General features: G+C 40.0%; 3 protein-coding genes, 2 long non-coding RNA genes, 1 other non-coding gene and 1 pseudogene across 17 annotated transcripts; 5 read left to right on the plus strand and 2 right to left on the minus strand.

Annotated features, from left to right (window-relative positions):
* The first annotated feature begins 12,356 nt into the window (after positions 1–12,356).
* Positions 12,357–13,982, plus strand: LOC129562814 (F-box only protein 27 pseudogene; annotated as a pseudogene).
* A 19,227-nt stretch (positions 13,983–33,209) lies between these two features.
* GTF2A1 (general transcription factor IIA subunit 1) lies at positions 33,210–76,572 on the plus strand. 2 transcript variants are annotated; one of them, XM_055436058.2, is made up of 9 exons: positions 33,210–33,701; positions 37,673–37,774; positions 47,359–47,563; positions 49,515–49,579; positions 56,860–56,935; positions 58,128–58,261; positions 60,702–61,022; positions 64,634–64,723; positions 72,361–76,572. In XM_055436058.2, the coding sequence occupies exons 1-9, from the start codon at positions 33,672–33,674 to the stop codon at positions 72,466–72,468; spliced, it is 1,131 nt and encodes a 376-aa protein (XP_055292033.1). In that variant the 5' UTR covers positions 33,210–33,671; the 3' UTR covers positions 72,469–76,572. The 2 variants fall into 2 exon arrangements, with proteins under 2 accessions (XP_055292033.1, XP_055292035.1); XM_055436060.2 differs by lacking the exon at positions 72,361–76,572 and having other exon boundaries at positions 62,018–64,723.
* LOC129563642 (small nucleolar RNA SNORA79) lies at positions 48,489–48,632 on the plus strand. Its single transcript, XR_008687385.1, has one exon. It is a non-coding gene; the product is annotated as a small nucleolar RNA SNORA79 (small nucleolar RNA).
* A 43,425-nt stretch (positions 76,573–119,997) lies between the features above and the next one.
* On the minus strand, positions 119,998–285,889 carry TSHR (thyroid stimulating hormone receptor). Of its 2 annotated transcripts, XM_055436181.2 has the most exons (10): positions 285,708–285,889; positions 191,324–191,395; positions 185,312–185,386; positions 175,049–175,123; positions 172,312–172,386; positions 170,868–170,945; positions 167,643–167,711; positions 153,565–153,642; positions 122,919–123,107; positions 119,998–121,647 (listed from the first exon to the last, which is right to left on the minus strand). In XM_055436181.2, the coding sequence occupies exons 1-10, from the start codon at positions 285,875–285,877 to the stop codon at positions 120,234–120,236; spliced, it is 2,295 nt and encodes a 764-aa protein (XP_055292156.1). In that variant the 5' UTR covers positions 285,878–285,889; the 3' UTR covers positions 119,998–120,233. The 2 variants fall into 2 exon arrangements, with proteins under 2 accessions (XP_055292156.1, XP_088696387.1); XM_088840261.1 differs by lacking the exons at positions 119,998–121,647; positions 122,919–123,107 and adding an exon at positions 153,347–153,416.
* Positions 285,890–313,151: 27,262 nt separating this feature from the next.
* CEP128 (centrosomal protein 128) lies at positions 313,152–800,163 on the plus strand. 8 transcript variants are annotated; one of them, XM_088839413.1, is made up of 27 exons: positions 330,986–331,045; positions 332,378–332,507; positions 332,769–332,890; positions 336,610–336,771; positions 338,440–338,526; positions 350,818–350,944; positions 352,430–352,548; positions 355,235–355,326; positions 358,997–359,069; positions 375,459–375,575; positions 415,031–415,117; positions 418,876–418,950; positions 420,943–421,075; positions 428,822–428,967; positions 468,630–468,980; positions 477,695–478,345; positions 486,278–486,442; positions 490,153–490,194; positions 504,125–504,301; positions 508,593–508,652; positions 523,378–523,570; positions 682,170–682,219; positions 717,509–717,532; positions 755,707–755,784; positions 759,901–760,014; positions 778,856–778,961; positions 785,059–785,207. In XM_088839413.1, exons 4-27 carry the CDS (start codon positions 336,625–336,627, stop codon positions 785,184–785,186), a joined length of 3,342 nt encoding a protein of 1,113 aa, XP_088695539.1. In that variant the 5' UTR covers positions 330,986–331,045; positions 332,378–332,507; positions 332,769–332,890; positions 336,610–336,624; the 3' UTR covers positions 785,187–785,207. The 8 variants fall into 8 exon arrangements, 7 of the variants coding, with proteins under 7 accessions (XP_088695540.1, XP_088695541.1, XP_088695539.1 ...); XM_055437325.2 differs by lacking the exon at positions 490,153–490,194; XM_088839414.1 differs by lacking the exons at positions 330,986–331,045; positions 332,378–332,507; positions 332,769–332,890; positions 490,153–490,194 and adding exons at positions 313,152–313,338; positions 799,637–800,163 and having other exon boundaries at positions 785,059–785,182.
* On the minus strand, positions 779,762–813,914 carry LOC129563525 (uncharacterized). Of its 3 annotated transcripts, XR_016038159.1 has the most exons (6): positions 813,710–813,914; positions 798,843–799,092; positions 795,187–795,352; positions 785,200–785,522; positions 784,513–784,595; positions 779,762–783,112 (listed from the first exon to the last, which is right to left on the minus strand). It is a non-coding gene; the product is annotated as an uncharacterized LOC129563525 (long non-coding RNA). The 3 variants fall into 3 exon arrangements; XR_008687352.2 differs by lacking the exons at positions 779,762–783,112; positions 784,513–784,595; positions 785,200–785,522 and adding exons at positions 787,677–791,198; positions 794,998–795,067; XR_016038160.1 differs by lacking the exons at positions 779,762–783,112; positions 784,513–784,595; positions 785,200–785,522 and adding an exon at positions 787,677–791,198.
* LOC129563526 (uncharacterized) lies at positions 809,868–878,261 on the plus strand. The gene is made up of 3 exons (XR_008687353.2): positions 809,868–809,994; positions 831,825–832,008; positions 878,181–878,261. It is a non-coding gene; the product is annotated as an uncharacterized LOC129563526 (long non-coding RNA).
* The last annotated feature ends 24,375 nt before the right edge of the window (positions 878,262–902,636 follow it).

Raw genomic sequence — 902,636 nt, forward strand, 5'->3', positions numbered from 1 at the left:
CTGCCTTTAATGCTCATATGCTGCCTTTTAACATTTTATATTTATTGGCTTTATCCTCCTCATTAAAAAGCAACAGCTATTATTGCTTTCTCAGTATATGGCCAAAGTGCACCGAAAGCAAAATGAGTCAGCAAATATAATCAACATGCAACTGAATATGACTAAAATTCATTCTGTATTTCAGTTAAGACTTTCTTGAAGTCAACTCCTCTTTCCATTTCTGAGCCTCTGCAGTCTGGGAAATCTACTGCTGCTTTTCTTTCTCTATGCACCTTGGAGGTTTACTGCTGTTAGAAATGCTACAAGAATGCTGAATTCTCCCAATTTGCTAGGCAGTACAAAACTTATCCCTCAATTTCCCTCTGTTAATAATACACATCTAATAAGGGGATGACAACTGCAATGAAAAAAGAAATGCTCAGTGTAAATGATACAAATATTTGGTGACCAGATTGAATGTTGGGGCAAAGGAGAATCAACAATTTAGACCTACGGAACCTGGGTATATTTATCCTGAAAGCCTTGCCAGTAGCCTATCAGAAACCTAATATTTAAAAAAAGAAAAAAAAAAAACTTGCTGTTTCTTTTGCTACCAAACTAACAAGTATATACTAATATATTTTCTCCTGAGACTTTAAAATGATGAACTTAAAGAGCACCCAAGACAAGGCAGGACAGACAGGAAGCTGCAAAGGTTTGGAGGAGAATGCAGCTGTTGGTTTGCAGCAAGCAAACAGAGAGCTGCACAGATGGTCTGGGCCACCACCCTGTGCTGAGCCTCAGGCCTGTGTCTGCTGGTGCAGGCGGAGGCTGAGTGCTGAAACTCAGGCTTCAGAGGTCGCACCTGGGGAGCGGACTTGGGTTAGCAGTATGGAGACAGCTGCAGCGACTGGAGCGTGGTGTAGGCCACAACCAGGGCTGTGTGTGAAAGCCTAGGCCCACAACAGACGTCCGGTTCGGGAAGGGGGAGTGGAAGGACGTGCACGCTTCTCCTCCTGCGAGAGCACCACAATTGCAACTAGCTGTTGAACAGCCATGGACAGGAGGCCGCTGGAAGCCACCAAGAAAAAGGTACCCCACGTCCAGAGACAACGAAGAAGACGCAGCGAGATGGTAGGAGGGACGCAATCACGATAAAATCAAATCCCATACCTGCTGGGTGGGTGACCCACAGACTGGAGAACAGTAATACAAAAAGAAGTTGTCACACTGTTGTGAGGGTTCTGAACCCCATGTCAGGATTCCCAACCTGGGGGATCCAACAAAGGGACTGGGAATCCCCAGGGAATTTGGCTTTGAGGGCCAGTGGGGTTTGATTATAGGTCTTCCAGAGGAATGGGGGAAACACAGACTCCAGTCTTGGAGGGCACGCACCGAGACCCAGAGGAGAGGGGCAGTGACCCCACAGGAGACTGAACCAAAGTCACCTGCTGCTGTTGGAGGGCCTCCTCTGGACGTGTGGGTTCTCAGAGGCTAACCGCAGGGACGGGGGACTGGAAGGCTCCCTTGGCGTAAACCCTCTTGGAGTTCACCATTAACCCTACCATAGAGCCTGTAGTCACAGACTTTACTTTCTTGGGCTCCAAAATCACTGCCATGAAATTAAAAGACGTTTGCTCCTTGGAAGGAAAGCTATGACCAACCTAGACAGCATGTTAAAAAGCAGAGACATTACTTTGCCAACAAAGGTCCGTCTAGTCAAGGCTATGGTTTTTCCCGTGGTCATGTATGGGTGTGAGAGTTGGACTGTAAAGAAGGCTGAGGGCTGAAGAATGGATGCTTTTGAACTGTGGTGTTGGAGAAGACTCTTGAGAGTCCCTTGGACTGCAAAGAGATCAAACCAGTCTATCCTAAAGGAAATCCGTTCTGAATATTCATTGGAAGGATTGATGCTGAAGCTGAAACTCCAATACTTTGGCCACCTGATGTGAAGAGCTGACTCATTAGAAAAGACCCGGATGCTGGGAAAGATTGAAGGCGGGAGGAGAAGGGGACAACTGAGGACGAGATGGTTGGATGGCATCACCAACTCAACGGACATGGGTCTGAGTAATCTCTGGGAAGTAGTGATGGACATGGAAGACTAGCATGCTGCAGTCCACATGGTCACAAAGAGTCAGATGCAACTGAGTGACTGAACAACAACAGCAAGAGCCCATAGACCCCAGGGATGTGTTACCTCTGGCTAAACAACTACCCGGGAGGGAGTGCGGCCCCACGCATCAGCAGATGATTGGATTAAAGCTTTACTGAGAAGGCCCTGCACACCAGAGCAAGACCCCATCAAGAAGCTTGCAATCTGCAGTCAGTGTGATCCCTATCAAATCACCAATGGCATTCTTCACAGAACTCAAATGAAAAATTTCACACTTCATATGGAAACACAGAAGACCCCGAATAGTGAAAGCAGTCCTGAGAAAGAAGAATGGAGCTGGAGGAATCAACCTTCCTTACTAAGCTACAGTCATCAAGACAGTATGGAACTGACACCAAAACAGAAATATAGATCAATGGAACAAGATAGAGAGCCCAGAAATAAACCACACACCTGTGGGTACCTTATTATCAACAAAGGAGGCAAGAATATACAGGGAGGCAAAGATAGCCTCTGCAATAAGTGCTGCTGGGAAAACTGGACAGCTGCATGTAAAAGAATGAAATTAGAATACTTTGGAACACCACACACAAAGATAAACTCAAATGGATTAAAGACCTAAATGTAAGACCAGAAACTATAAAACTCTTAAGGGAAAACACAGGCAGAACACTCAATGACATAAATCAAAGCAAGGTCCTCTATGACCCACCTCCTAGAGTAATGGAAAGAAAAACAAAAGTAAACAAGTGGGACCTAATTAAACTTAAGTCTTTTGCACAGCAAAGGAAACTATAAATGAGGTGAAAAGACAACCCTCAGAATGGGAGAAAATAATAGCAAATGAAAAAACTGACAAAGGATTAATTTCCAAAATATACAAACAGCTCATACAAGTTAATACCAGAAAAAGAACCCAATTAAAAAACGGGAAAAAGACCTAAACAGACATTTCTCCAAAGAAGACAGACAGATGGCTAATGAACACATGATAAGATGCTCAACCTCGCTCATTGTTCAGTTCAGTTCAGTTCAGTTCAGTCGCTCAGTCGTGTCTGACTCTCCACAACCCCATGAATCACAGCACGCCAGGCCTCCCTGTCCATCACCAACTCCCGGAGTTCACTCAAACTCATGTCCACAGAGTCGGTGATGCCATCCAGCCATCTCATTCTCGGTCGTCCCCTTCTCGCTCATTGTTAGAGAAATGTACATCAAAACTACAACGAGATATCACCTCATACCGATCAGAGTGGCCATCATCAAAAGGTCTACAAACAATAAATGCTGGAGAGGGTGTGGAGAAAAGGGAATGCTCTTGCACTGTCGGTGGGAATGTAAATTGATACAGCCACTATGGAAGGCAGTATGGAGATTCCTTAAAAACCTAGGAATAAAACCACCAACGACCCAGCAATCCCACTACTAAGGATGTACTCTGAGGAAACCAAAACAAAAAGACATATGTAGTTCAATGTTCACTGAAGCACTACTTACAATAGCTAGAACATGGCGACAACCCAGATGCCCATCAACAGATGAATGGATAAAGAAGCTGTGGTACAGATACACAATGGAATATTACTGTCTTAAAAAGGAATGCATTTGAGTCAGTTCTAACGACGTGGATGAACCTAGAGTCTATTACACAGAATGAAGTAAGCCAGAAAGAGAAAGATAAATATCATATACTAGCACCAGCATATATATCGGAGAAGGCAATGGCAACCCGCTCCAGTACTCTTGCCTGGAAAATCCCATGGACGGAGGAGCCTGGTGGGCTGCAGACCATGGGGTCTCGAAGAGTGGGACATGACTGAGCGACTTCACTTTCACTTTTCACTTTCATTCATTGGAGAAGGAAATGGCAACCCACTCCAGTGTTCTTGCCTGGAGAATCCCAGAGACGGGAGAGCCTGGTGGGCTGCTGTCTATGGGGTCACACAGAGTTGGACATGACTGAAGTGACTTAGCAGCAGCAGCATATATATGGAATCTTGAAAGATGGTACTGATGAATTTATTTACAGGGAAGCAGTGGAAAAACAGACATGGAGAACAGACTTACGGACACAGTGGTGGGGAAGAAGGAGAGGGTGAGATGTATGGAGAGAGTAACATGGAAACTTACATTACCACATGTAAAATAGGTAGCCAAGGGAACTCAAACGGGGGCTCTGTTAACAACCTAGAGGGTAGGATGGGGAAGGAGATGGGAGGGAGGTTCAAGACGGGACATATGTATACCTATGGCAGATTCATGTTGATAATCTGGCAGAAAACAACAAAATTCTATAAAGCGATTATCCTTCAATTAAAAATTAAATAATTAAAAAGAGCTTACACAAGCCTCTTAGCCTCATCCATCAGAGGGCAGACAGAAGAAGCAAGAAAAGGCACAGTCTCACAGCGGCTAAAACAAAAACCATATTACAGAAAGTTAATCGTCATGAAACAGCAGAAAGTTATATCCCAGATGAAGGGGCAAGATAAAAGCCCAGAGGAAAAAATATAAAATGAAGTGGAGATAGGCCCACCACAGAAGTGAAGTGCCTTTGGTAATAAGCATGGAAGGAAGGGACAGAGGTCTCCATAAAAGCCTCTTTTCCTGCACACTCTCAGAAGACTTGGCGCCACCTCTACAAGTTCGGGAAGAGCACCAGCTGACTGTCCACATGCAGCAGTGGGGCTGAAACCTGAGGTGTGCAGATTTATGCCTTCATGTCGGCTTTGGAAACTCAGTGCCTATCGGACGTGACTGAGCGACTTCACTTTCCCTTTTCACTTTCATGCATTGGAGAAGGAAACGGCAACCCACTCCAGTGTTCTTGCCTGGAGAATCCCAGGGACGGGGGAAGCCTGGTGGGCTGCCGTCTATGGGGTCGCACAGAGTCGGACATGACTGAAGTGACTTAGCAGCAGCGGCAGCGGCAGCATGATATATCTGAGTGGAAGATAGAATAATGGAAATCACCCAATCAGAACAGCAGACAGAAAACCAAATTAAAAAAAAAAGAAAAGAAAGCAACGTAAGAGACCCATAGAATAACACAAAGCTCGCCGGTCTATGCGTATTGACTGCAGTAGAGGACGAAAGAGAAAAAGGAGTCAAAAACAAACTGAAAAAACTGTGGCTGAAAACTTCCCGCACCTAAAGAAGGAAAGAGACACGCGGGTACAGGAAGCACAGAAGGTCCCAAACAAGATGAATCCAAAGAGACCTACACCAAGACACATTATAATCCAAATATTCTACCCGGCAAGATTATCAGTTAGAATATAAGTGATACAGACTTTTTCAGATCTGCAAAAACTAAAAGAATACAGCAACACTAAACCTTTCCTAAAAGAAATATTGAAAGATCTTTTATAAATATAAGAAAAGTAGTAATCTATTGGAAAGAAGAAAATTACAACTGAAAAGTAAATTACTTAAATAGACCAGTCTTCAGATTAAAAAAACAAACAAATCTTTGTGAAAGTGATAACCACAATGAATGGCAAAAGGACAAACACAAAGATATAAAAGAGGACGTGAAAATCATAAAAATGTGGGGGAAGAGATTAAGAAAATGCAATTCTTTTTTAGAAGGTGTCTTAGCCTATTTTACTAAATCTAAAGAAAGTACATATAGGAAAGGGTTAACATACTTGAAAACAGGGTAACCACAAATCAAAAACATACAGCAGAGTCAGAAAAGCCAAAAGAAGAGATCATAAGCATACTGCAAAAGAAAATCATCAAATCACAAAAGGAACAAGGAAGAAATACAAAATCAACTGGAAAATAAGGTCTAAAATGACAGTAAATACATATCTCTCATAATTACCTTTTGTGCCAATGAAATAAATGCTCCAATCAAAAGAGTGGCAGATTAGATAAAAAAAAAAACAAGATCCTACAATATGCTGCCAACAAGAGACTCACTTTAGGACAAAGGACACACGCCTATTAAAAGTGATGGGATGGAAAAATATATTTCATGCAAATGGAAATTACAAGAAAGCAGGGGTTGTAATATTCATATCAGACCAAACAGACTTTAAAACAAAGGCCATAAAGAAAGATAAAGAAGGACACTATATAATGATAAAAGGATCAATAAGAGGAAATTATACTTGTCAACAAACATGCACCCAATATAGGATCACCCAAATACATAAAAACTAACAGATAGAAAGGGAGAAATGATGAGAATACACTAGGAAAACATTTTTCAGACTTACGTACATCAATGGACAGATCTGAACAGAAAATCAATAAGGCAACAGAGATCCTAAATGATACCATAGCACAGTTAGATAATATTTTCAAGGCATTATATCCAAAAAACCCAGAAAACACATCCATTTCAAGTGCGCATGGAACAATGTCTGGAACTGACCACATACTAGGGAACAGAACGAGCCACGAAATGGCAACCCACTCCAGTGATCTTGCCTGGAGAATCCCATGGACGGGGTAGCCTGGTGGGCTGCCGTCTATGGGGTCACACAGAGTTGGACACAACTGAAGCGACTTAGCAACAAATTTTAGGGTACAAAAATTATTTCAAGCATCTTTTCTGACCACAATGGCATGAAACTAGAAATCACAGAAAAAGAAACAAGACAAAAATGATTACATGGAGACTAAACAACATGCTACTGAAAAAATCAATGGTCAGGACTTCCCTGGTGGTCCAATGGCTAAGACTCTGTGTTCCCAATGCAGGGGGCCCAGATTCATTCCCTGGTCAGGGAAATAGATCCCACATGCCAAAACTAAAGATACCATGTGGTGCAGCTAAGACCTGGCACAGGCAAATAAACACTTAAACAAAAGAAAACAGAAAAGATCAATGAAGTTAAAGGCTGGTTCTTTGAAAAGGTAAGCAAAGTTGACAGATCTTTAGCCAGTGATGGTGGTGATGGTTTAGTTGCTAAGTCATGTCCAACTCTTTTGACCGCATGAACTATAGCCCACCAGGCTCCTCTGTCCGTGGCATATCCCAGGCATGAATACTGGAGTGGGTAGCTGTTCCCTTCTCCAGGGGATCTTCCCAACCCAAGGATCAAACCCAAGTCTCCTTCATTGCAGGTGGATTCTTCACTGACTGAGCTACCAAGGAAGCCCCTTAGCCAGACTCATCAACAAAAAAAGGGAGTGGGCTCAAATCAACAAAGTCAGAAATCAAAAAGAAGTTACAACTGACACCACAAAAGTAAAAGTGAAAATGAAAGTCTCTCAGTTGTGTCTGACTCTTTGCGACTCCATGGACTGTAGTCAGTCAGACTCCTCTGTCCATGGACTTCTCCAGGCAAGAACACTGTAGTGGGTTAGCATTCTCTTCTCCAGGGCATTTTCCTCACCCAGGGATCAAACTCAGGTCTCCTGCATTGCAGGTAAATTCTTTACCATCAGAACCACCAGGGAAGCTCCTCACCACAGAAGTACAAAAGACCATAAAAGACTAGGAGCAAAGATTTGAAAATAATATGGACAACCTAGAATAAATGGAAACATTCTGAGAAATGTACACTCTCCCAAGACTTAAACAGGAAGAAAGAGAAACTATGAACAGACCAATTATGAGTAATCAACTGAATCAGTAATTTAAAAACTCCCAACAAACAAAAGCCTAGGACTAGCTGGCTTCACAGGTGAATTCTATCAAATATTTAGAAAAGAGTTAACACCTATCCTTCTGAAACTATTTCAAAATAACTGTAGAGGAAGGAAAACTTCCAAACTCTTTCTATGAGGCCATCATCACCCTGATACCAAAAAGGACCAGGATATCACAAATATAAAATTTACAGGCCAAAATCTCTGGTGAACATAGATGCAAAAATCCTCAACAAAATATTAGCAAATCAAATCCAACAATATATTAAAAGGATAATATATTAAGATCAAGTTGGATTTATTCCAGGAATGTAGGATTTTTCAATATCCACAAATCAATTGATGTGATACACTATATTGAGAAATTGAAGAATATAAACCATGTAATCAGCAGAGCAGTACAAATAAAGGTCTTGACAAAGTTTAACACCTATTTATGATAAAAACTCTCCAGAAAGTGGACACAGAGGGAACACACCTCAACATAATAAAGGCCATATGACAAATCCACCATTAACATCATGCTCAGTGGTGAAAAGCTGAAAGTGCTTCCTCTAAGATCTGGAACAAGACAAGGATGCCTACTCTTGCCACTTTTATTCAACATAGCATTGGAAGTCATAGCCATAGCAGTCAGACAAGAAAAGGAATTCAAATTGGAAAGGAAGAAGCAAAACTAACACTGTTTTGCAGATGACATGATTACTATACATAGAAAATCTTAAAGATGCCATCAGAAAACTACTAGAGCTCATCAATGAATTTGGTAAAATTTCTGAAAATTAATATATAGGAATCTGTTGCATTTCTATACACTAGCAGTGAACTACCAGAAAGAGAAATGAAGGAAACAATCCCATTTACCACCGCACTAAAAACAACTGAATACCTAGGTATAAATCTACTTAGGGAAGTAAAAGACTTGTAATCAGATAACTGTTAAGACACTGATGAAAGAAACTAAAGAAGACACACACAGATGGAAAGATATACCATGTTCTCGGACTGGAAGAATTAATATTGTTAGAATGACCATACTACCGAACACAATCTACAGATTCAATGCAATCCCTATCCAAATACCAACTGCATTTTTCACAGAACTAGAACAAACAATTCAAAAATGTGTATGGAAACACAAAAGACCTTGAATAGCCAAAACAATCCTGAGAAAGAACAGAGCTGGAGGAATCAGGCTCCCTGACTTCACATTATACTACAAAGCTGTAGTAATCAAAACAGTATGGTACTGGAACAAAAACAGACACATAGATCTATGGGAAAGAATAGATAGACTAGAAAAAAAAATACCCATGCACTTATGGTCAATTAATCTATGACAAAGAAGGCAAGACTACACAGAGGAGAAGAGACAGTCTCTCCAATAAGTGGTACTGGGAAAACTGGACAGCTACATGTAAAAGAGTGAAACTAGACTGTTTTTTAACACTATACACAAAAATAAAACAGATGAAAGACCTTAATATAAGACTGGATAATATGAAACTCTTAGGGGAAAACATAGGCAGAACACTGTTTGACATACATCACACCAGTATTTTTGTGGCTCTGTTTCCTAAAGCAAAGGAATTATAAGCAAAAATAAACAAATGGGACCTAATCAAACATAAAAGCTTTTGCACAGGAAAGGAAACCATTGACAGAATGGAAAGACAAGCTATTGCATGGTAGAAAAACTTGGAAAATGGTATGATTTGTAAGTGGTTAATATCCCAAATATATATACAGCTTATCCAGCTCATACAACTCAGCATCAATGAACAAACACCCTCCTCCCCAAACCCAAGCCACTCAATTAAAAAATCTGCAGAAGAAATGCATAGACATTTTTCCAAAAAGGACATGCATGTGGCCAACAGGCACAGGAAAAGATGCTCAAACCTGCTAATCATCAGGGAAATGAAAATCAAAGCCGCAGTGAGATGTCACCTCAGACCTGCCGGAATAGTTATCATCCGGGGGAGCCTGGTGGGCTTCCATCTATGGGATCACACAGAGTCAGACACGACTGAAGTGACTCAGCAGCAGCAGCAGTATACAAGTAACAAATGTTGGCAAGAATGTAGAGAAAAGGGAACTTTCGAACACCACTATTGGTGTGTTAATTTGTGTAGCCACTGTGGAAAACAGGTTTATTTAAAAACTAAAATTAGAAACACCATGTGACCCACCAATTCTATTCGTAGACATATTTTTGAAAAAAATGAAGCCACTCATTTGAAAAGATACACGCACCCCAATGTTCGTAGCAGTATTACTTACAATTGTCAAGATACGGAGGCAAATTAAGTGTCCATCAACAGACAGGTGAAGAAAATAAGGTGTGAAGTATAATGGAATACTACTCAGTCATAAAAACGAAGGAAATTTTGCCATTTGCAACCACAAATGGACCTGGAAAGTAATTTTGCAAAGTGAAATTAAGCCAGGAAAAGACAAATACTGTATGATATCACTTATGTGTGTAATCTAAAATATAAAACTACAACCAAATATAACCAAAAAGAGACTCACAGATCTGGAGAACTAACAGTGTCTATGGAGGGGCAACATAAGGGTAGGAGATTAAGAGATACAAACTATCATAGATAAAATAAGCTATAATGATATACTGTACAACACAGAGAATATAGCCAATATTTTATAATAACTATAAAGGGAATGTAACCTTTAAAATTTGTGAATCACTATATTGTACACCTTAACTTATATTATACATTAACTATAATTCAGTTAAAAAAAAGGACAAATACATATGGGTCACACTTATATGAGGTACTCAGTGTAGTCCAAATCAGAGACACAAAGTAGACTGGTGGTTGCCAGGAGCTGGGGTTAGAGGGGAATGGGGGATTGTTGTTTACTGCATGCAGAGTTTCACTTCTGCAAGATGAAGCATTCTAGAGATGGATGTTTGCTGACATAGCACAACAACATGAATGTATTTAATGCCACTGACTGGTGCACTCAAAAATGGCTAAGATGATACATTTTGTCATACATATTTTATAGTAAAAAACCACTAAAAAATCAATTAACACTATTACTCCCACCAAATACAATCCTATTTCTGTGTTCTAACAACAAAGTTTCTCAAAAAGTTGTCTATATTTGTTCTCATCCTTTTTTCGCTTTTTTACATTTTCATTTTTTCATCTTTCTTCTCAGATCATTCCAATTTATTTTCCATCTCCATTGTTACACCATAATGACTTTTTCCCAAAGTCTTTCAACTTGATAAAGTCAAGATTTTTTTTTTCATTATCTCACTTGCTTCTGAGCACCACTGGACAGCAAGAAGCACTCTCTGTGAAAGGTCTGCTTCCTTGGTGCCTCTATCCGCCCTTCATTCTTAGTCCCACTCTCCTACATCATTGTCTGCCCCTTCCCAGTCATCGTTTTTGGCTCTTTCTCCTAGATCTATTCCCTAAATATCATCATGCTTCCACTTTCTCCCTTTACACTCCACCCATGATCTCATACATTCCATGGCTATAAATAACTATATATGCTAAATGATTCACAAATCTTTATCTCCAGGTCAGTTTATTAAGCTCTAAACTAATATTCAGGCTTGTTATTATCTCCATCTGAATGTTCAACAGACATCTAAACCTAACCAAAGCATAACTTTTCTCATCCAAACATGTCTTTCCTTCAGTCTTCCCCAATCTTAGTCTAATAGGGCACCAATATTCTCTCATTTACTTAATAGAAACCTATGAAGTGTTTTTGATTGTTAATTTTTCTAAGCTTCATATTCTACCCAAAGCAAGCCTAGTTGTGTCTCTTTTCAAAACACATGATGAATCTAGCTCCACTCTTCTTACCTGAGTTTCTACAATTACCAAACATGTTTCATAACATTTTATTTATGTATCTCATCTATTATCTGTCTCACCAGCCTTATGAGCTTCATGAGTGAAGGGAATTTGGTCTGCTTTGCTCTGTATGTACCCTCCTGGCGCAGAACAGGACTTGATGCACCATAAATATTTGTTGAATGAATGAAAGAAAAGTCTAGTGGGAGTCAAAAATGTAATTATAAAACTTTCTAAAAAAGGAGAATATGTACACAATTTAGAAAAGATATTATTTCTGGACCTTTAGAATTAGGTACAGCTTAATCTTTCTCTTTGTACGAAAGAAAAATAAGTCCCAGAATAAAGAACACTGGGAAAATGTTTGTCTTAATTTTCCCTTTAAAATGTATGTTGAAACAAAATACACAAGTAATTATATCAAATATTATTACTTTTCTAATGATTTTTAAAAAGAGAAATAATGATAGGGAAAATGATGGAAGGAATTAAAAGGATTCAAGAGCTGATTTCTCCAGGAAGGAAGAAAGGATAAAGATCTGGGGAGACATTGAAGTGTGTGGTATGAAGAAAGGTACAGGAAAAGGTAGAGAACTTTTTTCTAGAGGAAAGAACACAGAAGTTGGTCCCAATTTTACAGGACAGCTTTGTGGGATTTTACAAAGTCAAAGAGGCAGCAGGGACAACCTGTGGACTGGCTTAACTTGTGACTACTGATGAATACTTAACAGGTGGAAATCCTAAGACTCATAAACTCCATTTCTAAGAATCCACCCTACAAAGATAGTAACAGAAGTACAAACAGGGGAATGCACAAGGATATTGTTGCAGGAGTGTTTAAAATGGGGGGGGGGGGAGGCAAGTTGAAGGCCCACTGGTGAGGAGCTCTGGCTGAGACGCAGGCAGCAGCAGCCGCGGGGCCTGGCGAGGAGAACATGGGCGCCTCAACCTCCTGGGGCCTGCTCGTCCGCGTCCCAGCTCCTCACCGCGAGCCACAGGAGGCTCCGGGCCCGAACCAACTGCCCATCGAGATGCTCCGGAAGGTGCTGAGCTACCTGCCCCCCAGCACGCTGCTCCGGCACTGCCGCCTGGTGTGCCGGCGCTGGCGAGGTGTGGTGGACGGCTGGGACCTGTGGCGGAGCATCCTGCCCTGGAAACACCCCGACCTGTGGCCCGTCATCCGCACCTGCCTGCCCCCTGCTGACGACCCCGGGCCCTGCATCCTGGGCCGCTTCTGCGAGCTCAGACCCATAGGACGCAAGCTCAACGCGAACCCCCCAGGCAAAGACCTCTGGAACTGTATGATGCTGAGTGGTAGCGATGGCTCGGAGGAAGAGGAAGACTTGGGGGTCAGGCTGAAGACTTCTGGGGAGACGAGCTACAGTCCTGCCTACAGGTGTTGGTACAAGGGAGACATTTTGGACCTGGAGGAGGAGGGTCTGTGGCGGGAACTCCTGGATAGTGGAAAGATTTGGATTTCTGTCTGTCGCCGCTGGACAGAACAACAAGGCAGTGACTGGATATATCAGCTAGTCGTCAAGCTTCTAGATGCCAATTATGCCATCTTGCATTATTTCTTCCATAAACGTTTTCCCGTCCGGCCGCGAACAGGCAGTTTCTCCTTTCGGATCATGCATGCATTCACCAACATCAAGAAGGGCGTCCGTTTTGTGTTGTTTGACCACAGTGTCGAGGGCTATGATTCGTGGCCTGAGCAGTGTGGAGTCTGCAGGCCCCAGTCCAGTGTCATCGTACGGATCCGTCCCTAGGCTGTCCCTGTAAGACAGCCTGACTGTACCTTCCAGGAGCTGGGACCATTGGCCAGACCACCTCAATAATCAAGAGCTCCTGGCATCCTGGGATCTCTCCTGGGTCCAATCAAGGGACCTACTGGGCCCTGTCTTTAAATTCTGTGAGAAACTATGAGAAGAACGTTCTTACATCGGGGTTACTGACTGAACGCAGCAGCCCCTGTTCTATGGAGCGGAGACACGGGTGAAAACAAAGAAATGGTGAGAGGGATCCTCACCCTCCCCCCCCAATGCCAGGCCCCTCTGGATCAGCCCCTGTGCCCTCTGCCCTTGTCTTCTGTTTATGCTGTAGAGGCTTCATTGATCACTTCCAAGAAACCCTCTTCTTATGTCTGAATCAGAAACTCATCCCTCTGGCTGAGTAAGTCCATTCTCTAACTTTCCATGATTTCAAGACTGTGACCAGGACTCAGAGCTGAAAGTTAAACTAGCTCAAGAAATTAGAGGCAGAAGGTTCTGCCCACCCTGTGAACAATGAATTTGGTCCCCAGAGCCCAACCCTATTCTGGATTCTATGGTGGATAGAATTATTTTGTTACTTTGAAATTCTTTTTGAATATGGAGATAATAAATCAGTACTGTATCTTCCAATCATAATTAATAAATATATTTGCCTAAAGTAAAAAAATAAAATAGGGGGGAAAAGAATCTAACTGTACTTTTCAAGAGCATATTCATACTATGAAATTCCATGCAGCCACTAAAAACACCTGAGTCAGCTTGAAATTTACTAGTCTAGAAAGAGATCTGTGATAGACTGGATCTATGAAAAAAAAGCAAGTTGTCTATAAAATTTAAAGCATGATTCCATTATTATATTTACCTATCTAGAGATATGTGCAGGGAAGACACAGGTGTGACTGAGAGATCTGAGCAGAGACAGGAACACAGGAATTCCATTTTTATTTTCTATAATTTTTATTTGATGGTTTTAGTAATTTAACATTCCTCATTTTGCTGCCTTCCCACTCTCAACAAAATATTTTTTAAATGTCATGATTGGCTAAGGTTAAAATTAAGAGGGCTAAATAGAGACTAAGAACAAATTGAGACTTTCAAAATGGTCTGTATTTGATAATCATTCAATCGCCTTTTTTAAAAGACAGGAACTCTGATTTGATTTTTGAAGCCATTATTGGGAGGATGAAACTACATCAAGGTCACTGAACAAGGGCTATGTTTACCATTCTGTAACTATTGCATTAAAAAGGAAAAATAAACACAAAGCAAGAAAGGGAGATTATGAGAAGAAAAGGGAGGAAGAAAGAAAAGTATAATATGTTAACAGAATTTAAGAGAAAAGGGCAGAGAGAAAGAAGGGATTTGGACTTGACTGTGTTGTCATTTGCTAAAATTAGCACGAATTAAGAAGGAAATTAAAAGACACTTACTCCTTGGAAGGAAAGTTATGACCAACCTAGACAGCATATTAAAAAGCAGAGACATTACTTTGTCAACAAAGCTCTGTCTAGGCAAGGCTATGGTTTTTCCAGTGGTCATGTATGGATGTGAGAGTTGGACTGTGAAGAAAGCTGAGCACTGAAGAACTGATGCTTTTGAACTGTGGTGTTGGAGAAGACTCTTGAGAGTCCCTTGGACTGCAAGGAGATCCAACCAGTCCATCCTAAAGGAGATCAGTCCTGGGTGTTCATTGGAAGGACTGATGTTGAAGCTGAGACTCCAATACTTTGGCCACCTGATGTGAAGAGCTGACTTATTTGAAAAGACCCTGATGCTGGGAAAGATTGAGGGCACGAAGAGAAGGGGATGACAGAGGATGAGATGGTTGGATGGCATCACCAACTCAACGGACATGAGCTTGGGTGAACTCTGGGAGCTGGTAATGGACAGGGAGGCCTGGCGTGCTGCAGTTCATGGCGTTGCAGAGTCGGACATGACTGAGCGACTGAGCTGAACTGAAGAAGGAAATATGTGATGATTTCTATCTTTTGAAAATAAAACCACAGTTAGTGATAAATGTCACTAAGCAGGCAACAAAATATATGAAAAGGAAATGAAAAACCACTCTAGGGACTGTGGTTTCCTAGTCTTGTATTCTATCCAGGCTCAGGTATATTTTGCCATCCTGTGGCCAAATAACAGTATTGATTTTTATCATATACTACAATATATCTGAAGCCTGAAAACTTATCATTTGAGATTTACTGAGGAATGATAATAGATTCTACACTTCACAAATGAGCAATTATAACTCTTGACTAGAGTCTCAGTTTTAAACTATCTGAGTCATTTTAGGAAATTGATGATTTTCAACAGAAGTAAAAACAGAGAAATCAGTTATTCAAATGATCTATCCTCAAGAACTAGTATCTAGAGTGTAGTATGTGTTTTATCTCAAACCTGGAATGACTTTCTTCTTTGATTCTAATTTTACAGATGGAAAAAACCCACATGTTCAAAAGATAGATACGGATTGGCAAACTCAGTTCAGAAGTATGTTCTGATTCCTAATTTTGTTCCACTCCACTGCTTAAAATGATCTAGACAAAGACAAAATAGAACCCATTTAATTTTCAGTGCTATCCATATTATCATCATCTCTAATCATTATGGAAGACTTTGTGCCAATCACTGAGCTAAAGGGCTTGGCATGTACTATCTTTTAGTTCTCCCACAATTCTCTAAAGTAGAGAATTATTAATTTCACTAACTGCCATTTTACAGATGAGGTGACTTGTCTATGCCTGGAACAAGAACAAGCATTTTAGTCTCTGTAATTACAAAGTTCATGCTCTTGAGTACTGCTATTCCATTATCCCTGTCAATATACATGGCCTCTTCTAATTTATTGTGCAATGACATTGGCACAGGCCCAATTTAATTATATTTTTCTGTCTACACAATGGGAGCTATGCTATTGGTTCATCAGGTAAAATATAATAGACTTCTCCTTCCCAATGTTCTACCACTAAAAAGTCACCCTCCATTCTCTTGTTTTATGAAAGCATTTAAATTATAATTGTAAAGTTAAGACAGAAATGTTTTGATTAGAAATATTTGCTAGAAAATGACCATTCTTGTCAAATTCAGTAACTGAGTAAATGCTATTTTGAATGGGAAATGGATGATTTTCAACTAATGTAGAAACAGAGAAATCAGTTACTTAAATGATTTAATAAATGCTTTTGATGATACTTTTTACAGAGGCAATTACATTTAATTGGGACAAAGTCTCCAATTTTGAATATGTCACAGAGTTTCTTCTCCCAAATGAAGTTTAACACATTATATAATTAACATATATCTGACAAGCTTAGGGACCAACACAGGGGCTTCCCTGGTGGCTCAGCAGTAACAAATCTGCCTGCTAACACAGGAGACACAGGTTAGATTCCTGGATCTGGAAGATCCCCTGGAGAGGGCAATTACAACCCACTCCAGTATTCTTGCTGGGAAATCCTATGGACAGAGGAGCCTGGCAGGCTATAGTCCATGGAGTTGCAAAAGAATCAGACACAACTAAACAGTAACAACGACAACAAGGACCAACATCGTTTAATTCAAATCCTTCACGTCTTTCTTGATTGATAACTTGTTATTTCTAAGACAGGTGGCAAGAGATTTGAACCTGGACCTCTAACGCTTCATGAGAAAACAGCAATATGTTGGCAAGACACTGCTTAACCCGAGTCTGTTTCCTATCCATAACAAAGGGATAATATTACTCGTCTCATTGGACTGTTACAAGTTTTAAAGGAGGTTGCGTGTGATTACATTTTTTAGACTAAATTCACTATTGCTTCTCAGCTTGGCAGGGAACACAAAATGGCAAATTCCTCATCTTTTTAAAACCTCCATTCTTTCCAGTTTAAACATCTTTTCCTTGTGCCTACTGGCTATCTTCTTACTTTGAAGAACCATCCTAATTTCATGTAGACCCTTGTTCTCAAGAAGGTACTAGAACTATGCCTCTTGATTTCCTCCAAAAAACCCCTTGCTAAATCAAATACCAGCCCTCAGTATTTACAAATTCCTTGCTTCCATTATGGTCTGAAATCTACAATCATCTTTCTGCCACCTCCCCTTTTATAATCTCTCCTACCATTACTATCAGAGGAAGGTGGGTTTTGCAGAACTGAAATTGGCCTATCTAGTTTCAGTAATAATTCTCTAAAATATAGTTTGTAGATTAACTAAGATTTAATTTACCTGCTATTGATGTATTTTATTAGAAAATTGTCTGTGTAGCTGTCTTTCATATCAGAAACCTCTATCAAGTTGAAGATATAGGAACAACAAAGTTCGTAGGTAAATCAAAGAAAGCCAGGCCATTAGAAGGATGAGCAAGCACCTTACTTTTCACCATTTCTAACTGTCCCAAATCACAGATGCTCAACTTGCAGCTGAGATCCAAGAATCAGAGAAACAGGAAACCTGTGTAATTAAAATGTTTAACATTATTTACCGGAGAAGGCAATGGCAAGCCACTCCAGTACTCTTGCCTAGAAAATCCCATGGATGGAGGAGCCTGGTAGGCTGCAGTCCGTGGGGTCGCTAAGGGTTGGACACGACTGAGCAACTTCACTTTCAGTTTTCACTTTCACACATTGGAGAAGGAAATGGCAACCCACTCCAGTGTTCTTGCCTGGAGAATCCCAGGGATGGGGGAGCCTGGTGGGCTGCCATCTAGGGGTCACACAGAGTCGGACACGACTGAAGTGACTTAGCAGCAGCAGCAGCAGCAGCAACATTATTTACAATACCAGGCCTTGCTGTATGGGTTAAGAACCATTTGACTGTAAATGATTCACTGGGCTTATTTTAAATTCTTTAGTGGAAATTTTTATTTAATAATTCCTTTAATTTCATCAAATATCCAGTAAGTGTTCAAATTTCCAGTTGTTTCACAAATCATCATCTTTTATAGTTTATAGTTCTGTGTATTGTGATTGACTGTTAAGTCTCTTAAATGTCTTAAGCCTGTAAATTCCACTTTCTGAAATTGTTTGTTGAAGAAAAGACATCATTTATCCCATACCTTCTCAGGGCCTGGATTTTAATGATTGCATTTTTGACACAAATAGTTTTAAATGTCCCTGCATCCTCTGTATTTTTTGTAAATTTTAGTTGGATATGGAAGCTTGATCACATTCAGGGTTTATATTTTGGGGTGGTAGGAGTGTGAGTAATACTACTTTACAGGTGGTAGTATGTTCTTCAAGAAGCACATAATATCTGGGATAAAAAGTTTTTAAAAACTTTTAAAAAAGAAGGACAGGGATCTCCCTGGTGGTCCACTGGCTAAGATTCTGCACTCCCAGTGCAGGGGCCTGGGTTGGATCCCTGGTCAGGGAACTAGATCCCACAGGCCACAATTAAGAGCCGGAGCCATCAAATAAATACTTAATATTTTTACAAAAAGAAGGACACAATGTCAGGATATTTCCCTTTTTATGATGCTGGCAGATGTCAGTGCTTAACATCTCTCTCTCTTAATTCATTAAAGTTTGGGAAACAGTGATATTCTATGATTCTTTATTCGCTTATTAGCTACTTCTTTAAAGAGAAACATCCTCTTATTTACTGTACTGGTTTCCTGAGGCTTTTGTAATAACCACGAACTTGGTGGCTTAAAAACAACAGAAATTTATTCTCATAGTTCTGGAGGCCAGAAATCCAAAACAAAAATGTTGGCAGGGACATACTTCCTCCAGAGACTCTAAGGGAGAAATCTGTTCTTTGTCTCTTCCAACTTCTGTTAGCTGTTGGCATTCCTTATTGCTGTACTGCTCCAATTTCTTCCACTGTGGTTAATTTCCTCTTCTTCTGTTTGTTCATTTCCCTGTCCCTTATAAAGACACTTGCCAATGAATTTAGGGTCTAACATGGTAATGATCTCATCACAAAATCTTTAATTTAATTATACCTGCAAAGACCCTTTTTCCAAATAAGGTAACATAAATAAGGATTAGAACATGGACATATCTTTTGGGAGGCTACCAGTCAAACCAGGACATCCACTATTTGATACTTGGTGTACAATTCACAGGAAAGGCTGGAAATGCTTGGCTGTTTTTATTCACCAATCTTCAAGATGAATTGTTTCCCTACCATTCTCCAATGGTGACCAATCAGAATTTTCATTTTTTTTGGCAGCATTATAAATGAACAAATATAAATATTTGATGGAGTTCAACTTGCTGCAAGAACTATCTTATTGATACAAGGAATTCCAGGGGTTGCTAGCCACAACCAGAAGCTGGGAAGAGGCAAGGAAAGATTCTAACCAGAGTGTCAAACAGGACATGCCCCTGCTGACACCTAGATTTTAGACTTAAATCTTCCAGAACTATGAGGCAATACATTTCTGTTGCTTTAAGTCACTCAGTTTGCGCTGTTTTGATACAACAGCTTAGAAAACTAATATACTTAAGTGCTAGCTGTATTAAAAGATATTCCAGATTCATTCTGTATTAAGTAGAGCAATACTAAAAGAACTTCCCAGGTGGCTCAATGCTAAAGAATCTGCCTCCCAATGCAGGAGACACAAGAGACATAGGTTTGGTCCCTGAGTCAGGAAGATCCCCTCGGGGAGGAAATGGCTACCCACTCCAGTATTCTTGCCTGGAAAATCCCATGAACAGAGGAGCCTGGCGGGCTAGTTCCATGGGATTGCAGAGTCCAACAAAACTGAGTACCCACACACGCACATGGCAATAGGGCAATTTCATTTGGTTAAAATTAGTATTTTTCTTGCCCCAGTCCTGGAGTCAGAACTATTTTCAAGCAGTTCTGATTCCTGTTAGTGGAAAATGCTACTGTAAGATTATAATCTAGAGCTAGAAGTTCTCATGTATACCGGGGTGATTACCAGTGAAGTGTCTAGGCTTTTTCAGAACTATGTATATAAGTTAAAATAGACTGAATTTGGGTTTTAGTTGCTTTTTTTAAAAAAAGACATTTCCTGCTCTTGACCTAGAATCAGCGTAAGATATTTCTCCAAGGAAAACTCGTCTTGAAGTATCATAATCTAGGTACAAGGTATACTCATTGCTACTGGCTTGGTGATTGTTTCTAGGCTTTTTCAGAGCCAGCGAGAAAAATTTAAGACAAAATACCTCATGATACCTCTATTTCAAATTCAGGACTGTAGAATTTTCACTCAGCCTCTTCTATCTTAAATCTAAATCTCTTATGTTGGGACTCCAGCTTCTCAAGGATGATTGGGATGGCATAATTCACTTCAGTTCAGTCACTCAGCCATGTCCAACTCTTTGCAACCCCATGGACTGCAGCACACCAGGCTTCCATGTCCATCATCTACTCCCAGAGCGTGCTCAAACTCATGTCCACAGAGTCGGTGATGCCATCCAACCATCTCATCCTCATTCTTCCCCTTCTCCTCCTGCCTTCGATCTGTCCCAGCATCAAGGTCTTTTCCAGTGAGTCCATTCTGTGCATCAGGTGGCCAAAGTATTGGAGTTTCAGCTTCAGCATCAGTCCTTCCAATGAATATTCAATGATTTCCTTTAGGATGGACTGGTTGGATCTCCTTGCAGTCCAAGGGACTCTCAAGAGTCTTCTCCAGCACCACAGTTCAAAAGCATCAGTTCTTCAGTGCTCAGCTTTCTTTATAGTCCAACTCTCACATCCATACATGACTAATTGAGAAACCATAGCCTTGACTAGACGGACCTTTGTTGGCAAAGTGTCTCTGTTTTTAATATTCTGTCTAGGTTGGTCATAGCTTTTCTTCTAAGGACCAAGTGTCTTAATTTTATGGCTGCAGTCACCATCTGCAGTGATTTTGGAGCCCCCCAAATAGTCTCTCACTGTTTCCACTGTTTCCCCATCTATTTGCCATGAAGTGATGGGACTGGATGCCATGTTCTTAGTTTTTTGAATGTTGAGTTTTAAGCCAACTTTTTCACTCTCCTCTTTAATTAGAACATTATATAAAATACTCATTTTCTTAATCTTACACATTAAAAAAAGTGTACATATACAACATTACTACCACCAATAAAACTACTAAGAAAAGTGAAAATAATCTTTTGATATGTTTGTCCTTGGAGAATATCCCACTGCAGATATACACTCTAACTACTGTGTTTTTTTGTTTTTTAGGAATTCTATAAGAGTTTATTTTACATTTAAAAAAAAATTTTTTTTTTTAATTTTAATTGGAGGCTATGGACAGGGAGGCCTGGTGTGCTGTGATTCATGGGGTCGCAAAGAGTCGGACACGACTGAGCAACTGAACTGAACTGAACTGAATGACTTTACAATATTGTATTGGTTTTGCCATACATTGACGTGAATCCACCCTGGGTGTATATGTGTTCCCCATCTTGAACCCCCCTCCCACCTCCTTCCCCATATCATCCCTCTGGGTCATCCCAGTGCACCAGCCCCAAGCATCCTGTATCATGCTTTGAACCTGGACTGGCGATTCATTTCACATATGATAATATACATGTTTCAATGCCATTCTCCCAAATCATCCCACCCTCGCCCTCTCCCACAGAGTCCAAAAGATTGTTCTATATATCTGTGTCTCTTTTAATGTCTTGTATACAGGGTTATCATTACCATCTTTCTAAATTCCATATATATGCATTAGTATACTGAATTGGTGTTTTTCTTTCTGGCTTACTTTGTATAATAGGCTCGAATTTCATCCACTTCATTAGAACTGATTTAAATGTATTCTTTTTAATGGCTGAGTAATACTCCATTGTGTATATGTACCACAGCTTTCTTATCCATTCATCTGCAGATGGACATCTAGCTTGCTTCCACGTCCTGGCTATTATAAACAGTGCTGAGACGAACATTGGGATACATGTGTCTCTTTCAATTCTGGTTTCCTCCGTGTGTATGCCCAGAAGTGGGCTTGCTGGGTCGTATGGCAGTTCTATTTCCATTTTTTTATGCAAACTAGTACAGCCACTATGGAGAACAGTGTGGAGATTCCTTAACTACTGTGTTTTTAAAGTCACTTGAAAAAGTTCTTCTCTGTGTGTTATGGAACATCCTGTTAATAATCTGCTTCATTTTATTTTCAATTTTGGGGTTTTACTCAAAAGTTAATTTTGTTTTATAAGTAAAGTATTTGTTTTCAGAGTCAAATCTAAATAATTCAGTATATTGGTATAAGCCAGCTTCTATTCCTGTCCTCTATACACTATTTTCTCATTGTCCTTATAGGTAACCTTATTTTTAAAAAATTATGGTTTATCTTTCCCTTTCTAATTTTTAATGTAAGCAAACATATATGTGCATATTTTATGGTTATTTCTTAAAAGGTAAAAGGTAGCATACAAAGAATACTTCCCTTTTTGCACTCAACACTATATCCCCAAGACCCTTCCACAGTGGTATATAGGGACACTCATTTCTTGTCATAGTGCCCAGTAATCTGCTGTTCATCCAACCAATCCCCTCACATGCACATGTGGGGTACTTCCATTCTCTCAGTTTACAGTCAGTCTTACAATGAATATTCCTGCATATACATCTTTCCATATTTTTGCCATATAGCTGTGGCTCAGAGTCCTAAAACTAGGACTGTAAATGGGCAAGTTCACAAATAACTTTGCTATATATAATTGGATACATGAGTAACTAAGCAACTTGATGGAGTCAACCAATAAATTATCATTCACCATAAGTTTTAACTCATGATAGCACATAATTATATTTTGTATTCACCACTTGAAATGCTAAAACTTTGCCAAAGTTTTTGTAGAAAAGCAATCATTGACCATTGGCATCATTATTAAAATCTAATGGTAGCATTTTACAACTGAGTTAGAGACATTCCACCTGTTTGGATGTCATTGATATAGCTTTTTTATACTTACCATAATTAATAAATTACTTAATAATTAATTAGTAATAATATAATACTAATAAATAATTAGTAATAATAATGAATTACTTGCCACCGAATACTTACTAAAGCACTTTCTAGTACCTTTGATCTTCTAAAACATTCATATGTGGTGGTCTTATCAATACAGAGAGGCTTAGTTACTGCAGAAGGTCATACAGTAATGGCAGTCAAGCCTGATTCCACAAAGACTCTGTACTCTGCTAAACGAATTTAATTCATGTTTGCTAAGCCACCACAGACTACTTTATAGTTTGGTACAGAAACTGCAAATTAGTTTATTGTGTTAAGGAACAGAATAGCAATTTCAAACTATAAGAGACAAGGGAGGAAGAGAACATGAATAGAAATGATTTGTGTGGTCAGCCAATTTTGTATTATACACTGGCTCAAAAATTACTGCATGTGAAAATCAACATTTTTTTTTTAAAGCCTAAAAATTGGGTGAAACATTCTCTGAAGAAACTCTACAGGCCAGAAGGGAGGGGCGTGATATAGCTGAAGTCCTGAAAGGGAAAAATCTGCAACCTAGACTACTCTATGACTCAAAATATTTAAAACAGAAGAATCTAGAATAGAGAGATAGTTTCTCAGACAAGCAAAAACAAAAAGAATTCAGCAGTACTAAGCCAACCCTGGGCTTCCCCAGTGGCACTAGTAGTAAAGAATCCATCTGCCAGTGCAGGAGATGCTAGAAACATGGGTTTGATCCCTCAGTTGGAAAGATCCCCTGGAGGAGGAAATGGCAACCTACTCCAGCTTTCTTCCCTGGAAAACTCCATGGACAGAGGAGCCTGGCAAGCTACAGTTCATAGGGTTGCAAAGAGTTGGACATGACTGAGCACATACACACACAAATGAACCCTAAAAGAAATAGTGAAAGGTCTTCTTTAAATAGAAAAGAAACAAGAATCTATTGGAAAGGGAACAGTCCAATAAAAAAGGCAAAAATATAAAAATTTTGGTAAAAGTTATTATAATTACAGTCAACAGAAAAGGGTTGTGTTAATCATTCAGCACAAGGCTAAGCATAAACATGTAAAATTAGACATCAAAATCACAAAATGTGGGGAAGGGGAGCATAAAAATCCAGGTCTTTTAGAATGTGTTTGAACTTATATGATCATCAAGCAAGCAGATATAGTTATGGGTCAATAGACTTGAACATCATGGTAACCACACATCAAAAACATGCAACAGATTCACACACACACACGCACAAAACAGAACTCAAGCATACTATAAAAGAAAATCACCAGGCTATCAACGAAGAACAAAAAGAAGAAATGAACAAAGAAGAACATAAACAACTGGAAAACAAGGTTTAAAATGGTTGTAAGCACATACTATCAATAATTACTTTAAATGTCAATGGACTAAATGCTCTTATCAAGAGACAGAGAGTGGCATATTGGATTAAACAAGAACCTACAATGTGCTGCCTACAAGAGACTCATTTTGAACCTACAATGTGCTGCCTACAAGAGACCCATTTCAGGGTGAAAAACACAAACAGACTGAAAATGTTGTGATGGAAAAAGATATTTCAAGCATATGGAAACAGAAAGTAAGGGTGGAATGGGTCTCAATACTCATATCAGCAAAAACTGACTTTAAAACAAAGGACATAAAGGAAAGCAGAGAAGGACATTCAGTTCAGTTCAGTTCAGTCACTCAGTCATGTCTGACTCTTTGCGACCCCATGGACGACAGCATGCCAGGCCTCCCTGTCCATCACCAACTCCCAGAGTTTACTCAAACTCATGTCCATTGAGTTGGTGATGCCATCCAACCATCTCTTCCTCTGTCGTCCCTTTCTCCACCCGCCCTCAATCTTTCCCAGCCTCAGGGTCTTTTCCAATGAGTCAGTTCTTTGCATCAGGTGGCCACAGTATTGGCATTTCAGCTTCAGCATTAGTCTTTCCAATGAATATGCAGGACTGACCTCCTTTAGGATGGACTGGTTGGATCTCCTTGCAGTCCAAGGGACTCTCAAGAGTCTTCTCCAACACCACAGTTCAAAAGCATCAATTATTTAGCACTCAGCTTTCTTCACAGTCCAACTCTCACATCCATACATAACCACTGGAAAAACCATAGCTTTAACTAGACGGACCTCCGTTGGGAAAGTAATGTCTCTGCTTTTTAATATGCTGTCTAGGTTGGTCATATCTTTTCTTCCAAGGATCAAGAGTCTTTTAATTTTATGGCTGCAGTCACCACCTGCAGTGATTTTGGAGCCCCAAAAGATAAAGTCTGTCCCTGTTTCCACTGTTTGCCCATCTATTTGCCATGAAGTGAAGGGACCAGATGCCATGATCTTAGTTTCCTGAATGCTGAGTTTTAAAGGACATTATATAATGACATATAATGATAAAGAGAGATCAATACAAGAAGAGGATATTATACTTGTTAACATATATGCACCCAATATAGCAACACCTAAATATATAAAACAAATACTAACAGACCTAAAGGGAGAAATGGATATGAATACAATAATAGTAGGAGTCTTTAATATGCCACTGACATACATCAATGGACAAATCATCCTGACAGAAAATCTATAAAGCAACAGTGTTCCTAAATGACATAACAGACCAGCTGGACTTCATTGATATCTATAGAACACTATTCCTCCAAAACCCAGAATACACATTCTTTTCAAGCACACATGGAACATTCTCTAAGACAGACCACATACTAGGTCACAAAACAAGCCTCAACAAATTCAAGAGGTTAGAAATTATTTCAAGCATCTTTTCTGACTACAATGTTATGATCCTAGAAATCAAACACATAAGGAAAAACAGGGAAAGAACAAATACATAGAGACTAAACAGCATGCTAGTAAAAAACAAATGAGTCAATGATGGGAGAAAATAAGAATTCATAAAATACCTCAAGACAAGAATAAAACCACAAGCTTACGAAAGCTATGGTACTCAACAAAAGCAGTACTAAGGGGGAGTTCATATCAATACAAGCCTTCCCCAAGAAACAAAAGTCTCAAATAAATAACTAAATCTACCACCTAAAAGAATTAGAAAAAGAAGAAACAAACATTAAAGTCAGCATAAGGAAGGAAATAACAAAGATCAGAGAGAAAATAAATAAAATAGAGATAGATCAATAAAAGATTGAAAAGGTCAATAAAATCTTTTTTTAAAAAAAAAGATTAAAAATATCAACAAAACCACTAGCCAGGATCACCAAGAAGAAAAGAGAGGGGACCCAAATAAACTAACAAACAAGTGAGAAATAACAACTGGTACCACATAATTTTTTTAAAAAAAGGATTACTATAAGCAGTTACATGCCAACAAGTTGGACAAATTTCTAGAAGTAGACATAAAGAAATGGACAAATTTCTAGAAGTGGACATAAAGAAGTGGACATAAAGAAATTGACATACAGCTTGCCAAAATTGAGTCAAGAGGAAACATAATTGAACAGAATGATCACTATGAGTGAAATAGAATGTGTAAAAAAACAAACAGCAAAACTCCCTATAAACAAAAACCCAGGACCAGACAACTTCAATGGCATATTTTACCAAACAGATAACTTATACTTATCATTCTCAAACTATTTCAAAAAACTGAGAAAGAGGGAACACTCTTAAAATTTACTCTATGAAGCCACTATCACCCTAATACCAAAACTAGACAAAGACATTACAATAAAAGAAAATTACACAATATCTTTGATGAATATAGATGCAATATTCCTCAACCAAATATTAGCAAATCTAAAATGCAACAATATATAAAAAGGGTCATACAGCATGATCAAGTTGGATTCATTCCATGGTTACCAGGATGCTTCAACATGTGCCGTTCAATCAATGTGATACTTCACATTAACAAAAGGAAAGACAAAAACCACATGATCATCTCAATAAACACAGAGAAAGCACCTGACAAAATTCAGCATCACTAATGATAAAAGCTTACCAAAGTGGGTAGAGACGTAACATATATCAACATAATAAGTTATTTATAACAAAAGTTATTTATGGTAAATCCACAGCCAACAGAATATTTAATGATGAAAACCTGGAAGCTTTCCTACTAAATTCAGGAACAAGACAAGGATGCCCATTCTCATTACTTCTATTCAACATAATATTGGAAGTCATAGCCACAGAAATCAGACAAAAAAAAAAGAAATAAAGGCATCCAAATTAGACTGGAAGAGATAAAACTGTCACTATTTGCAGAAGACAAGATACTTTATATAAAGAATCCTGAAACCTTCACACAAAAACTGTTAAAATAAGTGAATTCAACAAGGTAGCAGAATGCAAAATTAATAAACAGAAAGCATTTGTATTTCTTTATACTAACAATAAAATATAAGAAAACAATCCTGTTAAAAATTACATCAAAAAATATTTAGGAATACACTTAACCAAGGAGGTGGCTGTGTGTAAAAACTATAAGACACTGATAAAAGAAACTTAAGATGACTCAGAGAAATGAAAAGATAACCCATGTTATTACATTGAAAGAATACTGTTAAAATGACCATACTACCCAAAGCAATCTACAGATTTAACGCAATCACTATCAAAATACCCAAGATATTTTTCACAGAACTAGAACAAATAATCCTAAAATTTACATGGAATGACAAAAGACCAAGAACTGTCAAAACAATCCTGACAATACTATAAAGCTAGAGTATCAAAGCAGTATGGTACTCCTACAAAAAACAAACAATGGAACAGAAAAGACAGCCCAGAAATAAACCCACACAACTACAGTCAATTAATCTACAAAAGAGAATATGAAAGAACATAACATGGAGAAAAGATAATCTCTTCAACAAGTGGTGCTGGGCAAGCAGAACAGTGATATGTAAATCAATGAAACCATAACACTCCCTCATACCATATACAAAAATAAGCTCAAAATGGCTTAAAGACCTAAATATAAGACATGCCACCATAAAACTCATAGAAGAGAACACAGACAAAACATCCTCAAACATAAATAGTAACAATATCTTCTTAGATCAGTCTCCCAAGGCCAAACATATAACAGCCAAAATAAACAAATAAGACTTGATGAAACTGAAAAGCTTTTACACAGCAATGGAAACCAGAGACAAAGTGAAAAGACAACCTACAGAATGGGTGATAATATTTGTAAACAACACACTCAACAAGGAGCTAATATTCAAAATATACACACAGCTCATATAACCCAATATTGAAAAAATCCAGTCAAAAAAATGGGCAGAAGGCCTAGACATTTGTCCAAAGACATACAAATGGCCAACAGGCACATGAAAAGATGTTCAACATTGCTAATTATTAGACAGTCAGTTCAGTCGCTCAGTCATGTCCAACTCTTTGCAACCCCATGGACTGCAGCATGCCAGGCTTCCCTGTCCATCACCAACTCTCGGAGCTTGCTCAAATTCATGTCCATTGAGTCAGTGATGCCATCTAACCATCTTATCCTCTGTCATCCCCTTCTCTTCCTGTCTTCAATCTTTCCCAGCATCAGGGTCTTTTCCAATGAGTTAGTTCTTTGCATCAAATGACCAAAGAAAATACGAAATTATTAGAGAAATGCAAACCAAAATCACTGTGAGGTGTTATCTCACACAGGTCAAAATGTCTATCATCAAAAAGTCTACAAATAATAAATGCTGGAGAGGGTGTGGAGAAAGGGAACCCTCTTATACTGTTGGTAGGAATGTCAATTGGTGCAGTGACTATAAAAAACAGTATAGAGGATCCTGACAAAACTAAAAATAGACTACCATATGACCCAGCAATCCAACTCCTGGATATATACCTAGAAAAAATGAAAACTCTAATTTCAAAAGATACATGCACCCTAATGTTCATAGCAGCACTATTTACAAAGCCAAGACATGGAAACAACCCAAGTGCCCACCAACCAATGACTGCCTTCAGAAGATGTGGTATATATATTGGTGGTCTGTGTGTGTTCACGTGTGTGTATATATATCACTGAATACTAGTCAGTCATAAAAGAGAATGAAATATCACCATTTGCAGCAATATAGATGGATCTAGAGAATATTATACTTAGTAAAGTAAGTGAGACAAAGAAAAGGAAGTATTATATGATATCACTTACATGTGGGATCTCAAAAAAAATCCAAATGAACCTAACAAAACAAAAACAGATTCACAAATATAGAAATCAAACTAGGGCTACCAAGAGGGAAAGAGGGGGTGGAGGGAAATTAGCAGTATGGAATTAATAGATACAAACTACTACACATACAATAGATAAGCAACAAGGATTTACTGTATAGCACAGGGAACTATACTCAATATTACAATAACCTATGATAGAACAAAAACTGTAAAAAAATACATATATATATAACTGAATCACTTTGATGAATACCTGAAACTAATACAACATCATAAATCAACTATACCTCAAATAAAAATTAGGTGAAACTGGAATATACTTTTATTTGGTTGGACTGAAATATACCAGTGCTTTTCATACCTTGAATGAATGCTGTAACTATGCAGTATACTTTACAATAAGACTTTCATTAGGATTAGCAAGTTTGAGATATAAGATCTTTCCTCTCAACTTCTGTATCCCACAAGAGAAACCAACACTATTGAACATATATGAGCTGCATGATGCCTATATACACTACACCATTTGCTTTATTTATTCATTTATCATTATTTAAGAAGATATAGGCCAAAGAGAAATTATAAAATGATATTTTACTTTAAGCCAATGAGTAGTCTTCTTAGATTTTCTTCTTCCTTGGTATTGTTGCTTAATAGTCATTTGGACAGTAAAACATTTAAATGGTTGGACACACTAAAGTTTGGTGTCACTCTGTTCATGGTATATTAAAATTTAGGTATTGAGTTTTTTCTTTTCTTTCTTTCTTCGACAGCTACTCAGTGTTAGGCAGATATTAATATTAAAAGAAATAAATAACTTTTTATTCTCTAACATAAAATATTTTGAAGTTAAAAAAGATTCATTTAGAGGCAAGAGAGCACTACTAGGTTACCATCTAAGTATATGACTGCTATAAAGTATGAATTCACAAACTGAAAATCCAATATGTTTCATATATGGTATAAGGAGATGATAAAATTAGAAAAGTTATTTAAGTTTTCATGTATAAAGAAAAAGTTTAGATAAAAACAACTGAAATATGATGGTAACCCCAGTCTTAATGGGAGGTTTTCTGTTCATAAATTTTCAGTTTTGTGAAGTTGAGAGCTGTGACCTCCAAATTACTCAGACTACCATTTTCGTGCAAGATCAGAAAACGTCTTTTTCAGAATTAAACTTGCTGACATATACATATTGTGATTGAAGGCAATATTATAGCTAAATGAGTATTGGAAAACAATTAATTGGAATGGAATCCATGATGGTTTCTTAGATGCTAGTCACGAGGAGAGGAGCAGTGGTGACAGTAGGTGTGCCGTGCTCAGTTGCCTACCACTCTGTGCAAAGTCATGGACTACAGCCCACCAGGCTCCTCTGTCTGTGGAACTCTTCAGGAAAGAATGCTGGAGTGGGTTGCCATGACCTTCTCCAGGGGATCGTCCCAACCCAGGGACAAAACCGGCATCTCCTGCATTGGCAGGGGGATTCTTTACCACTGAGACACTTGGATAAATATGAATCAAGGTATTATTGTAATGTAGAGTATGTAAAAGGAGGTTGATGCAGAGCCTCCAGGGAATCTGAAGGTCTTAAATGGAGGCCTGGACTCAGTTTTCTGCCTTTTTAATCCAATCACTGTATTCTATTATTTTACAGGTCAGATCCAGTCAGAAAACAACTGTCATCAATTCCTTTAAGGAATAATTCTGTGGCAAATAAATCTCATAAATTCTTCCCCATGCCCTATCTGTAATGATCTTAATTTTAACTGCAGAGCATTTATCATTCAAGAACATGAAGCGATAAAGAAATGAGGTGATAAGTGAGGGATTCCACAGGCAAACAGCAGTGTTATATAAGGTACCAGCAAGTCTTCTTAAAATAGAAATGGAAAGTATTGGTTAGTATTAACTTTTCCGGCTAAAGGTCACCTGACATTTAAATGAACTACAAATGATGACAGAATCTTAATTTTATATAATGTATAAAGAACACTAAAGGCAATCAACCCTGAATATTCATCGGAAGGACTGACACTGAAGCTGAAGCTCCAACGCTTTGGCCACCTGATGTGAAGAGCCAATTCACTGTAAAAGCCCCTGATGCTGGGAGAGATGTAAGGCAGTAGAAGGGGATGACATCGCGGACTCAATGGACATGAGTTTGAGCAAGCTCCGGGAGATGAAAGATGTGCCGCAATCCATGGGGTTGCAAAGAGTCAGACACAGTTGAGCGGCTGAACAACATAAAGAACACTATCATTTTCTGTGATTTATTTTTTTCTTTTGATGCTCCGAAACAAGCAACTCTGCAGGGAACTGAGAAGCAAGTGTTGTTCCTTCAATATGGCCTTAGAGACTATATAACTTTGATATTTTGTTTTGCTTTGCCTTTTGAGGATAAACTTTCTCATTTGTCCAGACTACATTCCATGTCTCTGGAAATTCCCTATGGACAAAAAAAATTAGCTACTGTTAAGTTCTACCTTTTAAAACATAGAACATTCTCCGTTGTGTGAAATGCTGCTACAAAGGCGGGTGATTAGCTTCCGCAGAGTAGGTCAAATGTCTATTGAGCTGCACCCCAAGACAAGAACATTTTCTGCCCACTCTTTAGCAGCAACTGCTGCTGCTGCTGCTAAGTCACGTCAGTCGTGTCCGACTCTGTGTGACCCCATAGACGGAAGCCCACCAGGCTCCCGCGTCCCTGGGATTCTCCAGGCAAGAACACTGGAGTGGGTTGCCATTTCCTTCTCAGGCCCTATCAATTAGTGGGGGTCAGAGGCCCGGTATTTCAGATGTTAATATGCCCTGGCCACGTGGAGTCACTGAACTGGGGCAACATTTTTAAAAACCGGGGAGACTTCTGCAGTCATTATCCCGGTGATCCGTTTCGGCTTGGAGAGGGAGGGGGTGGCTTTTTCCACTGCCTTGAGAAGTCGTTAACAGTACGTGGGATAGTAGAGCCCGGACCTTTGGGAAACTTGAAACCCAGAGGCTTCTTGGATGTACCGGCGGAGACAACTCATCTGTCTTTGATTCTGGAATGTGTTAAGGGCGGGGCGGGGGGGGAGGCTGGTGGCAAATCAGCTTTCATCCCTTTTAGGAACTCGGTACAATTCTGAAAGCTAAAGACCCAGGCCAGGAGAGAGGTGCCCGCGCCTCAGAACGTGGTATCTGAGCTGAGCTCCTCTTCAGAGATGACTCCGCATTTGAACCTCTGCCCACGGTCCTGGCGCGCGCGGGCGGCGGGGTGGGGCACGTGACCGGCTCTCGTCCGCGGCCACGCCTAGCGGGGCGACCGCCACTGCCCCTTCCACGTCTTCGGGCCCCTCCGGCGCCGGACGGCGTATAGACGCCCCTCAGGAGGCGGTCCCCCCGCTAGCTCTGGACTCCAGGGTTACCAGCACTCACGCCTTTTCTCCGGCAACGGTCAGGGAGCCCTTATATCCCGAAGCCGGAGAAAGAAATGGCAACCCACTCCAGTATTCTTGCCCGGAAAATTCCCACAGACTGAGGCGCCTGGCGGGCTTACAGCCCACCTGGTCGCAAAGATGCGGACACGACTGAACCACCCCACTTCACTATCCCGAGGCAGTTGCCCGAGACTTCCGCCTGGGTGCCGACCACGTGATCACGCGAGACTTGGGGAGGCGGCGGGCCGACTTCACAACTTTCAGTCGGCCCCGCCCCCTCACGACGCCCTCCACAGGGCTCGACGACGCGGCCTGCGGCGGCCTCCGCCCCGGCGCGCCTGCGCACGCGGCTCTCGCGGTGTTCTCGCGCTCGGCCCCGCCCACCGCTGCCCCCGCCCTTTCCGCCCCTCCCTCCGCCCCTCCGCCCTGTCTCTCGGCAGCGGCGGCGGCGGCGGCGGCTCGCGCAGCTCGTTGGCTCGCTATATAAAGGGGAGAAGCGGGCGGACCGGACGGCTGGAGCTGCAGCCGGTGGCGGCGGCGGCGCGGGGAGCGGCGACCGGCGGTGGTTTCCCTCCTTGGCGCGGGGGTGGGGAGCGGGCAACGCCCCCGGGACCCCTGACGGGTCGTGGCCTTTTTTCTTTTTTTTTTTTAACAGGGCGATTCTCGAGTTTTTTTCGCTCCGGGAGGACTCCCCCTCCCGCCGTCCTCCCCTGCCTCCTCTCGCCGCTCCCCTCTCCTCCGTCAGGATCCGATTTTGTCTGAAAGATTTTCCCCTCAGTTTTGCGGTGGCTTGGGTCGCCCTCGAGTGTTCTTTTTTTTTTTTTCCTCTCTCTTTTTCGTTTTGTTTTCGTCTTGTTTCCTCGGGGTGGCCCCCCCCACTCTTGTTTGTGTTGTGTGTGGAAATGGCGAACTCGGCAAATACAAACACCGTGGTAAGGACGTGGTTCGGTGGCCGGCGGGGGCTTCGTTCAGGCGGCGAGCAACGGCCGGACCGGGCGGGGGCGGGGACGGCGGCGGCTCCCCGGCCTCGCCTCGCCTCCGCCGCCCGCGCGCGGCCGCCGCTTCCCGCCTCGGGCGGCGCGGGCCGGGGCGGCGGGGCGCGGGGCCGGCGGGGGGCGGGCGCCGCGGGGCGCGGCGGGGGCGCCGGCGGCGGGGCGGGCGGGGCGCCGGCCGGGCCTGGGGCCGCCGCGGGGCGGTGGGGCCGGGCGAGCGCGCGGTCCCGGCCCCGGGCCCCCCGGCCGCCAGGCGGGCAGGGCAGGAGGGCAGCCGCCGCTTCCCTGCCGCCGCCCTCGCCCGCCCGCCCCGAGCCGGCAGGAGAAGGGGCTCCCCGCGAGCCGCCTCGGAAAAAAAGACCGGCGTCTGGGGGAGCCGGGCGAATCCCCCTCCAGACCCACCGCGGTCCTCTGTTAACGCGGCGGAAGGCCAATGGCTGCTCTGGGGGTTACTCTGAGGTGTTCTGGCGGTTCTGCTTAGGGAGCCTTCACTGGGGCTATTTTATGTATTATTTAAAAAAAAAAAAAAAGACGAAGGTTGAAAAGCACTTCTCTCGGTTCCTTCCGAATCGGTAAAATGGCGAAGGGGAAGCAACCCCCCCCCCCCCAACGTCGTATATACCTCCTAGCAAAAGCACCAAAACAAAACAAAGCCTCCAGTGGTCCAAAGTGCCCCGCTTTCGCCTTGAAATCTGCTACTTCCCACCGTTGGTCCCTTTTTTTTTTTCTTTTTTCCTTACGTGCAATCACGTAGGTTTGCAAAAAGCAGTCACATAAATAACCTTGTCTGTCAGTCACCAACGCAGTGTGATCACGAGTCCACCTCCACTCTCTTTTATTTTTATTTTGACAATAAAACACGTTTCTGCCCGGTCCCAAACGCAGACCAGCCCCGCGGCAGCCCGGCCCCGTACCGTTGACGACTCGGGTCGATCCATCATGGCTGCGGCCGCTTACCCTGCTTTTCAGTCCCTGAGCCTTGTGGTCCTCCTCCCTTTGGCTGCCCTGTTTATATAGAGCCATTGCCGCTCTCTAATATAGACTCTGCCAGGATGGGAAGGTGCTTTTCAGGCCTACGTCACCGCCTCTCCATTTAAACACCAGATCCGGCTTTAAATAGTGAGAGCTGCTGAGAGCGGGGCTGGGAGGTGCGTGCTCCCGAGGCGAGAGGCAGGCGCGTGCAGAGCTCACTTATTTCTAGGTCTTTTTCTGTCTGCTGTAATTTCGTGCCCAGTCGGGGCGGCCTTGGCAGCCGCAAGTTTTTGTTTGGACGCAGCAGCTGGGATTTGCCGGTCTTTGTTAGGGGAGAATAGACTTGCCCTCTCTTCTTTTTATTTTTGTTTTTAAAAGCAATTTTAAGCTCAGATGTCTAATCGTTTCTGTATTTAAGAAGGTACATGCATTATTGTCAGTTTCTTTTTTTTTTTAAGCTTTATTAACTGTAGAGAGTTTGATTTTGGTAGTATTTTGTTCACCGAACGTTCAGGACATGTTAGAAATACAGCTTCTAATATTTCATCATGTTTTCCTTTAATAAATGTTTGAGACACACAGCTTTTCAAAGAAATAGAAAAGTGCCTAAACCTTCGACGTAGTGCCTTACGTCTACAGTACATTAATTGTTAGGGGAATTGTGAGTAATGTGAAGAGGCTTAGTGCAAACTGGATATAAAAAATTAAAGTTCTAAGTAGACTGTTTTTGCTGCATTGGATGTTTATATGGTATCCAGTGTAGAAATTAATCCAATTTATTTTCCAGTACTGTACTAGGAACTAACACTTTTGTAAGAAATTCTTTGTTACTTAATGACACTAATGGCCTTTAATTTACGAGTTTGGAATATCTGCTGTTTGAAAACCAGGACAAACCTCAATTACTGTGTATTCCATAAAAGGCAAAAACTGGTTCAAGTAAAGTTTAGCATTTTGAATAATAATTTGTAAATTGCTTTTTTCAAATGCTGCCTATGTACTCGCATACTCTGAGACAACAGTTTAGCTGTTGAACAATTTAAAATTATTCTATGTGTACTTAATGATGAATACACATTTCCCTTTAACTGTAGTGTATAGGAATCCATTAAGTGGTCAGGTTGAGGGTTAATTAAAGCAGAAAAACAGAATCTTAAAGCAGGATTGTTTCATTAACTAGGGAGTACCAGAAGAAAGCACATTGTACCAATAAATGTGCAGATACCCAAGCAGAATAGTTTTAGGGATGACTAATTTCAGAAACATTATAACAATTATTTTGCTGGAAAATTAATTTATGTCATCAATATGAGATTTATACTACCAATTTAAAATTACTCTGAATCTTTATAATGCCTTGAATCATTGGTTAAAAAACTTTACAAATGTATTTTTGTAATTTAGTACTTGAATCACTATAGATAAAGTAATGTCCATAGTCAGACTTTCCTTGTTTATAGAATCAGAGAGACATTTTAAGGAGATACTGTAAAGATGGCAGAAGTCACTCGAATAATTTTAGTTCACAGAAGCAGATTTGGCAAAATAAAAAGAAAGTGAATAAGTGGAACAGCAAAGGTGAGAACTCAACTATATTGTTTTTCTGTTACATTGAAAGGGAACAAATAGATTTTAATGGTTGAGGTAAGTTACATAGAGGAACACACTTGTATTTTTGTCTGGACAAGGACATATTAAGAGGTTTTCCCTGTGATAACACTATTGCTGATGGAGATGCTAATAAAACTTTTCTATTTGAGGTTTGCTTCTAAGAGCAAACCCTTGGTTTTATTGGGTAGCGGTAACTTTCACCTTAAGCAAGATATAAAGCGCAAATAATGACAAAGCATTAAAAGAAAAAGTCTGTTAATAGCTTTGTGTGATAATGGATAGAATTTATAACAAGGTAGTTCTGGTTTTACACTCTGACAGCAAACTTCCTTTTGTCCAACATGTTAAAAATAGGATATGGGTTGGGCAAATTGTTCTGTCTCTTACTTTTTGGTTTTTTAAAAATAGTTTATATACTTTTGAAGTGCTTTCACATCTATTCTCTTTTAATTTTTTGGCAACCTTCTAAACCGCCCCCCCCCCCCGCCGTAATGCCAACAATAATAGTTATAATAATAGGTTAAAAAATAAGTATCAAGGCTGCTCAGTATTCTCTTCCATAGCGTGATCTGGGCAGCTCTTTTGTTTTAGTCTCTCAGTCATGTCCTACTCTCTGCGACCCCATGAACCCACCAGGCTCCTCTCTCCATGGGATTTCCCAGACAAGAATACTGGAGTGGGTTGCCATTTCCTTCTCTGGGCCGTAGTAGGAGAGAAATCCTGGAAAAGAGATCATTGTGCCTTGTTCCTCTGAGACTGAGACCTGTTATTGTGGTTATAGGAAAAGCTTTATGGTATAATTTAAAGGTACAGACTGGGTAACAAAAGCTAAAATCAGGTGATTTTAAATTTGAATACTCATTAACTCTCAAATTACTGCCAGGCAAATAATCACAGGACATAAGACTCTCTAAAGTCTTAAGAGAGAGATGAGGTTAGGAGATATAATGGGTTAAACTAAGCAAGGGATAATAAGAACCAGACATAGCAACCTGTAATACTGTTTTGACTATAACAACATAGAAATTATAACTGAAAATTGTGTGGGCCTTCTATGTGTAATGATCTTCTGTGTTAAATATGAATTGTATTAAATAGTCATAAAACTTTTGTTAAAATATGCAGTCAAGTCATTCAATTTAACTAGGCAGATGATCTTTTTACAATGGCCATTCCTTTGAAGTTTCATCTTCTAAAATAAGTTTTAAAAAGTTAGAAAAATGACTGTTGTGTTAATTTGTTTTGAATTTGTGAAAGCATGTTACCTATTTTAATATGTGAAAAGCAGTCTTTTTCAACACTCTTAAAATTTTATTTTCCCTTTAAAGCCTAAATTATACAGATCTGTGATTGAAGATGTTATTAATGATGTGAGAGACATCTTTTTGGATGATGGAGTCGATGAACAAGTTCTGATGGAACTAAAAACTGTGAGTTTGCCTTTTTTTTTCTTTTTTAACACTCTTCATTCAGAAACTGTACTCCCATGATTTTTTCATATGATGACCATTTGATTTTGTTGCAGGAGGCGGTGTAGTTATGTGAAGGGTGCTAGTTTTGAATTCAGGTTCTACCATGAATTCTTCCTCTGACCTTAGGCAAACCACTTATAGTTCAGTTTCCATATATGTCAGATGAGAGTTCGTAGTACTTACCTTTTAGGTTTGTTTTGAGGGTTAAATGTAATAACTATCTGAAGTGTTTAGTTTAGCATAGTGCCTGGCAATCAGTTGAGTTCAGTTCAGTTGCTCAGTTGTCTCCAACTCTTTGCGACCCCATGAATCACAGCACGCCAGGCCTCCCTGTCCATCACCAACTCCCGGAGTTCACTCAAACTCATGTCCATCGAGTCGGTGATGCCATCCAACCATCTCACTCTCTGTCATTCCCTTCTCCTCCCGCCCCCAATCTTTCCCAGCATCAGAGTCTTTTCCAGTGAGTCAGCTCTTCGCATGAGGTGGCCAAAGTATTGGAGTTTCAGCTTTAGCATCAGTCCCTCCAGTGAACACCCAGGTGGCAATAGTATTAGTTAGTATTAGTGGGCAGTTTCATTTATGGTATAAGAACTGAACTGAACTTCATATCTACATTCCTGTAAGGTTTTCTTTTTTCTCCTTTTTTTTGTTGTCTCAATGTATGGATAGTCTAAAATGTGTATGTTGGAGAGATTGAGCAAGTGCTTGATGAATTTCACATTCTGGAGTCAGATTTTCTGTGTGTGCCAAGTATTTGGTTTATCGTATATCCTAGTTTGGGAACTCCTTTTCTGTCTCTTAGATTTATGTGTATTTAAGCAGAAAAATATAGATACTTTTATTTTATGTTTGTGTTTTCTTAGTGCTGTAATGACTCGTGAAATCCAGGAGTATTTTTACCTTACTGCTCAGAACCATGGTTCTCAAAGTATGGTCCATGAACTTTCCCACAGGCTCTTCCAAGGGGTCAATGAGGTGGAGCGATGTCCAGGTCTGAATAACCATAGTATGTCTCTCACATTTCCAGTAAAAGTTGTATTACATGAAAAAAGTGACTAGTTAAACTTGAAACTCAAATGAACAAGTGCTATTCCTTGAGATAACTGCTCCATATGCAGCAGAAGTGCATTATGCATGTTTCCTATTTTGATGCACTGACTGTTATTAAAAATATGCTTACTTTTAAGGTTGAGATAAGATCATTGTTGATATTAAGATATTCAATTGTTTGATATTCTATAGTGAGGTGCGTTAACATAGGCATATCTGCATACACTGAACTCACATTTTCAAATGACCAATGCATGATGTTGCAAAATCCCTTCAAATAAGAATATGAAAAGTTAATTAGTATGTGGTCTCACATAGTACATTGCAGCTAACCTTTAAGAAACCATTATGTAAAATACTTCTTCCTTTCCCAGCTACTTAGCTGTGGGAAGACAGATTTTCTTCCTATACGTCAATGAAAACAAAGTGAATGCAGAAGCAGATGAGACAATCTATTTTTCCTTTAAGGTGTTTCTCACTAAATTTTATTTGGAAGACATGGTTATTTTCATTGAAAGTATTTATGTTAACATAGTGGATACTTGTTACTTTTAAATAAGTAAAAGTTTTTTAAAAATCTTATTTAAAATTTTGTAAAAGCTCATTGAGGGACTTGCTTGGTGGTCCAGTGGCTAAGACTCCATGCTTTCAATGCAGGGGGCCGGGGTTTGATCCCTGGTTAGGGTATTAGGTCCCACATGCGGCAGCCAAGTGTTCGCATGTAGCAACTGAAGAGTGCACATTCAGCAGCAAGGACGGGGTATCTAGTGTGCAGCAACTAAGACCCAGTGGAGCCAAGGAAACAAATAATTTTTTTTAAAGCTCATTGAGGTCCTCATTAATTTGTGAAAATGATAAAGGAGCCTGAGACCAAGAAGTTTTAAAATTGCTGGATAGAGACTGGAAATTGAGCTCCTTTAGAGCTATGTATAAATAAGAAATCACAGTGAATGCTATGTAGCACTTGTTGTGGTCTTATTTATCCATTCAAAAGAGGTGTGGAGACTCCAGTTTAGCAACTTATGAATTTAAATAAAGCAAATCTCACGTATATTGTGATGAAATATATCTTAGGATATTGCAGCATCTGTAGGGTTTTCATTAAGAGTCTGCCCATGTGAGGAAGGGAAAATAACAGGTTTGAATGAGACGAGGAAACATTTATTTACCCTAGGAGAAATGTGATGGTTACTGCAAGTGAAGAGTAGGTATCTAAAAATATAAGTGAAGGAGTGCCAACTCTGAGATATGAGTTGGAAGAATAGCAATGGAAATTGCTCAGACATATAAAGTATCTCAGGGATATGAATAAGAAGAGTATAAACTTATTTTGATTCCTTAGTATTTTTTGGAATGAATATTTTACAAATTATGTTATAACCCTTAACGATGATTGTCGTAGTTCTGTGACCTTATGTAGAAGGTACAGAATTTTTAGGTGTAGAAAATTAGTCCCAAAGGCTTTAATTTACCCTTGGTCAAACTAGTGGTCAATCCAAGTTGTTATCTGCTCTAGCTTTTCACAGTCTGGGATTGATATTTCACTCCTGGTCCCAGTTAGAATCAAGGTGTTGTCTTCAAACAGAATGAACTGTCTTTGAGACCAAATAGTTCCACCTGTATTTTTAGTACATAGGATTTTATGTATATATGCACACATACTTGCAGATATGTGAACGTATATTATTAAAGTAATATATATATATATCTATGCTCTATAGGTTATGCACTGATTTTTTGTTTGTTTAATGCTTAGCTTTATATGACAAAAATTGCCTTATTTAATTTTGAATCCCCAGCCTCTGCCACAATGCTTGGTGTATGTGATTGGCATTCAGTAAATATTTAATTAAACAACTTAATAACAAATGTTGCTCCAGAATCTAACTGAAAAAAGTATTTTAATGTTTTTGTTGCTTTCTAAATGGGACACACTCTTCTATTCTGGGTTGTAGCTGAACTTAAATATAAAACTGTTAGACTGAAATGAGTTTGCTTTATTTTAATTCTCTGCACTAAATTTCTTCAGGATCTCATTAGAGTTTACAGAATGTGCCCTAGATTTAACAGTTTTGACAGCCAGCATTAACAAGTAAAATTTTCTGTGGTGATGCAAATGTTCTATAATCTTTGCTCTCCAGTATAGTAATCACTGGCCACATGTGACTGTTAAAGCACTTGAAATATGGTTAGTGGAACTGAAGAACTGAAGTTTATTTAATTACAATTAATTTCACTTTAAGTCATCACATATGGCTACTGTGTTGGATGGACCTCATAGGTTTGAATATTCTTGCTAATGAAAACTAACAGTGTTTCATATTCTATGGTTTATAAAGGACTTTGTCATTAGCTCTGTCCTCTTTCTCACACTTTTATGGTATTTGACAAACTTTTATCAAAAACTTTCATGCGGCTGTGAGGGATACAGTGGTGTATTAGATTGTAAGTTAAAATGAGTAATGAGAGTGCCTGTAATTTGAAGTTCAGCTAGATACTACAGGAAGGGACCTCCTACGTTAAAAAAATTCAACTTGATTCTTGAGGTTATTAACAGTATGGGTCTCCTTTAATGTATAAATTATAGGAGAGAGAAAAGACACATGAAATGTAGTGTTGACTTTCTTTCTTTTCTAGCTGAAGTGTAGTTGACCTGCAATACTATTAGTTCTGGTCTACAGCAGTGACTCAGGATTTCCATGCAGTTCAGAATGATCACTGCTTGATTTTCATGAAATCTGTATTTGACTGTAAATTGTGTTTTAGATTGGTGAATGACTGCAGGTGGGAATGACAGTCTAGAAATCTTCAAAGAAAATGAAAAAATTATCCTGATTTCTAAACTGTCAGACCCACCCCTGTCCAAGTACTGTGGGAGAGAGAAAACATGGACCCTTTTCTTAGCAGAACAAAGTGAGAAGAATTCCTCAGTTGGAAACAAATCTGAAGTAGTTAATCTTCCCCTCCATCTGTTTTCTCATCCTTGGCACTGCTGACATTTTGGACCTGTTAATTATTTGCTGTGGAAGGCTATTTATTGTTGGAATTTAGCAGCATAACTGATCTCTGCCCACTAGATGCCAGTAGCACTCCTTAGTTCTAACAACCAAAAGTATTTCCAGACATTGCCAGGTGTCCCCCAGGCATAAGGGGCAAAACCACCCTGATTGAGAACCACTATTCTAAATAATTCTCTAGTTCTATATAAATACCTGTTGAACAGTGATCTACTGTTCTACGTCTTTTGGCCTTGGGGAAAGCTCTGTTCCCCAACGTCATTTCTGCAGAGCCCTAAAATACATTTGTTTTATGTTTTGTCCAGAAGCTAGATGTTTCTGTGAGAGTAGGAGAATCCCTCAGAATTTCTAGCCCAGCATACTGCCAGGAAGCAGTAGCTCTGATCACATTTTATAGATCAAAAAATAAGACTCAGAGGGAATAAATAGCTGATCGTTTAGCCAGTGGTAGAGTCTTGAACCTAAGCCTTTTGTGTCCAGATAAGGAAGGCACCAAAGGTGTGACTAGACCTGCTCTGATAGCAGCAGCACAGTTTAAAGATTAGAAACTTGGACCAGGGCTGGACTCGGGTGAAGCAAATAAGGTCCTAGAGTCCAAAACTTAAATTTTATGTTTAAAGGACATTTGCTCTCAGGTTCCAGTCCATGTCTGGGAACACTGGAGTCAGAGTGCCTGGACTGTACTGTGGTTTTGCTTACTATTCGCTGGTGATCTTGGAAAAGATACCTAACTTCTTGTTCCTCAGGTTCTTTTTCTGTGAAAAGGGGATGATGATAATATCTATTTTAAAGAATTTTTGTGAAAAATGATTTGGTACACATAAAGTATTTAACAGGTGCACATTACGCTCAGTATTAGTCTACTAAATGTGATCCTTAAATGCATATCCAAATCATTTTGGGAACAGAAAATGAATTTTCTCTATGTCTAATTTCAGAGACCTGGCAGATTGCTGAAGAAGGACTGCCAGAAATAATAGCTATGCTGTTGGGGGAAAAAAGTACTATGAAAATGAGAAGAGAGTTCTTTATATTTTCTAAGCTAGCTGAATAAATAGCAAGCAATTCAATATTCTTGGTAGTCTTTAGGAGTATTAATATGATTATTGTTGCCACAAGAGTATTACATTATTTATAAAATATTTTGATAGATAAAATTATTTAAAAATGAAATTGGATAGAAACAGAAAACATTCAACTAATTTGAACTTTTTGTGATATTATAAGCTTAATGCTAAATATTTGTATGGTATTATTTTTCGCAGTACCCAAAACAGTATCTGATACTTAGTAAATATGTATTCTCAGTGACCTGGTACTCCAATATCCTCTTCCTTTGCTCCCCCCAAAAGCAGCTGAAATTGCGTACTTCTGTGTTTGCTTGTCATGACTAGTGGGCATCTTTGGCATATAATAAGCTAGAGGAATGTTGTTATTTCCTGTACACTTCCTGTGGTTCAGTTCAGATCAGTCGCTCAGTCGTGTCCGACTCTTTGCGACCCCATGAATCATAGCACGCCAGGCCTCCCTGTCCATCACCAACTCCCGGAGTTCACTCAAACTCATGTCCATCGAGTCGGTGATGCCATCCAGCCATCTCATTCTCTGTCGTCCCCTTCTCCCGCCCCCGATCCCTCCCAGCATCACAGTCTTTTCCAGTGAGTCACCTCTTCGCATGAGGTGACCAAAGTATTGGAGTTTCAGCTTCAGCATCAGTCCTTCCAATGAACACCCAGGATTGATCTCCTTTAGAATGGACTGGTTGGATCTCCTTGCAGTCCAAGGGACTCTCAAGAGTCTTCTCCAGCACCACAGTTCAAAAGCATCAATTCTTCGGTGCTCAGCTTTCTTCACAGTCCAACTCTCACATCCATACATGACCACGGGAAAAACCATAGCCTTGACTAGACGGACCTTGGTTGGCAAAGTAATGTCTCTGCTTTTTAATATGCTGTCTAGGTTGGTCATAACTTTCCTTCCAAGGAGTAAGCGTCTTTTAATTTCATGGCTGCAATAAAAATCCGCAGTAATTTTGGAGCCCAAAAAAATAAAGTCTGACACTGTTTCCACTGTTTCCCCATCTATTTTCCATGAAGTGATGGGACCAGATGCCATGATCTTTGTTTTCTGAATGTTGAGCTTCAAGCAAACTTTTTCACTCTCCTCTTTCACTTTCATCAAGAGGCTTTTGAGTTCCTCTTCACTTTCTGCTATAAGGGTGGTGTCATCTCCATATCTGAGGTTATTGATATTTCTCCCGGCAATCTTGATTCCAGCTTGTGCTTCTTCCAGCCCAGCGTTCCTCCTGATGTACTCTGCATATAAGTTAAATAAGCAGGGTGACAGTATACAACTTTGACGTACTCCTTTTCCTATTTGGAACCAGTCTGTTGTTCCATGTCCAGTTCTAACTGTTGCTTCCTGACCTGCAACAGGTTTCTCAAGAGGCAGGTCAGGTGGTCTGGGATTCCCATCTCTTTCAGAATTTTCCACAGTTTATTGTGATCCACACAGTCAAAGGCTTTGGCATAGTCAATGAAGCAGAAATAGATGTTTTTCTGGAACTCTCTTGCTTTCTCCATGATCCTGTGGTTCGGTTCAGTTCAGTCGCTCAGTTGTCCGACTCTTTGCGACCCCATGAATCACAGCACGCCAGGCCTCCCTGTCCATCACCAACTCCCGGAGTTCACTCAAACTCATGTCCATCAAGTCGGTGATGCCATCCAGCCATCTCATTCTCTGTCATCCCCTTCTCCTCCTGCCCCCAATCCTTCCCAGCATCAGAGTCTTTTCCAGTGAGTCAGCTCATTGCATGAGGTGGCCAAAGTATTGGAGTTTCAACTTTAGCATCAGTCCTTCCAATGTACATCCAGGATTGATCTCCTTTAGAATGGACTGGTTGGATCTCCTTGCAGTCCAAGGGACTCTCAAGAGTCTTCTCCAGCACCACAGTTCGAAAGCATCAATTCTTCAGCGATCAGCTTTCTTCACAGTCCAACTCTCACATCCATACATGACCACTGCTGTAAATAAAGTGTTATTCTGCCTAAAATGTCAGTCACATCTTTATTGAGAAACTACCTTAAAAAACAATAGTTTTTCATTATCTTCTTTGAAATTAATATTAAATTTATGTTAAGTTCTTAGTCATTTTGTTAGGTGAATAAGACATAGTCTTTGCCCTGAGGGAGTTCATAGTTTAATAGAGAAGGAAGATTTAGTGCAAAAAGTGTTATCAATAGAGATCTCTCTAAGGTATAGAAGTAGTGATTTTTTTTCCCAACTGTGACTTTGCCTTTGCATTCTTCAGGGAATTGTGTGCCAGTCATAAAGCAGTAGTTTACAAAGGTTTAGATATGAGATATGTATGCTATATTCAGGGAGCTGCAGGTAGTTTGAAAAATAAGAGTGCAAGTTATAGTAGTTGGAGAAGTTAACGTAATAACTGCTTGAAGAAGCAGCATCTTTAGAATGAGAAGGATTCTGTGGCGTGCTAGTTAAAAGGCAGAGTTTTGGACTTCTGCTTCAGAGAATCTCACTTGATAGTGGTACAGTCTAACATTTAAAAAGAAAAATTTGCATTTACCAAAAAAAAACCCCACTCTAAATTAATAATTAAAAATGCATTAATGGGTTGTAGTCTGCAGTTTTTAAAGTATTGGTTTATACTTTAAAGCAGCAGCTTTTCATTTAGTGTACATAATAACCTGGACAGGTTGGTTGAACAGATTCCTGGCTCTACCTTCAGACTTGCTGATTTGATGGGGGGCGAGTGTGGGGTGGGTGCGAGAGGTGGCGCTTAGAATTGGTATGTCTTAACAAGTTCCCAGGTGATACTGATGCTGTTGGCCTGGGACCACTGATTTATGGAGGATAAATTGGAAGGACAAGTTTGCACTAAAATGTTGGGTCTCTAAGGACAAGGATTTTTGTCATATTTGTTCACTCTGTTCTCAGTGCCACTAACAGTGTAGCATATGAGAGATACCCAGTAATTATGTGTAGAATGTATGATTTGAAGCAGGGAACTCAGCTTATCATTAACACTTTGCAGTAATACTGATGGGAGGAAAGGACTTGAACTGGGACCATAATAGTAGGGATAGATTGGAATAATGCTTTGGAAGGGAAATCAACAGTGATAATAGGGTGTCAAGGTAGATTCTGACTCACAGATCATTCACTTGGAAGGATAGATGAGAAGTGGTAAAGAGCACTTAGCACATAATGTGTATTCATTAATACTTGCCTTTATCATGGAAACTTCATTGAAGTGAGGGGTCAGGATTACAGTGGGGAGACCAATTGGAGGTGTTAAAACTGAAGCTTTAAATTTAGAAAATTATGGTAAAGACTTGTATCTTAAAACATTAGTTAATAATACTTTTTTTCAACCTTGATTTTGGCCTACAAGAAGCAAGGTTGTGTGTTAGAGCAGAAAAAAGAAGTGTCGACAGTTTGGGTGATAGACTTGTTTGGGAAGCTTACTATATAGCCTTACTGCATAATACATTTAGAGTGTATCTTATACACTGTATAGTGTATTTTATTCAATGTCTAAGCCTATTTTGTATTTTGAAGCTTCACATGAGTTAGACAATATCGGAAGAGCAGATCCTAGAGGAGAAAACAAAGTATCCATAGAGTCTTGTGTACAAAATGACAGGATTAAATTTGATGTGTATGTTTAAGGAATGGTTTGCAACTTTCTTCGGCAATTTTTTATAAGTGCTCTATAGATTGAACATTGAACCTTGTAGAGAGGAAATGTGTTTGAAAGAAGGATGAAATAGTTGTAAATAGTTTCTTTTTTGCTCACTTTTTTTTTCTTTTTCCTTCATCACAGAAACTGTCCTAGGGTAAGATGAGAAAATAGAAGTGGTTAAGCAAAAAAGGATTGTCAATCCTTGTCATAATGAAAGAGGGAAGGGAAATTCAAGAAGTGTGGAGGTTTGAGAATACCTTTGAAAGTGCATTAAGAATTCTTCCTTTCTGTAGGATTGGACAGATAGAAAAGTGGATTTTTCTAACTTGAGAACTGCCTTTAGTGTTTCTCATAGTTCAAGGAAAGATGGATTTGTGTTTTACATGTTATTTAAAAGTTAGGAAAGAAAGATTTCTATAAAATAGATAATGATTTGATATTAAAAAGGATGATTTTTGATTGCTGAAAAATTGTTTATATGAAACTGGTAAATAAGGAATTACTATACAAAGTTTGTTGAAGATATAGAAAGAATTCTTCAGTAGCAAAATGAGTAGCAAAAATAGCAAAAATGAGGTTTGATGCTTTAGAAATTGGTTTTCATAGTTGTATACACTTGGGTCAGAATTAGAGATTTGCAGGTTTTGTGGTTTTATCAGTTTTGAAAGTGGAAGAATTTTATAAACAGACTAATAAAGTATGTTTTATCCACATGTCCAGATCTTCCCTGACTCTTACTCAGAAATCTTTAATGTTCTTTGCCTCAGTTATGGGAGAATAAACTAATGCAGTCTAGGGCGGTAGATGGATTTCATTCAGAAGAGCAGCAGCTTTTATTGCAAGTTCAACAGCAACATCAGCCCCAGCAGCAGCAGCATCATCACCATCACCACCATCAGCAAGCTCAGCCTCAGCAGACAGTACCTCAGCAAGCGCAGGCCCAGCAGGTCCTCATTCCTGCGTCACAGCAAGGTGAGACTGGATAATCCTACGACAGCTTGGAAGTGAAAACTGTCATTTTCAAAGAAGAGAAATACTCTGCATGTCTCCTTTCTGTTGGCTGAGGGGTTGTATCTGTGTGTGTCTGTATATATGATGTGGGTCCTATTTGTGTAATAATGAAGAGTAATTCACTAACAGATGCCTAAAATGATATTTAGATAAGTATATTAATACTTTGAGAAGGCTACACAGTGGTGAATTTTCTAAAATAAGTCAGACCTATAAGTTTATTTATTAAGAGTTTCATTATTATAGTAGAATCATTATCTTTATGAAACTGATTTGTTCCTTCAAAGATATTTCACTTTAGTTTTTATTAATAAACACTGGAGGATTTTTGTTACACTATAGTTTGGCAGTATGAAATTCAAATTGCCATTTATGAGAATTTACTAGATTATATTTCCTTTAAGTTAAGAGTGGATATATGACATCTTATATGATTTTACGTGGTTTATAGACAAGAAAAAACAAGTCTTTATAGACTGTGTCCATAGTGTTTTTGTACTGTGCGAGTCATTTTAAAGATTTTGTTTCATTGAAGCCTCTTAAAGGCTTTGTGAAATAGCCCTTAAAAATCACAAGTGAGGAAAACCTGGGCCCTGAAAAGTCTTAGAAGCTTTATCCTCTACATGGAGTATTTTCTGTCATGACAAAACAGTTCAGTTGTAAAACTTTCTGGTCATTCAAGTTACGTAAATCAGAGAGGAGAATGAAGGTAAGATGACAGCTTCATTTTAAGGTAACTGTTTTATTCACTTGCCTCACCTGAGAGTTTGTATGAGACTGAAAACTGATATTGATGCATATTAGAAATGTTTATTTTACTGTTTGTATCAAATATTGATTTTATTCTATACCTTATACTAAGTAACTTTGTCCTTTTAATTTTTTTTGATGACCGTTCCTCCTATTGCCTTCAGGTCTGGCACTAGGATTTTAGGTCATCATAAATTAAAATTTGATTTTCTTCACTCAGAGAATATTAGGATAATGGAATTATCTGTTTATTCTCTGAAATTTGCGGAATCAAACACCCAGTTCCTTTTATATCAGCATAAGTGTTCAACACCTAGTTCCTTTTATATCAGCATAAGTGTTATTGCCATTATTTATGCGTTGCGTTATTTTTAAGCTGAAGAAAATAAGATTCTGGAAACTGTCCGATTGGGAGGAAAAGATTTTTAAAAGCTAAATTACAACTTTTTGAGTTCATTCTGAATGAGTTAATAACACATTCAGCAGTAATATATTAGTAATATGGTTAATGCTGAGTTGGCAAGACAGTATTAAATTTTCCAGTTTAAGAATGTACAGAGGGCTTCCCTTGTGGCTCAATGGTAAAAAATCCTCCTGCCAATGCGGGAGCCACGGGTTCAATCCCTGCTCCAGGAAGATCCACCACACGTGGCAGAGCACTGAAGCCCGTGCGCCATGACTGTTGAGCCTCTGCTTTAGAGCCTGGGAGCCGCAGATACTTAGGCCCGCACCCCCTAGAGCCCATGCTCCATAACAGGAAAAGCCACCACAATGAGAGCCTGTGTCCTGCCGCTAGAGAGCAACCTCTGCTCACCACAACTGGAGAAAAGTCTGCGAAGCAGCAAAGACCCAGCATAGCCAAAAATAAAGATATATTTCTGTGCATTTAAAAAAAAAAAAATTTATGTTTAGGTGTTAGGTATCTCATTGCTTTGTGTTTCCAAGGTCCCTTGTATTCTTAGGTATTTGTTAACTCAAATCTTCTAAATTGTGGTTTACAGTAGAAGGAGGGTATATCACGGCTGTTATTTACCATAGAAGTTTATAACATTCTGAGATAGAAAGTGTTTGGACAGCATGAAAAAAAATTTCAGTATGGTATTGCCTTCTTATGAAATAGCCTCATCATCCGTTGTCTTTATATGTGCTTATGTTTTTATAGCTGCAGCACCACAAGTTATTGTTCCTGATTCTAAGCTGATACAACATATGAATGCATCAAACATGGTAAGACTCGGAACACAGTTCTTTGTTTGGCTCTATTTATTCTAGTCCAGGTTGTGATTATGCTTGAGTGTGTCGTGTATTAACATCTTGAAGTTTTATTCAAGACTTGAGCAAATTACCTGTTTTGCTTGGTTTCCTAAGTATTAGATTTAACAGCAAATCTAAAGTTTAGCTTGATACTTAAAACAATTAAGGTTCATAAAATTACATAACTTTCTGTTGAAAATAACAAAAGGATGATGCTTTGTGGGAGCTATTTTTGAAAATAGGTTTAAGGCACCTACCAAACATTATGCCAAGTATAGTTATGTTTCAGAAGATCTATTAACTGAGATTAGAAATGCTAAGAATTATAAATTTTTTTAAATGAAAATAAACTGTTTGAACTTGTTCACGAGACTCAGAAGATTTCTTAAACTTTCTGGCAGGCTGCGGTTACAGGACATCAAGAGAAAAGGCTCAGCTTTGTCAACAATCTGTTAGATATCTGGGCCTAATTATATCAGAAGGGACTAGGGCCATAGGCCCTGAGAGAATTAAACCTATACTAAATCATCCCCTACCTATGACTTTAAGACAATCGAGAGGATTTTGGGGACTCACAGGCTACTATTGTATTTGGATTCCGGGTTATGGGGAACTTGCCTGGCCTTTTGGAGAAGGCACTGGCAATCCACTCCAGTACTCTTGCCTGGAAAATCCCATGGACGGAGGAGTCTACTAGGCTGCAGTCCATGGGGTTGCTAAGAGTCAGACACGACTGAGCGACTTCACTTTCCCTTTTCCCTTTCATGCATTGGAGAAAGAAATGGCAACCCACTCCAGTGTTCTTGCCTGGAGAATCCGAGGGACGGGGAAGCCTGGTGGGCTGCCGTCTATGGGATCGCACAGAGTCGGACACGACTGAAGCAACGCACTAGCAGTAGCAGCAGTATCTTTAAGATCAGACATTTACAAATTCTGCTCTGATTTAACCATAGCATCGCCTAGTAAGTTTTATTACAGTATATAAATTGCTATTTTAAAATACATTTTAACCACTTGAGTTTATTATACATAGACTTGATATTTCTAAGGGATAGCCACTGAACTTCATAAGTCCTCAAATTTTCACATTTCACTTAGCACATGAAGTGTATCCTATCGGATATAATATAGTATAACTATAAAACTGAAAGAAACATTAAAATTTGAATTACCATAGTTGTTCCAGCATTTTCTTGTAGATGGCTTTTCTTTTGTTTAAAATACACAGATTGTTAATGGTATCTCAGCTCTGGCACTCCATTTTTAAATTCAGCCAAATCTTTTTATTAGGTAAGAATCGTTATTTTAAATAAGATCTCTTAGTTTAGTGCTACCTATGAGATTTTCTTTTCTGATCCAATTTTTTTTTAAATAAAGAGACAAAAAATCAATTTCTATATTTTGTGAATGATGAGCAGTGAACCTGAAAACTGATTTGTGTTTTATAAGACTTACAGAAAGCAGCACTTACATACCAGACAAATGACTTCTATCTATTGATATATACCAGCCTTAACACATGAATAACTTTACAGAATTTTCCACTTCTGTATGCTAGAGACTGAAATTTTTAATTCACAAAAAATTGAGAATCTCTTGGGAAAGGTTGACGACAGAGAATGAGATGGCTGGATGGCATCACCGACTCTATGGACATGAGTTTGAGTGAACTCAGGAGTTGGTGATGGGCAGGGAGGCCTGGCGTGCTATGATTCATGGGGTCGCGTAGAGTCGGACACGACTGAGTGACTGAACTGAATGGTTGCCAGAGTCAGTTATTTTGGGTAAAAATCACAAAAGTCCACTGCTGTTGATTCTAACACATAGTTTTGTTATTTTTTAAAAAAATTTCAAGTTTCAGGCACCAAAATTTCTTTTTACTCTCCACCCTTAAAAATAAATCTCAGATTTTCCTGGTGGTCCAGTGGTTGGGAATTTGCCTGCCAGTACAGGGCACACGGGTTTGATCCCTGGTCCAGGATTTCCACATGCCACGGGGCAGTAGAGCCCACGAGCCACAACTGCTGAAGCCCACACACCCTAGAGCCTATGCTCTGCAGCAGGAGAAGCCACTGCAGTGAGAAGCCTGCACACTGCAACTAGATAGCCCCCACTCAGCAACTAGAGAAAGCCTGCATGCAGCAATGAAGAGCCAGTGCAGCCAAAAATAAAATTTTTTTTAAAAGTTCTAAACAAAAAAGTCTTACTGTAGGATCCATATTATAGTTGGTACTATTGAGGCTATTTCCTAGGGAGTGACTTGTATAACTATAAAACAGAAAGTTTGGCAGAATCACTTGTTGTAGGCCCATCAAATTTTGAAGAATCTTTAGTGTTATTGGAAAGAATTTTGAATTAAGATTGTCTTTAAAAGGACTCACAAAATTAATGGCCCATCTCTGATTAGTTATGTCTCCTTGATTCTAGAGAGCATGTGTAGTTAAACAGATCATAGGTCAGACTTCAATCAATAAAATGTGTTAACATTTATATATATTTCAGCATTTTACTTGTTTTCAGTTAGTGTTAGTTCCATGTGTTTCTCATGTTCTAAAATGTAATCAGTATAGGCTCTTACACATAAAAGTTTTTTGGATTTTTATGTTTTCATTACTATTCCTGATTCAAAGATATCCATTAAAAAGTTTGATTTTTAAAAAAAAATTCTAATAGCTCTTTGTGCATTGGAAACAAACATATTGAAGAGTTAGGGTATAATTTCATAAGATATGAAATACTGATAATGTATTTGGTAGAAGGCTATTTCAGGGAACTTACGAAACAGGACCTTATAATCAAACTCGTTTTGCAGGTTCTCTATGAAATTATTGCTCAAATGCATTATTCACGTTAGAGCCTTTTCACAAGATACAGAAGCGAACTTTCAGCAGACATACAAAAGATGGTTTGTGTGTGATGTATGTGTGTATGCTCAGTTGCTCAGTCATGTCTGGCTCTTTGTGACCCCATGGGCTATAGCCTGCCAGGCTCCTCTGTCCATGGAATGAATTCTCCATGCATAAAAATTATTGGAGTGGCTTCCTACTCCTGGGGATCTTCTCAACCCAGAAATTGAAGCCACATCTCTTGTGTCTCCTGCACTGGCAGGCAGATTCTTTAGCACTGCGCCACCTGAGAAGCCCATGTGTATGATACATCACAACAGATATTTATAGCAGCTTGAATGTGCAGGTGGTTATTGTGTCATGTATGCTATAAGGAAAATGGTAGGTCAGTTAGCTAGTAGAGTGAGATCTATTAATCTTATAAATTGTGAATTATAGGCACTCAACATTCCTAAATAAAATTTCTCAATACTGAGTGGTTTTTAGTATATTCCTTAAATTTAGATTTCCTTTCATTTGCTTATATAGACAAGATTTACTTAAATTTTTCATTTATTTAATAAACTGAAATGCAGAAGCTGCATTTTATAAAGAGAACCTGGCAAGCTGTGGCTGAATTTGGAGGATATAGTGGGAATTTCAGGCTTGAGACATAAAGATTACTTAGGGCTATGGACCTAACAGAAGCAGAAGATATTAAGAAGAGGTGGCAAGAATACACAGAAGAACTGTACAAAAAAGATCTTCACGACCAAGGTAGTCACAATAATGTAATCACTGACCTAGAGCCAGACATCTTGGAATGTGAAGTCAAATGGGCCTTAGAAAGCATCACTACGAACAAAGCTAGTGGAGGTGATGGAATTCCAGTTGAGCTATTTCAAGTCTTGAAAGATGATGCTGTGAAAGTGCTGCACTCAATATGCCAGCAGATTTGGAAAACGCAGCAGTGGCCACAGGACTGGAAGAGGTCAGTCTTCATTCCAATCCCAAAGAAAGGGAATGCCAAAGAATGCTCAAACTACCGCATAATTGCACTCATCTCACAGGCTAGTAAAGTCATGCTCAAAATTCTCCAAGCCAGGCTTCAGCAATATGTGAACCGTGAACTCCCAGATGTTCAAGCAGGTTTTAGAAAAGGCAGAGGCACCAGAGATCAAATTGCCAACATCCGCTGGATCATGGAGAAAGCAAGAGAGTTCCAGAAAAACATCTATTTCTGCTTCATTGACTATGCCAAAGCCTTTGACTGTGTGGATCACAATAAACTGTGGAACATTCTGAAAGAGATGGGAATACGAGACCAAATGACCTGCCTCTTGAGAAACCTGTATGCAGGTCAGGAAGCAACAGTCAGAACTGTACATGGAACAACAGGCTGGTTCCAAATAGGAAAAGGAGTGCGTCAAGGTTGTATATTGTCACCTTGCTTATTTAACTTATATGCAGAGAACATCATGAGGAATGCTGGGCTGGAAGAAGCACAAGCTGGAATCAAGATTGCCGGGAGAAATATCAATAACCTCAGATATGCAGATGACACTACCCTTATGGCAGAAAATGAAGAGGAACTCAAAAGCCTCTTGGTGAAAGAGGAGAGTGAAAAGGTTGGCTTGAAGCTCAACATTCAGAAAACAAAGATCATGGCATCTGGGCCCATCACTTCATGGGAAATAGATGGGGAAACAGTGGAAACAGTGTCAGACTTTATTTTTTTGGGCTCCAAAATCACTGCAGATGCTAATTGCAGCCATGAAATTAAAAGACGCTTGCTCCTTGGAAGGAAAGTTATGACCAACCTTGATAGTATATTAAAAAGCAGAGACATTACTTTGCCAACCAAGGTCCGTCTAGTCAAGGCAATGGTTTTTCCCATGGTCACGTATGGATGTGAGAGTTGGACTGTGAAGAAAGCTGATCGCCGAAGAATCGATGCTTTTGAACTGTGGTGTTGGAGAAGACTCTTGAGAGTCCCTTGGACTGCAAGGAGATCCAACCAGTCCATTCTAAAGGAGATCAATCCTGGGTGTTCATTGGAAAGACTGATGCTAAAGCTGAAACTGCAATACTTTGGCCACCTCATGCGACGAGTTGACTCACCAGAAAAGACTCTGATGCTGGAAAAGGTTGGGGGAGGGAGGAGAAGGGGACGATGGAGAATGAGATGGCTGGATGGCATCACCGACTCTGTGGACATGAGTTTGAGTGAGCTCCGGGAGTTGCTGATGGACAGGGAGGCCTGGCGTGCTGTGATTCATGGGGTCGCGGAGAGTTGGACACGACTGAGCGACTGAACTGAACTGAACTGAGGGCTGTCAAGTGGCAACAAGCATGTTTTCTTGAAAGGCTATTCCTGAGCCTAACTTGATAGTTGTATCATTAATCTACTTCAGTATAATTTTCCAAAATTTGTTGGCTTCTCAAAGATTAGCATCTCCAAAGCAGTTAATGTTTATTTCTTGAAGTGTGTTCAAATAAAAGTGTTAGTCACTCAGTCCTGTCTGACTCTTTGCAACCCCATGGACTGTAGCCCACCAGGCTTCTCTGTCCATGGGATTCTCCAGGCAAGAGTACTGGAGTGGGTGGTGAATCCCTTCCCCGGGGGATCTTCCCGAACCCTAGTCTCCTGCAATGCAGGCAGATTGGTAGGCTGTGAAAATTCTAAAGGAATTCTCCCTTGATTCCCTATCCTGTGTTGTCCCTGCACTGGCCCCCGGAGGGAGTGGAGGGTGGTGAGTACTCATATAAAAGTGTTTTTAAAAATGTATTCATTAGATTGTGTATATGAGCTTGGTACCTTAAAGAAGGTTGAAGCGTGCTGCATGCTAAGTCGCTTTGGTCATGTCTAACTCTTTGTGACCTCATGGACTGTATGTAGCCCACCAGGCTCCTTTATCCGTGGGATTCTCCAGGCAAGAATACTGGAGTGGATTTCCACGCCTGCCACCAGGGAATCTTCCCAACTCAGGGATCGAACCCCTGTCTCCTGTGGCTCGTGCATTGCAGGCGGATTCTTTACCACTGAGCCACCAGAAGCCCCCAAAAAGGTTGAAGGCGGGGAGGGGTGGAACTGCTGTTTTGTAGTTTTGCAGTTATAGTATAGTGAGATCCATGGAAATGGGCTTCCCAGGTTTCACTGGTGGTAAAGAACCTGCCTGCTAGTGCAGGAGAATTAAGAGACAAGGTTTCGATCTTTGGTTCTGGAAGAGGGCATGGCAACCCCTCCCAATATTCTTGCCTGGAGAATCCCCATGGACAGAGGAGCCTGGTGGGTTACAGCCTATAGAGTTGCAAAGAGTTGGACATGACTGTAGTGACAGCATGCATGCGTTTATATGGAAATACTTAGAGCTCAGGAATTTTTTTTTTTTTTTAACAAAAAGGAAAAACAGTGAAAGTATAATTCTTTTGGAGGAAAGGGGAGAAATATCTTGAAGCAGTAAATCAAGAATTTATCCTGGATTTAAAAACATTCAGAGTATGTAGTTCCATGTATATTTTTGTAGCTGAAAGTCATAAAGTAACTCCATTTTAAAATGCAGAAATTCAGTTTTGTGACTCAAGATTTTTAAGGTATTTTTTTATATTACTAAAACTGTTAGTAATACATGTTTCACCTTGATAATGCCAGTGTTGTCACCTTATGCCATAAGTATATCTTCATTTCAGAAATCTTAGTATTCTTAATTTATACCATAGTTAACAGCTCTCTATAAAAGGAAAATCTTTTATCAGAAGATTGCAATCCTTAGAGATGCCAGCTAAGAATTGCAATCTTCTGATAAAAGATTTTCTTTAGAGACTTGTTAATTATGGTATAAATTAAGAATATTAGGATTTCTGAAATGAACATATACTTTTGCCACTTGTATATTAATTGACAGTAAGGTATTGGGGATAAGGAAATAGAATAAAAAAGAAATAATGGAATGGATATTTTATTTATTGTACAGCATTTTTAAGTGTGGGTTATAGTTCCTTAGCATACATTCTCTAGGAGCAGTGAAAGTGAAGTCGCTCAGTCGTGTCTGACTCTTTGAGACCCCATGGACTGTAGCCCACCAGGCTCTTCCATCCATGGAATTTTCTAGGCAAGAGTACTGTAGTAGGTTGCCATTTCCTTCTCCAGGGGATCTTCCCGACCCGGGGATTGAACCCGGGTCTCCCGCACTGAGCCACCAGGGAATCTCTCTAGGAGCAGAGAACCTCCTACTTATATTATTCTGCATAATTGCTTGAAATAATTTGGTAAGATTTTTAGGCTCATTGGTCTTTATTGTACCATTTTATTAATTGGGAGGTAGTCTTAGGGCCAGAACTTTTCATTTTAGTATATTCTAAATGAAACTTTATGCCAGAGGTAAACTGAGGTGCTGTTATCCACATACATATTTTGATTGTTTTCAGAGTGCTGCTGCTACAGCTGCCACCTTGGCACTCCCTGCTGGTGTGACTCCTGTTCAACAGATTTTAACAAATTCAGGTAAATAGAAATAATTCAACTGTTACTTTCGTAACTAAGAATATGGTACCATCTAGCCTTATGGTACCATCTAGCCTTAGTTTTATCTTCATTGAAAGACAGAAAATTGTAATACTTCTTTTACCATTTGGCTTGTGTTAGTAAAATAAGATGATTTGAGGACTATAGCTTATTAAACCATAGTCACTGCTGAGGATGCAGTAAAGATGAAAATTGCACTTGAACTTTTGATCCATGAATGAAATCCTATTTCTTGAATAAAGTATGACTACCTAGAATGCTTATTTCACTTGGTCTTTTTTCAAAATGCATTTAACCTCCATTAAAATTAAAGTTTTATTTTAATTTAAAACCTGTCAAATTAAGCTTAATTCGTTTGAGCTAATTTGTGGCATTAAACTAAATCCTATAGTACCTTACTATAAAATAGCAAAATTTATTGCATTCTTAATAGTATCTCTCTAAAGGCTGGCAAAATTTACTTCTGATAATATTGTTTGAAGAATTTATTTACCTGGATTTTAAGAATTTTCTTTGTAATCCTAATTATGCAATTTCTTGTTATTTTGTTAATTTCTTAATTTTTGAAGAACAAACTTAGGAGCTTATCTTGCTGTATATTTCAATGAAATATAATTGCTTGCTACTTAATTCAAGATTGTGAGTTATCTAAAGCAATATTTTAGAGGGATTTTGCATAAGCCAATCATACAGTTAGTGTTATATGGCGTTGATAATTGGTTCAGCAAACTCTTACTTTATTTTCATGTTGAAGCTAAGTTAGTGCAATGCTTTGGTTCAAGATATTAATGCTTTATTATACTTTTGTTTCCTTAAAGCTTTAAAAATTAACAGCCCCTGAAATGTTTGGTCTTACTTGTTCTTTCATGACTTGTTAGCGAAGATAATTTATGCTTTTAATCAATTCATAACCTGTTGTTAAAACTTGTTGGAAAACAGCTTTATCAGGAAAATAAAGTATTTTAAGCAATGTATTTCAGCATATCTGGAAGTCAGAAAAGGTGAGGATTATTGTTTATTGTGTATAGATGACAGCCCTTAATAATATTGTTAATCTTCTTACTCAGTACTTTCTGACATTCACCATGGGCTGTCATTCACTATGAATTTGTTTTATTTTGAGGTGGTCACTACTGAAGTGGTAACTTGGAATGCATACTTTTTGCTTTAGGCCAGCTTCTACAAGTGGTCAGAGCAGCCAATGGTGCCCAATATATCTTTCAGCCTCAGCAGTCAGTGGTTCTGCAGCAACAGGTTATACCACAGATGCAGCCTGGTGGAGTACAAGCTCCTGTTATACAGCAGGTAAAAATCTTTTAAATTCTGACCACCTTGGAGTTCTTTTGTCTTCTGGGTGCTTCCCATTCCTTTTTCCACAGCTTTATCTATACATATTCTTAGACTCTTCTCCAGTACTACACAACCTGTCATTCTGAATTTCTCCTGTACACCTCACAGCTTAACTTAGATTCTGTATGTTTGACTAAATTGTTATCGCTACTAATGCTTTCTCCTCTCCCCCCACCCCCACCTTCCTTTTTATATGTGGCACCACTCTCCATCCAGCCTCCTCAGCTAGTTACTTAGCATTCATTCAACACACATTTCCTGGGTGGCTACGTATCAGGTTTTTGCAAGAGACTAAAGATTTAGGAGCTTAGAAGTGAATAAAGCAGGAACTCGTCTAGTTCCATGGCGGTTATGTATTATCTGGAAGGGGGTACATGGACTCCTCCCTTTTGCTTACCTCTCACTGACTCGATGGACGAGAGTCTGAGTGAACTCCTGGAGTTGGTGATGGACAGGGAGGCCTGGGGTGCTGTGATTCGTGGGGTTGCAAAGAGTCAGACACGACTGAGCGACTGAACTGAACTGAATATCTAAAGTACCATGAAGTTCTACCAATTCTTAATAGTTCTTTTTTTCAGACTTCAGTTTAAACATGTTTTTAATCCTTTAATATATTTGAAGCTAGTTTTGTTTTCCCATACTGCCTTTTCATTTTCTTAGTTCATGTTCTCATAATTTCTCACTTAAAATACTATGTTATCCTCTTGATTTCCCTTTCTCCAGTCTTATGCCCTCTTAAGTTGACTGCCACTCTGTTTATAGTCATTGTTCTAAAAATCTTTAAATCTTTTTTGCTTATTGGAAAACGTGTAAATTTCTCAGCATGGGTTGTAAGATCTTTTTTTTGTGATCTTGATTTTTTTTTTTAATCTTTCCATGTTTATTTTTTGCCATGCTTCCAGTTGTTACCTGCTTCAACTGCTATTTATATCAATGTTGACAAATACTTGCATCTACTTGTGTGCCAAGTGTTAAACACTTGTGTGAGGACAAAGATGAAAGAGAAGCAGTTATTTTCTTGAGGATCTTGTCTACTGTGAAAAAGAGGCAGAGACAAAAATACATGATGTTTATATGATAGTATGATGAGGGAAGTTAGGTCAGGGGAGTTGCATTAATCCAACCTGTTCACAGTTTTCCCAGTTTTGCTCTGCTGGTCCTTCTGGGTTTCCCTCCATGCCAATCTGTTTAGAATGCCACCTTTGGCCTTCCTTCTAGCAGTTCTCCCCACTCTCCCCCCGGCAAACAGAGAAAGCCTGGCTAATCTCCCAAAGCACAAATAGAAACTCTAGTTTACCTACTAGAGAAGGTTCCTTGACCAGGTCTTGTCCCCCATAGCTGAGTTCAGTACTCTTTCCTGTCCTCTCATGATGCTGTATCATGTGTCTCTTACATCTTCTGTCTTTTTGAGTTGTTATTGCTTTGTCTATTGCACTATTAATCTGTAAACTTCTGAAGAGAAGTACTATCTTGTTATTTTTGCTTTCCTTGAACCTAGTGACAAGGAGTTGCCATTTGGTACTTTTAATTTATAACTGGGTATGCTCTGCTTTTTACTTAGTAACTATAATTATAAATATGTCCATTATAATAGATATAATTAATGTTTATTAATATGTTCTTTTTGAGCTGTGATTTACTTCAGAACCCTAGAATGCAGAAGCTGGAAGGAACTTTAGAAGTCATTTGACCTGGTGGTTCACAACTTTGCTTATATGATTAGAATTATCTGGGAAGCTTTAAATAAAATGAATAGATATCATCTTATATCAGTTAAATCAGAATATTAGAAGTAGAGACTTAGGTATCAATATTTTTAAATTACAGATTGTTATAATTTGTAGCAGGGTTGAGAACCATTGACCTTAAACAATGAAGTGAGGTTAAATGACTTGCCTCTGCTGCATCTTTATCTGTGATCTTAGAACTGGAACCCAAGACTTCAGTTTCCAGATCAGTGTTCTTCATAGGGTGAAAGTGTAGCATAGTACTCAGAGCAGAACCAGAAAGCCTAGGTTCATGTTTTGTCTCCTAGTGACTTGATTGCAAGGTTTGCAAGTTGTTAAACCTCCATACCTCAAACAAATTAATAACATATAACTCTTGGCCTGGAATCTAAAATATACATAATAGCAAGTACTTGATAAATATAGCAATTGTAATTTTAAAAAATCTGTTTTTCATTAGAAATTTAAATGGTAAAATGAAAATTTAGTGGATCTGTACACTCACTAAACATTCCTCTTGTGCTTTGGTGGTTTTTGCTTGTATATGAGATAAGGCCATTTGAGGGTGATTCTTTCCCATTGGGGCCTATTTCTGTGTATCAAATGATGAATCCCTGCAATTTGATCCTCTAACTAGTTCCTAATGTGTAGTTTTTCTTTTGTCTTAGGTCTTGGCCCCTCTTCCTGGAGGGATTTCACCACAAACAGGTGTCATCATCCAGCCCCAGCAAATCTTATTTACAGGAAATAAGACTCAAGTTATACCTACAACAGTGGCAGCACCCACACCAGCACAAGCGCAGATAACTGCCACTGGCCAGCAGCAGCCGCAGGCCCAGCCTGCTCAGCAGCAGGCTCCGTTGGTGCTGCAAGTTGATGGAACAGGGGATACATCATCTGAAGAAGATGAAGATGAAGAAGAAGACTATGATGATGATGAGGAGGAAGACAAAGAGAAAGATGGAGCTGAAGATGGGCAAGTAGAAGAGGTAAGTTTTTAGTAAAGGCTTGAAATGAGGGCCTGCTCAGTTGTTTCTTCCTTCACTTGGTGCCAAATGGATGAATTCTGTGTTTTTAGAGGCTGTAAGGGTACTATACAGTGTAAGATTTTAAATAATGTTAAATTATTAATAAGATTTTTAGATTGTTCTGGATGTATTTATAAAATATTTCTGTCGCTGGTAACAAAAAGCAAACATACACCAAATTAGGTTTTACTTATGAATGTGATGACAGTGCAAGTAATTCTAATTCTTTGACTTAATACATTCATCATGATGTGGCTTAAGGGTAAGACATTGATAGAACCAGGTAGATGTGGTTCATCTTTTCCTTCAGTAATTTAAAACAGCATTTGGGAAGAGAAGACACTTCAGAGATAAAATGTTCCATATTCCATACCAGTTCTTTGGATAACCTCATCTGCCCTTATTGTCTGTCTGCAGTTTCACATACCATTCTTTCTTACTCATCTTTTGTTGTGTATTTCTAGAAGTATGTAAATATACCTTTGTTTTCCGCAGTGTTCCAGCTTAGGTACTTAGAGTCAAGATGGTGTTTGTCTTCACCAGTTTTCACTGTTACTGCCTCCTGCAGCCATCTAAGATGTGATCTTCTGTTCTGTCTTCTTTCTTTTAAATTATCTAAGTAATGTTTTTTAAAGAATACTATTTTATTAAATATTGAATAGATAAAACAAATAAAAAGTATTTTATGATGTAAACAACCCAGTGTCTGCATCTAGTTAAAAAAAAAAAATGCCCTTATCTAACATAAAGTCCACTGAGTGCCCCTCCCTAATCCCCGTCTTCTTCTTTCTACCATCAGAGTATCCTTGCTCATGAATTGTGTGTTTGTCACTACCTTGCCTTTATATTTTACCATAAGTATTTATATTCCTAAGGGGCATATTGTTTGGGTTTTCATGCCTGTTTAGAACTGGAATAATTGTGTATTCTTCTGCAAATTGATTTTTTTTCCCAAGATGGTATTCTTGAGGTTCGTCTAAGTTGTTACTGATTGCAGCCAGGAAATTAAAAGACGCTTACTCCTTGGAAGGAAAGTTATGACCAACCTAGACAGCATATTAAAAAGCAGAGACATTACTTTGCCAACCAAGGTCCGTCTAGTCAAGGCTATGGTTTTTCCCGTGGTCATGTATGGATGTGAGAGTTGGACTGTGAAGAAAACTGAGCGCCGAAGAATTGATGCTTTTGAACTGTGGTGCTGGAGAAGACTCTTGAGAGTCCCTTGGACTGCAAGGAGATCCAACCAGTCCATTCTAAAGGAGATCAATCCAGGGTGTTCATTGGAAGGACTGATGCTGAAGCTGAAACTCCAATACTTTGGCCACCTCATGCGTCGAGTTGACTCACTGGAAAAGAGTCTGATGCTAGGAAGGATTAGGGGTGGGAGGAGACGGGGACGACAGAGAATGAGATGGCTTGACAGCATCACCGACTTGATGGACATGAGTTTGAGTGAACTCCGGGAGTTGGTGATGGACAGGGAGGCCTGGTGTGCTGTGATTCATGGGATCGCGAAGAGTCAGACACGACTGAGCGACTGAACTGAACTGATACTTAATTTTACTGTTAAATGTTAAAAATTTATCCATTTTTGTGATACATTGGGCATTAGGGTTGTTTCCATTTGTTAACTGTTGCAATTATAAAATATTCTGGAATATGTCTTCTAGGGACGCATTCAGGTGTTATACCTAAAGATTGAATTGCTGAATCATAAGGCATGCATATCTTCAAGTTACAATAAAATGTCACAATGTTGTACTAATTACACTTCTGGCATTCAGTATATAATGGTGCATGGGTCTGTGTATGTCTTCACCAACACTTGACATTGTCAGGCTTCTTAATTTTTTTTGCCAGTTTGGTAGGCAGAAAATTTTTCACTTTGATTTTAATTTTTGTTTCCTTGATTAATGATGAGCAGCAAAAGGCTTCTGCTACAGCACTTTTTTTTTTTCAATTTTCTTTTTTGTTATAAACACCATAGCAAATTTTAAAAAGCTCTTTGAAAAGAGAAACATATCATAGTTCTTGATTTCCTGAGTGTACTTAACATCTACCCACTCCTTCCCTGTACACAGCAGGATGATCAAAACAAACAGGATTTTCAGGTGGGGGTGCTGGCAGCCATGGTCATCTTTATTTACTGGGTAGCCTCTTGACTCTTTCATATTTTCTTTGTAGGCAATCAAATCAAATGTGAAAAAATAGCAGTTTTTCTTGCCTAGTTGGCTAAGTTCTATAATATCGGTTAGAAATGGTGATAATGGTGATAATTGCACATACTAAGTACAAATTGTACACCTTAGAATGGTTAAAAATGGTGAAATATACCTCAGTAAATTCTTACATTTATGTTGGTGATAACTATTTTGAATTACAGAATGTATATTCATACATATACATGTGTGTAAGTAGGTACAGGCCTGGAGACTTAAATGTTTTTTTTTTAATTGGAGTATAGTTGCTTTACAGTGTTGTGTAAGTTTCTCCTGTACAACAAAGTGAATGAGCCATATATATACACATATCACCTCTTGTTGTGGATTTCCTTCCCATTTCATTTGCCGCAGATCATTGAGTCCTGTGCTGTATAGGGGTTGTCGTTAGTCATCTGTGTTATACGTGAGAGTGTCTAGATGCCAGTCCCAGTCTGCCCCGCGCTCCCTTCCCCTTTGGGTCCATTCGCTTGTGGTCTGTGTCTGTGTCTTTGTTTCTGCTTTGCAGCTAAGTTCATCTGTACCATGTTTCTAGATTTCATAGTTGATATACAGTATTTGTTTTGATTATTTTTCTTTCCATTTTTACTTTGCCCTAGCTTCTCTTTCTTCATTAATTAGAAATTAGAGTTGTGTGTTTTATTGTCTGTCACAACTGAGGTCGAGGTTAACTTGATTGGTCATTTTATGCTCTAGCTAGGTCTTGGCATTTAATTCTCTTCATTACTGAGATCAGGATCCCCCCCTTCTTTTAAAATGTGGCTGCCTTCGTTATGTTTTACGCCTCTACCAGTCGACATGCCAATTTATTTTCATAGTCCTAGTCTTCAATGTCAAGACTAGCTAGGCTGCCAACTATTTTTATATCCTTGTTTTTCTCTTCCAACTTCACCAGTGTTTTCTTTTTTACATAGCTGCTTCTGTGTAAATACCAGAAGCAGCTCTGGTATTTTGTAAATATTTTGTTATTATCTCATTAAATTATCTCATTATCTCATTAAATCTTCATGTTTTCCTAGTTCCACTTCTAGACAAATAGTTACTGGAAAGAGTTATCTTCTTGTGCTATTCTGAAAGAATAAAGGAAGTAAAGTAACATCTTTTCAGTCATATAAATTATATAGCTTAACTATTTTAATTACTATATTTAATTTCTTGCTGGAATTTCAGTGACATTGGCAGAATCTTAACACAGCCAATTAACAATATGTTCACAGTATATGTGGATCTGTCTGGCCCTTGGTTCTCAAAGAACTTCAAGGTCACTGTGTTTCTTCTCAGTGAATATTAGAAGGACCTTTTTTTAGTAATACATGAAATATAAATAAATGAACTCTTCTTTTTCGTTTTTAGGAACCCCTTAATAGTGAAGATGATGTGAGTGATGAGGAAGGACAGGAACTCTTTGATACAGAAAATGTTGTTGTGTGCCAGTATGATAAGGTAAGGATTTAATCAGTTCTTGACTGATTTACTGATGGAGAAGGAAGTGACAACCCACTCCAATATTCTTGCCTGGAGAATCCCATGGATGGAGGAGCCTGGTGGGCTACAGTCCATGGGGTCGCAAAGAGTCGGACAGGACTGAGCGACTTCACTTCACTTACTGTCTGATCCACCAGGGAAGCCAGTCTTCGGGTTACTAACATTTTTACTATTGTAATTTCTTCCTTAAACCATCCTGTCTGCTGTGTTCAAGCATTTGGTTAGCTGATTGGTGCCTCTTAGAAACTTTAGTATAAACTGTGTGAATGAAAGCAGTGTTATACTTTAGTAGATTATTTTAATGGAGTGAGAAGTTAATTTGTATAGCTTTATAGTTAGAAAATAAGTTATGAATGAAGTCACAAAAAGTATGTTGTTTTTCAATTTAGACTGTGTCTCCCAACTTGTTAACAAAGTAAAGCCACTTTATGGTTGTCTTTTAACATGAATATTAACTCAGTGAGATAACCCTGTTTTCCCTGTGACCTCAACTACCTCAAAACTTAAAAGGCTTTAATTGAGCCTTTCTATAACCTTTTCAACGAGGGTAATAAACAAGACTGGTAACTAACAAAAGATACGTTTTTACTGAAAATAATTTTTAATTATTTAACTTTGCTGTATGCAGTCCATGGGGTCGCAGAGTCATACACAATGTGGGGACTGAACAACAAAATTTTGGTAGTAATAAAAAAATTTTAAACTAGGTTCTATGAAAATTAGCTGATTTCTTAATTCTTAAAAAGGATGTTACTTCTCAAGTATTTTTGTTATAGTTTTGGCATTGTCGAGATTTTTTTGTTTATTGAAACATTTAATTCAGAATAAAATTTGTTTTCTGGCTATAACCATTAAATTTATAATAAATCCACAAAATATATTTCATTTGTATAATTTAATTTCAACAGAGATCTTTACCAGATGTTGAAAACTATGACAGACATAGTTGGGTTTTATTTATAAGCACTTCTCATTCACTAAACATATATTTATTAAGTGCCTAATTGTATCAAGTACTGGAAGTGAAAGTCGCTCAGTCGAGTCCGACTCTTTGCGGCCCCGTGGACTGTCCATGGAATTCTCCAGGCCAGAATACTGGAGTGGGTAGCCTTTCCTTTCTCCAGGGGATCTTCCCAACCCAGGGATCGATCTATACTCATATTATGCAAAATTTGTGCTCTTTATGCCCTCTTTTACAAATGATGAATGTCTTAATTTTGTGTTGCTTTTATAAAATGACTATTATAAGTAGCCATGTTTATTGCAAACAGATCTGTAGGAAAAATGTTTAAAAAGTGAATCTTAACATTTCCTAATGTAAAGGTAAAATTAAGCCAGTTAAATACCGGTGAAATTATAGAATTAGGTTAGCGAGGTCATTGATTGAGGGTATCAGGGCATCCACTTTTGTACCTTATGGCTACCAAGTTAAGCACTCATAATACCCTACACCAAGCACATGATAATACAAGTAATTTCTTCTTACATGCATATGGAGGAAGAATATTAAAGTTGAAACAACAGGAGATACCAGTAAATCTTCATTGTCAGGAAGACTCAAGGGAACCTGTTGGCAACCAAATTATCTAGAATGCAGTATCATGATAGCAGGGTGTCAGATACATAAGAAAGGACCTTTACCTTAGCTTGACTGAGGAATATGCTTCTAAGTATTTTCATATTATAAGAGACTAGTATTCTCCTTTGTACACTTAATATTTTTAACGTTAAAATTGGTTTGTTCCGCTCATGGAGACAGTATTTTAATGTTTTAAAATAAGAAATTTAAAAATAACTTTAAGTAGTGTGTTGTATGGTAAACAGTTTTAAAGTTTACAGAGATCTAATTTTTATCATCAAATGAGTTTTGGAGATTGGAGGGTTTATTCTTGATGTTTTAGCCAACAGTGAAAGAATGGTGGTGTTCTAAAATGGACTTGGGTGTAGTTTGAGGCAACTTGAACTTTAGGAGTTTATTTTTGAAGCCTAAATTTCAGCAGTGAGTCAGTTTTAGCAGCTAGGCTGGCTTACCGGAGAAGGCACTGGCAACCCACTCCAGTACTCTTGCCTGGAAAATCCCATGAATGGAGGAGTCTAGTAGGCTGCAGTCCATGGGGTCTCTAAGAGTCGGATACGACTGAGCGACTTCACTTTCCCTTTTCCCTTTCATGCATTGGAGAAGGAAATGGCAACCCACTCCAGTGTTCTTGCCTGGAGAATCCCAGGGATGGGGGAGCCTGGTGGGCTGCCGTCTATGGGATCGCACCGAGTTGGACACAACTGAAGTGACTTAGCAGCATACAAAGAATTGATTCTGTTGCCAGATGAGAGCTTTAAATCTAATAATGAGGCAGAGTTCTCACATAGTATGGATAGGTAAGGACTGATGGCATCAGGTGATGAGGCATCGGCCTTGTTTGTAGGTAGTGTTACTTAATATTTTTGTCATAAGGAAAGTTCAGAGGCCTTTTTCGTTGCACTCAGGATACTCCTTTATGCAGGACTTAATGTAAGGCCAGTAAATGAATTGTTTTTCAAGTTATATTTTGTGATTTTATTTGTCTATGGAATTCTTTTTTCCTGGCTACTCATTGCTTGTTTATTTAATTCCATATCTTTCAGCTTATAGTTACTTGTTTCATACTAGAAATAAATTTATATATCCATTTTTAGGATAATTAATACTTTATCTATAGGAAGTCAAAGAGACAAGGAGACAGAGATCTTTTTATTCAAAAAGTACTTAATAGTGTCTGTGATGTTCCAGGGCACTCACTGTTCTAGGAGCTTGAGATAAGCCAGTGAACAAAACGAAACAGTCCCTGCCATTTGGAAGCTTACTTGAGTTGAGGGAGACAAAGGCTAAAACATAACAAAATGATATTAACAGTTACCTTAATACAACACTGGGGCTAATTGCATGTAACTTAGAGGCAGCCCTCTGTATCTGTGGTTCGTCTATATATATGTTTAGTCATCCAACCACAGCCCACTTAATTCTGTAGTATTTGCTATTGAAAAATACCTGTGTATGAGTTGATCTGTGCATTTCCAAACCCATACCGTTAAAGGTTCAACTGTAATTAATGTGCTATGTTAGAAGCTGATAATTAGTGTGGGTGATTATAGAGTGGGAAAGGAAACAGGATCAAAGGCTTGATGAAAGTTAGCCTTGTCATTATTTGGTGGCATAACCTGCCTACTTTGTGTGAGAAGCAGCCAAGGAGGCCAGTGTAGCTGGGCTTGGGGGAGCAGTATAGCAGGAGATTAAGTCAGAGGTAAGTGGGGGCAGGTGGTGTGATATAGGACTCTGTGAGGACATGGGATCTCACTCTGAGTGAATGGAGAAGCTCTTGGAAGGTTTCAAATATACAAAAGTGGTATCACTTACATTTTAATCTTAAAAAAAAATTGCTTTGTTGAGAACAGAGTATAGAAGAACCAAAGGTTGAAATGAGATTAATAGAGGGACATCATAGTAATCAACATGAGTGAAAATGGTGATTAAGGCTAGGATGATAGCTTTGGAAGTGATGAGAAGCAGCTGGATCATAGATGTTTTGAAGGAAGAGTCAGCAGGGTTTCCTGACTCTTGTGTATGTGGTAGAAAATAAAAAAGGGAATCAAGAATGACTTCTGGACTTTGTTTGTTTGTTTGATGAGGAACTAGTCAGAAGAATGGAGAGACCATCAACTGAGATGGGAAAAGCTGCAGATGGAGCAAGTTTAGGAGAGGAGAGTGGCTGGTTTGGGACATTCTACCGAAGTTTGGGACAACCAGCCCAGATACAACAGTGTTAGTTTTGTATCTGTTAGACATTCAAATCATCCATCCTAAGGTATTAAGTGTAATAATCTAAATAGTTTAATTAGACCAGAGCTATAAGACCACTTGGGTAGCTCAGTGGTAAAGAATCCACCTGCCAGTGCAAGAGACACAGGAGATGTGGGTTCGGTTCCTGGGTTAGGAAGATCCCCTGGACAAGGAAATGCAACCCACTCCAGTACTCTTTCCTGGAAAATCCCATGAGCAAAGGAACCTGACAGGCTTCAGTCGAGGGGAAGTCACAAAAGAGTCAGCTATGACTTAGTGACCAAACAACAACAAAATAAGACCACTTAACATAAGAGGCCCTCTTCTGAATACTGTTTCACTTTATTGTACTCTATTTTGCTTTAATAAATGAGAAAAGATTGATATATGGTAAATTTATATATAGCTTAAGTTAGTAGTCTTAAGGGCTTGAGAGTGGTTTTCAAATATATGAAGTATTTATTGTTTTTTAGATTAACTTCCAAAAGGCATAACTAGGATCAATAAGTAGCAGTTTGGGGTAAGCAGGTTTTAGTAAGGGGTAAAGTATGAAAGACTTGCAAGGGGGCTGTCCCAGGAAGGGATAACTGAATTGGCAATTCTTCACCTTCCACTTTGAATCACACTCAGGCAGACACTAAACAGTGATTTGCTAAGAATACACATGGAGACTGTTTGCATGGGAATGGTAGACCATGATGGAGTTTTAGCAGTGGGATAAGAAAATGCCTGTACATAGTGAGAATTTCTGCATTATTACGGAAAACAGCCTGATAAATAGAAAGTGTCTTGGACTGGGGCAAAAGAATCATCTTTGTCCCTTAATTGTGAGTCATTGATAATCTCATTGAACTTCTCCAGGCTGTAATTTTCTCCTTTGAAAATGAAAGCCTGAAGTGGGAGTGATGCTTATGATTGAAAGGTAAGGGAGAGAGTGAAGACCTGGAAATCAGTTAAAAGTATTTTAATAAGTCGTATGACAAGAGGCTATTGATGTAGTAACTAGAAGATTATTGGTGGCCTTTTAGAAAACAGTTGCCAGGTGTCCTGAAGACAAGTAAAGTAGAATTAGAAATAAGATAATAATTAGAGAAATACTAGTATTAGTATGAATTCTAATACTGGGGGTGCCACAGTATTCAAAACGTCAGCAATGTGTCAGTTGTTCGTGTGTGTGAGGAAGGAGAGAGTACTGGTAAGCATGATTCCAGTAATGAGGAAAAAGTGTGGTCAGCAGACAGGGAGGATGAAGAAAAGCCTATGGTTAATTGTATAGATCTGAAAGGAGTTACAGAGAAAGGCCAAAACATAAAAAGTGTTTTAGAAGCATCAGGGAGAACAAAGGGTATTCCTGTTTTAAATATTTGCCTGTAAAGAATTGTATAGGAAATGACACGTATATGCAGACCTGGTAGAGATTAAAATAATTTGCAGAGAAACATTGTTAACAACTTTAATGAACCCAAATACTAAGAGCTATAAAATAAATGTTATTAATTATAGATTTTTGAAAAATTCACTTAATGGTTTTTTTGAGAGAGAGAGAGATTGTGTCAAAGTATTAAAATGCAATTTGACCACAGTTGTATGAAAATAGAAATCAGATGGAGATTAAACAATATGCTACTGAACTTGAAAATACCTTGAGACAAATGAAAATGGAAATACACCATACTAAACATGTGCAGCAAAAGCAGTTCTAGGAAGGAAATACATAGAAATGCCTACATCAGGAAATAAGGAAAAATCTCAAACAATCTAACTTTACACCTAAAGGAACAGGAAGAAGCCCGAAGTTAATGGAAGGCAAGAGATAACAAAGATCAGAGAGGGAATAAATGGAGACTAAAAAGATAATAGAAAAAAGGATCAATGAAACTGATTATTCGAAGAGAGAAACAAATTTGACAAACCTTTAGTGAGACTCAAAAAAAGAAAAGAGAGGATTCAAATAAAATCAAATGAAAGAGATGTTAACAACTGATAGTAGAAATACAAAGGATTGTATGAGACTACTGTGAATAATTATACTTCAACAAATTGGACCATATAGAAAATGTGGATAAATTCCTAAAAACATAAAACCTTCCAAGACTGAATCATAAAGAAATTAAAAATCTGAACATACTGATTACTAGTAAGGAGATTGAATCAATAATCAAAAACTTCCCAATAAACAAAAGTCTAGGACCAGATGGTTTCACTGGTACATTCTACCGAACGTTTAAGAAGAATTAATACCAATCCTTCTCAAACGGTTTGAAAAACTAGAAGACGATGAAACATTTTTAAACTCATTTTACAAGACCAACATTACCTTGATACCGATACCAAAACCAGACTAGGGTGCCACAAGAAAAGAAAATTATAGGCTGGTATCATCCTGCTGAGCATCGATGCAGAGGTGCTCAACAAAATATTAGCAAACTGAATTCAGCAATTTATTTAAAAAGATCATATACCATGGTCAAGTGGGATTTATTCCAGGGATGCAAGGAAGACTCACCATCTGCAAATCAGTGTGATATACCATTTTGACAACATGAAGGACAAAAATCATGGAATGGTATCAGTAGATGCCGAAAAAGCATGTAACAAAATGTAACATAAAAAATCTTGGAGAAGGCAATGGCAAGCCACTCCAGTACTCTTGCCTAGAAAATCCCATGGATGGAGGAGCCTGGTAGGCTGCAGTCCGTGGGGAAGGGTCAGACACGACTGAGCGACTTCACTTTCACTTTTCACTTTCACACATTGGAGAAGGAAATGACAGCCCACTCCAGTGTTCTTACCTGGAGAATCCCAGGGGCGGGGAAGCCTGGTAGGCTTCCGTCTGTGGGGTCACACAGAGTCGGACACGACTGAAGTGACTTAGCCGCAGCAGTAGCAGCAGCAACATATAAAAAATCTCAACAAAATTGTTGCAGAGGTAATGTACCCCAACTTAATAAAGGTCATATATAACAAACCCACAGGTAACATACTCTGAAAAGTGCAGAGCTTTTCTTTTAAGATTAGAAATGAAACAGTCATGTGCACTCTTACCATGTTTATTCAGCACGGTATGGAAAGTCCTAGTCAGAGCAGTTAGGCAAGAAAAGGAAATAAAACAAAAACAAATGAAGAAAGGAAGGAGTAAAACTCACTGTTTGCAGGTAATTTGATATTACAAAGAAAATGCTAAAGACTCCACCAGTGAACTGTCAGAACTATAAATGAATTCAGTACAGTTGCAGGATACAGAAATCTGTTGGGTTTCTATGCACTAATAATGAACTATCAGAGAGAGAAAATAAGAAAACTATCCCATTAACAACTGCAGCAGAAAGAAAATCTTAACAAAAAAACCTGAATTTATAGATACAGAGAACAGGTTGCCAGAGACAGGGTTTGGAGGTTAGGTGAAATGGTCGATGGTGGTCAAAGACAGAAACTTCAAGTTATAAGTATTCGCAGATAAAATGTATAGTACGATGACTGCAGTTGATGACACTGTGTATTTGAAAGTTAACAAAGAGCTTAAATGTTCTCATCACAGGAAAAAATTTGTAACTATGCATGGTGATGGATGTTAACAAGCTTACTGTGGAGATCGTTTTGCAGTATACACAGAGATCCAGTCATTACTTTGTACATCTGAAACTGCTATGTTACTTGTCAATTATATCTCAAAAAGGAAAACAGTTTGCAATTGTAGTAATATACGTGTTTGGTGTGTGAATGGATTTTGTTGTTTTTTGTTTCCTCTTTTTATTTTATCTCATGCATTTTTTACTTTTAGATACACAGAAGTAAAAACAAATGGAAATTTCATCTCAAGGATGGCATTATGAATCTTAATGGAAGAGATTATATATTTTCCAAAGCCATTGGAGATGCAGAATGGTGAAAAGAGTTGGTTCTTTTTCTTTTATAAATAAAACAAAAGAAACTTAAAAAAAAATTTAAAGTGGACCGTTTGAAACTTGGGACATATACCAACCAAAACTTAACTTCTGCATGTCAGAAAAGTGCAGTAGAAGCAGAGCTACTGGAACAAAGAGACCTTGACAACACAGACACTACTTCTAACTGGCAAGCCGTGGAGCTGTAGCACCTGGGGTTGTTGGGGTGGGCAGGGTGGGGATCTGTGTAAGAAAACCAGAACTGTCGATTTTAAATACAGGCACCTGCCACTGGTAATTAGCATGTAAAGCTTTGTTTATATTCCTTCCTCCAACTTGAGTTCAGCCAGAAGATACTTGTTGGAATGAACTGAAGAAACTTCCCTTTTGATAGATTGAACTGAAACTGCTTATTGTACGTGGTTATATTTGGTAAAAATTGCGTGTTGAGCTTTTTACAAAAGGGTAAGAATTATGGTGTTGAATTTTAATTCACTTGTATAAGGAAACAGTTTAGAACTCTTTTAGGTCTTAAATATTTTTACTTGCTGTTCTCCCTCAGTAATATATACCTCTTCCTTCCCTGCTTGATGAAACATCTATTTACAAGTTAAAGGAAGTGTATAATCAGTAATTACAGTTTGGAGACAAAATTTATCTAGGAATGGATGTTTATTTTAATTAGGTTTCAGACCCATTAGAAAGATTTGGGTCTTGTCTGAGTTGAGCAGAATTAAAATGACAACTTCAGTTTCCTAACAATTGTATTTGTTTCTTTTAGTCCCACACCTTAAAAAGAAACCCCACGTGGCTCCTCAGGAATGCAGCTTTGTTGCACAAAGGTACCATCTAGCTGGAATTATATACATATAAATAGATAGATAATTTTCCTGTTGGGCTGAAGTGTATGTTTATGTGTTTAGTCTTTAAACTAAACAAACATAGATAACATTCTGTGCATTGATTGATGCATTGAGCAGGTGGTGAGGACCTGGATTTTTATCAAACAATTTAGCAATTTTAAAAGTTTCTTGTGTTTACTAGTAAATAAATTTAAAACTCTTATTCTAATTGAACACATTTTTTAAAATGCAACTTTGTAACTTGAGGGAGAAATTTTGGTGTTAGCGGAGGGTGGGCCACTAAGTACATACTTACCTCTCTTTGGTGCAGTGGCCCTTCTAGGCCACTGATAATACAGACGTGTGCTCCAGTTTGCACATCGGGAAGATGGCATAGAAATTTGACTTGTATATTAAAAACAGTAGAGGTGTAATATGTACATGAAGAATGCATAGCTCGTATTCTGTAAGGGGCTCTAAAGAACAATGTGGCAGTGCTGTGTGTTCAGTGTGAACGAGTTGCTTGGGAAAACTGCAGGAACATGTGTCCTCACCTTTGTTCTTAACACCTAATTCTTTTCATGGTTTATTTTGACAAAATTCACATATGTTTAACTTGTATGTTGATTTTTTTTAAGTCTTCCACTTTTGTCTTCCTTTTATTTGCCTTTGTGTTTCCAGAAGTAACAGAGAAACACTTTAAAGTACATTGCAGAGGAAAAACTGTGAGCTGTTTTATATTGTTTTTTCTTTTTTTTAGCACAAATCTTTAAACTTCTTGAAAAGGCTGATTTTTTTTTTTTCTTTTGCCTACTTCCCACCCGAAATACCACCTTGGTCCCTTTAACTTATGTTCTGAACTTTGATATAAATGGTGGTTTCTAGCATGCTAGTAGTTAGATTTATTTCGATGCCATATCTGGTGATAACGGTTTTAATTTTTACTATATTAGTTTTTTGGAGGTTTATTTGTTTACCCCACTATGCTCAAAGCACATGCAGGTTTTTTGTTTTGCTTTGTTTTTGTTGAGCCTGGGAGGAGAGGGAAGGGAGTAAAATCACAGAAGTCCTGTTGTTCATTTGTCCTTTGGTATAGTTGCAAGTAGGTTTATATTTGCCTAATGAAGAAGTCAGTGACCTGAACTACCTATGAAAGTTTAGCATTGCTGCAGTGTTGATTGAAACCCTTTGGCTATCTAGTAGTTCTTACGCTACTGAACCTTGGATTACTATATGATACTCAGCTTATATTTTGGACTCTCTGTGTAGACAAAAACATTGTATTCATAATAGAATTGTATACTAGCCTGTTTTTATAACATTGAAACATGAACAACCACTGCTTTCAGTGTGACTTAGTAGGGTTGTTTTGAAGCAGGAAATAACCATTTATATTTGCACCTGTGTATACTGCATATCAATTATGACATACTTGGCAAGCGCTTTTCTTTTTCCTGTGAAAATTCTGAAAACTGGCCCATACAACACTGCATACCAAATTGTGCTCTTATATATCACTGCATTGTGTTCCTTTTTAGTCAAATAGCATGTTTTAGTTTTATTACAGTGGCTTGCTGTAAGAATGCCACTTGCTTATCTTTTATTGTACTTGAATTCTTAATCATGCTTTTAACATTTTATTTAACACCATTTCATTAGGTTCCATTAAAAATGTCATTCCTTTGAAAATGCAAGGATTCCCACTTTCAAAATTTTGAAGTAAAGATGACATTTATTCAAAGAAGGAAAATAGTTCAGGCTTGGTATTATGAAATAAGTGAAGGTTTCAGAAAAGGATTTGTTTAGATTTGCACAGATGATGATGGCACCTTTTATTAAAAAAACAATCAACAGTGCTAAGGAAAATTTACACAAAAGTACTAGGTTTAAGTGTAGAAATGTGTGCCTTTCTGTGTCCTCTTTTTGGTGGTCATTTGGATAATCAGACCATTTGAATGGCTGGGAGCACATTTAAATTCTATGGAGTGCCACATTTGGCTAAAACAACTCTAATGTGCAATTAGTTTCTAGACTAAAATGTCTGTTATATGAGGGGGATCTTTATATTGGGCTTTTATATTTTTTTAAATGTTCACATTTCTTTCTATTAATTAAATGCCATCATAGCACCACATTTATATTGTTGCCTATCTTAAAATCAAAGCCACCTTGATGATGTTCTTCTTGGCATGCATCAAGATTTGAGCAGTGTGTATAGCGATTAAAATGTATTCTTGAAGAGCATAGTCTAATAGACTCTGGTTTAGACTGCAAGAACATAAAAGTATAATAGCTTTTGTATAAAGATTTTCTTTTGCTATATGAAAATCAAGGATTTGGTTTGCTTTTTTTCTGGCTTTTATGGAGGAATAAAAAGTGTTATCTCCTTCTAAGAGTAATTTTTGATTATCTTATAGCAATAATGTCACCATTTCTTTTCAGAAATAAATATACCTTGTATAGGAAATCAGATATAATTTTCTTGGGAGCTCCCTTTATATCTTAGCTTTTTGTTCCTCTTAAGAAAATTCCTATATTTTCAGATTATTTCATCTTGAACTTTTTTGAGCTTTTGTGCAATGTAATATTTTATTGATCCATCTTTGTACATTTTCATTTTATTTCATACGTCTATCTCCCACCTATCTGTCTGAATCAGCTGTTTCAGGTTTTTAGTTCATTGGTTAAAAAATAGTTGCTTTATATATTTCCTCATGGGTTTATGTTAAATAGTTTTGCATTTTAATCTGTTATGCTATGGAAATTATTTTGAAGTTTGTATTCCCTTTTTAAGCCTGCCTTAGTCTATTTTTTGTCATTTTTTTTTATGGTTTAAGGAAGAATACACAGAACTTGATATTTTTATTTTGAGGAACAAGAAAAATTGTTTTTTCTTTAAAGAGAAGAACTACACTGAGTTATTAACTACTATTTCAAGTTAAGTTTCCTTAAATCATCCAGTATGCTTCAGGGCTACAATTTGGGGGGAGGGGCTAATTCTTTTTGCTGTTCTGAGCTACTATTGTCAACTGCTGTTGTACATACTGTTATGTGTAAGGGCGTAAATATATTTATTATGTTTGTAAAATTCATTCTGTACAATTGCAGATCAAGGTTGCTCTTCTGTGATATATGGGATATTATGTTTTAAAGACCATCTTGGAATACAATTAGAGAACTTAGTATTTTGATGTACTAAGACCTATTTTAAGTTTAATATTTTACCTTTGCAAAAACTTTAATTAAAGATGTTATTTAAAAAAGTAATGCTGCTTGCTTTGCTTACTAGTTTATAAAATTGTTATATAGATAACTGAATAAAACTATACAGTTGAGAGAGGAAAATGCTTTACATTGTTAATAAGTTCCATTATCAAAAAGAGATCATTAAATTCTATACCTTTAATTGGGGTGGGATGTCAGTCTCAATATTTAACTGTTACAAATTTTTAGTTCCTTTTAAAAAGAATAGTTGTAATTTCTAGGCACACAGGAATTTTAATTGGGCTAAAGTCATACCAACAAAGTGTAACTAAAAATTGATATAAATAACATATCGTATTGAGTATTTCTACTCCAAAGAATAGATTACTTAGGATAAAATTATTTGAGAACATACTTGTTTTTTAATTTCACTGTTTAGCTGTATATTTTTCTTTTTGTTCAGAGTTTTTAAATAGTTGCATAAAAGGATTATCAGATCATTAAGGCCTGTACTACATATTGAATATATTTTGTGTTATTTTAGAAAGTATTAAATAATTAGCAAGTATTTTTATTTATAGTTACTTCAAATGAATCATTAAGAAGAAGCCTGCTTTTTTGTAATTTTTTTTTTATCCTGTTACTACTTTATCCAGGAGACTTGCAAATTTTAACCATTAAAACAATCATAATAAAGATACTTTATTTGTTGCAGCAAATCTTGTATTTTTGCAGTTTAATTCAGGTTTCTACGTTGATGACCTTAACCTTTTTGGCCTCAGTTTCTCTATTGTTTTGAGAATTAAGTGAGATAATATACGAAAAGATCCTAAAGTGGTGCCTTTGTACCATAGTAAGCACTCAGATATCCCAGTTATTAACTTCATAATATCTGTGGAGCTGAAAAATATTTTTAGATGGTCAAGAATAGCAAAAGAGAATATGGTGTGAATTGAGAGTCAGTAAAATATTTGGATACAGCAAAACAAATTAAGCCTGGGAGGTTTAGTTAATGGAACCATGCTTCTGTCTGTAGCCGAAAGGGCTGAGAGGAGAAAAGTGAACGATGGGGTATGGAGAAGAATAATGAAACACACCGGGAAGTCTGTAAGCTTTTCTTTCCCTTCTTGAATTGTATGTCCAAAATAGGTTGGATTTTTCCCAAAGCTAAAACTGTAGTAATGTTATAACATTTTTAAAATGATGTAATTTTCCTAAATGGCAGTGGGTTAATGAAAGACATTGAAAGCATGATTACATCACTCTGACATGAACCTCTCTCCCAGTGCTTGTTGGCAATCCTGTTCATGGAGGCAAATAGCCTTTGTGTCATTGCTCCTACTTCCCAGCCAAAGAGGAAGATGCAGTGTAAGTAACTGCTTACTTCTGTTTCGTCTGAAATGTAAATTTTCTGAGGCTGAAAGGGAATCAAGCACGGAGCATGTATTAACATACTCATTCAACTTGGTGATCTCCCACAGGCGTGGAATTGTGATCAGTGTTATTGGATAAGCCACGGATGAATAAGGTCTTTGCTGTCTTTAAAAGCAGTGAAGTTGGATTGTCTGGGTTCTAATCTTAGTGTGGATTGGATTGACAGCAGTGAGTTTGGGCATATTACCAAACTAGACTACCTCATAGGTTTGTTGTGACATGATAATGACAGATGACATGATACATATGTTGCATTTATTAGTCTCTGATGCATGTGTATGTACCCATATGTCTTTGTAAGGCATAATGGTCACAGAAAAGATCTTAAACTGACCAGGTTACTTATGTTGAGTTCTCCTTACCTTCCTATTTAATAGAAAGAGGTTTAGCATCTGTGATGAGACTTGAGCAGATTAAAGTGAGAGATCCGAGAACTTAATATTAGCAATTATTGAGAGCACTGAACTTGCCAATGGAAATAGTTCTAGAAACTTGTAGTTGTGCTCCTCACATTGGAAATGAATTTTGTGTTCTTGAACCAAGAATGGCCTGGATCTTAGCTTCGAACTTCAGCTTTCTGAAGGTTGTTGGGTTGATACGATACCAGTTATCTCCTGATCACTTCTTGAAATAGCCTACTTTCTCAAACACAGCGTGACAGAAACAGAATTCATTCCAATTTCTATTTCCCCACTCCCAAATACACAGTGTGAATTAGTGACTACTGTTTTCCCAATCACTTTTTTTAAGCAATAAAAACAAAATGTATTGGAATGACTAAATTTGCAAAAACAGGCCCTTAAAAATAGCACATGTGCCTATATACTAGTTTTCTCGTGTTAGCCAAAATTATAAATTACCTCTCAGAGAAGTGCAAGTTACCAAATAATCAAGTTTTCATTCTCTTTACAGTGGACCAACAAATTATTAATTGGAAAATGATTCACCAGAAATGGCCTTGATCATTGTAGCTTTAAAGACTTCCACAGGTAACCTTGCTGTCAACTGTATCTTCTTGGCTGTCGGCTGCTTTAAATCAATCTGATCATTACTAGGTGTCTCTAGCCTTATTCCTTTTCCTCAGCACGTTTACTGGATTTGATGGCTATTTTTGTTGGTTTTTTTCCCCCCAGCCATCCCTGGGATTTGAAGCTCAATATCATCTAACCTAGTCTTAACCAGTACTAAGAAATCGCTCTACTGCCTACTAAGTTTTGCCCAAAACAAAATCCACAAGTTATTCCTTATTCCCTTTTTCTCTTTTCACTGGTACCAACTGTAAGTCCCCCCCTAAACCAGACTGACATCAACCGGTCTGACAAATGTTATACTTGCCCTTCCTACAGCGGGAGAACCTAGGGCAAGCTTTCCTTAATCGGATCTCAGCTGTGTCTGTCAGAGTCCCTGGCCTGCCTCTCAGGGTGTGGGCCCCTTCCTGTTCTTTTCTTACCCTGACTTGCAGATTTGTCTCACCAAAGCCCATTTCTTACCCCACATTCATGTACAGGTGAAACTCCACAGGGGGACCCACCTGGTCAGATGAGCATACAAGTTCAGCTCTTAGCTGAGGCATTTGCAGCTGATTTTTCTCTAGTCCTGCAACACTCTCCCTTCAGATCTTTATATTCTAATTGTCGAGAACATTCCCTGTTCTGTCTCAGCAGTAACGTCTCTTGACGTGTCCTCCTTCCTCATTCCAGATTTGTTCCAACTTACTCTTATTAAGACTGCTGATATTTTTAATATATAATGGACTCTTAAGAACGAGTAAGATACTCCATTGGGGAAAATGCGTATGTGTAGCGAGTCAGTTCATCAAAGAAGAAAAGCAAATGTCATTTAATTGACTCTCTTAATAATTGAAGGGTTACAAAATAAGACGATAAGAAGTCATTTTTCTACTTACCCAGTGACCAGAAAACAATACTGTGTCATAGTCAGGGTGTGGATAAATGGACCTTACGATGGATTGCTTGTGGGAATGCAGAATGGTACCCACTTTGTGGTGGACAGAAGGAAGAAACACGAGTGCTTCAAGTCAGGACAGGGGGATGGTAACCTACTCGTTAACAAAAGCTATCCAAGAAGCTCAAGTGTAGTGACCGTGGGGGAGGAAAGGTCTTTGTGGGAGGGATAAGAAGACCCGTATTTGGCATATTAACTTTGTGGTGCCTGTTAGACATCCAGGTTGAAGTACCAAGAAGGCAAGATAAGGAGACAGAGCCTGGAGCTCAGCAGGGGTGTCTGAGCTGAATAATACCTTTGGGATTTATTAGCATGTGAAGAGCATTTAAAGCCACAGAGATGATTCACCCAAGCAAGAATGTAAAAAGAGAGGGTCCAGGATGCAAGCAAGCTAAATATTGAGAGAAGAATTAGCCAACAGGGATGGCTTCATAATTTATAGACCCTAGTACAGAATGAGGAATGCAGGCCCAGTGTTCAAAACGTATTAAAAATCTTAAGGTAGTGACTGTGGAGCCCTTTGTGAGTGCACTTGTCACATACCCTTGAAGCTGTCCCTGGGAGTCAGGAAGGGAGAGGTTGGTATCTTGCAAGTCAAAGAGCACAGTATTTTAATAAAGGTTGGGTCTTGGTTAGCTCGGTGCCTTCAGATTGTGGTGCTGGAGAAGACTCCTAAGGATCCCTTGGACTGCAGGGACATCAAACCAGCCAATCCTAAAGGAAATCAGCCCTGAATATGTATTGGAAGGACTGGTGCTGAAGCTGAAGCTCCAATTTTTTGGCCACCTGATGCGAAGAACTGACTCATTGGAAAAGACCCTGATGCTGGGAGGTATTGAAAGTAAAAGAAGAGGGCAGCAGAGGATGAGATGGTTCGACAGCATCAGTGACGCAATGGATGTGAATCTGAGCTAACTCCAGTAGATAGTGGAGGACTAAAGACCTGGCATACTGCTGTCCAAAGGGTCACAGAGTCAGACACAACTTGGCGAACACAGCTTTTTGTTGTTCAACAACAAAGCTTAAGCCGTTCTTCCCTGGCTATGGTCATTGATTCCGGGGTTCAGAATTCTTGCTTGAAATGCTCAGACTCTCCCTTCAGAGTTGAATGAGGAGGCATTAGTTCAACAGCCATCCTGTGACCTTGAGAAGAACTAAGCTTAAGGTAAAGATGATATGGGGAGGCAGAGCGAAAGACAGAAATGATGTCTTTCATGACCTTAAAACTAACTAAGCCTTTTAGTTGATCATTCTGTTTACACCAACCATAAATACTGATTTTATATTTTCTGTTTACATTCTTTTCCTTTAATCCTCAACTTCCTGCCTTTTACCTGTATACAGTTTTCTGCATTTTACCTTGCTGATTCGCGGGCTTGCTTTAGGCCTGGGTTGTCAGACTGAGACTTGGGCTTCATGGTGGCTCAGATGGTAAAGAAACCATCTGCAGTGCGGGAGACCGGGGTTTGATCCCTGGGTCGGGAAGATCCCCTGGAGAAGGAAATGGCAACCCACTCCAGTATTCTTACCTGGGGAATCCCATGGACAGAGGAGCGTGGAGGGCTACAGTCCGTGGGGTCACAGAGTTGGACATGGCGGAGCGACTGACAGCTCACTTGTGAGACGCTTTCCCTGCAGACAGAGGAGCCTGTAAGCGTTGCTCCCACACAGTGGGAGCCAGTTGTACTACTCCCTCTGAGTATCAGATCCCTCATCTATAAAATAGAGTAAAACCATTGTTGTAATGGTTACCTTATACCCTTTTTGTAAGATGCAGTGTAATGTAAAGTGTAGAGTACATATTAGGTCTAATATTTTTTCTTTTTGGCTGTGCACTGTGGCTTGCAGAATCTTAGTTCTTTGACCAGGGATCAAACCCAGGCCCTGGAAGTGAAAGCACTGACTCCTAATAACCGCTGGACTGCTAGGGAATTCCCTGAAAAATATCTCATTAGCAAATTGGCCTGAAGTTTCTTTTGGTTGGATCTTAATACTCTACAGTTGAGGCCTTTAAAAACCCACAAAAGTAATGCAAACTAACCAACACTGTGCAACTAGTAAAAGGTATAGCCAGAAAGCCGCCTGATGCCTAGGTGGAATCCTTGAGGCAGGCAGTGATGGTCCATGGCAAGGTTTCCTTGAACTTACTTTAACAGTATGTAGTGGTGGCTTTTTAATGCACAGTTGCAGCACAGAATAGCAATTCTCTTCTTGCACCTGGTCTACTTTACATATTTGTACTAACTGGTTTTTTTTGGCAATACATCTCTGATCCCATGTAACAGCCTGTCAGCTCCTGTTGGTTTTAAGGACAGGTTCAAAGTGATATGTGAAAATACACCATTCAATTTGAAGTCAAGTGGGTACCCTCCTAGCCCATTGTATTTTCTCTGGTGTTTATCAGTGAGAAGGTGCTGAAAAGCCTTATTGCCTTTTCAAAATAAAAGTAAATTGTATTCTACAACAAGGCACATTGTGGCTGGGAAGGGGATACCTGGAGACCACCAGAGTGTCTCTGTGGGCTTAATCTTGTACCTTTGTGTGTGAAATTCTCCTGAGTGTAATTAGAGAAACAGAGTAGAGCTGGCTGTTTTGTTGTCAAGCTTGATTTACAGGCATAATTTCCATTCCTCGATACTTATTATGAGAGGTCTAAAATATGAAAAAAAACTCAAAATTGAAAATTTTACACATATCAAGCTTCCCATAGGATAAGGGAAACTTGAGGGGTTATCTGGGTCATTTTTGTTTTCTTAGGCGTAGACTTTGGAGGCCGTGTCGACTCATAAGATAGTCACAATCTAACAGTAGAGAGATATTTTTTGCCATGGGAATTTTTAGGTCTTAAGGCTGGGAGACAGCATCTCTAGTGGCCCTGAGATAACTGCTCCAAGGAGGTGAGAAGAGGAATCAGGTGCTATAGAAATCCGACAACAAAGTGCAGGTGGTCTAAACATCAAAAGATGGCTGTTAATTAAAACCAGCTATCTCAAGGAGTGTAGTGCTTGTCTATGTATGGGGAGATCCGAGAGTCTGCCCTCACTGAAGTCATTCCTTTCATAGGTATCCAGCTACCTGGGGTCAGTGTCCTGCTTAGTTTCATGTCCTGAGTTCCTCAGTGCTCACCGTAGGGAGTGGCAGTCACTTTATGACTGCCAGATGGCACATATTGTCTCCTTCCTGGTATTGTGCCCTCCAGACTCAGAAATTTCCTTTGAAGGGTTGGAATCACTGATGTCTGTGACATCCATACTACTGATACGGCAGGAAGTATTCCATTTCTCAGCCATCATATTGATCAGAATGTGGGTATTTATTAAAAGCCTCAAAAATATTATTCTGTGCGGTTCCTTAGGAGCTGAAGATAGACACTGGACTATACATTCCATTGGGCTTGTTCACTTGCTCAGTCTTGTCTGACTCTTTGTGACCCCATGGAAGGTAGCACACCAGGCTTCCCTGTCCATCACTAACTCCCAGAGCTTACTCAAACTCATGTCCAATGAGTCAGTGATGCTATCCAACCATCTCGTCCTCTGTCATCCCCTTCTCCTGCCTTCAGTCTTTCCCAGCATCAGGATCTTTTCTGATGAGTCAGTTCTTCGCATCACGTGACCAAAGTATTGGAGTTTCAGCTTCAGCATCAATCCTTCCAATGAATATTCAGGGTTGATTTCCTTCAAGATTGACTGGTTTGATCTCCTTGCTGTCCGAGGAACTCTCAAGAGTCTTCTCTAACACCACAGTTCAAAAACATGAATTCTTCTGCCCTCAGCCTTCTTTATGGTCCAACTCATAGCCACATGACTACTGGAAAAAAACATAGCTTTGACTAGCCAGATCTTTGTTGGCAAAGTAATGTCTTTTTGCTTTTTAGCATGCTGTCTAGATTGGTCATAGCTTTTCTAGTCTGCAGTGATTTTGGAGCCCCCCAAAAATAAAGTCTGTCACTGTTTCCATTTTTTTCCCCACCTGTTTGCCATTCAGTGATGGGACCAGATGCCATTATCTTCGTTTTTTGAATGTTGAACTTTAAGTCAGCTTTTTCATTCTCCTCTTTGACTTCCATCAAGATGCTCTTTAGTTCCTCTTCAGTTTCTGCCAAAAGGGTGATATCATCTGCATATCTGAGGTTATTGATATTTCTCCTGGAAATCGTGATTACAGTTTGTGCTTCATCCAGCCCAGCATTTCGTACAATGTACTCTACATACAAGCTAAATAAGCAAAATGATAACATGCATCCTTGACGTACTCCTTTCCCAATTTTGAATCATTTCATTGTTCATGTTCGGTTCTAACTGTTGCTTCTTGGCCTGCATACAGATTTCTCAGGAGGCAGGTAAGGTGGTCTGGTATTCCCATCTCTTGAAGAATTATCCACAGTTGTGATCCACACAGTCAAAGGTTTTCATGTTGTCAGTGAAGCAGAAGTAGATGTTTTTCTGGAATTCCCTTGCTTTTTCTATGATCCAGCAGCTGTTGGTAATTTGATCTCTGGTTCCTCTGCTTTTTCTAAATCCAGCTTGTACATCTGGAAGTTCTCAGTTCATGGACTGCTAAAGCGTATCTTGAAGGATTTTGAGCATTACATTGCTAGCATATGAAATGGACACAATTGTGCAGCAGTTTGAGCATTCTTTGGCATTGCCCATCTTTGGAATTGGAATGAAAACTGACATTTTCCAGTCCTGTAATCAGTGCTAAGTTTTCCAAATTTGCTGGCATATTGAGTGCAGCACTTTCACAGCATCATCTTTTAGGATTTGAAATAGCTCAGCTGGAATTCCATCAGCTTCACTAAGGCCCACTTGACTTTGCATTCCAGGATGTCTGGCTCTAAGTGAGTGATTACTCCACTGTGGTTATCTGGGTGATTAAGATCTTTTTTGTACAGTTCTTCTGTGTATTCTTGCCACTTCTTAATAGCATCTTCTTCTGTTGGGTTCATACCATTTCTGTCCTTTATTGAGCCCAGCTCTGCATGAAATGTTCCCTTGGTATCTAATTTTCTTGAAGAGATCTCTAGTCTTTCCCATTTTATTGTTTTCCTCTGTTTCTTTTCTTTGCATTGATCTCTGAAGAAAGCTTTCTTGTCTCTCCTTGCTATTTGAAACTCTGCATGCAGATGGGTTTATCTTTACTTTTCTCCTTTGCCTTTCACTGCTCTTCCCTCGGCTCTTTGTAAGGCCTCCTCAGACACCCATTTGGCCTTTTTGAATTTCTTTTCCTTGAGGGTGGTTTTGATCACTGCCTCCTCTACAGTGTCATGAGCCTCTATCCATAGTTCTTCAGGCACTCTATCAGATCTAATCCCTTGAATCTGGTTTCCCTTAATTAAGAATAATCTTGTGACATTCAGACTACCTTCCATTTGTTGCAATCTTCTATGTAACCTGACTCTTCCTCTTCACCTCCTCGGAACAGTTCCTTCAGGGTCACTTGAGATGCTGTCTTCAGGCCTTGACGTCCTAAAAATACCCACAAAATAAAACATAGCTCTCAACTTTTAGGTTGTGACTAGTTTTTAAGCTGACACATACAGTAGTTGATGCACACTGGGGTTGCTTCCACGTTTTAGTTATTGTCAGTGATGCTTATGTGAATATGAGTGTACAGACATCTCTTTGATATCATGCTTTGAATTATTTTGATTACATATCCAGAAGTGGAACTGTTCCATCATATGATAATTCTGTATTTAGTTTTTTGAGGAACTGCCACACTGTTTTCCACACTGCTTTTCCACTTTCTTATCAACAGTGCACAGAGTTCTAATTTCTCCACATTCTTACTAGTTTTTCTTAAAAAAAGTTATAGTAGTTATCCTAATGGGTGTGAAGTGGTATCTCCTAGTTTTGATTTGCATTTCTCCAGTGATTAGTGATGTAGAGCTTTGTGTGCTTATTGGCCAATTGTTTATCGTCTTTGGAGAAATGTCCAAGTCCTTTGCCCATTTCTGAGATGGGTGATTTGTGTTTTCTGTTGTCGTGTTAGGAGTTCTCTGTATATTTTAGATGTTAATCTCATATGATTTGCAAGTATTTTCTCTCTGTGCATTGATTGTTTTTTACTGTGGAACTTCTTTTTTGAATACAATTTATCTATTTTTAAAAATTCTATTGCCTATGCTTTTGGTGCCATATCCAAGAAATAATTGCCAAATCCAGTCTTGTGAAGATTTGCCCTTTTTTTCTTCTAAGAATTTTATAATTTTGGGCCTTAGATCTAGACATTTAACTCTTTTTAAGTTAAATTTTACGTGTGTTGAGTCCAGTTTCATTTTTCTGCATGTAGATATAAAGTTTCCTCAGCACCATTTGTTGAAAAGATTGTCCTTTCCCCGTTGTCCTCAAGATTGTCCATTCCCCATGAATGATCTTGGCACCCTTGTCAAAGTAGTTTGACTATATTTGTGAGGGTTTATTTCTGGAGTCTCATATTAGTCTAATAATCCAGACTCTCATATTCAGTTCAGTTCAGTCACTCAGTCGTGTCCGACTCTTTGCGACCCCATGAATCACAGCACGCCAGGCCTCCCTGTCCATCACCAGCTCCCGCAGTTCACTCAAACTCATGTCCACAGAGTCAGTGTTGCCATCCAGCAATTTCATTCTCTGTCGTCCCCTTCTCCTCCCGCCCCCAACCTTTCCCAGCATCAGTCTTTTCCAGTGAGTCAACTCGTCACCGGAGAAGGCAGTGGCAAGCCACTCCAGTACTCTTGCCTAGAAAATCCCATGGATGGAGGAGCCTGGTAGGCTGCAGTCCGTGGGGTCACTAAGGGTCGGACACGACTGAGCGACTTCACTTTCACTTTTCACTTTCCACTTTCACACATTGGAGAGGGAAATGGCAACCCACTCCAGTGTTCTTGCCTGGAGAGTCCCAGGGTCGGGGGAGCCTGGTGGGCTTCTGTCTATGGGGTCACGCAGAGTCAGACACGACTGAAGTGACTTTCAGCAGCAGCAGCAACTCGTCACATGAGGTGGCCAAAGTATTGGAGTTTCAGCTTTAGCATCAGTCCTTCTAATGAACACCCAGGATTGATCTCCTTTAGAATGGACTGGTTGGATCTCCTTGCAGTCCAAGAGACTCTCAAGAGTCTTCTCCAGCACCACAGTTCAAAAGCATCAATTCTTCGGCGCTCAGCTTTCTTCACAGTCCAACTCTCACATCCATGCATGACCACAGATATTAGACAAACATATTTAGGCTATATATTTGCTTTTATATTAATGCCACATTGTTTTAATTATAATAGCTTTGAGGTAAGATCATGGCATCCTGTCCCATCACTTCATGGGAAATAGATGGAAAAACAGTGGAAACTGTCAGACTTTATTTTGGGGGGCTCCAAAATCACTGCAGATACTGATTGCATCCATGAAATTAAAAGATGCTTACTCCTTGGAAGGAAAGTTATGACCAACCTTGATAGTATATTAAAAAGCAAAGACATTACTTTGCCAACAAAGGTCCGTGTCAAGGCTATGGTTTTTCCCGTGGTCATGTATGGATGTGAGAGTTGGACTGTGAAGAAAGCTGATCGCCAAAGAATTGATGCTTTTGAACTGTGGTGCTGGAGAAGACTCTTGAGAGTCCCTTGGACTGCAAGGAGATCCAACCAGTCCATTCTAAAGGAGATCAATCCTGGGTGTTTATTGAAAGGACTGATGTGAAAGCTGAAACTCCAATACTTTGGCCACCTCATGTGAAGAGTTGAGTCACTGGAAAAGACTCTGATGCTGGGAGGGATTGGGGGCAGGAGGAGAAGGGGACGACAGTGAATGAGATGGCTGGATGGCATCACCAACTCAATGGACATGAGTTTGAGTGAACTGTGGGAGTTCGTGATGGACAGGGAGGCCTGGCGTGCTGTGATTCATGGGGTCGCGGAGAGTCGGACATGACTGAGCGACTGAACTGAAGTTTTAAAATCAGAGAACTTTGAACCTTGAGAGTTTGAAACAAAGTTTCAGGAGCAGGCTGAGGTCCTGTATGTCTAGGTTCAGTGGTGTGACAGTGGCTATCTGGGGCAGGGGGTCCGGTAGTCGCCGCCTGCTTATACTGTTGCTGGGGCAGGGCTGTGGCTTTGCCTCTTTTGCTTGCTTACTCATTGAGCCTGGTTTTTCAGGCTTTGCACTGATTCAGCAAACTATTCTTCCAATCGATTCTTCTGCTTAAGTTAATCAGAACCTGTTTTTATTGTTCACAACCAAGAACCCTGATGGTATAGCTCATTTCATCTGGGAATGAGCCACAATGAGTTAGCAGGAAAAACTTTGTTGACCATGCCAAGCAGTGTCCTTTTCATGGTTCAGCAGCAAGGTTCATACTCAGTTATACACCTATGCAGTATTCAAATACTTCCACATTTATCCCTTAGTAAGCTGGGGTAAACAAGGTTTGATTCAGTAGAACTGTGGAAACAGGCATGTCTTAACCATCTTCCTAAGCTTAGTTGTCTGACTTCGTATTAACCCATCCCTCACATTAGGCATTCAGTATCCCATAACCTCTCCAGGCCAGAATACTGGAGTGGGTAGCCTTTCCTTTCTCCAGGGGCTCTTCCTAACTCAGGGATCAAACCCAGGTCTCTCTCGTTGCAGGCAGATTCTTTACCAACTGAGCCACAAGGGAAGCCCTCGCTGGATACATAAGACAGCAACGTATTTATATTATTATTAATGTTATTTAATGTTTAACAGGGCTTCCCAGATGGTTCAATGGTTTAAGAATCAGCGTGGCAATGCAGGAGACACAGAAGATGTGGGTTCAGTCTCGGTCAGGAAGATCCCCTGGAGAAGGAAGTGGCAACCCATTCCAGTCTTCTTGCCTGGGAAATGCTGTGAACAGAGGAACCTGGTGGGCTCCTGTCCATGGGGGTCAGAAAAAGTTGGAAATGACTGGGCAACTGAGCACAGAAACTTCTGCTCTTTTAATTCTCATAACAGCCCCAAGGATGGTTATTTTTGTGGAAGTCAAATAACTTGCCTAAGATTACATAGTGAAGTGGTAATCGTGAAGCTTAGGTCAAAATGGTAGCTAGGATGAGTTAAAGTCTCTCTGCTCAGTTTACAGGAAAAAATGGTTTTCACCTTAGCTGAACTTGTTGAGAAGAGGCTGTGGCCTTCCAGTAGCCTGGTCACCTGTTTTTGTTAAGAGGTAACATTCTGGGAACACTCTGAATTACCACTGTTTGCATTCATCACTCTAAAAGGACACTGAAGAGATAGGGAGAGAAATGAATGTACCATCTGGGACCACAGTGGCAAAGCCAGTCTGCAGAGTGGTTCTGTGCTCACTTGAGGATCAGCTAAGTGGTTAGTTGTGGCTTTTCCCCTCTACTAATAGGATCAGATCAAATGAGTTGAAAAGAGTATGGTTTCAGAAAAGAATTTTTTTTTTTTGGTTTACTGGAAGGGAGGATTGTCTTCACAGCTCACATTGCTTCTCTTCTGGAAGTTTACTCCTAAGTAAGCTCCCTAATGCAATCAGAGCAGTTCCTGCAGCTTTTGAGTGTTTCATTGCAGAGTGTAGCAGGTATATGGAAACCCAAAGGCTGATGCCCTGCGGTCATCAGAAAGCCCTCCTTTCAGTCTTTAACTGAAGTACCTGAGCATAGGTAGCTCTTCTTGCCTGCAGGTAAAGCTATATTGCATGAGGCCCTCTCAGACACATTTTGCAGCAATGACATCCTCAAGACAGGGAGCAGTCTATCCCAGGAGCAAGCAAGATTGTGGCAAACTGCAGAGAATTTAAACACGACAATAGCGCTGATTAAATTCAGTATGTTTTTATTATTACTGTCTGTGTAGGCAACCATAAGCAATGTAGATAATAAAAACTCCTTGCAAAAAATAATTTTTTAGTGTGTGTTCTCATTGACCTAAATATAATGTTATTTTTAAATAACCTAAATTATTTTTAAATATAGGTTTAAGAGTCTGATGCTAGGAGGGATTGGGGGTGGGAGGAGACGGGGACGACAGAGAGTGAGATGGCTGGATGGCATCACCGACTCGATCGACATGGGTTTGAGTGAACTCCGGGAGTTGGTGATGGACAGGGAGGCCTGGCGTGCTGTGATTCATGGGGTCGCAAAGAGTCGGACATGACTGAGTGACTGAACTGAACGGAATATATTATTGTGTTAAAAATATAGGTTAAAAAACATGTTAAATATAGGTGTTAAAAAATGAACCTATATTAAGTATAGGTTTACTATATTAAAACAACCTAGTGTTGTTTTAATAATATATGTGTTTTCTTCATTTGCATTACATATCTTTTTAGAAGCCATTTTTCTTCATTTCAGGTGAATGAAAGAAGACAGTTACAAAAATACAAACATTGTATGCTTCCACTGATAGGAGGTGTCTAAAGTCGTCTGATTCATAGTAACCAAAAGTAGAATGGTGGGTCCTAGAGGCTGGGGGAGGGGAAGTGAGGAGTTGCTTCACGGATAGAGAGTTTCATTTCTGCAAGACGAAAAAGTTCTGGAAATTATCTGCACAAAAAGATGAATATACTTAACTAGTAAACTATATGCTTAAAATTAATGTGGTAAATTTTGGTTAAAAACATATAAAATTTACCATATTCAGTTCAGTTCAGTTCAGTCGCTCAGTCGTGTCTGACTCTCCGCGACTGAGCGACTGAACTGAACTGAATATGGTAAATTTTATGTTTTTAACCAAAATTTTTAAAAGTTAACTTGGAAAACTTCCACTTAATACTGTCCTACCTGGACACTTGGAGCACAGTCGTACTTGTAAGGCTAAGCTCGGGAACTGAACTCTTGTGGTGGTATATATTTCTGCGTCTAAACAGTAGATCAGAAAGAAACATTTGGAACACAATAATTGTAAGCAGAGAAACAAAATTTAGGTTTTTAATTATGTCCTTTGCTGTGACCGTTGGAAATCTTTATTTATGCTTAAGTATCAAACAGTGGGGCTTCCCAGGTGACATAGTGGTAAAGAATCCACCTGACATTGCAGGAGACTCAGGAGACGGGGGTTCAATCCCTGGGTTGGGAAGACCCCCTGGAGAAGGAAATGGCAACCCACTGCAGTATCCTTGCCTGGAGAATCCCATGGACGGAGGAGCCTGGAAGGCTACAGTCCATGGGGCCACAGAGAGTCAGACTTGACTAAGCACACACATATGTATATATCAAATAGTGAAACAGTACAAACTCTGGTGTGCAACCAGTTTGTTTGGTTAATGCAGATTTTCATCTATAAATGGAATACACTCATATCATGACTGTTAGTGAAAATAATTGTGTCGTCTACGAGAGGAGGAGGTGTTAAAAAATGAAGCGTTCTGGGTGTCAGATATTCTAGGAACTGGGCATCAGGATGAGACCCCATTCTTTAATGATTCAGAAACAAACAGTTTAAATACAGAAATAAAGGCATGGTGGAACGAGCATGTGCCTCCAAGTTAGGTGGATCTGAATTTGAATTCAGTCTCCACCTTTCCTCAGGGGACTTTGGGTGAGGCATTTAAATCTTTAGTCTGTTCAGGGGGAAGAGCAGTACCTCCCATGGAAGGAGGGTTTGCCCTGAATAGAGGAGGAAATGAGGACAAAGCACTCAGCACAGGCCCCAGCACGGGGCAAGCACCACGAGGGCCATGCATTCCATTCTGGGGCTGCCGTTAACAACCCAGCACCAACCGGGCGGCTCAGAATAACAGAAGTTCACGCTCCAGTCTGGAAGTCAGAGATTCGAAGTCATGTGTCAGCAGGGCCGCGTTCCCTCTGAAGGCTCTAAGGGGAGAATCCTTCCTTGCTTTGTCAGCTTCTGGTGGCCCAGGTTTTTCTCGATAGATAGCTGTGTCACTTCGATTTCTGCCTCGTTTCCACATGGCCGTTTCCTCTGCGTGTCTCCTCTCCCTGCCTCACTCTGAAGACACTCATCTTTAGGGCCCACTTTGGCAATCCAGGATAATCTCATCTGAAGGTCCTTGACTTAGTTGTATCTGGAAAGATGCTTTTTTCAAATACAGTCACATTTAGGGAGCCACCATTTATCTTTTGGGGGCCACCATTCCACCTACTACAGTTAGCTATTAGTATTAATATTAAATGCTATACACACTTCAGTGTTCATTACAGCACTATTTACAATAGCCGGGACATGGAAGGAATCTAAATATCCATCAACAGAGGAACGAATAAAGAAGATGTGGTACATATATACAGTGGAATATTACTTAGCCATAAAAGGGAACAAAACTGGGTCATTTGTAGAGACATGGCTTCCCAGGGGGCACAGTTGGTGAAGAATCCACTTACCAATGTAGGCGATTCAGGAGATGGGGGTTCGATCCCTGAGTCAGAAAGATCCCCTGGAGGAGGAAATGGCAACTCACTTAAGTATTCTTGCCTGGAAAATTCCAAGGACAGAGGAGCCTGGTGGACTACAGTATATGGGGTCGCAAAGAGTCAGACACAAGTGAGCATGCACAGATGCACATAGAGATCTGAATGAACCTAGAGACTCATACAAAGTAAGTCAGAAAAAGAAAAACATACTGTATGTTAATGCACATATGTGGCATCTATAAAAATGGTATAGATCTTATTTGCAAAACAAATAGAAACATATGTAGAGAACAAAGATATGGACACCAAGGTGGGGTGAGTTGCAGGGGGAGGAATTGGAAGATTGGGATTGGCATATGTTTATACTGTTGCTCTACTCAGTGCTCTGTGCTGACCTAAATGGGAAGGAGTCCAAAAAAGAGGAGATGGATGTATACATGGGTTTCCCTGGTGGCTCAGCTGGTAAAGAATCCGCCTGCAATGCAGGAGACCTGGGTTCAATCCCTGGGTTGGGAAGATGCCCTGGAGAAGGGAAAGGCTACCCACTCCAGTATTCTGGTCTGGAGTCACAAAGAGTTGGACACAGCTGAGCGACTTTCATTTTCCCTTTTGTGTGTGTACATACAGCTGATTCACTGCGCTGTACGGCAGAAACTAACAACACTGTAATGCAGCTCTGCTCCAATAAAAATAGATAAATACTGAACATATATTGAGCTCTATACAGAGCATATCCAAGAAACAGCCCTCTTCTCCCCAGCCACGTGCCAGGGCAAATTTGGTTCTGTGTCTTCCCTTTTCACTGTGTAGTCCAGATAATGTAGCAGACTTTGGAAGCTTCTTCATTACAGTGTTTTCTTGCCTCTAGGTCTTGGCAACTGAAAGAAAGTTCATGAGTAGGAATGGGAGGAGGCCTTTGTTTCTGATGAACTCTTTTTTTCTTAATATCTATATTTTATTGAAATATAGTTGACTTACTATGTTTCAGGTGCATAGGAAGGTGATTCAGTTACACATATACACATATATTATTTTTGGAATTATTTTCCATCATAGATTATTATAAATATTGACTATAGTTCCCTATGCTATGCAGTAAAGCTTTGTTGCATATCTATTTTTTTTTAATTAGAAATCTAGCATTCTATTCATACTAAGTCAAACAAATAGAATCAAATGTCATACATTTTTTAGTTAGGCCAAAATTCATAAGTTTTCTAAAATATATGTTATACATATTATTTTTATATATGTATACAAAAGCTTTTCTACTACACTTGATAAAGGCTTGAGAACATAAAAAAAAAAAAAACAGAAACTGGAAAACATAAACTAAATGAAATGGGAGTGCTGAATATGAAATAGAAAAAGTGAAACTAGGTAAAAGTAAAAGATCATCATATAATCCGATTGTTTTCAAACAAGGCTGCTCGTTAGAAACATACCTGGAGCTCTGAAGAAAAAGAAAGCAATACCTGGGCCTATGTATTTTTCAAAAAATTGTAAGATAATTCTGATATGCATCTGGATTTTAAAAAGTGATTACAGGTTTTTTCTATTAAATGGTAGTTGGGGTGATACAGAATTTTATTGTTTCTTTGTTGACCAATCATGATACAACAGTATTGAGTGAGTAATAGTTACATAATCACAACAGAAATATCTTTTGTTTTTTGTCTGGCTATTGCTTTGTGAATACTGACAGACATCTCTGATGAACTCTTGACTGCAGCCCCCCACTTACGGCGACTGACAGGGATGGGTGAGAGCTGTGTGGAGGGAGATGCTGTTTTCATGCTGGAAGGCTTCAGGAAAAGGGACTGATCATAAATATGTTTATATGCCAGGTCATAAATATGTTTAAGGATGAGGAGAATTAGATTGAAAAGTCAAGTGGCCCGGTCAGGCACTGAGCATAGTGAGATGAGGGCCTTGCCTCTGTTGTCTGATATTTGCTGCCTTTTTGCCTAGGGTTTTCTGATGAGCTTTAAAGCCAGTGTGAACCGCTCAGGCTCTGACCTTGGCAGGAAAGGTACTGTTTTATAACCACCAGGCACAATCAACCCATTGATGTGACTGCTTTTGTCCTTTTATAGAGGAGTAGAATGGATAAGCCAGCTACTACTTTAGGCATAGGATCTTGGTTTGTCTCTCATCTGGGCTTTGGCCGGTAGGAAAAGGGTGTGGGGAAAACGGAGAGAGGGTCACCGCCATTCCCACTGCTATCGATGGCCAGACCTGAGGCAAAGGACGCCCTCAGGGCAGTTATGGGGTGGGAGGGAAAGTCACCCTCCACTGACCATAAATAAGCCTTGCTCTCTGTTGCTTACTGAGCGGTGAGAGGAAGGGAAAACTTGTGACCTCTCACTTAGCATGCAGCTTCTCTGAAGCAGGGGGGTAGACTTGTGGGGGCCATCTCTTGAGCTCAGGTTTTAAACAGCACTCCAGGACGATGGGGCCAAATGCCATGACTGTTGCTTTGTGGTTCTTCATTGTTTCATTTGTAAAAGAGGAGTGGAGGCCTTAGAAGTTACTGTGAAAGCACCAACTCATTGTCGGGACTCTTTCAGAATCACATGGTACAAAAACCTGGCTTAAGCAAAACCAGAAATGTAGTGACTCACGGAATTGGGATACCAGGCTTTTGAAGCAAGACTGGAAGTAGAAGCTTAACTAATATTATAAAGGCATTGTCTCTAACTTCCTCTCATGGTCCAGTTTATATTTCGTCTCATTTTGATCTACCCTTGACAGACTATGTCAAAGGAAAATGGTGGCCACCAGTTGCCCTGTATATAAACTCTTAAAGCTTGTGAGCTAAGAAAGAAGGGATACATTTCTTAACTTCATATTTTTTTAAATTTAGAGAACTGTACCAGTTGGCCTGGCTAGGACTGTATACCCAATCCTTGGAATAATCACTGTATCTGGAAGAATTCAGGTCCATAATTAACTCAAGTCGGTCACATGTCCACCTCTACCCAGGAGTGGTAGGGGACACACCATTATTGACAGTGACGACCACGCGGAGAGGAAAAAGGACTTCAAGCGAAAATAGAGGTAATTTCTGTCGGTCAGTCATTTACTCACTCGCTCAGTGTATCCAGTTACTGAGTGTGTACAGCATGACAGGCGCTGTTAACTGCCAAGGGTTTAACACGGAACACGACAGACCAAGTCCTTGCCTTCTGGGAGCTTACATTGTAATTGGGAAAGACATGATCAATAAGGAAACTTTAAAAATTAAATTAATGAATGAATGGGCAAGGTAATGTTGGAAAATAGTGCAACTGAGATCAACAAAAGATAAAATAGAGTGGCCAGGCGAATGGGTACTACTCCAGAAAATGTGGCTGGGGACGTCTTCTGGGAGGAAGTAATGTTTGAGCTTACCTGTGGAAAATTCCTCAAAGAGAGAGGAATAGCAGACCACCTTACCTGCCTCCTGTGAAATCTGTATGCAGGTCAAGAAGCAACAGTTAGAACCGGACATGGAACAGTGGACTGCTTCAGAGTTGGGAAAGGAGTATGTCAAGGCTGCGTACTGTCACACTGTTTCTGTAACTCCTGGTAAAGAAGTTATGGTAAAGAATCCACCTGCAGTGCAGGAGATCTGGGTTCGATTCCTGAGTTGGCAACCTACTTCGGTATTCTTGCCTGGATACAGTCCACGGGGTCGCAAAGAGTCAGACGCGACTGAGCAACTAAGCCCAGCACATGCAGGTACATGTGAGACGGCAGGCTGGGGGAAGCACAGCTGGAACCCGGAGTGCAGGGAGGAGTATCAGCGCCTCAGCCATGCAGACGGCACCGCCCTTATGGCAGAGAGCGGAACTAAAGAGCCTCCTAATGAAAGCGAAAGAGGAGAGTGGAAACCTGCGTGAAACTCAACACTGAAAAAACGAAGATCCTGTCATCTGGTCCCATCACTTCATGGCAAACGTAGAAACAATGGAAGCAGTGAGACACTTTATTCTCTTGGGCTTCAGAATCACCATGGATGGTGACTGCAGCCATGACATTTAAAAATGCTTGCTCTTTAAAAAATCAATGACAAACCTAGACCGTGTATTAAAAACTAGAGACATTACTTTGCCTACAAAAGTCTGTATAGTCGAAGCTATGATTTTTCCAGTAGTCAAGTACGGATGTGAGAGCTGGACAGTGAAAAAGGCTGAGTGCCAAAGAATTGATGCCTTTAAACTGTGGTGCTGGAGAAGACTCTTGAGAGTCCCTTGGATCTCAAGGAGATCAAACCAGTCCATCCTTAAGGATATCAGTCCTGAATGTTCACTGGAAGGACTGATGTTGAAGCTAAAACTCTAGTACTTTGGCCACTTGATGCAAAGAGCTGACTCATTGGAAAAGACCCTGATGCTGGCAAAGATTGAAGGCAGGAGAAGGGGACAACAGAGGACAGGGAGGCCTGGCGTGCTGCAGTCCACGGGGTTGCAGAGAGTCAAACACAACTGAGTGACTGAACTGAGTCAGCATTTGAGCTGAGACTTGAAGGTTGAAAAGGGAGTGGACCTTGCTAAACTTTGGGGTAAATGTGTTCTAAGAAGAAGAACTATTGATAATATTAACAACTCTAGTGTCCTTTGGGTGCGAAAGTGTTCTCTGTTTTGTTCATGTGTCTAAAACATTACCTGCCACATAATAGATGCTCAGTATGTTTTGAATGAGAGCAGTGAAGGAAGGCCAGTAGGGCTGGACTGTAACAAGTGTAAACAAGAAGGGGATTGATGGTCAGTGAGGTTGGAGAAAGTACAAAAGGGCTAATAAGTAGGGTCTCTAGGCCCTGGATTATATTCTGAGTGCAAAGAGAGTCTATTGGAGAGTTTAAAGCAGAAGATGATATGATTTATTTATTTTTAAAGATCAGTATTCCCAAGGGTTTGAGTGTACTCCGGGAGTTGGTGATGGACAGGGAGGCCTGGCGTGCTGTGATTCATGGGGTCGCGGAGAGTCGGACACGACTGAGCGACTGAACTGAACTGAACTGATTCCCAAAATAGGGAATGCTGCTGCTGCTAAGTCGCTTCAGTCGTGTCCGAATCTGTGCGATCCCATAGACGGCAGCCCTCCAGGCTCCTCTGTCCACATGATTCTCCAGACAAGCACACTGGAGTAGGTTGCCATTTCCTTCTCCGAGAGAGAGGTTCAGTTCAGTTCAGTCGCTCAGTTGTGTCCACCTCAAAGAGAGGGAATAATACAGAGCAGCCACAGTGCCTCCACCCTTAATACACTCCTGTCATCTGCACAGGCTTATCTACGTGTCGTCCTCCCTTCCAGTGGAGAACAGGCATTGCTCCCAGTAGAAGGAAGGAAACGTTACTATTTCACACAAGAAATGGACTGTCTTTAGTTCTTTAAGGGAGATAACAGCAGCAGGTGGCACAATTCGCACAACGGGAAGGAGGAGTCTTTATACTGGTCCCTTCTCACAGACTTTGAAGAGCAAGGCAGCTACTTCCGGGAATGTGATCCTATAAAGACGGATGTCAGCTTCTGCTGTGTTTGGGTTGGAGCTAGGAAAGAGGAAATAGATGACCCTTTTTTTTTTTTTTTTGACATTACATTCATTTGGAAATTTTTTTCAAGTTTTTAATAATTTTTTATAAACTTTTTATTTTGTATTGAGGTATAGTTGATTGGGCTTCCCAGGTGGTGCTAGTGGTGAAGAACCTGCCTACCACTGCAGGAAACCTGAGAGGTAGGTCCCTGGATGGGGAAGATCCCCTGGAGGCAGGCATGACAACCCACTCCAGTATTCTTGCCTGGAAAATCCCCATGGACAGAGGAGCCTGGCAGCCTGCAGTCCATGGGATCACAAAGAGTTGGATATGACTGAAGTGATGTAACATACATCCATAGCCAGTTGACGATGTTGTGATATAAATAGTTTCAAGTGAACAGTAAGGGGACTTAGCCATCCATATGCATGTAGCCATCCATATACATGGCTTCCCCAGTGGCTCAGCAGTAAAGAATCCACATGCAGTGCAGGAGCCATAAGAGACACAGGTTCGATCCCTGGGTCGGGAAGATCCCCTGGAGGAGAGCATGGCAACCTACTCCAGTATTCTTGCTTGGGGAATCTCAACGGACAGAGGGGCCTTGTGGGCTACAGTCCATAGGATCACAAAGAGTCAGACACGACTGAAGCGACTTAGTGTGCATACATGTATCCATTCTCCCCCAAATTCCCTCCCACCCAGGCTGCCACATAATACTGAGAAAAGTTTGATATGCTGTACAGTAAGGTGACCTTTTATTTTTGAAGCACCGTAATGACCTTAAAAAAGTAGGCTTCAGAAGGTTTGAGGTAAGGAGTGCAGAGAAGAATCGCTCTGTGTGAAAAATGCCAAGAGGTTGTGGAAACTTGGAGGCTGGCTGGGGAAGAAAGAAGTGAAGAGGGCTGGTCCTGCACCACGTGGGGGGTGGGGTTCCCAAGGTGGACAACATCAAGGGAAGAAATCACTTATTGACAGTTTTTCCAAGTTAATTACATTCTACTATTTCTGACAGCCATCAGCATGAACCCTAATTCCTAAATGCGATCTCACTTATGTATTTGAACAACTCATTATTTTTCAAATATATAGCTTGCTTCTTATTTTATGTGATTACTTGAGGATAAATGTTGCATTAATTTCATTGACGAAGTCTGTCGATACTTTGTTTCATAAATTTAACTTACCTATACCTATATAGCAATAACTCCTCAAGGCCACCTCCCTCATAGATGGTGATCACACTTGTGGAATAGTGTTGCTTTGGATTTGACAACAGTTGGACAGAGAAGTTCAGCATACAGAAAGAAAAAAAGAGGGGTGTGTCAAAGGGAGCTGCATCACTGGGTTTGGTTCCACCCAAGGAATACAGTCTAATTCTTATGGGAAGTTTAGAGAGAGACTGTCCTTTGAAAGTCTAGTGTTCATTATGCCAAGTGGAAGTTATTAGGCTGCAAGAAGCATTCTTATATTGTGTGATGTTCTCCTTAAAACGATTCCTGGCTCTTGACTGATCACAAGGTAACTTGGCCTCAGATTGACTGGATTCTAATGTCCCACCTATTCTGAGAAAGGAAGCTTGTCTTTACCTTTGGTGGGGAGGTGAGGTAAGGGGTACAATCCCCCATTCCCCAATTCAATCATCGTTATCAGATGTGACAAACAGTCCTAGAGAGTTTTAACTAAAACGAACGGATGCTCTTATGGGATGGAGTAAAGCCCCTTAATTTGGTGTTTTCTGATACTGTTGGGGCCATGTTAACATGGATGTGCCTTACTCGTGGCCTGTATTGCAGACCAAAGCAAAAAGGTAGAAAGAACCAAGTTTTAGGCTCACATGTTTTCCATCCAGAGCGAGGGTGCCGCCTTCTAATTTGTATAAAAGTTGAACATAGGCCTGTGATGGCCTTGACTGTGCTTCCGAGAATCAAGGGAGAGGTCATTTGTCTGTGACTACAGCCAATGTTCAAGTGGACCAGATTTTGTCTGAGGTCAACGCTTCCTGAGAGAGCTCCAAGAGGAAAAAACTCATGCAAATAGAGTTGGAGCTCTAAAGCAGAATTGCACAACTAATATGTCTTGTGTGTTGCACATATGCCTCATAGTTGAACTGCTTAACCCTTGGGGAAGCTGGCCGAGGCGAGGGCAGCCAGAGCCTCTGTCTTTGTCGCCTCTGGCCAAGAGCAGCCTCTTCCATTCAGACGGTGTCCTTGCAATATGATGATATTCTCAGTGCACCGTGATGAGGGTAAGTCTGGGGAGCACTGCTGCAAGGTCTCACTTGTCAGAGGACCTGGGTTTCACATCTTGAAGAAAATGCCTGATCTTCCTCATACTTGGTTATCTGGTTCCCAGAACCACAGACTAACATCAGAAAATAATGAAGTGGGGAAATGTCTGCTGAAGACCCTTCTGCTACAACTGGTTTCTAAGCCAGAAGTGCGGGAGGATCCTGCAGAATGGGCACAGGTTGATGCAAAGGATGAACTCTGGTATACTGGAGAGAATATGAGCTATTTAGCTCACAACTTCTATTTAAAACCGACAACCGCTCTTGCCTGTGTTAATATCATAAATTGCCCATGATAATCTGAGCTACGGATGGCATTGTCAAGTTGATTCTCTCCTTGAAATATCTCCCAGACCAGCCTCCTCCTCTGTGTTCTCCTTAACCATGCCACCCCCTTTCTTAAGAGGCACGGCCTCCACATTTGGTTGTGCAGTGCACAACACACTACTGTATGCTAAAAGCCTTGATATTCTCCACTGTCTACTGGATAGAGGTTAAATTTTACAGTCTGGCCTGCAAGGCCTTTCCATGGTCTGGCTTCAGTATGCTTGAATCAGTGAAGATGCTGGTGGGAAACAGACGGCCCACTAAAAGGGTTTAACTGAAGAGAATTTAATGATGACACTATTTACAGAGTGATGGGTGAGGCTGAGGGAACGCAACAGGGATGATGAAACTCTAACCCAGGAGTTAGGCACAGCAAAGCTGTTGCTACCCCTGGGCTGGACTGAATGGATAGGGAAAGCAGGGTTGGGTGATACTAGACCCTGGAGAGAACTTGGAGCCAAAGCAGAGAGACGGAGAAGTTGGGAGCTGAAATCACAGACCTACCACCACCAGAACAGTCAGGAGACAGGGAGGGAGCTGGAAAGCTGCATTCTGATCTGAAGCTGGTGCCCACCCTGCCCTCGTTGCCAAATCAACTGGAATCCAGAGGGCAGCACGGTGTGGGTGATGCCATCCCTGGGGTCAGCCTCTGCAGGGCAAAAAAGGTGGTTGGAGGACGCCTCTGGGAAAATAACCTGCACATTCCTTCCCTCCGCCAGTCCTCTAAGCCTAAGCGTTAGGCGTCCGGGTTCCTTTTCTTAATAGTACTGTGGTGGTTCACATCCCTGTGGTGGTTCACATCCCTGCGGTGGCTTGTTTAATCCTCAGTCTGGAATGCTCTCCTCATCCCCCTCCTGTATTTATACATTTGAAATCCGACCCATCCTTTAATCCCAGTTTACAAGTAACCTTCTTGAAGTCTTCTTCAAGACTTGTCTGATTGCTCTGGCAGGATCGTCTAGGCCAGGGATATGAGTGGCTTGCAAAGCCTAAAATATTTGCTCTCTGGCCCTGTGCAGAAAAAAGTTTGACCATGCTTGCTCTCAATCTTCTGCTATCCACTGTGGTAGCCATTAGCTGCACGCGGCTAATGAGAACTTGCATGTGGCTGCTGTAACAGAGGATGGAATTTTAGACTTTACTTAATTAAAAAGATTCTATTTATTATTTATGCATGCATTTCATTTTTGTCTGGGCTGGGTCTTCGTTGCTGTGCAGGCTTTTCTCTAGTTGTGGACAGTGGGGGCTACTCTCATTGTGGGGTATGGTCTTCTCATTGCGGTGGCTTTTCTGGTTGCAGAGTACAGGCTCTAGGGCATAGGGGATCTTCCCAGACCAGGGATCAAACCTGTGTCTCCTACATTGACAGATGGATTCTTTACTCTGAGCTACCAGAGAAGTTCTAATTAATTCAATTTTAAGTTATAAAACCAACATGAAATTCAGTTATGGGCAACTTTTAACTGTTTAGAACACTTTGGGTACGAAAATCTGTTTATTTTTAACCTGTAAATTTGATGAACGTTGAATATGTATCAAGTATTTCTGAAGAAAATTTAGTTGCAAGTTGCAGTGTGCCATAAGTCCACAGTGACTTTTGAAGACAGAGAAGAAAAAAGAATGTAAAATATCTTAATATTATTTTGACATGTCAAAATGAAAATAGTTCATATACATGGGGTTAAAGTGTATTATTAAATTTAATTTTACCTCTTTCTTTTATCTTTTTAAAGTGTGGTTACTGGAAAGTTTACAGTTACGTCATGTTTTGCATTATATTTCTACTGGACAGCATTTTTTTTACACTAACATCCAGAAACTCTTTGTAAATGTTTTTATTAGAGTGAATATATCTCTCTTCCTTTTTCATTGTAAATTTATTAAAGACTGAGACAGTTTGAAAAAAAATCTCTGATTTACATGTGTTGCATGTAATAAATATTCAATAAATACACAATGAATTGAGCCATTCAAACACTTCTTGGAAGTTGTGGCCAATTCTCTGGGTTTTTGAAAGGGCAATTTAGGCTGAATTTCAGTGATCTTCGGGAGTTTCAAGTTTGTAATCCCAAGTGCTTCCTTAGATTTATGCCTCAACAAATGACTTCTTGCAGAGGAAAAGATTTATAGTGGAATCTTTTTTTCCTCATACTCATTAGGAAAAATTTATATAAGGCCATCTCTAATTTTTTAACCACAACAGATGCCTAACTGTATCATAAAGCAGAAAATTGCTAAATAGTTACACTATACCAGAGATGTACTGTTATAATTAGAGTATGCATTTTAAGGACTCAGCATCATTTAAATATTTCATAGACATTAAGGATAATTCAGTTAAAATCTAACACATATTTATTGAGCATCTACAATGTGTTAGGGATTGTTCTAGGCTCCTGGGGTATTACCAGCAAATAGAAATCAACAGAATGTCTATTCTTTTGGAATTTATGTTACAGTATGTTTATTACAACATGATAAATAAGTCCAGCAGTTTGTTAGGAGGTGATGAGCACAATAGAAAAATAAAAAGAATAAAATAAGGGAGACTACTGTTGCAGCATGGAACAAGTTACAGTTTTAAGTAGGATTGTCAGGACAGGACTCTGAATAGGTGCCATTTGGGCAAAGGCTGGATGAATGGGAAGGATTTATCCATGGAGCTATCTGGAGTAGCTCCCCAAGTGGTGCTAGTGGTACAGAATCCACCTGCCAATGCAGGAGACACAGGTTCGATCCCTGGGTTGTGAAGATCCCCTGGAGAAGGAAATGGCAACCCACTCCAGTATTTTTGCCTGGAAAATCCCATGGACAGAGGAGCCTGGCAGGGGTCTCAAAGAGTCAGACATGACTGAGCATGCACACATCATGGGGGTGAGCATTCCAGACAGTGATGAGTCAGTGCCAAGAACCTGGTCAAGGAGCTCTTGGTGTGATCAAGAAATAGCAGGCAGGCAGAGCAGCTGGAATACAGTTAACAGTGAGGAGAGTTGGAAATGAAAGCAGTGAGGCAGTTGACTTTTAAGATTTTGGTCTGAGGCCTTGAAGGATTTGCAAGCAACTGATATGGGGAAGGCTGTAGGTGACATAGCTTTTGTGATAGAAAATGAGGGAGTTAGTTTTGGACACATTGACTTTGAGATGGCTGTTAGATGTCAAGTGGAGTTGGTAAGGAGGAAGATGGATATACACATACAAGTTTGGAGAAAGGTCTGGTCTGGAGATGTACTTTTGGGTATCGTATATAGTTAGCTTTCACAATCTTGTGACCTTATGAGATCACTTAGGGAACAACTGTTGCTAGACAAGGCAAAAGAACCTAGGACTGGATTCCAGGCTATCATGACATTATGAGGTTGATGCGTAAAGAGAGGACAGCAAAGGTCTTTGAGAAAGGGAAATTCATGAGGTAAGTGGAAAACCAGGATAATACGGTGTCCTAAAAGCAAAGGGGAGAAAAGGCATCAATAGGGAGGAAGGAGCAGCTGTATCAAGTACTGCACGTTACTGGTCAAGTGACACAGGGACTGAAAACAGGCCATTGGGTTTAGTATCATGGATTCATGAACGACCTTAATGTGATCAATTTCCATGGAGCTATGGGATTGAAGTTCAGTTCAGTTCAGTCGCTCAGTCGTTCCGACTCTCTACGACCCCATGAACCACAGCAGTTCAGGCCTCCCTATCCATCACCAGCTCCCGGAGTTCACCCAAACCCATGTCCATTGAGTTGGTGATGTCATCCAACCATCTCATCCTCTGTTGTCCCCTTCTCCTCCTGCCCTCAATCTTTCCCAGCATCCTGGTCTTTTCAAATAAATCAGCTGTTCGCATGAGGTGGTCAAAGTATTGGAGTTTCAGCTTCAACATCAGTCCTCCCAATGAACACCCAGGACTGACCTCCTTTAGGATGGACTGGTTGGATCTCCTTGCAGTCCAAGGGACTTGCAAGAGTCCTCTCCAACACCACAGTTCAGAAGCATCAATTCTTCAGTGCTCAGCTTTCTTTATAGTCAACTCTCACATCCACACATGACCACTGGAAAAACCATAGCCTTGACTAGACGGACGTTTTTTGACAATGTCTCTGCTTTTGAATATGTTGTCTAGGTTGGTCATAATTTTCCTTTCAAGGAATAACCATCTTTTAATTTCATGGCTACAATCACCATCTGCAGTGATTTTGGAGCCCAGACAAATAAAGTGAGTCACTATTTCCACTGTTTCCCCATCTATTTGCCATGAGGTGATGGGACCAGGTGCCATGATCTTTGTTTTCTGAATGTTGAGCTTTAAGCCAACTTTTCACTCTCCTCTTTCACTTTCATCAAGAGGCTTTTTAGTTCCTCTTCACTTTCTGCCATAAGGGTCGTGTCATCTGCATATCTGAGGTTATTGTTATTTCTCCCAGCAATCTTGATCCCAGCCTGTGCTTCCTCCAGCCCAGCGTTTCTCATGATGTACTCTGCATATAAGTTAAATAAGCAGGGTGACAATATATAGCCTTGACATACTCCTTTTCCTATTTGGAACTAGTCTATTGTTCCAAGTCCAGTTCTAACTATTGCTTCCTGACCTACATACACGTTTCTCAAGAAGCAGGTCAGGTGGTCTGGTATTCCCATCTCTTTCAGAATTTTCCACAGTTTATTGTGATCCACACAGTCAAAGGCTTTGGCATAGTCAATAAAGCAGAAATAGATGTTTTTCTGGAACTCTCTTGCTTTTTCAATGATCCATCAGATGTTGGCAATTTGATCTCTAGTTCCTCTGCCTTTGCTAAAACCAGCTTGAACATCTGGAAGTTCACGGTTCACGTATTGCTGAAGCCTCGGTTGGAGAATTTTAAGCATTACTCTACTAGCGTGTGAGATAAGTGCAATTGTGCAGTAGTTTGAGCGTTCTTTGGCACTGCCTTTCTTTCGGAATGGGATTGAAAACCTACTTAAAATCTGTTTAACAGAACGAGAGGGAAGGAATTTGCAACAGTGAGCAAAATCAACTCTTGTGACAAGAAGCAAAAGAAATAATGAGAGAGAAGCAGAGTTAAGAATAGATTTTTTAAAACATGGGACAAACAATGGCATATTTTCATTATGATGGGAAGAATCCAAAGTAACTTTATTGTTTTACAAGCAATAACCAAAAGAGGACAGTCTGTACTCCATTTACTAGAAAGTGGGCATTCTTGTCTATAATAATTATACAAGGTGTATAATAGGCAGAGACAACATAAAGTATTCTAATTTACTTAAAATAACTACCTGTAAAAAGTTTTTGATGTTAGATTGACAATTTTATTTGCCACTTTAGAATTCAGGAATTTGTTTCTTTTGTGATAAATTGTATGACTCAATTCTATTAAAGATACTGAGTTGATGCCTTAATTTTTCTCCGTTAAATTTCTCTGTAACAGAGGCATTTGATATCATTCCATTGACCTTAGAGCTATCATCATTAACCTTATTTACCTGTAAATTTATTACCCAAAGTCAATGATGATACTTCCTTTTAATAATATATCCATATGTTAAGGCTAATACAAATTTCTCCCCTTTGTCCTCTCCTTAAAAGGATGAATTCTTAGTTAATTCAGAGCACGCACAGTTAGAGAAAACATAAGTTGAGGAAACAAGTCAGGGATTGTCAGCTTCTCAGTTCCCATTTAACACTCAGCTGACAGCTGTCAGAGGATTTGCAACTGGATAGCCGAAGTCATGGAGACAATTATCAGGTTCTTTGAAGAGATTATTCGAAAACAGTTTCCATGTATTTCTGTGGAATTAAGCCAACGTTAGATAATCTATTGATTTTCCCATATGCTGGAGGCTATAGCTCAGACTTTGAACAAGTGAACAAATTAATCTTCTTGTATTTCAATTAATTATTGCTTAAATTAGGCATCTCAGTACTTTGTGTGAGACAAAGCTGAGGGTTGCCTCAGGCACGTGTGAGGTTAAGTTGACAGAACCTTAAAGCAAACAGATGGATGAGATGCTTCTTTAAAAAAAATTTTTTTTGAAGTCACTTTATTAATTATGTTGTTTGTTGTTGTTTAGTCACTAAGTCATGTCTGACTCTTTGTGACCCCATGGACCCGCTATGGAGCCCACCAGGCTCCTCTGTCCATGGGATTTCCCAGGCAAGAATAGTGGAATGGGTTTCTGTTTCCTTCTCCAGGGGGTCTTCCCAACCCAGGGTTCAAACCCGCGTGTACTGCATTGACAGGAGGATTCTTTACCACTGAGCTACCAGGGAAGCCCATTTATTAGTTATAACTACAGTGAATCTTTGCCATTGAATGACAACTTCGTACAGTGATTAGGAGGACATATCAGGAGACACACTGCTGTGGTTAGAATTTCAGTTTCGTTCTTACTCAGTGTAGGAAACATCTCCATTTCCAGTTTTCTTCTGTCTAAACCATTGATAGTATTCGTTTAGTGTTTATTAAGTATTTAGTATTTGATAGTATTATCAACCTCATGGATCTGTTGTGAGGTTTAAATGAATTAATTGCTTTTTCTTCTTTCATTTTTTTCTTTTTTCAGTCAGTCAGTTCAGTTGCTTAGTTGTGTCCAACTCTTTTCTGATGCCGTGGGCTACAGCACGCCAGGCTTCCCTGTCCATCACCAACTCCCGGAGCTTGCTCAAACTCATGTCCATTGTGTCGGTGATGCCATCCAACCATCTCATCCTCTGTCACCTCCTTCTCCGCCTGCCTTCAATCTTCCCCAGCATCAGGGTCTTTTCCAATGAGTAAGCACTTTGCATACGGTGGCCAAAGTATTGGAGCTTCAGCGTCAGTCCTTCCAATGAATATTCAACATTAATTTCCTTTAGGACTGATTGGTTGGATCTCCTTGCAGTCCAAGGGTCTCTCAAGAGTCTACTCCAACACCACGGTTCAAAGGCATCAATTCTTTGGCATTCAGCTTTCTTTATAGTCCAACTCTCACATCCATACATGACTACTGGAAAAACCATAGCTTTGACTAGATGGACCTTTGTTAGCAAAGTAATGTCTCTGCTTTTTAATATGCTGTCTAGGTTGGCCAAAGAATTGATGCTTTTGAACTGTGGTGTTGGAGAAGACTCTTGAGAGTCCCTTGGACTGCAAGGAGATACAGCCAGTCCATTCTAAGGGAGATCAATCCTGGGTGTTCATTGGAAGGACTGATGCTAAAGCTGAAACTCCAATACTTTGGCCACCTCATGCGACGAGTTGACTCACTGGAAAAGACTCTGATGCTAGGAGGGATTGGGGGTGGGAGGAGACGGGGACGACAGAGAATGAGATGGCTGGATGGCATCACCGACTCGATGGACATGAGTTTGGGTGAACTCCAGGGGTTGGTGATGGACAGGGAGGCCTGGCGTGCTGTGATTCATGGGGTCACTGAGCGACTGAATTGAACTGAACTGAGGTTGATCATAACTTTTCTTCCAAGGAGAAAGCGTCTTTTAATTTCAAGGCTGCAGTCAGCATCTGTAGTGATTTTGGAGCCCCCTAAAATAGTCAGTCACTGTTTCCACTGTTTCCCCATCTATTTCTTATGAAGTGATAGGACCAGATACCGTGATCTTCATCTTTTGAATGTTGAGCTTTAAGCCAACTTTTTCACTCTCCTCTTTCACTTTCATCAAGACACTCTTTTTTCTCTTCACTTTCTGCCATAAGGGTGGTGTCATCTGCATATCTGAGGTTATTGATATTTCTCCCAGCAGTCTAGATTCCAGCTTGTGCTTCATCCAGCCCAGCATTTCTCATGATGTACTCTGCATACAAGTTAAATAAGCAGAGTGACAATATACAGCCTTGACGTACTCTTTTCCCAATTTGGAACCAATCCATTTTTCCATGTCTGGTTCTAACTGTTGCTTCTTGACCTGCACACAGATTTCTCAGGAGGCAAGTAAGCTGATCTGGTATTCCCATCTCTTTTGGAATTTTCCACAGTTTGTTGTGATCAACACAGTCAAAGGCTTTAGTGTCAAGTGAAGCAGAAATAGATGTTTTGTCTGGAATTCTCTTGCTTTTTGTAAGATTCGGTGGATGTTGGCAGTTTGATCTATGGTTCCTCTGCCTTTTCTAAAACCAGCTTGAACATCAGGAAGTTCTCAGTTCATGTACTGTTGAAGCCTGGCTTGGAGAATTTTGAGCATTACTTTGCTAGTGTGTGAAGTGAGTACAATTGTGCAGTAGTTTGAGCATCCTTTGGCATTGCCTTTCTTTGGGATTGGAATGAAAACTGACCTTTTCCAGTCCTGTGGCCACTGCTGAGTTTTCCAAATTTGCTGTCATATTGAGTGCAGAATCCAGTCCCATCACTTCATGGCAAATAGATGGGGAAACAGTAGCTGACTATTTTTGGGGGCTCCATAATCACTGCAGATGGTGATTGCACCCATGAAAAAAGATGCTTACTCCTTGGAAGGAAAGTTATGACCAACCTAGATAGCATATTAAAAAGCAGAGACATTACTTTGTCAACAAAGGTCTGTCTAGTCAAGGCTATGGTTTTTCCAGTGGTCATGTATGGATGTGAGAGTTGACTATAAAGAAAGCTGAGCACCAAAGAATTGATGCTTTTGAACTGTGGTGTTGGAGAAGACTTGCGAGTCCCTTGGACTGCACGGAGATCCAACCAGTCCATCCTAAAGGAAATCAGTCCTGGTTGTTCATTAGAAGGACTGATGTTGAAGCTGAAACTCCAATCCTTTGGCCACCTAATGCAAAGAGCTGACCATTTGAGAAGACCCTGTTGCTGGGAAAGATTGAGGGCAGGAGGAGAAGGGGACAACAGAGGATGAGATGGTTGGATGGCATCACCAACTCAATGGACATGGGTATGGGTGAACTCCAGGAGTTGGTGATGGATAGGGAGGCCTGGCATGCTGCGGTTCATGGGGTCGCAAAGAATCGGACACGACTGAGCGACTGTACTGAACTGAGTGCAGCACTTTCACAGCATCATATTTTAGGATTTGAAATAGCTCAACTGGAATTCCATCACCTCCACCAGCTTTGTTTGTAGTGATGCTTCCTAAGGCCCACTTAACTTCACATTCCAGGATGTCTGGCTCTAGGTGAGTGATCACACCATCATGATTACCTGGATCGTGAAGATCTTTTTTGTACAGTTGTTTTGTGTATTCTTGCCACCTGTTCTTAATATCTTATGCTTCTATTAGGTCCATACCATTTCTGTCCTTTATTGTGCCCATTTTGCATGAAATGTTCCCTTGGTATCTCTAATTTTCTTGAAGAGATCTCTAGTCTTTCCCATTCTATTGTTTTCCTCTTTGTTTGCATTGATCAATGAGAAAGGCTTTCTTGTCTCTCCTTGTTATTCTTTGGAACTCTGCTTTCAGATGTATATATCTTTCCTTTTCTCCTTTTTTTTTTTTTTGCTTCTCTTCTTATCTCAGCTCTTTGTAAGACCTCCTCAGACAACCGTTTTGCCTTTTTGCATTTCTTTTCCTTGAGGATGGTTTTGATCACTGCCTCCTGTACAGTGTTACAAACCTCTGTCCATAGTTCTTCAGTCACTCTATCAGATCTAATCCCTTGAATCTGTCACTTCCACTATATTATCATAAGGGATTTGATTTTAGGTCATACTTGAATGGTCTAGTGATTTTCCCTACTTTCTTCGATTTAAGTCTGAATTTTGCAATAAGGAGCTCATGATCTGAGCCACAGTCAGCTCCTGGTCTTGTTTTTGCTGACTGTATATATCTTCTACATCTTTGGCTGCAAAGAATACAATCAATGTGATTTCGGTATTGACTGAAATCTATTGATGGTATCTGGTGATGTTCATGTGTAGAGTCATCTCTTGTTGGAAGAGGGTGTTCGCTGTGACCAGTGCGTTCTCTCAGTAAAACTCTGTTAGCCTTTGCCCTTCTTCATTTTGTACTCCAAGGCCAAATTTGCCTGTTACTCCAGGTATCTCTTGACTTCCTACTTTTTCATTCCAGTTCCCTATGATGATAAAGACATCTCTTTTTGCTGTTAGTTCTAGAAGTTCTTATAAGTCTTCATAGAACTGTTCAACCGTTCAACTTCATTGAACCTATCAACCTTTCAACTTCAGCTTCTTTGGCATTAGTGGTTGGGGCATAGATTTGGATTACTGTAGTATTGAATGGTTTGCCTTAGAAACAAACAGAGACCATTCTGTTGTTTTTGAGATTCCACCCAAGTACTGCATTTTGGACTCTTTTGTTGACTGACGGTTTTTTTTTTTCCTTTTTTAGCTTTTTTTAAAAAAATTATTGCGGTATCATTGATTTGCAGTGTTGTATTTCAGATGTACAGCAAAGTGAATCAGTTATGCATATACATAGATCCACTGTTTATTAGATTCTTCTCCCATATTGGCCATTACAGAATATTGAGTAGAGTTCCCTCCCTATACAGTGGGACCTTATTAGTTAGGGTCGGACACGACTGAGCTACTTCACTTTCACTTTTCACTTTCCACTTTCACACATTGGAGAAGGAAATGGCAACCCACTCCAGTGTTCTTGCCTGGAGAATCCCAGGGAAGGGGGAGCCTGGTGGGCTTCCGTCTATGGGGTCACACAGAGTCGGACACGACTGAAGGGACTTAGCAGCAGCAGCAGCAGTGTCTATATCAATGCCAGCCTTCCTGTTTATCCCTCCACCTCTTCCCCCTTGGTAACCACAAGTTTATTTTCTATATGTGTAACTCTACTTCTGTTTGCTAGTTCATTCATAACCTTTTTTAGATTCCACATATCAGTAATATCATATGATATTTTCTTTCCGTCTGATTTACTTCACTCAGTATGATAATCTCTAGGTCCATCCATGTGGCTGAAAATGGCATTATTTCCTTATTTATATGGCTGAGTAATATTCCACTGTATATATATGTACCACATCTTCTTTATCCTAAATGAATGACTTTTAATAGAGCAAACTTAAAACAGCACTTGGAACCTAGTAAGAGCCATAACAGAGTTACTATATACATATAAACATACTTATGTATGTGTTAGCTATTAACAAAGAAAGTATTTTTAAAGTTTAGGGTTTAAGAACTCATGTGTTTCCAAAGGGATTAGATGCTTCTGGACACTTCTTCCAACCATTGGTTTTGTTGTGGTTGTTATTGACTTAAAAAGTTAAAGAATCCTTCTGCAGAAATGGTGGACAGTACTAAGTAATTGCTTTAAGAGGCCATCATATGAAATTATTAGCCCCTTCATTTCCTTTTCTGCTGAGGAGATGATAAAAAGCACCAGTCACATATTTCTTTCTCCTTATATATAATCACCACCTTATTCCTGAACCACTGAACCTCTGCTACCACTGTATTCTGCACCTTATCACTCCCTCCATCAGCAGCCTATGGTGATGACTCTTGAAAAGTTTCTGAATATATTCTGGATTCAGCATCCAGACCCCTTTCCCCTTTTTTAATGGTGGAATAAGGACCATAGCAATGATATTTTCATGACCTGGAGAGGAACAGGAAAGAATGACAAGGTTGGAAAGAAGGTATTGAGACTAGGACAGGATGGAAGGGTTGGCGTAGGCTGAGGGTCTTCCACATGGAAGACAGAGCGTGGCTGCAGGTTGAGTGGGTACCACGGGCACCATTTAGGCTGGGTGAAAAAGCAGAAGGAAATGATTTGATTTCCTCCAACTGCTGCTCCCAGCAGTGGCTCAAGTGCACTAATTAAAATGACATAAGTAGCAGCTTGGATGTCTGGGAAGACATAAGTGCCAGAGGTGTGTGCTCACTTTTTCCTTTTCTCCAGAGCTGGCCCACAGTTGGTGAAAACAGGTATGATGTCAGGCATCTCCCCTTTCATCTGGACCGTGGCACCGACTGGTCGGGGTATCTCATTTCTCCAACATTTGCTGAAGCTATTAATACTTCCCTGGGTTCCTCTTCTGTCGGAATGCTTAACAAACACTTAGAAACGTTAGAGAAATACCTTAGAGTACATTGAACAAAATGGTTCAAATTTGTTATTAATGAAAAAAAAAATCCTAGGAGTCCCATATTCCCACAGATCCACAAATCATCTGCCAGTATCTTGTTTGACAATATCTAACTTTGTCCACCATCATTCCAGAAGTCTTTTCCACGTGGTGTCTGGGGAACTGATGTGGAATGTAGTAAAATTTAAACCTGGGATTTACTTAAAAAAATAAAAGTAGGGATGAAACTAGTCTTGTTTTTCTCAGCTTTTGCCTCATCTATTTAATATGGCCCTTGCTGAGATACTTGAAAAGCCTCCTAGAGAATCGAGGCTCTTTCTCAGTTTCTCAGGCTTTTTTGTGACTCTCTTTGGGGTCAGTCCTTACTTGGCAGGACCTTTGGTGAAAGAAACCCGAGTCACAGGAATCAATTGTAAATAGTCTTTTGTTAAAGTACCTGCTATATAGTGGGCAGACCTATAGTGCCATTTTGATTGCAAATTTCTCAATGACTAGAATCCTTTATTTATATCACATTACAGTGAATTATTAATACCTCATTGCATGATTTCCAAATGCCTGAACTATTTCTATAGTTCATTGTGACTCTTGCTCTGCTGCTCAGTCACTTCAGTCGTGTCCGACTCTGTGTGACCCCATAGACGGAAGCCCACCAGGCTTCCCCGTCCCTGGGACTCTCCAGGCAAGAACACTGGAGTGGGTTGCCATTTCCTTCTCCAATGTGTGAAAGTGAAAAGTGAAAGTGAAGTCGCTCAGTCGTGTCCGACCCCCAGCAACCCCATGGACTGCAGCCCACCAGGCTCCTCCAATCCATGGGATTTTCTAGGCAAGAGTACTGGAGTGGCTTGCCATTGCCTTCTCCAGTTGTGACTCTTAAACACCCCCAAAATGCGCTATAAGGAAATGAGACACAGTTAAACTTTTCATTGTATGCTGTCCAAGAAAAATGTCCATCACCTCCTAATCCCTTTCCATATGAAATACTTCAGTAAATGAAACAGATTATTCCCCAATAGTCTCAAATTCCCAAAACAGATTCCAAAATTTTACTGAATGGGTGATAAAATTGAAGTGGTTCACACAATCTTGGTTTCCTTACTTTATTCAAAGTTTGGCTTTTTACTTATAAATTCATAATACAGATAACAATTAGTTGTTTGATTTTCCTTATGCCACTTTCACAGCAATCCATCTTAAGGGAAACAAAAATTCTTATTTAATGTAAATAGGTTGTCCAGTAGAATAAATTCTCAAAGGCTTTCACTACTTTCTTAGTGATTAGCTTTCAGATATTGCTGCAGAGTAAGCACTTTAAAACTCATTGTTTTATTTTGTCAGATCCTAAAAAGCTAGATTTCATAGTGGTTAGGTTATTGTTCAAGTGACCTTCAATGTGATATCTGCCTCCCGCCATTATAACTCTACAGACATAATAACTTAACTACCTGATAAACTTGGCCATTTTGTACCTTTCTTTAAATGCCACATTTTAACTGTTAATTATCTTAAAGCATAATATTAGTATAATAATTTCCATTCTAATGTTTTAAAAAAGTAAGCATATGATAAAAAAGAATTAGCAGTACAGAGGAATACCAGTTGAAAAGTTTTCATCTACAATGTACTAGCTTGAGCTGCCGTAACAAAATACCACAAGTTGGATGGCTTAAACAACAGAAATTTATTTTCTCACAATTCTGGGGGCTGGAAATCCAAGACTGAAGCGTGAACAGATCCAGTTTCTGGTGTGGGCTCTCTTCCTGGCTTGTAAATGGCCACCTTCTTGCTGTATCACTGCATGACGTTTACTCTGTGCGTACGTGAGCATGAGAGAGTTGTGGTGTATCTTATTCTCATAAGGATACCAGGGGCCTTAGGGCCCCTATACTGAACTGAACCTCCATAAAGGCCCCATTCCAGATACACTCATGTTGAGGGTTAGGGCTTCAGCCTTAATTTGGGAGAACTCAATTCAGCTCCTAACAGTACTCAATTCCTAATCCCAACCCCTAAAGGAAACCACTTTCAGTCATTTTCTGATTTTAATTCTGCTGAAGGTTATTATTATATTTTTGTTATGCTTCAGTTCAGTTCAGTTCAGTCGCTCAGTCGTGTCTGACTCTTCGTGACCCCATGAATCACAGCACGCCAGGCCTCCCTGTCCATCACCAACTCCCGGAGTTCACTCAAACTCATGTCCATCGAGTTGGTGATGCCATCCATCCATCTCATTCTCTGTCATCCCTGTCTCCTCCCGCCCCCAGTCCCTCCCAGCATCAGAGTCTTTTCCAGTGAGTCAACTCGTCGCATGAGGTGGCCAAAGTATTGGAGTTTCAGTTTCAGCATCAGTCCTTCCAATGAACACCCAGGATTGATCTCCTCTAGAATGGACTGGTTGGATCTCTTTGCAGTCCAAGGGACTCTCAAGAGTCTTCTCCAGCACCATAGTTCAAAAGCATCAATTCATCGGCAATCAGCTTTCTCAGGTACCTGTTATTTGAACTACAGATATTTAGACAATATATCTTTTGTCTGCACATAAGGGAGGTTAGGAAATTAGTTGTTTTAGCATAATCTCCTAGCTCCCAGCCTTAAAATTTGGAGGCTTGTATTAATTTTAGGCTTTTTAATTGTTTGGCTTTATAACAAACTTCTATTTCTTATTCTGTTGATTGTGGGCGGTCTCTCATCCCTCCCCACTGTGTAACATAGGGATTAACTCCTTTATCATGTCCTTCTTTACCCTTCTCCCCTTCCTGACTTTTGTCAGTAATACCATTACTTTGACTTGTCAAGGTTTGTAATATTTATATTCTGTTGGGAAATATGAGTCATACAATTTGATTTTAAAATATTTATAGAATTATAGCACACAAATATTATCAACTGTAAAACCAAGAGTGTGTCAAGAGCCATTGAAAAGGAAATTACGTCATATCTGAAGTACTACTTCAAGTAAGTTTTCAGATGGGAGATATGGGTAATGTTAGAAAATGACTCTTCTGAAAATGTAAACATTTTCCAAAGATTTTATTCAACTTAAAATTTGATGACAGTATCAGCAAATTGTTAAAACTGGTCCAAATATGCACTTAAGAAGTTAAGTACCTAAATGGCAACCCACTCCAATATTCTTGCCTGGAAAATCCATGGGCAGATGAGCCTGGTGGGCTACAGTCCATGGGGTCACACGGAGTCAGGCATGACTGAGCAACTAATATTTTCTCTTTCACTTTCACCTAAAAGCAATTGCAGGTGTTATGATAAAACTGCTGGGTTAAATACAAAACTGGTCAACATCCAGTGGGTCCACAAATCATGCAGAAGTTGGTTGAATCTCTGTCATATCAAGATCATCTAGACAAGTTAACCTCTGTCCTTATCAAGTTGCAAATTGCCTTGACAAGGAAGTCAAGCCCAGCACTGCACTGAAAACACACCAAAAAAAAAAAAAAAAGGTTATCTTTTTGCTTAATTCCAAGTTTTGGATAATTTATCTGGCATAAGTAACCTTCCAAGTATTGCAATATAAACATGTCATTATTTTGCCCTTACACTTGGATGAAAATTTGACTGGGTATAGGATCCTGGATTTAATACACTTTTTCCCAAGGCATTGAAAACATTGCATCATGTCCTCTGGTATACAGTGTTGTTGCCTTGAATTAAAGGTCACTCTGATTGGAGAAGGAAATGGTAACCCACTCCAGTATTCTTGCCTGGAGAATTCCTGGGACAGAGGAGCCTGGTGGGCTGCCGTCTATGGGGTCAAACAGAGTCAGACACAACTGAAGCGACTTAGCAGCAGCAGCAGGTACTTGTCAATTCTTTATAATACCTGGCATTTTTTTTTCTCTTTCTTCATTCACTCTGCAACATTTTAGATCTCTGCTATACTTTTGGTGTTCTGATACTTTATATGGACTGTTCTACATGGGAGTCTTTTTCATCCATCCCCGTAGTACTAAGGAGACACTGTCACTCTGCTCAAGAAGTTTTCTTCTGTGGCTCTGGTTACTATTACATTTTCTGTGTTTTCTCTAAAACTGCTATTCTTATATTGGACTTTGAGGCTGGTCTTCTATATCTTTCAACTTTTATCAGATATTTCATATCTTTATTTATTTGTTGAACATTCTAGAGTTCTTCTACTTTAGCTCCTAGTCATTCTGTTAAAGCTCTTGCTTCGGCAATCCCATTTTAAATTTGCCAAAACTCCTTCTTGCTTTTGATTATTAAATGTATCTGATATTATTAATTAGAAATTTAAAAATAATACTGTGTTTCTGAGCAGACTCTTCTGGAGAAATGTTCTGTTTGTTCAATTTGGTCTTTTTTTGTGCTATTGATGTGCACTTCATTTTTCTCAAATGTCTGGTAATTATTGTGGTTCACTTTTTATTTTTGATTAAAGAATGAGGATGGTTCATGTCAGCAAATGATGTAGATCTCTCTCTGCCTTTCCCTGGCTGGGCACTGATATTGATGCCTTCACATCAGTGACCCGGCTTCACTTAACAGTGTGAGGGAGGAAGTGGGCAAGTGAGTTCAGTTCTCTGCTTCCTGCCCCCTGCCCCAGACCAGAAACTTAGCCCTGTCTACAGTGAGCATTCACTTTCTTTCCAGTCAGTTTCTTGATTTCAACCTGGGCGGAACCCTCAATGTGTCAGTTCTAACTAAATGGAATGAGAGGGGATGGGAGGGGCCAAGTGAGATGGACTTGCAATTAATGACAGAAGTCGCCTGTTAGTCCTGTGACTTCCAGACTCGGGGGTTTCTTGGGACTCTGCATGGAAGCCCATCCTTCCACTGCTCCAGCCTTATCCTGTGAATGAGTTTAGGCTGTGACCTTCTGTACCCTAAGTCATCCACCAACTCAAGGCCAGAAATTTTCCATTTTTCAGAAAGTCATCAAAGATGGGTGTGTTGTTGGTACCATTTCTCCTGTTCACAGTACAGTTTCGGTTTGATCTCATTTTATATTTTCTCACTATCATTTCAGTGAAATTTGGAAAAGGAAGGTTAAATAGATCCCAGGACTTGCTCACCACTTTGAGTTGGAACTTTAAATCTTTTGAAACAGTGCATTGCTACCAAGTTTTTCCTGTCTATTTAGGTATTTAGAATGAATGAGAATCACCCCTCTGTGTTATAATTTTTTCTTCAAAGACTTCAGACACGATTATTTTTCCCACACAGTTATTGTTTTTAATTCTAATGATTCCAGTTTTATCTTCTTGCCCTCACTTTTACTGTTTTGCCACTATCATGGTGCTGCCTTGTAACAGATTCTTCTAATCAGCTGCTTCTGATATGTAGCAGATTATCCATTGAGCAAGAGTCAAACTTTGAGAGAATTTTGAGAAACTCCTTTGAGCAACATGTACAGATCTTAGGGCGTGAATTTTGTGACATCTGTGTGACTGACCTGAGGCTATTTGTCTTCATGACTTGGTTCCACATTTAGATAGCTGAAATCTTTAGGTAGTTACCAGGTTAAATGAACTCTGACCAGCTCTTGTATTAATAGATGTATTATCTTCATTAAGGGCTACCCTGGTGACTTAGATGGTAAAGAATCTGCCTGCAATGTGGGAGACCCAGGTTTGATCCCTGGGTCAGAAAGATCCCCTGGAGAAGGGAATGGCAACCCACTGCAGTATTCTTGCCTGGAGAATCCCATGGACAGAGGAGCCTGGTGGGCCACAGTCCATAAGGTCCCAAAGAGTCAGACATGACTGAGTGTCTAACACACACCATCTTCATTACTAACTGAAAGTCGCTCGGTTGTGCCTGACTCTTTACGACCCCATGGATTGTAGCCTGCCAGGCTCCTCTGTCCATGGAATTCTCCAGACCAAAATACTGGAGTGGGTAGCCATTCCCCTCTTCAGGGGATCTTCCCAACCCCGGAATTGAACCCAGGTCTCCCACATTGCAGGCAGATTGTTTACCATCTGAGCCACAGAGCACTATATAAATTCCTAGTGTAAATACCAATCATTTTTTTCTCTTAGATATCATTGCCTGTGAATGAATCATAATTCATTTTACCATGAGTAAATTTTTTCACATAAAGACCATTTACAACCAAGATACAATGTTATACTTAAGTTATTCGTAGTCAATAATTTTTTGATATGGATTTATTAACCAATTTTTTCCTGTCTTTAGTTTTAGCTCACAGGTTATAAAAAGCAATACTTTAGGACTCAGCACATAAGAAAATTTACTTCATGTCACAAATGCAAACTTTAGCAACAAATCTGTAAGAAGTTACTTTTCTAGGAAAGTATTATTTCAGCTACTCAAGGTAAAACATTATTTATCAGAATGTGATGCTTCAAAATGTCACAGATGAAAAACACATGTCAAAGGCAACACATGCTGTGGTTTTAATCCATAGTGTGGTTCATGAGCACTGAGAAGCAAATGCTGTCTCTGCTTAGAATGAAATTAAGGGGCTGTCTTGACAGATAACCTGGAGAATACATCTGTGATAAAAATCCTGGCCATATTAAGTAAGGGAGCACTGTTGGGGAATATAGATTTTATGTCCAGTGGTCAACAAGACTGGAAAAACTGACAGTTTCAGAGAGAAGAAACCTCTCTTAATTGTTTTAGTGTTGAATCATATTTCTTTACTTAGCCAATCCTCAAAAACAAGTTAAATGTTTCAAGTGAATTTTCACAGTGAAGTAGTAACTAATCAGCATTTGCAAAAACCACCTTTTATTTTATTTATTTATATACTGTGTGTATCCGTCTGCTTTTGGCCTGATAATGGTAGCTGTGTAGGTCCATGAATTAGATAAGTGATTCAGAGCCAGCTTGATACATTGGTCATTCACTGGAATTTCTGGCTCAGATCATAACCAAAAAATGAAACAAAGAAAACATTTCCTGGGTCACATGTCTAGGCTCCAAAGAGAAGGAGATGGCAGCGCTGAAAGATGGGAAAAACAGATTCTGCTTCCTTATTGTTTTTCTCTCTCTTCCTCATGGCAACCTATGTTTTGAGGGGGAGGGTTATCCATGGAGTTTTAAAACTGGAAGAGGCCATCAAGCTCCTTCATTTATGCAGACTGCAGAGCCCAGTAACTTGGCCAAGGTCCAACAATAAACGGATGTCCAGCCTGCTTTATTAATAAGCAGGTGATCTAGAATGTCCAGCTTATAATTCCCACTTACCATTCAGAAATACTTTCTAGAGTGCATGTTTTTAATGCCAGAAGCCTGGCCAAGAAGAGCACTTCTTAGTTTGCTCAGCCACAACAGATGAAATCTTGGCAGTTTTCCCAGGCAACAGTTGGTTCCCATCAGGTAGATTCTTGTGAAGAGATGATTAAGTTTCAGAGTCAGAAAAAAAAACAAAGCCTTCCCCTGCCCTTCATGTGTCAAAATGGCTGTTCCTTGTATGATGTCCTTTTGGACATTTCAGTTTCGTGGAAATCAAACTCTCTTGGGTTGTATCAGTGAACGTGAAATTGAACTGAACCAACACAGAGTCAGTTTTATCTTGTGGTCACCAACCAGGTTAATAACATTTGCCATTTGCTCAATCTTTAGTATGAAATGCTATATAAAAGTGAGAAAGCGCAATGTCAACATGGCTCAGTTGATACGTATTAAGCATTTTACACAGTGTAATTGCTGCACTTAACATCCAGTCAGTCTTCCAGGAAGTATAGATTACTGTGATATCACCTGGAATTCAGACACGCCGGTTGCCTCTCTTCCTTCTTGGAGGCAATGATCAGGTTACTGATAGTCCCTTTCCAGACATGAACATTACCTACAGATTAGATCAGCCACGTGTTGTGTCGATGGTTGGAATGATGCTCAAAAAACCATCCTAAGACCTTGTACCACTTACAGAACTGTTTGCTTATACTCTTTGGAGGTTTGGTCCTGCTGCTTTGGGGTTAGCTGAGAGTTTTCAAGCAGTTCATAGTCATCCTGCACATTGGGGAGACTCTGCCTCACATCTGGGGGAACCTTTTGGACCCGAATACCGGTGCTGTTCTTTGGAGAAACTCTCTGACCCCGGTACGCCTGAGCCTGGCGTTTACAGATGCCAAACTTGCTGAGCAGGATAAACACATCCCTCTGGAAGGCTTTGGTGAAAATGGCGTAGAGGAACGGGTTGGCACAGGAGTTAAGCGGGTAGAAGAGGACCAGCAGGATCTTGGAATTGGTGACGGTGATGAGAGGCTTGTTCATCAGGGCTGACAGAGCGTAGAAAGAGATTGGCGCCATGCACATGAAGTCAGTGAAGATCAACACAGCCATCCTTTTGGCAATTCTGGTGTCTTTGTCCCCCGGGTTGTAGTGGGGATTTCGGACTGTGATGTAGATCTTCACATAACAGGCGCAGACAATGATAAAGGCAACAATGTTGAGTAATAGAACGAGGATGATGTAAGCCAGGGCAAGAGGAGTCTCAGTGTCCATGGGCAGGCAGATGCTGACCTTGGCATAGCTGCTGATTCCCACCAAAGGGAGCAGGGCGAGCAGGAAACAGCAAACCCAGCCCCCCAGCATGATGACATAGGCGTGCCGGAGGCGGATCTTGCGGTCCAGGTGCATGGCAAAGGTGATGGCGTACCAGCGCTCCAAGGTGATGACCGTCAGCGTGTACACAGACAGCTCGCTGGCAAAGACAGTGAAGAAGCCAGCCGTGTTGCAGCCAGGGCCTGTCTGCCAGTCGATGGCATGGTTGTAGTATTCGGACTGAGTGTAGAGGTCTACGGAGGCGATGAGCAGCAGATACAACCCCATGCAGAAGTCTGCGAAGGCCAGGTTGCACATGAGGAAGCGTGGCACGGTCAGCTTGTAGTGGCTCGTGAGGAGGATGACCAGGACGAAGACGTTGCCCAGGAGAGCCAGCAGACTCACAAACCACACCACGATTCTCAGGAACTTGTAGCCCATGATGTCCTCACAGGGGTTGAACTCATCCGACTTGGGGGTACACACCATGTCCTCACTCCCCCCGCACACGGTATAGTCGTAATGGCTGTCAAAGGCCTGCAGGGTCTCCTCCTGGGGGTTTTTGAGCTCTTGGCCAAAACCTATGATCTCATCTTCTTGGTCCTCAAAGAAGACGTAGTAATGAGAGTTGCTGTGGGTATCTTGGAACTTGGAGTTCTCCTTGTACCTGGCACTGCCATCACCCAGATCCTCCTCATATTCCTGGTAGAAGGGACCATTCAAAGCACTCGTGGATTTTCTCTGACGCAGGCCCTGAATACTGCTCTCATTACACATTAAAGACTGAAGGATTCTGCAAGGCAGTGGGTAGAAAGTCACCACTTGTTGGAAACCCACTAATGGTCCCCACCACACTTAGCAAAATATGCAAACTATGCAGTATGATACACAGGATTTGACAGGATTCGACATGCTCTGGTCAGGCCTGTCTCTCCTGCATCATTTCCTATTACTGCCCCTCCCCAAGTATGATCCACTGACATGCTGTCCTTATTTCTCTTTTGCAACCAGTTCAAGAACAGCAGTGATTTTAAAAAAAAAGAAATCATGGATACTAGAGCCAGTCTACCTAGGTTAGGACCTGATTCTACTATTTCCTGGTTATTTCACCTTGGGAAGGTCTGTGAGTATTGGTTTATTCGTGTATAGAATGGGAGACAGGGAGTATTTTATTTTGGGTTCTTATAGGAATAGATGACAGCGCCTGGAGTGTTGTTAGTGCCAGGTAGATGTGTGTGTGAGGGTGTGTGGGCTCAGTCGTGTCTAACTCTGCTGGTTGCTGTTGGTATTATTATTATTCCTACTCAGAGCTTCAGAATTCCACATTCCCTTTACCTGAAAAACTCCCAGCTGCCTCTACTCAGTATTCAGTTTTAAACTCAATTTGTCTTTCCTCAGAAGAGCCTTTCTTCCTCGTCTTTAATAAACTGTCTGACCCTTGTGTTCATTTCCCTCATAGCACTATCTGAGATCTTCTTACTTGTTTGCCTGTTTCTTTTCTGACTTCCATACTAGAATGTAAACAAAATGCAAGAAGGCTCTGGTCTGTTCTGTTCATTGCTGTGGGTAGGATAGTGCTGGGCACACAACAGGTGCTCAATAAATGTTAACCGAACAGATGAATAAAGGGACGCTATTGTGCAGGCAAGCTTACAGAAGTAAGCTTTAGTGTTTCACTAGCCCACCAGATTGGTCCCCCAGAGATTCTTTAGATGGCTTCAGCTGCTGAGCAGATTCATCTGTGGAGTGGTGGTTAAAATCTGCAGCGGACTGCCTGTTCTACCTTGTTTGGAGGTTCATGAGAAATCATTCCTGTCTGTCCTGCATCACTGCCTAAAATGCTGCCCTCCTCTGCTTTGATGCAGAGATACAAGCCTTATTTCTTATTTGCAAACGCTTTTGGTCTGCAGAGTCACTGTGTCCCATGGACTTCATGTTTCTTACGGACGCTTCCAAATTCTTCTCCACCTGTTGTGCAAACAACAAAACTTCTTCCTCAAACCCAGATATTAATTCAACTTCCACCAAAACCTTTTGTCACTTAAGCCAAACACTGCCACTTACCCTCTGATTTTCTTCTGGTTCTTAAAAGCACAGCAGTGGCTCGGATAAGAAAGGTCAGCCCGTGTGAGGTGAAGGAAACTCAAGGAAAGAGGAAGTTTCTTTAGAGCCCAAGTGTTTCTTGCTATCAGTTCCTTCAGGTGTTCAAGGCCTTTGGATGGCAGGGCAGTGACGCTGGTATAAGAGATGTCCCTGAGAGGGAGACAACAGTGATCCAAGGGTGAGCAGCCAGGACCTTTTAGAATTCAGACAGGCCTGAGATTCATGGGGAGATGACATGATGCCTTCTACTGAACATGCCCTCTGAGATATTACACTCAGTCACTGGTCTAAGGAGAGATAATATGCTTCTAAGTTGATATGCTGCAAGGGACTCCCCTTTTTTAAAAAAACTTTTACATTGGAGTATAAGTGCTTTACAATGCTGTATTAGTTTCTGCTTCATAACAAGGTGAATCAGCTATATGTATACATAAACATATATCCCCTCCTTCTTTAGCTTCCCTCCCACCACCCCATCCCCACCCCACCCCTCTAGGTCATCACAGAGCACCAAGCTGAGCTCCCTGTGCTGTATAGCAGCTTCCCGCAGCTATCTATTTTACACATGGTAGTGTATATCAGTTCAGTTCAGTTCAGTCGCTCAGTCGTGTCCAACTCTTTGTGACCCCATAGACTGCAGCACGCCAGGCCTCCCTGTCCATCACCAACTCCCGGAGCTTACTCAAACTCATGTCCATCGAGTCAGTGATGCCGTCCAACCATCTCATCCTCTGTCATCCCCTTCTCCTCCCGCCTTCAATCTTTCCCAGCATCAGAGTCTTTTCAATGAGTCAGTTCTCTGCATCAGGTGGCCAAAGTATTGAAGAGCTTCAGTCCTTTCAATGAATATTCAGGACTGATCTCCTTTAGGATGGACTGGTTGGATCTCCTTGCAGTCCAAGGGACTCTCAAGAGTCTTCTCCAACACCACAGTTCGAAAGCATCAACTCTTTGGTGTTCATCTTTCTGTATGGTCCAACTCTCACATCCATACAAGACTACTGGAAAACCCATAGCTTTGACTAGCCGGACCTCTGTTGGGAAAGAAATGTATATTTGTGTATATGTGTACATATATTTCTATGCTACTCCTGAGTTTGTTCCACACTCTCCTATCCCCGCTGTGTCCACAAGTCTGTTCTCTACATCCATGTCTTTATTCCTGGGACTCTCATTTTTATTGCTCAGTTGTGTCCGACTCTTTGTGACCCTACAAACTGTAGCCTGCCAGGCTCCTCTGTCCATGGGATTATCCAGGCAAGAATACTGGAGTGGGTTGCCATTCCCCTCTCCAAAGGATCTTCCCGACCTAGGGATCAAACCCGGGTCTCCTGCATTGCAGACAGATTCTTTACCATATGAGCTACAGGGAAGATCTACTGTTTATAGTAACAATCTGAAATGAGATTCAAGGTACTTCCAAAAACAATGGGGGAGATAGTGAAGCTGGGAAAGTGTAGACATTAGCATTAGTTACTAAGGTAGCATTAATTCATGGCTTTTGGACTTTTTCTGCCCTTTTCTCTGTTCAAGAGTCAAGCTTAGGTATCTTGCTCCATCATTTTTACTTGCACTGAATAATGGCTTGAATAAACCACAAATATTTAACCTAATACCTCTCTTATTTTATATTTTATCAATGTTCATTAAATATTCTTTTATTTTTTATACTTATATTTTAATATCTCATGTAATTAGCATGGAGTATTAAACTGATTAGCAAGTGAATTCCAATGTTTACAACTTCTTCCACCACATCACTGTAACTGAACTTTGCTGGGATTTACATTCTCAAGGTTCAAGGCTGCTAGAACTTTCTTTCTGTTGTTGTTCAGTTGCTAAGTTGTATCTGACTCTTTGTGACCCCATGGACTGTGGCACGCCAAGCTTCCTTGTCCTGTGTATCTCTAGGAGTTTACTCAAACTCATGTCCATTAAATTGGTGATGCTATTCAACCATCTTATCCTCTGTCACCCTCTTCTCCTCCTGCCTTCAGTCTTTCCCAGCATCAGGGTCTTTTCCAGTGAGTTGGCCCTTTGCATCAGGTGGCCAAAATATTGGTGCTTCAGCAACAGTCCTTCCAATAAATATTCAGGGTTGATTTCCTTTAGAAATGATTGGTTTGACCTCTTTCCAGTCCAAGGGACTCTCAAGAGTCTTCTGCAGCACTACAGTTTGAAAGCATAAATTCTTTGGCACTCAACCTTCTTTATGGTGCTATTTCTCTTCTCTTCCCGGGTAGCATATTGGACATCTTCCAACCTGGGGGACTCATCTTCTGATGTCATATCTTTTTTGCCTTTTCATACTGTTCATGGGGTTCTCGAGGCAAGAATACTGGAGTGGTTTGCCAGTCCCTCCTCAAGGAGGGACCACGTTTTGTCAGAACTCTCCACCATGATGTGTCTGTCTTGGGTGACCCTGCACGGCATGGCTCATTGTTTCATTGAGCTATCCAAGCCTCTTTGCCACCAGAAGGCTGTGATCCATGAAGAGGAGAACTACTTGAGTTTTATTAACATGAGGTTTGCGTGTTAACTCTATTCACTGTGGAACTGTGATTCTTGGGAAGGGTATCATGTTTACTGTTTTGTTTTATATTTAAGTTGAAATTTCCATATTTCTGGGACTTCCTTGATGGTCCAGTGGTTAAGAATCCACCGTGTAGTGCAGGGGTCGCGGGTTCGATCCCTTGTCAGGAAACTAAGATCCCACATGGAATGGGGACTAAGCCCTCACATTGCAGCTTCTGAGCCCATGCATTCCAGAGCCGTGCCCCACAACTAGAGAGTCTGCGGACCACAACAGAAGTTCCTCATGGTGCAGCGAACATCCCATGTGCCACCACCAAGACCCAACAAGCTAAACAAATATTTTTAAAAATTTAAAAATCCGTATTTTGGCATTTCCCAAACTTCCCTGGCGGGGGGGCAGTAGTTGCTCTCTGTTCTTGTTGCTTTATGGCCTCCGGGTGATTTTTAACATTAAGCCAAGTACCTTTGGAAAACAGGCATATATGAATAACTTCCTAGCTAGTGAGAGAGTTGAGGAGTGAAGCTCAACTTAAGGTAATGCAGTTGGACTGCTCTCCTGCCTGTCCTTTTGACTCATACCTTTCTCTTTTAACCGTGCTGTCTGTGTGGTGTGGCCACCTTTCTGCCTCGTTTTCTGGAAGCCACTCATGTGTCTCCTTTCTGTCAGTGAAACAAGAGAGCATCTCTTGGCTCCCTTTCTCTGCTTTGCTGCCTGTTGGATACACTGATTGTGAGTGTACATCTGAAGGTGTCTATCCTTCCAAGGAATGTGTCTGCATTTTAAAAGATATTTCTTGAGAAACCACTTTAATAACCACTCCAGTTACTGCATGACAAAAATACCCCTAAACTTAAGTGGTATCAAACCATTTTGTATTATAAACATGGCTTTTATGGCCAGGATTCAGAACAGGGCGTGGAGGGGAGGGTTTGTGTCTGGGGCTCAGCTGGGCAGCCTCAGTGGTTGGGGCGGCTCAGGGGCTGGGGGCTGGGGGCTCATTCAGGCTGCTTCCCTTGCATGTTCTGGTGTCAGGGCTGAGACGGCTCCACCCTGCAAGCATCTGAGATTGTGGATGTGGCGTCTCCCAGTGGTTTAAGCTTCTCACAAAACTGTGGCTTACTTATGAGAGGAATCATCTGGAGAGAGGGCATTCCAGGAGATCCGGTAGATGCACGGGCAGGAGATACTGAACCTTATGGGCCAGCCCAGGGGAGGCATCCTCCTCCATTATCTCACTCCTTCTCTGTGGGAAAAGCGTCCAAGAATTTGGTGCCTTATTTTAAAACTGCCATAGTTGTCTCCCTGTGAGCTTCCCTGGTGGCTCAGAGGGTAAAGAATCTGCCTGCAATGTGAGAGACCTGGATTCCATCCCTGGGTTGGGAAGATCCCCTGGAGAAGGGAATGGCAACCCACTCCAGTATTCTTGCCTGGAAAATCCCATGGACAGAGGATCCTGGAGGGCTACAATCCATGGGGGTGGCAAAGAGCTGGACACGACTGATTGATTAACACTTTCACTGAGTTGTTTCAGCAGTGAGGATATCAGTGGGGCAGGTATTTGCTGAAAAGAGACAACGTAACACTCTGCAAATTAGTCTGTGGTCCAGGCAGCAGACAAAGAAACGAGACATCCCTTTGTGTCCAGAGATCCATCCAGCTGGCTGAGTGTGGAGCCAGGACGTGGGTCTAGGGTTATTAGATGCAGTCTCCTGGGAGCTCCCCCTACCTCTTATATTCAGGTCTCTGGAGACTTTGAACATAGATCCAGGTGCAGTGGCCCCTCCAGGAGCTCATTAGGCATCTGGGAGTGAGGAACATATTCCCTGATTTGTCTGAGTGTCTGCAGTGAGCGTGTCCCAGGTAGTCTCGAGTTGGGTCCCAATGGGGCTGACCTGGGAGGGTGTTTTTGGGAAATGTGTATAAACTTTGTGATGAAACATCTGTAACATAATTAGTACTTGGCATATCGTAGGTGTTTGATGTTAACGCCTTCTTTGCCACAATCTGGAGTTTATTTAAGCTCAAGTCAGAAGCAAAGGGACCTAGCAAATACAGTTCCAGTCCAGATCTTGACTTATATATTCAACAACTCATTTGACATTTCCACTTGGGTTTTTCACAAGCATCTCCAACTGAACAGATCCATCTTGAACTTAGCTTAAACTACCCCATCCCCACACCAACCTGCTGCTCCTCTATTTAAACTGGCAGAAACCAGGGATCTGAACTCCGAAAGAGCTGGAATCCGTGTATCTGCATGTCTCATGGGAGCTCTCTAGTTCGAGCTAATAGAATCTCTTGCTCCTATAGTGGTCTTGTCAGTTACTTGCCTCCAATCCACTCTCCACGCAGCAGCCAGGACAGTCGTCACATATGAGTGAAGCAAGGTCACACTCCTGCTCAGAACCTTGCAGTGACTTCCTAACACACCGTGAGTCACATCTGCTCTTCCTCCCATGAGCACCCTGCAGATCCGCGGCCTTTCCCTCCTCTCCAACCTCTTCTCAAGGGCCAGAGCCATTTGCAGCCCAGACTGGATTCAGTTAATACTAGGATCAATCTGGAGCCATCTCCCTCCCCACGGGCGGGAGCCACTCGACGTCTCTCGAAGCATCCATTAAGCCCGCTGCTCCGAGAGTGCCCCGAGATGCTGCGCTCTCCTGATGCAGGCCACTCCACGCCTGCTCCTTCAGCCCTTCCAGAGTCAAGCAAGGGGAACCACTGCTGCCCCTCGCCCTTTGAGAAACAGTTTCAGCTCCCCTGCAGAGATCTAGAGATCTGCAGGGAGGAAGGGAGGAGCTCCTTACACTCCCCAGTGGACACAGCATCACCTCTCCTCTCAAGATGATGGAATGATTCTTCCCTTTAAGCCTACTGGCATTTCTTTGTTCCCTGCCTACCAACCACCATCTTCCAGGGCTTGTGTCCTTGTGGATTCTCTCTTGTGCTTGCTGAGTATTCATGCCACACACGTACGCTACCATGCCTGCAAAAAAGATAGCTACTGGGGACCTGCTGTAGAGCACAGGGAGCTCAGCTTGGTGCTCCGTGATGACCTGGAGGGGCGGGAGAGATTGAAGGCGGGAGGAGAAGGGGACGACAGAGGATGAGATGGCTGGATGGCATCACTGACTCGATGGACATGAGTTTGGGTAAATTCTTGGAATTGGTGATGGACAGGGAGGCCTGGAGTGCTGCAGTCCATGGGGTTGCAGAGAGTTGGACATGACTCAGCGACTGAACTGAACTGAGGAGAGGTGGGAAAGAGTCCAAGAGGAAGGGGATATATGTATATGAAAGTCTTTTTAGGCATTATATCCAATTTACAAATTATGATAGAAATAGTGAAAGATGTGGCTATGTAAAGTTATACACTATGTTCCATAAAATACTGCACAATATGGCAACAGACAATTTAAAAAGGAACATAAATGGAAAAACAAATTCATGCCATGAATATTTACAGTAAAATGCAGATGAGCTCGACCCCAAATCACACCTCAGGTCAGCTGTTTATATGTCTGCGGAGTCATGGTTCTTATCACTACCACGTTAGTTTAGGTCTGAATTACATTTCAGCTGAGTTTTGCAAAAACTTCCTGACTCATCTCCCAGAAAGTGTCTACTAACTCTGCCTTCAGACGTAGGAGAGGATGTTCTTTCTAAAACCTGAATCTCATCTGGTTGCTTTCCAGCTTGAAACCCATGGCCTACAGATTGGAGTTCAAGCTTCTCTGTCTCTGCCCTCTCTCCACTGGGAGTCTCTTCCTGAATCCACATGGCTTGGGGATCTTAGCTCCCCCAGTAGAGACTGAACCTGCACCCTTGGAAGTGAACAAGCAGAGTCCTGACCACTGGACAGCCAGATAATACCCTGGAGTATATTTTCAAGTAATTTCTTAGAAAAGTGATATATGTAAGATATTTTCTGGATCCTGTATGACTAAAAAAAATGACTTTTTTCCCCCACCCTTTTAACATTCAATTGATACTTTACCTGGCTATAAATTTTAGGTTGCAAAGCACTTTCCTTTAGAATTCTTAAGACTTTACTTTATTGAATTCCAGTACCCATTGTACCTTTTGGCTAAATACAATGCCATTCAGACTTTTATTCTTTGGTCATTGACTTGTTTTTACTCTCTAATAGCTTCTTTTCTCTCTCAGCTTTATTGAAGTATAATTGACATATAACATATTAAGTTTAAAGTGTACAACATGATTTGAGATATGTATACATTGTGAAATGATTATATGGCCTTGTCTGCCCTGGTGTGAGAGTTCATGAAAGTGTGCCTTGATACGGATATAGATATATTTTCATTTATTGTACTGGACCCTGGGGTGGAGGGGGTCCCTCACCTGTTTGACAGTATTTGGCATTGTTCCCAGGATAGCTTGTGCCTCTCATTTCCTTTGTTTCTTCCCTGGAATTCCTGACAAATGGAAAAGGGCTGTCCTGGAACCCCTAGACATTTTCTTATAATTTTCTCTTACTATTTTTATTGAATCTTCTGGTAGAATTCCTTGTCTATATATATCTTCTGTGTCTTCTCTTGAATTTTTAAAATTAATTAATTTATAAAGTTCATAGCTCTATTGGGGTAATAATTGACAAAAATAATATATATTTATGGTATACAAAGTGATGTTTTGATATATGTATACATTGTGAAATGAATACCACAATCGAGCTAATTAACATATCCATCACCTCACACAGGTGTAATTATTTGTGTGTGGTGAGAACACTTTGTGTCTACTCTCAGCAAATTTCAAATATGCAATATAGTATTATTAACTATAGTCACCATGCAGAGTATATCCTGTGAAATACTAGGCCGGATGAATCACAAGATAGAATCAAGACTGCAGGAGAAATGCCAACAATCTCAGATATGCAGATAATACTACTCTGATGGCAGAAAATGAAGAGGAACTAAAATGCCTCTTGATGAGAGTCAAGGAGGAGAGTGGAAAAAGCTGGCTTGAAACTCAACATTTCAAAAACTAAGATCATGGCATCTGGTCCCATCACTTCATGGGAAATAGAAGGGGGAAAAGTGAAAACTGAAAGATTTTTTTTTTTCCTTGGGCTTTAAAATCACTGTGGACGGTGACTGCAGCCTGGAAATTAAAAAGATGCTTGCTCCTTGGAAGGAAAGTTATTGACAAACCTAGACTATATTAAAAACCAGAGACATCACTTTGCCAACAAAGGTCCATATAGTCAAAGCTATGGTTTTTCTAGTAGTCATGTAGGGATGTGAGAGTTGGACCATAAAGAAGGCTGAGCACCAAAGAATTGATGCTTTCAAATTGTGGTGCTGGACAAGACTCTTGAGAGTCCCTTGGACTGCAAGGAGGTCAAACCAGTCAATCCTAAAAACAGTCAACCCTGAATATTCTTTGGAAGGACTGTTGCTGAAGCAGAAGCTCCAATCCTCTGGCCTCCTGATGTGAAGAACCAACTCATTAGAAAAGACCCTGATGCTGGGAAAGATTGAAGGCAAAAGGAGGCAGGGGTAGCAGAGGATGAGATGGTTGGATGGCATCTTGACTCAATGGACATGAGTTTGAGCAAACTCCAGGAGATAGTGGAGGACAGAGGATCCTTGCATGTTACAGTCCATTGAGTCAAAAAGAGTCAGACACAGTTTAGGGAGTGAACAACAAGACTGTACATTAGATTGTCAGAACGTAGACTATATAACGGAAACTTTGTACCTTTTGACCAACATTTTCTTATTTTCCTTATCCCCCAGCCCCTGGCAACCACCATTTTACTCTCTTACTATGAATTCAACTTTTTTCGATTCCACAGTAAGACAGATCATGTTACGGTATTTGTCTCTCTGTGCCTGGCTTTGAAGATTTTAATTTTAGCTTGACAAGAGCTGAGTCTCTGCTGGTTCTGTTTATTGTCATAGTTTTTGCATCCAGACTGGTGCTTAGAAGACAGGAGGCTCTGAATATATATTTGTCAAACACATTTATAAAGTGCTTTCTTGTCTTATCTTCCTTTTTTATAGCGTGTTTGAGGAAGCACACGCAGCAGTCAGGAGCAGGGGTTTTAAATTCAGACTATCTGGATTTGCGTTTCCGTTTCCCCACTGACTAAACTTACTATCAGCCACTTAATTTTTTTGTCCCTCAGCTTCCTTGTCTTCTTGAGCAGTGGCTCACAGTGTGCTGTCAACAAATAATAACTATTATTATCATTGTTGTTATAGGGATAAAACATCTTCTCAGATTAACCTCAGGGCACTGACTGTTGCTTTGTAAGATGTTCTTTTCTGTTCTCTGCGTGCCTTTTGTTGCTCCAGGCTCATCCCTGCCCTTGACCCGCTCCTGCACATACATTTGTCTACCTTGGTTTCCATCTTTGACATCAGCAGCATTCTTTGACGGGTGTTCCTTGTTGTCACATTCATGCTTAAGACTGAGGCACGGAAACTCTGGTCTCAGGAGCTTGTCTACGGTAGACTTTGCTTTAGGGCAGTTTTGTAGGGAGCTGGCCATTCTGCTGTTGAGCCCTAAAATGCCAACATGGAGGTCTTTTTTGTTTTAGAGTTTTTCAGCTTCTTCAGAAAAGGAACTTCAAATCTCCAGCTTAGCGAGGAGGTACTTGGCAGCTGGTATTTTGCATAGATAGGGTAGAGGGTTACCATTTCCAGATTGTTGTTCAGTCACTCAGTCATGTCTGACTCTTTGTGACCCCATGGACTGTAGCCGGCCAGGTAAATCTGTCCATGGAATTTTCCTGGCAAGAATACTGGAGTGGGTTGCTATTTCCTCCTCCAGGGCATCTTCCCCACCCAGGGATCGAACCAGTGTCTCCTGCATTGGCAGGCGGATTCTTTACCACTGAGCCACCTGGGAAGCCCTCATTTCCAGACAGAGACGTTCAATTAGCCCGTTTGTTTTTAGCCCTGTATGTCAGTCTTGCTACACCCATCACCTCTAGACGCCCCCGCACCCTCCAGAGGTGCTGCAGGGTGAGACGGCTGCCTCTGACTGCGGCTCCGGTGGGCCCTGCAAGCTCTGCCCTCCTCTCCTCTGCCTCCCCCAGCATTCTGTGGGTCTCTAGACCACCCACCTGTCCTCATCCGTCCTCTTTGTCCTTGTGGATTTCTGTATATTGAAAGTTTCTTTCCCACGTTTCTTAAGGGGATCTCAGGAGGGAGAAAAAATAAAAGCTTCAGTTCAGTGCATCATCTCTGACTTTTAATCACTCTTCCATTTCGCATGTAGAAATGAGCAGGAGGTGAGAACGAACACGTGTTGAGTGCTGAGCCACACTGGACAACCTCCACATCTGGAGTTGATGGGGAAAGAGCCTTAGTCTGCAGAAATCCTCAAACTTACCAAGGCAGGGATCATTTTATTTGAAGCTGTATCTCTTCCCATTTGCTACATTTTTATTTGACCACTTTGAACCCAGAATTTCCTAGTGGTGTGCCTTTTCTCAAATACCCCTCAGGGTACAGTTAAAATTTGTAAGTGTTGGTACTGGAGTGAGAAGGATATGGAGAATAGCTGTCAGCCGGCAAGGGACCTGAGTTCCTTCGCAAATGCAGCCATGCGGAGTGAAGTCTACAAGCTGGAGGGCCTCGCTCTCCCCTGTCTGGCACTTTCCACAAAGAGCTCATCAAGTGAGGGGCACTGAGCTTCAAGAGAATTTGTCTCTAGCCAGTATTTACTCACAAACAGCATGCAGCTGAGCCAAGCCTGGCAGACAGTTTGAAGTCTAATTGCCTAGGTCATGGGAACCTTCTCAAGTTAAGTGTCTAATGAAAGTAACAGGACCTGAGTTTGGAGGGAATGAATCCTGCAGGGTTATGTCCCGGGCAAGAATATCACCAAATTTTAATGATGCCAGGGAGGAAAAAAAGAGCCAAGTGATATTTGATGTCACAGCAAGAACAAATTGCTTCTCATTAGCAATTATGTGCTCTAGCATTGCCAAACATTGGAACAATGGCCATTTCTTTTTTTGGTGAGATGTTTTATCATGATCAAATAACACAGTTAACCTTTGATGAATTCAATAGCAAGTTAAATAAGCACTAATCGGCTCACCAGTGTTTCAGCAGCAATTACAAGTCTCTTTTATGTCTGCTTGTAATGAACATGGGCTTCTCTAAAGGTCAACATGTAGACACTGATTCATTATGAATGTATAGTCACATCTGTAAACTGGTAGATGGAAATGCATCTAAGGGCAGAAAGAAGGCTGACTGTTTAAAAAGCAGTTTAATTAATCAATTGATAAGAAGGGCTTAGAGTCTTTAAGTTCAAGATAGTTAACCTGTCATTATTTGTTTGAAAGAATTTTAAAATAGGATATGCATTTATTAAATAAGTATTGATTGATTGTTTTCTATGTCTCAGGTATACCAGTAAACTAAGCATGCATATATTACTGTACTTCTCGTGCTTACATTCTAGTGGGGCGAGAAGAACAATTTTTTTAAATAAAAGTAAAACACACAGTCTGTTAGCTGATGATGATCAATACCATGGGGAAAAGCAACATAGAGTAGGGGAAGGGAAGAGCCCGGAGGCAGATCACAGTTAGAGATAGGGGAGGGTGTCAGGGAAGGCCTCACTGAGGAGCTGGTTGAGCGAAGGTCTGAAGGAGCTCAGGGAGAAAGCCACACTTATATCTGGGAAAGAGTATTCCAGGAAGAGAGACCAGTCAGTGCAAAGGCCCTGCGGTGAGTGTGTACCTGGTTTGTTTAAACAAGCAGTGAGGCCAGTGTGGCTGGAGCTGAGACAGTGGGATGTGAGAGTGGGAAACATGCAAGAAGTCAGAGAAGTTATGGGGAACAGATCACATGTGCCTTGTAGACCATCCAGGGGAGTTTGTCTTCTCATCAGAGTGAGATCAAAAGCCTTCAGAGGGATGAGATAGTCTGACTTACCTTAAAAGGATCAAACTGATGACTGCTTTGAAAGTAAACCAAAGGGAGCAAAGGGTGGAAACATGCAGACCAACAATAGACAGGATGGTTCTTGGACCAGAGTGGTAGCTGTGGAGATGCTGAGAGTGGCTGGAGTCTGTATAGATTTAAAGGTAGAACCAGTGGGATTTTCTGATGGATTTGGATATGGAGTATGAGAGGAAGGTCAAGAATGATTCTATGCCTAATGGTCTGCAGCTGGAAGAATGGAAGTGCCCTTTCCTGAGATGAGGAAAGCTGCAGGTGAGGCAGGTTTGGAGGAGTGATCGGCATCTTGTTTTCACAGGTCAAGTTTGAGATGCCTGTTAGACATCAGGTGGCATGTGAAGTAGGCAGTGTGTTATAAGTCTGGGGTTTGGCGGAGCTGTCTGGACTGGTGATCTCTATTTAGGTATCACAGGCAGCATGCAAAGACAGGAGTGGGTGAGATCACCAAGGACATGGACAAAGAGACAGAAGGCCGAAGGTGGGGCCCGGGGCCTCTGACAACAGGAGACCGGGAGGAAGAGAAGGGCTAGAAAAAGAAACTCGGAAGGGGCAACCAGCGGCGTGGAGAGAAACCGAGGGAGGGTGGTGTCCTAGAAGCCAAAAGAACAAAGTATTATAAGGAAGATCAAGTCATCAACCGAGGCAAATGCTTCTGAGACATGAACTAAGAACTGGCCATTTGATTTAGCAACTGTGGAAGTCACTGGGGATCTTGAAAAGAGCAGTTTTGGTGGCATGGTGAAAACCTAACTGGAGTGAGCTTAACAGGCATTGGGGAGAGGATTTAGAATTCTAGCCTGCTCTTTTGCCACATCTTGCTACAAAAGGACACAGAATTAGACATAAACTTGAAAGACATTTTTAAATTATAAGTGTTTCAATATATAACCCTGAAAGATAAGTATCTTTTAAAAATTAAAAAAAAACCCTAAATATAATAATAACTCTTTAAAGTCACCAAATAATCGGTGTTCCAAAAGAGGCAAGGCAGCTGTCTCACTGGAGTCAGGATCCATATCGATTTAAGAATTTCAGCTGACTGATACGTCTCTCAGGTATCCTTTAATCCATAGGCTCAAGAAATATTGTTTATGATGGGAGAAACAATAGCATGTTTAAATGTTGATGGGAGACAATCCGGTAAAGAGGAGAATATAGATGCTATTGGACAGAAGGGCAAGGATTGCTGAAGCAATGCCCCTGGATTGCTGAGAGGGCATGGGGCCCGAGATTAAAAGGTGACTTAAAACTTCAGGACAGGAGATAGGACGTGGACATAGATTCGGGAAGATGGGTCGCTGTGGGACCGTGAGCAGTTCTCTTCTGGTTGATTTTATTCGAGATGAAATGGAAGTCAAGGTGATCACCTGGGCATGAGAATGAGCGAGAAGGACTAGAGAATGGAGGAAGGGGAGGAGGCCTGGTGTGCTTCTCTGGGAGGGAGGGAGAGTGACTCGGGAAACGGGGTGTTATTGCTGTATAGCACTTAGGGTCTGCTTGGGGTGAATGAGTTAAAGTGAAACTGCTTGCCAAGCTCACCTGCAAAAGTCCAGCCCATAGTAGGTGGGTAATTGGATTTAACCAAGGTAGAGTTTTTCTAGGCAAGGATGATAGAGAGAAGGTCACTGGCTATGAATACAAGCCAGTGCTTATAATGATAGATGATGGAGACTAATCTTCATAAGAAAGAAATGAAGATATGAGAGAGGTGAAAGACAGTGAGATATTAATAATGGACTTGAGAATTTCTTGCCATGGTGGTGGTTTAGTCACTAAGTCATGTCTGACTCTTGCGACCCCATGGACTGTAGCCCACCAGGCTTGTCTGTCCATGGGATTTTCCAGGCAAGAATATTGAAGTGGGTTGCCATTTCCTTCTCCAGGGGATCTTCCGGACCCAGGAATCAAGCCTGGGTCTCCTGCATTGTAGGCGGATTCTTTACTGACTGAGCTAAGACAGAAGCTGTTTCCTGCCATATCAATAAACAAAGGATGTCACGTGCATGCCTGTGATAAGTCACTTCAGTCATGTCCAATTCTTTGTGACCCCATGGACTGTAGCCCGCCAGGCTCCTCTGTCCAGGGGACTCTCCAGGAAAGAATAGGAAGTGGGATGTCACGCTCTCCTCCAGGGGCTCTTCCTGACCCAGGGGTCAAACCTACGTCTCTTACGTCTCCTGCACTGGCAGGTGGGTTCCTCACCACTGGTGCCACCAGGGAAGCCCAAAGGATGTCAGTCATCAGCAGTTGCAGCCACCACGAACGCTGAGCTGGTGGACCCTGAGGGAATGCAGAAAGGAAGAATGCCTGCCATCTAGCAGCCATCAGACTGCAGCCACTCCCCACAGTGAGCCCTGAGGAGACCTGGAATGTGAAAATACAGGACACTGGCCCCAGACAGCTGAGGCGCATGTCAAAGGAGTGATTTCAGTGAGCCCAGACTTGCATCTTTCCATACACAGAAAAGCACTAAATTCCTTAACTTGACATGTCTGATTGCCTTAATTATCAGTAATCTTTGGTGTCCCCAAAGTTGGTGTTCCTGACTACCTACCCTTTGTTGCAAAACCTCTATATATCCTAGTTCCTCCCCTCACCTCTACGGAGCAGTTTCTCACAGCTGTCTGGGGTGCTGTCTCCCAGCTTGCAGTCCTCATTTTGCCCCAAATAGAGCTTAACTTGAAACTCTCATGGTGTGAAAAACTGTTTTTCAGCAGACTGCAGCTCCGAATCAGACCAAAGGATTGCAGGAATGGCTGTGAGGAGGAGACGCATGGAAGGACAGCAGGATGTTTGAGAATGAGACCGTGAGGGTTTGGAATCTTTGGTAATGACAGGCCTGTGGCCACAGAAGGGAAGGCGAGAGGCAGAGTGGTAAACACGCTTACTGGAGGGACCGAGTGACTCACTCAGAGGCCAAGGCATGGGGAAGAAGGTCTGCATGGACAATCCGAGAGAAGGAGGATAGAGGAATCTGCATCAGGAGTTGAGCTCCTCAAGCAATGAGGAGATGGGATGACTCTGGGGTTCACCAGTAACAACAAAGATACCTGGCTGGGGAGGGCTGAGGGCATACGAATCAAGGTAGGGGTGGAGCTGGATGTAGTGTGGTACTTGGTCGCTGAAATTCTGGAGGAGGAGTAAAGGAAGGGTGAGGGGACAGGCTCTTGGCTAATATCTCCGTTATCTGGAAGACACTCTTAGGTTATAACCATAGGTCTGCATGTGCATTTTTGTGAAGCACTTATGTTTCTTGTGGACAAGGTTCATTATTTTGCAACATCTAGGGTTTTTAGATGTCCTGAGGCAACAACGTGTGATAAAAAGTAGAAGTGATGAATTAACCAATTTGTAAATACCTTTGTTATATTGATTTTTAAAAACAGGCAGCGTCTTGGACCTGGAGTTATTAAATCGTCTCTGAGAAATGTATGTCAGGACTTGTTCATTTAGGTTGGCAGCTGAGGGGCAGAAGGAGGTACAGAGGGAGGGCCGTCTGTGGATGTGTTCATATTTATATTCTGGTGATAACCACTGATGTATGTACATCTCCTGGCTGCACCGCAGGGACGCATGGTTAAATAATTGATTCAGCAGAAACACACCTCCTTCCTAATCCTTTGTGGTTTGATTGGGTAATGAATCCTCTTAGAAGCATTATACTTTGCGTGCTCTGTTGCTTTATGTCTCATTTTTAATTGAACATTAAAGGGATGTAGTATTTTAATCATAGTTATGCCAATATGTTTATCTAGAAGCCTGTTGCCATTTTTTGTCTTCAAAATTTTTGTCGCCAAGAAAGGCAAGATTACATTTTTTCCTTCCAGATTGAGTCAGTGTAACGTATTCTTGGTTATCAAAAGACTCATAGCTTTGAGACTTTGAAATGATAAATATTCATGATGCCTGAAACAGGATGATACATAACTGTACGATCTTAATCACATAAAACTGGATGCTCACTTGTGAAAATACAGAAATGAGACCTAGGAGGTCACGTCAAGTGGAAAACTGCTTGTGACTGAATGAGTTTGTTTTTTGCTTCTTGTGTTTTTTGGTTTCCTATGATGTACATGTTAACTGTTAAGAAATAAATGTTATCTTAAAAACCTTAAGAAAAAAAAAAAAGAATCAAGGTTGAAGATAGATTTTTAAGGAGGAGGAGAAATAATGGTCCAAAGCACAGTGAGGAAGGAGGGCATCTGTTCAATTTCATTTAAAATATGCATATATATATATTTGTTTGTTTGCTTGCTTTTGGCTGCATTGGCTCTTAGGGGAGGCACGTGGGATCTTTGCTGCATCACACGGGGTCTTTCCCAGCTAGTGTGCGGCCTTCAGGCAGGTTTCTCTCTAGCTGTGGTGCATGGGCTTGGTTGCTCCATGGCATGTGGGAATCTTAGTTCCCTGACCAGGAATTGAACCTGCGTCCCTTGTATGGGAAGGCAGATTCTTAACCACTGGACCACCAGGGAAGTCCCAACTTCATTTTATATAAACTGTTTATGTTTCTATAACATGAGTCAATAATTAGCGTATTTTAAAATTAGATATTCTACTCTAAGATCCTTCCAAGCTGCCATTGCCCACAAGTAAATGCCTTTCATTTTCCACATGTGGATTGACTTGCAACAAGAATAGTGCACTACTTCGCTGCTGATGCTGAAGTTCAGATTTGACCACCTGATGCGAAGAGCTAACTCATTGGAAGAGACCCTGATGCTGGGAAAGATTGAAGGCAGGAAGAGAAGGGGACGACAAAGGATGAGATGGTTGGATGGCATCACCAACTCAATGGACATGAGTTTGAGCAAGCTCCGGGAGTTGGTGATGGACAGGGAGGCCTGGTGGGCTGCAGTCCATGGGGTCACAAAGAGTCTGACATGGCTGAGCCACTGAACAACAGCAACCACAGCATTGTAATCAGTAAGGTTGGAGCTCCTCCACACAGAAACACAAGGAAACGACAGGAACTTACTGCCGGAAGTCAATGCTGAAGCACAAACATACCCGCCCCAGCAAAGTCCTCTCCCCTGTCCTCCAGCACCCCCAGCACAGTTACAAAAGGAGCATCACCATCAGCCTCCACACTACCTTGGAGAAATGGAAAGTCCACTTTCTTTCAGAGTGTTTATTTCTTTTAGACTCAGAAGCAGAACATAATTAACAAAATGGATTTTGGAGACTTGGCAGAGATAGTGTGTCAGAATGAAAACCCTTAACCACCTTATTTCCTTCCACCTGTTTCCCAAGAGTAAAAACCTCCAGATGAGTCAGAGATGTAGTATGTGTGCTTTGAGCTCAGCTGCTCAGTCGTCCAACTCTTTGTGACCCCATGGACTATAGCCCACCCGGCTCCTCTGTCCGTGGGATTTCCCAGGCAAGAATACTGGAGTGGGTTGCGACTGATTTTAGTACTCATCCCTGTTTACTTGGGAAGAATTGAGTGCCTCATTGTATATACCATAAACTGCTTCTTTATTTATATTTGTTGGTTATTTATTTTTAAATAACCCAGGTTGATTATATAATTATATAATATATAATAATTATATAATAATAATGATTATATAATAATCCCAGGTTGATTCACCCCTCCTATCAGTTGACCTGTTGTCAGCATTTTTTAGTTAATTATAAGATCATGAGTAAAATTTGCTACAAAACAGAGTACACATCATTTTTACTTCATCTGTGTGGCCCTATGCAATCTCATTTCTTTTCTTTCATCATACAATTGAGACTTGATATGGGTAAAATCACCAGAAATTATGAAAGGAGTGGTTTGGAGAGGTCAGAATCCTTTGGGACTGCTAATATAAAGAAAATAATTTAAATTTATTTTAAGATATTCAGCACTGAGACTAGTAGGCACTCACTGAAAAGTAGATTTATTTAAATGTAAAGTTGCAAAAAAATATTCTTCTACTTTTCATTCTGAAGATTCATCACTGTTGAAGGCTCTTGGCTAAAGAGCACTGATTAGTTAATAAAACTGTTCAGAATTTTTATGGTTTAGAAATATTTTTCTCATTTTCCCCCTATAACTTCAAGTGTTATTTACCTAGAATTCAGACTCAGCAAAAATTCTTTTATGTTCTACCAGTTTTGATCAAAGTGAAAAGCCCTTAAACAATTGAGCAAAACTGAGTTACAAGAAACAGTTAATGGATTTGTGAATTATTCTTTCTTAGCGATGCAATCATCCTAGTTTACTTTTTGGCTTGGCATAGATACAAGACTGAATCCCCTAATGTAAAATGAATGATCATTTGAGGACACTGCATTCAATAGTGGTTTCCATTGCTTTGAAGAACTTTATTTAAAGTAAACATTTTTTTTAATTTATACTTTTTTATTGAAGGATAATTGCTTTACAGAATTTTGTTGTTTTCTGTCAAACCTCTACTTGATAAAGTGAACGTCTTTTGAGGATAATAGTAGCTGGGCTTTTAGTCAATTGAAGAAACCCAAAGATATGTATCACTTTGAGGATCTTTGCAATAATTCCTTCATCCTTCTACCAGAGTCATCTCCCTAGTAGGGAAGTGCTCTGAAAACTTCTCAATAGTTGTAAAAAGTAACCTTATTATTAGAGATTTCTGTGACTAAAGTCTTAATCCCCTCTTCTCATATCAATGGCTATGATAGTAAGAGATTCTACTAATCAATAAATACAGATTTGAAGGGAATCAAGGATCCTGTTCAATGGGGTTCTCAAGGCAAGAATCCTAGAGTGGGCTGCCTCCTCCAGAGAACCACATTTTGTCAGACCTCTCCGCTATGACTGGTGTGTCTTGGGTGGCCCTGTACAGCATGGCTCATAGCTTCATTGAGTTATGCAAGCCCCTTCACCATGACAAGGCTGTGACCCATGAAGGGGACTTAATCCTAAAGGAAATCAACCCTGAATATTCATTGGAAGGACTAATGCTGAAGCTCCAGTACATCGGCATCTGATGTGAAGAGCTGACACCATGATGCTGGGAAAGGTTGAAGGCAGGAGGAGAAGGGACAGCAGAGGATGAGATGGTTGGATGGCATCACCGACTCAATGGACATGAGTTTGAGCAAACTCCAGGAGATGATGGAGGAGCCTGGTGTGCTTCAGTCCATGGAGTCGCAAAGAATTGGACATGACTTAGCAATTGAACAACAACAACAAAGTATCCTGAGTGGCTGACATAACTCCTTTGGTCCAAAGATTCCTAGGGCTGAAGGAGACCATCCTTTTGTTTTTACCAAGAAGCCAGCACGCACACAATTCTAGAAAGGTAACTGTCTACTCTTTCCCTTCAGATTCTCCTGTGACCTTCCCCGCAGCTCTCATAGACTGCACAGATTGACTGCAGGCCCTCTCCTTTGCTGGGCCCCTGGAGACGGGGCCCCTGGAGACGAGGCCCCTGGAGACTTAGGATGGCTTCGATTGCTTCCCCAACAACCTGATTCCCTTGCCATGAGTCTGGCTGGGTGCCCAAGCCAGGAATGGCAAGAAATCTGTTTGTCTTTGAAACTCATTTCCCAGCCCAGAGCAGAGCAGCCTAGCAGACAAACCTCTGGTCTTCCACACCTAGGAGGTTCCCTTCCTCTCCGAGAGAGCTGCTCCAGAAAGGAAGACAAGGAACACGAGGCTGATCCACGTGTGGATCACAATAAACTGTGGAAAATTCTTCAACAGATGGGAATACCAGACCACCTGACCTGCCTCTTGAGAAACCTGTATGCAGGTCAGGAAGCAACAGTTAGAACTGGACATGGAACAACAGACTGGTTCCCAATAGGAAAAGGAGTACTTCAAGGTTGTATATTGTCACTCTGCTTATTTAACTTCTATGCAGAGTACATCATGAGGAACGCTGGGCTGGAAGAAGCACACGCTGGAATCAAGATTGCCAGGAGAAATATCAATAACCTCAGATATGCAGATGACACCACCCTTATGGCAGAAAGTGAAGAGGAACTCAAAAGCCTCTTGATGAAAGTGAAAGAGGAGAGTGAAAAGGTTGGCTTGAAGCTCAACATTCAGAAAACGAAGATCATGGCATCTGGTCCCATCACTTCATGGGAAATAGATGGGGAAACAGTGGAAACAGGGTCAGACTTTATTTTTCTGGGCTCCAAAATCAATGCAGATGCTGATTGCAGCCATGAAATTAAAAGACGCTTACCCCTTGGAAGGAAAGTTATGACCAATGTAGATAGCATATTAAAAAGCAGAGACATTACTTTGCCAACCAAGGTCCGCCTAGTCAAGGCTATGGTTTTTCCCATGGTCATGCATGGATGTGAGAATTGGACTGTGAAGAAAGCTGATTGCCGAAGAATTGATGCTTTTGAACTGTGGTGCTGGAGAAGACTCTTGAGAGTCCCTTGGACTGCAAGGAGATCCAACCAGTCCATTCTAAAGGAGATCAATCCTGGGTGTTCATTGGAAGGACTGATGCTAAAGCTGAAACTCCAATACTTTGGCCACCTCATGCAATGAGTTGACTCACTAGAAAAGACTCTGATGCTGGGAGGGATTGGGGGAGGGGGGTGAAGGGGATGACAGAGAATGAGATGGCTGGATGGCATCACCGACTCGATGGACATGAGTTTGAGTGAACTCCGGGAGTTGGTAATGGACAGGGAGGCCTGGCGTGCTGTGATTCATGGGGTCGCAAAGAGTCGGACACAACTGAGCCACTGAACTGAACTGAAGGGAGGCTAGTGCCTGCCAAATAGCCAGGAGGTAGAGAGGAGAGGTCCCAGTATTGCTGGGACCCAGCTCCCCAGGGCTAATATGGTTGCGGCCAAGGAAACAAGGCACGGGGTGACTTGAAGAGGACCACAGAACTGTACTGGATTATGAAAACTGTGACTGATGTTTCCATGGTAACCCTTCAGTGGCTCACCCTTACCTGCTGAGTGAGGCCACATTCCCACAACATGATTTCAACACAGCACACTTTTCAGACACTGTCCTTTGGCCCAAATTGTGTTATTTGGTTGTCGTTGCTCTTCAAATATATCCAGTGTTTTCCTTAGACTTGCCTTTGTTCTTCATCTTATTATTTCTGTCCCCGTCTGTTGTCATTTTAGCTTTCATCTGAAGCCCATCTCTAACACCACTGCCTTTAAAAAGGCCTTTGCTGGTCATCTTAGCCAGAAATGGGGTCTCGATTCTCCAGATACTTCTTAGGATCCTTTTTACATTAAACTCACAGTTACTTATTCACATTTCCCCTGAATTTGATTGTGACCTCGTTCAGGGCAGACACTGTGTCTTTCTCTTATAATGTCCCTGGAGCTCAGTAGGTGCTCATTAAAATGCCTGCAGAATAAGTGAGTAAATGAACACCTCGTGTTAGATTAGCCGTCTCTCCTTAAAAAGAGAAACAGAAAGAGAGAATAAACTAGGAATGACAGGGGACTGGTAGTCTGGACTAAAAGTAATTTCATTCTGGTCAAAACTCTTCTCCACAACCACAACTCAATAATAGATTGAATGGCAACCCACTCATTTTTAAAAAATATTGAACAGGCCCTTAACAAAAGAAAATAAACAAATGGCTAACAAGCACATGAAAAGATGCTCAACATCATCAGGGAAACACAAATAAAACCACCATGAGATATTACTTTACACCCACGAGCATGGCTAGAATATAAAAGATTGATAAGACTGTAAATGGGCAAGGAAGAAGCTCGTACTTCACTGGTGGGACTAGAAAATGGGACAATCATTTGGAGAACAGTTTGACAGTATTTCTTGTAAAAGTTAAATATACACCTATCCTGTGACCTGACAGTCTCACTCCTAGTTTCTACACCAGAAAAATAAAAAATGTGTAATTATCTATGGAAGATGGAGCAGGAGAGAACTTTCTGGGAGATGAGAATGTTCTAAGTCTTGACTGAGATACGGTAATATAGTTTTGCCGAGACTCATCAAACTGTACTGTTTAAAAATGTGCATGTTATAGTGTCTGTGAATTATACCTCAATAAAAAAATAATTTGCCCAGGATCAACCTAAAAAGTCATGTATTCTACCTGCCTGTGGACTTTGGGCATGCTAGAAAGAACCCCGCCACAATTTTTCAGCCATCTAATACTATGACCTTGTGAAGAGCATTAGAGTCAAAAGAAATACATGAAAGGTTTATTTTTCTCTAAACTCAGATGGCACTGCTATGACTCTTAGATTTTCAAATAATTAATCTGATCTGCTAATAGCAAGAATAGTTTATTTTTAAAGTTTGTTTTTGTTGATACCCGTAATACAAGCTCAAGGATATGATCACAGAGATTCTGTCTTCTTAGGAGTTACTTATAATAGTAAGTGGGACAGTTATAATACAGTCATTATCAACAGTAAGTTAAATGCTTATTAGAGTGAGTTACATAATTTAGACCTCGGAGGACTCTGGTTATTTATTATGGAAGGCATTACATTTCAGTGTATTCTTTCCTTTGGGACTTTAAATACCAAGAGCTTCTCTTAAAGTATAAAAATGGAAAATAGATCATATATCGAGTAAAAAAATCAATGAGTAAAAAATGTTATGAAACTAAATTTAAAAGGCTTTTAAAAAATTGGTGAAGATTGGAGATAAGATCTCACTTTAGATGCTGCACCTGTTTTAAGTTAGTTTCTTTTTAAAGCAGTGACCTTGAAAAAGATGGTAAACTAACTGGAGACATTTGATCATTTTTGTCAACAGAGATGATTGTATTCATTCACAAATACCTTTATGAGGTATACACATTTCTAATTCTCTTCTCTTTAGATAGAGTTTAAGATTTTTCAGCTTGGGCTTTTATACCAAATCACAGCCAAAACATGCCTATTTGATATTCAGTTATAATTTATCAAATACTTGTTGAGTATTTGCTGTCTTTTTTGAAGTGGGGGGGCTTACAAAAATTATGAGACGCAGTCAGTTTCCTCTAGGATCTTCAAGTCTAGTTACGGGGGAAACTAATGAAGATTTTGAAAAAAATTTAAGACAAGAATTAAATTATGTTACAAGACCGTGCATGGTTAGTTAAGAGACGCCTTTTAAGACAGATGCTTGGAATCTGAGGAGTGAGGCTGAGCTCTCATTCATCTCTTAGGCTCCTCCTGTGGGCCTGTCAAATGCTGCCGTCTCCATTGGCCTCTCTTCTGACACCTTTGTTGCATTCTTTTAAAATTTAACCTAAGTATGCATTAAAATAATGCATGGACCTATTTTTATAAAGCAAATTACATTGGAAACTTACCACACACAGCAGACCTTTGGGCAGCTCTTGCCTGCCTTCTGCTTACTGATGTCCCAGAAGCAACCACTTTCAATTTTCAGTATTCTTTCCATAATTGAAAATATTTCTTGATTTATTGGGTTTTAATTCACCCACTGACTCCCTTTAGCTCTCTTGTTTCACCCACACATACACTCTCCTGACAGTTGCCTCTGCTTTCCTGAAATACTTTTAGGACATATTTGGTTATGGCCATTACAAGTATATATTTAGTATTATGGCCATTACTTGTCTATACTTAGTATTATGGCTATTACAAATCTGCACACTGTGATTTCATTTCTTGTGTAACGTTTTTTGTCTCTTCACAAGATGTCTGTTCCTGCTTTTTTAAAATTTTGTATATCTTGGTTTGAAGGCCCTCTTGCTGAGTGTTGTCACATGCTCTAAAGTTTTTTAAAATGTCTCTCAGCCCAGTTTTTCATGAAGTCGACCTGTCAGGTAATCTGTTAGTCCCTTTTTATTTGTAGGCCTTTCTCTTGGAGTGCTCCTCCACCGCTGATGTAGACAACCTGGTCTCAGAATTCCTAAGACTTCCCTTTTGGTCATCCTGGAATTCCATTTGCCTCTTCCCCGTGTGGACCACTAGATTCCTCGTTTTTCTCTTTGTTGGTCTGTGCTCCCAGAAGAGGGGATTGGGAAACCAAGTTGTTGAGACTTTGCACGTCTGAAAATGTCTTTATTTCACTTTCACCTTCGACAGATAGTTTGGAAATTACTACTTTTTCTCAAATTTTGAAGGCTATACTCTGTAGTTTTCTAACTTTCAATGTAATTGCTAAGATTGGATGGCATTCTGATTCTTCAGCCTTCAGAGGTAACAGGATTTTTCGCTCTATAAGCTTCTAGTATATTCTCTTTATCACAGCATTGTTTTGGTAAGCCTGGCTAAAAGTCTATCAATTTTGTTTATCTTTTCAAGAACCAGCTCTTAGTTTTGTTGATCTTTTCTATTTTTTTTTTTCTAGGTCTGTACTGCTGATTTAGATTTTATTGGTCCAGTTTTCACTTTATTCTTGTGCTGGGTGAAGTCATACAACAAAACTCAAGAAAGGAAAATAGTTGATTGGGTGTACTATTAAGTTAATTAGCTTAGTTTTTTTATTTTTTTATTATTTTTTTTATATAATTTTCTTTACAGTTAAAAGTATTTTTATTAAAAAAGCACAAATGCAAAGAAATGAACAGAGGAAAAATTATGCGTCGAACCTGGACTGGTCACTTATGATAATATACATGCTACAATTCCATTCTCCCCAATCATTCCACCTTCACCCTCTCCCACAGAGTCCCAAAGACTGTTCTAAATGCCTATGTCTCTTTTGCAGTCTCTTATACAGGGTTCAGGTTACCATTTTTCTAAATTCCATATATATGCGTTAATATACGGTATTGATGTTCTTCTTTCTGGCTTACTTCACTCTGTATAATAGGCTCCAATTTCATCCACCTCATTAAAACTGATTCAAATGCATTCTTTTTGATGGCTGAGAAATATTCCATTGTGTATATGTACCAAAGCTTTCTTCTCCATTCATCTGCAGATGGACATCTAGGTTGCTTCCATGTCCTGGCTATTATAAACAGTGCTGCAATGAACATTGGAGTACATGTGTCTCTTTCAATTCTGGTTTCCTCGGTGTGTATGCCCAGGAGTGCGATCGCTGGATCATATGGCAGTTCTATTTCCAGTTTTCTGAGGAATCTCCACACTGTTCTCCATAGTGGCTGTACCAGTCTGCATTCCCACCAACAGTGTAAGAGGGTTCCCTTCTCTCCACACCCTCTCCAGCATTTATTGCATGTAGACTTTTGGATAGCAGCCATTCTGACTGGTGTGAAATGGTGTCTCATTGTGGTTTTGATTTGCATTTCTCTGATTATGAGGGATGTTGAGCATTTTTTCATGTGTTTGTTAGCCATCTTTATGTCTTCTTTGGAGAAATGTCTGTTTAGTTCTTTGGCCCATTTTTTGATTGGGTCACTTAGTTTTCTGGAATTAAGCTGCAAGAGCTGCTTGTATAATTTGGAGATTAATCCTTTATCAGTTGCTTCATTTGCTATTATTTTCTCCCATTCTGAAGGCTGTCTTTTCACCTTGCTTAGAGTTTCCTTTGCTGTGCAGAAGCTTTTCTTTTCTATTTTTTAAGTCTCTTTTTTTTAAATTTATTTATTTTTTATTGGAGGCAAATTATTTTACAATATTATATTGGTTGGTTTTGCCATACATTGACATGAATCCGCCCCGGGTGTAAACGAGTTCCCCCTCCTGTACCCCCCTCCCACCTCCCTCCTCCCTTTATCCTCCCTCTGGGTCATCCCCGCATGCCAGCCCCAAGCATCCTGTAACATGCATCGACCCTGAACTGGTGATTCGTTTCACATATGACAACATACATGTTTCAATGCCATTCTCCCAAATCATCCCACCCTCACCCTCTCCCACAGAGTCCCAAAGACTGTTCTACACATCTGTGTCTCTTTTGCTGTCTCGTATACAGGGTTATCATTTTCATCTTTCTAAATTCCATATATATGCGTTAGTATACTGTATTGGTGTTTTTCTTTCTGACTTACTTCACTCTGTATAATAGGCTCCAGTTTCATCCACCTCATTAGAACTGATTCAAATGTATTCTTTTTAATGGCTCTATTTCATTTATTTCTGCTCTGATCTTTATGATTTCCTTCCTTCTACTAATTTTGGGTTTTGTTTACTCCTCTTTTTCTAGTCAGGTTAGGTTGTTTATTTGAGATTTTTCTTATTTCCTAAGGTAGGCCTATATCACTATAAACTTCCCTCTTAAAAAATGCTTTTGATGGGTCCCGTAGATTTTGGAACACTGTGTTTCAGTTTTCGTTTGTCTTGAGGTATCTTGATTTCCTCTTTGATTTCTTCAATGGCCCATTGCTTGCTTAGTAGCATATTGTTTAGCATCCACGTGTTTGTGTTTTTTCCAGTTTTTTCTTGTAGTTGATTTCTAGTTTCAAACCATTGTGGATAGAAAAGATGCTTGATATGATTTCAATCTTAAATGTATTGAGACTTCTTTTTTGGCTTAGGCTGTGATCTATTCTGGAGAGCATCCCATGTGCATTTGAAAAGAATGTGTGTTCTGCTGTATTGGGTTGAAAGGTATATGCCTATTAGTTCACTCTGCTGAAGCTATAACAGCCTTCTTGCTACTTTTCAAACAAGCCAGGTGTGTTTTCACCTGGGGGTCTTTGCACTTGTCTAGAATGATTTTCCCTCATATAGTCACATGACTCACTCCATTATGCCCTTCTGATCTTTTCCCAATTGTCATTTTAAAAAATTAAATAATTTTTAATTGAAGGATAATTGCTTTACAATATTGTGATGATTTCTCCCAAACATCAACATGAATCAGCCATAGGGTCACCCATGTCCCCTCCCTCTTGAACATCTCTCCCACCTCCCCGCCCATCCCACCCTCTAGGTTGTTACCGAACCCCGGTTCAAGTCCCTGAGTCATACAGCAAATTCCCACTGGCTGTCTACTGTACATATGGCCATGTATGTTTCCACGCTACTCTCTCCATACATCCCACACGCTTCTTCCTCCCCCAACTGGCCACGTCCATAGGTCTGTTCAGATGTCTGTGTCTCCATCACTGCTCTGCAAACAGGTTCATCAGCACCATCCTTCTAGATTCCATATATATGTGTTAGCATATGATATTTGTTTTTCTCTTTCTGCCAATTGTCACTTTCTTAAAGAGGCTTTTCCTGACATTACTTCAAAGTGGTGACCTCCTGGGTTGAAATTTGGTAATGAAGAATTCCTCGGCTTAGAAAGTTCTCAGTAAATGTTTACTGTACATTTTCAGAGGTTGCTTAGGAAAAGTTTCATCCAACTGATTGGAATGGGTAGGAATGAGAGGGAGAAGAGGGGAAATTCCAGACAGGTGAGCCGACTAAATGAGTTATGGCCTGAAACCTGAAATTTAGAAATTATTCATATTCTTATAATATTTGAGAGCAAATGATTTAAACAAAGGAGAAAATATGAAGAAGAAATTTCCAGGGCTAATCCTCATTGAAGTACTGGGGCAGCAAGCTCTAGTGAGAGAAATTGGGAGGGAGTTATCAGAGAGTTTAGGAAAGAGAAGAATAGTGATGTTGTCAAGAGTCAGGAAGAAGAGAAGGTAAATATATGAAGTGATTTAGATTTACTTTCTTAAGTTTCACTACTTTTAGCTAACCTGTTTTGACATATGAGAAAACTGAGACTTGGATTTCACCAGTAGTGATGGAGCCAGGAATCAGCTCCAGATCTGGCTCCTAATCTAGTTATGTTTTACAACCTTGCATGCTTATGTAACTTATATGCAGAGTATATCATGTGAAAAGCCGGGCTGGATGAAGCACAAGCTGGAATCAAGATTGCCAGGAGAAAATATCAATAAACTCAGATATTCAGATGACACAACCCTTGTGACAGAAAGTGAAGAACTAAAGAACCTCTTGATGAAAGGGAAAGAGGAGAGTGAAAAAGTTGGCTTAAAACTCAACATTGAAAAAACGAATATCATGGCATCCAGTCCCATCACTTCATGGCAAATAGATGGGGAAACAATGGAAATAGTGACTGACTTTATTTTCTTTTGCTCCAAAATCACTGCAGATGGTGACTGCAGCCATGAAATTAAAAGACGCTTGCTCCTTGGAAGAAAAGCTATGACCGACCTAGAAGCATAATAAAAAGCAGAGACATTACTTTGCCAATAAAGGTCTGTCTAGTCAATGCTATGGTTTTTCCCGTGGTCATGTATGGATGTGAGAGTTGGACCATAAGGAAAGCTGAGCACTGAAGAATTGATGCTTTTGAACTGTGCTGTTGGAAATGACTCTTGAGAGTCCTTTGGGCTGTAAGGAGATCAAACCAATCAATCCTAAAGGAAATCAGTCCTGAGTATTCATTGGAAGGATTGATGCTGAAGCTGAAACTCCAATACCACCTGATGCAAAGAACTGCCTCACTGGAAAAGATCTTGATGCTGGGAAATACTGAAGGCAGGAGGAGAAGAGGGGTGGCAGAGGATGAGATGATTAGACGGCATGAATCTGAGCAGACTCCCAGACATAGTAAAGGACAGGGGAGCCTGGCATGCTACAGTCCATGAAGTCATCAAGAGTCGGACTTGACTTAGCAACTGAACAACAACAACAATTTACCACTTTCAAAGAAGCAGAAATAGAGACTCTCCCATACAGGCAACCGGAGAAGGCAATGGCAAGCCACTCCAGTACTCTTGCCTAGAAAATCCCATGGATGGAGGAGCCTGGTAGGCTGCAGTCCGTGGGGTCGCTAAGGGTCGGACACGACTGAGTGACTTCACTTTCCCTTTTCACTTTCATGCATTGGAGAAGGAAATGGCAACCCACTCCAGTGTTCTTGCCTGGAGAGTCCCAGGGACGGGGGAGCCTGGTGGGCTTCCGTCTATAGGGTCACACAGGGTCGGACACGACTGAAGTGACTTAGCAGCAGGCAGCATACAGGCAACATACTCAATGATCTTTAAAGTGTGACTGCTATTTAAATGCTGTAGCATTTATGGAAGCGTGATTCAAGTATTTATTGTGGTGGTTTAGTCACTAAGTCATGTCTGATTCTTGCAACCCCATGGACCGTAGGCCACCAGGTCCATGGGGGAGTATTCCAGACGAGAATACTGGAGTGGGTTGCCGTTTCCTTCTCCAGGGGATCTTCCCGACCCAGGGATCAAACCCTGGTCTCTTATACTGCAGGCAGATTTTTTAGCATCTGAGCCACCCGTGAAGCCCAGTTCAGTTCAGTTCAGTCGCTCAGTCGTGTCCGACTCTTTGCAACCCCATGAATCACAGCACACCAGGCCTCCCTGTCCATCACCAACTCCCAGAGTTCACTCAAACTCATGTCCATCGAGTCAGTGATGCCATCCAGCCATCTCATTCTCTGTCAACCCTTTCTCCTTTTGCCCCCAATCCCTCCCAGCATCAGAGTCTTTTCCAGTGAGTCAACTCTTCGCATGAGGTGGCCAAAGTATTGGAGTTTCAGCTTTAGCATCAGTCCTTCCAATAAACACCCAGGACTGATCTCCTTTAGAATGGACTGGTTGGATCTCGTTGCAGTGAAGCCCAACCATACATTTAAAAGGATAGGATAAAGACGAGTAATACTTTTTAAAAATATTTCACCAAAAATGTCATTAAATATATTTTACTGATTTTGAAAATTGTTGTTTAACCCTTTCTGATATAGCTATTCAGGGTCTGCTTCTGGGTCAGTTTATTTTGGTTTTGGTTTATATTATTGTCAGTTGGAAGTTACCTCACAAAGACAGATGGTTCCAAATGGAATAGGGCAGGCTTGGCTGTACTTACTAAATTAAGATTCTCATCTCTCAATCCTATTCAGTAATCAAATATGTTTTTAATTGAAATTCATATTCTCAGATGTCAGTAAGTAGTTTCTGCAAACTAAATCTAAAGATGTTTCATTTTCATATATTATACATGTGGATTTTACCCATTGCAACTCAATTCAAAAGGTTTTAAAACATGTTAATATTTGATTTCTGATTTTTAAAAAGATTTTTATAAGTGATATTCACTATTTTCATCAGGAAAATTACATAACATGTAAATGTTTCCAAATACCTGTTTCTAAAGACTCTTTCCAAAGCACACATTTCTTTAGAAAAGCAACAAGTTTCCTCATTCATTGGTGAAATATCACCTTTTATCTCAAAGGAGCAGTTAAAGATATCTTTAAAAAATATTCTCAAGGTTAAAAAGAATCACAGTAAAGGTCAGTACAATTTTTTTTCACTTGTCTTTTTGTAAGAAGAAAAATGCATAATACTTTTAAGTACTTTGCCATGAGTTATCAGTGAACTCCAGTATGGTACAAGAGATTTTCAGGGTTACTCTGCCCTGTTATATGGAGGCTGTGTGTTAAGAAAATAAGGCCATAAACCCTTTTAACTGGGGTGCATTCAATCTTAAAGTGAAGTGAAATTGTTAAAAATGAAAGAGTGAGGGTATAAGTCTTCAAGACTGTGGACCACCCCCTGTTGCCTTGGGCTGCACCCATTCCCTCCTTGATGGAACCTCTTATTTATAGATGGAAACTTCTTGCCTCTGATGGATTGTCTTGTGCTTCTCTTGAGTGGCTGTGTTCCACTTTGGCAAGGATGGAACGAGTACTCGAGAATGAAATTCTAAACTAAGGCAAAACCAAGAGGATGAAGAAGGTGGCCCTGATAAAGAGGCTTTCGGGAGACAGAATCAACAGGACTTGATCATGATTAGATACAGACGTATCAGTATGAATTAGAGCAAACGCACACATATGATTTTTCTATGCTGCTTTACAAAAATGTTCACATCTCATCTTCTCTAGTAAGTTTTCCAGATATGAATCAAGCTATTTATATTCTTCTTTCTTACTGCCATGTGCTGTGCAATGCACAGTCATTTCTTGGCAAAGACTAAGTGTCTTCTGCCTATTTGTAGACCTTATGCCTGCAAACATCAGCTGCTCAAAAATGTCTTTTTTTTCCATAAGAGGGCCTTCATGAATGTCCACACCAAGGTGGCATCAGGCATCAGGATGGCACAGTGGAATGTGGAACCCTCTGAGTCTCAAACAACAAGGACTTTGTTCTGAACAGTAGCCTACACGGCTGGGCAGAAAAGCACTAGCAGAAACCTTTATCCAAGACAACAACATTCTCTCCCCATAAACATCATCAGCTAATCTTCTTAATGGCCCCCTCCCTCCCCTGTACCAAAAGGCAAATGTTCTTCCATATGTCTTACTCACAGCAAGGTTGGTCCACTATAAACTCCTGCAAATGCATCTTGGTCAATAACTGTCAGGTATTTATTCTTGTTCAGGTAACTAGAAAGAGAGGCATACACACAGAGAATGGATTAGGCGAGGTTAAGCAAATTCACATAAATACCAAAATAAAATGTGAGTGTGGTCTTCTTAGCTATTAACTGTTTTCTAGGAATTTAGACCATGGGGTCACAAAGAGCGACTGAGCACACACACACACACACACACACACACAGGGAGTTAGAAAATATCTTACCTTCTTCTGTCTTAAGCACTCAAAATATTCTAGGTTTCAATTGTGCAAGGTTTAGATGCATTCTTTGAAAGTGAACGCGCTTATGATCTAGTCTATATATTTTAAAGATTTTATATAAGTTGCCCAGTTCCCTATTTACCCGGCCAATGGTGACTGTGTTTTTTAATCCTCTTCAATACCAACTAAATTAATTTTTGTTTCTAAATACTGATCAAGATTTCCATTTACTTTTGCTGCCTGGGCTTATATCAGGTATGCAGTGAAGGTGGTGAGTGGTGATGGGGACTGGCAGAGATTCGGATCTTTTATTTGGGGAAAGGCTGCCAGATTGTGCAAGTAAAAATGCAGGATACTAAGACAAACACTGGATAATGTTTTAGTGTAAATTCTGTGTATGTGTGTGTGTCAGTTGCTCAGTATAAATAGTTCCCACGTAATTTTTGAAACATTCTTATACTGAAAGTTTTCATTGTTCATCTAAAATTCACATTTAATTGGCTGGTCTGCATTTTCTCTGACAATTCTGAGCGGGGGCAGGTTATACTGATAAGATTATAGACTATAGCTTCCATGGAAGGGGTTTGATGAACACTTTGATCTTTCCATTTTGAAAACACAATGGCATTTGAGTGGAAAATATTTTTGAAGCAATTTAAGTCATAAAGGGATTCTGAAAAACAAAATTACCTCTAAATGGATAAAAGCTTTCAAGTATTTTGAAATGCTTTTTTCTCCTAGCTGTTTTAGAAAACAAAGTTATCTGAAAAGAAACCAAGTATTATATATATAAATATATTTGTTAAATTTCTTTTTAGATAAATATATCTTTGTAGATATATGTATCTTCTTTCTATATATATCTTTATTTCCTTTTATATTTTATATATGTGTGTGTATATATAATCTCTTTATTATAAATGATCTCAATTTACACATGTTTAGAATAATTCACCATATAGACAAGTCAGTTTAGAGTCAGTGAGTAGTCACCTGTTGGTACAGCATGAATACAGTGGACACTCTTTGGAGATCTGTTTAGATATAGACAATGCTTCCATTTCTCTGCTTATGGTGCTTGCTCTTCATGATGCAAAATTCTCGAGGATGATGGTTAATAAGAATAGTATGACACTGGTATATATAAAAGGATAACCAGCAAGGACCTCCTGCATACCACAGGGAACTTTGCTCAATGTTATTTGGAAGCCTGGATGGGAGGGGAGTTTGGGGGAGAATAGGTACATGTATATGTATGGCTGAGTCCCTTTGCTGTCCACCTGAACCTATCACAACATTGTTAATCGACTATACTCCAACATAAAAAACAGTTAAAAAAAAGAACAGTGTGATACTAGATAAACTGCAAGGACCTCCTGTGTGATACAGGGAACTATACTTGGTACAGTTAGTTGTAATAACCTATAATGGGAAAGAATCCGAGAAACTATATCTATATATATCTCTAACTGAATCACAGTGCTGCACACCTGAAACCCACCCAACACTACCAATCAACTATACTTCAATTTAAAAAAAAGGAACAGTATGCCATGAACACTGTGGGTCAGAAGGATGCTTTCTCCAGAGCCCGCACAGAGGAACTTCCCCTCAGTGAACTGGCTGTTCCTCCCTTTCTCTGAATCTCGGAGGGAGACGGAGGGCAGGGAGGGTGGCTGTGTTTGTGGCTGCGCTGGGGGAGGCAGCCGCCGTCGCCGGTCAGAAGGCGGAAGCAGCAGCAGGGCTTCCATGCGCTCCGGCCCCGGCCCCTCCTGGCCCGGCCCCTCCTGGCCCATCGTCTGCTCCTCCAGCCCTTTGTCCAGGATGGAACCTGGAAGAAGAAGGGGCAGCCTCAGAGCCACAGAAGGGTCTCCACTGGGGCAGCTGGACGAAGAGTGTTACCACCACCACCAAAGTCTCCGTCTCCTGGATGGGGCATGAGGCGTTAACCAAATGACAACACTGCAGCTCCATACAGTGTTGTCGTTCAATCACTCGGTCGTGTCCGACTCTGCAACCCCGTGGACTGCAGCACCACAGGCCTCCCTGTCCTTCACCTTCTCCCAGAGTTCCTCAAACTTGTGTCCACTGAGTCGGTGATGCCATCCCACCATCTCATCCTCTGCTGTCCCCTTCTCCTCCTGCCTTCAATCTTTCCCAGCAGCAGGGTCCAATGAGTCAGCTCTTCGCATCAGGTGGCCAGAGTATTGGAGCTTCAGCTTCGGCATCAGTCCTTCCAATGAACACCCAGGACTGATCTCCTTTAGGACGGACTGGTTGGATCTCCTTGCAGTCCAAGGGACTCTCAAGAGTCTTCTCCAGCACCACAGTTCAAAAGCATCAGTTCTTCAGTGCTCAGCTTTCTATATAGTCCAGCTCTCACATCCATACATGACCACGGGAAAAACCATAGCCTTGACTAGACGGACCTTTGTTGGCCAAGTCATGTCTCTGCTTCTCAATACGTTTTGTGATCTTTTCCATCTTTTCTCAGATCGAGGTTCGGAACGAAGTTGACCTAAAGCAGCCGCCACCTGTTTCCCTCACTGCACTCTTTATTCCCTTCAGGGCTTTACTGCGGTCTGTGATTATCTTGCTGCTTTGTGTGCTCTCTCATTGTTTGTCTCCCCAGTCAGAATGTAAGCTCTCTGTCTTACTCACTGCTATATCACCAGTGCCAAGTTCAGTGCCTCTGTAACTATGTCCAGAATGAAGGTGTAAAGGATTGAATCAAAAAAGCAATGCGCTTTTCCTTCAAAATAATGAGGTAGGCCATGCTAAACTTTCACTGTAAGGAAAAAGTAATAGAGAATCAATCATCATATGGTGTGTTGGCAACAACTGACTCCTCAGATGGCAGTGCCAAGCAGCTTGTTTACAAATGCCACAGGGTGTGGTCCAGATGTGGCCTCTTCAGGCAATGGCTGGATAGCAAGCTTCCAGGGTACTGTTAAGTCTAAAAATGGAGGGAGGGGGTCAGTTAACCTCATATATGTACAAAGACTCAAGTAAGAGGTCACAGAAGTCAGACTGTGCCTTCTGGATGAATGGTTGTCATGTAAGTCTCACTCAAAGACTTCGTTTGAACAGTTGACTCTCCTTCAGTTCAACGTGTCTCCAGTTCACGGTCAGTGATAGCTAGAGCAGACAAAAGCCACCTTGGAGAAACAAGAACTGCAGAGAAGATCTTGAACAGCATGATTTTGTAAAAAGACAACTAACTCAGCACAAGTGCCACACTGACTCGCATCCCCTTTTGTACTCTTTGGACCACGCAATTTGCAGATCACATTCTGTTCCCAGACTGCTGAAAATCAAGTAAGGGTTGGTGAGTTCATCTCAGTTTTTTCCTCCTCATCTCTAACTGCCGCGAGTGAAAATCGGCTTGCTCTAATCAGTAGAAATTATTGTAAAACTAAATAATTGCTTGTCCAATTCTGCAGTGTTTTCATCGGATATTCAATACGCCCCCAAGGATCAGGAGGCTGGTTGATAAGTGCTACAGTTTACCAGAAATGCTGCAGAGGAGTTTAAACTGGGAAAGCCAGCCAGAGTCCAGGAGGGGAGCAGCCGGATGAAGAGAGGGTGCAGCCAACGTGAACGGAGATGAACTGAGTCTTGGGGGGAGGCTGCCTTCTCCAAAACCAAGAACTGTTTGTATACTTCCTCCCTTAGAAATAACAGGGTGCTTCAAGATGAAACCCCCACTCTGCCATTGGCAGCTTGGAGGCTATCTTCTTATCACAGATGATGATAATGCCACGAAGTGTTAGCCTTGGGTTCAGATGGCAGATTCTACCTTCCTTCTGAAGCAAAGTGGATGGGGTGGGGAAATATGTTTGCAGAAGCCTTAATACTCAAGAAGAGTGGACTTCCATCAGCCTCATGTATCATATAATGTTCATGGGGAATGTCAGTTTAAATTGAATCTTTGACCCTGACTTATCCTGATTCCTCTAGAATCCACAATCTGTAAGCCAGCTTGGGTAAATCAATCACAAATCTTGGTAGGGCTACATGGGAAACCCACTCCGGATGACGATTATTTCAGATGGAGGGTATATCTGTGTGATCATCTAAACTCTCTCTTCCACAGACAAGGTGAATGTAAAAGACTAAAAGGAGTAGAAAGTCTTGGAGTCTGAAGTGAAAAGAAAGGCTTCTTGAAAGGATTTCTAAATACTGGGAAGGGCTTATTTGAACAGGACTGGTATCTTCTTTAAAAATAAGATAGACACTGCACCATGTGTGTATTCCATGCCTTTTCACTCTTTGGAATATGTGTGCCTCTTGGAGAACTTCTTGGAAGAAATTAAGTTCCTCCTAGAAAAGGGTGGCTCAGAGGTTAAAGTGTCTGCCTCCAATGCGGGAGACCTGGGTTCGATCCCTGGGTCGGGAAGATCCCCTGGAGAAGGAAATGGTAACCCACTCCAGTATTCTTGCCTGGAGAATCCCATGGATGGAGAAGCCTGGTAGGCTACAGTCCATGGGGTCGCAAAGAGTTGGACACGACTGAGCAACGGAAGGGAACGGAACAGAAAAGATATATCAGATTTTTTCATATGGGAGTGGGGGGCGGTGTAGGGAAGGGGAGGGGAGTTAAGAAGCCCCGCCCTGATTTAAGTGCTGTGTATCTCAGTTATGGAAGAACAGTGTGGTCAGGGAAGTGAAGATGGTCAGGAGTGAGTTGCAGAGGACTAGCCCACTGATGAACTCAGTGCTACAGACGTGGCTCACATTAATCCCCACTGGACTCACACTGGGCACCTAGCAGCCATATAGTAAAAACAAGCCAAATAAATATATGAAGGTCCAGGTGCTGGGCGCCTCCTAGCTCGAGGCACCCTCTACATTATGTTAGGTGAGGACATGTCAGAGGGAGAAGTATGACATTGAACCAAGGCACGTTGTGGGTGCTGCTAAGCTTTGTTCTCTGGGGTGTTTTAGGCTACATCGCGGCTCCAAGGTAGAATTTCAGCCTGTATTTCCATAATCCCTGTAGGGTACCTGTTTATGTGAGACTCTCACGGGAATACTTCTGTGGGGAACCGTGTTTCCCTCTCACAGCATCAGTTACTTGGAAAATTGAAGATGACCCCTGCCCAGCCCTCAGTGCTCCATAAGAGTCCTTTCGGTGGCAGAAATCAGGACTATTGTTCTTCAGTCGCTAAGTTGGGTCTGACTCTTGGAGACCCCATGGGCTGCAGCATGCAGGCTCCTCTGTCCTCCACTATCTCCCGGAATTGACTCAAATTCACGTCCATTGAGTCGGTGATGCTCTCTAACACCTGTCTGTAAACAGTAACAGGTGAGAAAATGCTCAAGGTTTCAATAGGCAGAGGTAAGAGCCAGCCTTGGAGCATATCCTGCAAGCTGTTCAAATACTTACTTCATGAGAAATAATAGCCAGCCTAATCCTATAATCTTTACTCAGATCATCTTTTCCCAATGCTCCAAGCTGTGGGGCTTTGCTTATGATAATGTGTGATGCTAATTAGTACATGAATTGTGATGACTTCTCTGTCCATAATGACTGGTGTTTCAGTACACCCTTAGCCCATCAAAATGGTATTCTTTTCCTGCCCAAATGTTTACTGTCAGTTAGTAGCTTGTTGCTAGAATTTGACGATAGAAGCACTATAGAGAATGAAACATTCTGAGATAAGCAACACATCCTTCTGCCTGATGGTGTGGAAAAGAGGTTCCAAAGAATGGATGTGTGACTTAACTTGCAACTGAGAGCAGTTCAACTTCTGTTGAGCAAGGGATGCTGGTATTATTATTAATTTCACATCTGAGTGATGACAGTGTGCTTGGTTCCATATGAAATCACAGGACCATGCACTCTCGTGCACCAGCCATCATTTTCATGAACTTTTAACTAATTACCCAACTGCTGCTGAGGCATCAGTGCTTGTTCTCAATGTGGAATGTGTCCAACTTGGCTGCAATCATGTTCTTCAGTTACACTAAAAAAAATAGGTCTCGGTGAGGTCAAATCTGCTAATTTCAGCACATTGACATGAGGCAGATGATGGGAAATAATCACTGTTTTGGATGAGCAGTTGTTTAAATTAGAAGTTAAAATATTTTACATCAATACAGTCTTTGAACACTGGTAGGGTAATTATAGAATATTGATGTGTTTACGTTAGTTTTAAGGCACAATTCGCATTGAGGCTAGCAGCAACAGCTCCATGTTAAAATCACAAAGTCAGTACTATTTTGTTATTACTATGGAAACCTGACCTCTGTTTTCTCCATCTACAGCTCAGCCCTTATTTATCTTCTTCCAGCTCGAGGCCTCTTTATCATGATTACTATTTTGATTTTTACCTTGCATTATTAGGATACCTTTTACTGAAGAGAATAAAGCTAAGAAAAATTTAGTTTCTGTCAACCAGGAATCAAGAACTTAGGGTAGAATGAATAGATGGAACATTTATTTTTATAACAGGAACAGAGATTAAGTTTAGATTTCAAATACTGATTGGAAAAAAAAAATCTGTTTTATTTTATGATTGAATATGAACTTTCAAACCATAAAATATTTTTATCCAGATACTTATCTTTATCCCATGCTAGCCATTTAATCTTTACAAAGAATTGGGAGAAACAGACTACATATTTTGTGACACAATGGTCATCCTCACTGAATACTAGATCAGTTTGGTCACTCAGTCGTGTCTGACTCTTTGCGACTCCATGGACTGCAGCACGCCAGGCTTCCCTGTCCATCACCAATTCCTGGAGCTTACCCAAACTCATGTCCATTGAGGCAGTGATGCCATCCAACCATCTCATCCTCTGTCGTCCCCTTCTCTTCCCACCTTCAATCTTTCCCAGACACAGGGTCTTTTCCAGCGAGTCAGTTCTTCATATCAGGTGGCCAGAGTATTGGAGTTTCAGCTTCAACATCAGTCCTTCCGGTGAACACCCAGGACTGAGCGCCCTTAGGATGGACTTGTTTGATCTCCTTGCAGTCCAAGGGACTCTCAAGAGTCTTCTCCAGCACCACAATTCAAAAGCATCAATTCTTCAGCGTTCAGCTTTCTTTATAGTCCAACTCTCACATCCATACATGACTACTGGAAAAACCATAGCCTTGCCTAGACGGACCTTTGTTGGCAAAAGCATCTGTGCTTTTTAATATGCTGTCTAGGTTGCTCATAACATTCCTTTCAAGGAGTAAGCGTCTTTTAATTTCATGGCTGCATCTAGATCAGGAGTTCACAAACTATGACTATGTGGTCACATTCTACTTGCCACCGACTTTTATAAATAAAGTTTTATTGACACATGGCCATGCTCATTTGTTTATGAATTGCCTGTGGCTGCTTTCACGCTACAGAGGCAGAGTTGACCCACAATGACCAACCTATTTTTTTATCTGGCCCTTGCCAGAAATAGTTTGCTCATCTCAGCTCTAGACTTCTAAAAATCAAGGAAAAAATTATTTTCAGTTAAGAAATATTTCCCACATTTGTGAAATCCTCCCAAATCTTACATAAAAATGTCAAGAAAGTATGTGAAAATGATGCATTGATTCTTTCCTATGTTTGAAGGGATAGTAGTGACTAGAATAGACTGTAATTCAGGGAATCAGTGAATTAAAATCCACTGTCTTCAACAGAAAAACTCTCTCCTATCAGACAAGGCTCTCACAGAACCCACGATATGGTCTGAGAAGAAAGCTGGTAGGAAGGTAGAAACAATCTCCCTTCATAGCCTCTTCATAGATTTAACTTCAGAAGACCCCAGGATGATCTGAAACTTTACTGGCTCTTTATCCTCCATAGCCTGCCTCTTGAATAAACCTTGTTAAATTTACCTGCCTCCCAACAAGGCAGTCTATCAAAGATTTTTCTTGAGTGTTTTTGTTGTTCAGTCTCTCAGTCGTGTCTGACTCTTTGCAACCCCGTGGGCTGCAGCACACCAGGCTTCGCTGTCCTTCATTATCTCCCAGAGCTTGCTCAAACTCATGTTCACTGATGCCATCCAAACTTCCCATTCTCTGACTTCAGTAGCTTCCCCCCAAAAGTATTCTGTGAAATACCAGTCCAGAGAGAGGCTCCTGGAACCAAGACCTCCCTAGGAAGCTCTGCATACTGTATCCTCCTATTGTGTGCGTGTGTGGGCATGTGTGTGTGTGTAAAGTTGTGTCCAACTCTGCGACCCCCATGGGCCCGCCAGGCTTCTCTGTCCATGGAATTTTCCAGGCAAGAATACTGGAGCCGGTTGCCATTTCCTACTCCAGATCCTCCTACTGGGTACTAGTAATTCAGATTCTTCTATCAAAAGACCTAAGAAGTTCAGCTGTATACTTTGTTTAACTTTATAAGGTCATGAACAGCTTTTAAGAAGTAAACCTCATTAATTTATTAATTTATTATGGAAAGAGAGTTCAAGGAACATAGTTTGGGAAATGCACTCCTTTACCCCAACCCAATTTATTCTCTTACCACAAAAGCTGGGAAGAAATTGGGATAGAAATTATTGTTCCATTGTTAGTTTTTCCTTTTTTATTCAGTACGAAATGTATCTATACTTTTTTGATATTCTGCAGCTGACTCTACCGGATTACACCCAGATCCTCTTAGCACAGAAGTCTGCTGATTAAGGAAGATTCACTCTGGAAACCTCCTGAAGTGTCTGTGGAGTTCTCTAAACATGACCAAAAGGCCAATTATGAGCAGGCATGAGATGTTTTGAAGCAAAACGGTGAACATACATGGACTAATTTTGGTCCTGATTCTTTGAATTTAATAACTTTTGATCATGCCAGCCTCTTCATCAAGGTGTCCCTCACTCTAACCTCATCTGGAAGTTAGTTGAGTGGGTGACCTTGCTGAATTGGTAGACTCTCACTGACGAATGACACTGGTGCTTGGTGTAACTGTTCTGTGAAACTTCCACTGGTTGTATCTTAAGTCTTGAGTGACCTCCTTTCTCCAGCATGAGTCCACTCCTCTGCAAGATCTACAGATCTGCGAGATCTTCTAGTTTCTTTGTTTCACATCTTTAACAGACTGAGAAGGATACATATTATCCTGGGCTATGAAGCAAGTAGCAGCAGCTAGAGGAGTTGGGTGTCCAAGCCTTAGAGGTGGCTGGTAAGTCACCAACAGCGAATCCCAGCAGAGCACAGGGGAAGGAATCTTGAGCTAGGGGTTCCAGGTCCTGGCTTTGGCCTGGCCACTAGATAGCTCTCAGTTCGGTTCAGATCAGTTCAGTCGCTCAGTCGTGTCCGACTCTTTGTGACCCCATGAATCACAGCATACCAGGCCTCCCTGTCCATTACCAACTCCCAGAGTTCACCCAAACTCATGTCCATCGGTGATGCCATCCAGCCATCTCATCCTCTGTCGTCCCCTTCTCCTCCCACCCACAATCCTTCCCAGCATCAGAGTCTTTTCCAGTGAGTCAACTCGTCGCATGAGGTGGCCAAAGTACTGGAGTTTCAGCTTTAGCATCAGTCCTTCCAGTGAACACCCAGGATTGATCTCCTTTAGAATGGACTGGTTGGATCTCCTTGAAGTCCAAGGGACTCTCAAGAGTCTTCTCCAACACCACAGTTCAAATGCATCAATTTTTCGGCGCTCAGCTTTCTTCACAGTCCAACTCTCACATCCATACATGACCACGGGAAAAACCACAGCCTTGACTAGACGGACCTGCTGCCTAGGTTGGTCATAACTTTCCTCAGATGTAAAACGCCACATTAAGAAAAGCCATGTGCTTATCTATATTTTTGGTGCACTGGGTCTGCATTGCTGTGTGTGGGCTCTCTCTGGCTGCAGAGAGCGGGGTCTAGTCTCTCGCTGCAGTGTTTGGGCTTCTCATTGCGGTGGCTCCTCTTGTTGTGGAGCACAGGCTCTAGGGTGCTGGGGGCTCAGTAGTCACGGCACAGGGCTTAGTTACTCTGTGGAGGCGTTTAGGATCTTCCTGGATTGGGATTGAGCCTGAGTTCCCTGTCCTGGCAGGCAGATTCTTAACCACTGAACCACCAGAGAAGTCCAGCTATGGTTCTTGACCTTTACATAAAGCAAAGGTTGGATTCACCTGAGGAGACTTCTAAATTCCCATGCTCTGGCTACACTCAGACCAACTAAACCAGAATGTCTGGTGGTTAAATCTAGGTATCAGTGATTCCAAATCTCTTCAGGTGATTCAAATTGGTAGCCAGTACTGTGAACCTTGCTCTGCAGAACTTACAAGTCTGAATTTTATACCCAAATCTCTTGTCAGATACCTGAGAGTGATTGAGGGTGATATCGTCCAGTGACTAAACATGGCAGGATAAAGAAGCAAATGATTGAGAGCACAGATCCTCATATTGGGCATTAAAGTCATTTGCTTATGGAAAAACAAAAGTTTTCGAAATGAATTACTACACAGTCAAGGTTGGTTTCTGGTCCTTCTTCTCATCCAGAATTCTGGAAAAGTTATTTGGATTCAGGCAAATTTGGGTTCATCTGGACATGCTGGATAATTCAGAGCCGTGTGACTAGCTCTCATCTCACTGACTGAAAGGTTCCTCACTTTCCCTATCAAGCGTTTGCTAATGTGCTTCTCTGTTGCCTTAATGCTAACATTGTGATGATCCTGATGTCCCTAACGGTGTGACAGTCTTCTGAAATCTCTATACCCTAAGTATCTACAAGCTGACTTAATTATTTTGAGAAGTCCCAATTCCCCACTTCATTCATAGAAAATTTGAATTGGGAAGATTATTGCCCTAATGGTCATGGCTTTCTAGGAATAAAGAGGAAAAATATTTGGTTAAACTCATGCAATATTAAAATTGAATGTTAATAATTTTTTAATGTGATAACTACAGAAAATCATGCTTAGGTCTCCAAGCAAGGGTTGTTAGTGTTATTTTCAATCTGAAATGCGTATTTTGGATTAGGTACATTTCTCCGCAGTATACGCTGACCCTTGATATTCTGCCCTCAAGTTGAGGTCCCTGGAATGTGTGTTCGGTGTGGGCAGAGAGCACGTTGGTCTCGTTCATCTCGGTATCGCCAGTGAATAGCACAGTTCCAGGATCTTTGAGGGCTTTCCCTGGTGGCTCAGTAGTAAAGAATCTGCCTGCAGTGCAGGAGCCACAGGAGATGCGGGTTTGATCCCTGGGTTGGGAAGATGCCTTGGAAGAGGGCATGGCAACCCACTCCAGCACTTTTGCCTGGAGAATCCCAAGGGCAGAGGAGCCTTGCAAGCTACAGTCCATAGAGTCGCAAAGAGTCAGATATGACTGAAGCAACTTAACATACACACAGGATTGTAAAAGATGTTCACTAAATGTGTTGAAAAATAAATGAAGGACTGTGTGAGATGTGTACATAAAGTTAAGATAGAAGTAGGGTCTCTCCAATACTGTAAATAAGTTTGGTGTGTAAGTATTCACATTACTCCTTTGAGTCTTTTCAGACTTACCCTGTAATTATATTTTGGGGTGTTTTTTTGGCCACATCACAGAGCATGTGGGATCTTAGTTCTCCAACCAGGGATTGAACCCCCTTTGCCTGCAGTTGAAAGACAGAATCTTAACCACTGGACCACCGGGGAAGTCCTTGTAATTATATATTTAAACAAATGACTAACATCAACCTGAATGAGCCTACAACTAGACAGTCTAGAGAAAGGTACTCGGATCTTCACTTGATAAAAACTACTAAGAAATCCAAAAACCTGATAAAGAGTGAGAACTCAGGGAGTAACACCAAGGCATAATGACTTTGAAATTATTAGTATATATTGTACAGGTTATTTCTGCCACCCACTCAAGTGTGGTCAACGAACCAGCAGCATCATACCACCTGGAAGCTTATTAGAAATGCAGAACCCTGGAGCTCACCCCAGATCTACATACATCAGATTCTACATTTTAACAAGACCCTCCACCCCAATGCTCTATATGCTCAGTAAAGTTTGAGAAGCATCAAACAGCACAACAGATCTAGAAACATATCAGATTTTGCAGTGATCACTCTCCAGAATATAAAACAACAATGCATGAAATGTTTAAAGGGAGAAAAAAAAGGTGAAATTACAGAAATGAAGTGGCAAATTTTTTAGAAAGCAACAGAACGTCTGAAGTTGAAAAAAATACAATTGTTTAAAAATACTCAATAAACTGTTATAAAACAAATCAAAAACCTGGGAGCCTGCCTTGGGGTTCTCTCCTCTGCAGAGGTTTGCATTTGTTTCTGCCAGGAGTCCAGAGGTTCTACTAGCGTGGTCCCACTCCAGCTGTCATCCAGGTTCCCTGAATTAACCCAGGAATCTCGGGTTTGCCTCACTTCTCCGCCTTCTCACTGACTGAAGCCTCGTCTCCTGGCACCACAGATGCTGGCAGCTGTCCAAGGGAGCTGCACCCTCTCTATCTACCCACCACTTTGGCTTTAGCTACTGGTTCATTACTTTGTTTCATTTCCCTCTCTTTGGACCTATGGCATAAAATATAAAACTTTTAAATGTGTGATCTAGTTTCATAGTAGTAGGGCCCTACAAATTACTTGGCGCACCATACTGTAGAAAGCAGACTCTACCAAAGCTAATTGTCATTTACTAGCTATGGGGTTGGAGAAGGCGATGACACCCCACTCCAGTACTCTTGCCTGGAAAATCCCATGGATGGAGGAGCCTGGTAGGCTGCAGTCCATGGGGTTGCGAAGAGTTGGACACGACTGAAGTGACTTAGCAGCAGCGGCAGCAGCAGCTGCTAGGGGGTTAAATCACACACCAGTGTGGCTGAAGCAGTCTACCAGCTCTTAGACACAAAGCATGCCCTGGCACAGATGCCGGGGACCACAAAGACCTGATAGAAAAGTACAACAAAGACAGAAACCCGTGTCAATGACTATCCTTTTTGCTTACATCCTATTCCAGGCATAATTCATTTGCAGCAAAAGCAAAATCGGGATATGGCTTTTCAGCTCTTTCTGAATGAATCAAACATAAACTGACACCTTTCCTGAAAACATGTCAGAAAGAAACTAAACGAAAACCCTCATGGTCTGAATAGCTTTGGACTTAATTAAGACCCTCGTTCACTTCATGGACCTAGTGGGGAGTCCTGCCCTCAAGGCCACAGGTGCTGAGCTTTGCACCAAGGCTACAGAAGCGGAGCCCAGAACCACGGACACCTCTGAAACTGACTGAGCCCCTTTGTAACCTTGCCCAAAGCCCCCTGATCATCACGAACAAGCTCTCTGATTCCCAATTAGGCAAAGATGCCCACTCCAGCAGGCACCCCATAGAGCCCCAACCAATCACCTAATGCCAACCTTCCAGCAGGGATTTTCTTTGTCTTGAGGCTATAAAAACTGGCTACTAACGCACAAAAACTGTCAGCTTTCCCTCATCGGTCAGAGGTCAGCTTTCAGTGCCTGCTTTATCTCTGCTCTTCTTAATAAACTCACTCCCTTCCGAAATGCTCTGTCTGAAAATTCTTCTCCAACCTGTGCTAGGACTGCCTTGACACCTAGTCAATGAATATTTACACACACACACACACGCGCGCACTCCTACTAGGTAACTGGAGGTGACACTATGGTTCTCCATTTTATTAAAGATAAAAGCTTTGGGATTTAGCATTGGAGTCAATGTAAGTGTCCGCTAAAGCTGGCTTTTGCAGAGTTTCTTAACATCATCCCCACGTCTTGCTCTAACTAGCCCTGGGGTTGAGGAATGCTCTGGGGGAACCCATCTCTAGCAGAATTTGACCCATTGAATGGTCCTTTTGGGTGCTTCTGGAGGTGTAGGGGAAGGATAGTGGTTTTCATGGCAACCCTTGACTTACACAGCATCCAGCTTTGTCCCGTTGAAAGCATGTCCTTGGATTGAAGTAAAGCCATTGTTGTACAGTTTCCTATAATCAACAGAGAGAAAGGATCAGTGACCTATGAGAGTAGTGCTGGCCCTTGGGTCAGGCTTCATTTTTTCAGTGCCAGAAATGTGCATGAAGGTTCTCAGATCCCATCTACGAGCCCTACAAGAAAACTTTACCGTATATCTTTTTTGGGACATAGAATAGTATTTCCCACTTAGAGCCCTCATTCTCCAGACTTGGCTCCTATTTCTCAGAAGCAGATTGACTTTGATGAACAAAGACTTGCAATCATTAAAGATTTTTTAAAAAACATTCTACATATACTCAAAAAACAGTTTTAGGAGTTAACCCAATGTCAAAAATGGAGAAATAAGTGCTGTTTTTTAAGACGAGCACTTTAAAAGACATCATTCTTCTGAATGCATAGGTTTTATATTTTAAAATGTTATTTCACATTTGTATTCATATTTTTAATCCTCAGGGCCTACCACAGATTAAATGCTTAATTAAATGGTTGAGAACTGAATTAAACTGACCTTTAAAAACAAATCTAAGAAATAGATAGACCCTGGGCTTTGGGGAAATTTTAATGTTTTAACTTGTTGCTGTATTGCTGCAATTAATTAATTTATACAGTGATTCGGAGGGCTGGACCGAAGCGTTGTCGCCTGCATTTCCTAGTTAAGTTGAGAGGTGGAGGTGATCTACCAAAGCCACACTGATGCACAGCTGTCCAGAATCAGGATTTCTGAATTCAAAAGCAGTTCTTCCCACCCATCAAAGGGGCACAAAGCCATGGGAGGTCTGATCTGCACAGGGCTGCAGTGGGGGCTTCCTGGGAGCTATCGGCTGAAGATGAGAGAAAGCTGTCAGGACCACAGTCAGGCACAGCTAGTGGCAATTTAGGGGAGTCTGGAAACAACTGTAGTCTGCCTCCTGTGAACTCTGGAAACACTGCAAGAAGCACACGGGAGACTGCAAATTTAGAATGAGACCTGAGTCTTTCACTTCACAGTAGGTGATCCTGAGAACTTCTCAACCTCAATTATCCTCAGTTTTCCTTGTCTGTCAAAGTGTGATCAATTGATACCTCATCAAGAGGTTGCTGGGAGCACAGGGTAGCCAGACATTTAACACAGTGAGGTGTAGACGCTTACGAGAAGGCCATGTTAAAAGGTCTTCCGAGACCTGAGAACTTGGATTTACCTTAGGTGGTTGTGGAGAACTGAGAGGTTATCCTGTTTGTTGGTCTGTTTTGATTGAAACAGTTACACAGTGAGTTTAATTCCAGCTCGAGGGTGTCCTGGGTAAGGGCTGTAACATATGGGGTACTCAGCACCGAGCCAGGAAAGGAAAGTAATTTTTATGGGTAAGTTAATTTCTCCTGAACTAGAGTTCTTGAATGAAGATGTGAGAACTCCTAATTTTGGCATTTCTGTTTATCCAGAATTGGTTGAGAGACATAGACAATAAAAGTGTTCTTTGTTGGAGTTACATCTCAGAAGATTAAATAACAATCTTACGGGACACGTAGGTCTCAAAAAGGGAAATTAGTGAAGGAAGAAAAACACAGTAAAGAAAGAACCAAAGGGGCAAATTTTCAATGAAACTGTCCTACCAGGAAGATGGGTACAAATTTTGCTGTGGGACACATACCCTTTCGTGTTTACAGTTTTTTGAGTGTGAGCTTCAAAGAAGCAAGGACTTTTGCAGGAATGTAGAAATAGTCATCTGAAAAGACAGTGGCCCAGCCGTGGCATCCCCGCTTCTAGATTTCAGGAAAGTTGAGGTTTATCAAATGCCTATCAGGCCCCACACTGGGTGTGAGACAAAGGCCAGCCTCCGATGGAGAGGGCTGCTTGTGATATGAGAAAAGTGCCGAAAGGTGGAGGTAACCTTTTCTGGAAATAATCTGAGACTGGTGTTTACTTTTGCTGCATGGCCAACGGCACAGGGGGAGCTTTTACGGGACATGCACATGGCCTTGAGGTTTGGGGCTGAGCAGACTAAACACCAGTCTTTGATGTGCGGTCAAATGCAGTGGTGGCTCCGGGGCCTCTGGTTTCTTTAAGAAAGCTCTGCCCCTGTTTGGAGAAGGACAAACTGAAATGCTCCACTCTGGGCAGAGTTCCAGGGTTGAGATAGCCGCACAGGGTCAAGACTGCTGGCCCGAGACTGCTTCGAAACAGCCCTTCCACGAGTTGTGTGGAGCCTTGGATCAGTTTTGCTGGAGGATAATTCGATCAGGTTTGGACACATTGATGAAGAAGATGCAGTGTGACCCAAGAAAGGAAGCTGGATAACAATCCATGCCAAACACCCACCAGGCCTGAACATGAACAGTGGTACAGAGACCAGTCAGGTGGGGATCATTTGACAAGGCCCCAACTTTACTTTGTGGTTAATTTGACGAAAGAAGGGAATTCTTTATGGCCTGGGAAATTAACTTATCTTTTATACCTCTATTAGATCTCCTTCCTGAGAACATTTTGCAAATTTCCCCGAAAAAGTATTTCCTTTTGAACAACTCAAGAGCAGAACCCATTCAAACTCTGGAAAAAATGATGATATAGAGAAGGACTATGTTTTCTATCCAATATCCCATTGTAGGAGCTTAGTTAGTGATGACACAGCTGAAGTATGAGTGCAAAGCAGGAAAAGACCTATTAGGAGAACCATTTTCTAGCTTAGGGACCTTGGAAAAGTCACTTAAATTTGCTTTAACCCCAGATTCTTCCTCTGTTTAATGGAGATGATGGATGCAGGATATTGTATTATAAGGCCTGCAGGTCAAATCTGGCCCACTGCCTGCTTTTGTCAATAAAATGTCATTGGGACATAGCTGCTCTGTTCAGTAGTCTGTGTACTGTGGATGGCAGCTTTTGCCCTACAATGGCAGAGTTTAACAGTTGTCACCAAGGCCACATGGTCTGGAAAACCTGAATGGCCATTCACAGATAGAGTGTGCGGACCACTTCTGTAAGAGACTACCCGTTGTCTTGCTGCCTGACCCACTCTGTCGGTTGCACAGCACCGCACCATGAGGTGCCACTCTTATTTAACTCTGTGTAACCCTTGGCAGACCAAAGCGCAACATGCTGTATAGCAGTGTGGTTCTTGGGTGGTCTGTGGAAATGTGACAGTGACCCAGATAAAAATCCCAGAGTTGGCAGGAGTGAAGCTGGCCGTACTCACAGTGTCAAGGTTTCGTTGCATAGGCCCTGAAAAGCATTCGCACGGATGGAAGTTATGTAAGGGTTGTCTGTAATTTCACTGTAAGAGAGGAACAGAAACACTTGGTGGAAAAAAACACCTCTGGAGCTGGGCTCTTGCTGTATATATGCACCTAAATATATAACCTGACATGATTCCATTTTCTCTTATTTCTTTTTAGGTGGTGTTGACTCTTCTTAGCTGCTGGTGACTCAGGGGTCCGGTGAGGTGGTGAGAGCTGACCTAGGTGGACATGCACTCAGAACCCCACCTGTGCAGTGAGCTAGTGAGCTTTGCGTGTGGGCTGAGGTTCCTGAAAGTCCTTATGTGCAAAGGGAGGATCCACGTGACAAATACTTTATCCAGAGCAACTCGTTCCATCAGTGTGTGGAACCCCTGAAAAGGGTCGGAAGAATGGGATTGAAGGCTTTCATTTCATGATTATTATTAGAGTGTCCTTCACTTGAAAAATACTGCCAGGCAGATGCTCCTGGAGAACTTTTCTGTGTTCTGGTTGCTGGAAGATGGGTTATATTTTGAACAGAGCTCTTCTGCAGCAAAGGAGCATGGGCATTTTTTTTTCCCTAGCAAAATCCCAAGAGTTTGGATCCTATCATTTTATTGATATATTTTGCTGATTCCACAGTACAAACTCAACCTGTAACACTCTCTGCATATGTCCTTTCACGCCTGTACAACTAGGAAGACACTTGACTATGTCACGGGTTTTGGAAGAGAGCACTTGTCCCCAATCAGACGTCCCAGGAAGTGGTTGGAGACCACTCATGACCGCTCCTGGGACCCTCCTCAGACCAAATCCCTTAGGTTTTCTATTCCTCAGCTTCCTCGTTTGTATAGTGTAACAGCTCTAAATTCCTTTATGCCTTGTAAGGTGGTTGAGAGGAGCAAACATGATAACCCATGAGAAGGTGTTTGAAAAGCTATGTGAAGAATAAAGTATCCTCAGTATCATCAAAGCTCCTTCTGTTCAGTCACTCCCATCAGCAAACACTCATGACAGAGTTTCTCCCATTAGAAAAAAAAAAAAAAAAAAGACTCTTTTCTCCTTATTCCATGTGCTTCAACTACTGAGACATTTTTCTGCTTCTTTTTAATAGTAAAACCTCCTGAAAGAGCTCATTGTCTCTATTTCCCCCTTCTGAATCTCTCTTGCGCTCACTCCAAACAGACTTCTCCACCCAGAGAGTCCCACTTTTCAGAATCACAGTGGCCCGTATTACTAAACCCAACGGGCATTTCTCAGTCCTTGCCTGACTTCATTCCTCAGGGCAGTTGTCACAGATGATCACTGCTTCTTCCTCGAAACAACTGCTTCAGTTGGTTCCAACCAACATCTGTGGCTGCAGCCTAATTCTTGTTAGTGACAAGTAAAACATTGCCGAATATTGCCTGAGTGCACACTTACAGTATGAAGAATACATCAGTGGAATAGATTTTGGTCAGGTCGGGGAATACTCTAAGTCCAGTGTTGAAAATGCCACTACAGTACATGAAAAAGAAGAAAAGAAGAATAGGAACAAGGTGAGAAAATCAACACATAGGAAGCAGGATGATGTAACAGCTGAAAGGATGTGTCTGACGTCAGACGAGGATCCAATCCTAACTCCTTCGTCAGTTATCTGAGAGACCATGGCAAGTTCCAGCCCTTGGACGGGACGATGCTCCTCAAAGTACGAGGATTTACCCAGTCCACCAGTGTCAATACATCCCTTCTGTTTAGGAAGATCTGGGGATTGTTTGAGCCACGTGGGATTCCTAGAAATAGGAATTCAGGGTTCTTTTTGTGTTGTGTGTGTGTGTGTGTGTGATTTCCTTGTTTTAACTGGAGGCTATGATGCATGTTCGGGGGAAGGGAGGGTGGAATAAGGGGAGGATGCACCAGGAAGACAATCTAATTACCGACTCCAAGCCAGGCTCCCTTTTGCAAACTCTACATTATATCGTGTTGGTTATTTTACTGAGAATGATACTCCCATGGCAGCCTCTTGAGAATACCATGGCAGCAGTACCATAAAATATGTTCAGACAAAGAAGGAAATCAGTCAAAGACAATGTCTTCATTCTCCAAAGCTTGTATCATCAGGGCAAAACGTCAAGATAAAAATGTGCATAAAACAGTATGTATATAGAAGCTCAGGCTCCAGATGCCTCCCAGACTTAGTTGGTCTAACACTGTTGTAGTTATTAGAACACAGGTAGTAGAGTTATGCTTTGTTTGAGAGCCTTGGCATGCCATGCTAAGAACTCGTCACTACCAGTAAACCTTTATAGAAAGTCTTCCAGCAGAGAAAACTCTAGTCCCTCTGGTGCCCCTTCTAAGGTAAATTCTGACCTGATTCCTAAAGGGAAAGGCACATTATTTGAAGAGGAAGCAGGAGCCTGAGGTCTCAAAAAAGCAAATGGGAAGCTGCAAATAACCAAGGAGAGAAGTAACATCCATAAGGTATATCTGAAGAGCAGTAAATAAACTCATTCAATTGCAACAGTGGCTCATGTGGAAGAGCAGGGGACAACAGCCTGAGAGTTAAGTGGGGACCGTATTGGAAAGGGCTGGAAATGCCATCCTAGGGACTTGGACCAAGATCTCTTTATTCTTCAAAACCCCACATGAGTCCATCTCCTTTTTGATGTCTCCTCTAATTACCTGCACCACCAGATAAAGGTATGTACCTCTCAACTTTTCAATTCCATATATAAATCTTCCTTTAAAAAATGGTAAGCATCTTTGAAGGGAAGGACAATGTTCATTATCCAACATGTTCCCCACCAAGCCTTGCACAGACTAGGGAACTAATCAAAGAGTTCTAAAGGATCGAAGCTCAGAGTCCACACAGGAGCAGTTGCCTTGTGCTGTAAATATTTATTGGGCTTCCCTTGTGCCTCAGCAAATTTCTATTACTTCCCAGATACCCCGTCAACCGCATACCCCACCGATGTCCTCTTCTGTTCCCCTGGCATCACCCACCCCTACCTCTTCCACACTGAACTATTTCGTTCCCCAAATAAGCCATGCGGTTCCACACTTGTGTGTCTTTATCGTGCTATTCCCCCCACCTGTATTTCTCTTCTCCCCATCCTGGGTAACCTCTACTGATCTTTAAAGACTTATTTCATGATAACCACTACTCATCCTTGAAGACTTATTTCATGAAATATATTTGGATATATACTTTTATTTAAAGTCCCTAGATGGCAATGAACTAATATGTGAATAGTGATTATTTCTGGGTATTGGGATGAAGGTTAACTTCTTTTTTTTTATTCATAATGTTTTCGCATCCTAATCTTTTACAGCCCATGGAGCAGGAAAGGAGGCAAGAGGGCAGGGTGCCCAGAGGGCCTGAGCGTGCGCACACGCGTCTGCTGAGCACGCTTTGTTGCACGACAGACAGCAGGCAGTGACGCACGACAGAGGACGGAAATGTGTGGCCCCGCTCTCACTGAGACTGCAGTTAGCTCACAAGGTGTCACCCGAGCAGAAGGTGCTGTCCGTTTCTGTTTAGTGCCCCTCCCAACCCCTAAGAGATGAAGTGTCACCTTTTTTGGTTCGTTTTAGTGTAACAGCCACTGTAATATTGCAATATCTGTTTCCTAACAAACTTGACTGGTGGGCTCTCAGAGGGTACATTCATTTAAAGACCGTGCGTGCATGATGGCGTTTTCTCTCCCACATCTCCTGGGGCCAGACTCTGGCCCCAGCACTAGGTGCCGACTTTGAACAGGTTTTATTTGGCTGCACTTGGTCTTTGTTGCAGCGAGCGGGGTCTGCCCTCGAGCTGCAGTGTGCGGGCCTCTAGTCGTGGGGGCTTCTCTTGTTGTGGAGCCCAAGCTTAGTTGCCCTGTGACAGGCGGAATCTTCCCAGACCAGGGACTGAACCCACGTCCCCTGCATTGGCGGGTGGATTCTTAACCACTGGACCACCAGGGAAGCCCCTTGAATAGGTTTTAAAAGTGTGACTCACTTCACCTGACACCTTGCCTGAAGGGAAAAGGTGGGGAGTAAGTCACAGGATGTGGTGTGTCCCAGACCACCAACCACTCACAGCTAAAATGACCCAGATCCACATTATCCCAGGGATATTCCTACATTATAATTCTCTTTTTTTATAAAAGGGTAGGATGGGATAGGAGTTAATACTTACAGGAACTTTAGAAGGGGGAGCTCTTTTAGGGCGCCAGGGTCTATGTAAGTTAAACTTCTGGTATTTCGAATTTCTCTGTAAAAGTTACAAGAAACATAGTCACTATAATGTAGTCATTTCTGTTCTTATGAAAGATAAAACAGTCTTAATCAGGTTTAACAAAGGTTCATGAGAAGAATACATATTTCCTTGGTGCCCACGGACTTTTTCTGCCGGGAACCAGTCCCACCAACAGAAAGCTACTTTTTGCTTCTCTCAGGGACACAACGGCTGTTCAGCCCTCTTCCATCATTAACTTAGTTTCGCGCCATCTAAATTTTGGGGTGACCTTTCTCTTATTCACAGCCTTAGAGACCTTTTCTTCCTTTTAGGTTTAAAAATCTCTCCAGTAGTCTGTTGAGGGCAGATATCTTTACTACTGATAGTAACAAGTAACCTGGCCATGGGGAGTCGGGGATCGCGTGGATTATATAGTGGATAACAGCACGGGAATAAGATCGGTGGGGTTCCTCTGTCCATTGCTATTTCAGAGGCAGCAGAGGTAACGACTTCATAGTTCACTTGGGTTTATCTTCCTATTGTTGTTGTTTAATCAGTAAGTTGTGTCCAATTCTTTGCGACCCCATGGATTATGGCACGCCAGGCTCCTCTGCCCATGGGATTTTCCAGGCAAGAACACTGGAGTAGGTTGCCGTTTCCTTCTTCAGGAGAGCTCCCTGGCTGAGGGATCAAACCCGCATCTCCGGCATCAGCAGCCGATTCTTCACCACTGAGCCGCCAGGGAGGCCCTTATCTTCCCACGTCTGCTTAGTCGCTCAGGAGTGTCTGACCCTTTTGTGATCCTGTGGACTGGAGCCTGCCAGGCTCCTCCATCCATGGGATTTTCCAGGCAAGAACACTGGAGTGGGCTGCTGTTTCCTTCTCCGGGGGATCTTCACAATCCTGGGATCAAACCTGAGTCTCCTGTGTCTCCTGCATTGCAGGTGGATTCTTTACCCACTGAGCCATCGGAGAAGCTATTTTCCTATGTGGTTATTTAAAATGCTGCAGCACATGTGATAACATCATATAGGTCTATAACTTATCTACTTGGGCTTATATACATGCTATCGAAATGCACAGCTTGCATCAGTGAAATCAGTGACTCTTAGAAATAGGTTCTCGTTGGTATTAATAGAAGTAAATGTATTCAACATGTGTAAATTTCTTAAGAGTTTAAAGGCTCTCTCCAGGCTTACATGAAGAATATAAGAAAATTTAGTAAGGCCTGCAGTCTGACCCCTTCTGAATGGCACCTGAGGCTTGATTCCTAAAGGAATCTGCATCCAGTGGTTGCTGGTAACAACTGGAGGACTTAGAATCTGGCCTCTGGGATTTTTAAAAAATAGTTTTGTTGAAGGAAAACATCCATAATTTTATGCATTGCAATTTGATACAATTAAATGATTTTTAGTAAACTTATAGAATTGTGCATTCATCATCACAATCCAGTTTTAGAACATTTCTATCAATGATAAAAGTAATCATATGCACACTTGCAGTCAATTCCCACTCCCTGCCCTCTGCCTAGAAACCACTGATCTCCTCTCTGCTCTAAAGTTGCCTTACCTGGACATTTCATATAAACGGAATCATAAATACACAGGCTTCAGTGTCTGGTTTCTTTCATTTAGCATAGTGTCTGTGAGGCTCATCCGTGTTGTAGCATATATCAGTAGTTTTCACCTTTTTATTACCTTTTTATTTTATTACTGAATAATTGGATGGGCCTAAGGTCAAATCTTGGCCCTGCCACTTCTAGTTATGTGACCTTGGGTAAGTTCCTTGACCTCTCTGAGACATAATTTTCTCATTTGTAAAACAGGGACAATATTAGTGACTCTAGTGAGGATTAAATAATCCCTGTATGAGGTTTCATGTGTGTACAGTAAAGGCTCTATAGGTGTTAGTTTTATTGTTTTTCACCTGAGCGGAATGAAAGCTGGAGCAGACATTGGAGAGCTCAGGTTGGAGGTACTGCAATGTTTGTAAAAATTAAAACAAACAAGCAAAAAACCCCACAAGGTTTGACATTTGACAAAGTACAGCAAACATGAAACAGACTCTTGGAAAAGAGGGAGGGGCATTAACTCTGAGAACAGAAACCATTTCCCAGCTCAGTTTACTGTTTATTGTCAGTGTGACCTTACCCGTTTCTTTTCTTCATTAGCATCATTTTGTCCAGGAAAGTAACTTTATTGTCCATTGTGGGAACTTCTTGAAAGACCCATCAACACTTCAACAGTTTATATCCCAAGACTCTTAGACACCCTCACCTCGTCATCTTCCCTTTGTGTCTACTGATCCTAAATTATCATGTCATGATCTTTACCCAACCAAGACCCTGCAGGGAAAGGCCCACTTTAAACCAGACTCTTTACATTTTGTTCTGACTTGAAACTAAACGTCCTGTATCCCCGATACTCCCTCTGTGCTGGGTAAACTGGGACTGCGGGCTACTCCTCTGCATAGTCTCCTGGGTGTCCCCGCTGTGCCCCTCTAAGACCATCAGACTCTGCTGAGTCAAGGTGCTCTGCGTGGGGAGCAATAAACTCCTTGCCAGAGCTTTCCATTTGGGAGGAGGGGTTGAACTGCTGTCAGTCAAATGCAAACTAGTTAGAAGAGTCTGAAAAGTTTCCAAGTGTGGTTTGCAGTCTGGAAAACTACTCCTTGAGTGACTATTGTTGAACAAGGGAACTTAAGTGAGTATCCCAAAAGAATGTCACAATGAAAGAGTGTAGCCCAGCTGAATCCACTTTAGAAGCGGAGAGAGAATTAAGGGAAAATAAACACCGCTGTTGGCTACAGCTGATTAAATGAGGCTGTCAACCAACATGGCAGCTGCAAGAGAAGAAAGAGGTGGAGGGGGCACAAAAAAGGAGATGGGTTCCTCAGTAAGAGTGGAGAAAGGGCAGATGGACAGGAGAAAGCAAAAGGAAACACCAGGCAGGAGAAGCCACTTCCTGAGGTAGGTTAACACGTCCTCACAGATGAGTCTTTAAAAGTTTCTGCTAAGGGAAAGATAGACATGGTATGAAATAATTTATATGTGAAATCTAAAAATGCCAAACTTGGACAGGGGCCACGATTGGGCTGCAGGCGGGGACTGGGGAGACCCTGGCTGAAGCGTACAAGCTTCCAGCTATAACACTAGCAAACTCTGGGAATCCAGTGCACAGCAGGATGATTATAGCTAATAATACTGTGTTACATCATTGAAAGTTGCTACTGGAGATCTCAAATATTCTCAAAAACGAAATGGTCATTATGTAACAGGGTGGAAGTGTTTGTTCATGCTATGGTGGGAATCATTTTGCAATATGTGAGTGTATCAAATCAACACATTGTATATGTTAAAATTCCACAATGTTATACGTCAGTTATACCTCAGTAAAGGAAAAGGAGTATGTCAAGGTTGTATATTGTCACCCTGCTTATTTAGCTTCTATGCAGAGTACATCATGAGGAACGCTGGGCTGGAAGAAACACAAGTTGCAATCAAGATTGCCGGGAGAAATATCAATAACCTCATATATGCAGATGACACCACCCTTATGGCAGAAAGTGAAGAGGAACTCAAAAGCCTCTTGATGAAAATGAAAGAGGAGAGTGAAAAGGTTGGCCTGAAGCTCAACATTCAGAAAACGAAGATCATGGCATCTGGTCCCATCACTTCATGGCAAATAGGTGGGGAAACAGTGGAAACAGGGTCAGACTTTATTTTTTGGGCTCCAAAATCACTGCAGATGCTGATTGCAGCCAGGAAATTAAAAGACACTTACTCCTTGGAAGGAAAGTTATGACCAACCTAGATAGCATACTAAAAAGCAGAGACATTCCTTTGCCAACCAAGGTCCGCCTAGTCAAGGCTATGGTTTTTCCCGTGGTCATGTATGGATGTGAGAGTTGGACTGTGAAGAAAGCTGATCGCCGAAGAATTGATGCTCTTGAACTGTGGTGCTGGAGAAGACTCTTGAGAGTCCCTTGGACTGCAAGGAGATCCAACCAGTCCATTCTAAAGGAGATCAATCCTGGGTGTTCATTGGAAGGACTGATGCTAAAGCTGAAACTGCAATACTTTGGCCACCTCATGCGACGAGTTGACTCACTGGAGAAGAGTCTGATGCTGGGAGGGATTGTGGGCAGGAGGAGAAGGGGATGACAGTGAATGAGATGGCTGGATGGCATCACTGACTCGATGGACATGAGTTTGATTGAACTCCGGGAGTTGTGATGGACAGGGAGGCCTGGCGTGCTGTGATTCATGGGGTCGCAAAGAGTCGGACACGACTGAGTGACTGAACTGAACTGAACTGAAAGCTAGAAAAAATGAAACTTCAGATAAAGCAAGGAAGGGGTGTGGGGTGTGGATTGCCAGTTCAGTTCAGTTCAGTCGCTCAGTCGTGTCCGACTCTTTGCGATCCCATGAATCATAGCACGCCAGGCCTCCCTGTTCATCACCAACTCCCAGAGTTTAGTTAAATGAATACAGATGTCAGAAGTGAATGCAGCTGGTATAACCTTTTCAAAAAAAACAAGGGAGGTGCAGAGGTAAGTACCAGAAGCATGTGATAAGAGAAGAAGGATGAACCAAGAGTACGAATTTGAGTGAGTTCCAAGAATGCCTGTGAGGGTGAATTTGAATCTGCAGTTTTGGCCCAAGCATGCAGGAGGCTAGCTATGCTTCCAGGAAGCTGGGGAACCAAGAGGAAGGCAATCTACACGAAACTGCAGCACAGTGGGTTGGGATAGAACGGCCCTGCAGGGTGAGGGTGAAGGACAGCTGAAGATGTCAGTGCCTCTGGACCCACAGCCTGGATCCCTGCGTGACTGCGTGGAGGAGGGCCGCCCTGCCCCTGCTCACCCACCCAGTACTGTCTGTGAGCAAGAAATGCCCCAGTTACCGCAGGAGTTTACACAGTTTAAATTTTGTCTACTTCTTACAGTAATTAGCCTACCCAAACTCATACAATAAGCATGGATAAAACTGTTAAAATAGAGAGCACACACTTAATAGTGGTCATCTCTGGGAGGTGTTTACAGGCTAGGACTTTGTAACTTTCACTTTTTATCTTGTTCAATTGAAGAAAAAATAGAATAAAACTCATGCAAAAAAAGAGCCACCCCAAATTTTAAAAGAGCAAAACAAAACAATATATATTCCATATAAAAATTTATAATGTGCAGTGCCAAATAGTCTGCTTAAATCTTCAAGTATGCTCTTTTACAGAAAGGGGTAATTTAGCTGTGTCAGGGAAATGTTTGAGGATCTTGAAGCTTATTGATTGGAACAAGGGCCTACTGTAGAGCTCAGGGAACTCTGTTCAGTGTTATGTGGCAGCCTGGATGGGAGGGGCCTTTGGAGGAGAATGGATACATGTATATGTGTGGCTGAGTCCCTTTGCTTTTCACCTGAAACCATCACAACATTGTTAAGCAGCTATACTCCAATACAAAATAAAAAGTTAAGAAAAAGAAAAACCTAGTGTTGGAAGATTAAAAGGCAAAAAGACATTGGGTATACTTATTACTCAGAAAGTTTCTAGCACTGAGGGAATAGAAGAATCGACTTCAGTGAAGCAGGTAACATCATCCTTATTTTGCAGACAAAAATGATGGAGATGCTTAGAAAGATTAAGTGACTGATCTCCCGTCACACAGTTAGAGGCAACTCTGGGCCTTAAGATAGGAATTCTAACTCCAAACACAGCTCTTTCTTTTTCCTTTTTTTAAAAAAATGATGTTTATAGGAAATCATCAACCAGAACTTAAAAGAAATATAAATGCTCATTATGGATTAATTTTATTTCACTGGATTTCAAATAAAATGTACATTTAGATGAAAAATCTAACATTATGCTCAGTATGCAGTGTTTTCAGAAGATAGCAGATTAATAATCTAGTATTAGGTTCATTTAACCATATGTCTAGGGCTCCCCTGGTGACTCAGTGGTAAGGAATCTGCCTGTCAATGCAGGAGATGTGGGCTTGATCCCTGGGTCAGGAAGATCCCCTGGAGAAAGAAATGGCAACCCACTGCAGTATTCTTGCCTGGGAAATCCCCTGGACTGAGGCACCTGGTGGGCTACAGTCCATGGGGTTGCAAGAGTCAGAAACTACCACCAATCATATGTCTAGATTCTGGGTTTTTCTTCTTCTTCTGAGAAATATTTGTTAATTCTCACTAAGGGCCAAAATAGAGAAGTTGGCATTATGGTAGGTACTTAATACACAGTCCAAACCCAAAGAACAAGGGAAATCTGCAAGGTGAGAGAAGGGAGTTCTCAGGTTGGGGAGGGAGCAGCCAAAGAAGGGGGAAAGGAAGGTTTAAACCCTCCTATGAAGGAACTTTTTCCAACTACTGATATTCTTCCATCGTCATATCCCCGCTCCCCACCCTGATTATTCACTAGGCATTAGTTGCCAGCATTTGACTGTGATCATCAGCCTTAGAGATATTTGCCCACACCCTAAACATCTCCAATCCATGAATGAAAAACAGGCCAAGTGGGGAAAGAATTGAGGGCAACGATAAAGCTGAGTTGGCCTTTCACTTGCAGAGTTAGATGGGGCCAAGGGTAATAGGAAAGCTTCAGACTCTCACTCAGCATGGAGACTGAGTTAAAGTAACTTATGAGAAGCTGCCCCAGTCAGTAGAGCTGGACTTGGAAGAAATTCAAATACAGTGAGAGTCCCTTGGACTGCATGGAGATCCAACCAGTCCATCCTAAAGGAAATCAACCCTGAGTATTCATTGGAAGGACTGATGCTGAAGCTGAAGCTCCAATACTTTGGCCACCTGATGGGAGGAACTGACTAACTAGAAAAGACCCTGATGCTGAGAAAGATTGAAGGCAGGAGGAGAAGGGGACGACAGAGGATGAGATGGTTGGATGGCATCATTGACTCAACGGATATGAATTTGAACAAACTCCAGGAGATAGGGAAGGACAGGAAAGCCTGGTGTGCTGCAGTCCATGGGGTTGCAAAGAGTAGGGCACGACTTAGTGCTGAACAGTATGTAAGATTGTGTTGTTTAAAACAAGAAATTGAATGAGAATATTAGCCAAAAACCTAGTTCTTAGCCAGTCCCAGATCCTTATCAACTTTTACTTAAATTTGATATTCAGGGATTTTTTCTGTTTTCTCTTTGTAGTCTGCTTTTAAGTGGCAGTGGGTTTGGAAAAAAACTTGGAGGCAAGCCTCTCTGACTAAATTTGCTCTCTCTAGTTAGCAGAGTGTGACTGAGTGAAGTCACTCAGTTGTGTCTGACTCTTTGCGACCCCGTGGACTGTAGCCCACCAGGCTCCTCCGTCCATGGGATTCTCCAGGCAAGAATACTGGAGTGGGTTGCCATTTCCTTCTCCAGGTGATCTTCCCGACCCAGGGATTGAACCTAGGTCTCCTGCATTGCAGGCAGATGCTTTAATCTCTGAGCCACATCTATCAGGGCAAATTTGTCATGTGCTTTGAGAAGTACAGGGAAGTAGTAACTAATTAACTACTTTAAAAACAAGATGTGAATATATTGGCAAAGCCAGAATTTTGTTAAATACTTTAAATGCTGTACTGATTCGAAATGGGGACTAAGAATTAGGTAAATTAATTTTGATAAAATTATTTTGTGATAAGCATTTATTAATATTTCCCTAGGACTGCAAGGAGATCCAACCAGTCCATTCTAAAGGAGATCAATCCTGGGTGTTCATTGGAAGGACTGATGCTAAAGCTGAAACTCCAATACTTTGGCCACCTCATGCAACGAGTTGACTCAATGGAAAAGAGTCTAATGCTGGGAGGGATTGGGGGTGGGAGGAGACGGGGATGACAGAGAATAAGATGGCTGGATGGCATCACCGACTCGATGGACATGAGTTTGAGTGAACTCTGGGAGTTGGTGATGGACTGGGAGGACTGGCGTGCTGTGATTCATGGGGTCGCAAAGAGTTGGACACGACTGAGCGACTGAACTGAACTGAAGTGAGCCCTAAGATACCGCCTAAACCTCTGGTCATTTTCCCAACCCCTCAGCTGTTGTTTACAATTCAGAAAATACTTCAAGAGGAAAACGATCGAATGCTCTGTTGGGGATCTCCTTCTCTCCCCTTAAGTTCTTGCTCCCTTCATAACATTCAAATCCCTTTAAACAGATTTTGTTTTCTAGTTCCTCATTGTTTTCAGACTGATGGTTGATCTAATAATGTCTGCTAGCCTGACATAGCTGGAGACAACTTTCTGGGTCTCAATATTCTTTTTTTCCCCCTAGATTGCATGTTTATTTATATTTATTAGGCTATAGCTGCTTTACAATGTCATGTTCGTTTCTGCTATAGAAGACGGTGGATCAGCCCTGTGTACACATACATCCCCTCCCTCTTGGACTCTTTCCCACCCTCCCCATGCCAGCCCTCTAGGTCAACACAGGGCACGGAGCGGAGCTCCCTGGGAAGATCCCCACTGGCTATATTACGCAGACATACAGAGGAACCACGTTGAGCCTCAGTGTTCTTGAAGATAGTGCACTCTTGTGTGCAGGGAAAGAATATTTGAGGCAGATACTTACAATGTGAAAATTCTGGCCCTCTTCCTTAGTAACTGTGTGACCTAGGATAACATGTTTGTCTCCTCTGCATTTATGTTTTCCTTAAGTAACTGATATAAATGATACTCTCTACTTCACAGGGTGTTTCAAGGTTAAATAAAGTCCATAAATGTTCAGCATAATGTCTAGAACTTTATTTATAGATGATAAGTATTTTTGTTCTTCATCAAGAAAAAAGTTAATATTTCACAATACAGGGCTGCTTAAAAGAATATAAAGCGCTTGTTTATATACAACGTTTTACGGCTTGTAATGTACCACAGAAATAAAAACAGGGTGTGAAGTGCGTTGATGGATGTGTGGCAGTGTGCGCGCGCTCAGTCGCTCAGTCCTGTCCGACTCTTTTGCGACCCCGTGGACTGCAGCCCGCCAGGGTCCTTGTCCATGGAATTTTCCAGGCAAGAATACTGGAGTGGGTTGTCATTTCCTCCTCCAGGGGATCTTCCTGAGCCAGGGGTCCTGACTCAGGAGACCTGAGTCTCCTGCACTGGCACGTGGGTTCCTTACCACTGAACCACCTGGAAAGTCCTTTGTGCGGTAGGCGCTGTGCTCAATGCTTACGTGCATCATGTCATTCAATATTTATAATGAGCATATTAAGTTGGAACTCTTATTCCCATTATTTTACAAATGAGAAAACAGGTTAGAAAGGAGTACATGACTTTTCCACGGTTAGATAATGAGGTTGCTGAGTCCTGATCACCACGCCACCAGGGAGCATCAAGGTCAGATAATGACAGGCGAAGAAACCAGGGTTTTAACCACACTCTGACCACTCAAAACCTAGAGTTCTTCACTCCTGTTTCAATCTCACAAGGCTACATGTCTCTTTCCTAATTGAGGGGGGGAAATGTTAGTTTTTCAGAAACTTGCACAGAACCTGGAATCTAGTAGGTAGCCGGTAAATATTTAGACTTACTGATATCCATATCAACAAAATCTACGACACAGCAGTAATAGAAGTGACAATTCAAGAAGTGGACGTCTAATTTTGTCTTTAACTTCTGCCATGGAAGTGAAAAATAGGATGAATTAAGATAAACTGAGAGTGAGAACAACTTAAGAATTTAATCATTAGCGGAAATTCTGATCCATGTTCTAGAAATCAGCTCTTATTGCCATCTGGATCCCCAAAATTATCAACCAAAAAAGAGCTGTGGATGTACGCTGCTCCTCAGTTTAATGAAATCTTTTGTATATTTGCAAAGACTTAAATGGAGAGAAACACTTGAGAATCGGTAGTGGAATCTTTTGAGGTTTTACTTAACACCTGATGCAAAGAACTGCCTCGTTGGAAAAGACCCTGGTACTGGGAAAGACTGAGGGCAGGGAGTGAAGGGGGTGACAAAGGATGAGATGGTTAGATGTCATCACTGACTCAGTGGACATGAGTTTGAACAAACTGCGGGAGATAGTGAAGGACAGGGAAGCCTGGTGTGCTGCAGTCCATGGGGTTGCCAAGAGTCGGACACGACTTAGTGACTAATCAGCAATTTGGCTTTTCAGAGACAAATGCCTGATATGTAGAAATACAAAGTTCCTAACGAAAAAGATAAAAAGACAACAACAACAAAAAAAGTGACTGCAACCTGTATTTATGCTGCACTTTCCATTGTACTTACATGTGAGTCACTTTACTCAAATTGTAGAAGGAATGAGATTCCAGTTGCTGCAGAGTTGCATCTATTGACAAGTAGCTGAATGTCACAAAAATAAAAGACAAAGTACAAAGTTAGTAAGGTCGTGAACTACAAACATACCATTAATTCTGATGTAACTTCTTTGACAGGGGCATCCCAGGTCATGAAACATGTACAACCCTCATGATGTCTCCCTAATTATGTTAAAAGTAGTTACTACTATTTTTTTTAAGATCCTGTTTTATCTGAAAGTTTCCCAATTCATTGGTCTTACTCATATTTCAGGTTTCATTGAACCAATACTTCCTTTAGAAGCTTTCCCCAAATTTCCTGATTAGGTCAAATTTCTCATAGGATAGCCTCATGGCACCATGAACTTCTCCTTCCACTAATTATCACGGTGAAATTTTGCAAGTGCTTGGCTGATATTTGATTTATGTTGTCTCATTAGACAGCCAGTTCTCTGAAATGGAGAACTGAGTCTGGTGTCTGATGAGTGCCTTTCGTACAGCTTGTCTTGTAGTAGACTTCCAATAACTATGTAGTTACGTGAATGAATGAGTAAACAGGTGAACAGGCGAGTTACTCAGAAGAGCAGAAAGTGAGAGACGGCAGAACAGAATACACAAGTGAGTAAGAAGCATTTTCAACGGAGTACCTAACAGCATGAGAGTAGAGCTATAGCTCCAAAGGTGAAGAGAAAGCCGCCGTTCTCTATTGGAGCATTCCACGCAGCGGTGGCTGTATACTCTCTCAAGACCTTGCTTTTTTGTTTTGATGAGGCTGCAAACTCAAGGTTTGTTTTGAACATTGTAAATGAAAGGCAACACAAAGTTCTAAGTACTTAAAAAAAAAAAAGAAACATAAATACAACTCATGAAGAATACACAAGGGATGATGTTTCAAATAGTCTCCTTAAATTCCATTTTGTAATAAGAATGAGTAATGCAGTCAAATTCAAGGACTGCATGTTCCTAAGAGACATTTCTATGAAATCTGGGAAAATTAGTGATTAATAGATGGTGTCCACCTGTATGCGGAACCGAGCTTCTCAACCTCGGCCACACAACTGAACTATCTGGGAGGCTTTTGAAACACATCTTAAGACTCGGTCCAGAGTAATTAATTCAGTGTATATAAGGGATGGTCAAACACTTTTATATTTAAAAAGCTTCCCAGATGACTCTAAGGTGTGTGCATGCATGCTCAGTCGTGTATGAGTCTTTACGACACTATGGACTGTAGCCCAACAGACTCCTCTGTCCATGGGATTCTCCAGGCAAGAACACTGGGCGGGTGCTATGCCCTCCTCCAGTGGATCTTCCCGACCTAGGGATCAAACCCATGTCTCCTGTGTCTCCTGCATTGGCAGGCAGTTTCTTTACCACTGTGCCACCTGGGAAGCCCTTCTAAGGTGCAAGGCAAGGTTAAGAACCCCTGGCGATAGTTTGAGTTGAATCTGCCAGTAAAATGTTTTCATTAATGAAATGCTTATAAGAGGAGTGCTGACTGTTCCACCTGAGTTTTTTTATCACTGGTGTTGTGAATATTCTAAGTGTCCTGTGCTTTCCATTTCGAATTATCTACTCTCCAACCAGTAAACCTTTGATTTGTCGGACCTCCCAAGCCATTGCCACTTGTGGATAACATTACATGAATTATTTTGATCCAAATATTATATCTCTAACAGAGAGGAAGCCATTGAGGATGTTGAAAAGAATTTATTGTGTAGACATTATGGGGCTTTAAGTGGGGTGAAGCTGAGCAATCTGAGGGACAAGGTTAATTATGAAGCTTGCAAACTAGTTTTCCTCACTTTGCATCCTATCCATTGCTCCAGTATTTCTCCTGCATTTCTTAGTTTAGGAGGGGCAAAGCTTTCTTAAGGTTTTAGTCATTCAGCACATGTCATAATAAATGAAGTTCCAATTTCTCCAACTGAATGATACCTCCTTAGAGGGCTGCCATAGCTTGGTTGCAAAGACAACACATAGGAACGATTTATTCAGTGGGATAAAAGCAATGATTCCCTATTGCTTATCATATTTTTATAATCGGGAAAAATCAGATCCAACCTCTTCCTCAAATTTCTTCTTAGCATGTAAATTGTATGTAATCACTAGGGTAACCATATCATCTCTCATCCACAATAGGATATTTTTGTGAGTTAAAACATAATAATTATGTCAGAATAATAGGTGGGAAAGTGTACTGTCCCAGACAAACCTCCCTGCTGATCTCTCTTCTCCCCCAAGATGTGACGGCTCCCTGACTATTCTTTGTGCTGTGTGTGTAGTCGCTCAGTCGTATCTGACTCTTGTGACCCCATAGACCGTAGCCTGCCAGGCTCCTGTGTCCATGGGATTTTTTATGTATGTGTGTATGCTTTCGTTCAACAAATATATTGAACATTTACTTGATATGTTAGTAAATGGGCACTGACCAGTCAGACCTGCTCCTGAGCTTCCAGGAACTCACAGTACTGAGACATACAGACCGGTAAATGGGATTAACACGTGGAGTGATAAATTCTCTGATGGGATTCCAGGCACGCTTAATCCAGACTGGAAAATTTCAGCACCGACTCCCTGAAGGAATCTTCCTCAGGACCCTCAGATCTGCCTGGACATCCTGAACATCTCAGTTAACCTTCCTTCTTTTATTGTCCATCATTTTATTTAAACCTTCTCAAATTTCTAACCCTGCCCATTCTACCCTCAGTATTAGCAGATAATCTTTTTAAATAATTTGTAGAAAAGATCGAAACCTTGAGTTGAGAATTTCTGGAATTCCCCTCCAAGAAGCCTATTAATTTACCTGCCTCTGCCCTACCTTGTACAGCTACTGTCTTATTACTGCACCAAAGATGGCCATCTTCCTGCAGATCAGCCCCTCTATTTGGATGCCATTCCCTCCTGCCTCCTGAGGGATTGTTCTTTCTTCAGTTTTTTTAGCCTCTCTGATGCCTTTCCCTGGTCCATGTTACTTCTACCTGTTTATGACTCTCAAGTTTCAATCTTTCCCCAGTGCCCCTACATACCTGGGATTTCCAGCTCTAAGGTCCTTCATCTACTTTGATACCCAAATTAAATCCCCTGAATTAACATATTATTATGCTTTTGCTTCCTGAATTAATGTATTTATTTATTATGCTTTTGCTTCCTTGTCTATTTCTTCTCATTTGAATGTAAACTCCACAGGCGCACGGTTTGTTGTCCATTTGTTCCCTGAGGTATCCCAGTCACTTAGACCAGCAATTGATATATACCAGGGAATGAATAAATATTTCTTGAATGAACTGATGAAAACTGATATCCTGATGTCTACTAGATATAGCTGCTTGATGCCTCCACGGCACCTCCGATGCCCTGTGCCCTAAACTGAGTTCCTAACTTATCCCCTGCCCCTCCATAGCAGATGCACAGAAAACTACTCTGCCTTGGCAAACGTGCTCGTCAACCACACAGAAGCCCTCGTCAGAAACAGTGGTGAATCCTCCACCTCCCAGCCAACCAACTTTTGTTCTCTTCTCCCTTACTTTTCAAATCTGGCCACTTTTTTTTAAAATTACCACTCAAGCCATCCCCATTCAGTTTGCCACTCCTCTCCCTGGGCACCGAGTCAACCTCCTCACTAGCTTCCTGCCTCCAATTTGCTTCACTTCCACCCATTTTCCACAGACAGACAGGGCACATGTCTAAAACATCTGATCTGTCACTTCCCTGCATATAGTCATCCTGTGGCTTAGTCCTTAGGGGAGATTTCAAACTTCAAAAGATTCACAAAGCCCTGCCCTCACTTACCTCCCAGTTTTATTATTCTCTACTGTTCCCACTTTGAGACTAAGCTCCAGCTTCCACAAGCTTATTTTTAATTTCATTGACAGTCATTTTTTCTTCTGCTTTGACTTATCTTTCCCTCATCTGTTTTTGGTTTTTTCCCCCAGACAATATAGATTGCAAATTAGGCACCATTTCCTCCAGGAAGTCTACCCTGACCACACCCCCTCTCCAGGTAACAGACTTCTCACATGAGTTCCTAGGTCACCCTAGAACTGACTCCATCAAGGCACTTACTACTCTCTTAGGAAGGAAACTGGAGGTTCCATGAGTATTGTCAACTATTGTATGTGACACATCTAGCAAAGTGCCAGGCACAAAGTAGGGGTCAATAATTATTCACTGAATGAATGAACATAGCCAAGTAGAGACACTAAAGGCTTCCCTGGTGGCTCAGCTGGTAAAGAATCTGCCTGCAACGCAGGAGACCTTGGTTCAATTGCTGGGTTGGGAAAAGATCTGCAGGAGAAGGGATAGTCTACCCACTCCAATATTCTTGGGCTTCCCTTGTGGCTCGGACGGTAAAAAAATCCATCTGTCAATGTAGACGCACCAATTTTAACAACTGTGCCAGCCTGGTGGGGGAGGTTGATAATGTGGGAGAGTGCACATAGCAGGGGGCAGAGAGTAAACGCCAACTTTCGGTACCTTCCCCTCAGTTTCGGTGTAAACTTAAAACTGCTCTAGAGCTGAAACTCCAATACTTTGTCCACCTCATGAGACGAGTTGACTCCCTGGAAAAGAGTCTGATGCTAGGAGGGATTGGGGGTGGGAGGAGACGGGGACAACAGAGAATGAGATGGCTGGATGGCATCACCGACTCGATGGACATGTGTTTGAGTGAGCTCCGGGAGTTGGTGAGGGACAGGGAGGCTTGGCGTGCTGTGGTTCATGGGGTCACAAAGAGTCGGACACGACTGAGTGACTGAACTGAACTGAAAGTGTATTTAAACAAACAAAGAAAGAAATCTATAGTATAGCCTTGAACTGTAGGAACTGTCCTTTAAGAATTAGTTGTGTTAGGTAACAGTGAGGCCAAAGGCAAGAGAGTGTTCCTTCAAGGGGCAGAGGGCATAGAGGAATTAGGACAAAATAAACGAAGAACTGGAATGTAAGGATCTGAATGAAATAGGAAGCCAGGAAAGTAGACAGGGGGACTAGTCAGGGTAAGATGTTAAAAAGAGGGAGGGAACAACAGCAGGGAAACCAAAGAAGACAAGAATCTGGAGAAAAGGACGGGCTGGTAGGAAGAAACCCAAAACCGAACTGCAGCGATGCTCAGCTGGGATGGTTTCTCAGCGTCAGCACTGCCGATGTTTGGTCTTGATCATGCTTGGTTGTGTGTGGGGTGTCCTACACCTCATAGGATGCTGAGCAGATCCTTCAACTCAGCCCTTAGATACTGGTAGCACCCTTCTCTCCAGCTGTGACAACCAGAAACCTCCACTGCCCCTGAAATGACACACGAGACGATAAGTGGTCACGAACTGACTAATTTTAGCCAGAGACCACACAGGCTGCTCTGGTGGCACTGTTACTGGTGTGCCTGGATCATCTGTGCTGCTTGTCAGAATCAATGCATTAAAATAAAGACCTGGCTCATTTATACACAGATACACTCGTCAGTGCAACATGGAAACTCTTTTTCTCCTCACTCTTGAGTGCACAGCAGTTTGCTTTTCTGTGATTAGGAATTATTTTTAGTTCTTTTTTTAAAATGAGAAGTCTGAAATCACTGACTACAATTATGAGAAAATGTCAACATTTGTACTAGTGGTGAAAAGAGAATCAAGAATTGGTAATGAGGATAGATAGATTAGAGACAGATAGATATCTTTGTTTATGGGAGAGATTTCTGGCTAAGGTTTTGCCATGTATCAAAATATATTGACATACACTAAGAATTAGTAAATTCTTAACACCAAAGGTACTTAAATTTGCTTTAGGTTTAAAAAAATCATCTAGGGATTAGGGGGTGGAGATGCAGCAAAATCAAATAAACAGCTCGTACATAAACTTCATGTATACTGAAAATCTAGACATCATTGCCTTCTGTAAGTGCAATATTTAACAGGTGTGTTTCTTGATAGAACCCTGTTAGAAAACACATGTCACAATTGCAAATATCTTCTTATATTAGAAAAATGTGACTTACATCCTGGAAATATTGGGCAGATTTGAAAACGCACGACTGGGAATGGTTTTCAGATGAGTCTCTATAAACTTCCTGTAAAAAAAAAAAAAGTCACACGGAGTTCAAATCATTAGATTTTTCCAGTAACCCACCCTAATTATACAGAACATTATTAGAAGCACGACAGTCATTACAATATATATTTTATCATACATCAACAAAAATAATAATGAAAAGCAAACAATTTTCTCCCCAACAAAACAAGAATTAAGAGATTCAAATGCAGAAAATAAATCTTCAAACATTGCCTTCAAATTTGCAGTAAACTGGTATGCCTTGTATAACGTCATATTCAATCTGTTAACAGAAGGGCAACATAATATATTCATAAGTTTGTTAGGACTACTGAATTCTTTGCCAATAAAAATATCTTGAAATGCCACCAGAGTATTACTAAGAGTCCACTAAGAGGGTTCAGAATAGTGGTGTGATTACATTCTATCATTACCTTGATCTTATAATGCACTTGCTGCAATTTGGAAATAAATGACTAACAAGGATCATGGCATCTTAGTTGCATATGCAAACTACCGGTTGTGGCTTTCCTTCCTGTTTGATTTTTGATACTTTTCAGAAGATTGAGACTGTTTTTCTTATGCAATGAGACATCTTGATGCAGTCTAGTATGTCTCTCCACCTGGATCCTCCATTGTTTACTCCCTTTCTTTGTTATGGGGCTTCCCTGGTAGCCCGGCTGGTAAAGAATCTGCCTGCAATACAGGAAACCCCGGTTCAATTACTGGGTCAGGAAGATCTGCTGGAGAAGGGATAGGCTACCCACACCAGAATTCTTGGGTTTCCCTGGTGGCTCAGCTGGTAAAGAATCTGCCTGCAATGCAGGAGACCTGGGTTCAATCCCTGGGTTGGGAAGATCCCCTGGAGAAGGGAAAGGCTACCCACTCCAGTATTCTGGCCTGGAGAATTCCATGGACTGTATAGTCCAGTCCATGGGGTCACAAAGAGTCAGACTTTCACTTCACTTTTTCTTTGTTATAGCAACCACTTGAATAGAATTCTGTATGGAAAAATATTTACCTATTGTCCTAACAGTTTGCAAAAAGCCAGTGCACATGCTTATCATCTTCTTCATGGATTTGTTTTTGCCACTTGCATGTTGGTAATTATACATTGTTCATTTATTAGCTTTTTAAAAGTTATTAGGCTGAAATCATGTATTTTTCCTTCTAGGCTTCAGGGTGATTTCTCAATACTCAATTTCCTTGATCTCTGTACTCTTCAAACTACTAATTTTTGCAGTGATTAAAATGTATTTAGACATTCTGGTGTCTGGTTCTATCTGACTGGAGCCTGGAAGTTCCCTACCTTCTTCCTAACAATAAATAAAAAGCTGCTGCTAAGTCACTCCAGTCATGTCCAACTCTGTGTGACCCCATAGACGGCAGCCCACCAGACTCCCCCGTCCCTGGGACTCTCCAGGCAAGAACACTGGAGTGGGTTGCCATTTCCTTCTCCTAAATAAAAAGCTAGACAGGAAAATCAATAACTCTTCTTAGATCTGTGGGGGAAGGGAAGATAGGACAAACCACAGTCCCTAGGACTGCAGAGACAGACAGGAGCCCCCACTTCTCAGAGCAGAGACTTGTGAGCAAAAACTATAAGCGGGAGACCAGTGCCAGGGTACAGATTCAGGAAAACCTGAGCTGTGACTGACAAATTGCCAGAAGCGCAGTGCACACAACTCTGAGAGATGAAAACTCCGGGACAACCTAGTTATAGGTAGCCCTCCACCGTTTTGTGAGATTTACCTCCAGGAGTTCTGCCAAATATTAAGGAAAAAATCCTTTTGTGCTTCTGTCAGAGAAGGGGGAAAAGGAAGCATTTGGAAATTCAGTTGACCCTTGAACACTGTGGGGGATGGTTGGGGGCATCAACCCCCACATTTTAAAACAACCACGGATAACTTTATTGTTGGCCTTCAGGATGTGTGGTTCTGCACCCGCAGATTCAACCAACCACTGCTGGGTCATGTAGGATTGTCATATTTATTACAGAAGAAAACCCACGCATGAATGGACCCGGGCAGTTCAAAGCCATGCTGTTCAAGAGTCAACTGTTTATCAGAGCACTCTGTTCTTAACAAAGCCTGCCCTCAGGGGAAGCTAGTTATCTACAGCCTGTAGAAGGGAAGTACACAACTCGAGCTCACTCTGGCTTATTCTGTCCTATCAAGGGGGAGAGAAAATACTGAGAAATGGGAAAGTCATGGTCCAGAGGCACAGGCTTAGCAAAAGACCTAACCACAGGACTACAGAACGCATTCCCTCCCCTGATATCTCACCACCACCTTACTGACCTATTTATAGCTATTCTTCTTACCCAGTATGTTCTGTCTGTCTATCAGGAAGTAAATCTGTAACTTGCCTGATCAAATCCTCAGTAAGGCCAAATTAATTTCTAAAAGGACCTATTAACTTGGGGGCAGAGAGAGGTGATGTGAATAACAAAAGAGTAGAATGTCAGCCTTTTGCAACATTGGTGATTGAGCATCAAGTGCAATGTGCCTTCATATGAGTCCAGAAATTCAGGGCCTGCACCCCCTCACAGCTCTCCTAATTACACTCTCTTAATTGGACTGATTAAATCCAACTGGTCCAGATCCAAGATTCTAAAGTTTAAAAAAAAATGAGAATAACAAGTTATTGCAACTAAAATCTCCCAGTCAAATTAGGCCATGCCTAAGTGGTGCTGGAGAAGACTCTTGAGAGTCCCTTGGACTGCAAGGAGATCTAACCAGTCCATTCTAAAGGAGATCAATCCTGGGTGTTCATTGGAAGGACTGATGTTAAAGCTGAAACTGCAATACTTTGGCCACCTCATGCGACGAGTTGACTCACTGGAAAAGACTCTGATGCTGGGAAAGGTTGGGGCGGGAGGAGAAGGGGACGACAGAGAATGAGATGGCTGGATGGCATCACCGACTCGATGGACATGAGTTTGAGTGAACTCCGGGAGTTGGTGATGGACAGGGAGGCCTGGAGTGCTGTGATTCATGGGGTCGCAGAGAGTCGGACATGACTGAGCGACTGAACTGAACTGAACTGAAGGAAAACAAAAAGATAAGATACACACCTGTTGGGTATCACCTGAAGAGACCCAGTTTCTTGAGCTCAAAGACAATCCTACTCATAGAGCATGTCCTAAGGCATGGATCTTGAGGGCAAGCTTATCTAAGATTGTACGTTCTGCTTGTAGGTCATATGGACCTAATTTGTAACTTTCATTAGCAAAAATTCTGTCTCCAAAAGTAAAGAATCTGTATTCAATTTTAAAAAAATTTAATTTAGGAGAAGGAACAAGATGGCGGAGGAATAGGATGGCGAGACCACTCTCTCCCCGACAAATTCATCAAAAGAACATTTGAACGTGGAGTAAAGTCCACAAAACAACTTCTGAATGCTGGCAGAGGACGTCAGGCACCCAGAAAAGCAGCCCATTGTCTTCGAAAGGAGGTAGGAAAAAACATAAAAGATAAAAAGCGAGACAAAAGAAGTAAGGACGGAGCTCCGTCCTGGGAAGGGAGGCTTTAAAAAGAGAGAACTTTCCAAACACCAGGAAACACTCTCACTGGCGAATCTGTGGCGAGCCTTGGAAGCTCAGAGGGCCACATAACCCTCTTTTTTTTTAAGAAATTTTAAAAACCCACAGATTACCTGCCAAACGGTAACTCCCAGCGGAGAAGCAGCGCAGACGCCTGCATACGCCATTAGCAAGTGGGGGCTGGGCAGGGAAGAGCCGGCTGAACTGCTTAGAGAGAGGACTGGGCTTGAATGCCGCGAGAACAATTTGAGAGAACTGGGGAAAGCAAAGCAGACTGTGGGATAGCTTCCCCATGAAAAGGCAGAAAGCTCTAACCTACTACTCAGCCAGCCCCGCTCACAGAATAAAGGACTGAGCAGAGTGAGCCGGCTGCGGCTGGCCCATCCCCCATCCCCAGCCGAGACAGGCAGGGAGCGCAGCCAGAGCCGGAGCGGGCAACCGCGGCCCCAGAAAGGCATCTGATACAAACTGAAGACAGGCTTGTTGCTATTCAGGACTTCTTGGGCTCGGGCCGGTCGATATCCCCCTGAAAAGGTGCGCCGGTTGTACACCCAGAAAACTGAGTGGTGGGGACTGGGGAGGCGATAAGTCACAGAGACCGCGCTCGCCAAACACCTGGTCCCCTGAGCTGCTCGGACCGGGGAAGGCACAAAACGCAGGCCCAACCAAGTCTGCGCCTATGTGGAGTACCTGAGAACCTGAACTTGAGCCGCTCAGACCTGGGAAGTGCATACAACCCGGCGCCAGCCTCAGACAGTTCCCGGCAGAGCAACATAGAGCCTGTGCAGTATAGACTGGGACAGCATACGTGCTGTGAGCGGGGGCAAACCCAGTGTGGCCGAGACGCTGCGAGCACTCCCCACAGATGCCAGAAATATTCGACTGCAGTGTTCCTCCCTTCCCAGAACAGGACTGAACAACTGAGCCTTAAAAAGTGTCCACCCACCCCCTAGTATCAGGATGGAAATTAGACACTGAAGAGACCAGCAAACAGAAGCTAAAACAGAGGGAACCACCTTGGAAATGACAGATAGAGACGTCTAGAGGCTACTCCAAGAATAAGACCAAAAACCAGAGGCAAGAGGCTTAAGGCCAAATCCTGAGAACACCAGAGAACTCCTGACTCCAGGGAACATTAATCAATAGGAGCTCATCAAACGTCTCCATACCTACACTAAAACCAAGCACCACCCAAGGGTCAACAAGTTCCAGAGCAAGACATACCACGCAAATTCTCCAGTAACACAGGAAACTAGCCCTGAGCTTCAATATACAGGCTGCCCAAAGTCACTCCAAACCCACTGACATCTCATAACTCATTACTGGACACTTCATTGCACTCCAGAGAGAACAAATCCAGCTGCACCCACCAGAACACCGACACAAGCTTCCATAACCAGGGAACTTTGACAAGTCACCTGTCCAACCCCACACACAGAGAGGAAACTACATAATAAAGAGATCTCCACAAACGGCCAGAAGAGGGAAAGGCCACCCCAAGCAAAGCATTATAAGCAAGATGAAGAGGCAGAGAAATACCCAGCAAGTAAAGGAACAAGATAAATGCCCACCAACACAAACAAAAGAGGAAGATATAGGGAATCTACCTGATAAAGAATTTCGAATCTTGGTGGTGAAAATGATTCAAAATCTTGAAAGCAAAATGGAGTTACAGATAAATAACCTGGAGAAAAGGATTGAGAAGATGGAAGAAAGGTTTAAGAAGGACTTAGAGGAAACAAAAAAGAGTCAATATACAATGAATAATGCAATTGATGAGATCAGAAACACTCTGGAGGGAACAAACAGTAGAATAACAGAGGCAGAAGACAGGATAAGCGAGCTAGAAGATAGAATTGTAGAAATAAATGAAACAGAGAGGAAAAAAGAAAAACAAATTAAAAGAAATGAGAACAATATTAGAGACCTCTGGGACAATGTTAAACGCTCCAACATTCAAATCATAGGAGTCCCAGAAGAAGAAGACAAAAAGAAAGATCATGAAAGAATACTTGAGGAGATAATAGTTGAAAACTTCCCTAAAATAGGGAAAGAAATAATCACCCAAGTCCAAGAAACCCAGAGAGTCCCCAACAGGATAAACCCAAGGCGAAATACTCCAAGACACATATTAATCAAATTAACAAAGATCAAACACAAAGAACAAATATTAAAAGCAGCAAGGGAAAAAGAGCAAATAACACACAAGGGGATTCCCATAAGGATAACAGCCGATCTTTCAACAGAAACTCTTCAGGCCAGGAGGGAATGGCAAGACATACTTAAAGTGATGAAAGAAAATAACCTACAGCCCAGACTACTGTACCCAGCAAGGATCTCATTCAAATATGAAGGAGAAATCAAAAGCTTTACAGACAAGCAAAAGCTGAGAGAATTCAGCATCACCAAACCAGCTCTCCAACAAATGCTAAAGGATCTTTTCTAGACAGGAAACACAGAAAGGGTGTATAAACTCAAACCCAAGGCAATAAAGAAAATGGCTACGGGATCGTACTTATCAATAATTACCTTAAACGTAAATGGGTTGAATGCCCCAACCAAAAGACAAAGGCTGGCTGAATGGATACAAAAACAAGACCCCCATATATGCTGTCTGCAAGAGACCCACCTCAAAACGAGGGACACATACAGACTGAAAGTGAAGGGCTGGAAAAAGATATTCCATGCAAATAGAGACCAAAAGAAAGCAGGAGTAGCAATACTCATATCAGATAAAATAGACTTTAAAACAAAGGCTGTGAAAAGAGACAAAGAAGGAAACTACATAATGATCAAAGGATCAATCCAAGATGAAGACATAACAATTATAAATATTTATGCACCCAACATAGGAGCACCGCAATATGTAAAACAATTACTAAAAAGTATGAAAGGAGAAATTAACAATAATGCAATAATAGTGGGAGATTTTAATACCCCACTTACATCTATGGATAGATCAACTAAACAGAAAATTAACAAGGAAACACAAACTTTAAATGATACAATAGACCAGTTAGACCTAATAGATATCTATAGGACATTTCACCCCAAAACAATGAATTTCACCTTTTTCTCAAGTGCACACGCAACCTTTTCCAGGATAGATCACATCCTGAGCCATAAATCTAGCCTTGGTAAATTCAAAAAAGTTGAAATCACTCCATGCATCTTTTCTGACCACAATGCAGTAAGATTAGATCTCAATTACGGGAGAAAAACTATTAAAAATGCCAACATATGGAGGCTGAACAACACGCTGCTGAATAATGAACAAATCATAGAAGAAATCAAAAGAGAAATCAAAATATGCATAGAAATGAATGAAAATGAAAACACAACAACCCAAAACCTCTGGGACACTGGAAAAGCAGTGCTAAGGGGGAAGTTCATAGCAATACAGGTACACATCAAGAAACAAGAAAAAAGTCAACTAAATAACCTAACTCTACATCTAAAGCAACTAGAAAAGGAAGAAATGAAGAACCCCAGGGTCAGTAGAAGGAAAGAAATCGTAAAAATTAGGGCAGAGATAAATGCAAAAGAAACAAAAGAGACCATAGCAAAAATCAACAAAGCCAAAAGCTGGTTCTTTGAGAAGGTAAATAAAATTGACAAACAACTAGCCAGACTTATTAAGAAACAAAGGGAGAAGAACCAAATCAATAAAATTAGAAATGAAAATGGAGAGATCACAACTGACAACACAGAAATACAAAGGATTATTAGAGAATACTATCAGCAATTATATGGGAATAAAACGAATAACCTGGAAGAAATGGACAAATTCCTAGAAAAGTACAACTTTCCAAAACTGAACCAGGAAGAAATAGAAAATCTGAACAGACCCATCACAAGCACAGAACTAGAGGCTGTAATCAAGAATCTTCCAGCAAACAAAAGCCCAGGTCCAGATGGCTTCACAGCCGAATTCTACCAAAAATTTAGAGAAGAGCTAACACCTATTCTACTCAAACTCTTACAGAAAATTGCTGAGGAAGGGAAACTTCCAAACTCATTCTATGAGGCCACCATCACCCTAATCCCAAAACCTGGTAAAGACCCCACAAAAAAGAAAACTACAGGCCAATATCACTGATGAACATAGATGCAAAAATCCTTAACAAAATTCTAGCAATCAGAATCCAACAACATATTAAGAAGATCATACATCATGACCAAGTGGGCTTTATCCCAGGAATGCAAGGATTCTTCAATATCCGCAAATCAATCAACGTAATACACCACATTAACAAACTGAAAAATAAAAATCATATGATTATCTCAATAGATGCAGAGAAAGCCTTCGACAAAATTCAACATCCATTTATGATAAAAACCCTCCAGAAAGTGGGAATAGAAGGGACATACCTCAACATAATAAAAGCTATATATGACAAACCCACAGCAAACATTATCCTCAATGGTGAAAAACTGAAAGCATTTCCCCTAAAGTCAGGAACAAGACAAGGGTGCCCACTCTCACCACTACTCTTCAACATAGTTCTGGAAGTTTTGGCCACAGCAATCAGAGCAGAAAAAGACATAAAAGGAATCCAAATTGGAAAAGAAGAAGTAAAACTTTCACTGTTCGCTGATGACATGATCCTCTACACAGAAAACCCTAGAGACTCTACCAGAAAACTACTAGAGCTAATCAATGATTACAGTAATGTTGCAGGATATAAAATCAACACACAGAAATCCCTTGCATTCCTATACACTAATAATGAGAAAATAGAAAGAGAAATTAAGGAAATTATTCCATTCACTGTTGCAACGAAAAGAATTAAATACTTAGGAATATATCTACCTAAGGAAACAAAAGACTTCTACATAGAAAACTATAAAACACTACTGAAAGCAATCAAAGAGGACACTAATAGATGGAGAAATATACCATGTTCATGGATTGGAAGAATAAATATTGTAAAAATGAGTATACTACCTAAAGTAATTTATACATTCAATGCAATCCCTATCAAGCTACCAACGATATTTTTCACAGAACTCGAACAAATAATCTCACAATTTATATGGAAATACAAAAAACCTCGAATAGCCAAAGCAATCTTGAGGAATAAAAATGGAACTGGGGGAATTAACCTGCCGGACTTCAGGTTCTACTACAAAGCCACAGTCATCAAGACAGTATGGTACTGGCATAAAGACAGAAATATAGATCAATGGAACAAAATAGAAAGCCCAGAAATAAATCCACGCACCTATGGACACCTCATCTTTGACAAAGGAGGCAAGAATATAAAATGGAGAAAAGACAGTCTCTTTAACAAGTGGTGCTGGGAAAACTGGTCAGCCACTTGTAAAAGAATGAAACTAGAACACTTCCTAACACCATACACAAAAATAAATTCAAAATGGATTAGAGAGCTAAATGTAAAACCAGAAACTATAAAACTCCTAGAGGAGAACGTAGGCAAAACACTCTCTGACATAAATCACAGCAGGATCCTCCATGACCCACCTCCCAGAATATTGGAAATAAAAGCAAAAATAAACAAATGGGACCTAATTAAAATCAAAAGCTTTTGCACAGCAAAGGAAACTATAAGTAAGGTGAAAAGACAGCCTTCAGAATGGGAGAAAATAATAGCAAATGAAGCAACGGATAAAGGATTAATCTCCAAAATATACAAGCAGCTCCTGCAGCTCAATTCCAGAAAAATAAATGACCCAATCAAAAAATGGGCCAAAGAACTAAACAGACATTTCTCCAAAGAAGACATAAAGATGGCTAACAAACACATGAAAAAATGCTCAACATCCCTCATAATCAGAGAGATGCAAATCAAAACCACAATGAGATACCATTTCACACCAGTCAGAATGGCTGCTATCCAAAAGTCTACATGCAATAAATGCTGGAGAGGATGTGGAGAGAAAGGAACCCTCTTACACTGTTGGTGGGAATGCAAACTAGTACAGCCACTATGGAGAACAGTGTGGAGATTCCTCAAAAAACTGGAAATAGAACTGCCATATGATCCAACAATCGCACTCCTGGGCATACACACCGAGGAAACCAGAATTGAAAGAGACACATGTACTCCAATGTTCATTGCAGCACTGTTTATAATAGCCAGGACATGGAAGCAACCTAGATGTCCATCTGCAGACGAATGGATAAGAAAGCTTTGGTACATATACACAATGGAGTATTATTCAGCCATTAAAAAGAATACATTTGAATCAGTTCTAATGAGGTGGATGAAACTGGAGCCTATTATACAGAGTGAAGTAAGCCAGAAAGAAAAACACCAATACAGTATACTAACGCATATATATGGAATTTAGAAAGATGCAAATGATAACCCTGTATACGGGATAGCAAAAGAGACACAGATGTATAGAACAGTCTTTGGGACTTTATGGGAGAGGGTGAGGGTGGGATGATTTGGGAGAATGGCATTTAAACACGTATGTTGTCATATGTGAAACGAATCACTAGTTCAGGGTCAATGCATGTTATAGGATGCTCGGGGATGGCATGCGGGGATGATCCAGAGGGAGGATAAAGGGAGGAGGGAGGTGGGAGGGGGGTTCAGGAGGGGGAACTTATGTAAACCTGGGGAAAATTCATGTCAATGTATGGCAAAACCAACCAATATAATATTGTAAAATAATTTGCCTCCAATAAAAAATAAATTAATTACCAAAAAAAAAAATTTAATTTGAAAGCCCACCAGATGGACTTTGCGGGTGGTCCAGTAACTAACAGTCTATGCTCCCAATGCAGGGGACCTGGGTTTGATTCCTTGTCAGGGAACTAGATTCCACATGTGGCAATTAAGAGCTCATACATCGTATCTAAAGAATCTACATGTTGCAGCGAAGACTGAAGATCTCCTATGTGCCACAGCTAAGACTCTGCACAGGCAAATAAATATTGAAAAAGAAAATTAGAGTAACAATGGTTTCTAAGAAGTTTAACTTGGAACAGAAATAGCATTTAGATGCAGTTTAAAAGCCTTTGGATTAGAGGTTCAAATAAGGTTTATGTTCTTTCCCTATATATGAATTTCTGAAATCTGTAAAAAATGTTTCTGGGATTCTGTCTTTCTCATTCACACATGTAAACACACAAATACGTTAAGCCACAACTACTGAGTTCATTGCAGTTGATGGAGTTCGGAAAATACTATCCCAAAACATATTGTGTTGGCATATTGAATATTTTCAGCTGGGGGAATGTGAGAAGCAGGGTGTAGGAAGGATTTTGAGACCCCCTCTATTGCTTCCCCCTCTGAAGCAAGTCTTAAGACCCTCCTGTGAGAGGTGCCTTCACAATGCCCAGAGAGAAGCACAGTCTTACCGGGAAGACAGGAAGATGCTAGGGGATTTGAATGAACAGACCTTGCAGGATTCCCGCAGTTTACTAGTCTTAGCTCATACCCCTCCATTCTATCACATTTTCCCACCACTCTTCATCAAAGAGTGGAACGCTAGCCTATGATCACTCAGGTTTAATCACTTCTTCACGTCTCCATGTTTTCATAAAGCGCCCATGCCGTGTAAAACTCATTTTAAACACACCGCTATGCTTTCTCTTGTTACTCTGTCTTTGGTTACAAAGCCCTAGCTGAGAACCCAGAAGACTAGAAGGAAAATAATTGTTTTTCTTCACCTAAAGAGTAGAATGTGCTTTAAAAGACAAAATTTTTGAAGTGCTCACAAAACAAGATATTCTTCTTGGGCAAATTTCTCACCAAAGGAAGCCACCCATATGAATACAATTATAAGAATTACGTATCTCAGTGCAACTGTCTTACTAATGATAGAATATGCATGGTGAAAGTGAAAGTAGCTCAGTCGTGTCTGACTCTTTGAGACCCACAGACTATAGAATCCATGGAATTTTCTAGGCCAGAGTATTGGAATGGGTACCTTTCCCTTCTCCAGGGAATCTTCCCAATCCAGGGATTGAACCAGGTCTCCTGCATTGCAGGTGGATTCTTTACCTGCTGAGCCACAAGTCCCAAGCAATAAGTCTTCACCTACGATGAAAATGAACTATCTATTTTTGAATGAACTTAGTTAATAACATGATGATTATAATGCAGAAGACTGGTTTCAATAATGTTAAATGAATTAGCAGAATGGTAGCTGATCATATAAATTGTTGAATTCAATTTGCAGATTGTACATTTTACCTGGATATATTCATAATAATGTGTACATAATCTGGAAAAATAAACTCATTAATGAGTTTAAAATATATGTATATATATTTACTTTTGGTATAAATTGTCTTGGTCGCCACTCTAAAATTCACCACATGTCTCCTCTTTCTTCCCCAGCTTTTACAATGTTATTAGCCTGATTTGCACAAAATCATGTAGAAAGAATTTTCTCTCAAAGCATCTGTTTCTCTTCTAATAAAGAGCAAAAGATCATTGGCTAGGACATAACATCTAGCTAATTAAATACTGAAGATATCATATTTATTTACAGAGCCTTGTTGTCCATTTCCCCCCATAGTTTTACTATGAACCTCCTGGAGAATAAGTTATTGTATTGATAATATGTGGATGCCTTACTGACCTCTAGCTCACCCCAGATGTGTGAGCTTCAACCCTTAAGGAGGTTTGGTGGTGGTTTTATTAGGGAGTAATTTCGTAACTAGAGCTAACTGATACGTGTTTATCACCAACTTCCTTCTCTTTTTTGTCCCTTCACTTAGGGACTTACAGTTGGATGTCCTTCCCATTGTCTATATATTCAAAAGCAGAGCTTTATTCAAAGAATCTTGTGACACTGTGATATGACACCTTTAAAAGCAAATGGGAGATAAAAAAAGCAAATGATTATATTTGGCCAAAATATTTTACTTTCAGAATACATTTAAAATATTTTTGGAGAGAAAAATACATATCTAAGAATATATTCTTTAGACAAAAACATTAGAAAAGCTTCAAGGTGTTACACTATTGTCCAAAGGATTAGCATCAAAATAGTGTTTATTTTGTAAGAAAACACACCAGCTACTGAAGAGACTCTGCTTTTCTTTTTTTTGCTTTTGATGGTTCAAAATAAGAAGACAATGATTATTCTCTCTAAAATATAATGAAAAAACTCAGAAAGCTTACTTTATACAGATAATATCCATATTTACTATTAATGACTAAAGTGTCACATATAACTCATTGGGAGCTATAGTTTTGTACCCTAAATGGAGTATGTACATTTAACAGTTAAACAGGTTGGCTTTAGGATATGGAAATTACAAGAGAGAATAAATATTTAAGCTGATGATGTAATTTATTTTTCTAAGACGTATTTAACCAAGAATGATCAGTGAGAATGTGACTTGGTCAAATATTTCTTTTGTGCTTTACAAGATTTATATTTCTCAAATATCTGCATTTGGAAGCTGTAATGCAGAAATAGAAATGCATTTGAAATGCCACTGATTGACTTGCAGATTTTTTATTTTTTGCCGAATAGGATTCAGTTTTAAGAACTCTTGCAGTAGCAAGCGATGGAGGAGGGAAATCTGGTTAATGCTACTAAAGAGAGCAGATAGTTCTCTATGTTCCTACAAGAACAGTTTGTACAATTGGATTTTTCACAGCAAACTTAAATGATAGTAGGTTCATTTCACTGAAATGTTATCAACATGTAAATTCAATCAACATTCCAGCATCTTGTGGTTTACAAGGTTTCTGGACTCATACCTACAGAGTTTGTGTGTAGATGTGTACATGTGGGTGTGGGTTTTTAATAAATGCTTCACGTTTCTCACTACACCCCTTACTTGATAAAGAATGTGAAGTATGAGCAGATGAGCCAGATTGAATCTTCTGAGCTTGTGTGGTTCAGAAATACCAAACTTCCCACTTGTGTGTCACGTTTTTGGTCCCTTGGCAATCAGGCTGAAAACATTTTGTGACTGGGTACCAGGAGCTTGTTTGTTTAATATCATCATCTGCTTTTCTTTCTTGTTTTCCTTTTTTTTTTTTTTGCTATACCATGTGGCTTGTGGGATCTTAGTTCTCCAACACAGGGCTGAACCCCAGCCCTGGCAGTGAAAGTGAGGGTCCTAACCACTAGACTGCTAGGGAATTCCCTCATCATCTGCATTGCAAGGGCTCTTTTTAACTTCTTTTTAATTAAAAAATTTTTAGGAGAAAGAGTATCATTTATTCAGAATTACATTAACTATTTTTAACAGCTTTGTGGAGATGTAATTGATATATAGGGCTTCCCAGGTTGTGCTAATGGTAAAGAACCCTTATTCCAATGCAGGAGACATAAGAGATGTGGGTTCCACTCCTGGATTGAGAAGATCCCCTGGAGGAGGGCATGACAACCCACTCCAGTATTCTTGCCTGGAGAATCCCATGGACAAAGGAACCTGGCAGGCTATAGTCCATAGGGTCACAAAGAGTCAGACATGACTGTAGCAACTTAGCATGCATGCACTCACAACCGACACACAACAAAACTATATGTAGTTAAGGTATATAGTTTGGTGAGTTTAGACCTATGTACCCATATGGATTTCATGCACCCATGGAACCACAGCAATAAAGGTTACAGACATGTCTGTCACATTCATAAGTTTCCTGTGTCCCCCTTTTTTGATTGTTTTTTCTTTGTTGCATGTGTGTGTGTGTATGTGTGTGTGTGCATGGTAAGAACACTTAACATGTGATCAACCTGCTAAACAAATCTTTAGTTAACAACACATTATTGTTAACCATGGGCACTATGTCGTACAGTAGATCCTCTGAAAGCTCATTTTTATTAAAATATCTGTTACAATCAACTGATAATTTTTTGAGCTATGCCAAGTGTGACCATAAAAAGTACTGGAAAGTACAAAAAGCGAGAATTGGTGCAAATAATTCAGATACTTATATATTGTGAAGTTGTAGACTATAAACTGGACAATATCAAATATGACATTTATCATTTGCCCATTGTTTTTACTTTGCTGAGAAGAAATTCCCCTTGGTGAATGTGTTTTACCACTATGAAAAGCTTTTTTTTTTAACTCTGTGATGAGTTGTGAGAGAGTGCAGCAAGCGCAGGGATCAAAATCAGGGATGCAGACCCAGAAGGATGATGCAGTTGAGATTCCTTATATACATACTGTATTTTTCAGTATGAAAACTTTAATCTGTACCATGTTGTATTTTCTGGGTTTGGTGGTAGGTTTGGATTTTAGTCAGTGTTGATGTTTCATTATTTACAAGTGGTACAAAAATACCAGGGGATGCCTACAACACAAGGTGTGAAACTCTAACACCCAGATTCCAAAGGCACTTGTGAGCCGTCATTTTGTGATAGTTTCCATCAGGGCTTTGATTTTTGTGATCTGAGACTTAGAACCCAAACAATGGCCTGACAGATCTGGCTTATGGAAATTGTTCAGCTTACATCATCTGGGAGAGAGTTTTCTATTCATAATGATTGTTTTCCAGATTTAAAAATACATATTTAATTTGGTTTTATGTCATTACTTGGGATACTTTTGAACTGAAAAATTTTCAGAATTATAATTTATGTCTAGTAAGAAGCATAAATCTTAAATGTCTAGACACTTAAGGTATACCAGCAAGCCAATGAAAAAATTAATCAATAGTCTAAGATGAAATGAAAGATTGTATTCGAGCCAGTCTGAGGATTATAACCCAGGAGACAGGCTCTAAGAGAGCTTCGAGAACTGCTCTGCAGAGGTGAAGGGGGAGGCCAGACGTGAAGGGGGAGATTTTGGTGAAGAGTTACATGCAATCAAACACACACCTCAGTAGAAAGTTGCTATTGGTCAGAAAGAACAAACATCTTAATTAATAGCATAGTGCTTTTCTAAGTATGGGAAGATCCAAGAATCCAGGTTCATAAAAAATTTCTCCTAAAATAGCTAGCTATCTGAAGGTCTGTTCTGCCGGTTTTCCCAAAGCACAGAGTGCCTCATCCTGACCTTTGCTGTGAAATCCTTTCAAAGTGTACTGCAGGTCAGCGGCTGCTAATGACTTGATTCTTGTAGATCTGGATAGTGGACAACATTCTTTATGTTACAATTCCTTCCATTTTGGTTTTAATTTTAAAAGAAGATTTGGGAGGCATTTCATGACCAATTTTTCCCACAGTGCTAGGAATGCTTATCCCCAGGTCAGGTGAAGATTTGATTGATATGCCATTCAGGGTACTGTTACTGGATTAGGCCCTGTTAAGCCCAACATTCAGAAAACAAAGATCATGGCATCTGGTCCCATCACTTCATGGGAAATAGATGGAAAAACAGTGGAAACAGTGTCAGACTTTATTTTGGGGGGCTCCAAAATCACTGCGGATGCTGATTGCAGCCATGAAATTAAAAGATGCTTACTCCTTGGAAGGAAAGTTATGACCAACCTAGATAGCATATTAAAAAGCAGAGACATTACTTTGCCAACAAAGGTCGGTCTAGTCAAGGCTATGGTTTTTCCCATGGTCATGTATGGATGTGAGAGTTGGACTGTGAAGAAAGCTGATCACCAAAGAATTGATGCTTTTGAACTGTGGTGCTGGAGAAGACTCTTGAGAGTCCCTTGGACTACAAGGAGATCCAACCAGTCCATTCTAAAGGAGATCAATCCTGGGTGTTCACTGGAAGGACTGATGCTAAAGCTGAAACTCTAATACTTTGGCCACCTCATCAACAAATTGACTCACTGGAAAAAATCTGATGCTGGGAAGGATTGGGGGCGGGAGGAGAAGGGGACGACAGAGAATGAGATGGCTGGATGACATCAGCGACTCGATGGACATGAGTTTGAGTGAACTCCGGGAGTTGGTGATGGACAGGGAGGCCTGGCGTTCTGTGATTCATGGGGTCGCAGAGTCGGACATGACTGAGTGACTGAACTGAACTGAAATGAACTGAACAGTAGTCTCTGGACTACCTATCTCTGGACTACCTCGATATCTTACTGATCTAAAAAGTCAAAGAAAGTGTCAGTCACTCAGTCATGTCTGATTCTTTGAGACCCCATGGACTGCAGCCTATCAGGCTCCTCTGTCCATGAGATTTTCCAGGCAAGAGTACTGGAGGGAGTTGCCATTTCCTATTCCAGGGAAAAGAATACCCAGCAACTGAACCTGTATCTCCTCCCATCTATGGGATTTTCCAGGCAAGAATACTCGAGGGGGTTGCCATTTCCTTCCCCAGGGCAAAGGAAACCCAGGGATTGAACCTGAGTCTCTCACATTGTGGGCAGACTCTTTACTGTCTGAGCCACCAGGGAAGCCCAACTTACTGGTCTGAAGAGTCCAGGAAATTGTTCCCTCTGGTTCCTTCTTCCCATAGTTAGAGTTATATTATTACACAATTGATCTCATAGAATTATATATTTGATCAATCAGGTTTCAAGTTACCTAATCATCATTAACTTTATCTGAGTCTCAGTCACACATTTGGTAATGTAAGAAATAATAACCTTATAAAATTAGGCAGAATACAAGTAATATGACTAGTAACTTTAACAGGTCATCAGTTAAGTATTTAAGCTAAGAACTTCCCTTAGGTGTGACTCAGTATCACCCCGTGTCATACAACTAGTCTGTTTTATATCAGTCACTATCTTTAAGAGAAATGATCTGTTGGTGCTGTACATAAAGTTCACCAGAGATGCCTGCACATGTGGGCGAGGAGTGAGTCACTGCAATTCCTTTGAGGACTGCGAAAGGATTCTTATCTTCTAAGGAGTTACATGACTGGGGCCAGAAGGAGAAAATTTATTTTATGGTTGAGCAGTTATTTCTGCCACTGGGAGGTCTGGTTAACATATAATACAGACACACAGTGTACAAGAGAAGGGGAAGAGACTAGAGGGCAGAGAAAGATTTAATGTTAAACTTTTTTTGCCTTGCCTTAGAATATTAAATTGCATTTCATTAAGTATAGGCCAGTATACTTATACTATACATATATGTACATGTATACCCATGTGACCAGAACCTGGGTCAAAACATAGAATACCTCCATTATCATCCGAGAAACTTCTCCTGTGTCCCCTTCCAATCAGTAACCCCATCCCTCTCAGGAGATAACCACAGAATTGCTCTCTTTGTTGAGATGATACAAATAAACCTATTTATAAAACAGAAACAGACTCACAGACTTAGAGAACAAATTTATGGTTGCCAGGGTGGAAGAACAGGGGAAAGACATAGTTAGGGAGTTGGGGTCAATATGTTATTTAAAACGGATAACCAACAAGGATCTACTGTGGAGCACAGGGAACTCTGCTCCGTGTTATGTGGCAGCCTGGATGGGAGGGGAGTTTGGGGGGAAAGGGATTCATGTTATATATATGGCTAATCCTTTTGGTATCCACCTGAAACTATCACAGCATTGTTAATTGGCTATACTCCAAAATGAAATAAAAATTAAAAAAAAACAAAAAATTGCTCTCTTTGTTAACTTCATGTAAATGTAACCATACATTGCTGCTGTTGCTGCTGCTAAGTCGCTTCAGTCGTGTCTGACTCTGTGCAACCCCATAGACGGCAGCCCACCAGGCTCCCCAATCCCTGGGATTCTCCAGGCAAGAACACTGGAGTGGGTTGCCATTTCCTTTAGCCACCTTTTCTTCTGTCTGGCTTCTTTTGTTCAACACCATGTTTCTGAGATTCATCCATGTTGATGCACACATCATTCTTTTTTATTGCTAATTATGAATATGCACCATTTTTGGTTCATTCTCTGATTGACATTTTTCCAATTTTGGGCTTTTATGGCTAAAGCTTCTATGAATATCCATATGCAAACCTTTTATGAGCGTATACAATCACTGCTCTTAGCTGAATACCTAGGAATGGGATTTGTGAATCACAAGCAAATATATACTTAGTTATAACAAACACCACTGGTTTCGAAAGTGACTCCACGTCCTCACCAACACCTGGTATTACCTGTCTTTCAAATTTTAGCCAGACTGGTAGATGTGTATGTAACAATCTTGACTGATAATTTTAGTTGCTAATAGGTTTGGAGAAATGCAAGGTCATATAAGAATGTATATTTGTAAACCCGATGGTGAAGTTTAACTTTATCTGTCAGTTTGACAAGGTCATAGAGTGCCTAGATATTTGGTTAAACATTATTCTGGGTGTGTCTGTGAGGGTATTTCTGGATAAGGTAAACATTTGAATGAGTAGATTGAGTAAAGTAGGTTTCCCTCTCCAGTGTGGATGGACCTCATCCAATTCACTGAAGGCCTGAGTAGAAAAAAAAGACTGTATGAGAGAAAAGTCCCTCTCTGCTTGTCCATCTCCAGTGGCAGGGACGTTGGTCTTCCTCTGCCTTTGGATTCAAACTTAACTGGAACTTACACAGAGGCTCTCCTGATTCTCGGGTCTTTGCACTCAGACTGGTAGTATACCATCAGCTTTCCTGAATTTCCAGCTTTCCGGTTTCAGGTCTTAGACAGAACAGCCTCCATTACCATGTGAGCTGACTGTAAAAAACCCTCCTTTGTCTTTCCATGTCTCTCTCTCTCTGTGTATTCTCTTTCTCTGAAGGGTCCAGACTCACATAAGGACCTAAACTGAAAATGATACATATTTACATCGCTTTGGACTTCCCTGGTAGCTCAGCTGGGAAAGAATCTGCCTGCAATGCAGGAGACCCTGGTTTAATTCCTGGGTTGGGAAGTTCCCCTGGAAAAGATATAAGGCACCCACTTCACTATTCTTAGGCTTCCTTGGTAGCTCAGCTGGTAAAGAACCTGCCTGCAATGTAGGAGACCTGGGTTCGATCCCTGGGTTGGGAAGAGAAGAGCATGGCATCCCTAGAGAAGAGCACGGCAACTCACTCCAGTATTCTTGCCTGGAGAATCTCTGTGGACAGAGGAATCTGGCAGGCTACAATCCATGGGGTTGCAAAGAGTCAGACATAGCTGAGCGACTAAGCACAGTACTACATAGCTCAAGAGATGGGAATACCAGACCACCTGACCTGCCTCTTGAGAAACCTGTATGCAGGTCAGGAAGCAACAGTCAGAACTGTACATGGAACAACAGACTGGTTCCAAATAGGAAAAGGAGTACGTCAAGGCTGTATATTGTCACCTTGCTTATTTAACTTATATGCAGAGTACATCATGAGGAACGCTGGGCTGGAAGAAGCACAAACTGGACTCAACATTGCCAGGAGAAATATCAATAACCTCAGATATGCTGATGACACCACCCTTATGGCAGAAAGTGAAGAGGAACTCAAAGGCCTCTTGATGAAAGTGAAAGAGGAGAGTGAAAAGGTTGGTTTGAAGCTCAACATTCAGAAAACGAAGATCATGGCATCTGGTCCCATCACTTCTTGGGAAATAGATGGGGAAACAGTGGAAACTGTATCAGACTTAATTTTTTTGGGCTCCAAAATCACTGCGGATTTTTATTGCAACCATGAAATTAAAAGACGCTTACTCCTTGGAAGGAAAGTTATGACCAACCTTGATAGTATATTAAAAAGCAGAGACATTACTTTGCCAACCAAGGTCCGTCTAGTCAAGGCTATGGTTTTTCCCGTGGTCATGTATGGATGTGAGAGTTGGACTGTGAAGAAAGCTGATCGCAGAAGAATTGATGCTTCTGAACTGTGGTGCTGGAGAAGACTCTTGAGAGTCCCTTGGAATGCAAGGAGATCCAACCAGTCCATTCTAGAGGAGATCAATCCTGGGTGTTCATTGGAAGGACTTATGCTAAAGCTGAAACTCCAATACTTTGGCCATCTCATGCGACAAGTTGACTCACTGGAAAAGACTCTGATGCTGGGAGGGATTGGGGGTAGGAGGAGACGGGGACGACAGAGAATGAGGTGGTTGGATGGCATCACCGACTCGATGGACATGAGTCTGAGTGAACTCCAGGAGTTGGTGATGGATAGGGAGGCCTGGCGTGCTGTGGTTCATAGGGTCGCTAAGAGTTGGACACGACTGAGCGACTGAACTGAACTGAACTGACATGGCTCAAACTGTGCCAGGCACTATGAAAGTGCATTATACTTATTATTACATCATTGCAACAGCTCTTTGAGTTAAGTAGTAGTATTATCCCCATTTTATTTATGATAATCTGAGATACAAGAAAGTTAAATCAGTTGATAAAAGCCACACAACTGTTCCTTAGGAGAACAGGATTTTAATCACAGGCAAAAGGCATCAGGTTCTTTGTATACTCTACTGCTGTTCTGCAAAGTAGGAAATGTAGATGATTAATACCACTTCATAGGGTTGCCATGAAGATACTATTAGAAACACTCAGAACAACATTTGGCACATAGTGAACACTAGATTTGTCTTTTAAAAGACATGAAAACATACAAATGAGTTTGCCAATTTATTAATCAACGATGAGGAATACAACTGTCACATGGACCAGAATACTCATGACACCAAAGCCCATTTTTTCATGTGAGCAGACTACTATGGGGAACCAGGACAGATTCAGAAGATTTTTTGAAGAAAACATGAAATCAATCAAAACAAGGAGTTGAAATCATTTTCTTAATGCTCTCAGTAAGACAGCGTAACATCACCACTTCTTCCAAGGGACGGCCTTCTCTGTGGGATCACAGCATTTGGCGTTCACTGGCTTCAGTTTCCTTTGTCTGACTAGATAGGAAGTCCCACGGATCTCATCTGTGACTCCACTCTTCTCTGTATTTATGGCTGACCAATTCTCTGCCCGATGGATATTTCTTCAGCCAGATTGCAGGCGGTCATTCTATTTCCTTTAAGAGATTTTATATATCTCTGCTATGATCCACTATGTGTTACTTTCAAACTTTACTCCCTTTTGTTCCTAATTCACCAGGGAGCAGTACAGGGCAGCCTCAATATTATTGGGAATATTTTATCATAGATCCTTGGACTGTTGTTGACTTTGCGTGGTTGAATTACTTGGTATGCAAATAAAAGAAAAAAAAACCCACAATGAATCCCTTTAACACTCTTCCTTATCCCTCAGGGCACACTTAAGGCTTTGAGGAGCACTGCTTAAAACCTATATATTTGTCTAAACCTTGTTACTTTGTGGATGAATAATCCGAAGAAAGGTCGAGTGACTTACGTCCATAAAATAAAGGAATAGCAGTCCGGTTTCCTGCAAGCCTTCCATTATAAGGTACATACACACTTGTGGTAGTTCAGTCGCTAAATTATGTCCAACTGTTTGTGACCCCATGGATTGCAGCACACCAGGCTCCCCTATCCTTCACTCTGTGGTCTTCTGAAACTACATAACCATAGACTCTTTTGTTTGTTGTAAAGTTGTATCATACAGATGTTGAGTGCTTACCAGGTTCCAGGCACCACACATGGTGCAGGGAATGCAGTGATAAGCAACTCAGATGGAGGTCCTACCTTCTTGAAGCTAAGACTGGTGAGGGAGCTAGACATGAAAAGATCTATTTATTAATAATAAAGTTACTGTATTATTATCACTGTTAGTGTGATGAAGGAAGAGCCCAGATCTCTGCAAGTTATGTAAGAAGTCCTCTCTGAGGAGCTGATTAAAGCTGAAACCTGAAATCTGTAATTTGTAACAGAATCTGAAGGATTAAAAGAGTAAGTGAAGGAAGTAGGGTGATGGACTGGGAGTCAGGGAGTTCTGAATCTTAGCCAAAGAAGGATGATAATGTATCCACTTTTCTCACTGAATTATTAGGTGGAGAAATGAAAAGTGAATTATATATTGCACACTACTGAGTGAATGTCAGGAATTACAACGTATTAGGTCTTCTATAAAATGATGCCCGTAAATGTAGCTGGCCTTCAGTTTGTATTCCAGAGAAAAGCAGCTTGATGAATACCTCTCATCTGTCCAGTGTTCAAAAAGAAGATTTCCTTAAAAATGCCATTGCAGGCTTTAGCACAGGGTAACATTTTTTTTTTTATGGTTCAGTTCAGTTCAGTTCAGTTCAGTCACTCACTCGTGTCCGACTCTCCGCGACCCCATGAATCACAGCACGCCAGGCCTCCCTGTCCATCACCAACTCCCGGAGCTCACTCAAACTCATGTCCATCGAGTCGGTGATGCCATCCAGCCATCTCATTCTCTGTCATCCCCTTCTCCTCCCACCCCCAATCCCTCCCAGCATCAGACTCTTTTCCAGTGAGTCAACTCATCGCATGAGGTGGCCAAAGTATTGCAGTTTCAGCTTTAGCATAAGTCCTTCCAATGAACACCCAGGATTGATCTCCTCTAGAATGGACTGGTTGGATCTCCTTGCAGTCCAAGGGACTCTCAAGAGTCTTCTCCAGCACCACAGTTCAAAAGCATCAATTCTTCGGTGATCAGCTTTTTTCTGGTAACCACATGCAAACTGGCAGTTCATTAAGTTCACCATCTTTCAATAAAATTTCAAAGTAGCATCAGTGAATTTTATCCAGGGAGAAAAGACTATTGGCTTAAGAAAATTTTAAACCAGTCAGGACAATGAGTGAGACATCAAATATCAAAGAGATATGCATGTATTTATCATCTGTATATTCTATTCAGAAATGTAAATGCAAGGGTCAGATATTTTTGAAGAAGATGTGTGTATGTGTATGCATGTATTCATGTGTATGTGTTATGTTCATGTCGTTAAGGAGAAGAAAAATAATTTTGTTTGAAAAATGATCAAAAAATAAGTTCTTCCCATTCCTAATTTGAATTCCAGGTGTTATGATTTTTGAATGAGTTAATTCTCCTTTCTGTGCTGCTTGCATCTTAACTGTTATACATGGATTTCAAACTGCATTCTTCCTCCACACCACTTCAGCTGCTCTTCATTTATGTAGCTCCAAATTTCCATTTTGACATGTATTTTTTTCCTGCCTAAAGAATTTCCTTTAATGTGTTGCTCTTGTTGTTAGTACAGGTCTGCTAGCAATGATTTTGCTCAACTTTTATCAGGAAAAGTCTTTACTCTGACTTCAATATGGAAAGATATTTTCACTGGGCATAAAATGACAGGTTAACAGCTTCTTCTTTCTTTCAGTACATAAAGATTCATTCTGTTGCATTCCAACCTGTGTAATTTCTGACAGGAAGTCTATGTATTAATTTTTTTCCCTGGCTATTTTTAAGATACTCTCTTTTTCCTTGGTTTTTAGCAATTCAATTATGACGTGCTCCAGTGTAGCTTTCTTTATGTTAATTCTCCTGTTGCTTCATTAAAGATCCTTGGACTTGTAGGTAAAGAATTTTTATCAAATTTGGAAAACTTTGGGTCATTATTGCTTCAAATATATATTTTTTCTGTTCCCTCTTTCTCTCATCTTCTTTTGGAACTCCAACTACGTGTCTGTTCAATAAATTGATTTTGTTACACAGGTCATTGATGTACGCTTTTTTTAAAATATATATATATTTCCCCCACTCTGTACTTGATTTTGGATATTTCCTATTGCTAAGTCTACAAAGTCTTAACATTTTTCATTGTGTAGTCTTTAATGCTACCAAGTCCATCCTGTTGATTTCTCATTGTCTATATTTTTAACCATACAATTCCCTTGGGTCTTCTCTGTAGCTTCCATTTCTCTCCTCATTATGGTCATGTTTTCTTTTCTCCTCTTGAGGTCGTTTAGAAGACTTAAAACTGACATTTTCTCTCACTGCTGGTTAATTCCACTATCTCTGTCATTATGGGTCTGTTGGTATCAACTGATTTTTCTCTTTGTTATGGATCATATTTCCTGTCCCCGAAGGGGAAAAAAGATTTATTGATGTCCACTGTGATAGTAAAAATATGGCCACGAATTTTCCTCCCTTTGAATTTGGGGTGGCCTTGATTGCTTGACCAAAGAATGTGGTAGAAGTGGTGTTCCTGGGGCTTGAGATTGGATTAGAAGTCTTGCAGCTTCTGCCTGGTTGTCTTTGAATATTCTCCTAGAAGGATAATTCATGACTTGTCATGAAAGAACTGTTTACCCTGAAATGGTCATTCAGAGTGTAGGCACTCCAGTCCCAGCCCACCTGAGACCAGCATTCAGCCATCCTCATGAAGTAGCAGACGTGTGAAGGAAGACAACTTGGGGTCTCCAAACACACCCATTTGTCACGTGAATACCATTAAATAAACTCTGACGCTGCCATGAGAATGCCTCAGTTAAATCTTATCCCAATTTATGCTGTAATTTAGATATCCTGTAATGATTACTTGTTATTTTTGGCCATGCCTTATGGCATGTGGGATCCTAGTTTCCTGACCAGAGATAGAATCTGTGCCTGCCTACATTGGAAGCATGGACTCTTAAACACCAGACCACCAAGCAAGTTCCTATAATGGATGCTTTGAACATCTAAATTTTATGCAAAAATAGATAATCAAAATACCCAGTTATATATTGGGCTATGAACTTTATGCATATCATATATTGCTAATAGTAGCCACATTTTATCATAAACCTCAACAAGCTAAGATAAACATAACAGGACTGATTTAAGAAACACCTGTAAAATGACAGAAGTTAAGTTTCAAGTCCACAGTTCCCTTTCCATTTATTATTCCTGTCCTGGTTGCAAAATTATTTGAAAACTTGGGTAATAACAGAGTTTGAGTTCAGTTCAGTTCAGTTCAGTCACTCAGTCATGTCCGACTCTTTGCGACCCCATGAATCACAGCACGCCAGGCCTCCCTGTCCATCACCAACTCCCGGAGTTCACTCAAACTCATGTCCATCGAGTCGGTGATGCCATCCAGCCGTCTCATTCTCTGTCGTCCCCTTCTCCTCCTGCCCCCAATACTTCCCAGCATCAGACTCTTCTCCCGTGAGTCAACTCGTTGCATGAGGTGGCCAAAGTATTGGAGTTTCAGCTTTAGCATCAGTCCTTCCAATGAACACCCAGGATTGATCTCCTTTAGAATGGACTGGTTGGATCTCCTTGAAGTCCAAGGGACTCTCAAGAGTCTTCTCCAGCACCACAGTTCAGAAGCATCAATTCTTTGGAGATCAGCTTTCTTCACAGTCCAACTCTCACATCCATACATGACCACGGGAAAAACCATAGCCTTGACCAGACGGACCTTTCTTGGCAAAGTAATGTCTCTGCTTTTTAATATGCTATCTAGGTTGGTATAGTTTAATATACTATCTAACTTTCCTTCCAAGGAGTAAGCGTCTTTTAATTTCATGGTTGCAATAAAAATCCGCAGTGATTTTGGAGCCCCAAAAAATAAAGTCTGACACTATTTCCACTGTTTCCCCATCTATTTCCCATGAAGTGATGGGACCAGATGCCATGATCTTTGTTTTCTGAATGTTGAGCTTCAAGCCAACCTTTTCACTTTCCTTTTTCACTTTCATCAAGAGGTTTTTTAGTTCCTCTTCACTTTCTGCCATAAGGGTGGTGTCATCAGCATATCTGAGGTTATTGATATTTCTCCCGGCAATGTTGAGTCCAGTTTGTGCTTCTTCCAGCCCAGCGTTCCTCATGATGTACTCTGCATATAAGTTAAATAAACAGAGTGACAATATACAACCTTGACGTACTCCTTTTCCTATTTGGAACCAGTCTGTTGTTCCATGTACAGTTCTAACTATTGCTTCCTGACCTGCATACAGGTTTCTCAAGAGGCAGGTCAGGTGGTCTGGTATTCCTATCTCTTTCAGAATGTTCCACAGTTTATTGTGATCCACACAGTCAAAGGCTTTGGCATAGTCAATGAAGCAGAAATAGATGGTTTTCTGGAACTCTCTTGCTTTCTCCATGATCCAGCGGATGTTGGTATTTGATCTCTGGTGCCTCTGCCTTTTCTAAAACCCGCTTGAACATTTGGAAGTTCTCGGTTCACATACGCTAAAGCCTGGCTTGGAGAATTTTGAGCATGACTTTACTAGTGTGTGAGATGAGTGCAATTGTGTGGTAGTTTGAGCATTCTTTGGCATTGCCTTTCTTTGGGATTGGGATGAAGACTGACCTTTTCCAGTCCTGTGGCCACTCCTGAGTTTTCCAAATTTGCTGGCATATTGAGTGCAGCACTTTCACAGCATCATCTTTCAGGATTTGAAATAGCTCAACTGGAATTCCATCATCTCCACTAGCTTTGTTCGTAGTGATGCTTTCTAAGGCCCACTTGACTTCACATTCCAAGATGTCTGGCTCTAGGTCAGTGATCACGTTATCGTGACTATCTTGGTCGTGAAGATCTTTTTTGTACAGTTCTTCTGTGTATTCTTGCCAGCTCTTCTTAATATCTTCTCCTTCTGTTAGGTCCACATCATTACTGTCCTTTATCGAGCCCATCTTTGCATGAAATGTTCCCTTGGTATCTCTAATTTTCTTGAAGAGATCTCATGTCTTTCCTACAGAGTTTAATAATCTATAAAGAGGCAATCTGGAAATGATTCTTCTCCATACAGCATCACTGGGGTTTATTTTACCACTAGTGTTCCATCAAGACAATAAGGGAGAGATTTTAGCTGCCTTTTGACTGGGATGGTCAGTCCCAGCTCTGTTAACAGCTATCCCTGTGACTTTAGATAAGTTATAAACTCTCTGAGCCTCAGGTTTTTTTTCATGTATGGAGAATGGTATTTCTTCTTTGCTTTTTCCCACACCCTGAAAATGAGACACTTGAAGTAGATATTTTACATTCAGGAAATTACACTTCACATCTTTAGCTTCCCTGACTATTCAGAAAATGAAATGAGTTTGGATTTATGTTTTCATTGCAACAGTGATGATGACTCAAAAAACAAACTATAACATAAAAGAGATAGTGTTTAGCTGTTTTCTTTGAGAATACCTACTTGAAGAAAAGGAAGAGACTGTAATTGTCATTCTTTCTTTCATTAGCCTTAAAAGCATTTAAAATGCATTCAGTCTTTAGACATGTGTCTGGTTTTTCTGTAAGTTACATGAGGATCCTTTATGCATGCTAAACTGAATATTTCAAACTATTCAGACAAAATTTTTAAAAAACTATTATATAAATGGCTGCAATTTTCAACTGTCTTCCTATTCTTTGGATTACCTATAAAATTGTTCCCTGCTCCCTCACTTCAAACATGAGCAAAATACAAACCTAAAGAATAGAGTTATTTGTGACAGCAAACTTTTTGACAGGTAAATAGTTGCAATGTCCAAAGACAAAGGATTGGTTAAATAAATTACGGTACATGCACTAAATGAAATATTATTTTACCATTAAAATTTTCTAAATGCTGCATAAAAAGAACATGAGAATATGTTTAAAATGTAATACTAGGTCAAAAATAGCAGTTACCAAAGAGTACATGCATTATCAAACTGTTTTATAAAAATCACACACAAAAAAAACTTCTAAATATATATACAGCAAAATGTTAGAAGTTCTCAAGGACTGGGATTAGAGATATTTAAATTTTTCTTTTTGTAATCTGTACTTTCTAATTTTTATACAGAAAACATGTATTTCACTTCTAATGAAAGAAAAGTTATAAACTGTTTTTTATAAGTGTGGTTAGGTGGAGCAGGGTTGGATTGTTATTACTTATAACTATAAGCATGCTCTGTAGTTCTAGAAGAGTCATATTTTCATTAAAAGGTCAAAGGCATCACAAGTTGAGGGTTGCGGTTCTTTCAACCCAGTATAATAGCTGTAAGTTCCTTCATAGAGTAAAACTGCAATGACCAACACAACAGTCATAGTAACATTTGGCTCCTAAGCCCTTGAAATGGAGCTAGTATGAACTGACATGTGCTGTAGGTGTAAAATGCACACTGGATTTTGAAGACTTAATAAGAGTACAATATTTATAAAACTTATTTTGGTTACATGTTAAAATTACACATTTTGGATATATTAATGTAATCAAACACAGGCTTCCTAGGTGGTGCGGTGGTTAAGAATTCACCTGACAATACAAGAGACTCAAGAGACTCGGGTTCGATCCCTGGGTTGGGAAGATCTCCTGGAGAAGGAAATGGCAACCCACTCCAGTATGCTTGCCTGGAGAATCCCAACGACAGAGAAGCCTGATGGGCCATAGTCCATGGGGTCACAAAGAGTCAGACATGACTGAACATGCATTCACATACGACTGACATTAATTTCACCTATTTCTCTTTACTTAGTTAAATGTGAAAACTAGAAAATTTTAAATTATGTATGCAGTTTGCGTGATATTTCTCTTGGAGTAAGCTCAGCCTTAACATTCTATGTTTCTTTCTGAACCACAAAGGATCTTTTGGAAATTGATTTAAATACATAAGATATTAAAACATAATTGAAAGAGAATGAAATAAATGCAGATTTAAAAAATAACTTCTAAAATCTGAAACAAGATGCCCAATTGGTGTTCTATAGTAGCAAGATGTAAATAAATAAGAAACAAATGTAGACAGGATTGCCCTTAAATTTTATCTGTTTCTTCAAATTGAAGCTTAATGTTTTTCTTAAACATATACTGATTTTTATCATAACTCACATTACTGCTCAAGTAAAAATAAGTGGTTTTGGTAAACATGATTCATCAAAATATCAATGTAGTTACAGCCATGCCCACTTTGCTTCCTGTGGTTGTAATTCCTCCAAAGGTGTGACTGTAGAGGCTTACACAGGTGACTTGGGGCCAAGAGCAGACTGGCAGGGTGAAGGGAACCATGCTCTTCCACGTAAAGTGCTGCATATGTCATCAATAGGCCACCTTTCCATCTCCCCGTCCTTAGTTAGAAAAGTGTGGACAGATTTTCTAAAACTGAGGGCTTATGCAGGGCAAACCTGAATACTCAAATCTATGGAAGAAAAATCTAGGGATTTCCTGGTGGTTTTATTCATCATGGCCAACGAGCCAGAGCTTCCTGGTTCCCAAATACACTTCAGCTTTCACAGATGGGTCTAAAGTTTAATGATGCTATAACATGATACATGTACTCTTGCCTGGAAAATCCCATGGGTGGAGGAGCCTGGTAGGCTGTAGTCCATGGGGTCGCGAAGAGTCGGATACGACTGAGCGACTTCACTTTCACTTTTCACTTTCATGCATTGGAGAAGGAAATGGCAGCCCACTCCAGTGTTCTTGCCTGGAGAATCCCAGAGACGGCGGAGCCTGGTGGGCTGCTATCTGTGGGGTCACAGAGTCAGACACGACTGAAGTGACTTAGCAGCAGCAGCAGCAGCAGCAACATGATACAAAAAGGGCAGCAGAACATAATGTGTCCCCCTGAAAAATCTCCAGTGTGATAATGGAAAAATGTCATGACCAAAATGTCACATTTGCTCCATGTATAGTTTACACAGAAATCATCTCCTATGGACAATTCTCTTGATTAAAATAAAAAAGACTATAAAGATTACCTCCTGACAATTTCCTCAATCGAGACAACAGTAAAAATGAAACCACATGATTTTCTATTATGAATCAAATAGTCTAAGTGGATGGGAAGTACAAACGCACTGGTATCTGGGAGCTCATATTCAGATGGCTGCATTCAGAATGATTAAAAACACTTCAGTAAAGTCTTTTTTTGAGTGATACCTTCAGATATGGAAAAGCTGGTTTCACAAAACAGAAGATCACTGGAGAAAAGGATTCAACATTTATTATCTCCTGGCTGCTGCTGCTGCTAAGTCGCTTCAGTCGTGTCCGACTCTGTGCGACCCCATAGACGGCAGCCGACCAGGCTCCGCCATCCCTGGGATTCTCCTGGCATGATTTTTAAATAGTGCTTCTATGTGTTTTAATTCATTGAAAGAGAAAAGACTAATACCAAAATATTCATCCCATATGATAATTAAAGCAGAATTGACTTTCAATAAACTTCAGAGAAAGGATTTCAGACTTTAAAAAATATATATATTTTGATGTGATGACCTGGAGCTCAATCCTTGAGGTGAAAAATGAATTTAACCAAAAGCAGTGTAATTTGTAATCTTCTTTCTTGATTTTAAGTGAAGGATCAGTTTTCTGTGGTCTTAGCCAACAGACAAGGGAAAAAAAGTGAACTTAGCCTATTATGTGTAGACATCAGAGAGCAGGCAATTGAAAGTTCCCTGCGAAAGTAACTTTTTTGTCCCTGAAGGGCTCTTGAGGGTTTAAACAGGAACGTCAGTAAACTTGTTTTGCAGAATTTGCATCAGCCATTCTTAGCTGCCCTCTTTGCTGCAATCAATATGCTCCAATAATTATAGGTAATACGTTTCTAGAACCAATAAACACCATTCCTCAAACATCAGGGGCTGCTCTTCATGACAAAATAGGCTTTATACGGACTCTCAACCATGGGGTTGCAAAGTCGGACATGGCTAACTCTCACTGAACTCAACATAATTCCCAGCATATCCATCCCATACTGTAGTCCAAAGTTCAGTGTTAAGTAAGTACATAACATAAAATTATTTGGAGGATGGTTTTAGTGAATTATTTTTATAGTGCTGAGACTTGGAGATTCCAGGCAACGCTGGGCAGTCTCAGCAGACCATGTTACCGATAACTGGCAAGGATACAGAGTCCCTGGCATATTTTTTTAAAAGAAAGGCCAAGTTATTGTTTCACTTTGTTTTCTTTAGAAAAATGTCAATGTTTTGATCAGCTCATAGGCCATCAGATCAGGTAGGCTAACTTAGTACAGCTTCCAGGAATGGCCGTACTCATGTCTCCCACTTAGTACAGAAAGTTTGTATTTCCACTAAAGAAACAGAGAGACTTTGGATGTTTCCTCATTAACACATTTTAAAACCCCAAATCAAATCACATATATTTTTATTTATTTTCTTTCCATCATATAAACAATAGCTACTATTCATAGAGTTCTTCTATGTCCTAGGTTCTGTACTAATATGGTGACATGTATTTTCTCGTTTAATTTTTACAATGATATGGTAGGTGTACCATGGTGATATTTATCTCATAGATTAGGAAATTGAAAATTAGAGGGGTTAAGTAATATGTCCAAGGACCTTGCTGAAGGACTACAAGACTACACACTCACACACACACACACCTTAACCACTCTCCATATTACTTCTCTGAATATATTTCATATTTAATATCATCTATGACTGTTCATGACTATTACATGTCAGGAGGCTATAAACAGGCAACAAAGGGTGTGGTTTTAAATAGAACAGCCCCTTGTCTTCTTCCTTCTTCCATATCTCTCTCCTTTTCTTCTTTCTGCCACCTGGCCTGTCTTCCTGTGGTTTGAAATATATTTGAGAGCTATGTAGTATAACATAATCCTTAAAAGTTTGAGAAAGTTGAGTAAAATAAGGTGAAGAGGAAACAGGAACTAAAAAATTCCCCAAACATCCCTGTGGAAAAATGAGTCCTTTCTCAAAAATATGGAAATAAAGTTTTAAGGAGAAAAAGTGAGTGGGTTAAGTCTGGAGAAATTACAATGTGCCTTTGTTATGGTTTTTAATTCCTTTAAGCTTATTGGATAATTCAGACTTTCTATGTCTTCTGGTGTCGGTTTTGATAAGTTGCATTTTTTTCTAGAAACTTGTCCATTTTATCTAAATTCTAATATTTAGGAATATAAAGTTAATAATATCTTTAAGTTATGTGATAATTTTTTAAATATCTGTAAAAAAATTCTGTAAGCTTTGCAGTGATATATCCCTTTTCATTTCTGATTCTTTGTTCTTAGTAAGCTTCACCCAGGATTTATCAATATTTTCCACCTTTTTGAAGAATCAACTTTGGGTTTTTAAAAAGGTTTTCTATTAAAAGTTTTACAGTTGCTGTCTGATAACTGACTCAGTGTGTGAATCTCCTGTGCATCCATTTCCATTGCTGTTACTTCTCTTGATTTTTTTATTTTTTATTTCTCTTCATCTTTCCTTTTTATTTGGCCATTTACTTTTAATTGTGTCCAAATCAGATTGATTATATTCTTTGCAGCCAAAGATGGAGAAGCTCTATACAATTAGCAAAAACAAGACCAGGAGCTGACTGTGGCTCAGATCATGAACTCCTTATTGCCAAATTCAGACTGAAATTGAAGAAAGTAGGGAAAACCACTAGACCATTCAGATATGACCTAAATCAAATCACTTATGATTATACAGTGGAAGTAAGAAATAGATTTAAGGGACTAGATTTGATAGATAGAGTGCCTGATGAACTCTGGACAGAGGTTCATGACATTGTGCAGGAGACAGGGACCAAGACCATCCCCATGGAAAAGAAATGCAAAAAAGCAAAATGGCTGTCTGAGGAGGCCTTACAAATAGCTGTGAAAAAAAGAGAAGAGAAAAGCAAAGGAGAAAAGGAAAGATATAAGCATCTGAATGCAGAGTTCCAAAGAATAGCAAGGAGAGATAAGAAAGCATTCCTCAGCAATCAATGCAAAGAAATAGAGGAAAACAACAGACTAGGAAAGACAAGAGATTTTTTCAAGAAAATTAGATATCAAGGGACCATTTCATGCAAAGATGGGCTCGATAAAGGACAGAAATGGTATGGACCTAACAGAAGCAGAAGATATTAAGAAGAGGTGGCAAGAATACACAGAAGAACTGTACAAAAAAGATCTTCATGACCAAGATAATCAAAATGGCGTGATCAATCACCTGGAGCCAGACATCTTGGAATGTGAAGTCAAGTGGGCCTTAGAGAGCATCACTACCACCAAAGCTAGAGGAGGTGATGGAATGCCAGTGGAGCTATTTCAAATCCTGAAAGATGATGCTGTGAAAGTGCTGCACTCAATATGCCAGCAAATTTGGAAAACTCAGCAGTGGCCACAGGACTGGAAAAGGTCAGTCTTCATTCCAATCCCAAAGAAAGGCAATGCCAAAGAATGCTCAAACTACCGCACAATTGCACTCATCTCACACGCTAGCAAAGTCATGCTCAAAATTCTCCAAGCCAGGCTTCAGCAATATGTGAACCGTGAACTTCCAGATGTTCAAGCAGGTTTTAGAAAAGGCAGAGGAACCAGAGATCAAATTGCCAACATCCGCTGGATCATGGAGAAAGCAAGAGAGTTCCAGAAAAACATCTATTTCTGCTTCATTGACTATGCCAAAGCCTTTGACTGTGTGGATCACAATAAACTGTGGAACATTCTGAAAGAGATAGGAATCCCAGACCACCTGACCTGCCTCTTGAGAAACCTGTATGCAGGTCAGGAAGCAACAGTTAGAACTGAACATGGAACAACAGACTGGTTCCCAATAGGAAAAGGAGTACGTCAAGGCTGTATATTGTCACCTTGCTTATTTAACTTATATGCAGAGTACATCATGAGGAACGCTGGGCTGGAAGAAGCACAAGCTGGAATCAAGATTGCCGGGAGAAATATCAATAACCTCAGATATGCAGATGACACTACCCTTATGGCAGAAAGTGAAGAGGAACTCAAAGGCCTCCTGATGAAAGTGAAAGAGGAGAGTGAAAAGTTTGGCTTGAAGCTCAACATTCAGAAAACGAAGATCATGGCATCTGGTCCCATCACTTCATGGGAAATAGATGGGGAAACAGTGGAAACAGTGTCAGACTTTATTTTTTGGGGCTCCAAAATCACTGCAGATGCTGATTGCAGCCAGGAAGTTAAAAGACGCTTACTCCTTGGAAGGAAAGTTATGACCAACTTAGATAGCATATTAAAAAGCAGAGACATTACTTTGCCAACCAAGGTCTGTCTAGTCAAGGCTATGGTTTTTCCCGTGGTCATGTATGGATGTGAGAGTTGGACTGTGAAGAAAGCTGAGCACTGAAGAATTGATGCTTTTGAACTGTGGTGTTGGAGAAGACTCTTGAGAGTCCCTTGGACTGCAAGGAGATCCAACCAGTCCATTCTAAAGGAGATCAATCCTGGGTGTTCATTGGAAGGACTGATGCTAAAGCTGAAACTCCAATACTTTGGCCACCTCATGCGATGAGTTGACTCACTGGAAAAGAGTCTGATGCTGGGAGGGATTGGGGGCAGGAGGAGAAGGGGATGACAGAGAATGAGATGGCTGGATGGCATCACCGACTCGATGGACATGAGTCTGAGTGAACTCCGGGAGTTGGTGATGGACAGGGAGGCCTGGCGTGCTGTGATTCATGGGGTCGCAAAGAGTCAGACACGACTGAGCGACTGATCTGAAGATAGTGTATATGAAAATAATGTTGAAATAATTGAAGGCCTAGGATTATCTTCCTCGGGGGAGGATTAACATTTGCCTTTGGAAGGTGGTTGGGGCACTAGCAATCCTAGCTCACCTTAATCCAGTTATAGAGACTGAGATGCTTTGAAACTGCACTTTAGTCCCAAGTTCTTCCAGCTACTCTTCACATTAAGATGAAGCCCTCGGGAATCCCAACTCATGTGTGGAGCTTTGTCAGAGATCCTACTTGACAAAACTTGATTAGAAATTTTTTTTTTAAAACCATCTACCCCTATGGGGTGCCAAAATCTGTGCTCACCTTTATCCTTAATTAACTTCCAGAATCATCACCCACTCCCGGGATTCACCTCTCTAGGTTTCCTTTTCCTCTTGTTTCAATTCTTGATTACCTTGGTGGCTGTGAGATTTAAAAGAATTTTTTGTCCTGCTTTGTTAATATTTCTCAGCAGGAGTGATTTATATTATGTGTGTCTTGTTGTGAATATTCCCAGAACATTAGTAAAAACAGAAGTCTTTTATGATTTGTTTCTAATATTTTTACCATTGGTTTGTGATTTCTTAGTTCATTTTGTCAGTGTGTATATTTTTTCATAATGTGGAAGATTTAGGTCCAACTTTAGTTCAAGTAATTTTTGTCATTTTCTAACATATAACTTCATATATGTGATATATAATATAATAAGTTCTCTCTTTCTTTAACCAGTATCTATTAATGCCCCACTCTGAATGATTCTGTTTGTAGAATACTTTGTTTCTTTCACCTTCTTGCTTTTCTTTTCTGCTACACTTATTTTGTTTAGTTACATGGTTGGTCTTAGATCAGCCCTAAACGCCTACTTTGAAGACCAGGAAACCAGTGCACTTACAGGATCTCCATCCTCTTTTCTCTCTGGATCCTGGTTTTTGTTAGTTATATTATTTCTACAAAATAATAATATATTACATTGACAGTCTGTTCTATAATCATATAATTTCTCCAGGTTATTTTAACCTGAGTTCTACATATAAAGTGACTCTATGCTCACAGCTGGTTCCTTTATTATATGTAATTACATTCATATCTTGACTGACTTAAGTTTGATAATCATTTTTTTAAAACTCATGTAGTTTGTATTTTCCTCAGTTCTTAGTAGACTTGAAAAGTTACTGCATATATAAACAGTGAGATAAAGTACTTCATGCATCTCAGTATATAATTTGGGGGTTCACACTTTATTTCCCTGAGAACTTTTAAGACATGACTTTGTTCTTCCTAGCACTGAATATGGAAAGTTTGAAGCCACTTTAATTCTTTCGCTTTTTTAAAAAATATAATTTTATTTATTTCAGGGATCTAACCTGTGTATCGTGCATTGGCAGGCGATTCTTTGCCACTGAGCTAGCGGGGAAGCCCGATTCTTTTGCTTTTAAGATGAGATCTTTATGTTTCGTCTCTCTGGATATTCTTGTGTTATTGGGTTTTTTTTCCTTTGAAGTCCATTAACTGTACTAGATTTTCCATGGGTATTTGTAAATATTTATGTCCTCTGCTGGAATACTGTGTCCTTTAATTCTATAGATTCAGGTCTTCTTTTATTTCAGCAGGGTTTTTTTTTTTTTTTTTGACACATATTGGAATATTTTTGTGCTCCCTTTGATCTGTTCTTGTCTTTTAAAATATGTGTTGCACCTGTTGAATTCCCTTCTGTGTTCTTTAGCTACATGTTTCCCATCTACTGTAGTCGATTTTCTTTTCCAGTTCATTTTGCTTAGTTTTCTCAAGATGTCTTGAATGCATTTTTAACATTGGCAGCATTGCTGTTCCCATCAAGGCTTTTGTATTTATGAATGCTTTATTTTTCTTTCTCACTTTTGTCCCAAGATCTGCCAATTAATTTTTTAAACATTTTAATGTTGTCTTATTCTTTTTTCCTTGAGACTCTGTATCCCATTAAGTAGTATGAGCTCACAGATAATTCTTTAGTTACATGTTTTGTTTCCCCTCGGCAATAAAAATATCTCGATGGGTGCTCTTTTTATGATTTTTATTTGTTCTGTTCTTTTTCTTTGTTACTTGAATAGGTTTTTGTTTTCGGCATAAATCTTATGCTTTTGGATAAATCCTATCAAATTCTTTCTTGATAATGAAGGGTTTTTCTCTGAAGGGGGCACAATAATTTATGAGAATATGTGAAAGAACATGGAGGTGCTCTGGGGTGGCAGGAAGATTTTTCAGTTCACATCAAAATGAAAGTGACAGTGAAAGTCACACAGTTATGTCCGACTCTTTGCGACCCCGTGGACTGTAGTCTGCCAGGCTCCTCTGTCCATGGAATTCTCCAGCCCAGAATACTGGAGTGGGTAGCCATTCCCTTCTCCAGGGGATTGTCCCAATCAAGGAATGAAACTGGGGTTTCCTGTGTCGCAGGAGGATTCTTTACCAGCTGAGCTACCAGGGAAGCCCCAAGGTCTCCCATCTTTAGGGTCCCAAATAATACAAAAAGATGTGTGTGTGTGTATCACATATGTTAATGGGTTGATTTAGCCATAACCTCTCTTCACTCATCCATCCAACCACGCTGCAGATATTTGTTTTTTACCTTCCCTGTGTCAGGTACGGTGCTAGATTTGGGGAATACAGCAGTAAAACAGAACAAAATCCTGCCTCCATGGAGTTTCCGTTCTGTGGAGGATGGAGATTGAGAACCGACAGTGCTTATTGTTCAGTTTCTCACCTGGTCTGCCAAACAGAAAAACTTCTTGAAGAGTCAGCTTGTCTGCAAATGCCTCCATTAATCATAACATCCCCTGCCACTGCAGGGCGTCTGTGCAGTTTCCAGAACTCCTTGAGCCCACCCATCTTGTTTTATGCGTGTCCTGCTCATTGGTAATGACAGTCGTTCTCCTGCTTAGGAGAACGCTAACCGCTCAGGCTGTGACCCTTGGGAGCCCTCTCCCGTCAGTTCATCCCCTCCTTCTGGCCCAATTTTGCTGCACTTGACCAGCCGTTCCTCGTGTACATTATGGTTCAAGTGAATTCTGCTGTTGTGTGTGTGCTCAGTCATGTCTGACTCTTTGCAACCCCATGGACTGTAGCCCGCCAGGCTCCTCTGTGCATGGAAATTTCCCAGGCAAGAATATTGGAGTGGATTGCCATTTCCTACTCCAGTGGATCTTCCCAACCCAAGGACCGAGCCTGCCTCTCTTACGACGCCTGCACTGGCAGGTGGGTTCTTAGCCGCTGTGCCACCTGAGAATCTAATGGTCGCAATGCAGGTGTTTGTTGCTAATTTTCCTTACTGGTTTTAGCTGGCTCCCAGAGACTGGCATAGGATCTAGATGTCTTTACTGAAACAAAATATTCCAATTTTTCACTTTTAAAGTTAGGGAACCTGAGCCTAGAAAGACTTGGTAATTTGGTCAAGGTTTCACATATAGTTTCTAATAAAGAATCCAATCCAGAACTCAGGCATCTGAACTCCCAGTTCAATGTCCTTCCCATTGTAATTTATTTTATGTGAACGATAAGTATTAAGTTAAAAAAATCAACATTAGGGATTTATTCATAAAAACAGCTTTAGACTTGTCCAGACCTAACTTTCCACCTCTTCTCACATTAAAAAACAAGTACATATTTCTACTGATTTAGCTATTGTATTAGTCAGAGTTCTCCAGAGAAACAGACCCAACAGAGATTTATTATAAGGAATTGGCTTTCATGTGATTGTGGGACTGAAAGTCCCAAGATTTGCACTTGGCAGGCTGGAGACACAGGAGAGCTGATGGTGCAGTTCCAACATGAATCTGAAGGCCTGAGAACCAAGAAAGGCGATGCTACAATTTCCAGTCCAAAAGCCATTAGCTCGAGATCCGAGAAGAGCCATATTTCAGTTAAGAGACTGGAAAAGACCAGTAACCCAGCTCAGCAGTCTGGCAGTAGGAGTCTCCTCTAACCGCAAGAGGGTCAGTTTTTTGTTCTATTCAGGCCTTCAGCTTCAGTTGAAGGCACCCACATTTGAGGGGTTAAACTGCTTTACTCAGTATGCCTAGCCAAATGTTAGTGTCATCTAAAAACACCTAGAATAATGTTTGACTGAATACCTGGGCACCTCATGGCTCAGTTAACACATGAATTTAACCATCATGTCCATACTAATAACTGCAATTTTAAAGCCCAGTTCAGATCAGTGAATGACATACCAGCTATTGAGTCACTGAGATCTGAGGTGACTGAGATCAGTCACTGAGAACTGAGGTTGTAAACTTAGAACAGAGTCAAAGTAGGTGATAATGCAAAGTGCAGCCGAACACTCACGGATATTGTCATCTAGGAAACGTCTTTACTCACAGCTCATTTAGAAAGTGCCTGTTGTTGCCCACGTATTTTGAAGTTTCAGATTCTTATGGAATCTTCTTCAGGGAGTTCTACCTTTCCTGTTCTTCATACTACAGGGTCTAATCTCATGGGTATACCTGTCTGATTCTGTCTTTGCAAATACAAGCTGCTTTGCAAATACATCACTTGCGTCTACCTGGTACAGAAATCTGGTTTGGCTTTGTCATCTCTAGGTAGGTCTATGCCTACCTTCAACTCTTACCTTTATCTTCATGAAATGGTGATTTGAGATGGGTTTCTGAATCATAGACTTTCTTGGTGGCTCAGATGGTAAATCATCTGTCTACAATGCGGGAGACCTGGGTTCAATCCCTGGGTTGGGAAGATTCCCTGGAGAAGGAAATGGCAACCCACTCCAGTACTCTTGCCTAGAAAATCCCATGGACGGAGGAGCCTGGTGTCCATGGGGTCACAAAGAGTTGGAAATGACTGAGTGACTTCACTTTCCTTTTCTGAATCATTGCAATCATAGGAGTCCTAATTCAGTGGCTCTAATCCATAGGGCTATAGTTCAGTTCAGTTCAGTTGCTCAGTCGTGTCTGACTCTTTGCGACCCCATGAATCACAGCACGCCAGGCCTCCCTGTCCATCACCAACTCCAGGAGTTCACTCAAACTCATGTCCATCAGGTCGGTGATGCCATCCAGCCATCTCATTCTCTGTTGTCCCCATCTCCTCCTGCCCCCAATCCCTCCCAGCATCAGAGTCTTTTCCAGTGAGTCAACCTCATCATATTAAATAATAAGAAATTGTGCAAAAGAGTGTAAAATGAAAGAATTTGAATGCAAATATGAAATATGACCTTTGCTGAGTGTACATCCTGCCTTCTTTCTCTTTAGGAACTGATCGGTTCTGTGGTTTCTAGCCCATTGCTCTAGACTTCATATAAGTCATAGTCACAGTACACAGATACACGTGTGGCATGCAAACACACCCCCCACCACTCCCACCACACATTTCCCAATTTGTCTCACCACAGTGAACTGTTGCAGTGACAGCTCTCGTCTGTCTAGCCCGCCTTTCCTTGATCCTTGGTTTCTGGTGCTGGAAATACTTTCTCAGAAATACTTTCTACGTGGTCCAAGTGGGACTAATCCCACACTCTGCTCACCACCCACTAATCTCTGGGCAAAGACACAGTCTTCTTATTGGAATCATTAGCATAACAGCAGTGTAAGTATGGAGCTCCCAGTGTCCATTTTGCCACCATATTACAAGGCTGTCTGAGAATAAAATCTGTGCAGAGGTAAGAGAAGTTGGTAGTGTGAGCAGAATGAGAAAGTTTGGGTGATACAGTTTTTTTTCAGCTTTAAAATGAGGGTTTGGTCCACAGGAATGTCTATAGCTAGGTACACCGAAACTGTACCATATGCTAGACACTTTGTTAAACCCTTTCCATGCATGAATTTCATTTAATACTCATAACAACTCTTTGAGGCATATGCTTTTATCCTTATCTGACCCCCATAACAGAGAAAATTGAGTCCGACATAACCAATCCTGTGTAAGGTAGTTAGGATGAATTTTGTTCATCATTTGAAGTTTGCTTCTATCAGTGTCTCGCTTAACGAGGAGATAGCAAAAGGGGTTTGTCAAATAAATAGATAAATCAAGATCTCTCTGACCTCAGGACTGCCCTGTAACCAGTGGAAATAAATTGAAACGTTTGTTATAGAATGAAATCTTGGCATCTGTGACAACAGGAATGGACTAAGAGGGCATTAGCTAAGTGAAATAAGTCAGAGAAAGACAAATACCGTATGATTTCGCTTATACGTGAAACCCAGAAAATAAACGAGCAAATGTAGCACAACAGGAAGCAGACTCGTAGACGCAGAGAACAGTCTAGAGGTCACCAGAGGGAAGGGAGGTGGAGGGGGTGGTGAGCGGAATAAGTGAGGGAGATTCAGATGCAGAAACCGCCAGCAACAAATGAGTCACAGGATATAATACACAGTCTGCAGAATACGGTCAACAATACTGTAATCTTTGTATGGTGACAGATGGCAACTAGACTTATCATGGTGATCATTTTGTAATGTATAAAAATATCAAATTGCTATGCTGTACACCTGAATTTAGTACAGTACTGTAAATCAATTACACTTCAACTTAAAAAAAATGGAAAAAAAGTCAACCATGGTGCTCCCAAGACTGAGATGTGGACAGCTTAATAACATCTTGATTTGCATAAACAAAAATGAATGAATTGAAACACTCGTTTACTTGATTAACTACCTAAATTCCCTGAGGAGTGATCTACTCAGGTTTGTCTATGTTTCCAAGAAATTTGAAATGATTAAAGATATAAATGAATATACATTGCCCTCAGATTCAACATTTATCTTTCAGTAAAATATAAGGAAAACATCTATTTGTCCATCTGACTATCTAGTCTGAATTAATCTTGAGTTGTTTTGACATGAATATCAGAGATTTCCTTTTAATTCATCAGAGATCCCAAGGTACTGGTCCAGGACTTTTGGTCACACCATATGAAACCCACACAAAACAACTTATATTTCAACAATTATTTTTCACCCAAAGCCAGCAATTTCTTATATTTCAACCTAATAAAAAGATTGAAAAGCTGTGTATGTGTGTGTTCATCTATAGAATATATCAAGTTTTTTTGACCCTAAGTGTATTTTTACAAGATTTACATAGTTACGATTATTAGTTAAGGGTACTCAATTGAGTTATTATGCAGGCTTTCTCTGAAATATAATGACTACTTCTAAGCAATATATAAACTCTTGTGTTCTTTTAGTTAGCAAAAAGTTGACAGGAAGAAAAGCAGCTCTTCTGGGCAATCAATTTCATTTCAAAGAATAGATTTACTGCTTAAGAGGCTTTTAGAATAAACAGCCTGAATATTAAGATTTTCCCTGCTAGTGTTTCATATTTTAAACAGAACTTTAGCTTTGGTTTAAAGGTTTCGGTTCGATTTTTGGATTACAGGTAAGTTTTCTGTGTTTCACTATAACAATTGCGTTCACAGGCTAACTGAGCTTAACTATACCTCATTATGATCTGACTCCTAATATCATCTCTGTCCATCCATTCCACCGTCAAACCTGCCTTTCCTCCAATTTTCTCAACTCAATAAATATCCCCAGATGTTTAAGTCAAAAGCTTGGAAAATGCCTCTGGCAGACTGACAATGCTTTTGCACGTCTAAAATAAAATGCATAGTATTCTAAAGGAAATAAAATATACTGAAATACAATTACCAAAATATTAAAACAAATTTATGATTTTTAGCATGTAGGTTTATTAACATGTTAAATACAATATCTAAGAAGTCATGTGATAAACTATGTCTCCAGATATCTATAACAACAGAATATGAAAACCTCTGTGATTTCTATTAATGACAATGTTGCAAACACTCCTGACACAACTGTGGCCTGTACCTATAGTCATAATTGAAGGACATGATGAACTATAGTTAGATACCCATGAAAATTAAAATGTGATTTTTTTTTCCCCATCCAAGTTCATGGATCCCAGTAACGAAACGTGAAAAAAATACTTGAAGATATCTGGTGTCCCAAAGGGGAAAAACGCAGAGCAAGTGCCTTCCAGTACACGAAGGGAGAAGAGGAATTCCTCATGCAAGAGAAAGTCTGCAGGGTTTTGGTCCCGAGAGTAGAAACGTCACCTCACCATCTGTTACTCCCTTGGGTAGGGGGCAGGAAGAAATCGCTGCTGGGAACAGCTTAGGAGGCTCTGTCCGAAGCAAGAGGGCTCCTGGCTTCAGTAAAGGACCTCTGCGGTCCATTAACCATGGCTTGGACAGCAGCTATTTTAGGGGTATGGACTGGAGATTTGACGGATCTCCCAGAGTGTCTTCTATGGGTAGGTATTGGACCCCTTCATATTGTACATTCTCAGGTTATAAATGTGTGGAGAGAGAACCACAAAAGAGCAGGAGAAAGGATCAGAGTTCAATTTATTTTAAAGATAAAGAATTTCTGCACATCTAGGTTTTATACACACACACACATACACCATTCCCACTATACACATTTGACTCTCTTCTTAATCCCTAAAGCCAATCAACCTGCCCATCTCCTTGACTCTGAGCTGGACTATCTCTCCCATCACTGGGGCTCAGGCTACTGTATTTCTCGGCCCAGCATTCACTCTTGCCACCTCCAAAACATACTCCACCCTGCAACCAGGGGTGTTGGATTTTCTTTCCAAAACACCAATCTCAAAACGGAAAATGGCTTCCCTCTCCCTTAGAATAAAGTTAACCAAATCCTTAACCTTCTCTGGACAGGCCTGTCTACTCTCAGCCTCATCCTCCTTGACTTTTCCCCTTGCCTCTCTAGACCACAGGTGTGAATGAATTTGCTACACTCCTACGTTCAGGCCATTGCATACACCATTCTCTCCCTGGCCTCCCTCCATACCAACTCATATGTGTATGGCGCCCCCTAGGGCTTGCTCAGGGCACTACCTGTTCAGCCTTATACTGTAGCCCTGTTCCTTCTTCCCTTTCACGCCGCCCTAGAGGTACCTATACATCTATGTGTCTGTGTATGTATTATTGAAGTATAGCTACTCGCAACATTTCAGGTCATACAGTGATTCAATATTTTTACAGATTATATTCCATACACAGTTATTATAAACTATTGGCTATATTCCTTGTGTTGTATGGCACACTGTATCTTATTTATTTTATACCTCCCATGGAGTACTCTTGCCTGGAAAATCCCATGGATGGAGGAGCCTGGTAGGCTGCAGTCCGTGGGGTCGCTAAGGGTCGGACACGACTAAGCAACTTCACTTTCACTTTTAACACATTGGAGAAGGAAATGGCAACCCACTCCAGTGTTCTTGCCTGGAGAATCCCAGGGACGGCGGAGCCTGGTGGGCTGCCGTCTATGGGGTCACACAGAGTTGGACACAACTGAAGCGACTTAGCAGCAGCAGCCCTCAAACTGAAACTAGTTTCCTTCTCATGAAATATCTTGTTGTATCTCTAGAGTCCTGTGAGTGCGTGCTCAGTGGCTTCAGTTGTGTCTGACTCTTTGCGACCCCATGGACTGTAGCCCACCAGGCTTCTCTATCCATGGAATTTCCCAGGCGAAAATACTAGAGTGGGCTACCATTTCCTTTTCCAGGGGATCTTCCTGACCTAGGGACTGAACCCATGTTTCCTGCTTTGGCAGGTGGATTCTTTACCATTGAGCCATCTGGGAAGCCCCTAAGTCCTGATCTTTGGACAAATATAATCTGCTTTCATTACTAAGTTGCTTTCTAAGAGAAAGCTAAGGTAGGCCTTGTTCAATTTCTGAGTTGGTTAGATTCCAAAAGTTTGTTTGAAAGGCTGTCTTATGGGATTTTGAATGCATTTTTTCCTCCGGGTGGTCAATTTCTCAGGCCAGGTCCCCAAAGCCTGTTTCATTTGCTCAGGTGGTGGAAATGGGACCCAGCTGAGCTTTGTGTTTAGGAGCCATGAGGAGGCCATGGCCATCCCAGGAAAAAGAGTTTTCTCCCTCCACTCGGAGTGCAGGGCCATCACTAGATAAGATGTTAAATAAGCAGTTTGCACCCTCCTGCCTCTATCCCCCCTCCACCCCATGCTCTCCCACCTGTCTGTAGCCTGTCAACTCCTTCCCGCTCAGTACCCACACACAAACCTCACCCATTCATTGCATGGCTGCACTCAGAACCAGTTTAACCTAAAATCTGTGTCAAAATTACTCTTTCCTATTCTGTGTGTAGTTTCTCTCCCACCCTTGGAAAACCAAAGGTTGAATTAATTCATGCTACTGGATGACTGTTTAATTTATTCATCTAAAATTCTCAGTTACTGCAAATGGAATCTTACACAAGGTGAAGTGAAAATATTCTCATTACTGAAATACACAAGTTAAGCAGTATAATCATGACATTAAGTCATTAAGACATTGATGCTCTTGAACTGTGGTGCTGGAGAAGACTCTTGAGGGTCCCTTGGACTGCAAAGAGATCCAACCAGTCCATCCTGAAGGAGATCAGTCATGAATATTCATTGGCAGGACTGATGCTGAAGCTGAAACTCCAATACTTTGGCCACCTGATGTGAAGAACTGACTCACTAGAAAAGACCGTGATGCTGGGAAAGATTGAGGGCAGGAGGAGAAGGGGACGACAGAGGATGAGATGGTTGGATGGCATCACCGACTCAATGGACGTGAGTTTGAGTAAGCTCCAGGAGTTGGTGATGGACAGGGAGGCCTGGCGTGCTGCAGTCCATGGGGTTGCAAAGAGTTGAACACAACTGAGCAACTGAACTGAACTGACATTAGGTCATTTATTAAAGAACATTTACTAGGCAGCTTTCATGTACTAACCTCTGTACTAAATAGAGGAGACAAGTAAATGATCCTGAAAAATACATTGGTGAATGGCAAAGACAAATCAATAATTCAGTAGAGGGTATTAAGTGCTATTATAGAGCATTGCTGAGTTTCCCTGGTGGCTCAGACAGTAAAGGATCTGCCTGCAATGTGGGAGACCCAGGTTCGATCCCTGAGTCGAGAAGATCCCTGGCAAAGGGAATGGCTACCCACTCCCAGTATTATTCCTGGAGAATTCCATGGACAGAGGAGCCTAGTGGGCTATAGTCCATGGGGTTGCAAAGAGTCAGATACAATTGAGTGATTAAACTACTACAGAGCATTATGCAATATGGAATCTGAGGTGGTCAGTTTCCCCAGAGGAAGTGACACTTTGGACTAAGACATTAAAAACAAATAGAAATCTGCCCTCAAGATAAAGACATGCTAGACAGAGGGAACAGCCAAGTGCAAAGGCATGGAGCTAAGGGAAAGCATAGCCCATTTGAGGAAATGCAATCAGCTCACTATGGCTGGACTCTATACTTCAAGATGGAAAAAGGATGGATATGAAACTGGTCCTGGTCAGTCTGTCCCAGGGTTATCCACTTATTTTTCATTTTGCAATTCTTTCCTTTCTTACACAGGAGATTCTACAAAAATTCATGAAAGTTGGAAAATTTCCCAGTGACCCCAGGCAATTAAATAGGAGATCCTGACCTAAGGGTTATGGAAGCCTAAGCAGAGGTTATATTTTATATACGCTATCTGGAGGTTCTTTCTAACTTGCACTTTCTTACTTACTTTTGACTCCTTTGGCACAAAGGAGTTTGCGTGCCTTGAAATTACCGAGGATCTTTGTATGAGATGCATGGTCTCAGGCCCCATTCCCACTGTTCTGGTTTCACTGATGTGGAGTGTCAGGAACTTGGATTTTTAACAGGCTCACAGGTAATCTGGATGCAAGCTGTCCTGGGGGCCACACTTAGAGAAATACCACTCTGGAGTGTCAGGCACGGCTGACCTCGGGTGTAAAGGGGACAAGTTTCCGTCTGTGCTCTCCCTCCCCTCCTTACACCTTCCTGGAACCCTCAAGCTGCCCCCAGTTTACTCAGGGGTCCCTTGGGTCATTACCCAAATGCCAGCCCCTTTCCTCCACCATCCAAACTTAGCATCTATAGAGTTACCACATGTTAGCAGAACACTGGAGCTGGTGGAAACTTGTAACATGGATAAAAGTGAGGCACTGCTCCAGTTCAATTCCTTCCCTAGTTTATCTCTGAAACCCCCAAGAGCATTTGGCATTCCGTGGACTGTGAAAGCCTGTGTTCTGTTTGTTTCCTTCATCCCTTGCTGTTCCCGTCTCTTGTGCTATTAAGATGTAAGGAGTGACATCCACATGCTGGATTTCTAACACATATGACAGTGTATCTGTTGTTGCTCAGTCATTAAGTCCTGCCAGACTCTTTGCGACCCCATGGACCATAGCATGCCAGGCTTCCCTGTCCTCCGCTATCTCCTGGAGTTTGCTCAAGTTGGTGTCCACTGAGTCGGTGACAGTATCTAACCATCTCATCCTCTGTCATCCCCTTCTCCTCCTGCTTTCAATCTTTCCCAGCATCAGGGTCTTTTCCAACGAGTTGGCTCTTTGCATCAGGTTGGCCAGAGTATTGGAGCTTCAGCTCCAGCACTGTAACTGTCTGGATAAAACAAATTGAGATTTTTGCCGGTCTTGAATGCTGTCCAACAGAAATTTAATACAGAGTTTTAAATTGACGGTAATTACTTCTCCCCCGTCCTTTGTTCCCCTTTACCGCAAACCAGAATTTTCTATCATTTCCCTTTCAACTCATGCAGCTTCTTTGCCAGCTTCAGGTTTTCGAGCTGTTTTTCTAAAAGAGGCTTTCTAGATGAAGTGCAGAACTTTATGGCAAGAAAACTCGGTGCTTATTTAAAGTTTCTTAAACAAAGGGATTTAGGGCGTTTGCAAAGACCAATTTCAGTGCTTCAAAAAATAACATGTGACTTAGAGAGGTTTTAAGTTTATATTCAAACATTGATCTGATCCTTTGACTCAGAACCAGTCCTTTCTGTATTTATACCATATAAACAGACTCTAAAATCTCTGTCCTCTACACCCAGCTCTCCAGTCTATGGAACTGAAATCAAAATTAGGATCAGGTGAAGATTTATTTTTAAGGAACATCTGACCCAAAATAAAATTAAACTTAAAGCACAAATTCTGCTCTCCCTGACACTCTAGTTTCTCCCTGTCATTACAGTTGGCGAAAACTATCTGTGTGAAGAACCAGGCCCTTGGAAAGTACTTAGGAAATAGTTTTTTGAGATTGCATTCCAGTAACACGCCATGACTAATAGCTTCAGGAACGACGACCAGGTCTCCCAGTCATTTTGTGCCTTCCACTTGGTGTGGGAATTCTACGATGACACAGGCCATTAGCTTAGCTTGGCTGCCAACCCAGATTCTAGTTGATGGAACCGTAGCAATCAGAGCGTGTTAGCGTCTGGCAGCATTAGCGGTTTGGTGCCAAAGTCCAAGCAAACCTTTGGGGCTTACACAAACAAGTCCAGGAGGGTGCTCAGCATAAGAGGAAGGGGAGAAGGAGGAAGTGGCACTCTGGCTGGTTTTTCGTACATAGGATCTCATTTATCACCCTTTATGTCCCTTGGATGGGGCTTCCCCGGGGTTAACTCAGCGGTAAACAATCTGTCTGCAATGCAGGAGGTGCGGGTTCTATCCCTGGGTTGGGAAGATCCCCTGGAGAAGAAAATGACAACCCACTCCAGTACTCTTGTCTGGGAAATACCATAGACGGAGGAGCCAGGCAGGCTTCAGTCAACGGGGTCACAAAATGTCGGACACGACTTAGCAACTAAACAACATCATCAATATTCCCTAGATACAACTCCCTATGACTTAGCAACAAAACAACATCATCAATATCTCCTAGATACAACTCCCCACCATTCTGGACCCTGACACCCAACAGGAAGATAGCTGTTATATGGCATCACGTGAATCAGCCAGGATACCTCTAAAATCTTGGACTGGCTGTTCATAGTAAACCTGACCATTGTTTCTGGTCTTACCCTTAAACTCACGTCATCCAGTTTCCTCCTGGGGATACAAACAGTCCTGTATGGGCAGACCCTGAGGAGAACCATCCCTGACACTGTTTCCACTCCTCTTTAAGCCTGCGAGGCAATGAAAAACAGCCCCTTTTCACAAACAGGCTGGGGAACCTTGACATAGAACAGATCTCCAATTGGCTTTTGGACTGAAATAACTGAATCAACAAGATATTTTAGAAGTGTTTATTTATTGTGTTTCTCAAGTGAAGATGAATTTTATAGACCCATCTCTCCTGGGTATATCTGTTTTAGTCCTAAACTAAAGAGCAGTACACATTTTTTTCCACAAATCACTTTATAAGTGGGGAAAATCCCACAAATATCATGACCCAAAAGGTTAACACGTGAAAATCCTTTCATCAAGACCTAGGATTATACTCTATTCCCAAATCAAGCCAAGTAAATATAGATAATGCCAGACCACTAAACAATGATTTCTCGGACTCTAAAAGGACAGAGTAAATAGCCCTCCTTAAGCCATATGTGTGGTCTGGTATGAAGAGAGAGCTTTGCAGGATGGAATACAAGCTCACTTGCTGTGAAATCCAGGCCAGCCACTCTCCCAGGAAGTCAGTGCCCAGGGTCAATGAGAACTGATTAATAAAGCCCTTGACTCATAACAGTATCAGTTCAGTTCAGTTCAGTCGCTCAGTTGTGTCCGACTCTCCGCGACCCCATGAATCACAGCACGCCAGGCCTCCCTGTCCATCACCAACTCCCGGAGTACACTCAAACTCATGTCCACAGAGTTGGTGATGCCATCCAGCCATCTCATTCTCGGTCACCCCCTTCTCCTCCCGCCCCCAACCTTTCCTAGCATCAGAGTCTTTTCCAGTGAGTCAACTCGTCGCATGAGGTGGCCAAAGTATTGCAGTTTCAGCTTTAGCATCAGTCCTGTTATGTTAGCATAACAGTATAGTTAACAGTATAGTGGACTATAAAGAGTGGCTCTAAATTTTCATTAGCTTGAAAAGTCCTAGAGGACAGGGCATGTGTGTTCATGTATCACAATGGGACTTATCTAACAAATCCTATATACACATATGTTCATAAAAAAAAATCCATATAAATGTCTTTACACTCATGTACATCTGCTAAGATCCTCCTTCCAAGGACAACATAGAAGAAAATCATAATTTCAAGGGGATTTTTCAGAGTCATTGAAACAAACTTTTTTTCTATAAATTACTACATATGGCTAAAAGTTCTAATTATCATTTCATTTAGGCCATAAATACTGTACCATAATTGTAAAAATTAGATAAACTAACATAAATGCTGGTTCTCTGAAAAAATAAAATAGACAATTATCTGACAAAATTAATCAGGGAAAAGAAGAGAGATAGCACGATGCATAACTGTATTAGGAATGAAAAAGAGGCTGCAACTACAAATACTGTACAGGATTATTAAAATGACTTGAATATTATGAATAGCTTTATCCTCATAAATTTCTAAGATGAAACTGATAAGTCTCTAGAAAAAAAAATGAATGACCAAACACATGAATAGAAAAACATAAATAGACAATGATTAAATTCCATCTATTTATCTTGTTATTTATCTCTATCCCCACAAAGGTACCAGCCTGAATGGATTTACCAAACCTTCAAGAAACTGATACTCCCTTTCTTGTACAAATCATTCCAGAAAAAAAGGAAGAAGGAAAGGGAGAAAAAGAAGGACGGGAGTGAGGGAGGAAAAGAGAAGAAAAGTGGAAGACAGCAAGGGAGGGGGAGGGAGGGTGGACCACGTCATGATGTTCATATAATGGCAACAGTACAAGAAAGGAAAGGCCAAGCCAGTCATGCTTATCCCCTCTCCTGAGCTAATTGGCTGCTTACATTTGGGCCTTTGAGTCCTGAGAGAATGACAGCAAGCAATAAGGGAGATGATAAGTTTTCTAGTAGCTATGGCAGCGAGGGCTTAACTGGTGGCTCAGTCATTAAAGAATCTGCCTGCAATGCAGGAGACCTGAGTTCGATCCCTGGGTCAGGAAGATCCCCTGGAGAAGGAAATGCAACCCACTCTAGTATTCTTGCCTGGAGCATCCCATGGACAGAAGAGCCTGGTAGGCTACAGACCAGAGGGTCTCAAAGAGTCAGACATGACTGAAGCAACTTAGCACACATATATATATGACAGTGAGAGCACGGTGGAACCAGTACTCAGTTCCATGAGTCAGCAATGCCTGTAATAGTGTCCTTGGCAATGGATTTATCTGATTTCAGCTTAAGCGGGGTAAGTTCCTATTACCTCTAACCCTATATCTTGACTGAAATACCTTACAATGGGCATCTACTAAAAAATATAGCAAATATCATATGTAATGGTGAAACTTTAGAAGCATCCTCTTTAAAGTCAAGAAGATAGGATGCTAGTGTTAAACGTTGTAACAGAGTTCCTAATCAATGCATTAAGACTAGAAAAAATTAGGAACTAATAATAAGATGGAAGAAACAAAATGATCATATTTATATATTCTTCTATAAGGAAAATCAAGAGTTCAGAAGTTGGTGCAAATAAAATTAACATACAGTCATCAATAGTATTCTTAAACACCAGAAAAAAATCACTTAGAAAATATAATAACTAAAAGATCTCACAGAAAAATAAAAAGAAAACTATAAGATAGTTAAAAATGGAAGATATTCAAGACCTCAATGGAGAACATCACTAGATTTGATTGAAAAATTAGAGATATATTTGGGTACACCAAAATTTAAAGTTAACTCTATAACAAAGGATTGAAAAAATAAAATTAAATGACTAGGCTATAACTTCCTCAGTTCAGCTCAGTTCAGTCGCTCAGTCGTGTCCGACTCTCCGCGACCCCATGAATCACAGCACGCCAGGCCTCCCTGACTATCACCAACTCCTGGAGTTCACTCAAACTCATGTCTATCGAGTCGGTGATGCCATCCAGCCATCTCATTCTCTGTCGTCCCCTTCTCCTCCCGCCCCCAATCATTCCCAGCATCAGTCTTTTCCAGTGAGTCAACTCGTCGCATGAGGTGGTCAAAGTATTGAGATAACTTCCTAGTCAATACATATTTTAAGAATTAAATCAAAAGGCAAGTGATGGACTGGGAAAAGATATTTACTAACTTATGAAAGTGTTAGTCGCTTAGTCATGTCCGACTCTTTGTGACCTCATGGACTGTAGCCTTTGGTATACTAACTATATGTTCTGTTCTGTTCAGTCGCTCAGTCGTGTCCGACTCTCCGCGACCCCATGAATCACAGCACGCCAGGCCTCCCTGTCCATACCATAGTATTAATACCCAAGATATGTAAAGGAGTCCTTGAGGCAATAAAAAGACAAGACAATGAATAATTTATAGAAGAAAAAGTTGAGTAAGTATATAAAATGCTCTTCCTCAGTAGTCATCAGGGAAATGAAAATAAGAAGAATATTCATCAGATTGGTAAATATTTAATGTCTGAGGATGTAGTGAGGATATTTGGAAATAAGAATTTTCATGTATTACTCTTAGAAGTGAACTTTGCTACAATCATTACAAAAAGAAATTTGACAATATCTGATAATGCTGAAGTTTATTACATCTTGCAACTCAAACAATCCCCTTTCCTAGGCGCATACCCCAAAGCAACTGGCACAAGGCAACAACCCAAGGATGTTCATCGCAATAGTTTTCACAAGCGTCAACTTTTGAAAACAAAAGTCATCAATAAGGAGATGGATAAATAAGCTTTGATTAAGTGACATTATAAAATACTGCTGCTGCTGCTGCTAAGTCACTTCAGTCGTGTCCAACTCTGTGTGACCCCATAGATGGCAGCCCACCAGGCCTCCCCGTCCCTGGGATTCTCCAGGCAAGAATACTGGAGTGGGTTGCCATTTCCTTTCCAATATGTGAAAGTGGAAAGTGAAAGTGAAGTCACTCAGAGCCATTAAAATAAACTAGACCACATATACGAAGAGTAATTTCTCTTGAACATATATATGGAGTCAAGAAGGTAAACTAAAGAATGATACTCAGAATATGGTACCGTTAAATAAAACGCTAAAACACAAAACACAATCCTATGGCATTTATGGATATAGCATATGTGATAAAGCTACAATTGCTACCAATTTTCTTGAGGAAGGGTATTTGTCATAGTACACTGTGTATATTTATGCATTTTAAATGCTTCATAATAAATAACCCATTAATATGCAGAGTGTAGCCAGTATGTATATGAATAACAGTGGCCTATACAACAAATGATGCCATTGAAAAACATTTTGCCAACTTGATAACTCTGGACATTTCATTTAAAATTTTTTCCTATATTTGAGACAAGATCATTTGATTCCTCTTATAAAGAGATAGAAGTATGGTTACACCAACATTGTTTTTAAAAATCTGAAAATGTGGAAGCTATTAATTATAATCACTCCGCTAAACGAACATTGTAGAGCCTGCCTTTACAAATGTGGATATTTTGCCCATGCAATCATATTTAATGGGGCCTAAACTTGATTTTAATTAGTTGTAAACAAAAGATTATTTGTCATCTGAGAACTGTTTATGAGTAAAATACAATTCTATGTCACTTGGATATAATGCTCTTATTATCTGAAACAGATATGCTTATATAATCATTTAAAAAAGGAAATCTTAAAGAATAACTAAATAATGTCCTAATAGTTAAAGAGAAAAAATACCTATTATTCCTAGAATAATTAGAGCTTTCAAGAATCTATTAAAGTTTTAAGTTGATCCAGGAAATAGAAAATTGACATGAAAAATGAGCAATTCTTCATATTTTAAGAATAATTCATCTCATAAAAATTAAATACAGTTTCCATTTAACACTTATTTGCTTTATTTTATATATTCATGTTGGTTCAATTTCAATGCATGCATTCTATACTAGGATGAAAAGTGTAAACTACATAAAGTTTGTATTCAAGGTAAAATTTCTACTAAATTTTATACTTTAGTTATAGAAAATGGTACTGAATTTCTTGCTTGTCAGACTCAACTAATCAGCAATCAACATAATTCCTGAGTACTGATTACTGAAAACAGGGCTGCTGCTGCTGCTGCTGCTGCTGCTAAGTCACTTCAGTCGTGTCCGACTCTGTGTGACCCCATAGACGGAAGCCCACCAGGCTCCCCCATCCAAATCTCTGTCATAGGAAAGAAGAGACTCCCACAAGCTTTCAGAATTGAGTCTGAACATAGGAGTTAAGTGACCTGCCCAAGTCTGATCAATATTACTAGGGCCAATCTCCAAGGAAGTAAACTATTACATCACCTTACATTTGCAATGTTTTTTTTTTTTTTTTTGTAGTCACACAGTTTGCAGTGAATGCTAAGTAAGTGACAGTCATAGGTTTGAACCTAAGTGATCCTATATTCCTACCGTGTTCTGTGTATACAGACTTATTTTAAAATCAGAACACTTCTCATTGATTATGAGGGAAAAAAACTAAAGGTGATTTAGAAATCAAATAATCCAGCCCTGCTGGTTTACAGATAAAAAATATGAAAATCCATCGCTCCTTATTCCTGAAGTGCAGGCTGCACATAGTGGCTTCCCTCCAAAGAGCACAGCATTGAAGGGGAGAAAAAGAGTAAGTAACTTTATAGTGGGGGCTTCCCTGGTGGCTCAGAGGTTAAAGCGTCTGCCTCCAATGCGGGAGACCCAGGTTCGATCCCTGGGTCAGGAAGATCCCCTGAAGAAGGAAACGGTAACCCACTCCAGTATTCTTGCCTGGAGAATCCCATGGACGGAGAAGCCTGGTAGGCTACAGTCCACGGGGTCGCAAAGAGTCGGACACGACTGAGCGACGGAACGGAACTTTATAGTGGAGAAACATGAAAAAGGTTAATACCAGTAGCGATAGATCATACTGATACGATAACAGATGAATAGCATTTTGCCTCTGGGGTCTTCCTTCCAAACACCTGTAATTCCAGTCTAATCGTATGAAAAAAGTCAAATTCAAATTGAGGAAAATTCTTCAAAATACCTGACCACTACTCTTCAAAACTGTCAGGGTCATCAAAAACAAGAAAATGGAGAATGTCAGACTCAAGCGGAGCCTAGGGAGACACGATGACTGTTTTTGTCTGCTTGGCCTGCCATAGCAAAATACTATAGGCTGGGTGGCTGAAACAGACTGTTTCTCACAGTTTTGGAGACTGGGAAGCACAAGATCGTGGGGCTGAAGATTCAGTTCCCAGCCTGCAGAAGGCAGCTTTCTTGCTCTATCCAGAGTCAGGGCACTCTGTTCTCTCTCCCACTTACTATAAGGGCACTAATCCCACCACGGGGCCCCACCTAGTGTCCACAATTAAACCTAATTACCTTGCAAAGACCCCACCTCCAAACACTACCACATTGGGAGTTAAGGCTTCAATATAAGAATCTGGATATGATCCAGCAATCGCACTCCTGGGCATACACACCGAGGAAACCAGAATTGAAAGAGATACATGTACTCCAATGTTCATTGCAGCACTGTTTATAATAGCCAGGACATGGAAGCAACCCAGATGTCCATCTGCAGACGAATGGATAAGAAAGCTTTGGTACATATACACAATGGAGTATTATTCAGCCATTAAAAAGAATACATTTGAATCAGTTCTAATGAGGTGGATGAAACTGGAGCCTATTATACAGAGTGAAGTGAGCCAGAAAGAAAAACACCAATACAGTATACTAACGCATATATATGGAATTTAGAAAGATGCAAATGATAACCCTGTATACGAGACAGCAAAAGAGACACAGATGTATAGAACAGTCTCTGGGACTCTGTGGGAGAGGGCGAGGGTGGGATGATTTGGGAGAATGGCATTGAAACATGTATGTTGTCATATGTGAAACCAATCACCAGTTCAGGGTTGATGCACGTTATAGGATGCTCGGGGCTGGCGTGCGGGGATGACCCAGAGGCAGGATAAAGGGAGGAAGGAGGTGGGAGGGGGGTTCAGGAGGGGGAAAAAGAAAAAAAAAGAATTTGGAGGGGGGAGGGGAGACAAAATGCAGTCCATAATAATGACAAAACATCATGTGGTGCCTTTTTAAAATGTTTTTTAATGTGAGCCATTTTAAAAGTCTTTATTTAACTTGTTACAATATTGCTCCTGTTTTACCTTTTGTTTTTTTGGGCTAGAGGCATCTGGGATCTTGGCTCCCTGACCAGAGATTGAACCCATGCTCCCTGCATTGGAAGGCTAAGTCTTAACAACTGGACCACCAGGGAAGTCCCTAATATGGTGTCTCGAATGGCATCCTGGAATAGGAAAAAGTCATTAGGTAAAAATTAGGGAAATATGACTGAAGTATGAACTTCAGTTAATATTACTATATCAGTATTTATTGATTAAAATAAGGTGTTAATAAAATGGTGTTATGGACTGAGTTGTATCTCCCCAAGATTTATACTTTGAAGACCTCGCCCCCTGTACCTCAGAATGCATCTGTTTTAGGGGATAGGGTCTTGAAAGAGGTACTTCAGTTAAAATGAGGTCATTGGTGGTGGGCTCTAACCCAATCAACTGACGTCCTTATGGGAAGAGGGATTAGGACACAGACAACTCACAAATCAAGGGGCCACCAGGAGGGGGCTCAGAGAGAAGGAGGGAAGCAACAGAAGAACAGTGCTACCTCCACTTGGACCGTAGGCTTTTAGCCTTCAGGACTGTGGGGAAATGAATTTCTGTTGTTGAACCATCCAGTCTGTGGTCTTCAATTACTGCCAAACCAAGGCATAGAGGAAACTGGGTGGGGGTATATAGCAAACACCCGTATTAGCTTCACAATTTTCCTACTAAATCTAAAACTGCTCCACAGATAGCCATTTTGTTTTTAAAAAGTGAATCTCAGGGGACTTCCCTGGCAGTCCAGTGGTTGGGACTTTGCCTTCCAAAGCAGGGAGTATGGGTTTCATCCCTGGTCAAGGAGTTAAGATCCTGCATGCCACCTGGCCAGGAAGCCAAACGTAAAAGAGAAGCAATGTTATAAGAAATTCAATAAAGGCTTTAAAAATGGTCCATATGAAAAAAAAAAAACTTAAAAAAAGTGAACCCCAAAGAGGCTAAGCAAGGTAGAGCCTAAGTAAAAAACATGCTTCAGTGAAGCCTGGTTACACCTCATGCTGTGTGGGCAGGTTATTTTCCCTCCTTAAGCCTTTGCTCATTTGTAAAATGAAGGTGGTGGTATCTGCCCTACTTTTTTCCCAGTGTTATTATGACATCAGTTGAATTAATACATCCAAAAACAATTTAATCAAAGGACATGTTTTTAAGCGTTTCGCCCAAGTCCCGTAGCTATTATAGGCAGAGGTAGGTCTAATTATTTAGAACTCTTATTTGCTCTTAATCATCCAACCCTCTTCCCATCACTCCTACCTGATGCCAAATTTGAAAACTTCTGTAGCCCAGCAGTTTGCAGGGCACATTAGTAACATTATCTGTGGCAGTTATAATTTATTTTCCTAATTAGGGCTGCCATCTCAAAACTGCCAATGCTTGTCTTTAATGTTGCCCTGTGGGATGTGGCATGCAGATCAACACACCTTGAAAAGCAATTCTGTGAATAAATATTGATTGTAAGCCAGTATTTTTGTATATGCAGGAAAGCATGTTTTTCTATTAAGCATAATACTTTACAGGCTTCCCTGGTGGCTCAGTGGTAAAGAATCTGCCTGCCAATGCAGGAGATGCAGGTTCGATCCCTGGGTTGGAAATATCCCCTGGAGAAGGAAATGGCAACCCACTCCAGTATTCTTGCCTGAGAAATTCATGGACAGAGGTGCCTGGTGGGTTACACTCCATGGAGTCGCAAAGAGTTGGACACGAATTAGTGGCTGAACGACAACAATAATACTTTATAGCTGGTTTCTGAAGTGCAGTGTCCAAGACAATATTCTGGGGTACAGAAAAAAAAAATAGAACCTGTACTTATAATTGAAAAACTTCTGGATTTCTGTTTCTGTATGTTCATGTTATAATTCACATGGTGTGTTAATATAGTAGTATATGTCTATGAAACATGCACACAGACACATATATTTTAAAGTGCTGATTGAGACCATGTTCACAAAAATGTTTGGAGACCCCATCATTAGTAGGTAGGAATAACTGAAACACTGGGTAAGCGAATATAAACTAGATTCTTAGGATTTTTTTCCATCTTAATACAACAGCAGAGACAAGTAATACATGTTCATCTTTAAGGATGTTTTCAAACTATAGGCTTTGCACTTACTGAGTATGTGCATTGCACAAATTATTTAATCTCTCTCTGCCCTGGCTGCCTCATCTTTTAAATGGGAATGATAACATTCAGATGGTAAAGAATTTTCCTGTAATGCAGGAGACCCAGGTTCCATCCCTGGGTTGGGAAGATCCTTTGGAGAAGAGAATAGCTACCCACTCCAGTATTTTTGCCTGGAGAATTTCATGGACAGAGGAACCTGGCAGGCTACAGTCCTTGGAGTCACAAAGAGTTGGACACACTGAGCGACTTTCATTTCACAACAGTACAAACTCATGTTGCATCGGGTTAGCCAAAATGTTCATTCAGGTTTTGCCATACGCTGTTACAGGAAAAACCCAAATGAACTTTTTGGGCAACGAAATATCTCCACATAGGGGAGGGATGAGGAGAAAACCCTGGTTTCAATCAGGATGGCAGCTTGCTTAATCTAAAAGCCAAGGCATTGCAAAACCTGCAGACCACACTGTCAGCTTCAGCCTTCTCCTTGTTCTTCAATAAAACTTGAACCTGACTTCCAGAATCTCTGAGACAGAACACATCAGAAAAAATGAGGTGTAGCCTACTACTCCTGAGTGCTACGGAGTGCGCTGCTAGGCAGTGCGTGGGCTCTCACTGGGGCCACGCTCACCAGGAAACAGAGTAACTGGAGAGGCACATACAGTCAGCTCAGCACCCCGACTATGGAGCTGTCTTTTGTAAAGAAGTTATGGTTAAAAGCGTGAGGTCACCGGTCTACGTGATTGTTGATGGAAGTTCTGACTAAAGCAGTAGGTAGATTCTGGTGATGATGCTGAAAACGAATTGCTGGGATTTGGTGACTAGCCGAACGTGGAAAGTAAAGAGAGGTGCTGATTTGGAATTTCTGGCTAAAGCTACTAGTTGCAGTGCAATGTGGTCGAAACTGAGATTAGAAAGAAGAAGTGCAAATGTTGCGCGATTCTTCCCGGGTGAGGAGTAGGGATGGTGGTCAGGAGGTTGGTAAGGAGAGGGCGAGTTTTGGCCGAGATGAACTGAACTTGAGGTTACTGCAGGTCATCCAGGCGGGGATGTCTAGGAGACAACAGAAAAGCATCAAGTACCAGGAAGAGTTCAGGATTAACAATAAACCCGAGCAGTCATTATCACCCTGATGATAGCCGACACGTTAAATCTGACAAGACTTTCTTTTCTCCTATTTGGTTTATTCAAATTACATTCCTTTAGAAGGGTACTTAAATCACTTTCTTATGACTCTGTAAAAGAATGATTCATTTAGCCCATGAATAAAAGATAACATTTCAACATGTCTTTTAACTGTGGTTCATTGGCGATACAATGAAAGTAAATGGAACTAAAATAAACCAATCAATAGAGGTACATCTTATGATGAGACTTTGGAATTTTTATAAAATGCAATAATTCACTGAAGAACATTAAAAGAACAATGTAAAATAAGCAGGCAATTTTACAAGGCAGCAAGAAGTAACTAATTTACTGTGATTTTACCAAAGTGACTTTTGGTTAACTCTATTGTGTATTCATTATGTTCAGTTTGGTTCAGTTCAGTCGCTCAGTCGACTTTTTGCAACCCCATGAATCACAGCACGCCAGGCCTCCATGACCATCACCAACTCCCGGAGTCTACCCAAACCCATGTCCATCGAGTCAATGATTCCATCCAGCTATCTCATCCTCTGTCGTCCCCTTCTCCTCCTGCCCTCAATCCCTCCCAGCATCAGAGTCTTTTCCAGTGAGTCAACTCTTCGCATGAGGTGGTCAAAGTATTGGAGTTTCAGCTTTAGCATCAGTCCTTCCAATGAACACCCAGGATTGATCTCCTTTAGAATGGACTGGTTGGATCTCCTTGCAGTCCAAGGGACTCTCAAGAGTCTTCTCCAACACCACACTTCAAAAGCATCAATTCTTTGGTGATCAGCTTTCTTCACAGTCCAACTCTCACATCCATACATGACTGCTGGAAAAACCACAGCCTTGACTAGATGGACCTTTGTTGGCAAAGTAATGTCTCCTGCTTTTTAATATGCTATCTAGGTTGGTCATAACTTTGGGCTGGAAGAAGCTCAAGCTGGAATCAAGATTGCCGGGAGAAATATCAATAACCTCAGATATGCAGATGACACCACCGTTATGGCAGAAAGTGAAGAGGAACTCAAAAGCCTCTTGATGAAAGTGAAAGAGAAGAGTGAAAAGGTTGGCTTGAAGCTCAACATTCAGAAAACAAAGATCATGGCATCTGGTCCCATCACTTCATGGGAAATAGATGGGGAAACAGTGGAAACAGTGTCAGACTTTATTTTTTTGGGCTCCAAAATCACTGCAGATGGTGACTGCAGACATGAAATTAAAAGACGCTCATTATGTTACTGAACTGCATAATAATTTGTTTGCTTTAATATTGCTCAAAAGAAAATATCTTTCACATAAGCCATAATATGCTACAACCACATGAAGTGCATTTCCTTGCCAAAAAATTGAAGAAAAATTGACTAGTTGTCTATTGCACAGCTGCCAGCTTTTTCTGATTTAAGTGTTAGGGGTTATTTTATATTCATTTCTACAATTTTTATTTTAGTAAGAACACTAGTGACCTACCCTCTTGGATTTTCTAAGTATATAATACATTAAGTGTGCATCACGTTATTGTTGACTGTATTTGCAATGTTGTGCAGATTTCTAGAGCTTATTCATCTTGATTAATTGAAACTTTATGCCCCTTAATTAGTAACTGCTCATTTCCAACTCCCTCTAGCCCTGGCAATCACCACTCCACTCTTTGATTCTGTGAATTTGACTACTTAAAATGCCCTGAATAAATGGAGTCATGCAGAACCTTGAGAACATTAAGTTAAGTGACATAAGCAAGTCACAGAAAGACAAATAAACACTGGGTAAGATTTTCTAAGGAGCGTGGGTTGTCTGCAAGAAGAACAAAGGTCAGTATCCTGGTGAAGGTCAACCTTTCACAAGCAAGACTCAGGAGATGAGATGGGAGGAGGACCTATTCGTTACAGAAATATCATAATCTATGGAAATATCAACCAGGATAAAAATTCAGTTCAGTTCAGTTCATTTCAGTCGCTCAGTCGTGTCCGACTCTCCACAACCCCATGAATCACAGCACACCAGGCCTTCCTGTCCATCACCAACTCCCGGAGTTCACTCAAACTCATGTCCACAGAGTTGGTGATGCCATCCAGCCATCTCATTCTCTGTCATCCCCTTCTTCTCCCACCCCCAATCCTTCCCAGCATCAGAGTCTTTTCCAGTGAGTCAACTCGTCGCATGAGGTGGCCAAAGTATTGGAGTTTCAGCTTTAGCATCAGTCCTTCCAATGAACACCCAGGACTGATCTCCTTTAGGATGGACTGGTTGGATCTCCTTGCAGTCCAAGGGACTCTCAAGAGTCTTCTCCAGCACCACAGTTCAAAAGCATCAATTCTTCGGCGATTGGCTTTTTTCACAGTCCAACTCTCACATCCATACATCACCACGGGAAAAACCATAGCCTTGACTAGACAAACCTTTGTTGGCAAAGTAATGTCTCTGCTTTTTAATATACTATCAAGGTTGGTATTTTAGATTGTGACATTTCAAACTGGCAGTAAAGAGTGAGAAGGGAGCTTTAGGACAGCGGTAATCACGGAGCTGAGGAAAGGGGTAATGGACAGGATTTCAGCTGATTGAACCTAAGCGGGAATTGCAAATGGACAGTCTTCCCTTTAAGACAGAGTTTTTACAATGGGGAAATTAGATAATATTTGTAGCTAGTGGTGAAGGACAGAGCATGACAGTAACAGTAAATGTAAAGTGTTTACTATTTGCCAGGAATTATTCTAAGCACTTTACACAGATTAATTCATTCTATTTTCACCGCACTGTTATCTCCATTCTATAACCCAGGAAACTGAGGCACAGGACAGTCAGGTCGACTCATCCGGCCGGGTCCCACACAACTGGTGTCAGCGATGGGATTTAAATCCAGCCAGGGACACTACAGTCTGTGCTCTTAACTTCTACACTTTGCTGGAAAGGGGAAGGTGTAGGAAAATAGAGCCCTAATGAGTATGCCGTATGCAAATATGTGAGTGAATTAAGATTACAAATAACTCACTTCAGTTTGGGCCAAGTTCTGCTGTTGCTGCTAAGTTGCTTCAGTCGTGTCCGACTCTGTGCGACCCCAGAGACGGCAGCCACCAGGCTCCCCCGTCCCTGGGATTCTCCAGGCAAGAACACTGGAGTGGGCTGCCGTTTCCTTCTCCAATGCATGCATGTGTGCTAAGGTGCTTCAGCTGTGTCCGACTCAGTTCAGCTTCTATGAGTTACCAAAGAATTGTCCCTGTCCAGAGTGTCCAAATTTTGGACTCGTGGATAAAGAACTGTGCTCCCACAATAGCTGAGCATTTTAGGAAAGGAAGGGGAGAAGTGACTGTTGCATGGCTTGGAAAGGGCTGGGAACACCCGTTCCTTTGTGTCGAGACAGAGCAGAAAGGAAGACCAACAAAGCTAGGTCTCAGCTCTTCACGCCCAACTCCCACCAGCAGCTCTGTGCTGCTTCCTTATCCAAGGTCAGACAGATGCCACACAGGATCACCTTCTGCCCTTTAAGGTCGAGCGTGGCCTGTCCTAGCTTTTCCTGTATTTTATTTAATATTCTGCCTCTCCCTTCCAGGTGTTACTAAGAAAATGGAGAAAGACATTGAAAGGGCAGAGGATGCTACTAGACAGATTCCTTCTAGTTCCAATTTCCCTAGCAATATTCATTCATTCATTATTTTGTTATGCACTGGGGGTGGGGGGAGATGCTTTAGAAAACTATCAAAAACTTGGGAGAATGCTTAAGTGACAAGAGAAGCAAAAGTGAAAGACTTCATTGTGACAACCCCCGCCCCCAGGACGACAGAGAGAGAGACTGAAGATGAGTTATGAAGAGACTCTGAATCAGGCTCCCCAGGGGGCGCTAGTGGTAAAGAACCCACCTGCCAGTGCAGGGGATGCAAGAGACGTGGGTTTGATCCCTGGATTGGGAAGATACCCTGGAGCTGGAAATGACAATGCACTCCAGTATTCTTACCTGGAAAATTTCATGGTCAGAGGAGCCTGGTGGGCTACGGTGCATGGGATTGCAGAGAGCTGGATAAAACTGAGTACACACACACACACACACACACGAATCAGGCTGCCAGGGAAGGAAAGAATGGGAGTCTGAGTAGAACCAGTGAAGACTGAACAGGAAACCTGAACAGCAGGCTCTTTTTCCAGGTCTTTAGCATCCGCCACCTCCCAAGCCACCATCAGGCTCAGGTCCGAGGAGCCTCAGGTCTCTTTGTTCAGCTGACCGGGGCAGGGGCAATGCAACTGGAAACAAAAGGGAAAGCCTGAAAATGTTAGTGATCCAAGTTGTCACCTGGACATTTGACATTTTAATCCATACAAACATCATTGAGCACTCTGTCAGAAGCCAGAATATTTCTGGTGGTGCTTGAGGTAGGTAAGAAGCAAAACCCCCTGAGACTGCATTCTGGTTTACAGCTGATTTCTGGTATGGTATTACAATGTCTGGCATCTTAATGGTTAAAAAGCCTTCGGTAAGCTGGCCAGAAAATTTAATACATGTGTGAGATACATTCCAAACAACTGACTTTGGGAACACGATCCTATACATTGAGGACTGACCGTTTTTATACTCCCTTTGCCAAGGTTACTAAAATTAGTAGCATAACAGAAATTAAAAATAATATATTCTTGTGACTCATCAGCATGGCAACATCTTCAAACCCAAAGCTTAATTTTAGAGTCAGTATTATTTTTTGGGCATCTTCTAGAACCACAGAGGATGAGTTGGCAAACCGTCCCATCTGGCAGTATTAATGGAGAAATTCTGCTTCTATCTTTATAATTGAAGTAGCTCTGTGAAGTTTAATTATCAATATGAATGGGGGCACAGGTGGTATGTTGATCAAATCTGCTGACGTTGCAAAAGTGAGAGAAATAGCAAATGTGTTAGGTAAGAGTCACAAGGGCTTCCCAGGTGGTGCTAGTGGTAAAAAACCTGTCTGGCAATGCAGGAGATGTAAGACTTGGGTTCGATCCCTGGGTTAGGAAGATCCCCTGGAGGAGGGCATGGCAACCCACTCCAGTATTCTTGCCTGGAGAATCCCTATGGACAGAGGAGCCTGGGGTTGCAAAAAAGTTGGGCATGACTGAAGTGACTTAGCACGCACGCATGAAAGAGACACAAATACTTCGCTCCTCTTCCATCTTCGCAGTGTATTATCCAAAATGGTAGCAGTTTGGAGGATCATGTTGTGTAGAAAATGGAGAGAAAAAAATGTATAGCCTAGAAAAGATTTAGTAGGTGGGAGGAGGAAGGTCATTAAATATGAGAGATTATCTCCGATTTGATCTGTGAGACCCAAGTGAACACATCTAAGACCAATGGTGCAAGATTTTCTCCAGTGTAGGAAAACGTAACAGAATTCTTCAAAAACAAGGTAGTAAATTCTCTTTACCACATGTATTCAAGGGATGAAAGTCATGAATCAAGTACAGAAGATTCTTACATTGGGCAGAAGATTAAAGTGGATGATCTTCCAGTTCCTCTTTCCAATATTAAAACTCTATAAGTCCATGAAAATCATAATAACTAACTACTCCGTTTTTTCCCCAAGCAATACGATATCCTTAAAATTGGATGCCAGTGAGAAAATTCAAGTTGATGCTAAGACCCTAGTTGGTCATACAATTGTGCAATCAAGTTTTAAGTGTTCTTGATGGAGCCAGCCAACCTGGGACTGCCCATTTCCTTAGTCATGGAGATGTACTTTTGGAAACCAAAATCTGTAGCGGGCAAAAATCAGTCCAAGCCATGTGGCTTTCCAATAGGGTATGATTACAAAAGAAGCCAAAATTATTATAGCCCAGAAGGGGGAAAGTCAGCAGAATTCATTATCCTTATAAAACACATTCTTTGATCCTTCTTTCCACCATATTGCACGCACTGTTTCTTGGGCTATCTGTGGTCATTGAGGTCAAGATAATGTTGTATAGCTCTCATTTCCCTTATACTGGCTTTAGAGAGACTGAGTGCCAAGATTAGCCATCCCAGCTTCTTTTTAGAATAGTTACAATTTAAGAAATGCAAGTTTTTCATTGTTGGAAATCAATTTGAGTTCTTTAGAATATCATACTAGCTTCTTAATTTTTATAAGTAATAATTCAAGGCGTTGTAATATGCTCAGAATGTTGTAGTGGAAGTCTTGTTTTTCTCTTTTACAAACCGATTAATCTTGAAATTATTTGGTCAGTGTCAGCCACCTGTCTGGAATACAAATTCCATGGGAGTATGGACAACTTATCTGTCATGTTCGGTATCCCATTTCTAGTGCCTAGCATAGGGTTATCTATATAGCTATATAGCTCAAAAATATTGATGAATAAATCTAGCAAGGAAATGATCATCTGCTCCTTCCAATGCTACTCATATCTTTCACTTTACATCACAACATGCACACATGCACATATACACACACACAGCTTACTGTTTTGGAAAAGTTTCTGAAAAATATAAAAATAGCCTCCCTTTTTGTTTCATAAATTGCAGAAAGAAAGCAGTACTTTCTTGTCCCCTTGTCCCAGGTCAGAGCAAAGATTCTATATCCTCTTTTTAAACTACTTATTAATCTTTGTGACCATCTGTATCAAATGGGCACTGGGACAGTTCACAGTGGTATAAGCACAAATCACCTGGCTTTCAAGGTTCCCCTCTAAAGCACAACAAAACTGCTCCTAAGTCCCATCCAGAGGAGAGAGACCTGTGAATGGCTTCCCAAGTAGGTAACACTACTTCATGGGACAGTCAAGACAGGCAGCCTCATAAGAAAAACGTAAGTAAACATGAAAGATCACCTGCTTCTAAAATACCTTCAAATGGCTTTTCTGGCAATGTTGCTTTCGGAGAGGCAGGATGAAGGCAGCAGGATTTTATGACAGTTCAGTTCAGTTCAGTCTCTCAGTTGTGTTCAACTCTGCGACTCCATGGACTGCAGCACACCAGGACTCCCTGTCCATCACCAACTTCCGGAGTTCATTCAAACTCATGGCTATTAAGTCGGTGATGCCATCCAACCATCTCATCCTCTGTTGTCCCCTTCTCCTCCTGCCTTCAATGTTTCCCAGCATCAGGGTCTTTTCCAATGAGTCAGTTCTTCACATCACATGGCCAAAGTATTGGAGTTTGACCTTGATCGTAGCCTTGACCTTTGTTGGCAAAATAATGTCTCTGCTTTTTAATATGCTGTTTAGATTGGTCATAGCTTTTCTCCCAAGGAGCAAGCGTCTTTTAGTTTCATGACTGAAGTCAACATCTGCAGTGATTTTGGAGCCCCCACCCCCCAAAAAATTCTCTCACTGTTTCCATTGTTCCCCATCTATTTCCCATGAAGTGATGGGACCAGATGCCATGATCTTCGTTTTCTGAATGTTGAGCTTTAAGCCAATTTTTTCACTCTCCTCTTTCACTTTAATCAGGAGGCCTTTGAGTTCCTCTTCACTTTCTGCCATAAGGGTGTTGTCATCTGCATATCTGAGGTTATTGATATTTCTCCCAGCAATCTTGAATGTATGTACCACCTGGATTGTATGTACTATGTATTACCTGGGAATTGAGAGGCAGGGAGATGGGCAGTGTTAACCACTAGCCTTCCCTGTCTTAAAGAAACTAGACAATAGTTTAACCATGACAGTCTTAATGATAACATTATCTGGGTTTGTATATTGTCTATTTGTTTCATAAACACCTACATCTATTATTTCATTTGAATTTTGTAATAACACTGTTAGTTAACATAGGTATTAGTTATTGTTATGATTATTACCATCTATTTTTCATAGACAAAAACTACAGAGCTTAAGTGACCAGTTTAGAGTTAAGGTGCTAGTTATGGGCACAGCTCGGTCTCTCTGTCTCTGGGTGACAAAGGAGTGTGCTGGAGCAATCACTGGACTAAAGCCTGCTTAATCCCAACCCCATTTATTATCTATATGACCTCAGAAAAATCCTTTGCACTTTTGAAGCTTTGCTTTCCGTAAATATTTTTAAAATATAAGCTAGAGAGGTACAGAGGAATAGGGAGGAACAAATGGCTAAAGCGCTCTGTAAGGTATCCCTGTGAGATGGTATTACTCTTCTTGTTCCCAAAGGAAGTACAGAGCAAGGGGCTTCATTTTAAATCCCAGGGCCACTCCTTTCTAACTGTATGACCTTGCTTGAGTTCCTGAACCTCAATAAACCTCAGTTTCCTCATCTGTAAAGTGGGAACAATGAAACCTGACTCTTCACCCTCATGTCAGTCCTATGCATGTGTGTGCTAAGTCACTTTAGTCATACCCGACTCTCCGTGACTCTGCAGACTGTAGCCTGCCAGGCTCCTCTGTCCATAGGATTCTCCAGGCAAGAATACTGGAGTGGGTTGCCATGCACTTCTCCAGGGGATCTTCCTGACCCAGGGATTGAACTTATATTTCCTGCAGCTCCTGCACTGGCAGACGGATACTTTACTGCTGAGTCACTGGGAAAGCCCAATGGCCCTGTGAATCAGGGTTAAATGACATTAAGTGCAGGAGACAGAAGTGACTAAAAGAATGGTAATAGTATAATAATAATGATGACAGTGATGATGATGATGATGATAATAATGCCTGCTTTACAAATGAAGAAACTGAGACTCAGTAGTTTACTGGTTTCGGCTCAGAGTACCCACAGAGCAGAGCAGTGCGAGACTCAGTAAACCAGGGTTAAGGCCTGTGTTTGCACTGGGAGAAATAGAATTGGTAAGTGGACACTGGAGGAGAAGAAATTTTCTTTTTCTTTCTGAATCCCACCACCTCCACCCTCCTAGGTTCAGGGTCTATACCTCTAGGATTTGAGAAAACAGGAGCCACGGAGACCCAAGGAGAAACTGGCATGAGACTTCCCCTCCTCAACTGCTATGGGAATCCCCAGAAAAGTTAGGCAAGAGACAGGATTCCCAGGGGTGCCACTGCTTAAATCCCAGGTCTTCTCGATTACTAGAATGATACTTCTCCCTGAGGAGCAGACCTGAATCTGTGGGAGATTTCTGGCCCCTTCCGTTACTGGAAGGAAATTTCTGAGATGAAACCCGCTTGTCTCTTAGTGCTCCCTCTGTTGGTTGGCTGAAAGTTCACTGCGACAGAGCAATATGCTTCAGAAAATGTTGCGATAAACATGCTATAGTCACTTAGGCCAAAGGACACTGTTTCCCAAAATAAAGAACAATCATGGGAATATGCAGCATTGGATTGCATCATATTCAAAAGCAGTTCAAGTCTCCCAGGAAAGAGAGAGCACACTGGAGAAGCAAAGACCATCTAAGTATTCAAACAAGGCTGGGGGGTTATGTTGGGACTTAGGGATTTAACTGAAAGTTTGATAGAAAAGAGCAAGAACTCTTGATTTAGTTCCTGCTGATGCATTTATTTGAATTTCCATCTCAACAGAACACCACAGGGTTGCAATTCAGAAAAATTTATTTTATTTATAAGTGACTGCACCTGGTTTCATGACACAAGATAGGAAAACTGGATCAAAATCATGCAAGGTCAACAGAAAAGAACTTTTTGACTTAGGAAAATACACAGAAACTCCAAAAAATCATCTATCCTTCTTTAGAAAAACCAGAACTAGTTTCATCTACATGAGAAAAGGGAAAAGGAAAAGTTTAAGATTGATCAGTAGGTAATTCAGCCCAAGAAGCATCCCATACATCCAGGTATTGGAGACAGAAGCACGGTAAACTCCTTAACAGGTCCACTGGTTCTCTGCAAAGTGGGGGTCATGCTGAGCCACCATAGTGCAGAAAGGTGACACACTAGCTTTTCTTTTTCTCTTTCTCACACATATGCCTTGGCATCATTTGTGTTTTCAACCATGTATAATGTACAATGATTAATTCAGTACTTTAGCACAGAATTTATAAGTAAATGTGTATATTAGGAGGACACATTCCAAAATTTAGTTGTAAGAGTACATGAATTGCAGCTAGAGATTATGTCTGGATAATTTGCCCAATTCTAAACTTTACTGGGCAGAGCAGGCATGCACTCACAATAAATGTGATCTTTTCCCTTGGCATCAGCCTGAGAAAAGTATTTCGGCAATATGGATTGTATGCTCAGTACTCTGCTAGGCACAAAAGGGACTTCTAGCAATATAAGGTCTAAGCCACAGGGGTTCAGCCTGGGCCTTAATGCTTGTCTCTCGGTCTTCTCGAGGAGCCCATTCCATTGCTGGACAGCTGTTATCTTCAGGGAATTCTTTCTCACATGGTATCTAAGTCTGAAAGATGACAATTAAACTCAGAAGTAAATTTTTACAGTTCTAAGTTTTGCCTACAAGGGCAAACCTGGATAGCTTTGAAATATCTAAAAATAGCTCAAGTCTATCTTTATTTTTCTCTCCCACAGAGCCCTATTTGGGTTCTTTCAACTTTTAAAATATAGCCTAGGGTATGGTCTACCCTTTCAGATGGCAGTCACCTAATTTTCTCGTTTGTCAATTCCCTTTTAAAATGCATTTAGCACGACTTGTGCTAAACACAGGGAGGCTATCATTTCTCTTTGTTTGAATGCCCTATAGTATTCATACAATTAATACTAATATTTTTAGAAATTTCATCTGCCCCTTGGCTCTTTTTATAGTTAAAAACAGCTCCGGGAGGTTTTTACCATGAAGTCTGGGCTAGGACTAAGACCATCCTGTAACTATATAATTTATTACTTAGAGCTGATTATAGGGTTTATGTTTATCTTGATTATTCCATCCAGCACATTTTGATTTATGACATAGCCTACAGGATTATTTTTCAATCTTCTCATTCAGCAAATATTAAGTGCCCATTAAGTGCTAGTCCCTGTTTGGGGTTGTGGGGTCAAAAGAAGAATTAAGTCACAGTCTCCCTTCTTGAGTATTTCATGTTCCAGTCAGGAAACGACACATAAACTCTTTCATCAGGCAACATGTTAGGACCGATAACAGAAGTTTGGGTATTAACACGGCTTCTCTGGTGGCTCAGTGGTGAAGAATCCACCTGCTATGCGGGAGACACAGATTCAATCCCTGGGTTGGGAAGGTCCCCTGGAGTAGGAAATGGCACCCTACTCCAGGATTCTTGCCTGGGAAATCCCATGGACAGAGGAGCCTAGTGTGCTACTGTACATGGGGTTGCAAAAGAGATGGACATGATTTAGCGACTAAACAAGAATAAATACCAGAAGTGCATGTAAAGTACAATGAACATGCAAAGAAGGAAGAGATTTAAACACTTGCTAACATTTAATATTGATTAGCTTACATATCTTATTTAATTCTCAAATCAGTTCTGATGGATAATATGATTAGCAAATAATCCTCCATTTACAGAAGAACCAGAGGCTCAGAGCAATTAAATGACCCAGCAAATAAGAAGTATCTTCTCCCTTTATTTAGAAAGGCAGGACGAAATGGTCCCATTTTTCTGTTGAACACTTGTTTTCCAAGATCCCCCAGATAGTCCACGCAGAACCCTCAAACTGATGACTGCATCTCTTCAGCAGCCTCTGAACTTGTCGATGTGAATTAATTTAAAGCAACGTCTCTACCAGTATGTCAGTTGAACTTGGTCTGCAAAGCTCCTTTCAAACTTGGAAGTCTGTGAGCCTTCCTCCAGCTCCTGTTTGTCATCTGTTGTTAGTCTCCTCTGACCACTTGCTTATCCTCTAATTACTCCTCCTCTACTAGAAACATGGTTTGTAAACGTCTCTGTCGTGTTGAGTTTTATTTTCAGTCCCCAGACTTCTCTCCCTCCTCTTCTCCAGTATCCGACATTAAACTCTGGAAAGGGTGGTAGGGTTAATAATAAAAATGAAGCAAAATCCTTGGACCTGTCAGCATTAATTGCTTTCAAATTTTGGCCTGGCCTTACGAAATTTGTTTCTTTATTTCCCCTTTGAAAACAAACCTGGGTTATTGAACGTCTGGGCTGGAATTTCTGCTGAAGAAAAATATTCAGAGGCTCTTGAAGTGTGTCCAAGTTCTCAAGTCTTTTTTGTAAGTAGGTAAAACCACTCGTCTGAAGAAAAGAATTCTTTTCCCTGCTCAAGTGTTTTTATGTCATACGCACTGGCGAGCAAGATGCGAGTTAACGTATGAGGACAGAAAGGGACGGGTTAAAAGGGTGGACTCTTCTGTACTCAACTGAGCAATGTAACGGAAAGAGGAATTTATAGATCTTTCAATTTAGCATCATGACATTATAAGAGAAAATACTGATTTTTAAAAGCCACATGTGAATTTGCAAATGATTGATTTTCTCTCTCTCTTGATTGAGAGAGAAAAATTAGGACTTGCTCAATCTGTGTTTTAACCTTCTTATTCATGAATGTCACTATTGTATAAAAATTTTAGAAGTTTTTCCTGTTTCAGGTCTCTGTCTTAAAACTGCCACTAGTCTTGTCTTTTCAGCATCAATATAGAATCTAACACAGTAATGATCATAACAGGTTCAGGTCAGGAATATTTTATTGGATGCCTCTTATGTGCATCCTCTTCTTTTTTGGACTCAAATGAGAAGCCTTCTAATTGGACATGGAATCTGGCTTTCTAAGGAACCATTAAAGAAGCCAGATGCTGCACCTGTAACTGCAGGGGAGTGACTTTGATCAGTGGGAACCAAGAGGTAGGGGGAGTAGGTAAGGGCCTTCTCACAAGCTGCCCTAGACCCTGGGTTTCCCACAGGGCCTGTCCACAGACGATTAGCGCCTGCGCAGATGCACTGCCCTGCAGGGTTCTTCCTGGCTCATTGTGAGGAAGCCGTTCGGAATATCCCAGCAGCACATTGCTTCCCAGCCACCCTTGCCTTCCTTCTCTGATTTCTCACTCTCACATCCGCAAGTCACCTCTGCCTCAGAGATGATAAAGGATAAGACAGCTATTAGTTTAAAATATCAATGATATTTTCCAGGGAATCCAGGGCAAGATGGCTATTAGTTAAAAATATCAATTAACCAGAATGCTAAAGTTCATTTCAATTCAGGATAATTCTGTCACCCTGCGAGGCACTAGATTAGATATTACGAGGGAAGCACAGCTGAACAAAATCCAATTGCTGACCTTAGGCGCTAATCGTCTAGAAAGAAGATAAAATAATTGCATGGGCACCATAGCTATGAAGAGGAATTCGTGAGAGTTGCCTTCTAAGTCTGGCTCTATGGGTCACTGGTTCAAGAACAACATTTATTCTTTCTGGGCCTTGGTTGTCTTAGCTGTAAAATCCAGGGTTGCCTTAGGTAACCTCAAAAGTCTTTTTCCACATCTAAAATCCTATGACTTTATAAATGTGACAGGTGCACTTTCTGAATCCAAATGCTGTGGGAACCAAGGGCTTTAGAGATCTGGGAAACATTTGTGAAGAATGAGGCATTTGAGCTTGCGGGATTTGTTAGGATTTTGATAGGCACTTACAGGGCAAATGAGCGTTTCAGGCAGGAGGAGAGTCAAACGTGAAGGAACACAAAAGGAAAAGTATCACGTGCATACAGGAGAGGATGCCTACTTGACTTGGGCTGAAGCAAGGGGTAAATGAACACCTAAATCAAAGGCAGTGGTGACGTGGACAATGGACGATCTCAATGGTCAAGTTGAGTTTGGGCTCTATCCCGTATTCATTGACTCAACGCATCTACAGAACACTTGCCATGTGCCAGAGAGACAGCAAGGTGCTGAGAACACAGAAATAAGACAGAGTTCCTGGCCTTAAGAGGGTGATGATCAGCGGGCAGGAGGATGGGCAGCACTCGTGAAAGCAGTGTGTGAAGTTCTGTAGCATAAACCTGGACTGCAGGGCACGAAAGTGTGAAATGAGTCAGAAGTACAGGCACACTGAAGAGGCAGAAGAGTCAGTGATGATGGGAGACGGAAGACCGCGGCAGAGTGCAGGGTGCCTAGCTCTGTTGATAGGAAGAGCCGTTGGCTTTGGATGTTCAGCTTAAGGTCCTTCCAGACAACCAGGCAGAGACGTCGAAAAAGTAGGAAAAATTTTGGTTCTGTGACGAGGTTAAAATGTTGGAGCAAGAGACTGAACTGTGAGTGTGTTCTCTGAATAACTCATGGCTCTGGGAGGGGCTGTCAAGGAAGAAGATGGAAAAGATCAAGGAGAAGACCTTAAGGAATGCCCACGCTTGGGGGTCAGAAGAAGTAAGAGGTGTGAGTCCAGAAGACAGAGCTGGGACTTCCATGGTGGTCCAGTGGCTAAGTCCCTGTGCTCTCAATGCAGGGGAACTGGGTTCAGTCCTTGGTGGGGGAACTAAATGCCACATACTGAAATTAAGACTTCACAGGCCTGTTAAGACCTATTGCAGCCAAACGAATAAATAACAAATAGAATAAATCAATAAAAAAGAAGGCAAGAGTCAGACTATTAGGGACATTGGACAGCCAGCATAAAGGACGTCAAGGGAAGAAAGAATGTAAAAGATTCCCCAAGACTGGTGACCGCCTATGTCAAAGTCACTTGAAACATGTATTAAAATACGGACTTTTGTATATGGATGGAACTTCAAGAAACTGTTAACAGTGTTTGCCTTAGGGAATTTAAGATGAAGGATGGAGAATGATTCACAAGTTAGCATTTACCCATTAGTATTATTTAAATTTTTACCACAGGCATCTTTTACCCAACTGAACAAATATATTGAAACGCACATTTCCAACTTCTATCTCAGACCTACTAGGAAAGAATCTTCAGGAATGGCGCCCGGGAACCAAAATTTTTAATAAGCTCTCCTGGTAATTTTAATCATAGTCAAATTTGGAAATCCTTAAAGGAGCTTCCCAGGTGGCACTAGTGGTAAAGAACCCGCCTGCCAATGCAGATGTAAGAGATGCAGGTTCATTCCCTGGGTCAGGAAGATCCCCTGGAGGAGGGCACTGCATCCCACTCCAGTATTCCATAGGGTCACAAAGGGTTGGACACGACTGAAGTGACTTAGCACGCAAAGGAGATAGCTTGTAACAGAGCTTCCAGTCCTTAGAATAAATGCATTTTGGGTAAAAAGGAAAGGGAAGGACAATAAATTCAAGAGCCAGAAATCATCCAGAAAATAAAGGCTGAAAAGAAGGCCTGATATCCATAGGATAGAAAGTTTTGGTAGAAGAACGGGGCAGAAGTAACCCGGAAAGGGGCGAGGACTAAACAGGAGATGAACAGGCAGTGGCAATGAGGAACACGGGAGTGAAGGCAGGATGCTAGAACCTGAGGGGTAACTAAACCCAGTGAGAAATTTAACCTAATCAAGGCGCTGGCTTGTCAGTTCCTGGGAGACCAGAGAGGGCTTCCACAGCTGGGCATCTGGTGGAGAAGTCTCAGCTCACGGTGAGCTCTGGTGTCAGTGAAAAACTGGGATGCAAGGTTTTCTGTTTTTAATTTTTCCAAGTGTGGGATGCAGCCTAAAGCTTGAAGTAGAATTCAGTTCAGTGCAGTTCAGTCGCTCCATCGTGTCCGACTCTTTGCGACCCCATGGACTGCAGCACGCCAGACCTCCCTGTCTATCACCAACTTTCAGAGTTCACCCAAACCCATGACGATTGAGTCAGTGATGCCATCCAACCATCTCACCCTCTGTCGTCCCCTTCTCCTCCCACCTTCAATCTCTCCAAGCATCAGCGTCTTTTCAAATGAGTCAGCTGTTCACATCAGGTGGCCAAAGTATTGAAGTAGAATTCAAACATAATTAATAAAAGAGGACTGAACCAGAATTGAAGTACTCAGATAGAAATGATAAAGTAAAGGTGTCATGGGAACAGCAGAAGGTAAGAGAACTGGCCAGAAGTCACAAATGCTGGCATTTGTGAACAGGAAGCTGTCTCTTGGGGGGACCAGCATTGCTTTGGAAATGACACACAGGAAGCACTGAGATTGCTTTGCCGGGCTTTTTTCGGACTCTTCTCTATTATAGATGCAAAAGGCACTGAGCACAGTTCCCTGTGCTGCACAGTAGGTCCCTGTTGTCTGTTTTGTATACAGTAGTATGTATCTGTCGGTCCTCAAATCCCACTTTATCTCTCCCTCCCCTTTCCCCTCTGGGAACCGTATGTTTATTTTCTAAGTTTGTGAATCGATTCCTGTTTTATAAATAAGTTCATTTGTATGATTTTTTAGATTCCACACAGAGTGATGTCATGTGATATTTGTCCTTTTCTCTCTGACTTGTTTCACTTAGTATGATAACCTCTAGGTATATCCGTGTTGCTGTAAATGCATCGCCTGACATTTTTTTTAATTGGAGGCTAATTACTTTACAATATTGTGGTGGTTTTTGCTATACATTGACATGAATCAGCCACAGGTGTACGTGTGTCCCCATTGAACCCCCCTCCCACCTCCCTCCCCACCCTATCCCTCAGGGTCATCCCAGTGCACCATCCCTGAGCGCCCTGTCTCATGCATCCAACCAGGACTGGCGATCTGTTTCACATAGGGTAATATACATGTTTCAACGCAATTTTCTCAAATCATCCCACCCTCGCCTTTTCCCACAGAGTCCAAAAGTCTGGCTTTTAACAGAACTTACAGATGCAGGAATGGGAAGATAGTACTGGACAGAAGAATAGATAGAATCCTATCTCCAGAGTGTTCCAAGCACCAAGACAGAGGAGCCCTGAGCAAATTTAAATGCAGAGGAAAAAAAAAAAACGAGTAAAAAAAAGGTCTGCAGTGTCAGAATGACGGGAGAAAAACATTTGCACTTAGTCAAAAGGCCAAGAAGTAACTGTTAGGGGAAATAAAAGGCTGATAACGGAATTTGCAGAAAGACACTGAAAATTTTCAAGTATCTTTGGAAAAACCGTGTTTGACAATTACATTCTAGTTCCTATAATATGCTGCCCTCTGTGCAAGGTGCTCTGGCGTCATTAATCAAGAAAACATTCTCCAGCATCTCTGAGATTATATAGTCCAGTCTAAGAGATACAGACAAGACAATATACAAGTAAATGGTGTCACACAAGGAGGAAACATACAGTGCTGAATCAGGTCTATGTAATCTAGAATCGAGAAAAGTCTAGGAACTAATGCTTAATTTATATCATAAAGTTGATAGCAGAGGATCTATGTCTGTTTTCCTTAGGACACTGTGTCCATCACCCCATACAGTCCCTGAGATAATAAAATATCTGTAGAATGAATAATTTAGAAATTGAAAGATTGAGACTGCCTGGAAGTCTACATAATCCAAAAAGCCTTCCCACCATAACCACCTATAAAGTCTGGGTAATACATAACAACTCTTTCAACGAATAGATAAACTGCTCTGGGATCAAGACAGAATGGCAAACAGGACGGGAAGCCTCATGAGTGCTCCAGAAACAGGAGGTGACAATGGGGAAAGAATGGCCAGACTCAGCAAGCTGGGAGCTTGACTTTTAATGCTGACACTGTCATAAGAGCAGACCTTGGCACAAGTGAAGGGCACAGTTAGAATTAAGATGCTGCTATAATATTAATATTAGCAATGTAAGATGGCTATACACTTAGTAAAAAATGTGAGTCAGAAAAGATCTGCCCACTGGCCAGAGTTTGTCTATCTCCTGTACACATTCTATATTAAACATACTCCTGAGAACCTGGAATGCACCTACCCACAGATGTAGGTGTTTGAATTAGCATTCGAACGGTCGCCTGGTTGAGGCATCACCCAAGCAGTGAAAGTAACACAAAATATGGACCTGAGTGATGAAATCCCTGCCACTGCTGAGACAAACCAATGCAGAGCTCCTGATAAAATGTGTCTAGCTCACAGCCCAGGCTGCACAAGACTCTGTGACAGTGCTGCTGAAGGTCAGCTTATAATCCAAAATTTTAAAATAAGGTTACAATTCACCATGAAAGAGCTAGGAGACCGTACAATTAGCAAATTGAGATCCCAAGAATTTCAGAAAATGGAGCAATTTCATAGTGGCAATAAAATAAGTTTGTTTAAAATAATTCAAAACATAAAGGATGTAACCCAAACCACGAAAAGAGAAGAGCAACATTAAAAAGAACAGATGATTGCAATATAACAGACATGAAAAATATGTATAATAATACTGACTGGATTAAACAGGAAAGTAGTCAGCAGCAGAACAGTGAAATAGAAGACAAAGCTATGAAAAACAGACAAGATGTAGCACAAACAGATATCATATCAGGAAACATTAGACAGACGTTAAGACAGAAGAATGGAAGATGGATGATCCAACATACATCCAAGAGGGCTTACAGAAGAAAAGTAGAGAAAATGAGGAGCGACAATATTAAAGAGAGAATGACTGATAACTCTCATTTAAAATAGGATGAGTTCAAAACAGATAAATAAAAATTAAATAGCTACGCACATTCTAGTAAAACTGCTGACCTTCAAAGACAACGAGACCTTAAAAGCAAACAGAAGTCACAGATAAAAAAAACTGTGTAAAGAATGACAATAGACTGAGGGCAGATTTCTAATAATAACAATAGAAGGCAAAAGACAATAGAATTATATCTTGACCTCTAGGTAGGGAGGAAGGGAAAAGCCTAACGGTAGGGCTTTCACTGTTTCTGTTACATTTTATTTATTTAAAATAAAAAATATAAAGGAAAGAGCTGAAGCAAATAAGGTCAAATGTTAACTTCTGGTTAATCTGGACAATAATACACAGCTATCTGCATTGCTAAATTTTGTCCTTTTATATATACAAATTATAATCTTAAAAAGTAAAGGATGAGTAAGAGTTAATCAGAAGAAAAGCAGCAGTGGAGATAAAGAATGTTCCAGTCAGAGGAAATAGCCTGTGCAAAATGCACAGGAGCAGCAGAGTGCATGCACATGCTAAAATATAAAAATAATGAAAAGTGGTTGAAATAACAGAAGTGACTGAGATGGAGGGAAATTCTTAAGAGATCTTCCTGAAAAGAGAAGACAGCCAGATCTCACAGGTTTCAAAAACCATGTAAAGAGTCTGAAATTTCCCCTGAGAGCACTGGAAGGCAATAATGTATTTTAAACAGGGAATGGAGACCCACCACCCATAGTACATTTTAGATTTATCACTCTGACTGCTGTGTTTAATAAAGACAGAAGAATCTCCACTTATAATGTTCAGGTGGAAAACAATGGTGTGAATTTGCATGGCAATAACACAAATTAAATGGAGACAGATCCAAGAGATATTTATATTGGTAACGATTGTGGATTTGATATCAGGGATGTGTGAAAAGACAGTATCAAAGATATTATTATACTGAGTCTGTTTTGAGCATCTGGGTAAATGGTGATCCACTCACTGAAATAAACAGGCAGAGTGTTTTGGCTAAGAAAATAGTGAGGTCACTTTTGGAGATACTAAATATCAGGACTCGGTAGGACATCTAACAGGTATTTACATGATATAGATCTAATGCTCAGAAAATAGACCCAGCCCAAAGACCTGAAATTGCAATTCATTAGCTTACTCCTTGGAAGAAAGCTATAACAAACCTAGGCAGCATATTAAAATGCAGAGAAATCACTTTGCTGACAAAGTATAGTCAAAGCTATGGTTTTTCCAGTAGTCACGTAAGGATGTGAGAGCTAGACCATAAAGAAAGCTGAGCACTGAAGAATCGATGCTTTCAAACTGTGGTGTTGGAGAAGATTCTTGAGAGTCCCTTGGACTGCAAGGAGATCCAACCAGTCCATCCTAAAGGAAATCAGTCCTGAATATTCATTGGATAGACTGGTACTGAAGCTGAAGCTCCAGTAATTTGGCCACCTGATGTGAAGAGGTGACTCATTTGAAAAGACTCTGATGCTGGGAAAGATTGAAGGCAGGAGGAGAAGGGGACGGACGACAGAGGATGAGGTGATTGGATGGCATCACTGACTCAACGGACATGAATTTGAGCAAACTCCAGGAGATAGCAAAGGACAGGGAAGCCTGGCATGCTGCAGTTTATGGGGTCGCAAAGAGTCAGACACGAGTTAGCGACTGAACAAGCATCTCATTCGATATGCGAGTTGGAGTGGACCAGATAGGGGAAGTGAGGTCTGAGGAGAGAACTTAATAAATGACAGCATTTGAGTGATGAGTAGAAAAAGAGAGGCTTGCCAAGAAAGCCAAGGATGTACAAACAGAAACGATAAAAGAGAAAAATGAATGTGGCAGTCATGGAGACAGACCACTCCAATCACCTGGAAGATACAACTTCCGCTTTAGTTGTCAAGAGACAGTCAGCTGCCAGCCTCCAACCACAGCATGTGCAGGATTTGTCACAGAGGTTGAACCAGTACCGCTGGACTTTCCCTGGGAAGCCCAGAGCCAGTGGCTGAGCATGGCAGCGGCACTAGAACCTACCCTTTCCACTGAACATGCGACTCCTCCAACACGCAATGCTCACTCAAGAGCTCCTCGTGGGAATAAAATCATATGATCAATTGCCAGGAGCCCATCTTTGTCACTGGCCACCCCAGAACTAGCATAAATGGAACATTAACAGAGACTGCATCCCAATACCATAGACCCCCCACTTATCAAGGCTGATCTGGCTACTACAAACAGTGAAAGTCCAATTGGTTATTAAAAGAAATCAATGTGGCATTAGTACTTTATGGCACCACATGCCCACTTGGTGACAACTTAATCACATTGGGCCCTTTCTTCCTAGAAGGACCTGTGGTTCATTGTCGTAAGAGTGGACATTATTGGTCACTGTTCACCTTTCCTGCCTCGAGAGCCTCAGCCAGCACCACTATCTGAGACGTTTCAAAGTGTCTGATCCACAGGCATAGAATCTCATACCACAGAGCATCTGACCACGGGACCTGCTTCAACGAGAAGGAGACAGAGGGGGGATGAGCCCATGTCACAGGATCCACTGGCCATATCAAGCATCATATCATCTAGAAATAATTGATTTTACAGAACAATGGACTAGCTTTCCAAAGGCACAACTGAAGTGTCCACTGGTAGGCAATCCTCTGCCATGATGGAGTACCATCATGCAGGTTGCATATTAGGATACTGTGTCCCGTTAGGATACTGTGTCCCCCAACTGGTTCAACATCTCAGCGTCTGCCTTCATGGTGCAGCAGCAGCCCGACCTTCAGGGATGATCAGAGAGCCACTCTGAGGCACCAGGCAAGCAGAGGGCGAAGTGGAGGAATCCAAAGGCGATGTCATCACTGACAAATGCTACCAAACGTCCAGTCCAGGGAAGGCTCTAAAAATGTCCACTGAATTGCACAACCAAGGTTATAAGTGTCTTTGGCAAAGAAATTTTTCAGTTGAGTAATGGGGACAGAAGCCAGATTGCACTAAGCTAAAGAGTGGATGGTAAGTAAAACTATCAAGAGAGCAACCTGAGAAAACTCTATGACTGCTCTGCTGTGAAGGGAAGGTGACCGGGAAGTAAGAGTGGTAGATGGACAAAGATGTAAGAACTATAGAGGAATGTTCTTTAGGAGATAGAGACTCAAGTGTGTTTAGACAGCAGTGGAAAGAATCTGGGACAGTGAGAGGGAGGAAAAGTCTAGGGTGGAGAGACCAACAGGCAAAGGAAACAGGAGGAAAGATTCCTCTTGCATTGTTGGAAGAGTGGAGGGGGTAAGGATGGATGTGGATGCTGTGAAATTAAGTATTTAGTTGCTGTTGCTTTGTTTTTGTAGCCAAATTCCTCCAGCATCCCAGTATGATACATCTGTGTTCCCGAATATTTAATAAGCACAGTGGTGGTGGTGGTGGTTTAGTTGCTAAATCGTGTCCACCTCTTGAGACCCCGTGGGCTGTAGCCCTCCAGGCTCCTCTGTCCATTGGATTCTCCAGGTAAGAACACTGGAGTGGGTTGCCCTTCCTTCTCCATTTGATAAGCATAACCCTCCTGTATTCTTACTCCGTTGAAGAAGAAAGATCGCCCTCGAGAAATGAACAGCCCCCTGTAAACTGGAACAGTTACTTCCCTGGTCTTCCCACCAGTTCTTCAAGGTAGGACAGAGACATTCCTTGGCTTTCATTTCACAGATACAGTGAGACACAGAAAGATTAAGTGCCTTGCTGAAATGTTCTTGCCTCCCTGAAGGTCTCCTGACCTTTGATCTCCCTTTCTGTTGACCACCCAGACTATAGAGTCCTGTCACATAGTCATACAAGCATTTCCTTACGGCATGGACACTTCCATCTACTCTTCTCGAGGACTTTTAGCTGACACAGCTTTAACCACGATATTTCCCCCTCCTTACTTTGTTGCTATTGACATTGAAGATATTGGATACAATATACAAAGAAAGCAGAGTTCCTCCAAGTCCTTTTTTTTTTTTGGTCCTGAGATGCACACTTTTTATAAAATGCTGTTTCTAAAGAGTAAAAGGGGGACTTCCCTGGTGGTCCAGGGGTTAAGAATCCACCTTGCAGTGCAGGGGTACAGGTTCGATCCCTGATTGGGGAGCTAAGACCCTATATGTTGCAGACCAACTGAGCCTGTGGTCGTGTGCTGCAGCTGGGACTGGATGCAGCCAAATACATAAATATAACAAGAGTGTAAGCTGAACCAGAACTGCCATCGTCACACAGAACTGAATTGGACCAGAACCTTAATGGATTCTTCCATGCTTCGTAGAGCACATTTCAGAACTTCTGGCTTTGTTGTTTTAGATTCCAGGGATTGAGGATGGTTTTGAAATGGCAACTTGGTTATGCTACATAAGAAGGCCAGCCAAGCATTAAATAGGGGCATCTGGAGAGTCTGGAAATACTAACAGTTCCTTTTAGCCAAACTCTGACACAGAACAGATCAACCTTTGTTAGAGATTTACAAGCCGTACTGGGACAGAGACCCTCCCAGCGAGAATTGTGGTCACTTTACCCTCCTCACAGTAACTCCTAGGGGATGAACAGCTCTGGAAGAAGACAAGAAATCTTGTAAATCTGGAGCATGCCCCTTCTGCATAGTGCACACGTGATTTTGCTCTTCTTAATAAAGCTGCACAGCCCTCAAACTGAACAGCTGGTGGATGGTCCCTGCATGGAAGCTTGCCCTTCCCGAGTCAATATCATGCCCACATTGAGGGTTAAATCAGGCCAGATCTCACAGCGTCTCAGACCTACTACTGCTATGGTGAAAACAGATAACGTGTGATCCAGGCTTTACTCTGGTTTACCAGCTATTGCACACGCATGCCACCAGCGTGACCTCACGTGATCCTCACAGTCACTCCATGATGTGCATGGGGCTAGCACGCCTTGCTAGCTTGCGTGTGAGTGAGTGGAGCAAATAGTCTCCCTCACAGTGAGCTGGTGGAGAGCTAGGATTATTTATGTATTTATGCCTGTGCTGGGTCTTCGTCGCTGCCTGTGGGCTTTCTCTAGTTGCGGCAAGCGGGAGCTATTCCCTAGTTGCAGTGCACAGGCTTCAAATTGCAGAGGTTTCTCCTGTTGCAGAGCAAGGGATCTAGGCACGTGGGCTCAGCTGTCCTGGTGCACAGGCTTAGCTGCCCAGCAGCATGTGGGATCTTAGTTCCCAGACCAGGGATTGAACCCATGTCTGCCTGGCAGGCAGGCAGATTTCCAACCGCTGGACCACCGGGGGAATCCCTGGAGAGCTAGGACTTGCCCACACATCTTCTGCCTCCAAGTCCAGAGTGGGTTGGGAAGAAACAGCTGAGAAGTAAACTCTGGTAAACATAAGAGGAAGAATATTTGCTTCTCTCATATAACCTCTTTTATTCTCATCAAGTTTTCTTTCTTGGCATATTGTTTAAATGTTGAATGGAGGTAGAGAATATAAGAAACACCATTACAAATGGGGTATTGTTTGAGTTCTGCAGTTTCCCTATAACTCAGAAAAGTCCTTAGCATAAATCCTGGCTCTTAAAAGAGTGAGAGGCATTGCTATTAAGTCACCTCTTTGTACAAGTGTGGACTGAGATCACCATGAGATCCAGAAGGGACAGGAACATGCTGTTCCTCACCCAACAAGCTAGAAATAGTCTCACTCACGGGATGGGTATTCTTAAGACCTTTTGACATGGGAAAGTAGTTCTGAAGCTCTAAGTCTCTGAGAATAAGTATGAACGTTTTTGGTGCTCGGATCATTATATCTAAGGTGCAAGGCATTTGGACAAGAGTGGGGGTGCTCTTTAAACCGTTGTGTTAGTAATGAATGTGCCTGAAAAACCCTGAAAGGAAACAAAGCTTCACCTTTTACAACCTGCGTTCCCTCCCCCCGCCCCCACCACACCACTTGTCTGATCACCCATGTTCTTTCTGTCCCTACAACGCTGATGGAACACGCAAACATTATATTCAGTAAAAGAAGCCAGACACAGAGGTCACAAGTTGCATGATTCCATTTACATAATATACTTAGAAAAGGTAAATCCACCCAGAGACAGAGAGCAAATGCATGGTTGGCTGGGGCTATGGAAAGAGCAGGAATAGGGGTTGATCAGTACTGATCACCTTGAGAGATGATGAGAGTTTGGAACTAGTGGTGATGGCTGTAAACATTATGAATGCACTAAATACCGCTGAATGGTGCGCTGTATGAATTTCACATCAATGAAGGCAAGTGGGGGGAGAGGAGGGCATGGAAAAGGACCAGATGAAGGACATTAACTACAGAACAGTAGAGACAGCCTTGGATTTAGAGTTAGGAGACCTGCGTTTGAATATTCTTTTTCACTTATACGTGTTGTGACATAAAAGATAAGAGAGGTAACATTTCTTAAGCCTCCGATTCCTCATCTAAAGTGGAGTCAAACAACTACCTCACACGGCTACCGTGAGTCCTAAACCAGACACAGGATGTGAAAACACATAGTTTCGGGCTGGACGCGGAGCTGACACACAGAATATCAGGTAACACAAGAAAACAATGCAACAGTGATGGGCTTTTTAAGGCAGGACAGAAAACCCACTATACACATTATAGCTCAAACTGTTACGATATGTAACTTGGATTAATAAACCTTAGCAGATAAAAACCTTGACTATTTTCAGAAATCTTCTCTGAAGGACTAAATGTTTTTGAAACTTAAGTTTTCAGGCATCGAGGCATTAATTTAACCCTAAAAATGACTGTTATGGCCAATTCTTCACTCTAGTGCTGTGTTTGAATTATATCGAGTTACTCCATCTCATCACTTTAAGATGCATGTTAAAAAGAAAACTTTAATATTTCTGAAACCAGGAGTCCACTGATCAAAACAGAGGCTGGATCACCCTAAGGAAATTTCTACAGTGCCACCCTAGAGGTGATTCTCAACAACCAGCAGACAAGATGACTCCTATGGATGCCAACCAGTGCTGATACAACAGACATGAATGAAACGCCCATGGTGACAGGGATTAAAGCCAAAGAAGGGCTCCTTCTCATCAAAGCTAGTCAAGATACCACCTCTGTCAATGCCTGACCTGCCAACAGCAGAGCCTTATGCTGTACCATTAAGAAGGCAAATTTGCTCAGAAAACAGCCAGCCATTTGCTGGCAGATTGGTTACATTGGATTCTTTCCCTGCTGTAGAAAGAAGTGATTCATTTAAAAAAGAATCTTTACATTGGATTTGGGTCTGCCTTCCCTAACCTCAACGCCTTCACCAGGGTCACTATTCAAGGGCTTATAAAATTCTTCATCTACTGTTATGAAATCCTGCACAATACTGAACAAGCAACTGGTACAACACTGCAGCACAACATTCAACCAAGAGACACAATTCATGGCTGAGAAGGCACAGCAAAGAGCACACGACCGCCACCTACTAATTCCACTGCGTAACTCATCAGGCAGAAGCGGACTGCCTAATACAATGAGGGGCTGACCCATTAAAGGCTCAGCTAGGTGAGGTACAGGGAAACCTGGCGTGCTGCAGTCCACGGGGCTGCAAAGAGTCAGACACGACAGAGCAACTGAACAACAAGGTCGCGACTCGGAGGCTAAGTCCTGCGTGGTTGAGGATCTGACCTATGAAGAACACACACACACTGAACCAACAGCTGCTGTGTGCTACTATGCTCTTTAACGCTAGAATACCTGTGTCTGAAGAGCTCGGGCTGTTGGTAGGATTGGGTCTTCTCACCATCACCACAGTGACCTACTTCCGAAATTGGAACTTCTCAATTCCTGTGAGATTAGAAGTCCTCGTTCCTGGATGGACAGATTACTTCCATCAAGTAAAACACAGTGTTCCTGATGCTATAATAACCGCCTAGTCATTTGGGCTCCTCATCCCAGTGGATAAATAAGAAAATAAAGGATTTTCTCTACTGATGGGAATAATAGAACTGTGAGAAGGTAGGTGGCTGCTACACACTACAGGCAGATGCAGGGAGTATGTCTAGAACCCGGGACTTTCACTGGGACGTCTTGGTTCTTCTATGGCCAGTGATAACTGTGAATGAAAAAAGTGAATGCAGTTGATAAGGGCAAGGCAACTAAGGGTTTAGAACCTTTGAAGGCGCAAGTCTGGGTCTTTTCACCAGCCCTCCACCCCAGCCATCTCGCCCTTTCTCTCTAAGGGTGAGAGAAATCTAGAACTGGAGTTGCAGAGAGATGACAACTATCAACTATAAACTTGGGATCAACCGTAACAGAGGAGGCCTCCGCTCGTGTCAGAAACCCTCTTGCATTGTTTTTTTAAAGACTGCATCCTGAAGGGAGCTCAGTGACTGGCTGGACTTGTATCTCCCTCTCTCTCAGGAAAGGAGTAAGAGGATCTTATTTGAACAAAACTGAAGATCACGTATTTTAGTCTGGGAGCAGGATATGAAAGCTCTGAGTGGCGCAGAGTGAACTATGCTGGAGACCTCTTGTACCTCACTTGAGATCCTCTCAGCCTCTTTTTCTAGAGATGCTGCAGCCAAGAGTTCATGCAGAAGTCACCTAGCTTCCCCCAGGTGCACTGTGACAGCAGCGATCTCGGCTCTGTCTCACATTCCTCTGGCCTTCCACCCGGGGCTTTTCTGTTAATATAAAATCTGGAAATCCTTTATCATCCATGCACAGGAAACCCAGAAGCTTGGTCAGTTAAACACCCTGACCTACGGGGGATTGGTTTTTTTTCCTTGTAATCTGGAAGGGGTTTAAAAATCCTTACTAGCTTCCTATCATTCAGAAAACAAAACAAATAAATACTATATACATGTTTGTGTGTACAGGCTTCTCTGGTGGCTCAGCAGTAAAGAATCCACCTGCCAATGCAGGAAATACAGGCTCGATTCCTGGGTTGGGAGGATACCTTGGAGAGGGCTATGGATAAAGGAAAGGATAGCTTTTAAAAATCTTTTTTCTCTCTTTTTAACAATCTAACTCTCAAATTCAAGCAATCTGCTTCTTTTGAAAACTCTTAAGCAAATAATTTAGGCTTTCCAGGGGGCACCAGTGGTAAAGAACCCACCTGCTAATGCAGGAGACATAAGAGACACAAGTTCGATCCTTGGGTTGGGAAGATCCCCTGGAGGAGGACACGGCAACCCACTCCAGTACTCTTGCGTGGGAAATCCCATGGACAGAGAAGCCTGGTGGGCTACAGTCCATGGGGTCACAAAAGAGTCAGACACAACTTAGTGACTAAACAACAACAAAATGTGTGTATGTGTGTGTATGTAATAATGACAATACATAAGTACAACAATGATCTGCTGCTCTGTAATTGCTCTGATCTCATTTGCTACAACCCACTCTCCTTCAGCCACATTTTTCTCCTTGCTACTTCTTAAACATCCTATGCATGTTCTTCTCAAGTCCCCCCTGACTCTGGGTCTCTGCATGTATTCAGACTCTTTCCTCTGCTAGATATCAGCCTGGCTTAAGTTTATTTTTTTGGATCCTTCTGGTCTTTATCTAAATGTCACCTTCTCAATGGGGCCTTCTCTAACCATTTAAAATGTAACTTTCAGCATTCCTTCTCCCTCTTCCTTAATTTTTCTCCATTACACTAATCACCACCTGACATTCTATGTGTTTTCCTTATTTATTTATTAACTTGTTTATGATGACTACTTTTCCTGCTAGAATGTAAGATCAAGGGGGTCATTTATTTTATATCTTCAATGCCTAGAATGGTACTTGCATATAAAAAGTGATCGGTGGAAAAAGAAAGGAAGGAAGAATAACTAGAACGAAATGCCATTCATCCAGAAGTAAGATTTCTGGCTATCTCAAATCTCTGGAGCGTGGCCATGAAGCCAGAAACCACTCAAAGGATGTTGAGAGGGAAACCGAATGGTCGCCCGACCCACTGAGGACTTTGCCACGGGAAAGCCCCCAGTTACCCTCTTCCTTTAAAGTCTGTTCATCCTCACGTCCACCTCCTTTCCCCAGAGTCAGCCTTCTAGTTTTTCAGCTCACAAAAAGACTGAAATAACAAAATATAAGTAGCACCTGGCAATAAGAAGAAGCAATTTCGATCCCCTAACTGGAGTTGAGTAATCATGATAACACTCGGGTGTGGGTAAAATTAAGCTAATGCTTGCAAAATGTAAGCCAAGAGCTTCGTGTATCATATAAACACAGGGATTGTGTTTTTGAAATGAAAAATTGGGACACAGTGAGCTCTTCCCAGGTGCAAAATGGGTGTGGGGAGTTTGGTTAAGATGACGAGGAAATATTTGAATTTCTGGACTATTCTGATGGTAAAAAAATCTAGGGCATATTTACATGTCACTACATGTAAGGCAGTAACATTTATAAGATGCTTGAAAGATCACAAATGCCTGCTTGTAATTTTAAGAAGAGAATTGTTTTGAACATTTCTGGAACACCCTAAATGTCCTTAAAGATTCATGCAAAAATGAAGCAAAGTAAGAAGTGTCTGTCATCTAAATGAAACCTTTTAAAATCCACTGTGTAGCTCTGAACAAATGGGACCACTTTGCTCATACTTGAAATTCTCTTCAATGATTTTTTTAATTGCAGTAAAGAAAGGCCAAAGATGAAAGAAACACACTGACCAGCTTCAGGGAAAATGGAAACAGGGTCAGTGTGGAGGATTTAATGTCAGATATGAGGCCTGGACTCTTGTAAAATCTGGTTTTAAACTATTGAAGAATAACCACATTCAGTGAACTTCTAGCCTATTCAAAGGACAGGCTAAGTGTGAGGCATCAGAAAGTAACCATAATAATGTATTTTGGAGAAATATATCACCTCCAAAAGTCAGTAAGTTTTTAAAATATATATATTTCAGCATTCTTTGCAATGAAATATTTATAACAAAAAGAGTTATAGTTAGCACCAAATGTATACTTAGGGTCACACAAAAATCCCAAATTATGCCCAAACAGAATTTCTTTGGTAATTTGGCTATTTGTCTTATTTGAACTCAGCCTGTTGGAACAGATGAGAGATTGCTCTTGTGATTCCAATTTAAAATGTTTTATTGAGTAATTTACTTCAACCTGTGATTTAAGTTGAAAAGAAAACTATTTTTTGCACTGAGTTTACTTGTCAGTGCCTCCTATGAGACAATAACTGTTCTCAGCATTTTATACACATTGCAGGGGAAAAACTGTGCTTCAGTGGAAAATTATGCATTGATTCAGAGCACATTCTTCTAAGATTTTGAGTGTGATTCAACAAGAGCTATTTTACAACTCTGTAGGTTGTAGATAACTAACAACAGTGCAAAATAATTTTGTCTGTAGACACACAAATTCTGTCTGTTAGAGCTTTACTTGACTCCACAAAGAAAGTTAGTTTTGCCACCAAAAGTGGGAGAGGGGAACCGCCTCCCTCTTCTTCCCCCCAGTAGCTAGGACATTAGCAGGTAGCCTCTGCCAGACAATCAGATGCTCTCATATAGGATATCACTCTCTGGCTGGTGATTCAAAGAGGCAGGGACAATTGAGAAATGACTGATGGTGGCACACGGAGAGTGTAGTGGCTATACAGCAGGGGGCCCAGCACTACAGACATCCTGTAATTATGACTGTGGTCTTGTCCATGGAATGGTTCCCACCAGATGGTTGGCGGTGACTCCGACTTCCTGCGCGCCGTGTGCCTTGGCCTATTTTCAAAGCCTGATTCTACAATGATTCTGTAAATTATATGTAATTCTTTCAAAATATTTCTTTTCTCCTTAAGCTAGACAGAGTGGGTTTTCGGTTACTTACCAATGAAAACCTTGACTATACCCACACACAGAGAATAACAGAGAATAAATCACGGAGTCTAGAGGCATGGGGTGGCGCTGCCTTTATAAGACACAAAGTATTGATCCTTGCTTGGGTGCTGAAGCAGAGGGCTTTGCTTTACGTTGGGAACCAAATGTTATTCAGGTTATGACCACTAATTGGGACTAAAATAATTCTGTAATGTAGACTTAATCCACATGTCCCTGAGGGTAGAACAGGTGTGACTTGAAGATATTTGAGATTATTTTGGGTGGAGTGTCCACGTGGCATTAAATAATAGTGAATCACACAGGGAGAAAGTGATTCCCTTTTCCATTGTCTTTCAGTCCTCCTGATATCAAGAAGGACACCACGGTGGATTGGTATGTCCTTGATATTTCTTGAACACCTATTACTCTCCCTTTATAACAAAGAGAAAGCTGCCCAAGGCTCACAGCATTCACGGACAATAGTATTGAGCTAGAATAGAATTACATTTTGTTTTCGCAGTATTCAGTCTTCTGGTTACCTACTATTTGGAGCAAGCCATGAGAATTTCCAGTTATAGTCACAACATAAGCCTTCTAAACAGATTTCTTTTAGTTAAAGAGGTGAGTCAGCCTAAAAACATTGATTAAATCACATCACAGGTCGAGCACAGATAAGCCAACACACCCAAAGATGGTGAGTTACTGTCTTCCCTTTAGAAAACATCAGGATAGACCACTAATCAGAGCCACAGATCCAGAATGCAAATGACTTAAAAACTGAAGCAAAATTCAGAATTCAGAATCAACAGCTCCTCCAGAACCCTGACTGAAGGCCGACAAGTACATGATGGACAAACCGTTACGCCACTGAAGCGCTGGACTCTGGAGGGCAAAAGACAGAGGGGGTGGAGGCAGTGATTGTGCCCATCACAAAACGAAAAGCAGCTGGGTCAACAGGACAAGGCAAGGTAAAGCAGCATTTTCCTGAGGAAAAATCCACACAAACCCAGAACAGACATCTAACCCCATCCACCTCCTCACCCAGGGAAGGGATGGTCTCTGATACGTGGAGGGAGCAGATGGCAGCTCTCTGAGAGTGGTGGGTCAACCTTGCTCTCCTTGGTGTTAAGGTAACAAGATGCAATTATACATCGACGTTTAAACTCTGAATTTTATTCTGCTTGCTTCATTTAAGTTCCTTAAGTCAGTTGGAAGGAGCAAGTTTTTCCTAACCACCTGTACATCAAAGGTTCTAGAATGTTCCACCAGGGAGTAGGCATGTCAGCTGTCCTTCACTAGTCACCTAGTGAGAACCACCGTTATAAAGGGAGGGTGTCATGCCCATTGGGGCCGGGGTGAAGTGGAGGAAACGATTTAGAGCCGCTGCTTCGGTGACAACACAGACGGTATAGCTTCCGCCCAGACCACCCGGCAGGTGTGTGGATGGTGAGGAAAGAGGCCGTGTCTTTACCTTTCAGCACCATGCAAAGAAGCTAGAAGACAGCTTTAGGAAAAACTGCTCTTGCCACCAGGGTGATTTGCAACGCGGCTAAGCAGTGGTTAAACAGCATCTACGTTCGAAAAGGGGGTTACCACCAGATTGGGTTTTCAATGACAAGGATCTGGTCTGCTCCACCAGGGAAAGCCTTTTATGATAAAACTTGAACGTGGTCGTTCTTTTCCGCCCTCCCTCCCATCTCCGGTCTCTTCCTTTCCTTCTGCTTTCTTCCCTTGTTTCCTTTTCTGCCTAACTTCCGATTTCCTGAGTGACTGCGTATTTCTCAGGCCAGCAGTCCCCAAGGTTATGTGTGGCTTACTGGACATCTCAGACTTTCAGACTTCTTTCTGTAAACCCTCACGACCATACTGAGCAGAAAGAGCTGGCGGGGTGAGACCCACTTTCCACCGCCGACGGGGGCTGCAGGGCGTCGCTCTGTGGTGCCCCCCGCCCTGGCACCACCGCCTACCAGCTGCGTGACGCCGAGCCAACCGCTTCATCTCTCGTGCCTCAGTTTTCTCATCTATACAATGAGAGCAATAAAAGCACCTGCGCGATTGGATTTTGTGAGGCGTCAGCGGGTGAGCTGGAATAAAGGACTGGACTGAGAACTGCCCAAAAAGCACCGTTCTGTAATAAGCACGCTGTGCGTGTTGTTTTGCGTATTTGACTTCTCTCATAAGCCTGCCTTTCACAAAAGAGTTCTGCTGCCCCCCGAAGATGTAAACATCGCTTTGCTGCCTTTGCCCAGGGCTGCGGTCACCGTTTGCATTAGCATACCGTTTACCCCATCCTTTTCATCTATTTTCTCTTCTCCATCTCACGATAACGTCAATCTTCATAAGAGCTCCCCCCGGCCCTGTTCCCGCCGTCTTCCCGTCGTTTGGGAGGTCAGGCTCTCCCCACCACTGTCTGCACCCGGGGAGTCAGTGGATTCAGACGGACTGGTCTCATCGCAGACTATTCTTATCGCAACACAGGCATCAGAAAGAACCTGACGGAACCCTCCCTTCTACCCTGAAGGAAACATGCATCCTCCCACGTAAATTATCTCACCTGATTTCACAGTTAGCCACAGGAGGAGGAAGAGACGCGTCTTCCGACTCCGATTCCATTGCTCCTTCTCCCACATTACCTTTCTCCTCATCGTTCGGAGGAAATCGAACAGAATGACTCCCACGTCCCTTCCGTGGTCAGAGCCACCCTGCTCCCTTGAGAGAAATCTCTGAAGATGTGATGCCTCTGGTCTCCATCCCCCCCAACACATACACACACAGTGGACAATCTGAGACCAGCATATTTGTCTGTTCATTCATTCACCTAACAAGCTTGTTTTTTTTTTTTTTTTTGAGCATTAAAGTAGTTCTACAGTTGAATGGGGCTTCCCTGGTGTCTCAGTGGTCAAGAATCTGCTTGCCAAGCAGGAGATGGGGGTTTGATCCCTGGGTCAGAAAAATCCCCTGGAGAAGGAAATAGCAACCCACTCCAGTATTCTGGTCTGGGAAATCCCATGGAGAGAGGAGCCTGGTGGGCTATAGTCCATGGGGTCACAAAAGACTCAGACGTGACTTAGCGACTAAACAACAACAACAAGGGCTGAAAGACAGGGACGCTGGGTTAGACAAGTTCATGTTCTGCTAAGACAGGCACTCAAAGAGATAAGGAGTTACAGAAAACCTGATGTTGGGCGAGGCTGGAGTTCACGCACTAGATGCTGTCGGGAGGACAGAACTCACTGAGCCTAGAAGTCATGGGCCAGGAGAGGCTTCCCGAAGACAGTTAACCCCCAATCTGGACCTTGGAGTAGGAATCAGCGAGATGAGGGAAAGGGAAAAGTCGCTTTAGGCAGAGGGACTAGAATGTGGAAGGAAAGGCAAAAGCAGCTTGCGGGAGCAAAGAACTTGAGGGAAAGTTCCAGAAATTCTGCTCAGTAGCAGAAACTCTTTCCACACCTGAAGTGTGACAGACTGTGAGCCATGAGGTCTGAAAGACTGGACTAGGTCTCAAAGGATCTTGTAGGCTGTACAAAAGAACTTTATCACGGGAACCGCAAGGAGTCAATGCAAGGGTTCCATCAAAACATCAAGATGCTAAGAACAGCTTTTCTTCTGGGGTGGCAGCATGGGCAATGAAGCCATACTAGGAGGCTGAACAGAAGTACATACTTGTGCTGAAACGTTCATAAACTACTGCTAACTGCTGGAGGAAATTTTAAACACAACTTCGACATTGCTTTCCATTTGTCTACCTGTGCTTACTGATCTTAACTGGGTTTAACCAGATCCCCTGGAGAAGGAAACGGTAACCCACTCCAGTATTCTTGCCTGGAGAATCCCATTGATGGAGAAGCCTGGTAGGCTACAGTCCACGGGGTCGCATAGAGTCGGACACGACTGAGCAACGGAACAGAACAGAACAGGACAGAACCAGTTAAGTACATAGGAAAACAAAATTGTTTTTACTATTTTTTCTTACCATTCTGTTTCTGATCACCCAAAAAAGTCTTATTCCCTTCATTACAATCACCCTCTCAATTGTCCTTGATTTAAATGTGTGTTAAGGAACAATGGGCTTCCCTTGTGGCTCAGACAGTAAAGAATCTGCCTGCAATGCAGGAGATCCAGCTTTGATCCCTGGGTTGGGAAGATCCCTTGGAGAAGGGAATGGCAACCCACTCCAGTATTCTAGCCTGGAGAATTCCATGGTCAAAGAGCCTGAAGAGCCACAATCCATGGGGTCCTAAAGAGTCAGACATGACTGAGTGGTTAACACTTTTACACATAAAGCTTATTTAACATTAAGCTTCTAACGTGGTAACATTTAACATGCAGATAAAATATACTATTTGAAATTTCATCTCTTTTTCTCTCTACCGTGCTTATCCAAAAGGAGATTTCTGGATCGCTACATAAGTGAGTGTGGCTTCCCAGGTGGCTTAGTAGTAAAGAATCTGCCTGCTAATGCGGGAGACCTGGGTTCGATCCCTGGGTTGAGAGGATCCCCTGGAGAAGGAAATGGCAACCCACTCCAATATTCCTGCCTGAAAATTCCATGGACAGAGGAGCCTGGCGGGCTACAGTCCATGAGGTTGCAAAAGAGCTGGACACGACTTAGTGACTAAACAGCAACAAGAAGAAGTGGGTAGTTCATCATTGAGTAAGTAACGGCACATACTTCATACAAAGAATAAAGGGTATTCCATATGCGCAGGTGTTACGTCTGTAGATTCAACTAACCTGGATTGCATATACTCAAGGGTGGGGTAGAGGGCATTCCAGAAAGTTCCAAAAAGCATAACTTGAATATCCCCCACACTGGCAACTATTGACACAGCATTTACATTGTTTTTAACATTATTTACATATAACATTTAGACTGTATTAGGTTTTACAAGTCATCTAGAGGTGTTCTAAAGTTTACGGGAGGATGTGCAAATAGGTGATATGCAAATACTTCACTTGAATATCCTTGGATTTTAGTATACACAGGGGTCCTGGAGCCAATGGCCATGGATGCCAAAGGACGACTGTAGTTTAAAAAGAGCCCTGATTAAATTGCGTCAACTATTTGATGAATCAAGAAACCTACTAAGATAACTTCTCATCTAGAAAGACTATAAAAATTGAAACACTTTTTTTTTTTTTGCAATTTTTCATCACCTAAAATAAGATCAAAAAGATCAGTTCTTGAGTTGTCAGCAAGCTCGTTTACATTTTAAGTAAAATTGAGATCCTGGCTCAGGCAAAGTGCAGAAAAACAACTCTCTTAGAAAGGACAACTGTCACTTTTCATCTTGTGCTAAAGTTTTGTTAACTTTTTCTGCATTGTGAATAACTGTGGTACATCAATCCCATGTTTGGTGGATGGAGTGTTTACTCACTACACGCACAGACACACACCCCTCTGGCCAGTTCTCAAGCTCTTTTCATGTACGTCAGCCTCCTTCCCAGCTGCCTGGGACCCCCGGGTCCCCGCCCTCCCCAGGTACTCACAGGGTCTGCGTGCTGGGGGGTAAGCTAGGGATGCGCTGGATGTCCTTGCAGGTGACTCTGAAGTCGTCCTCCTGGCGGCATTCGCAGGGCGGAGACGGACACCTCTCCCCGCCGAGGCTGCTGGGCAGGACCAGAAGCAGCGCCAGCCGCAGGAGGGGCGTCGGCCGCATCGTCCCCGGGGCCCCAGGCTACCTCTGCGTGCTCCGGGATCGCCTCGCTCTCATCCCTCTGCGCCTTGGGCTCCTGCGGGCCGGGGGAGGGCGCGGGGCGGGCGGGAGGAGGGCTCGACGGGGCTGTGACTTCAGCACCACGCCGGAGGCTGGAGAGCGCACCGAAGAGGCTCTCGAGGGCTCCGTCGCCCTGGCAACCCTGCGCCCAAACCAGCTCCCCGGCTTCGCTCTCCGCGCCCCCAGCCTCGGCTGTTCCCCGCCCCCCGCTGCCCTCCAGCCTGCCGCCACGCGCTCCTCGCCTCGCCTTCCTCCAGAAGCCTGGTTTGGACTTCCCCGCCTTTGCTGGCCCCTGAGCCCCACGGGCCACCGCACTTTCCCGTGCGGGGCGCGGTGCCCAGGGAGCTGCCTCTCGGGATCCACGCGCACGCACCCTCTCTGAACGGGAAAGTTCCAGCCGAACGGACTGTCCTCCCGGGAGGACCCGGGGCCCGCAGAGCTTCAGCTCTCCCTGGCCCAGGGCGCCTCTGCCCGAGGGTCCGAGGCGGGCACGCGTGGCCGGCCAGCCCGCGGTGCGGCCCGGGCGCGCCGCTCGCGCCGGATCTTCGCGGGTCCCACCGGGCGCGCCGACACTCGCGCAGATCGCCGCGCGGGCGGGCCTGGCGGTCCCGGCTCTCGGCGCGGCGCGCGGCCCGGCAGGCGCTGGCCTCTGGCGCCACCTGGTGGGCAGACTCGGGGACGGCGGAAACAGTTCCGTTCAGTTCAGCCGCTCAGTCCCGTCCCAGGCCTCCCTGTCCATCACCAACTCCCAGAGCTTGCTAAAACTCATGTCCGTCGAGTCAGTGATGCCATCCAACCATCTCATCCTCTGTCGTCCCCTTCTCCTCCCGCCTTCAATCTTTCCCAGCATCAGGGTCTTCTCCAATGAGTCAGTCCTTCACATCAGGTGGCCAAAGTCCTGCAGTTTCGGCTTCAGCAGCAGTCTTTCCATTCAGGACTGATCTCCTTTAGAATGGACTGGTTGCATCTCCTTGCAGTCCAAGGGACTCTCAAGAGTCTTCTGCAGCACCACAGTTCAAAAGCATCAATTCTTCGGTGCTCAGCTTTCTTTAAGGTCCAACTCTCACATCCAGATATGGCCACTGGAAAAACCATAGCCTTGACTAGATGGACCTTGGTTGGAAAAGTAATGTCTCTGCTTTTTAATATGCTGTGTGGGTTGGTCATAGCTTTTCCTCCAAGGAGGAAGCGTCTCATCCCCTATCATCCCCCTCTCCTCCTGACTTTCCCAGCGTCAGGGTCTTTTCCAGTGAGTCACTTCTCATCAGGTGGCCAAAGTATGGCAGTTTCAGTTTCAGCATCGGTGTCTGTGGCTTAAACGGAACTCGGAAGCCAGTGCTGTGATGCTGGAGTTGAGTCCCACCTGATAAATTCTGGTCTGCCCAGGGGTATTATCGACCCCGTGGATCCTTCCAGAAGACAGGAAGAAAAAGAAGACTCAAGGGGAAAACTATTGTCTACTCATCATTCTTCACGCAGTAACCAACAAGATAATTCAAAATAGAAATCGGATTGTGCCCGTTTCTCTCTTAAAAACTTTCCTGTTGCTTACTAATTCTTTTTGAGGTAAAGGGAATATCATCTTACATATTACATGCTTCCACTTATATGAACTTCTGGGATGGGGGAAAAACTATGGTGAAGGAAATCAGAACTATGGTTAGGGGAGATTGGGAAAAGACAGGAGAGAACTTACTGGGCTTGTAGAAATTTTCTGTATCTTGACTGGACATAGGTGGATGCATGCATTTTCCAAAATTCACCAAACTGTGCAGTTTAACTACGTGCATTTCAATTTTTATAATGACTTTGTTCATATTTCACCCGAACTGGAAACCACCCAAATGTCCTTCCACTTCAGTTCAGTTCAGATCAGTTCAGTCGCTCAGTCGTGTCCGACTCTCCGCGACCCCATGAATCACAGCACACCAGGCCTCCCTGTCTACACCAACTCCCGGCGTTCACTCAAACTCATGTCCATCGAGTCGGCGATGCAATCCAGCCATCTCATTCTCGGTCGTCCCCTTCTCCTCCTGCCCCCAACCCCTCCCAGCATCCGAGTCTTTTCCAGTGAGTCAACTCGTCGCATGAGGTGGCCAAAGTACTGGAGTTTCAGCTTTAGCATCAGTCCTTCCAATGAACACCCAGGATTGATCTCCTTTAGAATGGACTGGTTGGATCTCCTTGCAGTCCAAGGGACTCTCAAGAGTCTTCTCCAGCACCACAGTTCAAAAGCATCAATTCTTCAGTGATCAGCTTTCTTCACAGTCCAACTCTCACATCCATACATGACTACGGGAAAAACCATAGCCTTGACTAGATGGACCTTTCTTGGCAAAGTAATGTCTCTGCTTTTTAATATGCTATCTAGGTTGGTCATAACTTTCCTTCCAAGGAGTAAGTGTCTTTTAATTTCATGGCTGCAATCAGCATCTGCAGTGATTTTGGAGCCCAAAAAAACAAAGTCTGACACTTCTTCCACTGTTTCCCCATCTATTTCCCATGAAGTGATGGGACCAGATGCCATGATCTTTGTTTTCTGAATGTTGAGCTTTAAGCCAACTTTTTCACTCTCCTCTTTCACTTTCATCAAGAGGCCTTTGAGTTCCTCTTCACTTTCTGCCATAAAGGTGGTGTCATCTGCATATCTGAGGTTATTGATATTTCTCCCGGCAATCTTGATTCCAGCTTGTGCTTCTTCCAGCCCAGCGTTCCTCATGATGTACTCTGCATATAAGTTAAACAAGCAGGGTGACAATATACAACCTTGACGTACTCCTTTTCCTATTTGGAACCAGTCTGTTGTTCCATGTCCAGTTCTGTTGCTTCCACAAGGTAATGTATAAACAAAGAGTGACATTAATACATCCATATGATGGAATATTTTTTCACAATCAAAAGAAAAAATAAAAAAAATTTTTCAAAGAAAATTAGATTTAAATTCTACAGACTGACCAATGAAGTCCTGCTTTGTGATTAGTTACTCAGTTGTCTCTAACTCTTTGTGACCCCATAGACTATAGCCCACCAATCTTCTCTGTCCATGAGGATTCTCCAGGCAAGAATACTGGAGTGGGTTGCCATGCCCTTCTCTAAAAGTCCTGCTATAGGTCCCAGTAAGATTTTGCTGTAAAGAACCATCAGTTCAGTTCAGTTGCTCAGTCATGTCTAACTCTTTGTGACCCCATGGACTGCAGCACGCCAGGCTTCGCTGTCCATCACCAACTCCCGGAGTTTACCCAAATTCATGTCCATCCAGTTGGTGATGCCATCCAAACATCTCATCCTCTGTTGTCTCCTTTTCCTCCTGCCCTGAGTCTTTCCCAGCGTCAGGGTCTTTTCTAGTAAGCCAGGTGACCAGAGTATTGGAGCTTCAGCTTCAGCATCAGTCCTTCCAATGAATATTCAGGACTGATTTCCTTTACGATTGACTGGTTTGATCTCTTGCAGTCCAAGGGACTCTCAAGAGTCTTTTCCAACACCACAGTTCAAAAGCATCAATTCTTCGGTGCTCAGCTTTCATTATGGTCTAACTCTCATATCCATACATGACTACTGGAGAAACCTTTGTTGGCAAAGTAATGTCTCTGCTTTATAATATGCTGCCTAGGTTGGTCGTAGCTTTTCTTCCAAGGAACAAGCATCTTTGAATTTCATGGCTGCAGTCACCACCATCTGCAGTGATTTTGGAGCCAAAAAACTAGTCTCTCACTGTTTCCATTGTTTCCCATCTATTTGCCTTGAAATGATGGGACTGGATGCTATGATCTTACTTTTCTGAATTTTGAGTTTTAAGCCAACATTTTCACTCTCGTCTTTGACTTTCATCAAGAGGCTCTTTAGTTCTTCTTTGTTTTCAGCTGTAAGGGTGGTGTTATCTGCATATCTGAGGTTAATGATATTTCCTCTGGCAATCTTGATTCCAGCTTGTGCTTCATCCAGCCCAGCATTTTGCATGATGTACTCTGCATGTAAGACTTCCCTGTAGTTCAAGCGGTAAAGAATCTGCCTGTGACACAGGAGACAAGGGTTCGATCCCTGGGTTGGGAAATTCCTCTGGAGAAGGGACTGGCAACCCACTCCAGTATTCTTGCCTGGAGAATTCCATGGACAGAGAAGTCTGGTGGGCTACAGTCTGTGGGTTGCAGAGAGGCAGATGCAAAGAGTTACTCAGAGTTGGACTAAACAACTAACACACACACACTGCATATAAGTAAATAAGCAGGGTGACAATATACAGCCTTGACGTACTCCTTTCCCTATTTGGAACCAGTCTGTTGTTCCATGTCCAGTTCTAACTGTTGCTTCCTGACCTGCATACAGGTTTCTCAAGAGGCAGGTCAGGTGGTCTGGGATTCCCGTCTCTTTCAGAATTTTCCACAGTTTGCTGTGATCCACACAGTCGAAGGCTTTGTCATAGTCAATAAAGTAGAAGTAGGTGCTTTTCTGGAACTCTCTTGCTTTTTCAGTGATCCAATAGATGTTGGCAATTTGATCTCTGTTTCCTCTGCCTTTACTAAATCCAACTTGTCCGTCACAAGCAATGCCTATGTTAGTAATCTGTTCCAGCATAATCAATAGCCCTAAAATATATTGGCTTAAAACAACATCTACTATCTCAGAATTTCTGTGGGGCAATTTGGGAGCAGCCTAACTGGATGCTCTGTTTTAGGGTCTAGTGTGAGGTTGCAAACAAAGTGACAGCAAGTGCTACAGTTATCTGATAACTTGGCTGCAAGATTGCTAAATTCACTTTTTAGTTTTAGAAGCTGTTTCATAGATTCCATCCGATTATCTACATAGATTAATTGTGTGGTCTGAGAATAGACAGTCTACTTTTGTCAAAGCTGGATTCTTCTCATTTCTTTTTCTTATCTGACTGCACAGGCTAAAAATTCCAGTACAATTTTTAGTGGAAAGAATAAGGGCAGATATCATCTTGTTCCTAATCACATGGTAGAGATCATTCTTTCATCATGAAATATAATGTCACTTATGCAGTTTCCATAGATGCTTTTTATCAAGTAGAGAAAGTGTCCTTCCATTTCTCCTTTTCTTAGAGATTTTTTCTAAATCAAGAATTGGTATTAGATTTTATCAAACGCTTTTTCTGCATCTGTTGAGATGAGTCAGCATTTTTCATTTTTTAGTTTGTTGATGTGGTGAATCATAGAGATTGATTTTTGAATGTTAAACTCATCTTGCATTCCAGGGAAGAACCCCACTTGATCTTGACATATCAAGTTTACTTATATTCTGATTAAATTTTCTAAAATTTGGTTGAGTTTTGCATAGATGTTAACCAGTGATAATGGTCTGTTATTTTCTTTCTTTATAATGTTTTTGTTTAGTTTTGGTATAAGGATAATTTTGCCATGATAGGATAAGTTAGAAAATATTCCCTCCTCTTCAAGTTTGTATGAGTTTGTGTAGAATCAATATTACTTCTTTCTTAATTATTTGAGAATTCATCAGTGAAGGTACTTGGAGATTGAGTTTCACTTGCTGGAATATTTTTAATCACAAATTAAATTTCTCAAACTAGATGTAGGGCTATTCAGATTATCTAATTCTTCCTGAAATAGCTTTAACATGGATTAGTAGCTTACGATGGATTTGCCCATCTAAATTTTTGAATTTATTGTCATAATGTGTTCAGAATATTCTCTTATCCTCTACATATTTGTATAATCTGGTCTAATGTCAGCACTCTCATACCTGATACTGGTATTTGTGTCTTTTCTCTTTCTTGACAATTATTTCTAGAGGTTTATCAATTTTATAAATATTCTCAAAGAGGTAAATTTTTGTTTCATGGGTTCTCTATTTTTTCTTTATATCCTATTCATTGATATATGCTCAAATCTTTATTAACTCTTTTCTTTTGCATCTATTAGGTTTAATTTGCTTTTCTTACTTTCTTAAGATGAAGGCTGGGGTCATTGATTTGAGACCTTTAAAAAACTCATATTTACCATTCTGTAGATTTTCTCTGTAAGTACTGCTGTAGAGACATCTCATAAGTTCTGATCTCTTGTAATTTTATTTTCATTCAGCTTAAAATATTTTGTTGTTGTGCTCAGTTGTATCCGACTCTTTGCAACCTCATGGACTGTAGACCACCAGGCACCTCTGTCCATGGGATTTCCCAGGCAAGAACACTGGAATGAGTTGCCATTTCCTTCTTCAGGGGATCTCCCTGACCCAATACTTCGTAATTTTTTGTTTGTTTCTTCTTTGATTTCTAAGTCATTTAGAAAGGTGTTATTTAGTTTCCAAATATTTAGGTATTTTCCACATATTGTTCTGTTTTTGATTTCTGAATTTATTCTATTGTAGAGCGATAACATAGGTTATTTGACTTGACAGCTTTTAAATTTAGTGAGACTCAGAGTAAGGTATATTTTGATAAATGTTCAGCGTGCATTTTGAAGAAAACATATATTCTGAATGGGTTCTACAAATGTCAATACGTCAAGTTGTTGACAGTATTGTTCAAGTCTATATTTTTGGTGATTTTCCTGTCTACTTGTTATGTCAATTATTGAGACATGGGTAGTAAAGAATTTTTAACTGCAATTAGGGATTTGTCTTTTTTTCTGTTGTATTTCTATTAGTTTTTGATTAATATATTTTGAAACCCTATTATTAAATATAGAAATGTTAGAATCTTTTATTTTCTAGGTGAATCAATGCCTTTATCATCATTAAATGCACTTTTTAATCCCTTGTGAATGCCTTTTCTCTTTACTTTTTTCTTGTTACGATAGAGCCAATCTAACTTTCTTTTGTTTAGTGTTACCATGTTATTCTTTTCCTATACTTTTACTTCAGCCTCTTTGCATCCTTATATTTAAAGCACATTTCTTATAAAGAGCAGAGTTGGGTTTTGCTTTCAGTCTTTGCCTTTTATTTGGATGGTACAGATAATTTCCCTGGAGGAGGAAATGGCAGCGCACTCCAGTATTCTTGCCTGCAGAATTCCTTGAACAAGGGAGACTGACGGGCTAGAATCCACGGGGTCCTGGAGAGTCGGGCATGACTGAGCGACTAGCACAACACAGAAGAGCAACAGGGAGCTCACACTGGGTGCTCTGTGCCTCCCTAGAGGGTGGGATGGGGTGGGGAGTGGGTCACTGGAGATCATTTCCATTCCCACGTGATTCTCCAGGCCAGAGTCCTGGAGCGGGTAGCCATTCCCTTCTCCAGGGGACCTTCCCAACCCAAGGATGAAACCCTGGAGAAGCCAATGATCCACTTCCCATCCCATAGATTATGTACCTCTGATATCATTATTGATATTAGGTTTAAGTTTGTAATCTTGTTTCTGGCTTTCTATTTGTCCCATCTGTTCTTTGATCCCTTTTTCCTTTTCTTTAACCTCTTTGGATTAATTCAGGAATTTTTAAAAATTAATTTATTTTTAATTGGACGATAATCGCCTTACAACATTGTGTTGGTTTCTGTTACATCAACATGAATCAGCCATAGGCATACATGTGTCCCCTCTCTCTTGAACCTCTTTCCCACTTCCCACCCCTTCCCACCCCTCCAGGTAGTCACACAGCACTGGGGTTGAGCTCCCTGCTGCTGTGCTGGTCTTACTTGCTCAGTCATGTCCAACTCTGCGACCCCATGGACTGTAGCCCACCAGACTCCTCTTTCCATGGAATTCTCCAGGCCGGAATACTGGAGTGGGTTGCCGTGCCCTCTTCCAGGGGATCTTCCCAACCCAGGGATTGAACCCAGGTCTCCCACATTTCAGGCAGATTCTTTACCATCTGAGCCACCAGGGAAGCCCAAGAATACTGGAGTGGGTAGCCTATCCCTTCTGCAGGGGATCTTCCCGACCCAGGAACTGAGCAGAGTCTCCTGCATTGCAGGCAAAATTTTTACCAGCTGATCCACTGGGAAAGCCTGCATCACAGAGCAAATTTCCACTGCCGACCTATTTTGCATATGGTAATGTGCATGTGTCAATGTTACTCTCTCTTTTTGTCCCACCCTCTACTTCCCCCATTGTGTAATTGAGGAGTTTTAATCATTGCATTTTATCTTCTTTGTTGATTTTTAGCTATAACTCTTTGCCTGGTTATTATAGTTGCTTTAGGGCTTAGAGTGTATATCTTTAAGTTATCAGAATCTACCTGTAAGTGATATTACACTACTTTAAATAGGGTTTCATAACCCTACAACAGTATTAGGGCTTCCCTGGTGGCTCAGCTGGTAAAGAATCAGCCTGCTATGCAGGATACCCAGGTCTGATTCCTGGGTCAGGAAGATCCTCAGGGGAAGGGAATGGCTACCCACTCCAGTATTCTTGTCAGGAGAACTCCATGGACAGAGGAGCCTGGCGGCCAGTCCATGAATTATGGCATTTGGTCCCATCACTTCATGGCAAATAGATGGGGAAACAGTGGAAACAGTGACAGACTTCATTTTCTTGGGTTCCAAAATCACTGCAGATGGTGACTGCAGACATGAAATTAAAAGATACTTGCTCCTTGGAAGAAAAGCTATGACAAACTTAGAAAGCATATTTATTTATTTTAAAACATTAAGCCTCTGTCAAAAATGTATTTCTAATTTTAGGGTACAGGATAGAAGGACAAGATGATACTTACAAGTAAAGAAAATTTACAAGAAAAAACTTGACAGAAGTTTTTCAATTAAAAGTATCATAACATTCAAACTTGACTTCAAACATAACAAAAGAAACAAAATTGCAAACAAAATAGACAGCATATTTAAAAGCAGAGATATTATTTTGCCGACGAAGGTCCATATAGTCAAAGCTATGGTTTTTCAGTAGTCGTGTATGGATGTGAGAGTTGGACTGTGAAGAAAGCTCAGTGCCAAAACATTGATGCTTTTGAACTGTGGTGTTGGAGAAGACTCTTGAGAGTTCCTTGGACTGCAAGGAGATCCAACCAGTCAATCCTAAGGAAATCAGTCCTGAATATTCATTGGAAAGACTGATGCTGAAGCTCCGATACTTTGGCACCTGATGCGAAGAGCTGACCCATTAGAAAAGCCCCTGAAGCTGGGAAAGATTGAAGGCAGGAGGAGCAGGGGATGACAGAGGGCGAGATGATTGGATAGCATCACCGACTCAACAGACATGAGTTTGAGCAAGCTCTGGGAGTTGGTGATGGCCAGGGAGGCCTGGCATGCTGCAGTCCATGGGGTTGCAAAGAGTCGGACACAAAAGAGTGACTGAACAACAACAACACCCACTTCAGAATTCTCCTCTCCTGGCCTTTGTGCTTCTGTTGTCATACATTTTACCTATGTGTAAGCTGTAAAGAATGAAGGGATGGAGCCAAAGCAAAACAAATACCCAGTTGTGGATGTGACTGGTGATAGAAGCAAGGTCTGATGCTGTAAAGAGCAATATTGCATGGGAACCTGGAATGTTAGGTCCATGAATCAAGGCAAATCGGAAGTGGTCAAACAGGAGATGGCAAGAGTGAACATAGACATTCTAGGAATCAGTGAACTAAAATGGACTGGAATGGGTGAATTTAACTCAGATGACCATTATATCTACTACTGTGGGCAGGAATCCCTTAGAAGAAATGGAGTAGCCATCACGGTCAACAAAAGAGTCTGAAATGCAGTACTTGGATGCAATCTTAAAAATGACAGAATGATGTCTGTTCGTTTCCAAGGCAAACCATTCAATACTACAGTAATCCAAGTCTATGCCCCAACGAATAATGCTGAAGAAGCCGAAGTTGAACAGTTCTATGAAGACCTACAAGACCTTTTAGAACTAACACCCAAAAAAGATGTCCTTTTCATTATAGGGGACTGGAATGCAAAAGTAGGAAGTCAAGAAACACCTGGAGTAACAGGTAAATTTGGCCTTGGAGCACGAAATGAAGCAGGGCAAAGGCTAGTAGAGTTTTGCCAAGAGAACGCACTGGTCATAGCAAACACCCTCTTCCAACAACACAAGAGAAGACTCTACACATGGACATCACCAGATGGTCAACACCAAAATCAGATTCATTATATTCTTTGCAGCCAAAGATGGAGAAGCTCTATACAGCTAGCAAAAACAAGACCAGGAGCTGACTGGCTCAGATCATGAACTCCTTATTGCCAAATTCAGACTTAAATTGAAGAAAGTAAGGAAAACCACTAGACCATTCGGATATGACCTAAATCAAATCCCTTATGATTATACAGTGGAAGTAAGAAATAGATTTAAGGGACGAGATCTGATAGATAGAGTGCCTGATGAACTCTGGACAGAAATTCCTGACATTGTACAGGAGACAGGGACCAAGACCATCCCCATGGAAAAGAAATGCAAAAAGGCAACATGGCTGTCTGGGGAGGCCTTACAAATAGCTGTGAAAAGAAGAGAAGCGAAAAGCAAAGGAGAAAAAGAAAGATATAAGCATCTGAATGCAGAGTTCCAAAGAATAGCAAGGAGAGATAAGAAACCCTTCCTCAGTGATCAATGCAAAGAAATAAAGGAAAACAACAGAATAGGAAAAACAAGAGATCTCTTCAAGAAAATTAGAGATTCCAAGGGACCATTTCATGCAAAGATGGGCTCGATAAAGGACAGAAATGGTATGGACCTAACAGAAGCAGAAGATATTAAGAAGAGGTGGCAAGAATACACAGAAGAACTGTACAAAAAAGATCTTCATGACCAAGATAATCACGATGGCGTGATCACTCACCTGGAACCAGACATCGTGGAATGTGAAGTCAAGTGGGCCTTAGAGAGCATCATTACAAACAAAGCTAGTGGAGGTGATGGAATTCCAGTTGAGCTATTTCAAATCCTGAAAGATGATGCTGTGAAAGTGCTGCATTCAATATGCCAGCAAATTTGGAAAACACAGCAATGGCCACAGGACTGTAAAAGGTCAGTCTTCATTCCAATCCCAAAGAAAGGCAATGCCAAAGAATGCTCAAACTACCGCACAATTGCACTCATCTCGCACCCTAGTAAAGTCATGCTCAAATTTCTCCAAGCCAGGCTTCAGCAATATGTGAACGGTGAACTTCCAGATGTTCAAGCAGGATTTAGAAAAGGCAGAGCGACCAGAGATCAAATTGGCAACATCCGCTGGATCATGGAGAAAGCAAGGAGTTCCAGAAAAACATCTATTTCTGCTTCATTGACTATGCCAAAGCCTTTGACTGTGTGGATCACAATAAACTGTGGAACATTCTGAAAGAGATGGGAATACCAGACCACCTGACCTGCCTCTTGAGAAACCTGTTTGCAGGTCAGGAAGCAACAGTTAGAACTGGACATGAACAACAGACTGGTTCCAAATAGGGAAAGGAGTACGTCAAGGTTGTATATTGTCACCCTGCTTGTTTAACTTATATGCAGAGTACATCATGAGGAACGCTGGGCTGGAAGAAGCACAAGCTGGAATCAAGATTGCTGGGAGAAATATCAATAACCTCAGCTATGCAGGTGACACCACCCTTATGGCAGAAAGTGAACAGGAACTCAAAGGCCTCTTGATGAAAGTGAAGGAGAAGAGTGAAAAGGTTGGCTTGAAGCTCAACATTCAGAAAACAAAGATCATGGCATCTGGTCCCATCACTTCATGGGAAATAGATGGGGAAACAGTGGAAGCAGTGTCAGACTTTGTTTTTTTGGGCTCCAAAATCACTGCAGATGCTGACTGTAGCCAGGAAATTAAAAGACGCTTACTCCTTGGAAGGAAAGTTATGACCAACCTAGATAGCATATTAAAAAGCAGAGACATTACTTTGCCAACAAAGGTCCATCTAGTCAAGGCTATGGTTTTTCCCGTGGTCATATATGGATGTGAGAGTTGGACTGTGAAGAAAGCTGAGCGCCGAAGAATTGATGCTTTTGAACTGTGGTGCTGGAGAAGACTCTTGAGAGTCCCTTGGACTGCAAGGAGATCCAACCAGTCCATTTTAAAGGAGATCAATCCTGGGTGTTCATTGGAAGGACTGATGCTAAAGCTGAAACTCCAATATTTTGGCCACGTCATGCGACGAGTTGACTCACTGGAAAAGACTCTGATGCTAGGAGGGATTGGGGGTGGGAGGAGACGGGGACGACAGAGAATGAGATGGCTGGATGGCATCACCAACATGAGTTTGAGTGAACTCCGGGAGTTGGTGATGGACAGGGAGGCCTGGCGTGCTGTGATTCATGGGCTCTCAAAGTGTCGGACACGACTGAGCGACTGAACTGAACTGAACTGAAAGCTGTAAACTCTATAATACATTGGTATTGTATTTGTTAACATAACCAATTATCTTTCAAAGAAATTTAAGTCATGAGAAAAGACTCATTTAGTTATCCTTTCTGGTCTTCTTCATCCCTAAGTGTATATAGATCCATATTTTCCACTGATATCACTTTGCTTTGGCTTGAAAGACTTTAACATTTATTACAGTGCAGATCTGCTGGTTATAAATTATTCCAGCTTTTGAGTGTGTGAGAAGTGCTAATATTGCTTTCATTTTTAACGGATATCATTTTTTGGTATTCAATTCAATTCAGTCACTCAGTCGTGTTCGACTCTTTGCAACCCCATGAATCACAGCACGCCAGGCCTCCCTGTCCATCACCAACACCCGGAGTTCACTCAAACTCACGTCCATCGAGTCGGTGATGCCATCCATCCATCTCAGTCCTTGTCATCCCCGTCTCCTCCCGCCCCCAATCCCTCCCAGCATCAGGGTCTTTTCCAGTGAGTCAACTCATCGCATGAGGTGGCCAAAGTATTGGAGTTTCAGTTTTAGCATCAGTCCTTCCAATGAACACCCAGGACTGATCTCCTCTAGAATGGACTGGTTGGATCTCCTTGCAGTCCAAGGGACTCTCAAGAGTCTTCTCCAACACCACAGTTCAAAAGCATCAATTCTTCGGCGCTCAGCTTTCTTCACAGTCCAACTCTCACATCCATACATGACCACGGGAAAAACCATAGCCTTGACTAGACGGACCTTAGTTACCAAAGTAATGTCTCTGCTTTTTAATATGCTATCTAGGTTGGTCATAACTTTCCTTCCAAGGAGTAAGCATCTTTTAATTTCATGGCTGCAATCAGCATACACAGTGATTTTGGAGCCCCCCAAAATAAAGTCTGACACTTCTTCCACTGTTTCCCCATCTATTTCCCATGAAGTGATGGGACCAGATGCCATGATCTTTGTTTTCTGAATGTTGAGCTTCAAGCCAACCTTTTCACTCTTCTCTTTCACTTTCATCATGAGGCCTTTGAGTTCCTCTTCACTCTCTTCAGTAAGGGTGGTGTCATCTGCATAGCCGAGGTTATTGATATTTCTCCCGGCAATCTTGATTCCAGCTTGTGCTTCTTCCAGCCCAGCGTTCCTCATGATGTACTCTGCATATAAGTTAAATAAGCAGGGTGACAATATACAACCTTGATGCACTCCTTTTCCTATTTGGAACCAGTCTGTTGTTCCATGTACACTTCTGACTGTTGCTTCCTGACCTGCATACAGGTTTCTCAAGAGGCAGGTCAGGTGGTCTGGGATTCCTATCTCTTTCAGAATGTTCCACAGTTTATTGTGATCCACACAGTCAAAGGCTTTGGCATAGTCAATGAAGCAGAAATAGATGTTTTTCTGGAACTCTCTTGCTTTCTCCATGATCCAGCGGATGTTAGCAATTTGATCTCTGGTGCCTCTGCCTTTTCTAAAACCTGCTTGAACATCTGGGAGTTCACGGTTCACATATTGCTGAAGCCTGGCTTGGAGAATTTTGAGCATGACTTTACTAGCGTGTGAGATGAGTGCAATTGTGCGGTAGTTTGAGCATTCTTTGGCATTGCCTTTCTTTGGGATTGGAATGAAGACTGACCTCTTCCAGTCCTGTGGCCACTGCTGAGTTTTCCAAATTTGCTGGCATATTGAGTGCAGCACTTTCACAGCATCATCTTTCAGGATTTGAAATAGCTCAACTGGAATTCCATCACGTGCCATCGCTTTGTTCGTAGTGATGCTTCCTAAGGACCACCTGACCTCACATTACAGGATGTCTGGCTCTAGGTGAGTGATTACACCATCATGATTATCTTGGTGATGAAGATCTTTTTAATACAGTTCTGCTGTGTATTCTTGCCACCTCTTCTTAATATCTTCTGCTTCTGTTAGGTCCATACCATTTCTGTCCTTTATCGAGCCCATCTTTGCATGAAATGTTCCCTTGATATCTCTAATTTTCTTGAAGAGATCTCTTGTTTTTCCTATTCTGTTGTTTTCCTCTATTTCTTTGCAGTGATCGCTGAGGAAGGCTTTCTTATCTCTCCTTGCTATTCTTTGGAACTCTGCATTCAGATGCTTATATCTTTCCTTTTCTCCTTTGCTTTTCGCTTCTCTTTTCACAGCTATTTGTAAGCCCTCCTCAGACAGCCATTTTGCCTTTTTGCATTTCTTTTCCAGGGGGATGGTCTTGGTCCCTGTCTCCTGTACAATGTTACGAACCTCCGTCCATAGTTCATCAGGCATTCTATCTATCAGGGCTAGTCCCTTAAATCTATTTCTTACTTCCACTGTATAATCATAAGGGATTTGATTTAGGTCATATCTGAATGGTCTAGTAGTTTGCCCTACTTTCTTCAATTTAAGTCTGAATTTGGCAATAAGGAGTTCATGATCTGAGCCAGTCAGCTCCTGGTCTTGTTTTTGCTAGCTGTATAGAGCTTCTCCATCTTTGGCTGCAAAGAATATAATGAATCTGATTTCGGTGTTGACCATCTGGTGATGTCCATGTGTAGAGTCTTCTCTTGTGTTGTTGGAAGAGGGTGTTTGCTATGACCAGTGCGTTCTCTTGGCAAAACTCTGTTAGCCTTTGCCCTGCTTCATTTCGTGCTCCAAGGCCAAATTTGTCTGTTACTCCAGGTGTTTCTTGACTTCCTACTTTTGCATTCCAGTCCCCTATAATGAAAAGGACATCTTTTTTGGGTGTTAGTTCTAAAAGGTCTTGTAGGTCTTCATAGAACAGAATGACAGTATTTTTTCATCTCAGTATTTAAGAAATATTGCTTTATTATTTTCTTGCTTGCAATATTTCCAAGGGTAAATTTTCTGTCACAATTTTCTTCTTTTGCAACATACTTTTTTTTTCCCATTAAGATGCTTTTTAGACTTTTGTTATCACTGGTTGAGAGTCATTTGATTATCATGTTCCTTGATGCATTTTTCTTATTTCTTTGCAGTATTTTTCAAGTCTTGGATTTGTGCATTTTATGTTTTTTTTAAATATGAAAAATTTCAGGCATTATTTCTTCATATACTTTCTCTATCCTCTTATCTCCATTTTTTTGGAGATTCCAATTATTACAGTTATATTAGGCTGAAGTGTGCCACAAAGCTAATTGATGCCTTTTAAATCAAAACTTTTTCTATTTTTTTATTTAGACAGTTTCTTTTGCTTCGTTTTCAAACTCAGTATTCTTTTAAAAATATTTATTTTTATTTCTGCATTTGTCTGTACAGGGTCTTAGTTATGGCATGAGAACTCTTAGTTGTGTCATGTGGGGCCTACTTCCCTGACCAGGGATTGAACCAGGGCCCCCTGCTTTGGGAACGTGGTGTCTTAGCCACTGGACCACCAGGGACATCTCAAATTGGTATTCTTTTTCTCTTTTTCTGAAAGAGTTTATCTGCCACTAATCTTGCCAGTGTAATTTTCATATCAGGTTAAGTTTTTGTATCTAGAAGTTTCGTTTTGGATTTAATGTATTTTTCCCCCTGTGTCTGTGTAACTTTCTGAACATCTCAAACACAGTAACTGCTTTGATGTCTGAATTAGTTTCCTGGGGCTGCTGAAACAAAAGCACCAAGAACTTGGAAGCTTAAAACAACCAGAATTAATTCACTCCCAGTTCCGGAGGCTTGAAGTCTAAAGTCAAGGTGTTGGCAGGGGTATTCCCTCTTTGAAGGCTCTTGGGGAGGATCCTTCATTGCCTTTTCCAGCTCGTGATGGCTGCCAGCAGTCCTTGGTATCTTGACTTTCATCACTCCAATTTCCCTGTCATCACAAGGTGTTCTCTCTGTGTGTTTCTGTGCCCAAATCTCTTTTCCTGTGAGGACAGCAGTCATTAGAATATGGTCCACACTAATCCACTCTAACCTCAATTTAACTGAAAAGATCCTTTTTCCATATAAAGTCACATTTCGCAGGTACCAGGTGTTTGAATTTCAAGATATGGAATTCAACCTACAGCAGTGTTTGACAATTCTAACATGTTTGTCAGTTCTGAATCAGTTTCAGTTCAGTTCAATTCAGTCGCCCAGTCGTGTCCGACTCTTTGCGACCCCATGAATCACAGCACAACAGGCCTCCCTGTCCATTACCAACTCCCGGAGTTCACTCAAACTCATGTCCATCAAGTCGGTGATGCCATCCAGCCATCTCATTCTCTGTCATCCCCGTCTCCTCCCACCCCCAATCCCTCTAGCATCAGACTCTTTTCCAGTGAGTCAACTCATCGCATGAGGTGGCCAAAATATTGGAGTTTCAGCTTTAGCATCAGTCCTTCCAATGAACACCCAGGATTGATCAGTTTAGTTTTCCTTTTTAAATGGGTTGCACTTTCTTTTTTTTATATATGCCTGATGACTTTATTTGGATGACTAGTGTACATTTTAACACTATTGGTGCTGAATTATTTGATTTCACATAAACTTGAGATTTGTCATCAGATATTATTTCCAGGTGGTGCTAGTGGTAAAGAACCCGCCTGCCAGTACATGAAACATAAGAGACACAGGTTTGATCCCTGGGTCAGGAAGATCCTCTGGAGGAGGAAATGGCAACCCACTCCAGTATTCTTGCTTGGAGAATCCTCATGGACAGAGGAGCCTGGAGGACTTTAATCAATAGTGTCTAAAAGAGTCAAACACAACACATGATTGAATTATTTGAAAACTTTGGTGTTTTTGGATCTTGCTTTCAAAGTTTGTTAAGTGGGACCAGAGTAGCATTTAATCTGGTGCTAATTTCTTCCCAGCCCTGTTGACAAGACTCTTCTGAGTATTTTCTACCTAATGCTCCATGGATTATGTGGTGTTTCAACCTGACAGGTGGGAATAGTCACTGTTCCTGGTCCTATGAGTGACAAGAACATTTCCCTGCAGACTAGTAAGGCACTTCTTTCTCAGGCCTCAGTTTCTTCACTTAAATGGGATGATTCATGCTCTGCTGAACACTCCATAGGATTCTCTGGAGTTTACCCTTTATGGAGCTCTCTTCACTCTGATTTGTTCTGCAAACTCCAGCTACATTGATCATCTCTGACCCTCAGCTCTGGTTTCCTCACTTCAGAGCATCCACTGGGTTATTTCTGAGTTCCTTCCGCTTGTACCATGGCCTGGAAGTGCTCCCAAGGCAGTGAGTTGTGACAATTAAAAGTATTACTTTGTTTCCTATTCCTCTGTCCTCCTTTGTCTGATGTGTACTGCCTTAAAAAGCTTTGTTTCATATGTTTTGCCTGTGTTTTTGTTTGATTCAGGTGTAAATCTGGTCTCTGCTACTCCTTTGCTGGGAATAGATATGGTATGCTGAAATCTGTAACACTTTGATGAAGATTTAGACAGCGTAAAATTGGCTTACTGGTGATTATAATATAGGTAAAATTTTGTAGGTCAGTTGGTTTCAATTTACTAAACTAGAACAAGCCTTCAATGAATGGCTATATTTTAATAGCTTGCTTGAAAAATTGCTATGACAATCAATAAAGCAATTTTCTTTCCTTAGCATAGCTTTTAAACTGGGGCAAATAAACACATAGGATGATACAATGAATCAGTTTAAATAAAGGGATGTGATTATACACACATCGATAAAACACACAAAAAAATTCTTTAAAATATAACAGATAAATGAAAATGGCTATGGTACATTATGTTTTTCCTTTTGTAGGAAAACCATTATCATGGTCCAAATATCAGACAGTGGTATTTAGCAATGAGTTCCTCTGTGTGTTTTGTCTTTTTTCAAAAGATGCCTATTAAAGTGGAACATAGGCTATATTATTTAGCACCCAAAAAAGTCGTAGAATTTTGGTTTTGTGCATTAATAGTTGTTCATTTTGATCTAAATACATAAATATCGTTGTTTTATATTTGTGATGTTCTTGACAAATAGCTATAATTAAGAAGTATGTGACTAGAAAGACTATTATGGGATCAATGGTGCATCCACACAATGAATGGTTGAAAACGATTTTTTGAGCAGTGGGCAGTACCACTATTGCAACATCTTATCTTTTATTTCAATTCTTATTAGATTTTCAGTTATCTTGAACACATGATGCATATAGAGTCAAAAATATTTATGTCATCTTATGCTGGTGTAAAGGGAGTGGTTTTCATCACTGTGTTGGTACAGAGAGCATTTTGAGTAGTTCCCTTCAGTCCTAACAAATCAGGATGTTAGAGATTTCTTTTTACCTTATGCATAGCGTTCCACTTTGGTGCTCCATCTTCCTTCGTATGACTTATAACTGTCTTCTTGCATTATAATGTCCTCTGGGCTTCCCTGATGGCTCAGAAGGTAAAGAATCCGCCTGCAGTGCAGGAGACCTGGATTTGATCCCTGGATTGGGAAGATCCCTTGGAGGAGGAAATGGCAACCCACTCCGGTATTCTCGCCTGGAGAATCCCCATGGACAGAGGAGCCTGGTGGGCTGTATATAGTCCATGTGGTCACAAAGAGTCAGACACGACTGAGCAACTTAGCACATTATAATGGAGCTTGACCATCTGTGATGGCTGGACAGAACCAAGTGAAGTATAGTGGTAAAGGCGGTCTATACTTGGGCTGGAAAATCACTAGGCAAGATGCAAGCTGTTTTTGAAGGGACATCCTCCCCTAACGTCAATGGGCAGGTCAGCTAAGTTCAGGCTGTGAACTGTACTTGCTTGAGTGCAGGCTGAGTGCTCTATGGACGTGGGTTTTCTTCCAACACCATCAGGTCAGCCCACCTTCAACCTCCCATTCTAGGGCTTTCTTCTGTTTCTTGTGACATTTCCAGTTAGGAATCACTTTTTTTCTGGAGGGCACTGCTCTTGTTCATGATATTTGCTTCCAGATTTTTTGCTTATACCACAACTCCTTTCTGAAAGCAGGGCTAGTAGTTTCATGGAGTGGGTTGCCATTTCCTCTTCCCAGGGGATCTTCCGGACCCACGGATCAAACCTGGGTCTCCTGCACTGCAGGCAGACTCTTTACCACCTGAGCTACCAGGGAAGCCCTCAGTTCAGTTCAGTTCAGTCACTCAGTCGTGTCTGACTCTTTGCAACCCCATGAATCACAGCACGCCAGGCCTCCCTGTCCATCACCAACTCCCGGAGTTCACTCAAACTCATGTCCATTGAGTTGGTGACGCCATCCAGCCATCTCATTCATTGTCGTCTCCTTCTCCTCCTGCCCCAATCCCTCCCAGCATCAGAGTCTTTTCCAGTGAGTCAACTCGTCGCATGAGGTGGCCAAAGTATTGGAGTTTCAGCTTTAGCATCAGTCCTTCCAATGAACACCCAGGATTGATCTCCTTTAGAACGGACTGGTTGGATCTCCTTGCAGTCCAAGGGACTCTCAAGAGTCTTCTCCAGCACTACAGTTCAAAAGCATCAATTCTTCGGCGCTCAGCTTTCTTCACAGTCCAACTCTCACATCCATACATGACCATGGGAAAAACCATAGCCTTGACTAGACGGACCTTGGTCGGCAAAGTAATGTCTCTGCTTTTTAATATGCTATCTAGTTTGGTCATAACTTTCCTTCCGAGGAGTAAGCATCTTTTAATTTCATGGCTGCAATCAGCATCTGCAGTGATTTTGGAGTCCAAAAAAATAAAGTCTGACACGGTTTCCACTGTTTCCCCATCTATTTCCCATGAAGTGATGGGACCAGGTGCCATAATCTTAGTTTTCTGAATGTTGAGCTTCAAGCCAACCTTTTCACTCTCCTCTTTCACTTTCATCAAGAGGTTTTTGAGTTCCTCTTCACTTTCTGCCATAAGGGTGGTGTCATCTGCATATCTGAGGTTATTGATATTTCTCCCAGCAATCTTGATTCCAGCTTGTGCTTCTTCCAGCCCAGCATTCCTCATGATGTATTCTGCATATAAGTTAAATAAGCAGGGTAGACAAAGTAACTAACAAGGTCCCAATGTTCATGGAACTGACATTTTAAGATATCTTACTATCTATCACCTAACCTGTATTGACTGCTTACTATGGGCTAGGCACTGGGCTAAATCCTTCACACACATTAATTGACTTTTATCCTCACAACAACCCTACACATTAGGTACTGTTCTTAGCATCAGGGTCAAACTGTAGATAGGTATTATGGCTAAGATTTTAACCTGAGTGATCTGGCTCTAGAATCTGTGCATTTTACCACCTTTAGCTGCCTCTAGCGGAGAAGGCAATGGCAAGCCACTCCAGTACTCTTGCCTAGAAAATCCCATGGATGGAGGAGCCTGGTAGGCTGCAGTCTGTGGGGTCACTAAGGGTCGGACACGACTGAGCGACTTCACTTTCACTTTCACACATTGGAGAAGGAAATGGCAACCCACTCCAGTGTTCTTGCCTGGAGAATCCCAGGGACGGGGGAGCCTGGTGGACTTCCGTCTTTGGGGTCACACAGAGTCGGACACGACTGAAGTGACTTAGCAGCAGCAGCAGCAGCAGCAGCAGCAGCAGCAGCAACAGCAGCTGCCTCTAGGGTATCCTGAATCAGGAATATAGGATATACAAGTGGGATTGGAACCAGGAACTTAGTTGTCGGGAAGCAAGGCTGTCTTTTCCTAGGCCTGTTTCCCTGAGACTGTGCAGTTTGTTCCTGCTTTATTCATTTGTTTCTCTCTTCCTCTGCACGTGAGATTTTTTCAGTCTCTCCTTGAAAATTGTTGAAGATGGTCACCTCACTATGACCACCTCAGCTTGTAGCTGTACATCAAGACTATTCAGGCAATGAATGAAATTCTTGTGTCCTAGTTTTATAGGATAAGGAGAATAAATTGGCCCAAATTATTTCAGGCATCTGCCCCTTGTTCAACCATCTTAGTCAGAGAGGTAGGGACTTTGTATAATACAAACAAGGTCTTTGGGGTCCCAGTGCTGTGGGTAGGATCATTCCCAGTAAGGGGGCACTGTGGGTGAACTAAGGGCTTCCCAGGTCTTACTTACTCCCAAGTCTGCCAATGCAGGAGACATAAGAGATTTGGGTTTGATTCCCAGGTCAGGAAGATCCCCGGAGGAGGGAATGGCAATTCACTCCAGTATTCTTGCTTGGAGAATTCCATGGACAGAAGAGCCTGGTGGGTATCAGTCATAGGGTAACAGAAATCAGACACGAGTGAAGTGACTTAGCATTGCATGTGGGTGGGGTATGTAAAAAATGAAAGGTTGCTGATGCAAGAATATTTAGGATGGACTGACTGGATCTTCTTGCAGTCCAAGGGACTCTCAGGAGTCTCCTCCAACACCACAGTTTAAAAGCATCAATTCTTCGGTGATCAGCTTTCCTCACAGTCCAACTCTCACATTCATACATGACTACTGGAAAAACCACAGCCTTGACTAGATGGACCTTTGTTGGCAAAGCAATGTCTCTGCTTTTAATATAGTGTCTAGGTTGGTCACAGCTTTTCTTTCAAGAAGCAAGTGTCTTTTAATTTCATGTCTGTAGTCACCATCTGCAGTGATTTTGGAGCCCCCCAAAATAAAGTCAGCCACTGTTTCCATTGTTTGCCCATCTATTTGCCATTAAATGATGGGAGGATATACCATGATCTTAGTTTTCTGAATGCTGAGTTTTAAGCCAACTTTTTCATTCTCCTCTTTCACTTTCGTCAAGAGGCTCTTTAGTTCTTCTTCACTTTCTGCCATAAGGGTGTTGTCATCTGCATATCTGAGGTTATTGATATTTCTCCCATCAATCTTGATTCCAGCTTGTGCTTCTTCCAGCCCAGTGTTCCTCATGATGTACTCTGCATATAAGTTAAATAAGCACGGTGACAATATACAGCCTTGACATACTCCTTTCCCTATTTGGAACAGTCTGTTGTTCCATGTCCAGTTCTAACTGTTGCTTCCTGACCTGCATATAGATTTCTCAAGAGGCAGGTCATGTGGTCTGCTATTCCCATCGCTTTAAGAATTTTCCAGAGTTTGTTTTGGTCCACACAGTCAAAGGCTTTGGCATAGTTAATAAAACAGAAATAAATGATTTTTTGGAACTCTCTTGCTTTTTCGATGATCCAGCGGATGTTGGCAATTTGATCTCAGGTTCCTCTGCCTTTTCTAAATCCAGTTTTAACATCCAGTTCATGGTTTGAGAAAAGAAAAGTTAGTCTTTTTTCTTTTTGAACCATTTTGAAGAAAAGCAGATTCCAAAGCAAATACATAGCTTCATTAACATAGCTTAAGAAAAATATTTCTGTAAGAAAAACACATTGGTTGGCTCAAGGCAGAACCAGGTGTTAACACAGAATTAAAAGAAGTCTCTTTTAATTTTGTGTAGAGAAGGGGAAAAAAAGTCTTCCACCTACAGTTTATTTCCTTCTGCTGCTTGAGAACCTCTGGCCTTCCTACCTGTTACCCTCTCAAAATTATCTGCCTAATTTTATCAAGATATTGGGTGGTGGGAGGGTCACTGATGCTAGTAATCCTGCAGAGGTACAGTTTTAGAGAAATGTGTTATGCACTGAATTGTGCTTTCTTCATTCCCTTGTCCCATATATTGAAGTGGTAACTAACCAGTCAATCCAAAAGGAAATCAGTCCTGAATAGTCATTGAAAGGACTGATGCTGAAGCTGAAACTCCAATACTTTGGCCACCTAATGCGAAGAACTGACTCATTGGAAAAAAAACCCTGATGCTGGGAAAGATTGAAGGAGAAGGGGACGACAGAGGATGAGATGGTTGAATGGCATCACCGACTCGATGGACATGAGTTTGAGTGAGCTCCGGGAGTTGGTGATGGACAGGGAAGCCTGGTGTGCTGCATTCTGAGGGGGTTGCAAAGAGTTGGACACGACTGAGCAACTGAACTGAACTGAACCTTCATTGTTATGATCTTTGAAGACAGGGCCTTTGAGGAGGTAATTAAGGTTTGTGTATGTTAATTGCTCATTAAACCACCCAGGGATGGTTTAATGAGGATATAAATGTGGGGCCCTAGTCCAATGTGACTGGTGTCTTTATAAGAAGAAAGGCTCCAGGTTACTAACTGCCTGCACAGTGAAAAGGCACGTGAGGACACAGAGAAGGAAATACCTACAGGCCAAGGAAAGAGGCTTCCGGAGGACCCGAACGTGCTGATGCCTTGGTCTTGGACTTGGAGCTGGGAGAAATCAATTTCTGCTGTTTCAGTTCATTCTGTGGTGTTTTATTATGGCAGTCCTAGCAAACCCAATACATCAGGTAACCTCTCTCTGCCTCTGTTAACACTGTGAAAGAAAACTATGTACTGCAGGTGATAATTCTTATGGGTTTTTCCAATTCTAGATTCAGGTGGTTCGACTTAACTGTGCTTTTGGGATTGGATAATGTGTGCCTGTCATATCAATTAAAAGCACTAAAGGTAATTTGGAAGTTACAAGGCACATTTTATGTAAAATCGCTTTTTTTTAATTAGCTTTATTTCATGTCTTTTGCTGAGAACGAGAAAGAGTCTATGATCTGACTTCAGTATATTTTTTCTGGATAGCATATAGCATACTGGTGTATTGAGAGCACACCATATGATAGAAAGTTGCGATAAATTTGACAATGTGTTTTAAAATTTCTTTGTCATAATGAACTCAATGCTGATTCTTTATCCATAAGTCTAAGTTATATCCTCTGAATTTGCTTTATTTTGTTAATATCACTTTAAAAATGGGGTCCCCAGAATTTGTCCCATTTTCTAAATATCATCGAGCCAGGGAAAAGAGGTTGTGGAAAAATAAATTTTTATTAATACATCTCAAGATTTCATTAGCTTTTTTGGTAGTCAATCTTCCTGCAGTTGATCAGACATCAGTTCATCAGGAAGTGTCTTTTTTGTCTCTATGCCAGCATCTGTTAGATCATCGAAAAACCAAGAGAGTTCCAGAAAAACATCTACTTCTGCTTTATTGACTATGCCAAAGCCTGATTATGTGGAAAACAACAAACTGTGGAAAATTCTTCAAGAGATGGACTGAGAAATCCATATGCAGGTCAAGAAACAACAGCTAGAACTAGACATGGAACAGCAGACTGGTTCCAAATCAGGAAAGGAGTAGGTCAAAGCTGTATATTGTCACCCTGCTTGTTTAACTTATATGCAGAGTACATCATGCGAAATGCTGGGCTGGATGAAGCACTAGCTGGAATCAAGATTGCCCGAATAAATATCAATAACCTCAGATATGCAGATGACACCACCCTTATGGCAGAAAGTGAAGAAGAATTAAAGAGCCTCTTGATGAAAGTGAAAGAGGAGAGTGAAATAGTTGGCTTAAAGCTCAACATTCAGAAAACTAACATCATGGCATCTGTTCCCATCACTTCATGGCAAATAAACAGGGAAACAGTGGCAACAGTGAGAGACTTTCATTTTTTGGGGCTCCAAAATCATTGCAGATGGTGACTGCAGCCATGAAATTAAAAGATGCTTGCTCCTTGGAAGATAAGTTATGACCAATCTAGACAGCATGTTAAAAAGCAGAGATATTACTTTGTCAGCAAAAGTCCATCTAGTCAAAGCAATGGTTTTTCAAGGTCAAGAAACAACAGCTAGAACTAGACATGGCACAGCAGACTGGTTCCAAAATGTTAGTTGAACTATAAAAAAAGTTGAGCGCTGAAGAACTGATGCGTTTGAACTGTGGTGTTGGAGGAGCCTTTTGAGAGTCCCTTGGACTGTAAGGAGATCCAACCAGTCCATCCTAAAGGACATCAATTGTGAATACTCATTGGAAGGACTGATGCTGAAGCTGACACTCCAATATTTTGGCCACCTGATGCCAAGAACTGACTCATTTGAAAAGACCCTGATGCAGGGAAAGATTAAAGGCGGGAAGAGAAGGGGACAAGAGAGGATGAGATGGTTGGATGGCATCACAGACTCAATGGACATGAGTAAACTCTGGGAGTTGGTGATGGACAGAGAGGCCTGGTGTGCTGCAGTCCATGGGTTCGCAAAGAGTCAGACATGACTGAGCAACTGAACTGAACTAATAGAAACCTATGTATTACCCTCACCTGGGTTTGTAATAATTTGTTTCATAATCTATTTCCCTCACTTCACTCTGAGCAACATGTGGGCAGAGATGATGTTGTTTATCCTTTTTTTTTTTTTTTTTTACTACATCTTCAGGGCCTCGTACAATGTCTGGTTCATAGAAAAATACAGCATGTATTTGCTGAGTTAAATGAATACATTTGTTTTGAAAAATTAAAATGTTAGCAAATAAATGAAGTTACTATTATGCTTCCAGATGCATTTGGAAAGCTTAAGGTTGTTCTGAATTACCTTAATTTCAGTATCAGGTGGAGCACATTCTTGAATACAACTTTGAGCAAATGCTTGAAGATGGATGCAAATATATAGTTAGAGCTTTAGAAGAATTATTTTATATCCAAACTGCATATAAAATAAACTTTACCTCTCAGTGTGGGCCAGAGAAAATATTTGAATAATTGTAATATATAGTATAATTTTGTGTGCTTGTGTGTACGCACACAAGCATGAGGTAGGGGGGAAAAGAGAGACAAAGGGAGAATGTGCAGTGAGGAAAAGCCGAGGAGAGAAAAATTTTAAAAGGTTAGGATCCTGTGTTTGAAGGGCTTAGAATCTAGTGAAAGTGACAGTCTTTCAGTAGTGTCCAAGTCTTTGCAACCCCAAGACTTTACAGTCCATGGAATTCTCTAGGCCAGAATACTGGCGTGGGTAGCCTTTCCCTTCTCCAGGGGATCTTCCCAACCCATGGATCGAATCCAGGTCTTCCATGTTGCAGGCAGATTCTTTACCAGCTGAGCCACCAGGGAAGCCCTAGTGTCTAGTGAAGGAGACCAACTGGGATGGGATTAAAGTACAGAATTATTAGAATAAGGAAACTGTGTAGTTTAGAAATGTGATTTAGCTCTACTGAAGGTAGGCAGGAAAACTTTCACAGATAAAATAAGATTTGATTTTTGCTTTGAGGAGGGAAGAATTAATGGTCTTCTTGAATAGCATTTCCTGGAGCAGGAAATGGCAACCCACTCCAATATTCTTGCCTGGAAAATCTCATGGATGGAGGAGCCTAGTAGGCTACAGTCCATAGGGTCGCAAAGAGTTGGACACGACTGAGCGACTTCACTTTCACTTTCATGCGTTGGAGCAGGAAACGGCAACCCACTCCAGAGTTCTTGCCTGGAGAATCCCAGGGACGGGGGAGCCTGGTGGGCTGCCGTCTGTGGGGTCGCACAGAGTCGACACGATTGAAGCGACTTAGCAGCGGCAGCAATAGCATCTCCAGAGTTCAATTGTTTGTTGAAGGTTTTATCATCACCTTTTCATGACTGAAACCGACATCTGCAGTGGAGTATGTCTCTCTCACGTTCCAGAACGACTGAGGAGATGACAGCCTGCACTGAAGGTAGCAGCAGCCGTGAGGGGACAGCCGCATACGCTTGGGGTCTGCCATTCGTGAACTGTGCGGCTTCAGTCGCGTCATTTACTTTCCAGGCCAAAGAATTTGATTAGACAATCTTCACTGTTCCCTTTCAGTTCTGAGAATTTGTGAGCCTTCAGAAACAGACACTGGGTCCTGGTGTAAAGTGGTTTTTCCCCTCTCACTGTTGGAAATTACACTTCCCTGTTCCCCATAGAGTGAAAGAAACATAGTTTGTGTATTACAACTACTTAGATTTTTGTTGTTGTTGTTGTTATTTTAAATGAATAATTTAGACTTTTCTGATTATGCTAGAGTGAGGGCAAAAGCAGCTCTCTTAATTCTTTATCTGGGGGTTGTCTCTTACAGCTGCTACTGGCACTTTAACAAAAAACAGAGCAAGAGGGCGCCGCCGAAGGACTCAGGTGCCCGCTAATCCGGCCTCTTCCGGGAAAGTCACCCGCAAGACCAGTCATAAGGCATCACGGGAAATGCAGTTTCTCCTAGAGTCGCTCTCTCCTAGTAACTCCTTGCTCTTGAGCATGAGATGGACTACAACTCCCAGAGGGCCAAGCGGGGGCAGCGGGGCCCTGTACCTTCGCCGCGGCTGGGCGGCTAGTTCAAGTTGCCATAGCTGCGAGTCTGTGGAGAGCGGAGTCGGTTGCGTCGCCGCGTCTGGTCAGTTACACCTACTGGGGTCGCCGGTGGCCGCGGGAGCCGGGTGGGGCCGCGGCAGTGACCCGGCGTTAAGGACCTGGGGTCCTCTTCTAGCCCAGGTAGCTCCCCTCAGCCGCCCCTCGCCCTTTCCGCACCACTTCCCTGTCTTGTCCTGACGTCTCGGGTCCCGCGTCCCCTGGGCCGGGGGTCGGGCCGCCGGAGCTGCCCGGAAGCCCTGGGCTGGCGCCGGGGCCGGGTCGCGTCTGTGGCGAAGCTGGGGTACGGCGTGCCCGGCACCCCCGCGCCGCGCTTCCCTCGGCGTGCGTGTCTGCAGTCGGGTCCTGGGCTCGTTATCCCGGGAGTTGGAACTTGGTGGTTCTCTTTTCGAGAGCACAGCGCGTCCCGTCGCCAGCGGCTGTGAAGCTTGAGCTGTCACGGAGGTCGGGCTCCTGGCGTGTGCGTGGCCTGGCCTGGGATGTAATTGGACGCTTCGGACCTGATTTGGAGTCACAAAAACTCGCCACCCTCGGGAGCGCTGTCTGTATAAGTGCCTTCTCTTCCTTTGCCAACATGGAAGTGGCCTCAGCGTCAGCTGTTAACAGTCCCTTCCAGAAGTTTATTTCCTGTCAACACCTGACATTGAATTCCAGCCGCTCCCTCAGCGGTTTCATGGAGCTCGGTCGCTTCTGCGGACGTTCTATAAAACCGCTTTGCAGCCCTATGCCAAGTATTATATCAAGTATCTAACCAGTTGCCTAGCCCCCAGGGAGGGCTCAGTGTTTGTTACTTTTTTTGATTATATAAAGCTGTGCCCATAGACACACAGTGTAAGCCACACATGCAAGTTTAAATTTTTTTAGTACCCATACTAAAGTAAAAAGGAGCTGGTGAAATTACTTTTAAGTAATTTTTTGACACATCCAAAATGTTTTCACTCTCAACATGAAGTCAGAATGAAACTGGAGATATTTCACATCTTAAAATAACTTAAAAAAATGGACTAAATGTTGTGTGTATTTTATGTGTGTAGCACTTTAGCCGGAGAAGGAAATGGCAACCCACTCCAGTGTTCTTGCCTGGAGAATCCCAGGGACGGGGGAGCCTGGTGGGCTGCCGTCTATGGGGTCGCACAGAGTCGGACACACTGGTGCAACTTAGCAGCAGCAGCAGCACTTTAGCCACTTTTGGCTAGTGACTGCTGTAGTAGACAGCATAGCTAGAAGGTTAACATTTTGGTTTGTGTGTGTCCATGACTCTCTAGAATGAAGGTTGCTGTTTTGTTGAAAGAGTTGACTATGCATCATGCCTACGTCCTGTCCCACTGCATGACCTCTGGGTCACTTTGGACTCTCTCTTGACTGTTTATTTTGACTAAGAGAATACTTTTTTTCCTCTTGGAGTGATTTATAGATGTATTCTGATCTGCTTTTTATGTGGACAGTTACCAATTTTCCAGAAATTTTCTGTGGATTCTTACAGACTGCTTGGAAAGGAGTCACAGAGAATTGAGAATATTTCTATCCACAGATTTTACAACCAAAGGCATTTTATTTTTACTTATTTATTTGCTGTACTAAGTGTTGGAAGAGCTGGGCAGTTTATAAAGTATTTCCTTTAGGAGTACTAGAATGTAGTTCATTTAATAGCTTAGAAATACGTTTGGTCCATTAAATTCAGAAGAAACATGTTAAATTCATTACCTGCCTTAGTTAATTTACCCACTAATAGACTTAGGGATAGTACCTTTGGCTAGACTTGGGCTACAGTTCACACTGCAGCATGATCTAGCCAGACTAAGGGATGGGTGGAAGTCCCCAGCGAGGAGTATGCTGTCTGGGCACTTGGATGTGAAGAACTCCTGTGACTTCAGTGGGGCGTTTGCATGATCCAAGAAGCAGTTTCTCTGTCCTCTGATTTGATGTGATTTATTCTCTGCCATGCACAAAAACTGTCCATAGGGTGAGCTTACTTTATCATTAATTGCTTAAAAAATGTTAAGGATATAGGTGTGTTTTACTCCTTGTTTCATTTATCTGTAGGTGGTTTGGGGAAAGTGTAGGGGCAACCAAAGATCCTCCATTTGACTAGGCCTCTTGCCCTGAACCTCATGAAGAAATGATAAGAGGCAGACATACGTGCCTAAGAAGAGCTCTGAGCTCAGAGGACAGCAGCCCGGAGTTTGGGGGGTATGCTTTGTAAGTATGCTTCCTCCCTCCTTGAGTTTTTGAGATGCCACATTTTTGTATATTTTAGTGGAAAGGAGTATGTCAACAAGTAGACCTTTATGGCAACCCATTCCAGTGTTCTTGCCTGGAGAATCCCAGGAATGGGGGAGCCTGGTGGGCTTCTGTCTGTGGGGTCACACAGAGTCGGACACGACTGAAGTGACTTAGCAGCAGCAGCAGCAGACCTTTAAGGGGCCGGAAACCCCTTTCTAACCTGCAATATCAGGATTAAATAGGATGGTTGTACATGCAGTATTACAAAAATTAAGGGGAACAGACTGGATACCTTAATGAAAGCGATAGCGATGCACCTGTTTCCATTAGACAGTATTTGAGAACCTTTTTTGTCTCAGGCACAATATTAGGCACATTTTACATGTTTTATAGGTTTATTTCTCTGGTGCTTTAGACGATAAAGAAACTGCCTATAATACAGGTGACCCGGGTTCGGTCGTGGGGTTGGGAAGATCCCCTGGAGAAGGGAAAGGCTACCTACTCCAGTATTCTGGCCTGGAGAATTCCATGGACAGAGGAGCCTGTGGGCTACAGTCCATGAAGCAGCAAAGAGTCAGACATGACTGAGCGACTGAGCATGCGTACACACATATGTATACAGTACATTTGTTATACCTCTCTTCATTTTATAAATGAGATTTAGATAGTCTATTAGATTTGCTTGGATTCTGGAGCCAAAAATATGGTCTTCATCCCCAGGGCCTCTGACTCCAGATCTCAGTTGTGCCCACTGGAGGCGGCCACACTGTGGTCTCTGATTGTCTCTAATAGAGTTTGATTTATAGTTAGTGTTTTTAGATTGTGTGTCATATAAGCAAAATTTGTTATTCATCTCTTTAAATGTTCAAGAGTTTCTAGTATCTTTCTTAGTTTTTTATCCCCAAGATTTAATGGTCTTTATGGTATTATTGAGGTAAGAGGTAATTGTATCTATGATTTTGATTGAATATAAATGTATGTATGCAACATTAATTGTCACTGATAGTCAGTAGGATAGTGTTAACTCAGGCTTTGCATCGTGGATTTAGAATTCTGGACACTTTAGCATTTTCATGTTGCCTTTTGATAGAGGGCACTTAAACATGTAGGGAAGACCCATTGGGGCCTTGTAAGAGCAAGCTATATTTGTGAAAGGTTCTTAGAATTAAAGAATATTAGAGCTGGAGTGGCCTGGTAGGATAATTTAGTCCCAAAGTCTTCAGCCACAGTCTTGACACATTTGGGAATAATATAAAAATAACCTGGAGTGGATTCACTGTTAACCATGTAATGATGTCACTGGGTTGATTCTAGTATGAAATGTTTCAATATATTCATACTATTCTAATAGTGTTTTTCTTTCTTGTAATAATGTATTATTATGTTAGCACAAGTTTTTCCTTATCTCTCTTAACTGCTACATAGTTTCCCAAATGGGTAGATACATTTATTGTATCCCTAATCAGTGGACTTGTGGTTTATTTTTTTTACTATTACAAGTAGTTCTGCAATGACGCTCTTTTACCTGATGGCTCAGTGGTATAGAATCTGCCTTCTAATAAAGGAGAGGTGGGTTCAATCCCTGGGTCGGAACAATCCCCTGGAGAAGAAAATGGCATCCCGCTCCAGTATTCTTGCCTGGGAAATCCTGTGACAGAGGAGCCTGTTGGGCTGCAGTCCGTGGGGTTCCCAAGAGTCGGGCATGACTTGGTGACGAACAACAACAAGTGAGACGCATACATGCATTTTGTGATGCACCTTGTGTCTTCCTAAGGTAGTAGTCATAGAAGTAGAATCTCTGCATCAAAAGCTGCGTACTATTTTTACTTCCCAGATTGTTCCCTAGAAAAACTGTCTTAGTTAGTATCTTACAGCAAAGTATGTCCTTGTGAACACTGGTGGTGAGAGCTTTTGTTCGTAGGTACAGAACAGATGAAATATTATTATTTTAATTAGTGAAATATAGTATCTTACACTTTTTTTAGAGCCATTTATGTTCTTTGAATTGTCTGTTTATCTTTTGTATCTTTTACTACTGAAATGTTCTTTTCTTCTTTTTTTGGTTTCCATATAATGCAAATAGTTTTCTAAGTTTTAACTTCCATTTTCTAATCTTGTTCTGGTGTCTTATTAATAATTATGAATGATCCTGAGTCTTATTAGGCCTTTATCGGATATTAACACCTCCTGAAATTTATAAAACTCTTATCTTAAAGTGAAAGTTTCTCAGTCATGTCTGACTCTATACAGTCCATGGAATTCTCTAGGCCAGAATACTGGAGCGGTTAGCCTTTCCTTTCTCCAGGGGATCTTCCCAACCCAGGGATTGAACCCAGGTCTCCTGCATTGCAGGCATATTCTTTACCAGCTGAGCCATGCATAGTGTTTGCCATGAGACAGGTGCTCATGAATGAATGAACTCATAGATATATGAATTAAAGCTAAACCTGAATTAGGCTTTTAATGAAGAGAGACTTGTGGAAGAAATGGACTATATTATTTAGAAAACATAAGATAATTTTATAGATTGTAGGAGGAAGAAAAGAGCTTGATCGTGGAAGAGTGAAGGTTTTAAAATGACAAAAATAGGTTGGCGTATTAACAGCAATTGATACATTAAAGCAATACTGAGAATGCACACTGATAGTAAAGAGTCCAGGTAACTTGGAGTGTGTACAACTTTATAGTACAGATAAATAATAATTGAGGAATGTATGTAGCTGCAAATTGCAATGAGAAAATGATTTGTATTAATTCAAGCAAACCTTGTAGTTTGATTCAGTTATAAGTTTTAACCACTGAAATGAATTTTAAATTATTATCCTTGTTTATGAGACATTGTCAAGTATTCACATTTGTACTACTTTGCAGTTCAGTCCGTATTGTTTGAGAACTCAGTTAATATAGCCCATGTACCACAAGAATTATTTCATCCAACAGTTATTTAATTAGAATCACCAATTGCAAAGTCCTGTACTTTGAAGTTTGTCTCTGGGTTAATCAGTGTAATAAGGGAAGTTTAACTGTCAATTCATTAAAATTGTTCCAGTCACATGCCAGGCACTATGTTAGATGTTGAAATACATCTGTAAGCAAAGTTAATGGAGTCTGTTATGAGATTTAGTCTAATAGGGAGACAGACAAGTAAACAGCCAGTTAGCTCCTCTGGGCTGTGAGGAGGTGGTCCAAGGTGGGGGCAGTGAAGAAAGGTTCTCCAGAGAAAGTCTCCTCTGAACTGAGACTTGAAGGACAAGTAAGAGTTAGTCAAAGGAAACGGAGTGAGAAGAATGTTCCAGGTGGTGAATACAGCAGAGGTTTGATGGTGAGATGAGCATAACATACTTGAGAATTTGAAAAAAAAGCTTTCTGTGGCATGAATAATTACATTTCATGGACATATTTAATAATTGTATTGCTGGCTGGAAATAGAAGGCTTCTCTGAGATTGTGTTTGACCTATACCTGGAGATTTGAGTGGAATTTAAACAAGTGGCCGTGGGTGACAGCAGACGGCATTTCAGTCAGGACTAATGATGCTAGTGAAGGTTGGAAGTGGTAGGAGAATGTGGTGTACGTCGTAGCTAAATGTCGGCCTTATGTTTTCTATGGTTCGTTTGTTAAGAGAAGGGTGTCTTGATGAGGGTCTTGAATTCCTGATTCAAGAACCTAGACTCAGTCATGTGGGCACTGGAGTGTCAGTGCAGGTTGAAACATGTGGAAAAAGACTCAGAGTTGTAGAAACCTTTACAGTGGCTGGTAATGAGATAAGAAAAGTCCTGCATTTTGGATGGCGCCTGTGGTAATGAGAAGGGAAACATGGTTAGGAATTTGGGCCTTGAAGAAAGGCTTGTGACTCGGCTCTGCCACTGGAAGCTGTGTCACCTTGGGAACCTCACTTAGCTTCTTTAAGCCTCTCAGGCATAGGTCATGAGGACAGTGATACTTACCTTGCAGGGTTATTGTCAGACAGCAATCTGTGATACTAAAGCATTAGCTAGTCAGCATTATTATTTCAACTTTTGTTTTTTGAAGGTTTTTGAAATTGAGATTCTTCACTGGCGTTTACACCCATACACTTGTGGTAGTTTACTCTTTAAGCATAATTGGTTTTATATGATATTGAGCTGTTTTTCATTATAGTTGGATTCCTTTCGAATCCTATATCTTTAAAAAATTTTATGTATACATATAAAAACATTACAAGAAAAAGTTTATGGTACACAGTTCATTCCAATCACCTTTTAAAAAATTTTAGAAGTTTTTTTTTTTATAGTATCTTGGAAAGAATATACAAATCATTCTTGTTACCTCCTTTAAAAATAAGAATAAAAAATAAACTCTTGAATAAGCATGTTTGTAAGTACAATGAAAGTGTATTTTAGTTAATTATTATAGAAGAGTTAAAGGGAGATCTAAAGATATAAAATAAAAGTAGAGTGGGGGAAGAAAGAAATAACGGAAATTGAGGAAGAGTGGAGGGTAAGAGAATACATTTTTTTTTTTTTTAAAGTTTAAGTCTTCAGGATATGGTTTCTGAAAAAAAGAAGAATTCCTGAAAGAGGTTGTAAAGATTCCTAGTAAGAGATAGGATTATTTAAAAGTCATCTGAAAAGAGCTGTAGAAAGTTGGACTTATAGCAGAACATAATTAATACTTTATTATCTTATGCTGTATTCATTATATAAACCTTTAGTTCTGAGTAAGTGGGTACGCTTGGAATAGTCTGGCCTTAAATGCTCTGGTTGTATGTATATGGTGGGAGAATTGTATTGTAAGAAATATGGTAAGGAAAGATACACATACACAGCCACAAACATTTCAGTGTGTTTGGAATTTAAATGGTGTTTTTGCATCTAAGGATGTAGTGGAAGAGGCAGTGGCTAAGAGACAAGATGTAGGTTCTAGATCTCTTAATGTAACTTTTTATGAAAGCAATTGTGGATAAGTATTTTACTCAAACTTTTTGTTCCTTTAGGAACAAAAGTAAAGGGTTGTAATTATACCAGCTTTATAGGCTTCAAATAGAGATCAAAAGAGAAAATGCTGGTGAAAATTCTTTGTAAGCTATAAAGCAGTATGCAAATTTAAGGTATAAATAGCAATAAGAAATATTTCCTTTCCTAAAAATTTGTAGTGTTGTTTTGTTCACTAGGAAAGTCAAGAGGAATTTCTGTTTCTGCTTTAAAAACTAGGAGGAAGAAAACAAACAAGCTTTATAATACACTTAAGAAATAGCATGTTTATTATGAAAAACTTAATGTTACATGAACAAATAAATAACCCCAAATGATATTTATGATTACTTTCTCAAAAATTGGTGGCCTGTCCTTTGTTATATCAATTGTTGATGCTTTTTTTGTGCACCCTAATATGAATCTATCCATTTTTGCTTCTCCCGTTGGATGACAGTCTGAAACCAACTTGTTTTCTCAAGGAGAGCAGGCTTGAGAGGAAGCCTCAGGAAATTAACCATCTTCTGAACCAAATCAAATGACTTATTAGTAAACTATCAGCCTTTGCATAATAAATAACTCCTGGCAGGCATACAGCAATGCGCTTTTATTTTGTACCTATCTTGGCTGGAAATGTTAGTCTGGGCTCAACTGACTGGTCTGCTGATCTAAGCTGGAAGTTATTGGGGCAGCCATGTATCCCACACCTTTCAGTGGGATCGTCTTTGTGTGTCCTGATGGTGACGCAAGAGTTATGAAGGGGAGCAGGTTCCAATGTGTAGTCCCATTTCAGGTATCTGTTTGTGTCCTGTCAGCTGAAATCCTATTGGCCAACTTAGGTCAAATAGCTGAGCCCAGAGGCAGGGAGGGTAATTCCACCCATAGTAGGAAGACTTACATCTTGGGGAGGTGAAGAGTTGGAGCCAGATTACACAAGCAGCACTTTGTTCTGCATTTAATTTCTTCTGTATACCAGAGTGGGAAAGCATCTTGAGTAGTCTGCCAAAAATCAAGTCCTCTTGCTCAAGGCTTACATCTCGTTCTAGTTTTGTAGTCTGTAGGCTAATATGGAAGCTGTGTTACCCGATTTCTCTTCTGGTCTGTGGAGGGGAGCATTGTCTCTCGAGCATTTAACCTTGATTGATTCTTTCACAGTAGAATTGTTCATTTTTAACTGGGGAATGAGGCCAATAAACTTCCTTTTCTTGGTTCTTTATCCAATGTAGGATTGCAAAGTCAGCTGCCAATTGGGTCCTATGCCCGGTGGGGATTGCAAGGGCAAACAGGAAGGTGCATGACCCACTCAGGGCAGCCACTCTTTACAGCTCTGTTGCCATGGGAACAGTCTTCCCAAGTGTTGGCAGATCTTTGGAGTTTTCAAGAGAAACTGGAAATTAGATTTTTTTGGTGAAGTCTCTTTGTTTTCAAATTAAGGTTTTAAGATAACACAATGAGGGCTCTGTTAAATATATATTGCTTCGTTGGATTTGGTCTGTAGTTCTCTACTTTTCACATCCTGATTTAAAGAGAATGGTGTTAGGAACTCAGGGATTCTAGCTCTGTCTTTGTCCAGGCTCACCTCATGTCCATTTTCTGACAGTTTGGGCCTTTATTAGGGGTTGTCTCCACACCCAGAGGGTTTCATTGTTGTCTACTTTGGGAATAGTGTAGTTTGTGTTTATTCTTTTTATCTGTTAGCAAATAGAATGCCATTCTGGGGCTTAACTCCAAGTAAGAAATCCATCTTCTGTTTGTTAGCGTCCATTTCTGTCTGTTACCTTTATTTTTACCCCCTTGGGTTTTTGTTGATTGTTTTTTATCGTGACATGTTTTACTTTTAATTTAATTTTGTAAACTGCCTTATTTATTTTAAAAGTGTGTGTAGGTGTATAAGTCTAAAATATCTGTGTCATTCTGCTGGTGAGACAGGGAAAGAGTTATTAAGTAGCTTTATTTTCTTTTTAAGCTGTGCTAATTTTTAACAACTGGCATACATATAATTAAGCAGCTATTAATTTTGTCTCCATGCCTGAGGAAACAGTAATTTTGTATGCCATGCAGGCTTTTCCAGAAATGCCCCTGCCACCTGCTTGATGGGTGCTGATCCCCGTGACTCTGCCCTCTTACTCCCGCAAGGGGAGCAAATGGAGCCTGGGGGCTGAGTCTGTGTGGTGTCATCCATGGGATAGAGGGGTGGGTGTGTGCCTGTGTGAGAGAGAGAGAAGGGAGGGGGAAGGCAGAGAGAGGAAGGAAGGAAATGGATGGCAGCAACGGGAGTCAGTGGAACATCCAAAAAAAGGAAATCTAGTATATTTGCAATATACATGTGTATATATGTATGTATATGTGTGTGCATGTGTTCATGCTTGATCATGTCCCACTCTGTGTGACCCCATGGCCTATAATCTGCCAGGCTCCTCTGTTCATGGGATTTTTCAGGTGAGAATACTGGAGCAGGTTGCCATTTCCTTCTCCAAAGGATCTTCCCGACCCAGGGATTGAACCTGAGTCTTCTGCCTTGATTGGCAGGTGGTTTCTTTACCACTGAGCCCCCTGGGAAGCCCATATATATGAATATATGTACATATATGCATAATATATATTTAATGTTAATTCTGTAGGTCAGAAAATAGCCATGTACCTCATCTCTGCCCAAGGGGACATTTAGGAATATCTGGAAACAGTTTTAAATCTATGCTCTGGTTGAAGGATGGGAGGGCTCTGAATATTTGTCTCTTCCCTAGTTCCTCTGAAACGATGTTTTTTAATGGAATCTCGCTTCTTTGTCTCATCCATCTGTCAAACTTTCATCCTTCTAGATGGGTGGAAAGATGCTGACCAGACTCCCCTGGTGTATTGTCATGGCACCTAGCTCATCGTATGTGGGCTTCTTACGGGTCTTTCTCTCCCATTGAGAACTGTCACTGAACCACCTTCCTCCTTCATTTCTAATGTGCTGACAGTTCAGTGGATGGCGAGTGCGTGAATCTGTTGTGTCTCTTCAGTTCTGTTCCTGCATTCTCTTTTGACTTAACTGAGAACTGACTACTGGACAGTAGACTTGGATCTCGCTCTTTATTTAATTTTTTTCTTTTTGTGAGGAGACTAACAGCCCTTGTTATGTTTAATTTTGTTCCCCAGCAAAGGATAATAAATTCAAGTAGTAACATCACAATAAAATATTTAATTGTTCAGGAGCAGTTCAAGATGCACTGGAATTAGCTCCCTCTTCTGTGTCTTCACTTAGATGGTAATAGATGCTATTGAGTAGCCTAGGCATCCTTAAGCTAAAGATTTGAAGTGAGAACTCAACCCCTCTGTCACCTGGGAAAAGGTCCCCACCACAGGGAGCTTGCCTTGGGTAGTGGGCAGGTGATGACTTGAGGTTTGGTATGAGATGACTCAATGGACATGAATTTGAGCAAACTCTGGGAGATAGTGAAGGACAGGGAAGCCTGGCTCCTGAAGTCCGTGGGGTTGCAGAGAGTCAGACGCTGGACGACAGTTCTTGATTCATTCTCAGTCCGTTGGGTCTCTGCTGAGTGCCAGCTATGTTATTAATAGAGTTCTGGGCCTTGGGGTGCCAACATTGAATAAGTAGAGTGAGTGCCTCCCCTCATGAAACTTACATGAGGGCTGGAATAAAATCCACGCTTCTCGTAGCCTGTGCCTCTCCATGAGCTGTCCCCAACCTGCTTCTCAGAGTTTGTCCCGTGACATCCTCCTTGTTCCCTGTGCTCCTGCGTTTTGCTGTTTCTCAAGCATAGCAAACTCCTTCCTACTTCATGTGCTAAGCATCTGTTCCTCCATCTGTCCAGAATTTGGTTCCCTCCTCATGTCTATGTGAAGTTTCTTCTCAACATTAAGCTCTCTGATTAAAAGAGCCCTGTCCTGACCACTTTTCTCTAAAAAAAACTCTCCCAAACCAAGTTATTCTTATTTTTAAATTTTTTAATTGTAATTTTATTGGCTTACAGTGTTGTGGTTAATTGCAGGTGTACAACAAAGTGATTTAGTTGTACATGTATTCATTCTTTTTTAGATTCTTTTCTCATGTGGGTTATCATAAAATATTGAGTTCTTTGTGCTGTCCAGTCGGTTAGGTATTTGTTGGTTATCCATGTTTTTTTTTTGGTTACAGCTCAGTTTTATTTGGTAAACAGAGGATAGTACAACCCCTGTTAAGCTGTGAGGGTGGGCCAATCCCAAAGGAGAAGCTGGTTGTCTATCTTATATGTTATGGTGAGCCAACCATACTTTATGGTGAGTGTGTGTGTGTGTGTGTGTGTGTGTGTGTTCATCCAAAACTCCAGACTTATCCTCCCCAACACATTTACCTGTTGGTAACCAACCATAAGTTTGTTTTTGATATCTGTAAGTCTGTTTCTGTTTTGTTTTTTTTGTATCTTTTAAAGAAATGAGATTCCACATGTGAATGATACCATATGATATTTGTCTTTCTCTGTCTGACTTTATTCAGTATGATGATTTCTAGGTCCCTCCACATTGCTGCAAATGGTGCTGTTTCATTCTTTTTTAAACGGCTGAGTAATATTTCATTGTGTATACGTACAACATCTTTATCCATTGCTCTGACAATGGACATTTAGGTTGCTTCCATGTCTTGGCTATTGTAAATAGTGCTGCAATGAACACTGGGGTGCATGTTCCCTTTTGGATTATGGTTTTCTCTGGATCTGTGCCCAGGAGTAGGATTATTGGATCATATGGTGGTTCTGTTTTCAGTTTCGTAAGGAATCTCCATGCTGTTGTCCACAGTGGTTGTACCAATTTACATTTTTATCAACAGTGCAGGAGGGTTTCTTTTTCTCCAGTATTGTTTGTAGACTTGTTGGTGATGGCCATTCTGGCTGGTATGAATTGATAACTTCATGATATTTTTGATTTGCATTTCTCAATTGAAGAAAGTAGGGAAAACCACTAGACCATTCAGATATGACCTAAATCACATCCCTTATGATTATACAGTGGAAGTGAGAAATAGATTTAAGGGACTAGATCTGATAGATAGAGTGCCTGATGAACTATGGACGGAGGTTCGTGACATTGTACAGGAGACAGGGACCAAGACCATCCCCATGGAAAAGAAATGCCAAAAAGCAAAATGGCTGTCTGGGGAGGCCTTACAAATAGCTGTGAAAAGAAGAGAAGCGAAAAGCAAAGGAGAAAAGGAAAGATATAAGCATCTGAATGCAGAGTTCCAAAGAATAGCAAGGAGAGATAAGAAAGCCTTCCTCAGCAATCAATGCAAAGAAATAGAGGGAAACAACAGAATAGGAAAAACAAGAGATCTCTTCAAGAAAATTAGAGATTCCAAGGGAACATTTCATGCAAAGATGGGCTCGATAAAGGACAGAAATGGTGTGGACCTAACAGATGCAGAAGATATTAAGAAGAGGTTGCAAGAAGACACAGAAGAACTGTACAAAAAAGATCTTCACGACCAAGATAGTCACGATAACGTGATCACTGACCAAGAGCCAGACATCTTGGAATGTGAAGTCAAGTGGGCCTTAGAAAGCATCACTATGAACAAAGCTAGTGGAGGTGATGGAATTCCAGTTGAGCTATTTCAAATCCTGAAAGATGATGCTGTGAAAGTGCTGCACTCAATATGCCAGCACAGATTTTCCAAAATTTGGAAAACTCAGCAGTGGCCACAGGACTGGAAAAGGTCAATCTTCATTCCAATCCCAAAGAAAGGCAATGCCAAAGAATGCTCAAACTACCGCACAATTGCACTTGTCTCACACTCTGGTAAAATCATGCTCAAAATTCTCCAAGCCAGGCTTCAGCAATACGTGAACTGTGAACTCCCAGATGTTCAGTCAGGTTTTAGAAAAGGCAGAGGAACCAGGGATCAAATTGGCAACATCCTCTGGATCATGGAGAAAGCAAGAGAGTTCCAGAAAAACATCTATTTCTGCTTCATTGACTGTGCCAAAGTCTTTGACTGTGTGGATCACAATAAACTGTGGAACATTCTGAAAGAGATGGGAATCCCAGACCACCTGAACTGCCTCTTGAGAAACCTATATGCAGGTCAGGAAGCAACAGTTAGAACGGGACATGGAACAACAGACTGGTTCCAAATAGGAAAAGGAGTGTGTCAAGGCTGTATATTGTCACCCTGCTTATTTAACTTTTATGCAGAGTACATCATGAAGAATGCTGGGCTGGAAGAAGCGCAAGCTGGAATCAAGATTGCTGGGAGAAATATCAATAACCTCAGATATGCAGATGACACCGCCCTTATGGCAGAACGTGAAGAGGAACTCAAAAGCCTCTTGATGAAAGTGAAAGAGGAGAGTGAAGAGGTTGGCTTGAAGCTCAACATTCAGAAAACGAAGATCATGGCATCTGGTCCCATCACTTCATGGGAAATAGATGGGGAAACAGTGGAAACAGTGTCAGACTTTATTTTTTGGGGCTCCAAAATCACTGCGGATGCTGATTGCAGCCATGAAATTAAAAGACGCTTACTCCTTGGAAGGAAAAATTATGACCAACCTAGATAGCATATTAAAAAGCAGAGACATTACTTTGCCAACAAAGGTCCGTCTCGTCAAGGCTATGGTTTTTCCTGTGGTTATGTATGGATGTGAGAGTTGGACTGTGAAGAAAGCCGATCGCCGAAGAATTGATGCTTTTGAACTGTGGTGTTGGAGAATACTCTTGAGAGTCCCTTGGACTGCAAGGAGATCCAACCAGTCCATTCTAAAGGAGATCAGTCCTGGGTGTTCATTGGAAGGACTGATGCTAAAGCTGAAACTCCAAAACTTTGGCCACCTCATGCGATGAGTTGATTCACTGGAAAAGACTCTGATTCTGGGAGGGATTGAGGGCAGGAGGAGAAGGGGACAACAGAGAATGAGATGGCTGGATGGCATCACCGACTAGATGGACGTGAGTTTGATGAACTCCGGGAGTTGGTGATGGACAGGGAGGCCTGGCGTGCTGTGATTCATGGGGTCACAAAGAGTCGGACATGACTGAGACTGAACTGAATGAATATCAATATTTGAGCATTTTCTCATATGCCTGTTGGCCATCTGTTTGTCTTCTTTGGAGAAATATCTATTTATATCTTTTGCCCGTTTGATTGAGTTGTTTGTTTTTCTGATGTTCAGCTCGTGAACTGTTTGTATAATTCGGAGATTAATCCCTTGTTGCTCCCTTCATTTGCAAATATTTTTTCCCATTCTGTGGGTTGTCTTTTATTTTGTTCATGGTTACCTTTGCTGTGCAGAAGCTCTTAAGTTTGATTAGGTCGCATTTGTTTATTTTTGTTTTTATTTTCATTACTCTAGAAGGTAACTCCCAAAAGGTAATGCTGAAAATAATATCAAAGAGTGTTCCGCTTTCCTGTAAGAGTTTTATAGTGTCTGGCCGTACATTTTGGTTTTTGATCCATTTTGAGTTTATTTTTGTGTAAGGTGTTAGAGAATGTTCTAATTTCATTCTTTTACACATAGCTGTCCAGTGTTTCCAGCACCACTTATTGAGGAGACTGTCTTTTCTCCATTGTATACTTTTGCATCCCTTGTCGTAGACTTATTGGCCCTGGGTGTATGAGTTTATCTCTGGGCTTTCTGTCCTGTTCATTGGTCTATATTTCTGTCTTTATACCCATACTACCCAATCTTGACGACTGTTCAGTTCATTTCAGTCGCTCAGTTGTGTCCGACTCTTTGCAATCCCATGAACCACACCACGCCAGGCCTCCCTGTCCATCACCAACTCCCGGAGTCCACCCAAACCCATGTCCATTGAGTCGGTAATGCCATCCAACCATCTCATCCTCTGTCGTCCCCTTCTACTCCTGCCCTCAATCTTTCCCAGCAACAGGGTCTTTTCCGATGAGTCAATTCTTTGCATGAGGTGGCCAAAGTATTGGAGCTTCAGCTTTAGCATCAGTCCTTCCAATGAACATCCAGGATTGATCTCCTTTAGGATGGACTGGTTGGATCTCCTTGCAGTCCAAGGGACTCTCAAGAGTCTTCTCCAACACCACAGTTCAAAAGCATCAATTCTTTGGTGATCAGCTTTCTTTATAATCCAACTCTCACATCCATACTTGACCACTGGAAAAACCATAGCCTTGACTAGACGGACCTTTGTTGGCAAAGTAATGTCTCTGGTTTTTAATATGCCATCTAGGTTGGTCATAACTTTCCTTCCAAGGAGTATGTGTTGTCGAATTTCATGGTTGCAATCACCATCTGCACTGATTTTGGAGCCCAGAATCCAATGATGACTGTAGCTTGTAGTATAGTCTGAAATCAAGAAGTCTGATTTCTCCAGCTTCATTTTTCTTTCTCAGTACTTTTTGGCTATTTGGAGTCTTTTGTGTCTCCATATAAATTAAAATTTTTTTTCGTTCTAGTTCTGTGAGAAATGTCATTGGAAATTTGAAAGCGATTGCACTGAATCTGTCAAAGCTATGGCTTTTCCAGTAGTCATGTATAGATGTGAGAGTTGGACTATAAAGAAAGCTGAGCGCTGAAGAATTGATGCTTTTGAAGTGTGGTGTTGGAGAAGGCTCTTGGAAGTCTGTTGGACAGCAAGGAGATCCAACCAGTCCATCCTAAGGGAAATCAGTCCTGAATATTCATTAGAAGAACTGATGCTAAAGCTGAAACTCCAGTACTTTGGCCACCTGATGCACAGAACTGACTCAGTTGAAAAGACCCTGATGCTGGAAAAGATTGAAGGTGGGAGGAGAAGGTGCCAACAGTGGATGAGATGGTTGGATGGCATCACCGACTCAATGGACATGAGTTTGAGTAAACTCTGGGAGTTGGTGGACAGAGAGACCTGGCATCCTGCAGTCCATGAGGTTGCAAAGAGTCGGACATGACTGAGCGATTGAACTGAACTGCATTGAATCTGTAGAATGCCTTGGGTAGTAAAGTGATTTTGGCAATATTGAGTCTTCTGACCCAGCTTTGATTTTATATGAATTTGCTAAAAGGGTTTGAGGAGATGATGTTACAGAGGAGGACTGATGTAAAGAAGATAGGTGCAGGTGATAATTATTTGTGCATGGTAGCCCCTGGTGGTGTGTTAACTTTTTCTCTTGAAGGATGCAGCAGTTGCTATTGAAGCAGTGAAAAATACATTAAAATTTTTGAACTTGGTTCGTGGCTCAGCTTAAAGTACATTCCCCAGCTGTCCCAACCACCTCTAAATATCAACGTCATTACGTTGAGGACAGCTGCCTTGGACAGGGACGGCTGAGGCTCTTGGAGGCCACAGAAGCAATCAACGTACTTAACATGCACCAGTCAGCCTTTGTGAAATATCACCCCTGATGCTGGGTGCTTATCTTTTATGGAACAGCTTGCAAATCCTAATTGTTTTAAACTGGCTCTGAGGAAAAGAGACTTGAGAATCAATAAATTACAGCTCTCATACATACAAATGTGCATCATTATAATGAAGACAGTCTGATGGCTCTTTAGGTCAAATAACAAAAGAGGTGGACTCGAGTTTGTAGACTCACTGCCAGTCCTTTTATTGCAGGGTTGAAATTACAGGGCTGAATGCAGTTTTCATTCTCTCACAATATTCAGGTTTGCATATGGGCGTTCGTTTTTGATAGATAGATCCTCAGTGGGAGCAAATTGATGAGGGGTCCATTACTTGCTCTGGTGGCCGTACGTCTTCTTTATAAGGTTCATTAAGGCAGAAGCAACAATATTTATGCCTTTAAATACTGATGTGTTGGGAACAGCCAAATAAACTATTCCGAGAATGGTACCATCTGTTTTCAGACCCAGAGCTTTCTCTATGACTCTGGAGACTTTTGCCCAAGGTCACCCGTCTTAGATCTCTCTAGAGTCTTGGGAGAAGCTTAGTATCTGGAAAGCAGACAGTGTGAATAGTCCTGCTTTCTCATCAGTGATAAATTGTACCCGGAGGTTTAAGCTGCAGAGAGTATCTGCTGCTTTTTGGTGGCTCAGATGGTAAAGAATCTGGCTGCAGTGCAGGAGACCTGGGTTCCATCCCTGGGTCGGGAAGATCCCCTGGAGAAGGAGATGGCATCCTGCTCCAGTATTCTGGCCAGGAAAATCCCAGGGACAGATGAGCCTGGCAGGCTACAGTCCATGGGGTTGCAGAGTTGGATACAACTGAACAACTTCACTTTCTTTCTTTCTCCAGTTAAAGGAAATGCCTGTCACACATTTAACCAGGATTTAGGTGATTCAGTTCCTTTAAATTGTTCTTTAATCATTCTTCAAAGTTAGCAATTCTTTCTTCTTTTGTCTACAAACATCATGCTGAGATTTCTTATGCTAATGCAAATTTCTAATCCACCTGAATTTTTTTTCTTTTAACTCTTTAAAAATAATGAAGATTTTTTTTTTTCTCGAGCATGCTAGGTGTTTAAATTCTTCTTTGGAATTCAAATTGCGGTAGTGATTATTATTCATGGACCACTTTAAATTTGTTTTATTTAAACGCATTTTCCAGGCATCAGTCTGTTCTTAATCTGCTGTCTCTGAAGGGGATCTTTACATATATATTTTTTCTTTTAAGCATTGATTTTCTTTCTGATTATTCAATCATTGTAGAAAATTCAGGAAGTATGGGAATGTTTAAAGAATAGAAATCGACTATAAACTTACCGTGGTAAGTATACTTTTATTTTCTTCTCCCTTTGTCCTCATCGTTTCCTGTACCTCTAAGTATGTATGTGTGCGTGTGTGTGAAATCACTTCAGTCATGTCCTGCTCTTTCGGGCCCTGTGGACCATAGCCTGCCAGGCTCACCTGTCTGACGGATTCTCCAGGCAAGAATGCTGGAGTGGGTTGCCAGGCCCTCCTCAAAGGGATCTTCCCCACCCAGCGATTGACCCTACTTCTCTTATGTCTCCTACATTGGCAGGTGGGTTCTTTACCACTTTCTCCACCTGGGAAACCCCTGAATATGTATACTGGCAATTTATATTCGTATACAGACATCAGGTAATGTTTATTACAAAATTGTGATTCATGCTTTTATCCCTTGTGTTGCTATTAAATATCTCCAGAAACAGGGTTTTAATGTCTGTGTACTGTTCCATTACATGAATGTACTGTATTTTAACTCTTATAATTTGAAATTTCAGTGCTTTATATTTTCCCTCTGTTATATAGTTGTGATATTTGTTCTCAGCAAATATTCTTATATATAAATTTCTGTATATATTCCAATGATTTTGTTAGAAACTTTGGAAGTATCGTTGGCAGGTCAAAGGTATAAACTGCTTTTGATACATATTGCCTGCTGACATCCAGACAATTTGTATCAACTTACACATATCCTTTAGGACAGCATAGGAGTGTTCCTTCCCCTACAACCTGGCTAAGATAGACATAATTAATTAAGGGAGAACAGTGGGCTATAAAAGCATCTCATTGACGATTTATATTTCCTAGGTTATTAGATAGAACAGTTTTGCATGGCCATGAATATATATATATTTTTAACGTGACTGCTCTCAGTATGCTTTTATCAACATGGACTGAGTCTAATGCTTTGGGTATGATTTCACTGGGGAGAAGATTTTCAGAGTCCTAAAAAAAATCTTATTTGCATTAATGCCACTGATACTAGGATAAACAATACTTTTTAAAAACTATTTAATTGTACAAAATATTAATGGTCAGTGAAGAGTGTAGCATTGGCATTTACTGTTTTGTGCTTCTCTGTCAGTTATCTTAAGGGGCTCTTGGAACTATCTTCATGGCCTTTGGTTGAATCCCTGGATTGGGAAGATCCCCTGGAGAAGGAAATGGCAACCCACTCCAGTATTCTTACCTGGGAAATCCCATGGACAGAGGAGCCTGGCAGGCTACAGTCCATGGGGTTGCAAAGAGTTGGGCCTGGCTGCGTGACTGACACTTTTTTCTGATAGTGGGGCAGCAGCCTTCTTCTCTCGAGGCCACTCCTTTCTCATTTGTTTCTCTCTTCCTCCATCAGCTCCGTGTCTGGGGAGTGGAAATGTTGACTGTTAGTAGACTGACATCTTTTGGTAAGGCTGGAACTCTGCCACTGTACCTGCTTTCTGCATTTTGACACTTAGGTTCAGCTGCTCTGTTAGCTGTGAGAGGTGTGTTTGACCTTTTGAATTGTTGGTAGTAGGTGTAGACAGTACTAAGTTTTTTTTTTTTTTAATCAACAATGTAATAGTAGTCGAATTTCTATTTTTTTATTATAGATTCTTTAATGTCTTTAGTGTTTTAAATTCAACACTTATGACATTTATGTAATTAAATTCTTTCATATGCTATAAAAGCGAATGTTTCATATGCTGTAATATGATATAAAAATCTTCACCTGTATCTCACGTTGAATCTTGATATTTCTACAGGAGTTCCATCAGATGCAGGAGTTTGTATGTCTTTTATTGCTCAACGTAATTGAAATTAAAAGCTGAGGACTTTGTGAACTAGTGAAATTCATGCTGAAAAGTGTGATTTTATCTTATTAAAAGTATGTAATCCTTAATAGGGGTAAGTGAGAGGTCGTGTGTGTGTGTGTGTGTGTGTGTGTGTGTTATGTGACAGTTACACATAGTTAAGCTAATGCTGTTTGTATGGTTTTGACAACGCTGTATGTGTGAGCAGCTAATGCTGCTATGATTTTCTCTTTTAGATTCAGATACCCTGTATCTTTACTTGTTAATATTTTTTCAACTAATTACAGTGTGTGTTCCATTAAGGAAGACTGCGAGGTACGTATGTACCTGTGGTAAAAGTGTAAGAGTGCGGTGTGGAGAGTTAAACTCATTCAGTGGTTAACCCAGGGATGGGGTGGGGTGGAGCGGTGGGAGTAGTCGGCTGAGGATAGGGTGGGCAGCTGCGTGCATGCATGTGCGACTGTCTGACTCTGCAGCCCCGGGGACAGGCTCCCCTGCCAGGCTCCTCTGTCCATGGAATTTTTCAAGAATACTGGAGTGGGTTGCCATTTCCTTCTCCAACGGATATTCCCAACACAGGGATCAAACCTGTGTCTCCTATATTGGCAGGAGGATTCTTTACTGCTGTGCCAATAGTAGGGCTTTATTTACAGTGTTCTAAATATTGGATTGGCCAAAAAGTTTGTTCAGGTTTTTCTGTACCAGCTAATGGAAAAACCCAAATAAATTTTTTGGCCAACCTAATATTTTATTTAAAATATTAGAAGCACACGTGTCAGAATGGGAAATAATAATATTAAGAATATATTCTTAAAAATAATAGGGAAACAGATGATAGAAGCAGAAGAATATAATAGAAAATAGAAATAGATAATGATAATATTCTGGTAGCAGATACATGCTTGCTTACTATCTTAGTCTCTGTACTATTTTATATTTTACACATTTTTCCAAAATTATTTAAAAACACATAAAATTTTCAGTTTTAACTCTTTGTAGTCAAGTTGATACTCCAGATAGCTCATTAGATGACTCTGATATGCCATTTATATTCATTGACATTGCGTGCATGCTAAGTTGCTTCATTTGTGTCTGACTCTATGCAACCCTATGGACTGTAGCCCACCAGGCTCTTCTGTCTCTGAGATTTCCCAGGCAAGAACACTGGAGTAGGTTGCTGTGCCCACCTCCTGTGGATCTTCCTAACCCGCTTCCGAACCCAGGAATTGAACCCGTGTCTCTTATGTCTACCTGCATTGACAGGCGGGTTCTTTACCACTAGCATCATCTGGGAAGCTCCCTCTCCCTTCATTGACATTATGGATAACTGATTATTATTAAAATTTTGATATTCAAAAAAAAAATCAGGTTGTCTCAAAGATGGTTATCTTGTTTCTTGTTCTCACCAACAGCCATTATGGTTAACGTCTGGTTTTTCAGTGTTACCTTTTTATTCTGCCTGGTGATATCTTAATTCCAGTTTAGTTTCCAGAATTATGATTGGTTAAAATGAAACTTACTCTTTCAGATACAGAATTCTGACAGGTCCAGGCATAATTATTATTTTCCATCATATAAGAGACGGAATAAGGACATAAAAGCCTTTTTACTCTGAGGCCAGAGGTTTGATTTGTTTTATTATATGCAGCATAGATATGTCACTGTTTTTTTTTTTCCCCTAAGTGACTAATAGAGATTTCATATTGCTACTTGCTTTCTACTCTCCCTCCCTTTGGTATTTTGATGCTTAAATGAAATGACAGGGCATTGAGGAGGCTGTGGACACATGTGAGCCATGGCCTGATGCTATCTTTAATGATCTTTGCTAACTGTTAGGACTATTCACAAGTAGTGTTTAGGAGACAGGAGAGGAGCAGAATGAAGAGAACAATGAAGGTGAGGAAGCCTGGCTGAGCCCTAGGTCTGCTTCCTGGGTCTGTTACTTACAGTCACTGTCTGGAGTTTGGCTTGTTACTTATTTCTGCCTTCAGCATCCTCTATAGGTTAACTGCCCATTTTAGTAAGTTATTATTGGAATTAAATTGGACTGTCTATGTGAGCATTTATAGAGTACCTGGCATTGTAGTAGGCTCTCAGAAAATGTTGAATTTTTTTTTTCCTCCTGTTTTCATTAAAGGAAAATGTTGGAAAGTCCTCTAACTTACAGCAAATGATTTTAGGTCAAGTGGCATAGATTTATGGGTGTGCGCACATGTGTGCATGGGTGTGCAGAGACACACAAGTGATTTCCTAAGTTTAAAGGTGAAGTTCTATTTAAGATTTCTTCTTAAGTTTATTCTTTTGGACTTAAACAAGTGTGATCCTGCAAAACTGTAGCCTTACAGTTGCATCAGCCTTTGTTTCTTGTTCATGTTTCCTGATGTCAGAGGGAGCTACATTGTCGGCATGTGCTTTTATACTTGTAGACAGGAGAAGGGAGGCGGGAACTGAGGAAAGAGTTGAGGAAGGAAGTTGAGAGGCCTGGGCAGAGGAGAGTCTGGAGTCTGGCAGCTCTTCTCCAGCACTGTCTCAGATGGGTTGAAGAAGCTGGATGTTATGTTGATTTCTTTTTTCTGATTCTACAAGGACAGACTGTATTTCACTTTGAAAAGCCTGAACTCACAGCAGGCTCCCTTGCTTATCTTTTTTATTTAGTTTAATATTTTAAAAACATGAATACTTTCATTAAATGCCCTAGAATCTATACATATTTAGCAAATTCCCTCTATCCCTTTGGCTTTAGATGTATGGTCATGTACTTTCCAGATTCATTCTGAATAAAGATCCAAAAATTTCACAATATTCTAGATTATTAAAGCGAGGTTTCCTCATACTGTTTTTAAAACGCCAGAAAACTGGCCATATAGATTTTAGGAAGATTGTAACAATTAATGTTAAAATAAAGATCATTAACTCTCTGTTAAGCAGAAAACAAAATTATTGGAATACTCAAACTTTCACTTTTGATAATTGAATTTTCTCTGAAGTTTCTTTGTTAAAAATATATTTCATTTTTTCAATTTCTATAAAAACTTTCTGAAATTTTGAGATTGTCCTTCATGAAATAATTTTCTTTTGCATTAGATTGAAAAATGAGGTAAGGATGGAAAGAAAGCATATTTAGAGATGTTTCTGCTTAGGAGATTATATTCAGGCTGCTTGGCCTTCTGTTTTGGTGGAGATGTTGAATATGTCATCTCACGTATTTGTTATCATGGAATTTGTACTTCTGTGATGGCATTTAATTCGATTGTATTTTAAATTAAGATGTATGAGAGTGTTTGCTGTATAATAAATGGAATTCTCTTAGTTTATTCTGTGTGTGTTGTATTTTTATTTAAAGATACACATGTTCTCATAGCTTAGCAGAGTGGAAGTCAGATGAATATTGAGACCTGCAGGTCCTACCTTGGAGAATAGCTGCATTTTTTTTTCTTTCATTGTAGAGATATCAATCTGTATGTCTCATATACCTTAGAGTGTTGTTGGTAGGGTTGTATGAAATACTGTATGCTTTGAAAATTTAGGAGCATTGCACAAAACTAAGTGTTTATTATTATTTGGAGTTATAAATGTCTGAGGAATTGCTCATAAAGTAGAAAAGACAAAGGAGAGAGAGTTGCACGTGGAAATGACTTGACTTGTATTTACAAGCTCTGTGTTAGAAATTATGATATGGCAGAAGACTAATGTAGTAAATACTTAAGATCAAAAAGCAAATAAAAGTTAAATTAACTTCTTATTTCTCTGCTCTTTACCATTTGATTGACCTTGAGCTGGATTTATTTTTAAGGATTTTTGTACATCAATGGCAGAATCCTCCAGCGATTCAGACCACTTCCGCTCTTGTGACCGATTGAGTCGATGGGCTGCCAGTTCAGTACACAGGGGAGTTCGACATCGTCCTACTGTGGGTGTCACTGAGAAGGTCAACACAATAACCAGTACTTTACAGGTTAGTTTAGCAGTGGTAGCATGTGGTAGGTTTTAACTCAGTTAAGCTAAGAAATGGTTTAAGTCAGTGTATTAGTTTTTTATGACAGAGTAACAAATTACCATAAAACTATTGTCTAAAAAACCTAGAAATTTATTTTCTTACAGTTCTGAAGGTCAGAATCTGACATTGGTCTCATTGGGCTAAAAGCAGGATATCAGGAGGTCCGCATTCCTTTCTGGAGGTCCTAGGGAAATACTGTTCCTTTTCTAGACGCTGCCGAAATTCCTGGTCCTATGGCCCCTCCCTTCCTCTTCACAGCCATAGCAGTGGGTTGGACCCTTCTTGCATCATGCTACCATGCCTACTCTTGCTTCCCTCTGTGGCTCCTTGTGAGTACTTTGGGTCCACCCCATAATCCAGAATAATCTCCCCATCTCAAGGTCCTTGATTTAGTTACATCTGCAAAATCCCTTTTGCCATATAAGGGAACATATACACAGGTTTGAGAGATTAGGACCTAGACATTTTTGGGGCCATTATTCTGCCTGACAGTAAAGATACTTGAGATATCTGATAGGTTGCGGAAATGTCTTGGGATAAGATAGTATTTCCAAATACTTAAAATACTGTGGGAATGAAGGCAGTAGGAATTACCATAGTTTAGCTTCTTGTGGAGGTGTCTTTAGAGAAGTTGTTCCTATTTTGAGTATGTAAATTATTCATGGATGAATGATATTGAGATACCATTTTTATTTAGAGGTTAGTTTTTGACAGTGTTTGGAAATTTGAGTGGGCATTTTATATGCCCTTTCTAGAAAGGGTTTTGATAATGAGGTGGGGGAAGGATATCATGTTGGGAAAAAAGAAAACTGAAATAGAATAATTTTTTTTCCTACCCTTTAATCTGTTACTTCTGTTTTGCCTGAATAACCATGGATTTTGGCTTTCAATTAGTTTGAGTTATTATGCTTAGATAAAAAGAGGCTAATTTCTGGTGGAGAAACCATAATATGCTTTAAAACTCAGAAACCTATTTCTTTTGAAACTTATTTAAATTAACATGATATTGGATTTTTGTAGTGCAGATTCTTGTACTTTTCCACTAATGAAACATATTAATAAGTATATATTTTGAAAGAAATGCCTTCATTCACCTTTCAGGTGAAACCTAGAAAATTTCGTGGAAACCATTTTTATTGTAATTAGAAACAAATTTGTTTATAGCTAAAAGTTAAAGGCTACTTTATTTTCTCTTAATCGAGTTCTAAGGTAAAAAATTGAAATAACATTGATCCTAGTGATTTGCTTGTCTTGAACACAATCTACTACATTTTTCTCAGGATTTCTCTTCTATAAAGAGGGGGTGAAGTGTAAATTGTTGACGTGCACAAATTGATGATGAGGATTCTTATCCAGTTTATGGTTTTGTTTCCAGCTTGTTGTGGAGCCTTGGATAAGGACTGAAACCATTTGCTTCAAATTTCACACGAGTAAATTGCAGATAGGCTTGAGTTTCTTTATCAGTGTTAATAAGATTTATTTGATATTTATGAAGTATATTGATGGTCAACTTAATTACTGTATCAGTTGTACCTTTTGCAAACAGTTGACCTAGTTCTTTGATATACTGCTAAGATTGGGGAAAACATCATTTGGAGCAATTAATAAAACCCACTTCTTTTTTAGGACACCAGTCGGAACCTGCGACAAGTCGACCAGATGCTTGGACATTATCGAGAGTATAGTAATGGACAGGCGGGGGCTATAGAACATGTAAGAATGTTTACAAATGTTTGCATTTTCTCTTACCAACCTTTTTGGAAGTTTAGTTGTTGAATATGGATATGAGATAAAGGAGATGACCATCATGGATAGCTTTAGCTTTTTGACTGGTTTATTATTTTGTAGTTTAAATTGAGGTTAGCTTGTCAGATAGATTGCCAACTAGTGTGTATAGATTAGGTTCTGTTGTGTTTGCAAGCTTTATTTATTAATTTTTTTTGGCTGTGCCACATGACATGTAGGATTTGTTCCCTGATGAGGATCAAACCACTGCAGTGGAAGCATGGAGTCTTAACCACTGGACTACCAGGGAAGTCTGAATTTGAAAGCTTTAAATCAGAGGGGGAAGAATTAAGGATGTGAATTAAACTGAAACTTACTAAATTTGGACCATGGATATGCCTCATGGGAATTAAGAATTTTAAGGATGGTTTAATTTAGTAAGACATGCTCATTATTTAAATAAATACTAAAACCCCATAGCCCTTTTTAGTGCTACTCCAAAGAGGTAACTGTTTGCTGTTAAGCAAACTGTTAAGCTTTTTATATATCTTTCCAAACATTTTCAATGCATGCATAAGCATACATGTAATTGCTTTGAAAACCGGCATCCTGTTATTTAACTTTTGTATAACAAGTATTATATAACTTTAATTCATTTAATGTATATCATTTTTCATATGACACAGTAGCTCTTCCTCATTCTTTTGAACAGTTATAATATTCCATAGTATGGATGTATTTAGGTTATTGTTTGTTATTATAAACCGTGCAGCTGTTACCGTTACTGTACACATTTGTTGTGTATAATCATGTATGATTCTTGGAAGTATAGAATTCCTGGGTTAAAGGACATGTGCAATTAAAAATTCTCCAGACATTTCAAAATTCCCTTTCAAGTGTATGCGAATTTATACACATGGGGATTTAATATAATTCCCGTGGGGATGGAAGCTGGAAAGATACCCCAGAATTCTGGGATAAAATGAATATTTTTATTTGTTTGTTTGATTTGGGCCATGCCATGTGGCTTGTGGGATTTTAATTCCCGGACGAGAAATTGAACCTGGTCCCCAGGCAGTGAGAGTGTGAAGTCTTAAACACTGGGCCACCAGAGAATTCCCTAAAATGAATATTTTTTATTAATATTTTGCTAATTCCATCTCTTATTTCCTTCTTTTGGAATTTGCTAACTCATCTTCTACAGATTCTTGGGAAACCAATTACATTTATTCCTTCATGTTTCTAATTATGAGTAGATACTCTAAGACGACAGGTATTACATATGTACTGTAAAATTGATTATTTTATATATATCTGCGCTGTACTGAGTTGCCACTTAAGTCTCAAGCTTACTTGATGATTTATTTTCTTTTTACAAAGCAGAAATGTAGTCATCTCATTTGCTTGTAATTGGAGGCTAATTGCTTGAGTGCAGGGAACATATTTTCTCTCGTAAGGTTTTTTTTACTACTTTTATTTAGAAAATAAACTTGGACTTTTTTGCATCTACCAGGTTTTTATGATTTATGATGTATTTGCAGATGGAGCCATAGACTTTATATATTTGAGTAGCTCATGTTTTTGATTTAATTACCTTATTAATAATGGTAGTTGATTTTTTGCTCCATAATTTATTAGTTAAAAATTAAAAACATTAACTAGTGGCAGAGAACTAACCTACTTTGAAAGGGAGAATATTAGATGAATTTCCCTTGGATTGAGTTATTGGGAAATAAAACTATGTATTAGAGAAACTTCTGCATGGGTAAGCTTTTAAAACACAGAATGCAGTCTACTAGAATTGGGAGGCCTAGAATTGAATAACGCTGAGTTCTGGGGGAATGGTTTTATACATGAGAAATAAACTCAACAGGTATTTCATTTCCATCTGAATTATCCATACGTAAAATGTAGGGCCACTCATATTTAAAATAGGACATAGGAGAACAAGATTCTTTTACCGTGCACATGTGGCAAGTTGCTTTGGTCATGTCTGACTCTGCAACGCTATGGACTGTAGCCCGCCAGGCTCCTCTGTCCATGGGATTCTCCAGGGATACTGAAGTGGGTTGCCATTTCCTCCTCTAGGAGATCTTCCAGATCCAGAGATCGAACCCATGTCTCTTATTGGCAGGCAGGTTCTTTACCACTAGTACCACCTGGGAAGCCCTCCTTTTATTTTAGGCCATTCTTTGATGGTCTAAATTCTCCTCCTTAGTTTCTCCAAATTCTTGTTCTGTTAAAGTAGTTGGTTCTCAATGATTACCCACTCACCCTCAGCATACCAGAGGGGGGATGTCTCTCATTGCTTTATATTACACTCCCTCCATGGAGCAATGATTTCCACTCTACCACCTGTAAGTTACCTGGGGGCACACCTGCCTTAAACTATGGGAAGATGTGCATCTCGGAGTATTTCTCACAAGTCAGTCTGATGGGCTTCTCAGTATAGATTGCTTTCTTAGCATTAAAATATTTACTGTCATGAAACATAGCAGTAAAATGAGCATAACCTAAAAATGAGTGTATGTAACATGCTAACTATCAGGTGATTCATCTGAATCTTTCTATTTTTATTCTTTAAGTCTTGTAAGTACGTGATAATGTTATCCTCTATTTTTAAAATTTTAATCATTGTCTGTTCTGTTTAGGAAGGGACTCTGGAAGTTGATTTTTGTTTTTTGTTTCTTTTTGAGCCTGTGCTCCAGCTCATGCAAGTTCTCTTGCTGTGGGACCTAGTTTTTTTTCAACATTGTGTAGCAGATTAATTGATTTTGAAATTATTATTTTATTGAGGTATAGTTAATTTATAATATTGTATTAGTTTCTGGTATACAGCAGAGTGACTCAGTTATACACACATATTTATTAATATTCTTTTCCATTATGGTTTATTCTAGGATATAAGATATCGAATATAATTCCCTGTGCTAAACAGTAGGACCCTGCTTATCTATTTTATGTAGACTATTTTGTATCTGCTAATCTCTAATTTATCCCCCACCTACCCCCTTTCCCCTTTGGTAACCATAGTTTGTTTTCTATATCTATGAGTCTGTTTCTATTTTGTAAATAATTTTGCTTGTGTCATATTTTATTTTTACATGTAAGTGATATCATATTTGTCTTCCTCGTTCTGACTGACTTCGTTTAGTATGATAATCTCTGTATCCGTCCATATTGCTGCAAACGGACTCACTTCATTGTTACTGGCTGAGTAGTGTTCCATTGTGTATATGTATGTACCATATCTTTATCCATTCGTCTGTTGACATTTAGATTGCTTCCATGTCTTGTCTATTGAAAGTAGTGCAGCTATGAACTTTGGGGTATACGCATTTTTTTGAATTAGAGTTTTTTCCAGATATATGCCCAGGGGTGGATTGCTGGATCTTATAGCAATTTTTACTTTTTCAAGGAACATCCATACCCCTTTCTATAGTGCTGCACCAATTTACATTCCATCCGACAGTGTAGTTCCTTTTTCTCCACACCCTCAATAACATTTACTATTTGTAGGCTTTTGATGGTGGCCATTCTAACTAGTGTGAGGTGATAGCTCATTGTAATTTTGATGGTGTGATCACTGACCTAGAGCCAGACATCTTGGAATGTGAAGTCAAGTGGGCCTTAGAAAGCATCACTACAAACAAAGCAAGTGGAGGTGATGGAATTCCAGTTGAGCTATTTCAAATCCTGAAAGATGATGCTGTGAAAGTGCTGCACTCAATATGCCAGCAAATTTGGAAAACTCAGCAGTGGCCACAGGACTGGAAACGGTCAGTCTTCATTCCAATCCCAAAGAAAGAATGCCAAAGAATGCTCAAACTACCGCACAATTGCACTTATCTCACACGCTAGTAAGTTCAGTTCAGTTCAGTTGCTCAGTCGTGTCCGACTCTTTGCGACCCCATGAATCACAGCACGCCAGGCCTCCCTGTCCATCACCATCTCCCGGAGTTCACTCAAACTCATGTCCATCGAGTCGGTGATGCCATCCAGCCATCTCATTCTCTGTCGTCCCCTTCTCCTCCTGCCCCCAATCCCTCCCAGCATCAGAGTCTTTTCCAGTGAGTCAACTTGTTGCATGAGGTGGCCAAAGTATTGCAGTTTCAGCTTTAGCATCAGTCCTTCCAATGAACACCCAGGACTGATCTCCTTTAGAATGGACTGGTTGGATCTCCTTGCAGTCCAAGGGACTCTCAAGAGTCTTCTCCAGCACCACAGTTCAAATGGACTTATATTTCCATAAATCAGCATATGCAGAGAGGTTAGGGACAGCAGTCAGAGATAATGATCTTTATTATAAATGAAAAAGGTAGCAGCAACCATTTAAAAAGTACATTTCAGCAACAGATGGTGGGACCGGAAAAATAGGGAATCCATAACTTTGCTCTAATTTTATAAAATGCCCCACCTCCTCCACCTCTTCTTTCTGTCCTCCTCCTCTTTGCTCTAGTGTTAATAGCAGAAGATAAATAGGCCCTAAGGGACCAACGTAGAGCTGATAAAATTAACTCTACAACCAATCTATTGTGCAGTCTATTGCCAGATCAACCTTGGCATTCTGTGGAGAAACAGGCAGTGAAGGAAAGTCAAGTAGAAAGCACTTAATTGGTGTGCCCATGGCTGTCACTATTATGTTGGACAAAATTTTTGACATCACCTCTTCTCTGCCTGTACTTCTGCCCTGGATTTTGCCAAGTTGACCTTACACTTGTAAATCAAGCACTTCAATTTTTCTTTTTTTTTAATGTCAGCATTATAGCTATACATTATAGCCATAGTTACCTGTGCTATATTCATTGTGAATGTTTGCTAAATACTGACTTTACTGTCAGGTGAAACCGGGGTAAATGGTTAGATGAAATATTCACTTTTCCAGTTACTGCTCAACCATGCAGCCAAGTGGATGTGGTTACCTATACATGCAGATTACCTATACCTATACAGATTTGCATGCATTTCTGTATAATCTGTGTTCTGTATAATCTGTGTTAGGGGATGGGATGTGTGTTTTCCTAGTATGAAAATAAAGGACAATCTGGAGTAAGAAAGTGTCTGAAGAAACTAAATAGGATCTTTAATGGTTTCCACAATTTAAGCCTACTTTGAATTGCAGTGGGCTTCCCTTGTGGCTAAGCTGGTAAAGAATCTGCCTGCAGTGCGGGAGACCTGGGTTCAATCCCTGGGTTGGGAAGATTCCCTGGAGAAGGGAAAGCCTACCCACTCCAGTATTCTGGCCTGGAGAATTCCCAGTCCCAGGTGAGGTGAAGTTTAGTGTAACTCTTCCACTGAGTACAGCCGTAACACCTTTACTGAATGCGTGGAGTAGCTTTTCGAGGACTCTGGAAAGTAAAGTCAGTCAGTCCTTGTTGCATGGTTTTGATGTGCATGAATTTCATTACCCCATGTGGTCAAAATAACACCCACCCTTACAATTAAAATTTCAATTAACACAACATTGTATTGATGATGAGTAAAGCAGAGACATTACTTTGCCAACCAAGGTCCATCTAGTCAAGGCTATGGTTTTTCCCGTGGTCATGTATAGATGTGAGAGTTGGACTGTGAAGAAAGCCGATCGCCGAAGAATTGATGCTTTTGAACTGTGGTGTTGGAGAAGACTCTTGAGAGTCCCTTGGACTGCAAGGAGATCCAATCAGTCCATTCTAAGGGAGATCAATCCTGGGTGTTCATTGGAAGGACTGATGCTAAAGCTGAAACTGCAATACTTCGGCCACCTCATGCGACGAGTTGACTCACTGGCAAAGACTCTGATGCTGGGAAAGGTTGGGGGCGGGAGAAGGGGACGACCGAGAATGAGATGGCTGGATGGCATCACCGACTCTGTGGACATGAGTTTGAGTGAACTCTGGGAGTTGGTGATGGACAGGGAGGCCTGGTGTGCTGTGATTCATGGGGTCGCGGAGAGTCGGACACGACTGAGCGACTGAACTGAACTGAACTGCAAAAAAGGAGAAACTTTGCTGCTAGCTCTTCAGGCCACACGTTACTGTGTAAATAACAAATTGTTGCTTTTGAAGTCTGTTGCTGATTGGTTGCAGACAATGAAGAGTATAATGGTGATATTTCCCTTCTATTCCAGTGATGATCCTTGCTATTTGTAAAAATAAATAATAATAATAAATGAATTGGTCAAAAAGGTGAAAGTGTTGCAAAGAAATGAAAATTGATAATGCTAAAATGAAATTTGAATTATATTATGGAGGAGTTACACATGGGGTTATAAAGATATAGGAAGGGTGGTGGGGAGGAATAGTTAGGGAGTTTGGGATTGACATGTACACACTGCTGTTAATATATTTAAAATAGTTAACTGTTGCAGTCCTTTAATGGACTGGCACCTGGCGGTCCAGAGTTGACAATAAGAAAGTGAAAGAGTAAGAAGCTAATATTCCCTGGTTTATGCAGAGAACCAAAAAAACCCTTGAAGAGGGCTTGTACTGCTCACGAAGGCACAGGGTGCCCTCTCACAGGGGTCTTGGAAACCGGGCAGGAGAATGAGCTCGGCGGGTTTCTACGCTCCAGAGAATTAGCCAGAGGGAGAGAGAGAGAGAGAAAGACAGACATAGGGACCCAAGCCTCTGGTGGAGGAAGGGTGCTTTAATGATCTTTCTGTCAGTATATATAGGCTGTTGTACAAGAAATTTCTTTCGACAATGATAAAGATCAGAAAACCAAACGTACAGCAACCATTAGGAAGGGAACAAGGGATTAATAATGGTCACAAGGTCAGGAAGCAATCCATATCTAAAGAAAGAGGATTGAGACTAAGCAGTTTTGTCATAAGGAGAATGTTACTGAAGGAGATTCAAGCCTGTCTCATCCTATGACCTCAGTCCTGGGAGTGGTGTGCCATTCCACTCATTTCTGTTGCCAGAAACTGATAAGGAACAGAGGATTTATGAGAAACAGCATGTAGGAATCCTCCTGTTAAACATTCCCTGACAGTTAACCAACAAGGACCTACTGTGTAGCACAGGAAATTGTGCTTAGTGTTATTAACAACCTAAGTGGGAAAAGAATTTGAAAAATAATGGATACATGTGTATGTATAACTGAATCACTTTGCTGATAACCAAATCACTTGGCTGTACACCTGAAACTAACACAGCATTGTTAATCAACTATGCTGCTGCTGCTGCTGCTGCTGCTTCTAAGTCGCTTCAGTCGTGTCCGACTCTGTGCGATCCCATAGATGGCAGCCTACAAGGCTCCCCCGTCCCTGGGATTCTCCAGGCAAGAACACTGGAGTGGGTTGCCATTGCTACTCCAATATAAAATAAAAAGTTAAAAAGAAATAGCCGAGAGTGAGAATAGTGACAGTTTTGCTGTTTAAGAGTCTGTAGATGTACAACTGGAGGAATTCAGTGAGTCATCTTTAGGGAATGATATTTTTTTGAAGACTTTCTTCAGATTAAAACATCCCATTTCTTCACTCGTGTTTGCTCTTATATTCAGCATCTATAATCATCACAATGAAAACTGGACATTGCCATTTACTGGACAAACCAATCTTCCCTAGGCATTTCTCTAATTATTCTACATACATTATCTTATTTCAGTCTCAAAATAAAAAGTTAGTCTGTGAAATAGATCAACAGGAGCAGATGCAGAAGTAGTATAATTGAGGCAAGTACAGGCTTTCTTCTGGTTCTTCTGAATCATGATGTTTTTAATGATCACACCCCTTAATATGGAGTGCTGACTGCTGCCTAGGTGATTTCTCTTCATATATTTGATTTGCCATATACTCAGTCTTTCTGAGTTATATATATATATATATATATATGCAATATATATATATTTCAATTCACTGAGCTTGACTTATATTTTGTCTCAAATTAGACCTTCAAATAGCGACGTCAGGGGTCTTTCAGAGATGTTGATGAGAGTTTTAAAAATTTGCTCTTTTATTGTTAATCTGAAAGCTTATAATTTATTTACTCCTTTCCAAAATGATGAGTTATTCCCTGGCATTGTCTACTGATGACCAATGATTTTTTTTTTCTTTTTGAGTATCGTTAACTTATGAACTTAGGCATATTGGAACAGGTTTATTCCATTGCAGTTAATATTTTTATTGATGCCCAAATTATTTCATCTATCACTCGAGAGAGATTTTTCAACTTGAATTCTTTGTTTAAAAGAATGTCTTAACAATTTGGATGAACTGCCTTGTAAACAAGTATTGCCATTCAATTTCAGTGGCTGAGTTTTATTTTTATTTCTACTGGGTCAGTTCAGTTCATTTGGTCAGTTGTGTCTGACTCTTTGTGACCCCATGGACTGCAGCACGCCAGGATTTCCTGTCCATCAACAACTTCTCGAGCTTACTCAGACTCATGTCGATTGAGTCGGTAATGCCATCCAACCATCTCATCCTCTGTCGTCCCCCTCTCCTCCTGCCCTCAATCTTAACCAGCATCAGGGTCTATTCCAGTGAGTCAGTTCTTCACATCAGGAGGCCAAAGTATTGGAGTTTCAGCTTCAGCATCAGTCCTTCCAGTGAATATTTTGGACTGATGTCCTTTAGGATAGACCGGTTGGATATCCTTGCAATCCCAGGGACTCTCAGGAGTCTTCTTCAACATCACAGATCAAAAGCATTAATTCTTCAGTGCTCATCTTTCTTTATAGTCCAACTCTCACATCCGTACATGACTACTGGAAAAACAATAGCTTTGACTAGACAGACCTTTGATATGCTGTCTAGGTTGGTCATAACTTTTCTTTCAAAGAGCAAGCGTCTTTTAATTTCATGACTGTAGCCACCATCTGCAGTGATTTTGGAGCCCCCCAAAATAAACAATTCCATTGTTTCCCCATCTATTTGCCATAAAGTGATGGGACTGGATGCAATGATCTTAGTTTTCTGAATGTTGAGTTTTAAGCCAACTTTTTTACTCTCCTGTTTCACTTTCATCAAGAGGCTCCTTAGTTCTTCACTCTCTGCCATGAGGGTGGTGTCATCTGCATATCTGATGTTATTGCTGTTTCTCCCAGCAGTCTTGATTCCAGCTTGTGCTTCCTCCAGCCCAGCGTTCCTCATGATGTACTCTGCATATAAGTTAAATAAGCATGGTGACAGTATACAGCCTTGATGTACTCCTTTGCCTATTTGGAACCAGTCTGTTGTTCCGTGTCCAGTTCTAACTGTTGCCTCCTGACCTGCATACAGGTTTCTCAAGAGGAAGGTCAGGTGGTCTGGTATTCCCATCTCTTTCAGAATGTTCCACAGTTTATTGTGATCCACACAGTCAAAGACTTTGGTGTAGTCAATAATGCAGAAATAGATGTTTTTCTGGAACTCTCTTGCTTTTTCTATGATCCATCAGATGTTGGCAATTTGATCTCTGGTTCCTTTGCCTTTTTAAAATCCAGCTTGAACATCTGGAAGTTCACAGTTCATGTACTGTTGAAGCTTGGCTTGGAGGATTTTGAGCATGACTTTGCTAGCGTGTGAGATGAGTGCACTTGTGCGGCAGTTTGAACAATCTTTGGCATTGCCTTTCTTTGGGATTGGAATGAAAACTGACCTTTTTCAGTCCTGTGGCCACTGCTGAGTTTTCCAAATTAGCTGGCATATTGAGTGCAGCACTTTCACAGCATCATCTTTTAGGATTTGAAATAGAAACTGGAATTCCATCACCTCCACTAGTTTTGTTTGTAGTGATGCTTTGTAAGGCCCACTTGACTTTGCATTCCAGGATGTCTGGCTCTACGTGAGTGATCATACCATCGTGGTTATGTGGGTTATGAAGATCTTTTTTGTATAGTTCTATTGTGTTTTGTTGCCACCTCTTCTTAATATCTTCTGCTACTGTTAGGTCCATACCCTTTCTGTCCTTTATTGTGCCCATCTTTGCATGAAATGTTCCCTTGTTATCTCTAATTTTCTTGAAGAGATCGCTAGTCTTTCCCATTTCATTGTTTTCCTCGATTTCTTTGCATTGATCACTGAGGAAGGCTTTCTTATCTCTCCTTGCTATTCTTTGGAACTCTGCATTCAAATGGCTATATCTTTCCTTTTCTCCTTTTCCTTTAGCCTCTCTTCTTTTCTCAGCTATTTGTAAGACTTCCTCAGACAACCATTTTGCCTTTTTGCATTTCTTTTTCTTGGGGATGGTCTTGATCCCTGACTCCTCTATAGTGTCATGAACCTCCATCCATAGTTCTTCAGGCAGTCTGTCTATCAGACATAATTCCTTGAATCTATTTGTCACTTCCATTATGTAACTGTAAGGGATTTGATTTAGGTGATATCTGAATGTTCTAATGGTTTTCCCTACTTTCTTCAATTTAATTCTTAATTTGGCAATAGGGCGTTCATGATCTGAGCCACAGTCAGCTCCCAGTTGTTTTTGCTAACTGTATAGAGCTTCTCCATCTTTGGCTTCAAGGAATATAATCAGTCTGATTTTGGTATTGACCATGTGGTGATGTCCATGTGTAGTCTCTTCTTGTGTTGTTGGAAGATGGTGTTTGCTGTGACCAGTGCATTCTCTTGGCAGAACTCTTTAGCCTTTGCCCTGCTTCATTCTGTACTCCAAAGCCAAACTTGCCTGTTACTTCAGGTATCTCTTGACTTCCTACTTTTGTATTCCAGTCCCCTATAATGAAAAGGACATGTTTTTTGGTTATTTCTGGAAGGTCTTGTAGGTCTTCATAGAACCGTTCAGCTTCAGCTTCTTCAGCATTACTGGTTGACTTGGATTACTGTGGTATTGAATGGTTTACCTTGGGAATGAACACAGAGCATTCTTTCATTTTTGAGATTGCATCCAGGTACTGCATTTTGGACTCTTTTGTTGACTATAATGGATACTCCATTTCTTCTAATGGATTCTCGCCCACAGTAGTAGATATAATGGTCATCTGAGTTAAATTCACCCATTCCAGTCCATTTTAGTTCACTGATTCCTAAGATGTCGATGTTCACTCTTGCCATCTCCTGTTTGATCACTTCCAATTTGCCTTGATTCATGAACCTAACATTCCACGTTCCTATGCAATGTTGTTCTTTACAGCATCAGAGTTCATCAGCACTCACGTCCACAACTGGGTATTGTTTTTGCTTTGGCTCTGTCTCTTCATTCTTTCTGGAGTTATTTCTCCACTGATCTCCAGTAGCATATTGGGCACCTACTGACCTGGGGAGTTCATCTTTTAGTATTCTATCATTTTGCTTTTTCATACTCTTCATGGGGTTCTTGAGGCAAGAATACTGAAGTGTTTCGTCATTCCCTTCTCCAGTGGACCACGTCTTGTCAGAACTCTCCACCATGACCCCTCCATCTTCCTTCAATTGTTTTCACCTGATGTCAAATGAATGCTGATGAAAGAATAGACCTAATATGTAAATGGTGTATTTATGTCAAGTTAAAGTGAAAAAATGTCATGTTCTATGATGCTGGTTCTGCAGTGGGGGAAATAGAATCAGCATTGGTATGTGGTGAGGTATCCAAGATAAACTCATAGAATCTGGACCATTGTGGTCAGTACTGTAGTCTGTGTGGAACACTGATTTAGTTTCTGAAAAATAACATCATCCATCATAGTCAATTAATGTTAAATAGAATATTTTTAGTGTTTTGCTTTTATGTAGTTTTGAGTTTGATCTGCTTTTGTACATAATTAGAAGTTTTAATCCTAAGGACTTTAAAATAAATTTTATATCTTTTTGCTTTATTATTCTAGAATTTAGCAAATTGCTTTTGTACATCATGACTAGATTTTGTGTGATGTCTGTTGTTTTATTGCTACTTTAAGTGTAGTTTTTAACTTTATTACATTTAGTTTGTGCACATTTTTTTATAACAGCAGTCACTCTGACAACTGTTCATTTTCCTGTTTGCTAGAGATCTGGGGCTTCCGAGGGAATGTTCAGAACCGAGGAAAACTTTTTCTCTCTTTTTCAGATGTGTTGGCCTTTTTATGTTTCTAAGCATGGATGGACCATCCATCTGATTTTGTAAACCCTTGGATAGTAGACATGTCTTTTGTATTCTGGTAACACAAAGATGGAATAGGTAGGGACAGATGTATTTAAAACCACATTAGAGTTGGTTCTTAAAATATTTATGTTTACTGTTTTTATATTTCTATTTACATAACTTAGTTCAGAATTTTCTGTGATATAAATTCTCTTTAGCAACACCAATAGTTCAGAAATAGCTTTAAAAATCTTAGGATATTGTATTTGGAAGTTGTTTAAGAAGAATAAATCTCCCTTCGTTATATTCTTTAATTTAGTTAAAAGAAAACTTGGAACAATCAATAGGCCAACTGCGGAGTCAACGGTTGTTGAGAAACTCAGGAGGGAGAAGTATTTCTGTGACAAGTCTGAGTACAAGTGACCTCGATGGTGGCACCGTGACAGGTAAATTTTCAGATGTTCTGAAAATCTTTTCTTTCCTTTGTCTTAAAAATATTCCTGAAGTACATATTGAGGACATGTAGTATTTAGACAAAGGTAAAATCCTGGGTATTCATTGGAGGGACTGATGCTAAAGCTGAAACTGCAATACTTTGGCCACCTCATGCGACGAGTTGACTCACTGGAAAAGATTCTGATGCTGGGAAGATTGGGGGTGGGAGGAGAAGGGGACAACAGAGAATGAGATGGCTGGATGGCATCACCGACTCTATGGACATGAGTTTGAGTGAACTCCGGGAGTTGGTGATGGACAGGGAGGACTGGCGTGCTGTGATTCATGGGGTCGCAGAGAGTCAGACACGACTGAGCGACTGAACTGAACTTAACCCATACTTAAAATCCTACAAATGATGTGCTAGAAGATACAGAGTTTTACAGTGAATATTTTGAAACATGTTCAATGGGACTTTGATATTCTGAGTCTGTTACTTTGGCTCTTCTCAGGCTCTGTAGACCATGTAGAGCTTTACCTGACAAAATTTTGATTTAATTGTCTGCCTCCAGTCAAAACAAACACAAATAGGATTTGCTGTGTGGTGTACTTTCTGGATTATAAGTCTTATCTTAGCTTCATAGTTCTTCAAATGTCTCATTATGAAATACCCTGTGACAGTTGTTAAGAATAGGGGAGTTTTATCCTTTCTGTGCAGCTAGATTTCAGTGGCTGCACAAAAGATGATAACGCTTAGTTTGCCTATAATTAACCTTACTTATACTTTTCTGTAAGTGGCAGCCCATTCCAGTATTCTTGCCTGGAAAATCCCATGGACAGAGGAGCCTGGTGGGTTACAGTCCATGGGGTCACAAGGTGTCAGAGACAGCTGAGTGACTGAGAATACACATCCTTTCCTACAGCACTGAGGTTCATGTTTAAATAGCGAAAACTTGTAAACGTTTGCAGTGAAGAGAGGCAATTAGAGTGAACTTTAGTAGCTTGCACTGTTAATATTGCTATTGGTCATGATAATGACTAAAAATCACAGTCGGCTATTTTTCTTTATGTAGTTTAGTTCATTTATACTGATTTGTAAACACCATTCAGATTTTAGATAATTTGTTGTTTGAAAATTTCTGTTTTAATAGTATTATTTTGGGGAATCATAGAAGTTATTTTTATAGCAACATACTATTTTTATGTAAGAGAAAATATTCTATTGCTTCCTTGAAAATTACAGCCAATTAGGATTTTTGATATGTTCTATTTTCAGGTCACTTCAGTTGTTCATTTTATCTGCTTTAAGAGCAAGATAAGTGCCAATTTTGTGGAATTTTATGGCCACAGTGAGATTTGTTTGTGATTGTCTATGGGAAATAGTGTGGGTTAAGGACACATGTGTATATCCATGTCTGTTATGTATTTCCTGAGTGAAAGTTTATATTGTTGCTTCTTATATAGTGTTTTTTAATCCTTTCTTTTCTTCTGTAAAGAGAGCTACCGTTTTCCACCTACCTCACCTCTCAAGGACTATGGGGATCAACAGGGTATTAAACGAAACAGGTCCAGAACTGGTGTCCGATTTGTTCCGGAGACTGATGGCGTGGGCCAGGTACTTTGTTCCCACTCTGTAGTCTGTATTCTTCCCATTGCCTTTTAAATGACTAACACTTGAATTTTGTGGCAGCGTTTTAACTGATCATCACTAACTTTGTACTGATTATTTAATGAAGTAAACTATTTTATTTTCAGCCTGTTGATTACCATCACACATTTATTTTGAACTTTGTTATGGAGGATTATATTTTGTTTTGTTCCCTTGCTCAGGTGGCTCACTGTTCTGGAAGCTCTGCTATGTCAGCTACTTTCTAATTTGCTAAGTTTAGTTTACTATGAGCAAATTAGTCTTTATTGATTTTTTTTGCATAATTTTTTTCTTATTGTTGAATCATTGTGGAGCCACTTTCTATGAAGCAGAAATTCTAAACTTTTTCTATGTATTCATGAAAGATTTTGAAAGTATTAGTTCTATGGATATACTTTTCTTGCTTTAAACTTCTCTGCAAGATCTGAAAGTTTTTGTTGTTGTTGCTTTGGGGTGCTAAATTAATAATGGCTAGGAGATATTGCTGACTTTGACATCTTTGTCTTGGTAGTTTTAAGATTGAGAGCTCACAGTTTGTTGGGATACTCGTTTGTATTTTGTGCTTATTATAGCATAAGATAAAAAGATAAAAGGACTAAATCCATTAGAAGACACCTTGTAGAAACTTTTCCTTGACTATTATTTTTCAGTACGTGCAACTGACTACTAGTGTTGATTATGTGATTAAACCTAGAGCAGAGAACAATATCCTAACATTACTCACTCTTTCCTTTTGTTTATTTAGTGCTTCTGTCCTGGGGCAGTGCTTGTACTTGGAAACAGTGATGAGCAAAAACCTAGGCTTTTCATGGAGCTTACAATTTAGAGGGGGAGCTAGATACTAATCAAAAAGTATATAAATACACCCAAAATTATGATCTGAGATACATGCTATAGCAGAAAAAAGCCTAGGGCTGTGGGAGTGTTCTGTAGAGGGACCTACTCCAATTGGGAAAGCCTTCCCAAGGAAAGGCTGATTAAGCTGAGATCTGAAAGTTGATTAAGAGTAATTTGAGGTAAAACAAATAGCTTGGCAGGAGGGAAGAGAGCAGCTATCCGTAATTTACAGAAGACCATGTGGCTAAAGAAGTGTGAAACTGATACTGTGCACAGCCATGTAAGAGAGTGACAGTAGCTTTGAAAATATCGCCCTGGCTCCACTGTAGGAAATGAAGTCAGTGTGGGCCAACCAGTAGGAAGGGTGCCGCTGTGTTCTGGGTGTGAGCTGATGGTCACTTGGATGAAGGTAGATGGAATTGGAAAGAGGGCGGTAGATATGAAAACTATTTGGTGGTTGAAAGGAAAGATCTTGAAGATCTGATGACCATTTGGGAAGGGTGGAAATGAGTGTATAGGAGGGGTCAAAGATGCGTCCTTGGATTCTCCTTTGCAAAACTGGAAAATCATGATGACAAAACCTGAGTGAATGGTCTGGTGCTCATCTGCTGTGTTAGCTCTGCTCCTTTCACTGGTTCTTCCTTGTTTTAGTCCATGTCCTAGATGACCTGCAGCTCCATGTGACTGCACTTTCCTAGTGCCCCAGTGCAGTGTTTGTGCTTCTGTTTACAGATCTGTCTCTTATGTAAATTCTGAGCCATTTTTTCCCCAGCACAGTTGCTGGCACTCATTATCTGCTCAGTGTTTGTTGAAAGAATCAATTTGGTATTTCTGCAAGTCTGCATAGCTTGCTTCTTTGTTATAAAGTATAGCCTATACATACGTGTTTAGCATACCTATTTACCATGAAAAGTACAATAATATGAAAAATCCATGTAGCCACCACTCAGATCAAGAAGTAGAGGGTTATAATTCTCCCAAAACCTCTTAACACTCCTCTCTTCCCCAAGGGCTATCAACTATTTTGCTTTCTGTATTAATCATTCTCTTAATTTAAAAAAAATACCAGTTTTACTACTTGTGTCTGACTTAGTATTACCTGCATTAAGCTTTATATAGGTGGAATAATGCAGTATGTATTTTCTAACTTGCCTTTTTCACTTGATGTTTTGTTCTTGAAGTGTAGATAGCTTTGATCATTTCATTTTCAGTGCTGTGTGATGCTCCACTGGAAGACTATATTGCAGTTTGTCTCCATTCCGTTCTTAATGGACTTTTGTTTTCAGTGTTTTCATCATGAACAGTGCTGCTCCACACATTCTTGTTGGTGGTTCCTGGTGCATGTGGGCAAGGGTTTCTTGGCAACATGGGTTGGCACACTGAGGCACATGGTCTAGTTGAATAAAACTTTACTGTAGCACAGTCACACTCGTTTGTTTAATGGATACTTTTGTGCTGTAATGGCAGAGCTGAGTCATTGTGACAGACGCCATATAGCCCGAGAGCCTGAAATATTTGCTACTGTACTGTTTACGGAAAAAGTTGCTGAACCACTTTGCTAGAGTGTCTGTCAAGAGTGAAATATTGCTTTATAGAGCATGTAATGGTTAATGTTACATATGGTTTTAAAAACTTTTCTTTGGGAAAGAATATTTTGTATCTTTTAGAATATACATTTGTTTTATTATGTTTTGATAACATTATAAAAATTTGTGTATTGTTGCAAAGAACAAGTTCTCCTCTTTTACTTTCATTGAATCTTCATGGAAGAATTCAACAGAATCCTAAATGGATCACTTTGTTTTACTTTTTTTAGTTTCATGCTTTTCATCAGTCCCTTCGAGACCTCAGCAGTGAACAAGTTCGCCTTGGAGATGATTTCAACCGGGAACTTGCGAGAAGAAGCCGGTAAAAGCTGAAAATGATTTTTGTTGAATTAATTGTTAGAAGAATAAGACAGGTTCTATAGTTGACATGTTTACATGAGTTTACAAAAGAAAATGCTGTGTTTTTATACTCATATTTTAAAGTATACTAATAGAACAGTTCAAAACCCTTTGAATTTGCAATATATCATGACTCAGTGTTAGACAAGTTAATTTCATACTTTTAAAAACATTTCGTATTATTACAATGGAATGCTGGCATTATATAGAGAGATGTTGTTAGATATTAGTAAAGGTAAATATGCAAACATTGGGTTAGCTAAAATTTTCGTTTGGGTTTTTCTGTAGTATCTTATGGAAAAACTCAAATGAACTTTTTGGCTAACCCAGTGCATTGGAGAGAGAGCCCGAGACCAACTGACCAACACTGGAGCAAACATAATGTAAAATTCATCAGTGGACATGAGCCATTGTAGAATCAGACATTTTGTCTTTCAGTTGAAATCTTCAAAGGCCAGTTGTTTACATCTGCCCAGTTTTTGCAATTTTGTCAATTCTGGGTTGTCCCAGGAGGTATCATTTTATTTAAGATTTCTTCTCTGTCTTTATTTTCATCATAAGTAGTGACAATTGGCTTTCATTTAGAGGCCATAGTTTTCTTGCTCTTTTAAAATTTATTTTTATTTGGAGGATAGTTGCTTTACAATATTGTATTGATTTCTGCCATTTATTAACATGAATCAGTCCTAAGTATGCATATGTCCCCTTTACGAACCTCCCTCCTACCCCATCCTACCCCTCTAGGTTATCACAGAACACTGGATTTGAGCTCCCTGCATCATACAGCAAATTCCCACTGGCTATCTAGAGGCCATAGTTTTCAAGGAACTTTTTATCCCATTGCAAAAGTCACAATCTGTATACAGCAATGATTAGGGAAAAAAAAGGTTAATTGAAATTCATTTACAAAATTCACTGGCTAATTCCTAGTCTTAGCTAATGAAATCATTCCACATGCCAGTTTTATGTTGCTATAGCAAAAAGAGTCAAAGCTATAAATGTTAAATCTATGAATATCAATTGTAGTCTGTGTCGGAGAAGGCAATGGCAAGCCACTCCAGTACTCTTGCCTAGAAAATCCGTGGACAGAGGAGCCTGGTAGGCTGCAATCCAAGGCGTTGGGAAGAGTCAGACACAACTGAGCGACTTCACTTTCACTTTTCACTTTCATGCATTGGAGAAGGAAATGGCAACCCACTCCAGTGTTCTTGCTGGGAGAATCCCAGGGACGGGGGAACCTGGTGGGCTGCCGTCTATGGGGTCGCACAGAGTCGGACACGACTGAAGCGACTTAGCAGCAGCAGTAGTAGCAGTCTGCATAACTTTTCTTCTTCTCTGTAAGGAGGCAGGAAATTTAGTGATAATTAAAGACCTTACTGTTACACTTATTACTACTGCCACCAGTAAATAGTATTGCACAGTTATTTCATGTCAGGTAGATTTAGGTTTATTTCTAAAACAGTTTTATTGAAGTGGTAATTATTGTTTTCCTCATTTTGAAATACGGAAGACTGGTGGGGTAGGTGAAAGTGTCAGCTGCTCAGTCGTATCTGACTATTTTGCAACACCATGGACTGTAGCCCACCAGGCTCCTCTGTCCATGGGATTCTCCAGGCAAGAATACTGGAGTGGGTTGCCATTCCCTTCTCCAGGGGATCGTCCCAACCCAGGGATCAAACCTGGTCTCCTGCATTGCAGGCAGATTCTTTACGGTCTGAGCCACCAGGGAAGCCCAGGTGAGGCATAGAAACTCAGAGTTTGACCTTGGATACGTTAGGTTTCAGATAACCTGTGAGACATCCAAGTGGAAATGTAAGAAATGCAGCCAGACATTGGAAAAGGCAATGGCAAGCCACTCCAGTACTCTTGCCTAGAAAATCCCATGGATGGAGGAGCCTGGTGGGCTGCAGTCCGTGGGGTCGCTAAGGGTCGGACACGACTGAGCGACTTCACTTTCACACATTGGAGAATGAAATGGCAACCCACTCCAGTGTTCTTGCCTGGAGAATCCCAGGGATGGGGGAGCCTGGTGGGCTTCCGTCTATGGGTTCACACAGAGTCGGACACGACTGAAGTGACTTAGCAGCAGCAGCAGCCAGACATTTACTCTGGAACTCAAAGGAAAAGTCTCCGTTAGAGAAATTTATGAGTGGTCAACATATAGAAGTGGTATTTGGAACTATGATAATGGTTGATATCCAGAGGGAAACTGTAGGGAGAGCATCAAGGACAGGGAGTTCTAGGAGTTCCAATATTTAGAAGTCATATAAAAAGAAGAGCTGGCCTGAGGGTAGGAGCTAGTCAGGGATGGGAAATCCAGCAGCACATGGAACCACAAAAGCCCAGAAAGAAGTACAGTAAAGAAAGTCTATCACTTAAGATAGCTTCTTTCTGAGGAGATTACTAAGGGCATACAAGTGAAATAAAATGACAACGAAGAAAAAGGAAGATACAGGTTATAAGAAATAGTAAAACTTACCAGGGACTTCAGTGAAAGTAATTCCCAGCATGATAGCCATATAGCAGGTCCAGGAATTAATCACTGAATTAGAGCAGGAAGTAAGTAGCCTTTGAGACGAATGTAGTCAAGAAGAATGGTGTAGATTCTTAAAAGATGATTCAGTAATAAGTGGGAGAAAAATATCAGTGATGTGTTAATAAGGTCAAAAGATAATGGGAAAGTAGAGAAAAACAAAAGCGCAGGGAAGTTAGTGATCCGGGTAGGAAGCTGACTAAAATGTGAGCATGACAGAATGTAAGGAGAAAGTATTAATTCTCTATAGTGAAGTAGTTCATAATGAGTAAAATGTATTAAGTAGGTTATACAGGTGACTAATAAAAGAACTGAAAATAGTAATAAATTTATCTGAAATTGGAGAACAGTGTTAGTGAGTTAAATATTTCAAAACAGAGTTGAAAATATCTAGAGTTGAAAATCCTGGTGGTAACGGGAGTTGGTGATGGACAGGGAGGCCTGGCGTGCTGTGATTCATGGGGTCGCGGAGAGTCGGACACGACTGAGCGACTGAACTGAACTGAACCAGCAAAAGAATTCAGAATATATTAGGCAAGCATGGTTGCCAGCGGGCATTGGAACCAGATAAATGTGAGAGAGAAAGGGCTCTGCTTTTCTTTGTAAGTTTCCTGTACTATTCGATTGTCATGTGTGTTATTAATTTGATGGGAAAAAGGTAATGGGAGATAAGTCAGTGAGGACAGAGTTTGTACAGCAGTCTCAGGTGTAATTTGATGTGGAGAGGATGTGAGATCAAGAGTTTTGTCCTCCTTACCTCTTGAATTCTTCTTAATTTAAATTGAAAATTATAGCCTATTTTTTTTTTAGTGGAGGTGGTGATGTAGTATAGCATTATTTCTCAAAATGCAGTCCCCAGACGGGCAGTATCAGCATCACCTAGGAATCTGTAGGAATGCCTTCTTGGGCTCCAGTGCAGATCTACTGATAGATTCTGTGTAACACGGCCTCCAGGTGTTCATGTGTTTGCTAACCTCTGAGACCCGCTGCTGCGGAATATTATGTAATAACATATTGTGATGTTGTAAGTTTCATGAATTATGTATATTTTCTCAAATAGCCGACTTAAATATTTTGTTGTTGTTGTTTGTTTGCCTAGGTCGGATGCTGCAACAAAAAGGGCTTTGGAAGAATTGACTGAAAAACTTAATGAAACCCAAAAACAAGATGTGGTGAGATCTCCTTGTTCATAGAAAGTTTTATTTCATACCCAGGTGCTAGGGTAATTGAGCTGGTCATAATCACAATCAGTGTAGTAGATTTTAACTACTTGTGTAGTATATACCATTTTGTCTAAAATACTTGTGAATTTTAGGTATTTACACTTGAAATATTTATAGTGGTATTATGTTAGAGATATAACTAATTTTTAGAGTTTTGTTATGAATATTTTAAAGATAGTTTAAATTTTATTGACTCAGTGATGTTGTGCTTTTATTAAATGATATTTGAGAAATATAGAATTTTTTGGTAGTGATTCTGTAGCACTCTGTTAAGTATTTTTAAGTCATCCCACAGAAACATGTGATCAGCGCTGCTGCAAAGGCCTCCTTGCTCTGTTTTTTGTTTGACATGGTGCTGACTGAAAGAAAAAAAGCCCTAATTCTTGAGTTTTATCTCAAACTCAGATTGTTGACACTCTTTATTCAGTGATTTCTTTTTGTGAAATCACTGTTCTTTCTGGAATTAAAATGAAAAATGAAGCATATACGGTGTCCATTTCTTTGCATCAAGTTTTTTTTTTCTCTTTTTTCCGGAGAAAAAGTTATCAGTTGAAGTGGTCATTAAACTGTTCAGTTGCAAACTTACCCATTTCAGGATAATGTGTATTCATTCATTCATTTACTACAAAGACTGAGAGTAGTGACAAAATTTTCTTGTTTTATTATAATTAAGAGGTTCCTTATAAAAGCAGATAATTTTTCTGCAGTTGTAATTTTTCTCCAGATATTACTGTGTATACAGGTTCTTATATAATATGCTGAACTTATTTTGGAGTTTGAATTTATTGGCCACATATGCTAAGAGATGGATATGCTCTGTTTTCAAAGAGATGAACTTAATTTCTCTTGCTTTTAGTTTAAAAAGTTTGGAGGCATAGTGTACTTACAGAAAAGTGCATGTATTAGTGTGTAGCTTTATGAATCATTACAAGGTAAGCATACTCATGAAACCACAACCCAGGTCTAGAAACAGAGCATTGCCAGTGCACAGTAAGCCTCTTTATTTCCCCTTCTAAGCACTGATTTCTCCTTTTCTTACCATGATTCTGACTTTTGAACCCATAGATTAATTTTGCCTGTTTTAGCTGTTTATATAAATGAAACCATGTAGGCATATTTTGTGTGTGTGTGTGTGTCTGACTTCTTTTGCTGATCACGATTGTGATATTTCTGGGTGATTTGTCATGAACTTATAGTTTGTTCATTTTTATTGGTCCTTCGTATTGCATTGTATGGATTTACTGCAGTTATTTTACTGTTTTGTGATAGATATTTGAGTTATCTCAAATTTTGGGCCATTACAAATAATCTACTGTTACCAATCTATTTTAGTGCATATGTGCATGTATTTCTGTTGGTATATAACATGGAGTACAATTGCTAGGTGCCTTCCAGTTTAGTAGATACTGATAGACAGGTGTCCAAAGTGGCTTCACTCATTTACACTCCCAGCAGCAGTGTATGAGAAGCTGTGTTGCTTTTCGAAGACTTGATATTATTAATATTTCATTAGTAGCCATTGTGTCAGGTGCTTACAGTATCTCATCATGGTTCTAATGGGCATTTTCATGATTAGTGGTGATCAGCATCTCTTCATGTTTGGATACTGGCTATTTTCTTTCTCGAAATGCTGGTTCTTCTTTTGCCCACTTTTTTTTTTTTTTATTGGGTTGATTGTCGTTTTGTTATTGATTTGTGGGAGGTTTTAATAATTTTGTACGTGAGCACTCTGTCATTTGTCTGTTTTGCAACTGTTGTCTCCCATTCCACAGCTGCTTTTTTAAAAAATCTCTTAATTTGAGTCTTTTGTTAAAATTTAATTTAGTTCATTTTCCATCTTTTTTGACCTATTTAAGGAATTGGTCCTTATTTTAAAATCATGAAAATATTCCCTTATATAATCTTTCGGGAGCATAGTGTTTTACCTTTCACATTAAAATCCATTATGTACTTGAAATTGATATTTGTTTCTGGCGTGAAGCAGAGGTCATACATTTTATATGGATATCCAGTTGATTCAGTTTCATTTACTGAAAGGACCACCTTTCTCCATTACTTTACAGTCCTGTCTTGGTCGTAAATAGAATGTTCATATGTGCAGCCGTCCGTTAGTGGTCTCTCTGTTCGATCATCTGGTTAATTTGTCTATCCCAGTGATCGTATCACGCTGGCTTTCTTTTTGAGTAGAGTTCCTTGTGCTATACAGTGGGTCCTTGTGGATTGTTTTATAAATAGTAGTGTGTATAAGTTTTTATGAACCAGCTGATTCCTCCCTGCCCACTCATTATTATTTTTTTTTTGTAAGCATAAATTTCAATTCTAAATCTGTGAAGCTGTTTCTCTTTGGAAAAAAGTTCATTGGATTCCACCTAGAAGTGATAGCGTATGATACTTGTCTTTACCTGTATCCCTACATCAGTTAATATTATATGATCATTTCTATTAGGTTGGTGCAGGTGTGTAATAATCGTGGTTTTTGCATTGTTGAAATTTGCCCTTTGATATTGGAATACATTCGTAAATAAATGTCGTTCTGTTATATATCATTTTAATTCACATTTCTTGCTTTATGTTTTTTTGCTGATGACTTTTTGCTATTTATTTTATATGTATTTTAGACTATGGAAATTATGTTAGACAAAAAGCAAGTTTGAGCAGTTTTCTTATATGAGTTCAAAATGGGTAATAAAGCAATGGAGACAGCTTGCAGCATCAACAATGCATTTGGCCCAGGAACTGCTAATGAGCATACAGCGCAGTGGTGGTTCAAGAAGTTTTGACCCACTCTTGTTAAAGGAGATGAGAGCCTTGAAGACGAGGAGCACAGTGGCTGGCCATCAGAAGTTGACAGTGACCAACTGAGAGCAATCATTGAAGTTGATCCCCTTTTAACTACATGAGAAGCTGCTGAAGAACTCAGTGTCGACCGTTCTGTGGTTGTTTGACATTTGAAGCAAATTGGAAAGGTGAAAAAGTTTGATAAGTGGGTGCTTCATGAGCTAACCAAAAATCAACAAAATTATCATTTTGAAGTGTTGTCTTTTCTTATTCTACAAAACAACATTTTGCTCCTTGGAAGAAAAGCTATGACCAACCTAGACAGCATGTTAGAAAGCAGAGGCATTACTTTGCCAGCAAAGGTCCATCTAGTCAAAGCTATAGTTTTTCCATGGGATATGAGAGTTGGACTGTGAAGAAAGCTGAGCGCCAAATAATTGGTGCTTTTGAACTGTGGTGCTGGAGAAGACTCTTGAGAGTCCCTTGGACTGCAAGGAGATCCAACCAGTCCATCCTAAAGGAGACCAGTCTTGGGTGTTCATTGGAAGGACTGATGCTGAGGCTGAAACTCCAATACTTTGGCCACCTCATGCGAAGAGTTGACTCATTGGAAAAGACCCTGATGCTGGGAGGGATTGGGGGCAGGAGGAGAAGGGGACAACAGAGGATGAGATGGCTGGATGGCATCACCGACTTGATGCACATGAGTTTGGGTGGACTCCGGGAGTTGGTGATGGACAGGGAGGCCTGGCATGCTGTGATTCATGGGGTCGCAAAGAGTCGGACACGACTGAGGGACTGAACTGAACTGAATTGTGCACTTGGTTGAATTGTTTATCTGCCGTTTCCTCCCATCAAGTTGTGATGTTACAGCTTGATTTGTGCTTTCTGTAATTTGCTTTCAAAGCAGATTTGTCTCATAACTGTGCAGATCCTCTCAAACTTCACTTGGTTGTATGTAGTTCTGATTAAGAAACAGTTGTCTAATGCAAAGCTTAAAAAATAGTATTGTTGAATTTTAGAAGGTCTTCTGAAGGCCACATGATGTTTACTTTCAGTTTGTGCAAGGCTTAGTATAGATTTTGTGACTCATTCCAGTTGAAGTCAGCATTTACATTTTATAGCAGTCTGGCACACTGTGTTGTGTTTGTGAATTCATGATATCCTGTCGTCAGGGAAGATGCAGTTTTGTTGTCTGAGCATTAAACTTCTCAGAGGCTGCAACTGTGTCCCCACCTCCAGATTTAAGTTTAAAATATGATTACCAAAGTGATGCACATTGACTGTGGAAACCTTTTAAATATTGTACAAATACATAAAGAAAAATGACTGACTGCTCCTGTCGTCTACCAATTTCAATTTCTTTTGGTAACTGCTTTTAATCACATTTATTGTGCGTTATTCTGAGGCTACAGTTGTTTATCATGCATTTTTCTCAGTAACCGAAATATATCTTGAAAGTTTATAGAACACATTTTTCTTTGAGAGGCAGAAAGTATTAGTTTCTATCGCACATGCCAAGATCTAATTTGTTAATCCTTTGGGTGTCATAAATTTTGTTTGTTTGTTTTCAAACTGCCCATTGGAAGGGGAATATTATTTTAGCATGATGTTATGGGAAATATTTTCTGTCAGCACTTGTGATAATAAACAATATTTTGTGTGCATCGTACCATAGGAGAAATTTTAGTCCGTTAGTTATTTGGGCTTTATCTGGCTGAGTGTGATAGGAGTGCATATTAAGTTTGATTATTTAAAAACATTTTTATTTTGATTTCTGTAGGAAGGTCACTAAATTCAAAATGTAAACATGGATCCAGCAGCTTATGAGTTGATTATTAATTGAACTCTAAGAACTCCTCCAATACTGCATTTAGAATAAAATAGTTATTGCAGAGATTACAGTGGCAGCGTGTATAACTAATACTTACTGAAGTGGATTTTAAGCCAGCAGATATTATTAAAGATCTGAGGAATCAACATATTGAAACGCCAGAATACAATCCTGTGAACAAAATGCTTTTGCTTTTGTTTCATCTCTCTTCATTAAAATGCTGACTTTAAAAGCTGTCCTAACTTTCATTGTTATTCTGCTTTTTTTTACAACTGAATTTAGAGATTCAGGACATTTTGATATCTTGGCAGTGAATTTGACTGATTAATATGGACTCTGCTAAAAAGGAATTTTTCAGTATTAGGTTTTTCCCTTAGGTCTCAGAAATAAATAAATGTGGGGTGGCAATAATGTGTGCAGTCCTTTTAATCTTATTATTGGGAATTATCTTTCAAAAGTTATAAATATATGCTGTGTCATTAGGTACAAAGCCTGTGCTGTTCTGTTTAGAACTGTTTATATTTACTCTTCCTTTGGTCTTTTCTGTCTCAGGAAAGTGCGTAACAATCTACCCAGCAGTCACCTAGGATTCACTCCAGATCTTGTTTTTCATACCACACTTCCAATCCATTATCAAATTTTGTCCCTTTTATTTCTTGCAGTCTTGCTCAATTCCATCTATATCATCTAATACTTCCGTTCAGTCACTTTTATTGAGTTTACTGCAGTGGAATGCATTGAACTTGATCTCTCGCCTCTTACAATTGTCCATATCTGTGCTGACAGTTCCCAAGTGATTTTTATTTTGTTTTTTGGGCATGCCAAGAAGCTTGTGAGATTTTATTTCCCCAACTAGGGATTGAACCTGGGCCCACAGTAGTGAGAGCACAATGTCCTGACCACTGGACTGCCCCGGAATTCTCCCAAGTGATTTTTAAAAGTAGTCATCACAGTGAATTTCTCAAATGCTTTTTAAAACCCTTCCTGAGATTATTCTGTTTCAAATTATTTACCATAGGCTATACTGCCTACATTATCTGGCTTTCTCTAGGTTCCTTGGTTTTGCCAATTCATTCCTACATTTTGGTCTTTGCATTGGCTTCTCTTTTCCCATTTTTTTGCATGGCTGGCTCCCTTTTGTTACTCAAGTTTTCTGTTGATAGTCACCACCTCTAGAGTGGCCGCTCTTACTCTGCCTTTGTTGTTATTGTTAGCAATTAGCATAGTAAAAACACTTCTATATATTGCCTTTTACACTTAATATATTTTTGATATTGTTCCATATTAGTCTTTCATGAGCTTCCTAATTCCTTTGTTTTAATATTTAAAGCATTCCATTGAATGTCCCATAATTTATTTAACCAGTCTTATATTGATGGACATTTAGGTGGTTTAAATCTTTTGCTTTTATCCACAGCACTGCAGTTATTGATCTTGAACATGTACCGTTTTTCACATGGGAAAGTAAATTGGTAGAATAAATTTCTAAGAGTGGATTTATAAGATTAAAGTTTATGTGCGTTTGTAATTTGTTGCATATTGCTCAACTTTATAATTAGTATTTTAAATGTCCTCTTCTAATACTTTCACCTGAGAATTAACATTTATCTTACTCTTTTCCAAAAAGGATGAAATGTGGCTTACCTTAAAGCTGCAATATGTGTGAAGTTATGTTTTTCTAATTGGCCTATTGGATTGACTTTCTTCTTTCCTTTAGCATCAGGTCCCCACTTCCTCCTCTTATGAGTTGGTTCCCCACCCCTGGCAGTTTTATCCAGGCCCGTGATGACTCAGGTAGAGATGACATATCTTAGATGTCCTACGTGTCTAAGTTGTGACCATGTGCCTGACTCGGTGTGAGTAACAGTGGTACATGCACCTTTTGTGTTGTCTCCTTGAAAACAAAGCCACTTGACTGAGACTTCCTCTCTCTGTATGTGGGTTGAAATAGGGTTGCAGCACTGACCCAGCTTAAACCATGCAGGTGAGGGTAACAATCTGGGGGTGATGGAGCAACAGATAGAAGGAACCTGGATCTCTGAGTGACCTTAGGGAAGAGAGTGGCTTGCCAGCTTATCTTACTTTCTTCTGCACAGTAAGATGAGAGAGAAAGCAACCCTTACCTTATTTGAGCTGCTGTGTATTTGATCCTTTTGGAAGAGCCTAGACTGTACCCTGATACAGAATATAACATAGAAATAAATGAGAAAGAGTAGACAAAGAGAAAACTGGAGCTATCCAAATGTATGTCTTAGGGCCTTGATGGTTGCTGACTTGGTTGGAGTTGAGTGACTCAATACAAATATTAACGGTAGAAAAAGGAAAATATTTCGAGCATGTTAATCTCTTTGGATGATTAGGTCTAGATACTTTGGTAGCCGTAGAGGATGATTATAATTTTGTTGTTCAGTCATTCAGTCATGTCCAACTATTTGCTACCCCGTGGACTGCAACATGCCAGGCTTCCCTGTCCTTCACCATCTCCTAGTGATTGCTCAAACTCATACCCATTGAGTCGGTGATGCCGTCTAACCATCTTGTCCTCTGTCATCCCCTTCTCCTCTTGCCTTCAATCTTTCCCAGCATCAGGGTCTTTTCTAATGACTCTGCTCATTCCATCAGGTGGCCAAAGTATTGGAGTTTCAGCTTCAGCGTCAGTCCTTCCAATGAATATTCAGGACTAATTTCCTTTAGGATTGACTGGTTTGATCTCCTTGCAGTCCAAAGGGCTCTCAAGAGTCTTCTCCAACACCACAGTTCAAAAGCATCAATTCTTTGGCACTCAGCCTTCTTTATGGTCCAACTCTCATATCTGTACATGACAAGAGGAAAAACCATAGCTTTGACTATACAGATTTTATCGGCAAAGTAATGTCTCTGCTCTTTAATGTGCCGTCTAAGTTTGTCATAGCTTTTCTTCCAAGGAGCAAGTGTCTTTTAATTTCATGGCTGTACTCACCATCTGCAGTGATTTTGGAGCCCAAGAAAATAAAGTCTGTCACTGTTTCCATTATTTCCCATTTATTTGCCATGAAGTGATGGACCAGATGCCATGATTTTAGGTTTTTGAATGCTGAGTTTTAAGCGAACTTTTTCACTCTCTTCTTTCACCTTCATCAAGAAGCATTTAGTTCCTCTTCACTTTCTGCCATTAGGGTGGTGTCATCTGCATTTCTGAGGTTGTTGATATTTCTCCTGGCAGTCTTGATGCCAGTTTGTGTTTCATCTGGTATGGCATTTTGCGTGATGTACTCTGCATATACGTTAAATAAGCAGGGTGGCAATATACAGACTTGATGTACTCCTTTCCCAATTTGGAACCAGTCTGTTCCGTGTCCGGTTCTAACTGTTGCTTCTTGATCTGCAGGCAGGTTTCATAGGAGGCAGGTAAGGTGATCTGGTATTCCAGTCTCTTGAAGAATTTTCCACAGTTTGGTGTGATCCACACAGTCAATGAAATTCATGAAATAGTTCGTGTCTTTATTCATTTTCAATCATGCTAGTTTGTGTATATATTTTATTTTTTTCTCAGTTCTGTTTAGCTATTTCTCAATACTGACCAGCTACCTGTCTATTAAAAAATCCCTCTACCATGGATGAAATGGGGTCTTAATAGTTAGAAATGGAGAACAAAATTATGTGAAGTGGATAGAAATTTTCTGGATGAAGAAGAAAAAACATGCATATGTATATTTTCTTCTTTTTCATCAAACTCTCTAGTTTATTTCTTGGGTGAGGATTTATCTGAAAACCAATTAAAAAGTTACAGTAGTTAACTATCTATGGCTGCATAACAAATCTCCCAAAACGTAGTGGCTTTAAAGCTTTATTATTTCACAGTTGATGTGGATTAGGAATTCATGTGTGGCTCTGGGTCTTTCACAGGCTGTGGTCATCTCAGTTCTTCACTGGAATGGATCTTCTTCCCTGCTTATTCGGTTCCTTTTAGGTTATTGGGTTGAAGCATCAGGCATCATGACCTGTTGGTCAGAGGCCTTTTTTGTTTCTTTGACATGTGGTCTCTATACAAAGCATTTCAGAACTTGGCAGCATGCCTCTTCAGAGCAAGCAAGCAAGAAGAGAAAACATGCTATTAAGATGAAAGTTAGAGTTTTTTGTTCCCTAATCATCAAAGTGACACATCATCACTTTTGTCATATTCTGTTCACTAGAAGGAAGTACTAGGCCCAGCCCACACTCAAGGGGAGGAGATTATTACCAGTGTATGAACACCAGGAAGCAGAGACTGTTGAAACTCTGTCAGAAACTGCCTACCACAACCATTATTTCAAAACTGAGAGTCCTTCAAACGTGGTAACTCATTCTCATGACATGCACCAGTTACAGTGGTAAGGTAGATAATGGCTAAATAATCGTGGGTTTTGATTTCGGTATTTAGTTACTTGAGTTGCTTCCATTTCGAGAGGGTGCTAATGACAGGCACAGCCTGCTTTCCTGAAGGACATCAGTTGTTCGGCTCATTGATTTAATTAGAAACCTCTAACTCCTCTTTCAGTGTCAGTCTTCAGTGGCTAAAAGTTACTGAAAGGCGGGGTCTGTGGATACATCCATGTACTGCTGTGTCTCTAACCTCTGCCTAGCGTTCAGCTGGAACAAATTAATGTCTGTGTATCCTTACTGAATGAATGGAGTGTGTGAAAATGGAGCTGAGAATTACAAATGCTGCTGAAAAAGGAGACTTGTATTGGGATCAGTTTTCTCATTAATTTGTTTTGTCATTCATGGTTAATGCCCTGCTTCATCGTCTCAGTCTTTTTAGAATTAAAAATTTGGGTAAAAGTTCACAATTCTGTCAAGTCCATATTTTTAAAAAGTTCTTTGACTCATACCTTTTGCCTTAATAATTCTACTTAAAGATTGTATTTTGAGTTTACAAACATAATCTTATACAGGAGTATCTGTCACAACATATGCCCGTAAAAATAAATTACAGTTATCCCATTATCAATAGGGAATTATTTTAATCAGTTACAGACAACGATACTTTTGCTAAAAATCAGGATGTAGATTTGTTGTCATGGAAATTTGACCATGATATGTGAACTGCAAAAAGAAAAGATTTCTATATATAAACTGAAAAAATTTACAAAGCTCTAATATCCCAATTTTTGTTTAAAAATTTAAATGAAATGGATATATGTTTGACTAGTCATATACATGTGCCTAGAAAGATTTCTTGGAAGTATACAGTTCATTTCAGTCGCTCAGTTGTGTCCGACTCTTTGAGACCCCATGAACCGTAGCACGCCAGGCCTCCCTGTCCATCACCAACTTCCGGAGTCCACCCAAACACATGTCCATTGAGTCGGTGATGCCATCCAACCATCTCATCTCCCTTCACCTCAATCTTTCCCAGCCCTCAATCTTTCCCAGCATCTGGGTCTTTTCAAGTGAGTCAACTCTGCATCAGGTGGCCAAAGTATTGGAGTTTCAGCTTCAACATCAGTCCTTTCAATGAACACCCAGGACTGGTCTCCTTTAGGATAGACTGGTTGGATCTCCTTGCAGTCCAAGGGACTCTCAAGAGTCTTCTCCAGCACCACAGTTCAAAAGCATCAATTCTTCGGTGATCAGCTTTCTTTATAGTCCAACTCTCACATCCATACATGACCACTGGAAAAACCATAGCCTTGACTAGACGGACCCTTTGTTGACAAAGTGACGTCTCTGCTTTTTAATATGCTGTCTAGGTTGGTCATAACTTTCCTTCCAAGGAGTAAGTGTCTTTTAATTTCATGGCTGCAGTCACCATCTGCAGTGATTTTGGAGCCCCCCAAAATAAAGTCAGCCACTGTTTCCACTGTTTCCCCATCTGTTTGCCATGAAGTGATGGGGCTGGATGCCATGATCTTAGTTTTCTGAATGTTGAGCTTTAAGCCAACTTTTTCACTCTCCTCTTTCACTTTCATCAAGAGGCCCTTTAGTTCTTCTTCACTTTCTGCCATAAGGGTAGTGTCATCTGCATATCTGAGGTTATTGATATTTCTCCCGGCAATCTTGATTCCAGCTTGTGCTTCCTCCAGCCCAGCGTTTCTCATGATGTACTCTGCATATAAGTTAAATAAGCACGGTGACTATATACAGCCTTGACATACTCCTTTTCCTATTTGGAACCAGTCTGTTGTTCCATGTCCAGTTCTAACTTGCTTCCTGACCTGCATACAGGTTTCTCAAGAGGCAGGTCAGGTGGTCTGGCTCTTGTAGAATACAACAAGTATACAACAAAATACTTAATGTTATTTTTCTTCTGATAGATGATATTAACAGATTAAAGACTTTTTATCATTCTATATTATTTGTTTATTTTTAATTGTAAAATATATACAAGATAAACTTTACCATCTTATCCATTTTGAAGTGTTCAGTTCGGTAGTTTTACGTACCTTCACGTTGTTGTCGAAGCAAATACAGACGTCTCTTCATCTTACAAAACTGGAACTGCACCTGTTAAACAGCAGCTACTTATTCCTCCTTCCCCCAGGCCCTGCACCCATCATTGTATGTGGACACTTGAGTTGCTTCTGCCTTTTGGCTGTTGTGGGTAATGCTGCTGTGAACATGGGTATACAAATAATCACTTTTGAGACCTGGATTTCGGTGTATGCCTAGAAATGCAATTGCTGAATCATGTGGTTAATCTTATTTTTTAAGGAACCGCTGGACTGTTTTCCTTAGTGATCGCACAGTTGTACATCCCACCAGCAGTGCATCAGGGTTTCAGTTCCCCTGCATCCTTCCTAACATTGTTTTCTGGTTTTTGTTGCTAATAGCCATCCTAATATGTTTGAGATCATTCCCTATTGTTTATTTTTAATAAGTGTTGCTATTACTTTTCATACTGAGTGGACAATGACGGTATTACCACTTTGTAAAAATAGAATGAATTAGCTTTATTTTTTGATTTATTTTTAATATTGTTTCTGTAACAGCAAGTACTGCCTTTATTTCAGATGCAGTAGTAAATTGTTGGGATATTAGGGTTGATTGCTAGAATAAATTAGAAGCTTGATGCTAAAGGGTGTTTTGAGGTTTTAGTAAAGTACTCTGAATAACATAGTAAATATCTTAATTGCTCTTGAGCACTCAAAGTTGGAAACCCTAGACTTACCATTCTGTAAAGTCATGCTCAAAATTCTCCAAGCCAGGCTTCAGCAGTATGTAAACCGTGAACTCCCAGATGTTCAAGCAGGTTTTAGAAAAGGCAGAGGCACCAGAGATCAAATTGCCAACATCCGCTGGATCATGGAGAAAGCAAGAGAGTTTCAGAAAAACATCTATTTCTGCTTCATTGACTATGCCAAAGCCTTTGACTGTGTGGATCACAATAAACTGTGGAACATTCTGAAAGAGATGGGAATCCCAGACCACCTGACCTGCCTCTTGAGAAACCTGTATGCAGGTCAGGAAGCAACAGTTAGAACGGGTCATGGAACAACAGACTGGTTCCAAATAGGAAAAGGAGTGCGTCAAGGTTGTATATTGTCACCTTGCTTATTTAACTTATATGCAGAGTACATCATGAGGAACGCTGGGCTGGAAGAAGCACAAGCTGGAATCAAGATTGCTGGGAGAAATATCAATAACCTCAGATATGCAGATGACACTACCCTTATGGCAGAAAGTGAAGAGGAACTCAAAAGCCTCTTGATGAAAGTGAAAGAGGAGAGTGAAAAGGTTGGCTTGAAGCTCAACATTCAGAAAACAAAGATCATGACATCTCGTCCCATCACTTCATGGGAAATAGATGGAAAAACAGTGGAAACAGTGTCAGACTTTGTTTTTTTGGGCTCCAAAATCACTGCAGATGCTGATTGCAGCCATGAAATTAAAAGACGCTTGCTCCTTGGAAGGAAAGTTATGACCAACCTTGATAGTATATTAAAAAGCAGAGACATTACTTTGCCGACCAAGGTCCGTCTAGTCAAGGCAATGGTTTTTCCCGTGGTCATGTATGGATGTGAGAGTTGGACTGTGAAGAAAGCTGATTGCCGAAGAATCGATGCTTTTGAACTGTGGTGTTGGAGAAGACTCTTGAGAGTCCCTTATACTGCAAGGAGATCCAACCAGTCCATTCTAAAGGAGATCAATCCTGGATGTTCATTGGAGGGACTGATGCTGAGGCTGAAACTGCAATACTTTGGCCACCTCATGCGACGAGTTGACTCACTGGAAAAGACTCTGATGCTGGGAAAGGTTGGGGGCGGGAGGAGAAGGGGACGACGGAGAATGAGATGGCTGGATGGCATCACCGACTCTGTGGACATGAGTTTGAGTGTACTCCGGGAGTTGGTGATGGACAGGGAGGCCTGGCGTGCTGTGATTCATGGGGTTGCGGAGAGTCGGACACGACTGAGCGACTGAACTGAACTGAACTGAACTGAACTAATTTTTGATGGAATATTTTTGCTTAACCTTTATTGACTAATTGAACTTCTGTTTACCAATGTCTTTTAAAAAAATAACTTGATTTGAGGTATAGTTTATCATAAAGTTAATCTGCTTTAAGTGTGCAATTCAATAATTTTTAGTAAATGTACTGAGTTATGAACCTATCACCATAATCTGGAGAAGGCAATGGCACACCACTCCAGTACTCTTGCCTGGAAAATCCCATGGACAGAGGAGCCTGGTAGGCTGCAGTCCATGGGGTCGCAAAGAGTCGGACATGACTGAGGGACTTCACTTTCACTTTTCACTTTCATGCATTGGAGAAGGAAATGGCAACCCACCCCAGTGTTCTTGCCTGGAGAATCCCAGGGACGGGGGAGCCTGGTGGGCTGCCGTCTGTGTGGTCGCACAGAGTTGGACGCGACTAAAGCGACTTAGCAGCAGCAGCACCACCATAATCTAGTTTTGTGTCTGTTTGTTCAGTTGCCAAGTTGTGTCCAACTCTTTGTGACCCCGTAAATTGTAGCATGTCAGGTTTCCCTGTCCTTCACTGCCTCCTAGAGTTTGCATAAACTCATGTCCATTGAGTCCTTGATGCTCTCTAACCATCCCTTTGCCTTCAGTCTTTGCTGGCATCAGGGTCTTTTCCAGTGAGTCAGCTCTTTGCAACAGGTAGCCAAAGTATTGGAGCTTCAGCTTCAACATCAGTCGTTCTAGCAACTTTTGAGGGTTGATTTCCTTTAGGATTGACTGGTTTGATCTCCTTGCAGTCCAAGGGACTCTCAAGAGTGTTCCCCAGCACCACATTTCAAAAGCATCAATTTTTTGGTGGTCAGCCTTCTTTATGGTCCAGCTCTCCCATCCGTAAATGACTACTGGAAAAGCCATAGCTTTGACTGTACAGACCTTTGTCAGCAAAGTGATGGCTCTGCTTTTTAATACATTGTTCAGGTTCGTCATAGCTTTTCTTCCAAGGAGCAAGCGTCTTTTAATTTCATGGCTGCAGTCAACATCCACAGTGATTTTGGAGCCTAAGAAAATAAAATCTGTCACTGTTTCCACTTTTTCCCCATTTATTTGCCATAAAGTGATGGGACCATATGCCATGATCTTAATTTTTTGAATGTTGAATTTTAAACCAGCTTTTTTACTCTCTTTTTCCAACTTCAAGAGGCTCTTTAGTTCCTCTTTGCTTTTTGCCATTAGAATGGTATCATCTGCGTTTCTGAGGTTGTTGATATTTCTCCCTGCAATCTTAATTCCAGCTTGTGATTTATCCACCCTGGCACTTTACATGGTGTGCTCTGTAAATCAGTTAAATAAGTAGGGTGACAGTATACAGCCTTGATTTTCTCTTTTCCCAGTTTTTAGCCATTCTGTTGTTCCTTGTCTAGTTCTAACTATTGCTTCTTAACCAGCATACGGGTTTCTCAGGAGGCAGGTAAAATGGTCTGGTATTCCCATTTCTTGAAGAATTTTCCATAGTTTGCTGTGATCCACACAAAGGCATTTGAGTAGTCAATGAAGCAGAAGTAGATGTTTTGCTCCAGTCGTCTTGCCTTTTTAATGAGCCAGTGGTTGTTAGCAGTTTGTTCTCCAGTTCCTCTGCCTTTTCTAAATCTAGCTTGAACATCTAGAAGTTCTTGATTCACGTACTGTTGAAGCCTGGCTTGGAGAATTTTGAGCATTACTTTGCTAGTGTGTGAGATGAGTGCAATTGTGAGATACTTTGAACATTCTCTGGCATTGTCTTTCTTTGGAATTGGAATGAAAACTGACTTTTTCCAGTCCTGTGGCCACTGCTGAGTTTTCCGAATTTGCTCCTGTGGTTATTCAGATCATTAAGACCTTCTTTGTATAGTTTTTCCCTGTGTATTTGCCACCTCTTAATCTCTTCTGCTTTTTTTTAAGTCCTTACTGTTTTTGTTTTTATCATGTCCATTCTTGCATGAAATGTTCCCTTGATATCTTCAATTTTCTTGAAGAGGTTTCTACTCTTTCCCATTCTGTTGTTTTCCTCTATTTCTTTGTGTTGTTCATTGAAGAAGGCCTTCTTATCATTCCTTTCTATTCTCTGGAACTCTTCATTCAGTTGCGTATCTCTTTCCCTTTCTCCCTTGCCTTTCACTTCTCTTCTTTTTTCAGCTATTTGTAAAGCCTCCTCAGACAACCCCTTTGCCTTCTTGTGTTTCTTTGGGATGGTTTTGGTCACTGCCTCCTTCCTTTACAATACTAGGAACCTACGTCCATAGTTCTTCAGACACTCTGTGTACCAGATCTAATCCCTTGAATCTATTCATTTCCTCCACTGTCTAATCATAAGGGATTTGAATTAGGTCATACCTGAATGACCTAGTAGTTTTTCTTGCTTTCTTCTGTTGAAGCCTGAATTTGCAATAAGGAGCTCATGTTCTGAGCCACAGTCAGCACCAGGTCTTGTTTTAATATTCTAGTTTGGCATATTTCTGTTGCCCCAGTAAGATCCCTTGTGACCAAGACCTTTATTGATTCTGTAGAATTTGTGGCAGAAGATTTCTTGTGACAGGGCTGTATTTATTGCTTCTCTTAAATGAATACAAATATCTTTTATCATATCCTCCTATACCAAATATATGCAAGTACTCAAGTAGTGTATATTTTATTTAGGGGACTGTATAATAATACGCATGAAGTATGTTTGAATGTGCATAACTTTCAGCAAGGAAAAAATCTTACATCAGAGAATAAATTCTTTCATGTTTGTTTTAGAGAGTCCCGATTAAACATTTTCCCTTGTGACTTGATTTTTTGATCTTTTACTGCTGGTTTATTTTTAGCACATCATAGTAGCAAAGGTTGACAAGCCCTTTCAATTATTTGTTGCATATAAACATCAAAGCCTTCCAAGGCAGGTCATGCTTTTAGATAATTAAAATGAAAAGAACTAAATAGAACAATTTATCATTCATTAAGTAATAAATGCAGTTGTAGGCAAAATTGGTAATTGTCTTCTAACTCACCAGAGGGCACTCTTTTCTTGTTTATTACCTTTCACTCTGATCTTTAGACATAGGTTATACTTTGAAACATTTCAGTCTTTTACTGGGGTCTTGGTTTGGATTAATTGGAGACTAATGATTGTTTTCTATTGCAGCTTTTAGTGAGTATTTTTATGACCTGCTTTATAATAGTGTCATTAAAAACAGTTCTGCAAATAAGCCATAGTCTTAAATGCTTTAGGCAGTAGTGTATCTGGCATAAAATATCTCTTCAGTTTAGTCTTTTTTTTTTTTGCCTAGCAGCTCTATAATGGCATTTTTTTCTTTGTTTATGTTAAGGTTTCAGATCGAGTGGAGCGGCGGCTTCAGGAAATAGAGAAAGAGATGCGAACAGAAAGAGAGCTGGTGGAAAGACGGCAGGATCAACTGGGACTTATTTCTCAGCAGCTACAGGAGGTTTGTGAAAAGTGGCTTTTCGTAATGTGAATCCTGAGGTTAGGTGGATGTTTAGCTATTGTTAAAATGGTTTTAGTTCCTGGGTATTGCATGTCACAGTTTAGTCCCTGTGAGAAGTGCAGCATGTTGCTGACAGTTCGCTGTATGTAGATGACCCTTCCTGGTTCAAACCCAGAGCCTACTGTTTCCTGGATGTATGCCCTTGGGCAAGTTCCCTAACTTCTCCAGACTCATTTCCTTTGCTGCTGTTCAGTCGCTCAGGGTCTGACTCTTTGTGACCCCATGGACTGTCTCATGCCAGGACTCCCTGTTCATCACCAACTCTGGGAGCTCACTCAAACTCATGTCCTTCAAGTCAGAGATGCCATCCAGCCATCTCATCCTCTGTCGTCCCTTTCTCCTCCTGCCTGTCTTTCCCAGCAACAGGGTCTTTTCTAACGAGTCAGGTCTTCACATCATTTCCTTTGTAGAAAATAGAAATAATCATCAGTTCAGTTCAGTTCAGTCGCTCAGTCGTGTCTGACTCTCCGCGACCCCATGAATCACAGCACGCCAGGCCTAATAATCATAGCATTTACTTAATCACGTTGGTGCAGGAGTAAATAAGTTGATGTGGATAAAACAGTTAACATAGTATCTAACTTGTGCTCAGTACATGTGAACTGAAGGTATAATTATTCAGATTCATTTTCTTTGCTGTGAACTAGGCCGGGGATCAGCACACTGGCCTATGGACTAGATCTGGCTCACTGCTGACTTTTGTAAATAAAGTTTTATTGAAGCATAGCCACTCCCATTCATTTTCAGTACTTCTGTGACACAACAGCAGAGTTGAGATGTTGTGAAAAAGACTGTATGGCTCACAAAGCTTAAAGTGAGTATTGACTGACTGGCTCTTTATAGAAAAAGTTTGCAGATCCCTGGACTAGACTATCATCAGATTCAAACTGGAGGTTACTTATCCTTTAGGTAACATTTTTTTTTTTTGGTAAATGATTTTATTTATTTATGGCTGTGCTGGCCCTTCATTGCTGCATGTGGGCTTTCTCTAGGTGCGGTGAGCGGGGGCGACTCTTTGCTGCAGTGCGCAGGCTTCTCCTTGAGGTGGCTTCTCTTGTTGGGGAGCACAGGCTCTGGGGTGTACGGCCTTCAGCGGTTGTGGCTTAAGGGCTCAGCAGTTGCAGTTCTTGGGCTCTGGAGCATGGGCTTACTAGTTGGGGTGCGTGGGCTTAGTTGCTCCGTGGCATGTGGGATCTTCCTGACCCAGAGATCTTCTGTTTTGGCTGGTGGATTCTTTACCACTGAGCCACCAGGGAAGCCCAAGGTAATATTTTTGTTTTGAAACTGCAGACTTATGAAGAAGTTGAGTTATTAGAACAAAGGAATAATGTATATCCTTTGCCTCGATTCCCCTAATACTCATATTTGCCAGACTTGCTATATTATTTTATATATGTATCTCCATGTGTATGTATATCTAAAAGTTTCTTTTGAGGCTAGTTGCTGACGTAATGTAGATACTTTTAAATCTAAATAATAAGATGTGTGCATTCTCTTCTGTTATCACAGGAGATTGACATTGGATCAATACTATGAACCTAAAGGTTTTATTAAAATTTTGCCGCTTAAAGTCCTTTTCTGGTCCAGGGTACAATACAGGATTACATAAAGCATTTGACCATCATGTCTCTTTCAGTTCAGTTCAGTTCAGTTGCTCAGTTGTGTCCGACTCTTTGCGACACCATAAATCACAGCATGTCAGGCCTCCCTGTCCATCACCAACTCCCGGAGTTCACCCAAACTCATGTGCATCGAGTCGGTGCTCTTTAATCTGGAATAGTTTTTCAGTCTTTTTTTTTTCTAGCCAGTTATTTTGTAGAATGTCTTTTGTTTTAGGTTTGTTGATTTTTTTTTTTCCTCATCACTAGATTCAGGTCTTGGACTTCTGGCAGGAAACCCAGAGAATTATTGTTGCGTTTTTCCTAGGTTATCAGATCAGGAGGCATGTAATGTTGATTTGTTCCATCACTGATGAAAACTGAACATTGATTAAGGTGTTGCTTGCCAGGTTTCTCTACTGTAAAGTTACTATATTATGCTTTTTAATTATTTGTGTTATGGGGAAGCTCTTTGAAACTTGAAAGTAGCCTATATTTCATCATATTTTCACCTGCAAATTTTAGCATCTATTGATTCTTTCATGAAACAGCTACTGCTGTAAGTGATACTAACCAGTGATTTAAAAAATATTCTGTCATATCTATTACATTTATCAGTTGGAATCCTACTGTCAGGAAATGCTTTGTCCTTTTCTCCACTCATTCATTCCTTTGTTAATATTAGTGTAGATTTATAAATTATCATTTTATCATCTTGGTTATGTTTTATAATTGTCATTATAGGAAACTTGTGAGATTACCTTTAAATGTTTCTTAGATATATAAAGCATAAAAAAAATTAGAAACAAGGAATCCAAAAGATTTAAAAACAAAAGGAATGCTTTATTTTTTTCTTTTACAAAATGTTTTTAAAAGTGATGTTTTTCAGATGTACTTGTGTGTTCTTAAAGATCATTAACCCTTTTAGATTGACAGATTAATTTTTTTTTTAGTTTTAGGAAACATGCCCATTGAAAATTAAGAATAAAAATTACAAACCTGAAATTGTAATGTAGGCCGATAGAAAAATCTGCTTTTGTTTTCTAAAGTTCCATTTTTCCTCCATTTCAGAAAAGGACACATACCCTTGTTAGTTGGTAATTACTTTGAAGCGGATACTTTGTTGAATAATTAGATACAGATGTGGGTAGCTTTTTTTAAAAAAAAAAAACTTGATTTTTATACATTTGTTCTCAAAGCAAATTGCATCTGGTGAGCGTAAGAACAGTACTGAAGAGACAATTGTTCTTTTTTGTGAGAGAAGATTAGAGAAATTTTCCGTGCTTATTTTCTACTCTCTTTACAGAATGCAGAAAATTGCAAAGAAAAAGAGAGAGAAAGATTGCTCCCCCCCCCATTCTTGAGAAACCAGAGCCTGAGTATTTGCATTGTAATTGTCATTTTGACTAAAAGCTTGAACAGTACTTTGGAATTCCATCTCTGACAGTACAATAGAGGATCACTATTGATAAGAAATGTTTAATTTCATATTTTGTCACTTTAATATATGTGGTAACCTATGTGCTTTTAATAGGTGATTTTGGATTAAACAGTGCAGTGGAAACTGGAAAGGATTAATTTAGCATGATGTGTTTTCCTACTCCCAAGTTAAGTGGCTTAGAGTGTTCTGGAAAGATCTTGTTTAAGGAGAGAAAACACTTTGCTTTCTGTTTGATATTAATACTTATGGATATACCTGTACTGTATGACAGTAGTAATTTATGAATTTTGTTTGTGGCCATGGTGAAAAGTGAATCTCTAGGTGGGTAAGTATGCCTGGACTTTTAGCCACTATATTCTTCTGCCTCCCTAAAATGTGTGATTCAATGTTAGTTCAAATTATGACAGTTAAAAGTTGTGAAGAGATTGGGAGTTGTCATTAAAAATTCCAGAATGTCAGAGATTTTTGGGTATTGATATAGTGTGTTATTTCTTTTCCATGGGGATGGTCTTGGTCCCTGTCTCCTGTACAATGTCATGAACCTCCGTCCAGAGTTCATCAGGCACTCTATCTATCAGATCTAGTCCCTTAAATCTATTTCTCAATTCCACTGTATAATCATAAGGGATTTGATTTAGGTCATATCTGAGTGGTCTAGTGGTTTTCCCTACTTTCTTCAATTTAAGTCTGAATTTGGCAATAAGGAGTTCATGATCTGAGCCACAGTCAGCTCCTGGTCTTGTTTTTGCTAACTGTATACAGCTTCTCCATCTTTGGCTGCAAAGAATATAATCAATCTGATTTCGGTGTTGACCATCTGGTGATGTCCATGTGTAGAGTCTTCTCTTGTGTTGTTGGAAGAGGGTGTTTGCTATGACCAGTGCGTTCTCTTGACAAAACTCTATTAGCCTTTGCCCTGCTTCATTCTGTGCTCCAAGGCCAAATTTGCCTGTTACTCCAGGTGTTTCTTGACTTCCTACTTTTGCATTCCAGTCCCCTATAATGGAAAGGACATCTTTTTTGGGTGTTAGTTCTAAAAGTTCTTGTAGGTCTTCACAGAACCGTTCAACTTTGGCTTCTTCAGCGTTACTGGTTGGGGCATAGGCCTGGATTACTGTAATATTGAATGGTTTGCCTTGGAAACGAACAGAAATCATTCTGTCGTTTTTAAGATTGCATCCAAGTACTGCATTTCGGGTCTTTTGTTGAGCATGATGGCTATTCCATTTCTTCTAAGGGATTCCTGCCCACAGCAGTAGATATAATGGTCATCTGAGTTAAATTCACCTATTCCAGTCCATTTTAATTCACTGGTTCCTAGAATGTCTATGTTCACTCTTGCCATCTCCTGTTTGACCACTTCCAATTTGCCTTGATTCATGGACCTAACATTCCAGGTTCCTATGCAATATTGCTCTTTACAGCACCGGACCTTGCTTCTATCACCGGTCACATCCACAACTGGGTATTGGTCTTGCTTTTGCTCCATCCTTTCATTCCTTCTAGAGTTACTTCTCCACTGATCTCCAGTAGCATACTGGGCACCTACCGACCTGGGGAATTCCTCATTCAGTATCCTATCATTTTGCCCTGTGATACAGTTCATGGGGTTCTCAAGGCAAGTATACTGAAGTGGTTTGCCATTCCCTTCTCCAGTGGACCCCATTCGGCTGTGGTCCATGTGATCAGATCGACTAGTTTCCTGTGATTATGATTTCAGTGTGTCTGCCCTCTGATGCCCCCTCACAATACCTACTGTCTTATTTGGGTTTCTCTTACCTTGGGTGTGGGATATCTCTTCACAGCTGCTCCAAGAAAGCGCAGCCACTGCACCTTACCTTGGATGAGGAGTATCTCCTCAAGGCCGCCCCTCCTGACCTTGAACGTGGAGTAGCTCCTCTCGGCCCTCCTGTGCCCACGCAGCCACCGCCTATTGGACATGGGGTAGCTCCTCTCAGCCGCTGGCCCTGGCCTCAGGCGTGGGCTAGCTCCTCAGGGCCGCGCCTCTCTGCGTGGTCAGTTGCGCCAGGCCACCCGCGTCTTCGCCGCCGGGGCCGGCGTCTCCCGCGTCTGCGAAAAAGCAAAATGGCTGGCTGAGGCGGCCTTACAAATAGCTGTGAAAAGAAGAGAAGCGAAAAGCAAAGGAGAAAAGGAAAGATATAAGCATCTGAATGCAGAGTTCTAAAGAATAGCAAGGAGAGATAAGAAAGCCTTCCTCAGTGATCAATGCAAAGAAATAGAGGAAAACAACAGAATAGGAAAAACAAGAGATCTCTTCAAGAAAATTAGATTCCAAGGGAACATTTCATGCAAAGGTGGGCTCGATAAAGGACAGAAATGGTATGGACCTAACAGAAGCAGAAGATATTAAGAAGAGGTGGCAAGAATACACAGAAGAACTGTACAAAAAAGATCTTCACGACCAAGATAGTCACGATAACGTGATCACTGACCTAGAGCCAGACATCTTGGAATGTGAAGTCAAGTGGGCCTTAGAGAGCATCACTACGAACAAAGCTAGTGGAGGTGATGGAATTCCAGTTGAGCTATTTAAAATCTTGAAAGATGATGCTGTGAAAGTGGTGCACTCAATATGCCAGCAAATTTGGAAAACTCAGCAGTGGCCACAGGACTGGAAGAGGTCAGTCTTCATTCCAATCCCAAAGAAAGGGAATGCCAAAGAATGCTCAAACTACCGCACAATTGCACTCATCTCACACGCTAGTAAAGTCATGCTCACAATTCTCCAAGCCAGGCTTCAGCAATATGTGAACCGTGAACTCGCAGATGTTCAAGCAGGTTTTAGAAAAGGCAGAGGCACCAGAGATCAAATTGCCAACATCTGCTGGATCATGGAGAAAGCGAGAGAGTTCCAGAAAAACATCTATTTCTGCTTCATTGACTATGCCAAAGCCTTTGACTGTGTGGATCACAATAAACTGTGGAACATTCTGAAAGAGATGGGAATCCCAGACCACCTGACCTGTCTCTTGAGAAACCTGTATGCCGGTCAGGAAGCAACAGTCAGAACTGTACATGGAACAACAGTCTGGTTCCAAACAGGAAAAGGAGTACGTGAAGGCTGTATATTGTCACCCTGCTTATTTAACTTATATGCAGAGTACATCATGAGGAACGCTGGGCTGGAAGAAGCACAAGCTGGAATCAAGATTGCCGGGAGAAATATCAGTAACCTCAGATATGCAGATGACACCGCCCTTATGGCAGAACGTGAAGAGGAACTCAAAAGCCTCTTGATGAAAGTGAAAGAGAGTGAAAAGGTTGGCTTGAAGCTCAACATTCAGAAAACAAAGATCATGGCATCTGGTCCCATCACTTCATGGGAAATAGATGGAAAAACAGTGGAAACAGTGTCAGACTTTATTTTTTTGGGCTCCAAAATCACTGCAGATGCTGATTGTAGCCATGAAATTAAAAGACGCTTACTCCTTGGAAGGAAAGTTATGACCAACCTCAGTTCAGTTCAGTTCAGTCGCTCAGTCGTGTCCGACTCTCCGCGACCCCATGAATCACAGCACGCCAGGCCTCCCTGTCCATCACCAACTCCCGAAGTTCACTCAAACTCATGTCCACAGAGTCGGTGATGCCATCCAGCCATCTCATTCTCCGTCGTCCCCTTCTCCTCCCGCCCCCAACCTTTCCCAGCATCAGAGTCTTTTCCAGTGAGTCAACTCGTCGCATGAGGTGGCCAAAGTATTGCAGTTTCAGCTTTAGCATCAGTCCCTCCAATGAACATGCAGGATTGATCTCCTCTAGAATGGACTGGTTGGATCTCCTTGCAGTATAAGGGACTCTCAAGAGTCTTCTCCAACACCACAGTTCAAAAGCATCGATTCTTCGGCGGTCAGCCTTCTTCACAGTCCAACTCTCACATCCATACATGACCACGGGAAAAACCATTGCCTTGACTAGACGGACCTTGGTTGGCAAAGTAATGTCTCTGCTTTTTAATATACTATCAAGGTTGGTCATAACTTTCCTTCCAAGGAGCAAGCGTCTTTTAATTTCATGGCTGCAATCAGCATGACCAACCTAGACAGCATATTAAATAGCAGAGACATTACTTTGCCAACCAAGGTCCGTCTAGTCAAGGCTATGGTTTTTCCCGTGGTCATGTATGGATGTGAGAGTTGGACTGTGAAGAAAGCTGATCGCCGAAGAATTGATGCTTTTGAACTGTGGTGCTGGAGAAGACTCTTGAGAGTCCCTTGTACTGCAAGGAGATCCAACCAGTCCATTCTAAAGGAGATTGGTCCTGGGTGTTCATTGGAAGGACTGATGCTAAAGCTGAAACTGCAATACTTTGGCCACCTCATGTGACGGGTTGACTCACTGGAAAAGACTCTGATGCTGGGAAAGGTTGGGGGCGGGAGGAGACGGGGACAACAAAGAATGAGATGGCTGAATGGCATCAGCGACTCTGTGGACATGAGTTTGCGTGAACTCCGGGAGTTGGTGATGGACAGGGAGGCCTGGCGTGCTGTGATTCATGGGGTCGCGGAGAGTCGGACACAACTGAGCGACTGAGTTGATTGAATTGATTGATACTGTGTTATAGGGAGGCAGTCTGTGGTTTTGGCTAAAACCTGCTTCGTTTTAGTGATCTCATGAGGTTCTTAGATCCTCAGAGCTTTATCTATTCCCACCTAGTGAAAATCGCAGTATTAGTCATTGGAAATGGATTGAGGGAAAACTACTCTCCTTTTCTTATTTAGAGTTTTTGAAAATTGTCTGCTCTTCTGTTCTTTATTTCCCATTCCTCCTGGTCTAAGCAGTAGTGCTAAGCGCACACTCTGGAATTCACTTCCTTTGATGAGCCTCAGCTGCTCATGTGCTACTGCACACGAATGTCAGATTTTCTTAACTTGGTAAGGGCCTTCCTTGGCCTTCAGACCTCACATGTCATATTTCAGACAACATTGTTCTCGTAGCTCAGTTGATGTCTCTCTGGAGAGATGAATGTTCCATTAGCTGTGCGATAATTTTGTATAGCTTTTAAAAATATTTATATATTTTAAATGAAAGTGTGGTTGATTTACATTGCTGTGTTAGTTTCTGGTGTACAGCAAAGTGATTGTTAGTATATATATATATTTTCAGATTCTTTTCCATTGTAGGTTATTATAAGATATTGAAAATAGTTCCCTGTGCTGTATGCTGCTGCTGCTAAGTCAATTCAATTGTGTCTGACTCTGTGTGACCCCATAGACGGAAGCCCACCAGGCTCCTCCGTCCCTGGGATTCTCCAGGCAAGAACACTGGAGTGGGTTGCCATTTCCTTCTCCAGTGTGTGAAAGTGAGAAGTGAAAGTGAAGTCGCTCAGTCGTGTCCAACCCTTAGCGACCCCACGGACTGCAGCCTACCAGGCTCCTCCATCCATGGGATTTTCTAGGCAATAGTACTGGAGTGGCTTGCCATTGCCTTCTCCGACCCAGTGGTCTAATTATCATGATTTCCCATAAGAACATTACTTAGGACTTTGTGTGATGACTTGATAGTATCTGAGTCTGGACAGAGTTGGACTCAGAAATTCCTTCTCCAATGAGAACAGGAACAATCCTGCCATCAGTCTGCCTCATAAACCCAGCCCCAGCAACAAGACTTTAATCCACAGATTAAATAATTTGCCAGCACGTCAAAAAGAACCTTTATTCTGATTTGAATAGCCTCTTATGCACTCATGCTTTCTTGCCAGATGCCTTTGGAGCAGGTGCTTTCTGGGATGGAGCTTTCTGACCCTTCTGAGTTATAGGAGGAGGTGCTGCCTTCTGGCCTGCAGCTTTCTGGGCAGGAACCTTCTAGGCTGGAGCCTTTTTACCCGCAGTGGTGATGTTTTTTGCTGGAACCTTGGCAGCGGCAGTAGCCACTGCCGCTGCCCCCGTAGCAGCAAGGGCTTTCTTGGGAGAAGCTTTCAGGAGAGTTGCCTTTTGAAGTTTCTTAACTTCAATCTTGATTAGTCTGTTCCTCATTTTCCTTGCCTGTGCTGTATAGTAGGACCTTATTGTTCATCCTTTTGTTTATAGTAGTATGTATCTGTTCATCCCAAACTCCTAATTTATCCCTCCCCACTACCTTTTCCCTTTGGTAACCATGTTTCTGAGTCTATTTCTGTTTTGTAAGTAAGTTCATTTGTAACTGTATTTTTAGATTCCACATATAAGTGATATCATTTGATATTTGTCTTTGGCTTAGTTCTCCAGTTCCATTCATGTTGCTTTAAATGGCATTATTTTGTTCTTTTTTATGGTTGAGGATTCATAGGGTTGCAAAGAGTCAGACACAGCTGAGCGACTGAACTGAACTGAATGTTCCATTGTATATATGTACCACATCTTCTTTACCCATTTCTTTATTGATGGACATTTAGGTTGCTTCCATGTGTTGGCTGCTGTAAATCGTGCTACTGTGAACATTGGGGTGCATGTATTTTTTCAAATTAAAAAGTTTCCTTCTTTTCCAGATACATGCTCAACAATGGCATTGACAGACCATATGGTAGCTCTACTTCTAGCTTTTTAAGGAACTTCCATACTGTTCTCCATGGTGGCTTTATATTCTGGTTAACAGTGTGGGAGGGTTCCCTTTTTTCTACCTTCTCTCCAGCCTTTATTATTCTTAGACTTTCTGATGATGGCCATTCTGACTGGTATGAAGTGATACCTCATTCTAGTTTCAATTTGCATTCCTCTGCTAAAGGAGATCAATCCTGGGTGTTCACTGGAAAGTCTGATGCTAAAGCTGAAATTCCCATACTTTGGCCACCTCATGTGACAAGTTGACTCACTGGAAAAGACTCTGATGCTGGGAAGGATTGGGGGCAGGAGGAGAAGGGGACGACAGAGAATGAGATGGCTGGATGGCAACACCGACTTGATGGATATGAGTTGGAGTGGACTCCGGGAGTTGGTGATGGACAGGGAGGCCTGGTGTGCTGTGATTCATGGGGTCGCAAAGAGTCGGACACGACTGAGCGACTGAACTGAATAAGTAGTCACGTTGAGCATCATTTCATGTGTCTGTAGTTCATCTGTATGTCTTCTTTGGAGAAATGTCTATTTAGATCTTCCGTCCATTTTTTTGATAATTTTTTTTTTTATGTTTTGAGCAGTGTGAGCGGTTTGTATATTTTGTAAATTAAACCCTTGTTGGTTACATCATTTGCAAATATTTTCTCCCATTCCATATGTTGTTTTTTCATTTAATTTATGGTTTCCTTTGTTGTGCAAAAGATTTTAAGTTTAATTAGCTCTCATTTGTTTATTTTTGTTTTTATTTCCATTACTGTAGGAGTCAGATCCAAAACGATATTGCTGCTTATTGTGTCAAAGTGTGTACTGTCTGTGTTTCCGTCTAGGAGTTTAAAAGTATCTGTTCCTAGGTTTAGATCTTTAATCCATTTTGAGTTTATTTTTTTATATGGTGTTGAGAATGTTCTAATTTCATTTTTTTTGCAAGTAGCTCTCTAGTTTCCCCAGACTATTCATATAGGTCTTTTAAATTTTGAACGGTTGTTGTCTGAACTTTTACTAACAGAATTCAAATATTGTTAAGCTTGTAACCATCAGCCTTTCCTTGTTGAACCATTGTGTAAACAATAAAGTATTTGTTTAACATTATAGTAATTTGGATAGTAATTATCTGTAATTTGTCATATTACAGATTCCTTTTGGTCAGACACTTGATAGTAAGGTAACTTTGATTAGTTAAGTTTAGTGGCATGAGGTAAGAATGGTGGTGCTCGAAACATCAAGGGAGTATTTAGACTGTAAGCCCAAATCAGAACTCTTTTGCAGGTACAAAATTTGCATAAAATCTTACATAACATTTTAAACTCTTGACTCTGGGTATCTTGGGAATTCCTGACTTGCTTTTTTTTTTTTTAAAACGAGCTGTTTTTTATAAATTGAATATTACTTGTTCATCTTCAGTTGAATTACATAAAATGAAAAACACGAGATAGATATTTGTATATGTTTTTTCAGAGCATTTTGTAGCATATTAAAATGCTAGTTCCCTGATCAACCCCCACCAGGAGTATTCCATACTTGCATATAACCTAAAGTGAACCAGTTTCCTTAAGATTTAAAAGTGTTTCATGGAGAAACCCATGGGCAGGCAGGGCATGGAATCTTAATAGAAGATAGTGAATACTAAATGAGAAATTCAGTGTAGTGTGGGAGCTCGGCTCAGTGGTTTTCAGTCTGTGCTCTGATGGAAAACCAGATTTTGTGAGTCTCTTCAATAAAATGAGACCATATACAGAGAAATGAATTGATGGATTCCGCCCCCCCCGCCCCAGTATTTTCCTTCATTTTTTAGCATCTGTATCAATTGTGAAAAACCTAATGAAGAAATAGCTATTCATTCCTTCCCAGAAATCTCATTGTGGCTCCAGAGATGCTGAGTAATATGGTTACTTCAACTAAGAAAAGCCTTGGGTACTGTTTATTAATGTATTTAGTTTGGACTCATTAAAGGAGAAGCTTCCACTGAAGCCAAGAATGTTTTCCTAATGTCCTCTTAATAGCTTTACCATCTCCCTTGAGACTTCTGAGCCAGTTCAGAGGAGATCCTAGTCCAGCAAATGTTCTAACGTGGCCTCGTTAAGCCTTTCTTCTGCTCTTCCTCTAGAGACTGTGCTGTTTGATTTGGAGTTGTGGAAGCCTTTCTGAGGCTGCTAAATTTGGGCCTCTCTTCACTTACCTTGCCAGGGCTGAATTCCAAAACTTTTGCATGGCCATTTGCTTTACCCTCTTGTTTCTATAACCAATACTCTCTTTTTCTGTGGGTATCCCCTACATTTTCACATTTTTTCATAGTACAAGCTTCGATTCCCCCTGATATTATTAGATCCCTTCTATATAAGTGCCCATTAAATCACCCTCATGTTGGCCATCCCAGTAGCCTCCCTGGGTGTTAAGAAAGATCGGTAGAAATTATAAGTAAATGAGAGTTCAAAAATAATAGACAGTTCTGTGGAAAGCACAAGAAAAGCTCAGAGAACGCACCTAATTTTTGCAATCCTTGGGGTATGAGCTCTAGAATTTAGTATTTTGTCAGACCTAGGTGATGAGGTGGAGTTTAATAGAGAATGACACAGGTAGGGTGACACCACCCAGGGCCCCAGACTGACAAAGGGCTGAAACCCAGAGTGTCACACCGGCACAGCCACACGTGTACTGTTCTGTAGGAGGATGAACATGTGTTGCAAGGTAAAATTTGAAAACTCACTCTCTAGTGTACTTGCTTCAGGTGTTGGGGGGGATTGTGTGCAGAAGAAATTTAGTCCTTACTTTGAGCCACGATTTTTATTCTTTTATATTTTTATATTCATCATATTTTAATATATATATTTAATATTCATTATTCTTAATGCCATTGACTCTTTTTCTCCTCCTTCCTCAACGATGGCTGTTTTCCTCTCTCTGTTCAGTTTCTGGTAATATATGAGGTAAAGTTTTTAGTCTCAAATTATTCCTGTTAATTACCATTTCTTGATGTATTGTCTCTTTTAATTGTACTTGTTTTGAAAATATTTTACTTCTGGCATTTAAGATAGTATGCTCTTAATAAATATTTGTTGACTGCATTAAGTTGTGACCATACTAATGTATTATTTTGATACATTGTTTAACAGGTTTTCTCATATGGTTCTTTGTTTTTAAACTTTGTATTTAGTATAAAAATTATTTTTATATATAATTTAAATAAATGTATAACTTCATATCATAAATTCTTACATGATCTTTTTTTTAATGCAGCTTTATTGCTCAGGTCATTTTTTTCGTATTTCTTTCCCTCTGTTTTTCACTATCAATTACTACCCCTACTCACTAAAATAAAAAGAATAGTGTAAACAGCCTGGGATATATTCTTTTTTTTCCTTTTGTGCTCTTGATTATGCTGGACAGATATATATATATATATATATATTTATAAAATATATATACATTTGCATATGCAGAGGTTTTGGGTTTTTTTTTTTTTGATGTTTTTATATTAGTAAACTGGGATTACATGTATCTACATTTCTTCACCTTCCTTTTTTTCTCTGTCAGTACTCTGAAAATTCCTTCAAATAGCTGATGTGGTTCCAACTTAATCTTTTATTGCCATTGACAGATCTTTTATTGTAATAGAGATTACCAGATTATTTTTCCAAATAGTTCTAAGTCTTCACTTTTTTATCAGCAAAATAGCTGAGAGTGCCCCCTTTCCCCCACGTTCCTACTGTTAGTAATGGTTTTAAATGTTTTTAATTTTTGCCAAGTTGATGAGTATGAAGTGTTAACTCATTTTTGTGTTTATTTCTATTTCCTATTAGTGAATTTCAGTATCTTTTCACATACTCGCTGGCAGTTTTCATTTGTGCCTGTGCAATAGCCTGTGGATAAATTTTGCTCATTTAAAAATACTGGACTGTACAGTAAGTCCTTTTTGATGATCCATTTTGAATATCATGTGTACATGTCAGTCCCAAATTACTTGCATTTTCTATCATGGCAGAAGGAAGGAATCTTAAGTTATTTCTTACATGACTAATGAGTTGCCTCAGCATCCTTTTTGAATAATTTCTTCTTTTCCTTCTGGTTTAAACACCACTTCTGCTATATAGTGTCCCATGATATCTGTCTGAGTTCATATTTGTTCTGTCTATCCCTGAATGTGTTGTCTATCCCTGAATTATTCCTGATAATGTGTTGTCTCTATTTTTTAGAGCTTTCATTATATTTCGGTGGATGATAATGAAAATCTCTTATCAAGTTCTATGAATAATCTTGCTGGTATTTTGATTTAATTGTACTAAATTGTAGATTAGTTTGAAGAGGTGTTTTCTAATGTTCTTCAATAATATTTATAATTGCCTCTATAATAATCATGTATATCTTAGGCTTACTTCTTAGTACCTTATGGTTTTTCTTTCTATTGTGATATTTTCTTTCATTGCATTTCTAATTGATATTTTGTAGCATATAGGACGGAGAAGGCAATGGCAAGCCACTCCAGTACTCTTGCCTAGAAAATCCCATGGATGGAGGAGCCTGGTAGGCTGCAGTCCATGGGGTCGCTAACTGAGCGACTTCACTTTCACTTTTCACTTTCACACATTGGAGGAGGAAATGGCAACCCACTCCAGTGTTCTTGCCTGGAGAATCCCAGGGAAGGGGGAGCCTGGTGGCCTTCTGTCTATGGGGTCACACAGAGTTGGACACGACTGAAGTGACTTAGCAGCAGCAGCAGCAGCATATAGGAAACCCACTCCAGTACTCTTGCCTGAAAAATCCCATGGATGGAGGAGCCTGGTGGGCTTGCAGTCCATGGGGTCAGAAGAGTCGGACACGACTGAGCGACTTCACTTTCACGTTTCACTTTCGTGCACTGGAGAAGGAAATGGCAACCCACTCCATTGTTCTTTCCTAGAGAATCCCAGGGACAGGGGAGCCTGGTGGACTGCCGTCTCTGGGATCGCACAGAGTCGGACACGACTGAAGTGACTTAGAAGCAGCAGCAGCAGCGTATAGGAATGCAGTTGTTTCATATCTGGCTCTGTTATCCAATAATTTTGTTAAATGATCTTGTTAGTTCCTATAATTTGTTAATAGCTTTAATGACTTCCTGTCTATTGTATAGCTAATCATGTTGCTGTTCAGTCACTAAGTCATGTCCAACTCTTTGTGACCCCATGAACTGTTTCACGCTGGGCTTTCCTGTCCCTCACTATCTCCCAGAGTTTGCTCAAATTTATGTACGATGAGTTAGTGATGCCATCCAACCATCTTAGTCTCTGTTGCCCTCTTCTTCTCCTGCCCTCAGTCTTTCCCAGCATCAGGGTCTTTTCCAGTGAGTCGGCTCTTTGCATTAGGTGGCCAAAGTATTGGAGCTTCAGCTTCAGTATCACCCTTCCAGTGAACATTTAGGATTGATTTCCTTTAGGATTGACTGGTCTGATCTACTTGCTATCCATGGGACTCTCAAAAATCTTCTCCAGCACCACAATTCGAAAGCATTAATTATTCAGCTCTCAATGTTCTTTATGGTCCAACTCTCACATCTATAAATGACTACTGGAAAAACCATAGTTTTGACTATCTGGACATTGGTTGGCAAAGTGATGTCTCTGCTTTTTAATTAGCCATCTAGGTTTGTCATAGCTCTCCTTCCAAGGAGCAAACCTCTTAATTTTATGGCTGCTGTCACCATCAGCAGTGATTTTGGAGTCCAAGAAAATAAAATCTGTCACTGTTTCCACTTTTCCCCCATCTATTTGCCATGAAGTAATGGAACCGGATTCCATGATCTTAGTTTTCTGGATGTTGAGTTTCAAGCCAGCTTTTTCAGTCTCCTCTTTCACCCTCATCAAGAAGCTCTTTAGTTCCTCTTTGCTTTCTGCCATTAGAATTGTATTATTGCATATTTGAGGTTGTTGATATTTCTACCGGCAACCTTGTGAGTCATCCAGCCCAGCATTTCGCATGATGTACTGTGCACACAAGTTAAAGCAGAGTGACAATATACACCCTTGACGTACTCCTTTCCCAATTTTGAACCAGTCTGTTGTTCCATGTCCGGTTCTAACTGTTGCTTCTTGTCTTGCATACAGGTTTCTCAGGAGACAGGTAAGGTGGTCTGGTAGTTAATCATATCATTTGAAGTTAAAGGCAATTTAATTTCTTTCCTTGTGATAGTTTTGAATTGACTAGAAACTCAAACGCAATGTTGAATATAAGCAAAGATAGTAAGCATCCTTGTTTTATTCCGATATTTATAGAAATGCTTCTAGAGTGTCAACCTTTTGGAAGTGTTTGTGCCTGGTTTTGACTGCTGTCCTTTATCAGATAAAGAACATTGCCTTCTGATTGTGGGTTGCCAAGAGAGGTTGATTTTTTAAAAAGCCATGAATGAGGACTGTGGAACTTATGAAATATTTGGTTTTTGGTTGCACTCTGTTGCTGTGTGCAGCTACTTTCTAATTGCAGTGCATGGGCTTCTTAGTACAGTGGTTTCTCTGGTTGCAGAGCACAGGCCCTCGGCGCGTGGGCTTCAGTAGTTGCAGCTTACTAGGAGTTAGTAGTAGTAGGCTTAGAAGTTGTGGTGCATGGGCTTAGTAGCTGAGGCTTGTGGGATCTTCCCGGATCAGGAATGGAACCCACGTCCCCTGACTTGTCAGGCAGATTCTTATCCATTCTGTCCCCTGGAAAGTCCTCTCTTTCATTTAAATGGAATTGACTTTTTATTAATTGATGCTAGGCTCTCTCTGCATTCCTAAGAACTTCGTTTGGCCATAATATATTATTTTTTTTAATACATTGCTGAGTTAATTTCCTAGTCTTTTCTTTAGTATGTTTATATTTACATTTATGATTGAGATAACTGATAATTCTCTTTGCATTACTCTTTTTGGTTTTGAAAGCAAGGTAGGTAGGTTCCTTCTTTTTCTATCCCCTGGCTCTGTCTGTTTAAGAGGATTGTCTATTTCTTGAATGTTTGTTAAAATTCACTCACATAATCACTGATATCTGCTATCTTTTTGGTGGCTAAGGTTCTCAATTTCTGTGTTTTTTGGTTTATATAAACTCAATTTTTTAAATTCAGTTTGGTGATTATTCCTGATTGTGTAGTTTATCCATTTTGTTATGTTTTGGTATTAATTTGAAGAAACAATCATAGCCTTGCTGTATTTTTTTTTCAAGATTATTCTGAAGCTTTAGCCTTTTAATATTATTTAGTTTTTGTTCTTTTTTTCTTTATTAATCTTACTAGATATAACTATTTTATTAGTTTTCATTTTGACTAACTTTGTTTATTAAATCATCCACTTCTGCTTTTAACTTTTGTTTTCTAATTTTTCACTTTTAGGATTGATGTTCTGTATTTCAGACTTGCAAGTTAATTAATTGACTTGTCTGTTTTTAAAAGTTAATGCTATAAATTTATGAACAAATTACCCTACGTTTTGACATACTATTATTTTATGATAGTTTCCTTCTAAATTGTATAATTTCTATTATGATTTCTTCAATAATTCAAGACTTAGGAGTGCCTTTTGGAATTTTGAAATATATATGTATGCTTTTTTTTTTTAACACTTTTTAGTATTTATTTTTAATTTCTTTGAAATTTGTTGAAACTTCCCATTTAGCCTAGCACCATTGTCATTTTTTTTTGGCATTTTATGAATAAAAAAATTAAACATTTTCCATTAAAAATTTTTTTTTTCTATTTGGGTTTGTGTTTAAATGTACATGGGTGACCTTACAAATTTTTCTAAGGAATATATATTCCAGCCAGCCATAGTGATTTCCTCTCCTTGTCTTATTGGAATGTTTTTCTTCTGATTCTCAGCCTAACTTACTCTTTTTCATCCTTCAGGTTTAATTACCACCTCTTCAGAGAGAACTTTCCTGCCCCCTTGTCTAAAATAGCCCTTTTCTGCCCCATTGTTCCTTATTATGTCATAGGACTTTATTTTTTAATATTAACTTGTGAAGTCACTTTAGTCGTGTTGGATTCTTTGCGACCATATGTACCGTAGCCTGCAAGGCTCCTCTATCCGTGGGATTCTCTAGGCAAGAATACTGGAGTGGGTTGCTATTTCCTTCTCCAGGGGATATTCCCAACCCAGGGATTGAACCTGCATCTCTTAAGTTTCCTGCATTGACAGGTGGGTTCTTTACCACTAGTGTCAACTGGGCAGCCCTTTTACTATTACTGCAAGTTGCCTATAGTTATGATTTGTTTACCTGTGTTATTGTATGTCTTCCCCTCTATGTGGCATAACTACTTACGTGATTTTAATTCTTCCTCCATTGGTAGGAACTTTGCCCATCATGCCCTTTTGCTCTTCATTTCTGGGGCACATAGTACAGTGTTTATCACACAACAGACATTCTGTGAATAGTTGTTGAAAAATGAAGACTGCTTTCAAATGTAAATAACCATTTAGCTGCATATAACATTCTTGATAGAAAGTTTCTTTCCAAGATCTGTATACATTTTTGTATTATTCTGTGGCTCTTATTCTTGCAAGGAAGAAAGTACACATCTGCAAATTTTAACTTTTTTTTCTCGATCAGGGAAAAAAAACACACTTTAATTGTCAGGATATATTAATCGATAAGCAGTGTCTTGTAAACTGTAATAAAACCAGGCATTAATGTATCTTTTAAAAACAGTCCTTTACCTTTTGAGTGATTTTCATCTTTTAGAAATTCCATATTGCTTTTCTGACTTAATGACTCCTGAAAATGTAACCTAAAAGTGAAAACATAACATAATAAAATAATGGCATTAAATCACTAGTGATACGGCCCGTTTGTGTTAATGGTCTGTATTTCTATATAAGTTATTATGCCCTCTTGTCTTACAAGTTTTAACTTTTTTGAAGTATAATATATAACCGTTTAAATGATTTAACCCGAATCCCATAAATATTCTTCAAGAATTCAGACAATCACGATTAAGTTGTAAATATTTCAACTTTTGAAAATGGCCATTTTGATATAGTAGGTTACTGCTTTTCAGAGTATTAATACGTTGATAATTTAGAGTCGTTGGATTTCTTCTGTCTTTGTGTCTAACAAAGTTAGAGAATAGTTAGCACTACACAGATTCATGAAATACAAAAGTAGGACCTGTTGAAATAATTATGGGTTTTTGAAACCACGTGAATTCAGCTGTGTGGAAGTGGATAAACTGACACTATACCAAGTTGTTCCCATTAGGGGTCAATAGCAGATGCTTATGGGCTTGGGTTTGTGGATATTGCAAATAATGGACAGAAAAGGTTTTTTAAGAGACTTTTCAGATACAATTTTTTCTTATGTAATTGTCAAGAAGTTTTTAAAGGAAGTTCTTTTAAGGTTTCTCACATAAATTTCATCAAATGTTTCAAATTTGGATGACAAAAATCATAGGATTCTTAGTAATGGTATTACTACATGTTTTTGACCACTAGTCGTCAGTATTGAACCATCAATGGTGACACTGCAGGCATCATTTATTAAAGTTGCTAAACTTTGCTGAAAAATGATTATAGTATATACACATACCTCATCTCTTAGGGCTCCCTAAAAGTGCACTTGGCAAAAATAATGCAACTGGAAAAAAATCTAATTATTTAACTACTGCTATTTGAAACCGAAATTTGAAACAGTGTTGCTTTCTACTATTGAAAAATGAAAGATGACATATGGAGTATTACATATTAAGACATCTGTTATATTTAACACTAAAACTGTCATTTCTATGCCTTTTTGTTAGTTTCTTTCATACTTTCTATTCAGAGTTATAATTCCCTCTTCCTCTCTCTTTCCCTCCCACTAAGGAAAAATCTTTTTATGTATAGTAAAACAATTAGAGACTACAGTTTGACATGAGAATTTATTTCACTGGGATCATATAGTCTTGTGCCATTTTCCAGGTTTCATATTCCCAAAGATAGAGTCTCTAAAACACTATTTCCTAATGATTATTTTCTTCTCCTTAGTAATCACTGCCTTTGCACCCTGTTGTCTTATCACCCCAGTTATATTAATTTTCCACTGATATTCTAATGTTGTTTGTTTTTCATTTGGTTAATCTTGTTTGTTTTTCTTGACTTGTTAGTGGAAAAGCATTTTTTATAGCTCTATCATGACTCATTGCATTTCTAGTGAATTTGCATTTCTATTCAGTACCCTGAATCCTTTTTTCTTTCTTTCTTTTTTAATACTGCATCTGTAGTTTTATTTATTGCCCAAGAAATGAGAAACAGCTTAGGTTTTTCTAACATATCCTTGTCCATATTATGGTCATGTTAGCATGGCATTTGCAGCTATTACCTTCTTATGTAGTTCTTTGATGGGCTTCATACGGCAGTGAGAAAAAGCTACGCCATTTCATGTTTATTATCTGAGGTTGAGAATGTGAAGCCTTGCTCTCCTGTATCCGTCTTGGATTGGGATCAAGTTGGAGTGATGCTGTGATTCAGAACCGGAACACCTGGGCGGACTTGGTCTCTGGAGCTTCATTTCCTGATCCTTCCCCTTCTGACTCGTGAACTTGTAGAGAAGGTGCTAAACCTTACCTTTTTGTGTGACTCATCCTAAGAGTACCTCATATGATTTATTTCTTCTGAAAAATATGGCTATTCATCTTGACAGTAAAATAATTTTAATTTTATATTATAACTCTTTTGTATGTATCTTTTATGGCCTTGCCTTCTCCATTCCTCCCATTCGTCATATCCAGTTCATTATTAAATTTTGTCAACTCTGTCTTGAAAATATTGTCTTAATTGGTAACAACTCACCTGTCTATCACTTCTACCCTGACTTATTATCTTGATCTTGTGGGGGCTATTGTTTCCTGCTTGGGGTAGTGGAGTAACCTCTTTGCTTCCATTCTTAACCTCCTTGCAATCTTTTCCCCACAGAATCAGATAATGTTACTTCTTTCTTCAGAACCCTCAGTTTTTTCCTTATCTCGTTCAGGATGAAGTCTAAAATCTTCAGCCTACAAGGACCCTCTGATGTGGGCCCTGCCTGCCATCTTACCCTGGTTTTCTATTGTTCTTCTACTTTGCCTAATTAATCTAGGGCAGTTACCCTGGCCTTACTTTTCCAAGGATAGGCCAGGCACCCTTCTGCTTCTGGACATTTGTACTTTCCACTCCCAGAGCCAGGGATTTTCAACTTGGAAAGCAGTTGCATTGCATACACCATCTTGTCATTCACAGCTCTACTTCAGAAAAGCCTTATTAATTAGCCTACATAATATATCCCCCTTTTCACTCCTAAGCTTCTTATCTGGCTGTATTTTTTTCTTTATAATACTTTTCCCTGGTTCCCATCTGTCTGTCGTCTCTCCCTCTGAGCAGAACGCAGGCACTTGGTCTGTCGTACTCATTGCTGTATCTCCAGTGCCCAGAACAGTGCCTGCCATAGGCCCGGTAAGTGTCTCTTGAATGAATGAATGAATGTTATAAGCTATTCATTATGAAATATTCATTTGGCCAGTACTCTCACGGACCTACCATGTGCCAGGTGCTGTGCTGGGGACTAGGGATTTAAAGACTCTTAAAATGATCTATTGTGCTTTCGGGCTCCCAGTTCAGTTGGGAAAGTAGAAATGTTAACAATGAGTGTAATTTGTGTGTTATTTCAGCTTTGCTGAGGCTCCAGAGTAGCCCTTAGGGGAAATAGTTACCCTTTCTCTGCCCTTTGGGAAAATTTGAGTGAAAGAGATGGCATTTTTACTGAGATTGTGCATTTTCAAATCATTTTAGGCAGATCTTTTATGAATATGATTCTATTCTATTGCTTATTGCTGTGTAAGAAGCACTTTACCAATCTGTGGCTGAAATCCTTATTTAATTTCAGACCCACTATACTGTTGATTCACAACATTGCTCTTTGTCTTATTATTTTATGCAATGCTAATTATTTTCTTCTCTCTTTTATGTTCATTACCTGTGGATTACTTTTTTTTTTTTTTCAAGATTAAACGCTTTTTTTCTGTAAGGTTGTGAAAAATCCATTAATGTCAGCATGCTGAAAGAAAGGAAATAGATGGGAAAAGATGATTGGTTATTATGGGGTTTGTCTTTCAGAGTTGGTTGAATGCTATTCGGCACAGCTGGAAATGTGCAGGTCCCGGACACGCAGAGTTCCTTAGGCTTCGGCAGTCTTTCTCTTGGTCTCTCTCCTGTCCCCCCATGTCCACCCACTGTCTTATTTAGCTTAAGGTCTGTTTTATTAGGCATTGATCCTTTCAGATGACACCAAAGCACTTTAAATATTCTGTCTGTGGAAAATGGTTTTTTTCTCCTCAACTTCTTACAGAAGTTGGAAGAGATCTTGGATGTTGTCTCTGTCAACCTTATATTTACTCAGTACTTGAGTTTCCATTCACAGAGCAAATTTCCTGCATGAATGGTAGATAACAGAGACAAGTCTCTACCAGCCATGTTATCTTTTTTATATTGGGAAATACTGAGATTAATAGCTAACCAGATTAAAGATAGTTTCATTTTGATACTATTTTTCAGGAACCTGTTATTTAATATACTCTTTAATATTGATAAGATGAAAGTTGAACATTTAGAAGTATATTCCACATCAGAGAATAAGTAATGTGTCAACTGTTAGCATCCTGGTTAAGGCCTTTGGATTCTTTTGAAGGGGGCAGTTCTGTGAGATGATGTGTAGGTGTAAGTTGTCCTAAAATTCTAACAGTCTCATTTCTAGATAATTAATGCTTATGTCTTGTTAGGCTTTTTGCTTTATTAAAAACTAATACCTAAGGCTATTATTTATTACATACTTATACTTTCCATCCTCTTTCACTTCCCTGTTTCAACTATTTTTCTCAAAAATTCTCCCATATATACTAACTTACATCTTCTTATTATTCAAGTGGTTTTGAATAATGTGTGTTTTTCGGGATGTCCTTCTGAGTTGTTCACTGTGCTCATAGTTTCCATGGTCGTACCCTTGTTGAAGTAAGTCCTCATATAATTTTTTGTTTCTTCTTTCCTAACTGTTTGCTCTCTAGGTTATTGAAGAGTCACTAATTCTATTAGGACCACTATGGCCTCTGCCTCATTCTTTGTTTCACCTGTTCTTTACACATCTGCTTAGGTATTCTTGTAAAGCATCTCATATTCTCTTATTTATTTATAAATAACTACCCATATTGCTTCTGTGAGTTGCATTTAAGTCTGACACATATTTTATGTTCATACTACATATGACTAGATCTCAAAGTAATGCTTAATCACATTTTTTATGTGTGCTTATTTTTTCTCGTCAATATTATCTCTGCAAATTATGACAAATACTGCTAACTTAAGTCTGTGTAGGGACCATATGCAAATAGACATTTAATGCTATTAATGCTATGATGATGATGAAAAATATTTGTGTTCTTGTTGACTGAACAGCTGTCTGACAATAGACTGAGGTTTTCTGAGTGCAGGACTTGTTTAATTTCTACTTTATGCTTTTCTTGAAGAGTGGAATGTTTTTATTCACATTTTCAGCAAATTTATACTAGACCATCTGTTTATAAAGCCCTTTCCCATAGTTATCAATTAATATTTATTGGGCAACTACTGAGTGCATAGTAATATTGTGCAAACAAAGATGACTTTGCTACAGATGGGCTTATTCATAGGCTTGATACTGTTTTATTTTGATTAGAAAAAGTAAAAAACAAAACAAAACACCCCCCCCACTGCAATTCAAAGGCGTAAAATAATATCTTCTAACTGAACAGTGAAGGATGTTGTATATTTACAGAGCATTCTGCTCAAAGACACCTAAAACTTGAGAAATTCCAAATTAAATTTCCATAATTATCTATGATATTCTGTTTGTCAATAATTCTAACTCCATGGTCCTGCATTTAGAAAGTCAAACAAAGTATCATATTGCTGTGGGATTTCTAATAAAACTATGTGTCTCTTTTTTGAGAGGGAACTACTCAGATAAAACAGACCCTCCACTAAGAGCGGTTGCTTTTTGAATTTGAAGGAAATCCTGGAAAGTACACTTGTTGGGCTCACATTTAACTTTACTTGCAAGATTTTTATTAAGTAAAAGGTTGCATAAAAATAAAATCCATTCCAGTAAAAGCAATGGCATTTAGGAGGGTAATACTCATTACCGTTGTTGCTTTTGAATTAAGGAAGTCAAAAAGACTTGTATGTCTTTTCAGCATACCAACTTTGTAGGCAATGATTAAGGTTTTGTTTTGCAGATTGGCAAATTTAATAACGTCTGAGGAATGAAATCCTGACACTAGTCAATACAGGGTTTACTTTTGAGTTATTTTTATAGTCATGGTAGTGGATTTTCACTGATTCATCCATGGTCTCTGGCCTACTTAGTCTTCCATGTGGCCTTGGGCTACAGTTTAGGGCAAAGGCACTGGCTGTGCAAGGGAGCAAAGGAAATTGGCGCTCATGGTAATTGAACCCATGACCTCGGTTGACTTCTTTGGCATAGGGCGTCCTAACCGGTCACAGACTCCATAAATATGAACGTAATGGAAGCAATGAGTTTGTTTAGTCATCAGGGAAAATAGGTCCATAATATGTACCCATCTATCCTACCATAATAGTTCCTATGAAAGCTTTTTGGATTCCTGAAATCATAATCACCATATGATAAAAAGAAGAAGAAAAAAGAAAAGACATCTAGGCCATTCTCAAACGAAGCTTTGAGTTTTATGCTGTCAAAACCTCAGGTGGCTTTAAAGAACATTATTTAAGATTTTACTTACCATCGGAAGTTATAGCAGTGTGCTTCAGTTCAGTTCAGTCGCTCAGTCACGTCCGACTCTTTGCGACCCCATGAATCACAGCACACCAGGCCTCCCTGTCCATCACCAAGCAGTGTGTTTAACTACTGATAAATCTTACTCAACCACTTGATTCTTGATATTACTCTACTCTTTGAAAAGCAGGAATGACTGCAACTTGTGACCCCTCACTATGTGCTTACTGCTTCAGTATGGAAAATACATATTGTCCAGCTGGCAGCAAGGTTTTAGAATCTTCCCCTTTGATTTCCCCCAAATCTATATGGTGTCACAGTGGTAATGATCAGTATCAGATTCCCTTGGACTTCTCTCACACAGTTTTACTTTCACTTATTTAAGTGTTTTAAAATCGTAGATGTTGGTATAGAATTTTTGTTCCTTGGTTACGGCTGAAAATAAATTTCTTTGAACAATTTAAGTAATATTCACTTAACTGTCTTTGAGTTAGATATTGGCTCAGGGATTTAGAAGATGAATGTATTGTTTTCTGCCTTGAAAAGAAACTTAATTTTTTTTTGTTTTGTTTTGTTTTGGTTTTTGTTGGCACAGATAATCCCCAACTGGATGAATTTAAAGGCTAAAATTTTCCATGACTTTAGCTAGTTTTCATGTGGGAGGAATCTCTGACTTGATTTAGGAAAAAACAAAATTTAGAATTTCACAGAACTTGATAGAAATAAACTCCATGTTAATTTAAATGAGTAGTACTAGTTATGAGCAATAAAATCCTGCTGTATTATGCATATATATTCCTTTTCAAAATATGTATTTTTCTATTGATGTTTGATAGTTTTGGAGCTATGATTTAGGTTTACAGAAGAGAATTTCGGAAATAGCAGACTTTTGTCTTTTAAAAAATTCTAGTCAAGTCAGGTTTCAATTATAGTGTTTTATACATACTGAGTACTTAATAATGTTTTTCTTCTGTTTGAAATATGACATTCCCCTAAAGCTTTTGATTTTTTAAAATACATAAATGTAAACAACTTACAGCTTCAGTTTTTAGCTTATGTGGTCTAATTGGCATCAAAATATGGTGGTTCAGTGGTAAATAATCTGCCTGCCAATGCAGGGAACATGAGTTCAATCACTGGGTCAGGAAGATCCCCTGGAGAAGGAAATGGCAACCTTCTTTAGTATTCTTGCCTGGGAAATCCCATGAACAAAGGAGCCTGATGGGCTACAGTCCATGGGGTTGCAAAAGAGTCGGGCATGACTTAGCGACTAAACAGCAACCACAATTACTATATTATGAAGTTTAAAATATTTGCTGATTTTTATTTTGTACTTACATAAACAATTATAAAAAGTAAATGACTTATGAAGTCTTGAAAAGATATAGAAGAACCTTAAAGGCATATTACTATGTGAAAGAGGCTAGTTTGAAAAGATCACAGACTGTATGATTTTGACTAAATGACTTTCTGGGGGGAAAATATGGAGATAGTAAACAGCATCAAGTTGGGGTAGAGAGGGGAGAGATGAATAAGTGGATCACATGGGATTTTTTTAGAATAGTGAAATTACTCTTTATGATACTATAATGATGCATACTTGTCATTATACATTTGTCCAAACCCATACAGCGTGTGACAGCAAGTGAACCTTATGTAACCCATGAACTTTGGGTTATTATGATGTATCAATTTAGGTTCATTGCTTGTAACAAATGTACCACTTTGTTGGAGAATGTTGATAATTGGGAGGTTATGCCTGTATGTAGACTAAGTGTATATGGGAACTGTCTGTACCTTCCTCTTAATTTGGCTGTGAACTTAAAACCACTCTAAAAAATAAGTTTTTTTTTTAAAAAAAAATATATATATAAACACAAATATATATACATATATAAATACACACACATATATATTAAGAGCAGCTGTTATAATTTTCAGTAATATGACTTTTCATTTTTTATTTTTACTGGGGAAAAAGAAAATCTGACTTAAAAGTTTGTACCTTTAATATAATATTACAGACCTGTTGTTCAGTGTGAGCACAGACTTGTTTTTCTGTAGCCCTATTGGTTTACCAGTGAAAACTGTTGCTTTATCATCTACATATCCTTGCTCTTGTGACCAATGGCATGCAATTGTAGCACTGCTGTGTGACTAGGGTGAGACAGGATAGCTTATGCTCATAATTTTTTTTTTTGAAATTTCAGTGGCCTGTGTGGGTAATTAACATGTGACCTTTATTTCATTCCAGCTCCATCATTCTTACCCAAGCTTTGCTGGTCCATTTAAAGTAGACAAAAGGCCTTTAATTCCTTATTTGTTCTACATTTTTGAGTGTGTTATTTTTTAGAACCTCTTGATAAACATGCCTGTTGTCAAAGTTGTGGGAGTTTTTTTGGTCAGATGAAATGTCTGCAAACATTTTATTTTTCTCCTTTCCCCTATTCTTTTAAAGGAAAGACTCCTTTTTAAATTTTTTTCTGGATTATATTTAACTGTGAAAATTCAGAAGCATCAGACTCTAAAGAACTTAAGTATTACAATACTCAATATGTTAGTCTTTTTAATGGAAATAGGCACACTTGGAAAAGAAGAAAAGTTGTTATTAAAGGTTTAACTGTGCTCTGGGACCCTCTATTAAGGCCCAGTGTTGTTGCTGTGATTTTAAATATGTAAAAGACAGTCTGAATCCAGAAGCAGGGTACATGATAGCTTTATAGCTAAACTGCTTTTAAGAAAAAAGTTTTAAAGGGCAAAATAACACAGTAATAGAAATTCATTGGCATGTGAATTTTTTCCTCTTTATAACTACTTTTACTGGGTCAGTTTTCAATATAATTCTAAGTTGCTTGATCTAAGTCAAATGGAAAAGAAATCCAGTGTGGGCTTAAATTCTTAAAAAGAGATAGTAATTGAATTAAAGTTTGTTACTAAGATTTAAAGAAGTGACTTGTAATTTTGATTTAGTTAATGTTAAACTATTTCTCATTGACTGTACCTGTTTTTGCAAAATTTAAAGTGCATTAATGTATCTATTTACTAGGTCTTAAGAATTAGACTTCTTTTGGTCTTTCATTTTAAACTAATGTAGAAAATAGGTTCAGTGTTTTGGGCTAGAATATTGCTTGTGTGTTACTTGTTTACTGGCTTATGATATATAGGTAGCAGAAATAATGTTTTAAGTTAATGAGATTTCTAAATAATATGGTTGAAATAGAGTAATTTGCTTTGGGCTGCTTCTCGATACCTCACTTTTGCTCCTCCAATGAAAACAATAAAATTTTAGTTCTCATTGCCTCAGTTTTCTGAGACTTACATATCCTTAGAGCAGCAGTCCCCAACCTTTTGGTACCAGGGACTGGTTTCGTGGAAGAAAATTTTTCCACATACTGGGGTTGGAGTGGGGATGGTTTTGTGATGGTTCAAGCAACTACATGTATTGTGCACTTTATTTCTATTACTAGTACCTCAGTTCCACCTCAGTTCATCAACCATTAGACCTTGGAGTTTGGGGATCCCTGCCTTAGAATAAAAGGATAAATAAAAAAGGAGGGCATTAGATGATGTTTTAGACACCAAGTAGAGCTACACTAGAAATGTATGTTATTTTGGAAAAGTGATAATTAACTGGAGAGTGAGGAGGAAAGGAAGTGTTATTGCAGATTCTTAGATATCCAAGAGAATTAGAGATTCTTTTATTCAAACAGCTCATATATGGAAATTCAAATTTAAAAACAAAATAGACAGTTGACTTTCAGAAGAATTATGTTTCTCTAGGGCATAATCCTGGGGCTTCCCTGGTGGCTCAGAGGTTAAAGCGTCTGCCTCCAATGCAGGAGACCCGGGTTCGATCCCTGGGTTGGGAAGATCCCCTGGAGAAGGAAACGGTAACCCACTCCGGTATTCTTACTTGGAGAATCCCATGGACGGAGAAGCCTGGTAGGCTGCAGTCCATGGGGTCGCAAAGAGTCGGACACGACTGAGCGACGGGACGGAACGGAGGGCATAATCCTAAAGGAAATCAGTCTTGAATACTCATAGGAAGGACTGATGCTGAAGCTCCAATACTTTTGCCACTTGATGTGAAGAACTGATTCATTGGAAAAGATCCTGATACTGGGAAAGATTGAAGGCGGGAGGAGAAGGGGATGACAGAGGATGAGATGGTTGGAAGGCATCACCGACTCAATGGACATGAGTTTGAGCAAGCTCTGGGAGTTGGTGATGAACAGGGAGGCCTGGCGTGGTGCAGTCCATGGGGTCTCAAAGAGTCGGACATGACTGAGCGACTGAAGTCAGGGCATAATTCCATGTACTAGGAAACACAGTTTGATTAAAGTTCAACTTACTGATATTCCTTTCACATCAAGTAAAATTCCTAACATTTATACTAATTATAGCGGGAGACGCCGGCTTTGGCGGCGCAGATGCGAGAGATGCCGGATCCGGTGGCGCAGATGCGAGAGACGCTGGCTCCGGCAGCGCAACGCGACGCGAAGTTGAACAGTTCTATGAAGACCTACAAGACCTTTTAGAACTAACACCCAAAAAAGATGTCCTTTTCATTATAGGGGACTGGAATGCAAAAGTAGGAAGTCAAGAAACACCTGGAGTAACAGGCAAATTTGGCCTTGGAGCACGAAATGAAGCAGGGCAAAGGCTAATAGAGTTTTGCCAAGAGAACACACTGGTCATAGCAAACACCATCTTCCAACAACACAAGCGAAGACTCTACACATGTACATCACCAGATGGTCAATACCGAAATCAGATTGATTATATTCTTTGCAGCCAAAGATGGAGAAGCTGTATACAGTTAGCAAAAACAAGACCAGGAGCTGATTGTGGCTCAGATCATGAACTCCTTATTGCCAAATTCAGACTGAAATTGAAGAAAGTAGGGAAAACCACTAGACCATTCAGATATGACCTAAATCAAATCCCTTATGATTATACAGTGGAAGTACGAAATAGATTTAAGGGTCTAGATGTGATAGATAGAGTGCCTGATGAACTCTGGACGGAGGTTCGTGACATTGTACAGGAGACAGGGACCAAGACCATCCCCATGGAAAAGAAATGCAAAAAGGCAACATGGCTGTCTGGGGAGGCCTTACAAATAGCTGTGAAAAGAAGAGAAGCGAAAAGGAAAGGAGGAAAGGAAAGACATAGGCATCTGAGTGCAGAGTTCCAAAGAAGAGCAAGGAGAGATAAGAGATATCAAGGGAACATTTCATGCAAAGGTGGGCTCGATAAAGGACAGAAATGGTATGGACCTAACAGAAGCAGAAGATATTAAGAAGAGGTGGCAAGAATACACAGAAGAACTGTACAAAAAAGATCTTCACGACGAAGATAATCATGATAGCGTGATCACTCACCTGGAACCAGACATCTTGGAATGTGAAGTCAAGTGGGCCTTAGCATCACGACGAACAAAGCTAGTGGAGGTGATGGAATTCCAATTGAGCTATTTCAAATCCTGAAATATGATGCTGTGAAAGTGGTGCACTCAATATGCCAGCAAATTTGGAAAACTCAGCAGTGGCCACAGGACTGGAAAAGGTCAGTCTTCATTCCAATCCCAAAGAAAGGCAATGCCAAAGAACGCTCGAACTACCGCACAATGCACTCATCTCACACGCTAGTAAAGTCATGCTCAAAATTCTCCAAGCCAGCCTTCAGCAATATGTGAATCGTGAACTTCCAGATGTTCAGGCAGGTTTTAGAAAAGGTAGAGGCACCAGAGATCAAATTGCTAACATCTCCTGGATTATGGAGAAAGCAAGAGAGTTCCAGAAAAACATCTATTTCTGCTTCATTGACTATGCCAAAGCCTTGACTGTGTGGATCACAATAAACTGTGGAAAATTCTGAAAGAGATGGGAATACCAGACCACCTGACCTGCCTCTTGAGAAACCTGTATGCAGGTCAGGAAGCAACAGTTAGAACTGGACATGGAACAACAGACTGGTTCCAAATAGGAAAAGGAGTACGTCAAGGTTGTATATTGTCACCCTGCTTATTTAACGTATATGCAGAGTACATCATGAGGAATGCTGGGCTGGAAGAAGCACAAGCTGGAATCGAGATTGACGGGAGAAATATCAATAACCTCAGCTATGCAGGTGACACCACCCTTATGGCAGAAAGTGAAGAGGAACTCATAGGCCTCTTGATGAAAGTGAAAGAGGAGAGTGAAAAGGTTGGCTTGAAGCTCAACATTCAGAAAACAAAGATCATGGCATCTGGTCCCATCACTTATTGGGAAATAGATGGGGAAACAGTGGAAACCGTGTCAGACTTTATTTTTTTGGGCTCCAGAATCACTGCAGATGCTGATTGCAGCCATGAAATTAGAAGACGCTTACTCCTTGAAAGGAAAGTTATGACCAGCATAGATAGCATATTAAAAAGCAGAGACATTATTTTGCCAACCAAGGTCCGTCTAGTCAAGGCTATGGTTTTTCCCGTGATCATGTATGGATGTGAGAGTTGGACTGTGAAGAAAGCTGATCGCCGAAGAATTGATGCTTTTGAACTGTGGTGCTGGAGAAGACTCTTGAGAATCTCTTGGACTGCAAGGAGATCCAACCAGTCCATTCTAAAGGAGATCAATCCTGGGTGTTCATTGGAAGGACTGATGCTAAAGCTGAAACTGCTATACTTTGGCCACCTCATCCGACAAGTTGACTCACTGGAAAAAACTCTGATGCTGGGAGCGATTGGGGGTGGGAGGAGACGGGGACGACAGAGAATGAGATGGCTGGATGGCATCACCGACTCAATGGACATGAGTTTGAGTGAACTCCGGGAGTTGGTGATGGACAGGGAGGCCTGGTGTGCTGTGGTTCATGGGGTCACGGAGAATCGGACACGACTGAGTGACTGAACTGAACTGAACTGATACTAATTATAAGATACTAAAATTAAATATCTATTAGTATGAGAATGTAGCCTTCCTAAGTGATCAGTGGAAAGAAATAGAGGAAAACAATAGAATGGGAAGGAATATAGATCTCTTCAAGAGAATTAGAGATACCAAGGGAGCATTTCATGCAAAGATGGGCACAATAAAGGACAGAAATGGCAAGAACCTAACAGAAGCAAAAGAGATTAAGAAGAGGTGGCAAGAATACACAGAAGAAATACACAGAAAAGATCTCAATAACCCAGATAACCACGATGGTATGATCACTCAGCTCGAGCCAGACATCCTGGAGTCTGAAGTCAAGTGGGCCTTAGGAAGCATCACTACAAACAAAAGCTAGTGGAGCTGATGGAATTCCAGTTGAGCTATTTCAAATCCTGAAAGATGATGATGTGAAAGTGGTGCACTCAATATGCCAGCAAATTTGGAAAACTCAGCAGTGGCCACAGGACTGGAAAAGGTCAGTTTTCATTTCAATCCCAAAGAAAGGCAATGCCAAAGAATGCTCAAACTACTGCACAATTGCCCTCATCTCATACAGTAGCAAAGTAATGCTCAAAATTCTCCAAGCTGTGCTTCACTAGTATGTGAACTGAGAATGTCTAGCTCATCAAGCTAGTTTTAGAAAAGGCAGAAGAACCAGAGATCAAACTGCCAACATCCATTGGATCATCAAAAAAGCAAGATGGTTCCAGAAAAACATCTGCTTCATTGACTACACAACAAACTCTGGAAAATTCTTCAAGAGATTGGAATACCAGACCACTTTACGTGCCTCCTGAGAAATTTGTATGCAGGTCAAGAAGCCAATAGTTAGAACCAGACATGTAACAATGGACTGGTTCCAAATTGGGAAAGGAGTATGTCAAGGCTGTATATTGTCACCTTGGTTATTTAACTTGCATGCAGAGTACGTCATGGGAAATGCAGGGCTGGATGAAACACAAGCTGGAGTCAAGATTGCCGGGAGAAATATCAATAACCTCAGATAACCACCCTTATAGCAGAAAGTGAAGAGGAACTAAAGAGCCCCTTGATGAAAGTGAAAGAGGAGAGTGAAAAAGCTGGCTTAAAACTCAATATTCAAAAAACTACGATCATGGCATCCAGTCCCATCACTTGTTGGCAAATAGATGGGGAAACAATAGAAACAGTGACATATTTTATTTTCTTGGTCTCCAAAATTGCTGCAGATGGTGACTGCAGCCTTGAAATTAAAAGACACTTGCTCCTTGGAAGAAAAGCTATGACCAACCTTGACAGCATATTAAAAAACATATTAGAAAGCAGAGACAGCATATTAAAACCGTCTAGTCAAAGCTATGGTTTTTCCAGTAGTCCTGTATGGATGTGAGAGTTGGACCATAAAGAAAGCTTGAGCGCATTGATGCTTTTGAACTTAGTACTGAAAAAGACTCTTGATTGTTCCTTGGACTGCAAGGAAATCCAACCAGTCCATCCTAAAGGACTGATGCAGAAATTGAAGCTCCAATACTTTGGCAACCTGATGTGAAGAACTGCCTCATTGGAAAAGACCCTGATACTGCGAAAGATTGAAGGCAGGCAGAGAAGGGGATGACAGAGGATGAGATGGTTGGATGGCATCAGCAACTTGATGGACATGGGTTTCAGCAAGCTCCGGGAGTTGGTGATGGACAGGGAAGCCTGGAGTGCTGCGGTCCACGGGGTCATAAGGAGTTGGAATCGACTGAGTGACTGAACTGATGTGGTGAGAATGAAGAGTGATTGTTTGCCAGCTGCCCTGTAAGGGAGTCCTGGATCCTGGTAACTTTTCTTTATGGAGTGAGGAAAGTGGGGGTGTTGGACATGGTAACCAGTATAAGTGTTCAAAGTTGAGAACTGGAATAGAGCGCATTGCTCTGTATAACTTGGGGAAGGATATTTAGAAGCCATTTGGGAATACCTAGATGCTGAAAAGAAACCAAACAATGAAGCTGAAGAAAGATGGAAGGGAACTGGGGAGAAAGAGAGTTCCTGATGGGTAAAATGGGAGAATTAGGATTAGATGGAGACTTGACTAGTGTACTCCATCCACTGATACAGTCTTACATAAATTCTACATTACCCATTAATGTTTTTGGTGCAGGTAGGTTATCTGGAGGAGAGTGCAAAGGGGTAGAGCTTTCTACTTAGTAGTGAGCTCTGGCCTGTGGATTAACATACCAGGAATCTGGGTTGCATTTTGTAGGCCAAAAACGTACTGGTAATGTCACAATAAACTGTGGAACATTCTGAAAGAGATGGGAATCCCAGACCACCTGACCTGCCTCTTGAGAAACCTGTATGCAGGTCAGGAAGCAACAGTTAGAACTGGACATGGAACAACAGACTGGTTCCAAATAGGAAAAGGTGTACGTCAAGGTTGTATATTGTCACCTTGCTTATTTAACTTATATGCAGAGTACATCATGAGGAACGCTGGGCTGGAAGAAGCACAAGCTGGAATCAAGATTGCCAGGAGAAATATCAGTAACCTCAGATATGCAGATGACACTACCCTTATGGCAGAAAGTGAAGAGGAACTCAAAAGCCTCTTGATGAAAGTGAAAGAGGAGAGTGAAAAGGTTGGCTTGAAGCTCAACATTCAGAAAACAAAGATCATGGCATCTGGTCCCATCACTTCATGGGAAATAGATGGAAAAACAGTGGAAACAGTGTCAGACTTTATATTTTGGGGCTCCAAAGTCACTGCAGATGCTGATTGCAGCCATGAAATTAAAAGATGCTTACTCCTTGGAAGGAAAGTTATGACCAAACTTGATAGTATATTAAAAAGCAGAGACATTACTTTGCCAACCAAGGTCCGTCTAGTCAAGGCAATGGTTTTTCCCATGGTCATGTATGGATGTGAGAGTTGGACTGTGAAGAAAGCTGATCGCCGAAGAATCAGTGCTTTTGAACTGTTGAACTGTGGTGTTGGAGAAGACTCTTGAGAGTCCCTTATACTGCAAGGAGATCCAACCAGTCCATTCTAAAGGAGATCAATCCTGGATGTTCATTGGAGGGACTGATGCTGAGGCTGAAACTGCAATACTTTGGCCACCTCATGCGACGAGTTGACTCACTGGAAAAGACTCTGATGCTGGGAAAGGTTGGGGGCGGGAGGAGAAGGGGACGACGGAGAATGAGATGGCTGGATGGCATCACCGACTCTGTGGACATGAGTTTGAGTGTACTCCGGGAGTTGGTGATGGACAGGGAGGCCTGGCGTGCTGTGATTCATGGGGTCGCGGAGAGTCGGACACGACTGAGCAACTGAACTGAATGTTATATTAGGTCTGATTTTAAGCTTAAATTGGTGGGTGAAATTTAAGCATGCTTGCATAGCCTCAAATTGTCTACCAGAATATTACTTTAGTGATTTTAACGTATTTCCACATATTTCTCCCGCTGGGAAGTGGAGCTTAACTCTTCTCCCTTTGATTGTGGGCTGGACTTAATGACTTGCTTCTGACAGAGTCTGGAAAGGAAAGAATACCAAGTTTATGGTGGAGAGATTTGGCAGCCACCACCCTGCCTTAAGTGATCAAGGTTAACGTCGCTAGTCCTGAGTCACGTTATCATGTTCCCTACAGTGTGATGCTCTGAGAAGGGCCCTTACCTCTTGGATATTCTGTTCTAATATTTATGAGCTCTGTCTAATTATGAGAAGACATCAGAAAAACCCATATTGAAGGATGTTCTATGAAATATCTGTCTTGAAGATACCTGAAGTGTTTTCTCTTAGAAAATACTGAAATTGTAAAAGCAAGAAAAGATTGAAAAACTTCCCCAGATCAGAGGAGACTAAAGAGATAAGATGCTCTGAAGTGTCTTGGATAAAGACCACGTGATAAGTTGAATAAAGCCTATAGTTTAATGGTTTTGGAATAGTGTTGACATCTTTGTTTTGATAAACCTGCCATCGTTATGTAAGATGTTAATTTTAGGGAAAGCTAGGTGAAAGATATATGGGAATTCTGTGCGGTGTTTATAATTGTACTGTAAATCTGAATTATCAAAAATAAAACCATTCAGACGATTTTTTCCCTAAAGAAAAGTCTAAAATGATGTCTTGGGAAAACAGGAAAGGGTTATTAACTCCTTGACATAAAGCCCCAAATAAATATTTATTTTCCGATATCACTACATCATAATAATTGTTTTTTTCAGAAAGACAGCTTGGTGTTTGAGAAAATGTGGTGGTTAAGAAAGATGGGAGAAATCTGGGAAACATTCATGGAGGTAATCAGCAGAGTTGGCCAATTGTAAACAGCAGTTGTTATTCAGGAATTATAAAGGGATGTTTATTCATCCATTAAATAACATATGTTTGCCACCTAAAATGTGCCAAGAATTGTGTTAGAGTTAAAATGTGATTGTGACAGATAGGATCCCTGGTCTTCTGAAGCTTATACCATAGTGACAACAAACCTTTTTCAGTTCTCTTTGGAAATGTAAACTTCTAGACAAGGAATATTTGAATGCCTATGTATGTAAGTTAAAATGAGCATATGAATGAATTAAGCTTTTTTAAAAAATTGACTTAAATTAAGGTATGTAGACTCTTGGAAAATGTGAATATGTCTTTCTTGTTTGTTTGTTTTTGATGTAAAATGTGATAGGATTTTTAAATTGTAAGTTCTGGAGCTTATGAGAAAAGGGCAGAAATGGATTAATTCCAGTTAGTAAAATGGAACAATTTCTTCCCCGGAGAATTTTTGGAGTTTGAGTTCTTCAGTTCAGTTCAGTTCAGTTCAGTCGCTCAGTCGTGTCAGACTCTCCGCGACCCCATGAATCACAGCACGCCAGGCCTCCCTGTCCATCACCAACTCCCGGAGTACACTCAAACTCATGTCCACAGAGTCGGTGATGCCATCCAGCCATCTCATTCTCCGTCGTCCCCTTCTCCTCCCGCCCCCAACCTTTCCCAGCATCAGAGTCTTTTCCAGTGAGTCAACTCGTCGCATGAGGTGGCCAAAGTATTGCAGTTTCAGCTTTAGCATCAGTCCCTCCAATGAACATCCAGGATTGATCTCCTTTAGAATGGACTGGTTGGATCTCCTTGCAGTATAAGGGACTCTCAAGAGTCTTCTCCAACACCACGGTTCAACAGTTCAAAAGCACTGATTCTTCGGCGATCAGCTTTCTTCACAGTGCAACTCTCACATCCATACATGACCACGGAAAAACCATAGCCTTGACTAGACGGACCTTGATTGGCAAAGTAATGTCTCTGCTTTTTAATATACTATCAAGGTTGGTCATAACTTTCCTTCCAAGGAGTAAGCGTCTTTTAATTTCATGGCTACAATCAGCATCTGCAGTGATTTTTAAGTAAGTTAAATTCCTTAGAGTGGCAGGCAGTGTGAAGTTAAACCAGGTTTTAAAGGTGCCTCCTTCTGTTTTCAGTAAACAGAGGTGGAAACAATTTGAAACATGAAGATGTACAAAATCTTACTAGAAGGATGTTAGCAGCTACTGGCTGAAGGTTGCAGAGTCTTCTAAGGTGGATTCTGAATTCGGCTTTAGAAGTGAATGACTCTAATATTTGGGACAAGCTCATCTTTCTGGAAGTTTTTTATGGCCTTAAATGATGCCACCTGGTTTGGGTGAGCCTTCAGTGCATGCCCATTTGAAATGACTTCTGCTTAGGAGTTTGAATCTAGAAGGGCAGCGTGGAGAGCCTGACTGTTTATAATTTGATCAAACATATCAGCTGCCTGAGGAAGTCTTCCTCATAGTCTCCTCTCTGTGGAAAAGCCCAGGCTGGTTTTTAGTTCAATGAAAGAAGTATTGAAAAGATAACCAACTAAGTTTAACTCGTTGAAGAACAAAAAGCTGAGGGGTGGCTAGGCTGGAATGATGATGTTGGGGAATAAGATAGTTCAAATAGTATAAAATGAATTCATGGAAAATATAGCAACAATTTATATCTTTTTTTCTTCATGTTTCTCCCTCCTTCCCTCTCCCTCTTTCTGTCACATAAACACACACGTTAGGTGTGCAGACTGAGGAAGCAAGGCCAGAATAGAGACACAGTGATTTTCAGATTTCTGGGGTAACTTTTTTCAGAAAAAACTTCTAAACATCCCACCAGCCAAAAACAAATAGGTTATACATATATAAGTAAGTATTATTACAAATTCTACTTACCTTATAAGGAAGAACAAATATCAAACATCAAAATCACTTGGTAGCTACCTGAAAAATGTTATGATTTATAATATTTTATCAACTGTTAGCAGTCTTGTAATTGTGATTGTTGATGTTTAGTCACTATGTCACGTCCTACTCTTTTGTGACCCCAGGGACTGCAACCCACCAGGCTCCTTTGTCCATAGGATTTCCCAGGCGAGAACAATTGGAGTGGGTTGCTACTTCCTTCTCCAGGGGAATCTTCCTGACCGAAGGATCGAACCCATGTCTCCTGCATCTCCTGCATTGGCAGGTGGATTCTCTGCCTCTGAGCCACCTGGGAAGTCCCCTTTTAATGCTTAACAAGTATCAAATTATTTAGTCTTCATATTTACTCTGTGCTTAATACTGTTATTTCAACATGGAGAGGCAATACCATTCAGGGTTAAGAGGCAGATAGCCTGAGTCTACTTCCTGTCTGTCATGAACTAGATGAATGACCTGGAGTAAAGTATTCAATTCTTTGTAACTGCAGCTTTCCTCTTAATAAAATGGCCTTAATGATAACTCATGGAATTTTCATGAAAATTAAATGGAAGTATTTAGTATGTAGAATATATTAATATTTACTTTATGTAAGAAGAAGAAGAATGCCTGGACACAGCACTCTAAAAATATTATCATCTTATTTATACTCAAACCTAAATTACTCTGCATTTTTGGGCTTCCCTGGTGGCTCCGTGGTAAAAATTCCACCTGCCAGTGCAGGAGACTTGAGTTCAATCCCTGGGTTGGGAAGATCTCCTGGAGAAGGAAATGGCAATCCACTCCAGTATTCTTGCTTAGAAAATCTCATGGACAGAGGAGCCTGGCAGGCTACAGTCCATGGGGTTGCAAAAGAGTCAGACATAATTAATAACTAAACAACAACTCTGCCTTTTTCGTTAGTTGTTTTTATTAGAGTTGGAGCCATGCAGAGGGAGCAGTAATCTCATGGATAGGGGTCCATGGTTATTCTGTATACACACGTATATGCCCTTTGGAGATATTTGTTGGATATGTGAGTAAATGAAATAGAAATGTGATTGATTATATTTGTGTCGAAACAACAGTTTTAAGATGTTTTGCTGTTTGCCTAAAAATAATTTTTCTTTTGAGCATCATAGAACTGTTGGGAAAGAGATCCAGAAATTTGGCTTTTCTCAATTTTGATGGTCTCCACACATGTACCTTTTTAAGTCTAAATGCTCAAACGTGTCAAAATTTTTTTAAAACAAATAGATTGTTTTTTAGATGAAAGATTGCTCTTAGTATAAACTTTTTCTCAAGTTTAATTTTGTTTTAACGTAGATATAAACCAAAACAAACACTTTTGTGGTTAAGTTTTGAAGTTTGTATTTTCTTCAAGTTCCTTTTCTTCATTTTATTAAAGAGAGAAAAATGGAAAAAAAAATCAAAAGGAAAAAAGGAAAAAAATCAAAAGAAAAAATATTTATTAGAGAGGAAAAAAGAATACTCTTTTTGCTGTATGTGAAGTATGGTTTGAAGAGCCAGTTATATGTTGTGATAAAATGTCATATATGTAATAATGATGCAACCAGCATCTTTCTACCATGATAATTTTTTTTTTAGAATTTGAAAAGGTAGTAAACTGGTTTTTGGTATCATATTAGAATAGTTGAACAGATAATATAACTTGTAAATACTATTATTTCTGCAGGCTGTAAAATTTGTTTCCAAGAAAACTGTTAGCTGTCTAAGATCTCTGAATGTGTTATAAAATTCCCAAAGATGGGAAAAAATGCAATTAAGTAGAACTTGATTAGGTAGATTGGACAGTTGTTTATATATGATCCTCAGCGAAGTGATTTTAGGACTTGAGTGAATGAGCAGGTTGTAATTCATGTGTATGTTTTGGGCAATTCATAATCATCTGCCTTAGCTTCTTCTTAATAAATCCTTTTGGAATATTAATAGTGTTTATTTTCCCATTCTGTCTTTCTAGGCACTGAAGAAACAAGAAGCTAAAGCAGAGGAGAATGAAGGGGAAATGAAAAATAAGCTAAGACAAACGGAAAGTGAGAAGAGTAAAGTAAGAGTCTGAGAATTATCTTTCAAAGAGTACTAATGTTTGGGGCCACTGACATTCATTGAATGCCTTAAAAGTGTCTTGAGGTCATTTGCTCATTAGTCCAGTGAGGCCTTTATGTTTTGATGTGAAATCACTTGGCTTCAGGGCTCTGCCACTCTCTGCTACTTGCTCTTGGAAACATGCACAGGTCGTTGCTACCTTGTGTTCTGGCCACTTTGTTTTTTCAGAAGGGGATTAAACTTGACCATTCCTTTTTGAAGAACGTTTAAAGAGCTTGACTTTGCTGCAGGGTTAGGAAAGACCTGTTGTTTAAAGGCTGAGTATTTTACTTTGTTCATTTTCATTACAGAAGTTAAAAATAAGCAGCCTCGTTCTGAAAAATCCTCTGTTCTTATTAAATATTAAGAACTTTTGCTATATATTCATGTCTGTGAACCTACAGAGCCTAGCCCTTTAGAACTGGAAGGTGATTCAGAGGCCAGACAACTCTCTTCAATTTGCAAATGAGTAGGTTTCAGGCTGAGAGCAGAGTAGTAAAGGATAAAGTGATAATTTGCCCCCACTGTAATGTTCTTTATCCCACTTTGTCTTTTCCGTCTGCCTTTGCCTCCTTTATTTCACCAAATTCCGTCGAGTTCCATGATGCGTCTCTGCTGCCTTCATGGTGGTAAGCGAGATGTGTCGGGCCATCACGCTTGCCCTTTGTGAGCTGACACTGCTGACATTACCCAGGAAATATGACCAGGATAGGCCCTGGAAGATTTTCAAACTACTTTGACTTTAGGGTGATTTCTTCCCTTTTATTTAGCCACGGAAACAAGAGGACTGGTCAGGTAATATTTTGTGTGGATTCTCTGCCTTCACAGGTACTTTATAGCTGGCTTACAGTTGACCTTTGACCAGTGCGGGCTTAGGAACTCTGACCCTCTGTGCAGTCTAAAATCCGAGTATAACATGTAGTTGGCCCTCTGTATTTACAGTTTTTCTCTAGCTACACTTCCACACCTGTGAATTCAACCCATTGAGGATCCTGTAATACTGTGGTGTTTACAAAAAAAAAAAAAATCCGTGTGTAAATGGACTTCTGCAATTCGAACCTATGTTCAAGGACCAGGTCTACTTTAAAAAATATGTGATGTTTATTTTCTGAGCTGCGTGTATGGTATTTAAAAAGCTTATATAATTGGATTAGAAAATTGTTTTGAAATAATAATAGGTCCATCAGTTCAGTTCAGTTCAGTCGCTCAGTCATGTCCGACTCTTTGCGACCCCATGAATCACAGCACGCCAGGCCTCCCTGTCCATCACCAACTCCCGGAGTTCACTCAAACTCATGTCCATCGAGTTGGTGATGCCATCCAGCCATCTCATTCTCTGTCGTCTCCGTCTCCTCCCACTCGCAAGCCCTCCCAGCATCAGAGTCTTTTCCAGTGAGTCAACTCATCACATGAGGTGCCCAAAGTATTGGAGTTTCAGCTTTAGCATCAGTCTTTCCAGTGAACACCCTGGATTGATCTCCTTTAGAATGGACTGGTTGGATCTCCTTGTAGTCCAAGGGACTCTCAAGAGTCTTCTCCAGCACCACAGTTCAAAAGCATCAATTCTTCAGCGATCAGCTTTCTTCACAGTCCAACTCTCACATCCATACATGACCACGGGAAAAACCATAGCCTTGACTAGACGGACCCTGGTTGGCAAAGTAATGTCTCTGCTATTTAATATGCTGTCGAGGTTGGTCATAACTTTCCTTCCAAGGAGTAAGCGTTTTTTAATTTCCTGGCTGCAATCAGCATCTGCAGTGATTTTGGAGCCCAAGAAAATAAAGTCTGACACTGTTTCCACTGTTTCCCCATCTATTTCCCATGAAGTGATGGGACCAGATGCCATGATCTTCGTTTTCTGAATGTTGAGCTTTAAGCCAAACTTTTCACTCTCCTCTTTCACTTTCATCAAGAGGCCTTTGAGTTCCTCTTCACTTTCTGCCAATAGGTCCATAGAGGTTGCAAAATAAAATGTGCCCTGTGCCCTTTATCCAGTTATTCTCAATGGTAGCATTTTGTTTTATTGCCATCCAGTATGAAAACCAGCGAATTGATACTTGCAATGCATGGAGCTTATGCAGATTTCACCAGTTTTATTGTGTGTTGAGTGAGTCTGTGTGTACGTACTTATCTTATTGCTGCCATAGTCAAAGCGCAGAACTGTTCCATCACCACTGTGCTCCCCCGTGCTTCTCCTTAGTAGCCACACTGATCACACGCACAATTTCTGAAGGACTAATGTGTAGATAGTAGTTTGTTCAAATGAAGTGATGATTTAGGATAACTTTTAAAATCGAAACACTTAATGCAAACTTGTGATTTCACAAAATGACCTTACCCTTACAGATTGCAAGGATGTCCATCTTATGTAAGCTCTGGATTTTTAGCAAACATTTTTTCCATCTGAAAGGGGAGGAAAAATGATTTTCCCTTTACAAATCTTTTAGGTTCTTTGGCTGGTCTAATAATTAGATTGAAATCAAGCAGATTAATAGGAGAAAAAGCATTTAGTTTTGTTTGTATGGGAGCCCCACAAACATATGAGATACAAAGGCAGCCAGACAATTGAAGCTTATCTCCCATCCTGAGTTAAGGAAAGGAATAGGGGCCTGGGACTTCAGAGGGAAGGAAGGCAGTTCCCAGGAAGAGAGAAGGGCGGGTTATGGTTAACAGATGTTTGCCCTGCCATGCAGGTGTATCTTTTATATACAGAGAGTATCTTTAGTAATAACTCTCTTCTTGGTACAGAGCTGCTTTCTAAAGTTTTTTATGCAGTTAAGGGGAAGGTGAAAAGCTTTTCCTGAGTCTGCTGGGCTTTGCTTACCATTAGCTCACAATAATACTTGAGCCAAAGAGGTGTACTTTGGAGTGGCATACTTTTCTTCCCTTCACATCCTATTATATTTTTCAACTTGAAATAAGCTAGGCACAGTGACTTTGTAGCATATTTAGTCACCTAACTGGCACATTTTCTGTGGGTATTATCTAATGACAGTATTATTAGGGAAATTTAGAATGTCTTATTCTGAGCTGAGATACTTCAAAATTTTTGGAATGTTATGAATATTGGATGGAGAAGGAAATGGCAGCCCACTCCAGTGTTCTTGCCTGGAGAATCCCAGGGATGGGGGAGCCTGGTGGGTTTCCGTCTATGGGGTCGCACAGAGTCAGACACGACTGAAGTGACTTAGCAGCATGAATATTGGAAATATTAGGAGTATAAGACTGTTAAGAATATAAAGTAGTTACCAACTGGATGAAATATACCTTGAGTCATTGGGTCCTTGAAATTTTTTTATTCTAATTTAGTTCATATGATACTACATGTAGTAATTTAAAGAAAAAAAATCACTTTAGAATTTTGCATTAAGATTTAAAACTGAAGGGAGCTCAGAGATTGTCTTATATAAAACCCTTATTTTAGAGATAACAGAAAGGAGGCCCTTAAGGAAAAAAGATTTAAACAGGATCATAATTGAGATGAAACTGACTAAGCCCAGACCTCCTGGAGTCTGGTCTGGTTCAGTTTTTGTTATTTAATTACCATTATTTTAATGGGAGCATTGATACATATTTATTGCAAGATGTTTATCTTTTTATATTAACTGTAAAAGTCTGAAAACCTTTTCACTTTTCTCCTCTTAAACTGTGCCTGTAATAATTTAGTTTTCTTCTGCCCCATTGGACCTTTTCCCTTATCCTTTGATGAAACTCTAGCTTCAACAGGAATTGGAGCTATCTCGAAGGTTACTGAATCAGTCAGAAGGCAGCAGAGAAACACTTTTGCATCAGGTAAGTATGCAAGCTATGATAATCTGTTTTTGCATTAAATCAGGATTGAGTCTCTTTGTGAAAGGGCAAAAAAAATTCAGGTCTAGGAAATTTTTTCCTAGCAAATGTATATTAGCACACATAAGCAAAAGATGAAATCCTTTCAGGAAGATTCAGAGAAAGCCAGCACAAAGCACCAGCCCAAGTTCCTCCTGTGACAGTGTATCTTGCTGATTGCCACTGCAATTTAGAAATTATCTCTCTTAGCATAACCAGTGTAAAAGTGAGACTGGATGGGTAAGGCACAGTTTCCCCAGGAACTTAATTTTATTCGAGGAGACATTGGAGAGAGAAGGAGGAAGTAAAACACATAAAACAGACCTGTGCATGCTCAAGTTCCCTTGAATGTATCATTGTCTTATATTCTTGTTTTCGAGATGCTCCCTGCTTCCTTTCAACCAGAGATAAGGCTTAATTTTAAAACATAACATTTTGTAGCCCGTTAAAATCCCATGGATGGAGGAGCCTGGTAGGCTGCAGTCCATGGGGTCGCTAAGGGTCGGACACGACTGAGCGAGTTCACTTCTACTTTTCACTTTCACACATTGGAGAAGGAAATAGCAACCCACTCCAGTGTTCTTGCCGGGAGAATCCCAGGGACGGGGGAGCCTGGTGGGCTTCCGTCTATGGGGTCGCACAGAGTCGGACACGACTGAAGTGACTTAGCAGCAGCAGCAGCCCATAATAGTTGTTTTGTGCTTCTGATATTTAAAGTTCAGTAGCTTGGACAGAGAAGCCTGGTGGGCTGCAGTCCATGGGGTCGCTAAGAGTCGGACACGACTGAGTAACTTCACTTTCACTTTTCACTTTCATGCATTGGAGAAGGCAATGGCAACCCACTCCAGTGTTCTTGCCTGGGGAATCCCAGGGACGGGGGATCCTGGTGGGCTTCCGTCTATGGGGTCGCACAGAGTTGGACACGACTGAAGCGACTTAGCAGCAGCAGCAGCTTGAAATAGCCATCTTACATACATTGGGAAAGGGCATTGGATTTCTAACTGTCTTTCTGCTTGTGTTTAATGTAAATTGCAGTTGTATTTGCCTCTCTTTTGAGGTATGGGTTACATAACTCACTGTATAATATGCTAGGTAGGCAAAGATGTCAGGCATTATAGATGTTCAGGATGACTTTATTTGACGATTAATCTTGAAAATGCAACATAGCACCTGTTTTACAAAATCCTTAAAAACATGTAATGACTTTGTTCTGCAGCCAGTGGTATGATGGAATTAATGTTGGCAGAGTTTAGACTTTCTTTTTTGGAAGGCTGTATCTATATTCAGTTCCTTCAGATTCTTTTGGTTTTGGAACTCTGCCTTATAACTTCTAATCTTTTGAAATAAGAGATTTCTGTGTTTAGGTTGCCATTGTGACTTTAGCTGAGATGTTCTGCCACCGCTAACTTGTTTAACGGTCGTTGGGGACTTGCCTGCTAGACTTCAGATACATGAAGATGAATTAAAGGGTACCTGACCTCAAGGAGTTTATACTTTTTCCAACAGCCTTTAGTGCTTATTTATTTTGAGCAGTACTTTGATATATAAATGTTTTAAGTTGTGATCATTTCACTTGACTTTACCAACCAATGGACTACATTCACATGAAAGAAAATAAGTGAAAAATGTAAAAACATACACTACTTAACAGGAGGTGATTTTAGTAGTAGAGTGGATTGAGGTGAAAATAGGGATTTTGTAAAATGTGGTCAAATTATTTGTCATAGACACAAAGAAGCGGAAAATACCTTCATCGTGAAAGGAATAGGAATAAAGAAGTGAAGCAAGAGACTATTGCACTGTGCTTGTCATAATGAGATTAACCTGTGCTTACAGTAATCTGCTAGAAGTGATTTTTTCCCCTAGGGAAATAATTTGTAATAATTTATAAGTTCAATTATTGTTTTCCTGCTTTTAAAACTAATGAAAGTTTCACCTTTGTTTATATGTATTTAGGTAGAAGAACTCCGTGCACAGCTTATGAAAGCAGAAGGAGATCCAAAGGGTTTACATCATCAAGTATCTCAGATTTCCAGGCAACAGTCAAGTCTTCAGGATGAACAGGGAGATGACTGGAGGTTTAGGAGAGGTATAATTCTGATTTGTAAATGTCTGGGGCCTTTAAAAAAATTTTTATTGGAGTATAGTTGCTTTACAATATTGTGTTAATTTCTGCTGTTTTTGATTTTTTTAAATAATTTTCATTTTCAAAATCTCTTTTCTTATGTTCTTTTCACTGTATTTCTTGATCTACTACAAGGTTTTCCAAATTAATCATAGTTTAGCATGCAGTTTTTCAAAACAGACATAATTTTATAGCAGTATTGAGCAGATGGTACAGAGATTTCCCGTATATGCCTGCTTCTTCATATCATAGCTTCCCCAACTGTCAACATCCCTCACCCCAGTGGTGCATTTGTTATAACTAATGAATTGGATATTGACACATCATTGTCGTCCAAAGCCCATAGTTTACCTCAGGGTCCACTTTTGGTATTGTGTGTTCCGTAGGATTACACAAACATGTAATGACATGTATCAATCATTATAGTATCATAGTGTAGTTTCACTGCCCTTAAAATTCCCTATGTTTCACTATTCATCCCTCTCTCCCCCTAACCTCTGACAAACACTAATCTTTTTATCGTTTCCTTAGTTTTGCCTTTTCCAGAATCTTATATATCAATAGTTGGAATCATACAGTATGGAGCCTTTTCCGATTGGCTTCTTTACTTAGTAATATCCCTTTAAGTTTCCTCCATGTCTTTTCATGGCTTGGAAGTTCTTCAAAAGAAGAAAAAAAAAACAAGAAACTTTTTTTTTTTTTTAAAGCACTGCATAATATTTCATTGTTTGGATGTACCACGGTTTATTTATCCATTCATGTACAGAATCCTGTCTTGGCTTCTTCCACGTTTTGGCAATCATGAATAAAACTGCTGTAAACTAAACATCTGTGTGCAGATTTTTGTGTAGACTTAAGGTGTTATCTGGAGCAGGAAATGGCAACCCACTCCAGTGTTCTTGCCTGGAGAATCCCAGGGACAGGGGAGCCTGGTGGGCTTCCGTCTATGGGGTCGCACAGAGTCGGACATGACTGAAGCGGCTTAGCAGTAGCAGCAGCATCAAGGTGTCATCTCTTTTGGATAAATATCAGAGAGTATGATTGCTCAGTCATATGACAGGAGTGGTTAGGTTTGTAAGACTCTTCAAACTCTCTTCCAAAATAGCTATGTCATTTTGCCTTTTACCAGCAGTGATGAGATTTCCTGTTGTTCTGCCTCCTTCTCAACATTTAGAATTGTCAGTGTTCTGTATTTTAACCATCCAGATAGGTTTGTAGTGGCATCTTGTTTTAATTTGCGTTTTCCTGATAACATGGTGTGGAGCATTTATTCATATGCTTATTTACTATATATATATATATTTTTTTTTTCTGCTGAGATATTCATTAAAATCTTTGGCCCATTTCTTAGTTTGTTTTCCTGTTATTGTTAAGAGTCATTTGTATATTTTGGATAGCAGTCCTTTATCAGTATGTCTTTGCAAATACTATCTCACAGTTTACGGTTTGGCTTTTCATTCTCTGAAGATTTTCTTTCACAGAGCTGAAATTTTTAATTTTAGTGAAGTCCAGCTTATTCATTCTTTCTTTCATGGATTGTGAGTGTGGTGTTATATCTGAAAAAGTCATTGTCAAATCGCAAATTATTCTCTTACCTTCTAAGAGTTTTATAATTTTGCATTTTACGTTTAAATCAGTGATCCATTTTGAATTAATTTTTGTGGAAGATTTAAGTTCTGTGTCTAGATTCAGTTATTTTTTTGCATGTGAGTCTTCAGTTCTAGTGTCCTTTGTTTAAAAAGACTGTCTTTTCCCCATTGTATTGCTTTTGTTCTTTGTCGAAGAATCAGTAGACTGTTTTCTGTGGGTCTGCTTCTGGGCCCTCGGTCTGTCCCAGGTGTCTGCCTGTCTCTTTTTGGCCAGTACCACACTGTTTTGTTGGATAGTGTCAGTCCTCCATCTCTTTCCTTCTTTTTCAGTGTTGCTCTTGCTATTTGGGATTCTCTGCCACTCTTTGTAACTTTATAATCAGGTTGTCAATATACACAAAATAACTTGCTGGAATTTTGATTGGCTTGCATTGAATCTACTGCTGAAGTTGAGAAGTACTGACATTTTGACAATATTGAGTCTTCCTGTCCGTGAACATGGATTATCTTTCCATTTATTTTGTTCATCATTGATGTCTTTCATCAAAATTTGGTAGTTTTCATCATATAGATTTTATTAGATTTATACCTAAGTGTTTGATTTTTGGGCTTCTCAGGTGGCTCATTGGTAAAGGATCTGCCTGCAGGAGACTCTCGAGACATGGGTTTGATTCCTGGCTCGGGTAGATCCCCTGGAGTAGGAAATGGTAACCCACTGCAGTATTGTTACCTGGAAAATTCCATGGACAGAGGAGTCTGGTGGGCTGCAGTTCATGAGGGAGCAAACAGGTGGACCTCACTGAGTGACTGGCATGCATGCATTTAATTTGAGGGGATGCTAATGTAAATAGCATTCTGTGTTTAATTTCAGATTTCACTTGTTTGTTGTTGAGATTAGCGTCCAGTTTTAATGTCTTCTCTGCTTGATTTTTAAACCCATTTCAGTTGTCGACCTACCTATCTCATGAGTCTTCCTTTTGGAAAGAGTCAACAAACCAGTTGTGGAATTTTTTTTAAATACATGCACACACATATATGCACACATGCACACACACATACATGTGAGTGTATTTGTGTGTATTTGTACTTAAATTGGAAATCCCTGTGCTTTTCACTTTCTCTTAACCTGATTTTCAATATAAATTAATATTCTATCTTTGTTTTGTTACCTGGAGATTGGGGAAAAAATTAATCAGATCGTAGAAGTGGTCATGAACCATAAGACTGGCTTTTTTACTGTTGACTAGAAAGGCATTGACCCACTCCAGTGTTCTTGCCTGGAAAATCCCAGGGACAGGGGAGCCTGGTGGGCTTCTGTCTGTGGGGTCGCACAGAGTCTGACACAACTGAAGTGACTTAGCAGCAGCAGCAGAAAGGCATTGTGTTTGACAATCTTTGGAATGTTCTTTCAGTGGAGGTGTTGATTTTGGTTGCAGAATTTAATTACTCTGGATGGATTTCTTTTTGAAAGTTTTATGTTTAACAGAAATGGTGATATTGAAATTTTATAATGTTTTCCAACAGACTACTAAAGAGTGTTCCACTCTAAATCATTTAAATATTAAGTCATTCTACTCAAATGCCTAAATTGTCATAGAAAGTGTTTGATGTTATAAATTCCCCAGATTCCCTACACTTAGCTCAATGTGTTGCCTAAGTTAGAATTCCCACATTACCAGAAAATCTTTTGAATCTACCAGAAAATGGCAGATTTTGACATACCAGTCCTAACATATTTGCATGCCATTAAGTTCAGTTGAGTTTCATGTGGTGTTGTAATTTAAACATATTTTGACATTAGAAGCTTGGAAGAAAAGCTATGACAAACTTAGGCAGTGTATTAAAAAGCGGAGACATCACTTTGTTGACAAAGGTCTGTATAGGCAAAGGTATGGTTTTTCCAGTAATCATGCAAAGATGTGAGAGTTGGACCATAAAGTAGTCTGAGCGCTGAAGAATTGATGCTTTCCAACTGTGGTGCTTGAGAATCCCTTGGACAGCAAGCACATCAAACTCAACCCTGAATATTCACTGGAAGGACTGATGCTGGCCACCTGATGCGAAGAGCTGACTCATTGAAGAAGACCCTGATGCTGTGAAAAGTTGAAGGCAGGAGGAGAGGGGGACGACAGAGAATGAGATGGCTGGATGGCATCTCTGACTCAATGAACGTGAGTTTGAGCAAACTTTGGGAGACAGTGAAAGACTGGAAAGCCTGGTGTGCTGCAGTCCATGGGGTCACAAAGAGTCAGACACAACTTAGCCACTGAACAACTTTACAATTTATTTTTTAAAGTAAAATATAGTATTAAGATTATTCACCACATTTTCATGAAGTTGTACATAGGAATTCTCATTTTGTTTGGAAAAAAGATTCTGTGGTACATTTGTTATATGTTTTGTTGTCCCCTAAAATCTAGTTATTTTTGTTGTCTTTGAGGATTCAAAGAATCTCACTTTTTTAAGCTACTTACCAGGCTTAATGAAAATCTTAAAATTCTCTTATTGTTGTGGCAATGGACTTCTTCACCTTCTTTTAGTAATTCTAGAGTTTTCATCGTTATAGAATACTTGCATTATTTTAAAAAATTCTACATAAGAAATTGCACTTGTCATCCTCCACCTGCTCCTTATTCCCCTACCCACTGCAAAATGACTTCCATTTCTGTTTCTAAAATTGACTTTGCTTAGTTTACTAGTGGTCTCCTCTGTTAAATTCAACGGAATTTTTAATTACTTGCCTTAGTTGTTTCCCATTTGTTTCCTCTCCCTTAAAACTCTTCCACTGACTTGATTGTTCCTACTGTTTCCTGGTTCTTCTGTCTTAGTGGTTTTCAGTTTTTCCATCTGAATCTTTTCCGTTTGTTTCCAGTTTGCATTTTAAATGTTGCTGTGTTCTAGAATCCTGTTTATGGATTTTCTCACTTGGTACTTTTCCCCAGGGGTTGTTATTTAATCTTAGGCTTTAGCTATCACCTACAAAGGATGATCCCTAAAGGGAGCTCTTCTCACTCTCCTGACCTCCAGCCCTCCAGATGGAGGTGCTCCTTAGGTGTCTCTGTGCTGTTCCAGCATGCTCAGAAACAGGTTTACAACTGGATTCATACTTTCCTCCAAACCTGTTTTTATTTTCTATCTTAACTGCTCGAATGTTTCTTTATCCAGATAAGCCTAAAATATAAAGAACGTCCAAACTTACTTCTCCCCTCCATCTAATTAGTCTCTGTATCCTGTCTGTCTGAAGATACTGAGAGCTCTTGAAGTGGCTTCTTTCGTATTTCTACTAACCCAGTTTAGGCATGCTTTCTCTCATCTCTGTTACCCTCCTAACTTGTCTTATGCTAGTTTGTCTGTAATCCATCTTCTGTCCTGCTACTAAAGGGACCCTTCTAAGACACAAACCTGTCATGTTCTTCTCTTGATTAAAACCTCTCATAATTTATTGAGTTCTTACAGGGCATCATGCTATTCCTCTTATGCTATGTTTTTAGTTCTTAGAAATACTCTATGAGAAGGATGCTCTTATTTCCATTTTAATGATTTTTTTTAAAGGCTGAAAAACAAAAAAATTGCATTCCTTGCTTAAAGTCACATTTGTGGGAAATAGCAAACCAAATCTTTTTTCTATCCAGGCTTGAACTCTTTAACTGCTATCCTCTACTGACCCATCAACGTTTGTAGCAAGAATTCTTTAAAATGGAGCATATGAGATAATCCTTTGGGAAGAGAGTGTCTCTAACACTATTTGTGTTGTATACTTTGTGTTTTAAGTATTTTAATTTTTATAAATGTTTCATTATATATGCATTTATGTGTTATACCTTTATATATATCTACACTTTAATATTTTATGTAGGAACTTCCCTGTAGCTCAGACGGTAAAGAATCTGTCTGTAATGCAGGAGATCCAGGTTCGATCCCTGGGTTGGGAAGCTCCTATGGAGAAGGGAATGGTAACTCACTCCAGTATTCTTGCCTGGAGAGTCCCAGGGATGGGGGAGCCTGGTGGGCTATAATCCATGGGGTCACAAAGAGTTGGACATGATTGAGCAACTAACACTACACTACTACTGCTATTTTATGTGTAAAACATATCAAAATATTATGTCTCCACATCAAATACAGAGATGTGTTTCATAAAATACATATGTGTGTATGTTTACACACATATTCATATATATTATCTTCATAAGTTGTATAATATATAGTCATACTAACATTAATTTGCATATATGTGTGTATATACTAATGTTATATATACCATGAAACATGTCTAGGCCTATATATAGATAGGTGGGTACTATAGAGAGAGATGCACACACATATGCATATCTATATGGGCTTCCCAGGTGGCTCAGTGGTAAAGAACCTGCCTGCCAATGCAGGAGACATAAAAGACGTGGGTTTGATCCCTGCTTGGAGAAGATTCCTGGGAGGAGGGCATGGCAACCCACTCCATTATTCTTGCCTGGAAAATCCCATGGACAGAAGAACCTGGCAGTCTACAGTCCTTGAGTTTGCAAAGAGTCGGGCATAACTAAAGTGACTTGGCACACGTGGGTATATATTAATAAATTTATGAAATAAAAGTTATATTTAAGATGAATGGATACGTGTATTTTTCAAATGAATAAATACATTTATACATAAAAATATGCATATTTTCAGGTTGATGATCTAGCAGGAGTGGGCAAAGGATGGCCCATGAGCCAAATCCAGACTGCTTCCTGTTTTTGAATAAAGAAACTTTATTGGGATACAGCTACTCCCATTCATTTATGCATTGTCCAGGTCACTTTTGTAATATAGTATCAAAGATGAGTAGTTGTGACAGAGACCGTATAGCTGCAGTATTTACTGTCTGACCTTTTACAGAAAATGTTTGCTAACTCTTAGTCTGTAGGCTGATTTCCAAGCTCCCTGGCAGCGCATGACTGCTGACTCTGCTGACTTGCCTTCCTCACAAGTATTAGCTATGTAGAACGTGATGTGTGCAGTTACCCGAATATGAAATCCAATATTGTTCCTCGGTGCTTTATGCTATTTCCTTTCCCTGAAATATCAACCCAATTTCATCTGCTTTGCTTGGTGAAATTTTTTGTCTATTTTTCAGAACTAGCTTTTAACTAATTCTTAAAACTTCAGTTTCTTATTAAGATAGAGTTAATCATTCTGTCCTTTGGACTAATTTTGTGTGATAACCAAAATTTACTATACAGAAATTATACAGATACAGGGAAATATTTGTGTAGTATCTGAGGGTCCTCTTATCACTGTGAAAATACCTATGCATCTTTCATCCACACTGTACAATTTTGACAGTTTAATATTTCTCAAGTTGGGATGTGTCTTATGAATGATCTGTAGATTGTATTTGCTAGTGTTTCCTTCCTTCTTTCCTTTTCTGGAAGTGAAAGTACTAGAAAAGAGTAGTTTTAAACTGATAATATATGTTCCAGTTTTTGACATCTTAACTTCATAAAAGTACTTTATTTATATCTTTTTCCTATTCTTAGAATGTAGGCTCATTGAGAAAAGGGTTTCGTGTTATTTATTTTTGAAAAAGATGGTGTTACAGTGCCCTTTTCATCATATACCAAATATTTCATATTGAACTAAAAGTACATACTATGTCAGTTTATATTGTTCAGGTAGGTAGTTATCTCCAGAGCTAGTAAGTTAAAGGTCAGAACACAATCAAGATTTAGCTGCCTCCTTTGCTTGTGTTGCAAGAAAAACATTTTATTGTGTGAACTTCAGTAACTTCAGTAAACTGTAGAAGCTTAGTTGAAAATTCTTTCAGTATTTTTGTTTTAGAGTTTGGGGGTAATATAGGGATATAAGGCAGATTAAAGAAAAATGCATATAATTTTCCTGAAATAAATTATACTGGAAATCAGCAGTCCAAGTACAATATCAAAATGGGATAACACTGGATGACGTAGCTATGTGTTTTAGAAAATTGTGTAAGACTTCAAATAATAGAATGGCGAGTTGGTGCCAGTGACGTTTAATAAGTGGATTGTATGGAGTAGAGTTAGTATTAATAAGCCTACCGTTTGAGAGTACATTATCCTGTGAATAACGAACAACCATCACGCTTTACATTTTCTCTTTTAAGGGGTTGAGCGAGAGGATCTGGAGAAGCAGATGTCAGATTTGAGAGTGCAGCTGAACTTCAGTGCAATGGCTTCTGAGTTAGAGGAAGTGAAGCGGTGCTTGGAGCGAAAAGACAAGGAGAAAGTACATCTGGCAGCCCAAGTGGAGGTGACTTTGCTATGTTTAAGCCATGTTCAAAGGACTTTAGTTTGTTTCATAGCATTGCTTAGTGAAATTTTAATATAAAGATTGTGATGTTTTACGAACTTAAGTTTGTGTGTAGATAATGTAAAGTTATCTAGGCGGTTACTTTACGTAGAGAAATTTCTATGGATTCATTTCTCTTCATTTGGACCTCAAAGCCAGGATACCTATGAAACCTGAAAATATTCTTCCACTAGCAGTTGAAGCCTTCCCTCAGACAGAAGGGATCTTTCTTCTCTGAAGGAACCACAGTTATTTGTGGTGGGTGTCGGGGATGAGGGGGCGGGAGTGAAACTGGCAAAAGGCATAGCAATAAGGTATTACTGATATTTTTTTCTCTGGAAATAGAAAAGTTTTCAAATCTCTAGCTGTTTTGCATGAAGTAGAGGTGCGATGCCTCCATCAATTTAGAGTTGCCTAGAAAATCCCATGGGTGGAGGAGCCTGGTAGGCTGCAGTCCGTGGGGTCGCTAAGGGTCGGACATGATTGAGTGACTTCACTTTCACTTTTCACTTTCACACATTGGAGAAGGAAATGGCAACCCACTCCAGTGTTCCTGCCTGGAGAATCCCAGGGACAGGGGAGCCTAGTGGGTTTCCGTCTCTGGGGTCGCTCAGAGTCGGACACGACTGAAGTGACGCAGCAGCAGCAGCAGCAGCAGCAGTAGTCATGAATGATGAGTGAAGTGTAACTAGGCAGCTACCGTTTCCTACTTGCCTTTTATCTAGCCCAGATGGTGCTAGATAAAAGTAGTTATCAAAAACTATTAAAAAATCAAAGGAAAGAACTTGGTAAAAGAAAATGGCTTAATTCCCATTTAGATTATGTAAATTAGATCCATGCAAACATGGAGGACACATTTGGGGCTGGATATGTATCAGTCTTTCTCTGTATCTGCTGTTGTTAGTGAAGTTGTGTTCTAACTGTAGTAAGTGGTCACATTTGAAGAATTTCCCAAGTTATAATGAAAGGTAGAAAATTGGTGTGAAAAGTGTCTAACTTTATAAAATTCAAAGGAAATATTTAATGTTACTGCAGTCTTAAGTTTCTCTTTCATCTTGTCTGTGCATCAGTACAAAATATATTTTAGATTTGTTTCAGGTTCATGTTTAAAGATAATGAGACAGTGACATTTTCTTTACAAAGCCTCTGCATGTTTATTTCTTTATTAATTTTTTAATGGGACTATAGTTGACTTAGAATTCTATGTTAGTTTCCGCTGTACAGCAGTGATTTTTATGTTTTTATAGATGATGTACTATGCCATGTTAATTATAGTATTATTGACTATTGTCTCTGTGCTGTATATTATATCCCTATGACTTTTAAATTCAACTTAATTTTTTGGCTTAAAATTTTATATTTTATTGAGGTAACACTGGTTCCTAATACTGTAGAAGTTTCATGTGTACTACATTATATTTCTCCTCCTTTTCACTACATTGTGTTCACCACCAAAAATTTAGTTGATCCCGTTTACCCATTTTTCCTCCAACCCCAACTCTGTCCCGTCCCTTGTGATAACCATTAGTATGTTCTCTGTATCTATGGATTTGTTTTTATGACTTGTCTTTTAACATTTCACTCGCTTTTTAAGTGGTTCATTCATTGGCTTTACTATGTATTTTCCTTTCCTAGTAAAGGAATTTTTTACTTTCCTAGTAAAGTACATTTTTCCTTTCATTCATTTTCCTATCTTTATAGGGCCTTTCCTTTTCCACTTAAAGTTCCTTTAACATTTCTTGGAAGGCTGGTTTACTGTCGTTAAACTCTTTTTAGTTTTTGCTTGTCTGGGAAACTATCTCTCCAGTTCTGAATAACTTTGCCATGTGAGTATCACTGGTTGTAGATATTTTTTCCTTTTGTCACTTTAAATAAAATATACTGTGCCGTCCCCTGTAGACCTGCAGAGTTTCTGCTGAGAAATAGGTGCTGGCCTCTGGGGCTTCCCTTGGATGTGACTCCAGTGTTTCTTTTTCTTTTTGACTGCCTTTAAAACTCTCTCTTTAACTTTTGCTGTTTTAATTATGCTAGGTCTTGGCGTAGATCTCTTTCATTTTGTTGGGATTTTCTTTGTTTCTGGATCTGGATATGTGTTTCTTGCTACAGGTTAAATTTTCAACCATTGTTTCACCAAATTCATTTTTGCCTCTTTCTTTTTCCTCTCCTCCTGGGACCTCTAAAATTTGAATTTTATTGTGCTTGATGTTATCTTAGAGGTCTCTTAAGCCTCATTTAAAAATTGTTTTTCTTCTTGCTGTTCTGATTGAGTGATTTCAGCCATTCTGTCTTCAAAGTTGCTTATGTGTTTTTCTGTGTCACCTAATCTGCAGTTGATTCCCTACAATATGTATTTCATTTCAGTTATTATATTAATCAGGCTACCCTGGTGGCTCTGATGGTGAAGAATCTGTCCGCAATGTGGGAGACCCCGGTTCTATCCCTGCGTTTGGAAGATCCCCTGGAGAAGGGAATGGCAACCCACTCCAGTATTTTTGCCTGGAGAATTCCATCGACAGGGGAGCCTGATGAGCCATAGTCCATGGGGTTGTAAAGAGTCAGACATGACTGAGCAATTAACACACACATAATATTTTTCACCTCTGATGCCTTCTTTTTTATATTTTCTAATACTATGTTGACGTTCTGTTTTCTTGCCTTATTATCCTAAGTTCAAGGAGCATTTTTATGATCTTTGCTTTAAACTCTGTACCAGGTAAATTACTTACTGTCATTTCATTAGATTTTTGTTTTTCCTGGAGTTTCATTTTGTTCTTTTGTTTGAAACACAATCCTCTGTCTTCTTATTTTGCTTGACTTTCTGTGTTTGTCTCCATGCGTCAGGAGAAGCAGTTACTTCTCCGTGTCTTGAGGGTGTGTCCTTGCGTAGGAGCATCTTTAGACAGACTGTGTGTGTCCGTTGGCTTTGATGGAAGGACTGAAGCTGAAGTGACCATGGACTTCTTCTGGTGTGTACTGGGGATTGTTCCCCACTGAAGTTGGAACCTGGTATGGTATTCAGGCTTCTCCTAGGACGTGTAGAGGGCTACCACTTTGGCACAGGGGCTGGAACCAGAGGGGTTACCGTTGGAGCCCGGCATGAACCAAGACTTCTAGGGTGTGCCAGAGATTGCTGCCTTGGTGGAGGGACTGAAGTGGGAGCCTAGTGTGGCTGAGGTGTATGATGGGCATCCTTGCCAGGATAGCAAGGATGTCAGGCTCCTGTCAGTCTGCTGCTCCCATGCTGGGACTGGGAGTGAATGAGTTTGTGTGCATAGTCTTTAAGTGCAGTGTTTCACTTTTCTACAGCCCTCTGGCTCTCCTGACTATGAGCCCCGCTGGTTTTCAGAACCAGTTAAGTGGGTTTGTCTTCCAGGTGCCAGTCTCCAGGGTTGGGGTGCTTGAGGTTGGGACTGAAGCGCTTGCTCCTTAGGGAGGACCGCTGAATTTGTGATCTCTCCTCCTTCTTTTGGGTCACCTGCTGGGGGTGTAGGTCCTGATTCAATTACTTCTCTTTCCCTTATACTCATCTTGGCATTTTTCTTCTTCTTCTTCCCCTTCATTGCAGAAGAGCTGTTCTGCTCTGCAGATTCTCATTGCTGCTGCAGGTCATTCTCACAGGTAGTTGTTCTGTAAGTAGCTGTAGTTTTTGTGTGTCCTTGGGAAGAGGTGAACTCAGTGTCTTCCCACTCTGTCATCTTGATCTCAACTTCTCCTCTACATGTTTAATAAATTCTTATTGGAAATATTCTCAGGGCAACTGTGATTGTAGGACATTTAAATTTTTTATGGGAATTATCTAGCTCTTTATTCTGCTCTCATAAGTGGTAAAATATGATTGTTTTGTAAAAAATAAGTATTAAAATAAAGCTACTCTACTGATGCCAAAGCTGGAAAGATCCTTTTGCTGAATTGTTTAAGACCATATGTTGGTCTGTCCTCTCTCCCTTCTTCCTCTCCTCCCATCCTTCTCACTCTCTCTTTTTATTTGTCATTTATGGAAAAATTGGAAAAAGCTCAAGTATGTAGACATTAAAAAAATTACTTATAATTTATAAATTACATTTGCTTTCCCTTTGTCCTAAATTGATAGTTCTTTTACATTTTCACATGTTTTAGGGAAAGAGTTGGAGTAGTCTTTGGTTAGCTTGGATTGGTTGCATAGAATTGGATGTGAGATTCAGTTGGAAAGAAAGATTGAATATTTATTCACATATGAAATAATTAATGACCATCTATTACATGCCAGGCACTGTTCTAGTTACTGGTGACATTCAGTTCAGTTCAGTCGCTCAGTCGTGTCCGACTCGTTGCGACCCCATGCATCACAGCACGCTAGGCCTCCCTGTCCATCACCAACTCCTGTAGTTCAAACTCATGTCCATCGAGTCGGTGATGCCATCCAGCCATCTCATTCTTTGTTGTCCCCCTCTCCTCCCACCCCCAATCCTTCCCAGCATCAGACTCTTTTCTAGCGAGTCAACTCGTCGCATGAGGTGGCCAAAGTATTGGAGTTTCAGCTTTAGCATCAGTCCTTCCAAGGAACACCCAGGACTGATCTCCTTTAGAATGGACTGGTTGGATCTCCTTGCAGTCCAAGGGACTCTCAAGAGTCTCTCCAGCACCACAGTTCAAAAGCATCAATTCTTCGGCGATCAGCTTTCTTCACAGTCCAACTCTCACATCCATACGTGACCATGGGAAAAACCATAGCCTTGACTAGACGGACCTTGGTTGGCAAAGTAATGTCTCTGCTTTTTAATATGCTATCTAGGTTGGTCATAACTTTCCTTCCAAGGAGTAAGCGTCTTTTAATTTCCTGGCTGCAATCAGCATCCACAGTGATTTTGGAGCCCAAGAAAATAAAGTCTGACACTGTTTCCACTGTTTTTCCATCTATTTCCCATGAAGTGATGGGACCAGATGCCATGATCTTTGTTTTCTGGATGTTGAGCTTCAAGCCAACCTTTTCACTCTCCTCTTTCACTTTCATCAAGAGGCTTTTGAGTTCCTCTTCACTTTCTGCCATAAGGGTGGTATCATCTGCATATCTGAGGTTATTGATATTTCTCCCGGCAACCTTGATTCCAGCTTGTGCTTCTTCCAGCCCAGCATTCCTCATGATGTACTCTGCATATAAGTTAAATAAGCAGGGTGACAATATACAACCTTGACGTACTCCTTTTCCTATTTGGAACCAGTCTGTTGTTCCATGTCCAGTTGCTAACTGTTGCTTCCTGACCTGCATACAGGTTTCTCAAGAGGCAGGTCAGGTGGTCTGGTATTCCCATCTCTTTCAGAATGTTCCACAGTTTATTGTGATCCACACAGTCAAAGGCTTTGGCATAGTCAATGAAGCAGAAATAGATGTTTTTCTGGAACTCTCTCGCTTTCTCCATGATCCAGCAGATGTTGGCAATTTGATCTCTGGTGCCTCTGCCTTTTCTAAAACCTGCTTGAACATCTGCGAGTTCACGGTTCACATATTGCTGAAGCCTGGCTTGGAGAATTGTGAGCATGACTTTACTAGCGTGTGAGATGAGTGCAATTGTGCGGTAGTTTGAGCATTCTTTGGCATTGCCTTTCTTTGGGATTGGAATGAAGACTGACCTTTTCCAGTCCTGTGGCCACTGCTGAGTTTTCCAAATTTTGGAAAATTTGTGCTGGCTTATTGAGAGCAGCACTTTCACAGCATCGTCTTTCAGGATTTGAAATAACTCAATTGGAATTCCATCACCTCCACTAGCTTTGTTCGTAGTGATGCTCTCTAAGGCCCACTTGACTTCACATTCCAGGATGTCTGGCTGTAGGTTAGTGATCACACCATTGTGATTATCTTGGTTGTGAAGATCTTTTTTGTACAGTTCTGTGTATTCTTGCCACCTCTTCTTAATATCTTCTGCTTCTGTTAGGTCCATACCATTTCTGTCCTTTATCGAGCCCATCTTTGCATGATATGTTCCCTTGATATCTCTAATTTTCTTGAAAAGATCTCTTGTTTTTCCTATTCTGTTGTTTTCCTCTATTTCTTTGCATTGATCGCTGAGGAAGGCTTTCTTATCTCTCCTTGCTATTCTTTGGAACTCTGTATTCAGATGCTTATATCTTTCCTTTTCTCCTTTACTGGTGACATAGCAGTGAACAAAAATCCCTCATATTTCTGTATTTCTATGAAGATGATTTCCTAAAATTGGCATAGAGGATTCTTTGAGTTTGTTGCAAGTATAGTTCAAATTCCTTTTGGAATATGGAAGATTTTTGTGATTTTCATTGAAAAGGATATCACAAAAAGACATTCATCCTGGAAGAAATTATCATTAGCCAGTTATTATTTCCCCTGATTTTTCTCATTTTTAACAGTAAAATAATTAAATTTGCATCAGTTGTTTCAGATTTAATGACACTTCTGTTTATGGCTTGTTAATTTTTTACCTTGTGTAGGTCCTTTGAATATCTTTATCCCCAAGCTGTTCTCAAAGTGACATCCTGTGTGGATTTTGTGAGACATATATCCGTCGTGGATTGCTCAATTTAATCTCTAAATTGGAAATTTTATTGCAATTTAATCGCAAATCATTTAGCCTCTGCTTTACTTTTGGTGGTATGGGATATTACCTTATATATATTCTATAAAAAATTGAAATTTATCTCCTTTAGTTGCTTTTTAGAGATCAAATATAAGTAAGAAAAGATGCATAAAGCAAGATTATTGATCAGATGCAGAGCATATGTTTAGTAGCATTGCTTTTGGTTTGTTTGATCATTAATGTTTTTCTCTTTAACCTTGACCTAATGCCTTTCCTACAGAAGCCTGTACACAGTCTTATTATTTCATTTTTTCTTTTTCTTCTCTCATTTCATTTTTTGTCTTTGTTTCAGTTGTTCCCTGTTTGTATAAACGTCCTCTTTTCATGGAAATTCTGAAACTTTCTTGTATTATATCCATTGCAAGTGATAATCCTTCCTTCTGGACCATCCTCTCACCTCCATTATTAAGGGCCGTACAGCACGTTTTTCACACTGGGTATTATTAAAGTAATCTGGGTATATTTCTTTAAAATTTCAGAGCAGATTGAAATAAAGGTGAAATGAGGCTGTAGAAGAAAGCAGTCCTGTCACCAAGACAAATCTGACCTTGATATCCTTACCATTTTTCAACATCTTGTCGTCACATCTGGAAATTTGCATTTTATATGTCCTAGAATTAATGTGACCCAGGAGGCTGATTCATATTAATATTGAAGCTTGCAAGAGAACAGTATATGAAAGAGAGCCAGTTCATTGACATCCGTGAGAATCCTACATGGATATTTATACTCTATTCTTCTGTGTGGGACACCAGTCTCCCAGTTTTCTGTACCTAGATTTTAGAAAGCTGAATTAGTAACCAAAAAGTTGCTTATTGGACAGGAATGAGAGAGTAATGATGTCTAAAGAAAGACCAATTTGTTCATGGCTGTGGTAAGGCTCTCCAACCCTCCACCTCTCTTTAACAGCATTCTTGTACTCAGGGATCCTGTTTACTTTGGCAGATTCTGTCTTTATTCCTGAAGTGTGTTCAACTGATTTCTTTTGTCTTTCTAACAATCTTTTCCTCTGCTTCCACTCTGATGCTTATCCTCCTGTTTACATTTTCTTTTGATATACTGCTGTGTACAGATTTTGCTCTGGGTAATTTACCAGTATGCATTGATGTTATAGTTCAAACTGTGGCTTTCTGGGAGCCACTTATGAATTAAAGACTTAGATCCCGTTTCAAATCATCAACAAGTATGGGCTAAGAATCAGGTCTTACCCCAATATCCTTATATGTCCCCTTTCCAACAGTGTCTTGCTTATTTTTTCAGTTCAATTCAATCGCTCAGTTGTGTCTGACTCTTTGCAGCCTCATGGACGGCAGCACATCAGGCCTCCCTGTCCAACACCAACTCCCGGAGTTCACTCAAACTCATGTCCATTGAGTCAGTGATGCCATCCAGCCATCCCATTCTCTGTGGTCCCCTTCTCCTCCCGCCTTCAATCTTACCCAGCATGAGGGTCTTTTCCAGTGAGTCAGTTCTTCACATCAGGTGGCCAAAGTATTGGAGCTTCAGTTTCAGCATCAGTCCTGCCAATGTATATTCAGGACTGATATCCTTTAGGATTGACAGGTTTGATCTCCTTGCAGCCCAAGGGACTCTCAAGAGTCTTCTCCAACACCACAGTTCAAAAGCATCCATTCTGTGGTGCTCAGCTTTCTTCACAGTCCAACTCTCACATCCATACAAGACTACTGGAAAAACCATAGCCTTGACTAGATGGACCTTTGTTGGCAAAGTATTAATGTTTCTGCTTTTTAATATGCTGTCTAGGTTGGTCATAACTTTTCTTCCAAGGAGCAAGCATCTTTTAATTTCATGGCTGAAGTCACCATCTGCAGTGATTTTGGAGCTCCCCAAAATAAAATCTCTCACTGTTTCCACGGTTTCCCCATCTATTTCCCATGAAGTGATGGGACCAGATGCCATGATCTTAGTTTTCTGAATGTTGAGCTTCAAGCCAACTTTTTCATTCTCCTCTTTCACTTTCATCAAGAGGCTCTTTAGTTCTTCTTCGCTTTCTGCCATAAGTATGGTGTCATCTGCGTATCTGAGGTTATTGCCATTTCTCCCAGCAGTCTTGATTCTAGCTTGTGCTTCATCCAGCCCAGTGTTTCTCATGATGTACTCTGCATATAAGTTAAATAAGCAGGATGACAATATAGAACCTTGACGTACTCCTTTTCTGATTTGGAACCAGTCTGTTGTTTCATGTCCAGTTCTAACTGTTGCTTCTTGAGGTGTGTACAGATTTCTCAAGAGGTGGGTCAGGTGATCTGGTGTTCCCATGTCTTTAAGAATTTTCCACATTTTGTTGTGATCCACACAGTCAAGGCTTTGACATAGTCAATAAAGCAGAAGTAGATGTTTTTTCTGGAGCTCTCTTGCTTTTTCAATGTTACAACAGATGTTGACAAGTTGATCTCTGGTTCCTTTGCCTTTTCTAAATCATGCTTGAGCATCTGGAAGTTCAAGGTTCATCTATTACTGAAGCTTGGCTTGTAGAATTTTGAACATTACTTTGCTAGTATGTGAGATGGTGCAGTTGTGTGGTACTATGAAGATTCTTTGGCATTGCCTTTCTTTGGGATTGGAATGAAAACTAACCTTTTACAATCCTGTGGCCACTGCTGAGTTTGCCAAATTTGCTTGCATATTGAGTGCAGCACTTTCACAGAATCATCTTTTAGGATTTCAAATAGTCCAACTGGAATTCCATCACCTCCACTAGTTTTGTTTGTAGTGATGCTTCCTAAGGCCTACTTTACTTCGCATTTAGGCACTCAGTTAATATTTGTTGACAGAAAGAATATATTGTAGAAAAATTTTATGGTTATTTTTCAAAGCTGGCATTTGTTGCCTAGTCATTCCTTAAAAGCACATTCATTTCGAAAGAGTTGTCAATATTCAAGGGGGCCTTTGCTCTTTCTCACTAATTGCATTAGTTTTTGTTGGTCCAGAATATATATTTTAAGTAGTTGTTCTACACTGGGAAAAAACGATTGAGAGTAGCTTATGAAAAACCCAAATGAAAGCTGTATTTGAGTTTGCATAATTTACCTTTCAAATTCCACCTAAGACTTTAAATCTCTGCATGCATAGAAAATACTAAGTGGGATATTTCTCTTCTTCTAAACTTGAGTTGAACTCATTAACCTTGATAGGCTATTTGTATTCATAAGAATTCCAAGCATCCTTGATCAATGATTCCTCCTGATTTAATCTCAGCCTCCATTTCCCATCAACTTACTCTTCTTGAAAAAAAAAATTTGACTTTTAAATTCAAGGAAGAACTTCAAAGAAAAAAAACACACAAGACTCAGTACATAATTTAGATTAAGTTTTGAAAGTGATAATTGAGTGACAACTGACATGATTATTCATTAGCGGAAACTTGAGACTATAATGCCAGTGTTTGCTTTAAAAAGAGAGAAGATAGTGGAAAATAAATGATAATCAATAACAACTTTTTTATGACTAGTACAGTAGAAACAGAAGGAAGATTGTTCCTTTTGTGCATGCTTTTGAGTAAACTCTTTTGATCCTTGCATTTTTTATATAAAGCTGGCCACTTTGCTATACAGTAATGCCCACTTCAATATTACTTTTAAATTCTTTTTAGAGACCTTTGGTCTTAGACATCTTAATACCCCTGTCTGCAGTTTCTTCTTATGCTTTTTTTTTAATATTAATAATTTCTTTCTTATCCAAGTGCCTGTTGTGAAATAAGGTTTTATCTGAGCTGTAAGTAATTTTTAATATCCAATTTAGATTTTAAAGAAAAATATTGGCAGCAAAACTTATAGAGGAGAGGGTAAAATCATGGGATCTGGTAGGGATGAAGTCTGCCTGTATTATTAATCAGATAACTCTTATATTAGGACAGTTGTTAAGACCATAGATGCACCATATCCCAAGTTCTTAAAAAAGATGATTCTTGACAGAGATGTGTTACAAGTAAAAACTCTAAGGCTAAATAAACCTTTACAGTTCCTGCAAGATTTAGCTTAATCTGAGATTTCATCTGTATGAAAATATAGAAATTTTAGGAGCTTGAAGAAAGACCGTTTTTCTGCAATTAGTATTTCCACAAAGCCAGAAAGTAGAAGTGAACTGAATATTTTAATTTTTTTAAACTAGCATTAATATTTATTATACTTATCGTTTGAATTGGCTTTCCAGGTGGCTCAGTGGATAAAGAATCTGCCTGCAATGCAGGAGATGTGGGTTCGATCCCTGGGTCAGGAAGATTCCCTGGAGAAGGACATGGCAACCCACTCCAGTATTCTTGCCTGGACAATTCCTTGACAGAGGAGCCTGGCGGGCTACAGTCCATAGGACTGCAAAGAGTTGGACACGACTGAAGAGACTGAGCGCTTGCATGTACACACACACACACGTACACACACACACATGCAGACACTCACTCACATACACACACATCAGTTGAATGTGGTAAATAAAGAAAAAATTTAGAATGAAAATGTCCATTTTCAGATTCTTAGTTTTCTGAAATCATGGTCTTCTGCGTCATGTTTTACATATGAATTGAATATGTAGGCCCTTGTGATTCTTTGCATGTAGTGTGTGTGTGTGCACCTGTGTGTTTGTGCAGGCGTGCACGGGGTGGTGGTGAGAGAGGAAGAAACTTACATGCCTCACAAAATAATGATGTATTGGAAACTTAATGTAGATTTAATATTTAAAGCAATTATAAATTATCGGGAATAATTGTTGAAGACTTGCTTTAGAAAAGTGGGTGATATGAGACAAATGTGGTAATATCTTTACATCTCAGTAACTGGTGGTTCTTCATTTCTTGACTCCCACAAATGCCACTAAAAGCGGGGATAGCAGACCTTATAATAAGCAAATTTAAAATGTGCTTTATTCCTGTAGTCCTTATAGTTACCTTATCATTATAGTGATTTTTATTTGATAGCATATCATTTTACATGGAAAATTAAATTATTTTTTAGTTGCTTGTTTTCAGGCAAATTTCTACAAATGGAAATGAAATTGTGCTGAGCCTCAAACCATGAAAAGTCAACAAATTCATTATACTTTTGGAAATGTTCACATAGTGTAAATATCTTTGTAAGAAAATTAAACTATTCATATGCACTAAGGAAACTTAGTTTTTAATAATTATACATGACTAACATAAAGGGTAATGTTCACAAGTTTTTTCAGATGTATTAAATGCAACTAGTTTCTAGTATTTCACTTGCGTAAAATATTTGTTTATATTATGCAGTTTTTATATTTTTGGGGAACCCATAATGATAAAATGTTAGACTATTTGCTCTTCCTTAATGAAGATTATAAATTAGGCAAACTTTTGGCAATTCTGATTGAAAAACAGTTCTGCCTTTGGTAATGGTATTAACTTTTTGCAGAAAATATTCTCCTTTTGAGAAAAACTAAAAGATGAGGATGACATATTTAAAAATTTTGTTTGAAGTGACAGAAAGTTATTTGGGCCCAAGGACAAGAAGGAGCAAGTATTCTCATAAGGAGTGGAATGCAGAGTAATAGGCCTGGCATCTTCTGAATCACACATTGAGCAGTCATAGCTTAGGCCCACTGCAGAAGAAGAGCCTGGTAAACATCTTGCACTTTCAGCTGGGATACCCAAAAGGCTAAACGCCAGGGCTCTGGGTGAACTGAAAATACACCAACAGTCACAAAAACTGTAACATAACTTTGAATCCGCTTTGGTTTTATCTGTCCCTATCCTAACTGCCCATTTACACAAAAGTACAGTTGACTCTTGAATAACATGTGTTTGAATTTCATGGGTCCACTTATATATGGATATTTTTCAGTATTAAATATTTCAGTACTACATGCTCTGTAGCTGGTTGATTCCATGGTGAGGAACTATGGATATGAAGGGCCAGCTGTAAGTTATACTTGAATTAAGCCCCTGTGGTATTCAAGGGTCAACTGTAAATCTTTTGGAGAAGAACGTATGATCATCCAGAGCCCACATATTATTTCAGTCATACAATGTCTAGCCTTTGATCAAAACTTAGCAGGCAAATCAGGAAACAAAATCATACTATTTAGTTTGAGAAAATAGAAACAGGCATATAGACTATTCAGATGTTATAGTTGTTAGAAGCCAGCTTTAATCAATGGTAATTAATATGCTAAGAAATTAGGTTTTATGATATTTAATTCTAGGAGAGAATAGGACATGATGAAAAGAATCATTGGAAATCTGAGAATTGAAATATAACTAAATTAAGAGCTGATGGGTAGATAGAGTTTAACAGACGGTTATGCACACTTTTTCCTTATTACTCTAAAGAGTTTTATGGGACCTCCATCCATATGTATGCTTCAGTTCAGTTCAGTTCAGTCGCTCAGTCGTGTCCGACTCTCCACAACCTCATGAATCACAGCACGCCAGGCCTCCCTGTCCATCACCAACTCCCGGAGTTCACTCAAACTCATGTCCACAGAGTCAGTGATGCCATCCAGCCATCTCATTCTCTGTCGTCCCCTTCTCCTCCCGCCCCCAACCTTTCCCAGCATCAGAGTCTTTTCCATTGAGTCAACTCGTCGCATGAGGTGGCCAAAGTATTGGAGTTTCAGCTTTAGCATCAGTCCTTCCATTGAACACCCAGGATTGATCTCCTTTAGAATGGACTGGTTGGATCTCCTTGCAGTACAAGGGACTCTCCAACACCACAGTTCAAAAGCATCAATTCTTAAGCGATCAGCTTTCTTCACAGTCCAACTCTCACATCCATACATGACCACAGGAAAAACCATAGCCTTGACTAGACGAATCTTGGTTGGCAAAGTAATGTCTCTGCTTTTTAATATACTATCTAGGTTGGTCATAACTTTCCTTCCAAGGAGTAAGCGTATGTATGCTTAGGATATGTATTAATGGTATGTGGTTTGGTTTTTGGTTTTGTATTCTGTTTTTTTTTTTTTCTTTTTCTAAATGGCAAGGAGAAAAACAACTTATGCAATCTTTCATTCAATAAATTTTGATGCAGGGCCTGTTAGGTATTGGGTCTGGTGCTAGGATCTGGTGTCCACAAATGAAATCAGTATTGCCCTCAGTAAAGGTGCAGTCATTGAACTTATATTTTGTACTGAAATGTCAGTTCGCTAGAAGAACCAGGCCTCTTCAGCATGGATGGGCAGAATCACTGTGAGGCTTAGAATGGGGCACAGGGTTGTGGGCTTGGTGCCTTGAACCTTTGGAAGTGGTCATGAGACTCTTCCATCCCTACTGCACCAGGGTGGCTCCTGCTCTGCAAGGACAGAACTAATGTGTCAATGTGAACAATCATGGAATGATAAAGCAGCAGAAATATCTTCAAATAGAAAATGGCATTTGGTGATCAAAAATCTGAAGCAATGGTTTCATAGTTTTACAGGTTTAGTATTTTCATTCTTATGTCACATTCTTCATTTATACTTGTTCATCCTTTCTAGGTTATAAGAAATTGAGATACACTCAAGAAGGTGTTTAATGTAAGGGAGGCAAGAAATTATTTTGATAATTGCCCTGCTGGACTTCATGCAGAAAACAGATTTCATATATGTAACTACACTGTGTCATTATTGAGACTTTATTCCAAAACTGAAAAACTTGAGTCAGCTCTAGATGGCTGTCTTGAGTTTAGTATTAATTTCTCGGTCCAGTCATCTATGACTATGGTGGTGGAGTCACAGGGTTTCTAGTTGTACTGTTTTGCATATATGTGTATTAGAATTGCTATTAAGCATCAATTTTATTAAATTTTATTTAATAAACATCAATTTTATTGATGCTATTAAACATCAATTGCTATTAATCATCAAAGAATGAAAGCTTTCCTTTAGTGTTTCTTGTAAGACTGGCCTACTAGCAACAAATTATCTCAGTTTTTGTTTGTCTGAGAATGTCTTTAACCTCATTTTAAAAAGGATTTTGCTGGATGTAGGGTTTCAGTTGACTTTTTTTTCTTGGCTGCACCGTGCAGCTTGGGGATCTTAGTTCCCCAACTAGAGATCAAACCTGGGCCCTGGCTGTGAAAGTGGCAAGTTCTAAGCATTGGACAGACAGGAAATTAATTCCCTGACTATCTTGTAGCACTTTGACTATGTCATCTCATTGATAGCTGTTTTGCATTGTTTGTCATGAGAAGTCAGCTGTTAATTGTTGTGGTCCTTTAATAGACCAGAACCTGGTGGTCTGGAGTCGACGATAAGAAAGTGAAAGAGAGAAAGAGGCTAATATTTCCTGGGTTACGTGGAAAACCAATAAAGCCCTAGAACAGGGCTTGTAGCTCACGAAGGATCAGGGTGTCCTCTCGAGGAGGTCTTGAAAGCCTGGGCAGAAAAGTGAGCTTGGCAGGTTTCCACGCTCCAGAGAACTTAAAGAGAAAGAGAAAGAAGGACACGGGGACCCAAGTCTCTAGTGGAACAAGGGTGCTTTATTGAACTCTATGTGAGTATACACACTGTTTTACAAGGTAGGTTTTCAGCAAAGATAAAGATCAAAAGACCAGACTTACAAGTTACCAAGGAAACAAGGAGTAATAGAGGTCATAAGGCCAGAAGACAATCCATATCTTAAGGAGGGTCGTGACTAATTACTTTCACTGATTGGAAAAGTTAATGAAGGAAATCCATGCAAGCATTCCATCCCATGACCTCAGTCCTGGGAGCAGCATGCTGCTCCACTGGTTCCTGTTACCAGGAGCTGATAAGGAACAGAGGGCTCATGAGAGACAGAAAATAGCACACAGGAATCCTGCTGTTAAATGTTCCCTGACAGTTAATCTTTTGGCATGTCCTCATACATGATGAGTAATGTTTCTCTTATTGTTTTTAAGATTTTCTCATTTTTTTGTCTTTCAGCATTTGACTATAGATTTGTTTTTATTCTATTTGGGGTTCATCATACTTTTGGAAATACAGATCAATGCTTTTCTTTAAATTTCAAGCTTTCAGATATTATTTCTTCTTGTACTTTTCCTTTCCTTTCTTTCCCTCCTTTTTCCTTTTGGTATTTTTGTTATATATATTTTGGTATCCCACATTTCTCTCAGGTTTTATCCATTTTTATTCTTTTTATCCCCCTACATTTCATATTCTATTGATTTATCTTAAGTACTTAGATCCTTTCTTCTGCCAACTCAAATCTACTATTGAGCCTTTCAAGTGACTTTTTCATTTTACTTATTGTACTTTACAGTTCTAGAATTTCTATTGGTAAAATAATTTCTATCTTTTTTAGTGATTTTCTCTATTTAATGAGATATATTCTTCATATGCTTCTTTTTCTTCTTCTTTTTTCATTATCTCCTTTAGTTCTTGGAACACATTTCTAGTAGTTGATTTTAAATCTTTGTTGATTAAGTTCGACATCTGGACCCGTTGAAAGACATTTTTTATTGTTTACTGTTTTCCTTTATGTAGGTTGCACCTTCCTTTTTTTTTTCTTTTTTTGAACCTTATCATTTTTATTGAAATAGGACCTTTAAGAAAATATATTGTGTTAATTCTGGGTACTAATTCATTCGCCACTTTCTTGGGTTTGTTGTTGTTTGCTTTTTTATTAGTTTAGTGAAATGGCTGGAATAGTTTAGTGAAATCTATTTTCACTGCAGTGTGAAGCCAATGATTCATTTGTCAGAGGGTGCCGCCTCGGATATGTGCACAGTGTCTGTGACCACCAAGGATGATTATTGTTTTCTCTGGGAGTCTTTAATTGTCTGAGTCCCTGCTCCTCCCATTAAACTCTGGCTTGGCTGGCTTTGTTATCTCTCTTAGCTTTTAGCCTCTCTCCTAATTGCTAGCAGATTTTTTTTTTTTTGGACAGTGTCCTTTGGTAAAAATTGCTCTGCAACTGATTCAGTTAAAGTTGGGGCTTTTTGCAGGGTCGGTTGTGGGTACTAACCAGTCTTTGGGGTATTCTCTGATCCCAAGAGGGCTGTCTTTAGCTATCTTATTACCTGAGTCTGTCTGTTAAACTTCTATATGATCTGTTGTCTTGTTCCTACTAGTATTATGGAAACTACCAACCTCTTAAATGCTCACCCCCAAGATGGCCATTATTTTTGACATCATCTTTAGAAATGGATTTTCTTATCCTCTGTTACAAACAACCGAACAGAACTGTTGAGCTCTCTGGTCATATGACCTTTCTTCCTCAGCAGAACCTCTGCATCACTGCACTGGAGCTGAATTCAGGGACTATAATTTGCTTCCCTTTGGAGCAATGCTCCAGCTCTTCAAGTATGGTGTTGGGTTGGGATGGTAGTCTCTGATCTGAATTTGCCCCTTTGGTTATGGGCCCTTTAGTATATTGCGTGAACTTGGGCAAGGGTAATATAGACCTACCTTTTGCCCTGCAAGTGGGAACTGGTTGGGGGAAAGGAGACTTTTCATTTGGCCATATCTTCTTGGGTTAGCACTTCTGATCTGGATTCCTGCCCCTCTGTGGGTGAATCTGTAGCTTTAGACTGGGAACTGGGCATGGGGGAAGTTCTGTCTTCTTAACTATCCTTGCCTGGAGTGTTGCTTCATTCACACTGAGCTGGGGAATGGCATATTCAATACTATTAATATATTAAATAGATTGTGGCTTAGATGCCATGGCCTTTAATTATTCTTACCAAGATTTAATTGATTTTCTTAATTGTTTCTCCATTTTCTCTGTTCCCTTAGGACAATTTCTAGATGCTTTAAATATTTCTTATTTTTTAAAATAATTTTTACCAGTTAACTATGGTTTTGATGAGAATAGGGTCTGCTAACCTCCTTACGTTGCAATTTGGAAAGTCTTGCTTCTCGATAGAAATTGTGTACCAATTAGGAAAAAAATACCCACTCTAAGTCACAGAGAGACAAAATAATGGAAAATATGGAAATGCATATGAAAGATACATGGGACATAGTGAAGCTCTAATATATATGTTCATTTCAGTTCAGTCACTCAGTTGTGTCTGACTCTTTGCGACCCCATGAACCACAGCATGCCAGGCCTCCCTGTACATCACCAACTCCCAGAGTCAACCCAAACCCATGTCCATTGAGTCAGTGATGCCATCCAACCATGTATGTAATTGGAGTCTTAAAAGCAGAACAGGGACAGAAGCAATATTTGAAGAGACATCAGTTCATATAATTAAGAAGTTGGCTTGAAGCTCAACATTCAGAAAACTAAGATCATTGCATCTGGTCCCATCACTTCATGGGAAATAGATGGGGAAACAGTGGAAACAGTGTCAGACTTTATTTTTTTGGGCTCCAAAATCACTGCGGATGCTGACTGCAGCCATGAAATTAAAAGACACTTACTCCTTGGAAGGAAAGTCATGACCAACCTAGACAGCATGTTAAAAATCAGAGACATTACTTTGCCAACCAAGGTCCGTCTAGTCAAGGCTATGGTTTTTCCAGTGGTCATGTATGGATGTGAAAGTTGGACTGTGAAGAAAGCTGATTGCCGAATAATTGATGCTTTTGAATTGTAGTGTCGGAGAAGACTCTTGAAGAGTCCCTTGGACTGCAACGAGATCCAACCAGTCCATTCTAAAGGAGATCAATCCTGGGTGTTCACTGGAAGGACTGATGCTAAAGCTGAAACTCCAATACTTTGGCCACCTCATGCGAAGAGATGACTCACTGGAAAAGACTCTGATGCTGGGAGGGATTGGGGGCAGGAGGAGACAGGGGCGACAGAGACTGAGATGGCTGGATGGCATCACCAACTCGATGGACATGAGTTTGAGTGAACTCCGGGAGTTGGTGATAGACCGGGAGGCCTGGCTTGCTGTGATTCATGGGTTGCAAAGAGTCGGACACGACTGAGCGACTGAACTGAACTCAACTGAAGATTTCCAAGCAGGGCAAATGCAATGAAGATCACAACTAGACATGTCATAGTAAAATTAGTAAAACCAAGGTGAAAGAGAAAGCCTCAAATGCAACTAGAGGGGAAAGAAGACATAGTACCATAAATGATCAAAATGGAAACCAGAAGAATAGAAAGATGACTTCAAAGTACTGAAATAAAATAATTGCCAGTCTAGATCCATACCCAATGAAAATATTCTTCAGAAGTGGAGGTGAAGTAAAGATATTTCTCAAAAACAAGAACTGGTGAATTCAATTTTAGTAGACCCAATATGGTAAAGGTACTTTTTTGAAGGAGAAAGAACAAAAAATGCAGCAAGGAATGAAGACTAATAAATGGGGTAAAATTTTGGGAAAAGTCTAAATGAATATTGGCTAATAATCAGTCATAGCAATATCTTATTTAAGTGATTTAGAAAATTAAAATTACATGAATAATACTGCTTCATTTGGGAATTATATATTAAGTTGAAGTGTTTTTAAATTTCTTGATTCTTAGATGAAGGAAGTTGTAAAATTACTAATCTACTTTATATATTAAGAAGTGAAGGATACATATAGTAAGTTCTAGGATAACCACTAAAGATGAGTAATGTATATATAGTTAATACAGGGAAAGAAAGTGAAAACAATTTTTTAAAATTAATTACTTTTAAAAGAAAAGAGAAAATCTTCACAACATTGGATAAACAAAGATTTCTTACGAGGACACCAAAAGCATAAATTACAAATGACAAAAACATTAAGTTTGATTTTGACAGTTCAAAATTTCTGCTTCACACTTGGTAACATTAGGAAAATGAAAGAAGCAAGTCACACTGAAAGGAAGTATTTATAGGACATATATCCAGCATATTGTAGATAAATGACTAACATTAACAAGTGATGTATTTCAATTAAGACAAAAAAGTCACATGTCAAAAGAAAATGAACCGTCAGCAGACCTTTAAAGCTGACCCAAAAACAAACAAAAAAAATCCAGTGAATCATTTTCAGTCACATTGCTCCTGTAAAACACATTGTCCTAAGTATTTATTTTTATTGAGATCAAAAAATATTTTTTGCACTCTTGGTAAAATTTATGCAGCTTATTTTTAAAATTAGAAAAGAAATTACACATAACCAACATTAGAAACAAGAAAAGTCCTATGCTTATAGATTAAAAGAGAAGGAAAATTAGAAAGGATATCAAGTTGTTGCTCTAGATTAGACCTTTTAGTAGTGATGGAGATGTTTTATGTTTGCGCTCTCCAGGACAGGTTAGCCATATGTACCTGTTGGGCACATAGAATGAAGTTAATGTGACTAAATTTTTCATTTTCAATTTTACTGAATTCTAATTTAAATATTGGTTGGAATTAACATGTGGCAATGTGATTTTTTGCTGTTGTTCAGTGGCTGAGTCATGTTCGACTATTTGCGACCCCATGGACTGTGATACCAGGCTTCTGTGTCCTTCAGAATCTCCGAGAGTTTGCTCAAATTCATGTCCTTTGAGTCTGCGATGCAATAACCATCTCATTCTCTGTCACCTGCTTCTCCTTTTGCCTTCAGTCTTTCCCAGCAACAGGGTCTTTTCCAATGAGTCAGCTTTTTGAATCAGGTGGCCAAAGTATTGGAGCTTCAGCATCCGTCCTTCCAATGAATATTCAGGGTTGGTTTTTTTTTGGATTGACTGGTTTGATCTCCTTGCAGTCCAAAGGACTCTCAAGAGTCTTCTTCAGCACCATAATTCAAAAGCATCAATTTTGTGTTTCAGAAGCACTCAGCCTTCTTTATGGTCCAGCTCTCACATCTGTACATGACTCCTAGAAAAACCATAGCCTTGAGTATACGGACCTTTGAAGTTTTATATTGGAGAAGGTCATGGCAACCCACTCTAGTATTCTTGCCTGGAGAATCCCATGGACAGAGGAGCCTGGTGGGCTACAGTCCATGGTGTTGCAAAGAGTCGGACACGACTGAAGTGACTTAGCACAGCACTAAGTTTTTTATAGTTTTCCTTCCAAGGAGCAAGTATCTTTTAATTTCATAGCTCCAGTCCCCATCTGCAGTGATTTTGGAGCCCAAGAAAATAAAATCTGTCACTGTTTCTACTTTGTCCCCTTCTGTTTACCATGAAGTGATAGGACTAGATGCCATGATCTTCACTTTTTGAATGTTGAGTTTAAGCGAACTTTTTCACTTTCCTTTTTCACCTTCATAAAGAGGCTTTTTAGTTCCTATTCACTTTCTGCCATTAGAGTGGTATCATCTGCATATCTGAGGTTGTTTGTATTTCTACCAGGAATCTTGATTCCAGCTTGTGATTCATCCAACCCAGAATTTCACATGATGTACTCTTCATTGGAGTTAAATAACAGGGTGACACTGTACAGCCTTGTTGTACTCCTTTCCCAATTTTGAATCAGTCAGTTATTCCACGTAAGGTTCTAATTGTTGTTTCTTGACTCACATACAGTTTTCTCAGAAGACAGGTAAGGTGGTCTGGTAGTCCATCCCTTTTAAGAATTTTTCACAATTTGTTGTGATCCATACAGTCAAAGACTTTTGAGTAGTCTGTGAAGCAGAAGTAGATGTTTTTCTGAAATTCCCATGCTTTCTCTATGATCCAGTGTGATTTAAGGTGTGATTAGATGTTGTGGGGGCTTCCCTGATAGCTCAGTTGGTAAAGAATCTGCCTGCAATGCAGGAGACCCCACCCAGTTCGATTCCTGGGTTGGGAAAATCCCCTGGAGAAGGGATAGGCTACACACTCCAGTATTCTTGGGCTTCTCTTGTGGCTCAGCTGGAAAGAATCTGCTTGCTATGTGGGAGACCTGGGTTTGATCTTGGGTTGGGAAGATCCCTTGGAATAAAGGAAGAGCTATCACTCCAGTATTCTGGCCTGGAGAATTCCATGGACTGTTTAGTCCACGGGGTCACAAAGAGTTGGACACGACTGAGTGACTTTCACTAGATGGTGTGAAATTGGGTTCAGAGTCCTGTCTTGAAATCTCATTGATACAGTAATCACACTGATTTTACTGTGATTGCCTGAATATGGTCTGACTGTATGAGGGAAAGATTGTGGTTTAGGACTTTACTGAGGGGCTGATAATAGAAACATCCCTCAGAGCCATTCCTCTCTATGTCTCCTGTAGTTCAAAAGGGGATTATTATTATTTTTCCTTTTTTGTGATAAAATACATATAACAGAAAACTTTTCATCTTACCCGTTTTTCAGTATACAGTTCAGTGGCACAAAATACTCTCAGGTTGTGCAACCATCTCAATCCCCACCCCCACTGAAACTCTACACCCATTAACCAGTTACTCCCAATTTTCCCCTCCCCCCCAACTCTGATAATGATCATTATACTTTCTAGGATTGCATACCTCATGTAAGTGTAGTCACATGGCATTTGTCTTTTTGTGACTATTTCACATAACATAATGTCCTCAAGTTTCTTCCGTGTTGTAGCATATTGAAGAATGTCCTCCCTTTTTAAGGTTGAATAATATTCATTTTATGTTTATATATTGCTTAATCACACATTCGTTGAGTAACTGGGTTGCTTTGATATTTGGGTTATAAATAATGTCCATGGATGCCCAAGGATCTCTTAAAAACCTGCTTCCAGTTTGGGGTACATACCCAGGAGAAAAATTGCTGGATCATATGTTAATTCTGTGTTTGTTTATTTTTAATTTATTTATTTTAATTGGAGGCTAATTACTTTACATTATTATATTGGTTTTGCCATACGTTGACATGAATCTGCCCCGGGTGTACATATGTTCCCCATCTTGAACCCCCCTCCCACCTTCCTCCCCATCCCATCCCTCTGGTTCATCCCAGTGCACCAGCCCTGAGCATCTTGTATCATGCATTGAACTTGGACTGGCGATTCGTTTCACATAAGATATACATGTTTCAATGCCATTCTCCCAAATCATCCCGCCCTCGTCCTCTCCCACAGAGTCCAAAAGACTGTTCCATACATCTGTGTTTCTTTTGCTGTCTTGTATACAGGGTTATCGTTATCATCTTTCTAAATTCCATATATATGCGTTAATATACTGTATTGGTGTTTTTCTTTCTGGCTTACTTCATTCTGTATAATAGGCTCCAGTTTCATCCACTTATATATAGAAAACTATAAAACACTGGTGAAAGAAATCAGAGAAGACACTAATAGATGGAGAAATATACCGTGTTCATGGATTGGAAGAATAAATATTGTGAAAATGAATATATTACCCAAAGTAATTTATAAGTTCAGTGCAATCCCTATCAAGCTACCAATGGTGTTTTTCACAGAGCTCGAACAAATAATTTCACAATTTGTATGGAAATACAAAAAATCTCTAATAGCCAAAGCAATCTTAAGAAAGAAGAATGGAACTGGAGGAATCAGCCTGCCGGACTTCAGGCTCTACTACAAAGTCACAGTCATCAAGACAGTATGGTACTGGCATAAGGACAGAAATATAGATCAATGGAACAAAATAGAAAGCCCAGAGATAAATCCATGCACCTATGGACACCTTATCTTTGACAAGGGAGGCAAGAATATTCAATGGAGAAAAGACAATCTCTTTAACAAGTGGTGCTGGGAAAACTGGTCAACCACTTGTAAAAGAATAAAACTAGAACACTCCCTAACACCATACACAAAAATAATTCTGTGTTTAATCTTTGAGGAACCACTGTCCTGTTCACCATGGCAACCATACCATTTTATATTCACACCAAAAGTGCACAGTCTTCCAATTTCTCCGACGTTTGTTTTCTGTTTTAAATAGTAGCCACCTGAATGGGTGTGAGATGGTATCTCAAGGGATCGTTAGTTCAAAACAATATTTACTTTATTTAAAGAAATTAGGCCTCTTTTATCTTGTTTAGCTTTCCTTAGCTTCTCTTTTCTCCTCTTGTCTAAAATAGAATTGATTTCTCCCAATTGCACAAGGTTATTGTTTTGTATAAGATAATGCATCTGTTTCAAATAAATTGGAACGCTCTATAATGAAGTAAAGCAATAAAATTGTTATGTTATATTTCGTTTCTCTTCACTGTATGTCATGTAATGTTGGGAATAATATTTCTTTAGCTGAAGGCAATGGCAAGCCACTCCAGTACTCTTGCCTAGAAAATCCCATGGATGGAGGAGCCTGGTAGGCTGCAGTCCACGGGGTCGCTACGAGTCAGACATGACTGAGCGACTTCACTTTCACTTTCATACATTGGAGAAGGAAATGGCAACCCACTCCAGTGTTCTTGCCTGGAGAATCCCAGGGACGGGGGAGCCTGGTGGGCTTCCGTCTATGGGGTCACACAGAGTTGGACACGACTGAAGTGACTTAGCAGCAGCAGCAGCAGCTGAAATATGTACTTTATCTTCATCCTCTCAGCTGCCACATCAGTATTGCTAAGTCACAGGTGAATGTCTTTCTCTGATACCTGCTTTGGCCTGTTGTATTTCATCACCAGCTCAATGGACATGAGTTTGAGTGAACTCCGGGAGTTGGTGATGGACAGGGAGGCCTGGCGTACTGTGATTTATGGGGTCGCAAGGAGTTGGACACGACTGGGCGACTGAACTGAACTGATTTCATAGCAAGTGTGTAGTCACAGGTTGCTCCACCTCCAGTAAGAGCTGTCCCGAAAACCAATCTGCTTAAAGCAGAATGGTTTTATCCTATCTGTATTCAAATCTTCTTTTCCCAAACTGCATGCTTTAGTTAAACACCAGAATTGCAGTTAAAATTATCAGTCCAATAGAGTACGAAAAAAATTAAGAAAACACAAATGTACTTTGAGATATGTGTTCCAGGGTCTGAATTCCTCTAATGTGTGTTTCTGGGGCCCAGATGTTAATTATATGTCCCCTTGTATTTTAGGTTAAACACTGAAGAAGTGTATATTTAAAATGTTCCATGTAGTGAACATCACAGCTAATGAAACAGAAGTTAATATTTTATTTCTTCACAAAGAGATGAATGTGTTTAATTAATTGAACATTATTTTCAGTACTTTGCTTAAGCTTAGTATCATGTTTCATTAAAAAATACAAGGAAACTGTAGTTGTATGAAGCAGATATGTCCTCATAGGATTTGTGGAGAAATAATTATTTTTAATCACTGAGAAAGACTGAGGAACCTATTATGTGGAATTAATGTCCTTTGTGTGTCTCTGCTTCACTGGATGAAAAGAATCTGATAATAGTATATGTGGTCAAAATTAGTTTGATAGAAAAGACGGAAGGTTGTATTTTTAAAGGATGACCATTTGTGACATGGTTATGACAATGGCCCCTGATATTTTATGTTGCTGACCCCTCATTGAGAATTCAAATCAGTTTTTAAAGATTATTCATATGTGTTTGCTTGAATTAAAAAAAAAAAGACTCAGTACATTCTGCTTTCAACCTATCATGATTAAAAAAAAAAGTTTTAAATTGTTTGATCCCAGTGAGTGATGGCCTAATTTAGCTACATGTAAGTATATTTTGGGGCTACCACACTTGTTTTGATTGATTTGAGTTCTTTTATTCCAAGAGACTTGCCTTACGTCTTCTGACTGTGGAAATTGATTACTTGTCCTCTCAGTATCAGTTCATAAAACACCTAAATTATCCTGAAATGAATGAGTTCATCGAGACATGCAAGAATATGTCAAGATAATTTCCCAATAGAGGTGAGTGGGGCATGGCTTAATTGAGAGTCTGAGAAATTCAGGAGAAATCCTATTAAATCAATTTTTTTGTTTACTCAGTACAGGCAAAACTTTATAATATCAGTTAGAGTTTAGTGCGGGAAATAGAACTGCTTTAGGTATTTTATACAATAGTTGTCTATGATATTGGCAGATGTGGGCCTGCCTCACCTTCCAGGAAAGGATGGATAGCACAAAGAGGGAGATTCACTGCAAACAGAATACATTTAAAATCTTTTGTGACCTTGCCCAGGTGGCACTAGTGGTAAAGAATCCACCTGCCAATGCAGGAGATGTAAGAGATATGGGTTCAATCCCTGGATTGGGAAGATCCCCTGGAAGAAGAAATGGCACCCCACTCAAATATTCTTGCTGGGAGAATCCCTTGGACAGAAGAGCCTGTTGGGCTACAGTCCATGTGATTGCAGAGTTGGCTACTGCTGAGCCTCTGAGCACACACAGCATATAACCTTGCTGGCCAGCAGCAGACACCCACATTAGCAAGTATATGGTCCCTGCCTGTCTTCCACATTCTAAGTCTCTCTGTGTTGCATCTAATTTGCCCCGGAACTGAGCACAAGGGAGTACTGAGCATTTGGTTTTGTAACCTCCATGGAATTAGGGGAGTATATTAGGAAGCAGTGCTAAGGGCTGTCTGCTATTGGGTCATACCCAATAGTGCAGTAATCAGGTTTTTCTTTTAGTTGAGAAACATGACTTTCACTTCTCTTCTTTCATAGCCTTTGAGCCTAGCCTTGTGTGAATCAGTGAATGCTGGTTGAGTTCCTGTTAGACCTATAACACATTTACAAATATGTAATGTTATATTCAATCTGTGATTTCTTTGCAAGGTTTTTTTTTTTTTTAGCTTCCTGTCCATTTTAGTTTAGTTTTGTTGTTCAGTCCCTCAGTCGTGTCTGACTGTGACCCCATAGACTGCAGGATGCTAGGCTTCACTGACCTTTACTATCTCTAGGAGTTTGTTCAAACTCATGTCCGTTGAGTCGGTGATGCCATCCAACAATCTTGTCCTCTGTCATCCTCTTTTCCTTCTGCCTTCAATCTTTCCCAGCATCAAGATCTTTCCCGATGAGCTGACTCTATGCATCAGGTGGCCAAAGTTTTGTAGCTTCAGCATCAGTCCTTCCAATGAATATTTAGGACTGATTTCCTTTAGGATTGACTGGTTGGATCTTCTTGAAGTCCAAGGGACTCTCAAGAGTCTTCTCCAACGCCACAGTTTGAAAGCATCAATTCTTTAGTGCTCAGGCTTCTTCATGGTCCAAATCTCACACCCATATATAACTACTGGAAAAGCCACAGCTTTGACTTTAAGGACCTTTGTTGGCAAAGTAATGTCTCTGCTTTTTAATATGCTGTCTAGATTTAGCATAGCTTTTCTTCAAAGTAGCAAGCATCTTTTAACTTCACGGCTGTCACCGTCCACAGTGATTTTTGGAGCCCAAGAAAAAGTTAAATCATGTATAAATGCAATTAACTGGTCACATGGAAATGAAAATATTCCAACATGCTGGAATAGAGTTTAATTTCAGTAAAACAAAAAATATAAAATTTTATTTTTTCTGTACTTACTTGAGCTTGTCGTCTTCCTTATTGGGCTGTTTGTACTCCTTTTGGGTGTAATATTGTTATTTTCTTCAGTCGGTGTTTTCATCTTGTCCCTGCTTTAAGGAAGTCATGTTTTGGACTAGAATTAGTGAACAGATGCTTTGTTCACATCATATTAAAGATGACTAATTGAATTCTATTTCAAAATGATTTTCTACTTCTGACTTATTTGCTGTTTATTAGCTTTAATGTCACTGTTTTTGTCCTTGTAATGAATTGAGCTTTATGCCTTAAAGATAATTTTTGCTTCACTGTATCAATTTGATATATTTAGACATTTTCTACTTTTATTCTATTGGGTTTCTAGAAGCTGTATTATAAGATTATTCTGTTGTGGTTTACGTGTTTTTAAATGATAAATGCTATAATTAATCGCTGTGTTTCCAACCAAGGGTTTTTAAGCCAAAATATTTCATGCTTAAAATGAAGTTGCCATCAGTGCCAAGATATAAAAGAGATATAATGGAAACACCATGTAATTTTATAGTGTATGTGTTTGCTCTGGTACAGTAAAAGGTGTGTATGTATATGTACAACTATTGTATTTTTTATTAGTGAACATGAGCCTCACAAGTGACTATATTTCTATTTGGCTTGCCCCTAATTTTTTTTCAAACATTACAGGAACAAATTATTTTGAATTCTTATGAAAGGCTTTATTTGTGCATATTTTCAGAGGCGTCTTGCTGATCAGATTCTCTTATTAATTTTTTCCCTCTTCTTCACACTTGTTTCTGGATTCCCTGGCAGTTCAGCTAGTAAAGAATCTGCCTGCAATGTGGGAGACCCCGGTTCAATTCCTAGGTTGGGAAGATCCACTGGAGAAGGGATAGGCTACCCACTCCAGTATTCTTGGGCTTCCCTGGTGGCTCAACTGGTAAAGAATCTGCCTGCAATGTGGGAGACTTGGGTTTGATCTTGGGTTGGGAAGATCCCTTGGAGAAGGGAACAGCTACCACTCTAGTATTCTGGCCTGGAGAGTTCCTTGGACTGTATAGTCCATGGGGTTGCAAAAGATTCGGACACAATCGAGTGACTTTCACTCATACTCCTTTCAACCCTGTTTCCCCTTCTCCCACCAGTGTTAGGACATGTCTTTCCTGACAGAAGGCACCAAAGGCAGAGAGGACAGCAGTGCTAGGCACGCGCTTGCCGTCGTGGTGTGGCCACCGTCTCAGCTGGGGCTGGCCGTCTGAGCGTTCGTGTCCCTGTGCCTCTGTCTCTCTCCCCGTCCTGCCCGCGCTTCCTGTCTCCTGCATTCAGTAGCAGTCATCGAATCACCTCTCTGTTCCCTTTGTCACTCCTTAATGTACTTAGTCCAGGGGTCTTTCCTTGGGACAAATAATTATTGTTAGAAACCATTACATAATCAGATAAAGACACTGAAAAGTGAAACTTAGGTATATATTTATTACCTCAGATATGCAGATGACACCACCCTTATGGCAGAAAGTGAAGAGGAACTCAAAAGCCTCTTGAAGAAAGTGAAAGAGGAGAGTGAAAAGGTTGGCTTGAAGCTCAACATTCAGAAAACGAAGATCATGGCATCTGGTCCCATCACTTCATGGGAAATAGATGGGGAAACAGTGGAAACAGTGTCAGACTTTATTTTCTTGGGCTCCAAACTCACTGCAGATGCTGACTGCAGCCATGAAATTAAAAGATGCTTGCTCCTTGGAAGGAAAGTTATGACCAACCTAGATAGCATATTAAAAAGCAGAGACATTACTTTGCCAACCAAGGTCCGTCTAGTCAAGGCTGTGGTTTTTCCCGTGGTCATGTATGGATGTGAGAGCTGGACTGTGAAGAAAGCCGATCGCCGAAGAATTGATGCTTTTGAACTGTGGTGCTGGAGAAGACTCTTGAGAGTCCCTTGGACTGCAAGGAGATCCAACCAGTCCATTCTAAAGGAGATCAGTCCTGGGTGTTCATTGGAAGGACTGATGCTGAGGCTGAAACTCCAATACTTTGGCCACCTCATGCGACGAGTTGACTCACTGGAAAAGACTCTGATGCTGGGAGGGATTGGGGGCAGGAGGAGAAGGGGATGACAGAGAATGAGATGGCTGGATGGCATCACTGACTCGATGGACGTGAGTTTGAGTGAACTCCGGCAGTTGGTGACGGACAGGGAGGCCTGGCGTGCTGTGATTCATGGGGTCGCAAAGAGTCGGACACGACTGAGCGACTGAACTGAACTGAAGTATATATTTGGCAGCACAAATAGGGAAGAGAGGCAAAATTTGAAATAGAGAAGAAACAATTGCTTGCATATATCACATTTATTCAAAGTAATGTTTACATGTCTGTTTCCCCAACTCAGTTGTATGGATATCTGGAGTAGTAAAACATAGAACCATGCTGCTGATTCGTTTTTGTGTCTTGGCAGCTTGGTTGTTGCTGAATGCAGTAAGTGTTTATTGGACTGAATGGAAACATATCTGTATTTTCTTTAGAAAGTCTGACAAGTATTTTTTTTTTTCCTTTACCTTTCCGAGGCTTTTAAATGCCACAGTTGGTTCTTGTCTATTTTAAACCAGCTCTATCAAATTTATTGCTAAAACTAAACTCAGATGAGAGACGAATTGGTTCTCAAAGTCCATTCCTGCTTCAAAAGGATGATCTTCAATTATTTTTAATGTTGCTATAATATTTTAATATCCTAGTGTTAGGATAATGTCCTTTGGTGATTGTTCTTTCTCAGGCACTTATCTGATCATGTTACTTCCTTGCTCAAAAACTACTGAGAGCTCAAACTGGATTTTAACATCCCCCCAAACCTGATTTCTCAACTTATTTTCCAATTTTTTTTAGCCCTCTTGAGCATTACTGTTTTGGGGGGTGCAGGCAAAGAGTGAGTTTGTTAGTGATAGTATGTATGCTTGTGAGAGATACAAGTGGGCAGGTGAGAAGTTGAGCTGTTGCTCTTTGTGAGCAGCCTCTGCTGGCTCGCTCATTCTGTGGCTCTTGCTGGTGCTGTCGTTGGTCACAAGTGCTTATTTCCTTTCCACCAGTTACCAAATCTTTTTTTTCTTCACACTTTTGTTTGCCTGTTGTGTCCTTATTTTGTATCTCCTTCTTTTTAAGGTCTTGCTGATCAGAATAGGTTCTCTTAAATTTAGAGACTTAACTCCTGTTTCTATAGCTACCATGGTGCTTCCCACCGGCTCTCGTTTGCCCCAGTCACTATTTCTCATTCAGCACTTTTCCTGGTTCTGTGTTAGCACACCTTATCCTGTGGTTCTTGTCTCTCTTTCAAAAAAAAGTTCTAGAAACATCTATGCATCAGGGATTGTATAATTCCTGTTTAGGATTTCCATCTGTCTTAGGAAGGAATATGGTGATTTATTTATTAAAAAAGGTTGTTTGGTTGGTATCCAGTAATATGGTGAAGTGGAATCACTATCAGTTTGAATAGTAGGGACCCTATGGCTGGTCCTTTCTCAGCTGAAAACTTGCCTCCTTATCTTGGATTGATCACCTTATCTTCCACTGCCATCAGTTTCCTTATCTCTAAAAGGTAGGTGTTGGATTGCCTCTCTAATTCTAACATTGCTTCTGTTCAGTTCAGTTGCTCAGTCGTGTCCGACTCTTTGTGACCCCGTGAATCACAGCATGCCAGGCCTCCCTGTCCATCACCAACTCCCGGAGTTCACTCAAACTTGCGTCCATCGAGTCGGTGATGCCATCCAGCCATCTCATTCTCTGTCATTCCCTTCTCCTCCTGCCCCCAATCCCTCCCAGCATCAGAGTCTTTTCCAGTGAGTCAACTCTTCACATGAGGTGGCCAAAGTATTGGGAGTTTCAGCTTTAGCATCAGTCCTTCCAATGAACACCTGGAATTGATCTCCTTTAGAATGGCCTGGTTGGATCTCCTTGCAGTCCAAGGGACTCTCAAGAGTCTTCTCCAACACCACAGTTCAAAAGCATCAATTCTTCGGCACTCAGCTTTCTTCACAGTCCAACTCTCACATCCATACATGACCACAGGAAAAACCATAGCCTTGACTAGTCGGACCTTGGTTGGCAAAGTAATGTCTCTGATTTTTAATATGCTATCTAGGTTGGTCATGACTTTCCTTCCAAGGAGTAAGCGTCTTTTAATTTCATGGCTGCAGTCAGCATCTGCAGTGATTTTGGAGCCCCAAAAAATAAAGTCTGACACTGTTTCCTCTGTTTCCCCATCTATTTCCCATGAAGTGATGGGACTGGATGCCATGATCTTCGTTTTCTGAATGTTGAGCTTCAAGCCAACTTTTTCACTTTCCTCTTTCACTTTCATCAAGAGGCTTTTGAGTTCCTCTTCACTTTCTGCCATAAGGGTGGTGTCATCTGCGTATCTGAGGTTATTGATATTTCTCCTGGGAACATTGTTTCTAGATAGTAGTAAAAATATTTCCTGAAACATGCCATTGATTCTTCCACATGCTTTATCTAAGTGGTCTCATGTAGGTCATCATTCTTCTGTATTGTAGATGTTATTGAGTCCATTTTATAGATTTACTTGTTACTTTGGTTCACAGACAGTAAGCAGTTCTTCTCCGGTCGTAGACTGGCAGAGCTGGGATTTGAACTCAAGTCTGTTAGCCATGTGCTTTCCATGATATGCTACTGTCTCCCTCTAGATGTTACTTTTGAGGCTTTTAAGTCTAGCTGTTTTTTAGTTACTGTTGCAAGTTTTCACATGAAGTACATAATACTATATGCGGAAATGTTTATTTTAAATTTATACCATTCACTATAACCTACTCCAGTGTTCTTGCCTGGAGAATCCCATGGACAGAAGAGCCTGGTGGGCTATGGTCCATAAGGTCACAAAGAGTCGGACACGACTGAAGCAACTGAACACCTATTTACTGTACCCTGCTTTATTTGGGGCCAGGTTTTCATTTTTAAATGTTCACTAAGGCGCCCAATCTTTTGTGTGTGTTGACTGTCAATTAAGAGTAGAGGAGAAATTGTATTTAATTGTATTTTAGTTACATCAGTGAACAAATGGTCATTGTTACCACCTACACATAGGTGTAGGACTTTTGTCTCTAATCCCTCATGGAAAATGTTTTAACTGTAGGCTTAACAATTCTTCATGAATATGAGAAATAGGAAGAAGGTGGGTGGAAAGATTTTTGTATGCCAGACAGAGCTGATTTCTTAATTCTGTAAATTTGCTCCATTATTCTCCTACCATATCCAATTTTTCCACTTTTGTAATTTCAAGCGATAAATATCCTTTTGTAATCAAAATATGTAAAATTATGATCTTAGATGTGTGATCGGTTAAAGCTAGAGTTTATGGTGGGTCCTATCCATGTTGTATTTTTAATAGAATCTCTCTTTTTTTTTGTCTAATTTGTGTTTTAACGCCTTATTCATATGAATGGGCTGTCTAGTTTTCTTAGAATTTGAATACAACCACTGCAGCTATTAAAGAGGGAGCCAGTGGCAGCCAAAGTCAATCAATTTTAAAGGGAGAGTGTTCTTTTCTACTATCTTCTATACACATTATTTTACAGGTATTATTTATAGTTAATTGTTTTTTTAATTAAGAACTTATTTAGGGCCTTATTTTTTCCTTTCTGTCTGTCCTTTGGCTGTTTTACTACTGGGAAGAGAGGAATTAAGTTAGTAGATCCGAGGCAGCTTTCCTCAGGATGGTCTGCTTGCAAGGTAGGTATTTGTCTGGCATCCGGGAACTGGAGTGATAATTATTTCTCTACACTGATATGCAGTCTTCCCTAAGTAATAAAGGTAGCTCACTGTGCCTGGACGTTTTGTACAAACAAAATGTGGCTTCTACTGAACACCTGCTTTCTTCCTAGGAGTCTGAGATTTTGGTATACAATACTAGGCATTAGAACCCACCTGCAAATGCAGGAGACATAAGAGACATCGGTTCCATCCCTGGGTCAGAAAGATCCTCTGGAGGAGGGTACAGCAGCCCTCTCCAGTATTCTTGCCTGGAGAATCCCCATGGACAGAGGAACCTGGCGGGCTACAGTCCATGGGGGTCACAAAGAGTCGAACATGACTGAAGCGACTGAGCACACACATGATGCAGATAGTACCTAAGTGACCAGCCCCTAATTAAAACTTTGGGCACTGAGTCTCTAATGAGCTTCCCTGGTAGACAGCACTTCACAAGTGTCAGAATTCACGGCTGGAAGAACTGAGCACGTCTTGTGTGACTCCCCTGGGAAGGAGGCTCTTGGGAACTCGCACCTGGTTTCCGCTGGCCTACCCTGCATGCCCTTTTCCCTTTGCTGGTTTGCCTTGTGTCTGCTCACTCTAATAAATCTTAGCATCAGTTCAGTTCAGTTCAGTAGCTCAGTCGTGTCCAACTCTTTGTGACCCCATGAACCACAGCACGCCAGGCCTCCCTGTCCATCATCAACTCCCAGAGTTCACTCAAACTCATGTCTGTTGAGTTGGTGATGCCATCCAGCCATCTCATTCTCTGTCATCCCCTTCTCCTCCCGCCCCCAGTCCTTCCCAGCATCAGAGTCTTTTCCAGTGAGTCAACTCTTCGCATGAGGTGGCCAAAGTATTGGAGTTTCAGGTTTAGCATCAGTTCTTCCAATGCATAAATACAACTATAGGCTTCTAGTTCTGTGAATCCTAGCTGTCACCAAACCTGAAACCCTTAACACAGCTACCCATTAATATATTTTCCCATCTGTAGAAGGCAAGAGAAAAATCCATTCAAATGTATAAAGTTTTAGTCAATTGGAGCGTTCGTAAATTTTTTGGTATTGTAACCTGAAGGAAATCAGAGCCTGCCACCCCAAATTATGCCATGTTGGTGTATTGATTTTATTCAGCTGAGGGTGATTGACAACCAGTAGGTGCAGAAAAGGGATCTGTGACCTCCTTGTTGTACCTAAAAACAAGTCAGTATTTCCCACGAGGAAGGTGCCCTCCCTGTACCAGGAAAAGAAGAGCGTTCTTATCAAGGAACACTGGTAGTTGATGCCAAAATGGATCTGTGCAAACAAACCTAAATAATAACCCTTGTCGTTCAGTGGCTCAGCCGTGTCCAACTCCTTGCAATCCAATGGACTGCAGCATGCCAGGCTTCCCTGTCCTGTATTTCGTGGCGTTTGCTCAAGCTCATGTCCATTGAGCTGGTGATGCCATCCAACCATCTCATCCTCTGTCATCCCCTTCTCCTCCTGCCCTCAGTCTTTCCCAGCATCAGGGTCTTTTCTAGTGAGTTGGCTCTTCGCACCAGGTGGCCAAAGTATTGGAGCTTCAGCATCAGCCCTCTTATCTTCTGTTCATTTTCTCCATAGATGTCCTAGTCACTTTTCCACTATTAAATCCGTTTTCTTTTATCTTGTCGTCTCTCCATAAATTCTTTATTAACAAGTGTATAAGCTCTCAGTCCTAACCACTTCTTTGGGTCTTCTTTTTTCCTGGGATGGCTCCTATGTGTACATAAAAGTATTAAATAAAATTCATATTCTTTTCTCCTGTTTATCTATCTTACGTTAGTTTAATTCTCAAGTCCAACCACAGACTCTAAAAGGTTCCCTGTAGCATTCTCAAGTTTTTCCCTCCCCTCCTCCTGGAAGGAATTCTTGGTAAAAAGTATGTTTCTGTTACTTTGGTTTGTTCTTATCTTTGACGGTACTTATATGGTGGGAAATAAATAATGGGTTAATTAAGTGATATAAAATTTAACCACCTGGTTTAGTAGCTGAGTTAATTTTACACAGTTTAAATATAAAAAAGTTCTTCAGGGTAGAAGATGCTTGCAGGAATATATGATGGTATTGTTGGAACTGAAGTTCATCATAATGGAATAAATAATAGAATTGCTTTCCACTTAATGTTTCATGTAGTCCATAGGAGGATACTAGTGTTTACTATACGTGCCTACCTTGGTAGCATTTATCCATGCATTAATGATGTATGTATGTGCTTCATGTGTGCTCTGTGTGTGTGTGTGTGTGTTTATTGGAGGAATTGTTTGGAGGGTTCTATCGAATAATCTTTTGATTGATGAGGGAGAAATGTTTATTACAACTAGATGATTCTGATTGGTTTTTTGAGGAAGATGGATTAAAGAGAATGTAAAAAAAGTGACTGAGTAGACTCCACCAAGGAATGGGGAATGAACGTAGGAAGGAGTTCTCTGGTAAGTTTTACCTGAAGCATGATGCAGTCAGATTGACAGGAGCAAAGCAGTAGCAACAGTTTCCAGACTCAGGGCAGTTGGAGGCTGTGTTCATCCTGTTCACACTGAAACCTACTTCCCATCAAGAGTGATAACCACCTTATTTATAATAAGAACCACCCCTTTTCAGTTCACTTTCACTCACATATCCAGTCAGTGCCATGGTGTTTTCACATTTTCTTCAAGAAGTGAATTATTGTCTGTTATCTGTTAATATGAAAGTCTGCAGTTTTAAAATGTGAGAACAAAAGGAATTTATTTTGTTAAGCCCTGGGCTTGCATTTATTAGTCCTGTCCCTATTCTTGTTGCTATGTAATTAACAGAGGAAAAATAATGCTGGATTTATTTTAATTCTGGATTCAAAAGAGTTGCTGGAGAAATTTGAAGAATTTCATCTAGTCTTGGGTCCTTTGTAAACTTGAGATAGTCTAATTGTAACTTTACTTCTGTTTGTCAGCTTTTAAACATTTCTCTCTTCTTCATTTTCTCTTTTCCTGCAGCAGCTATTTCTGACTCTCTCACTGTGTTTAAATACACAAGTCCAGCTCCATTTTTACCCTTCCTCAGTGGAGATTTACTGCTGTTTTAATAGGACTGTCTTTTTGTTAGGAGTTGGGCATCCAGTGAATTCACTTTTTTGATGTGCTAAAATTAAGATGCCTGTGGGATTATCAAGTGTAGAGAGTCATTATGCAACTAGGTATTAAAAAATCTGGAATTAAAATCAGTCTGGTTCTGAATTAGGAATCACTTAGATCTCTGTTTACCTACATACTTGCTACTGCTAAGCTGCTAAGTCGCTTCAGTCGTGTCCGACTCTGTGCGACCCCATAGACGGCAGCCCACCAGGCTCCCCTGTCCCTGGGATTTTCCAGGCTAGAATACTGGAGTGGGTTGCCATTTCCTTCTCCAACCTACATACTTATTTACCACCAAAGACATTTTATAGATGGAATGATGCTTAATACTAGGACCCTGTACAGTTATCTCTGTTTAGAAGCCAAATAGTTGAAGAGACCCAGGAAAGGAGATTATGAAAGAAAAAGGAGAACTAGTGAGGAGCGTATTGTGAAAGTTGAGGAAGAAGAAACCTGGAAGTAAGAAGAAGTGATTGGCAGTGTCCCATGCAGCAGGATAGTAGGAGAGGTTTGTGGGGTCCGCTGTATTTAGCTTTAGGTTATCTTGGAGATCTTGATGAGAGTTATTTTAATTGTGTGATCAGGCTGGAAACCAGAGCCAGTGACTTGAGAAGTGGATTGGAAATAAGGTTGTGGGGCATCCAGTGTGGACTGCTCTTTGCAGGGGTTTTTTTAACCGGAAGAGGACAGGATGCTGGTTAGAAGATCATGTCAGATTGATAAAGGTTTTTTGTTTGTTTCACTTAAAAAAAATTAGTTTTTTTTTTTTTTAAAGATGAGACTAGTAGAGAAGAATGATATAGTAGGAAAAGAGAAGGCATAACTGGTGTAATGAAGTCCTTGATGGATGTGGAAGCAAGGAACCAAGGGAGGCTGATTTATCTAAAGAAGAAAGGTCCCTTTTCCTTAACCACTGGGAAGATTCAGGATGGTACATGTAGGAAACTTGGGGGTGTCTTGCCTAATAGCCTCAGTGTTATTTTTCAGGGGGAGAGCTAGATTGTTATGTATGCCACAGTGAGTGAAAAAGCTGGTAGGTTCAGAGAGAGCACGCCGGACCGGGTAGGGGCATGCTGAAGACTTTCTGGGCACTGAGGGTGGCTTTCAGTGTCTCATCGTGTCCCCTGATACTTATCTGTGATCTTCCTTGGAGGACTCAGTAACCTGATATGGGAAATAGGAGATTTTATTTCAGGTCCTACAGAGATGTTGGTTTTGCTATTCAAGTTCAGTAGATGAATAGGTTTAAAAGGAGTTTGAGATGTAAGCAGGAGAGTGGCTAAAGCGACATAAGTAAGTTAGGTTAAAGAGCCTGGATCTCAAGCCAGTGAAAGGAGTATCGTCTCCTCTTGGCGGTGAAGAGCAAATGTATTCGGAGAAAAGGGAATTTGGCAGATGGGTAGATAGCCAGAGGAGGAGATAATGGGCGGCAAAGGGAGTTAGATATACTCTTGCTTCAAAGGTGATGGTCCTGAAAGAAAAAGCCACTAGAATAAGTCTATAGGAGCGAGTGATTGTAGACACTTGGAGTTTACATCCATCTGGAAATCTGAAAGCTTAGTAAAGAGCTGAAGACGTGGGCTCTGGACTCAGACTGAGTCTGAATTCTGTGCCCTCACTTCTTAGGTATGTGATCTCAGGCAAGTTCCGAGTGGTGGTTGATTGTCACTCAAATCAAGATAATAAGAGTGCCTGACTTTAGTTTTGTGGTGGGATTGAGTGAAGTAATTCATGTAAAGCACTTGTACTATCCCTTGCACAACTTAGCTGCTCAATAAACCTTAGTTGTAGTCGTTGTTGTTGTTATCATTATTGCTGGCTCCATCTCATTTAGATTGCAGTTCTTTTTTTAAAATTAATTTATTTTAATTGGAGGCTAATAACTGTATGGTATTATGGTTTTTGCCATACATGGACATGAATCAGCCATGGGTGTACATGTGTCCCCCATCCTGAACCCCCCTCCCACCTCCCTCCCCATCCCCTCTCTCAGGGTCATCCCGGCTTTGAGTGCCCTGTTTCATGGATTGAACTTGGACTGGTATAGATCTCAACTCTTACGTCACCGCCTAAGAGAGATCCTCACCAGCCACACTGTAAAATATAGACCCATTCAAATAACTGTCCGTCATATTTTAATGCCTTGTACTATGCACTGTTGTAATTTAGCTGTTAGTGTGAATATCTCCCCAGTTAGATTATCGTCTTCTTTGGTGTTGAAGCCAGATCTTATTAACCTTTTTATAAACGATGTGCCTAACATATCAGAAGTATAACCGCTCTCCTAAGTCTTTGTTGTGGGAGGAAAAATGGTATCTCTCTGTTGATGCAGAAACCACTTGAATACTGCTTGTTTAATAAAGTTGATTTCTGGCATGGTGGTAAAACTTTTAGATAAGGGCAGAAGGGTAAACTACCATCACTAAGGTTTTCTGATCTCATTTTAGAATTTTCTGCACAAACAAGTGCACAGTTCTCATTTTACTGTTTTGTTTGGGTGGGTAAAGGAGTGACTCATTGCTTCCAAGCTGCATTGGATTTAACACACTGAGCAAATGCAAACCTCTTGATTTTGAGGCATTATTTATATATTGTTGCCATAAAGTCAAATCACGACTTTAATCATGAGAGAAATTATATTTAACTTGATTTGAGCCACGGTTGAGGGATGCTGAATCTGGAACTGGTAATCTACTGTTAGAGGAGTTTCTAAATGTTTCCAGTCTGTTTATAGGTGCTTCAGTACAATGCAGGTGATATTTTATTGCTTGTCCAGCTCACGGTCATTTTAGCTTCCTGAACCTAATCTTACTTGAACATACGACCTCTTCATGTTAGTTTTGTAACCACAGGTATTTGAAACTAAGGCTAAGAAGGAGCAGCTTATGTGATACATTGTAGGCACTTGTTTCTGAACTTCTCACTGGCTTCCAGAGCTTTACAAGAGTGGCTTAATGTTAATGATGATAACGTTCTTTTATTTGTATAAAATGTTATATAATGTACTCTTATTTTTGAAGTTAAAAAATTGGTATTTGCTCACTCTTCTCAAATTAAAAATACATTTGAATCATGATGATTTAGTGTAAGTCCCAAGTGTGTAATTGACCAACTCTGGTTTGGGGAGGGGTCTCCCCTGCTGGCTCAATTGGTGAAGAATCTGCCTGCCAATGCAGGAGAAACTGGTTCCCTCCTGGGTCGGGAAGATCCCCTGGAGAAGGAAATGGCAACCCACTCCAGTATTCTTGCCTGGGAAATCTCATGGACTGAGGAACTTGGCGGGCTACAGTCCATAGGGTCACAAGAGTTGGACCTGACTTAGTGGCTAAACCACTGCTACCACTGGTTTAGAGAAACTAGATTTTAAGAGTTTAAGTTCTTTTCTTGAATAGATAAGTATTCCATGTATTTTAAGTTTATAAATTGAAAATCTGTCCTTCATTGATTTGTGTAAGCTTGAGATAAGTTCATCAACTTATAACATTATGTATTTCCAGTCAAATAACCTATCTATAAGTAATTTATCACTTTTAAATGGACTTTCACATTACAGTATTGTCTATACTGGTGATTCTATCATCAATGTTCTTTTTTTTTGTTACAGATTTTTATTTTATTATCACAAAATTTTATTTGCTGTCAGAAAGTGAAGCATTATGTATAATGGCATATAATTGCTCTGACAATCTGACAAATTCTCAAATATTGATGTTTCTTTCACTGTACAAGACACTAGATTCTTACTAAAGTAATACATGTTGTTTTTCTCATCAACGAGGCTTTCTGTTTTAGTGACAGTCAATTGGGAAAAAAACATATTTTCCCTTCTTGAATAATGAAGTAGTCTAAAAATGAAAATAGTTTTATAACAACTTATTCTCAATTAATATGATCATGAAATACATGGGAAAGGATCATATTTTCTAGGTGGATTGTTAATTTGATGACATTAGTGACTCCTGTTTGATGATATATTACACATCCATTGTTAACAAGAACATGTTCCTGATCCTTCACATGCTTTATTCCTAGAATTTAACCTGTGAATTGGAGAACAGGGAAAAACAGCAGCTAGAGATGTTGGATGAACTGAAGGAGATCCAGAAGCACTTTGAGACGTGTGACGCCAAACACCAGCGAGCTGACCTGCAGATCACGAAGCTGACTCAGCATGCCGAGGAGGCCACCAAGCAGGCTGAGCAGTACCTTCTGGAGTTCCAGCAGTCCGAGGGCCTGAGACAGGAGGCAGAGAAGAGGAGAGAGGAGCTGAAGCTGAAAGCTCAGGAGTCCATTAGGCAGTGGAAGCTTAAGCATAAGAAGTTAGAACGTGCGCTGGAGAAACAATCTGAAAGTCTCGATCAACTGTCAGACAAGAATAATCAGGTACAAAAGCCACATTCCTGAGGAATGATTTCTGCTGTGACCAACCATTCACTCATTTGTCCTTTGAACAAACTCTTGAGTGCTATGCTATATATGTAACCTATCAAGAGGTTCTTGATACAAAAGTCTCTATGTCTTGACTATCTCAAGGTTACAAAGATAAAATCTTTGTACACCTTTTGTAGTAGTTTAACTTTCTGTGGTGCAGAGTTAACCCTTAAAATGGATCCACTCTCCTCATTTATTTTAGCTTTTAGTTCCCTGGTACTCCCCATGCTAAGTTGATCAGTCATGTCTGATTCTTTGCAAGCCCACGGACTGTAGCCTGCCAGGCTCCTCTGTCCATGGGAGTGGGTTTCCCTGCGCTAATTTGAAATTATTCTTTAATATCCAAATGGAAGAAAATCATAAAATCTTCCTTAATATCACATGTCTTTTCCTCCAGTGAATGTATTTTAAAATCTCATTTATTTGTATATCTCAACTTCAGTATTGGTTGGAAAGAAGCATTTAAGATGCAGTCATTACTGCTGGACCATTTTCTGGCAGCAAGTATAATTTTAGTTAAGTGAGTAACATTGATAATCTCACTGAGCAATATTGTCAGATCTCAAGCCTCTTGAAGACTTTTGCGCTCCTTTGATAGCAACAAAAAGCATTTCATTGATCTGTGTATACATTTAACGTCATCTTTTCTCTGGTATAATCAGTTATTTTAGATGGATTTTTTGCTCCTGTGTTGATTTTCAACTGTATCTTTGCATTGAATTAAACCCAGATGTTTATAAGGTAATAAGCAGGAAAGTCATGATTGATTTTTATCCATGTTTAGTCTTGGTTTATCACTTCTGCAGTGTCATTTGTCACTTGTCAAGAACTCTGATTGTTTCAGAAGAATAATCATTTGGATAAGTTGACTGTCTTTCAAAAGAAAGCAAAATGTAGGGCAGTTACACCTATAAAATCAATTGTCAGCACTTAAGAATGACAGATGCTTATTTCATGACAGATGAGCTTTCATGGACATGATGCATTTTTACATATGAATTTCTTGGACATATAAAAGATGGAGAAAGTGATCACTTTGCACTGACTGTGGAATGCTTTTCACTTTAACCCACCTAACACTTAATAGGTGACTTGTTGCCCCAAGGTAAAGCCCTTTTGAAGCTTTCAGACTTGAATCTAAATTGATTTGATCCCAGGAAATTGGTCTACCTTGATTATTCTGTTGTCAGCCTGGTTTGGCAATTGGTTCAATGAGTCTGCCTATAATGGAGGTAGGGAAAGAGAAGAGTGGTTGGGGAAATTGACTGATTGAGAGCCATCTGGGGATTTTACTTAATGAGAGGAAATTTAGAAGGGTCCATGTCATCAGACAGTGTCCTAATCCAGGAGAGTTTTCTCGATTGAGCTTTTTAGAATATTAAAAATTGTTAAACAGTCACTTCCCAGAACACTCCTGCTAAAATTATTTTTATCACTTAGCATTGCTAATGATAAGCAAAGAAGTAGTTTTAAAGTGATTGCCACAGTTAGGGTAGTATTACAATTATCACAGCAGGCATTGTAATTTCCACTTTAAAAGCCTTAAAAATTAATGCAGCGTGTCGCAGTTAGAGCAATGGTTAATCAAAGAAGAAAGGGTAACAGATATTTTACTGCAAATTCAAGTGTCCAGTAAGTCTGTGATACGGAAATACATTGTAAATAACTTTGGAGAAAGTATATCTTTAATACCTTACTGAATAATGCCTCTGAAGAATATTTAATTTTGAATAAAACAGAAAACCACCTTAGGGCAGTAGTAAGACAGTCTACTCATATTTTGTTTTTTTAGGACTAATTATGTTTTTTTAGGACTAATTACTTTCCAAAAGTGACTGCAGGGTATATTTGGAAGTGTATGTTGAAGTAACAATGATACTGGTTTACAGGTGAAGCACGCTGTAGTTTAGAGAGTGGATTAGCTGTGTAATAAGTACCTGTACTGAGCCCTTTCACGTGCTCAGCAGATGCAGTCTCTGCGTTTTCAGAATCATTCCTGCCTACTTCCATCTGTCTTTGTCCAGGGTCACTTATTCTCTGCTTTAAGATGTGCCACTTAAAAACTCATTAGAAAGCCCAAAGCTTTTATTCTCTTAACTGTTGCTCTTATTTTTTTTTTTTTGTCCTGCTTTTTACATTGCATTATGGAATCTTGGTAAGATGTCAGATATATATCATATTACAAAACTGCTTCATTATTGAAGAATATAGCACATTAAACAAATAGCATATCATTGCAGAAAAACTCCAGACAGGTCAGTATGTATACTTTCCTTAAAAGACACTGACATGAATCTTTACGTCAGGGAATCATGATATTGTTCGGTGATATATAGATGGCCTAACATTCTACTGATACATATAACATTCGATAGAAGGCCTAGCATTTTATTGATATAAGTAATCTAGTCAAGAATTGTGATATTTTTGCCTTTTTTTCTTTTAAAGTGCTTTTGATGTCTTTGGTTTTTATATGTGCTTTAAAAATAATAAGGAAAAAAATGTCAATTTGGGTTTTGATCATAATGTATGCTTTTCTGAATGTTTCCAAATTCATGGTTGTTTTTTTTTTTTAACATGGATAATGGGAATGATTCTTAGGTCTTGTTTTATCTTGTTTTTTCTTATTGAATTGGCAGGATAATTGACTTGCCCATGTATTGAGCTTTTTCTTGATAATATTTGACTTCGAGAATCTTAAATTGCCATCTTTTCCTTCTGTGTATTGCTTTCATGCTGAGGGAAATAAAAGAGCTGTATGTAATATATACTGTCTTTTCAAATGTGAATTTCTTAATGGTTGAAAAGTAAGGAGGATCAGTGCTAAAGTGCACCCTTTTTGAATGTGTATGCGGTCTTGTCATAAACAATTTAAGAAAGGCTAGAGTACTGATATGTTAGTATAACCCAGCAGTCTCTCTGCATGTTTCCTTCTGTGCAGAAAAATAACTTTTGCTTTCTTTAAACATTTTTCTTGTCTACCTTTTGGTTCCTTAAATAAAATTTAAAAAAATATACATACTTGATAGTCGGGCCTTTGAGGAGTTGATTCCTGTTCCTATAAATCACCATGGTTTTAGGCAGTATCGTTCCTTTGGTGTCACACCAGCCATTTTCAATCCTTCTTTCATAGTCTTCCCCTTTAGCTCTTCTTCGGTGGAAACAGTGTTTGGTTAGAACATTCCCATCCCATTTCTCCTGACTGCTACTTATGTCTCCATTAAACCTCCACTTTTCTCAAGAATTTTCACACCTGGCTTCCCTTCAACCTATTTCATTACATGTAATTTTGCTATTATCTTTGGTGATCTCCAGGTTTAAGTCAGCAGCCCATTGGACTTTCACTAACTTCCTATTGTATAGTGACCTTCAAATCACTCTGCAGCTAATTTCTATGGCTAAAATTTGTCATCATCTATAATTTGTGTTCAGATCTTTAGTTATAAAATTTAAGTCGCTTATTGTCCACATTACTTTTATTCCTTTCTCCTCTTTTAAGTATTACCATTGGATTTTCATCTTTCCATGTTCCATTGGTTGACCAACTGTTTCTTGGAATCAGTTTTTTTCCCTCTCAGACTGGACTTCATGAAAAGCTAATCTGGTGACATGTTCACCGGCATCTTTAGTTTCTTAACGTCCATCCCACACATTTTGCTGATCTTCAATCTGGGATCTACCTAACTCTCTACTTACTCTGTTGCTGCTCTTAAGTGGTACCAGCAAAACTTACATAGAATATCATGTAGATTGGCTCCTCTAGTGATCTTGGTTTCCTCCTTGACCCCAGCTCAATTCATTCCATTACATTAAAAAGAAAAAATTAATGTAGGCCAATTGCTAGGCATCTAGCTCTCTTCTGATCAAGAACTATTCTTCATCTGAAGGGTGAACTATGAAGACTGTTGGGGAGCTTCTGAAACATTTTACTCATTCCTAAAAAAGATACACTAAGAGCGAGATGTCGTCCTTCTCTGAACATTATTGTGTTTGACTGTGATGCCAGAAATGGCTGAGGCTGTCCTGTGATGACCCTGAGAATGCAGCCTCATTAGGAGGGAAGGTATTGCTGAGAACGATGCAGAGCAGTGAACCTAGAGCTCTGACATACTGTGTCTGGAGCAGTTCTGCTTGGAATGATGCCAAGTCACCTTGTAGTGTAAGCTAGCTTGAATTGGAGTTTTCTCTTACTTGCAGCAGGAAAAAATCCAAGCTGATAAGAAGCATCAATACTAGGAGTAAGGAGCTGTAAGTGAACAAACCTAAAATGATTGACTAAGTGGAGAAGTAGGGTGAGGACAGGGATGATCAGACTTTTCTCAAGGGAAAGCTGGAAAACCTTACCATGCTATTGGAAATAATTAATTAAGCCATTAGAAGTCATACCTTTGGGTCTTGATGATGTGCTTCAGGGGATGGTATTAAGTGACCAGTAGGTAAATGACGTAGGGCTTCCCTGGTGGCTCAGCTGGTAAAGAATCTGCCTGCAATACAGGAGACCTGGATTCAATCCCTGGGTTGGGAAAATGTCCTGGAGAAGGGAAAGGCTACCCACTCTGGTATTCTGGCCTGGAGAATTCCATGGACTGTATAGTCCATGGCGTTGCAAAGATTCGGACATGACTGAGTGACTTTCACTTCACTTCAGGAAGACTTTAGGATGTTGGAGTCTGATGTGTACTTATTGCAGCCATTAGAAAACTCCCAGAAGAAAACAATAAATAAGCACAGGTTGAAACTGGCCAGTCTAAAAGCAGAGAGAAAGATCTTGGGGCATTGGGAGACTTAAAATCTGCCAGCTTTAGTCCATATTTACTGAGTCTGATAGTTTGGAGTCTTTCAGAGTTGGAAAAGCCAAATCGTCTTTCTATGCTAAAGTTAGTCCAAGTAAGAGAGGGAGGTAAGACATTTAGCAGAAATTTAAATGGGGTTAAAAAAAAGCAAGCCTGATTTCTCAGGCCCAGGCACTTCCACTCAAGCATTGCTCACCAAAGGAGACCCAAGTCCATTGTTTTGAATTCCCTCAAGATAAAGATTATTCAGCTGAGGGCCCCCAGGAATCTCCAGGATACTGAGGTGGTGGATAGGACACTGACATTTTCAGACACGGAGTCAATGTCCAGACAAATCTTGGACTATGGCTACTAGCCAAGCATTAGCCAGAAGAAAATAGAAGTTACTTAGCTTTAGGTACGTATATTGCCAAAGAAATTCCAAACATAGTCTGTGACTGTCTGCTCTAAGGCTGTCACTGCTGTCCTGAATTGATGTAACGCTCGGAACACTAAAGGTGAGGGCAAAACCTGGAGGGTTGTGGAGGGTGGCAGAGTCTGAGCTTGAAGGACTCATCTTGAAACACCCCGTCACTGCTCTTCCCGTCATGTGACAAAAATAAGTACAGTAGTTTGCAATCAAAGACATTTTATCTGCTACAACTTCATCTTGAATACACAGTTTTTACTGATATCTTCAGGGCTGCATGGAAGTCTCTTAACTCAAGGCCAGGGGCCTATGTTATCTGTTCCAAAGGTTAATCACTGTGTTTAAGCCGCCTCCCCTGTTCTCAGGTCCCTTCTTATGTTATCCTTATAGTCAAAGCTGGATTCTGTCAGTTTTGTCTTCTTTAATGTGGTACATAGAGTGACCTCCCAAAGATACCTCAACCTAGTTTCTGGAAGCTGAGGATATGGATGAAGTATCAGTGCCCTGATGATGTTATATGGCATGGTTGATTTTAAGATGAGGAGATTGTCTGAATGGGCCTAGTCTAATCACAGGAGCCCGTAAAAGCAGATAAATCTTTCCAGTTGTTGGGAGAAGGGGAAGTCAGAGGGATTCAAAACTTGAGAAGGATTCGGTGTGGAATGTTACTGGCTGCAGAGACAGAGGAGTCCATAAGCCAAGGAGTGTGAGTGGCTTTTAGAAGCTCAGAAAAATAGCTGGCCCAAAGCTCGCAAAGGTAACAGGGACCCATGTCCTAGGTGCACAGAACTAAATTTTGCCAACACCATGAATGAGCTTGGAAGTGGATTCTCCCTCAAAGCCTCCAGATAAGAGCCCAGGTTAGCTGACACCTTGATTTTAGCATCAGGAGATGGAAGGCAGAATTGCTTGCCAGGATTGACAACCTGTGGAAACAGTGAGATAATATATGGGGGGTGTTGTTTTAAGCCACGAAATTTGTTGGAATTTTTTACACTGCAATAGGAAAATAATACATCTGCTCTTGTTTAGCCGCTCAGTCATGTCCAGCTCTTTTTCGACCCCATGGACTATAGCAACCTGGCTCCTCTGTTCATGGGATTTCTCAGGCAAGAATACTGGAGTGGGTTGCCATTTTCTTCTCCAACATCTGCTCTTTAGGCTTATGATTATTTCTAGCTATTTTTCCTGCCTTAAATTCTCTCTGAAGTGAACTCTTTCCTCTGTGTGCTAGAGACTTCTCAATCCGGAACAGTACTTTATCCGTGAGCCCCTCTCTTCACAGTTTTGATCACTATCTTGCATAAGTACCTTCCGGAGACTCCTGGTTTCTCCTTAAACTTAAATCCCAATCCCTCTCTTTACTTCCCACTTCCCAGTTGTGTTCATCACAGCCCTATGATGTAGCTTTTATTATCTTTATAAACAATTTCTTTAAGGCCATGGAGCTACTTATACCTAGGCTGAGAATCCAGTTCTCCTAGTCAGAGCTCAGGTGCTTAATCACTCCCTTTTATTATTTCTCATATTAGCTTCATGCTCTTTCTCCCTGTTAGAAATTTGAGGAGACCATTTTTTTGAAGTGATGGACTTATTTTATCATGAATTGTTTCACTCTGAGGTGCAAAATATAAAGTATGAAAATGTCTTAAAGTATTTGCACTTTAACTCATTTCTAATTCTAAAATGAGAATCTTATTATTTATTTTTTTTCTGGGTTCAAACTATGGTGAAGTGAAGTCACTCAGTTGTGTCTGACTCTTTGCGACCCCATGGACAGTAGCCTACCAGGCTCTGCTGTTCATGGGATTTTCCAGGCAAGAATACTGGAGTGGGCTGCCATTTCCTTCTCCAGGGGATCTTCCCAACCCAGAGATCGAACCTGGGTCTCCTGCATTGCAAACAGATGCTTTACCGTCTGAGCCACCAGGGAAGCCTGGTGGCTCAAACTATGGTAGGCATCAGTAAACAGGTACGGAGATGCTATTGGTGTCAGTGTTGGGGGAGAGGGGACAGTTTCAGCTTCCTTAGCTGTTGGCTTTTTCATTTGCATTGATGGACGGTGAGAATTAAAGGGTTAATTCTTGGCCTTTGTCCCTGAGCAATAGCCCTAACCCCCGAAGACACTGGCAGAGGGTGATGGCCTTTTGGTCCTTTGACTTTTCTCATGAGTCTCTTCCCAACCTTTCCAACTCTTCAGTTCAGTTCAGTCACTCAGTCGTGTCCGACTCTTTGCGACCCCATGAATCACAGCATGCCAGGCCTCCCTGTCCATCACCAACTCCGGGAGTTCACTCAAACTCATGTCCATCGAGTCGGTGATGCCATCCAGCCATCTCATTCTCTGTCGTCCCCTTCTCCTCCTGCCCGCAATCCCTCCCAGCATCAGAGTCTTTTCCAGTGAGTCAACTCGTCGCATGAGGTGGCCAAAGTATTGGAGTTTCAGCTTTAGCATCTGTCCTTCCAATGAACACCCAGGATTGATCTCCTTTAGAATGGACTGGTTGGACCTCCTTGCAGTCCAAGGGACTCTCAAGAGTCTTCTCCAACACCACAGTTCAAAAGCATCAATTCTTCAGCGATCAGCTTTCTTCACAGTCCAATTCTCACATCCATACTCTTAAATTAACCTTATTTCTACCTTTATTGAACTTAAAGACCTCCGCATTACACACTGGTGTGTTTCTTGTCACTAATCAAATCACATTATTTGATTAACAATGACTGATTGTACCAAAACCTTTCTGTATCTACATTCTTCTTCACATTATCTTCCCTATTTGTTTTGAGGTTTCTTCTTTTAAAAAGTGTGCCATTGAAATGCAAATCATTGTTATTTTAAGTAACATTGTATTATTTTAACCTCTGGTAAATAATAACTGGAATCTTTTTTTCCTGTTCTTCTGCTCAATTTTATCTTGAAAGTGAAAGTGAAAGAAAGTGAAGTTACTCAGTTGTGTCCGACTCTTTGCGACCCCATGGACAGTAGCCTACCAGGCTCCGCCATCCGTGGGATTCTCCAGGCAAGAGTACTGGAGTGGGTTGCCATTTCCTTCTCCAGGAGATCTTCCCAACCCAGGGATCAAACCCGGGTCTCCTGCATTGCAGGCAGACGCTTTGCCATCTCAGCCACCAGGGAAGCTCAATTTTATCTTAAGTAATTATTTATGATCATAGATTGATGCATTTTGGTGATGAAAATCTGAAACATATATCTCAGTGTGGTATTACTTCAGACCAATTGTATTTTTCTGCCTTTTTCTAGCCTAAAAAATATATTTTATTTAAAACCAGAAAAATTTACTAAATTTTCAAAATGGCAAAAAAAAAAAACCAGCAGAAAAAATAGAAAGTATTATTTTATGAAATTTTCTTTTCCTTGTGGCTTAAACTTTATTTTGTTTTTTGGCAGTGCATATGGTGAATTTTACAGTAATTTTTGCTTTCTGTTCCTAATCTGATAGATTCTAAAAGAAAAGGATGAACTGAAAAACCAGCTTTATGCAGCGCTGCAACAAATAGAGAGTCTTCGAAAGGAACTGAATGATGTTCTGACCAAGCGTGCCCTTCAAGAGGAGGAGCTTCGTTGTAAGGAGCAGAAACTAAGTGATGTTAAGTCTCATCAAGCTGATCTTGAACTGGAAGTCAAGGATTCCCTGGATACCATCCATAGGCTAGAAAGTGAATTGAAAAATCAGAATAAGATTCAAAGCCAGCTGAAAGCTGAGAAAGCTCACCTGGAGGAACAGATTGCAGAGCTGAAGGAGAGCCAGGCCAAGGACAGAGCTCAACTTCTTGAGATGCAGGAGGCCGTCAAGGACTTGAGTGCCATCCGGGCAGACCTGGCAAATAAATTGGCGGAGGAACAGAGAGCCAGGAAGGAGGTCCTCAAGAACCTTTCTGACCTCAGGACGCAAGCGAAATCTAAAGATGAGGAAACAGCTACAATCATTACTCAGTTAAAACTCGAAAGAGACGTTCACCAGAGGGAGCTGGATGATCTCACGTCGTCATTGCAGAGTGTGAAAACGAAACACGAACACAATATCCAGGAGCTGATGAAGCACTTCAAGAAGGAAAAGAGTGAGGCTGAGAATCATATTAGGGCCCTGCAGGTACCTGCGCTGAGTTATCCTGATGATACTGGAGGAAGTTTTCTGGTGGCTCATGAAGTTAATAAAGCTTAAACTTTTAGAGATCGTTCTGTATTCCTGAGCACTGAAGGGGAGATAAAACTAACAGTAAAGAGGCGTGTTTGTGCCTGTTCGGCCAGGTTGAAATGAGTGATAGCGGCCACCTGGGAGCACCTATTGCAGAGGACTGAACCCTTTAGAAAGGCGTTTAGTGATTCGGGGCGTTCAGGAAAGGCAGACAGAGGTGGCAGTAAGTCATGGACCTGAAACGGGTCCTCATTCACTGTTTATGATCTTCTAAAATATAGAAGGCAAAGACTTGTCAAGGCCATAGAAGCTGTAACCATGGCCCCTATCAGCATGGTAACTAAAGAGGATCGGCCTGTGGGTTTTGCAAACCCAAGGTGTTTTGAGATTTACCCCTTCTTTTCCAAGTCAGAATTGCCTGGGTAAATGCATAATTGAGATCTTGGATTTGAGGAACTATTTCTAAGATGTATATATCATCATATTAGCATTTATCACATGCAGGGGAGTCATCTCATAACATGATTGTCAGGAGTGTGATAAATCTATCCCTCCTTCCTGCTTTAGTTTTTCTCTAGAGCACGCATCATCATATGATACAGATTTCATACTATTATTTAATCTCTTTTTATTAGTATGAAAACTCCATGAGGATTGGGATTTGACTCTTGTTTACAACTATATCCCTAGTGCCCAGTTCCTGGAACATTAAAAATATCTGTTGAATAGCTGAATACATGCATAAATCTGTAAAGATTAATTATATTTTTTCTCAAAATTCCTTGAAATGCAACTACCATAAAAATGCTTATGATAAAAATGAAATTATTAATTATAATTAAGCTGCACTTGTAGAATGTTTTCAGCTAATTTATTCATTCTTCTTTAGTCCTGTTTAGTCTACTGGCAGTAGTGAATTTGGGGTTATTTAAGTTGGGGTGGGCAGAGCAGAATGGAAGCTGGAAGAAACAGGTAAGAGGCCTGCATTCTATTTCATGTAACCTAAGACACTATCATTTGTAAGGTGGATCATTGCTCTGTGCTTAGGAAAAAAAATTATGCCTATGAAAATGTGACATGCTATCAACTGTAAGATAACATCCCAAGGCAGAGAAGGTAAAATGTGAAAAAATTGTATCTTTTGTTATTGGTCAGGTATGGCATAATAGTCTTTCAGTGTTGGTGAGTCCATAAGCAAAAGCAGAATCAGAGATATGGAGAAGAGAATACATACATACATATATATATATATCTCAGAGAAGGCAATGGCAGCCCGCTCTAGAACTCTTGCCTGGAAAATCCCATGGACAGAAGAGCCTGGTAGGCTGCAGTCCATGGGGTCACTAGGAGTTGGACATGACTGAGCAACTTCACTTTCACTTTTCACCTTCATGCATTGGAGAAAGAAATGGCAACCCACTCCAGTGTTCTTGCCTGGAGAATCCCAGGGATGGGGGAGCCTGGTGGGCTGCCATCTATGGGGTCGCAAAGAGTCAGACACGACTGAAGTGACTTAAAGCAGCATATATATGTGTGTGTATATATATATATATATATATATATATATATATGAATACATACATAGAAAATAAAATACATATCATATATTGATTGGTTGGTTGACAATAATACTAGGAGACATTTTTTTCAGCACTTAGGTTGTGCTGGTTTTATTACTGTAAGAACTTTATGTGTGTTACTCATTTAATACGTCATCTCTGTAGATTGTGTGATGTTAATTCCTCTCCAATGAAGAAATTCAGACATGAGAAGTCACTTTTCCAAGGTCTTACACCGGAGAGTAATAGAGATAGGGCTTGAACTAAGGTAAAGTTCTTAACTACATTGCTATACTGGAAAAGATTTAGACTCTAGACTGGCTAGGTTTAGTTTTGGGTGACTAGTTAGATAATGAAGCTGTTTGTCAAGATGGAGAATATAGACAGAGCAACATATTTGGAGAGAGTAATGTCAAATCCAGCTTCTTAACATGTTGTTGAGTTAGGTGGAAGAGGCCTTAAACCTAATCATGAAAGTCTAGGTGGAACAGTTTAGTATGTAATGGGTTAGAAGTTGAGGAGTAAGTTGAGATTCACGTTAGATATTTGGGAGCCAGCAATCCATTGTTGGTAGTTGAAATCACAGGGTTTGGAAGACATTATGCAAGGAGAAAAGGAGGATGAAATTCTAGAACACCACTGTGCAAGGGAAGAATCGTGTAAACTGGGAAGGAGTTCCCAGGAAATACAGGACAAAGAACCACATGCGTCACAGGAGGAGAACCAGAAGAGAATGGTGTCTCGTATCCCAAGGAGGATGTTTTAGAAGAGCACGGTCGTGAGTGTCCGTGCGGCAGGCAGGCTGAAAGAGGAACGACGTGACGCGCTCTTTCCGTTTGTCACAGGTGGGGAGGTCTGTGGGGAGATGTGAGGGGCTGCACCCATAGCAGAGTGCGCAGATTGCAGCAGCAGACAGGGCGTGTCTTCCTCTGAAGGTTCTGAAAGAGCTCACTAAGCTTGGGAAGGTCGATAGGGATGGACTCGGGTTGTCGATGTGAATCTTGAGTAGAGCGGCCGTGCAGTGAGTGGTTTGTGGTGGTGAAGGCTGGCACCAACCGTGCGAGGCCAGTCTGGGAGTAGGTGATGTGCTCTCGTGTGGCTACCACTGAAGAAGTGTCATGGACAAAGGAACAAGAGAGTGGAGGGAAAGGAATGCATGACCGCAGGCTGCTTGACCGTAGGAGTTCCTCGACTGGAGCTTAGGTTTTCAGAGTTGAGGTCCAGGCGAGTGGTAATGCGGTGAGTTGCCATTGGGGAATGTGTTTGAAGGTGGTTGGAAGAGAATGGGTCACATAACTTTGCTGTTAGTTTGTTGGGTAGATATTTGTGTTCATGATGCTGTTGTGAAGGTAACGTGTCACACGCCAAAAACATCAGTGAAGAGGATGACTGGTCGGTCGGCTACTGCTAACCAGGAAGGCAGGATCAAAGTAGTGTGAATCTCAAAGGAAGGCGGTGTTTTTGCACGAGGATGCGTCTGTCATGATGTGTTAGGTCATGAATTGAGAAATGGCTCTTTCAAGGAACTTTTGGTTTTCCTGGGAGTGTTGAAACTGCACCGTCGTTTTCTTCTTGGTATTACTGACATATTTCGTATTCTCATCATCACTATGTAGTTGTGTGATAAACATGCATTCCAGCAGGAGTTGGTAATAATTTAATCAGTCCTTGCAGATTCAAGATCATCTGTGTAAAAACATCATTGTCACATTGTATTGAAAATATGCTTTCTTGAGAGGGAGGTGAAGTCAGGAGGTACAGCCTGCTTGATGGAAACTGCATGTGCCCCTGGACGCCTTGGCATATGAACAATATAGCATGCATCATAGTAGAAGTGGACTTCCGCCTGCTGATTTGGACTGTGGAGACGTGAGACACAGCTCTGAGGAGCCTCCCTACTTCCCCTTTAGTCCCTCTTTCTACGCCCAACTCCTCCCTTTCAGCCTTCAGGTACCACCTGTGCTGCCTCTTTCAGAACGCTGATCCAAGTGTGTCAGCTCCTGCTCAGAAACCTTCAAAGCCCATTACTATCTCAGGAACAAAGTCTCAGATCTAGTCCAGTCCTCTGTGATGTGGTCCCACCTGAGCTGTTCACACTTGGAGCCTTTTTCTGCTCCCCAGCTGGCCTCATACAAACGGAAAACCATTTCCTGCACCGACTTCTCACTGCCGTCTCTTCATCCGGATTGTCTTTCCCCCGTCTGCAGGAGGAAAAGGGCTGCCTAACCTTTCAAGGCCCAGTTAACTTTTTCCCTCTCTCTGAAGATGGATATATCTCAGCTGAGGTTGAGACAAATCTCTTGCTCCTCTGTTTCCATAGTGTTCTGTGGGTACTGCTAGTACAGCACATTTAGGCTGGTGTGTTTGGGGTATATTCATGCCTCTCCAGAGGGATGGGCAGCAGGTATTAGCTGCTTAGATTTTTTTTTTTTTAGTTAGTTTTTAATTCGGAAGACTGAGATGAGGGATTTTGTAGTCACTCTTTAATGTGGTATAAAAGCAGCAGCATCTGTACTTAAAAGGAGACCAGGGATTGTGAGAGCTCAGTACTGTTCTCTTAAACCGAAATCACCCATCAGGGACAACCCCACCTCATGCTGTTTTATTAATATAATCCTGTACTTTTGACTCATTTATATTAATTAAAAGTAGTTGATAGCAGTGGTCATCATCAAAGATTTAATATGTCGAGTTATATATAAGAGGGCTATAGATAAATAGCTCTGTAAATGTGTTTCTCTTTTGGCTTCACCTTAATTTATAACTTTTTCTGAGTCTAGTAAGTACTGATACATTACCCATTTTTTTTCTCTGCACAAATTATATATATTTTCCCATCAAGACCTACCCTTCTCATGCCTATTTTTTGAATTTAAATGTAAAATATTTTAATGAAATACTCTTGCTGCTATTAATATCTGAAGGCTTTTTGTACGTTATTTGAAGGCTGTTATCACCTCCAGATGATTTCAACAAAGATAATTTTGTAGAGCCTTCCTGGGGTCAGAAGACCAAGAGTAGAGTTGTATACTTTTGCCGTTTGCTGGCCGTATGACCTTTGTCAAGTTACTTAACCTATTTGTACTTCATCAGTAGAACGGGAACAGTCACGTCTGTCTCTCTCATGGGGTTTTTGTGAGTGACATCACTGTGTAAACCCTAAAATGAAATGTAAGCATAATAATGAGACCACCAAAAGAAGGAAGTTCTTCGTCAAACCTAGACATTAGAGTTCTGGTAAATGTTCTAAAACAAGTTCTTTGGGAGCAAAGAAGGGAACCCTGATCTGTAGCATTCGCCAAGTTCCGTGATTTAAGAGCCCCCTTTTGACTGGTTTCAAGCTATCAAACAGCATCACTGGACACAGAGTTGGGAGCTGAACCCAGCGGCTCCCTGAGCGTCTCTGTGAGCTGGCCCGTCTCACCACTGTCCTTAGGGCAAGACTGTATGCCTGTGCTCTTTATAAGACACAAAGAAAAGCCAGGCCTTCTGCTGAAGCTTAAAAATCATAATGGAACAGTTTTCCTGATGGGAAATTCTATTTTGAACATTTATTTTTGGATAGTGAATACAGGATTCCTAATTAAAAAAAAGATCAGTTCTTTTGTTAACTCAAAGTGGCATCATGTCTTCACTGAATTTTGTGGGGTGAATAAGATGGAGATTTTGTCTCAAACTCACACAATGTCTTCCCTTCGGGAAACTACTTCCGATGATTATGTTCCCGGATACCTAATTAAATCCATACAGTAAATGTATGCAAAGGAAAGAAGCAAATGTATTTTAGGCATTGAAATGTATTTTAAATAGACTCTATGTAGTTGCTTACAGGCTGTCAATAACTGGTGAGTGTAACTAGTACTAACAGCATTGCAAGTGCTCACAGCTGATTTTTAAAACCTTATGATATATGTACCTTTTAAAGGTAGTAAGGCAGAGCAGCTGAAAACGTGGGTAGTAGAGAGAATTTCTGGGTTCAAATCCTGGCTGTGTTATGGTCACTGCATCCCCTTGGGAGAATTATTAGTGTTGTTATGCTTGAGTTTCAAAAAAGGAGACAGTAATAATAGCTCCCTGCTTAGGTTGTAGTGAAGATGAAATGAGGAAAAGCTATACAAAAAGGTCTTAATGCCGTGTCTGACATAGAGTCAGTATCCACATTGTTGTCCTTTCAGAGGTATTTAAGTTCACATACCTGGCAAATCTTTGTTGAATCCTCTCCACCCATTATTCCTAATAATATTAGGAAATTCCTCATTTTTTAAAAAAAAAATCTGATTCTGGTTATATTTCAAATAATAAATGAAAACCAGGCACATTATTGCATTATTGGTACCGAAATAATCCCTGGTAAACCTCTTTTACATACTTAGTCGTTTATAGTTTTTTCGCTGCTGCAATTCATAATCTTTTTAACCCCACAAGAGTGCTATTTATAATTACATTGCACAAAAAAGCACACAATTGTTTCACAGAAAACAAGGAGGTAGCTTGAAAAGGAACATTGTGATGCTCCTCTTATAGAAAAGGAAACTGATCAGGCAGTGAAACCCCATAGTGTGTCCTTGTGGGGACATTTCTCGGCAGGTAGTGTCCCTTCTTTGGGGTACACAGACCCCTGCTTGCACCTTTATTAAGAGCTTCTTATTCATCGTCAAACTTGAGTGTTGCACCTGTGTCTTTTATGGTTCATGCCTGTTATCTTCAGCACCTAGTACAGTACCTTGCACTTACTTGGTTGCTCAGTTAGTGCCAAGCAGAGCTTGAACACATGGAAAGAATGTTTCCTTTGCATGTGTGTCTATGTGGGAATGCTTCAGTTCAGTTCAGTTCAGTCGCTCAGTCGTGTCCGACTCTCCGCGACCCCATGAATCACAGCACGCCAGGCCTCCCTGTCCATCACCAACTCCCGGAGTTCACTCAAACTCATGTCCATCGAGTCGGTGATGCCATCCAGCCATCTCATTCTCCGTCGTCCCCTTCTCCTCCCGCCCCCAACCTTTCCCAGCATCAGAGTCTTTTCCAGTGAGTCAACTCGTCGCATGAGGTGGCCAAAGTATTGCAGTTTCAGCTTTAGCATCAGTCCCTCCAATGAACATCCAGGATTGATCTCCTCTAGAATGGACTGGTTGGATCTCCTTGCAGTATAAGGGACTCTCAAGAGTCTTCTCCAGCACCACAGTTCAAAAGCATCGATTCTTCGGCGATCAGCCTTCTTCACAGTCCAACTCTCACATCCATACATGACCACGGGAAAAACCATTGCCTTGACTAGACGGACCTTGGTTGGCAAAGTAATGTCTCTGCTTTTTAATATACTATCAAGGTTGGTCATAACTTTCCTTCCAAGGAGCAAGCGTCTTTTAATTTCATGGCTGCAATCAGCATCTGCAGTGATTTTGGAGCCCAAAAAAACGAAGTCTGACACTGTTTCCACTGTTTTTCCATCTATTTCCCATGAAGTGACGGGACCAGATGCCATGATCTTTGTTTTCTGAATGTTGAGCTTCAAGCCAACCTTTTCACTCTCCTCTTTCACTTTCATCAAGAGGCTTTTGAGTTCCTCTTCACTTTCTGCCATAAGGGTAGTGTCATCTGCATATCTGAGGTTATTGATATTTCTCCCGGCAATCTTGATTCCAGCTTGTGCTTCTTCCAGCCCAGCGTTCCTCATGATGTACTCTGCATATAAGTTAAATAAGCAAGGTGACAATATACAACCTTGACGTACACCTTTTCCTATTTGGAACCAGTCTGTTGTTCCATGTCCAGTTCTAACAGTTGCTTCCTGACCTGCATACAGGTTTCTCAAGAGGCAGGTCAGGTGGTCTGGGATTCCCATCTCTTTCAGAATGTTCCACAGTTTATTGTGATCGACACAGTCAAAGGCTTTGGCATAGTCAATAAAGCAGAAATAGATGTTTTTCTGAAACTCTCTTGCTTTCTCCATGATCCAGCGGATGTTGGCAATTTGATCTCTGGTGCCTCTGCCTTTTCTAAAACCTGCTTGAACATCTGGGAGTTCACGGTTTATATACTGCTGAAGCCTGGCTTGGAGAATTTTGAGCATGACTTTACTAGCGTGTGAGATGAGTGCAATTGTGCGGTAGTTTGAGCATTCTTTGGCATTGCCTTTCTTTGGGATTGGAATGAAGACTGACCTCTTCCAGTCCTGTGGCCACTGCTGAGTTTTCCAAATCTGCTGGCATGCTTAGAAGTAGCAAAATCTCCCAAATATTTGCCCACTGATATAATGTGGAATTTGTCTTGTGTACAGTTTGGCTGTGGCCAGTGGACTTTCTCTTTTCTCCTTTTTTTTTTCCCTCAGGCAGAAAGCTTAGAAGATAAGAATATGGCTAAAGTCCAGCGTTGTCAGCTGGAGAAGCTGAAATCACAGTATGACAGACTGACAGAGGAATTAACCCAGAATGAAAATGAGAACAAAAAACTGAAGCTAAAATACCAGTGTTTGAAGGATGAACTAGAAGAAAAGGTAAAAATGTGGATGGATTCTAATTGAAAAGGTTTATTTGCATTTATTCTAGAACATAGTTTATGTATTAATAAATGCTAATTTTCTGCTTTCATAGAAAAGTTGTATCAGTGCCAGATACAGTCATAGAAGTTTATTAGGATGCTGTGATTTTTATTCTTTCAACAACTAGTAACCTTCTAATACTTTTTATTTTAAATTTCTAATGGATCTTAAAATAGGTATTTATAGGCAAGGTAGCAAAGAAAGGAGTTATGGTTTATCGAAGACCTACTCTATGGCAAGCGTTTATGCCGACAGATTGATTTATGTGTGCTCATTTAATTCACACAACTCTTTGAGTTAGATTTTATTGATCCCTTTAACCTATGAGGAAACCATGGTTCAAAATAAAATATGTAATAGTTAAGTGGTCACTGTGCACTAGGCATTCTTCATGCGCATAGTCATTTTATGAAATTCATACTATTTGGCTCATTTTTGAAGTTACAAAGACTGAAGCTTAAGAAGGTTGGTAATCTTGAAATATTACCAGCAGACTCACTGCTTTCCTATCAGTAGCTCTGTAAATTTGGGGTGTATCTGCTGTATATCAGGGCTTTTCAGGTGGCACTAGTGGTAAAGAACCCACCTGTCAATGCAGGAAACATAAGAGACACAGGTTCGATCCCTGGGTGGGGAAGATCCCCTGGAGAAGGGCATGGCAACCGCCTCCAGTATTCTTGCCTGGAGAATCCCATGGACAGAGGAGCCTGGCGGGCTACAGTCCATGTTGTTGTTGTTCAGTTACTCAGTTGTGTCTGACTGTGATCCCATGGACTACAGCATGCCAGGCTTCCCTGTCCTTCACAATCTCCTGGATTGCTCAAACTCATGTTCATTGAGTCGGTAATCCCATCCAGCCACCTCATCCTCTGTCGCCCCCTTCTCCTCATGCAGGGTTGCAAAGAGTCACACACAACTGAAGCCAATTAGCATGCGAGCAGACTATGTATCAGGCATAGGGTAGAATACTAGGGACTTTCAGCAGGTCATTACTTTTGTGGCAAAATGTCAACTAAGAATAGAAGATAGAATATTTAAATTTGTGTTCTGTGTCTTTCAGTTTAGTTCAGCCGCTCAGTCTTGTTCGACTCTTTGTGACCCCATGGACTGCAGCGTGCCAGGCCTCCCTATCCATCACCATCTCCCAGAGTTTACTCAAACTCGTGTCCATCGAGTCGGTGATGCCATCCAGCCATCTCATTCTCTGTTGTCCCCGTCTCCTCCCACCCCAATCCTTCCTAGCATCAGACTCCTCTCCAGTGAGTCAACTCGTCGCATGAGGTGGCCAAAGTATAGCAGTTTCAGCTTTAGCATCAGTCCTTCCAATGAACACCCAGGATTGATCTCCTTTAGAATGGACTGGTTGGACCTCCTTGCAGTCCAAGGGACTCTCAAGAGTCTTCTCCAGCACCACAGTTCAAAAGCGTCAATTCTTTGGTGATCAGCTTTCTTCACAGTCCAACTCTCACATCCATACATGACCACGGGAAAAACCATAGCCTTGACTAGACAGACCTTGGTTGGCAAAGTAATGTCTCTGCTTTTTAATATGCTATCTAGGTTGGTCATAACTTTCCTTCCAAGGAGTAAGCGTCTTTTAATTTCATGGCTGCCATCAGCATCTGCAGTGATTTTGGAGCCCAAAAAAATAAAGTCTCACACTGTTTCCACTGTTTCCCCATCTATTTCCCATGAAGTGATGGGACCAGATGCCATGATCTTCGTTTTCTGAATGTTGAGCTTCAAGCCAAAGCTTTTGACTGTGTGGATCACAATAAACTGTGGACAATTCTGAAAGAGATGGGAATACCAGACCACCTGACCTGCCTCTTGAGAAACCTGTATGCAGGTCAGGAAGCAACAGTCAGAACTGGACATGGAACAACAGACTGGTTCCAAATAGGGAAAGGAGTACGTCAAGGCTGTATATTGTCACCCTGCTTATTTAACTTATATGCAGAGTACATCATGAGGAAAGCTGGGCTGGAAGAAGCACAAGCTGGAATCAAAATTGCCGGGAGAAATATCAAAACCTCAGATATGCAGATGACACTACCCTTATGGCAGAAAGTGAAGAGGAACTAAAAAGCTCTTGATGAAAGTGAAAGAGGAGAGTGAAAAATTTGGCTTGAAGCTCAACATTCAGAAAACGAAGATCATGGCATCTGGATAATAGGGTAGGGAGGATAACCTGGGCCAGATGAATCCTATTCTTGATAAGTGTTACTAACTAACATCTTTGATAAAGGAACTATCAAGGGGTAGGGTGTCATAAAACTGTATAAACCTTCATGCAGAAACTTTCATGCTTTGCTCTTTTTCTCCTCTGTCATTTCTGTATATATATATATTTACCTTTCTAGTAATTGTTAGAATCAAGGAAATAAAATTTAAGTAAACTTCGTGTTTATGATTAAATGTGCTTCAGTTGCTAAATTTAGGCCTACAGTCTTGACAGTTGTTGTAATTTAGCTCTTATGTCATACTTTGTTTTCATTATGTCTAATGTTCACAAATATTTAATGTATGTGTTTTCAGGGTATAGTTGTTTTGGAGATAAATGCTTAATTTTCCAAATTTTTCATAATTAAAATTTAGCCAGAAAGTTGTATTAGCATGTTATATATTTAGTTATTTGCATTTAGGAAATATTGGAGAAATTTTTGATTCATTGAAAGTGTAAAGGTTACCTTATTCTGCTTAGAATAAATGTTTCATCCAGGTATATATACATTATCGTGCATTCATATAAATGGAACATTCGAGACTTCCCTGGTTTTCCAGTGGTTAAGACTTCGTTCTTCCCCTGCAAAGGGCTTCTGTTTGATCCCTGGTTGAGGAACTAAGATCCTGTATGCCCCGTGGCACAGCCAAAATTAAATAAATACGTAAATACATAGAACATTTACCTTAGAACAGAGTTTTTGTCAACTACAAATTGTCACCTGCTATGAGCCCTTGCCATCTACCTCTGTAAGGATTAAATCATGTGCTGCTCTGGCTTCTGACCTTCAACACCTCCTGAAGGGACTTCAAGGTAGAGATCAGGGATGAGGCACTCTGGGAAAACTGGCAGAACAGGTCTCCAGAGAGTTAGATATTTTTAGGAGCTGATTTTATGAACTCAATCCTTGCACCTGCTCATATCTAGAAAAGTCCTAAATCCCTTGATGGTGACATCAGCTCCTTGTGACTAGCAGTAAGCCTTTGCAAAGATAAATGTTTGATTGCATGAACTCTTTGTTCACCACCAGAATCAGATATATATTGACTTTGCCCCCTACCGTTTGGGAGCAGTTGCCCAGAGCTCTCTGAGGTGCTGTCTCCCAGGCTGCTGCCCTCATTTTGCCCCAGATAAAGCTTAACTCTTACGTTGTACATTTTTTTTTTCAGTCGACAGTTTCTGGAGTTAGTGGTTGTACAGTAGATTCTCCCCTGGCCTCCCTTAGTGGTTTCCCTGTCCACAATTTCAGTCACCTGCCACAGCAGATAACTGAAATTACCAATTTTGGACCAATTGCGGTGCAGAAAGATTAATTGGAAATAATAATTCGCAAGTTTTAAATTGCACATTGTTCTGAGTAACATGGTGAAATCTTCCTTTGTTTCATTTTTTTTCACCTGGGATGCCCTCTTATCTCAATCTGCTGCTAACATCCAACCAGCCACATCATCATGGCTTGATGGCCCAGAATCACCCAAAGCAGGTGAGATCCTCCTTCTGAGGTGTTATCAGAAGGTCAATAGTAGCTTAACACTATCTCATCATGTAGGCATTTTAATGTCTCATATACTCACAAGAAGTGTGGTGAATATGGTACAGTAAGGTATTTTGATAGAGAAAGAGAGAGACCACCTTCATATAACTTTTGTTAGTGTATCATTACAGTTGTCCTGTTTCATTGTTAGTTACTATTGGTAATCTCTTACTGTGCTGGTTTATAAGTTAAACTTTATTATAAGTATGTGTGTGTAGAGCATCATCACTGCTGACAAAGCAGAGACATCACTTTTCTGACAAAGGTCTGTATAGTCACAGCTCTGGATTTTCTAGTGGTCATGTATGGGATGTGAGAGCTGGACCATAAAGAAGGCTGAATGCTGAAGAATTGATGCTTTGGAGCTGTGGTGCCGGAGAAGTCTCTTGAGAGTCCCTTGATCTGCAAGGAGATCAAACCAGTCAATCTTAAAGGAAATCAACCCTGAATATTCATTGGAGGGACTGATGCTGAAGCTCCAATACTTTGGCCACATTATGGGAAGAGATGACTCATTGGAAAAGACCCTGATCTTGAGGAAGACTGAAGGCAGGAGGAGAAGGGGATAACAGAGGATGAGATGGTTGGATGGCATCACCGACTCAATGGACATGAGTTTGAGCAAGCTCCAGGAGATAGTGAAGGACAGGGAAACCTGGCCTGCTGCAATCCATGGGGTCGCAAAGAGTCAGGTACAACTGAGCGGCTGAACTGACGGATGTGTAGGAAAAAAACATGTAAAGGATTTGGTACTGTCTGCAGTTTCAGGTATCCCCTGGTGGGGTCTTGGAATGTATCCCTCAGATAATTGGGGATTCCTGTAGTCCTTTGCTGTATGTGGAGCGCCTAGTATGTGGCAGTCATTGTGCTGGATGCTGGGGATAAGATGCAGGTCTGCAGTTGAAAGTTTATAGTGGGATCATTAAAAGCAATATCCCTTTCAATTGTTAAAACTATTGAATATATAGTCAAGTCCTGATAATGGGTACTGATGCAAAGATATCTAAAGTCTAAAATGGTAAATAATCTTAAGAATACATTGACACACACTAATACACACATAGCTTATGGGCTTGCTTTTGTTTAATATATTTTGTTTATGTGATTGTTGTATCCTTTTGATTGACTTAGCTGTTTTTGTTCACCTAATATTTTTAGTATAATTAGCTGTGAATCAAAACTTCATTGGATCAAGTTATATCCAGATAGCACCTTTCTCTTTCAGAGGTAGTGAGGTATTCACGGCTATGGACATAACTTTCAGTTTAAGTCATTTTCTAGCCATGTGGCATTAGGCAAGTTGCTTAAAACTCAAAGTCTCAGTTATGTCATCCCTAAAACTGGTATAATAATAAATTCTAATGTAGTTAAATGTGAAAATGCATTTAAAGTGCTTGGCAGGGTGTCTGATACCTGATCAGCTATCAATTAGCAGCTGCCATTATTTTATTATTGTTATGTTACCAAGTGGTTGCCAGTTAATGGTTCAGCCAAGCAATAAACCAATCAGCAAGCATTGATTAACTACTTATGATATGTTAAGGATTAAGGGCCAGGGAACTGGGAATAAGACTGCAGAACTATGTTGAATGGACGTTTTGAGCCAGAACTGTGTTGAATCGCTTGAGGTGATGGTCCACAAAGGAGGAGCCAGCTTGAGAAGAGCTGGCATTTCCTGTTGAACAAACAGGAGGGTGGGTTTGTAATTATGTGTGCTATTTGAAGAGAGGAACCAAATCATGGTGGTTTTTCTATCCCCAAGATTAGGTACAGCGCTTGACATATGGTAGGTAATTTATAAGTGAGTTGTGGATGAAGAGATGCGCATCTGTGTACATACATGCTCGTATGTTTGCCTGCGTGCTCAGTCGCTTAGTCATGTCCTACTCTTTTGCGACCTGATGAACTGTAGCCTGCCAGGCTCCTCTGTTCATTCTTGGATTTCTTGGGTTTCCCAGACAAGAATACTAGAGTGGGTTGCCATTTCCTCCTCCAGGGGATCTTCCCGACCCAGAAATTGAACCCATGTCTCCTGCGGCTCCTGCACTGGCAGACTGCTTCTTTACCACTCGCAACACCTGGAAAGCCCTGCTTATATGTTTATGTGTAGATAAAAAATGTGGTAACCTGTGGCTGTAGATGTTTGTTCATTCTCTCCTCCTCTCTCTCTCTCCCCATCCCTCCCACTCTTCCCCACTCCTCCTTTCCCTTTCCTTCAGTGAGTGTCTGTGTGTTGGCCAGTCTGGGGGAAATAAAAACAAGAAAACAGTACAAAAGTGTGTCCCCAGTGAAAAAAAGCCCATGACTTATATCCCAGAGATTCCTGCTATCCAAGCAGTGCAGTGAACTTGATAAATAGGGCCCAATTGAAGGGTTTCTAATCCTAATGGAGGGATTTCCAATCAAAAGGGTCTCTATAGAACCATTTCTGATCAGCTTATAGATTACATAGGCTATCTGGGATGCTTAGCTAACTCACATGATACTTGCTTTTCTCCATTGTTGTACTTTAACTTTGTTTTCTATTATTAGTTCTTTCGGGAGACGTGAGTAGCTGCAATGAAACAATTAGGAGACAAATTGTGAGACAATCTAAGGCAATTGCAGTTCACAGGAACGTAAGCATTGAATAGATTAGGGTTTGCAGAAGTGTGGTTTTGTTCCTTCTCATGAAATGTGTTATTTAAATTGTTTGTGAAGTGACATGTAGCAACATATTTAAAGCTATGGCTGTATTGGTTAAAAACACTTAATAATTTTCTTATATAAAATGTGGATCTTTAAAAAGATCATTATAATTCAGATTTGCAAGTATAATGATGATGCCATTTTTACAAGCTGGAAACTGAGGTTGAGAGCGTAGTATTGTGACTTGCCCAACATTGCACAGCTTGTGTTGGAAACAGGATATGAGCACAGATTTCTTGTATTTTCCCCTTTATTTACTGCCAGTAAAATGACTCACATTTCTGTCTTTTCATTGATTTCTTTAGTGTTGAATTTAACTTTGTTGTTATTATAGTCAACAGATTACCATATCCTTTCTTACTTGTTTTTAGTCTGTATAAATTTTGGATTAGAAGTCATCAGTAATTTTTTTAGAAAAGTCTAATTAAAACCTGATATTTCCACATAAAAGATATCTGTGACTGGAAAAAATGAATCAGCATTGTTTAATTTTGTTTTGTTTCTAATTTGACCATCTGTTTAGGATTGTTCTTTTTCATGAGGTGAAAAAATGTATATGATTGTCAGATCTGTTCTATAAAATAGTCACTCTGCTAAAATCACAGTTTTACATTTTTTACCAAGAACTCCTTAATAGGAGCAGGCAGAATTCTCTGTTTTTTTGTTTGCTCCCCCCTACAAGTACAAGAAAGAAGTAGAAGTTAATGAGCTGTTGACTTTAGGCCATTTTAGGCAATCTATGCTTTTTCTTTGGTGCTTCATCTTTTTTACATCGTGTGAATAGAATAAAGCTATAACTTCTACATATTAATTTGAGGGCAAACTTTAAACCAGACAGTCTAAATAAACACTAACTAGGATACTATGAGTAATTTCCTGTCAGGTTTCTCCCAATTAAAAAAAACACAATGAAAATAATAATAAAATGGTCAAATTGAAGGCAAAATTATAAATTTATCATTTGTTGTTTGTAAAGTGGTTTTAACTGAATCCCTGGTAGTTGTTAAGTCCGGAGTAGTCCTTACTTTCTCAGAGAATTGACGGAAACACCAGAGTGTTACCATGCATGAATCACTCAGCCAGATGTTGGGAAACACGTTTAGAATGCATACATGGAGTGACCTTACATCCAGCTGTGGTGGAGGGAGGGGCAAGACCCAGAGATGCATGAAAGGACATTTGGTCTCTACTTCCCAGACTGAAGCAGCTTCCCTGGTGGCTCAGATGGTAAAGAATCTGCCCGCAATGTTGGAGACCTTCATCCGTTGGTGAAGGGAATGGCAACCCACTCCAGTATTCTTGCCTGGAGAATTCCATGGACCAAGCAGCCTGGCAGGCTACAGTCCATAGAGTCACAGGGTCAGACACAACTGAGCGACTAACACTTTCACACTTCCCCGGACTGAAACGAAGGTGTGGAGAAGCCCCTTCCTGCCTCTTTCCCATTGGCAGTGAACTCTCTACCAACCATTTACAATCTAACCGGTTGGTTTTAAGTGAATTTAAGGAGTGATGTCCAAGTTTGTGTCTTTATGACCTCTGATTTGGATTTGAATTTGAGGCATTTCAAGTCATTTTGAAGGGCTTCCCTGGTGGCTCAAATTGTGAAGAACCTTCTTGCCAATGCAGCAGGTACAAGAGACGTGGGTTTGATCCCTGGGTCTGGAAGATCCCCTGGAAAAGGAAATAGCAACCCTTTCCAGTATTCTTGCCTGGAAAATCTCCTAGACAGAGGAGCCTGGTGGTCACAGAGAGTCGGACACAGCTGAGCAACTAACACTTCACTTTCACTTTTCGAGGCATTTAATCTTTAACTTTTTGTCAGTTCAGTCGCTCAGTCGTGTCTGACTCTTTGTGACCCATGGACTGCAGCACACCAGGCTTTCCTGTCCATCACCAACTCCCGGAGTTCACTCAAACTCATGTCCATCGAGCCTGTGAGGCCATCCAACCATCTCATCCTCTGCCATCCCCGTCTCCTCCCGCCTTCAGTCTTTCCCAGCACCAGGGTCTTTTCCACTGAGGCAGTTCTTTGCGTCAGGTGGCCAAAGTACTGGAGCTTCAGCTTCTGTATCAGTCCTTTCAGTGAATATTCAGGACTGATTTCTTTTAGGATGGACTGGTTGGATCCCCTCACAGTCCAAGGGATTCTCAAGAGTCCTCTCCAACACCACAGTTCAAAAGCATCAGTTCTTCAGTGTTCAACTTTCTTTATAGTCCAACTCTCACATCCATCCATCAGTATTGGAAAAACTTAGCTTTGACTGTGTGGATCTTTACCTTGCTGAGTGGTTGATAACTACAGGAGCTTGAGAAGAAAGAAGTCTTTGGAGCACTTTTCTCTAAAATCCTGTATTGCTAGTTTGATTTCATTTCCTTGTGAAACTGAGTGATATCCAGAGTGTAGGAGTTAGACTGAATGAGCGTATGTAGTTGCTTTTGGTGTGTAAATTAGCCAAGAGGAGAAGGCCCCGTGAAGGTTTCTACCGCCTGCGTGTCAGTGCTCCGCCAGATGCTGAGCAGGCATAGCTTGCCTTGTAGACCCTGAAAGATACAGACGGTGAATGCCCAGGTTTGTTCGCATGGCGTTTCTTTTATCACCATTGAAAGCGCTTGTTGACTCAGTCCATTTTTTTCGTTTAATGTTGAACAAGCAATATTCTTTAAATTTATGATAAGACAATATGTAGAAGGTGCTTATTGTATACATGAGTTATATTATTTGGAGATTTGTTTTTGCACTTTTTTCCCCATAGCCTTTCATAGGAATAAATGTATACTTTAGCATCCTGTAAGTAGAAGAAAAAGAGGAGAGAAACAAATTCTGTTGGTTTTCTAAAGACACTGTAAGTTTATAAACATTTTTCTGGAGATGAATGGTGCGTTTTTTTTCTTTTGAAAATTAAACAGTGTTCCTTCCAGATGCACAATTTGAAACTCTAGTTGTTTGTTTCCTGTCCATGTTTTGTTTCAGAAATAGAAATGCATCAAAAGTGGCTGATTTTAAATAACTAATGTTATTTGTGTTTCCAGGCATTGACTTAAGAGAAGTCCATCATAATTACAAAATGGTCCTAAAACTTAATGAATGTGTAAAATACCCTTTAGAGGCATTTTTGTTTTCAACTGTGAATATTAATTTCTAGGAATGTATCCTAACACCTTTTTGATTGTGCTACCAATGACTTTTGTATTGTTCAATATTCTCCTAGAAAAAAATTACTAAAAACCCTGAGGCAAGAATCATTTCCTTAAATGGGGTTAGGAGTTTACGTTTGAATTTCCATTTTTTGACTTCTGTTTTATGGATGACTTTCCCAAGACTGCCTGCTGCTGCTAAGTCACTTCAGTCGTGTCCGACTCTGTGTGACCCCATAGACGGAAGCCCACCAGGCTCCCCCATCCCTGGGATTCTCCAGGCAAGAACACTGGAGTGGGTTGCCATTTCCTTCTCCAATGTGTGAAAGTGGAAAGTGAAAAGTGAAAGTGAAGTCGCTCAGTCGTGTCCGACCCTTAGCGACCCCACGGACTGCAGCCTACCAGGCTCCTCCATCCATGGGATTTTCTAGGCAATAGTACTGGAGTGGCTTGCCATTGCCTTCTCCGCCCAAGACTGCCTAAGACCTGGTTATAGACTGGAAAGTCTTTCACACTCAGGTTTTAACATGCATCACATCATCTGTCAAGTTTTCTCATTATGCCATCCCTTTCTCAGTTATCCCAGGTGGCACTAGTGGTAAAGGACCTGCTTGCCATTGCAGGAGACTTAAAAGACATGGATTCGATCATCGGGTCAGGAAGATCCCTTGGAGGAGGGCATGGCAACCCACTCCAGTATTCTTGCCTGGAGAATCTCATAGAGTAGCTTGGCGGGCTACAGTCCATGAGGTCATAAAGAGTTGGAGAGTACTATAGCTCTTACTCTTACATACTATTAGTCATAATTTCTTCCCTCCTTTAAAAGAAAGATTGTAAAACATCTTCTTACAGAGAGGAAGGAAGTGTCTATCTAACTAAAAAAATAGTGGTATTTTGATTTTAATCTTCTAGAAGGAATTACAATGTTCTTTTGCTTTCTAAATACATATAAAGAACTATCTTACTCTCTCACAGATAGACCTCATATTAATGTACTGACGAGTACTTAACTCATCACAAGATCTTACTGGGTCTATCCTCTAGATTTATTCTGATTCACTCCTTACCACTGACGGGCCCTTTACTTTTGTGACATCACCTTACCTTGATCGTTACAATAACCCGCTAGTGATAAGGTGCTTGCCATCAGTGAGTTTTACTAATTAATGTATTCCAAAAACAAACTTACTGAGACATAAGGAGTTATTTAAGTTTAAAGATTCCAGTTTTTTCTTTTCCATTGTACAGTTGGGAGCTATGCTTGGCACATAGAAAATGCACTTAAAAAGAAACACTAGCAGAATGACTGGGACGTAAAAGGATGTTTATGCTTCAGAAAGGTTTATCGACAGACTGCTGTGTGAGCCGTTCTTTTCTCTTTTTAAAAAGATTTACTTTTCATCGCGGTAACGTGAGCTTGTAACCTTGGTTGAATTTCCCGCTTGCAGCATTCTGCTTCTGCATACACTGCAGCATCAAAGTGACAGTGTTAGTCGCTCAGTTGCGTCTCACTCTTTGTGACCCCTGGACTGTGGCCCGCCAGACAAGAATCCTGGAGCGGGTTGCCGTTCCCTTCCCCAGGGGATTGTCCCAACCCAGGGATGGAACCTGCATCTCTGCGTCTCCTGCATTGGCAGGTGGGTTCTTTCCCCCCAGTGCCACCTGGGAAGCCGTATAGGCATGTAAGTCATTTCTGTATCATGGCTGTTGTAAGTAATGCTACGGTAACTCTAGGGGAACATAATTTCCTTTGGATCAATGCCCAGAAGTGGGATAGCTGGATCATATGGTAGTTCTGTTCTTATTTTTGAGGGAACCTTCATACCGTTTTCCACAGTGGTTATATCCACTTACATTTCCATCGTCAGCGTATGAGTGGTGCTGGGATACAATGAAGAGGGATCGTCTTTGCCCTCGAGGAACTCACAGTGTGATAAGGAGACAGACGCAGAAGACACACAGTTAGTAGGTGCTACGGCAGAAGCTTACATAAAGTACCAGAGGAGCATACGGACAGAGCACTTAGTATTCCTCAGAACTTGGGTCACCTTCCGTCATTCTAATATTCATGTGGGTGATGAAGTAGGTGCATGTTATTGGACTTTAATAGCAAGTAAAAAACTTAGTTTATGACTTTCCCTCATCCCCTGTCACTGAGTATTATTGGGCTCACATAGGTTGAGTTCGTGCACTTTTTCAAACTGATCTGAACTATTGTTGCTTTATTCTGTTTTTATTTTTGTGATACCTATCCAGGTGTTTAATATATAGCCATACTTTAAGAAATCCGCACTCATGTAAGATCTAACAAATGTTTGAAAAAAGTAGTTACATGTGATCGCAATCAATGTGTTATTTATTTGTTGGCTGTTTTGCAAGACAGCTTGAACTGCAGGTTAGTGACTCTCCAGATTAAACCCTTTGCAGATTTCCTATAGAATCCATAGTAGATCCTTTCTTTTAGTCACTCGCAGTTTCTGCCCTGGTTGGCGTTTCATATTGTACCCTAGCTTTCTTGCAGCTGAGTCAGCGCTGTTGGCAGAAGTAATGGGAGCCTTCTTTAGAGAGTCAGATAAATGTCTTCCAGACAGATCCAATTTTTGTTCAGGATAGTTTCATAATTTGCCTTGTAATGCTAGTGTCCTGGATTTAAACCTTAGGGATAATAGTTATCTTGAGTTACAGAAATACTCTTTCTCAAAACTTTTTAGGTAATGTGTGCAGGTCTATAGTTTCAACACGCCATACTTCTAGTAATCTTTAATTACATTTTATTAGTTTTAGTTTTGGTCTTAAACTTTGATTTCTAAATTCTACCACTTACCCTCTCTCTCCCCCACCCCCTGATCATGTATTATAGATGGCCCTGGGGCTGAAATATTGCATGTTTATTCAGTTTACTTTTCACTAAAGGAAAAACATTAGCTTTGTAAATTAATGATTTATTTAATGGTGTGCCTGTGTTTTATTTGCTATAATGTTTCTCTTAAACTATATGAAGAACTGTTTTCATTTTATGTAATAACGGTATTGGAAATACAGTGACTTTTCTGGAACACTTAAGACATTGAAGGAATCTCATATGCTTTTACCAAGGAGAAAACATTTTGGATATGCTCTGGTTTTTATTGAAGTCATTCTATTTTCATTAAGATCATGTCTCCTTGTAATCTTTATAGCCTTTGGGAACGTGAATGTTCTAATTAGAGGAGCATTTCTTATCTTTTGAATTATAGGTTCAACGATTAAGCCAGTCAAGAGTGTGTGTGTGTGGGGTGTGTATGTGTATGATGACATTGTGAGTATTATGATTTTTGTTTCCTGTTGACGCAAATGTCAACAATGTAAGCCTTTTCTGTCTTTAAGTGGAAGCATCAGGAAACTTTTGCTGTCTTGACCATGGAACCATACCTTTAGTGTGGTATTAGTTATACTTTTTAACTAAATTCTAGAGGAGATTTGCATATACAATGTATATCTCCAGCACAGAGGAGAGGGATAGCCCGTAAAAATTTAGGGTGTTGTGCCTGCTTGGTGGTTTTCCCTCTTGTTGTGGTCTGCCTCCCTTTTTTTGTGCCATTGTTTCGTATGTTTTCATTTGTAGTGATAAGGCTCATTCAGAAATGTTTTTGAGTTATTCCTTCTACTTTATGACTACATTAGTCCCCATATAACCTCCTGGTAACTTTTTGGAGTTTTTCACATTGGCTTTCTAAACCCCAGTTTTAAGAACTCAACCTTTTGAAGCATTTGAATAGAGAGCACTAGTAAGGAAGTCAGGGCTATTGGCCTCCAGCGGATTTTACTGACCCAGGGATCAAACCCCATGTCTGTTTGTCTCCTGCATCATGGGCTATTGGCTCTTTGACTTTTGTCAGGTTTCTTTGAACTTTGCTTTCCTTATGCATGAACTTAAAGGTAGGTTTATTTCCCTTGTGGCTCAGCTGATAAAGAATCCGCCTGCAATGCGGGAGACCTGGGTTCGATCCCTGGGTTGGGAAGATCCCCTGGAAAAGGGAATGGCTACCCACGCCAGTATTCTGGCCTAGAGAATTCCATGGACTCTGTAGTCCATGGGGTCACAAAGAGTTGGACACGACTTTCACTTTTGTTTTCTAAGGTGGTTCTCTCTTAGATTCAGTCATGGTCTATTGATATCCCTCTTCTTGGATTGTATAGACTGTTGCAGTCAGCTTCATCTAGCCCCACTCCTCTACCCCGTGAAAAGAATCTATTCCTAAGACCCAAGCATTTGTGTCCTTTCACACTGCAACATTGAAGTTGGACTATCTGTGTCTTCCATATCTTTAAATAGTCTCTGAAATACCTTGTTTTAGTTCTGGTCCTCTAGAAATATGGTAGCTTTTGTTTCATGCTGTTGTAGAATTACTTCTCCCTCTAATTTCACTAGAAGGCCACAGAATAGCCATCATAGTGCCTAAATATTGCCATCTGCCTTTATTAACCTATGTGGCCCCAGTGAGATGGTTGATTGAGTTAATGTCAACCAGTTTAACTTCTTCCCATAGAATTAGCTGTACTTGCCCCGTTGGTGGACTTCTGAGGTGGCACTAATGATAAAGAATCCACCTGCTGATGCAGGAGACAAACAGACATGGGGTTTGATCCCTGGGTCAGTAAAATCTGCTGGAGGACAGCATGGCAACCCACTCCAGTAATCTTGCCTGGAGAATCCCATGGACAGGAGCTGGCAGGCTGCATTCCGTAAGGTCGTACAGGGTCAGACATGACTTAGCACACATGCACACACTCACACTGCAGTAGAGTTATTTCTGAAACACGAAACAGGGAAAAACAGCTAATTCTTTGGGTGCCACGGTTAGTGTTCAAATGGATACTCTCAAGGCAGAAGAACTGGGATAAAACAGAAGTGCTGAAATTTGTTGGCTCTCTGAGAACAGGCGGCTTATCTATCTCATTTGCTCTATCCCTGGCATTCAGAAGAGTGTATTGCCATAGTAGGCGTTCCATAAAGATTTATAGAACCAGTGAAAAAATTAAATTATAGTTGCTTATGTACAGAGTGGAAGAGCTTATTTATTATAACTCTTAGATTTAGGGTCTTGGAGGACATGCAGAAAGGATAGAGAACCAGTATGGTACAGCGTCTGAAACCTAATTAAATAAAAGAACACAGACCTTTACCTGGAAAGTAGAAGATTTAATAGGGGTGGAGGATTCACTTATTTGCTTTAATTTTTGAGTATAGCACTTAGACTCATGGAAAGATTTTGCATTTTTGTCAAGTACTCTTTTCCTTGAAACCCAAGTTGGTCATGTAGGTAGGGGTTGCATGACCATCTGCCATAAATGTCACAGAAGGGGATCCTGAAAGAACAGGTAGTTGAACCTACTTATTACTAAGGTTCATGTGAGTTTGTAGCTCTGTGAGTTTTACTTCAAAGGGAGATTAGACATGGCATGCTGTCTCGCAGAGGATAGTGAAGTGGGTAATGAAATTTTCAGCCTTTGCTAAAGTGTTTGAACTTGTAGATTCTTTTTGACAGGATCAGCATTTCTTAAGACTATAAAAATCTGGAAATAGTTTTGTCTTCTTTTTAATGAGTCAAGTAACAGAGCACAGAAAAGTGACGGGAAGAAAGAAAGATGTCTATGAGGGAAAAGAGAAAAGAAAAATTGGTTAGAGCATTATTGTGAATCATGTAACTTTAAAATATGAACGGTTGTTCCCTAAGTATGTCAACCACCCTTGATAGAGTATTTTCTTTATTAATGTCGCACCACAGGCCTGTGGCGAGAACACTGCAGCCTGTTTGATTGGAGGACTTTGTTTGTATAGAGGCAACCTAGCATACCTCAGTGGCCTTTGAGTATATAGATCTGCATGATAATTGATGAAATGGGCTTTACAGTGTTGAGTTTGTCTTCAAAAATGTTTGAATCACTTATTTAGCAAAGTGGAAGAGTTTAAAGATGGCTGTAAATATGTTTTGTGGTCTCCTGAAATTGTCAGTTTCTTAAGGGAGACAGGTACATAACCAAATAATTTTATTATAGCTTCATACATTAAAAAAAACTATGGTATCCATAATGTACTGTGGGAACCTTCTACATTGGGAGATCAGAAATGAAAGGAGACTGGGATCTGAAGGAGAACTTTTGAAAGATAAGAAGCATAGGTGGGTAGGTGCATAACAATACAGAGGCAAGTGTCCTCAACTAGGGACTTGGCAGTAAGGTTTCTTTCTAGTAAAAAACTTTTAAGTCATCCCTTATTGTCAGAGCCAGGCCACGATGTTAATTTTTGTGAAAGGTTTCTAGATGAAGTTAAGACTTAGCAGAGCATCATCTAAAAAGATACCATATCCATCAGGAGGGAGAGTTTGAGCAGAAACCGAGTGTGGACAAAGGAGAAAGGGAGATATACTCGAACAGTCCCCATCCAAACTCTACCCAAGAGAATGGAACACTCTTGTTACTGTGATTTGAAAGCCCTGACATGTAGTTGGACATGCCAGCCTGCCATTAGCTTGATGCCATTTAAATGTTGTTTCATGAAACAGTCTCCTCTGGTCAGATTTCCAGTTCATTAAGCAACATTCTGATTATAATTTGCCTTCCCAGCTAGATTGGTCTACAGGGAGAAAACATGCTGGTTTATGCTGACATGAGCATTCTGATCCATATGGCAGTTACAGTTCTCATTGTAAACTAATGTAGTAAACTGAGTGATATTCTAGTCTGTCTGCTAGTCTCTTATGAGCTTAATGTGCTCTACTGCTGAAAGATGACTCGCATCAGAGGACCAGAAAGCAGTGAAACTCCAGCTCCTAAGTCTACAAAGTTGAGCTCCTGGCCAGGAAGATGTACTCATGAAGGTAAATGCCTTCTCAGGACTGCTAGCTCCATTTTGAAATAACACAATTTCAGAGTGAGTTGTTCAGATGAGATGCGGCTAGAGGAGACACATGTAGGTGTTCTTGAGAAGCTGCAAGTATGAGAGAGTGGAAAGGAGGGAGATGAGGCAGGAGAGAAGAGCAGAAGACAGGTTGTGAAATGACTGTTCTTTTGTTGGGAGGGTGTTTCATTTTTTTCTTTTTTTTTAAGTAAATTGAATTCCTAGGAAATTCATGTGTGATTATTCGGCTGAAATACCATTCTGTCTTTCTTGATGAATTTTCATTGAAAAAGCCTTTTGTTATTTTAAATCAAGTTGATTGGTTGACCATATAATCTTCCTGCTTATGTTGTGTTTACTAGGGTAAGTGAAGATCATTAGCCTATTGTGTGATGACTGAAGGCATAACTAGCTAGCCATCGTGACTTTTTGGTCCTCTGTTTATCCTTACAATTCTAGTAATTCTGTTCTTTTCTTCTAAGCCTTGTGCAATACCACTTGAATGTCTCCAACGAATTTCCAATGAAATTGTATAACCCTAATGATGGAGAGTTGTTTTGACTAGGGGCGTCCCCAAGACTTGTACTCTTTTATAGGGTTCTTGAGAATCTCCTTTTCATGAAGTATATGTGCTTACTTGAAAAGTAGCTCTATCAAATTTTCATGACTCAAAGCCTTTATGTAGTATGACTGAGTTTGGACACTTAGACCTTTTGAAACGGTGTTTTGATGAGATAAAGGTAGTAGTAACACTTTTTTTTTTCCTTGAAGAAACCTATTTACTTGACATTTTGCCTTTTCTAGTGTTTTACTAATATTTATTGAAAACTCAAAATCGTTGTGACATTGGCTCTTACTCTGATCCATTAATGGCATTGTGTTATTAAAACAGTGAAGGATATTTTAAAACTTTTTTCTTTTGGTAGCTGAATTACTGTAGTATTTTTTAGCATGTATCTGCTCACTATTTCACTCATTATCGTACTTCTGAATTCTCTGTTACTTGACATCAGTTAATGAGGAAGAATAATAAGTTATTTTGGAAAAGTCAAGGGACAAAGTCAGATCTGTTTTTTAATATGCTTCTTTGGGTTTGTTGTACAGATATGACATGTGTTTCTTGGCTTCACTTAATAATTAACCTCTGATTTTATTTCTTACCAATGCCTCTAGGAAAAACATATAACCAATGAAGAAGAACACCGCAGGAGGATGGAAGAGGCCAGATTGCAGCTCAAGGATCAACTTCTTTGTCTGGAGACCGAACAGGAATCCATCCTTGGGGTGATAGGAAAGGAAATTGATGCAGCTTGTAAAACGTTCTCCAGGGACTCAATGGACAAATTGAAAGTAATTACGTGTTGCTATGTGCCTTTCACTTAGTTTCCTAATATATAATTATAATACGATTTAATGCATAGTTACCTGGTCATCACATTTTTATTCCAGAGAGTTTTATGGAATAAAATAACATCTTACACTTTTTAGAATGAGCTGTTTTATCTGTTACACAGTCATGGTGAAAGAAAGCATGCTGCTACTCCACTGAATTGCTTGTATCTCACTCTGTAAAAGAGAATGTCTTACAAGAGAGATCTTTCAAGTCAAGAAGCCTGGATTTTGAATTTTTTATTATCACAGGCCATTTTTATTGTTGTTAGTATATTACAGGCTCACATCTATTGAGTGCTAGCTATATTACACATACTGTTGTAATTACAGTATATACGTTCTCTCTCTATTCTGAAACCACCCTGTCCTTTAGATACTCACATTAAATCCATTTTAGGCAAGAGAAAGCAAAACTTGGAGGGGATAAGTAACTTACCCCTGGCCATGTATCTAGTCTAAAGCTAGAATTAAGACTTCAAATATTGGGTGTCTAACTCTGGAGCTTAAACAAGTATCTACCATGCTATTTGCCCTCCCTGTTTAAACAAATTGCATTTTATTTAGTTTTCCTGTCTTTAAAATGGATTATTGCCACTATATTTGTAGTCTTAGTGAAATAATAAAAACAGAAGTTCATCATGGATATTCTTAATTCCTTGAAGTAAGTGCGTCCTTACACTCTAGGCCCTAGTGTGCTCAGTTATATACAGAGAGCATTGCGGTGCTTTGGTGTGGGATAGCCACAGTGCATTATAGTTTAGCCCATCACTTCCCCCTGTAGTTATTTCATTTGATGATATAACAGCATTCAAGTTATCGTATTATGCGTTATTTTTTTAACCTTTTCCAATATTTTGTCATTCATCTTTTGTCTCAAAATATTCTTCCCTAAACTACTTTCCCTTCTTTTTTCCTGTTCTTTCTACCCATCTTTTTTCTTTCTTTCTTAAATTATGTTTTCAAGAACATAAAATGATATTCTACACTTGTGCTTTAGGATTCAGCTTTAAAGGAAATATTTCAACTGGCAGAATTTGGTGAAGTTGATGGAATTTCTACAATATATATTTTTGTATACCTTTTTTTTTTTAAGTTTAGATGTCAATTTGAGAGGACTGTGAGCCAAATATGAGAAGTAATTGGCTTTAGGGGAAAACTAACTCTTTCTGTCCTGTTATAACGCTCGTTTATTCTTTTCCTTGTCTAATACTGCTTTATTTTTATTTAGAACTTGTTTACATATATTTAAACCATTGAAATAATAATTTTATCTAGAAGATGCACAGATTATCAAATATTTATCCTGTGTTTAAGAATTTATGTCAGAATGGTTTGTATTCAGTCAAGTAGAGATATAAAAATAGAAACATTTGGATTGCATTATATATAAACCTTGTTATTTGCAGACTAAAACGGGTCAATTACAAGCTAAAGCATAGTGTATATGTAGCACATTGCTTAAATATTTTATTTCTTTATAAGATTCAAATTATCCTTCCAACATACTATTATGAAAAGTACCCTATTCTTTAATAGGCTTTCAAGAATGTGGTGGTAATGGGTCTTTACACTTCCTTACCTGCAGAAAGACTAATTCCAGTTCAAGTGATGGGTGGAAAGTTAATCTATGAGAATGGAAATTTTGTTAACATATTTTTTAAGAATGCATTTTTTTTTATTGTGGATCTATTTCCATTTATAACTTTTGTTGTTTCATTCCTATAAAATTAAAAAAAAAAAGGAATGCTCAAGAACATAACATTTGTTCTTACCTCACAGAAACCACCAAAGTGTTTATTAAAATTGATTTTTTGCTTTGTAGTTCAGAGATGTAGGTGAGATTGGTGGTCTTTGTAAAATATTTTCAGAAGTGAAGTAATTCCAATCATTCCTGGTCATTTGTTGATTTTTGAAATATTGCTGATGAAAATTTCAGCCATTTTATGTAGAAAGTGACTATGATGGAATGGACTGAATAAGAGATATGCAACAAAAGAGTCTGTGAAAAGCCTTTGGGAATGTTGGCCTTATTTCTAATTATAGTTTCTTTTTTCAGCCATCATATTTATTACTTATTCCACATTAGTAAGTGCATGCAGTGTTTGAAAACTGTTGTTAGACACTTATGGAACAGTTAGAAAAGTATCTGAATTAAAGGTACAATATTTTCACAGACCAGTCTTTGGTAATTTTAGAGATTTTCCCCTTACGCTTGGTCAGAATATTCATTTCTTTGTAGAGCATGCAGAAGATAGGCTTTGGATCAAGACAGATGTAGATTCAAATTACAACTCTCCAAATTGCTAATGTATGACCTTGGATGAGTTATGTAATCTCTGTTCTTCCTAAGAATTCATGTCCTATTTATAAGTTGGGTTATTATGAAGATAAAAAAGATATAGAAGGTGTACATCATAGTGTGATGTACATACTAAGTGTATCGTGTCTTGTACTTAGTAGTGCAAGATAGCAGGATCAACTAATGATTTCTCTCATTATTATGCAGAGAGTTTTTGTAATGTACTTGTATTGCCAAGTATGTGGCTTCTGTTTCTTTAATCTTTTTATGACAAATAACTGTTGTCTCAATAGACTTTGTGCTCTTGTCATAATAGACTTTGAAGTGTATTTATTGATAATTACATCTTGATATGCAGTTAGTGGTGAAGTGATAATGGTGTTCTGTATGCCTGATATTGTGCTCACACCCATTTTATTTAATTTATACCCTGGCCTCATGAGGTAGTTTACTCACTTTATAAATGATAACCTGCCGCTTAGAGAAAAATTAAGTCACACCATTTATAAGTGATTAAGTGACTATTTTCTTAAACACTCAACTGTATATAAATTTATAAAGCACGTTGCAAAATATAAACATTGTTTTATCTCAAATTATTTTGGTCTTTAATCTTGAGTACTGTATCTTAGGTCACTGAAGACTTGAGATGATGACATAGGTCAATGAAAAGAATAGTAAAGAACAACATCAGTTCAGTTCAGTCGCTCAGTCGTGTCCGACTCTCTGCGACCCCATGAATCACAGCACGCCAGGCCTCCCTGTCCATCACCAACTCCCGGAGTTCACTCAAACTCATGTCCACAAGAACAACATAATCAATGATAAATGGATGGTTAGAAATATTCAGCCCAGTAGAGAGGTAGAAAAGGAAGACAGCACCGTGAACTGGAAAGATTAAGAAAAATCGCATTGAAAAAGCAGGAAAGGCCTGAGAATTGAGTGAGATCTAGATAATGAGAAAAATGGATGACAGAAAGGTTATATAAGACTACGGCACTCTTGTACGTGGCATGTGGTCAGCACTCGTTGTGCATTTATCATATGTCTAAATGAATTACCTAATGCTATTCCTTAGGGGAGTGATGTGCATACACATCAAGAAGTATAGAAGTATTTGAAGATAGGAACAGACATTGCATGCAGAAGGATAAGATACTTTTAAGCAGAAAATTTCTAGGAAAAACTGATGCAAAAATTTCATGGATAGCACGAAGTTCAAAGGGAAAAATTGAGAAAATCTTTTGTGTTCACAATGATGAAGTCACTGACGAACTTTGAGTACACTTTTATCAGTATTAAGGCAGAACCAGCTGACAGTAATTTTATAAATGAGTTGGTGTGAAGGAACTCAGGGCATCTGGTGTAGACAACCGATTTATTATAGAATTTTGTTACCATCATGAATTACAAAATGATGTTGGTGTGAAGTTATATTGATTAGGTTCTGTCAGTTCTATACAACCATTAATGAGACAAAATAGCCCTCATAGTATAAAATTGAAGAAGGAAAAATGAGACAAAGAATTCAGTTTTATGTAATTACATCTGACTCACTGTGAAATACATTATCTGGAACAGGACTGAGGAGAAGACACAAAAATGAAGTAAACTGGTGTAAGTGAGGCTGCTTGCCATGCAGAACTCCATGGATCAGCCTCAGAAATTCAAGCAATGGTAGCACTTGAGAGTTGATTCGTATGTGTATACGTGAGCTAAATATTTAATGTCAATACATATGTTCATACATGGATACATATATACATGCTTAAATAAATAGGCATTAAATAAATAATGGTTTGGAACTGGTTTTATACTTGCTGTGAATTCTTTTTAAACCCTTAAGTTTAGAGACTAAACTTTTGGATATAATGGTGTACAATCTTCTTTTATGTAAGTTCATTTCAAGGGGGTACCTACTTCTAATAGATGACTTCTTTTTTTTTGTAGGTTTTTTCATCTAGTCCTGATATTAATTATGACCCACATCGCTGGTTAGCAGAGAGCAAGGTAATTAATCTTGGAATTCTAAAGCTTTCATCATGTTTATGACCTTCAAGGCATCCTATTTGGCCTAGTCATGTATTTTGACATGTAACTGAACATATGAAAGCCTTAATACTTCATTACTGGCAAAGATATGGTAATGCATTCATGTTCTTTTAGTTTAATATTTAAAAATTAGCTTAAGTATACAGGCATGGAATGAGAGAATAAATGAGAAAGTAAAACTGTTGAAATATTGAAATTTGATTGTCAGACAAATTCCTCTACCTTTTCCTTGGGAGAGAAAGCTGAGGTGCACAAAAGTCAAGGAAGCTGTAACCAGTCCTTATTTACGTGTATATATACTTACATTGTGGTTCTGGAGTGTTAGCTCAATGCTGCCAGATATCTCTGTGGCTCAAGCAAATCCTTCAACCCTCTGGGTATGTTGTTTTCTCAGTTACAAATGGAAGGGTAAACTGTGTGTTCTGAAGATAACTGTTTCGTGATTCTTTGACATCGTGATTTAAATGTAATGGAAGGTAAAAAATAATGTTGAACAATTTATTAATTTTAGCAAAAATATTCTCCTACACTGTGGGATAGTTTTCAGCTGTCTTCATATACAGGTCAACTTGGAAATTCATTAATTTAAATATATAGAACATTGTGATCATATAAGATGTAAATGTCTGTTTATGAAATTATCAGTGCTTAAGCACTTGCTTTCCTTTTTAGAATAGTTTTTTTTCCGCTCTAAGTTACTAAAATCTTCCATCCCATTTAAATTCTATAAGAAAACCAACTGTACTATAAACCTCACCAATTGTGTTTCAACTTAGGATTTTTTTGCATGAAAGAACCTTTAGGTTTTTACAATATCCTTATTTAAAAATATGAGCAAAGTGAGGTTTTCATTAAGATACATGACTTCTCAGCTTCCCGGGTGGCTCAGATGGTAAAGAATCTTCCTGCAATGTGGGAGATGTGGGTTCCATCCCTGGGTCGGGAAGATCCCTAGAGGAGGAATTGGCAACCCATTCCAGTATTCTCCCTGGAGAATCGCATGGACAGAAGAGCCTGGCAGGCTACAGTCTGTGAGGTTTCAAAGGGTCAAACATGACTGAGCGACTGACACTTTTACTTCTTTTTTGATATAAAGAAGGGGAGAATGGATTACATGCCATGTCAGATTCACAGTGAACATTCTTACCATTATGTGTATCAGTATCAGGCTCAGTCATGTCCGACTCTTTGTGACCCTACAGACTGTAGCCCACCAGGCTCCTCTGTCCGTGGAACTCTCCAGGCAAGAATACTGGAGTAGGTTGCCATTTCCTTCTCCAGGGAATCTTCCCAACCCAGGGATCGAACCCAGGTCTCCTGCATTGCAGGAAGATTCTTTACCATCTGAGCCACAGGTGAAGCCCACGATTATGTGTATTAACATTTAAATATATCCAATCTTGTTCATTTAGCCAAGGTTTATTGGTCATGAGTTTTTTGTGTATAGACATTGGGGATATGTGTTAGAAAGCCATGGAAGTTAATAGGTAAAATGGAATTGTAAACAAATTTTAGATATCCTTGAAATCCTTACTGTGAGTTATATTGTTATAGAGAGAGGTAAACATTGACCTGAGAATACAGAAGGAAGGACTGTGGTGTTCGTGTTGGGAGGATGGAAGGGTGTGATGCTGCCAGCATGTCAGAGAAGGCTTCTGCAAAAATACGTTTAAACTCAGTTGTACAAAACATATGTAGAAGTTTTCTAGTTGGCTAAGTTTAACAGTGGCAAGAAGATGAATATTTGAGTCAACAGGGATATGGCCCTGAGATTCATGAGGAAGGTACAGGTGGGAGGTGGTACGAGACAGAGTTTACTTTAGAAAACCAGATAGTCATTAGAGAAGCTTCTTTTTTAAAAAAATTCTTAATAAGAAATTAACAGTATTAACGATTGAACATTGAAATTTCCTTGACCTTATAAAATTTTCTCATACTTTCAATACAGTGATCCTGTGTGTACCTCACCATTTTTATAGAAGCCAATCCTGACTTGTATTTATGCTGCTCGCATAGAAATTTTAGAATATACATGTTTTGCTGTCTCAGAATTTTTTTAGCTAGAAGTTTGCTGTGTGTGAATAAAGCATTTCTCTCTTTTTTCTTTTCCCACAATTCTGACAACAAGAGCAATGTACTTGGAATTTCCTTTCAAGTTAAAATCTTTATCATTTCTGAACAGAAAGTTTTCATTACTGTTGTTCAGTTAAATTATGAGAGCCAGAGATGACTCTTAATCATAGCTCTTTAATTTGGGAGCGAGTGAGCTGTTTTCCCTTATCATTTAATGGGGTTGAACTTCCGATCAGACAAGTTTTAATGCTGCATGAGGCAACTGTAGCTCTCCAGTGTAAAACGGTCGTGATAAGCAATACTACGCTGACCAACTGACTAAGGAGGAATTGAATCTATTTACTAGAAAGATGGCTCGGGTTATTGATGGGCTACAGCACTGTAATTCCCGTGAACTATGACTGGACAGCTCTATAAGTATTGAAGATAAGATCTGAAATCAAAGGACAAAAGCTATATGGAAAGCAGAATTGCTATTCAGCTAGTCGACGTTGACGTCTTGCAGTATTAGAAGGACCTTTGATGGCATTTTGTAATTGTTTTCATAAATCTGCCAGATGAATTTCTTCTTTTAGTGTTAATTCTAGAAGAACTAAGGCTGGGTGGAAATTGTGTTCCTGTTGCTTTGTTGGCAGTGGTGACATAACATAAACATGAAACCCAACTAAGACTTGGACCTGGCTCATAAAGTAACCAGTGAATCTAGGAATAATGCATGACAGAGGAAGAGGGTTGAGATGGTTGTTAAGTAAAGCAGGGCATTCCCATAGCCAGGAAATTTGTTTTTGTCAAAAAATCCTGACAAAGCATTTAGAGGCTAAATTTTATTCAGTTCAACAGAATTTACTAAGTAGCTACTATGCCTCAGTACTCCATAACGTGCTGTGAAGATAAGAATGAATTACGAAATGATCCCCGGACTTCCCTGTTGGTCCAGTAGCTAAGACTTCACCCTCTCAATGCAGGGAGTCTGGGTTCCATCCCCTGTCAGAAGTCTGGATACCACATGTCACAACTAAGACCCAATTCAGCCAAATAAATAAATGTTAAAAAAAAAAAAGAAATGATCCTTCCTCTTAAGGAACATGTTGTCTCTAGAAAAACTGACACTTCTGTAGATAGTTTCAATATTAGATTTAAGAGCGTAACAGGTGAGCAGAAGCTGCCTTGGAGGCAGATGCTGCGGATAGATCTTGCAGCCAGCCAGGTAAACAGGAAAGAATGTGCATACTGAGGAAACAATCGTAGGAATGGCCTGGAAGAGAAACAGCATGATAAATGCCGAAGAAGCACCGAGTGATCTGGCAGTACTACATACACTGTGGAAATGTGAGACAGAGGATCTCAAGGAGAGGCTCCAGAGGGAGGCAGAGTTTAGGTCCATCAAGAAGAGCATCGTATGCCATTTTAAAAGCTTGGGTCTGCTCTGCATTTAGTCGGGGACCATGAAGGAGTTTTGAACAGGAGAGCCATATGTTCATATTTTAGAAGCACCACTCTGATAGTGATCTGAAAGATGGATTACAGGTGGGAAGACCAAAGGAAGATCAGTTAAGAGGTCTTTGGTGAGACCCAGGTCTCTGGTTGAGGTAGGGTGAAACTTCTAATTTAGGAAGTTGTAGCAATTCATTGGAAGGGACAGGCTCAAGAAATATTTGATGACAATATGCAAGTAATGTTTAATGTCATGTCAGAGGCTGATGGAGAAGGAGACGTCCAGGGATTTCCATTCAGACTAGAAGACCCCAGTCAGTGGTTGGTATTGGAATACATAGGCATGCACAGTCCTAGGTAGCAAGCTAGCAGAAGTATTGAAAGAGTTTCCACTACAGGAGTTAATATCCATGAAGTTTCATCTGAATAGGAAGGCCTAAAGAGAAGCAGGGACAAAGGCATAGATCGGAGTTTAGGTTCAAATCATGGAGCGAAATGAGAAGTAGCAAAGACACTTTCAGTGAGAAAATAGGGACAGGTCACCAGCTGTAGAGCCAGCAGGCACTCACTTTCAGGATGGAGCCACACTACTTGCAAGCATCACTCTTGATCTCAGATCTTAAGTTTCCAGTTTACGATAGTAAATAAAAAAGGTGCTGTCAGCTGCTGCTCATCACAAGACAAGAGCCTTGGTGCTCTTTTGTTTTCAGAGCACAGTTAATTCTGGGAGGCTGGTATTAATTATTCTCTGAAGATGCACAAAGCTGAATTGATATGCTTCTTTGGCTATGGAACTCCTTTCCTTCTTGGCCTTTATCCCACTGTGTTGAAATTCCCATTTACTCTTCTCTTCTCTTTCTCTAATCTGTAAACTTTCTGTGGGAACACCTGTGTCTATCCTATTCCATGTTGCATCTTTATTACTTACCATAAGTAAATAACTCAGTCATGTCGGAATCTTTGTGATCCCATGGACTGTAGTCCTCCATGCTCCCCTGTCCATGAAATTCTCCAGGCAAGAATACTGGAGTGGCTTGCCATTTCCTTCTCTGGGGCTCCTGAAGGGAAAGTTAGAATTGGACGCCTCAAGTACAAGGGAGCCCCTGGGGCATGTTCATTATCAGAGTGTTCCTTTCCTTTGTAAAGCACTTCTGACTGCTGGATTGTTTAATTGTGAGCCATTCAGGGCCCATTGCTCTTCTGATGTTAATGTATTAAATATGCACCCCGAAGATCTTTCCTTTAGGATAGATGAAATATTCCTAGATGCAGAGAAAGTGCTTACCATGGGCTTGGCTAAATGCTCAATAAGTAGTTTTGTTTTGTTTTTTTTAAGAAAGCATTTAGACTTGCTGCATTTTCCTACTGCATTTACTTCCTCAGGTTAACTATTACCAATGAATAAGGAACAAGCAGGTTAGATTTCAGAAATATATGAGATCTCAAACTGCTATTATTTGATCAATAGTATTTAAATTTTAAGGTTATATATCAATATATTAAAAAATATGCTTCCAAGTTATTTAGGGCTTTTCCTATTTGGTATTATCTCAGAGGGGTTTCTCAGTTGACTCAGTGGTAAAGAATCTGCCTGCCAACGCAGGAGATGTGTATTCCATCCCTGTGTCAGAAAGACCCCCTAGAGGAGGAAATTGCAACCCGCTCTACTATTCTTGCCTGGAGAATTCCATGGACAAAGGAGCCTGGCAGGCTACAGTCAGTGGGGTTGCAAAGAGTCAGACATGACTGAGCACACATGCACATCATCCCAAAGAGTCATACTTTCTGTAGAATAACAAGCTCAGGGAGCTGGTGATGGACAGGGAAGCCTGGCATGCTGCAGTCCATGGGGTTGCAAAGAGTTGGACACAACTGAGTGACTGAACTGATGTTCTGTAAGGTGACAAGTACTTGTTTTTCCCTACTGTTTTAGAAATAGTGTAACTGAAGCAGTTTTAGATGTCGTGAAGTTTGACTTTTTATTTTGTAGATGAGAAAGAGATCCTGGGAGTTTTGTTTTACCTAAGGGACATAATGCTAGTTTCTGAAAAGGGTTTGGGAACCTGGAGCTCTGAACTCTGGGCCACTGTTTTTTATTCTGATTGTGTGACCTATACTTGAATATAAACTTTATATTTATGAATATTGTCTTTTTAGTGATGTGGATTAAAAAAAAACTATTATTTTATGAGAAGTATTGTTTTTGTTCAGTTGCTAAGTCATGTCCAACTCTTTGCAACCCCATGGAGTGTAGCACACCAGGCTCCCCTGTCCTTCACTGTCTCCTCGAGTTTGCTCCATTTCATGCCCATTAGTTGGTGATGCTATCCAATCATCTCATCCTCTGTCACCCCCTTCTCCTCCTGCCTTCACTCTTTTCTAGCATCAAGGTCTTTTCCAGTGAATCGGTTGTTAACATCAGGTGGCCAAACTATTGGAGCTTCCAATGAATTTTCAGGACTGATGTCCTTTAGGATTGACTGGTTGGATCTCCTTGCTGTCCAAGGGACTCTTAAGGGTCTTCTCCAGCACAATTCAAAACCATCAATTTTTCAGCGCTCAGCTTTCTTTATAGTCCAACTCTCACATCCATTCATGACTACTGTGAAAACCATAGCTTTGACTAGATGGACCTTGGTTGGCAAAGTGACATCTGCTTTTTAATGTGCTATCTAGTTTTGTCATTGGACTCATTGTATTTAATTCTTGTTGAAGGTTGCAAATGATCGTCTAGTATTTTATCCTTCCAGTGTCGACAGCAAAATGTGATACAGATACTCAGGTATCTTCTTATGGTGGAGATATCCTTAGGTCATACACAGGGAACTCATTCAGTTTAATTGGCGGAATTATTTTGTATTTTCTAAAATGTACTATGAATATAGGTAGATGATATTCAACCCAAATAAAAAGTGGAAAGTTTTATTGAAAGAATTACATTTTGAGGTTGATTTCAATTTGAATTTTGCAGTTCTGGGTTAATTCTTATTTTGGTAACCTAGCACATTCTAAAAAATTACTATCCTTGTTAATCTCTGATTCTTTTAATGAAGGAAGCATAGTAGTTAAAAGCAGCAAACTTATGGTTCCTGATATTATTGCTAACTCTATCAACTATAATCTTGTTATTTGAATTTTCTATTTTTAGCTTTGAGTCATTCCTTAATGACTTCTGGTATATTATTCCACTAAATCTCACTAGAGGATTTGTACAGATTTAAAATATCACTGTGATTGTTTTACTAGATACTTAAAAATATTCCCACCTAGTTGCAAGCTGTCAACTAAGAAGGTAAAAAAAAAAAAGATTTAAACTTTTTTGTCCTATTTTTGTTTACTTAGCAATATTTGTTGATATAGTTAAATAAATGAGCCTATTATGTGATCTGTAAGATTCTCTTGTGAGTGGTTAAATAGAATGGTGTTTGCACTGTGATGTATAGCCTTGTCCTCTAATTATTGTTTGGAATTGGTGAAGTTATTCCTATACTGTGTCCCAAGCTGTTTCTCCAAGATACTTAATGAAAGGTAATGGGTGTTTCTCTAACAAACTCTGATTCTCTTAATTGATTATTGGTTGGTTGAATTTCCATAAATCAATTTGTTTTCTAGGATTAACAGTATATTGTGCATACTTACTCAACTCATAACAAACATCTAACTATGACCTGTTTTTAATTTTGTATGGCAGTGGAATAAAGGCTCAACAGGAATTAACTGAAGCCATAGGTCTTACTGTACTAGTTGGCTAGGGCTGCCATAAGAAAACTGGGTGAGTTAAACAACAAATGTTTATTTTCTCACCGTTTCTGTGGCCTAGAATTCCAAGGTCACTCGGTGCTATAACTGGTTTCTGGTGAGACTTCTTGCCTCATACACGGTCATCTTTCATGTGGGGGCTATGGCTATGGTTGGAAGAGCTGAAGGTTAGGAGTCAGAGAGTGTCTCTTCTTCAGAGGACACTACCGTTAAGACCTCATTTAACCTTAATTACTTCCCTAAAGTCCCTATGTCTTTGGTTAGGGTTTTAACATGATTTTGAGGGGAGTATATTCAGTCCATAACACAGATCAAACCTGGTTATTGCTTTGTTTCGGATAATTTTTTGTTATTCTGTTTTGATCAGAACCAGTAGGAGCATTGTTATGATAAAACAGAATTTTTTTGTTGTTGTTGTTATTCTCTCTTAACAACAGGCCAAAGATTGGAATGGAATAAGGAATAGGTAGGAAACCATTGAGAGAAAGGAAATTGAAAGTATTTTTTAAATTTGCTATTGAATCATTGAGAAAGAACAGATTAAACTAGATGATGAAAGCTAGTGATCCCCAGGGACTCATTTTGTTTGGACCATTTGAGTGGTAAAAAATTGAATTGGTAGTGAATATTTTTTAAGAAATCAAGTAAGTGCATTATTACCACATGGAATTTGTTTTCCTTCTGAGGCATAAGAAGATCTAATAATGCTAGGATTTTTTGTGGTAGAAAACAGAATTAAGAAGAAGAACCATGGATGTGACACCACATTAGACGTAGTGTCCTTTTTGCCCTTGTTTTTTGTAACATAGCAGCCTGAATGGAACTTTTCAAGAAATATAAAAGGGAACATATTTTCTGTATACTTTACACTTGTCTTTGGTAGGTGTAAAGACATAATCACCACAAACAATTTGGTGTTCATGTTTTTAGTCCTATTTTGGTTTGATGGACTGAGCTGCAATCATTTTCAACAACATTTATGTTTTTTAAATTACTTTATATGCCTGTCCCTTCCTTTGAATCTTTGAGGATATCCACCTTGTTGTAATATTTTCTTTCTTTGGGGTTGAGTTGCCCCATACTCATATTTTCCTCCTAAATTTCCATTTATATCCTCATTTTTTATTTTGGAATTTCACTTGTGTTTTTCTCTTCTAAACCCTCTTCTCTTCTGTCTGTAGATATTCTTTAGGAGCCATTTTATCTGTTCCTTTTAGTTTGTGTCTCTTGACCATACCTCTTGAACTTTAGATCTATATATCCAATTATTATCTATACTTCTGTGTGTTTTGATCCTAACTCCAGTCTAATTCAGCCTAATTTAACTTCTTAACCCCTAAATCTTTGCTTTTTCTAGGTTTCCTGTTTTAGTTTATTAAGCTAAAAATTGGCCATCAATGCCGATTCCACCTTCTTCCTTACCCCACTTACATTTAAGTCTCAAATACAAACGGTTTGGTCCAGTCCTTATTACCATTTTTCACTTGTTTGGAATACTGTAATAGCCTCTTGGCTTCCTGATATCTTCTCCACTCTATCTAGAGAGTATGCTTTCTAAAGAACATCAGTTCACTTCCTTGTCTCATATTTGGGGTTAGATGGGGATGATGGTATATCTCACTCTCACGCTGACTGTGTTTTCTTCCTAAATGCATTAGTAGAAAGTGATCTTTTCATCTGGCGGAATTGATTATCTTTTCTGGCTTTCCGTGCTGTGAAATTTTATTTTTTTTTTCTACTTGCAATAGTATTTCAAAGTGGATATTGGGAAATGAAGCAGACTTAATTAAATTTCTACAGTCATAATTGGAAGTTCACATCCTCATATATGTTGAGGACTTCCTGTGTTTCAGTTGAGCTCAGTCATGTCCAACTCTTTGCTACCCTTTGAATCGCAGCACGCCAGGACCCCTGTCCATCACCAACTCCTGGGGTTCACCCAAACCCATGTTCATCAAGTCGGTGATGCCATCCAACCATCTCATCCTCTGCTGTCCCCTTCTCCTCCTGCCCTCAATGTTTCCCAGCATCAGGGTCTTTTCCAATGAGTCAGCTCTTCGCATCAGGTGGCCAAAGTATTGGAGTTTCAGCTTCAACATCAGTCCTTCCAATGAATACCCAGGACTGATCTCCTTTAGGATGGACTGGTTGGAACTCCTTTAGGATGGACTGGTTGGCTGTGATTTTGGAGCTCCCCAAAATAAAGTCTGTCACTGTTTCCACTGTATTTATTTAATACACTGTTTCCTGTATTTATCTAGTGACATACAGACAAGACAAAGGCCTGCAAATTGTACGGCAAGTACTATAGCCAGGTCTCATCTCTGCAGGGTGATTTAACTTTAGCTTTTCTTGATCTCTTTCCTCCCCCCTTTTATTTTTTGTTAAATAATAACTAAATTGAAATATAATTCATGTACCGTACAACTGACCCATTTAGAGTCACCATTTAGTAGTTTTTAGTATCTTCACAGAGAGGTGTAGCCATCACCCACATGAACTTTGGAACGTTTTCATTACCCCCCAAAAGATAATCTGGACCATTAGCCATCGGGTTCCTAACATATCTGCCCATCCCACCCTCCTGGTAGCGCTAGTCAGCAAGTAGTCTGCTTTTATCTCTATAGATTTGTCTGTTGTGGACATTTACTATCAGTGAAGTGAAGTCGCTTAGTCGTGTTCTCCTCTTTGTGACCCCGTGGACTGTAGCTTACAAGGCTCCTCTGTCCATGGAATTTTCCAGGCAAGAGTACTGGAGTGGGTTGCCACATCCTCCTCCAGGGGATCTTCCCAATCCTTTATGACTGATCTTTCGTTTAGCGGAATGTTACCAAGGTTCATCTGTGTTGTAGTGTGTATCAGTACTTTACTACTTCTTGATAAGTAACTGTCCATTGTATGGATATACAACATTCATTTACACTTGATGTTCATTTGGATTATTTTGATTTCTTGGCTATCATGAATAGTACTTCAGTGAACATTTTGAGTAACATATTTTTTTGCATGAACATATGCTTTTATTTCTTATAAGTGTATACCTAGGAGAGACTTGCTAATTTACACAATAAATATGTAAACTTTTGAAGAAAGTCCAGATTGTTTTTCAAGGTGACCGCACCATTGTATGATGCTCTTGTCAGTATATGAGCATTTTAATTTCTTTACATGCACACTAACAGTTGTTATCATCTGTGGTTTTTTTTTTTTTTTTGATCATAGCTATCCTGCTGGATGTAAAATGGAACTTTAGTGTGGTTTTGATTTGCATTTCCCTGATGGCTAGTTGTTGAGAATCTTTTCTTGTGGTTATTGGTCATTCATATATCTTCTTTGGAGAAAAGTCTATTTTGATCTTTTGCTGAATTTGTTATCTTTTAATTTATTATTTGAGTTCTTCATGTATCCTAGATATAAGCCCTTTTTCAGACAGATGATCTATAAATATTCTTTCCTGTTTAGTGGATTGTGTTTTCACTTTGTTGATTGTGACCACTGAAGCATAATATTTTAAATTTTGATTAAGTCAGATTTATCAACTTTTTTCTTTGGCTGCTTGTGATTTTGGTGTAATATCTAAAAAATGATTGCCAAATCAAGATCACGAAGACTTCTGCCTATTTTCTTCTAGGAGTCTTATATTTTTGGCTCTTACATTTAGACCTTTGATCCATTTTGAGTTAATTTTATAATACCTCAATATGAGGTAAAAGTTCAAGTCTATTTTTTTACATGTCACTATTCGTAGTCCCACCCCCAGTGGTTGAAAAGACTCTTCTTTCTTCATCAAATTGTTTTGACACCCTTGTTGAAAGTCAATTGACCATATATGTGTAGTTTTTTTTCTGGACTCAGAATAATTATATTTCATTGATCTGTATGTTTATCCTTTGCCAGTATTACACTGTTTTGATTATTGTAGCTTTGTAGTAAGCAAAGAAATGGATAAGTTTGAGTCTTCCAAATTTGATCTTATTTTCCAACACTTTTTTTTTTTTGGCTATTCTGGGTCCCCTGATTGTCCATATGAAATTTAGAATGAGCTTGTCAATTTTCCGAAAAGCCAGTTGGGATTTTGATTGTAATTGCATTGACTGTATAGATCTTTTTGTCTAAACTATATTAAGAGTTCTGGTATTTTGTACATGGGATATTGTCCCATTTATTTAGGTATTAAAATTTTTTTTCAACATTTTGTTTTTTTCTTTATTATCTTTTCAGATTATGTTTTTCACTTTTTTTTAAAAGGTGTATTATTAAGTATTTTATTCATTTGATGCTACTGTGCATACAGTTGACTTTTGATTTTTTTACTGATCATTCAAGCTTATAGAACTACAATTGATTTATGTATATTGATCTTATACAATATTGCTAAACTGTTTTATTAGTTTAATATGTTTTTAGTGAAATCATTAGTATTTTTTTAATACAGGGGCATATTATCTGCAAATAGATCTAAATAGGTTTACTTGTGTTTTTTTTTTCAGTGTGGATATAATTTATTAAATTTTCTTGCAAAATTGCCAGGCCATGATCTCACTATACAGTGTTATACAGAGGTGGTGAGAGCAGACATTATTGTTTCTGATTTTAGGGAGAAAACATTGTCTTTTACCATTAGGTATGATAATAATTGTGGTTTTTTAAAATAGATGTCTGTTATCAGGTTGTGAAAGTTCCCTTCTGTTCCTAGTTTGTTGAGTGTCTTCATTGTGAATGGGTATTGAATTTCATCATATAATTTCTCTTCACCTTTTAATATTATCATGTGGCTTATGTCTCTAATGCTTACTAATATGGCTGCTGCTGCTGCTGCTGCTAAGTCACTTCAGTCGTGTCCGACTCTGTGTGACCCCATAGACGGAAGCACACCAGGCTCCCCTGTCCCTGGGATTCTCCAGGCAAGAACACTGGAGTGGGTTGCCATTTCCTTCTCCAATGTGTGAAAGTGGAAAGTGAAAAGTGAAAGTATAGTCGCTCAGTCGTGTCCGACCCTTAGCGACTCCACGGACTGCAGCCCACCAGGCTCCTCCATCCATGGGATTTTCTAGGCAACAGTACTGGAGTGGCTTGCCATTGTATATTAATTAATTTTCACATATTAATGAAACCTTGCATTCATGGGATAAATCCCAGTTGATTATGCTGTCTGTCAAAACCTTTTTATGTGTTTCTGGATTCTGGTTGTTAGTGTTTTATTGAAGATTTCAAAAAATACTCCTTAACAACCTGGGAAGATGACAGTTGTCCCGGGACCTCAGTGTTCTTAGCCTGCTTTGTTTGGAGTAGAATGACCACCCTATCAGTGAGGAGTTGGTGGAGGAGGGAGTTCTCAATATTTCTGTTGCAGTTACCCATAGCTTGTGTAAATCAGAGCTCTGAAGATGAAAAATCCTAGTGGCCTGCCCTTTCTGTGAAATATAATACCTACTGTTACGATCTGCGTCTACTCACAACACTTTTAACGGTAGATGCTTGAGTTTTCCACATCAAGTAGTCTTTCAGTTTTTTGCTTTCATCAACTGGGTGCCCTATAACTTAATTCATCTCTGACACTCACTGTCCAGAGTTAGTCCAGATCTCACAGTTTAAGGACTCAGCGCCATAAGACTTTCCCTACCTCTCCCCCATCTTCAGATGCCAGTCACAAGTATTGAGTTGTGGGTTTCCTGCACTTCTATCTGAGCTGGCTTCAAATTGGAATTCCCATAGTTCATTAATTTGTTATAATGGCTCACAGATTTCAGGGAAATACTTGACTTACTATTACTACTTCTTTATAAAGGATACAATTGAACAGCCAGATGAAGGGATATATAGGGCACGGTTCCAAAGTGTTCTGAGTACAGGAACTTCTGTCTCTATGGAATTTTGGGTACATACCCTCTTGGCTTGGAGGTGAGTTCACCAGCCTGGAAGCTCATCATGTCTTGCTGTTCAGGTCTTTACAGAACTTAATCTCCAGTCCTCCCTGGCCTGTACCCCATCCCCCTTCTTCTAAGTTGATGAGTATCAAGGTAAATTTCAGCTAGCTAATCCCCAGCCCCATCCTGAGGCTATCGAGGGCCTCCACCCTAAGCCAGCTCATTAACATAAACTCTGGTCTGATCAAAAGTGCTTTGTTATTAATAAATCATACCTTTATAAGCATGATTTCCATTTTTATTCATCCAACATATTGGTTACCTTATGATATTACTGTATAATTTTTTATAATTTCACTTATGATTTTTTTTCCTATGTCACCACCTGTTGGACCTTCTGTCCAAAGGAACTGTGACTCTTTTTCATTTATGGGGATATTTGAAAGCTGATGTATGTGGGGAGTCCCAGTCTAAGGGCCATATCTCATTTCTGCTTCATCATGTGGTGGTTCAGTTGCTGAGTTGTGTCCAACTCTTGTGACTCCATGGACTGTCAGGCTCCTCTGTCCATGGGATTTTCCAGGCAAGATTACTGGAGTGGAAAGGAAATTGCCATTTCCTTCTCCAGGGGATCTTCCCAGGATTGAACCTGCTAAATGATTCTATCACAGCTACTTTTAATAAAGTGGGGCGTGTCCAAACAGCCTTTTAGTCTTCTGGAGGCTTAGAATATTCTTGCTTATGATATGTACTATTCAGGGAGATTGTCCGTTAGCTAAATCGCATTTTCCCTTTTAGTTCACAGCTTCCACTATTTTGCTTCTTATTGAGGTGAAGACTATATAGATTATTTGAAGTCAACTAGCAGCTGGATGGTATTCTCACTTGGGAAGGTCCTAAGACCCAACTGAAATTTTGTTCTACTGAATGTGAAAGAAAGATTTCTTTTCTCATCTCTGCTTTAAATATTCAAATATTAGCATTGGTGAGGTTAGAGTCTTTGGAAAAGAGAGTTGCTTCAACTGAATTTCCTGGTTTTAAATATGGAAAAATGCTGACTTTATCTGGCTCATGCTGTATAAAATCTCTTTCTCTACCTGATTAGCAAGACCCTTGGGGATATACATTTTTAGAAACAAAATTTAGGAATTTTATCTTATTTTTTAATCTCTGAAATAACATTCTCTTTTATAACAAGTTTTTCTAGGTCTATTATGGAGTGCTTTGGATTTTCAAATATTTGTACTAAGCTAATTAGGGGATTAATTGTATTACAACATGAAGTTTAATAGGCTAGACTTTCTGTGGTATTGCCTTTCCAAAGATGATAGAGCATACCAAGTATTTTATAAAAATCCAAGAAAATAATTTTCTGTATGAGGTTTTAACTGATATAAACCATTATGCAAATTTAAACATTATGGGTATTTTTAAATTTTGCTTAAATTTGTTAGTTATTGTCTAAATTCAGATTATCATGACTTTGTCATGTTTTGGAATGCTACTGTTTTCTAGATTTTTAAAAATTAGAATAAATGTCATATTTTTAGACTAAACTTCAGTGGCTCTGTGAGGAGCTGAAAGAGAGAGAAAACAGAGAGAAAAGTCTGCGGCACCAGCTGATGTTGTGCAGACAACAACTCAAGAATATGACTGAAAACAAGGAAGCTGAGCTTCAGTGTCTCTTTGAACAGATAGAAAGACAGGAGCAACTTCTGGAAGAAATACACCGAGAGAAGAGAGGTGTGTTAATTGCTCTTTCTCTTTTATTTTTCTTTGTTTATGTTCATGAAATCTTAGGGTTGGGGGAAAAATATTCTGTTTCTCTTGCCTTTAGTTTGAACTACAGAATTTCCAAATTCCTTTCCTTTCCTTATCTCTTGTCTCCTTATCTTCATTTCTGGGTCTGGAGGAGAGAACTGGTTCTCCTGGAGAATTTCTCCTTTAGCTCCTTATTCCCTACTGTGTAGATTTCTGTCTGTTGGCCAGTTGCAAATGCTAATTAGGTAAGTCATGTTTGTTCTTCCCTAGTAAAGTGCTAAAACTTATATTTTACTTCAGTAAAATACCCATTCATTCAATAAATATTTACTTTGTATCTATTTTCCCAAATTATTGAAGTTGTCAAATTTATTGATTTAAAGTTTTTTGTAATAGCCACTTTTTAGTTCTTTCAGTTTCTGTAAGATCTGTGCTGATGTCTCTTATTATATTCCTGGTATTGGTAATTTGTTTCTATTCTTTTGTTTTTAGAAGTCTTGCTGGGGGTTTTATTAATTTTATTACTATTTTCAAAGAAACAGCCTTTGATTTTTAATTTTTTCTATTATTTGACTTTGTAGTGTTTTATTGATCTCTATTGTCAATTTTATTTCCTTTCTTTTACTTCCTTTGTACATCATTCGTTTTTCTCCTGGATTCATAAGTTGGAAACTTTATTTTAATCTTTCTGTTTCTTAATATAGTCATTTAAAATGATAAATTTCCATCTTAGTAATACTTCAAATGCATTTCACAAATTCTGGTATATTGTTCTCAGTTTCATTTAGAAAATATTTCCCTTCTGATTTCTTCTCTGACATGTGGAATTTTTTTTTTAAAAGAAGTGTACTACTTAGTTTCCAATTATGTAGAATTTTATAGATATTATCAGTTTCTAAACTTAGTGCCCTTGCAGTTGTAAAACATACTCTGTGATTTCGATTCTTTGCTGAGACTTGTTTTATTGCTCCAAATGTGGTCTCTGTTAGTGAATTTTCCATGTGCGCTTGAAAATAAGTTATGTTCTTCATTTATTGTGAAATGTTCTATAAAAGTCACTTATGCTAAATTGTTTCACATTGTTCTGCATTTCTGGTGGTTTCTATATCCCTACTGATATTGATTATTTCTATCAATAACTGATAGAGATATCCAGCTATTTTGAGTGTGTGATTTTTTTTTCCTCCAAATATTTTGAAACTCTGTTGTTAGATCCCATCTTGATATTGATTGTGGAAATGCATCTAATTAGTCACTAAGTCGTGCCCCACTCTTAAGATCCCCTGAATCTAATTAGGAGCCTATTGTAACAGTCTCAATAAAAGCAAAAGAGGGACTGACAGAGGACATTAGTAGTGGCAACATGCAAGATACTGTTGAGGAATTAGTGCAAGACTGAACAATGTAGCTGTATGAGAGAAGTCTCACAGGATACTCCAAGTCATGTGCTTTTGCCATTGGGAGAAATGGCAGAGTTGGGAAAGAGGGGCTGATTTGTTGGGAGACCAAAAAGGATCATGTTTTTGTCTATTCTTTAAAAAAATTATAAAAAGTAAAAGTCTCGGGAAGACCCAAACTTTTGTGATAGAGGGATGATATGGTAATTTCTTGACTTTCGGGTACAAGATGTATGAGCACTGTCTGTGACTCAGAAATAAAGAGGACGTAGTATGGATAATGAAGAACAAGCCAAGCCTGTTGCATACGTACACATGTATTATTAGGAAGATAGGAGTTTTCTTCTGTTTTCTGGGCTATTTTAGGTCTGTAGTTTGGAGCTGCTGCTGCTGCTGCTGCTGCTAAGTCACTTCAGTTGTGTCCGACTCTGTGTGACCCCATAGACGGAAGCCCACGAGGCTCCCCCTTCCCTGGGATTCTCCAGGCAAGAACACTGGAGTGGGTTGCCTTTCCAAAAGGAGACAAAATCTCCTGAAAAGTTATTGTCATGGACTTCTTGAAGTTTAGTGGTTGTTGACTTAGGAGTTCTGCATTGTTATGAATGGCAACAAAGAAAAGAGTAGAGAGAGATAAACTATAGCAGAGAAGATTTAGGTATGATATTTTAACTTGTGTAAGTAGTTATTTTTAGTAATTTCTTAATAAACCAATCACTGCCTACCTTCTTAATATTCTGATAGCTCACTGCTCCTGTGTGTGCCAGTTTTCTTCGGTAAGAACATATGCTTTGAAACTATGAGGTGTACTAAAAGCTGAAATTTATGTGTATGTTAGAGGAATTTCTTTCGTCAGAGGCCTTTAGAAGGAGGGATATCTGTATGGTATGATTTAGCTCCATTCTTGCTTATGAAATGCTAATTATTATGAACAAATATAGCAGACAACTTTATTAACACATTTTTTTCTTAAACTGAAATTGTGAACTCTTAATTGAACAAAGAATCCATCTTTGCTTTCCAGGTCCTTTATGATTATGACTGTGACTAGTGTACATCATTTTTCTTTCTGAAGTAATTAGAAATTCACATGGCCTCTTAAGTTCCTTTCCCTTAAAGATGAAATTTTGTCTTCTTACCCAGTTTCTCTTTTGGGTAGGTCACATGCTTGTTGGCTTTGTTCTTCCTCTGTTCCCTCCCTTCTGACAGGTGCAGTGCCTAGAAAGGCGACATTCTTGGTGCCTGGCACTGAGTCCAGGCTCTCAGATCTAGCCTTTCCTGTCATGTCTCCGTTATTGTGACTGTAATACATGCAATGATGAAATAAACCATTATGAATGGCCTCTTTATTGGGGAGTTACCTTTTCTGAATAAAGGGAAAAGGTACTAATGGAATGTGGAAGAAGGGAAATAGTCCTTCAGCTACTTACGAAGGTATATTTTTGCAGCAGAGGACTGTCACTCAGGTTGTTTGTTTGATTATTTCTGATGAGCACCTGTTCGTTGGAATAGCAATGAAGTGGGCCGAGAAATGGGCAGTGGGAAAGGTTGCATCTTTGCCCTGCCTTTGTTTTTTTCCCTTAGTTCAGCTGCTTTAAGTCTTTTGTTAGCATTGACTGTGGCTGTGGCCAGCATTCAGAGGACTGTCCTGGAGCAGAAACATCTTGTTTCTTGCCTCTGAGTTTGGGGATGACACACAATTGAGAAATGTGTTTAGTTGAGTGTATCCACTAGATGGAGTTTCTATGAAGGTAGTGATTTCATTATTTTGTTCAACACTATGTAACCCAGTGCCTGAGAAGAACTTGGCAGGTAATAAATATGTCAAATGTTTGCTGAATGAATGAGTGAAAGAACATTAAAGGGGCACAGTTGATGAGGGAACCATAACATCTGTGTTCAGTGAAAGAAAAAACACAATGAACTCTACATACCAAAGTGAATTCTGCATAACCAAATTGCAAATCCGCAAATATTTGGCAGAAGTTAAGTAATTTAATTAGAGTGGTTTGCATTTTTGTTATGGCACTTTGGGATTAGGTAAAATTATTTGCCTTTCCTAATATTTCAGTTATGTATTCCATTTTACAGCAGAAGTATTTAAATCATTTATATTTTTATTCATTTTGTGACAATATTTTCTAGGAGATTCCTGATTCATTTAAAGCACGTTGTAACGTTATTAGTCATTCTTGTCTCCTTTTGTACTATGATATGGGGTAGCTCTCTGGTATCGCATGTGAAAAGAAATTTTAATACCTGAGTATCAAAAAGAAAATAAACAATATAAAAATGTTGTTTATATTAAAGTAGTTTCAGTCCTTAATAGTAGAATGAATATAACTTTTAGACTATAATTTCTGTTTGCTACTGATCATAGAGAAGTTTAAGCGTGATTATAAATGTTGAATAGAAGGATCCAGGAATAGGAGATACTGAATAGGTGAAAGAAAGGTTAATTAGTATAGCAGGAACCCAGAAGATACAGGAGTGAATGGGGTCAAAGTAAAGGTAGAGAAATGAATCTTAGAACAAGGACAAGAGTTAGACATTTCTTCTTTCATTACCGTTTTAGCACTTTGAATGCATTACTGATTTGGCTAGTTTCATTTATCACAATAAGTTTTGTAATGGTTTCCTTATTTTTACTGTTAGCTCTTCAACACTTGTGATTGGATATAATTAATCTTTGCCTTGTATATGTTCAGTGCCTGTCTGGAGAAAAGGATGCAAGGAATGAGCCATAGCTAGTGGATTTACCATGTTAGACTTTGGAAGACCTGTTTTAGTAGAAGCCTTATGAATTTTAAGCCAAAACATTTCTCATAGTTTTTTGTTTGTTTGCTTGCTTGTTTTGTAAAATATCCAAAGGCTAATAACACTTGTCATTCAAGGAATAGAGTCAGTTTAGTGATGAAACTGGTACACTGTATATTCCTATATATGGCTCTGAGGATGAGTATTTTTACTATATGATAGAGATATGATTTAGTATTTTTTAGTTTTCTAAAACTTTTATTCTATTCAAGACACTTCCACAGGTTCTCATCTACGTGATTCGCTTCTACCAGTAGTAATCTCAGTTTTTTAAGGATTTTCCTTTGATTTCTCAGTGTTCTGAATAACACCTTTCAACTATTTTCTCTGTTTTCTCTTTTCCTTTTTCTGAATTTTTGTACCATTTCTGTGTTGATGGCAGAATAAAGAATAATTTCTTAGAATTCATTTTTGGGACAGAAACAAGGGCGGGACTTGTGACCCGAAGGCATCTTTCCTGGGGTGAAAATGAAGAGTACTTTCACTCCAGTACTCTTTCCTAGTACGGGGAAATATGGGGTTGTATCATTTGTGTTGTGTGTGTGCATTATGTATTTATTGGTTAAGTGTTTCTCCTACTTGTGATTCATATTTTATTTCCCACATTGTTTCAAGCAGTTTTTTAAAATTTGTCTTATTGAAAGAATATTTGGCAGTCATGCACCTTATATAAATGTTAGTCATTATCTAGTCTAAGAGCTAGGAAAACCAATTTTTTCTATTGCATGTCGGAATATAATTAAGCATTCTAAATTAATTTAAGGGATAATGTCTAAGTGTAATGTAATTTATTTGGATTCTGGTTAATTAAAAAGAATCTATTTAGCACTTTATTTTACATTTCACCAGTTTGTTCAGAAGTTCAATGATCTTGATCATTAGAGGTAATGAAAGAATTTTAATTGATTGAGGAAATTATTTAAACTCACTAAACTATTATTTTGTTTAATGTGAAGTCATATCTTCCCTCATGTATTTTCAGATTTTCTTCATAATTATTTTCAAAAACCAATTGAGAAACAGTGGATTTTTAAAAAATTATATCCACTACTTGAGTAAAATCAGAAGTTTGTTTTAATCTTAGCCCTTGTTTTTGCTTATATATTTTATTATAATAATTTTATTTCTCATGTGTTTAGTGTTATTTAAAATCCAGCCAGGCCAACAGGTCAACTGGGATTGAAATTAAACTTCATTGATTAAATGTGCGTAAGACCAGAATTGAATAAATTAATGATATGCCTGGAGCTCCTGTTAACCAGATCTATGCCGGTATCAACTTTGATTGACTCTATAACAACATTCATATTGTTCCTAAATAAATTGACAGTAGAAAGTTATAGCTAATTATTCTTTAGTTATAAATATCCGCACCCACCTGCCTATCTTTATAATGGGCCTAATTCTTGTACTACTTCTATTGACTAATTAATTTGGAAGACAAACATTTTCAACACTTTCAGTTACATAGTCAGTTAGCAACAGTGTAGCATTGAATGTAGCGTTCAGATATTTAAAGTTACATTTTTCCTCTCCTAAATTACAGGATGTATTTTTATATTCTGAAATGTATTCCAGAAAATCCATAAGTATTAAGTATACTCTACAAATGAATTTTAGATTTTCTTTTTTGATCTTTTCATAGATTATCTGTATTATTTTCTACTGTTTCATAGGAGAGCAAAACTGGTCTGCTTGAATTTGAATCATAGTCATATTCAGGGAGGAAAGTAAGCTAAAGTTGCATGTGCTAAAAAAGATTTCATGTGGATTTTTAGGTTAGTAAATAGCTTTTATTAAATTCAAAGCTTATCTTTGCTATGTTACAGTTATTTTCAACTAACACTTCTTTCTGTTTTGTTGTTTATATGTTAGTTATCAATTGTGGTAGGCAGAATAATGCCGGCTCACTACCCTCAATGATGTCTACATCCTAACTCCCAGAACCTTTTAATATGTTGAGATTTTGTAGCTATGTTCAAATAAGGGTTTAGAAAAGAGGAAGTTATCCTGGATTGTTTATATAGGCCCACTGCAATCATAAGTATTCTTAAAGTGAAAGAGAAAGCAGGAAAGGGAATCAGAGAAAGACTCAATGTATCCTTTGTTCATGGCCTTGAAGAAGAAATTCTTCTGGTGGCTCAGACGGTAAAGCATCTGCCTGCAATGTGGGAGACCTGGATTTGATCTCTGGATTGGGAAGATCTTCTGGAGAAGGAAATGGCAATCCACTCCAGTACTCTTGCGTGGAAAATTCTGTGGACAGAGGAGCCTGGTAGGCTACAGTCCATGGGATCGCAAAGAGTCGGACGTGACTGAGCAATTTCACTTTGTGCTTTTACTTTTGAAGAAGAAGGAAAAGAGTCAAAGCCAGAGAATATGGGTGGTCTCTAAGAAGCTGGATAAAAGTAAGGAAATCTGTTCTTCCCTGGAACCTCTAGAAAGGAATGCAGTCTTGCTAGAATGATGACTATAGCCCAGTGATTCCCACACAGGCCTTCTTACATACAGAATTGTAACATCATAAATTTGCATTGTTCTAAGGCACTGTTCAGTTCAGTTCAGTTCAGTCACTCACTCGTGTTCGATGCTTTGTGACCCCATGAATCGCAGCATGCCAGGCCTCCTGTCCATCACCAATTCCCGGAGTTCACTCAAACTCATGTCCATCGAGTCGGTGATGCCATCCAGCCATCTCATTCTCTGTCGTCCCCTTCTCCTCCCGCCCCCAATCTCTCCCAGCATCAGAGTCTTTTCCAGTGAGTCAACTTGTCGCATGAGGTGGCCAAAGTATTGGAGTTTCAGCTTTAGCATCAGTCCTTCCAGTGAACACCCAGGATTGATCTCCTCCAGAATGGACTGGTTGGATCTCCTTGCAAGGGACTCTCAAGAGTCTTTTCCAGCACCACAGTTCAAAAGCATCAATTCTTCAGCGCTCTGCTTTCTTCACAGTCCAACTCTCACATCCATACATGACCACTGGAAAAACCATAGCCTTGACCAGACGGACCTTGGTTGGCAAAGTAATGTCTCTGCTCTTTAATATGCTATCTAGGTTGGTCATAACTTTCCTTCCAAGAAGTAAGCACCTTTTAATTTCATGCCTGCAATTTATTACGGCATACATAGCAAGCTGATCACCAGTAAGATCATGAGATTAGGTGTTTGTAACAGTTTCTCTGCGTCTTGGCTCTCAGTTCTGTTCAGATCACATAGTTCTACAGCCTGCTTGAACAACTCTTTGGGTGCTGTGCCCATCTGTGGACGTTTGTCAGAAAGTTAAGTATGGTGTATTACTCTCAGTCTACTAACATTAACTTGGAAATGAGTGCCCAAGGCAGTTCTCAAAGTGAGTGAGATGTGGTATTTTCAAAATGAATATGATTTCCTTGCTCTCACACACATACTTACATACATACATTTGATGTGCTTCAGTTAAATATAGAAATTAAATTCAGTGAAATTGCATAGGTCATGAATGAACCTGAAATGGAGGTAGTCTTTATCGGTTTGGACTGTAGTGAGGCCTTTATTAATTTGTAGTCCTACTTTTAAATTTTATTCTTCTTCCACTTTGAGTTATAGCATAATACTAAAATGCACATAGAAAGAAATTAAAAAATAAAATTGCAGAAAAAAAAATCAGAAAATAGAGAAATAGTGTCCTCAGTACCTGGAAGGAGTTATTGTGGTTTATCATTTAATGCAGCTCCGAGTTTTCTAACATCAGAGAGATATACATGTGGGTCACGAACTCCTAGTGACTGACAAACAATCTGGAAACCGAAGTCAAGAAGAATGTATTGTATTGATCTTTCTGTAAGTGATATAACAAATAGTGTCTCCAGTTACTGTTCATATAGTAAGAAGAGCTAACATTTATTGCTGTGTGCTGGATACTGTTTAAGTCTTTTAAGCAATTTATTTTTTAAGTTATCCCCAAACAGGTGCCATCATCCAGCTTTCAAAATAGCAAAAACTATCATTTTTTCTTAGTAGAAATGCTACAAGGTAACTTGGTACACATTATGAACTTTTATAGTCCCTTAGGCACTTTGCCTTCATGGATCTCTTCCTCTACAGACAATGGAATGTTTTGACTACATTGGTGTGAAGATAAATATAATCCAGGCTAGATTTATCATTTATTCATGGTTATATTCGTTCTTCTGCTGACTTTATAATCATCTCAGGTGAAAACGTTTTCATTGGGTATAGACACTGCCTCCTGTGCTTAGTGGAGAAGCTGGCCTTGGATGGAGGAGAGGCCGTGCTCTGAGGTCCTGTGGGGGCTCTGTGCACAGCAGGTCGTGATGGAGACTGGACGATGGGGTTTCCGTAGAAAGTGTTCCATGTGGTGAACCTCAGTTTGAGTAGGCGTGATCCAGGCAGGAGATGGTGGCGGAGTTGTCCCAGCAGAGAGAACCGTGTTGCGGGGGGCTGAAGTGGGAAAGAGCTTTGCTGCAACGTAATGAGATAAGGAAATTGAAATGCACACACAAAGGTTGTGGTTGACCTAATGTTATACACCTACTAGATTAAAAAAAAATTATTTCTGTCCCTCCAGTGAACTCAATTTTCACATGATTGGTATCCCTTTGGTAGATATTAAACTTCAATTTATAGTTGCATTCTTGTCTAAATATTTGAAGTTTGATTATTCTTTTTTGTTAACTTGGGATACAGAGTGCTTTAGATATCAGTTGTGGTTGCTGAGAATAAATAAGCATACCATGAAATTTAAAATGGAACTATTTTAAAATAGCAGATGGCAGTATACTGTATAGAAAGAGTCTATAGATAGGCCTTATAGCTATGAAATTTTACTTTGAAACTCCAAAGAAAATTTTCTTAATGTATTAACTTCCAAGCTTTCCTGAGAGCATTTAAAACCCATTCTCACACTTACGATTCAAAAGGAAGATTACTTTCTCCTATTCCTTGTCCCCTGCAACTGGTGACTTTGCCAAGTTTTACTTGGTGGTTTCTCATGTATCTGCCGCTCCTTCTGCATTTAGAGTATGCTGTCTTATTTAGCTCTTTAGAAGCTTTGTATTTGCAAGATCTTCTTAACCTCTGGTTGCTGCCTTCTACTTGACTGCTCTTCACTTCTGAGCCTCCCAGAGCCCCCCAAATGGATGACTTTCCCAAGCAGTCACACTCCCGTGGGTGTGTTCATTGCTTGGGTCCCAGCTGTCTTCCATCAATTTCTCTGCTCTCTAATAAAGCTTTTGATAAGGGTGGCATCTTTTAGGAATAGCCTTGAATATGCTTCAGTTCAGTCCAGTTCAGTCGCTCAGTCGTGTCCGACTCTCCGCGACCCCATGAATCACAGCACGCCAGGCCTCCCTGTCCATCACCAACTCCCGGAGTTCACTCAGACTCACGTCCATCGAGTCGGTGATGCCATCCATCCATCTCATTCTCTGTCGTCCCCTCCTCCTCCCGCCCCCAACCTTTCCTAGCATCAGAGTCTTTTCCAGTGAGTCAACTCTTCGCATGAGGTGGCCAAAGTATTGCAGTTTCAGCTTTAAAAGAGGAAATCATTTTCAAAGTACAATTTTGTATTTTTTTGTCTCCACACTGTTCTCCATAGTGGCTGTAGCAATTTGCATTACCACCGACAGTGCAAGAGGGTCCCTTTTCTCCACAGCCTCTCTGGCATTTATTGTTTGTAGACCTTTTGATGGTGGCCACTCTGACCGGTGTGAGGTGATACCTCCTTGTGGTTTTGGTTTTCATTGTTTAGTTACTCAGTCGTGTCTGACTCTTTGCGACACCAGGGTCTGTAACCCACCAGGCTCCTCTGTTCAGGGAATTTTCCAGGCAAGATTTACTGGAGTGGGTTGCCATTTCCTATCCAGCGGATTTGCCTGACCCAGGGATCAAATACGGGTCTCCAAATCTGCTGCACTGCAGGTGGATTCCTTACCACTGAGCCACTGGAGAAGCTCATAAAACCCAGTATTTACTTATAAAAATTAGTTGTATTCATACTATGAAAATTCAAATTTTATAAACTTGATGGAAAATGTTACTAGTCACTTCTTACTTGAGAAAAACAGATCAAACCAAAAAGATCTCATTTTCATAATACCCCTTACATAACAAATTATCACACACATTTGTACATATGGCTATACTGTCTTCTTTCTCTCAGAACCACATATTGAAGAGAGTATCTTCTCCCCATTGTATATTCTTTTTGTCAAAGATAATGTGCCCATAGGTGTGGGGGTTTGTCTCTGAACTTTCTATCTTTTCCATTGGTCTGTGTTTCTGTTTTTGTGCCAGTTCCATACTGTCTTGATGACTGTATCTTTGTAGTATAGTCTGAAGTCAGGAAGGTTGATTCCTCCATCTGTATTCTTCTTTCTCAAGACTGCTTTGCCTACTTGGAGTCTTTTATGTTTTCATATGTATTGTGAAATTTTTTGTTCTAGTTCTGTGAAAAATGCCATTGCTAATTTGGTAGGAATTGTATTGAATCTGTAGATTGCTTTGGATAGTATAGTCATTTTTCACAATATCGATTCTTCCAATCCAATAACATGGACTAACTCACCATTTGTTTATGTCATCTTTGATTTCTTTTCATCAATGTCTTACAGTTTTCTGTATATAGCTCTTTTGTCTCCTTAGGTAGATTTATTCCTAAGTATTTTATTTTTGTTGTAGTGGTAAATGAGATTGATCCTTAATTTCTATTTCTGATTTTTCTGTTGTTGCTAGTGTATAGAGATGCAGGGACTTTCTGCGAATGGATTTTGTGTCCTGTGACTTAACTAAATTCTCGTTTGTTGCTGTTCAGTTGCTCAGTTGTGTCTGACTCTTTGTGACCCCACAGACTGCAGAATGTCAGGCCTCCCTGTCCTTCACAAACTTCTGGATCTTGCTCAAACTCATGGCCATTGAGTTGGTGATGTCATCCAACCATCTCGTCCTCTGTCATCCCCTTCTCCTGCCTTCAGTTTTTTCCAGCATCAGGGCCTTTTCCGATGAGTCAGTTCTTCACATTGAGGTGGCCAAAGTATTGAAGCTTCAGCTTCAGCTTCAGCATCAGTCCTTCCAGTGAATATTCAGGATTGATTTCCTTGTGAAAAGGAACAGTGCCCTCTATAAGAGACAGAGCTAGACCTGCCTTTGAGTGTTTGAGTGTCTCCTGTGGAGGCATGGGTCAGCAGTGCCCTGCCCCAGGGACTGGACTCTGGCTGCAGCAGACCTGGGAGGCACGACATGTGGCATACATCCTCTTGGAGGAGGTCGCCATTAGCCCCACCATAGAGCTGACACGTAGACTTCCCAGAAACTGGAGAACAACTATACCAAAGAAGTGCTCGCACTGTTGCAAAAGTTCTGGGGCCCCCAGCAGATTGCCCAACCTGGGGGTCCAGCAGAGGAACTGAGAACCCTCAGGGAAGTTGACTTGAGGCCAGTGGTATTTGATTATAAAACTTCCAGAGCAGATTTCCCAACCTGGGGGTCCAGCAGAGGAACTGAGAACCCTCAGGGAAGTTGACTGTGGAGGCCAGTGGTATTTGATTATAAAACTTCCACAACAGATTTCCCAACCTGGGGGTCCAGCAGAGGAACTGAGAACCCTCAGGGAAGTTGACTGTGGAGGCCAGTGGTATTTGATTATAAAACTTCCACAGGACTGGGGAAACAGACTCTTGGAGGGCACAAACAAAACCTTGTGCACACCAGGACCCAGGAGAAAGGAGCAGTGACCCCACAAGAGACTGAGCCAGACTTTCCTGTGAGTGCCCAGGAGTCTCGGATGGAGGTGTGGGTCCACAGTCAGGGGCACTGATTACAACAGTCCTGGGAGCTGCAGGGTGCTGGCATAAGTCCTTTTGAAGGTGATGCCATTACTGCCATTACCCTGCCATAGTTTGGCCTGAGGGAGGAACCACAGCCCCACCCAGAAGCATAAAATTGGATTAAAGATTTGCTGAGCATGGCTCTGCACATCAGTTCAGTTCAGTTCAGTTCAGTCCCTCAGTGGTGTCTGACTCTTTGCGACCCCATGGGGTTGCAAACAGACACGACTTAGTGACTGAACAACAACAGCAGTGTAGTATTAATGACTAACATGTAGTTTTACAGTGATGAGAAATTTGACTCTCTTCACAACTTCCTAAGCTCACTGGGATCAGGATAGGTGTGTATCTGATTTATGAGTCACATTTCCTCCTTCTTTCTGCCCTTAACAGGGTCATAGTGCCCCTTAAAACCTTTGCTGAGTCTGGCACTGTTATTAACAGTTGCCCTCACATTAACATCTCTCTGCCTTCTTCTGTTCTGACTGTAATGACTCAACACACCTTAACACAGAAGACTTTCTTCTTGAGGAGAGAGAAAATAACTGTAGCTGGAAGGATATAGCTAAGATGTAAGGACATTTTGAAACTCTGAGGTTATTAGAAACTAAAATGTCTATACCTTTTGGGAGGAGTTTTTCCTTCAAGGAAAGGGAGAAATCTGTGTAGATGATTTAGTGGCAATGTAATACTAATGATTATGAACAAATAGAGGAGTTAGTTTTCTTATTCTTTATTTAACTGAAATTGTGAGCTCTCATTTAATCAAGGAACTGACCTTGCTTTCCAGGCACTTTTGGCTAGCTATTTAATATGAACACTTCACAGAGGTATGTTTCTAGGTAACATGATCTCTTGTTTATCCCTGTCAGTGAGGCCTCTGATGGAGTCACTTTAATATTCGCATCTTTGTCCATGGTGAAGTTAAAGTGTTTTCCAGAGCAGCACAGGGAGGAGATGATCACTGTTGCATGTAGTACATCTTGGAGATACTGTCTAAAGACAAATTCTCATAACATTTCATAAATATCCTTATCGAAATGGGTGAGAGGAAAGGCAGATGTGATTTCAAGGAAATACCGTTTTCAAGCCAACATTCTCCAGGTGAAAGTTGTTCTCAAGAAATAAACTGTCCAAAGAGGAATAATATAGCTGATTAATATGTGGTTACTTTCCAGTTGGAAATCAGTGTAAAAACTCTGGCCTTCTATATTCATACTGTTCTGCAATATTGAGATCTGAAAACATGTTTATACTAATTTTCTAGTTAAATCTGAAAATTATCACTAGTTTTGTTCTTATCTCAGACAGAGAAATAATCTATAAGTTATTAAGAGAATAAACAAGTTTTTATTTAACTATGCTAGGAAAAAATAATTTGAAATATCTTCTGTCCTTTGGATTTGATTCAGTACTAATGCTTTCTGCATAATTCACATAGAAATGTGTTACCCATACCTCTTTTTCTCTTCCTCTTGAAATCTGTGGGGGCAAATGTTTAAAATATACTTTCTGACAGAGAGTTGCTCTAGAATTTGTTTTCTCTGACATTTAATGAGCTGTGATGAATATCTGTACTTCCTCCTGAGGTTTCTGCATGCAAACCTTTTTCATTGATTATTTTTTAAACTTCACTGTAAATTGATCTTCATTCCATGTTAAACTAATGTACCTTACTATTTAGCTTCTTTATAACCTCTTGTCCCCGGATCCAGTTGTAACCTTGTTTTTGTGTAAGTCTCGGTTTAAGACTGGTGTTAGATAAGACATCAGTGTTTGGTCTCAGGTGTCTCCGTGTAAACCAATCTGAACTTTTTTTAAAAAAGATTTTGTATTTGTCTTTCAATTTCCATGTCTCCATTACCATGTCCAGGTGACTAAGCATCTTACTACTTTTCCATAACTCTAGTGCCATTTAAATCTCTAGTTTATTTTTCATTTGCAATTTTTTGCAATCTTTCTTTAGTTTGGTATTTCTCCATGAGCACTTTGAAATGCTTCCCTCCTTTTATAGCTCTGGTTCTCAAATATTTTATTCACCTTTCTGCATCTCAGTGTTAAGTCCATTTTGTAAGAAATTGGTATGTAGTATTAACTATGCTCACTGGTACCCCATTCTCTTTGAAATATCTGTTCTTTCTAAAATATAACTTTTTGTTAAAAACATTTTTGAAGAAATATCCATTTATTTTTATTATTACCTGGACAGAAATGTTCAGTGAGATTCATGGCTTATAATACATGTTTGGCTGTATAGGTTACTTTGTATCTCCTCCAGTTCAATTAGTGCTGATGAAAGTACTTCCCTTGCTCAGGAAGCCATAGGAGAGCCGAGACTGACTGATTTTCAGTGACTACCTATCGGTGTCTTAATAGTGTGTGTGTTTCACTGGGTTTCATATATAAAAGAGACATAGTCTTTTAAATTTGAAATTCTAATTCAGGAACTTCCCTGGCAGCCCATTGGTTAGGACTCTGAGCTTCCACTGCAGAGGCTGTGGGTTCTATCCCTGGCTGGGGAACTAAGATCCCCCCATATTGCATGTCATGGCCAAAAAAATAAAATAAGGTAAAGTAAAATAAAATTCTAGTTCAGATAAGGATTTACAGAAGAATTTACATATAAGGCTATGAAAAGTATTATGTAGTTTTGGTACAAGGTGAAAGTTGTTGATGGCGTGGGTCTGGTTGGTTCTGGAATTCTTTTTTTTTTTTTTTCTGGACCTCTCTCTGCTGCCACTTCTGAGCTGTGTGAGTTCAGGCAAGTTGCCTAAACCCTCTTTGCTTCCGTGTCTGAGCCCTGTGATCTTAGGCAAGCTGCTGATCTCTCCTTGCTTCACTTCTTACCTGTGTGACATTAGGCAAGTCGTCCAGCTTCTCTGCGCTTCTGCCTCTGAGCTGAGTGACCTTAGGCAAATGGCCTAAGCTGTCACTGCTTCTAATTCTGAGCTGTGTGATCTTATTCAACTTGCCTGAGCTCTGTGTGCTTCCACATCTCTGTTGTGTAATTTTAGACACGTTGCCCAACGTCTCTGTGCTTCCATACGTGAGCTCTGTGATCTTAGACAAGTTGCCTGACTTTGCTGTGCTTCCACTTTTGAGCTGGGTGATCTTAGGACATTTGCCTGATCTCTGTGGTTCTAGAATTCTTTTTTTCACGTAGGTTTGGTGCTTCAGAAGAAGCAACCACAGAGGGAATTGTTTCTTTTGTCTTCTTTAACTGTGAGTTGCTATAAATTACCCTGAAGGGATATGCATTGTAGATCCTGGTAAAACTCATAAAGAGAAGGTTTTCTTTGTCATTTTGCTATTAGGAAGTTTCCCTGTTAGTGTGATGTTATTAGCACCTGTTGCTTTGGCTAACGCAGACACATCATGCTGTCATGGTAACGGGAGATTGGAAATATCTGTTGATTTCTAAGATACAAGGAAATGAAGGAATGTCCATGCTTTGGGGTATTTGGAGACTGGGATAGAAAAGGTGAAACATGCTGATGACCTACAAAAAAGATCTTAGGGGGGTTTTTTCTGTTTTTATGTGTAGCACCTTATACTACTTCTCCTCTTACTCTAGGTGACAGAACAGAATGAATGTGTGGTTAGCACGTTTATGGAGGAAGAGTTGGTTGGTAGGGCACTGGGGACAATTTTTTTTCTTTTTAGAGCTCATTTGTACTTTTTAAAAATTTGAAAAATACCATATCTGATTGTTCTATGTATGTTGCTGCTGCTGCTGCTAAGTTGCTTCAGTCGTGTCCGACTCTGTGCGACCCCATAGACGGCAGCCCACCAGGCTCCCCCGTCCCTGGGATTCTCCAGGCAAGAACACTGGAGTGGGTTGCCATTTCCTGTTAATTAGTTGGAATTAATATAATTTAGGATTTCCAGGTTTTTTTAATGCTGCATATTTCTTCAGAAAGTTTTTCTTTTAGACTTTAATTTTGATTGTGAAGTACAGTATCCTCTAATCAATAAGAACTTTCTCCTATACCAAATTCTTGCCTATTATAATTCTTGGAATTATAGAGCATTTTCTGCTTGTATATTCAGTTTTCATCTATTTTCAGTCAGTCCACATAGGACTGATAATCCAGTATCAGATTAATTGTTCAGTAGTCAAAAAAGAGGGAGCTTGTGTTTCTAGAATCGACAACAGAAATAAAGAAGTAAATTTTCTATAGTGAAAGGCTCTAGTAAGAATGAGGTAGAATATACATGAACTTAGGTATTGAATTCTAATGGTTGATAGAGAAAAAACCAAACAAACAAACAAAACACCTTAGTTGTTTATTAGGGGCAGATGGAGGTGGAACTTAATGACAAGAGGCACCTTGGTTTTTCCTGTTCTTCACAGCAACATACACTAGGTGCACAGTAAATCACTGCATAAAGAAATGAGGGAATGGACAAAGGCGCGAACAAGTAGGGTAGAGGCCCAGAGTAAATCATCAGCGTGTGCTCTGCGTGGGGAACTGTCCTGAAAAAATAAACCTCTTATTATAGTTTTTGTAACAGCAAGTAAAATGAGTTTATGAGTATTTAATTGTCTGATGGCATATGGGTATCAGTAGTATGACCTCAATGTTCTCAGCCCCCAAAATGTAAACTATCATTTGTTTTTTTATTATGTATCATTATTATTTTTTGTGAGCATAAGATTATTTAAAAAAATTTTAAAGTTAATTCTGAACCTTTGACTTTTCTTTTTCCATAGTCTTGAATTTCACGAATATAAATTGGTCTTTTTTGGTTTTGTTGGTTTGTTTTGGGAACCTGTCACTGTTGGTTAGAATTGATGGTGGAAGTATTAATTTACTTCAAATTACTCCAAAATGGATGTTTTTATAGTGGGTGTATGTTGATGAATTATTAATTATTATTAGTTAAGTAGTAATGGACTGCTTGAAGGCCAAGATAATTTTATTCAGGGTCTTAAGTGTCTTTTATCACATAACACACAACAGATGTTGGATGGGTAAATGAATGGCTGGATGAATGGTGATTATTCAAATTTGCAAAGGTGAAAAGTAGACTACAAGTCCAGCAGTTCCAAATGAACAAAAGTGTTAGTAAGTAACAACCCATGTTTCCTGGAACTTAGAGCTTATGAGAAGATACAGTCGGAGATTGGATATCAACAACATTCCACAGAACCAATCAAGTATCCAGTTTCCATAAAGCTTGCTTGGCTTGTTATGATATTCAATTATTAAGTGACAGTAACTGTTTCTGTTTTAATTGTTTTGTTTCTACAAGCTGACTTCAACACCTCTGGGTTCTATGTTATGATGGATGATTGTGTTCCATTCTCTGTAAGTTACTATTTGGTAAAACTTCCCAGAACACTAAGATTTCAGCAATAGCTTCCAGTTAGCTCTTCATCTATTCTCAAGTGACCTGGCAATCTTGCCCTTCTCTGTGAAGTGGGCTTTGTATGGTCTCCCATTGCCTCAGCCAATTAAGACCTTAAAATTAGGCTTTGAGGAACCCTGCTCATGCTTCCAGGAACATAATAGCGCCACTTTTCATTGAAGGAGATGAGAAGTGTTTAAGTTTGGCCAATGAACAAAGCAAGGATAAAAACAAGTGCTAAAATCACAATTAGCCCTGAATATTTTAATGCAGAAAGGGTATCAGTTTTTGGACACTATTCCACCATTATGCTCGATTTCCCTCCATAATTTATAGAGTTTTTCACTTCTTATAGAGATAATTAAGTTATATAGTAAGACATTTTGAAAAAGGTACTACACCCTTAGTTTTGAGGCAAATAGCTTAACTATTCCTAGATGTAAGCATGGATTAAAATATTCCTATTGCCTTAAGCCTGAATAAGATTCTAGAATGTCAGCTCTTCAAAGGATCTTTCTTGATTTGGGTGGGAGAGATGAGCAGGTTTGAAATAAAGGTATGACATTTTTATGAATTTCATACATACTTTAAAGTTATTGTTATTAAATAATGAATGCCTTGATTTATGGTAGGTTGACTTGTTTCTCTTTTAATGACTCTGACATTTTATGTTGAGCTGTACCTATCTTTTGCTTCTGAGGCAATGAGCAGTACCTGTCTTTTGCTTCCCATACTAGATTAGCAATGTTCTTTCTAATGGTTAAAAGGAGTAAAGAGTGCCGTCTCTGGCAAATGACAGAAAGGGCTCTCCACCACCCCTTGCCCCTGTCCTTCCCGCTTAACTGGGTGTCAGATAGGAATGGCAAGATTGATATTCCTGCTCAGTAACAAAAGTATTTGTAAGTGGGGAAAAAAAAATTTAAGATGTTATTTGCTTATATATGGAAATTCTGTGTGTGCATTAAATGCTTCAAGTAACTACCTTATTTTTTTTCTTAGATTGAGAATGACAAACTTTGTTGCTTTTGGCACACCATATGTAAAAATGTATGTGATATATTTGCATGTATGTATATTTATACACCGAACAGAGATGCTTTTGTGTAATCTTATGTTGATTGTACTCTTAGAATGGAGTCTCTGAGTGTTTGGCTCTGAAATCACCCCAGTGTCCAGGAACCAGCATAGATCAGGGCACTATGAATCTTTTGACATGGAAAATTCTTTGTGGTACGGGGTGCTCCCACCAACTGAAGGACATTTGGTTATCGTGGCCTCCAAATACTGAATACCAACAGCACTGTCTATATTTCTGAAATAAAAATGCCTTCACCCATAACCTTTAGAAAACTAGATGCCTTTCTCACAGCACCAGAATTTTTTCTTGTGCTTACTTGTTTTCTTATTTGTATCTGTTCAGGAAACCATGGATTACACAAGAGCACAGACCTTGTCTTAAATGTATCAATATTCCATGACATCATAGTGTGTGACCCATAAGCATTTAATCCATGTTTATTCACAGATGAAATGTAATACTAACTTTAACCTTTACCTAATTATTTGAGTAGCATTTTCCCCAAACACAGGATTAAGCAATATGGTGAAATAATTTATCCAGAATTACCATAAACATATCTAATTATCCACTTACTTATTCATCTAGCCATGTGTTTATACCTGGACTTATAAAACAGAATTACACACAGTGGATTTCATTGAAAATGTGCAACCTCACAGAGTAGTGCTGCCCCAAAGAAATGGGACACAAATATGAGCTGCACATGTTAATTAAAAGTCACATTAAGAAAGGCAAAAAGAAAACGTGAAGTGAATTTTAATAATATATTTTATATAGCTCATTATATCCTAAATATAATCATTTTAATGTATAATCAGTATAAAAATTATCAAGTTATTTTACATTCCTTTTTCATATGGAGCTTTCTAAACCTAGCTTGTATTTTGCCCATATAGCTCAACTCAGCCCCAGCCAGACACATTTCAGATGCTCAGTAACCTTGTGTGGTTCATGGCAATGTATGTGATGGCACAACCTTAAAAGACCTTCTCTGTTGGCCAGTGTCTCATCTCATCATTTCTTTGATGAAAGATTTGTCTGAGGTAGTAAGATTGCTAAGATTGTTGAGAACTTTTTAGGAAGTCCAAGATGAAGAGTGTAAGCGGAAGCTCATATGCTCTTATATTAATTCTGTTTATGAAAAAAATTCATATTTAAGAAATGATGTAAGGCATCCTACAGTAAGACTATACCAAAATACCAAAATATATGAAGGAAAATTAAAGATGTATAGAAATGATTTACATAGGTTGCCTTCATTGAGTTTTCTGATTTTCTGTACGTCTGTTCAAAAAAAAGATGGTAGAGAATAGTGCAATCATTTATGTAGCTGGGCAGTAGACAAAGATGGCTTTGGCAAATCAGAAGGAAGGACATTTCACAGAGGTTTATTTGCCTTCCTCCTAGAACTTTCTCTGTGTTGTATAGATTACAGTAAAGAATTTGGATAGTTCTTAACTAGAGAGTTCATTCTTTGGAGTACACAAGTCACATTGTTTTTGGTTTAGAGTGTAGAGCTTAGTAAATATTTTGCTCAGGGCAAGGTTATTTTCCATTCAGCCTACAGAGTCTAAATTGCTTAGGCTGTGTTTTGACTGCCTAGACCATTGTTTGTTTCCAGCGTTTTATTTTTCAAAAGTTAGCACCTTTTAATGAATTTAGAAGAGTTTTTATTAGCTGCACAGGAAGTAAATGAAAAGGGGCCTAATGCTGAGTATCTACCACACGCCAAATTTGTATTTGAAGTGTTATGTAACTTCTCAGATAATCTTTCATTTGAGTTAGGTATTTATCTTCCTAATTTATCAGGAAGGAAACTGAAACTCGTGGAGGTTAAGTGACAAGCCATTGGATCTGTGGATAATGGGAACGAGATTCCTTTGTAATATGTGGCTTGACTGGTGATGCAGGAAATCACTCTCTTTATTCTGTCACTTTCAACTCTGACTTGTACCTGTCATTCACCGCTCAGCAGCCTGGAGAAATTGTTCTGTAACATAAATTATACCATCTTATCACCCTACCTCAACCCATCAATAACTCATGTACTTAGAGGAAAAAATCCAGAGTTCTTTACCATGATTTGCAATCTCCCTCCCAGTTTGGCTTCCTCTTACTCCCCAGTTTCATCCATTTCCCTGTCAACTTGAGCATTAAGTTCTAGACACAGTTTATACCGGCTTTATTGTATTTTTTTGCCTTTTGGTCCTTGGATCGCATCTTAAACTGTGTTTCCCACCTTCGTTTTGTTCCTTCTCTTGTTCCGTTGCTAATGTTGTCCAGTTGTCAGAAGGGCCAACTGCATTCACTTTCTAGGTCCACATCCCTTTCTTTGTTCTAAGGGATCCGGTTTCCTGACTCACACAGACAGCTCGGTAGGCAGACCTGAGCTGGGCTGGTGGCTTGCTTCCCCTCACCACAGGGCTTGTTTCAGGAGATCCACTCTAGTCCCTTCTGAGTCCTTCTGTGATTGAAAATCTCAAACTCAAAATAGGAGCACCTCTTTTTATGCTTTAGACATGGTATTAAAAGGTTACAGACCTCTCTTTCAGAGTTTAAATTCTGTGGCAAGAGGAGAAAACTGCGATAGCAGAGAAATAAGTCAACGCTCCGAAAAAAATGACAGATGTGGGTCAAGTGATAGGCTTGCTGGTGTCGAACCCTCATACTCACTTAGCCTCATTTGAGTCTGTGCCTTTCTTGATGAGATGCTGCGTTTCATTCCTTCCCTTTTGGTTACTAGTGAACGTTGGCTCCCTGTCCTTTACAGGCAGATTTTTGACAAATCAGCATTCCCAGTTGTGTCCCTGAATACACACAGCAAGGGATTATTAAAATCCATTCTGTTTTCCTGTGTTAAATTAAAAAATATTTATCAGCATCACTATAAGATCATGTTAAGCTAATTTTATTTAAATTGGAAGTGGTGGTTCCACTTTATCTGCAGCTATATATTCTCTGTTCAGAATTTATTCTAGTATTCCTTCAATTTCTGAAAACCGAGAGAGGTAGAATATATGTTTGTGATATGTACATATATATAAAATACAAAATGATTACTTGTAGACATATCATTTTATTGCAAAAATTATTGTTTTTTTGTGCCATATAAATTTGGGGTCCATTGAAACGCACTGTTTAATTTTTTTGAGTTGCATTATTTTTACTAAAATTTAGAATAAATACTGTGAAGTTTTTGTTGAGAAGACGAAAGTGATATAAATATCTACTAATGTGAAGTTGTTCACATGCTAGAATTAATGAATTGGCATTGATAATTTGTACATTGATTTGTATTATTCAAGTCATTGGTGTTGAATTGTATAAGACTTGATTGTGTCATTCTAGTTTAATTCACATGTTTGATTACATAGCAAAGTAACAAACTCCATTTTGACTGTGTTGTGTTACTTGAAAACAAGGATTGGGGATGGAAGCTCTGTGAAGATGCAAGTGAAATGCACACTAAATTAGATTAGTGATCCATTTGATTCAGTATTCTGACAATCGCCCCATGTAGATGTTTTGATGGAAGCACAATCCTTATGTTTCCTTTGATCATTTTGAAATGTTAAGAGTATATTCTGTGTATATGTGCTTAGTCACTCAGTCATGTCCGCCTCTTTGTGACCCCTTGTACTGTAGCCCAGCAGGCTCCTCTGTCCATGGGATTCTCCAGGCAAGAGTACTGGAGTGGATTGCCATTCCCTTCTCCAGGGGATCTTCCCAACCCAGGGCTCGAACCCACATCTCCTGCATTACAGGCAGATTCTTAACTAGCTGAGCCACCAGGGAAGCCCACAAGAGTACTCTAAGTATCTCTCATTTCTTTTGAAAGTAATCTGCATGGTTTAAAAAACTTTTTGAATTGCTTTTATATTTTCAAGAGACATAAACCATCTTAGGAACGGTGCCCTACCTACCGTACCTGCCACTACTCTCATCTTCTGATGCTCATGGCAGACATTACAAAAATTAGCTTTCTCTGGGTCAGCCGCAGCTTCAGTATGCCCCTGAAACGCTGTACTAGAAAGCCTCTGCCAACTTATTTAAACTGACTCATGTAGTGAAATTTAGTTGTTAGTATATAGTGTTCTGTCTACACTGAAAATGACAGTACTTTCTTCTTTGCTGCTGCTGCTAAGTCACTTCAGTCGTGTCCGACTCTGTGTGACCCCATAGACGGAAGCCCACCAGGCTCCCCCGTCCCTGGGATCTCCAGGCAAGAACACTGGAGTGGGTTGCCATTTCCTTCTCCAGTGTGTGAAAGGGAAAAGTCAAAGTGAAGTCACTCAGTCGTGTCCGACTCTTAGCGACCCCACGGACTGCAGCCCACTAGGCTCAACCATCCATGGGATTTTCTAGGCAAGAGTACTGGAGTGGCTTGCCACTTTCTTCTTTAGGTGTTCTATTTTCAGGATTTTCATTTGCTTTTTAAAATATTTCACTTTCAATTCTGCTAGTCACTCAGAAAGGGACACGTATCATTCAGAGTGGCTGATGGCAGAGTTCTTACCCTTAAAAGGCTACAAGTTTTGTGAACTATCATGGACATGCTGGCTTTGGCTATTATTTATTTTTCAATTAACCTTTGCTTTGCTTAAGGTATTTTGCTTTGCTCCCTCAACTCAATGATGAAATGACAAATAGCTCAATTAAAAATTGGGCAAAGGTCTAAAATAGGCAGTTCTCCAAAGATTATATAAAATGGCTAATGAGCACATGAAAAGATGTTCAGTATCATTAACCATCAGGGAAATGCAAATCAGAACCACAACATGATGCCATTTCACACCCCTCCGGATAGCTGTTATCAAAAAGACCGATAATGACTGTTGGAGAGGATGTGGAGATATTGGAAGCCTCATACACTGCTGATGAGAATGTGAAAAAGTGAGGCTGCTTTGGAAAAATCTGGCAGTTTTCTGAAAAGTTAAATATAGAATTATCATCAGTTCAGTTCAGTTGAGTTCAGTCGCTCAGTCGTGACCGACTCTTTGCGACCCCATGAATCACAGCACACCAGGCCTCCCTGTCCATCACCAACTCCTGGAGTTCACTCAGACTCATGTCCATCGAGTCGGTAATGCCATCCAGCCATCTCATTCTCTATCATCCCCTTTTCCTCCCACCCCCAATCCTTCCCACCGTCAGAGTCTTTTCCAGTGAGTCAACTCGTCCCATGAGGTGGCCAAAGTATTGCAGTTTCAGCTTTAGCATCAGTCCTTCCAATGAACACCCAGGATCGATCTCCTTTCGAATGGACTGGTTGGATCTCCTTGCAGTCCAAGGGACTCTCAAGAGTCTTCTCCAGCACCACAGTTCAAAAGCATCAATTCTTCGGTGATCAGCTTTCTTCACAGTCCAACTCTCATAGTACTCTGCTTTTTTATTCCAAGGTATATACCGAAGAGAAATGAACACACATAACCATGTTAAAACTTGTACATTAATATTCATAGCAGCCAAATGTTCATAATAGCCCAAAAGTAGAAGCATCCAAAATGTCTATCAACTGGTGATTGGATACGTAAAACATGGTACAGCTATACAGTGGAATATTATTTAGCAGTCAGAAAAAATGCATTACTAATAAATTTTACAACATGATGAACCTTAAAAACACTAAGCTAAGTGAAAGAAGTCAATGAAAAAAGCTACATGCTGTGTGATCTCATTTATATCAAATGTCCCTTACAGTCAAATAAGAAACAGGAAATAGATTAGTGGTTGCCTAGCGCCAGAGTAGTGGGGCAAATGGGTGAATTGGGATATGTCAGCCAAGGGGTACAGGGTTTCTTTTTGGGGTAATGAAAACATTCTAGAATTGTGATCGTTGTATTTTGGTCATCTAATCGTGCATTTCAAATGGGTGATTCCTATGCTGTATGAATTATATCTCTAGCTGTTAAAATTAGGAGTGTTATTTAGTTTCTAATCTCCCTTCACTCTGCATACCTAATTCTTTAAACAATATTATCAGCTCTACCTATCAACTGTATTCCAAATCTGTCTCATTCTATAATCTTGGTTCAAAGTCAACTTTTGCCTAGACATCACTGCAGTGACCTCCTATCTGGCTTATACCTGCCTCCACTCTTCCATTCATGCAATTATTTGTTTCATCTAGCAGGCAGAGTGAATATTTTTAAATTGATGATGAAATAGGTAATATTATTGCCTATTAATGCTAATAAAATTGTAGTGAAGTCACTTCACAGTTATTGTACCACGTAATATTACAGGTACATAAATGTTAACTCATTTAATCCTTACCACAGCTCTATGCTGAAGGTGCTGTTACTAATCCCCATCTTATTGATGAAGAAACTCAGGTTCTGAGAGGTTAAGCAAGTTGCCCAAGGCTGTACAGCAAGTAAATAGCTGTCTATAAAGTGGATCAAGGCATTCCTTGACTTCACGTTCACTCAGTGCTTGGCCCTCTTTATTTTACTAATTTCTAGCCTGCCAATCTCTTTCTTGCCTTGGGCCATTTGTACTTTTCCCTTTCTACTCCTTGGAAGGAAAGTTATGACCAACCTTGATAATATATTAAAAAGCAGAGACATTACTTTGCCAACAAAGGTCCGTCTAGTCAAGGCAATGGTTTTTCCCGTGGTCATGTATGGATGTGAGAGTTGGACTGTGAAGAAAGCCGATCGCCGAAGAATTGATGCTTTTGAACTGTGGTGCTGGAGAAGACTCTTGAGAGTCCCTTGGACTGCAAGGAGATCCAACCAGTCCATTCTAGAGGAGATCAATCCTGGGTGTTCATTGGAAGGACTGATGCTAAAGCTGAAACTGCAATACTTTGGCCACCTCATGTGACGAGTTGACTCACTGGAAAAGACTCTGATGCTGGGAAAGGTTGGGGGCGGGAGGAGAAGGGGACGACAGAGAATGAGATGGCTGGATGGCATCACCGACTCTGTGGACGTGAGTTTGAGTGAACTCCGGGAGTTGGTGATGGACAGGGGGGCCTGGTGTGCTGTGATTCATGGGGTCGCGGAGAGTCGGACACGACTGAACGACTGAACTGAACTGAACTGAACTTCTTAAAGCTCTCACTCTAGACTTTTATTTCTTCCTATCATTCTTAACATCAGCGTCATCTCCACAGAAAAGCTATCTTCAGTAATGCCAACTTGCTTTTTGCATTTTTGAATATTTTATTGCCTCTATCAGTGCTTGAAATTATCTTATTTTAAATGTTTAATCATATAAGCTTTGCCTCTGCCTTGTAGAATCATGCCTGACAAATAGTAAGAGTTCTGACTTTCTGACTTGTGGAAAGTTAGGATTTTATTTGTTTTCAAATTATGGCTGAGACAAATTTTCAAAGTGCATGTGGGAAGACTATTTTTATGCTCTAGTGACTCATTGTAAGAATATTTTTCACATGTTATTATAATTACTTTTAAAAAATAAAATAATCTTTTGTAATTGGTACCTTTCCAAGTGTCATTTTGGCCTTCACTTACTTTAAGATGGGAGTTGACCCTTTGATTATGTGATATTTGAATGATTAGACAATATTGTTGTTATTAACATGTTCCATATTTTTTAAGGTATTACTCTTCTACTTCTAGGATATATATGTATTTTTCAGGTGGGAGTATAAATAGAGAGTGTGAAGGGCTGGGGAAAGCAGTTCTTGGCTGTTGGTTTTATGGGGGGGTTTGAAGTGATGTAACCACAGTCAGCTTGGAGAAACCATGAGAGAGCTAGGGTAATTTTCTAGATCTGTTCTTGTCTGATGTTCGTTGATTCTGAATTCTCACTGAGAAGCCTTGATGCACCATGCCTTCTTGTTAGTTGGGTCCACATACACTTATGTGCCCAAGTGTGATAATATCAATACATATGCACAGAAACACTCTTTAATGTTCCAGTTCCATAATGGCCTTTCATCAGCAGCCTCCCTTCTGTTACTTTTCTGTTGTTTTTCTCATCTGTGAGTGGTGGTGTTTACATTTCTAATGAGAGAAATAACTCTATGTGTGTGTACACATCTATTACTCCTTGAATGAATGATACAACCACGTACACTCATGTGGAAATTTAAAGATTCCAGTTGTGTAAACACATCCTAAAGAAAACTCGGGCTTCTTGGGAAGAAACATATTGCACAACTATATGTCTGAGGTTTACATTTTGATATTTTGCTGGCCTCTGATACATTGAAAAAGAATACAATATTCAGTATATTCTTACTAGTAGTTTTATTTTTTCAGAATATTAAAATTGGATCCCATGTGCATAAGTAATATTCATAGAATTCAGTTCTCTTAACTTTTCACTGCTCAGCAGAGCGAGAGAGATAAACACTAGGTGTTAAAAAATAAAATAGGAAACTGCAGCATTGAATGGCTAGGCTCCAGTTGCTTTTACATAGTTTCTAATAACCAAGATTTTCCATGCAGCTGACTCTTGATTCTTTGTACAAATAGGCTGGTTGTAGGATGTTGAATACAATCTACATAAAATTAGAAACAGAATCACTGTCATTACTTGCAAGCTTCTCTGTTACCCAGTACTTGTAAGTGATGCTAAATAGAAGTTATGTAAAAACTTTTTATGCTTTAAATAGGTATATAAAAATAACCCTACTATGTGCGAGGCTGGGCAGATTCAAAGAATAGCAAGACGCTGCCCCTCCCTCGAGGAGTTTATAGCCCCGAAGTCTAGGAGCTCACTTCAGTTCCCCTTTGGGTATGTTGCTGTGGACATCAATAAGGTGCTGTGCACACACCTGATGCAGACACTAGCTCTTCCTGGGTGAGTTGGAGGACAGAGAGCTATTTCAACTGGACTCTGAAGGTTAAATAAGAGTGTGCCGGCTGGAGAAGCAGGCAGTTGAAACTACACAAGAGTCATAGGATTTCAAAAAGGCCATGCTGGTCTAGGAAATAGGAAGAGATTCAGGACGGCAACAGTAGAAAATGGTTTCCTTCAATGAGGAGCAGGAGTAAATTTCAGCAGATGAGAAGTGGGAGAGGAAGAAGGAAATAAGATGAACTTGGAAATGTGGTTTGATATCAGATTAAGAATGTGTTTTATTAACTACCAGATACCTTCTGTGAATGAGTGCGATGATTCCTTTGATTTGTAGAATGATGCGAGGAGCAATGGGGAAAATGCTCTTCCTCTATTCTGCCTTCTGTATAAAATATGCTCTTCTTGATAGCTGTTCTGTTACTAGTAATGATAAGAAGCTACAGTATTGTTCAGTTTTAGTCTACCTGTGTCTTCTTTGATTGTCCTATGATATGATTAAATTTAACTTTTGTATTCCTTACAGATAGGGCATTATTCGGTGAAAGATGGAGTTAGTGTAACCTTGCATTTTACAGTTTAGAGTTTGTAGGCTGTATGGCATTTGGAAGCAGACTGTTTGTCCAGTCTGAGCTAGATCTAATGGAGACATACAAGGCTCAGGGAAAGTGAACCCTTGCTACTGACTCGGTTATTTGTCATTTCAGGATGTTCATGATGGAGTAGGTGAAGTGATTCTGACCGAGATAGGTGGATTGATAGAACTTTAAGATGGCTTCTAGTTGAACAATTACAGAAGTCCTGATCACCTTTGTGATCTCAGGCTGCCTTTTGAGGATATATCCGAGTGCTTGCCTTGGGTTTTCTACTTCAGAATGCATTCTCTGGGATGAAGGGTTTACAGGGCAATGGATACATGGCTGCCCACTCATAAACCCAGTAAATCTCTTTTCTGGACCATACTCTGGGTATGGTCAGAATTCTTTGATCAAACCACGAAAAGCCCACTCGGAGGAAAAGTTGAGGCCCTCTACTTCCCAAAGACAGTGTGAATAGCTCTAGGTTCAAGAGGTGGCTGAAGAGTAGCTATCTGTGGGGCAGCAGGACTCAGATGTGTGCTGCAGTTTCCACACTCGTATGCCCAAAGCCCTTCATGGTACTGGATAGAGTCCGGGTGGGTTGAAAAGGCTTCCTTTTACATCCCTTAAAATGTGTAGAACAGCCTGTCTGGACCTGGTAGGGTCAACTGGAATTACAGAAGTTAAAAGGATCAAGAGGCTCCAGTATAGAATTTGAGACATGTCAACGAGCTCTTTGCAGAGTGTGTACACTGCTTTTCCTTGGAGTTATTTGTCTCAGCCCCCCTAGTGTGTTGTCAGATTATGTCTAGTGTTTGTATTTGCAGACTTTCTGTCCTGGGTGTTCATTGGAAGGACTGATGCTGAAGCTGAAACTGCAATACTTTGGCCACCTCATGCGACGAGTTGACTCACTAGAAAAGACTCTGATGCTGGGAGGGATTGGGGGCGGGAGGAGAAGGGGACGACAGAGAATTAGATGGCTGGATGGCATCACCGACTCGATGGACATGAGTTTGAGTGAACTCCGGGAGTTGGTGATGGACAGGGAGGCCTGGTGTGCTGTGATTCATGGGGTTGCGGAGAGTCGGACATGACTGAGCGACTGAACTGAACTGCCCTGTTATATTTGATCTCCCCCCAAAAGTTACAAATTAAAAAGTTTCTTTCTAAAGGGGTTTATTGAATTATACTATTAGGCACTAATTCTCTAAGATGCCCAATGTGTAGTCATTGGAATTAGACTCGAAGGAACAAATTGATTTCAGGTATTTGTATTTATAGTAGAACAAGATTATAAAAGATGAATTGGCATGCAACGAGTTAAGTCAACATCATTAAACCTGTAGAATTACTTTCACTCCATTTTAAAGAACAAATACACTACTACTTACAATTTCCTATATATTTTATGCTGTAGCATCTTATGATTGAAGAGAAAGTAATTGTTTTATGTGTTATTTGATGCTTCATTAGTATCATATTGTGTGGTAAAAATATGTGAACACATAGATATGTTTTATATAAATATATACACACATACACTTATATATTCTCATATGTTAATTTTCAGAGCACACTTTAAAGGGGTGTATGTATTTTTCTTTAGATTTCTTTCTTCATTACAAAGGAAAAAAAACAAGGACTGATTCAGAGTAGTTACATGGAAGGTATCCTAAGTGGATTCCTTGGTTTTGAATTACCTCAGTTCAACATTTACCTAATCTGTATAAGTGATAGAAATAATTTTTGGAGATCAAAAAAACAGAAAAACTAGATTATTTTTTCCTGTAAGCCAAAAGAGCTCTTTTGTTTGTAGGTGCTACACTTTGTTTTTTTGAAGGGAGTGAATGTGTATATTTGATGAATTATCAAGATTTACTTTAATGCTCTGGAGTATGCAAGTTAATGATTTTAGCTTGTAATGTTTTATGACTTTAAAGACAACTACTGGACAATTTGAATGTCAGATGTTTCAATTCACAGTCATATTGTGGTCTTGAAATTGTTTTCTGTAAATGTTTAGATGGAGTTTGCACATTGTCAGTTCTAGTTATTCTAAATCACTTTTGATTGTTTAAAATTTTGCTCAAGAAAATATCCAATTAAAGACAATGGAATATGCATGTGTGAAATACCTGACTAGTTATGGGGCCTTTGAGCAGGTTGATGTGTGGATCAAATAACAAGGCGTTAATTAGATGATTATTTTTTAAAGAGAATTTTTAAATTATTAGTGACTTGCTTTATTTTATATTCAGTTGTATACTCCTTAAGGACAGTATGTCAATAAAAATATCTATTCCTTTAATATTTATAATCCTAAGATAACTTGAGGAAAAAGTCTGGGCAAGTAGGTTTTATGATATGGACAAGTTATTGTTTATACAGCAATATATTTTACATGATTATTATTTCACTAGGTGATACAGACTATTTATGTGTATGTATATCCATATATATATATGGATCCAGTCAACTCTGAAATAGATGAAAATAGGTACATCTTGTTTGTTATTGTTTAGTCAGAATTTCTTAACTTTTCTTCTAAACTCAGTACTGATTTCATACTATGATTGTGGCATCTCCCATGAGAAAACAAAGTCAATAAGATCTGTTGCCTAGTAACAAATTATCAAGGAAAGCAGATGAGAAGAACACTGAAACTGTTTCAGTCTGTGTTTAAAATTGTTTGGTAATGGAGATTATGTTTGCACCAATTTATGAGGTGATTTCATCCTTCTGAGATTGTTCCTATCTATCCCTAATAAATAGCTGTGTTTTGCAAATAGCTATAGGTATAGATTGTCTATTTATGTCCCCTCCCCCAAGGATCAAGTTTCAAAAATAAACCTTATTCCTCCAGAATTAATTGTTGTGCTGACTATTTGTGTTACAAGAGAACTCTTATTTTAGGCATTCTCTTTATTCTTAGTTACTCTCCTCCTTTTTTAGATTTGCTACATTGTTCTGCAGTCTGAAATAGAAAGAAGACAGTCTAATTGTGGCATTTGTGGTTGATTATAGAAACAAACGTGAAATACATGTTGATCCCATTGCAGCTTTCTCTCAGCTCCACATTATGGTTACTTCTTAATGTCCTGTGTATAAAATTAGATAGAGGATCCCATATTGATCAGATATTATTCTTATGCAAGGCAGTTGTTTCATTTGATATTCCACTTACAAACCATCAAAATTGTTGGTAATAAGAAACTGAGCCATTCAAAAAAAAAAATCCAGTTGATAGAATGGAAGTGAAAACCCTATTCATTTATCAAAAAAGAAGATAAAATATGTAGCTCTAACTAACCTTAACAAGACACATCAAAACTCACGTGAGGAGAACTGTGAACCACACCTGAAAGTGACAGAGGTACACTGGAGGAACGGAGGCATAGCAGTCTCTTGGCTGGGAGCACTCAGGCATCGCGTGATACCATGTATTCCCAGGCCAGTGACTGTGGTGCAGACTCGAGCTTGCAAAGCCGGTTATAAAATTCATCTGGGAGAATGAAAAAGTATGAATGTCCAGCAAAATCCAGAGAAAGAAGAGCAAGGGAAAAGGGTAGGTCTAAATCTATCTTAAAAAGAAAAATAAGTTTACTAGACAGACCAATGGAGCCAAATAGAAAATCCAGAAATAGACCCAAATGCTTAAAGAAATTTAGTCTACAGTAAGGTTGGAATTTTAAATCAGTGCAGATATATAAACTTTATAGTAAGTATACTGGGACAACTGGATATCTATATGGAAAAGATTACATTAGATTCATTCCTGAGGCCATCTTCTGAGTGTATTTTAAATGGATCAGAGACTTCAGTGTTAAAAATGAAATTACACAACTACTAGTAAAAGCATGGGCAATACCTCTGTAGTCTGGCAGTAGGGAAAAGTGACCTTTACTAGCTACAATCCAGATGCAATCAGGATATAGAATTGATATATTTGATTACATAGAATTTTTTTTTTAAATGACTGAAAACCCTCCACCATAAGCAAAAATATTTGCCAGTCTTATCATAGACAAGAGGTTAGATCCCTAAATATTGCTTGTGGCAATGCAAAATGGTCCCCTTTTGAAGGTGCCTTTAAATCTAGTTAGTTTCCATGAGCACTTACTCTCGATTCCTGGATCCTACTTCTAGGAATCTGTGGCAAAAATACAGATACAGTGGACAACCATACAGGAGCCCACTGCATAATGCTGGGTTTTTTGCAGCACTTTTTAACAGCAAAAGAGGAAATAACCCAGTGTCCATCTTTAGGGGGCTGGTTGGAAAAGAAAAGAATCAAACTTCCAGAATGTGCAGTAATATGCAACAATGGAGAGAAATTCCTCTTCAGTGTCTGGTATCTTGATTGGGAGGATTCAGAGGCAGGGCAGCCTACAAGAAAATCTCCCCCTGCTGCTCAGAGCATGGCACCTCGGGGCTCATGTGTCCTGGGGAGTAGTGAAGAAGTTACATTGCTTTTTCTAATCTCTTTGTGGAAATCACACAGCATCACTGCCCTGCACTCTGTTGATAAGCTACTCAGCAGCAAATATTGGTCTATATCAGGTCATCGGTAAATGTTTATTTTGAACATCCTTTTGTCTAAAATAAAATGATTCTTTTAAACATAACTACAGCACTTTGGTCACACCTAAAAAAAATAGCAATTTTTAAATAATGTATGACAAATGAAAAAGATTGTTCAGGTATAGATAATAGTCGTAATTGGGAGAGTCCCTTGGACTGCAAGGAGGTCCAGCCAGTCCATTCTAAGGAGATCAGTCCTGGGTGATCATTGGAAGGAGTGATGCTGAAGCTGAAACTCCAATACTTTGGCCACCTCATGCGACGAGTTGACTCACTGGAAAAGACTCTGATGATGGGAAAGGTTGGGGGCGGGAGGAGAAGGGGACGACCGAGAATGAGATGGCTGCATGGCATCACCGACTCTGTGGACATGAGTTTGAGTGAACTCAGGGAGTTGGTGATGGATAGGGAGGCCTGGCGTGCTGTGATTCATGGGGTCGCGGAGAGTAGGACACAACTGAGCGACTGAACTGAACTGAACTGAATGTGTATGTCAGCTCATTATACTGATCTAGCTCTTTGGCTTTGAATAGGTTTGAAATTTTGCATAAGAAAAAGGCTTAAAAAAGAAAGGTAGAAATGAGACAAGGAAGAAAATAAGGGAAGGGATAGAAGGATTGAGAAAAGGAAACATGGAATTGATCTAGGTGAAATTTTGGCATAATTCAATATTGTTGCTGTCTCAGCTTTATAGAAAATTACATTCAATATACCTTTTCATTTTCAAAACAGAAAAATATGGGCCTAAGATACATCCGTGATTTTTAGGTTTATGAGGAATAGTCCTAAAAGTCTCCATAATAAAATAAATTGTTTGCATTTGTTAAGTACACATGAGATTGGAAAATACATGTATATTCCCTGGTGGCTCAGATGGTAAAGCATCTGCCTGCAATGCAGGAGACCCGGCTTCAATCCCTGGGTCAGGAAGATCTTCTGGAAAAGGAAATGGCAACCCACTCCAGTTTTCTTGCCTGGAAAAGCCCATGGATGGAGGAGCCTGGTAGGCTTCAGTCCATGGGGTCGCAAAGAGTCGGACACGGCTGAGCGACTTCATTTTCACTTTTTTACATGTATTGTAGTGTATCTGTATATAAACTATGAGCAGATACAAACCTATGTGACTTCTCAGCTGTTTGACATCCATAAATATTTTCAAGTAACCAAATCCTAAATTTTATTTGGTATATGATACTTCTTTTTTTTCCTCTTAGAAAATTTAGTCTGAACTTTCAGCTCAAATGTTAACTTATTGGCTGGAATGTTTGCTTGATGGTTTCTTCATTCTCCAAATGAGTATCAGTTTCTTAAATTGCAATTTATCCTTAGTAAAATCATCTAATGGTTTACAGCTACATATTGAAATTATTTCTCAGAGATCCTGTCTTTCTATATTTAATTATGGGGTAAGGAACAAATAAAGGTATTATTTTTAGTGTGTTTTTCCCATTACATAAGCATCTGTCTTACTAATCTAAAGAGTTTCTTAATTCTGGTAGTTTAAAGTTTTATTAATAATCATTTTGTGGGTTGAATCTAAATTAAGATGTTATTACCCAGACAATTTTCTTTGGTTTTGTTTTCTGTGAAAGAAAATAGGGAAGGAGGGTGTTTTCTGTGGCTGTAAAAAGGTAGGATGAAGGGATCTTTGTGTAGGAACTTTTGGTATCGTGACTGTGTTGGTGGTCACGTGAATCTGCACATGTGATGCAATGATAGAGTTGTGTAGAATTAAACACACACACACGGGTGCGGATAAAAACTGATGAAATCTGGATTGTGTCTGTGGATTGTATCCATGTCGGTCTTCTGGTTATGGTATTAAATAAGATTTATGCAAACTGGTACCATTGGAGGAAGGTGGGCAAAGGATGTAAGCCTTCTCTCTCTGTTATTTTATACAGCTGCATGTCAATCTTATAATTTCACAATAAAATCTGAAAGTAGCTTATATTGGTTTTAATATTTTGAATGATAATTTATTGACGTAAGACAATAAAATGTCAAACCTAGTTAAAATAGTGAACACATGTGTTCTAATTTCTTACATTTTTTTAGCTTTTGGATTTTTAAAAGTTTAAAGTAGAAATAGGACCTGAGTATTGGAAGGACTGATGCTAAAGGTGAAACTGCAATACTCTGGCCACCTCATGCGACGAGTTGACTCACTGGAAAAGACTCTGATGCTGGGAAAGGTTGGGGGCGGGAGGAGAAGGGGACAACCGAGAATGAGATGGCTGGATGGCATCTCCGACTCGATGGACATGAGTTTGAGTGAACTCCGGGAGTTGGTGATGGACAGGGAGTCCTGGCGTGCTGTGATTCATGGGGTCGCGGAGAGTCGGACACGACTGAGCGACTGAACTGAACTCAAGTTCTTAAAAATTGACATCAAGGACTTTCCTGGTGGTCCAGTGGCGAAGACTCCATGCTCCCAAAGCAGGGGGCCCTGGTTTGATCCCTAGTCTAGGAACTAGATTCCAATGCCTCAACAAAGAGTTTACAAGCCACAGTTAGAGTTTGCACGCCACAACTAAGACTCAGCAAGCCAATAAATAAGTTTGTTTGTTTTTTCAAAAGGAATGCAGTTTCCATACTTTTAAGCTTCTTCTTTTTTTTTTAAAAGCTGATACTGTTCAGCATAAGAATCTTTAAGTAGATAACCATAGATCTGAGAACTGGGAGAGCCCCTTTTGTGTTTATAACTGTCTCTACTAAAAATGAAGGAATGGACCCAGAAAGGTTAAGTGCTTTTTCCAAGGTTTTACTATTTTAATGAAGCAGTGATTGATTTTTACCTACCTTTTATCTCTGGCCTTCTTTTTTCCTGCATCATCTGTCAATCTGTGTATTTTCACTTTTTGTTTTAAGAACTTTTCCTTTAGTTCTAGTCTCTCTGGCATTAATCATAAGAATAGTAAAAACAAACATAATTTTTATAGTGTACATTTTTGGGTGGTGTCATAATCATATAAATCACAATTTATATGGTTAAAATCCATGCTGTGTATGGGTCTTTTGGCTTGTGTTTTGCTGTATGTATTTGTGTTGCTTTGCCTCTCAGAAAAACAATTTTTGCTTGATTTTAAAGAAATAGCTCTTAGGTCACAAAATAAGCAGGTAGTTGCCACAGGTTTTCCAAGCGGCCTTTGGCAACTCATGGGCTCTGAACTCCCACTGCTTAGGTTTGACTCCTGATTCTACCACATTTGACCCTGAGACACTTCCAGCCTCACTATCCCTTAGCTGCCCATTTGTTAAGTGGCGTTAATAATAGTGTTTACCTGGAAGAGTTGTTGTATCAAATGCACTAATACAGGCAAATTGATTGAAACAGTGGCTAGAGAGAGGGTTCAGTAAATGTGAACTGCTATTTTTACATATGACTCTTTGTTTTGGTTTTATTCTCATGAGACATTGCTCGGTCCAAAGGCTGCACTAAGGGAATGGGCAAGGGCAATCGTAAGAATATGATCAGGAGTACATACACAAGGAATCAGTAAATCATCTTTGAGTACTTGTAATGTCGGACATGACTGAGCGACTGAACTGAACTGAATGTCAAGGACAAATAGATGCACAGGGAAATGTGTTTTCCTTAATTCAGTGTTTAACTAATCTGATTTTCCTCTTGAATATTGAACCTTTGGTTAATCATCCACTTAACAAATAGTTGTCAAGTACTTACTATAATGCCAGGCTCTTTTCTTGAAAGCAGAGATACAGCAGTGAATAAAATACACAGTAAGTCCTGCAGCTGTGTTGGTTATCTTCTATTGGCAGGAGACAGACAATAAACAAAAGCAAGTCAATTATAGAGTATTTTAGAAGATAATAATTGCCGTGGGGGGAAAAAAGCAAAGAAGGGAAGAGGAATGCCAGTAAAGACAGAGTGTAATTTTAAATAAGGTCATCAGAGCTGGTTTCATTGAGAAAGTGCCATTGGAACAAGGAATGCAAGGGGAAAATTTACGTGTAAAAATTACGTGCGTATCCCAGGTAGAGAGAAGTGCTAGTGCAAAGGTGTGCCCTGCGTGTTTGAGCAATGTCAGAGTGTTATGCCCTGAGTCCCGTCCCCCCATACTGGTAGAATAAGACACTAGCAGCAATGCAAAAGCAAGAATGGGGTTTATTTCTAGCTCGAGCTAGGGCTCATGCCTCCTCCAGCGCAGTGGAGTGCTGACAAGAGCCCTGAGCCCAGGTCACAGCGGTTTTTATAGTCTCAGATTACATAAGCACCTATTTTTGTTCAAAAGATCAAGCTGGCAGAAACTCATTGGCCAGTTCATGCGTGCAGGGGTTTTTCTGGGGGATTTCCTTTTTTCCTCTGATTGGCCTGATTTTTGGCGCTGGCGGGACTTTTCTAGGGAGGAGTTTCTTAATTTTGGCTCAGGTGGGATTTTCTTAGGGAGGAGTTTCTGTGAACTTAGCCTCCACCCTGTCTCCAGGAAATGGAAATTTAGACCTAAGCAAGGTCTCAGGCCTATCCTGGCTACTCAGATGTTAGGGCTTCTAACAAGAGGAGTCACTGTGGCTGGACCTGAGTGAGCGAAGGGGACCATGGTTGTGGAATTTGAGAAATCCAGAGGAGTCCAAATGATGACAGCCTTGAGCTGAAAGAGCAAACCCTCCTTGTCTGACGTGGGAAGGCTGGTGGTGAAGCAGCAAGAAACTTAATGGGAAAGAGTGAACTGAAAGTCAGATCTAGTTTAAAATTTAAAACTGTCCTATTTGGTCTGCTTTGGTCCAGGGACCGAGTCTGACCGTAGTCTCTCAGGTAGCCTCGTCCGCATCCCAGCAGAGGCCCGCTTGTGCGCCTTTGAGGCAGAAGGGTGCCCCTGCCTCCCCTGTCCCTGAGTGACGCTCCTCATCCACGTGGTGGTTGCTTTCCCGCGGTTGCTCATTTCAAGGCTGCGTCAGTCGCTGGTGGAGCCTGTCGTCTGCCACGTTTCATCTCAGGCGGTGTTGCCTGCAGCGCCAGCCGGCTGGATTTCCCTCCATGCCCGCTGCCGCCGCCCTCCATTCCTCTCAGACCTGCATATGTGTCCTGTTTGACTCCACAGAACCGTCTGCTGGGCAGCCTCCCTGAGGTCGGTACCCTGGCCGGCGGTAGCTCCTGCTTCCCTCTGAGACTGCCTGGAGCCAGAGGCTAATCAGTGGATTAAACCTCGGGTCCTCCTCACTGCAGACACCCAGCCTCCAAGGTGGTGGCTCTGCCGTCCGGGGCAGCCTGAGGGACAGTCACTTTTCAGAGTCCTTAACAAGGACCAGGAGCTGGAGTCCTGCCCTGCCCTGTGGTACCCTTGCGGATCTAATGAGCTGCTGCTGCCCTAGAAAGAGTGGCAGAAGGGAAATTGGCTCATGGATGAGACAGTTTCGTCTGGCTTCCTGTCTCTTCCCTACTGCCCTTTAAGACAAGAAAGGGACAGTCTCGCTCATATATCATATCCTATTCCTGTTTGGATATCCCCTACGTTAAAACTATATGGTCAGCGAGACAAACTTTTCCCTTGGGGTGCTAAAATGGAAGACAGTATTTTCACTCAAGCTGGTATTCAAACTAACAAGCCTATCTGACTCCATAAATCCTATTTTCTATGAAAGAAGCTGAATATTACAGTATTATTTTTCTTGGGATTCTTTAGGTCACAAAATCCTGAAGTACTATTCAGAATGAAATTCTGAGTTACTGCTTGTAACCTCTACTCAGATAGATGCTTTGGAATGAGCATCTGTTTCTGAAAAGCCCACATTTTCAGAAATACAAATGGGAAAAAATTAATAACTTGAAAAATCTGTAGCTATTATATATATGGTTTCTGAAATACATTTTATTTTTTAAATAAATATAAGTACACAGTCCTGTGAATAGCTTTCATTGGTCATGTTTGATGGTTTGATAGATATGTCTGAATGGTTTTGACACCAAATGCTGAAGTGTTTCTGGTTTCCAATTTTTGCCTTAACAACTGTTTGTTCAGTGGATCTTCTTGTAACCCTCCCTAAACTGTTGTTTAAGAAAATAAAGCACAAAGTCTGCTTTAACATATCTTCACATTTTGAGGTACGCAAGTAGAGCAGATGTTCCAGTGTTCTTCTGTATTTCTATTTTTAAATGTTAGTCTATTTTCTATTCAGCATTTTCCAAGTGATTCTGCATTATTAAGAACAAAATGCAAGTGCAGACAGAAAAGACAATGGCTATGCCTTCTTATTTTAAGGACAAAATCTATTAAATAAGGTTTTTTGAATTTGATTTTAATAGTAATTTTGGAGAGGGAAAAATAGATAATGTATGTGATAATATATCATTCAAAATCCCTAATCTCTCATATTTCAAGATAGGTTTGAAAATATTTTGATGAATGACTTAGATACATTTTGGGAGATATAATTCTGGCATGAAAATAGAAAATCCATTAGATACTCCCAGTACCTCTAAATTCTTTTTATTGTGTAAGAAGAATAGCATTATATTCCTAGTTCACCCATAAGATATATTTTATAGGAAAGCTAAAATAAGAGAGGGAAACCTTGTATCTGAAAGATCATGTTGATTTCCTGAGTTCTTACTTTCAATGTTTAGAAAGCTTTTCTATTTCTTAAATTTCAGTTGATGGCCTTTGGTAATTTGCTGTGACCCAGATTCAAAGAAACTTCTGATATCAAACAGTTCTATCTTAGGTTTAATTCAGATAATGTACACAGTCTGCTGATGGGGTCCGGTTTGCAAACCACCTTCTGTCTTTGCCCCAGGTCTTGATCCCCTGCCTCAGCTATCCTCAGTGTCTTCGTATCTTTATACTCATGTCCTTTCCTGCTTCCTTTCCTATTTGTTTGATGTGATTAAGTCTGTCCCGTTCAAACAAACAACCCACTCTGAATCTCATACATCTCCCAGTACTGCTTTATTTTATTCCTATTCAAAGACCTCTGCAGAGCCATCTTGCTCATTGTTTTTTTCCTAAACTCCTCCCTTTTATTTCATCTCTCTCTAGCCCTTGACATTGAGAGCTGTTCTCTTCTCAGCAAACTCTCTTGACACCACTTTTCTCTGCTTACTAAGTGCATTCCTAAACATTTCCCAAGCTCCTCTATCAGCTTCTTTTGTTCTAGCCATCCCTTAACTTTTGCTGTTTCCTAAATATTGATTCTAGATCCTCTTATATTTTCATACCTTATGTGCTGCTTGGGAGATTGAATCCACTAGCCTGGTTTATATATCCAAATGCTCATGACCTCTAGCCACAACCTCTCCCACAGGACTCAGATTTGGGTCTCTTCAGTTCAGTTCAGTTCAATTCAGTCGCTCAGTCTTGTCCGACTCTTTGCGACCCCATGAATCACAGCACGCCAGGCCTCCCTGTCCATCACCTGTCTCTTAAATATATTAGATTTGAATCTCCTACTGTCTTTCAAATATATATTTACTTGAATATCTTGCAAGTATCTCAAATGCATTGTGTCTGAGTATTAGCTTACTATATTCTTCGCACACTACTTTCTTTCTTTATTCCTTATTTGCCCACTCAATGTAGAAGCCTCCAGGTCTGCCCAGTTCCCTCTTAATCCACGCCCTCCACTCCCTGCCCCGTGCCCGATCCCCACTCCAGTACCAAGTTATCACTAAGTGGACCTCAGATGCCTTTTTTATAGCTTGGACATGCATACTCCTTACCTCCTCGACCACGCCTCTTTCTCCCGCCCCACCACCCCAGTTACTGCTGCACTGTTGTTCACATTTTCCACGTGCCATGCGTGGCACATTCCCTGTCTAAGTGTTTCCACCATGCAGTCTGCTGTCTGTGACCTGTTTGATCCGCAAAGAATCCTGAAGATGTTTACTGCCACCTTAAAACCGTTCCGTAGTGTTCTGTTGTAGAAGGGACACATTATGTAATCCCTTTGAAAGTCTATGTTTTGGGGGGATGTTGTCATGGTGAATGGCAGACAGTCAGCCACTCCCCAGTGGTGGTCACAGCAGAGAGCTGGGGCAGCATCTGTAAACCCGTCATGACTCCAGGGGTGGTCTTTTCCTTCCTGGCTCAATGTTGTGTGCTCCCCCAGAATTGGGTCCCTGGAACCCAGGCATCCCCAGTTCTAACCACCTCAAAGTCTCTTTTTTAAAAAAAAAATTAATTGAAGGATAATTTCTTTACATCAAAATCTCTTAATACTGTTGCTCTTCCAGACACCTTGCCCTCCAGCAACACCAACTTAAGTTGAACCCATCCTGCATTTTCATAGCATGAACCTTTGGAAAGACTTTTCTGTTTCAGATTCCATCTTCACCTACTAGTGAGTTTCTCAAAGCTCAACATATGTCTCCGACTCTGCAACATTGCCTGGCCTTTGCCCAGCCTCTGTCTGGACCAGTGAAGAAATTTCTGACTCAGTGTTCCTCCAACCCTGTCTTCTCCTTTATGAGTTGATGTGTTTTTATACTTTGCAATTCTTCTGTCTTTTCACGTTTTCCACAGTAGGCAATCTCTTTCTCATGGGCCCAAATGCAAGCCCTGCAACCAGGTTCTCTCTGTTACAGGTTTTGCTCTCAGCAACATCTCTACTCCTTCTCCTTGGTTTTTTACACTTTCCCATTCATAAACTGTTAATAGGATTACCTTGATAGTTTACGCAACAAGCAAAACTTAGTTACGGTTAATATACATAAATTATGCAAGAGAAAACTCCTGCCATGCGGGAAAAAAAATAGAATTTTAAACTGAAGACTAAAATACTTGTGGAAGAAAACAAAGACATCCCACTTCATCCCTCTTCATCCTCAGATATACCTTCTGAAACATTAGTGAGGGTCACTCAGTCGTGTCTGACTCTTTGCGACCCCATGGACTGCAGCACGCCAGGCCTCCCTGTCCATCACCAACTCCCAGAGTTCACTCAAACTCACGTCCACAAAGTCGGTGATGCCATCCAACCATCTCATCCTCTGTTGTCCCCTTTCTTCCCACCTTCAGTTTTTCCCAGCATCAGGGTCTTTTCCAATGAGTCAGTTCTTCACATCAGGTAGCCAGAGTATTGGAGTTTCAGCTTCAGCATTAGTCCTTCCAATGAATATTCAGGACTGATTTCCTTTAGGATTGACAGGTTTGATCTCCTTGCAGCCCAAGGGATCCTCAAGAGTCTTCTCCAACACCCCAGTTCAAAAGCATCCATTCTTTGGTGCTCAGCTTTCTTTATAGTCCAACTCTCACATCCATACATGACTGCTGGAAAAACCACAGCCTTGACTAGGCGAACCTTTGTTGGCAGTGTAATGTCTCTGCTTTTTAATATGCTCTCTAGTTTGGTCATAACTTTTCTTCCAAGGAGCAAGTGTCTTTTAATTTCATGGTTGCAGTCACCATCTGCAGTGATTTTGAAGTCTCCCAAAAAAGTCTGTCACTGTTTCTGTTACTTCCCCATTTATTTGCAATAACGTGATGGGACCAGATGCCATGATCTTAGTTTTCTGAATGTTGAGCTTTAAGCCAACTTTTTCACTCTCCTCTTTCACCTTCATCAAGAGGCTCTTTAGCTCTTCTTTACTTTCTGCCGTAAAGGTGGTGTCATCAGCATATCTGAGGTTATTGATATTTCTCCTGACAATTTAGATTCCAGCTTGTGCTTCATCCAGCCCAGCATTTCTCATGATGTACTCTGCATATAAGTTAAATAATCAGGGTGACAATATACAGCCTTGACATACTCCTTTTCCTATTTGGAACCAGTCGGTGGTTCCATGTCCAGTTCTAACTGTTGGTTCCTGACCCGGACACAGATTTCTCAGGAGGCAGGTCAAGGTGGTCTGGTATTCCTATCTCTTTAAGAATTTTTCAGTTTGTTGTGATCCACACAGTCAATAGATTTGGACTGTACAGACCATGGATTTCTCCAGGCCAGAATACTGGAGTGGGTAGCCCTTCCTTTCTGCAGGAGATCTTCCAAACCCAAGGATCAAACCCAGGTCTCCCACATTGCAGGCAGATTCTTGCCAACTGAGCCACAAAGGAAGAACATTAGAATCGGATGTTAGAATCTAATGTAAATTGAGAATGATTTCTTATTTACTGCAGTATTTTTCTTAAAAATTATTGTTTTTTTCAGGTATATATTTATTTTGTCAATGCAAACAACAGTATTTCAACCAAATTAATAGTTGAATATGCATTATGATCTATCCTAGGTACAACAAAAATTTTAGGTGGGAAATACTGGTCTAAGTTTCAAACAAATGAGTTAAGGTAGAGTTAAACATATTCGGAAGTGTGGAGCTGCTCTTTTGTAATATCTTTTTAATTTTAGATTTCGTAACTTAATATTGGGCACTTTCTTGTTCCCTCTGGGCCTTTTATTTAAATAAAGAAGTATGGCCTCTCATTCTTGTTCTGTAGAGCATCTTTAAAATATTTGATGATTTTGTTTTATTTTCCCTCAACAGAAATAATGTAATCGTTTATTTTTAATGATCAAAAATAAATTCCATACAGGGGAAAAAAATTGGATTTCAGTTGGAGCTTTGGAAGAGTACTTTTATATCTCATTAAAGGATAAAGTCAATTTTTTGAGAATAAACTCCAAAGGTCAGTACCGTTGCTTCTGAAATAGAGCAAAGCTATTTACAACCTTTATTTTCTAAGAACAACTAAATAAATGACATGTAGGCGTGGTTTTCTTTCCAACTGACATGATTAAATTGTGGTCCTAAAGTGAAATATTAACAGTGGAATAGAAATTTGTGTCTTTGCTACAGGAGACCTGAAAACAAATTGAATTAGTAAATGGGCCTTAGATTTCATCTAAAATATGAATATTTCATTGAACTGTTGTTCTACAGATTTTAGGAAATCTAGTGTATGCTGCTGGGTTTTATTTTTGAAGCTGTTGAGACCTCCTGAGTATCTCAGACATTTGTTATTCAAAGTTTGGTCTGTGAACTCAACCCTGTGTGTGGTGTATGCTAAGTCACTTCAGTCGTATCTGACTCTTTGTGACCCCATGAACTGTGTAACGCACCAGGCTCCTCTGTCCATGGGATTTTCCAGGCAAGAATACTGGAGTGAGTCACCATGCCCTCCTCCAGGGGGATCTTCCCTGACCCAGGGATCAAACTCACATCCCTTGCTTCTCCTGCAGTGGCAGGTAGGTTCTTTAACACTAGTGCCACCTTTGAAGCCCATTACTTCAGTCGTGTCTGACTCTTTGCGACCCTGTGGACTGTAGCCCGCCAGGCTCTTCTGTCCATGGGATTCTTCAGGCAAGAATACTGGAGTGGATTGCCATACCCTTTCTGAATTATACTCTGCATTTTGACAAGATCTCCAAGTGATTCAAATTCACATTAAAATATGAGAAACAGTGCCGTAGACCAGTGCGATATTTATGCTGTCCGGTTAGAGGAGGATAGGAAGCCTTCTTGTCCAAATGGTTCAGGGTACCTTAGCAAACTCTGGAGGTGAGCTGTTGTGTGGGGGATTGGGTGAACCACTCAAAATCATGTTGTTTTAAGTCTGGAAGGATCTTCAAATATGATCTAGTTCAACTATCCTCTTTTTATAACTAGAAATTTAAGTCCCCCCAGATAAACTATTTATTGAATGAAGTTTGTTGTTGCCCAAGATCATAGTCTGCCCACCGTAGTCTAGAGTGATTTGTTCGATTATTACTCTGGGGAGCTAGATCTAGAGAACAACATTCCATGCTTGTGCTTTTTATTTTCACCTGGGCAGTTTTCACCAGTCCTCAGAATCCAGTGATATCAGGTCATGCAGACATTCTTCTTCAGCTGTTATGATAGCCAGTTTTCATGTGAATTGCTGTTTATACTTCTGACATTCAGAGTACATAACCTTTCTTTGGTATGTATGATACCCATGATAACCACATGACTAACTGAATTCAGTAGGTTGATTTTACTGTTTTGGCAGAGTTTGCTGCAGCTTATGGGATTGCAAAGAGTTGGATATGATGTAGCGACTAAACAAGAGTTTATCTGAGATTTGCCAGTTTACAGATGACTAATGGATGTCGATTTCTGGCAGAATCATGAAGTTTTACTCTTTCAAAATTTCTTAGACAACAAATTTCTGCATTTGGCACTTAGCTCAGTTCACCAACTCTTATAGGTATTGTGTTATTCCTTTCCATAACATGTTGATACCTCCTTGTGGCCGGATCTGATGTCCTGGTTTTTCTTGACAGCTAGCCACAATTTCTCTGTTTCAACAAACTGTCAAATCTCCAAATCCAATTTTCACTTTCTTTTCAAAACCCTTCTATGTGGATGATTCAGTTCAGTTCAGTTGCTCAGTCGTGCCCTACTCTTTGCAACCCCATGGACTACAGCAACCAGGCTTCCCTTTCCATCACCAACTCCCGAAGTTTGCTCAGACTCATGTCCATCAAGTCAGTGTTGACATCCAACCATCTCATCCTCTGTCGTCCCCTTCTCCTCCCACCTTCAGTCTTTTCCAGCATCAGGGTCTTTTCCAGTGAGTCAGTTGTTCACATCAGGTGGCCAAAGTGCTGGAGTTTCAGCTTCAGCATCAATCCTTCCAATGAATATTCAGGACTGATTTCCTTTAGGATTGACAGGTTTGATCTCCTTGCAGTCCAAGGGACTCTCAAGAGTCTTTTCCAGCACCACAGTTCAAGAGCATCAATTGTTTGGTGCTCAACTTTCTTTATAGTTCAACTCTCAGATCCATACATGATTACTGGAAAAACCATAGCTTTGACTAGCTGGACCTTTGTCAGGAACGTAATGTTTCTACTTTTTAATATGCTGTCTAGGTTGGTCATAGCTTTTTTTCCAAGAAGCAAGCATCTTTTAATTTCATGGCCGCGGTCACCATCTGTAGTTATTCGGGAGCCCAAGAAGATAAAGTCTGTCACTGTTTCCATTGTTTCTTAGTTTTCTGAATGTTGAGTTTTAAGCCAACTTTTTCACTCTACTCTTTCACTGTTATCAAGAGGCTCTTTAGTTCCTCTTCACTTTCTGCCTTAAGGGTGGTATCATTTGAGGTTATTGATATTTTTCCCTGAAATCTTGATTCCAGCTTGTGCTTCATCCAGTCTAGCATTTCTCATGATATACTCTGCATATAAGTTAAATAAGCAGGGTGACAGTATACAGCCATGACATACTTCAATCCCGATTTGTAACCAGTCTGTTTTTCCATGTCCGGTTCTAACTGTTGCTTCTTGACCTGCCTACAGATTTCTCAGGAGGCACGTCAGGTGGTCTGGTATTCCCATGTCTTTTAAGAATTTTCCACAGATTGTTGTGATCCACACAGTCAAAGCCTTTGGTATAGTCAATAAAGCAGAAGTAGGTGTTTTTCTGGAACTCTTTTTGCTTTTTCAGTGATCCAGTGGATGTTGGCAATTTGATCTCTGGTTCCTCTGCCTTTTCTATATCTGCTTGACCAGTATTATTTCCTACTAAACAGATAATTGACTCCTGTGATTAATATCATTTGTCTTTTTCAGCTTATAGTAAGTTTTAAAGTAAATTTCACCCCATTTAAAGAAGAAAAATAAAGACATTCTTAATGTATCTATTGGGAAGGCCAGAAGTCTAAGAAGAGTTTGTATCTATACTTATCGGTATGTGGATTCTAGTACAAAATTTCTGTCTTAATATTTTAAAGCGAGATTATACTACATGTACTTACAGGTCACAGTACATGTTTTAATTGAACAAACACAAGTTTATAGACTTATTTAATAGCCTACTGTTAGAGTACATTTGTGCTGTGATGGAGAATAGGAAAGACATTACAATATTGTCCTTTTTTTCACAGATGTTACTAAGAGTAGGTTTGAGTTTTAAAATTCTGTGGCAAATCTTTAAAGTTATATTTCTAACATTGGTTACTTATTTTTAGTGAATGGAAAAATGCAAGAAAAGCTTTCTGACCTGTGAATTCATCTTATTTACCATCTTTCATTTAATAGTATTTCAGGATTCGGTATAATGAAATCATTTTGAGTTCCAAAGAGGATTTATTATAAAGAGACATCAGTTCAGTAAAGGGATGTGGGAAAGCCATAAACTAGTAGTTATTTAAGTCAGGTATTAAATTGAATATCGATAGTTGATTTTGTTGTTAATAAATTGTTATGTTAAAGTGAGTCCTTGCACTGATTTGAAGTTGCACACATATGAAAACACATATATTTTCTTATCATTTAGGTATGTGTCATGATGTAGGTTTTTTGTTTTTTCTTACACTTGTCTTACAATATCTTGGGCAATGTGTTTGCAATGATTTTATCTACACCTGGGCCAACCAATGTGCGAAATTTAATTTCCGGAAGACTGAAAGACTGAAGCTACTTATCATCAAATTCTCTTCCTTACTAACATAACGAGGATGTATGTCTTTCAAACTGTGTTTTCTGTCAGTCATAAACATAAAGCAGTATGAAACAATGAATCTGATTTAAACATTAAGCTCTGTACTTCAGAAGTGTGGATCAACTGACTAAAATGACCGCTTTACTAACACAAGTGAAAGGAGTTAGAACAGGACGGATGGTTAATATTTTCAAGATTGCCATGCCTTGTATTCAGTATTATAGACCTACTCTCTTACTTTAGTACATTTCCCTCTTTTCTCCTCTACACAAGTTGTTATATGATTTTTTTAAAAAAGTTATATAATTCAGAAAATCACTATAATTTAACTAAATATTTTAATATATCAATTAGTTCATGGATGCATAAGTTAAGAATGCTTTTACTTTAAAATATTTTAAAATATTATCCATTTCAGAAAAAAGCTTCCTTAACCTCTAACATAATAAGCCTGTTATATTATGCACAAATTGTATATATATATATATATTCATAAATATATAAACTGCTCAAAGCCTAATACTTTGTATTCTGAGTCTTATCATATATTCAATATAATTTTGCATAACTTAAATACAGTTGTGTCTCCTGTGTAGCCGACTAGAATTGGGAATAATACTTAGATGTGTAGCAGTTTGAGTAGCGTAGGATTCTTGCCGCTGTTCTCGCCTCTTTAACACCGAGAACCCCTTCTCCTGGTTGGCCCTCTAAATTCATAGGCTCCTTTCATTTCATTGATGCCTCCAGATTGTACACTGATGTAGCTTGATCTCCTTCTGGGTAGACTGTGAGAAAACTGAGGGTCAGAAGTGTTTCATGTCTTCTTTTTACTTCTGGTGCTTGGTATATTGTGAGGTGCCCTAACAGTTTCTTGATGGATGTTTTGGGATAATTATGTTTCCTGGGAAAATTTCTACCTTATGACCCCCCCCCCCAGATCTTTAACTCTTTTTCTTTCTTCTTACCTTCATCTAAAGTCTCCCCATAAAAGGATTTGCTATAACTCAGATCTGATGGTAAGAAATTGTATAGATTATATTCTAGTAAGGTAATTATACTAAAAAATACTCACTGGAAAAGACTCTGATGCTGGGAAGGATTGGGGGCAGGAGGAGAAGGGGACGACAGAGAATGAGATGGCTGGATGGCATCACTGACTCGATGGAGGTGAGTTTGAGTGAACTCTGGGAGTTGGTGATGGACAGGGAGGCCTGGCATGCTGTGATTCATGGGGTCGCAAAGAGTCGGACACAACTGAGTGACTGAACTGAACTGATACTGAAGTTATCTGATTTAGCCATTCCAAAGCTTTATGAAGCAAGAACTATTCTCACTTGTTTTCCTACAGATATAGAGATAGAATGATAATTGTGTTATTGTTTCTAAACAGTCATTATGGAATATTTCCATTATTTTAATACCATTCTATTTGCTGTCATCAACTAATAGGAAGGTGAATGGGGAATTCGGTTCCTGTGAGCTTCGTGTGTGATGCCTTAATATGATTTAACAATCAGGGAAATAAAACAAATACGAAAATTTGTTTGGTATAGAAACATTAGTTCATCTGGGTTTGGAAACTTGCAGAGAACTTCTGCTAAAGCTGATGCTGTTCATTAAGTCATAGTAGAAAGAGTTGATTTCACTTATTTTTATTAATGAATATAAAATAGGCTAGTGAAAAATTGAATTTATGTATTCTTATTCTGTTGGCAAGGCTAGTTGTACAAAGAGAAAAGAGTAGCAGAGAGCAGAGAACGAAGGTCATTGTGAATTCTGGACCAGACCGAGTAAGATCAGTAAGAATAAGGAGTGGGAAAAGTGAGAGAACTCAAGGAGTTACTGATCATCTAGAAACATTTTTTGTTTCAAATAAAGTTAACATATTTAATACTTGTTCTAATTAGTATAGAGTTTGGAGAAGTGTCCATTTTTGTAGAGGGTATATATTTAAGGAAGAGGTTAAATTGAAACCCTGGCAAGTCTGTATTTTATTTTTTTATTATTTTTTTAAAGGTGTTTTTAAAAAAATAAATTTATTCATTTTAATTGTAGGCTAATTACTTTGCAATATTGTAGTGGTTTTGCCATACATTGGCATGAGTCAGCCATGGGTGTACATGTGTCCCCCATCCTGGATGCCCCTCCCACCTCCCTCCCCATCCCATCCTTCTGGGTCATTCCAGTGCACCAGCCCCGAGCTCTGACAGAGAACTAGACAAATAATCAGAGACTTAATCTGTTAAAAATTAAGCCAGAATAAGGTAAAGTGACTATTAGAAAGGAGGTAAATAATTGGTTTAAGGCTTTTCATACAGGGATTTTTAAAAGTCTTAATTCCTAGTCTATATATACTATATATGTCACCTGGAAAAATAGCTATTATGTATTTAGTTTTTTTTTTTTTTTTAAGAATATGGTATATCATCAAGTTAATAGCAGACATTCGGCAATCAGATGTTCATTTTCAAGCATGAGTAATCTCCTTTTTGGGGGTGTTCACTCTTACCTTTTTAGCTTCTAACTGGTTAATCTCATACTTATTTAGAGTAGCCCTTTTTTTTTTTTTGGTACTGTAGTTAGAATATTTTGGGTTAAGCATTGTAAAAGTGCTTTTGATATTTTTGATAGATGATCTTTTACATGAACGTAGCATTTGAGTTATTTCCTTTCACAGCAGGATTACATATTATCCCCAATGTTTGTATCTAAGAAAAAAGTGATAGAGCGTCTGAATCTGCTGTATACATGCTGTTCTATTTCGTTTTAATTGAAATGGGGCTCTCAGGTCACCTGTGGGAATCCATGCTAACTGATGGGCAGTTCTTCATGACTGCAGCTGCTGTGTAATTTTCTCTTGAGCGTATATATCTCTTACAGAATAACTGTCCATGATAAAAATAGAGGGTGGACAGCAGTTGATAGCCTTTCCTTAAGCCAAGAAAATCTGAAAAATATTGATTAATTCATCCTAGTTTTCTGTATTATAGACTCTATAATTCTACAACATATGGAAAGATGTCTTTTAAAAACATAATTTTGAGCAACCAAGCATTTTTCTTGCTAAAGCTCCTGAATTGTTTGTTGTATTAATGCCAGTCTAATACCCCAATTACAATGGAGGCTTTGTGGTTTAATATATTGTGAGATAAATAATACTGTTCTGTTTTTTTATATGTATCTATAGCATTTTATTTTTTCATTAGGCTCCACCACACTTAGACAGGGCTTTCCTGGTATCTGAGATGGTAAAGAATCTGCCTGCAATCCTGGAGACCCAGGTTCAACCCCTGGGTTGGGAAGATCCTCTGGAGAAGGGAATGGCCAATCCACTCTAATATTCTTGCCTGGAGAATTCCATGAACAGTGGAACCTGGCGGCCTGCAGTCCCTGGGGTCACAAAGAGTCAGAAAGATTGAGCAACTAACACTTTCACTTTCCACACTTAAACAATTCTAAATTTCCTGTGGTTTAGTTTGTTTCTTGAGGAAAAATTCTTTTTCCTTTAAATATAGAAAGGGTTCTGTTTCTTATGTAATTGAAGCAAATTCCTTAAATTATTATTTTATTTTTACCTAAATAACATTACTTTCTTTAACACTGTTGTATATTTTGGTTAAATTTACCTTCCTTGGATTAAAACAATCTAGGTGGAAAAATTGTTTTCTAGCTCTTTTAAAGAGCTTTAATATGGCTATGGCTATAGATAAGGAACAGATTATGAACAGACAAAATGCAGAAAAATATTCATGAACGCACATATGCTTCCAGTTTAGGAAATGTGTAAGTATATTCTTTATAAGTAATTTGATGATCAAACTACTTCATATATAAAAGCCTTATCTTAGATGTAGTGCTTTTCCAGTTTGGCTCCCAAAATTCTCAAATATGAGGCCACTATAATTTACCTTACTCTCTTCTCTGTAATAAAGGAAGCTCAGTGACAGTACATGTGTTTGAAATAAAGTTAGTATGAACTGTACCCCTTTTATTCTGTCTCATACATACACATATAAATGTATCACACATACATGTTTGAGGCCTATCTTTTTCTTCATTTGAAACTGTAGCATTTTCTAAGGCTCAATAAAGAAATTTTCTTAAAATTAAGCTCTTAAACATTTTCTTTTACTTGTTCAAAAATATATTTTTCATTTGACTGAATATTTTCAGAAGCTCCCAATCCATTTTATAAAAGTAATGGGATATGTCACAGACTTTGAGTGCTATAGGATCACTCGTTGGTGAGCAGAAGTAGAAAATATTTATAAAGATGTGATATTCTAAATTCTATATAATAAGGATGATGATGGTGAATAATTACTACCATAATAACATCATTCATAGCTGTTGGCTAAGCACTAAGCATAGCATAGTATTAATAGCTTTTAGTAATCCTTTCAAATGTCTTCTGATTTTGATATTATATTTTTAGGTTCAGATATCACAACTGATATGGGTCAAAGCTAGGGTTGGAATCCAAGTTTTCTGATTGAAACCTTTTAGCTCTTTATCCATCTTCTGCACCAAAAACACATACATTTTTCAAAATGGAATAAAAAATAAAATGAAAATTCAAGAAACTTTCTTAAAAAAAAACCTTTTATCTAGATAAAGAAAGGTAGGATTTTTCATAATCCTGTTCATATAGTTACCTGTTTTATTTTCTTTGCTGAATTGCTTCCAGATTTGCCATTTAGAAACACTATTTCCTATAAAGGACAAGTGATTCAAAATCCTTTATCATTTTTGCTGTGAAGATAGCATTTCTTTGGGTTTATTAATTAATTTCAGGGAGTTTATGGAAACTTATCTTTTCTAGAGTTCTGATGCTTAAAGAAAAAAAAAGAAGAAAAAAGGCATTCATGTCTTCTTTAGTAAAATCAAAGGTAGGCCAGGATTATGGGTTGTAAGCAAATTTACATTTCTGAGTGTTATGTTTCTTTGCTTTAATCCTTTTTTAAAATGCTTATCAGTTCATTAATGAAGCACTAGTCTTAGTGAGGCAGGAAATGACAGTGTTTTCTTTTAATGAATATTCTGGCTTTCTTTGTACAAGTAACCACCAGAAAGGGTTCCTTCATCATTTCAGAATGGAGCTGTTTTAAAGTGGTTTATAATTCTGTAAATCTTCTACTAAAATGGTAATTTTAAAATTTTGCTAAGGCTATAAATTTCCTTTTTATTGTTAATTATGGTCCTAAAATAGATTTCAAGGGGAAAAAATACCCTAAAGATAAGAAGTACTATTATATAAATCATACTATATGTAAATGTTTGCCTCTCTTTTCTAAGATTTCTAACCTTCATACTTTTTTTAAACCTTGAATATCTTAGAGACAAAAGTTTAGAACTTTAAGCTTGAGAACAAATTATTTTGAGAGGATAGAGACAGATAGGAATTTAATTGTCACTGATTGCTTTTACTTAATTCACTTACTTTTATAAACTTCAGTAGAGTGATAATGCAGAAAATATTTTAAGTTTGCTTAGTTTTCATGTGATCTAATATATTTTTCCCAATGCTATAGTATTTCTGAATTAGAAAATAACATTACTGAATTAGCATAGACTCTTTTTGTGAAATGAAACTAATTGATTTCAAGCTCAAAGACATTTTAGAAGAAAATGGAAAAATAAACCATACTACAGATGGGCCTTTATGAGCACAAATACACGTTTATAATTGGCAGTGAAAATCAAGAGGCCAAGGAAAGTGTTAAAAACATGGAAGTTGGTGAAAATGGCCTCCCACATCCCGAACGCTTTGTAGCTGAATACATTTCCTTAAAAAACTTAGCTATATTGGATTTGTTTATTTGTTCGTTGGTTATCTTTGAAGTCCCTTTTTATAGAAACTAATTTCAATAAGTGTTTTTTAATATACTGACTACAGTGTTAGCAATTTTATGACATGATTTAAGATGATTTTTCTGTTCATTTTTAGTGCACTTTCTTTTGTGGCTTAATAAGTATTAAAAAATTTGTTTAATAATAATGTCAAGTTCATTTCAGAGAAGAACAAGAGATGACTACTATGCTTCTTGTGAGGATTATTTTAAACAGTAGCTTTTCAAATGTGATTTTCTTTTTTATAATACTTTCTATAGACTTGTTAATTTTACAGCCAATAACTAGCTTATATATCCTGTTGATAGAAAAATAGGCCTGGAAATCTGTAATTTATAATTGACAGGCCACTGGGCTTTAAGGTCAATTTATGTCATCTCTTTGGTGTAAATCTCTGTTTTTGCTTCTACAAAATTGGAATTATGAAGGTGCTTTTAAACTTCATGAGCCTGTCAGTTTTGATATGTGAGGATAATTTTGAAGATGTAAAATTCTCTCCAACCTGTCCTTTCAACTCTTTCCTCAAAAAGCAAGAGGGAGAAAGCTGATTACTATATATAGACAATACAATAAGGAGATCAGAGATCAGTGATTTGTGAACAGTAAACCATAGGCAACATCCCCTATAATCAATCAGTCTTTCTCCATGGTTCATTAAAGTAAAGCATCCAGTTTGCCCAGCTTGCAAAAAGAGTGATGTATTTCAGTTCTCACTATTCACGTGTCCCAACTCTTTTTGACTTGTTATTGTTGAGTTGTCTGTTTAGGCCTCTTTATTCCCCATAACTTGTCTTTGGTACAGATAGGGAATTTTATTTTTCACTTATTTATAAGTTCTAGAAAAGGACTGTGTTTCCTATTTTCAACGTAGAAGCAGTGATTGTGTTGTGTTGTGGTTTAGCATGGCACAAGATTTGAGAGTGACTGAATTGATCTCAGGTTTAGTTGGGATACCCATCTCCAGAATCCTGCCTTATGGTTTTTTTTTTTTTTTCATTAATGGTGAGCCGTATGTAACTAACAGACAGAGATGTCTGTCACAGCGTCTGGTGTTTGTGACCGACCCCGTCAGTGCTTCATCTGTAATCCAGGCCTGTTTTAGTATGGAGTAGTGGTTTGTAGTTCTCATTCCTTATTTTAACTCAAAAATACTCAATCAGTTTAGTAGGCTTCCTTTTATAAATCTGTTTACCTTTCTTTCTCTAGTGGAAATATTTAGCATTGTCCATGACAAATGCATCTTAATCTTTTCCCTGATCTAATTATCTACAACATCCTCAGGAGCTGCCAAATGCTTTCAGTCATTCTTCTGATGGTCTCTTGGTTTAAGTAAGGATTCTTTGATTTAGTAGCAAGCTGGAATCAAGATTGCTGGGAGAAATATCAATAACCTCAGATATGCAGATGACACCACCCTTATGGCAGAAAGTGAAGAGGAACTCAAAAGCCTCTTGATGAAAGTGAAAGAGGAGAGTGAAAAGGTTGGCTTGAAGCTCAACATTCAGAAAACAAAGATCATGGCATCTGGTCCCATCATTTCATGGGAAATAGATGGAAAAACAGTATAAACAGTGTCAGACTTTGTTTTTTAGGGCTCCAAAATCAGTGCGGATGCTGATTGCAGCCATGAAATTAAAAGACGCTTACTCCTTGGAAGGAAAGTTATGACCAACCTTGATAGTATATTAAAAAGCAGAGACATTACTTTGCCAACAAAGGTCCATCTAGTCAAGGCTATGGTTTTTCCTGTGGTCATATATGGATGTGAGAGTTGGACTGTGAAGAAAGCTGATCGCCGAAGAATTGATGCTTTTAAACTGTGGTGCTGGAGAAGACTCTTGAGAGTCCCTTGGACTGCAAGGAGATGCAACCAGTCCATTCTAAAGGAGATCAATCCTGGGTGTTCATTGGAAGGACTGATGCTAAAGCTGAAACTCCAATACTTTGGCCACCTCATGCGACGAGTTGACTCACTGGAAAAGACTCTGATGCTCGGAAGGGTTGAAGGTGGGAGGAGAAGGGGATGACAGAGAATGAGATGGCTGGATGGCATCACCGACTCTGTGTACATGAGTTTGAGTGAACTCCGGGAGTTGGTGATGGACAGGTAGGCCTGGCATGCTATGATTCATGGGGTCGCAGAGAGTCGGACATGACTGAGCGACTGAACTGAACTGAAAAGTAAGAAGGTAAAAAGCAACTGAATGTGATATGGCCCAAGATGAGGTTTGACTTGAGATAACTGTCAATGAACCAAATTTATATAAAAAGGCAAGTATAAAATCGTTATCACTGATAAAAATCTTTGTAAATAATTTAAGATTTATATGTTTTAAATGGTGATAGATCTTTATAAGAAATGAACTGAAAGTTGGACATGAGTTAGGTACTAGTGGCTGATGAATGATGTGTGACAGCTTGGTGTGTGTGTGGTCAGTCGCTTCAGTCCAACTGTGACCCCATGGACTGTAGCCCACCAGGCTCCTCTATCCATGGGATTCTCCAGGTAAGAGTACTGGTGTGGGTTGCCATGCCCGTCTCCTGGTTGGGGAATCTTCCCAACCCAGGGATCGAAACTGTGTCTCCTGTACATCTTACATTGCAAGCTGATTCTTTACCTCTGAGCCACTGGGGAAGCCGCCAGGGACAGATTTAGGTTTAAAAAATATTGATCCATTATAATACCACTGAGTATCTGGGATTTTTAGTTCCGTCTCACATATCTAGGTTAGACACACTGAAGCGTTTAGTCCTATGCCCTTTTATTAATCTCTCAGTGATTGGATGATCATGTTGCTTTAGCCACGTTCTTCCAGATTTTCTAACTCTTTTTTCACATACTTTTTAATAGTAGAAATACAAGTACCAGGAAGCAGTAAATTCAGGAAGAACCTTAGGCAAGAGAGTAGACCAGAGTCATGTTCTTATATTTAAAACAGCATCAAGAGGATTTGCTTTTCCTCACAAAACTAGCCCTGCAACAATGCAATATGATAACTGTCTAGCACAGAATAGCATAATACAGTTTCCAACTGAGACATATAATAGCATTGGCCAAATTAATTAGATATACATCTGTTTTCAGTTGATTATTTCCAAATTCTTGACTTTAAAAGTTTCCTAATTCCTCGGACTTCTAATACGTACCTAGAAGGTGTGTGTTCCCAATTGCTGTTTTGAAGATAATGTTGTTTTCCCTTTTAAAAAGTGAAAGTGTTAGTTGCTTAGTCCTGTTGGACTTTTTGTGATCCCATGGACTATAGCCTGCCAGGCTCCTCTATCTGTGGAATTGTCCAGGTAAGAATACTGAAGTGGATAGCCCTTCCCTTTTCCAGGAGATCTTCCTGACAATCCGGGATCAAGTCCAGGTCTCCTACAATGCAGGAGATTCTTTATCTTCTGAGCCACCAGGGAAGCACTGTTTGCAACTCAGGGTACTTAGAAGTATTCATAATTTGTTGTGATGATTTCATTTTATTATACATAGGATACAATGAGAAGCCAGATTTTTTTTTTTCTGGTTTTGGATTTTTTTGTATGTTGGAGCTAGTAAAGCTTCAATTTTTAGATATGTATTATAATAAAGTTGGAACAAAATCAATTACTGAATTGAACTCATCATCACAGTCTTTACAAAATAAATCCTAAATAAGCACCAGCCTTTAAATAATCAGTAAACGTTATTCCAACAAAGATGTTATTCAAGGCAAAATTGCAATTCTTTAGGGAATGAGAAGTTTAAAATAAAGTTATACAAGTGTTCTGAATTTTCTTCCTATATAAATAATACTTGAACATCTCAGAATATTTTCCTCCCGCTTTACTCAAGTTCTATAAATTTTGCGAATAATTTAAAACATGTTTGCAGTAAATCAAATGTCTTGCCCTTTTAAGACATTTTTTAAAGTTCTGTCAAAATAAAATGACAATGTATTAGAAAACTCACAAGTGTTATAGTGACAGAAAAGTGAACATACACTGTCTCAATAAATATGAGGATTTCCTGTGCCCAGGTGTATTAGTTTGCAGGGGCTACCATAACAAACTACCACTGCCCGGGCTGCTTAAACAACAGTAATTTATTTGATCACAGTTCGGGAGGCAAGAAGTCCAAGATTAGGTGCCGACAGGGTTGGTTGGCTACATTCCGAGATGTTTCGCCCTGACTTGTGAAGGCCGTGTTATCTCTTTGCCTCCATGTCTTTCCCTTTCTGTGTATTTGCCTTTTAGGAATGGCACTCCTCTCGGATTAGGACTCACCCTGGGAACCTCTTTGTACCTTGACCTTTTTTTTTTTTAAATTTTATTTATTTTTTATTTTTTTTATATCTAAAAAAGAATTTTATTAAAAAAGCACAAATGCAAAGAAATGAACAGAGGAGAATTTATGCGTCGAACCTGGACTGGTCACTTATGATAATATACATGCTACAATTCCATTCTCTCCAATCATTCCACCTTCACCCTCTCCCACAAGAGTCCCAAAGACTGTTCTAAATGCCTATGTCTCTTTTGCAGTCTCTTATACAGGGTTCAGGTTACCATTTTTCTAAATTCCATATATATGCGTTAATATACGGTATTGATGTTCTTCTTTCTGGTTTACTTCACTCTGTATAATTGGCTCCAATTTCATCCACCTCATTAAAACTGATTCAAATGCATTCTTTTTGATGGCTGAGAAATACTCCATTGTGTATATGTACCAAAGCTTTCTTATCCATTCATCTGCAGATGGACATCTAGGTTGCTTCCATGTCCTGGCTATTATAAACAGTGCTGCAATGAACATTGGAGTACATGTGTCTCTTTCAATTCTGGTTTCCTCGGTGTGTATGCCCAGGAGTGCGATCGCTGGATCATATGGCAGTTCTATTTCCAGTTTTCTGAGGAATCTCCACACTGTTCTCCATAGTGGCTGTACTAGTTTGCATTCCCACCAACAGTGTAAGAGGGTTCCCTTCTCTCCACACCCTCTCCAGCACTTATTGCATGTAGACTTTTGGATGGCAGCCATTCTGACTGGTGTGAAATGGTATCTCATTGTGGTTTTGATTTGCATTTCTCTGATGATGAGGGATGTTGAGCATTTTTTCATGTGTTTATTAGCCATCTTTATGTCTTCTTTGGAGAAATGTCTGTTTAGTTCTTTGGCCCATTTTTTGATTGGGTCACTTAGTTTTCTGGAATTAAGCTGCAGGAGCTGCTTGTATAATTTGGAGATTAATCCTTTATCAGTTGCTTCATTTGCTATTATTGTCTCCCATTCTGAAGGTTGTCTTCTCACCTTGCTTAGAGTTTCCTTTGCTGTGCAGAAGCTTTTGATTTTAATTAGGTCCCATTTGTTTATTTTTGCTTTTATTTCCAATATTCTGGGAGGTGGGTCTTGGAGGATCCTGCTGTGATTTATGTCGGAGAGTGTTTTGCCTACGTTCTCCTCTAGGAGTTTTATAGTTTCTGGTCTTACATTTAGATCTTTAATCCATTTTGAGTTTATTTTGGTGTATGGTGTTAGGAAGTGTTCTAGTTTCATTCTTTTACAAGTGGCTGACCAGTTTTCCCAGCACCACTTGTTAAAGAGACTGTCTTTTCTCCATTTTATATTCTTGCCTCCTTTGTCGAAGATAAGGTGTCCATAGGAGCGTGGGTTTATCTCTGGGCTTTCTATTTTGTTCCATTGATCTATATTTCTGTCTTTATGCCAGTACCATACTGTCTTGATGACTGTGGCTTTGTAATAGAGCCTGAAGTCCGGCAGGTTAATTCCCCCAGTTCCATTCTTCTTCCTCAAGATTGCTTTGGCTATTCGAGGTTTTTTGTATTTCCATACAAATTGTGAGATTATTTGTTCTAGTTCTGTGAAAAATATTGTTGGTAGCTTGATAGGGATTGCATTGAATGTATAAATTACTTTGGGTAGTATACTCATTTTTACAATATTTATTCTTCCAATCCACGAACACGGTATATTTCTCCATCTATTCATGTCCTCTTTGATTACTTTCACTAGTGTTTTATAGTTTTCTATGTACAAGTCTTTTGTTTCCTTAGGTAGATATATTCCTAAGTATTTAATTGTTTTCATTGCAACAGTGAATGGAATAGTTTCCTTAATTTCTCTTTCTATTTTCTCATTATTAGTGTATAGGAATGCAAGGGATTTCTGTGTGTTGATTTTATATCCTGCAACTTTGCTGTAATCATTGATTAGCTCTAGTAGTTTTCTGGTAGAGTCTTTAGGGTTTTCTGTGTAGAGGATCATGTCATCAGCGAACAGTGAAAGCTTTACTTCTTCTTTTCCAATTTGTATTCCTTTTATGTCTTTTTCTGCTCTGATTGCTGTGGCCAAAACTTCCAGAACTATGTTGAATAGTAGTGGTGAGAGTGGGCACCCTTGTCTTGTTCCTGACTTTAGGGGAAATGCTTTCAGTTTTTCACCATTGAGGATAATGTTTGCTGTGGGTTTGTCATATATAGCTTTTATTATGTTGAGGTATGTCCCTTCAATTCCCACTTTCTGGAGAGTTTTTATCAAAAATGGATGTTGAATTTTGTCGAAGGCTTTCTCTGCATCTATTGAGATAATTATATGATTTTTATTTTTCAGTTTGTTAATGTGGTGTATTACGTTGATTGATTTGCGTATATTGAAGAATCCTTGCATTCCTGGGATAAAGCCCACTTGGTCATGATGTATGATCTTCTTAATGTGTTGTTGGATTCTGATTGCTAGAATTTTGTTAAGGATTTTTGCATCTATGTTCATCAGTGATATTGGCCTATAGTTTTCTTTTTTTGTGGGGTCTTTACCAGGTTTTGGGATTAGGGTGATGGTGGCCTCATAGAATGAGTTTGGAAGTTTCCCTTCCTCAGCAATTTTCTGGAAGAGTTTGAGTAGAATAGGTGTTAGCTCTTCTCTAAATTTTTGGTAGAATTCAGCTGTGAAGCCGTCTGGACCTGGGCTTTTGTTTGCTGGGAGATTTTTGATTACAGTTTCAATTTCCGTGCTTGTGATGGGTTTGTTCAGATTTTCTATTTCTTCCTGGTTCAGTTTTGGAAAGTTGTACTTTTCTAGGAATTTGTCCATTTCTTCCAGGTTATTCATTTTATTGCCATATAATTGCTGATAGTATTCTCTAATAATCCTTTGTATTTCTGTGTTGTCAGTTGTGATCTCTCCATTTTCATTTCTAATTTTATTGATTTGGTTCTTCTCTCTTTGTTTCTTGATGAGTCTGGCTAGTGGTATGTCAATTTTATTCACCTTCTCAAAGAACCAGCTTTTGGCTTTGTTGATTTTTGCTATGGTCTCTTTTGTTTCTTTTGCATTTATCTCTGCCCTAATTTTTATGATTTCTTTCCTTCTACTGACCCTGGGGTTCTTCATTTCTTCCTTTTCTAGTTGCTTTAGATGTAGAGTTAGGTTATTTAGTTGACTTTTTTCTTGTTTCTTGAGGTATGCCTGTATTGTTATGAACTTCCCCCTTAGCACTGCTTTTACAGTGTCCCAGAGGTTTTGGGTTGTTGTGTTTTCATTTTCATTCATTTCTATGCATATTTTGATGTCTCTTTTGATTTCTTCTATGATTAGTTCATTATTCAGCAGCGTGTTGTTCAGTCTCCATATGTTGGCACTTTTAACAGTTATTCTCCTGTAATTGAGATCTAATCTTACTGCATTGTGGTCAGAAAAGATGCTTGGAATGATTTCAATTTTTTTGAATTTACCAAGGCTAGATTTATGTCCCAGGATGTGATCTATCCTGGAAAAGGTTCCGTGTGCGCTTGAGAAAAAGGTGAAATTCATTGTTTTGGGGTGAAATGTCCTATAGATATCTATTAGGTCTAACTCTTCTATTATATCATTTAAAGATTGTGTTTCCTTGTTAATTTTCTGTTTAGTTGATCTATCCATAGATGTAAGTGGGGTGTTAAAATCTCCCACTATTATTGTGTTATTGTTAATTTCCCCTTTCATACTTGTTAGTAATTGTCTTACATATTGCGGTGCTCCTATGTTAGGTGCATAAATATTTATAATTGTTATATCTTCTTCTTGGATTGATCCTTTGATCATTATGTAGTTTCCTTCTTTGTCTCGTTTCACAGCCTTTGTTTTAAAGTCTATTTTATCTGATATGAGTATTGCTACTCCTGCTTTCTTTTGGTCTCTATTTGCATGGACTATCTTTTTCCAGCCCTTCACTTTCAGTCTGTATGCGTCCCTCGTTTTGAGGTGGGTCTCTTGTAGACAACATATATGGGGGTTTTGTTTTTGTATCCATTCAGCCAGCCTTTGTCTTTTGGTTGGGGCATTCAACCCATTTACATTTAAGGTAATTATTGAAAAGTAGGATCCCGTAGCCATTTTCTTTATTGCTTTGGGTTCAAGTTTATACACTCTTTCTGTGATTCCTGTCTATAGAAGATCCTTTAGCATTTGTTGGAGAGCTGGTTTGGTGATGCTGAATTCCCTCAGCTTTTGCTTGTCTGTAAAGCTTTTGATTTCTCCTTCATATTTGAATGAGATCCTTGCTGGGTATAGTAATCTGGGCTGTAGGGTATTTTCTTTCATCACTTTAAGTATATCTTGCCACTCCCTTCTGGCCTGAAGAGTCTCTGTTGAAAGATCAGCTGTTATCCTTATGGGAATCCCCTTGAGTGTTATTTGCTGCTTTTCCCTTGCTGCTTTTAATATTTGTTCTTTGTGTTTGATCTTTGTTAATTTGATTAATATGTGTCTTGGAGTATTTCGCCTTGGGTTTATCCTGTTGGGGACTCTCTGGATTTCTTGGACTTGGGTGATTATTTCTTTCCCTATTTTAGGGAAGTTTTCAACTATTATCTCCTCAAGTATTCTCTCATGGTCTTTCTTTTTGTCTTCTTCTTCTGGGACTCCTATGATTCGAATGTTGGAGCGTTTAACATTGTCCCAGAGGTCTCTAATATTGTCCTCATTTCTTTTAATTCGTTTTTCTTTTTTCCTCTCTGTTTCATTTATTTCTACAATTCTATCTTCTAGTTCGCTTATCCTGTCTTCTGCCTCTGTTATTCTACTGTTTGTTCCCTCCAGAGTGTTTCTGATCTCATCTATTGCATTATTCATTGTATATTGACTCTTTTTTATTTCCTCTAAGTCCTTATTAAATCTTTCTTCCATCTTCTCAATCCTTTTCTCCAGGTTATTTATCTGTAACTCCATTTTACTTTCAAGATTTTGAATCATTTTCACCATGAAAATTCGAAATTCTTTATCAGGTAGATTCCCTATATCTTCTTCTTTTGTTTGTGTTGGTGGGCAATTATCTTGTTCCTTTACTTGCTGGGTATTTCTCTGCCTCTTCATCTTGCTTTTATTGCTTTGCTTGGGGTGGCCTTTCCCTCTTCTTGCAGTTTGTGGAGTTCTCTTTATTATGTAGTTTCTTCGCTGTGTGTGGGGTTGGACAGGTGACTTGTCCGGGTTTCCTGGTTAGGGAAGCATGTGTCAGTGTTCTGGTGGGTGGAGCTGGATTTCTTCTCTTTCCTTTAGAAGACAATGGGCTACTTTTCTGGGAGCCTGATGTCCTCTGCCAGTATTCAGAAGTTGTTTTGTGGACTTTACTCCACGTTCAAATGTTCTTCTGATGAATTTGTGGGGAAGAAAGTGGTCTCGCCGTCTTGTTCCTTCCTCCCCAGAACACTGGATTCTTATATTCCACTTGGTCGTGGAGTATCTCTTCCCAGCTGCTCCAGCAAGGCGCAGCCGCTGCAGCTTACCTTGGACGAGGGGTATCTCCTCAAGGCCGCCCCTCCTGCTTTGAATGTGGATCAGCTCCTCCCGGCCCTCCGGTGCCCAAGCAGCCACCGCCTCCTGGACGTGGTACAGCTCCTCTCGGCCACCGCCCTAACTCTGGGCGCGGGGCAGCTCCTCTCAGCCACGATTCTGCACGTGGTCGGTTGCGCCGGGAGCCGGGCGTCTCTCGCGTCTGCGCCGCCCGGAGCCGGGCATCTCTCGCGTCTGCGCCGCCGGGAGCCGGGCGTCTCTCGCGTCTGCGCCGCCGGGAGCCGGGCGTCTCTCGCGTCTGCGCCGCCGGGAGCCGGGCGTCTCTCTGTATCTTGACCTTTTTGAAGGCCCTGTCTGTAAATTCAGTTATATTCTGTGGTGGTGGTTCATTCGCTCAGTCGTGTCTGACTCTGTGACTCCATGAACTGCAGCACGCCAGGCTTCCCTGTCCTTCACCATCTGCTGGATTGAGTTTGCTCAAACTCATGTCCTTAGAGTCGGTGAGGCCATCCAACCATCTCATCCTCTGCCGTCCCCTTCTCCTCCCACCTTCAGTCTTTTCCAGCACCAGGGTCTTTTCCACTGAGTCAGTTCTTTGCATTAGGTGGCCAAAGTATTGGAGCTTCAGCTTCAGTATCAGTCCTTCCAATGAATTTTCAGGGTTGATCTCCTTTAGAATTGGCTGGTTTGATCTCCTTGCTGTCCAAGGGACTCTCAAGAATCTTCTCCAACACCACAGTTCGAAGCCATCAATTCTTTGGTGCTCAGCCTTTTTTATTGCCCAACTCTCACATCCGTACATGACTATTGGAAAAACCATAGCTTTGACTATACGGACCTTTGTAGGCAAAATAATGTCTCTGCTGTTTAATATGCTGTCTAGGTTTGTCATTGCTTTTATTCCAAGGAGCAAACGTCTCTTATTTCATGGCTACAGTCACCGTCCACGGTGATTTAGGAGCCCAAGAAAATAAAGTCTGTCACTGTTTCCATTGTTTCCCCATCTATTTGCCATGAAGTGTTTGGACCAGATGCCATGATCGTCATTTTTTAAATTTATTTTTTCATTGAAGGATAATTGCTTTACAGACTTCTGTGGTTCTCTGTCAAACCTCATCATGAATCAGCCATAAGTATACATATATCCCCTCCCTTTAGAATCTCCTTCCCATCCCCTCCGCATCCCACCCCTACTGTTGAGTTTTAAGCCAGCTTTTTCACTCTCCTCTTTCACTTTCATCAAAAGTCTCTTTAATTCCGCTTTGCTTTCTGCCATAAGGGTGGTGTCATCTCATGTCTGAGGTTATTGATATTTCTTCCTGCAGTCTTGATTTCAGCTGTGCTTCATCCAGTCCGGCATTTCGCATGATGTACTCTGCATATAAGTTAAATAAGCAGGATGACAATATATAGCCTTGAGGTACTCCTTTCCCAATTTGGAACTAGTCTGTTGTTCCATGTCCAGTTCTAATTGTTGCTTCTTGACCTGCTTACTGGTTTGTTAGGAGGCAAATAAGGTGGCCTGGTATTCCATCTGTTTAAGAATTTTCCCGTTTGGATTTATATAGTCCAAGGGTTTAGTGTAGTCAATGAAGCAGAACTAGATATTTTTCTGAAATTCTCTAGCTTTTTCTATGAGCCAACAGATGTTGGCAACTTTATCTTTGGTTCCACTGCCTTTTCTAAATCCAACTTGTACATCTGGATGTTCTTGATTCACATATTGCTGAAGTGTAGTTTGATGGATTTTGGGCATTACTTTGCTAACATGTAAATGAGTGCAATTGTGTGGTAGTTTGAACATTCTTTGTCATTGCCCTTCTGTGGGATTGGAATGAAAATTGACCTTTTCCAGTCCTATGGCCACTGCTGAGTTTTTCCAAATTTGCTGGCATATTGAGTGCAGCACTTTCACAGCATCATCTTTTAGGATTTGAAATAGCTCAGCTAGATTTCTTTGTTCGTATTAATGCTTCCTAAGGTCCATTTGACTTTGCACTCCAGGATGTCTGGCTCTAGCTAAATGATCACACAATCATGGTTATCCAGGTCATTAAGATCTTTTTTGTACAATTCTTTTGTGTGTTCCTACCACCTATTCTTAGTATCTTCTGCTTCTGTCCTTTACTGTGCCCATCTTTGCTTGAAATGTTCCCTTGCTATCTCTAATTTTCTTGAAGAGATCTGTAGTCTTTCCCATTTTATTGTTTTCCTCTGTTTCTTTGCATTGTTCACTGAAAAAGGCTGAGGTACTGCAGCTTAATTTCATCATATGAATTTGTGAGGGAACAAATTCAACTCATACCTGAAACTATGGGACTTACCTAGGTATTTAGGTCTCCTGTCTTTCAGTCTTGTTAAATCTGTCTTCCTTTTTTCTTAATCAGATTTGAGAAAGAATTTTTCATTTTGTTAGCCTTAAAAAAAAAAAAAGCTTTGTGTTATACTGAGCTGCTCCACTGTGGTTTTTCAGAGTTCGCTGATGCCTCTGTGACCAGTTACTGTACATGTTGCTAAATCGCTTCAGCCGTGTCTGGCTCTTTGCTACTCTATGGACTGTAACCCGCCAGGGCCTTCTGTCCATGGGATTCTCCAGGGAGAATACTGGAGTAGGTTGCTGTGCCATCCTCCAGGGGATCTTCCTGACCTAGGGATCGAACCTGTATATCTTACATCTCGTGCATTGGCAGGTGGGTTCTTTACCACTAGTACCACGTGGGAAGCCCAAGCAGTTGTTAATGCTGCTCCTTCCCAACGCCATTATTATTTTCGAGCAGTTCGGTCATACCAACATTGATTTGTAGAGTTACTTCAGTAACTTTCGATTACTCGCTTATTTCCTTCAATGAGTCTGCATTTATTTAACCCTTCTATTTTTTTTAAAGCCAATTTTCATAAAGTTGATAATAGTATTCTCTTAATAATTTAAGAAACTGAACTGCATTTCTAACTGGCACTATACTTTTTTCCCGAGAATTTTATTTTTCATTTTTTACCATTATCAACTTCTGTTACCTTGCTTATTACTATTTTTCTATTTCCCAGAGGAATTTTTGGTATTCTCATCCCCCTAATCTTTTTTTGTTATCTGTATCATTATTTTCTACCCTTTATTATTTCACTTCTCTTATTCTCTTAATATTAGTATATTTTTCTTTTTCTAGTTTTTTAAGGGGCCTTTTAAAATCAATTTATTTCCAATATTTTTAATTAATGCATTAAATTAATACATTTATTTATGTTTAGTTGCATTTCCTGTGTTTTGATATATGGTCTTTCATTGCTATTCATTTATAAATTTTATATAATTTCTATTATGAGTAATACAGGAGTATAAGTTGGTTTTTTAAATTAATTCACTTATTTTAATTGGAGGCTAATTACTTTAAATAAACAAGTTGATTTTTTTCAGTCTCTCGAATTTTTGTTTTTCTTTCACTACTTTTCCAACACCAATTTTAAATTTAATTGCATTATTATTAAATAACTTGTCTTTTTAATATTTGTCCCTTGAAATTCATTGAAACTTCCTTTATATCCTAATGCCTGTCATACTTTCCAAAATATTTCGTGTTTATTTTAAATATGTATGTATGTATCATTTCTGTTTGTAGTATAAGAATTTTCTATATATCTCTTGATTTAGCTTACTAGTTTTATTGTTAAAATATTTTCTATTCTTTTCTTTCTCAATCTATTTATTTATAATAGAGTATGTTAGAATCTCTAATAAAATTGTGGATAGTTGTGTGGAAACTTTACAGAAACTGATGTCATGAGAGTATGAATTCATTGCCCTTGTCACAAATCAGAAGTGATGGATTCAAGCCAATGTCTGTCTGACTTTGGGAACAAGTTCTTAACTTCTAATGTTAGTATAATTTTTAAAAAGAAAAAAAAAAAAAAAGAACTGCGAGTTTGGGTAAATTCAGTTCATTTGCTCAGCCGTGTCCAATTCTTTGCAACCCCATGGACTGCAGCATGCCAGGTTTCTCTGTCCATCACCAACTCCCGGAGCTCACTCAAACTCACGTCCATCGAGTCGGTGATGCCATCCAACCATCTCATCCTCTGTCGTAAGCACATGACTCAAATCAGAACCATTCAGCTTATCAGCTGATTTGGTGCTAAAAAACTATATCCTGTGGCACATTTCACTTCTCAGTTACCAGAACTGATTCTGGAAAGGTGAATACATGATAGGAATTTTAAACTTTCCTTCTCAGAGCTCTTTTTCATTCTGCTCATCATTTAATTGCCTAACTTGAATTTCTGATACCGCCGTTCCTTCAGAATCGTTCAGTTATTTTCAGATGCTGCCATGGATCGATTTTGACCTGAACTCTTGGCCGTTCCTTCTGACTCCTTTTGGCAGGAGGCTTTAGAGCCATCCCCTCACCGTCTTTCTGGAGTGTCTAGACTGGAGCGCATCTCCAGTTTCCAGTTGTTTGCTGCTCCCTAGGTCTCTGTTCAGATGTCCACAACTGAAGTCAGCCCATGTTCCAGGTTGAACAGCTAATGGAAAGTGGTAGATAGGCCCCCAAAGTGCACATTTTCCCAGAAAGGTCATGAGAATATTGTCTTCCTGCCGGGGCCAGATAGGTTACATTGAGGGCAGCTGAGCGTGTAAGTGTAGAGCAGTGGGGATAAGGATTGTAGAGCCGGGGGATTACCAGGTCAAGTTTGTCCTGGAGCGGCCGCTCAGTACTGATACTACAGTTGCTGAAAAGCGACATTACCGCCAGGCGTATGGTAAGTAAAGTCACTCAGTCGTGTCCGACTCTTTGCGACCCCGTGGACGGTAGCCTACCAGGCTTCTCCGTCTATGGGATTCTCCAGGCAAGAATACTGGAGTGGGTTACCATTTCCTTCTCCAGGGGATCCTCCCTACCCAGGGATCGAACCCGGGTCTCCTGCATTGGAGGCAGAGGCTTTTAACCGAAATGCGGGACAGGAGTGAGGTTTGAGGTCAGTCTGTCTGAGACATCTGTGATGAAAGTGCGCACAGCGGCTGCCTGAAACTTGTGCTTTGGTCCTGAGCCTCAGCTTCTTCTCTCATAAGAAGGTTGAGGGAAATAACACCAGCCTCCAGGAGCTGGTGAGAGAATTCAGTAAAATCATGTCCATCAAGTACCCACAACAATACCTGGCATCAAGGAGGGACTCTGGAAGCGCTGGGGTCATTGCTGCTCTTATTTCTGTTTGCTGCTGCTTTTTATGGTGATTTCTTGCTGTTGTTGGGAGGTAGCTGGCAAAGAGCTATTATCGAGGCATTTTATATGCTGATTGGTGGACCACGTAAAAGCAAAATGTCCTATAACTTTACATGTGTTCCATGACCGATTCAAAATTTTAGTCTTGTGGTAAACTGCTGCATTGTTGAAAATTTTTGCCGCTGCTCTTTGAGGAGGATTATGTTGCTTGGGCCCATTGACATCAGATTGGCCATATTACATGTTGTTGAAATCAAGAGAGGCCGTGGTAGTTTTGACCAGTAACATGTGCATGAAAATGGGTTGAATTACTTTTAAATAGAAACTTGAAAAGCCCAGGTTACAGGCAGTTTCTCTTTTCTTCCCTTCTGTTATAAGACTGGCAGGCTAGAGGGAGACTGCCCCCTCAATCTGGAGCATATAATGAAAACAGCACAGAGCATGACAAAAAGTAATCCTTAGTCGCTTGTGATGTTGGCATTGTTTATTGATGCAACAAAGTCTAATATCATGACAGAATTCTCATGTTTTGTATTTCAGACACTCAACAATGTCATTGTCAGTGTTGGTACAGACAGAAGTCAAGTATAGAGTTAATCTGTCCAGTGGCTGGTGGCTTTCACCTTGACTGGCTCTAGAACATTTCTATTATTACAGAAAGTTCAGTTGGACAATAGTCGTATATATATCAGTGTGGTCCCTGAGACCTAGCTGAGGTTAGCTCAAGGGACATGTCTGATGTTTTAGTTTTCCTTTTTCAGTATTTTTTTTTTAAAAGTTATCCTATTAGCTTTCATCTAATTATTATATATTGTAAAATAATATTTACATTCTAAGTTACAGTATATAATTATGTTACCCATTTTTTCTTGCATTTTGCTTTGTAATATTGCAAAGCCTCCATTTAATCCATTTAATCGTGTGCTGTTGTGTTAAAGGTTTTATATTGTTGAGTGGGCATGATAGAGAATGACTTTCATAATACATCTTGATTCTTACAATGACTAAGGTAACAGTGAATAATAATTTGTTAAAGAGAATACTTTTTAAAAAATATAAATAGTCATTGATTAGAAAAAATAGTAAAATAACCATCTCTGTAGAGACTGCTTATATTTTAGGTATAAATTTAATTTTAGACTTGTATGCTTAGTATTCCAAACAGAAATATAGTCTCTACCATAAAACACAGAAGTCAGCTACCTTCCATGACATAAACTATTTAGATCAACTTTCTGAAATATTTTAGTGTGCGCAAATGATGTATATTTCCATTAATTAGTTAGTTAATTATTGAATGTTCAACAATGTTATCCTCTGAAGCTGGGGTCGTTTGAAATGTTTTCACTGCTGTTTCTCATGTGTTCAGCTCAGATCAAGTTAATCATATCTAAAAATCTTGTAGTAGTACCAAATCCGGAAAAAGCATTTGTCTAAGCGGCTGGAAAGCCTCTATCTCTGCTGATGGAAGATTTAATAGAAACTGAGTGATATTGTTTCAGCCCAATGTACTCTGTATAATTAAGCAATTGATGTTCTTTAGTTCATTAAGCAATTTCATCCACCCTTCCCAACACTTTGAATTCATGTTTTGTTGGTTATTCTGATCACTTCTTAAATCTCATTAGTTGGGGTTGAGAGGCAGCATTAGTGAAAAATTTGAATTACAAAGCATATAGCATTTTGGAAAAATGTACTTGTATCGCTTAATACATATATTTATTTGAAGTCAAACTGCCCAGCAAAAATGTTCTTTAATGAAAAAGAATTATAATTTCACAATACCTTTTCAAGGGACAATGTTGGCCTGTATTTACAGTTTATTTATATGTATCTAGGTAACAAGTACGTCTGAAGTTCTTGCAAACAACGTGGTCTTTCAATTGTATAAATATTCCTCTTGAAAACAATTTGCACTATTTTTGTTGTTATTCTTCAGAGACTTCAGTTTAACCCCTATCATAAGCAAAAACATATCTCCTATTAAAATAGATTCATGAACTTGGACCATTAGGCAGGAAAATTTCTGACTTCCTCTCTGGTTGTCCAAGGTCTCTCCTGTCTTTGAAGTATACTGAGGCTGGCTTTAAGAACTAGGGTTGATCCTAGCAATGGCAAATATTAACATAACAAACCAGTACACTCTAGTTTTAAACAGATGGAAATAAAGCCATAGCACTGTTGACAGTGGAGCAGAAGAGGAAAAAAGGCTGATGCCCTTGGTTTGTCTGGTGGGGAAGTACTGTTCGTTTAATGCTCATTTTATAATCCTTGTGCTGTGTTCTCTGCTCAGTCATGTCCAACTCTTCGTGACCCCATGGACTGTAGCCATCAGGCTCCTCTCTCCATGGAATTTTCCAGGCAAGCATACTGCAGTGGGTTACCATTTCCTACTCCAGGGGATCTTCCAGACCCAGGGACTGAACCTAGGTCTCCTGCATTGGTAGGCAGATTCTTTACCACCGCACCACCTGGGAAACCTGCTTTACAATACTTACTAGTTCTATTTCTTTAACCCCATATTTCTGTTTCATTGGGTGGCCAAGTCTGAGTTCATGCAAATGAACTTTCATTCAGCAATTAAACCTCCATTGAACCTTACTTGGTGTTTAGCACTATCCTGGTTTTTATCCTGATTTTATCCAAGCCATTTTCACATCAAAGTGTTTTAAAGATGTGAATCTTCCTCCATAACTTCATGTTGCAACTGAATACCATCATTCCAAGGGCTATTGTGCAAAATTCATAACTTGGTACACGCTTTCTCCTCTATCTAATACTGAAATTGTTGTGAGCTTGACCCCTGGTAATTCATTTTTACCTGAGTCCATTTTTTTCCTTTAGTTTCTGGGGAAACTGAATAATGATGGCACTGATTTTTCCATAGTCCCAAAATGGAACCAGGAAGTATTATAAAGAGTGGATTAAGTAAAAAGTGCTCCCCTGCCAGACAAAGCAACGGCATCAGTCTTTCCTCTTCTGCTCCATGTTCAACAGCGCTTTAAAGCAGTTTTTTTTTTTTTTTTTCATAAGAAGGATCCAAGAGGCTTATTGGACATGTCACGGCAAGATGAAGAATGACCAGTGACAATAACAATCATGTTGTGTCAGCCAGGTGCCACTTGGCAGTGTGATATTATACTGAGAGACATCCCTGCATTCACATTTCCTCCTGGGCTGTGCAAGGGCTCTCAAATGAAGAGTCTAACACAAAGGAATTCCAGAAACCACTGGAAAACCAAGTGACTTAGAAAAGTCAATATAGGGTTGTGGGGAGGGGTAGTGGTTACATAGGTCCTGGAGCATGTGCTTTCTGTAGAAAGATAGGAGGGGTCTTATCAGTGGACAGGCAAATGGATTTTATTTTTTCCAACCAAAGAAATAACTAAAGATTTGGGGTCAAACTTTTTTCAGGTAAAATGGTGAATTTAGATGAAGCATTTTTATATATTTCAGGGTATATGTTTAAGGAAAATGTGCTAGGGACACAAGATAGCCAAATGACTAAAAAATCAGTCTCCATTTTTTTATGTGGTTTTGGAAATGTTATTTAGCATTCCTGAGCCTTGGTTTCGTCTCGTGGATAAAAATAATACCATATATTGCCTAAGGCTGTTAAGTTTAACTGTATTTCGCATAATACCTAAAAATAACAAGCATTTAGCAATTGTTAAGAAAGCCTTCTAGTCAACATGACAGTGATCTGTTAATGCTTTTAAATTGCTATTTAGCATATGTCTATAGCTAAGTCTGATGTCAGCTAAATTTATGTTTGTGATGGACCCTTCTGGCTTTATGTGTGTAATCACAAAATCTCATAGAAGAACTAATTTCATGTTCTCTATAATTGGCCAAGTGTGTCTATTGTAGAAATGGCACAAACTCATTCAAGACTGAGAGTTGTTATATGGGTGTCAGTTACTGTGTGTGTATCTGAACTAATTGATATGATACAATAAGCAAATAATATTTTAACATATGTTAAGTTGACATTAATTCAGGTGGTTTGTACACACTGAAGATTTTAAATTTTACAATGACAGAATATAGGCAGAGTATTTGAAGTGCTGTGAGCCCCATCCTCTTATTTAAACCTCTTTCTTCATATCTCAGAGCCAAATTCTGTTCTTTCTTTGGGACATGACCGAGCAACTTCACTTTCACTTTTCCTTTCATGCATTGGAGAAGGAAATGGCAACCCACCCCACTGTTCTTGCCTGGAGAATACCAGGGATGGCGAAGCCTGGTGGGCTGCCGTCTATGGGTTCGCACAGGGCTGGACACGACAGACTGACTTAGCAGCAGCAGCAAAGAAGTGAGGAAAATAAAGTACTAAGAGATTGAAGATGTTATAATTTTGATAATTCATGGTATCTTTAGGGTGCATAAAAGACATCCCCATCCATTTATAAGCATTTGTCATATACCTCAAATCCCTGATCTCTGATAACACAGCATACACAATCTGGCTCTGGGAACATTGCAGTCAAAAGGGTCTGGGTTCCAGGAAACTTTTGGGTTGTGTTTCAGTAAAAGACCTCTCAAACCACCTGATAAGGGACATGGCTCATGAGAATCCATCATCATAATGAAGAAATCATAAATACTGCTAATTTGTTGTGTAATTGCCCATCTGACTTGGAAAGTGAGTGTCATCATTACTTAGAATAGTTTTACATGAATTTTTAAAAAGCAGATATTACTAATAAAATACATATATGATTCGGTAGTTTCCACTGTAATGGGGTCACACAGAGTCAGACACTACTGAAGTGACTTAGCAGCAGCAGCAGCAGACTAGTGTCCTGTTCTATTAGTGAAAATATAAATTTCATCATCATGTTTCAGTGGTAGTACCATAATTTAGATCAACAAGTGCTTTTCATTACATTTACAACAATTTCAAATTTTTAAAGTGGTAGAGCTCTGAGCTGAGTAAACTGGGGAATTAATAGACATCTTTTGGCTCGTTACATGAAGGAAAGCCAGAAATGATGGCAGCGTCGCTGGGGTTTTCTGTTTGTGTACCAGGGCATGCATATCCTTCTTCATTTAACAAATGTTTCTGGTGCCAACATTGGCTGGATAATCGAGATAGCAAGGGAGTTCCAAAAAAACATCTATTTCTGCTTTATTGGCTAAGCCAAAGCCTTTGGCTGTGTGGATCACCATAAACTGTGGAAAATTCTGAAAGGGATGGGAATACCAGACCACGTGACCTGCCTCTTGATAAATCTGTATGCAGGTCAGGAAGCAACAGTTAAGACTAGATGTGGACCAACAGACTGGTTCCTAATAGGGAAAGGAGTCCGTCAAGGCTGCGTATTGTCACCCTGCTTATTTAACTTATATGCAGAGTATATCATGAGAAACGCTGGGCTGGATGAAGCACAAACTGGAATCAAGATTGTGGGGAGAAATATCAATAACCTCAGATATGCAGATGACACCACCCTTATGGAAGAAAGCAAAGAACTAAAGAGCCTTTTGATGAAAGTGAAAGAGGAAAGTGAAAAAATTGGCTTAAAAACTCAACACTCAGAAAACTTAGATCATGGCATCCGGTCCCATTACTTCATGGCAAATAGATGGGGAAACAGTGGAAACAGTGACGACTTTATTTTGGGGGCTCCAAAATCGCTGCAGATGGTGACTGCAGCCATGAAATTAAAAGAGGCTTACTCCTTGGAAGAAAAGTTTTGACCAATCTAGACAGCATATTAAAAAGCAGAGACATTACTTGCCAACAAAGGTCCATCTAGTCAAGGCTATGGTTTTTCCAGTAGTCATGTATGAATGTGAGAGTTGGACTATAAAGAAAGCTGAGCACTGAAGAATTGATGCTTTTCAATTGTGGTGTTGAAGAAGACTCTTGGGAGTCCCTTGACCTGCAAGGAAACCCAACCAATTCATCCTAAAGGAAATCAATCCTGAATATTCATTGGAAGGACCGATGCTGAAAATGAAACTCCAATACTTCGTCTACCTGATGGGAAGAACTGACTCATTGGAAAAGACCCTGATGCTGGGAAAGATTGAAGGCTAAGGGGATGGCAGAACATGAGATGGTTGGATGGCATCACCGACTCACTCAATGGACATGAGTTTGGGTAAACTCCGGGAGTTGGTGATGGACAGGGAGGCCTGGTGTGCTGCAGTCCATGGGGTCGCAGAGTCAGACGCGACTAAACTGAACTGAACTGAAATCATTTTAAGACTTGTCACAATATTGTTTCCACTGCCTCTCTAAATTCATCTCCTCTGGTGGTCACAGGCCATATTTGCGCTTTATGTTCATGGTGCTCAGTTAACATGAAAACATGGGAAGTTTTGATAGTCTAGCTGCTCCCTGACCTGTTTCAGCAGTCTCACTGTAGCTTCAGGCATTACTTTGGAAGCTGAATCCTCATCAAGGGTGATAGAAATCTTTATATGATTTCACCCATGGTATTCCCATATCAAAGCAACTCGGTGTACTGCATGAGCCAGGCTTTGTCAGTCGCTTGATCGACTATATGTATTCTACTCACAAAGGTACCACATATATTATACTTATTGTCATCTTTTACAGAAGAATCTGCATCATTCTGAATTCAACATGTTATAGACTTTCTATAGGCTGCCCAGGTGGCACAGTGGTAAAAAATCTGCTCACCAATGCAGGACACACAGGAGATGTGAATTCAATCCCTGGGTCAGGAAGACCTCCTGGAGTAGGAACTGGCAACCCACTCCACTGTTCTTGCCTGGAGAATTCTATGGACAGAGGAGCTGGCTGGCTACAGTCCATGGGGTCACAAAGAGTCAGACTCAACTGAGCAAGCACACACTCATCACTCAGGCATTATATATCTATGGAGATGTTTTGAAAAATTGCATTATTAGTTGCTCTGAACCTTCAAATCTCAACGTGATTATCCCAGTTTAAAGTATTGTCATTGGAATATAGTAATAGATAATTTAAAAATAAAAATATGCAACCTACCTGGATCCAATTGACAATGTGAGTCTCTGCAAAGGGGGAAACTGGCAGCTCTTCTAGCAATCAGATCATGTCACTGGGCCAAGAATTGGCTTTGATAAATTCTTGATTCATCAGGGACTGTGGATGAACAGCTGCCTTTTGAATGTAGCCAAAGGAAATTTGCTGACGAGCATAACTGTGATTAGGGCAGTAAAGCTTTCAAACGACAACAGAAGGATGTCAATGCAAACCCTAAGAATACTCAAAACCGAGTTCTATCATTTCCATATCCCTTACCATAGTTCTTCTAGAGTTGCCGTGCCCATAAGCAGCGTCAGATCAAAAATGACAAATTACCTTTTTCAGGCTTGTGCTAGGTGAATTAAAAACCAATTAACTTTTAATTTTTTTCTCCATGTTCCTAGAAGATCTAAATTATCAATCTAAAGTACTCTGCTTTGGTGATGGCTTTTGAAAATTTAAAGTATACACAGTAACAGGAGACAGGATGGTTATTCAGTGCAACTTTCAGCTTAAATTTGATTTACTCACGAATCGTTGTCTTCAAAAAGGATTTTTAAAGGAACATTTTATAGTCTCGCTTAACATCAATACTTGTCACCTAAACTAAACATGTTAGTTTTTTCTCTCTCTCTTTTTTTTTTTTTTTGGTTACAAAAGATTCAGTTCAGTTCAGTCGCTCAGTCGTTTCCGATTCTTTACTTGTTGCTCAAAACTGACCACTGGCTGCCTTACTTCAAAGAGTTTCAAGCTTCCCTTTCCCCTTCCGTTCCATCCATAAAGATTTTTACATGTTTGTTCTCTAGCATTGGGCTTCCCTGGTGTCTCAGATGGTCAAGAATCTGCCTGTAATGCGGGAGGCCTGGGTTCAATCTCTGGGTCCTGAAGATCCCTGGAGAAGAGAGTAGCTATGCACTCAGTATTCTTGCCTGGAGAATTCCATGGACAGAGAAGCCTGGCGGGCTACTGTCCTTCGGGTTGCAAAGAGTCAGACACGACTGAGTGACTAACATTTTCACTTTTCACTTCTTTTTCTCTAGTATTAATTGGAATTACGTGTATAAATCATGCATCTAGTGTAGCTGCTTCTTTGTATCATTTCTCTGAAAGAATATTAATCTCCATGTAAAATGGCCATCAAATATAAGGCCATGATAGACTTCTGCCTTTTGAGAAAAGGGAGATGCCACCATTAAAAAAAAAATCAATTTATTCTTAAAAAAATGAATGGACTTCCAACTACTGAAACCTGGATGGGTGGTTTAATGCTATTTACATCACATTAGGGTTAGGCCACAACAGCTGGAAACAGGAAAGGTCTGTATGAGTGAGCTTAGGTGGATTCAGGGCCAGTAAAAAGAAATAGGAACATGGATATTAGGGGATGACCAGAGGAGGGGAATTTAGTAACACGCTGTAAATATTAATTCTGGTCTCTTTGTGACCAAAAGTTAAATCTGGATTTGTTTTCAAGTATGCTTGTTCACAAATTTCTCAAAGGATTTAGGTAGAATGAAGCTAAATTTAGTCTTCTCCAGAGGCCTCTTGGAACTGGTCACATTTAGCCTCTGACTAATACCATGGTTAAGAAGGGTAGAACTTTATAGCTGGAAAAAAGAAAAAGAAGCCCCATCTTTCCAGTCCCATTAGCTTTCATGGGGTGCTCTAATATTCTACTTTTGGAGGCATGCCTTGCTTTCTGCAGGGTTGAGTAGTACTGTAACTCAAACTGTAGGAAGAAGACTGTTGAAAGCAGAGGAGGTATTGTCCTGTGTTTTCTTTTATAAACTTGAATTTTTCAAGAAATACTTGAGTTGTTGTTCAGTCACTCAGTTGTGTCTGACTCTTTGTAACCCACAGACTGCAGCAAGCCAGACTTCCCTGTCATTCACTACCTCCCAGAGTTTGCTCATACTCATGTACATTGAGTTGGTGATGCCATCCAATCTTCTCATCCTCTCCTGTCCCCTTCTCCTCCTGCCCTCAATCTTTCCCAGCATCAGGGTCTTCTCCAGTGAATCATCTCTTTGCATCAGGTGGCCAACGTATTGGAGCTTCAGCTTCAGCAAGCAAGCCTTCCAATGAATATTCAAGGTTGATTTCCTTTAGGATTGACAGGGTTGATCTCCTTGCTGTCCAGGGGACTCCTAAGAGTATTCTCCAGCACCACAGTTTGAAAGCATCAATTCTCTTGTGCTCAGCTTTCTTTATGGTCCAACTCTCACGTCTATACATGACTACTGGAAAAGTCATAGGTTTGACTATGCAAACCTTTGTCAGCAAAGTGATGTCTCTGCTTTTTAATACACTGTCTAGGTTTGTCATAGCTTTTCTTCCAAGGAGCAAGCGTCTTTTAATTTCATGGCTGCAGTAACCACCTGCAGTGATTTTGGAGCCCAAGAAAATAAAATCTGCCACTGTTTACATTTTTTTCCCCCATCTATTTGCCATAAAGTGATGGGACTAGATGCCATGATCTTAGTTTTTTGAATGTTGAGTTTTAAGCCAGCTCTTTCATTTTCCTCTTTCACTCTCATCAAGAGACTGTTTAGTTCCTCTTCACTTTCTGCCATTAAGGTGGTATCATCTGCATATCTGAGATTGTTGATATTTCTCCCAGCAATCTTGATTCTGACTTGTGATTAATTCAGCCTGCCATTTCACATGATGTACTCTGCATATAAGTTAAATTAGCAGGGTGACAGTATATAGTCTTATCGTTCTCCTTTCCCAGTTTGGAACCAGTCCATCATTCCACATCTGGTTCTAACTGTTGCTTCTTACCTGCATAGAGGTTTCTCAGGAAAGGTGATCTGGTATTCCTGTCTCTTTAAGAATTTTCCACAATGTTTTTGTGGTCCACACAGTCAAAGGCTTTAGCATAGTCAGTGAAGCAGAAGTAGATGTTTTTCTGGAATTCCACTGCTTTTTCTATGATCCAGTGGGTGTTGGCAATTTAATCTGATTCCTTTTCCAACAGATGATCCAACAGATGTTGGAAGTTTGATCTCTTTCCTGGTTTCTTTTATAAACTTGAATTTTTCAAGAAATACTTGAGAATCCATCACATTTATATTAATTTCACTCCACCTCCACTCCAACCAGTCCATCCTAAAGGAAATCAGTCCTGAATATTCATTGGAAGGACTGATGCTGAAGCTGAAACTCCAATACTTTGGCTACCTGATGCAAAGAACTGACTCATTTGAAAAGACCCTGATTCTGGGAAGGATTGAGGGCAGGAGGAGAAGGGGACGACAAAGGATGAGATGGTTGGATGGCATCACCAACTCGATGGACATGATTTTGAGCAAGCTCCAGGAGTTGGTGATGGACAGGGAGGCTTGCTTTGCTGCAGTTCACAGAGTCGCAAAGAGGTGGGCACGACTGAGCGACTGAACAGAAGTGAACCACTTCCTTACTCATTACATCTCAATGAAGAGCTTTATTATAGCAAATCAACTTTGGATTTTGCCAAAGATACAAAATTTCTCCTTTGGTTTTTGAAAGGCTTCAGTTTTCTTCTGCCTCTGTGACCAAATATAGGCTGCTTGAAGAGGAGAAGCAGCAGGATGAAACACAGAGGAAAGAGGAGTAAAACAGATTAGAAGGCCACAGAGACTCCTTAGAGTAGGTCTATCAGCAGGGTGCTTTCAGTTGCAGCAAAAGGAAAATAGACTCAAACTGGTTTAAACAAAACAAAAAGGATTTCCATGGACTCATGTAACCTGAAAGGCCAGTGTAGGTCTGTTGTCAGGCATCTGCTTTCATCCCTTTTCCATTTTCTTCTGTTTCTCAGGAAGATTTCTCCCAAGTGGTAGCAGTGATAACCATCCCTGTCCCCCATCGGTCTTTTTCTACGAGCCATACAATGCCAATGGTAAGGTGCCGCTTTCCCAAAGGTCATAGCAAAAGTTCCCTGGAGACTCTGCCTTTACTCAGTCAGCTGTCCTTCTGGGAGCCGGTCGCTGTGGCCAAGTGGAAGTTGTTTTATGAGTGATCAGATCTGGGTCATGTACTTATCCTGGAGCCCCTTAGCAAGAACCCAGGCAAACAAAGAAGAGGAGCAGGGAGGGAGAGAGTAGAATTGTGAAGGACATGTATGATTACAGTGAGCAGCATGTGATCAGTTAATAAACGACAAATGAATTAGGTGGCCAATCTTTCATGTTAATTAAGCATTTTGAAGGATGTACATGGATATGACATCACCAGATTTATATTTTAGTCAGATCACTCTGACTCTATGAAGAGGGTAGGTAGATAGACAGATGAAGATACGTATATAAACAGAAGGATAGTGATATGGGAGTTGTTATATTTCATCCCTCAATTCCAAAATATAATCTTGTGTACCTCCAAACACCCTACGTGGTTTGGCAATTGGGTCTAGTTGTGAAGTATAAATAATAAGGGTGTAAACAGAGGAGAAGGAAATGGCAACCCACTCCAAGGACTTAGCAGCAGCAAACAGAGGTAGAAACAATACAGACCTTTAACCTGGTGATGCCAGGTTAAAGGATGGGATGAGTGTATGTGCAAAGAATCAACAAGAATTCTAACTCATTTAAGATGGAGAAAGAGGAAAGGGGACATTTATTTAGACTGTGACTATGAACCTATGGCATTTAGAGAAAAATGTAATTTTGGTGTCAGTTATGTGATTACTTATACAAATTGCATCCTCAAGAGAACTGGAATATAAGCTGAAACTGTGGAAACTGTGGTTAAGAAGAGCAGTTGCAGCTTCAGTTCAGTTCAGTCACTCAGTCATGTCCGACTCTTTGCGACCCCATGAATCACAGCACGCCAGGCCTCCCTGTCCATCACCGACATCCAGAGTTCACTCAAACTCATCTCCATCGAGTCGGTGATGCCATCCAGCCATCTCATTCTCTGTTGTCCCCTTCTCCTCCTGCCCCAAATCCCTCCCAGCATCAGAGTCTTTTCCAGTGAGTCAACTTTTCACATGAGCTGGCCAAAGTATCAGAGTTTCAGCTTTAGCATCAGTCCTTCCAATGAACACCCAGGACTGATCTCCTTTAGAATGGACTGGTTGGATCTCCTTGCAGTCCAAAGGACTCTCAAGAGTCTTCTCCAACACCGCAGTTCAAAAGCATCAATTCTTAGGCGATCAGCTTTCTTCACAGTCCAACTCTGACATCCATACATAACCAGTGGAAAAACCATAGCCTTGACCAGATGGACCTTGGTTGGCAAACTAATGTCTCTACTTTTTAATATGCTGTCTAGGTTGGTCATAACTTTCCTTCCAAAGAGTAAGCGTCTTTTAATTTTGTGGCTGCAGTCAGCCCAAAAAAATGAAGTCTGACACTGCTTCCACTGTTTGCCCATCTATTTCCAATGAAGTGATGGGGAAAGTTGCAGCTTAAAGAGGATGATTTAGATCATACATATAGAGATTTAGTTCACCCACAATGGATGAAAGAAATAAAATGACTTACAATGAGAAAAGAAAAGGATCAAGAGTAAGATCTTGAAAAGCACCAACATATAGCATTGGGGAGAAATAGGAAGAACAGATCAAAAAGACATGAAAATATTGGTTTGAGAGATAGGTGAGCCTCTAGTGAAAAATCCAAAGAAAGTGTGTTAAGAAAGAAAGATTAATTGTATAAAATACCTCATGAATGTTAAAGATGAAGATTGAGGAAAAGGAAATGAAATTACATTTAGCAATTAGGTCACCATTGATATTTGAGAGACCATTTCCAGCCAAAGTACAGGAATTAAATAGCTGTTAAGAAAGTGGAAATGGCAGGTACTGTCTATTCTTTTGGGAATTTTTTTTTTTTTTGGTGAGAAAAACACTAAAGCTCTGTGGTTGGACTTCTTTCAAGGGACCTTATCTACTCCCATGATTTCAAGCATGACAGTTTTCACATCCTTCAGTCTAGCCCAGAGTGTCTCTAAATCCAACCTGTTACGTATCACCAAGTTAATTTTCTTTGAGTTCTCTTAGATCATATTGTTTCTCTCTCAGGAATCTTCATTGGCTTCCCATCGATAAATGTACAAAGTCTTAGTGGTAAAGTCTGTTTTCAAGTCATCCAACCAGAGCCAAGCTAACTTGCAAATGTTTATTTCTCACCAGTCCCCTGGGTGAGCATTTTGTTCTCCATGCTCCAGCATTCCAGCCAGATTAAAGTCCATGCTGTCTCCTGATCATGCCTGTGCTCTCCCATCCAGCTAGTCAAGGATATATCCTGTGCTCTCTTATTAGAAACTTTCATCCATTTATTTTTTCATTTTTTCAAAGCTTATTGAAAGATAAGTGAGACACAGTTGCTGACAAGGCGAGACACTGCATTAAACTTTTGTTCCTCATTACCTGCTCTGTGGTCTGGCTTTATAATAAGTTTTGATATGGCATCTTCCTTGTTCTCTGTTTAACAAGGTAGGATAGAGTATCCTCCCCAGAAATATCAATTTATCTGTCCTTCCTTTATTTGAAACAAAGTTGTTCGCTATACTTCTTTGTTTTTATTCATGTGTTTGTGCTCATATTTAGGACAGTACACATGTATATAAGTACGTAGATGAGTGTAGTGGAACAGACTGCTGCACCCTGACCACTTCATTGGATTGGGTTTCTGAAACACATCCTCCGTTATCCCACTCCAGATGTGCTTTTGAATTTAACCCTCTTATAAGACTTATTTCAAAACAAGCTACGTCTTGCAGAAAGCTTTCCCTGATTTCCTTCCCAAGTCTTCTCTTCTTCCTCCCACTGCAATTTATCTGCATCGTTTTGGATAGCAATAATTTTTTGTTAATATAATTTTTTGTATTTGATATGTCTTTTCCTAAAGTAGAATTTTACTGGGGGTAAAGCCATTTCTTTCTTCTCTAAATTATAGAAGAGACTGAGTATCTGTGAAATGGAAATGAGCCTCGTTGTTAAAACTTAGGACATTGTTTTCATCTCCATCTCTTTACCTCTGAAGCTCACAATGACCGTCACCCATATTCTCCATAATGACGCGTAGATGCCCTTGGCTGTTTATGTCATCCTGTACCTTTCCATGGGTTACTTTCTCTTATAAAATATTTAACTCACCCTGAACAGTGATTCACATAGGATCTGATTTGAAACATTTTTCCACTTATCTACATTTCAGGTGAAAATCTTCTCTGACATTATGATGAAAATCTCACCAAATTTTTCTTCTGACTAATGATGAAGTAAATTTCTTTCCCTGCCAGAAGCCCATTTTGACTTCATGTCCTTCATGTTCGCTTTGTCCATATCACCGATGTAGCTGGTTTTTCACTTCCCATATCTCCCTTTCTATTTAAATGTTCTGACCTTCAACTAAAAGAAGAAATGAAAACTATACCTGCCAAGCCCTTCAGCTTCCTATCTTGGGCTTCAAAGTCACTATACATAACATTCCATTTTCTTCCTGACTATATTATTCATGACCAAGTGAATCAGAAATAATAAATACCAGCCAGTGGATTTAATAAGCCTTGTCAGGTCACATATCTGATTATTTGCTATAGGTAAAGTAGACTTTCTAGAAAATACACTTTCTAATTTGTCATGTCAGGCCTGTATAGAAGAAAATCGTCAGTCACAAATAGCTGACTCTTCTTTGTGAGGTTAAAAACTGAATTCCTCAAACCTGCTGTTGCCTGTGAATGTTCCTGATTGCTCTGGAAGGCAATGTCTGTCCCAATTTGTTTGACCATGACCTTCCATAAGAGGGGCTTCCCTTGTGGCTCAGCTGGTAAAGAATTTGCCTGCAATGCAGGAGACCTGAGTTTGATCCCTGGGTTGGGAAGATCTCTTTTCCCTGGCGAAGGGAAGGCTACCCACTTCAACATTCTGGCCTGAAGAATTCCATGGACTGTATAGCCCATGGGGTCACAAAGAGTCAGTCACAACTGAGCGACTTTCACTTTTACTTCCATAAGGAACGCTTTTTTCCCCCTCACTACCTGGTACGTGTGTGGACACACATACAATGCTTCACACACATGTTTATACCTGAAACAAAAGTTTTGTGAACTAATACTCTCCTTGGGCCAGGATGTAATTTTTAAAATACTGTTCTGTGAATTCTGTCATTACTAAGTGAAGAAACTTACCAAACACAGTGAATTTATATAATGAGCTACTTATGGGAAACATCTCCTAATTTGAAAAACGTCAGATGAGATTTGGGGAAGATTGCTGTTAATTCGTGGAGAAGGCAATGACACCCCACTCCAGTACTCCTGCCTGGAAAATCCCATGGATGGAGGAGCCTTGTAGGCTGTAGTCCATGGGGTCGCTCGGAGTCAGACAGGACTTAGCGACTTCACTTTCACTTTTCACTTTCATGCATTGGAGAAGGAAATGGCAACCTACTCCAGTATTCTTGCCTGGAGAATCCCAGAGACGGGGGAGCCTGGTGGGCTGCCGTCTATGGGATCGCACAGAGTCAGACACGACTGAAGCGACTTAGCAGCAGCAGCAGCTGTTAATTCAAGAGGACTAGATTCTTCCTCCATTTCAGTGGTTCCCAAAAGTTAACATGCATAAATACTGGGGGGACTTTTTAAAAATGCACATTGTTGAGTTCCATTCCCCAAAGCTTCTAATTTTGTGATTGCAAAATGGGGCCCTCGAATCAGCTGTTCAACAGTGCACCCCAAGTCGACCCCATCCAACTAACCTGGAGACCAGGGCTTGGGAAGTTTTGCCTCTTGCTTTCTGAGGATGCAGGCACTTCTTCTCCTTCATCTTTTTGTTTTCTTCATCTATTCTCTGGTTTTTCACCAGGCTCACTTTTTCTCCAGTGAAATAGCATCTTTATTTCTTCTGTTTTTTTAATGTCTTTAATTCTTGTATGCTCTCTAGATAGAACATCCTTTGTCATTAACCAGAAATGAGAAGCATACTCTTCAGACTCTATTTCCTTTCTTTTTACCTCCACCTGACATATTAGTGTCCAGCAGGACAAGTAAGATTATGGGTGGCCTCAGAAAGCAAATGTAGTACCTGCCATGCATTTGTGAACTGCCTATGAGTTTCAGGGCAGGGGTGGGGAGGAAGAGAAACTGGAGGAGTGCAGTTTGAATTCCAGTCCTTTGTGTGTGCGTTTGGGGCCCACCTGTCTCACCCACATAACCCATTTTCTGTCTCCCTGCCTCTTTACGTTCTCAGGAAACAACTGCAGGATCCTCTTGCTTGCAGGGCCGCCTCTTTCACAAGCTCCTACTGACCTTAATGTTACGTTCTCCTACTTATTTGTTGCTGCTGATGTGCTTCATGTCATTATTTTACACGGTCTGAAATCATCTAGATCTGTCTGGGCTCCATTGATCCAGACATTGATCTAATCCAAAAGGAGCAGATACTCTTTTCAAACCCTTTCAGAGAAATTCTTAGCCACGTTGGACACCTGCCAATACCATTTGTACTTTACTGCGAATCAGCTTATGTTTTACTCTGTCACTGCTTCCTATTTACTGAAATCTGATCTTACCTTTCTCCTTGAAAAAAAAATCCTAAGGTCCCGGAGGCAAGTAGTGTGTTGTTCATTTTCCTTTGATATATTAGTATTTAATACAATTTCATATTTAAACTAATATTTAATAGGTGAATGAAAGAAGGAATAAATAGATGAAGACCTACCACTCTAATTTCTTTTTTTAAGCTTACAAATATGTAGATAGTGCTTCATAGATGTCTTTATTAATTGATATTTTAGTATACTTAGTATAGTTTTATTTTTATATACTCATGATCTCAGGAAAATATTGAAATAGATGTTTAATAAAGTAAATAAAGAATGACAAGGAAGGGTTAGTAATGTTAGTCTAGTTTTGTGCGTGTATTATTATTGATAACTGAAAATCCTAGGTTCGCCTTCAATTCATATTTGTGTATTAGCTGCAGCCTCTATTGAAGACTAGTCCAACACTCAACCAAAATATCTATCAAGCTATTTACCAACACAAAAAGCAACAGTAATACTAAAAACCAAGACTGACAGATAACCTAATACTGATATCTAGAATTAAACTTCATAAACATAAGGCAAATAAAATTTAATTGAGGAAAATTGAATTAGGCTTTACTTCCTTAATTAAAGACCCTTTGAAAAGATGTGGGACAACACTTTGGCCTATCCCGCATCTTTTTCTCATGACTCAGGGACCCAGATTCTGCCAGTAACCATGAACTAGCTAACTCTCACTGATTTTTGAGGTAGCCATATTTCTGTGTCCATTAAGAAGCAATTAAAAAAAAAAAAAAAAACAGTGACTTCCAGAAATTAATAAGGGGTGGATTGGTACATGCATATTTTGAACTATATTCTGTATACGAAAGCCTGGAAAAATACTGGAGTTAATTGAATTAGGCAAATGTAATTTTCCATATACCCTACAAGTTTAGGGTTCTGAGAACCAAACAATATCCACCTCAGCAAAACTGTATTAATGAATGCCTGCAAAATATTGTGAATTAGATCCAAAACAGTGAATATCAACTTGTTTTTTTAACACAAGGTTGCTCAACCTCAGTACCATAGATATTTTGGACTGTAGTCTGTGCTGTGCATTACAGGCTGTTTAGCCACATTCTTGATCTTTACTCAGTAGATGCTAGTAACACATCCACTCTCCCATGTCCTGACAATCAAAAAAAGTGTTTTCAGACATTGCCAGATGTCCCTTGGGGGGAAAATTTCCCCCAGTTGAGGACCAGTATATCAGTAGGTCTCACAGGGGCATGATTGAATCTTGATAGCAATTGCCTTATTTAAGGATGGCTGAATGAAAAGAGGACTTCCCTGGTGGCTCAGACAGTGAAGTGTCCGCCTACAATGCGGGAGACCCAGGTTCAATCCCTAGGGCGGGAAGATCCTCTGGAGAAGGAAATAGCAGCCCACTCCAGTACTCTTGCCTGGAAAATCCCATGGACAGAGGAGCATGGTAGGCTACCGTCCATGGGGTCGCAAAGAGTCAGACACGACTGAGCGAAATCAGTATGAGTCTATTTTTAAAATATTGTAGTTCATGGGAAAGAAAATATTACCCAAAGACACAGAGGGAAAATGCAACTTTGGAATGATGTACTTCAAGTTCCAGGAAAAAAGTAATTCTTAGACTATTTGATGTAGTCAACAGAATGCAAACCCTCAATGAAGAGGGTTGGAAAATGGAGTAAGTCATGTAGCGAAGACAAAACAGTAAAAAAGAGTGAAAAGATAGAAGGTGAGAGGTAAATTGCATGGACATTTTGTCAGATTTTGTTTTAAGCTGATGATAGTGTTGGTAAGAGATAGTGATTTAAGCATTCTTAAACATTCCATACAATCTTTCGAGAGTGCAGTTTTCATTCAGATATATATGGACATAAGTACAGTTTATTTGGGTTAATACTAAAGAGCACGATTGCTGAATTGTGTGGTAAGAGTATGTTTAGTTTTGTAAGAAACTGCCAGACTGTCTTCCAAAGTGTCTGTAGAATTTTGCCTTCCCACCAGCAGTAAATGAGAGGTCCTCTTGCCAAACATCCTTGCCAGCATCTGGTGTTGTCAGTGTTCTTTTCTTATTTTAATTGCTTTCCATTTTAAATGCCCAATTCAAATGTGACACCCTCTATAATATTCCCTTAACCAGACTGTTAGTAATACCTCCGTACTCCATACTATACTTATTATCTGCATTTTACCACTTAGACTTACTGTATGCTGTTGATTTCTTGTCTCGTATTTCCTATTTGAATATTAACTCTTTGACAGCAGCAATTTTTATGCAAGATACCATACTTTTATGCATTTCTATAAAATTTAGGTCAATATTTATTGAAAAAAAGTAGTTATATTTTCATATATGTAAATCATTTTACAAAATAAAACTGTTTAGAAATGTACCCATAGTAAATCTCAGCTGCTTCATTTTTGTTGTGAAGTGGGTAAAATAAGTGCTATGTTTATATACAGTTCATGAGTGAAGGCTTGTTAGAGTTAAAAGTAACCTTGTTAGCTTTTTAAATTACCTGTGAGGAATCTGAGGTGCAAAGTGTTTTCATAATACAGCCCATGCCACATAAGTAGAATTATAATATGTCTCATTTATCACCCTTGCTTATCTTTCGTCAGAACTGCTACTGCTCTCTAATTTTAACTGAATCTGAGATAGGATAAATTTTGTTCCATGAAAATAGATTATTTTTTTAGAAAATGCAAAAATTGGTGATTTAAGAATGTATTTTTGAAAATGTTCTATTTCATTAAAATAAGTGTGAACTATATACGTTACTGTGCCTCTTTTTGTATCTTTATCATCTAATTCATTAATTCACATGAGACATTAACTACAGTCCAGTTGTCATGATTCACATCTTTTCATTTTCCAGTGAATTTAACTTTATAGATGAAGAGTGATTAAAGTATTACCTTAAAAGAAAGGTTTTATAATACATGAATTCTATTTTGTATTGTTTTCATTGAATCGAATGTTGACAAAAGAGACTAACAGTAGTAATGGTCGTTACTGAATGCTCTTTTGAGATTTGATTTCTCATGATTTTGTATCAGTGAGCTCTCTGAGAAGGACAGTATCTTCTGTATCTTCTTTTTGAAACAAGAAGAATGCAGACAAAGCAAGTGGACTGTATTTCTCTTGGCAGTGCACCACCCCTGTCTTGCTGTCTCTAGTCCTTACTTGCTTTTGTCGGTCTCCCCCATGAAGTCTTCTCCCTACTGCTGCACGTATTTTGGGAAGTTTACATGCCTGTGTCTGATGTGCATATACCCTTGTCTACTTGGTAACATGGGGCTTCCCTGCTGGCTCAGTGGTGAAGAATCCGCCTGCCAATGTAGGAGGCCCAGGTTCAAAACCTATACTGGGAAGATCCCCTGGAGAAGCAAATGGCAACCCTCTCCTGTATTCTTGCCTAGGAAAACCCATGGATAGAGGAACGTGGCTGGCTATGGCCCATGGGGGCTTAAAGAGTTGGACACGACTTAGGGACTAAACAACAACAACAATAGGTAACACATACTCTTGTGATACCCCAGAGCTATAACAAAAAACCACAAACTGGGGAGCTTAACAAGACAGGCATCTATACTCTCATAGTTCTGGAGGCTAGAAGTCAGAAATCAAAGTATTACCTGGGCCATGCCCCCTCTGAAGGCTGTGCGGACTAATCCTTCTTTGCTTCTTCCAGCTTCTGGAGGTGATTAGAAATCTTTAGCATCACTTGGCTTACAGCTTCAGCACTCATCAACTTCTGCCTCTGTCAACTAGTGGCCTTTTTCCCTGTATGTGTGTGTATCTGCATCCAAATCTCTTTCACCTTTCTCTTATGAAGACATCAGTCATTGAATTTAGGACCCACTCTGAATCCAGGACCATTTCTTCTTGTTCAGTCACCAAGTCATGTCCGAATTTGCAACCCATGGACTGCAGCATGCCAGGCTTCCCTGTCCTTCACTATCTCCCGGAGTTTGCTCAAACTCATGTCCATTGAGTCGGTGATGCCATCCAACCATCTCATCCTCTGTCGTCCCCTTCTCCTCTTGCCCTTAATCTTCCCCAGTATCAGGGTCTTTTTCAGTGAGTCAGCTCTCCACCTCAGGTGGTCAAATTTGAACTTCAGCATCAGTCCTTCCAATGAATATTGACAGTTGATTTCCTTTAAAATTGACTAGTTTGATCTCTTAGCTGTCCAAGGGACTCTCAAGAGTCTTCTGCAACACCACAGTTCATTAGCATCAATTCTTTAGCACTCAGCCTTCTTTCTGGTCCAACTCCTACATCTGTACTGGAAAACCGTAGCTTTGACTATATGAATCTTTCTTCTTGATATCCTGAAATAACTTTATTTCCAAGTAAGGTGTCATTCTGAGGTTCCAAGCAGACATGCATTTAGGCATGTCACTATTTAACTTACTATGCCTGGTATGGGCCAAGCAGTCCACCTCCTGTGCTGGGATGGTGTTTATTTCTGCATGTACTTAGCAGGCTTTGCTGCCTTTGCTGGATACCGGCGCCCCTTTGGCTGCATGTTGCTGTGCCTTTCACAAATCACCGTCTTTGGTAAGCCTCATTGCCTAAGCTCGAGTGTGTATCACTCTGGTGAGGCCTCTCAGCTATCTGGTGACGGCCATGGTGCCTGCCGATCTCTGTTACTGGTGGGTGTGACCGTCTTGTACATCCCAGTGGCACTGCCGCTGATCCACAGGAGACTTGTGGAACCATTCGGTCTTCTTTTGAGTTTATACAGTTAAAGTAGGTTCAAAAGCAATCAATCCCAACTATCCATCCCATGTTGTATTAAGAATTGCAGTTCTCATTAATGCTAAAGTTTTACTACTGGACAGAACTTGACTCAGTGTTTTTTTAGGATGAGGATTTTCCAGGAGCCTCTTCCATCCTTCAAGTGAACCGACTCCTGGCAAGTAAGCCCTTCTCTGCTTACTGCTCAGACATCTCTGGGCTGATGTGAGTCCCAGCAATTTTCAGCTTAAGTTCAAAGTGGGGCCAGCTCCCTGTTTCTTTGTATCTCCCCCATCTCACACATGTAGTACTAAATTGAATTGAATTGCTGTGCTGTTCTGACATGGCTATTTTAATTATTTACAAGATCGCTTTATTTCACTGTTGAGATAAATACTGTTGAGTAAAGAACAAATACCCTTTTTAAACCTTTTAACAGTCATTCACTTTAGACTCAGAAAGCACTCTTCAGCAGCCATAAATATTTTACAACTTGATTTTAATCTGTTTTAATTCAACAGTTATTTATTCTGGGCACACTTTATACCAAGTAGTATATCAGAATCTAGGGAAAATGTAGAAGAACAGACTCACAACCCAAAACTAGAAAGATGGTGAAGCAGTGACAAACATCGATAGCTTGTGACTGAAGCGTTAGATAATGGGAAAGTTGACACTTGATGATCTGTAAAGGGGGCTTCCCAGGTGGCTCAGTGGTAAAGAATCTGCCTGCAATGCAGGAGACTTGAGTTCGATCCCTGGGACCGGAAGATCCCCTGGAGAAGGAAATGGCAACCCACTCCAGTACTCTTGCCTGGGAAATCCCATGGACAGAGAACCTGGTGGGCTGCAGTCCATGGGGTTGCAAAAAAGTCAGACACATGGACCCCATGCTAAGAATTTAAAACATTAGCATTTATAAAACTAGGAGTAGTGGTAGTTTTTATGTTTCAGGCAGTAGTATAAAGATTCAGTTAGAAATGTAGATGTGAGTGTGCAATTGCAATAGAGAATGATGAGGATTTAACCTAAAATGAGTGTAAGTATAGAGAAGGGGCAAATGCTGGAGATACACAGATGGTAGACAGGTCACAGTCTGTTACTTATGGTTATGGTTGCTGGGAGAGGGAAGGGTGTCCAGAATGAGCCTCAGGTTTCTGCCTTGTTGTCTAGATGGGCAAGTTACCTTCAACTGAGATAGAAACTCCAGGGAAATAGGAGGAAACTTAGAATCTAGTGTTAATGGAAGGCCATCATGTCATGTAATTTAATTCTCATAATAATAGCCCTTCAGAGTAGCTAGGAATCCATTCTCAAAGAATGTAAATAAGTTAATATAAGTAAGTTTAACTAGGCAGTGACAGAACTTGATGTTTTCTCCTGGAATTTCACTCATCCTCTTATATATTCAGAAGGGTGGTGGGGGATAACAAATTCAGACTTAGTTGTTGTGTTTGAGACCCCCTTAAATTATCAAGTCTGTTAATAGACTGTGCATTAGAATTTGGAACTTAAGCTCAGAAAAAGGGTAAGTCTTTTGAGAGGGCCTGTTTGGTAATTGTTCACATATGTGCTCAGTTGCTCAGCCCTGTCTGGCTCTTTGCGATGCCATGGACTCTAGCCCACCAGGCTCCTCTGTCCATGGGATTCTCCACTCTACAATACTGGAGTGGGTTGCCATGGCATCCTCCAGGGACTCTTCCCAACCCAGGGATTGAACCCTTGTCTCTTAAGTCTCCTGCATTGGCAGGTGGGTTCTTTACCTCTGGTGCGACTGTTTACATATGAGGGAAACCCTGTTTACATATCGGGACTTGTCAAACCCAGATTTCATACTGTGTCTATCCAGAGGCCAAATCAAGAGTGAGAAAAGGAGAAGGCTTTAGATAGAACCCTGGGGATCATCTACATTTAAAGGGATGGTAAAAAACAAAAATATAGAACCAGGAGAGCATAAAGGGAAGTGAGGATTCAGGAGATAAAAGAGAGAATGTTCTGGAAAAAATTAGAGTATCTTGAGGAAATTGTCCTTAGTGTTCAGTACAACATATAGGTCAAGTTAGGTGAGTCATCTAAAATGTCTATTGAATTCAACAGGAAATTGGTAGTGGCTTTAAAAAGAGGTGAGAGTTCCATTATAGTAACTTGAAAAATTAATAGATGAGATAGTAAAAAATATTTATTAATACACTGTCATTCCAATTGTCAGTGTAGTAATCCTTACCCTTTAATAATAGGTCATTATTATTTTTTTTTTTTTAGCAGTAGCCATGGTAGATTTAAAAAAAAAGTTTATCCTCCATCTCTAGTTTGAGTCCACCTATCAGGAATGACATACTTCGTAATCTACAAAATAAAGATGAGGGTACCTCCTATACACCTGAATTAGACTTATTTGCACTGTGATGTTACGAACTGAATTGACTAATCCCAGACCTATCAATTTTGAAATGAAAATGTGTTCCTGTAAATGCCCTTTCAAAGTAAAACAACAAAGATGTTTCCATATTCCAAAGGACAGTGGTTAGAAACAATGCTTTGTTTTTGAGGTTTTTGTGAATTCCATGCAGTGGGTGCTTCTGTCTGTCTTGGTCCATGGAAAAGTCACTTTCTATAAGAAAGATTTGATTATGTGTTATTTGCCTTTGGAGTCAGAGAGATTGAGTTAAACTTTGTTTATTCGTTGGTTCTGGCCACGTGATAATTACTGTCAGCTTTTCTTACTGATTTCAGTCTGAGAACAAAAATATCCATCAAAAAACCACGGATCCATGTAAGATTAAGATTCTACTTAAAGAAGCAGGAAAGTGGGCATTATCTTCTCAACTTCTCTATTTAGCCTTCAAGGTAGAGACCAGTTATATTGAAAGATGGTCATCAGCTGTTTCTAAGATATAAAATAAATATTATTTCCAGTAATATGTTAATTTTAGGCCAATTGTATTAGAATAAAAAGATTTGGGTGGTCCACAGAGTTCCATTGTAAGTAATCTAACAAATGTGAACCTTAATCATATTTAAGAAGAGCACAGAATATGTTATTGTCTTTCGACTTTTAACAGAGACAATGAGTTTACCTCAGGCTCACATTTACTGGGTAGAGTCCCAGTTCTCTTAACCTTGTATTTCACTCTTCTCCGCATTCTTCATTTGGATCATATGTAAATACTCTTCTTGCTCTCAGTGAGGCATTTTGGTGTTTTCTGCTTCAGCAGTTCTCCTTTGGTAACTCATCCCATATGTTTGGTAGCCTTTGCATAATATTGCTTTGTGTGAACTCAGCTTCTGAACTGTATCTTGTATGTATCTGCCAGAAGGATGCTATTTGACTTGTTTTTGTACTTATAACATCACAATTAGAAACTTTTTCATTATTTGAAGGTAAAATGAATTTAAGTCTCATTTGCGTTAAGTATGTAAACGAGTGTAATTTTAATATGGATTCGTTCTTTGGTTTGGTACCATCTTTTAACATAGTACATTCCATTGACACATAGGAACCTGGAATGTTAGGTCCATGAATCAAAGTGAATGGGACATGGTCAAGCAGGAGATGACTAGAGTGAACATTGACATTTTAGAAATCGATGAACTAAAATGGACAGCAATGGGCAAACTTAATTTAGATGGCTATTATATCTACTACTGGGGATAAGAATCTCTTAGAAGTAACAGAGTAGCCCTCATAGTCTACAGGAGTCTGAAGTTCAGTATTTGGGTGCAGTCTCACAAACAACGAATTGATCTTGGTCCATTTCCAAGGCGAAACCATTCAACATCATAATAATCCAAATCTATGCCCCAACCACTGATGTAGGAGAAGCTGAATTTCACCAGTTCTATGAATACCTACAACACCTTCTAGAAATAACACCAAGATTCAGACTAAATTGAAGAAAGGAGGGAAAGCCACTAGATCATTCAGGTATGACCTGAATGAAATCCCTTATGATTATACAGTGGAGATGACAAATAGATGCAAGGGATTAGATCTCTGGTAGAAAAAGTGCCTGAAGAACTATGGATGGAAGTTCGTAACATTGTTTAGGAGGTGATGAGCAAAAGTATCCCAAAGAAGAAATGCAAAAATGCAAAATGATTGTCTGAGGAGGCCTTACAATTAGCTGAACAAAGAAGAAAAGTGAAAGGCAAAGGAAAAACGAAAAGATATACCCAGCTGAATGCAGAGTTCTTGAGAATAGTGAGAGGTAGGTGGACTGTCTTAAGTGAACAATGCAGGGAAATAGAGGAAAGCAATAGAATGGGAAAGAAAAGATATCTCTTCAGGAAAACTGGAGATACGAAGGGGAAATACCATGCACAGATGGACACAATAAAGGACAGAAACGGTAACGACCTGAAAAAGCAGAAGAGTAAGAAAAGGGGGCAAGGATACACAGAAGAGCCACACAAAAAGGCCTTAATGACCCAGATAACCATGACGGTGTGATCGCTCACCCAGAGCCATACAGCCTGAAGTGTGAAGTCAGGTGGGCCTCAGAAAGCATTGCTATGAACAAAGCTGGTGGAGATGATGGAATTCCAGTTGAGCTTTTTCAGATCCTAAAAGATGATGCTGTGAAAGTGCTGCACTCAATATGTCTGCATATTTGGAAAACTCATTTGGGGCCACAGGACTGGAGAAGGTCAATTTTTATTACAATCCTAAAGAAAGGCAATGCCAAAGAATGTTCAAACTACCACACAATTTCACTCATTTCACATGCTAGCAAAGTATGCTCAAAATCCTTCAAGATAGTCTTCAGGATGTGAATCAAGAACTACCATGTGTACATCTGCTTCATTGACTATAGTAAATTCTTTGACTGTGTGGATCACAGCAAATTGTGAAAAATTCTTCAAGAGATAGGAATACCAGACCACCTGACCTGCCTCCTGAGAAACCTGTGTGGAGGTCAAGAAGCAACAGTTAAAACTTGTCTTGGAACAACAAACTGGTTCCAAATAGGGAAAGAAGTATGTCAAGACTGTGTATTGTCACCCTGCTTATTTAACTGATCTGTAAGGTACATCATGCAAAATGCCAGACTGGATTAATAACAAGCTGGAATCAGAAGATTGCTGGGAGAAATATCAACAACTTCAGATATGCATATGATACCATTCTAATGGCAGAGAGCAAAGAGAAACTAAAGAGCCTCTAGAGGAAGGTGAAAGAAGAGAGTGAAAAAAACTGGCTTAAAACTCAACATTCAAAAACTAAGATCATGGCATCCAGTCCTGTCACTTCATGGCAAATAGATGGGGAAAAATTGGAAACAGTGACAGATTTTATTTTCTTGGGCTCCAAAATCACTGCAGATGGTAACTGCAGCCATGTAATTGAAAGACGCTTGCTCCCTGGAAGAAAAGCTATGACAAACCTAGGCTGCATATTAAAAAGCAGAGCTATCACTTTCCCAGCAAAGGTCTGTATAGTCAGTGCCATGGTTTTTCCCGTCATCATGTACAGATGTGAGAGTTGAACCATAAAGAAGGGTGAGTCCTGAAGAATTGATGCTTTTGAACTGTGTTGTCGGAGAAGACTCTTGAGAGTCCCTTCAACTGCAAGGAAATCAAACCAGTCATTCCTAAAGAAAATCAACCCTGCATGTTCATTGGAAGGACTGATGCTGAAGCTGAAGCTCCAATCTTCTGGCCACCTGATGCGAAGAGCCGACTCATTGGACAAGACCCCGGTGCTGGGAAAGATTGAAGGCAGGAGGAGAAGGGAATGACAGAGAATGAGATGGTTGGATGGCATCACTAACTTGCACATGAGTTTGAGCAAGCTCTGGGAGATGGTGAAGGACAGGGAAGCCTGGTGTGCTGTATCCCATTGTTTCACAAAGAGTCGGACACGACTTAACGATGGAACAACAACAACTCATTAATATATAGTCAATTTGTTATTGCTAGACATTGTACATAGATTATAACCAACAATCTGGACATTGCAGACCTGGGGCCTGCATTCCATACTTTTTTCCTTCTCATCTCACCTTTTAGAGCTTCCTATAATGAGATAAAAAGAAGAAAAATACTTTTTTAAAAAAAATCTGTTGGTAGTTTTGCAATGCTTATTAACTTTAGAGGGAACTGAATAAAGGGTCTCCTGGAGTTGAAATTCTGGGCCTTGGTTGAATTCAGAGGTAGTTTTTCAATTATTAGGAGCTAACATTTCAGTCACCTGTGTTCAGACTGCTTAGGCTCATCAGTCTAATAAAATATTAATATTAGGCATTTCCTTTCATGCAGTCACTCATTTAGTAAATGTTTACTAAGTTCCTACTATGTGCTCGTCACTGTCTGTACCTTTTTTGAGGTTCACTGTTTTGTGGTGTAAGACAGTAAGACACCATAAAAAAAATTATTTCAGGCGGTGTGAAAAGTGTTATAGATCAGGGTAAGAAAGTAGAAAAGTTTATAGAGAAAACTGAAGTAGGGTAAGAAAGTAGAAAAGTATGGGAGGAGTATTTTTAGATGGGTGATCAGCTCTGGATCTAGAGGATAGAGCAGTGAGCAGTGACATGAAGTGAGATTTTAATTCCCTGCCCAGGAATTGAACCTGGGTATTATCATTGCTTTAAAATTTCCCACCCAGAAATGCCCTTCTGGCGTCTCTGCTTCAAAATCCAAGAAGTGTTTCCAGAAGGAAAACATGAAGGAAGGATCAACTCACTTTTCACTTTCACACATTGGAGAAGGAAATGGCAACCCACTCCAGTGTTCTTGCCTGGAGAATCCCAGGGACGGGGGAGCCTGGTGGGCTGCCGTCTATGGGGTCACACAGAGTCGGACATGACTGAAGTGACTTAGCAGCAGCAGCAGCAGTCAGTGTAAAGTAGAAGTTAGAATCATGAGTTTCCAGCACAAAACCTTGTTTCTCAACGTTGTTTTCTGTCAAGCGCCCCGAGAAGTTTATCTGAAGCACTAAATAATTGTCTAATTTTAAAGCTTGCAATGGTTGCGATTTCCTCTAGGACAGAATCTGAACTTGGCAGTGCAGCTTGCTGGACCCTTCATAACCCACATTTATTATTTTTTTTTAATTGAAGGATATTTGCTTTGCAATATCATGTTGGTTTCTGTCATACAGCAACACGAATCAGCCATAGATATACATATGCCCCCCACAACCTCTCTCCCACCTCCCACCCCATCCCCCCTTCCTAGGTTGTCACAGAGCGTGGCATTTCTACCCCTTCTCCTGCCTCCTCCATATCCAAGTCTCCCCACCATGGGAAGTCGTTCAAATATTAAAGAGGACTTGGTGGTACAGGTACTTCCTGTTTTGGAGATATATACCCAGGATGACTCCTTGACCCAAGGGGCTCTCTCTGTAGGTAGCCCTTGACCTTTATAAATTCATCATGGTCTAGAGTACGATATGTAGACTTATGGATTCAGATTTTTTCACACCAAGGATGGATACGTCCCATAATGAGCAGATTCATTTGAACTAGGGACATATAATCATCCATTTAAGTATTTATCAAGGACAACTTGAACCAGACAGTGAGCTTCATAACAGAGATACAGTGGTGAATAAGGTAAATTTGATCCCCAACTTATAAAGTCTACAGTCTGGCTGGTCAGTGGGGGTACATAGTGGGATGTTCTGCTTGTCCTGAGTGTGGGAGCAAGGCTGAGAGAGGCAGGGGCTTATTGATCTTAAAGCTTGAAAGTTTTGCTGGAGGAACTGGAAGAGGTTAAGGTTGGTACCAGCAATCAGAAGAGGGAGAGAGAGAAAGGGATGACAGAAGACATCGGAGAAACAGGCAGGACCTAGCAACAGAGCCAGGAAAACTTCTGAGCCAAACTGAGCCAAAAGTTTCACCATGAAACTTTCTCAATGGAAAGTATTACTATTACTACACTAGACCTCTCGTGCCAGTATTATTTTCCCTCTGGAAGTCATAAAGGAAAACATTTTCTTCCTTTCTTGAACACCCAAACCAAGAGATTACACACGTAAATGTTCACTGTTTGTAATGGCAAACAGATTTTAAATGTTCACTAAGCTAGCGGAGATGATGGAATTCCAGTTGAGCTATTTCAAATCTTGAAAGATGATGCTGTGAAAGTGCTGCACTCAATATGCCAGCAAATTTGGAAAACTCAGCAGTGGCCACAGGACTGGAAAAGGTCAGTCTTCATTCCAATCCCAAAGAAAGGCAATGCCAAAGAATGCTCAAACTACCGCACAATTGCACTGATCTCACACGCTAGTAAAGTCATGCTGAAAATTCTCCAAGCCAGGCTTCAGCAATATGTGAACCCTGAACTCCCAGATGTTCAGGCAGGTTTTAGAAAAGGCAGAGGAATCAGAGATCAAATTGCCAACATCCGCTGGATCATGGAGAAAGCAAGAGAGTTCCAGAAAAACATCTATTTCTGCTTCATTGACTATGCCAAAGCCTTTGACTGTGTGGATCACAATAAACTGTGGAAAATTCTGGAAGAGATGGGAATCCCAGACCACCTGACCTGCCTCTTGAGAAACCTGTATGCAGGTCAGGAAGCAACAGTTAGAACTGGACATGGAACAACAGACTGGTTCCAAATAGGAAAAGGAATACGTCAAGGTTGTATATTGTCACCTTGCTTATTTAACTTATATGCAGAGTACATCATGAGGAACGCTGGGCTGGAAGAAGCACAAGCTGGAATCAAGATTGCCAGGAGAGATATCAATAACCTCAAATATGCATATGACACCACCCATATGGCAGAAAGTGAAGAGGAACTAAAGAGCCTCTTGATGAAAGTGAAAGAGGAGAGTGAAAAGTTTGGCTTGAAGCTCAACATTCAGAAAACGAAGATCATGGCATCTGGTCCCATCTCTTCATGGGAAATAGATGGGGAAACAGTGGAAACAGTGTCAGACTTTATTTTTTTGGGCTCCAAAATCACGATGCTGATTGCAGCCATGAAATAAAAAGACGCTTACTCCTTGGAAGGAAAGTTATGACCAACCTAGATAACGTATTAAAAAGCAGAGACATTACTTTGCCAACCAAGGTCCATCTAGTCAAGGCTATGGTTTTTCCCGTGGTCATGTATGGATGTGAGAGTTGGACTGTGAAGAAAGCTGATCGCCGAAGAATTGATGCTTTTGAACTGTGGTGCTGGAGAAGACTCTTGAGAGTCCCTTGGACTGCAAGGAGATCCAACCAGTCCATTCTAAAGGAGATCAATCCTGGGTGTTCATTGGAAGGACTGATGCTAAAGCTGAAACTGCAATACTTTGGCCACCTCATGCGACAAGTTGACTCATTGGAAAAGACTCTGATGCTGGGAGGGATTGGGGATGGGAGGAGAAGGGGACAACAGAGAATGAGATGGCTGGATGGCATCACCGACTTGATGGACATGAGTTTGAGTGAACTCCGGGAGTTGGTGTTGGACAGGGAGGCCTGGCGTGCTGTGATTCATGGGGTCGCAAAGAGTCGCACACGACTGAGCGATTGAACTGAACTGAACTGAATGAAAAGAAAAGAAACAATGTTATTTAGAGATAAGTACATATATAAAAAAACTATAAAGAATAATCATGAATAATCGTGGTCATTGTATCTATCCTTGCTATTTTTCTGACTCCTCTGTAATGATTATGTCCTGTTCATGCTGTTGTATTTCAAATGTGTAGCTGATACATCTTAGAAGAAGCCAATTTTTATACTGGTGAGCTGAATAACATGTTCACTAAGAATATGGATTCTGGAGGCAGACTAAAGTTGGTTCAGATTTTACCTTTTAGTAATCGTGAAATTGTTCAAGGTGGTTAGGATCACTGAGCAAAGTAGACAAAAATTCCTGTCCTTTTGCAGTTTACATTCTAGCTGTTAGAAATAAATTGTCATGAATTTTCATTAAAATGGTGAGCCCCCTGGAATATAGGCACCTAAATCTGACACACAGTAAGTATGTTTAAAGAATTTAATTGTCTAGTGAATGAGTATTGTACTTTGTACTTCTGTGGAACAAAAGAAATACAAGCTGCTTCAGCTTTTCTCCATCACAGTTATAACCTCAAATCAAAGATCAGCCTTCTTAGAGCTTCATTCATTGATCTTAGCAGATCCTGAACCACATACAGAAACTGAATTGTAGTGTGATCTTTGAATAACTGAATAATTGAGATGAGTAAGCACTATTAATACTGTGTAAGCACTTTTATAGCCTTCAATTTCTGGATTTTATTTTTCTCTCAATTCTTTAGACCAGTTTTTAATTGGGTTTAATTTCAGTAGTAAGTGTACTGCTTTTTTTCACTTCTCTAAAAACGTTGCCTTCTCTTTCTTCCATTATCCTAAAAGTTTTATTCCAGTACATGATGAAATTTCTATTGACTCCTTTAAAGTTCGATGACAATGCAATTTTTATATCGTGTTCCGTGTGTGTGTTTATGTGTGCCTGTACACGTGTGTGTGCTGTAGAAGCAAAGCAAATGTGTACAGTTGACCCTTAAACAACAGAGGTTTGAACTATGTGGATTTGAACTTACACCTGGATTTTTTTCAGCAGTAAATACTACAGTTCTGTAGGATCTGTGCTTGGTTGAGTCCTTGGATGTGGAGGAACCAAGGATATGGAGAATTGACTCTAAATTATACACAAGTTAACCTCCATATTCTTAAGGGATCACCTGTATATTTCTTCCTTTGGGTTCATCAAGTTCTTAAAGGAGGCGGTATCTAATCTATTGCCAGACATTAGGTCCTTTAGAAAATGTGATTGCTATAATATGACAATGATAATCTTTGTACTTAGTTAATTCTGAACCTTTCTGATTATTCTTTTAAGTGAAATTAAGTGGATAAAAAAGTATGAATGTTTTTGTCTCTTGGTATTAAGGTAAAAATTATTCTTCAGAAAGATAGCATTGCAGATTTGCTTTTGCTTTGGTCCATAAGTAAACAATTGAACCTCAAATAAGACATGTTATGGAGAATTGACATTGTAAGATTATGTGTCTTATAATCTTAATATTACCTTCTGTTCACATATTAGGCTGTGCCCTATTTGTGATTCTAGATTACTGCAGGATTATTTGTCTTTTTTCATCTAGATTCATTAACTTATTTTCATTATCATTATTCATCTTTATAAAATAAAAACTTGCTTGGATTCTGCTATGAGAGCAAATAGTGAAAGTTTAATAAAATATTTGTGTATTGCCTGTGAGAGCTGGAGTTTCTTTGTGTGTATGCGTGTTGTCCATATAATTCAGAAGGCATGTGTATATTGTAGCCAGTCAACTTCTCTGGTAACTTAGTTTTTCCGTATGACTCACTTTCTTACAAAGGCAGATTTAGGGGGTGTTTCTTAAGAATTTCTTTTTCATATACTAAGGACTCTTTCATAATGTTAATCAGAAAGTACTATCCTAATGAATTCATTTCACATCTGAGTATAAACTCTAAAGCCTACAAAAATTTAATACTAAATTATTGTCATAATACTTTATTTCAATAACAAGTATTTAATTGCTTATAGAATTTTATGATTTCTGTGAAATAGGTTAGGCAATTGATAATAAATTTATTTAAGCTTATAAAATATAATTTTCATTTATAATCTAATCTCATGTAAGAGTAATATCCAACATTGTTCATAGAAGTATGTGATTATTTAAGAGTAATAATGGATTATTTTATTAGTTTTTAAATCACCAATGAAATTGGAGTATGTCTATACTGACCACTGCTAAAGAAACATTGAACAAAGCAGAAGGGATTCTTCTATACTTAATAGCACAGGTCTTTTTTTTTTCTTTAGAGGGCACAAAATAATGAAATGGAAATATCTAGATTGGGTTTCAAAGGTAAAAGAAAAATTAAAATAATCTAAATTTTTATGCTGGCTGACATGTCTTCAGAAATTTACAGGTTTCTTGAATTCATTATGGAGTTTCTTAATTGGGTCAATGAATAGCAAACTACATGATTAAAGCATGTTAAATTCACTCATAAACAGATATGTCTAGCTAAACCAACTCAAAATGTTTTGTTACCAGGATACCTAATTCCCATGTTGTTCTTACAACTATAGTATCTCAGGAATGTGTGACTCAAAGTTGCAGACACTCAGATTGAGTAAGTCACTGATGGAAGAGAAAAGAAAAACAAAGTCCAAAAGCCTCAAGCCAATTAAAAAATCAACAAACAAGAAAAATCACCTAGAAAAACTTCTGCACAAACCCTAGGCCTGCCTAGACTATACCTCATGTTGATGTACATTACTAAAGCTTTTGATTGTGTGAAACAGTTTTACTAGATCATTTATTAATGACCTATTTCTCAAATATTATTTCTTAGATCCTTAAGACAAGGTGTTCTTACCTCTAAAAAAAATTTTTTTAACCATACATACCTTTTATTATTATTGTGGAGAAGGAGGTGGCAACCCATTCCGGTGTTCTTGCCGGGAGAATCCCAGGGACGGGGGAGCCTGGCGGGCTTCTGCCTATGGGGTCGCACAGAGTCGGGCGCGACTGAAGCGACTGAGCAGCAGCTCTTCTTAAGCTTCATAAGCAGCAGAGTTATTGTTGGTCTCTGTCTCTCACTCCCTGTGCCTAATGGCCCTCCCTCCACAAACTTGATTCAAATTATTGTCCTGATTTTTTAATTAATTTATTTTTAAAATTTTTATTGAAATATAGTTGATTCTAAAAAACTTCTTATTGGTGTGTTAAAAATGAATTATTTTTGTCTTTTGAATTTGAGGAACATTTTATATTCCATTTATGAAATATAAAAATTAAAAAGATAAATAGGTAAAAGTCCTTCTGCTGCTGCTGCTAAGTCGCTTCAGTTGTGTCCGACTCTGTGCGACCCCATAGACGGCAGCCCACCAGGCTCCCCTGTCCCTGGGATTCTCCAGGCAAGAACACTGGAGTGGGTTGCCATTTCCTTCTCCAATGTGTGAAAGTGAAAGTGAAGTCGCTCAGTCATGTCTGACTTGTAGCGACCCCATGGACTGCAGCCTACCAGGCTCCTCCGTCCATGGGATTTTCTAGGCAAGAATACTGGAGTGGCTTGCCATTGCCTTCTTCTAGTTCTCCAAAAAAGGAAAGGATATGCAATTTATCAATTTTCTGCTGTGCTAGACACACTGTGCATTTAACTTTCACCACATCCCTGCGAGATCCATATTCTTCTGTGTATCTTATAGACAAAGAAACCAGCCTCAGAGGACATAGCTTGTCAAAGACCACACAATTTGCATTGCTGAATTCAGAATTAGAACTCAGACCTCCCGGAGAAGTCAAAGCCCAATTCTTCCAATTGTTGCAACATAATAAAATCTCCAAGTTATTTGGAGAATAAGTATGGAATTGTAGGAGCTATTGGTTTCCTCAGGGATCTTGGTTGAAGTGACATTAAGCCTGGTTTAAAAAAAAAAAAAAGTTAAGGAAAAAAGAAAAAGGAAGAGTTGGGATTACTTATTGACAGGCTACATTTGTAGTTTTAGTTGCCATCTTTAGCACAAAAAATTTCATTCGTGTCATCCAAAAATCTTATTCCAGCATTTTAAAATCTCCCTTTGTGTTAATTTCATTCTCAGCCTGGCTTTCTCTAAGTAGAAGCAACATGGCAGCAGTAGCTTGTAGGCTTCTTACATCCTTAGCAAAGAAAGCCTTACTTAGCAGTAGCTCCAGGAAAAGGCCTGGGACTGATGTTCCTTGACATTGGTTCACCTGCTACCCTTAAACTGTTTCCAGCTGTGGTACTCTCATTGGCCAGGTTTCAGTCACTTGTCCAGAGCTAAAACAGACAGCAGGGTTCACCCCACTAAAGCTTTATAGGGTGAGTGTGGGGAGGGGTGGTCACCACAGCAAAATCTGGGCTCCGTCTTTAGGGGAGAAGAGAAAATGGATGCTGGATAGGCAAAAAGAATACACATCCTTTGTAGCTGTATTTTATGTTGGAAATTGAGCCTATTGATTAAAGCCTTGTCATAGTTTGAAACTGGTTTAGACATACTGAAAGAAATTCTCTTTTCTTCAGCTTCATTACATGTAGCCTTTTTCGCAGTGTGCGCCTCCTAATTTGGTGCTTGATGCTGTGTCTAAAGGCATGCAACCAAACTAAAGAAAATGTGCATTATTTAAAAAACAGGAGACAGTACCAATAAACATATCTGTAGTGCGCCCAAATGAGGGAAATTCACTATTTAGGATAACAGATGCATTAGTCTGTGTTTCTAAATAAAACCTCAGGCATGTGTCCATATTCATTTACTTACTATTCAAATGGAAGGTTCCCTCTGGAGGTTAGTCTGATCTGTCAAACCACCATATGGGTCTCTAGCAAAATAAAGTTCTCTAAATTTTCCACCCCTGCAATCTAAGCTTTTTCACAAGGGTGTTTACTCCTGGGAACTAAACTGCCTTCAGTAGAGCTGTGCTGAGGAGATTTTGAACATGGTTTAAAAACACACACAGTCTGAGCAAGGCAAATGTGTTTGGTTACTTGAAAAACTCTTCAGGGAAACTGAATGCAATCTCTGATATGGGACTTCCATTTTATAGCTGAGTGGGGCTATTGCTCTAGTTCTATTACATCAGTCTAACACCAAAAAAATCTGAGTGGGCAGACACTGTTTTTTTACTTTATTAAAAAAGCTTTTTCGAGGTGGACTTCAAATTATTTTTCTGTTTTCATTTCTCTAATTTTCCAAAACTGCTCTTGAATGACATAATTTCTGAATATTTCTATTACATGAAATAGAAATATATATATATATATGATTCGTTGCACTTGCAACAGCAGATCTACCACAAATGATAATCATTTAGTGCACTCTTTATTCACAGATTGGCCCATCAAATGTTAGTAGAATATCTACAGTGTCCTGCCACAGCACTGCTAATGAGTTGCTGTACGCAGATAAATATTTCAGTATTTGATGCTTCAGTTCAGTTCAGTTCAGTCGCTCAGTCGTGTCCGACTCTTTGCAACCCCATGAATCACAGCACACCAGGCCTCCCTGTCCATCACCAACTCCCGGAGTTCATTCAAACTCACATCCATCGAGTCAGTGATGCCATCCAGCCATCTCATTCTCTGTCGTCCCCGTCTCCTCCCACCCCCAATCCCTCCTAGCATCAGAGTCTTTTCCAGTGAATCAACTCGTCGCATAAGGTGGCCAAAGTATTGGAGTTTCAGCTTTAGCATCAGTCCTTCCAATGAACACCCAGGTTTGATCTCCTCCAAAATGGACTGGTTGGATCTCCTTGTAGTCCAAGGAACTCTCAAGAGCTTACTTCAAGCTTAAGCTTGAATATTTAATTGCATCTTGAAGTCTTTTGATAAAATCGTTACAGTTTCTTGTTTTTCCGTTACATTCTTATGCAGAGCATGCTGAACGTATATTTAAGAACTTGGGTCCATTTTTACCAACCTCGATGGTTGTATTCTAACATACTAATTGTCCTCAGCATTGACTGAGACTATTTTACCACTTGTTCTGCACCAGCATTTCCTTAGTCTCTTTTCTTTCTAATTCTGAAACGCTGTTTCATCCAGTGATCCCGATGTGTTCTGTTCCGAGTTCCCCAGAATTTCCACGTGTCCAAGTGTGGTTGACTTCCTTAAATATACTTTGACCTAAAAAACTGCTTGGATCGGATTTTATGAAATATGAACGCCATCTTGCATGCCAAGTCTCTCAGTCTGTCTGACTCTTTGTGACCCCACGGACTATAGCCCTCCAGGCTCCTCTGTCCACAGTATTCTCCAAGCAAGAGTAGTTGGGTGGGTTGCCAGTTCCTCTTCCAGGGGCTCTTCCTGACCCAGGGATTGAGCCCATATCCCTAAGCCCCCTGTATCGACAGGCAGATTCTTTACCACTAGCGCCACGTGGGAAGCCCATAAAAGCCATTACACTCTGAGAAAAGCCTTGAGGATTTTACCTGTGAATAAGGTGTATGATGTTCTGGATGCACAGATTTTAGGGCATCTCTTTTGACTACTTATATCTTCTCCCCGTCCCTGAGTCTCATGGGCATTGTTGTGTGTGTGCATACCTGTGTACACACACATGTGTATGTGTTGGAGGAAAGGTCAAACGGGATGTCTTTGGAGAGATGATATTGCTTTCTTTTCATGACTAGGCTCAAAATGTTGAGACTATTAGGTATTTAGAGAAGGCAATGTGTTCTAATAATTTCTAAAATTATTTTCTTTCTCAGATGAATATTTTCAGTATAAAAATTGGAGACATAACTTACAAGAAAGTTCTCAGTTGTTAACAAATGCATTCACAGGATTTGCTTTAGGAAGAGATAAGTTGCCTGGATTTAGACCCTGACTACTTGTCATTTTGATTTGTTTATTTCTCTCATTATGGAATACATAAACATAAAATCCTGAATCGAATTGTTCATATCTTGATTTCTCAGAAGCCAGATACTGAACTCAATAAAAATCAAGGTGAAAAGGTGCAGGACTGGTTAGTACTTACTGGTGAAAGTAGGGATAGATATCAATAGTTCCTGGGTTAATTTCTTAATGCTGGAACAAACAGCCAGAAAGTTGGTTGCTTAAAACAACACAAATTTATTCTCTTACAGTTCTAGAAGTCTGAAATCAGTTCCATTCGGTTAAAGTTAAGGTGTCCACAGGGCTGGTTCTTTCTGGAAGGTTTGAGGGGAGAAGTCGTTTTCTTGCCTTTTTCAGCTTCTAATGATTGTCTGTATTCCCTTTCTTGTTATCCCTTCCACCATCTTCAGAGTACATTAGTCTCTGCTTCCTTCATCACACTGGCTTTTCCTCTTCTGTAGACAAATCTCTGGCTGCCTCCTTCTTAAAAAGGACAATTGTGATTATATTTAGGGCCTTCATCTCAAGATCCTTATAATCTGCAAAGTCCTTTTTACCATGTAAAGGAATATATTCACAGGTTCTAGAAAATAGGACCTAGATGTCTTTAGGAGCCATTAGTCAGCCTACCACAGTTCCTATTTAGTGTTTTGTAACTTTTAGGAATAATACAGGTAGCACTTAGATTTTGATATGAATGAGAGAACTAATCTGATACCTTAAAAACCACTTCTAGAAGGAAATTGTTTTTTATATGTGTTTATTTAATACTGAGTAGAATATCAAGCTTTTAGCTGTTTTCGTTTCTTAAAAAATGGTATTGCTTTGGGATATTGAAGATTCAAAGGAATAGTAATTGAACTTATTAGATAATGAATTCAAGTCTTTTAGATTACTGGCTTTTGGACCCACGGATCTCTTGAAAATCTGATGAAAGTTCCACTGAGTCCACAGAAAAATGCACGTAAAAACTAATATTTACAACTTCAAAAGGCAAGAATCAGGGAACCCCTCAAAACTAGACTTTGATTCTAGATATAGATATATAGGTCCCAGATTCAGAATTCCCACATCAGATATAGAGTTGGGTTTCTCTTGTTTCCCAGTTCAAATCAGCATATCTATATTTTCAAGCTATGTGTTGCTTTCAGCTCATAAGTGTGCAAATCAAAGGTTACTAGTCTGTTATGAAGCTACTCAAAAAGAAAAGTACATATGTTATTGTGTATACACTTTAAATGAGCTGATGGTTTTAACTTCTTTGCTCATTCTTTCAGCTGTTGTACACATTTATTATGCTCTGCAATTTAATCTCACTTTCCTCTTGTAATTTTGAAGAATAAAATCAAATGTTTTATGAAGTCACTAAACTCTTTTTCTAGGATCAGTAAACTAGGATCCACAGGCCAATTCAGGCTCTCAGCCTGTTTTTGTGTGGCCTGTGAGTAAGAATAATTGTTATATTTTAAGGTAAAAAAAAGTTCAAAAGAAGGGAATTCCCTGGCAGTCCAGTGTTAGGACTCCCTTGCTTCCACCTAGGGAGGGGCCATGTTCTATCCCTGGCCTGGGAACTAAGATCCTGCAAGCCACAGTTCGACCAGAAAAAAAAAAAAAAAAACTCAAAAGTAGAAAAGTATTTTGTGGCATATAAAATTCAAATTTCAGTGTTCATATATGAAGTTTTACGGTAACACAGCTATGCTCATTTGTGTATGTATTGTCTAAGGCTGCTTTCCTCCTACAATATCTGAGTTAAAAGAGAAAGAGACCATAAATGAAAAAGAGTCCATACGACCAGCAAATCTAAAATAGTTCTTTTTTTTTTTCTGCTTTTTATTTTTTATTTTTTTTTAAATCAAATAATCCAATTTTATTTATTTTTTTTTTCAAGTTGAACAGACTAAATTTCTTTAAACAAACTTACTTATACTCCAGAGTCCTTTAAAAACTTAATAGCATTTATACATTGAAGGTATTTGATTTTCTTGTAACTAGCACTTCAAATGCAACAAGCATTTGAAGCAACAAACATTTGACCCAACAAGTAAAACTTTCTACAGTTCATAACTTTTATAAATAAAATAAATTAAATATACAGTGAATAAGTTCTCTGAAATATTTCAATATTTCTGCAGGTTTAGTAACATCGTAAAATACATTTCAACTAAAGTTCACAAATCTAAAAACCTGTTAGGCATTTTTAGGCGTTTTAAGTTGGAAATGAAGACCAATGTTACATCGGAATATGCCAATTACAAATAGTACTTCAAATAGCAAATACTACAGTTTGTCCCAAACTTTAAAAACTATTCATGAACTCAACACTGAACTATTGATGGCTATGAGAATTGTTCCTAGCCTTTTTGAAAATTTCAACCCATTTACGTTTAAGGTAATTATTGATAAGTACGATCCCGTAGCCATTTTCTTTATTGCTTTGGGTTCAAGTTTATACACTCTTTCTGTGTTTCCTGTCTATAGAAGATCCTTTAGCATTTGTTGGAGAGCTGGTTTGGTGATGCTGAATTCCCTCAGCTTTTGCTTGTCTGTAAAGCTTTTGATTTCTCCTTCATATCTGAATGAGATCCTTGCTGGGTATAGTAATCTGGGCTGTAGGGTATTTTCTTTCATCACTTTAAGTATGTCTTGCCACTCCCTTCTGGCCTGAAGAGTTTCTGTTGAAAGATCAGCTGTTATCCTTATGGGAATCCCCTTATGTGTTATTTGCTGCTTTTCCCTTGCTGCTTTTAATATTTGTTCTTTGTGTTTGATCTTTGTTAATTTGATTAATATGTGTCTTGGAGTATTTCGCCTTGGGTTTATCCTGTTGGGGACTCTCTGGGTTTCTTGGACTTGGGTGATTATTTCTTTCCCCATTTTAGGGAAGTTTTCAACTATTATCTCCTCAAGTATTCTCTCATGGTTTTTCTTTTTGTCTTCTTCTTCTGGAACTCCTATGATTCGAGTGTTGGAGCGTTTAACATTGTCCCAGAGGTCTCTAATATTGTCCTCATTTCTTTTAATTCGTTTTTCTTTTTTCCTCTCTGCTTCATTTATTTCTACAATTCCATCTTCTAGTTCGCTTATCCTGTCTTCTGCCTCTGTTATTCTACTGTTTGTTCCCTCCAGAGTGTTTCTGATCTCATCTATTGCATTATTCATTGTATATTGACTCTTTTTTATTTCTTCTAAGTCCTTATTAAATCTTTCTTCCATCTTCTCAATCCTTTTCTCCAGCTTATTTATCTGTAACTCCATTTTGCTTTCAAGATTTTGAATCATTTTCACCATCAAAATTTGAAATTCTTTATCAGGTAAATTCCCTGTATCTTCTTCTTTTGTTTGTGTTGGTGGGCAATTATCTTGTTCCTTTACTTGCTGGGTATTTCTCTGCCTCTTCATCTTGCTTATAATGCTTTGCTTGGGGTGGCCTTTCCCTCTTCTGGCCGTTTGTGGAGTTCTCTTTATTATGTAGTTTCTTCGCTGTGTGTGGGGTTGGACGGGTGACTTGTCCGGGTTCCCTGGTTAGGGAAGCATGTGTCGGTGTTCGGGTGGGTGGAGCTGGATTTCTTCTCTCTCCTTTAGAAGACAATGGGCTGCTTTCCTGGGAGCCTGATGTCCTCTGCCAGTATTCAGAAGTTGTTTTGTGGACTTTACTCCGCGTTCAAATGTTCTTTTGATGAATTTGTGGGGGAGAAAGTGGTCTCGCCGTCTTATCCCTCCGCCATCTTGTTCCTTCCTCCCCAGAACACTGGATTCTTATATTCCACTTGGTCGTGGAGTAGCTCTTCCCAGCTGCTCCAGCAAGGTGCAGCTGCTGTACCTTACCTTGGACGAGGGGTATCTCCTCAAGGCCGCCCCTCCTGCTTTGAATGTGGATCAGCTCCTCTCGGCCCTCCAGTGCCCAAGCAGCCACTGCCTCCTGGACGTGGAACAGGTCCTCTCCGCCACCGCCCTAACCCTGGGCGCGGGGTAGCTCATCTCAGCCACGATTCTGCACGTGGTCGGTTGCGCCGGAGCCGGGCGTCTCCCGCGCCTGCGCCGCCGGAGCCGGGCGACTCTAAAATAGTTCTTATCCGATCATTTATAGAAAAACTTCTTGACCTCTGCTCTAGTTCAGCATTGAATTCACCAAATGTTTACTGAGTACCTCCTGTGTATTAGGGCTTCCCCTGTGGCTCAGCTGATAAAGAATCCGCCTGGGTTTGGAAGACCCCCCTGGAGAAGGGAAAGGCTACCCACTCCAGTATTCTGACCTGGAGAAATCCATGGACTGTGTAGTCCATGGGGTTGCAAAGAGTTGGACACGACTGAGCGACTTTCACTCACTTTCTTTCACTTTCCTGTGTACTAAGAGCCACGTGACCTTCCAGTTTCCTATTCTTTGGCTTCATGCTGTTGGCAAATATATTTTGTTACATAAAATACCAGTGTAAGTTGTAACATTTTATATTTCTGACCAGAGCTGATGAAACCTGAGACAGACAATGCTTCAAACCTTAATACATGAGATTGGCAAGGATAGGACAGCTTGGAGGTCCATTTCAATGAAAAAGTGTTTAAAAGATGCCATCTTAGTCTAAAGGTAAAAGACAAAAACCAAAAAACCCAAAACAAAACCAAAGAGCATGCCAACACAGATACCTATTTTTAGCTGCATAAATAATGCCGTAAACAGCTCCCTAAAGTCTATCACCACAGCTGTGTGGAGAGGTTTTTCCTTTACCCCATTGTACCTGTCAACTTTAATTTCGAAAGCTAGGCAGGGAAATTCCATTTTTCTGACTTCTGCCCTTCTGCTGCAGCCTTATGAGAAATGAGCAGCTGGGGAAGGGAAAGGTCAAGCATGAACATACCTGCCCACGAAAGAAGTGGAAGTCAAAAGGTCTAATTTTAGCTTTCGTCCTCCTGAGGATATAGTCACAGTCACTAACAGGAATTGTTTTGGAATTAATAAACAACATACTGTAACATATGAGTCATTAAAAAAAGAGCGTGAGTTCATGCAGTGTTGAGTGGAAAAAGAAAAACACCCTTACAGATAACAGAGGGATTGAGTTATCAGTGAAAAATGCTGAGGATGGACATCCTTTGAAGCCAAAGCAAAAAAGTATATCCCAGCAGATGGGAGCTTACGTTTGAGAAATAAGAAAACTAGTACATTTCAAGGACTAATCTAGAATTTAACTTGTTTTTAGTCTTTGTGATTTTTCTTAAATGTATGTTTTTGACTGCTTAGTGTAGTACTACCATCTTTCAAACAGGTTTACAAGATTTTGCTTGATCTGCAGGATTTGCTTTAAAAAGCATCTAATAACAACTCTCATTCTTTCATCTGTACTTGTGATCACTGATGGAACCATCATTAGAACAAAAACACAATGTTGACAAAGAACAGCACAGGTTTTTGGTAGATATATTTTTCATTATAAGCTCTTCTACAATCAAAAACTCAGACAAACCAAATAGATTTTCAACAGGAAAGAGAATACATTAAACATTTTAAATCTGGTTTTCCTTCAGTTCAGTCACTCAGTCATGTCCGTCTCTTTGCGACCCCATGAACCACAGCATGTCAGGCCTCCCTGTCCATCACTAACTCCCGGAGTCCACTCTAACTCATGTCCATTGAGTCGGTAATGCCATCCAACCATCACATCCTCTGTGGTCCCCTTCTCCTCCTGCCCTCAGTCTTTCCCAGCATCAGGGTCTTTTTAAATAAGTCAGTTCTTCGCATCAGGTAGCCAAAGTATTGGAGTTCAGCTTCAACATCAGACCTTCCAATGAATATTCAGGACTGATTTCCTTTAGGATGGACTGGTTGGATCTCCTTGCAGTCCAAGGGTCTTCTCCAACACCACAGTTCAAAAGCATCAATTCTTCGACTTTCTTTATAGTCCAACTCCCAAATCCATACATGACTACTGGAAAAGCCATAACTTTGACTAGACAGACCTTTGTCGGCAATGTTTCTGCATTTTAATATGCTGTCTAGGTTGGTCACAGCTTTTCTTCCAAGGAGCAAACGTCTTTTAATTTCATGGCTGCAGTCACCATCTGCAGTGATTTTGGAACCCCCAAAATTAAAGTCTGTCACTGTTTCCATTGTTTCCCCTCCTATTTGCCATGAAGTGTTGTGACCAGATTCCTTGATCTTAGTTTTTTGAATGTTGAGCTTGAAGCCAACTTTTTCACTCTCCTCTTTCACTTTCATCAAGAGGCTCTTTAGTTCTTCACTTTTTGCAATGAGGGGGTGTCATCTGCATATCTGAGGTTATTGATGTTTCTCCCAGCAGTCTTGATTCCAGCTTATGCTTCATCTAGCCCAGCGTTTCTCATGCATATAAGTTAAATATAAGTTATAAGTTAAGGAATCAGGGTGCATATAAGTTAAATAAGCAGGGTGACATTATACAGCCTTGACATACTCCTTTCCCTATTTGAAACCAGTCTGTTTTTCCATGTCCAGTTCTAACTGCTGCTTCCTGACCTGCATACAGATATTGTTTTTAAAGTGAAGTCGCTCAGTCGTGTCTGACTCTTTGCAACCCCATGGACTGTAGCCCACAGGCTCCCCTATCCGTGGAATTCTCCAGGCAAGGATAATGGAGTGGATAGGCATTCCCTTCTCCAGGGGATCTTCTCGACCCAGGGATCGAATCCAGGTCTCCTGCATTGTAGGCAGACGCTTTACCATCTGAGCTACCAGGGAAGCCCATAATGAGCTACCTAAAGGAATTTTTTTTAACCTACTTAAATTAGTTATTATTGTTAATCATGATACTCATTTAGATTTACCTATTTATTTATCATTTTCATTGTTCATCATTGTCCCTATGACCCAGGTCTTTTCTTCTAGGCTGAGAGTCCTTCTTACTGAAAAGCATCATTTAGTAGCTCTTTCAATGAGTGGTAAATTCTTTGTCTTGAAAATGTCTTTTATTTTGCCTTAATTATTAAATGATTGTATCTGAGTGAAAGAGGCTGATCACCAAAGAATTGATGCTTTTGAACTGTGGTGCTGGAGAAGACTCTTGAGAGTCCCTTGAACTGCAAGGAGATCCAACCAGTCCATTCTAAAGGAGATCAATCCTGGGTGTTCATTGGAAGGACTGATGCTAAAGCTGAAACTGCAATACTTTGGCCACCTCATGCGACGAGTTGACTCACTGGATAAGACTCTGATGCTGGGAAAGGTTGGGGGCGGGAGGAGAAGGGGACGACAGAGAATAAGATGGCTGGATGGCATCACCAACTTGATGGACATGAGTTTGAGTGAACTCCGGGAGTTGGTGATGGACAGGGAGGCCTGGTGTGCTGTGATTCATGTGGTCGCAGAGAGTCGGACACAACTGAGTGACTGAACTGAACTGAACTGAAAGAATTCTAGGCTAAAACTTCCATTATCTCAATACTTGAAAGATGTCTTACCATTTTCCAGTTTCTGTTTTCTTGCTGTTATGTAACTTCTGCCAGCCAAATTGTAATTTCTTTACAAATAAATTTTCTTTTATTTTTCATCCCTCTAAGAAATTTTTGCCAGGGTATTCTGCAATGTTACCATTTTATGTATTTAGTATAGGCTTATTTTTATTTACTTTGCTTGATTCTCTCTGATTATTTAATCGTAGAATTCCAGCTAGAGAAGATTCTTAACTATTCTAGAATTACTTCTCTTTTCTACTTTTGGCTCACTAATAAAACTCCCATTAGCCACATGTTGGATTTTCTCATCGTACTCTTAATATACTTTTATTGCTATTTAGTGTCTTTTCATCCCCTGTACTGTAGTCTGTGTAATTTCTTTAAGTAGTTCTTACAATTTACCAGTTCTTTTTTTCACCAATTTCTAAAATGTATCTATTGAAATTTTAATTGCAATGGCTGTTATTTTTCATTTCTAGAAGTTACTCTTCATGTTTTCTGTTCCTTCCTGTGTGTCTTCAAATAACTGAAAACTTATAAGCTTTTCAGCTATTCTATTATCTTAAGTTTTGGAGCTTTCCATGTTCCTATTTTATTTTATTTTTAATTTTTGTAGAACAACAGCAGCAAAGTTTTTTAAATGGGCATTTTACAATATCTGGCATGTGAAAATTTCTCTAAAGAACAATTTTATATAGAAGTAAAACACTTTACTTCTTTCATATGCCTCAAAAGAATCCTTAACCCAGGATCAGTTTTTTAATTTAATTTCGTTAGTGTATCACTCACATGCCTTTGTAGGCAATGTGCATTTTCATTCCAAAGCAGTATACCGCAGAGGAGCCTTGGTCAGACATAAGCTTTTCTATCTTTTCTCCTGGGTCAGGAAAGATTGTTTTTTTGGGTCCTTTTCATTCATGATTAAGCTCTTAGAGCCTTGCTATTCAAAATGTGTTCTGTTGACTAGAAGCATCAGCATTACCTAGGAGCTTGAGAGATACAAATTTTCAGACCTGCTGAGTTAGAATCTCTGGAGGTGGATTGAAGAATCTGAGTTTTAATACGCTCTCCAGATGATTCTCCTAGAAGTTCCAGTTTGGCACATGTGGCCGTAAAGAGTTCAGTATTGTGCAGGAATCTCAGTTCCAACTTCTTGCATCATTCAGAATTGGTCCAAGACCTTACTTCCTGTCACTTGCTGGGTCTTAGAATCCCAAACTCCAGCTCTTAGGGCCTCCCCTGAAATCCAGTCCCCACCTCAGGATCTGCTACAGCAACAACTTGCTTGTACCACTCAGGGTTTCATTGAACTCTGTATGCATCTGGGGACTTCCTTTTTTTTCCCTTGTGCATTTGTTTTACTCAGAATTTCAAGATGTGTCAGTAAGAAGACTTTGAGCTTAGCAGTCTTATTGCCAGAAGGCCTTAGGTAAATTATTCATGTTGTATACTGATATTATCTTGGATGGTGAATATACATTGTGGTGATGGTGTTTAGTCGCTAAGTCATGGCTGACTCTTTGTGGCCCTGTGGACTGTAGCCCTCCAGGCTTCTCTGTTCCTGGGATTTCCCAGGCAAGAATACTGGAGTGAGTTACCATTTCTTTCTCCAGGGGATCTTTCCGACCCTGTGTCTCCTGCATTGCAGGTGGATTGTTTACTGCTGTGCCACCGGGGAAGTCCATAGACACTGTGGTTTGTTTTAAATTTGGAAATTGAGATAGAATATTTGGCCTTCAGTCTCCTTTATATTATAGTAGATGCTTTGTAATATCTACTGTAATTGCCTAATGATTGCAGGTTCTTTAATTTTACCTCCTAAATTATATGGGGATAAAAAGTGAAGCAAAGTTTTTAATGTAGTGTCTTTTAGACAATAAAAAATAAATGGGTGTATTGAACTTATATTTCTTGAATATTACAGATTGGAATCAAGATAATTTCTTTCAAGAACACCTATTATGTTTTAGGATATAAACTAAATGCTTTCAGTTCAATTCAGTCGCTCAGTCGTGTCTGACTCTTTGCGACCCCATGAATCACAGCACGCCAGGCCTCCCTGTCCATCACCAACGCCCGGAGTTCACTTAAACTCATGTCCATCGAGTCGGTGCCATCCAGCCATCTCATTCTCTGTCGTCCCCTTCTCCTCCTGCCCGCAATCCCTCCCAGCATCAGACTCTTTTCCAGTGAGTCAACTCGTCACATGAGGTGCCCAAAGTATTGGAGTTTCAGTTTCAGCATCAGTCCTTCCAATGAACACCCAGGATTATGTTTTAGGATATAAACTAAATGCTTTACCATGTACCTAATTAAATCCTCAGAAACAGTCCCATTCTCATTTTATGTATTAAAAAACTAAAACACACAGAGGGTAAGTACCTTTCCCAGATCACATGGCTGTTACATGAAGTGAGATTTGAAGCCATACAGCCCAACTGCACAGCAGATGCTTTAGCCAGCACACCACATTTCATTTTAGAAAAGGAAAACAACATGCTGTGTGTGTCATATTAGGTGCTTTCTCCTATTTTCTGTTTAATGCTTATAATAATCCTGTGAGTAGTTATTACTAGTCACCCCATCCTTTTATGTTTTTCAAAAGGTAGTTTTCACATAGGTTAAATATTTTGCCTCAGTGAATCAAAGTTGAATTTGAACCCAGATCGCTTTTCTGCCCAAAAGGTAACAAGGCTGACTGCCTTAGTTCAAAATCTGTTCCTCCGTGGTTATTGATTGCAAAATTTCCAGCCCAACTACTGAAGGCTTTTTAGTTTAGGGGACTAATTTCCGCTGGGGTCCTGTGGTTAACAGAATCTTTGGACAATGTTCTAGGAAGTCTGTAGCCTTTGTTCTGCGTAGACCGGACAATAGGCACCATTGCTTATGGCACCTATGCTCCCTAGGTTTCAGTTTTCTCTTTTCTGTTTTTGAACTTTATTATCTATAAATGTCCTTGTGGCTCTGACATTCTAATTCAACAGTGGTAGTTATAATAATTTAGGTTTTAAAAACCGCAGATGGTCGGGTCTAATGATTCAATCCAATTTTGCCCCCCTTCCTGATTGAGACTCCTTGTTGTACTTTGTGATCTATAGTCCTGTGCATTTGTAAGTTTGCACGTCTTAAGTGAACTCATCTGCTCTTTGCTCCTTAAGACTTTTGTTAGCATCCATCATCATGATTAGAAATGCAAACACTTGATCTTTGAAATACTTTTATCACATTTGATAAAAATCATTTGAATTTGAGTAATTTAACATAATGGAGAAAAGCACAGGTTATAAGTCCATCCTAAATTAGATATCCAGTTTTGCTAATTCCTAGTTGTGAAAGTTTGTTTCTCTCTCAACCCATTTCCTTCTCTGGTATATAGGCAAAGTAATAATGTCTACATGATTGGGTGAGAATTTAACAGGGAAATGCATGAGCAACTTTAGCACAGTTGCTGGAGCCCTGTAAGCATTCATAAACTCTAGCTGTTACTGTTGTCACTGTGATGATCCCTGTTAAGCATCTTTGCTTTGTGTTGAAGTTCTCATTGAATGAATTATTAGGAAAGTAAAAATGCAAAGTTGAAATTGAATGCAAATCTTTATGTTTTGCTAAATAATTATTTGAGTCTGTCAGGGACACTGTACACATCAGTAACAGTAAAATTGAACAGGCCACAGGAAACCCTTTCTAGGTGAAGTACTTCTGTAGTTAGTTGCATTGGTTAGAAATCTCTTGCTATTGCTTACATAGGTTTTCTGTATTTAAGCTGCTGCTGTTCAGCCTCCCAGGTTACAAGCTGTTGTTTCACAAATTGAGACAATCTGTCTGTCAGTCCTGTGAGCCAATGTGGGCCTGTCTGCTGCTGTGACTTCCAAGCGTTTGACTCTTGGATTTGTGCTCTCTACATCCCTGTAACATATCTCCTGCCTGCCTTACTTGGTCTCCCACCGCTGCTCATTATGAGGCAGATGGATAGCTGATCTGTTTCATCAATCCTGCTGACGAGCCCAGTGCTGAGAATCTAAGTTGCTTAGGTGCTGGTAAAATGTCCGTCTTTGGTTTTTGCTTTTTAGAGATCTCATGTAGCTATTCCCTCCTCGAACTGGGTAGCTCAAATCTTGTGCTGACAAAAGTAATCTCTGATGGACCCTGATCTCCCCCTGGGTCTTGATGCCAAGCTTTCTGTATTTTGGGTTTCACGGCAAAGTTGTTACTTAACATCATATTTGTTAAATTATGAACTTCAGTTCTAAATTGTTACTAGTTTACATGACTATGGCATTTCCCCATCATCAATGATATCTGAGCTTTGTATCTAAAATCTAAATTTTGGATCACAGCAGTGGAACGATTTCTTGCAATGATTAATATACTCCAAGCCTGATTAATGTCATTTGTTACTATTTATTGTATACGTACTGTTTATTGTATACCAGTCACTGAGTAGGCAAATTGAAAGATCTTATTTTAATTTGATCTTTCTAAGGGTAGTTATACACTTGGTGATAATTCATTAAACTGAACATTTGATAACCTTTACTATGTACATTTTATATTTCTTAGTTAAACAGTTAAAAAAACAAGATATGACCTCAAGGAATTTATAGTCCAGTAGCAAAGCAGATGTGTGAATTAGCGATTTTTAAGCAGTGATGAATGCTGTTATTACATGAGAAGATTTCTTTGGACAAACAAAAGTTATCCTATTCTTGGGCTTTTTGAGAAAATTCATAGAGGAGATGACATTCTACCTGAGTTTTAAAGATTAAGTAGAAGTTATCCAAGCAAAGAAAGACATTTAGAAGAAAGGAGAGTGTTAGGAACCCAACAACCTGGATCGGATAGAGTTCTGTGGTGGGTCATGGGATGTGACCCAGGTATCATCTGACCCAGTTATAACCTAAATCAAATCCCTTACGTTCATAAGTGGAAGTGACAAATAGATTCAAGGGATTAGATCTGATAGAGTGCCTGAAGAACTATGGAAAGAGGTTCGTGACATTGTACAGGAGACAGGGATCAAGACCATCCCCAAGAAAAGAAATGCAAAAAGGCAAAATGGCTGTCTCAGGAGGCCTTACAAATAGCTGTGAAAAGGAGAGAAGCGAAAAGAAAAGGAGAAAAGGAAAGATATACCCATTTGATAGCAGAGTTCCAATGGACAGCAAGGAGAGATAAGAAAGCCTTCCTCAGCAATCAGTGCAAAGAAATAGAGGAAAACAATAGAATGGGAAAGACTAGAGATCTCTTCAAGAAAATTAAAGATACCAAGGGAACATTTCATGCAAGGATGGGCACAATAAAGGACAGAAATGGTATAGACCTAACAGAAGCAAAAGATATTAAGAACACATGGCAAGAATACACAGAAGAGCTATACAAAAAAGATTTTCATGACCCATATAACCACGATGGTGTGATCACTCAGCTAGAGCCAGACATCCTGAAATGTGAAGTCAAGTGGGCCTTTGGAAGCATCACTACGAACAAAACTGCTGGAGGTGATGGAATTCCAGTTGAGCTATTTCAAATCCTAAAAGATGGGGCTGAGAAACGGCAGCACTCAATATGCCAGCAAATTTGGAAAACTCAGCAGTGGCCACAGGACTGGAAAAGGTTAGTTTTCATTCCAATCCCAAAGAAAGGCAATGCCAAAGAATGCTCAAACTAGTACACAATTGCACTCATCTCACACACTAGCAAAGTAATGCTCAGCATTCTCCAAGCCAGGCTTCAACAGTATGTGAACCGTGAACTTTCACATGTTCAAGCTGGTTTTAGAAAAGGCAGAGGAACCAGAGATCAAATTGCCAGCATCCTCTGGATCATCGAAAAAGCAAGAGAGTTCCAGAAAAACATCTATTTCTGCTTTATTGACTATACCAAAGCCGTTTACTGTGTGGATCACAATAAACTGTGGAAAGTTCTGAAAGAGATGGGAATCCCAGACCACCTGACCCGCCTCTTGAGAAGTACGTATGCAGGTCAGGAAGCAACAGTTAGAACTGGACATGGAACAACAGACTGGTCCAAATAGGAAAAGGAGTATGTCAAGGTTGTATATTGTCACCCTGCTTATTTAACTTATATGCAGAGTACATCATGAGGAACACTGGGCTGGAAGAAGCACAGCTGGAATCAAGATTGCCGGGAGAAATATCAATAACCTCAGATATGCAGATGACACCACCCTTATGGCAGAAAGTGAAGAGGAACTAAAAAGCCTCTTGATGAAAGTGAAAGAGGAGAGTGAAAAAGTTGGCTTAAAGCTCAACATTCAGAAATCTAAGATCATGGCATCTGGTCCCATCACTTCATGGGAAATAGATGGGGAAACAATGGAAACCATGACAGACTTTATTTTGGGCTCCAAAATCACTGCAGATGGTGACTGCAGCCATGAAATTAAAAGACACTTGCTCCTTGGAAGAAAAGCTATGACCTACCTAGAAAGCATATTAAAGAGCAGAGACATTACTTTGCCAATAAAGTTCCAGTAGTCAAAGCCATGACTACTTTTTCTAGTAGTCATGTATGGATGTGGGAGTTGGACTGTAAAGAAAGCTGATTGCCAAAGAATTGATGCTTTTGAACTATAATGTTGGAGAAGACTCTTGAGAGTCCGTTGGCCTGCAAGGAGATCCAACCAGTCCATCCTAAAGGAGATCAGTCCTGAATATTCATTGGAAGGACTGACGCTGAAGCTGAAACTCCAATATTTTGGCCACCTGATGTGAAGAACTGACTTATTGGGAAATATCCTGATGCTGGGAAAGATTGAAGGCTGGAGGAGAAGGGGACAACAGAGGATGAGATGTTTGGATGGCATCACTGACTCTATGAACGTGAGTTTGAGTGAGCTTCCAGAGTTGGTGAAGGACAGTGAAGCCTGGTGTATTGCAGTCCATGGGAGTGCAAAGAGTCGGACACAACTGAGCAACTGAACTGAACTGAATGGGATCTGATGTTAGGCGGGTGTTTTCTGGAAGCATATCTGCAAAGACTGGATGTTCACCTGTAGAGTTTAAGGGCAGAGCTCCTTAGTTAGTGATATTTAAGGTTTAGCCATGGAAAGGTGAATGCTCAAAAGATACCTAAGAGAACGAGTGAGAAAAGGATGGGTGAGACCTCTGGAGAGCATTGCCATGTGAGCCAAGGAAATGGTGGATCTTCAGCATAGGAAAGTGGTCAGTGGTGGTGAGATGGTTGGATGGCATCACCAACTCAATGGACATGAGTTTCAGCAAGCTCAAGGAGTTGGTGAAGGACAGAGAAGCCTGGCTTGCTGCAGTCCATGGGTCACAAAGAGTCAGACATGACTAAGCGACTGAACAACAGTGACAATGGTGTCAGATGCTGCAGAAGTCCCCAGTAGGCTAGGGATGGAAACGAGTCCCCTGGCTTCAGCAGTATGGAGGTCATGTCATGATAACATAATTCTGTAAAGAAAGGAAACTGCATTATTCCTGAGTACGGTTTTGTCATTTGGAAATGACTGCCCTCTTTTTCATGTTTTTTTTTTTTTTAACCACCTTGGTTTTTTCCTTCCCATTTTATTTATATTTTATGTATCTTGCTCATTAATCCTTATATCAATCATTCCCTTTTCCATGACTGTTCCCCCACATATTAGTTAAAAACGTTGTCTCCTTGTCACCTGTCAAATATGAAAGATGATTTTATTATAGAAAGTTATGCATAAAATGTTTTCTGTGATCACCTTTTTGGGTTTCCCACATGCTTGTGGTAAAGAACCCACCTGCTAATGCAGAAGACACAAGAATCATTTGTTCGATCCCTGGTTCAGGGAGATCTACTGGAGTTAGGAAATGGCACCCCACTCCAGTATTCTTGCCTGGGAAATCCCACAAGAGAGGAGCCTGATGGGCTACAGTCCATGGGGTCTCAAAAGATTCAGAGATCACTGGTCAACTGAACAATCACCTTTTCTTCATTAAATGAGATTGACTTTTTATGTAAACATTTAAGTGGTTCCCTCTGTACTTTCCTTATTATGGTGGTAAAGAGGTGTATTTGGATTTGTATGTATCTCAATGTTCTGGTCGTAAATAACTCTGTTTCCTGAGAGACCTTTTTACTACCGTTTCTGCCCTGTGTTCCTCTCTAGTGCTCTTCCTGGGTAGCTTGCTATCTTAATTCAGAATGACTTTGCATCAAAATATGTTGAATCCAGTTAAAATTTAGATATATATAAAGAGGGAGACGTAGGGGTAGGAGAGAGATGGAGAGAGAAACATGGACCGTTTCCAGTAAGGGGTTGTTTAGATAATGATTTTGGAAAATACTTTTTAAAAATGCACTGTTATTTCAGAATAATTTTGAGGCAGACTACAGTTACTGTATATAGTCTGTGTTACCTATAACTGATATCATAGTCTTCATTACCTAGCAGGTACTTATATTTTTAAGCTTTTCAAAACAATGTTTCTGGTTTCTCTGATCTTTGAGGATTTTAGAAATCATTCTCAAGATGTATTTGGAGCTTTCTTGGATTCAGTTGAATCCAATATTGTTAATCTGGATGTACTGTCATTTTAATTTTCACTAATGTTATTGTGTCTCTTAATTCCATGCCCTTACCTTACCCCTCCCCCCTCCCTGTTAGTTACCATTAGTTTATTTTCTATGTCTGTGAGTCTCTTTCTGTTTTGCTGTATACATTTGTTAGTTTTATTCTTTAAATTTACTTGTAAGTGATATCATTCAGTGTGTCTTTCCCTGATTCATTTCACTAAGTATAATATTCTCTGTTTATTGCATGTAGTAATTATGGTATCATTGACTCAGTGAATATGAGTTTGAGTAAACTCAGAGACACAGTGAAGGACAGAGAGGCCTGGCGTGCTGCAGTCCACGGGGCCTCAGAAAGTCCAGCAACTGAGCGACTGACCAACAGCAGGCCCCAAATGGACTCAGTCATCAGCCAAGGAGCCTAGTCTGAGGGGTCAGGGAAGGCTTCCAAGAAAACACACCTGTAAATTGATGGCTGGATTGGGGCTCAGCCAGGAGAATAGTGACAGAACTGAACTGAAATGAATGTTCTCTAGGTCCATCCACATTGCAGAAGAATAAGTTTCATTTCTTTATGACTAATATTCCATTGTGAGTGCATATGTGTGTGTGTGTCCATATATAACGCATGTATGCACTTTCTTTATCTGCCTGTCTGTTGATGGATGCTTGTGTTGCTTCCATATCTTGGCTTTGTAAATGAGAACTGGCATGTGAGGCTCAGTCACCTCATGTGTGAGAAGAGCACCAAGATCCTTGGCAGCAGTTGAAGGGGAACCCTAGGGGAGCAGAAGGAAGAGAAGAAGGGCCCCCAGACCCCTGTGCTGACCCGGTGGGAGTCGGTCAGGGATCAGGGAGAAGAGTAACGCGCCTGAGCCCAGGTGGAGCCCACGGGGGATGATCTGTGGCATCCTACTTGTTCTTATTTGTCCTTTGATATTTTGAAAATTGAAACCCTGGCTAATTTTCAAATGAAAGCTTTTTTAAGTAAATAATCATAATCTGGTCTAGGGAGAGATAATGTGGTAATTTGTCACTAAGCATGTGTGTGTGCGTGCTCAGTCACATCCGACTCTTTATGACCCCTTGGGCTGTAGCCCACCCGGCTTTTCTGTCCATGTAATTTTCTAGGCAGCAGTACTGGAGCGGGTTGCTATTTCCTACTCCAGGAGATCTTCCCAACCCAGAGATCGAACCCTGTATCTCTTATGTCTCCTGCATTGACAGGCAGATTCTTCACCTCTGCACCACCTGGAAAGCCCATTAGTTACTAACAGCGCTATACATAACAAGAGAAGTAGTGATATCAAATTAATATAATCACCCTATTTATCCCTACTATTCCTAATCTTAAAATTTAAAATTCTTCCTTTTCATTCTTTTATTATGTGTGTATACATCACTCTGTATTTTCTTCTTTTACCCTCTCACTCATTTTGAGATTTCTGAGATAATTTTAACACAATTTCATCAGAGACAAAGACCTCTGGAATCTTACCAAAAGAGTATTGGACAAAAATGCTTACCATTGTTTCAGAATATTAAAAGGCAGACACTTTCATGGCTTGTACAACATAAAACAGCAAGATCATTGACATTATTATGCTAATAGGTACTTTTATAACTAAGTTATTAAGAACAATATTTACTGACTTTACTTATATTTAAAATGTTCAATACTTTTTATTATTAACTTTATGGAATACTTTAAATTAAGCCATGATTTTATCAAGATGTTACTTTAAAAGAATTATAAATAAGATGCTGTGGCATTTGTGTTAAACTGAAATATCCGTATCTCTCTTTGAGTTCTTTTCACTGGAATTCACTGCTGATTTACTTGGGCATAATTTATATGATATATGCTTTCTCACTCCAAACTAAAATTTACTTTAGATAAAAATTAATCATGCTTTTTGGTTACTTGATGCTAGTATCCAGTTCATTTTTCCCCTCTCAATAATTCATGGCAATGTGAGGTTCTTAATATTTTCTCTTTAGTCTTTTAATGTTTAACGAAGGTGGATTGAATAATTTAATAACAAAATGAAAACTCCATATCATATAGTTCATGAAACATTACGGGCTCTCAATAAATATGTTTACCATTGGTTCCAAGGTTTAAAACTAAAATGATACAGTAAAGAATTTATTGAAAATGAAAAGTCTTATTCCCAGTGCTATTTCTTTTCCACACATTTGCTCAGTCCTATTTTCTTATGTGTCCTGCCAGGAATAACCTATGTAGATACTAGCAGATAAAAATATGTATTCTTTTTCTAGTGATTTTTTTTTTTTACAGAGATGGGGGCATACTACACACTGTTCAACATTATGCTTTTTACTTAATATTTTTTGGAGATCTTTTTGTATTTTTTAGCAACTCTGTAGAAATTCAACTATGAAAATACTGTAATTTATTCAACAAGTTTTCCTGCTGATATGAATTTAAGATATTCTCAGCTTTTGCTGAAACACTGCAGTGAATAACAACATATGTTTGTCATATGCTCAAGTAAAATTATGGCTGTGGAATAAATTCCCAGAAGTAGAGCTGATAAAGGAAAAGGTACATGGATTGATCATTTTGATAAATTTTGCATAATCTTCTTCCATAAGGTTGTATCTGTTTACACTCCTACTAGGAAAGAATGAAACTTTTCATATGCACACCAATATTATGGCCATACTTTTTACCTGAGTGTTAAACTAAAGGTTTTACCTCTAATTTATATAAAAACACTAAGGATTCAGAATTGATGAGAGTACCCCATGAATTATAGTTTCTAATATTCAAACCATAATACCACATTTAGCAACCTATGTCACCTATTTTACGATAACATTGTTAGATTCTTACCTCTTCTGAGCTAACAAAACCATACAGCCATGTTAAATAGATGGCACTAGCAAAGGAGAAGGCAATGGAAAGCCACTCCAGTACTGTTGCCTAGAAAATCCCATGGATGGAGGAGCCTGGTAGGCTGTAGTCCATGGGGTCGCTAAGGGTCGGACACGACTGAGCGACTTCACTTTCACTTTTTACTTTCACACATTGGAGAAGGAAATGGCAACCCACTCCAGTGTTCTTGCCTGGAGAATCCCAGGGACGGGGGAGCCTGGTGGGCTTCCGTCTATGGGGTCACACAGAGTCGGACACGACTGAAGTGACTTAGCAGCAGCAGCAGCAGCAAATAACAATGCAAACAGATTATAAGAGCAGTAGTATTCCAGAGATTTGTTCAAGTACATGCCGAAGGTAGTTCCCAAAAAGGTTTCATTTCAAATACGTGGGGAAGAGATTGGTAATTCTATAAGTGGTTTTAAGCCAACTAGATGTTCATCTTGGAAGAAAATGATCAAATGTGACCCGTATTCCTTTTAGCAAAATCAATTCCAGAGGGGTCAGAGACTCACACACTACACAAACAACCAGTATGTTGTTTGTTATGTAACTTGCTGCCATTTGATAAGGAAAGAGGACTGTGCACACACATACACACATCACGCATACACATACCGATAGGCTGAGCAAGAAATAAATTTCAGAAAGTGCTGACTGTGAAGAAAGCTGATCGCCGAAGAATTGATGCTTTTGAACTGTGGTGCTGGAGAAGACTCTTGAGAGTCCCTTGGACTGCAAGGAGGTCCAACCAGTCCATTCTAAAGGAGATCAATCCTGGGTGTTCATTGGAAGGACTGATGCGAAAGCTGAAACTCCAATACTTTGGCCACCTCATGCGAAGAGTTGACTCACTGGAAAAGACTCTGATGCTGGGAGGGATTGGGGGCCGGAGGAGATGGGGACGACAGAGTATGAGATGACTGGATGTCATCACCGACTCGATGGACATGAGTTTGAGTGAACTCCGGGAGTTGGTGATGGACAGGGAGGCCTGGCGTGCTATGATTCATGGGGTCGCAAAGAGTCGGACACGACTGAGCGACTGAGCTGAATTGAACTGAACTGAATAGACCTTCACTCTTGAAGGCACCAAAGGGATAGGAGTCAGTATTTGAATACTGAGGAATGCAGTTTACTTTGACAAAATATTGTTTTGTGTGAACATTTTTTAGAGCAGTTTTAAGTTCTCTGCAAAACTCATAAGGAGGCACAGAGATTTCTCCTATATCCCACACCCCCACCCGTGAATAGCCTGCTCTGTTACTGATCTCCCCTACCAGAGTGGTACATTTGCTATGTTTGGTGAACTGCACTGACAAATCATAATCATCCAAAATCCGTAGTTTACATTAGGGTTCACTCTTGGTACTGTATGTTCTGTGAATTTAGACAAATGTATAACAACATGTAGCCTTCGTTATAATATCACGGCCACGATTTCACTACTCTAAAAATCCTCTGTGCTCTGCCGTTTCATCTCTCCCCATCCCCAACCTCCCGGCACTATTGATCTTTTTACTGTCTCCATAGTTTTTTGCCTTTTCCAGAATCTCATATAGTTGGAAGCATACAGTATGCAGTCTTTTTATTTTAGCTTCTTTAACTTTTTTTTTTCTTTTGGTTCTTTCTTTCTTTTTAAATTTTATTTTATTCATTTATTCTTTAACACCCAAACCATTTTGTATTGGAGGTATAGACAATTGAGATTCCTCAGTGTGTTCTAATGGCTTCATTGCTCATTTCTTTTTAATGCTGAATAATACTCCATTGTCACCATGTCTCATAGTTTACTTATCCATTCTCCCACTGAAGGCCATCATTATTGCTTCCAGGTTTGGACAGTAATGAATAAAGCTGCTATAAAAATGCTTTTGAGGTTTTATGTACTCTTATAGGTACATATCCGTTCCGTTTCGTCGCTCAGTCGTGTCCGACTCTTTGCGACCCTGTGGACTGTAGCCTACCAGGCTCCTCCGTCCATGGGATTCTCCAGGCAAGAACACTGGAGTGGGTTACCGTTTCCTTCTCCAGGGGATCTTCCCGACCCAGGGATCGAACCTGGGTCTCCCGCATTGGAGGCAGACACTTTAACCTCTGAGCCACCAGGGAAGCTGTAATCCCTGGATCTTATAGTAAGAATATGTTTATTTTGTCAGAGATCACCAAACTGGCATCCATAGGAGCTGGACCATTTTTCCATTCTTACCAGCAATGTATGAGCATTCCTTTTGCTCCACATCATTGCTAGCCTATATTTCTTTCAGTGTTCCAGATTTAGGCCATTCCAATATGTATACACTGATATAGTGTTAGTGTTAGTTCTGCTGTGGCCAACTTTTTGTGACCCCACAGACTGTGCTGTACCCCACCAGGCTTCTCTGTCCATGAATTCTCCAGGCAAGGGTACTGTAGTGTGTAGCCATTCCCTTCTCCAGGGGATCTTCCTGACCCAGGGATCAAACCCAAGTCTGCCACATTACAGGCAGATTCTTTACCTTCTGACCCACCAGGGAAGCCCCTGTATTGGTATATTGTTGTTGTTATAATTTATATTTTCCTGATGACCTGTTATTGGAGAAGGAAATGGCAACCCACTCCAGTATTCTTGCCTGGAAAATCCCATGGACAGGGAAGCCTGGCAGGCTGCAGTCCATAGGGTCTCAAAGAGTCGGATACAACTAAGTGATATATGGAGCATCTGTTCATAACCTTATTTGCCATCAGTATATCTTCTTTGGTGAGGTGTCTGTTAAGGTCTTTAGCCTGTTTTACATTCCTGCTGTTTGCTTCCTTATTCCTGAGTTTTCGGTGTTCCTTGTATATTTTGGATAACTGTCCTTTGTCAGATGCATCTTTTGCAATCATTCTCTCCCAGGCTTTGGCTTCTCTTTTAATTCTCCTGATATTGTCTGTCATAGAGAAAATTTTAATTGTAATTAAGTCCAGCTTATAATCGTTTTCTTTCTTAGGTTGTCTTTGGTGGTGTTTTTGTGTTTTTTTTTTTTAATCATCATACCCAAAGTCATCTAGGTTTTCCCCTATGTTATTTTCTAGGACTTTCATATTTTGCATTTTACATTTGGGTCCCTGACCCATTTTGAGTTAATATTTGTGAATAAAGTAAGGTATGCGTCTAGATTCATCTTTTCGCATATGGGTGTCCAATTGTTCCAGCACCACTTATTGAAAGACCATCTTTGCTCCATTGTATTGCCTTTGCTCCTTTGTGAAAAATCAGTGTACTACATTTATGTATGTCTCTTTCTGCAGTCTCCATTCTGTTCAATCGGTCTATTCTTGCACCAGCACCGCGCTCTTTTTATTGCTATAGCTTTATAGTAAATCTTGAAGTTAGATAGTGAGAGAGTTCTTTCCAGTGTAGGTTGATAAGAAGTCCAGGGTCTCCAAAGAGGAGAAAGGAGTCAGGAGCCCTCAAGGAGAAAGGGGTCTCGAACTATCAAGGAGAAAAGGAAAAACATTTTTTTTCTACATTTCTTTGTCTTCAGTTCAGTTCAGTTCAGTCACTCAGTCGAGTCCGACTCTCTGCCACCCCATGAATCGCAGCACGCCAGGCCTCCCTGTCCATCACCAACTCCCGGAGTTCACTTAAACTCATGTCCACAGAGTCGGTGATGCCATCCAGCCATCTCATTCTATGTTGTCCCCTTCTCCTCCCACCCCCAATCCCTCCCAGCATCAGAGTCTTTTCCAGTGAGTCAACTCATCGCATGAGGTGACCAAAGTATTGGAGTTTCAGCTTTAGCATCAGTCCTCCCAATGAACACCCAGGATTGAGCTCCTTTAGAATGGACTGGTTGGATCTCCTTGCAGTCCAAGGGACTCTCAAGAGTCTTCTCCAGCACCACAGTTCAAAAGCATCAATTCTTCGGCGATCAGCTTTCTTCACAGTCCAACTCTCACATCCATACATGACCACTGGAAAAACCATAGTCTTGACTAGATGGACCTTTGTTGGCAAAGTAATGTCTCTGCTTTTTAATATACTATCTAGGTTGGTCATAACTTTCCTTCCCAGGAGTAAGCGTCTTTTAATTCATGGCTGCAATCAGCATCCACAGTGATTTTGGAGCCCCCAAAAATAAAGTCTGACACTGTTTCCACTGTTTCCCCATCTATTTCCCATGAAGTGATGGGACCACATGCCATGATCTTTGTTTTCTGAATGTTGAGCTTCAAGCCAACCTTTTCACTCTCCTCTTTCACTTTCATCAAGAGGCTTTTGAGTTCCTCTTCACTTTCTGCCATAAGGGTGGTGTCATCTGCATATTGATATTTCTCCCAGCAATCTTGATTCCAGCTTGTGCTTCTTCCAGCCCAGCGTTCCTCATGATGTACTCTGCGTATAAGTTAAATAATCAGGGTGACAATACACAGCCTTGACATAGTCCTTTTCCTATTTGGAACCAGTCTGTTGTTCCATGTCCAGTTCTAACTGTTGCTTCCTGACCTGCATACGAGTTTCTCAAGAGGCAGGTCAGGTAGTCTGGTATTCCCATCTCTTTCAGAATGTTCCACAGTTTATTATGATCCACACAGTCAAAGGCTTCGGCATAGTCGATGAAGCAGAAATGGATGTTTTTCTGGAACTCTCTTGCTTTCTCCATGATCCAGCGGATGTTGACAATTTGATCTCTGGTGCCTCTGCCTTTTCTAAAACCTGCTCGAACATCTGGGAGTTCACGGTTCACATATTGCTGAAGCTTGGATTGGAGAATTTTGAGCATGACTTTACTAGCATGTGAGATGAGTGCAATTGTGCAGTAGTTTGAACATTCTTTGGCATTGCCTTTTTGGGATTGGAATGAAGACTGACCTTTTCCAGTCCTGTGGCCATTGCTGAGTTTTCCAAATTTGCTGGCATATTGAGTGCAGCACTTTCACAGTTAGTCAATATAATAATGTATGTTGCTTGGGAACATGTTTCTCCTAAACAAGTACTAATCTTGAGTGGGTCTGATAAGACCTTTCTGTTTTTAGTTCTAATCTTGTTAATTTAAAATGTATGTTGTGGGGGTGGGTCTGGTAAAAGTATATAAGGCCTTGATAAGACTAGTGGGTGGGGGCACTCTCCATTCCCCTTCTGATGTCTGTGTTAGAAGCTTTCTCTGTCCCCTTTTCACTTTAATAAAACTCTGCTACACAAAAGCTCTTGAGTGATCAAGCCTGGCCCCTGGTCCCGAAGCTAAATCTTCTTCAGAGACCACAAATCCAACATCATTCACTGTAAGCTATCAGTAGTATCAGTCTTGCAACTTTATTCTTTCCCTTCAATATTGTATAGATTATTGTGGGTCTTTTGCCTCTTCATGTACACTTTTGGGTCAGTGTATCAATCTCCATAAAATAACTTTCTGGGATTTTGATTGGGATTACATTGAATCAGTACATCAAATTGGGTAGAACTAATATCTTGAAGTGAGAAATAGATTTAAGGGACTAGATCTGATAGATAGAGTGCCTGATGAACTCTGGACGGAGGTTCGTGACATTGTACAGGAGACAGGGACCAAGACCATCCCCATGGAAAAGAAATGCAAAAGAGCAAAATGGCTGTCTGAGGAGGCCTTACAAATAGCTGTGAAAAGAAGAGAGGCGAAAAGCAAAGGAGAAAAGGAAGATATAAGCATCTGAATGCAGAGTTCCAAGGAATAGCAAGGAGAGATAAGAAAGCCTTCTTCAGTGATCAGTGCAAAGAAATGGAGGAAAACAACGGAATAGGAAAGACAAGAGACCTCTTCAAGAAAATTAGAGATACCAAGGGAATATTTCATGCAAAGATGGGCTCGATAAAGGACATAAATGATATGGACCTAACAGAAGCAGACGATATTAAGAGGAGGTGGCAAGAATATACAGAAGAACTGTACAAAAAAGATCTTCACGACCAAGATAATCACGATGGCGTGATCACTCACCTAGAGCCAGACATCTTGGAATGTGAAGTCAAGTGGGCCTTAGAAAGCATCACTACGAACAAAGCTAGTGGAGGTGATGGAATTCCAGTTGAGCTATTTCAAATCCTGAAAGATGATGCTGTGAAAGTGCTGCACTCAACATGCCAGCAAATTTGGAAAACTCAGCAGTGGCCACAGGACTGGAAAAGGTCAGTCTTCATTCCAATCCCAAAGAAAGGCAATGCCAAAGAATGCTCAAACTACCGAACAATTGTACTCATCTCACACTCTGGTAAAATCATGCTCAAAATTCTCCAATCCAGGCTTCAGCAATATGTGATCCGTGAACTCACAGATGTTCAAGCAGATTTTAGAAAAGGCAGAGACACCAGAGATCAAATTGTCAACATCCGCTGGATCATGGAGAAAGCAAGAGAGTTCCAGAAAAACATCTATTTCTGCTTCATTGACTATGCCAAAGCCTTTGACTGTGTGGATCACAATAAACTGTGGAACATTCTGAAAGAGATGGGAATACCAGACTACCTGACCTGCCTCTTGAGAAACCCGTATGCCGGTCAGGAAGCAACAGTTAGAACTGGACATGGAACAACAGACTAGTTCCAAATAGGAAAAGGAGTACGTCAAGGCTGTGTATTGTCACCCTGATTATTTAACTTATATGCAGAGTACATCATGAGGAATGCTGGGCTGGAAGAAGCACAAGCTGGAATCAAGATTGCTGGGAGAAATATCAATATGCAGATGACACCACCCTTATGGCAGAAAGTGAAGAGGAACTCAAAAGCCTCTTGATGAAAGTGAAAGAGGAGAGTGAAAAGGTTGGCTTGAAGCTCAACATTCAGAAAACAAAGATCATGGCATGTGGTCCCATCACTTCATGGGAAATAGATGGGGAAACAGTGGAAACATTGTCAGACTATTTTTTTGGGCTCCAAAATCACTGTGGATGCTGATTGCAGCCATGAATTAAAAGACGCTTACTCCTTGGAAGGAAATTCATGACCAACCTAGATAGCATATTGAAAAGCAGAAACATTACTTTGCCAACAAAGGTCCATCTAGTCAAGGCTATGGTTTTTCCAGTGGTCATGTATGGATGTGAGAGTTGGACTGTGAAGAAACTGATCGCCGAAGAATTGATGCTTTTGAACTGTGGTGCTGGAGAAGACTCTTGAGAGTCCCTTGGACTGCAAGGAGATCCAACCAGTCCATTCTAGAGGAGATCAATCCTGGGTGTTCATTGGGAGGACTGATGCTAAAGCTGAAACTCCAATACTTTGGTCACCTCATGCGAGTTGACTCACTGGAAAAGACTCTGATGCTGGGAGGGATTGGGGGCGGGAGGAGAAGGGGACGACATAGAATGAGATGGCTGGATGGCATCACCGACTCAATGGAGGTGAGTTTGAGTGTACTCCGGGAGTTGGTGATGGACAGGGAGGCCTGGCATGCTGTGATTCATGGGGTCGCAAAGAGTCGGACACGACTGAGTACTGAACTGAACTGAATATCTTGACAATATTGCGTCTCTGTATCCATAGACATGGTATATATCTCCATTTATTTAGTCCTTTGGTTTTGTTTATTAGAGTTTTTTAGTTTTTCTCAAATAGAACTCTGTGAATCTTTTGTTAGCTTTGTACCTAAAAGATTCCATTTGGGAGGTTCTAATGTAATAGGACGGAGAAGGCAATGGCAAGCCACTCCAGTACTCTTGCCTAGAAAATCCCATGGACAGAGGAGCCTGGTGGGCTACAGTCCATGGGGTCGCTACTAGTCGGACAAGATTGAGCGACTTTACTTTCACTTTTCACTTTCACACATTGGAGAAGGAAATGGCAACCCACTCCAGTGTTCTTGCCTGGAGATTCCCAGGGATGGCGGAGCCTGGTGGGCTGCCGTCTATGGGGTCACACAGAGTCGGACACGACTGAAGTGACTTAGCAGCAGCAGCAGCAGTAGCAGCAATATAATAGGATTATGTTTTTTATTTCAAATACTAACTTGTTGTTTGCTGGTATATAGAAAACAGTTACTTTTGTATATTAACCTCATATCCTACAACGTTACTATTGTTTCTCGTTAGTTCCAGGATTTTTTTGGTCAATTATTTCAAATTTTTTACATAGATAACTATTTCCTCTGTGAAAAAAGGCATTTGTATTTCTTCCTTTCAAATATATATGCCTTTTATTTTAATTTTCTTGCCTTATTGCATTAGCAAGGGTGTCTAGTAGGGTATGGAAAAGGAGTGGTAAGAGGGGACATCCTTGCCTTGTACCTGATCTTAGCGGGAAAGACCATTATTCAAATGCTTTCCAATTTTGGTTTCTAATTTAATTCCAGTTTGGTCTGAGAACAGATACTGTATGTCCTTTTCTTTTAAATTTGTCAGACTGTGTTTTATGGCTCAGAATGTGGTCTGTCTTGATGAATGTTTCATATCATCTTGAGAAGAGTATATATTCTGCTATTGATGGATGTGGTAGTCTGTAGGTGTTGATTATATTCAGTAGATAGTGTTGTTGAGTTCAGCTGCATCCTTACTGATTTCTGCCTGCTGATTGTGTTCATTTTTGATAAAAATTATTGAAGTATCCAATTGTGATATTGCATACATCTATTTCTCCTGTGGTTCTATCAGTTTTTGTCTGACAAGTTTGATGCTCTGTTGTTAGGTTCTTACACATTAAGAGTTGTTATGTCTTCCAGGAGAAGTGACCCCTTCGTTATCATGTCATGCCCTTCTTTATCCCTAATAACTTTCTTTGTTCTGAAGACTGATGTGTCTGAAATTAATATAGTTTTCTTTTGATTTGTGTTGTTCAGTCACTAAGTTGTGTCTGACTCTTTGCAACCCCATGGACTGTAGCATGACAGGATTCCCTGTCTTCTACTATCTCCTGGAGTTTGCTCACGTTCATGTCCACTGAGTCAGTGACGCTATCTGAACCATCTCATCCTCTGCCACCACCTTCTCCTTTTGCCTTCCATCTTTCCCAGCATGAATGTCTTTTAGCTCTTCGCATCAAGTGGCCAAAGTATTGAAACTTCAGCTTCAGCACACATCCACAACTGAGTATTGTTTCCGCTTTGACCCAGCAGCTTCGTTCTTTCTGCAGCTGTTAGTAATCGCCTTCCGCTTCTCCCGAGTAGCATGTTGGACACTTTCCAGCCTTGGGGACTCATCTTTTGGTGTTATATAGTTTTACTTTTTTGTAATATTCATGGGGTTCGCACGGCAGGAATACTGGAGAGGTTTGTCATTCTCTCCTCCACTGGACTACGTTTTGTCAGACCTCTCCACTATGACCCGTCTGTCTTGGGTGGCCTTGCATGGCGTGGCTCATAGCTTCATTGAGTTATGCAAGCCCCTTTACCAGAACAAGGCTGCGACCCATGAAGGGGTTGATTTGTATTAGTGTGGTTTATTTTCCCTCCATCCTGTTACTTTAAATCCATCCGTGTCTTTATGCTTAAAGTGGATTTCTTGTTGACAACATATATTTGGGTCATGGTGTTTTTAATTCACTCTGACAATTTCTGCATGTATTTAGAACATTGACATTCAAAGAGATATACATTTATATTGTTGGATTAGTATCAACTGTATATATTACTGTTTTCCATTTGTTAGTCTTTGCTTCTGTTTTCCCTTCCACTATTTTCATGCCTTTTGTGGTTTTAATTGAGGATTTTGTATGCCATCTTCTCTCTTTCTTAGTATATGTTTTACTTTTTATTTTTTATTGTTTTTACTTTTTTCAGTTGCCCTAGCATTTGCATTATACATTCACAACTAATACAAGTCTACTTTTAAATAACACTATACCACTTCATGGGCAGTGTGAGTACATTATAATAACAATAATTTTAAAGTCTCCCTTCTGTATCGTGTATCATTACTGTCATTCATTTCTCCTACATATGAGCATCTATAAGCATATATATTTATTTATACATGTATAAGATATATGCATAAGCCATGCATAATCCAATACATTGTTGTTGATATTATTTTAAACAAACTGTTACTTGTTAGAACATCTAAGAATAAGAAAAATGAACATTTTTATTTTGCCTTATTCCTTCTTTAATGTTTTTCTTCTCTTTATGTCAACTGATGTTTTCTCTTAAACTTTTTTTTCAACTCTGTGAAATGTTTTTACCTACTTATATATGTAATCTTAAAAAATCAATAACTTTGTCCCCTTTTGCTCCAAAAAAGTATGAGTTCAGGTGTTTCCTTCTTATTGCATTCTTTCCAAAGGGACTGATTTCTCCAAAAGATGGAATGTTGTGCTATTTTTTGCCTGCTATTTACATTGAGGTTAACTCTGTTGGTTTGAGTATACTCGTAATGACACCAATGACATGAGTTTTATTTCCATGTGGTTCAGTTAACTTTGGTTTTCCACTGCCACAGACTGTTCCCATAATTACATCTCAAATGTGGTTTTGGCCCAAGGAAGACCTGATGGAGCAAAGTGCAAATCTAGTACCATGTGGGGAAATGGACACCCAGAAACCGACCCAGTAGATGGTGGAAGGCACTGTCGTAATGCAATCTCTAAACTGACATCTTAAACAAAACTCATGTTATTCATGCTGTCCAGGATATATGATTTGATGTTTTGGTTTTAAAAGGTTCAAAGTAAGTTGCAGGGAAGGAATTTCTGTTTACAGGCAAATCCAGAAATATTAACCAAGATAACTTTTTGAAAAAAAAAAAAAAAAAAGCAAACTCATGCTTAGCCCTTTCCAATTACATAATATTTACTTATTCAAATGCTTTACCAGGTTTAAAATATCTCAGCCTTATGTTTGAAATTACATATAACATATATTTGATTATGTAGTTTTTTAAAAATGAAGGCTCTAATGTAGAAATTTCTGATCTTATATAGCCTTTGCAGTATTATAATATGTCTCTAGTATTCTCAAGTCATGATTCAGAAATTTCTCAAATCTCAAAACCCAGAATAATTTAGTTTTTAATATAAATTTATAATATACCTTGATTCAGTAAATATTCATTACATGTTTAGCTGGTGCCAGGTATTGTATTGAATTCAAAGAGACCCTTTACAGTCCCTGAAGAATCTTCACTTAAGGAGAGAAGGAACAGAAAAATAAAGAGATCATTATTATATATTTAAAAAAAATAGTTTGAAAGTGTTTTATTAAAGCAAATCACAGGGTAGTGATTGTAGGAGGTATTACTGAAGGTATCTAACCCAAATGGAAAGCTCTGCTGGATTTTGAAGGACACGTAGGAGTTAGTCAGGGTAAAAGGAGTAGATAATGTACTCCAGGCAGAAGAAATATAGTCGGATTTAGAGGTTGAAGAGAAAATCCTACAATGGAGGATTGCAAATATTTTAGTATGATTCAAATTTAGAATATGAAAATGGAAAGTAAAAGAAAAGACTGGAAAATTAAACAAATTCCAATCCATAAAGGAAAAGTGGATTATATTCTAAAACCACTGGGAAGTGATTAAAGTATTTTAAGCAACATTAGGTTGGTATTAGAGGAAAATAAAGATGTGAAATGAGGTATAATTTGTGCTGTATGATATTAAATAACATTCAATTTTATGTTAGTAGGAAATCTAGAATTAGATTCACTTATTGGCTCATGTAGTAAAGAATCTGCCTACAATGAGGGAGACTTGGGTTCAATTTGTGGGTCAGGAAGATCCCCTGGAGAAGGGAATGGCCATCCACTCCAGTACTCGTGCTGGGAGAATTCCATGGACAGAGGAGCCTGTCAGACTACAGTCCGTGGGGTCCCAAAGAGTTAAACATGATTGAACGACTAACACACATACACATACATTCAAGCTGTTTACTGAGTACCTTCTGTGTACCTGACTGTGCTTTAGGTGCTTGAGATGCTTAAGTGATCTGAATAATCAAAATCACTGCTTTCACAGTGCTTACCTTCTCGTGAATCAAAACCATCCCCAAGAACAAGGAATGTAAAACGGCAAAATTGTTGTATGAGGAGGCTTTACAAATGGTTGAGAAAGGAGAGAAGCAAAAGGCAAAGGAGAAAAGGAAAGATATATCCATCTGAATGCAGAGTTCCCAAGAATAGCAAGGAGAGATAAGAAAGACTTCCTAAGTGATCAATACAAAGAAATAGAGGAAACAACAGAATGGGAAAGACTAGAGATCTCTTCAAGAAAATTAGAGACACCAAGGGAACATTTCATGCAAAGATGGGCACAATAAAGGACAGAAAGGGTATGGACCTAACAGCAGCAGAATATTAAGAAGAGGTGACAAGAATACACAGAAGAACTATACAAAAAAGATCTCAATGACACAGATAACTCTAGCTGTGATCACTCACCTAGAGCCAGACATCCTGGAGTCCGAAATCAAGTGGGCCTTACTTAGGAAGCATCACTATGAACAAACGTAGTGGAGGTGATGGAATTCCAGCTGAGCTATTTCAAATCCTAAAAGATGATGCTATGAAAGTGCTGCACTCAATATGTCAGCAGATTTGGAAAACTCAGCAGTGGCCAGAGGACTGAAAAATGTCAGTTTTCATTCCAATCCCAAAGAAAGGCAATGCCAAAGAATGCTCAAACTACCGCACAGTTGTACTCATCTCACACCCTAGCAAAGTAATGCTCAAAATTCTCCAAGCCAGGCTTCAGCAGTACATGAACCATGAACTTCTAGATGTTCAAGCTGGATTTAGAAAAGGCAGAGGAACCAAAGATCAAATTGCCAACATCTATTAGATCATCGAGAAAAGCAAGAGAATTCCAGAAAAATATCTACTTCTCCTTCATTGATTACTCTAAAACCTTGACTGTGTGAATCACCACAAACTGGAAAATTCTTAAAGAGATGGAAATACCAGACGAACTACCTGCCTCCTGAGAAATCTGTATGCATGTCAAGGAGCAATAGTTAGAACCAGACATGGAAAAATGAACTGGTTAAAAATTGGGAAAGGAGTATGTCAAAGCTGTATATTGTCACCCTGCTTATTTATTTATTCTATGCAGAGTACATTGTGTGAAATGCTGGTTTGGATGAAGCACAAGCTTGGAATCAGGATTGCTGGAAAAAATGTCAATAACCTCAGCTGTGCAGATGACACCACCCTTATGGCAGAAAGCAAAAAGAAACTGAAGAACCTCTTGATGAAAATGAAAGAGGAGAGTGAAAGGAAGCCTGGTGTGCTGCAATCCACGGGGTCGCAAAGACTGACCATCTCCTGGAGAGAAAAAGACAACAGTTAAATATACAAATAATGTTCATTATTTAATGAAATAATGTCAAAAAGGACTAAGAAGAAAAGAAAAGCAGGGTACGTTAGACAGAACTAAGGTGTGTATCATTTTAGATCTTTTTAGTTCAGGGAAGTCCTCTCTGATTTGGTGGTATTTGAGCAGAGACTTAAATGAAGTGAAGAAATGAATGGGAAGTTTGTTCTAGGTAGAAGACTCAGTCTTATCAAAGACCGTGTGGCAGTGATGATGACATATCCCCCAAGAGCAGGGATGCAAGCAGGACTGGAGATGAGGTTGCAAAGCACAGGGAACCGAGGGAGGTGGTGACCGGATGGATGAACAGACGAAGAGAGAACTGTGAGATGAAGCCTGCCTCAGGGAGTGCGGAGAAATTCTCGAAGCGGAGGTCCTTCCCTGTGTCTCTCACCTTTGGTTCTCACTCTGCCTCCCTCCTCCTCCTCCTCCTCCTCCTCTAATTGAATGGTATTCTGGTTTCCTTGGTCATGCTTATTCTGCAGCTTCAACCTTTTCTTAGTAGATATTCATCTTCTTTAAGGTATATATTTATTTTGTAAGTGAGCTGTGTGTTTTTCTTCAGATACATTAGCCTTTGATGTTCATAAATGTTGTATATATAAAACGGTATGTATTTTATATAGTATATATATATATATATCAACATCAGGCCAAGGTAGAACTGTAGAGAGTCCTGTTTTAGATCATCTTAGACCAGGGAAGTCCTCTCTGATAAAGTGACATTTGAACAGAGGTCTTACATGTGTAATGACACGGTGTTCAAAAGCCAGGGACTCCTGTTCTCTACATATATTTATCTATGAAAGTGCTGGGGAAAAGAGGCCATTGTTTGAGAGTGGATCCCTTGAGGTTCATTACAAACTTCTAGACCTGGCTAACCTCTTCGGATTAGACTACAAATACAGTACATTCTGTTTCCCAAACAAAGATAACAGTTTATACTTTGGGGACTCTAAAGAGTGAACATTTTCCTTTCCGTTCCCTGCTTTATAAACCTAAACTCCCTCCAATCTGTCAGTTATGATTATATGTACTGTTCCCAGCTAATGCAAATAAGAGACGCTGCTGATGGAAAGAGGAATTTTAAAGAGACTTCCAGAAGTATTGTGGCAACATGAAATTGATTCAATCAGGACACCCGTGGAATTCACAGAGCCTGGCTTTTTGAATATATCTATAAGTCACCATTTCCTTCTCCACTATAAGTCACCACTACCATCTATTTTCTGATCCACACTTTTTGCATTTTATGGACTTCTTATTCAGTCAAGATGCTGCAGATCCGAAAGCAAAAAAAGACAAAATGCTTCTATTGCTGTTCAGTGATCAACCCTAGTGGGAAAGGAAAAGCTAATTAAAATCTATGAAAATGAAATGAATAACCTTTAAAGATATGCAGTAGTGTGGCTGGTGTTAATATGACAATTTGTTAATGGGCTAGACAGTTGTAATCAGTATTAAAAATTACTTGAGGCTTTTTTATGTTTGGCAAAAGTTACTAATTAAAGGAAGCAATGACCTGTGAGATAATCCATGAAAACCATTTGCCTTGTGAACGTAACACCTAAGAAAATACTCATTTAAAGTTTTTCTTTTCATGCTGTAACCTTACATTGGTGACTGTTTTGGCTTACTTTTACTTTTCTATTGCTGGTTGGTTGGATATTTGTTGAATCCATTTGTTTAAATGGGACACACATTTTTAATTCTTATAAATGGGAAGGGACTAAACCCCCTAAAATCCTAATTCTCCCTATTCATGTACTAGGTTTGGTATTCTTGACTGCCCTTTAGAAGGTCTACTTGAGGCCTGGTTCAGGAGAAAGCTGTCCTTTGAGGACATTCGTGGCCATTTTTTTTTTTTTTTTTGCCATGACACTGACAAGAAAAGCAACAGATCTGACAAGTGAAAATATCTGTGTTAGATAGTTCATTTTTGTAAAAATCCATTTTGTGAAATTTTTCTACTTCCGGATGAAACAGTTGATTTGTTTATTAGAATTTAAAAAGAACTCTGAATGAGAAGATAGAAAAGAATTATTGTAATTGTGAGCATTTGAAGAACAAAAAGGGAAGATTTGTAATTATCTAAAAGTGTGTTTACCCTGAGTGTAAAAGAAAACAAGTAGATATTATAGGTGAATGAGAGTGAATTTGTCGCATGTTCTTATTATCAGTCCTAACAATGAGGGTAATCACTTAAACTAAGTGAAGAATCTATTGGGGTTTCTAAAAAGCTTTGAGGGGATGATTGTCATCCATATTAATTCTGAATAATTGTTACTCTCCCACTGAGGCACTCAACTAAGAGACAACTCACACTTAGAGATCTTACAGCAATCTACTAAAATGTATTGCTTAACATTTCAGTGCTGGGAAGATTTTTGCAATAATCTAGTCCATTATTTTATTGATGTGATCACTGTGGCCAAGAAAGATTAAGTGAGCATTCTTAAAAATCTAATTAGCTAATGAGGAGCAGAAAAGAGCTAGAATCCAGGTCTCCTGACTCTCATTCTGATATTTTTCCATCATCCTGAGTAAACCGTACCTTCTTAGGGTGAGCTTGGTTGAAACTTAGTCATGAATTTCAAATTACTGATTGGCCGGTATAGTCACTGGTTTTTCTATTGTCCTAATTTTCAAATTATCCTGATTTCAAGTCTGACTAGATTCTTTTGCCAGAGGCTAAGTAGGTGGATAAGATTATATATCCAAGTGACTATGACACCAGAGCTTGTACCCTATATTCCTTAGCATGTCCGTTTTTTTTTCTTTTTTTAATAATAGTAGAGTATTAAACCGTATGCTTTGCTCTAGAAATATGGGTAATTGTCCTTGTGTAGGAAAGAGAAGTTGGTTATCTGGACTAGGGCAGTGCAGTAAGGATGGATAGATGGTAAAGGATATTTTGAGGTATTAGCCTCAAAATATAATTAAATAAATTTTGATATCCATTTTCTGTCATTTTTTCTAAAACACTTCAGAATGTTTTAGTTAAACTTTTTATCTTATGGGTGATCTATTCATGTGAAATTGTGAGAAGTAATACCAAGAGATCCCATTTTCAGGAAGAATAGAAGAGAGAAATTATGTACGAATAACATAAAATGTAATGAAATAAATTGTAGTTATAACTTCAGAATAATTATACTTTACAATTACTATAATAGAAAAAACAAAGTATTTGGAGGGCACAGAACCTAAAACTTTATCTCCAGGAATATAAGTGGTATTTGGGCATGGGATAGTTGGTGAAAGGCAACAGAGGATATTTGCTTTAGCTGGGATTTGAAGAATGGCTAAGATGTTTTCTAGTTAGGGAAGTCTAGGGAGGACATTACAGATCATGCAAGAAGATATTGCAGTTCTGAGAGAAGATAATGGTCTTGGGAGTAAATTTGTAGACATAACTTTTATCTGTCTCAACATGGGAATTACTGGATGTCTACATTTCATTATTCCTCCAATAGAAAAATATCTTCGAGAACTATTATACAGTATCACAACCAAGATATTGGCATCGATGCAGCCAATATACAGAACTTTTCCACTAATACCAGGATCTTTCATGTTGCCTTTTACAGACACTCACTTCTCTTCTTCCCCCACTTAACTTCTTAACTTCTGGCTACCACTAGTCTGTTCTCCGTTTCTACAATCGAGTTTTCTATCTGTTCCATGAGTCTGTGTGTATATACCTCCACCAAGACTACACTGCCTTGATTACTGTTGCTCTGTAACAAGTCTAGAAGTGGAATACACTGATTTCAATCAGTTTACTTAATTGCTTTAGCTACTCTAGTTCCTTTACCTTTCTGTACAGATTTTAGAATAATCTAGTTAGTCAGAACTGTACATGGAACAACAGACTGGTTCCAATAGGAAAACGAGTACGTCAAGGTTGTATATTGTCACCCTGCTTATTTAACTTATGCAGAGTACATCATGAGGAATGCTGGGCTGGAAGAAGCACAAGCTGGAATCAAGATTGCTGGGAGAAATATCAATAACCTCAGATATGCATATGACACCACCCTTAATGGCAGAAAGTGAAGAGGAACTCAAAAGCCTCTTGATGAAAGTGAAAGAGAGTGAAAAGGTTGGCTTGAAGCTCAACATTCAGAAAACAAAGATCATGGCATCTGGTCCCATCACTTCATGGGAAATAGATGGGAAAACAGTGGAAACAGTGTCAGACTTTATTTTTTGGGGCTCCAAAATCACTGCAGATGCTGATTGCAGCCATGAAATTAAAAGACGCTTACTCCTGGGAAGGAAAGTTATGACCAACCTAGATAGTATATTAAAAAGCAGAGACATTACTTTGCCAACAAAAGTCCGTCTAGTCAAAGCTCTGGTTTTTCCAGTGGTCATGTATGGATGTGAGAGTTGGACTGTAAAGAAAGCTGATCGCCGAAGAATTGATGCTTTTGAACTGTGGTGCTGGAGAAGACTCTTGAGAGCCCCTTGGACTGCAAGGAAATCCAACCAGTCCATTCTAAAGGAGATCAATCCTGGGTGTTCATTGAGAGGACTGATGCTAAAGCTGAAACTCCAATATTTTGGCCACCTCATGCGACGAGTTGACTCACTGGAAAAGACTCTGATGCTCGGAAGGATTGGGGGCGGGAGGAGAAGGGGACGACAGAGAATGAGATGGCTGGGTGGCATCACCGACTCGATAGACATGAGTTTGAGTGAACTCCGGGAGTTGGTGATGGACAGGGAGGTCTGGCATGCTGTGATTCATGGGGTCGCAAAGAGTCGGACATGACTGAGCGACTGAACTGAACTGAACTGAGTCTTTATATACAAAAAAAAAAAATTGAAGGAATTTTTATAGAAATTCTATTGAACTTTTCTATCAGTTTGGAAAGAAGTGATATCTTTATAATATCAGTTTTCCAGCCCATGAACATGGTATTTCTCACCAGTGTTTTGCATACAAGTCCTTCACGTGTTTTGTTCAGTTTACACTTAAGTGTTTCATTTGGGAGGGGGTCTTTTTAATTGGTGTTTTAATTTTTAATTTTGGTTTCTGCATGTCCATTCCACGTATTTTGAAACATAATCTCTTTTTGTTTATCCGTCTTGTATACTGTACTTTGCTGAGTTCACTTAATGATTTCAGGAGCTAGTGTTGTCTATTTAGGTTTTTGTGTCAGAATCTTTGGGATTTTCTCTAAAGACAATCATGTTATCTTCAATTAGGGACACCTTTATTTATATCTTTGTTTCCAATCTGTATATGTTTCATTTCCTTTTCTTGCTTTATTGCATTGAAGAGATAGTACAATATCATGATGAATAAGAATTGTGAGAGAGCGTTCTTACCTCATTTCTAATCTCAAGGGGAAAACCTTTCATCTTGTATCAAGAATGATGTCAGGTGTAGGTTTTTTATGGATGCTCTTTATCAAGTTGAGGAAGTTCTGTTTCTTTTTTCTGATTTTGTAAAAAATCATGAATGTATGATGAATTTTGTAAAATAATTTTATGTTTCAACTGATCATGATTACGTGAATTTTTCTTTAATTTGTTAAAATGATGGATTACATTGATTGATTTTTGAATATTGAACTGAGCTTGCATCCCTAGAATAAACCCAACTTGGTCATGATATATAATTTTTTATATACTGTTAAATTTTATTTTCTAATATTTTGTTAAGGATATTTGCATCTGTATTTAAGAGGGAGCTGCAGCTTTCTTTTTCTTTTTTTAATTGTGTATTTTTGGTGTCAGACTGATATTAACTTGATAAAATGAATTGGGAAGTATCCCTTTTTTTCTGTTTTCTGGGAGAAGTTGTGTAAAATTGGTGCTAATTATTTTTTAAACATTTGCTAGACTTCACCACTGAATCTTTCTGGTCTGGAGATTTGTGGGAATTTTAATACTACAAATGTAATTTCCTTAATAGTTACAAGACTATTCAAAGTATTTATTTTATGTTGGTAAGTTATGATACTTTACATGTTTTAAAGAAGTGGTTCATTTCATCTGAATTCTCAGGTTTATACATGAAGAGTTGCTCAGAGTTTTCCCTATTTTAATATCCCTTTCAGTTCAGTTCAGTCGCTCAGTCGTGTCTGACTCTCTGCGACCCCATGAATCACAGCACGCCAGGCCTCCCTTTGCTATCTGCTAATCTGTAGTGAGAGACCCTGTTTCATTCCTGATGTCACACATACTCTAGCTCTCTCATCCACCTTGCTAAAGATTTGCCAGTTTTATTGAATTATATAAGGAGCACCTCTTTGATTCACTGATTTTTCTCTATTGTCTTCCTGTTCTCAATTTCACTAATTTCTGTTGTTATCTTAATTTTTTTTCCCTTTTGGTGCTTGGGATTTATTTTCTTCTTTTTTTAGATTCTTGATGTGGGAGCATAGAGTATAAGATATTTCCTCTACTCTAAATATGCTTTATTTTTATAGATTTCCTTCTCTTCACTCCTTTGGCTGTGTTCTACAATCTTTGATATGTTGTGTTTTCATTTTATTCAGTTTATAATAGTTTTATCTCCCTTGAGACATCCTCTTTGACCCATGTATTATTTGAAAGTGTTTAGTTTCGATGTGTTTAGAGGTTTCTTTGTTATAGTTACGCTTACATATACCCTTGATGATTTTTTGTCGAGCTGTAATACCGATTGTTGAGAGAGGGATGTTCAAATTTCCGATTCTAGTTTTGAGTTTTTCTGTTGTTCCTTTCAGTTATATCACTTGCTAGATTAACCCTTTTTATCATTGTAAAATGTACTTTTCTGTTTCTAATCATTTTCTTTGCTCTGGAATCTACTTTACATTAATATAATAATCCCTGCTTTTTTTTCATTGATATTTACATGGTGTATGTTTTTCCCATTTTTTACTTTCATTCTGCCTGTATCATTATATTTGAAGTGACTGCCTTATACACAGCACATAGTTGGGGCCATAGGTGATGTCACGGATAAATAGCAGAGTGGTCATTAATCCAGTCTGCCAGTTTCTGTCATCTTTTATCTGGTGTATTTAGACCTTTTTGGGCCACACTGGGTCTTCTTGCAGCGCACAGGCTCTTTGTTTCTGTACACAGGCTTTCTCTAGCTGCAGGGAGCAGGGGCAGCTCTCTAGTTCTAGTGCCCGGGGCTTGTCATTGCGGCGGCTTCTTTTGTTGCAGAGCACAGGCTTTGAGGCGCGCGGGCATCAGTAGTACCGGTGCACTGGCTCAGTAATTGTGCACATGAGCTCTAGCGTGCAGGGTTCAGTAGATGTGGTGCACTTTGCTTGCAGCCTGAGGGATATTAGTTCCCGGACCAAGGATTGAACCTGTGTCCCCTGCACTGGCAGGTGGATTCTTAACCACTGGTCTACCAGGGAAGTCCCAGAGACCACCTTTGCTGCTGCTGCTGCTAAGACCACCTTTATGTAATGTAATTACTGATGTTAGGACTTAGGTCTGCCTTTTTTTTTTTTTTTTTGGTTTGTTTTCTATTTCTCTGCCTTTTTTGTGTCTTCCTATGGGTTATTTGAATTTTTAGAATTCCATTTTTTTCCTAAAAATTCTGTTTTATAGAATTCCATTTTTTTTTAGAATTCCATTGTGATTTATCAATTCCTTTTTCTAATGGATCTCTGTGTAGCTTTTTTAGTGGTTGCTGTATACATTATACTATATATACGTAGCTGTCAAAGTCTACTAGTATTGTCATTTTATCAGTTTGAAGAGTAGAAAACTTTCTTCCTTCATGTTCTTTTGTCCTTCCTATTTGTAATTTAATTGTCTTACATATTCTTCTGTATTTATTTAGAACCACATCACATCATGTTAAATTTATTATGTCAACTATCAAACATAATTTTAAAAACTCAATAGGAGAAGGCAAATCTATTGGATTTATCCATATATTTGATTACTGTGTTCTTTTTTGCTTCCTGATTTTTTAAGATTCTTTTATCATCTCTTTTTAGACAACTTTTATCATCTCTTTTTAACAACTTTAGTTGTTTTCAAGTATCAGTCCCTACAATAACAGCTGTTGACAACTAATTATCTTAATTTTTCTTTCTGAAAATGCCTTGAATTCACCTTTAGTCTTGAAGGAGACTTTCACTGCATACAGGACTCTTGAGTTGTCATTTCTTTTTCTATGAGCATTTAAAAAATTTTTATCATCTCAATAGATTCTAAAGAGAAATTTGCTAGGATTCTATTTTCCTCCTATAACTATGGTATCGTTTCTCTCTCATTGCTTTTAAGATTTGGTCTTTATGTTTGGTTTTCAAAACTTCATCTCTATTTAGAATATGTTTAGAGTAGACCCAGGCTTTGAAAGGCCTAAGAAGCCTAGATCTGATTTATTAGTAGGTACATCAAGAAACAAGCACAAAGACATGATTTCTATAAATCAAAGATGATCAAAGAACACATCAAACAGCCAGAGTTACTATAGACCCCAAAATACATACATACCTTATAAGTCTAGAACCTAAACAGTCCAAGATAAAGCAATTTAAATAAAAGCCAAATTTTTCCACTAGGTGAATTTAATTTAGAGATACTGTATGTAGGGAGGAACATGATTTTATGCCTGAATTTGAGCACATGAAACTTATTCTCGAAGTGGTGTTTAGAATAGATCTTAACTGTCTCTTGCTGTTTATGCTAATTGTCACATTTTGTCCTTTTAACCAAAGTCGCCCTTAAACTGATTCAAGCCAGGTAACTTGTTTCTTCGTCGAAGAATTGATGCTTTTGAACTGTGGTGTTGGAGAAGACTCTTGAGAGTCCCTTGTACCGCAAGGAGATCCAACCAGTCCATTCTAAGGGAGATCGATCCTGGGTGTTCATTGGAAGGACTGATGCTAAAGCTGAAACTGCAATACTTTGGCCACCTCATGCAACGAGTTGACTCACTGGAAAAGACTCTGATGCTGGGAAGGGTTGGGGGCGGGAGGAGAAGGGGACAACCGAGAATGAGATGGCTGGATTGCCGGGAGCCAGCGAGGGAAATCTTACCCGTGGCAAAGCTCAACTGGGGAAGAGGCCTGACGGGCAAAGGCTAATCAGGACTCGAGGAACCCCCTGGACTTACCTGAGCATCTACCCCAAAGAAAACCAGAGTCTGACTGCTTTACTATCTTACGCCTCTTACCAAGTCCTCTAATACTTACGGGGGCTTCCCCCCAACCACCTTTCTCTGAAAACTTAATTCAGAGCTGTAGTTTAAAAGTTCTCCTCGGCTTAATAGGAGTGTTCCAATCCAAGCCCCTCTGATAGCTTTCTAACTTGCATGACAAGTTTGTCCGGGCTCTTACAACTACGAGTGTGACTGTTTATACCCTCCCAGCCATGCAAGGACAGAAAGCCTAATATTCTAAAATACAGGAATCTGTTGAAGAAGTTAAAATCATTAGAATAGTACTAAAAAAGATTTCATTGTTGAATCAATGCTTGCTGCAAAGTTTCCTCTATCTATTGTATCCTTGGAAATATATTAATCACATATAGAGAATATAAGTAGTAGCCTTTGATTTAACCACATCAGATCTTAAGTTAATAAATTTCTTTCTTGTAGCTCACTACACTGGTGCCTTATAGGAATGTAACTTTGTTATGTGTCTAGCACCTAACTTTAGGAAAGTCACCTTAAAAGAATATAAGCCTTTTACTTGCTAACTAACCTATTGTTAGGAGAGAGGGCCATAAAACTGTTAGCAGGCCCCCTGGCCAGAAGATGATGTAAACCACCTAAAACTTTTATCATGAGACACACAAAAATAAGCCCTGATCCTGATAAGAATCAAGACTGCTGACCCCACGTAATTTTGGCGTGACTCTATACCTCCCTTTTTCTGTTTCTTATGCGCATAACTTAGGGTATAAAAGCAGCACTGGAAAATAAAGTTTTGGGCCTCGCTCACTAAAGCTTGGTCTCCCCGTGTCGTTCTTTCTCTTTTTCCATCCTTTTCTCTATTCTCCTTTTTCTGGTTGAGATCCTTGGAGCGCTGGGCCCTCTGAGTTTACTTATCTGCCTGGGCTTCTAAGACCCACTCGAGGGGGTGCCCTGGTGGGGTGCCTCCAGTGATTCGAGAGGGCGCCTGCGGCCTACGTAAACAGAGCAAACCCCGTGCTGGGGTTTTATTGGTTTCCAGCGTAAACCAAGGAATCATCAGCCCCTGTCTCTCTCTTTCTCTCTCTCTCTCTTTGACGCCGACGCCGTTCATCCCGAGGATACCCTGGGCCATATCGAGGCTGGTCCCCGATACTGGATGGCATCACCGACTCTGTGGACATGGGTTTGAGTGAACTCCGGGAGTTGGTGATGGACAGGGAGGCCTGGCGTGCTGTGATTCATGGGGTCTCGGAGAGTCGGACACGACTGAGCGACTGAACTGAACTGAACTTGTTTCTTTAGATATTCTTACTTTTTCTGCTCTTATTGCTGGTCCAAATATTAAAAATCTTAATAACTGACTCAGTTGAAACCTCCATTCTGCATCTTGTTGTTTCTTCACATCAGAGCCAAGAATGAGGCTGAAGGGGGCAGATTATTCTGTTGTTTTCCATAATGTCGCAGTTTTATGGAGAAGTTGTTTTAGATCTCTAAAGTTGTCAAGATGGAAAGTTTCACCAGAAGTGAACTGACATCAAGTAAAACATGAGTACCTGTATTTGGATGTTTTACCACATGCCTGAGACAGACAGTGAATTATAAACCTTTCATTTATTGGACCATTTGGGCTCCATCTGTAGACCAGCATGTTGTTTCAGCGTCTGAGACAAACCACAGAGGATAGACATACTTTTTGAATGTTGTTCTTCATTTTAACCTGTGTGTTTTCTGTGGTCAGGCCTGATGAGAAAACTCTTAGCTCACTGTGTTATATCCAGGTATGTACCAGTGGGTGGCAGTAGATATGGGCGAGTTCTAAGTAATGTAGCCACCAGTTATGGATGGAATCCAAATGCGGAATGCTGGAGGGCTTGTTTGGCTTATTTGTTTCAAAATGCAGGTGATTATTTTGCACATACTCTTCTAATTCTGGCAGGTGTACTAAGGGTAATTATTACTATATATGTGTACACATATATATAAACTCTTACTATGTACCAGACTGTATTAAGTGTTTTACTAATGTTAAATTATACACTTTCACACTATATTAAGTGTTTTACTTATGTTAATTTTAAAGCATACATTTTATTGTTTTTTGAGGTTTTTTGGTCTAATGTATAATCATAATGTTATTCGTTTATCTTATTTACCTTTACTAGTGTAAAAAAAAATAGGCAAAACATTTGCTGACAAATGTTATATTAAGCTGAGGAACTATTTAACTACCACCTGTTCCTTTAAACAAAATTTTTGCTGTTTTTATGTTGTGAGATACTATATATGTTGTATGTTGAACACATTTTGCCAAAAACAACTGCTTTCTCAAGTGTCTAGGTGTTTGCTTTCCATCACTGCCACATCTTTTGATGTCGTCTCCCAGAGCTGAGGCATTTTATTGTGGACTGTCGTTAACTGTAGGTATTCTCATAGATGCCTGATGTTATTCAAGTGCTTTAACAAAGTTTCCTTTTAGTTTGGGGAGATGTTGGAAAATGTATAGGCATTTATGGCAGAGCTTGAAATACTGTCATGTCAGTAGAAATCTCAAAAGGCAAAGGAATTTTCCCATTTTGAGAAATAAAGTATTGTACCCTGGTCCAGTTCAGAAACCCTAGGTTCAGGTTCACACACTTCTATTCACTAATTATGTGATGTTGACAGGGGCTCTTCATCTCTCGGAGCTCAGCCCTCATCTCTAAGATGTGGGAGGTGGGTTAGAGCAGTGAGCAGTGGTCCTCAGTTAGCACAGTGTGGAGCTTTATAGCCATATCACAGCCCCGCAGAGGTTGATGCCAGGATAAGAGGGAAGGCCAGTGGTCGGGCCTCCAGGCCCTTGGCTTCTGCTTCCACCAAAGCCGCTTTCTTTTAGCTTTTTAAAGTGTTTGTTTATGCTATACACTTGAAAGTGTGTGTGATTTCATGCATAAGAATTCTACTTTAAAAAAAAAAATAAAAAACCTTGGCATTAAGTTAGTTCAGTGGTCCCTAAAGTGTCAGCAATCCTGAATAACTTGGGAGCCAGGAAAAGGAAAGAGGAACTGCCTGTGTCTTCAGCATGTGGATAGTATCTGGAGCATCTATTGTGTAACAGCGGGAGGTTAAGTCCATCGTTTTTAACGTCTTAAGGGTTGCGGTGTCTTCTTTAATTTGATTAATTCCGTTGTACCACACCTACCACCCACAAAGAAAAATGGCACAGATTTACTTGTTACAAACTATTCTTTTGAAAATTTACATTATCTATTGTTTTCCATTGGTTTTCCACAGAAATTTCACGGGAATTACGTTGTCTATTATTTTACATTATCTATTGTTTTCCACAGGCTTCCCTGTAGCTCAGATAGTAAAGACTCTGCCTGCAATGCAGGAGACCCCGGTTCAATTCCTGGGTTGGGAAGATCCGCTGGAGAAGGGATAAGTTACCCACTCCAGTATTCTTGGGCTTCCCTGGTGGCTCAGCTGGTAAAGAATCTGCCTGCAATGCAGGAGACATGGGTTCGATCCCTGGGTTGGGAAGATCCATTTGATAAGGGGACAGCTACCCATTCCAGTATTATGGCCTGGAGAATTCCATGGACTGTATAGTCCATGGGGTCGCAAAGAGTTGGACACATCTGAGCTACTTTCACATTGCATTGTTTTCCATAGATGTTAGGATACGTAGAGTAGCATTGAAAAGGAGCGCTAAATTACTAAATGGGATACAAGAGCCAGAAACTAAAGGCTTTTCCCTAAACTGCAGTCACTAATTCACCATATTCTTCTGCCACTGCTATTGTGTCCAGTGCTGTTGTTATAAATGCTGCTGAGTCTGAAACCCTTGTTTCTAGAACTTTCTCTCCATTACCAACTAGGCTGAGTTATAATATGGATGTGATATTTTATAGTAAAATTTAGGGGAAAAAAAACAAAAACCTACTTCTTTCTAAGCTTGATCTCCAACGTTTCTGTGAAGGGTCAAGCTGCTCAATGGCTTATGCACACCTGAACAGGATTCTCCTTTTAAAAGCAATTAAACAAACAACCTATCTGTTTCCTTGGCTACTAGAAACCAGAATCAACATTTAAAAAGTGTCAAACCTCCTTAAATAGCCAGACCACTAGTTGCAAAGGAAGTGGTGGAAGACAGTCTTAGCCAGAAACATGATCATGATGTATTACCCTGTGTGTGCCAGAGAAATGCAACGTGGAAGAAAACAAAACAGAACAACAGGATTCTCCGCTTCTCATCCATAATGTCCTGCTTTTTTAAGTGGGACTTTTTCCCTCCTCTAATAACCATATGTCATAATGAGTTAGTATCAGCTCATTTAAATTGGCTTAAGCCAGTCCAAAAAAAATACACAGGATGGCTGCCCTTTTCACCAAAAAAATATCTCTCATTTATTAATGTTGATGGAAGCACATTTAGCCACAGCAATTTGCATGGCATTTGAATTGCTGTTTGTGTTGAACAGCAAGCCAGAGAATAATAAAGCAAAACAGGAACATGCCAGTGGTGAGCAAGGGAGCAGAGAAGCCCTTCAGCTTTCTCCATGCTGATCATTTGTTCTAAAGCCCGGAAGAACAAACAGCAAGTTTGCTTGTTAGAACCAGATGTCACAGCACACTTGATTGTCACAGCATTGTGTAACGTCAACTGTCCAGAGGTCTCACCTGTGTTCTCCCATCTCATGTCTGTTTGCAATAGAGCAGTCGCTTCTCAGCGATGCCTAGTAGCCATTTTTCATCAGCAGAGGTTAACAGCCCTGTTTATCATTCCAAATGCATATACTTGAACAATGCACCTAGCAAGTGAGCAAATGAATAAAGAAATGATTTAGGCAGAGAAGGGTATTTTGGGGACCTAAGTAGCAAAGGTAGTTAAGCAGTGGTTAGGGATGCTGTGGATATAGAGACATCAAAGCCCTCGTTGTTGACATCAGTGGCCTCCTAAGATAAGTGAGATGAATACAAATGTGTGCACTTAAAAAATAACTGTGTATCGCCAATGCAGGAGACATGGGTTCAATTTGGGAAGGTCCCACATGCCTTGGAGCAGCTGAAGCCAGAGCACCTTCGAGCTCATGCTCCACGAGAGACGCCACCACGGTGGGAAGCCCTCTCACCACAACTCGAGAGTAGCCCCTGCTCACTGCAACTCGAGAAAACACATGGGCAGCGATGAAGACCCAGTGCAGCCACAAATCAATGCATTTTAAAATTATTAAAAAAATAGCCATATGAAGAAGGATGCAATTAAGTACTGAGTGGTACTAAAGAGATGAGCTAGGGAGACGCAAGAGCAGAGCTCTAGCTGTGGCTGTAGTGCTAGGTAATTATAGGCAAACAGTTTGCCTTCTTGGAGCTTCATGCCTTCATGTATTTATTACAGAATGAAATATTTCACTGTGAAATACAAAGTTCTTGCTAACCCCAAGTTCTCCAAGTTTCTGCACAGAGATAAGAAGGTTCAGCACAACCACATCCCCAGAGACTTTTAGCAATGACAGCAAGGCAGCTACTACTGAAAAAGAAAAAGAAAAATATTAGAAGTAGTTATGTGGCCTTCAGATAAGGGTGGATCTTGTCCTCAGCCAATTCTGTTTCTTGACTCTGTTTCCTTCCCTCCCAGCTTCATTGTTTGTACACATTCCTTTGACACAGGAGAAAATAGCACCTTAGAAGCACCAGGCTTATCTACGCTTGCAGGTTCAGAAGGAGAGTTCTCTCTTGGAATCCATATTATTCCCTAAAAAAGGATTCCTGTTGGCATTTACTTAGCCTATATGCTTGGGGAGGTAAGGTGCCCTGACAGGCCAGTCTGGGTCATGACCTATTTTTGTGGCCAGAGAGGTTGGCCCTTTGACTGAACGTTTCACAGGAACCATGTGGAGAAGAACCTGAAGTTCTCAAAAGGGAAGGATTTGACATAGAGACAGAAAAACAACACTTGTCCACTTATACCCTTGATAGAGGCTGGGATGAAAATCAGTGAGCGTGAACAGAAGGGGAGTTCTGTATTTTAAATCAATTATAGGAATTCCATGGTAGTTTTGTAAAGTCATTCAAAATCAAGCATTGCCATTGGTATCAGCTTTTAAGAAGAGCAGTGTCACCTTTATGTATTTGAAGAAAACCGAGAGCATAATTTTTAAATTGTGATAGTTCTATGACATCCTAAGGATAGACTGAACTCCTTAACATATATATTTTATCAAATGTGTGAGTTGAGCTTGGCTATAAGATTCACAACCCGTTACTTATCCAGTTAAGTTTTGGCTAAGAAGATTGGTGTTTGCCATGCCAAGTTGACCCTGGAAGAACAAGATCAGTTTTCTTTAATGGCTGTTTTACCCCACTATCCACTTTCCCAGCTCCACTGTTTCATTAAGCCATGTCATTCATCACAAGGGGTTCGGCTCTGAGAACCTCCTATAACGGTAAGTAGTGGAGCAAAATGGCCATGGCGACGTAGTGACACAGTAGTGATTTTGCATCCCACAAATACTTTTTTATTAAAAAAATTTTTAATTGAAGTTTAGTTGCCATACAATATTGTATTAGTTTCAGATTGAGGGCAGGAGGAGAAGAGGGCGACAGAGAATGAGATGGTTGGATGGCATCACCAACTCAATGGACACGAGTTTGAGCAAACTCTGGGAATTGGTAGACAGGGAAGCCTAGCATATTGCAGTTCATGGGGTCGCAAAGAGTCAGACACAACTTAGCGACTGAACAAAAACAATACAACATAGTAATTTGACATTTATATACAATACAGATTGATCGCCAAGATATGTTTAGTAAACATCTGTCATCATGCAAAGCTGCTGCAGTTTTATTGACAATATTCCCCTATACCATACATTCCATCACCGTGACCTATTTATAACTGGAAGTTTGTACCTCTTAATCCCTTTTACTTATTTCACCCAACCTTCCCACCCACCCCTAGACTCCCAGTTGGTTCACTGTATCCATGAGTTTGTCTGTTTTGTTTGTTTGGTATTATGGATTTGTTTTTAGATTCCACATGTAAGTGAAATAATATGGTGTTTGTCTTTCTTTCTCTGACTTATTTCACTTAGCATAATACCCTGTAGGTACATCTGTGTTGTTACAAATGGCAAGATTTCATTCCTTTTTTTATGGCTAATATTTCATCATATATTTGTATCATATCTTCTTTATTGATTCACAGATACTTTCTTACACAATATACAAAAATAAACTAAAAATGAGTTAAAGACTTGATAAGACTTGAAGCCATAAGACTTCTAGAAGAAAACATAGGGATATCTTAGCAGTATTTTTTGGTTGTGTCCCCTCAGGCAAGGTCAATAAAAAAAAAAAAAATGGGACTACATCAAACTAAAAAGCTTTTGCAGAGCAAAGGAAGTCATCAACAAAAAAGCAACCCACTGTGGGGGAGAAGATATTTGAAAATGATATATCTGATAAGGAGTTAATGTCTAAATTATATCAATATAAAGAACTCAGACAACTCAATTTAAAAAAAAAAATCTGATTTAAAAAATGGGCTGCTGCTGCTACTAAGTCACTTCAGTCGCGTCTGACTCTGTGCGACCCCATAGACTGCAGCCCACCAGGCTCCCCTGTCCCTGGGATTCTCCAGGCAAGAACACTGGAGTGGGTTTCCATTTCCTTCTCCACTGCATGAAAGTGAAAAGTGAAAGTCAAGTCACTTAGTCATGTCCGACTCTTAGTGACCCCATGGACTGCAGCCAACCAGGCTCCTCCATCCATGGGATTCTCCAGGCAAGAGTACTAGAGTGGGTTGCCATTGCCTTCTCTGTAAGAAATGGGCAGAGGAGCTGAATAGACATTTTTTCCAAGGGAGATATATAGATGGCTGGTATACACTTAAAAAGATGCTTAACATCACTAATCATCAGGGACATGCAAATCAAAACCATAATGAGATATCACCTCACACCTGTTAGCATGATTATTACCAAGAAGACATCAGAAACAAATGTTGGCAAGGATATGAAGAAAAGGGAACCCTTGTGCACTGTTGGGATGTAAGTTGGTGCAACCATTGTGGGTAATAGTTTGAAGGCTCCTCACAAAATTAAAACTACAACAGCCACGTGATCCTACAATTCCCCTTCTGAGTATTTTTCTGAAGAAAATGAAAACACTAAGTCCAAGAAGATATATTCATCCCCATGTTTATTGAAGCATTATTTACAGTAGCCAAGATATTGAAGTAATTTATGTCTCACAAATATTGAAGAGAGTTGTGCTGAAGATACAGTTACCAAAACCATCTGTTGTTTCGGCCTGTCTGATATCCATACCTCCTCCTCTTGTTAATAGTACCCTGATGTTTGGAAACAGTCCTTTCTGATCTTCATCCAGTTCTTCTGGGATTATCAGTGAAAGTGTTTCATACTTTCCCTTGGCCAAGCAGTAAGCCAGAGATCTAAGCTAGTCTTAGTAGCTCTTCTCTGTATGGAATTCCATCTTGAGTGGACTAACGTGAAGATTAGTGTTACCCAGTATAAAATGCCCATTAGTTCATGCTGCCCACATTCCTACCCACCCAGGTCAATTGTTTTTCTTTCCAGAATCTGGATCATTTTTTTCTGTTATTTATTGTTATTAGATGTATTGGTTAATTAATCTTGTAGCCTTCTAATAAATTCTAAATGCTTGCTGTTCAGTTAGCTGATTATTATCAGTGAGCAAATGCTATGTACCACAACAACCCCCAATTACATTTATTCCATAAGTCATGATTCTGTGAGTTGAAATTGGTATTGGGCTTAGCTGGACAGTTTGTCTGGTCTCAGTTGGCTCCCATCACCATCAATTATATCATACCAGGTCTCCTGAAGTTTCAGAATATTGCCCTCCCAGTTACGACACAGACCTGTGTGACTTGTTATTCACTATACTACTGTTTCCTGCTCAATCTAGCAGCATTTGCTAAAAATATTTGCATTTGCCCTTCTGGGATATACATTGAATTTCTGTACGTTGTATTTTCCTTTTATGAAGCCAGATGACTAACAGTAAGTCATCTGGCTTTCTGGGCATTTGCCCCAGTTGGGGCAACCTGCAGAGTTTCAGGAGTGGAAAGAATCCTGGACCATGTGTCTCTTGTCACCTAGCAGGCTGGCCTGGCCTTGTTTAAATGGTAGTGACAGAATACCACGTGGAAAAGTGAAGATGCATAAGGCCTTTTGAACTCTCAGTGTGGATGTGCACACACTTGCTTCTGCTATTTTCTATTTACCAGATCAAGTCAGGTGGCAAGCTTAGATGCAAGATACCCGTGACCTCTTAATGAAAATAACTGCAGTGTCACAATGTGGATAAGTAAGGATAAAGGAAGTGGAATGATCGAGGACACTTAATGTATCACACCACCAGTTGGTGTCTGTACCATATAGCTAAAAATTCTGATGTGCCAACAGAAAACCTCTAAAAATAAAACCCTAATACACGGACATTCTCCCATAGCTTTCTTGATGTAACTATGATTATGGGTGCTATGGGAGCCAACATCAGCCATCTACAGGTACAAAGCATAACCTGACTTTTATCCCTAATCCCAGTACATGGTGTCTTAAGGAGATTGCCTGACATTCCTCTGTATTTCTCTTCACTGTGCAGTCTCAAAAGTCACCACCATCAATTATATCGTCTACCAGGTCTCCTGAAGTTTCAGGATATTGCCCTCCCAGTTATCACACAGACCAGTTCAACTTGTTACCCACTATACTACTGTTTCCTGCTCCTTCTAGTAGCATTTGCTAAAAACATTTGCATTTGCTTTTCTGGGATATACATTGAATTTCTGTATATTGTATTTTCCTTTTATGCAGCACAGCCTCTTGGTAAGTTATGTACATCACAGAGTAAGGCAAACACTAATCATAACGTGCACTGCTGTAGGTATTGTTTTTACCAGTTTTCATCCAAGTTCTAAGTCAGCCGAGCCCTCTTTAGGTTTGCAAGATCTAATAAGATCATAGCACAGGGTGGTATGGCTGCAGGCAGAAAATTCTGCTTGCCAAATGCATTTTCCTTTATAGCAAGTTCATAAATTAATGTAGGGCACTGAGACACCGTGCCTGTACGCATGCATTTAGACAGAACTCTCTTGAGTTGACTGACTCACCTTCCAGCCACTGATTTGTCTGAGATGGTGCCAGACGGTTGGTCAGATGTGGCTTCAGCGCTTCCCACCCTCTCAGTGTGAAATGATAATTAATATGAGTACAGTTAAGGGGGTGTTCTCTTTCCATTAATAACACCCATTATTCCAGAGTGTTTTAATTTGGTTGTAAAAATTGACTCTGGAGGTGGAACTTGGCTTGGGAGCTTATTTTAAGAGCACATGGTTTGTCTCTATTTTTTTCTTTCAAAAGAAAACAGTTTTGTTTTGTTTTTAAGAAAATTTTGTATTTTTGAGTTACATAAGCATAAGACCAAATTTCTAACAGTCAGAATGGCTGCTATCAGTCAGAATGGCTGCTATCCAAAAGTCTACATGCAGTAAATGCTGAAGAGGGTGTGGAGAGAAGGGAACCCTCTTATGCTGTTGGTGGAATTGCAAACTAGTACAGCCACTATGGAGAACAGTGTGGAGATTCCTAAAAAAACTGGAAATAGAACTGCCGTACAACCCAGCAATTGCACTCATGGGCATACACACCGAGGAAACCAGAATTGAAAGAGACACATATACTCCAATGTTCATTGCAGCACTGTTTATAATAGCCAGGACATGGAAGCAACCTAGATGTCCATCTGCAGACGAATGGATAAGAAAGCTTTGGTACATATACACAATGGAGTATTCAGTTCAGTTCAGTTGCTTAGTCGTGTCCGACTCTTTGCGACCCCATGAACCACAGCACGCCAGGCCTCCCTGTCCATCACCAATTCCCGGAGTTCACTCAAACTCATGTCCATCAAGTCGGTGATGCCATCCAGCCATCTCATTCTCTGTCGTCCCCGTCTCCTCCTACCCCCAATCCCTCCTAGCATCAGACTCTTTTCCAGTGAGTCAACTCGTTGCATGAGGTGGCCAAAGTATTGGAGTTTCAGCATTACTCAGCCATTAAAAAGAATGCATTTGAACCAGTTCTAATGAGGTGGATGAAACTAGAGCCTATTATACAGAGTGAAGTAAGCCAGAAAGAAAAACACCAATACAGTATACTAACGCTTGGACTGCAAAGAGATCCAGCCAATCCATTCTAAAGGAGATCAATCCTGGGTGTTCATTGGAAGGACTGACGCTAAAGCTGAAACTGCAGTACTTTGGCCACCTCATACGACAAGCTGACTCACTGGAAAAGACTCTGATGCTGGGAAGGGTTGGGGGCAGGAGGAGAAGGGGACGACAGAGAATGAGATGGGTGGATGGCATCACCGACTTGATGGACATGAGTTTGAGTGAACTCTGGGAGTTGGTGATGGACAGGGAGGCCTGGCGTGCTGTGATTCATGGGGTCTCAAAGAGTCGGACACGACTGAGCGACTGAACTGAACTGAACGCATATATATTGAATTTAGAAAGATGGAAATGATAACCCTGTATATGAGACAGCAAAAGAGACACAGATGTATAAAACAGTCTTTGGGACTCTGTGGGAGAGGGTGAGGGTGGGATGGTTTGGGAGAATGGCATTGAAACATGTATATTATCATATGTGAAACAAATCGCCAGTTCAGGGTCGATGCATATTACAGGATGCTCGGGGCTGGTATGCGGGGATGACCCAGAGGGAGGATAAGGGGAGGAGGGAGGTGGGAGGGGGGTTCAGGAGGGGGAACTCATGTACACCCAGGGCGGATTCATGTCAATGTATGGCAAAACCAACCAATATAATATTGTAAAATAATTAACTTCCAAAAAAAAATAAATAAGTAAACAAACAAACAAAAAAATAGACCAAATTTCTAAAGCATTGGTATGATGTTGGACTTGTACTTGAGTTGGTCTCATTTTCCGGTATCTCCACCAGCCCTCAGGTCGCCCAGGGCTTCTCTGCTAGCTTATTAGGCGTGGCCAGGCCCAGATCCCGCCACGTGTCATCTGCTGGGATCGGAGAGCATTCCCTTCTGTCGTTTCTCATACTTCAACATCAAATTCTCTCTCTAGGCAATAGTTTATGCAAGCTACTGACTGAGTCAGCTTTTGATACTAAGAGGCAATGCATTTTTACATTATATTTTAACCGGTATTTTACTTTCTTATTTTAGATCTGCTGGAGGAGACTCAGAGAAAAGATGAAGAAATGGAATCTCTGCAGGTAAATTCTCCAGTGGGCAGGTACCTTTGCTTTAAACATTTGTTTTCACTCTGTTAGCCTTTATCATAGTCACATTCAGACCACTATGGCAAATGGAGTTTAAAAAATAGTCTTTAAAACGCAGCTTGGAATTTACTCTGTTTTGGAAGTGTTTGAGAGCATTCATAACCTCTGAAAGCAGGAAGCCAACTCCATCTCTATGTACTCTTGAAAGGAACCATTTTTTCTTCGTAGAGCTTAGTAGGAACTTCAGCATTCAGAAATGAAGCAACATCTCTGTAAAGTCCTTTCCCCTCAGAGCTAATGAATGAGAATGAATTCATGGAATCTTCATTTTCAAGTGACATCAAAAGTATCCTGACTCTACAAATATCATCCTATTATTACCAATGAATATTCCCAACCAAGAATATTAACACATCTGTTGAGCTTAATACTTTACCTTGTATGCCTCTCAGTTCACTATGGACGTATGCACATTTCTTGGACTGGAAAATTGTGTTTGAAAGATTGCATTCAAATTTTAATTGACATTTCCATGGTATGAGCAGTTGATGTTAACTTAGGGTCTGACAGAAGTTCTCTCTTCCTTTTAAATAGGCTGACTTACAAATGGGTAACTTGAGTGTCTGTCTTTATTAGGGGAAACATAATCAGTTATACTCACATGACAGAACCAATTCATTTAACATCACACTAGGGATTAAGAACAGTAAGTACTTTGGACATTTAGAGTTCTTCCTGAGCCTGGAGCCACAAGGCGGGGCTGGAGACTGATATAATGAGCTGGCTTGAGTGCTTTTGGGGTAGAGATGTTTGCTTCTTGTGAACGAAGGACGGGTTAAACAAAGCTCACAGAGCAAGGGAAATGTTCTTTTATTGGGGATTCTTTTATTTGATAATGTATCTGGTGAGAGAAAATTGTATAACTGATCTGCAAAATGATTCAGAGCAGTGTAGTATACCTAATAAAATACCTAATTTTATTACTGCGTACCTAATAAAAGTCGCATGTGTTAGCCACAATTTATACAGCTTAAATTCTTTTAACGCCTTGTGCTATATTCAGGTATAAAAAGAAAGAGCCCTGGTTGGTCCAGTCTGGGGCTAGGGGAAAAAATCTCAAGTGTATACTTGCCCTTAATTAATATCAGCAATACTTGTTATAAAGAGTGAAAGTTTGTACAGTAATTGTGTATAGTGAGGAGGTGATACAGGCTTTCTGATGCCTTTTGATTATGCACTGTGTTTGCCTTTTGCCCCCGAATCCCACATATAAGCATATTTATTGAGTACTTAGTACATATCTGGCCTTTTGAAATGGTATCATAAACCTTTTTGAGTTTATTTCTCTCACAATATGAATGTTGGAACTAGAAATCCTGTTAAATTTAATAGCCTGTGTTGCTTCTCAAATATTTATTAAGTACTGGCAGCATTTTCCACCAGAATGTCCATTGAGTGCAGTGGAATGCACCAGCCACCTCACCATGGGCACTTAAAGATGTAGAGGATCCAATGTGAGGTCCCGCGCAGAAGAGTTCAGCCTTGGCACTTTGTAGTGGCAGGTAGTGCCCAACAGGAACACTCTATTAAGAACAAAGAAGGAGTACTCAGAGTGTACAGGAGTGCAGAGACACATCCCAGAAAGCCTCATACTTTAAAGACTAGAAAAAATGCATCGCTAAGTACCTCCATTTGTGAATTTCCATATGCAAATATACATAGTCAGTTCAGTTCAGTTCAGTCGCTCAGTTGTGTCCAACTCTTTGCGACCCCATGAATCACAGCACTCCAGGGCTCCCTGTCCATCACCAACTCCCGGAGTTCACTCAAACTCATGTCCACAGAGTCAGTGATGCCATCCAGCCATCTCATTCTCTGTCGTCCCCTTCTCCACCTGCCCCCAGTTCCTCCCAGCCTCAGAGTCTTTTCCAGTGAGTCAACTCTTCACATGAGGTGGCCAAAGTATTGCAGTTTCAGCTTTAGCATCAGTCCTTCCAATGAACACCCAGGATTGATCTCCTTTAGAATGGACTGGTTGGATTTCCTTGCAGTCCAAGGGACTCTCAAGAGTCTTCTCCAGCACCACAGTTCAAAAGCATCAATTCTTTGGCGATCAGCTTTCTTTATAGTCCTACTCTCACATCCATACATGACCACGGGAAAAACCATAGCCTTGACTAATCAGACCTTTGTTAGCAAAGTAACGTCTCTGCTTTTAAATATACTATCTAGGTTTGTCATAACTTTCCTTCCAAGGAGTAAGTGTCTTTTAATTTCATGGCTGAAATCAGCGTCCACAGTGATTTTGGAGCCCAAAAAAATAAAGTCTGACACTGTTTCCACTGTTTTCCCATCTATTTCCCATGACGTGATGGGACCAGATGCCATGATCTTCGTTTTCTGAATGTTGAACTTCAAGCCAACCTTTTCACTCTCCTCTTTCACTTTCATCGAGAGGCTTTTGAGTTCCTCTTCACTTTCTGCCATAAGGGTGGTGTCATATGCATATCGGAGGTTATTGATATTTCTCCCGGCAATCTTGATTCCAGCTTGTGCTTCTTCCAGCCCAGCGTTCCTCAGGATGTACTCTGCATAGAAGTAAATAAGCAGGGTGACAATATACAACCTTGACGTACTCCTTTTCCTATTTGGAACCAGTCTGTTGTTCCATGTCCAGTTCTAACTGTTGCTTCCTGACCTGCATACAGGTTTCTCAAGAGGCAGGTCAGGTGGTCTGGGATTCCCATCTCTCAGAATGTTCCACAGTTTATTGTGATCCACACAGTCAAAGGCTTTGGCATAGTCAATGAAGCAGAAATAGATGTTTTTCTGGAACTCTCTTGCTTTCTCCATGATCCAGCAGATGTTGGCAATTTGATCTCTGGTTCCTCTGCCTTTTCTAAAACCTGCTTGAACATCTGGAAGTTCACTGTTCACATATTGCTGAAGCCTGGCTTGAAGAATTTTGAGCATGACTTTACTAGCGTGTGAGATGAGTGCAATTGTGCGGTAGTTTGAGCATTCTTTGGCATTGCCTTTTTTGGGATTGGAATGAAGACTGACCTTTTCCAGTCCTGTGGCCACTGCTGAGTTTTCCAAATTTGCTGGCATATTGAGTGCAGCACTTTCACAGCATCATCCTTCAGGATTTGAAATAGCTCAACTGAAATTCCATCACCTCCACTAGCTTTGTTCATAGTGATGCTTTCTAAGGCCCACTTGACTTCACATTCCAAGACGTCTGGCTCTAGGTGAGTGATCACGTTATCGTGATTATTTTGGTCGTGAAGATCTTTTTTGTACAGTTCTTCTGTGTATTCCTGCCACCTCTTCTTAATATCTTCTGCTTCTGTTAGGTCCATTCCATTTCTGTCCTTTATCAAGCCCATCTTTGCATGAAATATACATAGTACAAGAGATATTTTTGATAAGGCTGTTAAAGTATACAGAGTAAAGTCAAACAATCACAGAAAAAGACAAAATGGTTTTTAAAAATGATAGCACTAAGTACTGGATATTGACAACTTGCCTCTGCTTCTGATTCACTGGGTAACCTTGAGTAACTCAATTAACTTTGCTGTGCCTATTTTTTCATCTGTAATATAAAATCGTAAAACTGTCTTCCAAAAGTGTTTAGTGTGGATTAGATTATCCCAGAAGGAAGAGCAGAATATTTAATTCCAATTTACCATGTTAGCAAATCCCATGTATCCAAATTGAAGTCAGATTTATTTACTCATTATCATCATATAATTATGTATAACAGCCATTCTGCATTTAATGTTATCCTCCTTAAGGGTAGGGGGTATTTATTTATCTCTAAACACTTCCCAGTTCCTATAAATCAAAAGTGCTCCATTTACTCATTATAGAAATATTCTTTGAGCACCAGTTCTATGCAAGGCACTGTACTGGACTAGCTGCTTATTCTGGGTAGTTTGTTGCCCTTTTATACCAAAATTAATGAAAAAAATATTAAGTAGATGTTTATAATAAAATATTAAAAATTATGTTAGAATGTTTACATCATTGCGGGAACATATAACAACCCTCATCTTTGTTGGAGATAAGGGTATGTTGGATGCAAATACAGAGGGTTGAACGTGGCTAGGAAGAGCAGGGTTAGAGTGGCAATCCAGGTAGGCTTCTCAAAGGAAGCCAGTGTTTAAATGACAACCAAGAGTTAGTATTGGTAGTTGTAGAGTAAAAATAAGTTCTAGGCAGTAGGAAGGATATGGGAGGACGTAAGGAATCAATTTCATTTTTTTTTAAGGACCGGAGAGACTATCATTATGGTGGAATGTAGCAAGTGAAAGCGGAGGAGGCAATGGCAAGCCACTCCAGTACTCTTGCCTAGAAAATCCCATGGATGGAGGAGCCTGGTAGGCTGTAGTCCATGGGGTCGCTAAGGGTCGGACACGACTGAGCGACTTCACTTTCACTTTTCACTTTCACACATTGGAGAAGGAAATGGCAACCCACTCCAGTGTTCTTGCCTGGAGAATCCCAGGGACGGGGGAGCCTGGTGGGCTTCCGTCTATGGGGTCGCACAGAGTTGGACATGACTGAAGTGACTTAGCAGCAGCAGCAGCATCTGAAAGAGGAGAGAGAGGTAAGACAAGCATTTGTAAGATAAATAGAGGTCTAAAGGATCTCATAAAGCAGTTGAAATTCTACCTTTAGTATATGGGAAACCCTTTAGTAAGGAGTTTCAAACAGGACAGCAATATGATCAAATTCACATTTTTATGAAGTAACTGGCTGTAAATCTAAAATCACTGGGGGAGGGCAAGATTAAAACCAGAGAGACCGATTAAGTAAATGTTTGTGAGAATATTGGGAAGAGATGATGCTGACTTGAATTGGCTGGTAACAGAGAGAGTGAAGAGGAATGGGCAGTTTCTTAATATATTTTAGGGTATAAAAATTTAGGTCCTATTAGATGGTTGTTGTTATTCAGACACTCAGCCATGTCCAACTCTTTGCTACCCTGTGGACTGCAGCACGTCCGGCTTCACTGTCCTACACCATCTCCCATAGATTGCTCGAATTCATGTCCATTGAGTTGGTGATGCCATCCAACCATCTCATCCTCTGCCATCCCCTTCTCCTCCTGCCCTCAATCTTTTCCAGCATCAGGGTCTTTTCCAGTGAGTTAGCTCTTTGCATGAGGTGGCCAAAGTATTGGAGCTTCAGCTTCAATATCAGTCCTTCTAATATATATTCCGGACTGATTTCCTTTAGGATTAACTGGTTTGTTTTCTGTACTGTCCATGGGACTCTTTAGAGTCTTCTCCGGCACCACAGTTTGAAACCATTAGTTCTTCAGTGCTAGCCTTCCTTATGGTGCAACTCTCATACTCATACGTGACTGCCAGGAAAACCATAGCTTTGACTATACACACCAACCTTTGTCATCCAGGTAATGTCTCTGCTTTTTAATATGCTTTCAAGATCTGTGATAGCTTTTCTTCCAAGGAGTGAGCATCTTTTAATTTTATGGCTGCCTTCACCATCTGCAGTGATTTTGGAGCCCCAAAAAATAAACTCTGTCACTGTTTCCATTGTTTCCCATCTAATTGCCATGAAGTGATGGAACCAGCTGCCATGATTTTAGTTTTGTGAACTTTTAGTTTTAAGCCAACTTTTTCATTCTGCTCTTTCACTTTCATCAAGAGGCTCTTTAGTTTCTCTTCGCTTTCTGCCATAAAGGTGGAGTCATCTATAAATCTGAGGTGGTTGGTATTTCTCCTGGTAAACTCAATTCCAGCTTGTGCTTCATCCAGCCCGGCATTTCGCATGATGTACTCTGCATATAAGTTAAATCAGCAGGGTGATAATATGCATCCCTGACAATCTCCTTTCTCAATTTGGAACCAGTCCATTGTTCCATGTTCAGTTCTACCTGTTGCTTCTTGGCCTCCATACAGATTTCTCAAGAGGCAGGTCAGGTGGTCTGGTATTCCCATCTCTCGAGAATTTTCCACAGTTTGTTATGATCCACACTGTCAAAGGCTTTGGCATTGTCACTGAAGCAGAAGTAGATGTTTTCTGGAACTCTCTTGCTTTTTCGATGATCCAGTGGATATTGGCAATTTGACCTCTGGTTCCTCTGCCTTTTCTAAATCCAGCTTAAACATCTAGAAGTTCTTGGTTCATGCACTGTTGAAGCCTGGGTTGGAGAATTTTGAGCATCACTTTACTAGTGTGTGAGAGGAGTGCAATTATGCATTAGTTTGAGCATTCTTTGGCATCACCTTTCTTTGGGATTGGAAAGAAAACTGACCTTTTCCAGTCTTGTGGCCACTGCTGAGTTTACCAAATTTACTGGCATATTGAGTGCATATAGCACTGCCTTTTAGGATTTGAAAGAGCTCAACTGGAATTCCATCACCTCCACTAGCTTTGTTTGTAGTGATGCTTCCTAAGGCCCACTTGACTTCTCATTCCAGAAAGTCTGGCTCTAAGTTAGTGATACACCATAGGGGTTATCTGGGTCATGAAGACCTTTTCTGTATAGTTCTTTTGTGTATTCTTGACAACTTTTCTTAATATCTTCTGCTTCTGTTAGGTCGATACCATTTCTTTCCTTTATTCTGCCCATCTTTGCATGAAATGTTGCCTCCAGTTTGGTTCAGTCGCTCAATCGTGTCCGACTCTTTGTGACTTCATGGACTGCAGCATGCCAGGCCTCCCCATCCATCACCAACTCCCAGAGTCCACTCAAACTCATGTCCATTGACTCAGTGATGCCATCCAACCATCTCATCCTCTGTCGTCCCCTTCTCCTTCTGCCTTCAGTCTTTCCCAGCATTAGGGTCTTTTCAAATAAGTAAGCTCTTCACATCCGGTGGCCAAAGTATTGGAGTTTCAGCTTTAGCATCAGTCCTTCCAGTGAATATTCAGTACTGATTTCCTTTAGGATGGACTGTTTGGATCCTCTTGCAGTCCAAGGGACTCTCAAGAGTCTCCTCCAACACCACAGTTCAAAAGCATCAATTCTTCAGCACTCAGCTTTCTTTGTAGTCCAACTCACATCCATACATGACCACGGGAAAAACCATAGCTCTGACTAGATGGACCTTTGTTGGCAAAGTAATGTCTCTGCTTTTGAATATGCTGTCTAGGTTGGTCATAACTTTCCTTCCAAAGAGTAAGCGTCTTTTAATTTCATGACTGTAGTCACCATCTGCAGTGATTTTGGAGCCCCAAAAAATAAACTCTGTCCCTGTTTCCATTCTTTCCCCATCTATTTGCCATGAAGTGATGGGACCGGATGCCATGATCTTAGTTCTCTGAATGCTGAGCTTTAAGCAAACTTTTTCACTCTCGTCTTTCACTTTCATCAAGAGGCTCTTTAGTTCTTCATTTTCTGCCATTAGAGTGGTGTCTCAGGCTATTGATATTTTCTCCTGGAAATCTTGATTCCAGCTTGTGCTTCCTCCAGCCCAGCCTTTCTCATGATGTAGTCTGCATATAAGTTAAATAAGCAGGGTGACAATATACAGCCTTAATGTACTCCTTTTCCTACTTGGAACCAGTCTGTTGTTCCACGTCCAGTTCTAACTGTTGCTTCCTGACCTACCTACAGAATTCTCAAGAGGCAGGTCAAGTGGTCTGGTATTCCCATCTCCTGAAGAATTTCCATGGTTTGTAGTGATCCATATAGTCAAAGGCTTTGGTGTTGTCACTGAAGCAGAAGTAAGTGTTTTTCTTTAACTTTCTTGCTTTTTCGATAATCCAATGGATGTTGACAATTTGATCTCTGGTTCTTCTGCCTTTTCTAAAACCAGCTTGAACATCTGGAAGTTCATGGTTCACGTATTGCTGAAGCCTGGTTTGGAGAATTTTGTGCAATACTTTACTAGTGTGTGAGATGAATGCAATTGTGCGGTAGTCATCCACAGTCAGCTCCCACTTTTGTTTTTGCTGACTATATGGAGCTTCTCCATCTTTGGCTGCAAAGAATATAATTGGTCTGATTTCTGTATTGATCATCTGGTGATGTCCATGTGTAGAGTCTTCTCTTGTGTTGTTGGAAGAGGGTGTTTGCTATGACCAGTGCGTTCTTTTGGTAAAATTCTATTAGCCTTTGCCCTGCTTCATTCTGTACTCCAAGGCCGAACTTGCCTGTTACTGCAGGTGTTTCTTGATTTCCTACTTTTACATTCCAGTTCCCTATGATGAAACGTACATCTTTTTTGGGTGTTAGTTCTAGAAGGTCCTGTAGGTCTTCATAGCACCATTCAACATCAGCTTCCTCAGCATTACTGGTTGGGGTATAGACTTGGGTTACTGGGATGTTGAATGGTTTGCCTTGGAAATGAACAGAGATCATTTTGTCATTTTTGAGATTGCACCCAGGTTCTGTATTTTGGACTATTTTGTTGCCTATGAGGGCTATTCCATTTCTTCTAAGGGATTGCCCATGGTAGTAGATATAATGGTCATCTGAGTTAAATTCACCCATTCCAGTCCATTTTATTTCTCTGATTTCTAAAATGTCTGTGTTCACTCATGCCATCGCCTATTTTATCACTTCCAATTTACCTTGATTCATGGACCTAACATTCCAGGTTCCTATGCAGTATTGTTCTTTACAGCATCAGACTTTACTTCCGTCACCAGTCACATCCATAGCTGGGTGCTGTTTTTGCTTTGGCTCTTCATTCCGTCTGCAGTTGTTTCTCCACTGACCTCTGTTAGCGTATTTGGCACCTACTGACCTAGGGAGTTCATCTTTCAGTGTCCTATCTTTTTGCCTTTTTGTACTGTTCATGGGTTCTCAAGGCAAAGTGGTTGGCCATTCCCTTCTCCAGTGGACCACGTTTTGTCAGAACTCTCCACCATGACCTGTCCATCTTGGGTGACCCTGCCCAGCATGGCTCATAGTTTCACTGAGTTAGACAAGGTTGTCATCCATGTGATCAGTTTGGTTAGTTTTCTGTGACTGTGGTTTTCATTTTGTCTGTGCTCTGATGGATGAGGATAAGGCTTCTCTGTCCATGGATCTGTAGGCAAGAATACTGGAGTGGGTTGCCATTCCCTTCTCCAGGGGATCTTCCCAACCTGGGGATCAAACTTCCCAATGAGGGACTCTCCATCATTGCAAGCAGATTCTTTACCAACTGAATCACCAGGGAAGTAGTTTTAGATTGTTAAGAAGTTTAAAAGAAAGAGTTAAGAATGAAATTTAGGTTTCTGGCACCTTCATGGATAGATGTGAAATAAGGGGGAATTGATTAGTTCACTTGCATGGTATTTGGGTTTGGGTTCCTTAAAACACCCAGGGAACAATAGTAAGAGAGGGGTTCCTATGCTGAACTGGATGTATGGAATTTGTTGTCATCAGCTCTGGTCTCCATATGTTATAGATGATGCTAAAAGTCATAGAATCCATGAGAACACTCAGGGAAGTATGTCAGGTAAAAAAATTAAAACAACCCTGTGGAGCATGAACACTTAGCTATAGGCTGAGGATGGAAATCCTGCAGAGGAGTCCAAGAGCTAAAGAAAATAAATCTAGAGAGTGTAATGCCCGGAAGCCTAACAGATACATCACCTGAATAAAAAACTGTTCAGTCTTTGAATCCACTTAGCTAATAGTTTAAAATGAAAACGGTAATTCCATGTCACTTATGAAACAAGTCATTCGCTTTTGCAAAACACCACCTGGGTAGCCCTGTGTCTCCCATAGTAACTACTCGTTCAGTGCAGTTCAGTCGCTCAGTCGTGCCCCCACAGACTGCAGTGTGCCAGGCCTCCCTGTCCATCACCAACTCCCGGAGCTCACTCAGACTCATGTGCATCGAGTCAGTAATGCCATCAACCATCTCAGCCTCTGTCCTCCCCTTCTCCTCCCACTTTTAATCTTTCACAGCATCAGGGTCTTTTCCAATGAGTCAGATCTTCACATCAGGTGGCCAAAGTATTGGAGTTTCAGCTTCAGCATCAGTCCTTCCAATGAAATTCAGGACTGATTTCCTTTAGGATTTATTGGTTAGATCTCCTTGCCATCCAAGGGACTCTCAAGCGTGTTCTCCAAAACCACAGTTCAAAAGCATCATTTCAGGGCGCTATTAAATTTGACTAAATAACAAATGAATACCACGTTGTGTGTGTGTGTTAATTGCTCAGTTATGTCTGACTGTAACCCTCTCGGCTCCTCTGTCCATGGAATTCTCCAAGCAAGAATACTGGAGTGGATTGCCATTTCCTTCTCCACGGGATCTTCCCGACCCAGGGATCGAACCCAGGTCACCTTCACTGCAGATGGAGCCATCAGGGAAGCCTGAATACCACCCTACTCGTCTCTTATTTATAGGCACCTGTTCAGACTGAAATTGAACAAATTAGGGAAAGCCACTAGACCATTCCGGTATGACCTAAATCAAATCCCTTACGATTATACAGTGGAAGTGACAAATAGATTCAAAAGATTAGATCTGATAGAGTGCCTGAAGAATTATGGACAGAGGTTTGTGACGTTGTACAAGAGGCAGTGATCAAGACCATCCCCAAGAAAAAGAAATGCAAAAAGGCAAAATGGTTGTCCCAAGAGACTTTATAAATAGCTGAGAAAAGAGAGGCTAAAGGCAAAGGAGAAAATGAAAGATGTACCCATTTGAATGCAGAGTTCCGAAGAATAGCAAGGAGACATAAGAAAGCCTTCCTCAGTGATCAGTGCAAAGAAATAGAGGGAAACAATAGAATCAGAAAGATTAGAAATCTTTTCAAGAAAATTAGAGATACCAAGGGAACATTTCATGTAAAGATGGGCACAATAAAGGACAGAAATTTTTCGACCTAACAGAACCAGAAAATATTAAGAAGAGGTGGCAAGAATACACAAAAGAACTATACAAAAAAATCTTCATGACCCAGATAACCACGATGGTATGATCATTCACCTAGAGCCAGGCATCCTGGAATGCGAAGCCAATTGGGCCTTAGGAAACATCACTACAAACAAAGCTAGATGGAATTCCAGTTGCCCTCTTTCAAATCCTAAAAGATGATGCTGTGAAAGTGCTGCAGTCAATATTCAAGCAAATTTGGAAAACTCAGCTCTCGCCACAGGACTGGAAAAGGTCAATCTTCATTCCAATCCCAAAAGAAGGCAATGCTAAAGAATGTTCAAACTACCACACATTTGCACTCACCTCACTTGCTAGCAAAATAATGCTCAAAATTCTCCAAGCCAGGCTTCAACAGTACGTGAACCATGAACTTCCAGATGTTCAGGCTGGATTTGAAAAAGGCAAATAAACCAGAGACCAAGTTGCCAACATCCATTGGATCATCGAAAAAGCAAGAGAGTTCCAGAGAAACATTTACTTCTGCTTTATTGACTATGCCAAAGCCTTTGACTGTGTGGATCACAACAAACTATGGAAAATTCTGAAAGAGATGGGACTATCAGACCACCTGACCTGCCTCCTGAGAAATCTGTATGTCAGTCAGGAAGCAACAGTTAGAGTTGGACGTGAAACAACAGACTGGTTCCAAATTGGGAAAGGAGTACGTGAAGGCTGTATATTGTCACCTTGCTTATTTAACTTATATGGAGAGTACATCATGCGAAATGCTGGGCTGGATGAAGCAGATAGCCGAATCAAGATTGCTGGGAGAAGTATTGATAATCTCAGATATGCAGGTGACACCACCCTTATGGCAGAAAGTGAAGAAGAACTAAAGAGCCTCTTAATGAAAGTGAAAAAGGAAAGGGAAAACTTTTGGCTTAAAACTCAACATTCAGAAAAGTAAGATCATGGCATCTGACCCCATCACTTCATGGCAAATAGATGGAGAAAAAATGGAAACAGTGTCAGACTTTATTTTCTTGGGCTCCAAAATCACTGCAGATGGTGACTGCAACCATGAAATTAAAAGATGCTTACTCCTTGGAAGGAAAGTTATGACCAACCTTGACAGCATATTAAAAAGTAGAAACATTACTTTGCCAACAAAGATCTGTCTGGTCAAAAGTATGATTTTTCCTGTAGTCATATATGGATGTGAGAGTTGGACTATAAAGAAAGCTGAGCACCGAAGTATTGATGCTTTTGGACTGTGGTGTTGGAGAAGACTCTTGAGAGTCCCTTCGACTGCAGGGAGATCCACCCGGTGAATCCTAAAGATCAGTCCTGAATATTCATTAGAAGGACCGATGCTAAAGCTGAAACTACTATACTTTGGCCTCCTGATGCGAAGAACTGACTCCTTGGAAAAGATGCTGATGCTGGGAGAGATTGAGATGGGAGGCTAAGCGGACGACAGAGGATGAGATGGTTGGATGGCATCACCGACTCAGTGGACACGAATTTCAGTAAGCTCCGGGAGTTGGTGATGGACTGAGAAGCCTGGTGTGCTGAAGTCCATGGGGTCACAAAGAGTCGGACACGACTGAGCGAGTGAACTGAACTGATTTCCTGGTTCTCTGTGAGGTCTACCCATTACCAAAGCAACAACCATCCCTGTCCTAGAATTCATTTTTTAAAAAATATCGGTAGTCAACTTCCATGTTCTGTCATTCCTGTACACACCCACGCGTCCACGCGCTCGCACACACACACACACACACACACACAGACACTTACTTTCACTCCCCCTCCTTCTCTCTATCCTGCTCTCTTCTCCCACCTTGAAAGTAGAACTGGAACAAAATGTCAATAAGTGAGTTATTTGTCGTGAGTGGTAGGAATATATAGGAATAGAAAAAGATCAAGTGGTTGGGAGGGGCAGCAGAGAGGATGTTGTTTTTTTTTTTCAGTCTTTAGAGGAATCACAGACAATGGAGACAAACATATTTGACAGTGACTTTTGCAGTGCATCTGGCAGTTACCAGAATTTTTCACTGGAGTTCAGCGCTGTCTGGTTCTTTCTTTCTTTTTTTTGTGACATTCATTTGCAGTTACATTGTGTGCTGCTCTTCTTAAAAACCAAGTCTTGTCTTTGACTATAAATGTGTGGTGCTGGATCACAGTCCTATTTGCATGTGAGTTTGAGGTACATTGAAATAAGTACATTCTTTCCTTAATCCACTGCAAATCAGCTGAAACATTTTGAATATACACAAAAGGTAATACATTTTTCTTCAATTTAATTGAAAAGTATTCAGTGACTGACACCTTGCTCGTGATGGCTGCTAGTGGTAGGTGTTGCTGCTGTATTTGTTTTTAGTTTTTAAATCTCCATCCTACCTGGTTCACCCCTCATCAATTTCTTGCTTTCCCCCTTGTCGCTTTGTGAACCCCAGAATGCAGAGCACACCAAAACAGTGTCATGCTTCTTCATGAAAAGCTTCAAATTGCTACCTATGACAGTCACTTAACAGAGTATCTGAAGTATGATTATGCCTCTGCTCTTAAGCTAACTTACCATCATCTGATTGTTTTGGTTTTATTTTAAATGAGATAAAAATAGATGATTATGAACATGATTTTTCTAATTCATCTTCATCTTTTACTAGGCCATCCTTAGGTCATTTAGGCAGTATTCATGTCTATACATTAGGGATAGTAATATTGCTGACTTTATAAGCCTGTTGAGGGGATTAACTGTGATTCTGCTAGCTGCTACTGCTGCTAAGTCACTTCAGTCGTGTCCGACTCTGTGTGACCCCATAGACGGAAGCCCACCAGGCTCCCCCGTCCCTGGGATTCTCCAGGCAAGAACACTGGAGTGGGTTGCCATTTCCTTCTCCAATAACTGTGATTAGAAATGTATAAACCTTGGTATCTGTCAGGTCCTCCAAAATACCAATTCCATATGTGGACTGTTTATTTGCACCTGCTATGCACCAGCTGTGCACTGCATGCTGGGTATTGAGAGAAGAAACATCGCTGCCCTCCTGAGACCTGCACTCACGGACCCCCTCCCTCACCGTCTCCTTCCCTTCCCCTCTCTTCCATTGGGCAGTTACTATTTTGCTAAAGGATGTGTTCTGTCTTTGGATAGCTGCTAAGTATAATGATAAAGGGAAAACAGTTGCATGTGGCAGTGATGAAATTGAGTATATGGGCTACATGTGAGTAGCAGTCTCATTATTTTCAGAAAAAGGGAACATTTTAATAGTAGGATCTATAAATGTCACAAGTATTATCCTTTTTGAAACAGTACTGTTTTTAAAGACATTTCAGAAGCTTTCACATTGAAGGACATTAAGTGGCATTACTGACTTGTTTTTCAAATGACCCATAGTTATATTTAATTTCTCTCCTAGATAACTTTTTAAAATAGTTTGGGTTCTTCCATTTGAAGGATTTAATTAATTTTTTTAGAAATGTTTTGAGAGTGAAGGGGCAGGTGTGCAATTTTGTTTTTGTCATTTTAATAGTGCTTAGCAAAAGAATTTGAAATGAGCCAGAAAGAGAAGATAATCTTTTTCTCAGTCATTACTTCATTTCAACTGCTTATAGAGTAGCCTATGGCAGTGTGCTGTTCTGAAGAAAAAAAATTAAACTCGAATTTCTCGGTTCTTTTGGAACAAGCCTAATAAATATTAATAGAGTATATTATAATATGGAAAAGAATTCCAGTGTAGAGCTAGCAGTCACTTCACTGGAGATAAACTGGGCAAGAAAACCACCAAAGACAGAAAACTGACACAGGCAAATTAATTGCCCTGACAGAGGCTGACAGTATAGGATGTTAACCCAGTAGTCCCAGTAGATGACCAGTCCTCCCCTAGTGACCAGCCGTGTTATAAACTGGGCTAGTGTCAGACCAACTGGGTAATTTCTGTGGTTTTGCTGTCAGTCATCCTGCCTGACTGTAGGAAGCCCAACCTGGACTTTCAAACCCCATAGTGGTTTGGGGATTTTAGCGATTTGGGTAGAAAGTGGGGCTAGGGATAGCTAAGAGTCCCTGCATTCCTTCAGAAAGGACAGTGAGGGTGATATGCGGCACTCCATTCTACCACTGCACCTCCAGAAGAGTTGAGGGTTTGGTAAAAGAAATTCTTAAATTTCCCCAGGGATTCTAAATTGCTTAGCAGATACTAAAGTACATTTTTGGAAGTCCCAATTTGAATAAATTGATAAATTTGGATGGACTATTTAAGGCTTTATTCAACAGGAAGGTAAATTCAGTATCTTCTTTATCCTTCAGATGACTCATGAAAGTTATAATGGAGCTTCTACAATTTCTAGAAACAAAATGTAATGCCTATGAACTTATTCTTCCCAAGATCCTTTCTTCAAAATGTAGGCGGATCTCTTTGTGTAACTTTTTTTCTTCTTTTTTTTCTGATGTATGATTAAAGAATAATGGGCCTAAGCAATGACTTAAAACAACACCTGGGTTATTATGGGGGATGGACCATTGGCAACACTTTGCCCCTTTCAGGGCTAGATGACTTAATGGTTCATTAAAATCTCTGTTTTCTCAAAAGGTAAAGAGACTTAACAAGCCTTAAATTTGGTATGAGTTCTCAGCAGAGATAAAACGTTAGCAGTCTATATTAGGATAAGGCAGGGTCTCAGCCAATTAGATTTGCAGACTTCAACGTACTACATCAAGAGGCCTCAGGATAGCAGAGAACCAAGTAAAATAGATTCCACTTGAATCATCCTATTTTACCTGAAATTTGCAATTTAATTTTAATTCCAAATTTATGACAGAATAACAGTGGAAAATAAAATACCTTGAGAGTTAACTATTCTTGTATCTGAGTGTATGGAAGTTGATTGACGGGATTGTTTTCTTTTTAGAATAAAAAGTATAAAACCATGGCTGGTTCTGTTTGTCCAAAGAGATGCAAAGTATAAGTCCTCAAGATTCAGCAGTCTCTTTGAATCAGACTTCTTAAAAAGTTTCCAAAAAACCGATGCTATTTGGAAATATTTTACAAATGCAAAGTCAAAATGTAGTCTTTGAACTCTAAAGCCCAAATATTACCCTGTACAGAAAGTTTGCTAAAAACCTCAGTAGTGAAAATGAACTAAATATATGTTACAGGTTTTATAAATTGCTGCCACAAGGCAGGTATTTATTTTATCTGTCTCTATACACCATCCCCTTTGCAGTTGACATCATAAAAAGCAATACTTCCAGAATACATCCCCTTGTCCCTTCGTCACAGTCTAAGCTCAGAGAGCAACTTAAGTGTTCTTGTGAAAAATGAAAACCATCAAGCCTATTATGATGTTTCCCAGTGCTGGGTTTGGCTGGGAGTTTTGTCCACATTTCCAGAGTCAGCTATCACCTTACAACTTGGGATAGTTTCATCGGGGTTGCAGTGTAAGTGATCGGTTCAAGACCACACTCCACAACGTGTATCTGCTTGTTCTTCTCAGGTCACATCCCGAGATCAGCCTCAGACTTTGGACAGCCTACCATTAGGCTGTTTTAGTCCATTCTGGTTGCTATAACAAAAATACCATGGACTGAGTGGTTTAAAGTGGAAACAATTGTTTCCCACAGTTCTGAAGGTCAGGACGTGTAAGATCAAGGCTGATTCACTATCTTTATTCACTATTTATGTTGGAAGATTTAAATTCCGTATCCAGCCTTCTTCCTGGTTCAGAGCAGACAGCAAGCTGGAGTCTCATTGATAAGGGCATGATCCTTTCATGAGGGCTCCACCTCTGACCTGATCACTTCCCAACAACCCCAGCTTCTAATATCATCACATTGGAGATTGAGATTTCAACCTGTGAATTCTGTGGGAATACAGACATTTAGGTCATAACATTGTGTTCTCTCTCTCTCTTTTTTTTTTCATTGTGTTCTCTTGATGAAAGTGAAAGAGGAGAGTGAAAAAGTTGGCTTAAAACTCAACATTCAAAAAACTAAGATCATGGCATCTGGTCCCATCAATTCATGGCAAGTAGATGGGGAAACAATGAGAACAGTGACAGACTTTATTTTTTGGGGCTCCAAAATCACTGCAGATGGTGATTGCAGCCATGAAATTCAAAGATGCTTGCTCCTTGGAAGAAAAGTTGTGACCAACCTAGACAGCATATTAAAAAGCAGAGACGTTACTTTGCCAACAAAGGTCTGTCTAGTCAAAGCTATGGTTTTTCCAGTAGTCATGTATGGATGTGAGTTGGACAGTAAAGAAAGCTGAGCACCAAAGAACTGATGCTTTTGAACTGTGATGTTGCAGAGGACTCTTGAGAGTCCCTTGGACTGCAAGGAGATCAAACCAGTCTATCCTAAAGGAAATCAGTCCTGAATATTGACTGAAAGGACTGATGCTGAATGAAGCAGAAGCTGAAACTCTATTACTTTGGCCACCTGATGTGAACAACTGACTCGTTGCAAAAGAACCTGATGCTGGGAAAGACCGAAGGTGGGAGAAGGGGACGACAGAGGATGAGATGGTTGGATGGCATCATTGACTCAATGGACATGAGTTTCAGCAAGCACTGGGAGATGGTGAGGGATAGGGAAGCCTGGTGTGCTAGTCTATGGGATTGCACAGAGTTGGACACAACTGACTGAACAGCAAGAACAAATTGTTTTCTCTATGTTTATCTATTACAATGTCAGCTGTGAAAAGCAGTACTCTAATGATGGTGATATACAGCACATTTGGAAATAAATGCTCAACAATGATACATTTCTTGGTGGAGTGATTTCTACCGACTTATAAAACAAATCTCCAAGGTTCTAAATATCAATCAGATATTGTGGAAAGAAAGTATGGTTCTCACATCAAGGGCTGTCTCCCATTCCCATGCCTGGCTGATTTTCCAGAATGTAAATAAACAGAGCATTTCCCTAGTCTGGGATCTTGGAAACTCACTCATGTTATGGTTCAGTCTGTTAGCATACACTTATTTAGCCTTTGTTAATTCCTATCAAGATTGTGCTAAATCAGTCCCAGAGGGTGATGATCTGTACATTAAAGCAGAAGAGAGAAAAAAAATCACCCTGTCTTGTTAATGCATAATGTTAATAGCTACCAAGCAATTCTTTTGTGTTATACACTGTGCTAAAACCGCTAAAACTTCTGCATGGATGTCATTTATTCCTTGCCACAATCTGTAAGGTGATTTTGTTCTCATTTATAGATGAAAGGCTAAGGTGCATAGCTGGTTCAGCCAGTAAGTGGCAGGGCTAGCAGTTGCATTAGCATTCGCTCACCATCTTCTGTGCTACCGTACTTACATGCCTCGTGACCTTACTGGGGACAGAATTTCTTCACTTTTTGTTTGGGTTCCTGGCATTTCTGCCTTTAAACATCTTCCATTTTTTTCTGTTGGATTTATTATCAAACAAATAAAGCATTTATTGCATTAAAATCACCGATTCAGTGGACATGAGCTTGAACGAACTCCAGGAGTTGGTGATGGGCAGGGAGGCCTGGTGTGCTGCAGTCCATGGGGTCGCAGAGAGTAAGACACGACTGAGCGACTGAACTGAACTGTGGTAAAATACTAACTAACCCCCTCAAGAGAAAAGACTATAAGTAGTGAAACAAATTTGAGAGAGTGCATTAGATAAGTCAGGCGATGCTGGGGTATTAGTGAAACTTCTTCCTGCCTTTCTGTAACTTTCTGTCCGTTCCGTCGCTCAGTCGTGTCCGACTCTATGCGACCCCGTGGACTGTAGCCTCCCAGGCTTCTCCGTCCATGGGATTCTCCAGGCAAGAATACTGGAGTGGGTTACCGTTTCCTTCTCCAAGGGATCTTCCCGACCCAGGGATCGAACCTGGGTCTCCCGCATTGGAGGCAGACGCTTTAACCTCTGAGCCACCAGGGAAGCCCCCTCTGTAACTTTAAATCTACTTATAAACCTGTAGACCTTCAGCTTACATGTGTAGAGTGACTTAACAGTGTTGCTGTATATCTGGCTATGAGTATGTGAGGAAGATTTCAATTCCTGGTGCAAGATTATGAGCAATCCAGTAATCTCAAACACTTCTAAGGAGGAGAAGGGATCATTTTTCTTTTCAGTTCTGTACCTTTACTTTTTGCTTATTCATCATGTTTTAAATAAACAGACTGAAGAAAGTTGTTATTAAAACCCTCCTTAGGCTTCTTCAATTTCAGTTTTAAACGAGGTTCAAAATATTCTGGCAAAAATTAAAGGCAACACTGAAAACGTTTGCATAAATTTTAAATTGTGCAAAATGCCACAGAACTAAACTGAGCTGAAAGGATGACTAATAAGCATCTCCTTTTATATCTTTGTCCTTTTATCCTAATCGGTGATTATTTTGGTTTTAAAAAATTAATTCTGAAGTGCATTCCTTTGCCAGAGTATCTGCCTTACACTTACTATTCTAAGTTTAATTTGTAAGAAGTTCAGTGTTTACTTTTAAAAGTATAAAGCCTTATTAACATGCTAATAAATAACATTTGATGTCTATTAGTAATATTTCTATATTTGCCCAGAAAATGAAATAAAAGCATACTACCTACAAGGGATTCCATGCCTTTACTACATTCTGGTTATATTTGAAACCGCTGGTTCTCATTTCATTGTTAGAGAGAACTAATAAATTTGTCACAAACGGAACCAGGTTGGAGGAAAGAGACCGTTTATGAGCTCAGTGATTAATCTAATCTCCTGTAGCTCAGACCTGAAAGAACTAAGAGACCATCTCTATAGAGGTGCCATTTAACTGCACAACATCAGCGCTAATTAAGTGTAGATCTTTGCTTTCCTGTATCCTTTCTTCTGCTCTTTCCCTCGGGGTATTGACTCTGTGTTTTCAGATGGCCTAATGTCAGACCCAGAAGTCAGAAAGAGTTGCAACCTGCTTGAGAAAGTCGTGGCAAAAATATAATCCTTTTTATTACACGGTGAAATAAATATTAAAATGTATACAGTTAATGGTTTTTATTTGAACATTATATTTTATTGTGATGTAGTGTTTTGTAACACTGTCGTATGACATCTGTCAAAAATGAGGTTTCTACTATAAAACTCCTAGAGGAGAACGTAGGCAAAACACTCTCCGACATAAATCACAGCAGGATCCTCCATGACCCACCTCCCAGAATATTGGAAATAAAAGCAAAAATAAACAAATGGGACCTAATTAAAATCAAAAGCTTCTGCACAGCAAAGGAAACTATAAGTAAGGTGAAAAGACAGCCTTCAGAATGGGAGACAATAATAGCAAATGAAGCAACTGATAAAGGATTAATCTCCAAATTATACAAGCAACTCCTGCAGCTCAATTCCAGAAAAATAAATGACCCAATCAAAAAATGGGCCAAAGAACTAAACAGACATTTCTCCAAAGAAGACATAAAGATGGCTAACAAACACATGAAAAAATGCTCAACATCCCTCATAATCAGAGAGATGCAAATCAAAACCACAATGAGATACCATTTCACACCAGTCAGAATGGCTGCTATCCAAAAGTCTACATGCAATAAATGCTGGAGAGGATGTGGAGAGAAAGGAACCCTCTTACACTGTTGGTGGGAGTGCAAACTAGTACAGCCACTATGGAGAACAGTACGGAGATTCCTCAAAAAATTGGAAATAGAACTGCCATATGATCCAGCAATCGCACTCCTGGGCATACACACCGAGGAAACCAGAATTGAAAGAGACACGTGTACTCCAATGTTCATTGTAGCACTGTTTATAATAGCCAGGACATGGAAGCAACCTAGATGTCCAATGGATAAGAAAGCTTTGGTACATATACACAATGGAGTATTATTCAGCCATTAAAAAGAATACATTTGAATCAGTTCTAATGAGGTGGATGAAACTGGAGCCTATTATACAGAGTGAAGTAAGCCAGAAAGAAAAACACCAATACAGTATACTAACACATATATATGGAATTTAGAAAGATGCAAATGATAACCCTGTATACGAGACAGCAAAGGAGACACAGATGTATAGAACAGTCTTTGGGACTCTATGGGAGAGGGTGAGGGTGGGATGATTTGGGAGAATGGCATTGAAACACGTATGTTGTCATATGTGAAACGAATCACTAGTTCAGGGTCAATGCATGTTATAGGATGCTCGGGGCTGGCATGCGGGGATGACCCAGAGGGAGGATAAAGGGAGGAGGGAGGTGGGAGGGGGGTTCAGGAGGGGGAACTTATGTAAACCCGGGGCAAATTCATATCAATGTATGGCAAAACCAACCAATATAATATTGTAAAATAAAAAAAAATAATAAAATCCATTACCATATGAAACTCTAAAAAAAAAAAAAATAAATAAAAATATGCTATTTCATCCTACTACATGTGAATAGCTCACAATCATGTCTTAGGGTCTTAAAAAATGATGACCTTTAGTCATTTCTATAATTAAATAATATCTAGTTGATAAAAAAAATTAAAAAAAAATAAAAATGTGTCTATGAAAGTAAAAAAAAAAAAATGAGGTTTCTAGAATGCTCTTCTGGCCTGTGTGATTATGAGAAAAGACTCTAGAACAGTTTTCCAGGATATCCTACTAGAATGTAATATGCATACAGAAGTAACCCTGATGGAAACCCTGCCGTTTATTGACTATATGCTCATAGAACTGCACTGTCAGCAAGTGGTGTCTCCACTGCTCCATCCTGTAGATCTGTTAAAGAAACACATACGCATATGTGTACACACATATACATCCATGCCCATGCGTACGTACACACATACAAACACATACGCATACGTGTACACATATACATCCATGCCCATGCATACGTACACACATACAAACACATTCGCATATGTGTACACACATAAAAATCCATGCCCAGCGTACATACACACATACAAACACATACGCATACGTGTACACACATATACATCCATGCCCATGCGTACGTACACACATACAAACACATACGCATACGTGTACACACATATACATCCATGCCCATGCGTACGTACACACATACAAACACATACGCATACGTGTACACACATATACATCCATGCCCATGCGTACCTACACACATACAAACACATACGCATACGTGTACACACATATACATCCATGCCCATGTGTACATACACACACTTCAACTTGTCTCTCAGAGTTGGTGTAGACTCCCTTGAGTCAGGTGGACCTGGATCACAGTCTCAGTGCCAACATTTGATTACAGAGTAAAATTTAAAGTACATATATGTTGAAGTCTGTTTCTCTGATTTAAATGAATGAAATTATTAATTTTCACTTACTGAGAGTTTTTGTGAGAATTAAATGAGAATATACATGAGAAGCACCCTCTGCAGTTTTTGTAAATAAGAAGCTTTTAATAAATAGTGTTGATTCTTATGATACTGGCAATTTAAAGGAGTGTTGTCCTTAGCAACCACAATGCACATTCCAGTGTCTTTTTATTCATTAAATTAATGAAATTCTTTCCTATGCCAGGACCTGTGTCTTCGCTACTCCCTCTCACTGTACATAATGCTTTTCCCTCACTCTTTCAATGATAGCTCTTTTTCATCCTGTAGAGTCTCCGCTCAGATATCACCTCTCTTGGGAACTAAACCTCATTAACCTGTCTGAAGCAAACCTCTGCCCTTGCCCCATCACAGTTCCTGGATACCCGCTCCATTCATCTCCCTGCCTTCTCCTTTGATATGCAGGCTCTGAGGGCAGAGAGACCTTACCTTTCTTGCTGGTAACTGTGTACCCAGTGTCTATCATGGTGTATCTGTCAGTAAACATGGGTGAATGGGTGAATTAATTAAATGAATAAATGGGTGAAGGGAGGGAGGTAACAAGAAAGGAAGCAATGAAGCAGGGAAAGACACCAGAAGGAAAGAACAGATGATGGATAAAAGAGGTAAAGGACAAAAGGGAGAAACTTATATGGCCCAAGGAATGGTTTAAAAGTTGAATAAAAATTTTCTGGTTCTTACTTTATTTTCTTATCTCTGGTCAGTATGTCTCGCCTTATCTTCTCCTTCCAGAACCTTACAAGGTTTGCTCCAGGGTGACCTCTGTGAGACTGGAAGTAATTCTCATAGGACACCGACACCTTAGAAAGGAAGGTGGCCAGACTTCAGTAAAGGACCAGGTTCTCAATATTTTCATACTTTCACAGGCCATACCCTCTCCTGCAGCAACTCAACTCTGACCTCATAGAATGAAAACAGCCATATAAAGTTTGTAAAGAAATGAGTGGGCTATATTCTAACAATACTTTATTTATGGACAGTGAAATTTAAATTTCTTATAATGTTGACATGCTGTGAAGTATTGATTGTTTTCCAACCAAATAAAAATGTGAAAACCATTCTTAGCTGGTGGACCTATAAAGACAGGCAGCAGGTTGGAGTGACCCACTGTCCTATCTTGCTGACCCCTGCCTTGGAGTGAACTAAACTTTAATGGTTTTCAGTCTCAAGAATGTCTGTCTTTTGAAAGATGAACTGGTGAGGGGGAATTAATGTTTGAATTCTTCTTCAAAGAATAAATTTCTGTTGGTAGAATTTTAAATAATTTTGCAAATTGAAGGAAAGTTTAGTTTGGGGTATTCTGACTGTAGAATCACACTGCATTAGTGGTCCATTTTCCACAGGTAAGGTTATTAGTGTTAAGTAGCTTTCATTACTAGCTATAACTGCCCAAGTACATCTGCCTAACAACTCACATCTTATTTCCTCTCTCATTCCGTAGACTGTGGAATCTGGGATCAGTTACTTCCAGGGATGATTTTGAAAGCAAAACAACTGGGGATATTTTGAAATGAATCACTACCCTTTTATTTATAATCCTGGAGAGTAAAATATTTTAAAATTCAAATAATGTTTTCCCTAAAATTTGTGACTTTCATTTGGGTGGCCAGTTATTTCAGAGAATATTTTAAAATTCTATGTGATGTCATTTTCTCTAAATGCAGAAACTTTTAAAAGTCATTAGAAATTATTATGATCCTCTTAGTGTTATTTTTTGGAGAAGGAAATGGCAACCCACTCCAGTGTTCTTGCCTGGAGAGTCCCAGGGACGGTGGAGCCTGGTGGGCTGTCATCTATAGGGTTGCACAGAGTCGGACACGACTGAAGCGCCTTAGCAGTAGCAGCAGCAGTATTATTTTTATAGCTATTTCTATTTATAGTGCTTTAAGTTATTTTAAGATAATAGAGCTTGCCAACACTTTTTCTTTACTTACATTCTCTCTTAAACAGCCAAAGCTACTATTTAAAATGCCACCTTTGGAAGATGCTAGTCAGACTGCAATGAAAAATCAGAAAGAAGCTCAATTTGAAGAAAAAGCAGTTAAGTATTTCATAGGTAGACTATTTAGGATACTTGGAACTGAATTGTTAAAATTCATCTACTTTATTTCAGGACATACAGGGTAAGTTAGCCTTCAAGTATGCTTCTCAGAAGTTCAACTGAAAACTAAGTTGTTGGGGTTTTTCCTCCAGTTTTCGTAGATACTAAGAATAGTGCACCATTGATTATCAGAATACAGATAATATAAGGCTTGTTTTAAATCCTCTACCCATCTTTCTCTTCCTACCTGTAGTTGTATATTAAGAAAAATGGAGATCAGTAATTGCTCTAAGCTTAGTCAAACTGAATTAGAAGCAAGAAAAGCCTGAGTTTTGTCAGCCAGATATATTATTTTATAAATAAAACAACAGTTTTATATCTTAATTGTTGATTCTGAACAGTAGTCTCTCTCTTTGTATAGAATGGTGAGAGAGATCTGTACACAGTAGCCCACAGAAGGAATATAGGTGTGAGGATGAGAGAGTCTCTAATACCATGTTCCTTATATTTTAATTCCTGGAAAGAACTGAATGAATGACTCTACATGTAAATTAGGATGTGGATTGTTGGAATTGCTCAAAAGTAAGCAATTTAATTCCCAAGGTGGACTGTTAGCTTTGTGTCATTTCATGACTTAACCATGTGACATGTGTGGTAGTTGACAATAAAGTGCTGAAAGTCAAATATTCAAGAGGAAGGAGCTTGGGACAAAGCGTTCTGTGTTTCTATGGGTGTCCTTGTGAAAATTCTTCACTCGGAAACCCAAGAGATGTGTGCACTTGAAGAAAACAAGGGTGTTAACCTCAGGGAGTCTCGTTAGATCAGCTGTTTGGTGGCAGTCAGAGACACACCCTGAAAAAAAGAAAGCATATTTTATTGTTTTCCACAAGTTAAGCATAACAAAAACCTACTCATAAATTTCCCATAATCACCACTGCACTATGATTTGCATAAGAGTTCAGAGCATATTCAGCTGATATATGACTAGCCTTACAACTGGAGACATGTAGTTTATTTCTCAAAATGTAAATCCTTGAAAAAAAATATGATATGTTGGTTTCTGGGTTGTTAGCTTTTCCCCCTAGTACTCAGCTCCTTTTCCTGCATCACTTTTTGGGGACAGTCAATCTTTGGAATTATATTAGTTGTCATTTGCATTACCCCAACCGCAATCATAGCCTTTATATTATCTGCAAATAACTTTTAGTTGTGCTCCAGTCTTAGCTGTCATTCACTGAACTCTTGTTGTGTGTTACCGGAAGTTTCCCTGTGGAACTGAGCAGTAGCAGCAGAAAAAGAATTCTGTCTTTTGCTCTTCATCTGGGATGTAGTCTTATCCTGTAGGTGCACAGCCATGCAGCATATTACATTGTTCATTAAAGAGGAAACTTAACAGTCGTTCTTCATTTTAAAGGGGAGGGTTGTGGGGGGAGAAATCTCATGCGTTGCTTTGTGATCTGAAACATAAAGGGTCAGTCTGAGATTTTCTTGGTATTAGATTCATACTGTTAAACAGAAATGTTTACAGGAAGCTTAAGCAAAGCCCGTCCCTAGCCTTTCTGGCTGCATTTTCCAGTGGTAAATCTGTTGAAACAGACTAACAGAGCCCCATGTCCATATCTCTCTCTTCATCTTTCTCCTTCGCCCCCACAAAGCCATGTACACATCCCACGTCAATGGAAGTGCAACTTCAGCTTTTCCTGAATAGTGTTGAATGGAAATGCAGTAGTCAGTAATGACCTCGTAACAAACAGTCTCACAAACCAAATCCCCAGCCTGCAAATGCAGCAGAAGAAAGTTCCAAGAAGCACAGCTGGCTGCCTCAGCTCTCTATTTGGCAATGATAGTGGATGAGAGAACAAATCAGAAATGTGGAGCACACACTCTGACTCTGTTCTTAAATTTTGTGATAGCGCCTGCTTCTGATTCTCTAGTCCGCAAGGATAGCAAGGATCATTACTAGGCTAGAAAATGATACATCCCTTTAAACTGGTTTTTCTTGATAAATGTTGGCTTTTCTTAATGACAATGTTTTAGATAAAATCCTGATGCCTTGCTGTGGTTTTCTTTGCTGCCTTTCCGTTTTGAACCCTGAAGTAGATTATTTGAAAGGACACATAAGCAACTGGTGAAATGAGTTAACAAAGATTGACTGTAGGTATCTAATGCTGGCTAAATTGAACACTAGATAATGGGAAGCCACTGCAGGTTGCTCTAATGTCATTCATTTGGAAGTTTTTTTAGCCTACAGAGTAACTTCGTCTGACTTTTAATAGACAACATGCAGTTTTATGTATAGATCATTGATTCATGTATACTCAAAGCCAAGTTATGCTACATCTTAGAGTTATTTTTATTTTAGTGTTGCAACGTTGTGGTTGTTTACAATGTTTGTCTATTTTAATTTTCTAGAATCATTCAAGAAACAGTGATCTTTTGTGGTGGTTAATAAAAGCCTTTTCTTTCATTCTAATATCTTGACGCATGGAAAAGAATACATTTGAAATTATTTCTCTTTTAATTACCAAACATCGATTGACAGTTTGTTGAATGTAATGAGTTGTCGTGTGGAAATGCATAAAGGAAAGTGGGACGCATTTGTCTTTCATTTGAGATCTTTCATACAGGAAGCGGCGGGCACGGTGTGGGTGTTCTTTACACCGAGTTAACCCTGACAGGAAAAGCCCTGCAGTTCTCTCTCTGGGTGAAGCAGCTGAGTGGACTTTTCTTCCAGAAGACAAGCGTTGTGCCTTTAGAACAGTAATGAGAGGAAGTCCTCATTGCAGATTTTCTTTCTTTGAAAGTTATATGTCCATCATGGCCCTTCAGTCCCAGAGAAGTTTCCAGAATTAGTCTATACTTGTACTGTTTCTTAGAGTTAGAAAAAGTAGAGATTCTTGTTTTATTTTTGTGCCATTATTGTGCATTTTTTGTTTGATAACAAATATATTTCAGACATGCTGGAAAAATACTGTGTTATCATGAAAGAGTCAATAGATCTGTACAACTACACTCACCAGAAGCAGAAAAACTCTTGTTTTTAGACCTGCTGCTGCTGCTGCTAAGTCACTTCAGTCGTGTCCGACTCTGTACGACCCTTTGGACAGCAGCCCACCAGGCTCCCCCGTCCCTGGGATTCTCCAGGCAAGAACACTGGAGTGGGTTGCCATTTCCTTCTCCAGTGTGTGAAAGTGAAAAGTGAAAGTGAAGTCGCTCAGTCATGTCCGACCCTTAGCAACCCCACGGTCTGCAGCCTACCAGGCTGCTCCATCCATGGGATTTTCTAGGCAAGAGTACTGGAGTGGCTTGCCATTGCCTTCTCCGTTTTTAGACCTAAGAACCTCTATTTCATTTTTTAGGTGGGATGGCTGAGCCAAGGTGGTTCATTGATTGGCTCTGCTGAGTCAAATAAGCTGTTAATGATCAGGGATGCAGATACCAACTATCCATTTAGCACTCATGTCCTAACTTAGCTCACAGATATGTTCCCATCTCCAGTGAGGTAATGAATTTGCTTTGGTTTATTCATAAATTCTAATATACACCCCATTGTGACCAAGTAGCAAAGGAAAATGTACAGCTCAAGACAGGTTGATAGCCTTGGGATAAAAAGTTAAAATAAATCTTTTTTTATAGTACATGTGCTATTGGCCTCCCAAAAATACAACTCACCTTACTTGATCTGTGAAGCCCAAAATTAATTAAAAGGTGATTTCTGGCATTATTGTTTTCAGTTAGAAATGGTATGCAATATTAACACTAGAGGACAATAACAGTGTGCTTCATTGTAACTCAAGGACTATGCAGTGACTGTATGTATAATCCTTAAAAGTATAGAATAATTATTGCCCTTTTAGGTTTTTCTTAGACTAAGAGAGTCAATTCCTAGGCAGGTTGATAAGAAGTATGGGGTCCCCAAGGAGGAGAAAGGGATCTGGGGCTCTTGAAGTGGAGATTGGGGTCTGGAATTCTAAAGGAGGGGTAAAGGACAAACATCTTTTTTTTTTCTCTACATTCCTTAGTCTTAGTCACACAAAACGTTTTTTTTTTTTTTTTTCTTTAAGCCCAGAACTGATGATTACACAACAAACAACTCATTTTAAACTCTGTACTTAGGATTATATAACAACAATATATCCTGCTTGAGGATAGTTTCTCCTTCCTGAAAACCTCTGGCTAATCTTGTTCTCTTAAAATGTAAATTATGGGAATGGGTCTAGTAAAATCTTTACAACCTTGAGACGTTGCTTTGATTTATTGTAATAACTAATTTAAAAAGTATATAGCTCCCTTGTTAAGACTAGTGAGGGGGGCACACTCCATCCCCCTTCTGATGTCTGTGTCAGAAGCTTTCTGTGTCCCTTTTTCACGTTAATAAAACTCTGCTACACAAAAGTTTTTGAGTAATCAAACCTGGTCCCTGGTCCCAAAGCTAAATCTTCTTTGGAGATCACGAATCCAACATCATTCACCATAAGCTATCAAGACGTTTCCCTCCTTTTTGTTCAGTGGCTAAGTCATGTCTGACTCTAACCCCGTGGACTGCAGCATGCCAGGTTACTCTGTCCCTTACTATCTCCCAGAGTTTGCTCAAATTCATGCCATTGACTCAGTGGTGCTATCTAACAATCTCATCCTCTGTTGCCCTCTTCTCATTTTGCCTTCTATCTTCCCCAGCATCAGGGTCTTATCCAATGAATTGACTCTTCCCATCAGATGGCCAAAGTATTAGACCTTCAGCCTTAGCATCAGTCCTTCTAATGATATTCAGGGTTGACTTCCTTTAGGATTGACTGATTTGATCTCCTTGCAGTTCAAGGGACTCTCAAGAGTCTTCTCCAGCACCACAATTGGAAAGCATCAAACATCAGTGCTAAGCCTTAAAAATGGTCCAACTGTCACATCTGTACATGATTACTGGAGAACCATAGCTTTGACTATACGGACTTGGTCATCAAAGTGATGTCTTTGCTTTTTAATATGCTGTCTAGGTTTGTCATAGCTTTCCTTCCAAGGAGCAAGCATTTTAATTTCTTGGCTACAGTTACTGTCTTCAGTGATTTTGGAGCCCAAGAATGTAAAACTGTCACTGCTTCCATTTCTTCCCCATCTATTTGCCATGAAGTGATTGGACTCTTCATGAGGGCGAAAGGGGAGAGTGAAAAAGCTGGTTTAAAACTCAACATTCCTCTTCCCTTTCTGTCGTTGGAGTGGTGTCATCTGCATATCTGAGGTTAATGATATTTCTCCTGACAATCTTGATTCCAGCTTGTGATTCATATAGCTCAGCGTTTTGCGTAATGTACTCTGCATACAAGTTAAATAAAGAGTAACAAGATAGAGCTTTGTCATACTCCTTTTCCTGTTTTGAACCAGTCAGTTGTTCGATGTAAGGTTCTAATTCTTGCATCTTGACCTGCTTACAGGTTTCTCAGGAGATTGGTAATGTGGTCTGGTATTCCCATCTCTTTTAGAATTTTTCACAATTTGTTGTGATCCACACACTCAAAGGCTTTTGTATAGTTAATGAAGCAGATGTTTTTCTTTAATTCTCTTGCTTTCTTATGTGATCCAAAGAATGTTGGCAATTTGATCTCTGGGTCCTCTGCCTTTTCTAAACCTAACTGTCCATCTAGAAGCTCTCAATTCACAATCTGCTGAAGCCTAGCTTGATGGATATTAAGCATAGCCATACTAGCATGCAAAATGAGCACAGTTATGCAGTAGTCTGAACATTCTTTGACATTACCCCTCTTTGGGATTGGAATGAAAACTGACCTTTCCCAGTCCTGTGGCCACTGCTGAGTTTTCCATTTGCAGGCATATTGAGTGCAGCACTTTCACAGTATCATCATCTTTTAGGATTTGAAATAGCTGAACTGGAATTCCATTACCTCCTCTAGCTGTGTTTGTAGTGATGCTTCCTAAGGCCCACTTGACTTCATATTCCAGGATGTTGGTTCTAGGTGAGTGACCATACCATCATGGTTATCCTGGTCATGAGACCTTTTTTGTACAGTTCTTCTGTGTATTCTTACTATCTCTTTTAATCTCTTCTGCTTCTGTTAGATCCATACTGTTTCTGTCCTTTATTGTGCCCATCTTTGCATGAAATGTCCCCTTCATATCTCCGATTTTCTTGAAGAGATACCTAGTCTTCCCCATTCTATTGTTTTCCTCTGTTTCTTTGCATTGGTCACTTAAGAAGGCCTTGTGTCTCCTTGCTATTCTCTGGAACTCTGTATTCACTTGAGTATGTCTTTCCCTTTCTCCCTTGCTTTTTGCTTCTCTTCTTTCCTCAGCTATTTGTAAAGCTTTGTCAAACAATCACTTTGCCTTCTTGTATCTTTTTCTTTGAGTTGGTTTTGATCACTGCCTCTTGTGCAGTGTCACGAACCTGTGTCCATAGTAATTCAGGCATTTGTCTACCAGATCTAATCCCTTGAATTTATTCATTACCTTCACTGTATCATCATAAGGGATTTGACTTAGGACATATCTGAATAGACTAGTGGTTTTCCCTGCTTTCTTCAATTTTAGCCTGAATTTTTCAATAAGGAGCTGATGATCTGAGCCACAGTCAGCTGCAAGTCTTGTTTTTGTGGACTGTATAGAGATTCTTCATCTTCGGCTGCAAAGAATATAATCAATATGATTTTGGTGTTGACCATGTGGTGATGTCCATGTGTAGAGTCATCTCTTGTGTTGTCGAAAGAGGTTGTTTGCACGACCAGTGTGTTCTCTTGACAGAACTCTGTTAGCATTTCCCCTGTGTCATTCTGTACTCCAAGGCCAAACTTACCTATTATTCCAGGTGTCTCTTGACTTCCTACTTTTGTATTCCAGTCCTCTTTGATGAAAAATACATCTTTTGTTGGTGTTAATTCTAGAAGGTCTATTAGGTCTTCATAGAACCAGTCAACTTCAGCTTCTTTGGCATCAGTGTTTAAGGTTTAGACTTGGACTACTGTGCTATTGAATGGTTTGCCTTGGAAAGAGACAGAGATTCTTCTGTCATTTTTGAGATTGTACCTGAGCATTACATTTCGAACTCTTGTTAACTATTAGGGCTATGCCATTTCTTCTAAGGGATTCTTGCCCACAGTAGTAGGTATAATGGTCATCTAATTAAATTTGCCCGTTCCAGTCCATTTTAGTTCACTGATTCCTAAAATGTCGATGTTCACTCTTACCATCTCCTGTTTGACCACTTCCAATTTACCTTGATTCATGGACCTAACATTCCAGGTTCCTATGCAATATTGTTCTTTACAGCATCAGACTTTACTTTCACCACCAGACACATCCACAGCTGAGTCATTTCTGCTTTAGCCCAGCCAGTTCATTCTTTCTGGAGCTATTAGTAATTGCCCTCCACTCTTCCACAGTGGCATATTGGCACCTTCTGATGTGGGAGCTCATCTTCTGGTATCATATCTTTTTACCTTTTCATGCTATTCATGTTCATGTGGTTCTTGCAGCAAGAATATTGGAGTTGTTTGCCATTCCCTCCTCCAGTGGACCATGTTTTGTCAGAATTTTCCATTGTGACCCATCTGTCTTGGGTGGCCCGCATGGCATGGCTCATAGCTTCATTGAGTTATGCAGGCCCCTTCTCCATAACAAGACTGTGATTTTCTTAGACTTTCCCCTTCTAAAATAGCACTAAAAAATAGTGGAAAAGGGAATCTTCAATCACAAAAAAAACCTGATAACAATAAAACCTATTTTTCCCCTTAGAACTTTACCTTCAAAATATTTGAAGGAAATTTCTCCTCTGATTTTTAACCATCCACTCCCAATTGTTTTCTTTACTTGTTGTCAAGATATACTTCATACAGGAGAAATAGATTTGTTCTAATACAATAATTTATTTGGTCTAATAAGTTAATTCTTACATCCTATTTCAAGTATCTTTATTTTAAGTAAAAATACTTGGACAGCTATGAGTGGGTTCTGAGAGTCTGCAGTTCCCCTAAAAGTATGTGCAAACTTACATGTGTCATTTGTAGTGTTCATTTTCCTGGGGAAAAAGTTCTCAAAGTCCATGACTACAGAAATAAGAACTGGTGATTTATTAAAACCACCTGAAATTGCATTATAGTGGGAGTGTCTTTATTACTTCTGGAGGCTTTCTTCTCTCTTCACTCATCTCACGTACCAACTCCCCTTTCAGTATCTTAAGCAATTCTTTACAGGATCTGAGCTTGAGAGTGTGTGTGTGGTGGAAGAGAAGGCAGAGTATTGAACCTGTGGACTGAACTTTAAGATAAGATTTGTTGAAATGAAAACTGGAGATTAAACAGCAACAATGGAACACTGCAAGCCCAGTTCTAGTGAGAGTGAGAGAGGATAGGAAGAATATAAGTCAATTTTGGCATAAGTGCATATTCATTCCAGGACATATACTAGTATTTCTTCATAGACTGGCTTAAATTACCTCTATTCTAATGATAAAAACATGAGAAGTATGCAGATATTTTGTTTGAGGACAGGGATTTGCAATAGGCTAATTCTTTTATATGAAGAATTATAGTAACTAATCTTGGCTGCCAAAAAAGAAGTCAACTTCAGCCATTTAAATTTCAAAATACATTTCTTAAATTTTAAAAGCAAGGTAATAAGCTCATAAAGATTAGGAGTAGTTTCTTTTTTTATATAGCCTATAATTAAAGCCAAAAACTACAATTTGAGAAAGCTCACTAATTGGCAACAATGACCAATATCCTATTAGCTGTTGATTGGCAGATTGAATTATTTAAATTCAGGTTAATGAACTACATTTCCTGTTTCTCTAATTTTCTCGTTTTTTTCAATATATATTCTTTCTTTGACAGCTATTTCAGTACCATTTTGGAATGGAGTAGGTTATAGACAAACAGATGTAACTAAATTTCATTGAAATAGATTATTTATTGATCCTTATATTTTAATGAAATTGAGATTTTTTTTTTTTTCTCCCCACCATTTGTGTTTTAGCCTTACAAAATAGGCATATCTCAGCTTAGACTGCTGTACCAAATGACTGTAGCCTGGGTGTCTTAAGCAGCAAACATTTATTTCTCACAGTTGCAGAGGCTGGCAGTTCCACGATCAGGGTGCTGGCAGTTTCGGTTCTTGGTGAAGGACCTCTTCCTGGCTTGTAGATGGCCATGTTCCCATTATGCCTTAGTGTGGCAGAGAGCAGAAAGAGAAGCCAAGAAGACAAGAAGCATTCTTGTCTCTTAGAAGGGCACTAATCTCCTGAGGGCTCTCCTCCTGACCTGATTACCTCCCAAAGGCCATATATCCAGAGGCCATCCCTTTAGGGACTGGGGTTTTTAGCAGGTGAATTTTGGAGACACAAACATGTAGTCCATGACAGTACACATTCCTTTTAAAATCCTGTAACAAATATTTAAATAAAATGAAGGTACTAATACTTAAATCATATGAGTTTCATCTTTCCTGAACACTGAGCTATGAATTAAAACAGAATTTCATTCAGTTGTACCATTTTGGCATCATATGATATCACTGATTGCAAACCAGCTGTATGTGTGCTTTTAAAATATGCTAATTCTAAGTAACATGAGCCCCATAAATACATAGTATGGGGAAAACTTAAGGCCCAAATAGTGGCTGTAAATATTTTCAGCCTTCCAAGATGGTTCATATAAATGCAGCAATACCCAAAGACTGTCTAATGAGGCTCTGTTCAATCTGCAAAGGATGATAAAGCTTTGCTGAATGGTTTTGTCCCAGATGTACTGTGAACAAGATGCCTGGTAACAACAGATCAAAGCCCCCTAGAGGCACTATATGCATTTATTACGAGCTACTCAAATGTGACAGTACCCAAGTCACCAATAAAATAGCCATTATTTTATGAAAATTATGGGGGCGACGGTGAGGTTCTCTCAAGTATGCCAACAAAATGCAATTAAACAGATTATACTGCTAAAAACAGTCTGCTTTGGGCTGCTTTTGCATAATATTAATATATTCATTTAACTTGTGCCCACACAACCAGATGTTTAAAGGGGGAGAAGTGTCCAACCTAGTTTCCCAGTCTGAATGTTGGAGGCTGGGTTGCAGAAATCCTCAAAGGCAAGGCCTCTGTGTTAGGTGAGGTGGGAGAATCTGGGGGAGCAGAGGGCAAGGTTAAGCTCCTAAGGGTCATCGATCCCTGTCTGTCTGCAGGGTCTCAGAGATCTGAGCTCAGTGGCTGTCTGCACCATTTTCCCTCCTTACCCTCTAGCACAAAGGATTAAACGAGGGAGAGCTCCAGATTTTATATATCTTCTTCAACTGCTTAAAATGAAAGAATAGAAAAATGGCCTTCATCCTCATAAAAAGGATGGCTTTACAGTTCCTTGAATTTTCAGACTCTCCTCCCAAATTCAGTTTTTAAAACAACAACAACAGCTTTTTGTATATAGCTGTTTAGCTCTGGGAAGAGTTGAGGACACAGCTGTTGGACTGTGAATGAAACCATTCATAATCAATTAGCTTTTAAAGCAATATTATCAATGACCCTTTTTAAAAACCAATATATCTATGAATCCTTCTAAGATACTGTAAGTAACGAAAACCCACCTGGGTTTAGGACTGCCTGCATGTAACCTATCATTCTTATTTTTCCTGCCTTGTTTCAGTTAACCTTGTACTTACCAATTTGAGTTGGTGATGTCATTCTTATGTCTGAACTTGACTTCCTGTGAGAGCGCACTTTGTGCTGTACCTAACTGAGAGCAAGTATTATGTGCTAATTTCCTTTTTTTATATCACTACTATTGTCTGGTTGTGGCTCATATGTTCAGATCTATCTAATAGCTATATTTTATTAAATAGACATAATTTTACCAATGTAGAGGTCTTAAAATCTATTTCACTTAGTAACTAAGCCTGAATTTATGGTGTTTACAGTTAAATTAAACCTTGTAGTCCTAACACTAGTCAAGATGAGAAAAGTAATTGTTTCATGACTATTTTTCTCTTAGAGAGATTATCCTGAGTAGGAGTTTTCTTCTTTTACATTTAAAAAATGTTAATAGAAGATAAATGGAAAAATCTAAAAACTAAACTTGAAATGATATTTTAATGGCTTTGTTTTTATAATTATATATTATGCTTTATTTTCAGGACCGTGTAAATGCTTTAGAAACGGTAAGTTGGGTCATTTTCTTTCTCCTTCTATCAGAATTACTGCTGAGTCCTGTTGTGGATTTCAGAGCACTCCCCAAAGGAAGCAGTTCCAGAAAGCATTTCTAAAACTTCATCTAAGATTCAAAGGGAACAGTAAGCTAAACTATGCCTGAAAGGTATGTAGATACAGACTTTTAAAATGAAAAAAGCATTAAGAAAAAAAATACGTGTCTAAGTGGTCACTGCTGTCTCAAGACAAAATGTCAATATATACTAATTTGTGGAAAACACAATTAGCTTAAATGTAATTATGTTTATTTGTTTCTATATTTCCCAATCACTAAAAGGACTAGTTGATAAGATACTGAAATTGGATGCCATTTTATCCTTTAAACTTTTGAAGTGTAGACAATCAATATTTTTTTCCATATTCAAATAATGATAAAAACTGGTTAGCCTTTTTTTTTTTTTTTAAATAATCTTACTTGCAGGAATCTGGTGTTAGTAAATCGTTTTTTAAGGGCACATATGTAAAGGTTATATGCTTGCAACATTTATTGGAAAATGATTCACATATTTTTAAAAAGAAAAAGAAGAGAAAACTTAACTGTTTAGCAATAAAGTAATGGTTAGATAAAGTGTGAAATTCTGCCCAACATGACACAATGATTATGGAAACGACTTATTATATAATGTTAAATGGACGCAAACTTCAGATGTAAAATGACATGTATGCTTTGATAACATATGGTGATGGGAGTCTGAAAAAAGAACAGAAGCAGGCGAATCTCATCGTGGTGACTTGCTGGAGAAGAACTAGGGCTGAGATATCACTCGATTCCACAATTTTTATAAAAAACATAGTTTTATAAGTAAACATTTGCATGATAAATCCACACGAATTGAAAGACCGTTAGAATAAATTATGGTACCATCTATGATGAAATATTGTTCAGCCATAAAGTGTCATATGTTCAAAAGTAATACAGAGGGAGATAGTTAAAGCTATATAGAGAATGTGATGTAAGTACTTGGAAATGTATATTTTGTGTTAAAAACTTCAAAAACACACAAAATATTGAATGACTTGGGACTAGTCATTTTTTAAATGTTTTTCACGAGAAGGCAAAACATAAGCTTTTAAACAATGAAGTTAATAAAGAATAAAATTCTTAATTTGTATGAGGAAAGGAAAGATGCTAATAGAGCACATTTTGGTCCTATGTAAGCAAGTGATTTTGATAGATAGCGTCTAGACCCTAGTGAGTAAATAATCTGTTTCTTACTTTTAACTGGGCCATTTGGAAAGTACACTTGATTTTCTCAGTTTTAGTATGATGACACTGTAAGCGAACAAAATGTTTAGTGTTCCTCTCCATATATTTTACTTATCCTTCAAAAGTGTCTTGCCGATGGGATTTGGCTTATAAATCAAATGCTCTTTATAAAAGTGTGAACAAAAGCAGAAAGTTTGAGGACCTGTGTGTAGCATACGAAATGCCACTTGCACGTTTGGTGAACCACTTGTTCCTTGATTCCTTCATCTGTAAAAATGAATATAATTAAACTTGTTTTATCAAATTATTGTGAGAATTAAGAGAAAAGTATATGTGAAAATATTTAGGACCAAACAAATGTTAGGTTATCATTATATGATTGCTTTTTATTTCTTTTTGAATCATTTTAATTATACCAATATGTCAACATACAACATAAAGCCTATACATTTTATTAGTATTTGCCAGTCTTTTTTATTTCCATAATCTCTTTACTAACAGAGTACTATGGTATAAAATCTTAAATGCTTTATTCTAAGGGTTCCTCTGGGAATAAAGGTAAGAATAAAAAGTCATCATGAGAAAAATAAAACTGGTTAAATGAACTAGGTTTTTTTTTTTTATTTAAACAGTGGCAGTTTTTTCAAGATGGTTTTAATTTGAAATAATTGTCATAAGTAAAACCATAAAAATGAAAATGCTCAGTAATAACATTAATGCTCAAATGTTATGAAATCCTTTGACTTCATATAGCATTATAAGGAGCAGATTTAATATACTTGGTAGAGTATTCAACTGGTAAAATATTTTATAGTTCATAAAATCAAATATGCTGGCAGCAGTCTCCAGACCATTCATTATTCTCTCACAACTCAGCAGTTAAACAGCAGGAAAATGTTGGTGGTCTCTCAATTGGTTTAGTTGGTATTACAGTGTGTAAGACATTGAATGTAGGATGTGTAACTGGTAATTCAGTTCTGCAAAATTTGAAATTTCATTATTCCATTGCTGTACTTAAATTAATTTTAAAGGTTCAGTATATATAATTCCTGAAAATGAGAGCAACTTCATTTGGCTTGTCACCAATTATCTATATGCTTAGGTCACAGTTGTCTCTATTTCCCTCCTCTTTTCTTATCCTTCTCTCTTCCTTCTTCACTAGCAAGTAAGCGTCTTGGATTACAAATTACATTTTATTTACAAATGAATCGCCAAGGCCTGCAAAAAATTTCTAACATGTAGTTGAAAATCAATAAACATTTGTAGAATCAGAGAATGAATGTCAAACTGAATGTGTATAACCCTCACATGGACTGTTCTTAAGAATATAGGTTTACACAATACTGATAATTGAGGGGACCTAGAAGCATATCAGTTTATTATTTTTTCTCTAGACTTTCTGATTAGTACCACATTTTATTTGGTGTTTCACGAAGCTCCAATGATCTTCATTAAAGTTTAGCGTGAGTTTTTCTAGGAAAGAACCACCTTCAGCCAAAGCATAGTAGGTTGGTTACCTAAATAAAGTTAAGTGATTAACCTGAAAGAAATCGTGGTTGAGAGCCTTGAGTCCTGGATGGGACTCAGCAGTGGATATTTCTTGGCCACTGCGGGTACTACGTAGACAGTGACGAGGAGAAAAGGAAAATGAATTGTGACCATTTCTCTCAAGGAACTTGCACTCTAATTAAGGAGAGAAGTTACTTACATATAAATTAATGATGTAAGATAAATATGCAGTGTCTACAACATGTCAATGAAGCAGTGCATTTTGTAGAAGGCATTACAAAGAAACTATAATTGTAAAATAAACTGACATCATTGCAGTCTAGGTTCTCCATGGAAAAGCATAGCTTTTGTAGTTTGAGGTCATGGTGGAGATTAGATTCATCCCTGAAATGGGAAGAATCAGTGGTGTCAGGACGAAAGCCAGAGAAGACATTGTATATTGGGGATGGAATCAAAGTTTAAAGGCAATAATGAAAGCAAGAGTTTGTTAGAAGGATATTAAAAAAAAAAAATTAAGGCAAAATCATGAAATTTTGACTCTCATAGAAATATAGAATGAACTCATGACAAATGAGTTTAACTCACTAATTTAAATGAGAGAATGGGGTAGATGTTGCTCTCGTAAAGGAATGTTCAAAGAGCACTAGAGTACTGCAGTGAATTTAAAATAGAGGCAAAACTGGCTTCTTTCATGGTGGAGGAAGGAAATCAATTGAACCCCCCCCCCCGCCCCGCAGATAGAATTGATTTCATGTCTGTGTACAAGAATCATTTGCAGCAAATTATAAATATGTCAAAGACAATGACTGATACAGAGAGCCCGCTGAATCAAAAACCCAGAAGGATCTGCTGGGCAAAAACTAGTTTCTCATTGAAGATAAGCAGTAAGTTTTTGTTCCATTTCAAAGGCTTTCACATTTTTTTTTTCTTATGGGCTAATTAGCTGTAAAACTTTAAGACAATGATAAACATTTTGCAGTTTTGAAATACAAACCCAGGAGTTTAGATTTGATATCAGGCATACCAGATATTTCAAATCTTCAAAGATGATGCAGTTAAAATGCTGCACTCAATATGCCAGCAAATTTGGAATACTCAGCAGTGGCCACAGGACTGGAAAAGGTCAGTTTTCATTCTAATCCCAAAGAAAGGCATTGCCAAAGAATGTTCAAACTACTGCACAATTGCACTCATCTCACACACTAGCAAAATAATGCTCAAAATTCTCCATGCCAGGCTTCAACAGTACCTGAACCATAAGCTTCCAGATGTTCAAGCTGGATTTAGAAAAGGCAGAGGAACCAGAGATCAAATTGCCAACATCCGTTGGATCAGTGAAAAAACAAGAGAGTTCCAGAAAAACATCTGTTTTATTGACTATACCAAAGCCTTTGACTGTGTGGAACACAACAAACTGTGGAAAATTCTTAAAGAGATGGAAATATCAGATCACCTGACCTGCCTCCTGAGAAATCTGTATGGAGGTCAAGAAGCAACAGTTAGAACTGAACATGGAACAACAGACTGGTTCCAAGTTGGGAAAGGAGTACGTCAAGGCTGTATATTGTCATCCTACTTATTTAACTTATATGCACAGTATATCATGTGAAATGCCAGGCTGAATGAAGCACAAGCTGGGATCAAGATTGCTGGGAGAAATATCAGTAACCTCAGATATGCAGATGACACCACCCTTATGGCAGAGAGCAAAAAAACTAAAGAGCTTCTTGATGAAAGTGAAAGAGAAGAGTGAAAAAACTGGCTTAAAACTCAACATTTAATAAATGAAGACCATGGCATCTGGTCCTATCATAGCAAACAGATGGGGTAACAGTGAGAGACTGAGAGTCCCTTGGACTGCAAGGAGGTCCAACCAGTCCATTCTGGAGGAGATCAATCCTGGGTGTTCATTGGAAGGGCTGATGCTAAAGCTGAAACTCCAATACTTTGGCCACCTCATGCGAAGAGTTGACTCACTGGAAAAGACTCTGATCCTGGGAATGATTGGGGGCGGGAGGAGATGGGGATGACAGAGAATGAGACGGCTGGCTGGCATCACCGACTCGATGGACATGAGTTTGAGTGAACTCTGGATGTTGCTGATGGACAGGGAGGCCTGGCATGCTGTGATTCATGGGGTTGCAAAGAGTCGGACACGACTGAGCGACTGAACTGACTGACTAACTGAAAATCACTGCAGATGGTGACTGCAGCCATGAAATTCAAAGAGGCTTGCTCCTAGGAAGAAAAGCTATGACCAACCTAGACAGCATATTAAAAAGCAGAGACATTACTTTGCCTACAAAGGTCTGTCTAGTCAAAGCTGTGGTTTTTCCAATAGTCATGTATGGATGTGAGAGCTGGACTATAATGAAAGCTGAGTGCCGAAGAATTGATGCTTTTGAACTGTGTTCAAGAAGTTTTAGAAGTTCAAGGTGTTGGAGAAGACTCTTGAGAGTCCCTTGGACAGCAAGGAGATCCAACCAGTCCATCCTAAAGGACATCGGTCCTGAATATTCATTGGAAGGACTCATGCTGAAGCTGAAACTCCAATACTTTGGCCACCTGATGTGAAGAACTGACTCATTTGAAATGACCCTGATGCTGGGAAAGATTGAGGGTGGGAGGAGAAGGGGACTACAGAGGATGAGATGACTGGCTGGCATCAACAACTTGATGGACATGAGTTTGAATAAGCTCCGGGAGTTGGTGATGGAAAGGGAAGCCTGGCGTCCTGCAGTCCATGGGGTCGCAGAGAGTCGGACACGACTGAGCGACTGAACTGATCAGGTTTACCAGCGTGTTTCTACCTGAGTGCCAGTTCCTACTGATGGGCATAGTACTGACTATTGCAACTTTCTCTTGGGAAGGATTCTGGGCTACTCCTTTGGAAAGAATTACTGTGATTGCTGTTCATTCTCTGTCATTGGCATTACAAGGTCTGGAGGTGAGAGTTGGTAACACAGCTATTAAACCAATGCTGCTACTGCTACTGCTGCTAAATCGCTTCAGTCGTGTCCAACTCTGTGCGACCCCGTAGACAGCAGCCCACCAGGCTCCCCCGTCCCTGGGATTCTCCAGGCAAGAACACTGGAGTGGGTTGCCATTTCCTTCTCCAGTGCATGAAAGTGAAAATTGAAAGTGAAGTCGCCCAGTCGTGTCCAGCTCCTAGCGACCCCATGGACTGCAGCCTACCAGGCTCCTCCATCCATGGGATTTTCCAGGCAAGAGTACTGGAGAGGGGTGCCATTGCCTTCTCCATTAGGGAGCGTTAATGCTTTTTAATCAGGGATTGTGGCATGGTGAACGTGTGCACGGGAGTACAGCTGGAGTGCAGCAGTGAAAGGCAGGAAGTAGGAAAGGGAAAGTGTATGTGGCGCTTATAGAGTTTTAGGGATGTGCTTGGAAAATCAGGAATTGGGACAGTGTGGTGCCAGAAAGGCAGAGTTAAAGTGAGTACCCTTATTTCTAGAAAGGAACTAGCACACTTAGTAAGCAGGAGGTTGAGGGCGAAGAAGAGGTACAGACAATACAGTTAAGACTCACTTTTGGGAAATGGAAGGGGGAAGCAGCTTGGCTATATAAAGTCTGTTTTTCATATCACCCTTCAAATCTGTCTTCATTTTCATTTCCATAAATGCCATGATAATGTAGATTCTCATACTTTTATATTAGTTAGAGTTATCATGACCTCAGTTAAGAGAAATCCAAAAATAATTATGGGTAAAGTAAGAGAGAAATTAGTTTTGTGTAACAGTCCAAATATACTGCGTCCATGGCAGGTAGGGTGTCAGAAACTTGGGCTTCTTTTGCCGTTTGGCTCTCCATCTTCAGCATATTCCTTTCTCCTCCTGATCTAAGACGCCTGGTTCAGCTCCAGCCCTTAGATTTGTGTTGTGACTAGACAAAAGAAAGAAAGGGAAAGCATGGATGTAGCTTGCCTTTAGTGAAAACGAGAATTTGCACGTATCATTTCTGTTCATTTCTGTGCACCAGAATTTAGTGACATGATTATAACTAGTTTTAAGATTCATAAAGAACCAAATAAGACATCAACTTTTGGAAATTTCAAAGTAAATTTCTAAAGAACTCAAACGTCAAAAGATAAATTAGAGTAGAAAAGAAACACACTCAATTCAGTAGGAATGGGTATAACCTTTGAGTTAAAATCAGGCAGAATGTATAAATAATGGAAATTAAGAAATTATTTACACATTAGCATGGATGCAAAAAATATTATACACAAAATATTAGCAGAATAAATCCTGGAAAGTATGAAAAGGATAATTAATCATAAACAGTGACAAATTACCAATTTATCAATTAAGTTTATTCCAGGATTTGAGTTGGTTTAATATTAAAAAAATAGTATTATTCAAACAGATTAAGGGAAAATAAATTTAATAAGGGCATCTCAATAGATGAATAAGAAGCATTTATTCCTTTGATTGGCTTCCCGGATGGTGCTAGTGGTAAAGAACCGACCTGCCGATGCAGGAGATATAAAAGATTCAGGTTTGATCCTTAGGTCAGGAAGCTCCTTGGGAGGAGGAGATGGCAACCCACTCCAGCACTCTTGCCTGGAGAATCCCAAGGACAGAAGAGCCTGGTGGGCTACAGTCCTTAGAGTTGCAAAGAGTCAGACACTAAAGGGACTTAGCATGCATTCCTTTGATATCATTATCATCTTCGTAAACCATTTAGCAAACTAAGAATAGAAGGGAACTTCCTTAATCTGATAAAGGCCATGTGAAAAAAAATTCCAGTGCAAACCTCACCTTCAGTTCAGTTCAGTCGCTCAGTCGTGTCCAACTCTCCGCGACCCCATGAATCACAGCACGCCAGGCCTCCCTGTCTATCACCAACTCCTGGAGTTCACTCAAACTCATGTCCACAGAGTTGGTGATGCCATCCAGCCATCTCATTCTCTGTTGTCCCCTTCTCCTCCCGCCCCCAACCCCTCCCAACATCAGAGTTTTTTCCAGTGAGTCAACTCGTCGCATGAGGTGGCCAAAGTATTGCAGTTTCAGCTTTAGCATCAGTCCTTCCATTGAACACCCATCTTAGCATTTTACAGTTTCCTCTTTAAGACCAGGAATAAGCAAAGGGTGCCCCATTGTGCAATTTGTATTACACACTGTCTTGGTGATATTAACCAGAGCTGTAAAACTATCATTGTTTGCAAATAATAGTATTGCTTGTATAAAAAGCTCTAGGAATTTGTAGTTAAATTATGAGAAATAGAGTTTAACAAGTTTGATAAAAAACCACTATATGAAAGCCCATTTTACTTCCAACTCCAGCAAAAATTCCTAAGAAAAGGTAATCAAAAGCAATATATCAATATAAAAATAACAAAGAATGCAAAATATGCAGGAAAATATGTAAACAAAAATTCAGTCCTTTATAGGAAGACACCCTAGAATAGCCAAGATACTTCTGAAAGAGAACAAGGTGGGGGTGTTTTCCTAACATATATGAAAGTGAAAGGCACTCAGTTGTGTCCGACTGTTTGTGACCCCATGGTCTGTACAGTCCATGGAATCCTCCAGGCCAGAATACTGGAGTGGGTAGCCTTTCCCTTCTCCAGGGGATCTTCCCAACCCAGGAATTGAACCAGGGTCTCTTGAATTGCAGGCAGATTCTTTACCAACTGAACCACAAGGGAAGTGACATCAGTTTATATGATAAGATATAAACATATATCAGATATATATATATTAGTTTAGTTCAGTTGCTCAGTCATGTCTGACTCTTTGCAACCCCATGGACTGCACGACGCCAGGCCTCCCTGTCCATCACCAACTCCCAGAGCTGACTCAGAACTCATATCCATTGAGTTGATGATGCCATCCAACCATCTCACCCTCTGTGGTCCCCTTCTCCCGCCTTCAATCTTTCCAGCATCAGGGTCTTTTCAAATGAGTCAGTTCTTCACATCAGGTAGCCAAAGTATTGGAGTTTTAGCTTCAGCATCAGTCCTTGCAATGAATATATTTATATAAAACCTTATTAAAGCTACTGAAATTATGATAGTATAGTCCTGACACAGGAATATATAAATAGGTCAATGTTATCATACAGAGAATCCAAAAACAAATTTTGTACATAGAAACTTGATGTCTGACACACTGCTCATCACTATCAGGGGAATAAGGGTAGACTTTTTAATAAATGATATGAAACAAATTAAATTGAACCCCTATCTCAAATGCAAAAGTGGTTGAAAGCCTAAATGTGAATGATGAAACTGTAAAACTTTAAAACACAGTATAGTTTACTATCTCCATGATCTTAGGATTTTGGAAGATTTCTAGGAGGAGGGAGGTGCCGAAAATAGAGATGAGAAAGGAAACGACTGATGTGACCACATCAAAATTAAGAACTTCCATAAATCAGAAAGACAACATAAAAAGAATTAAAAGCAATCCATGCTTAGAATTTATTTGTAGCAGAAGATATAACTGACAAGCAGTTTATGTCCAAATCAATTTGTATACAAATCTTATTGCTCAACAAAGCAATTAGAAAAGAATAAACAACTCAGATTTAAAGAAAAAGAGTAAAAGGCATGAGCAAGCATTTCAGTTGAAAAAGAATAATGTAAGAATATATTCAGCTTCATTCGTAATCAAAGAAATACTAATTAAAGCCACAAAAATTGTCATTTTCCTTTATGTATATGTTTTATGTACTCATTTGTATCTATGACATTTCACCAAAAAGCAAAGAGAACAGAAACATGTTAGCAGTCCTTTTCTTTTTCTTTTCTTTTTATAGCAAAATGATTAACACTGTCCTTGACAGTAATTTCAAAGAGAGCTGGTGAGTTAGAGCATGGTCTTCCAGTAGCTCACTCCCAGGAGTACACAAAGATCTTTGAAGGGGTAGTCAGACACAAGACCCAGGAATGTTTAAGAGAATCAGTTGCACCCTCAGCTTCTACCTACCTGCACTCTTAAAATAGCTCTGCTTGAGGAGGCCCTCTTACCTTTCATAACCCACCTCCTCCCACTTCACAGAAGAAAGGCTTCCTTCTCCCTTGATGGCAAATGCCCCAGGCTCTTCAGGGTGCCCGAGAAGGGACAATTTATGATTTGAGTGCCTTCGTGTCCTCCTTTAATCAAGTCACTAAAGTAAAGCTTCTTGTCCTTCTTGAAGTGAAGTGAAGTCGCTCAGTCGTGTCCAACTCTTTTCAACCCTATGGACTGTAGCCTACCAGGCTCCTCCGTCCATGGGCTTTTCCAGGCAAGAATACTGGAGTGGGTTGCCATTTCCTTCTCCACTTGTCCTTCTTGGTCATGCATATATTTTTGATAAGAACAAAGAATTGTATTAGATATACGGGCTGTTGAGAATGAGTTGTTCTGAAATGGACATGAATGGTTGATTGATGTTGAGGTGGAGTAAGGATAGTTTTATTTAATGACCTCACCTCTCCCACCACCTTGCTATAGTCAGAGAATGTATAGCTCCAGAAAACAAAGTTAAGAAGTGTTGAAAAGAAATCGTTGAAAGCCAGTGTCTTATTTCATCCAGGTGACAAACTCTGGCCTGGCTCCATTCCTTATCCATCTATCTATCTTAGAATTATGATTGAAAAGTGAGATGGTTGTCACAAGGACACATTAACACAATATGTAGAATTGAAAAATGAAGTAAAAATTTTTTTCTGCCAGAAAGTAAGGCTGCTTTGGCTGATTGGTTTGACAGTGAGAACTGACTTTGCCAGTCTGCAGCTGTAAGGTTTGGATGCAAATATATTTAATGCCGAGATAAAATGAATATATTAAAATGTAGTACTGACAGAACGGTATTGAAATTAACAAGATTTTTATTTTTTGCATATGTTAAGTTCAATGAAATATCTCTATGTAAGAAAAGAACAGTTGTAGTAATTTGACTAGTCTTGGTAAATAAAGCCTTCTAGATATACTTTCCAGAAACAGAAAGCGAATGATTCTAATAACTACATTACAATTCTTTGGCAAGTCAAGTGGTTTCTAATTCTTTGCTTTCAACAACATTGAAAGAAGACCTAATCAAGATGGTAGATCATTAAAGTTAATTTTTGATGACAGATCGCTGTATAATCTTTGCTATAAAACTAGGAAGGCTTTCAAGAAATTGAGTGACATTGTTATAACACAACTGCTTTCCTTCTCATGTCCTTTTTTATGTGAACAAGATTTCTCTGTGAGTAAAGCTATAGGAACGAAAAGCAGAAATAGAAATGAAACCTTGTCTTATTGGAAAAAAAAATTAGCATTTACCCTTAGATACATAGGCTAATTGAGTACAGGAGAAGAAGGAGATATATCTATCCCAATAAGAGATATACATTTGGAAGCTTTGGGGTTCTTTAACATTTCACATTTAATTTTTTCTAATAAATTTTAATATACACAATTTTAATTGTATGATAATTGAAACCATAATAACGTGTAACACTTCGAGCATTTTGGTGACAGAGAGTTTTAAAAATCAGTTCTTCTCTCTGTATATATGCATTTCTGTTACAGAGAAGGATGAAGTGTGTAGGATAACCAAAAGTCCTGCAGACATAAACTTATTATATATTAGAATAAAAGTCTGTGAGGGAAAACAGAATTGAAACCAAAGTGCAAAAAATCATATAAAATCCATCTTTTAAAGAGGATACTATTTAGTTATTTTGTAAATGGATAAGTGGTGGTAAGAAATTAATGAGATTTGAAGTGGTCTGGAGGAGCTCCTCTGCTGGTCCTGTGACGAAGTCTCTTCAGTGCTCCTGGTGCAGGGGCCCAGGTTCGACCTCTTGTTAGGGAACTAGATCCCACATGCCTCATCTAAGACCCAGCACAGCCAAATAAATAATGTTTTTTTAAAACTAAAAATAAAGTTCACTGGACAAGTTAATATGAGTAATATAAAAGTTTTATTTGAAAATGACAGTATTTAATACATTCCAGAATTTTCATCCTTTATGACTTTCTAAACTTACGATAAAAACATTTTGACAGCTTAAAAACGTATATATGGAAAGGGGGGAAATAAGGGATATACACAATTTAAATAATTATTTAGGGAGGATAGCATCAAACGTTGAAAAGCACTGACTTAGAGCAAATGTGCGGAGAAGGCAATGGCAAGCCACTCCAGTACTCTTGCCTAGAAAATCCCACGGATGGAGGAGCCTGGTGGGCTGCAGTCCATGGGGTTGCTGTGGGTCGGACACGACTGAGCGACTTCACTTTCACTTTTCACTTTCACACATTGGAGAAGGAGGTGGCAACCCACTCCAGTGTTCTTGCCTGGAGAATCCCAGGGACGGGGGAGCCTGGTGGGCTTCCGTCTATGGGGTCACACAGAGTCGGACACGACTGAAGTGACTTAGCAGCAGCAGCAGCAGAGCAAATGTGTAATTGTGTAACTGCAATTATCAGTGTTTAATCAACTTCTTAAATCAAAGTTACTTAAAGCAACCTAAGTTTCCTGTATTTTTAGGATATACTTACACAGCGATAGCATGATTTATAGGATACATCCTAACCTGTATCTTCTATGGAGAAAAACATGCACAAATTTGCATATCTGAGAAAAAGTGCAAGATATAGGAAATCTCTTAGAAATATGATCTCTACTTTAAAAATCTGTTAGAGCCTTGTGCACACCTCCAAAGGACTCGTTCAGCCGGCTTTAGTGATGCCAGACTTGAACTGTGCGCCCCAGTTGATCTTCAAGATCTTGATGGCCGTGAGTACAAGACTCTGCCAGCATGGCTCTGGAAGTGACCAAGTGATGCTGTGTACTCTCTCTTCACTTGTCTACTGTTGTTGGGAATTTACTTTCGGTTTTCTTTCCTTCACACTATGGTGTGTGTGTGCTCACTCAGTCGTGTCGGACTCTTTGAGGCCCCGTACACTGTAGGCAAGAATTCTGGAGCGTGTTGCCATTTCCTATCCCAGGGGCTCTCCCAACCCAGGGATCGAACCCGCATCTCTTGCGTCTCCTGCATTGGCAGGCAGATACGTTACCACCAGCGCCACCTGGGAAGCCTTCACACTAAGGGTCCGGCACTAATCATGCTTCAAGCTACTCTACAGGCACAGACGTTGTTGAAGAAGAACCGTTATTCTCTGTTAGGACACCAGAGTCAGCTCTCAGTCACTTAGGAGTATATGGATCCAGCAGAGTTAATGTACTGACTGAAGTGTCCCGGTTTAGCTCAGGAAATAACTGACTTGAGTATGTAAATGTGGCCAAATAATGGTTAATTATCTGCAGTGCCTCTTCTGAGTATTTGTCAGAATCTTGAAACTGAGTAAGACTTGCCTTTATCTCTTTATAAAGCCAGAACTTGCTGTTTCAGAACCAAAGATCAAGCTGGGTTCATTTTTGGTTTTGCCAAGGCTATAAGCCTGTCATTGAAGTTGCCTGAAAGGTTCAGTCAAATTGGCTTTACCCCAAATAAAACGCAGTGTGCTCTGTACGGTTTTGACCCAGAATCAGGTGAATCTCAGCAGTTTTGGCCGGGCTACATTGTAAAATTTTGGATTTGTTCAAACTTGACACTTCCTGGGAACCCATTCAAACTGAAACCGGAAAAAGGTTTAGCACAAACCCTGTCCTAGCCCGTTCTGCCAAGTTTCCCACTGCTCTAATGTTCGTCTACCTTCTGTATATTCGCATCGAGGGCAAACGGAAATATCCTCATGAATCTCTCATGAGGGATCTTGGTTGAAACAATCTAGACATTCTCCTCTCACCACCTTGTCCCCAAACACAGAGCCCGTATTCTGCGTTAGTATGAAAATGTGTATGTTTCCCAATAACAGGGTCAGCGTCAAAGGGTTAAATTTCAAAAACATGATTGTGCTTATGTTCAAATGAAGAAAGTGCTGCTGAAACAAGTGGGGTGTTTTATACAGAGTTGCAAGCCTTGTGGCAAAAGGTGATGACCAATTTAAAAGTCTAAGACTTCTTCAGTCTGCAAAAACGGTTTCTCATAGCCCTGTCAAACTTTTCATACATGCGGTGACATAGGAAAAGTATCATTGAGAAATTACATAATGAATGCAGCTTCACCAGTGGATGAATTTAGGATTATTGAATTTCTCAGTGTTCAGAGGTCAGACTGACAGCTTCATAGTTGGTGCTTAGAAGTAGTCAGAATGCCCAGCTGCTTGCTTGGTAATGTATTTTATAGTCCTGTTCAAAACACTGTCAGTAACAGTGCATTCTCTGGGTGAAAGCTCCTGTTTTGTATTGTGAAGATAATATAAATGTATACTATAAAACACTTTCTGAACTATCTTTCTGAAAAACGTAATGCATATATAAAAAGCCTTCTGTTCTCTTTAAGAGAGCATATCTGGGTGAAATCTCAGAATAATAGTGTGTTACATTTTTTTAAGATCTATCCTAACTATAAAATGAAATATTGGTATTAAACCCTTAACATATAGTTGGTGGGAGTAGTGTCTGTCACATGCCTTTACATGAAAAGCTGATTTGGGCATTCTTCATTTTATGTATCTGATTTTAACCAATTGCATCCAGGTTTCAGCTGAAGCTTGTTATATGCCTAGTTTAAAATGATAGAAAGGGGTACAGTAAAACAGTATCTGATTTAGAGTCAAAAAAGGTGCGTTCTGGTCCTTTCCTCCTTGATAATCAGGCGCATAACTGGGCAAGTTGTTTAACCCCTCTACGTTTCTTTCTTTTTTTCAATGGTTGTGTTGGATTAGGTGATATTTTTAAAAGTCTTTTACCTAGTCTAGTCTGTCTGTGGTGTGCAGTCTCTCAGTGGTGTCCGACTCTTGCGACCCCATACACTGCAGCTTGCCAAGCTCCTCTGTCCATGGGATTCTCCAGGCAGGAATACTGGAGTGGGTTGCCATTTTCTTCTCCAGGGAAACTTCCTGACCCAGGGATTGAACCCAGGTCTCCTGCATTGCAGTCAGACTCTTTACCGACTGAGCTACAAGGAAAGTCTAATCTAGGAGGTGTTAAAAAATTAATCTTCACAAATTTCTACCCTATGAAAAGTTGCTTTCAAACAATTTACTTGATTTTAATCATGTAAATGTATATTATAGATGCCTGTTGAATCCATGCCATTCAGTTGTGTCTTGGGGCATATAGCAGATTAGGTCCCTGCTGCCCTGGATCTCATATTTTAGGGACTATTGCAAGTGGAAGGATACTTAGAGACCCTCATCAAAACCACTCCACCTATAAATAAGAAGTCTGAGGCCACAGGAGTTTATGAGTAGCCAAGTGTGGCAGAACTGGGGCTGGATAGAATTCAAGCGTCCTGATTAGTGGCTCCATGTTCTTTCCATTCCATGTACTCCGCTTGTGACTGTTGAGAGTAATGACATGAGAGAGGAATGCTTTTTAAGTAAATATCTAGTGAATGATACAAAGTGAAGAGGAAGAGAATTAATGACCAGATCCTGTGTTTACCTTGAGCGCGTCAAGAAGTAGAGTCATAGATACAACGCTGACATTCTTGAACCACATTTAAAACTGTCAAAATATGCCCTCAACATGATGGTAAGTGGGGTCTAATAAACCAGCTTTGATCTAGTTTTCTGCCTTGTGAATGTTGAAGAAAAGAGTCGGCATGCCCCAGGTTGCATATTACTAGTTCTGTCTTGAGCTTGCCCAGTGATATTAAATGCCTCCGTCCATCGTTTTTATTTTGTACTCGAATTCCACTTACACAGCTGTTTGTAAAGTTTGTTTAGGGCTTTTAACAAACTTTGATCTCAGATGAAAGGCTGGAGAGGGTATAAACTGTCACTATTAGCACCATTAATATAAATATCCAAAGTAGTCTTGTGTTAATTATTTAACATTAGTGAATGATTTTATCCTCTCATTGCCCCAAATGGATTATATTTGAACATCAAACAGTAAAAGACCAAACCATCAAAATAGCCCTTCCCTCATTATTCTCTTTAGGCTCTGTTCTTAATTATTTTGCTTAGTTGGTGTTCCATCAATGATTTCCTGGAGCTTCTTCAATGTTTTTCTCTACTAGCACCTCACTCTCTACCTAAACCCATAGCAGAGGCCAATAAGACACATCCTTGGCTTGTTTGTTTCATTGTCATCAGACATTAACCAGATAGTTTAAAACACATTAAAGATGGACTCACTGACTTAAAACACCTGAATTCCATGAAGTACTTCCTTTATATTCTTTTAGAGAACTTAAACAGTTTTTGGCTTTCCCTATCATTTCTAACTCAGAACTTGTTTTGCTTTGTAATACCCTATTACATTAGACATTAGTTTTTCCTTGAAGAAGAGTGTATTTGTTCCCAGATATGAAGGAGTTGACTGAAAGAGTGATCTTCAGATTTCTCAGAGAATGATTATGATTTGGTGCCCTGAGAGTTACAGGACCTGTTTGTGAGTTCTGGCACTTTCACATGGACAACTCACATAGCCCCTCTTATCCCAATTTCTATGATCCATGAAGTGGGCCCAATACTTACCCTATCGTGTCACAGATTTGCTGAGATGATCAGATGAGATAAAGGATGGGAAAGTCCTTGTCTAATTTAAAACAATTATTCCTCCTTAATGTGTGTACCACCTTTACTGGTCACAAGAGCAGTATACAGGCTAGAAATATTTGGCTCATTAATTGAGACATTTGCATTCTAGTCCTAGTTTTGTCACATAGGCTAGGTGTCTTGGCACTGTATATTATATACATTTTACTTCCAAAATTCAGTGTGATTATTTCAAGTTTAGCATCTGAGAAATTTAGATTTATAGTTCTTATTTAATAATTTTAGTTCAACTCGTTCCTGCCTCCAGATTCTGTTGACCTGGGATAGGACCCAGTAGTATTTAAAATTCCTCGGATGATTCCAGTGGGCAGTCATGGGTGAGAATTACTGACCTGAGCCATCTCCCCTGTGCTCTTTAAGTCTGGTCTTCTTCTGCCTTCACATCTGTTGGATGTAGTCCTGTTAATTTCATGTCTTTTCTACCCATACCATCTTGTATTCTGTGCCTTTGTTGTTGTCCAGTCACTCACGCTTTACAACCCCATGGACTGCAGTGCTCCAGGCTTCTGTGTCCTTCACCATTTCCTGGAGCTCGCCCAAACTCACGTCCATAGAGTCGGTGATGCCATCCAACCATCTCATCCTCTGTTGTCCCTTCTCCTCCTGCTTTCAGTCTTTCCCAGCATCACGGTCTTTACCAATGAGTCAACTCTTTGCATTAGATGGCCAAAACATTGGAACTTCAGCTTCAGCATCAGTCCTTTCAATGTATATTCAGGGTTGATTTCCTTTAAGATTGACTGGTTTGATCTCCTTGCTGTCCAAGGGATTCTCAAGAGTCTTCTCCAACACCGCAGTTCGAAGGCATCAGTTCTTTGGCAGTCAGCCTTTTCTATTGTCCAGCTCTCACATCCATACGTGACTACTGGAAAAAGCACAGCTTTGACTAGACGGACCTTTGTAGGCAAAGTAATGTCTCTGCTTTTCAATACGCTGTCTAGGTTTCTCATAGCTTTTCTTACAAAGAGCAAGCATCTTTTAACTTCATGGCTGCAGTCACCATCCACAGTGATCCTGTAACCCAAGAAAAAAGTTTGTCACTGTTTCCATTGTTTCCCCTTCTGTTTGCCATGAAGTGATGGGACTGGATGCCAGGATCTTAGTTTTTTGAATGTTGAGTTTTAAGCCAGCTTTTTCACTCTCCTCTTTCACCTTCATCAAGAGGCTCTTTAATTTCTCTTGACTCTCTGCCATTAGGGTGGTGTCATCTGCATATCCGAGGTTATTAATATTTCTCCCAGCAATCTTGATTCCAGCATGTGCTTCATCCAGTTCTTTGCCTACCACATATTATTTCCAGTCTACTAAAACAATAGTTGTGAGGTTCTTTCTCAAACATTATTTTTAAAAAATTATCCGAGAATATAAGGTGCTTACTTTTAGCTTCTTACTAAAGTATAACTTTCTTGGGCCTAACTTCAGGGACACATTTGCCCAGTCATGAGTTTACCAAATGATTAATTCTCTAATTTTAAAAAATGTTAATAAATCAGCCAATTTGCAAAGCAGTATGTTTGGAAACTATATAAAGAGTTTAAAAGCAAATATGTTGTTTTGTAAATCAGTATGTTGAGCAAATTGTCTATTCAGTTTGCTTTGGCTTATTGACTAAAATATGTAAATTACCTTCGTCCCTCATCTCTCTTCTTATTTCTCCTCTTTTCTACCTTTGGGTTAGTCCGCTCTGTAACGTCACACTCATTTGGCCATTCACTTGTTTCTTTCATTCATTTTTCCATTCGATAAATGACCATCAACTAACCCACGTAAAGGACTGAGTAGAAAGCATGGTTTATCTTACAAGGCAGCATAGGACAAGTACTTCATGAACTACCAGACTTCATATCAGACTCCACATAAGTGGTTTACAAAGGCTCCCATCTCAGGAGGGAGAAATTTGGCACTTAAAGAATGAAGAGGATTCTGAGAGGTGATGGTAAAAGGCAAAAAACTTGCCAAGGGTAGATTAATCTTTGGTAGTACTGTTAGGGTCAGTTGGAGCCAATCTTGGTCTATTGATTTCTTTTGGTAAGAACTGAGTTTTTTCTTTTAAAATAGCATACAAAGCACAAAGAGATATTTTCCTTATTTTTAAACAGAAAAACTTCATTCTGTCTTGCAAATACCATATGGGTCTGTCGGAACCTATTATAAATCTAAGAAGTCTTCCCCAGTGGCTCCACAGTAACGAATCTGCCTACATTGCAGGAGACACAGGAGACACGGGTTCGACTCCTGAATCAGGAATATTCCTTGAAGGAGGGCATAGCGACCCACTTCAGCATTTTTGCCTAGAAAGTTCCATGGACAGAGGAGCCTGGTGGGCTACAGTCCATGGGTCACAAAGAGTCAGACACGACTGAGTGACTAAGCACACGTGCATATAAATCTAAGATACATAGTGAATCTTGATGATCTTATTTTCTTGAAGCATTTTCCTTTCTCATTATCCTAGAAATTATTGTTACTTGTCAGTTGTTCCCCACTCTGCTAGAAGAGACCAAAATCCTATGAAGGTGGAGGAATAACAGGATCATGTAGAAGGATGTTGCAATAAGTGACCTAAATTGGCACTATTGCATGACAATTCAGTTTTCTTATTTTGTTGTCACAAGTATATCAAGAACTGAAGAGTCTGAGAATCTCACCCTTCTCACCAGTTACCACCTTAGCCAGCTGCACTTTCATGGATCCTGTAAGTAGACATGAGACTAAGGACTTGGTTACAGCATAGCTGGCCTCATGAGCTTCATGTTTGTATCACTTCCCTTTGCCTCCCTAGTCCCTCAGACAGGTCCAGTGGACTTGCTCATGCAGTGGATTTGTATTATAGCTGAGGAACCCTGAGCTTATGTCACCCCAGTCTTATTAAAGGGGCTCCAATAAATTCTTGGAGAAGGAAGTAGCAACCCACTCCAGTTTTCTTGCCTACAGAATCCCATGGACAGACAAGTCTAGCAGGCTGCAGTCCATGGGGTCACAAAAAGTTGGACACGACTTAGTGACTAAACAACAAGAAATTCTGCCCAACCTTTGCCTAAGAGGAAGATACTGTCTCCATTTTTCAAGTCTGTTTGCTATACAAAGATTCTTGAAAAGCTATTCTGGGACAAAGGCCATCGTGAGATCTGTAGCAATGTCATAGAGAAGTACCTTCCATCAAAATACTGTACTGTGTTTCAAGAAGAAGTTTTATAGTCTTTTTTCATTATGATTATTATTAATTTTGTTGGATGCAGGTAGAGAATTCAGAATTTCTTATTTCCTCCAAAAAGAGCAAAGTGAAGAAACTGACAGAGGAAGACATTTCACAGCTATTAGATGAATCAGAAGATTAATGTAAAGGGACAGACAGCAGCATTCTAGATCCTAATGATGATGGTGAAATTGACTCTATAAACAAAAGTCAGATTATGATTTTGGTTTGCAGAATCAATGCATGAACAGTATAGTTTCTAAGGACAAAAAGGAAATAGGGTATTCTTAGTCCAATTAGTTATTCAACACGATGGACTTCATCATGCACTATTTTGTAACAAGAACACTTGCTGAAAGAATGTGTGACAGTACTCTTTCATCTTTAGTTATGTTTGTGCAACGTAATTTACTTCCTATGGTTCGTAAATGGGCAAATACTGAAAGCAGTTTGTATAAAAATGTGATAAGAAGGAAAAGATAATACAGAAATGAAAATCATTGTTGGATTGATCATTCTAACTGATGCTTATAAACCTAAAAAATGAAAAAATCTATAGTTATCTAGTAAAGACTGCATTATCAACTTTCTAATAATTAGACACATCATATTTTCAGAAGTATTGTGTTTTGAAGAAGAAAGTGTAACAGAACAAACCAGAAGTAATGGTAAAATAGAACTCATTAGAAGTATATTTGAAATTTGGAATCAGTATTTACAAGATGGGTATTTTTCAGAATCGTGAATGACATTTATTCAGTAGTCCGTTGCATTCATACCTTCAGAATCAGGAGAACATGTAACATGCTTAACGTCTACTGAAGTTTCTATAACATTTTTGCTATCTGTTTTGGTTCTCTAAATTGTTTATCAAGTAGCTAATTTTTTTTTAAACTTCACCCGTGGGTCTGAATTGTACTTGGTGATGAGTAATTATTACTAATAAGCTAAAGATGGAGCTCAAGTACATTGTTGTTGTGTTCTGGGATCTGGGAACAAGCTGCCATTCTGTATTCCCATCTTCCTGTTTCTTTGTTTTCTGTTTGCTTGTTTGTTTTTGTTAAAAGTGAATCTCCTGTGGTTCCCACAGTGTGCAAACTGCAGCTGATTTCGAGCGATATTACCTTAAATTTGATCCACCCAGTTTCACTATCAATAGACATCTTGTCTGCATCTCCAGAACATTCTTCTAAAGCAGTGGACCCCTGTAAGTTCAAGAGGGAGAGACCCTACATCTTTAAGCAGAGCTCCAGGGGCTTCCCTGGTGGCCCATTGGCTAAGACTCCTCTCTCCCAAAGCAGGGGTTCCATCTCATGTAATTGATGTTACTGTTACAACTTCATAATTGTAAGAAGAGTGTGTTCCAGAACTCCCGACACACCCATATACACTTGACAGAATATGGAATCATTCCCACATCAAATATAAGTTATCTAATCTTTCACACTAGCAACTTTTAAAAGTATCATTGCATATATGTAGTTACTGGATGTCTGAGAAGCAATTAGAACACCAAATTCAATAAATATTTACTGTGCAGCTACTATGTAGATTTAAAGAATAGTAAATAAAGTATAATCCCTATACTTAAAATTTTCCAATTTAACGGAAAAAGACAGTTAATGAAAAATCATAAATATTTTCTCTCTATTGCTCTCATTTATTTTCACTCGGGAACCAAAAGAATATTCTTGAACTAAATCTAGTCAGCTTTAGCAGAATGAAGTCTGATGTAGTGAAGTCTGTTACAGTTTGAGTTGTACGTAATTGGGCTGGCCAAAAATTCATTCGGCGTTTTCTATAACACCTTATGGAAAAACCCAAACAAACTTTTTGACAAGCCCAATACTTAGTAAACACTATTAGATAAAGGGAAGACCGGATATTCTTTCAAATTTCTGTATAAATAAATGCTCTGAAATCCTGCCTAATTTCCAGATTATTGAATGTTTTCTAAGTTTTCACAACTTACTTTAAATGTCCAAAGTCTTGTGGTTTTGCCTACTTTGTTTTCTGTTTTGGTTTTTTTTTTTTTGCTGTTTTTCTGGTTTGTTTTGTCTTGCTTTTTAATGTGTCTAGTAAAGGTTGCAGAACTCGTTCATTTTAGTTGAGTCTGTTAGAAAATAAGTGAGGGGAAGGAACCCAAGTTCAAAATTTCAAATTGTTTTGGCAGGACCAACTCCTTTTCATACTAACCACCAGGCCACAAAGCTTCATTGTTGTCCAGTTGAATGAATGCATGGCTTTCATTGGGAAAAAAGGAAAAGAAAAAAAAACAACTTTCTAGCAATCGAAGTTTCAGGAAAACAACTGTTTGTAGCAAATGTCAGATAAATTTGCTCATCAAGTAATATTATCAGCTGTTTCATGCCCCCTGGCTCTTGTGGTCCATCTTAGTCAGCTCAGGTTTGAGAATTCAGAAACTATAAAAGAATTTGTTTAAAAATGTATACTTTTGTTCACATACTGTCCTCCTCTCTTGCCCTTCTTTTGTTCAGCCATTCAGGCCATACCTTCACAGAGCATCTCAAACATACTTAGAATTCACCATTAACATTACTGGTTTAGGTGAGCTGTCTGCCAAAATGTATTGCTATCACTTCAAATTATTGGTACTTTAAACTAAGTGTGGCCTGGCAGTTGGGTCTCCTTAAGAGATAGTTCTGTTGAATTTTCGATAGTTTTAAAATATTCTAGATAGTCTCTGCTTCTGTCTGCTTTGGCAGCAGTTGGCCAGGGAAATGCTTTGTACAAGATCCAAAAGAGTATTTCTAAGTGTTCAGAAAAGGATTAATTATGAAAGCAAACTTTAAAAGTATAGGCAGAGTTGATCTCAGTTACTTTTGAATTAAGTCGCAAAGCCACAATGATAAAAATAAAATACTTTGCCTGATTTCTATTTAGATCTGATCTGCCTGTCACCAGAAACTCATCCATATAGGAGGATTAACTGTTCACATGCGCTTTCAACATCCAGCATGCTGTGTGGGGACTAATGGAAAATGATTAATTTGTTATGTCATTCTTTTTTAGAACACCGGGATAGGGGGGTGGGGGACACATCTCTTTGAGAGAAAATAACCCTTTATTTTGAGAACAGAGAAGATTAATTATGTTCACCTCACCAAGGAGCTTTTAAGTAAATTAGCCTGTATCCTACCTCAGCCAGAACAATTATCATCCCTTATCAGTGTTCCCTATCAGGACCCTCTGCTCTGTGTTAAATATGGAAGAAGCAAATGTGATTGCCTGCCTTAGCATGTGTTGAGGCCTTGGGGTGAGGGCTTGGTAACAGTCAGGGAAATGATTAGCTTTTCTCAGAATCTGCCGGCATTCAGGGTCATCATGGCCTCCTGAGACAAGCCCTGTCAGCTCATCCAGGGGAGACAGGTTGCTGTTGACATCCTACATTTCCTTATTAAGATCTTACTAGGTCCACAGAAGATTTTATTCTCATCTTCCTCTCTTTAATTGTCTGGCCCATTTAACTCAACTTTACTGTCCATCATTTTGCTTCTTTTTTTTTTTTAATTTTGAGTCTGTGTAAAAATAGTCTCTGTCCTTCACAAAGTCAGATTTTAAGTTGTATTAAAAAAAATAATGTGTGCTATAAATATATTTCCATTTATAAGTTATGAATGAGTCTGTATTGATCTTTGTGCTGAGATATCCACCCCCCTTCATAAAACTAAAATCTGGTTGTACAATAGCAAACATTCAGCACTGGAAATATAGGGAAGAATATTTGTTGTTGTGCAGTTGCTAAGTCATATACAACTCTTTGTGACCCCATGAACTGCAATACACCAGGCCTCCCTGTCCTTCACCATCTCCTGGAGTTTTCTCAAACTCATGTCCATTGGGTCAGTGATGCCATCCAACCATATCATCCTCTGTTGTCCCCTTCTCCACCTGCCTTCAATCTTTCCCAGCATCAGGGTCTTTTCCATTAAGTCATTTCTCGCATCAGGTGGCCGAAGTATTGGAGTTTTAGCTTCAACATCAGTCCTTCCAATGAATTTCAGGATGATTTCCTTTAGCATTGACTGGTTTGATCTCCTTGCTGTCCAGGGGACTCTCAAAAGAAGAATATAAGCCTTGAAGAAATTTTCTGTCTACTGAAAAGGACAAATAAGCACTCAGGAAAGAATTGGACAGGTGAGAGGGGGCATGTGTGTTCATAGGAAGCGCTGAGAGTAAGCACTTAACCCACACGTTAAAGATGTCCACAGAGTAATAACTAGTACTGTCATTGTAACAATAACCAGTATTTTTTTTAATTGAAATATAATTGCTTTACAATGTTACATTAGTCTCTGCTGTCCCCTGAAGTGAATCAGCCTGTATACACACAGCCCTTCCCTCTTGGACCTTCCTCCCTCACATCCACCCCCACCCCACCCATCTGGGTCATCAGAGAGCTCCCTGAGTGCTTACCATTGATGCTAATACTTTAGCCAATACTTGATATCCGATACTTTGGCCACCTGACGTGAAGAGCTGACTTATTTGAAAAGACCCTGATGCTGGAAAAGATTGAAGGCGGGAGGAGAAGGGGACAACAGAGGATGAGATGGTTGGATGGCATCACCAGCTCAATGGACATGAGTTTGAGCACACTCCGGGAGTTGGTGATGGACAGGGAGGCCTGGCATGCTACAGTCCATGGGGTCGCAAAGACTTGGACACGACTGAGCGACGGAACTGAACTGAGCTGATTGATGCTGAAAGCACGACCTCTCTGCACCAAAGCAAATCTCAGACATGGAGTTTTGGGTAAAGTAGAAAAATATAGCTTTATTGTTTTGCCAGGCAAAAGGGGACATAGCAGGTTCATGCCCCCAAATCTATGTGTCTCTGCCTGGGAGCATCTGATGAGGACTTTGATAACAGTACTTCAAGGGTGGAGTAGCCGACAGGATTAAGGGTGTGCAGAGAAGGTCTTGGAAGCTGGAGTCTTGCCGACAAGAAAGGCAGGAGACAAAAGGCTTCTCTGCCCAGGACCCCACCTCTCCAGACCTCCCACCCCTGGTGTCACTAGTGCTTCTCCCCATTCTAAGTACATCGCATGTGTTAATATATTTGACCCTTAAAATAGTTCTGCACTATGAGGGTTTCTTATTATACCTGTTTATAGATGAAGGAACTGTTCCATGCACATGGGTCAGGAACTTCCATAGGCACACGTGACCAGTAAGAAACCAAACCAGGGTTTCAGCTCAGACTGCTCGAGAGCCCGTGCTTTCAACTGCCATGCTAGAGAAGGTGACCAAGTCAGGTCTTGCAGAAGGAGAATCCGTGACCTAATTTCAGCAGTGTGTAGAGAATATTCCAGACAGATGGGCCTTCCTTTTGTCAACTGGATAAAGCAAAAACAAAGCGCACAACCCAAAAGCTGAGAATTATGTTTTCTTTTTTGATCTTATTAAAAAACAGAGGCATTACTTTGCCAACAAAGGTCCGTCTAGTCAAGGCTATGGTTTTTCCAGTGGTCGTGTATGGATGTGAGAGTTGGACCATAAAGAAAGCTGAGCGCCAAAGAATTGATGCTTTTGAACTGTGGTGTTGGAGAAGACTCTTGAGAATCCCTTGGACTGCAAGGAGATCCAACCAGTCCATCCTAAAAGCGATCAGTCCTGGATGTTCATTGGAAAGACTGATGCTGAGACTGAAACTCCAATATTTTGGCCACCTGATATGAAGAACTGACTCATTTGAAAAGACCCTGCTGTTGGGAAAGATTGAAGGTAGGAGGAGAAGGGGATGACAGAGGATGAGATGGTTAGATGGCATCACTGACTCAATGGACATGAGTTTGGGTAAACTCCCGGAGTTGGTGATGGACAGGGAGGCCTGGTGTGCTACAGATCATGGGGTTGCAAAGAGTCAGACACGATTGAGCAACTGAACTGAACTGAACTGAACTGGGAACTATATAACCGGAATATAGTCCCCTCAGCTCTGAGGAAGCCAGGATATTGCATATAGAAATTTTTGCTGAAAAAAAAGAAATGTAGTCAAACATCAAAATATTGCTACTAATCACACACACACACACACACAACCAGACATCTCAAGTTAATTAGTGATTTTCTATGTATGGGAAGAGGCATGAGTGTGGGTTCACTGAAGTTATTCCTTAGACATGTGTCTTAGCTATCTAGGGCCAGTATCCTATTTATCTCCATCCTGAACTCCCCTTAGGACACTCCATTGGAGCTGGTTGCAGTGGCTGATGGCAGATTGCATTTGTTATTTACCGGAATGGCAGGTGACATTTTTTGTCTACAATGTGCAAAGTAATGATCACACAGAAACTTTGACAGATGGAAAAATAAGGAATAACATTTATGTTAATAGAACCAGAAGCTAATTAGTAGTGTCTGCATGAGGTGGCTCAGCTGGTAAAGAATCCGCCTGCAATGCAGGAGACCTGGGTTCAATCCCCGGGTTGGGAAGATCCCCTGGAGAAGGGGAAGGCTCCCCACTCCAGTATTCTGGCCTGGAGAATTCTGGACTATACAGTCCATGGGGTTGCAAAGAGTCAGACATGACTGAGCAACTTTCAATTCACGTGAGGAAAAAACTGTAAAGTCTTTTTTCTGTTTTAATTTTTTCTTTTTTTTTTTTTTTAGTTAGGACAATTACCAAATGAACAAAGAAAAAAAGCAAGTCCTTCTGGTAGTGTCTGTTCTAAAAAGATAAAATGACAAATATTTGGAGTGATAATTTGATGGGGCAAACACACAAGAACACAAAGATGTCTTTCTTCCTGTTTTCCTCATGCAATCATTAGCTTTGCTTTCTGCCACAGAAGAATGAAGGTTTTTCCACCCCACAGATATTCTTATGGAAACAGCAATCCCTATATGGTTTTCTCCTTATTTTACTTTCTGTTTATATAAAACCATTCTTCACACTTTTTCCAACCTTTTAAGCTCCCCATCTACTATGGGAAGAAGGGAAAGCAATAGCACACTAAATCTAGAGCTGGAAAAGTTTTTAGAGATTGTTAGATCCCACTTTCCCATTTTCTTGACTTGAAAACTGAGGCCCACGGGTTAAACAATTTTCCCAGGTTCATACAACCAATAGTGGCAAACCTGAGATAGAGCTTTGTATCTCTTCATTGCTAATCAGTAATCTTTTCCACTGTGCCTAGCTGTCCTCAAGGAGAAGGCCACTGCAAATAAAAATATTATCTAATTAATCTAAATAACCTAGCATTATAACAGAAACCATTTTGTGAACTTAGGACATTTTCAGAAGTTTATGGTCAGAGCGCATGTTCTTGAGATATAAGTGTTTGGGATAAATTGAGAGCCTTTGGTATGGCCTTCTGGGGATTCAGTGCATTCTCCTAGTAAATTTCTCAGGAAGCTCCACCCACATTGCATCCCTGAGGGGCGTCTGAGAGTTTTCACTGCTCAGCAGGTCCCTGACCCGGGGAGTGAGGTGCCTCACCCCCCTTCTCACAATGCTCCTAGACTCCACTTGTTCTTCCCTTGCTCGGGGCTGAGGGGCCCGCAGTCTGCAACAGCATCAGAGGTTCCGTTTGAAGCATGTTATCCCTCTGCTCGGCGAGGGAAATGGCAACCCACTCCTGCATTCTTGCCTGGAAAATCCCATGGATAGAAGAGCCTGGAGGGCTACAGTGCTTGGGGTCGCAAAGAGTCTGACACGACTGAGCAACTAACACACACACCCTTCTGCTCAAAACCCTCAGAAGACCTTGTATCTCATTCAGAATTAAATGGAAAGACTTCACTGTGGCCTCATAGACTCTAAGATCTTGCCACAGGCTTCTTTGGCCTCGTCTTAGGCGCTCACTCAGCTCACCTGTAGAACAGGGTCCACTATAGACTGCTGCTGCTAAGTCACTTCAGTCGTATCCGACTCTGTGTGACCCCATAGATGGAAGCCCACCAGGCTCCCCCATCCCTGGGATTCTCCAGGCAAGAACACTGGAGTGGGCTGCCATTTCCTTCTCCAATGTATGAAAGTGAAAAGTGAAAGTGAAGTCGCTCAGTCGTGTCCGACCCTTAGCGACCCCACGGACTGCAGCCTACCAGGCTCCTCCATCCATGGGATTTTCCAGGCAAGAGTACTGGAGTGGCTTACCATTGCCTTCTCCGCCACTATAGACTAGCCTTTAGTAAATGCTTGCAGCTGGAATAAATGGTTATAACCCTCCCCTTCATTGCATAAGAGGCATTCATCCCTTCAAATACAAATGCCTTCTGAATACGTTTCTGGAAACCCTGGGTGAGTTACTGGGGGAACAATGGGAAACAGTGACAAGGCATCCCCCACCTGTGATGCTGACTGCCCAGTGTCCGTGCAAACCTTGGTCAGCTAACCACACCAACAGGTGGAACGTTAGTACTCAGAGGAGTGCTGCAAATGAAGGGCTCATGACGTACCGCAGAGCTTGTTAGACGGAATCAGTGAAGGCATGGCACCTTCCCAGAGCAAGTGATGAAAGATAATCAGTGTTAACCTGTTCACTTAAGATTTATACTCCTCATTACTAAATAATGTAAATTTTACATTAAACATATTCAAGTGGAGTTAATGATATGCATGCTGAAGTCTTTAAGGTAAAGGGTAATAATGTGCACAATTTACTTTGTAATGTGTGCAGAAAATAAATTGGGTTAATGGATAGATGTTGGGAAGGATAGATGGATTAATATATAAGGCAAATATAACACTGTTAATAGTAGAATCTAGGTGATTGGTATTTGGGTGATCTCTGTAAATTTCTTTCATATTTCCTGTATGCTTGAAAATGCTCATATTGTTGGGGGGAAATGTATTAACCAGATAAGGAGACAGGAGGAAACATCCCCTCCCCGAGGACACAGTATGTACAAATGTCACTTACGTGCCACTACACTTCCATTACTTTTATGTTTTGGATGATGTCCGTAGAACAGTAAATGTCTTTCTAAATATTGGATGTAGTTTTAATTAATTAAGTTTGCCTTGTTTCTGCTTTGTACTCTGTTGACTGATTTTTATTAGTTGTAATATTAGATTGTCACCGACCTCCTTTTCTCCATTTGAGAATGCTGCAGCTGACAGTACTTCAGAGAATCACTTTTTTTGTTTGTTTGTTTGAATACTTGCTATTTAGAAAGTCCTTGACAGTTTTCAGTGCACTTTCACACTCATGCTTCCTCACAGTCACGGTTGCCCTCTGAGTGTGGGATAATAGAGACCACCATTGTGTATGCCCATTTTGCAAATAAAAGACTGAAGCTTAGAGTGGCAGGGCAGGAATTCTTTGGTGGTCCAGTGGTTAGGGCTCCGAGCTTTCACTGCTGAGGGTGTGGGTTCCATCCCTGGTGGGAGAACTAAGATCCCCAAGGTGCACAGTGTGGCAAAAAAAAAAAAAATCAACTAAAAAAGAAGGGCAGGGGAAAGTGATACTCCCCAGACCACAAAATACAAGTAATGTTATTGGAACTTGCTGCTCCACAAATCAGGTAGACTGACTTCTGATTCAGCATCCCTTCCGCCTCACCACTGCTCTCCAGACACATGACTGGGACCAGTACATCCATAAGCACAGTTTCTTCACCTGCCACCTTAAGTAGAAATCGCTAAACTCAGTCTCTTTCAGGAAACCCTTGCTTATACTATTTGCCCATTATTAACATGCAGTCACATTTTGGGGGCAAACATTCTCAAATTTCTTTCCTTTGTTGAGTACCTTTAGTTTCAGTTTTAAGAAATTAAGTGACTTCATAAATGAAAGTGTGGACCGCAACACCCTCCTCCTTCAGACTGGTTGTAAGGGCCTGATTCATCACCTAGCCTACAGAGAACACTAAACTAGTCCTCATTATTCTTTGTAGCTTGTTGTTCTTTTATATCAGGAGTAGCAAGAAAAAATATTTAAAGAGGGGGTCTGGACGAAAAGAGAGATGTTTATTCCTTTTGACTTTCTTTCTCCTTTGACTCAGTCTTGATGTTCTTTTATTGGGGAAAAAAATCCCCGAATTAAGATAATAAGAAGATCATGTGTTGACTATAACTAATAATTTGGTTATATCTAGAAAAAAACAATAATCTAGAATGACAGTTTATGTAGGGTTTTTTTTTTATTGTTCTTCACTGAAAAAAATTATTGTGGATGAGATTTGGAAAATACCTACAACGTATTCTTTGTTCAAATTTTACAGTGAAGATATGCTACCTATTCTCGTATTTCATAAATTTGTGCTTTTAAAGGAAATCTTCTACCACATTTGATTAGAATGCTATTCAGTTCAGTTCAGTTTAGTCTCTCAGTCGTGTCCGACTCCTTGTGACCCCATGGACCGCAGCACGCCAGGCCTCCCTGTCCATCACCAATTCCCAGAGTTTACCCAAACTCATATCCATTGAGTCAGTGATGCCATCCAACCATCTTATCCTCTGTTGTCCCCTTCTCCTCCTGCCTTCAATCTTTCCCAGCCTCAGGGTCTTTTCCAATGAGTCAGCTCTTCGCATCAGGTGGCCAAAGTATTGGAGTTTCAGCTTCAACATCAGTCCTTCCAATGAATGAATATTCAGGACTGATTTCCTTTAGGATGGACTGATTGGATCTCCAAATAGAATTTGTTACTGACAAAAGTTCTGGGTTTTAAATCAAATATAGTAACTGATGTTAAATTGCCACCTTAAGCTGATATTTTGTTTTACCGAGCCTGTGTACCCTCTAATCCTAAGACACATGTAAACATTTCTAAGTGGGTGTCTAATTTTGAAATCTCTGTTAAAGTGAAGCCAAATCCGGCCTCTGTACCCAGGCACCAAATTAAATCTTAGAAACCGAGTTTTGGGTGAAGTAGAAAATAAGAGCTTTATTGCTTTGCCCGGCGCAGAAAAGCCACAGCGGGCTAATGCCCTCAAAGCCCTGTGTCCCAACCTGGAGGCATAGTGAGAAGTTTTACAGTAATGGTTCAAGAGGACATGGTCAGCTCGTGGACATTCTTCTGATTGGTGAGGTAGGGGGGAGTCAGCATCATCAACCTTCTGGATACCAGTGGTCTGGGCAGCAGACTGCCTTGTGGGGAGTTCAGTATCTGCAAAGCAGCTCCATTGTTATGTATCCCTTGTGAGGGAACCTGGACTTTGCCCAAGGCTGCCCTATTGTTGTTTTTGACTTCCTTATCTTAGCATCCCCTTTCTTCCCTAATTAGCAACTGTTTGAACCTGCTCCTTAGAACTCTGACAAGGTCATAGTAGTTTGGTAGTTTAAGTTGTGTCCAACTCTTGCAACCCGGTGGACTGTAGCCCGCCAGGCTCCTCTGTCCTTGGGATTTTCCAGGCAAAAATACCAGAGTAGGTTTGCTATTTCCTTCTCCAGGGGATCTTCCAGATCCAGGAATTGAACCCGGTTCTCCTGCAGTGCAAGCAGATTCCTGCATTGCAGACAGGTTCTTTACTGATCAAGCTACAAGGGAAGCCTCACGGAGGCTGAATAAAGCCTATCTTCTATAATCAAGAAATGGGGGCGACTTAGAGACTTTCGTGCTCAGGAGTCCCACAGGGTCCCGCTTGGTATCAAAAGTACACAATCTAGAAATAAGACTGAGCGACTTCACTTTCACGCATTGGAGAAGGAAATGGCAACCCACTCCAATGTTCTTGCCTGGAGAATCCCAGGGACGGGGGAGCCTGGTGGGCTGCTGTCTATGGGGTCGCACAGGGTCGGACACGACTGAAGCGACTTAGCAGCAGCAGCAGCAGCTGATAGTCCAAGAAATCCACACAACTTTGAGCACTGGGGCTCTTTGAAGGATGCATATCTACAAAATGACTTTACCAGCCTATTTTCTGCTACTTTTTCGCTTGGTTCCAACAAGTGTCCTACAGTTTGGATGAAAAGAGGACCCTGTGATGCAGATACAGCTGTGCTAGGTTGAGTCCCCGCAAGTGAATAAGGCAGACAGTCTCTTCTCTTCATGATCTCAGTCTTCCTCTCCTTCCAACTTGTTTCCTCAGGTCCTTTTTACCATCTTTCAGCCATTTGTCAAGGAAAGTTTTGCAGTGGATCTCTTTCCAAATGAAACTGAATTGCATTTTTGAACCCCAATAAACTGCTTCATAACCTCTTAATATCTGTATCGTTCCGGAAGTGCACACACATTTTTAAAGTAAAAATATAGGTGCTATATCCTTTATCATCTGAACCTCAAAACATGTGATTTCAATAGCCCTATAAGAAAATGGTGGTTGAGTACATCATGAGGAACACTGGGCTGGAAGAAGCACAAGCTGGAATCAAGACTGCCGGGAGAAATATCAATAACAGATATGCAGATGACACCACCCTTATGGCAGAAAGTGAAGAGGAACTCAAAAGCCTCTTGATGAAAGTGAAAGAGGAGAGTGAAAAGGTTGGCTTGAAGCTCAACATTCAGAAAACAAAGATCATGGCATCTGGTCCCATCACTTCATGGGAAATAGATGGGAAAACAGTGGAAACAGTGTCAGACTTTTTTTGGGGGGCTCCAAAATCACTGTGGATGCTGATTGCAGCCATGAAATTAAAAGACGCTTACTCCTTGGAAGGAAAGTTATGACCAACCTTGATAGTATATTAAAAAACAGAGACATTACTTTGCCAACAAATGTCCATCTAGTCAAGGCTATGGTTTTTCCCGTGGTCATGTATGGATGTGAGAGTTGGACTGTGAAGAAAGCTGGTTGCTGAAGAATTGATGCTTTTGAACTGTGGTGCTGGAGAAGACTCTTGAGAGTCCCTTGGACTGCAAGGAGATGCAACCAGTCCATTCTAAAGGAGATCAATCCTGGGTGTTCATTGGAAGGACTGATGCTAAAGCTGAAACTCCAATACTTTGGCCACCTCATGTGACGAGTTGACTCACTAGAAAAGTCTCTGATGCTGGGAAGGATTGGGGGTGGGAGGAGAAGGGGATGACAGAGGATGAGATGGCTGGATGGCATCACCGACTCAATGGACATGAGTTTGAGTGAACTCTGGGAGTTGGTGATGGATAGGGAGGCCTGGCGTGGTGTGATTCATGGGGTCGCAAAGAGTTGGACACGACTAAGCGACTGAACTGAACTGTGCTGATATGTTAATAAGAAAATAGACACATGGAGTTTTACAAAGAAAAGTATATTTGCTAAATTATACCTATTAAATCTGTTTTGTAAGCTTTGTCTACAGGAGACAGGAATCTTAAGAATTGTAGTGAAGATCCTTTCTAGTTCCTAATAACTGCTACTTATGTTGTCACGCTGTATTATCCAGTTTCCCTGAAGTCTGAAGCAGAGGAATGCCTAAAGAAAAATATTCTGTGCACCAGTACAAACTGTTCAGCTCCATAGCAGTTTGGTGTGTGTTGAAGGTTTTGGAGTAGTACAGTTGCCAGCTGATTCATGGCCCTTTCCAACAGATATCTAAACATGCCTGTAGGTGCAAAAGCCAGAAGACCTAACAGACAGGATTTCTGAATTTCAATGTTGTTTCCACCACTGGATCTTACCCTTAGTCTAGAGAAAATAAATGAAACAGCAGACTTTTGCTTCTAGGTTTTTAATGTAGAGGCCAGGATTCAGTAGGTTGATTAGAACGTGGTAACTCTGCCTTTGTCTTCAGGCGGCCAACATTTATTAAAACATCTCTTGTGGGCAGCTTGTGTGTTATACTAGTGTTAGATGTTACAAAAAAGAAAAGCAAATGTTAGTATCATAAAACTCAATCTCATACCTAATATCCTTTAATCAACAGAAAGAATGTCCCGACCCCCTTGTGTGTGTGTATGTATTGGATGCATGGTCTTAAGCACAGACGCTTCAGAACTGGCAAAATGAAATTCTTCCTGGGTTCAAGTTCGCCAAGGACATATCTTCAAAATTCTAGCTGCTAAGAGTTGATGGCTAGAGAGGGATTAGGAATTTATATAAAGCACATACTGTTACAGCTTCTGGTTGCTCTCCTTTTCAATTGGTGATTTACCATGAAAATAGACTGCTTGGGTTTACATACCAATTTTGCCACCATGTGAGTGACTGTAGAGTTAGTTATTTATACTTTGCTCCTCAGTTGCCTCATCTGCAGAATGGGGATATCATTAGAATACATTATATGATGGCATGAGGATTAAAAACTGTATTCAAAATTTAATTACATTTGTACAGTTCAGTCATAGAATTAGGTATAATTGATCATTTGCTTCCTAGGCCAGTGGAAGTCCAGGTTCTTAAGCCTCTGAGATAAACCACATACTATATTCCTTGTCTTGTATTGATCTTTACGAAATGGAGTCTTGGTTGTGAATTTCTGTTTGTTTTCCAATTTGATACAAAATTTAGTATCTTGTAATGTTTTCAAAAGAGAAATAATCTTTAAACCCCTCTGTGAACTATTTAGTTTTTCTGGGAAATTGGTTTCAGGAAGTTAAAGACAGGTTAAGCACCTGTCATTTGCTAGTGTCATTACTAAAACTTGAGAAGTTGTTTCCTTAATCCTACCAGTGAAGACTTATCTGTGCCCTTTAAAGCACTCAACTATGTAAGGCAGAAATAATTAACCAACTTAAAAAATAAAAAGCTTCCCTGACTCTCCGTGAGGCATTTTGCCCTAAGAGCTAGCAGGCTATATAGGTCCTCATGGTAGCTCTAAAATCCAGCAAACCCTGGTTAGACGTCCCATCTGCTCTGACTTCTTGTCTCTCTAGCACAGTTAGCTTTGGGGGGAAAATGAAATTGAAATGCCATGTAATGTGACAAGACCCTAATCACAGAATCCCAGCCAACCCCACATTAAAAAACAAAACAAAAAATAGAGTTCGAATGGGAATGTGCATACTCTTAGGTCTACTCTTAAGTGGTAGGTGTAAGCGCACTTACATGCTGAGAGAGAAGGACAAAAATAAATGTGCTCCCCCAATGCCACTCAGTCGTAAAGTTATGAGACCTGAGATGCCTGCAGGCCTGGTCTCATTGTCTTGTTTACTCCATATCTTATTGTTGCAGATGCCTGAAAAAGTTCAGCATCTGCACGCGTAATTTCCTTAAAATAAATGCAGTTAACTGTTTTCTTTGTTTAATTCTTACATCTTTTGCATATGCATATTCTCCATCCAGTAAATTAAAAGTTCCTGCAGAACAGAAAATGTGCTGCCTACATCTTACGAATTTTTCTGTTACCTAGATAATACATTTGGTGTTAATCGATTGACTAGAATATAAGGATAAAGAGAAAGACGTGTAGCAGAAAATATTGTTGATATTGAACGAGATATTGCAAAACAACCCATAAATGGAATATAAAATAATCACAACTGAAAAAGATGAAGAGAAAGTATGGAGCTGTTAACTGAGACACAGGAGGTTGGGGAGGGAAGTAGAAAAATAACTGCGTAAGAAGGAACCAGCAATTTTTTTAAGATTGAAGGTTTACTCAAAAAAAAGCCGTTTGAATAAGTACCCCCAAAGATAATCAAATAGTCAAAATAAACTAGTATGTGTAAACATGCAATGAAAAAAACCTTTTTCATGCATCACTTGGTTGATTGAAAATTCTAAGCAAAAATATTTACGTAACCTACTGGTTTTACAGTAGGGGAAAGATTATTTGCTTATTTTAAGATCACAGTGAGGTTAACATATTAATATTTAACCCAAGTTTAGAGCGTCACTTTTGAATGAGAAAAATTATGAGATGAAAAAATGAAAATAAATTTTTTAAACAACAAGTTGTACTGAAGCTATTGTTTATGAAGAAGACTTTATCCAATGCCTAAAATTCTGCTTTAAAATCACCATGGCATCAATTTGTATTTTACTATTCAAGGGCCAGTGTAATTCTTGAGGAAAGCTATAATTTTACTATTTAAATGAATGTAGCCTATATGGTGGCTAAAACTACTAGTTCTCCTAAATCTCCACATGAAGGACTATGCTAAGAAACGTGTCATTCTTTTTATTGAAATATAGTTCATTACCAATGCTGTGTTAATTTCTTCTGTACAACATATTGTGACTCAGCTATAAATGTATATACAGTCTTTTTTATATTTTTTCTATTGTGATTTATCTCAGGATATTGAACAGAGTTCTCTGTGCTGTCCAGTAGGACCTTGTTGTTTATGAATTCCATATGTAATAGTTTGCATCTACTAACTTCAGACTTACAGTCCATCCCTTCCCACTCCCCTCCCTTGGCAACCACAAGTCTGTTCTCTACTGTCTGAGAGTCTAGGAAACGTGTTTTAATGAATCTGTCCTACACATGAAGACATTAAATGAAGCCATTTAAAATGCATGGCAGTTTAAGTTGAGCACATGCTTCAAAAAGACTAACGAAAAAAAGTAGACTAATAAAAGTACAAGTTAAGGGGAAGGAACAAAATACTTAAGTCCTTAAGTGGAACTTGGAAAAGAAGTTTAAGTAGAACTTGAAAAGTTACGAAAGTGACGAAACAGCATTTACAACTTAACAATTTCAAAAAAGCAAAGTAAGGATGTTTCCACTCTTCTCTCAAAAATCACATTAGAAAATGCAAATATGAAGAAATAGAAACAGTGGTTTACACATCGATAACTAGAAGACGTCTATAACTCCAAGTCAAAGAAGATAGGGCAAAATAACTCATAATGATAAAGAGGGTAAAATGACTCTTAACATGCCTGTCAAGAGGAGAGCTTTGGAAGGCAGATTTTATTCAGCCTGTAGAATTTCAGAAAGGTTTTTGAGCTGGTGGTACTTTTTTATTCCAGAAGGAAAGAGTGGAAATAAGGACATTGGAAGTGTCTTCAGGGAAGAGTCAGAGCCTCCAAACTGTCTCCATCCGTACCTCCATCCACACACCTTGCAGGGAGCCACAAGGGTATACTCTGGAGAAGCGCTGAATTAGAGGTGAAGGCAGAGAGCAGCATCAGTGTGAGACAGGGATCCAAACAGGAAATAAAAGTGGGTCTGTCAGCTGATGAGAACACCAGTTCCTAACCCTGTCTAGTTCCCAAAAGAAACTGAACTCCTCCTGAGAAAAAACCTTCTTATACATATAATATGGAGCCTCCCCCCAGTAAAAAAAAAAAAAAGCCATCTGACCACCTGATTAGCCTACAGTTTGATTATATATGTCTCAGGTATTTTTGCAAAAATGATGTGCTGCTGCTGCTGCTAAGTCACTTCAGTCGTGTCCGACTCTGTGTGACCCCATAGACGGAAGCCCACCAGGCTCCCCCGTCCCTGGGATTCTCCAGGCAAGAACACTGGAGTGGGTTGCCATTTCCTTCTCCAATGTGTGGAAGTGGAAAGTGAAAAGTGAAAGTGAAGTCGCTCAGTCGTGTCCGACCCTTAGCGACCCCACGGACTGCAGCCTACCAGGAAATGATGTGCTATACATTGGTAACTAACAAACCAATCTTACAGCTTAACACTGTGCAAGTTGCTTTTTCATTCCCGTTACATTCCAATGTAAGCCACTCCAGTCCTCTTGCCTAGAAAATCCCATGGATGGAGGAGCCTGGTAGGCTGCAGTCCGTGGGTCGCTAAGGGTCGGACACGACTGAGCGACTTCACTTTCACTTTCACATTCCAATACAGTGGGCGGCTCTCGTCTGTCTTGAAGTTCTGCCCTCTGGAACATGTGGTCTCCAGGGTCCTTAAGGCAGGATCTAAGGTGGAAGAGGGAGCATACAGACTCAGTTCTCTCGGTCCAGAAGGGACCCTTGTCACCTTCATTCATAATCTGTTGTGCAGATCCATTCACGTGGGAGACGTGAAGGAACACTTGGAACATTGGGTGGTCACTAACTTCTCAGCAGCTCTGTGCAGACTTGAGTGCAGGTTCTTGCAGGCCCCTTTCTTCCCATGACAAAGCCATGGGGTTTGTTTTTAATTTCATTGAATATTAACAATTCATTTTGAATGTAAAAGCTATCTATGTGCCTGCCCTGTGACAGGAGTCAGAATACAGAGGTGTGTATGGTACAGTCTCTGGTCTCAAGGTTATTCTACATTTAACCTCTTAATTCAATATTGGCTTTGAAATAATTTTCAGGTCATTCCCTCTTAGTGGTTATATTGGTATGTATAAATCAGTGACTAGCTAATCAAAGACTGTAGAAGTTATTGATTTGTAATCAACAGGACCTTTTGTCCCTGTGGAGAAATCTTTAATTTCAGATATTTCTTCTAAGTCTTTTGAGAACTGCGCTTTTCCTTTTTATCTCAAATAATTGTTGAGAGCTCTTTTCTTCTTTACAATGGTAACATGTAAGGATCTCTAATGGGCTCTGTAGATAAGTAAATGCAAATTTATCTGTTTCTCATTATTACCTTGTGATTTCTGATGTGCACTGAAGCAGGTTTGTAAATTAATATGAATTTCTCTATAGAAAATTTCGTAGCGTATCAGTTGAAAGCAGTTATCTAGGAAGAGCTTTGTATCTGAGGCAGTTTGCAAATGGATCTCATATACTTAATTTAAAACTTTTATTTTCTGATTTGAAAACATTCATCTTAGAAAGACTGTTTCTTCTTAGTTGACTCTCTCAATCTACAGCTTGAACTGCTTATACCAGTGGTACAACTGATTTTTAGTAGTTGGATTCTGAAGTATTGATCAATTTTTTATGATGTTTGCTTGCCTTGTTTTCTTGTTCTAGAGTACCCGAGTGGCTTTGGACCATCTGGAGTCTGTGCCTGAGAAACTGAGCCTACTAGAAGATTTCAAAGGCTTCCGAGTGAGAAAGAGTTGGCTTGTCTCTTTCAGTATTTTTATCTGAGTGAGAACAAGTGACATCTTCCTGATGTGCAAAGAAAATTGTAGGGAGGGAGGAAAAACCAAAGAGCTTGGAGACTCTTAGCTCTCAATCTTATCCGAGTTTATTGACATTTGTGAAGCCAGGATTGAAAATAATGGAATTTATATATTAGCACAATAAAGGAAAATAGAGACTTTTACCCTATTACCAGAAGCTCATTTGGCTCCCTAAAGCTTTAATTATAATTTAGAAAAAGCTGAGAATTAAAACATATTACATTTGTGTTATATATATCTTTTTGATGACCAGTTTTCATTTGTGAATTATCTTCTTTTATTAAATCATTATATTTCCAGAGTACTATTTGTCTTAGAGATACAGTAGGACACAGGTTATCCCTATATGACGATATATGAATTCAATCCACATAGAATTTTAGATTTTGTATCCAGTGCTATTTATTGATAGAACTCTAACCATAAAGGATTTCCTTATGAAGTCAGTTAATTACATATGTGGGTTTACTGACTATAATTTTTTTCAAGTTGCTCATAGAGGAGAGAGGCAAAGCAAATAACCCTTCCACCCAGTCATGCCAAACAAGGCCCAGCCCAGATAGCATCCGCACATGTCCCCTTAGGGATGGATACATATGTAGTGGACAGTTTTAATGATATGTGATTTTTTTTTTACCCTGTATGAACAAACAAACGTGAGAGTCTCTTTCTGGAAAACTTTTAACCGTTCATTTCACCTTGGCTTTAAAATATTACTTATATTTAGGTTCTGCTTAACTCTAACATATTTGAGAATATAGTGAGTCAGAAATATAAGGCAGATCATGCCATATTGATTTCTTGGAGGTATTAATGTGATTCACCTTTCAAGGTCTACACTATTTTAAAATTTCACTGTGTATTTTGCTAGTTCAGTAACTGAACATTTTTGAGTGGGATCTAAAGTTGAGCTGACACATGTGGAAATCTAGAATATCACATATAGAGTAAAACCAAGCATTTCTAGTGTATTTTATTAAAGTTTCAATTCTTTCTCATGATTTGATTTTATATTTGCAGTCTAAATCTCAGTCTCTATCAAAGAATTGCGAAAAATGTACAAGAAGGTATAATTTCTGTTCACCCTTACATGACCCCGTGCGGAGAGGAGACAGTATGTTACATGCATGTCCTTCCGCTTGTTTCTCTTTAGATAATAGAAGCTGTCAGAGTGAGTGAAGGGCAGGCAAGAGAGAAAGTCCTGGAAGCAGGTGGCATTTGTCACCTGAGAAACTGACGCCTGTCTCACACCAGTGTAAAAGTGTAAAATGTAACCTCCAGCAACAGCTCACTTTTCCTCAGTGGCCTACCTTAAACAGAGTGTTCACAAGTACAGTGGAAAAGTTCTTCTCTACTATTGCCAAGCTTCTTTGCTATTTTCCATCATATGGGCTACTAATCATCTACAAATCTAGCTTATGTGTATGCACACTCACATAGGAAGATGGTGAAATTTTTAGAGACAGAATGTTTTTCAGAATTTAGAATTGTACTTTTAGTCATTCAAATTGAAACGTATGCCTTTAAAATGGAAAGAAATTTGTTAGCAAGTATTACGCACTATATATGGCAGGCAAAAGCTAAGCATTTTATATTTCTTCAAATCCTCAGAGACGCACTATAGATTGGCATTATTTTCCCTTATTTTACTACTCAGGAAACTGAAGCTTGGAGTGTGTAGATTATATAAAACTATGATATAATTCTGCATATTTATAGGAAAGCCCATCTGTTTTGCCTACTGCCTCTAGCCTGAAACCCATTCCATATATACTCTAAAGCCATCTATATGATAAAAAGAGGTCATGTAATCAATTAATGAAAACAACATTGCCTTAAATAAAAACATATAAAGCCTTTAGATTATGAGATGTAGATTATATTTTTCAAATACTTAAAACTTTCTAAAATTCAATATGCAGTTAGCAAGTTTAAAAACCTAAGTTCTGGTTCATGCTCCTGCCCCAGACAAAATCACTTAATATCTTAGAGCTTATTTCTTCATCCGTAAAATGAGAGACTTGAACAATATTATCTCTGTTGTTCCAGCTCACACTGGCATCACTAGCATATATGTGAAAATGCATTTCACGTGTTTTTGGGCAGTACTGTAGTCTCTGACAGCTTCCCTGTTGGCTCAGAGGTTAAAGCGTCTGCCTCCAATGCGGGAGACCCGGGTTCGATCCCTGGGTCGGGAAGATCCCCTGGAGAAGGAAATGGCAACCCACTCCAGTATTCTTGCCTGGAGAATCCCATGGACGGAGAAGCCTGGTGGGCTACAGTCCACGGGGTCGCAAAGAGTTGGACACGACTGAGCCACTGAACGGAATGGTAGTCTCTGACAACTAAACGTGAATACAGATGTCATCTTACTTAGATGATCTTGACTTTATTCTTATTTAAAGGTGTCATAGTGTCTGTCTCTCTCTGTTTCTCTCTGTCCCTCCTTCCCCATCCCACTTCATTTATTTTTTTAATCCTTATTTTGAAAGGAATGGTTCAGCACCACAGTCCTACATTTAAACATTTCATATTTGATATGCAGGAGAGGGAACAGCTTTGGGTTCCAAGGTCACTCTGCACAAATTGCCTAGCCTTGGACAGATCATTCTTAACTTACCTGGGATGTAACTTTTTTTTTTAATAAAAATGATAACTTTGGAATTCTAATACCCCTTCTGGTCTGAACATTCAAAAAGTTATTTGGGGCTGTTTGGGGAACTAAATTCCGTAGATGATTTTTCTTATGTATGAAAATCAGTTGCCCTTATTCTGTTTAATTTCTCCCTAAGTCATACTAGAAGGGTCTACATAGGGGACTTCCCTGGCAGTCCAGTGGTTAAGACTCCAGACTTCCAATGCAGGAGTTGCCCAGTTTAGATCCTGGTTGGGGAACTAAGATCTGATATGCCCTGCAGTGCAGCCAAAAAAAAAAGAAATGTCTAACAGGCTACAGTGACTGTTTGCTGTGTTCTATCCTCTCTCCCCAGAAAGAAGGAAAAATAGGAAGGCGGGCCCTGGTAATTTTTTTCTGTCTTAATTTATTACCTGAATCTTTTCATGCTTTTGAGGGAAGGTGAACTATTCTTTTTTTTTTTTTTCCTTTAAGATATTTTTGATGTGGACCATTTTTAAAGTCTTTATTGAATTTGTTACAAGATTGCTTCTGTTTTACGGTGTTGGTCTTTTGGCCCTGAAGCATATGGGATCTGGGTTCCCCAATCAGGGATTGAACCCATGCCCCCTGCATTGGAACATAAAGTCTTAACCACTGGGCTACCAGGGAAGTTCCAAGATGAGCTATCCTTACGTTTAAAAATCTACATGAAATAATAGTTAAAAGGTAGTATGTTGAAGAAAGAGAAATTTTTATTTTTGCTAAGTGCTATTCTAAGATGGAGAAGGCAATGGCAAGCCACTCCAGTACTATTGCCTAGAAAATCCCATGGATGGAGGAGCCTGGTAGGCTGCAGTCCTTGGGGTCGCTAAGGGTCGGACACGATTGACCGACTTCACTTTCACTTTTCACTTTCACACATTGGAGAAGGAAATGGCAACCCACTCCAGTGTTCTTGCCTGGAGAATCCCAGGGACGGGGGAGCCTGGTGGGCTTCTGTCTATGGGGTCACACAGAGTCGGACACGACTGAAGTGACTCAGCAGCAGCAGCAGCAGCAGCAGCTATTCTAAGGGACAGTATACACCATCCAAAAGTGGCATGGTGTCATTAAATACCATATCAAACAACTCACTGTTACTTTAAATCTTTCCCTTCACCTAAAGGGTGTCGGTCATTTCAGATTGGCATGGGGACTACCAGTGGGAGAAAAAAAATGCCAATAACTTTTGTGGGACTGTTTTTATTTTTAATAGTAGCATCTAAAGTGACCATCTTTTTCCTTATCCTTGGGAACCTATGATTTCTCTGTATAGCTCTCTAAATGCCTATAATGATTTATTATCTAGATATCAAACTTTCTCAGCCTAATTTCAAGCTCTGGTTTCTCTTTCATCCGCCAATTTAGACCCTTTTTTTGCAGGGTTCCCACAGTTTATCCGAAAGAACTGACAGGAGATATTCGAAATACCGAGTTCACAGAGAGTCTCTTCAGCAATGCCGGGATGACACCAAGCACAGCATCCAAAGCTTCAAAGTAATGTCTTTTATATACATTTTCAGACTTTGGGCATTACCCATGGTTATGGCTATAGCTTTCTAAGCAGGCCCCGTGGTGTGTTCATAAGGGTACTTATGAAAGAAATGTCTTGATGTAGGAGATAGATCTTCAATTCTGTAGAAGTAGAAAATAAAAATTCAGGGATCGTATTTATAACTTTTTTATCTGAGAACTAATCTTTAAGTGTATGCCATTGTGGCTCAGCTGGTAAAGAATCCACCTGCAATGCGGAAGACCTGGGTTCGATCCCTGGAGAAGGGAAAGGCTACCCACTCCAGTATTCTGGCCTAGAGAATTCCAAGGACTATACAGTCCATGGGGTTGCAAAGAGTAGGACACGACTGAGCGACTTTAGCTTTCTTTCACTTTCACTTTCATTGTTGCTTAATATGTCGTTTGTCTATGGGAATTGATGCTGCTTAGGAAATCCTGGTGGGCTTCCCAGATGGCTCAGTGGAAAAGAATCTGCTTGCTAATGCAGGAGATGTGGGTTCGATCCCTGGGTTGAGAAGATCCCCTGAAGAAGGAAATGACAGCCTACGCCAGTATTCTTGCCTGCGAAATCCCACGGGTAGAGGAGCCTGGTTGGATACAATCCGTGGTGTCGCAGAGTTGGACACGATTTGGTGACTAACAACAGTAAGAAATCCTGAGTCAGGAAACCCCTGGCCTCTTGATTGGTCAGTGGCTTACTGTGCATGGCCACCCTCCTCATTGTGTAAGTCTGACTATTCCTTTCTCTGCGCTAAATCCTCAGGAGGTGAAACAGCATATAGTGTTTCGTAGGATAAGCGTTTATAGTCGTTCATTTCATGAGGATAAGAGCTCAATATTACTGCTTCTCTCTGTGATTCTCTAGTGGGGGACCATATGAGAGACTGGGAAGATCTGACCTAAATTACAGAAAGCCTGCCATTCTCTAGAAGCTGTCCGAGACGCATGTGGGTTATGGGGTGACTTGAAACTCATTTGACCTTTAACAGGTGTCAGCCTGGAGCTGAACTTCTTAACCCCAGCATTAGTGACATGCATGCCAGGTAATTCTTTGTTGCAGAGGCTGTCCTAGGCATTGTGGAATGTTAAACAGCGTCCCTAAGAATTTACTCACTGGATACCAGTCGCATTCCCCGTCCCAAGCTGTGGCATCCAAAAGTGTCTGGGTGTTGCTAGGCATCCCCTGGAGGGCAAAGCTGCCCTCTCCCTCTCACTGAGAACACTGAGCTAGAGAGGATCCATCTATAGTGCACTCCAAGTCAATTTAGAAAATAAAGCTGAAGTTTCAGCTCTTTTACATTCTTACAAAGTTCAATATATACGCATATTCATTACACTGTATATATTCACTTATTTCAGCCAAGTGTAATTATTTTTAAGGTGCGTCTTCCCTCCTCTGAATGTAATTGGACTGAATGCTCAGTGGATGTAAAGACAGTATTCATTTACATAAGCCCTCCCTGGCATGCTTTGTTGCTTCCCCCATCCCAAACAGAAACTTAACACAGTATGCCGTGTTATTTATGCCCTTACTGCGAAGAGGGCAGCCTGTGACTTTGTGCTTTTTTATACCTTTGCTCTTTATATTGGTATTATTGACTATAGCAGCGACCATGTTATCTTATATGGCAAATTTTAAGTTCACTTAATTGTCTTCCAGCATTCTCATCAGGTCTCGTATACTCAAGCATTTCTCTGCCACTTAGAGTGCCACTGATTTAAGCAGAAGAACAAGGCTTAGACAACAATAGTTAATAATAATAACTCCTCGTTATTGAGAACATATTAGATCAAACTACATGAAATTGCTCTTATTGTGTGTGTCTTATGCCTTATGTGCCTGATCTCACTTAATCCTCACAACAACCCTCTTTATTTTTTTTTTTAAACCACTGACGAAAACCAGGTTATAGAGCAATTAAGTGGTTGAATCGTGGTTAAAACCTAAATCTGCCTGGTAACAAGAATCTATATCCTTGACCACCAGGCTGCTGTAGTGTAAATTTGGATCTGCTATCCCTTAATTTTTTTTAGAAGTCACCATGCAGGACAATATCTTTAATAAATAAAAGTCTGTTTTCTCCAAAAGTACAGAAACACAATGTATGCCTCTTTGTTCAATAGAGGTCTAAAAACAGATGAAACATTTAAAACATTGTTTCAGTTAGATTCAGTATCAGGTGAATCAGTGCTATCGAGTGGCACCCAAATTGCTATAAATCAGTGCAATTTCTATAACAGCATATGGCAAAGCTATAAATGTTTAACATGTTCAGCAAGTAATCTCATTGGAGTTCTCTTTAAAATTACATTTTCAGCTGAAGAGGAAATCAAGCCTGGTTTTGTGAGGCCAACACTTATCAAAATGAGAAATAAGTTTGAACATTTTGCAAATAGGCAGTGCAAATACAGGAAAGAGCCACAAAGCACATTGTATGATGACATTGTTCCACATTAACACTGCTTTTAAACATTTTAACATTTTTAAATGTTGATCCATTTCAGTGATGAATATGTAGATGATTATCCTGTGTAGCAGATGTCTGGCCTGAAACAATGCAGTGATCTAACGCAAAACTCATGAGACTATCACATTTTTTGTAGTCATTATTGAGAAAAATATGAGAGCACATTTTTGCGAATCATAGATACCAATGATCATTTGCTTATATGCTTTTTACAAAAATAACTTATTAAGAATGAAAGGGGAAGCAGCTTCAAAAGAAATAAGTTCATATGAGCAGTGAAAAAATTGTTAATTTCTTAGCTTCCTGGATAATCAGAGAAGCTGCCTCTGATTTGTTGTTGTTCGGTCACTCAGTTATGTCCAACGCTTTGCAACACCGTGGATTGCAGGATGTCAGGCCTCCCTGTCCTTCGCTATCTCCCAGAGTTTGCTCAAACTCTGTACAGACTATATTGCCAAAGCACTGCATTACCTGTCGGAGATGGGGTGGCAGCACGTATAAACATACAGAAGGCAGGTCTTCAAGTAGGGAATAGCTATCTGTCATCTTAATCCTTATAAAATAATTTCTATACAGTTGTTTTAGAGCACAGTTTGGCAGACTGCCAGCCATGGGCCACATCTTGCCTGCTGACTGCTTTTGTAAGTAGAAACATTTATTCATGTGTTGTCTATGGTAGCTTTCATGCTCAATGGCAGAGTTGAGTAGTTGCAACAGAAACTGTACGGCCCACAAAGCCTCATGTATTTATCATCAGGTTCTCTGTAGGAAAATTTTGCCAACTCCTGATCTAGAGAAAGGAGACTTTAACCAAACTATTCTTACTTCCTTTACATGTTGTGTAAAGTATTCTCTTTTCTTCATTTATCAGCCAAATACATACTACACGAGTTCTTTGTAAAGTCATAATACTATTCATTCATTCAACAAATATTTGTTGAGTTTCAGCCATGTGCCAGGAACTTTCTAGGTGCATGGGAATCACATCAGGGAACAAAACAAAGATCTCTGCCTTTGAGAGCTTCTGTTCTTAAGGTAAGATCTTCAGGTCTGTTGTTGCTGACTGCAACATTCAGCAAACATATACTGAGTTTCCACTGCACACAAGACGCAGTGCTGGAAGGTGGAGAGAGTGATGGCATTTTAATAAAAAAATCATTACCAATCCTCAGGAATTCAAATAGCTGTAGTACAAAGGAGAAAGGGATAAATGCTGTAAAGACGACCCCATTAGGGGACTTCCCTGATGACACAGTAGTTAAGAATCCACCTTCCAATACAGGGGATATAGGTTCGTTCCCTGGTGGGGGAACTAAGGTCCCGCAAGCCACTGGGGAGATAAGCCCACAGGCCACAACTACTGAACCGCTGCACTCTAGAGCCTGGGCTCCGCTCTATGCCACGACTAGAGAAAGCCAGTGGGCTGCCTTCAGGCCCAGCACAACCAAAAAAAAATTTTAAATCGACCCAATAAACAGCAGTGGAAGTTCAGAGAAGAAAGACGCTCTAAAGTCTTTTGAAAAGAGGCTCGTGATGACAAGGTGCACGGAAGTGTTTTATGCTCTCTGTTTGGAGAAGAATCACTGTTAGCGTTACAGTCATAGAACCCTGACTGTATTACTGTTGACAGACAAATAGCTGTTGGAACAGCAGAACCATGTTGGCAGCTGGCTTCACTCATGCTTTCGCTGATGTCAGAAGGCAGTGAGACATCCAATATGACTGCACTGCTGCTGGGGCGGGGGGCGGGGGTGGGTATAGTAGAAAGTGTGCAAGTCAGATTCCCTTTCAATCCAGAAGGAGACTCATCGCTCACTGTTTACTCCAATGGCCATCACCAGGCCCAAAAGGATCAGGTTTCTAGAAACCCATCAAGATTTTCAGCAGGACTAGGGTCAACAATTGCTGGAGAGTATAATGTAATGTTGTATTGAGCTTCCTAAGTTAACTGGACGAAGCCTGACTCGAAGTATATACGGACACTTCAATTCAGTGCTGAATCGGACACACCGTTGTATACACAACAAAGCATTCCATAGCTCATTTCATCAGGCCTGACTGGGTTTCTGTAAGACAGCAGACTTTGCTGTCCCAGCTGTTTGGAATAGAACAGAATGTTCGACAGTCAGCCAATGACATAGCATTGCTAATGGGAATTCATAGAGGAGCACGGTTTTGTCCAAGATATTCCCATATGCTACCTGCCCCTTTTGCTCTCTACCCGTGTTCAATATATGGTTTTAATTAGCAGTGGAGTTTTTGGTGAAATCACAGAAGGCATGTTTTGTTCCCATCCTTCCTCCTCCTGAAAAGAAAATCATGATTTTCAACTTCTAGTGGAAGAGATAGTAGGCATCTTCTCTTTAAAGAAGCAGATGTTTTACAGGATAAGATGGGGTGGGTAAGGAGTCGATGATAATGGCTTTCAGCACAGGTTGTGAAGCAGAGTCTGACAAAGCCTATTGTCATATTTGCTCAGTGTAAGCACGTGTATGCTGCTCCAGGAAGCTGTTTCTCCCTGCCTGAATTGCTCCGTGGTTTGTTTATGCTTTGCTCTTAGCAATTAATGACTGCGCCTTCTCTCTAAGGTCAGCTATTTCTGTCCATATCTTAAATCATCTACAATTGTTAGCTTCTGAAGCATGCAATATATAACTCCTGGTGCAATTCACAATTGGAGGTGATTTTCATTTAATGACTATTAAAATATATCATCAGTGTATTAGGTAATTTTACAGATATTGCTTGGGAATAGTAGTGGCAATCACAGTGGAAATTGAGGGAGCTTTAACCTCATAATACCCCAATTATCTGACTTATAACCACGTCTCTCCATGCTTTTTAAAGCAGTTGTGTGTAAACTGCTATGTAAGTGTAGCTCTATGCTTCTCCCAGCCGCAAGCAATTTGCCATCATTTAAGTCTCTCCTGGAAAGAAAGAAAGTGAAGTTACTCAATTTTGTCCAGCTCTTTGCGACCACGTGGACTGTAGCCTGCCAGGCTGCTCCATCCAAGGGATTCTCCAGGCAAGAATACTGCAGTGGGTTTCCATTTCCTACTCCAAGGGATCTTCCTGACCCAGGGATCAAACCCTTGTCTCTTGCAACTCCTGCTTTGGCAGGCAGATTCATTATCATTGTACCACCTGGGAAGCCCTATATAGAGATTTAGGGCATTTGTCCCCAACCTTTGTGCCACGGACCAGAAATGGTCCCTGGCCTGATTTAGGAACCTGGCTACATAGTAGGAGATGAGTGGCGGGCAAGCGATGCTTTGCCTTTCTTTACAGCCTTTCCCCACTGCTCACATTAAGGCCTGAGCTCCACCTCCTATCAAATCAGCAGTGGCTTGAACCCTACTGCACTTGAATCAACCCAAACCCCTCCCCTCATCATTGGAAAAATTGTCTTCCACAATACTGGTCCCTGGTGCCAAAAAGGTTGAGGACTGGTGATTTAAGGTACAAGACTAATCTTAAAAAAATAAAATAAAGTCACTTTAAGTGACTTTTAAAGTAAAGGGTGTGACTTTTTAAAGTAAAGGGTCACTCTTTGTGACCCTATAGACCTGTAGCGTGCCAGGCTCCTCTGTCCGTGGGATTCTCCAGGCAAGAATACTGGAGTGGGTTGCCATGCCCTTCTCCAGGGGATCTTCCCCACCCAGGGATTGATCCCAGGTCTCCCACATTGCAGGCAGATTCTTTACCATCTGAGCCATCGAGGGCAGAGGGGGAACTGATGATTTGAGATGCAAGTCTAATCTTTAAGTTTCCATAAAAGAGATAGTAAATATAGCTAAAGGTAAATACTGAAATTTGGGAAATGCTGTTCTATGGATGATATGACTTTTGAGGGCAGACACTGTCTGCCTTATCTCTGACTCCAGAATACACAGTGCATGCTAATTTGATGATTAAACTTCTTTTCCCTAACTTCAGCCTTTTACGGAATTCTAACCGATTTCATTGTTATTTTTCCAGTAATGATTAAATGACACATCTGAAACCTCATAGGCAATTGAATCATGCTGAACTCTGAAGCAATTTTTGTTCTTTTGAACTGATTAAGACTAACTTTCCAGTGATAATTTTAACTAGTTGATTGCATCTTGCCATTTTAAAAGTTAAACAAAAGGTTGCCAAATAAGTTGAGATTTTATTTTTTAATATAAAGCCTGAAAATAACAAAGGAGCAAAAGTGATTATTTAGGAGACAAAATGGGTACTTGTATGAGCATATGTTTTGCTATTATTGTGCAGTCGCTAAGACATGTCCCATTCGTTGTGACCCCAAACTAGACTGCATCACGCCAGGATTCCCTGTCCTTCACTATCTCTCAAAGTTTGATCAAATTCACATCCATTGATGTGATGCTATCTAACCATTTCATCCTCTGTCACCCCTTCTCCTCCTGCGCTCAATCTTCCCCAGCATCAGAGTCTTTTCCAATGAGTCAGTTTTTCCAATCAGGTGGCCAAAGTATTGGAGCTTCAGCATCAGTCCTTCCAATGAATATTCAGGACTGATTTCCTCAGTTGGCTGCGTTGATCTCCTTGCAGTCCAGGGGACGCTCAAAAGTCTTCTCCAACACTACAGTTCAGCATCAATTCTTCGGCGCCCAGCTTTCTTTATGGTTCAACTCTCACATCCATACATGGCTATTGGAAAAACCGTAACTGACTATATGGACCTTTGTTGGCAAAGTAATGTCTCTGCTTTTTAATACACTGCCTAGGTTGGACATAACTTTCCTTTCAAGGAGCAAGCATCTGCAGTGATTTTGGAGCCCAAGAAAATAAAATCTGTGACTGCTTCCACTTTTTCACCTTCTATTTGCCATGAACTGATGGGACCAGATGCCATGATCTTAGTTTTCTGAATGTTGAGTTTTAAGCCAAGTTTTTCACTCTCCTCTTTCACTTTCATCAAGAGGCTCTTTAGTTCCTCTTCATTTTCTATTGTAAGGGTGGTGTCATCTGCATATCTGAGGTTGTTGATATTTCCTCCAGCAATCTTGATTCCAGCTTGTAATTCATCCAGCCCGGCATGTCACAAGATTTACTCTGCATTTAAGTTAAATAAGCAGGGTGACAATATACAGCCTTGACATACTCCTTTCCTAATTTTAAACTAATTTTTCCTAAATTTAAATACCCAGAGTAACGGGCAAATTTGGCCTTGGAGTACAGAATGAAGCACTGCAAAGGCTAACATGGTTTTGTCAAGAGAATGCACTGGTCGTAGCAAACACCCTTTTCCAACAACAGAAGACTTTACACATGGACATCACCAGATGGTCAATACTGAAATCAGATTGATTATATTCTTTGCAGCCAAAGATGGCAAAGCACTATACAGTCAGCAAAAGCAAGACCGGGAGTTGACTGTGCCTCAGATCATGAACTCCTTTTTATCAAATTCAGACTTAAATTGAAGAAAGTGGGGAAAACCACTAGACCATTCATGTATGACCTAAATCAAGTCCCTTAGGATTATACACTGAAAGTGACAAATAGATTCAAGGGATTATCTAATAGACCGAGTACCTGAAGAACTATGGACAGAGGTTCGTGATATGGTATAAGAGGCAATGATCAAGACCATCCCCAAGAAAAAGAAAGGCAAAATGGTTGTCTGAGGACACTTTCAAATAGCTGTGAAAAGAAGAGAAGCAAAAGACAAAGGAGAAAATGAAAGATATACCCCATTTGATTGCAGAGTTCCAAAGAATAGCAAGGAGAGATAAGAAAGCCTTCCTCAGTGGTCAGTGCAAAGCAATAGAGGAAAACAATAGAATGGGAAAGACAAGAGATCTCTTCAAGAAAATTAGAGATACCAAGGGAACATTTCATGCAAAGATGGGCACAATAAAGGACAGAAATGGTATGGACCTAACAGAAGCAAAAGATATTAAGAAGAGGTGGCAAGAATCCACAGAAGAACTAAACAAAAAAGATCTTCATGACCCAGATAATCATGATGGTGTGGTCACTCACCTAGAGCCAGACATCCTGGAATGCAGAGTCAAGTGGGCCTTACGAAGCATTACTACAAAGCTAGTAGAGGTGATGGAATTCCAGTTGAGCTATTTCAAATCCTAAAAGATGATGCTGTGAAAATGCTGCAGTCAGTATGCCAACAAATTTGGAAAACTCAGCCGTGGTCACAGGACTGGAAAAGGTCACTTTTCATTCCAATCCCAAAGAAAGGCAATACCAAAGAATGCTCAAACTACCGCACAACTGCACTCATCTCACACGCTAGCAAAGTCATGCTCAAAATTCTCTAAGCCAGGTTTCAACAGTATGTGAATGCTGAACTTCTAGATGTTCAAGCTGGTTTTAGAAAAGGCAGAGGAACCAGAGATCAAATTGCCAACATCCATTGGATCATCGAGAAAGCAAGAGAGTTCCAGAAAAGCATCTACCTCAGTGACTGAACTAAACTGAACTGAATTTTAAACTAGTCCATTGTTCCATGTCTGGTTCTAACTGTTGCTTCTTAGGAGACAGGTAAGGAGGTCTGGTATGCCCATCTCTAAGAATTTTCCATAGTTTGTTGTGGAAACCACACAAAGGTTTAAGCATAGTCAACAAAGCAGAAGTAGATGGTTTTTCTGGAATTCCCTTACTTTCTATGTGATCCAATGAATGTTGGCAGTTTGATCTCTGGCCCCCCTACCTTTTCTAAACCCAACTTGTACATCTGGAATTTCTCAGCTCACATATTGCTAAAGCCTAGCTTGAAGTATTATGAGCATGACCTTGCTGGCCTGTGAAATGAACACAGTTGTCCAGTAGTTTGAACATTCTTTGGCACTGCCTTTCTTTCTGATTGGAATGAAAATTGGACCTTTTCTACTCCTAGGCCACTGGCTGAGATTTCCAAGTTTGCTGACATATTGAGTGTAGCACTTTAACAGCATCATATTTTAGGATTTTAAATAACCCAGCGAGAATTCCATCACCTGTAGTAGCCTTGTTTGTAGTAATGCTTCCTAAAGCCCACTTGGCTCCAGGATGTTTGGCCCTAGATGATGGACCATACCATCATCATTATCCTGTTCATTAATACCTGTTTTGTATAGTTCTTCTATGTATTCTTGCCACTTCTTAAACTCTTCTGCTTCTCTTAGATCCTTACTGTTTCTGTCTGTTATTGTACCCATCCTTTCATGAAATGTTCCCCTGATACCTCCAGATTTCTTGATGAGATCGCTAATCTTTCCCACCGTACTGTTTTCCTCTATTTCCTTGCGTTGTTCACTTAAGAAAGACTTCTTATCTCTCTTTGCTTTTCTCTGGAACTCTGCTTTCATTAGGGTTTTTATTTTTTTTTAACACTACGAAATCCAGTTTCCCTGACAAACCACATGCTTTCTTCACTGTTCACAATAATTTGCTCAATAAAAGCATTAAGAAAGGAAAGATTATGAAGAAATTTAACTGTAAAGATACCATTGTTAATCATATTGAATTCAAAATTCTAAATATATTAGGTGCATCAGTTCAGTTCAGTTGCTCAGTCCTGTCCAGATCTTTGCAACCCCATGATCTACAGCACGCCAAGCCTCCCTGCCCATCATCAACTCCCTGAGCTTACCCAAACTCATGACCATTGAGTCGGTGATGCCATCCAACCATCTCATCCTCTATCATCCCCTTCTCCTCCTGCCTTCAGTCTTTCCCAGCATCAGGGTCTTTTCAAATGAGTCAGTTCTTCACATCAGGTGGCCAAAGTATTGGAGTTTCAGCTTCAGCATCAGTCCTTCCAGTGAGCACCCAGGACTGATCTTCTTTAGGATGGACTGCTTGGATCTCCTTGCTGTCCAAGGGACTCTCAAGAGTCTTCTCCAACACCACAGTTCAAAAACATCAATTCTTTGGTGCTCAGGTTTCTTTATAATCCAATTCTCACATCCATACACGGCTACTAGATAAACCATAGCCTTGACTAGACGGACCTTTGTTGGCAAAGTAGTCTCTACTTTTTAATATGCTGTCTAGGTTGGTTATAACTTTCCTTCCAAGGAGTAAGTGTCTTTTAATTTCATGGCTGCAGTCACCATCTGCAGTGATTTTGGAGCCCCCCAAAATAAAGTCAGCCACTGTTTCCACTATTTCCCCATTTATTTTCCATGAGGTGATGGGACCAGATGCCATGATCTTTGTTTTCTGAATGTTGAGCTTTACGCCAACTTTTTCACTCTCCTCTTTCACTTTCATCAAGAGGCTCTTTAGTTCTTCTTCACTTTCTGCCAAAAGGGTGGTGTCATCTGCATATCTGAAGTTATTGATATTTCTCCTGGCAATTTTGATTCCAGCTTTTGCTTCTTCCAACCCAGCACTTCTCATGATGTACTCTGCATGTAAGTTAAATAAGTACGGTAACAATATACAGCCTTGACATATTTCTTTTCCTATTTGGAACCAGTCTGTTGTTCCATGTCAAATTCTAACTGTTGTTTCCTGACCTTCATACAGGTTTCTCAAGAGGCAGGTCAGGTGTCTGGTATTCCCATCTCTTTCAGAATTTTCCACAGTTTATCATGATCCACACAGTCAAAGGTTTTGGCATTGTCAATAAAGCAGAAATAGATGCTTTTCTGGAACTCTCTTGCTTTTTCGATGATCCAGCAGATGTTGGCAATTTGATCTCTGGTTCCTCTGCCTTTTCTAAAACCAACTTGAACATCTGGAAGTTCACAGTTCACGTATTGCTGAAGCCTGGCTTGGAGAATTTTGAGCATTACTTTAATAGCGTGTGAGATGAGTGCAATTGTGCAGTAGTTTGAGCATTCTTTGGCATTGCCTTTCTTTGGGATTGGAATGAAATTGACCTTTTTGAGTCCTGTAGCCACTGCTGAGTTTTCCAAATTTGCTGGCATATTGAGTGCAGCCACTTTCACAGCATCATCTTTTAGGTTTTGAAAGAGCTCAACTGGAATTCCATCACCTCCACTAGCTTTGTTTGTAGTGATGCTTCCTAAGGCCCACTTGACTTCTCATTCCAGGATGTCTGGCTCTAGGTGAGTGATAATGCCAGTTAATTGTCTTGTTAGTTTTCAATAAATATACCATAACATATTTATCCAAACAATCCTTGTTTCCTTTTAAATAGTCACTTTAAGGAAATAAACATTGGCTCCAGGAACCATCGTTATAAAATGTCTTTGCATCTCTACCTTTGTTTCTTAAGTCAGTGACACATTTTTTTTTTAGTATCTTTGTTTATGGCAAATTTTTACCCATTGTGAATATATTTGGTTTTTGAAATGGATTACAAATCATATAGAGCCAAGTCTGAAATGGGTAAACACACACATACACACACACACACACACACTCACACAACAAAAACTGTGTATAATCCTTTTTTTTTTAGTGAGTCACTAAGAATATTAAATTTTTACACCATAAAATAGCAATTAAATATAGGTAAATTTATCAAATGGCCTGATCCAACACAGTATTTTTCATGAGTCTCTTCCTCTGTGACTGAATGTGGCTTCATGTTTATTGTATTATGATATAATTTTGGAAAAGATGGTTTGCGTAGTTAGGTGTTCTGATTGTTCAGTGTTTCTGCTTGGGTAGATTAGAATTTCAAAATGTCAGTGCTGAGAAATCTTAGGAGATGAACTTTCCCAGCTCTGTCATTTTCTTACATGAAGAAACTGAGAATGTGAGAGTGGCAGTCTCCTACTTCCAACTTCCACAGAGCAAACTTTCAAGAATATGACCATTATTGAGTTCCTTATTGCATATGGCACTGTCCTGAACTGTGAAGATTAGGTTGGGTAGGTGGAAATAGAGAAAGGTGACCAAAGCCTCACCCTCGTGGAAGTTAAAACCTGTATAATGCAAGCCTCGCAGATTGAGTTATGGAAGGCTAACTTTAAGTAAACTGTCCAGTTAGAACTTTCAAATAGGAATAAAGTTTACTGAGGAAGAGGTTAAGCTTTTTCAAGCACTAATGAAGAATTTGGAATTAAGAGTGGGGAACAAACAGAGGAACAGTGCATTATTAGGCTAGAGACAAATTCAGGAAAACATTTCTGCCACAGATTCAGAAACACATAAGTGTCTTTTCCTTTTCTCTAGGGGAAGAGTTGGATAAATTAAAATTTTTTTAAAAATTAAATGCAGCATTTGTCTTATAAACTTTGAACTTAGAATATTTCTGTGAGAAAAATACTTGGTGGGCTTCATTAAATATTAATCATTAGAGATCAGTTTAGCAAAAAGATTTAGTCAGGTTGGAACAACTTTTAAGAAACCAATTACAATGTGTGTTATGAAAGAGAAGTGGAAGAAACCCAGGGAAAATATTAGAAATTGCAAGTTCCTTCACCCAGTGGAATTTTTGCAGGGAATTATGGCTAAATAGCTTGTTGAGACTTAAGACAGTAATAAAAATAGGTCCCTGTGCTAAGGATGTAAGAGTTGGCAAAAAGCAAAAGCTTGCAAAGAATCTTCCTTTTTAACTAATACTTCCTTTTTAATATTTAAGTATTTAACTGAAAAAAGGTAGAAATTAGCAAGAACCATCTTATGGTGACCCTGTAAACTTTACTTGCATAGAAAGTCCACAAATTAAGTATCAATATATAATTAGAGAATTTGAAGATATTGCTTTCATATTCTGACCTGTTGATTTGTTCAAAAGGATCGTGAAATATTTTTCTTTTAGGGTGTTCTTCTAGGGATCATTTCATTATTTATTTCTCGGTAACACTGGGGATTCTGGCAGTCTTTTGAAGATTTGTAAAATGTTGAAACTTAAAGACATACAGCTGACCCTTGGACACCTCGGAAGTTAAGCGCACTGACCCTCAGTGCACTTGAAAATCCATTTGTAAATTGTAGTTAGCCCTCCACATCCAAGGTATTATTCCTCATTCTTAGATTCAACCAACAGCAAATCATATTGTACTACAGTATATACTATTGAAAAAAAAAATCTGTGTGTAAGTGGACACATGCAGTTCAAACATGTGTTGTTCAAGGGTCAACTGTTCATTGAGTCCCAACTATATGCCGACAGCTACTTTTGAGTGAGCTGACATGGGGTAAGTCGTGCCAAAACCGTGGATCTGACTGTTATGTTCAGATGTGAGATTCTAAAGGCCTCGGGGAGTTGGAATATGCACAGATAGAAAGGAGAACTCTGCTCTCAGTCAGTGCTGGAGGTCTTCACTTACTCACGCTTTCCATATAAAATGTGAGAGAGAACAGCATAATAAAAGGTTTCCCACCAAAAAGGTGCTTAGATGATTATGGGCCAATAAGAGAAAGGGGAACTCAGGGGAAAGCAGACACACTCAGATTTGGCCACTGATGCTGGACTGAGAAAGACAGTGGGGAAGGGCGGGAGTGGAGGTGTAGCTCTGGGCGTCTTGCTGAATGAACCAGATGGTGTAATGACAGCCTCAGACTGTGCCTCCCAGACGGAGGAGGAAGTCCTCAAGGGTCGTCCAGTCCTATTCATTCTTGCCGAGTCAGGGTTTTCAATTTCCAAAACGAAACCACCTGGCATCAAAGCATAGCCTATATCTCTTCTGTTTACAGAAAAACAACCTCTTATATTTTTAATGACGCAACCAGCTTCTTGGCATATGACAGTTCAAATTATGACACAATTTGGAAAATGCAGAAAAATGTTGAAAAGAAAATATATAATCTAGCAAATATTTTTTAAAACCTATTTGCTTAATTTAAAGGTGTATGTTTCCCAATTCTTATTTATAAATACCTTTTTACATTGAAATCATTATTTGTTGACAATTTTATTTCTTCTTTATTTAACACTTTAGATATATAAATGAATTATATATATATATGAATTTTCTCTATGATCATCATTATTGTCATTATGGTTATGCCATAGTTTATTTCCTAATCTCATGTTGTTGAAAATTTAAGGTTAATTTCAGCTTTTTTCTACTATAATCAATTGATTAATATCCTGTTATAAAAATCTTTGTCCATATCTTGAATTTATTAACCTAATCTAGATTCCTAGAAGTAGAAGTAGTGGATGACACATTTTAAGGCTGTTTATTTATACCCATTTTATCTAAGTTGTCTAATTTATTGGCAGAGTTGTTCATATTTCCTAATTACCTTCTTAATGTCTATAGGCATAATAGTATGTCCTCCTTTCATTCTACATATATCTTCCCTCTTTTTTTCCTAATCAGTCTCTGGAGAGATTTTTAGATTTTATTGCTCTTTAAAAAAAAAAAAAAAAACACTATGGGTTTCATTTTTTCACTGTTTTTCTGCTTTCTACTTAATTGACCTTTGCTCTTTATTATTTCCCTCCTTTTACTTAATTTAACGCTTAATTTGATGTTCATGTTCTAGTTTCTTAAGGTGGAAGCTTGGATTATCAATTTGAGACTTTTCCTTTTGTAATATACACATTTTTATGTTACACATATCCCTCCAAATACACTTTTAATGCCTTCTCACAAACTCTGATAAATTGTGCTTTTATTTTCATACAAGTAAATTTTTTTAAAATTTTTCTCTTGATCTCTACTCATGAGTTACTGAGAAATATGTTCTTTAATTTCTAAATATTTGAGAATTTTCAGATATCCATCTGTTGTTGATTTCTTCCATCACTCCCTGTGGTCAGACAGCATCCTTTGTATAATTTCAGTCTTCTTAAATTTATTGAGATTTGTTTTGCCACCAAGCATATAGTGTATTTTGGAGAAGGTTGGATGTGCACTTGAAAAAATACTTGTAATCAGCTGTTTTGGGGTAGAGTATTCTATAAATACCAATTAGGTCTAGTTGGCCAGTAGTGTTGTTCAACTCAATTCTTTATCTAAATGTTTTGTGAGAGAGTTGCTGAGTTAAATGAGTTCCTGAGAGAGGAATGTCGCATATCCAGCTATAGTTATGTGTGTGCTCGTGCTCAGTCATGTTGACTCAGCGACCCCATGGACTCTAGCCTGCCAGTCTCCTCTGTCCACGAGATTTTCCAGGCAAGAATACTGTAACGGGTTACCATTTCCTTCTCCAAGGGGTCTTCCCAGCCTAGGAATCAAACCTATGTCCCTTGCATTTCCTGCACTGCAAGCAGATTCTTTATTGCTGAGCCACAGGGGAAGCCCAATAACTATAATTATAGATTTGCCTACTTTTTCCTTATAGTTCTACCAGTTTTGCTTCATATATTTTGACACTGTGTTAATATGTACATACAATTTAGGGCTGTTATCCCTTTTCCTTCAGTTTTTTTTACTTATTCAACAACTCGTATTTCTATTTTCGTTATGTAGAAAATGAGGAAGTTTAATACAGTTGACCCTTGAACAACATGGGTTTGAACTGTGTATGTCTGCTTATATGCAGATTTTTATCATTAGTAAATACTGCAGTACTACACAATCTGCAGTTGATTGAATTTATAGATGCAAACTATGGATACAGAGGGCCAACTACAAGTTATATAAGGATTTTTGACTGTACAGAGGGTCAACACCCCTAACCCCTGTGTTGTTCAAGGGTCAACAATATAGCCTTTCCTTTCCAGCAAACCTATAATGAATGACCTCTAGTTTATTATGAAATTCTCATGATTAATGAAAACTGTGTATCACTTGCTTAAAACTCTGGCTTTCATCTTAAATGAAATTGAACTCCCTTTTGGTACATGAAAATGATGCTCTTAAGTCATTTTAGGATTATGTTCATGCTTTTATCTCAGAATAAATGGATTTTTATAAATGTGTGTGTGTATGCATGCATATGTGAAGTGAAAGTCGCTCAATCGTGGTTGACTCTTTGCAACCCCATGGACTATACAGTCCATAGAATTCTCCGGATCAGAATACTAGAGTGGGTAGCCATTCCCTTCTCCAGGGGATCTTCCCAACCCAGGGATCGAACCCAGGTCTCCTGCATTACAGGCAGGTTCTTTACCAGCTGAGCCACCAGGGAAGCCCAAAAATACTGGAGTGGGTAGCCTATCCCATCTCCAGGGTATCTTCCTGACCCAGGAATTGAACCGGGGTCTCCTGTGTTGCAGGCGGATTCTTTACCAGCTGAGCTACCAGGGAAGCCCATGCATGCATGTTGTGTATATATATATATACACACACATACATATTTAGTCTTTTAACCTTTCTTTTGCATTTCATACATATAAATGTGACAAATTATAAACTTGGTCTTAGTGGAGAGAACGACAGCTAAGTCATCAGATAGTCACGATACGTGAGACCTTACTATATGTGAGTTTTGAGGAACCTGTCTGGGCCACCTCAGTTCAGGTCAGTCCCTCAGCCACATGCGACTCTTCACGACCCCCTGGACTGCCTACAGTTGTTTCATCTGGCATCTTTGGCCCCATTCTCAATCCCTCCATCTCCCTTGACCCCACAGTCATCCTCAGCTCCTGTCTTTAAGCTGGTATTCCCACTTCTCTGTCTGTGGTACTCCAGCCTGTTTTCCATAGAGGCCAGAATAATCTTTGAGAAACACACATCAAAACATGTCATTCCTCTCCTCAAAACCATTGATTACCTCCTGATCGAACCTCAGGAAAAAAACCCGCAAGCCGAATCCCACCTCTGGATCTCACTGCAGTCACTTCCCCAGGCTCAGTGTGCCTAAGCCGTGGGCTTTCCCTCAGTTCTTCAAACACACCGAACTCTTTCTTACCTCAGCACCTGCACGTGAGTCTAGAACACCACCCTCTCACCGCCTCACCGGGACCCCTCACCTCCACCTAAGAGTTTTCATCTGGCTGATTCATTGATTTGTACTCAGCACTCAAGTATTGCCTTCAGTATCATCTCCAGAGGTAACTTCTCTGGACCTCAAATCTAAATGTAGTTCTTCCTATTATTTACTCTTCTTCTTATAGTTCTTACCAGAGTTTTTAACTGAATTGTGTTTTGTATAGTTTATTTAATGTTTGTTTATAGTTTGTTTCTCTTCTGCCATCCTGAAGCTTTTAGGATCATTTACATCGATGTTGTATATTTGCCGTTTGACCAGCACATAGTAGGGGCCAAATAAGTAATTGTTGAATGAATGAATGAGTATGAGGAAGAAAAATGAAGCGTAGTAAATAATTAGAAAACATTTAAGAGGGAAAATATGAAATTTTTACTATTTATCAGTGAAAGGTATATTAAAGCATCTGTTTTCTAACCTAGTTAGTTAGTAAAAGTATTCAAAGATATAATTCCCTTTTTCAGCTAAGATTTGAGGAAAAGGAAAATTTCATACAATCCACAAGGGTTCATTTTTGTTTACGTATTAAATATTGTTGAATGAGTAAGAATATTTATTATCATGGAAAGCAGTCTAGGTAAATGTATTTAAAATCATCAAATTGTTTTTATTGACACAGTATTTCCACCCAAGAATTTGTCATAACGAATATTTAAACATGGGAAAGTTTATATATTTAAATATGTTTTTCACAGTATTATTTATAGGAGTAAAACATTGAAAAATCACCTAAATGCCCAGAAAAGTAATACCTGAGTAAAGCATAGTATATTCACTAGATAGTATATGAGTGGGGGAAAAACAAGTGAAAGTGTTAGTCACTCAATCGTATTCAACTCTTTGCAAACCCATGGACTGTAGCCCGCCACGCTCTTCTGTTCATGGAATTCTCCGGACAAGAATACTGGAGTGGGTTGCCATTTCCTTCTTGAGGGGATCTTCCTGACCCAGGGATCATACCTAAGTCTCCTGCATTACAGGCAAATTCTGTACCATCTGAGCTACCAGGGTAGCCCTGTATGTGAGTAACATAAGCTAAAGATAAAAGTAACATAAGCTAAATAGAATGATTTTCTAAAACTTATATTAGTGCTGCTGTTGTTGTTGTTGTTTAGTCCCTAAGTCATGTCTGACTTTTTTGTGACCCCGTGGACTGTAGCCCACCAGGCTCCTCTGTCCATGGGATTTCCCAGGCAAGAATACTAGAATGGCTTGCCTTTTCCTTCTCCAGAGGATCTGCCTGACCCAGGGATTAAACCCTTGTCTCCTGCATTGACAGGCAGATTCTTTACCACTGAGTCACCAGGGAAGCCCATTTATATTATTAAATGTAAATAAATGAAGAATGCAGAGTTTTACAGTAAAATTTACAAATCTTATCCACAGTGGGGGAAAAAGTCTGGAAAGAAATATGTCATACTGTTATGGCTTTAGGTGATTTCCTTCTCTCTCTCTTTACCTGGATTATAACATTAAATTATGGTATAACACAGCTTGTATCTTGAGGTTCAGTTTTATTTTCAGTACATTTAAGTGAATCCTGAGCCTTATATATTGCAGTGATTTGAACTGAAATGCCCGTGCTCTCTTTTTTTTAGGATGACAGAAACTTTGCTGAAAGCTCCCATGCTCATGGGTTAGATCAGTCATCTTGGCAGGATCACAGTCGCTTCCTGTCTAGTCCACGATTTTCCCACTTGAACTGTAAGTAATGATGCCCAGTACTAGCTTTTAAATTGGATTTAAGAAAATTCAATTCATGGAAAGATTAAAGTGAAAGACTTGATAGTAATAGTCATGTTGTAATTTTGAAAAAATTTTCATTTTGGATCATAAAAATAATGCTCAAGTACATTTATAATATTAACCAACTGACTAAAAATATATGGGATCCCTTCTTTTTAGACTTTACACTTCTTACAAAAACTTAAACTGAATCACCAGATCTTAATTAAGCAATTTTTTTGGCATGGAGATTGCTAGTAACTGTGGATGAGTGAGTAAGGAAGTTAGATTGTATTGTAATAAAATCCAAGTCTTCAAAAAGTAGAAAAACTATTCAGAAATATCTAATTTTGTACAAAGAATAAGGATATGAAAACTACTATTGTGTAGATTTCATTCTGTGAATAAATACCCTGTAGATATTAATAATGGAGAAGGCAATGGCAAGCCACTCCAGTACTCTTGCCTAGAAAATCCCATGGATGGAGGAGCCTGGTAGGCTGCAGTCCATGGGGTCGCTAGGAGTCAGACATGACTGAGCGACTTCACTTTCACTTTCACACATTGGAGAAGGAAATGGCAACCCACTCCAGTGTTCTTGCCTGGAGAATCCCAGGGACTGGGGAGCCTGGTGGGCTTCTGTGTATGGGGTCACACAGAGTCGGACACGACTGAAGTGACTTAGCAGCAGCAGCAGCAGCAGCAGATATTAATAAAAGGCTATAGCATTAACAAAGTATGAGTCTGTTGACCCAGAATACCTTCTCCCACCCCTTATACTTCGCCTTGGATGCAGTGTCCTTAAACAAACCTTCAGAACTCATGGTTTTAAGTATGGTTGCTGTTATGAGTGCTCACAATGCATTACAAGTTTCCTTTGAAACCTTTCTTGGAATAATTATGGAATTATTTGCTATTCAAGTGACATTTTATTTACTGATTCTTCTCTTCACCCAAGAGTGAACTCCATGATAGGAGTGACGTTTATACACCAGTTTCCTCAGCATCCTATATGGAGCTTGGCACCTAGTAAATGCTCAGTTAATGTAAGATGAATGAGTGTATGGATCTTTTTATTTCAAGTCCACTTTTATCCAAGCCATTTGGGATTCAAATGTTAATAGATTCTTATTTAGATCATCATTTAGCTCTTCAGTTTTCCATGGACATAGAGTTTGTACATTCAATTAGACAATGCTGTCATTTTAAAAAGCTAGGTTTCTATAAAATAAAATATCAAAATTAGCCACAAAGAAGTAGGTCAAATAGAAAATAATAACTCTCATTTTTTCTGATTTATATTCATGGATTCATTGAATAAATATTTATCAGTTTCTGACAAATGGTTTGGCTTCCATTATATCATGATTATTTTATTCCAACAGCTAAGCATTTCCCCTTTCCTGTCCTAACCATTTTGCCAAGTGATTTTATATATTTTCATAAACCCTCTGCTATTCTAATCTGGCAGTCACCCTTCAATTTGGATCATATCTCAGGTTGGTTCTGGTACCTCAGAATATGATATATATGTAGTTATACAAAATTTTTATTTTTCATATTAAGCAATGGAAGATTTTCCTCAGGTTTGTGTGATGTATGAAAACATGGATGAGGAGGAGGGTGGGGACCGAGCACCAGAAAGCAACATGGTGCCCCATCCATTGAGACATCTGCGCGCTGGAAGTAAACAGCACCAGGATATGCGCTGCTGCTGCTGCTAAGTCACTTCAGTCGTGTCCGACTCTGTGTGACCCCATAGATGGAAGCCCACCAGGCTCGCCCGTCCCTGGGATTCTCCAGGCAAGAACACTGGAGTGGGTTGCCATTTCCTTCTCCAATGTGTGAAAGTGAAAAGTGAAAATGAAGTCGCTCAGTCGTGTCCGACCCTTAGCGACCCCACAGACTGCAGCCTACCAGGCTCCTCCATCCATGGGATTTTCTAGGCAATAGTACTGGAGTGGCTTGCCATTGCCTTCTCCGAGGATATGCGCACAGAGGTCTTTGTTCTACGGGTATTTAACTTTGCCTTTGTAACTTGCAGAAGGCTCCTTAGAAAGGTTCCTCCTAGAAAGGTTCCTTTGAAGACATTAAGGGGAAAACATCAAAATTTTTAGGTACCTATTGTTACTCATTTTAGGTGATTTAATAAACATTTCTAGAAATAATATTTATTCTAATTTACTTTTCTGATGAACTTTGAATTTTCTGTATGTTTTTCATGATGGCTTTTGGAATTGAATTATGATCACCCTGAATACTTCTCCATTTTTTGTGGTACACATAATTTCAGCTTAGTTATAGAAACTGTCCTGTCCTGAAAATTTTCTTGGCACTACAGAATTAAAAAGGAGATTTGTCAAGATCAACAAAGAGAAAAATGTAGCCTGCAGTAAGTTGATAATACAGGGAACAGAAGACATCTTAAAAATATCATTAATGCCCTCAGAGATATGAGGAAATAGTGCATCCAGTAAAAATAAGAGCAAGATACTATGAAAAAGGAGCACGAGTTAAGCGGTCTTGGAAATTGTAAATATGATAAACTAGAAAGGTGGAAAACAACAAAGTTGAGAAACCTCAAAGAAAGCAGAAGATAAGGATAAAGGGCAACAGAAGAGATAAGATATTCAGAAAAACCAATATAGGAGGGACAGACCACGATTAGTGGGAGTCCTGGAAAGAGAGAATAAAGAAAACAGAACAAAGGCCAGGAGTGGGCGGATGACACAGCCCACCCAATAAATGGCTATTGCACAGCTGTCACCCTGAGATTTTTCTCTTCCCCTTCCTCCTGTATGGATGGATGCCCATATTTCTTTGGTCACCCCAGGCCTTCCTCTGCTGGTTTCAGTTCTTTTGCGGAAGCACATCCAAGAAAGGGAGGTAAATATTTTCATTTTCGTATTTCTGAGAATGGGTTTCTTCCATTCACACTTGACTGAGACTTTGGCTGGCTATAAAATTCTGGGTTAAAAAAGACTTTCCTTCTGAAGTCATCACACAGTTATCTTCCAAAATCTAGTGTTGCTATTGAAAAACCTTCTGTCTTTTCCATTTGACTCCCATTCCTCTGACATGATCATTTTCACCATTGCTATCCCCCTGCATCCCTGGCCTGGCAACTTTTAGTATTGTCTCTTTAACCTCCATGAGTTTTGTGATGGTACATCTCCCCATGGGTCTTGTTTTACTGAGTTTTCTACCTATTTGCTCTGGGTTTTTTTTTAATCTGGACATTCGTATTCTTCAATTCTTTCATAGGAAAGGAAGAAACAAAAGATTCTACCACGAAAAGCTTTAGGAAATAGATTAAAAAAAAAAACAACTGCATAGATTATTGGATTCATTTGAGCACTTAGAAAAACTACTAGTAGGCACATGTCAGGTCTAATTGAGCTATTAGAAACAATTGAGGATGGTTATGGAGAAAGAGTAAATAAAAAATAAATAAATAAAAACACAGGTCAATTAATAACTCCAGGAAAAAAATGAAAAGAAACATTGTCAGAGTAGTCCTATTAGGTTTGTATGAGCCATGTTTACAGTCAATATAAATATTCACTATTGACATAACTGGAAGTCCAGACATAACTATATAGGGAGGATGGGGTGAAGGAAAGTGGATGGGTGTGGATACGTCTAAAAATGATACTCAGAAAATAGCGATATAAGCTTCTTTTTCTTTCAAAAATTGAAGTAAATATGGAAAATAAAGCTGAAAGAGTTGATTGTGGTTGACTCCAGGGAGCAGGTGTGTGGGGTTGGGAGGGATAGCGCAAGAGACCGCAATCTTTCTGTGCTGTTTGATATGTGTATGTATGGACACTCTGGCTAAAAAGGAATCTTACAAAATGCTACTAAGGAAACTCCAGCTTTTATGTTTGACTAGCATGTGCTGGATTTTGTTGTTAACTTCTGAATGCACTATGAAAGCTGTCGGGGAGGGGGCCAGTTAGAGCAGCTGAGACCTGCGTGGAGACACGGCGGGTGCTGAGGTTGAGGTGAGTTTCTGAGCCCGCGGAACAGGCTCCTTCGGACTCGGGTTGGGATTTGCCCTGGATGAGGCTCTTTTGTCTGTGCTGAAGACGCTAAGGCACTCATCCTGCTGACTTCGGTGCCCCGTCAAACTGCAACCGAACAAAAACGCAGAATCACTGACCGCGGAAAAAACAAAGGAAATGGGAAAATACTGCATAATTTGTGGTCTCTGAAGGGACCCAGCCTTAATGACAGTTTGTTTTCAGTAGTAATTCATGTCAGCTTTGTGTAGTTGGGGTCAGTTCAAGAAAAGGTAGATGCTTCCCTGCCAGGAAGAAGGGGAGAAATGTATAAATTGTAAGTTTATATGACCACTGGAAATAGGAACACAGAAATCCATTATTTAGAGCCATGATTACTACCAAATTTATCCTGGCTGGCTGGAAGCTATGGCCGTGATTCAGGACACTCTTTTAGAAGGCTTGGATTCCATTACCTGTAGCCTGTAGACAGTGGGGGCTTAGTAAGGGAGATTCATAATGCCAGCTTTGAAAACTGTCATTTTAACTTTTTTATAAGTAGTGACTGACCACTGGTCTCCATGTAAAGCTCCTTGTAGGCTAAAGGCCACAACTTCCGGACAGGGCTTTCACTCCCAGGGCCCAGACCAGACTGGGTTGGAGTGAAGTCTGGAGCAAACTGACAACTTTTCGACATCTCGAGTGCTTTGAGATTCAAATGCTAAATGTTGGTGGAGTTAGTATCTATAAACTCAATTTTAAACATAAATTCAGATTGCAATTTTTCTATAATTCTAGCATTGTTGTAAATAATGTTTATTTAAATAAATATATAAATAAGTAATCCCAGAAAGAAAGGACTGTCGTTTTTCATCGGGTTACTTTAGGAGTTGAAAGTGAATCTTACATATTAATTTAACTTGAGATTCTTAGAAAAGCAAATCAATGAAAGTTAATAAAAAAACTTTTTTTTCACTTCCTTACTTCAGATCATGCTGCTCTAAAAAGAAAAATTAGTGTATTTAATATGTGTTAAAGGTGAAATGATAGAACGTACCTGACCAGGACTTTATATTAGTGAATCGGAGGTTATAAGCTGAAACTTGAATGGCAAGAAGAACCAGCTGAGTTAAAATTGGGTGGGAAGCATTGTGCTAATCCAGGGGTAGAACTGGAAAGACCCCAGAGGGAGGAAAAGAGGGAGGAGAATGAGTGAGGGAGACAGTGATTGGGAGAGAGCGGGGTAGGAGATGAGGTCCCGCGGACGCCTTTTCAGCCACCATCAGATGTTTGGATTTTATTCTGATTTCACTGGGAGGCTGTGACAGGTGGGGAGGGAAGGGATAACGCAGCAGAGTGACATAATCTGATGAACATTTTAGAAAGATAATTCTGGTGTGTGGAAAATGGGGCAAGGTGAAAGTAGGAGAGAAAATGGTGCCTTGGGCTGGGATGATGGTATTAATAATAGAGATGGTGTGAAGCAGAAGGACTCGGGTGAAATGGAAGGCAGACTCCTCGGAACTTACCCTTAAATGGGACAGGTCCAGCAGGCAGGCCACAGGAAGGAAGGAACCAAGGTTTCAGAAACTGGGTGGATGACTATCATTTTCTAAGATGAAGAAGAGCAAGGGATAGGCAGGCATCAGAGATGAAGAAACCAAGTGGGAGGACTGACCGGTAGATTTAGATACAGGCATCTGGAGCGCAGAAGAGAGTAAAAACAGTAAACCTAGATTCCATGTCTAATCTGTTTCCTTTTGTGTAAAACAGAGGTTTCTATAAGAAGGACGCCCTTCAGATTTCTTCTAAAATTGTGTGCTTTAATGCCACTATATACTGATCAGTACCTGCCTTCTATCCTCACTCTTCAAATCCAAAACAAACAAATGACATGAATATGTGGGGTTTTGTTTTTAATATAGTAAATTATTTTATTCCTCAATTGAAGATTTGGTAGTCCATGTAAAGCTTACAGAAAACTAGTAATCAAATGCAATGATTACTTATAGCTTTGTCAAGCCAGGGATTATCTTCATTCAGGTTTATTTTTCTGTTTTCTCTTACCCCGCCAGCATTTGCCCAAAGAACAGTTGCTCCAGACTCACCTTCAATCAAGGAAGATGCCCCAAGTTTACTGATGGATGGAAGAAGTCCACAACCCAGAAAAGAGGAATACGAAAGCAAAAACAGCAAAATGTAATTAGTTACTCTACCTGAGTGTTTTACATGTAATAGTATGTGTGTCCTTGCCCCAGTTCGGCCCAGATCATCCTGCAGACATGTCTGCAGCTGCGGCTCTTCAGCGTCACCCAGCACTGACTCAGAGACAGCGCAGTCAGCCTTTGTGGATGACGCAGGTTAAACCAGTCCAGATGACAGCAGCTCGTGAATGACATGCAGTTAGCTTACCGGCAACTTACGCCAGCAGAGAGGGAAGAATAGTTTTCACCTTGCATTTTCCATTTTCAGGTGTAGTCAGTCACGTTTTTCTGACCAAAATTTGGATTTATAATTGAGGTCTTTCAAAGATGACTGGCTGAAAAATAGGAAAATGAGTTCTCCTCGAGGCAGAAGTTGCTGGCACTTTGAATTCAGGGAGCATTTGTATACGAGTGATTTTATTTTGATGCTTTCTCCCTCATAAATTAGCATGTGTTATAACATGTCATGGAGATATGCACATATAATATTAGACAGTCCCCTTTATAAACGCTCAGGACTGTTAACATCCATCATCTCAGCAGTCTGTAACTATATGCAGTATCTTAAAATTATTTCCAATCATCCATTTTTGTAACAATGAAGAATTTACAAATGAAATCTGAATTGTTAAGAGTTATAAAGAATTTGTATCATAATTTATTTATTTGTTTTTTTGTGGCCAAATATCCCCCTGTGATCACTCCAGTCATATCCTGGACCTTCTTTGGTTTATTCTGACCAGAATCATAGCGCCAAACTCCTGTGTCCATGAGATTTACCTGCCAAGAGTTCTAGTATAATCTGGTACTATCTGTCTGAATACTCTGAGTATCTAAGAGTCTTTCTCAACATCAAAGTGTTTTTAAGAACCTATTCTCTTTACATGCTGAAATACCAGTGAAGAAAGATTTTTATTAAATGCTAAGTAAGAGTAAACAGCCAGGAACTAAATCCCACTGGGTCATGATGCAAAGATTCTGAACAGAGACAAGGACAATAAAGCAGTATCTTCATAATATCCATTACATTTTGTGTTTGTTCAAATCTGCTTGCTGTTTAGATCTCTCACATTTCATGAAGATGTTTCTTTTTCTACTCAAGATATGTTTTCCTAATTTACCGTATTTAAATGTGCAGAAGAAATGGCATTCTCCATGAACTCAAATGCAAGTTACTACAGAAGACAGAATGTTTTATTTCACAATTTACCAATACAATGTATACAACCTCTGATAATGCATTTTATCATTTGTTCATTCCAAAAACCTTTTACTGAGTTGTTGCTGTAGGCTAATCACGGGGTTAAGAAGGAAAACGAGACCCAAAAACAGGTGCACGTGTCCCAAACTCTATTTGGCATTAGGAGTTACATGAGAAAGGAGTGATGTGCTCATGCTGGCTGGAGAAATTCTGGAGTAGACACCACTAAGCAGGCTCGGTTTGGTTGTGTCTAACCTTAACCTTAAGACCTGGAGCTGCTAATGTGCTAACGCACACCAGAGGTTTCAGTGCAAGTTGAATTATTACTCTTTAGTAATATCTGGGATATTGAGAAATTATGTCAGGATTTTCATTGATGTTTTAACTAATAGCATTTTTATCTACATGGATCTGAATGACTGGGAAGAAAACAAGGGAGAAATTAACAGGTTTTACTTAAATCCTACAGGTAGATATTAGATAGCTTTTCATGTAATGCATTAGTAGGGACTTCATGTGGTCCATTCTATTTAATAGAAACTGATCTAAAACATTATTAGCTTTTTGTGAAGAAAAAAAAAAGATTATTAGCTTTTTTAAAAAAATCTGTGGTCATTAAAGAATGTTACATCAGGCTAGTTAAGCCTGAAAAGTGGAAGTAGCTCAGATTATGTACTTGGCAAATCCTTGAAAGCATGTTAGGTGATGATTTTATAACAGAAAAGGATCTTATAAAAGGCCTTTTTTTTAAATCTGGAAACAAAAAAAAGCATTGTATATTACTGAAGTCCCTATACCATGGTTGGATGAATGAAGGTGTCTGACTTTAAGTATGGAACACACCAGAGCTTCAAAGGCAAAGTCAACTTTTTGTGAGCAACAGTTTTGTCGAAATACCTTGGCCTTCTGTTTATGTGGAGTTAAATCCAAGGACTTGTCTCCTCTGAGGATTTTTCCTATCTCTTGCAGTCACCATAAGCTTGAGTTGGAAATTTAAAAGGAATGCTAAGGAAACACTAATAGTTTGGTTTGCACATTTCAGGAGCCAGAACGGCTTTCCCTTTACTCACCCCTTTGGCAGGATAATGTGTGATATCAGCCCCACTGAGCTGAGGCTGGTCGGCCATGTTGCTTGCAGCACTGGGACATTGGACAGGATAAACCTTATTCTGGAAATGATCGTGGTCCCAGACTTAATTTGAAGATTGACCTTTTCAGTTTAATAATTTTGATTCTTCTGGCCATCTCTCTCCCTAAACACACTAAACTTCCACTGAAGTTACTGAAGGCCGCAGATGGGAGAAACACAGCTGGGAGAAATCTGGCTTGATGTTTTTCCCATTGGCTAAGGTTATTATTATTTCCTTGACTAATGTCTGATTTGAAGGCTGGAAACCAGTTGGTTATATAACATCTTATGCATCCGGCTTACCAGAATCAGGAAGTTTCCTTCTTGTTACAGTTTACATATTTTTACTAATAGATATATTTACTATTACATATTTTTACTATAGCTGAACAAAGCCGTGCACATAAGACGTTTAAAGGTTATTGGATAAAAAGCACCTCCCTGCTTAGCTAAGAATGCAGTTAAGCCTCTTTTTCTTCATTTTCCTCCTTTCAACTGTGGCAAATGCATAAGGCTCAGGTCAGAGGTATGTAAAACATTCTTATCATCACAGTGATTATTACGTGTTCCCTAATCTGTATCGAATCTTATCATTAAAAAACAAATAATTGTTTTGTGTAGGACTTATATCTTCCATATAATTCAGTTCAGTTCAGTTCAGTTCAGTCGCTCAGTCGTGTCCGACTCTAGGTGTTGTATTTACTTTGCAAACCTCTTTTTAGGAAGGGGTAAATATCTCAAGTTGTTTTACTGAGAATTTGTACTATAAGCCCAACTACACATTATATGGTGAAGGCCAAGAATGTGAATGATCACTGAGGAAGCTATTCCTTTTCCAAGATTCTTACACCCCTCCCCAAACAAACTGTCCCAGTGTTTTCTCTCAATTTAAAACAAAACAGAAAATTTGTGATTTTCATGGCCTTCAAATGCAGAAGCTGTCCTCACGAAAGCATCTGGTTTTCTTGGATCAAAAGTAAACCATGAACCTTCACTGGAAAGTAAGTTTGGGAAAGTTTATATATAAAGGCATTTCATGCTCTGAAGTATGATACGAAAATAGTCACATCTTTCAACTTTTAAGTTCCCGAAAGTTTAGCAGTAAAAACATATCAGCTTATTCCCTATTTGAGGAAAGAAATTTAAACCATGAAAGATTCCATTTAGTTTCATTTCCGTACAAAACACAACACATCTCATTTAAGGCTAGGAGAAGTGCTTACATCTAGAAGCAGAACTTTGGATTCTAAGCCCCCAGATAAATTTCAAGGAAGTCTCCCTTGCTTTTGATCAGTAACAAAGTAAACGAATTTGCTGTGCTCTGGTAAAACCAGCTGAACCTTCAAGTTCTCACATCTGTCCCCATCTTAGCCTCTGCGGCTCTGTCCACCCCATGCCCACGTCCCACCCAAAGCCAAACCCAAACCAAGTCACTCGGGGTTTTCCCAAGTCAGCCTCTGCTATTCACCCCTGGAGTCTGATACATCTCTGCAGCCTACAATGAAGGGGCTGGCTGACTGGTGTTTGTAACACCTTCATGTCTTTAAGGACCAGCCAATTAAAAGAATTTGAATGTCACGTGTCTTTGACTACTCTCCTGGTTGAAAACCCAGGAATACTTCTGTGGCTGGTATCTTTTCCTCCATAATACAGCTTAATTCTGACATAGTCCAAAGCCATGAGACAATCATTGGCTTGAACTCGCTGCCTTGCTCTCTGCAGGAATATGTGGTATTTCTAAACATAGCAGCATGTTAGTTCTCTTTCAGGAGGACAGTAAAAACAACAAACATATAATCTGATGGCCTTCACCTTTCAGGGGTTTCCCAGGTGGCGCTGGTGGTAAAGAACCTGCCTGCCAATGCAGGAGACCTAGGAGAAGTGGGTTTGAGCCCTGGGTTGGGAAGATCCCCTGGAGGAGGGAAGATTCCCTGGAGACTCGCATAGACAGTGGAGCCTGGCAGGCTACAGTCCATAAGGTCGCAAAAAGACATAACTGAAGCGACTTAGCATGCATGCACCACCTTTCAGAATGTAAAACCTTATGCTTTTGAGCATATAGGTGGGGGCATGAAAAAAGTGCTGCAGTAGTCAAATTAGAGCCATACATTTATAACCTGTAATTATAACAGTAACTTGTTCTACGGCATTGGTTGCATACTTGCCATTCCCTGGAATGAATGCTGTTTTCCTCAAACTGGCAGATGGTGGGCATTTATGCCCAGACTGTCTTCTGTCATCTCTCTATAGATACTCACAAGTTGACACCCTCTCATTTTTCATCCTTTGGTAAAGCATTTTGACTGGCATTATTTAAATAAAAAGCAAAAATTACCACTTATCCTTAGATATAGGAGCTCTGTGTCATCTGTATACTCGACTGAAAATAAAAGATCAGAATATTGGCTTGAAGCAATATTTTTTTAAACAAAATTAGTGAATATTAAACCACCACCAGTTCAGATGTCATAAGAGAAAATGTCTTATTCTGAGGGAAAGAAGGATAACATCATATGTTCATTTGTAACTAGTTGGACAAAATCCTTTAGATTCTGGCTTCATATTTTTGTAAAATCATGCTGTTTTTGAAAGTGTTACCAAGCCTCCAGAGTTGGTCCCCCAGCAAGGGTCCTTCTGCCCAGTGTTGATCAAGCCAATAGAACAAGAAGCTCCTCTTTGATCAGAGAATGAAGAGGTATGAGCTCTGGAGGACACAGTCTCCTGGACTGGCCATGGGTGGGGCTGCTTTATAGGGGTCCCAGCAGCAGGGAGGAAAGGGGGCAGGGGTCTGGTGAGGGGGGCACAGCTGGGCCACTGAGACCCCAGATCACAGTTGTTGGGTGTGGTGTCTCTGCACACGGCCCACTACCATCATCTTGAATCAGTGTATGAGTTGCCTTCGGCATAGCCCATTGGAGCTCCGTCCAGAATGGCCATTTGGCCTTGGGAACTCTGGTCTGAAAGGCCGGATTGGAGGCCTCTGCTTGCTATAAGCAAGTGGAACTAGACTAACGACCAAGGGGAAAAAAAGTTAGATTTTATTTTATTACCCATATTCTATTTTTATTTCCTGTGAATTTTTTATGGACTTTGCCTGTGACAATGGGACACATCTTATTTTTATGATTTGCTTTCCATCAAATTACAGCCTCCTTTTTTTTCCCTCGCAAAGATTTCAATTTATTTCTGAATCATTTGAAGCCACCAAGGGTTCAAATGGCTTTTAAAAGCCCCAGCTCGGCCAATAGCATGAAAACTTGTACTTCAAGATTGTGCATCTCTCTTTGTTCTTGACATAATATATTTCAGTTGGAAATATTTTTTTCCCTCCAAGTGTCTCTCATTTCTTCCCCTGGGATCCATAGTCATTTCTTCAAGGATCTTTGGAAGCCAGTTGTGTCCTTGATTTGGGCCAGCTGGTAGACTGGAGTCATGCTCACATGCCTGGGCATGCATTTCAAGATACCAAGACAATGGCACCATAAAGAGTTAGTGAGATTAACACATGAAACACAAGTTGTTTTTTTTAATGATCTGGCTGGTCTGTTAACTAGGTCTGAAAGACTTCTCTTGGTAAGACAAGACTGTTTCTCTTCATCCTTGTGTGATGGTACACAGCTGTTTTTCAAGCAGTTTGGCCATCTGATGAGACGAGCTGACTCACTGGGAAGGACCCTGATGCTGGGAAAGAATGAGGGCAAGAAAAGAGGGTGACAGAGAATGAGATGGCTAGATGGCTTCATTGACTCAATGGACATAAGTTTGCGCAAACTCCAAGAGCTAGTGAGGGTCAGGGAAGCCTGGCATGCTGCAGTCCAGCATGGGATCGCAGAGAGTCAAACATGACTTAGCGACTGAACAACAATATGTATTTCATATATCAGGACTTATTTCTATCCTTTTTTTTTTAAAACCTTAAAGCCAACAGAGCAATTCCCAAAATATGCGTCATGTTGGACTTAGGATTTAAAATCTAAATGTCTTAATATATCCCCTTACAAGATTTTTTTTTTCCTTTTCAGGTCCCAAAGCCAGCTATTATCAGATCATACAGCATAACTCTCACTCGGTGTTATCCCTAGGGTAGTGGTAACGCTGGTTTAGATTTTGTTTGTCCATTATTGCTGAGCACTTAGCTGAATAAGGGAATGGAGAGTGGCAGGAGTTCTGTAAAATGATATGAACACAGAGGAAGCTGTGTCACATTCAACAACAATATCTTAAACTGTTTACTTGAAAGAAGAAACTGCAGTAGCCCTCCATCCTTTATCTGATGCAAGGTCCTGGAAGGCAGCGTTGTGAGAAGTCCTGCTGAACTTGTGTACCATAAAGTCCCATTTCTGATGGAAATGACACTGTTTCTTAATGTTCTTGGCGGGCTGCTCACTGGCCATGTGGACTGGGATGCAGAGTGGCCTTATTGCAGATATTTTCTTTCAGTCTGAGTGCCCTGTGTTTGCCTGTCATTTGGGATTTTCATCTTATTTATTCCACAGGTGTGATTTATGATGGCCATTTTGAAAACTTCCCATCACGCCGAACCTCAAGCCTTTGGTTACCGGAAGTAAAGCAGCCATGGTGGCAAAGCCATCTAATGTGGTGGCTTTGGGGAGGTCAGGCAGTTAAAAGAAGTTCAGAGAAGCCTGGAGACTTTGGCCTCTTTTTATTTATTTATTTTCACTCCAAGCTGAATAAAATAGATGCATCAGTTCTAACAAGGAACTTCCTGCCCAGAGTCACTGGCAGAGCAGTCTCCTCCCAACAGCTGCAAACTTGAGAGACCTCACGCTGCTGGCCAAGGTTCATTCTGTGCTTTGACTTAAGACCACAGCCAGTAAAGCCAGTGTGTACCGTGGAAAGAGTTTCCCACTTTTTCCATTGGAGCAGCCTTTGGTGAGGTTAGTTTGACTGTTCCAAATTAACAGTGGTGGGTCATTGCTCATTTTTAAAATTTTAACTGTGCATAAACCTACTGATTAGATTCCACTGAGGACAAATCATAGTTTTCTGAGGAAAATACATATCTTTTTATTCAGTATTCCTTATAGCACTGGTTGTCAAAGTGTGGTCCCCAAACCAGTGGCACCAATAGCAAGCACCTAGCAGCTTGTAAGAACTACAAATTTCTCATCTCCAGACCTAAGGATTCAGAAACTGGGGAAAGTGCCAGCAGTCTAGGTTCTAATAAGTCTTCTAGGTGATTCTGATGAATGCTCAAGTTTAAGAGTCATATGAACTTAAAAGTTCATTTGATTACAGCCTTCTCTGAGTTTTAGTCTCTATCCCAAAACCAAAAAAAAAATATATATATATTTTCCAGTTCCTAATATATATTCTCCCAGGTATCCAAAAACTATGACTCCAGGCCCAGGTCATCCAGGTTAAGGAGATAAAGCAGCTTCCAAAGGTGCTTGATTTACTATTCGAGGTCACTTCTTTGTTTCATCTAGCAAGCATCTATTAATAAGAGCTTGTCAACCATTCAGAATCATCACCAGGGCATCTAATGAAATCAGGACCTACAGGTATAGCTCTTCTCTCTGGTGAAATGTAGACTAATATTTGATTATCAAAAGGATGTGAACTTCTTTGGGGCTGAATTTTTATCCTGTTTCCTCCCAGAACTTGAGAGATTTGGGGCATTAGTTCTATATTGTCATTTTACATGTGATTTCAATTTTTCCTGTCTATACCAATGGCTCACAGTCATCCACTGTGTGTCAGAGTAACATTTCCAGACTCTGACATTGTCACTTTCAGAAAGATTTTGATTTAATGACTGTTGAATGTTTAAGTCTCATCCAACGTTTCCTCATTGTCTGTAACTAAGACCAGATATTTATTACATTGTTCCATCTCTTTATCCTCTGATAAATTAATGGCTAAATAGAATTTGTCTTGGCTTTTTATCTTACATTTTGTTACCCTCCATTATGTATCATTGATCATTTGACTGGTTTCAAATCAGGTTGCTTCCCCATCCCTGTATACACTTAGAAATGGACTAAATCAAAATCTATACAGAATTCTCCAATTCTCTTAACTAAAGCTTTTCAAGCACTTCTTTCAGTTTCTGAACACTTGAATTAAATATTACACTATGCCATCCATCAAAGAAAGTATGGTTTTTGAAAGAGTGCTTGTTTTTTGAGCAGCCACACTGTGACAGGACCCATCCAGAGACTTTGCTGAGGAACTTACACCCCCAGCTAGCCAACTGCAGCACTAAAATTACTGAAATGTGCAGGTCTTGCATAAATAACAAAACCAAATAAGTTTCAGATAGCATAACCCCTCAACTGTGTTTGAAATGTCTTCAGTTATTTTAGGGCTTGAAATTCATACCAGGTAGATATATAGATAATTTTTTTTATAAAAGCCATTTGAATATACAGATGCATCATATTACACCTGCTGCTATATGCTTTGGAAAGTCTTCCCATTGTTGATCAGGGACTGTGCCAACCACATAGTTATGTTCATATATTACTCAGGACTAGTGACCTTCTATCCAAGAAAGCATTATTTCCATTAATTCAACTGTCTGTCACATTTCCGTATCATTCATTAATTAGTGTGAATCTAGTATGTCTTGTTTAGTTGGCTAAAAAAGGTTTTCTGTACATATTACCAACCTTAACCTTATAATTTTAAAGAATTTAAATATAATTTCTTCACTTAATGTACTGATAAATTTGATTAGCCAGATATGTATGTTTAAATGTGCTCATACTTCTTAATTCCTGCTTACCGATTGTAATAGTGATGCACTATTTGAAATTGATATAGCAGACTTGCATGCTAAACCTGTCATGCCTATCAACATTTTGCTGGTTATTGTTCTCAGAAGAGAGAAGGAAAGTAAACTTTTGAAAGGTAAGTACAAAGTTCTGCATATTTAGATAGTATCAAATACCATAGGAAGACAGCCAGAACCCTTCCATTGTCCTTGATCTCTTCTGAGTGTAAACACTAAAGGCGAAGGATCAGTTTGGCACAGCCATACAACCCAAAATAATCCTTCTTGTTTTAATATTTTGCTTTTGGGCAATGTTTACTTTCCAGAAACGAGAATATTTTGTACATGTGAAAATGTATTATTCGTTGGGCATTACATGAAAATTTCATTCAGATTCTGAGAACTGTTACTGAAGGTGGGCTGAGCTTCTCATGGACAGATGTCATGTGAGAACAATCGGTTCTGGAGCCACCGAGATCCAGATGTCCAACTGAACAGCTGCCATCCTCTGCAGTAACCTTGACATCACTGCTTTTGAGTTGTGACCATGTGTTGTGCATTTCTTATCCTGACGCCCATGATTGAGGTCAGATGTTGTCTACCCTTAATTTTGCCCTTTGGGACTCTTTATAGTTCTCAGTGGGATGAACGGGCTCAAATACTGGTACCACAGAGCAGCTAAAGGAAAACTTTCCCATGCAATGTTCATGCAAGTAGATGTTCAGGCTAAATTTTCATTACCCTTAAATATTTAGTGTTGATTGCTCTTCTCAGACAGTGATTATAAGTGAACTGGGAACAAAGTAGGGATCTACAGAAGAAAGAAGAAAACGTTAAAATCTTCTGGGGTCTGTAACTCGGCTGTTATCTGTAGAAAGCAATGTTTGATCAGTTTACAAAAGTGATACTGTTACCAACAGAATTACTTACCTTTTGCTGGTAGCATCCTGGGAGCTAATTCCCAAGTTATCCACAACTTACGTGAAGAGACATTTGTTAATATTTGGAATCCACGTAGGTGTTGGGAAGGTCAGACCAAAGTAATTCATCACCGCTTTAATATTTGTAGTGCATTTTGTCATCATAAACCAAAGGTCTAGAATAGAGAAAAATGTGGATAGTAGGAACCAAGTATTAGGTTTTTATTATTGTTTTGATATCATAATAGATCAAACATCATCTTAACTCTTACAATCAATATTGTATTGAGAATCAGAATCTTTGAAAACTATGTAGGAAATTGCTGAATGCAATCGATGGTACCTAGAAAGCATCTTTAATGAATTATGTATATTTGCTTTAAATATAATTATACCGTATTTCATGGAGTCGAAAGAGTCGGACACGACTGAGCGACTGAACTGAACTCAACTGATACCGTATTTCTAAATTACAGGATGCTTCACTAGACAGTAAGCTCTTTTAATATAGGCAGCATGATTTTGTCTAGCACAGTGGATGGGCATATTTTCAGTCTTCAGAATGTATTTGCTAACTGAACTAATCACATGTGCACCATCAACCATCCTTCCCTACTACAGTGAGCAAACAGTGTTTATTAACTAATCTGGATAGCCAGGTTTGCAGAATCATTCAGCACTTAACAGACCAGTTGCCAGGTGCATTCATGAAAATTCAAATCATAATGTCCTTGGAATTTCCTAAGGGTTTAAACTATGTCTTCAGAGCCATGATGGCAGGAAAACCGAGCCAAGCAGGTAGCACCCTGCATCACCAGTATTGATGACTAACTTACTGAGTGTGAAATTTGCTGAATTTACCATAATGAATATCCATTAAATATTGATACATATCATTGCAAGCACCATCTCTTGTGTTTGTGTAAGTGTATAATTGAGGCCCGAGTATGTGTTGGCCATCACATTTGTGGATCTTTTTAGAGATTCCTATCACCACCACTTAGTTTGCCATCCCAAGTCTTTTCCACTGAATGGCTAATGTAGAACAAAAATCTTGAGATTGTAACGTTTGTCCCTTAAACCCCAAGTTAATTTTGCTATGGTACAAGAAAGTGGAGAGACCCATGTGATGAATTAAGATCAATTGCTCCATGATTATTGACTTTTCAATATCATCTGCCGGAACTTGTGCTTCACCGTCTACACAATAAGGCAAGTAAATCTTTGCTAGGTTTTATAGGCTCACCGATATCCAGCCAGTCTGTGGCTAATTGTGGTTTCGTTGCTTATTCAGCCTAGTAGCATTCCTTTATTCCAGGATGTTTTGCTTGAAAAACTCACTTAGTTCATATGCCAATTTCTTTTCAGTTAACAATTTATTTGCTGACCAGCTAAGTGTCTGATGTAAGAATCACTGAAAATTGTGTTCTTCCAATCTTCATCTTTCCCTTCAGTATTTCCTTTCTCTCTACATTGCTAGCAATCCAAAAGCCTTTCTACATAGTTAGGTTTTGTGTACTTTGAAGTTTAGGTCAAAAAGCTTGAGTGGCCCAAGATCTAGCACTTTTAGCTTCCTTATGTTTATAATAAGGTAGTATTGTTGAAGCAGTGGATAATGTGTTTTTCATCTGTCTTTTATAACCTGCATGAACAAGATTTGGCCTTATGATAGAACTGTGTACTATGACATAATTAGATAATGCCTTTTTTTAATATGGCTACCATCACACAGCCTGATGCTTGCCAGCCTAAGAAATAAAACAATTGATTATACACTTTTGATTCATACACAATGAAAGAAATTATGAAACTTTGGACTTTGCATTACTGATTATAACTAAGAAAGTACATACTATTCTGCATGGTTCAGGACAACACAATCATTGAATAGTCAAGAGCTGTCTCCTTCCTTCACTTCCATATCCTTAACCTGTATACCCTTCACCTCCAGGACATCAATAGTAGCTGACATAACCTCAGTGACTTTTGTCCTGAAGCCTTCTAATATATTGAACATGGGAGAAGATACCACCAATCAATCGATGACTACTGAAAGCCTACACTACAATGGGTGCTGTGAAATATGCAAGGAAGGTAGAACTCCTGCTATTTTAGCTGTTCAGTAACTATTTGGTGAATGAATGTAATATAACAATAACAACAAAAAAGTTAAAGAACTTTTTAATTCCTCTCTGTGTGAAGAAGAGCAATATTTTCCTTTAAAGGGCTTTCCTACCCAGACAATATTTAATTTTTACTCTTGTTTGACAAAATACAACAATCCCAGAATTTTAGTTTTTAAAAAGAAGGTTCTAGATCATAGAAACTTTATTTTCACCAGAGAATGTTCTTACTATTTACTGTATATTCCCAACGAATTTTAAGAATCACTCTAATACTTGTTTTAGGTTTAAATGCCAAAGTAGGGATTGGGGTGTTTAAAATGAACTAGAATTTACATGCATCCAAATGGGTGGATTTAAAAGCATGGTGATCCAGTTGGCTATCCTGCATGCTGCCAAGGGGAGGAGTGTTGGGACCAGAGGAATCCTGGCTACTTCAGCCACTAATCACCTATATGACACTGACCTTGCCATTTCACTTCTGTCTCTTAGCTGTTAATGGAGGAGGTTGGACTACATGGTTTTCTGGGTCGCTTTCTATCTCTGATGGTTTTTGAGTGTGCTGTTGATATGTACATTGGCATTCTTTGCTAGACTAAAAGTATCGTGTGTAGTCTGAATCTCTACCTCAAAGCTAGTTCTAAGAGATATCAAACTATATTTGGATCACTGTAATTGTAACTGTGCTGAGTTCAGTCATATCTGACTCTTTGTGACCCATAGAGTGTAGCCCCCTAGGCTCCTCTGTCCATGGGATTCTCTAGGCAAGAAAACTGGAGTGTGTTGCCCTTTTCTTCTTCGGGGGATCTTCCTGACCCAGGGATTGAACCCACGTCTCCTACATCTCCTGCATTGGCAGGCGAGTTCTTTACCACTGTGCCACCTGGGAAGCTTTGGATCATAAACCTTGTCAATGATCCATTCAATAATCACCTTTTCAGAAAATCACTTTACCTGCACAACCTGCCTTCTTCCTTTTTCCATGTTATGTTTGTTTTTTTAAATGATACAGGATTAGAATCCTACCTCTACCACTGACTGGTGCTGGGGTAAGTGTGATTTGAAGTAATCAACATTTCTGAGCTGTTTTATCTCATCTGTACAGTGGAATTGATTGTGTCTACTTCAGAAGAACTGTTAAGAGACTTATATGCAATGACACTTGAAAAATGCCAGGCTCAGAGTGTGGCACTCAGTCATTCTCCATGAAGGTGTCTTACTTTTCTTTAACATCAGTGCCTGATCCACTTCATTCGTAAAAATCTCCCATGAGCTCAGATTCTTGTCTCCACTTACTAAAGTGCAATGTATCACTCTAACTGCACAAAAATCAAAGTTGAAACTACTTGGATTCTAGAACATATTTATTCTGTTAAATTGCATTAATTAATCAAATATTTACTGAGTGCCAACTCTATTCTGAAATAATTTCCATAGTTTAGCTCATTTACTCCTGACGGCAACCCTGTAAGGTGAGTATTTATCATTTTCCGTCAATAACCCATCTCCAGTGAGGAAACCGAAGCACAGAAAGGTTACTTACCATACCCGGGGGCGCGCGTCGGTAAGTACGGAGCCCGCAGTTGGACGCGCGCACTTTGTCGCTAGGTCACCTTTGCAAGCAGCCATTTTATTCACTTGTATTTAAAAATGCAAAAGCAAACTGTTTAACATGCAAAGGAGTCAATGGCACGAAGGAGTTTGGGGGGTTTTGTTCTGTTTTGTTGCTGTTGTTGTGTTTTGTTGGTGGTGCTGGTTTTGTTTGCTTTTTCCAAAAAGATTACACAGCATTTCTAGGAAAAGAAAGAGGGGGTAAAACAGCTGTCAACTCCGCTGACTTTGCTTAAATTTCTCTAAGGCTTGATAATGCATTAGGTTTTGAGACATCCTTCCTGTAGCCCATAGGAGGAGTGAAAGAGCACGGGGGGCTTAGCACCTAGAGGAGTGAGCAGACTCCATTTCCTGTCTCTGTGGACTAGCCAGTACCAAGCACTTTTTGTAAACTTAAATACTTGTCTGTCCTAACAGGCATGAAGTATGTATATATACTCTGCCTAAAGAAGAGCCTCTGCTAATAAAAGGGACTTTTGGTTCAGTAGGAAAAACAAAACAAAGCACACCAGTGTGGGTGTCAGAAGAAGCTGAGGGGAAGCGTGCAGAGAGGGTAGAGGGAGTGAGGAGCTTCTCTACTGATGTGTGAGTGGAAGCTGGGAGTGAATTTCATGAGCAAATATGGAATTTTGCCACTGAATTCTTTCCTCCAGAGCTAATAATCTCATGGGATATTAATACAAGGGGAAAAGACCTTGGGTAAAGAAAATAATTTTCCTTTTTCAGGACGAAGTTTTCTCAGGATGGCAGTGAAGTTTGAGTGTCATAAAGTGGTAATCGAAGACCAAGTATTTTATCATAAGCAAACAGGAAAACGAGCTACACTCTCTGGAATCATTTTTGGTAAGTTGGAAAAGGAACCTGGTCATATCAACTTACTCAAGGACCCTTTTCCCTAAGCTTTCCAGGATGCATGGGCCTTTTGACCCTAATCATCATTCTGTACCGAGGTCATCAAAATAGAAATCTGGTACATGTATCCAGATTGCCAGGAGAAATATCAATAACCTCAGATATACAAATGACACCACCCTGATGGCAGAGAGCAAAGAGGAACTAAAGAGCCTCTTGATGAAAGTGAAAGAGGAGAGTGAAAAAGTTGGCTTAAAACTCAACATTCAGAAAACTAAGATCATGGCATCTGGTCCCATCACTTCATGGCAAATTGATGGGGAAACAGTGGAAACAGTGACAGACTTTTTTTTCTTGGGCTCCAAAATCACTGCAGTTGGTAACTGCAGCCATGAAATTAAAAGATGCTTGCTCCTTGGAAGAATAGCTATAACAAACCTAGACAGCATATTAAAAAGTGAAGGCATTGCTTTGCTGACAAAGTTCCATCTAGTCGAAGCTATGGTTTTTCCAGTAGTCATGTATGGATGTGTGAGTTGGACTATAAAGAAAGCTGAACACTGAAGAATTGATGCTTTTGAACTGTGATGTTGGAGGAGACTCTTGAGAGTCCCTTGGACTTCAAGGAGATCCAACCCGTCCGTCCTAAAGGAAATCAATCCTGAATATTCACTGGAAGGACTGATGCTGAAGCTGAAGCTCTAGTTTTTTGCATCCACCTGATGCAAAGAACTGACTCCTTAGAAAAGACCCTGATGCTGGGAAAGACTGAAGCTGAAGGAGAAGGGGACGACAGAGGATAAGGTGGTTGGATGATCACCAACTCAATGGACATGAGTTTGAGCCAACTTCAGGAGTTGGTGATGGACAGGGAAACCTGGCATACTGCAGTCCATGGGATCATAAAGAGTCAGACACAATTGAGCACCTGAACTGAACTGAACATGTGGATGTTGTGACTACATCATGCTTTATAATCATAGATAACACATTAGGTGGGGAAGGACATTTATATTTTATGAAGTTCATCATTTCATCATTAATGAATTAATCCTTTTATGAGTTATCTGAATCACTCTTTTGGAGCATTCTGAAAGAGATAAAAAAAAAAAAAACTTTTTTCAAGTAGCTGACTTAATGGATATCTGAATGCCTGGCTTCAAAAACTATTACTTATAAAAGGCCAAAAAATGTCAATATGGGCAGTATGGCTGTTACATAATTTTTCCAAGGCGGAAAAGGCAATAAATTGCAAAATACTGTACTAAGAGAATATATGGTTCTTGATAAGAGCAGCTGCTACTTCACTGAGGTATACAATGTTTTAAAACTTGTTTTTTTCTGTTTTGGAAGTATGTTAATTAGTTCACTTGTTTTGTTTAATTTATTACCATCCTGCCTGTGTTGTGATTCTTAATTGTATGGTGTAGTTTATATGCACTGCTTTTAAGTGAGGGAAATGCCACCATGCACCTTTGGTGTTTTTATGCTTAAAAAATAAAAACTGAAAACACAAGGACTGATCACCAACAGGTGTATGTCCTTGACTGGATTCTTTAGCCATGCGTGTGCATAATGGTTTTCGTATGGTCAGTTATCTGATCACTCACTGTGGGATAGTCCACTGAACTGAGCTTCAGTTGCAGTTACAGAGGATGCAAGTGAGCAATATTAAAGTATAAATTGGCCCAAAATGCAGACTTTCCTTTTGAAGCTTTTAAGCCAGGAACATACATCAATTAAAAAATAAGCTTATATTATATGAGACTTGCCACATATTGGGAAATATACAGCAGAAACCAGGTACCTTCAGGTGTGCCTTAGCACAAACCTGTAACTCTTCAAGTAATAAAGTAAATCTTCACATGTTTTGAATATTAGAGACTTGAGAGGTTGCTGCTTGGTTCAACCCCCTCCTTGGGGGGTTAAATTAGGACGAATAAGAAATGATTTTGACATCAACTCTTCCAATTGGGAATTTTTCTGAAATGTATGAGTAGATTTTCTTAACTAGAAAGACAATAAATTTTGTCAGTGTATTTTTTATGATTTAGATCTAGCATGCCAGGGACATAATTCTAATATCAATGTATGATATAATAAATAGATGTAAATGAAGGAGGTGAGACCATCCATATTGCTGGACTCAAAATGGTGGGTAGCCAGTCACCACAGGACTCTTATTACAGACCAGCCCTGTGCAGATTGTTGAAGGGGTAAAGAAATACCATGATTCTTTGCTGTAGGGGATTGTTTTATTTTGGGGTGTTTAGCAGTAAGCATTTCTGTCTTCTTTTTAGAGGGGCAGAAATAAAAGACATACTTCCTGTGAGTGTAATAGGAATTCAGAAAATGGAAAAATAACACAGATCAAGGGAGATTTTGTAGAGGAAGTGGGTTATGAACAGGATCTTGAAAGTTGGCAAGTCAGGTTAAAGAACTTGATGACTAAGTGGTTACTGTTTTTTAACCAAAAGGAGGTCATTGGTGATCTTGATGAGAAAAATTTCAGTAAGCCACATTACAGCTATTGGATGAATCATAAGTTTTAAAGACAGATTTCTCTTCTGACCCAGGCTTAAGCATAGCCTTAATATCCACCATATTGACAGAAGTGGATTTTAGGGGTCATGTGAACTTCTCCCCAGTATAATTCACACATGACCTAAACCATTCAGTGAGTTATTTCTCCTCCACTTTTTCCCTGATTTTTTCTTCTCTTCCTTCTGTTTCTTTTGTCTCTTGCTTGCATCATGTTTCTTAACTTTTTTCCCTTCCTCTTTCCCTTCAGTAGGCCAACAGAGGTCTGTGAGGAGAGAATCCACAGTTATGACCAGTGTATTAGTTTCCTGTTGTCACTGAGACAAATTACCAGAAACTGGTGACTTAAAGCTATAGAAATGTATTCTCTCACAGTTCCTGAAGCTGGAAGTCCAAAATCATTTTCACCAGACAGCAATCAAAGGCTGCACTTGTGTCAGGGGCTCTTAGGGAAAATCCATTCTTTGACCCTTCCAAGTTCTGGAGGCTGCCAGCATTCCTTGGCTTGTGGCCACATCCCTCTAATCTCTATCTCATGGTCACATGACCTCCTCTTCTCTGTATATCAGATTTTCCTCTGCCTCTCTCTTATAAGAACACTCATCTATGAAAATGAAAACACTAGTTTGAAAAGATACATGCACCTCAGTGTCCCTAACAGCATTATTTATAATAGTCAAGACATGAAAGCAGCCTAAGTAACCATCAACAGATGAATGGATAAAGATCTGACACACCAAACACACACACACACAGAGGAATATTCAGTCATTAAAAAGAGTGAAATTCTGCCATATGCAGCAACATGGATAGACCTAGAGAGTATTAAGTTTAGATAAATCAGAAAAAGACACATACTCGGTTATCACTTGTATGTGGGATCTAAAAATAAATGAAGGTATTAAAGAAAACAGAAACAGCCTCACAGTTATAGAGAACAAAACAGTGGTTCCCAGTAGGGAGAGGGAAGAGGCAGGGGCGAGATGGGGTATGGGATTGAGAGACACAAACTGCTATGTACAAAATAGATAAGCAACAAGGATATACAGCACAGGGAGATACAACTTTTTTAAAAATAATAGCTATAAATGGAGTATAATCTACAAAAATATTGAATCACTATGCTGTACACCTGAAACTAATGTAATATTGTGAATCCCTGTACATCAGGAAAAAAAGTAGTGACACTCATGATTACATTTAAGGCCCATGTAAATAATCCAGGGTAGTCTCCCTATCTCAAGATCCTTAATCATGTCTGCAAACACCCTTTTTCCAAATAAAGTAATATTTACAGGTTCCAGGGATTAGGACCTAATATATTTGGGCACCATTATTCAGCCACCAAAAATCAGAATATTACAAAGACTCCTTTGTTGGCATATGGTAGACAACATTGCGTCCATCCTGAACACACTGGAGCCTCTCTGGTAGATCTCACTTGCAAGCTTGAGAAAGGAATCATACCTCTTCATGTGCCTTGTGTTCACTGGAACAGCGTTCTGTGTGTGAGCAATACCTCCTTGCTGCTGCTGTTGCTGCTGCTGCTAAGTCACTTCAGTCATGTCCGACTCTGTGTGACCCCATAGACGGAAGCCCACCAGGCTTCCCCGTCCCTGGGATTCTCCAGGCAAGAACACTGGAGTGGGTTGCCATTTCCTTCTCCAATGTGTGAAAGCGAAAAGTGAAAGTGAAGTTGCTCAGTCGTGTCCGACCCTTAGCGACCCCACAGACTGCAGCCCACCAGGCTCCTCCATCCACGGGATTTTCTAGGCAAGCGTACTGAGTGGCTTGCCATTGCCTTCTCCACCTCCCTGCTAATGACTGACAAAGGAAAAAGGAACTCATTGTAACTTTCCAATTCCCGAAGGACCAACCTTTAAGTCCTAAATAAAGCGGTTTGGGATTAAGGGTGTGTTCCTCATGGAGTGCTCCCTATTTTCCTCCTCAGATTTGAGAGTTTGTATTTTTTTTCAGTAAGGAAGGGCTATCCCCTGGGCTTATTAGTTTCTGGTTCAAGTTGCAATATACATTTATCAATTCAAGCTGGAGGAGATGTACAAAAGCACACAGAATCAATAAGGAATCCTCTCAGCTGGAGATCCTGCGAAATTCACCTGCGATACTAAGACTGTGAGAAAGAGATGCTTTGAGCCCTCACATTTACCTTTCTCTGAGTAATCCCATCACCCACAAAATGTCTGGGTGAGGATGAGGAGGGAGAAAATAGGAACAAGGAGCATGACAATTTGTGCCCACTTTCCTACCCGTATCCATTACTGGCAGACCATTTTCACTAGCTCATTCCTGCAGCAGAGGGAATCCAGATGTATTTGCAAGCAATAATTTTTATGGAGTGGTCTCTAAAGCCCTTGTGTATCGTTGTTCACCCACTCTCAAATTCTTATTCAGTGAATTTTAGAATGGCAATTCTAATGAGGAATATTACCCTTAAAAAGAGCATTTTTACCGTAACTCTAAGACATATTATTATAGTCCCATACGCTCAATAATTATTTTTACTTTTCCCAATGTTACCTTAAGTGTTAGTTCCTCAGTTATGTCTGACTCTTTGCAACTCCATGGACAGTAGCTTGTCAGGCTTCTCTGTCCACAGGATTCTCCAGGCAAGAGTACTGGAGTGAGTTGCCATGCCCTCTTCCGGGGATCTTCCCAACCCAGGGATCGAACCCAGCTCTCCTACATTGCAGGTGGATTCTTTACCATCTGAGCCACCAGGGAAGCCCATTGTATATTAAATGGGGTGTAAGGATATTTGGTTTTCCAGCAATATTTCGTTGGTGACCTCTTATGCCCTCATGAGGAAAATATCTCAGGATCCTTACTGAGTCGGGATGATTTTTCTCAACTCAGTATTCCTCAGCCTTGGCACTGTTGATATTTTACATGGGATAATTCTTTGTCACGGTGGTTGTCTTGTGTATATTAAAATTTTTAGCAGTATCCCCGCCTTCTACCCTCTAGATGCCATTTCCTTGATGAGTTGTAACAACCAAAAATGTTTGCAGACATTACCAAATACTTTCAGGGGAGACAAAATCACCCCTGATGGAGAATTGGTGTTCTAACTCTATTATTTGCTTGGTTAATAGTAGTAGTGTTTATGGAGCACTTTCTAAATGCCAGTCACTGTAATAAGCACTTACTTGCATTAATGAAATCAAATCTTATAAAATCTCACAGGGTAAATTCCATTATTAACTCTATTTTCCAGATAAAGAAACTGAGTCTGGAGTAAACGTGCTTAGATTACACAAGTTTCAAAAATTAGAGCCAGGATTTGAGCCAGAAGTTAGGATTTAGAATTCATGCTCTTAGGCATGATGGCACAGTTGTGGTCCAGTGCTCATAAAAATAGGCTGTTAGAGATTTAAAAGCCGCTTCCTTTGCATCTATTTAAATAAACTGTAACAATGAATGAAAGGATTAGGAAGGACCATTTATTGAAATCCTACAATGAGTGGGGCACTCATCTTGAGACTTTCATGTAAGTCATTTCACTTAATCCTCACAGTAGTCTGATGGAATAGATATTGCTGTATTCCTTTTTTTTGTATAAAAGAATTTGGCACCAAAAAATTAAGTAACTTTACCCAAGGTAAGAGCTAGTATAATAACTGGCAGTAACTGAATTTGATCCGGTGCCTGCTAAGTCCATGTTCGTTCTATTTTTTTCCTATTCTTTCCTTGACTTTTTAAAAAGATGGTGGGAGGGGCATTTTTTGGTTCTCCATATGTATTTTCTGGTCCAGTCTCTCTTACTGTACAGATTCCACATTTGTAGCTGATACTCGGAGATTCTGAGCCCTCCCCTGTGCTGCGCTGTGTGAAGTCACTTCAGTCGTGTCTGACCCTTTGCGACCCTATGGACAGTAGCCCACCAGACTCCTCTGTCCACGGGATTCTCCAGACAAGAGTAATGGCATGGGTTGCCACGCCCTTCTCCAGGGTATCTTCCCAACCCAGGGATCAAACCCACGTCTCTTATGTCTCCTGCATTTGCAGACGGGTTCTTTACCGCTAGTGCCACCTCACAAGCCCAAGCTCTCATCTTCCCTTCCCCAAAGCCTTCTGACAGGTGCAGGCACACATGAGTGGGTCACCCAAAGACTAGGTGTGAGTCCCGGCTCTGCCATTTCTCTGCTACCTGACCTGGGGCCAATCATATAAAAACTGGGGGCCTCAGCTTCCTTATCCCACTGTGCAGGGTAAAGATCAGAAATAATGTATCAAAACACTATTATTAGTTGGTACAGTTTTGTTCCTTAAAATCACACTCAGGTTATGCATTTTGCCACTTTTCTTTTTTTATCCCTTCCTTTCAGAGCACGTACAATGTTTCCATCCCCGTTAGCCCATCAAGGGTATCCAGAAACCTCCTGTTGAGAAATTTAGTAAGTTTCATCCTTGACTGAAATGAAGGAATCTCGGGAGAAGGCAGATCCTTTGAAGTCTTTGTTAGCTAAACATACTTCTGAAGACTAGTATGGGTACCCGGAACGAGGAGATGAAGACAAGGAGAAAGGGGCTTCACAGGTATTTTTCCGATAGATCATGTGGGAAAGATGATTGTGAAAGAAAGGGTACCCTGATCTGTATCCACGGAGAGCAATATTAAGAGCTTCATAAAAATTTTTCATTTTTTTGTGAAAATTTTATTGTTTATTGCAGTATAAGCGACATATAACATTATATCCATTTCAAGTGTACAACCCACCTGTCTCCCACCACATCTGTCTCCACCTGACCTTGAGAGATGACCAGTATTCCTGTACATAATTACACAAATTGTTTTCCTTTGGGTAAGCACTTTTAAGATCTTTCTTAGCAACTTTCAAATATGCGGTGCAGGATTCTTAATTTAGTCACCACGCTATACTTAACATGCCTATGACTTTTTAATGAAATTTTTATTAGCACTATTCTTCTAAATAATTCTAAGTATATAGCTCACTGATCCCTCTTCTTTTTCTAAAAAAATCATTTTTTAGACAGTTTTTAAGGTTACATTCCATTTACAGTTATTACAAAATTTTGACTTTATTCCCCATGTTGTCCAGGGCTTCCTTCTAGCCTATCTTATACTCGTTTGGTTTTATTATAGTTTTATAACATTTATTTATTTTACAACAGGAAATTTATACCTTTCTGCCCCCTTTTAAAAAATTTGTTTTATCAAAGCCTAAATTATGAGTTAGATAGATGGGACTGATGTAGAACTTAAATTTTTATGGCCACCTGATGTGAAGAACTGACTCATTGGAAAAGACCCTGATGCCTGATGCTGGGAAAGATTGAAGGCGGGAGGAGAAGGGGACAACAGAGGATGAGATGGTTGGATGGCATCACCGACTCAATGGACATGAGTTTGAATAAGCTCCAGGAGTTGGTGATGGACAGGGAGGCCTGGTGTGCTGCAGCCCATGGGGTCGCAGAGTCAGACACAACTAAGCAACTGAACTGAACTGAACTGAATAGATGTTTGAGCACACGCATGCATACACACACACACATAGACACACATTACCCTAAAATAGAGTGTTCCTGACTGAGCGACTCCACTTTCACTTTCATGCATTGGAGAAGGAAATGGCAACCCACTCCAGTGTTCTTGCCTGGAGAATCCCAGGGACGGGGGAGTCTGGTGGGCTGCCGTCTGTGGGGTCGCACAGAGTCGGACACAACTGAAGTGACTTAGCAGCAGCAGCATGACACCTTTGGGGCTTCCCTCATGGCTCAGACAGTAAAGAATCTGCCTGCAATGCAAGAGACCTGGGTTTGATACCCTGGAAAAGGGAATGGCTACACACTTCAATAATCTTGCCTGGAAAATTCCATAATAAGTTGAAATGACATAAAGCAAAGAAACAGTTACATACTATATGTATATATATATATATATATATATATATATATATACACGTATAAATATAAGCAAAAATCCTTTTTGGATTTCTTCTGGTTAGAGAAAACAAATACTAACATAGGTCTTTTGTAAAAGCAGAGTTGCATAAAGCAAACTTTCCAAAAGCGAATGAGACTAGTATGTGTACAATTGGGATGCAAGATGGAAGAAAGAACGTACAAGAAATATTGAGAAATGTAATTCTTTATGGAAATATTGTAAACTTCACAACTCATATATGCGGGGAGATATTAACAAAGTTCTCTTTACTTCTAAATTGAACAACAACAGAAAAACAATTCCCATGGTTCATTGGAATATGTAACACATGTTCTCAAATCTGGATTGATACCTTGCAAAGTGACCATTTCCTCAAGGGAGATGTCATTAAAAAAAATAGTCGGTAGAGAAGGTGTTCATATCTAGTTGCCTTGCTGAGAATGTCGGTCACAGTCTAAAGAGATTCCAAAGGTAACGTGATAATATGGCATGTCTATTCAAGGGCAACCAGTGGAAATGTTCTGAATCAAAAATAACTCAACGTTTGAGAATTCTGAGAGGACATCCAGTATATCTCCATCTAGAATAATTGAGAGGGAGGGATGCATTAGTTTGTTTTGGAATTTCAAGAGATTAAATTTAGTACATTATAAATTTATTGTTGGAAATGTTAAATCTCATTAGTAATTGACTTTCACTGAAATAAAGACTTCAGGGAAAGCTGATATTTATCTATTTGGCAGAAAACTGTAAAATTCAATTACATGGTGATCATGCTATCACATTCTGGTTATCAGAAAACAGTCATCTTGAAATTCAACAACGGTATACTGGATATTTGCCATTTCAGCAAATGTCGTTGTAAGAGTAAAGACAGTTCATAGCTAAGAAGCTCATTCCTAAGCTTCTCTTTTGCTTTCACTCAATAAAAGGTATAATAAAACTTCATGCTAAGAAAGGAGCTTGCAAACTCCTTGCCCCATTACAACAGAATTTGACCTGAATATTCATTTTTGTAGTTAAAAAATGAAGATAGAATGAGAAACAGAATTATTCCAATTACTGCTCTCTGGAAATCACATGTGTTCTTTCTTCAATGAGGTGTGAAGAAACTTTATAAAGAAAAGTTTGTAAAGAAGAAAAATGAAAAGAATCATATTAGGAGAGGAAAATGTTGTTAATCTGAGGAGGAATGACAAAGAAAAGGCAGTAATGGGTGCATGATTTTTTCGGAGGTGCTTGATTTGGAATACAAGGTAGGGGGTTCAAATGTGGAACCTGAGGTTTCTTCCTGGCAGTGATATGACAGTCATGTCGACCATCCTTCTAAAACTGAACCGTGTTGTATTTTATAACCTGTGGGTGAAAAGAATGGATATCCTCCCTTAGCCTTTTAGCAGAGCCAAGGCAAGCAGTGCAAGGGAGAGACAAGTCTCCAGGAAAAGGAGTTACAAGAAGCTACTTCCCACTGTCACTCTGGGTCACTGGAAATAACACGTGGATGCCCAGGACATGCGTAGGTGCTGCAGGCAAGTTGGAGACTTTAACCTTGGGTGCTGCTGAGTCCAGAACACTTCAAAGGCAAAGGGCAGTGAGGGAACCAGAAGCCAATCAGAGTGAAGAGGATGTTCGGACAGAAAGAGAGAGTGCATATAAAGACTGAGGGTTTGGGGCTCCTCTCTCTTGCTCCACTGTCTCTGTTCTAGTCAACACCTGCCAATCTGGGCAGATATTTCTACAACTCCAAGACGACGAAAGGAGTCAGGTGAGTCTGGGATCAACTAGACTTGCATGTCTTTTGTACCTCTGCAATTGCTCTGGGAGAGTGTTAGATTTGAATCATAAGGACCAGCCTTCCCAGTGTATTCTTGTTTACTCTGAACCTGCTTAAAGGAGTCGGCCATTGACATGTGAGCCCACAAATGCGCATTCAAGGAATGAGTAGACTACATGGCCACACTGCTTCCCTTCATTTTCTCTGCATCGGGAGAGGCTGGGACGACGCTCAGGCCTCCGTTTGTCAGACAGGGCTGGCATGGTCTGCGGCCTATTTGGCAGGCACACTGTGATACTAAATGAGGCTGCATTTGGAAGAAAGGCATGTTAGGATTTGGTTCTAGGGTGGCAAACTTTGAATGTATTGCTGCAGAATTCTTCTTTAGGAACTGCTTTCTTCTAAGTGTCAGAAAGTTAGAAATATTAGTCTGGAGAAGAAATTCCAACTTCTTTTTTTTATAATTGCTTAAAATATTTTAGTCTAGTATGCATTTTTATTTACACAGTGATCAAATGTTCTGAAGTGATGAAAGGAGCCTGCAATATGGAATTTCAGGCATCAGTCACAAGACTTGGGTAGGGGAGTTTCGTGTTTTTTTTAAGCTAATTTTTACTGAAGGATAGTTGCTTTCCAATGTTGTGTTAGTTTCCACTATACAGTATAGTGAAGGAGTTATGTGATGCATATCTCCCCTCTTTTTCAGATTTCCTTCCCATTTAGGCTACCGCGGAGCGTTGAGTAGAGGTCCCTGTGCTATACAGTAGGCTCTCATTAGTTACTTTATACATAGTAGTAGACATAATGTCAACCCCAATCTCCCAATTCATCTCAACCAGAAATTCCAACTTCTGAAAGACCTGTATCCCAGTTGTGAGCATTTTCTAATGCTCAGAGACCCTTTTGGACTGATGCTTTTGTTAAGCGATGAGGCCAAGCATACCATTAGGACTAAGTATGAAAGTGATATTCAATGACCAGCTCTTGCTTTATTCTTTCCATGGCATCTGCACAGAGGTTTATAACCCATTCTATTATATTTTGTCATTTCTTGAAAGACAGGCACATGGGGGAGAATCTCCAATGCCATTCTTTGCTAATCCCAGGGTTAACCTGGTGATTTTACTCTGAGACTTCCAGTTTGAGTTAGATGACCCTCAATACTAACCTATCTAATAAAAATATAGTCTAATCTATTTATGGTTCATGTTAAGGACTAAGGCCATAAAATGCAATGCTTTGCTTTTAGTTTTAAAATAATGATCAAAGGAAACTGATGGATTGGTTCAAATACCTGAGCTGATGCGTCAGAGTTGTTCATATCAGTATTACCCTCTACCTCACAATGAATTTAATCCCTCGTTTATTTACCTGTATATAAAAAGAAATGTAGTTCTTTAATACTAACAGGTGGCGTGGGTCTAGGAAAAGGAAAGATTAGTCATTCTCATTCTTATCATCTCAGGATTCCTTAATCTCATGATTAAAGGTGATCACTAAGGAAAAAAGTTCAAAGGAATGTTACAGTCCTGTGGAATTTGGGGTGCAGGCCTACTGTGTGCCTTGGACTCCACTTGGGAATTTGACACTCTCAGTTGTTACTTCCAGAAAACTCTGGCAAATCTGGCTTATTAACGTTATCACCCAGGGAGACTGCAATAGAGGAATGACATATGGGTGGCTCTGTGCGGTTAGATGCAGGTCACTGTTAAGGTTCTTTTATTTGTAGGGGACAGTTCACAACTGTTTAATAAACTATTAGCAATCTGTTATCATTATTACAGAAGTCCCCTTGTCTGATTTGTTTTTAGCCATCAAGGAGGAACAGGAGGACTCCACTAAAAAATGCTTCTTAAATGGCATCTGCATGGACTTTTGGAGAAGGCAATGGCAAGCCACTCCAGTACTCTTGCCTAGAAAATCACATGGATGGAGGAGCCTGGTAGGCTGCAGTCCGTGGGGTCGCTAAGGGTCGGACACGACTGAGCGACTTCACTTTCACTTTTCACTTTCACACATTGGAGAAGGAAATGGCAACCCACCCCAGTGTTCTTGCCTGGAGAATCCCAGGGACGGGGGAGCCTGGTGGGCTTCCGTCTGTGGGGTCACACAGAGTCGGACACGACTGAAGTGACTTAGCAGCAGCAGCAGCAGCGTGGACTTTGTTTTGTTTTAAAGCTTCTCATTGCACTTTTGCATTGTGTGTTAACCATAAATGCCTTAACTCATTGTAGAAGCAGCCAGGAAATAAATCCTAAATAGTAAAATCTTTAAATTTAGCTCATGTGTATATCTTTATAAACACACATGTGTATATGTGTTTGTATTTATATGAACAAATACATTTATAGGTGGCTTTATATTGTTGATGTTTTCCTTAAACAATACATACATACATATTTATACATATGTACATGCTCAGAGGTAAGTTGTGTCCGACTCATTGCCATCCCAATGAACTGTAACGCACCAGGCTCCTCTGTACATGAGATTTTCCAGGCAAGAATACTGGAGTGGGTTGCCATTCCCCTCACCAGGGATACATATGTGTATATATATATGTACCACTGTGTATTGGTATAAAGATTTTTATTTTGCAAAAGGCTTTTTATAGATGATCTTTTACTGAACTCCATAATTAACCTGCACAAAGGTTAAATGACCTGCCCGATTTCACACTTGGTAACTAAAAAAGCCAGGGCTAGCAAGGAAGTTTCCTGATTGCTGGCCAAGAGTTCTTTCCACTGGAACAGTTGTCACTGGTTATTAGGGAACTGAGGGGAAAAAAATGATTTAACTTCTCTTAAGTTGAGAATTTTTGATAGTGACTGAAATATCATCAGTGCCGTTCTTTGCCAAAGCCAGCTCATCTAAGACAGTCCTGTGTGTGAACGAGTTATGTAAAGGGCCATGTGTAATAATTTGATGTGTTCTGTCTATATTATGCAATGCTGCTCGAATTCTTTTATGTTAACTATCTTTTCATTAACTTTATTTTTTGACAAACCGTCACATAGCTGCTATTCATTACACTAGTAATGAAAATATTGATTCAAGATACCCTATTAATGACGGTATATAAAACTAGAATCTTGACTCATAGGATAAAAGTCTATTTCCAATACTGTCCTTTAGTCAACAAAAAATTCTTAATAGAAATCAAAGATTATGGTATTATGAAATTGACACTTTTTGCAAGGTTAAAATTTGATTAACCATTTTTTTAGACATTCTCTTTGGAGATACCCATTCATTTTAATTTATGGTTAAGCTTAATAGAGACAGGCAAATTGAAAGGTCTTTAGTTTATTCAACTGGCACTTGCTGGCAGGATTAGTCAAAGAAATGGGAAACTGCTACTTCATTACAAGAACAGCATACTCATAATCAAAACCAACCAAGTTGACAAACACATATTCTCCCTTAGAATTCAAAATTCTCTTACCATGTAAGGAGCAGTAAAGAAGTCCTTATAGTAACCTTGGCATGATAAGTATTCAGAAAGGTCAGCCTGACCCTTCAGACTTATCAAATGTAAAAATCTGGTCCTCCCAAAGTGTCCCAAGGGCAATTTTCACAATTGAAACAAGTTTTTTCTTATAAACAAGGTAAAACCCTACATTCCCTGGGGTAGAAGTTAAGAAGCTCTCGCTTGCCCCCCCAATTTTTTTTTACAAAATAAACAAAACCCAATATAGTGCCTTACACAGATAGAAATGTATTTCTCACAGTACAGTCCTGCCGCTCCTGGTGGTGAAGGTCATTGAAATACACAGGTCTCTTCCTTCCTTTCTGCTGCATTCCCATTCCCTGATGTGCTCATCAGTGGTACTGAAAGCTGAGTCTCTACCCCGTCTGTGCTACAGTCCATAGAAGAAGGGAATAGGAGAGAGTCCAGGGAAAGTGTCTTTAAGGAGCTGATCCAGAAATGAAAGATATCCTTCTACTCCTCTCTCATTGCCCGGAACTTTAGCTTCAAGGGGTGCTGGGAAATGTAGTCTGTAACTGGGAGACCACTCTTTTAAAAGATAGCATGGTGGAGGAAGGGTGGAGGGATTTGTTCATCTATTAAAAGAAGGTGAGAAGAAAAGATACTGGAGAGCATCTACCAGTATCTGCCAAAGCCACTATATACAAAGTAAAATGCATAGTATCCACAAGGAACCATCAAAGGCATTCAAATAATTAAAAAATAAATTAATGCTGGTAGTGCTTGTGGGTTTTTTTTTTTTTGGCTCCAAAATCACTGCAGATGGTGATTGCAGCCATGAAATTAAAAGACGCTTACTCCTTGGAAGAAAAGCTATGACCAACTTTGACAGCATATTAAAAAGCAGAGGCATTACTTTGCCAACAAAGGTCCTTCTAGTCAAGGCTATGGTTTTTCCAATAGTCATGTATGGATGTGAGAGTTGGACTATAAAGAAAGCTGAGCACTGAAGTATTCATGCTTTTGAACTGTGGTGTTGGAGAAGAGTCTTGAGAGTCCCTTGGACTGCAAGGAGATCCAACCAGTCAATCCTAAAGGAAATCAGTCTGAATGTTCATTGAAAGGACTGATGCTGAAGCTGAAGCTCCAATATTTGGCCACCTGATGCAAAGCACTGACTCATTGGAAAAGACCCTGATGCTGGGCAAGATTGAAGGCAGGAGGTGGACACAACTGACCAACTGAAATGAACTGGGTGCTTGTGTTATTTAAAAGTAGTGACTCTCAAGTTTTCTCAAACTAGTACGACTTCTTTGGCATAAAAGTTACTCGTCACTACCTTTTGAACAAAGATTTAACTGTGTACATGGCTTTGTCTCTAATGAGAAGATATGAAGGTAGTTTCTAGTTTTTATTAATATATAACACAAGCATATTAGAGAAGCATGTCATTTTTTGAACATTATTGAAGAATGAACTTTTCTAAGTTAACTTTCCGAATAATGGAAGCTCACCATTTTTAATTTAATGTAAAACACATGATTCTCTTTTGTGTATGTGTCTGAGTATGAATGTAAATATTTACTAAACTGAGATAGTTTTCCATCTACTTCCTTAAACCAGATAACAGCTGAATGAATTTATACCTTCATGCACATTTGTTCGGCACCAATTATGTGCCAGTGATGACTTCAGACTCTGCATAGTATTCTGTATTTAATCCTCCCAACTAGCCGGTGAGGTAGGACAGATTTTCCCAGTTTCACATGTGAGGAAACTGAGTGTCAGGGAGGTCAGGTCACATCTGCTGCTGCTGCTGCTGCTAAGTCACTTCAGTCATGCCCGACTCTGTGCGACCCCATAGACGGCAGCCCACCAGGCTCCCCCGTCCCTGGGATTCTCCAGGCAAGAACACTGGAGTGGGTGCTGTTTGAAGCCTCAAATGAAACCCTGATCTCACTATTCCTTCTACAATACTTCTGTCAGTTTCCTTCATTCAACAAATATTTATCAAGGATCTTTCTCTCCATGCAGTGTGCTCAATGTTTTTATCTTTGCTCCTGTTTAACCTCATGACAATCCCATAAAGCAGATGCTGTTTTTCCACTTAAAGATGATGCAGCTGTAGTTCAGAAAAGTAAAATACCCTAATTGCAAAGAAATGGGTAGGCCAGGATTTACAACTAGATGGCTCTTTCTACTCAGAACCTGCCATTCCTCCTGTTGTATGGTCATTGAAGTCCCCAAAGCTTAGACACAATGCAGACCTGCTTTACCCTCCTGTTCTCTGTATTTCCCATCTACCGTCTCATACATCCTGTCGACTCTTCCAGAAACACCTCTCCAGTCCAGCCCCCAGTCTAGATGAGCCATTATCACTTTGGGCCTGGAGCTGTTTCCTAACTGTTCCTTCCATGATCAAGTTATCTTTCTTCCAATCTCCACATTGTCATGAGGTAGTCGGCCTCAAGTAAACAAAACAATTACAATTCTTTCATTCTCAAAATGTTGCTTTCTGGCTGGATCTCCATAGAATAATTTCTCAGTTTATTACTTTGGCGTACAAAGCTCTTCTCAACTCAGCTGTGGTCTCATCTCTCATCACTCAGCTCCCACCTAACCTAAATTCTATCCGTACTTAGTGCTTTGCTAATCTCCAAACCCATCTGCTTTTGCATGCCCATGTACTTTCGTACAGGATGTTCTTGTGACCTAGAGTAGCCTTTCCCATTTGTATTTTTCTGCCTGGAAAGTTCTACACGGTAAAGATCCAAGTATAAAATTATGAAAGTAGTTCCCCAAATGAAGGCTGTCACTCTTCTTTGCTCTTCCAGCACTCTTGTCTGCCTTAAGTGCTGTCATATTTATGTGTATACATGTCTGCCTCAGCCAGACTCTACTCTTTCTGACAGCCAGGACCACCTGGGCCTTGCACAATGTCTGGCACATAATAACCATTTAGCGAATGTTTGACTGGGGACAGTGGATGAAAGACTCAGCTGCTAGACACAGCACAGAGGCAGCTGAGATACAGGGATCATTTAATAACAAAACAATCAATGGCTTATTGAAAACTTACCCTAAAGTCTGTTTGTTAGTACTATAAGGGGATCAGGAAAGAATAGAATAATCCTCACCTTTAACTCTTTGCCTTAGCTTAAAATTTAATTAAGCAGCTAAGACTGATGTATTGGAATTGGAGCTTCCATGTCCCTTCTTAGTTGTTACTGTTTTATTTCTGCTAGACTGTACAGTCTAAGCAGCTGGATTCTGTTTTCATCCTTGTATTCCCAGCTCTTGTCATTGTTCATAGAGTGAGGATTCAAAAATCTCTGTTGAAATGTGAGGGAATAGCAAGTTTTCAAAAATACACAGAATGACTATGTTTAAAGTACAAAGTAGCTTAGCCTCTGTAGACATTCTTGGAGGTGAGATGAAGACACGGGAACTGAGAGAAGCTTTGGGTCAATCTGAGACACAGGGAGGATGTACAAAGAGGGAGAGAGTGTGAAGTCATGTCAGGGACATAGAAAAGTTGTGAGAAAGTTCATTATATTAATCAGCAAGACCACATAATACTGCCTAATAACTCCAAACTCAGTGTCTAATACGAGCACTTGTTTTCATACTTACGGGTCTGCTGATTGAGGCTGGATTAGTCCAGTAGCTCTGTGAGACACTGCAGGTCACTTCAGTCAACTGGAGTTGCCGTTAGACTGTGGTTGGGTGCCATTCTGCTCCACGGGTCCCCATCCTTGTGGTGGTATTTGTGTGCCTGCATGCTCAGTTGCTCGGGCATGTCCTACTCTGTGCGACCCCATGGACTTATAGCCCGCCAGGCTCCTCTGTCTGTGGGATTTTCCAGGGAAGAATACTGGAGGGGGTTGCCATTTCCTTCTCCAGGGGATCTTCCCAACCCAGGAATCAAACCCACATCTCTTGCATCTCCTGTATTGACAGACGGATTCTTTACCACTGTGCCATCTGGGAAGTGTTATCAGGGCAGGGTTTAAATGTAATTTGAATGTGAGAAGTATATGAATTATTGTGTCCAAAGGATGGGATTTTGCCAATTGATTCATTCATTGGCACAACGAACCCTCCCTTTGCTGGAATTATACATTGACATCCTTTGTCATATGATTTTGCAACACTTCCCACCCTCAGTGATGTTGAGACTGGCCGTGTGGTTTGCTTTGGCCGATGAAATGTGGGCAGAAGTCACAGTTGGCCAGTTTGGGGCTAAGACCACGTGAGACATTGTGCTTTCCCTGTATGACTTTCTGTGCTCCTGCCCTTTGCCACAGGAAGTACATGCCACAAATAACTGCTGGTCTAAGAATGATGAGGGATATATGATACAAATTTGTTCCTGTTCTAAAGCCTTGAGCCCAGACAACTTAGATGGAAGCAAATCTGCTTCTGCTGACCATCAGTGAACAAGAAAAATATATCTTTGAAGACTCTGGGTTTGCAGGAATAGTTGAGCAGTACAGGTGTGGAAGTGGGCAAAGAGAGGAAGTATTCAGAATTTATTTTGGAGAGAAGGCTAAGGATTCATTGAATGGAGGCAGGAATAGGATGTGGGAATTGACAGGGTAAAGAGGCAACAAACGGAGAAGAGGGTCAAAGCTGACTGGATGGTCAGTCCAGGTTAAAGTTGAGTGAGATCTTGAAATTATTCTGGAAACTGCAGTCTCCAAGTCAGAATTTGTCTGTAGAGTAGTTTTGTTTGGCCCTTTAGATTTTTAAAAATTTGAACTTGAATCTATTAGGTGGGTCATCTACTCTCCAGCTCCTTAACTTCCCTACTTTTTCTTTTTGACACTCCATATCTTGGAAGAGGCTTCGCTGGTAGTTCACTAGGTAAAGAATCTGCCTGCAGTGCAAGAGACCCAGTTTTGATCCCTGAGTCAGGAAGATCCCCTGGAGAAGGAAATAGCAAACCACTCTAGTATTCTTGCCTGGAAAATCACATGGACAGAGAGCCTGGCAGGATACAGTGCATGGGGTCACAAGAGTCAGACACAACTTTGCAACTGAACCATTGCCTTGCAACACATTTGAGTTCATGTCCCCTATTAATCCCATCACCACTTATTGCCAGGCACATTGATTTTAAGGTGAATATGAGATAATGTGAATTCTAATGATGAAAGCTGGTGTGAATTGAACACATTATGGGTTCAGCCCTTTTCCTAAGTGCTTTATATGTCTTGTCTCATGAATTCCCATTTCATAGATAAGACAAAATTAAGTAACTTGCCTAATGTCAACAGCTGCCAGTGGACAGTCCAGAATTTGAAACTTAAAGTTTATTGGTGGTTTAGTCACTAAGTTATGTCCGACCCTTGTGATCCCATGGACTGTACCCCTCCAGGCTCTCTGTCCATGGCATTTTCCAGGCACGAACACTAGAGTGGTTTGCCATTTCCTTCTCCAGAGGATCTTCCCAATACAGGGATCAAACCCAGGTCTCCTGCACTGCAGACAGAACCCAATTTATTGACCAGTTTCAACTAGGTCAGCTTAAAGATGAAACAGGACTTATTTTTGTTTAAACACTTTCCTCAGTGTCTTATCTTGCAGCCCCTTCCTTTCCTAGTTATAAATTCCTTAGCCATGTTTTGAGCAGAATTATAACTTACAGTCACTTTTGATGTTAAAAGATGAACCAATTCACAACTCCAGTCTTACTAGAGTAAGACCTTTCCTTCCCAGATCAACAGCTACATCTAGGATTCAAGAGACATGAAGGGGGAAAGCGGTGATTTCTCCTCACTCCTTGCCCACTCCTGGTCTGGCACTGTGTGTGGGTATATTGGGGTTGGTATTTAGGGTCATGATCTGGTTCTCTCATTCTCTTTTCAAGGTGGATGAACTCTAGTGTTGAGGGAGGGTCAGGGAAAACAGGGGAAGAATGGCAGATGTCTCTTGACTCAGCTGCCCGGGTTGTTCTCTTTCTGTAGATTGTCTTTGCTTCTCTGGCCAGCACAACTGGCCTGCTGTCCTATAGGTGTCCAGATAGACAATAGGTGTCCAAATACTGGTTCTCTAGAAAGTCACATGTATACGATATTTTGAAATGGTCTTGGAGATATGCTGGAGACCTGGTTTTGATTCCTGGGTTGAGAAGATCCCCTGGAGAAGGAAATGGCAACCCACTCCAGTATTCTTTTCTTTTTTTAAATTTACTTATTTATTTTAATTGGAGGCTAATTACTTTACAGTATTGTAGTGATTTTTGCCATACATTGGCATGAATCAGCCATGGATGCACATGTGTCCCCCATCCTGAATCCCCTCCTACCTCCCTCCCCACCCCATCCCTCAGGGTTGTCCCAGTGCACTGGCTTTGAGTGCCCTGTTTCATGCATTGAACTTGGACTGGCGATCTGTTTCACATATGGTAATATACATGTTTCAAGTCTACTCTCTCAAATCTTCCCACCCTCGCCTTCTCCCACAGAGTCCAAAAGTCTGTTCTTTACATCTGTGTCTCTTTTGCGGTCTTGGATACGGGGTTAAAGTTACCATCTTTCTAAATTCCATATATATGCGTTAGTATACTGTATTGGTGTTTTTCTTTCTGACTTACTTCACTCTGTGTAATAGGCTCCAGTTTCATCCACCTCATTAGAACTGATTCAAATGCGTTCTTTTTAATGGCTGAGTAATACTCCATTGTGTATATGTACCACATCTTTCTTACCATTCGTCTGCTGATGGACATCTAGGTTGCTTCCGTGTTCTAGCTATTGTAAACAGTGCTGCAGTGAACATTGGGATACACGTGTCTCCTTCAATTCTGGTTTCCTCGGTGTGTATGCCCAGCAGTGGGATTGCTGGGTCGTATGGCAGTTCTATTTCCAGTTTTTAAAGGAATCTCCACACTGTTCTCCATGGTGGCTGTACTAGTTTGCATTCCCACCAACAGTGTAAGAGGGTTCCCTTCTCTCCACATCCTCTCCAGCATTTATTGCATGTAGACATTTGGATAGCAGCCATTCTGACTGGTGTGAAATGGTATCTCATTGTGGTTTTGATTTGCATTTCTCTGATTATGAGGGATGTTGAGCATGTTTTCATGTGTTTGTTAGCCATCTGTATGTCTTCTTTGGAGAAATGTCTGTTTTGTTCTTTGGCCCATTTTTTGATTGGGTCATTTATTTTTCTGGTATTGAGCTGCATGAGCTGCTTGTATATTTTGGAGATTAATTCTTTGTCAGTTGCTTCATTTGCTATTATTTTCTCCCATTCTGAAGGCTGTCTTTTCACCTTGCTTATAGTTTCCTTCATTGTGCAAAAGCTTTTGAGTTTAATTAGGTCCCATTTGTTTATTTTTGCTTTTATTTCCTTTATTCTGGGTCATAAAGTCATAGAGGACCCTGCTGTGATTTATGTCAGAGAGTGTTTTGCCTGTGTTTTCCTCTAGGAGTTTTTTAGTTTCTGGTCTTACATTTAGATCTTTAATCCATCTTGAGTTTATTTTTGTGTATGGTGTTAGAAAGTGTTCTAGTTTCATTCTTTTACAGGTGGTTGACCAGTTTTCCCAGCACCACTTGTTAAAGAGATTGTCTTTTCTTCATTGTATATTCTTGCCTCCTTTGTCAAGGATAAGGTGTCCATAGGCGTCCTCCATTCATTAGGAGTAGATCTCTTCTCACTTGTCTGAGGTGTAATTAATTAGTAGTAGGGTGGCTACAAAGTTTCCCTTAGGCCAACAGCTCAGAACCAGTACTCTCATATACCAATGTTATCTACCGACCGAGAGGTTAGTTCAGTTCAGTTCAGTCGCTCAGTCGTGTCAGACTCTTTGCGACCCCTTGGACTGCAGCATGCCAGGCCTCCTTGTCCATCACCAACTCCTGGAGGAGAGGTAAGATCCATAATATTGACTTTTGTCTGCCTGGAACTAATATTTGAAGCTATGAGGAGGGATAACTCTCAGAGGGAGAGACTACTGGGAGAAGAGTCTAGAGGCTGACCGAAGGATCTAGTTTCCTGAGCAGGGATCAAATTTCGGCCTCCTGCATTGGAGCAGGGAGCCGTAGCCACTGGACATACCAGGGAAGTTGACAGATGACTTCATTATTTTCCTCTTTTCTTGTGTCCTCTAGGTGAGCATCATTTTTCTAAGGCTTTTGTTTGTTTGTTTTTGAAGACTACTATTTTAAAAATATTTTCCCCTTGGTTTATTTATAGTCACAGTACTGTCCTTAACTTAATGGCTTTCTTTTATGTAACCATAGAGTCATAGGTGCTGAGCTCTGGTTGGGAGCCAACTGTTCAGAAAGACCACTGTACATTTTCTTAAACCAATTGTTTTTCTATGCTGCTTGAAGTCCATGAAAACTGCTTTTTTTTGTCCTTCTTTCTAGCCACTTATGTGGATGGGAATCTCTCAGTGTTTTAAAGCTTTGAATTTAACTCTTTATCGATGCATTTTAAAATATATGTTAAAAAGTGCTTGCATCTTGATCCTCTTCTCAGGAGTGTTTTCACTACTTCCTGGCATATCTCACACTTTTCCTTTTGGTTGTATAACTGATTTGCAAACTTTAGGAGACTGATTTTTGAGTATACTGTTGTGTGAAGGGAGGAGATGACTCTTAATAGTTCATTGGGTTCCTTATCTCTTTCCTTGTACTTTGTGTTCATTTTCCTAATTCACTAACTTATGGTGTGTTTCTTTCAAAGAGCATGTCATCCTCATACTATTTAAAAGGGTATTTTTAAAATAGTGTGCCCCCCCCCATAGTTACATACTGTTTTAAATTTACAGCAGTTTTCTAGAGACAGAGCTCATATCTCTTTCCAATCCATTTTTATTTTTTTTCCCCAGAAAGAAGGGAGGGACTATATAATTCCAATTTTTTGTCTTTGATCAGTTACAATTAAATTTACACTTGTGGGCCTTTCAATATAGATTTCAGGTCGTTTTGACTTCTTGGGCTGGTGGCGCTTACTCTTCCCTTGGAACCTCCCCTTGGAATCTGGGTTCCATGTCTTCCTCTTCATATTAAGATTTGTTGTCATATTAAAACAACGTCCATTTATTTTCCTTCTCTCAGAGCTAGGCTTTTAGCCATTGATACTTATAGCTATTTCTTTTGTAATGCATGTTTCTGTCTATACTTTTTACATTGCAATTACTCTATGAAGACTTTTCTTGACTATTTTCTCCCTGTCTTATTTGATTCATCTTTCGGTATTGTCTGTTTGTCTCAGGTTGAGTTGCTCCTGTACCAACACTAGTTCTTCCATTCATTTATTCCACAGATATTTATTGAATGCCTACTATATCCTCGACTGGAGAAGGAAATGGCAACCCACTCCAATATTCTTGCCTGGAAAGTCCCATGGATAGAGGAGCCTGGTGGGTTCTAGTCCATATGGTCACAAAGAGTTGGACATGACTGAGCAATTAACACTATATCCTTGACATCCTAAAGGAGATCAGTCCTAGGTGTTCATTGGAAGGCCTGATGTTGAGGCTGAAACTCCAATACTTTGGCCACCTCATGCGAAGAGCTGATTCATCTCATTGGAAAAGACCCTGATGTTGGGAAAGATTGAAGGCAGGAGGAGAAGGGGATGACAGAGGATGAGATGGTTGGATGGCATCATCGACTCGATGGACATAGGTTTGGGTGGACTCTGGGAGCTGCTGATAGACAGGGAGGCCTGGCATGCTGCGGTTCATGGGGTCACAAAGAGTCGGACAGGACTGAGCGACTGAACTGAACTGACTGGAATCAAGGATTTGGAGATCAAAGGGCAAAGACGGCAAGCAGGATCTCTGTCTTATGGAGTTTTCATTTTAGAGTGGAAATCAAAGGAATACTATGATTTCAAATAATGATATAGGCTGTGAAGAAAATAGGGTAGCCTAATGAGGTGGAGAGCTAGGTTTAGTTGAGCTGATAAGCTCTTTTTTTTAGAATTCTCATTCTTAATAGGATGATTAAGGCTCCTCTAGAAGGTGACTTTGAGCTGAGAAGAGAATGACATAAGAACTGGGAAAAGAGATTTCCAAGCAGAGGGAACAGCAAGTCTAAAGTCCTTGAGGTGAGAAAAAGCTGTTTAAGGAATATAGAGAAGGCTGCTTGGACTGTAGCTGAGCTAAAGAGGATAAGGTGGATAGGAGCTGATGGGAGAGAAATGGACAAGGGCCAGGGCACACAGGGTGCTGGTGGCCGCCCTACTGGAGGCCCCTGTGGAGTTGCTTACAGAAGGTGACTTACGGAAACCTTGGCACTGATTTTGAATTTTATTCTAAAGGTCACAGGAGCCCACCAGGTGATTTTAAGCCAGAAAAGGAGAAGATATATGTTTAAGAAATGACTTTGGCTGGTGTGTTGAGAATAAACTGTGAGGGGAAACATTGGAAGCAGGGGGATCAGTTGGAGGCTACTCTTTTTAGTTAGAAAGATGGTTTGATTTGTTAAATCCAAGTTACTCAGACTGACTTACAAAAGGTCATGTTTCATTTCATATATAAAAAGTCCAGTAGCAGGGTGAACTCCAGGATTGGTTGTTTCATCAATTCCATGATGCCATAAAGGAGACCTGTCTGCCATCCCTGGATTTTGTGTTATTCTCACGCTGGTCACAAAATGAGTGATGCCACCAAATCACCAAGTCTAGAGGTAGGAGAGAAGTCATTATATCCTGTGACAATCTCTTAGCAAGTGTCTTCTCTTCTAAATATGCCCCATATCTGTTTCTCAAAATTTATTTAACTTATTTGTTTGGGTGTGGCAGGCCTTAGCTGCAAGCCTGCAGGATTTTTAGTTGTGGCATGCAAACTCTTAGTTGCAGCATCTGGGGTCTAGCTCCTTGACCAGGGATGGGACCTGAGTCCCCTGCGTTGGGAGCATGGAGTCTTAGCCACTGGACCACCAGGGAAGTCCCTGCCCCAATACCTCTGACCAGGATTGGTTACTCCTGACGCCATCACTGACAGAAGTTATGGAGTTATTAGTATTTACTTGAGTGAGTACTTTGGGGATGGAGTGGATAATTGGGAGTCAGCTCCTATTGCTGTAGTCCAGATAGAAATAAATATTGAATGGCTAGCCTACTGTGTGTGGGCTTCCCCGGTGGCTCAGCGGTAAAAAATCCTCCTGCAATGCAGAAGACACAGGTGCGATCCCTGGGTCCGGAAGATCCCCTGGAGAAGGAAATGGCAACCCACTCCAGTGTTCTTCCCTGGGAAATCCCATGGACAGAGGAGACTGGCAGGCTACAGTCCATGGGCTCACAAAGAGTTGGATATGACTTAGGAACCAAGCAACAACCACAACAAACCTACCATGTGTATATAGCAGGACCTCACACAAAAGTAATAAACCAAAACCAAACAAAGTAATCTTCCTTCTTTGGACACTTCAAAAATACTCCAGAAAATTTATTTTTTCCAAATTGTGTTGTCCTGCCCATAACATAAGAAAAAGATATTCAACAAACTTTTCAAGTTTGCTTATAAAGAGAGAGAAAATTTGCATATCTCTCATATAATAGGAAATATTCTGGAAAGTTTACAATGAGAACTGTGTTATAATTTACAAACATCTTACAAAATAAGTATTTCTAGATCCTTTATGCAAAACAGACTTGGCCTAATTAAATTGATGAAAGTAACACAACGGTTCTTACCATTCTCCAAAGTCCATGTATATTCTATCACTTTAAGAATAAAATAAAATTATATGTATGGCTATAGTTGAATCTGCACATTTGAGCACTTTTAAAGGATTCTGAATCAATAGCTTGCCTAGATCTTGATAGCTGGATCTCATTTTTAGCTTCCAAGGGCTCACAGGCAATATGAAAAGCAATAATCTTCAAATTTGAACAAATAAAGATCAAAGGTGATAGATAACCTAGAAGCAGACTCCAGAGCCATGTCTCTTTCTGTTTGACAACTCACATGTAATAAAGACAGTGCCTAATTATTCTAAAAGTACTTCAGGAGGGTTGTTCTGTGGTTGTTGAGATGCTAATGTTTTTGGAAATGGGTATTATGGAAGCAAAGTTGACAAAAATACAGACTCTTTCCACCTGAAGACAAGTTACTCATTCCACTCAGTTTGGGGTTTTTGTCTTCGTATTTTTAACCTTTGACTCAGTGTCTACTCTGCGCAGATATTGACCAAACCATAGCTACTGGGATGTGAAATTAGGTGATTTAAAGATTCACTTCTGATTCCCAGGAATGCTTCAGGGCATACTGTGATGTGCTTTAGGGCATAAAATGATCTCAGGCTGAGGCTAAGGGGGAAAGAAAAATCTCTGCAGTAACAATAAATATTGCATGGTGGCTAGGTGGTTAGAAAATAATGTCCTTAAACATTTTCTGAGAAGCCAGCTATACTTTTCATCAAATCAAGTTATAAGGCAGGAAACTAAACTATATCAACTGTTGGCTTACTACACATTGGAAACTCTCTAAGTTATTCGATATGTTGTAAATTATTCTCACAAGTTCAAAGATGAAATTCACTTTTTTTGTGTGTTTTCCTAAACTAGTTTTGGATCAATGCGTAAAGCTAAAAATAAACATAAAACCTCTGGGAGAGTTTTGGTACACCCAGATTTTAATTTGTTCGTGGTAATGAGGGGAAAAGGAGATGGTAACTCCTGAATGTCCAGTTCTAAAGAATGGAGTATTAGTGTAGAAAACCAGATAATCCTACCAGGGCTTTGATTGATCTGTCATTTGCATAATCACGAGTAAAGGACAATCTTAGAGTATAGTCTCCCAAATAACTTTTATCTGTGTTACCAGAAAACAATGAAACATTGACTCAGTGCTTCCTGAACGTGTTCCTTTCTACCCTCTGGCAGAGCTTCTAATAAGCCAACTGATCAGAAAACAGTGGAGGAAAGTAGGCAGAAAGAGAAAACAAGGAATCTGGGTTAATTTCCAAACTGAATAATCAGCTTCCTACTAAAAAAGAGAATTGGCAAGGCTGTCTGGAAGGTTCCATGATTCCTTCGTTCTCATTGTGGCTGCAGTATGTGAGCTGGCAAGAGAGACCTGCAAATACTATGGATAAACCTAATCATTTCTCAAAGGCTCCCATTTAACTCACTATAATTTAAGATTACACAGCCCTACTTGCCCTGCATACATCCTCCTCTGTGTTGAGTCTACAACTTGCTTGAGAACCTAACATTAATCACCCTGAATGGTGTGTTAGCGTGGAGGGCTTTGTAGTTGGTGATACACTTGGGAATTTGCAAGTTTGGCCCGGGAAAAATAAATCTGTCCTTCCTCTCAGAATCTTGGAAAAACTTGGCTACTATCCCAGTGGCTCATATTCCCTGATTCCCTACTCCAGCCATCTTTTTATGATAAAAAAAAAAAAAAGAAAAGAAAAAGATCCTGCTTAATTGTGTTGCTCCAGGTTGGTGGAGAACAAAGATCTGGGTGGGGCTGATGGGTTTGTGACCCGCACAGCCTAACTACTGCCCAACAGAGCAGAAATTATTCAAATCCTTAGAACGCCTGCATTGCTCTCTTAACACACTGATTTTACATGTAAGGAAATGGAACTCAGAGCATTTAAATGACTTACCCAACTTCACACGGTGTTGGAGTCAGGATTTAGACACGCACGTTGTTCTGATGCTGAAGCTCATGCTGTCTCCACCATATCATGCTGTCTCCCAAACGTATGCAAAGGGAAACGAGTAAACACAAACGGGTCAAGTGGAAAACTGTCTCTAAGTAAAAAGGTCTTTGACATGGAATAAGCATTTAATAAATGCTTTCATTTTCTTGAGTGAAAAAGTAATTAGCAAGCAATTTTTAGGTTTTTTACTGCTTCATTCTTGCTTAAATTAAAAAAAAAAGAGTATTCATTATTTTTGAAATTCCTAAAAAGAAGAAAATGTGAGAAAAAAGACTTGCCCTTTTCCACAGATGTAGAAAGTAGTTCCAGAAATTAAAAATACCTGCAAAAAAATTTTGGATGAGGAATGTTCTTTAGAGTTCAAGTCATCGATTTTAGCACTGGATCAGTTATTGTTGGTTTAGTGGATTCAGGTCTTAGAATGGTCAGTGTCATAAAGTGACCGTGTAGTTCTCTTTCCCTTGACTTTGCATCTGTGAGCAGATTTTAATCTCTATCATCTACCCAGGAGAATGAGATGTTCTAGTGTGTATAGAAATATAAAGTCCTCTCAGAAGTTTGGATAAAAGACCTTGGGATTAGAGAAAATTGTTAAGTAACATTGCAAGCCAGTACACATTCAATAATTACTTGATTTATAGTCCACAAGGATTTGAACATATCATGGAGAAGTACAGAAAGGAAAGAAGTGATTGCCAGTCTGTATCCACAGACTTTCCTGTATCATAATTGCATGAGAAGAATTAAGAATTAAGACAAAGTCCACCTTTGTCTCCCTAATGTGAGATGGACAGTCCTGTCTAATCTTTGGATCTCAAGCATAAAGTAAGAGAGGTATATAGAGATTCTTGATATTTGGAAAACAGAATTTTGGAAAGCAGATCTCTCCCTATGATTTCTAAATTTAGAGTTGTGTCATCATGGAGAATACTGGGAACAGAAGCTTAACAAATTACACAGATGACTTAGGGCAAAAATGCTCAACCTTACACAGTACTATCGATTGCATGAAAGAGCAGTTCTGTTGTCTAGAGCTGTACTGTTCAGTAGAATTTTCTATGATGATAAGAATGTTCTATTCTGAACCATCCAAAACAAAAGCCACTAGCTGTGAATCAGCAATTGAACTGTGACTAGTGTGACTGAGGAACTACAATACTAATCTTACTTAATTTTAGTTAATTTATATACAAATTTCAAGAGTCACGTGTTGCTAGTGGCCTAGATGTAGAGACAACTTGTACCAGAAGTTTCTATTTCATTGCCTCTGGACTAAGCAGCATTAATTCCAATGGCTATGCTGGCTTGCTGAACTCAGGAGGATCAGAAGGGCCCTCTTGGAAATCAGACTTCCAAGAAAAGAAGACTTTTCTCCCATTATTCCATGACTCTCGAAGATCTTAAGACAGGGCATCATCTCCCAATAGGGCTTCCCTAGTGGCTCAGATTGGAGAAGGAAATGGCACCCCACTCCAGTACTCTTGCCTGGAAAATCCCATAGACGGAGGAGCCTGGTAGGCTTCAGTCCATGGGGTCACACAGAGTCGGATACGACTGAGCGACTTCCCTTTCACTTTCATGCATTGGAGAAAGAAATGGCAGCCCACTCCAGTGTTCTTGCCTGGAGAATCCCAGGGATGGGGAAGCCTGGTGGGCTGCCATCTATGGGGTCGCACAGAGTCGGACACGACTGAAGTGACTTAGCAGCAGCAGCAGCAGTGGCTCAGATGGTAAAGAGTTTGCCTTCAATTCAGGAGACCCAGGTTCAATCTCTGGGTTGGGAAGATCCCTGGAGAAGGAAATGGCAACCCACTCCAGTATTCTTGCCTGGAAAATCCCTTGGACAGAAGAGCCTGGTAGACTCCAACACATGGAGTCACAAAAAGTTGGACATGACCGAGCGACCAACAATTTGACTGTCATAAGGAACCCAAAGACTCCTTTGAGCGATTGTTGGCTTCTTCACCGAGTGGCTAATTCTCTTAGTGAGTGAGTGTAAGTTGCTTAGTCAGGTCTGACTCTTCACAATCCCATGGACTGTGGCCCACCAGGCTCCCCTGTCCATGGGATTCTTCTGGTAAGAATAACTGGAATGGATTGCCATTTCCTTCTCCAGGGCATCTTCCCGACCTAGGGATGGAACCCCTAGGTCTCCTGTATTGAAGGCAGATTCTTTACTGTCTGAGCTACCAGGGAAGTCCACTTCTCTGAAGATAACGCCAAGAGACAGACTGACATAGGACCACTCAAGAACACTTATTCCATGTGAATCCTTCTGTGTCCATCAGTATCCATACACACATTTATTCATGCAAAAGATATTGCGTGTCTATCATGAGCCAGATGCTGTTCTCACAAGGGTAATTTTCTCCCACTACTCTATGGACGCCGTATGCACATTAGGGAGCAGCAAGGCATGGAGGGAGGAGCTCTGGAATCAGACCAACCTGAAATAGCACTGATTCCTAGAGCAGAGTTTGGCAAAAATTTTATTGTAAAGGGCCACATGATAAATGTTTTAGGCTCTGTGAACCGCAAGATTTCTTTCATATCTATTCAACTCTGCAGTTATGTCAAATAAACCATGAACAATACGTGACCATATGAGCTTGGCTTTGTTCCCAATAAAACTCTATTTATGGGGCTGAAGTTTGAATTTCATCTATTTTTCCTGTATAATAAAATATTTAGATTTTTTTCAGTCATGAAAAGGTAAAAATGATTTCTTAGCTTATGGGCCATACATAGACATGTGGCAGAATATGTTTGGCCCACGGGCTGACATAGCTTGCCGGTCCCTGGCCTAGAACATAATAAATGAGAAAATGTCTGTGGTATAATGCAACTAAAAGCTCTTTATGAACATTTTAGTATTTCTAGAACATCACTTGACTATTTATGTGGAGTCTTACGTTGATTTTCTTTTATTTGGATTTTTAGGATTTTTCTGCTTTTTAGTCATTAGCGTTAAGATGAACATCCTTGTTCATAATGACTTTATTGTGGATTATTACACAAGCTGGAAGGTGTGAATATTTTAAGATTTTTATTATATTATTGGCAGTTATCCTCTGCAATAGCCCTGACTAGTCTTTTTCAAATTTCCTATAATTTAGTCTTTTTGTAGGTAGCTCTGTAGCCTCATTACCTAGGGTCTTAATTCTATATTTTAGAAAGTCCTTCAAACCTACTCTAAAGACAAGTAGCCTGAAATATCCTGGCTAAAATTTTCCCAAGCAACTGAAAAAGGGGTTAATATTTATTAAGTGAAAAAACTCCTACTAGGAATCTGGGTTACTGGCTAGGTTAGAAAGATATGACAGTATATTAAGGGTCAGAGATAAATGACTTATCCTAACTTCAAAGATGGGTAAGAAAGTAATATGCATACCATAAAAGTCATCTGTTGTTTAAAATGCAGAATTCAGGGGATCCCCTGGAGGTCCAGGGGTTAGGACTTGGAACTTTCACTGCCATGGCCCAGGTTCAATCTGTGGTTGGGGAACTAAGATCCACAAGCTGCATGGCATGGCCAAAAACAACAACAAAAACAAACAAAAAAGCAAAGTGAAAATTTCAATGATTTTAACTGTGTCCCTATAGATCTGCCTGTTCTGAAGCTTTAATATAAATGAAATCATATAATATGTAGTCTTTTGTGACTATGATGTGACTTTGTGTGACAATCTAATGTTTTTGAGGGTCTTCCATGTTGTAGTATGTATTACTGCTTCATTCTTTTTATTGCTGAATAGTATTCCACTGTATGGATGTAACACGTTTTGCATAGGTTATTTTGAATATTGCTGTTAATATTAATGTACAAGTTCTTGTGTTGACACAAGGTTTCCATTTCCCTTGGATATAACTAGGAATGAAATTTTTGGATCATATGATGACTCCCCTGGTCATCAGATGGGCTTCCCTGGTGGCTCAGATGGTAAAGAGTCTGCTTGCAGTGTGAGAGACCCGGGTTTGATCCCCGAGTCAGGAAGATCCCCTGGAGAAGGGAATGGCAACCCACTCCAGTACTATTGCCTGGCGAATCCCACGGACAGAGGAGCCTGGTGAGCTATAAGTCCATGGGGTCACAGAGAGTCGGACATGACTGAGTGACTAAGTCCATATATGATGACTCTATGTTCAACATTTTAGGAGCTGTCAGATGGTTTTCTGAAGTGACTACACTGTTTTATATTTCTACCAGCAATATATGAGGACTTCTGTTTTTTCACATCCTCATCATCACTTGTCTGGCTTTTAAAATGTTATTCATCCTTGTGGACATGAAGTAGTGCCACATCATGATTTTGATTTGTGTTTCCCTCATGACTATGATGCTCAGCATCTTTTTATGTGCTTATTGGCCATTTGAATAGCCTATTTGGACAGCTCTTCAGATTCTTAGCCCATGGGCTAAGATTTTAAAATTGGGTTATTTATCTTTTTATTGTTGAGTTCTAAGAGGTTATCTTTATATTTTCTAGATGAAAGTCCTTTGTAATATATATGACTTGCAAGTACTTCCCCCAATTCTGTGGGTTTACTTTCTTGATAGTGTCCTTTGAAAGTGCAAGAGTTTTTGATTGTGAAGTCCACTTTATCTCATTTTTCTTTTGCTGCTTGTGCTTTTAAAGTGTTATCTAGTAAATTGTTGCTAAGTCAGATCATAGACATGTATTCCTTTGTTTTCTTCTAAGAGTTTTATAGTTTTCTACAACTTATTTTAGGTTGTCTTTTACATTTAGGTCTCTGATCCACTTTGAGCTAATTTTTATACATGATAAGAGGCAGGCATTCAAGGAGGGCATGGCGACTCGCTCCAGTATTCTTGCCTGAAGAATTCCATGGACTGAGGACCCTGGCAGGCTACAGTTCATAGGGTCAAGCGGAGTCAGACACTACTGAAGCAACTTAGCAGACACACACGAGGTAGGCATTCGACTTCATTCTTTTGTACGCAGATATCCAGTCATCCCAGAACCATTTGTCAGAAAGACTATTCTAAGAATTGTTTTGGAATTTTGGTTGAAAATCAAATGACCATAAATGTAGAGTTTTATTTATTAATTCTTAATTAGAATGAATATATTTCATTGATTTATTTGTCTTTCCTTGTGTCAGTACCACTTTGTCTTGATCACTGTAGTTTTTAAAATTCTTTTTAAACTGGAGAATTGCTTTACAAATTTGTGTTGGTTTTCTCTGTACAACCATGTGAATCAGCCATAAGAATACATCTATTTCCTCACTGTAGATGTTTAATGTTTTGAAATTGGGAAGCTTGAGTCTTTCATCTTTGTTTTTCTTTTTCAGGAATGTTTTGACTGTCCTATCTCATCATTTTCATACAAGTTTTAGTATCAGCTTGTCAATTTCTGCAAAAATCTCAGCCAGGATATTGATATAGTTTACAGGGAACTTGTAGATCATTTTTTGGGAAAATCTTAATAAACTTAAATCTTCTAATCTATGAGCATGGGATGTCTTTCTGCTTATTTGGATTTTCTTTAATTTCTTTCAACAATGTTTTGTACTTTACAATGCACAAGTTTTGCATTTTTGATTAAGTTTATTTATTCATGTTTTAAAATGCAGCCACTATTGCCATGTAAAAAGCCAAAAGAGGGAAATGGTGAATGGCCTGGCTTCTACACCTAAACTCCCCAATAAGGTGATTCATTTCTTCTCTGACAAGAAAAGATGAAAGTTGGGGGAGGAAGGATGGGACAGGAACTGGAAGTGTTATTCAACACAATTCTTTCCTAGGACTAAGCATTTCCTTTCAGGTGACATGTCCAGAGGAAATAGGGATTCTTGCTAGTGGAGAACCCGATGATTGACTAGATATGACAGTTAAGGAGAAGGAAGTAACAAGAATAATTCCACAGTTTCTTGTGAGAGCAATTGAATATACTATACTGCTATTAGATGGGGAAAGATTCTGAAGAACCATTTTTGGGAAAATATAATGAGACTGCTTTGAACAAGTTACCTTTAAGATGCCTTTGAAATGTGTGAACAAGGATGAATAAATAATTAAGAGTTTAGAAATGGACTTCATAGAAGGCTAGCAGCAAAGTTAATTTGGCCTAATTAGCATATTAATGATAAATTAAAATGTGCAGAGCAGCTGGAATCATCTAGGGAGAATTTATAGTTTTACATGAGAAGAGAGTCTAGAACTAAGTTTTGGGAAATTTCATCATTTACTGGTGGGGTAGAGCAGGATGAGATGGGAAAGTTGAGAAAAGGTAGAGATAGCAATTATGGGAGGAAACAAGAGTGCTGTGTCCTAAAGTCAAGAGTAGAGAATGTCTCAAGCAGGAAGGGAGTGTGTCAGATACCAAGGAGACATCGGGAAAATAGAGCTTGCCTGAGTGCTCAGTCATGTCTGACTCTTTAGGAACCCCTCAGACTGTAGCCCCCAGGCTCCTCTGTGGGATTTTTCCAGGCAAGAATACTGGAGTGGGGTGCCATTTTATTCCTCCAAGGGATCTTCCCAACCCAGGGATCGAACCCACATCTCCTGCATTCCCGCATTGGCAGACAGATTCTTTACCACTGAGTCTCTGGAAAGCCCTGAAACAGAGCTCAACCAATTAAATTTGAGGACATCAAGGTCTTTGGCGACCTTCGCAAGAACTGTTTCAGGGGATTGTGATAGGATAGAAAATAAGATTCTGAGGATCTAGCTGGTGGGCGGAATATAGTTGAAGAATTTTTTTTTTTCTTTTTATGAGAAGAGAAACTTAAGAATGTTTAAATGTTGATGGCAAAGAGGCAACAGAGAGTAAGTCAAATATATCTCAATAAACATATATAAATAAAAGGGAAAAAACAATTAAGATGGTAAAAATGTGTACAGTAGGTTTCAAAGACTTGGTATAAAATATAACATTACTCATCTATTATGCTAATTGTGTGTTGAAATAGTATTTTAGATATATGGGTTATTAAAATATAAAACATCACAGAGAAAGAAGGATGAAGATTAATTAATGAGCTGGGACAATCCATAGGATGCTTCCATCGTAGCTCAGGTGGTAAAGAACCTGCCTGCAGTGCAGAAGACCTGGGTTCAAATCCTGAGTTGGGAAGATTCTCTGGAGGAGGAAATGGCAACCCACTCCAGTGTTCTTGGCTGGAGAGTCCCATGGACAGAAGAGCCAGGCAGGCTACAGTCCATGGGGTCATAAGAGTCAGACACAACTTAATGACTTAACCAAGCAACCAACCAACCAATTCATAGAATGGCAATTCTTAGAAAGGCAGATTCTTAGAGGATCCATAGTACACATAGAGTGATTATGCTCTTAAAGAGATCATTCATTCCTTATTGTGGAAGGATGTAAGATACATTGATGCTTGTATCTTTTAGATTTGTGAAGATTTGCTGTTTGCTGTTGTGTTTTTTCTCCTTACATGAAATAAATGGGTAAGTAGGGGAGGCTGGGGATTTAAAGAGAGTTGAGAGTTGGTCATGGGGCTTCCCAGGTGGCGCTAACAGTAAAAAACCCGCCTGCCAATGCAGGAGACATAAGAGACGTGAGAAATACAGGTTCAATCCCTGGGTCAGGAAGATCCCCTGGAGGAGGGCATGGCAACCCACTCCAGTATTCTTGCCTGGAGAATCCTGTGGACAGAGGAGCCTGGCAGGCTGCACACCAGAGGGTTGCAAAGAATTGGACACAACTGATGTGACTTGGCACTCATGTACAAGAGTTGAGCACACTGTGCTCTGGGGCTATGACAGATGGAAGAGTGTGTCAACAAAAGAGATATTGTCGTATTGCTAGATGGTATTGAATGCTCGATGTTTGGATGTCCAGGAGGAGCTAATTTTCAAAAAAAATTATTTATTTTTGGCTTGCTGGGTCTTCATTGCTGCATGCAGACTTCATCCAGTTGCAGCGAATGGGGGCTACTCTCTCATCGTGGTACGTCAGCTTCTCACTGCTGTGACTTTTCTTGTTGTGCAACATGGACTCTAGGCATTTGGGCTTCAGTACTTGCAGCACAGGCTCAGTAGTTGCATTGTTTGTGCTTCGTTGCTCGGTGGCAGGTGGGATATTAGTTCCCCGACCAGGGATCGAACCCATGTCCCCTGCACTGGCAAGCATACTCTTAACCACTAGACCACCAGGGAAGTTCCAGGAGGGGCTCTTAATAAGGGAGACATAACCATGTGATGTGATGGAACCTGAAGGCAAATGACTGGGGCAATAGATAGACCTAAGTTGAGGAGGTGGTGGGTTTAGGCTAAGCTCACTTCCAACTTTCTTGTTTCCAACAGAGGCTGAAATTAGAGAAGCACTGGACGGCTCTGAGTGACAATAGCCAAATGCTTGTCTTTATTTTCCCACAAGACTAGACAGCATTTCCAGTTTTGTTCTGTTATAAAGGAAGCGCCAAGGCTGGCTTTGTAGAACAAGGATTCCTACCTTGGTTTCCTTCTCCAGCTGCCTGGTGCTAACAGCTTAGAGTATTTTATTACAGTCATATGATTAGTAGCTACAATTCAGAGCAAGACTCCAGACAAGAATCTGTGTCATCCAATTAGAAAAGGTCATTGCACTAATCCTGAGCTGGAATCAGGGTAGAGAGAGATGTAATTGGCAAGGCTAATTTTGTCATATGGCACGCAAGGGCAAGTGGCAAGCTAATGGTCTCCTACTTTTCTAAGCTAGGAGCCCAGAGTCCTTGGCTGTGATTGGATGTAGGAGAAGAAAACACTTATACTCCCAAGTACCATGAGGTTACCTGTCTTCTAGAGAAAGCCCTCAAGCTTTTCCCAGCCGTGAAGAACCCCAGAATCCATGGCAGCCTTTGGTACATTACCCTCCTCATCTCCCAGTGAGACTTTTTGTTATCTGTGCCTCGACAACCTCACACGTCCCCTGTGAATCAGATTGCAGCAGGGACATTCATCAACGTTATGTGCTGAGAAATGTAAAAGAAATGGGAGTTGCCTGAAATGAACAAAGTAAAGCAGGGATCGTTGATTGTGGAGTCAAACTGCTAACTTTCAGATAATACCTATGTGGTAAAGAACAATTGTCACAGGATTAAAATATCAGGTGTGTTTCTCTCTGGATATTTGTGTTTTTTTTTTTTAAATTAGTTGTCTCCAAGTAAGAAAACATGATTAGTGACACAGTATAAATCAACACTTTTTGTGGAAGGTCATAATGTATTTTAATTAACATTAATCTCCCATGCTTCTTAAATGTCCAGTATTTAGATGTGACACAATCTCATTTTTGATTAGGAGGTTTGGAAACATTTTTCTTTCGAGGGATTGGCTCCCGGTGATAATGGTTGAAAGTATTACTCTTGATCATGATAATAATAGTGGTAATAAAATAATTATTATAGCTACCATTTATTACTTACTTGGCACCAGGCACTGTGCCAAACATTTTGCAAGTATTGTATCATTTAAGCCACACAACAACCTTATAAGCTGGTACTATTATTTTATAGTATTTATTTTACAGGAGTCTATTTAACCAAGGAAGCTGGTTACTTCTAAAATATCAGGGCTGGAATACAGCAGAGTATATCTGTCTCTAGACCCTACCCTCTGTATTCTGCTGTTTCCTCTGTGACCCTACTCTCTGCGTACCTCAGTTTCTTCTGTATAAAAGAGTTCATTGCCTCAATCTCTTTGGGAATTAAGGATTAAAGGAGACAGTGCAATGTAAAACTCTGATAACAATGCAAGTACATAGAACACACTCAAGTAAATGCTGGTTGCATGACTGCATTGGAATAAATGATGTATCCATTAGAATTCTTGTATGAGAATTCTCTCCTGATAATCAGTCAGCTTGCTCTTTGAACTGCTTATCTTGCAGTTGCTCGAACACGGCTGACCTCTCCATAAACCATTTCTTGGGATCAACTGCTAACAATAAACTGTAGCACAGGGCTACAGTTTATAAAAACAGAATAAAGTAAAGCCTAAATGGCCCATAGGGAAACCAGACTCCTAGTGACAAATTTGTAAAAATAAACTGTTAAACAAAGTCTGTGAAAAGGAAAGATGATGTTCAGCAACAGGCTCTTTTGAGAATCTGGTTCCTTAAAACCACAGCTTCTTAAAGTGCGGCAGCCAGATTAGGGCCAACATAATGGCAACCCACTCCAGTGTTCTTACCTGGAGAATCCCAGGGATGGGGGAGCCTGGTCGGCTTCCGTCTATGGGGTCACACAGAGTCAGACACGACTAAAGTGACTTAGCAGCAGCAGCAGCAGCAAGAAAATTTGTAGAAGTCCATTGGTATGAGGATTTCTAGAATGTGAGGTCATCTACTTGGTCTCCACTTGCCCATGTTTCCAGGAAGCTGCCATTTTAAATCTAACTTGGGGACTTCCCTGATAGCTCAGTTGGTAAAGAATCCACCTGCAATGCAGGAGACCCTGGTTTGATTCTTGGGTCAGGAAGAGTCCCTGGAGAAGGGATAGGCTACCCACTCCAGTGTTCTTGGGCTTCCCTTGTGGCTTAGCTGGTAAAGAATCCATCTGCAATGTGTGAGACCTGGGTTCGATCCCTGGGGTGGGAAGATCCCCTGGAGAAGGGAAAGGCTGCCCACTCCAGTATTCTGCCCTGGAGAATTCCATGGACTGTATAGTCCATGGGGTTGCAAAGAGTCAGATACGACTGAGTGACTTTCACTTTCACTTTGGGGATATCACTCAGCAACAAGAAGAAATGACCTACTGATTCATGGTACTATGTGAATGAGTTTTAAAATAATTATGCGCAGTGAAAGCCAGACAAACAGGACATTCTGTATGACTCCATTTATATAAAATTCTAGGAAAAAGAAACAATCCATAGTGGCATAAAGTAGATCACTGGTTGCTTAGAAATGGAGCAGGGATGTCGAGGGAAGCATCACAAAGGACTATACGGGAACTTTCGGAGGGTGATGGTTCACAGGTATACATATGACAAAGCTTATTCAGCTGCACACTTAACACGTGTGCAGTTTATGTACTTGATTGTACCTCAATAAAACTATTTTTTAAACTTTCACAGGATTCTTTAGAACTTTTTATAAATGATAAATTTTATCACTTTTTCCTTCAAATCTATTGTCAATTCTTACTCATTCTTTGAGAATTTTCAGTTCAGTTCAGTCGCTCAGTCGTGTCCGACTCTTTGCGACCCCATGAATCACAGCACGCCAGGCCTCCCTGTCCATCACCAACTCCCGGAGTTCACTCAAACTCCTGTCCACAGAGTCGGTGATGCCATCCAGCCATCTCATCCTCTGTTGTCCCCTTCTCCTCCTGGCCCCAATCCCTCCCAGCATCAGAGTCTTTTCCAGTAAGTCAACTTGTCGCATGAGGTGGCCAAAGTATTGGAGCTTCAGCTTTAGCATCAGTCCTTCCAATGAACACCCAGGATGGACTGACTGGTTGGATCTCCTTGCAGTCCAAGGGACTCTCAAGAGTCTTCTCCAACACCACAGTTCAAAAGCATGAATTCCTCAGCGATCAGCCTTCTTCACAGTCCAACTCTTACATCCATACATGACCACTGGAAAAATCATAGCCTTGACTAGATGGACCTTTGTTGGCAAAGTAATGTCTCTGCTTTTTAATATGCTATCTAGGTTGGTCATAACTTTCCTTCCAACGAGTAAGCGTCTTTTAAGAGAATTTCAGGTTCTCTTATAAACTTGAACTTCTTTCTTGAAGTTAGAATTAGCTTTCAGGTTTTAACTTATTCATTTACAAATGTATGGTTGCACCGTGACACACACAGATACACATACCGAAAACCTGTTAAGATTTTGATAAACTGCACTGACGCTATACATTAATTTTGGAACAAAAGACATTTTTATGACATTGAGTATTATGAACCACAATTATGGTATATCTGCATTTGCATAGGTCTTTAATGTCAAGAGTTTTAGAATTTTCTTTATGTAGATCTTGTACATTTCTAAGTATTCATGATTTTACTATTGAAATGATATTGTTTTTCCAAAAATAGTTTTTCTGTTGACAGCGGATTAAAATGCAATTGATTTTTAAATACTGGTTTTAATCCTGATGCTTTTTAATAATTCTTTTAGATTTTATTGATTCTTTTAGGTTATTTTATGTAGATAGTGATGGCATCTGCAAATATCAAGAATTATTTTTACTTCCTTTCTGATTCTCAAAGTTTTCTTTTTGAAGACATTTTCGTATTTGTTTTTGGCTGCACTGGATCTTTGTCGTTGCATGTGTCCTTTCTTTCGTGTGGTGAGCAGAAGCAGGTCTGCATTGCAGTACGCGGGCTTCTCATTGTAGTGGCTTCTCTCATTCAGGGCATGGGCCCAGCGCCCTGGCTTCAGCAGTTGTGGCTTGTGGGCTCAGTAGTTGCGGTTCACAGGCTCTGAAATGCTGGCTCAGTAGTTCTGATGTACGGACTTAGTTGCCCTGCTGCATGTGGGATCGTCCCAGACCAGGGATCAAACCTGTGTCCCTTGCCTGACAAGCAGATTCTTAACCACTAGACACCAGGGAAGCCCCCTCAAAGCTCTTATTTCTTTTTCTTGCCTTACTCCTTTGGATAGGTTCTCCAATATGGTCATGAATATAAATGCTAATAGATTAATTTTTCTTACCTTCATCCTAAAGAAAATGATTTCAATACTTCATCATTAAATAAAACTTTGTAGGACAATTTTATAGCACTGATTCCATTTTTAAGACAATTATAGGACCATCAATTTTCTGTTCCTTAGTCAATTTTACCAAGTTACATTTTCCTAGAATTTGTTTTCATATCCATTGCCATAAAGTTGATCGTGATATTCTATTATATTTGAAATATCTTCAGCATCTCTAGTTATGACTTCTGTTTTATTCCTAATTTTGCCTATGAAAGGATTATCTATTTTCCTCATAAACCTGGCCATTACTTTGTCAATTTTGTAAGTTTATAAGAACTTTTATTTATTTATTTATTTTGGTTTTTTTATTTTTTATTTTTTTTGTAATTAATTTATTTTTTATTGGAGGCAAATTATTTTACAATATTATATTGGTTGGTTTTGCCATACATTGACATGAATTTGCCCTGGGTTTACATAAGTTCCCCCTCCTGAACCCCCCTCCCACCTCCCTCCTCCCTTTATCCTCCCTCTGGGTCATCCCAGAACTTTTAAATATGTAAATAGCTTATAAATCTATAAGAATTTCATAAGAACCAACTTTTATTTTATTTTTTTTCCTTTCACTTTTATTGAGACATAATTAACATACAGTACTGTACAAGTTCAAGGTGTACAGCATAATCATTTGATCCACATACATCATGAAGTGATTATCACAAGTCCAGTCACCATTTCACATAGGTACAAAATTAAAGAAATAGAAAAATAATTTTTTTCTTGTGATGAGAACTTCCAGAACATACTCTCCCCAAAGACTTCACACATAACATACAGCAGTGTTATTAATAATTACATTTAACATGTTGAATATTATATCTCTGGTACTCATTTATCTTACAGCTGGAAGTTTGTACTTTTTATTTATTTTTTTTCCAACTTTTTATTTTATTTTTTTAACAATTTTAGGAATCTTACAACCTTATCTTAAAATGGAGTAACTTTGGTTTTATTAGCAGCAAGCAAAATACAGAAGCAAAAATGCATTACAGGAGCATTAAGTTCTACATTAGGTCACAGCGTCTAATCTGAAATCACACCCATAATATCATTTTTCAGGATATCTTGGAAATAGTTATTTCCCAGGATGTCTGAACCATAGCTACTCTATTTTGACTTTTAATTGTAAAAAAAAAATTTCTTTTTTTAATAGCCAAAGCAGATGTCACCATTAATGACATCAGTGTTTTTCTAGGTATAAGAAGATGCAAGAATTGGAACTCATAAAACCTTTTTCTGAAAAGATCTAACTATCTGAAGGCCTGTTCTGCCAGTTTATTTATTTATTTTTTTCAGAGCACAGAGTGCCTCATTCCTGATTTTCACCCGGAACTTCTTTCAGGGGGTGTTGAAGGTCAGCAGCTTGCAATGGTCATGATGTAATCTTTGTAGAGGCAGCTGGCAAGTACCAACTTCCAGTCAGCAGGGTCCCTTCATAGCCACATATCTGACCATGTGACACCATTTCATGGCCATTGTGTCCCGCGTTGCTGGGAAGGCTCATTCCCAGGTCTAGGGAAGTGATGGGCCACTCAGTGTACTAAAATTGGACCAGGCCTTGCAAGTAGCCAAAGTCTCTGGACCACTGTCTTACTAGCCTCCTGGTCCAGGAAAATATTTCCTCTTGTTGCTTTTTCCCATACCCAGAGTCACATTATTACAATTATCGATCCCATATGGAACTGTCAGTTCAGCATTATATCACAGGCTCAGTGAAACAAGTGACATAGAAAATAATATAGCCATAGCTAGCAGTAATTAGTAAAATAAGAATTATAAGTCAAGAACTTTCATTAGATAAAGCCTGGTATACCCCAAGTCACCTGACTTCATTCGTTAAATGATTATAGTCTGGTGTTAAACTCCTGGTTGTACATTATGGAGCATCCGACCTTTATCTGAAGATTGGTTACTGAGATAAGCCTTAGAAACTAACCTAGAGTGTCCTTTTTAATAACTTAATTAAATCTTTTAGCAGTATCACGTAACAAGGAACTGTCTCAGCAGTGAGTCTTAGTAAACACTAGACATTAACAAAACTAGAAACTTAACAATTTACAAAACTTAATATTCCATGATTTTTCATTATGGAGGCCCTGTAGCCAGGGAGGCTTTAACCCATCAAATAAAAAATGAGGTTTGTCAGGGAGCTGGGAAAAGCCAGGCAGCCATCTTGGATTTCCCATAGCCCTGACTCTGATTTCCAGCTATTGTTTTTAATTTTCCAATTTAGAAGCAGACTGTTGCCATGGTTTAAGGACATTAGGATGGCACAAGTCTAACAGAGTTTTTGTATAAGCAGAATGAGCTTTTACATGTCTACAAACCTGACAATTGGATTAATTTCTAAAACTAGCATAGGATCAGGCCTATGGTAGAAAAGCATTTGATTAATATGCAGAGGGCTAAGAAGTCAAGAAAACATTATAAATGACCATACGAATCAGGTCCAGCATCTTGGGCAAGGTGTCTACCTCTGATGTCGTCGTCTCCTCATCCTGGTGTAGTGTAGTTTCTTCTGAAAAAAGTCCTTCCATCCAGGTTGGAGACAGTCCTTTAAACTATGTCCTTTTTTTTTTTTTTTTAGTCCTGGTTGCAGGTCACGAGGCATCTTTTAAATTTGCAGATTATTTCTATTTTATGTATGTCCTAAATCTGTACTAATAATTTTTACCTTCTCTCCTATTATTGTGGACAGACTCTCTGCGCTTAAAGCGAAGTCTAACCCCTCATTTGTGCATTAAATTTCATTCCTTTCTCCTACTCAGAACACTGGTTTGACAATTCTCATTTCTTTTCCTGCATCATCATCAGTTCAGTTCAGTCGCTCAGTCGTGTCCGACTCTCCGCGACCCCATGAATCACAGCACGCCAGGCCTCCCTGTCCATCACCAACTCCCGGAGTACACTCAAACTCATGTCCACAGAGTCAGTGATGCCATCCAGCCATTCTCCGTCGTCCCCTTCTCCTCCCGCCCCCAACATTTCCCAGCATCAGAGTCTTTTCCAGTGAGTCAACTCATCGCATGAGGTGGCCAAAGTATTGCAGTTTCAGCTTTAGCATCAGTCCCTCCAATGAACATCCATAGTCCCCCCTTATTATTGGAACATTTCCATCAACATAAAATATGCTGTTACTTCTTCAATTAGCAGCAACAACAGCAGTGTTCTTCTGACCTCATTACTTCCAAATGTTGCCCTATTTCTCTCCTTTTCTCTGTAGCACAATTCCTTGAAAAAGTTGTCTGTAATTGCTGTTTCCAGTGCATCCTCTTATTTTTTTTCTTGAACTTCTGCACCAACCATTGCTCTGAATCTCCTTTACTTCAGCTTATCAGTGTTGCTAAAACCCAGTTGCAATTTCTTGGTCCTTTTCTTATTTGCCTGATTACCAGCATTTAACACTTGCTTCTTCCCTTTTCTTCCCTCGGTTCCCAGCACATCACACTCACCTGCTACCCCTAACTCTATTTCTGGCTGCTGCCTCTCAGTCTTTTTTTGGTAGTTCCTACTCATATTATCCGGAGAAGGCAATGGCAAGCCACTCCAGTACTCTTGCCTAGAAAATCCCATGGATGGAGGAGCCTGGTAGGCTGCAGTCCGTGGCGTCACTAAGGGTCAGACACGACTGAGCAACTTCACTTTCACTTTTCACTTTCACACATTGGAGAAGGAAATGGCAACCCACTCCAGTGTTCTTGCCTGGAGAATCCCAGGGATGGGGGAGCCTGGTGGGCTTCCGTCTATGGGGTCACACAGAGTCGGACACGACTGAAATGACTTAGCAGTAGTGGCAACTAATATTATCAGTATCTAAAATTTGAAGTGTGATCATGACTTAACCCTTGGACTTCATTTCTCTATCCACACCACCGTTTGGTGATATCATCCTGTTTTGTGGTTCTAAATATTCATCTGTATTCTAGTAACTCCAAAATTATATCTCCATCTCACGTGTTTCTCCAGCATTGACTCTGTTTGCTGCATGGCCCCTGTAAACCCTCAATATGACTGGTGGACCAAGTGGCATTTAGGATTCCTAGAATTCAGAGCCAGTTCAAGCCAGTGCCTCATAGCTCCTGGAAGATCCAGATATTTCTTTTTGCCATAGCACAATCATACTCATAAATGCCTGCAGTTTCCTTTGGAAAAGGCTTGAAGGAAGGTTTATAGTATATATGTAAGGCAAGGTAGCCGGCTCTAATTTCAAGCGAACTTAGGCTCTCCCCTTTAATCAAGGGGTTCCAGGATTATGTATAGGAACTAGGTGGGAGGTTTTGACACTGCATTTTATCAGTCCATGCCGAGTTCCTGTCAGACATTTGAATTGTTCATATTTTATAGATCAAGTAACATTTTAGTAACCTGTCTCTATCTTTCATCCTTCAGTTCAGTTCAGTTGCTCAGTAGTGTCCAACTCTTTGCGACCCCATGAATCACAGCACACCAGGCCTCCCTGTCCATCACCAACTCCCGGAGTTCACTCAAACTCATGTTCATCGAGTCGGTGATGCCATCCAGCCAGCTCATTCTCTGTCGTCCCCGTCTCCTCCCGCCCCCAATCCTTCCTAGCATCAGAGTCTTTTCCAGTGAATCAACTTGTTGCATGAGGTGGCCAAAGTATTGCAGTTTCAGCTTTAGCATCAGTCTTCCAATGACCACCCAGGACTGATCTCCCTTAGAATGGACTGGTTGGATCTCCTTGCAGCCCAAGGGACTCTCAAGAGTCTTCTCCAGCACCACAGTTCAAAAGCATCAATTCTTCGGCGATCAGCTTTCTTCCCAGTCCAACTCTCACATCCATACATGACCACGGGAAAAACCATAGCCTTGACTAAATGGACCTTTGTTGGCAAAGTAATGTCTCTGCTTTTTAATATGGTATCTACGTTGGTCATAACTTTCCTTCCAAGGAGTAAGCGTCTTTTAATTTCCTGGCTGCAATTTAGAGACACTCTAATCAGTTTTCCACTGCCAGATATATTTGTAAGTCAAAACAGATTGATTACCAGTTTATTCCTTCTGCTCATTATGGCAAATGCATCCCCGTTGTCTTTGTCAGTTAAGCACAGACACTTGGTTTAACGTCAGTTAAGCCACTTCAGCGCAGTTTCCTATTGAAAATCAGGGAACGCATTTCAATAGCAGCAGCTCTTACTTTCGTAGCTATAAATGACAGCGACCAGAAAGCTTCCCCAAGATTCAGGTTCTCCCCTCAGCAGTGTAAACAGAGCGACCTTGGAGCCCCCCGTGAATGTGGTGTGGGTTAAAGGTATTGGAGGGGTGGGAGTGTAGGTCAAAGGTGATAAATCTCCTTAACGGTCTTGCCCCTACCCTAAGCCTTTGGGACCCACTTTTCTACGTTTTCCCAGGGATGTTCTGGCATCTCAGTCTCCTTACAGGCAGGCTATCAAAGAGTCAAATGCCACTCAATCAAAGCAGACTATTAGAACCACTTCCAATGAACATTTTCGATCCACAAACACTCAGAAAGCTGTCGATATCAAGAAGCTTGGTTCTGTCTGGAATTCTGCCCCGTCCTCCTTGGTCAAACGCCCCTCGGATCTATCCACAGCATTCTTCACTTCCTCTCTGTAAATGCTCCAGCACACTCAAAATCGGCCCCTCACCACGGTCCTCGTTACCTTCATGGCCACAGTGCTGAAGGAGAGTAACCATTTGGTTGTCTACGGACCTGCTTCCACTGGCGTTTTGCCATCAATCACAAGCAATGCCTTGATTAGTCATTTCCCAGTTCTTATCATGGATCACTAACTATCCATTTCACATTAACAAACAGTTCAACACTCACTGCAGCCTGCAAAATGACCAAATTAACTCTAATGGACTATGTTTGATGGTCTGGGACTATGCCTCGTGCCAATATCTTTATCACTCAGGGTTCCTCCAAAACAAAGCATGTCAACCTTTTTTTTTTTTTTTTGAAATGAAGTGATTTCATTTAATGAATTAGTCACTGTGTTTAAAGTTTTATTTTATGTAACAGAAAAATGAAAAGAGTGAGAGCAAGAGAAAGAGGGACAAAGCATGAAGGTGTCACAGAGGTAGCTACTGAAGGAAGCAGCCACCACTCTTAGGGCTGGGGCTGCGGGGCAAGGGGGAGAGGTTGGGAATTTTAAGTCTTAGAAGCTGGAAGAGAGGCCTGTGATGCCGGAAGTCAGACTTCCAATGACAAAGAGGCTCTGCTTAGCTGTTGCGGGTATCTTCTTGTGTTGGGTTGGGGTGGTGGGTGGTGGGGTGGGGTGGGTGCTGAAGATGGTTCTACCAGTATTAGAAAAATTGAAAACTGGGTTCAGCTGCTGTGTTTGAAAGCAATGGCTGCTTCCGAGGTAAAAAGCACTGTTAAGCAGATGCTTACAGTCGTAAGAACAGGAAGGAAGCAAATGGGAATTCTATAGCAAATAACTTTACAGTACTTTGGGGCTCATTCTTATCTTACAATCAGACTACACCTTGAAGTTATAGCGCAGAAAGTCCCTGTTAGGACAAAATAAAGACTGAATTCTTAAAAACGAGTGAAACCAGCATGCATCCAACAGACGGAAATGAGGTAGATGTTACTTTTCCAACGCTCTTGCTCTGTGTTGTGTAAAAGCAAAACATCTGTACACCTGCACGTGTATTTATATAAACAAAACATTTCAGATCATCCAAATGGACACACAATTTATGTTATAAAATTAATCTCTCATAAAACTTATGTTATCAGAGGAATATAAAATTAAACCACAGCAGATGTTCTGCAGTTACAATGTAATGGCTAAAATAAAAATAACAATACAAAGTACTGATAAGGTGTGGAAATAACAAAACTCTAATACATTGCGTAACAAAACTCTCACACATTGTACTAGTAAGGTGTGGAAATAAAACTCTCACACACTGCATATGTACACATAAAGTGGTACCGCCACTTTGGCAATTTCGCAGTTTCTTATGAACCAAAACATATAGCCACCATATGACCCAGAAATTCTACTCTAAGGATCCAAGGAAATGAAAACATATTCATGTCCACACAATAAATTGTACAGGAATATTCATTGAAACTTCATCCATAACAGCCAAGAACTGGAAACAAATCCAATGTCCTCAAAAACATAATGCTAAAATAAAAGAAGTCAAATCCAGGAGACTGTGTGATTCCATTTATACGAAATTCTGGAGAAGTCAAAACTACAGTGATATAAAGCAGACCCTTAGGTTTTAAAGTCTAGAGTTTGAGGGGTAGGGAGAATTAACCTCAAAAAGAAAAAGAACTTTTTGATGTGATGGAAATATTCTATATCATGATTGTATAGTATTTCTACAACTGGGTACATTTATCCAGTCTCATCAAATTGCTGATTTAGACTGGCGAATAGTTATTGTATGTAAATTATGCTTCAGTAAGCTAAATTAAAAAAAAACTGCAAAAGAAAACTAAATCATTTTTCATGGAAGTAAGAATAATTCACCCTTTCTCTAGGGTTGTCACCTAATGCCTCTGGTCAGTTTCTGAGGTGAAAAAGTAAGAAGATAAGTGTAAGAAAATAAAACTGAAAATTTCCCTTAGCTCAGGGGAGGATAACCGTAAAATGTAATTTCTTGTGTTCATTCACCAAGGGAGTAAGACTATGGTAAAGATTCTCTTGAAGGTTGTTGGAACATGTCTCAGAGTCTTTATTAAAATCCCTTATTAAAAATATTGCTTAAAGCTTTGTTATCACTTGATATTTTAATAATTGGAATATTAAGGTGAATACTATTTATTAGTAAATATGCAAATATAATAATGTTCATTGAAGAAAACATATTTTCTAAAATAAAAGTGCTCTGTATTCTATTGTTTCAATGTACACATGTCAGAAATGACAAAAATACACTTTAATTTTGTTATGATTATGAAATTTGGGGAAGTCTTTAAATTTATAATATGATCTTTAAGAAGACAGCTATTTATGTGATAACTGATATTTGCTTTGCATTAAATATTAGATTAGAATTTTATGTACAATATCTTAATTTAATTTAATCTTCACACTGTTCAGAGAGTGGGTGCGATCCCCATTATCCCCCCTCTCCTTTGGGGGGAATGAGAAACTGAGGCTCAGAAAGGCTGAGTGACTTGCTCTGGCTCACAAAGCCATTAAGCGGTAGAGCCGGGTATAAACAGGAACTGTGTCTCTGGCTTCAAAGTCCATGTTCTTTCTACCAGCTCACAGTGTCCAGGAATAAGGAAGTGAAGGGTGAGGGGCCAAGAACAAGAAAATGCCCTGCTCTGGGGTAAAGTAAAAATCCGTGAGCTTCAGAACACAGGCTTGATTCTTAGAACAAACCTGGGACTTCTGAGACTTAGCCCCAAGCATTGGGAGCCCCAGAAAACACCAGTGCTTTTGCAAATGCAAATTAAATCAAGCTCATTGAGGATAAACCAGGGATTAAATAAATGTGTGGGCTTCCCAGGTGGCACTAGTGGTAAAGAATCCGCCTGTCAATGCAGGAAATCCGGGTTCCATCCCTGAGTTGGGAAGGTCCCCATATGATCAAGCCCTAATTTCCAATGTGATATTTGGAGGAGGAGTCTTTGGGTGATAAACTGGTTTCAAGTTGAATTCATGAGGGTGCAGCTCATCCTCATGATGGTGTTAGTGTCCTTATAAGAAGGGACGAAGGCTGGAGCCCTCTCTCCGTCTCCCTCTCCATACCCACCACCACCAGCTGAAAGCACAGAGAGAAGGCGGCTATCAGCAAGCCAAGGAGGGGATCCTCATGAGCAGCGGCCCTTTCCAGCATCCGTATCTCTGACTTCCATCCTCCAGAACGGTGAAAACGAAATTCTCGTTTAAGTCACCCAGTATTTTTTGTTACAGCAGCCAAGGAGGCCAACATGGTAGGTGTGTACGTATATGCACAGACACATACATATATGCATGCTGCTGCTGCTAAGTCACTTCAGTTGTGTCCGACTCTGTGTGACCCCATAGACGGAAGCCCACCAGGCTCCCCCATCCCTGGGATTCTCCAGGCAAGAACACTGGAGTGGGTTGCCACCTCCTTCTCCAATGTGTGAAAGTGAAAAGTGAAGTGAAGTCGCTCAGTCATGTCTGACTCGTAGTGACCCCATGGACTGCAGCCTACCAGGCTCCTCCATCCATGGGATTTTCTAGGCAAGAGTACTGGAGTGGCTTACATGTGTATATATATATATATATATATATACACACACACACATACATGCATGCTAAGTCACTTCAGGCACATCTGAGTCTTTGTGACCCTGCGGGTGGATTTTAGGAGGATACAAATAAATTTTAGGGGGATACAAATATTCAGTCTATAATACACACACAGACACAACACAAACACAGCCAGTGATTCTAATGTGCAGGCAGGTTTGAAAATCATTGCTTTAGAACAATTGCTTTCAAACTTTCTCATATGTATGAAGAACTTGCTAATAAATATATATATATATGGGCACCAGCCCTAAAATCTCTAACTCTCTAAGTCTGGAGTCATCATTCAGTCAGTCACGACCCATGGACTGTAGCACTCTAGGCTTCTCTGTCTTTCACCATCTCCCAGGGCTTGCTCAAACTCATGTCTATTGAGTCGGTGATGCCATCCAACCATATTGTCCTCTGTTGTCCCCTTCTCCTCCCACCTTCTATCTTTCCCAGCATCAGGGTCTTTTCCAGTGAGTCGACTCTTTGCATCAGGTGGCCAGAGTATTGGAGTTTCAGCTTCAGCATCAGTCCTTCCAGTGAATATTCAGGGCTGATCTCCTTTAGGATGGACTGGTTTGATCTCCTTGCAGTCCATGGGACTCTCAAGAGTCTTCCCCAACACCACAGTTCAAAACCATCAATTCTTCGGTGCTCAGCCTTCTATATGGTCGAACTCTCACATCCATACATGACCACTGGAAAAACCATAGCTTTGACTAGGCAGACCTTTGTTGGCGAAGTAATGTCTCTGCCTTTTAATATGCTGTCTAGGTTGGAAGCTTTTCTTCCAAGGAGTGAGCATCTTTTAATGTCATGGCTGAAGTCACCATCTGCAGTGATTTTGGAGCCCAAGAAAAAAAAGTCTGTCACTGTTTCCATTGTTTCCCCACCTATTTTCCCTGCAGTGATGTGACTGGATGCCTTGATCTTAGTTTTTTGAATGTTGCATTTTAAGGCAGCTTTTTCACTCTCCTCTTTCACCTTCATCAAGAGGCTCTTTAGCTCCTCTTTGGTCTCTGCCATAAAGGTGGTGTCATTTGCATATCTGAGGTTATTGATATATCCCTCTGTAATCTTGGTCCCAGCTTGTCTTTCATCCAGCCCAGCATTTCACATGATGTTCTCTGCATATAAGTTAAATAAGCAGGATGATTATATACAGTCTTGACATACTTCTTTCCCAATTTGGAACCAGTCCATTGTTCCATGTCTGGTTCCAACTGTTGCTTCTTTACCTGCATACAGGTTTTGTAGATGGCAGATAGGGTGGTCTGGTATTCCCATCTCTTTCAGAATTTTCCACAGTTTGTTGTGATCCACACAATCAAAAGCTTTGGCATAGTCAATAAAGCATAAGTAGATGTTTTTCTGGAATTCTTTTGTTTTTTCTATGATCCAACGGATGTTGGCAATTTGATCTCTGGTTCCTCTGCCTTTTCTAAGTCCAGCTTGAACATCTGGAAGTTCTTGGTTCATGTACTGTTGAAAAAGGAGAATTTTGAGAATTACTCTGCTAGGTCTGGAATGGTACTCCATAATTTGCATTTATATCAGTTATCCAGGTGATGCTTATGCTGGGACCTCCCTTTGAGAATTGTTTTGGAAGTCACTGACTTGTGTTGTGTACAAGCTGCTGCTGCTGCTGAGTCACTTCAGTCGTGTCCGACTCTGTGTGACCCCATAGACGGAAGCCCACCAGGCTCCGCCGTCCCTGGGATTCTCCAGGCAAGAACACTGGAGTGGGTTGCCATTTCCTTCTCCAGTGTGTAAAAGTGGAAAGTGAAAAGTGAAAGTGAAGTCGCTCAGCCGCGTCCGACCCCTAGCGACCCCACGGACTGCAGCCTACCAGGCTCCTCCACCCGGGATTTCAGGAATTCGGTTCACAGAAGTTCTCTTATTTAATCACATGTACTTATTGAGTGCCAGGTAAAGGCTAATCACTCTTATCAGTCTCCAGGGGTACACTGGAGAATAAGCCTATCAGAAACCCTGCTCTCATGAGGCCACTCCTGAACCTAAGGCTGAGTCACTCCTTTCTATTTCTTTTGCACTACACACTTTTCTAAGAATTTGTTTGTACATCTCCCCATTTATGACTGAGCTTCCTGGTGGCTTAGATGGTAAAGAATCTACCTGCATAGCAGGAGACCTGGGTTCAGTCCCTGGATTGGGACGATTCCCTGGAGAAGAGAATGGCTATCCACTCCAGTATTGCTTGAAGAATCCCATGGACAGAGGAGTCTGGTGGGCTGCAGTCCATGGGGTTGCAAAAGTCGGACAGGAGGGAGCCACTAGCACTGTCACTTTCCACTTATGATGGGATTTCCTTGATGCCCTGCATTATCTTTAATCCATTCATTCGTCAGTTTACTGGACAATCCATTTGCAAATAAGATCCAGGGGGAAAAACTACAATCCTTGTGTTCAGAAAATTCCTTGTGTAGGAGTGAAGACAAGGAAAAAGACAGTTGCGTGTAGAGCAATAAGCATGAAGGAGGTTGTGGAAGATGCTATTGTGGCCATATAGCCACTCCTTGACTGGTAGACCCTTTCTTCAGCTGCTGCCAAGGCTAAGCTAATGCCATATACCTGCCACCTTTTGGGGGGAAAAGGGGTGAATGAAAGCCACCTGCCCTGGAGATTACTGAGAAGTTACGACTTATCCAGTTAATTCTTGGAGTAAGAACAGACTCCACCCAGGGGAAGAAAATGGCGGAAGCAGTGAAGTCAGAGGAATCTGTGCAAAAGATCCTGATTCCTCTGGGATACGAACTTGCATGGTGCAGGGGACGAATGCTTTTAAGTGACACAGGAAACCATTTGATGCTGTCCTCAAGCCCCAGAGAGTTTATGGAGGTGAGTAGCATGATCAGATAGATATCCATTTTAACGTCATCACGGTTGCCGTGTTCTGAAGTAAGGTAGGAGCGTGAGAGTGGAGGTGATTTTGGAGACGATGGTGTAGTGGTTAACTCTCCTGGCTCTGGAGGCTGATTTCCTGGCCTTGAATTCCTGAATTTCCTGTTAGCTAGCTATTACACTTAGCATAAAATATTTAACTTCCCAGAGTCCTCAGTTTCCTTGTCTATATGATGGGGATAAAAGTGGAACTCTCTTAAAGGTTGTGTGAGGAGCCTTAAATTAATCAGATTAAGTCAGGCATTGGCTTATGAAAGTCCTCAGTAAATGCTGGCTCTTATTACTGTTTGGTTAGTGCTATTAGCAGGAGCTGCAGTGGCAGTGGTAGCCCGGGGTGAGGGACAGAAGTAGCAGAAAAGCTGGTAGTGTGTTTAGATGAGAAATGAATGGAAGCTAAGCCAAGCGAGTGGCCACTGGGGACGGAGCCATGGGGGAAGAATTTTATATGATATTTAGGTTTTAATTCTCGCTAATGGTTTGACTTAGAAGTGGGTGAGAAGATAGCTTGGATAACTGGCTAGCTAAGCAATGGTGCCGTTTCCTGAGGATCACAGGCAGAGGTGCTGACTTGAATGGGAAAGTTAGAGTCTGGTTTTGAAAGTAATGAGTTTGAGATGCATTTGCAGTATCCCCAGTGAGATTTCCATACGTAGCTGGAGAGTTCTGGCATTAGGGAGACAGACCCGTGTGCATGCTCACTCGTGTCCGACTCTTTGAGAGCCCGTGGACTGTAGCCTGCCAGGCTCCTCTGTCCATGGGATTTCCCAGGCAAGAATACTCAGGTGGGTTGCTGTTTCCTATTCTAGGTAATCATCCCAACCCAGGGATCGAATCTATCTTGCGTTTCCTGCATTGGCAGGAAGATTCTTTACCACTGTGCCACCTGGGGTAAAGACTGAGCCTTGAGATCAATATCTCATAGTACAGAGTATATTTACAACTCTAGCATCTTTGGGACACCCACATTCTAAAAAATTAATAATTGAGAAAATAATTAGAAAAAAATGGGATCCAAGAATAGCTCTAAAAAGGTTTTACGCAGAAGAAGAGGATGGAACTCTCAGGAGCACTCAGAAAAAAGCAATAAAGAATGCAGCCTTGGGAGGAGAACATGGTGCATCAGAAACCTCAGGTAAAACCAGTAATGTCCAATCTGTCTACTACAAACGTATATTCACACTGTCTGCTCACAGTTTGCGTTTCCCAGCCCACAGAGGGAATAGAGAGGACAACAGGAGGGATTTTTACCTTTAAAGTCACAGACGAGATTCCAGTGCAAGGTGAGAGAAACATCACACTTGAAACTCACGTTCACTTTGATAAATTTCCTTTGAACACTGGAGCCCAGGCTAAGATAGTTCTACAGTGTGAAATGCTAGCTCTGTAAGAAAATCTGACTTATTTTAGATGTCTCTTTTTTTAAAACCAAGAACATAGAGTTATTGCAGAAGGCTACAGTGATTGAGAAATTAAACACACAAATTCCGTTCCGTTCCGTTCAGTCACTCAGTCATGTCCGACTCCTTGAGACCCCGTGGACTGTAGCCTACCAGGCTTCTCCATCCATGGGATTCTCCAGGCAAGAATACTGGAGTGGGTTACCATTTCCTTCTCCAGGGGATCTTCCCGACCCAGGGATCGAACCTGGGTCTCCCGCATTGGAGGCAGACGCTTTAACCTCTGAGCCACCAGGGAAGCCCAAAATTAGAAAAAGCAAAAAGGCTTCCCTGGTGGCTCAGTGGTAAAGAATCTGCCTGCAATGCAGGAGATGTGGGTTCAATCTCTGGGTTGGGAAGATCCCCTGAAGAAGGAAATGGTAACCCACTCCAGTATTCTTGCCAGGGAAACCCCATGAGCAGAGGAGCCTGGTGGGCTTCAGTCCATGGGGTGGCAAGAGTTGGACACAACTGAGCAACTAAACAGCAGCAGCAAAAACTATATAAGAGATTTATATAGTATTTTACAAAGCTAAATGTGTAAGACATAACATCTATTTCCTTTCAATCAAACCGAATTAAGTCTGACTGTAAGCTTCAATACCACAGACTGTAAATTTATTGGGACTCTCTCCGTATTTTAATGTATTATGAAGGGATCTTTGGCCAACTAGACTTTTCAGAGATGTGGGCTTCACTGGTTACCATTGAAAAGTCCGTGATCCTTTAAAGTTCAGAGGTGCAGATGCTCTATTCCATGCACTTAGGGTTTAGGAGTCTGAATTGTCAACCCCAAATTGCATACCTAGAGAAGACATACTTCTGGGCCGAAAGGAGACACAAAGACATTTTAAAATGAACGAAAACTAAGAGAATTTGTTGCCAGCAAATCTACCCTAAATGAATGACCAAAGGAAGTTTTCTAAACAGAAAATTGCTTGACAACTGAACTAAAATTGTAACACTGTCCGATGTGGCTCTGAATATATGTAGAAATATTTATTACATTTATAAGTGGAGTAGAGTAAAAGAGTATAAAGCCAGGTAAGGTTTCTATGTACCATTTAAGTTAGTAGAATGACAATGCCAAATAGATAGTTATAAGTTATGTGCATACAATGCAATATTTAGAGCAACCCCTAACAACACTAAATAAAGAAACTAAGAAATGCTATAGATAAGTTAAAATGGGATTTTAAAAACTGTTACAGAAAACCAATAAAAAGACTAGAAAAAGAAAACAGAAATAAAAAAACAGGACAAACAGAAAACTAGCCAAAAAATGGCAGTGTCCAGTTTATTTTTGTTCTTGCTTTGGTGTCATATTTAGGAGACCATTGCCTAATCTAAGTTCATGAAGATTTACTTATATCATTTCTTCTAGAGTTTTATAGTCTAACTTTTTACATTTAGATCTTTGATCCGTTTTGAGCTAATTTTTGTGTATGGTGTGATGTATGTGTGTATGTGACCCAACACTTGGCACTCTTATTAAAAATAATTGATCATAAATATAAGGGTTTGTTTTAGGATCCTTGATTCTTCCTTTTGCCTATTTGTCTGTGTTTATAACAGTACCACATTGTCCTGACCACTATATGTTCATTCCAGGTTTTGAAATTGGGAAGTGTGAGTCTTCTCATTTTGTTTTTCTTTGTCAAGATAGTTTTGACTATTCTGCATGCCTTGCATCTCCATATGAATTTTAGGATCAGCTTGTCCATTTCTGCAGAAAAGTTAGCTGGTATTTTGATAGGGATTGCATTGAATTTGTAGATCAATTTGGGGAATATTGGCATTGTAGCAATAAATATTTTCCATGAAAACAAAATATTTTCTTGTTGATTAGGGTCTTAAATTTCTTTCAGTGATGTTTTGTAGCTTTTAGAATATAAGTTTTACCATTCCTTTGTTAAATGTATTCCTAAGTATTTTATTCTTTTTGATGCTGTTTTAGATGGAATTATTTTATTGACTTCATTTTTGATTTGATCTTTACTACTGTGTTGGAAAGATCCCCTGGAGAAGGAAATGGTAATCCACTACAGTATTCTTGCCTGGAGAATCCCATGAACAGAGGAGCCTAGTGGGCTACAGTCCAGAGGGTCATAGAAATGGATAAGACTGAAGTGACTTAGCATACACGCGCTGTATAGAAATTCAATTAATTTTCACATTCTGATATATATCTTGCAACTTTACTGAACTCATTGATTAGCTCTAATAGATTTTTAGTGGATTCCTACAGAATTTTCTATTTGCAAGATTATGTCACTGGTAAGTAGAAACAGTTTTACTTCCTTTCCAATCTGGAGTCTTATATTTAATTTTCTTGAGTAATTGTCTTGGCTAGGACCTTCACTACAATGTTGCATACAAGTGGAAAGAGAAGACACCATTGTTTAGTTTCTAGTTTTCATTCACACCATTAATATGATATTTTTCATTTGTTGTTCAGTTGCTAAATTGTATGCAGGAGACACAAGAGAGGTAGGTTCAATCCCTGGGTTGGGAAGATTCGCTGGAGTAGGAAATGGCAATCCACTTGCTTAGAAAATCCCATGGACAGAGGAGCCTGGTTCGCTACAGTCTATGGGGTCACAAAGAGTTGGATACGACTGAGCACTCCTATAAATATATTAACTGTATACTTCATGTAGATGACTATTTGTATGTTTTTCACACCAAAGGGATCATATCAAGGTTGCTAATTTTAGCCTAATTTTCTACCCAACATACCACAAACAGTTCTGTCATTAATCTGTCTTTTGTATATCACTGTAATGACTACATGCCATTTTATTGCACTTTAAAAAATGAATTATCTTGCCATTTATCCAAGATTAATTATTCTAAAAATTATCCTATAAATCCATGTGGTTCTATTCATGATTGTTTTGGGGTTAACTCTGAGAAGTAGCATATGTGGGTCATAAGGCATGCACCTGTGATAGATTTTTATAATTTAGTTTAGTATTTATTCTACTTGTGTTTTCTCTCCAACTGAATGGTCAGATTCTTTTAGATAAGAGCGTGGCTTTTTCTTCTGAGTGTCGCCATAGGCTACCTAGGATACCTACACAGGAACATTCACCTGAAGGTGGTTAAGGAAAATATGTAAATGACTAGATATCTCTTTGCAACAAATGATTTATTCTTAAACTTTCCTGCTGTACCTATGATGTTTCAATTGTTTTCTTTCTATATGCCTTTATTATATGAAATCCTACCCACACACATACCTTTCAATAACTAACATTTTTTGTATATTCTCTTTATCCAACTTTACATTTATTACTTCCATGTTGTCTAATTATCAAAGATATTTCAAGCAATTTTTTTTTTCACTTTCTAATCCAGGCAGAGAAGGGTGGGTATCAGGAACTGGGCTCTTGAGAGTATATTGTTTAAGTAGTGCAGGGTTGGTAAGCAAATGTAGTTGGTGAAAAAGTTTAGTTTCTTGTAAGTCTAAGGCAGATTGAATGAATAGCTTTTGCTTGTCTAAACAATCATCACAGGTGGTAACAATACAGTTTTGCAACTAGAAGCACACAGATTGAGAAATTGGGTGTATTTTGTAGACATTTTTCAGAAGTAGGATACTATGAGGAGCAAGCTGGCTTAAAGAATAGGAGGGGAGGCGCCATCTGAAAAAATAGGAAAGAAAATTCATGAAAATCTGTGGCTGGTGATCAAACAGGAAAAGCTAATGGTTATTAACTGTGAATAGTCTGAGTTTTTATGCTGCTAGAATCTACAATATTATAAATTACTGTTTTGGGATTGTTGTGCTAGAGAATAAATGACATATAAAAAAGAAAGAAACAGCCTTCGGATTGGGTTCTGCTTTATTTTAAAGTTATTTTCTGAGGACTACTGTAGGAACCTTTTTTAAAAGTGACATTTCAAATCCTGAGGGTTTGTGCCTAGATGCAATTTATCTTTTAGCATATATTAAATAAAAAGATGCTCTCATGAAATTTTACTCACCTGTTAGCAAAATTCATGCTTATAAAGTTTAGAAATTCTAGAGTTTCTTATCAAGACATCGACATTAGCATCTGCAGCTGTTTAGTAAGAGATGTAAACATGTAAAAGATTAGCTTGTTTACTTACATTTTAATTCAGTTCAGTCTTATATGACCAAACTGCTTAAGACCAAGACCAAACCAAAACATTGAGAACCTATAAAATACATGGAGGTGCTTTGGGAGAGCTAGGAGGCTGGTGTCTAGAGAAGTGAGGTGAAACAAAGATGTATCCTATTGTGCAAAGAGCCAGATGTTTTAGATGAGTTGGGGGTTTGAGAAGAAAACGTGAAGGGATCAGTTAAGATCTTCAGCGCCCCTTTGTTTTCCATCGAATCAGAAAGCAGGAAGGATAAGCATTCCCTGGGTTTAGGGGAAAGAGGAAGATTTTAAGGAGTCGATAGGATGCTATAAACCCTGTGTGTGGAGGGAACATAATGAAAAAAAGGCTCAAAGCTGTACATCTGCAAGGCCCTCAAAAGAGGCCGCCCTCCTCCTCCAGGGGCGGTGCTGTCTTTGTATCTTGGAGCACTCCACGTATCAGTCTGGGAATGATGTGGTAAGACTGATGGACCAAAAGGGTGCTGAGAAAGATGCTGTCAAAGTCACCAACTGTTGGAGTGTAGCTTCCACTGTGACCTTGATTTCTGGATTCCAAGAGCCTTCATCTTTATTCTCATGGCTGGTACGATTATTACCTACCTCTGCCTGGGCCACCACAGTAGAACCCTGAGGTTATTATTTTTAAAATATTTATTTATTTGACTGTTCCAGGTCTTAGTTGTGGCATGTGGGATCTAGTTCCCTGACCAGGGATTGAACCTGGGCCCCCTGCATTTAAAGCATGGAGTCTTAGCTACTGGACCACAAGGAAAGTGCCAGTAGACCCCTATTTGACATCCCTGACAAGTCCTGCCCATCTTATTAACTGTTCTGTACATTGATGATCCATCTTTTCAAAACCCCACTTCCTACGTGCTTGAAGTTTCTGCTTCTGTTTCAGATTTAACGAATCGTTTTCAAATGCTTCCATTAATTGTTACGAACCTTGTTTCACATAGTTCTTTCTCAAATCCTTAGCCTTTGTCTCAGTTAAGTCAGAATTATTTTTGTGTCTGTGCTCTTTTTGCTCAACTATTTGCTCAGCCTCGCTCTCCTTGGTTTAGATTCTACTCATCCTTCAAGGCCCAATCTAAGTCATATTTTTAACTTGAAACCTTAGGCAGCATACTTCAGCTCAGGACTGTTTATTTTCTTTTCTCTTTGCCAAGATATAAGCCTATTAACTAGGATGCTGGGAAAGAAATGACCTCATTTAACATTCTGTTGAATCCAATAGTATCCTTTATTTCCATTCCGCTGTCCAAACCATATAGTAAACATTTTGACAATGGGAGCCTTCTGAGAATTCTGCAGTACCTCATACAGTGCTGGGTACCCAGCAGTTAACACAGCACCTACTTGTGACCGAGGAAGAAGACATTTTAAATTAAAAAATACCACAGTGGTACAAAATACAGGGAAGTGAGCAACCCTTGAATGATACCAGTCAGAAATAATTTCAAGAAGGTAATATAACTTTACAAGAGTTTTGTTTCTTCTTTCTTCAAAGACACCAAATGGGAGGGATGAGAAAGACCGCCAAATACTACATAGAACATATGACCCAGCAATCCCACTACCAGGTATAATACCCTGAGAAAACCCTAATTCAAAAGGACACATGTACTCCAGGGTTCATTGAAGTACTATTCGCAATAGTCAGGACATGGAAGCAACCTAAATGTTTAACAACAGGTGAATGGATAAAGAAGTTGTGGTGCGTATTTACGACGGAATATTACTTAGCCACTAAGAGGAATGAATTAGGGTCATTTGTAGAGACGTGGATGGATCTAGGGTGTGTCATATAGGGTAAAGTGAGTCAGAAAAAGAAACACAGAATCATGTATTAACGTACATGTGTAGACTCTAGAAAAATGGTCCAGATGAACCTATTTCCAAGGCAGGAAGAGATGCAGACACAGGATGGACATGTGGACATAGGTGTTGAAGGGAAGGGAAGGGAAGGGTGAATTGAGAGATGAGGATAGACATAAACACTCTCCCATGTGTAATGTAGCTGGTGGGAAGCTTCTGTGCAGCACAGGAAGCTCAGCTCTGTGATGACCTAGAGGGTGTGATGGTGGGAGGGAGCTCCAAGGGGGGGAGATTCATGTCTACACACAGTTGATTCACTTCACTGCACCACAGAAATGAGCACAACGTCATAAAGCAATGATATGCACCAATAAAAACTAAATTTTTTTTAAAAAATGAAAAAATAAAATTCCAAATGTTGCATGGTCTGCTGTGTTGTTTGGTGCAAACATCCTTGGGAAAATTGGAACCTGGAATATTTGATGAATCCTCCAACCTTGGTACGTCAACCTGGAGTGTGCTTTATTTTCTTTTATTCCTCAGAATCCCTATGATTATTAATAGTGGATATTATCCAAGGGCAAAGAATGTGTGGTCTTTTTGACCAGAGACTAGTTTCCATAAAGAAAATAGCTAACTAATTATCATCTCTGTCTCCAGTCCATTTCTGCCACCCATAGCAACAAAAGATTCCATTAAAAAACATTACTATTTTATTAAAAATTCTAAATTAATTTAGTACTCTTTTTAATTTCCCAGTAGGTTTTGAAGAGATTATGGTGCCATCTGTGTATGCCCAGAAGTGATAATTATAATAGCAGAAGAACCAGCCTCAGCTTTGGTGCCTTCTTTTCCAAAAGTGACCTGAATGGAGTCATTGCATTTACTGATTAGTTACAGCTCTTTCTCTTAGGGAAACAATACTTCTCAATACTCTTTTAGTAAAAATGAATGTCTCCTGAAGTAAATAGTTCAGGTGGAGACTACTTAATGGGCTTATTCAGCAGAGTTTATGAAAAAGTTGAACCAGTTCATTCCTACCTTGCTTTCAGTTTTTATACACGGGGTATCTTTTGCTAGTCTGTGAAGCTTGTAAACCACCTTCTGTGCCAAGCTATTGTTCTTAGCTGCAAGTCCACTCTTCTAAACTCTACTTTGTGATGGTGAGGCTGAGATTTTGTCAACCACATTTCAGCACGGCCATTTGGCTCCCGGCTAGGCTATACCACTAGAGACCACTAGATGGGCTTCCTGTTTATTTCCTGTGACTGTGCCATACTTCCTCATCTTTTCAACGTTCAGTTCAGTTCAGTCGCTCAGTCGTGTCCGACTCTCCGCGACCCCATGAATCACAGCACGCCAGGCTTCCCTGTCCATCACCAACTCCCGGAGTTCACTCAAACTCATGTCCACAGAGTCGGTGATGCCATCCAGCCATCTCATTCTCTGTCGTCCCCTTCTCCTCCCACCCCCAACCTTTCCCAGCATCAGAGTCTTTTCCAGTGAGTCAACTCATCACATGAGGTGGCCAAAGTATTACAGCTTCAGCTGTATCATCAGTCCTTCCAATGAACACCCAGGATTGATCTCCTTTAGAATGGACTGGTTGGATCTCCTTGCAGTCCAAGGGACTCTCAAGAGTCTTCTCCAACACCACAGTTCAAAAGCATCAATTCTTTGGCAATCAGCTTTCTTCACAGTCCAACTCTCACATCCATACATGACCACGGGAAAAACCATAGCCTTGACTACACAGACCTTGGTTGGCAAAGTAATGTCTCTGCTTTTTAATATACTATCAAGGTTGGTCATAACTTTCCTTCCAAGGAGGAAGCGTCTTTTAATTTCATGGCTGCAGTCAGCATCCACAGTGATTTTGGAGCCCCAAAAAATAAAGTCTGACACTGTTTCCACTGTTTTTCCATCTATTTCCCATGAAGTGATGGGACCAGATGCCATGATCTTCGTTTTCTGAATGTTGAACTTGAAGCCAACCTTTTCACTCTCCTCTTTCACTTTCATCAAGAGGCTTTTGAGTTTCTCTTCACTTTCTGCCATAAGGGTAGTGTCATCTGCATATCTGAGGTTATTGATATTTCTCCCGGCAATCTTGATTCCAGCTTGTGCTTCTTCCAGCTCAGGGTTCCTCATGATGTACTCTGCATATAAGTTAAATAAGCAGGCTGACAATATACAGCCTTGATGTACTCCTTTTCCTATTTGGAACCAGTCTGTTGTTCCATGTACAGTTCTGACTGTTGCTTCCTGACCTGCATACAGGTCAGGTGGTCTGATATTCCCATCTCTTTCAGAATTTTCCACAGTTTATTGTGATCCACACAGTCAAAGGCTTTGGCATAATCAATGAAGCAGAAATAGATGTTTTTCTGGAACTCTCTTGCTTTCTCCATGATCCAGCGGATGTTGGCAATTTGATCTCTGCTGCCTCTGCCTTTTCTAAAACCTGCTTGAACATCTGGGAGTTCACGGTTCACATATTGCTGAAGCCTGGCTTGGAGAATTTTGAGCACGACTTTACTAGCGTGTGAGATGAGTGCAATTGTGCGGTAGTTTGAGCATTCTTTGGCATTCCCTTTCTTTGGGATTGGAATGAAGACTGACCTTTTCAACATTATCTTCCCTTAATTCATTGAGAATTCATTTTGCAGTTTTTCCAACACTTGCAGAGTTGGATTAAGGCACCATCTCAGGGATATCAGCACTAGATAGAACCTTCTCAGAAGTCTGAATTTCATCTCCTCCAGAGTTTAAAATACTTTAGACTTATGGTTTACAAAACTCCAGACTCCTCCATTTGTTCTGCTAAGCCAAGGTGTGTAGCTGCCTCCTGCCACTGATACTGTCATGATACTTAAAAAAATTTTTTTTTGTTCGAGTATACTTGATTTACTTCCATGATACCTCCTTTTCCTATTTGGAACCAGTCTGTTGTTCCATGTCCAGTTCTAACTGTTGCTTCCTGACCTGCATACAGGTTTCTCAAAGGAGTACATCAAGGTTGTATATTGTCACCCTGCTTATTTAACTTATATGCAGAGTACATCATGAGGAACACTGGGCTGGAAGAAGCACAAACTGGAATCAAGATTGCTGGGAGAAATATCAATAACCTCTGATATGCAGATGACACCACCCTTATGGCAGAAAGTGAAGAGGAACTAAAAAGCCTCTTGATGAAAATGAAAGAGGAGAGTGAAAAGGTTGGCTTGAAGATCAACTTTCGGAAAACAAAGATCATGGCATGTGGTCCCATCAGTTCATGGGAAATATATGGGAAAACAGTGGAAACAGTGTCAGACTTTATTTTGGGGCCTCCAAAATCACTGCAGATGGTGATTGCAGCCATGAAATTAAAAGACGCTTACTCCTGGGAAGGAGAGTTATGACCAACCTAGATAGCATATTAAAAAGCAGAGACATTACTTTGCCAACAAAGGTCCGTCTAGTCAAGGCTACGGTTTTTCCCGTGGTCATGTATGGATGTGAGAGTTGGACTGTGAAGAAAGCTGATCGCCGAAGAATTGATGCTTTTGAACTGTGGTGCTGGAGAAGATTCTTGAGAGTCCCTTGGACTGCAAGGAGATCCAACCAGTCCATTCTAAAGGAGATCAATCCTGGGTGTTCACTGGAAGGACTGATGATAAAGCTGAAACTCCAATACTTTGGCCACCTCATGTGATGAGTTGACTCACTGGAAAAGACTCTGATGCTGGGAGGGATTGGGGGTGGGAGGAGAAGGGGACGACAGAGAATGAGATGGCTGGATGGCATCACCGACTCGAGGGACATGAGTTTGAGTGAACTCTGGGATGTGCTAATGGACAGGGAGACCTGGCGTGCTGTGATTCATGGGGTCGCAAAGAGTCGGACACGACTGAGCGACTGAACTGAACTGAACTGAACTCCATGATACCTTAATGCAGTGGTAGGGAAATGTGTGTATTATCTATGGCTGCTTTATAAGAGTCAAACATTTGCAATGGAGACCATATGACTGAAAATGTTTGCTCCGTGGCTCTTTGTACAGAAAGTTTACTGAACTCTGCCACAGTGTTCTAGTCTTGCCTTTTTGAAGTTTACGCTAAAATTTTAAAATAATTACCTTAAGTTCTCTCTGTTCATATATTCAGTGTGGTTTCAAGATCATGCTTGGACCTTGACTGATACAAATATTGGTTCCACATGTGGTCCTGGGAAATGGACACTCCAAATGGGGATTGATTTGGTCATCTTTTTGTACCTGAATACAATATTGAAATTAGGTACTAGCAACCCGTGGCGCACAGTTGATCTCATTCAGTCAAGTCGTTACCAGTGTTGATTGTGGTGAAATGCAGCATGTGCCTAAGAACCTGGCCATTGGGGCAGCAATGATGACTGCAAAGACTGGCTGGATAGATCTTCTGATGGCTTTGAAGTTCTTACAAAAAGAAAATGACAAATCCAGAGGCTTGGAGAGCTTTATTATATCCCTAGAAATATCTTTTTAATAACCTGGACTATCATTGCTGAGAATCAAATACAAAATTTAATTGGGCAGAATGCACAATTACAACAAAAATTTAATTCATAGCTTTTGCTGAGTCATTCACATACAAGTACAGAGTCTGACCAGGGAAGAAATGTGCCCCAATTAGTCTGGTGAAGTCTGTGAATCCTGTCTCCAACTATAGCTTTTAGATACATGAACTAATATATATAGGATAAAAATGGAAATAAATTATACTGAAATACAATAATCAAAATGTTTCAAAAAATCCATGTAATTCTTTAAAATAAATGCTTTAAAGAACAATGTCTAGCAGTAGGTCTTTAAATGCCACAATTTGAATACTTTTTTGATATATCTGCATCACGTCATAAAGTAGTGTGAAATATCTATGATTTCTATTGTTGCCAAAGTCATGGGCAATGATTAACACTACTGTGGGGCTGGGATTTTTTTTTGCTCAGATTTTTTATCGAAGAAAATCTAAATTTCAGTTAAATGTTAATGAAAATAAAGTTTTTTTTTTTTCTTCAAGTTTACTAATCTGATTTTCATCTATGTACCTCAAGAATCCCTGATTTATTGGTTTAGATACCCTTGAGAAATCAGTGGTATATATATCCTTGAGGAGTTTTGACATAATTATTCAGAATTAGTTAGATGAGGATGAAGGCTGTTCAGTTCAGTTCAGTCGCTCAGTCGTGTCCGACTCTCCGCGACCCCATGAATCACAGCACGCCAGGCCTCCCTGTCCATCACCAACTCCCAGAGTATGGTTCATTTAATTTTCTTTTAACTCTTTCTACTTAGGACATGTCCTCCTATCATTCTAGGCATCTCTTCCTCTAGAAGACTGGATGAGAGCGACTTCTCTCTGCATCTGTACAGTGCCCAGGACTTTTGCTATTGAAGCACCTATGATACTATCGTATTCAAGTACTTTAATGTGTTTTCCACATCAGAGATTATGATGCTATTCTGCCTGTTTGCCTTTCCGTATTCTCCCTGCTTGATTATAAGGTTTCTGATGTTAGAGAACACATCTGACCACATCTAACACAGGGCCCATCACCTAATACAGCTGTCCACGACGTTTTCGGCGTCAGGGACCAGTTTTATGGAAGAAAAGCTTTCCGTGGACTGGGGGGAGGGGGTATGGTTTGGGGATGATTGAAGGGCATTGGATTCATTGCGCACTTTGCTTCTACTGTTATTGCATCAGCTCCACCTCAGATCGTCAGGCGTTGGGTCCCAGAGGTTGGGAACTCCTGAGTGGATGCTCAGACTACGTTTGGGAGTCAACAAGTGATGGAATGGATGGATCCCAAGGTGAAAACAGTGTTCTTCTCTTGTTCAGGGCCAGAGGTCTTGACCAGGTATTTTGCATAAGCTTTGCCGTGAATGGAGAGAGAAGAGAATAGAAGTGAACGTGTCAGTATGAACTATCCACTGCTGGAAAAGCAACTCAGTGTTCAGCCCTGTTGACAGCGATGTGATAGACATGCCACCTCTGAGGAGGACACTGCTGTGTTTTTTTTTCATTGCAAAGAGGACGGTGAGTCGTTTTACAGAATGGCATGTGTGACATCAGTGTGACGTGCACATCGGGGAGACTGGGTCTCCGCTTAGCTGTGGGGGTAAGAGATGAATCTTGATTAAACTAATCCGGTCATGGGAATTCCCTTTGGCAGTGTTTACTTTAGTCATGCGCATGTGATGCGATTGTGGACAAAGAAATGTCTTGGCGAGTCTGCGGAGGGGTGGCCAGGAAAGGTAAAAGGATATGCATGAAAGGCCACATTCCTGTATCTCTCTCTTTGGCTGTGGTTACATGAGGGGGTGATGCTAGAGCTCATGAAAAGTGTGAGGGAGAGGGGAGCAGGTGGCATACCAAAGTGGCAGCGTGGACGGATGGAAGGACAGCGGGTGACTGGTGATGTTGTTGAGATGCTCTATGAACCAACTGCTGCACTTGTTATATAACAGGAGTCTTTATTAAGCCATTTTTGGATGGACTTTTTGTTATTTGCATCCTCAGTTCAGTTCGGTTCAGTCGCTCCGTTGTGTCCGACTCTTTGCGACCCCATGAATCACATCACGCCAGGCCTCCCTGTCCATCCTAAAGGATCTTAAATGCTTCACCTTCTTAAGGGAAGGACAGCTTTCCTAATGGTCATACACGGGTGTGACAGGGATTCCAGTCTGCCTGAGACCTCAGTGCAGGAGAGTCACAGAAGTCTGGATTGTATGCAGGAATTCTTTAACAGCTCCAAAGTTCTAATTAAACAGTGGATAGGGTGCCAGTCATATCTGAAATTCATCAAATGAGACCGTTTCAAGCTAGATGAGAAACGTTTGTATGTGAACTAACCCCCAGCACCCTTCTGAAACCCCAGGATGCTGTGGCAAGGCGTTTCTGTGCAGTCTGTTAGGTGTTACTGTGTTATGAAACTGGCTTTGACATTTGGATGTCTACCACTTGGTGAGTGGTTAGTTATGAAATGCTATTGGTTCAACAGATTATACTTCTGGAATAAAGCCTGGACTTCTGGGATCTTTTTAGTGGCTGGTTTATTTGTATTTCCAAGGCCATTTTCCCAATAAGCCAACACAATCAAATTACATGCAGCTTTGAAGACATTCTACCTTACAGTTTGACATTTTAATTAGGACTTTAAAGAGATAATAATCACTGCCCACAACTTCCCTAGTTACCTAGAAATGGGCCAGTTAATTAGGATCCCAGAAAAACCCACCGCATACATTTCATTTTAATTGTTTTTCCAAAACTCCCATCACCACATCTCTTGGCTTCAACTCAGACCAAATCAAACAAACAGCAGGGAAGAGTTCAATCTCTCTGGCCTTCCCAAAACTCTAAGGGTGCAAATAAGGAAGTCATTCTGTGTCCATCATCTAAAAATGTATGTTTCAGCCTGCCTAAGATATTTTTCTTTTCATTTCAAGATTGCTTTTGAAAGGAAAACCATGCCAGTGCATTTCATTAGGTCATTCTCTATAAAAGCCATTGACATCTGGTTCATCTGATCTCTTTGATTCCTGTATCTTTATTTTTCTTTATCTCTTCTAGGGTAACATTATTAATGGGTGGTCCCACTAAGGAATTTTTATTTTTTTAATGCTTGCTGACTGCCTTACATTTTTTCAAAGTGGATTTTACAAGGTGGAGGGAAAAATGAGTCTGTCTATTGTTGAGACACAAAGGGGCCCAGGGTGTGATAGCAATTCAAGAATTGAATTCTGGACTGTTGGGCAGATTATGTGTAACAGGATGCTCACTGCCTCACCAAGCCCTGCCCCTCCCTATCCCTGGGGTCAGCATACAAGAATGGAAATGTGGTAAACGTCTGAGCTGTTTGTCTAACGCTCTGATGTGTTTTGACACATTCAGGGGGAGAGGTGGTTGCCACTTCCCAGAAGGGGTTTAAGAAGTGTAACAATATGCCACTCTGTCACTCTGCCAGTCAGGTGCCTTAAGCCTCACTTTTGAACCTGAGTACTTGTGCCCTAGTCTCCAGGTGAATGATCAGTTGTTGCAACATGTATCTCAGTTCCCAAGATCCAGAGGTTATAAAGTTTCTTGTGTTCAAAAGTTGAGTTAATTTGAAGGATATCCTCCACTTGCAACTTCATTGATGACTATTATGTCAACATACTGCTGAATGTATTCACTTCACACTTGTTCATGGTGAGAGGCAGTGAATCCAATGAAATGCAAACTTTAACCACCCCCCGCTCCAACACACACAGCCCCTTCCAAGTCTCTGGCAAGACCTCTTGCAACGTGATCACACGTGTTTGTAAAATTTGAAAACGTAAGATAATCTAACAACTGCTAGTTATAACCACTGTGTACTTTCATGACCAATTTTGTCTGAACAATTTTGTGGTTTCTTTTACAAAATAAGGACCACCCCCCAATTGTATAACCTTTAGGACTAACAAACCTGGATCTGCCCCTGCTCATTATGTAAGTACTTTTAAAATTGGTTTACAACTTGATGTAAGTTTTGTCTGTAAAATATTTTGTTTTGATTTCGGCCTGTACCTTAGATGTTCACCACCACCAAAAGTGTAGTTTCCACCCATTCTGTACTATTGGACCCATTACCCATTTTCCCCTTCCCCTTCCCTCTTCCCTCTGGTAGCCACTATGTTCTCTGAATGTATCTGTTTCGGTTTTTGTTTGGTTTGTTTGTTTGCTTTTAATTTAATTCACATACTGAAAACACCTATAAAATCGTAGTTTTTGTTTTAGTTTTTTTGACTTATTTCACTTAATACCCTTCAAAATAGTATATAAAGAAATCATATAATTCAACAACAACAAAACAAGCTAATTAACAAATAGCAGAGGAGCTGAATAGACATTTTTCCAAAGAAAATCTACAGATGGCCAACAGGCACATGGGGAGATGTTTAACAGCACTAATTATTAAGGAAATGCAAATCAAAACTGCAGTGAGACATCACTTCATATCCATTAGAATGGTTATGATAAGCAGTTTTAAAAAGTGTTTTTGGGCTTCCCTGGTGGCTACGTCAGTAGCCTGTAATGTGGGAGACCTGGGTTCAATCCCTGGGTGGGGAAGATCCCCTGGAGGAGGGCATGGCAACCCACACCAGTATGTTTGCCTGGAGAGTCCCCTTGGACGGAGGAGCCTGGCGGGCTGCAGTCCATAGGGTCGCAAAGAGTCAGACAAGACAAGTGACTAAGCACACAGGTCCTAGCTTAGAAGAATGTGATGTGTCCCGATACTCACAAGCTGGCTTTTAGAGGTAGCTCTGTGTGCAAAGTAATGTCCTTGAAGCAGACCAAGTTGGCATGGTAAGTCTTATTCTTCCTGTCAACCATGATTCCCTGAGATTTCTCCAAATTTGAGACAGTTCTCTGATCTTGAGAGTTTAAATCAGATAAGATACATGTGATTCTTACTAGGTAACAAACAAGGACACACCGTATAGCAAATGCACCTCTGCCTAATGTTATGCAGCAGCCTAGATGGCAGAGGGGGTAGGGGGGAGTTTGGGGGGGAATGGACGCATGTATATGTATGGCTGAGTCCCCTCACTGATCATCTGAAACTATCACATTGTTAGTTGGCTAAACCTCAATACAAAATAAAAAGTTTACAGCCAAGAAAAGATATGTGTAATTCTTAGGACAGTGAATGTACATTGTAAGTCCTCAGTGAAGGCTAGCTATAATAATCATTGTTATATTAATTTCCCCCAAACTGTGAAGCCTTGTGTATATCTTTCCCTACTACTTCCTTCATCTGGGAGAAGAGATAATACGTATTTTACGGGGATGTTTTGGGGAATAAGTATATAAAGCACTTGTCACAGTGGGCTAGGCACCCAAAGAATGGACATTATTGTAATGATGTACAAATGTATCATGGGCTTCCCTGGTGGCTCAGTTTACTGGTGAAGAACCCACCTACCAATGCATGAGACATGGATTTGATCCCTGAGTCAGGAAGATCCCCCCACAGAAGGGAATGGCAACCCACTCCAGTGTTCTTGCCTGGGGAATTCCATGGACTGAGGGGCCTGGAGGGATATAGTCCATGAGTTGCAAAAGAGTCAGACTTAACAACTAAACAACACCAACAAATTAATGTATCATATACAATCATATATATATATATGATATGGAATGGAGAGAAATAAAAAGATAATAATTCTGGCATACTTAGGAATCCTGATGAGTTAACTCATAAGATCACTTATATGGTTTTACAACACTTGGATTAGAATTCTAAAGCTAACTAATGGACTTTTAAGACCTATTAAAATTTCATTAAAAATGTTATCAGACTGAAATCTGACTTCATTTGCATAATTGATCTAATCTTATACTGGATTTCTGCACAAAAATAAGTAATAATTGGTTACAGATTAGTGAGAAATAACATGTTGGCAAATATATTCCTCAAATCTCATTTGAATTTCACTCCAATTGTATTCACAATGAGGGATTTGAATTATTGATTTCTATCTTACCTGGAAATTTTAAGAAAAGTAACTATAGCATTCCCTTAATTTTCTTGAATGAACTATATGTAAATGTTTTGTTTTTATTTTGTTTAAGTGGAGCCAAAATTCATAAAGTATTCTCCTGAACTTCAAGATGTCTATAGTTTTAAGGGTGCTAGATCAAGTTGGGCATACGCATATTTGCACTCACGTACATAAGCAAAATGGATAATGTGCTACATAAGAGTGTGTACATCCTCTTTAAAAATAAATATAATCAAATAGAAAATATATGATTTTAGACTATGAGTTTCTTAAGGGCAGAGTCTAGCAGAATGCCTGAACACAGGTAAAAGTTCAGTATACATTCCTTTAATGACTAGATGAATACATTCAGTTCTTTCAGTCACTCAGTCATATCCAATTCTTTGTGACCCCGTGGACTGCAGCACACCAGGCTTCCCTGTAAATCACCAACCTCCAGAGCTTGCTTAAACTCATGTCCATCAAGTCTGTGATGCCATCCAACCATCTCATCCTCTGTCAATCCCTTCTCCTCCTGCCTTCAATCATTCCAGCATCAGGGTCTTTTCCAGTGAGTTGGTTCTTCACATCAGGTGGCTAAAGTGTTGGAATTTCACCTTCAGCATCAGTCCTTCCAATGAATATTCAGGATTGATTTCCTTTAGGATGGACTGGTTGGATCTCCTTGCAGTCCAAGGGAGTCACAAGAGTCTTCTGTAACACCACAATTCAAAAGAATCAATTATTTGGTGCTCAGCTTTCTTTATGGTCCAACTCCCACATCCATACACGACTACTAGAAAAACCGTAACTTTGAATTGATGGACCTTTGCTGACAAAGTAATGACTCTGCTTTTTAATATGCTGTCTAGGTTGGTCATAGTTTTTCTTCCAGGGAGCAATTTTCTTTTAATTTCGTCAACATCTGCAGTGATTTTGGAACCCAAGGAAACAAAGTCTGTCACTGTTTCCATTGTTCCCCCATCTATCTACCATGACATGATGGGGCTGGATGCCATGATCTTAGTTTCCTGAATATTGAGTGTTAAGCCCGCTCTTTCACTCTCCTCTTTCACTTTCATCAAGAGGCCCTTCAGTTCCTCTTCACTTTCTGCAGGTGGTGGTGTCTGCATATCTATGGTTATGGCTTTTTCTCCTGGCAATCTTGATTCCAGCTTGTGCTTCATCCAGCCCGGCATTTCACATGATGTACTCTGCATATAAGTTAAATAAGCAGGGTGACAATGTACGTCTTGACAGGAGTCTTGACGTACTCCTTTCCCTATTTGGAACCAGTCTGTTGTTCCATGTACAGTTCTGACTGTTGCTTCTTGACCTGCATACAGGTTTCTCAAGAGGCAGGTCAGATGGTCTGGTATTCAAGAATTCATCCCTTTAGGAATTTTCTACAGTTTTTTGTGATCCACAAAGTCAAAGGCTTTGGTTTAATCAGTAAAGCAGAAGTAGATGTTTTTCTGGAACTCTCTTGCTTTTTTCTATGATCCAATGGATGTTGGCAATTTGATCTCTAGTTCCTCTGCCTTTTCTGAAATCAGCTTGAACATCTGGAAGTTCACAGTTCATGTACTGTTGAAGCCTGGCTTGGAGAATTTTGAGCATACTTTACTAGCATGTGAGATGAGTGCAATTGTGCGGTAGTCTGAGCATTCTTTGGCATTGCCTTTCGTTGGGATTGGAATGAAAACTGACCTTTTCCAGTCCTGTGGCCACTGCTTAGTGTTCCAAACTTGCTGGCATGTTGAGTGCAGCACTTTCACAGCCTCATCTTTTCAGATTTGAAATAGCTCAACTAGAATTCCATCACCTCCACTAGCTTTGTAGCGATGCTTCCTAAGGCACACTTGACTTTGCATTCCAGGATGTCTGGCTCTAGGTGAGTGATTACTCTATTGTGGTTATCTGGGTCATGAAGATCTTTTTTGTATAGTTCTTCTGTGTATTCTTGCCACCTCTTCTTAATAGCTTTTCTTCTGTTAGATTCATACCATTTCTGTCCTTTATTGAGGTCATGGTTGCATAAAATGTTCCCTTGGTATCTCCAATTTTCATGAAGAGATCTCGAGTCTTTCCCATTCTATTGTTTTCCTCTATTTCTTTGCATTGATCACTGAGGAAGGCTTTCTTATCTCACTTTTCTTTTCTTTGGAACTCTGCATTCAGATGGGTATATCTTTCCTTTTCTCCTTTGCCTTTCACCTTTCTTCTTTTCTCAGCTCTTTGTAAGGCCTCCTCAGACAACCATTTACCCTTTTTGCATTTCTTTTTCTTGGGGATGGTCTTGATCCCTGCCTCCTGTACAATGACATGAACCTCTGTCCGCAGTTCTTCAGGCACTCTGTCTATCAGATTTAATCCCTGAACCTAATTTGTCACTTCTACTGTGTAGTCATAAGGGATTTGATTTAGGTCATACCTGAGTTAAATGGAGTAGTTTGAATTTGGTAGGGAGAGTTCATGAAATATTCTGAAGAATGTGACTCTATGAGCTTCTCAGAAGAGAATCAGAGATTTGGGAACACAGAAAGGAATTTAGTAACTACGTAAGCCAACAGTCTCATTTTACACGAGGGAGATAGAGTCATTTATATAAACTAGTATTGGAACCAGAAGGTGGTATGGAGAGCAAAGTGAGGTGTACACGAAAGTATTCCCGTATGTTGTATCTCAAAGTAAATCAGTAAATCATACTTAGATTCATGGAATAATATTAAGAAAATCAGTGCTATGTCAATTGCAAGACTTGGTTTCTTCTCAAATTATTTATCTATTTCTGGTTATTAATTTCTTTCAGACTAATTCCCAATGACTGTCCATATAATTTTGTCATAGGGAAACTATTGCATTGTGCATTGTCTGAAAAAAAAAATAGTACTCACAATTGAGAGGTTTGGGATGTCTGTCTTTCAGAGGTTTCTATTGTAATGAGATTTGACACATACCATGTGCATGGTAAAAATGCAAATTTAGAGGGCAGTGAAAAAAGGAAAGCAAGTTTATATAGTTGATACAATTTGAAGCACAACAGTCCATGTGGCTTCAATTACTGTCAAACCCCTTTAGTTGACTGTGGAAAGGAAGAGGGAACAAAAAAGCACTGTCTCTGTGGTTGAAGAAGACCCCACCACTGGAATTTGAGTTTCTAGATGCTCTGTGTGTGTGTGTGAGAGAGAGAGAGAAAGAGAGAGAGAGAGAGAGAGAGAAGCAGACAGACAGACAATCAGACAGCCGTAGTCTTCATTCATCGGATACCTGAATCCTCCTTTCTTTGAGGTTTTTAACTTCTTCAATCTCATGCAAAGCTATCTGCCCAGGAAGTCTAAGATAAAGATCGTAGTAAAGCTGGCTTTGTATGAATTCAAATAACTGGTCCACTTTTTAAGTCCCAAAGGATATTTAGCAAGACCAAATTTATGAATTTCTATGAGCAACCATCTGGACTGCTGCATCTTAGAGGAGTTCTTCTCATCAGTTGCTGTCATGAGGTCTTTAATATCCAAACTAATTTCCATTCCAGCTTTGAAGACCACTGGTGAACAAGCTCAAGTAGAGCTTTGGTTGATGATCCATAGAGTAGGTTTAGCAGCCTAGACTAAAAGTGGATTGTCTTAAAATGAGATGCACTTTTTGGTGTATGCTTGCATGGTTACATGCATGCTTAGTCGCTTCAGTCATGTTTGACTCCTTGCGACCCCATGGACTGTAGCCCACCAGGCTCCAATGTCCATGGGATTCTCCAGGCAAGAATACCAGAGTGGGTTGCCGTGCCTTCCTCCAGGGAATCTTCCTGACCCAGGGATCGAACCCGAGTCTCCTGCATTGTAGGTGGATTCTTTACCCACTGAACCGCGTGAGTTGTCTTAGCATATTCTCAGTAGTGAGTAAAAGACAGCAGGCAAAGTTAAAAATTCAGGTGCATCAGAATCCCGCTATTGGGCATATACCCAGAGAAAACCATAATTTAAAAAGACACATGTGCGTGAACATTGTAGCACTGTTTATAATAGCCAGGTCATGGAAGCAACCTACACAGCCATCGACAGCTGAATGACTAAAGAAGATGATTCGTGCACGTGGGTGAAGGCGCTTCAGTCGCGTCTGACTCTTTGTGACCCTATGAACCGTAGTCCCTCAGGCTCCTCTGTCCATGGGGTTCTCCAGGCAAGGATACTGGAGTGGGTTGCCATGCCCTCCTCCATGGGATCTTCCTTACCCAGCGATCAAACCTTGTACCTCCTGCATTGGCAGGTGAGTTCTTTACCACTAGTGCCACCTGGGAAGCCCAAACAAGATGTGATGTGTGTGTGTGTAATGGAATATTACTCAGCTATATAGAGGAATGAAATTGGGTCATTTGTAATGATGTAAATGGACCTAGAGTCTGTCATACAAAGTGAACTAACTCAGAAAGAGGAAAACAAATATTGTCTGCTGCTGCTGCTGCTGCTAAGTCACTTCAGTCGTGTCCGACTCTATGTGACCCCATAAACAGCAGCCCACCAGGCTCCCCCGTCCCTGGGATTCTCCAGGCAAGAACACTGGAGTGGGTTGCCATTTCCTTCTCTAATGTGTGAAAGTGAAAAGTGAAAGTGAAGTCGCTTAGTCATGTCTGACTCGTAGTGACCCCATGAACTGCAGCCCACCAGGCTCCTCCATCCATGGGATTTTCTAGGCAAGAGTACTGGAGTGGCTTGCCATTGCCTTCTCCGAAATATTGTCTATTAGTGCATAAATGAGGCTTCCCTGGTGGCTCAGAGGTTAAAGCTTCTGCCTCCAATGCGGGAGACCCGGGTTCGATCCCTGGGTCGGGAAGATCCCCTGGTGAAGGAAACGGTAACCCACTCCAGTATTCTTGCCTGGAGAATCCCATGGACGGAGAAGCCTGGTAGGCTATAGTCCACGGGGTCGCATAGAGTCGAACAAGACTGAGCGACGGGATGGATGGAACAGTGCATAAATATGGAATCTAGAAAAATGGTACAGATGAACCTGTTTGCAGGGCAGGAATAGATACAGATGTAGTGAACAAACCAGTTGCGCAGTGGAGCAAGGGGAGGGTGGGACGAACTGGGAGAGTGGCATTGACATATCTCCACCACCATCTGTAAAGCTGCTGATGGGAAGATGCTGTATAGCACAGGGCATCCAGCTCAATGCCCTGTGATGCCTAGAGGGGCATGCTGGGAGTGGCGGAGTGGGAGGGAAGCTCAAGAGGCAGGGACTATACCTATACACATAGCTGATTCGCTTCATTATACAGCAGAAGCTAACACAACACTGTAAAGCAGTTACACTCCAATTAAAAAAAATTAAGTGGGTTGCCACGGGAAAGAAAAACCATCCCATGAATCTTGCTGGGATGAGACCAGTAAGCACAAAAGAAGTGCTATATATACAGGTGGAAAATACTAAATGACTATTCTGTACTTTTCTTTCTAGTGCTTTCAAAAGTTTTGGCAGAGACATGACTATATGCTGCTACGCTTGTTGTGTAAAAAAAGGAGATACATTTAGGAGAAAAATCAGGACCCGGACTCAAAGAGCTGGAACTAGCTAAACAAATGTTATTTCTTTCATTGAAATTATTCCTATAAACTGGAGTTAAATTGATTTGATGGCTCTGAAGCTAACACCTCTGGGGGAACATTTTAAAGCATCTTTTGAAATGAGTATTTGTGGTAGACATAAGAAGTTCACAATAATATCTGGGAAAAGAAAAAGAAATTTCATTAGAATATTTCCAGTCTTTTCAAAATTAATCTTACACCACCTTCCATTATAGGGGAACACTGAATAAAGAAAATTGTTTCTCGGGCATCCAACTTTGAGTGCTGGTTTAAGACTTTTTGCCAACACATCCATTTACTTTCCTAGCCTGGGGGAAGTGAACTAGCAAACGGATGTCACTTCTAAGCACACAAGTGTCTTTGGTGTATGCTAAATGAAAAAGTTTGAAAGAAAAAGAAACTTCCATTCACATAAAATTCTTTCTCATTAATATCCCAGAGCAAAGACTTGCTTGTAAGTTTGGGGGAGGTGAGGAGGGTAGAGAAGTATCACTAGCATTCTGCTTAGGTTGGACAAACCACATCAACACTACACTTTTATTATAACATTTTTGTTCTTTCCCAGATTTTCAATCCCTTCAACTTTTGCTTTGACCAATGACTTCCACTAGGGATTCCCCCAAGTGTATAGAATAATTGGGAAGCCTACATAATGTAGAAATCTTCTGTGTTTCTTATCTGTTTGTCATTTGCTTGTACTGGCCTAGCCATATGGCTATTAGAGGAAATTGTATTTTTCCAGCCTCAGAGAATGTGTTTTATTAATTCCTTTTCAAATTCTTCTCACTCAGTGAACGATTCAGAAAGAAAATGCTCAGATTCAGGTGAAGGGAGTCATACCAAACACTTGCCAGACCACAAAAACTTCAGCTGCCTGGGCTTAAGGCTGATTTCAGTCGCTAAGGAATTTGGGGATGAAAACACTGTTTGTAGTGAACTTGCAGAAATTCTACAAGTGTCACAAGGACGGGATGAGGTCTGTCACCCATTCAGTTGAAGAACTATTTAACTGTCTGCTTCAATGACCTTTCCGTCTCTTTATCGCCATTGCTTAGATTGTTAGACTCCCTAATGATTTGCAGGCTCCAGGGTTAGAGTTCTTTTCCTGGAGGCATTAAAGTTCTGCCCCGATCATCTGCTTAGGGGAAGATGGTTTGCTCTGTCTTGTTTTTCTCTTAAATGTGCTTTGGTCTTCATGCCCTAACTCAGTGGTTCTCAGATGTGAGTATGCGTCAGAATCCCTGGCTTATTAGACTATGGGTTATTGACATGCCCACTTCCTCTGCCTGCCTCCAAAACACACACCCGCACCCAAACCCACCCCCAGCCCCCTCTCTCTCTGCAAGTTTGTGTTTCTAAATAGTTCCCAGGTGTTGCTGATGCTTCTAGTCCTGGTCCACATTTCAAGATCCATTGCTCTAACCAGCCATCAATTCCCGTTCCTAGAACATCCCGATTTCTGTCCCTTGCAGACAATCTATTTTTCTTCTCTTTTTACTTTCGCGACCATTTTCCCCCACTCATTTTCAAACATGACACTAAATGTGCTGAACACACTTAAGCCTTGAAAATGAAAGTGAAGTTGGTCAGTCGTGTCTGACTCTTTGCGACCCCATGGATTGTAGCCTACCAGGCTCCTCCGTCCATGGGATTCTCCATGCAAGAGTACTGGAGTGGGTTGCCGTTTCCTTCTCCAGGAGACCTTCCCAACCCATGGATCGAACCCGGGTCTTCTGCAATGTGGGCAGGTGCTTTACCAGCTGAGCCACCAGGGGAGCTTTCCTGGTGGCTCAGCTGGTAAAGCACCTGCCCGCAATGCAGGAGACCTAGGTTCGATTCCTGGGTTGGAAATATCCCCTGGAGATGGGAAAGGCTACCCACTCCACTATTCTGGCCTGGAGAATTCCATGGAGTGTATAGTCTATGGAGTCGCAAAGAGTTGGACATAACTGAGCGATTTTCACTGTCACTTTCACTCCCCAAAATAGTTGGAGTAATCCTCTTACTCATTAGCATATGAAATTACCCAGCCTATAAAAACTAACTTAAGCCTCACCACCTTCTAATATAACAGAATTCAGAACAGTTTTGTTTTCACATTATTTACCTGGGCAGCGAAGTGATGCAAGTAGTTACTTAAAGATGGTTCGACCGCTCCACTTATCACAACCACACTTTGGAATGGTGCAAACTCAGATAAGGCTGAATCAAGGGTCATAGTAGAATTCGGTGCTGGAGGAGGTGCTTATTTCTGTTTCATGATGGTGGTTCTTGCCCCACTGGTATTATTTTGCTCTTATTTGCTTGTTAACCCAGCCCCCGTCTATCACATATCTCTGGATGCTTATTTTGGAAAACAGAAGAGTGTGTGTTTTCATACAGTGAGGGATTTATTGTTTTAAAGGTATTTTCAAGTCAGTTCTGCTTTTGGTTGTTCGGGAGATCTCAAAGTACATCGTCCGAGTTGGTCATCACCAAGAGGCAGAAAAGGTATAACTCCAATCATGCTAAGAGTGACATAAAGGCCAAGGAAGCAGTTTATCTTGTTGAATTCCACCAAAGGCAAGCAACACAGACCTGTCCATATCAGCCTGGTGGCGGGGGACACGCTGGCACTTTGAGGATCCTGGCTCCATCTCCACCGTGGGAAAAGCTTACATGTGATCAGAGCCACAATTAAAATGGGACTTGACAGAGTAATTGAGAGAGGCAGCCGCTTTTGCAGTGTTCAGGACTAATTCAATGGATTTTCTTCCCTGTCTTCAGCAGCGTTCCGCAGCTTCTTTGGTGACCGGCTATACCGTTTGGCAGCGAGTTCAAGGGCTCACAGCTGCACAGAGCAAGGGGCCTGCTGAACAGTGAGGTTCCAGTGTAGAAAGAGTGCTGCAAACAAAGGTAGGCTTTTATTTTGAGTAAGATCCTTTCATCTGCGCAAAACCGCGTGCCTGATCACGTGCCACTCACCACTGCCATGCTCACAGAGCTGGACGTGCTTCCTCGCCATCTCATGCTTAACTCCTGGATGGTGGGGGCCTCGATGGCAGCATTTTGTCCCGAGTTTCCAATTTATTGAACTCTCTCCATGTCCCTATTTCTTGCGTCGCTTCTCTTTACCACTTTCAGCTCCTGTCTTCTTCTTTTTGGCTCCCTGTTTTATTAAGATGATTATTTTTGGCAGGTGGCTTGGAATGTAATATTTGGTGTTTTGTTTTCATGGGAGAAAACGGATGGTGCTATAGGTTTCCCATGGAATACAGGGCATGCCTATCTCTGCCTCTCTCCGCCTGCCCCCCGCTCCTTGGGGAAAGTAGCTGCCTACAAAGTGTGGTGAGAGGCCTTCACTGTACTGGCCACGGTTCACTGTTGTCTGTCTGAGTAATTGCTTGCTTGGTCTCTGTCTATCTCACTGACCACAGGCCCCTGGAAGATGATGCCCTCCTGTTTTGACCTTGGTTGTGTCTCTAATATCTTTCATGGTGACTGGTACACAGCAGACACACAGTAGCATTTATTGTGGGGCAGGAAAGAATCTAGTGTACCAGTTGAGTTATGGGAAGTTCTTAGCTGGTGTTAACTACACTTTGGAAATGGCACTCCGCTTTGGAAAGAACTGTGCAGAGAGTTCTACGTTTTAGTCATAAGCCAGTGGTTTGGTTTGTTGGTTTAGTTTATTTTGAGACATTGAAGTGATGGCATTGTTGGGTGGAGATAGACAAACAATGTATCACAATAAGGATAAGTATTAATTATGATGAATTCTATGAACTTTCTATTTCAGCAACTAATTATTGGAATGTCCAGATTGCTGTAGCAATGTATTAAGTTTCTGAAAACTTGGGAAATATGGCCTATGCTAGTTTTTCTAGGGTTACCATAACAAAGTACTACAGACTGAGTGACCTAGAATTTCAAGATCAAGGCGTCCACACGGTTGATTCCTTCAAAGGGCCAGGAGGCTGAAATCCCTCTGTGCCTCTCTCCTAGCTTCCGGTGGTTCCTGACAGTCTTTGGCATTCCTTGGCTTGTAGAGGTATCACCCTGATCTCCGTCTTCATGTTCATATGGCCTCCTTCCTGTCTACCTGCATCTTCTGATAAGGACACCAGTCATATTGGACTGGAGCCCACCCTATTCCGGGATGACCTCATGTGAACTAGTGGTGTCTGTCACACCCCTGTTTATAAATAAGATCACTTTCTGAGATGCTGCAGGTTAGAACTTTAACGTGTGAACTTTTCATGGACATAAAGGACATGATCTGGTAAGGTACAGCTACTGAACAGAAGATGCATCGGAATCTTTGCATCCAGATGCTCCCTGCCACCTCCCTCCAGTGGCAGGGTTTTGACCTTTCTCCAGGGCAGGGTCAGAATAATCTTGGCTTGGCAATCCACTTCCGTTTAACTAGTTGAACCTGCAGAGAGTCAGCCACCAAGTCACTTGCCAGCTGGCACCCTCCTGTGCCATCTCCAGTGGAAGTTAGGACCATGCCTGCGACAGTATGAGAAAATTTCTGATGTCTGCAAAAAGGGCAAAACCCTTCTCCTCACTATCACTTGTGAAGCAGTGCCGTCAGCTCCCCTGGTGCTGTGAGGATGGCAGGAGAAGCTTCTAGGGGGCTGTCGTGGGGGTTGGCTGCTGAGAACTAGGCAATCAGTTGATGGACAGCATTGATCTGTTCTGACAGAAGAGCTCCTAGGCAAAAAAAAAGAAATCAGACCTAGGATGATGAAATGCACTGGACCCATCGGACACAAACATTTTACTTCACCACAGTAAAGGGGGAAGGTAATGTTTGACTTCTGGCCGAATGTCCATGAGAAAGACCAATATTTAATCTTGTCTCTGGCTTTTTATCAAGAGAACATGTTACATCACTTGTGGTAGCTTCCAGGTGCTTAAAAAAGGAACTGGTTGAGAGATGAAGGCTTCCCAAACCGTAAACATTCACAGCAAGGCAGTTGTCCCTGTCCATGCCGCCTGGACTCTAGGGCTCAGCCATCAGCGGTATAGTCATGGCTCTTGTTTTGGGGTGAATGAGAGAGAGAGCTCACTGAGCAGTTGCTGCAAGGGGCCAGCGCCGGGGCAAACAGTGTGCCCCACGGTGAGTTAGTGGCAGGGGTGGAGCTTGAATGTTTATCTCTTGCCAGAGAGAATGTGGGCCAGGATGCTCTTTAATGAAAAATATCATTTCGTGAAGGCAGGAGAAAAGGGCAGGGATAAAACTTAAACAGGAAACCAAAACATGCAGGCTGCGAGTGACAAGCCTGACCAAGAGTTGCACAGTGTGGGTCCCGCTTCCTGTCCTGATGCCCGCTGAGTCTGGGTGTGCTTGGTCATGTCCAACTCTTGTGACCCCATGGACTACAGCCCGCCAGGCTCCTCTGTCCATGCGGTTCTCTAGGCAAGAACACTGGAGTGGGTTGCCGTTTCCTCCTCCAGGAATCGAACCTGTCTCTGGTGTCTCCTGCATTGGCAGGCAGATTTTTTTTTTTTTTTTTTTTACCACTGACTACCTGTGTGATCCCCAAACCAGTTTCCCCAGCACAGTAGGCCTCATTTTTACTCACCTGTTACTGGGAGTAACGGCACAGCTCATTTCTGAGAAGTTTCAGAATAACAGTTCCATAGGACCATCATTTCGAGCCAATCTGGAGTCTAGATTCCTTGCATCTTCAGTTTGCTGGCTGGCTCCATAGTCTTCATGTTTTATGTATTTAGTTTAAAACTCCCATCTGGTTGGTTCTTGTCCTTTTGTGCATAATATTTAAAAATTTATTGCCATGGTTTTAGGGTATCAGTGCCACAAGTTATACCCTAAAATGAGTTTTTATTTTTTTTTTTAAGAATGAGAAAAAATTTATTTTTTTTTTTATATGTGTTTTTTCCATTGTTGTTTATCACAGAATATTTTTTTTTTTTTTGAACAGAGGAAAATTTATGCGTCGAACCTGGACTGGTCACTTATGATAATATACATGCTACAATTCCATTCTCTCCAATCATTCCACCTTCACCCTCTCCCACAGAGTCCCAAAGACTGTTCTAAATGCCTATGTCTCTTTTGCAGTCTCTTATACAGGGTTCAGGTTACCATTTTTCTAAATTCCATATATATGCGTTAATATACGGTATTGATGTTCTTCTTTCTGGCTTACTTCACTCTGTATAATTGGCTCCAATTTCATCCACCTCATTAAAACTGATTCAAATGCATTCTTTTTGATGGCTGAGAAATACTCCATTGTGTATATGTACCAAAGCTTTCTTATCCATTCATCTGCAGATGGACATCTAGGTTGCTTCCATGTCCTGGCTATTATAAACAGTGCTGCAATGAACATTGGAGTACATGTGTCTCTTTCAATTCTGGTTTCCTCGGTGTGTATGCCCAGGAGTGCGATCGCTGGATCATATGGCAGTTCTATTTCCAGTTTTCTGAGGAATCTCCACACTGTTCTCCATAGTGGCTGTACTAGTTTGCATTCCCACCAACAGTGTAAGAGGGCCAATATTTGAAAAATTTGAAAAATTATGTTGCTACATTTCTGAAGATAAATACTCTTAAGAGATAAGCTCAATGGCATAAAGCAAAATTGAACCTTCTCCGCACAAACAATAACAACAATAAAAATCAGTATCTTCTAATATGAGATTCCTGTGGTATAAATAAGACTTGCCTCTAGTTCTTTAAGCTATAATTGAGGATGATTAACTATGCATGCGTGCTAAGTCTCTCAGTCGTGTTCAACTCTCTGAGACCCCATGGACTGTAGCCTGCCAGGCTCCTCTGTCCATGGGCTTCTCCAGGCAAGAATACTGGAGGGGGTTGCCATGCCCTCTTCCAGGGGATCTTCCCTACCCAAGGATCAAACCTGTATCTCTTTACATCTCCTGCTTTGGCAGGAGCGTTCTTTACCACTACAAGAAGCCCGTGTTTAGACCTAAGTATTGATAAATAAGCATATAAGGAGAGAGGAAGCTCCTATGAAAGATGGGATTTAAGTCATATTCTGTGGATTTAGACCCACAATATATGGATTTGATGGCATTTGAAAGTATAGTAAGTGCCTACCCAGTGAATTTCTAGTTGTGTCAAGGCCGTTTTGGACTAGTGATCGTTATGGCAAGAATTGAGCTCAGGTGAGATCTTACTCCCACTCTGAAGGCTCTCATAAAAGTTCTAGTATGCAGCACCCATCATGCTCTTGTGTTGGTACAACTTCATGATGCTGAGTTAATTTTATTGCGATGGTGGGAAGCCGTGTTAGATGGTGGATAGGCTTCTCCAAGGTTAGTGGTTGTTTTGGTACATATACACAATGGAATATTACTCAGCCATTAAAAAGAATGCATTTGAACCAGTTCTAATGAGGTGGATGAAACTAGAGCCTATTACACAGAGTGAAGTAAGCCAGAAAGAAAAACACCAATACAATATACTAACGCATATATATGGAATTTAGAAAGATGCAAATGATAACCCTGTATACGAGATAGCAAAAGAGACACAGATGTATAGAACAGTCTTTGGGACTCTGTGGGAGAGGGTGAGGGTGGGATGGTTTGGGAGAATGGCACTGAAACATGTATATTATCATATGTGAAATGAATCGCCAGTTCAGGGTCGATGCATGTTACAGGATGCTTGGGGCTGGTATGAGGGGATGACCCAGAGGGAGGATAAGGGGAGGAGGGAGGTAGGAGGGGGGTTCGGGAGGGGGAACTCATGTACACCCGGGGCGGATTCATGTCAATGTATGGCAAAACCAATCAATATAATATTGTAAAATAATTAGCCTCCAATAAAAATTTAAAAAAATAAATAAAATACTATTTCCATTTCCCACAGCTGTGTGGCCATGAGGCAGTTATTTAATATTCCAAAGTTTCAGTTTGCTTACCTGCAACCTGTGGTGGGCTACCCTGGTGGCTCAGTGGTAAAGAATCTGCCTGCAGTGCAGGAGACACAGGTTTGATCCCTGGGTCAGGAAGATCCTCTGACAAAGGAAATGGCAACACACTCCAGTTTCCTGACTGGAAAATCCCATGGACAGTGGAGCCTGGTGAGCTATAGTCCATGAGGTTGCAAAGAGTTGGACAGGACTGAGAGTCTAAAAAACAACCCCCACCTGTGATGGATCTCAGGACTTATTCTGTTTTCTTTTGCATGAGAGGATTAAGTGAGATGATAAATGTGAAGTGCTCAGTAGAAGGGCACACAGGAAGTGCTTAATAGATATTCAGTAGGGACTGTTATTACGCTTGTTACGATGTCCTCCCTTTTTGGGGAAACTGACTTTATTACAATAATGGATTCAGAACCCAGTGACTTTCTATCACGGTAGAGCACTTTCTTCTTTCATCTGTGACTGATCACAAAGTTCCAGGTATCCAGGGACTAACATCATCCTAGAGATCCAAATCTGAAGGGGAAGCAAACATCCCCGGGCTAATGCATGGGTGTGGTGCTGCTGTTGTCTTAGGAGCACCCAGTCCATTACAAGTCTGAACAATGCGATCCTGGCTGTCGGCACAAAGCACACAGCAAGGAAATGTCTGTTTTGTAAGAAGACAATTAAGGGCTGTTTTTCAGGGTCTTCCATAATCCAGCTGCTGCAGCAGCAGCAGCAAGAATGATTGGAGATGGCACCAGAATATTGTAAGAAAACACAAATGCAAAAGAGAAGGTAGTCTGCAACCGCAAGGTGAGCCACTAGAAGCCTGGTAGGAAGAGAAGACAAGACGTGGAATACATGTGAGTGATTATAAGCATACGTCCTAAGCTGTGGAAAGGTGGAAATGACTTTGAAAGGCCACCTCTCTTGAGTAAATGCTTCACCCCTGCTTGACATGTCTGAGGACCGGGCTCTCTGTGTCTCCTGGAGCACCCTTCCCTAGCTCTCTCTAGGAACTAGCTCGTATAACTTTGTAGGGGCAATAGTGAGAAGGAAAAAAACCCTGAAACTTCCTTTGCTGCTGCTGCTGCTGAGTCACTTCAGTCGTGTCCGCCTCTGTGCGACCCCATAGACGGCAGCCTACCAGGGTCCTCCGTCCCTGGGATTCTCCAGGCAAGAACACTGGAGTGGGCTGCCATTTCCTTACTCTAACCTTAATTTGAATCCTAACTCTCTTATTTGGCATTTCTAAACTTCAGATGTGAAATAAGGACAATGCGTAAATGAGCATCATGATAGCACCTACTTCATGGGGTCTTGTAGGGATCTCGTGAGATAATGCGTCTAACACGTATAGCACAGTATCTGGTGTATAACTAACACTCAGGGAACCATCTGAGTGTAGGATTAATTTTACTTTGATTACTGAGCAGGACTGCCTGGCTCTAACCTTCTAATCTCTAACAATTGACTTTCTTTCTCTGTATTTGTATTGCCTCCTCTGCAAATGAGGATTCTAGGAGCATTTAACATGGCATTGTTGAGAAAATTGGATGACTTGATACAGGCAAAGCTCCTAGAAGAGTGCCTGGCACATGTAGGGGATTATTCAGTGTTAGTCATTGTTGATAAAGGAGTTCTTGCGACTTGTTTTTTCAGTCTTTTTCTTCATGAGTATTTCCCAGCAACAGCACTCCTGTGCCTTTTCTAGCTCTCTCTCTTCATGAAAACTCTTTTATTTAATTTTGTTTTTGTTTTCTACTTTCCAGCTTTTTAGTTTATATCGGCATATATTCAGTTAACAATGTTGTGATAGGTTCAGGTGGACAGCAAAGGGACTCAGCCATACACACACGTGTATCTGTTCTCCCCCAAACTCCCCTCCCATCCAGGCTTCCACATAACACTGAGCAGAGTTCCCTCTGCTATATAGCAGGACCTTCTTGGTGATCCATTTTAAATACAGGCGTGTGTACCTGTCAGTTCCAAACTTGCTAACTATTTTGTGCCCCCGTCCTTCCCCACTGGCAACCATAAATTCGTTCTCTAAGTCTGTGAGTCTGTTTCTGTTTTGTAAGTAAGTTCATTTGTGCCATTTCTTTTTAGATTCCACATATAAGGGGTGTCATACGCTATTTCTCCTCTGTCTTACTTCACTTAGTATGACACTCTCGAGATCCATCCCTGTCTCTGCAAACGACCCAATTTCTCCCCTTTTTATGGCTGAGTAATATTCCATTGTATATATGTGTCATTTCTTATCTATTCATTCTTCTTTCAATGGACATTTAGGTTGCTTCCTTGTCCCAGCTATTGTAAACAGTGCTGCGATGAACAGGGGGCCGCATATATCCTTTTGGGCCATGTTTTTCTCCAGGAGTGGGCATGCTGGATCACATGGTGACTCTGTTTAGTTTTTAGAGGAACCTTCATACCGTCCTCCATAGTAGCTGTACCAGTTTACATTCCCACCAGCAGGGTAGAGAGATCTCTGTCAGAGTAGGATCTAAATGAAGCCAAAGTAATAGGTTTAAACTTTTAGGGGCCACCGAGGCTCACACCACTGCCAGACCCCCCAGGAATAAGAGTGGATGAGAATAAATCCGTTTCTAGGGACAGCTGAGGGAATAAGCCACAGAGAAGGCCCGAGGGAGTGGTAGGTCAAGAGTTGCAGCCTGGTACACAAAGAACTTGAAGTACTTTGAGATGCGGAGGCACAGGAATGAGGATGAGACAATGTGGTTTGTTTGGGAGCCTGGCAACATGGCAGGCACCTGAATGGCTCTGAACGTGGAGAGCTGGCTTTGCTGGGTGCTGTGTGCCTTTCATAAGCATGAAATCCACTTAGGTAACCCTTGGTACATACCCTTCTGAAGCCAAAGCTTGTTCTTTACAAGTTTTTGGCAGAACATGGTTTTCACTGGTCACACCCAACCTATTCTGTATTTACTTTGAGTGCACAGGACTAATGAGATAATCATACCCTGCGGCTTAACTGGTTGAAATCTGTAAATCTCCTAAAAGTGTAATTACCCAGTCATAAGTTTTTTCCCAATATTGCATCCATCTCATTAGTACATATGTTTTTACTATTCATGTTATGGAAGAAATTGTCTTTTTGCCATTGAAGGAAGAGTTGGCAGGGGGAGACAAGGGTGTTGTGTTTGAGCTACTTGCTTTTATCTCCTTGATGAAATTATAAAAAATGCATCCCCAAGTGTAAAAATTCTCTTAGCAGTTAGTTATTTCCATTCAAGTCTTTTGTGTTTACAGCAAGGACCGTGAAGGGTAGCTGCACTGGTGTGAGGTGAGAACACTGCAGGGTGAGGACTTGGCCGAGGTTGATCTTGACTCTTCTCGAGGAATGGTTCCTAGAGATTGTGGACCCATATGCCATCATAGGAACAGGAACCTTGCAGAGAAAAAAATTAAGTCTGATGCAGGCTCTGCAGACAGCCCCGTGGCCCTTTGCCTGAAATATCTATCTAAGGTTGGGCAACAACCACATAAGATTTATATGTTTATATACTAAGAGTTGAGGTGACTAGAGATTAGAGCCATTTTGTTCAGAACTGACTTAATCCAGTGATTTTTCTAGGCAGAGATAACATGAGCGCTAATGGAACTTTCATGACATTCCCAGTTTATTTAATCGGTTTTTTGATTCATGACACGTTGTCCAATTTCACAGCATATTTAAGTGGTCCTATAAATTTCTTTGAAGTTTCCAAAGTACTTTTTTTGGCTGCTGCACATAAAAGTGCTTGAAACTATGGCCCTGAATGACTCTGTGGGATGGGGTCGGGCAATGTTTACCTATTTTATATGTCTGTATCTACCCGGGACCCACACTCTTTCCATTTAAGGTTGTGTAGAAAGAGCCCTATTAGAGAAGCAGAAGGTCAGGATTCTCCTTCTGTGGTTGCCACCAACCCGTATGTTGTGGGGTGTGGGCCACTTAACTTCTCCTGGCCCCAGAACAGATACGTACAGACCTCACAAACTCTGGATGTTTCCTGAACTGCGTATAAACTGTAGCAGACTATGGCCCAGTCTTGAGAGGATTGCTAGGGCTGTGGCTTGTTTGGCTAAGCAGTCAAGGGGGTTGAGAAACAAGGCAGTGGGGACAGGGAATTTCAAATGGTGTAAAGAGGCTGGGGCAAGGAGGCAGGATTTGTTCTTTGGGCTCTGAATGTCCTACCTTCCCTATTCTAAGGAGTAGGGCTAAGACGAGCGAAGCTGGCTTTTTTCTCCTACTTCTGCTCCATCTCAGTTCCTTCAGGAAAGAGGATGCAAGCCTTCTGTCACTCCCTATATTATCCCCTCTTTAAAAAAAAAAAAAAAGTTATATTGGAGTCTAGTTGATAATATTGTGTTAGTGTTAGTTTCAGGTATACAGCAAAGTGATTCAGTTATACATAAACATGCATCTATTCTTTCTCATGGAGGAGGAAATGGCAACCCACTCCAGTATCCTTGCCTGGAAAATCTCAGGACAGAGAAGCCTGGTGGGCTGCAGTCCAGGGGATCGCAGAGTCGGGCACGATTGAGCGACTAACAGTTACTTTACTTACTTATTCTTTCTCAAATTCTTTCCCCATTTAGGTTATTACTGAGTAGTGAGCAGAGCTCCCTGTACTATAGGGTAGGTCCTTGTTGGTTATCTATTTTAAATATAGCAGTGTGCATACGTCAGCCGCAAACTCTCAATCTGTCTCCCCTTCCACCTTTCCCCTTAGTAACCAAAATTTCCTTCTCTAAGTCTGTGAGTCTGTTTCTGTTTTGTAGGCAAATTCATTTGCACCATTTTTTTTAAAGATTCTCTATGGAAGCAATGTCATATTATATTTGTCTTTCTCTGTCTGATGATTCACTCTTAAGAGGCATCACACTAAGGGATTTGTATGCTAAAGGACCAAATACATTTGGATTAAGTCTGACTCTGTATGTTTATTCATGCTGTGTCTTCGTAAGTTTGACATGTCGATCAAAATTATAGTTTCCCAAACTCTGTATGTTTCCAAAACCTTGAGTCTCAGAAGCTAAATATCTGAATTATAACTTAAAATTTCATTTTATTTGACTACTTGGGTCACAGATATAACCTTCTTAGATCCAGCCTTTATTCAGTGACATGTTTGTAGGCTATAACAAAACAGCTGCTTTAGAAAAATTTCCCCCATAAACTTTATCTTCAAGTATCTTAATGCGATTTAGACTTTCTACCTTAATGGACTGTAAGCCCTAAATGAAGTGTGTGATCTCTATCAGTTGCAGACAGGAGGCATCTTTATTCCCCGCTCCCCGAGTCCACCTCCATTCCCTTAAACCCGCTGTCTCACGATGCAGCCCTCTTTTGTAAAGGATCTTAAACAACTCTAGAGCAGCTCTTTACCATGTGCTGCAGACCGTGTGGAATACGTGGGAAACTGGTCTGCATCCTTGTCTCTGCCGTCAGTGGAGGCACAGTTTGCGTTCAGTGTAGACCTCAGATCACACTGTAGGCAACTGAAGTTTCTTGCCGAGAGGTTTCTATGAGTATAGGTCCTTCAGCTTGCATCAGACCCTGTACCTCCCCAACTCTGCAGGGATACAGGCCAAGCTGACTAAGTGGTCCTCATGAGATGTCTTTCATTTGACTTGAAGTAAAGAGGAAGTACCATGTTCCACTGGCAGGGTAGGGGCATGTGGAGTGGGAAAATACTCCAAATACTAACAGATCCTCCAAAGCAATTGTCTCTCTCTCCTTTCCCCTTTAACCACAATTCTTTTATTCTCTTGAGGAGGGGATTGGGCTAAGATTGCAAATTCAGCTTTTGTTCCCTTTCTTTTGCAAGTACTGTAGAGGTGACCTGGTAGCTATACAGTGTCTGACGATTTGTGCATACTTGTTTTATGTATATAAACATGTATTATATTATTACATAATTACTACATAGGTCTGCAAGCTCCTTAATTGTAGATGCTTTGGTTATACGCATCTCTATACCCTTTATACCACCTGGCACCGGCCCAGTATACTAGATGCTCAGTATATGTGTGCCAGGTGAGGGAGTGAATGAGGGTGAGCCTCCTGGATCGCCTGTGTCGTGAAGAACAACCAGTTTCTATTAAACTGCACACTTTCAAGTTACCCTCCTGCATTCTGCTTCTCATGTAAGTACTGTTATTAAACTTCTAAACACTTAACAGAAGGCTGTTTTTTGGCAGTGGATGAACTCCTTTTGTCTTCTGTCCCGTGAATATCCTAACCACTTTGTCACTTTGATCTAGGGGGCATTTCATCCTCAGAAATGCAAAGGAGTTGGCAGCCGCACAAAATGTGTCCTGTTTCCTATTGCTGTAAAAACCCACTGCTCTTGAGCCTTTGCCCGCCCCCTTTCATGATAATGTGTAAGCCACTAAATTGCAGTTACTGGCTGTGGCCATGGCCATCAACAATCGTGAATGCCATGTAGATGGAGGCTTGCTCCACTAAGGAGTCCACAATGGCTTTACTGTAACTGGGTTAACTAGAACTTGGCAAACAGCAATCCAAGGAGGGTGATACCAAGCCCCTCCCCCTTCCAGGATGCCGGGCCTGATCTTCTTGTATTTGTGCAACTGGCCCATCCAGAGACCCACTAAAGCCGGGAGGAGGGCCCCGGTGAGGGCGAATCTCTCTGGGTCAGGTTGTCCTTTTGCAGTTCCTTTCACACAGCTTCTCTTCCTGCAAGGCAAAGTGGGTGAGAGGATGGCTTGTTTTCTTTTGCTATTTGAAATACAGCATTGAGGGTCATGCTCTGAATAATTTGTGCTTGTTAGAAATGACTGTCGTCCTCTTGAAGCAATAACAAAGAACTACATTTAAATTAAATTCAGCCAAGCAAGAGCCTCTCCACAAAAATCAATGGAGGCAGGCATTTTTCAAAGAGTTATTTTGATTTTTTTTTAATCGGTAATATGGTAGGGCATAAATCAGCAAAGAGAGCCCAGAATCTAAAAAAGGGCTGGGCCATCATTCAGAATGCTTTAAAAGTATTTGGTAATATTTGGGATGGCATGGAAAGGGAAGATAAAATCTTAGACACAATCGTCTTTATTATCATTTATTTTTGTACTTGGCAAATTTTGTTCTTCCTCAGTACCCCAGTTTAAAATTTCAAAGGTGGGTTTTTGAAAGAAACCTTTATTTATTTCTTAAATCTGGAAGACTTCAAGAGACTGAAGCTGTATCAAATATAGCTTTTAAAAGTTAATTTACAGAAAGGTTCTGCTACACCCATGCACTGCTGTGGTCTTCTCATCAAATGGGGCATCAGTAGTGACCAGCAATTTGGTGGTCTCACACGCTGGGTATAGGACTTGTTCTGTCAATACACAGAGACATATCGATTGGGTTGGCCAAAAAGTTCATTCAGAGTTGCCCATCTGTGTTTTCAACCTGATTGAACTTTTTGGCCAACCCAATATCAGTTCAGTTCAGTCACTCAGTCATGTCTGACTCTGCAACCCCATGGACTGCAGCACGCCAGGCCTCCCTGTCCATCACCAACTCCTGGAGTTTACTCAAACTCATGTCCATTGAGTCGGTGATGCCATCCATCCATCTCATCCTCTGCAGTCCCCTTCTCCTCCTGCCTTCAATCTTTCCCAGCATCAGGGTCTTTTCCAGTGAGTCAGCTCTTTGCATCACGTGGCCAAAGTATTGGAGTTTCTGCTTCAACATCAGTCCTTCCAGTGAACACTAAGGACTGATTTCCTTTAGGATGGACTGGTTGGATCTCCTTGATGTATTTTTCCATTATGGTTTATCCTCTGATTTTATTTTTTTAACTGGAGGATGATTGCTTTACAATGTTATTATTAGTTTCTGCTGTACAACAGTGTAAATCATCTATAAGTGTGTATATATGTATCCCATATATATTAATATATATATCCCATATGTATATTAATATTTATATCCCATATATATATCTCTCCCCTCCCTTCTGAGCCCTCCTTCTCCCCATCACCCATGCCCCAGCCCTCCAGGCCGTCACAGAGCATGGAACTTGAGCTCCCTGTGTTACACAGCAGCTCCCCACCAGCTCAGTTTTTTACATATGGTAGTGTATATATGTCAGTGCTACTCTCTCAATTCTTTTCTTTTTTGTTTTTTGAAAATAGTTTCAGGTTCATAGCAAAATTGATAGGAAGGTGCAGAAATGTCTCATATGCCCCTGACCCCACACAGGCACAGTCTCCGTCCCCAATATCCTTTGTCGGATAAACATATGTATTTTAAAAATATTCTTTCTTCCCAGCATCTGTGTTAAACCCTACTTCAGTACTCAAAGTATCTAATCTTTCCTTGAATATTTCAAAGCAGTGATAGTTTCCAGTTCTTCAAGAATAAACCTTCTCTATTCTTTTCTCATCCTAGACATGTAAAGATCTGGAGCTGCCAAACTTTTATCTTTTAAAGTCAAGAAAGACATTTCCATGCGTTATTTTGATAATTTGCCTTGAAGTTGCTCTGTTCCAATTATGGATTAATCCTCTCTCATAAACCTAATGAGCAGGTAAATTATTAACACACACTGAAAAATGGAACTCCTCATATACTTTCACCTTGTCTGTATGATAGGGAATATCCTTGTAAAAGCATGTGCTGCTTTGCTGTAGTCTCTGCTTTCAAACAGAGAGATCTTCAGTGCTAGCCAGTCTGGCTACTCTGAGCAAGGTCGTTCTACCTGGCTTTAGCCTCACTCTGAGCAGAGAATCTTTTTTGTGTTTGCTGTTCTTCTTGAAGAATTCTTTCTGTGTGGCTTTTCGCACTGGTGTCCCTAATGACCCAATACACATCCCTCCTCAGTTATTCAGTTTATGGCCCTAAAGGCCACGCATCTTATTTCTAGTAGATTATCTCTCTTACTCTTACTTCTTTCGTCATACCCTCTAATGGCCTCTTCCAGACTACGCCACCTCAAGCGACTTTGACCATAAGGATCCTTGCTCTAACTTAAACAGTGTATTCAAAAGCAGAGACCTCATTTTCCTGGCAAATGTCCATATAGTCAAAGCCATGGTTTTTCCGGGAATCATGTATGGATGTGAGAGTTGGACCATAAAGAAGGCTAAGTGCTGAAGAAATGATGCGTTTGAACTTGGCACTGGAGAAGACTCTTGAGAGTGCCTTTGGACTGCAAGGAGATCCAACCAGTGAATCCTAAAGGAAGTTAACCCCAGATAGTCATTGGAAGGACTGATGCTGAAGCTGAAGCTCCAATACTTAGGCCGCCTGATGTGAAGAGCTGGTTCATTGGAAAAGACCCTTATGCTGGGAAAGATTGTGGCCAGAGGAGAAGGGGGCAACAGAGGATGAGATGGTTTGATGGCATCACTGAGTCAATGGACATGAGTCTGAGTAAACTCCAGGAGATGGTGAAGGACAGGGAAGCCTGGCGAGTTGCAGGTCATGGGCTTGCAAAAATTTGGACATGACTAAGCGACCAAACAACAAGAGTCAGTAAGATTAACTTCCTGAAGCCCATCTCCCCAAAATACAGGCAACCTGATCCCATCCTCAGAATTCTGATTGACTCAGTTGGTCTCAGATGGCACTTGGGAACCATTTCACAAATGTGATTCTGAAGTGGTCACGCTTTGACAAGCACTCGTCCAGTTTGCCTGGACGAGTTCTGTCTGCTGTCTCTGTGGCAGCGTACACTTGTTGACACTGTGTGTTGTTGCTTCAGCAAAACCCAGAAGGGGAAGGCAGAGTGGTTGGGGAGGATAACTGAAGGGCAAATTTTATTTTACTTTTAATTGGAGGATAATTGCTTTACAAAGCTGTGTTGGTTTCTGCTATACAACATTGTGAATCGGCCGTATACCTGTATCCCGACCCTCTCGAGCCTCTCTCACCCCTCTAGTCATCAAAGAGTGCCAGGCTGGGTCCCCTTTGTTATAGAGCAGCTTCCCACTAGCTATCTATTTTATACAAGCTCGTCTGTATATGTTAATGCTACTCTCTCAATTCATTCCACCCTCTCCTTCCGCATCTCTTTTCCTGCCCTGGAAGGACAAATTTTCTAACAAAAATTTGAATTCTGGAGAAGTTTCCCAACTTACCATCTTTGAGAAGATGAGTACATTGTTCCTTTGTTACTGAGAAGACACAATGGTGATGAGAAGAAGCTGATTAGCTCACTCTAGAGCCTTGATGCGGAGGAGGCGACGGTACCCGCTCTAGTGCTTTTGCCTGGAGAATCCCATGGGCGCAGGAGCCTGGTGGGCTGCAGTCCATGGGGTCGCGAAGAGTCGGACACGACTGAGTGACTTCACTTTCCCTTTTCCCTTTCATGCATTGGAGAAGGAAATGGCAACCCCCTCCAGTACTCTTGCCTGGAGAATCCCAGGGACGGGGGAGCCTGGTGGGCTGCAGTCCATGGGGTCACATAGAGTCGGACACGACTGAGCGACTTCACTTTCACTTTTCACTTTCATGCATTGGAGAAGGAAATGGCAACCCACTCCAGTACTCTTGTCTGGAGAATCCCAGGGACGGGGGAGCCTGGTGGGTTGCCGTCTCTGGGGTCGCACAGAGTTGGACACGACTGAAGCAACTTAGCAGCAGCAGCAGAGCCTTGATTAGACACCTGCCCCCACCCCCCACTGTTTTAATATTCCATCCAGAGTGGCTCTGGCATGATCAGGGAGGTGTGATCTATGGACCCATGTGCTTATTATTTACTGACAAAACACTTCAACCCTGACCTCACAAACCTCATCTTTGATTGATAAGGTCAGTGCTAATGAATTATTGCCTTGATATTTGTTCTTGGTACTCAACATTTAGGAATAACTTCTGATTTGAATATTACATTTATTGAATAAAATCCTATTTTTGCAGGTTCAAATGTTGGAATTTAGTAAAATGGGATAATTACAGTATTGCCATTACTTCTGCACCAAAATACTGGACAGTTACAATAACCATTCAGTTCAGTTCAGTCGCTCAGTCGTGTCCGACTCTTAGCGACCCCATGAACCACAACACGAAAGGCCTCCCTGTCCATCACCAACTCCCGGAGTTCACTCAAACTCATGTCCATTGAGTTAGTGATGCCATCCAGCCACCTCATTCTCTGTTGTCCCCGTCTCCTCCTACCCCCAATCGCTCCCAGCATCAGAGTCTTTTCCAGTGAGTCAACTCGTTGCATGAGGTGGCCAAAGTATTGGAGTTTCAGCTTTAGCATAAGTCCTTCCAATGAACACCCAGGATTGATCTCCTCTAGAATGGACTGGTTGGATCTCCTTGCAGTCCAAGGGACTCTCAAGAGTCTTCTCCAGCACCACAGTTCAAAAGCATCAATTCTTCTGCGATCAGCCTTCTTCACAGTCCAACTCTCACATCCATACATGACCACTGGAAAAACCATAGCCTTGACTAGATGGACCTTGGTTGGCAAAGTAATGTCTCTGCTTTTTAATATGCTATCTAGGTTGGTCATAACTTTCCTTCCAAGGAGTAAGCGTCTTTTAATTTCATGGCTGCAGTCAGCATCTGCAGTGATTTTGGAGCCCCAAAAAATAAAGTCTGACACTGTTTCCCCATCTATTTCCCATGAAGTGATGGGACCAGATGCCATGATCTTCGTTTTCTGAATGTTGAGCTTCAAGCCAACCTTTTCACTCTCCTCTTTTACTTTCATCAAGAGGCCTTTGAGTTCCTCTTCACTTTCTGCCATAAGGGTGGTGTCATCTGCGTATCTGAGGTTATTGATATTTCTCCCAGCAATCTCGATTCCAGCTTGTGCTTCTTCCAGCCCAGCGTTCCTCATGATGTACTCTGCATATAAGTTAAATAAGCAGGGTGACAATATACAACCTTGACGTACTCCTTTTACTATTTGGAACCAGTCTGTTGTTCCATTACTAAATATCCAGGGCAGAATGTTATAAGCTTTGGGATGGCGTCAGTAATTGGGCTTATTTAAGGGATTCTTGAGTTTGGATTGGTAATCCCATCTGAGTTTCTGCTGTGTCTGTAGGTGTGGATTATATTCAAAAGGACATTTTGAGCTCAAGAGACAGCCAGACAAGGAAGATTAGACACCAGAAATATGAAGTCCCGTGGTCGGTAAAGAATTTGCCTGCAGTGCAGGAGTTCCCGGTTCTATTCCTGGGTCAGGAAGATCCCCTGGAGAATGAAATGGCAACCCACTCCAGTGTTCTTGGCCTGGAAAATCCAATGGACAGAGGGACCTGGTGGGCTATAGTCCACGGGGTCTCAAGAGTTGGACACGACTTAGTGACTAAATCACCACCTAAAGCTCCAACCTTTCATGGGGATGAGTGGATGGGTGGGGAATTGCTATTTCAGAATAATTCTAAACAAATGCATAATATAGCAAACCAAGCAAGGGAATATTCTATTTACAGCACTTGACAATTCGGTTGCCAATCAGTGTCAAAGTGGTTCAGCAAGGTAGGATCTTGGCCATGGTTATAGGGCACCAGCTGAATGATGGGGATTTAATCAGCACGACCCAGCCTTCAATGGGCTAGAAAAATTAATGAAGGGATCCCATATTTAAAGTATTTCCTGGAGGATCTGGGAGTCATATCTTTCTTTTCTTTGGCCTCCTAATAATTTTTAAATCGATAGCAAGTTAGAGTCTGTATTAGCCCAGTGTATTTTAGATTTTTTTTCCAAGCAAGATGATGGTAAGATTCATAAATTCCATAAAAGTAATGTTGAACATTTTCTGCTCTATATATCATTCTGCATTCAAGAATGGATTGGATATTAAACCAGTGCAACTTGGGCCCTATCCTAAAATTCTTCACAGAATTAACATTTCGTGTCAGTTATATATTTTCTGGATGCTTCTCTGAACTTTCAAATTATCCCCTCGTCATCTTTTTGGAAAATCAGGTTACATGGAGACAAATTTTCTGTAAAAGTACAAGGTGTGAAACTGTACTAGCATATAAGAGAAAAGCCAGTGAACCAAATATGGAACATGAGGTCACAGTAGGTCTATCCAGAAGGCTAAATTTGTGATAAGTTATATGAGTTACTGATTGTGTTCCCCTAAAGATAGACTGATTCTCTTTTCTGGACTGAAGACCCTCCCATGTCTTTCCATATCCAACTGCTTATCATGTTGGATGAGGTTCTGCTTGACCTGGCTCTGAGCATCCATGGCCCTCAGCTTCTTCCACTTTATCAGACACGTGGGATTTCCTCTCTTCTTTGAACTTACTGAACTCCTTCCAGCCTCCAGGCCTTTGTACTTACTGGTTCCTCACCTTCCCTGATCTTCAAATGGTTCTGTCTTTCTTGACAATCAACTATTAAGGGCTTCCCTCATGGCTCTGAGGGTAAAGCGTCTGCCTGCAATCCGGGAGACCTGGATTCGATCCCTGGGTCAGGAAGATCCCCTGGAGAAGGAAATGGCAACCCACTCCAGTACTCTTGCCTGGAAAACCCCATGGACGGAGGAGCGTGGAGGGCTACAGTCCATGGGGTCACAAAGAGCCAATCAACTACTGGCTCAGTGCTTTTTGAGAGGCCTCCTTTGACCGCCCCTTTGAGAGGTGTACCTCTCTTTCAGTTGCTTTCTGCCATATCAGCCTCTTCTTAATTCCCACATAGCACATCACACGACTCACACATTTCACAGAATGTACACTGTGGGCCCTCATGCTCAGTCACTCAGTCATGTCTGAGTCTTTGTGACCGCATGGACTGCAGCCCGCCAGGCTTCTCTGTCCATGGGATTTCCCAGGCAAGAATACTGGACTGGGTTTCCATTTCTTCCTCCAGAGCATCTTCCTGACCCAGGAATCAAACTTGCGTCTCCTGTGTCTCCTGCACTGGCCGGTGAATTCTTTACCACTGAGCCACCTGGGAAGCCCAAGTATCTATGTAGATTTATCTTCTTCTTTTGTTTGTTGTCTGTCTTGTCCCCTTGACTGTAAGCTCCATCTGTGCAGGTGCCTTTCCCATATTTTATTGTTGTTATTCACTTCCCTGGTGGCTCAGAGGTTAAAGCATCTGCCCTCAATGCAGGAGACCAGGGTTTGATCCCTGGGTTGGGAAGATCCCCTGGAGAAGGAAATGGCAACCCACTCCAGTATTCTTGCCTAGAGAATCCCATGGATGAAAGAGCCTGGTGGGCTGCAGTCCACGGGGTCGCAAAGACCGAGTGACTTCACCCACTCCCTCACTCATTCACTGCTGAATCCAAAGAACACAAACAATGCTTAGTACTTGGTAGGTACCAAATAAATATTTCTTGAATAATTAAAAGTGACCTGCTACTGCTGCTAAGTCACTTCAGTCGTGTCCGACTCTGTGTGACCTAAGCTCTAGTAAAAGACAGCTGGCTGGAAGTGGTGTACAGGGATAGGAAAAGGGAGGAAGTTGAGTAAAGCATCTCATTGAAATTTTCAATAATTCAGAATTCTCAGCTATAAAATGTATACATCACAACTGATGTTGCAAGCTTACACTAAAGAATCACCATTCGTGAATAAGTATTTTGTAAATTCAGGATTCCTGATTAAAGATTATAAAACTGATAATCCCAAAAGATGTGATGGAAGGGATAGTATGAAAGTCCGGAGAATTATTTAGGAAATATATGTGTGCTCAGTCGCTCAGTCATGTCCAACTCTTTGTGACCCCATGAACTATAGCCCACCAGGCTCCTCTGTTCATGGAATTCTCCAGGCAAGAATGATGGAGTGGGTTGCCATTTCCTTCTCCAGGGGATCTTCCCCAACCAGGGACTGAACCTGGGTCTCCTGCATTGCAGACAGATTCTTTACCCACTGAGCTATGAGAGAAGCCACACACACATATATATAGGGAAGGAAATATATAACTGATGCTAAATGCTCTTGATATAAAGAAAGGTACAACAAGTTCAAAGTTGTACTGATTTAATGTCCATTTTGTTCTTGAGTTCAAGTGATCTATGATATTCTACTTTACTTTTGCAGAATTTGTGAAACTTACCATCATCTTGTTTGGAAAAAGAGTCTAAACTTTATTGAGACAGTGGAAATTCTAACTTATTATTGATCCTGAGATCATTAGGAGGCCACAGACAAGAAGAGAAAAATCCAGATTCTTTTTAAATTTTTTGTTTTGGAAATTATAATTCTGTTTCCTCAAAATATTCATAAATCAGCACGTTACATTATGGCAGTTTCTATAACATGAGGAGTTCTGGCATATTGAATCTTACAAATGAATGATCTCTACTGCTGGATTTTACTTTTATATATTGCTAGAATTCTTATTAATGTTCAATTAACAATATGGAATTAAAACTTACTATAGTGCACCTGAGTCAATCCATAATTTCCCCAGTAAAACTAATAAAAACTCAAAGGATATGACAGTTACCTTTTCACTCTCCCCTACCTCACAGTTATTTTAATTTAATCTGTAGTCATGAGTGCTTCATGAAAATTTTATTATATTGTGAATAAAAGTTTTCTTCAGGTCAAAACTCTTTGGTTTACTGAGAGTTTGACATCAATGGGATTCTACCTGAGATCATCTGGTTCCTCCCACTTATTATTGTTCTTTGTGTTTATCAAAAGTCGACTGAATCATATGCCTGAGCCTACATGGTTCTAATTCCACAGAATTATAATCTGATTCAGGGCTTCCCAAACACTAGGGTAGCGATCAGTACTGGTCCATGGCCAAGTCAAAAATATAAGGACAGGGCAGTGAGTTTTTATGAAGGTATTTTTTGCTCAATTAAAAAAACTTAGTTTATATAAAGATGGTATTTCCTTTACTATTTGGTATAAACCATTCTTTTATGTAATTATAATTATAATAGATGTTGCATGCATGTGTGCTCAGTCTCTTCACTTGTGTCTGACTTTTTGAGACCCCTGGACTACTGTCTGCCAGACTCCTTTGTCCATGGGATTCTCCAGGCAAGAATATGGGAGTGGGTTGCCATGCCCTCCTCCCTGGGATCTTCCTAATCCAAGGATCAAATTCACATCTCCTGTGTCTTCTGCAATGCAGGTGGATTCCTTAGCTCTTAGCCACCAGGGAAGTCCATAAGAGATGGTAGTCTTTTTAAAATATGTTTTTACTTGACAGCCTAAAATATTGGCAATTCTGAGTATCAGTTTTCTTCGTTAAATTTTTTTTCAATATATTAAAGTCAGAGAGTAGCATAATGAACCCATATGTACTCTGTAAGTAACAAAATTTTGGTGGTTATAAAATCCCAATTAAAATTGAAATAAGTTCCCTCACAATGCTGGTGAGAAGATGGATGCCTAGGAAAGGAAAATACCTTAACACTAGTGACTGCTGGACCTGACATTTCAACCTTGGCATTTCAGTTTCTAAGAAGAATGATTGTTTTTGACGCCACATAAGTGTGAAATGTGAAATATCTCCTACCATATCAATAAGCGAGAAATGTCACAACCACCATCGATTTCTGGCCTCCAAATGAGAATGAAAGCTCCCAAAACTATGGTCCAGCGGAGGCTGTCACTCCCGGACAGTGATTGCTGGGGAGCTGGGGCAAGCAGCAGCCATCTGCCACTCCTTAAAGCGAAGAAGGAAACAGGATTTGGCTCCAGATAGCTTGGTGCGTTTGAAAAGAATGAAGTCAGTGAGCCCGGAGGCTTGCATCTTCCCATACAGAGAATGCTAACTTCCTAAACTTGATATCTGATCTTCGATGTTCAGACTGCTGGCTCCCTTTGTTGGAAACTTACATGTAGCCTGACTCCCCTTCCAGCCTCCTTGAAGCAGTTTTCTCAGAGCTCCTGCGATGCTCTCTCCGGGGCTTGGAGTCCTAAACATTCCCACCGAATAAAATTACTCCCTACTTTCAGGTTGTAAGTATATATTTTTTTCTCTTTTATTTATTTTTAAAAATTTATTTTTAGTCAATATAAACAAGTAAAAAACCATATTTTAGAGGACCTCTGCCTCATGCCGTATATAAAAATGCACTAGAAATGGATCAAAGACCTAAATGTAAGAGCCTAAATTACGAAAGTCATGGGAAAAAAAAAAGGTGTAAATGTTTGTGACCTTAAAGGGATTTTCTGGAATTGGATGGTAGTCAGAGTTGCACAACTTTGTAAGCATGCTAAAAACCAACTTTTTTTTAATGTTGTTTTTTTTTAAATTTTTTTATTGGAGGCAAATTACATTAATATATTGGTTGGTTTTGCCATACATTGACACGAATCCGCCCTGGGTGTACATGTGTTCCCCTTCTTGAACCCCCCTCCCACCTCCCTCTTCCCCATATCCTCCCTCCAGGTCATCCCCGTGCACCAGCCCCAAGCATCCTGTATCATGCGTCGAACCTGGACTGGTGATTCATTTCACTTATGATAATATACATGCTACAATGCCATTCTCCCAAATCATCCCACCTTCACCCTCTCCCACAGAGTCCCAAAGACTGTTCTATACACCTATGTCTCTTTTGCTGTCTTGTATACAGGGTTAAGGTTACCATCTTTCTAAATTCCATATATATGCGTTAGTATACTGTATTGATGTTTTTCTTTCTGGCTTACTTCACTCTGTATAATAGGCTCCAATTTCATCCACATCATTAGAACTGATTCAAATGCATTCTTTTTGAAGAAAAACCAACTTTAAAACTATTGTTTTACAGCTTGTGAATTATGTCTCAATATATAGAGGTTAGGCCTTCCTGGGTAGTGCTAGTGGTAAAGCACCCTCCTGCCAATGTAGGAGATGTAAGAGATATGGGTTCAATACCTGGGTTGGGAAGATTCCCTGGAGGAGGGCATGGCAGCCCACTTCAGTATTCTGACCTGGAGAGCCCCATGGGCAGAGGAATCTGGTGGTCTAGAGTCCATAGGGTGGCAAAGTTGAACACAACTGAAGCTACTTCTCACGTGTGCATGCAAGCATTTATACAGAGATGAGCATGCTTCCGTCTCCAAAAATTACTGCTATCTTCATTTTATTTTATTTTTTTAACTTTATTTTTATTTTTTTTAATTTATTTTATTGGAGGCAAATTACCTTACATTAATATATTGGTTGGTTTTGTCACACATTGACATGAATCCACCCCGGGTGTACATGTGCTCTCCCTCCCGAACCCCCCTCCCACCTCCCTCCTCCCCATATCCTCCCTCCATGTCATCCCCATGCACCAGCCCCAAGCATGATTGGGGAGAACGGCATTGTAGCATGTATATTATCATAAGTGACCAGTCCCGGTTCGACGCATGATACAGGATGCTATCTTCATTTTAGTTATTTTTTTCATTTGCCTCCCTTTAACTACATTTTCCTAAAGGAAGTTTCTGTAGTGATAAACTAAAGTCACAGATGAGCGAAATGTTGAAAAACAGAAATTATTTTTGTGTTTTAACTTATAAAGATTTTTTTTTTAGTTTAAAGTGATTTTAGGTTTATAGAAAAGTTGCAGAGATTATTCAGAGAAATCCTGTATGTCTTTCACTCAGTTTCCCCTGAAATCAGCATTTTACACAGCAATTGGACCAAGAACCAAAACTAAGAAACTAACACTAATTTTACTCTTAAATAAACTTCAGACTTTATTCAGATTTTGTCTGCTGGTGTCCTTTCTCTGTGCCCGTATCCAATCCCGGACGCCACTCTGTATTTAGTTGTCACCTCTTTTTAGTCTTCTCTGCTCTGTAACTGTCTCATTCTTGTTTTCCATGACCTTGGCAGTTTTAGAGAGAATTGTCCAGGTATTTTACAAAACGTTCTTCAGTTTGGGTTTGTCTGATGTGTCTGTTATGATTGGGGTTGTGTGTTTGGGAGACAGTATCAGAGGTAATACACCTTTCTCATGGCACATGCTGGGGAGTACTTGGTACTTGTCACCAGGAATACTGACCTTGATCACTTGCTCAAAGCAGACTTTGTCTGGTTTCTCCACTCTAAGTTTACCTTTCCATACTCGATTCTTTGGAATTGAGTCGTAAACCCAGCTCACGTTCAGAGCAGGATGTGGGAAGATTCATCTCTGCTTTTGGGAAGGATAGCTTAGTCTGTTCAGGCTGCAGTAACAGAATACCATAGGGCGCGTGGCTTATAAACAACAGGGATTTCTCCTGGCATTTCTCCTGGTTCTAGATGCTGGAAAGTCCAAGATCAAGGTACTGGCAGATTAGGGTGTAGGGAGAGCCTGATTCCGGGTTCATATACAGCTATTTTCCTGTTGTATCCTCAAATGGGTGAGAGAAGGGAGAGCTCTCTGGAATGTCTTTTATAAGGGACTATCACTCATGAAGGCGCCAGTTAATCCTCTCCAAAGCCCCACATCCTGTTACC

This window comes from Moschus berezovskii, chromosome 9, assembly GCF_049115385.1.
Source record: "Moschus berezovskii isolate FMDL1 chromosome 9, NW_MosBer_1.0, whole genome shotgun sequence".
Lineage (NCBI taxonomy): Eukaryota > Metazoa > Chordata > Mammalia > Artiodactyla > Moschidae > Moschus > Moschus berezovskii.

What these genes read in the sequence shown, in the direction of transcription:
- GTF2A1 (XM_055436058.2), top strand. Translation starts at nt 33,672, where the DNA reads ATGGCGAACTCGGCAAATACAAACACCGTG. An exon ending in ATATGAATGCATCAAACATG is followed by an intron (nt 49,580 to 56,859) that starts GTAAGACTCGGA and finishes GATTGTTTTCAG; the next exon opens with AGTGCTGCTGCTACAGCTGC. An exon ending in AAGATGGGCAAGTAGAAGAG is followed by an intron (nt 61,023 to 64,633) that starts GTAAGTTTTTAG and finishes TTTCGTTTTTAG; the next exon opens with GAACCCCTTAATAGTGAAGA.
- CEP128 (XM_088839415.1), top strand. Translation starts at nt 336,625, where the DNA reads ATGGCAGAATCCTCCAGCGATTCAGACCACTTCCGCTCTTGTGACCGA. An exon ending in CGATGGTGGCACCGTGACAG is followed by an intron (nt 350,945 to 352,429) that starts GTAAATTTTCAG and finishes TCTTCTGTAAAG; the next exon opens with AGAGCTACCGTTTTCCACCT. An exon ending in AGACTGATGGCGTGGGCCAG is followed by an intron (nt 352,549 to 355,234) that starts GTACTTTGTTCC and finishes TACTTTTTTTAG; the next exon opens with TTTCATGCTTTTCATCAGTC.
- TSHR (XM_055436181.2), bottom strand. Translation starts at nt 285,877, where the DNA reads ATGCGGCCGACGCCCCTCCTGCGGCTGGCGCTGCTTCTGGTCCTGCCC. An exon ending in TTGAGTAAAGTGACTCACAT is followed by an intron (nt 175,124 to 185,311) that starts GTAAGTACAATG and finishes TAACTTTTACAG; the next exon opens with AGAAATTCGAAATACCAGAA. An exon ending in TATAGTGGACCAACCTTGCT is followed by an intron (nt 123,108 to 153,564) that starts GTGAGTAAGACA and finishes TCTCCCTCTCAG; the next exon opens with GGACATCTCTTATACCAGCG.